General features: G+C 43.4%; 3 protein-coding genes and 1 long non-coding RNA gene across 10 annotated transcripts; 2 read left to right on the top strand and 2 right to left on the bottom strand.

Annotated features, from left to right (window-relative positions):
• Positions 1–39,993: 39,993 nt before the first annotated feature.
• Positions 39,994–142,174, top strand: MYLIP (myosin regulatory light chain interacting protein). The gene is made up of 7 exons (XM_033934608.1): positions 39,994–40,294; positions 44,731–44,921; positions 98,074–98,259; positions 106,227–106,424; positions 115,373–115,537; positions 128,558–128,978; positions 139,729–142,174. The coding sequence occupies exons 1-7, from the start codon at positions 40,208–40,210 to the stop codon at positions 139,816–139,818; spliced, it is 1,338 nt and encodes a 445-aa protein (XP_033790499.1). The 5' UTR covers positions 39,994–40,207; the 3' UTR covers positions 139,819–142,174.
• Positions 142,175–194,701: 52,527 nt separating this feature from the next.
• On the top strand, positions 194,702–311,641 carry GMPR (guanosine monophosphate reductase). Of its 2 annotated transcripts, none has more exons than XM_033934605.1 (9): positions 194,702–195,155; positions 218,061–218,180; positions 221,639–221,722; positions 230,998–231,171; positions 237,330–237,411; positions 247,406–247,512; positions 276,321–276,363; positions 296,620–296,779; positions 308,804–311,641. In XM_033934605.1, exons 1-9 carry the CDS (start codon positions 195,069–195,071, stop codon positions 308,982–308,984), a joined length of 1,038 nt encoding a protein of 345 aa, XP_033790496.1. In that variant the 5' UTR covers positions 194,702–195,068; the 3' UTR covers positions 308,985–311,641. The 2 variants fall into 2 exon arrangements, with proteins under 2 accessions (XP_033790496.1, XP_033790497.1); XM_033934606.1 differs by lacking the exon at positions 194,702–195,155 and adding an exon at positions 195,276–195,388.
• Positions 292,617–412,890, bottom strand: ATXN1 (ataxin 1). 3 transcript variants are annotated; one of them, XM_033934604.1, is made up of 3 exons: positions 411,011–412,890; positions 299,063–299,133; positions 293,047–293,161 (listed from the first exon to the last, which is right to left on the bottom strand). In XM_033934604.1, exons 1-2 carry the CDS (start codon positions 412,871–412,873, stop codon positions 299,077–299,079), a joined length of 1,920 nt encoding a protein of 639 aa, XP_033790495.1. In that variant the 5' UTR covers positions 412,874–412,890; the 3' UTR covers positions 293,047–293,161; positions 299,063–299,076. The 3 variants fall into 3 exon arrangements, with proteins under 3 accessions (XP_033790494.1, XP_033790495.1, XP_033790493.1); XM_033934603.1 differs by lacking the exon at positions 299,063–299,133 and having other exon boundaries at positions 292,617–293,161; XM_033934602.1 differs by lacking the exons at positions 293,047–293,161; positions 299,063–299,133 and adding an exon at positions 339,727–340,982.
• Positions 412,891–412,927: 37 nt separating this feature from the next.
• Positions 412,928–1,114,411, bottom strand: LOC117355687. 4 transcript variants are annotated; one of them, XR_004538434.1, is made up of 8 exons: positions 1,114,012–1,114,411; positions 1,112,820–1,112,947; positions 976,980–977,078; positions 833,673–833,750; positions 722,651–722,704; positions 627,096–627,160; positions 526,331–526,429; positions 412,928–413,049 (listed from the first exon to the last, which is right to left on the bottom strand). It is a non-coding gene; the product is annotated as an uncharacterized LOC117355687 (long non-coding RNA). The 4 variants fall into 4 exon arrangements; XR_004538433.1 differs by lacking the exon at positions 1,112,820–1,112,947 and adding an exon at positions 781,582–781,696; XR_004538431.1 differs by lacking the exon at positions 1,112,820–1,112,947 and having other exon boundaries at positions 1,114,012–1,114,409.
• Positions 1,114,412–1,153,433: the final 39,022 nt, after the last annotated feature.

The raw sequence follows: 1,153,433 nt of genomic DNA, 5'->3' as shown, positions 1-1,153,433 counted from the left end.
ATCCAATTCCAAGAACACTTGGTGCAATATACCAGGATAATTAACCTGAAAGAGCTGCTCCAGATCTGCTGTCAAATTAACTCCAAGATATTTTATCAAAGAGAAAGCCCACTTAAAAGGCTAACAACAGCGGAGGGCCTGTGCTCGCGAAACCTCTAGATTGACATTTAAAATTTCAGATTTCTCAGAAATCCGGATATTTTCCCATACTCTTCCAAGACCTTGGTCAATGCCAAAAGGGGGGTCTCTGGGTCCTGAATAAATATCAAAATATCATCAGCAAATCTTGTAATGATGATCTTTCAAATGGATACCAGAGATCTCCCTATGTTATCGGATCCAACAAGCCAACAAAAAGAAGAGGAGACATTGCACAACCATGTCTAGTACCATGCTTCAACTTGAGTTCGCTTGTCAGCCACCCATTAACATTGTAGCGAGAGAGAGGGGCTTTATACAACAGATGTATCCAATGGAGAAAACTACCCTTAAACCCCAATTTAACAAGCACAGTGAACAAAAATCTGCAGCTGAACCTGTCAAACACTTTTTCCGCGTCTAAGGACAGGACCAGCGTTGGTGATCCCTGAGCCCGCACCTGCCATATAAGATGTAACGCAGCCTTAATATTGTCAAAGGTCTGAGACTGAGATATGAATCCAGCCTGATCTGCCTCAATCAAGCGGGGAAGCAAATATTACAATCGCTGCGCAGTTATATAATCAGTATTTAAAAGGGAGCTAGGGCGATAGGATCCACAGTCAGTAGGCGGTTTACCAGGGTTAAGAATAAGTGTTATCGCAGCCCCTCGCCAAGTATCAGGGAGAGCTGATGCAGTAGCCAAGCTGTTAAATAGTCTAGTCCAGGGGTAGGGAACTCCGGTCCTCGAGAGCCGAATTCCAGTTGGGTTTTCCCTAATGAATATGTATGAGATCTATGTGCATGCACTGCTTTCAATGCATATTCATTGGGGAAATCCTGAAAACCCGACTGGAATATGGATCTCGAGGACCAGAGTTCCCTACCCCTGGTCTAGTCAATAGAGGGGACAACAGAGTCTTAAAGATTTTATAAAAACCATTTGTAAAACCATCCAAGCCAGGAGACATATCCACTTGAAGTCCCCCTATCACTTCTTCCACCTCTTGTTGCATAATATGCTAGGAAATCTGCAAGTTTTCACCCTCCAAAACCAAGGGCATTGGAATCTTACTCAGAAAATAATGAATCTCCTCATCCGAAGCCAGATCCTCCACACAATATAACTTCTTATAATGGGCCAAAAATGCTTCCCCAACAGCAATGGAGGAGGTAAGACTATGACCCTCTCCATCTATGATTTGGTGGATCATGTTACATGTCCTCTGCTTTTTAAGCTTAACCGCCAATAAGTGACTTGCTTTATTATTATATTTGAAATACTCCTGCTTTATTTTCTGCGAAGTATTCACTAAGAAAGCCCGTTACATCTCACATAATGGCACTCAAGAGCTCATGAATTCTCTCTCTTGTACCTGAAGAGCAAGAGTAAGCTTGTGGTTCCCTTTCTAAAGTTCGAAGCTCTGTTCTAAGAGCAGTTTCTTTCTGAAGGGTAGTTCAAATTACATGGGCACACAGAGTAATCGCCTTTCCCCAAATTACCGCCTTAGGGGCCTCCCAAAGCAGCACCGGACCAATATTATTTTTGTCATTGAACTCTAAATAGTCTTTTATGTCCCCCGCAATACTTTCCACCTGTTTGTGATCCAAGAGGAGAGCATCATCAAATCACTAAAGGGTCTTAGGACGACTCTCCCTCTTACATCCCACACCCAACAAAACTGGTACATGGCCCGAGTAAACACTAGTGGCCAATATACAATGATGCACCCCCTTCCAAAAAGATTGCTCAACCAACCACTAATCTATGCATGAGGAAGAATCATGCAGAGGCGAATGATTGGTATATACCCTTTTCGTCGGATGGAGGTGACAAAAGACAATACAAATTACCCCTCCCTGGACACAAATGATGATGCTTGCTCAGTACTGGGGTGCTCAGTACCCACTGGCACCCACTGAACTGGCTTCTATACATCTTTACTTGTGCTGCAGGGAGATTTTAACTTAATTTACCCCCTCTTTGAGAAGAGCCAGCAGCGCAGGCCAGCACGATAAACACTCCGACACCCATAAGAATTGAATGAAAACACAGGAATTGAATAGGCATCAGAGCATTTGCCGTGCAGCACTCAGCTGTGTGGCTTTGTAAAAAAGGGTCTTAGTTGAGATCTTCAATAGAATCTTTCATATCAAATACAAAAAAAATAAGTTGACAATCTTAAGAAGGGTAGGGAGACAAAAAAAGACAAGCATAAAACAAACTATCATAAGCTTTACAAGCATGATGTATTATGTGGGTGGCCATAAGGGGATGGCTTCCTTCATTTGGAATGTTATGGGAACAGCCAGTAAAATGTGATGATGCCATGTAAAGGTATACGTATAACCCAATGAATGTGAAGATTTCTTGTCTCTTATCCTCTTCCAGTCTTGCAAAAGGCACAAAACTCAAAAGAGTTCCTGGCCTAATGATACTGTAGTTGTGTGGAAACAGGCAAAGGAAAAAAATCCTAATTTTGCCATATAGTAACTACTTCGATGACTTTGTATTGTAACTACTTCGCTGATTGTCCAGCGCCTCTTGTAAACCGCCTCGAACTATCATGGCTTTGGCGGTATATAAAAATAAAATTATTATTATATAGGTGAGAATTGGAGTCAATGAGATTCCGAAGTGTCTCACATGCCCACATTGCTTTAAAAATTCTGTGTGAGGGTCGGATAACAGCGGCAGTGAGCGGATCCCTGACGAAGCTATTGCGAAGCATGTCGGGTCCAGCCGCTTGAACTGCATTAAAACACTATAAGATCTACAATGATTGAGATAAGTTAAGAAAAAACATTTTCAAAAAACTATATAAACTATTAAAAATAAGTTATTTATTTGCAAAATTATAATCATAAGAAAATATCCTAGACCTACGAGGAATTAACACCTAAATCTCCCCGTTAAGAAAATTACATTTTGGGCGGTGGAGTGGTGTTTCTGAGGTCTCTGGTGCATTGAAGTAGATAAATGAATTGAATGAAAACTTGCATCACCTTAGAGTGAAGATATTATGAGGTCACATGCCCAGGGTACACTGTGAGTGGGCGCATACACATGCATTGGCACAAGCAAAAGGAAGCGGATCCATGACAGGTTGTGCTAAGTGTCAACAGGGACAAGTGAGAGAGGAAGTCCCAGATTGAGTGCCCATGGATCTGGAGATTTGTGCAAATGTGCTTGTGCGCAAGCAAGAGTGAAAGCCAAAGAGAAATGCTTTTGTTTGGCAGAGTTAGGGAGCAGCAAAGAGGGTACTAGGTGAGAACTTGATGAGGCATAAAACTTTGAATGGAAAGGGTGAGCGTGGGCAGAGTTGTGCTGAAACGAAAGGGGAGCTGAAATGATGGCACACGTGTGAGTGAGCAGCAAAGCTTGGGTGGACTATATGAATAGGAGTGCAGAGTATATCTGAATCACAACATAATACAAAAAAAACAGGGCCATCTGCAGGAATTAAAATATGAATGAAAACTCATTAATAAAAATGATAAAGGAATATAACGAGTGTGCAGAGCAGTGTGAAGAATATTACATTACATTAGTGATTTCTATTCCGCCAATATCTTGCGGTTCAAGGCGGATTACAAAAGAAATTATCTGGCCATTTCCAGAGGAATTGAAGAGTAGAGCGAGTTGCTTCAGAGAATTGAGATGAATCTTGCGGTGTTAGTTTGTCTTTAAGGATTTCTTGAATAGGATGTTTTTTATTTCTTTTTTGAATGATTTGTAGTCTGGAGTCGTTATCAGTAAATTGGAGAGTTGGTAGTCCGGTTTTGCTGCTTGTGTGGCTAGAAGGCCATCGTACAGTTTTTTTCGTTTGACGCCTCTGATTGGGGGGATGCGTGAACGGTTTGTGAGTTCTCCTGTGTCTGGTTGAGGTAGTTTGGATTAAGCGGTTGTTTAGGTAGGCTGGGCTATCTCCGTTTATGGTTTATAAAGGTTTAGTGACAGAGTGCATTAAGTACGAGATCCTGCAAGGGGCTCATGCTGTCTTGTGCAGCTGAGCACAGTAACAGATGCAGAGCAGTGCAGTTTGAAAAACCACCGTGGGAGAGACATGGCTGAAGCAGGAGCAGCAATGAGTTTGTGGCTCACTCATAGAGTTGCTACCTCTGTATCCCACGGTTGTAAGATCAAATCCCAGTGCTGTTCCATGTGACCCTGGGCAATCCTTCAGTGCCCTCCACTTTGAATGCCGGCTTTGAAATGCCAAAGCCACGAAAAGGCAGTATACAAGTCCCCTTTCCCTTGTGATCTGATGTGTGAATGCTAGCAGGAAAAAAGGGGATTTGAGTTATCTGTTATTTTTGTCCTTTGATACTTAATTTCTGGAGGTCAATTTGGGGACAAATGAATCTTATTCTTGAGTCATCTATTCCCTGAACTTGTGAAGCCATAATTTGTGGTACGTTACTACACGTTAAGCCTACTTTGGATAAATATAAAAGCAGTCTTTTCTTGATCATGACGGGAATAGCTATCCAAATGGTCACACACAACTGGAAGAGCCACGACAGAATAAATTACACATTTTGGTGGGCAAATGTGTTTACTACATATAAATATGAGAGAATGAATGTGGAATGTTTGGGGTTTAGTAGTTTATTTAATAAAGTGTGGAGCCCACTGACTACATTTGTTACCTCGCAGTAGTGGTCATGTATCTCTCCTTTTATTAGATTTTCCTTACACATCCAGGGTGGGAGGGAAATATATTTTGAGAATTAAAATTACTTAATTATAATATTGTAATCACATCATATCTCTTATTGTATTAATAATTGGGAGGAGGGTGGGAGAAAATGATTGTTTTATGTATTGCTTGTGTAGTTAATAGTGCGTTTATGCAGTATTTTATGTTCAATTAATTGTATTGCACTGTCAAAGTTTGAAAATCAATAAAGATTTTAAAAAAAGGAATTTGAGTTATAGAAGCAGCTTTATGAAAAGGAAACATGCTTTGCTGTATGAGTTCTTAGGGGGGAATTCAACAATGTGTGCTACTGTTAAAATGGGTTATTTTACCACAAGTCATGCTATTTTAGCACAGGGTTCCAGTTTATCCAATGAAATCTTGTGCTAAAATAATCCATTTTAACAGTAGTACACATTGATGAATTCCCCCCTTAATGTATGAGAGTTTTATACAAATGTTTTACCAGCAGTCAGAATGTATAACAGAACAGAAGCAGGATTAAAAAAAAATCCTTTTGTTAGGATTAAACATTGAGAAACTTTAATGCTGACTATTAGAAATTAAAATATCAGCTTTGAGAAATAACTATCAGAAGCTGTTTTATAAAGGCTCTCAGTGATATTTTTGAGGAGAAATATTCTCTGAGAGGTTAAGATACCACAACTGATTACAAACAGAATTTTAAAGAAGTTTTCTGCCTTATGAAGACTTGCGTGTGACTGGCTGGACGCCCAGTTGAGAAGCATTTAATATTCCATTCTGAATTAGCTGAATGAAGCTATTTTGTTCATGACTGTGCTGTTTGTCAGAAGAGTGGCAGAATTTTTAAGAAAGCTAGATTGGGGAAAAGCTAAGTACAGCTCTATAGGATCAAATTTCTTTTAGAGCAGCACAATTTAAACAAACAAATAGCACTATATTTAAAAAGGCATTTTAGTGTGGTTTGCCTGAAAGAGAATGTAAAGCTGAGTGGGACATACTGTAATTGTATTTTAAAGTCTGTAGTAGTAGGACTGTAGAAAGTAAGGCCCAGTATTCAGCCCATGGCAATCAGTGGGTTTTAAAGCTGCTGACAGCCATGGGCTAAACTAAGCCGATATAATCAAGGCCAGGCCATATCTGCGCTCCAGCACTGAATATCCAGGCCAATATTCAGACTGATCTTTGCTTGGTGAATAGAATTAAGACAGCTTTTTTTGCTGAATATCAGAACTGACCAATTTCTGCCCAGACTCAGGAGTAGGGATCTCCGGTCCTCGAGAGCCGTATTCCAGTCGGGTTTTCAGGATTTCCCCAATGAATATGCATTGAAAGCAGTGCATGCAAATAGATCTCATGCATATTCATTGGGGAAATCCTGAAAACCCGACTGGAATACAACTCTCGAGGACCGGAGTTCCCTACCCCTGCTCTACCCCGGCATTAACTGGACAGCGTCATTGCAGTTGGAGCCAATATTCAGTGGTAGTGCCTGGCTAAGCAGGAGCCTTTCCTGCCTGCTTAAACTATGCTTAATGTGACCATACTTCCTGTTTTCAACGGGACCATCCCGTTTTTAGGTAGCCTCTCCCATTGTCCCCAAGCACAGCTTCAGGATGCCGAAATGCCCCATTTTCAGGAACCTGCTTAAGAAACAAGTACCGTAGCGAATACAGCCCCCCTTCCCCCTGGTACCTTTTGTTAATCCCAGCAGCTGCTTCCTGTCCTGATGTCTTCTGGCAGCGGTGCACCTGCCTGGTCCCGCGCCGCTCACTGAATGGCTGCCGTCAGTTCTCGCAAGTCCCGTGAGAACTGACGGTAGCCATTCAGTGAGTGGCGCGGGACCAGGCAGGTGTGCGAAAAGCTCGCACCGCTCTGCCGCTGCCGGAAGACTGCTGGGATTAAAAAAGGTACGGGGGAGGGGGGCAGGCGTGGGGGTCCTGTCCCGTTTTGAGGAAAATAGAAGGGGGGGACTCCTCATAATGTCTTTGTTTTTCCTCAAGATAGACAGCTCGGGCTTCTGCAGATTCTAAATCTTTTATATGTGAGACTTCCTGCCTTTGGAAAACTGGGCGTCCAATTGGCAGATAAAATTTAATGTGGACAAATGCAAAGTGATGCACTTTTGGAAGAATAACCCAAATCACAGTTACCAGATGCTAGGGTTCACCTTGGGAGTTAGCGCCCAAGAAAAGGATCTGGGTGTCATTGTAGACAATTCGATGAAAACTACAGCCTAATGTGTGGCGGCAGACACAAAAAGCAAACAAAATGCTAGGAATTATTAAAGGGATGGTTAACAAGACTAAGGGCTCCTTTTACAAAGCTACGATAGTGGTTTTAGCACGCGATGAATTGCCGCACGCTAGATGCTAATGCCAGCTTTGAGCTGGCGTTAGTTATAGCTGTGTAGTGCGGGTTTAGCGCACGCTAAAATGCTGCGTGCGCTAAAAACACTCTCGCAGCTTAGTAAAAGGAGCCTTAAGAATGTTATAATGCCTCTGTATCGCTCCATGGTGCGACCTCGCCTGGAATATTGTGTTCAGTTCTGGTCTCCTTATCTCAAGATATAGCGGCATTAAAAAAGGTTAAAAGAAGAGCGATCGGGACAACGGATCTGTTAGCTGATTGGTTCATCTCAGAGCGTTTGCTCATTACTGCTTGTTCCACTTCTAAAAGACATTTACCTGAAAGTATACCGAAATGGAGAAGCCGCAGTGCCGCTGGAGCCTTGCGGCATTCTGACCCTGCCAATCTCGGCAACATCGAGGAGCTCCTGCGTCGAATGCAGGATATCGTGGGAGCATTGGCACACCCATTGGAGACACTCCGTGGCAAGATGGAAGCGATCTCCTTGGGCTTGGAGACCACCTTGAGCCCCTACGCCAGAGCACCTCCCCCTCCTCCTCAGACCACAACTCCTCGCGGCTAGAGGAGCTACCGTAAGGCGGTGTGCGATTCTCCCTAGAGGCCACTGATAACATTGAGGGGATCATGGAGTTGGACTCCCTGCATTTGCAGGGGAGTACTGTGGAGTCGGGGATTTTCCAACTTCGCTGATGAACCGTGAACAGGAGAGTCACAGCCAGGAGGAGATACCGGTTGGTGAAAATATTGACATTAAAAAATTTTCTTTTACATTAGAGAAACCCCGAGAAGTAACTCTTGAGGCTATTTGGGATCTCTTGGCAGACCTAGCTAAATCAATTAAGCAAGCTCCAGCTGGTTCAGCTGGAGCATAAAGTTAATATTCAAGAAACTGATATCAAGAATCTTAAAACTGAATTACAAGATTTAAAAAAATTCAATATTGAACTCCTCCCAGGAAATAAGTTTCTAAACAAATTAAAGAAACATTGGTGAGAGACAATATTAATAATAAAAATTAGAGTCTCTAGAAAATTTTTCCCGCAATAATAATCTTAGATTGATTAATTTTCCCAGAGTTGCGGCAGTAACTACGTCGCTGACTGTCCAGCTCTTCTTATTGTAAACCGCCTCGAACTACCATGGCTTTGGCGGTATATAAGAAATAAATTATTATTATTATTATTAACTCCTAGAGACATGCTCAAACGCTATATGATGGAGGTGCTAGAAATTTCAGAGGAACTGTTACCACCACTTACCCAAGTGTATTACTTACCTATCAAAAGGGAAGAACAATTAAAATTAAAAGAAGATGATCAACAATTACTTAATATCTCAACGATGTTGGAACTTTCGGATAGGGAAGTGGCAACAGTGGCAACACTTCTCCTCACAGTTGCTTTAGCACCAGATAAGAATTGGTTACTAAGGGGCTCATAATTAAAAAAAAAACATGTCTAAAAAGTGGCCTAAATGGGTACTTGGACGATCAAAAAGTCTGATCGTCCAAGTACCCATAATCAAAGCTGGTTTTAGACATATCTAAAACCAGCTTAGGCCTTTCCCCTGCCTCTAAACGCATAGAGCGAAAAGAGGTGTTTTTAGAGGTGGGTAAAGGACAGGCGGGAGGTGGACGACCTAGACCTAGGTGTATAGTAGGTATAACCAAAACATTTGATAGGTTGCCTAGTCAGCACTTATATGTTTTGACTCAGACCAAGTCAAAACAGGTATAAGTGCCGAAAAAGGGGCCGCTGAGCTGATGGCGGCTGGTGCGATCAGCTCAGCGGCCGGCAACCTATCCACCCCCCACCGCAACCATCGTGGCAGAAGAGATGGCTCATCTGCCCTGCCACAATGCGATCACAACTCTACCTGAACTGCCGCTACCTGTGGCAGGAGAGATGCCCAATCTCTCCTGTCACGGGTTGTAGCAGTTCAAGTAGAGGAGTGATCACATCGCGGCAGGGGAGATGGCCAATCTCTCCTGCCACGATGCATCATCCCTTCCCCCCGACAACGATCTGGGCAGAAGGGAGCCCAAGCCCTCCTGCCCTGGTGAGCCACGACCCCCCCCCCCCCCCGCTAACATTGGGGCAAGAGGGAGCCCAAGCCCTCCTGCCCCGCGGCACCCCCGAATCCCCCGACACTATCGGGGCAGGAGGGAGTCCAAGCCCTCCTGCCCTGCCGAAATCCCCCTACCCCCACACCCTCTACTAAAATATGGGCAGGAAAGACCCAGGCCCTCCTGCCCTCGATGCAACCCCCCCATGACTGCCCCCCCCAACCCCCGATCATCTCCCCCTCCCTGTGCCTAAGGCCCCGCCTTCAGGAGGGGCCTAAGGCTACTGGGACTATTCCGGTTGGCTCAGGCACCTCAGGCCCCACCTGTGGGTGGGGTTTGAGCCACCTAGGCCAATCAAGCCTTAAGGCCAGCCATTCCGGGGACGGCTGGCCTGTCGGATGGACGGCTTGGCACCCGTCCATCTGACCAATGATTTTCAGTTACGGGTAGAGGGGCCGATTGGTGGTTCGGGCGGTCATGGGGGGGTTGCGTCGAGGGCAAGAGGGCCTGGGATCCCTCCTGCCCGTATTTTAGTGGGGTGTAGGGGGTTCCAGCAGGGCAGCTTGGGCTCCCTCCTGCCCCAATAGTGTCGGGGCGGAGTTCGGGGGTGCCGCGGGGCAGGAGGGCTTGGGCTCCCTCTTGCCCGGATCGTTGGAGTGGGGGGGGGAGATTCTGTAACCGGTGTTGTGTTTGACAGACACTTGTTACAGAATCCAGCTTTTAGGTGAAGGACTGGCTCCTCCTTCGCCTAAAAGCTCTTGTTTTGGGAGTTAGGCTTTTTTAGGTTGACTATAGTGTAGACGTAGTGGTGGTCTGGGCGTTTAAACAGCTGAATGTAGAAGCAGGCCATTATAAAAAAAAACTTGTTTTGGATGTTTTTTAAAAATAATATATTACCGGGCACCGTTAGTATAAGTCTTGCTTGAAGTGTATATTCATAAAAGCAATAGTACAACCATAAGAAGTTATCTTATTGTTGTGAATAACTTCAATCTATTCAGTTCAGTATCATTCATAGGTCCTCAGCGGGCCACCACATACTCAAATATTCTCATTGTATGTGGCTTTACGCTCCAAATCCTCATCGGACCATTTATTCATTTTTAATTTTATAATTTTTTAATTTAAGGCTTATTCAAGATAAGATTCTAAATATATGCTAAGAATACTTAGCTTAATGTGTTCGACGTTAGTCAGGAGGGAACAGATGTCGCCAACATGTTTCGCCCGGTCAATCCCCAGGGCTTTATCAAGGCTCCCTCTCCTACATCAATATAAAATATGTAAAAGTGACGTACACCAGCATATATTCGTTCCCATACTACTTTTAAACCTATTTAACCTTAAAAGTGTATAACAATAAAATTCACTCACACCACTCGTTTAGCTCACTCCACCATTACGTCGGAACCATAATGGCGGCCACGCTTCAAGTCAGCTGTTTTATACGTAGCCCCGGCTATGACGTCAAGGGGCCACGTCAAGATCATAACAATGTCTTATACTTTCTTAATAGGATGAAAAATTGTTGTCGTACCCCCAGGGATCATCTAATACATTAAATTAAAGAGCCCCACTCCAGCTCATTGTTCAAGCCGTTCGGAACTACCGTATTCAGGCGGTAAATCCACCTTTGTTCGAGTAGATTAAGTTTCCTCTCCCAATCCCCCTCCTGTATATCTTCACTGATGTTATCAATAATTCTCCATTTTAGGTGCTGGATATCATGCCCTTTCTCCACCCAATGAGGTACTATAGGGGCCAGCATAGCCCCAGTGTTAATCCGTGACTTATGCTCATTAAGCCGTACATTGATAGCCCTCTTGGTACGACCCACATATACTAAGTTACATGGGCAGACTATAATATAAACCACCCGAGTGGTTTTACAGGTTGTATCACCCCTAGATTTAACTATTAAACCTGTTTGGGGATCCACCCATTGGGGCCCTACTAAAGTATGAATACACCATTGGCATTGAGAACAAGCTGTATGTCCCATTAGTACTACCTTTCCATCTACACTGTCAGGTTTATTCAAAGCCTGCCCAATAGTCCTACCTCTCCGGTATGAAAAAAGGGGAAGTTCAGAAAAGCAACCATGTAACTGGATTATATGCCAGTGTTGTTTTATAAGAGAGATAAGAACCCCAGAAGCCTTAGAAAACGGGAGGACACATATTAATCGTTCCTCCTTTTCCTGAGCCCGTGGCTTCTCCATAAGCAGTAAGTCTCGCTGGGCATAGCGTGCCCGAAGATAAGCTTGTCTTGTAGAGCTTCTGGGGTACCCCCTCTCTTGAAAACGAGCTTCTAAATCTTTAGCAGCTTTCTTGAATTCCTCCAATGTGGAGCATATTCTCCGTGCTCTTAAATATTGACTTATAGGGAGGCTATGTTTCAGGCGATAAGGGTGAAAACTATTGAAATGAAGCAAGGTATTCCGAGCTACCGGCTTCCTGAATAGGGTGGTATCAATTTTTAAACTCTCTTGTTTAATAAGGATATCCAAAAATTCTACTTCCTTAGTGCTGAAATGAGGGACAAACTGTAAATTCGCATTAATGGAATTAATCCAGGTAAAGAATTCTTGCAAACCTTCTTCGGAACCCTCCCATAAAAACAAAACGTCATCCAAAAACCGCTTCCAAAATAGGATAGACCTAAAAAACTCAGAGGGATAAATCGCCTCCATTTCAAACTTATGCATGTATAGCGTGGCAATAGATGGTGCCAAAGTGGCACCCATCGCTATTCCTTCAACCTGCTGGTAAAACGTCCCGTTATATTCAAAGAAACTGTGTTTCAAGACCCAATGGGCCAGTTGCATAAGAAAGGGGGTGGGGATCCTAAGATGTTCAACTCTATTCATCATAACTTCTTCCACAATATTTAAAGCATCATTCTGAGGTATCTTAGTATATAAGGATACCACATCCAAAGTAACCAGGATGACATTTTTATGGGGGATCACAATATCCTGAAGGGCCCGAAGAAGGTGAGAAGAATCCTTTAAAAATGATGTCACCTTGCCCGCTTCAGCCCTTAGGAAAACATCCAAAAACTTGGATAACGGTTCTAACAGACTGTCTCTAGTATTTACTATCGGTCTACCAGGTGGTTTAAAGAGACTTTTATGGATCTTAGGGACAAACCGAATTTTAGGGGTCCTGGGGTATTTCTCTAGCAGGAACTGGTATTCTTTACGGGAAATGTGACCAAGTTCATACGATTGGGTAACAAAATCAAAAATATCCTTCATCAGTAAAGGAGAAGGATTGGCTCCTAGCTTTTTATACGCATTCAAGTCACTCAATTGTCTTTCCGCTTCTTGCTGATATTGGGACCTATCCTGAACTACAATAGCACCACCTTTATCTGCTTTAGTGATGATAATGTGATCCATATCACTCAACTGGCGTAATGCCTGATGGTAACAATAAGGCAGATTAAATTGAGTCTTCAGGGATCTCGCGGAGATCTCATAACGGGAAATCCCATCTAGGATAAGGTCCTTAAAGGTAGTCAGTATTGGGTCCATTGGTCCCGGGGGAACCCATTTCGATTCTTTCTTGATAATAGAGTGATCTTCAGAATGCTGAGTCTCATTCTCCGAATGGAAAAACAGCTCAATATTCAGTTTCCTGATAAACTTGTGGAATGCAATCTTAAGTTGGAAAAAATCTGGCTTCTCCTGAATAACATATCCCAAACCAAATTGTAAGGCTTGGGTTTGATCAGATGTAAGGACCACTTTAGAAGATAAATTTACTACTAGGGATTTATCTGTTTCGATTTCACTCCTCTGCCCCGAGCTTGACCCCGACCTCTGTTCCTCGATCTGGTGTTTTGTGTCCTTGGTGGCAGAGGCTGTCCTTCGTCCCCCGATGTTCTGTTTACAGAAGAGTCCCCCGAATCACCACTAGCCATTTCAGAGTCATCCGTGGACCCCTCAAAAACAACCTTCTTTTTAGCTAATGTTGGGACCTGTCGTTTATTCCAGGTATATATTTTGCCAGCTATATAATCCCGTTCATCTCGTTTCCACTTCTTGATTTTCGTCTGACGTATCGATTCTCGAAGCTGTTGTAACGAATCATTCAACTCTTTATATTTAGTATCAAACTCCTCCTTTTCCATCTTGCTTATCAACTCTTGTTCAATATCCACACATTTCACCTTTAAATCCTGCTCGATATTCGTGGTAGTTTCCACTAATAATATCATTAGATCCCGAGAACAACGGTCAAGTATCCCAGTCCATTTATCCATAAACGATTTGTCCATCCCCATCAACATAGGCTCTTTCAAAATCCGTAACCCACGTGGTATCATAGCCCTTTTCAGGTATTGCACCAGGGTGCTGCTATGTAGCTCAGCCCGAATCAGGCGTTTTTGGGTAAACTCCCATTCCTGCCAAGACGACGGTTTTTGGATGACGTTTTGTTTTTATGGGAGGGTTCCGAAGAAGGTTTGCAAGAATTCTTTACCTGGATTAATTCCATTAATGCGAATTTACAGTTTGTCCCTCATTTCAGCACTAAGGAAGTAGAATTTTTGGATATCCTTATTAAACAAGAGAGTTTAAAAATTGATACCACCCTATTCAGGAAGCCGGTAGCTCGGAATACCTTGCTTCATTTCAATAGTTTTCACCCTTATCGCCTGAAACATAGCCTCCCTATAAGTCAATATTTAAGAGCACGGAGAATATGCTCCACATTGGAGGAATTCAAGAAAGCTGCTAAAGATTTAGAAGCTCGTTTTCAAGAGAGGGGGTACCCCAGAAGCTCTACAAGACAAGCTTATCTTCGGGCACGCTATGCCCAGCGAGACTTACTGCTTATGGAGAAGCCACGGGCTCAGGAAAAGGAGGAACGATTAATATGTGTCCTCCCGTTTTCTAAGGCTTCTGGGGTTCTTATCTCTCTTATAAAACAACACTGGCATATAATCCAGTTACATGGTTGCTTTTCTGAACTTCCCCTTTTTTCATACCGGAGAGGTAGGACTATTGGGCAGGCTTTGAATAAACCTGACAGTGTAGATGGAAAGGTAGTACTAATGGGACATACAGCTTGTTCTCAATGCCAATGGTGTATTCATACTTTAGTAGGGCCCCAATGGGTGGATCCCCAAACAGGTTTAATAGTTAAATCTAGGGGTGATACAACCTGTAAAACCACTCGGGTGGTTTATATTATAGTCTGCCCATGTAACTTAGTATATGTGGGTCGTACCAAGAGGGCTATCAATGTACGGCTTAATGAGCATAAGTCACGGATTAACACTGGGGCTATGCTGGCCCCTATAGTACCTCATTGGGTGGAGAAAGGGCATGATATCCAGCACCTAAAATGGAGAATTATTGATAACATCAGTGAAGATATACAGGAGGGGGATTGGGAGAGGAAACTTAATCTACTCGAACAAAGGTGGATTTACCGCCTGAATACGGTAGTTCCGAACGGCTTGAACAATGAGCTGGAGTGGGGCTCTTTAATTTAATGTATTAGATGATCCCTGGGGGTTCGACAACAATTTTTCATCCTATTAAGAAAGTATAAGACATTGTTATGATCTTGACGTGGCCCCTTGACGTCATAGCCGGGGCTACGTATAAAACAGCTGACTTGAAGCGTGGCCGCCATTATGGTTCCGACGTAATGGTGGAGTGAGCTAAACGAGTGGTGTGAGTGAATTTTATTGTTATACACTTTTAAGGTTAAATAGGTTTAAAAGTAGTATGGGAACGAATATATGCTGGTGTACGTCACTTTTACATATTTTATATTGATGTAGGAGAGGGAGCCTTGATAAAGCCCTGGGGACTGACCGGGCGAAACATGTTGGCGACATCTGTTCCCTCCTGACTAACGTCGAACACATTAAGCTAAGTATTCTTAGCATATATTTAGAATCTTATCTTGAATAAGCCTTAAATTAAAAAATTATAAAATTAAAAATGAATAAATGGTCCGATGAGGATTTGGAGCGTAAAGCCACATACAATGAGAATATTTGAGTATGTGGTGGCCCGCTGAGGACCTATGAATGATACTGAACTGAATAGATTGAAGTTATTCACAACAATAAGATAACTTCTTATGGTTGTACTATTGCTTTTAAAAATAATAGACATTTTCTCTACTTCTACTTTCAACGTTAAAGGCCTTAGGCCAAAAGGGGATTTAGACGTTATTTTTTTTATTATGCCCCTCCACGACTTTCTTTTAAAAATAAACAAAAAGTTTTTCTTGGGTAAAAAATACAAATATTTCCAAATCTGGCACGGGACACACATAAACGTCGACATGAATTTTTGATCTTAAAGCCAGGTATTATCGCTCTTTTTTTCCTTTGTCACCTGTGTAAATGTGTGATACAGTATGAAATGCAAAAATATGTTTTCTTTGACCCTAGCCAACTGACAACCTTCTTGTCAGGGGCTCGCCTAAAAGGAGGGGGAAAAAATGAGTACTCTTTGATTTGTTTGATATCTTCTCTCAGCTACTTGAATCACTTGTTTCTTTTATAATTTAGGGCTCATTTTACAAAGATGCGTTAGGGCCTTAACGTGCAGAATAGCACGCGCTAAATTGCCACACGCGCTAAACCTTATTGCCAGCATTGAGCTGGCGTTGGTTCTAAAAGCGTAGCGTGGGTTTAGCATGCGCTAAAAACACTAGCGCACCTTAGTAAAAAGAGCCGTTAGTGTTTCTTTATTAATATGCTCGCTGATTCTACTTCTTGGCTCCTTTTTTTGAGGACTTGAGTTGACGTTACGCTATATTTTCTTATTATGGCAGCCTAAACTAGCATAATTTGTATTTATTTTATTCTCTGCTTAACTTTACCTTTCTGTACAAGTGGATACTTGATATGTTATTGAAAAATGATAAAGAAAGAAAGAAAAAAAAAAGAAAAACGACCAAGATGATAAAGGGGAAGGAACTCCTCCTCTCTTATGAGGAAAAACTAAAAAGATTAGGGCTCTTTAGCTTGGAAAAGAGACGGCTGAGGGGAGATATGAATGAAGTCTACAAAGTGGAGTAGAACTTTAACTCCTTTGAAAAGAAATGTTCTTTTTGACCTTCAAACCAGGGCATCACAGCTTCCTTGACATCTTCATCATTTGAAAAACGCTGTCCACAGAGAGATTTCCTTAAAACTCGGAACAGGAAATAATCTGAGAGAGCCAGGTCAAGACTGTAGGGTGGATGGTTCAGCTGCTGAACCCCACATTCTCGGATGGCAGCCTGTGATTGTCATGACAGGTGCACCGATGCATTATCATGAAGAAGCAGCATACCTGTTGTGAGTCTTCCTCATTTTTTCTCCTTGATTGACTCCCACAAAGTTATCATTGTGTTGGCGTAATTCTCCCCGGTTATGGTTGTCTTGTGTGGCATGAACTCCAGAAGCAAAAGTTTAATCTAATCTTCCGTTTATATACCGGGTCATCTCCCGAAGGAGCTCGACTCGGTTTACAGTTGATTAAATTAGAATAACATAAAAGCAAGCCTATAAAGGGGAAACCTAAGAATAAGGTAATTATCGGTTCAAAGACAACACGGAAATTAAAATTAAAATGGAAGTTGTTTAAAATTTAATTAAAAGACTAAAATGATTAGGATAAATTGTTACTACGGCACTTCAGCAGATAGACCTTCCAAGTATAATGTAAACATCCAGGTTTTTAGAGCTTTCCGAAATTGTAAAAACTGTCCTATCAGTCTGGTGAAATCAGGAAGCCCATACCAAATTTCAACCAGTTTGAATGCCATAGATTTGCTAAGCTTCCCCGCATATTTAATTCCTCTAGAAGAAGGATATGATAGTTTATATGTTGTTTTAGCCCTTGAATAACAGGATCTGGTAGCATTCCAACATAGAGGGATAGAAGGGTCAAATATTCCATAAAGGATAACACATGCACACTTGAACTGTATCCTGTAATGAACTGGTAGCCAGTGAAGTTGTCTCAATAATGGGGATACATGATCATAGTCCTCTTTCCAAAAATAAGTTTAGCCGCTGTGTTTTGTACAAGCTGCAGCCAGTCTAAACTACCCTGTTTGATACCCAGATAGACAGAGTTACAATAGTCCAACTGAGCAAGGACAGTGGACTGTACCAGCAATAAGTAATGTTCATGATGAAATAGTGATCTAACTTTCCTCAGAATACGCAAAAGACAGTTGCCATGATTTTGCCTGCAGATTTTTCTGTCTTGAACTTTATTGGGGTGAGGGATGACTTGTGCTCCCACTACATTTACTCCATTTTGGACTCAGAATCTCTGTGATAGACCCAAGTCTCATCTCCAGTCACCAAATCTTGAAAAAAATTCACTTGGTCATCATGGAGCATCTCCAAGTTCTCTTGACAGCACTGGAAACTCGTGACCTTCTGACATGGCATCAGCATTCTTGGAACCCATCTTGTACCTCGGAGATGCCCAACTTTTCATGAATTATTTTCCAAGCTGTACCTGCCAAGATGCCCATTTCTTCAGCTATTCAAGAAACCTTAATTTGTCCATCTGACAAAATTAAATTGACTTTTTTTTGCACATTTCTTTGGAAGTTGCTTCCACAGGCCGTCCAATGTGAGGGTCCTCATCAAAGGACTTTCTATCCCACTTAAACTGCTTGCTCCATAATTTTACTTTGCAGTATGATGGAGAAAACTCACCATAAACTGCAGTCATGCATTCATGAATCTCCTTTGGCTTTTTTCCTTCTTTTGTGAGAAATGTTATCACTGAATGATGCTCCAAACAAAGCAGTTTCTTACTTGATTCGCATGAGAAATCTCCTGACATCCTGTTGCTTGGAATGTTCGGCTCGCACTGAGTCACAACTGTGCATGAGTAACCTTGAGACATGTCAAAACATGCACAAATTTGTTTTAACACACTTGCTAATTTCTTTTATACTCAGGTAGATAAATTATTGAATGCCCCTCGTAGATCTACTGATCATCGTAACTCTGACTGCCTGGTCTGTCATTCCTAACTCTGAGAGAGATAAAATGCAAGACACCTCATAGCAAATCATTTAACTACCAAATTGCAAAAGCATGGAACTCATTTCCCATTGAAATTCATGCAAGCACTGTACATGCAATGTTCTACAAAAGTCTGCATAGCTCTTTAAGATGTCCCTGTTGGAGGCTTAAATAGATTTGGACCTTGTAATAAACGTTTACACTATAGAAAGACAATGATAGTAGATTCTACTTCTGTTTTAGATGGCTTAGCTTACATTACATGTATAATTTTATGGAACATATATAACTATGTTTATTAAAAACTGTACCGTATATATAGCCAAAAAAAGGATCTAAGTGGTTTACAATATATAATTCATAACAATTTTGAAAAGAACTCCAAAAATAGAAAAGGAAAGAAAAGAAGAAAAGAGACCTGCATAAAGTAGCGGTCTCAAACTCGCGGCCTGCCAGATACTATTTTGCGGCCCACGGTCTAGTGCTGCAAAGAGCTTGCACCATCCTCCGGCTTCCCCCCGGCCTCCCGCTCTTACCGTCAGATCATTACGGCAGCCTGCAGAAAGGATCGCCAGCACTGTAGCGATCCTTGCAGGCTGCCATCATCCTCAGTAGCATGTTCCCTCTGCCACGATCCTGCCCCTGACATCAGAGGAGGGGCGGGAGCGCGTCAGATGGAACTTGCTGCGGAGGCCAATGGCAGCCAGGAAGGATCGCTACAGCGCTGGCAATCCTCTCTGCAGGCTGCCGTAATGATCTGAAATTAAGACCGGGAGGCCAGGGTTTAACATGCAAGCCTTCGGGGAGGGGGGGCAGGCTTTCAGGGGGAGGGGGTGGCCTGGTATATACCCGAGGGAGGGGAGAAGGGGCACTATTGGACAGGGGGAGCAGGGAAGGGAGAAGGGGTACTGCTGGGCAGGGGGCAGGTAAAAGGAAGGGAGAAGAGGTGATGCTGGACCTGGCAGAAAGAGAGGGAAAGGAAAGGTGCTACACACTGGAGTGGAGGGTGAGATGGTGCATGGGGAGAGAGCATGTTGGGTTGTGGGGTGGGAAGGAGGGATGTCACTTGAGGGAAGAGGCAAGGACAGAGAGAGAAAGCGTGCAAGAGGCGGAAAGTGTTGGACTCATGGAGAGGGTGAGATGGATGGGGAGGACAGAAAGGAGGGTGTGACATTTCCATCCCTAGGGATGAACCTGTCATGGTTAAGTCCTTTGCTAAACCAGTCCCCAGAGGCAGGAAACTAATGGAATGAGGAACCTCAGAGGCTGCATAAGTCAGGGCTGCCTATCCTGAAGGGAATAAGAATATAAGAACATAAGAACATAAGCAATGCCTCTGCTGGGTCAGACCTGAGGTCCATCTTGCCCAGCAGTCCGCTCACGCGGCGGCCCAACAGGTCCAGGACCTGAGCAGTAATTCTCTATTTATACCCTTCTATTCCCTTTTCCAGCAGGAAAATGTCCAATCCTCTCTTAAATCCCAGTACTGTATTCTGCCCTATAACGTCCTCTGGAAGCGCATTCCAAGTGTCCACCACATGTTGGATAAAGAAGAACTTCCTGGCATTTGTATCGAATCTGTCCCCTTTCAACTTTTCCGAATGGCCTCTTGTTCTTTTATTTTTTGAAAGTTTGAAGAATCTGTCCCTCTCTACTCTCTCTATGCCCCTCATGATCTTATAAGTCTCTATCATATCCCCTCTAAGTCTCCTCTTCTCCAGGGAAAACAGACCCAGTTTCTCCAATCTCTCAGCATATGAAAGATTTTCCATCCCTTTTATCAGACGTGTCACTCTTCTCTGAACTCTCTCAAGTAACGCCATATCCTTCTTAAGGTATGGCGACCAAAACTGGACACAGTATTCCAGGTGTGGGCGCACCATCGCCCGATACAGCGGCAGGATAACTTCTTTCGTCCTGGCTATAATACCCTTCTTGATTATACCTAGCATTCTATTCGCTCTCTTAGCGGCCGCTGCGCACTGTGCCGTCGGCTTCATTGACCTGTCCACCATTACCCCCAAGTAATGAGCTTGATTGTGATCCAGACTAAAGTCAGGTAATGACCTTGACTCTGAACCTATTCTAGAGCCAGAGCCTGTCAGGAGAGCAAGCTCCCAGAGAAAGTTCAGTTTCCAAACTGCTATTTACCCAGTGAACTGAGAGGGAGCCAGAGAGCAGACTAACCTGTGGCCCAGCCCATAAGCTAGGGAGTGGCTTTAACAGCTTAAAACAGCTCTCAAAGAGTGCAAAGCAGGCAGCTCAGAAAGATCTGGCAGATAGGACTCTTCTGGCCAGGCAAGGGCAAAGCACCAAGCAAGAGCCCATGGAATGGAAAGGCCCAGCACCCCAGGATACTACAGAGCTGGAAGCCCCAGAGGAAAACATGGACATAACAGCATTTGAAATGCCTAGAGAGACTGTAGAGCAAATGGATGTGAGTTTGGCAGTTTCTTGTCAGTAATTTATTTTGCCTTTTTCTTTTTGGATGTGGGAGCATCTTCAGAATTTTTGAGCTGCTTTAAAGATTTAAATCTCCTTCCGACGCATAATAAATTTTGTTCAGAAGCGACTGGACTCTGAGCTGTTTGGATTCCAGAAGCAGGAGCACGAAACGTGTTCACGTTGAAACCAGGAAACCAAGCTTTAATCTTCAAAGTATGGAAGATTTAGAAATGATTGGGCGGTGAGGTGGTTTAGGGGTTTTTCCTTCTGATAAAACCCCTCCATTTCTCTGAGCTGATCTTCACATATGTATAGCAACCATTCAACAACTAGTATTGCACCATTTTGGGCAGTGTTCTTCGCTACATGCAAAGATAGATGCAAGGCAGAAAATGAAGACGGAGCGAAAAACTGTCAATGGACAAGAAGGCCCTGTAAACATAGTTAAAAGCACACAAAAATAAAGTCCCCAAACAACAAAGGTAGGGAAAATGCTTTTATTTTCAATATAGTGATTGAAATGTGTCAGTGTTGAGAAAGGAAATATGTTAAACTTTAACTGTGAGGGCCGCAGAAAAAATAGGGTACTTGGAGAGCTGCAGAAAAAAAGTTAATATCTTATTAAAGAAATGACAATTTTGCATGAGGTAAAACTCTTTACAGTTAAAGGAAAGATTTATAAACTATAAAGAGTTTTACCTCATGCAAAGTTGTCATTTCTTTAATAAATCATTAACTATTTTTTTTCTGCAGCTCTCCAAGTACCTACAAATTCAAAATGTGGCCCTGCAAAGGGTTTTGTTTGAGTTTGAGACCACTGGCATAAAGCATGCAAGTACCTCTATATTCTAATATGAAATTCAGGATAAATTACTCACCCTTGCCTTTGTAAACTAAACTAAACCTTGGGTTTATATACCGCACCATCTCCACGAATGCGGAGCTCGGCACGGTTTACAGGAAGAAGGATGAGAGAGGAACTACAGTGGAGAGATTAAAGAGTTAGGTGTAAAGGGGGAAGGTGAGAGGCCTAAGAGAGGGGAAGTGTTACAGTTTTGAGAATAGCCAGGTTTTTAGGTGTTTGCGGAAGAGTTGGAGGGAGCTTGAGGTTCGGAGAGGGGAGGTGAGGTTATTCCAGATCTCATTGATTCTAAAGGGGAGGGATGACCCAAGTTTGCCTACATGGGAAATACCTTTTATGGAAGGGAAGGATAGTTTAAAAATTTGGGAGGATCTGGAGGAAGTAGGGGTTGGGGAGTTCCAGGATAGAGGGATAACGGCAGGAAGGATGCCATGTAGGATCTTGTAGGCCAGACACGCACATTTGAAGTGGATCCTGGGGATTACTGGGAGCCAATGGAGCTTAGACAGGAGTGGTGAGACGTGATCAAATTTGCTTTTCACGAAAACAAGCTTAGCTGCGGCGTTCTGAATCCGCTGAAGTCTGTGGAGGCTTTTCTTGGATAGGCTGAGGTAGATAGAATTGCAATAATCCAATCTGGAGAGGATGATGGATTGTACTAGGACTGCAAAGTGTTTTTGGTGAAAATAGGGTCTGACTTTCCTTAGCATGTGAAGGCTGAAGAAGCATTTCTTCACCAGGGATTGGAGATGTTCGTTGAAGGATAGAGAAGAGTCTAAGGTGACACCCAGAACTTTGCTTGAGAACTCGAGCTGTAATGGGGGGCCGGAGGACAATGGGATTGAGGAAGGTAGATGGTCTAATTTTGGGCCGAGCCAAAGGAGTTTTGTTTTGGACTCGTTTAGTTTCATATGCATTGTGAATGCCCAGGATTGGAGGTTCTTTATGCATGAGGATATGTTCGTGGAGAGGTTAGTGAGGTTCGAGTCGGTCTCAAGGAGGACGAGGATGTCATCAGCGTAAGTGTAAAGAGTTTCAAGGGGGATAGTTGGAGTAGTTTCAGGGAGGACATGTAAATGTTAAAGAGGATTGGGGAGAGGGGTGAGCCTTGTGGGACACCACAAGTCGGGGTCCAGGGGGAGGATGAGGTGCCGCTCATGTTAACCATGTAAGAGCGGGAGCGCAAGAATTTGGAGAACCAATCAAGAACTATGGAGCTAATGCCTATCTCGGAGAGTTGGAAAATTAGAATGTCGTGGTGGACAACGTCAAAAGCTGCGGACAGGTCGAATTGTAGAAGGACAGCAAACTTGTTACGAGAATGCAGTTGCTGAACCTTAGAGATTAGAGAGGCCAATAGGGATTCAGTGCAGAAGTTGGGTCTGAAGCCATATTGGTAAGGTAAGAGGATGGAGAATCTTTCTAAGTAGGAAGAGAGCTGGGTAGATATAATAGACTCGAGCAGTTTGGTGAGGAGAGGGATATTTGCTATTGGACGGTAGTTGGATGGTATGGAGGGGTCTAGGTCAGCTTTTTTCAGTAAAGGGGTCAATGCGATGTGTCCCATTTCAGTGGAGAATAGGCCTGATAATAGGGCAGAATTTATGAGTTTGGTAAGAGATGTGATGGCCTGTGCAGGGATTTTCTCAAATAGGTAGGAGGGAAATGGGTCCAGGATGCAGTTGCATGATTTTAACTTGAGGCAGAGTTTAAGGGTCTGAGAATCAGATATGTCCAGGATCTGTCGGCAGGGATGGGGTTGAGAACAGCTAGGGTGGGGTTGGGTTCGGGGGGCACCAGAGAATTGTAGGAGATTGCGGGCGGGAAGGAGCGCCTTAAGGTAGAGATCTTATCATTGAAGAATTTTGCTAGGACCTCGGCTGAAGGAGGCTCGTTTGGTGGTGGCCCGGTATTGGAAACAGTTAGTGGCTCCAACCCTACAGCAGATGAGGGATAAGCTGAGTGGAGTTTGTCACAAGTATAGGCTGTCGGTGATTTTGAATCGCAAGTGGACGCAATTTCTGGCCATCTGGGGTACATACCTGGAGGTGGAAAACACTACCTATAGGGGGTGGGTTCTCAAGATAGGTGGGGTGTTGGTGATTTGGCTAAATACGATTCTGTAGTTCTACTTTCCTTTTCTTGTTCAGAATTATGATTGCTGTACTAACCGTTTGACAATTGTGTTTTTGACAGGGTCTGCATTTTTTTTGGGGGGGATGGGGGGGTTGTATTTTGCATTTTGTAGCTTTTTGATGTTTTGGATATGCTGGGGAGTTGTGTGACATCAGTGCTGTGTGTATTTTTATGACATGCTGGTGTATCTTTTTCTTGTGCGTGGTAACCTAATAAAAATTGGAAAAAAATAAAAATTAACTAATTAATACAAACTAAAATAAATACAATCTGATAGTAGTGATATACTGCTTGTAAGATGCCTAGAACTCTGATTTGCGAGAATTTGTCGGGATATAAGATTACACATAACATAACAGTATACTGTTCATAAGTTAGAGAAACCCAACGTGTCTTGTAATTATGTTATAATTTTCAGCGTGATCTTTCTTGTTTATGCTAATAAAATATTTTTATTTTAAAAAAGATGGGTAAAAAGCTTTCCTTGGGCTGCCATTGAAAATGAGTAACTTAAAAAACCCAGGAGCCTAGAATATGTTTTTTAAAAAAATCACACTTAGAAACATAGAAACATGATGGCAGATAAAGACCAAATGGCCCATCTAGTCTGCCCATACAACTGATATAAATTTTCAATGTGACACAGGGGTTACATTGTACCATCCCAGAGGCAATTATGACACATGACTTCACCTTGGGTTTGCATACATGCCACCCCAGGTGTGGTGACAATTCAGAGAAACACAACACCCTCTTGTGTCTTATTAGTTAATTATAACTTTTGCCTATTGCCTTCCCATTCATTAGAAACTGTTCAAATCTCTATTTGCATATTTAGAACTGTTGACAGAAAAACTATGACATATTTAAACACCTGCATCCCACTCATTAATAGATGCCTATTCACAGTGACTACAGAAACACAATCTATAGGTCCTTCTGTCTGATCATCTTTTCCACAGACAAAATGAGAGGAAAAATCCTCTCAAAACAAGATACATAGTTGATTAGGTAGAAAGGTCAGAGATTCATTCAGTCTGATTAGGTCAATAAAGTTCAAAACATGTTTTTATTTTATTTGTTGAAAAATTTCAGGTCAATATTCGGCCTGTGGCCATGCCTGGCACTAGCATTGAATATCTTTAGCTAATTCCTTAGGTTCTAGCTGCTGGAGTTTATGTGGTCAAGGCTAATATTCAGCTGGGACCTTACCTGGTGGTCTAGCAGGTTTTCGGGCAGGAGCGATCTTCCCACACTCTTGCCCCAAGATCGCTCACAGGAAATGGCTGCCTTGAGCTCCCGACGTCTCTTGAGACTACGACGGGAGTTCAAGGCAGCCATTTCCTGTGAGTGATCTGCACATAGCAGGAGCGTGGGAAGATCGCTCCTGCCCGAAAACTCGCTAGACCACCAGGTAAGGCTTAAGAGGGGGCTCACAGGGCTTAAAATAGCCCGAAAAATGAAAATAATTTTTTTGGCAGAAAATCACAAGTAATCGAAACCGTAGTTACGGAAACCACGAATACGGAGGGGGAAGTGTATGCTCACAAACCAAGGTTTTACTGTATATAGATATTTTAGTTTTCAGTATATGTTTATTCATATTGATGTTTTTCTTATTCTATATTTTAACATACTTTTATATTGTTCTGATAACCCCTAAAAAAGTGGGTTTCTGCCAAAACATGGTACTATGTTGGGTGTTTGTGTAGTTTAGTGAGATGCTGGAATAAATTTTGCTTTTGAATATTGAACCTAGGACAGAAGTCACTCTTTTATCCCTACCAGTGATGTACATAGGGTATGTGACACCTGGGGCCAATCATTTTTAACACCCCCCCATATAAAAAATATATTTTTAGTAACCCCCCTGCTCCTTCTTTTCCCTCCCTTTCCTCCCTCCCCCTCCATGCTCTGGTATCTCCTCTCTTTCCTTTTCCTCCTTCCTTCCCCATGGTCTGACATCTCTTTCCTTTCCCTTCCCTGGTTTTACTTCTCCCTATCCCCAATCAGTTGTAGCATATCCGTCCCCCTCCCTCCCTCTCTCTCCCTCTCTCTCTCTCTCTCTCTCTCTGTCACTTCCCCCCCAAAAAATTTGGCAGCGCAGCATTCAGAACTCACTGCTCTTGCTGATGTTGGGTCTTCCTCTGTACCGGGTCACACCTACTTCCTGTTTCCACGAAGGCAGAATCCAGCAGAGAGGAAGGCCTGACGCTGGCACAGCAGCAAATTCTGAAAGCTGCCCCTGTTGGAAGAAGTTACCAGAATTGAACCATGATGCCGGCCCTTGATTAAGGCACTCTATTATGGGCTGCACCCGGGGCAGACCGTCCCCCTCTCCTTGATACACCACTGGACCTTGCTCTTTCCTTGCTGTTTAAATATGCAGAGATTTTGGTTCTACTCTTGTTGAAATGTATATATGAACAAGGCAAGGGAAAGATGAGAGGGGCAGTAGGGAAGAGGAGGAAATGAGGAAGCAAAATGAGAGGAAATGGAAGGGGAAGGGCTGACTTTACACCCTAACCCACTCATACACAATGCATTCAGCTGCACATATACCACATTCCAACCAACCACTCACTCGCACAGCAAAGCATGCCTCAGAGTGGAATGCCGCAGGGATATGTACTGGGACCGGTGCTATTTAACTTACTTATAAATGATCTGGAAATTGGAACGATGAGTGAGGTGATTAAATTTGCAGATTACACTAAACGAATGCGGATTGTGAAACATTGCAGTCAGACCTTAGGAAATTGGAAGACTGGGCGTCCAAGTGGAATTGGAGCACTTTTATATCCATCACTTTTATATCCATGTCTTACTCTACTGGCACTTTGGGATGGATAGCATGAGGAGAGTATGGCATAGTGGTTAGAGTTACAGCTTCGGCACCGAGGTTGTGGGTTCAAACCCTGTGCTGCTCCTTGTGACCCTGGTCAAATCACTTAATCCTTCATTGCCCCAGGTACATTAGATAGACTGTGAGCCTGCTGGGACAGATAGGGGAAATGTTTGAGTACCTGATTTGTAAACTACTTAATACATCTTGTCCAAGTGATGCATCAAATCCCATCCCTTCCCCCCCCCAAAAAAAAGAGTGAACTTTTTTTTTGCCTATTCTTGGGCAGCTATCTTTGTTCTAGTAGTGAAAGAGACTACAGTATGTCCTCATAGCTGCTTCCCAAAATAGATCCAGGGAGGAGATATGTTTATTAAACTTGACATTTTCCTTTCATTTAGGTCCACCTCATGCTCTTATTTCTTAAACCCAAACAAAAATCCTTTAAATTCATCTAGATCAGGGGTGTCAAAGTTCCTCCTCAAGGGCCGCAATCCAGTCGGGTTTTCAGGATTTTCCCAATGAATATGCATGAGATCTATTTGCATGCACTGCTTTCATTGTATAATAATAGATCTCATGCATATTCATTGGGGAAATCCTGAAAACCCGACTGGATTGCGGCCCTCGAGGAGGGACTTTGACACCCCTGATCTAGATAGATATTGACTAGGGATGGGCAGCCAGTAAATGTTGATTTAATTTGCCAAGTTACTTCCAATAATTTTTTTTTTCGCCCATTTTTGGTCACAGGCTCAAAATCATTGAGTGCACACTCTCTAAAGAGGACACTCAGAGTGCAAAGAGGGCATACTACATGCACATGCATGATAGTTCACACATTTGCAGTGGGTGTTCTCTTTGTAAATAGTGTACATCCTCTCAAAGAAATGTGCATTAGTAGCAGCAAATGACAAAACATAAGTTTTCATTATTTTTCTGTTCATTTTAGTTGATAACGACATGCAGTGACATAGGATATGTAGCTGATATTTCCCATATTATTGCAAACAAATGCCCATCCCTTGTACTGATCCAGAGTCTTTAAAGGCCCATTTTGTAAAAAGATAATGTGGGAGGGAAGAATATAATCAATATGGGACATATTGTCATGAGTTTGAGCTGTATGCATATAATCTCTCTCAAAGGGCACAAAACCCTCCAGGGAATCACAAAATCTATGTCAGAACCTTCAGTGTACTGCTCTGTGGTTCTGTGCCTGCCTCTACCCCCTGGATCTGTTTAACTCTGGATCCATTACCTCAATAAAATCTCCTGCCAAGATGACAGAAAGGTTAGCATATTTAAATCAACGTTATAACATTACAAAGTATTTATGACTAAACATTTGGAATATAGATTAAATCTAGAAGAATATCAGTGCTCTGGAACTCTGCATGGAATATAAATATGAAGGGCCTTTGAAAAGTTCTCAGCCCAACTAAGAAGGGAATGATGTGAAGTCATGAAACTTCATTATTCCACATATTCACCCCTAAATTCAACACACTTGCCACATCATGTCCAAAAATACTCTGATGTCTGGTCACTGAACTACTGCTCTGCTGCTGCAATCACCTCCGAAACACTCGAAAATTGTTGCACTTTCAAACTCTTTTTAAGGTTTGAAAACAGAAAATAGTCAGATGGAGCAAGGTGATTAAGGCGTATGACAGTGTATCGCAAACTGTGTGCCTTTTGAGATTTTAAGTGTGCCGTGGCTCACTGGGCAGGAAGAGAGACTCCAGCACCTGTGTCGGCTGACTTCTACTGTTGTGTTGGTTGTGTATCTGCCAGGACTCCTGCCTTCCTTGTCTCCGCACCCCTGGACCAGCAGCAGCAGCTCTGTGTGCTTTTAACTTCGGCACACAGCTGCCGCTAAGCAGTAGTTTAGCCGCGGTTTCATCAGGCAACCTTGGGGCCTTTGCTAAGCTGGCCCACATCGCATCATCAAAGCGGGACGGCCTAGCCTACAGTAAGTTGCCGCTAGGCTAGACAGGAGAAGTATTGCTGGACAGGGAAGGGTACTGCTGAACATGGGGAGCAGGGAAGGGGGAAGTGGTACTGCTGGACAGGGGGGAGGAGGGAAAGAAGAAGGGGTACTGCTGGACAGGGGGAGGAGGGAAGGGGTACTGCTGGACAGGGGGAGGTAAAAGGAAGGGAGAAGAGGTGCTGCTGGACCTGGCAGAAAGGGAGGAAAAGGAAAGGTGTTACACACTGGAAGGGAGGGTGAGATGGTGCATGGGGAGAGAGCATGTTGGATTGGGGGATGGGAAGGAGGATGTCACTCGAGGGAAGAGGCAAGGACAGAGAGAGAAAGCGTACAGGATGCAGAAAGTGTTGGACTTATGGAGAGAGTGAGATGGATGGGGAGGACAGAAATGAGGGAAGGAGAAATGTTACACTCTGGGGAAGGGGGAGAGGGCAGAGAGTGAAAAGTTGGACTAATGGAGAGAGAGAGAGAGAGAGAGAGATGTTGGTTGGGGGAAGGAAGGAGGACCAGAGGAAAAGCATGCAGGAAGAAGAGAGAAAAAATGTTGGACTGGTGGAAAGGAGGGAGAAATGTTGGACTGGGAGGGAAGCCAGAAATGAGGAAGGGAAGGGAGATGGACTGCAGGGGGCAGAAAGGAGGACAGGAAAGGGAAATGTTATACTGGCTGGGGGGGAGGCGAGATGACTAAAAGAAGGGAGAGATACCAGACCAGGGAATAGAAGGGAAGGAGGGGAGTCTGGTAGTGCTATAGAAATAATAATAGTAGTGGTAGGGAACAGAGGGTAGAAGTGAAGGGCCACTACTCGGACTGGAGGAGGGTAACGAGTGGGGTCCCACAGGGCTCGGTGCTCGGGCCGCTGCTATTTAATATATTCATAAATGATCTAGAATCAGGGACGAAGTGTGAGATAATAAAATTTGCAGACGACACCAAACTATTTAGTGGAGCTCGGACTAAAGAGGACTGCGAAGAATTGCAAAGGGACTTCAACAAACTAGGAGAATGGGCGACGAGATGGCAGATGAAGTTCAATGTTGAGAAATGTAAAGTATTACATGTGGGAAGCAGAAACCCAAGGTACAATTATACGATGGGAGGGATGTTAGTGAAAGAGAGTACCCAAGAAAGGGACTTGGGGGTAATGGTGGACATGACAATGAAGCCGACGGCACAGTGCGCAGCGGCCGCTAAGAGAGCGAATAGAATGCTAGGTATAATCAAGAAGGGTATTACTACCAGAACAAACTTAAAAGTGACAAATCCCCTGGACCGGATGGAATTCACCTGAGAGTTTTAAAGGAATTGAAGGTTGAAATCGGAGAGCTATTGCAAAAACTTGCCAATCTGACAATCAGAACTGGACAGATACCAGAAGACTGGAAGATAGCGAACGTCACGCCAATTTTCAAAAAAGGATCGAGAGGGGAACCGGGCAACTACAGACCTGTGAGCCTTACGTCTGTCCCTGGAAAGATGGTTGAAGCACTGATCAAGGATAGCATAGTCCGGCACCTAGATACACACGACTTGATGAAACCCAGTCAACATGGGTTCAGGAAAGGGAAATCATGTTTAACGAATTTACTTCAATTTTTTGAGACCGTGAACAAGCAAATTGATAGTGGAATGCCGGTGGACATAATATATTTGGACTTCCAGAAGGCGTTCGACAAAGTTCCACATGAAAGACTTCTCAGGAAACTACAAAGCCATGGAATAGAGGGAGATATACACAGGTGGATAGGCAAATGGCTGGAAAACAGAAAGCAGAGAGTGGGCATAAATGGGAAGTTCTCAGGCTGGGAGAAAGTGACTAGTGGTGTGCCCCAGGGCTCGGTTCTTGGGCCGATCCTATTTAATATTTACATCAATGACCTGGAAGAAGGAGTATCCAGTGAGATCATTAAATTTGCAGACGACACAAAGCTATGCCGGGCAATCAGATCGCAGGAGGATAGCGAGGAACTCCAGAGCGACTTGTATCAGTTAGAGAAATGGGCAGAGCAATGGCAGATGAAGTTCAACGTGGAGAAATGCAAAGTAATGCATTTAGGTAGTAAGAATAAGGAACACGAGTATAGAATGTCAGGCGCAACTCTGGGTAAGAGCGAACAAGAAAAGGACCTGGGTGTACTGATAGATAGGACCCTGAAGCCGTCGGCACAATGTGCGGCAGCGGCAAAGAAAGCAAACAGAATGTTAGGCATGATAAAGAAAGGAATCACGAGTAGATCGGAGAAAGTCATAATGCCGCTTTATAGAGCAATGGTCAGACCACACTTGGAATACTGTGTCCAACATTGGTCTCCCAACCTAAAGAAGGATATAAAACTGCTGGAGAGGGTGCAGAGACGAGCAACGAAGCTAATAAGAGGTATGGAGAACTTGGAATATGAGGAACGACTCAAGAAACTGGGACTGTTCTCCCTTGAGAAGAGGAGGCTGCGAGGGGACATGATCGTGACGTTCAAAATGCTGAAAGGTATCGATAAAATAGAGCAGGAAAATAAATTATTTACATTGTCCAACGCGACACGGACAAGAGGACATGGTTTGAAGCTAAGGGGGGACAAGTCCAGGACAAATGCCAGGAAGTTCTGCTTTACACAGCGAGTGGTAGACGCCTGGAATGCTCTCCCAAAGGAGGTTATTAAGGAATCCACTGTGCTAGGATTCAAAGGCAAATTAGATGCACATCTCCTTACGAGAGGCATAGAGGGATATGGGTGACTAAAACTTCATCAGGTGTATACCTGACTGGGCCTCCGCGTGTGCGGATCGCCGGACTCGATGGACCATGGGTCTGATCCGGAGATGGCAGTTCTTATGTTCTTATGTAAAAGAAGTTATGCTGCCGTTGTATCGGGCAATGGTGCGCCCGCATCTGGAGTACTGCATCCAATATTGGTCGCCGTACCTTAAGAAAGACATGGCGTTACTAGAGAGGGTTCAGAGGAGAGCGACACATCTGATAAAAGGGATGGAAAATCTATCATACGCTGAGAGATTGGAGAAACTGGGACTCTTTTCCCTGGAGAAGAGGAGACTTAGAGGGGATATGATAGAGACGTACAAGATCTTGAAGGGCATAGAGAGAGTAGAGAGGGACAGATTCTTCAAACTTTCAAAAAATAAAAGAACAAGAGGGCATTCAGAGAAGTTGAAAGGGGACAGATTCAAAACAAATGCGAGGAAGTTCTTCTTTACCCAACGTGTGGTAGACACCTGGAATGCGCTTCCAGAGGACGTAATAGGGCAGAGTACAATACTGGGGTTCAAGAAAGGATTGGACATTTTCCTGCTGGAAAAGGGGATAGAATGATATAGATAGAAGATTACTGTGCAGGTCCTGGACCTGTTGGGCCGCCGCGTGAGCAGACTGCTGGGCGCGATGGACCTCGGGTCTGACCCAGCGGAGGCAATGCTTATGCCAGAGACAGATGCCAGATTATGTTAAGTTAATGCCAAAGATGGATGCAAATTAATTTCCTTTAGTGATTTCAGGGATACTGAGATATAAGGACAAGGTCAGAAAGAAGTTTATAATTGATATAGAACACAACTGATCTCTTAAAGGTAACTGGCCTATAGAGAGTGAGCATTTTTATATACATTTTTTTGATCACTCTCTATAGGCCAGTTACCTTTAAGAGGTCAGTTGTGTTCTATATCAAAGATGGATGCAAGGCAGAAAGTAAAGACAGAGAGAAAAACAGTCAATGGACAAGAAGGCCCTGGAAACAGAAAAATAAAGTCACCGGACAACAAAGGTAGGGAAAATGATTTTATTTTCAATACTGTATAGTGGTTGAAATGTGTCAGTTTTGAGAATTTATATCTGCTGTGTATATGAAAAATGAATGGAAAAAATTGCATTACAATTAGTAAAGGGGGTGGGATCTGGGGAAGAGCTTGGGTGGGTCTAGGGTGGAGTTTGGGAAGTCTGTGGTTGGGGGATACTCAGTTGATATTTGTTAGACTTCGCTGCTGGCACACTCTACTGACATTTCAGGGCCTGTCTGGAGGGCCTCTGCACATGCATGGATGTCAGTGTGATGATGTCATGCATGCGCATGATGTCCTCACGGCAATGTTTGCACACTTCTGGGTGCCTCGAGCCATGGCCACTAGCTTTAGTGTGCCCTGGCTCGAGAAAGTTTGAGAGACACTGGTGTATGGTCTATGCACTGAAACCCCAACTGCAACAAATATCCATGTTTTGCCAGTCTTGCAAAAAAAAAGAATCTCTTTCTGCAGCTTCCTTTTTCTTTCAATACTTCCTTTAATTGTGATAGCAAGTTACAGTAGTATTCTGCATTAACAGTTTGGCCTCTTGGAAGATACCTTATATACTCGAATATAAACCAAGATAACCTTTTTCCCCCAAAAGGAGGAAAAAAGGTTGACTCTAAAATAAATCAGGGGGTTAATATTCAAGTGCCCTCCTCTGCCAGGATCTGCACCCAGCCCCCCTCCCTCCCTTGCCAGATTCTGCACCCAGCCCCCCACCCCATGCTAGGCTCTGTACCCTGTCCCCCTCTCCCGTCCTGCCAGGCTCTGCACCCTGTCCCTTCTCCTTCCCGATACCTTGCAGGCCTCCACCGGGCCTGCTATAAGACCTGGTGGGCCAGGACAGGAAAGATCCCTCCTGTCCCGGTCGACTGTGACAACTTTTACCTCCCTCTCGCCTTCACTGCGTACCTTTCAATTCCCTGGTGGTCCAGCGGTGAACCGAGGCAGGAGCGATCTTTCTGCTCTCCTGTCCTGTGCAGATCCACTCCCTGAATGGCTGAAGCAAATTCTTGTGGCAACCTTGCAAATTCTTGCAGTCTTGTGGTTGTGAGAACTTGCATCAGCCATTCAGGGAGCGGATCTGCTTTTAATACAGATGATAATGACAATATTTTGGACAGAAATTCCCTTGATCAATACTTGCAGATCTGGTCAGAAGGAAGTTTTTATCAGACTGAATACTCCACTTCCTGCCACTGCAGTTGTTGAATGCCTTTTAAGCTATGCTGGTTTAGTAATGATGCACAAGCACACCTGCATGAGTGACAGTTATTTTCACAATTTAGGGCCTATTTTGCTAAAATGCATTAAATCCATGCTTAACACATTTTAAACATAGGATTTCTAATGAACTGTAAACCCCAAATTAAACGCTGTATCAAGAAGGGGCTTGCATAGTATTTTTTAAATTGCAGGCCACATTAGCATGCAATACCTATTGAGAGTTAACTTGGGACCATGGGTTAGATGCACTAAATGCTCCAATTGGGTAAGGATGGTCATTAAACCAGTTTGACTGGTTTAGCTGTTGAAAACAGCTCACAACGTGGTTTTCCATGCGGTCATACAAAAGTCAGACTCTGGTATACAAACAACCTAATTACTATTAAAATGAGGTCATTAATATTAAAACGAGCCATCCAATTGATGGCCTAACATTTGCAATGCCATAAGTGGACTGCAAATACCGATCAAAAAAACCAACAGGTCTGCCTGGTTTTTTTTATTTCATTTTTTTTCTATGGGCACAAATATTGTGTGTGTGTGTGTGTGTGTGTGTGTAACACTTGCATCTGGCCTATAAAAAAAGTTGAGCTGCTCCCCCCTCCCCCAATGATGGCCCCCGGAACAAAAATACAGGAGGGATGCCCACTCTGTCCTGCTGCTGCGAACCCCCCCCCACGTCGAAATGATCCCTCTGTGCCAAGACCCTCTGAACTGACCCCTTCCCTTCCCCATTTTACATCCCTGTACCTGTACATTAAGATGACAGCAGAAGGGATGCTCAGTCCCTCCTGCTCGCAAGTCTGACACTCCAAAATGGCAGACCTTCCCCTTCCCGGTGCATCCTGGGATGCACAGGGAGACGCCTAAGGCCCTGATTGGCTCAGACACCTAAGGCCCCTCCCCTGGGTTTTATATGCCTACATTTCAGGTGCCTAAGCTTTTTGAGAATCTCACTTAGTGGCACCTAAGTCATGCTATGCCCATAGAAATGCTCATTTAGGTTTTAGGTACCGCTAAGTGCCATGCGATAGGTGTCTTTTATGGAATTGGATAGGTGCCTATTGCCCAATTACTTTTTTTTTTTTTTTTAACCAATTCAGGGTATTAAGGGTATTTTGCCAATTAAGTTAGGCACCCTTTATAGCAGGGGTCTCAAAGTACCTCCTTGAGGGCCGCAATCCAATCGGGTTTTCAGGATTTCCCCATTGAATATGCATGAGATCTATTAGCATACAATGAAAGCAGTGTATGCAAATAGATCTCATGCATATTTATTGCGGAAATCCTGAAAACCCAACTGGATTGCGGCCCTCAAGGAGAGACTTTGAGATCCCTGCTTTATAGAATCAGTCTCCAAGTGATTTATTCATTTATTTAAAAAATATATATCCCACCACATCCAGTTCTGAGCCTAATGCACTGAAAGCAAAGTGGAATGAATAGTAGAATAAAGCTGTTGAGATAAGTGTTCACAATAGTTGCATTTATTGTACTTTTACTCAAAGTATTATATCAGGTAATAACTTTTTCACTTTTGCTTAAATAAATGTATGTGTTTTTCACTGTACTTAGAAGTATGAGTTTATTTTTCCTTATACTTAAGGACTTTGAGCAACAGCACATATTTGGATCTGTCACCCCTTTTTAATATCACCAGTTGCCAAGAAGAGCTTGAGCAAGATGTCCAGGACTCCATCTTCAGATGCCTGCAATATTGGCAAGCATGCTTTGTGCTTTCGAAAGAGCAACAGAGTATGAAAATGAACATTGGAACCATTACAGCTCTTAATATATTTTCTCAATCAGACTTCCAAAAAAACCCACCAAACCTGTGAATTCTGTGAGCTTGAGCATAGTCAGTCCTATAGAAAAGTGAATGTCTTTCCAGGGACCTTGGGGTGATAGTGTCCGAAGATCTAAAGGCGAAAAAACAGTGTGACAAGGCAGTGGCTGCTGCCAGAAGAATGCTGGGCTGTATAAAGAGAGGCATAGCCAGTAGAAGGAAGAAGGTGTTGATGCCCCTGCATAGGTCATTGGTGAGGCCCCACTTGGAGTATTGTGCTCGTTTTGGAGAGCGTATCTGGCAAAGGATGTAAGAAGACTTGAAGCGGTCCAGAGGAGGGTGACAAAAATGATAGGAGGACGTTGAAGCTCCAAACCAATCAACTTTCACCGGAAAGGAAGTTCCGGGCCAGCCAATCGCTGCCTGGCTGGCCCGGAACTTCCTCTCCGACGTCAGAATTGACGTTGGGTGGCGAAAGTTGGTTGGCCCAGCGCTTCAGCGTCCTCTTTATGGGGAAGGGCAGCAGGGAAAGCTCAGAACTGTTGCCCCCCCCCCCCCATTGACAGAAAGTAAGACAAGCAAGCAACAGGTAAGAAAGGCAACGGGAACTGTAATTGTGCAAGTGGTGCTGCTTGCCCAAAGCTTCCCTTTGACGGAGCTTCTTGTTTCCGCCTGGGCGCATGGTGGGGTGGGGCGGGGCAGGGGGGCCCAGTGTACTTGTGTGCCTAGGGGCCCTCGATGAATTAATCCTGCCCTGTATGCGATTTACTTTGAGCATCATCCTCTTCTAAGTTCAGTTCAAACAAGTTCCTTATTATAGCAGCGCAATGGTTCTAAGGCTCGGGCTGTTCACAGCATGTTCTTAATCACTAATCCTCAAGCACAAGTTCATATTAAAGGTTCATAGAGACAATGGGTTGAGGAATTCCCACAAAAATGTCTTGGCGAGGCTGCAATTTGCCTCTCTTCCTATTTACGGGAATTTAAGTCACTGTTATACTCTGTTACACCGCCCGCACCCCCACCCGCTTGCTTCTAGGGAGGACCAATTCTGTTCTGTCCGTTCTGAAGCTTTGCCGTCAGGTGGCGCAACGCGGTAGCAACAAACGCACGTGCGCACACTCTCCACCCCCTCCCCCTCCTTTTCTTCTTGATTGGCTGCGACTCTGCGGGGACCGACAGAAGCCTTGCGGTGGTTGGAAGAAGTGTCGAGGGCGGTGAAACAAGTGTAGTATTATATGCGCGAGATGGCAGGCCCCGGCCGAGAGGCGGTTTGAGCCGTTTTTGTTTATTTTTCCCTCTCGCTCTGTTTTCGGTTTGTTCGGCGGCAGTCTTTATCCCAGGACAAGCAGGCAGCATATTCTCACATGTGGGTGGCGTCATCCACGGAGCCCCGACGCGGACAGCTTTTCAAGCAAACCTGAAGAAATTTCAAGCTTGCTGTGCTGCACCACGCATGTGCATGCCTTCCCGCTCCACTAGAGGGCGCATCCCCACCTCGTGGTCCTCAGTTCTGTAGTTTCCGCAGAGCCAGAAGCCCTGTCTTGTTTTCTCTCCATGTGGTTTGCCTTCTAGCACCGCGGCTTTGTTGTTTTCTCGGAGTCGCTGTGCGTTGTCTTATTCCGTTTGTTTTTTGCTCTTGTTCAATACAAAAAAACAACAACTTTTTTCTTCCGTGTTCGGCATCCGGGGGCTCCCGGTTTGCCGTGGCCGCCGGACCTCGATCGGTTGCGGCCAGTTGCTTTTTCATGTCCCGGCCCTTGTCGGGGTTCAAAAAGTGCACCAAGTGTGATCGGTGGTGCCTGTTGTGTTTGGGTGCCGACTACCCTACGGATTCCTGCCCCCGGTGTGTGACTTTTCAACCTCGGGCCCTCCGCCGCTGGCGTGCACGTATGGCGGAGCTTTTTGTGGTGGAGCCCTCGGCGGGACCGGCCTCGGTCCCAGCCTTGACCTCGGCCTCGGTCTCCTCAGCCCCGCCTCGGATGTCTTCGACTTCGAAGCCCTCGTCCTCGGGCTCGAAGCCGCCTCAGGGTAAGTCCCCACTTCCCTCCTCAGGCGCCGTTCTGGTGAAGAAGCCATCCTCGGGGTCCTCGACGGGGGCGGGTGGGTCGACCTCGGCCCCGCCCCGGTCTTCTAAGTCATCTACTCCTCGGGATACTCGTTACCGAGGTCGCCCTCTGCGGAGTATCCAGCTGCGTCCGACATGCCGTCCATGATGGCGGTCCCGGTTTTCCAGGACATGCTTCGGGCGCTTATTTCCTCAGAGCTGTCCTCGGCCCTAGCCCATTTGCAGCCTTCCTCGGCCCCGGCCTCGACCCCGGCCCAGCCTGAGCGCAGTGTCCGAGTGCCCCGGGACAAGGTGCGCTGGACTCGCCGGCTCTCTTCCTTGGACTCCTCATCCAGGGCCTCGGGGGGTTCCTCGCCCTCGGGTTGGCCTCGGGCGAAACGCCATTCCAGGAGGCTGAAACGTTCTCGAGATTCGCCTCCGAGGCGTGGTCGCTCCCCGCCGGGTCGAGACATCGAGACTCTCCGGGTTCTGAGCTTACCCTTTCTGATCTGAGGTTGCTTCGCTCTCCTCCTCGGAAGGGTTTGCCCCGGGGCTCCCGGGATTCCTCTCCGAGGCGTCGGAAGGTTTCTGTGCCCCGTACCCCGAGGTCTTCCCCGAGGGGCTCCTCAGGACCTCGGAGGTCTCCGACCCCGGTGCATTCCCTCGGCGCTGTTTCTTGGGGGTCGTATGTGGGAGCTGGCCGTGAGCCCCGCTATTCACGCGAGGCATCACCTTCGTTTCGGTGGCTCGGGGTTCTCGCTCGCCTTCCCCGGAGGATGACCGGTCCGGTCTGCGTCCCTCCTCGTTTTCGAGGTTTGTTCAGGACATGGGGAGAGCATTGGATTTGGACCTCTTGGCGGGGTCCCAATTTTCCAAGGAATTCTTGGCGGAACAGGATTTGCCTTCTCCGCCTAGGGAGTCTCCTCGCCCAGTTCTACAGCAGGCTTTTTTGCAGAATCTGGAATCCCCATATGCGGTGACGGCTGTCCCCTCCAAAATGGAATCCAAGTACCGCACTGTGCCTTGTAAAGGGTTTGAAAGGGCTCAGTTATCCCACCAGTCCTTGATGGTGGAGTCCTCCCTCAAGAAGTCCCAGCCTTCTCGGGTTTCTGCTGCTGTTCCGCCGGGGCGTGAGGGTCGCACCCTTGATAAATTTGGACGGAAACTGTATCAGAACTCCATGATGGCGAATCGGGTTCTGAATTATGCCTTCACATTCACTTCTTACCTCCGTCACATGGTGAAGTCTATGCCGACCTTTCACGGGGTCTTGCCGGCATCTCACCGAGACGAATTTGGGAAGCTCCCAACTTCGTCTGTATCTGTTTCATGCGATCTACGACGCCTTTGAACTGACCTCCAGGGTCTCTGCGTTTGCGGTCGCTATGCGCCGCCTGGCGTGGCTTAGGATCGTTGATATGGATCATAACCTGCAGGAGCGCCTGGCCAATCTGCCCTGTGTGGGCTCGGAGCTCTTTGACGAGTCCCTCGAGGCGGCCACGAAACGCCTTTCGGAGCACGAACGGTCTTTTGCTTCCCTGGTGCGCCCCAAGGCGAAACTGTCGGCTCCTAAGACCTACCGGGCTCCGCCTAGGCGCTACCCGCAGAAGACCACGCCGGCTTTCTCCAGGCCCCCGCCTAGACCTCCTCAGCAGTCTCGGGCGCAGCAGCAGAAGCCTCAGGCGCAGGGGGCGTCTAAGCCCGCCCCGTCCTTTTGACGCCTTGAGCGGTTGGGGGCGGGCCCCCTCTGCACTGTCGTCGACCCCGCTGCCCATCGGGGGTCGTCTTCGCGCCTTCTATCACTCTTAGACCCTTCTCACCTCGGACGCATGGGTCCTCCGGGTTGTGTCCGAGGGTTATTCCCTCAACTTCCGGGAACTCCCTCCGGACAGTCCGCCCGGCGCGTGTTCTTCCAACAGGTTGCAGCTCCCCCTTCTCCTGTCAGAGGCCAGGGCTTTGTTGCGCCTCCAGGCGGTGGAGCGTGTGCCCCCCTGTCAGCGGGGCAAGGGGTTCTACTCCCGCTACTTTTTGTCCCGAAAAAGACCGGGGACCTGCGCCCCATTTTAGACCTCCGGCGGCTCAACAAGTACCTTGTCCGGGAGAAGTTCCGCCTGGGCGCATGGTGGGGTGGGGTGGGGCAGGGCAGGGGGGCCCAGTGTACTTGTGTGCCTAGGGGCCTTCGACGAATTAATCCTGCCCTGTATGCGATTTACTTTGAGCATCATCCTCTTCTAAGTTCAGTTCAAACAAGTTCCTTATTATAGCAGCGCAATGGTTCTAAGGCTCGGGCTGTTCACAACATGTTCTTAATCACTAATCCTCAAGCACAAGTTCATATTAAAGGTTCATAGAGACAGTGGGTTGAGGAATTCCCACGAAAATGTCTTGGCAAGGCTGCAATTTGCCTCTCTTCCTATTTACGGGAATTTACGTCACTGTTATACTCTGTTACAGGACCAATTCTGTTCTGTCCGTTCTGCAGCTTTGCCGTCAGGTGGCGCAACGCGGTAGCAACAAACGCACGCGCGCACACTCTCCACCCCCCTCCCCCTCCTTTTCTTCTTGATTGGCTGCGACTCTGCGGGGACCGACAGAAGCCTTGCGGTGGTTGGAGGAAGCGTCGAGGGCGGTGAAACAAGTGTAGTATTATATGCGCGAGACGGCAGGCCCCGGCTGAGAGGCGGTTTGAGCCGTTTTTGTTTATTTTTCCCTTTCGCTCTGTTTTTGGTTTGTTCGGCGGCGTTCTTTATTGTGAGTGTGTGTGTAATCCGCGCGCGTGCTCTGGGCGGTATACGAGACTGGCGCCGGGATGTTGTGCTACGTGACCAGGCCGGATTCTGTTCTTATGGAAGTGGAGGTGGATGCTAAGGCCAACGGCGAGGACTGCCTGAACCAGGTACAACTTTTAGAAGCATTGCCCCACTTCCTAAATAAAGAAAGCCACTGTTTCCCCCCCCCCCCCCCTTCGCCGGAGCAACCGCCGTTTCCTGCTTACCTGTGCCCGCCGCGCGCAGAGGAGATTGTGGGGATGTGCTAGCCTGTCATTTATTATCGCCTCATAGTTTAGCATCATGTCTGCTGCTTTAGTGTTTCCTTGTTTTATTTATTTATAATTTTTGTTTTGCCTTGTATTCTATTATGGGCTGCATTGCAGGGGGTGGTGGGGCTAACGAGGAACCAGCTGTTCACAAGGATGACACCAATGAAGAATGTAGAAACGACCCCTAAAATTCATATGTGTGGAGAGCCCTAGGCTGATGGGAGAGGTAGGGGAAGCCTGTGGGGTACCCTACCCCCTTTCCACCTTCCTTGTCTGCTGGAAGGTTTCCTCTTATCTTGCTGTTTCTATTGTGCTCCAAGGAGATACCTTGGTCTGAGCTGGATCTGAATGATGCAGTTGTAAGAAGACGGCTTTGTTCATTCACTTCTGAAAGTTAATTATGTACACTATTTACTCTGTACAAATTTTTTCCTCCCCAGCATTTGAGGTAAACTGACTGCTGCATTCTTTATATGCTATGGGGTACAGTGCCAGCCCTCCTCTAATTCTTGGACTGATTTGGCTCCTTAACCATCATTAACATGACCTCCCCTCCAAAAGGAACCCCCCCCCCCAACAACCGGAAGAACCTACCTGTACTATTTATCTAGCTTATCAGAAATGTGCTGAGGTGAGAGGAAGGAGCCCTGACCTTCACCCTGGCCAAGGGTGTCTGCTACTAACCCTAAGGATTAGCAGTAACTGTTTAGTTATGTGGCTGTGTGTAAACTTAGGGCCCAATTCACTAAATGCACCCATCGTGTCCCGACCAGTTTGCAATTGTTCCCCGACCCGATTCACTAACCTTGTGCCCGATCCATCTCCCACATGATCTGATCCATCCATGCAAATGAGGGGAAATTACCTGCATAAGTAGGAAGACATTGATTCACTAAACAAAAGAAGAAACACCTGCTTTCTGCCACCCTGAAATCCCAGAATCAAGGTTACAAAACAACCTTCAAAATAAAAAATAAAGCTGTACATTACTCCCCAATTCTGCAAAAAGCGCAGTGCAGTTCAAGCCCGTGGTTTTAACTCGTGGGTTAAAAGCGTGTTCTGTTCCATTAAATTGAAATGTCCACTCAAGTAAACAGCCACCCCTCCCCCTTTGTTTTGACCTCGCTTGTGCGGAGAGCAAGTGCATGCGTGGATCGCATCTACAGCCAACCAGGATGGTCTGCGCATGCGTCATGATCGCTCATTTGTGGGCATGCGTCCGATCAGATAATTTGCATGAGGACTCTGTAGTGAATCAGTCGCCCGGTAGAACTCGGCCACGAATCACCCAACAACGATCCAGACCAGTGAGTTTAGTGAATCTAGGCCTTAGACCAAGAGGATTCTGATAGGATTTTTTTTTTAATCTGCAAACTTGTCAATAGGGGACAGACACCTCAGAAGCTGCCTTATTTAAAAAAAAAAAAAAAAATAGGCTTTAACACTTTTTTGGTAAAGGTACAATAATAAGGTACACATATCCGATCCCTGAAAATGAGCTTCACTTGCAAATTGATATCTGTTCAATTTCCCATTTGTTCAACTGACAAGAAAAGACAGACAATAAAGCAAAACACAGTGTTGTTAACTGTGTTAGTATGTACAGAACTGGTATAAGGATGGTAGGTACCCTGGGCAAACCTTTTGTCTTGCATGGTTTCCCTCCCTCCCCTTAGATTTTGAAAATTAAACTGAACAATTATGACTTTCATACAAACATTCTATGAAAATGCAGATTAAAATATGTGCTGATCTTTGAATTTGTGTGGTTGTCAGGACTTTGTGTTGTGTATTGACCATAACTGCCCAAGAAGAAGCTGCCCTTAGGTGACTGTTTACTGTTGCCTTATGGTTGGGCCAACCATGAGTATAAACAGAATACTATTTTCCAAATAACTTTGAAGTTGACAATAAGGTGCTTACTTTCAGTTTGATGTCATTTAAATGTGTTGTATATCATCTGGGACTTAGTTTTCCATTGCTTCTATTGTATTTTGCATTCTTTGTTTAGGACATAAAGAATTCATAAGATACTGGGTTAGTCTCCTGGTTCATGAATACCTAGGCACTTAGAGACTGACTTTCATCTTCCCAAATGAACATGAGCAAGGCTTTCAGTGCTCAAATCTGTGACCTACCTCTGCACCTGTAAATGTACCTGTAAATATCCTGTTTAAAGATTCTGTAGAAAAGTCCTGAAAAGTTGTGGTGCTGTATCTTATTTTCTAGAAAAAGAACCTGGACATGTATGAAAGTAATACTCCTGGTGCAATTCGGCACAAAAAAAATTCAGAATTCTGTGCACAAAATTAGCAAACTGCAAGTTAATTTGTCAAAATTCAACCATTATTTTTGCAATTTATCCATATTCCATTTAAACTAAAATGTTTTTTCTTCTACCTTTTCTGGTCTGGATGTTTTATTTTTCCATCATGTTGGTTCCAGTTTCTTTTTTATGCTTTCCTTTCATCTGCTAATTCTCCTTCAAGTGGCTATCCATTTCTTTTCTCATGTCTTTTGTCTATTCCCTCACTGCACCTTCCTCTGACATATTATTCTTTTTTAGCTCTTTTCTTTATCTTTCTTACCCTTCTCTTTTTTTCACTTCTCGGCTACCTATCAAATTTTCATCTTCTCTCCCATTCCCCATCTCATTCCTTCCTCAGCCCTCCATTTCCGTTCATCTTCAACATATTTCTAACCTCTGTAATCTATCCTCTCGCCCATTTCCTTGCCACCTTCTCCTCCCCCTCAGGGTTCTACCATTTTCAGCGTCTTTCTTCATCCACCCTTATAGCCCAGCATCTGTTCCCTCTTCTTTCCTTCCTTACCCTGATATCTCCCTTTCTTTTCCCGCCTGCACTCTCCCCCATGGTCCAGCATTTCTCCCACTCTCTTACCTCACTCCCATTGCCAGGCATCTCTCCATCTCTCCATCACTCCATTCTGCTCTTGGCCTCAACATCTCCCACCTTCTCCACCTCATGTATATATATCCCTCCCTCTTATCCATCCCCATGTCCAATAACTCTCTCTCTTCCATGCACCATCTCTCCCTTCCTCCCCTCCATTATCATGTGCAACTGCATCCTCTCCCCCTTACCATGCATGTCTCCCTCTCTTCCCCCTATTCAGCATCTTTCATTCTTCACCCCTTCCCTCCCTTCTGTGCCACCAACTTTCCTCCCCCTAACCCCTTCCCTTCCCCATGTACCACCATCTTTCCATCCCTCACCTGTACTCTAAGGCTTGCTTCTTCAGGTCTCAGTATCTGCAATGATTCTCATGCGATGCCTGCCATTAACCCAGATGCCTCTCCTCTGCTTCAGAGAGACTTCTAGGTTAGTGGCAGGTAGCGTGGCGGAATGGCAGCCAATACCACAACTCGAAGAAGCTGACATCGAGATTCTTCATGGGAAAAGGAAATTCTGCATGACTGTAATTCTGTGGAAATTCTGCATTGCGCAGTCACACAGAATTCTGCTAGGAGTAACATAGAAACATAGAAACAGACGGCAGATAAGGGCCCACGGCCCATCTAGTCTGCCCACCTTAATGTCCCTCCCCTACCTTTGCCCTGTGAAGAGATCCCATGTGCCGATCCCATTTGGCCTTAAAATCAGGCACGCTGCTGGCCTCAATCACCTGTAGTGGAAGACTATTCCAGCGATCAACCACTCTTTCAGTGAAAAAGAATTTCCTGGTGTCACCTCGTAGTTTCCCGCCCCTGATTTTCAACGGATGCCCTCTTGTTGTCGTGGGACCCTTGAAAAAGAAGATATCTTCCTCCGCCTCGATGCGGCCCGTAAGATACTTGAACGTCTCGATCATGTCCCCCCTCTCTCTGTGCTCCTCGAGCGAGTATAGCTGTAATTTGTCAAGCCGTTTTTCGTATGGTAGTTAATTATTATAATTCTGTCACAGTGCTTTTGTGGAAGAAGCAAAGAGCACTTAAAAGGGGACCTATCAGTTTGGCAACTGAGCTAAAAAATTTATTTGCTTAAAAATTTGTGTATAAAATTTAAAAAGAAGTTTATGGTGTAATGTTCTGTCTATGGTCTTCAGCCTGGATATAGAATTTAGTTATATGTAAAGTGAGTATAGACTAAATCTTCAGAGCCTTTGTTTAAACTGCAATGGGTGCAATGGAGGTAACAAATCTTGCACTGATATAAAGTTAGTAAAAGGCATGATTTTTTAATGCTTGAGAGCTAGCTTTTCACATAAATAACTGAGTTAGCAGATATAGGTTCCTGAAAAGCAGTTGAGAATGACTTATCTGTTTGTTATAGGTCTGTAGGCGATTGGGGATCATAGAAGTTGATTACTTTGGGTTACAGTTCACTGGTAACAAAGGGGAGAGTTTATGGCTGAATCTGAGAAACAGAATCTCCCAGCAGATGGATGGCCTGGCCCCTTACAGACTGAAACTGCGAGTCAAGTACTTTGTGGAGCCACATCTTATTTTACAGGAGCAGACAAGGTAAGAGGTTAATTGTTCCTTGATCTGGGGTGGATTTTTGTTTGTTTGTTTGTTTAGCTTTCTACTTGCAAGCTGGCTTCTAATACTATCTTTTCTGAGTTTTGAGAAGAATCTGTCAGCTTTGTTCCTTTTTTGTATGCAAGAGGGCATGTAAAATGAATCATATGTTGGTGATAAGGAAATAAGTTTTTTTGTGTGCATTTTTTTTCCTGTTGAGTCAGTGTATGTCTGATAGTAACCCCATCCTAAGCAGTGTTACTAGAGGTCATTCAAAACTGCCTGTTCAGAAAGGCAGGAAACTGTTCCCTCCCACTTAAATTTGCTGAGTGCTTTTCAGCTGGTGCTAGATTACAGTATTTCTCATACAGTATGTCTAAGCTGGCGGGCAAAATGTTTTTCATTTTGCCTATAATTGATTAGCAAGTGAAACCTAATTTTGGGAGCAAAAACTGTTTTGAAATGAAAATGACCTGTTGGATCTGTGCATAAACTAATTTATACTTTGAAAGGATTGCTCTTAGTTTGTATTAATTTGTGAAGGTTTTTTCCCCATTATGTCTATGGGGAAAAGTCTTAGGCCTTCTTTTTATTAAGCCATGGTAGAGGTTTCTACCACGGCCTGGAGAACAAAATGCTCCGATGCTCATAAGAATTCTTTGAGCATCGGAGCAGCATCAGCATTTAGCGTTCCTGGCTGCAGTAAAAATCTCTACAGGAGTAGTAAAAAGTGTGTGTGTTTGTGAAGAGGGGGGGGGGACTTAGTAAATTAAGCTCTTTGATTAGTTTCTCATTTTTACACTAGGATTAGGTATTGGCACTCCTACATTTGGTGGTTTTAATGAATAAGTACAATCTGAATTGAAGCTGATTTCATTTTGGGTTTTAGTATGTGCCAGCCAAAAAATTCAGTTCATTTTGCAGTTTTTCCTAAAATGTTTCCTGTTTTGTTTTTTTAAGTATTTGGGTTAATTCCTTACATTCAACTTAATTTTTAAAAAAATCTTATATAGAACTATTTTTCATTAGCATGCATTCAGTTTGGGCACCTAAAATGCACATCTATAGAACAGACACAAGTATATTTTAGGTAAAGACATTTTTAAGAAAGTGTATGCTTAGGTTCTTGTGTGCAGAAGAGTAATCAAGTACAGTGTTAACTCTTGTTTGCATATTTCCGTTTTATTCAGTTTTTTATTTATTTATTCAATTTTCTATACTGTTCTTCCAGGAGAGCTCAGAACAGTTTACATTCAGGTACTCAAGCATTTTCTCCTGTCTGTCTTGGTGGGCTCACAATCTATCTAATGTACCTGGGGCAATGGGGGGGATTAAGTGACTTGCCCAGGGTCACAAGGAGCAGCATGAGTTTGAACCCACAACCCCAGGGTGCTGAGGCTGTAGCTTTAATCACTGCGCCACACTCTCCCACTCTTTTTTTTCTTTTTTTTTTTTTAATTAGATGTATTAAAAACACTTTATTCAGGGTTTCAGTCTTAATATCTCCTCCTGGTAGAGGTTGCGAGATCAAATCGCAGTGCTGCTCCTTGTGACTCTAGGCAAGTCACTTAATCCTCCAGTGCCCACTACTTTGAATGTCAGCTTTGAAATGCCAAAGCCACAAGAAGACGGTATACAAATCCCTATTCCCTTTCCCGTTTTCTCCTAACACAGGAAAACTTTGCCATTGGTTGTATTGCTTATGTTTTTAATTACTAGCACTAAAGCTTAACCTGCTTTTTTCATTTAATTTTTCAAAGCTAGGGTTCCCACATCAACTTGATTTGAAAGTTATGGTCTGTGGTTTGAATGAGAGTTCTTTGCTTTTGGCTTTCCATCATTTTAAACTTAAAATTCATGCCTAACTTGAATGTGGCATTGATTGACCTTGAATAGCAAATCCTTAACTGCTTGGTGCTCTTTAAACAGGATGATACAGATCTGGGGGCCTGGAGATGAGAAATTACATCTAGATTGAATTCATTTTAGTTAGCAAACTTCTGGGCATTTTTGCACACTTTCAAAACTACAGTAGAATCTATTAACTGGCACTCTCGCCCAGCCGGCAAAAAAATTGTCGGTGAAAAAAATTAAAATGTCCCTGAAGCACCAGTGGCAGCAGTCCTGAGCTGCAAACCACAACTCCCTCCCTCCCTTCCTTCCTTGCTTGAAGTCTGACACAATAAAACACAATTTTGTGGTTTTGGCAGCTTTCAGCTTTGTAGCAAGAGACTAATGCACGATTGTGTGTGTCAACCTAGCTTTAAATTTCCACAACTTTGTATGGCACAGCACAGGATATTTGAGGCTGCTGACACATGGTCTGTGTTGGGTTTTTAGTACATCCATTCATCTGTATTATGCTGCTTCATTTTTATATAGAGTTTTTAATAAAGTGATTTTATTTTAGACTCCTGCTCTCATCCTGGTTATTTGTGGCTTTTCCACTCCTTGCATTTTTGATTTGACTTTTGTGGTTTGCCACCCCTTTTGGTTTTTCTGGCATTTTTTATGACAAGCATGAGTTTAAAAAATCATTTAATGAGATTATATTTTGGAGTGAAACTTATATAATATTTTCACTGATCTCAAAATGACAGAACAAGTGTATTTGAATGACATCAAATGATAAAGATTCTCTCCAAAAATTTCATAAACCTCCCAAAAGAATAAGAAAGCAATATGTTCTAAATATTCATGTATTTCATCTTTCTCTCTTGCCTGTATAAATTCTCAGAAAATAGCCTAAAGGTGGATCTTATACCATCATTATTCATGACAACATTTCCTGTTTATCAATCACCTTTAACACTTGAGACTTCTGGGTTACTGCTTTTGATTTATGAGGTAACAATCTTTCTGATTTGTCCCCACATACAAAATAATTTGTTTCACGCTCGAGAGAATGATCAATCTTTTTAGCTTCCATTGCCAGAAACTAGTCTCTTTATTTCCAGTTCCTGGAGTACTGTGGGAGATAGGATTGCATTATGCTTTTGTTCCAAGTCAAAAATTTATCACTACAGTTTATCCACTTTAGCCTTCCTTTTTTATAGGACATTCATGAAATTCTTCTCCCTCTTACTACTGCTTTTAAATTATCCCATACTACATCTATTTACTCATTAGCAGCTTATTACAAATATTTGGTGATATCTTTCCTTATTTTATTGTACGTTCCCTTGTCCTCTAACAAGCTTATCATTCATTTTCTCTCTTGCAGCCATATTGGGGCATGGTCTGATTTTGTTTGAGTATTTAGAAAATGGAGACATCTTTTAGAATCATCATATCTTAGAACAAATGCTAACCAAATTGATATTCTTCATGAACCCCCAGAGCTTCTTACCATGTATTTTTGTTTTTGATTACTCCTCTAAAGTTGCCCAAAGAAGGGGACAGGATGGTATTAAAATCTTTCTCAACCACCAAGGGGTATCTTGCTTCAGCTTCCTAAACTCTCTTAAAAAAACAAAACAAAAATCTTGGGTTCATATTAAGGGCATAAATGCATACCAGTGGTAACTCTGTATCAAAATCACTAACAATTGCCCACCCCTAGTTCAGTTGTGTTTTTTGACATAAGTTTTTTTTTTTTAAGGTTCAACACAGCTGACAGACTAATTGATATATTCTGTTTTGACAAATTTTCATGCTTCTTCTATAAATGAGGTATCGGCAGATAACATTTTATCTTCCCTAAATTACATTGGGGTCCTCTTTCTAAAGTACGCCAAGCTCTAAGATGGGCATAATGTACTGAAAAAACATACCACAGAATGTAATAAAGTACTTGTGGTAGTACTTATAGCTCTATTTATTTTTTGTAGAGGGCATGTTGTCAGTGAGAATGAACATTATCCAGCTAGCATGCTTATATTGCTACGCACTGGTTAATATGGAAGCACTTAGGCCCTGATTCTATAAAAAGCACCTACTGTTAGGCATCTGCACTGATGTAGGCACATTACTTAATTTTTTAATTGGTTCAATCGATGCTGTTAATTGAACAGGGTCATTAAAAAAAAATTTTTAATGTAATTTTTGGGTAGTGCCTTTATCTGTAGGCACCATGTAGGCATCTATGTAGAGGTACCTATCAACGCCTACCCACAAAGTAGACATAGTTAGGGATGGAGTTTGGGCATGAATTGCCTTAGGCACTAGTAGGCATTGGTTAGGTGCCAATAAATTAGACTAAGAAAACCTGGCCTAATATACTGGTGCCGAACATTGGGCTCCTTTTACAAAGCTGTGGTAGGGGTTTCTACGAGCTGGCGAGGTAAAAGTTCCAACACTATGAGTGTCAGAGCATTTACCTTGCTAGCCCGCGGTAGAAATCTCTACCACAGTTTAAAAAAAAAAAAAAAAATCCAGTGATTATGATGCCTACTGGTGCCCAAGTAAAGTGCCATACTAGGTGCCCAGCGCCTAGCAGTTGATTGACAACTGTGTCAAATGGCACCTAGCTGTTAGATAGCATTTATAAAATCAGGCCCTTAGTGCCTCCTAAATAGGAGGCAGTTGATAAGAGATGCTAAGTCCTGTATTAATTACACAGGTGAACAAAACAAAAAAAAATTATTGGTGCCTTGGGTTTTTGACCTGTTCCTGGGGTTATTTGAGATGCTGATTCAGAAAATTGCCTTGGATAGACTGCATCAGCTCTAGTTTCTTAGATATGGTTATGGGATAGTAGATATGCCTTTGGGATGATAGAGCCAAACATGAACATTGGGTAAAAAAAGATTAGCCTCCGAGGGAATATATGGTGGTTGTAGGACAAAATGTAATCAATGAAACTTTGGTAGTACAAAATACAATCATTCTGCCACCACTACATATAAAAGGCTAGGCCTGATGAAACAATTTGTAAAGGCTTTGAATAAAGACGGTTTGTGCATTGAATATATAGCACAAATGTTACCTGTTACTACTATTTATTATTTCTAAAGCACTGAAAGGCGTATGCAGCGCTGTGCATTTTAACATACAATAGACAGTCCCTACTCAGAAGAGCTTACAATCTAATTTAGAGAGGACATTTCGGGGTTGGGGAGATTATGGTAGAATAAATGATACAGTGGGTATAGGTATCTGACAGCAGTGAGTGGGAGTTAGGAGTTGAAAACAGATTTTAAAAAGTGTGCTGTTAGTTTGGATTTGAACTGAAGACAGGAATTTTTGATAGTCCACAGATCAGGCAACTTGTAAATGGCCCACATTTTATAGCATCAATTAGCACAATGAATGAAATCAAATCATGTGTTCTTGTTGTGAAAAACTTTCTTGGCAACAAGAAGGCAGACAACTACACACAATTGGTAGAGGATATTCTCTTTCATTTCAACAGGTTTGGCTGTAACATGAGTGTTAGTCTGCACAATCACTTAGATCGCTTTCCAGAGAACCTTGGTTACTTAAGCGAAGAGCAAGGTGAAAGATTTCACCAAGACATAAAAACAATGGAAGCCAGATACCAAAGAAGATGGGATATACACATGATGGGAGACTATTGCTGAAATCTGTGGCAGATCCCACTCTCGGAAGTCTTACAAAAGGATCTTCATATGTGTCAAATGACTGGAAAGTTTGTAGCATAAATTTGTGCTTTTGGTATGAAATAAGTAGATTTTCATGTTGTGCTTTTTTTTTCTTTTGATTTTTAATATGTTTCCTTCATGCTTAAAAGATATTAATTTAAACACTACATTAAAATATTCTGATTTTTTAATGGACGAGCAGAGTGAAGAGTGGTATATGGCACATGTTCTATATCGAAACCTAGAGCTGATAATAAATAATAATAACTTTATTTTGTATACCGCCATACCCAGAGTTCTAGGCGGTTCACAGCAATTAATTAAGATTACAAACGATGAGATCATTAGAATTAACATTTTAGGAATGTAGAGGTCGTTGAAGTTGATAGGAATATACAAGAATGTACAGGAATATACAAGAATGTACAATAGGAATGTAATATTTTATTTTCAGGAATATACCGGTCATTGAAGTTAAAAGGTTTGGTGGGTACGATAAGGGGGAAGGTGGAGGTTCACGTGTATTGATGGGAGTTGAAGAGGTGTGAGGGTGTATTGAGGGTTCTGTCCTTGGAATAGGTGAGTTTTGAGTTTTTTTCTGAAGTCAAGGTAGGTGGGGGCATCGAGTACAATTTGGACTAGCCATGAGTTTAGTTTAGCTGCCTGGAAGGAGAAGATTTTGTCAAGGAACCTTTTGAGACGATATAATTTTAGGGAGGGGAAGGCGAACAGATGAATTCTGCGAGAGTTCTTATTGTTGTGATTTAGCTTGAGGTGGGGGTTGAGGTAGCTTGGGGATAGGCCAAATACAATTTTGTAGCAGATGCATGCGAACTTGAATATGACTCTGGATTCAAATGGCAGCCAGTGCAATTTATGGTAGAAAGGGGTAATGTGTTCCCTTTTGTTTAAGCCAAATATAAGGTGGACGGCGGTGTTCTGAATCAGTTTTAGTCTCCTGGTGGTTTTCTTCATGGAGCCTAGATAAATGATGTTGCAGTAATCCAGGATGCTGAGAATGGAGGATTGTACTAACAGGCAGAATGAGTTGTCATCGAAGTATTTTTTTTATGGTGCGGAGTTTCCAGAGCACCGAGAAGCTTTTCCTGACGGTAAGATCAGTGTGTTTCTCAAGGGATAGGTGTTTGTCCAAGGTGACTCCCAGTATTTTTAGGGGTTTGTTCTAGGGGGAAGTCCGATCCATTCACTTGAATTGAGGTATCTTTGATTTTGTCGTTGGGGGTGGCCAGGAAGAATTTAGTTTTGTCAGTTTAGTTTTAATTTATAGGATAACATCCAGAGTTCTATCTGCCTGAGTAAGTGTGATATAGAGTTAAGCAGCTCTAGAGTGAAACTGGATAGCGGGATGACTATTGTGATGTCATCTGCATAAATGAAGAATTTGAGCTTGAAGCTTTGCAGGAGGTTTGCCAGGGAGACAAGATAGACGTTGAACAGGGTGGGGGATAGGGGTGAGCCCTGTGGAACCCCACAGGAATTGTCCCAGCTGTGGGAGAAAGAGTCGTTCTTGATCACCCTGTAAGATCTATTTCTTAGGAACCCGTGGAACCAGTTGAGAACCTGTCCAGAGATGCTGATGTGTGCAAGGCAGTCTAGGAGAATAGTGTGGTCGATTAGGTCGAAAGCACTGCTTAGGTCAAGTTGCAAGATTAGGGCACTGGAACCCTGGCTGAAGAGTGAGTGCAGGTGATCGAGTAGAGAGGCTATGATGGTTTCAGTGCTATGGCCAGAACGAAAGCCCGATTGGTTGTCGTGTAAGATGTCGAATTTGTCCAGATATGTGGTGAGTTCGGCATTTACCGCCCCTTCTGTTATTTTGGTGACTAGCGGGATACTGGCGAAAGGTCTGTAATTAGACGGGATGTTGGGTGGTTCTTTTGTGTTTTTTATAATTGGAGTTATCAAGATGTGGCCTGGGAAATTTCCTGCGGATAGTAAAGAGTTGACCCATGCCAACATATTGGCTTTGAAGTGGATTGGGGTGTATTTCATGACATTTGTGGGGCAGGTGTCCAGTCTGCAGTAGGAGTTATTATATTTGTTGTAGTATTTATTTAAGGATTGCCAGTCTATGGTTGTGAAATGGTTCCAACTTAGGTCAGTTCTGGACCCTAGGTCAGAATTGGATATGTTTGTGTCTTGGAGGATTGTAAAGTACCCGTGAAGATTGGCAGGGGCAGTTATTGATGATCTTAATTTTTGTATCTTGGAATTGAAGAAATCTGCTAGGGTGTTTGCTGTTAATGTGGATTCCTCCTGGATGTCAGTGAGAGTCTCGAGGTTGTAGAGGTCGTTTACCAGGTTGAAGAGGTTTCTGCTGTTAATTGTAACTTCCCTAGCAACAGCAGCAGATGAATCCAGAGACCAATGGGATAGCACACATCTACCAGCAGGCGGAGATAGAGAAACTGATTAACAGGTGGTCCTATTGGTTGGCACTCCTCCTGTATCTCCAGATTTCTCTATCTCCCAGCAGGAAATGGTCGCTATTCAACTAGCTCCTGAATTCTGGCTTTGACTGGAACTTTATTTTCTCCTGTTGAAGTTTCTCTTCAGTGAGACTGCCATTCTGTTTCTCCTGTTGAGGTTTCTCTTCAGTGAGCTGGCAATGCTATTTCTCCTGTTGAGATTTTCTCTTCAGTGAGACAGGGGTGTCCGGCTGAACGGTGCCGGCTTTAGGGGTTACACCTGGGCCCCTCCAGGTCCCTGCCTGACCCTCCCTCCATTGCTAGAGGGTCTGACTGGGTCTCAATTTTTTTCTTCTTTCCCTTCTCTGTTTAAAAAAAAAAAGAGAGTTGCTACATTCTGCCTTGCTTTTGCTGCACTACTAGCTCTAACTGGCTTCAACCGGCCCTAACAACAAGCTTGCGAGTATGTCTCTGTTTTTTAATGTGGGTTAAACTTCAGGTTCTGTTTGGGAGTCTTAGTAATGTGGGTTCGGTCAACGTATGTTTAAGGAATGGATATTTTATTGAGGCTAAGTTTTATGACTAGAAATCCGTGGAGGGAGCCGGGACTTCCCGCCCTTTGCATGCACACGCTTGATTTCCATGTTGGTTACAGCACAGCAGTAGTGGTGCGATTTCATGCTCGCACTTGTTCTCCTTGTTGGGTTTCAGTGCAGCAGTGGTAGTCCTGTTTATTCTGAGGCTCTCTTTCATTGGTGTTTGTCACGGCCATGTGCAGCTGATTGTGCAGGTGCCGGTTTATAGCAGCGCGCATGAGATGGGACATGTTTTTTCCGGCGCTGTGGGCCATTCTTCTGGTTATTCCCCGAGTCTGATTTTCTTTCTATGCAAGCCGCGGCAAGGTAAATTTTGCGGGGCTTGAATCTGACTATGTTTCTAGGAGCGTTGATGCAGCGGCCACGTGTCGGCGAGAATCAGGCGTGCGCTTGGGTCGCCGGCGATGGTGGGAGAGCTGCAGCGTTCCGGTACTTTGTTTCCAGCTGACTTTGGTCAGGTTATGCCAGGGCTTCTCTCCTTTCCGGTTCAGACAAGTTGTATGTGTTTCACCAGCTTTGGGACAAGCTTGGGCAGATTTATATGTCTATGTCTGTGTTCTGCTGTACTCCCTTGAAGGAAGCTGCTTGTTTAATCGGACTCTGGGGATAGCACTCAAGGGGTTTACCAGAGAGACCTGTGTTAGGTCACCCAGTCTCGGTTTGTCTCCAGACTGGGGCGACATATGGCAACTCACGGCATGGTGAGATCAGCAGTAAGATAGTGCCCTGTATTTCACACAGATATCTCATTGTCTCTATTGGGGTCCCTGCAGATTGAGCCTTTGTCTGTTGGTAACTGTCCTTATTTGGGCCTCTGTGCTGAGCTGCATGTGTCTAGTAGCGGCACAGGATATATATGCCTAAAGGTAGTACAAACAGTTTCCAAGTTTGGGCTGTCTCTATGGGCATAATGACACTGCGCATCTTCCTGCGGCCAGGACTTTCTTTCTTTATTTCTGAGGGGGCCTGGACTTCAGATTTCCATGCTTATCATGCTGGTTTCTCCTGTTGTCATTTTCTCATGGCACATGCTAGACGGGCCTCCGACCAGACTGGAAGGGCTGTACAGCTCCTTTTAAACAGGAGCCAGTTACCTATTCTATCAAACCCGGGGAGGATCACGCGCTATGTGGCTGTTAGCCTCATCCCTGAAGCTCTCATTAGCGATGTGAGCTTTGTCTGATACCTGTAAGGATGCTGTTGTTTTCCATGGGGCGGTAGAAGCAGCATCTTGATTGAGTCTAGTACGTATTCACTTTAAAGGACATACGTATTTCGCGTATGTTGCATGGAGTTAGTACTGTTTTCATGGTTCCAGTATATTCCTCTTTACATTGTGAAACTTGATTTTTCCTAGGAGAATCTTCTTGCAGATCCTACAGTTCTCATCCTGCCATTCCCTGACCTTCTGCACTTCATTCTGAGGGGATCTTGACTTCTTCCAATGACTCTTCAAGCTTTCTCATGAGGGAGAAGACGCTATAATATCAGGTCAGGGAGCTGTGAAGATTTTTCAGGATGCTTGCAATTTTGCATCCTCCTCAGGTTTCCAGTTCGTTCTTGGAGTCTCTATGTTTTGTGTTTCCGTTTTCAGTGTTACTGGTTCTCAGGGCAGTTCTTCTAGTTCTTTGGGAACTAAGGGACGTTTTTCCACTTACTGCTGGGTGCCCAAGAGGGGGCATTGGGCTGGCTGGATCCCATTCTGCTGAATTAGTTTCTCAGGGTTACACATTTCTGCAGAAAAACTGGGAGAATATTTACATTTTCCCTATGGCCTCCGAATCGGCACTAGGTTTGCTTGCCTCTCTTTTTGGCACATGCCATTTCACCTACCCAAGGCTTCAAGAGCATTTTAGAAAATGTGGGCAGTGGTTCCGTTTTGGCGCTACCAGGTGATTCACCTAATTTCTTCTTGACTGACTGCTTGATTCGGACGTCTTCCAGTCGGGCCATTTGACTGACACGAAAAGGGTGGTTTCTTTTCCTCAGTTCTTTGGACGTGAATCTTCGAATTTGCACAGCGCTCTTTTCTCCTGTGCTATTTAAAGGTATATTGGGGAGATGTTTTTATTCATATAGGAGAGAAATGTGTTTCTTCCCAGAGACTAGGGCGATGGGTTACAGTCTCAGGTTTGCATTATTCTTTGGTCACCATGACCCAGAGTATGGGATTCTGTACAGGTTATAGGATCCATGTTGCTGACTCCACTGGGAATTTCGGCTTGCTTTCCCATTATAACGCTACAGCAGTCGCTTTTGTTCCGGTGGTTCCCGGTATCTCAGGGCTCCAATTATTTGGTAGGCTCCTCATGCATCGCTCTGTATGATTTGGTGGCTCAGCGAGATTTCTCTTTTCAAAGGCATACCTCAGTCTTTGCTGGATTAGCTCAAGGCCACCAAACATGCCGGGCTGTTGGGTTGGGGGGCTTGGTACCTTCCATCCTCAGCTCCAGGAGTCTGGTCTTAAGAGGCGACTCAGTACTTATTCATTCTTCTACTCTTGAGCATGGTCAGGCTACCTTACTGGAGCTTCAGACCATTCTTCCAGAATGCCGCTGAGGGTCCTTTCAGTCAGTATTATGATGTGGGTATTTCTCTACAGCTTGGGCAGTAGGTGATGTACTCAGTTGCCAGGTACAGTTGTTGTTCTACTTCAATGGGTGGACCCTCATCTTCCTCTTCTGTTGGCAGATCATTTTAAGGGTCAGGAAAAGAGTTTGGATAGACTTTCTCTCCGTGAAATTTGAGCATGGCCCATTTATTGTATGTTACAGTGTACAGCATTGTGTACGCTCTAGAAAGTGTAAACGTTAGTAATAGTGAAATCTTCTACATCCTGGATATTGGGAATTTTGGCTCAGGCGTTCCAGCTCTTTTTATGGACGTGAGATCTCCTGGAACTAGACCTCATTGCCTCGTCTCACAATTCAATGCTTCCTAGCTTCTTCGGCGGGCACAGGTAGTGGGAGTTAGAGGGGGTAACAGCGTGGCTTCTTTCTCACCTCTGGTTTCTCTTTTTCAGTGTTTTCCCCTGGCTGATGATGGCTTGGATTTGCCATCTCAAGCTCGCTTTCCGGGCACAGTATTTGTAGAATCTCTGGCTTGGCTGCGCCATCCTTGCTATGTGGATCTGATGAGTCTTTCAACAGTCGGACTAAGAAGTTTTCTTGTATCTCCGGATTTGCTCACCTAGGGTCCGATCAACATGGATATTCGTACTACTTTGGTATTACGACCTAGCTTTTGAGAAGTCATGACTGAAGTGTAAGGGTTATGCGAAGCAGGTCGTTTCTTCTCTTATCCAGGCGCTACAGACATCTTCACCTGTGGCTTCTGCTTCCTTTTGGAGGTTTTTCCTTTCTTGGATATTTCTCAACATTTGCACCCTTCCAGAGTTCCTTTTTGGCACAGGTGTATTGCCGAGGGCTTAGTGTTCAATTCCCTTCAGCTTCAAGTGCCATTCTTAGCTTGTTACAAGGGCTAGGTCAGGGGTGTCCAATGTCGGTCCTCGAGGGCCGCAGTCCAGTCGGATTTTCAGGATTTCCCCAATGAATATGCATTGAAAGCAGTGCATGCACATAGATCTCATGCATATTCATTGGGGAAATCCTGAAAACCCGACTGGATTGCGGCCCTCGAGGACCAACATTGGACACCCCTGGGCTAGGTATATTGCTCTTTGATTACTTCTCAGCTTCATGTAGCTCAGTTCCTAAACGGAGTACGGTATATTTGTACACCTCTTAGAAAGCCCTGTCCGGAGTACAATCTTCAGGTACTTCTTCGCAGTTTACCGAAGGCTTCATTTTCTCCTTGTGCCGTTGAACACGGGGTTTCTTGTGGCCATAGTTTCAGCTCTGCAGTTTTCCGAGTTGCAGGCCTTGTTCAGTGGGGATTCCTATTTCTGATTTCCAAAATCTGGGGTATCAGTTCGGATGGTACCACACTTCTTTCTAAGGAGGTGTCATCCTTTCTTTTATGACACGCTCACTTTTCCTTCCTTCTTCCTGGGAGGAGAAATGGGGAGACGTGCTTTTATTTACTGCATTTTTTTGAAAGTGCGTAGCGTTCTCCTCGAGCAAGGTTTCTAATGACTTTTAGTTGTTTAGATCACCTTTTTGTATTCTTCAAGGTACGCCTCAAACATATGGCGGCGCCCAAAGCCTCCATTGCTCGATGGGTCCAGGAGGACATTCTTTACGCTTGCTTGATGGCAGGGAAGCGGTTGGCGAAAGAACTTCATGACCATTCCATCAGAGTGATGGCTACTTCTTGGACTCGGTCCAGAGGTTTTTTTCCTTGGAGGAATTTTGTCTCGCGGCTACTTGGTCTTGAGTGCTTTCTCTCAGCATTACTGGTTGGATGTGGGGGCGCATGCGGTAGATGCGTTTAGTGCGTCGGTTGTTGCGGAGGCGGCGTTTGCTTCCCACCCAGATTGAGGATTGCTTTGCTACATCCCATTGGTAACTGGATTCATCTGCTGCTGTTGCTAGGGAAGGAAAAATTATGTTCTTACCTGTTAATTTTCTTTCCCTTAGACGCAGCAGATGAATGCAGAGCCCCACCCTTTCTGGATATTGTCTGTCGGTTTTTTCTTTTGCAACTTTCAAAGTTTGTTATTATTGAGGGTTGTATTCTTTATTCAAGTTTCAAGTTTATTAGGATTTTATATACCGCCTATCAAGGTTATCTAAGCGATTTTTACAATCAGGTACTCAAGCATTTTCCCTCTCTGTCCCGGTGGGCTCACAATCTATCTAATGTACCTGCCTTTTGTGATTTGTTATGGGAAAGAAGTTTTTTTTTCCATGCTATGCCTATTGATGGTTACGAATGCTTGGGCAAGGAGCTATACTGGAGATACAGGAGGAGTGCCAGCCAATGGGACCACCTGTTAATCAGTTTCTTTATCTCCGCCTGCTGGTAGATGTGTGCTATCCCATTGGTCTCTGGATTCATCTGCTGTGTCTAAGGGAAAGAAAATTAACAGGTAAGAACATTAATTTTTCCATTTCCAATTTTTTGGGCGTAGAAATTTTTTCATTTTTCCTTGGTGAGGTTTTTGTAGTTTTTTTTACTTTTGATCTCCAAGCAACCCTGTGCTCCTGAGTACCGGATTTAGACCATAGTCTTTCTGCCTTTCTTAGTTGCCTTTTTAACAGTAGTAGTTCAGAATCAAACCATCCCTCTAGATTTGTAGTTCTAAATCTGCGGGTTTTTAAAGGGGCAATTTTGTTTAGAATGTTAGTGCTGTTTTTAGTCCAGGAGGGCAGGAATTGATCTGTTTCTGTGTTCTGTTTTGTGATATTCTCATAGTGGGACCAGAATTCTGTTGGGTCGATCTTACCTCTGGAAGTGTGAGTTTTATTATTTCTTGTTTTATTGTTTTTGTTAGTTTTTTGTTGGCAGCCAATATTGAAGTTACATAGTCTATGGTCAGGCCATAGGGAATCTGACCAGTTATCTTCTTTCCAGTAGAATTTGGGGTTGGTTGGTTCTTTGGAGGAGAAAGTCATCAGGTCTAACTGATGACCTTTTTGATGGGTTTTGATTGGAGGTGGTATGAAGTAGCCTAATTGGGAGATAAGTAACCAAAAATCTGATATTTCTGGTTGGTCTTTTTGTTCTAGGTGGATGTTGATGTCTCCACATAGTAGGTTGTATGGGCTTGCTAATGAGTTGGTTATTAAAAATTCAGCGAAGTCCTCCTTGGCTAGGTTCCATTTTTTTGGTGGGTCATAAAACGGAATAGTTGTTAGAGAGGCTGTTAGGGATTTTGAAGTTAGCGATATTGATAATATCTCCAAGTTGGGCGAGGATTCGGAGTTAAGAAAAGCGCAATTTAAGTGGTCTCTGAAGATTATTGCTAATCCTCCTCCCCTTCCCCAGGTTCTGGCTAACGTTAGAATCTTGAAGCCTGGGGGAAGACAGTCTTTGATAATGATGTCGTTACCTGATAGCAGCCAGGTTTCTGTGAGAAGAACAAGGTCCAGGTTAATTTCATTCCGCCAATCCTTGATCAGGATGGATTTGTTTCTCATCAATCTTATGTTTAGATTAGAGAATGACACGGTGGCGGTTACCTGCGGTTAGCCGTGTTTAGCCGCGGGTAACCCACCAGAACGGGGAAAGAAAAATAACAGTCGCTTCAGGGACAGGGACAAGGCCATTCACCGCCCCGTGGAGCTCATCCAGTCATACAAGAAATGGCTCTACAGCAGGGGTGCCCACACTTTTTGGGCTTGTGAGCTACTTTCAAAATGACCAAGTCAAAATGATCTACCAACAATAAAATAAAAAAAAAAGCACACTGTACACAGAGAAAATGTTAATTATCATTTATGTTCCGTGGGTTTTCAAAGAGGTCAAGGCAGACGATTCTATGCAATGTCACCTCAGGAACAACTATACAAAAATAGACAAATATACCCCCTCCCTTTTTACTAAATCGCAATAGCGGATTTTAGCGCAGGGGGATGCGTTGAATGCCCTGCGCTGCTCTCGATGCTCATAGGCTCCCTGCGCTAAAAAATGCTATTGCGGTTTAGTAAAAGGGGTCCATTGTGCAAAATATAGACAGCAAATATAAATTCTCAAAACGGACACATTTTGATCATTAAATTGAAAATAAAATCATTTTTCCTACCTTTTTGTCTGGTGATTTTATGAGTCTCTGGTTGCACTTCCTTCTTCTGACTGTAAATCCAATATTTTTTTCTTTCTGCCCCTCCCCTTTTCTTTCTGTCTCTCTCTCTTTCTCTCTCTCCCCTGCCTACCTGTTTTTCTCTCTCCCCCCCAAGCCATCACGTTGATTTCTCCCTGCTGCTTCCATGAGCCAGGCCAGGCACATACAAGTGCTGGACTCACAAGAAAGACTTCACCTCTGACGTCAATTCTAATGTCGGAAAGTAAGTTCCAGACCAGCCGGCATCCCTGCTGTTATGGTATCCTGTCCTGACCTGAGGAAAGGGTTTTAGTCCCAAAAAAACTGCCTTATTTCCATTTCCTATTTATAAACTTTAATCAATAATTACAATACTACTTGATTCTACGTAAAGCAACAAAAAATATTTTTCTTCCTTTAGTCGTTTCTGCTTTAATTATCTTCTCTTCACTCTCTTCTTTCTATTCAGCATTTGTCCTTGCTCCCTTCCATGCAACATCTGTCCTGTCTTTGCCCCTTCCACCCAGCCTCTGCCCTCTCTCTCTGCCCTTTCCATCCAGTGTCCGCCTGCTCTCTGTTCCATATGGCATCTTCCCTCTTTCTGTGTCCCTTCAATAAACTGTATATCCTGTGCCCTTTCTCTCCTTTGTACATGATTCATTTCAGCCTTACCCCCTCTCCTGTGCTCTGGCATCTCTCTCTTCTCCTTTCCTTCCTTCCTACTCCACCCCATGGTCTGGCAACTCTATCTCCTTCCCTTCTCTCCCCCATATGCGCCGACATCTCTCCCCCCCCCCTCCTCCATAGTCTGGTATCTCCTTTCCCTCCCATGGTCTTGGCATTTCTTGCCTGTTCTCTCCCTTACGTGGTCTTCCTTCTCCCCTCTCTCTCCCCAATTGGGGAGCACTTCTCTTCCCCTCCCCAATTGGGTGCAGCAGCAGCTTTTCTCTTCCCCCTCCTCGCAGCAGCAGCAGCAGCATTTCTCTTCCCTTCCCCCCCAAAAAAAATGGGTGCAGGAGCAGAACATTTCCCTTCCCCCTCCCCTCCCCCATTCGGTGCAGCAGCAGCAACATTTCCCTTCCCCCCCCAAATGGGTGTAGCAGCAGAACATTTCTCTTCCCCCCCTCCCCCTCCAATTCGGTGCAGCAGCAGCATTTCTCTTCCCATCCTTCCCAGCTCACACACCCGTTGGCAGAGTCGCTAGGCAAGTTGTAAGCTTCCCTCCGTCGCTGACCTATAGGTCAGCGACAGAGGGAAGCATACAACTTGCTGCTTTTACTTGAAAATTTTGTTTAACGCCTGCCTTTATTTTTGCCAGCATGTTTTTACATGCTTCGGGCTTTCCTAATTGCCGCGTCCTGCCTACTTTCTGTTTCCGCGAAGGCAGGACCCGGCAGCGAGGAAGGCCCGAAGCAAGTAAAAGCATCAAGTTGTAAGCTTCCTTCCGGGGCTCTATCGTGTCCGTGCCGGCTTCCCTTCTCTTCCCTCCGAAACCGGAAGTTGCGTCCCGGGGGGGGGGGAGGGAAGAGAAGGGAAGCCGGCACGCACACGATAGATCCCCGGAGGGAAGTTTACAACTTGATGCTTTTACTTGCTTCGGGCCTTCCTTGCTGCCGGGTCCTGCCTTCGCGGAAACAGAAAGTAGGCAGGACCCGGCAACGAGGAAGGCCCGAAGCATGTAAAAACATGCTGGCAAAAATAAAGGCAGGCGTTAAACAAAATTTTCAACAGCGAGTCAGCCCAGGAAGGAGCATCGGCGGTAGCAGCAGGATTCGCTGGGTGGTTATCTAAATTAGCCAGGCGGAGCGCCCGGCTAAAAGGCCTTGGGGAGAACACTGTATAATATTATTTACAAATGCAAGAGAGATACCTCTTCACCTAATCCCTTGCCTACTACTACTGTATGTTTATAAAAAAGGTATTCTGGAACCTGACTCTCTCTATATGGCATACTAGGACATTCACATTGTATCATAAATGTGACATATTTTAACTGTTTGAACTGTATATTATGTATGTTTAACCTGTAACCCATTTTGAGCTCGTTGGAGAGAATGGGATAGAAAGCAAAATAAATAAATGTTTTTATAATGTCACTTATCTTGAAAATGTAGTCAACGGCATACTGTGCTTGAAAACTTAACTTGCTCAGCACCAGCAATCACAGTTAAAGGCCATCTTCCTGCACAGTTAACATAAGTATAGCATGTCGCTACTAAAAGAGGTCCATTGGGATTATCTGACATTGCTGTTGGGAGATCAGTGGCTTTTGCTGTCTCTCCAGTTGTTGGAGCCAGTTTGTCACCATAGCACTGTTGCTGGTTAGGAAAGTTATTCTGAGATACTGGATAGAAAATATTGACCCGCCCTATCATATGTGGGTATCTATGTTGAAATGAGTGGCGAAATTTGAACTGGGCCTGGAGAGGGAGATGCGCTTGACTCTTGAGCTCTAGCGATACTTGTTGGTTTTTTTTGGCAGCAATGCTTAACTTTCTAATTTACCATTGTGTGGGGGGCGGGGGGGAGACCATGTCATTTTTTTTTCATCTTGTTTCTATCTTATCTTGATATGGGCAGCATGTAGGGGAAGTATGTTTTGGGTAGAGGAGTGTGGGGGTTGGATGTTGTGGTACGATTTTTGTGGCTTTGTGTTGATGGCGGTATGATATGGTTGGTTGTGTGAGTGGGGGAGATTGCATGTGGGTTGATGATGGGGTTAAACTACAAAAATAGGGCGATGAAGATCTCATGTCCAAACCTTTGTACATTATTTGGTACTGTTTTTCAGCTTGTATGCTAATTTTTCACTCCTGGAGGGGCATTGTCTTTCCTCCAGTTTTGTATTGTATTTTGTGTCTGCCTCCTCAGATGTATTATGTTGCTTATCTTGTATACGGCATTCTAATCTAATCTGTTGTTGCCTCAATAAAGATATTTTTTAAAAAGTATACCATGGCACATTAGTGAAGAACCAGCATCTACCAAGTAGAGAAGATTCAGGGAAAACTTGTATGCTATTAACGATTCTGATAGTTAACCAGCTATCAAGTACAGACCTGTCCGTTCATTGAAATGCAGCACTTTTATTCTACTGTGTTTAAATATCCTTGTTCATCATTCTAGGAGGAAAACGGTAAAGGTAGCCTGTGCTGTATGTGCCCACTTTCAGAAAAAGGATTGTATGCGTAGATTGTCAGTTGAAATTAACATAGTCTCTTTAAAGAACAGTGACTATTTAATATATTCATCTTATGTTTCTGTTCTTGGTTTCATCACAGAATATCGATTAAACCATGTACAGTTTCATTTTTATATTTTTATAAAGTGTAGTAATGTAGATCCTTTCTAACTATCCAGTGGGTCCAATGTGGCTATCAATTATTTTTTTTACTTTATTTAGGCTATCAATTTCTTAAAATCAGTTAAGCAGCGACACAACTTACTGCTGCTGCTAAAAATGGCATTCCACAAGATATGCATCGACATATGGTAATTTCCTGATCTGTATGAGCAAATTGCATGCTAAAAATATTTTTATTGTGGAGGGGCATGTCTGTGGCAGATTGGGCATTTCTGCACGGCTACCTTACTGTGTGCTGATTAGCCCAGGAGTAACACATGAGCCCTTACTGCCTTTAAAATAGATGTCTAAGTGCTCATGCACTAATTATTTTAATGGCTGTGCACTATTGGCAATATTAGCACATGACCATTAATTTAAAAATAGGAAAATCTAAAAACTTGCATAAGGGCATGCTAAGGCCACCTTTTAGTATCTCATAGTAAAAGGACCCCTAAGGAAGCAAGCCAATAGTTTTTCACTTTTAAACAATGTATATACATACAATTACTTATCCCAGGACAAGCAGGCAGCCTGTTCTCACTTGTGGGTGATGTCATCTACGGAGCCCGGATGCAGACAGCCTCGCAAGCAGACTTGCTTGTAGAAACTCAGAAGTTTCAAGTCTGCTGTACCTCGCATGCGCGAGTGCGCTTTCCCGCCCAGCACAGGGCGTGTCTCCTCTGTTCTAATTTTCCGCGGATCTGAGAAGTCAGTCTTTGATGCTCTGCGCTGTAGTGCTGCCCGATTTTGGAAAAAAAATTCGATTCGATTTTCCTGCCCAATTGGGTGTTTTTTTCAAACATCCTGGTGGGTTTATTTTATAAAGCAAGGAGTGGAGATCAAGACTGGTGGACTCAGTTTATTTCACAAGTCTCTTATTTGTTCAAACTCAATGACTCAACATGTACATGTTTTGGCCAAACTGGCCTGCTTCAGAAGTCTACAATCATAAGAGACACAACTAATAAATGAAACAAATATATAAATATATGCATAAAAATCAATAAAATTGCAAATATATCATAAGCATATAAAAACAATAAATGAAAATGACAAAAATTACAAAAATAGCAATAAACATATGTATAATAAAAGAAGAAAGAGCACCAATCAATTAAAAATATATATAAAATCATGCATATTTAATGCATAACCATATTAATAACATGCAATAAAATGATCAAAAGATATGCATATAAAGAACCAACACCTCATATCAAGAAATAATGTGACATATGAGAACTGGTCAGATACCAGACGACTGGAAGAAAGCAAACGTCACGCCAATTTTCAAAAAAGGATCGAGAGGAGAACCGGGCCACTATAGACCTGTGAGTCTTACGTCTGTCCCCGGCAAGATGATTGAATCACTGATCAAGGATAGCATAGTTCAGCACTTGGACACACACGACTTGATGAAACCCAGTCAACATGGATTCAGGAAAGGGAAATCGTGTTTGACGAATTTACTCCAATTCTTTGAGACCGTGAACGAGCAAATTGATAGTGGAAAGCCGGTGGACATAATATACTTGGACTTCCAGAAAGCGTTCGACAAAGTTCCACACGAAAGACTTCTCAGGAAACTACAAAGCCATGGCATAGAGGGAGATATACAAAGATGGATAGGCAAATGGCTGGAAAATAGGAAGCAGAGAGTGGGCATAAATGGGAAGTTCTCCGACTGGGAGAAAGTGACTAGTGGTGTACCCCAGGGCTCGGTACTTGGGCCGATCCTTTTTAATATTTATATCAATGACCTGGAAAACGGAACATCCAGTGAGATCATCAAGTTTGCAGACGACACAAAACTCTGCCGGGAAATCAGATCGCAGGAGGACAGTGAGGAACTCCAGAGCGATTTGTGTCGGTTAGAAAACTGGGCGGAGAAATGGCAGATGAAGTTCAATGTGGAGAAATGCAAGGTAATGCATTTAGGCAGTAAAAATAAGGAATACGAGTACAGAATGTCAGGTGCAACTCTGGGAAAAAGTGAACAAGAAAGGGATCTGGGTGTACTGATAGATAGGACCCTGAAGCCGTCGGCACAATGCGCGGCAGCGGCAAATAAGGCAAATAGAATGTTGGGCATGATAAAGAAAGGAATCTCGAGTAGATCGGAGAAAGTTATAATGCCGCTTTATAGGGCAATGGTCAGACCACACTTGGAATACTGCGTCCAACATTGGTCTCCCTACCTAAAGAAGGATATAAAACTGCTGGAGAGGGTGCAGAGGCGAGCAACTAAACTAGTGAAGGGTATGGAGAAACTGGAATATGAGGATCGACTTAAAACACTGGGATTGTTCTCCCTTGAGAAAAGGAGACTGCGTGGGGATATGATCGAGACCTTCAAAATACTGAAAGGAATCGACAAAATAGAGCAGAGAAGATTATTTACATTGTCCAATTTGACACGGACAAGAGGACATAAAATGAAGCTAAGGGGGGGCAAGTTCAGGACTAATATCAGGAAGTTCTGCTTCACACAGAGAGTGGTTGACATCTGGAATACTCTCCCAGGGGAGATTATTGCAGAATCGACAGTCCTAGGCTTCAAGGGCAAACTAGATGCATATCTCCTTGAGAGAGGCATATAGAGATATGGTTGGCTATAGGGTAAGCCAGGTGTATACCTGGCAGGGCCTCCGCGTGTGCGGATCACCGGACTTGATGGACCGAAGGTCTGATCCGGAGATGGCGCTTCTTATGTTCTTATGTTCTTATGTATAATAAGCATATTTAAAACATTGCATACAAAATAAAAGGACAGCACTAATAAATTACTAATTGCAACAAAAATGCACACCAATCGTACATACTAATGTATAAAAATGTAAATATGTTCAAAAAGCATTCAAGATAAATAAGAACAGAATAAATACATAACAAATAGGTCATATACTCTGAGTATAAAATTAACAAACTAAACAGAAAAACCCAAAAACAAATAATCAAATAGCATACCTTAAGAGTCTGTCACTTAATATATGCACAAATTATAAAAGATTTGCAGGTCACTCAAATCGTACTCTAAATAAAAATAAAACATATCATGATATGCATTTCCAAAACGGCATAAATACAAAATGAAACTGAAAACATAGGGGCTTTCATTGCAACCAATAGAAACTATAAAAACTGTATGTCTTCTCTAAAATCATGTACAAAACACATTTAATAGGCTCCAAAGTACTATACAGTGGAAGTACTATACAGTATAATCTCTGAAGAGATAAAACAATACAATTAATCTACTCAAACACAGATGAGACTACATGAAGCCAAAACGTTACAGAGAAGTGCTAATTTACCTTTAAAAGACAACTTGAGCGAGCTGAAGCACTTACTAATGCTGGTGCACTTCATCAAATGAAATTAACAAAACGATACAGGATCGAACTACAGCGATAAAAATACTGGAGCACTTAATAAAAATACTAAGATGGAGTAAAAAGCTAAAAGTACCATGCCTTTTTTTTAGTGACGAGACCATAGCCTTTCTACAGTCTGAACCAATACTGTGTGCCCATACCCCAGAGAATGAACGCATTTAATTACAGGCATAAAGGTGCTCAAACATAGAGAAACATAATGTAAGGCAAAATAGTCTCTTGAACAAACAAAACGAAGACAATAAATTACTAAAACACAAATGAAGCTGCATGAAGTAAAAGCGTTAAGGAAAAATACTATTAAAACTATAAGCTATACGAACAGGACATGCACAAGCTCAGGCACTTACTGCTACAAGAGCACTAATTGAATGAAGGTAAAAAACGTGAAAAAACATGAAGAAGGCAAAAAAGACGGCTTCTGCCACAGTCCCACCCCCTCCTCTGATGTCAGGGGCAGGATTGTGGCACAGGGAACGTGCTGCTGTAGTGATCCTGTAATTAGGTAAAGATAAGACTGGGAGGCCATGGGGGAAGCTGGAGGATGCTGCAAAGAGCGCCTAAGCGCTGCAGCACTTCCTGATTGACACTCCCCTACCGAATCGGCCAGGCCGATTTCTTTTTTTTTATTTTAAACAAATCGATTCGAATTGATTCACCTGAAGTGAATCGATTTGAATCGGAAATCGGGCAGCACTACAGCGCTGAACTTAGTTTGCTTCATGCCTTCTCTCACCGCGGCTCGTGTTTTATTTTATTTATTACCGGGTCGCTGTGCTTTTCTTTTGGTTATTGTAAAAAAAAAAAAAAAAAAAGTTTGGGGGTGTGTTTTAGTTTCTTTCATCGACTGACTGGCAGTGCCTGTCGCCCGCCCTCAGCTTGCGGGCTTCGACTTTGCGGCGGCTATTTTTCCTTCTATGTCTCAGCCAGTCACGGCTTCAAGAGGTGTAGCCAGTGCCAGCGAGCAATCTCCCACACTGACCCACATCGTTGGTGCCTTCAGTGTCTGGGGCCTGACCATTGCCCGGAGTCGTGCTACCCTTCAAACCCGAGCCCTCAAACGTCGTCGAGTTTAAGTGTAGAAGATTTTCGGTATGGAGACCCCTGCTACACCTTTGACCTCCGACTCGGTCAGGCCTGCTACGGGGTGTCGTCCTGCCTGCACGACTTCGACCTTGACTCTCATCAGACCTTCCTTGTTTGGAATGTCCTCGACCTCGAGTAAATCTGCCAAATCTTCTCCTGAGCTTCCCTCAGGTCAGATACATCAGCAGACAGTTCCAGCAGTGGTCCTTAAGCTACCCAAGCATCATACCTCTAAGTTGAAGCATTCTTCCTCTTCGTCCTTGGAGCCTTTAGCCTCAGTAAGTGGTCCAGTTTCAGACTAGAGAGCTGAACGGGGACGACGGGAATCCCGCGAGTTCCCCCTTCGGGTCGCGGAGATCCCATGGGGATGCCCTCTAGGGTCGTGGGGTTCCTGCGGGGTTGAATGTACTCGCGTGGCTCGTCTTCCCCCTACCTGTCCTCCCCCCGTCTTCCCCATGTGCTTTCAGCATCCTTCTCCACCCCTTTGTCTTCCCCATGAGCTTTCAGCGTCCTTCTCCCCCCTCAGTTTTACCCATTTCCCTTAAAGCGTCTTTTCCTCTCCACTCCACCTTTCCTCCCTTTCTCTCTCCCTGCCCCTTACCTTCGTGGCGCTTCCCCGCCCAACCAACAACAGAACAGGCCCGATCAGACAAACCTCCCTGCCCTGTAGCCGCGAATCTAAATTACCTTCTTACAGCAGCTGGAGTATTGAAGGTAATTTAGATTCGCAGCTACAGGGCAGGGAGGTTTGTCGGACCGGGCCTGTTGGTCGGTCGGGGGAAGCGCCACAAAGGTAAGGGGAACTGGCCGGCTGTGCATCCCCCCCCTATGGCTGCACCCAGGGCGGACCGCCCTTCCCGCCCCCCTTTGGTATGCCACTGCCTTTCCCTACCTGCTCTGCCGCAGCACACAGCCGATCGGAAGTCTTCCACAATGTCAGCGCTGACGTCAGAGGGAGGGCTTAAGCTCCTTACACTTGAGCACCCCCAAGAACAACAACAGCAGAAGCAACAGACACATCGGCCTTCTGCTACACCAAAGGCTTCTCAGTCTTTTTGACTGTCTCATACAGAGCATAACCTCCATCGTTCTGCCTCTGTCCTCCCCTTTCCCCATAGCAGGTCGTCTCCATCATTTTTCTATCGATGGGAGACCATTACATCCGACCTCTGGGTGCTGTCAATAATCAGGGAAGGATACTCTCTTCATTTCACTCAGATTCTACCAGAGCATCCTCCAAGAGAGTATCCTTCCAATCCATCCCACACCGCCCTTCTTCTTCAGGAAGCTCCAGCTCTGCTTTGTCTTCGTGCCATCAAAGAAGTTCCCTTGGAACAGCAGAGTAGGGGGGGTTTACTCCCGTTACTTCCTAGTTCCTAGATCTGCGGCCCATACTGGATCTCGGGACTCTCAACAAATTTTTGGTCAAAGAAAAATTTTGCATGTTGTCCCTGGCATCCCTATATCCCCTTCTAGATCAGAACGATTGGTTATGTTCTCTAGATCTCAAGGAAGCTTTCACTCACATCCCCATTCATCCGACCTCCCGTCAGTACCTCAGATTTCAGGTGGGTAATCTGCATTTTCAATACAGAGTGCTACTCTTCGGCCTGGCATCATCTCCCAGAGTGTTCACCAAGTGCCTAGTGGTGGTAGCATCAGCACTAAGGAACCATGGTCTTCAGGTATTCCCCTACCTGGGCGACTGGCTCATCAAAGATTCAACATCTCAGGGGGTTATTGTAGTGACCCAACGGACTACGATGTTCTACAAAGCTTGGCATTCAAAATCAACTTTCCCAAATCCCACCTTCAGCCCTCTCAGAATCTACAGTTCATCAGAACTATCCTGGACACTATCCAGCTCGGAGCATTCCTTCCTCAGTAGCGTCTGGATGCTCTTCTTCAACTTTGCCACAAAGTGTCTTCCCTTTCTTCACTCTCAGCGAGACACATGATGGTGCTACTCTATCACATGGTCTCGACTGTTCACGTGACTCCTTTCGCCATATTTCACCTAAGAATTCCTCAGTGGACACTGGCATCTCAGTTGGTGCAGGCTTGTGATCCACTCTCTCAACACATTACAGTCACTCCTTCGTTGAGACTGTCTCTCCACTGGTGGATGCATTCTTCCAATCTCTCCAGAGGTTTACTGTTTCAGACACCCCCTCATCAGAAGGTCCTCACGACAGATTCCTCGACCTACGCTTGGGGGCTCATCTTGACGGTCTCCATACTCAAGGCCACTGGCCCAGAACGGATCGTCGGTGTCATATAAATCTGTTGGCACTCAGAGTGATCTTCAATGCTCTCAAAGCTTTTCAGCATCTTCTTCACGACCAAGTAGTCCTTATTCGGACAATCAAGTCGCCATGTACTATGTTAACAAGTAGGGAGGAATGGGATCTCTCCCTCTTTGTCAGGAAGGTCAGAAGGTGTGAGACAGGGCGACCCATCACAACACCTTCCTGAAAGCTGCCATTATTCAAGGAGAGAAAAACTGTCTGATGGACAAGTTGAGTCATCTTCTGCAACCTCACGAGTGGACACAATTCCTCGCCACTTCATCACATTTTTTTGTCAGTGGGGAACTCCTCAGATAAATCTCTCATCTCCCCACAACTACAAATGCCTCAGTTCTGCTCCAGGATATACTCTTTTCATCACCTTGAGGCAGATGCTTTCCTTCTGGAATGAACGAACCTCTTCCTGTATGTGTTCCCTCCATTCCCTCTCATTCTGAAGACTTTAGTCAAGCCCAAGACCGATCATGCTACCATGATTCTAATAGCTCCTCGGTGGCCCAGGCAACCTTGATACTCCCTTCTACTTCAACTCAGCAGCAGGGATCCATACCTTCTACCAGTTTTTCCATCTCTGCTTACACAGAGTCAGGGATCTCTTCATCCCAACCTGCAGTCTCTACACTTCACAGCTTGGTACCTCAACATAACTCCCCTTCAGTTTTGTCAACCTGTTCGGGACATTTTAGAGGCTTCCAGAAAACTTGCCACTAGACAATGCTACAACCAAAAATGGACTAGATTTTCTACGTGGTGCATCTCTCACAAGAAGGAGCCTCGAGATACCTCCTTGGCTTCCGTCTTGGATTATCTTCTGCACTTATTTACCTCTGACCTCAAGTCTACATCCATTCGAGTCCATCTTAGTGCAATTGCGGCTTTCCATCAGCCTATCGAAGGGAAACCCCTTTTTGCTCATCCTGTGGTTTCCAGATTTATAAAAGGACTTTTCAATGTCAAACCTCCTCAAACCGCCTCCAGTGGTTTGGGATCTCAATGTTCTTGCTCAGTTGATGAAGCCTCCATTTGAACCAATGTCTACGGCGCATCTGAAATATCTCACTTGGAAAGTGCTGTTTCTCATTGTTCTCGCATCTGCTCGAACAGTCAATGAACTGCAAGCTTTAGTTGCTGATCCACCTTTCACAGTTTAACATCATGACAAGGTGGACCTCTGTACTCATCCTAAATTCTTACCTAAAGTGGTTTCAGAATTTCATCTCAATCAATCCATTGTACTTCCAGTGTTTTTTTCAAGGCCTCATTCTCATCCTGGACTGTAAGCGTGCTTACATACTCTGGACTGTAAGCGTGTTTTGGCTTTCTACTTAGAACGCACCAAACCACTCAGATCTGCTCCTCAACTTTTTGTCTCCTTCGATCCAAACGTGTTGGGACATCCAATTTCCAAGCATACCATCTCAACTGGATGGCTTCTTGTATTTCTTTCTGCTATGCTCAGGCTGGATTGCATCTACAGAGTCGAGTCACAGCTCACAAAGTCAGAGCCATGGCGACGTCGGTAGCTTTCCTCAGATCCACTCCTATTGAGGAAATTTGCAAGGCTGTCACCTGGTCCTCGGTTCATACTTTCACCTCTCATTATTGTCTGGATGTTTTCTCCAGACAGGATGGCCATTTTGGCCAGAGAGTATTACAAAATGTATTCTCCTAAGTTGCCAACACTCCCACCATCCTATTCTGGTTTGCTTGGAGATCATCCACATGTGAGAATAGGCTGCCTGCTTGTCCTTGGATAAAGCACAGTTATTTACCGTAACAGGTATTATCTAGGGACAGTAAGCAGCTATTCTCACAACCCACCCACCTCTCTGCTAGCTATCTGAACTGAGGAGACATGCCCTGTGCTGGGCGGAAAGGCACTCGTGCATGTGCGGTGTTGCAGACTCAAAACATCTGAGTTTCTACAAGCAAGTCTGCTTGCGAGGCTGTCGTTATCCATGGAGCCCGGATGCGGTCATCCACATGTGAGAATAGCTGCCTGCTGTCCCTGGATAACACCTGTTACGGTAAGTAACTGTGCTTTTTAAGCATTTTTCAAATGTCACTGGAATATGCCATATTTATTTAGTGCATGACTTGAACATAACTAGGCATTGTACTTCTTGGCTGCCAAGTTAGTCATAACTTCTATGTAGTGATACATAATGCAACTTTGCTTGAATTTCATAATGCTAATTGTTGCCAGCATTTTGACCAGCTTTCAGTTGGCAATGGTACTGTTAAGATTTTTTTTCCTTTGTACTTAGCAGTGAGAACAGCACTTGGTTATGCAAGAATGCCAGTTTTATTGTACTGGTAAATGTGATAGGCAGCAAGCTGAATTTAATAGGAATAAATTACCAGAGGTGGTACAGAGGAAAAATGGTAACCTGGCTGAATCAGTTGAAGAAGGCAATTGTGGTGCATTTATATTTCCAGTGCAATAGAAGAGACATTCTAGACAGTAGGGTTATTTTCCCATAGCCACGTGCTGCTGCAGAAGGAATCCACTCTAGATTTTTCACTCTGCTTCTGTTGTACTTCACTGGGCTCTCTAGCACCACCTTCAGTTCGTTCCTGCTGCACACGTGCCTGCAGAAGTGTTTCTTCTTCTTTCCCCATTTTATCTATATAATTTCATCCCCTTTTTGGGTAATTTAGTGCTTGGAGCGAATTCAGACTTCAGTCTGTAGCTGCCAGGCCGATCCCATTGGGTACCTGTTAGCCAGCCTGCATAGTTTTCTCTGGAGCTCAGGACTGTCTGTGAGGTGGTCTCGCCTGCTGTTAATCAGGGGTTGAGCACAGGCTGTTAGGTGCCCTTAGGAGGCTTGGTGTTGTCTCGTAGGGTACCGGCTGCATCGTTGCGCCTCTGCCTGTCCCGGTGTACATCAGTTGGTCTGCAGGGGTGGAGGTGTAGTCAGACATAGGAGTCTGACTGGCAGCCCAAAGATCAGCTTTGCAGAAGCATTTCCAGCATTGTGGCAGTGAATTTTCTCATCCAGCTAGTGTGCGAGCTGAAAACAGGTTGCAGCACAGATCCTGTCTGGTCACAGTGAGTATACAGACTGACAGCCTGTGGGAGACATTGGGGAAGTCGGAAAAGTGGGGTTTTGAGTGTTTCTGGATGTTTCCGCTCCTGAGAAATCCTAAAATCGCCTTTTTTACAGTTTGTGACATGTGAATAATATTGCGATTTTGGTGCAAATTTTGACGGCAGCCATCTTGGATTTTTAGCACTTTTTTTTTTTTTTTTTTTCTAAAGTTCCCTGCTTCTTCAAAACCTGCAAATTTTGCCTGGAAATCTGCTGGGATGGAGTCCTTAGGCTCCCCATGTAAATTCTTGCGAGGATTGTGCAAATTTCGCACTTTTAAAACGTCATTGCGCCACATCGTGCAGCTGAGGGGGGGGGGGGGCTACAGCGTCCACCTTAGTTTCTCCCCTGCTGAAGCAGGTGACCAATCGCTCAGCTGTCCTGGCAGTCGTTGCTGAGCGGCCGTCATTGCTTTCGGAGCTCAGCATGTCTGGTACTTCCATCTGTTAGACCTTAAGTCATCTAAGGGTGACTTTACATCCTAGGAGCCGGACACTTTTTCTAAATTTATGAAATTTTTGTGGTCAGAGTTTCAGAACATGTGTTCTCCCCTTGAGCAGTTTCAATCTGCCTCTACAGCGTCTTAGTGGCATGGTGCCTTTGGACACGTCCTCGCCTCAGCCAGGATCAGTGAACCCCATGGTACATAAGAACATAAGCAGTGCCTCTGCCGGGTCAGACCACAGGTCCATCCCGCCCAGCAGTCCGCCCCCAAGGCGGCCCAACAGGTCATGACCTGCCTGAATCACCAGAAGGGGCCCCCTTGCCCCCTAGGTTTCTCATCAAAGTCCTATCTTCCCATCAAAGTCCTAACCCTCCGGCCTTGCACATGCACGACCTGGTGAGCTGTCTATACTTATGCAACACCCCAGCACCTCCCTCAGTACCCCTTCAGTACTAGTAGCACCTCATTGGCCACGTCAGCCTTGGTTCCCACCCTGTCTACAGCTATCAATCCAAGAACCCTGCTGTTTCCCAATGCTAGTAACACAGAATGACAACTCTCCTTCATACGAACTCTTGCTCATTAGCAATCGCTGAACAAGTAACTGCCTTCATCCTCATCAATGCAGTCTCTGCTGTCATTTAGGCATCTAAAAAATCTTCTCAGTGTTACCACTTCAAATGGACCAGATTTTCTGCCTGGTGTGTGTTATATTTGCTTCAACCTGTTACATGTCCATTCCCATGGACTACCACCTTCATCTTTCTAATTCTGGCCTAAAGATCAATACATTTCAGTGCCATCAATACAATACAATTTTTATTTGTATACCGCCAATACCTCTTCGAAGTTCACAAACGGCAATGAAATAGGTGCTTAGAAAAATATCCTTAACTGTCCCATAGGCTCACAATCTGACTAAAGCATCTGTATGAATAATTTCTTACATACTAAGAGTACAAAAAGACCAAAGGAAAAAACAAAAATTAAATCAAATTAAAAGAGTAGTTAAAGTTGAACTATGATCCTGTCAGGATTAAACTAAACAAGATTTTTATAGATCAGTTTCTAGTGACTTTGAGACGAGCCACAATCGACCTTTCCAGAGGCTGGGGTTCAAATAACTGCAGATCCAAGCAGAAATTAACAAATTAAAATAAAAACAAGAAAATAATAACAGCATCAGGACAGTGAAAGTGGTGGAGCCGGTATGTTGAAACACCACTGCAGGCTGATTGTGCCCTTCTGAACTTGAGTCGGGAAACATATGACTCTTAGACAACAAGGTCTAGGGAGCTCATGCAGATCTCGCCAATCACCATCGGGACCTTCTGATGCTCAGACTAACTCAAAGGCAAGACGACAGCTCCCTCTTTGGCCACACCTGTTGGTCTGTCCTGTCTCCAGATGCACAGCTACCGAGCACATTCCAATGCGCCATCCTCCTCCCAACAACTGTCCATAGGTAGCAATGTTCCCTTTCCACCACACTTCACCGCAGCATCCCACCAGGCAAAGATAAAATGACTCTTGATTTTCCATCGATACCACAGCAGCTGATACAGCTTTGTCCCGGTGGCCAAAGACAGACAAAGGACCTACTGCCATTGAGACAGTTAGAACCAACAGTTGGACCTGATGAAATGGAATAGAGTAATGAATTTGCATGAGATCTTTTTGCATGCATGGATTTCATTGTATGCTAATATATATCTCATGCGTATTACATAAGAACATCAGCAGTGCCTCTGTTGGGTCAGACCAGAGGTCCATCATGCCCAGAAGTCCGCTCACGCGGTGGCCCATCAGGTCCAGGACCTTTATAGTAATCCTCTACCTATACCTTTGTATCTCCTTTTCCTTCAGGAAATTATCTAATCCAGGGCTGCCCAAGTCTGGTCCTCGAGATCTACTGGCAGGCCACGTTTTCAGGATATCCACAATGAATATGCATGAGAGAGAGATTTGCATACCAAGAAGGCAGTGCAGGCAAATCTCTCTCATGCATATTCATTGTGGATATCCTGAAAACCTGGCCTGCCAGTAGATCTCGAGGACCGGACTTGGGCAGCTAATCCCTGATCTAATCCCTTCTTGAACCCCAGTACCGTACTCTGTTCTATCACACCCTCTGGAAGTGCATTCCAGGTGTCCACTACCCTTTGGGTGAAGAAGAACTTCCTAACATTGGTTCTGAATCTGTCCCCTTTTAATTTTTCCAAATGCCCTCTTGTTCTTGTAGTTTTTGAAAGTTTGAAGAATCTGTCCCTCTCCACTTTCTCTATGCCCTTCATGATCTTGTAAGTCTCTATTATGTCCCCTCTAAGTCTTTGCTTTTCCAAGGAAAAGAGCCCCAGTTTCTCTAATTTTCAGCGTATGAAAGGTTTTCCATACCTTTTATCAGTTGCGTCGCTCTCCTCTGAACCTTCTCGAGTATTGCCATATCCTTCTTAAGGTACGGTGACCAATATTGGACGCAGTACTCCAGATGCGGGCGCACCATCGCCCGATACAACGGCAGGATAACTTATTTCGTTCTGGTTGTAATACCTTTCTTGATAATACCTAGCATCCTGTTCACCTTTTTAGAGGCCGCTGTGCAAGGTGCCAATGGCTTCATTGTCCTGTCCACCAGTACCCCCAAGTCCATTCTAGGCTACTTTCACCCATTACCAGCCCTCCCATCGTATAGCTGTACATCGGGTTTCTGTTTCCTACTTGCAAGACTTTATATTTCTCTACATTAAACTTCATCTGCCATCTTTTCACCTACTCTCCTAGTTTGTTCAGGTCCCTTTGTAAATCTTCGCAGTCTTCTTTAGTCCTAACCCTACTAAATAGTTTGGTGTCGTCTGCAAATTTTATTACTTCGCACTTTGTCCCTGTTTCTAGATCATTTATAAATACATTGAACAGCAGCGGTCTGAGTACCGACCCCTGCGAAACACCACTCGTGACCTTCCTCCAGTCTGAGTAGTGACCCTTCACTCCCACCCTTTGCCTCCTACCTGCCAACCAATTTCCAATCCATCTATGTATGTCTCCTTCCACCCCCATGGTTCTTCAGTTTCCGCAGTAGTCGTTCATGGGGTACCTTGTCAAAGGCTTTTTTGGAAATCCAAGTATACGATGTCAATGGGGTCCCCTTTGTCCCTCCGTTAATTCCTTTGAAGAGTGCAATAAGTTCATTTGGCACGATCTTCCCTTGCAGAAGCCATGTTGGCTTGTTTTCATCAGTTTGTTTCTTTCTAGATGCTCATCGATGCTGTTTTTTATCAGCGCTTCCACCATCTTCCCCGGAACCGAAGTCAAAACTTACCAGTCTGTAGTTCCCCGGGTCGCCTCTCAATCCTTTTTTTAGCTATCTTCCAATCCTCCGGGATCACACCTGTTTTCAGGGATAGATTGCAAACCTGCTGTAGTAAGTCCGCTATTTCCTCCTTTAGTTCTTTCAATACCCTAGGGTGGATTCCGTCCAGGCCCAGAGATTTGTCAGTTTTTAATCTATCTGCTTGTGTACGCCTTCAAGGCTTACCTCCATGCATATTAATTTTTCTGCTTGGGGAAATCCTGAAAACCCAACTGGATTGCGGCCCTCGAGGAGGGTCTTTGACACCTCTGACCTAGAGAAACCCTTTAGGTCAAACTCAAAGCAATGGAGGGCAAAGCCAGCCAAGAAGTCACGAGCTTCTCAGACAGGGTCATGGGCTACTAAGGCATCGAGTCTAATTATGCCAGCCAAAGACCCTTACTGCAATTCGCTTCAACCTCGAGAGGTTTATCGTCGTCTGTCATCCTTTCCAGAGCGAGTCGCAGCACATTGGTACCAGCGTTGAAGCCACAGGTATTGGTGCTGGCTTTCAAAGTGAGGCTCGATGTTCTCTTTTGTGTGGACTACGGGGATATGTTCAAACTTGTTACCCTGATGTCGACTCCTCTGGTACCAGCCCAGCCTGAGCGTCATATCACATGAGATGCAGGTACCACCTCTGCTCCATCGATGCACCGTCATGGCTCTCGTCATCGGTCATCATCTAGCCATGCATGGAGACATCATACCTCTGGACACTGCTCCAGTTCATCAAACCATCATTCCTCTTCACCTTGACGCTCTCATTCTGGCAAGTCTATCAAGTGCTCTTACAAATCAAAACATCTCTTTCCTAAGCGTGCAGAAAAACGTAAACATACAGCATCGCCTTCTGCATTGGATTGGTTCCGGGCTAATCACCTGCACCGCTCTCCCTCACTATCTGTGGAATCTGATAAAAATAGCCTTACTGGATCAGCCCAACAGTCCATCAAGCCCAGTAGCCCGTTCTCACAGTGGCCAATCCAGGTCCCTAGTACTTGGCCAAAACCCAAGGATCTTCACCTAGATTCCAACAATGATGCTTTTCCTTCTACCATGAAAGCCTATGACTCTCTTGAGGCGCATTCTCCTTGCAAGACTCCTCCTAGAGAGCCGTCTCCTTCTTAACCTATCTCTTTTACTCGCTTTATAGGCAAATGGGTAAAGACATGGCAATTAAGCAGGAAGCAGACTTCAAATATTCTGCTGAATTTATGGAGACCATGGACTATAAACATCCTCCTAAGGAGCTTATTAAAATTCCCTTGCATGAAATCCTAAAGGAAACCACTTTGCAAAAATTGGGAATCTCCTTTTTCGGTTCCTGCTGCTCCTAGAAAGCTGGACTCTCTGTACAGGGTTATTCCCAATCCGGGTTTTGATAAACCTCAGCTTTCCCATCAATCTTTAGTGGTGGAGTCCCCACAAAAAAGTCTGCTCCTTTAAGGATCACCGGCTGTAAATAAAAGTCCTTTTTGGACAGGTCTTTCATGTTTCAAGCAAGCAAACATGGCTGGGTAACTACATCAATGGAGCCAGGCTGGCCTACGGCGCCTTTCAGAGAGTAATTAAAACTGTACTGTTTGACAGATTTATCTCCTAAACAGAAGCCACTAAATTTATATTTTCCTTCTGTCTATTTCTTGTGTAATATGTTGTACTTTTCACTATTTGCATTTTGTAATTCGCTGATTGTCCTGCTCTCTTTGGTGTGAACCGCCTAGAAGTCATCTGACTATGGCGGTATAGAAGAATAAAGTTGTTATTATTATTAAGGTCTATGCCTCAGTTCCTTCAGGGCGAGAAGGGCTTACTATGGACAGGTTTGGTAGATGTCTGTACCAAAACTCCATGCTGGCAAGTCGAGTCATTTACAATTTCTACTTCACATGTTATCTGAAGCAATTGGTTAAACCAACTGCCTAAATTTCACAAATATCTTCCGTTGCATCAGAAGACAGAATTCAACACATATCTAGCACCCTTACTAAGTTAAGACAACAAACATATGGTGCAGTCTGCCTATGATTCTTTTGAATTATCCTCCAGGGTTTCTGCAATGTCAATGACCATGAGGAGATTGACATGGCTCAGAATTGTGGATATGGATGTTAACCTCCAAGATCGGTTGGCCAGTATCCCCTGTCTCGGAGATGAACTCTTTAGGGACACTATTGAGAATGCAACTCAAAAGTTCTTTGCACATGAAAAGTCTTGGGATTCCTTACTTAAGCCTAAACCCAAGCCATCCACTACCAGACCTTACAAACTCTCTTTTTTTATACCAGAGGCATTACCCAGCAAAACCACCTGCTTCTTCCAGACCATAGCAAATGAAACAAAGGCAGCAATGTCCTCAAAAACCTCAGCCGTCTGCACCTTCTAAATCCACTCAGTCTTTTTGACAAATTACTCAAGATCATAGTTTCCATCCATTTACATCTGCCTCTTCCTATTGGAGGTCATCTGCAACATTACTATCACCATTGGTAGTTAACCACCTCCAACCTCTGGGTTCTCAATATCATTCAAGAAGGTCACTCTTCATTTTCTTACCATCCCTCCAAGAGAGTCTTGCTTCCAACCCTCTCCAGTCCTCTCTTCTTCAGGAAATAGATTCCCTGCTCCTTCTCAGTGCCATTAAGAAGGTTCCTCTGGTCCAGCAGAACAAGGGATTTTTCTCCCGATATTTCCTTGTTCCGAAGAAGACGGGAGGTCTTCGACTGATATTGGACCTCATTGGGACCTCATGGCCCTCAACAAGCTTCCTTGATATGCAGAGAGCATAGCCAATTATTGTGATCCAATAGGGGGTACAGAGATGCCAGAGACAACATCCAAAACTTTTCTTAGACAAGAAACTTGTTGAGGGCCATGAGATCCAATATCAGTCGGTTTCGGATGTTGTCTCTGGCATCTCTGTACCTCCTATTGGATCACAATGATTGGCTATGCTCTGGATCTCAAGGAAGCTTACACTCACATTCCAATCATCCAGCATCCCGGAAGTTCCTTGGATTTCACATGACACAACAACACTATCAATACAAGGTTCTACCTTTCGGCCTAGAATCTTCTCCCAGGATTTTCACCAAGTGCCTGGTAGTAGTGGCAGCGGCTTTGAGGTCCCAGGACTTGAAGTTTTTCCCTATCTGGACGACTGACTCATCAAGAATCCTTCGTTTCAAGGGGTGCTGCTAGCAACAAATCAGACCATATTGTTTCTTCAGAATTTGGGGTTTGAGATCAACGTTCCCAAATCATAACTTCAACCATCTCAGAGGCTCCAGTTTATAGGAGCTCTGCTCGACACAATCCAGCTCAGGACATTTTTGCTGAGCGACAAGATACCCTCATTCAACTTTGTCATCAGGTGGTTCAACTTCATTGCTCTCAGCAAGATGCATGATGATTCTTCTGGGATACATGGCATCTACAATCCACATGACTCCTTTTGCCAGGCTTCATCTATGGCTACTCAATGGTCTCAGGCTCTCAACCCGCTCCCCATTACATTACAGTCGCATCTTCTCTACGACAATCTCTTCAGTGGTGGATGCTTTCTTCCAGTCTTTCCAGAGGATTGCTGTTCAACACACCTCCTAATCAGAAAAATATCACAATGGATTCATCAATCTATTTGTGGGGAGCTCATCTGTATGGCCTAGGCACTCAAGGTCTCTGGTTTGTCAGAGATCGATGCCATCATATAAATCTGTTGGAACAAAGAACGATTTTCAATTACCTCAAGGCTTTTCAGCATCTTCTACAAGATCAAGTTCTCCTTGTCTCAATCAGGTAACCATGTATTATATAAACAAGCAAGGAGGAATGGGATCTCTCCTTCTTTGTCAAGCGCCTCAAAAGATTTGGAATTGGATGATTACTCACAACATCTTCCTCAAAGCTGTTTACATTCAGGAGGAACAGAATTATTTAGCGGATAAACTAAGCCGCATTCTTCAACCTCACAAATGGATGCTGAACTCAGCAGCTCTCCATTCCATTTTTTCTTAGTGGGGGACTTCTCAGATAGACTTGTTTGCATCTCCTCTCAACCACAAACTGCCCCGCTTTTGCTCAAGGCTATATTGTTCTCATCGCCTAGAAGTGGACGCTTTTTTCCTGGATTGGATGCACAAGTGCGTTTCTACCCAAGATGCTTGTCAAGCTCAAACAGGAGTCTGCCACCATGATTCTCCCTTCTACTTCAACTCAACATCAGGGAGCCTATACCTCTACCAATTTTTCCATCTCTTACGCAGAGTCACGGTTCTCTTCTACACCCCAATCTGTAGTCTTTGCACCTGACAGCTTGGTATCTCTCAGGCTGACTTGCACTGGCCTACAGTTCTCTCAGCCTGTCAGACATCTTGGATGCTTCCAGAAAACCAGCCACACATCAGTGTTATACTGTATTTCGCCTATACATGGGTTTTACAATCTCCTGCAGTGGGTGCGGCTTCCTTATATGTGGCAGCCTATCTAAAAACATCGTAGATAAGCCGCCCCATTAGTAGATCAGCCGTGAAGTCTCCTGGATGACTGCCAGCTGCCTCCTGCAATGTCGCGGCCAGCGGTGCAGGGTAGGAGCGATCTTTTCAGCATTCAGCTGGCCCCACTCTGTTTCCTCAATGCCTGCGAGAACTGACTCGGGCATTGAGGAATCAGTGTGGGGCTGGCTGGACGCTGAAAAGTTTGCTCCTGTCCTGCACCGCTGTCCGCAACATTGCAGGAGGCAGCCCGGGGGGGGGGGGAGGAGGGATGTATAGGCCGCCCCATTGTATAGGCCAATATAGATTTTAAAAGTCCTAGATAAGCTGCGACTAGTAACATGGGGCGGCTTATCTAAGAGTTTTCAAGCCTAAATCAGCATGTTCTGCAGCCTTTACATGGGGAAATACGGTACTGAAAAATGGACTTGTTTTGCTGCCTGGTACTTACTTCATTACCAGGATCCAAAATCCACCTCCGTTTCTTCAGTTTTGAATTACCTTCTGTATTTGTTGCTCTCTGGCCTCAAGTTTACTTCCATTAAAGTCCATCTCAGTGCAATTGCTGCTTTTCATCATCCAGTGGATGGAAAACCTCTTGCTGCTCATCTTGTAATTTCCAGATTCATGAAAGGACTTTTAAATGTCAAAGTTTGAGACCTTAATATGGTACTTGCTAGATTGATGAAGCCCCCATTAGAACCAATTTCTTTGGCTCATCTCAAATATCTTACTTAGAAAGTGGATTTCCTCTTTTCTCTAACTTCTGCTCACAGTGAGTGAACTTCAAGCTTTAGTGGCAGATCTACCATTTACAGGGTTCCACCATGACAAGGTAGTGCATCACACTCATCAGAAGTTCCTTCCTAAGGTAGTCACTGAATTTCATCTCAATCAATTGTTCTTCCAGTATTTTTTCCCAAGCCTCATTCTCATCCTGGGGAAACGGCTCTTTAGACTGCAAACGTGCATTGGCCTACTATTTGCAAAGGACTAAATCACATGGATCATCTCACCAGCTGTTTGTCTCATTTGATCCTAACAGGATGGGGCATCCTGTTTCCAAAAAAGCGATATCCAATTGGTTGGCTGCTTGCATCTCATTCTGTTATGCTCAGGCTGGGCTGTAACTGGAGAGTCAGGTAACGGCCCATAAAGTTGCGTTATGGCAGCTTCACTGGTACATAGATGAATGTGCGCAGGACAATCGCGTGTGGACAAAGGAGCTCAGACAAATTAAAAGTTAAATTTAAAGCGCTCCGAGGGGGTGAACCACACGTGGGAAATCTCAGAATGCCACCTGTCTGCTATAGTATCATGCAGTACAGTGTGGCAGCACGCGTCACTGGCTCACCCAATCATGTATTTTTTAACCTATATTTTTTTCTTTTTTATGAGCTTTATATTATCTTTTCTTGATAGTTCTGCTCTTCATGCTATTTCATGTACTACTTAATAATAAATAAATAATCTAATAATTCATATAAAAATCTTTTCAAGGGTTTCAATTAATCATAAATTATCTATTCCATATAGTTCATTGTCATTTCATTCATTTCAATGGATTTCATTATTTTTTCATTCCCCTAAAAAACATAAACTTAGCTTATTGTTCAATGTCACTGTTACACTATGCCCCACCAACACGTTTCATATCTTCAGCAGGATGGGGGAAGTGCCTTAACTACAACAAAGAAAACAAGACAGAACATAAAGCAAGCCTTAGTCGGGGGAGGGGAATAACCAAACACCATACTTCCTATTATCAATCCCTTCTAAAACTCACCAACTACATTTCAGTCATTCGCTTACTTGCACTACATCCAACCGGTCACCAAAAGATGGCTGCGGCGTTCCCTTTCTGCATGATATACTCCCCTGATGACATCATCCACAGGTTACCCAATCATGCACAGAGATTAAAAAAATCTATCAAACATCACAGATCCAAGAAATAAGACCGATGTACAGCAACCCATTCATGTCACACCTTTATTCACTATTCATTCATTCAACCAAAGTCAGCCAATCACTAGTTTCATTCAGCCCATAGGGCTGCATGCTTTGTAATTCATACATTCAACGAAGCTCTTTTAAGTTTAAGGTCTGAATGACCACATCAAGCACTTGCCATTTAAGATCTTTAATCGAGTGCTTGAATAGTTTCCAATGACGCACCAAAGGAGCGATCTCATTCTGGGTATGGACCCGCATGCGACACCAGCGCACCGGCAATGGAGGGCAGACAATTCAGTGCAAGACACCAGCGTGCCGCAGGAAAACTTAGTTTTAAAGAGCTCTGAAACGGGGTGTGAATGGGGAATCCCCCCACTTTACTGCATAGTGTTCGTTCTGCGGTTGAGGGGTTGGAACCCTCTATTATAGAGAAAATGGAACTTTTTTTCCGATTTTTTTTTTTCAGGAAAAGTTCCGTTTTCTCTATAATGTGAGGGGTTGCACCCTCCACACCTCCCCCAATGGCAGCGCAAACACTATGCAGTAAAGTGGAGGGGGTCGCCCCCCACACCCCCTGTCGGAGCTCTTTAAAACTAAGTTTTCCCATGGCGCACTTGTGTCTTGCGCCGAATTGTCAGCGCGCTGGTGTCTAGCGCGCAATTGTCCCGTCATCGACTTATGTTCTGTCAGTCTCACCTTAACCGGGCAAATCGTTCGGCCCACATACAGTTTGGGGCAAGGGCATTGGATAACACATTACATAAGATTTTAAATTTTTTTATTTTTTTATTTATTCAATTTTCTATACCGTTTTCCCAGGGGAGCTCAGAACGGTTTACATTAATTTATTCAAGTATTTTTCCCTGTCTGTCCCGCCAGGCTCACAATCTACCTAATGTACCTGCCACAGGTCATGGTATGTTTGGCTCTATATATTTTGCCCGTCTCTGGATGAATCCAGCTGTCCCCTTCCATAGTGTAAGGGCACCATTGGCAATTATTACATGCCCTATGGAAACCTTGATATGAAACTCCCTGATCTTTTTTGTTATTTAGAAATTCCCCAAAATTTTGAGCTCTTCTATAAGCACAAATTGGGGCTTCCCCTATTATAGGGTTAATCAATTGGACCAAAAGCAGAGGTTCATTAAGAATGGCTGCTAGTAACGCTTGATGTAACAGCACTATACACAATGATACTTATACGAGGAGCGCTAGAATTACTGCACAATAACAAACATTGTAAGCGAATATCGGCCCAGTTTCTCATGGACCTAGCTATAGTATTGACTCAAAGCTATTTCTGGCATCAGGGTGTATTCTATCAACAAATCCACGGCATTGCAATGGGTGCATCATTGGCACCGTCATTGGCTATCTTATATATGGCCAAGCTAGAGGAGAAATTTTTATATACATCCCATCACTTCACGAATATTAAATTATGGAAATGCTTCCTTGATGATATACTGTGCATTTGGACATCCATTAAAGAAAGCTTGAATGATTTTATAACATGGCTCAATCAAATGGATAACAATATTCAATTCACAGCCGCAGTACATGAGCAAGAAATTTCATTCTTAGATATCAAAATAATTAAATCAAGTTCAGTTTATCACTACCATCTTTCGTAAGCCGACTGATCGGAACAGTCTCTTGAGATATCATAGCTTCCATCCTCACAAACTCAAGGAAAGTTTGCATGTCAGCCAGTTCCTGTGATTTCGCAGGATCTGCCACTCACTGATCGAGTTTAAACATCAAGCTCGAGTAATGAAGCGGAGATTTCACCAGAGGGGGGTATCCCAGAACTGTGGTTCACCAAGCGTATTTAAGAGCTAAATTTGCACAGTGCACTCTGCTTTTGCAATACCAACAAGAACAAGAGGAGAACCAATGGTTGGTATTCGTTCAACCTCACTCCCTCCTTGCCACTAAAATCAACCAAATAATACGTAGCCATTGGCATGTGGTCCAATTGATTAACCCTATAATAGGGGAGGCCCCAATTTGTGCTTATAGACGAGCTAGAAATTTGGGGGAATTTCTAAATAACAAAAGAGATCAGGGAGTTTCATATCAAGGTTTCCATAGGGCATGTAATAATTGTCAATGGTGCCCTTACACTATGGAAGGGGAGAGCTGGATTCATCCAGAGACGGGCAAAATATATAGACCTGTGGCTCATCTTATATAATATATGTTATCCAATGCCCTTGCCCCAAACTGTATGTGGACCAAACGATTCGCCCGGTTAAGTTGAGACTGACAGAACATAAGTCGCAGGTCCATACCCAGAATGAGACCACTCCCTTGGTGCGTCATCGGAAACTATTTAAGCACTCGATTAAAGATCTTAAATGGCGAGTGCTTGATGCGGTTGAGGGAGGGTGGGAATATCAATCGGACCTTAAACTTAAAAGAGCTTCATTGGATGTATGAATTACAAAGCATTCAACCCTATGGGCTGAACGAAACTAGTGATTGGCTGACTTTGGCTGAATGAATGAATAGTGAATGAGGGTGTGACATGAATGGGTTGCTGTATACTGGTTTTATTTCTTGGATCTGTGATGTTTGATAAAGTTTTTTTGAATCTCTGTGAGTGATTGGTAACCTGTGGATGATGTTATCGGGGAGTATATCATGCAGAAAGAGAACACTGTGGCCATCTTTTGGTAACTGGTTGGACGTAGCGCGAGTAAGCGAATGACTGAAATGTAGTTGGTGAGTTTTAGAAGGGATTGATAATGGGTAGTATGGTGTTTGGTTATTCTCCTCATGTTCTGTCTTGTTTTCTTTGTTATAGTTAAGGCACTTCCCCCGTCCTGATGAAGATACGAAACGTGTTGGTGGGGCATAGTGTAACAGCGACATTGAACAAATAAGCTAAGTTTATGTTTTTTAGGGGAATGAAAAATAATGAAATCCATTGACATGAATGAAATGACAATGAACTATATGGAATAGATAATTTATGATGAATTGAAACCCTTGAAAAGATTTTGATATGAACTATTAGATTATTTATTTATTAGGTAGTACATGAAATAGCATGAAGAGCAGAAATATCAAGAAAAGATAATATACTTTATCCCAGAACAAGCAGGCAGCTATTCTCATATATGGGTGATGTCATCGACGGAGCCCCGATGCGGAAGCCTCGCAAGCAGACTTGCTTGTAGAAACTAGAAGTTTTGAGTCAGCCGCACCGCGTATGCGCGAGTGCCTTCCTGCCAGCACGTCTTCTCAGTTTCCCGCGGAGCCGAAAAGTCCCTTTTTGACTCTCTGCATTTAACTTACTTAGTGCCTTCTCTCACCGCGGTTTGTGTTCTTTTTCTTCACAAATTGCTGTATTTCTTTTATTTCTAGTTTAAAAAAAAAATTATTTCTTCCGTTCGGCTGCCGGGGCCGGCCGCTCGGCCGCAGCCCAGGAGCTTCGACTTTGCGACGGCTGTTTTTCCTCCTATGTTCTGGCCAGCAACAGGCTTCAAGAAGTATAGCCAGTGTCAGCGTGCGATTTCTCTCACGGACCCACACAGTAGGTGCCTCAAGTGCCTTGGGCCAGACCATCACCCGAAGTCGTGCGAGCGCTGTGCTATTCTCGAGCCCTTAAACGTCGTCTACTTTCAGTGGAGAAGCTTTGACCACTTCCTCGACTCTGAAGTTAACCTCGGTCTCACCTTCGACCAAGGGTCCTCCTGCCTCCACTACTTCGACCTCGAGCCTCATCAGACCTTCTTTGTTTGCAGCGGCTCTTTCCTTGACGACGTCTGCTGTATCTTCCCCTGTATCCTCAGGTCAGATAGTTCAGCAGAAAGTTCCAGCAGTGGTGCTTAAGGTGCCTAAGACTTCCAAGTCGAAGCACATTTCCACTGCCTTTGTGGAACCTCCAGCCAAAGCAGGTGGTCCAGTTTCAGACACGGATCCATCCTTGCCGGCTTCTTTTCAGACCATGTTAGAGAAGCAATTCATTCAGTTCCTCACTAATATGGGACCGAAGCTTGTTACTCTAATCCAGCCTGGGCATTCTGCAGAGTCCTGTGAGGTCGAGCCTCTTCCTATGCCTCAGTCTGAGCCTACACACTCTAAGCAGGGAGCAGAGTTTCTGTGAGTGTTTGGTCTGGCATCTATGCACGTGAAGCAAGGAGCAGATTTTTTTTTTTATTAGGATTTTATATACCGCCTATCAAGGTTATCTAAGCGGTTTTACAATCAGGTACTCAAGCATTTTCCCTATCTGTCCCGGTGGGCTCACAATCTATCTAACATACCTGGGGCTATGGAGGATTAAGTGACTTGCCCAGGGTCACAAGGAGTAGTGTGGGATTTGAACCCACAACCCCAGGGTGCTGAGGCTGTAGCTTCAACCACAGCACCACTCCACACACATTTTTCAGGTGGGGAATTTGCATTATCAATACAGAGTGCTGCCTTTTGGCCTGGCTTCATATCTCAGAGTGTTCACCAAGTGCCTGGTAGTGGTAGCCACAGCTCTCAGAAACCATGGTCTTCAGGTATTTCCCTACCTGAACGACTAGCTCAACAAAGATTTAACATCTCAAGGGGTTATTGTAGCGACCCAACGGACTATGTGGTTCCTACAGAGTTTGGGATTTGAAATCAACTTTCCCAAATCCCAATTCATCGGAGCTGTTCTGGATACTATCCAACTCAGAGCATTCCTTCCGCAACAACTTCTGGAAGTCCTCCTTCAACTCTGTCATACAGTGTCTTCCCGCTCCTCCATATCAGCGAGACACATGATGGTACTCCTGGGTCACATGGCCTCCACAGTACACGTGACTCCTTTTGCCAGACTTCACCTCAGAATTCCTCAGTGAACCCTGGCATCTCAGTGGACGCAGGCTTGCGATCCACTTTCTTGACACATTGCAGTCACTCCTTCATTGAGACAGTCTCTCCGCTGGTGGATGCTCTCTTCCAATCTCTCCAGAGGCTTGCTGTTTCAAACGCCCCCTCATCAGAAGGTCCTCAACAGATTCCTCGACTTATTCTTGGGGCGCTCATCTCAGTGGTCTCCGTACTCAAGGCCACTGGACCAGTACGGATTGTCAGTGTTGCATAAATCTGTTGGAACTCAGAACGATTTTCAAGGCTCTCAAAGCTTTTCAACATCTTCTTCAAGATCAGGTAGTCCTCATTCGGACGGACAACCAAGTTGCCATGTATTATGTCAACAAACAGGGAGGGACGGGATCTTCCTCCCTTTGTCAAGAAGCTCTGAAGGTTTGGGACTGGGCAATCTGCCACAACATCTTCTTCAAAGCTGTCCACATCCAAGGGGCGAAAAATTGCTTGGCGGACAACTTGAGTCATCTTCTGCAACCTCACGAATGGGCACTCCATTCCTCGCCTCTTCATTTTTTCACAGTGGGGAATGCCTCAGATAGATCTCTTTGCCAGCTCCCCACAACCACAAACTGCCTCAGTTCTGCTCCAGGATCTATTCTCCTCATTGCCTCGAGGCAGATGCTTTTCTTCTAGAATGGACGAATCTCTTCCTGTATGCATTCCCTCCATTTCCTCTCATTCTCAAGACTCTTGTCAAGTTGAAGAACGACCATGCCACCATGATTCTGATTGCTCCTCGGTGGCCGAGACAACCTTGGTACTCCCTTCTCCTTCAACTCAGCAGCAGGGAGCCATACCTTCTAGCAGTTTTCCCATCTCTGCTTACACAGAGTCAGGGATCTCTGCTTCATCCCAACCTGCAGTCTCTACACCTGACAGCTTGGTACCTCTCAACATAACTCCTCTTCAGTTTTTTCAATCTGTGAGAGACATTTTAGAGGCTTCTAGGAAGCCTACCACTAGACAATGCTATCACCAAAAATGGACTAGATTTTCTACGTGGTGTTTTTTCTCACGATAAGGAGCCTCAACATTCCTCCTTATCTTCTGTTTTAGACTACCTTTTGCACTTATCCACTTCTGGCCTCAAGTCTACATCGATCCGAGTCCATCTCAGTGCAATTGCTGCTTTCCATCAGCCTATTGAAGGAAAACCCCTTTCTGCTCATCCAGTGGTTTCCAGATTCATGAAAGGTCTTTTCAATGTCAAACCTCTCAAACCGCCTCCAGTGGTTTGGGACCTCAATGTTGTTCTTACTCAATTGATGAAGCCTCCATTTGAACCAATGTCTACGGCTCATCTGAAGTATCTCACTTGGAAAGTGGTGGTTCTCATTGTCCTCACTTCTGCTCGAAGAGTCAGTGAGCTGCAAGCTTTAGTTGCTGATCCACCTTTCACTGTGTTCCATCATGACAAGGTGGTTCTCTGTACTCATCCTAAATTCCTATCTAAAGTGGTTTCAGAATTTCATCTCAACCAATCCATTATTCTTCCAGGTTTTTTTCCAAAGCCTCATTCTCATCCTGGAGAATCAGCTCTTCATACTCTGGACTGTAAACGTGCTTTGGCCTTCTATTTGGAACGCACCAAACTGCACAGAACTGCTCCTCAACTTTTTGTCTCCTTCGATCCAAATAAGAGCATACCATCTCCAACTGGATGGCTGCTTATATTTCTTTCTGCTATGCCCAGGCTGGATTACCCCTACAGAGTGGAGTCACAGCCCCATAAGGTCAGAGTAATGGCAGCTTCGGTAACTTTCCTCAGATCTACACCTATTGAGGAAATTTGCAAGGCTGCTACTTGGTCCTCGGTTCATACTTTCACTTCTCACTATTGTCTGGATGTTTTCTCCAGACGGGATAGCCATTTTGGACAGAGAGTATTACAAAATTTATTCTCCTAAATTGCCTACACTCCCACCATCCCATTCTGGTTAGCTTGGAGGTCATCCATATGTGAGAATGGGCTGTCTGCTTGTCCTGGGATAAAGCACAGTTACTTACCGTAAAAGGTGTTATCCAGGGACAGCAGGCAGCTATTCTCACAACCCACCTACCTCATCTGGTTGGCTTCTCTGCTAGCTATCTGAACTGAGGAGATGCACCCTGTGCTGGGCGGGAAGGCACTCGCACATGCGTGGTGTGGATGACTCGAAACTTCTAGTTTCTACAAGCAAGTCTGCTTGCGAGGTTTCCGCGTCGGGGCTCTGTCGATGACGTCACCCATATGTGAGAATAGCTGCCTGCTATCCCTGGATAACACTTGTTACTTTAAGTAACTGTGCTTTCCCTTCCCCATTCATGGTTTCCACACTCGAGGTTTCATATATTTGTGATTTTTTTTTTTTTTTTTTTTGAGGGGGGGAACCCCATAGTTTACCATGTTCCCGCCTCTCTCCAACCTTTCTCCCGGCATCCCAGCCTTACCTGGTGGTCTAGCAGGCTTTTGGGGCAGGAGCGATCATCCTAGGCTCCTGCCCTGTGTAGATCGCCAATAGAAAATGGCTGCCGTGAGCTCCCGTCATAGTCTCAAGAGACTACGGGAACTCATGGCAGTCATATCCTATTGGTGATCTGCATGGGGCAGGAGTGTAGGAAGATTGCTCCTGCCCCGAAAGCTTGCTAGACTACCAGGTAAGACCGAGATGCCGGGGGGAAGGTGGGAGGGACGCGGGGGTGGGTCAGAGCCAGACGAGAAGATATTCACAGTTTTTCTCAGTTCGCAGTCCGGCTCTGCCCCTATACCCCGCGAATACCGAGGGAGAAGTGTATAAAACTCAGAAAAAAGAAAAAATATAGGTTAAAAAATACACGATTGGGTGAGCCAGTGATGAGTGCTGCCACACTGTACTGCATGATACTATAGCAGACAGGTGGCGTTCTGAGATTCCCCACGGGTGGTTCAAAAATAAGAGGCATGATATAACTTTAAACAGCATTTGAAGATCTTTAGATGTAGGTTAGAGTGTTTAAGTGCTTAGAGTGCCTAATAGGATTGTGAGTGTCCTGGAATAAAGCACAGTTACTTACCGTAACAGGTGTTATCCAGGGACAGCAGGCAGATATTCTTATTGAACTGAGGAGCTACGGGCGGGAAGGTACTCGCGCATGCGCGGTGCAGTTAGTCGCAAATTTTCTAAAGTTCTTAAAGTGGTAGTGCACTTGTACAGTTTTCTGTACCAGGGCTTCGTGAAAGACGTCACCCACTTGTGAGAATACCTGCCTGCTGTCCCTTGATAACACCTGTTACAGTAAGTAACTGTGTTGTCTGAGGACCAGTACTCAGGAACACAGGTCATGGGCGCAATTTCATTATTGTAGCCTAAGGTAGTAGTTTGATCTTTGGAAAAAGCAAATTCGACCATGTGACTCCTTTGCTATTGAGCCTTCATTGTTTCCCGGTCTATTTCAGGATTCAATTCAAATGTGCATGCATCACTTTCTAAATTTTTTATGGTATTTTTACTCCTCTTGTTCCTCTGCTATGGAACGTTTACAGATTTTCCTATGCAAGAGGCATTTAACAATTCAAACTCTCTCTCCCTTCCAGAAAAGGGATTAAAGGAGTCAAGAACTTTAGTAGTTCTTTGGCTTTCAAATTTTCACAATTATGGAATGAACTCCCTTTAATTTTGAGAAGCCCTAGTTCTTTTCAATTCTTTCGCAAATCTTTAAAAACTTTATTTGCTAAACACTCTGAAAATTAATCCTTTCTAATTTCCTGTTGTGTGTTGTTGTTTTTTTTTAATACTCCTTTTCTTAATTATTGTTAACCGAGTCAAGCCGATGACCCTGTATATAAAGCTAAGGTTTAGTTTAGTTTCAACCCAGTCCTTGGGGACCACCCAGCCAATCAGGTTTTCAGGATATCCCCAATAATATATATGAGAGAGTTGCATACCAAGAAGGCAGTGCATGAAAATCTATTTCCTGCATATTCAATGTCCATATCCTGAAAACTTGACTGACCAGGTGGTCCCCGAGTACTATGCTGAAAGGCTTGACTCCTTGGGTCTGTGATTATCTATTATCCTGTTGCACCATCTGCTGGAACAAGAGAAATACTAAAGTGTTCAGGCTTTACCACTACTTGATAACAGTGATGTCACTGGCATATTCAAATGCATAAGCCTTCTATCAGTCTGGACTGGAAAGGAAATAAACAGGTAAGAATAATTTATCCTTATTGTTTAAATTTGCAAATAAATACTTGGGACACTGTGAATGCAGGAGAACATTTTTAGTGGCCTAATGAGAACTCTTTTAGACTTGAAGCTAATTATGATAGGCTGATAATTCTGTTTTATACATGATCATCCTACAGTAAAGCATGGTGATGGCAGCATTATATATCCCACAATCTTCCAGGGTAGAGTCTGTGGGCTAGTTTAGCAGGATTCAAGGAAAATAAATTTAATAAGAGAGACATATTCAAGGTGAAACTTATTCATAACTGTTCTTTAACGTTAAGTGAAGCACTTTGCATTTGACTTTCTTAGCAGAATGTGAAAATTCTTAAAACTGTGCTTGTCTGCTTTCAAAGAGGGGAAGATAGTGGTGTGGCTTAACCTAGGTTTATTCTGGTACAGAAGGAGGAAGGACTGGTATAGTAGTTAGAGCAACAGCCTCAATACCCTGAAGTTGTGGGTTCAAATCCCATGCTGCTCCTTGTGACCCTGGGCAAGTCACTCAATCCTCCAGTGCCCCAGGTACATTAGATTGTGAACCCTCTGGGACAGATAGGGAAAATGCTTGAGTACCTGATTGTAAACCACTTAGATAAATTTGGACAATATATAAATACCTAAAAAATCGGGAACTTGCACAAATAGACCTTTAATCAAACTCCAGAGCATAACCATATATCTTCACTGCAGTCTTCCCCTCTGTGCCAATGTTCTGATTTTTAACTTGCTTTGGGAAACTGTTTTCTTCATTGTTTAGCAGGTGTTGTGCATTTTCCACTTTAAGTCCTAATTAGAGCAGCTGCTTGCCCCAAAGACTGTCTTTAACCAGCTTGAGGAACAATTGAATACAAGCTGTAGCCTGCACTAAAGCTGGCTGCTACCTCAAAAGCCCTAAAGGAAAAACAGCTGTCTGGCAGTTCAAAACTGACTTTGCTATTGAATTTGTTCAGGCTTGTTCCATCTAAAGATCTGCTATCTGGGAAGTGTGTAGCTCAGTCTTTTTGAAGTATGTTGCAAAGAGGAACATGCTCAAAAGTGGGGGAGGAGGATAGTGTTAACTATATCTACAAAACTATTTGACTTCCATACAGAACCAGAGAAGTTAATATAGGCTATTAGAAATGGCAAAGGCAAGCACAGTGATGCAAAGTAATTTAGCTTTGGGAGGGATATAGAATAGATGATATGTCCTTGAAGGCTACCCACTATGTTCCCAGATAGCCATAGTAGCTTATGAAATTAGCCTACACTGCTTCCAGTAAAAGGGAAAGGGAGGCTAACGGGACCCCCATAAGTCCAGGTGATTCCAGCATTTTTTTCCTGCAGTTTTTGAATGGCCTTTGGCCACTGAGGCTCGTTCCCCTTTTGCTTATAGGATCATTGGGAACTATGGAGGGACCCGTTAGGTGATTGGGGACCCTTGGAGGTTCTGGCAGAGGCAAACTCCAGTTTTGCAGATACAGGGTCCTTTTGAAATCTTCCTTTGTGCTGGGATTCTGGTTCTGTGGCTGATTTCCCACCTCGCATGGGAGGAAGAACAATGTTACCTTGTTATTTTATATTTTTTGGTAGCAAGTGCTTCCAACCTGATGGACTGTGGAAGGCTATTTTGCTTGTTTGCTCTCTTTTTAGTTCAGCTGTTAGTCCTATCAGAGAACGACCCATGCTGGTTACATGACATAGACCTTGCTGCATTTGTTCAAGCAGCTGCTCAAATCTCAAAGTTTCTCACTGGAGTTGAGGGCTGATGTTATGGCTGACTCCCTTTGATTTTGTTTGTTTTCCTTCCACACCATGATTTGGTGGGCCAGAGGTGGCAAAGGCTTTAAGAGCATACATAAGAATTGCCATTCTGGGACAAACCAAAGGTCCATCAAGCCCAGTATGCTGTTTCCAACAGTGGCCAACCCAGGTCTCAAGTACCTAGCTAGATCCCAAGTAGCAAAACAGATTCTATGCTGCTGATCCTAGGAATAAGCACTGGATTTCCCCAAGCCATCTCAATAATAGCCTATGGACTTCTCTTTTAGGAAATTATCCAAACTTTTTTTAAATTCCACTTAGCCACTTTAGCCTTTCCTCATAAGGAAGTCGTCCCATCTCTTATCATTTTTGTCACCCTTTTCTGTACCGTTTCTAACTCCGCTATATCATTTTTGAGATATGATAACCAGAACTGCATATGACCTTCAAAAAGCTTCTCTGTCCTCTTGAAGTTAGTTGCTCTTGGTAAGCATTTTATACACTTGCTTAAGGATATGGGAGAGACTTGGGCCCTGATTCTACAAAGTGTGTCCCGATTTTAGGCAGCTGTAGGCGTCCTACAGCTGTCTAATCAGCCAATCGGGATGCACGTTTTTTTAAAAAATGCTCCCCAGGCAGGCCGCCTATATTGAAGGCGCCTCCGGGAGCCTAGGGAGGCCCGCAAGACACCTAAGCTCACCTAAGGGCCTTAGGCGAACCTAGGCGGCCCGACGCTTACAATGTAGGCCAACAAAATGCTGGTCTACATTGTAAGTAGACGCGGCCGCTATACTTATTGCGGCAAGGGATCTCTCTGCCGCTATAAGTATAGCGGGCCGCGGCCGCCTGTCCGATTGCCGGCAGGAGGGTGCCCAAACCCTCCTGTCAGAAGATGCCCCCCCCAGACACTACCGACTGCCCCCCCCCGACACTACCGACCACTGGCAGGAGGGTGCCCAATCCCTCCTGCCCGAAGATGCACCCCCTCCGCACCCTCCCCCCAGCGCTAACAGCCCCCAAACCTCCACCCCACCAAACTAACCTTTTCTTTTGGCCAGACGGGTCTTGCCCATCCCGCCGAAGCCTAAGACCTGATTGGCCTAGGCTCTAGAAGCCTGGACCATTCAGGCCTAAGGCATAGCGGGTCCGCCCATCCCCACTAAGTCTAAGGCCTGATTGGCAAGGCGGGCCTGCCGGCTGGAAGGGCAAAAGAAAAGGTTAGTTTGGTGGGGTGGAGGTTGGGGGCTGTTAGCGTAGGGGGGGAGGGGGTGCGTCTTTGGGCAGGAGGGATTGGGCACCCTCCTGCCAGCGGTCGGTAGTGTCGGGGGGGGGGGGGCATCTTCTGGCAGGAGGGTTTGGGCACCCTCCTGCCAGCGATCGGTAGTGTCGGGGGGGGGGCGGTCGGTAGTGTCGGGGGGGGGGGGCATCTTCTGGCAGGAGGGTTTGGGCACCCTCCTGCCGGTAATCGGACAGGCGGCCGCGGCCCGCTATACTTATAGCGGCAGAGAGATCCCTTGCAGCGGTAAGTGTAGCGGGCCGTGTCTAATCTAACCCGATTCTCTAACCAGCGTCTGTAACATGGACGCCGGTTACAGAATCGGGGTTTAGTGTAGGCTCAATTCTGAATAAGACACCTCTCCCGGGCGTCCTATACAGAATCAGGGCCTTGGTCTCTTCAGCTGTTTTGAGCTCAGCCTAAAGAGCACTCTGAACTTGGGGACCCTTCAGTGCAGATAGGGGACCCTCAGCTACCCAGTGATGTTAAACAGAGCAAAGTTGGCCTCACAGGAGCTGGTTTCCTAGGGCAGGGGTAGGCAATTCCGGTCCTCGAGATCGGAGCCATGTCAGGTTTTCAGGATATCCACAATGAATATGTATGAGATGGACAGGGCGGGCAGGGACAGGGCACAGATGCCAAGGCAGGTGACTTTTTAAAATATGCAATGTCATCTCGGTAACAACTATAGAAAAATAGACAAATATAGTGCAAAATATAGACAGCAGATATAAATTCTCCAAACTGACACATTTTGATCACTAAATTGAAAATAAAATTATTTTTCTACCTTTGTCTGGCGATTTCCTTCCTTCTTTCCTTCTTTCTTTTCTTCCTCAGGCCCAACAATTGTTCCTTCTTCCCTCCCTCTTTCCTATGTCCTCCTCAATGCCTTACAGCCTTTGTCCTCTTCCTCACTCCGTTGTCTGGTGATTTTTCTTTCTTTCTTCTTTCCTTCCTTCCTCAGGCCCAAAAATTGTCCCTCCCTCCCTCTTATGTTCTCCTCACTGCCTTCCAGCCTTTGTCCTCTTCCCCCCCCCAACTCAGGCCCAACAATTGTCCCTTCCACCCTCCTTCCTATGGTCCCCTCACTGCCTTCCAGCCTGTCCTCTTCCGCTCCCCCCACCAAGCCTACCAGCCCACTGGTTTTAATTGCCTCCCACTGCTGCCGCTGTGAGGACACATCCACAAAGCAGGGGGTGGGTGGGGGAACCTTGTTGGAGCAGTCCGAGAGCAAGGGATGAGCGGGGACCCAGCGGCGCTTCACTCCCTCCGAACGAAACAAATTGCTGGGAAGGGCCAGGCGGGTGCAGCGATTGCACGGTGCCGGCGGCGCAGAAGCCTTACCTGGTCCTTCTGTCCAACGTCAGAATTGATGTCGGGGGGGGGGTGGGGGGGTAAGGCTTCTGGGCCGGCACCATGCAATTGCTGCACCCACCTGGCCCTTCCCTTCCTCTACTTGCAGCAAGCGACCAGCAGTGGCAACAGAGGGGAGGGCGCCAATTTAAATAAGGTAACAGGGAGGGGGGGTTGGGTATTCGCTCCATAGGATGCACCCTTTTTTCTACCCACTTTTTTGGGGGGGAAAAACTGTCTTATGGAGCGAAAAATACGGTAACACTGCAGACACATTCTCAGTTTTGAGAAACCAAGCATCTGTGATATCTTGCAGATAGAAAAATTGCATGAATATACAGCCTAATGCTACATACCGTACTCGTGGCAGCTATTCAGTGAGCAGCTTAGAGCTAGCCAGGAACGAGGCAAGCTTGCTCATGCCTGATACACTGCTGGGCCATGAAAACTCGAGACGGCCGTTCAGGGAGGGGTTCAACGCGGGACAGTACAGAAAGCTTGCTACTGCCTGGTACACCTCTGGACCACCAGGGATTCAAAAAGTGGGGGAGGTGGGAGGGATCCTTCCTGTCTGCCCACCCCACCAGACCATATGGTAGGCCCAGCGGAGGCCTGCAACAAGTCCAGGAGCGGGGTGGGCAATGATCCGAATATAAATTATGACCCTCATTTTTGTGCCTTTTTTTGCCTCAAAATCTTGGTTTATATTAGAGTATATATGGTAATTAAAAATGAATCCATATTTCATGGTGAATAACTTTTGGACTATAATGTATCTTAACCTACCTTTAGATTTTTTTTTCTCAAAAATGAATTTTAGTTATAAAAACACAATTTAAATCAATTTTTTTTTTTTTAATCATTGATTTTTTTATTTTTTTTTTAATCCACCTTGAGATACAGTTTTACCATAACACATAACAGTGTAGTGCAGCATTGTCTTGTTTGCTGATGGCTCAGCATGTACACTAATCTCAACACATATCCCACATTTTTTCTATTGTAGACACATGTTTTTCTTGCACATAAAAGATGATTTGTTGGAAGGCCATCTTCAGTGTTCTTCAGAGCAGGCAGTAGAGCTCAGTGCATTGCTAGCCCAGGTGGAATTTGGAGATTATAATCAAAACACTGCCAAGTACAGCTATCAGGAACTGTGTGCCATGGAGCCTGAAACTGCTACTTTGAACAGGTAAGGAAGGATAAACCTTTTAGCTTTTTCTGTACGTGGCTGTAGTAAACACATTGCATTCAATATTTGATACTAGAAATGAAAGCTAATACAGTGGAACCTTGATTTACGAGCATAATTTGTTCAAGAAGCATGCTCATAAACCAAAATACTCGTATATCAAAGCGAGTTTCCCCATAGGAACTAAAAGAAACTCGCTTGATTTGTTCCCACCACCCCCACCCCCCCGAGGCCAGCGGCGCTGCTTTACCCCCTCCCCCAAGAACCGGCATTGCTCCCCCCGCTCGTGGCACACACACCCCCCGCCACGATCCGGCATCCCCCAGGCACCCACCCACCCACCTGATCACATTCCTTACCCCCATTTGGCACCAGCACCGGCACCAATGCACAAGACATGCCGGTGCCCGAAGATCTGCCTTCTTTGTGCTAGGCCTTGAGCATCTGCGCATGCTCAAGGCCTTCAGGTTCCTGTTCTCTCCGAGATTCTTGGAGATCCGAGCATGCGCAGATGCTCAAGGCCCATCACAAAGAAGGTAGATCTTCGGGCACCGGCATGTCCTATGTGTTGGTGCCGGTGCCAAATGGAGGTAAGGAATGTGATCGGGTGGGTGCCTGGGGGGATGCCGGATCGCGGGATCCGGAAGGTTCGCCCCCCACATTTCGCCCCCCACATTTCGCCCCCACACATTTCGCCCCCGCACATTTCGCCCCCCGGATGTTTCGCCCCCACACATTTCGCCCCCGCACATTTCGCCCCTGAGTGTCAGACTATTCCTCTCGCAGGCGATTTCTTTGCCGACACGACGGCGCTCTCGATGAGGGAGAGGACGGTGGGGGCGGCCCGCCCGGAACTTGCGTGCGGGTCCGCCCGCCTTAGAGCGCTGCGCCTTCTTGCCGATCGGCTTTCTGCCCTCGGCGTTTTTTAAACTTGTTGCCGGCTCTCCCCGCGTGGAGCTGGTGCAGGAGGGGGGGTGCGGCTTGCAAGGAGTCGGGGCGTCGGCCGCGCCGGCTTTCAGGGCCGCCGACTCCCTCCTCCCTGGCCGCAGGTTGCTTTGCCGTTCGGGGTCGGCTAATCGTTGGGGGGGGGCGGCACCTCTGCCCAGGCCGCGGGCCGCGTGTGAGCCAGCGGCTCGCGGCACCGAACAACTCTCTTCCTGGCAACTATATGAGCGGGGCGGGTCGCCCCACACGTGCGGGCTGGTCCGCCTGCCCGGGAGCGTCGGATCGGATTCCTGCCCTTAGCCGGTAGTCTTCCCTCCTCTCATACCGCGGGCCGCGTTGGAGCCAGCGGCCCGCGGCGCAAAAACGCACCGTACCGGCGCTCCCCTCCTCCCGGCCGGGCCGCTTGGGGGCTCCTTCTCCCCCTCCGGCACCAATGGCCGACCGCACCAGACCGGCGCTTCCTTCCTCCCAGGCCGCGAGCCGCGTAGGAGCCAGTGGCCCGCGGCAAAAAACGCATTAGACCGGCGCTCCCTTCCTCCCAGGCCGCGAGCCGCGTTAGGGCCAGCAGCTCGCGGCGCAGAACGCGCGTGCCGGCGCTCCCCCTGTAGCGGCTGGCGGCGCCGACCGCAGCGGACCGGCGCTCCCCTACTGCCGGGCCGAGGGCCGCGTTGGGGTTGTCTGCTCGCGGTGGCGTTCGGGGTCGGCTGGTCGTTGGGGGGGGGGGCCGCGCCTCTGCGCGGGCCGCGTTTGGGCTGGCGGCTCGCGGCGCCGAGCGACTCTCTTCGCGCTGGGGGGCGGCGCCGGCGTTCGGGGGCGCATCAGCATACTCCCTGACTCCTTAAAAAAAAAAACCGCTACAAATTCAAAGTGCACAGCTGGCGGCCCTGCAGCTCCGGACTTCCCCACACCTGCTCTCTCCCCCCCCCCCCCCGATCACTATTATTTTAAATGTTATGGCAGCCACGGCGCTGTATCCATCGGAGGAGACTTCTAACCTCGGCCTGCCCCGGAACTCTTCCTGCAACAGCAACTTCATGGCCGAGGTTAGAAGTCTCCTCCGATGGATACAGCGCCGTGGCTGCCATAACATTTAAAATAATAGTGATCGGGGGGGGGGGAGAGAGCAGGTGTGGGGAAGTCCGGAGCTGCAGGGCCGACATTAGAGGCAGTGAGAACAGCCAGCTGTGCACTTTGAATTTGTAGCCTGCCGTCGTGTCGGCAAAGAAATCGCCTGCGAGAGGAATAGTCTGACACTCAGGGGCGAAATGTGCGGGGGCGAAATGTGTGGGGGCGAAACATCCGGGGGGCGAAATGTGCGGGGGCGAAATGTGAGGGGCGAATTGCTGGGGGCGAAATGTGGGGGGCGAAACTTCCGTGAACCCCGGATCGCAGCGGGGGGGGGGTGTGCGACGTGAGCGGGGGGTGCCATATCGCGGGGGGGGGGGGGCGCTCGCAAATCGAGGCACGCTCTGTTTCTGAGGTGCCGATTTTGCGAATGTTTTGCTCCTCTTGCAAAACACTCGCAAACCGGGGCACTCGTAAACCAAGGTACCACTGTAGTTTGCATTTTCAAATTGTAGCAGTTTATGGTATCTAGTTTAATAAATGCAATTGTTTTTTAGTTTTAGTCTTGGTATTTAAGGTTTTGACAATTTCATGCAGGGTTATTGAACTTTCTTTACCAGGATTAATTTTATAAGTTCTGGATCCACATACGTCTGTGTGGTAGTTACATCCATACTGGAGAAAAGTTGAAGTTAGTGTGTTTGGGGTTTTTGAGCGCTTCGCAGGTATTATTTCTTTGTTGTATCTTTGTAATATGTAATATAATACCTTGTATATCATTTATTTTCCATCAACTCCTGTAGGTGGAAGAAAGCTGATTACACACAATTGTTATACATTAATAACATTAGTAACATTAGTTATTAAACAGAAGTGTCTACATTTTCTCTGTAAAGAGAAATGAGTTCAGAGTTCTCAGCTACTTGGGTAAAGTGCACTTAACTTGAATAGACCTATAATAGAATTTTTGTAAAAAAAAAAATACGGTAAATAAAATTTATACTGGGCCCAATACTTTAAGAAAAATGAATCAAGCATTATTTTCTTAGTGTCAACTTGCTGTTCTGCAGAAATGGTTTAGCCCTTCCTACCAAGAGGTGGAGGAAGAGAGAAAATTGTTGCCTGGGGATGTGGGTCCTCATCCTCATCTTCCTTTCTTTTTTTTAAGCTTGTTAGCTCTGCCCTCTGTTAGGGAATAGAGCTTTTGGTTTGCTGCCCCAAGCAGCTTTCAGAGCTCTGTAAAAAGAGCAGCACAGAGCTTGATTGGAGAAGTCCTTTTTGCTCACAAGTGAAGGATTTTCCCGAATTAGCACCTTAGAAGAGTGAATCATAACAGGAGCCACTGTCATAACTTGTTCAAATGAAAAATCAATTTGTTTGCTGCATTTTGGATTGTCTGTTGTTTGGCACATATTTTTAAATGATCTAGAGATAGGAATAAGTAGAGAGGTAATTAAATTTGCTGGTGAGTTTTTCAAAGTTGTTAAATCACAAGAGGATTGTGAAAAATTGCTTCTAGACTAGGCATCCAAATGTGAGCAAATGTAAAATGTGTGTGTGGGGAAGATGAACCCAAACTATAGCAGCATGAAACAAGCTCCACATTAGGAGTGCCACCCAGGAAAAGAATCTAGGTGTCATCATTGATGAAAAAAAATAATGGAAAACAAAAATGAGAATGTTATGTCTTTGTATTAATTACTCCATGGTATAACAGCTCCTGAAATACTATGTGCAGTTCTGGGCACCACATCTCAAAGATATAGCAGAATTTTAGAAAAGGTACAGAGAAGAGATATGAAAATGAGAGAGGGGATGGGATGACTTTTACGAGTAAAGGCTAGAACGGCTAGGGATCTTCAGTTTGGAGAAGAGATGGCTCAGGGGAGATATGTTCACCCTAGTCCTAGTATTTTTGGAAAGAACAGACACATTAAAGCTACTAAGTAGTAAATTTAAAACAAACTGGAGAAAGTTCATTCATTCAACATATAATTAAACTCTCAAATTGGTGCCAGAGACTGTGGTAAAAGCAGTTAGCTTTAGCAGGGTTTAGAAAAGGTTTGGATTTTCCTTAAGTTAATAAACCATTAAGAGGGACTTGGGGAAAATCCATTGTTTATTTCTAGGATAAGCAGCATAAAATCTGTTTTACTTTTGAGATCTTGCCAGGTCCTTGTATCCTGGATTGGCCACTCTTGAGAAGAGGAGAGTTTTCATTACAGAGTTTTAATTAGATTCATTTCTTCTTGAGAAGCAAGCACTAAATAAATTACATAGTATGCCATATAATCTTATGTTTTTTAATTTAATATAATAATCCTAGTACCGTAACAAGTTTTAATTAAATATCAGTAATAATAAAATGCAGACAACAGTCTAGCAGCAAGAGGGGTGCTATCCAATCTTTTGCATTGAATGTAACATGTATGATTATTTCCTTGGCAAACGGTCCTATGTGTGTGATTGATGCAAAGAATTCCTAGCTCTCAGAGAATGAGTCTGTTCCCTTCAGGCTAGAATAGCAGACTTGGAGAGGCTGAGGGAGACAGAGGAACATAGAGGAGACCTACAGAGACACTGGCCATTATCGAGATGGCTTAGGGAAATCCACTGCTTATTCCTAGGATAAGCAGCATAAAATCTTCTTTACTATTTGGGATCTAGCTAGGTACTTGGGATTTGGTTTAGCCACTGTTGGAAACAGGATGCTGAGCTTGATAGACCTTTGGTCTGTCCCAGTATGGCAATTCTTATGTCTTGCCTTGCCAACTTGCTTTGTTCTTTGAAGATGTGGATAAAGGTGAGTCAGTTGACATGGAGGGCAGTTTTCGATAGGATGTGTAAGTCTGACTTTGGGCCTGTCCCACAAAACGTCTGAAGTCGGGGTTGGAGGAATGGCCATTTTTGAACTGATGAAACTGCTAGATGTCTAAACATTTTTTTCCCAACAGTCGCCTAATTGGACATCTTGACCACCAGAAGGTCTAGACCACCAGGACATCTAACTTTACCTGCCATTCTCGACGACAAAAACAACCAAGTTAGAAATGTCCAAATTGACACTATTTAGAAATGGAAGGGGCCAGCATTGTAATAAACTGGCCACACATGCCAGCAGAGCAGAGGGGCAACTTAGAGATGGTATTGCTGTGAACTTCACATAAAGGTGTCAGATATACAACTTACCGTAACATCCTTTATAATTTTATGGTGAACCCTCCCCCAAACCTGATATACCCACCTGTCTAGCACCCCAATATCCCTTATGGCTGCAGGTGGCACCTGTATGGCAGTATAGTATGACTTCGGGGGGGGGCTTATACTTTTCCACCATAAATGTGGTCAAAGTGGCTTATGGGCCTGACTTCTCTTATCTGTAGTTCAGTAGCCTGCCCACCTCGTTACTTAGACACCTTTGTGGAGTTCTAGGCTTTCCAATTCTAGGTGCTGCTGTTCTAGAGACAGGTATGTACCATTCAGATATTTGGTGGTAGGAGGGGGGTCAGTGACCACTGGGGGAGTATAGTAGGGATATACCTTCATACATCCAGTGGTCATCTGGTCAGTTTAAGTGCCAAAAGGGTACCCAAACATGAGTAAAACAAGTCTAGCTCAGAACGTTTTAGCTTCTGTCCAGGACGTCTTGCAAAAAGGTTTGATTATTGTTGCAAGATGTCAAATTCTAAGCCAGCCTAAAGCTCATCCAGAGCACACCTCTAACAACACTTCTTTATGAGTTAGACATACTGGAGGACAAACGTCCCGCAAAATGTATAAAATCTTTGTTTTGAAAATTGGCACTTAGACGTTTCCCTGAGAAACATCCGAATGCTGATTTAGATGTTTTTTGGACTTTTTTGTTTTTTTGGATGTTTTTGTGTTTTGAAAAGCCTCTAACATGTCTAGATTTTCAGAAAGCTTTCAATAAACTTCCTCATAAGACTCCTATCCTCTTAATTTTTCAGGAGGCAATGTTTTGTTACTGTTTAGGTATTGGTTATTGGACAAAAAAACAGGAGTAGGGTAAAAAGACCATTTTTTTCAGTGGAGTGCTAGAATGATGTGTACAAGGATCAGTGCTATTTAACAGAATTTATAAATGATCTGAAAATTGGAACAAGTAAAGTGATTAAATCTGCAGATGGGACAAAACTATTCAAAGCTATTAACGCATATGGACTGAAATTGCAAGAAGACTTAGGAAATTGGAAGACTGGGCATAAATTGGAAGACTGGGCATCCAAATGGCAGATGAAATTTAATATGGACAAATGCAAAGTAGTGCATATTGAGATGAATAATCCAAATCTGTTACCAGATGCTAGGGTCCACCTAGGAGTCAGCATCCACAAAAAAGATCTAGGTGTCAAGAATACACTGAAACCTCCCACCCAATGTACAGCAGCGGTGGCCAATATAAAGCAAACAGGATACTATAAATTATTAGGAAAGAGATGGTAAATAGAACTAAGAATATTATGCCTCTGTATTCTCCATGGTGTGACCTCACCTTGAGAGTTGGGTTCAATTCAAATTAGCATATCTCAGTTATTGCGCAGTTTAGAAAAGGTTCAAAGAGTGACCAAAATGATAAAGAGATGGAACTCCTCTTGTATGAAGAGAGACTATAAAGGTTAGAGCTCTTCAGCTTGATTTGATATCTACAAAATCCTGAGTGGTGTAGAGCAGGTAAAAGTGAATAAATTTTTTATTCTTTCAAACATTGCGAAGAGTAGGGGATCCTGAATGAAGTTACATGGAAATACGTCAGAGAAAGGGCGGGACCGCCAGAAGAGGAAGCAGCATAGGTGCAGGGCTAAGAGAAGGGGCAGGACCGTCGGCAGAGGAAGCAGCAGGCGATGGTAGGCAGCTTCTACATCATGGGGGGGGTGGGGAGGCTGTGGGGGTGCCAGTGGTCCTTCGGGGTGGGGGTGCGGGTGCGGGTGCGAGCGGTCCTTCGGGGTGGGGGTGCGGGGGGGGTGAATCAGACGTCGGGGGGGGGGGCATCAGGCTTTCAGGGTGGGGACAGGACTTCAAGGGGGAGAGGAGAGTCAGGGCGGGCTAAAGGAGAGTCGGGTTGGCCAGGGGAGAGTCGGGGCGGGCAAAAGGAGAGTCGGGCAGCGACGGGAGAGTCGGGGCGGCATGCGCGGTATAGGGGTGTGCGCGGTATATAAAAATTTATTTACAGAAATTACAGTTTCCCACGCGCTATACCTGTGTGCGCGTTTTACACGGGTGCGCGGTATATGAGTGAAAATACGGTAGTTGCTTCACATCTGAGACGTGCAAATAGCAGACTGCTATGAATGGGTCTGAATCCAAATTGTAGAGGACTTGAGCAGTTAGTGATCCAAAAAATCTGCTACTCTGCTAAAATAGCCTCTTAACAATTTTTCTATCAAGGAATGCTTGCAACAAGACTAATATTTGGCTTGGATCTTTCTCTATTGTAAACTGCTAACACTAAGTATATGAGTTTTAATAAATCAAATTCATAAGAGTTTTCACTTACGGTGTGTAGGCTGAAAACAACTGATGAATGAAGCAATGCTGTTTTTCATAGCATATGTTGTACCATGTGTGACATGTGATCTTGTAAAATAAATGCTTGTACTTAAGGCCAGACAACTGGACAGACTACAAATACAATAGGCATGTTTTGTTTTGGGTTTTTTTTTTAAATTCAACAGCTTTATGAAGTGTTGCCTGCTCAGTTGAGATTATAAATCACTTTTTCAAGATAAATCTGTAAGGTTTCTCATTTTTATAATTTTGTTACTCATTTTGTTCTAGATGCTGTTATATGAGAGAGGTTGTAGATAGCAAGTTTTTTGTGTATTGATTTTATGTGTATTTATTGTAACCCACCAAGGATGAAGCAGGCTAGAAATGTTTTAAATTAATTTAAAATTTATTACTTTAGTGATTAGGCTTTTCATTCTCTCTATCCATAGTATTATTACAAAGCATAAAGATCTGGAAGGAATGAGTCCAGCTTCAGCTGAATACCAACTTCTTCAGATTATTTCTTCACTGGAGAGTTATGGAGTGGAGTGGCATTCTGTGAGGGATAGCGAAGGACAGAAACTCATGGTTGGAATTGGACCTGAAGGCATATCAGTCTGCAGAGAAGATTTCAGCTTGATTAACAGGTATTCAAAAACAAAATACAACTGTATCAGATCCTAATGAGAAAACAAGAATACACATGAGGGGAATGATATTATTATGCACTGGCAACCCAATAGGTTTTATGAAACTTGAGCTAAGATGTGCAAGACAGATCCATGTAAGGTTAAAAAAAAAAAATAATTAGTGCAATAGAGGCACATCATTCCTGAACTCTTGAGTAATCAATCCCTTCTCGTGAGACTGTGTAGAGCCTCATTTGCATTTTTTTATTTTTTTGCCTCCCCTCACTCTGAGCTGTTCTGCAATTCCTTAGTTCATCCCTATATGTGAAATGGTAGGAACTTGTCTTCCTTTAAGTTTGTTTTTTCTTAGTTATGAGACTATTTAGTGCTGCAGAGGCTCTCAGTACAGGACATCTGTGGCTGGAGGAGAATTTAAACTCTAAGGTCAGAAGTCTGTAGCCAGGGAGCAGCCTACTTGTCAGGGCGCCTACTTGGCCAGCCTGCACTAACAGTTCAGGAGCTCGGGGACCATTCCTAATTTTTACAGCTACCCGCCTTCACACCCTCAGGATCCAAGAAGAGGGATAGTCCTGAAACTGCTGATGTTCGCAGAGTGCTGCTTCGTTGGCAAATTGAGCCATCAATTATAACTTATTTTTCTTGCTACCTGAAACATCTCGTCAAGCAATTTCCTGCTTTCCAGAAATATATTCCTTCCCATAAGTTAAAAGGTTTCCAACTTTATTACTACTGATGCAGTTATGGAAGTATATGATTCGGTCAGCTTATGATATCTTTGAGCTGACTTCAGAGCCTCTGCTATATCTGTGGCCATGAGAAGATTGGCGTGGCTCTGGGCTTCTGATATGTATGTTAACCTTCAAGACCAGTTAGCAAATGTTCCCTGTCTGGGGGATGAGCTTTTTGAAGATTCCACAGACACTGCGATTCAAAAGCTCACTGCTCATGAAACCCAATGGGATACCTTGGTAAAACCTAAACCCAAGCCTTCCACATCAGAACCATTCAGGCCTGCATCTTCTTATCGAAGACGATTTTCAGCATAGTCTTCTGCGCCTTCTAGACCACAGCAGAAAAAACAGAAGCAACAGCACCCTCAAAAGTCTCAAGTCTTTGTCTTTCTCAGCCTGTTCGATTGATATTAGAAGCTTCCAGAAAACCAGCCACTCAACAGTGTTATCAGCAAAGTGGACACTGTTTTCTTTCTGGTGTCTCTTACATCATCATGATCCGAAATCCATCTCAGTTTCACTAGTTTTGGATTATCTCCTTCATTTATCTGACTCCGGTCTCAAATCTACATCTATCAGAGTTCATCTCAGTGCTATCACTGCTTTTCTTCAACCAATTGATGGTAAACCTCTTACTGCTCACCCTTTGGTTTCCAGATTCATGAAAGGACTTTTCAATGTTAAACCACCTCCAGTGATTTGGGATCTTAATGTGGTTCTTTCTAAGTTAATGAAGTCTCCATTTGAACCAATGTCTATGGTTCATCTTAAATTCCTTACTTGGAAAGTTATCTTTCTTATTTCTATCACTTCTGCCAGAAGAGTTAGTGAATTTCAAGCATTACTGGCGGATCCATCGTTTACAGTGTCTCACCATGACAAGGTTGTGCTTTGCACCCATCCAAAGTTCTTGCCAAAAATTGTCACTGAATTTCATCTTGATCAATCGATTGTACTTCCAGTGTTTTTTCCTAAGCCTCATTCTCATCCAGGAGAAACGGTTCTTCACATTCAGGATTGCAAGCGGGCTTTGGCCTATTATCTTGACAGAACAAAGCCACATAGAACATCTCCTCAACTTTTTGTCTCCTTTTATCCTAACAAGTTGGAGCATCCTGTTTCCAAGAGAACAATTTCCAACTGGTTGGCTGCCTACATCTTGTTCTGTTATGCTCAGGCTGGGCTACAACTGGAGAGTCGGGTCACAGCCCATAATGTTTGAGCTATGGCAACTTCAGTAGCTTTTCTTCGTTCTACTCCTATTGATGAAATCTGCAAAGCTGCTACTTGCTCAGTTCATATATTCACCTCACATTATTGTCTGGAATATTTTTCTGGATGGGCACTTCGGCCAGTCAATATTGCAAAATTTATTTTCCTAAAAGGCCAACACTCCCACCATCCCATTCTGGTTAGCTTGGAGGTCACCCACATGTGAGAATATGCTGCCTGCTTGTCCTGGGATAAAGCACAGTTACTTACCGTAACAGGTGTTATCCAGGAACAGCATAAATAAACTTTCCCTCAACATCAATAAATCCTATGGAATGATAAATGGACAAATCTTTTATTAAATCTTGCCTGGTAAAAATGGAATCAAAAATAAAATTGCTCGGAGTTATTCTAGACAAAGATTTAACCTTCCATGACCAGATAAGCTCAGTCGTAAAAATCTGTTTCCACAAACTAAGGCTCATTCGTTCTTTAACCTCAATTCTTGAAACTGATGCTATCACAACCCTCATTCACTCACTGGTCATTTCTCATTTAGATTACTGCAACTCCCTATACAATGGAATTACTCAAAAAGAATTACGTCGTCTGCAGCTCATTCAAATTATGGCAATCAAACTTATCTATAAGGTTTGGAAATATGATCATGTTACTCCTTCTGTGAGAAGCTCACTGGCTACCCATCACCCACCGCATCACCTATAAAACTTTAATGCTGGTCTTTAAAATCAAACTTTTGCATCTCCCATCTTTTCTTGATAAATTCATCATCCCCTTTTGCCCTCCCCGGACCCTTAGATCAGCTGATCAGAATTTACTTACCATACCTTCCATCAAAAAATTCTACTACACTAGAAAAACTAACTTTTCCATTGTAGTTCCAACTTTATGGAACGCCATGACACCTCAACTCCACCTCGACAAATTCAAGACTAAACTAAAATTATTCTTATTCCAAGACGCATACCATAGCTTCTAAATATTTCCTTTCCAACCCCCTTCAAAATAAACACGAGCCGCTTTTAAGCAGCGATCCCCATTCCTGGTGTTTTATCCTCCCCCCCTTCTTCCCTTTAATTAATTTGTTTTTAATGATGTAATTATTAATTTCCCCTCCCCCTTTCCTCTCAAGCTCATGTTCGTATTTGTAATTTGTCTATTTAATGTTCACATCCCCCCCTACAAAAATTTATCTTAACCTTTCATTTTTAGTATTGTAAAGTGGCCAGGTGTACGTCGATGGTCAGTATATTAAAATTAATTAAACTTGAAACAGCAGGCAGATATTCTCACAACCTACCCACCTCCCCTGGTTGGCTTCTTAGCTGGCTTACTGAACAGAGGAGCCGTGCGCCTACATTGGGCAGGAAGGCGCTCGGCATCCTGATATGAGCTATTTCGAACTTTCTAAATATCTTAAAGTGGCGATGCACTTTTGAAGTATCCGTACTGGGGCTCCGTGGATGATGTCACCCACATGTGAGAATATCTGCCTGCTGTCCCTGGATAACACCTGTTACAGTAAGTAACTGTGCTTTACTAGAAAGAAGATTAGAGGTAAGTACCTAATCTTCCCTTGTGTGTCTTCAAAATAATTGATCTTGCATTATTCAGCATCATATGTTTTAACCCAAGTCTTGACAAATTACTAGTTTTAATTTAAGACAATTTTTATTGAACAAACCAGAAAAATATAATGAACACGGTCCAGAAAATAACAGTCGTTCAGGAACTATACAGCATGTATCCTGCGATCCCAATATCCAAGCCCCACCCCCTAACACCACTCCACCTCCCTACACCCCACCCTTCATAACAAGATAAACCAGAATATATCAATGAATATCGAACTGTCAGAAGAACCAAGCACAAAAAATGACAGAAGAAAAATGCTGCAGGCAGGAGGAAAGAGGCCTGAACAAGACCAAAGCGAAAGCTGGACACCCAGGGCCCTGGACTCTGATGAGCCCCAAGAGACAATGCATAGGGCCTTTGCCCCCCTCCCCCCACAAGAGAGTTAAAAAAACCCAACAAACCACCCCAAAAACAACAAAACAAAAGCACAAAATAAGGACAGACCAGGCCATGGAAAGACCACCCCAAAACCGCCAACCGCTCAAGGCAAATTAAACAGGCAAGGTATTAAGGATCATACTACAGGTTCTATGAGGCAAGGAGTATATATAAGTACACCAGACCTGCAAAAAAAATCTTAGATTGTCGCAAGGAATGACGCACCCGACCCCTCTCAAGCAACATCAAAGCATGCAGACGGTTGTGCCAAGCCCAATAAGGAGCGCAATCTGAAACCCACTCCCCCAATATAATTTTCTTAGCTACCAGCCCTGTCTTGCGCAAAAAGCACCGTCCAACACCAGGGGGAAATTGAAAAGCTTCATATTTGTCTAAAAGAAACCTCACCAGAGTAAGAGGTATAGAATGGCCTAACAAAAGCTCCAAATAGTGTACCACTCATCTCCAGAAAGCCCCGACCACTGGGCAACTCCAAAAAGCATGGGAAAAAGACTTAGGTGCACCAGTACATTTCTCGCACTGCATCAACTCTGCAAAACCGGAGTGAAATAATTGAACCCACATAAGATATGCGTGATGCAGCACTCGAATCTGACACTCCCTAAGTTCAGCCGAGACCGAAAGGGTTGGGATACGCTTAATAAGACATTCCATATCTAAATCAGTTGGCCTCAAGCCCAGCGCGAGAGCCCACCGAGCTCATAAAGACTCCCACGTCCGAGGCGGAGCAAGAAAGCACAGCGCCTTATGCAAGGCTGAAATGGACAGGCCCTCCTCCTCAAATTGACCAAAAAAGGCACGGAGCTTGCTCCCCAAGCCTATCCGCAAACCCTCTACCTCCAAAGAGCGCACATAATGATCCAATTGTATGTGAGCAAAAATATCAGTGGCCTGAATCCCCTCTTGAAGTCGAAAAGTATGCCAAAGTGTAAGCATACCATCCAGAGTAAGGACATGCGCCAATAAATGTGTCAAATCCAGCTGGGTCCAGCGTTGAAAGGTGGCAGAAGTCCAGCCTGGTGAAAACTGAAGGCTCCCCCCAAGCTAAACACCAAAACCCTCCAACTATCGCTTAAAGAGTCCAATAAAAGACGAGCGCAAGTAAGAAGGGAGGAAAGATCGAGGGGCATGTAACAAAGAAGATAAATTCCAGGGGCGATAGAAGGCCAATTCATAATCAAAACAGGTATAGTCTTGTTCCAAAATCCAATCCCCCAAATAGCGGAGTCAACAGGCCTGATTATATTTCTGCATATCAGGAACACCCATTCCTCCCCTCGACCAAGACCCTATCAAATAATGAAAAGCCACGATGGGTTGGAGTAGGTTTTAACGGAGATTTCGGCAGTAGGAACCCAAGCACAGTACCGAATAAAGCTTTGGATTCTTGCCCAGAAATAGCTAAGAAGAAAAAAATTTAAAAATTTAAATTGAATCAAATTGGGCAGACTGAATGGACCATTCGGGTCTTTATCTGCCGTCATCTACTATGTTAGCAGACACTGGAAAGAGAATTGGTAGAAGATAGATAAAAAGCAGAAAGAGAAACTGGGACCAAGAAGATGGAAAAACAAAATATCCAGACAACAAGGTAGAAAAAATTTGTTTTATTTTGAATTTATTACCGTATTTGCCGGCGTATAAGACGACTTTTTAGTACCTTAAAATCCTCCCCAAAGTCGGGGGTCGTCTTATACGCCGGGTACAGTTTACATGCCCTTACTTGCGGGGCTGGATGTACTCAGTCGCGCGGCTCTTCTTCTCCCTACCTTCTCTGCTTGCAGCACAGAGCCGAACGGAAGTCTTCCCGACGTCAGCGCTGACGTCGGAGGGGAGGGAGGGCTTAAACAAAGCTTAAACAAAGCCCTCCCTCCCTCCGACGTCAGCGCTGACGTCGGGAAGACTTCCGTTCGGCTCTGCTGCAGGCATGGCAGGTAAGGAGAGAGAGAGTACCAAGAGAGAGGGGCGGCCGCCCCGCCCCGGTTGCAGCACAGCCGGCCAGGTCCCCTTACTTTTGTGGCACTTCCCCGACCGACCGATAACAGCCCGGGTCCGACAATCCTCCCTGCCCTGTAGCCGCGAATCTAAATTACCTTCTTACAGCAGCTGTAAGAAGGTAATTTAGATTCGCGGTTAAGGGCAGGGAAGTTTGTCGGACCTGGGCTGTTGTCGGTCGGTCGGGGAAGTGCCACAAAAGTAAGGGGACCTGGCTGGCTGTGCTGCACCCGGGGCGGTAGAGAAGGGGGGGGGGAAGGACTCTGAAAGCACTTGAAGACAGAGGAGGGAGAAGAACGCTGAAAGCACATGGGGGAATACAAAGGGGTGGAGAAGGAAGAAGGGGTCGTCTTATACGGCGAGTATAACACAAAACTCTATTTTTTAACTAAAAGTTGGGGGGTCGTCTTATACGCCCAGTCGTCCTATACGCCGGCAAATACGGTAACTGGAATATATTGCTTTGGGATATGTGCATCACAATTATATTTGTATTCAGTGGCGTAGTCATATACGGCTGATTTGGGGGAGGGACCGGAGTCCAAAATTAGTGGATGGGTACCAAAGTTTCTCCCCGCCTGAATGCAATTTACAAATTCTTGAGCTATTGGGGATTTCCAAGCCCTGCCACCTGAAGACATCTTTCTTCAGTCTGGCAACCCAAAATCTCCAAGCTTTGCAGCCAATGGCAATATCCTCAAGCTGCCCCTGCTTTCATGCATGCATAGAAACTTATAAGATCATGAAGGGTATAGTGAAGGTAGAGAGAGACAGATTCTTCAGACTGGAGGGGGCAACAAAAACTAGAGGGCACTCAAAAAAATTGAAGGGAGATAGGTTCAGAACAAATGCTAGGAAGTTCTTCTTCACCCAGAGGGTGGTGGACACCTGGAATGCGCTTCCAGAGGGAGTGGTTGAGCAGAGTACGGTTTTGGGTTTCAAAAAGGGATTGGACGAGTTCCTGAAGGGTAAGGGAAGGGTTACTATACAAGACAAAATGCTCTTGAGTAATAGATCACTACAGGTCATTGACCTGGGGGGGCCGCCGCGGGAGCGGACTGCTGGGCATAATGGACCTATGGTCTGACTCGGCAGAGGCAATGCTTATGTGCTTATGAAAGCCAAGGGGGGAGCAGGGAGGAGGGAAGGCAGCTGCTCTGCAATATTGCTGCCAACTGCAGAACTTGGGAAGTTGGAGGGGAGGAGGTGGCCATCAGATGGTGAGGCTTGGGGATCCCTACTAGCTACAGTGGGGGAGATGTTCATATTGAGGGAGCCTAAGCTCAAAGTGGGAGGCCTAAAAAAGCAGTAATATTTATCCTGACTGAACGATCCTCCACTTGCACTGCTAACAGCTGATTCAGCATCCCCGCTCTGATGAGGCTCACCTCTGAAGAGGCTCACCTTAGCTGTAATAGAAGTTAATGGGAAAACCAGGAGCGCGTATCCCTGCTCATCAGAGTGGGGATGCGGAAGCCTGTGGCTGCTCCCACTGTTAGCGGTGCATGTGGAGGATCACTCAGTCAGGGTAAGTATTACTGCTTTTTTGGGTTCCTCTCCACAGTGTCCCTTTTAATGAAGGTTTATTATTAGATACGTACATCTTCTATATTAGTGATTGCAAATTTGGGACATGCTCAGTCTTTTTATTTTTTATTTTTTTTGCTCATCAGCTAGTATTAGTGCGGCTCCAGAAAAAAATTTTTCAGCCAATGCAGCTGAGGAAAGCCAAAAGGTTTGGACACCCCTGCTCTACAGGGAGATACAAGCAATGGTAGTGGTAGTTCCAGCCAGAGATCTGGAGAAGGAAATGGTCCCATCTTATTTTGGGATACAGAAGTAGGAAGTAGCAGTGTGTGAAGTGGAGCAAACAGCTTTGTTAGGAGAGGAGGAGATGTCTGTTCCCATCTAGTGACAGGGGAAAGAAATATCTGGAAGAGGGAAAAGGATTGAACCTAGTGGGTTAATATATAATTCAGGTCTGAAAGAAGGAAGGAGAAGGTGAATTGAGAGCTGGAGGGGATGGAAGGTTGGTATAGGATGAGGACAGAGGATGTATGACAAAGAGTCCATTAGCCTTGAGGGACATAACCAAGTCTGATTTTCAGGATTTCCACATTTAATTTATATATAAGATCTATATGCATTCACTGCCTACATTATATTTAAATATATCTCATTTATATATGTATTCATTTTGGAAAACCTGAAATGATTAGTGTGTGATGTGCTACACTAGGGTGGGATCAGAGGATGTGTATTCAATGGGGAAGAAATAGAAATATTCCTTTATTCTCATCAGTATGGGTCTTGATCCCATTGTGAAAAACAAGGGAAAAGAATACCTGGAGAGTAAAACCCGATAGAATTTAGAATGCTTCTGTATGCAGCCTTTTACAGGGTTTTAAGTTCTCTGTTCTACGGTTTATATTAAACATTGGATGTGTTCATCTAGAAATATAGATGTAAAATTTATTTTGAAAGCCTGTTTTTATTCTCTTAACATTTGTGAGTAGTTTAGGAATTTCATTGATTGTTGTCCTTAGTGGAGAGACTCTAGTGCAGTGGTCTCAAACTCGAACCCTTTGCAGGGCCACATTTTGGATTTGTAGCTACTTTGAGGGCCTCAGAAAAAATAGTTGATGTCTTATTAAAGAAATGACAATTTTGCATGAGGTAAAAACTCTTTATAGTTTATAAATCTTTCCTTTTGGCTAAGTCTTAATAATAATATTGTAATTTATAGCTAAAGAGACATATGATCAAGAAACGGTTTTATTTTACTTTTGTGATCATGATAAACATACCGAGGGCTTCAAAATAGTACCTGGCGGGCTGTGAGTTTAAGAACACTGCTCTAGTGGAAGACGAGAAGGTTCATTTTGTTCCCATGCTTTTAAATTTTTACTCTGCAAATTACTATGATATAACTACTTTTTCCTCATATCTTAGGATTACTTATCCTGTTGTTCAAATGGCAACACAGTCTGGTAAGAATGTCTACTTGACTGTTACCAAGGAGTCTGGGAATAGCATCATTCACCTATTCAAGATGATCAGTACCAGGGCAGCAAGTGGTTTATACAGAGCAATAACAGAAACCCATGCATTCTATCGGTATGTACTGACTGAACAATAATTGTTTCTGTATTATAATTAAAAAATCATATCGCATTTTAACAGTAGAATCTTAGAGCGTCACGTTGTTGTGCTGCTCCTATTGAATTGTTCTCATGTATCCATTCTCCATGAGGAAAGTTTAAGGTAAACATTTTTAGTTGGTAATATGTAATTTTGGATTATTTCATGTCATAAATCTATTTAAAATGTGTTTGGGCACATTATAATTCAGCATGTGAAATAAAAATGCATAAAACAAATTAACACAAATGTACACTATGAGAGGGTGCTGAAGTTTTCAACCCACCCAAGAAGGGAATGATGTGGAACCATGACACTAAGAGCTCCTTTTACAAAGATACTCTAGCGTTTTTAGCGCACACACCAGATTAGCGTGAGCTAGCTGAAAAATTACCGCCTGCTTAAAAGGAGGCGGTAATGGCTAGCATGCATGGCATTTTGGCACGCGCTAAAACCGCTAACGCGGTTTGTAAAAGGAGCCCTTAAAAGTTATGCCACATAACTCACTCCTAAGTTCAACATACTTGGCACATTGTGTCTGAAGCTTCTGTAACCTTTCCAAAAAATACGCTTGTCTGGTCACTGAAATACTGCTCCGCTGCTGCAGTCGCCACTGAATCATTCAAATTGTTGCCTTTTCAAACTTTCTAAGGTTTGGAAACAGAAAATAGTCAGATGAAGCAGGATCTGTTGAGAAAGGTCTATGCACTGAAACACCAATTGCGTCAAAACATCCTTCGTTTTGCCAGTCTTGTGAGCAGGTGCATTGTCTTGCAAAAAGAGAACTCCTTTCCACATCTCCCTTCTCCCTTTTTTGTTTCAATGCCTCCATTTATTGGCACAGCAAGTTACAGTAGTAGTCTGCATTAACAGTTTGCCCTTTTGGAAGATGGTCATTACAACACCTTGATCTCAAAATACTGTGACCAGACCATGACTTTTGGGTCTTGAATTTCCTTGGCTTTGGAGAAACTGAGTGCCACCGTTGTATGGACTGTTATGTCTCAGGATCATAGTGGTATCTAATCTAATCTTCTATTTGTGCACTGCTCATACCTATGCAGGCTCAAGGCGACTTAAAAGAGAGGGGGGGGGAGAGAGAAAGTGGAAATTTGGAGAGGAGAGGATACAGGAGATTTAAGTGTTGAAAAGATGGGTTTTCAGTTTCTTCTGGATATGGTATGGCTAGGTTCTGTTCTGATCATTTCTGTAAGGTCTTTCCAAGTTTTTACTCCCAGAAAGTAAGCATGGAGTGGAAAATTCATTTGTACTGAAGATTTTTTGTGGATGGGAGAGTTAGTAGTATCCTGTTGAGGGTTCTGCAAGAAGTAGACCATGCCATTGAGAAGAGCTGGATGAGTGGGGCTGGATGAGTTGAGTTTCCTACAGTATGTGGTGAATGATGTATAATATTTTGAAAGTTATTCGTGATGGGATGGGTAGCCAGTGCAGTTATTTGAAGGTTGTGACCGAGTCATATTTACTCAGGTTGAAGATTAGTCTTACAGCAGTGTTTAGGATGAGTTGCATTTTATGGATTAGAACAGTGTTGATTCCCATGTAGATGGAGTTGCAGTAGTCCAGTTGTGGTAGTATCATCAGTTGTAAAATTAAGGCGAAGTGGTGTTGGTGAAAGTACAGTTTGATTAGTCTTAGTTGTCTCAAGGTGAAGAGGGATTTCTTTTGGAGACTGGAGATTTGAGGTTCCATGATAAGTGTGGAGTCCAGTATGCAACCTAGGATTTTGGAGGATTCATCTACAGAGAGGGTCTTGCTCGATCAAAGGGACCGTGTGGAAGTATAGAACTTTGGTTTTAGTTATGTTTAATTTGAGTTTGTTGGTTGTTGCCCAGTTTGGATTCTTTCAATATTGTGTGAGATTTTGTTGGTGATGTCCGTTTGATTGTTGGTTATGGGAATAAGGAGAAAAATGTCATCAAAAGTAACTAGTCATTCCAAAAAGGTTGGCACCAGCACCGTCGGCATTCAAACATTTGGACATCCACTTGGGCTGACATCTTCTGCATACCCAGCTGCTCATGGATTATACACCCAACATGTTCCCTGGATATATGTTGTGTCTCAGCAATTTTTTTAGCCTATATTCACCATTCCCTAGCAATAGCAGCAGATGAATCCAGAGACCAATGGGATAGCACACATCTACCAGCAGGCGGAGATAGAGAAACTGATTAACAGGTGGTCCTATTGGCTGGCACTCCTCCTGTATCTCCAGTGTTCTCTATCTCCCAGTAGGAAATGGTCGCTATTCAACTAGCTCCTGAATTCTGGCTGTGACTGGAACTTTATTTTCTCCTGTTGAGGTTTCTCTTCAGTGAGACTGCCATTTTGTTTCTCCTGTTGAGGTTTCTCTTCAGTGAGCTGGCAATGCTATTTCTCCTGTTGAGATTTTCTCTTCAGTGAGACAGGGGTGTCCGGCTGAACGGTGCCGGCTTTAGGGGTTACACCTGGGCCCCCTTAGGTCCCTGCCTCATCCTCCCTCCATTGCTAGAGGGTCTGACTGGGTCTCAATTTTTTTCTTCTTTCCCTTCTCTATAAAAAAAATTTTTTTTTTTTTTAAAAAGAGACCACAGTTGCTACATTCTGCTTTGTTACTGCTGCTCAACCAGCTTTAACTGGCTTCAACCGGCCCTAACAACAAGCTTGTGAGTATGTCTCTGTTTTTTACTGTTGGTTGAACTTCAGGTTCTGTTTGGGAGTCTTAGTAATGTGGGTTCGGTCAACGTATGTTTAAGGAATGGATATTTTATTGAGGCTAAGTTTTATGACTAGAAATCCGTGGAGGGAGCCGGGACTTCCTGCCCTTTGCATGCACGCGCTTGGTTTCCTTGTTGGTTACAGCGCGACAGTAGCGGTGCAATTTCATGCTTGCACTTGTTTTCATTGTTGGGTTTCAGTGCAGAAGTAGTAGTCCTGTTTATTCTGAGGCTCTCTTTCATCGGTGTTTGTCACGGCCATGTGCAGCTGATTGTGCAGGTGCCGGTTTATAGCAGCGCGCATGAGATGGGACATGTTTTTCCCGGCACTGTGGGCCATTCTTCTGGTTATTCTCCGAGTCTGATTTTCTTTCTATGCAAGCCGCGGCAGGGTAAATTTTGCAGGGCTTGAATCAGACTATGTTTCTAAGAGCGTTGATGCAGCGGCCACGTGTCAGCGAGAATCAGGCGTGCGCTTGGGTCTCCGGCGATGGCGGGAGAGCTGCAGCGTTCCTGTAGTTTGTTTCCAGCTGACTTTGGTCAGGGTATGCCGGGGCTTCTCTCCTTTCCAGTTCAGACAAGTTGTATGTGTTTCACCAGCTTTGGGACAAGCTTGGGCAGATTTATATGTCTATGTCTGTGTTCTGCTGTACTCCCTTGAAGGAAGCTGCTTGTTTAATCGGACTCTGGGGTTAGCACTCAAGGGGTTTACCAGAGAGACTCTGATCTGTGCTAGGTTACCCAGTCTCGGTTTGTCTCTGGACTGGGGCAACATACGGCAACTCACGGAACGGTGAGATCAGCAGTAAGATAGTGCCCTGTATTTCACACAGGTATCTCATTGTCTCTATTGGGGTCCCTGCAGATTGAGTCTTTGTCTGTTGGTAACTGTCCTTATTTGGGCCTCCGTGCTGAGCTGCATGTGTCTAGTAGTGGCACAGGATATATATGCCTAAAGGTAGTACAAACAGTTTCCAAGTTTGGGCTGTCTCTATGGGCATAATGACACTGCGAATCTTTCTGTGGCCAGGACTCTCTTTCTCTATTTCTGAGGGGGCCTGACTTCAGATTTCCATGCTTATCACGCTGGTTTCTCCTGTCGCCATTTTCTCATGGCATATGCTAGACGGGTCCCCCGACCAGACAGGAAGGGCTGTACAGCTCCTTTTAACCAGGAGCCAGTTACCTATTCTATCAAACCCGGGGAGGATCACGCGCTATGTGGCTGTTAGCCTCATCCCTGAAGCTCTCATTAGCGATGTGAGCTTTGTCTGATACCTGTAAGGATGCTGTTGTTTTCCACGGGGCGGTAGATGCAGCATCTTAATTGAGTCTAGTACGTATTCACTTTAAAGGACATACATATTTCGCTCATGTTGCATGGAGTTAGTACTGTTTTCATGGTTCCAGTATATTCCTCTTTACATTGTGAAACTTGATTTTTCCTAGGAGAATCTTCTTGCAGATCCTACAGTTCTCATCCTGCCATTCCCTGACCTTCTGCACTTCATTCTGAGGGGATCTTGACTTCTTCCAATGACTCTTCAGGCTTTCTCATGAGGGAGAAGACGCTATAATGTCAGGTCAGGGAGCTGTGAAGATTTTTCAGGATGCTTGCAACTTTGCATCCTCCTCAGGTTTCCAGTTCGTTCTTGGAGTCTCTATGTTTTGTGTTTCCCTTTTCAGTGTTACTGGTCCTCAGGGCAGTTCTTGTAGTGCTTCGGGAACTAAGGGATGTTGTTCCACTTACTGCATGGTGCCCAAGACGGTGGCATTGGGCTGGCTGGATCCCATTCTGCTGAATTAGTTTCTCAGGGTTACACATTTCTGCAGAAAAACTGGGAGAATATGTACATTTTCCCTATGGACTCCGAATCGGCACTAGGTTTGGGTCACAGTCTCAGGTTTGCATTCTTCTTTGGTCACCACGACCCAGAATATGGGATTCTGTATAGGTTATAGGATCCATGTTGCTGACTCCACTGGGAACTTCGGCTTGCTTTCCCATTATAACGCTACAGCAGTCGCTTTTGTTCTGGTGGTTCCCGGTATCTCAGGGCTCCAATTATTTGGTAGGCTCCTCATGCATCGCTCTATATGATTTGGTGGCTTAGCGAGATTTCTCTTTTCAAAGGCATGCCTCGGTCTTTGCTGGACTAGCTCATGGCCACCAAACATCCCGGGCTGTCGGGTTGGGGGGCTCGGTGCCTTCCATCCTCAGCTCCAGGAGTCTGGTCTTAAGAGGCGATTCAGTACTTGTTCATTCTTCTACTCTTGAGCATGGTCAGGCTACCTTTCTGGAGCTTCAGACCATTCTTCCGGACTGCCGTTGAGGGTCCTTTCAGTCAGTATTATGATGTGGGTATTTCTCTACAGCTTGGGCAATAGGTGATGTACTCAGTTGCCAGGTACAGTTGTGGTTCTACTTCAGTGGGTGGACCCTCATCTTCCTCTTCTGTGGGCAGATCATTTTAAGGGTCAGGAAAAGAGTTTGGATAGACTTTCTCTCCACGAAATCTGAGCATGGCCCATTTATTGTATGTTACAGTGTACAGCACTGTGTACGCTCTAGAAAGTGTAAACATTAGTAATAGTGAAATCTTCTACATCCTGGATATTGGGAATTTTGGCTCAGGCGTTCCAGCTCTTTTTATGGACATGAGATCTCCTGGAACTAGACCTCATGGCCTCGTCTCACAATTCAGTGCTTCCTAGCTTCTTCGGCGGGCACAGGGAATTAGAGGGGGTAACAGCGTGGCTTCTTTCTCACCTCTGGTTTCTCTTTTTCAGTGTTTTCCCTGGCTGATGATGGCTTGGATTTGCCATCTCAAGCTCGCTTTCCAGGCACTGTATTTGTAGAATCTCTGGCTTGGCTCGCCATACTTGCTATGCGGATCTGATGAGTCTTTCGACAGCCGGACTAAGAAGTTTCCTGGTATCTCCGGATTTGCTCACCTAGGGTTCGATCAACATGGATATTCGTACTACTTTGGTATTACGACCTAGCTTTTGAGAAGTCATGACTGACGTGTAAGGGTTATGCGAAGCAGGTTGTTTCTTCTCTTATCCAAGCGCTACAGACGTCTTCACCTGTGGCTTCTACTTCCTTTTGGAGGTTTTTCCTTTCTTGGATACTTCTCAACATTTGCACCCTTCCAGAGTTCCTTTTTGGCACAGGGCTTAGCGTTCAATTCCCTTCAGCTTCAAGTGCCATTCTTAGCTTGTTACAAGGGCTAGGTATATTGCTCTTCGATTACTTCTCATCTTCATGTAGTTCAGTTCCTAAACGGAGTACGGTATATTTGTACACCTCTTAGAGTACAATCTTCAGGTACTTCTTCGCAGTTTACCGAAGGCTTCATTTCCTCCTTGTGCCGTTGAACACGGGGTTTCTTGTGGCCATGGTTTCGGCTCTGCAGTTTTCCGAGTTGCAGGCCATGTTCAGCGGGGATTCCTATTTCTGATTTCCAAAATCTGGGGTATCAGTTCGGACGGTACCACAGTTCTTTCTAAGGAGGTGTCATCCTTTCTTTTATGACACGCTCACTTTTCCTTCCTTCTTCCTGGGAGGAGAAATGGGGAGACATGCTTTTATTCACTGCATTTTTTGAAAGTGCGTAGCGTTCTCCGCGAGCAAGGTTTCTAATGACTTTTAGTTGTTTAGATCACCTTTTTGTATTCTTCAAGGGATGCCTCAAACATATGGCGGCGTCCAAAGCCTCCATCGCTCGATGGGTCCAGGAGGACATTCTTTACGCTTGCTTGATGGCAGGGAAGCGGTTGGCGAAAGAACTTCATGACCATTCCATCAGAGTGATGGCTACTTCTTGGACTCGGTCCAGAGGTTTTTTCCTTGGAGGAGTTTAGTCTCACGGCTACTTGGTCTTCCGAGAGTGCTGGTTGGATGTGGGGGTGCATGCGGTAGATGCGTTTAGTGCGTCGGTTGTTGCGGAGGCGGCGTTTGCTTCCCACCCAGATTGAGGATTGCTTTGCTACATCCCATTGGTCTCTGGATTCATCTGCTGCTGTTGCTAGGGAAGGAAAAATTATGTTCTTACCTGTTAATTTTCTTTCCCTAAGACGCAGCAGATGAATCCAGAGCCCCACCCTTTCTGGATATTGTCTGTTGGTTTTTTTCTTTTGCAACTTTCAAAGTTTGTTGTTATTGAGGGTTTTATTCTGTATTATTGCCTTTTGAGATTTGTTATGGGAAAGAAGTTTTTTTTCCCATGCTATGCCTATTGATGGTTACGGATGCTTGGGCAAGGAGCTATACTGGAGATACAGGAGGAGTGCCAGCCAATGGGACCACCTGTTAATCATTTTCTCTATCTCCGCCTGCTGGTAGATGTGTGCTATCCCATTGGTCTCTGGATTCATCTGCTGCGTCTAAGGGAAAGAAAATTAACAGGTAAGAACATAATTTTTCCATCTGCCAAAATCAGGTCATGGACATGTTCAACAATTTCAGGAATTGACATTGTTTGATGCTCCCAGACTTTGCTGCATATTCAGTCTCAAAATCTTCACACTGAAAGTTTGCACACCATTTCACTGTGAAGTATGATGGGCATTTGTCACTCAGTGTTTGCATCGTACATTTGTGGATTACCTTTGGAGTTTTTTTCTGTAGGAATAAGAACTTCATGATGACTCGGAGATCCACACTTTTCATTGAATGGCTCAATGATCTGAAACAATTTTTAAACATTAGCATTACGATTTTGCATATTGGCACTTTGCAAATTAAAATAACACTCTCTTCAGTTACACTGGCAAAATGCTCAGAATTTAGGAAGTTGGCTGGACTGAGAACTTTTCAGCACCCCATCCTTGAATAGCATTAGCTATTACATCCAGATACAACATAGATACTTAGAGCTAAAATTCTTTATAACACAGCCTCCAGGACTCTACCCTCAGATTTTTTCTTGGCTCTAAAAGTTTACTTCAGAGAGAAGACCTTAGTAAAAACAGACACTTGCCCTTCAGAAAGTAATCAAATCAGAATGACACGGTGACAAAATTCATCACCGTTACCGTCCCCGCGGATAACCGCGGGAAACCATCTTCATGTCATTTTTTAAGGAGAGAGGGAAGAATCAGAGTATAATTGGGCACAACCACTGACCCGCAAGCTTTGCTTTGAAGAATGCTGGTGTAGAAGGACCGAGGTTGAAATAGACACTAGAAAATGACATGGGATTATTTCCTGCGGTTATCCACGGGGACGGGAACGGTGATGAATTTTGTCACCGTGTCATTCTCTAAGTTTGTTCTCCAATGGTCAGTAGCAACTGATTTAAAATACTAGACCAGGGGTGCCCAGACTTTATGGGCTTGTGAGCTACTTTTATAATGACTAAGTCAAAATGATCTACCAACAATAAATTTTTTTTTAAAACACAAAGCACACTGAAAGGCAGAGAAAATGTTAATTATTCGTATTCTGGGTTTTTTCAAAGAGGTTACGGCAGATGACTCTATGCAATGTCACCTCAGTAACAAAATAGACAAATATACCCCCTCCCTTTTTACTAAACCACGATAGTAGGTTTTAGCACAGGGAGTTACGCTGAATGCCTCCCACTGCTCTCAATACTCATAGGCTCCCTGCGCTTAAAACATTATTGCGGTTTAGTAAAAGGGAGCCATAGTTCAAAATATAGACAGCAGATATAAATTCTCAAAACAGACACATTTTGATCACTAAATTGAAAATAAAATCATTTTTCCTACCTTTGTTGTTTGGTGATTTCATGAGTCTCTGGTTGCACTTTCTTCTTCTGACTGTGCATCCAATCTTTCTTCCTTTCTTTCAGCCTCCTGTATGTTTCCTCTCCTCCAAACCTCATTCTCTCCCTCAACTTTTTCTTTCTGTCTCCCTGTTCCCCCTTTCTTTCTTTCTCCGTGCCCTCCCCCAAGCCACTCGGTTTGCTGCCACCGCCATTGGGGAACAGCCCCTAAGCCACCGCCGTCCCAAGCTTTCCCTGCAGAAGCGTCGCGCTGACCAGCATTCCGCTCCCTGACATCAATTCTTTCGTAGGAGAGGAAGTTCCAGGCCAACAAGGCATTTCTCCCCATTCCATCCAGCCTGAGCCCCATCTCTCCTTGATCCAGCATTTCCCTTCTGTGTCTTTCAGAATTACCATTCCACCTATTTTCCAGCCTCACCCTTCTTTGTTTTCATCTCACCTATATCCCTATCTCATCACTTTTTCAGAATCTTCATTTGTCTCTGTCCTTGTCTTTACCCCATGTTCACCATTTGCCCTTTCAATGTCTTTATCTCCCCCCCACACACTTTTTCAGCATTACTTCTATGTCTCTATTTCACCTCCTCTTCATGTCCCGTCTGTATCTCTATCCTTATTCAATAGGTCCTGCTTACCCTTTCTCTTCTTTGTGTCACTATTAGAGAGCTGCACGGGAACGGGGACGACGGGAATCCCGCGGGACCCACGGGCATCCCGCGGGTTCCCCCTTTGGGTCACGGGGATCCCGTGGGGACGCCCCCTAGGGTCGCGGGGATCCCGTGGGGGACGCCTCCGAGGGTCGCGGGGTTCCTGCGGGGCTGGATGTACTCAGTCGCGCGGCTCTTCTCTCTACCTTCTCTGCTTGCAGCACAGAGCCGAACGGAAGTCTTCCCGACGTCAGCGCTGACGTCGGAGGGGAGGGAGGGCTTAAAGCTTAAAGCCCTCCCTCCCTCCGACGTCAGCGCTGACTGAGTCGGGAAGACTTCCGTTTGGCTCTGTGCTGCAGGCAGTGCAGGTAAGGAGGAGAGTAGCCTCGCGGTTCGAGTGGCTACCAAGGGACGGGGCGGTCCGCCCCGCCACACCCCGCTCCGGTTGCAGCACAGCCGGCCAGGTCCCCTTACTTTTGTGGCACTTCCCCGACCGACCGACAACAGCCCCGGTCCGACAATCCTCCCTGCCCTGTAGCCGCGAATCTAAATTATCTTCTTACAGCATAATAATAAGGTAATAAGGTAATTTAGATTCGCAGTTAAGGGCAGGGAGGTTTGTCGGACCGGGGCTGTTGTCAGTCGGTCGGGGAAGTGCCACAAAAGTAAGGGGACCTGGCCGGCTGTGCTGCACCCGGGGCGGTAGAGAAGGACGCTGAAAGCACTTGAAGACAGAGGAGGGAGAAGGACGCTGAAAGCACATGGGGGAATACAAAGGGGTGGAGAAGGACGCTGAAAGGCCATGGGAAGGGCGGGGGGGGGAAGGACTCTGAAAGCACTTGTGGAAGACAGAGGGGGGAGAAGGATGCTGAAAGCACATGGGGAAGACAAAGGGGTGGAGAAGGACGCTGAAAGGACATGGGGAAGATAAAGGGGTGGAGAAGGACGCTGAAAGGCCATGGGAAGGGCGGGGGGGGGGAAGGACTCTGAAAGCACTTGTGGAAGACAGAGGGGGGAGAAGGATGCTGAAAGCACATGGGGAAGACAAAGGGGTGGAGAAGGACGCTGAAAGGACATGGGGAAGACGGGGGGGGGTGGAGAAGGACGCTGAAAGGCCATGGGGAAGACAGAGAGGGAGAAGGACGCTGAAAGGACATGGGGAAGACGGGGGGGGGGGGAGAAGGACGCTGAAAGGCCATGGGGAAGACAGAGAGGGAGAAGGACGCTGAAAGGACATGGGGAAGCAGAGGGGGGAGAAGGACACTGAAAGCACATGTGGAAGACAGAGGGGGGAGAAGGACGCTGACAGGACATGGGGAAGATGGAGGGAGAAGGACGCTGAAAGGAAATGGGGAAGAGAGAGTAGGGAGAAGACGCTGGCAGGGAAGAAGACAGATGCCAGACTATGGGGGGAGCGGAGAGAAGAAGATGGGTGCCAGACCAATTTGGAAGGGGGAAGAAAGGGAGAGGCACAGTAACAGAGCAAATGGAAGATGCAGAAGGAAGAGAGACAGTGGATGGAAGGAATTGAATGAGAACATGAGGAAAGCAGAAACCAGGCAACAAAGGTAGGAAAATAATTATTTCTTTTTTTTTATTTTGCTTCAGGATAAAGTAGTATATTAGTTGTGTTGATAAAAATTTATAAACATTAGAGGCTCTGGTAGAAACCCATTTGCAAAGTATGTATTCTTCCCAATTAATATTTTCAAATTAATAAAGTCTTTTTGCTTATTTGTAAATGGTTTCTACCAGAGCCTTTAATTCAGTAGCATAATTAAATGAAATAACTATTTCTGAAGTTTATATGGACGGGCGGGGACGGAGGGGATTCCTCGCGGGGACGGGTGGGGACGGAGGGGATTCCTCGCGGGGACGGGTGGGGACGGAGGGATTCCTCACGGGGACGGGTGGGGACGGGTGGGATTCCTCACGGGGACGGGTGGGACTTTGGCGGGGACGGGTGGGGACGGGTGGGATTTCTGTCCCCGCGCAACTCTCTAGTCACTATCTCCATTTTCAGCTTTCCCCCCTTTTCCTTTGTTAATGCACCCTGTAGCCAGAATCTTTCCACCCTTCCTCCACTCCAGCCCAGCCCAGTATGAAATATTTCTTTTTGTTTCCCTCCCCTCTCTCTTTCTCTCTCTCTTCTGCTCCCTCATCCATGAGTCCTGCATCTGGCCCTCTCCCTTCTACCTGCACCCGGCAACACCCCCTGCTCCTCGTCAGCAGCAGTGATCAAGACAGGCTGCCAACATCAAGGCCTTCCCTCTACGAGTCCCGCCTTTGTGGAAAAAGGAAGTTGAAACAAGCTGGACTCACAGAGGGTAGGCTCTAACGTCAGAAGCTTGTGTCGATCGCTGCTGCTGAGTTGCCGAAGAGAGCTGCGGAGCAGGGGGTGTGGCCGGAAGCAGGTAGAAGGGAGAGGGCCAGATAGTAAGGCTGCTGGAAGAGGTAGAAGTTCTGGAGCATGACACCGACCCGGGCCAGGATGATTTCTTTTTCAGGCTGCTGCTGCTGCCGCCGCCACGCCCCCCCCCACCCCCCTGAAATGATAAAAAAAACCCAGCCTAAAGTGGATGCCCGGCATCGGCGTCTTTGACGTCAGGGAGAGGAAGACTGATAGGCCCAGTAGATCGGGACGGCAACACGAGTCTATCACGGAGCCCGGGATGGGCTCTGCGATCGACTCTCATTGCCTTCCTGAGCTACCGGTCGATCGTGATCGACATATTGGGCACCCCTGTACTAGACCTAATACTGAAAATATCCAGTTACATGTTTTCAACTCTAGGAATCAAATGTATAATAGAGACACAATAATTATGATATCACAGGATATGTTAGGACATATAGTGAGAAATCAAATTCATTAGAACTTCAGTTGCCAAGCTATTTAATACGTTAAATACCAAAGTAGCTAACTTTAAATTTAATTTGGAGCCAATGTAAAGTAACCAGGCTTGTATGGTCCCATTGAAAGGTGCCAGTAAACAGGATGAGCTGCTGCATTCTGGGTATATTGTAGTCCCTCTATACCAGTAGTCTCAAACTCGTGGCCCAGGGGCCACATGTGACCCGCCAGGTACTATTTTGAGGCCCTCAGTATGTTTATCATAGTCACAAAAATAAAACAGTTTCTTGATCATATGTCTTTTTTATCTATAAATTGCAATATTATTATTAAGACTTTGCCAAAAGGAAAGATTTATAAACTACAGAGTTTTACCTCATGCAAAATTGTCATTTCTTTAATAAGACATTAACTATTCTGAGGCCCTCCAAGTACCTACAAATCCAAAATGTGGCCCTTCAAAGGGTTTGAGTTTGAGACCACTGCTCTATACAGCACAAGATAAAGGCAGACCAACATAAAATATCACAGTTGGTGTAATGTTAACAATAGACTGGAGCACTGTGCAAAAATCTGAATCATGCAAGAATGGCTTCAACCTATGTAACATTTTCAACTTGTAGAAAAACAAGACATAATTAGTCTTGTCAACCCCCCCCCCCCCACACACACACACATTCACACAACTCACACTCACTCTTGACTTTATATTAAATTGGAGCACTAATTTGATTCCAACCCTTACTGAAGTGAAACAGACTGACAATTGCTTTGACGTATGTCGGCTTAATCTTTTTAAAATCCATACATGCCTCAAATTTGTGCTTGCTTTATCAGTGCTTCCTTGTTCTTGTGCAAAAGTGACTTTATGAAAGAAGTAGGTAGATAAACCTAGCCATCTCTGTATTCTTACTTTTCTTTCAGTAGTTTATGCAACCAGTTTAAAGACTATTTCTACAAATATCATTTGTTCTTTTAAAATAAATGAAATGATGAGCATGTTGTGTTCTCTTATTTCTTAGGTGTGATACAGTTACTAATGCTGTGATGATGCAGTATAGTCGAGACCTAAAGGGCCACCTAGCATCCTTGTTCCTGAATGAAAACATCAATCTGGGCAAAAAGTATGTGTTTGACATTAGACGAACATCCAAGGAAGTTTATGACCATGCAAGAAGGGCTTTATACAATGCTGGTATTGTGGACTTGGTGGCAAGGAATGACCAAAGTGCACCAAGCTCTCCCCTTAAGTCCTCAGATGCAAGCATGAACTGTAGCAGCTGTGAGGGCCTAAGTTGCCAGCAAACAAAAGCTCTCCAGGAGAAACTGCAGAAACTGAAAGAGGCCATGCTATGTATGCTGTGTTGTGAAGAGGAAATAAATTCTGCCTTCTGCCCTTGTGGTCATATGGTATGCTGTAAGGCCTGTGCTATCCAGTTACAGGTAATGTTCTTATTTGTGCCATTTAAATAACAGTACATTTAGCATGGTTCTACTGTAGTGGAATTATTTTTTTCTTGAAAAAGAATTGGTGGAATAACTTTTGTTTACATTTTGTAGCTGTTGCTAGGAATTCTTAGAATTAGATTGGCATCTAGTGCCTTAAGCCTTGATTTGCACTACTCGCAACCTAATCATACAGGATGGTGCAACTGGATGCTAAGGAAATTTTTGGTTTAGGTTTGCATTAGGCAGCCATGTTAGTCCACAGTTTTAACACAAGCATACTGTGTCAGCCCCCAAAGCAGCACTAATGTGGCTTAGTATAAGGGTCAGAAGGACTTGCTCACTATTATTTTGCATCTTTGAATTGATTGATTGCATTTGTTAAGACAGGTTCTGTTAAATATACATAGGAGTCTTCAAATCGATTCACCGATTCACTTCGGGTGAATCGAATTGATTTGATTTTTTTTTTTAAATCAGCCTGGCCGATCGGTGACTGACCCTCCTTCCCGTGCCTTCCTAAAGCAGGAGCGGCAGCGGTGCCTCTTGCTGGCCTGCCTATCCTGCTTTAGGGTGGGAGGGTCAGTCAGGAAAAGCTGCAAAAATGCTGGTTCTACCTTGTTACGTGCTTTGGCGCTCTTTCCTGCATCCTCTGGCTTCCCCCGGGCCTCTCACTCGTACTGCAGCCTGCAGAGAGGATCACCAGTGCTATACGTGATCCTTGTAGGCTGCCACCACCCTCAGAAGCACGTTCCTCTGATGCGGTTCCGCCCCCTCCTTTGACATCAGGGGCAGGATCGCATCAGAGGGAACGTGCTTCTGAGGACTGCAGCAGCCTACAAGGATCGCGTAGAGCATCGGCGATCCTCTCTGTAGGCTGCAGTAAGAGTGGGAAGCCGGAGGACCTGCAAAGAAAGGGGTGCAGGCCTTCGGGGGAGGGGGCCCTGGTCTAGAAGTACATGGAGGGAAGGGAGAAGGAGTACTTCTGGACAGGGGGGAGGTAAAAGGAAGGGCGAAGAGGTGCTGCTGAACCTGGCAGAAAGGGAGGGAAAGGAAAGGTGCTACACACCGGAGGGGAGGGTGAGATGGTGCATGGGGAGAGAGCATGTTGGGTTGGGGTGGGTGGGAAGGAGGGTTTCCACTCAAGGGAAGAGGCAAGGACAGAGAGAGAAAGTGTGCAGGAGGCAGAAAGTATTGGACACATGGAGAGGGTGAGATGGATGGAGAGTTAGAAAGGAGGGAAGGAGAAATGTTACACTGGGGAAGGAGGAAGAGATGCTGGATGAAAGGGTAATTGAGGAAAGGAGGGGATGGTGGGGTCCATCAGCTGCGTGGCTGGAGAAAAAAGGGAAGATGCCAGACCTCCAGGGGAGAGAAGGAAAACGGAAGGGGAGGACAGAGATGGAAGTTGGATGGTTAGCACAGCAATAGAAGAAAGAAGGAGACCCTGGCAAGCAAGTTAGCAGAAGACAACCAGAGCCTGGGACCAACAAGATTTGAATAATGACCAGATAACAAAAGGTAGAAAAAATAATTTTATTTTCTGTTTTGTGATTACAATATGTAATATTTGAAATGTGTATCCTGCCAGAGCTGGTGTTATACCGCAAACTTGAGCTAGGATTTAACAGAGAGGAAAAGTCTTTTTTTGTTTGTCTTTTTTGTTTACACCACAGCGCCAGTGTGGGTAGGAGAGGGCGAAGGGGTGAAGAGGCTATAAAATAAACCCACCAGAATGTTTGAAGAAAACACCCACTTGGGCAGGAAAATCAAATAGAAAAATCAATTCAATGGGCATGAAAATCAAATAGAAAAATCGATTCAATAGGCTGAATCAAATCAAAATTTTTTTTCCTGAATCGGGCAACACTAGTCTGTACATTAGGTGATTAGTCCATGCTCATGAGCCACTTGCAGAAGGGATCAATCCATGCTCATGAGCCACTTACAGAAGGATGTCAATCACATCTTTTAGCTCCTCCTTCTTCACCAGTGGAGTGTATAGTTCTCTTCAGTTTTTCCTTCTGCAAGTGAACCAAGAAGAGGTGTTCTGGTCTGCTCTCTTCAGTTTTTATTATTTTTGGGTCTTTTTTCTCCATTTCGGGAGGCTTTGATGCTAGAGGACCTCATATCTAGGACTACTCTACCTGGGAGAGGATGCAGACTCCATGAGGGCGTATTGAAATTCACAAGGCCAACCCCCAGATGTACCTGATGAGCCAGCCTGCTTTGTGCTACTTTGAGGCTCGGGGTCCGTTCCCCTGGGAGCCTGATCGCCTTTTGATTTATTAGAGGCTCAAGCATAGGTTACGGGGCCCCTGTGTGAATCCCTTTGGATTTCAAGGAGCCAGCTATATTTTATTCTCTTCCCCCTTCCCCCTACATTGCACCACAAGGATTTATGGGGGTTTAGCCTTCAGTTGGTTCCAGTCCGATTGGCAGCCTAAAGGCTGTCACAACCTGTGAGGTGATTGGGGGAGTGGTCTGAATTTCACTGTTTTGGATATTTCTGCATGTTCCCCCACCTGAAAAATCCTAAAATAGCCATTTTTAGACTTTGCTTACTATTAAAAAATCACAATTTGGCACAGATTTCTTAGCAATGGCCATCTTGGATTTTTTGCAAACTTTTTCAAGTTTCCTGCATTTCCAAAACTGCATTTTTTACCTCAATACTTGTTGGGATGGGGTCATTGGGCTCCTTTTGCTCTGAATTCATGTCAGGATTGTACAAAATTTGCACTTCAGGAGCATATTTGTGCCGCATGAAATGGCCACGAAAGGTGGGAGTGCAAAACCTAGCCTCTTCTCTGTCTAAATAAGTGACAGAAAGGGTGGCCTCTATATTCGAGGCCCAGCAGACATAGATGCCCCGTAGCCCGGGAAATGAAGGTTTCATTCATCTGAGGTAAACTACACACTCCATATTTCAGGATGCCCTCTCAAATTTCTGACATTTTTGTGCCCTGCCTGTCAGAACAGCGAGCTACTATTGCGCAGTCCTCCTGCACCTTGAACTTGTCTCTCCACAGCTTTGCCTTGCTGAGCACGTCCTATTAGCAGAGCCTTCTCTTTGTGGTACTAATATTGAGGATCAGCTGTTGACCTCTTTTTTTTCTGGGAATGCCTTTCCCATGGCTGAGGACCTGTGCCAGCATACCTGATCTGCGGGTCCTTCTCTGGTTTTCCACCATGGGGACGATCCCATGGTTCTGCAGTTCTTTCAGTCTGCTGCCTTACTGCATCTCTTTTCAAGTCTCTGTATGAGCTCACTTTGAACCCGCAGCCAGCTCTTTCGACTTCCTCTTTCATGTGAGGAGTGACTGCTTCCTTCCACATTTTCTTGGCATCCTGTTCCTGACAGTCTGCTGTTGGGGTATGGGATCCTGGCAGGGCTGCTTGGTTGCGCAGTTGTCTAAGCGCTCCTTCCTTCCCAGCGCAGGTAGATTGGTGCTTCTGGGCATGCAGGACCACCATGAGAATGTGGCTTTCCATAGACCTTTTGCAGCAGTGGCTCTTGAGGTCCCGGCTTCCTCGGCGACGTTTTTGTCCACATGTCTGAGTTTTTCCCAGGGCTACAGGCAGAGGATATCAGGCTCCAGGCGTAACCAGCCCCTCCGCCTCTCATGCGCTTTCCTCTGCCAAACAGGCGCACTGTTATCCAGAGGTCACAAATGAGTTTTGCTTCTGACTCATTCTTCTAAGCGGGGTGCTCCTTCATCTAAGGCCACTATTTCCAGATGAATCTGTAAGGCCATTTCGTCAGCCTACATTCTGTGCGGTAACAGTCTCCTGTTTCTGTTAATGGGCATTCTACCAGGACTATGGTCTCTTCATGGGCCAAGGCAAAAGAGATCTCCCCTGTAGAGATTTGTAGGGCAGCTACTTGGTCTGCTCTGCACACATTTGTTAAATTTTATAGAGTGGATGTGACAGCAAGGCAGGATTCTGCCTTTGGGACCTCGGTTTTGGAAGTCTACGCAGTCAGCTTGCCCTAGTTTTATGGGACTGCTTTTGTAAGTCCCAGTTGTCTGGAATGTCTTTTTTTAATTTATTTATAATTTCCAACAATTTTACAAGAAAATAAACATCTTGTCAGAGAAATACAGCATGAATCTTTGTTACTTATGCAATCAAAAAGAAAACAGTGGCATAATTGATTACCCCTCCTTAGACCACAACAAATGGAGGAGATAAGCCTGAAAATTAAGAGGCTTATTCTTAATCACTAAAACAAAAGAAGAAAATGTTTCAAGAAAGGCTATAACCCAGCGTTTAACTTGCTTATCTCTCTTTTACACTGGGTCAACTTTTTCAGCTCCAGGAAGGATTTTAGCTGATCAGGGAGAAAAAATACATATGTGACTTGTGCATACTTTATAATGCACTTACAGGGGTATGCTAATAGGAAAGAGGCACCCAAAGCTATTGTTTCTTGTCTTAAAGACAAAAACTGTTTCCTTCTTTTCCTGAATGGTATTAAACATCTATATATGCCCCTATTCTTTTCCCATAGAACAAAGATTTTGAGAACCTAAAATACAATTTCATGAATGAGATGGTCCTTTTGGAAAACAGAGGAAATCAATAATGTAGTTCTCTCCGCCTAGTCAGAGATGGATTCTTCTAAAATTGCAGATATATTGTTCAAATCAATTTGCAGAGCTTGTATCTTTTCTCCTTCCATAAGCTCCTGGAAGGTCTTAGTAGGCGGTAGAAGATAATACATTTTATTTAATGGTGGAATATGCTCAGAAGAATAACTCAAAATTTCCTCTGCATATTTTTTAAACATTTCATGTGAGAAGATACCAGGAGTTTTAGGAAAGTTCAAAATCCTTACATTTAACCGTCGGTTAAAATTCTCTGTTTTCCTCTGTAACAAAGCACTATCTTTTACTGCAGCAGTCTTATACGCTGACAGGGATTGTACTTCATTTTGTATTTTAGTTATGGTATTCCCTGAATGGAAGAATCTTAACACTCAATATAGTTTACCAATCCTTTGTTTTCAAGCGGATTTTCTAGGATACCAAGCCGCAAAATGGTATAAGAAAATAAACGAATTTTTAAACAAAAAAAAGAGATCAGGACTTAGGGATATTTGGAGTATTGAGATAGGACAGATAATTTTTCCATCTCAATGGCAAAAATTTTGGTCCTGGAGAATACATACTACAAGATCAGCATCTATGAGTCAAACATGGTTGTTTTTATTACATAGAGTTTTATGGACCCCTACGAGATTACAAAAATTAGATAGTAATAGATCTAATAGATGCTGGCATTGTAGGATAGAAGTGGGGACATTGGACCATTTACTATTCTTTTGTCCCTGCATTAATTCCTTTTGGAAATTAATTTGGCCCCAAATTAATAATTTATTAGAAAATCATGTTGGACTATCATATGATACAATATTATTTGGAACAGCAATGAGAACACAAAGTCCGATTTCAGCTAATAATAATAAACTTTTATTAATTTTAACAGGGGTCGCCATACAGCAAATTACTCAGAACTGGAAGGATTACACTAAATTGAATTACACTTTTTGGTGGAATTCAATTTGTTATATATATAAAATGGAAAAAGTATTGGCATTACAACAAGGTTATATTAAAAAATTTAATAAAATATGGGGACCATTGACAAATTATTCTACTGATCAGATATAATAACACATGTATAGAACATATAGAAGGGGTAGGGAGGGAAAACTATTGTAATATTAATATGATATAAAATTCTGATAAAGGGTTTATTTAATTCACATTGTAAGAACATTTAATAATAATTTCAAGTGTTTTTTCATAATTGAATGTATTACATGTATTTCACTTGATGTAAGAATTTAAAAAAAGAATAAAAAATATTTACTAAAAAAAAAAAAGTTATGGTATTCTTATTTTCAATATTCGTTTGTTTAGTTGTTTTAATAAAATTATCTAAGTTAGTCCCCAAGGTTTTTACCTCCTCTGACGTCTTCTTGGTCGCAATGTTCACTCTGGAGTGTCTTCAAGATGGCTACCAAAGTATCCTCTCTGTCGGGGGATAAACATCGGCAGAAGCTCATCTGCCATGGATCCTGCATTTGCGGGAACTTTGGGTGCATCTCCAGCATCCATGCTCACCGCTTCCAAAGCAGTGGCGTCAATCGGACAGGAAGGCAGGACATCCGGTGCGGGTGAGAGCAAGAAATCATGCCCCAGTAGGAAAGATCACCCCTATGTCTCTCCCGCAGTGGGGCTTAGCTCACCCGTTCTTTAAGCAAGTGTTCTTAGGCACTGCTCAATCGTGCGCTGAGTTTGGACAGCCGAAGGTGTTGAGGAGGTAAGCACCCTTACGCTGCCTTTTCTTTTAGTATGCGACATTTTGTAGTAAGAAGAAAATCTCCCTGCAGAGAGTTTCTCAACGCGCAAAACTTAGCGCCGTCATCTTGGCCACTCCCCCCTGTCCGTTGTCTAGAATGTCTTGCCTATTGCATTGGAAAGAGAGATTATGTCCTTACCTTGATAATATCTTTTCCAGTAGATAGGTGAGACATTCTAGACTCTTGCCCTGTCCTTTCTGTCTTTCTGTTTATGCTTCTCCGAGTTGATTCTTGGTTGAAGAATTCTATATATGTTTCTGTTGCATGCAGGGGTCTTTCCTGGGTTTCTTTTGATGCGCTGTTTCAATTTGAGTTTACATGTTGAGCAGAACAGTCATTCTTGGGAATTTTCCCCTTGTTGTCTCTACTTCATGTTGTATGTTGGAGCTCTCGGTACTTGGGTACTAACTGAAGGTGGTGCTATATCTCCCAGTGAAGTACAGGAGAGTCAAAGAAAAAATCTGGAGTGGATTCCTTCTGCATGTGGCACGTGGCCATAAGGATACAACCCACGTGTCTAGAATGGTCTGTCTCTGTCGATCATTAAAAAAATAGTGGCTGAGCAGCCCTAATGTTAACAAATAGTTCAGAACAGAGGGGGAAAAAATCCAGCAAAACCAACATGGAGCAATCATACAGTTGGATAAACAATTGGGTCATGTCAGTAAAAATTCTATCCAGTTAATGATTTTGTCTTCAATAAAAGAAGAATCACCTGATGCAGCCACATTTCAGCTTAACACTTGCATCAGTCTGAAGCCAAAATTGTTCAGATTTCATTGAGATTGTTTATTCTTTAAAGGTATTGATTCATCTACTAAAACAGTGTTTTTCAACCTTTTTACACCTATGGACCGGCAGAAATAAAAGAATTATTCTGTGGACCGGCATCGGTCCGTGAACCGGCGGTTGAAGAACAATGGGCTAAGTCGTGGGCCAGACCCCGCCCATCTCTACCCAATCTCCACCCCAGACCCCGCCCCCATAATAGTACTAATTGCACCTTGCGTGTCCCGTGCCTCATCTGGAAGCCTTCCCTCTGATGTTGCAACATCAGAGAGAAGGCTTCCGGTTCAGGCGCTGGATGCCCGTAGGAGCCACTGCCCATGGCTTTGTGCGCTGAATCAGTTAGGAAGAGGGAGCTGGCGCGAAGATAACGCCGCATAGATCGCACCGTGGACCGGCGGTTGAAGAACACTGTTTTGGGCCTAATGCAAGTGCTGGCCCTGTGGACCGGCAGGAAATTTCTGTGGACCGGCACTAGTCCATGGACCGGTGGTTGAAGAACACTGTACTAAAATTCTAATTCATTGAATGTTTCCTTTGGTGCCCCTGATATAGGTCGAACCAATGATTTTGTCTTCAGTACAAGAATTATTGCCATACTACTAGTACCTGTTATATATATATATATATATATATATATATATATATATATATATATATACTAATTTTAACTGTTCCCTCCTCATCCTTTTGTCCAGTGACAGTAAAACTGATAACATCTGCTGGTACTGTTATATTAAATTACTGCTTGAGTGCCACATTGATTCCATAGTCCAAGGAGCTGTGAGCTTTGATCAGTGATTTGTATTGAAGGGATCTCAATTCAGCTTTGTTTTGTCCAGTATCAAATGTAAGGTCTGAGCTGTGAGCTGAGGATGGCCTCACTTTTCACCTTTTGTGCAAGACTGCAAACTTGATTTTATGACCAGTTGGGTTAAGGTTCTGTGGAGCTGATGTGGCAATTTGTGATAAGCAAATCATAGATATGATTTAAAACCTTTTGTAGTATGATATTCAAGTTCAGATGAGAGAGAAGTTTCTGTGGTTAAAGTTGGTGGCAAAAGCAGAATTTAAGATGTCATGGTTTCTAGAACATTTCCTGGGGAACACAGCTAGTGGGATTTTGGAATACCTAAAGAGAATATGAATGAGACAAATTTGCATTCATTGGAAACAAGTGTACTAATTTTGTCTCATGCATATTCATTTTGGGTATTCTGAAAACTCGCACTTGCTCTTTGGTTTCTCTAGAACAGGTGGGGGCAACCATGGTCTTTGAAGAGCAAAATCCAGTCAGGTGGTCAAGATTGTGCATGAGATTGATTTGCATAAAATAGAAGCACTTGGCAAATAGATCCATGCATATTCATTGTGAAAATTTTGAAAACCTGACAGACTGTGGTTGCCCATCCCTGCTCTTGAAAGGTTTAAATCCCTGGGCTATGTTAATTTCATGGGATGCCTGTATTGTTTGATTCAATACTATCATCTAAAACAGTGTTTTTCAACTTCTTCAAGCCGAGTATCCCCACCCAAACTCCACCCCTGACTCCACCCCCATAATAATATTACTAAGTGTAATGCAATTTCTTTCATCCATTTTTCGTATACACACAATATAATCTTATTAATACATAATGGTAACCACAAATTTTTTTTAAAAACCCCAAAAAGCACACTGTACGGCAGAGAAAATGTTAATCATTTATTTTGGGGGTTTTTTCAAAAAGGTCAAGGCAGATGACTTTAAAATATGCAATGTCACCTCAGTAACAACTGTAGAACAATAGATAAATATAGTGCAAAATATAGACAGCAGATATAAATTCTCAAAACTGACACATTTTGATCACTATTTTGAATCACTATTTTGATCACTATTTTGAATCACTATTTTGATCACTATTTTGAAAATAAACTCATTTTTCCTACCTTTGTTGTCTGCTGATTTCATGAGACTCTGTTTCCACTTCCTTCTGACTGTGCATCCAATATTTGCCTCCTGCACGCTTCCTTTCCTCCAGTCCTCATTCCCTCCCCAACCAACATCTCTGTCCCTTTATGAGTCCAACTTTTCTTCCTCTCTCCTCCACCCCTATTGGCAACAAGTCTCTCACTCTCACTGTCCATCTATCTTGAGAGTTCCAGGCATCTCTCCCACCCCTCTACTGCCATATCCAACATTTCTCCCTCGCATTCCCCAGATCATGTGCAGTATTTTTCACCACTGCCCTCCAGCCGCATGCCCATTTCTCCTTCTATCACCCCTCTCCAACACCATGCCACATATCTTCCTCCATCACTATGTTCCTCCCCATGCATCCCCTTCAATCTGTCTCTCTGGTCCCTTTCCACCACCATATCCAACATTTCTCCCTCTCATCCTTCTATTCCCCATGCATCTCTCCCTCACTCTTCTCTCTCCATGTGCACCATCTCTCACTCACACTCATGCCCAACAATTCTCCCTTTTCTATTCCCTCCTCCACTATGTCCCAAGTTGGTTCCCCCTTCCTCTCTCCATTCTGTGTCCCATGTTCATGCCCCCCTTTCTTTGTGTCAAATTTGTACCCCCTCCCCTTCACTGCCTTCCATCCTTTGTCCCCAAATTAAGTTGCACTGCCGGGGATCCCTGCCTGCCCCCTTCCCCCAAAGCCGGCCCATCCACAGAAGCCGCAAACACTGCCGGAGATCACTGCCTGCCCCCCGCTGAAGCAGCCGCTGCCAGTGATTTCTCCCTGCCTCCCGTCTGCCCGCCCGTGCACCACCCTCCACCCCCGATCCTGCCACCTCGCCGGAGCAGACACGCTTCATCTCCCCCCCCCCCCCCAACAGACAGTGTGTGCAGAAACTCGCATACTGCACGTGGCCAGCTCACAAGCCTTCCCCCCGAAGTCAATTCTGACGTCGGAGAGAAGGTTCTGGGCCAGGCAGTTGGGAGTGGGCATCCCTTCTGCCATTTTTTTGGTTTGGGGGGGGCATGGTGTGGGTTTTGTTTTGTTTTAAATGGGACAGATTGTGTGTGTTTAACACACGCACATCTGTGCCATTAAAAAAACCCAGAAGCCCTAACAGCAGTGACAAGAGGCTGCTCCCCCTATCACTGCTGTTAGGTCTCTGCTCATGTGTCAATTGCTCAATGAGTGATTGATGGTTGCATTTGCATGCAAACTTGATAGTGCATTGATCGCTGTTGGAGAATCGGTAAACAGCGATAGTCACTATCTTTAGTGCAGCTAGTCCTTAGTCCCTTTCTAAGGGAGGTCAACAGAAGCATTCTCCTCCCTTGGCAGCTGCTTAAGTTTAGTGAGCTGGATGGTCAGGAGTTTTCTACCATGTTTGAAAATAGTTTGTCAATCAAACCATGGAGCTTCACCATACTTCTTAGTCCTATTTAACAGACTTCAGGACATGTAAGAGAACCACAGAGAGTAGAAACTAAAACTTCAGCTAAACTGTTCTAAACAGACCATAGCTTACTGCTGCTATGCATAAGTTGTTCACTAACCAGAAGGAAAACAACCTTTCTGGTAGTCTCATAGTTTAAAACCTATAGACTTATGACTTCTCTCTCATTCTTTTCTCTAGTCTTGTCCAGTCTGCAGATCCTCTGTGGAGCATGTCCAGCATGTGTATTTGCCTACCCATACAAGTTTGCTTAACTTGACATTGATATGACCATTGGACAGGGATGCATTTCTCTCTCGAACAGCACAGTTGACTGAAGAAAGAAGATAGCAACCATTACCAGCATTTCTTGCAGCAGGAAACCAAAAACATACGACCATGTCAAAGAAAACTAATTTGATATATATTCATAGGTGTTTGTCTACTACAGGTAGTTTCCTCCTGTGACAATGAAATCACATGATAAAGCAATTTTCATATTTTATGGAAATGTTTGATATGAAGACACTTACCCAGTAGTTTAAATGGAAATGGTTATCATTCAAATGAAAGCATTTTCCTGAATAACCCATATGCAATGTTAAGAGGCCTAATGATAGTGGAACTCTAGTTTTGTTTGCTTTGTGTTTGATTTTTGAGTATTTTTAAAAATATTTTATCATTTAATGACTATATTTTTTAATAGGAAATATTTTAAACAAATCACTCTGTAGATTTTTAGTATGGTGTTATGGTTTCTGTTTTTATATTATATATATATATATAACTTCTTTTTTTTTTTTTTTTTTAAATGAGCAGGCAAGGATAAATCAGTATTAAAAATAATTTGATTTAAAAAATTGTTTCCTATCTACTTAAACTCTAAGAGCCCCTTTTACAAAGCATCAGAAGCGATTTCTGCATTGCAGTTCCTGTGGTCTGCATCTTATTTGCTGCACAAATACTTTCTACTGCGGCTTTATAAAAGGGGCCCTAAATCGGAAGTTATGGCTTGAGCTGCTTGATATAAAAAGCTTGTTACTTTTATGTAGCATAGATATAATCTGAAGGTACTGGCCTGAACCTGTATCAGCAGATCTTTTATTTTAAAGTAGGGGTCTCCAAACTTTTTTGCCACGAGGGCCACATTGGGTACTTCAGCACTTTTCAGCGGGCTGTAGTTAAAAAGAAAGAAAGAAAAGATACTCTAGATATGAGTTCTGTTGAAAGCAGACATTTTTATAAATTAATTAGAGTATATGAGATTATTATTGTATATTAATGACGATGAACACTACCAGCAAATTCTCATATTTTCATTACAAATTATAATGAAACCATTAATGTGAATGATGAAACTGTTTTTGTGTTTTTAAAATCTTATTAAATTGAGGTTCAAATTTTGAAACGCTAATTACAAGTAGCGACTTCAAATGTTCATCAAATAAATTTGCCCCTTATTTTGACTTGATATATTTCATTTGGGAAAAAGTTTGTTCGCAAAGATACATTGTCCCAAAAATGGAGATAAATTTACAAGCAAATTTTTTCAAATTTGGAAACTGCTCAAGAGTTCAAAAATATATAAAAATCGATCAAGTGTCCTTCCTTGTATTTATCTTTAATATGTTCATTTGCCTGAAGTTCAATAATTTCCATTTGAATTTGACTTGGGACATCAGCAACATCACAGTCAAATGGATTTTGAAACAATCTAATTTCCCTAGCATTGGCATCCAAATCAGCAAATGGCTTCTGAAATTGTTGTTTAAAATCTGAATTAACTAAATTTGTGAACAAGAGGAAATTCTGCTTCACCCTTTTTATGCAATTCTGCACAGTATGGCATATGAGCAAAGTTACAATCTTTCACTTGGCCTTCCAGAAGTATCAAAAGCCCTTTAAATCTCTATGGGCTTAGGGGCCGTTACCGCGCGGCTTTGTAAAATAGGCCCTAAGTTATCTATCAAACATCCCGCGTTTTGGGTTTGTTTGGTGGGGTTTTTTTAACGGATTCTCATTGGAAAATTAGTCCAATTGGTGCATTTCCGCACAATTCTTTTGCGGGCCGGATAAAATCATATCACGGGCTGTACTTTGGAGACCCCTGAATTCAAGGGAAGGGAAGATATGGTGGGCCTAAGCTAGTAGTGATGTTTGAAAGTGCACTCCTTATTTTGGCCGTACTCTTGGAACAATCAAATTGTACAGCTTTATTCTCCAGGGGCATAAGCTGCAGAAGAGGTTCTTTAGAATTTTGAGTAATCGCTATTTTATAGTTTTAGTTGGCTGTCTTTTACACATTTCTCTCTGCTCATTTGGACTTAAACTTTGGTCAACTGGTATGCTCTCCAGAATATAGGAAAAACTGGGAGACCATTATGGGTGCAATACTAGCTTATATTGTAAGCTGGCAAAAGTACACTGTCACTTTACTGAGATTTTTCAGAAAATACTTTTCATATTTGCCTTAATGTAGCTGTAATGTGTTTATGCATTTGTTTCTTTGCACAGACATTTTGTCAAAAGTATAATTAAAAGAAATTCTCTACTTTTTTATATGGTATATAACCTCTTTCTCCGAGGTATTTATTTTTTCACAATTTCTGTCTTTTTTATACTCAGTTTAATAAAGTATTTAAAATGATTAGAGTGGTGTATTTTTTTCCTATGGAATGTGCCCCTTCATTAACCTGTTGTAGAAGGTGCATGAAACTGATATATGTGGGTTTTAGTTCTGTTAGAGAGCTTTAAATTTAATTGAAAGTAAATAATGTGTTTCCTCCAAATACAAATTACTACCCAGCACAAAATCATTATCTGCAGTAGATAAAGGCAGAAGATTATCTAAGTCAGAGGCTATAGTTTACTTTTCATGTTGGAAGGTTCCTTATTTAAACAAATCCGCTCTTTACCTGTCTTTTGTTTCATTCCATTTAAAGTAGAACATTCATGTACCCCCCCACCCCTTTACAAAACCGCAATAGCGGTTTTTAGCGCAGGCTTGCGCACGGAATGCTCTGTGCTGCTCCCGATGCTCATAGGAGCTCTGAGTGTCAGGAGCAAGGCAGAGCATTCAGTGTGCTGGCCTGCGCTAAAAACAACTATCGTGGTTTGTAAAAAGGGTGGATAGTTAGAGCTGTATGCAATGTGAATAATGGGCATTGAGCTTTAACATAAATATTAAAAGAAGCAATGTAAAATCAGAGACTGTATTTTCAAGGGGCTGCTGAACAATTCTCAGCCCAACCAAGAAGAGAATGATGTGGAGCCATGAAACCTACAAGTTATTCCACATTTTTCTTGACACTTTTTGTTTCGATGATATGAAATGAAAAGTGTCAAGTAAAGTATGGAATAACTTGTTTCATGGCTCCACATCATTCTCTTCTTGGTTGGGCTGAGAACTGTTCAGTGCCCCTTCATATTTCGATAGGATTTAGCACAGTAGAACCCTGATTCATATCCAAATTTAAATTGCCATTTGGTCAGATATGAATAGTGTATTTGAGGTTGAATCAAATATAAATATTTGATACAACCCTAGTTTATAATGATGTTTTTAATTGTGATACTGGAATTCCTTTTAAATGTCGTTTCTTTTTATACTGCCTAACATTTTGTTTGTTGGAATTTATTAATTGCCTTTTCATGAAGAGATTCACCCAAAGCGATTTGCAATAAGAACAATACATAGACCTTGTTCAAGAAATTCTTAACTGATGAATAATGGATTGTAATAGTTGTACTCCTGTTTAATCATTGTTTTCTCCTACCCTTTTGGGCTAATTTTGTGAACCAGATCAAGTCCCCTTTAGGGAAAGACCCAGTATATAAAACTAAGGATTGGATTGGAATAGTAATCAGGTACTCTTAAGTATTTTCCCTATCTGTCTCGGCAGGCTCACAATCTAACTGTGGTACCTGGAGCAATGGAGGGTTGAGTGACTTGCCCAGAGTCACAAGGAGCATGCTGGGATCGAACTTGCAACCTCAAGGTACTGAAACAGCAGCTCTAACCACTAGGCTATTCCTCCCTTTCCCTCCTTTTTTTATATCCACTTCCTACCATCAGATGGAGCTAGAGAAAACTAATTTCTTCCACTGATCACGATTAAGTGTTTTTGCTCTCTTGAAAGCTTCAGTACAGTGGTACCTTGGTTTACGAGCATAATTCGTTCCAGAATCATGCTCGTAATTCAAAGTACTTGTATATCAAAGCACATGTCCCCATAGGCCACAATGTAAACTGAAACAATTCATTCCACAACCAAGGTTTACTATGATGGCCCAGGGGTGGGTACCTGCCTGTGGGTGCTGCAGCCCTTGTAGCGTGGTGACTTCCTTTCCCCGAGGTCCCCGTTCTGCTCTCCTCTCTCTTCGGCCGATGCCTTTTCCGTTCACCAGCGCCTCCTGGCTTCTGATTCAAGCCGGCTGCCATCCTCCAGACGCATGCGCAGGACTTCTGAACTCCCCTGTCAAGCCAGCGCCGCTCCAACAACACGTGCACCACGTACAAGCACGCAGGACATCCTGCGTGCTTGTATGTGGTGCGCATGTTGTTGGAGCGGTGCCGGTTTGACGGGAGAGTTCAGAGGTCCTGTGCATGCATCTGGAGGATGGCCTACTTGAATCGGAAGCCGGGAGGTGCTGGTGAACGGCAGAGGCATCGGCCGAAGAGGGAGGAGAGCAGAACGGGGACCTCGGGGAAAGGAAGCCACCATGCTACAAGGGCAGCAGCACCCACAGGCAGGTACCCACCCCTGGGCCACCATAGTGAGAGCTCGTATAGCGAGTCAACACTCGTTTTGCGAGATGAAAGTTTGCTGAGTGTTTTGCTCGTCTTGCAAAACACTCGCAAACCGGGTTACTCACAAATTGAGGTTCCACTGTATTTTCTCTACTTCCAGCAGATGGTAGATTGTGTGGACTGGACCTAGGCCTAGCTCCCAACCATGCAATTTTTGATAGAGCCTAGCAGCCTCTCTCCCAGGACTTCAGTTTTGATAGAGCATTGATAGAGCACAGAGTTTGGCTCTCCAGCCCCGCCTCATCAACAACAGTCATTAACTTAGTGAGGCTTTTAGCTTGGTCCCTGTAGGACTGTAGCCATTGGGAATTATGGGTCCCCCATTTACTTTCTGCGCTCTCATAACCCTTTGGGGTACCCTCTGCAGCTCCAGTTGGCCTTTAACCCCCCCCCAAAAAAAAAAAAAAACCAAAACATTAATCAGGTTGCCTGGTTTAGCCTTATTTCTCTTTTGTTAGGGGAATAAAACTAGTTAACAAATGTGACATTTTTGTGTGTTGGGTTTTTTTTAGTAAATAGAAACTAAGCATGTGCAAGGGGAGATTGGCTGGTACGAAGGCAGCCCAGGAAAAATGCTGCTAAGTACCTGGCTTTGTAAGGAAGAGGACTTCTGTTGGTGGGGCTTAGGGACCCCTGCCAGCCAAAGCAACAGACTGCACCTCAATTTTGAGGAGTCCAAATACAAATTGGGGGAATCCAGACCCTAAAGCCCCCCCCCCATGGTTATGCCAATGCTACAAGCTCCTCCCAAGGGCAGCTACCCTCCAACTGGCATATTCACGCCTTAGGTGGTTTAAAGGTAAACAGCCTCTTAATTTAACTATAAACTACTGCTCCCCTTAGTCTGCTGGCTCAGGATTGGGGAAGGGGCACCCAGCTCCCCTATTACTTTGAGGTTTTCAGGCCCAGCCCTCACCCCTTTCATATGTACTAAAATAATTTTTGCTAGTATGGGAGGAAAGATTAGTATATCTAGCTTTAAGGCTGTAGCACCACCCCACCCAAGCCTTTCTCCTCAAAACTGCAAGAATGCAAAAGGAACCCTGAAATAGGGCCTTAGGATGTTAGCCAAATTCTATTCTCTTTTCAAGCCAATTCAGATGTCACCTCAAGAGATTACACATTATTGGGAATGTGTCTGTTGCTTTCAGTCACTGTGTCAAATAAAGAATACCTTGTATAAGAAAGAATGATTTGAAATCCAACAGTAAGTAAACAATTGCCTAACGATAATCTATTTACTCTCCTCTTTGCTAGCATTTCCTTGAAGATTACTGCTTAAAGCTGGAGTACTACCAAAAACTGAAGATAAGAACAATTTGTTTCCTCCCTATGGTTTGCTAACCCTAGCTATTTATGCTCTGAGAAACTCTGACTGGGGTCCATGGCAGCCAGTCTAATTATTTAATTTTCTATACTGTTCTCCCAGGGGAACTCAGAATGGTGTACACTGTACATGAATTTATTCAGGTACTCAAGCATTTTTCCCTGTCTGTTCCTGTGAGCTCACAATCTATCTAATACACCTGGGTCAATGGGGGACCTACTGACTAGCCCAGGGTCACAAGGAGCAGCATGGGTTTGAACTTAACCTCAGAGTGCTGAGGCTGTAGTTCTAAACCTTGCACCATACTCTTTAGACATAGTATGGTAGAAGATAGAATAGAAAACATTGTCTGATAGAGATGGGAAAACAGTCAAAGCAGGTAAAACATAACAAAACTTTGTATGGTGAGACATAGCATGGTACAGTAAAATATAGTACAGCAAACATAGTATTACAAAGCATGGCTAACATAATATGTCACAACTTGGTAAGGCAAGCGTGCATGATGAAACATAGCATAGAACATAGAACAGCAAACGTGTGGTAAACATGGAATGAGAGATCATAACATGGCAGCTATAATATGGTAAATATGGCATATAGTATAGTAGGACAAAAATGGCGAACAGTATGACTGAGTGTGGTAGAAGATTGAGAGAGCATGGCATGGTCAGACATCGGACAAAGTACACAGCATTTGAGACAGTAGAGGGTTGGGGCACTTTGTCAGAATGTCCTTGTGATACACCAAGCCAGTCTGGTTTTTAAGATATACACAATGAATATGCATGAGCTAAATTTGCATGTACTGCCTCCATTGTATGCAAGTTTCCTTCATATATATTTAGGAAAGGGATTTTTTTGTGGTTGCAATCAAAACAGTTTACATATTATATGCAGGTACTTATTTTATACCAGAGTTACAAGGAACTGCATTGGTAATCAAACCCAGTTTCCCTGGGTTGTAGGCTACTGCACTAACTCTTTTTTTTTAAGCCATAACGGTGAGGGGGGGAAAAGTGCTCACTGTGGGTATAGGGGCAAGGCCATCCACCACCCTGTGGAGTGGTGAATGGCCTTGTCCCCGCAGTTAAGGGAAGGAACGTGCATGGTCACCAGTAATGTGCGGCCCCCTCCCTACCTACTTGAATCTATCTATCTCCCTCCCCCTTACCTTCGTGGTGCGTTTTGAGTAACTTTCACAAAACCATCAGAGCCTGCAAACAGTAGCATGTGTGTGTGGGTGGAAGCTTCTCTGATGTAACTTCCGGTTGTATCAGAAGAGAAGCTTCCACTCAGACATGCACGCTACTGTTTGCAGGTTCCGACGGCTTAGTGAAAGTTACTCAAAAAAGGAGAGGGAGAGAGATAGATAAATTCGGGTAGGTAGGAAGGAGGGAGGGGGCTGCGCGAGGGGTGCCGAAGGGCGGTGAGGTGGCGCGAGGGAAGGGTGGTGGAGGAAAGGAGCAGACGCTGAAGGGGGTGGAGAGGAACAGCCGCTGAAGTGAAATGGGGAACAGAGAATGAGGAGAAGATGCTGAAGGGACATGGGGAAGACAGAGTGGGGAGAAGGACGCTGAAAGGACATGGGGAAGAGAGATTCAGAGAAGACGCTGAAGGGAAATGGGGAGGCAGTGGGGGAAGACGCTGAAGGGAAGAAGACAGAGATGCCAAACTATGGGGGAGGGGAGGGAAGAAGATGGGTGCCAGACCACTTTGGGGGGGGTGAAGGGAGAGGCACAGTAACAGAGCACATGGAAGATGCAGAGAGAAGACAGACAGTGGATGGAAGGAATTGAAGGAGAAGATGAGGAAAGCAAAAACCAGATAACAAAGGTAGAAAAAAAATTTCTATTTATTTATTTAGCTTTAGGATAAAGTATTATATTAGCTGTGTTTATAAAAATTTATAAACAAAGCCCTGCCAGCTGCACATCTCTTTCGCTAGTTCTGCAGCCAGAATTTTGATTTAGAAGGAAGGAATAAGCTAAATATTGCAGTACTGAGGCTTGTATGGATGCTACGGGGTGGGGACAGTGGTCGCGGGGATGGGACGTTGACGGGGACAATTTTTTCCCCCGTGTCATTCTCTAATAGTACATTTAACTGTATTTAGCTTATCAGAAACAAGAGAGTTTCAGTTAGATTTTAAGGATATGAGTCTATGGAAAATTTCCAAATCTTTTCAAAGCTGGAGTTGAAAATGACTTGAGTACCACTGCAATGTTTCTTTTCCGGTCTTGTTCCAGCTCATCCTTCTCCTCCAAATTGCACTTTTTCCTAAGCACTGGATGAGATCACGAAGCAACTCCATAGCAAATAATCCTCTGAGATACAGGATGGAAAAAGTTGCTCACTGATTTTTGCTTATTTGCCTTACTGTTGACTGTGGTTTGGTAAAATCCCTCTACAGTGATGTTTGAGCTGAGGGAATTTTGATCGTTAAAACTGTGAAAAGCATCTAATTGAAAAACGATGGGTGAGAAAGGATGTAACAAGAAAACTGTGACTCAGAATTCTTAAGTACCAAGCTACCAACAGCTGAAAATAACCAGCGGATGTTTTCCCTTTCCCATATGCCCTCCAGCATGTTTACATAGATAGGCCAGACGTGAAGTAAATGATGGGGCTACCTGATCCTCTGCCTCTGTTGGACCACTTCGTCCATGGCTGTAATGAATCTCAAGGCACTGGATTTGCTACCCACTGTCTCTGTAAGATAGCATGGTTGTGTTTTTCCAGAGCTGCCGGACCCTCTGCGGGGCATGCTGTCCTGGAGCTTTACAAATAGCTTGCTTATCCACACTGTCTACAAAGTACAGTACATACATTGGACAGCAGAGACAAAAAGAAAATGAAACTATGGAGTGAGGGGAGGAAGCCAGACTACAGGGAGTTGTGAAATGTGCAAACTGATGAACTCTATTCGTCAAAAATTCTACACACACTCTCGCACATAGGGTTACCAGATGTTCGGATTTCCCTGAATGGCTTTTCAAAATCTGGCGCTTTGTCCAGGTTTTGAAAAGTTTCCAATTAGCAGCAACATTGGGATGGCATCTGCGCATGCATGGATGCAACGCGGTGATGTCACATGCATGCACGTGTTATCATCATGTCACACCAGCGCATGCACAGATACCCTCCCAATAAGTGAACAGGTTCAGGAGGTGGGGCTGGGGGTGGAATGGGGTGTGACTCGGGTGGGGTGGGGGTCATGGGTCTGGATTTTCAATCCAAAAAATCTGGTAACCCTACTCACACACATATAGTACATGAACATACATCTTACACTGATTTGGATTAAGGAATAGAATAGTTCTTTGCAATCTCTGTTCCATGCTCACTCCCTGCAGGCTCTGGAAGGAAGTAACTAGAGCACAGTACTGCTGTTCTTACTCGGAGTCTGAAAATAAATTAAGGCCTGGGAGACAGCAGACACCAGAAAACCAGCCAGGGAGTCAATAGCCAGACATTGTACTGAGCAACCCAACCATACGAGGGGGGCGTTCAATTTATCTACCTCTGTTGGAAAGAAAAGAGTTTTCAATGTTTTGTTCTTAATATAGTCCCCTGTTTAGCTCCATACTTTTCCTGCAATTACTTTAACACCTTTGGAAAATAATTCTTCTGTTTGACCTTCAAACCAGGATGTCATAGCTTCCTTGACATCTTCATCATTTAAACTGTTGTTCATTGAGAAATTTTGTCAAAACTCGGAACAGGAAATAATCCAAGGGAGCCAGGTCAGGACTGTAGGGTGGATGGTCCAGTTGCTGAAACCCACATTCTCAGATGGTAGCCTGTGATTGTCATGAAGAAGCAGCACACCTTCTTTGAGTGTTCCTCATCTTTTCTCCTTGATTACCGTATTTTCTCGCATATAACGCGCGCGTTATATGTGGTTTTTACAAACCGTGCATACCCTTGCGCGTTATACGTGTGAGCGCGTTGTACAAAATTTTTTTTACATAGTTCCCCCCGACGTCCTATTCACCCCCCCCCCCCCCCGCAGGACCGCTCGCACCCCCACCCCGAAGGACTGCTCGCATGCACTCCCACCGTACCCCCAGCCTGAAGGACCGCTCGCACCCCCACAGCCTCCGGACCCCCCCCCCCATCATGTAGAAGCTCCTACCGGTGTCCTGCTGCTTCCTCTTGGCGGTCCAGGCCCTTCTGTGAGCCCTGCGCCTGAGCTGCTCCTTCCGGCAGTCCCGCCCTTTCTCTGACGTCAAGCCCTCTTGCCCCGCCGACTCCCCGACACGATCGGGGCAAGAGGGAGCTCAAGCCCTCTTGCCCCAGCCAAACGCGGCACCCCTGACACGATCGGGGCAAGAGGGAACTCAAGCCTTCTTGCCCCCCCGACTCCCCGACATGATCGGGGCAAAAGGGAGCCCAAGCCCTCTTGCCCCGCCGACTCCCCAACTCCCCGACAATATCGGGCCAGGAGGGAGCCCAAGCCCTCCTGGCTCTGGCGACCCCCCCCCCCCCCGCTAGTTGTTCAGGCCAGGAGGGAGCCCAAGTCCTCCTGGCCCTGGCGACCCCCTCCCCCCGCTAGTTCGGGCCAGGAGGGAGCCCAAACCCTCCTGGCCACGGCGACCCCCTACCCCCACCCCGCACTACATTATGGGCAGGAGGGATCCCAGGCCCTCCTGCCCTCGAAGCAAACCCCCCTCCCCCCAACGACCGCCCCCCCAAGAACCTCCGACCGCCCCCCCAGCCGACCCACGCCCCCCTGGCCGACCCCCACGACACCCCCACCCCCCTTCCCCGTACCTTTGTGTAGTTGGCCGGACAGACGGGAGCCAAACCCGCCTGTCTGGCAGGCAGCCAACAACGGAATGAGGCCGGATTGGCCCATCTGTCCCAAAGCTCCGCTTACTGGTGGGGCCTAAGGCGCCTGGGCCAATCAGAATAGGCCCGGGAGCCTTAGGTCCCTCCTGGGGGCGGGGCCTTGGACACATGGTCGGGTTGGGCCCATGTGCCTCAGGCCCCGACCCCAGGAGGGACCTAAGGCTCCCGGGCCTATTCTTTTTTTTTTTTTTTTTCAAAGTATTTTTATTGAGAATGGCAAAAGGTCCAGACAAGCAACCATGTTCTGTACAGAAACTTATACATTATCAAAAAGAACACAGAATGAGAGTAACAGCAACAACAAGCATGAACAAGCCTCTCCCAAGAGAAAATTGCCAATGAGAGGCATAGCAATACACAACAAAAGGCCAAAACTTGGGGCAAATCCCACCCCAGAACTCACAAGAATAATAAGCCGGACTAGACCCTCAGCCATATTTTATAATGAAAAAAACCCCACAAGCAGCAACACCCAGACCGCTCACCAGACACACCAATCCGCACAACAAGCACCCAAGAAACACCCAGCCACCACCCAGACAAAACTACCAGACACACCTACCCCACCAAACCCAGACCCAACCCCCCCTCCCCAGAGAGTGCAAGCGCAAAGTGGACCGTGAAAAGGGCAGCTGCAGAAGTGGAAAGCCCCAGATAAGTAGGTTAGCTAAAGAAAGCCCACAGATAGAAGAAATCAGGATAACAGAAGTTCCAACAAATGCTCCCACAAAGCGACGTAGTGCCTCGGTTCCAGCTTACTAGATTTATTGTAGGAGCGGATCTCAAATTGCGCCATCTCTCTCAGCTTGGCCCGCCATTGGGCCTGGGGGGGATTGTCTTCGGACACCCAATAGGTCAACATCATTTTCTTCCCCACTAAAATGGCATTGTAAAGGAATCGTCTTTGCGGGAGGGAGAAACCCTGATCCCGAAGGGACTCCTGAAAGCCCAGGAGGAGAGTACCATAATCCCATTCTATAGAGCAGTGGAGAACCACATCAAGAAGGCCCAGGAGCCCCGTCCAGATAGTGAGCTTTGTACATTCAAGGAAAGAGTGAAGGTACGTGCCAGACTGGCATTTACATTTACTACATAAGTCGCTAGTCCATAGCCCTATCTGAGCCCCCCGCTGTTTAGTAATATAGACTCTGTGCAAGATTTTATACTGCATTTCCTGATAGTCTGCCGATTTGGAGAAGAGATAAAGAGACTGAAAGCACTCCAGGAATTGGGGCTCTGAAATACTCAAACCCATATCCCCCTCCCATCTCTCCCGTAGAGCACTCATCCCAGAAGCCTGAGCAGAGAGACGGAGAACACTATACCAGTGGGACAGCCGGTTGGACGCTGGCGGGGTCGCTTCAAAATCTGATCCAGAGGCCCTGTGTCCCAGCCCCGCTCATGAACCTGCCGAGTGACCCCCCAGTAATGGCGGAGTTGAAGGAAAGAAAACAAATACCGGGAGGGGAAGTCCCATTTCCTCTGAAGCTGTTGAAACGAGGGGAAAGTACCCCCCGAAACGGCCAGAACATCGGATACGGTACGACATCCACTGCGTGCCCAGGCTCGGAATATCGTCCGTCCCCAACCAGGGAGAAAGCCCGTATTACCCTCAAAGGATAGAAAGGGAGAAACCGCAGCCGGCAGACCCTGCCTGCGCCGCCACCACTGCCAGGCCCTCCTAAAAGGAGCCAAGAAAACTGAGCGACCCCCCGAGCGAGCCACATGGTCCGGTTGAAAGTGAAGCAGATTAAGGAACCGAAAAGGTAGGCTCCAAGATTCAACCCAGCCCTGAGGGAAATAGCGCGCCAGACCGGTGTGACCCTCGTGGATCCACCGCAGAAGGGCTGCTACATTGTACAGGCGTAAATCAGGGACATTCAACCCTCCCCTTCCTCTGGCCAACATCAGCTTTGCCAGAGCGACACGAGGGGCCCTAGATCGCCAGAGAAACCGAGAAATCAGAGAATGAAAGCGGAGGACATCGGGGCGTCGAAGCCAGATTGGGACCGTTTGGAGCGGATAGAGCAATTTGGGAAGCATGACCATTTTCACCAAAGCCACTCTGCCCATCAAACCCAGGGGAAGGTCCTGCCATTGATGGCACAACTTCCTGATGGCGTCAAGGTGACGAAGAACATTCATGGAGTAAAACGTGGTCGGCTTGGTGCTAAGATAAATACCCAGATAACGGACCGGGTGAAGCGACGGCGGAATGGGGAGTAGGGCATGCCACGGTTCCACAGGGCCGCCAGCCAATAGCAAAAGTTCGGATTTACTACAATTAACCAGCAATCCTGATAAGGCCCCAAAGTCCCGAACAATCGCCAAGGCAGCCTCCAAGTGGATGGGGGCCTGATCCAGATATAATAAAATGTCATCCGCAAACATACTGATTTTGCACTCCTGTCCCCCCACTTGAATCCCCCGGACCTCCGGAGCCTGACGTATTTTGATAGCTAGGGGCTCTATAGCTAACAAAAATAACAAAGGAGATAACGGGCACCCCTGCCGTGTTCCCCGCTGCAATGCAAACGCCTCCGTCAAACTCCCATTGATAAGTATACGGGCCCGAAGGTTAGTGTACAAGGCTTTGATCCAATCCAAAAAACTCCCCGTAAAGCCAAAGTCCTCTAATATCCGAAATAGATACTCCCAGGAAACACTGTCAAACGCTTTCTCCATGTCTAAACCCGCCACTGCCGATTGCCCTCCCTTACCCCTATGCTCGTGAATAGCCCCTAACACTTTCAACAAATTCATAGATGCGTACCGGCCCGGTACAAAGCCCACCTGATCTGGATGAATCAGGTGCGGAAGAAAACAATTAAGCCGCCGCGCTAACGTCATAGCTAACACCTTAATATCCTGATCTAAAAGAGAGATCGGACGAAAAGAGCTCACCAGGTCAGGGTCCTTCCCAGGTTTGGGCAACAACACTATGTGAGCCAGGTTGTCAGAAAAGGAGTCAGCCCCTCTCGCCACCGCATTACACATCCTACTGAGCGGTAGAGCCACTAGGTCCCTCAGGATCCGGTAGAATTCCGGGCCCAGGCCGTCCGGCCCCGGCGCTTTAGCCAAAGTGAGCGAGCCAATCGTAGTGGAAATCTCCTCTGCTGTAATGGGCTCGTTGAGAGACACGGCCTGAGTCGCCGTCAACTGGGGCAACTTCAAATCAGCAAAGAACTGGGACATAGCATCGGCATCCAAAGATCGTCGGCCATAGAGGGCCTGGTAGTATTGAACAAATTGAGAGGCAATGTGACGCTCCCCCTCATGTCGGACACCCCTAGAGTCCTTGATAGAAGTAATAACCTGTCTCTTTTTGTGCGGTCGGATCAAATTGGACAGGAGCTTCCCCGTTTTACTCCCCCATCTATAAAGTTGATATCTGTGATAGTACAAGGAGGTCTCCGTTCGCCTATTGAGAAGCTCCTCAAGCTGACCCCGCACCACCCGCATCTCCTCCCGATCCGAATCCGATAAGGTAGAGATATGTGATTGGCGGAGGTCATGCAACCGGTTAGACAGCCGCAAGAGTTCCCCCTCCGTTTGTTTACGTTTGCTAGCAATATAAGCGATAATGTGCCCGCGTAGCACCGCTTTGGAAGCATACCAAAAAGTAGCGGGACCCACATCCGGTGTGTCATTTGTAAGTTGATAATCTAACCAACGCGCCCGCAAAAAAACGCGGAACTCCGGATCCTGATACAAAGAAGAAGGCAACCGCCAAGAGGAGGTCCTACCCGCCGGCGCCACGCACAAACGGAGTCCCACCGGTGCATGATCAGATAATGTGCTCTCATAGATTTCAGAATGAGTGGCCCTGGGGAAAAGGCGTTTATCAAGGAGGAGGTAATCCAGCCTGGCATACACCTTGTGGGCATGAGAGTAAAAAGTGAAATCAGTGTCATAAGGGTGTAAAGTACGCCAAACATCTACCAGGTCTAAGTGTTGAGTGAGAAAGCCCACCCCTCGCGTATCATGATCCCGAGTCCGTGCCCGAGGCGGCTTGCAATCTACACCAGGATTTGCAGTGATATTGAAATCCCCACCCACAACCAAATTGTAATCAGAGTGCTGCGAAATATGGGCCATTACAGTGGAGAAGAACTTATGACAGTAGACATGGGTGCATACAAGTTGCACAACAGTAACTTAAGACCCCATAGCTCTCCCATCACCAGAACAAAGCGACCCTCCGAATCCTGAATTTGTTTATGAAGATGAAAAGGGAGATGTTTGTGAAGGAGAATGGCCACCCCTCGCTGACGACCCGCAAAGGCCGAAGAAAACACATCCCCCACCCAGCCCCTGCGTAGTTTAGCATGTTCCAGCTGAGAGAGATGCGTTTCCTGTAGGAAGGCTATATCCGCGCCCAACTTGCGGAGGCAAGACAGCACTCGCGAGCGCTTAATAGGAGATTTGATACCATCCACATTGAATGTGAGTACCCTGAGGTCAGCCAGGATCGATTCTAAGTGGAGTAGAACTGAGCTGAAAAGAGATAGAAAAAACCGCTCCTGGGTCTCCCAGCTGGACCCAGCAGCAAGACAACAGGTACCAAATGAGCCTGCACCCCCCCGAGACCTCCCCCCCCTGCCATCCAAAACACAATCCTAACACAAACACACCAACATACAAACCCCCATTCACACACCCCCAGCAAACTCCCCCAACCCCCCTAACCCCCCTCCCACCCTCCCCCACACCCCCCCATCGTGTAACCAGTACACAGACCCTAACATACCCACTGCCTACCCATAGCAGAACCCCCCCTCCCACAAACATCCACCCCCAAAGAACCACCGCAGCAGGCAGAAAGAAGCAGGTGAAAGAAAAATAAGACCAACTCAAGCCGAAATAGGCTCGAGAGCAGTGCCAAGCCCCAACAACGAAGGGCTAGGGTCCAAGGACAGTCCAGCGTAGTGTGAAGGAAAGCAGCCATTTTCCGCCCCTAGGACCAAATGGGGGTCCGGCCGATACACCATCAGGAACCAGCAGAACAAGAATAACAGTCAGAGCATCAATTGCTCGCAGCAGATCATCATCCGAGACACACACAAGTCCAGTCACCAAGGGCATAGTGGAGACCCGGCAGTCGAAGATCAAGGAGAAGGGCAAGCCGCCAGATTGCCCACATAGGCGCGAGCTTCCTCCACATTGGTCAGGGTCTCAGATGCACCATTCCGCCATACCCTCAGCTTAGCAGGGAAAACCAAAGCAAACTGGATCCCCCTCTTGTGAAGCTCAGTGCAGAATGGCGACATCAACTTGCGTTGGGCAGCGACACGCACCGAGTAGTCATTAAAGACCAGCACCTTCGCCCCCTCGAATTCCAGGGCACCAGCCTTGCGATAGGCCCGTAGCAGAGCTTCCTTGCCTCTCCAGTTGCAAAAGCGTGCAATAGCTGTGCGCGCTCGCTTGCCATCCCCCGATTTGGGGCCAATACGATGAGCTCTTTCACAATCAAACTGCATGCTGGAGCCCGACAGGCCCAGTGTCTCCGGCAACCAGGTGCTGAATACCCGGTACAAATCAGCATCACCGACAGACTCTGGGAGACCAACCAGCCGTAGGTTGTTACAGCGGCTGCGGTTCTCCAATTCCTCAATTTGCTCCTGCAGGTCAGTGTTAGATTTGCGGAGTGCCGACATCTGGGTCTCCAAAGCCGCGCACGTGTCTTCCTGGCCTGAGACACGCCGTTCCACTTCGGTAAGGCGCCGCTGCTGGGAGTCAAATTTTTCATGTACCTCGTCAACTGCCGATTGCAGTTTGTTGAGGCGATCCGCCAGGGCAGCCGATACCGACCGGGTGATTTCCTGTATCCAGTCTCCCGCAGGGATAGTGAAAGATGCAGGCTCCGCCGCCATTTTAACAGCGGGAGACTGAGGCCGATCCCGGGTGGTCTTCGTGGATCGGATGGGCATGCCCTATGACAACGCGCCTCTGGACCGCAGCTATAACAACGCAGGACTCCCAGCACTGCTCTCGAGGAGATCGTGGGTCTAAACGGGTGGAAAATCGCTGGTATGTAGCCGATTTCAGCGGGATCAGGACGGAGCTCTCCTCTCCCACGCCCGATCAAGTAGGCTGCATCACGTGACCTCCTCCCGGGCCTATTCTGATTGGCCCAGGCGCCTTAGGCCCCACCAGTAGGCGGAGCTTTGGGACGGATGGGCCAATCCGGCCTCATTCTGTCGTTGGCTGCCTGCCGGACAGGCGGATTTGGCTCCCGTCTGTCCGGCCAACTACACAAAGGTACGGGGAAGGGGAGTGGGGGTGTCGTGGGGGTCAGCCAGGGGGGGTCACGGGTCGGCTGGGGGGGCGGTCGGAGGTTCTTGGGGGGGGCGGTCGTTGGGGGGAGGGGGGTTTGCGTCGAGGGCAGGAGGGCCTGGGATCCCTCCTGCCCATAATGTAGTGCGGGGTGGGGGTAGGGGGTCGCCGTGGCCAGGAGGGTTTGGGCTCCCTCCTGGCCCGAACAACTAGCGGGGGGGGTCGCCAGGGCCAAGAGGCTTGGGCTCCCTCCTGGCCCGATATTGTCGGGGAGTTGGGGAGTCGGGGGGGCAAGAGGGCTTGAGCTCCCTCTTGCCCCTATCGTGTCGGGGGTGCCGCGGTTGGCTGGGGCAAGAGGGCTTGAGCTCCCTCTTGCCCCGATCGTGTCGGGGAGTCGGCGGGGCAAGAGGGCTTGATGTCAGAGAAAGGGCGGGACCGCTAAGAGGAAGCAGCAGGACACCGGTAGGAGCTTCTACATGATGGGGGGGTCGGGAGGCTATGGGGGTGTGAGCGGTCCTTCGGGGTGGGGGTGCGAGCGGTCCTGCGGGGGGGGGGTGAATCGGACGTTGGGGGGGAATCAGGCTTTCAGGGTGGGGACAGGACTTCAAGGGGGAGAGGAGAGTCGGGGCGGGCGAAAGGAGAGTCGGGGTGGCCAGAGGAGAGTCGGGGCGGGCGAAAGGAGAGTCGGGTGGCGACGGGAGAGTCGGGTAGTATGCGCGGTATATAAAAATTTCTGTACATAAATTTGTGTTTTCCGCGTGCTATACCCGTGTGCGCATTTTACACAGGTGCGCATTATCTATGTGAAAATATGGTAAGTCCCACAAACTGCTACTATTACTTATCATTTCTATAGCGCTGAAAGACATGCAGCACTGTACATTTAATATTCAATAGATGGTCCATTCTCAAAAGAGCTTACAATCTAATATGGGCAGACAGGACATTTCAGGGGTGGGGAGTTTTTGGTAGAAGGAATGATACAATAGGTATAGGTACCTAACTGAGTTGAAAGTAGCTTTAAAGAAGTTAGCTTTTAGATTGGATTTGAATATCGCTAGAGACAGCACATGATGTATTGACTCTGGCAGCTTGTTCCAGGCATATGGAATGGCAAGAAAAAAGGGATGGAGTCTGGAGTTGGCGGTGGAGGTAAAGGGTACAGATAAGAGTTCATGGGGAAGCATAGGGGGAGATATATTGAGGGGCTACAAAAGCCATTTGTAAATCAGTAAGAGGAGTTTGAACTGTATTCGGAAATGGATGGGGAGCCAATGAAGTGACTTGAGGAGGCGAGTAATATGAGTCATGCTGCAGCATTTTGAATGGATTGAAGGGGTGAGAGGTGGATTGAAGGGGTGAGAGGTGGATGAGTGAGAGACCTGAGAGAAGTACATTGCAGTAATCTAAGTGAGGAGGTGATGAGAACGTAGATAAGGGTTTTGGTAGTGTATTCAGAAAGGAGAGTTGGATTTTGGTAATACAGTGGAAGATGCGACAGGTTTTAGTGGTTTGTTGGATCTGAGCAGAAAAAGAGAGAGGAGTCAAAGGTCACCTCAAGTTTGCGAGCTGACGAGACAGGGAGGAGGAGAATTATCCACAGAAATAGAAAACGGCGGGAGGAGGAGGTAAGTTTTAGACGGCAGTGAGACATAGGGTTACCATATGGCTGCAGAAAAAGGGAGGACAGATTGAGACATCTGGGTTTTACTTGCATTGCTGTCAATGGAAGTAAAACCCGAATATCTCAATCTGTCCTCTTTTTTTCTGGAAATATATGGTAACCCTAGTGAAACATCCAAGCAGCAATATTGGACAGGCAGGCTGAGATACGGGCCTGAATACCTGTAGAGATAGGTGTGGAAAGGTAGATCTGGGAGTCATCAGCATAGAGGTGATATGGAAAATCATGGGAGGAAATCAGTGTATCGAGAGAGCAGATGTATATGAAGAAGAGGAGAGGGCCCAAGATAGAGCCTTGAGGTGCACCAATAGACAGTGGGATAGCAGTGGAGGAGAATCTACCATACACTGACAGTGCAATGGGAGACTGTGGGTTCAAACCCACACTGCTCCTTGTGACCCTGGGCAAGTCACCTAATCCCACCATTGCCCCCAGGCACATTAGATAGATTGTTAGCCCACTGGGACAGACAGGGAAAAAATGCTTGAGTACCTGAATAAATTCATGTAAACTGTTCTGAGCTCCCTTGGGAAAATGGTATAGAAAACTGAAGAAATAAATAAAATAGGAAGAAAACCAGGAGAGAATAACCCTGGAAGGACAGGGTGTTGAGGAGCAGGTGGTGATCAACAGTATCAAAGGCAGCAGACAGATTGAGAAGGATGAGGATAAAGTAGAGTAGGAGTCTCAAAGTCCCTCCTTGAGGGCTGCAATCCAGTCGGGTTTTCAGGATTTCCCCAATGAATATGCATGAGATCTATGTGCATGCACAGCTTTCAATGCATATTCATTGGGAAAATCCTTAAAACCCGACTGGATTGCGGCCCTCAAGGAGGGACTTTGAGATCCCTGGAGTAGAGGGTATTGGATCTGGCCAGGAACAGGTCATTAGAGACTTTAGCAAGGGCAGTTTCTTTAGAATGGAGAGGGCAAAGCCCAATTGAAGTGGGTCAAGAATATCATGAGAAGAAAGGAAGTCCAGGCAGTGGTGTAAACAGCATGTTTGAGTAGTTTGGATAGGAAGGGGAGGAGGGAAATGGGGCAATAGTTGGAGGGGAATGTGGGCTCTAGTGAGGGGGTTTGTTTTTTGAGGAGAGGCGTAACTAGGCATGTTTGAAGACATCAAGAACTGTTGCAGTGGAGAGTGATAGGTTGAGGATATGAAAATGGAATTGATAGCTGAGTAGGCTGGTGAGAATCAGATCAGAGGAACAAGTGGTGGGTTTGGAGAAGAGAAAGTGACCAGTTTCCTCTTTTGTGACTTCAGAAAAGGTAGCAGGGGTTGTTAAAGGGAAGTTTGCAGAATGGACAGCTGGAAGGGTGGTGGGGGGATATGACTTGGTTGAGAATTCAAGGTGGATCTTGTGAATCTTGCCATAGAAGAACTATGCCATCATCTGGGGAGAAAGTGAGGATGGGATAGGAGGTGGAGGTACTTTGAGTAAAGAATTGAAGGTGGCAAAGAGATTTTTTGGCATGAAGAGAGTTAGTTAAATAATTGTAGTATTCTTATTTGGCAAACGAAAGGGTAAATTGGAAGGATGTCAGAATGATCCAGTGTATGAAGTCAGCATGTGTGCAGGATTTAAGCCAAAAATGTTCATTAGTTTGGGCACAGGAGCGCAGGTAACAGATATTGGGGTCAACCAGGGCTGGGGTTTGGCACGTCTTACAGGATGTGAAATGGGAGGGGCCAGGGTATCAATGGAAGAAGAAAAAATGGAGTTAGAGAAACATGATGGCAGATAAAGGCCAAATGAAGTCTGCCCATCTACAGTAACCATTATCTCTTCCTCTCTCTAAGAAATCCCACGTGCCTAACCCAGGCTTTCTTTAATTCAGACACAGTCTCCGTCTGCACCACCTCTTCTGGGAGACTATTCCATGCATCTACCACCTTTTCTGTAAAAAAAAGTATTTCCTTAGATTACTCCTGAGCTTATCACCTCTTAACCATCCTATGCCCTCTCATTCCAGAGCTTCCTTTCAAATGAAAGAGACTCGAGGAGACTTGAGAACAGCTTTATTGACAGAATTGTGCAACATAGTAGTTGAAAGGAGGGATGAAAGATTGGTGGAGAGTGTGTTAGGATCAATAGCCTGAAGGTTCCTAAATGTATGGATTGGGATTGGCCAGGATTGGGGGGGTGGGAGGGTGATGAGTTGTGAAGGTTAGAGGTTGATGGTCAGAGATAGGAAGAGTTAAGGTGCAGAATTCAGTGATAGAGCAGCTGGAGGAAAGGACAAGTTTGAGGCAGTGGCCTTTCTGGTGCATAGGGATGGTGGAGCACAGCTGGAGATTGTATGAGGATGTTAGACCAAGAAACCTGGACGTATAAGAGTCAGAGGAGTCATCAGCTTGTATGTTTAAGTCACTGAGGATAAGGGAAGGGGATGAGGGTTCAAGAAAGAAAGAGAGCCAGGAGTCAAAGTAAGTGAGGAAGAAAGAGAAGGACTTTTCAGAGGATCAGTAAATGACTACTACTCTGAGAGGTAGAGGAGCAAATGGATGGAGTGAACTTCAAAGAAGGAGAACAGTGAGACTGAGGCAGGAGAAGGGATTGATATTTATAAGATGGTGAGAATAAGAATCCAACGCCATCTACATGACCATCTGGGTGAGGTGTGTGTGAGAAAAGGTACCCTCCAAGACTAAAAGGGTTAGGGCTCTTCAGCTTGGAAAAGAGACTACTGAGGGGAGATATGATTGAAGTCTACAAAATCCTGAGTGGAGTAGAACGGGTACAAGTGGATCAATTTTTCACTCTGTCAAAAATTACAAAGACAAGGGGACACACGAAGAAGTTACAGGGAAATACTTTTAAAACCAATTGGAGGAAAACATTTTTTCACTCAGAGAATAGTTAAGCTCTGGAACGCGTTGCCAGAGGATGTGGTAAGAGCGGATAGTGTAGCTGGTTTTAAGAAAGGTTTGGACAAGTTCCTGGAGGAAAAGTCCATAGTCTGTTATTGAGAAAGACACGGGGGAAGCCACTACTTGCTTTGTATCTGTAGCATGGAATATTGCTACACCTTGGGTTATGGCCAGGTACTAGTGACCTGGATTGGCCACCATGAGAACGGGCTACTGGGCTTGATGGACCATTGGTTTGACCCAGTAAGACTATTCTTATGTTCTCCATGACACAGGGCAGCAGCTGAAGCAAAGCAATCATTGTGTAGGTACAACTCTCCCCAGTTATGGTTGCCTTGTATGGCTTGAATTCCAAAAGCAAAAGTCCATCATCCCAGAAGACAGTTGCCATGACTTTGCCTGCAGATTTTTTTTGTCTTGAACTTTTTGGGGATGAGGGATGACTTTGTGCTTCCACTGCAATGTCTCCAATTTGGACTCAGAATCTCTATGATAGACCCAAGTCTCATCTCCAGTCACCAAATTATGAAAAAATTCACTTGGTCTTCATGGAGCATCTCCAAGTTCTCCTGACAGCACTGGAGCCTCGTGCCCTTCTGACATGGCATTAGCATTCTTGGAACCCATCTTGCACTAACCTTGGACATGCCCACATTTTCATGAATTATTTTCCAAACTGTACGTGTTGAGGTGCACATTTCTTCAGCTATTTGGGAAACCTTAATTTGTCTGACAAAATTAAATCCTCGACTTTCTTCTACATTTCTGTGGAAGTTGCTTCTACAGGCTGTCCAGTGTGAAGGTCATCTTCAGTGGACTCTCTACCCACTTAAACTGCTTGCTCCATAATTTTACTTTGCAGTATGATGGAGAAGACACCATAAACTGCAGTCATGCGTTCATGGATCTCCTTTGGTTTTTTTCTCTTATGCAAGAAATGTACTTCAAATCTAGCAGTTAATCTTACTTGATTCACACAAGGACTCTCCTGACATCCTGCCTCTTGGAATGTTAGATTCACACTGAGCCACAACTGTGCATGAGTAACCTTGAGACATGTCACAACATACACAGACTTTTTTTCTACATGCTTGCTACTTTCTTTCATATTGGGTAGATAAATTATTAAATGCCCCTCATATTATATGTAAAATATCTTCCCTAACATACTGGTATCCATCTAAAGCCTTATGAATATTGTCATGTCTCTTGTTCACTGGTTTTAAAGTACAGTACTGTATTAGGTTTTATTTTAAATTAACTAGTGTATCTGCCAAGCCAGTCCACTTACATACGTGGAAAGAGGGCAGCATGGATTTGTGGCTAGCTTCATCTGGTCAATGCTCATTCTGTCATCACCCAGATGGGCATCTATATCTAGAAGGGCAGGGTACATCATGGCTCAAACTCTTATCTATTTAGCTTACAATGCGGTAAGGTAGGGACATACATTTTAGGCAGATGAGGTCAATAGATTGTATACTGTTTTCAGCTATGTAGGCCAGAGCAATATTTTAAACAACAGTTAACCATTTCATGACCCTACATTGAAAGCTATTCCCTAGGGCCAGCCTTAGCCCAAATCAGGTGCTATCCTGTAGGAGCTCTCTTTTGCAATTTTATCAGTCTCAAGCTTTATGCTCAGAAAATAAGATCTGTTGTGAAGTTATCTAGTTTTCATCACTCCATGATGACTGTGCAGCATGTGATATTATGGAATGCATTGAACATAAGAACATAGGAATTGCCGCTGCTGGGTCAGACCAGTGGTCCATCATGCCCAGCAGTTCACTCACGCGGCGGCCCTCTGGTCAAAGACCAGCCCTAAATGAGACTAGCCCTACCAGTGTACGTCCTTGTTCAGCAGAAACTTGTCTAACTTTGTCTTGAATCCCTGGAGGGTGTTTTCCCCTATGATAGACTCTCCCATTTGAAATAAAAAGTGCATCTAGCTTGCTACATTTCATGAAAATGGTAAAAACTATACTACTCCAGAAATGTTTTCCTGATTGGCTGGGTTTCAATGTATTTCATCTAGGTAATTTCAGTTTTTTATATGATGAAAGTTGAAGTTATTTTTTAGTATGTATTGTTATTGATTTAGTTTGTCAATTTATTTTAATATGTATGTTTTACTTTGTACCTTGCACAGAATTGTTGGATGTTTGCAAGTAATAAATTTTTAAATATATAAAGGGATTCCCTCTCTATCCCAGAGATCCAAGGAGATGGGGTATCACCCTTTAAAGTCCCATATTGATCTCATAGGAAAAAAAAAAAATCACAATTTTATTAAGCCCAGTACAAAGGGCATTGCTTTCAATTTATCAGTTGACCTTTATTTTTTTGCTTTGAAAATAAATTATTTGCATGACCCTACAAACAAGTTTGTCAAAAATCATTTTAATGCATCAGTGCAAAAATGAAGTTGTATCCAAGCAATTCTCCTTAGCCTAGACCTGTTTCTCCCTGCAATTGAAACATTCAAAAATAAAACCAGTGTTAACTTGTTCTCTGTGAACTCTGGTATAACCAGACAGCTTTGATTTTAGCTGCTGCAGCAAACATTAAAGCAGGCCTCTGAAGAGAAGTCTCTTCCCTACACAGAGTCTTGGGTTATCTCTGTGAGGCAGCTTTAAGTCTCAGGATGTACCTACAGTATCTGCTAAAACTCACATTTCATTCATTGGTCCCTTTTCTAGATCATGTACAAAATTTGTTAAATAACACTGATCCCAGTGCATAACCCTGGGGCTTTCCGCTATTTATCTTTCCTTATTAGGAAAACTGGCCACTAGTCCCAGGCACTTTTTCTTATCTTTCAATCAGTTTCCAATCCACAAAAGGCTGGGTGGGATCAGTTCTTTAAAGCACAGAACTACATAACGCCCTATTTTGCATAGAATAATTTGGTAGGAATTGGGATGTCCAAGTAGGGATGTTATAATTTTCCAAGTAAGGATCTGCTGAATATGGAACCTTTTGTAAGCTATGTATAAGGATTATTTATTTATTTGTTCATTTTTCTAGCCCGTCCTCTCCAAACGCCCAGAACAGGTTACAATAAAATAAAAAATTAGGTACTTGGAAGTTCCCTAACTGTCCCGAAGGCTCACAATCTAGCTAAAGTACCTGAGAAAACAATTATTAAATACTAAAGATATAATAATTCAAATAATAAAAAGAATAACACTAAAGTAAATCAAAACCTGAAAGACCAAAGCAGTCCAAACAAGACAGAGTAGATTGCAGGTGGAAAGGAGAAGGCAGGTCACAGCTGATATTGAAGTCCACCATCAAAATCACTGACAGACCTAAGTGGTTTACAAAGTAACAATTGAATACTGAAAGGCAATCCATTAAACATTCAGATAGAAAAGATAGAGATAGAGACAAGATATGTACATCCCAAGTATTCAGTGAGTAAATTAAATTAAAATTAAAAATTAGAATAAAAAAATAAAATATATAAAATAAAGTAAATTCCAGTCACACAATAGGATCTGATGTTAGAAGTATGTAAAGACGACATGCCAAGGAGCGAAAGCTGGTATGCTCATTGAGCCCTGAAGTATGAAGGCCTGCCACCACACAATATGACAACTAAACATGTATTTGTCAGTGGGAGTAGCAACTACTGAAACCTAGATGCTCAGAAAAAGCAGGCAACATCTGCAGCTTCTAGGTGTGAATGCCTACGGTTATACTTGTGCTGATTTTCGCTACCTCCACATAGAATTGTCAGCAGTTGTATGTATAAGAGCCATATCCCAGAAAATCCTACTTATAAATGCAGCCAATTAAGAAGCAAAGCTCCAAAATGGAAAATGTTGCATTTCAAGGGGGTTAGAAAATAAAAAGTTAAAGTGCCTGCCAATGCATGGAACAGGCTTTAACATGGTACTGTGCACTTGGGTCAACCCACAGTAGGCTACTATGAAGACCTTAGGGGCCAAATTCTATGGTGCCAAGTTTACCCAATACTAGTGGACTGAATGTTTTCCTTTCAGTGAACCTTCTCCCAAACCCCCTTCTACAAAAACTTCCTTTATCTAGGACAACCCCCCCCCTTCTCATAGCCCCCCTCCCTCCCAGCCTACCTAAAGCATTCCTGGTGGTCTAATGTAGAGAGTTGCATAGGGACAGAAACCAAACCTGTCCTTGCCCATCCTCACTGGAATCAAAACCCATTTCTCATTATCACCTCCAATATCCATTCCACCCCAATCATCCCTGCAAGTAATCTCTTCTGTCCTCATCCATAACCTTTAGAAGAAGTTGTTTCATCTAATTATGCTCCTGAAGTAAGTTAGAGGTTCTGCCAGAGACCCATTTACAAAGTACAGTATGTATTCTTCCCAATTAACATTTCCAAATAAGCAAAGGCACTTTATTAATTTTGAAATATTGATTGGGAAGAGTACGTATTTTGTAAATGGGTCTCTGCAAGAGCCTCCAATGTAAATATAAATTATAAATACTGGCCAAAGCTCCCTTTTACCAAGCTTGGCAGGCAGCAGCAAAGTCCTTGAGCCACAAATGCTGGGACCTCAGTGGCTCAAGGATGCTGCCGTGCTTGGTAAAAGGGAGTTCCGGCTACCTTTGGAGAAGGTCCTCAGTTGGCAGTGATTGGAGATCTCCACCAGCTACAGCAATAGATTTCAGTCAATAAATTGAAACTAAAATGCTTTTTTTTAATCTTTGTTGTCTGGACATTTATTTTTCCATCAAATTGGTTACAATTTCTCTTTTTTGCTTTCCTGTTTTCTGCAATATTCTTCAAGCAGCTCCTGTCCATCTAAACAGACAGGACAGATAAACAGAATGTCATGGATACAGTTAAGGGGAATGGTTAATCTGCTGGCTGGGTTGGTGGGCAGAGGAGTAGGATTATGGATTGAAGGTTATATCAAAAAGGTGGGTTTTTGGTATGCTTTTAAACAAGGTAAAGGAAGGGGCTTGGTGGACAAACTTGGGTAATTTATTTCAGGCATAGGAGGCAGCTAGATGAAAGGAACGAAGTCTGGAATTGGCAGTGGAGGAGAAGAGTACAGCCAAGAGCAGCTTATCTGAGGAACGGAGTTCTCTGGGAGGTGTATAAGGAGAGAGAAGAGAGGAGAGATATTGAGATGTCTCCCTTTCTTTCATTGTCTACTATCTCTCGCACTCACTCCCTTGCTGCACAGGGAATGGGAAAAGAGGGTGAGAGATATATATATTGGATTCAGGGCACGTATCTCCCAATCCCTCTACTGCTACATCCAACGTTTGTCCATCTCTCAACCCTCCCCCCACCCCATGCAGCATCTCTCACCCCTCTCCATCAGTCTCATACCCAATATTTCTCCTGTCGCCCCTCTCCAGTCTCATACCGCATCTCTCACCACCTCCTTCCTTCCACTACCATGTCCAACATTCTCCCTCTCACATCTCTTTCCATCCCTATGCAGGATCTGTCTCACCCTTTCCTTTCCACTACCACCACCACATCCAACATTTCTCCTCTTATCTTCCCCCCCCATGCATCTATATCTCCCTCCTCTCCACTGTCCAACAATTCTCCCTCTCCCCCCACTGTACAGCATTGGGAGGGGCCCCAATTGACTCCAAATTGCCATTTTGAGCCAATCAGGGCCTTTAGCCCCTCCCACTGCATCCAAATATGCATTGGGAAGAGGAAGCCCAGTCATTGCAGCATGCAGCCCTTTAGGAAGGAGGGAGTGATCTTCCCTCCTGCCATTTCCTCTTCCGTAGGTACTTGAGGGGGGGATATCAGCTATAACAGAGGAATCTAGTTTTGTTTTCAATTAAAGTTAATTGAGAATCATGTTCAGTTACTTTAGTTGTAATTTCAGAAGAAAACTGTCATTACATTACATTAGTGATTTCTATTCTGCCGTTACCTTGCGGTTCAAGGCGGTTTACATAAAAGATCTACTAGCCATTTCCAGAGGAATTATAGAATAGATAGGTTGGTTCGAAGAGATGAGGTGGTTCTTGTGGTGTTAGGTTGTTTAGAGAGTAGAGATGGTATTAGGTTGGTTTCGATTGTTGGGTATCAGGGTTTAAAAAAAAAATAGTATGGTTTTTATTTCTTTTCTAAATGTTCTGTAGTCTGGGGTCATTATCAACAAAGTAGAGAGTTGGTGGTCTAATCTCGCTGCTTGTGTGGCCAGGAGGCCATTGTACAGTTTTTTTTTCCATTTGACTTCTCTGATTGGGGGGGTATGTGAATGGAAACTGTGCTTTGCAATGAAACTTGAATTCAATTTTATCACTAACCAAATATCTTGTAATGTAATTGTTTCATCCTGAGAAACAGAACTTAAATCTGTCCCCAAAAACATTTTAACAGGAACCTGGAGTGAGGCAAAGGTTGATCCTTCACTCCGCTCCAAAAGTTCTATATTTGAACCCAAACCAGTTAATTGTTGAAGGGATGAGTCTTTCTCCTTCATAGTGTCAGGCTCAAATAACTCTTAAGATGTTCCCGGTTGAGGAGGAGGTAACGGTTCCATCAGAGGACAGAGAAGCAGAATGAATAAGTGTACACACATTACCAATTTTAGAAGATGTCACATAGGGGATACAATGTTGATCCATAGGACCTTTTACAGAAGTAGATGGCATCGTCTTTGCCTTTCTTTTCCCCATTGCAATTGAAAACTATAATTTCCTGCTCCTGTCTCCTCTGGACTCTGAAGGGGTTCCAAAGGGGTGTGTCCTGCCCTTTTGGCCATGCCCCTTCAGACACATGCCCTTCAGCACATGTCCTGGATGTCCCTATTCTGACTTGAAATAGATATCACACAAATTCCCACTCTATTATATAATATTTTTATAGCTTTTTTGGGGTCTTCAGAACATAAATATTCAACAAGCCATATACTACAGTAATTGCATTCACTCAAGTCTTCATAAGTCCCAATTTTCTTATAACATCAAATCTCTCTTATTATTGCAAAAATCAATTTTCAATTTAACTTATAACATCAGATCTTTTTTATTGTCGCAAAATCAATGTTAGCCATGTAGAAATAGAGCTCTCTTAAATATTTACATTTCTTATCTTATTGTTTCTTGCCGCTTAAACTTCTTTGCTCTCACATAGCACCTGACATAATACTGTATTTCACTATTAAGCTGTGCCAAGGGAATAATATTCTGCAATACAAAAAAGTACTTTTAAGTATATATACTTAAATGACCTACAGCGACAAGAGGACATCCGTTGAAACTCAGGGGTGGGAGATTTCATGGTGACACCAGGAAGTATTTCTTCACCGAAAGGGTGGTTGATCATTGGAATAGTCTTCCACGGCAGGTAATTGAGGCCAGCAGCGTCCTAGATTTTAAGAGAAAATGGGATAAGCATGTGGGATCACTTCAAGGAAGAAATTAGGGGGTGGGTCATTAGAGTGGGCAGACTTGTTGGGCCGTGGCCCTTTTCTGCTGTCATCTTCAATGTTTCTATACTAAAAGCAAAAACCAAAAATTTTTCACAAAATTTTCATAGAAATCTCTTATATGTCTTACTTCCACTCAGGCCCCAGAGATATCTTTTCAGCTAACTTGCGGCTTCACTCATAAAGGCCACAGCATTTCTGTATGCATGTATGTACACACACACATATATACATGTATTTATACTTCATGTGATTATAAGCAGCCAATAGTCTCACATGAGAGACATCCAATCAAGTTCTTTATTCAAGCCACTAGGGACTTTATGCCATTTTTTTGGACGTCTTTCTGTTTTGAAAATGAGTCCCATAGCAAAATTAGAAACGGTACAAAGAAGGGCAACATAAGATAGCTTCCTTATGAGGAAAGGCTGAAGCAGCTAGGGCTCTTCAACTTGGAGAAGAGATGGCTCAGGGCAGATATGACAGAGGTCTATACAATATTGTGTGAAGTGAAATGGGTTGACTTGACACGAATCATTTGTTTACTCTTTCCAAAACTACAAGGACTAGGGGCATGCAATGAAGCTATTTAAAACAGGTCAAAGAAAATATTTGTTCACTGAATGTGTAATTAAGTTCTGGAATTTGTTGCCAGAAAAAGCAGTTAGCTTTTAAAAAAGGTTTGGACAAGTTCCTAAAAGAAAGTCTATACACCATTCTTCTACCGTTCCCTGCAGATATGTTAATACCCATTTGTGACTCTATGGTTTCATTTTCTTAGATTCTGCAAAGCATATGTTCATAGTCACATTCTCTATAAGTTGTAAGTTATTGATTCTGTAGCATTTTATTGACTCTGTAGCGTACGTATCTCTGCTCCTGAAAACTTTGTGTATGTATATTTGTAACCCGTTCTGGGCTCCTGGAGAAGACGGACTATAAAAATGATTAAATAAATAAACCATTATTAAGACCACTGTTTATTCCTGGGATAAGCAACATGAATCTGTTTTACTCTTTTGATATCTTGCCAGGTTCTTGTGACCTGGCTTGGCCACCGTTGGAAGCAGGATACTGGGCTTGATGAACTTTCGATCTGTCCCAATATGTCAGTGCTTATGTTTTCTCTGTACAATTATTTAAGGGCATAAATATTGATTTTAACAGACAGCTCTAAGCAAGACTTTATGCAGCTGATGATCTCCTATTTAAATAGTGAATCTTATTAGAAGGACAAATGTGTAGGGGCGATCCTATGAGGGTGATGATACACAGACTAACATTGTGCAGGTCACGCTAAAAGGCTTTATAACTTTTATTGCCTTGTTTCTCTTTACCTCTCCATTTATTTATTTATCGGGGAGGGGTGAGCCTTGTGCAGCTGTTTACCTTCCTTCTGGTAGTAGCCTTCCAAGGACTAAGGCCAGAATTCACTAAACCTCCAAACCGTGCACGATCTGTTGCATGCAGCGATTTCCCTTTCGCTACAAGGAGCCTGCGGCGGGTCCTGGCAGAGTTGCTTCACAAAACACGGGAGACTTAGCAGATAAGAGCCGGGAAGGGGTGCTTCTGGACAGGGGGGAGGTAAAAGTACGGGAGAAGGGCTACTCCTGGATAGGGGGATAAGGGAAGGGGTGCTGCTGGACAGTGGGGAGGTAAAAGGAAGGGAGAAGGGCTACTGATGGACAGGGGGAGCATGGAAGGGGTGATGCTGGACATGGGGAGGTAAAAGGAAGGGAGAAGGGTTACTGCTGGACACGGGGAGCAGGGAAGGGGTGCTACTGGACAGGGGGGGGAGACAGAAAGAAAGAAAGACAGACAGACAACGGGCAGGGAGAGAGACAGAAAGAAAGAAAGACAGACAACGGGCAGGGAGAGAGACAGAAAGAAATACAGACAGGCAGGGGGCAGGGAGAGAGACAGAAAGAAAGACAGACAGGCAAAGGGCAGGGAGAGAGACAGAAAGAAAAGACAGACAGACAGACAGGGGGCCAGGGAGAGAGACAGAAAGAAAGACAGACAGACAGACAGAATAGGGGCAGGGAGAGAGAAAGAAAGACAGGCATACAGAAAGAAAGAGAAAGAAAGAAAGAAATACCTAAGTCTACACATCTATTCTAGCACCGTTAATGTAACAGGCTAAAAAACTAGTATTGTATAATGTAAATTCAGTAGCCCTAAATTTATTTGTTTTGGAGTTGGTGCCAAATGCATAAGTACTTTCCAGTACTGACCCATACAAACCATCATATTATTTTCTATTGCCTTCATTGATCCATAAATGGTAGCAGTCTAACATATTAAATGGATAAATGAGAATCAATTGGTCAACAGCGCACTCTGGTGAACACTTGCAGCCATAACAAGTAAAGTCTTTCAACCTCTTGCCTTCAGTATTGACATTTAAGGGAGTAATCAGAAACAGTAACTGCCTGCATTTATGAAAACTACACAAGTACTGTACATGAGGTGGCCCAGCCATATTTTCAAAGCCAAAATATACATACGTTTTTATGAAAATCACTTCAAGGAAAACTATGTATGCCCATTTACACCTGCTCTGCAGCAAATAAGTTTTCTGTTTTGAAAAATACACATTTTCAAAAGCATAGGCATAAGTGCAAACACATTCCCAAGGTCACTTTTGAAAACTGCCTCCTTATACACCAAACTTACAGGTATACAGGCTGTATGCATGTAACTTTACCAGCAAATTAGCTCATTTTCACGGATGGTGCACTGCTTTACCAGCAGACAGAGCTCTGGAAATTTACCTTCCTTACTAATAAACAGATTCTACTATATCACTTTTGTAAGGGAGTGCTTTGTTTTGAACATCTGGAAGTAGCTTTCCTTGCTTCTCAGGTAGTTCTATGTTTCTCAGGCTCCAATCTGCCAGTTCAGTTGACCCAATTGTCTACCCCAGTGTATCTGAAATATTTCAAATCAAGTACCTCTCAAGTCGAACAAATTTTCAACCAAGTACCCTTGAGCTCCACTAAGCAGAGATTTTGAAACGGACATTCAAAAATTGATATATTCTAACCTCGAAATAGAAAATAAAATGACTTGTTCTACCTTTGTTGTCCAGTCATTTTATGTTGTAATTGTGTTGGTCTGGACTCTTGTTCATTTCTTTTCTTAACTCTTGTTATTTTCTCTATCTGCTTTTTCCTTTCAAAAAAATGCTCAGGGGCCAATGAACTAAACAATACTTGTGTATTGAGTGACTACAAATAATAGATACAGTTCTGAAAATAGTCACTTTATAAAATGGTTATACAATAACCTATATAGAATTCTTATCCACTCCAAATCGAACTCTGCTCAGAGACATGAAGGCAGTTACCACCGCCTCACCACCCAATCATCGCAGTGTTCAATATAGATCAAGACTGTTGCTGATTATTAATACTTAAGCTACTACTAAATTATGGAAACACTAATCAAACACAAATTAGATACGATCCTGAACGATGAGAATCTATGAAATCCCCATCAACATGGATTTACAAAGGGAGGTCCTGCCAATCCAATCTGATCAGCTTCTTTGACTGGGTAACAAAAAATCTGGATATGGGGGAGTCCCTAGACGTCATGTACTTGGACTTCAGTAAGACTTTTGATAGTGTCCCACACCTCTGGTTATTGAGCAAGATGAGTTTGATGGGATTAGGAGAAACGTTAACTGCATGGGTAAAAGACTGGCTCAGTGGTAGACTTCAAAGGGTGGTGGTGAACAGTACTCTCTCCGAAACGTCGGAAGTGATCAGTGGAGTGCCGCAGGGCTCGGTCTTGGGTCCAATCCTATTTAATATCTTTGTAAGGAACCTGGCTCAGGGGCTTCGAGGGAAAATTACATTATTCGCCAATGATGTCAAACTATGCAACATAGTAGGCAAAAGCACAGTGCCCGACTGTATGACGCAGGACCTACTCTTACTGGAACATTGGTCCTCAACTTGGCAACTAAGTTTTAATGCCAAAAAGTGTAAAGTCATGCACCTTGGTAGCAGAAATCCATGCAGAACTTACACCCTAAATGATGAGGCCTTAGCAAGAACTGCAGCAGAACGGGACTTGGGAGTGATCATTAGTGAAGACATGAAGACTGCCAATCAAGTGGAGAAAGCTTCATCCAAGGCTAAACAAACGATGGGTTGTATCCAAAGAAGTTTTGTCAGCCGGAAGCCCGAAGTTATAATGCCATTGCACAGATCCATGGTGAGCAGCTGAAGGCAAGCCAGCACGGCTTCTGCAAGGGAAGGTCATGCCTCACGAATTTGCTGTACAGTACTTCTTTGAGGGAATAAACAGAAAGATGGATAAAGGGGAATCCATTGACATCATTTACCTTGACTTCCAAAAAGCCTTCGACAAGATACCCCACGAACAGCTGCTTAAGAAGCTGTGGAACCACGGGGTGCAAGGGGATATCCACCGATGGATCAAACACTGGCTGGCAGGCAAGAAACAAAGGGTTGGAGTAAAGGGGCCGGTACTGGGACCGCTCTTGTTCAATATATTTATTAACGACTTGGAGACAGGGACGAACTGTGAGGTCATTAAATTTGCGGACGACACCAAACTCTACAGCAGGGTTAGAACCAAGGAAGACTGTGAAGACCTGCAAAGGGACTTAACGAGATTGGAAGACTGGGCAAGAAAATGGCAAATGAGTTTTGACACTGAGAAATGCAAAGTCATGCATGTAGGGAAAAAGAACCCGATGTTCAACTATAAAATGGGGGGATCGTTGCTGGGGGTGAGCAAACTTGAAAGAGACCTGGGGGTGATGGTGGACACAACATTGAAAGCATCAGCACAGTGTGCGACAGCCTCAAAGAAAGCGAACAGAATGTTGGGTATCATCAAAAAGGGTATCACGACCAGGACGAAGGAAGTCATTTTGCCGCTATATCGGGCGATGGTGCGCCCACATCTGGAGTACTGTGTCCAGTACTGGTCGCCGTACCTCAAAAAGGATATGGCGGTACTTGAGGGAGTCCAGAGAAGAGCGACAAAGTTGATAAAGGGTATGGAAAACTTCTCATATGCTGACAGATTGGAAATGCTGGGGCTATTCTCCCTGGAAAAGCGGAGACTTAGGGGAGACATGATAGAAACCTTCAAAATCATGAAGGATATAGAGAAGGTAGACAGGGACAAATTCTTCAGGCTGTGGGGAGCCACAAGCACAAGGGGGCACTCGGAGAAATTGAAAAAGGACAGGTTTAGAACAAATGCTAGGAGGTTCTTTTTCACTCAGAGGATGGTGGACACATGGAACGCGCTCCCAGAGTCTGTAATAGGCCAGAGCACGCTACAGGGGTTCAAGGAAGGTCTAGATAGGTTCCTAAAAGATAAGGGGATTGAGGGGTACAGATAGAAGTAGAGGTAGGTTATAGGATTAGACAGAAACTTCACAGGTCACGGACCTGACGGGCCGCCGCGGGAGCGGGCCACTGGGCACGATGGACCTCTGGTCTGACCCAGTGGAGGCAACTTCTTATGTTCTTACCTCATCTAGAATATTGTGTACAATTCTGGAGACCACATTATCAAAAAGATGTGCAGAGAATTGAGTCGGTTCAGCGAATGGCCACCAGGATGGTCTCAGAACTCAAGGATCTCCCATATGAGGAACGTTTGGGTAAGTTGCAGCTATACTCACTCGAGGAACGTAGAGAGAGGAGGGACATGATTGAGACGTTCAAATATGTCACGGGCTGTATTGAAGTAGAAGAAGATATCTTCTTTCTTAAAGGACCTACGGTGACAAGAGGACATCCGTTGAAACTCAGGGGTGGGAGATTTCATGGTGACACCAGGAAGTATTTCTTCACCGAAAGGGTGGTTGATCATTGGAATAGTCTTCCACTGCAGGTAATTGAGGCCAGCAGTGTGCTGGATTTTAAGAGAAAATGGGATAAGCATGTGGGATCACTTCAAGGAAGAAATTAGGAAGTGGGTCATTAGAGTGGGCAGACTTGTTGGGCCGTGGCCCTTTTCTGCCGTCATCTTCTATGTTTCTATGTTTACTTGTATTTTTAAGAGCTTAAGAATATATTTCAAATTTAAAAGACTTAGCTTTTAGAAATGTCTCTGGTTCTGACGTGCCACGTTTCGACTACTGCTTCAGGGAACCGGTAGTTAAGTTTGAACGTTTTTAAACAGGGTGTTGTCTCTGAAACGAGTAATAAAATAAATAAAATTACTTATAATATTTTATTTAACAAGATATCTAAAATAACATTATAGCTACTACCTCTTAATGGCTTAAAAGGAAGGGACTCACCAAAGTCTTTATGTGTGAAACTTTTTCACTCGCGGTTGAATTCCTCTCCATACTCCAATGGCTCAAAAGACGCTGAAGGAGAAGATTAAAAGCCGCAGACGTGCTGACGTGGTACTCCACGTCAGCACGTTTTGGGCGGAACTACACTACTAGAATCAAATATCCATTGAGTAAACTTAAAGGAACCTTTTTAAATACAAGAAGCCAATAGAATGCCAGTATGAGATACCACATCAGGCTAACAATGAGAACCCTACACTACTAATACAAATAATGTTTTTGACATAGCCCAGATTCTATTTCAGGCGTACGATCTTGGTACTCCATTGAACTACCAGTGCCTCACATCTAAAAACAATATTTGAATCCTATGAAGGAAGGAGATGAATAGCCACAATTACAAAAATGCCCGCCATTCTATTTCACTATTCAAGCCTTTAGGGGACAACGTACCTAAATTATAAATCCAAGCCTGCTCCTTGGCATATAGCCTGGCTTTTAAGTCACCCCCACGAGGTAACTTGGGTACTTCCAATATAGAATAACGTATGGAGGAAATTGGATGTTTTTCTTTAAGCCAGTGCTGAGTCAAAGGAGCTTCCAAGATTTCTTTATTAATTCTACTAACGTGTTCCCCAATCCTCACTCTTACACTTCTAATCGTAGGACCAATATATAGCAACTGGCAAGGGCACTGAATGACATATATGGCACCTTTTGTGCTACAATTAGTAATCTCTATATTTTTGCGTTTTCTTACCCGCTCTGGGACATCATTCAGTGTCGCACTATATTGGCAAACTGTACATGTGGTGCAAGGGGTATGTTTCCCTATACGTCTTTGACCTACATTGGACTCGGAATGATATTGAGCTCTAGTTAAATATTACGCCCTCGTGAATATGCAAACTTTGGTAAACTATCAAAAATAGGATAATATTGTAAGATATTCCAATGTGCATTGATGATCTTCTTAATTTTAAATGCATGCTGGGAATACGGAATCACACATACTAAATCATTGTCACTTTTCTGTTGATTTGGGACCAGTAGGACTTCTTTTTCAGAACATAAGGCCCTCTTGTACGCCTTCTTAATAATCGGATCCGGATAACCTCTTTCCTTAAAACGCTCCTTCATTTCTTCAGCTCGATAAATGTATTCACTTTTGGATGAGCATAACTGACACAGCCTCAAAAATTGCCCCGTAGGTATGCTTTTTCCTTTCAGCTTTCTTTAGTTTATATTTCTGCCTCTCTGTCCAAATTTAAGTCATTCTTACTATTCATTCTTCAGTTTCCCTGTTTACTTTGTTTACTTACAGCTTTTCATCTCTTTTCCTCAACCCAGCTTTCTTATCTCTCTCCCTCCCCCCTCCCTATTCCACCTGAACTTACAGCACTGTTATAAATATAATCTGTTATCTTCATCTTATCATAACTTTACGTTGCTATTTATCCCCAACAGGTCCTGTCGGACATTACCTACTAAAATGTACATATTACATTTTCACTCAGCAAATTGTATTTCTATACTATTGCCTCCTGAGGTCTCTGATCTCTGTATTTCCTCTGAATATCTACTTATTGTATTTCACTGAATGTCCAGCACTCTTGATTGTAAACTGCCTAGAAGTCGCAAGATTGCGGCGGTATAGAAGAATAAAGTTATTATTATTATTATTATTATCCCCTTCCTCTCATTGCTGTCTTCCATTAACTCTGTCCTCTTCTGCCCTTCCATTCCGTGTCTCCCCTCTTTCACTACCATAATACCCACTTCACCTATTTCTCCCTCTCTCCTGACCCTTTCATCTAGCGTCTCTCTTTCTTTTCCTCCTTTTCTCACCCTTCCATCCAGCATACTACTATTAATTATTGCTTTAGTGCTACCAGACACACGCAGCGCTGCATAGAGTCACAAAGAATAAGAAAACAGTCCCTGCTCTAAAGAGCTTACAATCTAAACAGGCAAGACAGACAAACAGGATGTCATGGATACAGTTAAGGGGAACAGTTAATCAGCAGGCTGGGTTGGAGGACAGAGGAGTAGGGTTCAGGGTGGGTTTTCAATCTGCTTTTAAACAAGGGAAGGGGCTTGACGGACAAACTTGGGCAATTTATTCCAGGTATAGGGGGCAGCTAGATGAAAGGAATGAAGTCTGGAATTGGCAGTGGATGAGAAGGGTAACATTAAGAGTGACTTATCTGAGGAACAGAGTTCTCTGGCAGGTGTATAAGGAGAGAGAAGCAAGGAGAGATATTAAGGGGCAGCAGAATGAACACATACTCTTTAAAGCACTCCAACAAAGTGAGGAGGGATATAACTGGGTAAACCATATGTAGTAACAAATTATCAGCATCTCCCTTTTTTCTCTCCTTTCCCATGTCTACCCTTGAATTTTGTCCCCAGTGGCAAAATTACCTGAAACAGCCTTAGAGCTACATTTTCCATGAACACACTGTTGTCTCTGGTGGTTTCCTGTCCCCCTCTGACATCAAATTCATGTTCTGGAACATAAGAATAGTCTTACTGGGTCAAACCAATGGTCCATCCAGGTCAAGCAGTGGCATGCCCCATGTCTTTCTAAATAGCTAGAGATATGAAAATTCCAGATTTTTCAGCTGCACCAGTAAAATAGGGTGATCCAACTGTGGAAGAATGGGTAAAACAGACTAAAGCTGCTCTAAAAATCTTAAGGATTCCACCTGATGATCAGGTAGAAATAATGAAAGATCATTTAAAGGACAGGCAAATAAGACAGTTAAATTTTTGTTAGTCACTGACTGATGCGCTTTAGGAAGACATCTTTGAAATGTTGACCCAAGTATATGGGGATCAAGTGCCTATCACTGAAAGATTCAAATAATTCTATGACCGTAAACAATTATATAAAGAATCCATCAGAGATTATGCATTCTGTGACAGGGAAAAGCCAGAAACCAACATATTGCCCAGATTTCAGCCTGTCTTAAAAGCTTATTTGCCCTTGTTTGAGAATCCTGTAGGTCAGAAACCATTCCCGTGTTCCACATCTCCTAGTTCAGGTAGAGACAAGAGAGGGGGGGGGGAACTGCACTAGAAAATATAACAGGAGAGGCTTTAATGAAGGCAGACAGCCTATGGAACAGTCAATAAGAGCCTCAGATGCACCTGGTCTCTCTGAGACCACAGAGAGAGAGAGAGGAACCTTCACTCCAAGGCACAACTTCATTTCTAGCAGGGAACAAAAGCAGCAGGGAAATTTCCAAATGCCCTTAGCATTTCCAGCCCGTTCAGAGCATTGGCACCGCTGCTGTTTTTGGAGTCCTTGGAGCGGAGGTATGTCAGTCTCATGGTGGGAGGGTAGGTGGGGTTCTGCTGCACAGGGGGATGGGAGGGAGGGATAGAAAGATGCCACTTAGAGAAGGTCCAGGATAAGAGATAAGAGGAGAGGTGCTGAAGACTCTGAATATTTATGTCTTCCTATAAGCCTGTCTGGTGAGAATAGGTCCATAAGCCTACCTCACTCCTTCCCTATGACCAAAAATTCTCCTTTCTTCTATTCCCCGTGTACACAACCATCTCTTTCCCTCCCTTCCTCTCTCCCAAGTCCATGCCTTCTGTGTCCAAAAACACATTCCCTCCCCCACCTCAGCATCTCTTTCCCTCCCTTCCTCTCTCCCAAGTCCATGCCTTCTGTGTCCAAAAACACATTCCCTCCCCCACCTCAGCATCTCTTTCCCTCCCTTCCTCTCTCCCAAGTCCATGCCTTCTGTGTCCAAAAACACATTCCCTCCCCCACCTCAGCATCTCTTTTCCTCCCTTCCTCTCTCCCAAGTCCATGCCTTCTATGTCCAAAAACCCATTCCATCCCCCACCTCAGCATCTCTTTCCCTCCCTTCCTCTCTCCCTAGTTCATGCCTTGTGTCCAAAACGCACTCCCTCCCCCCTTTTGTGTTCCGCGTTTGCCTCCCAGCCCATCTTTGCAACTTTCTCAGCAAAACGGAGCTCGAGCTGAGAGGCTTGTTTCCTTATCGGAATCCAATTATCTGATGACAGAAGAAGTATCTAATATGGAAAATCTGCAGCACAGAATTGCTAAGGCATAAGGAAAACTTGAAAATATGTCATGGGTGCAGCATCTATCCCATAACAGCCTTCACCAAGCAAAGTCCTGATTTTTATGGGCTCCTTATAGGACCTTATAACCTAAACATTGAGGAATAGATTTTGAATATTAAATCCACATTGAAACTCTTACATGTGTGAGAAACATAATAAAAAATAACTTTTATATATTCTAATAGTGTGTATATACTAATATATATTTGCTAATGGTGGTATGGTGTTAATTATTGCAAATTGTAATAACATTTAGAAACAGTAGGGGGAAACCTGTACTAATACTGTTTGTTTATTGTAGTGTTAAATGCTGCTGAGGTGTGCAAAGTAGACACAGTAAGGGAGGGGTGATGAGGCATTCGTGAGAGAGTTTTTGTTACCATAAAAACACAATGCCTCTAGTAACTGCAAAACTGCTGTCTCAGCATTACAGAAAATGGGCTTTGTTAAACATAAGAACATAAACATAAGAACATAAGCAGTGCCTCCGCCGGGTCAGACCATAGGTCCATCCTGCCCGGCAGTCCGCTCCCGCGGCGGCCCAAACAGGTCACGACCTGTCTGAATCACCAGAAGGGGCTCCCTTGCCACCTTGGTTTCTCATTGAAGTCCTATCTTCCCATCGAAGTCCTAACCCTCCGGTCTTGCACATGCACGACCTGTTGGGTTTCTATACTTATTACCTGGTTAGCTTTCTATACTTGTGTTACATCCCAGCTCCTCCCTCAGTATCCCACGATCCCTTTATCCCTCAGGAATCCGTCCAATCCCTGTTTGAATCCCTGTACCGTACTCTGCCTCATCACTTCCTCCGGTAGCGCATTCCAAGTGTCCACGACCCTTTGGGTGAAAAAAAACTTCCTTGCATTTGTTTTGAACCTATCTCCCTTCAGTTTCTCCAAATTCCCCCTCGTACTTGTTGTCCCCTTCAGTCTGAAGAATCTGTCCCTATCCACCCTCTCTATGCCCCTCATGATCTTGAAGGTCTCTATCATATCTCCCCTGAGCCTCCTTTTTTCCAGAGAGAAGAGCCCCAGCCTATCCAACCTCTCGGCATATGGGCAGTGTTCCAGCCCTTTTACCAGTTTCGTTGCTCTCCTTTGGACTCTCTCAAGTACCGCCATGTCCTTCTTGAGGTGCGGCGACCAATACTGAACGCAGTATTCTAGATGTGGACGCACCATCGCTCGATACAATGGCATGATGACTTCCCGCGTCCTGGTTGTTATGCCCCTCTTTATGATGCCCATAAGAACATAAAGTAACTAAATTGAAAGACAAAGAATATAGCTAGAAGGTAGAATACAGGATGAAGGCACAGGGCATGTGAATACCCATATATGGGAAACGGTAAATAGGGTTGGGGGATAGGGGAATGAAATAAACAGAGGTGTGAAAAAAATGGAAATTCAGAAGGTGATATTTGATAGGTTGTAACTTGTCACTGACCTAACCAATGGGTAAGTAGGCAGGCGGGACCAGACATGTAAGGATAAACTATATAATGACTAACTATAGTCAGCTCTGTGTGCCTACTTTGCCATTTTGCATGTGGACACCCTGTCTTGCAAGAGAGAATAATAAATTATTTTCTGCTTCACCGGAGTCTGTCCTGAGTTTTTGTAGTGAGCAATTTTCACACATGTGTCCGACGAAGATCGACTTGAGTTGGAAAAGGATCATATCAAAGGTCAAGCTAAGGATATAGTGAAACATTCATCACCCAGAAGGAATGATCTTAGCAATAGGTGGGAGTAGGTTAGATTAATCTCTAACCTGGAACTGAGTAACTTGGCATCTCTGAAAAAACAGTTCTTTTCCTGTTCTTTTCTTCAATTCCCCTCCTCTGAATGAATGCTGCCATGCAACCATACCATGTGACTGGCTCTGACATCATTGCATGACAAAAAGCTGTGGTAGCTGTGCTACTCCATTTTAAAGATTAATAAATACAAAGAAAACAAAAACTGGAAAATAATGTTTATTTTTTTTTTAAAAAAAACAACTTTATATACCACATAACGGCCTTAAAGGATCCAAGCGGTTTACAATGCATAAATCACATTCATCAAGAAAAGAACTCCATTAAAAATAGAAGAGGAAAGATTAAAAACAAGAGTTAAAAAAAAAATTTTTTCTTCATAAATATTATAACAAACTACATCTCAATAAGAACCATTCTAAAAACAAAACAATAACACACTCAAATCTCAATGAACCATAATTTATACATACAGCTAAAAATTCTCCATTACAAAATCAATCATTACATAAACACAGATCACAGTCCCTAACTGTATTCTAATTTGAGAAAGCCAATTGAAAAAAATGTTGAACAGCTTAATTCTCCCGATATTCAGCCAGTAGTGGTTAGAACATTTTTAAATGCTTACTGTTGCCAGCTAGATTAACCCCAGTATTCAGTGCTGGGTAGGATTACCTTTTTTGGGCCCTGCCCAGTTCTACCTTCAGCCCTTCCCACTTCAGCCTCCAGCCCCACCCCCACAAACCTCCTCTCTTGTTCCCTGACAAGCTCCTGCCAGGTCTGAAGGGCCTGGAGCATGCGTGGATGTATGTGACGTCATCTGCGCATGCTCAGATGCCTTCCAGATGTGGCTGGAGCTCATCGGGGCTTCCCAAAACCCAAACTGCCGGGTTTTGGAAAGTCCTCTAAAAAAGAGGACATGTCTGGATTTTCCCAGATGTCTGGTAACCCTAGTGCTGGGTCATATGTGAGCTCTGGCACAGAATATTCAGGGCTAATTTTCAGCAAGCTGGCTACTGGAGCTTATGTGGGCTGATACTATCAGCTTGGTTCCTCATAAAAGAGTTATGTGGGACCTGGCTAAATATCAGCCAGGATTTGCATAACTTGTTTTTTTGTTTTGTTTTTTGCACCCTAATCCACCAAATAAGCCTCTTTTCTCCCTCCTCCTAGCCTGCAAGTGAGAAAACCCTCCCCCCAAAGTGATCCCCAACCACACACAAACACATGCGCAGGAAAAGGGTAATTTTTAAATAAAGTGCTAACATTTACATGTTGAATATGCACATAAATTATTAGAATACTGACGTGTGCACACGTGTGCACACATTCGCATAAATACCAAAATTCCATCGAAGTGCTAGTCTGTAAATATATAGGTACCTTATCTTACACAGCGTAAGTAGAGTCGGGGCGTGACTCGTATGTACATACTTAACAGAATTCTATCATTTACACAAGTTTTAGAAGTTTAGGCGCAACACCAGCTCTAAGTTGGTGTAAATGCTCATTCCTAAATTACAGAAACATATTTTACCAAAAGAACATAAGAATTGCCATACTGGGACAAACTGAAGGTCCATCAAGCCCAGCATCCTGTTTCCAATAGTAGCCAACCCAGGTCCCAACTACATAGCTAGATCTCAAGTAGTAAAACAGAGATTTCATGCTGCTTAGCCTAGGAATAAGCAGTGGATTTCTCCAAATATTCCACTAGTATTCTATAAAAGAAACTAGTCACCTAAACATAGGTGCACTGTTACAGTATTACCGTCACAAGATAATATTATAAGCCATTCTCATGCATAAATGAGCTATTATAAAATTAGGTCATATTTACAGTATGCTTGGTACAGGCCAACATGTTCTTGTAGAGCAGGTGTGCTTAGGGGTGGAGTTTAGGAGGAGCGTGGGCAGTCACTATTTACCTGCATATTTTATAAAATAAACAAACAAAAAAAAAACATAGTCCAAAAATTGAATTTAGCATGAAGGATATACCATTCAAACACACAGATGTTCCAGCGTGATATAAAACTTTCTAACACATCAAAACAAATTAATATCTCATTTATATGTGAATCTGATAGTAAACATATAGGTATCTTACTCAAACTGTTTATGCAGCAACCCAATTCGTAGGACTCTCCTAAATACTGAATAAACTAGGAGGTTAAAGTATCATATCAGGGCAAGGCCTCAGAACATAAAACGTCTTATAACATATATGCTATTTCAGGTTCCTATCCTGGATGGTTAATGCCATATAATCATACACGTCGAACCTCCTTCCCACCCTTAAATCTAATTTACTCAATTTTATTTTCTAAATTACAATTAGTTAGAGAACTATTTGAGGGAAAATAAAACAGCAACACTTATCTAAGTGGCCATCTTGGCACGTCCAACGTTGGTCTGTATTTGGCCTAAGTACTGAATAAACTAGGAGGTTGAAATATCATATCAGGGCAAGTGGCCATCCTGCCACGTCCAATGTTGGTCCGTATTTGGTACCAAATACGGACCAACGTTGGACGTGGGAAGATGGCCACTTAGATAAGTGTTGCTGTTTTATTTTCTCTCAAATAATTCTCTAACTAATTGTAATTTAGAAAATAAAATTGAGTAAATTAGATTTAAGGGTGGGAAAGAGGTTCAACGTGTATGATTATATGGCATTAACCATCCAGGATAGGAACCTGAAATAGCATATATGTTATAAGAGGTTTTATGTTCTGAGACCTTGCCCTGATATGATACTTCAACCTCCTAGTTTATTCAGTACTTAGAGTCCTTCTACGAATTGGGGTGCTGAATAAACAGTTTGAGTATATGTTTACCATCAGATTCACATATGAATGAGGCATTAATTTGTTTTGATTTTTTTTTAAATTGTTGATTCTGTGACTATCCAAGAAGACCCCCCCCCCCTCTCTTTGGTTTTGAGTTATATAATTGTGGGCTGGATATATTAAAAGTGATCCGCTTTGGTCACTTAAATCAATAACGTAGTAATGTGGACTGTCATCGGGTTACTTAAATTTCAATGGTGTCTTTCACCACACATCCTCATCACTCCAATTTGCTTCTCCAGACATTTTATTAATCCATGTCTTAAATTTAAATATCAACTTTTGAAAAAGTTATTTAATATGTATCAGCAAAGAACAACTGTCATTTATTTGGATTCTGGTTTTCATTTTTTGTTTTTATATTTTGAATACATTGAAAAATTAAATAATAAATATAATAGCAAATGTTTTGACTGTAATAGTGAATAGTTAAATAAATACAAATCTTTAAAGTAATTATTTTTTTATAACAACCTTTTTCTATATATATACCTTGTGTTTAAATTTGTACCATGTAGAATTTATCTCAGCTTCTCTTCAGCTAGGATTCCAATAAAAATGCAATTTGACCAGGGGTGCGTGTAAACTGAAAATGTGTGTAAGTTCAAATGAAAAGTCCCTCATAATAATATCAGAAGATCCTTTAGAAATGGCTGAAAGTGCCCCACCCCATTTTTCCTTGGGCCCCTCTGCACTGCAGGAGCTGCTTGGATGGAATTTAAGGCACACAAGGAAACTCAGGAACCAGAAACCCCCAAGACTCTTTTCTGAGTAGGCAGCAGTTATATGTGTCTTTGACAAGTGTTTGAAAATTTGTGGCGTAATATTGAAAGACTGCTGTTAGTTATCATACAAATGAGCAAAAGTTGATGTAGTCAGTTTTCAAAGGAAGTACAGTACACTCATAAACTGATCCCTATGAAAACTGACTAGGGCTGAGCATCTAAATTTAGGCATCTATATTTAGAATTCCTAGAAAACAGGAAGCTGCAGAGACAGGGCAGTGGACAGTAGGGCAGCAAGAAATGTTGGTGCCCGGGGCAGAGGCACCCATTCACTCCCTGATGCACTTTTTCCTGCCACCTCTCCCTCCCCATCCCATCCCTCTTCAGATTTTCACTGGCAGTGGGCAGGCTGAAGTACCTATTGCTCGCATTGGCTGAGCCTTCCTTCTGATGTCACTTCCTGGTCTGCAAAAACCCGAGGGAACGATACAGTTTAGGGGGTGAAGAACTTTTGTGCAAGACAGAAGAGTGGGACTTGGGTGTGACTGTATGTGATGATCTTAAGGTGGCCAAACAGGTTGAAAAGGTGACGGCGAAAGCTAGAAGAATGCTAGGGTGCATAGGGAGAGGTATGGCCAGTAGGAAAAAGAAGGTATTGATGCCTGTGTATATGACTCTGGTGAGACTTCATTTAGAATATTGTGTATAATTCTGGAGGCCACACCTTCAAAACTTATTGCACTTCTTCGAAGGAATTAAAAAACGAATGGACAAAGGGAACCCCATAGACATCGTATACTTAGATTTTCAAAAAGCCTTTGACAAGGTACCCCATGAACGCCTACTACGGAAACTGAAGAGCCATGGGGTGGAAGGTGACGTACATAGATGGATCAAAAATTGGTTGGCAGGTAGAAAGCAAAGGGTGGGTGAAGGGCCACTACTCGGACTGGAGGAGGGTCATGAGTGGTGTTCCGCAGGGGTCGGTACTCGGACTGCTGCTGTTCAGTGTATTTATAAATGATCTAGAAACAGGGACGAAGTGCGAAGTAATAAAATTTGCAGATGACACCAAACTATTTAGTGGAGTTAGGACTAAAGAGGACTGCGAAGATTTACAAAGGGACCTGAACAAACTAGGAGAGTGGGCGATGAGATGGCAGATGAAGTTCAATGTAGAGAAATGTAGTCTTGCACGTACGAAACAAAAACCCGAAGTACAGCTATACAATGGGGGGGGGGGGGGGCTGTTAATAGGTGAGAGTATCCAAGAAAGGGACCTGGGGGTAATGGTGGACAAGACAATGAAGCCGTTGGCACAGTGCACAGCGGCCGCTAAGAAGGCGAATAGAATGCGCCTGCCTCTGGAGTACTGTGTCCAATATTGGTCCCCATACCTTAAGAATGATATGGCGATACTCGAGAGGGTTCAGAAAAGAGCAACACGACTGATAAAAGGTATGGAAAACTTTTCATACGCTGAAAGATTGGAGAAACTGGGGCTCTTTTCCCTGGAGAAGCGGAGACTTAGAGGGGACATGATAGAGACTTACAAGATCATGAAGGGCATAGAGAAAGTGGAGAGGGACAGATTCTTCAAACTTTCAAAAACTACAAGAACGAGAGGCCATTCGGAAAAATTAAGAGGGGACAGATTCAGAACCAGTGCTAGGAAGTTCTTCTTCACCCAAAGGGTGGTGGACACCTGAAATGCGCTTCCAGAGGGTGTAATAGGACATAGTACGGTATTGGGGTTCAAGAAGGGATTGGACAATTTCCTGAAGGAAAAGGGGATAGAAGGGTATGGATAGAGGATCACTATACAGGTCCTGGACCTGATGGGCCGCCGTGTGAGTGGACTGCTGGGCATGATGGACCTCTGGTCTGACCCAGCAGAGGCAATGCTTATGTTCTTATATAAAAATGATGGAGTCGGTCCAGAGGAAGGCTACTAAAATGGTGTGTGGTCTTTGTGATAAGGCATATGGGGACAGACTTAAAGATCTCAATCTGTATACTTTGGAGGAAAGGTGGGAGAGGGGAGATATGATAGAGACATTTGAATACCTATGTAATATAAATGTGCATGAGTCAAGTCTCTTTCATTTGAAAGGAAACTGCAATGAGAAGGCATAGGATGAAGTTAAGAGGTGATAGGCTCCGGAGTAATCTGATAAAATACTTTTTTACAGAAAGGGTGGTAGATGCATGGAACAGTCTCCCAGAAGAGGTGGTGGGGACAGAGACTGTGTCTGAATTCAAAAGGGCCTGGGATAGGCATGTGGGATCTCTCAGAGAGAGAAAGAGATAATGGTTACTGTGGATGGGCAGACTAGATGGGCCATTTGGCCTTTATCTGCCGTCATGTTTCTATGGTCCTGGGAACAGGAAGTGATGTCAGAGGGGAATGCTTTTCAGAGACCCCTCCCATTGCCAGGGGGCAAAGAGATGATGTGATGGCTGCTCCATCAAGTTGGTGCCCGGTGTGGTCTGCTTCCCCTCCCCCCCTTTATTTCATCACTGACAGTGGAAAAAGGAAGATGCTTAGGATGGATTTCCAGTACTAGACTCTTAGGGCTATTTTCACTAAGCAAACCAATCGTGTACCGATCGGTTTGCGACCCCTTTGCGACTAGATTTCCCTTGGGCCCCATTCACTAACCTCTCTTGCGATCCGCTTCAAATCCGTGCATGCAGATGAGGAGAAACGCATGCAAAGTAGGCAGGGACATGATTTACAACAAAAAATTTCACATCCGATTGGGCTAGCCGATCAACTGAAGATGCGACTGCTGGGGACCAGTCAAAAACGTCTTTTTGACTCTGGAAGCCCTGCTCTCTGCCCTCTACTGCCTGCTCGCCACATCGCCACTCTGGTTCTCCTGCCCTGACATCCCCAAAAATCTCCTGCCTGCTCGCCGCATCGCCGCCCTGGTTCTCCTGCCCTGACTTCCCCAAAAATCTCCTGCTTGCTCGCTGCATTGCCGCTCCGGTTCTCCTTCCCTGACTTCCCCGAATCTCTCCTGCCCTTCCCCGCCCTGCGAGCCCGTGGTTTTAACCTGATGGTTTAAAGTGGGTTAAAACCATGGGCTCGCAGGGCTAAAAACTAATTAAAAAGTTTAAAGTAAAAAAAAAAAAAGATTGCGGCTCCGAAGGGCACACATGCGCAGACCATCTATAGAGGTGGGGATTGCAGAAAAGCATGGGGATGCGAGGGGATTGCAGGAAAGCGATCTGTGCTGGCAGATGGAAGCGTTGCTCCAATCGTCCCCATCTGCATATTTTAGCTTCCAGAATTCATCGGACCTACCCAGATCGGGCCCGATCGGGCAGGTTGATGAATCAAGCCCTTAAGCTAGGACTCTGTTTACTAATAGGCATTAACCAATTAACATGCATTAATTTAATCTAATCAGGATTTCTTAATCACACTTATCCAGTAGAGGCTCAAGGCAATTTACAAGACTCAGATTAACAGGGGTTAATCTGAGTTAAGCATATAGGCAGCAGTTTTATAAATTGATGCCTCATCTTAGGACAAAGGGGCACACTTACAGCCTAATTTTCTAAGTTTAAATGGTGCGAAAAACTATATGCAAAAATTTGGACACATATACTCAATTTCTGTGCACAATTTAATTGAATAACAAGCCAATTAGTGCCGATAACTGGGTGCTAATAAACAATTATCAGTGTACTCGGTATGAATTAAAATTTACACACATATTTAGGCACAGAGATGTGTGGATAGATTTTGCACGTGGTCCCACAAAAGGGGTGAGGCCATAGGATAGTGATGGGCGGATTAGGGGTGTTCAGGGGTGCATGCTGTTATACTATAGAATAAAGGGGATCTGTGCCCAATTTAGGCACAAGGATTTATACTAGGATTTAGTTGATATACACTTAAAGATAAGCACAGATCCAAGCACTAAGCGCTATGCTATAAACAATACCTGCGTTTGAGTACCATTTAAAGAAAAATTATCTCGTATTTCAGTCAGCGCCATTTCTTTCAGCGCCATTTCTAGAACTGAGTTCTTAGTATGAATTTTATAACAGCTTAAGGGTGGAAAATCACACTGGTGTTCCAAAAGTTAGGCATGCCTACTTACCATAGGTTAATGGCTGGCATAAGTGGGTGCACCTAAGTGTGCCAGAATTATTTAAAAATAACATACTTAGTTATACACCAAAAAGATCGTTGCATTCTGAGAATTTGGCTTTACTGAAGACGACTGTGAATCCAAAGCTTGTTGACACTGGTAAAAAGACCTTTTGTTGCGCAGGAGTTAAGATATGGAACTCTTTGATGGGTCAGATACGGAATTGTCGTGAGAAGGGTATGTTTAGAAAATGATTTAAAACACAGTTATTTGTAGATGCCTTTTTCGAGACATAATTTTCTTCTCTGGTAGAATTGATAAACTGCTTATGATTGTTATTATGCAAAGTTATGCCATTATTTTCTAGCCATGATTTTTTAAGGTTGGTTTGTATGTTCATTTTATTATGTTTCTGTTTTAAAACTATGTATGTAAATTTTAGTTGAAAACGGTATAGAAAATTTTAAAATAAATAAAAATATCAGCAATTGATAGTATTCTATGTTACGTGCATTGTTTTATGACATGCCTATGATGTATCCATTCTTCATCCATATGTATTCCTAGTGGTGCAGAGAGGGTGAGAGGCGCCCGGGACGATGCCGCCCCTCCTCTGCCCTCCTCTTCACCCCCCCACCTCCACACACTCCTTCCCTGCCCTCTCCTGTTGCGCGCGTGATGCTTCCTTTCCCCCCATACCTCTGTAATGTTCCTAGCGCGAGCAGCAACCCCCAAGCTGCTATCGTGCTAGCATCGGCTCTTCCTCTGACGTCACTTCCTAGGTGTCCTGGAAGTGATGTCGGAGGAAGAGCAGACGCTGGTGTGACAGCAGGTTGGGGGTTGCTGCTCGCGTCAGGAATGTTACAGAGGTACAGGGAAAGGGAAGTGGTGTGCACACGTTGCAGTGGGGGGGGGGGGCAAGGAAGGAGCGGGAGGGGTGAAGAGGAGGACGGTTGCCTGAGCCTTCAACATGATGGCGCCCGCGGCAGACCGCCCTCCCCCTTTACTACTCCCACTGTGTATTCCTCCTTGTTCTAAATGAGTCAGGTACACTCCAGTCAATATTCAAAGGCTCTTGCCCCCTTAAATCACTCTCAGTGGGTTGGGCGCCAATATTCAGCAGCACTTAACCAGGCAGTTCTGCTGAATATCAAATCTGGCCAGCCATTTTTGAAGTAGGCCAGAAGGGTATTCTGGAGACAGAATCGGGGAGGAGCCTGCACCTATGCAGGTGCTGGCATCCACAGAGCTAAGTGATCAAATAGGACCACATAAAAAGCAGTCCTAACTTTGGTCGCTTAGCTGTTTGGTGCCAGCATTGGATATCAACTGGCACCCACATAGCTGTCAGTTGGGCCAAGGCAGCTCTGCTCCACCTCCCACCCCCAATGCCTCCGATCCCCCCTCCCCTCAATCCCCAGACAGCCTCTTGAGGTCTACTTACAATCCCTGGTGGTCTAGTGGTCCGTGGGGCAGGAGCAAACTCCACTCATTCATTTCTCCTTGAAAATGGGACTCACATAAGTTTCAACAGCCACTAACACTCAATTCAGGACCAGACATTCAATGCAGGTGCCTGTGCATGGCCCGGCATTGAATATTCAGCTGAATATTGACTGGACTGTACTTACGCATATAACTGCTAATTGCTGATGTTATTATTAGCATACGTGGTACTATTCTCTATACTAGGTTTATTGTCGACACCTAAATTTGGGTACCAGTTTATACAGTATTATTTCTTTGATAGTAAATAGTCTACTTGGAAAATCGCGTGTTAAATGGCATTGGTGTTCAGTAATATGCACCTACGTTAAAAAAACAGAACCTCCTGTTGATGATCCTAAATAATTGCATTCCTAAATTTTGGATACAGAAGTGGCCTTCAAAGGCTAGTCAAAATGGATGCAGAAGATAAATTGAAAGCATTTTTTCTTCTATCTTTTAATATTTTGTTTAAGTACAGACAGCTTTGCACAGAGCTTTTTTCATGTAAAGGAGGTTTTTTGCCAATGAGGTGAATGCCTAACCATCTTTAAACCATCTTTTGTGGAGGTGGGAGGGCCCTTGTCTGAGGCGTTTTCCTCCATTTATAAACTGCTATTAAGCCTGAGCTGTCTTATTAATAGACCACCTGACACTGTGCATTTTTCTTAGTGAAAGTGTTTTCATAGTATCACAAAATAGCATTACTCGCATTCTATAAAACTGGAGCACTAGTCGCATAGGGCCATATTCTATATCAGTGTTCTTTAACTACCGGTCCATGGAACAGTGCCGGTCCACAGAAATTTCCTGCCGGTCTACAGGGCCAGCATGTGCATCAGGCCCAAAACAGTGTTCTTCAACTGCCGGTTCGCGGTGCGACTGATGTGGCATTATCTTCAGGCAGGCTCCCTCTTCCTCACTGATGCAGTGCACAAAGCCATAGGCAGCGGCTCCTACGCACGTCCTGTGCCTAAACCTGAAGCCTTCTCTCTGATGTCGCAACATCAGAGGGAAGGCTTCCAGATGAGGCGCGGGATGTGCAAGGAGCCGCTGCCCGCAGCTTTGTGCACTGCATCAGTGAGGAAGAGGGAGCCGGCCTGAAGATAACACCAGGGGCGGCATAAAACAAACAGGCAGGAGCAGGCCAGAAGGTAAGGCACAGCATGGAGGGAGGGAGACAACAAAGGTAGGGGGAATGATTTTAGTTTTGAATTTAGTGATTGAATTGTGTCAATTTTGAGAATTTTCATCTGCTGTCTGTATTTTGCAATGTTCAGGAAGAAGTGCATTTGTTTTTTTTTCTCTGGGGTTGTACAGCATATAGAGTCTTGAATCTTAGGGTTTGTTTGTATATATTAGTACTTTTAGTTTTTGGTCCCATATTTGCATAGGGGTAATCTGTTCTGGTAGGAATGAATGTTGAGAAGCATAGTGTGCTTTGTGTAGTTTAATTTTGTGGTTAACCATTATGTGTTGTTAGTAAGATTATATTGTGTGTATATATGAAAAATGAATGGAAAAAATAGTGTTACAATTAGTACTATGGGGGCAGGGTCTGGGGCAGAGATTGGGTAGAGATGGGCAGGCTGGCACACGACAGCCCAGTGTTCTTCAACTGCCGGTCCGCAGACTGATGCCAGTCCACAAAATAATTCTTTTATTTCTGCCGGTCCATAGGTGTAAAAAGGTTGAAGAACATTTTTCTATATAATACACTGAAAACATCAATGCCAACAAGGACAGCGCTTAGCGCAATTCTATAAAGTACCTCCAAAGTTAGGCGCAGTTTATAGAATCACATGTAGTGCCCATGCATATGACTAATATTTAAGTATAACTATGCCAATGCAAACCAGGCCTAAATACCTGGTCTAAATTGTGCGCGGATAGAGCATATTCTTTAACAGTGCACCTAACTTTTAGGAACACCCATGACCTGCTCATGCTCCTCCTCTGACCACACCGTTCTTTGAGATCCGTGTGCTAGAATTTACGTGCACCACCTCATGGAAAGTTGTGCATGAAAATTCTACTTGTTTATTGTTAAGTACTGACTTGTTTGCAAGCGCCACTGTGGTTGCAGTATACAAAATCTGGCCCATCGTGTGTAACAGCGAATGGGCTGTATCACTGGGACGGAGCACAGGCGTGCTATGGGCATTTTGTATAGTGTCAGATGCGTATGCAATGCAGGGCACATTTAGGAATACCAGCTTACGCCTGGGGGAAGAGTGTAGCGCCGTGGTTACAACCTCTGCACCCTGAGGCTGTGGGTTCAAACCCACATTGTTCATTGTGACCCTGGGCAAGTCATTTAATCCCCCATTTGCCCCAGGTACATGAGATAGATTGTGAGCCCACTGGGACGGACGGGGAAAAATACTTGAGTACCTGAATAAATTCATGTAAACTGTTCTGAGCTCCCTGGGGAGAACGGTATAGAATAAATAAATAAGATGTCATGCCTAAATTTCAGTGCACCAAAGCTACCAGGCGCTGCTGTGCTATGATGGGTTGGGCACACCTTAACACCCTTACAGAATTGACACTATATATGACAGCTGGACTTATGCACCACAATTTTAGGTGCTCTCCCGACATACACATGCAAATTAACTGACTAATGAACCAATTAACATCAGTAATTTAGTGCTAACCAGTTATTGATGTTTATTGGCACCCATTAAAATGTGCATGCACATCTGGCTGCACGCTGTTCTATAAGGCATGGCGCCTAATTTTAATAGTGCGCAACTCAAACAGGGTGAGGCTATGGGAGTAGCATGGATGTGTCGGGAGCATTCCAAAAAGTTATGTGCGGGTTGTTACAGAATGCTACCTCAGTGCTCCTAACTTGGGTACTGGCATTTACTCCAGGCTTCAGCAGGCCTAAGTCTGGGGCCAGACATTAGGCAAGGGAATTGGTTTTAAGTGCAATTTTATAGAGGCCCGAATTATAAGTTCCATTTATAAAAATTAATTTTCTTAATGAATTTAAGTACCAGTTGTTAGAATTGCACTGTGCCGCCTACGATTTCAGGTGTGCCGTGAGACGCCAGGGAGGAGGAGAGGCGCCGGCGTGGCAAGAGACACATCCTGTAGCCAATCAGCCGGCGTCGGCACCTCTCCTTCTCTCTGCATGTCTTCCCTTCCAGGACCCCCCCCCAGTGGCAGCTCAGGACCCGTCCGGAGGGCCTTCGCACATACGCAGACATCAAAATGATGACATCATGCATGCAAGCGATGTCATCGCATCGGCGTCCGTGTAGTTTCGGATGCCTCGGGACGCAGCCACAATGTTTAGTGTGCCGCGGCTTGGCAAGGTTGGCGAGACACTGCTATAGACTGTTGCTTCATCCTTATCACTGGTGTTAGAGGAGGGGCAAACAAGGCAGCTGCCCTGGGCCCCTCGGTTCCAGGGGGCCCCCATGGACTGGGTTGTCCTTCCCTTCTCCCAACTCTGTTCTAAAGCTCCTCATACCTTTTAAAATGCAAGAGGGTCACTGGTGCGGCAGCAATTCTCTAACACTGCTCGTGGCTTCCTCGGTGCAGTCGACCCTCCTCTGACACTTCTTATTTCCACTTGGGTGGACTGTGTGGCAGAGGAACGGTGCCAAGGAACCAGCAAGCAGCGCTAGGGAATTGCTGTCTCACCGGTGACCTCTTTGCATTTTTAAAGATCAGGAGGGGCTTCAGAAAGGGTTGGGGAGAAGGGAAGGAAATCCCTTGTCCAGGGCCCCCCCCCAGAGCAGCTGATTTTTAAATAAAGAGAGGGATGTTAAATGAGAGGGCATGTGGTGGACCAGGGGGTGTTGGAGGAGGGAAGGAGGAGGAAGGGAGATATGCTGGATGGGGGGACATTTGGTGGGTGAGGAAACTGGGGGAGGGGGCAGGGAGGAATTAGGGACCCAGTGGCGCAGCGAGAGTGAGAAGCACCCAGGGTGGGGGGGGGGGTGCCCTGCTCGCCCTCTTCTCCACCCCACTCCCATCCGCTCCATCCCCGCCCTCTCCTGCCACGCGTGTCTGCCCCTTCCCTCTCGGTCACTTCTTAGACAGGGGTCCAAGAAGTGATGTCGGAGAAAGAGCCGATGATGTTGCGAGTAGCAGATTGGGGTTGCTGCTCGTGCCGGGAATGTTAAAGAGGTATGAGGGAAGGGGTGCACGACAGTCAGGGCAGGATTAACCAATAGGCCAAGTAGGCACGTGCCTAGGGCCTGAAATGGTCAGGGGGGCCCGATGAAGGAAGGCATCAACATTGTTTTCTCCAAACTGCGATGGGCCCCTTCAGCATCAATTGGCAACGCAGGCCCCCCCAATCGGCAACATGGCCCCCCCCCCCCCATTGACAGAAAGTAAGACAAGCAATGCAAGCGGTGATGCTTGCCCAAAGCTTCTCTCTGACACAGCTTCCTGTTTCCGCCTGGGTGCATGGTGGGGCGAGGCAGGGGGCCCTCGACAAATGAATCCTGCCCTGATGAAAGTGTGTGGGGGGGAGGGGGGGAGAGAAGGACGGGTGCCGGCGCTCCCACCAAGACGGGGCCATGAGTGGAACCCCCCCCCCCCGTCACTGTAGAGACCCCCTCCTTAACTTCTGCCCTGGGCTCCAGCATGTCTAACACGGGCCCTGATCACCAGACGCCATCAGAAGCACCAGCTTAGCTGTCTTGTCTGGCAGCTGAAGTATTGCCGACTTTACCGCAGTGCTTTGGCTCAGTTGCACTGAACTGAGCCGCCGGTTCTGCACACACAGGCGCAGAGAGTGCGAGAGAGAGGGAGCACTGTGCAAACCGGCAGAGCAGGGACAGGACCGGCTCTGCACAGGCACATTCTAAAAACAAACCTTTGCCTAATAAAGTTACAGGCTTTGGCCCTTCGCTCCCTATAAATACCGTGTCTGCGAGGACGGCGGGCTTTGGCCCCCCTCTGCTCAGCAACCGGCTTAAACGGCGGCAGGGGAGCAAATTCAGCGAGATGCCCCGGGTGGACGCGGATCTCAAACTGGACTTTAAAGATGTCCTTCTCAGACCCAAAAGAAGCAGCCTTAAAAGCAGAGCCGAGGTGAGACGCTCCGTATAGCAGCAAGCGTTTACTGTAGTTAACCCTCCGCCGGTCTAAGCTGTTGTACGGTAGGTTAACCCCCCCCCCCTAAAAAAACCCAAAACAACCCAACCCCAACTCGTTTATCTCCAGAAGGAAGGCAGCCAAACATCTTTTACCTGAAGAGGGGCTAAGTGACCTCTGTGGAAGGATGAGAGAGAGGTTTAATTGTATACCTAGAAGAAGGGAAATTGGTATGCATGGCTTTTTTTTTGCCTAGTTTTTTGAATAGCAAAATGTTACCCGGTTTAGAAGGTTTTATTTGTAGGACAAATCGGTCCATTCTGAGCAGGTGCATCTGCAAATATGTGGGAAGAAAAGATTTGGCCCTTTCCACTTGAGTTGCTTTTGCTGATGTGTTTAACCTTCCTTCTGGGTTTTTATTTGGGGCTGGAGGGTGGGGGTGAGAATTATAGCCCTACTTCAGGAGATCTGCACGTTGCTGGGAACTGAGGGGGGGGGACATGATGCCTTCCTGGAAGAGCTGTGGTCTGCAGGCACCCAACAAGAAACATGATTTTTTTAAAATCCTTTTTATTGGTCAACACGACACAATATCTTGTTGCACATGCGTCCTCTTCTGCACTGCTCGCGTATTCTTTGCTTAGAAGTAGGGTTTTATTATGCAATCCAATATTAAGGGGGAAAGGAAAGGTGCTGTCGGAAGCAGTTGCTCGGGAAGCTCCCCAGAAAGTAGATCGAGGTGTCTTTGCCGAGGCAACAGGAAAAAAAACAACAACTGAAGTACAGCAGAGCGCACGGAAGGGGGCCATGACTGCGCCAGGCCGGTTTCAGAGCGAGAGGCGAACACCTTGCCGCGGGGGATCTTAAAAGGACGTAGAAACGCTTAACCCTTTCAGGACCATAAGGATCGTAGGCCAATTTTTGTGGTTTTGACGACATTTTTATGGTAAAAAGGGCTTGCAGATGCCAAAAAATTGATTTTTTTTGTGAAATATCATTATTTTTATTTAAAAAAATCACACTTCTGGCTTATGGACAGTGTGGCAAGTGAATCTTCTCGTCAATCTAGCAACGACGCTAATGAATGAATGTCGGAACCAGTTTGTTTACATAAAGGCAGTATCCTATGGAATCCGTACATATCAAATTTAGAACTGTAGACTATCCCAATCAAAATTTATAGGATTTTAAAGTTATGGGACAAATATGTCCCTTGGTCCTGAAAGGGTTAAGGAATGACGCGTTTCGCTTCTTGGTAATTTGAGATTCTTTGCTGCTCCTGGCGCCGAAAGTCAGTCACCTTCACGGAGCTGCAGCAGGCTCGGCTTCTGCAACACACGGTGCAGTTGGGGAGCCGATAGCGCCGGGGACCCTCAAAGCCGAGTCCTTCCAACCGCGTTGCCCTCGTGGCTGATTCCAGCGTGTAAAGCAAAACTCTTCCAAATCGCGTGACGCTTGTTTGGGGGGGGGGGGGGTTGTGTTTCTTGGAGCCTAGTGAAGGTGACGCTGAGTCACGGTTTTACTCCTTAGTTAAGCTTCGCCACCACGCTACAGAATTTGCAGCTTGTCCTTCCAATACTAAAGGCTCCTTTTACAAAGGCGCGCTAGCGGGGTTAACGCGGGCGACTTTTCATCAAGCTAACTCCCACAGCTGGCCAAAAACTACCGCCTTTAAGCAGGTAGTAGCTAGCGCCCGATTTAGCGAGTGCTATTAGGCCTTTAAACCCCTAGGGCACCTTTGTAAAAGGAGCCCTAAGAAACTACACAGCCAGAGCAGGGCACATAAGAACATAAGCAGTGCCTCCGCCGGTCAGACCACAGGTCCATCCTGCCCAGCAGTCCGCTCCCGCGGCGGCCCAAACAGGTCACGACCTGTCAGAATCATCAGAAGGGGCTCCCTTGCCACCTTGGCTTCCCATTTAAGTCCTGCCTTCCTATCGAAGCCCTAGCCCTCCGGTCTTTCACATGCACTACCTGGTTGGTTTTTACTCATTACCTGGTTAACTTTCTATACTTGTGTTACATCCCAGCTCCTCCTTCAGTATCCCATGATCCCTTTATCCCTCAGGAATCCGTCCAATCCCTGTTTGAATCCCTGGACCGTACTCTGCCTGATCACTTCCTCCGGTAATGCATTCCAAGTGTCCACGACCCTCTGGGTGAAAAAAAACTTCCTTGCGTTTGTTTTGAACCTATCTCCCTTCAGTTTCTCAGAATGCCCCCTCGTATTAGCTGTCCCCTTCAGTCTGAAGAATCTGTCCCTATCCACCCTCTCTATGCCCCTCATGATCTTGAAGGTTTCTATCATATCTCCCCTGAGCCTCCTTTTCTCCAGAGAGAAGAGCCCCAGCCTATCCAGCCTCTCGGCGTATGGGCAGTGTTCCAGCCCTCTTACCATTCTCGTTGCTCTCCTTTGGACTCTTTCAAGTACCGCCATGTCCTTCTTGAGGTGCGGCGACCAATACTGAACGCAGTATTCCATGAGTACCAGCGAAACTAGGGCAGTCTCCACAGGGGAGACCAGCTTATTTTGGCAGCTCTTAAAGAACTCAATGTTGGATTACACTCAGGCTCTATGAATTATATTTTTTAAAACCCCCCACTATATATATAGGTTATAATAGAAAATTAATAATTAGTCCTTTATATAACCAAATAATCATATGTGTTAAAGACTGTGTTCAGATCCGCATACCTCAGTGCTCAAATGGAAATCAATGTGATGTCTAGAGCAGAGGTTGCTACCTGGGACCATCATCACCACAGTGTAGTCTCATCTAGTGCATCATATATAGCTTGTAAAACCCAGACAAAAAGATGAACTTATCTGGGAGCGATGCAACATTTCTCTGATGAATATCCTCTGCTGTAGAAGTGAACAAAATAAACCAAAAAACACTACAAAATCCAAATGGTTACACGTAACTGGAAGAACTATGATCGACTGAATTACACTTTTTAGTGGGCAAACGGAATGTTTGGGTTATAGTAATGCATTTAAGATGGTGTGGAATCCATTGACTGTTTTTTTTTGTCTTAACTGTCATGTATCTTTCCTTTTATTAGATTTCCTTACACATCCAGGGTGGGGGGAGGGGAATGTATTCTGGTTTGCCAAATTTATTTAGCTATACTATTGTAATTACATATGTATGTCGTCTTGTATTAGTTATGGGAAGGAGGGAGGGAGAAAATGATTGTTTTATGTATTAATTGTGTATTTAAAGTGCGTTCTGTGTAGTGTTTATGTTTAAATTAATTGTATTGCGTTGTCAAAGTTTGAAAATCAATAAAGTTTTATTTAAAAAAACCAAACACTACAAAATCAAAAGTGCACACCCGAAAGTGCCTAAACCCTGTCCCTCTCTTAAAGAGCTCCATAGAAAATATGACAGTGACCAAAACAGTAAATAAGGGCTAAGAAATACACACACCCCTCCCCCCCTATAAATATCAAATGACACCTTTTTTTTACTAGATCAAGGTTATGCATTTTCCCAAAGCCAGACATACACAGTGAGTACTTCTCTACAAAGCCTTTAGTTTAGTTTGTTGTTAATTTTTTTGATATGCTATCTGTTTTACCCTATTTTTTAAAAATTGCACAATCACCTTGGTATATCAAATTTTTAATAAACTTGAAACTTTATTTTAATCCTTTATTTGGTATTGTTGCTCAGAAGCAACATGTGTCTTCTATGGCTCTTATGGGAGATTTGCATCTCCAAATGTCTGTTTACTTGGCACTGTTGCTTTCGTTCAACATCAAGTTATGTAAAGCAGCCGTTTCACCGTCTGTCAATTAAAGGGTTAAGGAACATCTTCCCATTATCTTATGTGCTCACTTTACATGCTTATAAAGTTTGGCTTTTTTTCCAAATACAACACTTATTTGGGTTGTATTTTTTCCAAATACAGCACTTATTTGTTTTTACTGTACACAATGAGGATTCACCAACATTTTTGTGGCCTCTGGAGGCCAAGTATAAATAATAATAATTAAAAAACAACATAAATATAAATAGCTGTAAAAGCAGGTATTTAAGCAATATTTAGCAAAAGCACAGATAAAACAAAAAAATGATTTCAAAAGATATAGGAGATGGAGACAGAAGGCTAGCTCTATTAATACCCTCCATTTTGACCTTAGACATCCTATGTACTGTATTTAAATAATTTATCTCTCACATTCCCACAAAAGTGCATTCAAGGCAAGTTTCATCAGTAGTAGCACAAACAATGACATAAATCAATATGACATAAAAAAAAGTCCATATAAAATGGAGCTAATCAACTTTGTCCAATCCCCTCACAAGGAAACCCTCCACTCCAATTAATAACCCTACCCATAAACAAATCCCTTGTGGGGCCTAACAAACTACAACTCGTATCATCTAGTGATCAAAACAACCTAAGAGCCATATGTCCTCTTTAAAAAGTAAGTAATTTTACAGAAAACTAGATTCTCTCAAATTTATGTATTTAAAAGTTTTTATAAATGGTCTTACCAGCTCAAACTTGTCCAAAGCGGTTCACCGGATTAAAACACACCTGAAACACAGAAATACATAATATAAGAAAACTACGAATATCACAACTAACTCTCCCCATCGCGGTACTACCTTAAAAGGTATTCTCACCTGTTCAAAGCCCAAAATGCTACCCTTCACTCTCACCAGAGAAATACCATCATCTGCTCCCTACGTAGAGCACACCACAATGTTTCTTTCATCAGGGCCCCTTTTATTAAGCTGTTCTAGAGGTTTTTTGCGTGAGTCGGTACAGTAAATGCTCCAACTCTCATAGAATTCCTTTGAGCATTGGAGCACTTACCTTGCCAACCTGTGCTAAAAACCTCTAGTGTAGCTTGATAAAGGGGTGGGTGGGGGTGAAGGTTAATTTCTCTAGCTCACTATTCTTCAACCACAGGAAATTTCTGCCGGTCTGTGCAGGGCCAGCGAGATTGACTAACTTCAATTTCCTGCCAGTCCGCACAGGGCCGGCAAGATCGACGAGTTATTTTCATCTGGTCCGCGCTGGGCCGGAGAGATCATGGGGAGCCTCCAACAGTGGCTTTCTCCCCTCTCTACAGCTGTCCTTACTTCCCAGCGCAGCGATTTAGGAAGGTAGCCTTGGGGCTTTTGCTGATTCGCGGCTGCCTCTGATGATGCAACTTCCTCTTTCCTCAGAGGCGGCACTACCCAACATAGGACCCGAGGCTGTCTTCCTGAATCGCTGCGTTGGGAAGTAAGGAGAGCTTCTGGGAGAGGAGAAAGCTACTATTGGAGTCTGTGAAGCTGCTGGGCAAGGGAAAAAAATGGACAGCTATACTGGAGAGGGAGAAGGAGAAATGCTGCTGGGAGGGGAGGAGGGAAAGAAATCTGGGAAGCTGCTGGGCAAGGGAAAAAAAGGGACCGCTGCTACTTGACCTGGAGGGAAAGAGAAGGAGAGATACTTCTGGGAGGGGAGGAAGGGAAGAGAGTTACTGCTGGACAGGAGGAGGAGGGAAGGGAGAAGGGAAAAAGGAAGGAAACAGCTGGCAGGAAGATTATAAAGGGGAAGGGGAGAGACGGGCATGAGAAAGTAGAGAGATTGATGATGGGAAGGGATCAGCAGAAAAATAAGCAGAGAGGGACAACGATGGTAGATCTGGTGTAGGAGAGAGAAAAATGAAGAGAGCAGTGAAGCTGGAATGAAACGTAAAAAGGAGAGAGGCTGGATGGAAAGGGGAGAGGGGCATAGAAAGAAGACAGATACCATATAGAAGGGGGGAGAGGACAGACAGTGGATTGAAGAGACAGAGAGGGCAGATGCTGGAAGGAAGATAGTGAAAAAAAAATGAAAGCAGAAACCAGAGACGACAAAAGGTAGAAAAAATAATTTTATTTCTATTTTGTGATTAGAATATATCAGATTTGAAATATATATCCTGCTAGAGTTGGTGTTAGACATAACTGGGGACTGCAAAGCCCAGGCAGTGCTTCTTTAGCTTCCAGCTGGCTTAGAGTGCTCTCTGACCAGGGGGCAGTTGCCCTAGTTGCACTCCCCTAAAACTATTCCTGTCATGTGTGACTGCAGTATTCTGTTAGCATGATATTTCTGTGTAGCATTCTGTAATAATTTGGCTTGTTCAGCTTTCTTGATAGTAGAGGGGATATATGTGAAGGGGAGGGGAGACAGGGATTTTGTTGATCCTTGCTCTGTATTATTTGTATTTATAAAATGATAATTGTACAGAATATTGTTTCTTTTTATACTTTAATAAAATACATTCAATATAAAATCATAACTGAGGCTTGTGTGGATGGGATCAGATGATTTGTGGGGACCGAGCTCACGGAGATAGGGTGGAAACGTGGTTTTTAAATTTTAGTCCTAGTAGTTTGCCAGTCCACAAAATAATTCTTTTATTTCTGCCGGTCCACGGGTGTAAAAAGGTTTAAAAAACACTGCTCTAGCTCATGTACTATCTTCGCATATGCCGATGACATACAACTTCTCCACCCAATCAACACATCAAACATTTCTGATATAAAAGACATAAATAACAAATTGGACATTATATATGATTGGCTGTTCACAAATAAACTCTCCCTTAACCTAGATAAATCCCGAAGCCTCCTGCTTCCAATCAAAACCGCAGAATCCCTACTGGAAAATATTTCAATCAAATCCACTCCAATCCAAATGGATACTAAAATAAAACTATTAGGCGTCACCATCGACAGGGATCTCACCTTCCACGACCATATAAGTTCAGTTGTCAGAACCTGTTTTTTCAAATTACGCATCATCCGATCTTTAACCTCCGTCCTAGAGATCAACTCAATCACCATTCTGATACACTCATTAGTCATCTCCCATCTAGACTACTGCAATTCACTTCTCAATGGTCTCCCTCAAAAAGAAATTTGATGCCTACAACTAATACAAAACACCGCAATAAAACTTATTTACAAAATTGGCAAATATGACCATGTCACTCCTCTTCTAAAAAAAGAACATTGGCTCCCCATCACCCACCGTATCACCTACAAAATCATCTTACTTTCCTTCAAAATAAAACAGTCTCATCTGCCCTCATTCCTTGATAAACTCCTCATTCCCCAATGTTCCCCACGCACATTAAGATCAACTGATCAAAAACTCCTTTTCATTCCCTCCATACAAGATTTTTACTATACACGAAAAGTAAACTTCGCAGTAACTGCCCCAACCCTATGGCAGATAGAGGTCTGCACGGGAACGGGGATCGCGGGGATCCCGCGGGTTCCCCCCCAGGCCCACGGGACTCCCACGGGGACGCCCCCTGGCACACGGGACTCCCACGGGGATGCCCCCTGACCCACGGGACTCCCACGGGGACGCCCCCTGGCCCACGGGACTCCCACGGGGATGAAAACAGCCTACCTAAATTCTGGCGATGCAGGCATGCAGCTTACAAGTCCAGCGTCGCGGCGGGAAATAGCCATGCTGAGCAGTGAGCTCAGCACGTACACAGATGAAAGTCTTGCTTGCTGATTGGTCCGGCGGTCCCGCCCTGCCATGCCGCCGGACCAATCAGCAAGCAAGGCTTTCATCTGTGTACGTTCTGAGCTCACTGCTCAGCATGGCTATTTCCCAACGCGGGCATTAGGCTATTTTTGTCATTTCGGGTGGGGGGTGGCAGCGGCAGCAGCAGCAGCCTGAAAAAGAAATCATCCTGGCCGGGGTCGGTGTTATGCTCTGCAGCTTCTACAGCCTTCCTATCTCCTTCTCCCTTCTACCTGCTTCCGGCCACACCCCCTGCTCCACGGCTCTCTTCGGCAACTCAGCAGCAGCGATCGACACAAGCTTCTGACGTCGGGGCCTACCCTCTGCGAGTCCCGCTTGTTTCAACTTCCTTTTTCCACAAAGGCGGGACTCGTAGAGGGAAGGCCTCGATGTTGGCAGCTTGTCTTGATCACTGCTGCTGACGAGTTGCTTAAGAGAGCCGCAGAGCAGGGGGGTGTTGCCAGGTGCAGGTAGAAGGGAGAGGGCCAGATGCAGGACTCGTGGGTGAGGGAGGAGAAGAGAGAGAGAAAGAGAGAGGGGAGGGAAACAAAAGGAAATATTTCATACTGGGCTGGGCCGGAGTGGAGGGAGGGTGGAAAGATTCTGGCTACCGGGTGCAGTAACAAAGGAAAAGGGGGGAAAGCTGAAAATGGAGATAGTGACACAAAGAAGAGAAAGGGTAAGCAGGACCTACTGAATAAGGATAGAGATACAGAAGGGACATGAAGAGGAGGTGAAATAGAGACATAGAAGTAATGCTGAAAAGTGGGGAGGGGGGGAGATAAAGACATTGAAAGGGCAAATGGTGAACATGGGGTAAAGACAAGGACAGAGACAAATGAAGATTCTGAAAAAGTGGTGAGATAGGGATATATGTGAGATGGATACAAAGAAGGGTGATGCTGGAAAATAGGTGGAATGGTAATTCTGACAAACACAGAAGGGAAATGCTGGATCAAGGAGAGATGGGGCTCAGGCTGGATGGAATGAGGAGAAATGCCTTGTTGGCCCGGGACTTCCTCTCCTACGTCAGAATTGACGTCAGGGAGCGGAATGCTGGTCAGCACGACGCTTCTGCAGGGAAAGCTTGGGACAGCGGTGGCTTGGGGGCTATTCCCCGATGGCGGTGGCAGCAAACCGAGTGGCTTGGGGGAGGGCACGGAGAAAGAAAGAAAGGGGGCAGACAGAGAGACAGAAAGAAGGGGGAACAGGGAGACAGAAAGAAAAAGTTGGGGGAGAGAATGAGGTCTGGAGGAGAGGAAACATACAGGAGGTTGAAAGAAAGGAAGAAAGATTGGATGCAAGTCAGAAGAAGAAAGTGCAACCAGAGACTCATGAAATCACCAAACAGCAAAGGTAGGAAAAATGATTTTATTTTCAATTTAGTGATCAAAATGTGTCTGTTTTGAGAATTTATATCTGCTGTCTATATTTTGCACTATGGCTCCCTTTTACTAAACCGCAATATCGTTTTTTAGCGCAGGGAGCCTATGAGCATTGAGAGCAGTGCGAGGCATTCAGCGTAACTCCCTGTGCTAAAACCTACTATTATGGTTTAGTAAAAAGGGAGGGGGTGTATTTGTCTATTTTTGTATTTTGTTACCGAGGTGACATTGCATAGAGTCATCTGCCTTGGGAAATGTATATGGCAGATATCTTTGTTTTGTGTTCAAAAGAAAAGGAAATGCATTTCTGGTTTTATTTCTACAGTGTTGAAGTACTTGTTGGCCCTTGCTGTGACTGGTGGGGATCCCCAAGCACCGCCAGCAGAGGACCTCCTCTAGAGATGGTCAGAACTCCCCTCCACCAAGCGCAGCAGTCGCTGGCAGCATCCATGAGCCACTGAGGTGCCAGCATCTGTGACTCAGGGACGCTACTGCTGCCTGCCAAGCTTGGCAAAAGGGACCCCAGGCCAACTGCAAAGGAAGTCCTCAGCTGACAGTTTGTGGGCTCTCATCAGCTGAGTATTTATATTTTATATTTATATTAGAGGTTCTGGTAGAAACCCATTTACAAAGTATGTATTCTTCCCAATTAATATTTCCAAATTAATAAAGTCTCTTTGCTTATTTGTAAATGGGTCTCTACCAGAGCCTTTAATTCAGTAGCATAATTAAATAAAATAACTATTTCTGAAGTTTATAGGGAAGGATGGTGACGGAGGGGATTCCTCGCGGGGACGGGTGGGGACGGAGGGGATTCCTCGCGGGGACGGGTGGGGACGGAGGGGATTCCTCACGGGGACGGGTGGGGACGGAGGGATTCCTCACGGGGACGGGTGGGGACGGAGGGATTCCTCACGGGGACGGGTGGGATTTTGACGGGGACGGGTGGGATTTCTGTCCCCGCGCAACTCTCTACTATGGAACTCCCTAACACAGCAACTCCGCGATGAACAACGATTAGATAAATTTAAGACAGGCCTAAAAACTTTCCTATTCCGCGATGCGTTCGCTAACACTTAGACACCTCATCTCCCATCTTCTTACCAGCAACAAACCGCTTTGATAAAGCGACCCCACCCACTATGTCTTATCCTAACCCCACTATCCCCTTCTTCTTCTCAAATATGTAACTTTTCCCCTCCTCTCCCCTCTCCCTCACTCTCTAGTATGTCTTGTAATTGTTATTCATGTTCACACAATATTTTTAATATGCTAATTCTATTTTAGTCTTCCTATCTTTTAAATTTATTGTCAACCGGCCAGATATTAATTTGATAGTCGGTATATTAAAATTAATAAAACTTGAAACTTGAAACATGTAGAGAAAAGCCAGGCTATTGTACAGAATGTGACATAATTTGAAATTCTTCAGTGCACCACAGACCTGTCTAAGAAGCTTGATCCAGAGCAGAGAGACCCAATAAGAAAAGGCCCTGATTCTAGTTGAATCTAGCCTAGTTCCTTGACAGGATGAACCATCAAAAACAACTTCCTGAGACTATAACGCACAACCTGAGAGGAATATATGGCATATGTTAGCCACAGTCCTGAAATGGCTCTACAGGCCAAACATAAAGACCACCTCAGGTTGCTTTATTGGCTCACTGTCTGCTTCTGCATACAGTTCAAACTCCTCTTACTGACCTACAAGAGTACTCACTGTGCAGCTCCTCAATATCTCTCCTCTCTTATCTATCTGGAGGGCCCCAGGAGCTCCATACTTTGGGCAAGCCTCTCTTGTCTGTACCCGTCTCATCTACTGCCATCTCTCGACTCCATCCTTTCTGCATTGCTGCACCTTATGCCTGGAACAACCTGCCTGAATCGGTACGCCAGGCTCCATCCCTGGTGGTATTCAAATCCAGGCTCAAAGCCCACTTTTTTTAAAGCTTTATAATAATAATAAAGCTGTGTTTAAGTCCTAATTATTGCAGCTTGCAATATACTACATTTGTTTTTATTCCCTCTATAGCCCCTACCCTCACTACTTCTTCTTCCCTTGTTTGTCCCTTCATGAGCACCATATATTGATTCACCCTATGTCCTGTGTGTCTGTCATAACTTAGATTGTAAGCTCTTTCAAGCAGGGACCATCTCTTGCGTGCATCTGGTAGCACTATAGAAATAATAAATAGTAGTAGTAGTAATTAATCTTGAAATGATGTCATAGTGTTCTCTACTAGAACTTGGGCTGATGTATTGTGGATCACATGCAAGCCAATTAAGCATTATCAAAATTTTCAACTTCAATATAGACTGAAGCTGTAAGAATGAAGTACCAGTAACTTTGGCTATCTGAGGATGTATTGCATCTGCGGAGCTGAAACCAGACAGAAACCTAAATCCCATCTCTCTGAATTCACTGGGAGTGGGGTCACATCTATAAAGACCTGCAGCCCTAGCCATTTGTGGGCTGACGTTCTATACAGCCAGAATCTCTGTCTGGTCTCAATTCAGTTTAAGATTATTAATAGCAAGCTAACTCATAATATCTCTCAGTCCCCCATTAACCTTGAGCACTCCTCTGCTACCAGACACTGCAATTCAATTGCAACACAGACATTATTATATAACACAATTATATATATAAAATGCAATCCAGTGTACCAAACTGAAGTCATATGAGGTCAGTTTTGCATACACCTCAAAGAAATGCTCTTAGGGTGCCTTCTAAAATCTTTTAAATCACAACATAGGCTCCACTCACAGGGTAATGAGTTCCATAATCCTGGACCTTCAAGTAAGCGTGCATGATTTCTGGTGTTTGTCCATCTTGGGGAGCACAAGGAAGGAATTTCAGATAGGGCCTGATCTTGAGAAGCACCTTCAATGGGTATGTCAAGGAGAAGAACAAAGGGAGCAATTCTAGAACTGGGCACTACAGATTTGGTGCATAGATGCGGCATGTTCAGTGCGAATTCTATAATGGAATCAGGGCACCCAGATTCTGTTATAGAATGCTAAGGTAGCAGACACAGACCTATGCGCCTAAATGTGCCAACTTTAGCAGATAACGTACAGTATTCTGTTAGTTATATGCTGGATATGCCCATGCCCTGTCTGTGCACCTCCCCCTGTGCACACCTTTTTGCATTTATGAATTAAGGGCTCCTTTTCCTAAGCTGCGGAAGGTATATTCCATATTTAGTGCAGCTTAAAAGGTCTTACTGCAGGATGCACAGTAAGTTCCAAATGTGCATGTGCAAACTATTTTTTAGGAATTTTTCTAGTGTGCATGTCTCAAAAAGGGGGCGTGGCCAGGGGAGGAGCATAAGCAGGTGAAAAGTGGGTGTCTGGGGATGAAGAATGGGTAAGACAATGTAGCTACATTGCTGAGTGGTAACTGATTGGCGCTGGATTATGAGAGGAGGAGGAAGATGGAAAGAAGGTAAAGCATGGAAGTTCTGGAAGATCCCTGTAAGTCCTGACATTATTAAACCAGGTGAAGTGGGATAAGGAAAAACCATAAGCTCACAGAAACTGTTCTCTCTACAGAAACCTTTCTCTCCCCCTGCAACTGACATCTACCTTATCTATCTCTGCAGCTGATAGAAACAGTAGATTAACTGTGAAAAGATATTTCACATCATTTACCAGAAGGCATACAAGGATGGGGAAATACCCAGTCTTTAAGCTAAGTTAACTACTGTGTCAGTGAAGCTTGAGAGAAAATAACAGGTCCTAATGCTGCGGTTTGGCACCAGGGCCCACCCAGCCAGATACCATGAAGAGATAAACACAGACCATGGTCCGAAGATAGAATTCTCAGAAGATAGAATTCTCAAGAAATATCATCTAATAGCAGGTGTCAGAAATATTTACAGTTGGGAGGGGGTTTGATGCTCGGAAATGCTTATATGGTATAGAAACAGGCATTTCGGGGAAAAGGTTAGGTCTTACGGAAAACAGGGCGAACATATAACATGACGCAGGTGAAACCAGCCAATAAATGAATGTAGTTAGGCAGTAGTGCATAGGAGTGTGTGGCGCAGTGGTTGGATCTACAGCCTCAGCACCCTGGGGTTGTGGGTTCAAACCCCGCGCTGCTCCTTGTGACCCTGGGCAAGTCACTTAATCTTCCATAGCCCCAGGTACGTTAGATAGATTGTGAGCTCACCGGGACAGAGAGGGAAAATGCTTGAGTACCTGATTGTAAAAAAAACGCTTAGATAACCTTGATAGGCGGTATATAAAATCCTAATAAACTTGAAAATAGCCAATAAGGATGTATCATGTGATTTAGGCCAACGTGGTGTTAGCCACCAAGAAATGTATAAAATCAGGCCTCTGGGAGGGAAAGAGCAGAACAGACACCGGAGGACCTTCAGGGCTGAGGATCATCTTATTCTGTTACGCTATATGCTAAATGCTTTATTGCTGTAAGCTGTTATTGATTGACTAAATAAATATATACTTATTGAAACCAGTATATAGCGTGTGAGGTCGCCTTTGAATCTAGGCCTGGGCAGCGGCCTACTTCAATTAACAGGTGGTCCCTTACCCTTCATACAGAAGACCCATGACCTTTTCCCCTTTAGACTATACAGCTGCTTAGAAGGCATTGTTTATTGTTCAAGATAGAAAGTTTTTAATAAACTTGGAAAATACATGGTAGTAAGGGCTCATGCATTAATTTTTGGTAATGACTGTGCTAATACTAACATTGCATGGCTATTTGGAAAATTGAAAATTGCCAATTTCCAGCAGCAGCCATGGTGTACCCAGGGCCCCCTTTCTCCCCCCCCTACTCCTTCCACACCACGCTCATGCCCTCCCTTCCCATCCTGTACCTTTTTAAATTTTACCTCTTTAAATCTTTGCCAGTGTGAGCAACTTATTTATTTATGCATAGTATTCATGTACCACTTATAGCCTTGGCTTTCCGTTTGACATCACTTCCTGGCCCTGTGATCTGGAAGTGATTTCAGAAGGAGCCAGGCTGGCACAAGCAGAAGGCCAGAGTAGTTTGCTCGTGCTGGCAAAGATTTAAAGAGGTATGGGGGTGGGGAATGGAGGGCGTGAGCATGGCATGGGGGGCAGAGAGGTGCTGGTTCCCCCACCAAGATAGTGCCCAGGGCAATGTGCCTCCCTGTTCCCCCTCCCCCTTACTATGCCACTGAGCAGCAAAATGGTCTTAGTGTGGGGGAAGAGCCACTTAAGGACTTGCTAAGGCCACTTTTCACTAAAGCATGTTAAGTTGCATGCTAAAAGTATACAAGTAGCACTTAGGCACATAACTGTAACAATCACACACCCAAGTGCCACTGTTCTAGAACTTATGCACATGTCCAACTTGTAAATGTAGGCGCCAGGTTGCAGAATGAAGGGGGTAGCATCTTGAATAGTGGAGATAATGCTTTACATTTTAAATGAGCAACCACTGGGAGCCGATGTAATCATTTCAATCCCAGTGCTCTGTGTTCCCTAAGTAATGTCTGTCTCAGTAATCTTGCTGTGGTGTAGTACTGTCCCCAGAGCGATGCCTTCCTATAATCCCAAGTGTAAGGTGTTACAGTAATTTTTTGCTGAGAGAATTAATTTTTACAATGCTGTATGCATGTCCTCAACTAAAAAAAAAAGGGTATGTCCTATGCCAGTGGTCTCCAACCTTTTTCATGTAAAGGGCTGCAGTGCGAATACGAGAGAGCCACCAAAAGATTTCAGGCTTACACATACTATTAATTTTGTAAAGTGCTTTGACTTGCTTGATCAGACTGGGTATTAAACATGAAAAAATAATACTAATATTGATTCTACATCACTTCAAGGATATATTTTGAAAACTCATCTTTATTTTGGATTGTCAACAGTAGCAAATTCCATAAATAAGACACCTAACACACTTAAGAAATTGCAGTCACTATATCAAGCGGGCAAGATTGAAATGAACACATTTACAGGATTTGAAGAGCATTTCAGCCAACTGGTTGAGGGCTGCAAAGCAGGACAACAGTCTTTCAATGTTGCATGTTTTAATTTTGGGAAAAAAAAGTTTGAATACCTGCATAAATTCATGATCTCCCCTGGGAGCATGGTATAGAAAACTGAAAAAATAAATAAGTTGTTGCGGGAACCACTGCATTGCCAGTGAACCTTGTATAACCTCAGCAGAAGTGGAACTGGAACATTTTAATCTAAAGCTGGGATACATAATAGAAAACCCTCCCGCACCCTCCCCCCATACACACACACACTTGGTTCCAGATTCCCTCGGTCTGACCTCTGATTTTTTGGCATTTCGAAAAAGTTTGAAAACCTATTTTTTCGACTTGCCTTTTCAAATTTGGTTATTTTGTAATCTTGTAATTGCTTGGCTTTTTATTTTAAGGCATATGTGCAAGTTTATTGTATGTTGTTATTTTAATAATCTGCTATGCTGTTTTACTATGTATATAATGTTTTGTTTTAATTATGTATGTATCGTTGTTATCTGCATAGATGGTTGATATGCGGGCTACAAGTGTTTTAAATAAATAAATATTCAGCCCACAGCAGCTGGTTTTTTGTTGTGTTTTTTTTTATACGAGTTGCTATAGGCAAATCGTCCAGATTTTCAGTGGTAGTACATGGTTAGTGGCTGCCATTGAATGTCCAGACACTTTCAGCCTGTTTTACAAAGCCGTGCTGGATCTCAGCAGTGCCTTTGATCTAGTAGATCATGATATCCTGTTGGGATGTTTAGACACAATGGGGATCTCAGGCAAAGTTTGGAAACGGTTCCAAGGATTCTTGAAAACACAATCCTACCAAGTGATTAGTGATGGAAATTATTCTTACCCCTGGAATAACCCTTGTGGCGTTTCCCAGGGCTCTCCGTTGTTGCCTACACTGTTTAACATCTATATGTCCCCACTTGGATATCTATTGCAGAGTTTGGATATCTATTGCAGATTTAAATTTGAAATTTCACATATACGCTGATGACATCTCTATTTTGTTTCCTTTAAACAAGTTCACTGTGGAAGTTATAAATCAGATATCATCCATATTATTTCAGACAGAGCAAATGACTATCAGTTTTAGGCTAAAACTAAATATGGAGAAAACAAAAAATTTTTTAGCCAGTCCCAATGATAAAATAACAGAAACATCGCTTTGTCTTAATGGACATGTCTATCCAATAACCAATTTCATAAAAATCTTGGGTATCACGCTTGACCGCCAGCTGACTTGGATCAATCATACAAATTTGGTAGTACAAAAATATTTCTATACATTGTGGAAATTACGGACTATTAAAAAAAATACTTTGATCCAGTGTCTTTTAGATTACTGGTACAATCATTCTAGAATATTCTAGAATATTCTAGAATATTGTACTCATTCTAGAATATTGTAACATCATTTATTTAGGATCTTCCCAAAAGATTTTAAGAAGTTTGAGAATAGTCCAAAATGCTGCGGTTCGATTGATAGAAAAATGACCACATTGAAGAAAAATGACCACATTAGTCCATATTATCGATTATTGCATTGGCTAGCTTTGGAAGCAAGAATACTATTTAAGTTTTTCTTGTATTTGTTTTAAGCTGATTTCAGGAGAGTCTCTAATTTATTTGTTCCCTCACTTTGAATTTTATAGAGACCATCAAGGATTACGAGAAGCTCTAACTTATTTACCTATCCCAAGCCAAATGGTGTTAGATATAAGACCTTTTTTGAAAGGACCTTAGCATTTCAGGCAGGCAAACTTCAATGTTGGCTTGGTGAATGTCTTCTTCATCAAGCCGGGTCTTACTGTTCTTTTCAAAAATTAGTAAAGTCTGCTTTGGACAAATTTATCACATAATTAGGCCTTCTTAACATTATAATTATTTTACCATTTTTAATCTTATGATATGTATGTACTTCGCTGATTGTTCAGTTTCTTACGCTGTAAACCACCTAGAACTCTTGGGTAATGGCGGTATAAAAGAATAAATTTATTATTATAATGGCCCCGAAGTCCATAGAGATTTAAAGGGCTTCAGGGCTGTTGCTGCGGCTTTGTAAAAGAGGCCATTTGAGTGTCCAGTACTATCTGAGTGACAGTCATATTCAGCTGCTCTCTGGATACATTTAGGAAAGCTGTTTCACTGTCCACAGCTATTCAGGGCCCCTTTTACTAAAGGGCGTTATGCCCTAATGCAGGGGTAGGGAACTCCGGTCCTCAAGAGCCGTATTCCAGTCGGGTTTTCAGGATTTCCCCAATAAATATGCATGAGATCTAGTTGTATGCACTGCTTTCAATGCATATTCATTGGGGAAATCCTGAAAACCCGACTGGAATAAGGCTCTCGAGGACCGGAGTTCCCTACCCCTGCCCTAATGTGTGCTTATCATGTGAAAAACAGGTTAGCGCAAAGTGCATTAAAGCGTTTTGTGGTATATTGTCTGTTTGCGCACATTAAGGACGTGATTCCATATAGTGTGACCAAAGTTGCACACAGATATTGGTGTGCATTGCCGATTTGTGCATGCACCTTAATGGTTTAACAAGCCAATCAATGCTGATAATTTGCAATTAACAAATAATAATTAGCACATAAAGAAAAAAAAAGGTTTCCTTGTCCCCGAACGGCTGAGTGGCAGGAGCCTGTTTTCGGGGCTTCCACTGCCTTTCAGCTGTTCGGGCTTCCCCTGCTGGCTCTGTGCACATGTGAGAGCAGTCAATTGGACGGTAGAGTCGGTGACTACGACGAACCTCCGTGTGAGTCATTTGCATGCAAACTTTGTAGTGCATCAATAGATCTTTCTGAATCAGCCCAAAAATCCGATCGGTGCAGATGGTCTTACCGATCCTAAACTAAACTAAACCTTAGGTTTGTATACCGCGCCATCTCCACAAGCGTAGAGCTCGGCACGGTTTACAGGGTTAGGTTGAAAAGGAGCTACAATGAAGGGTTATAGGAAAGGAGCTAGGAAGATAAAGAGGGACAGGGTACCAAAGAGCGGGAGGTGTTAGATTTTTGAAAAGAGCCAAGTTTTCAGGTGTTTGCGGAAGGATTGGAGGGAGCTTGAAATTCTGAGCTGGGATGTGAGGTTGTTCCAGAGTTCTGTGGTTCTAAAGGGGAGGGATGTTCCTAGTTTTCCTACTTGGGATATATCTTTTGCAGAGGGGAATGATAACTTCAGTTTTTGGGAGGATCTAGTGGAATCCTCTTAGGGCAATTAGCCCTGAAACTCCTGCAACACTCCTTTTTTTGTTATGTTTGTTTTCAAAGAAAGGCCTCCAGAACTTCCTTTTTTTCCAAGCAGTATAAAGGCATGGACATAATTTTAAACTACAGGCTAGTCCTGTAACTGGTTAAATGTTAACCAAATGAGTTGTCTTGATAAACGTTCATCAGTGGTCAAGATAAGGAACTGTAAAAGCAAGATTTGTCTAGTTATCTCCTGAAGTTAAATGGAAAGATATTTTGAATATTAGCACCTTTTGCTCCCCACCTGGTTAGCGTGAGTTGCCTTTGTTTTGCATTTTCTTTAGAAGTGGCAGTTCTTACTGTATCATTTCAAGAAGTTCACACTCCTTTACAATTGTGGTCATCTTCTCCATGAATGTCACAAGGACCTACACGCCAAATATGACTGTTTACAGAAAGCTTTCCAACTGTCTGCACCCAAAATATCTCTGGGTAGGGTTACCAGATGTCCGGATTTCCCCAGACAAGTCCTCCTTTTGAGGATGTCCGGAAACTGGGTCTCTTTTCCCTGGAGAAGAGGAAACTTAGAGGGGATATGATAGAGACTTACAAGATCATGAAGGGCATAGAGAGGGACAGATTCTTCAAACTTTCGAATAATAAAAGAACAAGAGGGCATTCAGAAAAGTTGAAAGGGGACAGATTCAAAATGAATGCTAGGAAGTTCTTCTTTACCCAACGTGTGGTGGACACCTGGAATGCGCTTCCAGAAGGCGTAATAGGGCAGAGTACAGTACTGGGGTTCAAGAAAGGATTGGACAATTTCCTGCTGGAAAAGGGGATAGAGGGGTATAGATAGAGGATTACTGCACAGGTCCTGGACCTGTTGGGCCGCCGCGTGAGCGGACTGCTGGGCATGATGGACCTCAGGTCTGACCCAGCAGAGGCATTGCTTATGTTCTTATGACAGCTTTTCAAAACCCAGCACTTTGTCCGGGTTTTGAAAAGCTTTCCTTCACACAGTAGAGCATCTGCGCATGCGTGGATATGATGCGATGATGTCGGGCACATGCGCAGATGTCCTTCCCAATGAGAGCAGGCAGCAGGGGGTGGGGCTGGGGTGGGATTAGAGGTGGGGCTGGGGTGAGACCAGGGTGTGACAGGGCGGGGATGGATGGAACTGGCTGGGCCTGGGGGTGGGTCTAGCCTTTCTGTGATTGGTGAAGTGATGTCTTACCTATTTCTTTTTATCTTTTGGTTTTTACTTTGTTGGAAGAGGTAGAAAGGGGTGAGAGGGAGAAATCCTGCATATGGTGGAGGGAAGGGAGACATGCATTCAGAAGAGAGAGGGAGAAATGTTGGACAGGTGGAGGACAGGAAGAGATGGTTGTATGAAGAGAGAAAGAAATGTTGCACATGATAATGGAGGTGAGAAAGAGAGTTGCTGCATGGAGGGGAATACAGAGGTTTGACACAAGACAGGGAGCGAGAGATGGTAGATAGTGGGAAAGAAACAGAAATGTTGGATATGGCAATGGAAGGAAGGTAGAGATGGAAGATGAATGGTGAGCACGGAGAAAGAAGAAAACATCAAATGGGTAGGAGACCCTGGTGAGTGAGTTAATAGAAGACAAACAGAAACCAGAGCCTGGGACCAACATGATTTGAATAATAAAATGACCAGACAAGAAAAGGTAGAAAAATAATTGTATTTTCTGTTTTGTAATTGAAATATGTCAGATTTGAAATGTGTATCCTGCCAGAGCTGGTGTTAAGACAGTGAGCGTGAGCTAGGACCTAACAGAGAGAGGAAAAGTCTTTTTTTTTTTTGTTTAAACCACAACACTGGCATGGAGTTGGAGAGTGCAAAGGAAGGTAGGGTGGGTGAAGAGGCTACAAAAATAAACCCACCAGGCCATTTGAAAAAATGCACGATTGGGCAGGAAAAGTGAATCGAATCGAATTGAAAAATCAATTCAATAGGCCAAATTGAATCAAATTTTTTTCCTGAATTGGGCAGCACTAGTGAGCAGGTCCTGGCTACAGGATCATTTCCTGCATCACCAGGGTGGTGTTCTTCTTTTAGGAGACCGCCCCCCTCCAAGGCAGCACAGGGCTGCCAGACTGGAGGTGAGACTTTTCTACAACATCCTTGTAGGTCTCCTCTATGTACCTCTCTGTCTCCCTCAGCTTCTCCAAGTCTGCAGCTCCAGCCTCAAAGGAACAGACTCATTCTCTGAGAGCCAGAAGCTCTTTGCAGTGAGCACACACATATAATTTCTCACCGGCTGGGAGATAATCATACATTGTATTGTACTGTGTTTACTTCTTATTCGTCTTATACAAAGCGAAGTACAAATGTACCAACATAATAAATTGAAGAAAAAGCCCAAGAAGGCCTCACTGACAAGAAGAACACAGCACAACAGAGGAGTCGTGAGGATAAGATGTCAATAATTCAGCCATGGGTGTAAAATTCAAGATACACTATTGTATGTAGCACTGCGAAGACTCAGACTCTTTGAGTCTTCACAGTGCTACAATCAATAAAGTGTATCTTGAATTTTACACCCGTGGCTGAATTATTGACATCTTATCCTCATGACTCCTCTGTTGTACAGCCATAATAAATACGATTACAAACATAAAACCATATAAAAATATAATAAAACCATAAAACAGTTAACAGCGATCATATTCAACATCTACAACATCCTCCCTACAGCCACAACATGGATATCTGTTCTTCATCCATATTTCATTTTACAGAAAAGATGGCGTTTCAGCAATCTTTTAAATGTCGCCATATTCTCTTGCTGTCATATATATTGCGGAAGCCTGTTCCATTCCTTTGGACCAATGCAGGAGAACACCCCCACCCTTGATGTTTGAAGTCCCAACTCCTTTCTTGTTGTGGACCTGCAGATCCCAATGTTCAGAGGAATGCAACCTGGGAAGTGCGATATAATACTCCAAACAATCAATTAGGTATTTCAGGGCCAACTCATGCTGACTTTGGTAAACTACCAACAACAGCTTATATCGGACCCAGAAATCCATCTTAAGCCAATATAACTTGATGTAATAGGCAGATACATGTTCACTTTTTGTTAATCTAAACCAGTGATTCCCAACCCTGTCCTGGAGGAACACCAGGCCAATCGGGTTTTCAGGCTAGCCCTAATGAATATGCATGAGAGAGATTTGCATATGATGGAAGTGATAGGCATGCAAATTTGCTTCATGCATATTCATTAGGGCTAGCCTGAAAACCCAATTGGCCTGGTGTTCCTCCAGGACAGGGTTGGGAACCACTGATCTAAACAACATACTTAGGATGGAATTTTGAGCTACCTGCAATATATGCAATATAGTAGAGGGCACTCCAAGCAAGACAAGATTACAAAAATCAAGACTCAACATCACAACCAATTGAACAACAATCACCCCAAGTACGGTAAGCCCACAAGTTGTGCAACATCCGCAGCTCACTTCATTCGTTGCAATTAGGTTTAAAACATATTAGATTTTGTTTAGGCCTATCTAAAAATGATGCTAGACAGCCACAAGATTTAAAAACTTATCTCCAGAAATTTTCCTTATATCTGTCCCCCACCCCTCCCCACCATCCATGTTCCCTCCTCTCTCCCCCAATTGTGGTTCACCATCTGTTCCCTTCTTCTCTCCCTCCCCCTCCCCTCCTCCTTCTGCAGGTTTGTCTTCTCTATCTCTGACCACCCCCTCCCATGGCATCTCCCAGCTGTCCTGCTCCTGACCCGACCACCCCTTCCCTCCCCCGTGTGGGTCTGGTCTCCAATCGACCACCCTCCCCATGTGGAGCCGGTATTTCATATCATTGGGCCCTCCCAAAGCAGCAGTGGCAGCCGGCTAGCAGAGGAAATGCTGTATACAGGCTGCTTGTAGCCAGCCCCGCCAGGGCGTTTCCTCTGCTGCATCAGACTGTCAGACTCACCGAAACATAGCTGTGTCAAGAGAGACTTACATAATTTTGTTTGCACTCTGATGGACTTCAACTTTTCCAGTAGTGTAATAAAGTTGACATAGAATTCTGACCATCTGGATGTCCCACTTTGTTTTTGTCTTTCTGCCTTTCCAGAAAAATATCAGCAATAGCACGCTGTATCTCTATAATATTAAAAGGCTTTTTTAGAGCTTCTGTTTGCTGTATAGTAAGCCTCGGAAGTTTAAGACAGAGAAAAATTCCAATAGAAGCTAACTCAAATTATGAGATTCTGAGGAATACAATGTTGAATAAAATTGGAAGAATTGCGATCGCCACAACTTTCTTATTTGGTGGGCTAGTTTATGTTTAGGGTACAAATATGAAAAGATGAATATGGATATGTTGGGGCATAGCAAATTATTTAATTTGGTTTGGGGCCCATTGACATCCTTTGTTAGCTTTGAAAATCAATAAAGTTTTTTATTTTAAAAAAGTTGAATATTCAGTAAATGGAACTAAAAAATCATCACTATTCTTTTAGTTCCATTTACTGAATCTGGCCCCCATCAACTTCCAGTAGACAATGTGACATCTTACTTCTAATATGAAATACTTTGTTTATTAATATGGCTGAAAGGGAGTTTTTCTTCACCTTAACCAAAGCACTGAGGGGTTTCAGTTTCATTTAATATAGATTCATACTTATCCTCTGCCCTTTTTAGCAAAACATCACAACAACGTGGATTACGATCTTCATACCAATGAAATGTAATATGTAGTGGAAGCCTAAGCTGTGATTCACTGATGATAATCCTCAATTCTTGTCATCTATTTACAGGTAGATCTCATACGCACTTTCACATTCCGCAACTCCAAGCAAGAGTACACTGGGATACCCATCATTGCTGCAAACATGGATACTATTGGCACCTTTGAGATGGCAAGGGCTCTGAGTAAAGTAAGTGCTGGAACGTCAACATTTTCTTTCCCATATTCACAAACTGACGCATGACATATTCTTCTCTGTGTTTCCCTTCTACTCTTCATCTGAGAAGGATGATATTGGACGATATGTTTCTAACATTCAGGGGTTGGTAGCAGCCTCATTTGACAAATAACCCTTCAGTGTTGCTCTTTTGGAGGATATGCCATGTGCTGTATGCAGTCTTCAATCCAGCTCATGAAACTAAGGTACTCATATCACTTTGACACTATGGATGAATCCAGAGAGACACGTTTCCTGATGTGAAAATGTAGCCCTCTTTTCTGGGCTTCTCCCTGTATTAGGGTTACCATATGGCTCCAGAAAAAGGAGGATGGATTGAGACATCTGGGTTTTACTTCCATTGAATAGAGCAACATATATTTAAAAAAAATGTAATGAATCCAGGGGAGGATAAAAAAAAAAATCTATGCAGTGCGATAAAGTAAAAATAAATAAATAAAATAAAAAAGGGTAATATTCCTGCATGTGTATGTGAAATGTAATGGAAGGTGATAGGCAAAAACAAAGAATGATGATGTTGCATATGTATATGTAAAATATACCTTCCCCTTTTATGAAGCCGTGTTAGGCTGCAGTGGTATTAGTTTCATAGTTTATTAAAATTTTGATTAAACACTTATCATTCCATTCGAAGCATTGTACAATAAAATCTATAAATATAGATGGGGAACAAAAAACAGATAATAGACAAAATCTTTATACAAGAACAGGCTTGATTGGGAAAGGGCATTGTAAACAAGAGGAAAAAAGGGAGAACTACAGTTTATAAGTAAAGAAAACGCAAAAGGATAAAAACAATGGGATATGAAAAGGTAGGGATTGGTTTCAAGAATAAAAGAAAGGATAACTCAATCGTATGCATCTTTAAAAAGAAAAAAAGAAAACCCTATAAGGTATATAGCCAATAAAAACTATTATCAAATTACTCCTAGAATTGGCTAAATCCCTTTTTGCCTGAGCTAGAAGTCTGTAACTGTACTAAATACAAGAACAGTAATGAAGTTAAGGTCAAAGATATCAGTATGAGCCCACCATGAATCATGGGAACCTTTTGGCTCAGGCTAAGTCTCACAGGTGACTAGCACCAGACGTACGTCTAAATGAGAATTGCCTCATACATCATCAAATCTGTGACCATCTTCTATAAACAAAATCATTCGTTTCAAATGAAAAAATACAGGCTTATAGTTCAGGAACAAGGGGAATATAAGGACATAACAAACAAATACCCCATCACAGACTAAACCAACACAATAAATATGATAAGTTATGAAAACTAAGGAAAATATGTGAATGGTGGTTGAAGATTTACACATGCATAATTTTAAGCCTCAAATTTAATAAATACTAAAACATTTAAATTAATAAGTTAATGTATAACATCTAAAAGTTAATCTAAATAAATATGAGAATCCATTAAAAGAATTATATTGTGCAAATTGTGCTAAATGTGCAAATCTGCCCAGACCCTGAGAAACAAATAACTACAGTACGATAACAAATTGTATGCTCATGAAAAGTGCCAGTGCCAGCACCAATACAGGAATTTCTGTCTATAATAGCAACAAAATCTTTCTCATTAAAATAAAGTGCAATGACTCAAGTACAAATTGAATTTCAAACATTCAAATGCAAATATAAAAAATATGTGAATATCACTCATATAACCCAACTATAGTGGCTAATAAAGCATCAGTACTATAACAATTAACTATAACATATAACCAGGGGCTCAGACTATTACCAACCCCACACATATACACACACAATACCACTCAAACCAAGAACATATCGTCATTCATCGTCATTCATCACCACTCGACAAAACTCCGTTTCGTGTCTTCATCAGGAGCAGGATGCCAAATAATATAATATAATGGCCCAGTGGAGAACACCGACAACCAAATTTCACAGTTAGTCGGTCCAGAGTTTCAAAACCAAAAATCAAGAAAAATACTCAGAGCTAGCGTGTACAAATCAAACAACGCTGCGTGTACAAATCAAACAACGCTGCTGTTGTTTGTTATGTCCTTATATTCCCCTTGTTCCTGAACTATAAGCCTGTATTTTTTCATTTGAAACAAATGATTTTGTTTATAGAAGATGGTCACAGATTTGATGATGTATGAGGCAATTCTCATTTAGACGTACGTCTTTAAAAAGAAAACATTTTAAACTACTCTTGAATTTATCCAAGTTTTGTTCTGCTCTAATATAAAGTGGGAGAGAGTTCCGTGACCGAACAGATGGTAGCTCGACGGGTGCCAAAAATTCGAAGTGAAGGGACGTTGAGAGTATGTTGCGAGGCGGACCTTAAAGTTTGGGTGGGGGGGGGGATCGTATGGTATTAAAAGTCTATCTATGAAAGCGATAGAGCTAATGCGGTTGCAGCCGGCGATAAAAAGCCTAATGAGGCTTCGTATAAGGGGGGGGGGAATGGGGAATGGTGAATGAAATGAGGATAAAACTGCATGTGTGTGAAATAGAATAAAGTGTAAATGAGCAATCATTTCTTGCTTCTATTCAGTTGTATTTATCATGTTTTTAGGTCTGCTGCAGCCTTTTGCTTGTTTGCGGGACCTGCTTGTTTTTATAGCTTCTGGCTGTGTTTAGGTTTTTTTTTAAACTTTTTGCTCATGATGCAGGCCGGTTGGCTGAAACATGATGCATGTCGAGTCATTTAAGTTGTTGCAACACCATTATTCAATAAAGTTTGGTTTATCCATATCAACACCTACTTTGCTTGATGTCTTATCCGCTATTGGTTGCTGGTGTTTTCCTTATGAAGAAGTTCTGTTCTATTCTTTTCTTGCCATTTAAAATACAACAGAAGACTTGTTAAATAATGATCTCTGTCAAATTTTTACCCAGGCCAATTGAAAGCCCTAGACTCCTTTAATTCACTGAAAGCATTAATACAAGCAAATCTTTTCTGTGTGCCGCTCATGCCAAATGGTTCAGCTGCTCCTCTCCCTTTTCCCCCTACAGGCCCTGGTCCAGTTTTCATTACTTTTTTTTTTCTGAAAAGAGTTGTGCTCTTTTAACAGAGTGCTGGTTTTTGTCTGCTCCGTGGACACAGATAGCGTTAAGTGTCTGTGCTGAATTTAGCAGCAGTCATACACTGCATTACTTCCATGGTGTAAACTCAAGATCATATTTCTCCATTCTCGGTATTCACTGATTGGCAGTGCAGGCAGATCACCCACTGTGGCTGAGCAGCAAGACTAGGCTTTGTGCCCTTTCTCCTCCTCCTCCTCTTTCACAGTTCAATTGATAATGTTTTTAAGGTTGCATTTAGACTACAGCTAAAAAAAAATCTATAAAAGCAAAAATGATAATACCACAGGTCTTTATTTGCCGAAGTGTGGTTACCAGAAATGTACTGCTCTGGTGTGTTTTTTCTTCCCTAGAACACAATGTTTACTGCCATTCACAAGCATTATTCTTTGGAGGAGTGGAAGATGTTTGCAGCAAATTACCCAGAATGCTTAGAGGTAGGTTCCTATTATTTAGCCTATTTTTTTCCACAATATTGAGGTAAATTTTCAAAGATTTAATAGGAGCTCAGAAACATGCACATAGGCTAGCTAAATGCAGATTTTTAGCAGTTACTCAGCGGTGGCATAGCGAGGGAAGTTGGCAGCCAGGGCAGTGGTACCTGTCAATGCCATGCCATGCCCCCCCACACTCTTGCCTGCCACTTGAGTGCCCCCCCCACCCCTTGTGTACCTCTTGAAATGTTCACCAGCACAAGTAGTATCTTCCGCTCGTGCTGGCCTGGCTCCCTTCTGACATCACTTCCTGATCTCACAACCAGGAAGTGACATCAGAAAGGAGCTGAAGCCGGCGCAAGTGGAAGATGCTTCTTGCAAAGGCTAACATTCCCCCAGGTCACTTCAAGGCAAAGCTAAAAACATTTTTATTCATTGATGCTTATGATTTATAATGGCTCTTATAAGGGCTAAGTTACAAGTTTATCTGCAGTTTTACCCCACCCTTTCATACTGCCCATACTTGTTTTCTTTTCTTTGCATTTTGTAGTTCTTCTCTTTTTTCCTCTTGTTTTCTGTCTGTCTATATTGTAAGTCTTCGTTTTTACTAAATTTTCCCCAATTAATGATAAGGAAAATACTGTAATGTTTTTTAACCTTGTTCTATGTTTGTTGAATGTTGTACAAATTTTATTATTATTGTACACCACTTAGAAATAGGATTAAGCGGTATATGAAATTCTGAATAAACTTGGAAACTTGGCATTGGAGAGTTAGTTGTTGACATGGGAAGCTGTTGAAGGGAGAGGGAGAGGAAGAGGTCAGGGAAGAGGTAGAGGCTGTGGCAGAGGAAGAGGAGGACCCTGGCGATAATCTTTTCTTCAGCAGCACAGATGCCAAGACCAGAAGATATGGAATATTTTTTGTACAGGTTTTGTTTCAGTTTTTAATAAATAAGTATGAACATTAAAAACAAAAAAAAAATGTGATAATGAAACAGCACTACCCACTGGCAGGAGTGTAGGTGGAGGACTCCTCAGCTTAGAGGGAACAGTGATTAGCACTCATTAAAATATGCGCGCTTATACTACTACTGCTATTAATCATTTCTACCTTTCTCTGGTTGAGAATAATATGAAATGAAACAAGAAGTGTCGTAGAAAAGTGTGGAATAACTTTTAATTTTCACGGGTTCACATTTTCTTCTTGGCTGGGCCACCCACCCATATACACACACACTTTTCGTGTTGTGCTGCTATCTATTACTCATTTGCTCACTCCACGAGTGCTTTCCTCCCTCCTACATTCTATTCCTTCACTCCTTAACTGAAAGTTTCTTCAGATTCTTTTACACTTTTTAGTTTTCTCTAAGCTCGATTATTGTAATTCTCATTTAATTGGCCTTCCTCAATATCAGATTCACTGACTTCAACTTGTGCAAAATACAGCACGTCATTTGTTATATCCTTGTTCCAAGTTTGACAACATAACTCCGCCTGAGCACATACTTCTAATTTCTTATAGAATTACTTTCTAGTATAACATTTTTTTCTTTTCAGATTTAACTTTATTTGTGAATATTTGCAGTATAGCAAATAAACTGAACTCAGCTATGCATTGTATCCATCATCATATAACTCTCATGTAGTTCACTGCCAGCTCTTTCTAAGCCTGCAGCAATCCCCTCACACATTTCCGTCACCTCTATCCCATTTCTAGGCAAAATAGGTATTTTTCCCATATAAACATTCACCTGAAGATATGGTGGTCACCAGATCAGCAACAAAACCGATAACATCTGTGTGAATGAGTAGTGGAGGTAGGCTCTGCAGGATGTAAAAACATTCAGATAGGCAGATTAGAGAGGCCATATGGTTCTTATCTGCCTTCATTTTTTTATGTTTTAGGAGAGGGAATGATATGGGCCCTGACCTTTATATGGTAACAGCATCATTGAAGCTCTGAATAAAAGGGAAAAAGAAAAAAACACCTGCACGTTCATATGTAGTGAAGAAATTGAAGGACCATGCCAATGCCAAACAGGTCAGACTTAAGCTAGACTCTTACTACTACTACTACTACTACCATTAATTATTATTTCTATAGCACTACTACCATGTTTTCCCTGAAAATAAGACCTATCCGGAAAATAAGCCCTAGCATGATTTTTAAAGTTGCTCTTAATATAAGCCCTACCCCAAAAATAAGCCCTAGTTAAGATCGACCCCTGAAGCCTCTCCCGAATGTCGCTGACACTCCCCGACACCATCCCTGACACTAGTGCTGCCCAATTCGCCCAAAAAATTAGAGTCGTCAATTCAGTGACCCCCCCCACCTCAGTGAGACCCGACATATCTCTGCTCCAAGGCCTCCAAAAACAGCAGCATACTCCACAGGATTTTGTAGACTTCAATCATATGTCTCCTCAGCCATCTCTTTTCCAAGCTGAAGAGTCTTTCCTCATACGAGAGGCGTTCCATCCCTTTTATAATCTTGGTCATTCTTCTTTGAACCTTTTCTATTGTCACCATATCTTTCTTGAGATAAGGAGACCAGAATTTAACACAATACTCTAGGTGAGGTCACACCATGGAGCGATACCGAGTAGAGAATGACATAGGGACAAATTTTCCCCCAAACTCTCGGAAACTCATTTTCCTATCCTATTCCTGCGAGTTTTTCCTTTCCCTGCCCCATTCGAGCAAGCTCCATCCTATCTGCAGAAATCTCAAACACTTTAAAATCATAAGTGTTCGAGACTTGTGCGGTTAACGCAGAGCTTACATGAATGGGACAGGGACAACCGCAAAACTCAAAGGAATGGGATGGGGATATATTTGTCCACATGTCATTCTCTAATACAGAGGCATTATAACATTCTTAGTCTAGTTAACCATCCCTTTTTTAATAATTCTTAGCATCTTGTTTGCTTTTTTGGCCGCCGCCACACATTGGATGTAAGTTGCATTGTATTATCTACAATGACACCCAGATCCTTTTCATGGGCACTGACCCCCAAGGTGGACCCTAGCATCCAGTAACTGTGATTTGGGTTATTCTTCCTAATGTGCAATATTTTGCATTTGTCCACATTAAATTTCATCTGCCACTTGGATGCCCAGTCTTCTAATTTTTCACAATCTGCATGAGTTTTAACAACTTTGAAGAGTCATCTAATCACTTTACTCATCGTTCCAATTTCCAGATCATTTATAAATAAGTTAAATAGCACCGGCACTCCACTGTTTACTCTCTTCCATTGAGAAGAATGACCATTTAACACTACTCTCTGTTTTCTATCTGATAACCAATTCCTAATTCACAACTGAACTTTGCCACCTATCCCATGGCTCTAATTTTCTCAGGAGCCTCTCATGAGGAACTTTGTCAAAAGCTTTCTGAAAATCTAGATATACTACATCAACTGGCTCCCCTTTATCCACATGTTTATTCACACCTTCAAAGAAATCAAGCAAGTCACTTTCAGGAATTAGCCCCCAGATATAGTCTCCCATCATGTTCTCATTATATTGTCCTTGGTAGTAGCATTTGAAGTTTAGTATATCCTGGTGGAAGGGCTCACCTTGTTCCTTTGAGTATGCTCTCATGTTCTCCTTGAATGTCTCAAGATGAGCATCAAAGACATGGACTTTGAGAGACATCCTACAGTCCACTTTACTGTAATTCTTCATCAGATTCTCAACTAATTCCACGTAGTTGTCGGCCTTGTGATTACCCAGGAAGCCCTGAACCTTGAAACAAAGCTGTTCCAGGCTGCTTTCTCCTTCCTAGTTAGCTTCTTGGGAAATTCCTTGAACTCCAGGATCTTCTTTTTCTGAGATCTGAGAATGACACCAGCTTTGAACTTTGCCTCAGACAGATTAGTGAAAATGTCTTGAATGTACTTGAAAACTGCCAACTTCTTATCTAGAGCTCTGACAAATTGTTTCATTAGGCCAAATTTGTTGTGCAGTGGTGGCATCAGCACCTTTCGGGGGTCCACCAGTGGTTCACATTTGATGTTGTTTCTCCCCACAAAGAACTCTGTCCATTGTGGCTAGTCTCACCTTTGGTAGTGTGCCTTTGTGTCCCTGCTGTCCCAAAGGCAGAGGTAGCAGGGAAACTTGGTAAAACTGCCTTGGAGACTCATTAGGAGTGCCACCATTTTGAAGTCTCTGATAATCTCCCATACTCATTATAATTCACTAGTCTTATAGCCCGTTACATTAATGGGTGCTAGAATATATGTGTGTCTGTCTGTCTTTATTTCTTTCTCTCTCTCTCTCTCTCTCCTTAGCCGCTTTCTGTATTTCTGTCTTTCTTTTTCCTTGGCTGTCCATCCCCCCTTGCTTGCTCCACCTGTCCATTCTCCCTTCCTTTTACCTCCCATGTGTCCACCACCACCCCTTCACTGCTCTCCTTATCCAGCAGCAGCCCTTCTCCCTTTGTTTTACCTCCCTCCTGCTAGAATATATGTCTGTCTGTCTTTCTTTTTGTCTCCCTCCCTCTCACTATCTGTCTTTCTCCCTGCCCCCTATGCAGCAGCATTTCTCCCCCCCCCTGCAGCTTTAAAAAGGTCTTACTTCACCACCCTGGCACCAAGGTAGAGAACCAGGCAGCCTTACCTCCATGGTAGAAACGGTGCTAGGGTAAGGGCAGAGTTTAAAGGTTGTCAGCTTTTTTTTTTTTTTTAATTTGCTTTAGCCATGCTCTTCGCCACTTTCTTGGCTATAATCGCTTTCGCCTTTTGGGGGCTCTTGGCTGTTTTCTTGATGGCAGTTGCCAACGGCTTCTTGGCCCTCTTCGGACTCTTTTTCACTCTGGCCCCTGCCGCCTTTTTCGCTTTCTTCACTGCCGCTTTCTTGCTTTTCGGAGGGCTCTTCTTCTTCACCTTCGGCTGCTTCCAGAGCCTTCTTCAGGGCAGCCAAGGACATGCCGATCAGCTCAGAGATGCTGGGGCCCGATGCCTTGTGCGCCTTCGCCGCTCCCACCGGCTTCTTTGCCCTTTTTGGCATCTGCCCTCCGCCGACAGGCCTCCTCCCAGCAGCCGCCACTCCGCGTGTCCTGGAGTTCTGGTGACATAGTCAGCGCACATGCGCACTCTTGCCGACACAGCGCGACAGAACAGGGATCAGGGAAGCATGCAGTGAGAGTGTGCATGCGCGCTTAGCGTTTTATTATTATAGATGGTGCCTAGTAAGGTCTTGATGCTGTTGTAATCCTCCTTTGAGATGCACTGAGTGAGCCAGTGGAAGAGGCTCTTGTTCTCGTTATGGAGCAGCATGGCTTTGATGCTCTTGGATGAGCTGTCAGTGTCGGGATACAGATTATTCCAATTGCCTCAAACAGACTGATCACATTGTGGCAGAAGCAGAGTTCATCTTGATGGGTGAAGAAGGTTGAAAAAGCTTGGTGATGCTTCCTATTATCTGTGACTTGCACACTTTTATCTAACAAGTTCCACTGCTTGAGCATAGACATCAAAACTTTGGCATTGGACTTGGTGAGAATAAGATCTCTGATCAAGTCATTGAGGTCTTTTTGGCTTGGATAGTATGGATTTCTCTCATCAGCTGCATCACTGATATTGTAAACTGGATCTACAATATCTCCCTCACTCTCTGACTTGCTGTTCTCTTCTGAAGACAGCTGCTCTCTCTCTGGGGGAGTAGGTATTGGGAGCTCAGGGCAATGTGGCACAAGGGCGATGGATGAAGGAATGTCTAGATATGTCATTGCAGATGCATGCTTACCAGTTTGACATTTGGAAGGGTCCACCATGTAGAAGTAGCAATTGCTTGAGTGGTCAGTAGGTTCCCACTAAATTCTTGGGATATCAAACTTTATGGCTCTTTTCCCCTCGGTACCATCCTATAGAAGACCAAAATGAAATTGTGTAATGAAAACAATACATTTATTTCACCTATAGACTAATATGTATGAGATACTCACAACATATTTCATATATGATATATTTTCAAATAACATTGAAAATTTTAAAATTTAAATATTTTTTTTAAATTAAACATTCTAAGAAATTTTATAGCAGAAAATTCTGCCATCCTAGATGGTAATCAGTACACTTGATTATTGTAATTCTCTATATTATGTCATCAGATGTAAAGACATTCGCTGTTTACAACTAGTTCAAAATACTTCTATAAAAATAATAACTGGGAAAAAGAAATTTGATCACATCACTCCACATTTAAAATCTGCTCATTGGTTACCTGTTAATCATAGATTAACATATACATTTTTGCTTTTGGTCTTCAAGACATGTTCTGCACAATCACTGCCTCATCTCGATAATTACCTAATACTGTATATACCCTCTCATGTACTTCGTTCTCTTCAACAAAATGTTCTTACCGTTCCATCTGTAAGATATGCTACATGTTGTATATACTCGAATAGAAGTCGATCCGAATATAAGTCGAGGCCCCCTTTTCCTCCCAAAAGGAGGAAAAAAAAATAAAAAAATGGTTGACTCGAATATAAGTCGGGAGGCTTAATATTCAAGTGCCCTGCCCTGTCAGGAGCTTCATAAAAAGGCATTTGCAGCCAATGTAAATAGCTGATTTGCTTTCAGAAATTTTAGTTGGCATTCAGATCCCCTAGAAATGGAATATCCTGCAACTTAATATTTTATCACAAAATAAAAAAGCAGGGTAGTCACAGAAAGAACAGGAGTTTTTTCTTTAAAAAAATAAAATTTTAAAGAATGTATTTGGTAGAAATCCATTCCTTAGTTCATTGTGTAGTAAAAGTGTGTATGCAGTGTGTTCTCAGGGGGCCTTGATAGGTACACACATACCACAGCCCCCTCCCTGCCAAGCTCTGCACCCAGCCCCCTTCCCCCCCCCCTGTCAGGCACCTCACCCAGCTCCCTTCCTGCCAGGCACTGCACCCAACACCCTTCCCTCTCTCCCCTGTCAGGCATTGCACCAGCCCCCTTCATTCCCTCCCCTGTCAGACTCTGCACCCAGCACCCTTCATTCCAGGCTCTACCCCCTCCCTGCCCTAGCCTCATACCTCATCATGCCAATCCTCGGTGGAATTATTTGTGAAATTATTGCCCATTAATTCTTGCGAGCCAGTAAGGATGCCTCTCAGTACCGAGCAGCAGCGCCAAATCACGCTCCTGCTCGTGAGCTCAGCGGCTGAAAGAACTCGCGGCAGCCAGTTAGCAGCAGAGCAGGAACTTGGAAAGTTCATTCCTGCCTGCTGCACCTCCACTGGGGATCGGCACGATGAGGTATGAGGCTAGGGTAGGGTGGGGGGCAGGGGGCAGAGCCTTACGGCAGCGGCCTGCAATAATTCTGGGAGGAGGTGTATTGTTGGCTCGAATATAAACCAGGACCCCCATTTTTGGGCCACTTTTTTGGCCCCCAAATCCCGGTTTATATTCGAGTATATAAGGTACGCTTCTGCTAGAGAGCATATTTTTGGGGTTAATGGCCCACAACTCTGGAATGCCCTCCCTGATCATATTAGGTCTGGAAACAATTTAGAACGTTTCAAATCACTTTTCAAATCTTTTTTATTTTCAGATGCATTTAACTAGCAGCTTCTATTCAATCGGCATATATTTATATTTCAGGCAGGACTCAGTGAGCATCAGTATGGAATTAGAAGTGCACATTTAAAGCTAAATTTAAATTGTATTTAAATTTAATCATACTTTGGGCTCCTTTTACAAAGGTGCGCTAACGTTCTTAGCACATGCACTGGATTAGCGTTCGCTATAGCGTGCGCTAGCTGAAAAACTACCACTTGCTCAAGAGGAGGCGGTAGCAGCTAGTGCGCGGGGCATTTTAGCGCTTGTAATTCCGCGCGTTAAGGCCCAAACGCACCTTTGTAAAAGGAGCCCTTTATCTATCTTTTATTTTGTTAACAATGTAACTTTCAATTTTCATTCAATTTTCACCTTTATATCAAATGTAAACTGCATAGATGCCTTTGCCGGTATATAAAATACGAAATAAACTTGGAAACAAAATTGCCTTTCTTTCCAGAATTTTTTTTGACAGTGCTCGCATGTGAAATGAGGTGCCCAAGGTTTATCTTGATCCCCAACTAGCATGCTGTAATATGCCTTGTAGGCTTTGCACATCTTAGCAGATGTTTCTATGGAGCACTTTTTCCTCTTGTCTTGATAAATTGGCTGCATATATAGCAAAATGCATCTGCTGGATATTTGCAGCCTCTGGATGCCATCTAAAACTGCAGATATTTTAGCACTTAGGCAGTTGGAACTGAACTGAGCTGGTGGGCTTAAGATCTCTAGAGTTATATTGTACTATCATTTATATTGACGGAAAGTTCTTGAAGTTACTCTAAGGGGCCCTTTTACTATGGCCTTTGGCCAAAATTGGTGCAGCAGGTGCCTATCACCATTTTTGGACCGCAGCAATTCAGAAATTACCATGGGTTGAAAAAGCACAACTCATAGGCGTGTCTGCCAAGAGGCAAGTTTCTGCCCACACACGCTGTGGTAACAGTGTGTCTGAAAAGCCCTTACCGCCTGCCTTTTTTCAGGCAGTGAAGGCTCCTGCACTAACCAGGAAGTAAGAAACACCACATGCCTTTACCACAGTGTGTCAGTGCATTGTGGGTACATACATCCACAACACACCCCTTCCTCCATCCATCTCTGCCCACAATTGTGGTAAATCTTTTTTTTTACAGCAGTGGCAAGTGTGGCATGCCTGCAGTATTGTTTGCCACACAGCAGTACCCTACCACACATTAGTAAAAGGGCCCCTAAGTTTACTCAGCTTGGAATCAATCTGGAATGTTTTGCCAAAAAAGGTACATTTCAAAATATCAATGTCCTGGTCACAAATCAAAGTTTGAGGGGAAGGATAGCCATTTTCTATACTTTTATGGCATAGGCAGTAAAGAAAGAACACTTATGAGTATTACCCAGGAACAAAAAATAAAATTTTGTTACAAAGTGAATCCTTCCAGATAAGTTCCAAATAAAAAGATTGTGGGTTGTATTCCTTTGAAAATTTGCTCCTCTGCTCCCCTTCCCCCTTCCAAATAGCCTGGGAATGTTCCAAATTTCCCACAGCCAAATCTATCCACTTTGGAAAACTCAGCAGCTAGATAAGGTATAAGAGGAGGGCAGTTTCAGCCTCCAGAATTTACCTTTGAAAACTGATCATGTAAGTTTCTTTTCAGATTAACTACAGTACGTATTTCTCCATCATCGTCTCCTTTTTTACCTGTGTCCTAAGCTCTGTTGATTCTCTCCCTATTTGATGTTCCAGCACATGGCAGCGAGCTCAGGCAGTGGGAAGGCGGACCTGGATAAACTGAGCAGCATTCTAGAAGCCATCCCTCTAGTCAAGTACATTTGCCTGGATGTAGCCAACGGATATTCCGAACAGTTTGTGGAATTTGTGAAAACTGTGCATGCCAAATTTCCGAACCACACCATCATGGTAAGTGACACTGTTCACACAAAGTGTTCTGTATCTGCTTATAAAGGGGCAATGCTATAAACTAGGAGCTCACATTTACATGCATAAAACATCAGAATAATAGCATATACACCTATAAATGGAAATATTCTGACTAAGGGCTAGATTCACTATGCCCACCGATCGTGTACCGACCTGATTTTCCCACGGCCCGATTCACTAACCTGTGTGCCGATCATCCTCTGATCCGATCTAATCTGTGCATGCAAATGAGAGGAAACGGCATACAAAGTAGGAAGGCAGCGATTCACTAACCAAAATATGGAACACCGACTGGGCTGTCCGACTGGGCTGGGGACCAGTTGCTGACATCCTTTCCAACTGCTGCCTTGCCTCTTGGGACTTCAGCCATACTCGGGAGCCCGTAGTTTTAAAAGAGCACGGCGTGAGGAAGGATGGAGTAAAGCGAGTTAACAGTTCCTTTTTTTAAAAAAAGCTTTATTGTCGCAAGCCCGTGGTTTTAAACCGCTGTAACCCACGGGTTAAACCCATGGGCTTGCGACAATAAAGCTTTTTTTTTTTTTAATTTTTATTTATTCATTTTTGAATTCTTACAACAAGTGAATTAAACATATTATAATCAGTTGTCATATATCACTTGTATTTACAAACAAATCATCTTGTAATACAGAATAATTAAAAAAAAAAAAAACCCAACAACCCCTTTTTATCAATATTCCTATTTCCATATGATATACATTTCCCACCCCGCCCCCACATATCTACTACCCATGTGCTAAGATATCTGATCATTAGAATAATTAGTCAATGGTTCCCAAATTTTTTTAAAATTATGAAGATTCCCTTGTTGTAACGCTAACACCTTTTCCATTTTATATATATGACAAACTGAGTTCCACCAAAATGTATAATTTAATTTAGAATAATCTTTCCAGTTTTGAGTAATTTGTTGCATGGCGACCCCTGTCAATATTAATAATAACTTGCTATTATTTGCAGAAATCGGACTCTGAGCTCTCATTGCTGTACCAAATAATATAGTGTCATATAATATAATGTCATAAAAAAGGAACTGCCTCTCTGCTGCTCTGCATACTGAAAGCCTGCTTGCAAATGTCAGGCTTCGGGATGGAAGCCAAGCTCAGCTTTCCAGACAGAGGGATCTGTCTTTCCCTTATCTTTCTTTCCCTTCTACTTCTGGGCTGTTGAGGTGGCAGTTAAAGTTGGGATGCATTTAACTAGCAGCTTCTATTCAATCGGCATATATTTATATTTCAGGCAGGACTCAGTGAGCATCAGAATTGAATTAGAAGTGCACATTTAAAGCTAAATTTAAATTGTATTTAAATTTAATCATACTTTGGGCTCCTTTTACAAAGGTGCACTAGCGTTTTTAGCACATGCACTTGGGGAGCGAGAGGGAAGTTAGGAGAACCAGCGCATAAGCAGACCATCTACAGGCAAAGAAGTTGGTCTGCACATGCATCAGGATCACTCTGCAGCGATCCGTGGGATCGCTTCTGGGCGTGTTTGTGACTAGAGTGTTTTGTGAATTGGTCGCCCGGGATTGGATCGGCCACTGATTGGAACGTTTTAGTAAAGTTAGTGAATCTAGCCCTAAGTGCCATTCTGCTTAACTTACAAAGCAGCTATTTGCAAGGGGGGGGGGGGCATTCACAGAGGAAGAAGCATCTTATTATCCCTACTTATTATCCCACCGTTTTTCTTCATTTGACGTCCACTCCGTTCACCTGTTCACTCCTCTACCTGTCCGAATAGTGATCATTTACCATCCCCTTGACAAGTCTTTTTCCTCCTTTTTCACCGAGTTTGACTCCTGGCTATCTGTCTTCCTTGATTCATCTTCTTCCTCCCTCCTTTTCAGGGATTTCAACATTCACGCTGATGATCCCTCTGACATTTATGCATCTAAGTTTCTTGCATTAACCTCCTCATTTGACCTCCAGCTATGCTTTACTATCCCTACTAACTTCTCCCTCTCTAACTTCTCCATCTCATTGCTCCCCATCTCTGACCATCATCTGATATCTTTCACACTTACACACCCTCTCCCTCAAGCGCACTGCATGGGTCTCCCACCCCCATTCCTCCTCAATCGCCGCTGTCGCCGGGGATCCCATGCCCTCCAGCTGCATCGCCTACGTCGACCCGGAAGGCTTCCCTCCGATGTCAGAGCTGACGTCGGAGGGAAGCCTTCCATATCAGCCGGTATCCCAGTTACCTCGACAGTCCTTCCTGCCTTCAGCCGCACTTGTTTGCAGGGACGTGGGTAGCGGCTGACCTGTAAGCCTTCCATCCAACGTCAGAGCTGACATCAGAGGGAGGGCTTGCAGGTCAGCCACATGCAGTGTGCAAGAGCCGCTGCCCGAGTCCCTGCAAACAAGTGCGGCTGAAGGCAGAAAGAAACAGCCCAGCTAGAAAGCCCTGAAGAGAGCGAGTGTGACCCTGGAGTGAGCAAGTAAGGGAAAGAGGGAATATCAACGTAAGTCAAAGGGAGAATGGAGGAGAGGAAGGAACACATTTGGACATGGGAGGGGCATGAATTTTGGACAAAGCCTGGAAGTCAGGGAGAGGGGCACGAACCAGGACACAGAAGGAAGGGAGGGGGCATGAACTATTCGAGGCTTGTGTGGAAGGGATCATATGGTTTGTGGGGACATGGTGGGGACGGGGACCAAGTTTATGGGGATGGGGGCAGAGATGGGGACTGAGCTTGTGGGGATTGGATGGGGATGGGACCGAGCTCACGGGAACGGGGAAGAGATGGGGACAAATTTTTTCTCTGTCATTCTCTACTCTCTAGCTCTCTTTTCTAATGCTGTCCTTTTGCTCATATGCTCCTTCAGGCAGTGACCCCTTCCACCAGGTCTGGCATTTACTACCGGTTCTTATCCTCAGCTGTCAGCAAATGGTTCACTTTCATCCCCCATTTTTCAATCCTAAGCCTTTTCAACAACCCCTATCCCCAGACCACTCACTAGTTCCACTGATTCTCTCTAGAGAGCCTGTACAGAAATCTGCTCCCTCACAACCCTTGCAGTACAGCCTCTCCTTCCTGTGACTAGAAACTTTCCCATTGGCTGGAGCCTAACACAGCCATCAAGTAGTAAGAAGGAGCACAGAGAGCTGTAGTGGGCTAAACTCTAAAATAAAATCCACACTCTTAGGGTTACCATATTTTTTTCCGCAGAACCCCGGACACATGACCCCTCCCTGTTTTGCCTCCAGCTCTGCCCCATTCTGCCCCATCCCCACCCCCACACCCACACAGCCTCTTCTCTTCCCCAACAAACTCCAGCCACATCTGGAGGGCCTGGAGCATGCGTGGATGTGTGTGTGATGACACTGAATTGGAAGCCAAGGACAGGCCTCAACGACGAGATGAAGACGCACAACAGGGGAGTCATGAGGCAGGATGTCAATAGATCAGCCAAGGGTGTATTCAAAAAAATCTCTTTATTGATGAATATGCCGCAGGGGTTCGATAGACTCGATACTGACAGTGTTTCGGCGTCTGTGCCTTTTTCAAGAGTCTGACTTGAATGTGGCACAGTGCATGCATGCACTATGGTAGACCTACTGGAAAGATGTCAGTTGAGAGCAAAAGTGAAGACTAGTGTGTCGGGAGCAAAACTCAAGATCACTGGTAGGGCTGCATGTGTGTGATGTGCATTTGCTCATGCTCAGAGGCCCTCCATACATGGCCGGAGCTTGCCAGGGCTTTCTAAAACCCAGACAAATGCTGGGTTTTGGAAAGTCTGTCTGGGTTTTCCCAGACTTCTGGTAATCCTACACACTCTTAGCCATCTTTCTGTCTTTGAGATAGGTAATTTACAACTTTTTAGAATCCTGAAAATAGGGTTACCAGATTTGTTGAAGCAAGAAATAGCCACAAGATATGTAGGAGTTTAAACACTATGAAAATCCCATATACAATCCACAAGAGCCATATGATATAAAATACGGGAAATAAACCAAAATCATCGATAAATATGCATAAATATTTAATATGTGTAAGTGAAGTGTTCAGAACCCAAATTTCTTGCACCTGTGCTGCAAAGGAGTCAATTAGGGACCATCACCACAGTCCACTGTCCCATGTTACCACAGTCTTCTTGAATGGAATCAAACACTCCTTGAAAAGATTGAATACTTTATTAAACACAGCAGTGAGACTTTTGCACCATATAAATAAATTTGATTGCATTACTCCTTTGCTGGCAAGAAATATTAGCTCCTGGTCACTGTTAGAACTCCATTCAAAACACTAATGCTAATCACATGAGGTATTCTTGACTGGTCTTCCCTCGTACTTATCCAATCACTTTGCTCCTGCTCACTTCTCTAGGCTACCTGGTCACAACATGAAAACTGCTGTCACCTGTTTCGAGATCTCATGATGTAGCTACATCATTCAGCTTTTTTTTCTTTCTTGTCCTTTGCTTTGAAATTCTCCCCTCCCCTATCTTATATATAGATAGAATCCTGTTATCACAAATTTGAATAGGGATTAAACACAATGGGGTTAATAGTCAAAGAGATTTAGCTGGCCACTAACCAGTTAAATTGCTTGGTCGGGGCTAGCCGCTAATTTTCTTTGGCACTTAACCAGTTATGTTGGGGACGTTCCAAGGGCAGAGTCAGCAGTGGACCACTTATGAGCCAATGTACAACCCATAATTGACCTGAGGTAGCGCATAAATGAAACTACACAAGTCTGTCCTATTTTTATGTGCTAGCCCAGTGGTTTCAAACTCGCGGCCTGCCAGGTACTATTTTGAGGCCCTCGGTATGTTTATTATAATCACAAAAGTAAAATAAAACAGTTTCTTGATCATATGTCTCTTTAGCTATAAATTACAATATTATTATTAAGACTTAGCCAAAAGGAAAGATTTATAAACTATAAAGAGTTTTACCTCATGCAAAATTGTCATTTCTTTAATAAGACATTAACTATTTTTTTTTTCTGAGGCCCTCCAAGTACCTGCAAATCCAAAATGTGGCCCTGCAAAGGGTTTGAGTTTGAGACCACTGTGCTAGCCCATGATTGCTAAAGTGCTGACTATGGACTTAAGTAGCTATGTGTCAGCCAGCTTAAAAATAACCAGATATTCGAAGCCGAAGCTCGCAGAGGTCCTGGCTTTGAATATCTGGGAATAACTTTGTCAACAGTGAGCAAAACGCTCACTGCCACCAACTGATTTAGACCCAATCTTCTTTTGGAGATATGATAGGTTCAGAGATGTGATGTGCTCGATAAGTTACTCTTTCTCTGCTTTGTTCTTTAAATTCCGTAATTTGTATACATATTGTTAATCTTTTGTTTATTCTCTAAGTTTTCTCCTCTAACTCTTCTCCTCCCCTAACCAACTCTTCTCTAATGAAAAAAAATCTTAAATATGATGAAAAATCATTCTATACCCTGGCAGAATTTTCTCATGCGCTTTTCTCTTTTAGCATCTCTGGTTGTGCATGAAATTCCTTCTCATTAGGCTGGGGGAAAAGTCTCTCTCCTTTTTGTTATGAACACAGATTAATCTCCTCCAAGGGAAAAAGCCTATTTTATCTTGGAACTGTTACTCCTCAGAGATGCCAAGTCTCACTCATAATCGGGCAATGTAAATTCTATTGTGTATGTGGGTAACTGGGGGGGAAGGGTTCTAGTTCACACACAAACTACCTAATTCTTTGTCTGTAAACAAAGAAGAATCCACCAATTCCACAGTAAAAGCAGAGAACAAAGGAGAACACTATGGAGATAATGTCCGTGATGCAGGATTTTAGTCAATCGATCATGGTCTGTCACAATCAAAGAATCCACATTTGTTTAAAAAGTAGTAGCCCCAACACGGTCCGTGTTTCGACAAACTGTCTTCTTCAGGGGTCCCAAAGTTGAGGATTCAAATTCGAAACAAGGATGTTGATAAATCCCTTGTTCTCAGTCCATTACTGCAAAGCTGCCAAGTTACCCAGCTTCAGGATGGAGAGTTTTTGTCTAGTTTGATTGTCTATTCCAGTATATGAAACCTAGGGAAAAACCAATTATCTCTGAGTCAAACAATAGATACTATCTGCTGTAACTCAGGTTTCAAATCTTCAGTTTAACTGATTTTGTGATTTTATTTCTGTCCAAGGCAGGTAATGTGGTGACAGGAGAAATGGTAGAGGAACTTATTCTTTCTGGAGCAGACATCATTAAAGTGGGTATTGGACCAGGTAAACCAACTGGAGGCGGGGAGTTGCCAGTCAAGATGGTTACCAGCCATTCCATTATTGAATGTTTCCATATGACAAATATGTGTTGCGCAGACTGCATTCCAACTAAAGCTCTCTTGTTGACACAAAACAAGGTCAATAGTTTGCAAGATTGTAGTCAGTGCTTGAGAAATTCTGTGTGTAAACCGTTTGCCAAGGATAAAATCAAAAGCAGCAGAATGATGTTCTTCCACCCTGACTTACTAGTTCTAAAGCAAACTATGAACTGTGACCTATTTTCCTTTGTTTATTAATATAATTTTCACAGCAAGATGTCAATCACATGTAATCATTCAGCAGGTTTTACAAGAAAACTATCTAAGCATTGAAAAATTTTGTAGTTCATATATTCATCATTTTCTTATCAGTACAAAATTGTTTTTCTAGGGGATAATATTTAATAATAATAACTTTAGTTTTCTATACCGCCATAGTCAGTCGACTTCTAGGCAGTTCACATCAAGGGAAGGCTGGACATTCAGCGAATTACAAATGCATGAGGGGAAAGTTACAGGAGAAAAGGGTTGTAGGGGAGGGAAAGTAAGGGGGGGTAGGAATTGCCTGAAGAATTGCTTAGGGGTTTGAAGGGGGAAAAAGCGTAGAGAGCGCGGAATGGTCTGTTTAGGTGATGAATTTGTCAAACAGAGTGGTTTTGATAGATTTTCGGAATGCATGGTAGGTTTGTCTGGTTTTATTTAGTTTCCCAGCCAGGATTATTGTTGGTTAGCTTGGAACATGAAGGTTCTGTCAAGGTAGGATTTATATTTGCAGTCAGTAATATTAGGATAGGCGAAGATGTTTTTGTTTCTGGTTGTTCGTGTGGGGTTGTGTAGAGTGAAGTGTGTTTGCTTAGCAATGATAATATATCATCATGAATTTCAGTAGCAGTTTGGCTGTCTTGAATGCTCTATACCGTGCACAGTTCATCAGTTCATTAAAAGTTAGTGCTTCCATTTCTGGCCTAGGCAACCCTGACAGTAAATAGGAAGAGGCTGCCTGCATTCATCTCTAGGCCTCTATGCTTGAATAGATAGACAGCTATTAGCCAATTTCTTTGGTGGCCTTTCTGGGAACTTGTTTCATGGCAGCTGTCAGAAAATCACATGTTCACTATAAGCTTCTAGAGAGGGGGAGAATTAAGGAAATAGTGAAGAAGCCCCTGGAAACTGAAGGAAAGATAAGAGAGTTTATGATAATTTGGATGAAAGGGTCTTGTGGTAGCAATGAACTCCCCCCTACGCCCCCCCATTTGCCCGCTATATTAGTCTTGGGTTCCATCTCCTGCCTTTGACTCATGCCAAGAGGGAGATCTCTCCTGTCCAGCCTAATGCAGAATCATCCCGCTATACTCTCATGAGTTGGCACTAAAGGTGCTTGCTAAAGAAGCAAGAATCTAAGAGCCAATGGATGAGAAAAAGATCCCAAACCCAGTTGCTGGCTTGTTTTACTGGGGAGGTATAGGGAATCTGTCTATCACCTAGATCAGTGGTTCTCAACTCGGTCCTGGAGACCCCCCTTGCCAGTCAGGTTTTCAGGATATCCACAATGAATATGCATGAAAGAAATTTGCATATAATAGAGGCAGTGTATATAAATCTATTCATTGTGGATATCCTGAAAACCTGACTGGCAAGGGGGTGCTCCATGACCTGACTGACAAGGGGGTACTCCATGACCTGACTGGCAAGGGGGTACTCCAGGACAGAGTTAAGAAACACTGACCTAAATACCCAGGAACTTGTATTTACTAGCTAATTAAATCTTGATAACAATTAACATCTGCTTAATCTTACTACAAAGTGAATTGTGTAGGCCAAGCCCTCACCAATCTGGTGAGTTGGTTTGAGTAACAAGGAGAATAAGGAGGAACTGTTTGAAATTTTTGTGCTTTTATTGGAGGAGAAGAGAAAGCTATTATTTATAGTTGGCCCCTCCTGAAATTAAAGGACAGTAAAGGTTCTGGTTTTCAGCGAAAGGGACAGGCGTGATCTACATCACTGTGCGAAATCTGACGCAGAGCTTGCTTGGCTTCATAGGTAAATCCTATTCTCGCCCTGGTCCCGACCAGTAGATAACAATGTGCACCCTGTTTGTTCAACTATCCCAGGCATAGTCTAGATAGCTGTCTAGACCACATCAATCAAGGGGTTACAATAATATTGAGCATAAATTAAACTCCCTACAATGATGCAATGTCTGTGGCACATTTTACTTCTGGGTTTTGCACCAATAACTAATGGCAGTTAAGCATACAAATGCATATACAGTAGAGTCTGTTACCCGGCACTTTCACACAACTGGCAATAAAAATCACCGGTGGAAAAAAACATGTCCTCTGAAGCACCAGCAGCAGCGGTCCTGAGCCACAAACCCCCCTCCCTCCCTCAAGCCCCGAAGAACTACAAGTAGCGGCAGTCCTGATCTGTGAACCCTACCTCCCTCCCAACCCGAAGCACCAGCACGGCAGTGCCCTGAGCAGCAAATCCTCCCTCCCTTAAGCCCCCAAGCCCTGAAGCAGCTACGAGACCCCCGTCCACCCGAACCAAAGCACCAGTATGGCAGCGGTCCAAGTTTCCAAGTTTATTCACATTTTAATATACCAACCGTCATCGTGTATCTGATTGGTTTACAAAGCTAAAAACATGAAAAGAAAATGGGGTAAAAGAAAAAAGGTAAAACATGAAGTAGATGAAGATGATGACGTACATGAGCTTGGGGGAGGGAGGGGGAGGAAAGTTTATTTTTAATTTTTTTATTTTTTCCATTAACTAGTTTTATTTTCCTCATAGCCCCAGGTACGTTAGATAGATTGTGAGCCCACAAGGACAGACAGGGAAAAATACTCGAGTACCTGATTGTAAAAACTGCTTAGATAATCTTGATAGGCAGTATATAAATACCTAATAAACTTGAAACTTAAATTATTCAGTCTCAGCGACAAACCAAATAAAAGTAAATGAAAGTATGAGGGGAAGGGAAAATATACCAGGAGAGGGTGTCGCTTCATTGAAGCTGTTCATTTTTGTGGGCTGAATTGCAGTTGAAAAGGGGTATTGTCAAGCGCTATGAAATGCGTCTTGGAATAAGAAAGTTTTTAGTTTAGTTTTGAATTTATCGAGAGAATTATCTTGGCGAAATTGAGATGGCATGGCATTCCATAGAGCTGCGGCTGTAATGGAAAAATTTGTATTTCTGGTGTAGTAAAGTTCTTTGATTGGGGGGACAGTCAATAAGTTCTGATCTGCTGATCTAAGGGTCCGTGGTGAGGAGTAAGGAATAATGAGTTTATCGAGAAAAGCTGGTGAGCGTGTTTGTTTAATTTTAAAAGTAAGCAATAAAATTTTATATGTAGTGCGATGCGAGATGCGTAACCTGAGCCGCAAAGCCCTCCTCCCTCCCTCAAGCCTCCAAGCACCAAAGCAGCTATGAACCTCTCTCCCTCCCACCCCGAATCACCAGCGTGGCAACAGTCCTAAACCACAAAGCCCTCCTACCTCCTTCAAGCCTCTTAATGGCAGAAGCAGGCGTAGGTCCTCAGCCGCAAACTCCTTCATTCCCTCCATCCCTCTCTTCCATACCTGAAGCGCAGCATACCTCAAACTAGGCTGCTCGCAGCCAGCCCCAGCAGGGCCTTTCCTCTGTCGTGTCACTTCCTACATATCAGAGGAAAGGCCCTGCCAGGGCTGGCCGCGAGCAGCCAGTTTTGAGGCTGCCTCTTGCTGATTGCTGTGCTTCAGGTCTGTGTGGCTCAGGACCACCGCTTGCTTCTGCCACTTTGGGACTTGAGGAAGGAGGGCTTTGCGGCTCTGGACCACTGCCGCACTGGTGCTTTGGGGCGGGGGGGGGGGAGTGGAGTAGGGGGAATTGAAACTGTGTTAAACAACTTTTCTAACACACTCTCAATTAACCAGAAAAAGTTATCCAGTATTCACCAATCCCCGGGGGTGCCCGGTAACTGAGATTCTACTGTATTCTATAGCATTGCATGTAAATTCTGTCTGCCCCATAGCCATGCCACCTTTGGAGTTGTACACTATGAAATTTAGGCGTGCATGTCATAGAATAAGATGTAGGGTAGGTCTATGTGAAATGTATTAAATATTTGACTGTTAAGTACTTAATTGGCTAATTAGTTTACACGTGGATTTGAGATCCATTTCCAAATTTGTGTGCCCAACTTTGGGGATTGATCTATATGACTCATTACAGTCAGGACAAGTTCTACTTAAATGGAAACTCTCAGTCATCAAGCCCATTCTGAAAAATAAAGATAAAGACCTAGAAAATCTCTCTAACTACAGACTCTCTAACTGCTAATCAGCTGTGGATTTCCAAATTAGTAGACAAATTAGCATGCTGACAAATATCAGACTCATGGAAAAACTAATCAAAGCTGGACCAAGCCCAATCAGGTTTCAGAAGACACCTGAGCACGGAGACCATTCTAGTAGCAAATGCATAAGATAGTGTGCAGGTCCAGGAAGTGACATCAGAGGAAGAGCAACGCTGGCATGACAGCAGGTTGGGGGTTGCTGCTCGCACCAGTAATGTTACAGAAGTACGGGGGTAGTGAGCGGCACACACACGCCAGTGGGGGTCGGGGAAGGAATGGGGGTGGGGTGGAGATGAAGATGGGTGCCTGTACCCTTACCAAGATGGCAGCTGGGACAGATCACCCCCTGCCCTCCCTTACTACTCTACCGCACGGTAGCAATGGTGCCACGGTAAATACATTGAAGCCCATTCAGAGTAATGTAGGATGTCCCGGTGTGCTGGCTGCAAACCCCCTTATTGCTTGCACCCAGGGTGGACCTCCACCCCACCCCCCAGAAAAGGGAGGACGAATTGAGACATCCAAGTTTTACTTCTATTGATAGCAATGGAAGTAAAACCCAGATGTCTCAATCCATCTTCCTTTTTCTGGATCCTTATAGTGACCTTATACTAGACTCAGTTCTCTCCTTAAGATGTGTCACCACAGCCCCCCTCCAATTTGATCCACCCTCCTCCAATTTGATCAGCCCTATCATTGTAATATAATTAGTAACCAGGAAGAAAGTGTCCCATTGGTTTTCCTCCTTCCACTAGGTTACTGAGATGCCTATTATATTTACCTCTTCATTAGTGCTATATACAGTACTTGAACTCTCTAATTTTAATTTTTAGGTTTCTTGCATTTGTATACAATATAAGCATTTAAAATAGTGCCTTTTGTTTGTATATATAAGCTGTTTAGTACTTGACAGGGATAATTTGCTATCTCTGCTCTCTCCTTAAATTCTTATGGATTACTTTTGCCTTTATTGCACCATTTCTATCAGACCTACCTTAGCTTCTTTAAACTAAGCCTCTGCTCAGCTATCTGAGCTACCTTTTAATGATCTGGCCTGTAGCAGCTACTTATAAAACTATGGGGGAAAGATTTTTAGACTATTTAAACAAGTTAATGTTTGCTGTTATGAAATTCAATCTGTTTTTATCAATAAACCCACAAATTTTCTTCTGTCTCAAGCTCTACGAGGTAGTGCCCTCTATCAGAGCGTAACAAAGACTAGTCTAAAAGAGGCTTCAGTTGATGCAAAATACCTGCAATGTAAGTAGGAAATAGGATCATATACCTTCTATCCTTTATGGACTTCATTGGTTGACCAAAGAGGATGGATTAAAGTTAAAATAGCATGTCTAGTCTTTAAATCCTTGTGCAGAGGACAATCCATTTTCTGGCAATAAGACTTATTTATTATAGTTCCAGGCATTTTTTGAGATTCTCTGAGATAAGTTCGCTGGAAGTCCTGCCATTGTCAATGGCACATTTATCATCTACTGGACACAGTGCCTTTCTTTTCTGGGTTTTTACCTGTGGAATCAGATTTCTCAGGAAATGCAACATGAAAATAATTAATTGTTTCTAGAGAATGAGTAGGCTAAGGATAGTGCAGCATTCTGAGAACCTGGGGAAATGGGTTCAATTCCCACTGCAGCTCTTTGTGACTCTGGGCAAATCACTTAACCCTCGATTGTCTCAGATATAAAATAAGTGTCTATATATAATATGTAAACTGCTTTGATTGTAACCACAGAAAGGTGGTATATTAAATTCCGTCCCATCCCCTTATCCTTTTACCTTCTCTGTTATAATGTAATGTAACCCACTCAGAATGGATTTCTGAATGGGTTGTGGTGCTAGAAAAGGTTCAAAGAAGAGCGACCAAGATGGTAAAGAGGATGGAACTCCTCTCGTATGAGGAAAGACTAAAATGGTTAGGGCTCTTCAGCTTGGAAAAGAGATGGCTGAGGGGAGATATGATTGAAGTCTACAAAATCCTGAGTGGAGTAGAACAGGTACAGGTGGATCAATTTTTCACTCCATCAAAAATTACAAAGGCTAGGGGACACTCGAAGTTACAGGGAAATAGTTTTAAAACCAATAGGAGGAAATTTTTTTTCACTCAGAGAATAGGTAATCTCTGGAACGCGTTGCCAGAGGTTGTGGTAAGAGCGAATAGTGTAGCTGGTTTTAAGAAAGGTTTGGACAAGTTCCTGGAGGAAAAGTCCATAGTCTGTTATTGAAAAAGACATGGGGGAAGCCACTACTTGCCCTGTATCGGTAGCATGGAACATTGCTACTCCTTGAGTTTTGGCCAGGTACTAGTGACTTGGATTGGCCACCGTGAGAATGGGCTACTGGGCTTGATGGACCTTTGGCCTGACCCAGGAGCAGCACGGGGTTTGAACCCACAACCTCAGAGTGCTGAGGCTCTAGCTCTAACCACTACACCATACTCTAGCTGTTTGTGCAATGTTATATGGCAAGTGGCTAGTTTACCAGAGTATTCAGCGCACCAGCCGCGCTTTTGTGAAAGGGAGGGTTAGTTTGTAAGCATTTTAAAGCAATAATTCTGTGATTTTTCATGAACGTTATTTTTCTAAATGTTTTATGGACGCATGTTGCTACTATGAGCACTATAGCAAGTAGAAGAAATTAAATTATATCCTGATGAATTTTTATTTCTCACATCCTTCATGAATAGACATAGATAAGTCAATGCCCGATCTTCAAACACAGCCCAGGCTGTAATTCCAGAAGTGGAAAGTTCCATATCCATCATCACACGTAGTTAGATATGTAGCACTGCCCTCTGCTGTGTTGTGGAGGAGAGGGAGAGAGAAGCACTGAGGCTTAGAGGAACATGCAGTGGCTCCTGTAGCCACCAAGTACTGTATGATGGCCAATGCTAGCAATGCATGAAAAATAAGAAAACATTGCTCCTGTGGAAGTAGACCTTTATACTGGAATGCTTTTAATGTTTTTAGTGCTAGTTATCAAGCCTACATGTATGGTATAAATGTAAAAAATATTGTGAAGATTGTTTATTAAATACAGTTCTTTAAATCACTGATCACAAGGGTATTCTGTACCAAGTCAGTGGTAAAATCTTACTTTTGTTATGGGTAACCTTTCTCTCATGAATAAACGGAGGTTAAGAAGTCCTTTTTATTAAGGTGCGCAAACCGATTTACTCTCACTAAATGCTAAGACATCCATTATATTCTAAATCGGTTATATTCTAAATCGGTTAGCGCACCATAATAAAAAGACCCCTAAGTTTTGTATCTAATAGACTAAAATAATTTTGTCTATAAAGCAATAAAATGATCTCTTTATAAAACCCTTTAATTAAAGATTCTAAAACAAATAACAGTTCAATTAGAAAAATATAAAAAAATTTGGTATACAATATATTAACACTGATGTTGAATAGACGCGTTTACACTGTACAATAAATAAAATCATCTTTTAACAGTGCAGTTTCAGTTGCAACAATTTGACGAACTGTTGGGGGTTAGGAAGTCTTTGTGATATCATCAAACCGAATGCCATCCTTCATAGCTTATTGGCCAGAGATGGTCTATTGCCTCACAGCAGCCCCTTCCAAAGCAAGCGTTAAATTACTCACAGAAATGCTTTTGTAAATTGAGCAACTTTCAAAAATGAGTTTATACAGCCTTTATAGAAAGCCATAAGATTGGTGATGTCGGCACTAAAAGACCTTTATTTGTAAGGTATATGGCGCTCAGTGAAGAAAAAAAAGTTCTTTTGTTGACTAGAGTTCTTGAAAATAAAAAAAAGTTTCATTTATCCAGAAAACATGTTTTCATACTTAACAGGTTTTGGAACTCTGTTATGGAGAGGTCGTTGCTAGTCCCTCCAATGGGTGACGGGACAAAAGCGCACCAAGAAACAAGCGCCGACAATTCAGCGCAAGACTTCAGCGCGCCACAGGAAAACCTTCATTTAAAGGGCTCCAACGGGGGGGGTGTGGGAACCCCCTCACTCTACTTAATAGGGATCGCGCTGCCGGGTTGGGGGGTGGGGGGGGGTGTAACCCCCTACATTATACTGAAAACTTAACTTTTTCCCTAAAAAGTAGGGAAAAAGTTAAGTTTCCAGTATAATGTGGGGTTACAACCCCCCAAGCCACCCCCCCAACGCCAGCACGATCCCTATTAAGTAAAGTGTGTGGGGGGGGATTCCCCACCAACACCCCCCGTCAGAACCCTTTAAAAGAAGGTTTTCCTGCGGCGTGCTGAAGTCTTACGCTGAATTGTTGGCGCGCGTTTGTCAGCGCACGTTTGTCTCGCACGCTTAAGACTATGAACCCCTCCAGTGTATTTTAAATAACCTCACACCGACAGCCCAATTTCTGTATATAATATATGTTTAATAGTAATAAATAAAAGACAGCTTCTATAAAGAATAGTATCCAAATAAGATATAGTAAAAGCAATTAGGCTAACGGATGAATAACACAGAATACCGATATGTCATGTGTTGCCCAATCCGTTCTAAAGCTTAAGTCAGCAGGTATGCTACTTTTATACCCTAGTTTAGTAGCCTAGGGTAGTAGTAGTAGTAGTACTACCTGGTTACTAATTACATACTTAGTTTCTATTGGATTGTCACACTTGTCATTTTAGTTGATTGGATGGTATACATACTGGCAATTGAGTCCTAATGAAGCATGGTCTCTATTTTCCCTGACAATGCATTCTTAATTTTAGAGTCAATGATCCCTGAGGGTGGGCATCCTCCCTCCTCCTTCCTAATCTTACTTGTAGATTGCCAACAGCTTTATTTACAGATTACACTTCTCCCTCCAAATCTGCAGTTTCAACATCCGCGGATTTGGTTATTCGCGATTTTTTTTTTTTTGATCCATTTTCATTTTTCAGGCTATTTTTAAGCCCTCATAGACCCCCCCCCTTAAGCCTTACTTTGTGGTCTAGCGGGTTCCTATGCTCCTGCCCCGTGCAGATCATTCATAGGAAATGGCTGCCGTGAGCTCACGTAGTCTCTCGAGACTACGATGGGAGCTCACGGCAGCCATTTCCTATGAGTGATCTGCACGGGGCAGGAGCGTAGGAAGATCATTCCTGCCCCCAAAACCCGCTAGACCACCAGGTAAGGGATGCCGGGACAAAGCAGGGGGTGGGTCTAAGCCGGCCTGAACATTATTCATGGTTTTTTAAATATTCGCGGGCCGGCTCTGCCCCTAACCCCCATGGATACGGAGGGAGAAGTGTATGTCATTTTGACCATGTCATCTTGACCTGACATTATGGCTTTCTTGTGGCCCAAGCATTTCTTGGAATGTCCCAGAATAGAACAGCCACCATTTGTCACAGTCAGCAGATGTTTGCCAGCTTCTAGGGCAAAGATGAAGTCCTCTTGCAAAAGTATTATTTGTGCTGACTGGAAAATGTGCACTTTTTTGCACAGTTCATAGACCTTATGGTGGGTTTGATTCAGCACCACAATGCCCCTCCTAAGGGTCTCCTAAGGGTCTTTTTCCCTCTCAGTTATAAATGATTTCATCAAACTGAGCTGTTACCTAGAGCTGGCTGTAGAATCATGGTAGCAGGTGCTTAAATTACCGTAATTTTTGTTTGGCAGGCTCTGTATGCACTACTCGCCTCAAGACAGGGGTTGGCTATCCTCAACTGAGTGCAGTGATTGAGTGCGCTGATTCAGCTCATGGACTGAAAGGACACATCATATCTGTAAGTGCTAACATTAGGAGGTCAAGAAGTTCTAGATTCCTCATGTTGCATGTACATATGTGAGTAGCAGCATTTATATAGAAAGACTTTGTGGGACCAGGAAGTAACATCAGATGGAGAGCAGAGGCCAGTGCAAGCAGCAGATAGGAAAAGCTGCTCACTGCTGGAGAAGTTTTCAAGAGGTCTGTGGGCAGGGGGGCCTCGTGGTGGGGAAAAGTACAGGGGGTGCATGATGCCAGGCGCCTCCTTCCATGTGCACAAATTTAAAAGGAGCATGTTTATAAATTACTAGCTAATTAGGTATATATGTTTGAACATTTAGGCATTACCACTTAATGCTGGAGATATACATGTAATTTATAGCATTCTATAAGTCATACAAATAAGTGAGAGGCCTGCCCACAGTCTGCCCTGGATCTACCTCTGAGTATGCTCTCCCTTGCAACTACAGTATATGCCATCCAAGGTATGTGCGTATTTACAGAACAGAAGCATATACATGCACAGATGCGCACACGTGTATGTATATGTTTCAAGTTTATTAAAAAGTTTGTTATACCGCTTATACAAATTTCTAGGCAGTGTACAGTAATAATAAAAAGGGGAAATCATTTAAAATTACACAAACGAAAGACCACTGAAGACAGAAAAGTAAACTCCACACAAATAGGGAAAAGGGAAGAACTACAATATTTAAAATAAAGTACATTTAAAAGGGAAAAAAACAGTAGGAAGGGAAAGACTGACAATTGTTTAGTCCTAAAAAGGACAGTCTCTATCTAAACATTTTTGCATGTACATAATATGAGGGCCATTGAAAAGTTCTCATCCTAACCAACAAAGTTGGGGCAGTCTCCATCAAGGATTATACACTTAAAGGCAAATTCTGTAAAAGGCGTCCTGATTGTAGGTGTCCTACCGCTGTCTAACCAGCCAATTGGGACACACTTAAAAAAAAAAAAAATAAATAAAATTTGAGGCAGGCTGCCTACATTGTAAGCATTTTCGTGAGCTTAGGGAGTTGCGTAGGGCCACCTAAGCTTGCCTATGGCTAGACATGGGCGTTGTTTCACCCGGAAGTGGCCTTAGGAGAGCATAGGTGGCCCTAGGTATCTCCGTAGGGCCGCGATAGGCACCTGAAATGTAGGCCAGCATAGGGGGTGGCCTAAGGGAGCTGACCAATCGGAATCTTAAGCCATTCCCAGCGCATCCTAGAATGCACTGGGAGAGAGGCCTAAGATTCTGGTTTGTCCAGGTGACTAAGGCCCCTCCTGGGACAATCAGGACCTTAGGCGGGAAGGGGCAGGCCCGCCATTCAGTGGAGGCGGGCCTTCTGGCCCGGGGGAGGAAGCATCCCTCCAGCCGGCCAACTTAAAAAAGATACTCTGGGGTCCGGGTGGGCTTGGGGGGGTTCATGGGGCATGCCCTTTGGGGGGGGGTGTTCATCAGGAGGGACTGGGCATCCCTCCTGCCAGTAGTCTTGATGGGAGGGGGGGGCAACGGATTCCCTGCTGCGTCTGCTAAACTGATTGTGGCAGGGAGATTCACTTGCTGCGATCAGCTTAGCGGTAACCTGATTCTCTAACTGCCAGTTGCGATTCTCAAAAGCCGCTTAGGCAGCTTCTGATACCGGGCGTCCTATTCAGAATCGTGTCTACACTCCCGAACAGATGCCTTAAATGTTGGCCACTCTTTATCCCAAAACAGTTCACTCCAACTTAGATAGTATAGTAGTGCTAGATAATATATCAATGTTTTATAAGTTCTTTCTTTTTTTTTTTCTTTATTTATTATTTTCAACTTACATTTCAAGTATTACACTTGTACAGAAAGCAAGAATAGGATAGATATCAAATACAAAGCAATACAAATCTTAAATTAAACAAATATACTATTTATGCTCAAGTCCACAATTAGGATCCAAGAATTATAGAAAATTGGCGAAATTATCTAGAAAGAAAATTATAAAAGAAACTGAGAACTATAGCACTGAGATAGGGTCACAATATCCTAAATATAGGGCTCAAAGATTGTTAACATTCAGGCGAGACATAGCCACGAAATTTGTCAATTGTGATGGTTCAAAAAACACATATTTAAGAGTACGGTGATATACAATACATTTACACGGATGTCTCAAATAAAAGGTTGCCCCCAAAGATAAAACCCCAGGTTTCAAAAGAAGAAATTCACGGCGGCGCCTTTGCGTCTCCCGTGCCAAATCTGGGAACATTTGTATTTTATAACCAAGAAAGCTTTATTTGTCTATTTTTGAAGAAAAGTTTTAGCAACCATGTTTTATCAATTGGCAAAGCTAAAGTAATAATCATGGTGGCTGGTGATGCTAAATCCTTCTCAGATGTTTCTAAGATCTGTGATATATTTAGAAGTTCTTGATCTAAAGGTTTTTCTTTTGGTTGTTGATTTTGTTCTTTATCGGGCAAATAATAAACCCGTGAAAATGGTGGTAATGAATCTTGGGTATCTCTAAGTTCTCTACTAGATACCTCTTAAGCATATCTCTAGGTGATACTAACTCAAGTCTTGGAAAGTTAATTAACCTTAAGTTATTACTGCGTGAATTATTCTCAAGCATTTCAGTCTTCTTCCTTAGGTTAATATTGTCTTTAACTAAGGCCTCTTGAATTTGTTTCAATGATACAATTTCTTTTTCTATTTTTTGAACAGATGAGTTAGAAGTATTTGTTTCTTCTCTTAAATCCTTCAATTCCTTATCATGTTCCTTAATTTTCCCTTCAATTTGTTGAAGTGTAGGAGTAATATTTTTAACAAAACCAGCCATTAAGTCCCAGATAAAGTCTAAAGTCACTTCTGCAGGTTTAATCAATTCAGTTGAAATTTGTGTAAGTGTAGAGTGCTCACCGTTCTGAAGTCCTTCGGGGGATGTCTTCAGCCCTTCCCCCTCATGTTGAGATGATATTCCCCCAGATATTTCCATGGGGGCCCTAGAAAAGTGGGCCCCAGCCTCCAAGCTCTCCAGTGGATCCTTACTTGCCTCTGGAGAGGAGAAAACCAATGAATCCGGGGTTTCCCCGCCCCTGGGAGAGCTGGTCGTCTGGGGTTGCGGGGGCGGTGCCCTAACGTCGGGGCTCAGTGTGGTGTCGGGCCCAGGAGCATCCACGTTGGTTTCGCCTCCCTGTGTTGTCAGCGGGCCGCCATCCGACGTCGCTGCGACCTCCTGCATGCGCCGCAGTAAATCTTGAATATTCCTGAGACCCGGGGCTCCAGGACGCCGCGAGGCAGAAGCGGCACTCCGGCCCCGTCTCTTCGGCATCGCGGTAAGTGATTACCGTTTAAGGAAATTGAAAAGGCACAATCCTGGGACACGCAGCTCAGCGCGTCCTGTCTCAGATCGCCATCTTGGATCCTCTATAAGTTCTTTCTTAATTCAATTTCTTTACAACAGTACATCTTAGGAATTCAGATATCCACCCTTATCAATAGATACAGGTGGTGGGATTCTTCATGATTCCAAGTACTATTTCCCAACTATTTACTTATTTCCTGTTCCTGAAGTACTTAGACAGTTGACCCGTTCCTCTCTTTCCCCTCTATAACGGTTCTCTTTCCCCTTCCCCCTCTTGTTCTCCCTTCCCTTAAGTTCTCTCAACTTGTACTTCACTAATCTTTTGTAAACTGCATAGAATTTAATGGTACTGCGGTATATAAACTGTTATTATTATTATTTTATTATTATATATAAATAATAGACTTAGCTTATTCAAAGTCTATTCCCCTTCCCATTACAGCATAGCTTCTCCTAGTATCACCAGCCATTCAAAAATGGCCGCGACCTTCTAAACCAGCACTAAAATACCCTCCCCAATTATGACATCATAGCATCACATGATCTACTGAGGAGGCCTGATCAACTATCAACTTGGGCCATCCAGTCTGTAGTTTCATTCAAACCATCTAGAGCCATAGTTTGGAGCTCAAACATCCATCTCAGTTCCCTAAGATTCAAGGTTCCGGAGGGTTTGAATGAAACTACGGACTGATAGTTGATCAGGCCTCCTCAGTAGATCATGTGATGCTATGATGTCATAATTGGGGAGGGCATTTTAGTGCTGGTTAAGAAGGTCGTGGCCATTTTTGAATGGCTGGTGATACTAGGAGAAGCTATGGTGTAATGGAAAGGGGAATAGACTTTGAATAAGCTAAGTCTATTATTTATATATTTATATAAAATAATTGAAATAAGTAAATAGTTGGGAAATAGTACTTGGAATCATGAAGAATCCCACCACCTGTATCTATTGATAAGGATGGATATCTGAATTCCTAAGATGTACTGTTGTAAAGAAACTGGATTAAGAAAGAATTTATAAAACATTGATATATTATCTAGCGCTACTATACTAGCTAAGTTGGAGTGAACTGTTTTGGGATAAAGAGTAAGATTGAAAGATGGCTTAAATGTAGGCCAGCATTTTGCAGGCCTATATTTAAGGTCGCTGTCTTGCATCTACAGAGATGCGTAAGCCCACCCAAGGCCACTTCCAGGCGAAACCACACCCACACCCTTCCTTGTGTGCACTTAAGCGTGGGTATGCGCAGTGGCGTAGCGAGGGTGAGAGGAGCCCGAGGCGGTGACGCACTTTCCCCACCCCCTTCTCGTTCCCCATACATTTTAACTTCTCCGATGCGAGCAGCATGCCCGTGTTGGTGTCAGCTCGCCCTTTGACCTCATTTTCTAGGGGTGGGATCCGGAAGTGACATCAGAGAGAACGCCAATGCAGACGCGGGCAGCAATGTTGCTCATACCGGAGAAGTAAATAAAGGTATGGGGGAAGGCAAGGGGTGCATGCGCGTGACATGGGGAGGAGCAGGAGGGCCAGAGAGGAGGAGGGTTGCCAGCGCCCCTAGCAGGATGGCTCCTGGGACGAACCGCCCCCCCTTACTACACCATTGGGTATGTGTCTCCGTAGATGCACTACAGAGGCCTACAACGTAGGTGTCCTGCCTTGGATACTTTTTTTTTTAAAAAAGCATGTGTCCTGATTGGCTGCTAGACAGCGTAGGACGCATATTGCCGCCTGCAATCAGGATGCGCATTTCGAGAATCAGGCCCTTAGTCCAGCAATTTTCTACTTTTTTCTTTCTGTTGGAAAAATACAGAACAAAGGAAGTGGAAAATCACTGGACTAAGTGTATAGCCCTCAATGGAGACTGCCCCAACTTTGTTGGTTGGGCTGAGAACTTTTCAGCGGCCCCTCGTACATGTATAAATGTTAGCACCTATGTTCTAGAATTGTCCCCATGGTGTGGGTGGTCTGAAAAATTATATATGCAGTTTTCATTTTACAGTGAAAAGAAACGCACATTTGTTAAAAATGTCCCACTGACTTTTGCACCTCCTCTGAAGCATGCATAAGTTTCAGCTAAGGGCTTGTTTTAGACTAGTGGTCTCAAACTCGCGGCCCCACCAGGTACTATTTTGAGGCCCTCTGTATGTTTATCATAATCACAAAAGTAAAATAAAACAGTTTCTTAATCATATGTCTCTTTAGCTATAAATTACAATATTATTATTAAGACTTAACCAAAAGTAAAGATTTATAAAACTATAAAGAGTTTTACCTCATGCAAAAATTGTCATTTCTTTAATAAGACATTAACTATTTTTTCTGAGGCCCCCCCAAGTACCTACAAATCTAAAATGTGGCCCTGCAAAGAGTTTGAGACCACTGTTTTAGACGGTGTGAAATGGATGATTGAGGAGGGCAGTTGTGCTTATTCCTCTTGTAATAATAATAATAATAACTTTATTCTTTTATACCACCACAATCTTGCGACTTCTAGGCGGTTTACATTCAAGAGAGCTGGACATTCAGCGATTTACAATATGTAGAAGGAGTACAGAGTACAGGGACTTGAGAAATCGAAATTACAAAATGTGCTGTTTGTTAAGAATTTCGAGCAGACCTGTAAAGAAAAGTCGCAGCTTTCAGAAAAAAAGAAAAAAATGAAAATTACAATATACAGTTTGTTTAGAGATTCAAAAAGATAGCGAAAATTACAATATATAGTTTGTTTAGAGATTCAAAAAGACAGCAAAAATTACAATATATAGTTTGTTTAGAGATTCGGGTGGGACATATTAGAAGAAAGATCCTGAAATTACAAATGCTGCTCGTTTAGGATTTCAGAGGGCATTTTGAAAAGAGACAGAGTGTTTGGTGAGGTTCTGTTTAGGTGATATATCTGTCGAATAAGGTAGTTTTTATGAGTTTTCTAAAAGCTTTGTAGGTCAATTCGGCTTTATTAATGTAACTGTCTAGCCACTGTTGTTGTGTCTATTACTTTTAAAAATGTAAAAAATTTCCTCTTGGTGCTTTACATCTTAAGTAAGCCTGGTAGCGCTGTAGAAATCATAAGAACTGCAGTAGCACCAGTTAGCCAAAGCAGTGTCATACCAAGGGGGGGAGTTCCGCCCCGGATGCACGCCTTAGGGGGGTGCACAGCCGGCCACGTTCAGGTCGTCCGGTGCCGGTCCGCACAGGGCCAGCAAGATCGCATTGGGGCCATCGGCAGCGTCTGGGCTGCAACAGCGATGAGTGGCATCGGCGGCCCCCCCCGCGACGCAATTCATGATCGGCAACACGCCCCCCCTCCCGCGATGACACTTAAGATCAGCAACTGGCCTCCTTCTGCCCCCGGCATCAATAGACCTTCAGATCGGCAACGCGGTGCTCAGTCAAAAGCTTCCCTCTGACTGAACTGCCTGGGCGGAAACAGGAAGCTGAGTCAGAGAGAAGCTTTGGACTGAGCACCGTGTTGCCAATCTGAAGTTCTGTTGATGCTGGGGGGTAGAAGGAGGCCCGTTGCCTATCTTAAGTGTCATCACGGCAGCAGGGGGCATTGCCGATCTTGTTGCCAAAATCGGAAAGGTGAGAGGAAGGGAGAGAGATGGGCCAGTGGTGGATGGAGAGAATGAGAGAAGGGGGCAGATGATGGAAGTGGGGAAAAGGGGGGAGAGAGAAGAGGGCAGATGATGGAAGTTGGGAGAAGGGAGAGAGAGAAGAGGGCAGATGATGGAAGTTGGGAGAAGGGGAGAGAAGAGGGCAGATGATGGAAGTGGAGAGAAGGGGAGAGAAGAGGGCAGATGATGGAAGTGGGGAGAAGGAACAGCAAATGCTGAATGGAAGTGGAGAAAGAGAACATATACTGGATGGAAGGAGGGATAAAGAAAAAGGACATATGCTGGATGGGGGAAGAAGATAGAGTTAATGAGATAGTGGAGTGGTGAAGGAAAATGTTGGCATGCTGTGGGTAGACACAATGAAAAGAGGGAAACTGAGGACTGCATAGTAAGAAAGAATTTAATTTAGACGGAGGTAGAAAATAAAAAAGGAAGACCAGAGAAGGAAAGAGAAGAGAGTGAGGAGAGAGAAATGCCAGAGAACGGGGAAGGAGACAGAGATATCAGATCTGAGCGGAGGAAATGAGAAGAGAGAGATGCTAAAAACCACAGGGGGAGGGAAAGAGATGAAAGAAGAAAGATGAGGGAACAGAGGGAAGATGATGGATGTCAGACCAAAAGGGGGGGGGTGTCTAGAGGAGAGATGGCAGGGGGAGACAGACAGTTTCTGGAAGGGGCAGACAGTGGATGGATGGAATGGGCAGATGCTGGATTGAAGAGACAGGGCAGACGCTGGAAGGAAAAGAGTAAAAAGAAGATAAAAGCAGAAACCAGAGACAACAAAAAGTAGAAAAAAAATCATTGTATTTCTATTTTGTTATTAGAATATATCAGATTTGAAATATATATCCTGCTAGAGACATAACTGGGGACTGCAAAGCCCAGGCAGTGCTTCTTTAGCTAGATGGAAGGGGTAGAGAAAGAGGGCACATGATGAAAGGAGGGGATAAATAAAAGGAGGGCACATGATAGGGGGAAAAGGATTGAGTTAGGGAAATACTGGAGGGGGTGATTGAAAGAGGTGGCGAGCTGTAGTTAGACAGTAAAAAAGGAAATTGATGAGAGGGTAGTAAGAACGTAATCTAGATGGATGTAGAAAATAAATTGAAAAGGAAAATGAGGGAAGAAAGGGATTGCAGAAGAGAGGTGTGGGAGAGGGAAGGAGAGGAGAGAGATGCCAGACCAATGGGGGTGAAAGGAGAGATGGAAAGGGGAGGCATACAGTTTCTGCAAGGAGCATAGAAGGAGAGAAGATACCATATAGGGGCAGAAAGACGGCAGACAGTGGATGGAAGGAAGAGAGTAACAAGAAGATAAGAAAAGCAGAAACCAGAGAAGACAAAGGTAGAACAAAAATTTTCTATTTATTTATTGCTTTAGGAGACATGTGTCACTGTTTCTGTGGTGTTGCATTGTGTGCAGAGTCCAGCTTCTTGCTGGTTCAATTTAACCTTTGTCTATGTATTTCTATTTTATCCCCTCTTTTACAAAACAGTGGAGCGTTTTTTAGTGCCAGCCATGGTGGTAGCAGCTCTGATGCTCAGAATTCTATGAGTGTTAGAGCTGTTACCACTGTGGCTAAAATCCATACTACAGTTTTGTAAAAGGGGGAGGGGTTAGTTTGTGATGACATATTCTATACTAGGCAAAAGTGTTTTCTGTGTTCTGTGTGTTCGAAAGATGGGTTTCTGTTAGGATTGACTGCAGGATTGATCTGTACTAGTCTGGCTTGTTTAGTTTTACAATGGGTGCATTGATGTTGTACTGCTCACTGCATATGTAAGATGCTGCCTTTTCCTAGGTTTTCATGTGTGACATGTGGCTTGTTACTAAAAATCATGTTTTTCCTACAGATGGGGGGGGGGGTGCCAAAAAATGATGGGCCCCGGGAGTCACATATGCTAGGCACGCTACTGAGCCAAAGGAAGCTCTTAGAAATCCTGGTTTACAAACCCACTTTTTAGTGACACTGAGGAACCCCATTTCTACCACTAGGAGGAACCATTACAACATAATCGATTTAAGCACTGTTTAGCGCTGGGCATTCTACAGTCTCGAAGCTGTGCAGAGGAATTTTCTAAAATTCAAAAGAAAAATTCTGGAACACAGATTTTCAGAGCTAGACTTAAGCAGATTGAAATGCACTCCATAAAGAATATTCAGAGTAAAATTTAAGCTCGTCTCTTCACATATTGAGAATAAAAATACTCCATGTCTGAGCAGTGCTTTGAATCCAGAATCTTTATTTGCTTTCAAAATAAAGCTTTCAGGTTATGCTTTATCCAAACAAGTAGCCAACAAAGCATGCAGAATCTTACAATGGTGCCTCCTTTTTACAATTAAGTTGGAGGATTGTTAACATCAAGTTCTGGTCAAATGATATGTGCTGCAATGTGAAATTGCAAGAGTAGAATGAGAGATAGGAAGGGGTTGAGATCTCTCAGAAAGAAGTTGTTCCCATGGGAAGGAGACGTCAAGACTAGAAGAAGAGAGAGACCATTTCATCAAGCTGGACCTTGAGGAACCAGACAGCACAAGGCTCAGCTGGGAAGAATTAAGTTCATTTTAGGCCTATCCTGGCATAGCCAGTGCAGGAGTATTAGGTGAACCTTTAGCCTTGTGTCTACTTAGACCAGATATGTCAAACTCTGGCCCGCGGGCCAAATCTGGCCTGCGGTATGTTAAAAATTGGCTCGCCAGACATTTTAAATTTTATAGTAAATTTGGCTAGCCGGCTGTAGCGAACCTCGCAGGGCACTATCCACCTCGGTAGCGCATTCCCTCTGCTGCCATCCCACCCATCCTCTGATGTGGTGGACAGCAGTCTGCTACAGCCGGCCAGCGATCCTCAGCAGGCTGCTTTGAAGAGGAGACCAGGTGAAGGCAGACGTGAGTGAAGAGCAGCAGCGGCGGCGGCAGCAGCGGTTCGTGCTGGTGGGACAGAAGAGACCAGGAAGCCAGGATGGAGGGAGGGTAGGAATGGTAGGCCAAATCTGAAGTTGAGACCGGGAAGAAGAAGGGGGGAAAACAAGGGCTGGCCCTGGTGTAGAAGAACCCAGAAGGAGAGAAGAAGGGGTCCAGATGTGCATATGCCGGATTGAGTGGAGGGTGTGGAGGGGAAGAAATAAAATAGAGGAGAGGGGAAGGAAAAGAAAGAGAGAGAAGTTGGACACAAGGGATGGTGTGGATGGGGGATAGAGATACTGGATAGGAGGGTAGTTGGGAAGAGAAATGGAGAGATGGTGGACCCTGGGGTGGTGGGGAAGGAGGGAGAGATGCTGGATGAAAGGGTAGTTGAGAAAAGGACAGATGGTGGATCTGGGGGTGGTGGGGGTCCATTGCTGCAGCTGCGGATATGGACATGAAAAAAAGGAAAGATGCCAGACCTCCAGGGGAGGGAAGGGAAACGGAAGGGGAGGACAGAGATGGAAGATGGATAGTTAGCATGGAGAATGAAAAAAACGATAAATGGGCAGGTGACCCTGGCAAACAAGTTATCAGAAGACAACCAAAGCCTGGGACCAACAAAAGGTCTGTTTTGTGATTATAATATTTTCTTTTTTGTGATTACAATATTAATTTTGTTTACACCACAGAGCTGGTGTTGGGTTGGAGACGTTGTAACCCTATACTTCTACTAAGACTAAGCCTTAGTCACGTAGGGGTCCTTTTATTAAGGTGCACATTAAGCGCACGCTAAATTGGTTAGCGTACTTTAATTAAAGGACCTCTAATTATCTTAAAGAAAAATTTGGCCCACAGCTTAGCTTTTTTTCAGATTTTGGCCCCTTAAGTGATTGAGTTTGATACCCCTGCCTTAGACCCTGAGGGACTAATTCTGTATAGGATTCCGGTCTCAGCAGCTGCCTAAGAAGCGGCTGAGAATCGGGTACTGGCATCCTATGCAGAATTGTGACTGTCCTAACAAACAGATGTCTAACCTCCCTGATTCTCTAACCGGCACCCATGTCACTGGCACCGGTTAGAGAATCGCGCCTTAGTCTGATCGCAAAGATAGGTGGCTCAGCCGCCTATCTTTGCTGAGAGATCGCTTGCCATCAACTGATTGCGGCAAGGGAATCCCCCAATCAACTGAGCTAGAAGGACTCCCCGAAACTGTGATTTCAGAGAATCCTGCTGTCTCAGCTGATTGGGGGGAAAATACCCCTGCCACGATCAGCTGAGCCGGCTGTGGCTGGGACCCCCCCTCCCTGACATGCACCCCTGAATTTGGCAGAAGAGATGCTCACTCCCTCCTGCCTCTAGCCCCCCGAGCCCACGACACACACCCACAATCCAAGATTGTTAGGAGGAAAGCCCACTCCCTGCTGCCATTGGCCTCCCCGAACCTCGACACCCCTCCCAATCTGAGGGATGGCCCCAACACCTTCCCAATCTGAGGGATGGCCACTCCCTGCTACCGCCAGCCCCCCTGAACCCCCCAATCCGAGATTAAACATAGAAACATAGAAAAAGACGGCAGATAAGGGCCGCGGCCCATCTAGTCTGCCCACCCCAATGACCCTCCCCTATTTAACTCTGTGCAGAGATCCCATGTGACGATTCCATTTCTTCTTAAAATCAGGCACGCTGCTTGCCTCGATCACCTGAAGTGGAAGTCTATTCCAGCGATCAACCACTCTTTCGGTGAAAAAGTATTTCCTGGTGTCACCGTGCAACTTCCCCCCCCTGATTTTCCATGGATGTCCTCTTGTCGCCGTCGGACCTTTGAAAAAAAAGAAATCCTCTTCTACCTCGATACGGCCCGTGAGGTACTTGAACGTCTCGATCATATCTCCCCTCTCTGCATTCCTCGAGTGAGTATAGCCGCAATTTATCCAGCCGTTCCTCGTACGGGAGATCTTTGAGTCCCGAGACCATCCGGGTGGCCATTCGCTGGACTGACTAAAGTCTCAGTACATCCTTGCGGTAATGAGGCCTCCAGAATTGCACGCAATATTCCAGATGGGGCCTCACCATGGATCTATACAACGGCATAATGACTTCAGGCTTACGGCTGACGAAACTACCTCCTGCTGTTGGCCTCTTCAATCCCCCGACATCCCCCACAAAGTGGATTGGTAGGAGAGATGCCCACTCTCTCCTGCCATTGGCCCCCCTGAAGCCCTGACACACACACCCAATCCGAGATTGGAAGGAGAGATGCTCATTTCCTCCTGCCGCTGACCCCTTTGATCCCCAGACACCTCCCCAACTGCTGACAGGTTAAAAAAAACAAAAACATGTGTCCCGATTGGCTGCCAGATGCACGTTTTGAGAATCAGGCCCTGTGTGTACATCTATATCTATCACTATACATATATGTTTATGTTTATTTAAAAAATTTTAAAACGCTTTTACTAGCAAAAGGTCAAAGTGGTGCACATAATAACATTCAGATAATAAAAAAGGAAAAGAACTACAATAGCATTAGGAAGGTACACATTTACACAAGACTAGGGTTACCAAACGTCCAGGAAAACCTGGACATGTCCTTGTTTTAGAGAACTGTCCGGGCTCCCGGATGGATTTTCCAAAACCCGTCATTTGTCTGGGTTTTGGAAAGCCCCTACAAGTTTTGGCCGCATGCTCCAGGCCCTCCAGACACAACCAGAGCTTGTAGCAAAGAGAGGAGGGTTTCTGGGGGTGGGGATGGAGGGCTGAACAGGGCAGGGCTAGAGGTGGAACTAGGCGGGGCTGGAGGCAGAATGGGGCAGGATTGTGTGTCTGGGGTTTTTTTTTTTTTAAATATGGTAACCCTACTCAAGATATATACAAAAGACTACTGAAGAGCTCCTTAATAAAACATGCACAAAAAAAGAAAGGCTCCGTCTCGATGGCACCATGAAAGGAGCCATGAGATATGTTAAAAGCCATCTGGAAATAGTAGGATTTCAACAGAGTTTTGAATCTTGGAAAGGAAAGTTCAGCCCTAATGTTGGAGGGGATCCTGTTCCAGAGACTGGGCGCCAGGTAGAAAAATACTGATGATCTAATGGACTCGGGCCAGATTCTATAAAGGGCACCACTCAGCACAGTTGTCAATCAACCGCTAGGCATCCGTTGTGATTGAGGAATGCACTGGGAAAACCAGAGCTGGAATCTATAGCAAATAAAGAATCACCTGTCAGCCACAAATCCACCACAACACTGGTTTTATTCACTGATGTAATATAGCCATTCTCCCCTATGTAACACCATTTCTAAAGCATATCGTTTATCTAGGTATCCCCAAGAAAACAGTACGAAAATTAAGAATAGTACAGAACACGGCAGTTCGCTTGATATTCGGACTGAAGAAAAGCGACCATAATAGTCCCTACTACAGACGGTTGCACTGGTTGCCAATGGAGGCGCGTATAATGTTTAAGTTTGCTTGTATTTTTTTCAAAGAGGCCTGGTGACTAGCTCCTTCCTATCTTCTACCTCATTTCGTGCTACACAACCTTACACGGTCAACCAGAAACTGTAACATATTTGCATACCCAAAGATCACCGGTTATAAATATAAGTCCTTTTTGGACAGGTCTTTCATGTTTCAAGCAAGCAAACAGCAGTCTTGGCTGGGAAACTACATCAATGGAGCCAAGCTGACCTACGGCGCCTTTCGGAGAGTAATTAAAACTGTATTGTTTGACAGATTTATCTCCTAAACAGAAGCCACACTAAATTTATATTTTTCTTCTGTCTATTTCTGGTGTTAATATGTTGAACTTTCACTATTTACATTTTGTAACTTGCTGATTGTCCAGCTCTCTTCAGTGTGAACCGCCTAGAAGTCATCTGACTGTGGCGGTATAGAAGAATAAAGTTATTATTATTATTATATACCAATGCATATTCATTCAAAAAAAAGCCTTGGTTCTGCAAAATTCCTAGTCTTATGTTGGGAAGTTTGCAAATCTGGAGTGATCTGGGCATGTCGTATAATATAAACCTTGCATTGGTCCCAAGGAGCAGGATTGTAGATAACTCACAGTTTAGGAGCTGCTAGAGTTCAAACTAAGAGCAACTATTCTCTTCAGCACTTTTGAATTTGATATTTGCCAAGAAAGATAAGAAAAACACCATAAATATAATGCTGCTGTTTAGAAACAAAATGTCACAAAGAGAACCTCAACGGCACTAAAGGTCAGTTTACATTTGTGGTGATATGAGTGCAGAGAGCTACAACAAAGAGCTCCAGTGTGCTCACAAATACTCTTTTGAGATGGGGGAGGAGAGTCACATACGTACTAAGCATGAGTTGGCATGTCTCTGCTGTCTTGCACTACTGGGATAACAGAGCTGGCCTGGGGCCACAGATTTCTTGGGTGAAGGAGTATGAGGAATGCAATGTGTAAAACATATAGATGCAGAAAGATAAAGACCGCTAGTTTTCAGAGTCTGCTGATTTCTGCCTACTGTTCTATCACAGGCCTATGCTCCTCTCCCTCCCTTTACTAGTTGCATGCATACTTGAATTTTTCCTTTGTATTAACTATTCATCCTTCTGTTTACTAGCTCTCTTATTTCAACAAAACATTCTTTTGGTCTTTGAACTTTTCATTCCCCTCACTTCTAGTTGACCTTCAACTAACTGACACTCTCTAGTCCAGTGTTCTTCAAACTTTTCACACCTATGGACCGGCGGAAATAAAAGAATTATTTTGTGGACCAGCGAACTACTAAGACTGAAATTTTTTTTAAAAAACCCCATTCCAGTAAACTCGGTCCCCGTCTTCATCTCACGTACAGGGTGTGGGGAAAGAGAGAGAGAGAAATCCATGATGCATCTCTCCCATTCCTTCTACTGCCATGTACAACATTTTCCCTCTCTCATCCCCCGGATCATGTGCAGCATTTTTCACTATTGCCCACCAGCCCCATGTCCAACATTTCTCCTTCTATCACCCCTCTCCAGCACCATTCCACACCTCTCCCTCCATCACTATGTTCAACATTCCTCCCCCTTGCATCCCCTTCAATCTATCCCTCTGTTCCTTCTCCACCACCATATCCAACATTTCTCCCTCTCATGCTTCTCTTCCCCATGTATCTCTACCTCACTCCTCTCTCTATCTATGCCCAACAATTTTCCTCTTTCTTTTCTCCATGTGCACCATCTTTCCCTCTCCCTTACACACTCATCCCCAACAATTCTCCCTTTCTATCCCCTCCCTTGTGTCCTAAGTTCATGCCTCTTCCCTTCCTTCTGTGTCCCGAATTTGTGTCCCCCCTCCCTGCCTTCCAACCTTTGTCCCAAATTCATGCCCCTCCCATGTTCCAATGCACTCCTCCCCCCTTTTTTCTCCTTTTGTCCCACGTTATCCCTTCTCTCCCTTATTTGCTCAGAGCTTCCAGCTGGGCATACCCTCCTCTTCCAAAGTCAGATCAGCACTGGCAGCTCCCCTCGCGCTTGCAGCTGCCCATGAGTCCAGCAGGCACCCTCCTTCCCTATCGCCTGCAAGTCCATCAGTCCCCCCCCCTCGTACCAGGCCCCCCTCCACCAAAGCCGACTGGAGGGCTTCCCTCCGATGTCAGAGCTGACGTCAGAAGGCAGCCTTTCTGGTCAGCTGGGGATTCCAGGCAGTTACCTTGACCATCGGACACCATCTTCCTTCCAGTTTGGCTGCTTCTTATCTTCAGCGCCAGCCGCACTTGTTTGCTGGGTTTTCTTGCCATGCTGCTGACCCGGTTCCGATGTACACACACACACACACACACATATATACTGTATGTATATAATAAGATCATATATTGAATTAAATTAGAGATTAAAATTGGAAATTAAAAATTATGGACAACCTTCTTATTCTTTCCAGATTGGCCCACATTGCCTCTTTCTTACTTTGCAGATCCCGCAATTGTGTGGCTTTAATATGATCTTTAACATTTAATGCCCCTCCCCCTTTACTTCCTACCCTGTCTTTAGTGAACAGATTATAGCCCAGTATAATTATTTCCAAGTCATGGTTCTCCTGAACCACATCTCTGTGATTGCCAGTAAATCCAGCTCATCCTCATCCATCACAGCCTCTATCCATAACTTTGTTTCCCATACTTCAAGCATTTGTATATATTTTTTTCCAAACATTGTCCCATTTTCCCATTTGTGTAGAGATATTTAGTGATTCACTTACCTGAGGGCTTATACTCACCTTGGGGCTTTGATCATCCTGCCCCAATGATTCTAGTTTAAAGCCCTCTTCAGTAGGTTAGCCCGTCTACTGCTGAAGACATTTCTTCCCATCTTTGATACGAGGGGCATTCAATAATTTATCTACCTCAGTAGGAAAGAAGAGTTTCCAAAAAATTTTGTTTTATTTTTCAATATAGTCCCCTGATAGCTCCATACACTTCATCCACTTTTCCTGCAATGACCTTAACCTCTTTGAAAATAATTCTTCTGTCTGACCTTTGAACCAGGACTTCACAGCTTCCTTGACATCTTCATCACTTGAAAACCACTGTCCATGGAAAGATTTCTTCATAACTCGGATCAGAAAATAATCAGAGGGAGCCAGGTCAGGACTGTAGGGTAGATGGTTCAGCTGCTGAAACCCATTCTTGGATGACAGCCTGTGATTTTCATTACATGTGCACCAGCGTATTATGAAGAAGCAGCACTTCTGTTGTGAGTTTTTCACATCTTTTTCCTTTGATTGACTCCTGCAAAATAATCATTGTGTTGCCATAATTCTCCCAGGTTATGGTTGTCTTGTGTGGATGAACTCCAGAAGCAAAAGTCCTTCATCATCCCAGAAGACAGTTACCATGACTTTGCCTGCAGATTTTTCTGTCTTGAACTTTTTTGGGGTGGGGGATCAAGTTTCAAGTTTATTAAAATATTTGATTTGATCGCAAAATCCAAATTCAATGCGATTTACATTTAGTTAAAAATTAGGTTAAAAAAACAAACATAACAAGACAATTGGAACTATTTTAACAAAACAATACATGTGAAAAGGGAGTAAAAAAATTGAAGGATTAAATACAATTCGTAAACAAATAAAAAGGGATAGGTAATAAAACAAGAGGTTGAGGAAGGTTACCCACTTAATTTTTGCTTACCAGCACTACTAGTTGACTGTAAAGTATCCTAATATAATATAATTTAAATGATTCAGTTAAAAGCGTCCTTATAAAGCCAGCTTTTTAGAAGACTTTTAAACTTAAGTAATTTTTCTTCTCTTATATTGATCGGGAGCGAGTTCCAAATATGAGGGGCTGTAACAGAAAAGATTGTATCCCTCCTTGAATAAACAAATTTTAGCGAAGGACTACTAGTAAAGATTTTACTTCGGATCTTAAAGATTTTGTGGGAGCATAATGAATTAGAAATCTTTCTAAGAATGCAGGAGCTTTGTTTATTAGTATTTTATGTATGAGTAATTTTATATGTAATTCTGTGGTTTGCAGGTAACCAATGCTTTTCTTTTAAAAGGGGAGTTACGTGATCAAATTTTTTCTTTTTAGTGATTATTTTTATTGCGGTATTTTGAAGAATTTGCAGTCTACGTATTTCTTTTAAGGTAGATCCCTTGTACAGGACAATGCAGTAGTCAATATTTGATATTACTAACGAATGTATTAGATTCATCAAGAAATGCAGATAATTATTTGATCAACCTTAACCTATAAAAACATGTTCTCACAAGTGAACTTATATGATCGTGGTAGCTAAGTTTTTGATCCAATATGACCCCAAGTATCTTTACCTTAGTGACTACCTTCAGTGTAGTTTTGTTTATGGTTATGTCGGCTTCCACTAAATTAACTCCATTTTGGACTCAGGATCTCTGTGAGAGGCCCAAGTCTCATCTCCAGTCACCAAATGATGAAAGAAAATTCAATTGGTCTTCTTAGAGCATCTCCAAGTTCTCCTGACAGTACTGGAGCCTCGTGACCTTCTGACATAGCATCAGCATTCTTGGAACCCATCTTGCACTACTAACCTTGGACATGTCCAACTCTTCATGAATTATTTTCCAAACTGTACCTGCCATTTCTTCAGCTATTTGGGAAGCCTTAATTCATCTGTCTGACAAAATTAATCCTTGACTTTCTTGCACATTTTTTGTGGAAGTTGCTTCCAAGAGCTGTCCAGTATGACAAGCTTCAATAGACTCTCTACCCCATTTAAATTGCCTGCTCCAAAATTTTACTTTGTGGGATGATGGAGCAGACTCACCATAAACTGCAGTCATGCATTCATGGATCTCCTTTGGCCTTTCCCCTTCTTTTGTGAGAAATTTTATCACTGAACAGTACTTCAAATTTAGCAGTTTCATAATTGATTTCCATGAGGACTTTCCTGACTCTTCATCCCTTGAGCCACAACTGTGCATGAATAACCTTGAGGCATGTCACAACATGCACAGACTTTTTTCAACACGCTTGCTACTTTCTTTCATATTCAGGCAGATAAATTATTGAATTCCCCTCATAGAGGCACACCATTCCTGCTCAGAAGCCCTTGGAAAATCATTCCATGATCTAGGAAGCCAAAATGCTCTCGATGACAGCAACCATGCAACCACACAGTCATCTCCTGATCGCCAACACCTAATTCTGTCTTCACACATACAGCGTGATTCAATAATAGGACACCTATAACAGGTGCCTGCTTTCCTTTATAGAATACCAGCATAGCTGGGTATATACGTGTACACATACATACTGGACATCTTATGCTTCCAAGCATATTATTGGGCATGGGGAGGCTCCATCCATCTGTTCGCTTTTCTGTCCACCCATATGCATAGGCACAAAAGCACACACACATAAAGGCATATACTCACATACAAAGAAACAAGTAGACAAAGACTACACACACTCTTCTGACCTCACATGCAGTTTGACACTAAGAAAATGTGGAAGAAAGATACAGAAATATTTCCCATCGTGTTGGTGCCACAGACTTGATTAAAAAGAACTTTGAAGCACATCTGGATAAATTGCCTATACACATTACATCTTATGAACGCACAGAAAGAAGCTTTCTTTAGCAACAATGCAATTACTACAGTAAGCTTAAGCAGTAAATTTGAGAGACTGAGATCACACTCCACATGCCTGTGCAACTTTGGTAGTATATCAAATTTTAATATACGATAAACATGCCCTGGCTTAGGATTCAGGTCTATTCCTGTCATGGTATGTGCAAAACTAACCCACTTGGAGAAACTGCCTCTGAGCTAAACAAGTATTAATATCACCAGGGAAAGGGTCAAAATTCTTAATTCTAAAGGGCTTATTTCCAAACCCACTAAGTCCATTTTAGTTGCATCAGAGAAAAATCAATTTTTCATGTAAACAAATAGCTGACTTTGGAAACAAATCTTATTTTAATTTGGCTGCAGACAACAGACAAACATACTTTTGTTGATTTACTATTGAAATGTATTGAAAATAAGAGTCACTGCCTCTGCAGATGAGAATCTGTTCTTTAATCAGCCCTCTCAAACAAGAGCATCTGGTGAATTCAGCTACATATGCCAGCTGGTGAAGTTATAAATGTGTGGTGAAATCAGAGGGACTTGAAAAGGCTCAAGCAGCAATATTGCTGGAGTAGCGTATATCAAGTGAACTTTTTAGCTCTTCATAGACATAATGGGAGTGGGCAGGCTCTTTACCCAACATGCTAGAAGACAAAGCAAGCCAATAAGGAAAACCCATAAGACATTGGAGCAGAGAACAACCTTACCTCCCCACTTCAGAATCTGAGCTCCCTCCAACTTTTCCGTAAACATCTGAAAACTTGGCTGTTCTCAAAAAATGTAATACTTCCTCTCTCTCTGGTATACTAAGCCCCTCTAAACATTCTTTATACTGGAGTTCCTTTTCTATCCCAGCTCCTGTAAACCGTGCCGAGCTCTACGATTGTGGAGAGGATGCGGTATACAAACCTAAGGTTTAATTTAATTTAGTTTAGTTTAGAACATGTGCTCAGAAGTGGCCAGTTACAGAAGAACGTCAAAAATATAAGAACTGGCAGTTCACAATACAACAGTATTTAATATACACCAACAATGTAATCTGCTCACATTTAAATGGGGGCAAAACACTCCCAGCTTGATATCTGTAGATGCCACTATTTTAACCCTCCAAATAAACATGATAAGCATGCAAAGTTCATTCGTAAATCTGGATCTTTGATTTTCAAAGATTTGTTTATCTAAGGCTGTCAGTCTTCTAGGCGATTTCTTTGCTGCCTTGCAGGTGCTGAAATTAGAGACAGACATCACAAAACTGGACAACATAAAGAAAGAGAATCTCTGAATATTTGAGGTGGACAATGGTCCACAGAGTTCATGAAGATCACTGCTTCAGTGATGGTCAAGTTAAAGTTCTTTGCCTTCTGTGCAAGTCTGGTGTCAGTTCCCAAGTGGTGCCAAATTGTCATTAATGATTCACAATTCTGCATCTCTGATGGCACTTTGATGACAGATATTTGGTCTCCCATCAGCTAGTTGATGAATTGAAAGCACAATATGGATGAGATATGCAATGGCTCTTCTGAGTGTTGCCCAACTTGACAATTGAGAGAAGTAATGAGCTCCTAAGTTGCTTTCAGAAACAATGCTAGTAGCAAGCGCACTTGTTTTTGGATAGACATCTGAGTTGAAGTCAGGGTCTACAAGCTGAGGATATGAGATCAGGTTTGAAAATGATATCTGATTCCATCAACCATGTTGTCTTCCTTAGATAGGATGTTGGCACAGTTCTGGTTGCATTGACGTATGAATACGCCCAACTCTGTTGTTGATATAGATAGAATCTCCTGGTTTGGTTATTGATGTAGCCCAGTACCACTTTACTGTTGGTGTGAAAGTTGATTGTGTCTGTTTAAATGTCCATTTCACTCATTATCAACTCCTTTATCTTTACTGCTGATACTGCTTCACACAATTAGTGGTGTAGAATGGTGTGATTAGTCTGTGGTGCTAACTTGGCCTTGCTGAAGATGAAGCCTATATGAGATATTTTTTCATCTGTTGCTTTCAAGTAGGCCACTGGAGCCATGGCTTGTAATGATATATCTGAGAGGATGCAAATTAGAGAATGACACGGGGACAAATTTTTCCCTGTCCCCGAGGGAACTCATTTTCCCATCCTGGCAAGTTCTTTTCCTGTCACTGCCTCATTCCTGCAAGCTCTGTCCTCATCTGCACAAGCCTCAGACACAATAAGCAAAACTTACAGGAATGTGGCAGGGACAAGGACAGCGACAAAACTTGTTGGGATATGATAGGGAAATTGAGTTCCTGCGGGAAGAGGGAAAAATTTGCCCCCGTGTCATTCTCTAATGCAAATCTCCTGTTCAAGAGTTTTTAGGGAATCCTTCCATTTTTTCCCCCATTCTTGTCTCATGTCTTGTGGTGGTGAGGCATTCTGCTCATTGGTACTTTATTCTTTTATACCGCCATAACCAAAAATTCTAAGTGGTTTACACTAAAAAGAGCTGGACAATCAGTGAAATACAATAATACAGTAAAAAAAATACAAATATTTGTAAAATAGAATTTCAATAATAAAACTCACTAAGTAATAAACTTATCGAACAAAGAGGTCTTAATTAATTTCCCAAAACTGCAATAGGATAACATAGCTTGCTGAATACATTTACCTAACCAAGATTGTTGCCTACCAGCTTGAAATGCTAGGGTACTAAGAAGGTCTTATATCTACACACATTAATTTTTGGATGGTGATTAGAGCCACAGACCCCAGTGGATCATACGGATTGTTGACTGTGGACAAGACACTTCATTGAGTAAATGGTTTCTCTTGGGTTGAAACTTGAAAGGTTAAGAAATCTGTTTAGGTCTCAACTTAAACCAATGCTTCACTGAAGTGAAGGTATATCTATTTTCAGGTCCAAATTCTTCAAGTCTTTTACATGATCTTCTGCAGAAAGGGCCAGATTCTGTAATTGGAGCATAAGGTTAGTCATATGTCAATCATGGACAGATACCACTTACAGAAATGTGGCTAGCAAGGATCCTAGACACCAGAGATGTAGGCCAGGGTTTCCCAGCACCTAGTGTCCTTCTAGAATCATAGCCAGTGGCGCCTAGTGACACTGAAGTCCGACGTTGCCCCTAGACACACCCTCTTCCAGGCTTTGTACCTGCTAGGAGCACCTAGCAGCATCTAATTTTTTAAAAATCCATTATTGCACTACTTACAAACCAATTAAAACATTCAAGTTAGGCACGATCTAAGTGCCTACCAGCACCTAACGTTTGGCAGCTTTTTTGAGAATCTGGCACAAAGACCTCTGTAAACCCCTACTTATGTACTTTCCTTCCCATCTCTCTTTGCTTTCAGTTCTAATCTTCCTTTTCCCCTTGGATCATTATGTACCTGTCCATAATTTGTTATCCATTGTCTATTGATTTGTCCATAATCTAATGATTTGTTGTGGTATTATTTGTCTCTTCCACCATGTATCCCAGACAATAAGACAGGATCTTCTATTAATTTGTGCTCCAAAAAATGCACTAGGGTTTATTTTCAGAGAATGTCTTATTTTCAGGGAAACATGGAGGGGCATAATTGAAAGGGACATCTAAGTCCATTTGCGTCTAAATCACAAGTCGTCCAAAGTTAAAAACAGCATAGGACACATTTTCGAAAAATATGTTTTGTTTCGAAAATCGTCTAATTATACGTCCTGCCGATCTGATCGCCCCAACCGCTAAATTGTCCATCTGTATACCTCATTTTCGTACAACTTTTCATCCAAGTCAAAAACGCCTAGAACAAGCCCTGTTGGACGTGGGAGGGGTCTGCAAAGTGATGGACTGAACACCCAGACATGCCACCTAAATAGTGGGGTACCTTACAGGGCACTGCTGTGAACTTCACAAAAAGGGTGCCATGGCTTCTCCTCACTACAGCTCCGTTATAGGTCACGGTGAGCCCCTCAAACCACCTCCAGAATCCCTTAGACCTACTTATCTACAACCCCAATAGCCCTTATGGCTGCAGGAGCCACTTATATGCCAGTACAAAAGGGTTTTGAGGTGTATAGGGGAGTGCACATGTTTAAGTATCAATGCAGTGATTACAGGGGCTTATGGGCATGGGTCCTCTTCTCTATGGGTCCCTAACCCACCCCCAAGATGACTTAAGCCGCCTCTGTGCTGGACAACTAGGCTTTCCTATGCCAGGCAGCCAGGTGATGATGGTCTGGAGTAGAGAGCTGCACGGGAACGGGGATGACGGGAATCCCGCGGGACCCGCGGGGATCCCGCGGGTTCCCCCTTTGGGTCACGGGGATCCCGTGGGGACGCCCCCTAGGGTCGCGGGGATCCCATGGGGACGCCCCCTAGGGTCGCGGGGATCCCGTGGGGACGCCTCCGAGGGTCGCGGGGTTCCTGCGGGGTTGGATCGCAGTGCACTGCATTCGAGCCGCGAGAGTAGTCTTCTCCTCCTTACCTGCACTGTCGCAGCACACAGCCGAACGGAAGTCTTCCCGATGTCAGCGCTGACGTCGGAGGGAGGGCTTAAGCAAAGCCCTCCCTTCCTCCGACGTCAGCGCTGACATCAGGAAGACTTCCGGTCGGCTGTGTGCGGCAGGGCAGGTAGGAAGAAGGCAATGGCGAACGAAAGAGGGGGGAGGGGGCGGTCCACCCCGAAGAATGTGCACAGCTGGTCAGGTCCCCCGATCGACCGACAACAGGCCCGGCCGACAAACCTCCCTGCCCTGTAGCCGCGAATCTAAATTACCTCTTACAGCAGCTTCAATACTCCAGCTGCTGTAAGAAGGTAATTTAGATTCGCGGCTACAGGACAGGGAGATTTGTCCGACCGGGCCTATTCTGTTGTCAGTCGGGTGCAAAAGCGCCACAAAGGTGGAGGCAGGGAGGGAGGAAAGGTGGAATGGAGAAGAAAAGACGCTTAAGGGGGGAGAAGGCCGCTGAAAGCACTGGGGAAGACAAAGGGGTGGAGAAGGACGCTGAAAGGACATGGGGTAAACGGGAGGAGGGGGGAAAGGATGCTGAAAGCACATGTGGAAGACAGAGGGGGGTGAAGGACCCTGAAAGCACTGGGGAAGACAAAGGGGTGGAGAATGCCACTGAAAGGACATGGGGAAAACAGGGGTGGAGAAGGCCACTGAAAGGAAATGGGGAAAACAGGGGGGGGAGAAGGCTGCTGAAAGGATATGGGGAAGACAGAGGGGGGAGAAGGCCGCTGAAAGGACATGGGGAAGGCAGAGGGGGGAGAAGGATGCTGCCTGACAGGACATGGGGAAGATGGTGGGGGAGAAGGACACTGGAAGGAAATGGGGAAGAGGGAATGGGGAGAAGACCCTGGCAGGGAAGAAGACAGAGGTGCCAGACTATGGGGGGAGTGGAAGGAAAAAGATGGGTGCCAGACCAATTTGGGATGGGGGAGAAAGGGAGAGGCACAGTAACAGAGCAAATGGAAGACACAGAGAGAAGAGAGGCAGTGGATGGAAGGAATTGAATGAGAATATGAAGAAAGCAGAAACCAGGCAACAAAGGTAGGAAAAAAATTCTTTTTTTTTTTTTTTGCTTAAGGATAAAGTAGTATATTAGTTGTGTTGATAAAAATTTATAAACATTAGAGGCTCTGGTAGAAACCCGTTTACAAAGTATGTATTCTTCCCAATTAATATTTCCAAATTAATAAAGTCTTTTTGCTTATTTTTAAATGGGTTTCTACCAGAGCCTTTAATTCAGTAGCATAATTAAATGAAATAACTATTTCTGTAGTTTATAGGGACGGGCGGGGACGTAGGGGATTCCTCGCGGGGACGTAGGGGATTCCTCGCGGGGACGGGCGGGGACGGAGGGATTCCTCGCGGGGACGGGTGGGGACGGAGGGATTCCTCGCGGGGACGGGTGGGGACGGGTGGGAGTCCTCACGGGGACGGGTGGGGACGGGTGGGACTTTGGCGGGGACGGGTGGGGACGGGTGGGATTTCTGTCCCCGCGCAACTCTCTAGTCTGGAGGTTGAATTTTAAAGGTGTGACTAATATTTTTATGGGGGTGGGGGGGTTGGGGATAACTGGGGTAGTGTGTGGGGGTCTGTTTTATGTGTTTTCAGTGCTTATCTGGTGACTTTAGGTGGGTTTTTGTGACTTAGACCATGTAAAACATGGTTTAAGTCACAACGTCCAAGTTCCGTTGATCGTGGGCTGTATAACTTTCGGTTATACATGCTGTACAACTAAGTCTAAGCTGGCCCATATCCCACCCATCTCCCGCCCTCGACACTCCTCCTGAAATGCCCCGTTTAGCTTTGGTCGTTCAGCGGCACTATGAAGGCCTAGGTCGTTTAGAAATACGTCCAAAACCCGTTTTTAGTATCGGCACTTGGACGTATTTGGGAAATGTTCATCCAAGTGCCGACTTAGGCTGGTTTTTGGACGTTTTTCTCTTTCGATTATGAGCCCCACAGTATCTACCCTTGGCACTTGCCATGTTATACCTATCCCTCCCTCCCATCCCTTTGTGCACTGGAACACCACCGACCACCTTACCTACCTCAAAACCGGTGGCAGCGCTCTGAATGGGCTGCTTCACGGCTTTCCCCACCAGAGTCCTCCCTCTGCTGCATCGCTGATGACATCATCAGTGACGTGGCAGAGAGTAGACCCTTGCGGGGAAGCCCTTTCAGAGCGCTGCCTCTGGTTTTGAGGCTTCGAAGGTATGTAAGGCAGGATGGTATTCTGGTGCACAAAGGGATGGGAGGGAGGGATCGTAACTAGGGCTTATTTTAGGGGTAGGGCTTATATTAGGACCTACTCCGAAAATCATGCTAGGGCTTATTTTCAGGGCAGGTCTTATTTTCAGGGAATACGGTATTTATATACACAATATAGCAAATAAAGTGAAGTTGAACTACTCAGTAAGAGTAGGATTTCCATATTTGTGTCCAAATGTTAAAGTTGGTTGACTATTCTGTGAATCCTCTAAATCAGATGGTGGGGTTAATTTCCCTGATCTATTTCTTTACCATCAAGCCTTTTTATTAAAACAAAGCTCTGAATGGCTACACTCTTCTGAGCCCCTTGACTCTACATTAGCCCCCAACTGGCTTCGCCTTGAAATGGCCCTCTTACATCCTATACCATTATTTAGACTCATTGGATCCACTCACCTACAAACTAAGTCCCCTAATCCCCTACTTCTTACCTCTCTCCGAACTTTACAAGACCTAGACCGCTCATTGGACTGTCCCTGGTCTCAATCCACCTTTTGCCCATTATGGAGAAATCCTAAAATCCTGATAGGGAAACAACCGATATTCTGGCTACCTTGGACCACTCACCAGATCTGGGACATTGCTGCATTATGTCACTCTGATGACTCCTGGCTCACTTTCCATGAGCTTCAGTCCAAATATGGCCTCCCTGATTCTTATTTTTATCAATGGCTGCAACTACGTTCAGCTCTACGAAAACTTCACTGTGTTCCGAAATCTAAACGTCATCCACCGACTTTATTATCTCTCTCTAACCAATACCGTACTCTAGGCCATGCAGCATCCAGGTTTTATCACCTCCTTAAAGAATTACGATATCCTCCCCTTCCCTCAGTCAAAAAGGCTTGGGAAAAGATATTGGATGCCCTATCTCTGATTGTGACTGGTCCTCTTATCTACGATCTATTTTTCATTCTTCTAGATCAGCATCCTTAACCCAGAGCTTATTCTTTCTATGCCATAGAGCTCAATGGACCCCAATTAAATCACACCGTATTAATCCCACTTTTACAAAAGAATGTTGGACATGCTCTACTGAACTAGGCTCCCTCAAACACCTACTATTCCTATGTCCCTCTGTACAACCATTTTGGTCATCGCTCTGGAACACTATTTGCTTTCTCTTTCATATTGATGTGGCCCTGTCCTATCAAATGCTATTACTCAAATCCTCGGCTCTCCCTTCTCCCCTTTCTTCCTCTGATGCTTTTCTATTTGATATACTTATTTCCTTAGCTTTGAAACTCCTTCTTAATTCTTGGAAAGACCTTTCCAAAATATCCGTTACACAATGGTGGAACCTTGTCTGCCTAACCTATAGATATGAAGCATACTTAGCTAAAAAGGGAGATAGATTTCCACAATTCCTTTCTAAATGGAAATCCCTCAAATTATACCTCCAAGGCTCTGATTCTTAGTTCTCTTTTTATGTTTCATTAGTATTCTTTTTACTTCCTCTTATACTTTTTCTATTACAGATAAAAGTTTACTCATGTGTCTGTTCTTTGTTCATATGTTTGATTCCCATACAGGAAATCAGCTCTGAATGTTATATTGGTTTAATCAACCTGTTGTTATGCATATCTTTCACATGATTTGTACTTGTTATTATACATTTGCTTTGTTACCTGCAAAACTTTCAATAAATACACATTGACTTAAAAAAAAGTTGGTTGACTATAGTCTTCAGGTGAGTATAGTGTTGTGCTACCTGTGGGGTGGCAATTTCATCCCTATTATCTGATATTTGTTTACACTCAGGGCTCCTTTTACTAAGGTGCGCTAGTGTTTTTAGCGCACGCACAAAATTACCGCACACTAAACTGCGCGGTATGCTTCTAGAATAACGCCAGCTCAATGCTGGCATTAAGGTCTAGTGCGCATGGCAATTTAACGCACGTTATTCCGCGCATTAAGGCCCTAACGCACCTTAGTAAAAGGAGCCCTCACTCACGGTAGATATATGTTTCTTGTTGCTACTGTCCATTGTTTCAATTACATATCCATTTGCTGTTCTCACGGTTACTTTTGCAACCCAGTACAGGTTTTGTGTCTGTAGGGAGGATAATTGTCATTGATGTCTTCAAAACCCCCAGAAATTCAATGCCAAAGCCCAAACATAGTCCAACATTGAATTTCTGGACATAATGCCAATGGCAGTCAGCAAACCGTTAAGTGCCTCTGACTGAATATTGACCCTTTACTGTATACATGGACTTACATAGGTAGAAACTGGTTTTATTGTGTATAACAGTGGTTTCAGTTATTTATTTATTTATTTAAAATATTTATTACCCACATTATCCACTGGTTCTAAGCGGGGTACAATAAAAGAAATAAAATACAAAATAAACAAACATAAATACACTAATAATAATTATATACCATCATCAAATGACTTTTGTTACAAACTCACAAACTCAAGGTATTATATTCAGGTGCTACTTATTGTCCCAGGTAAGCGTGCACAAATAAAATTATCATCATCTGCTTCCTAAATTGCAATAGTTCTGGTAAAGGTCGATTGTCCAACAGGCAATGCATTCCAGAGTCGTGCCTCTTCAGTGTAAAACATGGACTCCTAGTAAATATGACTAATCTCATATGCAGTGGCGTAGTAAGGAGCTGGCGGGGGAGCGGACCAGCTCAGGTGTGGTCTTGGTGGGGGCACTAGCGTCTGTCCCCCACTCCCGCCCTTCCCCACCCTCCCCCCGTGTAAATCTTTGCCAGCGCAACTACTCTGGCCTGCTGCTCGTGCCAGCCTTGCTCCCTCTGACATCACTTCCGGGTTGTGGGGACAGGAAGTGATGTCAGAGGGAAAGCCAATGCTGGCACGAGCAGCAGACCAGAGAAGCTGCTCACGCTGACAAAGATTTAAAGAGGTATGAGGGGAAGGGAGGGCATGTGTGGCATGTGGGCACGGAAGCAGTGGGAGGTGGGGTAGTGTGGAAGCAGCAGAGGGCGCCCCCACCCCCACCACCTCCTACCCTCACTATGCCACTGCTCTTATGTACTAAAAGATGGTAATAACATCCACTGCTGTGGGGGTGTGGATTCATAATGTCTCTGAAATGTTTTATGTGTGTGTGTATGGACGTTTTCAACTCTGTTATTTCTGCTTTGTTTTCTTTTCCGAAGGATGGAGGATGTAGCTGTCCAGGAGATGTTGCCAAAGCTTTTGGTAAGTCATCCTGGTCTTGTACACATAGTAATAGTTCATCCACAGGCCAAACTGTGTGCTCCATTTCCTTCCGTACAAAACACACGTAAGCTTCAAATTCCTAATCAAATTTGAAACACTAAGGGCTCCTTTCACAAAGGTGCGCTAGCGTTTTTCGCGCGCGCTACCTGAAAAACTACCGCCTGCCCAAGAGGAGGCGGTAGCGGCTAGCGCGCGGGGCATTTTAGCGCACGCTATTCTGCGCGTTAAGGCCCTAACGCACCTTTGTAAAAGGAGCCCTAAGATTTAGGGCACGATTCGTTACACATTCTTTTTCTCCCAAAGGCACAAAATGGGAGAAAAGTGCTGGAGAAATTAACCAAAATAACCTGGAAAAATGCCAGTACTATTAGAAAATTCTCAATCTCAGGAGAACATCTTCGACATGTTCAGTACCTGATATGTGGGTAAAGCAGAAAATGTAATGAATGGGAACTCAACAATAAGTTAAAGGGCAGCAGATCTGCAACCTACTACAAATGTTGATTTTGTGGTTGCCAGTAACCTCTGGATTTCTGTTACAGTGCTGCTGAACACATGGACTGGGGAACCAGGGCTGATTGGAAGCCAAGTGTTAAATTACCTGCATATATTTCCAGAATGCTGAAAATACTATTCTGTTTTTACTACGAGGGGCCGCTGAAAAGTTCTCAGTCCAGCTAAGAAGAGAACGATGTGGAGCCATGAAACTTTCAAGTTATTCCACACTTTTCTTGACACTTTTCATTTCATTTCATATCATTGAAACAAAAAGTGTCAAGAAAAAGTGTGGAATAACTTGTAAATTTTATGGTGCCACATCCTTCTCTTCTTGGTTGGGCTGAGAACTTTTCAGCAGTCCCTCGTATACTGGTGCATTATTTTCAGTTTTTTGGCACATAATTCCCTGTGTATAATGCCATCAGTACCAGAGTTACCAGGTGAGGAAGGAAGCTGTGGTCAAATGTCCCCAGTGTCCTTTTACTGCTTACACAGCTACCAAAAGGATTTTAACTTGGCCATCCATGTCCCATCTCACTCCACCCTGGCCCTAGCCACTTTAGCCTCCCCAAACATCTGAGTTACTGACCACCTATGGTCACTGCCTTCTGAGGCCTTTTATAGGTACATACAAATTTGTGGAGGTAGGTTCCCCTCAAAGTGACTACAAGGGCTATCCTCCCATTATATCATTCACTAGGAAGGAATGTTCCCCAGAGAAACTGTAGGAAGCACATCATAGGACCCTGCGACATCAGGAAAGGAGGACAAGATGGAAGATGGGGAGAAGGTGAGGAATATTGGGGATGGAGTGAAGAGAGAAAGGTACAAAGAAACATTGATTGTTAGAGCATGTGGATTATATCATCCAGGCTGCCCATCCGCAGCAAACTCCTCCTCTCTCTAAGAGATCCCATGTGCCTATCCCACGCCTTCTTGAATTCAGACACAGTCTCTGTCTCCACTACTTCTTCCGGGAGACCGTTCCACATATCTACCACCCTTTCTGTAAAAAAGTATTTCCTTAGATTATTACTCCTGAGCTTATCACCTCTTAACATAACAGTCAGCTTATATACCGCAGGACCGTGAGGTTCTATGTGGTTAACAAAAGATTATAATAGTGTATACAATTAAATAGATTAGAAATTATGTAACTTAAAAAAAATAAAACTAACAGAATAAATTACTAAAGTATGATGTCCGTAAGCATGGAAATTAATTACCCCGATATTTAAGAAACAAGTATGTCTTTAGATTTCTTCTAAATTTCACATAAGAACTCGAAGACACAATCAGGTTTTCCAAATCCTTGCCCCATAATGCTGCCTGATACGACGAAAGGTGCTGATGTTTTTTTAAGTTTGCAACCTTCTGCATTTCTTGTTTGCAAAAGTAAAGAAGTCAATCAAATATTTGGGAGAAAGTCCGAACAGAACTTTGAAACAGAAACAACCGAATTTAAACTTGACAGGCGCCTCCACTGGCAACCAGTGCAACTTCCAGTAAAATGGTGTTATATGATCGTACTTCTTCAGCCCAAAGATCAATCTAACAGCCGCATTCTGAACCATCCGCAGTCGCTGCATATTTCTCTGAGATATTCCTAGATAAGCAATATTACAGTAATCGAGCTGACCAAGCACAAGAGACTACCAAATTTCTAAATGATTCTACATCAAAATAGGCCCTAATAGATCACAATTTCCAAAGGGTGAAAAATCTTTTTCTAACCAAGGAATCCAACTGGTTCTTCATAGTTAAACCCTGATCCAATATTACACCCAGAATCTTTATAGTTGTTTGAACAGGGTAGCAGGGTAACGTCATCCTATGCCCTCTCATTCTGGAGTAGAGGTTTGCACGGTGATCGTGGGAATCCCGCGGGTCCTGCGGGGATCCCCCCTGACCTACGGGACTCCCAGGGAGACCCCCCTCTAGCCCACGGGACTCCCACGGGGATGGAAGGCTTTGGAAGCAGGATTCGACTTACTGAGGCCTATCTAAATTCCGACGCAGCTGAGAGACCAGTCCGGTGCCATGGTGGAAACAGCTATACTGAGCAATGAGCTGAAAGCCTTGCTGATTGGTCCGGTGGCACGGTGAGGCGGAAACAGGAAGCAAGGCTCTCAGCTGTTTACATGCTGAGCTCACTGCTCAGCATGTACACAGCTGAGAGCCTTGCTTGCTGATTGGTCAGCAAGGCTAGAGCAGGAAGACACTTATTTAGTGATCCGCCCAGCACCCCGATACTGGTGAGACTCGTCTCGAACTAGAAGAGAGTGACTCGAGGAGGCAGGAGACAAGGAACCAAGCGATTTTTTGTCCAGACCCGAGCAGGAAGACACTTATTTAGTGATCCGCCCAGATTCCCAAAGGCCCTGATACTGGCGAGACTCGTCTCAAACTAGAAGAGAGTGACCCGAGGAGGCAGGAGACAAGGAAACGAGTGATTTTTTTTTTTCAGACCCGAGATGAGAATGGAGCAGCAGTGAGCACAGCAGGCATGAGGAGGTGCTTCAGAGAAGCAGGAGGAATCAGCAGCCAGCAGTAGAATTGATGATCCTGATGAAATCTTTTACTGTGTTTTATATTTTCATATTGTGTTTTATTTTTTAATTCATCTGCATCTTTTTCAAATAAAGATTTCATCAGGATCATCAATTCCACAGTTTCTTTTGTGTTTGCGCTGCTGTTTTCCTAGTGGAATCTCTGGTGGAACCCTTTTTTTGTTTTCTGTTCAGGTAATTAACTTATAAACCCCCTCTTTTACTAAGGCTGATGTGTCCATTATTTTCTATGGATGCGTTAGCATTTAGTGCACGCTAAATCAGCTAGCACACCTTAGTAAAAGAGGAGGTTTATAAGTTAATTACCTGAACAGAAAACAAAAAACAGATTCCACCAGAGATTCCACTAGGAAAACAGCAGCGCAAACACAAAAGAAACTGAGAAACTGATGATCCTGTCAGAAGTAATTGCTGCTTTTTATGGGGACATGCGGAGATGGAGGGGATTCCTCGCGGGGCCGGGCGGGGCCGGAGGGGAACGGGTGGGGACGGAAAGGATCCTGACGGGGATAGGTGGGGACGGAGGGGATTCTGGCGGGGACAGATGGGATTTCTGTCCCCGTGCAACTCTCTATCCTGGAGCTTCCTTTCAAATGAAAGAGACCTGACTCATGCGCATTTACGCCATGTAGGTATTTAAATGTCTATCATATCTTCCCTCTCCTGCCTTTCCTCCAAAGTATACATATTGAGATCTTTCTGTCCCCATACGCCTTATGACGAAGACCATACACCATTTTAGTAGCCTTCCTCTGGACCGACTCCATCATTTTTATATCTTTTTGAAGGTGCAGTCTCCAGAATTGTACACAATATTCTAAATGAGGTCTCACCACAGTCTTAAAGAGGGACATTTTTCATACTGGCCATTCCTCTTCCTATGCACCCTAGCATCTTTCTAGCTTTCGCCATCACCTTTCCAGCCTGTTTGGCCACCTTAAGATCATCACATTCTATCACACCCAAGTCCCTCTCCTCTTTTGTGTACAAAAGTTCTTCATTGTACCATTCCCTCAGGTTTTTATACCTGAGTAGGTGATTTAAGTCTCTCCCTTCTCAAGTACAACAGGACCTATTTGTCTTGTGACAGGCAGTGCTCACACTTGATTTTCAGCGTTCTGATGATTATCAGGTGAAGTCTGAAGTGAAGCTGTAGAAGTCGATGGTGGGTAGCAAGATGATAGTGAATATGCTGATAGGCAGGTAGGTTATCTCTTGCCCTTTTATACTATTTTGATATCGGCAGTGTCTCTGATGATTTGACAACATTCGTTATTGGCTTGTGCCCTTGTGTTGTGGCTTGACAAACCACAAGAATATCTTTTGATGTCAATCTGTAGGATATTTCCTGAATTCTGGCCTCCAGACAAGCTGGGGTCAATATGACCAAAAGTCCTTATCGCATTGCCCATATTTCTTCGTGCTTGCATCAGCCAGATTGCTGTATTGAGAATTCTAACGGAGCCACAGTTCCTTCTTTCAGAAGTGCATGTCTGAGCAAAAGTCTTTCCTTTATTATATCATAAAGCACTGCATATTCTGTTAAGCTCTTCCACAGGTCTGGTATAATCAAGCTCTGTAATATACTGGTTATGTTGTGGGTGTTACCCCTACAGGTGGAAGGGATCCTAATGTCACAAGGAGCCTTCCTACCTTCTCTAATACCAACATTAGAAATATAGCAAACAGAACCTTTTTTTCAGGGGATACTCAGTCCAGCGCCTTATCCATTGCTTGCTAAAATTGACTCACGATCCCCAGGTATTGGTGAATGAGCCCAGGCTCTACACACTCCAAGGCATACAACAAGAGCACAGTTAAAGTAGAAGTAGTGTCTTTAGCAGATCCTTGAAGGCCCAGTGCATATGCTGCAGCCAGTACAGGTAATCTAAATATGCCAACTTTGGGAATCTTAAAATGCAGCATCTCTGAAATGGTTTAGGATTTATTTAGTTATATCCCCCCCTTAACAAGGTGGGTTATAATACTACATTCACAATAAGCATTACAGACTGCCATAAGACACAAATGTATAAATTTCATCAACACATTTTAAAATTGCTCAACACCCATGCTTCATTTTGCAAAAGAGAAGTCTCTTCAAGAACCTCTAACATAAGAACATAAGAATTGCCACTGCTGAGTCAGACCAGTGGTCCATCATGCCCAGCAGTCCGCTCACGCGGCGGCCCTCTGGTCCAAGACCAGCACTCAGTGAGACTAGCCCCACCAGCAGAAAGTTGTCTAACTTTGTCTTGAATCCTAGAAACATGATGGCAGATAAAGACCAGTTGGCCCATCCAGTCTATCCATCCTCAGCATCCACGATCTCCTCCTCTCCTTAAGAGATCCCATGTGCCTGTCCCACGCTGTCTTCCTCTACTGGGAGACTATTCCACGCATCTACCACCCTTAGATTACTCTTGAGTAGGGTTACCATATGACGCCAGAAAAAGGAGTCCTCTTAAATATAAATATGAAAGACGAGTGTGCGCAGAAGTATTTTTGTGAGACCAGTAGGAAGTGTAATAAAGTTTTGAATGAGACCAGATGCACAGTTGAGGATTTTGCTTGGATCTTTTGAAACAGCCTTGGCGAAACGCATCAGGCCCCAAGAAGCTTGCATAAAGATAAGTGTATATCTGAAATATGCGATCAGAGTGATAAACAGAACAAATGTTTGATTTGGTCTTCTCTATAAGTGCAGTGATTGAGAAGTAGTTGAGATACGTCTTATGAGGTAGAACCCCGTGCAGGTCTCACAAAAATACTCCTGAGCACACTCGTTTTTCATATTTCTATTTAAAAGGACTTGAAGAAATCTGCTGGTAGTTATTTATGCATTGTTGAACAAAGATTTACCAGGCAGTCATTGTGTACTTTGTATTTACCATTGTGACATTGGGTATCCAGAAAAAGGAGGACAGACTGAGACATATGGTAAACTTACTCCTGAGGCTGTCACTCTGGAGTCTCATGTGTATTTATGCCACATAGGTATTTAAATGTCTCTATTATTTCTCCCCTCTCCCTCCTTTCCTCCATAGTATACATATTGAGATCTTTAAGCCTCAAACCATTTTAGTTGCCTTCCTCTAGACCAGTGTCCCGCAAACTTTCTTGAGCTGTGGCACACTGAATGTAGTGGCCACAGCTCAAGGCATCTGGAAGTGCGCGGACATTGCTGTGATGACATCATGAGCATGCGCAAAAGCCCTCCAAACGGCCCTGAAGCGGGTGCCAGCAGGGAAGAGGGCCTGAGAAAAGAAGAAGAAGTGCTGGCGCTGGCTGATTGACTACAGGACATGCCTCTCCTCCTCCCAAGTGTGCCGTGGCACACTTGAAATCTCAGGAGGCACACTAGTGTGCTGTAGCACAGTTTATGATACACTGCTCTAGACCGACTCCAACCTGTTTATATCTTTTTGAAGGTGCGGTATCCAGACTTGTACACAATATTCTAAATGAGGTCTCAACAGAGTCTTATACAGGGGCATCAACACCTCCTTTTTCTCTACTGGCCATTCCTCTCACTATGTACCTTAGCATCCTTCTAGCTTTGTGTTTTATGTACAGGAGGAAATATATAATTTCTGTTCCTAATTCTCCCTAGTGTTGCATTGCATTACATGTAGAGTCCAGTTTCTAGGAGTTTACAGTTCAGTTTTTGTCTATTCATTTCTTTTCTTTTTTTTTTTAATAAAAAAGATTATACGTACACCAACAAAACACTTGTTTAAAGAAACTCAGAGTGAAAAAAATGTATATAGGAAACTGCGATTACACTTCAGAAGCAAGAAATTAGTATACTCTTACATCAAACCACCAAAGGTAGGGGCACAAAGTAACAAGAAAATTACTAGAGTCCATTACAAAAATGAATCATATTAAAAAAAAAAGTTATTAGCATGCAATTTCCTGCCTAATAATAATCATACATCAACTACTGTTATCTATTACAATGGAGATCTTCTTCATATCTAAAAAAGACATCAGCTGGCCCAGTTCAAAAAAACATATTTAACTCTTAGATACTTTATCAAATACCTACAAGGGTAACTTAGCAAAGGAGAAACCCAAATCTTTAACTTGTCGCCTAAGAGAAAGAACAACTTTTCACTCTTGAGTTTTTTTTAATAACATCCAGATAAATCCAAACCCTCTAACCATAGAAAAGCTGTTTAGATCTTCTGAATTCCAATCCTGTTCAAATACAAACATCACCAGCAAGGTTGATCTTTCCAATATTTCACATAAGGTGTATTCTAAGCTGTGGTATAATATTTACAAAGCTGTCTTTTCATAGACTCTCTAGATCGGCTTGTGCTTTAGCATGTCCTTCAACATTATCTTCCCTATTTATGGGCATTTCATCCTGGTTCTTTCTCAAAGAAGAAGGCAAATAATACATTTTATTCATACGTGGAATTTGGTCTGAGTTTATTCATAGGTGGAATTTGGTCTGAGTCTCCATTAAGTATTTTTTAAAGGCATCACCACAAATTTGGGAAAATTTAACAAGTGCAAATTTGGCCTTTGATTAAAGTTCTCAAAGTATTCCAACTTCTTATGTATCACCAAATTATCTTTAATGAAAGTAGCAGATAATCTCTGAACAGTTTTCACATCTTCCTTAACGTCCTATATTTGCATTGTCAACTCAGCTGTAGTTTTGGACATTGAGGTCTCAAATTTCACCAACAGCCACCAAACACCCTCAAAAGTCACTCCACTTAGGACTACTGGATCCGACGGTGAACAAGGATTTCAAGATGGCTGCGGTACAGAAGTGCTGAGAGGATCGCTTCCAAACTGCGCCACTCAAAACCGTCTCTTCTGTGCATTACAACGGCTCTAGTAGCCTACCTTTAAGATGCCGAAGAGGCGAGGCAGGAGTGCCACTAGTGCCTCATGGCGTCCCGACGTCCCGACCTTTGGCAACATTGAAGAGTATTTGCGGAGGATGCAGGGAGCAGTAATTGACGAAATCAGAGTCGCTTCTCCTGTGGCAGACACCATGCTTAGCCCCGGGGTAGAGAAAACCCCAGAGATGGGGGAGGAACTCTCCCCAGAGGCGAGAAGTCCACCGTTAGAGAGTTTGGAAACAGAGCCCCTGGTTCAGGGTGCTTCTGTAGGAGAAACCGGGGGAGAATCAGCTATCGAAGGTGAAGAAAATCAGCTGGAACAAAGTCAAGAATCAGCTTCTACAGATGGTGAGCATTTCTATACCTAGCAAAGGTTCCTAATTTTGGATAAACCAGCACAAGTGACTCTTGAGTCCTTATGGGATTTAATTACAAACCTTACAAAGACTATTAGCCCCAATTTCCAATATGTTGAAGCAAAACTGATTCAACATACTAAAGAGCTTAAGGTGTTAAAGGAGGATCTGACAGTTTCTAAATCTTCTGTTCAGAAGCTTGACCAGGAACTATCATTAACTAAGCAAGTACAACAGTCCCTTGTTAAAGATCAAGTGAATCTTAGGAAGAAGTTAGAAACATTGAAGAATAACGCAAGGAATAATAATTTGAGATTAATTAACTCCCCAAGATTAACGATGGTAACTCCTAGGGAGATGCTTAGGAGATACCTGGTAGAAATTCTGCAAATTCCAGAGGAAACATTACCACCTTTTTCCCAGGTATATTATTTGCCTAATAAAGGAGGGCATCAACTACAGATTAAAGTAACTGATCAAGCACCATTACATGTATCGGAAATTTTGGAAACATAAGACAGAGATATTACTATACCATCTACTATGATATTAACAGTAGCACTCTCGATTGACAAAATGTGGTTATTGAGGCTTTTCTTCAAAAATAAATAGAAATAATTTCTTGGGTGTAAAATTCAAATGTTTCCTGATCTTTCAAGGGAAACTCAAAAGCGTCGTAGAGAATTTCTACTCCTGAGACCAGGAGTCACTTCACTGGGGGCAACATTTTATTTGAGACATCCTTGCAAGTGTATTATTTGCCACCGTTCAGTTAAATATGTTTTCTTTGAACCCCAATAATTAAGTGCTTTTTTGGCAATGTCCCGGCTAGATGAAGGAAAATCAAGTGCTCAATAGTTATAGAGATGCTCCTACCTCAACCTTATCTGTAGTTATCTTGCTATATTATAGTATATTTTCCTTTATTTTTCTTCTATGTGTAACTTGAAATCCTAGGTTGAGGACTTGAGCGACTTAGTCAAAAAATTTTTTCTTAGTTTTTAAATTTTCTTTGTAAATGGTATTAAGGTATGATTTACATTGTACGAAGTAGTATTCTGACTAATTCACTTTCTGTACAATGGTTTGTTTACTTGGTTTGTAAATATTGAAAACTTATAAATAAATACATTTTTTAAAAAAGGACTACTGCTGACTCCACACCTCCAATGAGTGGGCCTTTGGCACAGCTGGAAGCAGAGAGGGAAGATTCCTCTGGCAATAAGTCAACAATGTCATTCATAGTCAACTCCACCACTACATCTCTCTTTACTTGTGCTGGGCTTCACTGCCAAGAATGTCTGTAGGCCCTTCAACTCCAGAGAATGAAAGAATCGTGACTGCATACCTCTTGAAAGTCTGATGCTGTGGAGGACTGTCTTGAGCTGGAGGGCTCTCTTGGTGATCTACAGACAGGCATACCTGTGGACAGTAGCTGATACCAGGTGCCTGAGAGATCCTTTGAGGCCTCTTAAATACCATCAAGCTGCGGAGTCTGGAGTACTATCTTGAGCCAGAGGGCTCTTTTGGTGATCTACAGACAGGCACCCCCACAGACAGCAGCTGATACCAGGTACCCAAGAGAGAGGTCCTTTGAGGCCTCTTAAATGATGTCAAGCCGCAGAATGCAGCCCGCAGGCGCGTACCCATAGGCACAAGTCCAAAGGGGTGTGCCCAAAGGGGCAGGACACACCCTTCAGAGCCTTGAGGAGTTAGGAGCAGGATTTGTGAGCTTTATGGGGAAAAGAAAAGTGAATGTATTACCATCTACCTCTTCAAAGGGCCCTATGGACTGACATCTTGCTCCCCTAGCAGTGGCTTCTAGTGCTGGTAATATAAATATATCTCTTTATTCTGCTTCCTTATCCTTGGGTAAACTGTCACCTCCTCCTTAACCTGGATTAACTTTTGAAGGGAGGAATGAGTCTGAGTTCAATAGGTTTGGATTCATCATTGGAACCTTTAAGATAGAGCAAAGATTTTATCGGCACTCCACTTATGGCTCCTGTACAAATGATTTCTGGGACAGATACAGGGTTTGTTTGAATAAGATGTTTGGTTAGTGGTGAATTGAATAGAAACTTCACTGCAAACTTCACTGCACTCCATGTTGTGTCAGTTTTCAATAAAAACCACTACCACCTTGCAATCATCAGCAATTAAAATATTAAAGAAAGTACTTCATTACACTTTCAATTGGAGAAAATGGGAAATTTAATCATTGCTAGCAACCTTAGGTTCTTGAATTTTCCTATCTTCCATTATTTAGCACCTCTGGAGATTCTGAAAATGTATATGAGAGATGTTCTTCAGTACTCTCAAGTAGATAATTTTTCTGCTGAGAATGTTTATTACATTTCTAGAAGCTCCAAGTGTGTAACTGAAAAGGGGAGAATAGATCATTTAGTATCTCCTGATAGTTTAAATATTTCTCAATTTTTGGAATCATCTAAAGATTATATAACTGGACGAGTTACTTTATTGGTTACATTTCAGACAGAATTGGAAAAGCAAGCTATTTTAAAATTATACTTTGCTAAGAAACAGGCTTTGGTCTGTGGTCAGCAATTAACAGTCTTTCCAGATGTGGCCTGACAGACACAATTTCGTAGGAGGCAGTTCTTACAGCTGAAGTCTAAGGCTTTAGCTGTGGGGGCTGCATTTTTTCTCAAATTTCCTTGTAAAGGTCTGGTTTCCTTTGGAAATAATAAGTATACATTTGTGGATCCATCACAATTGGAGATATTTCTTAAAGATAAACTGGTTCTTCAGATAGTTTCAGAAACTAACAATTAATGGTTGATGATAAAAGTGACTTTGACTTCTTATTTTTTTTGCCTGTCTGAAGGAATAATAATAGGGAATATGTTTATTTTAAGTAATATTTCTAAACCCATTAAGGAACAAGACTGTCCTAATAATGGGGTCCGTTTACTAAGGCGCACTAACGGATTTAGCCTTAGCATTAAGCCCGTGCTAAATCGGTAAGCACGCCCTAGTAAAAGAACCTCAATGTGGGCTAAAATTAATGGATGTTACTTAAGCTCTTATATTTTCCCTGTTTATGATATCGCTTTTCTTGATTCTTTTGTTATGTTATATAACATAGATATAATTTAAAAAAAAAAAAAAGTCTGATGCTGTGGAATGGACGTATGACCAGCAGAGGTTCTGATTTCACCACGTCTTTTTGTTTAGTATGAGGCAACAAAGAGACCATCTTCAGCTCAGAGAGGAAACGCTGCCTCTCATGCATCCCTCCCCCTCTCTTGTCTGCACGTTTCTGTTTCTAAATGTGTTCTGCGTTTGGTGCAGGCGTGTTTTGGGCGGGATTAGGGCAGACTTGTAATTTCGACGTTTCTGCAATAATGGAACATCGCAGAAAACTTCCCGGGCAAAACTTGGATGTTTGAGGCTAGACCTGTTTCAATAATGAATAAGTGCAAAAAAGGTGGCCAAACTGACCAGATGACCACTGGTGGCATGAAGGCATGCCCCCCCCTTTTATTCCCCCAGTGGTTACTGACTCCCTCTCAAAGATGTGAATGAAACAGGACATACTAGCCTATATGACAGCTTCAGATTTCATGGCCAGTCCTATTAGAGCAGCAAGCAGGTCTCTGGCGTAGCCTGGTGGTTGGTGCGTGCAGTGGACTGCTGAGAAGGGGACCCAGGCACATATCCCACTCTAACTAGTATACCTGTGGTGGAAAGTGTGATCCCTCAAAAACTCACCAAAAATCTATAGGTGACAACCTGAAGGCATAATGGCTATTGGGGAGGTATACAGTCGGGTAGAATAGGCTATGGGTGAGTTTTGGAGGGCTAACCATTAAAGGTGAGGGGGTTATGGTGAGATGTGTACCTGGGACCTTTTATGTGAAATTCACTGCAGTATCCTTCGGGTGCTCCACTGCTCTTCCGGGGGTGTCTGCATGGCCAGTCTACTAAGAATGCTGGCCCTTCCTACTTCCCAATGGTTGATTTTTTTTTTTTTGTGCATTTTTCATTTGGATGGTTTGGGGGATTTTTTTGGAAAATGGTTCAAAAAGACACATTGAGGACAAAACATATCTAGGAAATGGCCATTTGCAAAACAAAAAGACAGACTTCTGTTTTGAAAATGGTCATTTTCCCTACTGGATTTTTGGACGTTTTCTGCAAAATGGTTAAACTCGGATTTAGATGTCATATTGAAAATGCTGTAGATCAGTGGTTCCCAAACCTGTCCTGGGGGACCCCCAGCCAGTCAGGTTTTCAAGATATCCCTAATGAATATGCTTGAGAGAGATTTGCATACCTGTCACTTCCATTATATGCAAATCTCTCTCATGCATATTCATTAGGGATATCTTGAAAACTTGACTGGCTGGGGATCCCCCAGGACAGATTTGGGAACCACTGCTGTAGATGATAAGGTTAAAATAAGACTAAATAATTGCTTCTGATTGTCATATTTTTTTCTTACTGAACCTGAGAAATAAGATTTTGTTGCTTGAATTAGAGAATATTTGTAATGACTTTGAGATTTGAGCTCTGCATGTGATTTTATTGATCACAGTCCTCTCCTCTGCTATTTGGCGGACTTAGTTCAGGGGGGCTATACCCTAAATAGGTTTGAGATCTTTACTGAAAGACCAGTGGTGTACCAAGGGGGGTGGTCCACCTCGGATGCAGCCCATAAGGGGATGCTCCAACGACTCTTCTGAGGGCCGGCATTGGTGTCAAGAACTACTTCCTTCAGCAACAGCAGCATTCACAATTTGCTGCTCTTGCCAGCATTGGGCCTTCCTCTCTGCTGGGTCCTGCTTCATGGAAACAGGAAGTAGAAGAGACCTGGCAGAGAGGAAGGCCTGACGCCGGCAAGAGCAGTGAATTGTGAACACTGTGCTGCTGACTGGAGGGTGACAAAAAGGGAGAGGGAGCGAGGTACGGAGGGAGGGGAGGTGTATAGAAATGCTGCATCCGACTGGGGAGAGAGAGGAAGGGAGAAGGAAGACAAGGGAAGGGAGGGGAGATGAAAGAGAGATGCCAGACCATGGGGAAGGAAAGGAGGGAGAAAAAGGAAGGACGTAAAGGAGATGCCAGGTCATGGAGGGGGAGGAAGGGATGTTAGGGCATGAGGGGAGGGAAGGGAAAGAGGCAGAGATGCCCAGGGAGAAAAGAGTGAGGGAGGGAAAAGAAAAGAGGAGATACCAGAGCATGGAGAGGGAGGGAACGATGGAAGGGAAGGAGAGGAAAGAGATGCCAGGGCATTGGGGCGGAAAGGGAAGGAGACTGAGATGCCAGACCATCGGGGAGGAAGGGAGGGAGGGAAAGCAAAGAAAGGAGATGCCAGAGCATGGAGGGAGAGGGAGAGATGGAAGAAGAAGAGAGGAGAGAGATCCCAGGGTATGGGGGAAGGAAAGAAGATACCAGACCATGGGTGAGTTGGGGTGGGAAATAAGGAAGGAAAGGAGAAGGGAGAGATGCCAGAGCATGGGAGAGGGAGTGGAGACAGAAAGAAAAAATGGAAGGGACGGAGAAAGAGGGTAGATGCTGGATGTAATGGAGAGTGAAGTTGCTTTAGAATAAAGTAGTATTGTAGCTGTATTGATAAACATTTATAAATAGAAAATGGAAATAAGGTAATATTTTTATTGGACTAAGTTTAATACATTTTTAACTAACTTTTGGAGAACAAAATCCTCTTCCTCAGGCAGTGTCATACCAAGTTGGGGAGGGGGGTCCACCCCAGGTGCAGAGGTGCAGCTCTTTTACTCTACATCTTTTACTTTACGCTGCATCCTTTGTTTTATGTGTTTTCTTTTGAAAATGATCATTTTATAAATTGATCTGCTGCCTCAAGTCAAGATTATGTATCAAATGGTTCAGGTAAACTCCCCTACCTCTTATTTCATTCCTGGCTTTCCAATGGAGTCACCTTTTTGACCTACCATGGGTAGATGTATTTAGAAAGAGCAATAATAGAAGAGACATTTTTATAATTGCTGCTAATCTGGTACCATGGCACTCTGTTCATTATTCAGAAAAAAAAAAAAGGGGGGGGGGGGGTTGGATCATAAATAAAAATCATTTTGCAAATTTTTAAACACACATGACAATGTTTAAACTTCTATAAGAATTAATGCAATCTTATATGAACATCAGAGCCATAGGCCCTAAAACAGAACGCATAAAAAACTGGATAGAAGAAGATAATCTAGACCACAGTTCTTCAACCGCCAGTCCGTGGACCGGTGCCGGTCCGCAAAAAAATCTTGCCGGTCCGCAAAGGATTCAGACCCCGCCGCAGCAAAAGGTGCCGGCGTCAGCTAACGAGCAACTTCCTGTTGCCGTCGCTATGCCGGCACTCCTGCCTGCCACCACTGACTTCTCCGCACCCCCAGAAAAGCAGCGGCAGGTCTGTGTGCTTTTAACTTCGGCACACAGCTGCCCCTAGGCAGTATTTTAGCGCGGTTTCATGAGGCAGCCTCGGGGCCATTGGTAGGCCGGCCTACATCTCATCATCGAAGCGGGCCGGCCTACCAAAGGCCCCGAGGCTGCCTCATGAAACCGTGCTAAAATACTGCCTAGGGGCAGCTGTGTGCCAAAGTTAAAAGCACACAGAGCTGCTGCTAGCCTACAAAGAGGAAACATTTGCTGGAGAGGGAAGGAGGGAAGGGAGTAGGGGTGCTCCTGGACAAGGGAGGGGAAGGGGCTACTGCTGGCAGGGGAGAAGGGAAAGGGAAGAGAGTTACTGTTGGATAAGGGGAGGAAGAAAGGGAGAAGGTACTGCTGGACAGGGGAGGAGGAACATTGGAAGGAAACAGCTGGCAGGGAGATTAGAGGAGGGGAAGGAGTCAGGATGGAATGGAGAGATCAGATGAGGGAAAGGGGAGAGACAGAGGAATGACAAGGTAGAGAGAGATTGATGCTGGGAAGGAGGGGTCAGATGAAAAATAAGGAAAGAGGGACAAAGATGCTAGATCTGGTGTAGGAGAGAGGGGCATAGAAAGAACGCAGATACCATATGGAAGGGGGAGTGGTAGAGGACAGACAGTGGATGGAAGAGGCAGATGGTGGATTGAAGAGACAGAGGGCAGACACTGGATGGAAGAGAGTGAAAAGACGATGAAAGCAGAAACCAGAGACGACAAAAGGTAGAAAAAAATAATTTTATTTCTATCTTGTGATAAGAATATATCAGATTTAAAATATGTATCCTGCTAGAGCTGATGTTAGTCATAACTGGGGAGTGCAAAGCCCAGACAGTGCGTCTTTAGCTTCCAGCTGGCTTAGGGCTTGAAAAGGATAAGGCCCGATTATAGCCGTACACACTGTCATTTAACAAAGCAGATGCATCCGGGGACAATATCTAAGAGAAAACAGACGCCTATTATCTTCCAAACACGTCCACTTTATTGAATGTTCTGTACCTCTTTTTATATCATTTTACATGGGTTAGGGTCGTCAGCATATGATGTAAATGCAAACCATATATGGACACAGATCACATGCAACTTTAAAAGAAATAACAAGTCCCTTACTTATCTAAAGACCAAAGTCTAGAAGTGCTTTGGTCAGCAGAGCCTTTTTATCTAAATTTTCTTACAAATACAGCTAAGAAAACAATTGAATTCACTTCACAACAGAATAAGAAAACACATCTCTCAAACATACAATGACCTTGTAGTATTTCAGCAAGAGAAGGCAAACAGTGTCTGGATTTACAGCTTCAAACACAGGTGAAAGAAAAACTACAAGACACATGAAAAGTATCCCTTCAATCCCCTCTTACGTCATGAAAATGACGTCATAAATGTACAGCATGAGCTTGGAGGGAGAGATATTCTAAATATGTCTCTCGAGGAGGGGTTTTAGGAGCTGTAATACGAATAACACAGCGCATGAGCAGTCCATAATGTCACAATACTCAAAGGAGAAGGTGGCAACTTGCACACTACTGGAATTATACCAAAAGGTAGTATACTGTCTATCTTTCTGAATTCCAATTGAAGGACAGCCTTTGCGAGGGAGTAGTCCAGCTTGACGTCTTAGTCGCAAAGAGGTGCCGGGGGTGCTGTTTGCAGATGAGTACATTGTTGGGGTGTCATTTACAGATGGGTATGGGCAGAAAGTGTCGTGGACCCAAGACACATCATCCCTGTAGACACAGTTAGAAATGATCCATACAGGAAAAAATACTAGCAGCAGCGCTGCTAGGAGGAGAAAGATAAAGTTGGTGGAATGCTGTGATGAGATCATCATGTTGTTCCTCTGAAGGGGGTGAAATCTGCGCAGAGACGGCTTGCTTCTGGGGTTTTAGGTTAACCCTCTTCAAGCGACTTGCGTGGATCTAAACAGGAGACTCCTCAGTGAGTACAGCAGTCCTGGTCACAGCGATCACAGTAGTGGGAGGGCCAAAGGGGAAATCCGTCTGCTTCCGATCCTTGAAAAGCTTCTGGATGATGACTTTGTCACCAGGCTGGAAGGAATGGGTAGGAGTCTGTGGAGAGAAAGGAGAAGTGCAAGACACGGTTCTTTCAACATGCCCTAATGTTTCAATGAGCTTCCGAACATATTCTTCCTGTATCAAGGGAAGATCACTACTTCTCAACTATGGAGGGTCTGTCTACCCATGGGGTGGGGAAAGGTCCCCAAGGATCACCCCTATCACCTACACTATTCAATATATACATAGCCTCCCTCAGCTACTACCTAGACAATCAAGCTACTACCTAGACAATCATGGCATAACTTCATACAGCTACATAGATGACATCACTATTCTCCTCCCCTTCAACCACCCAGCCCCATCATGACAAGCACAATACATAAAACACTTGAAACGGTTGCAACCATGGATTACAGAGCACAAATTAAAACTTAACCCTGACAAAACAAACTTCATCCTCCTAGAAAGCAACAAAACTCCAACCTTAACAAATCTTGTAATAAACTCGATCTCATACCCAATTCAACCCACACTAAAACTTCTAGCACGACCAATCCCTATCCAACCCCCCCCAACCCTCTCTATACCCTTAGTACTCTCTAATGTACTTCTATCTACCCAACGTAGTCTAAAATGCTTCTAATTCACCCAATTCTTATCTCCTTAAGACCTCGACCTCCCTTTGGTAACTCTTTACCCAACATTCATTACCTTAAGAAATATTATGACATCGCTTATGCTGTTCCTGCAAACTTTTAATGTAATTCTTGTTAATTTTGATGTAATTCTCCTTGAACTGTAAGGCATTGGTGGAATAGAAATCACTAATGTAATGTAATGTAAAAGCCATCCTGCTCAAGCCATTGATACGGACGCCCTAATTTAGAAAACAACTTTCCCAAATAATAAATACACTAGGGGGGTTGAGGTATCATAAAAAGGCTTAGCAACTCAGTATATAGAATCTCTTATAACCTGTATGTTATTTCAGGTCCTTATCCTGTATATATTGGTCACCATATAATGAGGGATGAGGGTTTGAGGTAAATGGTGACTAATATATACAGGATAAGGACCTGAAATAACATACAGGTTATAAGAGATTCTATGTACTGAGTTGTTAAGCCTTTTTATCATACCTCATCCCCCCTAGTGTATTTATTATTTGGGAAAGTTGTTTTCTAAATTAGGGCGTCTGTTTCAACAGCTTGAGCAGGATGGCTTTTAGATTGCATTAATTCTTTAGAAGTTTACACATTGTCATGTGTGTTTAAAAATTTTCAAAATTATTTTTATTTATGATCCAAAAAACCCCTTTTTTTCTGAATGATATGGTTATTGTGGGTTGGATTAATTTGAAAGTGATCCGTGTTTTGTATTTGACACTGTTCATTATGCCATGGCTAACTGGAGGAGAAATCAGAGATAGGGAAGGTTAAAGGAAAATTGTGGAGCCATCTCTCCGCCTCCATGCTTGGTATTCCCTGTCTTTCCTTTCTCTCCCTCCCTCCCTCCTTTCTCTCTGGTCTGACATCTCTGCCTCTTTCCCTTCCCTCCCCCCATGCCCTGGCATCTCTTCCTCCCCCTCCATGAGTTCCACGGTCTGCTGTCAGGCAAAGACCTAGGTATGTGGTCTTGCACACTGGCCATGAGATCATCCAGGCCCTTACCAAAAAAAGCAATTGCCCCTTAAAGGGGAGTCTGCTCAGGGTCATCTTAGAGGAAGAATCCCCTGCCCATTGTCTGTTCCAGAACATTCTGTGAGCGGAAACGATGTAAGCTGAGATTGCCCAAGGCTTGGCAAAGATCGTACAGCACATCCACTACATAATCAACCCCCTCCATCAGGAAATCAGAGGTCTATACTGCCATCAGGGTCTCTAGCCTGGCTAAGCTTAGAGTGGCAAGCCCTATCAACAAATAAGGCTGGTAAGAGATTCAGAAAGGGGGCGATATGTGCTACAAGGGAAAAGAGGTAAACATGGAAAGAAATGAAACAAAGTGAAAAAGGTTAATTTATATGTTTATCTCTGAAGGTTTAGGAGGGTGGGAGGATAGTTAGAAATGAGGATGGTAAATGAAACAGGGTTGATTTTCTTGCAGGGAGTAAAGATAGGTTAATCTACCAAAGTAAATCCACATATCACAATCTTCAGATTTCTGATTAAAATAAGTTGTCTGTGTAATGATCAGAAAATGAACTGTGTTCTATGAACTGAGGGATTCTGTTGGATCCTTATATAATCTTCTCCCATTTGATTATTTAGCTGATTCCATTTTCTTGTTTACTCCTCTTTCTCGATGTCTAGTGATAGTGATTTTCTCTTTTCTCACTCTTTATCCATGATTAATGTGACCATATGTCCCGTTTTGAACGGGACCGTCCCGTTTTTAGATTGCCTGTCCCATTGTCCCCACGCATAGCTTCGGGATACCGAAATGTCCCGTTTTCAGAAAGTGCATCCCGAACATGTGTGTGGGGACAACGGGATAGGTGATCTAAAGGGAACGTTTCTCTCTGCTTCGCTGACGCAGCAGCAACAGATCAGGTGCCTGGCTCGCCCGGAACTTCCTCTCCGACATCAGAATTGATGTCGGTGGGGGGGGATAAGGCTTGTAAAGTCGCTGCTGCATGCACCTGGCCTGTTGTTGCGGTGGTGGTGGCTTCGGGGGAGGGGTGCTGGCAGGGAGACAGAAAGGACACAGGGGGTCTGGTCTCGAGCTGCGCAACAAGGGTGATTACAGCAATAATGGTTTTCTGTTCATCTTCATGCTGCAGCTTTATGGAACAGACGAAAACATGTTGGCCAGAAAGATAAGCAGCTCTGTGGTGAGCCAGTTTTTGAGGTGGACAGTAGAGGGTGCATGTGAGGAGTGTCAGGAAAGAAAGAAAAGGGGGGTGGGCAGGGAGAGAGAAAGAAAAAAAGGGGACAGGGAGAGAGAAAGATGAAAGAAAGTTTGGATGCACAGTCAGAAGGAAGTGCACCCAGAGACTCATGACAACAAAGGTAGGAAAAATGATTTTATTTTCAATGTAGTGATCAAAATGTGTCAGTTTTTAGAATTTATATCTGCTGTCTATATTTTGCACTATATTTAATGGGCTCTGAGGGGAGGGTGGGGGTGGGGGATGGGGTCCTGTTCCGTTTTGAGGGAAAAATAAATGGTCACGTTATCCATGATCACATGGCACTTGGAGGAAAGAGAAAATGGGAAGGGAAATTACTTTGGTAAGAGGGGAAGTTCTTTGTTCATCTACCTCTTGAGGCAGTTGTCAAGATCAAAGAAAACACCAATCCCCTAGTGTATATGTATTACTATATATTGTGTAGTGTATTTTATGAATGAATGTCATGAAATGTATTTTTATTGTTGTAAGCCACTGTGGGCATGTAGTTGGCTTTGTTAAGGTGGGGTATATAGAATACATGTGTGGTTAAAATCCATTGTTCTGTTGTTTTTTTTGTGTGTGTGTGTGTGTTTTGTCTTCCTTGATTCTGGGAGCCCAGGAGCTGGAGCTGATTTTGTAATGCTTGGAGGGATGTTTGCAGGCCATGACCAGTGTGCTGGCGAGGTTACCGAAAAAAACGGCAAAAAGGTGAAGATCTTCTATGGGATGAGTTCCGATACGGCTATGCAAAAGCACGCAGGACAAGTAGCCGAATACAGGTAAGAAATACTGTAACAAAGAATCTCTCTCTCTAAGCAGAATTTATTTTTTCTTTTGGTTGGGTATATTTTTCATCTCTCATATCTTTCAGCAACTCTACTTTTTGCAACCTATAAAGAAAAACAAGTATCTGCTCAGTAATGTTTGGAAACAATTCAGGCTTTCTCAGAGACATAGCTCAGCATTGTCCTAAATCAGGGGTGTCAAAGTCCCTCCTCGAGGGTTGCAATCCAGTCAGGTTTTCAGGATTTCCTCAATGAATATGCATGAGATCTATTTGCATGCACTGCTTTCATTGTATGCTAATAGATCTCAAGCATATTCATTGAGGAAATCCTGAAAACCCGAATGGATTGCGGCCCTCGAGGAGGGACTTTGACACCCATGTCCTAGATGATGTCAGTAGGACAGGAGTACTTTAGTCTACTCCATCTTTCCATTTCTACCTGCCTACTGTGCTTCCACTTGATCTCTGGTCTTCTGCTCACTCCTTCCACCTTGAAGGTCTCTGTCATGCAAGTTTGAATTCTGTCTCTCTTTTGGCTCTCGGTACCTCTGCTTTGAGATAGATGGTCTGTGAAGAAAATATTCTTTGTACAGGCAGTCCTTGGGATAAGAACGAGTTCTGTTTTTTAAACCGTTCTTAAGTTGAATTTGTATGTAACTCGAATCCTGTACAGTACACAGTCTATAAAAACATTAAAGAACACTTACTTTTGTTCTTCATCCGTCCCACTGTTCCCTCTCCACCACCGCATCCAACATTTCTCCCTCTCATCTCTCTCTTCCCCATGCCTCACGTCTCTCCCACCACCATGTCCAGTATTTCTCTCTCCCTCCCTATGTCTCTCTCCCTCCCTATGCCTAACAATTCACTGCTTTATTCATTTACCCATGTGCACCTTCTCTTTCCCTCTCACTCAGACACCCAGGCCCAACAATTCTCCCTTTATATTCCCTCCCCATCTCAGAATCTTTTTCCCTCACTCCCTCCATTGTTCCATCCAGAGAAGAGCGACTAAAATGGTTAAGGGATTGGAGGATTTGCCATACAGTGAGAAACTGGACCTCTTCTCCCTTGAAAAGAGAAAACTGAGAAGGAACACGATCGAAACATTCAAGATACTGAAGGGAATAGACTTAGCAGATAAAGACAGATTGCTCACCCTCTCCAAGGTAGGGAGAACGAGAGGGCACTCTCTAAAGTTGAAAGAGGATAGATTCCGTACAAACGTAAGGAAATTCTTCTTCACCCAGAGAGTGGTAGAAAACTGGAACGCTCTTCAGGAGGCTGTTATAGGGGGAAAAACCCTCTAGGGATTCAAGACAAAATTGGACAAGTTCCTGCTAAACTGGAACGTACGCAGGTGAGGATGGACTCATTTAGAGCACTGGTCTTTGACCTAGGGGCCGCCACGTGAGTGGACTGCTGGGCACGATGGACCCCTGGTCTGACCCAGCAGCGGCAATTCTTATGTTCTTATGTTATGTCCCAAGTTCCTCCTCCCCTCCCTCCCTCCCTTCTGTGTCCCAAGTTCCTGCTCCCTCCCTCCTTTCTTTCTTCCTTTCTTCCATCCTTTGTCTGGTTTGTTCTCCCTCCCTTCCTTCTGTGTCCCAATGCGGCCCTGCTTCTCCCTTCCTGTGTCAATGTGTCCCCTCTTTCTCCCTTCTTATCCTAACGCAACCTTCCTCCTCCCTTTTGTGTCCCTTGTTGTCCTTTCCTCTGTTCTGCATCCCAAATTCATGCCTCCCTTCTTCCCATGGGTGTTTACCTCCTTTGGCTGGCTCCCTCCTCCCAGCCACACTTCTCTTCCCAAAGCCGCGGCCGCTATTCCTACATGTGGCACGCAGCTGACTCAAAAGCCTTCCCTCAGCATTAAAGATAGTTTTCACAACAACCTATGAACGTCATATATAATTTGCATATATTTGCTTGAGGAGAGAGCTGTTGACTAAAAGGCTTCTTTGGATCTGTTTAGGACTTTTTTGAGACTTTGGGGAGTAGTAAGTGGGAGAGAGGCCAAACTCTTAAAGTCAGATCAAGCATGCTATATTTCATGGTGGTGTATGAATCCTCTCACCCTAACTGAAAAGTGTGCCTTGAGTAGAGTCCTTTGGCTGGTTTCAGCCTCTTAGTTTGAAACTGAACTCTGAGAACTTTTTTAGAGATCAGATTCTGCAGGTGACCCTTGAAGTTAATTCCCTTCTGCCCCAATGCTTGGAATTTAGGAAATTGGTTGGTTGGGCTGAGAACTTTTCAGCACCTCAGTCATAATACTCACAGATCCAGTCAGGATCACAGCAAACAATCAATCTTTTTTGAGAGTAAAAGGATCTCAGAAACCAGGCCAGGCTGTGAACATTAAATAGGATGAAAATTAAATGAGATAAGTAGCTGATTATTTTATAGATCATATATAATAAAATCATCATATATTAACAGAAGAAGAAGAATTAAAATAGAATATAAGATGATTATTTGCATGTGAATATAGTTGAGAGGTTTTATAGGGTTAATGATAGAAATCTGGAACCAATAAGTCTTAATTCTTTGAACACAGTTAATGTCGACAGTTTGGGGGTGGTCAGTAGCAGGAGGGAGTGGGCATCCTTCCTGCAGATTTCGGGGGATTGATGTCGGAGTATCCTCTGCTGCAGCCAGTTGAGCTGATTACAGAAGGGGTATTTTCCCTTGATCAGCTGAGCCGGCAGGACTCTCTGAAGCCTCTGCTTTGGGGAGTGCTGATGGGTCAGCTGATTGGAGAGTCCATTCATGTGATCAGCTCAGAAGGCCACGTTTACTTTTAGGATTTGAAATGTAGGCCAGCATTTTGCAGGCCTACATTTCAGGCATTTGTCATGGCCATAGGGAGATGCCTAGGGCTGCTTAAACTTGCCCAAGGTCACTTGCAGGCGAAACCATGCCCATGCTCAGCTTTGGGCACGCTTAGGTATCCCTTTATGCGTCTCCCTGGATCCGCAACAAATGCCTACAGTGTAAGTGGCCTGGCTCAGGGAGCTTTTTTTCTAAAAACATGTGTCCCGATTGGCTGCCAGACGGCGGTAGGATGCCTACTGCTGCCTACAATTGGGATGCTCGTTTATAGAATCAGCTCCTTTCATGTTTCAGTTTTAACATAGGTAGCCTTTCCCTCTCTCACAAACCTTCACACACATCCATCTGTGCATAAGTAAGGGTCTTGTGTTTGTGAAGTACTTAGTGTGGCATCTTGGTTTCTCTTCCATGTTGCAGTCCTTTTCCATGACTGCATTTACGGAAACCACTGCTTTTGTAGTCCAGATTTTACATGAAGACAGCAACTTGACTGCTCCCCCATACAGCACCCATTACTATCCATGGCTATATTAGAACTGAGGAACAAGTTGGGCTTTCTGAAAGATTTTGCAATGTGGGCAGTGTATCACCCTCTTCTTTTGAGCGTTTCACCCAGAATCAAAAACCAACCGTATTCAGAAGTAAACAGCTGCAGTTTTGTTTTTAATAAATGTACTGTACACTTTTCCCTCCGTATTCGCGGTTTCAGCATACGCGGTTTCGATTATTCACAGTTTTTAGCTTGCTGGCTCCTACCCCCAAGTTACATCAGCTTGCATAGAGAAATCGCTGATTCCCAGCACTTTCTTCACCGAGTTTTGTCTCTCCTTCAAGAACAAGCCAGGTCTCCCACCATGTTATTCGCAGTTTCACCATATCCATGATGGCTTTTTATTCGTGGTTTTTCTGTATTTGCAGGTCTGTTAATCCCCTATCACAGCAAATACGGAGGGAGAAGTGTATAAGCATTCCTTTATTGAGTACCTGTGCCATCATTCTATCCCTGATATCTGGTTATTTGCTGGGCAGTCAGTCTGTCCTTCTAGACCAACTTCTTTAATCACCAGGCTTCTACCATGTACAAGCCAGGATGCCCTGTCATGACTGCATCTAGTGCACGTCCCTCAAGAAAAAATTTAAATTTAAAAAATTTAAACTGAATCAGGTTGGGCAGACTGGATGGACCATCGGGACTTTATCTGCTGTTATCTACTATGTTACTATGTTTTACTCAGAGCTGAGAGGAATTTGAGCACACTGACAGCCTTTCCTGCCCACCCCCTCCACGGATTCCATTTGACCTGGTAAATGGCTGGCTGATCTAAGAGAATGCCTTGGAACAGGAAATAGATGAGGCTGAACAGGGAACATTGGGCCATTTTGATGGCAGCTCTTGGGTGTGGGGGTCCTTTAATTCTGGTGCTGTGTAATTAGCATTCTACAATTAGCTAAAACATGACAGCAAATGGCCCATCTAGTCTGCCCATCCAGAGCAACCATTATCTTGTTCTGTTTCTGAGAGATTCCACGTGCCCTCTTATTTATTATTTATTTATTCAATTTTCTATACCGTTCTCCCAAGGGAGCTCAGAATGGTTTACATGAATTTATTCAGGTACTTAAGCATTTTTCCCGGGCTTACAATCTACCTAATGTACCTGGGGCAATGGGGGGATTAAGTGACTTGCCCAGGGTCACAAGGAGCAGCATGGGTTTGAACCCACAACCCCAGGGTGAATTTAGACACAGTCTCTGTTTCCATCACCTCTTCTGGGAGACTGTTCCATGCATCTACCACCCTTTCCGTAACACAGAACCCTAGAAGGCAAAGATGACCATGGCTTGGACACCGCTGTGACTATTCTTCCCCCCTCCCCCTCCAAGCTTCCTAGGCTGTCACAGAACCCTAGAAGGCAAGACAACTATGGCTTGGCCACCGCTGTGACTGTTCCACTTTTTATGGTTTTCTGTAGTTGACCTATCATCTGTCAAGGAAACAGACACTGGAAGTTATGATCAATCACCAATGTAACTGACAGCCGCCCAGGACTTCAGAAGCTTTGCTCAGACAGCTATCCAATTCCAGAATAGTTATTGCACAGTACCTAGCTCTTTCAGAATAATTTATATGATGGCTGCCAACTTCTATTTTTAAAGGGTATTTCATATTAATTAAATCATACATAAATTCATTGTGGATGAACTATGGATCCTTGTGGCTTACAGCAGAATCAGTTTCTTTTGGAGAGACCTGTTCATAATGAGAGCAATTTTAAGAGGCATTTTCTCAGGTGAAAAAGCGGTTGGCACACAGACATGTATTCTTATAAAGCTGCCCTTCTGAAATGCAGGGAGAAATATACCATAACTATTGTGTGTATATGTTTTTAGAGCTACCATTCCCTTTATAATGCTCTTCAGGAGGAGACAAGGCAGGGTTTCCTTTTATACTTTCACTATTGATGTTAAAAAGTATGCATGCACATTTCTCCTAAAAAATAGCTGCACACTTTAGAAGATGTATATAAGTGTACAAAGTTTATCTGGGGTAATTTTCAAAATGAACATATATAAATTAGTATAATTTAGGCACTTACTCCCAAATTTTGCATATGGTGCTATAAGTTGCATGTGCAAATCAGTAGACACAGCCGATTTTCACACTAGTGCTGCCCGATTCAGGGAAATTTTTTTCGATTTGATTCAGCTTATTGAATCGATTTTTCGATTCAATTCACTTCACCCAATCGGGTGTTTTTTGGTTTTTTTTTTCAAAAGTCCTGGCAGATTTATTTTGTATCCTTTCCACCCATCCCACTCCTTTTTGCCCTTGCCAACCTCGCACCAGTGCTGTGGTGTAAACCAAATAAAAAAGACATCCTCTCTCTGTTAGGTCCTAGCTCACACTCGCTGTCTAACACCAGCTCTGGAAGGATACACATTTCAAACCTAACATATTGTAATCACAAAATAAAAAATAAAATTATTTTTTTCTACCTTCCACTGTTATATCCAACATTTGTTTCTTTCCCATTGTCTATCATTTCTCTCTCTCTCCCTGCCTTGTGCCCTGGGTCAAACCTCTCTATTCCCCTCTATGCAGCATCTCTTTTCCTCCCTTCCATTATCATGTGCACCATTTCTTTCTCTCTCCCCATGCACCATCTCTCCCTGCCCTCTACCCTTTGTCCAACATTTCACCCTCTCTCTTCTCCATGCATGTCTCCCTCCCCTCCACCTTATGAAGGATTTCTCCCTCTCACCCCTTTCTGCCTCTTTGTTTTATCTCTTCCTTCTTTTCCTCAACCCCAACAATTCTTCCTCTCTCCTTTCTCCCCCCATGTGCAACATCTTTCCTACTCTCCCGCCCATCCCCCTATGTAGCAGCTTTCCATCCCTCCCATCCCCCAATGCAGCAGCACCCCACAGATCTTCCCACCGTGAAACATGACATACTTCTGAGGCCTCCTAAAGCAGCAGCAGCGCTGTGAATGGGCTGCTTCGCAACCTGCTCCACTAGGACTTCCCTCTGCCTTGTCACCAATGATGTCATCAGTGACACAGCAGAGGGAAGATCCTGGGGGGGAAGGTCACAAAGCAGCCCCTTCAGAGTGCTGCCGCTGCTGCTGTTTGAAGGTATATCAGGTGGGGGTTGCTGAATCGGTAGCTGACTTTTTTCGAACAATGATTTTCTCGGACAACGAACCGAAGTGAATTGGTGAATCGATTCGAATCAGCAAATCGGGCAGCACTATTGTGTGCACAACTCTACTATTGAAAGAGCCAATTAGTGCTGATAATTGGTGCTAATTGGCACCAATTAGAAGTTATGCACAGAACTTAATAGGCGCATTTTAAAAAGTGATGTGCATCACTTGTAGTGCATGAATCTCAGAAAGGGTGTGGCCAGAGAAGGAGTAAGGGTGGATCATGGACATTCTTAAAAGTTAGGCATACACCTGAAAACTTTTTTATACAACTTGTTATAATTTTCAAGATATGATGATATTTTAATTACTGATTGCTTTTGTATTCTCTTGTAGATTTTACAGCTTCTTTGAATGTAAATCACCTTGAACCCTTTTTGGTATAGTACGATTAATAAGTTGTGTATTAGATTAGATTTCATCCACGCACAACTTAGGCATTTAGGCCTGATTTTCCGTGGCCTAAATGGGTGCACTTAAATGTTATGCTGTGTATAGCTGCCAAATGCGATTTTGTATATACCTGCCTTGAACCGCAAGGTAATGGCGGAATAGAAATCTCTAATGTAATGTATATAACAGAAGCTTTTATAGAATCACGCTAAACACTGTGCTGATTGGTACCAATTTTATGGGTACCATATATAGAATTTGGCCCATAGCACATAAAATAATATTTTACCTATTTAAGTTCTTAATCTAACAAGATTATTGAGGCATGAGCTTTCAAGGACCAGAGTCCACTTTGTGAGATGCATCATTATGCATAGGTATAAGGGGTAAAATTTAGCCGGTGATTACTGCGGGCAGATTTAGGCCCCAGTATTCAGTGCCGTCACTGAATGTCTGGGCTCTTTAAGGGCTCTGGCCTCACCCAGAGTACAGGATACTAGTGCTATATTCAGCCCACTGCCCAGTTAGCTAACTATATGAATTAGCTCCTCCCAAGCCTCCTCCAAGATCTTACCTTCCTTCTTCCTGGCATCTGCTATCCCCTTGTATGTCCCCACCCCATGCCTACCTTAGGGTCCTTGGTGGTCTAGCCAATAGATAGGACTGAACTGATCCCCACTCAATCCTGTCCATGCTGGCTCTTTCAAAATGGCTGCCCTGAATAGAGAATGACACAGTGACAAAATTAATCACTTTTCCCGTCCTTGCGGATAACCGCGGGAAATAATCCCATGTCATTTTCTAGTGTCTATTTCAACCTCAGTCCTTCTACACCAGCATTCTTCAAAGCAAAGCTTGCGGGTCAGTGGTTGTGGCCATTCATACTCTGATTTTTCCCTCTCTCTTTAAAGAATGACATGAAGATGGTTTCCCGCGGTTATCCGCGGGGACGGGAACGGTGATGAATTTTGTCACCGTGTCATTCTCTAACCCTGACCTCTCACAGCAATCTTGTGGGGCTGGGAGCATAAAAGGATGTGAGGGTAGAACTGGGATATGGAGTATTTATGGGTGTGAGGTTGAAATGGAGGGTAACATCTTATGGGAGAAGGGGGGGAAGTTCATGGGGAAAGGGGGGTTATGGGACAACAATTGGCCCAATATTCTGCCTGCTACTTGGTTAGGAAATTGGGTATAGCTAGGGCAGCCTTTTTCCTGTCCAACTATAATTGGTTAGCTAATTAGATAGCAGACTGAATATTGCCACTGCCTAGTTAGCTACTGACTCTGCCCCTGGACCACCCAGAAAGTCAAACTTCAAAAAGCCTCAAAAGTTCTAGAGAAAGTCAAAATACCGTACTCACAAGAAAATAGACCTGCTCCTAGTTTCCAAATCAACACACAGGACCACACGGCACAAGGCATGAACGACGCAGTAGAATGGTTAACATAGGAACATGATGGCAGATAAAGGCCAAATGGCCCATCTAGTCTGCCCATCCGCAGCTGGGACATTTAAACATTAGGGATGTGATCACATGACATCATCGCATTGTACAAAGGAAAAGAAGCAGGTCTTTCAGGTGGGCTCCCAGCTATAAATTACTCTTAATTCACTTTCCCTTCATGTCACACAAGTTGGAGATGTGATGATTCATGAGTAGCGGGTTGTGCTCCTGAGTTTGCTCCTGAAGAAGGTTATGAAACAGGGTACTCTATAGGGCAATCAGCCAAAGCAACCCTTTGATGAGATAAGGATAGCTGCATGCATCTCTAGATAAGTTTATTGGTTTTCTTTTGATTTTGTATTTTGAGGAGAATTTATTTCTTGACACAATTATGGGAACAAGTGACATTGATTTTTAACAATTGAAGTTTCCTATTCACACAGCACATTTAAATAGAAAATAAAAAATTTGGGTGAATATAGATGATGTTTTTGGGTAATACCCACAGTGCGCTCTAGGGTGCATATATTCTGTGGGATACACCCTGGTGGAGACTTAATTACTATGTGAAAATGTTGTCTCCAAGAAACTGATTATTCACGTCTAACAAAATATTATGTGAATGGTAAACTGGATTATACAGCATTTATGGTCCTATGTGTTGATTCGGAAACTAGGAGCAGGTCTATTTTCTTGTGACTAACCAGAAAGTTAGTCACAAACAATATTCAGCAGTCCTACCCACTTATGTATTGGTTAATATTGGCAAATGGCCAAACTGGGCAGGAGCCTCTCCTACCTGGTTAAACCCTTTTGAATATTGAGCCCATGTATTTTAATTGTGTCTCTGGAACCAGCTATATAATGCAGTGTAAGAGAACAGAGTTGCAGATCAGAAGACTCCATTTTGTCTTGCCAAGTCATCACTCAGGGACTATTTTCATAATAGGGTGCCTAAGTGGAAAATTCAAAAAGGCACCTATTTTATGTCTAGGCACCTATGGACTTGTATAGGCAGGTACAATGACATCCAATAGTACACAACTTCTCTCACGCGGGTTTCTATCTGCTTCAAGGACAATGTAAGTGTACAGTAGATGCATCCTCTGTACCTGTACATGTGTATTATATGAAATACAGTACATTCAAACTCTGCCAGCTCCATCCATCTTGTCAGTACACATACACACAGGCTCGTATTCAGCTCGGCAAATTTATTAGGGTCATTCTTTGGATGTAGACTATTCTTCACATGCAGAAAATGTTTTATGAAATTGTCCCCTCAGTGTAACTTTGATTAAGCCCTTTGGCTCGTCTGTAAATTAGTACTGTACTCTCTGGCAGGAACTTTATGGAGGTAATTCTACAAATTAGCACCTAGACATACACAATACTTATACGCGTCAGAGGCACCAGTAATTGGTAGTTACACGTGAATGTGCTATATTCTGTAAGGTAGCGTGCTGTAGTGCATAATTGCAGGGGTCATTATATATGGACGGAGCACGGGCAGGCCATGAGCACCTCTTCAAATGATAACTATAACATATAGAATACTATCAACTATGTGCATTGACATGACATATAAACTTAGGAGCGCTCTTGCGGATTTACACTAGCATTCTATCACGGCATCGTGGTGACAAATGCTGTTACAGCGCTTAAATGTACAGCGCTGTGTACATTTTTCAGCTAGGGATACCAGACGTCCAGATTTCCACGGACATCGCCTCCTTTTCAAGGATATGTCCGGGGGTCTGGACGGCTTTTCAAAACCCGACACTTTGTCCAGGTTTTTGAAAAGCTTCCAGCTAGCAGCGACGTGGGGACGGTATCTGCGTCTGCGTAGATGCAATGCGATGACATCACGCGCATGTGCAGATGCTCTCCTGACAAGCGAACAGGTTGAGAGGGTGGGGCTGGGGGCGGAACGGGGCGTGACTTGGTCAGAACGGGGCAGGGTGGGCGGTACTGGGGGCAGGGCAATAGGCCTGGATTTTCATTCTGGAAAATCTAGTATCCCTACTTTCAGCACTATAGAAATGATAAATAGTAGTAGTAGTTAGCATCAGTACATCTACATGGATGTGCAAATTGATAGAATTGCCTACATACCATGGCTCTCTGTACACCCTAATGACAATATAAATTAGACATTTCTTCTTTTTTTTTTATAAATCTTTATTAATTTTCAAATATTAACAGTGCCATACAATGAATTTAAACAAACACTATACAGAACATACTTTAAATACACAAATAATTCAAAAAAACAATCATTTTCTCCCCCCTCCTCCCCATAATTAATAAAAGAAGTACATATTTAATTTCATAAGAACAAAAGAAATGCCTCTGCTGGGTCAGACCTGAGGTCCATCGTGCCCAGCAGTCCGCTCACGCGGCGGCCCAACAGGTCCAGGACCTGTGCAGTAATCTTCTATCTATACCCCTCTATCCTCATTTCCAGTAGGAATTTGTCCAATCCTTTCTTGAACCCCAGTACCGTACTCTGCCTTATAACGTCCTCTGGAAGCGCATTCCAGGTGTCCACCACACGTTGGGTAAAGAAGAACTTCCTAGCATTTGTTTTGAATCTGTCCCCTTTCAACTTTTCCGAATGCCCTCTTGTTCTCTTATTTTTCGAAAGTTCGAAGAATCTGTCCCTCTCTACTCTCTCTATGCCCTTCATGATCTTGTAAGTCTCTATCATATCCCCTCTAAGTCTCCTCTTCTCCAGGGAAAAGAGACCCAGCTTCTCCAATCTCTCAGAATATGACAGGTTTTCCATACCTTTTATCAGACGTGTTGCTCTCCTTTGAACCCTCTTGACTAATGCCATATCCTTCTTAAGATACGGCGACCAATATTGGACGCAGTACTCCAAATGCGGGCGCACCATCGCCCGATACAACGGCAGGATAACTTCTTTCGTTCTGGCTGTAATACCCTTTTTGATTATACCAAGCATTCTATTCTCTCTCTTAGCGGCCGCTGCACACTGTGCCGACGGCTTCATTGTCATGTCCACCATTACCCCCAAGTCCCTTTCCTGGGTACTCTTATTCAATAACATCCCTCCCATTGTATAGTTGTACCTCGAGTTTCAATAATATAGATAATTAAGTATAGCAAACAATAATACATTCCCCTCCTCCCACCTACCCACCCTGGATGTGTAAGGAAGTCAAATAAAAGGAAAGGTACATGACAGTTATTGTGACTCAATAAATGCAGTCAATGGGCTCCACACCATTTTGGATGCATTACTATATCCCAAACATTCCGTGTTCATTCTTTCAGACTTGTAACTGGAACATAGGTTTGCCCTCCAGAAAGTGTAATTCAGTCGATCATAACTCTTCCATCTGGATGGCTATTCCCGTCATTATCAAGAAAAGCCGGCTTTTATGTCGATCCAAAGAAGGTCTAATATGTAATAGAGTACCACAAATTATGGCTTCATAAGTCATTGGTATCGATGACCCAAGTACAACATTGATTTAGCCCCAAATTGACTTCCAAAAATTAAGTATCAATGGACAATAGAACAACAGATGATCCAACGTCCCTATATTAACATGACAATGCCAGCATCTATTAGACATTTCTGATATATATCATCTCACTTTTTTTTTGCAGGGCGTCAGAAGGCAGAACTGTGGAAGTGCCCTACAGGGGTGACGTGGAAAACACAATACGTGATATCCTTGGAGGCCTTAGATCCACGTGTACATATGTCGGCGCTGCCAAGCTCAAGGAGCTGAGCAGGAGGACAACATTTATCCGGGTAACCCAGCAGCTTAACCAGATGTTTGGCTGAGCAAGGCCGACCTCCTTCCATCAGCCTGTGATTTGGGCAGGGCTCCCAAGCCTATAAGCCCTGGTTAGCTGCTGTGTGTGGGGGGTGGGGGGGGGGAGGGTGAATGGGTTATTCCTAATACTCAACAATGAGAGAAGCATGAGAGAGAGATGGTATTGCACACTGTATAGCAGACACGCATGTTGATATTTCAGCTGGGACAAATGTAGGCTCAGTACTCAGAGGAATGCTGCACGTTTTTACTATCCAAATTCTTTTTCTTCTAAAACATGTACCAAAGATAGAGCTTCTGTTACGTTTTCTCCTTTCTTCCCCGTTTCTGCTGCAGGCTACAAGACAGCAGAGTTGCTCTCGGAAGGCTAGAACCGGTTTAAGCCACCTTCCAAAAATAGACTGTTTTCTTAGAAAGCGCTGTATCAGCAGGAGACTTCTGCAGGGTATTTGTTGAGGTCACATGGGCAAAGTGGCTTTAAGCTAAGGGCAGGAGCTTCACCACATTCAGACACCCTTATGTGTGCAGACTTTCATGTCAGTAGGCTCAGAAGAATTTCAAAAATTTGAAATCAGGTTGAATAGCATTTTTTTTTCAGGACTTAGAAAAGAGGCAAAACAGTGGCCAACCAGAGCAGAAGTTTTCTTAAGCTATATTATCGCACTGTAAGCAGCATGTTAGCACCTCACCCCAGCTGTTCCCATTACCAGCTGTTGCTACTAAGCTTCTACTGTGTTTAATGCTGTGTGATGAAGCTTGGTTGCACAGCGCCATAGCTTCTAATGTTTGCCTGCAGTTTCCAGTTTATTGTCTGCTTCCTGATGGAGGCTGTAACATATTGTGTTCATACTGCATGTTATGAAATGTATAAATAGGCTGATGCTTTTCCATGTGAGCTGTGCCTAATTCCTCAGGCTTTCTTTCTGGTTCTCTCTTCTCTGAAACACCATAAAGGGCTTTGCTTTCAGAAAGATTTTTGACAACAGGCAGAATTTGTGGGGAATCAGCTGCAAAATGGGACTTTGAAGGCTACATCTATGGGTTTTAATTTATTATTTCTTTAATTCGGATTTACTTTACTGCCTTTAACTGCAATAGCAGAGTAAGGCGGTTTACATATTTTGTATTCTTGTAAATGATGGGACTGTTGTAATTACTCTAGTGGAAGGAGATAATGCTATATCTACATCATTTAAGACTAAATTCTGTATATGGCACTGAAAAAAATGGATGCCATTTATAGAACAGCATTTGGTGCCGGGGTTTGTGTCCAGTTTTGGGCATGAGGATTTGCACCAACTGAAACCTAGTGTAAATCCTTGTGTCTACGTAAGGCTCCTTGTGTCTAAATAAGGTGTGGCTCCGCCTAATTCTGTAACACTGTATGCAAATTCTAGAAACATCTGTAACTCGCCCATGCCCCTCCCATGGCCACACCCCTTTTTTAGATGCACGCATCTTTATAGGATAGTGATTAAAAGATATGCCAGTTAGCATTGATGATTGTTAATGCCTAGTTATCAGTGCTAATTGGCTCATTATGCAATTGAATTGCACACGCAATTTGGCACATGCAGTTTTTAGAATTATATATATATTAGGGGGTTAATGTGCATAAGGGGGCAATTCTATAACTCGGTGTCTCCGTTTGGGTGCTTGGCTATAACGGTATCTGTGTGCACAGATGTCATTTTAGAATACTGGCATAAGGACATTTAGGTGCGCCCACATACGCTAGGCCCATGGCAAGTGTATCTAAGTGTATCTAAGCATTAACACATATAACTTATAGTATTCTGTACGTTGGGTGTGTGAGACATGCCCATGCATTTGCCCCTTGCATTTTTGCGCTAGAATAGGTACGTTATAGAATACCCTGTGTGCATATGTGTACCCTATATACAGGTATGTGCTAGTATGCTATAATATTTATGTAGAAATGGTGCCTGACTTTAGGTGTCCTGTTCTAGAAGGGGGAAGGGGTAATTCTATAAGTGGGTGCTTCCTTTTAGGCATCCAATGCTATGTGGGCATGCAGAGGTCATTATAGAATACTATCACAACCTGTCATCTAAGAGCCTAAAATCTAGGCGCCTGCAGTTATACCAGCCATAAAGTCGGTGTAACTGCAGGCACTTAAATGTGGCAAGAGCGCTCGTCACTTAGCATCTTCAGAAAGTTACATGTGTAAATGGGAGGCACATCTGTGACCTGCCTGTGCGAACACATCTCTTGTCCTAATGCACGCCAGGGTAGCTTCAATAAACGACACCCAAAGTTAGGCACTGGGATGATCCATGCTAAACTGGTATTCTAATAGCTCTAGGCGGAGTGGAGTAGCAGCCTAGTGGTTAGGGCTGCAGCCTCATCACCCTGAGGTTGCAGGTTCAAGCCCAGCTCTGCTCCTTGTGACCCTGGGCAAGACACTTAACACTTTGTTGCCTCAGGTACATTAGATAGATTGTGAGCCCACCAAGACAGATAGGGAGAAATACTTAAGTACCTGAATGTAAACCGCTTAGGTTATAAGTAGGGTTACCAGATGTCCAGGAAAGTCAGACATTTCCTCTTTTTCAAGGACTATCTGGGCTCCTGGATGAACTTTCCAAAACCCGGCAAGCTCCAGCCACATCTGGAGGGCCTCTGCGCATGCAAAGATGACATCACACACATCTGTGCATGCTACAGGCCGTCCAGATGTGGCTGGAGCTCATCCTGAAGAAGAGAGGAAATTTGGGGGGGGGGGGGCAGGGCTGGGGGGCAGAATGGGGCAGGCCTGGAGGCAGAACTGAGTGGGGCTGGGGTGGAACGGCGTGGGGATGGAGACAGAACGAGGCGGGGGTCATGCGTCCGGGGTTTCCCAGAAAAAAATATGGTAACCTGAGTTATAAGCAGTTTATAAATACTAAAAATAAATAAATAAAATACTAGTTTAGTGCACATTTCCTATCTAACTTTGGGTGTTCGGATGAAGGTGTCCTATAACATTGTGCCTAATTTCTGGGAACATTCATGCCCCTTCCATGGCCACATCCTCTTTGGAGTTACTCACTGTAAAATTTAGGCGTATGTGGTAAAGAACAGGGCATCAGGCAGATCCACATATAAGTCCTAATTTAATGTGCAAGTGACCCATAAATTCAGGTAGCCAGTTATACAATTGTCCTTTGCATGTTCTCTATGGGCGTCAGTCACCCAAATTCATTTTGGATTCTAGAGGACAAACAGCAGGAAAATAATTTGGTATGGCCAAGTAGTATTACCAGAAGTCAATTTCTGGGTGGGTCCATGGATGGACTGGGGAGGCCCACACATTTCCCTTCTGCTTCCCCTCCCCCCAACATTAAAAATGCATAGCTTAGCTGACAGGGATCCCTAAGTCCCATCAACTGAAGACGTCATCTGCTGGACACACCCCCCCCCCAGGTCATCTGAGCAGTGGGGAAGTCACTGGCAATGCCCGTGCATGCTCACTCTCTCTTCCCACTTAGGCCCAACTGTTGCTGCACCACTGGTTTGGCCAAATAGCATAGTCTTTACCCCCATTTGCACCAAATAAACGGATGTGAGTCAACTTGATAAGGCATGGTAGAGACATTCAGTGGTTAGAGCAGCAGGTCTTAGTTACCAGACATCTAGATTTCCCTGGACATGTCTGGGGACCGGACGGCTTTTTAAAACCTGCCATTTTGTCGGGGTTTGAAAAGCTTCCAACAAATCGCCGTTGGACAGATGTGAGAGCAGGCAGTGGAGGGGGGGGGGAGGGAGGGGCTGGGGAAGGGCTAAGGCGGGATTGGGGGCAGGGTTCAGTTGTAACAGGGCGGGGATGGGTGTTACAGGGCAGGCCTGGGGTAGATCTATGGGGGTCCAGATTTTCTGTTTGGAAACTCTGGTAACCCTAAGCAGATTGAGATCAAGTTCAAATCCCACTTATCTAGGGCGAGCCACCTTACCTCCCTTGGAATCAATACCACTCTTATCCACAAATTGCAACTCATCCGGAACACGGCCGTTAGACCAATCTACAAATTTAAGAAATTTGATTCAATCACAACCTTCATCAGGCAACTACATTGGCTCCCAATATCATCCCGAATAATTTTCAAATCGTCATGTATCCTATACCAGATTCTATACGGAAACTCGGCAGCCCCTCTCATCCAATTATTCTCTACTGTTTGGTCAACATCAAAGAGACTCCTTAACAGAATCCAACTAAACCTGCCATCCACAAAATACCTCCACTACAAGCGAATGTTCCACTTTATGCTAATTTATCTGGGTGTAAAAACCTGGAATGGCCTACCCAGAAGCAATCAGGAAAGAGACAAACTACACCGCATTTAGGTAAAATCTGAAGACCCACCTCTTTGACAATTAACTGTTTTAGTTTCTGTATAGCACCCCCTACTCCTAGGTCCCTCATCTTGCTTCTCCATGCCCCCTTCCCGACTACTTTCCCTTTCCTCTGATCTGTCGCCTTGAGCCTGTGCGACTCACAAATGGAAGGTTAGATTAGATTAGATTACCCTCTCTTGCTAGGACTGCAATTTAGATTGCAAACCCACTTCATTGTAACTCATCATGAGTTTGTATTTGGAAAATCTAACAGCCAAAACCTACATGTATTCAATGCAAGGATAAGGAGCCGCTTAAACCAATGTTCCATTACACCGAACATCTAGTTACCCAAACACTTATGCTCATTTTCTTTGCCTCTAGCAACTCTCAGATATAAACAGATCGGGTTCTTCTCCGGGCAGGCACATGCCCAAGCCTGCTACAGCCACGCAACTTCCACTGCTTCCTATAAGAGATACATTGACAATCTTTTTAAGAAGTTATTTCTTTATGGAGAAAAAGAAAACTATCACATCTCCTTCCCTCGCAAAAAATATTTTGCAGACATTGCTTATTTTTAAACACCAACCAATATTCCTTGCAAGCTTTCCTTTAAATAATCTAGTGTTGTATTTCAGGCCTGGAATTGTGGTGTTTACATTTGAAAAACTTTTTTTAACCTACTCTGACACTTCTATAAGCCCATGTATACCATGCAGACCACCCATCGTACACATATTTGGAAAGTAGTTTCATTTATATTCACAGATTTGCTGCCTCTGCACCCAGAGGTTATGAAATCAAATTCCCGGTGCTGACTCTGGGCAAATCACTTAATCCTCTAGTGCCCACCACTTTGAATGTCGGCTTTGAAATAACAAAAAGGCCTTGTACAAGTCCCCGTTCCCTTATACTTTCTGTGTATGTTTTCTTTTCTCATGCAGTATCTCTTTCATTTACTCACATCCTTTGGATGCTCAGGGCAGTGCTAGTAAAAAGATACATGTATTATCAGCTTACTGCACTGTCACATCAGCAAGCAGAGCTTATCCATACAGACACTACAGATACAATAATTAACATAGACATGTAAAGAATACTCTCTTCCACTTCACACCATACACAAACAAAACACCTGACTACTGATGTGAAGGTCATACAAAGTTTCAAAGTTTATTTAAAAATGGATATATCGCCCATACGTAGTTTCAAGGCGGTTTACATTTAAAATGAGCATGTAGCCTTACGAAAATCAAACATTTATTAACAATAAACACAACATAATCACTTACTGGGAACACCAGGGTAGGCAGAGAGAACTACAATATTGATTAGAAAAGAAGCAATTAGGTCAAGAACAATAGGTAGGATAAAATTAAAAAGCGAATGTCATCTTAAAAGTATTGTTATTATTGTCCTAAACAGGACGTTTAAATGTTGTAAGCATCTTTGAATAAAAATGCCAATATATTTAGGCAGAGCCAACCATCCTCAAGCTGGATTTTTCTTGGACTTTTGTTGATAGGAATGAATCCCCATGTATATATATTTGTCACTGAAAAGAATGGCTGATTATTGTACCGTGCTATGTTTTTGTAGGGATCCCTTTTGTCCTGACTGTTTTTTTTCATTCTTATACCCAACTGCAGGCTCAGAGGAGCACTGTACTAATGCTTATTGGTCCACCTGTGGGAGGGTTGCAAAGAGGGCACTGGACCTGGACCTCTGGGTCAGAAGAAGCTGAAAATCTGCCTAGAATTAAAGGCAGCACAGTCTGCTGGCAGGCTTTGGGGCTGGCTCTCATGCAAATTTCTGGCCTGGGCCCCAGCATGTCTAACATCACCTTTGACCAGAAGAGCTTACTGGCCATCAGAAAGTTCAGTACTGCTTCATGAATGACACTACAAACTTTCTGCCACTAATTTCTACATGAAACCCGTTTCTGTATTACATCTGACGGTAACATACTCGAGACACTTCCCGAACTCTAGCATAACATTCTTTGCTATTGAAGAAAGATTTCTGTTTTTCAGATATTCTGTCCCTTATTTTGCCCATTTGTTCTTGTGAAGCTGAGCTATGACTTCCTCAGCATATTTACATAAGTTGAAGGTAGGCAAACATTCTTAATCTCTTTCCCTTCGTCCAAGCTGGAAACAAGGTCACAGAATGCTTTGGCCCAGTTCTAAATGCTGGAAAGGTCAGAAGGAAGACTTTGCCTTTTGGGAGAGGAATAATGTGGGTGATGTGTATTATATATGATGCAAATGGACTACTATATGCAAAATGGGAGCCTGCCTAAGCACCAGCATAAAAAAGGTTTAGTGGATTTCTATAAGATGTGCAGAACTTTAAGATCTGTACTTTGAGAGAGAATTCAAATGCTTGGATTTGCTAAAGACTGATGAATTTCTTTTTGCCAGAAGTAATAAATGTGGGTGAATCAAGCCTGGGCCATTGGAGAACAAACTCCCACCCTTTCTAAATCAAATAAGAACATAAGAGATGCTGCTGCTGGGTCAGACCAGTGGTCCATCGCACCCAGCAGTCCGCTCACACGGCGGCCCTTTTGGTCAAAGACCAGTGCCCTAACTGAGACTAGCCTTACTAACGTACGTCCTTGTTCAGTAGGAACTTGTCTAACTTTGTCTTGAATCCCTGGAGGGTGTTTTTGCCTATGATAGCCTCCGGGAGAGCATTCCAGTTTTCCACCACTCTCTGGGTGAAGAAGAACTTCTTTACGTTTGTACGGAATCTATCCCTTCAACTTTAGAGAGTGCCCTCTCATTCTCCCTACCTTGGAGAGGGTGAACAACCTGTCCTTATCTACTAAGTCTATCCCCTTCAGTATCTTGAATGTTTCTCAATCTCCTCTGTTCGAGGGAAAAAAGGCCCAGTTTTCTCTAATCTGTCACTGTATGGCAGCTCCTCCAACCCCTTAACCATCTTAGTCGCTCTTCTCTGGACCCTGTCCTTCTTCATGTACGGCGACCAGTGCTGGACGCAGTACTCCAGGTGTTGGTGCATGATAACCTTCTCCGACCTGTTCATGATCCCCTTCTTAATCATTCCTAGCATTCTGTTCGCCCTTTTTGCCGCCACCGCACATTGTGTGGATGGCTTCATCGACTTGTCGAACAGAACTCCCAAGTCCCTTTCCTGGGAGGTCTTTCCAAGTACTGCCCCGGACATCCTGTACTCTTGCCTGAGATTTTTCTTACCGACATGCATTACTTTACATTTATCCACGTTGAATCTCATCTGCCATGTCGATGCCCATTCCTTGAGCCTGGTTATGTCATGTTGTAGATCTTCGCAATCCCCCCACGTCTTCACTACTCTGAATAACTTTGTGTCGTCCGTAAATTTAATCACCTCGCTCGTCGTACCTATGTCCAGATCGTTTATAAAGATGTTGAAGAGTATGGGCCCACTGGTGACTGAGTATTGTCCAATCACCCCCACTTTCTGTTTCCTATGCTCCAGCCAGTTTTTAATCCATGTGAGTATTTCTCCCTCGATTCCATGGCGCGCAATTTTCCGAAGTAGTCATTCATGCGGAACCTTGTTTAATGCCTTCTGAAAGTCCAGATACACAATGTCAACCGAGTCACCCTTATCTATCTGCCTGTTTACTCCCTCGAAGAAGTGCAGCAAATTCGTCAAACAAGATCTGCCTTTGCTGAAACTGTGCTGGCTGGTCCTCATCAGACCGTGTCCGTCAAGGTGATCAATGATGCGGTTCTTTATCAGCGCCTCTACCATCTTTCCCGGTACCGAGGTCAGACTCACCGGTCCGTAGTTTCCCGAATCTCCCCTCGAACCTTTTTTGAAGACATTCGCCACCTTCCAGTCCTCCGGAATCTTTCCTGTTTTGATCGACAGATTGGCTATTAGTTGAAGTAGTTCAGCTATGGTCCCTTTCAGTTCCTTGATGACCCTTGGATGGATGCCATCCGGGTCCGGGGATTTCATTTACCTAGCTACAGGGAAGGATTACACTATATTGGGTCCTAAGCAAACATATATTTGCCCCATTAAAAAAGTGGAAAATCACTGGACTATATGTATAGCCCTCGATGGAGACTGCCCCAAATTTGTTGGTTGGGCTGAGAACTTTTCAGCAGCCCTCTTATGTTGCTCTGAAAATTACCCCTGCAAAATTAGTCTTATACATATATCCCTGCTAAACTGTGGGTACTATTTTATAAAATATCATTTTTAACATCAAATTCTAATCACATACATAGAAACCTACCCCTCAGGAATGCCCCTAAACGGTGCCGGTAAAAATGAATATGTACAGGTATTATGTGCAAACTTTAATCCACCTATTGGGAAAGCAATTTTATGAAAAGATGCTTCTGCACATAAAACACTGTTTTCCCCAGGGAAATGCCTTTCAAATGAAAATTTATGGGCAGCTCTCACAGGATGAGCCAATAAGAGGTTGTCAATGGAGAAAACAGCTAAAACCTTTTTTGGTCCTAGTTGCAGCATTTTGAAGATTGTTTTTTTAAAATGCTGAGTCACACATTCTCTCTGTGTCTGTTGCTATGATTCTTAAAGGTTCAGCCCACTTGTTTTTAAAATGCTGAGTCACACACTTTCTCCCTGTGATCTGTTGCTATGATTCTTAAAGGTTCAGCCCACTTGGCTGAACCTATGGGAGCAGTCTAAGGCATGACAAGGGGAGTGGTTTCTGTGTATGAGGTATTCCTGGCTGGGGGTGATTAGGAGTGAAAAGAGATAATATAACAGCAATGTAGTGCCAGTTACTCTTCAAAAGTAATTAATCACAAAGTTTGAAATATGTGAATAAAGTTAACTACTTTGATTACTGCAAGAAAGTAATTAACTACAGTAACTAGTTACTGGCCACTCGATTTCACACAACACTGCGCAAGAACAAGCTCCAGGACTGCCAATCACTGTAGATCAACCAAACAAATTATTTGTTTATTTTCAGTACTTATATATGCTGCATTAAACCAACGCGGCTCACAATTTAAATCTGGTTTTGCCCTATTACATGCAGAGAATTATAATTCTGATCATCGCATGGACTGCCTTTAAATAAAACTGCAACTCCATGCAGGCAGTAAAACAAAACTGGACTGGATTTATAGCCAGCTCGGTGAGAGCTGTGTTTCTCCAATATTCAGCAATATCATTCATTTGTGTCCAGGGAGGAGAAGTTTGTATTGTATCTGGCACCCTCTTCATTTTGAAATGTTGGCATCTATGACTCATTTAACCTGTTTGTAATAACGAAAATACAGATGGGCATGTTGAAATACCTGTGTGTGTGATTTTCTTCTTTTTGACAGGCTTTTCACTGATGCAGGGCTGAACCGTGTAGACCCAATAAGCACTTTTGTAATTTTATCAGCTTCACCTATGTAAAAGGGTCAGCTCCTGACAATAAAACTGAAAAGGAAAAACCCACAGTATTTGCAGACAGAGCATGCATTTCACCACACACGGATTACAGACATCCATTTTTTTTAGTTTCCAGGTCTGGATTGATATGTTTAAAATGGGACATGGTTAAGCATCTACTTTTTCAGCCCTCAGTTCAAGTTTCAAGTTTATTGGCTTTTAATATACCGACCATCAGCAAGTATCTGGCCGGTTTACAGTAAAAAAGTTAGCAGGGCCAGGGCCAAACTGGCCAATCAGTAAGCAGGATTTGCATGCCTCCATTCATGGTCAATTCAAGCTCTGTTCACCTCTATTGTAGTCTATTATGAGCCCAGTAAGGACTTGTAAAAGAGTCCAGTAGTGGTAGAGATGAGCTAAAATAGGTAAATGTCAAGATTTTTCCAATCTTGGAAGTTTGTTCTGTTGATCATTTGAAGCCATTTCTGTATGCTTTGCTTTCCAAAAAAGATTTGCAAGAATTTCAGTACCCCTGCTTGGTGGATCTGAAAGCAGACTGATGTGTTCACAACTAAATTATACAATGTAAAGTGTATGGTCCAGTTTTATCAAGGGTATTTGCTACAGATAAAAAAGAATGAAGGAAATCTTTGATAATCTGGACCCATCCTGTTAGGAATTTTACGTGGTTGATAAGTGGTTGTCAGAAATAAACAGTGGTGCTACTGATATCATACTGTTAAATCACTGATATAACTGTTAAAACTGATGTGTGCACACAGATCTTGGAATTAATTGTCTGTTGAGAGGTCTGCTGCTGTCAGTCATTGGTAAAAAATCAGGTTCTGCTGTGGTCACTGATGACACTTATCAGTTGGCAATGAATAGCCTCAGTTTTCTGAAAGCATCTTGTGTGTTACTTGAAAAAACAATGATGAACATGCCTCTGTATATTCATTATGGATGAAAGCCATTCCTTCGCAATACTGTTATCACTTTAAGCATTAATGGAAATAAAATAAACAAATTACCACTCGCTCCCCATTAAATTAACTTTGTCTTTTATTTGTTTTTTTTTAATATAGGCTTACGTTGGTTGGTTTAGTTAAACACAGACACAGAGTTGCAATTGGCACCGTTATTTTATTAGTACGAGTATACTGAAACAATAAACTTGTACTGGTATACAGACAATTTCTTTAAAACAATTTTGTTCAAATTTTGAATCAAACATTGTTTTATTATAATAGTGAAATAATTTCTAACTAGAAAACCTGCAAGCACCATCAAAGAAAGGGACCATAAAATTCAATAAACAGACTTGAGTGTATCCTACAAATAGACACACCACAATTAGAAAATAGAATATGAATTCCTCCATTTTTTTTTTTAATATTTGTTTTAAAAAAGCTAGTGCAAGTACAATATTTTACACTGGAATTACAGAGTATGCACGCATATGGAAAAGATTTCCTGACACAATAATAGCTCTTAACTAGGTCTGTATGCACTTAAAATTCTCTACTCTTCTCAATAAGGTGCAGAACATTATTTCTCCCCTATTTCTCCTTTGTACTGGCCTTGTCAGCCTAGTTTCAAACCACCACTAAACCGCAAAAATGCTTTCCGCATGGGCCTTCATTGAAAGTGTCCTGTACTACTGAAATGAAAGGGCATTAATTCTTAGAGCCCCCAGACCTCCAAAAAATACTGACTAGGCTAGTAAAAATTTTCTTCAGTAGCCAATCTCGATACCTGAGGTTTGCACACTCTTTACACTACAAAGAGGACATTGCCTATGGAATTCACCTAGCACAATGCCACCAAAGCTGTATGTTTATTTCTTCAGTGACTGGTACTGTACTGTGGCAGAGGAGGCACCCCGCGGAAAGCCTAGAGAACAATGCTTTTCAGGACTCAAGAATGTGTTTATTTTTAAGAGTGACTGCATTGTTATTAGGTCTTTGAAATTTCGCTTGCTTCATCAGGAGCTTTTATGCTTTCAATGAAAGGCCATTAATAATGAGTTACTACTGCTTTGGTGAATGGGGTCTCCTGTAAACAACACTTCCAAGGGAGGCCCACCACCACAGGTAAAAAAAAATGTTAACAGAGCTTAGACCAGTCAAAACAGAAATGATCAAAGAAATAACTTGGATGAAGCCTCCAATTAATTCTCAATGGAAGACTTTAGTCCTTTCAAATGACAAGAAAAGTGATAGTAATCTTAAAAGACTAATTGTACAATTACTATCTTTTGTTTTGACCAGGTAATATAAAGAACAAATCCACTCAATTTTATTAGAAAAAGGTCATCTGTTGAGGGCCTTCTTCTCCACGGATTTTAATCTTCCCAAATGAAGTTCTTTAGTCAGAGACTCAAGGACAAGTGGAAAGATTGTAAAATGTCAAGGGCTGCCTTTATCAGCTCTTGGTTTTTGCTAAGCCGGTGACCTGCATTCAAAGGAAGGTTCTTCTCATCGACTTTCCATGCTTTGGCCAACGAAAACGCACGCGCCTCTAACTTCAAGAAGAGTAAGTTGTGAAAAGCAAATTTGCGAATATCAGCGTGAGTCTCATCTTCACTGATCCCTCACTTAAAGAAGGTGACGCAGGGCATGAGGTAGGGACAGGGCAGGTATACTTTGTATGGTATTTTTCAACAGGACCCCTTCCTGTCAACACTTCTTGTTTAAGATTTTATTCTTTGGGTTTTTCGGGACAGGAAGCATGGTGAACAAGGACGTTAGATGACAAATGGCTTTATCTATAAGCTAAGCTGCATGCTTGGTGATTCCGTGTGGTCACAAAAACAGACTATAATATCCAGTTTGCAGTAATTATCTCTACTCAACAAATTGGCTCCCTTTAGGGAAGTTAACACTAATAAAATTCTGCAGAGTTGTTCTTTACATTTTACAACCATTTGAAGTAGCAACTTTTGGCCCTTACTTTACAAATAGCTTTATGGGCCACAGCCTAGATATGACAGCTTTCTATATACAAAAAAAATACATGTAACTTTCAACCTGTTTTGTATATATATAATTTTATTTCATTTTTTTTTTTACAAAGAAGGTATGAAACTCACTGTTTCAACAGATTCCACGTCTTTTCAAAACACTGAATCATCACTCCAACATTCATTTTTTCTTTTGTGCAATTTTGTGGTTTTTTTTTTTTTCTAAAACATAATCTATATTCCTTAATGTGAGTGCTTCAAGACATCTTAAGTCTCTCAGATCAGGTTTACATTTAAAAAAAAATCCCCATAATGTATAGTGCTACAAGAAAAGATCCTATCAGTAAGGTAACACATCTGAAGCGAGGTCAACTATGTCAAGAACATAAGCTCCGGAGTAGAGATGTGCAAGGTGTTTGGAATTTCTCTATCATCCATACAACACAAACACTGTCCTAGTTAATGGTTAACCAGTCAAACATAATATGTATGTGCTTTTATTATTTCTTGCTAACAACTGCTTATGTTATATCTATCTACACATATATATATATGCAATGATAGATAATCTATGCCAGAACATCAACAAGCAAAGCTACCGACCTTACTCTCATTTCCTTTCAGCTGTTTTCCTTAATTCAAAAAGCCAGACTGCTTCTATCTGCTTATGCCTCTGCCCGATACAGGCAGGGTAAGGAAAGAACGTGTAACAGATTTTCAGAGCGTATGAGCTGTGTTTTGTGAAATAAATGTGTCCCTACTTTTTAGTCCAATTTGACAACAGCCTGATCCCATGTTAGATGGCCACATCTTGGGAGCTTTTGGTTTTGACTCTCTTCATCATTGGTAGCACATCTGTTGGTATCTTCAAAGCACTCAAGTATTGCTTTTGTCGGTTCAGCTCTTATGGCAATAAGCAGGGTCTCATTTCTTATACTGGTGTTTGTATTTCAATTTTGGCAACATCTTTGGGTCTCTATACGCAAAGTGGATTCTATGCTATCTAATGCTATTACGATGCACACAGGCTCTACTGCCTTTTCATACTGCAGTCTGACATATCTTAAAAAATAAAAAAAAAGTTCTCTATAAGACATAGGAAATCCAAACTTTCCTTGAAATTGAACATCCCTACTCCAGAGCAGTAAAAGTGCTGCTTCTGGTCACATCAGTGTACCACACATATGCCAGCCCCATCCCTGAGTAAGAGGTGTGTGTGAAAGGTTTCTAAATGTTCTCTAAAAGGGAGCCCAAAATAATGATGTCACTTCCTGTTCCAAAAATGAAATAACCAGCACAGAACTCAGTAACTGCAAACAAAGTGAAGCAGAAACAAATTGTGCAAATCATTTGGAGGACTGGGAATGTACAAATCATCAGAGACTTTAAACACCAATTTCAATTTAGGGATGAAAGGTAATGACATCAAACATTGGTTCCTTATGAAATGGCCCAGGGAAACTTGATAACGATTCCTAAGTTAAACTATTTTAGGAAACGTCGCTATTACTTTAATTTTTTTAGAAATCCCTAGGAAGAGGTTTTTGTTTTCGCCCTGACTAATTCCATGGTGATTGCGTTCCACTGTACACTAAAGGCCTGGTACAAAAAAAAAAGAACTCATTAATAATACAAATTAGAAAATTGAAAAGAAAGCTATTGTCAGTTAATATTGTAAATTGGACATTATAGTGAGGCACATCTGCTAATCCGCTGATTCTAAATTTACCTTCAAGATGCCTCTGCCTGTGGCTGTCAGACGAAAGCCGTTGGCGTTGCAGAAGAGAAATCAGCTGCAGACTATGGAACCAACCTCCCATACCAAAGATTTCACTATAGACTGATGCTTTGAAAGAATACTATAGTTAATGGTCTCTCTCTCTCCATTATGGGGGTTTTATTTATGTTGCAGATAGCATGTGGGCCACAGACATTATTTTACTTCTAGTTCTATGTGCATCTACAGCGTTTTGTAAAGTGATTTACAATATATGTGCGAAAGTCAAAACAAAATATTGCCTAAAAACGCATCAGAACTTATTACTTCCTAGCAGCTTTTCTCCCTTGAAGATTTCATCCGTGCATTTATTATATGGCTCTATTGAGACTATGTTCTACACCTCCACCCATCTGCCTGGAGAGAGGATAGATGTTAGAACTCTGTAGAACCACTTTGAAAGGGCCTTGGTTTTACACTTCTGCTCTCTTTATTCCCTCATTCCTTATGCATTACAGCTCAAATTCAGTTTTAACAGTTAAGTGCACGACAGGTTTACTCTAACCTTTAGCTCACGTGTGTGCTCACTAGGGATTTTAAGGTACATATCTGAGCATAATGCCAGTGAATTTCTTTGGCTCACATGCACCCTTCTGATCTGCAAGTGTCATCAAACAATGATGCTCATGGCTCTCCTGCTTAGTGTCACTACATGGGCTTGGATCAGTGCTTATGCCATGATAGAAATGAACCTTACTCTAAAGCCAGGGCATGTTAGATACAATCTCTATCTCTCAGGAGTTACTGTTAATGTATTAGGGCACAAGCAATCTTCCTTCAAGAGCAGCCTATCAAGGTGAGTTTGGGAGTTCTTGTTAAATCAGGCCATTCAGTATGAAGGGCTATAAGTGCTTAGTAAAAGGCTCTAAGGAGTCCTTTTACTAAGCAAAAAACAGAATTCCACAGGACCTGCTCAAGTGTCCTGTGATAACTCTGAAATTTGTGCATGCTAACAGCACACTAACTAATCGGTCTTATGTTTTTGGAGAGGGCGTGTCAGAGGCAGAGAGAGGGCATTCCTGTGCTAACTAGCTAGCACAACTACATTATCACATGCTAACTGGCTAGCGTATGGATATTGCAGGAGACCTTACTGCCTACAAAATGGGTTTCTGTAAGTGCTCCCGTGGTAATTTTTTTTTGGGGGGGTTGTTTTTTATGCTGATGATAAGAACAACGAGTAGCTTTGATCATTGCTTCTGTGCTGTTGTTGCAATTTTGAGGCTTTTTCTCCACTATATTTTTTTGGAAATACTGTTCGCCACAGGGGGAGCCTATCACTGGCTGGTAACATTGCAAATATTGCATAGATTTGCGAGGAATTTTTATATGTAAACCACATAGATGTTCTTCCATTGCGGTACATCAAGTGTTAAATAAACTTGGAAACTTGGTAAAAATTGCCATGCACTAATGACAAAATTAACACATGGCCATTAATGGGGGAAAAAGAAAACAAAAAAGCCATTTTTACAGCCACAGTAAAAATGACCTTAGGGTGCAGGAAAGACCCATGTAAAGGTGTGCTATTAATAAAAGGACCCCTAAGGCGCCTGACACTACATTTCTTCTGCAGGGCTATCAAGCCATAGCACCTGCTTGAATGTAGACTGTCTCATGATACTTAGGGCTCCTTTTACGAAGCTGCGTTAGCGGTTTAATGCGTGTAATAGTGCACTCTAGTTTGCCGGCCGCACTAGCCGCTACCGCCTCCTCTTTAGTAGGCGGTAGTTTTTCAGCTAGCATGGGGGTTAGCGCACGCTACAAATGTGCGTGCGATAAAGCCACTAACGCGGCTTCGTAAAAGGAGCCCCTAGTGCACGATAACAGAATTAGTATGTGTTAAATGCTATGAAGCCCTTAAATATAAAATGAGCATCTTAGCATGTGCTAATTCCATTAGTGTGCGCTAAGTTTTAGTAAAAGGGCCAGACCATTACTTATAAAAGGTGAAATAAGCAATGTGGGTTAATCTGTATTTCATCTTATGCACTTTGCACACTGCCACTTTTTCTCCTCACACATATTTCTATATAGCACAAAAAATATGGGATTTTTTTTTCTTTACCACGATGCAGGCAAGGTTGAATTGCGTTTTTATGAAAAATTACTTTTTATTTTAGTGTTCATTTTTTTAATCATTTGTGATGTTGGTCGGCTTCTTTCTACGCAATCATTTGCATTATTTACCGATTACCTTTATATTGATACTTGCTTTTACCGTCGTGGCCGGTGTTAAAAAAAATGCTAAGGTGGCTTCATAAAAGGGGGGTATATTTTTTAAAAAAAATTATTTTATTGTATTATATATTTTTATCCTCATTTGATCACTAACCATTCTGGTCTGCTGTTGTTTTATGTGCTTCCCATCACTCCCTTGCCAGATCTGTTCTCATGTTTAAAATTTCTAGTGTTCTGTTCATGTGGCCATGATGGTTTGGTAAGCTGTGTATAGTCAGTCCTAGTGAATACCCCTAGCCATGCTCTGCCCCGAATTGCTGCCCTGCTCTGCCCTGATCTCTCCTGCCTGCTAGCCCCGAATTGCCGCCCTGCTTGTCCCTGGTTTTCTCCTGCCTGCTGCCTCGAATCTCTCCTGCCCTTCCCCGCACTGCGAGCCCGTGTTTTTAACCCACGGGGTTAAACGGGTTAAAACCACGGGCTCGCTGGGCTAAAAAGTTAAAAAAAAGTCACGGTTCGGACGGGTCTAAACGCATGCGCAGGCCATCTACAGATGGTCTGCGCGTGCGTCTGGATCGCACATCAGCGATCCGTGCCGGCAGATGGGGGCGTTCCTCTGATCGCCCCATCTGCATATTAAGCTTTGAGGAATCTATCGGACCTGCCCGGATCAGGCACGGGTCGGTCCCAATCAGGCAGGTTCGTGAATCTAGCTCTGTATCAGGGTGCTCAGCCCTCGGGACACACCCAGTCAGGCTGGCTTTCCAGAAATCCACAATGAATATGCATTAGATAAATCTGCATGTCCTGCCTCCATCATATAGAAATTTCTGTCCTGCATAATCATTGTGGACGTCCTGGTAACCTGACTGGCTGAGTGTGTCCTCAGGATGGGAGCTGAAAACCCTTGCACTATACTAAACCTTCTTATATAACTGATGGAAACCCAATGCCTCTCTACATGTTAGACCACTGCAAGTCGGTGCACTTGTTCCTTCACCCTGGGGTTCTCACCCACTAGCAACTCTTAGCAAACCAAAGCCAAATACTGGACCCTCTGGTACAGGGGCTAGAAGGTGAGAGCTCAGAAATGGCACCTAGTGGCCAAGTAAAGCAAAACGATTCTACATAGTTTATTGCAGCAAATGATATATTTTTACAAAAATGGGCCAGATATACTAGCCATTCTTCCACTAGCTACAAAGAGGGTAATTCTATAACTGGGTGCCTAGTAGGAGCCCATTCCATAAAGGAACAGAGGTTCTTGCTTTCCTTTATAGAATAGGGGAAAGGGCCTTGTATACTGCCTTTTTAAAGTTATACAACCACACTCAAAAGCAGTTTACATACAGGAACTTCAAGCATTTTTCTCTATCCATCCAGGCAGGCCCATAGTCTATCTACCTAAGGCAGTGGAGAATTAAGTGACTTGTCCAGGGTCACAAGGAGCAGTGTGGGGTTTGAACCCACAATCTCAGGGTGCTGAGGCTGTAGCTCTAATCACTAGGCCACAGTGAAAATATGTTAGGTACAAGCACTTATATCAGCTACTGAGCTGGTGTACAGTGTGTGCACCTAAGTTCTGGTGATATGCGTGTAACTTATACCATTCTATATGTTGCAAGTATAGGTGTGAGCTTCCTCCGCCCAAATTCCGATTTTGTAAGATATGTGCATATATAGGTGGGATTTTGGCATTTATGTGCACATATACTATTATTCTAATGTGCGTAATTAGCAGGTAACTCTGGTGTGCCCTTTATTGAATTACCCTCAAAGGAGGGAAACCAAGCACCTACAACAGCACTCTTTGTGTTGAAGCAGGATCTTGTAAACAGCTTGGGGGTTCACCAGTGTCGACTGGAGACACACAGACGTGATCCTGGGGTATAGAATAGGCATGTGTGTAATTTACAAACTATACATATATGCGCCTAGTTTTTCCAGCACATACATGCACACAGTTACTTCTGTCTCGGTACAGATACAGGTTACATATGTATATCTACTTTCCCTGGACTAATTTTATAAGTTGTCATTACGAATTAGGCCCATCATATGCACCCTGTTAGTCTAGGCAGCCTATTATACAATTACCCTCATTGAGAAAAGCCCAATGATTTTTTTTCCCTGATGGAGGAGCACATATATTAGAAGGGTTAGCAGCTCATCTCTTTAAACCGAAGCCCTGGGTACTGGTGTTAATCTACTACCTTTTTTTTTCTGACACTCATTATAAACTTGCTGGAAACGTAATGTGTTCATTGGGTCTTGCAAGGGAAGTACTGCCTTAAAATGATATAGGCAGAATCCTAAGTGGCAATCCAGTGGAGTGTTTGGTGTGTATATATGGTAATGGAAATCCACTGATCCTATCTGGGGATTGTGGATGCAACAGATATTGGAAACATAGATATATCATCTGTATGTACGGGTACGTTTATGTGCAGTTGGACTGAATGCAATACTCCAGATGAGGTCGCACCATGGAGCGATACAGGGGCATTATAACATTCTTAGTCTTATTAACCATCCCTTTTTTATTAATTCCTAGCATCCTATTTGCTTTTTTGGCCGCCACCGCACATGGGGCATCTGACACAAGGGGCAATTTTGAACAGCCCCAGCTGTACTACATGCTGATTTTCAAACTACCCTAGTGGTGTCCTTTTGAAAGTGGCATGTTTGCTAAAAGGGGGCGATTCTAGGGCGTCACCTAATTTTAGGTGGCAAGAATGCATATAAATGCCAGTATGCTGGTCATTTAGGGATAGGGACTTGTATACTGCCTTTTTGTAGATACACAACCACACTCTTTCCCTATTTGTCCCAGCGGGCTTACAGTCTATCTAATGTACCTGGGGCAGTGGAGGATTAGGTGACTTGCCCAGGGTCACAAGGAGCAGTGCAGGGTTTCAACCTACAACCTCAGAGTGCTGAAGCTGTAGCTTTAATCACTACGCCACGCTCTCTTAGTACAGGCTATGTGGTCACACACGTGTAAACAACTATTTTCTGGCTACGTAGTATTCTATAAGAGTGAACCAAGATGCGAAGGTGCAGGTGGACATTCTCACGGGCAGGGTAGCACAGTAATATGCATAGATTATAAAGTATTAAAATTATACATCTGGTGTACATGTCAACACCTGTACAGCAGGTGTGTGCAAGTTAACTTACACTAGAATTCCTTATAGAATGGGTGCTTAATCTAGAATTACCCTCAAAGGGGGCAGGTCTATAAATGGCTGCTTCCATTTAAGTCAGGGATCTCAAAGTCCCTCCTTGAGGGCCGCAATCCAGTCGGGTTTTCAGGATTTCCCCAATGAATATGCATTGAAAGCAGTGCATGCACATAGATCTCATGCATATTCATTGGGGAAATCCTGAAAACCCAACTGGATTGCGGCCCTTGAGGAGGGACTTTGAGACCCCTGACCTAGATGCAGCATAAAGCATCCTCTATATCAGGGGTAGGCAATTCCAGTCCTCGAGAGCCGGAGCCAGGTCAGGTTTTCAGGATATCCACAATAAATATGCATGAGATAGATTTGCATCTCAAGGAGGCAGTGCATGCAAATCCATCTCATACAGATTCATTGTGGATATCCTGAAAACCTGGCTCTCAAGGACTGGAATTGCCTACCCCTGCTCTATATTATGCATGTAAAAGGTAACCCCGCCCATGCTGCGTACACCCCCTTCCTTGCACTTATGCACTATCTCCCAAAATCCATATATATCGCCCGCCAAAAAATCACTGCCGATTAATGGCACTTAGCAGGATTCTTCAAGCTAAGCACATGTGTTAAGCCGCATATATTAGGTGCAACAGCTAAAGCCAGGTCTAAATGCTAGCACCTAAGTTGTGCATGGATTATGGGCGTATTCTATAGCAACGCCCATAACTTTTAGAAACGCCCACGATCTTCCCTTAGCCACGCCCCCTTTTCAAACTTGCACATTGCAACTGGCATATACTTTTTATAGCATTGCGCTTTCACAGTTGTGCACATAACTTTTGATTAGTGCCACGTAGTGCCAACTGCCAATTCTTAGCGCCGATCAGGCCAATGAATTAAAGTGTGCATGTACATCGGCTGCGCGTACAACCTTAGGCATCATATACAGGATTTTGAGGTATGCAAGTTAGGCACACAGTTACAGAATAGCGCTTAGGAAAAAAAATTGCCATTTATGTGCATCTGTGCACAAAGGCATACATTAACATTAGTAAATGTACACTGAGCTGTAAGCACTCTTTAGTGAACTGCCCCCAAAGTGCCTACACACTTCTGCACTGTGGGCGGCTGACTGAGGATGAAACAGTTTCCATTTCAAGCTGACTGAAATATTGCCATACGAGCAGTATGAAAGCCCACACATACCTTCAGCTGCCCCCTGAGGAGGGCAGTTTTCAGGCAGGGCACGCGACCCAGGTAAATACCCTTTAAAAAAGGTTCCACAGGTTCATACAAGCTCATGTACATATTGGTCCTTTTCCTGTTCAATAACCAAACACCAAGGTCTCTTTTAAACTTACTGACAGAGAAAGGAGATATACACCGACATGCTACCTGCAGTAGCTGAGTAATGATGTATTGTTTACTTATGCTCTTCTAATGTATGGGCTCCCACCAATGTATGTAAGAATAAGGTTTCACTTGTCCCCTGGCTTTCTCTGCATCCATACTACAGGAATAATATACACAGGTGTCAGGCACAGAATGCATGGACCATGACATCCCTAATGCTCCTGAAGGCTATTTTAAATCGTAAACCAGATCCTGTAGTTTTACTCATGGCTAAACAGGTTGTAATGAACTTTACTGGGTCTGTTGCTTTCACGAACGCTATCCTCCCTATCCCTAACTCACATCCCATCTCTCTCAATGCATCTGGTACAGCAGAAATATCCATCCAGTCTTCTGTTTCTGGATTTCCTGAAAGTCAAGGAGTTCGGACTCACATTTATATAAATTTTAAATAGAGACTACAAAGTGCAAGTTCCTTAAATACATAGTCAAAGGGGGGGAAAAAAAGAAACAAGAAGATAGGTGGTGAACAATATGAAGCTTTGCTACCACCATGTCAGGTGACTCTAAACTGGCACATATAAAGTATTGCACATCCTAAAAAAAAAGCTAAACGAGAGAGAGAGGCAGAGTTTATGAGAATAATATTGCAGAGCTCCTATACTGTGATATAAAACAACTAATACATTCCCATTGTAAATTCTTTTTTAAAAATGTCTTTTATTTTTAGTGTTCGTTCAGTAGATGCCAGCCACTTTCATTCTCCCTGCTTCCATGAACCACCAAACGATTTTGTTTTCATGTTTTTTCCTTTTCCTGATTGAACGTGCATTGTACAAGGTGGTACAAGCATGAACTAAAGCAGTACTTCAAACCCTCCAGCTCTCTTCCCCTCTTACTGATAGAGGTTGAAAATAAAACACAAGTGCCCTGAGCAGAGTATATGGAAGATTAAGCAAATTCTCCGAGCAGAAATGCTTAAACAACACAGCCTTAAGCAATGCGATTGTGAGAAAGAAGCACGGTCAGCCATTTGGTAACATGCCGGGAGGTTAATAACATCCAAGGAACTCCGAAAGCTTTCAGTATACCCCAGAAAGAGAATTGGTTCTGGTGTGAGCTAAATTTCACACAACTTTTTCAAGGCCAATAAACAGAAAAAAGATTCGGTGATAAACTTTTTTTCTTGGACTGACTTACACTTCTTGACAAACTTTCGAGAGGTGATGCAGTCTTCCTTGGGCCAAAGCAAAATGAGTTAGAGCTAAAGGTGAGGTTGCCTGAACACACAAGTGAACCACAGATTATGTTACAGTGGTGATGTGAAATGAAGTCAGAATAATCAAACACTTACAAAGTAACATTAGGAAGAATTAGGAGTAACTTACAAGGAGTTCAAGTTACAACCCTACATGGAACAGCACTGCACAAGCATTGATCTACACGGAGCAGCAGTTAAACCCTAACTACTGTACTAGACAGACTGCCATTTCGACCTTTACCTCCTGCCCTCTGCAGTGAGGTCAGTACTGAACAATACTGAATTTGGTTAAGTGAACTGGAGATTTAACGAGATCATAGGCTAAATCCAGAATCCCTTTACCCTTCAAGTCAGCACTGCCAAATATGAGAGGCTAAAGCTAAGGGTTATCTTATGTAGCAATTCCAACCTACTTACTTGACCTGAATTAACCAGTTATATTTTACCGAATGGCACTGAATATTGCTGTTATCTGGATAACTTATAATCAGGCCCCTGCCTGGCATGCCTCCTACCCTTCTAGAAGTAAACCAGATAAATTGTTTAAAAGATCAAGCTATGTGTCACTATAAAAACACTCAAAAAATGAGGAATGGAGGGATCAATAATCAAACAAGCAACAAAAATCACTCCATTAAAGTCAAACCGCTATGTGCCCAAAACGATTATACCAAGCAAAACGATTATACCAAGCGAAAGAAAAAGCCTCAGACTATCGGAGAGGTGTACCCACACTCTTCCACCTAAGCATCAAAGGCAAAAAAACTTTCGCATGTGGTAAGTATTAGCAGGTAGGAGCTTAACAGAAAATAGACAAATGGAATATTGTTGTGCGATTATTTTGTGGCAAAATGCCAGCGCCTCAGGGCCTTGACAAAACTCCAGGCTATCTGTTCGAAGGACAAAACCACTCGTTTGTCTTTAATGGAGTGATTTTTGCTGCTTGTTTCACTATAAAAAAAACTCAATTTAGACTTGAGGCAGAGTTGGGGAATAGTCTAGTGGTTAGAGCAGTGGATTGAAATCCAGGGTTCAAATTTCACTGCAGTTCTTTGTGATTCTGTGCAAGTCACATAACCCTCCATTACTTTAGGTACAAACTTAAGGGTCCCTTTTACTAAGTTGGATTAAAATGTGGCCTGGTAGGGCGTGGGTTTCCCATGTGCTGAGGCCACTTTTAGTGCTGCTAATAAAATGGCCACATTTCCCTTTTTCTGAATTAATGGCCCTGCGCTAAGTTCCAAATTAGTGTGTGGCCATTTGCGCCCGAGCCCTTACCACCACCTATTTTCTAGGCAGTAAGGGCTCATGTGCTAATTAGGCCCTTATTCTATAAACAGAGCCTTAACTTAGGCACTGGTAGGTACCCTACTGGTGCCTAAGTTAAGTGCAAAGCACCATTTTAAAGGGGTTTTAAAAGAAATTCATGGCGCCTACCGACGCCTCCATCACAACTAAGGAGGCGCTTTACAACACCTAACGCCACTGTAGGCGTGGCTAACTCAGGAAGTGGCATTAGACATCATAGAGTGCCTCCATAGGCACAACTCACGTGAAAGGTAGGCGCCGGAAATGTAGGCCTTGAAAACCCTTGCTACATTTCCGCCGCCTACCTTTCCCAAAGGTGTGATTCTATAAATGGCGCCATCGTCTGAATAATATGTGATTGGTGGCCAATTTTAAGGCAGCTGACGATGGCAACGTTTATAGAATCCGGCCTTTAGTGCGCAGCGATATATCTGTGCTAATCAATTAGCACATGCACGCCTATTTTCCACCTCCAAACATGCTCCTGCGCTAAAAAATAAAACCTATTTTTTTTTATTTTTAAGTGTGTGGGAAGTGTGTGCTGATCCCAATACTACTGTAGGGTCACATTTCCTGAAATTCTGTGTTTGTTGATGTTGACGTGTTGACGCGCGTCTTCACCTTGGCTTGCCATAGCCTTTAAACTATTTTAGCGATGTTTGGGCCAGTATAAGAGATTTTCTCAGAATACACGCACTGATGATGTTTACGTGCTGACGTGGGTCCCACGTCGGCTTGTTACAGTTTTTAAACAGCCTACTGGCGTTCATCGCTGGCATAGTAAGAAGAAGCAAAAATCGTTTGGCGAATTTGCAACCGTGTTTAAAGTTAGTGGTGAGTCCCTACCTTATATTTAGCCATGTATAGTTTGTAATAGTAGTGAGTTTTTAAATTTTTGCTAAATAAAAATTAATAGTAACAAAACATTTTTATCTCCTGTTTTAGAGACTTCACCTCCAGTTTAAGTCGTATTCAAACTTATTGTCGGTTCCCTGAAGCAGTATCGAAACGTGGCACGTCGGAACCAGTAAAAAGTCTAAGCTAAGTCTCAATACTTTTAATATACTTTCTAGTTAACATAGTAGATGACAGCAGATAAAGACCCGAATGGTCCATCCAGTCTGCTCAACCTCATTCAATTTAAATTTTTTAATTTTTTTTTCTTAGCTATTTCTGGGCAAGAATCCAAAGCTCTACCTGGTACTGTGCTTGGGTTCCAACTGCCGAAATCTGTTAAGACTTACTCCAGCCCATCTACACCCTTCCAGCCACTGAAGCCCTCCCCAGCCCATCCCCCACCAAACGGCCATACACAGATACAGACCGTGCAAGTCTGCCCAGTACTGGCCTTAGTTCAATTTTTATTATTATTTTCTGATTCTAGATCCTCTGTGTTCATCCCACGCTTCTTTGAACTCAGTCACCGTTTTCCTCTCCATCACCTCTCTCGGGAGCGCATTCCAGGCATCCACCACCCTCTCCGTAAAGTAGAACTTCCTAACATTGCCTTTGAATCTACCACCCCTCAACCTCAAATTATGTCCTCTGGTTTTACCATTTTCCTTTCTCTGGAAAAGATTTTGTTCTACGTTAATACCCTTCAAGTATTTGAACGTCTGAATCATATCTCCCCTGTCTCTCCTTTCCTCTAGGGTATACATATTCAGGGCCTCCAGTCTCTCCTCATACGTCTTCTGGCACAAGTCTCCTATCATTTTCATCGCCCTCCTCTGGACCGCTTCAGGTCTTCTTACGTCCTTCGCCAGATACGATCTCCAAAACTGAACACAATACTCCAAGTGGGGCCTCACCAATGATGTACAGAGGCATCAACACCTTCTTCCTTCTACTGACTACACCTCTCTTTATACAGCCAAGCATCCTTCTGGCAGCAGCCACTGCCTTGTCACACTGTTTTTTCACCTTTAGATCTTCGGACACTATCATCCCAAGGTCCCTCTCCTCGTCCGTGCATATCAGCTTCTCTCCTCCCAGCATATACGGTTCCTTCCTATTATTAATCCCCAAATGCATTACTCTGCATTTCTTTGCATTGAATTTTAGTTGCCAGGCATTAGACCATTCCTCTAACTTTTGCAGATCCTTTTTCATATTTTCCACTCCCTCTTCGGTATCTACTCTGTTACAAATGTTAAAAGAGACGTTCCTTTATAGCTCGAGTAGCTAGTGATAGTATAATGAACTACACGTTTGAATTTGCATTGAACACTGCGATGGTTGGGTGGTGAGGCGGAGTTTTCAGCCTTCATGTTTCTGAGCAGAGTTCTATTAGATATGCGAATAACATTAACTTTGGGTTGAATTCATTTTTTGACCTTAATGGAGTGACTTTCTTCAAGATTAGTGGATCCGAAAACTACGGCTGGATCCCTGAGTGTGCCCTGCGGTCGTGCTTTTCTAACCCACAGTAAGCGTGCGTTAGTACTTACTACAGCTTAGTAAAAGGACTCCTTAGATTCTAAACCCTCTGGGGACAGGAAAATGCCCACCGCATCTGAACTAGTACTGGAAAAGGCATATACTTTTTCATGGAGAGGGTGATGGATGCCTGGAATGCCCTCCCGAGGGAGGTGGTGGAGAAGAAAATGATGACAGAATTCAAAAAGGCATGGGATAAACACAGAGGACCTCTAATTAGAAAATGAATGTTATAAATTAAAGAACTAAGGCGGTACTGGACAGACTTGCATGGTCTGTGTCCCATGTATGGTGATTCGGTGTAGGATGGACTGGGGAGGGCATCAATGGGAACTCCAGTAACTTGGAGCAGGAGGACATTACTGGCCAGACTTTACGCAACAGGACGGTTGGATGGCTAGTGTGAGCTTGGACAGCAACTCCAGCAGCTGGAACCTCAAACAGTACCAAGTGGACTTTACAGTCTATAGCTTAGAAATATCAAAGAAAAAAAGACAAGCTGATTTAATAATGAATTTATACTATGTATAACTATAATGGGCAGACTGGATGGACTGTTCGGTGTCAGGTCAAAAGCGCGCCGGGACAAAGGCGCGCGCAGACAATTAAGCGCAGAGTGGAGGTGCGCGCCGCAGAAAATTACTGTTTTTAGGGCTCCGACGGGGGGGGGCGTGGGGGAGAAACCCCCCCACTTTACTTAATAGAGATCGTGCCGCGTTGTGGGGGCATTGTGGGGGATTTGGGGGGTTGTAACCCCCCCACATTTTACTGAAAACTTCACTTTTTCCCTGTTTGTAGGGAAAAAGTTAAGTTTACAGTAAAATGTGGAGGGTTACAACCCTCCCAAACCCCCCATAACGCCGGCGTGATCTCTATTAAGTAAACTGGGGGGGGCTCCCCAACAAAACCCCCCCATCGGAGCCCCTAAAAACTGCCATTTTCTTCGGCGTGCGCCTCCGTCTTGCGCTCAGTTGTCGGCGCACGCCTTTGTCTTTCGCGGGGTTGTCTATGAACCGGACTGTTCGGGTTTTTATCTGCCTTCATTTACTATGTTACTAAAAAATCTAAACTCTTTCCTTTACAGTGATTTGGACTTCCTGAGGGTAATTTTATAATAAGGTGCCTGGAATAATAGGGCAGCAAGGTCCTATTTTAGAAAGATGCATCGTCACCTAGGGCTCCTTTTACAAAGGTGCGCTAGCGTTTTTTAACGCGTGCACCGGATTAGCACGCGCTAGCCAAAAATCTACCGCCTGCTCACAAGGAGGTGGCAGCGGCTAGCGCGTTAAGGCCCTAGCGTGGCTTTGTAAAAGGAGCCCCTAGTGTCTTTAAAAAAAAAATCCCCTAGCACACGTCCTGCAGATATAGCAGCTACATTCTGAGCACTGATGTGCGCAAATTTGTGACTCCACCTACACTCTTACCTTGACCACAACTACTTTACAAGAATGCAACTATCTGCACCCCCACATACTTTTAGGCGTGACGTAATTATACAGGAAGCCTTGTGTTTGTGAAACCCCCCCCCCCCCCCCCAGCTTCCTTAAACCTTGCTGCCTCTCACTCACCTCCTTATCGCTCTATGAAATGCATCACCCTGGTTCTGAACTCCTTTGCACCTTCACGGTAACATAATTTGTAATTCACCTCTAGGTTCGGGCACATCATTTATTGCTTTAACCTGCTCATTTTGTTTGGAATTGATGAGCAGAGCATTAGCTCCTGGACGATAGTCAAGAAATGGATGAAGTTAGCCTACCACATAAGTCAAATAAAAAAGGTATTGCCTCATTTGTCGGTTAATTGGCATTTTGATTCTATGCACTCGGGCGGAGTAACATGCCAACCACATTCCTTTATCCGAGTAACAGGGAAGGAATGCTTAAAGGGTGGTGGCGGTGGAAGTACTTTGCTTAGCGGCAAGGGGTGTATTTTCGCTTCCATGATTCACTCCTTTCACACTCCCAATTAAAAGCTTTAAAACCATTCTTTTTTTTTTTTTTTTTCTTTGCATTAAATTATTCCTAATGGTACAAGTTTTCTAAAGAAAATTCACTTAGAAGGCATGGATGTAAGGGTGGGAAAAGAAATGAATGCAACTGTCTCCGACAAGGATTTAGAGAGCATAAGAGGTTCCTTGTGCAAAAAAAAATGTTTGTTTTGAAATCTAAATTTCAGTTCAAAAAGGGAGAGGGGAGGGAAGAATCCCCCATCCTAAGAAACTTTCCATTATATTTAGAAATAGCTATTGTGGAAAACTCACTCAGGAAACTGGAAAGAAAATCTCCGGAGCCCCTCCTCCTAAGATCTGGTTCTGTACGACAGCCTGACTGAACAGAATTGCAAAGAAGCATAAACCTTTCAAACGGCCTACAGCTTAGGCAGGTCAAAGTAATTGCTACATTTATATATGCTTTCTATATTGTCCCCAGCCCAGCCCAACCCAACCCACCCCTCCCATCCCCACTACAACATTGCTAGGTAAAAACCATAGGAATACCACACAAATGATAAACTCAAGATGTGCAAATTGCAAGATTTTTTTTTTTCTTTTCTTTTAAAGTCCATCTTTAAAAACACTGGACAAAAATTTCTTTTCGCTCTCTCTCCCACTCTCGTGCACTCGTCTCTCTTTTTATAACAATTATCTGTCAGCTTGCATATGACTCTTTCTCAAGCATCAAAGTTTAAAAGTGCCTCCTATTTAAGTAGTTCTTTGTGGACACTGACTGTCACATACTAGTTCAAAATTCACATTCATCTCTTTGAAAATACATTAAAACTTTTCACCATCTTGCTTGTGAAAAACTACACAGCTGTATGTAGTTAACAGTATAGAAGAAAATTTCTTTTTTTTTTGTAAAAACACAGATTAAAGTGAGATACAGTACTTATTGAATGTTACACCAAGATGCTCGGCAATAAGTTGTGTGAACAGCATTTTAAGTGCTTAAAGACATTCTTTTGTTTTTCTCCTTCTCTTCGGCCAATTCCTTTCGTGGTGTCACACGGAAATTTGAAAAAGTGGCTCCGGCTGTCCATAGTCATAAACTAAAACAGTACTAGCATTTAAAGACGAAAATTTGCAACCTAAAGGCAAAAGAATTATGTTAGCACTTCTGAAGGAGCAGTATCCTTCTTCTTAGTGGAAGCAAACTCTCATGCCATGGCATGCATGTGTTTCTCTAACAATGCCTAGAAAGGTTGCATAAGGGAGATCATTTGATCCAAAGAAAAGCTCCTCTTGCCCTTATTACAGCAATCTTAAGCCTACAGAAAAATCAAATCAAATCCCTGACACACTCAAGTTAGGCTTCCGTGCAAAGCATGATCCTCTGACACCTGACTGCACGGAGCAATATGGAGATCCAGTGAAAAACTGGCACAATCAATTTGTGAAATTATATATATAGAGCTCCTTTTACGAAGGTGCGCTAGCGGTTTTAGCATGCGCTACATGCTATTGCCTCCATAGAGCTTATATTAGTATTTTTCATGTAGCGCAGGGTTAGCGTGCGCTAATTTTCAGCGCGCGCTAAAAAACGCTAGCGCGCCTTCGGAAAAGGAGCTCATAATGTACTGTGTTCCACACATTAGTCAGTAAAACCAACTTTAATTGGATGTGTGCATGCAGATATACGTGGAGGGGCATAATCGAAAGGGACGTCTAAGTCCGTTTACGTCCATCTCGCAAGTCGTCCAAAGTTAAAAAGAGCTTAAGACACATTTTCGAAAGATACGTCCAACTTTTTTTTACTTTCGAAAATCGTCTAATTATACGTCCTGCTGATCTGATCATCCAAGCCACTAAATCGTCTATCTTTATACCACATTTCTGTCCAACTTTCTGTCCAAGTCCAAAACGTCTAGAACAAGCCTTGTTGGACGTGGGAGGGGTCTGGACTGCACACCCAGACATGCCACCTAAATAGTGGGGTACCTTACAGGGCACTGCTGTGAACTTCACAAAAAGGGTGCCACGGCTTCTCCTCACTACAGCTCCCTTATAGGTGACGGTGAGCCCCCAAACCACCTCCAGAATCCCCTAGACCCACTTATCTACCACCCCAATAGCCCTTATGGCTGCAGGAGCCACTTATATGCCAGTACAAAAGGGTTTTGGGGTGTATAGGGGAGTGCACATGTTTAAGTATCAATGCAGTGATTACAGGGGCTTATGGGCATGGTCCTCCTCTCTATGGGTCCCTAACCCACCCCCAAGACGACTTAAGCTGCCTCTGGGCTGGATGACTAGACTTTCCTATGCCAAGCAGCCAGGTGATGATGGTCTGGAGGCTGAAATTAAAAGTTGTGAATAAAATTTTTATTGGGGTGAGGAGGGGGTTGGTGATCACTGGGGTAGTGTGTGGGGGTCTGTGTTATGTGTTTTCAGTGCTTATCTGGTCAGTTTAGGTGGGTTTTTGTGACTTAGACCATGTTTTACATGGTCTAAGTCACAATGTCCAAGTTCCATCTAGGCTCTGCTGTTAAACTTTCAGTTTTACATGCTGTACGACTAAATCTAAGCTGGCCCACGTCCCGCCCAACTCCCGCCCTCGACACACCTCCCGAAACGCCCCATTTAGCTTTGGACGCCCCATTTATCTAGGCACTATGAAGTTCTAGGTCGTTTTTAAATACGTCCAAAACCCGATTTTATTATCGGTGCTTGGACCTTTTTGAGAAATGTTCGTCCAAGTGCCGACTTTCGATTATGAGCCCCATAGAGTGTACATATATCCCCACCACCCAATAACACTAGTTTTACGGAGAAGTGTGTGGATAAGAAGTGAAGCATGGTGATATCTAATAGTCTCTAATCATTCAACATTGATATTGCATGGATTCTTACTCTTGTTTCTTGTGTCAGAGAATTGCAAAATGACATTTGCCATGGGGTTGCAACCCTTCACTATGAATGACAAGACTGCACACAAGCACAGTTACTTAGTTCTTCCTCCCGTTGCGAATCCCTGAATACCCTGAAGAAGCAAAGGGGAAAAGCTGTAGCCTTGTTAGAAAACCACAGGAGCCATGGGAACACATTTGTTTCCACCAGAGACGTTGAAAGGCCATACTACCCCTTCTCTGGCTCTCAATAAACCTAGTCACTGACAAAACACTTGTGGAAAGAACAGATGCACCAGTCTTCTGCATAATACCAGCGGTAACTATAACAACAAGGTTATAACATAAACCTAGAATGAGATAACGGGTAAATACTGGGTTATTTAGCCTACAGTACAGTAATCTGGATACAAAAATGACAAGGGGAACACCTAATTGCCTTTACTTGCCAACATTCGAGCGACCTTCAATGCAAATTTTAACCTCCTGAGGAATAAAAGAAGGCTTAGGAAGAGTCAAAGGCTGTTCCTCTTCAGACTTCTCTAATTTCCGTGTTTCGGGAGCTGACCACCTCCTCTTCCTTGTTGCCATGGGCTTGGTAGGTTCTGTTTTGGTAAGCAAGGGTGCAGCAGAGAATCCTATTTTGTCGGGAAACTTCAGTTCACCATTCTCTGATAACATCTGAGCACTTCCCTGATTAATTCCATTTTCCTGCTCCACATATCTGCTGTGTCTACTTCCAGCTAGACTGTCACTCTTTGGGTGCTTCAGCAAAATGTTGGCTGAATCCATGGGCTGGCCCTTCTTAATTGAGCCATTCTTCAAATTCTTGAGAGTGAGCGAGATGCAAACATCCCCGACCGAGAGTCTGGAACATGGCAAATCAAACAACTGGCTGGTTCTCTCAGGGCAGCAGGATGACCAGCCTTGTCCAAAAACGAAAAAAGGGTATTCTACCAAAACTTCCACGCTGACCTGTGTAGGAAAGAAAAAGGCAACAGAAATATATAAGAATGGTTGTGTTCTTCCATGACTTCTATTGTATATTTTTTTCCCTTGGGGCAATACCTCCTAATGCAGTGGTATTCAACCCAGTCCTCAGGGACCACCTGACCAGTCAGGCTTTCAAAGTCTCTGTCATTCATATTCACTGTGGATATCCTGAAAATCTGACTGGCCAGGTGGTCCCTGAGGACTGGTTTGAATACCACTGTCCTAATGGGTTACTTTTACACATGCCATGACAAATCCATGCCAGGCAGAGAGAAGAACACCTCGCCTTGAAATACAGAAAGTACAAGAAAAGGCAAGGGAGGTGTCTTTTCAACCAATAATAAAGTCTTTACAGTATTTGACACAGTCACTGTTTCTGATAAAGACTTTATTATTGGTTGAAAAGACACCTCCCTTGCCTTTTCTTGTTGTAATGACAAATTCATGGCCATTCAATTGTTGCAGTCTGTTTCCACTATGAACCTATTCAGCATTCCCATTCACACCACTACACCAGGAAACGGATCTGACGTCTGCACTCGTGACCAGGATAGAACTTCCTTTTGGATAAGTCACCCAACAAAACAAAAATATACCCTTGTTTTGTTTGATACACATTTTTAATTCTGTTTAAATAGGTATTTAAAAAGCAGCCTTATGCTTGGCATTGAATGGCTGCAGTACATTCTGTACATTTGATTTACGCTTCAATTTATCTGGGCTCCGTACTGTAATTTAAGAAAATAAAGATATAAAGGGCCCAATACTTAAAGCAACTTAAGCAGGCAGGAGAGACTCCTGCCTGGTTAAATCACACTCAGCAAGCTGGCTGCCAATATTCATTGATGATGAATATGTGGAAAAACTGGTATGTGGAGAGACGAACATTGTGGGAAACCAAAGCAATATTGCTTTGGTTTCCCGCAGTGTTCGTCTCTCCACATACCAGTTTTTCCACGTATTCATCATCATAGGACTCTTAGGGACCCCTGAACAAGACATTTTGTCAAAACGCAGACCGTGTTGGGTCCTGCGCCACTAGCGGACTAGGTCCTTTTGATTTGTATGTGGATTATTAATTTTTTATGTGGATTATTTTATTGTATATTTGAAACTTTGATTCTTTCATTAAAATCCATCTCAGGATCATCGTCATTCCACAGTGTTTTCTTGGTTTCTCCTGGACTCTTTTCTCTGTGGATTCTCTGAGGTCAGTTCTCTTTGGTTTGTGCCAATATTCATTGGCACTTAACCAGCCAGTGCCACTGGATATTGGCAGCAACCGGCCATCTTGAAACGGAGCAGGAGAGGGGTGTTTTGGGGTGAATCCGGCAGTTATGTAGATGCTGGCAATATTTAGTGCTGGTGGCTGCATAGCTGAGTAGGCAGATAAGACTGCACAAAACAGTCCTTACTATGCCAATTTAGCTATGCGGTTACCAGCGCAGAACACTGGCTGACATTCATATAGCTTTGAGCATTCTCATCTCCTTCCTAAACCTCCCCAAAAAAATCCTACCCTATTGTAATGAAATGTTGGGAATGGGACATGTACAGAGAATTCCATATTGGCGATATATACACTAAGGGCCAGATTCTATAAATAGCGCCTAAATCGGCAGCCGCCTACAAGTCATTCACTCAGGTGCCGTTTAAAGAATCGCGGTTAAAGGAACTTACCAAAAACTTAGGCATTTGCAATGTAGGCTAGGGTTTTATTGTATTGGATGGTAAAGCATTTGATGAACAATCAAGATTACTTTATACTGGACTCTCTGTGCTACTAATAACCAATGCAACTTCCGAAGAACTGGGGTTATGTGTTCATTTCTTGCAATGCCTATAACCAACTGTGCTGCTGCATTTTGGATCAACTGCAATGTACTGCTCCTTGTTTTAGTTATTCCAAGGTACAGTGCATTATAGTAGTCTAGTTTGGAAATAACCATTCCCTGAACTACAGTTCTAAAATCAAAAGGCATCAGCTTTAAACAATGTAGTATATGTAAGTAGCCAAAATAATTCTCAACAGCGTAGAGGTTTTATTGTTTGTTTTTAGTATATAATTCACAAATTTCTTTATTGGACCAACAGGGACCCCTGAGGAAGACAATAATGTTGAAACACGGACCGTGCTGGGTCCAAATGCTCTCAGTGTATTAGGTCCTAGACCAGGGGTGCCCATACTTTTTTGGCTTGTGAGCTACTTTTAAAATGACCAAGTCAAAATGATCTATCAACAATAAAATTTTAAAAAACATAAAGCACACTGTACGCATAGAAAATGTTATCATTTATATTTAGGGTTTTTTTTTCAGAGGCAGATGCAGATGACTTTAAAATATGAAATGTCACCTCAGTAACAAATATACAAAAAATAGACAAATATACCTCCTCCCCTTTTACTAAACTGCAATAGCGGGTTTTAGTGCAGGGAGCTGTGCTGAATGCCCCGCGGTGTTCCCGACACTCATAGGCTCCCTGCGCTAAAAACCTTTATCGCGGTATAGTAAAGGGGGCCATAGTGCAAAAATACAGACAGCAGATATAAATTCTCAAAACGGACACATTTTGATCACTAAATTGAAAATAAAATAATTTTTCCTACCTTTGCTGTCAGGTGAGTTCATGAGTCTCTGGTTGCAGTTCCTTCTTCTGACTGTAAATCCAATATTTATTTATTCCTCCTGCATGCTTCCTCTTCTCCAGACCTCATTCCATTCCCCAAAGAATATATCTCTCTGTCCCTCCATGAGTCTAACTTTTTCTTCCTCTCTCCCTGCCCCCTTTCTTTCTTTCTCCCTGCCCCCCTTTCTTTCTTTTTCTTTCTTTCTTTCTTTCTCTCTCCCTGCCCCCTTTCTTTCTTTCTGTCTGTCTTTCTCTCTCCCTGCTCCCCCCAAGCCACCATCACCGATTTCTCCCTGCTTCCCAAATGTCAGGCCTGGCGCATACAAGCGCCAGACCCACAAGCCTTCCCCTGACGTCAATTCTGACATCGGAAATGAAGTTCCGGGTCTGCCAGGCAGCGATTGGCTGGCTCGGAACTTCCTCTCCAATGTCAGAATTGACGTCGGGGGTGGGGGTGGGGGGGGAGGACTTGTGGGCTCGGTGCTTGTACATGCCTGGCCTGGCGTTGGGGAAGCAGGGAGAACAGAACGCAAAGGCAACGTGAGTCTATCCCGGGATGGGCTCCACAATCGACTCGTGTTGCCTTTGCGATCTACTGGTCGATCGCGATCAACCTTTTGGGCACCCCTGTTCTAGACATTTCCAAGTGGATTCTTAAGTCGATTCAATAAAGCCTTCTTCTTGGACATCGATCCTCCACAAGTCTCTTGACTTGGTTGGTTTCCCTTTTTGTGGAAGAACTAGGGTCAACTCTCTTGTTTAGTTTTATTAATTTGACACTTCATTGTTAAATCAGAGTCAAGTTTTACCCCTAATACTGTCATTTCTTTTTTGACCAAGAAGTCTATACCCAATACATCTATAGCCTCTGGCTACATCTCTTCACTACCCTGTCCCATAAGCATTACCTTCAGTCTTTCCCAAGTTCAAACTCAAATCATGGGCATTCCACAACTTTCAATATGCATGATTATAATTTATTTTTCGGATCTTTCCCCGATCTATCAACTGGGAAAAAAAATCATCTGCATGTTGTCTATAATGGATGTTCAATGACGCAATATAGTAAACACTGAACAATAATGCTGACAATGCTGATACTTCAGGAACTTTCTTCCTACAGAGGCTTCTGTGGACACTTCAACATCATTCATTACATGAAAAGTCCTATCGAACAAATAAGATTCAAAGCACTGCAAGACTTTATCACTCATCCCTAGTTTTTCAAATTTCATTAACAAATTGTAGGTTCACCAAGTCAAATGCCACAGATACATCAAATGAAATCATGTACCATGTAGGACAGGGGTGCCCACACTTTTTGGGCTTGCAAGCTACTTTTAAAATGACCAAGTCAAAATGATCTACCAACAATAAAATAAAAAAAACAAAAACACAAAGCACACCGTACGCAGAGAAAATGTTAATTATCATTCCTATTCTGGGTTTTTTTTCAAAGAGGTCAAGGCAGATGACTCTATGCACTGTCACCTCAGTAACAATCATACAAAAATAAACAAATATACCCCCTCCATTTTTACTAAACTACAATAGCAGTTTTTAGCGCAGGGAGCTGCGCTGAAGGTCCAGCGCTGCTCTCGACGTTCATAGGCTCCCTGCGCTAAAAAACACTATTGCGGTTTAGTAAAAGGGGGCCATAGTGCAAAATATAGACAGCAGATATAAATTCAGACACATTTTGATCACTAAATTTAAAATAAAATCATTTTTCCTACCTTTGTTGTCTGGTGATTTCATGAGTCTCTGGTTGCACTTTCTTCTTCTGACTGTGCATCCAGTCTTTCTTCCCTGCTTTCAGCCTGAATGCTTCCTCTCCTCCAGACCTCATTCCCAACTTTTTCTTCCTCTCTCCCTGCCCTTTCTTTTTCCCTGCCTCCCTTTCTTTTTTTCTCTCTTCATGCCCTCTTTCTTTTTTTCTGTTTCCCTTCTTTCCTTCTGTCTCCCTGCCTGCCCCCTTTCTTTCTTTCCTTCTTTCTTTCTTCATGCCCTCCCCCAAGCCACTGCCGCCACCATCGGGGAACAGGCCCCCAAGCTTCCGCCGCCATCAGGGAACAGGCCCTAAAGCCGCTGCTGCCCCAAGCTTTACCTGTGTTGGGCCGACCAGCATTCCTCTCCCCGACGTCAATTCTGCCTTCGGAGAGGAAGTTACGGCCCAGCCAGGCAGCGATTGGCTGGCCTGAACTTCCTCTCCGACGGCAGAATTGACGTCAGGGAGAAGAAGGCTGATCGGCCCGGTAGATCGCCAAGGCAAAGTGAGTCTATCACGGATCCCGGGATGGGCTCCGCGATCACCGGTTGATCGCGATCGACCTATTGGGCACCCCTGATGTAGAACGTGGACAGACCCTCTCCTGATACAAAAAAAGGGAACCACAAAAAAATGCAGACAAAAACTGCATTGAAGGCCTCCTCCCCTCTAAGAAAGGCAGATTCTATAAGCAGTGCAATATTGGTAAAAGAAAAACAGAAAAGTATTTTCTCCTGTACTCTGCAAAATACAAAAAATAGAAAAAATGTTCATTTCATAAAGCACATCTCAGCCCTTAAAAATATTAAATCAATCAAACAACACCAGACTGGCTTTCAAACAACACCATACTGGCTTTCCACATGTTAAATTTAACAAAAGCCATGGAAGATCCGGCCTTCTCTGTATTTTTGGATGCAGAGAAGGCCTTTGATCGTGTGGAATGGACCTTCATATATCAAACAATGGATTGGTTTGGTATCGGTTCTGGATTTATACAAATGATTCAAACCTTGTATAATTCCCCTACTGCCAGATTATATATAAATAATACTTTTTCATAAGGTTTTCATCTGGAGAGGGGAGTTAGACAAGGGTGTTCGCTATCCCCTTTGCTTTTTGATATTGTTCTGGAACTCTTGCTATTGGCTATTCAACAGGCAGAGGAGATACAGGGTATTCCTTATGCAGGTCGGGAATATAAGATCTCTGCATAAGCAGATGATATTTTACTTCATCTGAGGAATCCTGAATCTACCATCCCACATTTACTAGATTTGATTGACCGATTTGGAAAATTTTCTGGTTATAAAATAAACTGGAGTAAATTGGAGGTTCTTCCACTAAATGTACACTGTCCAAAAGGATTGACTCATTCCCTTTTCTTTGGAAGGAAGAGGGTATAAAATATTTAGATATTTGGATTCAAAGAACGTTGGAAGAGACGTTGAAAGTAAATGAAAAATCCTTATTGCTAAAGGTCTCAGAAATGTGTGAGCAATGGAACCCACTACATCTGTCTTGGTGGGGGAGAGTCCAAATGGTTAAGATGATGATTTTGTCTGTGGTTTGTTACCAAATGGGTATGTTGCCAGTTTATTTTCAGGGGTCCTTATATAAGAAGTTGAATAGCATTCTTCCCAAATTTATTTGGCTAGGTAAAATTGCTAGAATTGCTTTAGTATCTTTACATAAAACAATTGCAGGGGGTTGGGTAAATTTCCTAAATTTTACGGGTACCATCAGGCCTATATACTGCGTCAGGTTATGTATTGGATCCTTCCTGAGCTCATGGAACATCTCTCTGATTGGTTGTACTTAGAGTGGCAACTTATGTCCCCATTACGGTTGTCTCATGTGTTGAGTATCAAGTTACCTATTTATGTTAAGGAAGATAGTATATTATTTGACACCTGGAAAACCTTGAAATTTATTAACAATTTAACAGAAATTCCATTAGAGAAATCCATGTGTCAATCTTTATGGCTAAACTCCAAGATTCAAATTGGCGAGTCTAAGATTGCCTGGAAGTACTGGATGCAGGCTACGCACATTAGATGATGTTATATCAAATGGGAAAATGCTTGATTTTTCACGACTGGAACAATCTTTTGGTATTTCAAAGTCTCAAATTTATAAGTGGTTGAAGTTGAAGCAAGCCATTCAGAAAGAGTTCCCTGATTGGCAAATTTTAAAAAATCATTATAGCCTGCAGGTCCTGTGCTTCCAGACAGAATTCCTAGGACATCAGGCCACACAGTGACAATGGCATATCAAAGGGGGGGGGGGACATACGCCCCGGCTGCACGCCCCAAGGGGGTGAACAGCCGGCCACCCTCCATATTTTGCCGCTGCTGCTTTCCTTAACCAGCACTAGCGGCAGTAAACTGTAAAGAGGGGTTTCTGCGGCCCAGCTTGTGCTCCATCTGGCGGTTCTTCAGCTTCTGGCTGGCTCCCCTGCTCAAAGCCACGGGCGTCGGCTCCTCGCACGATCTGCGGCTGCGTCAGAAGCGCTCCCTCTGATGTCACGACGTAGGAGAGAAAGCTTCCGACGCAGCCGCGGATTGCGTGAGGTGTCGATGCCCGCGACTTTGAATAGAAAACCAGCTGCACAAGGAACCAACCAGAAATGCTGAGCAAGGAAGAGAAATGTTGCTGCTGCACAGGGAAAGGGGGTAGAGAAATGTTGCTGCTGCACAGGCAAGGGGTAGAAATGCTGCACAGGCAAGGGGTAGAAATGCTGCACAGGCAAGGGGTAGAAATGCTGCACAGGCAAGGGGAGAGAAATGCTGCTGCTGCACAGGGAAAGGGGGTAGAAATGTTGCTGTTGCACAGGAAAGGGGGGGTAGAAATGCTGCTGCTGCACAGGGAAGAGGGGGTTCAGAAATGTTGCTGCTGCACAGGGAAGAGGGGTAGAAATGCTGCACAGGCAAGGGGGGGGGAGAAATGCTGCACAGGCAAGAGGGGGAGAGAAATGCTGCCGCTGCATAGGGAAGCGGGGTAGAAATATTGCTGTTGCACAGGGAAGGGGGGTAGAAATGTTGCTGCTGCACAGGAAAGGAGAGTAGAGAAATGTTGCTGCTGCACAGGGAAGGGGGTAGAAATGTTGCTGCTGCACAGGGAAGGGGGTAGAGAAATATTGCTGCTGCACAGGGAAGGGGGTAGAAATGTTGCTGCTGCACAGGGAAGGGGGGTAGAAATGCTGCACAGGCAAGGGGGGGAATGCTGCACAGACAGGAGGGGGGAGAGAAATGCTGCTACTGCACAGGGAAGGGGTAAAATATTGCTGTTGCACAGGCAATGGGGGGGGGGGAGAGAAATGCTGCACAGGCAGGAGGGAGGAGATAAATGCTGCTGCTGCTGCACAGGGAAGAGGGGTAGAAATATTGCTGTTGCACAGGCAAGGGGGGTAGAAATGCTGCACAGGCAAGGGGGGTAGAAATGCTGCACAGGCAAGGGGGGTAGAAATGCTGCACAGGCAGGAGGGGGAGAGAAATGCTGCTACTGCACAGGGAAGGAGTAAAATATTGCTGTTGCACAGGGAAGGGGGGTAGAGAAATGTTGCTGCTGCACAGGGAAGGGGGTAGAGAAATATTGCTGCTGCACAGGGAAGGGGGTAGAAATGCTGCTGCTGTAGAAAGGACAAACACTATATAGAAAGAAGAGAGTGAAGAGAAGATGATTAAAGCAGAAACGACAAAAGGTAGAAAGATTTTTTTGTTGTTTTACTTAGAACCAAGTAGTATTGTAACTGTACTGATAAAAGTTTATAAATAAGAAATGGAAAAGAGGCAATGTTTTGGGACTAAACTCCTTTCCTCAGGTCAGGACAGGATACCATAACAGCAGTATACTGTACTGTTCTGAAGAAAGATTTGGCCTCTGAAAGCTAATTGAAAAATGGATCAGTCCAATAAAATGGTACTTTCCTATTTCTCATTATTTGTTTTATTTTTATTTGTTAATTTGTAAAGTGGTGATTGTTATGTATCAGTTTTTTCAAATTTACATCTACTGTCTTTATATTTTGCACAGTATTAGAGAACATGTGTTACTATTTTTGTGGTGTTGTGGTGTTGCATTGTATGCAGAGTATGGTTTTTTGTCTACACATTTCTATTTTTAGTTTGTGATTATTCCATATTGGGCGAGGGTGTATGAAAAGAACATAGTGTATGAAAAGAACATAGTTTTCAGTTGGCATTGACTGCAGGATCAATTGACTGTGCGGGATCTGGCTTGTTTAGTTTTACAATGTATGTGTTGGTGTTCTAGTGTTCACTGCAGTGTTAAAATGCTGCCTTTTCCTAGGTACACTCTTGTTGTACGATATGTGGATTGCTACTAAAAATCATATTTTTCATATAGATGAGGAGGGGGTGTCAAAAAATGATGGGCCCCAGGTGTCACATATGCTACGTACGTCACTGCACAGTGGTATAAATTAATATCTGAATTCTTTAATAAAAAACCAAAAACTAGCGGGTCTCAGAGATTCCAATTTGTGTTGGCATTGCACTGTAGAACTAGGAGATGTTCACCATATGATATATGCTTTTCCAATCATTAAAGAGTTTTGGACTCGTATTTGGCATCTCATCAAGCGTATTCTTCCCATATCCTCTGATTTTTCGTTTGATGTCCTCATCTTTAAAGCCTTAGCGGTGCCTGACCCATTGTCCGCCAATCAACAATCTCTTCTTAATATACTAATTGCTTTAACGATCCAAATGATTCTTCACAACTGGAAGTCTGCTGACTTACTTAATGTTGTTTTCTGGTGGAACACTGTTCTCATGATCCACTTATACGAGATGAAAGCGGCAGAATTTTCTAACAGATCTCTGCCCGTTTCCAAAATTTGGGAACCTATCCAACACTTTTCTCCTTAACCGTTGTCTTCCTTTGTTTCTTTCCTATTTCTACTATTCTTTTTTTTTCTGTTTCTCTCTCTCTCTCCCCGCAGGGGGGCTGGGATGTCCATCCTACACTCTACATTCTTTACTCTCCACTCAAGCACTCTTTTCTTCGTCTTTCTTTCTCTCTTCTCTCTTTTTTTCTTCTCTCTCTCCTCTGTCTTTGCCTCCTCCCCAGGTTTTCTATTGGTCCTCCTGGACCCTTCGGTCTTTCCCTATGTTTCTATATGAGATGATTTGTATGGAATTTTCTTGGAATTCTGATTGGTTCAGTTGAACCTTGCAGTTCATTTGTTAATAATTGCTTTTTTCTCACTTGTTTTCCTATATGGGTTTTTGGTTGTGTTATTGAAAACTCAATAAAAATATTTGAAATCAATAAAAAACCAAAAACAAGGGCTCCTTTTACTAAGGTGTGCTAGCGGTTTTAGCGTGCGCTTATTGCATGCTACAATGCCACGCGCGCTAAATGCTAACGCTTCCATAGAGCTTGCGTTAGTATTTTTCATTTAGCATGTGGTTAGCGCACGCTAAAAGCGTTAGCTCACCTTATTAAAAGGAGCTCCTAGTCTTAGAGACATTTGGAGCATTGAGATTAAGCAGCAGATTTCTGCGTTTCAATGGCCACGAATTTAGACTTGTACAGCGTCAGCATCTATGAGACAAACATGTGTTTTTTTTGTTACATAGAAGTTTCTGGACCTCTGTTCGTTTACAGAAATTAGATAGTTCTAAATCTAATAGATGCTGGCACTGTCATCTAGACATAGGGATACTGGATCATTTGTTGTTCTATTGTCCTTTGATTATATACTCAACTTTTGGAAGTCAATATGGGGACAGATTAACACCATACTGGAGTCATTGATTCCATTGACATATGAGGCTGTCATTTGTGGAATGATATTGTATCTTAAACCTTCATTGGATAGGTATAAATGTCAGCTTTTCCTTATTATGACCGGGCTAGCCATGCAAATGATTACTTGTAACTGGAAAAATTGGGATCGCCATAATTTTACTTTTTTGTGGGCGAATTTAAGTTTAAGTTATAAGTATGAGAAAATGAATGTTGACATGCTAAGCATACTAAGATATTCAAATTAGTTTGGGGTCCATTGATGTCTTTTGTATAGTTGTTATAGTTGTCCTTTATCTTTATTCCCGTTGTTTTAGTACCCACACATCCAGGGGAGGGGGGGGGGGATATATCTTTTGTTTGGTATTATTCCTTGATGGAAAATGTTGGATGGGAGAGGGAGTTTTATTTTTGTATTGATACTGATTAATTATAAGTGCTTATTTGATTATTATTATCTGTATGTATATTGCATTGCACTTTTTGTTGGCTTTGAAAACTAAATAAAGATTAAAAAAAAAAAAAAATCAAAATATTATTTTTCTTTTCTACCTTTGCTGTCTGCACATTTTATTTTTCTATTGGTCCTGGTCCGGATCTCTTCCACTTTCCATGTGTCAGTCTTCTCCTAAATTCTTTCCCAGTTTGGCTTTTCCATTTCATCTCTCACTTCTTGCCTTCTTCCTTTCCTTCTCTGTCACTGATTTTTCGTTTTATGCCTCCCCCCAATTTTTCTTTTCTCTATGTTTATAGCTGCCCATTTGATTTTACCTTCATTCTCCCTCCCTCTAATCCTTAGTCTCCTTTTCAGTTTAATCTACTTATTGGCTTTTCCATCTCCTTCTCATTTCTTCTCCAGCACTCCCATTGCCCTGTCTGTCTCCCTCCATCCCTGATCTCCTATCCCCCATTCCCATCCTTTGTATTTACTCTTTTAGCCATACCATACCATATATACCATATATCCCCTTTATACCAATTTTAGCCATACCATACCATATATCCCACAATTTTCTATAAGGAATCATTGCGGCTTACAATAAGATTGAAATCAGTTATAACATTAGTGAGGGTGAGAGGTGACCAGGATGGTGGCACCCCTCCACTGCCCTCGTCTCCGCCCCCCTGCTCTTCTCCTTCCCCTATCATGTCGACCGCATGCGTCTCCCTTCCCCTGTACCACTAGTTGAAGTTGTTGCTCGTGATGGTCAACGTGCTCCTCACGACCCTGTCGGCTCTCCCTCTGACATCACTTCCTATGTACGGCACCTGGAAGTGACCTCAGGGGAAGAGTCTACGGGGTCACGAAGAGCACGTTGATGACCGCCGTGAACAACAACTCCAAATAGAGTTATGGGGGAAGGGGCGTGCGCGTGGAGGGGAGAAATGGGGAGAGGCGGGGGGTGCCGGCACCCCCACCAACATGGCATCCAGGGCGGACTGCTCCCTTGCCTCCCCTTACTATGCTACTGAGCAAACAGATTCTAGATCGTGGTTAGGGAAGTGATCATCTACCCTCCACTGCAACTTATCACCCTATCAGTTCCTGCTCAATCTCTCTCTCCTTCCTTCCCTTGACTTCAAGGCCATTCTTCTATCTTTTACTCTATGCCACATGCTGTATTGCCTCTCTCAGCAAAACAAAGAAAAATCCAACGGGTCTGCAGTAAAAGGCGAACACCAAAAACAAGGAAAACCTGCAGAGCAGAATGTACAAAGTACAGGAATTTTATTGAAAGTCTATACAAAATTGTAATCCATAAAAATGGCTCTCAAATACATAGAGCACGGACCAACACGATCCGTGTTTCAGAGAAACACTCCTTCCTCAGGGGTCCTATTGAGGAATAAAGGGGAAATTTGTAAGATGTGGTGGCTCCGAACCAGAAGCCACCAGTGGTGCTTGAAATGTGTGAGGATAAAAGAATGCCCAATGGTGTCAGCATAAATGAAATGTAAAGGAAATGTGTGAAAGGAATGAACCTGGACCAGCAAGAGAAGATTATGAGCTATTGCGTGTGTGGGAGCGTGAATGTGAATGATTGCTAGATTTATTAGATTGTGAGAGAGACCAAAGAAGTGTGAGCTGCCCCTTATGGCCAATGCAGGGGCATTATTGTTAATGATGGCTAAAAGTGTGAGAAGCTGTGAGTATGAACCAAGTGAGGAGTGGCATAACAAAAATTATGGGAAAAAACCAAAGCAGAACTTTGAGAAAATGGTGATATGGGTTACCTACTGGGATGCCAATGTATCACTATAGAGAGTCATGCGGAGAACAACGTTGTAATAAAAAATAATCACTTCCCTTAGCAACAGCGGCTGCTTTACATTAGTTTCTGCATTAATCCGACATCATTTTTTTATTTCTCCGTTTCTTTTTCACATCACAGTGCAGCTATATTTTGTTTTCTCCATAGACCCCTTTAGCGACCCACATATTCTTCAATTCATGGTTCCCGCACGCTGCATATTTACTCACAATGTTTCACACTCCCAGATGATCACATTACGCTCCCAGATCATTCCCATTTAAACTCATTTCCAAATTCTTGGTTCACTTTTCATCCACACCCCTCCTCTCCTCCGCTTGTTCATGTCCCATATACATCATAACTCAATATACGTTGTAGATAGTTAAAGCAGGGGTTCATTCACTCAAAACATCACAAGAACAGGACAGTTGACAAAATCATAAATAAACGGAGAAAAATAAACCTCAATTGTGGGTCGCCAGGACTACACAAGTACCTAAGCTCACCACCTCATCACGGGTTTATAAAAAAACTCCGTACAGTTATAAATAACTTTCATACTTCAGCATCACTTTAGAAGAATAGTTTTCAGAAAATTCTCAAAGGATTTGAAATAAAACGTCCTGTAATTTTCTATAAATAAGTGAGACAGCCCCAAACTAACTAAATGTATGGCAATCAGCTCCAGCTGTAGATAAATTCTAAACAACGTCTAGTAGCGTGGCTAAACACTTATGCATCTTAGCGTGTATACGAGAGTCAAACACTCATCTGAAGAATCAATGAGTTGAATCAATGAAGTTGATTCTTCAGATGAGTGTTTGACTCTCGTATACACGCTAAGATGCATAAGTGTTTAGCCACGCTACTAGACGTTGTTTAGAATTTATCTACAGCTGGAGCTGATTGCCATACATTTAGTTAGTTTGGGGCTGTCTCACTTATTTATAGAAAATTACAGGACGTTTTATTTCAAATCCTTTGAGAATTTTCTGAAAACTATTCTTCTAAAGTGATGCTGAAGTATGAAAGTTATTTATAACTGTACGGAGTTTTTTTATAAACCCGTGATGAGGTGGTGAGCTTAGGTACTTGTGTAGTCCTGGCGACCCACAATTGAGGTTTATTTTTCTCCGTTTATTTATGATTTTGTCAACTGTCCTGTTCTTGTGATGTTTTGAGTGAATGAACCCCTGCTTTAACTATCTACAACGTATATTGAGTTGAGATTGTTCTTTACAGAATACGATTGTACCTTTATTATATTAGTTAATTTCCATATACATCATATACACAATCACTTTTACATTCATGACAACATGCACCCATCTTTCTCAACATTATTCACCTTCCTCCATGCACACAACACACATCTGCTGTCTAATTATCATTCTCTTTTTTATTTCCTTTCATCGCTCCACTCATCATTCCGCTGTCATGTTTACACTTTTCTTCTGAGTCATTTCGTCTCTCCCTGCAAGAGCTGTGATTTCTGTAGTATACTGTTCTCATTACTCCTGCACACAACTCGATTCAAGTTTCTTGTCATTCTTCATCTTCTCCCCACCCCCCTTTTTTTCCTTTCGCATACTGCGTATGATACGCTCATCTCTCACTCCACTTTCACATCATGTACATGTTTCTGACGTCATGCCCTTGCCATCCATCAAAATCAGCTGGTTTCTCATGGCGTCTTTTCTTTCACTTTCGGTAGCAGTACTCACCCCAGGCGTTAGCCTAAAAGGAGAATTTCTTGCCTCCGATTCAAAGTAAGTGATCATCTCCAACCCTTGTGCCTTTTTACAACGTTTGGTTTCACACTTGACTTTATTAGCTTATTTGCCCAGCCATGCTGAGAACCAGCAACGGAGTGTTCAGGGTTTGGATCTTGCCTCTATAAAGCATGGACCTTTAATTGCCCAGAATGAACTTCATTTACCACCTGCAAGGCAGGCAGCCATTTTGAGAAGTGTCAAGTGGTAGATTTTTCCTTTATGCGGTGTTTTATCGTTTGCCCTTTTCACATAGGTAAGAGTTTGTGGTATACTGGACTAAGATTCCTAAAGTGATAAGGTCCTGGTGAAGAGGATTGAGTTATTTGAGATTTAAGCCCAGGTGCCATGCAAATGAACTATGCTTTATGAAAGAATTGAGAGAAGAAGATGTTGGGGGTTTTTTCATGTTTATTTTTCTTACTTTCTTTTCTATGAGAAATTGGATATCCTGAGTTGAGACCATGAAGTTAGAATAAAAGTTTCAGGACTTAATAGTGAGCATTGTGTTTTTCCTTGTGGTGACACACTTGTTTCAGCTGCACTAGGCTTATGCCTAGCCAAAATCTCTCTGAAAAGCCATCCTGCATCCTTAGATTGTCTGATCGTAAATTACTTACGGTCCCTTCCCTTCATATAATAGGAACCAAAAGGCATGACATTTTTTCAGTTGTGGCCCCACAACTTTGGAATACCCTACCAGCTCCTGCAATCTTGAGCGTTTCAAAGGCCTACTCAAGAGTCATCTATTCAAAGAAGCTTTTAACATTTGATTTAATTGTTAATAGTATCTTTCTAATTCCCTCAAGGAACTAAGTAGCAATGTTCCCTTTCCCTTTGTTTTTTTTCTTATTTGGCTTCCGTTCCTATTAAAATTGTAGTTTTAACCCAATTTCCTTTTGTCTCTCATTTGTCTGTCACATGTGTCCCCTTTTAATATGTTGGTGGTTCTTTTAAATTGTACTTCCTCTGTTTATGTTAATGGAATTGTCAATGGTATTGTTTTTATTATGTTTTTATTTTTCTTTTTATATTTTACATTGTAAATTCGCTTAGAAATTGGATAAGTGATCAAATCAAATTTTAATTAAACTTGAAAACTTGAACATGCCCGATCCTAGGTTAGTTGCTGCTAGCGTGGCACCTACAAGCTTACACAGGTCCTAGCACGCCTTTCTGTTGTACATCCAAAGCAATTTACATATATATATATTTTTTTGCTTATTTCTTTTTTTTTTTAAGCTTTATTCATTTTTAAACTTATAATAAGTGTAATAACATATCCATACAAATAACCATAAATATATCACTTAATAATCAACAATGATACATATAATATTCTCTTATCTTCCCCCACCCTTATCTATCATATAATCAATACTTATACAACATGTAACAATATAAATACTCTCCCTCCCACCCCATAATTGCAAAAAGTCAGATATCTACAAATAACAACTTATTACTTATAATGACTGGGGTTGCCATTCAACAAATTACATATAATTGGAAAAATTGGAATAGATTAAATTATAATTTTTGGTGGAACTCCTTATGTCATATTTATAAAATGGAGAGACTTATTGCAATACAACAGGGTTGTTTCAGGAAATTTCAAGATATTTGGGAGCCATTAACAAAGTATTGTAATGATTAGAAAAATCTTGTTTCCCTTAAATTTACATATTATATATTGTACCTCTGTACTGTATGAAGCTGTTACAGGTATGTGGATTATAAGCAGAAATAAATAACATTAAATAAATAAGAGGGTCTTTTACTAAAGATTAGTGCATGTTATCTGCAACAGGGCCTATAGGAAAAAAATGGGTCCTATGGCAGATAATATGTGTTAATCTTTAGTAAAAGACCCCTAAATAAATACATACTATTATCTGGAAAACCAAAGAGGTAGAAAGGGCAATTAAACAGGTGAAGAAGGCTCAAATGAAAGAAGATATTATTCAATAGGTAAAGACAGGGGATAGAACTTAATATAAGGGGAGAGGGAATGGTCAGTGGGATGATAGTAAGAATTAAAAGGAAGAACCATTTCACTGATGAAGAGGATCAGGAAAAGGCAATAATCATAAACAAAGACTTTTTTTTTGCTTGGTGTTCATATTAGAGGCAAACTGTAATGGGTAAAAGGGAAGGACATAAGGACCTGTGGAGAAAATACATAACTGCTTATAAAATGTAGGGGCAGGATTCAACACATTGGAACAAATTAAACACAGCATGAGATCTGAATGACACATTCCAGAATACTAAAGGGACTAAATGAAGGGCCAGTCAATATATTATCTGAGAGGTTCCCAGAGACATTTCTGCAAAGACTAGATCAATGAGAAAGCAATAAACTACAGACCCATTACTTGACATCCTTAGTCAGTAAGGTAATGGAAGCACTACTGAAACACAGAATAGCTTAATACTTTATCTTGAAGCCAATGAATTACAGGATGATTTACCAAACTTGATTGATTATTTTGATGAAGTGATAGAGTAGGGAGGGAGGAAAGAATGCCGCAGTATTTCTGATATATAGTACCTCAAAAGTACAGTGACATAAGAACAGAGAAAATAATGGCCAATAAAGACCCATAGAGTCCCATTCTGACTGCTCAGAAAGGTGGTCAGAGCCACAACCACCATTCTTTGAGCTACCAAGGTGGTGGTGTGAGGTAAATCTAAACAAATGGCCCAATATTCAAAGGTAATTTTCTCTATACTGATGAGCATTATTTATAAATGTACGCACAATTTGACACTTGTAGCATTCAAAGTTAGGCCTGGGAAAGGTCCATACTAAGCATACTCCAGCTTGACTAGCGCTTAGCGTGGATTTCCACACCCAACTATGGGTGGGAGAACTTACTCCTGTTAAAATCTGGTGTAAATCTTGGCGCACAATTTGGGTACATTACACCAGTACTCAAAATTTGTGGCATACCCCTGATTTGCCCATGCTCCCTTTTGGGAGGGAATGGAAGATGGGAGAGGCATTTTGGGTGTGCAACATTATAGAATAATTAATATTCAATATCCGGCTCTTAGATTAATAATATTTTGCTCACTCCATCAAATCCGGCAATCAACAAATATAAATAAGTGTGAAGCAATATAAACCATATATATCTTCAATATAAGATCTTCTATTTAGGTCATCAGATGTACTTTCCGTATCTTGATCACTTTTAATCAAAGGAAGCAGGGTCGGATTACCCAATAGGCCAACTAGGCACGTGCCTAGGGCCCAAAATAGTCAGGAGGGCATGCTGAAGGACGACATACCAGACGGCAATGGGCCCCCCTCTTCCTTCCAAGGCAACGGGCCCCCACCCAACGACAACAATGCCAGCCTCCTCCCAGCATCAACTGACGGCAATGCAGCCAATGAAGCTCGAAGAAGATCCCGCGATGACTGCGTCTGCCAGAAGAAGTAAGTTACGTCAGAGGGGGATGGACTGGCAGACGCAGTCATCGTGTGATCTTCTTCGAGTTTCATTGGCTGCATTGCTGTCGGTCGATGCTGAGGGGAGGGTCGGCTTTGTTGTCATCGGGTGGGGGCCCATTGCTGGGGGGCGGCATTGTCATTGTTGGGTGGGGGCCCATTGCAGTGCAGGGAGGGAAGAGGGGGGGCCTATTGCCGTAAAGGGGGGGGCGCTTTGCCATTGCTGTGTGGAAAGGGTGGTGGAGGAAGAGAAAGAGGGCATATGCTGATGGAATTGGTGTGTAGGTAAAGGGGGAAAACAAGGAGGAAGGATACTGGATGGATTTAGGTTGGAGGAAAAGAAAGGGGGCCAATGTTGATGGAATTGGTGTGCAGGGAAAGGAGGAAAACAAGGGGGAAGGATACTGGATGGATTTAGGCTGGAGGGAAAGAAAGGGGGCAGATGCTGATGGAAGTGGGGGGAAGAGAGAGAAGAGAGTGAAATGCTAGACCATGGGGGTGTGGGTGTGGGAGAAGGAAGCGAAGAAGAGGAGAGGAGAGAGATGACAGATCATTGGAGGAGGGAATGGAAGAAGATGGATGCCAGACCAATGGGGGTGAAGGGAAAGATGGAAGGGGGAGGCATACAGTTTCTGGAAGTGGCATAGGACAGGGTAGTTGGGAAGAGAAACGGAGAGATGATGGACCCTGGGGTGGTGGGGAAGGAGGGAGAGATGCTGGATGAAAGGGTAGTTGAGAAAAGAACAGATGGTGGATCTGGGGATGGTGGGGTCCATTGTCGAAGCTGCGGATATGGACATGAAAAAAAGGAAAGATGCCAGACCACCGAGGAAGGGAAGGGAAACAGAAGGGAAGGACAGAGATGGAAGATGGATGGTTAGCAGGGAGAAAGAAGAAAACGACACCCTGGCAAGCGAGTTATCAGAAGACAACCAGAGCCTGGGACCAACAAAAGATAGAAAAAATAATTTTATTTTCTGTTTTGTGATTACAATATTTATTTTGTTTACACCACAGAGCCAGTGTGGGGTTGGAGATGTTGTAACCCTATATGTCTGCTAAGACTAAGCCTTAGTCACTTAGGGGTCCTTTTATTAAGGTGCACATTTAGCATGCAGAAAATCAGTTAGCATACCTTAATAAAAGGACCCCTAAGTATCTTAATTAAAAACTTGACCCGCGACTTAGCCTTTTTCTCAGATTTCGGCCCCTTATGTGATTGAGTTTGACACCCCTGATGTAGAGTGAGGCAGTTAGGCGATGTAAATTTGGTTATTAATATAGACTTATATTTCAGATAGTATTACTGCTTTACAATATATTTGAACGCTTTATATACATATTGAAAGGGTTCAGAGTTAATGTCCTGGGTAAGTAGGTGGGAAGGGAAGGAAGGGGGATTTGTTCAGAGATGTTTGGGGGTTGCATAGAAGAAAAACTGTGCACTGGTATGCTAATCTTTGTTTTGAATTTACAAAAAGAAATATACGTGGAAATAAAAAAGTAAAGCACTTAAGCACTATTTTGTAAAGACACATTGAGGAGCATTTTCAAAACATACGTCTAATCCAATTTGGATGTATGGTGCTAGAAGTCCAGAGTTGGTAGTAAGAAAATGCCTATTTTCGAAAGGCAAACTACCATACGTCTAGAAATTTTTTTAAATCCTCTATCTGGACATCCAGACCGCCACGATGTCTTTCTTTATACCACATTTTCGACCACAATTTTGTCCAAGTCCCAAAAGCCCAGAACAAGACCATTTGTACATGGGAGGGGCCAAAAGACATCAATGGACCCCAAACTAATTTGAATATCTTAGTATGCTTAGCATGTCAGCATTCATTTTCTCATACTTATAACTTAAACATAAATTCGCCCAGTCTTGTAATGGACTGGCCACCCAGATATAGTAACAGAGCAGTGGGGCACCTTAGAGGATACTGCTGTGAACTTCACATAAAGGGTTCCAGATAAACATCTCACCAGAACTCCCTTATAGGTTATGGTGAGCCCCTCCCAAATCCCCCCCCCCCACTATACCCACCTGCCTACAACCCCAATAGCCCTTATGGCTGCAGGTGGCACCTATATGGCAGTAGAATAGGGTCTTTTATTTTTTTTTGGGGGGGAGGGGTTGGTGGACTCACATTTTCTACCATGAATGTAGTGGTGAGAGTGGCTTATGGGACTTTCTACTTTTCTCTATGGTTCACTAGCCCACCCACCAGGCTACTTATGATACCTGTGTGCAGCTCTACTAGGCTTTGCTATACTAGCTTCTGATGTTCTGGAGATAGGTATATACGTGTGCATTCAGATCTTCATGGGCATGAGGGGGGTCTGTGAGCACTGGGGGGGTGTAGGGTTGTCTTACCTTGATACATGCCATGGTCATCTAGTCAGTTGGGCACCTTTGTGGCACCTAGACCCTTCTAAAACAGGTCTAGTTCCAAACGTATAAGTTCTGTCCAGGATGTCTTGCAAAATGTTTTATCTCAGCAAGACATCCATGTCTAACCCGCCCTTGAGACTACCCAAAGCCTGCTCATAACATGCCTCCACCATGCCCATCTTGTGCTCTGAACATACAGAGGCCGGAATACTTTGCTAGATGTACAGAAAGACAGTTTTGAATATCGACACTTGGTCGTCCTGGAGATTAGGATGCCCAAGTGCTGATTTAGGATGCTTTTTGGATGTCTTTGTTTTTTGATTATGGGCTCTATAGGCACCAGGATGTCTTCATAAAATACTAGCAGAAATGGCAGAAATTGTGTCTTCATTGGCAGGTATAAATGTCTACATATAGATTATTAAAGTACAATACAATAAACCAATTTATAGACCGCATAACCAAATAGTTCAATGCAGTTCACAAAAGAGTAGTATACGAATACAATCTTTATTTATATACCACCAATACCTCAAGGAAGTTCACAGCAGTTTATATAAAAAAAATGAGTTACACATGTAAATTAGCCTAGTTCTGTCTGCATGCCTCTGGTAGAAAAATTCACCCTTCCACCATGTTGAAGAGAACCCCCAGGTATTCCAAAGACTAACTGGCTCTTTTAAAAGCTTACAATCCAGCCCAGACTCTGCAAAGTTTGCAGAATTGCAGCCACTGCTCTTTCTCCCTCTTCTTGAAAAGGGGCTCGGAAGAGCCCGTCATCTAGATAAGGATGAAACAGCCAGCCCACCCTATGGAGATGAGCTGTTACCACCATTATCACCTTGCTGAACATCCAGGGTGCCGTTGCCAGCCCAAATGGTAGTGCTGAGAATTGACAGTGATTCTCCATCACATGAAATCTCAGGAATCTCCTGTGTGGTGGGAAAACTGGAATGTGGAACAAGCCTCCATCAAATCCAGGGTGGCTAGAAACTCTCACAGTTGGACCTGGCGTTATTGTGGCTTCTTGACTGCCATTGGATTTTCTGGCTTCCGGAATATCTCTGTCTGGAACCTTGATAGGTTCTTTGAGATGAGCCTCCTGAGGCAAACTGGCAAAAATATCAGGACCCTCAAAAGGAGCTCAGGTTCTGTCCTCTAGCCACTTGAGGTCTGCTGTCTAGCAAGGACTTGGGATAACGATCTTGCACACTAGTCATAAGATTACATAGGTAGATGGGCACCAAATGTTCTCCCCACCTAAATGCAAAATATAAATACTTGAGCTGGTGGGAATCCTTAAGCCCTGCCAACTAAAGATCACCTCCTCCAGTCTAGCAACCAGAAATCTCCAAGCTTTCCAGCTACTGGCCACATCCTCAAGTTGCCACTGCTTTCATGCATAAATGAAAGCCAAGGGGGTGGGGAGGCAGCAGCAGCTCTGAAATACTGTTGCAAGCTGCAGAACTTGGAAAGTTCTGGTCTCTGGACTTGAGGAGCTGGTCATTAGCTGATGAGGCTTGGGGATTTCCATCAGCTACAGCAAGGGAGATGTTCATTTTGAGGGGGGTTAAGCTTAAAGTGGGAGGCCCAGCCCCCTCTCATGGTTATGCCACCAATTGTGTTTAGTACAAAATGAAGTACTTGCTGAGTTTGTTTTGGGGTTTCCAGTTCAGTTGTGATATTCATATTTCTATTTGCAATTTGTGATCCATTGTTCTATATTTGGTGAAGGTCTATCTGTGTGTTCTGGCTTTGTTTTGAGCTTTCTGTAAAACTCAATTAAACTAAAATCAAAACTGTCAGAAGTAATTGCTGATTTTTATGGGGACAGGTAACTTTTGTGGGGGGACAGGCGGGAATGGAGAATATTACTCGCGGGGACGGAGGGGATTTCTCACAGGGTCGGGTGGGGACAGAAGAGATTCCTTATGGGATGGGGACGGAGGAGATTCTGGCAGGGATGAGTGGGATACTGGTAGGGATGGGCAAGATTTCTGTCCCCGCCCAACTCTAGTGTCTACCTTTGGCATAGCAAACATTTGCTGGAACTCTTGATCCATAGGATATAGCTTATTCCTAGGTTTTGCCACTTTAAGGGAGGCTTCTGGGACCTCCCAGGGCTCATTAACCAGGAGTTTCATGTCTGGGTGCCACAGAACGGATGTGGGCCAAGATCGGACCCTGCTCAAAAGAAAACACTGAGATCACTGCGGTCGAGGTGGATCAATTTTGAGCTCACAAAGAGACTCAGTAATAATGTCTGGCAGGGCCAAAGACTTGAACAGCTGTCATCTGGAGGGATCCTCTTCCGGTTTTGTGGCCAGGATTCCATCCTGATCCTCAACTTAGGAGGTCAAATATCCCATCAGGGGGGCCTTACATTGAGACAGTGGGGGATCAAGACTGAACTTTCGTCCCCTGAATTCCTGTCTGACTGACAATCAGAGTTAGGGAAGTGCTCTGCTCTCATAGGAGCGCTCTGAGGATTTGTAGAGGCGTGTACCGAGGATTGCTCTTCGGTGGATCTAAATTGTGTATTTTGGCCATACACATACACCTGCCAGAGCAGATTAATGAACTCTGGGGTCTAGAAGCATGGAGGGAGTGTGTGTGTGTAGGGGTGTGGGTGTCTGGAGGGGGGGGGTTACCGTTTTGGGGGGGGGTTCATGTGGGAGGGAGTTGGCATCCCTCCTGCTGGGGGAATTCTCAGTGGGGGGCTGGGGTTTCCGAAGGGAGGGAGTAGGCATCCCTTCTGCAAGGGGAATTTTCAGGGGAGGGGGTTTCTAGTGGGAGTGGGTATCCCTCCTGCCAGGAGATTTCGTGAGGCGGTTCCCTGCTACAGTCACTCAGCTGATTGCGGCAGGGGGATTCTCTTGCCGTGATCAGCTCAGCGGCTGCATCTATTTGAAATGTAAGCCAGCATGTAGGGCCGCTTAAGCTCTCCCATGGCTGAAACCACACCTACGCCCAGCCTTAGGTGGGCTTAACTGTCCCAACATGTCTCCCTCAACTGCGACAAACATCTACAGTATAAGTGGCCTGCCTCGGGGTTTTAATTTTAAGAAAATGTGCGTCCTGATCAGCTGGTTAGACAGCAGTAGAACACCTACCGCCGCCTACAATCTGCCCCTTAGCACCTAAACAGCCTGCGATCCATCCCCTGACCAAGTTAAAGGGGTGGGCAAACACCAGGGGAACGGACCATGAGCCCCACATCTTCAGCAGGCTGGCTGAAACAAGTTCCTGAAGGATTCAACTGCCAGCTGCAGATTTAAAATCTGCTTTCTCCACGCAGGCAGAGTAGACCCTTATCAAAAGGGATCTCTGATTTCACGAAAAAGACCATAACTAGAGTGAAAACCCGCAAAACTATCACAAAATAAAAAAGAAATAAACCAAGCAGATCAGTAGACACCTTTCATGCTTACCTGCAAAAAGAGAAACTGAAGGAGGCAGCAGACTCCTGGGAGACGGAGGGGGTTTCAAAAGCTGTGATTGACATCTCTCTGCAGTATGTTCACAAGAATGGAAGGCATAGCCTAAGGTTCAGCATACCATTCCTATTGCACTGGAACTAGTGTTACATTACAGCAGTCTAGTCAAGATAGGATTAGGGATTGCACTAAAATTCAGAAAGTCTCTATTTTGAAATATTTTCTGATAGATCTTAGCTTTTTCATCACAAGGAAAGATTGTTTTATTATTGATTAACATGGCTCTTTATAGATAGGTGATTATCAATTCTACTCATAAGATTCGAGATTGTAGATGTTCTAGAAGAAACAACCTGAAGATTCTGGGCATAAGAGAAGGTGCTCAGGGTACAGATCTCAAAGTTTCTAGAAAGATTTCTGCCTAAACTCCTGAATATCTCTTGATTTCCCATTTGAAACTGAATGCGTTCACTGTGTTCCTTTGCAGAAGTCTACATATGTAACAACATCTGTGCTGATCTGTAATAAAAGTGCTATGCAGTGGCATAGCAAAGATAGGAGGCACCCCCCTGACACCGTCCTCTCTGCCCCAACTCCTTCCCGCCCCCATGCCCTCCCTTCCCCTGCACCTCTTTAAATCTTCAGCAGCACTTCTCCAGCCTGCTGCTTGCACCAGCATTGGCTTTCCTTCTGATGTTACTTTCTGGCCCCGTGATTCAGAAGTGATTTCAGAGGGGGGGCCAGGTTGGCATGAGCAGTGGGCTGGAGAAGTTACTTGTGCTGGTGAAAGTTTAAAGAGGTATGGGGGGGAAGCGCGAGCATGGCATGGGAGGTGGACAGAGAGATGCTGGCACCCTCACCAAGGCAGAACCTGTGGCAGTCTGCCCCTCTAGCCCCCCCCCCCACACACACACACTTAGTACATTCACTGATGCTACACCATCCAAAAGGCAAAATTCAGACCACTGTTACTACATAATGCCATGAAAATAATGATTTTTCCTGATCTCAACAAGATGACAGTTCAAAAAAGGAAGCGATTCCTCTCATTTAGCGATCGCCTAAAATCTTTGGGAGCCCATTTTGGATGAGGGCCACTGTACACAGCAACATAACACCATAAGATCCTTTGAGGATCTTAACTCTCTTCAAAACATTTTAGACTCTTTCAAGATTTGAAATAATTTTTTTTTTACATGCTCTACTCTATACCCATGTTAATGTAAGTTGTGGTTTATCTGCTGATATACTTCTCTCTCTGTATTCTTGTTTGGTATGGTAATTATGTATTGCTATATTGTGCTATTCTTAGCAAGCAGCTTACATATACCTCAGTTTAAATATATTTATACAAATTCTGTAATCACTATATACATATATTGATGCTTGAGTGGTTCGTGGTAAACATCCCTATGGTCTCATGAAGCCCTCTTTTGCATACCTCACATCTTACTCATGGCATTATTTAGCTTGTTTCTTGTTATTGTTTCTCTAAGTTTTTATATGTTCACTAAACTCGCTAAAGATTATATTTTTTCTTTACTGTTTGCTTCAATGAACATTACCTTGAAAGTCATATATCAAAAAAGCGTAGGATAAAAATAGAGGATCTCTAATTAGAAAATGAAGGATGTAAATTAAAGAACTAAAGCCGGTATTGGACAGACCTGCACGGTCTGTGTTCCATATATGGTGTTTTGGTGTATGATGGGCTGGGGTGGGCATCAATGGGAACTCCATTAATATGGAACATGAGGATGTTACTGGCCAGACTTTAAGGTAGATATCCTGCAAACAACAGGATGTTGGATAGGCTGGAGTGAGCTTGGACGGCAACTTCAGCATTTGGAACCTAGGACAATACCAGACTTTACAGTCTACAGCCAAAGAAGAGACAAGTTAATCTAATCATCTAATCATGTATTTTTTAATTGATATAACTTATGGGCAGACTGGGTGGACCGTTCAGGTCTTTATCTGCCGTCATGTACTATGTTACTATGTAATCTAATCTATAATTTGTGATTCGCTCTATGCCTAAATAGGTTCAAGGTGACATACATTTCAATATAAAGGCAGAGAAGTAGAGGGAGGAGAGAAGAGATAGGAATAAGAGAGGGAGGGAGGAAAGTTTTCTAGAGAGAGGTGGAGTGTAAGATTAGCAGTATATTTTTACATTGAAGATATTGAGATCCCAGTTCGGCTGGCTACTGTCAATGGAATGTGTTGCCCCGAAGAGAAAAATCTTCAGTTTTTTCAAAATTTGAGATAGCTGGGTTCCGCTTTGATAGTTGTCGGGAGGTTGTTCCATGTTTTTGTACCTAGTGCTAAATGTGCTGAATATGCATTTGTATTTTATTCCTTTAGGGGATGGAAGGCTAAGAAGGAGTTTCTTGATGTTTCTGGTTGAATTGGATAGAGAGTTGGTGAAGAGTTTTATATCGCATCACATACTTTTATGCATAGTGTCTTTAAATGTGAAAGGATTAAATAACCCAATTAAAAAGGGGAAAAAATGTTTTTATCTATCTTAAACATCTAGTAGCAGATATCATATAGCCCTCCTGCAAGAGATCCACTTATCAGATAAAAACTCTAGACGCTTAAATGACTGAACATATAATATTTCTGCTTTCTCTCCAGCCGTAGATAAACACAATGTGCCTTGGCAGAGTTTGAGAGAGTCCTTCAATAGAGAAAGTTTGGAATTCACCTTGGCATTTCTGGTTAGTGGTTGTATGTAGCATCTTATTCTACCATCAGTTTGAATGTATAATCCTTGACACAGGCAACTTCTTGCTGAAACATAACTGTGTTGGGTTTAGACATTTATGCCATTCATTGCTGGATAGTTAATAACGAGTTTCCGGTTCTACCTCCTGGGTATCACCGCCTTATTTTGTTGATAGCAATCTTATTACATAAACCCTTCCAAGCAGACATAGTACGTCACTATTGTAATAGTTGGCACATGGGTAGAATTAGATCTATTTATAGACAATTTACCCTTAAGTACTATAAATATACTGTATATGTATCTGGTTCAGATTCTCCTGACTTCTTTCAAGTGTTAGCTATTGAAATAACAAAAATAGATTCTTCTCCTGTCATTCTTGGAAGAGACTTCAACCAAATTTAAGACCGTATTCGTGATTTTAAGAAAATGTCCAACAGCTCAATCCGTCAAACTAAAATGGGACAGAAAATTAATCTTGTGAAAACAAATTTAAGATTAGTTGATCCTTTTTTAAAAATCTTTATTTAGTTTTCAAAGCCAACAAAAGTGCAATACAATATACATACAAATAATAATAATCAAATAAGCACTTATAATCAATAAGTATCAATACAAAAATAAAACTCCCTCTTCCATCCAACATTTTCCATCAGGGAATAATACCAAACAAAAGATATATCCCCCACCTCCCCTAGGATTAGTTGATCCTTGAAAAATATATAACCCTACTGAGAGGGTGCCATTTACTGAATCTAGCACATAGGAACTACCATATAGAATAGTGCCTACGAGTAATGCATCTTTTCATGTAACTACCAATTACTGGCACCTATGACACACATCAGTGGCATGTCCCATAGGCTTTAGAAAATTAGCCCCATAGAGCTTATAGAAATATACAACTTTAAGCATGATCAGAATCCACAATGCACAGTTACAGCCTGAAATCACCAATCTCAATATCATAACTCTGTAGGAAAGACAGATCGTGTGATCCCTCGATCCAAATGGACTGTATGTCATCGATTTAAGTCAAGGGTCAGGGAATTACTTCGAGACTTTGATGTCTGTTCAAAACCAGCTAATCCAGCAGTTACTATGGCATCTGCTTAATTATAGTCTTGGCATTTTATCCACAGAAATGAAACCGGTGCTTCCCCCGCCCCTTGCATTGCTACAAAGAACTTTGTATTTTGTTGCTTGGCAACTCACACAAGATTCTTATTGCCTGACTGAATTTACTATCGACCGCATACTCTGGAAACCTGTCAAAAGTACTATTTCGGAAACATAACATGTGACAGTGCGGTGTGCAGAACACTGTGGTTAAAGTGCTGCTCTCCATGCAACCCTGAGTAAAGCACTTAACTACCCTGTTCTCAGTTCCAGACTTGCAGATTTACAGGACAGAGATATTGTCGTTGCCAGAGATTATGGATAAGAGCGGATAGCGTAGGTGGTTTTAAGAAGGCTTTGGACAATTTCCTGGAGGAAAAGTCCATAGTCTGTTATTGAGAAAGACATGGGGCTAGACACTGCTTGCCCTGGATCGGTAGCATTGAATATTGCTACTCTTTGGGTTTTGGCCATGGACTAGTGACCTGGATTGGCCATGAGAATGGGTTAAAGGGCTTGATGGATCTTTGGTCTAACCCTGTAAGGCTGTTCTTATCTGTCACAGTACTGTGGTCACCGATGGTGCTATATGCATGGATAGAGGTAACGCATATGAAATTGTTTGATAGAGTAAACAATTGTACCCTACTCCTGGATCTTTGTATGGATGCATTATATAGAAAATTGAAAGCTATATTACTTAGGCTGTATTACTTCTCTCTTGCCTTCTTGATCTGAGACATCCTCTGTAGCTCACTTAAAAAGTAGCCTCTTTTAGAATAGATCCCCTTCAGTGGTGTTGTCTGGGCCTGGGTGGGGGTGGGGAAAAGGCCCAACAGCAAGTCTCCCTGACTGGAGTGCTATAATTGATGCTTAAATATATATATATTTCGCTAATCATTTTAATTGATTTGACAAACTTATTGTCAGATAAGATAGATATTTATCAAATAAAGTGAACTTGAACTTGTTCTACATTACTCAAAATGTAGTAAGCCTCTATAATATCCCTCATTTATCATTTTGCTGCTCTTTGCTGCAATGTTTACTCTTTCTAACACAAAAGGAAGTTGATATTCTTTTCAAACCCAACAGAAGTGAGCAAGAAATGTCTGTGTGTGTTTGTGTGTGTGTGGGGGGGGGGGGCAAATACCTCTGAAAATGTAATAGAAGGGGATGAAACTTAGCATGAGAGGAAAACCTATAAAAAGACACACGCCAGCCAATATTCAACAATATTTAACCACCCAGAAAGGGCACTGATCGGTTAAATAGCACTTAACCAGTTAAATTTGAATATTCACTGTGAGATAACCAGTAATCACCACTGAATATTTACAGTTAGTGTTTAAAAGATATCTCCCTTCTTCCGTTTCTATCCAAGCTACCCGAGTGTGCTGTTCTCCGTCGCTGTCTGGACTTCCTTTCAACCAGGGCAGGATTAACCAATAGGCCAAGTAGGCACGTGCCTAGGGCCCGAAATGGTCAGGGGGGCCCGATGAAGGAGGGCATCAACATTGTTTTTTCCAAACGGCGAAGGGCCCCTCCAGCATTGATATCAACGCGGGCCCCACCCCGATCGTCAACGTGGCCCCCCATCAACGGAAAGTAAGACAAGCAAGCAACGCGGGTAAGAAAGGCAACGGGAACTGTAATTGTGCAAGCGGTGCTGCTTGCCCAAAGCTTCCCTCTGACGCAGCTTCCTGTTTCCGCCTGGGCGCATGGTGGGGTGGGGCGGGGCAGGGGGCCCAGCGTACTTGTGTGCCTAGGGGCCCTCGACAAATTAATCCTGCCCTGCTTTCAACTCGACAGATTCTTGATCCTCTACAATCTGGCTTTTGTCCCTAACACTCCACAGAGACTGCCCTCATCAAAGTCCGCAGTGACTTGTTCATGGCCAAATCTAAGGGCCTTTACTTGATCCTCATCCTTCTTGACCTGTCTGCTGCCTTCGATACTGTTAATCACAGCTTACTCCTTGATACGCTGTCCTCGCTTGGATTCCGTGAATCTGTCCTCTCCTGGTTTACTTCCATCGCCCCTTTAGTGTATGTGTTGGTGGGTTCTCTTCTGCTTGTACCCCACTAGCAATTGGTGTACCCAGGGTTCTGTCTTCGGACCTCTTCTCTTCTCTCTCTACACCTCTTCCCTCGATGCCCTGATCTCCTCCCATGGCTTCCAGTATCACCTATATGCTGATGACTCCCAGATCTACCTCTCTACACCCGAAATTTCACTTAAAGTCCAAAAAAAAGTCTATACCTGTTTGGCTGCCATTGCTACCTGGATGTCCTGCCATCATCTGAAACTACACATGTTCAAGACTGAGCTGCTTCTCTTTCCTCCTAAACCCTCTGCGCATCCTCCTCTGTTCTCCATCTTGGTAAATAATACTGTCATCGTTCCACTCTCTTCTGCTCGCAACCTTGGAGTCATCTTTGATTCCGACCTCTCATTTTCTATGCACATCCAACAAACTGCTAATTCCTCACCATTATGGAGAGCTAAGTACCTCCACTAGACTGTTTATTATCTGTGTCTGCTTAGTTGGTTTTTGGCTGCTCTTGTACCCTCAGATGAGGGGTAGATACAGTTCTTACCATATTTATTTGCATATTTTATTGTTTATTCACTATCACGAGTAGCACAATGTTTGTGCACTAGGTATACTTTATATCACACATGGGTCAGCCCGGGGATGTTTCACAGATAGCACCCCTTTGGGTGTATATTAGTGACAGCTGGTGCACTAGGGGTTTGTCCCCATTGCGAGCTGTGTGACTGACAGCTTTCCGTTCACTAATCTTAGCTATTTCCCAGGTTCGTGCTGTCTCTTCCCATCACCCCGTTTTTTGAGGGTCTTGGGAGATTTTTCTCCTTTTGTTGTATTCATTTTCTCCTGAGTTTTGGTTTTTTTCTGGTTGCTTCTATCTCTACAACATCACATGTAAATTTTCAAAACTGACATATTTCAATCACTAAATTGAAAATAAAAACATTTTTCCTACTATTGTTATCTGACAATTTTTTTTTCTAATCATCTTGCTTCCTCTGTGCTCTTAATTCTGTTTTCAAGGCCACCTTAAGCATTTGCTGTTTCTTTCCTCTCCTTCTTCACCTTTTGCACTACCATCCATCTTTGACACTGATTTTCATATTCAGTTTTCTTCCATTTTTTTCTACCTCCATCTCAAATCTATCTACCTTTCTATCTCTTCCCCTCTCCTCCATCCATATGCACCATCTCTTCCACTTCCCTCCATGTGCACATTTTGCACCATCTCTTCCCTCCTCTTCTACTTCCTTCCATCCATGTGCACCATCTCTTCCCTTCTCTTCCACTTCCCTCCATCCATGTGCACCATCTCTTCCCTTCATTCATGCACACATCTCCTTTCCTTCCCCTCTATCCATGTGTCCCCCCATTCCTCCCCTTTCTTCCCCTCCCATTCAGCATCTCTCCCTTCTTTCTTCCTCCTTCCCCACCCCCACGTTCCACCAAACAACCTTCCCACCCAGTTCCTAAGCTCCTCTCATCTCGAAAACTACAATGAGATTGCTGACACAGGAGCGATTCTCTCGCACTACCTGCGGACTCTTCTGCACAGTTCTTTTGCCACAGTCCACCCAACCAGAAACAGGAAGTTGCTTCACCTTGGGCAGCATAGGAGAATTGGTGCTGCGCCCTCCTTGCAGTTTTTGAGGTGAGGGGGCCTTGGAACCCGGCAGGGAGCAGTGAGTTGCACAAGAGATCCTACCACAAATTTTTGGGAGAGGCTATGGCTCCTGTGCCCCCCTCCCCGTTCCAATGCCTACGTTGGTAGACACAGTCTTCTGTCTTTTACAGGAAAACATTTTAAGTAAACATGATGAAAAGAGTGTTGAAAAACAACATGAGAGAGCTTTGTTTAGTGTCCACTCAGCTGAGCAGAAAAAAATAAAACTACAGAACTGAGAAGACTGCTGCATGTGGGGAGGAGTCATGTATACCCAGAATTTTACACTACAGTTCTGAGCTCTTGGAGGCACCTTGTACCATCAGACCATGTATCCACTTGTGTGCCTAACTTGATCTTGCTTGTCAAAAGAAAATCTCTTAACCTGAAATATTTTACAAATTGTCATTCTTAATCTCTGTGATTAAAACTGGGTCGGCAGTTTTAAAACTGAATGCAAAAACTTTATAAATATTCAACCTGTTGGCTCTAAATTTTAAACACACTCTCCCCACGCTATGACAATTTACCAAACATTAATGCTTTTACAAAAACACCCTAAAGTCAATGTTTTGGAGTTTTTGAGTAATGAGGGTTTTTGTCATCTACACACAACAAAAAATGGTAAAAATGTATTCCACCACATTTGGAAATGGCAGCACATCTGAAGGCTTTCAGCTCCTCCAGCCAAGGAAGGGTAACCTCCAGTACCTGTGGATGCTCGTCCACTAAGGTTTTCAGGCTGAAAACCTAAGGAGAATGATGTCTATGGGGAATGAAGGTTGCCAATCACCAATTGAATCTGAATAGGAGGAGGTCTATTATGAGAAAGGGGTCAAATTGCAATCTACTCCCTCGGAAAATATGACCACATCACCAACGCCTACCTAGACACACATTGGCTACCGATTAGAGCCAGAATTCAATTCAAACTATACTGTCTAATCTTCAAAGTATTCAACGGTACTGCACCTGCCTATCTAAACGATCGCCTAAACCGTAACCTTCCACCCAGAATAAGAAGAACACTGACACCATTCTCATACCCACCACTCAATGGCACTCATCGTAAAAAGCTTTATGATAACCTCATAGCAACGCATGCAGCAAAACTCGAACCCTCCATCACCAGATTGTTAACCTCAACATCTGACTTCAAAGCATTCCGTAAAGAAATCAAAACGCTGCTATTCAAAAAGTATATACAATCTACCTAATCTCCCTCTCCTCTTCCCCTAGAAATAAAATCATTACAGTTCTATACCACTACAATCTTCCTAATCTCCATCTCCTCTTCCACTTACACCGACCAGGTTCTGCGCACTCCCTGGCACCATACCCTCAATCGACCAAATTAAAAAAAAAAAAAAAAATACCTGGAACCCAATTCATCCTACCGAAACCGATTACCTACCAACGTATGGAAACAGACTATTTGCTATGTAATTTAATGTAACCTGATTTATCTTCCAATGTTATTATGTCTACACACTCATTCTGTTATTAAGTCTATACCCTCAATCTGTATTCTCCAATGTCATGTACCCTCCTGGAAATGTCCAGCTCTCTTCTTATGTAATCCGCTTTGAACCGCAAGATACAAGCGGAATAAAACCCACTAATGTAATGTAATGTAATTTTGGAGGGAACTATAAAACACCAGGAGGGATCCTGGTAAGGAGAGAATATAGAACACTAATGGGTAGGCTACCCTACACTGGGGCCCATCTGGGCCTTGGCTTCCTGCTCTAGGAATTAAGGAGAAGGAGATAAAAAAGCACAAGGGTTTCCAGTCTGATCCACAGCTCTCTCTTGAGATGTGGAGTAGAGATTGACATGGGGACAAATTTTTCTCCATCCCCACGGGAACTCATGTTCCTGTCCCGACGAGTTCTTTCCTGACCCTGCCCTATTCCTGCAAGCTCTGTCCTCATCTTCACAAGCCTCAAACACTTTAAAATCATAAGTGTTTGAGGTTTGTGTGGTTAAGGTGGACTTGCAGTAAAGGGGCAGGGACAGGGACAAAACTCGCAAGGAGAGGATGGGGAAATTGAGTTCCTACGGGGACAAATTTGTCCCTGTGTCATTCTCTAGTGTGGAGTACCTAGAAGGAGGAGGGAACTGGTCATTGTGGAAACCTGATCTGCTGTCAGAGAGTGCTAGAGTGAAGCCTGCTACCACAAGACAGTCCTGTGAGAGAAGGGACCACAAGCTGGAAGCAGAGGAGCTGGTGATCACTGCTACCTTAAAAGGAGCAGGGAATACCAATCTTATTTGCTAATCTGTTGCAAATAAAGGAAATCCAAGCACTAGGGAACATATAGCCAGAAAGGAGAGCTAGAAGGAACACCAAAGGAGCTGGAGCAATGAAATACTGTTGCCATAAATAGGGGAGGAAGAGGTGAAATATTTTATGCTTAACTGTTGCCCAAAGGTCTAACATATATCATCTAAGATAAGGGCTACATACCGTATGTGGAGTAAAAAGATACCATAATAAGGAGTTTACAGCTGCCCAGACTGTGAAGAAGTGTGAATGATGCTGAAGTTTAAATAGCCCTACTGGCCATGGATTTGGTCTTGGAGGATGAGATGTATAGCGTCAGCATCTTGTAGCCACACTGTAGTCCAGACCAGGGCTCTACAGCACTCCAAGTGGTTACACCAAAATAGAACACCAGCGTGTGACCCGAAATGGAGTCACCCTGCAGGACTGAACTGTTCTTAGACAGGAACCAAAAATCAAAACCACCACAATTAAAGTTCATAGGCAAATAATTCCTGAAGGTAAGTAATTCAACATTACAGCTACAAAATATGTCAGAATTTCAAGACAGCAGCAAAACAAAAATGCCAACAGAATCAAGAAAATAAACAGCACCAAAATAAAGTCCAAACTTGCTCTCAGTACTAATTTAGTCCCAGTTGCACCTGAGGATTCAGCTCCCCTCAGAGCTAGCATTGCCTGCTACCAAGCAGGTAGTTTCACAAACAAAAAAACAAAGTTCAGCGCACTTGTTGTCCAAGCCACAGTGCTCAAAGTTAAAGCCTCCGGCAGCCTAAACTATCACTGCCGGGTAAAGGAGAGTGTCACAGGTTTTGCAATGCAAAAGCACAACTAATCGCTTTCAAAATTCCCTCCCTGGGTGTTAGCAAAACCTCTCCCCAACAATGACACGCTTAGCTTTGCAAAAACATCAAAAAAAACAAAGCCAGCAAACAGTTACTTGAAAACCAAAAACTCACTGTTTGCAGCTTGAGGCCCAGTCCACCTGCATGGCCTCAGGAAAGTCAGGAGAACACTCTGCAAAACTTTCTTGACAATCCATGGGTTGTTCCTCCTCTGAAACAGGCAGCTCCTCAGCTTGTCCAGCTTCTAACAGCTCCATGGGAATGGGTTTGTTGCTCCTGCTTGGCCCAGGGGACTCCCTAGGGAAAAAAAGTTTGAACCTTCTCCCTAGCTGGCCTCTCTGTCTGCTCTCAACTGCTGGTTTAAATATTCTAGGGCGACGCCCTACTCTGTCTGAGTCAGCAGTGTTCCAGGGGCCTCTTGGGCTCCCCCGGTGGCTGGTTGGGTAAAGATCACCTAACTCCTCCTCAGTCAATTCAGGCTCCCTCTGGTGGTTAAAGGAGATATTGTCAGACTCAGAAACCGGAGGGACCTTGGAATTTCCCTTCCCGGTTTTCATTTTTACTTTTCCCCCTGCCCTAACTGGGACCTTGGCAGGGAGAATGCCTGGCTGGTAACAATCTATGAGACAAACCTGTTTTTTTCTGTTATATAGGATTTTTTTGGACCTCTGTTCGTTTTCAAAAATTAGATAGTTCAAAGTCTAATAGATGCTGGCATTTGTCATCTTGATATAGGGACGCTGGATCACATGTTGTACTTTTGCCCCTTAATATTAGGCTTCTGGAAGTCAATTTGGGTAACAATTAATAGGATATTGGTAGCTCCATGTCCATGTCTTATCATGTGATTCTCTTTGAAACTATACTGCAACCCAAGTCCCTAATTTCTGCAGCTGAGAATAAATTACTTCTTGCAATGACTGGGATTGCTAAACAAATGATCACCAAAAAACTGGAAGAATTGTGATAGACTGAACCACACCTTTTGATGGTAATCCCTGTGCTTGTGTTATCGATACGAACGTATAAATTCAGAAATAAAGGGTTATGGTAAAAATTTTAATAAGATTTGGGGCCCTTTAGCAGATTTTGTAGCCACCAATCAATAGTCCAAGCCTTCCATTTTATTGAGTTTTACACACATCCGGATTGGGAGGGAGGGAGAAAAGATGTTTATATTATTATTGTTAGTAATAAGTGCTGTTATTTGGTGCCAATTGTTGTATTTTTGCATGCACTTTGTATGTTATTAAAATGAATAAAGAATTTTTTTTTTTTTTTAAAGCCCTACTGGGTCAGCCTGATGATCCCTCTTAGCCTAAAAACCTGCTTCCAACAGCGGTCAACAATCTAGGACACCAAGAGTTATTTCTCTGACAAAACTATTTGAGTCTTTTTTGCAACTAGGCTATTATGGTTTTATGGACTATTTGTCTTTCTATTTTCATAATCCATCATCTGTAGTATATTACCGGAGAGCCATGACAAGCAAGTTTTTATTTTAAAGCCACAATGTTCTCCAGTCTTTTTCTGTTTTCATTCTAATTTACTGTGCCTAACTATTGCTCCACCTAATATATTAAGCTCACAAACAGGATCCTTTACTAGTGCCCTGAGATAGTTAGGCATGTTGAAGTACATTTCTGAGTATATAGCACGGCAATCAAAAATAGAGATAATCTCCCCACTCACAAACAGAGACAAGCTAAACCCCACATATGCTTATTAAACAGGAGGAAAAAGCCTCAGAAATCCCTGTGCATAGCTCACTTTTTCTCGTGCACTACTTAGGGACTGAATTTCATTCATCAGCAAAAAAAAATCCTCCTGACAATTCTAAACAGTGTACATATATATTCAGCTTACAGGCTGAGTGAAAACATGTATAAATAAGCAAGCACTTAATTATCTCTTACTTGTAAGTGTATGTATGTACATAAGTATACGTAAGCACAGATTTGGGGTTATTTTTTGCTTTTCTCCCATTTATGCATTTTTTAAAATGTCTGTCTGTATTTGTACATTTTTTCATTTTGACGTATATATATATACCCGCTATAATAATTCCCTTAGCGCGCATGCGCACTTCAAAGTTGATGGGTCCGTGATCCGTGGCGCCGTGCACACGCTTGCGCAGTGCCTGTCTCAGCTGATTTCCTGATCTCCGACACCACCTGACTTCTGACTACGCTGTGCTTGCCGGCTTCCCGACCCTGTTCTTCCAAAACCGGAGACGGGGGGAGGGAGGAGAAGCAAAGCCAGCAAGCACAGTGTTAGAGCCCCTGGAGCATGGCTGTAGTCGCTTCCTGGCTAGGGCTGCATTGAAGGAAGATAGTGAAGGGAGGAAGGCTTCAACTCGCTGCTCCTGCTTGCTTTGGGCCTTCCTTGCTGCCGAGTCCTGCCTTCACGGAAACAGAAAGTAGGTGGGACCCAGCAAAGCAGGAGCAGCGAGTTGTGAATACTGTGCTGCCGACGGCTGTGTGAGACCCGGGGGAGGGGGGGAAGAAATGCTGCCAATGGCTGTGTGAGACCACAGGGGGAATGCTGCAACAGCACCTTTTGGGGGAGACAGAGGGGATGATGGAGAAGGAAGACCATGGAAGGGGGGGGAGATGGACGAGAAATGCTGCTGTTTCACAGGGGGGAGGTAAAAGGAAGAGAGAAGGGCTACTGCTGGACAGGGTGAGCAGGGAAGGGGTGCTGCTGGACAAGAAGGAGGTCAAAGGAAGGGAGAAGGGCTACTGCTGGACAGGAGGAGCAGGGAAGGGTTCCTACTGGACAGGGGGAGAGACAGAAAGAATACAGACAGACAGCGGGCAGGAAAGACAGACAGACAGGGGGCCAGGGAGAGAGACAGAAATAAAGACAGACATAAAGAAAGAAAGGGGGCAGGGAGAGAGAAAGAAAGACAGACATACAGAAAGAAAGAAAGAAATGCCTAAGTCTACACATCTATTCTAGCACCCGTTAATGTAACGGTCTAAAAAACTAGTGTGTATACCCACCTGGGTATAAAATTACGTGTCTACCCAGAACAAGGGGAAGAGGGGGAGGTCTAGCCATCATAGCAAGAGATTCATTCGAGTCCATCATCTTAGCCTCGAATTCATCAACAGATCTCGAAATTCTTTCCTGTAAACTCCAGTCAGACCAGCTTGAAGATGGCTTAATCATCACACTATTTTACATCCCTCCTAAGAAATGGCCCACCGCTAAAGACAACTTCTCCGAATTCCTCCTCACAAACTCAATTACAGGTCCCTACAACCTACTGATCGGTGATCTGAACATTCACCTAGAACAGGCAGAGCAGAGTCACACTAAAGATTTACTATCCCTCATCACCTCTCTAGACTTTTTCGTACCGCCCCCTGAAAAAACCCATCATAAAGGTCACCAACTAGACCTAGTAACCTTCTCTTCTAAAGAACAAATCTACCCCGAGATTCTCTGGGAGCTAGCTACTTGGACAGATTGCCTATGGTCAGACCACCGATTATGCAATTTCCAACTTAACTGGCAAGCAAGACATCACCCATCTAATCCCAAAATGGCAAAAAGGACAAAGAAAGTGATATCCACAAGAGGCTTGATAAACCCAATGGAATTCTGGTCACACTATGACATCTCTTCCAACCCAGATCCCGACTCATTTACGGTTGACTCCTGGACCAACACAAGCACACAGATCCTAAACAAAATGGCCCCCATTAAAACAAGGAAAATGAGAAACAAAAATTTGGATGGCTGGTTTGACGCCGAACTAGGATCAGTGAAACGGGAATTATGAAAATTTGAAAGACAATAGCTGAAATCTGGTGATAATAAAGAGAGAGCCAATTGGAGAACACAATTAAAAGAATACAAAAAACTTATAACCACCAAACGCACTAACTTTTACGCACTAAAAATCGGCTCCGCAAGCCCCGACATCAAAAATCTTTTCAAAATAGTCAATAACCTCTACGACAACCAGATCTTAACCCGTCCTACCTTAGACTCCCCACCACCGGCCAATGCTGAGTTTTTCAACAGCAAAATCTCCAATCTGAGATCCACCCTACCGGTCGTCACAACCAACCATCTGAACTACCCAGTTGCTCAGCTCAAAGACGAACCTAGGGCTGATCTGTTCTGAAACAACTTTACCATCCCTACCTGGCAACAATTCTGCAAGTTTTACTCAAAATACGCTAATTCCCACTGCAAACTAGACTGTCGCCCACCAAATGTAATGAAAGTTGCCCCGGTCACCTTCAAAGCCAAGTTACACACTTGGCTCTCTTCTCTTTTATATTCAGGCACTTTTCCTGAGAACCTAGGCCAGATCCTAATCACTCCGATTGTAAAAAATCCCAAAGATTCCTTCAACCTGACATCAAATTACAGACCTATTGCGAACATTCCCTTCTTTGCAAAGTTGATGGAAGGTCTGGTCAACCAGGATTTAATCACCTACCTGGACAAATTCAGCATTCTAAATAATAATCAGTCAGGTTTCCGTTCTGGATACAACACTGAAACTGTTATTGGTTCCCTGCTAGATTCCCTCCACAGCCTGTTTAGCCAGGGCACAAGTGCACTAGTCCCTCAATTTGATTTAAGTAGTGCCTTCAACTTAGTTGATCATGCCATTCTTTTGGACTGTTTGGAGTCAATCAGTCTCTCGGGCAATGTGTTAAAATAGTTCCAGGGTTTTCTAAGTAAACAATCATATCAAGTTTATAGTGACAATACTTATTCCTTCAGCTGGGTAAATGCATGTGGAGTCCCGCAGGGCTCCCCCCTGTCTCCCACACTGTTCAACATTTACCTGGCCACCCTAGAGAACCTATTGCAAATTCTACATTTATGCTGATGACATCACCAAAGTCTTTCCCCTAACCAACTTAACTCCCGAAACATAAAATCACCTGGCATCGATCTTAAAACAAATCGAACTATGGATGGCCAATTTCAAATTAAAACTCAATTCAGAAAAAAACAAATTCTTTCTGGCGAGCCCGAATGACAAAATCAAAGACTCATCAATTTCCTTGAATGGTCAAGTCTTTCCTATTACAGATTCCATAAAAATTCTGGGAGTGACACCAGACCGCCACCTTATCCTTGAAGCCCACACCGACTTACTGATCAAAAAAGGCTTCTTCGCATTATGGAAACTAAGAACCATCAGAAAGTACTTTGATACAACCTCATTCCGCTTACTGGTGCAATCCTCCATTCTAAGCTTACTCGACTACTGTAACATCATCTACCTGGGGTCTTTAAAAAAAAAAACATTCAAAGACTCCGAATCATCCAAAACTCGGCAATCCGACTGATCTTTGGCCTAAAAAAATGGGAACACATAACTCCCTACTACCAAAAACTCCACTGGCTGCCCTTGGAAGCAAAAGTGCAGTTCAAGTTTGCCTGCCTCTGTTTCAAATCCATTCTTGGCTTGGCCTCCATATACTTGGTTCCCCATTTTATCTTAGATTGTTCATCCAGACCCACACGCAGAGTTCATCTGTTTAACCATCCAACACTAAAGGCCTGCCGTTTCAAAAGATACCTGAACAGAACACTTGCCTTCCAAGCAGGTCAACTAAATGATTGGCTGGGCAATATTATCTCGCGCTCCTCATCCTACCTAAGTTTCAGAAATTATTAAAAACAAACCTGTTTAACCGATTTGTAACCTAAGACTTCTTATGCCCGACCTCTCGTTTTCCAAGATCTCTTATGCCTTCCTTGGTATCCTGCTCACCTATATACATTGTACCTATATATTGTACCTATATCCTGCTTACCTATTTAAATTGTATCTATATTCGCTGATTGTACCTATTCGCTGATTGCCCAGCCCTTCTTTGTTGTAAACCACCTCGAACTACTACGGCTTTGGTGGTATATAAGAATAAAATTATTATTATTATATATATATAAATAAATAACATTCATGTTATTTCTTGAGTCGCATTACATTTTATAGTATTTTTTATACGTATTTTTATCTTTTTATTTATAGTACCCCTGACGCAGGCGTGTACTTCACACCGAAACACAGTATTGTGTTGGGTTTGGAGTGTTCACATTTGGATCAGAATAAACATTTTGAACATTATTCGTTGGTTTGTGGTCTGATCATTGGATCCTTGGTATTGGATTGGAAGGTCCATTGTCCCGTCCCACTTTTATCTTTTTGTCTTTGTTTTCGTGGATCTGTTGCTTGTCTGGACTCCTTGTAGCCCATATCACAACTATATTCATTCCTCAGTGTTGTCATACAAATCCAAATACTGATTTGTTATTATATTATATTCCTGTGAGGCCGGATAGACACTACGCAGAGTGCAAGGGCGAGTAGGAATTCATCATTTTCTCCACATCCTGAGGCAGCCATTTTCAGTGAAACGCTGACTACCGTCGATGTGAGATGAACCCTTGATTGAGACTGAGATAAGTCATTCGCATCACTTTGTTTCTATTTTCCTTGTAACATTGGTCGAGGATTTAAATGCAATTCGCTTGTCCTTTTTGACTTCTTGTTCTCTGCATTGCACAAGGCTTATTTAGAAGCAGTCCAGTTGAAGAGGTTTTTTTTTTAATGCCAATGAGGTAACGCTTACCCTTGTAAGGTATTTCCATACTTGATTGATTTGGTTGGTGTGGGAAGGGTTTTGAGGCTTTTTTCTACCTCCAGGGAGTTTTTTTGCTTTAATGTCTGTGCACTGACAGAGACCTAAGGCGAATAGTTGTTACATAGTACCGTAGTAATGAATTCTAGCTGATTTTGTTTTTTTTAGAGTGTGCCATTAAGAGTATAGGGAGGTTGTTATTGTATATCGGGATTGATTCTTATGAACTTTTGTTGGTAAAACTATAGATATATTATAGCCACAAAGATCAGCGTCTATATTAACAGCACTCATTGCTCACAGTAAGTCAATCAATTTTATAGCTATGGGGCTTGGATTCAAATAGCTAATGGATGCCCTGGCCTCTCCTTGTTAGCAGGAGGACACGTGGCATGGTTTTAGCAGAGATGAATTTTATTTCAAGATCCATGTTGCCACAGAAGGGACACAATTTTACCTAGCACATCTCATGCTGTGCAGAGAGGTTGAAGCCTGGAGCTGAAGCCAGGGCACTGTCCTCTGTGAAAACAGAGCTAACCCTAGGCTATCTGTGAGTACATGGTAGACTTGGCTTTGTATGTTTATAGCAATAAAATATTGTTATAGAGACAGACATTGGTTACTGGGGTTGTTCTCATCAGTGTTCTGTCTGCATGAATTGCACATCGTCAGCATGGATGGTCAGGATCGCACAGTACCACTGTGGAGACATCATATTAGTTAGTCTTAATGAGCTGCCGTGTGGATGCTCACAGTGACAGTACGCTGTCAGGCCCAGATTATTACGCAGCCCTGAAGACTGCCAAAAAGCTGTCTAGTTAAAATTTGAATGATCACTAACTACATTCACAAGAAGTTTTAGTTTAGGGATCTATGTTCCCTTTTAATCTACATGCCCATTTGGGTTTGGATCCAAATACCTTGCATGATTGCCTCAAGTTACTTAAAAATCTGAACAAAAGTGCCAGTGCAAAGGGGCAGGGATAAGAAGGAAAGGAAAGAAGGAGCGAGAAAGGGGGGAAGAAAACCTGTGAGATAATCAGAGAAAGGAGATATGGAAGGAAAAACATAGGAGACGTGGAGGGAGCAGAGATAGGAGAAGGAAGAAGAGAAGAACGATGTGAAGGAAGAAAACGAGAAAAGGAATGGATTTCAGAGAGAGAAAAAGGGAGATCATGGAAATATAGAAAAGATGACGGGCAGAGGGAAAATATTAGACAGAGACAGCAAGAGGGGTGAACAGAGAAAGAAGGGAGACTTTGTAAATCAATATGAAAACATACACAGAATAAAATAGCTGAAATATTAGTGGGCAGTCTGTAGGAGAGGGCACTGCAGTCATCTACTAGATTTAATTGTACTGGGAAATGAAATGGATACAATTTAAGGATTTCTCCACAGACAACATGGGAGACTGATAGATAGTGATATATTAAAAGCCATACATTTTTAGCTATAAAAAAAACGAATGCCACACAATTGTATATTTTATGAGTACCAGTCAAAAACATAGAGGCAAGGTCTCACAAGAGATAAATAGGACGAGAAAAGTAAGACCAGCAGTCACACAAAGCCTTTTATTAAAGTAAGAAACATATAATCTGGCATGGCCATGTTTCAGCACACACCTGCTGCAGGGGTCATATAATATCAAACATATCTCCTTCAAGATGTAAAAACAGTTGGACCAAATTCTTGAAAACCAGATCATCAGCTGCAAATATTTCTTGTGCTATTCCCAAATGAAACACCCGAATTGTGGTTCATGTGCTGGCTATCAGCAATAACTTGGTAAATTCTCTACGCGTTAACACAGGATTTACACTACCGAAGTGTTTCTTCTGGAAATAGCACAAGGAAAAAAATTGCAGCTGAGGATCTGGTTTTCAAACTCAGTCCAGGTGTCTTACATACCGTTCACTGCTCCTCCTACCCCTCCCCAGGCATGGGGAAAGAAAGGGCATCATAGTCACTCCTTAAGGGCAACACCTAGTGGTTGTGGGTTCAAATTCCACACTTCTCACCTAATCCCCCCATTGCCTCAGGTACATTAGATAGAGTGTGAGCCTGCCAGGACAGATAGGGAAAAATGCTTGAGTACCTGAATGTACCCCACTTAGAATATAAGTGGTATATAAAAATAAATAAATAATGATCGTCGCTAGACCAGTTGAACCAGTTTAGCATCAGTCTTATTTTACCGACTGATGTACATAATGGCTTACCTCGTGATTTTCCGTGCCTTCATTGCAATCTCCTGCTCTGATATGCAAATGACCTCCTTAGTATTAAAACAAGGTCATTAATATTAAAACCAGCACACCAATCGGTGCCCTAAGATCATTTCATGATGCACAAAATGTGGCATTGAGTTCTAACAACCCAAAATAACTGACAGGTCTAGTAACCGCAAGTATGTTACCGACAGGTCTGCCATGAAATCAAAATATAAAATTTATCATCATACATGGGGAAGGCCATATACTCATGTGTTTTAGGCACGTTTTAAGTACATGTGTTGAAGGCACGACTTATGTGCATTTGCTAAAGGCGTAAAGTTAAAAATAGGATGCATATGAGGGGGCGCTGAAAAGATGTGCCCATACCAAAGAATTTTCATCAGTTCAATCATGAATGAAAAATGAATGAGCCATGGGCCAATATCTTTTTAGCACCCCCTCATTTATGTCCTGCTTAAAAAAATCAGCACTTTAGGCCATCAAATGCCACTATGGGCATTGCTAATGCTGGAAATGGCGTTAGGTGGCCCACAATGCTTATGGAGGCACGATTCACAGCATAGGTAGGTACCGGAAATGTAGGCTGGACAGAGAACGATAGAAACACAGAGAAAAGATACTGAACATGGCAAAAGGATAGGTGTAGGGAAACAGAGGGAAGACACTGAATAGGACAGATGGGGATGTAGAGGAAAGATAGATAATGGATGTAGAAAGAAGAAATAGCAAAAGGACAGGATACCCTAGAAAGGGCATTAATAAAAGTAGGAGACACTGAGACCAAAACAATGCTCAGACAACAAAGAGAGAAAAAAAGTATTTTTGTTTCTGAGTTTATTAATTTATCTCAGCTTTGGGAAATGTGACAGGCTTTCTATATAGGTCTACAAGGTTTGAACAAGTCTGTTATTAAGGAAGACACGGGGGAATCCACCGCTTGCCCTGGATCAGTAGCATGGAATATTGCTACACCTTGGGTTTTGGCCAGGTTCTAGTGACCTGGATTGGCCACCGTGAGAACGGGCTACTGGGCTTGATGGACCATTGGGCTGACCCAGTGAGGCTATTCTAATGTTCTTATGTCTTCCCTACTCCTCCTCCATTATCTTGGGAGTGATGGTGTTATGGGGGGGGGGGATCTCAGTTTTTTTCACCCAGGACCCATTCAGTTCCAGCTACCCTTCTGCTGCCAGAAGCTCACTCTGGACCTAGGAAAGAGGCTTAATGTGCCTTGGCCTGGCTGCTGTGGCCGGATCGCACAATTTCTTTATATAGAAACTTAGCAGGCAGCTTGCCATGGGTTTTTATACAATATGAGAACAATAATTAGAGTCCAAAACCTTCAGCAAAAATGCCAACATTTATATGGAATAGTTATTTTGATTTCAGTGTGGCCATCTGCTCAGTAGTTGTTTTTAGTGGCAAATGAATTTGCATGCTGTAACATGGACATGTGTTATAAAACAGTTGCTTTTATAATAAACCCCAAAGTAGTTTCTAGCACTGGTTGATTACTGGCTTAGCACACATTAATTTTCATACACATTGTAGTAAAAGGGGTGCGGGGCAGGCTACAATGAGATACTTTTTTTGCATAATGACAAAAGAAAAGAACAGGAACACCGGTTGTTGGCCCTGTCCTGGGCCCTCTCCTCTTTTCCATATATACCCGCTCTCATGGTACACTGATCTCCTCTCATGGTTTTCAATATCACCTCTATGCTGATGACTCCCAGATCTACCTCTCCACACAGGATATCTCTATAGGAGTCTAGTGGTGGTGTTGGTGTTGGGGGGGACACAAAAACTGAAGTGGGGCGAAGGGCATTGGGGTCGCCAAAACAGAAGTGGATCCAGGGTATCATAACCTCTTGAGCCGGGCCTGATGACATGGCCACAAAGAACTATGAACGACAAGGGCAATGTTGTGCATGCTACCTTATTTCCAACCAGTCTAGGGCTGGCGATCAAGAATAAATGCAGAACCAAGCCAACATTTCATGTGTCCAAATAATCCCTATATTTAAGTACTTTATAACAACATTTGCTGTGGTTCAGAGAAAGGTGACCAAAATGGTATAGCATTTGCACCAGAAGATGTGTAAGAAGAGCCGAAGACCTGAAAATGTATACACTAGAGGAGAGAAGAAAGAGGAGTGATATGATACAGACATTTACATACTTGAAAGATATTAATGAGCTAACAAATCTTTTACAAAGAAGGAGTAGTGACAGAAATAGAGGATACGAAATGAAACTACATGGAGGTAAACTGAAAAGCAACATCAGGAAATAACTTTTCATAGAAAGAGTGGTGGATGCCTGGAATGCCCTCCTGGTGGAGGTGATTGGGATAGAAACAGTGACAGAATCCAAAAAGGCATGGGATAGATAGAGGAACCCCCACCTGGCAAGAGGATGGGATCAAAAGATAACAAATGACAGAGGGATGTAATTTCATGAGGCAGGTCCAATCCTAAACAAAGGCACAGATCGATTCCCTGATCCCCTACTCTGTTCCCCCAATCATCACCCAGACACTCCTGTGACTTACCCAGAGGTGATCCCTGGCATTTAGTGGGATGAGGCTAGAACAGTTCCCTCTCCATTCCTGACCCATTAGCTCTGGGATTTACTATTGCTAAGGGTCACTGTTCCACATAAAGGCAATATGGAAGGCTGACCTCTAGCAGTGGTACCACGAGACTACTGCTAGGGTCAGCGCCATTTTGAAACCCAGAACCGACAGGGTAGGAGAGAAAAGAGGATTCTCCAGTGCAATCCCTCTATTCACCTTTGTGTAAGTCCTGGGGGTTTTCATGGGACTAGGGAGTGGTTGGGGAATGGGAGGGGGGGGGGCTTCTTTGAGGGGGGATCAGGACTGGGTAGGGGGAAGAGTTGGGGAATAGAGTAGAGGGCCAGAAAGGGGGAGACTGGGACTAGAAAGGGGGGGGGGGAGATTATATCAGTGATCTAAAAGCGGTGAAAGAAAGTATAACCTTTTGTGTAGTCTTATCTGGCCACTTAGCTATGTGGGCACCAGCAGCCAATATGGCCCATGCCTGCACAAGTGTCTACTCCTCCTCCTCGACTTCATCCCTGGACTGCCCCTCCAGTGCTTGAATTTTACTTGTGTGGTCTGAGTCCAGTTAAATGCCACTGACTTATCAGCAGCTGGCCTTCACAGCGGTCTTTAACCAAGCAGAAGGCTCTTTTGCCCAGTTAAACCCTTTTGAATATTGGGCTCCCAGTTACCATCTGAAGGGACCACATGAACTCCCTGCAGCAAACATTGATATTTTTGTAATTAACAGAGCCAACTCAATTCTCACATTTTAATATTCTACAAAGAGACGACTTGACATAACATAAAATTTTATTTATAACCCGCAATACCGTAAAGATCACTAATTCTTTCTGAATTGTAAGCTGCTTACAATTCACAAAGAAATTGTGAACAGTGAATTGCACAGCATCATTCAAGAATATATGTACCATATAAAAAAAGTTTTAAATAATTTTCTAAAATGAGAGTGAGTAGTTGCAGTGAGCATCAAAGACCCTAAGGCCCAGATTCTCTAAAAGTGCGTCCCGATTTTAGGCAGCTGTAGACGTCCTACAGCTGTCTAATCAGCCAATCGGGATGCACGTTTTTTTAAAAAAAATGCTCCCCAGGCAGGCCGCCTATATTGAAGGCGAGGCCCGCAAGACACCTAGGCCCTGATTCTGTATAGGACGCCCGGGAGAGGCGTCCTATTCAGAATCGGCCTAAACTAAACCCCGATTCTGTAACGGCGTCCATGTTACAGACGCGGGTTAGAGAATCGGGTTAGATTAGACACGGCCCGCTACACTTATCGCGGCAAGGGATCTCTCTGCCGCTATAAGTATAGCGGGCCGTGGCCCCCTGATCGATCACTGGCAGGAGGGTGCCCAAACCCTCCTGCCCGAAGACGCACCCCCCCTCCCCGACACTACCGCCCCCCCCCCCCCCGACATTACCGATCCCCCCCCCCGACAATATCGGTCGCTGGCAGGAGGGTGCCCAATCCCTCCTGCCCGAAGACGCACCCCCCCCCCCCCGGCGCTAACAACCCCCACTCCACCAAACCTGTTCTTACAGATGGGTCTTGCACGTCGAGCAAGCAGGCACGCCTCGTCGAAATGAGGCGGGCCCGCCCCTTCCCGGCCCATCCCGCCGAAGCCTAAGGCCTGATTGGCCCAGGCTCTAGAAGCCTGGACCAATCAGGCCTTAGGCATAGCGGGTCCGCCCATCCCCACTTAATCTAAGGCCTGATTAAGCGTAGGCATTTTGCTGGCCTACATTTTTAAGCTTCTCATCTACTAGGGAGACGCGTAGGGCCGCCTAGGTTCAGCCTAAGGCCCGCCTAAGGCCCTTAGACGAGCTTAGGCATCTTGCGGGTCTCCCTAGGCTCCCGGAGGCGCCTTCAGGCCTGCCTGGGGAGCATTTTTTTTAAAAAAAACGTGCATCCCGATTGGCTGATTAGACAGCTGTAGGACGTCTACAGCTGCCTAAAATCGGGACGCACTTTTAGAGAATCTGGGCCTAAGTCTCTCCCAGCTTGCAGCTTGTCTAATGTAAGGATGTTGTTGAAACATACTGCTTTGGAGCAAGGAGGAAGCAGTGGAGATAAAGAGGATAATTATTCCTAGCTACAACTCGGTGAAAATTCAGTGGGATATATGGTCCTCCATCTCTAGGATTACTAGTCGTCCAGGAAAAGCCGGACATATTCTCTTTTTAGAGGACTGTCTGTGTGCCCAGACGGACTTTCTTAAACCTAGAAGTTTGTCCAGGTTTTGGAAAGCTCTGGTCGTGTCTGGAGGGCCTCTGAGCATGCACAGATATCACATGTGGCCATGCATGCTTGCAGGACGTCGGACACGGCCTGGAGGTCAGGGATTAAAAGTCTTGCTGGGGTGGAATGGGGTGGGATTAGAGACAGAACAGGGCGGGATGGTGCAGAACAAGGCGGGGCTGGGGACAGAATGGGGCGTGGCCTTGCATCCAGGATTTTTGGATGCAAAATCTGGTAACCCTATCCATCTCCTCTTTACCTACATGTGGAGCAGTTGTGCTTTACAGGTGGATCAGATCCAGAACAGCACATAGAGAGGGATACCACAAGTTTGAAGGCCAAGAATATTATATATAGCAAGAGGATAGTCCTCACTGAACTGGGAAGATGCCCAAGTCCTAAAAAGAGCTTTGGCAAGAAACCTAGAATGAACTCACATTTCAATCACATTTTTTCCTTAGACTTTCTCTGAATGCTAAAATTGTCTCATGTAGGAAGCACAGCTGATGGTGTGTTTTAGCTATCATGATGTCAGCCTCCCAACAATCGTCCATAGTGAGATGCTTCACTCACTGAGGCCTAGCCCCAGTGCTACAGATTCTATATTCTGCAGAACAAACACTTCTGGGCATAAGAGTTTACACAACTACAATCTATTCATTTGCACCTCTTCTCACTGGAGAGAAAGAGAAATTGGCACACTTTAGTGGCCTCATAGCTGAATGTAAAAGGAAAGGAAGATTGGATGTGTTAGATTCACATTTCTAATTTTCTCACTTACATGCAGAGACAAATTACAAGACTCAATCTGTTCCGACTTATTTTTGGTTGTTTTGCTGTAAACCACCTTGATTGATCTTTTAACTGGGAAGGTGGTAAGTACATAAGAATTGCCACTGCTGGATCAGACCAGTGGTCCATCGTGCTCAGCAGTCCGCTCACGCGGCAGACTTAGGTCAAAGACCAGTGCCCTAATTGAGATCAGCCCTACCTGTGTACGTTCTGGTTCAGCAGGACCTTGTCTAACTTTGTCTTGAATCCCTGGAGGGTATTTTCCCCTATAACAGCCTCTGGAAGAGCGTTCCAGTTTTCCACCACTCTCTGGCTGAAGAAGAATTTCCTTATGTTCCAGTTTTCCACCACTTTCTGGGTGAAGAAGAATTTCCTTATGTTTGTACGGAATCTATCCATTTTTAACTTTAGAGAGTGCCTTCTCATTCTCTCTACCTTGGAGAGGGTGAACAACCTGACTTTATCTACTAAGTCTATTCCCTTCAGTACCTTGAATGTTTTGATCATGTCCCCTCTCAATCTCCTCTGTTTGAGGGAGAAGAGGCCCAGTTTCTCTAATCTTTCGCTGTACGGCTACTCCTCCAGCCCCTTAACCATTTTAGTCACTCTTCTCTGGATCCTTTCGAGTAGTACCATGACCTTCTTCATGTACGGCAACCAGTTCTCCAGGATGCAGTACTCCAGGTGAGGGTGCACCATGGCTTGGTACAGTGGTATGATAACCTTCTCCGATCTGTTCGTGATCCCCTTCTTTATCATTCCTAGCATTCTGTTCGCCCTTTTCGCCGCCGTCACACATTGCATGGACGGCATCATCAACTTGTTGATCAGAACTCCCAAGTCTCTTTCCTGGGAGGTCTTTCCAAGTGCTGTCCCTGACATCCTGTATTCGTGCATGAGATTTTTGTTACAGACATGCATCACATTATACTTATTCACGTTGAACCTCATCTGCCATGTCGATGCCTATTCCTCGAGCCTGATTATGTCACGTTGCAGATCTTCGCAATCCCCCTGTGTCTTCACTACTCTGCATAACTTCATATCGTCTGCAAATTTAATCACCTCACTCGTCGTTCAAATGTCCAGATCGTTTATAAAATTGTTGAAGAGCATGGGTCAAAGCACCGAGCCCTGGACTATTTGACAGTAATGCGGGAGGCAATGTAGCTTGCACCTGTTGCCATTGGTGATACTGGGTGAGAGATTTGCAAGGATAGAGTGAGTGGTTTGGGTTTTTTTTGATCTGGATAGTTTAAGCATGTTTAATGTTTAATTTTGAAGGTTGCCAGTTTATGGCACAAGAAATAGACTGCCAATAGCATAAGAAATAGCCTGTCATGTTGTTATGCATTATGGATTTTTGAGATTATGCAGGTTGCTCCTTCAGTTAACGTAACTTTCAAAGATTCCAGTCCTCTCTGGAGTCGGTATGGCCTCTCAAACTCTATGTTGCATTTCTCTGCACAAGGCATCCAAACTTGCGATCTACTCCCACAGTCTGCATGCCCTTGCATACTGGTGTCACAGAAGATACAGCCTCAAAGCTCAATCCACCCATGTACCAGAGGCTCCTCACAGGAATCCCTTGGTTTGGATAAAGGAACAGAGCAGGGCTGGAGTGTGGGCAAAGGCATAGGGAAAGTTGTAGGGGTAAGCTAATAATAAAGTGAATCAGTTGGCACTGTGCTTTCAGAGAGGCATAGGTGACATTAACTGGATTAGATATTACATGTGTGTGTATGTATGGTATGTTGTTAAAACCCCCCCTCCCATCCTTCTCAGATATTAACTATAAGAAAGTTAAGTAAAGATATCTTAGCAGAAGGGGTATGTGTGTGTTAAGGTAGGTTATACCTGCTGAAGTAGGTAGGTGGAGATCTCTGCTGGGGTTAGGTCTTACTTCCATCTTGTCAGGAAGACTGGAGCCTTCTATAGAGGGTACAGAGGAGGAGCCAATAGATTCTGATGTTTCACTTATTACCAGAGACCCATTGGAAGTAGAGAATGAAAGGAGCAGATGACCTATTGAGAACTGACTTGGCTGGGTCATGGGAGCAGGAGTTGACATCTGTTGGTGGAGGTCACAGGGATGGAGGATAGGCCTTAGGCACATCATGGGGAACGGAGTCAGTCTAGAAGGCATGTGCACATGCTGGTTCCTTAGTGTGCAAGACAGCAATGGTCTCAGGTTTGGAGTAAGTGTAATGCAAGGGAATGTGTGGGTGGGGAAAGGCATATGGAGGGGAAGAAGTGGTAAGAGACAGCAACACTCATGCTTAAAGGCAAGACATCAAGACTAGGGGTTCCTATGAGGAGCCTCTGGTACTTGGTGCACTCAGGGGTGAATGTTTGGGAGGATCAAGCTTTGAGGCTGTGTCTTTCATGGTACTGGTATGCAAGGGCAAGCAGACTATAGGAGTAGACCTGGAGCTGGGGATGGCTGATTGGTTTGATGGGGAGGAGGTGCAAATAAGGTGCAAATCTGTTAGAAAGCACAAAGAGGGATGGGGATTTTGAGGCAGTAACAGGGCAGGCAAGTCTGGGTAGGTGAGCCGAGTGTGGTGGAGTTTAGGGACGTGAGGAGCAAAGAATGATGAAGTGGCTGGTCCAGGCATATATGGGAGGAACTAAAACAGTCTGAACATATAATTCCAGCACTTCAGGCTTTACATTGGCTTCCTGTCAATTTTCATATTCAATATAAAATTCTCTTACTAGTGCATAAGGTGCTCTGCTCAGGTTTGTCCTTATATTTGCCTAGTAGCTTATCTCCGCCATCTCCATATGTATGACATGGTCAATCTATTTGGATCAACTGATTTTGCTATCAACCTTCACACACTGCTTAGAGTGCACAAAAACAGTTTTGTATTGCATATTTAGGTCTCCATTACTGGAACTCCTGACCACTCAAGTTATGAGGTGCACTGAATCATAACAAATTGAAAAGTATAAAAATAACCTATTTATTTATACTGACATATTCAACATCATTTGTTGGGGCCAGTTTTACTGGTGAGGTCCTCTTTCCCCCTATCTTGCTTGCTTTCCTTTCTTCTATTTTAGTTATTGTGTTTCTTTTCTGGAAAATTCTTATTGTTAACCACTCTCTTATGCTATACAGTTTGAAGTACATAACAATAGCATTATTGAGTCAGACCAATGGTCCATCAAGCCCAGTAGCCCGTTCTTATGGTGGCCAATCCAGGTCACTAATACCTGGCCAAAACCCAAGGAATAGCAACATTCCATGCTACCGATCCAGGGAAAGCAGTGGCTTGCCCCATGTCTTTTCTAATAACAGACTATGGACTTTTCCTCCAGGAAATTGTCCAAACCCTAGGCTATCCGCTCTTACCACAACCTCTGGCAATGCATTCCAGAGCTTAACTATTCTCTGAGTGGAAATTTTTTTTGCTCCTATTGGTTTTAAAAGTATTTGCCTGTAACTTCATCGAGTGTTTCCTAGTGTTTTTGTAATTTTTGATGGAGTGAAAAATCAATCCACTTGTATCCGTTCTACTCCACTCAGGATTTTGTAGACTTCAATCCTATCTCCCCTCAGCCGTCTCTTTTCCAAGCTGAAGAGCCCTAACCGTTTTAGTCATTCCTCATACGAGAGGAGTTCCATCCCCTTTACCATCTTGGTCGCTCTTCTTTGAACCTTTTCTAGCGCCACTATATCTTTCTTGAGATAAGGAGACCAGAATTGAACGCAATACTCCAGAACTAAACTAAGAAGAGGTTTGAAAGAAGATATGCAAGTGTGACTGAAAAGTGATAAAAATAAATAAAATCTGTAAATGTTCTGGATGGTAGAAAATTTGTTCTGAGCATGTACACTGAGAGGGCAATCCTGCAGGAAATTGTGCATGACAATTATCAGGTGACCTGGACATAGTTACAGCTGACAGCTCATTGACTCAAACACTCAAGCAATAGGTTCAAAGATTAAATTTAGCTGAGACGGCGTTGAAAGAGTTGGTGAGTGAAATTCTGATTGCTATGAGTGCTGAGAAATACTAATTCTAGAATAAAACGTTCTCCTTGGATAGGAAGGGAGTAATTTGTGAAAATACATTTTGTTTTGGTAAGCTTGTCAAAATGTAGATTGAGAGGCTTATCAGAAAGGGATACATAAATATATAATAATCGTATACTGAAATCTGATGATTTCAGCTTTATCTGTTCTGATTCTGTTGAAATCTTTTAAGCTGTAAGGAATGAGAAAGGGGTGGGTTTGGAAAAGGCAGGAGAGATGCTGAAGAGGAGGGAAAGAAAAGGAGCAATGTGCCCTCAACTTATACATGAGTATATATGGTAAGTCTTAGAGGATGTTCAGGCCATTTGTGGCCCTGCCACTTCCTCCTTAACAGCAAACTTGAGATAGGTGAGAGGTTTGGGAAAGAGAGAAGTGTAGGTAGTGTTTTGGGGGTATAGGGTGATTGGATGGTTTGGTCATGTTTTAACTGTGAATTTTGAAGGTTGCTTGATGGACCTTCGGTCTGTCCCAATATGGCAATTCTTATATTCTTATGTAATTTTCTCAGGTCTTTTCTTGTCTTGGAAGATCTTATCTCCAGTCACAGTTTCATAAGATGGAATAGTTTCATAAGATGGAATAGTGAAACCACCTACCACCCTACTCATGGACTCATCCAGCTTCTCCTGTGCGGGCCTCCTCATATCTTTGAAAGATCGGTCTGCTAGCGTCCCAAGTACTGTGCAAGGAGCGGCAGCTCCTTTGGCATCCAGCTCTTCACTCACTGCCAGTTCAGAGGGGACACTTCCAGGCTGAGGTGGAGTAACACAGTATTCAGGGTTCAGCATAGTGTCCAACACACTCGGAGACGATGCCCCTGCAACATGTTCCTGCTCCTGAATTCTCTGTCCCACCTGCAGGGAAACGAAGCCCTCCAGGCGTCTGTTGGGTCAAAGCAGGGGACAAAGCCAAGTCTTTTCAAGTTAAGATGGGTGATGAGTTTTTGGGTAAACATAGGATGATGATGGATTGTGCCACAAGGATCAGCTTTGTCTGCCCTATTATTCAATCTGTTTATGGCTCCATTGTGATCTGTAGCTAAAAATTTGCAAATCAGCTGACAACATCCAATTTTCTTTCTAGTGAATGAAGATGATGTTATGGAAAAAGTGTCTAAATACATAAAAGCCTCTCTACCTCTTCTCCCTTTGTATTTCTCCACATGAACAGCATACAGTATATTGATTTACCATTTTTGTCCAGTGTGTCTTTCATAATTAAATTGTAAGCTCTTTCGAGCAAGGACCATCTGTTGTGTGTTTAATGTACAGCTCTGTGTGCGTTTGGTAGCACTATAGAAATAATAAACAATAGTAGTAGATCCAATGGGGAGGTTCTTGACAAGTGGGGGTCGGAACATGGGAGTGTTACATGTCAACCCAGCTAGGTCCCACTCCCTAGCAACTCAAATGGAACAGAGTGATACAAACCAAAAGAGGGAACTATGGAAGCATAAGAATCAATACTGAATCATTTAAAACCAGGAGAACATGATCAAACAGATTAAAAATGATAAAATATGAAGTTCTAGTATAAATTTACAAAGAAATTCAAAACTGTTTATTTTTTTTTTTTTTAAGAAGCAATTCCTGCAGTAGTTTTAAGCTGCTTTTAATAGTTTCTTGCTGTTTAATCTCTTACTAACTCAGAAAGAGTTTTAGCAATATTATTTATTACTAATATTTTAGCCCGTTACATTAACGGGTGCTAGAAGTCTGGTCGGCTCTCGTAGTCTCTTGCCGCCGCTCCCCCTTCCCTTTCCGTGGTTCCGACTCCAAACCTGCCGACTCCAGCAGCGTCTGCAGCACTGTACACACGCTGCTTCGGGGCCTTCTACGTGTGTAGAGTGATGCAGACGCTGCTGGAGTCGGCAGGTTTGGAGTCGGGACCGTGGGAAGGGAAGGGGGTGGGGGGGGCGGCAAGGCGAAGAACTTACTTTTACCAGAGCAGGGAGTCCAGCGCTGGCGGCCAGTCCTGCCGGCGAGTGTAGTTAGGTGCTGTAAGGCTGGGGACCCGCACATGTGCACTCCTGCCACCACGGACCTACATCTCGCGGAACAGGGAAAATGGAACACGCAGGTAGGAGTGCGCATGCGCGGCTAGGGTTTTATTACATAGGACTGGTTTTCAACATTTTAAGGTTTGTTTGTTTTTTTGAGTGAAATGGTGTGGTGGCCGTGTTAGTCCGTTTTCCAAGGTGATATATAGAAATAAAACAAAAACCAAAGGACTAACTCAATGCAATTTGAGGTGCTTTTACTAAGGCGCGCTACATGCTAACGTGTGGCAACGCATCCATAGGATATGATGGCTGCGTTAGGACACATTAGCATTTAGCGCATGCTAAGACGCGCTAGTAAAAAGGACCCCAAATATGATGAGCTTTTGAAGGTAACCCTTTTTCAGATCAGAAATAAGCAAATGTGACAAATGTCAGAAATTTGAACTTTGGCCTTGAGAGAGGAAGTGCATAAAGCATGACTCATAGCAAACTTGTACGATTCTGCTTGTTCTTAGTGAATGCTGCTACTACTATTAACTATTTCTATAGGGCTACCAGACGTACGCAGCGCTGCCCATATGTGATTATGAAGTGCTGCTGAGTAAGTTGCTATCTGTTCGCTTTCCACATGTGCTTTTTAATTTTTTTTTTTTTATATTATTTGTAATGTAATTATATATATATATTAGCTTATTTGAATTCTTCAACGTTTTTTATTTGTATTATTTGTATGTTTCATGGAAAATCATTTTTGAGTTTGGTTTTATGATTTATCATTATGTATATGTTATTTATTAGTTGATTTGATACAGGTATCTACAGTAGCCCTAACAGCCCTTTGTTGGGGTGAAATGTGGTTCATGTGGGGCTTTTTATTTATTTCTCAACTTTCTTAACCGCCTGTAACTAATACCCCCTTTTAGTAAACCGCGCTAGCAGTTTTTAGTGTGGGGAGCCCCGCTGAATGCCCCGCACTACTCCCGATGCTCATAGAGTTCCTACGAGCGTCAGGAGCAGCGCAAGGCATTCAGCGCAGCTCCCCACACTAAAAACTGCTAGCGCAATTTACTAAAAGGAGGCCTAAGCGGTTTACAATTTAAAACATTCACAATGGTTCAGAGGATAACATACATAACAGTGCTTCCAATACACTACGTTTAGCTCACTAAAAGTTGCAAAAAACCTGCAATAAAATTCCATATCATCAATTCTCAATAAATCTAAGATATAGGCCATAATAAGATTTCTCTTTAGGTATCTCTCTTTATTGTGCCCTGTACTGAATAAATATTTTTACCATCTTGATGTAATTTGCTCTTTTTTGAACCCTTGTGTGCTACCCCAGGGCAAGGTTAAGGGCAAATTGGGAGGAGAAGATGACAGCATTTTGACAGGAGTCCAGTGGGGAGAGCTGCCCAGCCAGTACCCCTGTGCCAGGGGAATCGAGCAATTTATCTGAGCCTGCTTGTACAATTGCCTGGATGTGAGTTGTTTCGATTTATAGAAAATAAAGCTTCAGCCATAGGTTTTTGCCAAAAGGATGAAATCTTTGTTATTTGGTGATTTAATGTATCTGCGGGGGTGGGGAAGCAGTGGAACAGTCCCAGGTGCTGCTGTTAAGAAATCTGTTAAGCTCATCACAGATGGGAATCAGGGGACTTCCACTTTACGGTGTGCTAATGGTCTCACCAAAGACCAGAAAAGAGGTTAGAGGCTTCAATATATGAAGCAAACCACAGAGAAAATCCACTCTGCATAAATCCAAGGAATCCAAAGAAGGAGCAGAGTGAGCCTTCAAACGAACTACACTTTAACAGCAACCAAAATAGTACATACAGAGTGTCATCTAAACCAGTGTTCTTCATCCACTGGTCCGTGGATCAGTGCCGGTCCACAGAAATTTCCTGCCAGCATGTGCATCAGGCCCAAAACAGTGTTCTTCAACTGCCGGTCCACGGTGCAATCGATGCGGCGTTATCTTCGAGTCAGCTCCCTCTTCCTCACCGACTCAGTGCACAAAGCCACGGGCAGTGGCTCCTACGCGTGTCCTGCGCCTGAACCGGAAGCCTTCTCTCCGATGTTGCAATGTCAGAGGGAAGGCTTCCAGATGAGGCACGGGATGTGCAAGGAGCCATTGCCCACAGCTTTGTGCACTGCATCAATGAGGAAGAGGGAGCCGGCCAGAAGATAACACCGGAGGCGGCATAAAATGGCTAGGTGGAAGGCATAGCATGGAGGGAGGATGACAACAAAGGTAGGGGAGAATGATTTTATTTTTGAATTTAGTGATTGAATTATGTCAATTTTGAGAATTTACATCTGCTGTCAGTGTGCTTTGTGCAGTTTAATTTTGTGGTTAATCATTATGTGTTGTTAATAAGATTATATTGTATATCTGTGAAAAATGAATGGAAAAAATAGTGTTGCAATTAGTACTATTATGGGGGCGGGGTCTGGGGTGGAGATAGGCGGGGTCTGGCCCACGACTTAGCCCAGTGTTCTTCAACCAATGCCTGTCCACAGAATAATTCTTTTATTTCTGCCGGTCCATAGGTGTAAAAAGGTTGAAAAACACTGATCTAAAAAAATGTGTTGGACAGTTCTAAATCTAATAGATGCTGGCACTGTTATATAGACATTGGGACGCTGGATCATCTGTTGTTCTATTGTCCTTTGATACTCAACTTTTGGAGGTCAATATGGAGACGGATTAATGTTATACTTGAGTCATCAATTCAATTGACTTATGAAGTAGTCATATGTGGAACATTATTACATATTAAGCCCCCCATGGACTGCTATAAATGCCGGCTTTTCCTAATTATGACCGGGATAGCCATGCAGATGGTAACTCGCAATTGGAAAAATTATGATCGACTCAATTTTCCTTTTTAGTGGGCGAATTTATGCTCCAGCTATAGGTATAAAAAAATGAATGCTGAAATGTTGGGGCATAGTAATTTATGACTTCTCTTTAATTTCTGGTTTATTTCCTTACACAGCCTTGGGGGGGGGGGGGACTGCATTACTATTTTTCATAAGGGAAGGTTATTGAAATAATATTTGCATTTCTGTTTTTATTGATTAATCAGTGGGTGGTTGGCGGGGGGGGGGGGGGAATAAAATGGTTGCTCACGTATGTCTGTAAGATGAATGTGCTTTTCTTGATTTGTTATATGTTTATATACCTGTGTATTGCACTGTTAATATTTGAAAATCTATAAAGAATTTTTTTAACCCCCCCCCCAAAAAAAAAAAACAAACGTGTTTGCTTAGATGACACTCTGTATGTACTATTTTTGGTTGCTATTAAAGTGTGGTTCCTTCTTTGGCTTCAATGTATGACATTAAGGACCAAAACTTTAAAGCAGCCATTTACCCAAGTCAGGTGCCTTACGCAGAAAAATGCAGTAAAGAGTCTGAAAGGCCATGCTGACTCTAGAGAGAACTGGAATCTTTGAAAGTTATGTTAACAAAGAGGACTCTCAAAAACCCATTATGCACAACAACCTGGCAGGCTATTTCTTATGCTAATCCTACGATAGATAACCCAAACAACCAGAAATTCAGGAAGATGTATGAACACCTGCAGATACGCATGAATTATACAAATCCAAACACTTTTGTTCTTTATCATGCATGCAGAAATGCACTGCATAGAAATAGCCGTCAGTGGTCCAAGAAGTCCCAAATGGACATCACACACAAGGACTGAATTTCAACACCCTCTCTGTGATGAACTTTGCAGAATAAATCCTCAGTTGTCACAATGAACACTGTTTCTGTGTGGGAAAGATATATTTTTCAACTAATTCTTGAGGCTGCGGGCTGAGCTTGACAACCATGTGATATGTCAACAGAAGGAAGGCACACGAAGCCACAGAGGGACAGTTGCCCTATGCATTTGGTAAGGAGACATTTCAGCTTTGTAATCCTTTCGTAAATACTTTAAAACACAACACTCTCGGACCAAAATGCTGACTTTGGAATTATGAGTCTCACAAGCTGCAAACTCGTGATTTGGCTATGACATCTGAAAGATCAGAAACCAACCGAGGAGAAAAATCCCAAAACAAGATAAAAAAAAGTCTCTGATCACTTCTCTGGAGAATATAAAAATAAGAACAGGAGAAATTAATAGTTCTATTTCCCTGTATCTGATGTCATTCACGTCTATGGGCACATACTTGTATCCTTAAGGGGTACATTCTGCATAGATTTGCATTTTAAATTATGAAATTTTAAAGCCAGAGCCATGTGGAGGGAGAGCAGACCCGGAGGGGAGGGGGGTGGAAGGAAGGAACATGGATGCTGGACCTGAAGGGTGAAAGGCAGGGGAGGGTTGAGGGCTGAATGGATGCTGGACCCATAAGTAGGGGGGGAGGGGGGAGAGAAAGTGACCTAGACCAGAAAGGAGGGTGGAAAGGGAGGAAGAGATGGGGTATAGTATTAGTTAGACTTATTTTTGATAGTAACTCTCAAGCAACCAGAAACTACATTTATCCGGCATCTACCAATCCCCATGGGTGCTGGTTAACTAAAAGTCTACTTGTATAGTGTAATTAGCTAATTGGTGCTAAATTGGCATTAACAAGCAGTTGCATGCAAAACTGACTTCACCTCTATTCAGTAAATTGAATGCCTAACTTCTCTCATGTGAAATTGCAAAGGGGTATTACTGTGGGAGGGGAACGGGCATGACTGGGTCGTTCCAACTAACCTTGCGTTCACTTCATAGACTACGTGCCTTCATGCATGTAACTGCTGTACTTAGGTGCTACCATTTACAATAGCCACAGACACGGCATAAGTGGTTGCGCCCAAAGTTGTGGACTTGTAACTAGTATTCTATAGGAGATTTGTGCTCGAATACTCTAAACGGCGCCATTGTCAGTGGCCACCGATCACAAGTCAATCCCACGGTGGCGCCGCTGGGAGAATCACGCCTCCGGCAAAGGTAGGAACTGGAAATGTAGGCTGGGGATTTCAAGGCCTTCAGTTCTGGCGTGTACCTTTTGACATGAGTCACCACTCTGGAGGTGCCTATTGGCGCCTAATGCCACTTCTAGCATTAGCCATGCCTACAGTGGTGTTAGGTACCAGTAGGTGCCTCCAGAGGCGCGATTATGGCGCCAGTTGTTTAGGCACAGATAAGTGCTTTGAAATTGTATTTAAGTACCCTTAACTTAGGCACCTATGTTACGTAGGCACCAGAGTCAGGGCTTCCCCTGCCGCTCACCTCTTTGGAGCTTCCCCAGCCAGCTCTGTGCATGTGTCGGTCACTTTCTTTAATGACTGATCGGAGGGGATTATGGTGGAACTTGAGGAAAGTCATCTGCATGCGAAATTGTTTGAACATCAATCGCTGTTTTCAAATTGGACAATTAATCGGCCCCACAGCAGGATTTTAACGATGATTTTTGTGCATCCAGTCCCTTTGCTCCTCCCCCTCCATTCTCTGGGTGCGTGAACCAGATGCATGCACAAATTAAAATTAATGAGTTAACAAGGTGCTAGCAGTCGATACTTGGAGTTAACGTACATCAATTGGTATTTATGCTTGCAACTGGCCTAGTTACTTCTCTATAACATCTGCGCCTAAATTCCATAGCATGCAACTCAAAAGGAGGCGTGGTCATGATTTCAGCAAGTGTTAACTCTTGCTGACCAAAGTTGGGTGCAAGAATCTGCTCTAAGCACGATATTATAAAGGGCGCTTGACACAGAGTGCCCTTTGGGAGAAAACAAGTTTGGCACAGATCCTTCCCATGCTTATCTTTCAGTGCCATTTACTGAATCCAGCTCCAAGTCACTTTGGTACGTATATTATAGAACAGCATTTACTGACACCTCTGAAGCACTTAAGTGCTACTTATTTATTTCAGTATTTATATACTACTTATAACCTAAGTGGTTTACATTCAGCTACTCAAGCATTTGTCCCTATCTGTCCCGGTGGACTCACACTCTTATCTAATGTACCTGGGGCAATGGGGGATTAAGTGACTTGCTCAGGGTCACAAGGAGCAGCGTGGGATTTGAACCCACAACCTCAGGATGCTGAGGCTGTAGCTCTAACCTCTGCACCACACACTCCACTCTGTTTTTGTATATAACATACATGTGCACTTGGGATCTAACATTAGGCACCGTGTTACAGAATTGCCCTTTATACCCAATGGCATAGTAAGGGGATGCAAAGGGGTGGACTGCCCTGGGTGCCATCTTGGCAGGGATGCTGGCACATCTCCTCTCCGCTGACCCACCTCTTCAAATCTTCGCCAGCAGCAAGCAGCATCTCCTACCTGCTGGGGGACCAGGAAGTGATGTCACAGGGAGAGCTGAGGCCGGCACAAGCAGCAGGTAGGAGATGCTGCTTGCAAAGATTTGAATAGGTACGAGGGGGGGGAGGGGTGGTCACATAGAACAGTACAACCAGAAACAAAAGCATCTTTGCATACCCAAAGATCACAGGCTGTAAATACAAATCCTTCCTAGACAGAACTTTCATGTTTCAAGCAAACAGACAGCAATCCTGGCTGGGAAACCACATAAATAAAGCCAAACAGACCTACAACACATTCCGAAAATCAATTAAAACCGCTCTATTTGACAAATTCCTTGCCTAATCAGATGACCTCTCTCAGGTATTCTTTCCCCTTATAACCCCAATGTATTATGTAACTTCTTTCTCTCATGTATTCCTTCCCTATGCTCCCCTAATCATCATGTAACCCCCTTCTTCTTGCATTGTGTAATTCGCTGATTGTCCAGCCTTCTTTCTATGTGAACTGCCTAGAAGTCAGTCTGACTATGGCGGTATAGAAAAATAAAGTTATTATTACTATTATAGTGCGATGATGCCGGGTGCCTCTCTCCCTTACTACACTGCTGTTTAGATCCCAAGAAAAAGGGCAGCTCAGTTTATTACGTACATCAAGCTCACATTTTGCTAAGGAACATAGGGGTTCTCTTGCTATTTTATACACTATTTCAAGGTTAGTCCTATGCTTCCTACCTTTTATGTTATTCTGTCTCAGGAAACATGGAATTCATTTATACCAGGCTTATCCACAATCAGCCCTCAAGGGCTGTAAACAGACCAGGTTTTCAAGAAATCCCTACTGAATATGCATGAGATAGATTTGAATGCCTACTACTTACACTGTATGCAAATCTCTCTCAAGCATATTCCTCAGGGATATCCTGAAAACCTGGCTTGTTTACAGACCTTGAGGAACGAACTTGGGCATAAGACAGGTTTCAGTTAAACAAAGGTAACATGGTAAGATCTTGTAATTCAAGTTTCTTAGGATTTTATATACCGCCTATCAAGTTTATCTAAGCGGTTTTAACAATCAGGTACTCAAGGATATTCCCTATCTGTCCCGGTGGGCTCACAATCTATCTAATGTACCTGGGGCTATGGAGGATTAAGTGACTTGCCCAGGGTCACAAGGAGCAGCGCGGGGTTTGAACCCACAACCCCAGGGTGCGGAGGCTGTAGATCCAACCCCTGCGCCACACACTCCTCTTAATTCACCATATACTTGGAGTTATTAAGCTTTGTCAGGATTTATAATGCCTTCTAAAAAAATTAATGAAATGCTGTCAAATAAGTAAATGTACTTGTGGCTTTTTTCACATAGATTTAGTAAGATAAAAACATTCTTTTCAGCAATTTGTGTACACACAGCATGTAAATCAGCTTTCTAATGCAAACCTTGGGGAAAACCCCCCCACACTCATTAACACCTTTTCAATAAATATGCTTTGAAAAAAAAATCTTGTTCTCCCCACAGTTAAATTAATTTAAAAGAAACACCCCAGCAATCTGGCAAAAAACAAAAAAACAAAAACCATGCTTTCTCTCTAAGAAGGAAACATGAAATCACACAGACACACTGAATGAGGTAACTTTGGAAACAGATACTTCAAAATAAACCAGACACACTGAATGAGGTAACTTTGGAAACAGATACTTCTAAATAAACCATCATCTTTACATCCTCCTCCCCAGACTAGAGCCTGGTACTCATTTAACAGCCAACAATGGATGGATATCAAATCATTCAACTGACCTACATTGATAACAAGATTCATGGAGAGTGATCAAAATAAAGTTTATAAAATTACTCAGAGATATGGAACTCTGTAAGGAAGTGAAGAGTTCACCTTCCAGTCATTGTTTTTTTATAAAAACTTTGATCACTGACTCCACAGAATATTGCTTAACTCTATTTCAAAAAACTTTTATACTTAAAAATTTGAATGTATTTGAGAGTCACTGTATGTTGTAGTATATACTAAAGTAGCACTTAGCTTAAGCAGGACTTGGAAGTCCTGTTGGGGGGTGTCCAGATCTGGGTGTGGGGCATAGCGTGGGGGTATTTAGCCAAGCAGGAGGGAGTAGGCATCCCTCCTGCCATTTTGACTACTGGGGATGGGATTGTGGTGCCAGTTCGGGAGGGTGGGGAGGGGGGGAGGTCGGGAGGGCTGTCATTGGCGGTGGGAACTTTCTTTTTCCTTTTTTTTTATGGGACAGATATTTTGCATGTGTAACACACGCAAAATATCTGTGCCATTGAAAAAAAAAATGAAAAAAATCAAGCAGACCTGTCAGTAACTAGACCTGTCAGTTTTTTCCGATAGCTAAAACCCCTGTTTGTTTTTTGCATACAATGTTAGTGCATCAATCAATCGCTTGGCTACTTTGCATGGGGTTTTAACTAATTTGCATGGCTGGATCGGAAAATGGGCAATCGACGGAAAAAACACATGGTCAGATTTTTTTGTGCATTGGGTCGGTAAAAGTGATCATCGCTATCGACGATCGCTAACTTTAGTGCATATAGCCCATTGCTGCAGAAGTTTATTTCAAATCATAACCTGCAATATTAGGTTTCATACATTAGATGGCACCATTGAGCAAGATTCCATGTCAAAGATATTTGTGAGTTTTCAAGAGCTTCACACTTCATAGTTTATTTCTGCACTTTCCAGAGTCTGCTGTCCTTTCACTCTTCCTGCATTTTAATATGGTCTTCTTGTATCCCCCTCCCCCATCCCATCACAATGTTCTGAGCTCACTCTTTCCTCCTAATGTTCTCCGCTTCAATGGAATTCCTTTCTCCCAACATTCTCCCTCTTCAATTTTAAATGCCGCAGAAGACACATCTTTAAGGAGGTATTCCACCAATCTCAGAAATTTACATCACCTCTGATCTACCACATATCCATGCATAAAATGGATCCCATTGTCATATCGGATGAACATCTTTTCTCCTGCTTAGATTAAAATTCCTTTGGACAGGAACACAAGAACATAAGTATTTCCATACTGGGCCAGACCAAAGGTCCATGAAGCCCAGTATCCTGCTTCAACGGTGACCAATTCAGCTCACAAGTACCTAGCAAGATTTTATGCTGTATATCCTAGAAATAAGCAATGGAATTTTCCAAATCCATCTTAATAATAGCTTATGCACTTTTCTTTCAGGAAATTAACCAAACCTTTTTAAAACGGTGCTAAGCTAACTGTTTTTATTACATTTTCTGGTAATGAATTCCAGAATTTAATTACACATAGAGTGAAGAAATGTTTTCTTCAGTTTGTTTTAAATTTAATACTTAGTAGTTTCATTGCATGACCCTTAGTCCAAGTATTTTTGGAAAAAGTAAATAAGCAATTCAAATCTACTTTTTCCATTCCATCACTCAGTAATTTATAGACCAAAATTGTACACAATATTTGAGGTATGGTCGCACCATGGAGTGATACAAAAGCATTATAACAATTTCATTTTTGTTTTCCATTCCTTTCCTAATAATTCCTATTATTCTATTTCCTTCCTCAGCCACTGCCGCACACTGATTTGAGGGTTTTGTTCCATTCTCAACAATGACACCTAGATCCTTTTCTTGCATGGAGCCCTGCATCATATACTGTGTTTCCCTGAAAATAAGACCAACCTCGAAAATAAGCCCTAGCATGATTTTCAGGGTAGGTCTTAATATAAGCCCTACCCCCAAAATAAGCCCTAGTCTCTGGCAGCAGCGCTTTCCCCGCCCTTCCCTGCCACCCCATATCCCTGCGCATCCCCGTCCCCCCCCTTGCTGACCCTTCCCATCTCTTCCCCGCCAACCGCAAGACTGAAATACCTTGTGATAAATGTAACATCGGCAGTAATCTAGACAGGCTGCTTCACAGCCTTCTCTTGTCGGGGTGTTCGTGTGCCGCGTTGCTGATGACATCATCAGTGATGTGGCAGAGGAACACCCGGGCGAGAGAAGGCTGTGAAGCAGTCTGTCTAGATTGCTGCCAATGTGTTTGTAACAAGGTATTTTGGTCTCGTGGTGGCGGGGGGAGATGGAAGGGTCAGCAGGGGTGCATGGCGGGGTGGGGGGAGGATGCATGGGGGGATGGGAGGGAGGGATAGAAGCTGCAACAGTTCTGCTGCACGAGGGATGGGACGGATAGAAAGATACTGCACAAGGGGATAGGTGAGAAGGGAGGAAAGATGCTGCAAATGTGGGGGAGAGAAAGGAAATAGGAAGAATTGGGGTGGAGGAGAGGAAGGGAGAGATGATCATTGAACATGAAAAAAAATAAGACCTACCCTGAAAATAAGACCCAGTGCCTTTTTTGGGTCCAAAATTAGTATAAGACAGTGTCTTATTTTCGGGGAAATATGGTAGCTATAGTTTAGGTTCCTCTTTCCCACGTGCATCACTTTGCACTTACTCACATGAAGCATCATCTGCCATTTTGATGTTGTCACCCAGTCTTCATAAGGTCCTCTTGCAATTTAATAACTTTGAACAACTTTGTGTCATCAGCAAATTAAATTATCTCACTAGTTAGTCCCATCTCTAGATCACTAATATATATTAACAAGTAGCTGTCCCAACATAGGACTAGATTCACAAAGGGCAAAGATTGGATCCGATCCGTGAGCGATCCGATCCAATCTGTGTCCAGGGGACTGATTCACGAATCGCCCTCATGCAAATGAGGGTGATCGGAATCATGCCCCTAACCGACTGCACGGATTGCTCTCCAGCGATCCCGACGCATGCGCAGACCATCTGTAGATAGTCTGCACATGTGCTGGCCCTCTGTGACCGGCAGAGCTAAATTTTACTTTTTAACTTTTTTGCAAGCCCGTGGTTTTAACTCACTTTAAACCCGTGGGTTAAAATCACGGGCTTGCTCTGTGGGGAAGAGAAGCAGATCGGGGCTTGCAGAGAAGCAGGAGAGCGGGGCTGGCAGAGAAGCTGGCAGAGATCAGGGCTGGCAGAGAAGCAGGATCGGGGCAGAGAGCAGGGCGGCAGAAGACAGGGCAGTCGGAAAGGACCTCAACGACTGGTCCTCAGCAGTCGCTTATTTTTGGATCGGTCAGTCCAGTTGGTGCCCCTCATTTTTTTAGTGAATCGCTGCCTGCCTACATTTGAATGCCGTTCCCCCTCATTTGAATGCGTGGATTGGAGTATGATCGGGACAGAGCTTAGTGTATCAAGTGGGAGGGAAATCGGGTCGCAAACCGATCAGTATACGATCGGTTTGCTTAGTGAATCTAGCCTATAGACCCCTGCGGAATCCCACTATTTACCCTTATCCATTGTTAAAGTTCTGCATCTAGCATCTAAGCTATCACTGGTATTCTATGACAATAATAAAGAACTCCCATTAACTGCATTACGCCAGCTTTTCTCAAGCTGCAGTAGAGCTTTTTACTGTGGGCCAGCGAGGTAAATGTTCCGATGCTCATAGGAATTGAATGAGCATCGGAGCATTTACCTCTACGGTCTGCAGTAAAAAGCTCTACCGTGGCTTGATAAAAGTAGCCTTTAATTAATTAGGGGCTCTTTCACTAAGATGCAGCAAAAATTGGCCTTAGCATTTGTGTGGGTTTTTCCCGTACGCTAAAGTAATTTTTACCTTAGCTGTAAAATGGCGCATTTTCTATTAATGGCCATGTGCTAATGTTGCCATTACTATATGGTCATTAAAAAAAAAAATAAAAAATATCACCGTATGAGCCCTTAACACCTCCCATTTTATAGGCGGTAAGGGTTCATGTGGTAACACTGTGCTAACCAGTTATTGTGTGGTATTGTCACCGTGCTAACAGATTAATGATGGAACACCCGCCCCTAGCCCTTATATAAAAAAACATTTTTTTGCATGTGGATTAGAACATCCAGCAGTATGCCATTTTAAGCTGTGTTAGACACATGCTAACACCTAACGCAGTAATAAGGCTCCTAAGTTCCTTTTCATGAGCTGGCCTGAAATTTTGGACCACACTTCCTTATGAGGGCAAATCACTGGACAGTCTTCTGCATGTCCACAAATTGTGCAAAGCTTACCTATTTGAACAAGTTTCTTGATGGCTAATAGGTGAAGGATGTGTTAATATTTTTACATTTTATGCTTTAATTGTAATTGCATTTTAATGTGGAAATGTATTTATGAGCATTGCTTTAACTATTTATTTTGAGGTCAATATTGAGCCAGCGGCAGTGAGAGTTTTATTTTAAACACTGAATATTGCCAACAAAATTAAACCCGGATCTTCAATACTGGGCCTTGTCTGGCTTCCGGCGGTGAATTTCCAGGTACATACAGTCAGCAGGAAAATAATCAGGTACCAGCCTAGATTCAGATTGGTGCCCAGTTAGCTTGACACATAAAGGTAGCACAGCCTTTCTGGTGTCCTAAATTTTTCTTAACCGATTAGCAGCTAAATACTGCCACTAACTGGTTAAGCGTCAGCTCCTCTCCATAACCACCCCATTATGAGCTGGCCAGTCAGAGAAATATTCAATGACACTTTCTGCTTAAATGCTGCTGAATGTTGCCGGAGGGCCGGTTCAGCAGGGTTTAAACAAGCAGGAGCCTTTAATCTGTTTTGCTTTTTATAAACTGCTTCATAGCTATAGAAATGATTAATAGTAGTAGTAGCTGCTTTATAGAAAAGATGATGCAAGTTTCCAATTAATTGATTAAGGGGTCCTTTTTATAAAACTGTGATAAAAAGTGGCCTTAGTGTACCCTTCCGGCATGCCAAGGCCATTCTTATTGCTGCCAGAAAATGGCCATTTTCCGAGTTAATGGTCACACAGTAATGTGGCCATTATTAGCACGTGGCCATTACCAGAAATTAGTGCATGAGCACTTACCACCACCCATTTTGTAGGTGGTAAGGGCTTACGCGCTAATCCCGTATTAATTAGCGCGAAGCACTGTAGATGCACAAACTGATTAGTGCAGAAATGTCCACTCTCTGCCCCCTACCAGGAAAATAAAAAATTATATTTTAGCCCACGGTTTTGAGAAGCACATTCAGAACTTACCATGGGATGCTTTAGCATGTCACAAAGTAAGCTCTTTTGACTTGCAGGAAGCATGCTTGCTGCAGCTTAGTAAAAGGAGCCTTAGGGCTCCTTTTATCAAGCAGAGGTTGAGCCTTTTACTGCGGGTCGGCAAGGTAAAAGCTCCGATGCTCATAGGAATTGAAGGAACAATAGAGCATTTACTTCGCCGGCCCACGTTAAAAGGCTCTACCACTTCTTGATAAAAGGAGCCCTTAATTAATGAATCGATCAAACCCTGCATGCCATCAAAGATGAATGGCCCTCTTTGGAACAGAGAAAAAATTAACATCAGATCATCTAATCTCAGTAGTTGTTTTGAATACTTGGCAAAACTAACATCTAACCAGAGAACTCTGGCCCTTCTTGGAATTAAAAATCAGTAGCAACAAATCTTTCTTACTTTCATGATCTAAGCATAGAGAAAACCTCTGTACATGCAGTCTCAGCCATCTTTTCACCGCTCTGGTGTATTTTTTTTCTTTCTCCCCACTGAAATCCTGTCTGTTAGCTGTGTCCCACTTACAAGCATGACGGCCGGCTTGACTCGGGAATTGAGAGGTCCTGCACATGCTTCTGCAGGATGGCAGCCAGCTTGAATCGGGAGCCGGGAGGCGCTGGCGGACGGCAGAGGCATCGGCCAAAGCGGGAGGGCAGCCGCCCAGGGACCCCGAGGGAAGGAAGCCACCCCGCTGAAGAGGCTGCGGCATCCACATGCAGGTACCCACCCTGGGTCACCATAGCAAACTTTGGTTGTAGAACGAATCTTCTGAGTTTGCATTATGGCCTATGGGAAACTTTGCTTTGATATATGAGTGCTTTGGCTTACGAGTATGCTTCTGGAACGAATTATGCTCGTAAGCCAAGGTGCCACTGTACTTACTTAGCAAGTTAGTGGACCCACTGCTAATTGGCTTAGTTGTAGCTCCACCCAAACTCTGCCCCTAGCATTCAATGAAGGTACTAAGTAGTAGATTAAAAACAAACTGGAAAAATATATCTTCATTCAATGTGTAATTAAACTCTGGAATTTGTTGCTGGAGAATGTGGTGAAAGCAGTTAACTTAGCAGGGTTTAAAAAAAGGTTTGGATAATTTCTTAAAACAGATGTCCCTAAGCCATTATCAAGCTGCAATTCAGGAAATCCACTGCTTATTCCTAGGATAAGCAGCATAAAATCTGTTTTTCTCCTTGGGATTTTGTCACGTACTTGTGACCTGGGATGGCCACCTTTGGAAACAGGATACTGGGCTTCATGGACCTTCGGCCTGGCCCAGTATGAACATAAGAGTTGCCATACTCTTATGTTCTTGTGTTCTAACATAACTGGTTAGGGAATGACTAGTTAACGGCAATATTCAGTGGCACTACTCGGTTTAAGTGCTACTGAATATTAGCAGGTGGCCAGCTCAGCGGGGTTTAATTGGGCAGGAGCCTCTTTTGCCTGATTAAACCCCTTTGACTGTTGACCCCTTAAGCTCTAGAGCAATAATACAAAGCACTCATCACATTTCAGCAAAGAAAACCCCATAAGAGCTTTTAAAAAAAACAAACTTGTGTAGACTCTCCCCTCCAAAAACAAAACAAAAAACCATATGTAATTTGGAGCATCTTTTCCAGACTTCTTTTTTTTCTGGGTGTTCACAATTTATAAGAAGGCATTCTTATAATAATCTGGCCTTTGTTAGAATAAGTGAGGACGCAAATCTTACAGAGAAGGAGAAACTCAAGAAAAATATCCCAATCATTTGACCACCAGACCCTAGAGGAAGTGATTAGTATTAGTTAGAAATTCATGCGTTTTTGTTTTGGTTTTTTTGGTAATGGTCAGTAGGAATTTTTCTTGCTATTATCCCTGCCAGACCTGTGATAAATGAGAATATTATCATTGTAAACAGAAGACAAACCCTTACATGTTCTTACCTGCGCTCTGTGCTCTCCGACTGCAAACTGTATCACAGCGACATCTAGGCTATGGCTGTCATCGATCTTCTCCACAGTGCTGGAATCTATTTTTAGATCGTTGCTAATTTCTGCGCTCTGTATAAAGTCTTCAGTTTTTAAGTCCTCAACCTTCTTCAGCTCCCCGTTGGCCAGTTGAATGATCGACCCTTTCATGAAGTAAGGGGGCAGTGTAGGAGGCGTTGCTGCATGAGACGCTACAGACTGCACCACCGGGAGGTGGATCTGGGCCTGTACCACCGCTGCCTGGTAGGCTGCCTGGCTTGTGAGCGACTCAGCACCGAAGTTCTCGCCCTTGGGAATGGCCGTAGTGACAAATGCTTGAGGCACCGCTGCAAACTGGGGAGATGACGTTACTAATGAAGGCGCTACTCCTGTGGTTTCAACGTCTGCGTTGCCAACTGGTATGAGGAGGGGCTGGGTGCCAGGTATTACCAGGTGCTGGGGCAGATTTCCAGGATAGCCAATAGGCTGTTGCTGACTGCTGAGATAGCCAATCAGTGGTTGCTGTGTACCCGCATAGAACGCTGTGGCAGGGAGCCCAACTGAAAGTTGCTCTGGTGCGCTGTGGGTGGTTTGGATGACAGTGTGGGGAGACAGAGTGGCGACTGTCTTCACACTCTCATGGCATACAGTCTGATGTGGAGATAAAGCATATGACCGGTGAGCTGTTTTCCCTAAATGTAAGCTTCCTTTGTTATGAGCCGCTGAGGGTGAAGCTTCTCTGCTAATGTTCTGCTGAACCTCTATATCTGATGTTGGCGTGTTGCTGTTGGGTACTACCATGACAGAGGTCCTGATGCCTGAGGGATCCCGGGCATTGTACTCGGCAGGGCTCGGATGAACCATGACATGCCTCGTCTCGTAATGCTGGGGAGGTGCTTTATTATTGCCTGCTTTCAGTAGGTGCGTGTCTGCCGACGGCGCTACACCGTATCTCCTGCCTTTCTCAATCTCTCCGTTTAGCAGTTCTTTTGCTTGGACGGCCTGAGGCCTGAGGCCCTCGGCCTTCTTCATGGGATCTCTGGCGATGAAGTGGCCTCCAGAATCTGCGTACTGCACAAGCACTTGGGAGGAGGGCCCGAGGGTGAGGGTATGAGGAATCACTGCTGGCAGCGAATGCACGTGGACTGGGATGCTCGGGGGTGATAAAGGTCTGACTGCATTCTGGGGTGAGCTAGAAATGTGAACATACTGGTTTGAATGGGGAGGGGGAGACGACCCTGCGCTGAGTAATCCAGACGTCCTCACTAAATGTGGCTCGCCTTTAGACTGCCTCATGTTGGCCAGCAGAGAAGAATAAGCCTCTATGTGGGAGGGCTGGGACGGTGCGGGTGCACCAGCAGCGGTGGAGACCACAACCCCAGTTGAGGAATTGGAGGTTGAGGGAATCAGCTGTGTGGGGAGGAATCCTGCATATGATCCACTGTACGGGGGACCAACGAACTGGAAAGTCTGTGGTAGGTGAGCGTACTGCATGGGAGAGACAGGAGGTCCCGACTGAGACAGCACTGACTGGTAAACTGCCGGAAGTGTCGTCGTTGCGGGGACCGACCTGGGAGCAATCGGTGGTGAATAGTCCATCCCTGCAGACAGTGATTTGTGTAAACCTATCCGCTGCTGTAAGCCAGCCTCCACTGAAACTCCTATGGCTCCATGCTGGCCGCCCACGCTGCTCTGGCTGGGAAGCCATGCTAGGCTCTCCGTCCGATGGTTCTCAGTGTTCAGTCCGATTGGCTTCTCCTCGGAAGGCCGGCTGGTGGCAGGAATCTCGCGCTTCTTGGGTGGCAGGCATTCGTTGCTCCGTTCTTGGTTGGATTTCATTTTGCGCTGTCCGCCCTCCCCCCCCCACCCCCACCCCCACCGTTCACTCACTGTCTGGCTGCTTCTGACTTCTGTCTAAGGAATGGAAAATCGCATTGCCTTTCTGAAAGGGATCCAGAGACTTCATGAGGAATCATTTCCCTGTGATCACTGTATTCCAACAGCTGCTGTGGATTCTGTAACAAGTAAAAAAGAGAGAGAGAGAGAGAGAAAAAAAAGTTGAGATAGAAAATAGAATGTTAGAAATGGGAACCCTCTCGTCCTCCCATAAAACAGCAATATTTAAAAACAGTCTGTTAGTGAAGTATACTTTAGTCTCCAATAAACACATCTAAGCCACTGGCCACGTAAGTTAACACACTGCGAAAAGTATAAAGTCCTTCTACAAATTAACTCGTTGATGATTACTCTTTGCCATGACAGTGCCCTGCAGGAAGGCCAGAGATGCTTAAGGCCATTTTGTTTACTTTCCTAGAAGAGCCTTCATTCCCAAAATGTAAAAGCATCAATGCTGAATGTCGCAGGGCACATTACATACAGATCATTACTGGCCTGAATAGTAATCTGCAGTTTAATTTTAACAGTTTGTCCGGAGCACTGTGCAGGCAAACTGAACCATCATTTTTGGCCTGATTGCAGCTGGTGCGTATTCTACCTCATCGCAGTAAGGACAGCCAGAGTCTCCTAAAACAGAATTTCAACCTAGCAATACCATTCACCCGTAAAACTTCAGAAGCAAATTTTTCCAGGTATAGTCAGCATAGTTGCCCACATGGTCTCCCTTGCTTCCTAGGGTTGTCATCGCTCTGATTTTTGGTACAAAGGTAAACCAAGAAGAAGAGGACTTCCTTATTGTATAATCATGCTACCCAGAATGACATATGGCATAGAGCAAATTGGGTCTAATATGAATGTTTTCAAAAGACTTGAAGAATATATAAAAAGGCCTATCACAGGCTAGCTTACATATAAGAACAGAAGAATAGCCTTACTGGGTCAGACCAATGGTCCATCAAGCCCAGTAGCCTGTTCTCACTGTGGCCAATCCAGGTCACTAGTACCTGGCCAAAGCCCAAGGTGTAACAATATTCCATGATACTAATACAGGGCAAGCAGTGGCTTCCCCCATGTTTTTCTCAATAACAGACTATGGACTTTTCCTCCAGGAACTTGTCCTAAAGAAAAAAGAAACATATATGTCTTTATTGTGTTTCCTATTTATGGTTTTTGCCTTTTCTTTTATTGTAGAGGGGCAACGCTAGTTATTACCCCCTGAGGAAGATCTGCTTTAGACAGATTGAAACGCCTGTTTTTCCTGTCAGAAGGGCATTGGGAGTTGTACATTCTCTACCAGCGCTGGTTCGTGGGTTATACCATTTGAGATAAGTGTTGCTTTCCCTCTTCACATATAATTTGAGGGTTTGTATTTAACATTTTTGTGATTAGTGGTTTTTTGATCTTTTCGTTTTTTCATTATTATATATTTTGATTATACAGCTCATGAAGCACACACGTGCAGATGTGGTTCTGTAGGTTTTTTTTTTTTACACAAAATAGATGAGGTAGGTAGGATGGGACAGGCATAAGTGATTAAAATTTGGAGTCAGGATGTGGACCTGAAATTATAAGAGGTCCTATGATCAGATCACCCACGATTATGATACGCCTGTCTCTTACCGCAAGTAAATCTATGGTTTAGAAAAAGATAGCAGCTTATTTTGTTCTATTTGGGAATAGTTAATATTGAAGATAGATATACTTAAGCTAGCCTGTGGTAGGCCTTTTTATATATCATTCAAGTCTTTTGGAAACATCCATATTAGACCCAATTTGCTCTATGCCTTCTCTCTGATTTTTAGCAAACCTGGTTGACTGCTGGCAGAGTTTTAAAAGTGGCAAGGGAAAAGTTGTTTTACAACACAGCAATAACTGAGCAGGTGACGACCAAGCAGCAGCTGCAGCATGGATTACCGCAGGACTCTCCAAGGCACTGTCATGGCCAGTGGTGTAGTTAGGGGGAGGGTGCGAGGGTGCCGGCACCCCTCTCGCTCTCCACCCCCCTGCTCCCTCCCATTCCTCCCCTCGCCGCGCGCACACCTTCACGTCCACCCACCATAGCTCTATCTCTTTGCCGGCATGAGCAGCTTCTCCAACCTGTTGCTTGCATCAGCAACGGCTCTCCCTCTGATGTCACTTCCGGGTCTCGCGCCCAGGAAGTGATGTCAGAGGGAGAGCTGACGTCAACGTGGGCAGCTAGTTGGTTATGCTGCTCACACTGGGGAAGTTAAAAGAGGTATGGGGTTCGGAAGGGTTGCGCGTGTGGTATGGGAGGTGGAGAAGAGGGCGGGGGAGGGGGGCCCCTCATCCTCGCTGCATCACTGTCAAGTCTCAAACTTGAGGGATGTGGAGGGCGCAGTCCAGAATCCAGTCTATCTACTCAAACTACACTTTACACCAGACCTGTCCAACCTTTTCCACTGGTGGCCACATTTTATATTTTGTAACATTTAGAGGACCAAAACACCATCGTCATATTTTGCTGCATGTTTCTGTTAAATAGTGCCAAAATACGATGGTGCGTCGGCCCCTCTCGTCTTCACCCATTCTCTCTCGCACGTGACCTAGTGGTAGGGCCACTGTTTCAGTACCCTGCTGTTGTGGGATCAAATCCCAGTGCTGCTCCTTGTGACCCTGGGCAATTCACTTAATCTTCCATTGCCCCAGGTATAAAATAAGTACCTGTATATATGTAAACCACTTTGAATGTGTAACCACAAAGAAGGAAAAAAAAAGGCTGTATACAAGTCCCAATCGCCCCTTCCCCTCTCTGACTCTTCCTCAGCTTCCCAACAGTAACTGGGCAATAATGATCAGCTATAAATACTTATCGATTGATGTATTTAAATTTATGAAACATTATTTCTATGACTTATTGCTTTATATCATACTTCTGTATTTCATAAATAGTTTTGAATTGAGCTGCAGCAAAGTTTTTCCAGATGCCTTTGAAGTATGCCCTCTTATGTTATAAACAAGAATATTCTAGAATCCCTGCTCCTAAATCAGCCATTCTCAACCCAGTTCTCAGGGCACACCAAGTCCAATCGGGTTTTCAGGATATCCACGATGAATATGCATAAGTTAGATGTGCATGCAGCTAGGGATGCAAATTAGAGAATGACACGGGGACAAATTTTTCCCCGTCCCCGCGGGAACTCATTTTCCCGTCCCGTCCCCGCAAGTTCTTTTCCTGTCCCTGCCCCATTCCTGCAAGCTCCGTCCTCATCTGCACAAGCCTCAAGCACTTTAAAATCATAAGTGTTCGAGGCTTGTGCGGTTAAGGCAGAGCTTACAGGAATGGGACAGGGATGGGGAAAAATTTGTCCCCGTGTCATTCTCTAGTGCAGGGGTGTCAAACTCGATCACATAAGGGGCCGAAATCTATAACACAGGCTAAGTCGAGGGCCAATTTTTTTTATTAAGATACTTAGTCTTAGTAGAAGTATAGATCCCTCCTTACCCTACCTGTGTCACGGTCAGACAATTGTGTGGAGCACCCTGCTCCAACCTAGCTTTTTATACTGGAACTGGGTCCTTCTGCTTGCAAATGGGTACTAAGGCAGCATGGTGAAGAACTTGGAGTGCTGCTGGGAGTGGGGTAGTGCGTTCAGGTGCTTGGAGCGCCACTGGGAATGGGGCTGCACAGTCAGGCACTTAGACGCAGCACAGCCACTGCGGGCCACATAAAATGGCCAGGTGGGCCGAATTCGGCCCCAGGGCCTTGCGTTTCACATGTGTGCTCTAGCGCAAATCTCATGCATATTCATTGTTGACATCCTGAAAACTCGATGGGACTAGATGTGCCCCAAGGACTGGGTTGAGAATGGCTGTCCTAAATTAACCAACAACAGCAAGAGTTGGGGGGAGCTATAAAAGGGTTTTGTTCTGATCTGACGTATTTAAGACCGACCTCCAAAATTCAGCTCCTAGCCGGTTAAGTGGTTCATAGACAACCCCGCGAAAGACAAAGGCGCGTGCCGACAACTGAGTGCAAGATGGAGGTGCGCGCCGAAGAAAATTACAGTTTTTAAGGGATCCAATGGGGGGTTTTGTTGGGGAGCCCCCCCAGTTTACTTAATAGAGATCGCGCCGGCGTTATGGGGGGTTTGGGGGGTTGTAACCGTCCACATTTTACTGTAAACTTAACTTTTTCCCTAAAAACAGGGAAAAAGTGAAGTTTTCAGTAAAATGGGGGGGTTACAACCCCCCAAACCCCTCACAACGCCCCCACAACGCGGCGCAATCTCTATTAAGTAAAGTGGGGGGGTTCCCCCATGCCCCCCCGTCGGAGCCCTAAAAACAGTAATTTTGTGCGGCGCGCGCCCCCACGCTGCGCTCAATTGTCTGGGCGCGCCTTTGTCCCGGCGCGCTTTTGACCTAACACCGGTTAAGTACTGCTTAGCTGGCTATCTGCCATTATCCAGCAGGAGATAACCGTCTATCTGCTGCTGAATATATGGTTCACCGGATTGGCCACTGCCCGGCAATGTCAAGTGACATGGCCGGTCAACCTCAAATTATTCATCGACTGGCAAATTAAGGCATGTGGCCAGATAAACCCATCTAAAAGGCAAGTCTATATTTGGCTGAAAAGCCTTATCTGGCCATTATTTGGTGGCAAGTGCCGGTGGGAGGTAGCCAGGCTGCCTACTGCACTTTCATAATCGGGTAGTAAAATGATCCATAATCATTTTTAATGCTAAATTAAACAAATAAAAAGATGCAATGTGTGGCAGTGGTTGGGCATATAGTTAAAAAAAAAAAAAAAAAAGGAATAAAGAGTTTGTGAGCTTTGTATGTTGCCTCTAACAGAAAGCTAAATTGATTACATAGGAGAGAGAGTATAAGGCTTTTTGTTGAGCTAGAATGAGGAAGGAACCACTGAAATGTTGGCACACTGCCTTGGAGCATGGCAAAGAAGCACTAGGGAAAACTAGAAGCATTCCATCTATTAGATAAGGCGAAACAAGGGCCCTGAGAACCACAAGCTAGCTCTTATAGCATCTAATTATTGATTTATTTTTCTATGCTGTACTCTCAAGGGAGCTGAGAATGGCTTACAGGAATTTATTCAGATACTCAAGCATTTTTCCCTGTCTACCCCGGCAATGTACCTGGGGCAATGGGGGGGATTAAGTGACTTGCCCAGGGTCACAAGGAGCAGTGTAGGTTTGAACCCACAACCTCAGGGTGCTGAGGCTGTAACTCTAACCACTGCACCACACTCTCCCCACTCTGCTGGTATGAACTGCTCAGTGGCTCTGTTTCAGTCCTGTACCAAGTTTAAGTTTCAAGTTTATTAAGTAATTTGATTTATCGCCTATTCAAAATTCAAGGCGATGTACAAGTAAATAAAATTTTTGGTAACATACTTACAATTATTAAATTAAAAAATGATAATCTTATATATACAAATTACAGTACATTTAGAGGGTATTTCTACTAATTATAATGAAACAAAAGGAAAATTATTTAATGGTTACATTCAATATTAAAATCATTAATTCAAGGGAAAAACATTAGGAAGGGAAACAAAGACAATTGACCTATTAATTAAATTAAGAATGCGAAGAAATTAATCATTGAAGGCATCTATAAATAGAAAGCTTTTAAGTTCAGACTTAAATTTTGCCAGGTTTTTTTCCTGTCTTAGGTACAGTGGAAGGTTGTTCCAAGATTGAGGGGCTGTTATAGAAAAGATTGTATTACGCCTTGTGTTAATAACTTTTAGTGAAGGAATTACTAATAGGTGTTGGTCTTGAGATCTAAGAGATCTAGAAGTAGTGTAAGGTATCAAAAGTCTAAATATAAAGGCTGGAGTTTTATGTTCTAAAGCTTTAAAGATGAGTAAACATTGTTTAAATAGTATTCGATGTACTACTGGAAGCCAGTGTGCTTTCTTAAGTAGGGGTGAAACATGATCGAATTTTTTGGCTTTATAAATTATTTTAATAGCGGCGTTCTGGATTATTTGTAATCGCTTAAGCTCTTTCTGTGGCAAGCCTATAAATAATGCATTGCAGTAATTAAGTTTAGAGACTACAAGGGAATGAATTAGGATATTCAATGATTTTGCACATAAAAATTTTGATACCGATCGAATCTGACGAAGTCTATAAAAAGTAGATCTTACCACTTGACTTATATGATCATGGAAAGACAATTTATTGTCGAAGGTTACTCCTAGAATCTTGATATTATTAGCCATCTTTAAAGAAATGCCTTTAATAGATATAGGTGAAGAAAGTATTTCACAATCTTTCCAGGGAAAGAACATAAGATTTGATTTCTGAATATTTAAAGCAAGTTTATTGGTTTCCAGCCAATAATAAATTTGATACAGTTTCTCATTTATTGTTATTATTTCTTGTGGATTTTTGGTGTTGATTGGATGTATTAATTGGATATCGTCTGCATACGCATATACTGTAAATCCAATGGATTGGCACAGTGTCAACAGAGGGGCTAAGAAGATATTAAACAAAATAGGCGAAAGTATTGAACCTTGTGGAATTCCATACGGAAGAGAAAAACTATTTGAGATGGCATCATTAAAAGAGACGATCGATGTGCGGTGATCGAAATAAGACTGGAACCAGAGTAGAACTTGGTCAGTTAACCCGATTGATTGAAGTCTATTTATTAGAAGATTATGGTCAATAGTGTCAAAAGCAGACGATAAATCAAGAGAAATCAATATAACGGAAGTATGGTGATCTAAATGGTATAGTATTGATGTTGTTAAACCAATTAAAGAGTGTTCAGTAGAATGGTTTAATCTAAATCCTGTTTGATTTGGGTGTAGCACATTGGTTTTTTCTATGAATTCTGATATTTGGTTGAAGACAATTTTTTCAGTTATTTTAGCTAAATATGGAATATTGTCAATGGGCCTATAATTATTTTTTATGTCGGAGCCTATTTTTTGATCTTTAATAACCGGGCGTATTTGAGATTTTTTCCAGTCTAATGGTACTTTACTTTGTTGAAGACTGATTTTAATTAATGTATGTATATATGGACCAAATATAGAAAAATATTTCTTGAGGATAAAAGGAGGTATTGATTCATTAAATGATCCTTTATGATTGATAGTTTTAATAATTGTTTCTAATTCTTTAAGACTAGGTATTTTAAATTGAGAGCATTTTGCAATAAGTGATGATTTGGGTTCATGCTCTGTTTTAGTTGATATTACTTGTTGTATCGTAAAATTATTTCTGATTTTTTTTAGTTTGTCAACGAAGGTGTCAGCTAATTCTTGCGCAGTTGGAAGGGGTTTAATGTCAAGATTAGAGCTGTTGGAATGTTGATTAATAGATTTTAAAATGCTATATAGTACGGTAGTATTTTTAGCCTGAATGATTTGTTTAGAATAATACTTCGATTTAGCATGAAGTATTTTTTCCCTATAGAATGCAGCATGTTCTTTAAATTTTGAAAGATTTGACTGATTTTTATCTTTTCTCCATTTTCGTTCTAATGAACGAAGTTGTTTTTTAATTAGGTCTAATTCTGAGTTAAACCAAGGATTATTTTTCTGACGTAATGTGATAAATTTTGTTTGCGTTGGGACCAATGTGTCGATAAGGGTTTGGGTAGCATTCTGCCATTTGTATAAGAGGTCTTCTATGGTGGTCAATTTTAAATCACCAAAATCTATGTAGAAATTTGATGAAATAGATTCAAATGATAGTTTCCTAAGATCTTTAAATTGTCTACTTTGGGGACTTTTATTTAATTTTGATGATTCTGCTGAAAAAGATATTGATATTAAATGATGATCGGACCAGGGTATTGGCTGAACTGAAAGAAATTGAAAATGGGACTTATTTGGTAATGATATGGGGGTTAAGATCATATCAATTGTATGACCTGCTATGTGTGTTGGAGCTAAAAATGATGGAGACAGATCTAATAGTCTGAGATGGGAAAGAAATTCTTTGGTGTGATTATTGTTTACTTCTTCAAAGTGGATATTAAAATCTCCTAGAACTAGTGGATTAGAGGTAGATGAACCAAAATCGAAAAGTAATGATTGTAAATAGAAGAAAGTATTACTATTAACGGGTGGTGGAAGGTAAATTAAAAGAATATCTAACTTAGGTTTCTTCCTCAGAGAAAATTGAAGAAATTCAATTGGACTGTTAGGAGGGGAAGAATCTAACCTTATCACTAGTGAATCCTGAAAAATAACTGCTAAACCTCCACCCCGTTTCTGAAAGCGATGATTAAAGATAAAAGAAAACCCTGGGGGACAGGCATAGGAAAGGTAAGCTTCCTCCCCTTCTGTGAGCCAGGTTTCTACCAGACATAATATGTTGTAAGAAGATTGTGTGATCATATCTTTCACCAGATGGTGTTTACTTTTTAATGAGCGAACATTTATTAGCCCTATTTTTATTTTATGTGAATTTGAATGATTTATGGTTTCAATTTGTAATAAGTTTGGGTTGTGAGGGGAGCGATAAGGAGTATTAGTTAGCGTTAAGGAATAGGGTTTAAAAGGTCTGTGACCGATAGTCACCGGGATTTCATGTGCTAATCTATCCATTTTATGGTGGACAGAGAAGGCGCTTGGGAAATAGCAACCTGGTGAGATTATGAGGAGGGTTGAAGAAATATTAAGTATTAATAATAAAAGTAGATATACTTTAAGAAAAGGTTTACCTAATGCAGATAAGTAGTTTGGTATATACTTATTCGGTCGCGCACAAAGGAGCGCAATAAGGAGCAGGACCTGCTCCTTAGGTGCGCTCCTTTAGCGCGCGCCTTAGCGGCGTGCGCCGCAAGACAGCTGAATTTAAATGCCATGTACCGGGTTAAGAATGGGGCGGAGTCCACAGCGTGCCGCCGCTATGTGGCGGCAAAGGTCAGATGACAGACTGAAACAAAGGTAAAATCAAAGTAAAACAATTAAACTTTTAAAAATAAACTTTAAGACCTTTAAAACAGATATATAAAACTAAGTGCGACGTGCAAATATCCTATATGTACCAGGTGTACTTAGCAAAAACCAAATCCGCCGGCAAGTAGAGGTGCGGCACCAGCCTCTTGCCTTGAGAGGCATGTCCAGTACACAGTCTGCTGGCGTCTCACGGCACACCTGGAATCTGCCATGGCACACAGTTTACGAAACACTGCTCTATTCAAAGCAATGTCAGCCCTTTAAGTGTATGTGTGGTTAATATGTCATCCTGGAGCCCAGTTCAGCCCAATTCATTTCAAATCTAAGTGTTTGATGCTGTACTTAGCAAAACCAAATCCAGAAAAACCAGTAAGCCCCATACAGTGTGCAAAGTATGACAGCAATGTTAAAAAAAAGGACTGCAGCAGCCCTGAAACACTGCAAACTTGTGTTTTTGCTATTTGTTAGATTCCATGTAGAGCTCAGATATAAGACTCCTCATAAAAGACAATTTCTACCTAGTGCCTGCTAGACTGAGCGGAAATAGTTCCATGAAAATCAATATGGACTGTCCTACTGTAGCACTATAATCCACTGCCTCAAATAACCCGTCTTAAATATTCTTACCAGAAGCAAAAGCGTCAACATTAGCACGACTGGTTGTTCACGACTTATTCTCAACATTATGTCGCCAACTATTAACATCCAACAGAAACCCATTTTTCTGCACTTTAGTAGTATGGCTATATCAATTTAAGGTAATGCTAGTTCAAATCGAACACTCCCGATTTTGTTAAACTATGGGAAAAGGGTGTGCCTGCTTCAAAATCTGGAAAAACATGGGGCTTTTCCAGCTGATAGGGTACAGCCAAATGAAGCTTCTGTTTGCTGGATTGCATGTTCAAGCTTGTAAGGAGCATGATCGAGCAGTGCTTTCTGCACAGTACCTGTGGGGAAGAAAATCCGGAGCGCTTACACTCTGGTCTCTGCAGCAGCAGCCTACACACATCAGACATGTGCATAAGTTTTTATTCAACTCTGGCCGAAGGCAACCTGCCAAACCCGAGAGTTCCTGGAAGAATTCAAGCCCGAGAACTAATAGTTTGTAAAAAGCCACCAGTGGGGGGATGAATTAATCCCACACAGAGTGCTCCCAAGAGGCAGGAATGCCGTTATTTTCATTAGAAAAGTAAAATGTAATTTCCTCTGACCGACATAAGTAAGTTAAATGCTATCATTATTTTTGCATCTATGGCAGCAACAACCCTCTCCAGTGAACTCTATAACAAATTGTACAGCCTTAAAAAACTCAAAAGGACACAAACAATTCCACCGCCCAGCAAGAATTCCTAGCTGTCCATCAGGTCCACTGGATCTATTTCCTTATTAGAAACCAATGAAAAGTTTCCATTTTATTGCTTCTTTCAAAGTTCTAATTTTTGGCCAGAAGCCTATGCTTTCTAAAAAGAAATGTTTTCACCCCTGAAGGTTAGTTTAAGACAATTTATTCGGTGGTAGCACCTACACTACAGAACTCTCTCCCAATAACTTTGAGGCAGGAAACCAACTTTAATAATTTCAAGTCAAGACAAACTTTAAAACCTTTCTTTTTAAAGATGCGTACGAGATCTAGACCTCAGGGCTTAACCTATACTTCTACCATTTCATTTTTATTTTAAACAATGTAACCCCACCCATTTGCCTATTGTATCATGTCTAGTTCATTATAATATTAATAATGTATGTCTCTATCCCTTTTTGAAAAAATAATATTTAGAATCTGTGTATTGTAAACCGCTTTGGAAGGTAAAGCGGTATTTGAAGCCTTAATACACTTGTAACTTAATTTAGCAAGGTTGTCCAATGTTGGTCCTTGAAGACTGCAATCCCTTCGGGTTTTCAGGATTTCCCCAATGAATTTGCATGACATCTATTTGCATGCGCTGCTTCCATTGTATGCAAATAGATTTCACGCATATTCATGGTGCGCCTTCACCTGGAGTACTGCGTCCAGCACTGGTCGCCATACATGAAGAAGGACACGGTACTACTCAAAAGGGTCCAGAGAAGAGCAACTAAAATGGTTAAGGGGCTGGAGGAGTTGCCGTACAGTGAGAGATTGGAGAAACTGCGCCTTTTCTCCCTTGAAAAGAGGAGACTGAGAGGGGACATGATCAAAACATTCAAAATACTGAAGGGAATAGACTTAGCAGATAAAGACAGATTGTTCACCCTCTCCAAGGTAGGGAGAACGAGAGGGTACTCTCTAAAGTTGAAAGGGGATAGATTCCGTACAAACATAAGGAAATTCTTCTTCACCCAGAGAGTGGTTAAAAACTAGAATGCTCTTCCGGAGCCTGTTATAGGGGAAAATACCCTCCAGGGATTCAAGACAAAGTTGGACAAGTTCCTGCTAAACTGAAATGTATGCAGGTGAGGCTGGACTCATTTAGAGCACTGGGGGCCGCCGCGTGAGCGGACTGCTGGGCAATTCTTATGTTCTTATGTTGAATGACCAATGGCAAATTCCCAACTGATCTTGGCCACATATTCATTACCCCCATCCTCAAAAACCAAAAAGAACCCATTTACTCAGCCTCAAACTACAGACCAGTAGCCAATATCCCATTCTTCACCAAACTGATGGAAGGATTGATCAACACTGCCCTTACAAACTACAGTATCTGGACAAATTTTCTATACTCGATGAATACCAATCGAGTTCCCACAAAATCCACAGCACAGAAACCACATTAGCCCCCATCATAGATCACATCTCGAATATACTAAGTACAGGTAACCAAGCTCTAATACTCCAATTCGACTTGAGCAGTGCCTTTGATCTGGTGGACCATGAAATCCTACTCAACCGCCTAGATGTGATTGGAATATCGGGCAAAGTCCTAAACTGGTTCGAGGGCTTTGTGAAATCCCAGTCCTACCAAGTCATTAGCAACCAATCCTACTCTCAACCTTGGGTCAACCCCTGTGGTGTCCTGTCTCCGGCTCTTTTCAACATTTACATGTCCTCTCTAGGCCAAACTCTCTCAAAACCGAACATCCAATCCTACATCATCACAATCATCACAATCATCATCCCCATCACCTCCCTCTCGACTGAAACCATAACCCTCATCTCTTCAGTCATCAACCAGGTGACATAATGGACAAATGGCTCCAATCTCAAACTGAACCCAGCCAAAACCAAATTCTTCTTGGAAGCCCCATCAAACATAACCACGGAATCCTCTATCAATCTAAACGGAACCATCTTCCTTATCAACCCTACCATTAAAATCCTGGGGGTGACCATCGACCAACAACTCACCTTCAAAGCCCATACCAATATCCTGATCAGCAAATGCTTTTGCCTACTATGGAAACTACACACACTAAAGCCTTATTTTGAATTTGTGGCGTTCAGGTTTTTGGTCCAATCCTTAGTTCTCAGCTCCTTAGCCTACTGCAATATAATTTATCTAGGATCCCACAAGAAAACTATCAAGAGACTAAGAGCGGTCCAAAACACGGCAGTAAGACTGATCTTCGGCCTGAAAAAAAACAGACCACATCTCCCCCTATTTCAGAAAACTACATTGGCTCTCTCTTGAAGCAAGAATCATCTTCAAATTTGGCTGTCTTTGCTATAAGACCATGGTCGGTGCTTCACCCACCTACCTCATGAAACACTTCGTTCCACAGGACCATTCTTGCCCCTCCCGAAAAATACTTCTATTCTCATTTCCCAAACCCAAGGGACACCACTACAAAAAATTTGACAGGATCCTATCCTTTCAGGCTGGCATCTGGAACAACACCTTAAGCTCACTCATCCTTAACTCCCCATCCTACCAATCCTTCAGAAAATCCCTGAAGAACCACCTATTTGACAAATTTATTGAACAATATGAAGCCACCCTCCTACTATCTCATCCCCCTTTCTCATTTCTCCCGCTCTTCTCCAATGCCACCACAATCCCTGTCTCCCCCCAATACCCTGCTATACCACTACTCTCCCCATCTCTATCGCTACCCGAGATCACCATAAAGTATCTCTATTTTGTCTCTGTATCTCTACCTTACTATACACCATCTTGAACTGAACAGGTATGATGGGATATAAATAAAGCTATTATTATTATAATATAGTAGGGGCCACCGCGTGAGCGGACTGCTGGGCATGATGGACCACTGGTCTGACTCAGCAGTGGCAATTCTTATGTTCTTATGTTCTTAACTGGGTCAATTCCGGTTGGCCTAGTTGCCTAAGGCCCCGCTTATGGGTGGGCCTAAGGCACCTGGGACACAGGCCCTAGGCCTCTCCCCGGTGCATTCCACAAGGATGGCGGGCCTGCTGGCTGGCCGAACCAAGGACCTGTCCGTCCGGCCAACCTTAAGGTTAGTGTGTGGGAGTGTCAGAGGTGGTGAGGAGGGGGTCCAGGGTAGAGGGGGGTTTGTTCGGGGGGCTCACGGGGGGGGATATTTGTCTTCTGGTGGGAGGGCTTGGGCTCCCTGTCGGTTCAGGTGGGTGTTCGGTTGGGGGGGGGGGAGATTTGCCTTCCGGTAGGAGGGCTTGGGCTCCCTCCTACCGGTTCAAGGGTCAGGGTGCCACCATCTTCAGCAGGAGTGCTTGGGCTCCTCCTGCTGGTTCGTGGGAGGGGGGGTTCAGGGTGGTGTATTCGCCTTCCAGCAGTAGGTCTTGGGCTTCCTTCTGCCGGTATTCAGGGGGGTGCACCGCACCTTGCCTTTGGCAGGAGGAGAGATTGGGCTTCTCTCCTGCTGCGGTTCGCGGCAGTTCGGGGGGATTATGATAGGAGAGATTAGGCATTTCTCCTGCCGTGATCATTGCGGTGGCGGGTGGGCAGGTTGCTGGGGCTGCTGAGCTGATCACGGCAGCCGAAATCAGCTCAGTGGCCCCTATTCAGAACTTATACCTGTTTTGACTTGGCCTAAGTCAAAATGTATAAGTTCCGACTGGGCCATCTCCCTAGACTTTTGGTTATACTTGCAGTACGACTAAGTCTAGGTCGGCCCACTTCCCACCCTTTCCCTTCTCTAAAAACACCTCTTTTCGCTCTAGGCATTCAGAGGCAGGACAAAGGCCTAAGCTGGTTTTAAATATGTCTAAAACCAGCTTTGAATATCGATACTTGGACAATCTGTCTTTTTGATCGTCCAAGTATTAATTTGGGCCACTTTTTGAATGGGTTTTAAAAAATTTATTATTATGAGCCCCATAGAGCCTGATTCTAATAAATGGTGGCTAGCGGTGCCTAGCCAATTTCTGCGTGAAACCTAAATTTTTTAAACTGGTGTAAATAGTGTGATAATTGAAAACACCATTAAAAGCCAATTAAAAATGATTAATTTAAGTTCTGCACAGAAATCGGCCCAACACCTACATGAAAAGTAGGCATGGTTAGGTGCGTGGTAGGAGTTTGGGCGTGGAAAACATTTGGTGCTGGTAGGCGCCTAAGTTGTAGGTACCGGTAAGCATGATTCTATAAACAGCCCCTAAATTTGACTGACTTGCGGTAAGCAGTTTCCCTAGGCGCCTACCAATTGAGGCCCCGTTTATAGAATCAGGCCCATAGCGTAACATTATCATAATTATCAAACAAGAAAAGCTGCAGCTGAAGGGGAAATGGCGCAACAGAAAACCCGAAAAACTTTTATTTACGATACCTCGCCTCAAAAAAGCTGCACCGCCTGACAAGCCCTGAACATATGACCTAGTGCTGGTATTTAGTTTTAAATCATGATAATAATTTAAGTTGCTACTGCAAGCTGTTTTAGTCTGACAACAGCTATCAGACTGCCTCTGTGATCTTATCAGCCACAACAACTCTATGGCATCAATCACATCTGACGGCCAGACATGGTGTGTTGCATCATTGTGTTCCAATTTAAGAACAGTGCTTACAGTTCTGAAAACAAAGGCACTTATGTCATCCTTCCTGCATGCTTCTTTGGCAAGTTGCTCAGAAGTAGATTTCTCTACGTGATGGTTACCAAGTGCACAACTATGTTTTTGCCGCAAGGTTTCTGATTCATAAATATGCTGTGCTAATGATGATGAAATATCCATGTCCAAAGACATATGTATTTTTCTGAAAGAGGTACACATGGTATCAATCTCCTCCTCACAAACAAGAAAATGGTGCCATTTTTGATCAGCTAGTGCTCCTCAATTAATCATCTCCCATATCCCTCAGCTCTATCAAAATGCACTGTGGGGGACTATAGAAAAGGAAAGCTTTAAGAAAGCCTACTTTAAGAAAGAGAATTTAAAAAGGGCTGTAAGCTAGGTCCAACCAAGGATGGCAAGGGGGCAGGCAGAGTTTGGATTTGAGGAAGGGGCAAATTCAATGAGGCTTATTTCAACCATATGTGGAGGGCCATTTCTGAAAAGAACGTCTAAGACCAACTTGGATGTTTCCAGCAAGAGGTCCAAATTCGGAGGTAGAGAAACGTCCATTTTTTAAACTGCTGGAATTCCAAAATTATTTTTTGAAAATTGTTTACTTGGACGTCTTGGCCACCAGGATTTCCAAATTTAGGATGATTAACTTTAGTCCCCATTTTCGACCACTGAAACGTCCAAGATGAAAATGTCCAAATCTAGATTATTTGGACCTAGAAGGAGCCAGCATTGTAATAGATTGGCCACATAGATATTCCAATAGAGCAGTGGGGCACCTTAGAAGGCACTGCTGTGAACTTCACATAAAGGGTGTCATGTGTACATTTCACCATAATCCCATTATCATTTATGATGAGCCCTCCCCAAACCTACTATACCCACCTCTCTACTACCCCAAAAGCCCTTATGGCTGAAAGGCACCTATATGGAAATACAGTAGGATTTTTGTGGTTTACACTTTCCACCTTAAATGTTCTGGTTAGAGGGGCTTATGGGCCTGGGTCCTCCTCTCTATGGCTCATTAGCCCATCTATCAGGCTACTTAAAGACACCTGTGTAATGCTCTACTAGCCTTTCCCATACCAGATGCTGCTGTTTTAGAGACAGGTATGTACTGCTTCATTCATATTTTTAGGGGGTGGGAAGGGATTGGTGACCACTGGGGAGGAGTGTGTGTGTGTGTGTGTGTGGGGGGGGTCATAACTTAATCTCTCCAGTGGCCATCTGGTCAGTTTATTCTGCTAAGATAGGTCCATCAGCAACCAATACTAAAGAGTTATTTAAGCTGTTTTCTAATATTTTTGACACCACTCACTACACTCAATCATCAAATAATACTCTCCCAATGTCTGAAGACCTAGCTCGTTATTTTAGTTCTAAAATGAATAGCTTAAGGACGTCATGATCCAATATTAAGAATTCAGACTTTCAAATATTGCCAGTTCTAACAGATGCAAGTTATGCGGATTTATGCTGGAGTTCCTTCAGCAAACCTAATTGGGATCATTTAAAAATATTATAGAATAAGTATGTGATTGTTCATTCTGTTCTTTAGATCTCTGTCCTCCAGCAGTTATGAAAGCTGCTCCATTGACATTGCAGCTAGAATTATTTGATTCTTATATGCTGGAGATGGGTACATTCCCATTAAGCAGAGGACATAACTTTCCTGTTCAACTGCGCAATCTGGGCTCCTTCCAAACATTTCGAAAACATCTGAAAACTTGGCAATTTTCAAAGTTGTAAATTCCGCTCCTCTCCATGCTATTCCAAATCCCATATTGTATTTGTTTTCTTTCCTAATTTCTTGTAAACTGTGCCAAACTCCACTGTTAAAAAGAAGATACGGTATATAAACCTAAAGTTTAGTTTAGTTTATACCCCAAAATTCTAAAGAGCCTGCTTCATTAGTCACCAACTACGGACCAATAGCATCCATTCCTTTCTTTGTAAAACTGATGGAAGGCTTGGTGTACCTTCAGCTGTTAGACTTTCTGGAGCATTACTCTCTTTTGCACATGTCACAGTCAGGCTTTCGTCATTTATAAAGCGCAGAGACAGTTCTAGATTGTATGAATAATCTGTTCAGTAAAGGTACTAGTGCCTTCATAATACAGTTTGATATGAGTAGTAGATCATAAACTATGCTGATAACTATGGGGAATTTAGGAGACACCTCAAAACATATCTGTTCATGAAGTACTTAGGATAGCTGATCTGCACAATCTTTCCCACAACAACTGATCTCTAGAACCGTTAGTCACTCATTTCTAACTTTGTCCATTCTACTCAGTTTGTAGCATTTTTAATCATTGTAAACCACATAGAACTTCACAGTCCTGCGGTATATAAACTGTTATTATTATCTAATATAATAAAGAGCTAGTCGCGCATGCGCACTCCTATTTGCGTGTTCTGTGCGCTGTAGGTCTGTGGCCGAAGGAGTGCGCATGCGCGCTAATACGTCACCAGCCTATCGCCTCCACAAGCCGGACCGTAGCCAGATGCCGATCTCCGTTCCTCCTGCCGCCGCCGATCTCCGTTCCTCCTTTGCCGCCCACCCCCTTCTCTTCCCGCGGGCCTGAATGGCGATTCCAGCAGCGTGTGCATCACACGCTGCTTCGGGCCCTTCTACTGCCCTGATTTGCTCTGCCGCGTCTCTGATGATGTCATCAAGGACGTGCCAGAGTAAATCAGGGCAGTAGAAGGGCCCGAAGCAGCGTGTGGAGACTGATGTAAGCGCTGCTGGAATCACCACCTTTGTAGTCCAGACCGCGGGAAGGGAAAGGGGGGGGGGTGTAGAGGAAACGCTAATGCTGCTGCACAGGGAACTGGTGTGGGGGGGGGAGGGAAATGGAGGGGGAGGGAATGCTGCTTTGGACAGACAGACAGAGAGAGGAAGGGAAACACAAAGAAAATAAGAAAGACACAGGGGCAGGTACACAGGGAACTGGTGTGGGGGGAGGGAAATGGAGGGGGATGGAATGCTGCTTTGGACAGACAGACAGAGGGAGGAAGGGAGACAGAAAGAAAAGAAGAAAGACCCAGGGGCAGGGAGATTCACAGAAAGACAGATAGACAAAGGGGGCCAGGGACAGAGACAGACAGAAAGGACAGCGGGAGCCGCGTCAGGAGGGGTGCGGGATGCGGCAGTGGGAACTTTTCCAATGGATGCAACTGGGCGGCTGTCGGGAACCTGTGATCAGGGGCAGAGCAAGGTAAGAGTATCATAGGGATAAGAAGGAGGAGGGAGGATAAAAAAGGAAGGGATGCCTACTGCTGGACAGGGGGAGAAGGAAAGAGATGCTGATGGACAGGGGAGGTGAAGAAAAAGGAACGGAGGACTAATGTTGAACAGGGGGAGAAGGAAACAGGTGCTGCTGGACAGGGGGGAGGTAAAACAAAGGGAGAAGGGCTGCTGCTGCATAAGGAGAGCAGTGAAGGGGTGGTGGTGGACACAGGGGAGGTAAAAGGAAGGGAAAATGGACAGGGGGAGCAGGCAAGGGATGGTGATGGACAGCCAAGGAAAAAGAAAGGCAGAAAGAAAGAAAGCGGCTAAGGAGAGAGAAAGAAAGACAGACACACACACATATGTTCTAGCACCCGTTAATGTAACGGGCTTAAAGACTAGTTATTATTATAAAAAGCTATTGGAATGTTTAGATGCCATAGGTATCCAATATAAAGTTTATGATTGGTTCCAAGATTTCCTTTCATCTTGTAGTTATAAGGTTTGTTTCAATAATGACTACTCTGGTAGTTGGAGTAATTCGTGTGCTGTGCCTCAGGGCTCCCCGCGCTCTCCTCTACTTTTTAATGTTTTTTTTAAATCTTCATTGGGTTTAAAATGGTCTAAGTTAGGAATTAAGATATTCAGCTATGCTGATGATATAACTATCCTGATTCCTATTACAGTTTCAATTTCCCATTCAAGGCTTATAATTGCTGAGGTATTTCTAATAACTGAACAATGGATGATTGAATTTACGGTAAATTAAAACTTAACTCAGAGAAAACTAGGTTCTTTTTTGTAACTCCACGTCAAAATTGCACCAAGACTTCTTTGACTTTGGCCTAGGGAGACACGTATGACCGCTTAGGTTCACCTAAGGCTACGCCTAGCCTAAGGCGAGCTTAGGCGGTTTTGCGGGCCTCCCTAGGTTCCCGGAGGCACCTTCAATATAGGTAGCCTGCCAGGGGAGCATTTTTTTTTTTTTTTAATGTGCTTCCCGATTGGCTGATTAGATAGCTGTAGGATGCCTACAGCTGCCTAAAATTGGGACGCAGTTTACAGAATCCGGGCCTAAATGTGCCAAATGCAAGACCGATCCAAGTAGATATTAGGATTACCATATGGCTCCAGAAAAAAGAGGACAAATTGGCATATCCAGGTTTTATTTCCATTGAAAGCAATGGAAGTAAAATTGGATGTCTCAATCTGTCCGCCTAACCCCAGCAGATATGCCAATAAAGAATATTGTCACCAGTACGTGTCTACTCTCTAAACAGGTTACTATACGGCAAAATAAAAATAAATTCTCCAATATTCAATTACAATTGGACATTTCTTCCTGCTTATGAAATAAAGCTATTCCCAAAGCACATTACACTCCGGAAATAATCTTCAAATTGCTGTCAGTCAGCATGTTCTAATGATGTATTTAATATACGGCACACATGGCCAACCTTCACACCTCCCTGACTAACATTGTTAGGGAAGGGAAGGGGAAGAGCTAAGCACACAGAAAACTAAACCTGGCATTGTCATCAGAAATACATTTCACTAACAAATCCAAGATCAACAGCAGTACTACAAGTGTAGCACTGTTCCACTGCTTTCACAAAACCTACATGGTATTACCATGAGTTCAGCTGAAAAAAAGAAAAAAGAAAAAAAGACACCAGCCTATTGCGAGTCTTCTGTGGGCCATGACTTGCTTACGGCACACTACATAAGACAATTATGAGGATAGCTATATTAAAAAAATAAATTCCTTCCTGATCCTAAAGAGGTGATCAGAGCAAATCTGCTTCATCACATCCCTGCTGAAATAATGCTTATTGGCAAATCTGTGACATTAAAAAAGAAAAGTAGCTCTTATAGTCCCTAGTCTAAAAATAACATCACTCTAATGTGTGCATCAGCTTTTACCAGGGAAGAAAAATTGAGCCTGGGAGGGAAGTCCCACTACAGAGGAAGTAGAGTCAGTGAATCTATTCCCTCCGATTTCATACCTGAAAGTCAGAAGACCTCTTTCCTGCAACATGAACCTGGAGACCGGGTGAGAAATGAGCCCATTCACACACTTCTCCATGCGAATCAGGAAAATACAAACAAGGATCCCAATTTTTTTTTCAATGTATGCAATCTGTCTCGGGTTCTCAATTGTCTAATATAGTACTATCCACCACCTGCTGGATGGTCATGTTTTCCTGCAGCAGTTCAGAGGGGTGGGATGGGTGGCAGAACTTGTCCTGGGTTGCAGGCAGGGCAGGCACCAGTGACAGGAAAACAGATTTTTTGAAGTATGAGAAACAAAACAGAAAGGCCAGCGAGATGTCCAAAGGTTCAACCAATGGGACTGTTTATTAAAAAGTTTAATGACTAGAACACACTGGTTGAAAAAAAGGGATGATAGTGAGAAGGTGGCTGCAGACCTTTTCATAATACTGACCTCGCAACCCAATGGCTGTATATAATTTAGGTTTATTAGCAATAGACAAAAGTTAGCTTTCATGAAAACAAAGTACAGCACATTGAGCCAATGGATACATATAGAGTGGCCATCTCCTGTTATGAATCCATCCTGAAGCTTAGACCAGCCGGTATGCCACTTATATACTTTTAGTTTAGTAGCCTAGCCTGGTTACAGATTACATACTCACTTTCTATTGGGTTGACACATTTATCATATCTACTAATTGTATAGTCTGCATTTTTATCTCGGAGCCATATTGAAGCATGATGTCATCTAGTGTCAAAAGTGACCTTTCTATTTCCCTGACAATGCATTCTTAATACCAAGTTCAATAATTCCTGAGAGTAGGCCCCCTCCCTTCCTGAGTTTCACTGTCCTTCATTAGTAATTTAGATCAGTGTTTTCAACCTTTTTACACCTATGGACCGGCAGAAATAAAAGAATTATTCTGTGGACCGGCATCGGTCCGTGGACCAGCAGTTGAAAAACACTGGGCTAAGTCGTGGGCCAGACCCCGCCTATCTCCACCCCAGACCCCACCCCCATAATAGTACTAATTATAACACTATTTTTTCAATTCATTTTTCAAAGATACACAATATAATCTTTTTAACAACACATAATGGTTAACCACAATATTAAACTACACAAAGCACACTGACAGCAGATGTAAATTCTCAAAATTGACATAATTCAATCACTAAATTCAAAAATAAAATCATTCCCCCCTACCTTTGTTGTCTCCCTCCCTCCATGCTATGCCTTACCTTCTAGCCTGCTCCCACCTGGCCATTTTATGCCGCCCCCTGTGTTATCTACAGGCTGGCTCCCTCTTCCTCACTGATGCAGTGCACAAAGCTGCGGGCAGCGGCTCCTTGCGCATCCCATGCCACATCTGGAAGTCTTCCCTCTGACATTGCAACGTCAGAGAGAAGGCTTCCGGTTCAGGCGCAGGACGCACGTAGGAGCCACTGCCTGTGGCTTTGTGCACTGAATCAGTGAGGAAGAGGGAGCTGGCTCGAAGATAATGCCGCATGATTGCACCGTGGACTGGCGGTTGAAGAACACTGTTTTGGGCATGATGCACATGCTAGCCCTGTGGACTGGCAGGAAATTTCTGTGGACCGGCGGTTGAAGAACATTGGTTTAGATAACTTTTGGTAGGACATCTTATCCTGCAGGAATGGTGCTTGGACTTATCTTCTTGTTCTTGTTTTGGGTTTGTCATCTTCTGGAAAGTCCTAAAATATCCAAGGCTGTTACAGCCAGCAGATAACCAATGTTGCAATAGTCAGCAGATGCTTGCCAGCTTTCTGGGGCAAAGATGAATCTCTTACAGAGCATATTGTTTTTTCTTGCTGACAGAGAGAAATATGATTGTCCAGAAACTAGAATTCAATAGCATAATGTCTCTCTTAAAAATACAACTTTTTGGGGTCTCATAGAGGTCTGCACCTATATTTTCATGAAGGTCTTATTCTTGATTCTTCCTCAATAGTCAAAAAGCTTTTACAAATCATATTGGCGTCTTAGCAAAGTTGCGTGCCAAAAAGAGTTGTGTTCTAGTCATTGGTTTGTCCCCTGAAGAAGGCACTCAAAGATGCTGAAACTGGGATCCTAGTTGGGACCTTAAAATCTTCAGTTCTGTGACTTTGATATTGAAGCTTTTTAATAAACATTCCCGTTGGTTGAACTTTAGGACATCTTGCTTGCCTTTTTGTTTTATTTGTCATATATTGAGGCAAGAACTCTTCACTTCATTGTGAAGTATGAGAAAGAACATTTGCCTAGAGGCTCAGGGTCATGCTGGAACTCTGCACTGTGACCTATTCAAGATGACAGCAGACACCTCCATTTAATTGCCTATTTGTGGTACGATCCGATTAAGTATAGAAGGTTTGGCCATTAAATCCCCTCCTCCTTCCCACTTCCCAGTCATCTAATCTAATGTAGCAGGACACCATAAATGTGCAGGTGGAACATTGTCAAGTCACAATAATGAAGGGGTGGCCTATTCTGGGAAGTAGCCCAACAGTGGTAGATCCTCAGGAATTGGAGGGAAATCTGAAAACAAGGGTTTACTGAGCGCAGCCTTTCTCTTCCTTTCCCAGAGGAGTCCAGAATGGAGGGTAAATGTAGTTGGAAGACTGATGGGGTTTCCCACCCTGGGATTCATCAAGATCCTGGCATTTACTCAAGGCTAAGGAGGAGCAGTAGGGAGAAAAAAATGCCGTGGCATAGCCATGGGTGGGCTGGGACTCGCTCACTTTTAGTTCAGACCTAGACTGGCATTGCTGGTGGGGATCTCTCACCAGCTTAAGACATCCTCTGCAAAGCCTCCCTGGACCATCTGAACAGCGGGGAAGTCAGTGGTGTGATTCCAGCAACCAGTGTTGGAACTCACCCCGTGGGGTCTCCTTCAGTCCCAATGCAAATGGAGACCAGGTATACATAGGATAAGCACATGCCATGGCCTCCCTTACCTTAGATACTTGGGTTTCATTAATTGGGTATGGCTGACTTCAGGACCAGGATTTCAAGAGTCTACACCATACCAAAATCCAGACCTCAAATAGTAAAACAGGTGTCATTGGGTCAGGGCGTTTTACTGAAAGCAGTTTACAACATGTGGCTTGAGGGATCCAAGATGGTGCCCTGAAGAAAGACACTGCCACTAGAGCACCATTCTGATCCTCTGTCCAAGCTACAGTTTTGTCTGCACCTATTACCTCAATGATAGATGACTTCATGATAAAGAAAACACCGGCTGAAGATGGTTCATTGGGAGGTGCTGGGACAGCTCCATTCTTAGTCTCCCTGAGCAGCTGGTCCCCCACAGATAATTCAGGGAACATAAGAGAAATGTCTCTACCATCATCTTTGGCACAGGGAATTGACATCATTTCTTTCCCCTCAGTGGGGTCCCTGGTTTCTGCTGTGGCAACCTTTGAGGTGAGAGCAGTGTGGTCTGAGGAAGTAAGTTCTAAAGCAGTGATTCTTAACCTTTTTTGAGTCACGGACCCCTTTAAGAAGCTGATAAAAATTATGGCCCCCCCTTCCCCAGAAATATTCACATAAACACAACTTTGCCTGCAATGAACATAATGTACTTCAATTACTGAGATTCGATTGTCTCATACACATATGACATACAAAAAGTATTATTAAACTTTAAAGTAAACAACCTAAAAACACAACTCCTTTTTATGCAAAAAGTAATGGCCACTCATAATTAAGAAACACAATCCTCTTGTGCAAATTAAAACAGATTGACTACTACTACATCTACTCTCTCATTATCTGTGAGAAAAATCAACAGCACCGGGCTGTATAGTGAATATAAAGGTTAATTTTTATCTGACCCTCGCGGACCCCCCTGAAACCCATCCAGAAACCCCAGGTTATGAAGCACTGCTCTAAAGGGAGTGACCAAGTTGTATGGTTTGCTAGAATAAGTTGGTTCTTCTTCTGCCTCTATGGATAGATTTGTCCCTGCCCCTGTGCTGACTCCTCCTTTTAAACTGGTAAGACCTGCCATTTTTACTTTGAAAGGTCTCCAGAAGGAGAGATCTTCCTTAGGTGTAGGTGTAAGACTGGGAAAACAGAGTGGTCCTCAAGTGATTGTGAGCAAGACTGGCAAGGTGAGATGTCTGTTATCTATTTAAAGACTTTGATGTGAAGTGTGAAAGGCAGAAGGCAATACTGGCTGAAATTTCAACTAACTTTTTCAATTTTACATCTATTTCTTTAGACGATTCTGTTCAACTTTGGTCAAAAAATACCCTTAGGCTACTTGATAAAATTGCACCCCAACAAACTAAAATCTTCCCTGCAAAGAAAACTTTTAACTTTTAACTTTTAACAGCTGAACTTTCCCTTATAAAAAGACAATTAAGATCACTTGAACGTAAATGGAGAAAAAACAAATCAAATTCCAATTATGAATTATTTAAAAATCACTCTAATTTCTACAAAACAAAAATAAACCTAGCCAAAACAAAATTCTACTCTGGTCTAATCAAAAAAGCTCCAAATTCTGCCACTTTATATCGAATAATAAATTCAATTTTCTACTCTGACAAACGGAAAACACCAGCTATAAAGACTAACCTCACAGCCCATGAACTTGCCTCACACTTTCAAAAGAAAATCGAAGACATTCGATCCTCTTTCACAATAAACTCCACTTTCAAATCAGTTCATTCATCACAAGATCTCATTTCACTCTCTTCTAAATGCTCTTCTTTTAATATTCCAAGTCTTACTGAAATAGAATCTATCATCAAAACCATCAACATAAAAGGTTCACAAACCGACTCTATTCCTCCTTTTCTTCTAAAACGATATTTTTGCATTTTTGGTCCAACAATACATACTTTAGTGAGTGAAAGTTTAAAACAAGGCATTATGCCAAAGGATTGGAAACATTCAATTATTTACCCTATTTCAAAAAATCACAAAATCAGCACTGAGGATTGTACAAACTATAGACCCATAGCCAACATCCCTTTTCGTATCCAAGTTAACGGAGAAGGTAGTCTATAACCAAATCTCCGACTTTATCGAAAAAACCAACATTCTTCATCCTAATCAGACAGGTTTCAGGCAATACCATTCTACAGAACACTCCTTAATAGGTATGACCACCTCTATTCATTATTTCCTAGACCATCACCAATCAGTTCTTCTAGTCTCTCTTGACCTATCGTCAGCCTTCGACACAATTGATCATGATTTACTAATAAATAGACTCCAAACAATAGGTATTACAGACCAGGTACTATCCTGGTTCCAATCTTATTTTTCAAATCGCTCCTCATCTGTTTCTTTCAATAATACAATTTCTGATACTTTTTCCACAACGTACGGTGTTCCTCAAGGTTCTATACTCTCTCCTCTCTTATTCAATATATTTCTTGCTCCTTTGTTGACTTTATGTCAATCAATTGGTTTCAATACTTTTGCTTATGCTGACGATATACAGCTTCTGCATCCTATTAATCCTGACAACCCTTCTGACATATCCCAAATTAACACAAAACTTGAACAAATTCACTACTGGTTAATCAATAATCGTTTAGCATTGAACATCAATAAATCCAATATACTGCTTTTTCCTTGGAAAGACAACCCTACTCTTATCTCGCCAATCTCTGTCAATGGACTCCCTTTACAAGTAGTACAAAAAACCAAAATTCTTGGTGTAATTCTGGACCATAAACTTACTTTTCACGATCATATCAGCAGTGTTATTAAGTCTTCTTTTTTTAGACTGAGACAGATACGCTCTATTTCCCAGCTATTCAATAATGACTCTTTGAAAATTCTCATCCATTCTCTTGTAATTTCAAAATTAGATTACTGTAACGCTTTATTTAATGGTATAGCACAAAAAGAAATCAGACGTCTTCAGATTATTCAGAATACAGCCATTAGACTTATCACAAAAGCAAAAAAATTCGACCATATAACTCCTCTTCTTAAGGAAGCTCACTGGCTTCCAGTAGCTCACAGAATAACTTACAAACTTTGTCTGCTCACATTTAAATCTCTTGTTTAAAACTCCGGCCTTCATTCATAAACTATTAATTCCTTATTCCTCCAATAGAACCCTAAGATCAGACCAACAGCACTTATTAATGATTCCATCGTTAAAAATAATAAACATGCGCCGTCAGTATATTTTTTCAGTAACGGCTCCCCAAACTTGGAATTCTCTTCCCATCTATTTACGTGAAGAACTTAATCTAGACAAATTTAAAATCAAACTGAAAACTTTTTTATTTAACGATGCATTTGTTATCTGACTTATAGTTTTCTTTTTAACATCATCCAACTTCATTTGTTTCTATTTCTCTTTTCTTCACATAGTCAACTATTTTTATCCCATCCTTTCTGTGTTTTCCTTATTTGGTTCCCCACTTTGCTCAATTACATTGTAACTTCTTCCCCTACCTTCCTTTTGTTTCCAGTTTGTTCAGTTATCGTCTAGTCTTGTGAGTTTTTAATTATGTTAAATATATTTTATTTTGTAACTTTATTAATGTGTAAATCGCCTTGAATATTGAAAAGGCGATTAAACAAATAAATAATAAACTTGAAACTTGAAACTTGAAGCTAGAACCTCCCTTGCTGTGGGTTGAAGAAGCAGAGAGTTTGAGGAAGCTTTTATATGTGGACTTTGTTTTAGGGCAGGGGTAGGGAACTCCAGTCCTCGAGAGCCATATTCCATTCGTGTTTTCAGGATTTCCCCAATGAATGTGCATGAGATCTATTTGCAGGCACTGCTTTCAATGCATGTTCATTGGGAAAATCCTGAAAACCCGACTGGACTACGGCTCTCGAGGACCGGAGTTCCCTACCCCTGTTCTAAGGTCTGGCTGGGATCAGACCATGATTCCTGACTAGAGAAAGACTGTTGCAACCTGTGTTTGGGAGCATGACAGCCACTGGCCATGAACAGTAAGCCACAGGACCATTTCAAGACTTCTGCCTTTGAACTAAGAGACTACAGTATTTTCCTTTCCCTGAAAATAGTACGGCTCAGGTTTCTGAACTAAGAGTTTTCTAGTGAGGAGGCAGTGATAACCATGCTAATGGACTTCCATCAAGCATTAACCGCTGCAGCTTTCTTTCAGCGAAAGTCTCTTCTTTTAAGAAGTCAGATATTTTAGTTATGGGTTCACAATAAATGTGCCACTCTGTTCAAATAAACAGGCATCGACTTCAAAAGGAACAGAACTGCTTCTCAGCTCTCAGCCTCTCTTCTAAATTGGCTCACTTTGAAAGGAGAATGTCTGTGTCTATTATACATTCAAAATGTAATACTTGCTCTTCTAAAAATAATGGAATTTTACCAGCAAACTGGTCTCACTCATTCCTACTTCTCTTGCTCTCTGTCCCTCCTTTGCTTTTACCTTCCACCTCGCTGGATTCCTTGCAGGATGTAGAATGGTCACTTACTCTTTTCAGTAGTACTAGCGCTTGAGGGGCACTCCATGAAAGTAATTAGTAGTAGGTATAGAAAGAATTAAGCTGTAGAATTTGTTACCAAAGAGAGTGGTCCAGGCTAATCATATAGCAAGTTTAATAAGGTTTGAACATATTTGTAAAGGTCGGCCCATTAATCAGTATTTAGCCAGGGAATCTAAGGGGCAAAACCAGCTGCTTCGAGAAGCGGATATGGAATGGGGTTTCTTTTTGGGGATCTTCTAGGTCCAGTGTGAGAAAAAGGTTCTTATTCAGATGTTAACAGGTGCCACTTGAATTTTTTCATCCCATATATTCCAACAAGAAACTGAGACAACTTCAGCTGTCATTCTTGCTGTCAAGAGTCAGTGCAAGGATACAGGGAGCTTGATTTTTTCTTGCTGTCCTTGATAAAACAACTAAAGATATATCTTACCGAGTGGTATCAATATACCTTCAAAATTATATATTCCACTCTGTCAGGGGGATCTATTATTATTTAATCAATCTAATATCAGGAAAAAGGCCTCAGAGTCCGGAGCGCTACGCTAAGTCGTATCACTGACTAGCACTATCAGCGTAGTCAAAGTCCATGTATATGCTCCAAAATTCAATCATTGGCCAAAAAAACTGAATTCAATACTTATTTTATTCTACAAGTTTTTTCTCTCTCTTTTTTTCATGATTATCTTTGTCCAATAGATGTTGGCATTGTCATCTGGAAGCAGGAACTTATAGTAACATAGTAACATAGTAGATGACGGCAGATAAAGACCCGAATGGTCCATCCAGTCTGCCCAACCTGATTCAATTAAAAATTTTTTTTTTTTTTTTTTTTTTTTTCTTCTTAGCTATTTCTGGGCGAGAATCCAAAGCTTTACCCGGTACTGTGCTTGGGTTCCAACTGCCGAAATCTCTGTTAAGACTTACTCCAGCCCATCTACACCCTCCCAGCCATTGAAGCCCTCCCCTGCCCATCCTCCTCCAAACGGCCATACACAGACACAGACCGTGCAAGTCTGCCCAGTAACTGGCCTAGTTCAATCTTTAATATTATTTTCTGATTCTAAATCTTCTGTGTTCATCCCACGCTTCTTTGAACTCAGTCACAGTTTTACTCTCCACCACCTCTCTCGGGAGCGCATTCCAGGCATCCACCACCCTCTCCGTAAAGTAGAATTTCCTAACATTGCCCCTGAATCTACCACCCCTCAACCTCAAATTATGTCCTCTGGTTTTACCATTTTCCTTTCTCTGGAAAAGATTTTGTTCTACGTTAATACCCTTTAAGTATTTGAACGTCTGAATCATATCTCCCCTGTCTCTCCTTTCCTCTAGGGTATACATATTCAGGGCTTCCAGTCTCTCCTCATATGTCTTCTGGTGCAAGCCTCCTATCATTTTCGTCGCCCTCCTCTGGACCGCCTCAAGTCTTCTTACGTCTTTCGCCAGATACGGTCTCCAAAACTGAACACAATACTCCAAGTGGGGCCTCACCAATGACCTGTACAGGGGCATCAACACCTTCTTTCTTCTACTGACTACGCCTCTCTTTATACAGCCCAGAATCCTTCTGGCAGCAGCCACTGCCTTGTCACACTGTTTTTTTCGCCTTTAGATCTTCGGACACTATCACCCCAAGGTCCCTCTCCCCGTCCGTGCATATCAGCTTCTCTCCTCCCAGCATATACGGTTCCTTCCTATTATTAATCCCCAAATGCATTACTCTGCATTTCTTTGCATTGAATTTTAGTTGCCAGGCATTAGACCATTCCTCTAACTTTTGCAGATCCTTTTTCATATTTTCCACTCCCTCTTCGGTGTCTACTCTGTTACAAATCTTGGTATCATCTGCAAAAAGGCACACTTTTCCTTCTAACCCTTCAGCAATGTCACTTACATACATATTGAACAGGATTGGCCCCAGCACCGAACCCTGAGGGACTCCACTAGTCACCTTTCCTTCCTTCGAGCGACTTCCATTAACCACCACCCTCTGGCGTCTGTCCGACAGCCAGTTTCTGACCCAGTTCACCACTTTGGGTCCTAACTTCAGCCCTTCAAGTTTGTTCAACAGCCTCCTATGAGGAACTGTATCAAAGGCTTTGCTGAAATCCAAATAAATTACATCTAGCATATGTCCTCGATCCAGCTCTCTGGTCACCCAATCAAAAAATTCAATCAGGTTCGTTTGGCACGATTTACCTTTTGTAAAGCCATGTTGCCTCGGATCCTGTAACCCATTAGATTCAAGGAAATACACTATCCTTTCTTTCAGCAACACTTCCATTATTTTTCCAACAACTGAAGTGAGGCTCACCGGCCTGTAGTTTCCTGCTTCATCCCTGTGACCACTTTTATGAATAGGGACCACATCCGCTCTCCTCCAATCCCCAGGAATCACTCCCGTCTCCAGAGATTTGTTGAACAAGTCTTTAATAGGACTCGCCAGAACCTCTCTGAGTTCCCTTAGTATCCTGGGATGGATCCCGTCTGGTCCCATCGCTTTGTCCACCTTCAGTTTTTCAAGTTGCTCATAAACACCCTCCTCCGTGAACGGCGCAGAATCTACTCCATTTTCTCGTGTAACTTTGCCGGACAATCTCGGTCCTTCTCCAGGATTTTCTTCTGTGAACACAGAACAGAAGTATTTGTTTAGCACATTTGCTTTCTCCTCATCACTCTCCACATATTTGTTCCCAGCATCTTTTAGCCTAGCAATTCCATTTTTTATCTTCCTCCTTTCACTAATATATCTGAAAAAATTTTTATCTCCCTTTTTTACATTTTTAGCCATTTGTTCTTCCGCCTGTGCCTTCGCCAAGCGTATCTCTCTCTTGGCTTCTTTCAGTTTCACCCTGTAGTCTTTTCTGCTCTCCTCTTCTTGGGTTTTTTTATATTTCATGAACGCCAACTCTTTCGCCTTTATTTTCTCAGCCACTAGGTTGGAGAACCATATCGGCTTCCTTTTTCTTTTGTTTTTATTGATTTTCTTCACATAAAGGTCCGTAGCCATTTTTATCACTCCTTTCAGCTTAGACCACTGTCTTTCCACTTCTCTTGTGTCCTCCCATCCTAACAGCTCTTTCTTCAGGTACTTTCCCATTGCATTAAAGTCCGTACGTTTGAAATCTAGGACTTTAAGTATCGTGTGGCCGCTCTCCACTTTAGCCGTTATATCAAACCAAACCGTTTGATGATCGCTACTACCCAGGTGAGCACCCACTCGAACATTAGAGATACTCTCTCCATTTGTGAGGACCAGATCCAATATCGCTTTTTCCCTTGTGGGTTCCGTCACCATTTGTCTGAGCAGAGCCTCTTGAAAGGCATCCACAATCTCCCTACTTCTTTCCGATTCCGCAGACGGAACATTCCAGTCCGCATCCGGCAGGTTGAAATCTCCCAACAGCAGAACCTCCTCTTTCCTTCCAAACTTTTGGATATCCACAATCAGATCCTTATCAATTTGCTGCGATTGAGTCGGAGGTCTGTAGACTACACCCACGTAGATAGAAGTTCCATCTTCTCTTTTCAGAGCAATCCATATCGCTTCTTCCTCTCCCCAGGTCCCTTGCATTTCGGTCGCTTGGATATTGATCTTTACATAGAGAGCTACTCCTCCACCTTTATGACCATCTCTGTCCTTCCTAAAAAGATTATATCCCGGTATGTTTGCATCCCATCCATGTGATTCACTGAACCATGTCTCTGTGATAGCAACAATATCTAGATCTGCCTCTAATATCAGGGCTTGCAGATCATGAACTTTGTTGCTTAGACTGCGAGCATTTGTGGTCATCGCTTTCCAGCTATTTTTCAGCAATAATCTCCTTTTTCGTATGGATTTTTGTGTCGTTTCACTTTCCGTTGCAATACTAAGAAATGAGTTGCTGATATTGCTTATGTTGCAGCCTTTACTACTATCACATCTTTTCTTTTGCCGGGGGTGGTCTCTATAATTGTCCTTCGTACATACACCACCCCCACCTTCTAGTTTAAATGCCTGGAAAAATATTGTCTAAATTTCTCTGCAAGGTTTCTTTTTCCTGCTGTAGTAATATGTAGCCCATCAGTGCAATATAGCTTCTTGTCCTTCCATGTATTTCCCCAACCTCCTATGTACCTGAAGCCTTCTTGATGACACCAGGCTCTGAGCCATCTATTAAAGTCCTCTGTGTTTTTCATTCTTTGCTCTCCTTTTCCATATGCAGGCAGTATTTCAGAAAAAGCTAAAGTCTTTACAAAAGGTTTCACGCCCTCACCAAGCTCCCGAAAAGCTTTCTGTGCTGCAAGTGTGGAGTTGTTGGCCAGGTCATTTGTTCCCAGATGGATAACAACATCAGTGTTAAAATCCTTAGTTTCTTCCTTAATTATAGTCAGTATTTGCCTGGAACTCCTGGTAGCTGAGGATCCTGGAAGACATTTCACTATTTTGGACTCCTCGCCCTGTGTTCCAAGGTTAATGCCTCTGATGATGGAATCCCCCAACAGTAATAGTTTTCTGTTTTTGGCTTTTTTATTTGTACTTAGGGTGCTCTTGTTCTCTTGAGTTTCCTTCATTGGTTCCAGTCCCACCTCCCTTCTGTTTTCCTGAGTATCGCAGTGCACTAGTGGAGCGAAGGAATTCTGTAGAGGTAATATTAGTGAAGGTGGATGTTTCTGTGTTACATGTCGCAGTCTTCCTGAGCCTACTGTGACCCATTTATTCCTGGGCTGTTTTATTCTTTGAGGTAGAGGTGGTAAGTTGGTATGATTTTGTGGAGTGATGGAAGCTGCTTTAATTGTATTCAATTCCTGTTTAAGTTTGCAGAGCTCCTCCTTAATACTGGCAAGTTGAAGACAGATGGGGCAAGCCTTAAGCCTCCAAATAGTATGTCTTGGAATTAAAGCACCACAGTGATTGCATAGAATAAAGGTCATCTTGATTGGTTGTGAAGTCCTGATTATATGGGTCTCTATATATGAATAGTGGTCCCTGGGGTTGGTGGGACTATAAGTAAGACTACTAGTAAGGCAGAAATATAGGCTCTATACCACCTAAAACACAGTATTTTAAACAAAACTGCAGGAAGAAGAAATAAGATTTAACAGAGGAAAGAGAAGGATTTTTTTGTGCTTTTTTATATTTTTTTTTTAGTAAGAAACAGGGAGGAGAAGAGAAATTAAGCAGATATAATGCTGAAAACCAGTGAAAAGAGCAGAATATGAAATGGTGAGTAACTTAGCTTTTAGAAGTTCACAGGGCAGCCTTGTTTCAGCAATGTCCCAAAGATAATGCAATTAACCTTAGAAGTAAAACAGAACCCCTCCCTTCTCCACCTAATCAGCAGAAAACAATGGCTGAATACTGGTAAGACAGAAATATAGGCTCTATACCACCTAAAACACAGTATTTTAAACAAAAATGCAGGTTCTATCAGTGCTACCCTAAAACACAGGATTTATAACAGATTTTCCCTACTTTAGTCACCCCACAGGCACCAGAAATATAGGCTCTATACCACCTAAAACTCAGTATTTTAAACAAAACTGCAGGTTCTATCAGTGCTACCCTAAAACACAGGATTTATAACAGATTTTCCCTACTTTAGTCACCCTGAGCCACAGGCACCAGAAATATAGGCTCTATACCACCTAAAACACAGTATTTTAAACAAAACTGCAGGTTCTATCAGTGCTACCCTAAAACACAGGATTTATAACAGGATTTTCCCTACTTTAGTCACCCTGAGCCACAGGCACCAGAAATATCAGCTCTATACCACCTAAAACACAGTATTTTAAACAAAACTGCAGGAAGAGGAAATAAGATTTAACAGAGGAAAGAGAAGGATTTTTTTGTGCTTTTTTATATTTTTTTTTAGTAAGAAACAGGGAGGAGAAGAGAAATTAAGCAGATATAATGCTGAAAACCAGTGAAAAGAGCAGAATATGAAATGGTGAGTAACTTAGCTTTTAGAAGTTCACAGGGCAGCCTTGTTTCAGCAATGTCCCAAAGATAATGCAATTAACCTTAGAAGTAAAACAGAACCCCTCCCTTCTCCACCTAATCAGCAGAAAACAATGGCTGAATACTGGTAAGACATAAATATAGGCTCTATACCACCTAAAACACAGTATTTTAAACAAAAATGCAGGTTCTATCAGTGCTACCCTAAAACACAGGATTTATAACAGATTTTCCCTACTTTAGTCACCCCACAGGCACCAGAAATATAGGCTCTATACCACCTAAAACTCAGTATTTTAAACAAAACTGCAGGTTCTATCAGTGCTACCCTAAAACACAGGATTTATAACAGATTTTCCCTACTTTAGTCACCCTAAGCCACAGGCACCAGAAATATAGGCTCTATACCACCTAAAACACAGTATTTTAAACAAAACTGCGGAAGAGGAAATAAGATTTAACAGAGGAAAGAGAAGGATTTTTTTGTGCTTTTTTATATTTTTTTTTAGTAAGAAACAGGGAGGAGAAGAGAAATTAAGCAGATATAATGCTGAAAACTTTAGATCATTTACTGTTTCATTGCCCATTTATTATGAATTTTTGGAAATAAATTTGGGACCAAATTAATAATTTATTAGATAACCCAGTGGCATTATCCTATGATACTGTGATATTTGGTATGGAAATGAGAGCAAAGAGTCAGATTTCTGCAAATAATAGTAAATTACTACTTATAATGACCAGTGTTGCCATTCAGCAAATTACATATAATTGGAAGGAGTGGTGTTGCATTGTATGCAGCTTCTTGCTGGTTCAATTTAGCCTTTGTCTATGTATTTCTATTTTATCCCCCCTTTTACAAAACTGTGGAGCGTTTTTTAGCGCCAGCCGTGGTGGTAGCAACTCTGATCCTCAGAATTCTATGAGTGTCAGAGCTGTTACCACCGTGGCTAAAATCCACACTACAGTTTTGTAAAAGGGGGAGGGGTTAGTTTGTGATGACATATTCCATACTAGGCGAAGGTGTGTTCTGTGTGTTCGAAAGACTGGTTTTCTGTTAGGATTGACGGTGTAGGATTGATCTGTACTAGTCTGGCTTGTTTAGTTTTACAATGGGTGTATTGATGTTGTACTGCTCACTGCAGTATGTAAGATGCTGCTTTTTCCTAGGTACTCATGTGTGACATGTGGCTTGTTACTAAAAATCATGTTTTTCGTATAGATGGGGGGGGGGGTGGTGCCAAAACTGATGGGCCCCGGATGTCACATATGCTAGGTACACCACTGTATTGCAAAACAATTTTACAAATAAACACTGCGAAAAGGGCTTAGCATGCCCTTACATGGGTCTTTCCCACAAGCTAAGCCCATTTCTTGTGTGGCCATAAAAATAACCTTTTTTTATTGTTTCATTTATAGCCATGCACCGTTACTATTAGCATATGAACATTTTAAAAAATTAACACAGGATACCTTACTGCCTCCTATTTAGGCCTGTGTTAACCTATTCATGTGTGCCAATGTACATACACTCTGCCCATTCTCTACCCCTGATATGCCCCTCAAAAAAACTATAAAAAAATAAATACTGTACTACAGGGATCTCAAAGTCCCCAGTCAGGTTTTCAGGATTTTCCCAATGAATATGCATTGAAAGCAGTGCATGCACATAGATTTCATGCATATTCATTGGGGAAATCCTGAAAACCCGTCTGGATTGCGGCCCTCAAGAAGGGCCTGCTGTACTATGTGCATATGCCAAAAGTTACACAGAACGCTTTAGTGCAGCGGTCTCAAACACGCGGGCTGCGGGCCGCATGTGGCTCTCCAGGTTTTATTTGCGGCCCGCGGTCTGGAGGCATCATTCTCTTCCTTTTGGAGCAGCAGCCGGCTCGTTCGTTCAAAGCCGCGGGTTGGCGGCTCCTTGCGCTATCCACTCCTGCATCGGAAGCCTCTCTGATGTCACAACATCAGAGAGGCTTCAGACGGAGGCATGGATCTCGCAAGGAGCCGCCACCCGCGGCTTTGAATGAACGAGCCAGCCAGACACGCTGCTGCTCCAGTGGCGTACCAAGGGGGGAGCGGTCCACTGTTCTCCCTAGATTGCGGCTCGCGGCTCATCTAGAGTAGTGGTGCCGAACCTGCTTCCCTTCCCTTCTCACTGCTGCCATCGGGGATCAGGCCGGCACCGTGTTCTTTGATCTCCCTGCTTCTCTTCCCTGCGGGGCCGACCAACTCTCGCGGCCCGACGTCAATTCTGACGTCGAGAGGACGTTCTGGCTAGCCAATCGCTGCCTGGCTGCCCGGAACGTCCTTTCCGACGTTAGAATTGACGTCGGGCCGCGAGAGTTGGTCGGCCCGGTGCAGAAGAGAAGCAGGGAGATCTCTGCCTGTTCCCGATAGCGGCAGCGGCAGCAGCCTATTCCGCGGCGGCGGTGGCATGGGGGAGGGCAGGAAGGAAGGAAGGAAGAAAGAAAGAAGGTGGGGTGGGGACAGGGAGCCAGAAAAAAAGCAAAAAATGGGGCACGGAGGAAGGAAGAAAAAAGGAGGGGGGACAGGGAACCAGAAACAAAGCAAAAAATGGGGCACGAAATCAGAGAAAGACAGACAGAGAAAGAAAGAAAAAGTTAGGGGAGGGAATGAGGTCTGGAGGAGAGGAAGCATACAGGAGGCTGAAAGAAGGGAAGAAGTATTGGATGCACAGTCAGAAGAATAAAGTGCAACCAGAGACTGATGAAATTACCAAACAAAGGTAGGAAAATGATTTTATTTTCAATTTAGTGATTGAAATATGCCAGTTTTGAGAAAGAAAAGATATTGAACTTTAAATGTGAGTGCTGCAGAAAAAAATAGAATACTTGGAGGGCCGCAGAAAAAATAGTTAATGTTTTATTAAAGAAATGACAATTTTGCATGAGGTAAAACTCTTTATAGTTTATATATGTTTCCTTTTAACTGTTAACTGTCTTTTCCTTTTAACTGTTACCTCATTCTTTAATAAGACATTAACTATTTTTTCTGTGGCCCTCCAAGTACCTACAAATCCAAAATGTGGCCCCGCAAAGGGTTTGAGTTTGACACCACTGCTTTAGTGTGTCCTGAGTTACACTCTTTTTGCTACATTAGGCGCCTGTGAACCCCTAATGCAGCTTAGTAAAAGGTCCCCTAAGCACGCAAAATGATTACAAATTTATGCACATTGTCTAAAAATTTCTGAAAAGTCACCAAACATTTTTAGCCCTTGCTGCAGAACCTACTGTCGTTCCTAGGATTTTTTTATCCTGTCCACAATCATATTTTCGCATGTACTTGACAGCAGCAGAAACCTTCAGAGGTCCCACAAAAGTTAACAAAAGTTTAAACAAAGCTTTGTGAATTTTTATTTTATTAAAAATTTATAGCCCACACTATCTACCGTTCTAGATGGATGACACTACAACAAACACAATTAAAATGCATAACATTATATATACAAAAGCAAAATAGTTATAAAGAAACATACACTGGAAAGGCGATTTTCAAAAGCTATTTACTAGCAAAGGTACTAGTGAACCTGGGTAAAAGGATTGTCCGAAAACTGCCCTAAACCCAGCTGACTGCATTATTAAATGAATGAATCTTATTTTCCATTGAAAAGAACTCACAAAGAAAGCAAAGTACTCGTGTCCATGCTGAACTTGAAACTAATCATATACAGTAAAGCCTTGGTTTGCGAGCGTAATTTGTTCTGAAACCATGCTTGTAATCCAAAACACTCATATCAAAGCAAATTTCCCCATAAGAAATAATGGAAACTCAGACGATTCGTCCCACAACCTCAAAACTTTAATACAAAATACTGTATATACTCATATTGCAAGACCTCGCTCATTTAGAACAGTTACTATACTCCCGCAGCGTGAGAGAGAGAACCATTGGCTCAGTTTTGATGATGTGACGTGTGTATACTATATGTTCTTGTATTGCAAGACGTTGCTTGTTTATCAAGTTAAAATTTAATCAAATGTTTTGCTTGTCTTGCAAAACACTTGCAAACCAAGTTACTTGCAATCTAAGGTTTTACTGTACTTTGAAAACTGGTGCAAAGCCCAGACATAAGAAGTCACACAAGGAAAGGAAGCAGGCCATATGAAAACTGCTCCTCCTTGTGCACCCAAAAGGACATGTGACACCAGAACTCAGGACATCCCTTTGAGGAGCACAGGCGAGAATGATCATCATGAATCAAAGAAAAAATAAATAATCTATCACCACAAGACACTACACTTCACTTTTCCATCATCTTCTTCAACCACGCAGGGACAATATAATTTAAAGCATAGCAAGACTGTCTGAAGAGGAAACTCAAAAAAAAACCTTTGCTTCTGAAACAAATATTCTGTTTGAAAATCAGTGTGGTCTCCACTTGACTATGCCTGGTAACATTTTGTGGGGGAAGGTGGCAATGTGAAACCGAAGAGAAACAGCTCTACCTCCCACACATGGTGAGTAGCTTTCTCCCCAATCTCTTCAAAAACAGTGATCTCAGACTTGGATTCAGAAATGACTTTCTGCTGGGTGGACCACGGTGGCAGAATACAATTTCCATGCCAGTTCTCTAGGTAAGCAAGTCTGGTCATTGAGTATAGCAAGTCCCCCAGGTTTTCTGCATTTTCCTCATAGTATATGCATGAGATGCGTTGCCCATGCACTGAAAGTAATCCACACAAATGCATTTCATGCATATTCAGTGTGGATATCTTAAAAACTTAACCAGCTTGTGGCAGATAAGGGCCAGAGTTGACTACTCTTGATTGATGTCACCAAGCAGCTCTGTCACCTTCCTATACCATCTGTGCCACCCAGCGCACTGTCACCTTCAGCACACAATTAGCATTCAGTCTGAGCTTGCAAGAAGGGGTTAGCAGAAAGGCTTCTCACATATTGATAACCTTCATTTTTTGATAGCTTTTTGTGCTTCAAATATATTTTGTACAAACACTTTCACTCCATTTTTCAAACCCTGAAAGCAGCCCAGAAAGAGTTAAAAAAAACCCACGCCAACCTTCCCCCCCCCCTCCAAAGAAAACACATAGTGGTAAGTCCAGGGCAGATTCTTCTGATATTAGTCTAAGTTAAAATGAAGAAAATTGTATACAATGGCTCAAAAACAAATCTGTTCAAAGTGTGCAGGAGCACTATTACTTATAAACAATGCATTTATGACTATTTTTTCCATACTAGTTCTGAATTTTATTTCAACCTAAACACAAGTCTGTGTCCTCTTCCCTCACCAGGTTCAGACTCTGTGTTGCCAAAATTCATCATTAGCAAGAGAAACTACACGGTGGGCTTGGAGGCTGGGGGTTCCCCTCTGCTCTATAGCACACCAGGGATTCTATTTAAAACAAAGGTGACCAAAAGGATTGCAAACTTGGCCAATGATCACTATTGTAAAGGTGCATTTTGCTATGATACTCCCCTCCAAGAACAACCACATTAGTACAGTCAGGGATTGGCCACTATAAAAGCGATTCTATAAAAGTGTGCCTATAATTTAATGGTAACAGGTAAAATACAAGCCTATAGAGCTGCGGTAAATACTGACAATATGAGCATAGCTTATAGTATTCTATAAATTACACAAGGAAGTGCGAGTCCTGCCCAAACTCCAACTATATGTGCACCCAACTGTCAACTGTGCACTATGTAAAATTTCTCTAACTCTACACTTCATGCTCTTTGCAAAATGCTCTTTGGTGCAAAAAAAAGTATGCTCCTGGTTTCCTATCAGGTACCTTTAATAATTCTTGTTATCACTCATCAGGTTTATTATTCTCGATTACGGTATCTTCATTCTTGCTTACTATGCTTATACCTGATTCTCTAGCTCGAACCAGAAGTATTTATTTATTTATTTTTAAAATTTCTATACCGTTTCTATCCAAAACAGTTTACAAGGAGTTACATACTTAAAAAGTTAAGAATCCATACAAAATAAGAAAATAAAACAGACGTATTCAGTCTAACATAAAATCAATTGCCTAGAAAATGCATCAATACCATCAAAGCATACGTATTCAGTCTAACATAGAATCATTTGCTCAAAAAAATGCTTCAACGAATAGTTGGGTCTTCAACATTTTCCTAAAGAAATTCCCCTCACCACATTGTCTAATCTGGCCAACAAGGCCATTCCATAACTTGATTCCTGCACATGTAAAAGTCATGGCATTCGTATCTATATGTTTAGGGTTGGCCTTTGTTTTCAACAATGCCGCCCCTACAGAATGTAAGGATCTTTGTGGTTGGTAACGAGACATGTTCTTAAAAATTTCAGGCATCGTACCATATAGAAATTGATGACATAAAATGATTGCTTTGTACTGAATTCATCCTCTGTTAAAAACTTTTTTCGTTTTCTCGTTCTGTTTCCTGGACGCCTTATTACTTTTGAGTAATGTTCTGTTAGAAATACGACATTGGCTTGTACAATGGGTAGATCAATCCTTGAAAACAGGTTGCTATCAAGATATTAAGTTATGCAATATTAACCTCCCATCCCAAAAGAAAAAAAAAACCCTGGATTTAGCTTGCCCAGTGAATTATTGACCGATTGCTAGCATTCCTACTTTCATGAGATTGCTAGAAAGCTTAGTTTCAAAACAACTTGTAGGATATTTAGAAACATTTAACTGGTTTAATGCTACTCAATTTGGTACAAGAGATATTTATAGTTGCTTTGGTTTCACAGGTTAAAACCATAAGAGCCAAAGTTTATTTGGTTTAACAAGTGAAGTTTTGACTTGGTTTGTTTTCTAATGATGAGACAACACAGAGTAGTGAAAAGTGGAATAGCTTCTCTTTCCTGGCAAGCAGTTTGTGGTATCCTTCAGAGTTCTCCCTTCTCACCCATTCTGTTTAATATTGTTACGTCATCATTCGGAAAGGGATTAGCAGAAAAGAGCTCCCTGTTTTACAAATGCTGATGATATCATATTGCTGGCATGTGGCAGCTCAGATATTTCACAAATAGAAGTAATACATTGTGTTAATCTAGATCAGCATTGGCCAGTTTAAATTTATTAAAAATTGAACAAAGATAAAACTAAGTTTTTCTGGTTAGGCTCTACAGTGGAGTCCAGACTTAAGTCTGTTTTAAATATAAATGGAAAACCTTTTTCAGTTTGAATCAACCTTGAAGACACTGGGGGTTATTTTGGATCTAATGCTCACTATTGAAGCTCAAGTAAAGGTATATGATTATACTATGAACTCCTTGGGGCCAGGCATAGTTCGGTTTTTGGAATGGTAATGTTAAATCAGAAAATGACAGACCATAAACCATAAAATTGTCACCAAACTTTTGATTTCAAATTAAGGCAAACATTAAACGCTTCAAGCACAAACTTGCCTGCACTGGCTGACGTCACTACCTCAAATTTTTCATGTAGGACAGATATAAAAGAAAATGTATAATAAAATAGCATATAGACGTGCACATCCCAGCAATTTTCCAACACTGCCAACAGCCGATGAATGAGCTCCATGTTAATGGAAAGAGTGTGCACAACTGAGAAAAGAGTTGCACTACTCACAAAGGGCCCTTTTTGCAAAGCCACTACCACAGTTTTGTAAAAGGGGTCGAAAGAGGGTGCATTACTGGAGAAAGAATCGCAAACACTAAACACTCCAAGCACTTCAAACACAGTCTTTAGTCACACCTAGGGGTCCTTTTACTAATACGCGCTAGCCGATTTAGCGCGCACTGCTAAATGCTAAAGCGTCCATTAGATTCTATGGACGCGTTAGCATTTACCGTGCATTAAATCAGCTAGCGCACCTTAGTAAGAGGACCCCATAGTCTTTCTTAGCCAAAAATGGCAAAGATGCCTCAACTTATGTCTGTATTTGGCTATCTAACAATGGTACAGGAACAGTGGCAGTCTTTTTAAAGACTTCTTCCAGTGTCATCTGTCCAGCTAACAAAGGTTTTTGTTTCAGTAGTCTCTCTTTGACAGAGTACACTACCACTTATTAAATTTATTTATTAAAACATTTATATATCGCATACAACTAAGTGGTTTCCATATCACATACATAACATCTTGTTTGGTCACTGATAAATGCACCTTGTTTCATACCAGCAATTAACTGGTTACACATTTTCACCATATCTATAGGGAGTTTTTTCTCCGGAGTTCACAAGGTCTTCATTATCACTACTATTCTCATTCGTTTCTTTAACACCATTTCAGCAATCTCGCCATCACTGAATGAATGCACAACAGGTGCATTTCATTAATATCGGTTGCCTCTAATTTATTAATATTTTCAGATAATAGACTTCTGGCATAAGCAATGAGTTTTGATATCATCAGTGTTTCATCACTGACTTGGAAACCTTCAGTCTTCCTCTACAGGTTCATTTTCATTGAACTTTGCTGATGGCCAAAGTTTATGCCAAGCATTTTGTAATGCTGATCTAGTTACATCTTTCCAGGCATTTGCAAGTGCATACTTAAGACTGAACTCCTTGAGAAAGTCTTGAATTCTTATGCCTCTCTTAATTGCATCAAGCATGCAATTTAGAAAACAGTCTTTATACTTGGTATTCATGGAACATAAAATTCCTTGGTCACAAGGCTTTAGTAAGGATGTCACATTGGGTGGGAGATAAATGGCAGAAGTTCTTGAGGTGGATATGCTGAGCAGTTTAGAACCAGTAAAACTTCACAGTTCTTTTCCAGTTCAGCTTCTTTACAATGAACTCTTGCTGCTGGCACAAAGTGTTTATGGAACCAATCACCAAATATTTCTCTGATTACCAATGCTTTCTTGTTTGCATAATAGTCCACAGGTAGATGACGTACACTATTCAAACATTGGAATGTTGGCTTTTTCCAATCACTTACAATTTGTATGTGCCCGCAGCATTGGAACATGCAAGAACAGTTAACCTGTTTTTGCATGTTCAAAACCAAATGATGCTTGGTCATCAGCTGTTAGTAGTTTTCTAGGAGCCTAGCACCAACTGTTTCATCATTATTGTAAATTTGTTCAGGACCAAGGTTTTCATCAGATATCCTCTTAGCAAATTCATCAATATAACTTTTAGCTGCCTCATAGTCAGCAGAAGCTTTTTACCACAGACTGAGATATTTAACACCATGCTGCTTCTTAAATTTCTGCAGTCAACCTTCTGAATATTTACATTCACCGTCATGTTCAGTTCTTGATATTTTGGGGCTTGCTTCATTACCATTAAACCAGTCAATGACATGCATTCATGCCTTCTATACCAAACACACTCAATCAGGATATGACCTAAATCTTCATTTTTTGCACTATGCAATGTTTTTCTGGTTTTCATTAATTTCTGGTCATCACTCTCACTGTAAAATTTCAACAGCTTATCTTTCTGTTTCTTTAAGTGTATGGCTTTTATTTATATCTCGCTTTATACAAAGCAGGTTCCAAAAGCACATACATAATGAAAAAAACCCAAATACACAAATTACAAATACATATACATACAAACACAGTGTTGTTATAATTGCCTTGACCTACGTAAAATACACATTGAAAAAACAGACCACCCAACCCTCTTAGACAGTACTTACTCCCATGCCACATTTACCTACCTCTGTCTCTTTATATCGTTTAAACACTTAAGCCATCAAACTACATTTTCTTCTCTCTTAGCACCCATATTTCATCTGACAGGGTGATGTTTCAACAGGTTTAAAATGTGCTGATACTCCCCTGCTGACGCATGTAACCCGGGAGTCTATTCCACTCTACTGGGCCTGCACATGAAAATGTCGCAGTCCTCATGGCTTGCAAGCACAACTCCTTTCTAGATGGTATAACTAAATCACCGTTACCAGCAGAATGTAACTTTAGGAGTGAAGTCTGGTATGTGATTACCTCTGACAGGTAGCGCAGTGACAATTTATGAACCGCTAAATAAGTTAACAATAGCAATTTATACCTCACTCTATAGCAGGGGTCTCAAAGTCCCTCCTTGAGGGCCGCAATCCAGTCGGGTTTTCAGGATTTCCCCAATGAATATGCATGAGATCTATGTGCATGCACTGCTTTCAATGCATATTCTTTGGGGAAATCCTGAAAACCTGACTGGATTGCGGCCCTCAAGGAGGGTACTTTGAGATCCCTACTCTATACTCTACCTTAAACCAGTACAACTTGATGTAAAATTCAGAGACATGATTGCGCCTTGATAACCTAAATAATGTGCAGATAACAGAATTCTGTGCTACTTGCAATGCTGTTAATACAGTGGTCGGAACTCCCAGAAGCACTATATTGCAATAATCTAGGCTTGTGAGCACAACTGACTGGAGGACCTTTTTGAAGCCACTACCAGACAAGTAGTGGTACAGATTACTTACAAATAGCAACTTGAAGTACATATATGGTTGTTGTTCCCATACCATATTCTTCAGTCAGCCATTATAAAGACACATCTTCAAACTTCTTCAATACATTAACTTTCTGTGCTATTGACAGAGATGAGCTTTTCCTTTTCTGCTTCTCACTGCCACCCTGGAATCTGCAGCTCGCCACTTTCCAGCTCTCTGACCTGAATTGCACAGAGATCAGGAGAAATGCATGCACCTGCACTGGTTTTAGCATGTGTCAGGTCAGGGAAATTGACTAACTCTGGGTCGTGTCAAATTCTGGAGCTTTTTGGTTTTTGGATAAAGAATCTTATACCTGTACTTCAATTATGACGTGTACATTCTTCCTTTCATACTGAGCATGATTTTAACACATGCACTAATTTGATCTCACTTAGACCACTGCAATACTCTTTACATTGGAATGTTCTTAAATTACAGAATAAATTACAATTCATTGAAAACATGACTGTTAAGTCAATATATGGGATGAAAAAATTCAAGTGACACCACTATATCAAAATGTTTACAAAATGATTAGTGCAAGTTATCTGCAGCAGGACCCATAGGAATAAAATGGGCTTTGCCCTAATCATTGCTAAGAGCCCCTTATACTGGCTATCTACGTATACATTTTAGAATCACCTGTATGTATATATGTATGTGTTTCATATATAAAATATTTCAAAGGTTTGACCCTACATATATGCCTAAACTCCTTTTCCATCTACCAGTTATTCATTAGCTTCAGATTTGCATTTTCCAATAGCGGAACATGCGAGAACTAACAAATCTTTAGTTTAGTCATTCTTTTACAAAGCTGTCATGATATGGAATAAAACTGCAGTTCTTGAGAGTTCAACAAGATTATTCTGTGTTTTGCTGAAACTTGAAAATATATTTTCTTGGTGTTTGGAAAAGACAGGATGTTTACATTGATTTTTAAATCTTGAGTTGAGAATATGAGATGTTTCCATTATTTGTACTAGAGAATGACACGAGGACAAATGCTTTCCCGTCCCCGAAGGAACTCAATTTATCCATTCCAACCCTTTGAGTTTTGTCCCTGTCCCTGCCCCATTCCTGTAAGCTCTGCCTTAACCGCACAAGCCTCAAACAAGTAAGATTTTAAAGTGTTTGAGGCTTGTGCAGATGAGGACAGAGCTTGCAGGAATGGGGGGTAGGGACAGGAAAAGAACTCGCTGGAACGGGAAAATGTGTTCCTGCAGGGCTGGGGAAAAATTTGGCCCCATTTCATTCTCTAATTTGTACTTTACTAGATTTTGTTTAGTGCTCCTCTTTTGTAATCCACTTTAAACTAACAAGGGATTTAGCGGAACATATCTGCACAGAATTAGAATTTATTCTTCACAACAGAATCTCTTGGATGTCCCTTATCTTCAGTTGTGCCTGGATTATACTAGGAACTCCTATTTCATCATCTTGGCACCCGCACTTTGGAACAGTTCAATCTTGGGAATTCACTTGAAGACCTCAATTAAGACATATAAAATAGCTCTAAAAATCTATTATTTTGTCCAAGTCTTCCCTGGCTAATTTGTTCCTATTGGGCTCCATGACTTTCATCTTTGTCCTTTTCTGTCATGTTTATATTAGGGCTACACATTAATCGCAAAATTAATCACATAAAGCACCCCTCACATTTCCTCCTGTACAGTGCAATATATAGATAGATATAAATTCTCAAAATTCACACATTTCAATTTCATTGTCACAGAAAGGTGGAATATCAAATCCCATTACCCCCACCCCCTTTACTAAACTAAAAATAAAATAATTTATCTTACCCTTGTTGTCTGGTGATTTTATCTTTCTAATCATCTTGTTCTGCTTCCCTAAGCTCTGAACTCTCTTCCAGGGCCTCCTGTCTATTCATGTTTTCTTTATTTCACCATTTTCTGTCCTATATCCATTTTTCACAATCAACATTTCTTCCATTTTTCTTCCTCCTTTTCAAATCTGTGTAGTTTCCATCTCTTCCTTCTTATTCATGAGTACCATCATCCCCTCCCCTTCCATGGGCACCCTCTCTCCTCTCCCCAGCACTTCGTGATCACCATTTCTCTCTTTCCCTCCTCTGTCACCATCTCCCTTGTTTTTTCCATCCCCTATTTCCAGCATCTGGCCCCCTCAAACATCACCCCCCTTCCGCATCTCTTTCCCTCTCCCTCCCAGCAAATAATAATAATAATAGTAATAATAACTTTATTTTTATATACCGCCATACCACAAACAGTTCTAAGCGGTTTACAAGGGAAGAGACTGTATACAGACAGTGACTTTACAGAGAACTTTTGAAATTACATTGGCATTCTAAGCTTAGTCAGGTTTATCTGGAACCGTTTTGGAAGTACATCAGGTTGAAGTGGGGTCAGAGAAATTTGTCAAAGAGATAAGTTTTTATTGACTTTCTAAACGTTTGGTACGAAAGTGCGTTTGAGATGAAGTTGGTTAAACATTTGCTCCATTTGCCTGCTTGGAATGATAGTGTTCTATTGAGGTATCTCTTGTAGGTGCAGCCCTTTAGGGATGGAAAAGCGAACAAGTAGGTACTGCATGTATTAGTTGTGCCTGGGAATTCGAATAGGTGAGACAGATAGGATGGGGATGAACCTGTCATGGTTTTGAAGCAAAGGCAAGCAAACGTAAAAATGACCCTTGCTTCCACAGGCAGCCAGTGTAGTTTTTTGTAATATGGGCTTACATGGTCTGATTTCTTGAGGCCATAAATGAGACGGACTGCAGCATTTTGGATGACTCTCAGTTGAAAGGAAAAGAAATCGAAGTATTGTTTAATGGTGTGAAGTTTCCATAGTGAGAAAGCATTTTTTGACTTGAGCATTAGTGTGATCTTCAAACGTCAGGCTTCGGTCCAGGGTGACACCAAGGATTAATTGGGTAATTGGGATCCATTTAGTCTCAAGGAGGTGTTCATGATCTTGTTATTGAGACTTGCCAAGAAGATCTTGGTTTTTTTGAGATTCAATTTTAATTTGGAATGCATAGTCCAATGTTCTACCTTGGTAAGGACGGATGAGATGAATTGTTCTGTCTCTTGGTCAATGAGGTTATGGGAATAATAATTGTTATATCACCCGCGTTTATGTATGATTTCAGTTTTAAATCGGATAGCATATTTCCCAGTGACGCCATGTAGATATTGAAAAGTGAAGGGGAGAGTGGAGAGCCCTGTGGCACTCCGCAGGGATTGGATCAAGCTAGAGAATAGATTCCTTCGCTGTAGACCTGGTATGTATGTTTTTTTAGGAAACCCGTGAACTAATTTAGTACCTGTCCGGAAATGCCGATGGAATCAAGGCACCTAAGCAGGAGGTCATGATCAACAAGGTCAAAGGCACTGCTCAGGTCGAACTGCAGTACCAGTGCACTTTTTTCCCGGGAAAACAAATGGAAAAGATGGTCAGTCATGGAGGCCAAAACTGTTTCATTGCTGTAATTTGTTTGAAAGCCAGATTGAGAATCGTATAGAAAGTTAAACTTCTCTAAATATTCCGTGAGGTCGATGTTAACCAGACCTTCCATTAGTTTAAGAAAGAATGGTATGTTGGCAATGGGTTTGTAGTTGGCCGTCAAGGAAACGGACTCCTTTGGGTTTTTGATAATAGGAGTCACGAGGATATGACGAAGTTCCTCCGGGAATTTACCGGTTCACATGCATGATGAAACCCAGAGTCTGTATTGGAGCACTTGTGGAATTCAATATCAAACAAAGAATTGACTATTTTGACTATTTTGAAGAGTTCATGACTATTTAAAGTAGGAGAATTAATTTTTTGGGAGTAATGTTTGCTACGCTTTTCTTTGATCATTATTTTGTATTTCGTGGGGTCGGCCGAGGGGGTTGCGGGTCGGCGGGGGGTCTGATCAGGGGTTCTGGGGGGAGGCGGTTGTTGGGGGGAGGAGGGTTGTGTCGAGGGCAGGAGGGCCTGGGATCCCTCCTGCCCGTATTGTAGTGGAGGATGGGGGGTAGGGGGACGCCGGGGCCAGGAGGGCTTGGGCTCCCTCCTGGCCCAATCCAGTCGGGGGGGGGGGGGGGGGTCGCCAGGGCCAGGAGAGCTTGGGCTCTCTCCTGGCCCGTTGTGTCAGAAGGGGGGTCGCTGGGGCCAGGAGGGCTTGGGCACATCCTCCTGGCCATATCGAGTCGGGGGAGGGGGGCACGATAGCCGGGGCAAGAGGGCTTGGGCTCCCTCTTGCCCCGATATCATCGGGGGTGCCGTGGCTGCCGCGGGGCAAGAGGGCTTGAGCTCCCTCTTGCCCCGATGTCGTCGGGGGGGGGGGGGGGGTCGCGGTTCGACAGGGCAAGAGGGCTTGAGCTCCCTCTTGCCCCGATATCATTGGGGGGGGTGATGTATCGCGGCAGGAGAGATTGGCCATCTCCCCTGCCACAATGTGATCACTCCTGTACCCGAACTGCCACAACCCGCGGCAGGAGAGATTGGGCATCTCTCCTGCCGCGGGTCATGGCAGTTCGGGTAGAGGGATGATCGCATCACGGTAGGGGAGATGAGACATCTCTCCTGCCGCGATGGTTGCGGTGGGTAGGTTGCCGGGCCGCTGAACTGATCATGCCAGTGGCCATCAGCTCAGGGGCCCTGGTTTGACTTCGTCTAAATCAAAAAGGTCTAAGTGCCGACTAGGCAACCTATCAACTGTTTTGGTTATATGTGTTGTACACCTATGTGTAGGTCGGCCCACCTCCCGCCCACTACCCGCCCTTTCCCCTCCTCTAAACACGCCTCTTTTCTCTCTGTGCGTCTAGAGGCAGGGGAAAGGCCTAAGCTGGTTTTAGATATATCTAAAAACCAGTTTTGGTTATGGGTACTTGGACGATCAGGCTTTTTGATGTCCAAGTAGCCATTTAGGACACTTTTTAGATGTTTTTTTTTTTATTATAAACCCCATAATATCTTTATCTATATATATAAAATCGGAGGTATGTATGTGTGTATGTGCCGCGATCACGCAAAAACGGCTTGACCGATTTGAACGAAACTTGGTATGCAGATCCCTCACTACCTGGGATGATATGTTCTGGGGGTCTCACGGCCCACCTGCACACGTGGGTGGAGCTACAAACAGAAAATCAGATTTCACCCATTCATGTCAATGGAAAAAATGTAAAAAGCTGCCATTCTCACAGTAATTCAAAAACGGCTTGACCGATTTGAACGAAACTTGGTATGCAGATCCCTCACTACCTGGGGTGATATGTTCTGGGGGTCTCGCGGCCCACCTGCACACGTGGGCGGAGCTACAAACAGAAAATCAGATTTCACCCATTCATGTCAATGGAAAATATGTAAAAAGCTGCCATTCTCACAGTAATTCAAAAACGGCTTGACCGATTTGAACGAAACTTGGTATGCAGATCCCTCACTACCTGGGGTGATATGTTCTGGGGATCTCGCGGCCCACAACTCTATGTTGCTTGCTCAAGGGTGGGTTCACCCAATAATTTATATGTTCTTGCTCCAGGAGGTGAAACTAAAATTGTTGTTTATAATCACGTTTTGCGTTAGTTGTATTGTATTCATTTTGTCAAATATTTCACATTATAATTTGAATATTGTACTTTTTATTAAGCTGTAAAAAATTAATTTCATTCACCAGTATAAAGTATCTTTATTTGAATCCATTTACAGTGTTATTGCTATAATTAAATACCCGTGCAACGCCGGGGCATCAGCTATATATATATAAAATCGGATGTATGGATGTATGTTCCAGCATAACTCCGAAACGCATGGACAGATTTCAACCAAACTTGGTATACATATCAATTGCTATCTGGGAAAAAAATACTGTGGGGGTGGGAAGGGGATGACATGTAAAGACTCATCGAAAAAGACAGATATTGCTTTGACCAATGGTGTGAAGCTTGGGGAATGATGTCACACTGTCAGAATGATGTCACAGTCAACAGTATATAAGGAAGTGCCGCTGTGGTGTGGTGTGGTGAAGCTGAAACTGAAAATTTGTGTGATGTTATTCCTCAAGTGAATGTTCCTGAAGGGAATTTATATCCGGGCAACGCCGGGTGATCAGCTAGTTAATTCATAATGGTAACCGTAAAATAAAAAACCCCCACAAAGCACACTATACGCAGAGAAAATGTTAATTATCATTTATATTTGGGGGGTTTTCAAAGATGTCAAGGCAGATGACTTTAAAATATGCAATGTCACCTCAGTAAATATAGAAAAATAGACAAATATAGTGCAAAATATAGACAGCAGATATAAATTCTCAAAACTGACACATTTTGATAACTAAATTGAAAGTAAAATCATTTTTCCTACCTTTGCTGTCTGGTGATTTCATGAATCTCTGGTTGCGTTTCCTTCTGACTGTGCATCCTTTCTTTCATTTCTATCTTTCTTTCTACACTCAAGGCCCAACAATTGTCCCTTTCTATTCCCTCCCTCCTTCCTTCCTATGTCCTTAGCGTCTCTTCCCATGTCCTTAGTGCATCAAGTACCTCCTTCCTATGTCCTTAGTGCCCCTTCCTATGTCCGTAGTGCCCCTTCTCATGTCCTTACTGCCCCAGTGCCTCCTTCCTATGTTCTTAGTGCTCATTCCTATGTCCATAGTGCCCTCAGTGCCTCCTTCCTATGTCCTTAGTGCCCCTCCCTTGCCATAGTCAGTCTTCCTACTTCCCCCTCGCTGCCTTCCAGTCTTTGTCCCACCCCCTCCCCCGAAGCCAGCTAGCCTCCCTCCCTGCTGCGCCGAATATGAGAAAGTTCAGCAACCAACAGCCTACCTGCCTGCCTGTCTGTCTGCTTCCCTCCCTCCGAAGCCTACTGCCAATTCTTCTGCTCCCCCTCGGTCCACCGCCACCACCCGCTGCTACTTCCTGCCCACCGCAAAGGCATGTCCAGGTGCCAGCCCAGAAGCCTTTTCCCCGACATCAATTCTGATGTCAGAGAAGAAGTTCCGGGCCAGCCAGGATTGGCTGGTCCAGAACTTCCTCTCCGACGTCAGAATTGACATCGGGGAGAAGGCTTCTGGGCCAGCGCCTAGACATGCCTTCCCAGCTGTTGTTGCGGCGGTGGGCGGGGAAGCAGGGAGAGAGCCCATTCTCCCACGATCGCCTGTTCCGTTGTCCCCACACACAGCTTTGGGACACCGTTGCTGAAAACAGGACATTTCGGCGTCCCGAAGCTGTGCGTGGAGACAACAGGACAGGGGATCTGAAAAAGGGATGGTCCCGTTCAAAACAGGATGTACAGTCACCTTAGCTATAATAGACCATCACTTTTTTTTTTTTTTTAATATTCTTTATTCATTTTCAAAATTACATTAAGTGTAAAATATATTCATTCACAGTAACAATAAATATATCACTTATAAACAATCATTGGTACATTATATAAATTTTTATCCCTTCCCCTTTCCCATCCCTCCCATCCATATCTTCCATTATTATATAATATATGTAATAATAAAACTACCCCCCTCCCTATATCCTGAATTGATAATTAAAAGGGAAATAATTTTACTTAATCCTTACAATATTTTGTTAATGGTTTCCACACATCCTGAAACTTCTTAAAGTATCCCCTTTGTAAAGCAATAAATCTTTCTATTTTATAGATATGGCATAAAGAATTCCACCAAAAGTTATAATTTAATCTCTTCCAATCCTTCCAATTATATGTAATTTGCTGAATGGCAACCCCAGTCATTATTAGTAATAATAAGACTGTCGCTTTTTAACGTGGTTTTTTGAGAATCTAGGCCTCAGTTCTCACTCACAACATAGTGTTCTAGCTATGGTTCAGTTTCTCTCCCAGGCTTTCCTTCCCACTTTATCAACACCTCAGTCCCTTTCCCAGTACCTCTGTCAATTCCTGGCCACTTTGCTAAGGCCGAAGGCAGAAAGCCTGTCTGCTCTACTCTGCTGCTGCTTTCTGCTGATTATTGACCAGAGACTTCTTAGCCAGCTGTAGGGGACGGCGGGAATAGTAGCCTTGGAAACACAAACGCGTCCTTCTGCCTTGCACTATGGACCTGCCCTGCCCCTGCTGTAGTTTGGCTGCTTACTTAGGAGGGAAAGGATGGGAAGGTAAAGAAGTCATATTGGTGAGAGAGATCAATTCAGCATTACCATAACCACTAGCAACTATCAGTGGTGGCGTTTTTGTCACGGTACTTCATGATTACGGTAATGCCGCCGTGTTTCTGGGCAACAAAATATGGTGGAGAGATGGGAATATAAAATGAGCAAGACCCCGGCTGAAATCGCAGCCTTGCGGGGCCACTGACATCATCAGTGCGCACACACGATTACTTTTAATGGCTGCAACGTCCGTCCATGCGCGCGTGGTGAGAAGGAAGGCCCGATGGCCACGGAGACAGTCGTACAAACACGGAGATGGTTTCTTGGTATGCAGGCAGATTTTTATTTTTTTTTTTAGCCAGAATCGAGTTATAAATGCAATCATGCCTGTCCTGTTGTCCCCAAACACAGCTTCGGGATGCCGTCGCTGAAAACGGGACATTTCGGCATCCCAAATTTGTGCGTGGGGACAACGGGACAGGGGATCTGAAAAAGGGACGGTCCCTTTCAAAACGGGATGTATGGTCACCTTAATCATTAATATACTGCAAGCAAATAGAAACAAAAGGAACAGTTTCTAGGCCAGTCCTCATTATTTTTTTCCCCTTTCAAGAGGTTGCAGTTTACAGCTTTGTAAGCACGAACTACAAGGCAACATGCTTCCTTTTCAGCTAATCTGACATGCTGAGCTGACCCAAAATTGCTGAGCAGATCAGAAAACTGCAGCCCTGAGTGGGCTCAGATGTTCTTATTATGATGGAGCGTGGGATGATGGAGATGTGTAGGTATTTATTTTCCTGCCTCTGGGCTTTATAAAAAAAAAAAATATCAAGCTCACACAGCTCACTTTGTTAGAGTCAATTAAACACTGACACTGAATGATGACTTTGGAAGCCCACTGTGACCTTAATTAAACCAAATGCTGGTACTACTCTAGCAGATATGACACAACAGTGCTTATGCTTGCATCTGGCACTGCACTCGGAGCACACCGGGTGGAGCACACTGGAAAGCTCTTTTTCTGTGTTATCTGCCCACATAGGCCCATGATTACGATTTAATACAAAAAGTAGACATAGCAAAAATGTAATTCAATTTAACACTGTTATACTATCAATATCGACAGCAAGCATCATGTCATAGCCTGCTCTATGTAGATTACATTGCACAAAGCTCAAAATGCACATTTACAGAAAAAAAATCCACACCCAAAATAGTAAACAGTAAAACATCTACAATTATGTAAAAATGCAGTCCTGATTCAACAGAAGACTCCAGCAGTAATTTTAATAAACTCAAACTACTTCCAGTCCATTGAGGATACGTTCATTTTACTGAGGTTTATTTATATTATTCTTTATTTTTATGTAGAAATCTACACACATATGTAAGTATATAGGGGTAGAGAGAGAGAGAGCTCTTATCTCTGTATATAAATTGCACAGATGGTATCAGTCAGTAATAGCCAGGGTGCACCAGCATGCTTACACACCCCAACACAAAACTATTCTCATGCAATGTAGATGGCTGGGATTCCCCTCACACTGCTGACTGATGCACAGGCTGGGAGCAAAGATTTAATGGTCCATGTGCAAGGATGAATCAGCTATGGGCGTGCTCCAGCTTCTGAAAGCCAGTTACATAGGCGAAACAGGTCCCATCAGGGAAGATTGCAATGAGAGAAGTGTATTGATAAATTTCTCGCTAAAAACTAAAAATGCTGATATTTTGATTCAAGTTTCAAGTTTCAAGTTTATTAGATTTTAATATACCAACCATCAAGCAAATATCTGGACGGTTTACATTAGATTTAAAAATGAGAAATAGGAGTAAGAACAATTGAAGAAATATTAAGTAATTTAAATAATATATAGTGAACATTAAAGACATTAACAAGACGGACTTGACCGTGAGGAGAGAGGGAATGGATGGGTAAAGTTACATTGTAGGTAGAAAAAGGAGAAAGAGGGGTTGGGAAAAAAACATATTAGATGGGAATAAAATATATGGAATTTTTGTAAAAGAGAGAAATAAGATAGAGGAGAAATTAAGAGATAAGAAATTAAATAGAAGAGAATGCATCGCGAAATAAAAAAGTTTTTAAGTTTTTCTTAAATTTATCAAGGTGTTGTTCATCTCGAAGTGGTTGTGGGAGGGAGTTCCACAATTTCGGGGCAGTTACCGCAAAATTTATTTTGCGTGTGTAATAAAACTCTTTTATAGACGGAATCAATAAGAGATTTTGATTTGAAGATCTTAAAGTTCGTGAATTCTGAAATGATAGAGATAAGAGTTGAGAGAGAAGATTCAGGTTGAATATTCACAGTTTGAACGTTGTGCACTCACAGTTTGAATAGTAATAAATTGGACCTAGTAAGGATTTCGAGTATAATTATGTGAACACACGAAAGAGAGGTTTTTTAGGATCAATGATTGAAATCTGGAACTGATAAAGTCTCTGTTTTTGAACTTATACTCACTGAGCAGGTTTTCTGAGATCCTTTTCTTCTCTTTTATAATTGTTGCTTGCTTTAACAAGAAAGAAGCATTTTGGTGGATCTAAGTGTAGCATGATTAATTCTGCTGGATTTAAAGTATACATTATTACCTGAACCAAAGCGTGCTTCTGAGAAACTCCAGCCATCTGCTGTAAGTTAAGCACCTGTTCAGTGGAGAACAAAGAATGTCAGGGTGTGTAGACCTCAGACCACAGTCACAAACAGCAGTGTGAACTGTCCCAGTCTGCAAGGACAATACTTGGTATTGGGAAATCGATAAGACCCTGCCGGGCCACAAAACATCCAATCAACACACCATAGTTAAGATCTGCATCTGATTAATGAGTTTTTGTCATCTGATTTTTGTCATCTGACTTTTTATAACTTCATTTGAGTAAGAAGATAAAAAAAGAATAAAAAGAAAGAAAGGTATCATACTATTTTGCCTCAGAGATTGATTAAAAATATTTATAACGCTTTGAGTGGAAGGTGAATTCCTCGAGGGGGGCAGAAGCTCCCCATTAGAGTTTCATATCTCTGAGCGTTTAAGAAAACCGATCAATCGGCTGAGACAATTAGTATTTCATCCATATATGATGGAGCAAGTTTTAATAGTTTGGGACACAAAACATAGCAGATCCTAAGCCACTCAAGACTGAAAAGATGACCATTTGCATACAGTTTAAAAACGACTGCCTTTAACTTAGCAAAGGACACTATTATAATTCAATTAACCACTGCCCTGCTAGCATGCTCAGGACAAAGCAGCCAGATAACCTCAATTAAAATTCAATCAGATGACCTAATCAGGAACAGGAAAAAATTTAGAATTTAATTTCTGAGCTGTGATTGGAGAAAATGCCAGTCTCAGGGATTGGACACTAAATTGTGGAATTCACTGCCTCACTATATTAGAAATGAAAAAGATATCTCATCTTTTAAAAAATCATTAAAAACTTTTTTGTTTCAAGACGCTTTTGATGTTTAATATGCCTTATCTGGGACCCCTCACATTTTGTTACGGATATCAAACACATTAACCCCTTTCCCTCCCTATCGGTTTTTTTTTCCTTTTATGTAATTTCCAATATAGAATGAAGTTGTAACTTTTCCCCCCTTTCCTTCTTCAATTATGTCTGTCTTTAATATGACTGCAAAAATGTTAGTTGATTTATTTAATTTGTATGTTGTTTTGGTTGTCCAATTGTAAGTGAGACCACTATCTAGTGGCTTTTTAAATTGTACATCGCTTAGAAAACTTGTATAAGCGATTCATCAAATGGTAATAAAACTTGAAACTTGAAACTTAAACTTGAAACTTTTGGGTTCCTGCCTCAGTAGTTGGACCAGACTTCAATTCCACAGACTCCATTAAAAGAGGAAAATTCACCATGCTCTCTTTCCTTTGGACCATCGCCGGAAACACGTGCTGTGCTCTCTCCCTGCTGGACAATCAACAGGCCAGGTGCTCAGCTCTACCATGTGCTCCTGAAAGGACTTTCCAACCAGCAAAGGCCTATAATCAGAGTGAGTAACTTTTCAATCTAGCTTAAAATTAATTATTCTGCTTTTCTAGCAATATTTGTCTTGTGACACATTTAACTTTTAGGAAACACACAGATTTATTAATTAAAAAAAACTAGAAACACAGAAAGATGAAACATAGAAAGATGACGGCAGAAGGGGGCCATAGCCCATCAAGTCTGCCCACTCTATTATCCCTCCCCAAAATACCCTCCAAGGGGTCAAGCACAGGTAGCATCACCTCTACACTACCCTCGTAGAGATCCGACATGGGCATCCCATTTTTTCTTAAAAATGGGCCGCGATCACCTGCTGGCCACGATCACCTGTTCCGGGAGATCGTTCCAATGGTCTACCACTCTTTCTGTGAAGAAGTACTTCCTGGTATCCCCATGAAATTTCCCGCCCCTGATTTTCAGCGGATGTCCTCTTGTGGCCGAGGGACCTTTAAGAAAGAAAATGTCGTCTTCCACCTCTATGCGACCAGTGATGTACTTAAATGTCTCAATCATGTCTCCCCTCTCCCTGCGCTCCTCCAGAGAGTATAGCCGCAATTTATGCATCCTGTCCTCGTATGAGAAATTTTTGAACCCCAAGATCATCCTGGTGGCTATGTGTTATTATGGAAATTAAGAACCATCAAAAAGTTTTTTGATAGAGAATCCTTTCGATTAGAGGTCCAATCTACCGTATTATCTACATTGGACTATTGCAATATAGTTTACTTGAGGTTACCCAATATAGTTTACTTGAGGTTACCCAAAAAAATTTAATTAAGACTTCAACTGGTACCGAATGCTGCAGTTCGCCTGATTTTTGATCTTAAAATATACGACCATATTAGTGCTTTTTATACCAAACTACATTGGCTGCCTTTTGGGGCCAGAGTGTTTTTTAAGTTTGGGTGCTTCTGTTATAAGGCGCTTTTCGGATTATTGCACCCATATCTGACTTCCTATTTGAAATTCTCTTATTCAACAAAAGGTACTAGAAATTCGGGTAAGCTTATCTTCCCTACCCCAAAGGCCTGTCGTTATAAGACTTTATTGGACAGGACTTTGGCATACCAGACAGGGAAGATGAACTCCTGGTTAAGTCCAATGATTATTCAATCCTATTCTTACCTTACCTTTAGGAAAACATTAAAAACCCATTTATTTGACAAACAAGAATGCTGTTTTTGATATTATAATGAGGTGTTTCAGTTTTTATTCTTTTTAATATATGTTTTAATCTTTTCATTTTTTGTAATATTTTATTATGTAATACTAGATTGATGTATGCAGTTTGTGTGTTTTGAAATTGGAAAACTGCTTGATTTTTCACAGCTGCAACAATCATTTGGCATTTTAAAGTCTCAACAATATAGGTGGTTGCAGTTGAAGCAGGCTATTCAGAGTGGGTTCCCTGAATGGAAAAATTTAAAAACTTATTTTAGCCTGCAAATCCTTTGCTACCAAACTGATTTAGTAGGACATCAGGCTGCCCAGTGGTACAAATTGATTTCTGGATTTTTGAATAAAAAGCCTAAAAATAGTCTTAGAGATATCTGGAGCTTTGAGATAAAACAGTATATTTCTGTGTCTCGTTGGCCACGAATTTGGACTTGGAGATTGAAATGTACAGCGTCAGCATCTATGAGACAAACATGGTAATTTTTGTTACATAGGATTTTCTGGGTGTAAGCTGAGCAGGAGTCCTCCACCCACAGTCTCACCAATAGAGGGTGCTGTTTTACTGTCACATTTTTCAATTGTGAGGGACAGGCAAGTTCTGCAGGACTCCAGGGAACATACCTGTCCTTAGCGACTGAAAATATTCCACCCCCTAGTGGTAGCAATGCAGCTGGAGGACACCTGCTCAGCTTAGAGGGAACACTTTCTAAGTCTAATAGATGCTGGCATTGTCATATTGATATAGGGACTTTGGATCATCTGCTATATTTTTGTCCATTTATAAATATATTTTGGAAGTCAATTTGAGGACAAATAAATCTAGTTTTGGATTCAAATGTTCCATTATCAAATGAGGCTATAATTTGTGGAACGATTTTACATGTGAAACCCACTCTAGATAAATATAAGAGTCGTCTATTTATGATCCTAACATGAATAGCCATTCAATTGATTACCAGTAATTGGAAAACCCATGATAGAATAAATTATACTTTTTGGTGGGTGAATGTATGCACTACTTATAGATATGAACGAATTAACACAGAGTGTAAGGGATTTAGTGAGGTTTTTAATAAAATATGGAGCCCATTGACCAAATTTGTAAAAATATAATAATGTATATTTATCTTTCCTTTGATTCATTTATCTTTACACATCCAGGGGGGTGGGGGGTTGGAAGGTAGGGAATAAATATTGATAGCGATATTTGGGTAACTTTATTCTTCATTTGTATTATATATTAGGATACATTCTGCTATTATTATATGTAAGAAACTGAAATTATTGAATGATATCTATGTCACCTGTACGGATATTAGTGTAATATATGACACTGTTTTTGATTAAAAGTCAATAAAGAATTAAAAAAAAAAAAAAATTGTATCGTGCTGAAATGTCTCAGCTTTTTCCTGTTGTGAACCGCCCAGAACTACTGGTAGGGCGGTATATAAGAAAATAAATTATTATTATTATTCCCTTCTTCAAAGACACCTAAATTTGTAACTGTCTCTACTATTCTACCTGCCTGATTTTATAAATAAATCTGCTCTGTAAAAATAAAATTCCAGTTTGTCTTTGCATGCTCTAAGGCAGGGGTGCCCAATACGTCGATCGCGATCGACCGGTAGATCGGGAAGGCAATGTGAGTCGATTGCGGAGCCCATCCCGTGATAGACTCGTGTTGCCGTCCCGATCTACCGGCCGATCAGCCTTCCTCTCCCCGATGTCAAAGACGCCGACGCCGGGCATCCGGTTTAGTCTGTTTTTAGTCATTTTGGTTGGGGGGGAGGGCGGTGGCGGTGGCAGCAGCCTGAAAAAGAAATCATCCTGGCTGGGGTCGGTGTCATGCTCCAGAGCTTCTACAGCCTTCCTATCTGGCCCTCTTCCTTCTACTTGCATCCAACCACACCCCCTGCTCCGTGGCTCTCTTCGGCAACTCAGCAGCAGCGATCGACACAAGCTTCTGATGTCGGGGCCTACCCTCTGCAAGTCCCGCTTGTTTCAACTTCGTTTTTCTACAAAAGCGGGACTCGCAGAGGGAAGGCCTCGATGTCAGCAGCCTGTCTTGATCACTGTTGCTGACGAGTTGCTAAAGAGGGCCGCAGGGCAGGGTGTGTGGCTGGATCCAGGTGGAAGGGAGAGGGCCAGATGCAGGACTCGTGGGTGAGGGAGGAGAACGAGAGAGAGAAAGAGAGACGGGAGGGAAACAAAAGGAAATATTTCATACCGGGCTGGGCCGGAGTGGAGGGAGGGTGGAAAAATTCTGGCTACAAAAAAGGGCGGAAAGCTGAAAATGGAGATAGTGACACAAAGAAGAGAAAGGGTAAGCAAGACCTACTGAATAAGGATAGAGATACAGAGGGGACATGAAGAGGAGGTGAAATAAAGACATAGAAGTAATGCTGAAAAGGGGAGTGGGGGGAGATAAAGACATTGAAAGGGCAAATGGTGAACATGGGCTAAAGACAAGGACAGAGACAAATGAAGATTCTGAAAAAGTGGTGAGATAGGGATATAGGTGAGATGGACACAAAGAAGGGTGATGCTGGAAAATAGGTGGAATGGTAATTCTGACAGGCACAGAAGGGAAATGCTGGATCAAGGAGAGATGGGGCTCAGGCTGGATGGAATGGGGGAGAAATGCCTGGTTGGCCCGGAACTTCCTCTCCTACGTCATAATTGACGTCAGGGAGTGGAATGCTGGTCAGCACAACACTTTTGCAGGGAGAGCTTGGGGGGGGCGGCGGTGGCTCGGGGGCTGTTCCCTGATGGCGGCAAACTGAATGGCTTGGGGGAGGGTAGGGAGAAGGAAAGAAAGGGGGCAGGCAGGGAGACAGAAAGAAAGGGAGGCAAGGAAACAAAGAAAAAGTTGGGGGAGGGAATGAGGTCTGGAGGAGAGGAAACATACAGGAGGCTGAAAGAAGGGAAGAAAGATTGGATGCACAGTCAGAAGAAGAAAGTGCAACCAGAGACTCATGAAATCACCAAACAACAAAGGTAGGAAAAATGATTTTATTTTCAATTTAGTGATCAAAATGTGTCAGTTTTGAGAATTTATATCTGCTGTCTATATTTTGCACTATGGCTCCCTTTTACTAAACCACAATAGCGTTTTTTAGCGCAGGGAACCTATGAGCATTGAGAGCAGTGGGAGGCATTCAGCGCAACTCCCTGTGCTAAAAACTGATAATGTGGTTCAGTAAAAAGGGAGGGAGTATATTTGTCTATTTTTGTATGGTTGTTACTGCCATGGCCTCTTTAAAAAAAACCCCGAAATATGAATGATAATTAATATTTTCTCTGCCTTTCAGTGTGCTTTGTGGGTGTTTTTTTAAATTTCATTACTGGTAGATCATTTTGACTTGGTCATTTAAAAAATGTAACTCGCAAGCCCAAAAAGTGTGGGCACCCCTGCTCTAAGGGCTCCTTTTACTAAGGTGCGCTAGCGTTTTTGGCGCATGCAGGAAATTACCGCGTGTTATGATTCTAGAACTAATGCCAGCTCAATGCTGGCATTAAGGTCTAGTGCGTGCGGCAATGTAGCACACGCTATTCCGTGCGTTAAAGCCCTAGAACACCTTAGTAAAAGAAGCCCTAAGTTTCTGTTCTTTAATACATATTACACAGAGAAAAGCTATATTCAGGCAGGGCTTTCTCCAAATTATATTCCTCTCTTTGAGGGCAATATATTTTATTGGTGGAGAATTATTCTTATAAGCGTATAATATAAGCAGTGCACTTTTCAGCTTCTTTATCCATCTTTCATATTGTTGCATGGGGAAAAGAGCCTGCATGAGGAGAGAATGAGGAAAGGTATTTAATGGAGGACAGAAATAAAACGCCTTCTCTTATTACTTGAAACACCAAAGGATAAAGGGAAATAATTGAAAACATTGAACTTGCTTTAGGTAAGGATTTCGGTGTTTATTTAGTTCTTCTATTTAACAGTTTCGGATGCGGTACCAACATGGCATAAGTTAAGGTGTTGCACGTATAATGCAATGCAGACATGTTACTCTGCTGTCAATGGGGCATAGGGCAAAAAAAAAAAAAAAAAAAATCTATGGGACCAATGACCAATACAGGGCCACATGGCTCTAAAGGTCCAAGAAGGGGAAGAGAGTCATAGAGAAAGGGAAAAAGGGAGACTGCTCAGATTGAGTGGAGAGGGGAGGGGTCAGAGCACTGAGTGGGACTGGAACTTAAAGATCAGGTGAGGAGGTGAGGGAGTAGGGGAAGAACCTCTAGCGAATTTCTATGAAGATAAAGCTATGAAAGCCAGAACTATGCCTGAGAGGATGAGTTAGGTTGGAAAGAAAAAGGGGCGGCTGCTTGAGCTCGGTTAAACAGGGAAGGCAGCCATGAACCTCCTGGACGGCACCAAAACCTTGAAAAGAGGGCAGAGTGATCGTGGAGCGAGCTTTAGGGATCAGCTCGGGGAAAGGGGACCTATGGAGCGTCAGGGAATTGCCATGGGTGCTGCCAGCTAGTAATAAATTGATTCATAGGCAATTTACAGTCTAGTAAAATCAAAGGCTATGAAATCTAGCCTGCTTAGATTATGTTTGCTAGCTGGCTTTCTTGGCTAATTCAGGACAAGTTCATGCATGCATGCAATGGAGAAAACCAGCATAGCCTGCCCCATGTGACATCGAGTCACCTGGTAATCTTACTGGCACAGGGCCTGGGATTGTCTCATGATTAACCTGGCAATTTGAGTTGGCTGACACTGCTGATCTAGTGTAATCTAACACCTATAACATCACGCAGGCACTTCTACCATCCGAAAACAATGAAACTAATGTTTTCCGATCTATTATTTTATAAGCTAGAAAGTACAAATCTTGTTTAAATGTCAGACACAAATGAAACTACGTTACACTACATGCCAAATGCCAGAGAAATTATTATACTTTTCTTTTTAAAAAAACTCAGTAAGATGAAAAGGTTGAAGTCATTTTGGTTCGGAAAACTTGATGAGGGGTTTCTCCAGGCCCTTCCTCAGGGGTCAGGCTTAGGAAGGAGTGCACAGAACTTTGCCTTGTTATCACCCCCTCTCATGAATGACTCTCAGCCTGCCTCAGGCATAATCTGATGTAGTTCCTGTGGCGGGATTACATCACTCTAGTGTTATAGACTGATGCTGAGTGGAGAGCAATGATGCAAATCTTTGCTTTCTGCGAGACTTACACATCTTCATTTACCACATCTCTATTTCACCTACACAAACATAAGAGTAGCCATACTGGGTCAGATCAATGATTCATCTAGCCCAGGATCCCGTTTCCACAGTGGCCAATCAAGGTCAGACGTACCTGGCAGAAACCCAAATAGAAGCAATAATTCCATGCTCCTGATCCCAGAGAAAGCAGTGACTTTCCCCATGTGATGTCTCAGTAGTGCACTACAGACTTTTTCTCCAGGAACTTGTCCAAACTTTTTTTTTAATTCAGACATGCTAATTACTGTTACTTCATGCAATGTACAAAATAGATCATCAATATGATACAGCACCAACCTAACACACAGAAAACAAGCATCTGCCTAGCATCTTTTGAAACCTGCTGGCAGGTACAAATGCCTCCTTTTATATTTCTTTAAAGCAACTTGTGATTCTGACAGAGCACACTACCCTCCTGAAGGCTTCTAAATTCTAAATAGTAGAAACTCTGACACAATGAGATTTTAGTATAGAATATGTTGGGAAAGGCTGCAGTATGGACAATGTCGAGATTGTAACTGTGTGGCGCAGTGGTTAAAAGCTACAGTCTCAGCACCCTGTTCCTTGTGACCCTTGGCAAGTCACTTAACCTCCCCATTGCCCCAGGTACATTAGGTAGATTGTGAGCCCCGCCGGGACAGACAGGGAAAAACGCTTGAGTACCTGAATAAACTCATGTAACTGTTTTGAGCTCTCCTGGGAGAATGGTATAGAAAATTGAATAAATAAAATTCTAGGAAATTCAAAGCAGGTACGGTACGGTCTGTGTCTGTGCATGGCCGTTTGGAGGAGGATGGGCAGGGGAGGGCTTCAATGGCTGGGAGGGTGTAGATGGGCTGGAGTAAGTCTTAACAGAGATTTTGGCAGTTGGAACCCAAGCACAGTACCGGGTAAAGCTTTGGATTCTCGCCCAGAAATAGCTAAGAAGAAAAAAAAAAAAATAATAAAATAATTTAAATTGAATCAGATTGGGCAGACTGGATGGACCATTCGGGTCTTTATCTGCCGTCATCTACTATGTATGTTAGGATAAATCTATACTTAAAGAATATCCTCCCCTTTCTCTGGACAAATCTGGCTGCACAAAATGTTTTGGGCAGACAAAGCCACCTGGATGTATGCATTGCTAGGTACTGGACCTAGTCTATTTTAATTTGTATTTTTGCCAAGTGTGCCTGATCTCTTTCAATGTGTATGGTCTGATCTTTTCTATCAACCACTTGTATGCTTTTTTTTTTTACTCTATATTTTAATTTTGTAAGCCACTATGATCTAAACAGCAATTAGCATGGTATCAAGTGTCAAGAAACAAACATATTTCACATATCAAAAAAAGGCAGAAGAAAGTCCAAACAGCTAACATGCTTAAAGGGCGAGATAAGAGAGGCTATTAGAGCCAAAAGAGCATCTTGCAAAACATGGAAAAAGGATCAGAAGGAAGAAAACAGGAAGCAACATAAGCACTGGCAAGGCATGCAAAAACTGAATTTGAAAAGATTGATCATAGAGTAAAAGGGGCCTTAGTGGAGAGGCTAAAATAATTCTTTGCTTAAGTCTTTACTGAGCAAGATGTACGTAAGATACCCATGCCAGAAATTGAATTTAAAGGTGACTATTTGGAAGAAACAAACCTCAGTGAACCTGTAAGGTGTAATACGCCAAACAGACAAGCTAAAAAGCAGCAAATCACCTGGACTATACACCACAGAGAACTAAAAGGACTAACACGGACATTTTGGACTGCTACTATGTTTTTTTCAGATTGGACTTTATTTTATTTTTATTTTATGTTAGTTATCTTGATTTCTTTTTGTTATTTTGTTTGTTATTGGACTGATACTATTAATTTATTTGTTATGTTTAATATGGTGCTTTAGCTAGATTGTGAGCCTTTTGGACAGATAGGGAAGTTTTAGACACCTAATGACTATTACGATTGCAACCCGTTCTGGGCTCCTGGGGAGGATGGTCTATAAAAATGAAAAAAAAATAAATAAAAATTTATAATCATCTATGGTACCTTAAGATTAAAAGGTAGCCAAAATATGCCAGTTTTAAAAAGTGTTCTGTGGGAGATCTGGGAAATTACAGATTGGTAAACCTGACGGCAAGCAAAATGGTATTATAAAGAACAAAGGGCTCCTTTTACTAAACTGCAGAAGCGCTTCTTACCGTGGGCCATTAGTACCATTCAAAACCGATGAGCGTCGGAGCATTTAGCTCGCTGGCCCACGGTGAGAAGCTCTTCCCCGGTTTAGTAAAACCCAGCGAAATGATCAAACATGTAGAAAGCCATTTTAATGAGGCAGAATCAACATAAATTTGATCAGGGGAAGTCTTGCACCACCAATCTGCTACATATTTTGAAGGCATGAAGAAATGTGTGGACAATGGGATGGTGAGGGAGTCGATGAAAGGCTTATTTTCAAAATACTTTAGACAAACAAAGCATCACAGAAACCTATAGTACTTTGAGGGCCAGATTCTCTAAGCTCCTACAACATGGTAAAAAAAAAAAAAATACTGTGGTGGAAGTGATTTTTTTTTTTACTGGTGATTCTCAGCACAATAGCATGCAAATTGTATGCCTGCTACGTGTGCAGAAAATTGCCAGTAAAAGAGGGGGGTGGGGGAGCTGTGCTCAGTGAAAAATCGCTAGCACAGCTCTTCTTCCTGTCTGTCAAAAAAAAAACAAAAACAAAAACCAGCCCCTGCTCTCCCTGCTTGAACCTGCAAGCAGGGAGAGCAAGGGCTGCTTTTTTTTTTAATGGGTGCAGCTGTTGTGTGTATATAGAACACACAGAAGAGCTGTGCTTACATTAAAAAAGCCCCCCCCCCCCCCCCCCCCCGAAAAAAAGCAAACTTCCCCCTACAGCCTCCCACCAAACAAGTCTTGTGGTCTAGTGGGCCATTCCCCACTCTGACCCCCATCCGGTACCAACCAACAGAAAGCTCCCACTCCTGGAGAGGGACCTAAGGCCCTGATTGGCCCAGGTGCCTAAGGATCCTCCTATGGGAGGGGTCTTAGGCGCCTGGGCCAATCAGAGTCTTAGGCCCTTCCCTCCCAGGGCATCTCAGGGTGCACCAGGAAGGAGAAGGCCCACCATTTTGAAAAGGTGGGTCTGCCGGCAGGAGGGAGTGAGCATCCCTTCTGCTGGTCTTCTAAAAAAGGTATGAGGGAGAGATCAGAGGAGGATACGGCCCACTAGACCACCAGGCTTGTGTGGTAGAGGGCTGGGGGGGGGGGGGCTGTTAGGTGTGGAGCTTGCTGTCGGTGGGTACTGGGAGGGTCGAGGGGAGAGTGGCCCACTAGATCACCAGGCTTGTGTAGTGAGGGTTTGTCGGAGGGAGAAGCTACACCCATTTAAAAAAGCCTGCAGCAGGAGGATGTGAGCATCCCTCCTGCTGATTTTCCACATTGGGTGTTGGAGGAGGTATCGGCAGGGGGCAGCAATGGTGGTGGTGGAGCACTAGACCATCAGGGTTTTTTTGGGCTACATTTATAAGGAATCAGGGCTGGTGGCAGGTCTGAGAGCTGCTTTATTTTCCTGTCAGTCCCTGAGTCAATCAGCGCTCAGACACTGACAAAAAAGTAAGGCTATGACAGATTCTGTCTGATTCCACGTAAATGGAGGGGTGTTCCTTTTTGCGAATCACCCGGAGAGCTCATTTTAATATTAATGACCTTGTTATACTACAGTTTTAATATTAATGACCTCATTGTATTACATTTGAATAGTACAATCGGAGGCTGCTAGAAAGCACGGAAAAGACCATGGTGAGTCATTTTAATAATCAGGCAGTAAAATACGTACAATGCACGGTGACTTCAGAAAATCCGTCTCTAAGTGCTTTGAAAATGAGCTCCATAGTGTAACTTTTGACATTTTCGAATAAAGTCCATTTAGGAACATCGTTATTCCACAGAGTTTCTTTTCGTTTCTCCATAGTATATCAACATTTTCAGAAAACTTTTGACATGGTTCCTTGAGGAAATGAAAAAGCCATAGGATAGGAGTAGGGTTACGCACTGTTCCCTCTAAGCTGAGCAGGAGTCCTCCACCCACAGTCTCACCAATAGAGGGTGCTGTTTTACTGTCACATTTTTCAATTGTGAGGGACAGGCAAGTTCTGCAGGACTCCAGGGAACATACCTGTCCTTAGCGACTGAAAATATTCCACCCCCTAGTGGTAGCAATGCAGCTGGAGGACACCTGCTCAGCTTAGACATGTCCTCTTTTTAGAGGACATGTCCGGGCGTCCGGACAGCTTTTCAAAACCTGACACTTTGTCCGGGTTTTGAAAAGCTTCCCACATCGTGAGGGCAATTGTGCACTTGCGCAGATGCAACGCAGTGACATCATGTGCAAGCGAGTGACGTCCTTGTGTCACATCTGTGAACGCATTTGCCTTCCCGAAGCAGCTCTGAGCACAACGAGTTGGGGTTGGGGTGGAATGGGCCGTGACGTGGGCAGAACTGGGCGGGCCTGGGGGGCAGGGCCATGGGTCCAGGTTTTACAATAGTAAAATCTGGTAACCCTAGATAGGAGGCAATATTTTGCTGTAGATTGGAAGCTGGCAAAATTCTCTAAATGAAAGAAGGTGAAAAAGTGGAGCGTTTTGGGACCGTTGTTTCTTATTTATTTATTTAAAATGTTTAGGAACGCATTATTCCCTCCATCTCCCCTTTTTACCAACTGCACTAGAGGTTTTTAGCGCAGGCCAGCAAGGCAGGTGTCGGAGCATTTATGGCACTGGCTCATGCTAAAAATCTCTGGCACAGCTTGAGCGTCGGAGAACTTACCTCACTGGCCCGTGCTAAAAACCTCTAGAGCAGCTTGATAAAAAGGGGGTTGTTTATAAACACTGCAACAACAATTCAGTAATTTCACTCATGAAGACTTGATTGTACGACTTGGAGAAGAAGTATGCAAATGAAGTAAAAACAAACTTGCCTTTCATCACCATTAGGGAGAGCACTGCTGTTGTTTATCCTCGATCAACACTATAAACTGTGGTTCAGATTCAACAGCCCATCACACGTATTGTTGCATGCATCGAGTCTGTCTTTTCTCAGGGCAAATTCCTTTGAAAATTGTTCAAATAACTACGGTACCTACACCTTGTGTAGAAAGCGTGAACGAATTGCTTCAGATTCTAAGACCTTCCTTTGCAACCACATCTGAGCTCTTCCTGCACCTCTTGGGGATGTAGGGAGGGATCTCTGGTTAAGAACCGCTGCTCTAAACAGTGCCATATTGGGTGCTATCAAGATAGTTCATTCAGAGCATGTACCGACTTGTAAGCTAAAGTTACTCAGAAAAGTTTATCTGAACAACTTCCCAGATATTCAACAGCAGACTTATCTAAGTTTGTTCTGCTGACTATGAAACAAAGGTATAACTTCAGCAGCATCGTATCTTATTTGCTCAGCAGGGCTTTTAATATAGATACTTATTTGCTATGAAACAGAAACAAAATATATCAACTTCCGCCCCCTCACACACCTGTTTTCCCAGCTCTCTTCTTGACCTCCTCAACTTACGTGTGTTGGGAGGTATCCCTGGGAAACCCCCGTTGCAGCATTAACTGGTGTGCCGCAGGAGTTTTCTGTCACTCCTGTCCTGTTTCCAGCCAGAAACCAGACATAATATTTCTTCTGTAGCAGTAGGCAGCAACACAGATAGCCTGCTTGCACCAACCTCCACCACCACCCCTCCCCCGTCTTCTCTCTGACATAACTTTCTGCTTCTGTATAGGTGGGAAGCACAGAGAGGGTTTGGGTTGGCATGAGTAGGCTGTTTGAATCACTGCCCACTACTGTCTCTACCACTGAACACTACAGGAAACAATGTGAGGGAAAAACAGGCTAAATTCTCCCAGCTTGTGTACCCAGATACCTTGAGAAAGTAACCTTTATACTAAATCTACATTAACTTGGACATTCATTGTTAACGAGTGAGTCCTTAGGTTTGGTGTGTGTGTTCCTGTGGTAGTGGGCTAGTTCGCATCACAAATTTTAACCAGATTATTACATAATTAAAAAATTGTGAGACATTCAGATTGGAAACAGGACACTGGTCTTGATGGACCTTCGGCCTGTTCCAGTATGGCAATTTTTATGTTCTTATGTCCATTCAGTATGATCTCATTTCTTTGTCATTACAGGGATAGTTCTACCAATGTGTGTCTGGTGGGAATGGAATTTAGGCCTACAGATGGGATGAGATCACCAGCACTGTGGTGGATGAGGGAATGTGGAGGTATTCGTTTTAAAATTGTGGTTTTTGAATGAATGTTGTTTATGGCTAATTTCATTACTTTTGAAGAATGTCGTTGCCCTTTCGCTAATTTGTGTCTTCAATAAAAATATTTAACTATAAATAATTAAATATTTAATTACTGGACTTTAAATACAATCTTAATACTTGCTTGGTAAATGCTAAAATATACTGCATATCTTTAAGAAATGATGTGTGCCTTGACCATTTTTGCGCCTTGTCGGTGTGCCGCAGGATGAAAACGATTAAAAATGACCGCCCCACTGTGTGACACAGCGGGAGGCTGCAGTCATGGAAGGCAGAGACATTAAGCCAGCACATTCACAGTCCATGAAGTGCAGTACCTCCTTTCCCAGGGGGAGAGGGGAAAGGGCTTCCTGTTTTATAGAAATGTTGTGTAAGGGGGATGGGTTTTTTTTTTGGGGGGGGGTGTTTTATTTTATTTATAACCTGCTTTTCCCAAAGTTGCTCACAAGTATAAACACACATAATAAAAAATACATATAAAACAATCACACAAATAAACGACCAGCGCTTACATCTAAACAGCTGTCTTATTGCCCATATTTCATATTACAAAACAAATGTCTCTTCAAGAACTTCTTAAGCCTAACGAGATTCCATTGCTTTCTGATGTGCAAAGGTAGGAGATTCCATTCCTAGGATCCCCTACAAGACAGCATAATTTTTATCTTTTGTATAAGTGCTTGGTTGATTATCATTATTTGTATATAAATTGTATTGCACTTTTTGTTGGCATTAAAAACTAAATAGTTAAAAAAAGAGAGCATAAGTCACACGTGAGGAATTCAATGGGGAGTTTAAGCATGAACTGCAGTTTTGTTGCTGATAATGTGTTTCTCAGACAGCTGCCCACCAACACAGCTGAGCTGGTTACAAAGAATAGGTGTAAGAGGAGTGAAAAAGCACAGAGACATGTGGAGGGGTGTGTGGGGGGGAGGTGGCTAGTGGACTGTCTACAATGATATTGCACACTTAGAAGAACTTCGCTATTAATTTAGATTTAGCTGACACCGTTATAGTAATAGCTCAAGGTGAGTTATTCTGAGGTACACTCGGGATTTCCCTGTCCCTGGAAAGCTTACACAGTCGCCAAATCCCAGTCCATTGGCAATGCTATATCCCTTACAGTCTCCCTGGAGGATGGGATTAAATCTTCACTGCCAAGAGGGGGATCAGCCCTGCCATGCTGTTAAAACCACAGGTAGCAAGGCTTCCATCCCCCCCCCCCCCCCCCCCGGCAGCAAACATGCAGATCCCCTAACTATTCCCTACAAATCGCTATTAATAAATCAGGAAGCACGTTCGAAGGGTGAAGGAAGGTCAGTTTAATTATTTATGTCCAGAGTCATAGCCTACAGCTAAAATAATTAAACTTGCAACTTGACAGGTACATACAGGCACCAACCTGTACTCCAGAGTCTTTTCTTCATCCAGAAAGCCTTACCACATGGAAAATAACTAAGGGAGATCCAAAGGAGGAGAAATGCTAGGGAGCTTTACAGTGTGTGCACTGTATTTACAGCAGGCAAACCAATCAGAAATCAGTTTTCTAAGAAACCCAACCCAGACATGCACCAGAGACATGCCGTGAAGGGAAAAGTGTGCAACCCCTTGATAAACCAGCAGAACAGGGCACTGTGCCAATAGTTCAGCAAGAGTGCAACCCGTTGCCCTGTAGGTGACCAAGGCTAGAAACATCAGTAGAGGCATTCACAAGAGTTGTCACCATTTAAAAGCAGAGAGAAAGGAACGGAGGCAGAAAGCCATAGCCAGTCTCACATCCAGAGCAAATTGCTACAGGAAGAAGAGAACAGGAGGGACTGTGGATGCGCACATGCATCCTGTGACACTGACACCGCAGCCCTCTTCTACTGGAATGGAAGAGTCAGTTAGTGGTCAGTGCAACAGCCTGAGACCCTGGGGAACTAGGTTGCATTCCCAATGCAGCATCTTGCAACTGGCAAGTCAAGTCACTTAAACCTTTAGTGCTCCAGACAGGTACAAAATAAATACCTGTGTATAAGATGTAAAAATGCTTTCATTGTACTCACAGAAAGGCGGTATATCAAGTCCCAACCCCTTTTCATTTCTGAAGTTCCTGGACATTGTGAGGACAATTCCATAACTGGGTTTCATCATTTAGGTGCCCTATGGGCATAGAGGAGGAGTCTTTTCTATAAAGGAATCTATGAACCCAGGCTGTATTATAGAATGCTAACGTAATCTGGAACGGACATGCCTATTAAACTAGGCCTAACTTTAAATTAGGTATGGATAATTGCAATGGTGTACCTAGACTATGTGACACCCAGGGCCCATCATTTTTTGACCCCCCCTCCCCCCATTCTGTATGAAAAACATTATTTTTAGTAACAAGCCACACGTCACACATGAGTACCTAGGAAAAGGCAGCATCTTACATACTGCAGTGAGCAGTACAACATCAATACATCCATTGTAAAACTAAACAAGCCAGACTAGTACAGATCAATCCTACACCGTCAATCCTAACAGAAAACCTTGTCTTTCGAACACACAGAACACAGAAAACACCTTCGCCTAGTATGGAATATGTCATCACAAACTAACCCCTCCCCCTTTTACAAAACTGTAGTGTGGATTTTAGTCACGGTGGTAACAGCTCTGACGCTCATAGAATTCTGAGCATCAGAGCTGTTACCAACATGGCAGGCGCTAAAAAATGCTCTACAGTTTTGTAAAAGGGGGGATAAAATAGAAATATGTAGAAAAAGGTTAAATTGAACCACCAAGAAGCTGGACTCTGCATATAATGCAACACCACAGAAACAGAGAAGCATCTCCCCTAAAGCAAAAAAATAAATAAATATAATTTTTTTTCCTTGTCTTCTCTGGTTTCTGCTTTCCTCATCTCCTTGTCACTCTCTTCATCTCATCCATTGTCTACCCTCTCTGTGCCCCTTCTATTTAGCATCTCTCCTTCTATTCCCCTTCCAGAAACTTTACGCCTCCCCCTTCCATTTCTCCCTTCACCCCCATTGGTCTGGCATCCATCTTCTTCTCTTCCCTCCTCCAATGGTCTGGCATCTCTGCTCTTCTTCCCTTCCCTCTCACACAAACCCATAGTCTGGTATTTCACTCTCTCCTCTCCCTTCCCCCATCAGCATCTGCCCCCCTTTTCTTTCCTTCCAACCCAATTCCATCCAGTATCCTTCCCTCTTATGTCTCTCTCTCCTTTCCCTGCACACCAATTTTATCAGCATCTGCCCCCTTTCTCTCCTTCCACCACCCTTCCATACCACCCTGACCCCCTTTCTCTCCCTCCACCACCCTTCTATGCTCGTCTCCCCCTCCAAACTAGCAAGATCCTGCGATGACTGCTTTTGCTGCCTCTGCTCCAGAAGAGGTAAGTGACGTTGGAAAGGGTGGGCCGTCAGACACAGGGAGTTGCGGCAAGGTCCCACGATGACTGCGGCTGCCTGTCCACCCCTTCCATCGTCACTTACGTCTTCTGGAGTAGAGGCGGAAGACGGAAGCCATCGCGGGACCTTCTTGCACTTCAGCGCGGCTGCCAACTCTGCTTCGGAAAAAGTACGGCAGCTGCGCTGAAGTGCAGGTGCCGTTTAGAGCAGTGCGGGAGGTTCCGGACCTGGCCGGCCGGCTGTGCACCCCACCTATGGCTGGCACCTGGGGCGGTCCGCACCCGCCGCCCTTGGTACTCCACTGCGTAATTGTAACAACGGTGAAACTAAAGTAGATAGAATAGAATTGCTAATCAATGTGATGGATGTGCTTGTTTTTGAGTGCAAATTAACTTAAAACGTGGTTCAATAATGGACAAGCAAACACACATTTCATCATCCTCCATCTGCAGTCATTCTCTTTTCTTCGATTTAATTTCTGTCAGAGCTGAAAATCCAAGTTCACAAAGATAAGAAGATCCAAATGGTAACAAAGCCTTGATCACTTTATTGCTCAAGTTAGTAACATAGTAAATGATGGCAGTTAAAGACCTGAACGGTCCATCCAGTCTGCCCATTAGTTATACTCATTAAAAATACATGATTAAATTGTCTCTTCTTTGCTATTTCTGGGTTATAAACTGTAAAGTCCACCTGGTATTGTCCTAGGTTACAAATCTGAAGTTGCAGTCCAAGCTCACTCCAGGATATCTGCCATAAAATCTGTCCAGTAACATCCTCATGTTTCCAAGTTAGTGGAGTTCCCTTTGATGCCTTCCCCAGTCCAGCCTATACCAAATCACCACATATGGGACACAGACCATGCAAGTCTGTCTAGTGCCGGCCTTTGTTCTTTAATTTACATCCTTCATTTTCCATTTAGAGATCCTCTGTATTTATCCCACGCTTTTTTAAATTCCATCGGTTTTCCTCTCTCCCACTTCCCTCAGGAGGGCATTCCAGGCATCTACCACCCTCTCCGTGAAAAAGAATTTCTTAACATTGCCCCTGAGTTTTCCTCCCTGCAACCTCAAATTATGTCTTCTAGTTTTACCATGTTCTCTTCTCTGGAAAAGATTTGGTTCTACATTAATACCCTTCAAGTATTTAAACGTCTGTATCGTATCTCTCCTGTCCCTCCCCTCCTCCAGAGTACACATATTTAGGTCTTCCAGTCTCTTCTCATACTTCTTTTGGTTCAAACCCCTTACCATTTTTGTCACCTTCCTCTGGACCGTTTCAAGTCTTTTTATATTCTTCACTAGATAAGGCCTCCAAAACTGCAGTAGGATAACTACTGCACAAAAAATAAAAATTACTTGCAGTTAGTTTCCAAGGACCAATCACATCAAAGAATGATGCTAGTCTGGGCAGTTATATTCCTACACACACAGACGCTCACAATATTGACAGACTCTTGCTTACATGACATACATGTCATCTATACTTGTGAAGGAAATTTTTTAAAATAAAGTAAAATTCTGGAATCTCTCATGGCACACCCAGAATCTCTTTGGGGCACAGCACTGTCCATGGCACGCAGTTTGAGATACACTGCCCTATATTATTAAGGCATATATGTTGCTTTTATAAACTAGGTTTATGAGAGGCACCAAAGGCGTTATAAACTCATCCCCTATATAGCTTATAGAAACAGGAGGCACATGGGAGGACATAGTAAAGTGCTGATAACAGCCAAGTGGGATAAGAAGCACTTTGGCGAAATGCTCTTTTGCAGAACCCTTAATAGCTTAGGGGAAGAGCTTGCCTAGTGCTTTGTAAAATGCCTGGACACAGCACTGTCACATGCTAGCTTCATGCTCAGTCCCCACATACACTATTGATAAGAGTGAGAGGCTTGCTCAGGCTCCCTCCCACAGCCTCAGCATCTGCTGTCTAGTCTACAACAGATACAGACAAGGCACAGCAGACGTTCCCTGGCAAATGCCAGCGCTGTGATCGAATCTTATCAAACTCAAACCCAGCTCTGAGAGGCGATAAGGAAGTCTGTTTACATGTCTACTACAGACACTGAGTGTAAGAGAGACAACAGCGAAATCTCGCTTGTTCTAATCAGGCCTAGACCCAGAATCTGTAAATAAAGCAAGCAGTGACCTTTTCTACTCAGAAATAAATGGGTATTTTATGAAAAGAAAGACTTTTAGGGCTAGATTCACTAAGCAAACCGATCGTGTACCGATCGGTTTGCGACCCCTTTGCGACCCGATTTCCCTTCGACCTGATTCACTAACCTCGATCCCGATCATCCTCTGATCCGGGCATGCAAATGAGGGGGAACGGCATTGAAATGTAGGCAGGCAGCGATTCACTAACAAAACCCCTGCAACACCGACTGGACTGGCCGATCACAAACAAGCGACTGCTGCGGACCAGTCATTCACTGCTTTCCGACTGCCTTGTCCTGCTCTCTGCCTGCTGTCTACCCTGACTTTCCAGCTCTCTGCTCCCGACTCTCCTGCTCTCTGTTGCGATTTTCTCCTGCCGGCCTGCTCTGCCCCGAATCTCCTCTCCTGCTCCCTGCCCCGACTCTCTGCCAATTTGCTCCTGCCAGCCTGCTTTGCCCCCGACTCTCCTGCTCTCTGCCCCAAGCGCTGCCTTGGCCTTCCCCTGCAGTGCGAGCCCGTGGATTTAAAGCAGGTTAAAACCACGGGCTCACTGGACTAAAGCTTCAAAAAAAGGTCGCTGCTCTTCGACGCATGCGCAGGACATCTACAGACGGTCCGCACATGCGTTGGGATCGCTACAGAGCGATCCGGGCGCTCGGTTGGGGGCGTGATTCCGATCGCCCTCATTTGCATGAGGGCGATTCGTGAATCAGCCTCCCGGACACAGATCGGATCCCTCACGGATTGGATCGGATCCGTGCCCTTAGTGCACAGAATTTCATGAGTTATAAAGATTCAATTGAATCTTGTGCACTTTAAACTACAGAGGATTTGGTAGGCAGCTTCAGCTCCTCAGTATCTCTCATCTGTCTCTACACTCCTCCCTGGGAATTCTGTTCATCGGGTAAGTCTCTCTTCTGTGTACCCTTCTCCTGTACTTCCAGCTCCGTTCTCCGTCCCTTACATCTTGCTGCATCATATGCCTGGAACAGTCTTCCTGAGTCAGTACGTCAAGCTCCATCTCTAGCTGTCTTTCAATCTAGGCTAAAAGTTCACTTTTTTGAGGTTGCTTTTTACTCCTAACTTCTTCTCACAAGTTTTCATGCCTGTTTTAATTATTCCAACTCTAAGCAATTTTCTAACCCCTCTTTGTCCTGTTTATCTGTCATGATTCGACTGTAAGCTCTGTTGAGCAGAGACTTGGGTGTGCTGGTGGATGCATCACTGAAGCCATCTGCACAGTGCGCAGCAGCCTCGAAAAAAGCCAACAGGATGCTGGGCATCATAAAGAGGGGCATAACAACCAGGACGCGGGAAGTCATCATGCCATTGTATCGAGCGATGGTGCGTCCACATCTGGAATACTGCGTTCAGTATTGGTCGCCACACCTCAAGAAGGACATGGCGGTACTTGAGAGAGTCCAAAGGAGAGCAACGAAACTGGTAAAAGGGCTGGAACACTGCCCATACGCCGAGAGGTTGGATAGGCTGGGGCTCTTCTCTCTGGAAAAAAGGAGGCTCAGGGGAGATATGATAGAGACCTTCAAGATCATGAGGGGCATAGAGAGGGTGGATAGGGACAGATTCTTCAGACTGAAGGGGACAACAAGTACGAGGGGGCATTCGGAGAAACTGAAGGGAGATAGGTTCAAAACAAATGCAAGGAAGTTTTTTTTCACCCAAAGGGTCGTGGACACTTGGAATGCGCTACCGGAGGAAGTGATCAGGCAGAGTACGGTACAGGGATTCAAACAGGGATTGGACGGATTCCTGAGGGATAAAGGGATCGTGGGATACTGAGGGAGGAGCTGGGATGTAACACAAGTATAGAAAGCTAACCAGGTAATAAGTATAGAAACCCAACAGGTCGTGCATGTGCAAGACCGGAGGGTTAGGACTACGATGGAAAGATAGGACTTCAATGAGAAACCAAGGTGGCAAGGGAGCCCCTTCTGGTGATTCAGACAGGTTGTGACCTGTTTGGGCCGCCGCGGGAGTGGACTGCCGGGCAGGATGGACCTATGGTCTGACCCGGCGGAGGCACTGCTTATGTTCTTATGTTCTTACTGGTCTTTCCACAGTGCTGCGTACATCCAGATTAACCCGGATGTGTCATCTTTTTTAAAAGGTCATGTCCGAGCGTCCGGATGGCTTTTCAAAACCTGGTATTTTATCCAGGTTTTCAAAGCTCCCAGCTTGGGACCGCGTCAGTTGGGCATCTGTGCACATGTGTGTGACATCATCGCATCACACCTGCAGACGCACACATGTCCCCCGATGTGGCTCCAAGTGTGGCTGGTCTCTCCTGCCTCTCCCGCTGCCCTCTTAAGTCTCCCCCACGAAAAACCGTATTCGCGGTTTTTCAAGATTCGCGGGGGTTCCTGGAATGGAACCCCTGCGAATTTCGGGAGCGTACTGTACACTGAAATCAGGGGGGGAGGAGGGTGAAAATGATTCTTAAGTATTTTATTGTTGGATGTACGTGCTGTTTTTCAAATAACTTGAAAATGAATTCTTGTATGCACTGGTTTTAGTTTGAAAATGAATAAAGATATATATAAAAAAGAAAGAAAGAGAGAATGTTAGTGTGCTTGTGCAGGTGTCTCAACCCTGCGAATGTTATGAAATATTAAATGTGGCCCCTGATTTAAAAAAAAAAAAAAAAAAAGGTTGGACAAGCCTGCTTTAGAAGCTCATTAGCATCTGCTATCACTCCCAACGGCTGTAACTAAAATGCTGGGGAAATGTAGGCAGTCCTGGAATTCATAAAGAAGTCTAGATATAGAACATTGACTGGGTAATATCATATGCTATGAGTGTAAAGGCTCATGGATTTGGTAGCTCAGAGGGGGAGGGGAAGATGCCTTAAGGTTGACAGCGAGCAACATTTCTCTGCAGCACTGGCTGCCTTATTGGGCAGACTGGATGGACCGTGTGGGTCTTTATCTGCCATCATTTACTATGACAGTCATTTCTCCTGCTGGATCCATAAATAAGGCACCCTGTAAATCCATCAAAGAACTGCGGGCTGAGACTTGTGTTTCTTACAGTGGTGATAAAACAGGATTACTCACTTTACAAAATCTTCCTCCATGTATGGTAGTTTCATGTGCCCGTAACACAACTGTCAGCATTATCTGACTCATACCAAGGGATGAAATGACTGTAAAGAGCCCACAGGTTGCAGCCTGGAGGGTCATTCTGTTAATACCCACATCTATCATTCTGTAAAAGTTCATTTTTCATCTGTGGCTGAATTATCGTTTTGTGTGTGGCTATCCTCTATAATAAAACCCTAAGCACACATGCGCACGTAGGAGGTCGTGATCCCTGACAGCGTGCTGTGTGCTTCCGTGCCGTATTCTATTTGCGGCGCATGTGGCAGCTTGCGGCGCGTGAAGCGATTTCAGCGGCGGTGGCAGTTTGACTCCTGCGCTGCCGCTGCAGGGACGCCTCTTCTCACCCCCGGCCCAGCAAATGCAGCAGCCGCGGGGCATTTGCTAGGCCGGCCCACTTCAATAATGCGAGGTGGGCTGGCCTAGCAAAAGCCCCAAGGCTGCCTGGGCTAGCGGATGCTGGACAGGGGAAGCAGGGAAAGGAGAAGGGGTACTACTGGACAGGGGGGGGAGGTAAAAGGAAGGGAGAAGGCCTACTGCTGGACAGGGGCAGCAGGATAGAGGTGCTGCTGGACAGGGGGGAGGTAAAACAAAGGAAGAAGGCCTACTGCTGGACAGGGGGAGCAGGAAAGAGATGCTGCTGGACAGGTAGGAGGTAAAACGAAGGGAGAAGGGCTGCTTCTGGACAGGGGGAGCAGTGAAGGGGTGCTGCTGGACAGGGGGGAGGTAAAACGAAGGGAGAAGGGCTGCTGCTGGACAGGGGGGAGCAGTGAAGGGGTGCTGCTGGACATGGGGGAGGTAAAAGGAAGGGAGAAGGGCTGCTGCTGGACAGGGGGGAGCAGTGAAGGGGTGCTGCTGGACATGGGGGAGGTAAAAGGAAGGGAGAAGGGCTACTGCTGGACAGGGGGAGAAGGCAAGGGGTGGTGGTGGACAGCCGAGGAAAGAGAGAGACAGAAAGAAAGACAGACAGAAAGCGGCCAAGGAGAGAGAGAGATAGACAGAAAGAAAGACAGACATACACATCTATTTTAGCACTCGTTAATGTAATGGGCTTAAAGACTAGTACAAATATAAATAGAATCAATTGATATAAAGGTTAGCATGATATACAGTATGATAACTTATGTTACATATGTTTTATTTGGTTATTTGATTATTTGGGGGGTCAATAAGGAAGTCATAAAGTTTAGGACAACTATTAGTCAGTGTTTGGTTATATAAGTTGCAACCACAACTGTTTGGAGAGATCACATTGGCATTCTCAGCAGAGAATGGATAAAACAGGGGAAATAAATCCACAAACTCAAATACATAAAATAAAGAGTGGACTTGTCCTAATTAGACTGATGACCACAAGCTATTATAAAAATGTTCTTCTACTCATCCAATGTTCAATTCACTTTATTCATCCAATAACTCAATGACTCGACATGTACATGTTTCAGGAGTCTTAAGAAACTACTGAGTTATTATAAAAGATGATGTTTTGATTAGGTGAATAGTCTTTCAAAACAATGCTACGTTGAAAACGTCAGCAACAGTGCTCAAAGCCAAAAAAAAGGTCTCGGGCATTCTGGAACTAGATTTGGGGAGTATCTTCCTTGGGGGAAGTACTTTCAAGTTTATTATTTTTTGATATACCGCCTATCTTTACGTCTGGGCAGTTTACAATATATTTTTTTAAAAACAGGGGTTTAAAACCCAAAAACATCAGACTGAATTACACCATCATAGAGACACAGTGACCAGAGACAAAAGGAGAGGAGGGAGAAAAATGCAATATTCAAACAAAAATAAAAGGGTTACATAGGTAGGAGGGTAAAGCTAATAATCTGCATTAGAGGATGGGAATTTCTTAGGTAGTATAGGAATCCTTAAACAGAAAGTACTTTTCATATCAAGGACTTAATATTTTAACTGTCAAAAACATTAAGCAAGTTAACTGCATTCAAAAATGCTAAAAGAAAAACCAACTAACCAACCAAAAATAAAACAAAAGCCCATACAAGACTGTAAGCAGTGGAAACCAATGGATATATAATGTATTATTTCAAAGTTAAGTACCGTATTTTCACGCATATAACGCGCGCGTTATACGCGTTTTTACCTACCGCGCATACCCCTCGCGCGTTATATGCGTGAGCGCGGTATACGAAAGTTTTCAAACATAGTTCCCACCCCGCCCGACGCCCGATTCACCCCCCCAGCAGGACCACTCGCACCCCCACCCCGAACGACCACTCGCACGCGCTCCCACCCGCACCCGCATCCACGATCGGAGCAAGAGGGAGCCCAAGCCCTCTTGCCCGGCCGACTCCCCGACGTCCGATACATCCCCCCCCCCCGGCAGGACCACTCGCACCCCCACCCCGAAGGACCGCCGACTTCCCGACAATATCGGGCCAGAAGGGAGCCCAAACCCTCCTGGCCACGGCGACCCCCTAACCCCACCCCGCACTACATTACGGGCAGGAGGGATCCCAGGCCCTCCTGCCCTCGACGCAAACCCCCCTCCCCCCCAACGACCGTCCCCCCCCCAAGAACCTCCGACCGCCCCCCCAGCCGACCCGCGACCCCCCTGGCCGACCCCCACGACCCCCCCACCCCCCTTCCCCGTACCTTTGGAAGTTGGCCGGACAGACGGGAGCCAAACCCGCCTGTCCGGCAGGCAGCCAACGAAGGAATGAGGCCGGATTGGCCCATCCGTCCTAAAGCTCCGCCTACTGGTGGGGCCTAAGGCGCGTGGGCCAATCAGAATAGGCCCTGGAGCCTTAGGTCCCACCTGGGGGCGCGGCCTGAGGCACATGGGCCCAACCCGACCATGTGCCTCAGGCCGCGCCCCCAGGTGGGACCTAAGGCTCCAGGGCCTATTCTGATTGGCCCACGCGCCTTAGGCCCCACCAGTAGGCGGAGCTTTAGGACGGATGGGCCAATCCGGCCTCATTCCTTCGTTGGCTGCCTGCCGGACAGGCGGGTTTGGCTCCCGTCTGTCCGGCCAACTACCAAAGGTACGGGGAAGGGGGGTGGGGGGGTCGTGGGGGTCGCCAGGGGGGTCGCGGATCGGCTGGGGGAGCGGTCGGAGGTTCTTGGGGGGGGCGGTCGTTGGGGGGGGGGGGGGTTTGCGTCGAGGGCAGGAGGGCCTGGGATCCCTCCTGCCCGTAATGTAGTGCGGGGTGGGGTTAGGGGGTCGCCGTGGCCAGGAGGGTTTGGGCTCCCTTCTGGCCCAACTACCAAAGGTACGGGGAAGGGGGGTGGGGGGGTCGTGGGGGTCGCCAGGGGGGGTCGCGGGTCGGCTGGGGGGGCGGTCGGAGGTTCTTGGGGGGGGGCGGTCGTTGGGGGGAGGGGGGTTTGCGTCGAGGGCAGGAGGGCCTGGGATCCCTCCTGCCCGTAATGTAGTGCGGGGTGGGGTTAGGGGGTCGCCGTGGCCAGGAGGATTTGGGCTCCCTCCTGGCCCGATATTGTTGGGGAGTCGGCGGTCCTTCGGGGGGAGGGATGTATCGGACGTCGGGGGGGGCATCAGGCTTTCAGGATGGGGACAGACCTTCAAGGGGGGACAGTGCACGGAAGTCAGGGGGGGGTGAACGGAGAGTCGGGACAGCGCACGGAGAGGCGGGGCAGTGCACGGAAGTCAGGGGGGGGTGAACGGAGAGTCGGGACAGCGCACGGAGAGGCGGGGCAGTGCACGGAAGTCAGGGGGGGTGAACGGAGAGTCGGGACAGCGCACGGAAAGTCGGGGCAGTGCACGGAAGTCAGGGGGGTGAACGGAGAGTCGGGACAGCGCATGGAGAGGCGGGGCAGTGCACGGAAGTCAGGGGGTGAACGGAGAGTCGGGCAGCATGCGCGGTATAATCGTGAGCGCGTTATACCAAAGTTTTTGTGCTTATCATCGTGATTTCTGCGCGCTATACACGTGTGCGCGTTTTATACGGGTGCGTGTTATTTGCGTGAAAATACGGTAGTAGCAGGGTTACTACTACACTTCTCCCTCCATATTCACAGGGGTTAGGGGCAGAGCTGACCCCTGTGAATAACTTTTTATATGTTCGTGTGCGATGGCGGCGAAAAGAGCGAACAGAATGCTAGGAATGATTAAGAAGGGGATCTTGAACAGATTGGAGAAGGTTATCCTGCCGTTGTACCGGGCCATGGTACGCCCTCACCTGGAATACTGCGTCCAGCACTGGTCGCCATACATGAAGAAGGACACGATACTACTCAAAAGGGTCCAAAGAAGAGCGACTAAAATGGTTAAGGGGCTGGAGGAATGGCCGTACAGTGAGAGATTAGAGAAACTGGGCCTCTTTTCCCTTGAAGAGGAGACATGATTGAAACATTCAAGATAATAAAGGGAATAGACTTAGTAGATACATACAGGTAGTTCACCCTTTCCAAGGCAGAGAGAACGAGAGGGCACTCTCTAAAGTTGAAAGGGGATAGATTCCGTAGAAATGTAAGTTTCAAGTTTCAAGTTTATTAATACATTTGATGAATCGCCTATTAAAATTGCTAAGCGATGTACAAAATCCAAGTAAAGCATAATAAAGAGAAACTAACATTTTAACAGAATAATTACATGAATTACAAACATGAGTCAGGAGGGAAAAATTAAAAGTTACAATCTTCAATTTTTGGTAGAAAAAAGGAAAAAACAAAGAGGTAGGGGGTGATTAAACCATAGCACGATTAGGAACTTCACTAAAAAATGTAAAAAATTTTAGATATTAAAAGCATCTATAATGTAAAAAATTTTAGATATTAAAAGCATCTTTAAACAGATAGGTTTTTAAAAATGTTTTAAATATCGTGATGTCATTTTCAATTCTAAGGAAGTTTTTCTTCACCCAGAGAGTAGTGGAAAACTGGAACGCTCTTCCGGAGGCTGTTATAGGGGAAAACACCCTCCAGGGATTCAAGACAAAATTAGACAAGTATTTGCTAAACCGGAACGTATGCAGGTAGGGCTGGTCTCGGTTAGGGCAATGGTCTTTGAACTAGGGTCCGACCCAGCAGCGGCAATACTTATGTTCTTATGTGGTTTTTTTGGTTAAAAACCTTGTGAATATGATGAAATCGTGAATAAAGGAAGTTCTGGGAAAAAGCAAATTTCTCTCTGCATGCTGAAGCAAGTGCTGGGAAAAAAAGCGCCTAACTTTTTATCGGCACACTGGGATGATGTCATTTGGGGGGGGAGGAGCCAGCAAGGTAAAAACCGTGAACAATCGAAGTCGTGAGTCATAAAAACGTGAATGCGGAGGGAGAAGTGTGCTACTTATCTGCTGGCTATACTAATTTTGTCACAGCCCCATCCATTTATTCTGTACTCTGATATGATACAGATGCCCTCATACGAGACCTTTTACTGGATACAAGTTCTGTATTGAGGTATAAAATATGACAAAAAGCTGATGGTTAATACCTGCCTAATACTGGAGGTCACTCAGTTGTATGATGCGAATCAAACAGGTTTTGGTTTTCTTCAGTGGATGCCAGTGAAGATCCTTTTCTTTATCCAGGGAGTGGCAGAGACATCATGCCACAGGACTGTGTGCCTGGGACAGCAGCCATTCTTGAGGCTGCCAAAAGATATAGTAACTTAGTAGATGACGGCAGATAAAGACCCGAATGGTCCATCCAGTCTGCCCAACCTGATTCAATTTAAATTTTTTTTAATTTTTTCTTCTTAGCTATTTCTGGGCAAGAATCCAAAGCTCTACCCGGTACTGTGCTTGGGTTCCAACTGCCGAAATCTCCGTTAAAACCTATTCCAGCCCATCTACACCCTCTCAGCCATTGAAGCCCTCCCCAACCCATCCTCCACCAAACGGCCATATACAGACACAGACCGTGCAAGTCTGCCCAGTACTGGCCCAGTTCAATCTTTAATATTATTTTCTGATTCTAAATCTTCTGTGTTCATCCCACGCTTCTTTGAACTCAATCACAGTTTTACTCTCCACCACCTCTCTCGGGAGTGCATTCCAGGCATCCACTACCCTCTCCGTAAAGTAGAATTTCCTAACATTGCCCCTGAATCTACCACCCCTCAACCTCAAATTATGTCCTCTGGTTTTACCATTTTCCTTTCTCAGGAAAAGGTTTTGTTCTACGTTAATACCCTTCAAGTATTTGAATGTCTGAATCATATCTCCCCTGTCTCTCCTTTCCTCTAGGGTATACATATTTAGGGCTTCCAGTCTCTCCTCATACGTCTTCTGGCGCACCATTCTGGTTCACCATCCGGTAGCAGGCCAGCAGCGATGAATTATTTTCAGTAGAGAGAGGTACTTATATGTTTTTATGTTACATGTGGGTATGTAAAGCAAGATACCATGTGTGGCCTGTTTGCTGTGCAACGTCAATTCCGCCTACTTGTTTTGTCTGTGTGTCTTTAATAGACTGCAAGCTCCAAACAAGATGGATTATTTTATGTGAATCTGTACGGCACTTTAAAAATAGCTGTAGTAGAGTAGTCTGCAGCATTTGTCTGTTGCATATGAGATCATCCAGTTTGTGGCACAATAACATTATCTGTTTATGGGTTTTATTTATATCCCGCTTTATAGAGAGCGGGTTCCAAAAACACATATATGGTCTCCGGTACTTGAATATTGTAAATTGGACTTTTGATGTTTGTTTATCTTTTCATGAAACCCACTATACATTTTAATGTTAACCGTTATTATTTCTTTTCCTATTATGGTATACATATCTCGTTCCATTACTCTTCCAATCAATGTATTTGATCCTTTTATGATGATTTTTTCATTGTATCCTTCTGACATAGTTTATATTTAGATTTGCTGCATTACTGGCTTATCCCAACTGCATCACTTTTTCTTTTTTATATATAATTATGTTTCTGCAATTTGATATACTCGGCTAGTGTTAATACTTGCTACCTGTTGCTTTCTCGGCAGCATTTTCATTGTTGGTTTTCTTTGTTGTATTATGACAAAAGCCAATAAAATTTTATGAACAAAAAAAAAAGCACAAATACACATACATGCAAACACACTCTTGTCTTAACTGCCTTGTCCTGCATAAAATACACATCAAATAAACAAACCACCCCACCCTCTCATACAATACTTACACCCATGCCACAATTACCCACCCCAGTCTCTTTATATCATTTATACCAGGGGTGCCCAATAGGTCGATCGCGATCGACCGGTAGCTCGTCAAGGCAAAGTGAATCGATCATCCAGTGCTCCCTTTGCCTTGGCGATCTATTGGGCCGATCAATCTTCCTCTCCCCGATGTCAATTCTGCCGTCGGAGAGGAAGTTCGGGCCAGCCAATCGCTGCCTGGTTGGGCGGAACTTCCTCTCCGACAGCAGAATTGACGTCGGGGAGAGGAAGATTGATCGGCCCGAAGCAGAGAGAGCATGGGGCGGCGTCAGCTTTGGGGCCTGTTATCTATTGGTGGCGTTTGGGTCCTGTTCCCTGATGGCAGCGGCAGTGGCAGTGGCTTGAGGAAGGGCAGGGAAAAAGAAAGAAAGGGGCGCAGGCAGGGAGACAAAAGGAAAGAAGAAAAACAGGAAAAAAAGAAAGAGGGCATGAAGAGAGAAAGAAAGAAAGGGCAGGGAGAGAGGAAGAAAAAGTTGGGGGAGGGAATGAGGTGTGGAGGAGAGGAAGCATACAGGCTGAAAGAAAGATTGGATGCACAGTCAGAAGAAGAAAGTGCAACCAGAGACTCATGAAATCACCAGACAAGGTAGGAAAAATGATTTTATTTTAAATTTAGTGATCAAAATGTGTCTGAATTTATATCTGCTGTCTATATTTTACAATATGGTCCCCTTTTACTAAACCGCAATAGTGGTTTTTAGCACAGGGAGCCTATGAGCATCGAGAGCAGCGCTAGGCATTCAGCGCAGCTCCCTGCACTAAAAAATGCTATTGTGGTTTAGTAAAAAGAGAGGGGGTGGGTATTTGTCTATTTTTGTATGGTTGTTACTGAGGTGACAGTGAATAGAGTCATTTGCTTTGACCTCTTTGAAAAAACCCCGGAATAGGAATGATAATTAACAATTCTATGCGTACAGTGTGCGTTGTGTTTTTTAAAAATTTTATTGTTGGTAGATCATTTTGACTTGGTCATTTTAAAAGCAGCTCGCGAGTCAAAAAAGTGTGGGCACCCCTGATTTATACACTCAAGTTATAAAAGTACATTTTCCTTAGCATTCATATTTCATTTGACAAAAACAGGTGACGTTTTAACAAAACGTTTAAACGTGCTCAGATTCCCTTGCTGACGTAGGTAACCTGGGAGTTTATTCCACTCTGCTGGGCCCGCGCACGAAAATGCCACAGCCCTCGTGGTTTGCAACTACAACCCCTTTCTGTGTAATGTATGCATATGTTTCGATTGTTTTCTGTATGTTAGCTGTGTATTGCTGTGGAGAAGGCGTGGAGGTTTCATTCTGCTTCCCAGTCTTGTACATCCACTTGTTCGTTTGTAGTTTTTTTAAAAAAAATTTATGCATTTTCAATACATATTCACAAGCATCCACTCGTTACAGAAATACAGAGTAATCAGAAAATATAGAAAGAAAAATAAAAATAAAAACAAGGAAGAATTACTTATAACCAATTCACAGTAATCATATATTAGTCAAACATTATTGAACTCTTCCTTAGACCATAAATCAATATTAGGAGAAACAAGAAAAGTAAAAGATAAGGAGATCTCAATACAAATGAAATATCAATATAAAGAAAAAGGCTTGCCCAAGAGGCTCATTTTCAAAGCACTTAGACACACAAAGTACCATAGAAACCTATGGTACTTTGTGAGTCCAAGTGCTTTGAGAATGAGCCCCTTAGCATGTTTCTTATACCATCCACCCAATTATAAGCTGCCCTAAACATTATGGATTAAGTTCTTCTTATCTGCAGTTGCACACTTTTGTTATATGTATATATCGGTGTAAAGTATCCTAGAATTGAGAATGGTATTTTCTATAAGGCATACTCCTGAGCCCATTAGACATTCACTAAAATGCGGCCCTCCTTGAGGGACGCAATCCAGTCAGGTTTTCAGGATTTCCCCAATGAATATGCATGAGATCTATGTGCATGCACTGCTTTCAATGCATATTCATTGGGGAAATCCTGAAAACCCGACTGGATTCCAGCCCTCAAGGACCGGAGTTGCGCACCCCTGATCTAGATCAGTGGTTCCCAACCCTGTCCTGGAGGAACACCAGGCCAATTGGGTTTTCAGGCTAGCCCTAATGAATATGCATGAAGCAAATTTGCATGCCTATCACTTCCATCATATGCAAATCTCTCTCATGCATATTTATTAGGGCTAGCCTGAAAACCCGATTGGCCTGGTGTTCCTCCAGGACAGGGTTGGGAATCACTGATCTAGATAGAATCAGAAAATAATAGTAAATATTGAAGAACTAAGGCCGGTACTGGGCAGACTTGCATGGTCTGTGTCTGTATATGGCCATTTGGTGGAGGATGGGCTGGGGAGGGCTTCAATAGCTGGGGGGTATAGATGGGCTGGGGTGAGCTTTGACGGAGACATCAGTAGTTGGAACCTAAGCACAGTACCGGACAGAGCTTTGGATTCTTGCCCAGAAATAGCTAAGAAGAAGGAAAAAAAAAAACTGAATCAGGTTGGGCAGATTGGACAGACCATTCGGGTCTTTATCTGCTGTCATGTATTATGTGACTATGTAGAGCAGGAGTAGGGAACTCCGGTCTTCGAGAGCTGTATTCCAGTCGAATTTTCAGGATTTCCCCAATGAATATGCATTGAAAGCAGTGCATGTAAATAAATCTCAAGCATATTTATTGGGGAAATCCTGAAAACCCGACTGGAATACGGCTCTCGAGGACTGGAGTTCCCTACCCCTGATGTAGAGGAAGGCCGCACAGCTAAAACATGACCTGTATTGGGCCCACAGGAGTGTTTCTGCTCTATACTTGTAATTCAGCATCTCAATAAAGGACGTCACTGTCAAAAAAAAAAAAAATGTTCTTAGTATCCCAAAAACTACGGAGTTGGTCCGGAGCAAAAAAGACGTATTTTATCCCAGTATATCTGACCAGACAGTTACAAGGATAGCTTAAAAGAAAAGTAGCTCTCAAATTTTTAACTTCGTCTCGTATTTTAGAAATAGTTTCCCTTGCTCCTTGTTCTCTGAAGTGTTACAAAATTTTCCTTTCCTTTTTTTTTTTTTTTTTTTTTTTTACCGTGCGGTTGGATTTCTTTGGTTATGATCTTATTTCAGTGACAAATGTTTTGATCCTTTAAAAGCAGCTTTGGCATGTAAAACTTTAATCATCATATTTTAGAGCTTGAAGTTGAGTTGTTTTGGTGGTTATTATCTGTTAAGAGTGAAACAAGAGAGTTTGCTGCAAGTAGCTTGTCTTCCCCAAATGAAAAAGGCAAAATCAATTCCATGGAATGAGTGCTGAGGCCAGGACATTTACCAGTCTTGAGCAGAAGTGAATACTCGGATATTTATGCTTGTGGGAGTCAAAACTAGACAGATAGGCATTTGGGTAGTACATCTCTAGGTGGAGTGCTATGATTTTACAGAAACCAATATTCTATAAATATCTCCTCATAACAGGTGCAATTTGACTAAACCGAACTCTTTCCTGCTATTTGGCATCCAGAATGTGAATGTTGTCCTATATAGCGGAAAGGCTTTTACAGATGCAAACCACATGTAACACAGGATTGCATCGACTTTGCAATGTCAAGCTCCAACCATAAACAAACACAATCCGAGCAGTGTTGGAAGTTTTCGGGTTACATGAATTCTAAGGGTTCCCGCGGAAGGAGCTAAGTGCCATGAAACTAAGAACGCCGCCTTCTCTGAATGAACGATTTATGCTAATTTTTACAAAGCTAAGTCCTGTTCTTCTTGTTTTTATTTATAATTTCAGTTTTCAGTGGATAATTTGGGGGGGAGTAGCCCTTGCTGAATTGGGCATTGTATTCATTGAAGTTTGATTATTATTCACTTTCACGTCTTTCTCACACGCATTTGCTAAGTGCACACGCAGTGAATTCTTATGACAGTGTGACATTATCCCCGTAGGAAGGTTCTCCTTATTGGATACTACCGGGGTTGTGGACTGCGTTGGAACTGTTCCCTATTGGGACTAGTTCTCCTGTTCGCAATATATCTCACACTGAGGATTCACTTTATATTATAATATACAGGGTGCCCACAAAAACACTCCTTGTTTTTAAATGGTTACAAAACCAAAATTTATTGGAATATTCTTTCATCTTTGAGGCTACAGTTTCATCAACTCATAAAGTTTCATATGGTATCTGCTGATTACATACACTCGAAGTGCGCCCCACCTGTTACTCATCAAACATCGATGCGATAATTGAGCTCGGACCAGACTCTCCGGAGCATATCCGGCGTGATCGCATTTATAGTTTCAGTGATGCATTCCTGAGGGTGGTGGAGGTATGTACACTCTGTCTTTTATGTGCCCTAAAGGAAAAAGTCACAAACAGTAATGTCCGGTGATCTCGGGGGCCACTTGAGGAGCACCTGGTCATTTTGTCGCGTTGCATTGTCTGAAGGTTGTAACTTCTGCACCGATTGCAGCTTATAAGGGTGAAAGTGCACATGATTGTGTAAGATCTTGCTAACCGTGCTTTTTGGGACTTGTATTTGCTGTGATCTTATTTATAAACATATTCCAATAAGTTTTGATTTTGTAACCATTTAAAATCAAGGAGTGTTTTTGTGTTTCTATGATATAAGATATTCAATTTGCCCTATGTTCAGCAAGTGCACCTCTCTAATATACTATGTTGGTGTCTTTCAAGCTATTAGTTTAAACAGTTTTGTTCAGTCCACCAATCCTTGCTCATTGCTGTACTGTACTTGGTTATCCTTTAAGAAGCACTGATTGGTCGAAGTGAGTTTAATGGGAACTTTGGTCTAGTTTCCAGGGGGTGATAATCCATCACTACTAGTATCTCCTTCAGAGCTAGCACCAACTTGCTGGTCGTCTCTGGAAAGTGGTCAAGGGCTGAGCAGGCAAAAGCACCAAATTACTCGCCAACCATTATAGTTGGTACACAAAATGTAGAGTTGGTAGTATGTAGAGTAGGAGAGTGTGGCGAAGTGGTTAGAGCTACAGCCTCAACACCCTGAGGTTGTGGGTTCAAATCCTGAACTGCTCCTTGTGGCCCTGGGCAAGTCTCTCAATTCTCCACTGCCCCAGGTACGTTAGATAGGCTGGGAGCCCACCGGGACAGATAGGGAAACAGCTTGAGAACCTGATTGTAAACCGCTTAGATAACTCTGATAGGTAGTATATAAATAGCTAAAATAAATAAATATTGGCAGAGCTGTGAGGGAGGAAGGTTGCTCCAACCATACTGATCCTCTGGATACATAGAAAACTTCAATTTGAAGAGCACCATCCTTGAGAAATAACAAATTTCACTAAAACAAAAAGATGACACCAGGGCTACAGTGTGTTATCATTTGCTGTTAGTGGGACTTTACTCTTCAACACCTGAAAATTTATGTCCCCCCCTTTTCACAAAACTGTAGACCAGGGGTGTCCAACCTTTTGGCTTCCCTGTGCCGCACTGGCCAAAAAAAATGTTTCTGGGGCCGCGCAAACGCTGCAGCAAGACAGAGGAGGGAGCCGGCAAGACGGTAAACACCCGGGGACAGCAGAGGAAAACACTGCATCACCCTCGACCGGGGTCACACAAAATACTTCATGGGGCCGCATGCGGCCTTCGAGCCGCAGGTTGGACACCCCTGCAGTGTAGACGGTTTTTAACGCCAGCCGCAAAGGTAACAGCTCCGATGCTCGTAGAATACCTCAATTACCTGCTTCCGGTTAACAATCAAGCGCTTGCCTCCTGCTCCTCCTATTTCTATAACATTACCAGGCACACGCAGCACTGTGCATTAAACAAACAAGAGACAGTCCCTGCTCGCAAGAGCTTACAATCTAGTTATGAAAGATACACAGGACAAAAAGGAGGGAATCTATACATGCCACTCATGTGGGGAGTAAGAAGGTGGCTGATGGGAAATATGAAGGGGGCTGATGGGGTGGAAGGGATAGGGGACTAAAATGTGGTAGGATTAGGATTTAAATGCAGCCTTAAAACAGTGGGTTTTCAGCCTGGATTCCGCCAGAGATGAAGCCTGTATGTACAGAGTCAGGCAGGTTGTTCCAGGCATGTGACACAGCCAGGAAGAAGGGACAGAGCTGGGAGTTGGCAGTAGAGGAGAAAGATATAGACAAGAGAGACTTATCAGATGAGCGATGTTCCCGGGGCAGAGCATGGGGCGTAATAGAAGAGATATTGAAGAGCCGCAGAGTGTTTCAATTGGATGCAGAAACGGACAGGGAGCCAGTGAAGCAACTTCAGGAGAGGGATAACATGAGCATAAGGACAATGGCGGAATACGAGGCATGCAGCAGTGTTCTGAACAGATTGAAGGGGATTGATGTGGCTTAGGGAGCGGTAAGTACGATATATAAACAACGTGCGCTATGCAGATGATACAATGCTCATCACCAGTAGCAAAGAGGACATGCTCTATCTACGAGAAAAGTCAAAGCCGAAAGTCATAATATGGGATTAGAACTGAACCTAAACAAGATGAAGATCATGAACACAGAAAATTATGAAGATTTTGAGCTTGAAGGCAATAGAATAGAAGATTTAAAGGATTTCAATCTCCTGGGCTCTTTTGTAAACAAAGAAGCAACTAGCAGGGAGGAAATACTCCGCAGAATAGAACTTGGTCACTCTTCAATGAAGACAAGAAGGTACTCATTTTCTCAGTGGTCAGTTACGGATGCGAAAGCTGGAAACTATGGAAACAAGACAGAAAGAAGACTGACTCATTTGAGCTTTGGTGCTGGAGAAAGATTTTAGACGTGCCATGGACTGCCAGAAGAACTAACAAATCGATTCTGGAAGAGATCAAACCTGCTATGTCAGTCGAAGCCCAAATGATGAAGTTACGACTGTCTTATTTTGATCATATCATCAGAAGAGAGAGATCACTGGAGAAGGACATCATGTTTGGAAAGATCGAAGGAACCAGGCGAACAGGGTGACCTGCAATCAGATAGCTAGACACATTGAAAACAACCATGGGGATGACTTTGGAGGACCTTTCCGGACTAGCACAAAACCTATTAACTGCCAAGTGCTTTCCATGACCCCAACAAAAAACCAAAAAAGTACTTAACCTACAATTTACTGCGCAGTAACTACTAAATTACTACAAAGCCCCTTAAAAGGGATCTGCGCTTTGACTCAATGCAATTTAATAAAAGGGCCCCTTAGTCAGCATTACTTTAAAAAAAAAACAAAAAAAACCCAACAAGCTCAAGGATGTGGCCACCTAATAAATTCCCCTTTATGAAGCCATGTTAGCGTTTTTTATCGCTGGCCATAGCAGTAAAAGCTCTGACGCTCATAGGAATTCTATGAGCATTGGAACTTTTACCGCCGCAGCGATACAAAGCGTTAATGTGGCTTCATAAATGGGGAGGAAAGTTAATTAAGAAATATTACAAAACATTTTTGAAGTTAGATTGAAGTAATGATGAACTAATATTTGACCTAATGAAGAAGTTGGCAAAATCCTTTTTGATTTAGCGATATGCTAAATAATCATTAAGGCTACATCTCGGCAGGTCATTTCCCTATACTAAAAGATTTTTTTGATAAAAATTTCTTTGAGGTATATATTTATTGGAGGTTATATTATACACCTAATAAAGTGTTACACCTTTTTTTTTTTTTAAATAATTTTTATTGGAAAAGCAGCCAACACCATAACAAAGAGTCATTAATCACAACATAACAGTATGAGAGAACGAAAAACAACAAAATAGGCATTCCTAGGAGGACAGCGGTAACACTCAACCATGAAAAGGCCCAATACAGGAACCCCAGCAAAAATAAGTGGTGCAGGAACAGTACAGCGTTACACCTTTTATTCAAAAACATACAAGCAATTCAAGAAAGTAAACAGTTTTGCTTAAGAAGGAGAAGCACGAATGAGACCAGAAGAAGAAACGGGCAAGTCGGTTATTTTGAGAAAAGCAAGTGGAACTGCTGTCTGTGAGAAGAATGAGAACAGATTGTGAAAATATCAGGTACTGCTCAAACTAACCCCGACAAGTTGGATTTTGTTGACAAATACACCAGATTTTTCTTCTTCTGTGCAAGATAACACTGGTGCTCTATTGCCTGCAAGTTAACATTATAACACCTCTACTTACAGGAAAGCATACTATATATAAATGGCACACTTATTATTAGATTTGCTGCATAGTTACATAAGCCTAGAGAAAATGAGAACTGTAGATGATTAAGGGAGACAGACCTCTTGTGCTTTTCCTCAATTTCATTAAGGGGGGGGGGGCAGGTCCATTCAGAGGCCATTGTTTTTCATGCTTCACTTGCAACTAAGGGCTCCTTTTACAAAGGTGCGTTAGGGCCCTTAACGCGCGGAATAGCGCGCGCTATATTGCCCCGCGCGCTAGACGCTACCGCCTTCTCTTGAGCAGGTGGTAGTTTTTCGGGTAGCGTGCGCCAATCCGGTGCGTACGCTAAAAACGCTAGCGCACCTTTGTAAAAGGAGCCCTAAAGTGTTTGGGGATTTTTAAGACCGTGTGCCAGATGAAAAGCTGTTCCATTCAGTGTGTTTTGCCCGGAGCATCCTACTGACAAAATACTTAGATGTGGAATTATATAGAAGTCAGGAATCCAACAGTGTTAAACACTATCATTATTCAGTTCTACGGTCCATCCAAAAGGATGAGACCACCAGGATGAAATGAAACTTTCACAATTTCTATCTATTTCTACTTGCCATTTTTCTTGTAATATATGAAGTGCATACAGGGGGAACTGGGTCGGCTGTTGTGGAACAACTGAATGAGGGGGTTTTCTTCCCTGCCTTCCACATATTCTATCTAGAAACTCTATGGGCTCCTTTTACTAAACTGCGTTAGGGCTTTAACGCACTGAATTCCGCCCATGCTAGACCTTAACGCCAGCATTGAGCTGGCGTTAGTTCTAGCCGCGTAGCGCGCGGTAATTTCCTGCGTGGGCTAAAAACACTAGCGCACCTTAGTAAAAGGAGCCCAGTGTTTGAGGTGTGCCATACTGGTTCGGACCAAAGGTCCCTCCAGCCCAGCACCTTGTCTCTGAGAGAGACCAAACCATGACACAAGCACCCAGCAGGGTCCCAAGGTCCTCGGAGATCTCTTCCGTAGTGTTCATACTCAGAGGCAAGTGGTGACTTTCCCAAGACCATATAGCTAATAATGATTTTGGGACTTTTCCTCCAAGAACTTCTCTAAACACATCTTCTAGCAACAGACCTCACAGCTTAATTGTGGGTTGAGTTAAAAAAAAAAACAAAAAAAAAAACTTTCTATGATTTGTTCTAAATGCACTGCCCATTGGTTTCATAGTGTACCCCCTCATTTTAGTACACTATTATCTCGTTATAACGGACTTCAAAGGACCTGGAAAAACGGTCTGTTTTATCCAGAGTCTGTTATATCCAGAGTTGCATTTTTATAAATTAATATCTGGATTTTTGAATAAGAAACCAAAGACTGGTCTTCGTGACATTTGGAGCATTGAGATAAAGCATCAGATGACTGTGTCTCAATGGCCACGAATCTGGACTTTGAGGATGAGATGTACGGTGTCTGCATCTATGAGACAAACATGGTTTTTCTTATTACATAGAGCATTTTGGAGCCCAGTTCGTTTACAGAAATTAGATAGTTCAAAGTCTAATAGATGCTGGCACTGACATCTCGAAGCTGGGACTATGGATCATTTATTATACTATTGTCCCTTGATACTTACATTTTGGAGATCTATCTGGGATCAAGTGAACAATATATTGGAAAATCCAATGGCACTGATGTATGATACCATCCTATTTGGTACGTTAATGAGAGCTAAAAGTCAAATATCTGCTAGGAATAATAAACTTCTCTTTGTAATGACAGGGGTTGCCATACAACTTATTTTGAAGAATTGGAAGAACTGGGGTAGGTTAAATTACACTTTCTGGGGGGAATCCCTTTGTTATACTTTTATTTTATTTTTTTATATTCTTTATTCATTTTCAAAATTACATTAAGTGTTAAATATATTCATTCACATTAACAATAAGTACATCACTTACAAACAATCATTGGTACATTACATAAATTCTTATCCCTTCCCCTTTCCCATCCCTCCCACCCATATATTCCATTATCATATAAAACATGTAATAATAAAATTCCAATTTCACAAAAACACCCCTCAACAACCAGGGCTACGCCTCAAATTTATGAAAAAAGGAGAAAAAGACCTCAGTGTCTAACAGGGGCCATAAAAAAGCTTCCCAAATAGACAAGCCAGTCTCAGACAGAATTTGAAACTGGCAGACACATCCTTGGTCAAAAAACTCCTTTAGACTCAATTACTCTTCAGAGCCACACATTTCTTTTAGTACATTCTGTTTCAATGTTTCAAAAATTTCATAAATAGTGTCATAAAAAGTCACTTATCTGAATAAATGGATGTTGAGATGTAGTCGTGGGTTAGAAAGCAGGAACAAAAAATGCTCCGTGGGAAGTCAGCTGAAGGCTAATTAAAGTATCTCCAGTGCAACACTTCCATAATCATCCAACAGGGCTCCCTGTTTCGCTATAATGCTTCGTCAGGGATTTTGAGCGTCCATTCACCCGCTTCCACTCCTGTTGAGGGGTGTTTTTGTGAAATTGTAATTTATTGGACATCCCTTCTTGTGGATTTTGTTTTTTATAATAAAATTCCCCCTTCCCTACACCTTAAATTGATAAATATAAGGGAAACAATCTCAATTAATCTTTACAATATTTTGTTAATGGTTTCCACACATCCTGAAATTTCTTAAAATATCCCCGTTGTAATGCAATAAATCTTTCCATTTTATAGATATGGCATAAAGAGTTCCACTAAAAGTTATAATTTAATCTCCTCAAATCCTTCCAATTATATTATTATTGTTATACTTTTAAAATGGAGTGTCTGATGGCTATACAGCAGGGAAGGTACAGGAAATTTATGGATGTTTGGGAGCCGTTGACTAAATTTTGTAAGGAATGATAACTGGCTTTATTTTACTGACCTTTAAATATACACATCCAGGGTGGGAGGGAGGGGTTTGTATTGGAATTGTTTTGGGGAATTTTTAGATAGTTTCTTGTGTGTATTTATTTTCTAGATTAATAGGTGGGAAGGTGGGGGAAAATAATTGCTTATTACTATATGTAAGTTTATTGTGCTTTTTTTGTAATATTATATGTACATGAATTATTTGTATGCACAATTGTAGTTGGAAAATTTAATAAAGATTATAAAAACAAAAAACAACTTTATTTAGGTCAACTTGAAACAACGTTCAATCAATGAACAACAGTTACTGCACAACCATATTAGCAACATCAAGAACAAAACTCAGCAAAATATGGATATGGCATGAAACGATTGCAAAACCAGAACACTAAAAAATGTTCTAAAGCATTATGTCGTACTGTACTAGAAAGAAAAATACTGTCATTTTCTTCTGGGCTGCATTTTGATACTATATCATCGGCACGCCACGCGCCTTGTAGGTAAAGCCTGCATGTCTGTTATAGCCAAAGAAAACTACAGCTGAAAGCGGCTCTGGGGACCAAATTGGTTGTCCATTATATCTGAAAGTCCGTTATATGCAAGTCCGCTATATGTGATGATTTTCGGTATGTTTATAATGGCGCACGGCCGGGACCAGCGGACCACGTCCGCCTTAGGCGAGGTTCCGTTATAATGAGATTATACTGTAGTATTTGAAAAGGCAAACAAGTGTATTATGGTTTGATATACCGCTTTAATGCCAAAGCGGTTTACAACTTTTTAAAACAAACAAATTTAATTAAAAACAGGGGAAAGGACATATAATATGTGAATTTGAATTGTTACGACATGGCACAAGAGGCAAAAAGGGGAGGGTTTACAATTTATAAAATAAAAAAATTGAAAAGGTAATGGGAAGAACGAAATGGAGAAGGGGAAGACTTAGGTGATCCATTTAACTAAATCTCAAAAGCATCCTTAAAGGGAAAGGTTTTAAGGTTAGTTTTAAACTGATTAGAGTTAATTTCCAGTCTTAACCATTTCCTATGAGTATTTTATAGGCTTCTAAAGTATCCCCCGTTCATCTGTCTCTTCTCCAAGCTGATGAATGGTTTAGCCTTTCTTCATAGGGAAGCTCTTCCATCTCTTTATCATTTTGTATTTTAGATTAGCTGTATAGACCCAGTATTGTAGTCATTCATCAATCAGGATGTCATTATTTACTGGTGAACAAGACACTGATGGCCTGCCATAATCGTACCTTAGCAAAAGATGACTGTTATAGTGACTATTGATACAATATCTATAGTAATGCTGCAGGGTCCGCTTCAGTTAGGAGGAAATATTGATGCAACCTGCAGCATTTCGTCTGTCTCAAAATCAAAGTTCTGACTATTCCAGTATAGACAGCACTTTTGCTTTCTTTGCCAAAAGGTGTGCAGGGCAATCTCTACTGAGGTGATGTTTGCTTGAAGGTGAGTTGTTAATCATCCGTCAGCAGCGATCACTGCAACTGCTAGGAAATTTCTTAGCTGTCTCTGGAAGGAATTGGCTATTGTTAACACCCAAAGACCAATGTAAAATAAATAAATAAATGCAAAGAGCTGCAGCAAAAGCCTCTGCTTTCATGATAAAAGTCTGGATGGCTGCAATTGGAAAAATTGGGATCACCTTAGTTTTCCTTTTTGGTGGGCGAGCTTATGTTTAACTTATAAATAAGAGAAAATGAATGCTGACATGCTGGGGCATAATAAGATATTCTAATTAGTTTAGGGTCCATTGACATCTTTTGTAGATTTGCTATAGTTGTCCATTATCTTTATCTTCCGTTGTTTTTTCACCCACATATCGGGGGGGGGGGTGTTATCTTTTGTTTTGGTATTATTCCTGATGGTAATGATGGACGGGGGAGGGAATTTTTATCTTTTGTATAGATACTGATTGATTATAAGTGCTTGGTTGATTATCATTATTTGTATATAAATTGTATTGCACTTTTTGTTGGCATTAAAAACTAAATAAAGTTTAAAAAAAAGGTGTAAAAAAAAAAAAAAGTCTGGATGATTAAGAGAATAGAGCTCAAGAGAATGTTGGTTTCACCTTAGAAATAATGGGAATAGGATTTTTACTGGGATTGGCGCTTTTTAACATATTCATAAATGATCTGGAAATGGGAATAATGAGTGAGATGAGTGAGATGACCGAGTAAGTAAAATGATCACAAAACTATTCAAAGTTGTGAAATCACATACAGATTGCATGAAATTGCGGGAGGACCTTGAGAGGCTGGAAGACTGGGCATCAAAATGGTAGATGACATTTAACTCCCCCACACACTTATACAAAAGCGCGGCAGAGGATTTTAGCACTGGCCGGCGTGTTGAATACTCTGTGCTGCTGCTCATAGAGTTCCTATGATTAACGGAGCAGCGCAGAGCATTCAACACACTGGCCTGCACTAAAAACCTCTACCACACTTTTGTAAGGACTGGAAGCCGCAGCAACAGGAGCAACTAGTCTTCCGTCCTCAGGAGCAGGAACCATCCAACCTGCTGGAGATAGAGCATACTGATTGGCAAGAGGGAGTTCCATCCAGATATACAGTACTCCTGAAAATCAGGGCTCTATCTCCACCTGCTAGTAGGTATATGCAATCCCACTGGTCTCTGGATTCATCTGCTGCCAGCGCTAAGGAATTAAGTATTTCATAAATTTAACTAAATAAATTCATTCTTATGTGCTGACAGAAGAAAGGGCCCAAGTCTTGGGTGGTTCCTGACCTGCCTGATCTAAGAGAGAGGAAACACTGGGGAACAAAGAGCCACCAGAGAGTGGAGAGCAGAGTGACTGATGCATGGAAGGCCTGTTGCCTTCCAAATCGAGTGAGAAGAGTGAAGTACAATAAAGTATAATTGTGAAGGAGAGGAGAGAGGCTACTGACCAACTTAAAGGAAACTGAAGACACATTACTGAGGAGTGAGGATTTTAACTACTCTGCAGTCTGCAAAGAGGTGTGAAAGGATGCAAGAGTCTAATGAAGAGAGCAATGCTCAGAGGACACCGAGATTTAGCAACCCACTGAAATTATTTTCAGACATTTTATTTTAATCTTAAGGACTATTTGCCTCTCTGCTTTCCTAACCCTTCTTCTGTAGATGTTTGCGCACTTTTGGAGAGCCTAATAAATGGGAATGTTCCTATAATTCAGCAGTCTCTCAGCTGTTTATGCCTATCTAGTGCTAATCAGCAATATTTAAGCCTGCCATTAGGAAGGAACTGCCCAATACTTGATGTAATTTAAATGGGCAGAAGATGCTTAGATTGTCTGTGTCTGTCTGACCACTAATATTCAGCAGCACTTAATCAGAAAATGCCACTGAATATCACCATTAACTGTCCTTGCACTGTCTGGTTAGCATCGACGCTGTCAAAGGGTGAAGTTTGGGAGGAGCCGGCATTTTACTGAATAGAAATAATATAAGCAATTAAGAAGAGGCTAAAGTTAGGACAGTGAAAAGGTTGCTGCTAGGGGGTCACGGTGGCCTTTTTCAGGCCAGGACTATCATTCGCTTTAGGGAAAGAAGGGACAAAGGGGGCAGGAGTGAGTAGGTCAGAGCCATCATTGTCTTCAGGGGAGAAAGGAAGAAAAGGGGACCAGGAAATGAAGGAATCAGAAGGGCCAAGGTACTTGTTTCCTCTTATGTGGGTCCTGGCTGAATACTGGCAAGGGCCTAGGTAAGTTCCAGCAGTCGTAGGGTTACCATATGGCTCCAGAAAAAGGAGGATGGATCGAGACATCCGGGTTTTACTTCCAATGCTTTCAATGGAAGCAAAGCCCGGATGTCTCAATCTGTCCTCCTTTTTCTGGAGCCATATGGTAACCCTAAGTGCAGTCAGCTCATTTTGAAATAGCCCTGGATATTCAGAGCCAGGGCCTGGACATGGCCTGCCACTGAATATCTGGGGTTAACTATAGCTGTGGTAGTCGGCATTTAAAAAAATACTGACCGCTGCAGGCTGAAAATTGTCTTGGAAGGTGAGGAGTGGCCTAGTGATAGAGCTACTGCCTCAGCACTCTGGTTTTTTGCCATAATGTGTGGGATGGAAAGTTTTAATAAACTTGGATCAAATCCCAACACTGTTCCTTGTGACCCTGGGCAAGTCACCTAATTAATTTAATGTCTGTGACTAAGACACACATCAAATTTCCTAAAAGGAGAAAGGGAAGGGGAATAGGACTTGTATACCGCCTTTTTGTGGTTACATAGTCTAAATGGTTTACATAGTTACAGGTATTTATTTTGAGCCTGGGGCAATGGAGGATTTGTTTATACACTGGCCTTCTGGGGTAGGGTTACCAAATTTTCCTCTGGAAAAATCCAGACCCATGGCTATTCCCCCAGGACCACCCAGTTCAGCCTCTGTCATGGCCTGTTCCATCCGCGCATGCCCCTTCCCGTCCGGACGCCCCGGACATGTCCTCAAAACAAGGACATATATGGGGAAATTCAGACATCTGGTAACCCTATACTGGGGTATCCCTCAGTCCCAATGATCTGAAAGGTCCACTACACCTGCATATAATTATTAGGAGAAGTATGAAAAGTTTTGTTGTATAAGATGCAAAGATGAGGTTTTCCATTTATGCAGAAAGATTCCTGGACAAGTTTATCATTGCAATTTTACAACTACAGCTTGAATGGAAAACTTGGAACAAAACCACAAAAACTAAAAAGTGGATATTTTCCAAGCTTTAAATCAGCTTTCACAAATCTCCCTGTTTCAATTGCTGCAAAACTGCCCAAAAAACATATTCTGTGACAGAGAGAGAGAGAGAGAGAGACAGTTCTGTGGTTCAGGCTACATCACCATGTTTATGGTGCAGGGGATATCATATAAATGCAAGTGGGCATGCCACCGTGGGGAGGGAAAGCAGCTGCTACGACAGTAGTGCCAGTCTACCAGTGACACTGAGGTTGTGTCTCAAGAGACGGTACTCTTCCAGCCAATAAGGCCTGCACTGCCTAGACCAGTGTTTCTCAACTCGATCCTGGAGTATCTCCCCCCTCGCCAGGTCTTCAGGATATCCACAATGAATATGTATGAAAGAAATTTGCATATAATGAAGGCAGTGCATGCAAATGAATTTCATTCATATTCATTGTGGATATCCTAAAGACCTGACTGGCAAGAGGGTACTCCAGGACCGAGTTGAGAAAAAGACTGGCCTAGACAGCCCATCTGGGAAGGCATAGGGGTAGGAGAGACAGCTATAGAAGTTTAAAAAAAAACATACAACAGAACAGGGTAGGCACATTTTTCAAAATAGTTGTAAAAATAATTCCAAAATGGATGAATTTCCCTTTTCACTTATTTGGCAAGTTCTAGAAAGCTAACTGTGGAGAGAAATACAACTACCATGTACTTGTCTCCCTCTCCAGAGAGAATACTCTCAGATGGGTTACATTATCTTTTATTATTACATGTATTCAGTAGTGAGTATGGGCTATACGATATGCCTGTTTGAAACAGTTATGCATTTATTTCATCTTCTAAACTGCCTCCTCTACACACGGCTCAAAGCAATTTACAATCACTGCAAACACAAAACTACTTTTCACAGAAACCCCCCAATTACACGTATGGTTATACTATATCTCTAAATTATGAAAAAGCACACATGTATCCTTCTCACATTCAAAATATGCTAAAACTGAACTTTAAAGGCCCATACACCTTCTCTCTGTTTCTTCTATGTGTTCTCTGGTTTCCACCGAATGGTGCCTATACAACTTGGTAGCTCTCTAATACGTCGATGAAAACAAAAACAAAAACTGTGGATACAGATGTTCTGGAGATAATTTTTTAAACACTGACATATAAAACCAAGAAAATTCAATTTAAAAAGTACAATGATAAAAAATACTGTGATAAAAATCCAACTGGACTCTACACGGTCCGTGTTTCGGCGAACACGCCTTTCTCAGGGGTCCAATGGTTTGCAACCTCACATATAAAGAATTGGACTGAAAACAGTCTATTGTCTTTAAACATGTGAGCAAAGAACACCACAGGCAAGCTGAAGTAGTTCTCTAATACGTTCCGCATAAATTCCTATCTCCCCCATGAAACACAATATTTCATTTAATCATCATACAATTTGTCTTCATTTTCTACCAGTAACATCTGGCATTTATAAGGAAACACTGTAAAAGTCTGGGCTAATGCTACAACTGTGTGGTGCCGTTAAAGTATGTTATTTTATTGCTTACTGATAACATATGTTGACATGGCTGTACACATTAATAATTTCAGTCCTTAGTCCATACATGAAATAACAACACATTTCTTCCTAACACATGGACCTTGCTGTAACCATCTGTATAGCTCAAAGGTCCTCAAATCTAGTCCTTGAGGTCCACAACCATGCCTGGTTTTCAGGATTTCTATAATGAATATGCATGAGATCTATTTCCATGCAATGGAAGCAGTGACTGCAAATAAATCTCATACAAATTCATTTTATAAATCCTGAAAACCAGGCTGGGTTGTGGACCTTGAGAAACAGATTTGAGGACCACTGGTATACACTTCTTCCTCTGTATTTGCGGTTTCAGCATTCGCGGTTTCAATTATTCACGGTTTTTAGCTTGCTGGCTCCTCCCTCCCCCCCCCCCCCCAATTACATCAGCTTGCATAGAGAAATCGCTGATTCCAAGCGTTTACAGAGAAAATCGCTGATTCCCAGCACTTTATTCACCGTGTTTTGCCTCTCCTTCAGGAACAGACCAGGTCTCCCACCATGTTATTTGCGGTTTCACTATATTCACAATGGTTTTTAATGGAAAACAGCAAATAACATATGAAAAAGTTATTCGCGGTTTTTCTGTATTTGCAGTTCCGTTAATCTCCTATCACAGTGAATACGGAGGGAGAAGTGTAATCTGTATTTCAGCATGCCAGTGTTAGCACAAATTTGGTAGACAATAATTCCAAATTAACTTTACAGTAAGTAGCTACAAAATTGCTCATTACTTTTTAACTCATTAAGAATTAAACAGTTCCCTAGTACACATAACAGTTGTATCAATTCCGCACTGAATCTCAGGGTTCATTTATCAATGCTGCAATAGCTGCATCCATTTTTTTATACCACTGGGGGAGCTCAACTGACTAGGCTGACAAGAGTAAGCTCTGCCTAGTTTCCTGCAAGGTCATGCATGTCTCTTTAGCCGAGAGGCGGCATGCCAAAACTACTAAGGCAGAAGCAAGAGAAGCATTTGGAATGTCGGCTTCATGAGAGAGCCTGGCACAATAAGTGACATGCACATTGCCAGCAACAACAATGACGCTGCCTAAAGATATAGAAGAGACCACTTTGTGTGCAAAAATAGATGAGTAGAACAATCACCTCTGTCTGAAAAAAGGAGAATACTAGTCCTCTCTTTACAGGCCCCAAATCTTCCACGACAGCTGCTTGTCTTACACAGCACTGCTACCACCATCATCATGCATCCACTGCTGGTATATGGCACTATCACACATCCCATAAGGAGTGGCTGGGATTAATGTCTATTGTTTTCAAAAACAAACACAATCTCATTCTGTGATGAGGTGGAACTTCGCTCATGCAGATTCTGAATCTTAAACAATCTATTTTCATTACGGATCTCTCTGCCTATCTCCAGTCATTTTTTAAAAATTATTTCTGTTTTTGTCACAATTGCCATCTCTTATCAAGAACAGAATAACTAGCTCCTTTACTTTGTTCACACGCTATTTGTAGTGTCTCGGTATAAAATAATAGTGTGTGTGTGTGTGTGGGGGGGGGGGGTTTCCCCTCAGTTACAATTTGGATTTGACCAAAACTGCCAATCTTTCTTCTGTGATTATGCAAGGAGAAGCCGGGTGCAGCACTTGGCTATGGGTTTTTTCTGTATTTTGGAAGGCATTCCCCTTGGCTAGAAAAGACATCTCTATTCTTACAAGTACAGGGTAGCCAGATCAGCTTCCTGACACTTTACCAGCTCTCAGTTTTACAGACTTTTGAGTAGAAGTGCTGTCATCCCCAGGAGCTGGCTGCAAAAAGTACTCCCTGTTTTAAATCTAAACAGTTAATACCTAGGCTAGTAGGTTTCTTCAAAGTTGTTTAAAGGCGAAAATTTTACTTATGTATTTTTAAATTGTCCTTTAATAATACTCATATAAAGATTATCCATGCAAATAATCAAGAGCTTAAGCATATTAGACAAGAACTCCACCAGCGATAAAACTAGAACAACTGATAAAACCAAAGCAATGTGCTAATGGGTTGTCAGATTTAAACCTGTCGCCCACAGGAGCTTGTAATTTGAGAGATTTCAAAGAATCAATGATGTTGTAGGCAGAGAGCTATTGCTCTTTCTTACTGAAATGGCAGCTCTTCTAGCGAGATCAGAACTGTCAGGAGGAGGGTGGGGAATTTCTACAGCTAACTAAAGTCCATCTGTCACAGTACGAGTCCTAGGCCAGGAGCCGTACCCCAGAGCTCTATCTGGAATTCTTTAGGCACGATCTCTATATCCAGCCTGTGACTGGGACATCATTCTCCCCAGAGGCAGGCCTGACCACTTGGAATCTAGCTGGAGGAGAGCGTGGCGTATTGGTTAGAGCTACAGCCTCAGCACCCTGAGGTTGTGGGTTCAAATCCACACTGCTCCTTGTGACCCTGGGCAAGTCACTTAATCCCCCTATTGCCCCAGGTACTCGTAGACTGTGAGCCCACTGGGACAAATTGGGAAAATGCTTAAAGTACCTGTAATGTAAACTGCTTTGAATGGGTCTGTGACCTGTGCAGCTGCTCAAGGCTCCACGAGTGAGGAGATACTGGTGTGCGACCCCGGTGTCCTTCCTTCATGTGGTATGTGCAGGTGAAGAGGGGGTTGTGGGGAGAAACAAAGGGATGTTGGGAAGAGAAAGAAAGAGGGATGTTGTGCTGTGCTCACCTCCACCCAATAAAAGAGGGTGTGCTGTGCTAATGCTGCCACTACCAAAGAGGGTATTAATTTCTATTTTTGCACAGACGGCCTAGAGCAGGGCGTGTCAAAGTCCCTCCTCGAGGGCTGCAATCCAGTCGGGTTTTTAGGATTTTCCCAATGAATATGCATGAGATCTATTAGCATACAATGAAAGCAGTGCATGCAAATAGATCTCATGCATGTTCATTGGGGAAATCCTGAAAACCCGACTGGATTGCGGCCCTCGAGGAGAGACTTTGACACTTGTGGCCTAGAGCCAGTTTTAACTAACCCCATCCTTTACAAAGCCACATTAGTATTTTTAGCCCCAGCTGCTGCGTTAAGAGGTCCGACGCTCATAAAATTCCTATGAGCGTCGGAGCTATTACCGCCGTGGTCTGTGTTAAAAACACTAGCTCGGCTTTGTAAAGGAAGGGGGTAAGCTCTCTAGTCCAAAGCATTTACCCTGTTACCATTAGAGCAGTGGGTAAATGCATGCTTGCTTATGTCCAAAATTCGATTTCTGGAATGTTCAAGCAGAGGGCAGGAGGCAGCATATGCAGCGGCGGTCCTGAGACTGAGGAGCTGCCGAATGCAGAGCTTCCAAGGCTTGGGTACTCAGGCGATGCAGCAGCTAGAAGGGTCAAATTGAGGGTTGAGCCGGCCATGCAGCTTCACAGAGTGTAAGTGACGGGTAGATGCCAAAATTATTCCCTTGTCCATTGATTGCAATCATTGATTCTGGTGCAGCGGGCAGGGCGAGTGAACTAGGAGCTGTAATTCCATTATGGTACAGTCCTAGCAGCTAGCAGGGTCTTTCTGGGAATGGAACTCCTGCTATCCTGCACTCCGTGAGAAATATATACTGAGAACATAAGAATTGCCGCTGGTGGGTCAGACCAGTGGTCCATCGTGCCCAGCAGTCTGCTCACGCAGCGGCCCCCATTCAAAGACCACTGCTCTAAATGAGTCCAGCCTCACCTGCGTACATTCCAGTTTAGCAGGAACTTGTCCAACTTTGACTTGAATCCCTGGAGGGTGTTTTCCCCTATAACAGACTCCAGAAGAGCGTTCCAGTTTTCTACCACTCTCTGGGTGAAGAAGAACTTCCTTACGTTTGTACGGAATCTATCCCCTTTCAACTTTAGAGAGTGCCCTCTCGTTCTCCCTACCTTGGAGAGGGTGAACAATCTGTCTTTATCTGCTAAGTCTATTCCCTTCAGTATTTTGAATGTCCCCTCTCAGTCTCCTCTTTTCAAGGGAGAAGAGGCCCAGTTGCTCTAATCACTTACTGTATGGCAACTCTTCCAGCCCCTTAACCATTTTAGTTGCTCTTCTCTGGACCCTTTCGAATAGTACCGTGCCCTTCTTCATATACGGCGACCAGTGCTGCACGCAGTACTCCAGGTGAGGGTGCACTGTGGCCCAGTACAGCGGCATGATAACCTTCTCCGATCTGTTCATGATCCCCTTCTTAATCATTCCTAGCATTCTGTTTGCCCTTTTCGCTGCTGCGGCGCATTGCGCGGACGGCTTCATCGACTTGTCAATCAGAACTCCCAAGTCTCTTTCCTGTATATATAAATATATATATATATATATTTTTTTTTTTTTTCCCTGTAGAACTCCTTGACAAAGTAAAACTGCTATTCTTTAGCACATAGGTACACTTGGACATAGTATCAGTATGTCTAAAGTTGTTTTATGACCAAATCCTGAGAAAATCTGAAGATTTGTGCTGGAAAAGACCATTTCTAGGCAAGCAGTCATTAACTGCTGGGCCTGGGAGCATGCCACTTGCTGCTAACGTGCATTTTCTGAGCTCTGGCTGAAGGCGTCATGCTCAGCGGAACCTTTCAGCACATTCTAACATGAATCAAGCTCATTATTAGGGGAACTCACCGCTATGCAGCATGCACTGCAGAAAAAAGGCGCGAACACCGAGTTTGCACGAAAGCTACTGTTCAATGCAAAGCCACAGCTTTTCACTTTTCATAACAAGCTGCACAGAAATAGCCAAAAAAGTTAACCGCAATTCTGCTATCATAATTGAAGTTTCCTAATGCTAATAAGAAAACGCAATGAGTGAAGGCTAATCAGAGTCAGATCTAGCATGCATATTAAATGTAAATTTGTCTAATGCTTTCAAAAAAATAAGTTGTTTTTTTTTTCTCCATTTCTCACATCTTCAGATCACCTCTTAAAATGCATTCAAAAATTGGCTTAGCGATTTTAACATGGGACTTTACCACATATTACGCCCATTTTTAATGCAGCAGTAAAATATGGCTTTGGGGTTTGTTTGGTTTTTTTGCAGATCCTGTGCTCATTTGTCCATTCGCACACAGGACTTCAAAAAAAATTGACACGGACACACTTACAGTCTCCTATTTATAAGGTTTTAAATGCTCCCTCCTCAACTCAGCTTTAGCCAGTTAGCATGTGCTAATGCAAACATGTTAACTGGTTAATACTTTCAAACCCATTCTCTGTCATGACATGCCCTCTCCAAAAATATCTTTTTTTTAAAAAAACGTGTGGTTAGTGTGTAGAAAAGGAGATATTACCGCACTTGCTAAGCACATGCTAGGGCTTAATGCCTTGTAGTAAAAGGGCTTCTAAATCAATTTTTGGAGAAGAGGGGTTTTGGTGAAGGAACGAGAAAAAAGGCAGGATATGGGAATGAAATCCCTATTTTCATCTCCACCACCCCCCCTCCTTCACCCTCTACTCTCTTCACAGAAGCTCTGGACACAGATGCGGAGCCCACTGCAATCTATAATATTGTGCCAGTAAGCTCATAAATCCTTTTCAGAGCCATTCCCATGCACACTTCTATGCTGTACTTCAGAGAAGCTCCAGCTGTGCACTTTGATAGACAAGATGCAGAGCTCCATCTCAGGGGCAAAGTGTCACCGAGCAACGCTAGAAGGGCCGTATCAGCTTAAGAGAGATGCTTAGGAATTGCTCATTTATTTTCGTACACATCCAGGGATGGGTGGGGGGCTATTTCTGTCCTAATTTTGTCCTTTGAGTATTTACACCTGGGATGGGGTGGGGTGGGGGAGGGTGGGAGGATATTATTAATCTGAATAGGGTAAGGTTATTGGGTAAATCTATGTTTCTGCCTTTTATTAATTAAGCATTGGGTGGGTGGGTGGGGGGGATAAAATGTTTGGTTGTGTATATTTGTAAGTTGAATGTGCTTTTATTGATTTATTATATGTTATATATTTGTGTCTTGCACTATTGACGTTTGGAAAATTAATAAAGCATTAAAAAAAAAAAAAAGAAATTGCTCATTGCAGTCCACAAGTAGACTTTTGGTGTCTGGAAAAAATGGGAGCCCCCCCCCCCAACATTTTTCCAAATAACCTAAAAATATTCTACTGCCGCAGAAACTTCTGCCCGAAATTCAAGACATGTCCCAATGCTTTATTTTTCCACAGGATAGAGCTCACAAAACAGTTAAGCTCTTAATTAATGAAACCCCAGAATTCATTAAGCCAACATCTCAGCGGTGTCAAAGATTTTCTGAATGTGTCAAGGTTGAATGAGGACACTTTGAACACACACTATGAATTAATTGAGGAATAAAACCATTATACTAATGCATTTTCAAAGTCATACCAAATTTTTAAAAATTGCAAAGTACTCTGAACCTATGTATGGGATCCCTTCTTCCCAGATACCAAGTATAATCTCCTTTATTGTAGGGTGAATATATAGGCACAATTTGAAAGGGGCATGGGGGCAGTTCTCCCACTCTCCTTTCAGCATCACATGTTGTGATCACTACACTTCTCCCTCCGTATTCACGATTTCAGCATTCACGGTTTTGATTATTCACGGTTTTTAGCTTACTGGCTCCTCCCCCCCAAATTACATCAGCTTGCATAGAGAAATTGCTGATTCCAAGCACTGACAGAGAAAATCGCTGATTCCTGGCACTTTCTTCACCGTGTTTTGCCTCTCCTTCAGGAACAGGCCAGGTCTCCCACCATGTTATTCGCAGTTTCACCATATTCACGATGGTTTTAAAAGAAAACAGCAAATAACATATGAAAAAGTTGTTCATGGTTTTTCTGTATTTGCGGTTCTGTTAATCCCCTATCACAGCGAATACGGAGGGAGAAGTGTAATACTAAATTGATTCCCATTTCCTACTACCAATATGACTTCCTTACCCTTTGCCCCCTTCTCCCCCAATGTAAACAGTCAAACTACACCTATGGGTGAATGATAGATCATTTCTCATTCTGTCAATCAGAATGCTTCCCCTATAACACTCGTTCCCACACCATCTAACTTTTGCTGCCAAATTTCAGATCATTCTTCAAGCTTTGCTAGATCTTTCTTCATGTTATTAACACCATCCAGGGTGTCTACTCTATTGCTGATTTTGGTATTATCCGCAAAGAGGCAAATCTTATCTGAGAGCCCTTCAGCAATATCACTTATAAAAATGTTAAAAAGAACAGGCCCATGAACAGAACCTTGAGGCACACCACTGGTAACATTCCTTTCCTCAGAGCAATCTCCATTGACTACTACCCTCTGTTGTCTTCTATTCAACCTGACCCAGCCCGCCACTTTAGGGCCCATCCCGAGATCACTCAGTTTATTTATTAGACATCTGTGTGGAACACTGTCAAAGGCTTTGCTAAAATCTAAATACACCACTTCTAGCGCACTCCCTCTATTCAATTCTCTGGTCACCCAGCCAAATTTGTCTGAGAAGACCTACCTCTAGTGAAACTATGTTGCCTATAGTCCTGTAATCTACCGGATTCCAGAAACTTCACCATTCTCTGTTTTAAAAGCATTTCCATTAATTTGCTTACCACAGAAGTCAGACTTATTGGCCTGTAATTCCCTACTTCTTCCTTACGCCAACGTTTGTGTAGAGGGACCACATCTTCCCTTCTCCAGTCTTCCAGCACCACTCCTGACTCTAGAGAAACATTGAAAAGGTCAGTCAGTGGGGCCACCAGAAGTTCCCTAAGTTCCTTCAGCACCCTCAGATGTATACCATCCAGTTCCATCACTTTGTCTACCTTTAATTTAGCTAGTTCCTCATGAACATAGCCCTCTGAAAATTGATCAGAATCTACCACTACTCCATCCCTATTCGCGTTTATCTTCTGTGGTCCCGCTCCTGGCACTTCTGCCATGAACACAGAACAGAAATACTTAAGCAATTCAGCCTTTTCTTTATCAGCTTCTACATATTTCTCCCCTTCACCTTTGAGTCTCACAGTGCTAATTTTGCACTTCTTCCTATCATTAATATATCTAAAAAATGTCATATCTCCCCATTTCACTGTCAACTATTTTTTTATTCCATTTGTATCTTTGCTTTCCTGACTACTTGACCAGCCTCTCTTAATTTTTCCAGATATTTTTGGCAGTCTTCCTCTTTCTGCGATTTTTTGTAGTTTATGAAAGCTAACCGCTTATTCCTTACCTTCTCAGCTACTTTTGAGAACCTAAATTGCCATCTTTCCCTCTTACTTTTACTTACTTGCCTCACAAAAAGGTTTGTCGCCCTTACAATAACTCCGTTCAGTTTCACCCACTGCATATCTACTCCTTCCAGACATTCCCATCCAGACAATTCCTCGATGTAATCCTCCATCCGAAGTTAGGTTTTTTTAAACTCTAGAACCTTTACTTTTGAATGAGTCCTCTCTATCTATAATAATAAAATGCTAAGCGTACATGCGCACTCTTATCCCGTGTTCCCTGAGTCCTGATCTGTCGGGATGTGGCCGGCAGAGTGCGCATGCGCGCTACGATGCATGAAAGGCGGTGCGGAGCGGAGGATGCCAGGAGCAGGGCTTCGAGGCGAGGCAGCTGTCGGCGCCTGCAGGCCGTGGCGGATTCTGGCAGCGGAGTGCAGACGGTTCGAGCTTGGAGCCACCATGGCGGTAACTCCTCCCTCCCGCCCTCTCTCTGTCTGCCGAAAAAAAAAAATCGTTGTCACGTAGGGGGAAAGGGGCACTTCCGGTTGCGGCAGGGAAGGGCGGGGCTTCTCTCTCCCCCCCACACAACAAAAACTACCCATACCCGCAGCTGTGACCCCCCCAAAGTAAACTCCCCTGGAGCAAGATTGGACGCCCAAAAAAAAGAGGGGAGGAGGAGATCACTCTCAACTGTCCAAGGATATAAGCAAAGGGCCAAGAAAGTGTTAAAAAAAAAAAAAAAGAGAGACAGATACAAAGAAAGACAGACAGACAGCGGGAGGGAGAAAGAAAGGAAGAAGAACACAGGGGCAGGGAGAGAGACAGACGAAGGGGGCCAGGGAGAAAATAAGACAGACAGCGGGAGGAAGAGAGACAGAAAGAAAGAAGACAGACAGACAAGATAATACTCTTTAGTATAGGAAATCTTAAAACTTTATATAGTATCTATAATAATAAAATGCTAAGCGCGCATGCACACTCTTACCGCGTGTTCCCTGAGATCTGATCTATTGGGCTGTGGCGGTAGGAGTGCGCATGCGCACCAGACAAGCCTCCCTGCTCTCCACCTCACGCCACTGCGACGAAGGTGGCAATCGTGAGGATAGCCGCTGTCTAGGGAGCACCAAAGAATTAGACCTGAGGAGGCAAAGCAGGATTATCTTCACACTCTGCTCCTAGCAGCAGAGCTCAGATCCAGAAGGCGACAACGGCGTAGCCCTGCACTGCAAAGTGAATAGTAAGGACGAAGATCGTCAGACTGGCCGCCTAGAGCTCACTCTCCGTCGCTTTCTGGCCGCGCCTTTCTCCGATGCAACTTCCGACTGAGAGAAATCTTTGCGGTGGACAAAAGGTGCTGCTGCTGCGGGACATGGATTTTGTGGATCAGAGCGTGAGTGGGAAGGGAGGGGGACAACGTCAGGCCATGCTGGGAGACGGCGGGCCACTGGACCCCCCTGGAGCCATAGGTCGCAGGACCCAGTAGACGATGTGTCGTACATGCTTTAATCTGGCCTTGTCTGATAATAGCTCTACTTTGACTCTCCAGTAGGCCAGAGGGGGGTGTTTTACCTACGGGTGTGTTTTGGGGAGAGGCTTCTGTTTGGGAGTGAAATAATACCGGACATTATGGGGGGTGGGGGAGTGAAGTGGAGGAATGCCAGCAGACTCGAGTATAAACTTAAGATTTAAATTTTGCCCCTTTTTTTGCCTTTTTGGACAGGGGGGAGGTAAAACAAAGGGAGAAGGGCTGCTGCTGGATAAGGGAAGCAGTGAAGGGGTGTTGGTGGACACAGGGGAGGTAAAAGGATGGGAGAATAGACAGGGCGAGCAGCCAAGGGGTGGTGGTGGACAGCCGAGGAAAAAGAAAGACATAAAGAAAGAAATACAGAATGCGGCTAAGGAGAGAGAGAGAAAGAAGTAAAGACAGACACACACACATATATTCTAGTACCCGTTAATGTAACGGGCTATAAGACTAAGTCCAGTAAGACCCCATCCCATGTGGGTTCCATTACCAACCGCTGGAACAGTTCTCCTTGAAAAGAATCCAGGATCTCCCTACTTCTAGAATACCTCGGAGTGAAGTTATGAAACACACACAAAAAAACCTGTTCATACTTCTGCTTTTCTCCCAGAGAGTCATAACGAGTCATGCAAATAGTTTTTATTGTACAATTGGTCACTGTTCATGCTAACTTAGGTTTTACTGATTAATAAGGGGGGGGGAGGAGGTAGGGGTTTAGAGTAAAAATTGTTTTATCGGAAACAAAACATCACTTTGCACATAGTACACAATAAACAGTGAGATACAAATTGCAAGTGTTCCATTTTGTGATATTATTCAACTAACCCGCTTAAAATTAGCCCCCTACCCTCCCAAATATCAAAACAGTCAAAGAAACACAGCAAACAAAGAAGCTAAACCTCCTATACTCTCACATAGCTATGAGCATAACAAAGCAGATTACTCCTAAGGAGTACCTAGTGTCCAAGTAAACCAGAAAAACCTAAAAGATACCCAGAAGTGAGCCAAGAGATTTATTTCTACCCTCTTACCCCCTGATCCCCTCAAAGACCATCCTATGAGACTCTATAGACCCCCCTCCCCCTTCCCACCCACTCCTCCCCTCCATTATACCTTCCAAAGAATTATACTCCAGCTTCCTATCTTACAAATTGAAGGTGTTCAAGAGAAAGGTGGGCCCTTGCTGATAAATGCTGGATATAAGGCTCCCAGGTCATCCAAAAACACTTTTGTTGTTTACATGTAGGGGTGATTGCACGAGCCTCCAAGAGCATAAGGGATATGCCGCTTTCCAATGCCAAAATGATGGTGGAGCTTCTTCCAGCCAATGCTGCAAAATACACTACTGACCCACTATAATGGCCTTGCAAAGCAACTGTCTGCCCCCCTCCGGATTTAGAAAGAGCTAAAAATTGATGAAAGAGTTAACTGGTGCCCCTACCAAATATGATGCAGCAAGTGTTTCAAAACAAACTTCTTTAACTGAAAAATAAATATTGGGCCTTTGCAAGTTCTGCTCCTAGACTTATAACCATGAGTCATAGCCAACGCTCTATGAATGGTTGTGTCAGCTATGTGACCTTTAACATTCCACCTTTAACTGAGGGAATAACAGAACCATGAATAAAACCCTCATATTTCTGGTACTTCAGTTTCCCAATTTATTACAGCCCATGAAAGATGCTGAGAACATTATAAAAAAGTAAAGCCTCATCCTCCCAATTTTCACATTACTTGCAAATAGGAGAGGCGCCAAGTACTGTATTCCTGGTGTAAGGCTCCTGTTCTGAGATGCAGAAATGTTATCATCTCTCTGGAAATCACCAAATTCATTAGCACCTTTTAACGTTTCCACAGCTGTACTGCACATACATATTGATAGCCAAGATACCTGGAGTTCCAAACTTCCTTCGGGTTACTCAACACATCCTCTTATCCCACACACTGCTTTCGTTTTCAGCTCCTTCGCTGGATACTTTTCCCAACTTGACTGAAAAAACAAACAAACAGGAAAATATATCACGGTACAGCTGGCATGCATTGGTTGGTGAAGTGCAATGGTTATTTGAGTATTCTGAACTCCCTGCCTTGGCCTTTACATTTTGCACACTGAGACCAGATGGACTTTGGTGAGAGAATTTATCAGCATAATTCTTCTCTTTGTCTCCTGTCAGCTCATCTGTCACCGCAGGGTTTTTTTTTTTTTTTTACCTTTTACAGCTTGGAATCTGTCCTTTACTGCCACACTGTCATCTTTGGCAAGTCAGACTTCAGTTCTTCACTTCCTGACTTTAAACTATACCCTGGTCTCCCACCACCACCCCTCCCCCACATTATGCCATGCAGCATCATATAAACTTCGCTCTTTTCTTTTTTTATGTTAAAACAAGTTGGCTTGTTTCATGTTCTTCTAAAAGGCTCCCTCCCACCTTGCCAGACTCTGCTTTAGTAGGAAGGGCAAGGGCAGGAGCCTACATGTACTTGATTCAAAAAAAGCAATGTTAAGAGACCCATTTTCAACACATTCTTTTCTCCTTGCAGTTGTGAAATCTGTACCACATATATATATAAATAAATTATTTCCTGACCTAGGGCAAGTTCCAGCATTTGTGTTGTTTCTTCAGAGATAAATGTAGCCCATTTGTAGTCTATACAGAAAGTTTTCTTAGCTAGCAGCAAACATGTGGCTTTGTGACCAGCAGCGTTGGCTGGAGCCCTTTTGGGCATGTGGAAATGTAAAGCATGAAGTGAACAAGAGAGCAGATGGCTTCTATTCTATAATGTACTTTCTCTTCACCAAACTCCTTAATTAAGTATAAAGGTGCCAATTCCAATGAGGATATATCTGGGCAACTCTCTCTCTAATTTTGCTGCTATTGGTGGGAAACTGGGCATCATGCCCCCATACTCAGCCCCTGGATGACACTGAGCTCCAGGAGAGTGTTTTGCAAGTTGGTCCTGCAGTATCCCCTTACCCAGGGCTGGCTCATTCCTTGTGGAATGCCCTCCCAAATTTTATTAAACTTGAAAAAGACATCACTTCTTTTAAAAAAATTTTAAAAACATATTTATTTCAAGATGCATTTGATTTATAACAAATATATTACAATTTTCTGCATTTTTATAACAATTAACTAAAAATGTTTTTTTAATTTTTTTTTTTTACATTCCTATCCCATTCTTACCTAATGTATTTCCCATTTATGTAATTTCACTAAACATTACAATTGTAACTTTTTCCCCTCTTACCCACTCATTCATGTATGTCCAATCCCTCTGTCTAATGTCTTGTCCTACAATATTATATGTATTACCAAAAACTGTTGGTTTTTAATATGTACATCGCTTAGATATTGTAATAGGCGATCCATCAAATGTAAATAAACTTGAAACTTGAAACTCATCCTATGGACCAGTTGAGGCCCTGGCTTAGGGCACCAAAATTTCCTTCTACCTTCTAACCTTTAGAGGGATAGATGCTGAACTGGGATTTTGGCACCCTTTATAAACCGTGCCCTGTGCCAGTGCCTCACCTGGTCTAGAGGGGGAGATTTGAAAGGGGGAGATACAAGATCACGGATGGGGGGAGGGAAGGAGAAAAGATACAAGACTGCAGGGTTGCCAATGCAAAAGTTAGCTCAGGGAACCGCAGTCCTGTGAGCCGGCCCTGCCCCTGCCAGTCAGGTTTTCAGGATATTCAGAATGAATATGCATGAGATTGATGTACATACACTGCTTCCATTGTATGCAGATCTCTTTCTTGGATATTCATTGTGGATATCCTTTAAACTTGACTGGCAAGATGAACTGATTTGGGAAATATTGATCTAGGACAGGGGTGGGCAACTCCAGTCCTCGTGGGCCGGAATCCAGTCGGGTTTTCAGGGTTTCCCCAATGAATATGCATTGAAAGCAGTGCATGCAAATAGATCTCATGCATATTCATTGGGGAAATCCTGAAAACCCGACTGGATTCCGGCCCTACCATTGCTATTCCAAATATTTTTGTCTAGAGATGTTACGAAGAGGGGAGAGTTGGAAAGCCATAGAGGCCTAAACTCTGAAAAATATCAAGGCACTTTAGCCATCATTCTGGCTTCCAGTTACTTTAGAAATTTGTAGAAGCCTTAGAAAACAGTTTGTAGTCCTAAATAGAGAATGACATGGTGACAAAATTCATCGCCATTCCTGTCCCCATGGATAACAACGGGAAACCATCTCTAAGTCATTCTTTAAGGAGAAAGGGAAGAATCAGAGTATGAATGGGCACAACCACTGATCCTCAGACTTTGCATTGAAGAACGCTGGTGTAGAAGGACTGAGGCTAAGATAGACACTAAAGACTGACATGGGATTGTTTCCTGTGGTTATCCACGGGGACGGGAATGGTGATTAATTTTGTCACTGTGTCATTCTCTAGTCCAGGGGTCTTCAAAGTCCCTCCTTGAGGGCCGCAATCCAGTTGGGTTTTCAGGATTTCCCTAATGAATATGCACTGAAAGCAGTGCATGCACATAGATCTCATGCATATTCATTGGGGAAATCCTGAAAACCCGACTGGATTGCGGCCCTCAAGGAGGGACTTTGAAGACTCCTGCTCTAGTCCTAACCTCCTGAGTCTCGAGCATATCTGACAGGGATTCCTAATCTTTTGGGCCCAAAATTCTCTTCCTCTGTCTAGTTCACCTATGTCTAAATCAAACTTTGTACCCAGGACAGGCAGGATGTGTTTTCCCAGGAAGCATAAAACCTTATCTAACACTTGTACTTGATAATTGTTTAAAGACTTGATAGCCATACTGGAAATAAAATTTTTCTTTACTTTTTAGAATTGCAAAAATAATAATTAAAAAAAATCAGTCAATGCCCATACTTTCATTTGAAAGTATCTGCTTTTAACTTCCAGAATATCCGTGGGAATAAAAAGCGTTCAGAAACTAATTTTCAGCTGCCAGACTCTTAAGGGAATATTATCCACAAGCAAAAGTACTGGTAACTTGTTTTTTCTTGTGCTTTTCCTCCTTTTATGTGGTGAAGAGCCACAGCTGTGCACATAAGCAGACCTGCCCCCTTGTGTTTCTGCAGTGAGGGAGGCTTGCAGAGTCACAGTCACTGAAGGTTGAAATAAACATGCAAAACTCCTAAGTCAGATAGGGCAACTGCAAAACCATGTGAGAGAAAAGTGAAAGAGAAGTACTTCTGCTGACCTTTGAAGCCAGACTCTTTTCTACATAAAGGGGGAAAACAAACCTAAAAGCCCATCGTTTTGTAAAACAGGCTCTCACACTCCAGGCACCTTGCCTAAAATGCAAAACCCTGATATGAAACTCGCCCACATCCTTTCACAATATAACTTTAGGTATCATTGACATTTATAAATATTTGAATGCTGTTCCAGCCTAATGTTAATTTAAAAAAACAATCTTTTTTTCCCCCCCTATTTAAAAATCCCCCTTCCCCCAACATAGCAAACCTTATGTTGCTAAACGTTTGAAGTTAGCATATAGTCTACTACGCATAAAATTACATGCATGTCAGCCACTTCCAGAACAAAATCAAATCTATAAGAGAAACTTTCTGTCATACCTTAGAGCAGTGGTTCCCAAACCTCTCCTGGAGGACCTTTAGGCCAGTCGGGTTTTTGAGATAGCCCTAATGAATATGCATGGGGCAGATTTGCATGCCTGTCACCTCCATTATATGCAAATCTCTCTCATGCATATTCATTAGGGTTATCCCAAAAAACCGACTGGCCAAGTGGTCCTCCAGGACAGGGTTGGGAACCACTGCCTTAGAGGACTGCGTATGATAATGACAGCAGGACGACTTGTCCTGGCATCTGCCTGGAAACAACCAGATCTACCAGTGGTAAGAGTATTATTGGCTAAAGTTCAATCTACACAGCAGATGTCTAAATTAACAGCTCTCCGGAGAAACCAGATACAGAATTATAACATTATCTGGAGTGCATATGAAACGTGAATTAATTCCCAAAGTGATAATCCCATTGATCCTTAATATATAATCTTTTTCCTATATTTTATGAATCTCTTGCACACATCCTTCCACTGGGGTTGGGGGTGGGGGGGGGGGAGGAGGGAGGGATGGGAGGGCTGAGATATATTAGATCTTATTGATAATTTGGAAACAGTATTTATTATAAAATAAGATACATAGGGCTCCTTTTACGAAGACGCATTAGGGCCTTAATGCCCGAAATAGCACATGCTAAAATGCCGCGGGCACTAGCCACTACTGCCTCCTCTTGAGCAGGCGGCAGTTTGTGGGCTAGCGTGCGCTAATCCGGTGCATGCGTTAAAAACGCTAGCGCACCTTCGCAAAAGGAGCCCATAATGTATTGCTTTGTATGCAACTGTATAAGTTAGATGTTTTTTAATTGCATTATTTTTCAATAAATATGAAAAAAAAAGACTTAGAGGACTGTGTAACACCAAATACAAGACCTTTCGAAGAGATAGTGGGAATTCCTGGCCGGTATTCAGCAAAACCTAACCAGCTGAGATCTCTAACACAATGGCCCCCAACCCTGTCCTGGAGGACCACTAGCCAGTCAGGTTTTCGGAATAGCCCTAATGAATATGCATGGGGCAGATCAGCACTCCTATCATCTTCATTACATGCAAATCTCTTTCATGAATTAGGGCTATCCCGAAAACCTGACTGGCTGGTGGTCCTCCAGGACAGGGTTGGGAACCACTATTTAACCTACTAAAGCAACTTGGGAAGAAGCGTTGCCATCTTGACTTATGTCCAGTAAACCTACTAAACCAAGCACCTTCCGAATTCATACACTGGCTGACTGACCTAATCAACCTGTGCCTGATGAAAAGGATCTATCCCTCAGCACTCTCTGCCATCTCTCTAACACCCATCCTCAAAGTGACAGGGCTTGATCCCAACAAAGCGGAAAACTTCAGGCCAATAGCTGACATCCTGTGGCCAGCAAAGCTGTTGGAATTATATGTCCATGCACAACTATCAGACATCCTTGATAAGATAGACAGCTTCCACAATTCCCAGAATGTCTTCAGAGCCTGATATAGCACCAAATCGCTCCTTCTTGAACTCACCTCCAAGGCAAAGCACTATCTGAGCAAGGGCCAGCAAACAGTCCTACTGCAATTTGATGTGGTTGCTGCTTTTGATGATATGGACCACTCTTTACTGCTCCCACGCCTGGATGAGCACATGGTCCCACCACAGCTTCCTCAAACTAAACAGAGAGAAGAAAAAGGTGCTATGGTTTGGCAACCAAAACACTTCGCTGCAGCAATCATCGTTACTCAGCATTTAGAAGGAGATTTGCCCTACTTAAACCTTAGACATTTAGTTTGGTGTGCTCATGACTGCTGCAATGAAAGTGAACATCATGGTGAAATCAAAAGAGTTGTCCGAGGCCTTCAGAAAGAAGATTGTAGCAGCTTATAAGTCTGGTAAGGGATTTAAAAAGATTTCAAAAGAATTTGACATTAGTCATCCCATAGTCCGGAAAATAGTGTACAAGTGGAGGACTTTCCAAACAACCGCCAACATGCCCAGGTCTGGCTGTCCAAGCAAGTTGACCCTCAGAGCAGACTGCAAGATGCTAAAAGAAGTCTCCAAAACCCCAAAAAAGTCATCACAGGACCTACAGCAGGCTCTTGCTACTGTTGATGTGAAAGTGTATGCCTCTATAATTGGAAAGAGACTGCACAAATTTAATTTGCATGGGAGGTGTGCAAGGAGGAAACCTTTGCTCTCTAAGAGAAACACCAAGGCCAGACTGAAATTTGCCAGGGAGAATGTAGACAAACACCAGGATTTCTGGAATAGTGTTCTATGGACAGATGAGTCTAAAGTTGAATTATTTGGACACCAGAAAAGAGGACATGTTTGGCATACACCAAATACAGCATTCCAGGAAAAGAACCTCATATCAACTGTGAAGCACTGAGGTGAAAGTGTCATGGTTTGGGGATGTTTTGCTGCCACAGGATTTGGCCAGCTCACCATCATAGAATCCACCATGAATTCTATCGTATATCAGAGGGTGCTTGAGGAATATGTGAGACCATCTGTAAGAAAATTAAAGCTGAAGTGGGACTGGACCCTGCAACACGACAATGACCCAAAACATACCAGTAAATCCACCAAGGACTGGCTGTAAACTAAGAAATGGAGAGTCCTGGAGTGGTTGAGCCAAAGCCCTGTTCTTAATCCTATTGAGATGTTGTGGGGTGATTTGAAATGCAAAACACCTTTTAAACATCTCATAGCTGAAAAAATTCTGCACTGAGGAGTGGGCCAAACTTTTCTCAGACCAATGTCAGAGACGGGTAGATGGCTACAAGAAGCGTCTCACTAGTTATTTCAGCCAAAGGGGGTAACACTAGCTATTAGGGCAGGGCTGTCCAATTCCGGTCCTCAAGATCTACTGGCAGGCCAGGTTTTCAGGATATCCACAATGAAAATGCATGAGAGAGATTTGCATACCAAGAAGGCAGTGCAGGCAAATCTCTCTCATGCATTTTCATTGTGGATATCCTGAAAACCTGGCCTGCCAATAGATCTTGAGGACTGGAATTAGGCAGCCTTGTATTAGGGTGTAGGATGTCCTAATTTATTCCTCAGGTAGAATACACATTTTTGTGGAAATCTTTTGTTTCATGAGTAAATCAAGGAAAATTTGTGTTGTTACCTGCAATTACATCACTTTCTTTTCCAGAGATTAAAAAAAAAGATTTGACATCGATATGTGAACATTTCTTAAGAAAGAACTGAATATTTCATGGGGTGTCCTAATTTTTTCACATGACTGTATATTTGCATGCTGATTTGCATTTGTAAACAGCATGTGACTCTTGGAAATGATTTCAGAAAAGTGTCTCAGACATGAAGGGGCATAATCGAAAGAAATGTCTAAGTCCGTTTTCATCCAAGTTGCAAGTCATCCAAAGTAAAAAACAGCTTAGGACACATTTTCGAAAAATAAGTCCAAATTATTTTCTGTTTTGAAAATCATCTAAATATACTTCCTGCCTATCTGATCGTCCAAGCTGCTAAATCGTCCATCTTTATACCACATTTTCGTCCAAGGCAAAATCACCTAGAAACAGACCTTTTGGACGTGGGAGGGGCCTACAAAGTGATGGACTGGACAACCAGATATGGCACCTACATAGTGGGGTACCTTACAGGGCACTGCTGTGAACTACACAAAAAGGGTGCCATGTCTTCATCTCACTACAGCTCTCTTATAGATAATGGTGACCCCACAAACCACCTCCAAAATCCCCTAGACCCACCTATCTACTACCCCAATAGCCCTTATGGCTGCAGAAGCCACTTTTAGGGCAGTACAAAAGGGTTTGTTTTATTTTAAGGAGAGTGCACATGTTTAATCAGCAATGCAGTGATTACAGTGGCTTATGGGCATGGGTCCTCCTCCCCATGAGTCCCTAACCCACCCCCAAGATGACTTAAGCTGCCTCTGTGCAGGTCGACTAGGCTTTCCTATGCCAGGCTGCCAGGTGATGATGGTCTGGAGGCTGAATTTTAAAGGTGTGATTACGATTTTTATGGGGTTGGGAGGGTGGTCGGTGATCACGGTGGTAGTGTGTGTGTGTGTGTGTGGGGGGGTCTGTAGTTTATGTCTGCAGTCCTTATCTGGTGACTTTAGGTGGGATTTTGTGACTTAGACCATGTTTTAAATGGTCTAAGTCACAACGTCCAAGTTCCGTCTATGCTGTGCTGTATAATTTTCGGTTATACATGCAGTACGACTAAGTCTAAGTCTGCCCACATCCCGCACAAATCCCACCCTTGACACTCCTCCTGAAATGCCGTTTAGCTATGGTCGTTCAGCGGCACTGTGAAGACCTAGGTCGTTTTTAAATATGTCCAAAACCCGGTTTTATTATCGGCACTTGGACGTTTTTGACTGATGATGGTCCAAGTGCTGACTTAGGCCAGTTTTTGGACGTTTTTCTCTTTCGATTATGAGCCCCATAGTGTCTGATAAATTGAAGACTTCATCCTGATCTATATGTAGAGACCTCTAAGGTTCTGCTCTTTGTGGTTAGCAGAGACCTCTAGTGACTGTACTAAAATACTGGACTTACTTGTGAATACCCCCACCATTTTCAAAAGAAAGGGAAGGCTCCTGACCAGTGAAGTAATGGTAGGAGAAGACCCCTCATGAAGGACAACTGTGACTGGTACAAAACTCCAGCCCTATTTGAATTATCTTTGTTCCTGCTTCCCTGGCATGATACCACAGATGTGATTTGGTGTTATTTTTTTCCAGTTGAGGCTTATTTTTTAAAACTTCTTTTAATAACTTTTAAATGGTATACAAAAGTGAAATTCCATAACAAATAACCCTATCTCTAAAACTAAAACAAAAAAAGGAAATTATACATAAGAATACACAAACCCAAGGCAGTTCCCAAACATACTCCTTGGAGGCTTAAGCAAGACATCATCAAGAACATCAGTTATACAACAAGATGCAAGTGCATGAAAGGAGGCTGTAGACACTCTGGTGCCACAATGACAAAGTGTCCACAACCTATCAAAATTGGACACACTGCCTCGCCTCAGACCATCAATCTGCTCAAATAATGTGTTTCACAATGTACTTCTCAACTGAGTGTGTGTGGACAAGGCCTTTGTGGGTCAGCATCTCACCACTTCCTAGCAGAGCACTGCATACAGGGGGGTGAAGTGACTTAACATCATCATCAGGAATGGAGACATGTGGGAGGTGTAGAAGAAAAAATAGCAGGGCTGGCCTCTATGAGTAGGGCAGACATAATGTTGAAAAGTTGTGCCCACTCCTCCTAAAACTGATGGATCTTAACACAATCCCATTAGATGTACATGCATGTGCCCTCTTGCCAGCAGCCTCTCCAGCAGAGATTCCTCCTTAAGGAAGAAAAATGAGCAACTCAGCATGGGATCATATATCATTTATAGAGAGGTTTCACCCCGGTCTCCACCAATTTGCCAAAATAGAAAGCTTGAATGTTTTGTAATAGATCATAGCTCATTCCTGGTCCACATGGGGAAAGCCAAAGTCTCCTTTCCACTGTGTAATAAACTTAGGTTCATGAACTTGTGGCCACCAAAAGTTCTTACAACCGAGATATCATCTTACGTTGCCTGAGGCCATGACTCAAACAGGCCTAAAAAAGAATGACCTCCCCCATGAACCATGTCCTGGAGCAGATTCTCCTGAACCAGGTGTTGAAGTTGTAGGTAGAAGAAAAACTCTGTGGAGGACAATTCCTGAAATGAATAAACTATTCCCCCCCCCCCCCCCCGCAACTGAGTATAGTTGAATAATATGTAGAATTCCTCACTGCTCCCAGCTAAGCACCCAACTAGGGTCCTACGCTAGGGAACTAGGCTAGATACATCTCAGTTAAAGCACATTAATCAATGTATGGGATGAAAAAGAGCTTGGGAAGGCAGTTCTGGCCTTGGTGCTCAGCACTGATTTCTCTACATTTGTGTGGTTGACCTAAAGTTTCCAAGTTTATCAAAAAATTGTTATACTGCTAAATCAAGCGTCTACATCCCCTCAAAAGAAGGGTAAAATAACATACAATTGTAAATATATAACCTTAAATTTCAACTGACAAACAAAGGCCCAACAGGACAAAATGGACTAACTGGAACATGAGGGAAGAGGTAGAACTACATTATTTATAGAAAAGCACAAAGAAGAGGAAGAAAACATAAGGTTAGGGATCAAATGCCTTGGACTGGAAATTCTGGCAACCATAACTACCTGTATATAAGAGAACAGAAGATTTCTAAGGTAGGAATAGTTATTCCATAAAGAGTTCTGATCCTGTATGTCCAGGCCAGAGTCAGACCTGGGACTATGTAAGGCTGCCTTTGAGCAGCTGCATACCAGGTTTGAGCCAAATACCAGCCCAGGGAGAACTTTTGATTGATCTACAGGAGACATTACATAGTAACATAACATAGTAACATAGTAGATGACAGCAGATAAAGACCCGAATGGTCCATCCAGTCTGGTCAACCTCATTCAATTAAAATTTTTTTTATTTTTTTCTTCTTAGCTATTTCTGGGCAAGAATCCAAAGCTCTACCCAGTACTGTGCTTGGGTTCCAACTCCCAAAATCTCCGTCAAAACCTACTCCAGCCCATCTACACCCTCCCAGCCACTGAAGCCCTCTCCAGCCCATCCTCCCCCAAATGGCCATACACAGACAGAGACCATGCAAGTCTGCCCAGTACTGGCCTTAGTTCAATATTTAATATTATTTTCTGATTTTAGATCCTCTGTGTTCATCCCACGCTTCTTTGAACTCAGTCACTGTTTTCCTCTCCACCATCTCTCTCGGGAGCGCATTCCAGGCATCCACCACCCTCTCCATAAAGTAGAATTTCCTAACATTGCTCTTGAATCTACCACCCCTCAACCTCATATTATGTCCTCTGGTTTTACCATTTTCCTTTCTCTGGAAAAGATTTTGTTCTACGTTAATACCCTTCAAGTATTTGAACGTCTGAATCATATCTCCTCTGTCCCTCCTTTCCTCTAGGGCAGGGGTAGGGAACTCCGGTCCTCGAGAGCCGTATTCCAGTCGGGTTTTCAGGATTTCCCCAATGAAAGCAATGCATGCAAATAGATCTCATGCATATTCATTGGGGAAATCCTGAAAACCCGACTGGAATACGGCTCTCGAGGACCGGAGTTCTCTACCCCTGCTCTAGGGTATACATATTCAGGGCTTCCAGTCTCTCCTCATACATCTTCTGGCGCAAACCTCCTATCATTTTCGTCGCCCTCCTCTGGACCGCTTCAAGTCTTCTTACGTCCTTCGCCAGATAAGTTCTCCAAAACTGAACACAATACTCCAAGTGGGGCCTTACCAATGACCTGTACAGGGGCATCAATACCTTCTTCCTTCTACTGGCTACATCTCTTTTTATACAGCCCAGCATCCTTCTGGCAGCAGCCACCGCCTTGTCACACTGTTTTTTCGCCTTTAGATCTTTGGACACTATCACCCCAAGGTCCCTCTCCCCATCTGTGCATATCAGCTTCTCACCTCCCAGCATATATGGTTCCTTCCGATTATTAATCCCCAAATGCATTACTCTGCATTGAATTTTAGTTGCCAGGCATTAGACCATTCCTCTAACTTTTGCAGATCCTTTTTCATGTTGAGCAATATATCTGGTTGAAGCATTAAAGAATGTTTGTTTACCTTTATCCCTTTGCCTGGCTGTTTCTGTAGGAGCTACATTCCACCACCATGCCCACATTACCAAAATGTCAACCAGAGAAATTCCAAAAATGGCATGAATCAAGATTGGGTATTTTGCCATTGAATGATCTAAAACCAATCAGTTGAGGCTAATCTTGAAAAGAATATATTTTGCGTTCTATGAAGTAGTCTAGTACATTGGTTCCCAACCCTGTCCTGGAGGACCACCAGGCCAATTGGGTTTTCAGGCTAGCCCTAATGAATATGCATGAGAGAGATTTGCATATAATGGAAGTGAGAGGCATGTAAATCTGCACCATCCATATTCATTAGGGCTAGCCTGAAAACCCGAATGGCCTGGTGGTCCTCCAGGATCTACTAAATCAAATGCTGCAGAAAGATCTAGTGAAAGAAGGAGTATAGTTTCATTATGAACCAAATTTGTGTAAATGTATATAAAAGGAAATGGTAGTCCTCTCTGTATGTAAGTGAGAACAACTTGTGGGGGCTGCTACTTTTAGGGGGGTTTCTTGGCAAACTATTAATGGGGAGGTTTGCCATTCCCTTCCCAGCTGAGTTCGCTGAGTTGACCAAAGGCTGGCTGCCTAACAGAAATCCCCACATAGGACTGAATACAGGTTGTAGGCACAGTAGGCCAATGACCTACCAACTGCACCATGAAGCCTCATTGTAAACATTGGCAAAGGGCAATTGTAGTACAGTGCTGTCAACAGAGTCCAGACTGATTGGGATGTTATTAGTTTGGGATGTTATTAGTTTATTATGTTGTATAATGTGTTATACCGCCTTTCAAACCAATAAAATAGCAACATGGTTTACAAATATAAAAAAAAGTAATTGAAACATGAGATTTAAAAAAAAACAGAAATAGGCAAAATATAAAATGTAAAAACAGGATAACACATAGGTGGGTAATATGAATAGCACAAAAATTCAAACCATTGTACATTGCTAGATAATGAGATATATTAGGAAATAGACCATCCTAGAGTAATAAAAAAAAATAATAACAAATTTAAATCAGAAAAGAATGTCTAGATAGTCTTGTCTTCAAGGCCTCCCTGCCTTCCAGCCTTTGTCCCCAAATTAAGTTATACGCTGGGTATCCCTGCCTGCCTGCCCACCTGCCTGCAGTCTCACCCCCCTGAAGCCGACCCAGTTACATGTTGGAGTCGCACTTGCTCCCTCCTCCCCCAGCGAATTCCGTGCAAGGACGGCGCAAGCAGCAATTCACAGCTGCATATGGCTGGCCCACAAGACTTCCTCTGACGTCAACTCTGATGTTGGAGAGGAGGTTTCTGGGTCAGCTACTTACGTGTAGCATGTGAGTCATGTCCCTGCATGGAGTTCGCTGGGGGCAGAGGGAGCAAGTGCTACTCCATCAAGTAACTGGGTCAGCTTCGGTGGGGGGAGGGGGGCGGCAGCAAGGAGAGATTCCCAGCAGCGGCTTCAGTGGGGGGCAGGCAGGGATCCCTGGTGGCAGTAGCTTCTACTGACGGGCAGGAAATATCTTCCAAAGTGGCTAGGCCACGTACCCCTAAGGGTACGCGTACCGAGTGTTGAGAAATACTGGTGGAGATGGTGTTGATCCCCACAATTCCCTTCAGACAACTGTGGTAGTCAAAGGTAGTATTCCAAGCCGCAAATGCCAGCAATCCACTCATGTACAGTTCTTGCACACGATTGATTCATGTGCTTCTGCAGACTGCAGCGCTGCAGTTGTCTAAAGAGAGTTTTGGTAGGCAGCGGATGTCTTTAGCTGGTGGGTCTTGGAGATCCTTACTAGTTGAGGAATTTAATTTTTAAGCTGTGTAGGGAGTAGAGAGGAAATATGTCATGCCCGTTCTACACATTAGCCCAACCAAAATTTACCAAGCTTTGCAGCAGCATGATAGGAAGACTTGTGATCAAGGGAAAGAAGGATGGTACAAAGTACAAAACAGAAAGGAAAATGTGGAACTGGGGAAGTTCACCTTTCAGCAGGATAAGCACAAAGCAAAAGAAATAATGGAGTGACTCAGCAAGAAGAAACTGCATGTCCTCAAGTGACTCAGTCATATCCCAGACCTGAATCCAATAGAAGCGATGGCAAGGCTTGAAAACTGCAGGTCACCAGGGATCCCCATAAGACCTGAAAGTGCTTGTTCTATTCTGTCAAGAAGAATGAGCAAAAATGATGCCATCCTACTGAGCAAGTCGGTAGGTTTATCCTAGACAATTCAGGGCCATTATTTCTGCGATAACAGCTTCTAATAAGTATTGAGCCAATGGGTGTGAAGATCATGTAATCTAGACCTCTTGTTTCTATTAGTAATTACTTTTGAATATTTTTCTTCCACATTAAAAGTGTAAAAGGATGTTGTACAGATCAGTGAAACAATCTCCTACATTAATACATTTCGAATTGTATTTTTCTGTCAGCAGAATGTAAAACATGTATAAAGGCATGATGACTTTTACAAAATTCTGTACAAAAAGCTGTGTATCTGGACCTAAATACAGGCAATTTTCTTCCTTTTATAAAAAAATATATATATATAAATTATGGCTTGTAAAGATATGCTTTATTCCTAAAAGCAGGGGCTGAGTCAGCTCTGGATCAGCAAAATGATGAAATCTACTTACATAAAGCTCAGGTTTTTAAACTGTCCATTGGTCAAAGAGAAAGGACTGTAGTTCTTTTTTTTTTTTTTTAAAAAAGTGACACGAGGAAGAAGGCAAATAAACGAAGGGTTTCAGAAGAGAACTTGCCATGCTGACTGGTCCTTTGCTCGTATTAATTGTTCTGTCGTCAAACGGGGCAGAAAACGCAGGGTTAGGCTGCGGAATGAGATAAGCAGCTTTTTTTTTTTTAAGTGCAAAAATTGTCAAATGCCTCTTCTTACTGAACACAGCGGCGCTCCAGCTCTTCTCTTGTGAAAGCATCAACATAAAATCCCATGATTACTCTGGCAGCATCACAAAGCACAGCATCGCCTCCCACAGCACAAAAAGACAGGACTGTTCACAGAAAAGGCGTCCTTTTTTTCCTTACTAACATTCTGCCAGATTTCTACTGCTTTCCTAGCTTTTTTTTTTTTTTTTTTTAACAGCTGTATCTTTTGCATAATGTGAAAGCCTGCAAAATATTAAAAATAAATTAGTTTGACACTGCACTCTCTCATATCCAGTGTTCACACTTTGATTCTCTTTTCAGCATAGTACGGAGGTTAGGAGATGAAGAGTTAACACACCCTGCAACCGTGCTTTTTAAAACACAGTGGGAAAATTTTTTTCTTATCACATGCACCACATAGAAATGTAAGGGATAAAGGAATACTGACTGAGTTGATGTTTTTATGGGCATAGAACTATTTTTATGCACACCCTTTATTTGCTTCGTTTTGACTGGTTCCCAGTGCAGTTAACTAACAAGTTAGCAACCCTGAACAGGAACTTGATTAACAGCTCAGAGACAAAAGCACTTGTGTGCATCCTGCAATAAACATGACTCTGTTACAGAAGTGTGCAAACAGAGATAACGTGCACAAATATGGACAACTAGTGGAAAGCAGGCCTTGATCAAGTTTGACCTCCAGGTCACCATGGCGCTCAGGATTTTCATGCTCCAAATGTTGCTGTCACCTTTAAAGACATTTAGGGCTCCTTTTACCAAGGTGCAGTAGGCGGTTAACGCGTGGAATACCGCGCGTTCAACCGCCTGCCGCGCTAGTCGCTAATGCCTCCATTGACGAGGCGTTAGTTTTTTGGCTTGCCGCAGGGGTTAGCGTGTAATGAAATGTCCGATGTGCTAACCCCCATAGCGCACCTTGATAAAAGGAGCCCTTAGACCCAGATTCTATAAATGGCCTTGTAAGTTAGGCAACTGTAGGCACCCTACCGCTGCCTAACTTAATTGCTTTAATTGGTTTCAATCGGTGCAGTAATTGACGGCGCCATTAAAAACCAATTAAAAAGTTAGTAAAGAAAAGTAAGCGCTAGGAGGTGCTAGAATCACATCTAAGTATAGCACCTAGTAATGCCCAAGGTCACAGTAGGCATGGGAAGTGGCGGAGATGATCTTGGGCGCTGCTATGCACGATTCTCCATCAATCTTAGGCACCAGTAATGTAGACCTTTAAAACCTTGGCTTACTTACTTATTGTATTTCGCTGAATGTCCAGTACTCTTGATTGTAAACCGCCTAGAAGTCGCAAGATTGTGGCGGTATAGAAGAATAAAGTTATTATTATTATTATTATTATTTTTCGGTAGCTGCGATCCTGTTAATGGCACCTATGTGTGACTGACATGCGGCCGCCCCCCCCCCCCCCCCAAAAAAAAAAGGATTAAATAACCCCACACGGGAAATGTAATATCGAAAAAAGGAATGGGGAAGGGACACAATCAACCAACTACGGGAATAAAGAAAAATTTGGCTAGACTGACTTTGGTTCAGAATACAGCGGTAAGAATAATCTATGGTCTGAGGAAGTACGACCCCGTGACCCCTTACTGTTATAAGCTGCATTGGATCTCAGTAGAGGCCCAGGTGATCTTTAAGTTGTGATGCTTATATTATAAAGTGGCTTTTGGTGTTGCCCCATTATATCTCGTTGATAGATTCGTTATCATGGCACATGAGAAGAGTAGAAAATCACATGCCCTATTTGCATTCCCTTCAGTTAAGGGTTGTAAAAGTAAGAAACATCATTTGCATTGTCTTTCCTATTAAGATTTCCGTCCATTATTGACTAAATCCACATCTTATGAACATTACAGAAAACGTTTGAAGACTACTTTTTCCAAAATTCTTGGTTAACTAAATTTCTGTATATCACACTATTTTTGTATTTTCCCATAGAATAATCTTTTGTTAACCGCATTGAACTAATGATTATGCGGTCTAGAAATCCGCTATTATCTTATGACATGCGGCTGGTGCCACTTTTGAAGGCGCCTGCTGATGTAGGCGCCATTTACAGAATCTGTGCCTTAGTTCTTTTTTTGTTGGTTTTAGCTGTAACCACTGCCCCAGAATAGCTGTTCTTATGTAGCTGGTCTAATACAGGCCTGACAGGAACCCAATACATTACAGGAGTCTGTAAAAATACATTACAGGAGTCTGTAAAAATAAAAAAAAGAAAAGAAAACCCTAAAACAACACCAAACAATTATGTCTAGCACAATTAGCAGAGGCCTTTGCATACATAATACTGCATCATGTACCAGTTACACTTGACTGAGGGTTTTGGAGGGAGACCTGAGAACAACATGTGAAAAAGCAGTAAAGTCTTTCAAGCATGTAATGCAAAAACTACTTAATGCAAAAACTACTAGGCATTCTGAATGCAAAGAGGGGAGGCAGGGAGAGGGCAGATTGCTCAGGCCTGGCTTCCAAGGGGATCCCGGCTAACAACTAAATAAAGATTGTAATTTGCATAAGCGGGAACAGTCGCTCCTGCTTATGATGGTTCCAATTCAAAATGGCTACCAGAACCTCCCAAGACTGCCACAGGAGATTCTGGTGGCCATTTTGAAACTGGATCCCGTATAAGCAAGAGCAACTAGAAATTGGAATTTTCATAAAAAGAAGTAATTTCCATTCATTTCTGCTTATGCAGGATCCAATCTCAAAATGGCTAATGAGATCTCCTACAGTAGTCTTGTGAGGCTACTGCGGTAGGTATTGGCAGCCATTTTGAGACTGGAACCAGTATAAGCAGGAGTGACTGAAGACCATAATTAGCATAAGCAGGCATGATCTGAAAATGGCTGCCAAGACCTCCCATGGCAATCTTGGCAGCTATTTCAACTGGGCAGGAAAGAGTGGGCTTCATTCCTTCCCCTAATGAAGCCACTAGACCACCAGGGTTTCCTAAGATAGGCTCGGAGAGGGCCTACAGGTATAAATGTGGGTGGAGTCCATGCAACAGAAAGCAGTCCCCCGATTGTGACATTTTTTGGAGCTGTCAAAGAGTTACAGCTGCTATTTATTAATTTTTTCCCTATTTAGCTCAAGTCCTCAAAGATAATAAATATTCATGAAAAACATCAGTAGGTCATTGCACAGAATGTTTGGCACCCATTTATTTTACAAGGGTTGAAAGCATACGTCCTATAACTGCACCTCTGCCAGGTATTTTGAACACACTTGAAAAAAAATGGAGTCTAAACATTATAGCTGAGGCCAGATTTGAAGTTAACAGATTGCAGACATATTTGAAATCATTTCAATGTGTTCTTATGTGCTTTCTCTGGCTTAAGATTTTTTAACAGAAATAGGTACCACAACAAAGTTGTTGCAAGCAAAGAAATGTTCAACAGACATTGAAATAAAAAAACATTTGGAACTTAGGCCCTGTTTTACTAAGGTGCGCTAACCGATTGGCGTGCGCTAAACCCTAACACGTGCATGTTAGTCTATGGATGCGTTAGCGTTTAGCGTGCGCTAATCGGTTGGCGCACCTTAGTAAAACAGGGGGGTTAGTATCAAACTTGAAAGCCATTAGAGAAAATCAGAGTTCCGTTTTGAAAGAAAGTAAAACTGTTGCTGAAAATGTGGGTTTTGGATTCATGGAATTTCCACAAATTAGAATTAGGAAAGAAAATGAATGGCGGATGAACCAGACTAATCAAATATATTAGAGGTAAATGAAAGCGATCGCAAAAATGATTCAAAATATGTCTTTGGGACGGGGGAATTTCCCATTTGTATGGGGCTCTCCTTGCACGAGAGGCACCGGCGGAGAGGGTTAGGGGATCCTGCCGGGTCAATATTATATAAACACTTTTTTTCCATTCCACTCGCTTCTTCCTTAATTGAAAATGGCTACAAAATGTATTACCAATGGTATATGACTCCCCAGCGCTTGTCTCAGATTTATGATCCAAGAACTCCAAAAAAGTATTGCCAAAGAAACGTCAAAAGAGACCAACAATAAGGCAAAAATGGTCCAAAGGTTCCAAGAGTAGTTCAGCAGTGCCGAAAACAACTCTGTGATTAAATAACATCCATGAATTTAATGAAATTAGGTACCCTCAGTGTGAGGGATCAGCGACGGGAGAAATGTTTTTTATGGTGGTTGTGTTACTTTTGATTTAAAGCACACAAAGGTGTAGGTGTGTAGGTGGGGGTTTGGTTGTCTCTACCCTGTTGTGTGAAGCGTTGGAGGATTTCTCCCGTCGCTGATCTCTCACACTGAGGGTACCTAATTTCATTAAATTCATTGATGTTATTTAATCACAGAGTTGTTTTCGGCACTGTTGAACCACTCTCGGAACCTTTGGACCATTTTTGCCTTATTGTTGGTCTCGTCAGATTTATGATCAGCATGAGAACCTCTGTTGGAGGTCCTGTGTCGGTTTGGGGTCATTTGATCACATCTGGTGGTCATGGGAGATGGTGGATCAATTGATAGTCCATATTACTAAGAACTACTGTCCCATATTGAAAGAATGCTTTCTTCTTAATGCACCCTTGCTGGGCTATACCCCTCAGGGAACTACTTGGCTTTGTTTATTTGTACTGTGGCACACCTGGCATTGGCAAAACACTGGCAGTCCACAAAGGTTCCTGAGTGGCGTTACTTACTCAGCTGTATGGATTATATACATTTGATGTTCAAACTGACAGCGCTATGGCATCAAAGGTTGGCCCCATAACATAAAATCTGGGACAATTATGTCACCTGGAGGTTGGCCTCCTCTGAATCACAGCTGTTAACACTGTGGGTTGTTGTTCTGCTGGTGGGGGAGGGTTGGTGGGGGGAGGGGGGATGTGGGGAACTTAGAGGGACGGCGTATTATCTTAAGATTTGCTAATTGATGCTCTAGTATTGCTGTCTGTTTTTGTTCTAGAGGGCTGTACTGTGGGTTATGGAGAGGGTTTGGATGGGTTGTATTGCTATTGAGTTCTTTTTGTAGTTTGAAAAATTTCAATAAAAAAGATTATACGGGAAAAAAAAGTCTTTATGTTTGATTGAGTTATTGTAAATAGTACAATATGAGAGGTCAAAAAAGAATGGGAGCCAAAACAGGCATCAAAAGGGACGATGTCCAATTGATTGAATAAGCCCTTTATTGTGCAGATTCACAAACAGGACTCCAGTTGCAATCTGAACTGAACCGTAAATAATAAATAATTCCAATATTAAAATTTATGTACGCTTTAATGCTTCTAGTGTGTTTACAAACACTCAAGGACTCACAGGCTGTCCACACCAAACTTGTGATACAGGAATAATCTTTGCTGGAGTAGAAGGGACTAATCTTTCTCTCTTAAAATTTCTATTTCGTGAGTAAATAGTCAATTTTTTGTTATTAAAACAAAAATGTAGTTCCAAAATGTGCCAATATTTCTTCAGAATACACTGAATATTCTTTGCTACATACGGAAATCTTAGAGTACAAACCAAGGCTGGAGTGTTCTTTCTTTCTTACATGTTAAATTATGATCTCTGTCTTGACTTGTAGCTTTATCATGACACTTATTTGGATAGTGTCTACGGGCCATATATGATGTCTATAAGTAATAATCTTGTGGTTCTGAACAAAGTCTACATAAACATGGAAACTGGCTATAGGGAAGATTATCTTTCATAAGAACATAAGAATTGCCGCTGCTGGGTCAGACCAGTGGTCCATCGTGCTCAGCAGTCCGCTCACATGGCAGCCCCTAGGTCAAAGTCCAGTGCCCTAACCGAGACTAACCCTACCTGCGTACGTTCCGGTTCAACAGGAACTTGTCTAACTTTGTCTTGAATCCCTGGAGGGTGTTTTCTCCTATAACAGCCTCAGGAAGATCATTCTAGCTTTCCACCACTCTCTGGGTGAAGAAGAAATTCTTAAGTTTGTACGGAATCTATCCCCTTTTAACTTTAGAGAGTGCCCTCTCGTTCTCTCTACCTTGGAGAGGGTGAACAACCTGTCTTTATCTACTAAGTCTGTTCCCTTCATTATCTTGAATGTTTTGATCATGTCCCCTCTCAGTCTCCTCTTTTCAAGGGAGAAGAGGCCCAGTTTCTCTAATCTCTCGCTGTACGACAACTCCTCCAGCCCCTTTACCATTTTAGTCACTCTTCTCTGAACCCTTTCGATTAGTACCATGTCCTTCTTCATGTACAGCGACCAGTGCTAGATGCAGTATTCCAGGTGAGGGCGTATCATGGCCTGGTACAGCAGCATGATAACCTTCTCCGATCTGTTTGTGATCCCCTTCTTAATCATTCCTAGCATTCTGTTTGCCCTTTTCGCCGCTGCCGCACATTGCGCGGACGGCTTCATCGACTTGTCGACCAGTACCCCCAAGTCTCTTTCCTAGGGGGTCTCTCCAAGTACTGCACCAGACATCCTGTAGGCGTGTATAAGATTTTTGTTACCGACATGCATCACCTTACACTTATCCACGTTAAATCTCATTTGCCATGTCGTGGCCCATTTCTCGAGCGTGTTTGTGGAAACTGGTATAATGCAGATAATTATTGTGATCAGTTAGTTTGCAAAAAAAAAAAAAAAAACAACAGTTGGAACCTCTCCCACCCACCTACTCAGGTCCAGCCCACTTCTTCCTCTGCCCCACCTGACTAACCACTTCTCTTCCTTTCACTTACTTGCACAGCTGCTCTACCATTAGCTTAGCGATTCTCTCCAGCAGCCTTGAGACCTTTAGTAGGCTGGGCCCACCTCCGAGGAAAGAGGAAGTTGCATCATTGGAGGTGTGCCCAGCCTAGGAAAAGACACGAGGCTTCTAGAAGGAATCGCTAAAATAATGCTACAGCAGTTGTGCAAACAAGGATGCCACTGCTAGTTCGGGGGGGCTAGAAGAGGCACATGAACAGTGACAGCGGCAGTAATAGGTTGCGGTGGCAGCAGTAGAATGCGGACCAAGTGCCCCCTGCCACTAGTGTGCGTATCCCCTGGGTAATTTTTGATGGAGTAAGAAATCAATTCATTTGTACCCATTCTATACCCAGGATTTTGTAGACTTCAAATCCTATCTTCCCTCAGCCGTCTCTTTTTCCAAGCTGATGAGCTCTAACCTCTTTAGTCTTTCCTCATATGAGAAGAGTTCCATCCCCCCTTTATCATCTTAGTCACTCTTCTTTGAATCTTTACTAATTCCGCTATATGTTTTCTAAGATATAATAACCAGAAATGAACGCAATACTCAAGGTGCTGTCGCAACATGGAGCGTAAATCCACAAAAAGAGATGCAACAACTCTGCACCAAACTAACTTGGATACAAAAAAGGAGCAGATAAAACCAGACCATGGAGCGATACAGAGGCAGTATAATATTCTTAATCTTATTTACCGTCCCTTTTCTAATAATTCCTAGCATCTTGTTTGCCTTTTTGGCCACTGCCGCACAAGTCTCAGTTTGGTGTTCCAATTGCCTCTTAGTACATTCCAAATCTCATTCTGGAGTTACCAGAGATTTTGACTACACTCCCATAGGAATCCCATGGCACTTCTGCCATCCTTTTAGGAATACCACAGGTTCCATAGGATATCTACAATCCCCATTTCCATGTAGCTCTCTACTCTAGACACTCCTCTTCAGTCCATAGACCATCTTAGCCCTTACAACCCTCTCCTAAGCCCTGACCCTTCACAGGGAGGTTTTCAGATGTAGAAGAAATTCCTCAGGACTCCAAAATCATCTTCCTGTGAACGAACCCTAGGCTGCCTGAGCTGAAAACTACATTCCAGAGTCCAACAGTGCACTCCATAAGCTCCACTACCTTTTATGGAAGGGGGAGAAATGATAAACTTCTATTTCCTTATGTTCATGATCAGTTTGGTACTCCATATCCAGCTGCCAGAAGGCAAGCATTTGATACACAGGTACAGCAACAGAAAAGACAGGACAAGAAAAGACAAAAGCACCTTCTCTCAACCAAGGATGTTATACTAAAAATAACCTCATTAGTAAATCTGAGTATCTTCCTCCATTTGTTTGAAACCACATTCCCCATGTTGCTGCATGTTTTCAAACCAAAATAACAGGAAGAAGCACAAAAATGTAACAGTTTTCTGTGTGTGGTTAATAGTGCACACACTTTTGAAAGAGTACACAGAGTGTGCATTCTTTGCAAATTCCATTCTATTCAGCAATTTATAATCTGCCTAGTTCCATGAAAAGATTCAAGGTGGAGTACAGATTATGAGATCATCTAAGACAGTGTTCTTCAACCACCAGTCTGTGGACCGGTGCCAGTTTGTAAAAATTTTCTGCTGATCCACAGGGCCAGCACGCCCCCACTGTTCCAGGTGCGATCAACGCAGCGTCTTCAGGCTGGCTTCCTGAGTGCTGCAGTGCACAAAGCCGTGGGAAAAAGCTCCTATGCGCTGCCTGCGCCTGAACTTGTAGCCTTCTCTCTGACGTCACAACGTCCGAAGAAAGGCTTCCAGATGAGGCATGGGACATGTGCGAGGAGCCGCTGCCCACAGTTTTGTGCAATGCAGCACTCAGGGAATCGGCCCAAGGACGCCACGTTGATTGCACCGTGGACCGGCCCGAAGATAACACCGGGGAGGGGGGGGGGGCAGGCCATAATGCAAGGACAGCATGGAGGGAGAGAGACAACAACGGTAAGGAGAATGCTTTTATTTTTTTATTTAGTGATTGATTTACATCTGCTGTCTGTTCAGGAAGAAATACATTTGTTTCTTTTCCTCTGGGGTTGTACTGCTTGCATCTTAGGGTTTGTTTGTAAATATTAGTACTTTTAGTTTTTGGTCCTGCATTTGCATGGGGTTATCTGTTTTCTGGTAGGAATGAATGTTGAAAAGCATACAGTGTGCTTTGTGTATTTTAATTTTGTGGTTAACCATTACGATTATATTATGTATGTGTATATATGAAAAATGAATGGAAAAAATAGTGTTACAATTAGTACTATTATGGGGGTGGGGTCTGGGGCGGAGATTGGGTAGAGATGGGCACGACTTAGCTCAGTATTCTTCAACTGCCGGTCCGCGGACCGGTGCCGGTCCACAAAATAAATATTTTATTTCCACCAAAAGGTTGAAGAACACTGATCTAAGAGATGGAACAACCAACATGATACTAATTTTTAATCAATAATCCAATCAGAAAAAAGTAGGTTTTAGAGTCTTTTGAAAACTTGCCAGGGAGTGCTGAACAGTTCTCAGCCCAACCAAGGAGGGAATGACATGAGGCCATGAAACCAAACAAATTATTCCATTAAATTAATTTTTCCATTAAATGAATTTTTCAGTTGTAATACAAATCTTTTGCAAATCTTTGTTGTTAATTCAGTGTTAACACTGAATTAACAACAAAGATTTGCAAAAGATTTGTATTACAACTGAAAAATTCCCCCACCCCCTTCTTGAATACACTACATTGCATTAAAATACATTTCTATACCGCAATACCTTCCAGACTGATGCGTTTACATAATCAAGAGATTGTACATCACAGTGAAATACAAGAGAAATATCATCTTCCTTACTTTCCTAAGAATTTTACAAAAAGAGATGTCTTTAATAGTTTTCGGAAATGCATATATGAAATCAAAGAAGAAAACAAAATATGCAGTTTCTGAATCCCATCTAGCATCCGGATATGCAATTGTTCGATGCAAAAATTTCTTGTAAAGACATCCAGGTACTGGAGGGAACACAAACAATGAAGTTATTCTTAGTGGGCGAGTAGATTTTTCTTCTAAAATACGGGCTCAGGCCGGTTTACCCAGGGCCAGGTAATCCTAGTGCAGTATTGTGAACAATGGACTGATTGTTATGAACTGTACTAGTTTTCACCATTTGACTTCTACTGTTTTGTTGCCGTATCACCATGCTGGAGTTCGAATAAAGATATTCTTTATAAAAAAAAAAAAAAAATTGTTCTAGTAAATAACAAGGTGTCTGACCATATACGGTTTTATAACAGAGCGTCCCAAATTTAAACCAAACCCTGGCCTCAAAAGGCAACCAATGGAGTTGTCGGTAGTAACATGATCCGATTTGTTCAAATCAAAAATTAGATGCACAGCCGCATTCTAGGTTTTGCGCAAACTATGCAAATTTGACTGAAGACCTGCCAAATGAACTGAATTACAGTAGTCCCTCAAACTTATTTCTCATAAAATAAGTAGCACTGTGGACACGTAAAAAAAAATTCAAATTTTGAACAAGACTAGTAGGGCACAATCCATTCAAAGATTTGAATTTAAGGATGGCAACTTTCAATTTAAGATGTTATTCTATTGGTAACCAATGAAGATGTAAAAAAATGGAGAGACTCTTTCATATCTATCCTTTCCAAAAATTGGTGATGGGACAATCGTGTGCCAGACACTGGCTCACCGACAATCGAGCGCTGACAATACGGCGCACGACACAAGCGTGCCGTGGGAAAACTTAGTTTTAAAAGCTCCGATGAGGGTGTGGGGGGGTATACTGTTTGTGCTGCCGTTGGGGGGGCGTGGGGGGTGCAACCCCCCATTATAGAGAAAATGGAAATTTTCTCTATAAAAATTGGGAAAAGTTCCATTTTCTCTATAACGGAGGGTTCCAACCCCCCAATCCCCCCCCCCACAACAGCAGCACGAATACTATGCAGTAAAGTGGGGGGTTACCCACTCATACCCCGCTTCGGAGCTCTTTAAAACTAAGTTTTCCCACGGCATGCTGGTGTCTTGTTCTGAATTGTCTGCCCTCCATTGTCGGCGCGCTCGTGTCTCGCGCGCGACTAACTATGAACCCAAAAATCAGTTTAGCAGTTCTGAAGTAGTGCACACGGCTCCTATAACAAAAAAAAATACCTTGAAAAAAATCTCCCAAACAGAATGAACATTCCTGGAAATGACACAGAACATGACAACATGAAGATTCTCACACTGCGCATCCCTAATTTCCATATTTAGATAAATATTCCCAATTGTTAGCTTCCACAAGGATATCCCTGAAGCCATCAAATATAAGGCCAGCAAGGGTAAATTAATCCGAGGCAGGGAACGTAATCGTGGATCACATTTAAAAATCTAAAATCAACAAGATCTGCAACTTATTGTTTTTTGGGTTTTTTTTTTATATCTTTATTAATTTTTCAGGCTAAGAACAGTGCATAAAGGAATACAAACAAATAATTTGAAAAAACAGCACTTACATCAATCAATAAATAATAAAAAATATATAAGAAACCATTTTCACCCCCTCCCATCCTAATTCCAATATATTCAATAGAATCATTCAACAGTACTTACATGTAATTAATAAATAAATCCAAATCAATATTCTTCTCCCTCCCACCCACCCCCACCCCTCCCTAAATGTGCAAAACAACCCAGAAATAAGGGGGGAAAAAAATCATTCAATCAGAATGAATAAAATCTGTCAATGGACCGCACATCTGTTTAAACAACTTATAATTACCCACTCTTTCAGAATACATTTTCTCATATTTATAGCACAAGCATAATGAATTCCACCAAAAAAGTGAAATTTAACCTATCAAAGTTCTTCCAATTTTTAGTAACCATCTGTATGGCTACCCCAGTCATTATACCAAGTAATTTGCTCCTCTGTCTATCCATTAGAGGCGTAGGAGATAACAAAGTCCCACATATCACAGCTTCACAAGACAGTGGAACCACAGTTCCCAGAATCAAATTGATATGAACCCATATAGACTTCCAAAAAAATGATCGGCAACTTGTTTTAAATTCCATGATTATGTTGTCAACAAAATACAGAAAAGGAAGGGAGCCACAATTCTGATACACTATTCCCATATATGAGAACACAGGCATATTTCCGGCCAAAGGGAATTTACCTTCTACATCTCCGGTAGGTGAATGCATAGAAGTACTTTAGCTAATACAGTGTTCTGAAGGCACAAGACAAAGCCCTATGCAAACAGCCCCGTGAAATTAGTTTCTCTGTTTAAAACTTAGCCTTTCTGTACAAAATTTAATCTGTGATTTTAATTTTAGTGCCTTGAAGGTTTGTTTTTTTTTTTTTTCTGTAACAGTTTTATTTCTCAAGTTTCAGGAAATTAAAATCTTGGGCAAAGTGTACTGCTTCAAAATTAAGAAAACTGACTTGTCTGGGGTTTTCCTAACTTTCACCCTGTTTTTCAATCTGGTCACTAGACCTAAATGATCACACTTAACTTTCATAAGGATTCGTGCTCACCGTTCAAAATATATGAGTAAATCAAACTCGGTTTCATTTCAGCCCTAGTAAAAGACTGTGCTGACCCAAATGGTTCCATTTTCCCAAACCAGGGATTGCTACTGCAAATTAACCCTGACTTTAGTTACAACAAAGACAGCACTGCTTATTATTATTTTTAATTCACAGGCTTTGAACTATTCTACTCTGCTTACTGCAAATCTTACACCAATGACTCACAACATCCCATATAAGGGTGACGATGGTTTCCTGATAACATCAGCTACCAAAACAAAACATGACATTTGTTCCCAGCATGTTAGCTGCATGCAGCTGGAACATAAATCAAGAATTATTCCATGTAATTAGAACAGAGCAGAGCACATTCTTATGCGTACGTCGGCTGCGGTACGTCTTTCAAATAAAACATTTTGTCTCTTTATCAGCAATAATTTGTACATCTTGTAGTTGAAAACAATCATCTCAGAAGGGTGTGCTCTGTGCTTTCACTTGTATGTGCAACAAGCCAGGTTTTCAGGGACAGGGTGGTAGATGGAAGTGGTGGAGAGAATTCAAATAAGCGTGGGATAAAAATAGAGGATCTCTAATTAGAAAACGATTGATGTAAATTAAAGAACTAAGGCCAGTACTGGACAGACTCGCACAGTCTGTGTCCCGTATGTGATTTGGTGTAGGATGGGCTGGGGAGGGCATCAATGGGAACTCCACTAACTTGGAACATGAGGATGTTACTGGCCAGACTTTACGATAGGTAAAATTAAATTTTAACAATAAACCAGGTAGATGTATGATGATACACGGTATACTGAGTGTAAACAAAATTTGGACCTTAGTATACCTGTGACAAGCTTTTGAGCATTACCCTAATAAAGACAGGTTAGTGCTTTGAAAGCTTGTCACAGATATACTAAGATAGGCCAATAAAAACGATCACCTACAACTTGCCTGTTGATTCTCATTCGAAGCACAGAACAAAAGTGGAATTGTACCAATCAGAATGGTGCACAAAAAAAGTGCACCATTCTAATTGAGACAATTCCACTTTTGTTCTGTGGTTTTGCTTCCCCTGTTTTGTCCTTGATTCTCATTCGAAGTACATGTTCTGAACTGAAGTTTTTCGGATAAAGAGGCAAATTACTGTAGTGGGCTCAGAGTGGATATCAGGTCAGGTAATATTGACAACTGAAAACTATTTCCTTGATTTTGTGTAATACGAACAGCCCCAGGGCAGGAGGTTAGAAAAAGAAAGGTTCTAATTACTCTTACCCTGACATTATGATTTTGAAGAGGGATTTATAACACAGGTATAGCCACAGGTGGGCAGGGGCCACCCAAATTGGATCTAGGCCCAATCAGCAGCAGTTAGTGGGCAGAGATGCCCAAGCCCCGCCAGCTGATCATGCACTCTGCCTGAGGTCTAGATGCACAAAAGGCTCCGGTTGTCTAGCGATAGTCACTAAACCAGTTTGACTGGTTTAGCGAGCGACTGAATTTTCCAACCTAAGGTACAAAACGGCACACTGTACATTCTCAGACTCTACCATGCAAACGATCTCGTTACTATTAAAATGGGGTCATTAATATTAAAATGAGTGTGGCGCAGTGGTTAAAGCTACAGCCTCAGCACCCTGGGGTTGTGGGTTCAAACCCACACTGCTCCTTGTGACCATGGGTAAGTCACTTAATCCCCCCATTGCCCCAGGTACATTAGATAGATTGTGAGCCCACCAGGACAGATAGGGAAAAATGCTTGAGTACCTGAATAAACTCATGTAAACGTTCTGAGCTCTCCTGGGAGAACGGTATAGAAAATTGAATAAATACTAAAAATGAACATCGCAAAGTCACGCACTAAATTTTGCAACCGGTAAGACCAATCTGAAAAAAACGTGACAGGTGTCGGTAACTGTAATTGAGAAGTCTGCCATATTTTTTTTTCCTATGGGCACATATGTTGTATGTGTGTAACACACACACAATATCTGCCCCATAAAAAAAGTTACGATGACCCCCCCCCCCCCGATGACCCTCAGAACAAAAATAGATGCAGAAGGGATGTCCACTCCCTCTTGCCATCGCGAACCACATCCCCTTTCATACCCCCAAACGCTGAAAAAAAAAAAAATCAGCAGGAGGAATGCCCACTCCATTCTGCCACCGAATGAATCCCCCCCACCATGGAACTGACCAACCTCCCTCATACCAAGACCCCCCCCTCACCTCCCCACACCCCATACTTTGAAAGAAGGAATGCCCACTACCTCCTGCCTCAGCCCCCTGGCCCCTCCTGCTCCCCCACGCCCCCAAACCATCCCCATACCTCTTATGTGAAGAAGACAGCAGGAGGGATGCCCAGTCCCTCCTGCCCACAAGCCCACCTCCCCAAAATGGTGGGCCTGCTCCTTCCCATCCCAGGGGAGGGGACTCAAGCATCTGAGCCAATCAGGGCCTTAGTCCCTCCCTGTACATCCCAGGATGCACTGGGAAGAGGCACCCAGTGGCAGGAGGGAGTGGGCATCATTCCTGTCAATTTTGTTTTTCAATGTTCAGGATGTGTGGAAGAGGAGATGGTTCGTGGCATCCCTCCTGCCTCTATTTTTGTTCCGGTGTTGTCAGGGGGGCTCCATTTTTTTTTCTTATGGGGCATATATTGCGTGTGTGTAACACACACAACATCTATGCCATTAAAAAAAAAAGTCTTCCTGCCCCAAACAGCTGAATGGCAGGAGGCTGTTTGAGCTTCCCCTGCCAGCTTTGTGTATGTGTGTGAGTCGATTAATTGGATTGGATTGGTTGGATGGGATTAAGGCAGATCTCCGCAAAACTCATTTGCACGGGAAGCCATTTGAACATCGATTGCCGTTTAGAAATCAGCCATAAAATTGGCCCACAGTGGCCCGCACGGTCTTAACTACTGTTTTTTGTGCATCTAGCTCTGAGTCCCCTGGTTATTAAAAAAAAAAAAATCACATTGTTCTACTTGTAAGGATATTCTACAGGACCAGAGGGCCACCCCCGCCAGGATGATGACCCTGTGAAGGACCGTCCATTCAGCACAGATCAGAGTTTGGAAACTGAGAATTGAGTTTCAGCAATCCAGGCAAACTTTCAGGCCGCAGAAGGATGTACTACTAGCTCTCTGCCTCTCTCATAAGCACACACCCCATTCCACAGCATTTAACCTCTTTTTGCTATGATCTGGGAACGCCAAAATATTTGCTCACAGACAAACTCTGAAGGGCCTGAGCCTAGTCACTGAGTACACATTTTACTCCCGTCGATAACTGAATGGAAGACTGCCAGTGGAGTGCTTTGGCTGACATTCAAGCATGCTGAGTGTCTCTGGATTTTAAGTTTGCAATAAATAGTCCCAACTGCTGCTGAGAAAGACAGTGTACAGCTTATTCCTCCCCTGCAAGTTCACTCATTGTGGCTGAATTCACAAGAAATACTACTCTCTGCTGCTTGGAAACAGGTGGGGATTTCGCATTTGGGTTTGTATGGCTAACAATACAACAGAAGCTCTGTTTTCTCCAGCTGCACATTCCAGCCTCCCATGTGTATTTATCCTAGTAGTAACTGAAATTACTGTAGAAACTGTACATACATTTGATGAAAGCTGGACTAGGAAAAGTAACTGTTCTTTGCACAGGTAAAAGCTTTTCTACAGAAAATTAATTTTATAATGTTTTTTTTTTTTTTTTACTTCATGCAATAAATTTCCTGATATATAAATACGTACTGGCTGTTTTTCCACTAGCTGAGAAAATATATAGGAAGAGTAGACTTACTAGTCTATAGCAGGCCATATAAAATTGTCCTGTATGCTTGTAAGTTTTATTTTGGTTTTGTCAAGGTATATTCTTGTGTGCACATGTTTTTCTTGAAGCATGCTTCTTTTTTACATGTGTTTGAGCTGTATGTATGTGTGTCTGTAAATAAATGATTTCTGAAGTTTTGTATGCATCTATATTTACATATGCAGGGAGCCAAGGAATGAGAAGAAAATGTCCATGTCTGAACAAGTACTGGTGCTGGCTGGTGTTTAAAGTTAGCAGCCATACCATCCACTAGTTTCTTGCCAACCAATATGTGTGAGCAGCCCATTCAGTGCCTGCACTGATTGACTGGTGTGGTTTTAAGCACAGCCATGGAGAGGGTCCAGATACACAGCACAAACGAACAAAGCAAAGCACCAAGGGCCATCTCTAGCTCAACGGCCCTTGGCGCTTTGCTTTGTTCGTTTATGGCATGGTTTTAAGATATTCTTCAAAAACATAATTCAAAATGTATCAAAATAGGAGGTCTGTTTCATTGATCTACAAAAGGTATTTTACACTTCCAATATGAAAAAATCAAATCATACCGACATGAAAAAGGGAATCAAAAGCTCAGCTGCACAGGACAGCCAAAAAGAAATGTAAATGGCCTCAAGGATTGGAGTATAACAAGCTTTGTTAACATTGATACATGTAGTCACATGATTTGCACATTGCACTTTGTAATCCTACAACCATTGACTGAGTTGGAAGAATTAGAGAAGTGACCCCTAAAGCAGGATACTGCTGAAACATGGGCTGGGCGAGTGGTGTTTATCAAAGTATGTTCTACTCCAATCCTTGAGGCCACTTGTGCTTTCTTTTCTGCTGTCCAAAAAGCAATCATAAAAGTATAAAATATATAATTAAGAACAAGAATTCAAAATGTCTTGATGGCATAAATCTTTACACTGCTTCTCAAAGCCAACCCAAATTAGCTCCAGCTTTAAAGCTTACCTTAACATGGCTTATAATAAGATAAAGAGAGCCTACCTGCACCCACTCACAGTAGCAGAGCTGATTCAAATACTCCTGAATTAACAAATCAAGCTGTTTCTATTGTATGAAGTGAATTTGAAGCAAAGGTCTAAACAAGCTGAACATAGAATTGCTTAAGGAACTCTGAGATAAAGTTATTGAAAGTTATACATTAGGAAGAGGCTTTATGACACATTTCAATGTGTTTGAATATCCCCTGGGACACCATCAGGTCCATTACCAAAATGTGGAAAATGTTTGACACCAGCAAGATGCTGCCTCCATCCAAAGTGAGCAACCATGAGTTACAGAAACTGTTGAGGAAGGTCACTACAGAGGTGTCTGGCTTAGTCTGGGGAAAATATTATCTATTCAACCATCTCAAGATTACTGTGTGGCCTGTATGAGAAAGTGGCAAGAAAGAAGCTACTGCTAAAGAAAAGCTATATAATATGCCACATAGCATGTACAAAGAAATACTTAAGGAATGATGAATGCATATGGGATAGGGTTACCAGAGGTCCGGATTTCCCCGGGGTGGGTCTAGGGGGTCCAGATTCCAATTGGAAAATCTGGCAACCCTAATATGGGAGAATTTTAGTGATCTGCGAACTAGTCAATTCTTTTCTGCAGTTCAAAACTATTGAGCAAATGGGCATTTCCGTGGGGCTCACACAGATTTTGTTTTAGGCTGATCTCATTTCTGGATGTTTGAAATTTTGACAATTAAATTTGAGATTCCCCATTAAAATAACATTGTACTCCTGAAGCAGGTCCAAGCTGAAACATGGCTGCATCAGGCAGATTACATTTGTACCAACAAACTGACTATACATTATTAGACTTTTTACTATATTGATTTTTTTTTCTTTCTGCAACTCTGTTTTCTGACTATCCTTAATGAATATGCAAGCGAGAGATTTGCATATAGTGGAGGTGACAGGCATGTAAATCCAAGTTTATTACGGGACTTACTATCCCGCTTATCAAAATAAAGATGTCTAAGTGGCTTACATTCTAAAAATTAGGGAGGGGTGTGAGAAGACCAGGCGCGACAGTGAGGATGCATGGTAATAATAGTAAAGAAGGGAGAGGGATAATACATAGGGGTGGGCTCTGCTTCTCAGCTCTCCGGAGAGCTAGAGAGAGAGAAGTAGATCAGCCATAAGCATTCGCATAAAGGTATGTCTTGGGTCCTGATGTGAAGTTTTCAGGGGAGTCTGAAGTCAGAGAGAGGATGGGAGCCGATTCCATGATTCTGGACCCTGGACTCAAAAGATAGAACTACATGCAATGTCAAGGATTGCTTACCTCCTACTGTCCTTCAAGCAACCTGAGATTAGTGATCTCAGGTTGCTTGAAGGGCAATAGGAGGTAAGCAATCTGGTGAGGTAAGGTGAAGAATCGGAAGAGTGGATTTTGAAAACGAGCAGTAGTGTTTATAAACAATAAGGTGGGTAACAGAAGGCAGTGAACTGCTTTAAATAGAGGGGTTACATGATCGTATTTTTGGTATACAGTGATTAATTTAATGGTGGTCATTTGAATAATCAGGAGTCTTTTACAATCTTTGACCATTATTCCCCTATAGAGGGAGTTGCAATAACCAATGTGACTGATAACTAGAAAGTAGACAAGTATGTTAAGAACTATGTGTTGTAATAGTAACATAGTAAATGACGGCAGATAAAGACCTGAACGGTCCATCCAGTCTGCCCATTAGTTATTCTCATTATAAATACATGATTAAATTAACTTGTCTCTTCTTTGATATTTCTGGACCATAGACTCAAGTCCACCTGGTATTGTCCTAGGTTCCAACTGCTGAAGGCAAGAGACAAATAAGCTGCACAAAATAAGGAATCTCAAAATGTTGACGATAGAGAGCATATGGAACGAGTGAGGCATAGTTTGTCTTAGGCACATTTGTTAGGGATATATCAATATCCCAACTGGCTGGTGGTCCTTCAGGACAGATTTGGAAATCTCTGTTAATATCACATCACCCTGCCAACACCATCCATACTGTAAAGCTTGGTACTAACAGCATTATTTTGTGAGAATGTTTTGCAGCTGCAGGGGCAGCAAGTAAGGTGAAGACTGAGGAGAAGATGGATGGTTTAGTACAGGCAGATCCATAGTTTCAGCAAGACAATGATTCTAAGTACTGAGCAAATGCAATGGTGAAACTAAAATTCAATGCAAAGAAGTGGAGAGTAATGCATTTGGGGATTAGAAATCGGAAGGAGCCGTATGTGCTGGGAGGTGAGAGGCTGATATGCATGGATGGGGTAATAGTGTTTGAAGATCTAAAGACGAAAAAACAGTGTGACAAGGTGGTGGCTGTTGCCAGAAGGATGCTAGACTGTATAGAAGAAAGAAGATGTTGATGCCCCTGTACAGGTCGATGGTGAGGCCCCACTTGGAGTATTGTGTTCAATTTTTCAGACCATATCTGGTGAAGAACATAAAAAGACTTGAAGTGGTCCAGAGGAAGGTGATGAAAATGGTAGGAGGTTTGTGCCAGAAGACGTATGAGGAGAAACTGGAAGCCCTGACTATGTATGTCCAACACAAGGCCCGAGGGGCAAATCCGGCCCGCCTGGCGGTTTTATGTGGCCCTCAGTGACTATGTCACATCTAAAGTGCCTGACTGTGGATCCCAGGTCCCAGTGGCACTCCAAGCTCCTCACCATGCTGCCTCAGTACCCATTTGCAGACAGAAGGATCCAGTCCCAGTGTAAAAGCTAGGTTGGAGCAGGGCGCTCCACAGAAATGCCTGACTGCGCCACAGGTGACTCAGGGCGAGGAAGGATTTATACTTCTACTAAGACTAAGTATCTTAGTAGAGAATTCGGCCCTCGACTTAGCCTGTGTTTTAGATTTCGGCCCCTTATGTGATTGAGTTTGACACCCCTGCTCTAGAGGAAAGGAGAGACAGGGGAGATATGATTCAGATGTTCAAATACTTGAAAGGTATTCACGTAGAACAAAATCTATTCCAGAGGAAGGAAAATGGTAAAACCAGAGGGCATAATTTGAGGTTGAGGGGTGGTAGATTCAAGAGTAATGTTAGGGAATTCTTCTTTACGGAGAGGGTGGTTGATGCGTGGAATGCACTACCGAGGGAGGTGGTGGAGATGAAAACGGTGACAGAGTTCAAACAGGCTTGGGATGAACACAGAGGATCTCTAATCAGAAAATAATGGGTTTACTTTGAAGGAACTAATGCCAGTACTGGGCAGGCTTGCACGGCCTGTGTCCCGTATATGAACATTCAGTTGAGGACGGGCTGGGGAGTGTTTCGATGGCTGGGATGGTTAAGATGGCCTGGAGTGAGTTTTGATGACTCCAGTAGATGGAACCTAAGCATACTACTGGGCAGGGCTCTGGGTTTCTGTCCCAGAAATATCTAACTAAATAATTAATTTATGGAGCATGTATGGTTGGGCAGACTGGATGGACCACTTGGGTCTTTATCTGCCGTCATTCACTATGTTTACTATATTAAACACTTGGCAAGAAGAAAGTGAATATCCATGAGTGGCCCACTGAAAGCCCAGACCTGAATCCAGTAAAAATTCTGTGGGAGAATGTAAATACTGCAGTGCAATGACAATCCTAAGCAAACTTGAAAGAGCTTGAGATAATCTGCCAAGAAGAATTGGCAGAAACTGCCCCATTCCCTCTGTGCAGTTAGTAGACACATCCTTGAGTCAAGAGGTATGAAAACTGAAGAACAAGAGAGCAAGAAGTCTTAATGCATAATTGCATTTTGAATATTTCTATAATTATTTTTCATGTTACAAGTCTACATCAATGAAACAAAACCTGACTTAATACATTTTGAATTGTATTTTTTTTTTTTATAGAAGTAGTGCATTTTTTTTCTAGCAAAAAAGGTGCTAGGTTATCCTTCAGGGGTGGGGTGATCACTGAGGGATCCTCCTCACAATAGCCAGGTCCCCTGCAACCAGCCATAGAATCTATGAAAAGGCAGCATTGGTGAGCAGAGCCCGAGCTCTTTCACTAAGACTTAGGTGCTACGGTAGCATGCAATGGAAAAGATGCCTGCATTCAGTACCCCCAAGTACCCCCTAAAAGGTCCTGGATAGCAGAATGTGAAAAATATACAAGGGAATGAGGTCTGTACGTGGCTCCGTACTTGAAGTCCAGTGTACAAAAGACAGAGCATGAAATAACGCTTTTTTGACAATAGGGTCCTTTATACCAGGACAGATTGGCCTCTCCTCACCCCCATCTACCCCTACCCCATAACAAAAACAACAAAAGGGAAAACAATTGGCACTTGGTAAACTTTATCAGGATCAAATGAGGTTGTTGATACATCACTACTGCAAAACATAGCATCTCACGACATTATTCAAAATGGTTGGCATGTAAAGAGTACAATTCTCAGTTACTAAAGGAAGAACAGATGGTGATTACAGAATTGTCTGGAAAAGTTCAATCAAGTTTTGTAGTTATGTTAACTTGTTACAGCCTATACCCAGCTCCTGGTAGCTGTACAGTGCCTCTTCACCATTTATAAGCATTACAAAACAGGTTTGAATGTTTTAATCAAAAGCTGAGACATGAACAAAAGCTTGATATAAATGCAAACCATCAGTCACATCCCAATCGTCTCTCAGGCTGTTAGACCAGGTCGGTGTAGCACTGAGTTGTAACATGTGCAAGGCCAGGCAGTGCAACAGGGTGCCGTTCTGATACTCCAGCACAGCCTGGGATATTGCTGCTGGAGATGTTGATATAACTCTAAAATTCTCTATGAATAAGTGGCAAAAGTGTTCTTTATTTTTTGTTTCCAGTAGGTTTATTGTCAGCTCTGAGAATAGTCAGTACTATAGGCAAACATAACGTTAAATCCTGTAAAGACTTCCTGTTCAAAGGTCATTCTAACAGCTTATGACACAAAAAAGGAAATTGGAGGAAAATAAGTTCAAACCCGCCCTGTTTATGGATTACAACCAAGCTTTAGGAAGCAATTTCGAAATCTGGGACACTTGTTGATTGGCTAATGGCAATCACACAAATGTGCTAACATGAGGATTATGTAATATTATGAGAACACTATAAGGATAATTTTTAAAGGACTTTGCTTGGTTAACAAAAGTAGTTAACCAGGTAAATTACCGGGCTTAAAACTGCCCTTCTTTAAGTGACCAGAAATAAGCACAAGGTTTCACAGTACACAAAAGTTTAGCAAAGGGCTAGGAGTAGTAGGTGAGTGAGGAGAGTATGGTGCAGTGATTAAAGCTACAGTCTCAGCACTCTGACAGGATCAATTATATTTTTGGTGGGTAAATGTGTGTACCACATATAAATAGTTGCGTACCAAGGGGGGGCGCGGTCTGCTCTGGGTGCACGCCCCAAGGGGGTGCACAGCTGGCCACCCACCGGGGAATAGGCTGCCGCCGGGTAAAGGCTTCCACTACCGTCATTGGGAACAAGCCGGCCGAGCTCTCCATTCTTTTCTTCCCTGCAGGGCCGACCAACTCTCGCCGCCCAACGTCAATTCTGACGTCAGAGAGGACGTTTTGGGCCAGCCAATCGCTGCCTGGCTGGCCCGGAACGTCCTCTCCGATGTTGGAATTGACGTCGGGCAGCGAGAGTTGGTCGGCCCCACGGGGAAGAGAAGCAGGGCGAACTCGGAGCCGGCCTGTTCCCGTTTGTGGCAGTGGCAGCCTATTCCCCAGCGGCGGTGACAGCATTTTCCCAATGGCGGTGGCATAGGGGAGGGGAGGGAGAAAGAAAGAAACTGGGGGGGAACAGGGAGCCAGAAAGAAAGGGGCAGGGTGAAACAAAGAAAAAGAAAAAATGGGGCACGGAAAGAGAAAGAAAGAGGGCATGGAGAGAGAAAGAAAGAAGGGGGCAGGGTGAAACAAAGAAAGAAATGGGGCACGAAGAGAGAGAAAGACAGACAGAAAGAAAGGGGGCATGGAGAGAGAAAGAAAGAAGAGGGCAGGATGAAAGAAAGAAAAAGTTGGGGGAGGGAATGAGGTCTGGAGGAGAGGAAGCATACAGGAGGCTGACAGAAGGGAATAAATATTGGATGCACAGTCAGAAGAATAAAGTGCAACCAGAGACAAATGAAATTACCAAACAAAGGTAGAAAAAATGATTTTATTTTCAATTTAGTGATCAAAATGTGTCCGTTTTGAGAATTTTTATCTGCTTATATTTTGCAATATGGCCCCCTTTTACTAAACCGCAATAGCGGTTTTTAGCGCAGGGAGCCTATGAGCATTGAGAGCAGCGTGGGGCATTCAGCGCAGCTCCCTGTGCTAAAAAACGCTATCGCGGTTTAGTAAAACGGGAGGGGGTATATTTGTCTATTTTTATATAGTTGTTACTGAGGTGACATTGCATAAAGTCATCTGCCTTGACCTCTTTGAAAACCCGCAGAATATAAATGATACTTAACATTTTCTCTGCGTACAGTGTGCTTTGTGTTTTTAAAATTTTATTGTTGGTAGATCATTTTGACTTGGCCACGAAGGTAAGGGGGAGGAAGGGAGGGGAACTGCTGAAAGACATCTAGTAATCCTTGCAGGCTTGACTGCGCAGGGAATTATTTTTGTAAAATCGTGTTTTGTTATGTGACTGGCATTATTTAGATTTTAATTTCTATGAATGAATAGAATGGAAATGATATAAAATTACTTGCTTGTTTTTATGTGCGTGCGTAGAAGGAAAGTGGAGAGAGAGTGGGCTGAGGACGCTGAAGGGAAATGGGGAAGAGAGAGTGGGGAGAAGACGCTGATTTATAAATTGACAATTGTACAGAATATTGTTTCTTTTTATACTTTAATATAAGTTCAATATAAAACAATTCAAGGCTTGTGTGGATGGAATCAGGTGGTTTGCGGGGATGGGGACCAAGCTTACGGGGATTAGTCCAATAAAATGGTATTTTCTTTTTTCTCATTATTTGTTTTCTTTTTATTTGTTAATTTGTAAAGTGGTGATTGTTATGTATCAGTTTTTTCAAATTTACATCTACTGTCTTTATATTTTGCACAGTATTAGAGGACATGTATTACTGTTTTTGTGGTGTTGTAGTGTTGCATTGTATGCAGAGTCTGGTTTCTTGGCGGTTCAGTTTAACTTTTGTCTACATATTTCTATTTTTAGTTTGTGATTATTCCCATATTGGGCGAGGGTGTATCTGTCTGTGTGTATGAAAGGGCCATGGCTTTCTGATAGCATCGACTGTACAGGATCAATTGACTGTACAAGATCTGGCTTGTTTAGTTTTACAATGTATGTGTTGGTGTTCCAGTGCTCACTGCAGTGTTTAAGATGCTGCCTTTTCGTAGGTACACTCTTGTTGTGCGAATTGTGGATTGTTACTAAAAATCATATTTTTCATATAGATGGGGGGGGGGTGTCAAAAAATGATGGGCCCCGGGTATCAAATATGCTAGGTACGCCACTGCATATAAATATAAAAGAATGATTGCAGAACGTTTAGGGACTAGTAAGTCATTTAATAAAGTGTTGAGTCCATTGAATGCATTTGTTGCATTGCAGTAAGGGTCATGTATCTTTCTTTTTCATTAGATTTCCTTACACATCCAGGGAGGGAGGGTGGGTGGGTGGGGAGAGGGGAAAGTATTTTGAGGAGTTAAATTACTTAATTATACTATGGTAATTACATTATATGCATTGTTGTACTAATAATTGAGATATGAATGGGAGAAAATGAATGCTTAAAGTACCATCTGTGTAGTTAATAGTGCGTTTTATGCAGTTTTATATGTTCAATCAATTGTATTGCACTATCAAAGTTTGAAAATCAATAAAGATTAAAAAAAAAAAAAAAGAAAAAAGAAATCCTCTCCTCAAACCTTCCACTGCCAGCTCCAAACTGGCATTATTTTTCCAGCAGTAAGAACAGGATGTTTGTGCACACAACGCCATAGACATACGCTTGACTACATTGAAATACCATTTGCAGCCACCGTTGCTGCACAAATCGTTCCCCATGCCAAGGCCCTCTGAGCATTCTGTGCAGATTTACATGTACACTATTCCTGCGCTAACTGGCCTTACTGCTGGTGGTAGGTTTTGAGAATCAACCTGAAAGTTAGGACCACGAATCCTCTGATTTATCCCCAGAACTCTGTCAGTGGTGGGGTGCGTTATCCCCAGTAAAACAAGAGCTCAAGAACCCTGTAATGCCAAAGTCTGCAGCTCTACTCACTATTGTGAAGTTGGAATATTTTCTGCACACGATTCTACTGTAGTTTTATGCCAAATTATCTCAGCTGATTGCAGTTCTTTCCTTTGCTTAGGCACACACGCAGAAGAGATGGCTCATAACAATCCACCAGACTAGAGAAATCTGAAGTTTCAGCTTGTATTCCCCCCATCTGGGATCAAGAAAGTTTTGCTGAAGGGACTGGAGACACTTTTCTAGTGCTAAAAAAAAACCCAACCCAAACAAAACAACCCATTCCAAGTATTATACAACATGGCATACATATTACTCTCAAAGCACCTTGTTTCCACATACAGCAACCCAGTCTGCAGGATCAAACTCGGAATCCATCTGTGCTCAAAGTAGGGTTATAAATCATACTTGAATTCCACTTTCCTAGCTGGTTCTTATTCCTCGCTCTGCTGCTGCTGCTGCTGGAGTACGGAGGAGGTTGTGCTCTAGGGAAAGGGTGTGTCGACTGTCGGGAGCGCTGCCAGCCAGTTCAGGAAGCTGCAGTGACAGCAGCTCTAGAAGGAGTTACTCGCTGCACAGAGCTTGCCAAAGGTTAAAGTGCTAGAGAAGCAAAAGGATAGGGAGTGCCGATAAATGAAGCTACTTAGCTGTAACAGAAGCTCTCCGTGGACAGCAGGATAAGCGAGCCACATATAAGTCACATCATCCAGTGGCTCCCAGGACAGAAAAGCTCTCCAATAGCCCAGAGAAATAAAAAATATATATATATCTCTCTCTGAACATGCGTAGTAGTTACCCTTGCCAGGCAAGCCTACTTTCTGCCTCAGTCGATCCCTAGCTAGCATCTGATAAGGGGAGGCAGGTGAGTTATGTGACTGAATTATCTTGCCGTCCACGGAGAACTCCTGTTACAGGGTAAGTAACTTTGGGCTAGATTCACTAACCTGCCCGATCGTGCCCGATCCGCGGCAGGCTGACGAATTCACAAAGGGACAGCATGCAAATGGGGGCAATCGGAAGAACGCCCCCCCCAACCACACTGAGCGCTAGTGAGCAATCCTGTCGCATGCGCAGACCATCTGCTTTTCCTGTAGATGGTCTGCGCATGCTCTCCGCGCTGGAAACTGACACTTGCAAAATGTTGGGTTTGGGGGGGAGGGAGAAAAGGCATAAGAACAAGCAGGAGGTGGATAGGGCTGTGACTGCTTTTTACTTTTTGCGAGCCCGTGGTTTTACCCTGCGGGTTTAAAGCGGGTTAAAACCACGGGCTTGCGCTGCAGGCAATCGGGGCAGAGAAGAGAGTTGGGGCAGGAGAGAGAGAGTAGGGGCAGGGAGCAGGGAGCTTTTTTTTATGTCAGCAGAGCAGGAGAATCGCGGCAGAGCAGGAGATGCTTACTCGGGGCCGAGGGCTGGGATTTCAGCTGTGAATGAGTTGGAAGTTGGAAAATAAAAACACCCAGAGAATTTAAGCTTGGCGGCTTCTGAGATTCAGGAGCAGGAGAGTCGGGGCAGAGAGCAGGGCAGTCTGAGCAGGGTTTTTGCACAAGTGACTAGATTGGTCAGCCAGTCGGTGTGCCTGAGAAATATATAGTGAATTGCATCCTTCCTACTTTGCACGCCGTTTCCCCTCATTTGCATGCATGGATCGGAATCGGATCGGAGGAGAGGTTAGTGAATCGGGTTGGAGGAAAATCAGGTCGCAAAGGGGTCACAAACCGATCGGTACACGATTGGTTTGCTTAGTGAATCTAGCCCTTTGTTTTCTCCTACGACAGGTGTCAGCCACATATATGCAACTACCAAACCAATTGGCTATGTCCCCCAGTGAATTTGATTCTTATGTCCCTTGAAGTGCTGAGGTAGGATGGTCTAGCCATGTGGTTCAAGAGGTGAGATAACGCATGTACTCCCTAGGGAGGTAAACAGAAGAGAGTTATTATCTAATCTCATGGAATACTAGGGTCATGGGATCCCTAGTAATAATAAAACCAATAAATTCATCAAGTGTCAAGGTAGAGAATACGTCAAGATCAACTGGACATGACCTACCCATTCGGTGGAAACCTCAAACATGAGATGTTGCCTGGATCTGGTTGCCTGTACTAGTATGAGAAGTGGCATTTCAAGGAGCAACTATCTAGATGCCACTGAAATGGGTTAACATCGACATCCAGGGTGTGTGATGACTATCATAGACTGGGTGACCCTACTCAATGTGGCAGGCGCACTTTACTGTGAAAAACCACAGAGAAGGTTAGTCTGGTGCAAGGGCCATTTGGGGGAATGGTGTGGCCCATTAAGCTGGATACCCGTGAGCAGTGGCATAGTAAGGGTAGGAAGCTAGCCACCGTTTCGCCAAAGGCTAGTTCAGGCCTGGGAACCTCTGCTCACCTACAAAAATGATGTGATTCAGAAAAAACACTGCACCGAACATCAGAAATTAAACCCCTGTGTCAAAGCAAAAAGTTTTTTTAACCATTGGCGCTTTAACTCCACGCTCACCATTAGCGGCAATGATGGCCTCGCTTTAACACAGCATCTGATGTACGTGATGACATATTTGTCCTTGCAACAACTGCAGGCTCAGACTCTCTTTGCAAGTTCATTTATCGTGAAAAGATATCTTTAAAAAGATTGAAAAAGTTAAACACTGAAAAAGTAAACATTGAAAAAGTGGGACTTAAAGTTCCAAACAAATGCTGGCAGTTTCATTTTATACAGCATAGAAGGAACTGAGCACAGTTAAATATCTATTTATGTCAAGCAACTTTATCCAGTTTGTCTTGGATTTCATTGAGAAAAACTTTAATCACGTAATAATAGGGGGTAGTGGAGGATTTTTAAGCCTATGATGTGTTTTCCCTTTCAAGTATTGCCTGCAAGTTTATTAGCTGGCTCCATACGGGGATCTGAGGCTTTTTCCTCCTTTCAGTAAAGATATGATAGAATGAGAAGAAGCCAAAGAGCAAAAATTATAAAGAGAGAAATGAAATGAAAAGAAATAAATAATAAATATGAATGAGAAATCCATTTAAATTTTTTTTCCAGTCATTGGAGAGAAAAGTCCTTGTGAAGCAAGAGATAAGAATTATATTTTGAATTAGAAATTAGACTGGGGAGTAGAGTTTTGGTCATAAAAAACTCCCCCTTATATAGATAAAAATATCTTTTATCAACAGTCTCTGATTGCAAAAAGATGTTTCCAAATGTAATAGTCACAGGAATTTCGTATTAAAATAGTCACTATTCACATATCAGACTTCTTTAGCATCCATCTTGCACAAAATTCAAAATTTGACAACATAATGAGGAACTCAAGAAATCACTACAGAATACTTAGCTGCAAGCTGAACTGTGGTTAATCTTCAGAAGTCTCTTTCCACCGATCAATTTCTTCCTTATTCCAAATCTCACTCAAAACCACCACAGATTCCCCTGCTGCATTTTTACTCCTGTCAAATTCAGAACCATAGCCCCGCCCCTGGGCCTGCCCAGTTTCACCCAGCCCCATTATGCCCAAGTCATACTCCATTTCACCCCAGTCCCGCCCACCAACCTGTTCTCGTCCTCAGGACTACATTGGGAGGGCATCTGCAGTGACATCACACGCATGCACAGATGCCCTCCCGACGCGGTCCTGAGGTGGAAGCTTTTCAAAACCCGGACAAAGTGCCAGGTTTTGAAAAGCCTTCTGGACACCCCGATATGTCCCCTAAAAAGAGGATATGTCCGGGAAAATCCACACGTCTGGTAACCCTAATCAGGGATTTACTCTATTTCTTTCAAACTTCTCTTCTTTATCAAAACATAATGGTGCTGGAGCTCACCGACACCCAGAGATTATTACTTTCTGTTAGCATAACTCCTCATTCTTGCCAATCTTGCACCAACCCCCATGCTCATCTACCTTCTTTGCCAGCTCACCACTCCAACTACATTTTTTTCCAGACTCGTCTCTCCACTCCTTCCCTGCATACTCACCGCTCTAGCATGGCAAAAGGAGGAGCTGCACATCTGGCGGTGTCAGGACAAAAGCGCGCAGACAATTGAGCGCAGCGCAGAGGTGCGCGCTGCAGAAAATTACTGTTTTTAGGGCTCCGACGGGGGGGCGTGGGGGGGGGAACCCCCCCCACTTTACTTAATAGAGATTGTGCCGCGTTGTGGGGGTGTTGTGGGGGGTTTGGGGGGTTGTAACCCCCCACATTTTACTGAAAACTTCACTTTTTCCCTGTTTTTAGGGAAAAAGTTAAATTTACAGTAAAATGTGGAGGGTTACAACCCCCCAAGCCCCCCACAACGCCGGAGCGATCTCTATTAAGTAAACTGGGGGGGCTCCCCATCAAAAACCCCCGTCGGAGCCCCTAAAAACTGTAATTTTCTTCGGCGTGCACCTCCATTTTGCGCTCAGTTGTCGGCGCGCGCCTTTGTCTTTCGCGGGGTTGTCTATGAACCCATCTGGCTGCTTCTTGATCCTCTGCTATCCCTGACTTGACTATTCTTTTGAGCCTTGTGGGTCTCTGTACAGCCGCGCAGCATAAAAGAACCGCAAGAGATCAAGATGGCAGAGGAGGAAGCAGCCTGACCTGCGGATGTACAGCTCCTCCTCATGCCAGGCTGGAGTGGTAAATGTACTGGGAGGAAGGGGAAGCAGTCAGAAAGGGAACATTCATTTCTATGCCACAAAAGCAACCAGCACAGAATTCTGCATGGGAAACAGAATTCTGCGCAGCTTGTGGAGGTGGAAATTTCCTCCAGTAAGTAAAGTCTGCTGCCTTTCACCTGGTAGTGCGCTCTTTGGGGAAACACACTTGAAGGGACTTAGCGCTCTCCCCATCAGAGAGCTGCAACTCCTGCGATACAGATTTTACAGGATGAAATCAGCAAGCACCGGGAGGGCTCACTTACTTCTCTCGCTCTCTGCCCCACAAAATACACAGGCTAGTCCAGATATTTGTTCTGAACCAATAAAGTTTTATGTAACTTCCTTATGAATCTGCACATTTAAAAAAACAATAAAGGAATTCTCTGAATAAAAGTTTCATGTGGGCCAAGTCTCAAGGCCAAGCTAGTGTCCCTTGGTCTTCAAAGTGGTCCTGCTCTCCTTGACTCTGGTCCTGAGGTTGATTCTGACTTACCCTTGCTTCCTTTCAGAGAATTAGAAAAACTCCTCCTTGCTTTCTCATCTAAGGCCTTCTCCAGCCTCCAACTTCTTTCACAAAGGCAATGGTAGAATATGGGCTTAGTTAGCAAAATAGAAGAGCACAGTGGTACAAGGGCTTAGTCAGACAGACAAGATTAGATCTGTGGATTGCAGTATGCAGTCGAGTCTGCCCTCTCTTTTTGGCAAGAACCCTTCCTACCTATGTCTTACTACTTACTGGTCAACCCCTCCCCCCTACCTCACCTAGAAAGTTATTTTGTTCATTCAATGTCTTTTACCTAGTAGAGTCACTAGAGGTCTCTAGCTGGGTACCACAAAGATGCAGCAAGTTTATGTTTAATGTCATAAATGCACAGAGTCTCCTAAAATTTCAGTTTCCCGATGCAAATGATGTTGTAGTTTTCCATGTTTTACAAAATTCCACCTGGGGATTTTTTGATGGATGTGCTCACCAGGCTTTTCAAAGGCTGGTTTCCCTGTAATCACCTCATTTACAGTGTATACACGACAACTGCTGCAGAATGTTTTTCTTGCAACAGAATCGGTAAACTGCCTATTCACCCCCACCTTCTTCTCACCCACCTTCCACCAACTCCTCTGCTCCTTCCATCGCTTCTAACCTTCATCATTCAGGAGCCTCAGCGCTCCAGCTGTTGCATTCTTAGCTATCTTCCTAGTCCTGTCCTGCTAAACTGCAGTTCACAGCTGTGCAGAAGACCAACACCTGCAAGACTGGTACAAACTCTCTGCTCTAACAAATAAGAACATGCCACTAAATTATGAACTTCAGGTCATATGGGCTACATTTAGAGGCAAATAAATGATTCTAACATCATTCAGCTACTGCTGAATGAAATGTTTCCAGAAAGGCAGCCCTGCAGCTTCAGTAGCAATGCTGAAGAATTAGGTTCAATTCCCCTATCAGGCCTTCCACTTGGTGGCCAGGGCCCTGCAAAGGCAACACTCACAACCCAGTCACCACACAGTGGCAGCACTTTCTGGCTCGATTTAGAGTCCATGACTATAGGAGGGGCCCTGGTGGATGGCCCCCATTCAAAGACTCTCACCACAATGGCAGAGATAAAAAGATTGGAAAGGAACATGAAATGCGAATGGGAAGGGGAGATGAAAATCCAACGTATTATTTTTTGCTGCAGCATCTAGAAAAAAGGATCCAGCAACTCTGAGTGAATCGTGTTTAACACCTGGTATTACATTCAGAGATTATCTATAAAAACGTTCACTACCAATCTGCTTTGATAGGGCAACCAAGGCTGTGAATACGCATCATTTATTCTTTACTTTACAAATCTGGGCCTGGAGAATTTGCTATAGGGCACAGTGTATTTTTATTTCTTCTACCCTTTTCTTATCTTTTTCACAAGAAACTCTTTACAGCTCAGTCCTCGCATTGTCACTGTGGTTGCAGAGGGTAAATCTGCAACAGGCGATCTCGGTACGGCGCTTCATTCAAAACTGTGTGTTCTGAAAAATAGAAGCTGAAACAGTCACTACCCTTGAATCAAAAACAGGTTTCACTTAGCACCATAGTAATAACAGCAAGGGGGAGGGAAAAAAGATGTTTGTATTTTGAACAGTCATAATATCAAATCTGATATTCAAAGAATATCCCGTCTCTGTCCATTCCTAGAGTCACTCTGATGCACTGACAGGTATTTCAAAAGTATCAATGACATATAGTGCTAGTTAACCTTACCTACATAATACTAAAGAGTAAATGTTATTGAAATTCTTAAAGTAGCCCCTGGAATCCCTAGAAATGACCATTCATACAGAGCATATGATTCATACATAACATAAAATTTTATTTTTATACTGCGATAAACCATGGAGTCCAATATGGTTAACAAGATTTATTGTATCTAAAGACCGTACATAATCGGTGAAGGTACAAATACAAAAGCCTAGAAGTAGGATAAGATCGGCGTCAGATACAATCACGGTTAATTAATACAAAAGTCCAAATAGGTAAACAGCCTGAGATACTCTTAAAGGTATGGACAGAGATACCCAAAATACCGTGAAGCTGATGCCATCTCTAACACTGTAACTGTTATGGATCAATCAGATCCAGTGAGCAAGTGGTAACCTGTGGTTTCCTCGTTCACATGGCCTCTCCCAGCACATTAGAAGACTTGCCCAACTAGTGACCAAGCTGTAAAAATCTTAATCAGCACAGAGATGTTATTATTACATGATGTAACTCTGAAATATTGAAGCAAGCATAGAAGATAAAGCTTCGATCTTCAAGTTCCCTCTATCCCCATCCAGTGAAGTTAGTGCTAATGGAAGTTGCCGGATTGACAGCACCACAAACTGAAGTACAAAGGTAGGATGGCAACATGACCTTTCCAAAGCTAGCTCCAGAGGGACCATTACCACAGGAGGACAATTCTACTTTCATGCACAGGCAGTGTTTGGCCTTTCAAATGAGGCTGTCAACAATGGAGCAGATCAAGGTCAAACAGTGAGGGTAATCATTGCGATGTGGGACGCTTCTGATGCGATACAGGCAGAGACCACCAGCTTGTTTTATGCAGAGCACCAAAGAGCTTAGAGACGGATGTGACAGCTTTCATTCAGACAGTCGAACTGTCCCCCAGTGCATTCCGGTAGATATTTTCTTCAAATTAGCATGCGCTGTCTTACAAATCAATTATGGTTTGGTCGAAATGCTCTACACAACACAATTGAAAACAACAATATTTGTGAACACAAAATAAAAAGCATTTTACAAAATAAAAAAAATCAACTTGTATTTGTATAAGAATGCACGACTCCTGGGAATGATTCCATTATAGAAATGAGTAGACAGCAGCACTTAGATTGCCAAGCAGACACTGCCTTTCTAAAAAGGCATTCAGTGCATTCAGTTAGTAGCTGTGTGTGGGAGGACATCCATATGCTATTTTTATACAGATAGCAGCATTCCTCCCATACAGGCCTGGCAGGAATAAAATTAGATTTACTTATAGAACTGACCCTGCCAGCGAAGAGAAAAGGATAGTGAAACCAAGCTCTTTGCATTTCTGTGACGCTTCTGCAGGATTACGGTTCAAGTCTAAATTGCTCTGACATAATTGCATTGTAATTATGCTTCCAATTCAAACGTTTTTACTCAGCTGTGTAAATGCTGCTTTTTTAATGCAAACTTTTGTACGCTGCAGGATGAAATGTTCAGCTCATTGTATGTATGCTCGTTTACACAAAAAAATCAGCAAAGGGATGCAGCAGAACCGTAGCATGGATGACACTGAAAACCATCAAGTTCCTGGTCTACTACCTCTTACAATAGTCAGAATTTGTGGGCTACTACTGGGGGGAATGTGATGAACCAGGGGCCCATTAGGAGCTGTCATGTGTCATGTGATACCTAAGCCTACTTCCTCATCTCAGTATCAGTCCTTCCCAGCACAGACCGAGCACTCGTCCAACATTCTGGTGCTTGAAACATCTTCACAGAATAGGACTAATCCGTTATATTGGTTTCCCTTGGAGGCAAGGGAAAGCAGAGACAAGAATGGAACTGGGACTGATAGGGTAATGAGATGCTATATAGAATAGGATGAGGGCTAAAAGAGTGAGGATGGAAATGAGGACTAAGGAAGTGGGTGAAAGATGGGGAGGGAGAAACATAGGTGATATGGGAGTGCTGGAGAGGGAATGAGATGCAGATGAGAAATGAAATGGAGACTAAGGCTTAAAGGGTGAGAGAAAGGGGAGATAAATGTGTGTGTGTGGGGGGAGAACATAAAAAGAAAGATCAGCGTCAGACAGATAAGGAGAAGGAAAGGAAGAAAAGAGGCAAGAGATGAAATGGAAAAGCCGACCGGGAAAATAATTTGGGAGAAGACTGACATGTGGAAAGTGGAAAAAGAGACTGGGACCAGACCAATAAGAAAATTAAAATGCTCAGAAAAGGATAGAAAATAAAAATGTATTTTTATTTAATACTTTTAAAAGACTGAGCTGTGCCTGCTTTGTAAAATGTACTTTTTTATTTTATTTGCAGAGTACAGGAGAAAATCCATTTCTGTTTCTCTTTTACTAGTATTTGCACTGCTTATAAGAGTCTGTCTTTCTTGGGTGGTCTCCATTTCAGTTTTATGTGCATGTTTTTGTGCTTACCTATTTAGTATCACATTAGGGTCTGTCCATGTTCTGCATGTGCAACTGAGACGAAGGATTCTGCTACCATAATCTGTAACAGTCCAGCTTGCTCCAGTTTCCCAGTAGTTGGTATATTTGTGCTCTAGGGCCCAGTGTAATATTTATAGCACTTTTCATAGGTGGATTAGGCTTGTTTTGGTGTGGTAAGTTTTCAGTTTAGGTTTGAGTGTCTTTTTACAGGGTTTTGTGTTATTTCACAAACAGGTTCATAATTAAAAAAAAACAAACAAACATAGATGTCCAAAAAGCATTCTAAATCGGCACTTGGATGTCCTAATCGCTAGGACGTCCAAGTGCTGATAATCAAAACCGTCTTTCTGGACGTCTAGCGAGGTGATCCCAGTCTCTCTACGTCCAGAGCATGAGAATGGACATGGTGGAGGCATGCTATGGGCGGGCTTTGCATTCCCAAGGGCAGGTAGACATGGACTTCCTGCAGCGATAATCAAACATTTTGCAAGACATCCTGGACAGAACATATACATTTGGAACTAAGACCTGTAGTTAGAAGCTCTAACGTGCTACAAATGTGTCCAAACTGAAAAGATGACCACTGCATGCATCAAGGTAAGATATCCCCACACTTCCTCAGTACTAACTGACCCCCTTCCACCACACAAAAATGAGAAACAAAATGTAGCATCTGGTATCGGGAAGTCTAGTAGAGTTGCAAACAGGTGTCTTAAGTAGCCTGGTGGGTGGGGTGGGCTAGTGAATCATAGCAAGGATGCCAAGGCACATAAGCCACTCTAACCACTACAATTATGGTAGAACGTGAGGCCCACCCAAAAACCTACTATACTGCCATATAAGTGCCACCTGCCAGCCATAAGTGCTAGTGGAGTGGTAGACAGGAGGGTATAGTAAGGTTTTTGGGGGCAAGGGTTGGGGGGATCACCATAAGATATAAGGAGGTCATGGTGAGATATACAGTTGGGCACCCTTTATGTGAAGTTCACAGCAGTGGCCTCTAAGGTTGTCCCATTGCTCTATGGGATGTCTATGTGGCCAGTCCATATATGCTGGGTCTCACCCATGGTCCAAATGATCAGGATTAGGGAATTTTCAACATGAATGGTTTTCTAATCGAAAATGGGGTATAAAGTTAGATAATCCCAGTGCCAAGGACGTCTAAGAGTATACGATTAAGAAAAAAAAAAAGAATATATATAATATATATATATATATTTGGACACCCAGCGGTTTGCTATTCGAAAATGGCCATTAGTTGTTCCTCCAACTTTGGACTTCAGCTGGAAACGTCCAAGTTGGACTTAGACCTTTTTTTTCATAAATGCCCCTCAAAGTGTCTGGCCCTATTTGAAAATAGGCTCTAGGGGCAAAGGGCTGCCTTTGTCAGCTCTTGTTACCCACAATATAAAATGTTCAGGGGCAAGTGATCCAACATCCTGTAGAGCAGGGGTGTCAAGGGGCTGCAATCCAGTCGTGTTTTCAGGATTTCCCCATGAATATGCAGAAGATCAATTTGCATGCACTGCTTTCATTGTATGCAAATAGATCTCATACAGATTCATTGGGAAATCCTGAAAACCCGACGGATTGCAGCCCTTGAGGAGGGACTTTGACACTCCTGCTGCAGAGTCAACCACACAAAACAGAAGGTCAAGTAGAGCTAGTCAGTGATCAGACACTGACCAGAAATTAAGGGCTACGACAGCTCAGACCCTGCTTGAAAATTAATGCTACAAATGTTGGCAGAACGAGATTAGAGAATCACCCAAATATAATAAGATAAAGGCCCTGAGTGCTACTTTAAATATTAATGAGTTCCACTTTACGACCATTTTAATATAATGACCTTGTTGTACTACATTTGCATGGTAGAGAGTCAGAGACTAACTAGGAAAATTCAGTAAAGACCACAGTGAACCATTCTGATAATCGGCCAGTAAAATACTGGTACGCTAAACCACCTAGAACAGGTTTAGCAACCATCCATTAAGGGCATGGTAAGTTTAAGGTCCAGTTTTAATGCATCTGAAAAAAATGCCTTTTATTTCCATTTTGAAAAATTTGAATTGAGTGACATTCCTTACACAGCACCCTCGAGCAGGACTATATTTAGCCTTTGATCCACGTTCTATTGCCTAGGACTTTTCAGGGGATCCCTGAGGAAGACAGGTGGAGTCGAAACACAGACTGTGTTGGGTCCTTATTCCCATTCTTTGGTCCGTAAGACATTTTTATCATTTGGATTAAAAGATTGTATGTTCAATAAAGCCTGCATCTTGGACATCTTTTCCACAGTTGTTTTTGTTTTTGTCACTAATGCATGGCCATTTTAAAAAATTGAGCACTTAGGCCCAGATTCTCTATATGACACCGATATCAGCAGCTGTTTACAGAACCACGCCTCTGTGAAAGATAGGCGCCGGAAATGTAGGCCAGGATTTTCCAGGCCTACATTTCCGGCACTTAACTTTGTGGTGAATTATGCCAATGTAGGCGCTTTAGGCCATCTAACGCCACTTCCATTAGCCCAGGGGTGTCCAATGTCGGTCCTCGAGGGCCGCAATCCAGTCGGGTTTTCAGAATTTCCCCAATAAATATGCATGAGATCTATATACATGCACTGCTTTCAATGCATATTCATTGGGGAAATCCTAAAAACCCAACTGGATTGCGGCCCTCAAGGACCGACATTGGACACCCCTGTATTAGCCATTCCCACAATCACATTAGGCAGCCTAAAGCACCTACGTAGGCGTGATTCTGGCACCTTGAAACTCAGTTAAAAACGTCATTTAAATGGCAGGGTTTTTTTGTTGGTTTTTTTTAATGAGTATAGGCGCCTACCGGACACCGATTAGAATCTGGGCCTTACTGCCATTATTTGTAGATTGCAAGAGCCCACACAGTATTCATGCACTAACCAATTAGTAGGCAGTAACATAAATGCACTTACTGGTTAGCACAGGAATGTCCGCTCTCTGTCCCTGACATACCCCCTTAAAAACATCTCAATAAACAATTTCATATAACATTAAATCAAACATTACAGGACAAATGTAGAATAAGAACTAACACTCTGACTGCTTCCCAAATAAAACAAAAATAGATATAAAATCTCGGTCTGGCTCTGAAGAGCAATGGTTTCATTTTTTCAAGTTTCACAGCGCCCCACACTAGTTTAATGCAATCACTATATTTTCTATTTAATAAAGCATATTGGACCCCCAATAAATTACATACAGCTAATTTAACAGACTCTAATAAATGTTGGCATTGGTAGGGTTAATTTAGGTGACCTAAAACATATGATCTATGATTGCCCAATTATTCAGGCCATTCTGGGGATCAGTTTGAAAAAATATTGTTCTGTTACCAATTTCTTCTCAGTTATCTTTAGCATCGTTCTCTTCCGATCTCTTCCTTTGATCCAAATTATTTCATATATTAATAGCTGTTACTATACAAATGAATTCTTTCTCATATGGAAGTCAGCTCAGCAGTTAAATGTGTCTTTTCGGTGGGCCACAATTATGATGACTCATAAATATCAGTGCAAGAGCCAACTCCCTTGTTAACAAAAGCTTCAAATCTAATAAAATTTGGTCACCAATAAAGAAATTTTCTTTTAATCTAATATTTTCCAACTGGTTTTATTATGAACAATGTATTATATAAATAAATAAACTTAGTAGGTTTTGTAACCAAAATCTGAATCTGATAGACTGGTCTATCTGGAGTTTTTATAACTGTCTAGGAATAAATGACTTATACGAACTTTGGATTGGATTGAACATAGATGTCTATAGTCCCCGTTGCATCTATGATTTGATTGTAAGGAACATTGTAAATTGTATAATATCCTTGTTTTGGATTAATTTGTGATTGTAAGTGATACCTTTAACTGTAAATAAATCCTTGATTTATTTTATTTATACATTTATTGTGTTAAAAATTCAATAAAAATATTTTAAAAAATGAAAAATAAGACCCTAGCACTCTCATACTAAACTAAACTAAACCTTAGGTTTGTATACCCGCGCCATCGTCCACAAGCGTAGAGGCTCGGCAACGGTTTATAGGGTTAGATTGAAAAGGAGCTACAATGAAGGGTATAGGAAAGGAGCTAGGAAGATAAAAGAGGGACAGGTACCAAAGAGCGGGAGGTGTTAGATTTTTGAAAAGAGCCAAGTTTTCAGGTGTTTGCGGAAGGATTGGAGGGAGCTTGAAATTCTGAGCGGGATGTGAGGTTGTTCCAGAGTTCTGTGGTTCTAAAGGGAGGGATGTTCCTATTTTCCTACGCGGGATATACCTTTTGCAGAGGGGAGTGATAGTTTCAGTTTTTGGGAGGATCTAGTGGAATTAGGGTTAGAGGAGTTCCAGAAGAGTGGGATAACGGGAGGGAGGATGCCATGTAGGATCTTGAAAGCTAAACAGGCACATTTAAAGAGGACTCTGGAGTGAACTGAAGCTCTTACAAAATAAACAAACTTTTGTCAGTTATTTCCAGCTACTAATCTCAAATGCTTCTTACAAACTGATCTGCCTTCAGGTTTTAATGGAAGAAAATTGTCCTTGCCCCTTATCTCCTGAAGCAAAGAATTCCCCATTGTTGGCCCCATTACTGAAAAGGCTGACTCAGACCCAAGCATTTGCTAACTTATGTCTGGAGCAAGATGAGATTACCACTAATTGCCTCCCAGCTGAACTGATGCCACGACAAAGACTGTATTTTTTTTTTTTTTTTTAGCAATTCTGAGAACTATTCAGGTGTCTGTCTACAAACTTACTCAAATACTGAAGTCTGTACCTTGCGTTTTACCTGATTACTTAGGGCTCCTTTTATCAAGCCGTGCTAGCAGTTTAATGCACATAATAGCGCGTGTTAAACCACTGGCCGCGCCAGCTGCTAACGCCTGCCATGAGCAGGTGGTAGTTTTTTTGCCAGCGCGGGGGTTAGCACGTGATTAAAAGTCGCGCGCGCTAACCCCGCTAGCACGGCTTGATAAAAGGAGCCCTTAGTGATAACCAATGGAGAACCTTAATGGGTCGTGCACTCATATTATTGCCAGCCTCTGATGAGAAAAGATACCACATTTTACGTAATTTGTAGAATCTGAACTGAAGCTTTAGAATAAGAAATGCCAAACTGAGTCAGACCAAAGATCCATCGAGCCCAGTTTCCTCTTCCTCAAAGTGGCCAATCCAGGTCCCAAGTACTTAGCAGGATCCTAAAAATTAGCAAGATTCCACATTGCTTATTTTTAGGGTAAAAGCAACGACTTTCCCCAAGTCTGCTAGTGTTCACAAGCCATTGCAAAAAAACTCTGGTGACTGACTTTCTACTTTTTTAAAAATAATAATTTATATTCTGCATATCCTACAATTCTAGGCAGATTACAAATTATTCAGCTACTCAAGCATTTTTCCCTAACTGCCCCGGCGGGCTCCCACTCCATCTAATGTACCTGGGGCAATGGGGATTAAGTGACTTGCCCAGGATCACAAGCAGTGTGGGATTTGAACCCACAACCTCAGGGTGCTGAGGCTGTAGCTCTAACCACCGCACCACACACTCCCTCTTCATTTATGAAAAACACATCACCAAGGGAAGGCTCTATAATAATGGAGTCAACTTAACATCACCCCCCCCCCACACACACACACACACACACATACACACACATCATCTTGAAATTTTCTCCACAAGAAGAAACTGGACTCGCTTCAAAGCAACCAAGAAGCCATTTTATACCCCAGCAAAGTCTTGAATATTCTGTGACAACCACCTCCACCATCGCTGCATTCATACATTTTAAAACAATAACCTTCACTCCCCCTGCAGCCTGCGATCATTTAGCAAGAACTGCATGCAAGGAATTTCTTTGGATTGTGTATGATATAAAAACAGTATCCACTTAACAACAATCCCAGCAGAATTTGTAGAAAACCCCACCACCCACCCAACACAGAAGAAGCAATTAGTCTGAACAGAAGATCATCAGTGCTTACTCCATGGCCTCTGGTGGTGGGTTGGTTTAGTTCTTCTGAGCATGGAACGGAATGCTAAAGGCCTGATCCTGACTTCAACTTACACTACAGCTGGATAGTTGTTAATAATCAAAGCAGATGACGGTTTACTTAGAGCAAGAGAAGCTGTCCGAATGGATATGTTTTCCAGACATGAGAGCTGTATCTCCACTTCTAGGCAAGTCTGTCAGCGTTTTTCCATGTCTCAAACACCGGAAGTTTCCCAGTCATTCTGTTTGTTTTCAATAGCTAGACTTACACAAGTGCTGTTCAAGGCACGGCAGAACTTTACAACACTGACACTTGTAAGAACAACGAAGGCTTCCAATCTAATTTGCAAAGTTTCAACGGTTGCCGTGGAAATGCTTCTCCCCCGCTTCATTCTGCCTCGTCGGGAGTTTCTCGGAAGCATTTTGCTTGGCAGAAAGTCTATTAAGTTCATATTACCCTTACTGTTGCATTTACACCAAAAACCAAAAATGAATTTTTTCTTTAATGCATGCTGAAAATAGTGTGTGTGTATATATATCTATTTTTACCTAGAATCCCAAACCATTTACATTAGCATTGAAAGAGAGGAAGGGAAATAGGCTTCATAGGGAATAGAGCAGAGGCTTCATAAATTCTTAACAATTTGACATCCTAAAGTGGGAGATGGCTTTACTTTGCACCTGAAATGAATTAAGAAAGCGTGGGACAGGCATGTAAGATCTCTTATGAAGAGGAGGAGATAGTGGATGCTTGGATGGGCAGACTGGATGGGCCATTTGGCCTTTATCTGTCATCATAGTTCTATGTTTCTAAGTATGTTCAAAGAATTACTTTAATATCCCATGAATGGTATGAACACAATGATTTATTTTTACACCAGATATTCAGTGGCCCTATTTGTTAAGTTAGATCAGCTATTTCTGCACTCCTGTGTTGAACGCATAATGTTGTCTGGATAGCATGGAATATGTTATTGGACTAAATATATTTTTCAATTAGCTTTCAGGGGCCACAACCTCCTTCCTCAGTTCAGGATACTGTACCGCTGTTATGGTATCCTGTCCTGACCCAAGGAAAGAGATTTTGGTCTATAAAGTTAGTTAAAAAAGGTATTATTAATTCAATAAAAAGATGCCTTATTACCATTTTCTATATTTACTTATTAACGTTTATTAACACAGCTACCACACTACTTTATTTTAAGCTAAAAATAAAATTATTTTTTTCTACCTTTGTTGTCTGGCTATTGTTGTCAATTGTGTTGGTACCAGTCTCTGGTTTCTGCTTTCTTCATCTTGCTAGGATTTCCTGTTCATATGTCGATTTTCTTTCCTCCTTTACCTTTCATCTTTCTTCAGTTTATTTTCCGCCTCTGTCCAGATTATTTTCTTACTATCCAATACTCAATTTCCCTCTGTTTAGTGTGTTTAACTACAGCTTGCCACCTCTTTCACTCACCCTGGCTCTCCTATTTCATTTCCTCTTCCTCTAACTGTATCCTCTTCCCCCATCCAGCAACTTCCCTGTCTTTTCCCCTCTTCCATACAGCATATACCCTTTTTCTTTATTCCCTGTTACATCAGCATCTGCCCTCCCCTCTTTTCCATCTAGCACCTGCTTCTTCTCTCCCCACTTTCATCCAGTGTCTACCCCTCTCTCCTCCCCACTTCTATCCAGCCTCTGCCCCTTCTCTCCTCCCCACTTCCATCCAGCCTCTGCCCTCTCTCTCCTCCTCACTACCATTCAGCCTCTGCCCCCTCTCTCCTCCCTGCTTCCATAAAGTGCCTGTCCCCTCTCTCCTCCCCAATTTATTCAAGCATCTGCTCTATCTCTCCTCATATCCATCCAGCATCTGCCCCTCTTCCTCCCCACTTCCATTCAGCATTTGCACTCTCTTTCTCCTCTCTGCTTCCATTCATTGTCTTTCCTCTCCTCCCCACTTCCATTCAGTATGTACTCTCTCTCCTCCCCATGCCCATCCAGCATGTGCCTCCTGTCCTCTCCACTTCAATCCATGCCCCTTTATCCTCTCCACTTCCTTCTAGGTTATACCCCTCTACCTCCCCACTTCCATCCAATGTGTCCCTCTGTCCTCCCCACTTCCTTAAACCATCTGGCTCCTTTTCCACTGTCACCGCTGCTGCTTCACCAAGGTCACAGCAGTGGCAAAACAAAGCACAAACAGCCCAGTGCTGCACTACACTTAACCGTGTCTGTCAGCTCCACCCTGAAACAAGAAATGGCTTTGAGGGGGCGGGATCAGCAGCCGCGGATAAGTGCAATGCGGTTCATTGCTTTACATTTTATTTTACCGCTGCTGCTGATTTGGCGAAGTCAGCAGCAGTAGTAGCTGCAGATGGAGGCAGTGGGACCTGGAAGATGCAGGTTGGCACGCTGACTGAGCAGTTAGCCAATTCAACTGTGCAGCATCTTATCAGTCAGTGCAAGGCCACACAGTTGCATGACTTATAGGGAACATTGATCATCACTATCCAGATAATTTTTTTCTACCACATCTTCTCCCCCAAACATGGGGCTGGATTCCCTATGGACACTGATCGTGTCCCGATCAGTTCGCGACCTGATTTTCCGCTGACCCAATTCACTAACCTCATGGCTGATCATCCTCTGATTCGATCCACGCATGCAAATGAGGGGAAATGGCATGTAAAATAGGCAGGCTATTCACTAACAAAAAACTGGAACACCGACTAGGCTGGCCAATCAAGAAACAAGTGACTGCTGGGGACCAGATGCTCACGTCCTTTCCGACTGCATCTCCTGCTCTCTGCCCCAACTCTCCTGCTCTCTGCCCTCTGCCCCAACTCTCCTGCTCTCTGCCTTCTGCCCTGACTCTCCTGCTTTCTGCCCTGCTTCTGCCCCGACTCTCCTTGCCTTCCCCACAGTGCGAGCCCGTGGTTTTAACCCGCGGGTTTAAAGCAGGTTAAAACTATGGGCTTGCGAAATATAAGTATAAAAAAGTTTTCTGTTTTTTTTTAAAAAAAGGTTGCTGCTCTGTAAGCATGCGCAGACCATCTACGGACGGTGTGCGCATGCATTGGGATTGCTATTCAGTGATCCGTGCAGTCAGTTTGGGGCGTGATTCTGATCGTTCCCATTTGCATGAGGACTCATCGTGAATCAGCCCCTCGGCCATGGATCGAACCCGGGACGGGAGGGGAGTTTAGTGAATCTGGCCCTTAATGTCCTTAAGCTAACCGTTAGTAAATGATCACTATGGCTTTAAGGGCCAGATTCACTAAACTCCCCTACAGATCTGATCCGGGTCCGATCCGTGGCCGGGGGGCTGATTCACGACGCATTCTCATGCAAATGGGGATGATCGGAATCATGCCCCAACTGACTGCACGGATTGCTGAATAGCGATCCCAACGCATGCACAGACCATCTGTAGATGGTCTGCGCATGCTTACAGAGCAGTGACTTTTTTAAAAAAAAACTTTTATACCTCGCCAGCCCGTGGTTTTAACCCGTGGGTTAAAACCACGGGCTTACACTGCGGGGAAGGTAAGGAAAGTCGGGACAGAAGCAGGGCAGTGATCGGGGCAGAAGCAAGGTGGCGATTGAGGCAGAGAGCAGGAGAGTTGGGGCAGAGAGCAAGAGATGCAGTTGGAAAAGACGTGAGCAACTGGTCCCCAGCAGTCGCCTGTTTCTTGATCGACCAGCCTAGTTGGTGTTCCAGTTTTTTGTTAGTGAATCGCCACCTGCCTACTTTACTTGCCGTTTCCCCTCATTTGCATGCGCGAATTGGATCGGATTGGAGGATGATCAGCCACAAGGTTAGTGAATCAGGTCGGAGGAAAATTGGGTCGCAAACTGGTCGGGACACGATTGGTGTCCTTAGTGAATCCAGACCTTATTCCTATGGACTTTGCAGCAAATAAAGAGTGCTACCCTGTTTCCCCGATGGTAAGACACTGTCTTATTTTTTTTGGAAGGCCAAAATATGCTCTAGGGCTTATTTTCGGGGGGATGCCTTATTTACCCATGAAGAAGACTACAGTACACAGTTATTGTTGAAAAAAAAACAGAATTTTATTACGTTCGCGATAGGTACGTTCGCAATGCGTTCGTTGGAGGAAGAAAACGGTCGGCTGAAGAATCGGTCGGCCGAAAAATCGTACCGTGTATGGCCAGCTTTATCCATCATACCATATATTGTACCATTTAATGTCCCCAATGTTCTCCATCAGGGAAACACAGTAAAGAGATTATTCTGTAGTGCAGCATCAGAGGGGACTTGACAATGTGAAACCATTGTTTATATACCGTATGCATTTTAAACAGGCTTTATATACAGTAAGTGGTATTGCTCACAGCAAAAGAAACCTGTCTGCGTGTCTCACTTTTGGATGTTCTGGCCGTGAACAAACTCCTGCAGTCTCCGTTAGGGAGGGATGAGGGAAGCTGCCTGTGTTTCCTTGCGCAGAGTCACGTGCGCGCGCTGCAGTCCTGTCACTTCCTCCTCTTCACTTCATGACGAGGCGCGGCACGCAGCCATGGAGGCAAATACGGTAGACGGAGGGACCACACGGAGTCACCCACCGTACCACCCGATTCGGGTAAGCGCAGGTATCGGTGGGTGGCTTATTTGCGAGGGGGTGCCTTATTTTACATTTTTTTCTAAAAAGGGGGGGCTGTCTTATTTGATGGCCCTGCCTTATCATCGGGGAAACAGGGTAGGTATTGATATGTCTGGCTAAGAGATATGCACTGGACTTCTCAGAATTAAAAACAAATAAAGATAGATTTATGTGGTTAGCTCTAAAGTTAACAACTTAAAATCTTTTCACATATTGACCTCTTCCAGTTTCACTATTTATTTCAATGCATAAGGATTATCTTATGGCTCCCGCTGTGCAGATATTTTAGTCATTCCAATTAATCAGTTTTGCCTTCATTTGAACACATCTAAGAATTATTTTTATGGTGATAGGGATGAGGGTTCTCACCTGCCTACAGCAAGCAGTAGACTTTAAAAAAAATATGTACAGCACGGGGCTTCCTGTTTGTCAGGCAAGATTAATTAAAATTAATAATAAGATTTGTATTTGAGTTTGACTTGCTACATAATGGGAGTGATTTAGTACTTTTTGCCTGTAGGGACCCTCTCCCCCCCCCCCCCATTAGATTGCCAATATGAGAAAGAATATCACAAAAAAAACAAGAATTATTTTTACAGGCACAAATTACTCTTGGGGGTAATTTGTTGTAAAAAAAATAAATAAATCTTCTAACTCTGCATATTTATGTTTAGTCCAATAACACAAAATTATTGCTGTTCTCCCTCGCTACAGCCAATTCCCATCACTTTGTGGTCTCCTTTTTCATTCTCTATAGTTCCCCCTCCCCATTCCATCCTTCAGAGCCCTTCACCTACTTCAACATTTTCTCTAAGTCTCCTGTTCTTGGTTGTAAGCAGGTTAGAGCAACAGTGCCCCTACGCCCACTGCCAGAATGGTGCCAAATGCACCCGGATTCACCTCTGAAACAGACTTGAGAGACAAGCAAAAGTAGATTGAAGGGGCAGCAGGCACAGGCAAAACACAACTCGTAGCTGAAAAAAGAATGCAAATTTCAAATTCTGCATGAAGTTCGGTAGAAAAACAGTCTTCCCACACAAGTTCTACACAGCAAAAGGGCACAGGCTATAGTGGCAGGTAGAAAACTTGTGAAATTCTTGAGTTGACTGGCAGACTCCGCTATGAAAACGCTGCCCAGAAGCAGTGTTATAAGGGTGATAAGATAGGGCCACTTCTCCCTTCATCTCCGCCAGGTTTCTGGAGGGAAAGCGAGGGAATACACTAAGGAGATGTCTTTAAAGCTGGCATACAGATTTTTCGTGCCATGAGTCAAATGCTAATCACATACTTTCCCCAGCTAATGCTTCCACGCCTACGCATATCCCAAAAGTGTTGTGAGTACTGCTCTGAATGAACTTCACAGGAAACACCTTTAGATGAGGCTGTTTTCCAATCAAACGAGCATTTGGAGCTGCCTCTTCTCTAGATTCTCCATCCTATGGCTGAGACATTGAGAGCAGGCTCTAGAATCATAAGCACAGGCACAGAAGTCTACTGACAGCAGGGTGTTTCAAACTGCAAATGGCAACGAGCAACAAACGGAATTCCTTATAAAATGGTCGCAATAGATCTGGGCCCTTTTAGGATGACATTAAGAGGTGATAGGCTTAGGAGTTACAGAAAGGGTGATAGATGCGTGGAATAGGCCCCGGTAGAGGTAGTGGAGACAAACACTGTGTCTGAATTCAAGAAAGCGTGGGACAGGCATGTGGTAGGGTTGCCAGATTTTACTTAGTAAAATCCGGACCCCTAGATCCGCCCATCCCCCAGGCCCACCCATCCCTGCCCCATTACAACCCGGTTCCGCTATCTGCTCTCGTCGGGCAGGAGGAAATCCGTGCATGTGCGGATTTCCTCCTACCCGACGCGATTCAGAGGAGGCTTTTCAAAACCTGGACAAAGTGCAGGGTTTCGAAAAGCCGTCCGCACCCCCGGACATGTCCAGGGAAATCCAGATGTCTGGTAACCCTAGGCATGTGGGATCTCTTAGGGAGAGGAGGAGATAGTGGATGCTGCAGATGGGCAGAATGGATGGGCCGTTTGGCCTTTATCTATCATCATGTTTCTATGTAAATTAGGCACATTCTAGGATGCAAATGTTTGGAGAGTAGCAACACGTCAGATGTTCATTCATTAGGGGTGTGCAGCCAGACAACCTGTGTGTCGCGCCATTCCCCTTGCAATTTCTAGGAATGCTCAGAGTTTTGAGGGGTTTTCTTTCATTTCAATGCATTTCACGCAGCTCCTGATTGGATAAGGCCCGACTTAGTGCAGGAAGAGGCGGTCGGAGCACACAGCGAGTGATTGCCTGCACTCGCCAGCACTCCGGCTGCTCTCTCCTGCCTCTCCCGCTGCCCTCTTCAGTCTCCCCCATGAAAAACCGTATTCGCGGTTTTTCAAGATTCGCGGAGGTTCCTGGAACGGAACCCCGCGAATATCGGGGGAGTACTGCATACTAGTCACAAATTATGTGCCCTTTTTTTTTTAAAAAAAAAAAACCAGTTCGCACTCTTACAGAAAGAGTACACAGTCTTTCCCGATTCATGCATAGGTGTGTGCATCATTGGGAATGAGTGCACATAGTGTGTAAAAAGGCTGCATTCTTTGTGAATAGTGTGCACTCTTTTGAAAGGGTGCATTCTGATTCAGAAGAGTGCTCGTTTTCCATTTGCCAGCAACATGAAACCACTCGAGAAATGTTGTTGACATTTCCTATGTCATTTCAAATGAATACACATTTCTAGTATTAATCTGGCCCTGCTTGGATCTTATGCTTTGAGCACTGTCATCAGCAGTAGTTGCTAGATCAGCCCTTAGGACAGCATCAGCATCAGCAGTGCACTGACCTACACAAGTATACTCAGGCAGGCCTGTGTCAGTCTTTAAAGCACCCAGAGAACTAAGGCCCTACTGCACAAAAAGTTTCCTTGCAAGTAAGACTGGTGTCTGGAGCTTTGCGCATCTGGCCCTAAGAGTGTTACTAGGCCTCATAGGCCAGGAGGGATGGGAATCCCTGAGCGGCCAATCAGGCACCTCAGAGTTTTAGAGGCTTGGAAGACTGATTGCTAGGGTCATGGAAGGTACAGAGATGGCTCACTCTGGTCTAGGAAGGGGAAGGAAGCATGCCTGCAGAGGTCAGGGGTTGGGGTAAAGTGGATAGGTGCTTTGTGGAATCTGGGAGGAAGTAGGGGAGAAGGAAGAAGGTAGGAAAGGTGTGCTAAGGGTCTGGACAGTTTTAAAATATACTTAAGCTACACTGGGATGCCCACAAAATGGGTTAATCCTGCCCTAGGCCCCCATGGAATCCAACAGAGTAATTTACCCAGCAAGAGAACAGGACAAAGAGTCAAGTTACTGGTTGATATACTCCCTACGCTCTGCAGCCTGAAGGATGAGCAGCAGAGACAGAGCACAAACTTTGCTAGCCATCATGCCTGTCCCCCTCTCCCTCACACCAATCCAAATTAACTGTGATTTGCACTTTACAAGGCAAGAAATCCTGATTCTCCTAATCAGAATTAGCTGTCTAAATCTACATCTCTCTCTTCTATCATAATGCACTCTAAAATCAAACTATGACCCTGAGGAATTATGTTCCAACACAAACTCCAGTCAATCCAGTTATCCGTGTCAAAGCAGCTCCTTGACTGGTGAGGCCTGACTTTAGTACAGGAAGAGGCGGTTGGAGCATACAGCGAGCGATTTTCTTCACTCGCCAGCGCTCCGGCTGCCCTCTCCTGCCTCTCCAGCTGCCCTCTCCTGTCTCCCCTGCCTAAAAATCATTTGCGGTTTTTTCGACATTCGCGGGGGTTCCTGGAACAGAACCCCTGTGAATATCAGGGGAGTACTGTATAGTTTTTACAGCCTACCTCAGAACCTGGGAGTGGAGGAGTAGCCTAGTGGTTAAAGCCTCAACATCCCGCGGTTGTGGGTTCAAGCCCAGCACTGCTCGTCGTGACCTCGGACAAGTCACTTAACCCTCCACTGTCCCACATACCATAGCTAGGTGGCTGCTTTACAAATGTCCTCAATGGAAGTGAAACTTGGAACTTAGATGGGCTACTGAAGTCACCATTGCTCTATACTTTATGTACAGTGACACGACCTTCCTGCATCAGCCCAGCCTGAGCATAGCAAAAGGAGATGCAGCCAGCCAACCAGCCATGTTGAGATGATTCTTTTGGTAATAAGAGTTCATAGTCTGTTTGAATCGAATAACAGGAAAAGTTGAGTAGAAGTCCTGTGAGGTTTGGCATGATCTAAGTAATAAGCTAGATTGTCCTGGAGGACCACCAGCCAGTCGGGTTTTGGGGATAACCCTAATGAATATGCATAAGAGAGATTTTCATATAGTGGAGATGACAGGCATGCAAAACTGCTCCATGCATATGCCTGACTGGCTGGTGGTCCTCCGGGACAGGGTTGGGAACCCCTAAGCTAGAGCACATTTATAGTCAAATGTGTGAAGTGCTGTTTCATCAATGTACGAATGTGGTTTTGGAAAGAAGACTGGTAGAACTATAGACTGGCTGCGATGAAATTCCGAGGCAACCATAGGGAGAAATTTGGGATGAGTACCAAAAAAAACCCCTATTGTGGCAGAATGTTGTGTAAGGTGGATCTGATACTAATACTTGAAGTTCACTGACTCTGCATGCTGATGTGATGCAGACTAGGAATACTCTTTCCACGTGAGATGTTTGAGAGATGAAGACACCAAAGGGAGGCTTCATCAAAGTGGAAAGGATTATATTAAGATCCCAAGCAACTGGAGGTGGCTTGATTGGTGGCTTAGTATGAAAAAATCCTTTCATGAATTTGGAAACTAAAGGATGTATGGATAATGGCTTCTTATCCAGAAGTACATAGCAACAAAGTAGATGATGGCAGATAAAGACCCAAATGGTCCATCTAGTCTGCCCAACCTGATTCAATCTAAAAATTTGTTTGGGGGGGGGTTCTTCTTCTTCTTCTTAGCTATTTCTGGGCAAGAATCTAAAGCTCTGCCCGGTAATGTTTTTAGGTTCCAACTACTGAAGTCTCCATCAAAGCTCACTCCAGTCCATCTACACCCTTCCAGTCATTCAAGCCCTCCCCAGCCCATCCTCCACCAAATGGCCATATACAGACACAAACCGTGCAAGTCTGCCCAGTACTGGCCTTAGTTCTTCGATATTTACTATTATTTTCTGATTCTAGATCCTTATTAATTTATTAATAATAATCCTATATAATAAAAGCCTACCTCGTGGAATGTGCACTCCTATCTGCGTGCTTCCATGATCCTAGGTCTGTGGCCACAGGGGAGTGCGCATGCGCGAGTATCCCCAGCCTTACTTCCCAGCACCTACCACTCGCCGGCAGGACTGGACGCCAGCACTGGACTCCCTGTTACTCCGTGTTCGGCTCCTCTCACCAGCCGCACCAGCGTTGGAGGAAGGGCTTCCGACGCTGGTGGGATCGAGAGGACCGCGGCGACAACCTAGCGGGGCGGGAAGGTAAGCCTAAAAACACTCCATCCGCAAAGGGATGCCGCGGTCCGCCGACTCCAAACCATCTGATTCCGCAGCATGTTGCAGTCACTCTACACACGCTGCTTTGCGTGGCCTTTATACTGCCCTGATTTGCTCTACCGTGTCTCTGATGATGTCATCAGGGACGTGCCAGAGTAAGATCAGGGCAGTAAAAGGCCCCGAGAGGCAGCGTGTGTAAGAGTGCGCACACCTGCAGCTGGAATCGGCAGGGTTGTCGGACCTCGTGAAGGGAAGGGTGGGGTGGCAAGGGACTAGAGGGAGCAGTGCAAGACCGATGGAAGGGAGAAGGGGGGGGTAGAGAAAACGGCTGAATGCTGCACAGGGAATGTGGGGTGGGGTGGGAGGGAATGCTGCTGCATGTGGCTGCTGCACAGGGAAGGGGGGGATCTAAATGCTGCTGTACAGGGAAGTAGTGGAGGGGGAGGGAATGCATGCAGCACATGGACATATGAGGGGGAGGGAATGCTGCCGTGGTTTGCTGCACAGGGAAAATGGAGGGGTGGGAGACAGATAGATAGAAAGAAAGCCAGACAGCCAGAGGAAGGGAGACAGAAAGAAAAGAAGAAAGGCACAGGGGCAGAGAGAGACACAGAAAGACAGACAGACAAAGGAGGCCAGGGAGAGAGACAGAAAGACAGAAAGAAAGACAGCGGAAGGGAGAGAGACATAGAAAGAAAGACAGACAGACATATATTCTAGCACCCATTAATGTAACGGGCTAAAATACTAGTAATAATAATAACAGTTTATATACCGCAGGACCGTGAAGTTCTATGCGGTTTACAGTGATTAAAAAAAAAAATAGAATGCTACAAAATTGAGTAGACTGACAAGTATAAAACTATGTGAATAGCGGCCTTAAGATCAGATTAATGTGGAAAGGTTGTACAAATCAGTTGCCTAAGTACTTCAGGAATAGATTGTTTTTAGATGTCTCCTAAATTCCCCATAAGTATTAGCAAGCATAAGTAATTGTTCCAGGTCTTACCCCATAATACTGCTTGATATGAGAGAAGATGTTGATGATGACTTTTGAATTTACATCCTCTTACCGGTGGAGATACAAAATTCAAGTGTGAGCTTCTCTTAAGTCTGTTGATTGGAAAGGAGAAAGGGGTCAGTTATATATTTAGGGGCTAAACCGAACAGTACCTAATTCTAGATCCATGAAAAGCTGCTGTAGCACTGAGATGAACTCTGACTGAGGTAGTTTTGGGACTTGTGTTAGAAAGGTGCTTGAGATAATCCAGGACTGAATGGAAGATGGCATGTAAATTGGATTACATGAGTTGAGAGTACACTTAAAGCGGTAACCAGCGTTGTATGGAAGGCTTTCTTTAGGCTTAGGATATAAAATGGTACTAGATCCTGCCAGATTGAGGGCGTGGAATTCCAAAAAGGCAAGCCATGGAAGAAGACCGCTGTAGTTGATGATAGCAGATAAAAAAATCTGACCAACAATATAAATTCATGGTAAATGTAATGATGCACTCACGATAAATGTAGACTTAATCGTCCTTGGCCAATGTTTGGAACACAGACCATAGAAGTCCACCTGCCCTGGTCTTATTCTCCCACTTCTGAGTTTGTCGTCTAAGCACACTCTAGCTTGACCAGAATCTGCCTTGCCATGATCGAGGCATAGACTGTAGAAGTCTGCCTGGCAGAGGCCTTATTTCCTACTAGAGCTGCCATCTCAGCACCATTAAGTTGTTTTGGTTACAGTCTCTTTCCATATAGGAATTTACTGTGCTTATCCCACTCACTCTAGAATTTCATTACTGTTTTGTCTCCACCAGCTCCCACGAGTAGGACATTCTAGGTATCTACCATCCAAGTGGCAGACCTTTTACCACCATGTTCATGATTATGCTGTACATCAAAAGCTGACTCCCCGGCAGCTAATCTTACACATAGTTCAGACCTTTAAGCACTTGTAAGCCAATTCAAGGAACATGTACTTCAGTAATAGATGCAGAATGAAGGATCTTCACTGTTCTGACCTCTGCATTCTCTGGAGTGCAGGATAGCTGCAGCTTGTAGGACTGATGTGAGGTGAGGCTTCAACACCAGTATTGAAAAACCTTGCACTGTAACTATGGCAAATAGTAACCTGTTAACTGTATGTTATGCATGTTAACCTGTAACCCATTCCTGAGCTCTTTGGGGAGGATGGGATAAAAAACAAAATATATTAATTTGATAGGAACTTGGTAATATGAAATCCAGAAAATGTAATACTCCTGAGCAGGGCCGGTTTTAGACATGCTGAGACCAGGGCAGAAATTAAGGACGGGGCGCCTGATCCCCTCTCCTCTCTGCACTTTCCCCCTGATATCTCTACCTCCCATTACTGCCATACACATAAAACAAATTTGAATGACTTCTTTACACAAGAAATGAAACTCAGCAAGTATTAACAACACTGGAGAATTAAAAACAGATATGCACTTCTTTCTGTATTGAACACACAGGGATCCCAGGCCCAAGTCTACCCAAAATTAGCCATCTCTTTTGATGTGGCTGGTGGGGATCCCAAAACCCTGCCAGTTGAATACCAACTCCTCCAGTCTGGCAGCTGCTAATCTTCAAGCTCTGCAGCTAGTGGCAGTGTCTCTGAGCTGCCACTAGCTGGAGAGCTTGAAGAGATCTTCAGCCGGCAAGGCTTTGGAAAGCCCACCAACTTAGGTATTTCTATTTTGCATTTGGTAGGAGGCATGGGGCATGTTTGGAAGAAAATTTAGTGCCCACCCACTTTGGGCTCAGGCCCACTGTCTGATAAGCCACTGAACACAATAAAAATATCTATGGTGCACATATAAAAAAGATAACATATCCAGTAATACATTAAAATAAACCACTTTTTCCCCACCTTTGTTGTCTGCACATTTATTTTCCATCATGTTGGCCCCATTTTGTCCCTTTTGCTTTCCTGTATCTTCTGATAGTTCCTTTTCCAGTGGTTGCTGTCTATATGCCTTTTCTTCTTTCTCCTGTCTTGATTCATTTCATCACTACTCCTGTCTTTGATATGCCAATTCCTTTTTGATATGTCTTTTGATATGTCTTTTGATATGTCTTTCCTTTTTAGCTTTTCCTGCCTTTTTTACTTTTCTGCCTCTCCGACTACTCAGATTTCACCCTTGCCCTTTTTACTTTTCAGCTACTTACTAATTTTCCTTCTCCCTTTCTCATGCTCTAGCTCTCCCATTTCCCATCTCATGCCTTTTTTAGTCTCCTATTTCCTTAGCATCTCTCTCTCTTCCTTTCCACCCCTCAGATCTGGTATCTGTCTCCTCTCCCTCCTCCTATTCTACTGGCATCTCTTTCTCCTCTCCTTTCCCCTTCCTTTTCTACCCTTCTCAATTTATTTTCTTACTATCAGGTCCTCAATTTCCCTCTTTTCATTGTATCTACCTACAGCATGCCACCTCTTTCCTTCACCTCTTCTAGTATCTCACTAACTTTATCCTCTTCCCCCCAATTCAGCATATGCCCTTTTTTTTTTATCCCTGCCTTCTATCCAGTATGTGCCCTCTCTCTACTTCCCACTTCCATCCAGCAATCTGCTCCCCTCTCTCCTCCCCTCTCTCTCCCTCCCTTCCCCACTTCAATCCAGCATCTGGCCCCTCTCTTTCTTCACACAGTAAACCTAAAGTGCCACTCAATCTCTTCCCCTCATCAGGCCATCCTCCCTCCTTTACCCTCATCTTTGCGGTGCTTTTCATACTCAACATTTTCTCTCTCAGAGGGGCCAGACAACAGCAGCCATTCTGACTAGTTGCACGCAGCTGCCCCGAAGCTTCTCCTCTGATGGAACTTCCTGTTTCTGCCTCGGCGTTGCGCCAGAATTGGAGAAGCTTCGGGCAGCCGCGTGCAACTAGTGAGAATGATTGCTGTGTTCTGGCCCCTCAGGACCGTGGGGCCCTCCGGGACTGTGGGGCCCAGGCAGGCAGCCCTGTTTGCTCTCCCCTAATGCCGGCCCTGTTCCTGAGAGTTATTCAGTCTAAACAGACACTGTCAGCAAGTTTATAATTTGTATTTCTGGTGCCTGCATGGAAGATCAGTTGCTAAGAAGATTATAAAACACAAGGATTTTCTGTCAGTCCAGTCTAACTAGATACGTCGTATTGCACAATATTTGCAGACACTAATCAGAAATGGCCAAGGTCCTTTGGTTATATTAAACCTTCAGTTTCTCTCACCTATGCCAAAATTAAATATGGGCATGAACAGGAAAAGCATCTTCACTGAAAGCTCAGTAGGGTTGTCTGAGCTGAGACCCCTGAACAGATTTAAAAAAAAAACAAACCTGTAAAAATTAGGTTATACAATAACAAAGCCCCGGATATAAGAGACTTATTTAGGTGGCCCTTTTAGGAAACTGTGGAAATGTGCATCTAACACAGCTTAAAATGGTGTACTGTGGGACATACTCAGTGTCCTGTAATATCTGCCAAATTAATGCATGCTAATCCTGGCGCAAAGAAAACCATTAATAATAAAAAAAAAAAAAATCAGACCTTTTACTGCAGTAGTAAAAACTTACACAAAGACTACTAGGGCTCCTTTTATCATGGTTAGTAAAAGGACCCCTAAAGTGCTTGATCAATAAATTGTGGCCTAGTAGAAAGGTATAAAAGTGCTGGGCTTTGGTTTGCAACCATGGTCTTTTCACCCACCACTATTAAAGCATAGTAAGACTTTTAGGAAGACAAGGTATATCATACCTCAGGAATGCCAGCATCGGCCAACATCTATGTCACTTTCACCCCTCCTCACCACCACAAGTGCCCAGGGGCTCTCTTCATACTTACATTAATGTAACCAAGTTAAAAATAAAAAAAAGGTACCTGGGATCCGGAAAGTTCAGATCCGTGGTGGATCCGGGTTTACACCGGATCCACGTGTTCGGTAGGGCTGCTTCGGAGTCCCGTTTGTGGCCGCCGGAACTTTGGGCCGCATCGGGCCTGCAGGAGTGTTGGTGGCAGGGTGTTGGGCCACCGGGGGATTTGGGCCTGTTCATTTCTGGCCTCGGGTTTGGCGGCATTGTTTTTAAAAGGGGCCAGGAGGGAGTGAGGCTGGACTGTTGGGTGCCGCGTGTGCATCTGACATCACCACACACAGGCATGGTGATGTCACTTAATTTGCGCATGAGTGATGGGCCCGGAGTCGGCCCAAAGAAGGGGAAGGCCAGGAGCTTTAAATTAGTGCTCTGGGGCTTTTGTTAGTGCGGTTCAGGCCACCAAAAAAAGGAGGGTGGGGCCTCCAGAATGTCCCAGCAGGGGTTGGACCCGGATCGCTGGCACAGCGCATGTAGGGGAAATCATCACACTTGTGTGGTGATGACGTCCCGGGGTGCTGGTGCATGCGCAGCGCAATGCAGTAGACCGGCACGAGATGCACCCGGGCTGTTTTTTATTTTATAAACTTTAAAAAATTAGCGGTGGTGCTGGCCAACAACCAGAAGAAGTTTGGGGCAGAGGGGAGAGGCTTCGGAGAGCCCTCCTGAACATATCTTCACTCAGTTTGTCATTTGATCACGAGTAGTCACGCGGCAGCTGACAGCGTCAGTGCTGCCATGGTGATGGCTCATGTTGTCAGTCTGGCTCGTGCAGGATGTTCTTGGAGTGTTAAAAGAAGGTTTTAAGAAGATTTTTCAAAGTTTGAAAAATCATCTTTCAGGTAAGAATATTGTGTTATTTTATTTTTGTGTTGTTTGGGCTTTGACTCTTGTATGCTTATTCTGCAATTTTAAGATATTCTGGTACTGATCTCTTGCACAGGTCTGCTGTCCTCGTAGCAGGGGATCAGCATCAGCTGCTTGACATTCCAATTGGTCAGATTCAAGTTTCAAGTTTGTTAAAATTTTGATATACCAGATTGGGTTAAGGAATTGGGATTCTTATGGAGGTGTTTTGACTTGTGAGGCTTTTATAAAGTAACTATTGCTGGGTTTTTTATCTTGAGGAAGAAATTTATGTTGATTTAAGGGTTAATAGAAGTTTCTTAGGTGGTTGAAGTTAAATTTGTTTGTATGGTAAGTTATAGTAATTAGAGGCTTGTAAGATTTACATGATTCAAGAGTTAAAGGTTTTGGGCTTGATGGTTTAGTTGTTTAAGAATTTTGTCATTTGAATTCTGGAGAAATTTTATGAGCTGCCCTGTGGCAGATTCCTGTGAAATGTTGTGAGAGAATATTGGTGAAGCAAAGTTGTGAAACGGCTTTTGAAACCTGATTTCTGGAGAAATCTCAGTCCTCTGAGTAACAAATCTGTGGTACTGATTTCTGGAGAAATTTTTATGAGCTGCCCTGTGACAGATTCCTGTGGAATGTTGTGAGAGAAATTTTGGTGAAGCAAAGTTGTGGAACTGCTTTTGAAATCTTTTTCTGGGAATATTTTCTGTAAAGATTATTGAGATTTTGAGAAAAGTTTTATAGACATGAAATGTTTAGTGAGAATATGATTTTGTGATTATTATATATAGGAAATTTTGGGGGAGTATAGGGGCAATGTTCTTCAACCTTTTTAACACTTATGGACCAGTGGAAATAAAATAATTATTTTGTGGACCGGCAAACTTATAAGACTGGAAATTTTTAAAAACCTCATCGCCACCCCGTCCCCACGAGCTCAGTCCCGTTAACCATCTGATCCCATCCGTACAAGCCTCAAATAGTTATGATTTTATATTGAATATAGTTTATAAAGTATAAAAAGAAAACAATATTCTGTACAATTGTTATTTTATAAATATAAATAATACAGGGCAAGGATCAACAAAACTCCCGTCTCCCCTCCCCTTCACATATATCCCCTCTACTATCAAGAAAACTGAATAAGCCAAATTATTACAAAAGTGCTACACAAATATCATGCTAACAGAATACCGCAGTCACACATGGCAGGAATAGGTGTTAGGGGGAGTGCAACTAGGGCAACTGCCTCCTGGTCAGAGAGAGCCCTAAGCCAGCTGGAAGCTAAAGAAGCACTTCCTGGGCTTTGCACTCCCCAGTTATGTCTAACATCAGCTCTAGCAGGATACATATTTAAATCTGATATATTCTAATCACAAGATAGAAATAAAAATTATTTTTTTTCTACCTTTTGGTCGTCTCTGGTTTCTGCTTTCATCGTCTTTTCACTCTCTTCCATCCAGCGTCTGCCCTCTGTCTCTTCAATCCAGAATCTGCCCCTTCCATCCACTGTCTGCCCGCTCCCCCTCCCATATGGTATCTGCGTTCTTTCTATGCCCCTCTCTCCTACATCAGATCTAGCATCTTTGTCCCTCTTTCCTTATTTCTCATCTGACCCCCCCTTCCCAGCATCAATCTCTCTCTACTTTGTCATTCCTCTGTCTCTCCCCTTTCCCTCATCTGATCTCTCCATTCCATCCTGACTCCTTCCCCTCCTCTAATCTCCCTGCCAGCTGTTTCCTTCCAATTTTCCTCCTCCCCTGTCCAGCAGTACCTTCTCCCTTTCCTCCATCCCTTATCCAACAGTAACTCTCGTCCCTTCCCTTTTCCCTTCTCCCCTGTCAGCAGTACCCCCTTCCTCTCCCTTGTCCAGGAGTACCCCTTCTCCCTTTCCTCCTCCCCCTTATCCAACAGTAACTCTCATCCCTTCTCTTTTCCTTCTCCCTGTCAGCAGTACCCCCCTTCCCCCTCCAGCAAATGTTTCCTCTATATAGGCTAGCGGCAGCTCTGTGTGCTTTTAACTTCAGCACACAGCTGCTCCTAAGCAGTATTTTAGCCGCGGTTTCATGAGGCAGCCTCGGGGCCTTTGATAGGCCGGCCCACATTGCATCATCGAAGCAGGCCAGCCTAGCAAAGGCCCTGAGGCTGTTTCATGAAACCGTGGCTAAAATACTGCTTAGGGGCAGCTGTGTGCCGAAGTTAAAAGCACAGAGAGCTGCCGCTGTTGGTCTGGGGGTGCGGAGACAAAGGCAGGAGCAGGAGACATATGCGGCAGGAGTCCCAGAGGTGGAAGCAGGAGTCCCCGGCATAGCGAAGGCAACAGGATAGTTGCATGTCAGCTGACGCCGGCAACCTTTTGTTGCGGCGGGGACCTGAATCCTTCACGGACAGGCAAGATATTTTTGCGGACCGGTGGCTAAAGAACTGTGGTATAGGGAACATCAATTATCTGTTTTTTTTCTTAGCTAAGAAAGTATTTAGGCATTTTTGGGGTTGCTAGACTTAAGATAGGTTTTTCTTATTGATTTGGTTTTGTCAGTGTAATAGGTGGGTTCCAGAGAGCGAGAATCTACTAGCACCAGCGTGGTACCCCTACACAGAAAGGACAGAAAGCTTCAAATACATTAACCTGAGGAAGAAAGAAGAAGTCTGAGAAGCTGGAGGCTGTAAGATAAATTATTTAAAGAAAAGTGTTCTTAGACCCTTCAGTTAGTCATTTCTGGACAAAGAATTTTAAAGAATAAAAACAATACTTATCTGACAAGCCTGTATGGTAACTGCTGTTGGTGAAACCCTATTAATCGGATCAATAGAGATTTTATTTGGACATTTAGAGAACTGTCATGAAGTGAAAGCTGAAGCAGAATTTCTTTATCTAGTGTTGTTATACAATATCTGGTTATTAAATTTTATATCTATTTTCAATTTAGAGTCCTTATTTAACTTACACACACACACACACACACACACATATATATATATATATATATTTAATGTAAATCAATTCCTCCTGGGAAAAGGTATCAATTTAACCCTCGGGTGTTCACGACTACAAACAAATTTTATGTCAAGAGGGATACCTTTTACCTCAGTTTGAGAAGGAGGGGGTTACATTAAGGGCTCCTTTTAACGAAGCCGCATTAGCGGTTTTAGCGCACGCAGCTTTTTAACGTGCGCTAAACCTGCGCTAACGCGGCTAGAACTAACACCAGCTCAATGCTGGCGTTATCGTCTAGCGCAGCCGGCAGTTTAGTGCGTGCTATTACGCATGTTAAACCGCTAACGCGGCTTCGTAAAAGTAGCCCTAAGTTGCATACAGAACAACTTCCCCTACAATGAGGCATCTGAAAAGCTGGGATTCTCTAGCTTATTGATAAAATAACTCTGGCCTATAGGAAATTGCATTGGTTACTGGTGAAGGTGCGGATCATTTTCAAGTTGGGTTGTCTATTAGAGAATGACATGATGACAAAATTCATCACCATCCCCGTGCCCGCAGATAACCGCGGTAAACCATCTTCATGTCATTCTTTAAGGAGAGAGGGAAGAATCAGAGTATGAATGGCCACAACCACTGACCCACAAGCTTTGCTTTGAATAATGCTGGTGTAGAAGGACTGAGGCTGAAATAGACACTAAAAAATGACATGGGATTATTTCCCGCAGTTATCCGCGGGGACAGGAATGGTGATGAATTTTGTCACCATGTCATTCTCTATTGTCTATATTACAAAGTCGTAGCTGGGGATGCTCCTTTCTGTCTGACAGAATTATTTTGTTTAACGCCCTTAAAATTCTCTCGAAGTGCTAAGGCCTTTCTGACTTTTCCATCGGTGAAAGGCTGTAAATCAAAGAGACATCATGACTGGATGCTTTCATTTCAGGCTACTTTGTGGGATAAGGAGTTGAAATCTCTCTTATTGATATCTGTATCTTATCTACATTTTAGGAAACGACTTAAGACTTACTTATTTTCTAAGTTCTTGGGTCTTTAGTTTCTTATTCTCAGTCATTGTGTATTTTTAACTAATCTTATGTAAACCACATAGAACTTGAAAGCGATGCGGTCTAGAAATTAATTTTTATGTTATGTTATATGAAGGTGTGTAAAATTAAATTATTTCATTTTCTATATTGCCCATCTAAAATTTGAAACAGCTTATCAATCACACAAGAAATAATAACCATAAATATATGTAAAATAAAATGACCACACACAGAAGGGAAGCCTTTAATACCACTGCCTGCATTAACAGTTTGTGAAATCTTGTGATCTTCAACTAGAATGAACTGGCCATACCATTCACAACTAGTATTAATAATAATAATAATAATAATAACAGCTTATATACCGCAATACCGTGAAGTTCTATGCGGTTTACAGAAGATTAAGCAAAGGTAACAAATTGAATTGACTTTAAGAGGGGAGGAAGAAAGAGAATTAATAGGACAGGAAATTCATTGTTGAGGAGAGAGTGATCAAAAGGACAAGTTAATCGCTATAGAGGGGAGAGAGAAGAGAGGGTCAGTTGTCTAGATGCTTTAGGAACAAGTGTGTTTTTAAACGTTTCCTAAATTCCCCATAAGTAGTGGGCGAAAGCAATTGTTCTAGGTCTTTACCCCATGATGCTGCTTGGTGTGAGAGAAGGTATTGGCCCTTTTGATCAATGTTTTAACCCAAGGTTCTAAAATGAGTGCTAATTTGAAAATAATTCCCAGCCACCTCACTTCCTTTGGAAATGGGATTTTAACACAACAATAAAATTATATTCTGCCCATTGTTGGAACCGTCTCATGCCCTACCTACAAAATTTGTTTTTTATTTCAACATCTTCAGTGTATTGGCATCTAGCTAATAACTTACTGCTTGCAAACCCTTACCCCCCTCTTCTATTAAATTGCGCTAGCAGTTTTTAGCGCAGAAAGCTGTGCTGAATGGCTCGCACTGCACCCAACGCTCATAGGAACTAGCGTCAGGAGCAGCGCGAACCATTCAGCGCGGCTCACAGCGCTAAAAACTGCTAGCACAGTTTAATAAAAGAGGAGTTAGGTTCTCCAACATAATAATTCTGTCTCCTTCTCTGGAAATAAGAATTTGTTACATTTATTGATTTGTAGCCCACCAAAGCCTTTCAGTTTGAAGTGGATCACAAAATCAAAAGAAACTGGTCCTTTCCAGAAATTCCATTAAGAATTCCATCATTATATTATAAAACCAGAATCATTTCCATAAATGATATTAATGATAACAGTATTATATAGAGGGCCATAATCTATGAGCATACAAACTTACAAAATAGGTATGTCTTAATATTATTCCAAAATTTTTTATAATTAATTGAGTATATCTGAATTTCTAGACATCCAGTCTGGCTGCTTGATAAGCTATTAAACCTTCCAATATTTTCAATCTCTTTTTTCCTTTTAATGAAGGATAAGTAAAAGGTCCCCTGCCTCTAATAGATCTAAAATCCACTCCGTTCAGGCAGCTAAATAAGATGGAGCCAAACCAAACAAGATTTTGTACAGTAAACAATAAAACTTGAACCCTACTCTTGCCTGAATTGGAAACTAATGGAGTGAAATCTAAAAAGATGAAACATATCTATCTATCTATCACAATAATTACAAATCTAATAATGCCATATAATGGACAAACATAAATGTACAATATTGGGAAGAAAGATGACCCCTGTACAACATCACAATGGAGATACAAAGCTTCTAAGCAGTTCTTCCTAGAGAGGAATGAAGCAACCAACCTACTGCTAGTTAGCCATCTTTAAGGCAGAAGATGGACCAAGGCAAACTAATAACCTTAATTTCATTCAATCCAAAGCCATTTTCAAACATTTAATTGCACCACCAGAAGAAGCTCCATATTAAATAAAAGTCAAGCCCCTGACTGGACATGGTCATGACATCAGTTATTTCCAAGTGGTCTCTTGTCTGTTGCACCACCAGCATCCAGAATCTTGGCCACAATTGGTAGTTGGAAAACTGAGCGATAAGAAACTATCTGCGCAGAATAATTAATAATATAATACATAACTAATCTGTGGAATTCTTTGTAAGTGGCATATCTGGATTTTAAAACATGGATTAGACAAATAAGATAGTAAACCTAAGACTGAGGATGTTGCTCCAGGTTTAGTGTATCCAGAGAATGACAGAAACCAGTAAAGTATGATAAAGTCATCTCAAGTTTTACATATTTCCTACTAGGCCATAAAAAAAACCATCCTGATAGCCAGCAATTGTTAGAGGGGTATTTACTAAGCTGTGGTAGACAAACACTTTTTATGTCAGCAAAATTTACTGCAGAAGTCACAGTGTCACTGATTAATTCATGGTAAATTATTTTTACACAGTTATAGCTGGGAACATCGTGCCTTCCTGTCTGCACGAAAAACAGCAGGGCCTATGTAGGGCCAGCAATCTTTTAAAGAGGTCAGTGATCTATTAATACTACCACCCAACCCCTGATTTCCCCCATTCCACCCCCCCACCCCCATCAAACTGCTCTTCTTGCTGGACTATTTCTCCCTCTCCAATTTTAGGGCCCCACCAAGCACCCTCCTCCCATTTCCAGAATACCTCCTCCCCCTTTATCGGATCCCTCCTCAAATCTGAGAATCCCTCTAAATATGAACCTTCCTTCAGCACCTACCTGGGGTCTCTCTAGTGCTCCTTATTTGCCAGCTTGCTCCTAGAAATGATATGAGACTACTGCTAAAGGTTGAGTGGTACCATTTTGATCTTGGGAGCAAAAGGGGTAGGGCCCGCTCTTGCTCCTTCCTGCCAGGTGCAATAGGGATCAGATGGAGGGGTGTGTTTGATGGGGGCTAGATTTGGGGAGAAGGTGTATTCTGGTTGAGAGAATGTCTGATGGGGGGGGGGCTTAGAATTGGGGGTATTATTCCAGTGATGGGATGGATATCTTAAAGGGGAAGTATGTAGCAGGGGGGAATCACAGGAGCATTAATGAACACCAGCCTCTTTGAGATGGCTTCCCTGAAGCATCATGCCACACATTAATGGCCTGATACTCATAGAGAAAAAAAAATATCACCACCTGATTGCAAGCTGCATTATTCAAGGAAAAAGAAAACACCAGCTAAGTTAAACAAAAGCTGCATTATTTGATCAGGATAGTAATGTGGTGCTTTGCATACAGTGTCTCTCATTATTATGTTTGCTTGTGCTGTGCTGCCAAAACTTGCTTAGAGAGCAAATGGACTGTTTTGCAACTTAACCTGCATTAAAAGACAATAATCATGCATTATCCCTTAACATGCTTTAGTAACTATGGGGCTGATGCTCATAACCTAATGCCAGACCAGTGCTACTACTGAATGCTCTAATGATTTCAACTCAGGTGCTAAAACTTAGCACAAACCACATTTAAATACATTTAGTGCCTGAAACCCAGTCAGGTCTGGGACAGCATTAGAAGGGTTAGCTGAGAGGTGTCTTAATGACACCACTTCTCTCTCACCAATCTTCCCCAATAATGCCACCCCCTCCCCAGATCAAGCATCGGCCCAATCCTCCCTTACCCTCCCAAACTAACAAAAAGCCCTGATGGTCCAGTGGACCCCCAACTCCCTCAGCACTCTCCTAAACTTAGAAAACTCCATGGTGGTCCAGTGGGACCCCTGGCCTGGCATGTTCCTCCAAGTCATTGCTTGTAGCCTAGTGGTGCCCCCCCCCCCCCGATCTCTCCATATTTCTGGTAGGAGGCAGAAGGGATGCCTACTCTCTCTGAACTCAGGGCTCTGTCATCTTCAAAATGGTACCCCATTCCACCCAGTAGGACCTACCTACCATATAAGAGAGGTTTCCCTTATACTGGAAATAGGCCCCACATAGTGCATCCCAGGATGCACTGGGCAGGGTGCCACATTTTGAAGATAATGTCTGCAGGCAGGCAGGAGTAGGCATCCCACCTGCATCCTACTAGAGATATGGAAGGGTCTGATGAGGTGGGTCACCATGGATGACTTTGGGTGGAGAGTTCTGGGCCAGGCTTTTTCTACATTGGGAATATCAAGGGGGTCAAGTGACCACAGTAACTACCAGCTTTTTGTTTTAGGAAGTCGGAAGGAGTCCACCAGACTACCACAGATTTTTCTTTTTTAGGTGTGGGAAGAAGGGGGCTAATACGGGGGAAGGGCCCGGGTTTTTTTTTCTTGAGGTTGGGAGTAAAGGGCCATGGCATGCCTTTTTTTTTAACCATCAACCTTCCTGTCATTGCCTGGGCCAATCAGTACTCAGGCACTGATAGGAAAGTTAGTGCTGAATACTGATGAGATAATTAATGTTGTGATTTTAACGTTACTATGAGCATGCCGCAGCAATTTTCCTGCACTAGATTCACAGGAGAATATCATTCTACCACGAAACTTTCCACATCAGCCCCTTAGTCTCAATGCAATAAAGCGCCAGTCCTTGCTAAAAAGCTCCTACCTGCTTCCCAGGTGCCTCTCAGTTCTTTACTACAGGTGCTCCATCAGTTCTGCTCTGAGCTTCAGCCACAGAAGTCACACTTACTGCAGTTTAACCACTATCACTGTGGCCACTTTTAGCCAATAATGGGCAGTTGAAGGTGAGAGAGAAAGCGGGGGGTGGGGGGGGGGGGAATTAGTCAAGAAGAACTTCCACAGTGAAATGGCTGTCACATCTCATGGATCCATAAGCTGGGCATAAACAAATAGTTTTATAAAGAGGCACTTTCCAATACTAAAAAAAACAATGTCTTATTTTAAAAAGTTATATTTACCCAACAAAAGTCCCTGTCCTTAGCTGAATCCCTACCATGAGACTTGTAGTGACTGGGATGTCTATGGAAACCTTTCTGTGTACTGAAAATCATTTGGGGTTTTTAGATAAGGAAGCTGCAATTTTGTTGTTATTGCTGGATGCCTTTTTTAAACTGTCAATGTGTGTTTTCTTTGCCAATTTACAAGTGTTTTCCTCTAATTTTTTTTTTTTTTTTTTAGTATATTGCTTAGAATTATAGGAGGACTGCATTAAGCTAGTTTGAAATGCTGATCAGTTTGGGTGTTTATGTAGTCTGCTGGGACTTCCCAAACCTCTTCCAGGGACCTCAGAGCCACCAGACCTTCAGGATTTGCACAACGAATATGCAGCAGGTACATTTACATGTAAATCTAGTCTGTGTTAAGTTGAGCAAAAACACAACTGGCCGTGGAGTACCCAGAACAGGTCTGCTCACACTTTCTGAGGAGAGCTGACTAGATGACTTTCTCGTACAAGCTCTTCAAGAAGAATACTTAAGATTCATTTTCAAAACACTTACCCCCTCTTCTACGAAACCGCGCAGAGAGCCGCGCTGAATGTCCCGCGCTGCTCCCAACGCTCATTGAGTTCCTATGAGCATCGGGAGCAGCACGGGCCATTCAGCGTGGCTCTCTGCGCTAAAAAAACGCTAGCGCGGTTTCGTAGAAGAGGGCGGTTAGACACACTAAGTGTTACAGAAACTTATGGTATTTTGTGTGTCTAAGAGTTTTGAAAATGAACCCCAAAGCTACTCAATTAATCCAACCGAGTTCCATTTTTTCCCAATCATGGCGTATTTATTTATTTGCTAGATCTTGTCTGCCTTCACTAGATTGTAAACTGAATAGAGGAGGAGCCTTCTAGTGGAATGTTTGAGTAAAGATGGTGCTGAAGATTGGAATCCTCCTTTACTATTTATTATGCGGACTTATGACCAGATCGTTTAAAGAGCTATTAGTCTTGGGTTGCTTGCCCTAATGCTGCTCTTTTCTCTATGAAGTCCCTCGTTATACTTAAAAATAATTTGGTTGAACTAATTTGATGGTTTTGAATATATCAACAGCATTTGCTCACTACAAGCAACAACAGGATAGATATTCAGCCGGTGGTGATCAGCATTTTTGAGCCACTGCTGGCTTTATCCTTGGGATATCCAATGCCAGGCCATGTCCGCGCACTGGCATTGAATACCCGGGCATATGCAGTCATATAACATATATGAGGTTAAGTGCAATATTCAGCACTTTACCACACAAGGTGAACCGCATAAAGATAAGACTGTGTTTTAATGTAGTCCTATATATGCAATTATGGTTATGATTATCTTTATCTCCTCTGCAGATATCTAAGCAGTTTAAAATATCCTGAACAACAAGCAAGTACTCTTAACTAGTTTCCGTCTGTCTCAGCAGGCTTACAATCTAATTACCCTGGGCAGTAGAAGGTTAAGTAACTTTCCCAGGGTCACAAGGAGCTGTGCTGGGATCAAACTCACAACCTTGGGGTGCGGAGGCAGCAGCTCTAACCACTAGGCCACTCTTCCACTCTTTTCTGGTATAGTACTGAAAATCAGCACATAACTGTATTAAGTGGTTGCACAGGTCCAGGACTGCCGCAAATTAGCCAGTTTCGACTTAGGTGCAGACTTAAGAGAATAGCACAGTGACAGAATTTGTCCTCATCCTCGCAATTAACTGGGAAAACCATCTCTGTGCCATTCTTTAAGGAGAGAGGGAAGAATCAGAGTATGAATGGGCACAACCACTGACCCTCAACCTTGCATTGAAGAATTCTGGGTAGAAGGACTGAGGTTGAGACAGACACTAAAGAATGACACGGGGATGGGAATGGAGACAATTCTGTCCCCGTGTCAGTGTGAATATTCAGTGGTACTATCTGGTTAACTGTCGCTGAATATCCACAGTTAATAATTTAACTGGCCAATGACCTAAAAAACAGGATAAGCCATTGGACAATACTAGTGAGGCTTGAAGGAACCTCTCATTGCTTGCCATGTTTCTTATGCCCTTCCTCTACATTTACAGTTAGAGAAAGGATGCTGGCCTAGATGAGGCTCTTAGGTTAAGGCATACAGTAAAGAATACTACTGGACCAATGTAATTTGGAGAGCCATTAAACTAATCTACCATGTGTACAATGAATTAAGTCTTTGATCAAAGGCATAAATACAAATGAATATGATTCCCAGCCCTCTGTGGTCAATTAATGCAGTGGAGACAACTTAGTGCTGGGATCATGAACAGCAGCTGTTTGGATACACTTAAAAAAAAAGTCTTACAATGGTAAAGTGAAATGTGTTCTTCTGTTCAGAGATCAAACATGAAAGTTCAACATTAGCACATTAAGGTATGGCCCTGATATTGATCTTCTGTTATATTTCTGACCTGAAAATCAGAGGGACCCTCCTACCCCATCTTTCCATCTGCATGCTTAAATTTATACATGGTATGGGTCTAACTGCTATTATAACTGCACTAAACTGGCTAGAATTCCATATAAGTCCAAACTACCAGGCTCAAATGTTTAAGACCTCCTTCACTTTAAAGCAATGAATAACTATAAGGAGTCTTCAAGTGTTTAACATTTAATAGTTGTTCAGGCTAACAGACCTCAGAAGTGCCATACTGTATGTTCCTGGAGTAAAATTCTAACGCGGGAAGCATGAGTCGTTGGATGTAAGGGGGATTTTCCTTGATACAGCCCGTTCGGGGCGAAACATAGTCTATGTCGGAGTGCCTACCCCCACCCGCGTAGATGAAGATGAGTATATTTTGATATATATTTTCATCAAATATATTTAAAGTATTTATACTTATATATATGAAAAATTATCTAAAAAAAGTATTATAGAGGCCTATGACGACCATGGGTGCCAATTGAGTCTGTTTGATCTAAAAGTCTAGTAGCATACAGTATGGCACTTCTGAGGTCTGTTAGCCTGAACAACTATTAAATGTTAAACATTTGAAGACTCCTTATAGTTATTCATTGCTTAGAATTCCATATGGCAAATACACTCTTATAGAATAGGTTTACAACCTGTGTAAACATAGGCAATTAAATTGTGGCACACAGTTATTCAACTGCTCCCTTAAATGTGCCGTTCCTTTAATGCAATGGTCTCAAACTCGCAGCTCAGGAGCCACATGCGGCCCACCAGGTGCTATTTTGAGGCCCTCGGTATGTTTATCATAATCACAAAAGTAAAATAAAACAGTTTCTTGATCATATGTCTCTTTCGCTATAAATTACACTATTATTATTAAGACTTAGGGCTCCTTTTACAAAGGCGCACTAGCGTTTTTAGCGCACGCACAAGATTAGCTTGCGCTATAGTGCGTGCTAGCCGAAAAGTTACTGCCTGCTTATAAGGAGGCGGTAGTGACTAGCGCGTGGCATTTTAGCGAACCTTTGTAAAAGGGGCCCTTAGCCAAAAATAAAGATTTATAATTCTGCAATTATCACTTTCAAGGGTAAGTGCTTATATAGCAATGGAAGAAACACAGGCAAGAAAACAAAAGGAAGACAACTGAAAGGATGGGTGGCACACATATTTCTACATGAGAGGTCAAGAAAATAACCAGAGATCAAAAATTGTCTAAACATAAAACAAGCGCAAGGAGTTATAGCCTAATTTAAATTATGATTTCAAAGATTATCAGAATACTGCCTAAAACTGGTATCAAGTAAAATTGTCTCCTCTGACAAACCATCTTTCCTCTCTCAACTTTCAACTCCATATTGCTCAACAAGAGCACTACGATCCTTGCAATAAAATCTGCTCTTCATCCCTTCCTTCTGTGAAATTATCTATGACTGTACCAGACGATCCATTTTTTCAGTCTAAGGCCCTGAACTCTGGAACTTATTCCCAACTAAGCTTCAGCAACCTTCCTCCTTGTCCCAATTCAAAACAAATCCTAAGACCTTTTTGTTTAATGACACCTATACCTGAATGAAAAGCCTGTGGGCTGAGCAAGGAGTCTGAGGGGCAGTCTGACTGGACAACACAGTCACTTATGTGCGTTTCCTCCCCAGTACCCCCTCTTTTTCTTAATAATATTGTAGTTCTCTCCTCCCCAGTGTATTAGTCCTGTGTGTTACCTTCTTCTACTCATTTCAAGTTTCAAGTTTATTTAGGTCTTGATATACCGCTTTTATGTGCAAAGCGGTTTACAATTTATACAAAGTATTTAAAAAATAGTGGGGAACAAATTCACAAAAACAGTACAGACAACAAGATACAAAAGGGCAAATGGGGAGGATACATCAATAATAATAATTCCTTTAGCGCACATGCGCACTTCTAACCTGGTGACTCCATGCGTCCGTAGCTCCGTGGTCGGCAGAGAAATTATAGTAGAAAAAAAACTTGGTAAAGTGTGTGCGAACGCACCCGTGCGCGGCGAGGCGTGCGCGTTCCATTTTCTTCTCCCAGCAGCGGTTATTATGTGCCGGTTGCCGTTTGATTAAAAAAAAAGGAAGGTGGGAGAATGTGTGCAATCCCCGTAAGATCCCTAATATTCCCCCGACATCCCCGACCTCCACCTGACATCTCCACACACACGAACAGGGGCCAAACAGATGGGACTGACAGAAAAAGTGGCAGTGAAAGAAACAGAAGGACAGGGAGCCATACAGACGGGACATTGACAGACTAACAGAAAAGGTGCTCTGGGGGGGGGAAGACAGAAGGGGGCCACGGAGAGACAGTCAGAGAGAGGGAAAGGGGGCTGCTATGGGGGGAGGGGTGTGCTGGGGGCAGACAGTTTTGCTCGGGGGGGGAAACACAGAAGGGGATCAAGGAGAGACAGTCAGTCAGGCAGGCAGACAGGGGGCCAGGGAGAGAGACAGACAGAAAGAAAGACAGACAGACAGCAGCCAAGGAGAGAGAGACAAAGAAAAAAAGACATACAGTCAGCCAGCGTCCAAGGAGAAAAAGGAAAAAAAAAACCAGATAGCGGACAAGGAGAGAGAGAGAAAGAAAGAATGACAGAAAGAAATACAGACAGACAGTAGCCAAAGAGAGAGAGAGAAAGAAAGAATGACAGACAGACAGAGGGCAAGAGAGACAGATAGACAGCCAGCGTCCAAGGAGAGAGAGAGAGACAGAAAGAAAAAAACAAAACAAAACAGACAAACAGCGGCCAAGGAGAGAGAGAGAGAGAGAGAAAGAAAGAATGACAGACAGAAAGAAAGACAAACAGACAGGGGGCCAGGGAGAGACACAGACATAAAGAATGACAGACAGACAGCATCCGAGGAGAGAGAGACAAAGAAAAAAAAAAACAACAGACAGACATCTATTCTAGCACCCGTTAATGTAACGGGCTTAAACACTAGTTGCTTAAAATAAAAGAAAGGGGAGGCGAAATACAAAAGGAGTAGAGGGAATCTTTGGACTCCTTTTACGAAGCTGCGGTAGCAGTTTAACACACGTAATAGTATGCACTAAACCGCCGGCCCTGCTAGCCGCTTCAGCCTCCTCTTGAACTGGTGGTAATTTTTCGGCTAGCGCGTTATTAAAAACTGCTACCGTGGCTTCGTAAAAGGAGCTCTTTAATGCTAGGCCTAATGTCTGAGAATTTTGAATAAGGAGAACTAGGTATAGATCTCAAATGCATCTCTGAAAAGAAATGTTTTGAAATTAGATTTAAAGTTGTTGAGGTTCTTTTCTTATCTCAGGATCAGTGGTAGAACATTCCACAATGTGGGTGCGGTTATTGAAAAGATTGTTTTACGTGTGGTATCATAAAACAACTGACAAACTGAAGGAACCGCAAGGAGATATTGTTGGGAAGAGCGTAGTGCCCTATGCAAATCATAAGGGATCAGCAATCTCTCTATGAATGAGGGAATATGATTAGATTGGACTTTGAAAGCAAGAAGTGTTTTAAAAGTAATCCTATGCAAAATAGGTAAGCAATGGTAATCAATAGGTAATAAAAAAAATGTATTTATTTATAAGTTTTCAAATACATAGTCAAGATTAACTTGTACAGAAAGCAAAATTCAAGACATGAAAAAACAAAATTTTACACTATTATAATCAAAGAAAAACCATAGCTTAAATCCAGCTCAAGTCCTCAAATAGGATCCAAAATATATATAGCAGCAGAAACAAGAGAATTATTTAAAGAAAAAAGCAGTAATAGGTTAGCAAAGATAAGAGCATCTATCTTTCTTTCATTGAGCACTCTCCAGCCTCGACAGTGACAGAAATATTGTAGTTGTGAGGGTTTCAAAGAAAACAAATTTATGCGATTTCTAATGTATCCATTTACATGGATAACGAAGAAAAAATGTAGCCCCCAAAGCTGATACCAGGGGCTCCTTTTACGAAGGTGCGCTAGCGTTTTTCGTGCATGCACAAAATTAGCGTGCGCTTGCTAAAAAACTACCGCCTGCTCAAGAGGAGGCGGTAGTGGCTAGCGCATGTGGAATTTTAGCGCGCGCTATTGCATGCGTGAAGGCCCTAGCGCGCCTTCATAAAAGGAGCCCCAGGTTTCAACAGAAGAAAGTCTTTCCTACGCCTCTGTGTGTCTTGTGCCAAATCTGGAAACATTTGAACTTTAAGTCCCAAAAATTATTTTTGCTTATTTTTTTAAAATACAATCTCAAGAGCCATTTCTTATCTAGCGTAAGAGCAACTGAGAGAAGTAAGTAGCAAGAGTAGCTACTTCTCTATCTGATAAATTCAATGGATTTTGAATCACTTCTTGCTGATTATTTTGCTCCTTACTTGGAGGTAATAAACCTGCGTGATGGAGGTAATAATGCCTCAGGGACCTCCAATATTTCCATCAAATAACGTTTCAGCATTTCCCTAGGAGTTGTTGTAGCAATCCTAGAGAAATTAATCAATCAAGTGATTCAAGTTTTTCTTCTTAAGTTTGTGTTGTTCTTAGTGTCTCTTGTATTAATTTTGAAGACTTTGTTTCTTGTTGTTGTTTTTCTACTAACGATTTAAAATCGCCAGTCATTTTCTTTAAATCAGAAATATCTTTATCATGCTCTTTTAGTCATCCTTCTATTTGTTGAAATTGAGGAGCAATAGTTTTAGGTATATTGGCCACCAGGTCCCACAGGGCGTCTAATGTTACTTTGCGGGGTTTTTGAAATTGAGGAAATTGTAAATGTAAGGATTTTTGCTCACCCACTGGCAAGTCTTCCTGTCGCTGTTCTGGCTGGGCATATCCAGCCCCTGATGTTGTCAAATCCTCCATGCCCATATTTAGGTTCCCTTGTAGAAGCTGAGAACCTGAATCCCCGTTCCCCATAACGATCTCCGCAGCCTCCAGGGGAGGTTGCATTCCGACTCCCAGAAGCTCCTCCACCTGTGGCTAACTGATAGTATGGGGATGTGGGGGTGGTGCTCTCATGTCAGGACTGAGTTGTTTCCAGCCCAAGGGAGAACTGCTGCGTTCCGCTTCTTTGAAAAATGAGCTTTTTTGAGGAGAGGGGTAACATGATTGAATTTCTTAGCGTTAAAGATGATTTTTATGGCAGTATTTTGAACGACTGGTAATCACCTAATCTCTTTTTGAGTAATGCCCAGGTAAAGGGAATTACAGTAATCTAGGGTAATCTACTTCTCTTTCTTTCACAGAGAATTTTCGAACAGTTATCAGTACAATATTGATTCCTATACTTGATTACTGTAATGTCCTCTATCTTTGCTTACCGAAGTATGCCATTCGAGCTCTTCAATTGGTTCAAAATGCCGCAGCACGACTGATTGTTGGGGCTTTGAAATCTGACCATATAACACCTATTCTAGTAAGTCTCCATTGGTTACCTGTTGCTGCACGCATTGAGTTAAAAGTTTTGGCATACAAAGAAGTCGGTAATGTTAAGTGATCTTCTGAAATTGTATCAGCCGATATGCACATTGCGCTCTGAGGAAAAGGTCTGTTTGGAAGTTCCCTTATTCAAACAGGTGAAACTGTCTTGATTTCATCGATCTGTTGACAGTACAGGAGTTTTACTGTAGAACTCATTGTCTCAGAATGTTAGGAGTGCATCGTCTTTACTAAATTTTAGGAAACATTGCTGTTTCAGAGACATTCTTATAAGTGAGATGGTTGAGAGGAAGTCATTATATGGCTGTCAGCTACTAGGCTTGTTGTATTGAGGCTGGTTTTAGATTTTTTTTTGATAGCTTAATGTATGTGATTTTTTGTTTTATGATTTTTTTGTCTAATGTTTGTTTATTTAAATTATGAGTGTTTACTTGTAACTCGCTCAGAATTATAGATGTAGTGAGTAAGAAATGTTTTAAATAAATAAATTATAAGCTGGTCAGACACGTGTTTGATTGGCAGGATATTAATTCTCTTAATAAACTTGAAGTAAATGGGAGGTACCAGGATGCTACAGGCATATTCATCACATTTCCCTGCAAAGAAAGGAGAGAGCTGGCACAGATTTAAAAATAAAAAAAAAGATATATGCAGGGTCAGAACAGCCTGCCTTGAGGTAGATCTTGGGCCAACAGTCAAGTTTCCAGGCTGTCAGAGGTGAACTAGGTGGGAAGGCCCAAAATAAAGGAAATAACCCAATCTTGGGAAGCCTGCTCCAATGAGCTGAAAGTTTACAGAAGCAGAAGAAAACTGCCAAACCAAAAAAATGTTTCTAGCCCCTGTAAGACTCAAATCAATTTCAGCTGGTTTTCCTTTGAATTTTATCCAAATTTCACCCATAAAAGTAAACACCATTGGGTACAATAGTGGTAATAAAGTCTATACAGAAGAGACAGTCCCTGCTCCTATGAGAGACAGATGTGGGCAGGGCCTATGAGCGCGCACTAAGGTTTCCTTGGGTGTTGGAAACACTTTAGTCAGATACCAAGTTAAGCAATTTGATACTACCTATATTTGAAACAGTGAATTCTTCACATTTTCAATGTTTTTGCCATCATTGAGACATTGAGCTTCATTCAAAGGAATTTTTAACTCTCTGGGAAAAAAACACTCCAGGTGTAAGACCAGTCTCCTAGGATATGGCTGGAGAAAAGAAGGGCGAGGAAGTCACAACAGCCTCCCCTGATTTCAGGCTCTGTGCTTGACCCATCAATGTCAATCACTGAACAATGAGTCCCACTTTCAGACCCATGGTTTCCCTTCTGATGGGTACATTTATTGTGTTTTACTATATTTCATGATTCTTCTCACAACAGAGTCATAATAACTGGAATACAACAGGACATTCTTAAGCACTGGTCTCCCTACCTAAAGAAGGATGTAACCCTGCTGGAGAGGGTGCAGAGACGAGCCATGAAACTAATAAAAGGTGTGGAGAATTTGAGCTACAAAGAATGCCTCGAAAAATTGGGATTGTTCACCCTCCAGAAGAGAAGGCTGCGAGGGGATATGATAGAGACTTTTAAAATACTGAAAGATTTTGACAAAATAGAGCAAGAAACTTCGTTATTCACATTGTCAAAAGTTACTCGAACAAGAGGACATGGACTAAAACTGAGGGGCGGCAGACTCAGGACTAATGTCAGGAAGTTCTGCTTCACACAGCGAGTGGTGGACACTTGGAATGCTCTCCCGGAGGAAGTTGTGACAGAGACCACCATTTTGGGATTCAAGGGCAAGTTGGATGCACACCTTCTTGCAAATTACATTGAGGGATACGGGTGAACAAGGTGTCCATTAGGGAACTTGGCCTCCGCGTGTGAGGGTCGCCGGACAAGATGGACCTAGGGTCTGATCCGGTGAAGGTATTTCTTATGTTCAGGGACCACCTAGCCAGGTCAGGTTCTCAGGGTATCCACAATAAATATGCATGAGAGAGATCTGCATACCAAGAAGGTAGTGCATGCAAATCTCTCTCATGCATATTCATTGCAGATATCCTGAAAACAAGCCTGGTCAGGTGGTCACTGAAAAGTGTATTGGAAACCACTGTTTTAAAGAACAGAGCTCATCTCTACATACTCCTCATCATCACTCTGCTTCTTCAGATGGTAAGAACCCACTGCAAGAGCAAAATTCAGTTTTCCATTTTTGCTGATAACAGCTTTTTTAATACTCCAAAAACTGGAACAGTAACACCTAAAACTTTTATTACCCTTACCCCTTTAGTAAAATAAAACCCGGTTGTGTTAATAAATTATGCCAAAGATGATCTGTGAGTTAACTAAATTGTATATAGGAAGGGGGATTTTCAAAATTAATTTTCCTGGATAAATAGACTGTCAAAGTTTACCCACCCTTGCCTCAGCTGAAGTACAAATGAGAATCAACAACACTAGGGTTATCAGACGTCCAGATTTACCCCTTACAGGCCCTCTTTTTAGAGGGCTGTCCAGGAAGAAAGTGTCTAGAGACTAACCTGTCTGCTCTGTCCCCCACACACCTCTGGGCTTGGCTGAAACTGAATATTCGAGCCAGTCAGCAGAAGCAGCAAGGTGAACTTGCTGCTGTTGGCCTGCCCTGGAAACCTTTCTGGGTCGTCCCACTTATACAGGAACAGGAAGTTGCTCCAAAGAGAAGGCTTCCATGGCAGGCCAACAGTAGCAGGTGTACCTCACTGCTGTTGCTGACCTGTATTCAGTTTCAGCGAAAGATAGGTGGGGGACAGGGGAGAGAGAGAAGCACTGTCCCACGAAGGAGGGGGGGGGGGTTGTTGGAGGGAGGGAAAGAGAGAGACAGAGAGAGAGAGAGAGAGAGAGAAAAGCATCCACAGGAGTTGAAGAGATGGAGAGAGAGAAAAATAAAATGCACCCATGTGGGAGGGATGGAGAAGCACCCGTGGGTGTGTGTGTGGAGGGAGAAGCACCCAGAGGGAGTTGGAAGGAGGGAGAGAGAGAGCAAGAGAAGCACCCGCAGGGGGAAGGGTTGGAGGGAGGGAAAGAGAAAAGCCCTAAAAGGGTAGAGAAGATGGAAAGGGAGACTAAAGAAATGGGTGAAAGGTGAGACAGGGCAGAGATGAATGGTGAAATGTGAGGAGGGTAGGGGCGAAACTAGTGGGAGACGGGCCAGGGGTGGGGATGGGGTATGGTCAGGGGTGGAGCTTAGATGGGGTCATGTGTCTTCTTTTTTTGACTTCACAAATATGGTAACCTTAAACAACACATTAATTTTAGCGCCAAGAAAAAGAGAACAGGCTTGCACAGGGTTTGGAGGAGGGTGAGTGGCAGCATACAGAGCTTTGCACAATCAGAACCTCTGTGCATGATATTTCACAGAGAAAGCAGATGCTGACCTCTGCTGGTACTTTTTCCTGGGCAATTTTCTAAATGAAAGTCTTTCCCTGCCAGAAATACAACATAAATTGCAGTTTTGAAACTTGCCCCAAAGCATTAGATAACATTTTTTAGAAAGGATAGCAGCTCTTGCTTGCACAATGTTTCAAGCTGCACTGATTGATGGCAGATATCCGTAATGGAACTCCTTGTTCAACACCACAGGTCACAACACAAGACAGGATTTAAATTAAATTAAGTAAAAAAAAGCCAACTTGTTACTATAAAGGCTGAAAATTTGAAAGGGCTGTAATGTCAAAACATTTATTTAAACTTCGATTAATGAGCAAACTGCAGTAAAAAAAAACCAAACCCTGTAGGTAGTGCACTAACAGATCAGGCATTCCATGTGCAACGCAACTGAACAAAGGCCAGACCGCTATTACGGTAATTAAAATGAAAACTGTCAAAAAACTGACAGAGAATTTTAGATAGAGTGGAAAAGAAGTTATTTACATAAATAAGCAATTCAAACAACTATGACATGCGAGGAGTGATTGGAATATAGCTATTGTAAATAATGATTCTGGGGAATCATTAACTCTCAATAAATTTGTCTTTGTATCACAAACCAAGGGCTTTTTTTTTTTACTGGATACTCAAATTATACTAACAAAAAAAAAAAGATTTACTAGACATTACCATTTTACCCAAAATGGGTAGAAGTTTTCATTGCACAAGGAAAGCATACCAAAATGAATCCCTGTTTAAGAATAAGCTAAATCTGGTGGGAATTCAGGAAATTCTAGCTTAAACAATAGATCATCACGTTCCAAAACTGGTACCATGAGCCGTTTAAGCAGTGCAACAGCCAAAACTAAAGTCAAAATCAGAGAAATGTATGCTCCCAGGATTTTTGTTTCCTGACATGCAAGATTTTATCTTGCCAATGCCCTCTGTCTTCTCTCTCTCCTCTCCAGAGAGTACATCCAGGCAGCTCTGGGATCCTCACTGGTCATCTCCTCGAATGCAGTGCTTCCCATTCAGTTGCCATAGCAAACTGCTATGCCTTCAGATCCAAATGGGTTGTACCATGAAACAAAGCTACTGGCTGATTGCTCAAGTCCAGAATAACACAGGGGCTCCATGCTCAACATCTTGGGTACCTTGAAATACCAGCTCTTAAGCATGTAGAAGCTTTTTTTTTTTTTTTTTTTTTTTTACCACATGTGCCTTCATACATGTCTTTCTCCTTCCCAGATACATGAGCCCTGGATATGGAAATTAACAGGCACCATAGAGGGCATGGGACAACTAGCCCTGCTTTCTGAAGTGTTCATATCCCAAACAGCACCTCTCTCATGTCCCTACTGCTTACTTCATAATAAGCCTAAAGAGTGGGAAACACTGCTATACTCCCCTCTTTGGCTGGTAATTTTTTCTGAACACTTCATGGGTACATTTATTATGTTTTACTATATTTCAAGATTCTTCTCACAACAGCATCATAATAAATGGAATACTATAGGACATTCTTAAGCAGTGGTTTTCAATCTAGTCTTCAGGGCCCACCTAGCCAGGTCAGGTTCTCAGGGTGTCCTTCCCACAAGGCAAGCTGTTTTAAATATGGTGGAATGCAGAGACCTAGCTAGGAAGAATGGGTCCCCCCCCTTTAACATCATTGTTCCCAAGGTACTGGGGACCAGGGGGGTAAGACACATTTCCCAAAGCTGACATATAATAATTAGAAAAAATAGGTTTTCCTTCCTTTATTGATTGAACATTGCTTTGGTCCTAGTGTCTCTCTTCTACTTTTCTCAACTTTTCTCAGGGTCTCCAGTCCTTTTGACATTTCTTCTCTATTTCCACCATCCATCTTTCCTGTATCCATCTGTGCTGTCCAGTATCTCCCCCTTTGTGTCTGTGTCCCTGTCCCTATCCTCCCTTCATGTTCAGCATCTCTCCTTTGTGTCCCTATCTTACTCTGTTCAGCATACCCCTCTGTGTCCCTATCCCTTTCCTTGTGCCCAGTATTGCCTCTCTGTGCCCCTGTCCCTATGCTCTATCCACTGCCAACATCTCTTCAGTGTCCATGTCCCTCCACATGCCCAGATTTCCTCCTTTCCCTTCCTTCTACATCCCACCCAATTCTTCCTGGTTTGGAATCTCTCCCTCCCTTTGTTGGTCTTGTGTCCAACTCTCTATCTTCCCTTTGCTGCTCCTCCCCAAGTTCTAGTACCTTTCTTCCTCTTCCACTTTGATCCAGGTCTGTACCCAGGTCTGGCATCTGTCTAGCCACTCCTCCTACCTACTCCTCCAAATCCTATAGCGCGTCGCTGACAGAAGCCTCGGGGAAAAAGGTTTCTCTCTAGTCCTCTGTATGTTCCGCTTCAATGATACAACTTCCTGGGAAAGAACACATAGAGAAAAGGCTCTGCAGCCTCTGCCAGCAACAGACTGTAGCCCATAGTTAACAACAGAGTTCATCTTGAAGGCAGGTAGTTTGACATAAGACCATAAGAATAGCCTTACTGGGTCAGATCAATGGTCCATCAAGGTCAATCCAGAGAGTAGCAACATTCCATGCTACCGATCCAGGGCAAGCAGTGGCTTGCCCCATGTCAATAACACTATGGACTTTTCCTCCATGAAATTGTTCAAGCCCTTCTTAAAACCAGCTACGCTATTTGCTCTTATCACAACCTCTGGCAATGCATTCCAGAGCTTAACTATTCTCTGAGTGAAAAAATATTTCCTATTGGTTTTAACTTCATCAAGTGTCCCCTAGTCTCTGTGATTTTTGATGGAGTGAAAAATCGATCCACTTGTACCCGTTCTACTCCGCTCAGGATTTTGTAGACTTCAATCATATCTCCCCTCAGCTATCTCTTTTCCAAGTTGAAGAACCCTAACCTTTTTAGTCTTTCCTCATACGAGAGGAGTTCCATCCCCTTTATCATCTTGGTCGCTCTTCTTTGAACCTTTTCTAGTGCCACTATATCTTTGTTGAGATAAGGAGAGCAATACTCCAGGTGAGGTCGTACAAAGCTAAGTTTCACAACTCCAGAGTGACCCACGTTTGGAAATTATATGTATGTTTTAGCAAGGCCTTCAGTGATAGCTGTCAAGGGCACAACCAGGTCTGTTCTACAAAATTAACCCCGATTTGCTTGTGGATCAAATGATATGTCTTAACTATTAATTGCAGAAACCCTGAATACCTTGTGGAGGCCTGCAGGACATGGGGAGAGAGGGGGTACAGGGCAGGAAGAAAAGCTGGGTGCAGAGCCTGATAGCGAGTGAGAGGGGGGGGGCTGAGTGCAGAGCCTAGCAGGGGAGGGAGAGAGGGGAGAGGCAGGGCACAGATCCTAGCAGGGCACATTAATATTAACCCCCATCTTATATTTTAGTCAACCTTTTTCCTTCTTTTAGGGGGATAAAAGGGTAACTCATCCTATACTCGGATCAACTTATATTCGAGTATATATGTTACAAGGGCGATGATTAACTTCCTCAAGCTAAACAAATCTAAAACAAAATTATGGTTTGGAGGTTATAATTCATTACCAAGCATAGAACTAGAGCTATCTATAGGTGAGCAGCTAAAGATAGAAAATTCCTCCAAAGTACTGGGAGTCACACTTGACTCAAACCTAACCTACAACATTCATATCACTTCTCTAGTGAAAAAATTCTTCTTTAAGATGAGACAGCTGAGGGCAAAAAGACCAGTCCTAACAGACACTAGCTTCAGGACAGTAGCACAATCTGTCCTAATACCCCACCTGGACTACTGCAACTCAATATACGGGAGCATTACAGAAAAAGAGCGAAAGAGACTCCAACTACTGCAAAACACAGCTGCAAGACTAATCCTCAAAAAGAATTGATACGAAAGGGCAAGTCCACTATTGGAACAACTGCATTGGCTACCGATGAACATGAGAATCCATTTCAAGATAGCCTGCATGGTTCACAAAGCGATCTACGAAGAAAACTCAGAGGGACTAACATCTGATCTCAAAGTCCCACATTCCTTGTTCAACTCACGCATAACACAACACAACGCTCCAAACTACCCCTCCCATTGCCTCAAAAAAATATGGCGGAAAAAGATATTTGAGACTACCTTCGAATACCGAACTCCCCACATCTGGAAAAAACTACCAATACAATTAAGACATCCTACCACATACCTTGAGCTCAGGAAAAAACTAAAGACATACCTCTTCTCGCTATAGCCTCTTTCATCCCAACAACCACCTCCACTCTAATAATGTAACTTCCAAACTTGATCTAATTCTAATTGTAAACCACATAGATTCCTTGCAGAGAATTGCGGTATATAAGACACTCTGTTGTATTGTATGTCCATAAACCATTATTAAGGTGGACTTAGGGAATTATACTGCTTATTCCCGAGAGTAAACTGCATGGAATCCATCTAGCTTTTGGGAACCTGTGAACTGGACTAGCCACTGTTGGAAATAGGATACAGAGTTTGATGGACCTTTGGTAATATCTAATATTCACTTGTATTAAAACTAAACACCAAGGCATCGACTCTATAAACCTTAGGCGCCCATTATAGACTCACACTTCGCATTGGCTAAACATGCTTAGGTGGTGTTCAGCATCCTAACATTTAGGCATCCCTAGTTTATGCCAAAGTTTCCTTTACTTAAAGATAGGCACCAATATCGGAGCCTAAAAACACATCCATGATCTACCTACTTTTAGTGTAGGCGCTTTGGGATAGAAACCTAATTTTTATAGAATCGAGTTTTTCGAATTAGGCGCCTAACTTTCATTTAAGTCCAATTAAAGCCAATTGTGAAGTGCTGAGGGCCAATATCAGCACCGATTAAGTCTATTGATCAATTACATTGGGCACTGATATCGGCACCTAACTTTAGGCAAACTTTATAGAATCAGGGCCAAAATGCTCATAAAAAATAATGGTTGTTAAAAGAAACCCACTCTACTGAGGTTAGGAATTACAATGCAGAAGTGCAGGGCAGTGGAATGAAAACTCTCAAAAGGTCCTCGGGTTTCTTCTGCTGGAATTTAAATATCAGTATAATTGCATTTGCTGTATGTTATTTTGTTCTCATCATGTCTCTGGCAGCAGCTCTGACATTTCACCAGTTGATATTTTAAACTCAAAACAAATGAAAAGAAAGAATGTTTGGGTGCCGACTTAGCAAACAACAGGAAGAAAGGGGAATACGACTGCTGACAGAAAAATATACCAGCTGATATTCAAAGTGATTTAAATGGGCAGGAGGATCTTAAATCATTTGTGCCCACACAGCTGCTGGCATTCAGCAGCTTCTAGCAGCACTATGAAAATGAGTAGTAGTAGTAGTAGTATTGGTTCTGATTGGCCATTTTTACATTCAAACAATTTTTATTGATGACAACCAGTAAGCATAATATAATAAACAGCAAAACAGGCTTCATAGGCTACAAACCAAGCACCTCAAAAGTGGCAACAGTCCAAAAACTATAGCCATCAAACACATTTTAGTGGAACAATATATCACAAGCTCCCCCCCAAAATCAGCCCCTCCCCCCCCCCCCCGGTTACTAATATAAGCAACCAACTTCTTCATACTACCCCCAAGTTGTTGAAGGCCTTGGCCTGTAAAGTCCACAGAGTCGGTGAGAGCAGTGTATAAAGGTAAATTTGGGAGGTAGTACCAACCCAGCATACAGTCAACCATGAAACAATGCACTTCAGTACCAGTTACTTAACACAAACCTACCCCTATTGGGGGTTAACAACTCTTAGTAATACCCCCCTTCTATGTACTAAGCAGAAGAAGAAACTACCCCCCCCCAAAAGAAAGCCCCAATCCCTCCATTCCAACCCCCCCAACCCCCATTCCCCAGAGCTGTGGTGAAGCATATAGGGCCTGCCGATTGGCCATTTTTAAAAAAGTGGTCCAGTCAGGGACATTTCAACGTTGAAGTCAGGGAGGAACTGACAGCTATTCAGTGCCGATGGCCAAATGGCTAAACAACCAAATAGGGTGAATAGTGGAGTACCACAGAGATCTGTACTGGAACCGGTGTTATTTAACATACTAGCTGATGCCCTGGCGTTGCACGGGTATTTAATTATAGCAATAACACTGTAAATGGATTCAAATAAAGATACTTTATAGTGGTGAATGAAATTATTTTTTTACAGCTTAATAAAAAGTACAATATTCAAATTATAATGTGAAATATTTGACAAAATGAATTCAATACAACTAACGCAAAACGTGATTATAAACAACAATTTTAGTTTCACCTCCTGGAGCAAGAACATATAAATTATTGGGTGAACCCACCCTTGAGCAAACAACATAGAGTTGTGGGCCGAAAGACCCCCAGAACATATCACCCCAGGTAGTGAGGGATCTGCATACCAAGTTTCGTTCAAATCGGTCAAGCCGTTTTTGAATTACTGTGAGAATGGCAGCTTTTTACATATTTTCCATTGACATGAATGGGTGAAATCTGATTTTCTGTTTGTAGCTCCGCCCACGTGTGCAGGTGGGCCGCGAGACCCCCAGAACATATCACCCCAGGTAGTGAGGGATCTGCATACCAAGTTTCGTTCAAATCGGTCAAGCCGTTTTTGAATTACAGTGAGAATGGCAGCTTTTTACATTTTTTCCATTGACATGAATGGGTGAAATCTGATTTTCTGTTTGTAGCTCCGCCCACGTGTGCAGGTGGGCTGCGAGACCCCCAGAACATATCACCCCAGGTAGTGAGGGATCTGCATACCAAGTTTCGTTCAAATCGGTCAAGCCGTTTTTGAATTACTGTGAGAATGGCAGCTTTTTACATTTTTTCTATTGACATGAATGGGTGAAATCTGATTTTCTGTTTGTAGCTCCACCCACGTGTGCAGGTGGGCCACGAGACCCCCAGAACATATCACCCCAGGTAGTGAGGGATCTGCATACCAAGTTTCGTTCAAATCGGTCAAGCCGTTTTTGAATTACAGTGAGAATGGCAGCTTTTTACATTTTTTCCATTGACATGAATGGGTGAAATCTGATTTTCTGTTTGTAGCTCCGCCCACGTGTGCAGGTGGGCTGCGAGACCCCCAGAACATATCACCCCAGGTAGTGAGGGATCTGCATACCAAGTTTCGTTCAAATCGGTCAAGCCGTTTTTGAATTACAGTGAGAATGGCAGCTTTTTACATTTTTTCTATTGACATGAATGGGTGAAATCTGATTTTATGTTTGTAGCTCCGCCCACGTGTTCAGGTGGGCCGCGAGACCCCCAGAACATGTCATCCCAGGTAGTGAGGGATCTGCATACCAAGTTTCGTTCAAATCGGTCAAGCCGTTTTTGCGTGATCGCGGCACATACACACATACATACCTCCGATTTTATATATATAGATTTATAAGTGATCTGGAAATTGGAATGACAATTGAGGCAATTAAATTTGCAGACGACACTAAACTGTTCAAAGTTGTTAAAATTCATGCAGACTGTGAAAAATTGCAGGAAGACCTTAGGAAATTGGACAACTAGGTATACAAATGGCAGAAGAAATTTAATGTGAACAAATGCAAAGTGATGCTCATTGGGAAGAATAATCCAAATCATAGTCACCAGATGCCAGGGTCCCCATTAGGGGTTAGCACCCAGGAAAAACATCTAAGTATCATTGCTTGTGATCTGAGCTGGACCTATTGAAGGGGTCAGCGACCTCTATTATGATTTTACCTGAATTTTTGCCTGAAGGAATGTGGTTCCTTGCTCATTCGGCAGAGCAGCAGGAGGACTTTGCGCTTCCTCCTGCTCCTGAAGATGATGGGAGGCCTTAAGAGCAGGAGGGACTGGGCACCCCTCCTGCTCCCTACGATTATAAAGGTATGGGGAGGGGTGGGCCTGGCCCGGCCAGCCTACCTTAAACTACACGGAGGGAGATGGGCCAGGCCGGGCCTGGCCAGGACAGGTTTTAGATGGCAGGAGGGAGTTGGCATCCCTCCTGCCTTTTGTGGTGCATCGGTGCAGGGATCAGTGCGGGGAGCATCGGCATGGGGGAGCGGGTTAAAACCACAGGCAATTTTTACAGAATATATAAAAAAGGAAGAATGTCACAATGTCCAAGTTCTGTCGATCGTGGGCTGTATAATTTCAGTTATACATGCTGTACGACTAAGTCTAAGCCGGCCCACGTCCCGCCCAACTCCCGCCCTCGACATGCCTCCCGAAATGCCCTGTTTAGCTTTGGTCGTTCAACGGCACTATGAAGGCCTAGGTCATTTAGAAATACGTCCAAAACCCATATTTCTCTTTCGATTATGAGCCCCATATGTTACAAAAAATTGAGATGGTTTTCGATAACACACATGCTATGGGGAGACTGAGAACACACGTGCTTTAGTGAATCTAAAGAGTATACAGCTATATAGAGTCTCAGAATGGTATCTGTATGGTTGTAATAGATAAGAGCATAGAATTGGCTGACAGATTTAGGTGCCCCGAGTTACGGTGCACCGGGTGCCAGTCGATAAAAGTTTGAGACCAGGAGCGAGTTGGTTTGTGAACAGTAGCATCTTTACTGTCTTCCGGAAGGGCAGAAGGTTGCCAATTTCTCTGATAGCAGGAGGGAGTTGGTTCCATAGTTTAGGCTTGCTGTAGGAGTACGATCGATTCCGGGCCTTGGAGGCACAGTTTTGGAAGGTGTGAACTAGGAGGAGTGTGGTGTCTGGCACAGCAGCTTTTCACTGCTTCTTTCCAGTCGAGCTATGGCACTCCAGTGTAGATCACCCACCCTTCCCTTTATAAGTACGCAGTTACTCAGACTTTTTATGCGCTGCACACAAGAAAACATCTAGATGGCCTGCAATTGAGATCATGTTACGTCACTGTTACTGGAGCATAATTGGCTTCCAGTGTGCAGAAAGTTCTCATCCCGGAGTGCCCTTTGTAGAATAACATCGAGTGCTGAGTTTTCATCACCATTTATAGACTTTCCCCCCCTTTGTCCCCAAACTAAAGAAGGTTCCGTTTTAGAGAGAAGTGGGAGGACATCAGCAGAGAAAACCACTATTCTAGCGTTAAGTGCTGAATTCTCCACGCGACTTTGGGCATAAGGACTTACGCCAGATAAATCCTGGTACGCAAGTTGGGTGCAGATCCCCACTATTCTGTACTACTGCATGCATGTTTTATGAATGCTCCGACCCCTACATGGCCCTCCCACATTCATGCCCCCCTTTGAGTTGTACATAGTCCAATTTAGGTGGCCAGAGTTACAGAATTGCACACAGGCAGATATCTGCGTGCAACTCATAATTACGTAGTGCCAATTAAGTGTTTGTTAACTGCAATAATTAAATCATCTGCCCATTAACGAATTATTTTGCATGAGGATCTGAGATCCGCGCCCAAATTTAGGCGACCTTTATAGAATCTGAGGGAAAACTGTCAACATGGTGATTTTGAAAACAAAACTACTACAATTACTTATCACTTCTATAGTGCAGCACTCTACACAAACATATAAGAGACAGTCCCCACTCAGTGGAGCTTACAAACTGCTCAAACAGGGGAGGAAGCATTAGGGAAAGATGATCCACAATCACCGCCTGTAGTGTTACAGTAAAAAAAATAAATTTGGTGGGAGTAGAGAGGGATGAAGCATACGAGTCTGGACTGAAGATGACTGCCAAAACTAGAACTGGGAAAACATTCACAACTCATAATTCAGATTATCATAAGAAACATTTACCTCAGTGCCTTGCTTTGCCTTCTACACTGAATTTTGCTGGTAAAATGCAGTAAAAGATTTGTACCAATGTTTAAATGTGTACTGACAATATACATTACAAAAAATAGCACCACAATACAATCAGTACAATAAGAAAAGAAAAATAAAATAACAAAATCCTTGTATTATGGTGCTATTTTTTGTAATGTATATTATCCATATGCACTTGCTGGTCTGGACCATATGTATTGTTTTGATTGTTGTGATTTTCTAAAATATAATAAAACATTTTTTTTAACTTAAATGTGTACTGACCTGGCACAGACGGTGTCTCGAAGTTTTGTATGTTCCAAAGCAGGAGTTCAAACTTCTTCAGAAAACTGAAATGAAAAAAACATCAAGAGAAAGTTAATGGCCCTGCTTCTTTTCTAATATGTACACCTATGGCAAAATATATATATTGAAACTGGCTGCATTCCAAAGCAGACTGTAAAGGTAGCTGGTGAGCAAAGAACTATGACGCTTACTTTCAAAAAGAGAGCATATACTTTTTTTTTTTATATATATAATTCTTTATTGATTTTTAAACAAGAACAGTGTTAAATAAATAAAAGAACAGTATATTATTGCATTCAGTCATAACACTAATATCTATATAGATAACAGAACTATCCTTCAATAATTACATTATTTTGCATATAGTAATAACATAAGAACCAACTATATAATATAAAATGAAACCAAGTTACCTAAAATATCATTATCAATAATTCCTCCCAACCACCCAACCCCCCACCCTCCCTGGATATGTAAAGATAAATAAACCAAGAAAAAAGTAAGACAAAATACAGTATTATATTTGTACAAATGTAGTCAATGGACACCAAATTTTGTTGAATATTCCACTAAGTCCCCTACACTCCGCATTAATTATTTCATATTTGTATATAGTACACACATTCACCCACCAGAAAGTATAATTTATTCTATCATGATTTTTCCAATTACTTGTAATCAATTGAATGGCTATACCTGTAAGAATTAAAAGAGAGCATATACTGAACATTTATTTCCATGTTTCCATTTATACACTGCAACACCTTTCAGTTCAATGCAGTTTACAAGGAAAGAAGAAAAACTGAACAATAGTGACCTACAAAAAAACTCTCTAAAAACAATCATTATCCCAGGACAAGCAGGCAGATATTCTTAACACATGGGTGACGTCACCGACGGAGCCCTCGGTACGGACCTTTTTAACTAGAAGTTTCTAGTTGGCCGCACCGCGCGTGCGCGAGTGCCTTCCCGCCCGACGGAGGAGTGCGTGGTCCCCAGTTTCTTCGTTTCCGCGGAGCGAAGAAGACGCGTGTATTTTTTCAACGACCGTTGAATCACTTTTCTGCCTTCCCGCTCGCGCTTTTTTCCTGAATTTTTCTTTCCTTACCTTCGGGTTTAATTTTCTTTAATTTGCAAAAAAAAAAAAAAAAAAATACTTTGATTTTTTCCCTTTCTTTCGTTTTTGCCCCGGCGGGGCCTGTTGCCATTATACAGGCCTCGGACTTCGATTTTGCGGAGGCTATCTTCCCCTTCATGCCCCCGCAGGTCGGTTTTAAGAAGTGCCAGCGGTGTGCACGCCCGATCTCCATAACTGACCCACACAATTGGTGTTTGCAGTGTCTGGGTCCGGAGCATCGGGCGGACTCCTGCACCCGCTGTGCCACTCTGCAAAAACGAACTCTTAAAAACCGAAGAATCCAACAAACCCTTCTCTTCGGCACCGAGTCGGCGATGGACTCCTCATCTTCAACGGCGGTACCTCCAAAATCGGCACCGTCATCCTCGACGCCGACCGACCCCGCATCGGCGTCGCAGGCGCCAGGTAAGCCGGCTAAGAAGCCTTCCTCTTCCCTCGAGCGCCCTCCAGCTACGGTGGCGACACCGTCCCTACCGGCATCGCACCGGTCCCGCAAACGCTCCGCCCCGATCTCGGTGAGTGCCTCGTCATCGGCCTCCTCATCGCCGGGGCGTGGAGCGGCATCAAAGGAACCGAAGAAAAAGAAAGCGGTTCCGATGCCACCCCTGGATGACCGTATCTCGGCCATCCTACAAGCTCAGCTCAAGGAGCAGTTGAAGAAACAACTTGAACAACTGTTACCCTCTATCTTGGCACCGCTCCTTCCGGTACCAGACCGGCCCGAGCCCCGCACCGAGCCCCCGGTGTCCACTCCTACGGTACCGGTGGACACCTCTATGCCGATCCTTTCGGCCCAGCAACTTCATGCCGATCCAGTGGTTCATTCCCAGGCCACATTGGATTCTTCTCGGCACCAGGCGGCACGGCATGCTTCTCGGGACCGAGATCGACGCCGATCGTCCTCCCCTGGTGCCGTTTCCGTCCGCTCTGGTAAGTCTTTGTCCAAGACTCGCCACACCGCGCCCTCCACCCCGGTGTCTCGACATGCACCAGAGATCAGGGACCCTGATTTATGGGAGGAGACTCCTCTCGGTACCGAGGAGGATCCCTCCTCATCTGATGAGGAACCATCGGCACCCGATGCCACATCTAAACCAGAACAGTCCTCATTTTCTAAGTTTCTAAGGGAAATGTCTGCAGCCCTGTCCCTTCCCTTAGAATCTGACTCAAAGAAGTCTCAAGCCTTCCTGGAGGCTTTAGATTTCGAACAGCCTCCTAAAGAGTTTCTCAAGCTCCCCGTTCATGACATCCTACGGGAGACCTTTTACAAAAACTTAGAGAACCCCCTTACGGTACCGGGGGCTCCACGTAAGCTGGACAACCTTTATCGAGTCATCCCTATTCCGGGGTTCGACAAATCTCAATTGCCCCATGAGTCCCTTCTGGTGGAATCCACTTTAAAGAAGACTCAGGGCTCCAGTGTCTATGCCTCTACCCCTCCTGGCAGAGAAGGTAAGACCATGGACAAGTTTGGCAAGAGGCTTTACCAGAATGCCATGCTTGCCAACAGGGCAAACAACTATTCCTTCCATTTTTCTTTCTACCTAAAACACTTGGTCCAACAACTGTCTGCCCTCCAGAAGTATCTTCCTGAGCGTAAGGTCCCGCTGTTCCAACAACACATCTCTGGCCTTCTCCAAATGCGCAAATATATGGTCCGCTCTATTTACGACTCCTTCGAGCTCACCTCTCGGGCCTCTGCCATGGCCGTAGCCATGCGTCGCCTAGCCTGGCTCAGAGTTTCCGACCTGGACATCAACCACCAGGATCGTTTGGCCAACGCCCCCTGTCTCGGGGATGAACTCTTTGGAGAGTCACTGGATTCCACCACCCAGAAACTCTCGGCCCATGAAACCAGGTGGGACACCCTGATCAAGCCGAAGAAGAAGGCTCCGCCTGCCCGACCCTATCGGCCTCAATCATCTTACCAGCGGAGGTTCTCAGCCAGGCCACTCAATCCGCCTCCCCAACAATCTCGGCGACCTCGCCAACAGCAGCACCACGCCCAGGCTCGATCTCAGGCCACTCAATCCTCTAAGCCACCTCAGCCTGCTAAGCAGTCTCAGCCCTTTTGACTCTTCTCTCCAGGGCATAGCCAGTCATCCACCCTCGCTGCCTCTTCCACAGCCTATCGGGGGTCGTCTCACCATTTTCTCCAGCCGTTGGGAAGTCATCACGTCGGACCAGTGGGTCCTCAACATCATCCGCCACGGCTACTCTCTCAACTTCCAGACTCGTCCACCGGACAACCTTCCCGTAGAGTCTGCTTCACACTCATCTCAAACCCCCCTCCTACTGAGGGAGGTTCAATCCCTCCTCCTTCTCAATGCCATCGAAGAAGTACCTCCAGATCAAAGGGGTCAGGGATTCTACTCCCGCTACTTCCTGGTTCCCAAAAAGACGGGAGACCTCCGTCCCATTCTCGATCTCAGGGACCTCAACAAGTGTCTGGTCAAGGAAAAGTTCAGAATGCTCTCCCTTGCCACGCTTTACCCTCTTCTTTCTCAACACGACTGGCTATGTTCCCTGGACCTCAAAGAGGCCTACACTCACATCTCCATCAATCAGAATTCTCGCCGCTACCTGCGGTTCCAGGTGCTACACCACCACTATCAGTACAAAGTGCTACCGTTTGGCCTCGCTTCCTCCCCCAGAGTCTTCACCAAGTGCCTTATAGTGGTGGCGGCCTTCCTCAGGTCTCACAACCTCCAGGTGTTCCCCTACTTGGACGATTGGTTGGTGAAAGCACCTACGTCTCAACTTGTGCTACAGGCTACTCATCACACCATCTCTCTCCTCCACCTCCTGGGGTTCGAGATCAACTACCCCAAGTCGCATCTGCTTCCCACCCAGCGACTTCAATTCATTGGAGCAGTTCTGGACACCACGCTGATGAGGGCCTTTCTTCCCTCCGATCGCCACCGGACCCTGCTCCATCTCTGCCGTCAGGTACTCATGCATCCCTCCATTCCTGCCCGACAGATGATGGTCCTCCTGGGTCACATGGCCTCGACGGTGCACGTCCTTCCTCTGGCACGTCTCCACCTTCGTACACCTCAGTGGACTCTCGCCAACCAATGGTCACAGACGACAGATCTTCTTTCTCATCCCATCTCTGTGACATCATCTCTTCAGCAATCTCTCCAATGGTGGTTGAACTCCTCAAATCTTTCCAGGGGTCTACTTTTTCATCTACCCCCTCACTCTATGATCATCACCACGGATGCGTCCCCCTATGCGTGGGGAGCTCACCTAGGAGATCTACGCACCCAGGGACTTTGGACCCCACAGGAGCGTCGTCATCACATAAATTTCCTGGAACTCAGAGCCATGTTCTACGCCCTCAAGGCTTTCCAACATCTTCTCTGCCCTCAAGTCCTCCTCCTGTGCACAGACAATCAAGTCGCCATGTACTACATAAACAAGCAAGGCGGCACCGGATCTCGCCCCCTTTGTTTGGAGGCTCTGCGCATCTGGACCTGGGCCACGGACCGCAATCTCTTTCTCAGGGCGGTCTATATCCAGGGCGAACAGAACTCTCTGGCCGACAACCTCAGCCGCATCCTTCAACCTCACGAGTGGACGTTGGACCCTCCGACTCTGCTCTCCATCTTTGCTCGATGGGGCACTCCGCAGGTGGACCTCTTTGCAGCACCTCACAACCATCAGCTGCCCCAATTCTGTTCCAGACTCTTCTCTCCTCACCGTCTGGCTCCGGATGCATTCCTGCTCGACTGGAGGGATCGGTTCCTGTATGCCTTCCCTCCACTTCCTCTGATGTTGCGGACCTTGTCCAAACTCCGCAAGGACAACGCCACCATGATTCTTATCGCACCTCGGTGGCCTCGCCAACACTGGTTCTCACTCCTGCTCCAACTCAGCTCCAGGGAACCCATTCTCCTTCCTGTGTTTCCTACTCTACTTACGCAGCAACATCAGTCTCTACTGCATCCCAATCTGTCTTCGCTCCACCTGACAGCTTGGTTTCTCTCGGGCTGACCTCTCCAGAGAACCTATCTCAGCCGGTCCGCCTCATCTTGGATGCCTCCAGGAAGCCGGCCACCCTTCAATGTTACCATCAGAAATGGACCAGATTCTCCTCGTGGTGTCTCCGGCATCATCAGGAACCCACCTCCTTAGCGGTGGAAACTGTATTGGAATATTTGCTCTCGCTGTCCAATGCTGGCCTCAAAACTACCTCCATCAGAGTCCACCTCAGTGCCATCACTGCGTTTCATAAGCCTATTCTCGGAAAACCCCTCACGGCTCATCCTCTGGTTTCCAGATTTATGAGAGGCCTCTTCAATATCAAACCACCTCTCAAGCCTCCTCCTGTCGTCTGGGACCTGAATGTGGTACTCTCAGCTCTCATGAAACCTCCATTCGAGCCTCTTGCCACAACTTCACTTAGACTCCTTACCTGGAAGGTGCTTTTCCTGATTGCCATCACCTCTGCCAGGAGGGTTAGCGAACTGCATGCACTGGTTGCCGACCCACCGTTCACTGTTTTTCACCATGACAAGGTTGTTCTGCGTACCCACCCTAAATTCCTCCCCAAGGTGGTCTCGGCTTTTCACCTTAACCAGTCCATTGTGTTGCCCGTCTTCTTCCCTAAGCCTCACTCGCATCCTGGGGAACAGGCGTTGCACACGCTGGATTGTAAGCGTGCCCTTGCTTACTACCTTGATCGTACCAGAGCTCACCGAACATCACCTCAGCTATTTTTATCTTTCGATCCCAACCGTTTGGGTCGTCCTGTCTCCAAACGGACACTTTCAAATTGGCTTGCTGCCTGTATTGCATTCTGCTATGCTCGGGCCGGTCTCTCACTGGAAGGAACTGTCACGGCCCACAGAATCCGAGCTATGGCTGCTTCTGTAGCTTTCCTCCGTTCCACGCCCATCGAGGAAATCTGCAAGGCGGCCACTTGGTCCTCAGTTCACACGTTCACTACTCACTACTGTCTGGATGCGTTCTCCAGACGGGATGGACACTTCGGCCAATCTGTGTTACAAAATTTATTTTCCTAATGGCCAACCATCCCACCTCCCTCTTTGTTAGCTTGGAGGTCACCCATGTGTTAAGAATATGCTGCCTGCTTGTCCTGGGATAAAGCACAGTTACTTACCGTAACAGGTGTTATCCAGGGACAGCAGGCAGATATTCTTACGTCCCACCCACCTCCCCGGGTTGGCTTCTTAGCTGGCTTATACTAACTGGGGACCACGCACTCCTCCGTCGGGCGGGAAGGCACTCGCGCACGCGCGGTGCGGCCAACTAGAAACTTCTAGTTAAAAAGGTCCGTACCGAGGGCTCCGTCGGTGACGTCACCCATGTGTTAAGAATATCTGCCTGCTGTCCCTGGATAACACCTGTTACGGTAAGTAACTGTGCTTTTTACACGAAAATCGAACAATTGCTAAGACCATCAATTTTCTAAAAATCTAGCAAAGTTTTTTTTTTTTTTTTTAAGTTACAGGGAAATACTCTTATTTATTTTTAACTTTATTTTGTTTTTAATGCCAACAAAAAGTGCAATACAATTTATATACAAATGATAATGATAATCAACCAAGCACTTATAATCAATCAGTATCTATACAAAAGATAAAAATTCCCTCCCCCAGCCATCATTACCATCAGGAATAATTACAAAAGATATAGCCCCCTCCTGGCTCCCATCCACCCCTGGATGCGTGGGTGAAAACCAATGGAAAATAAAGATAAAGATAAAGGACAACTATAGCAAATCTACAAAAGACGTCAATGGACCCCAAACTAATTTGAATATCTTATTATGCCCCAGCATGTCAGCATTCATTTTCTCACGCGGCAGCCCATGTGCTCGAGGAGGACGGGGTCTATCAAATCTTTTCACACTTTGCAGTCTGAATTCAGGTGGGCCTCCTCCGATGGATATGCATATTGGCAGTTGCGCCATTATATTTGTTCTTTGCCCTTTTCTACTTAGACTTCTGATTTTCTTGAACAATTTAAGGAGGTACTCTGCCTGGAGACCCAGGCGGATATACCCTTATGATGCCATCATCGTAGTTTACAAGACTTACAGCCTGATTTTGATTGCTCCAAGCCTACGTCGCACTGGTCGGCTGATTTGGGGGTACAGTTACCAGAAGGGAAGCTCAAACAGTATCTTCATATGATATCTCACTTATCTTTACCAGTTTCCCTATGAGAGATTAGTTACAAACTGGCCTTGGGTCTTTACATCTCCCCGGCACGTGCTTTCCGGATGACTTTGCGTTAGGATTCAGTTTGTCCCAAATGCAATCACTCTGTGGCTACTTTAGGCCGTGTATTTTATTCCTGCATGGTCATTCATCATTTCTGGGAGAGGATTTTACATCGTATTTCTGAGCTTCGGTGGGTGCGCTGTCTCCTAACGCCTTTGCTATTGTTTTCTCGGTGCCCAGTGGTTGCCCCAGTACCTAAAGGATTGTGAGGATTTCAAAAAAATAGCTTTTCTTATGTGAATTAAATCCATCTTATTGCATTGGCTGACCTCACAGCCTCCTTCGGTGGAGCAGTGGAGGGCGTTGTTAATTCAATATTTGCAGATGGAGAGATTACGAGTCCCTGACTTGGACACTCCTAAGGGGAGACCGCTGCAGTCCCAGTGGGAACCCTTTTGGAATTCCTTGACTCCAGTCGCACAGAGTAAACTCTTGAATTTGTGAGGGATATACTTTGCTTAGTTTCTTCTCACAGGTTTCACCAGAGAGGAAGTTTTGTTTTTGGGGTGGGGGGGAGGGGAATATATTGTTGAAAATGTTTCCTTGTACTTTTCTATTAGGATTGGTTTTGTCGCACAATTACTGCCTTTTAGCTATTTTAGCTACTGCTATTTTAGCGTATTTTTTGTTTGTGTGCTGGTTTAATAAAATTTATTTCAACAACAAAAAAATACACAAAAGAAGTCACCAGCCAAGTTCAGGATTGACAAAAGCAATCTTTATTTGTGACAGCCTCTCGCAGACACAAATTTTACAGGTACAGTATACAGTATGAAATAAATCAGTGTCCTCATGTGGTTCTTCCCTCTCTCTACTGGGATGTGTTTGAAAAATGTGTTGTTAACTTCACAGGACACCAAACCCTAAAGTTATTCAGTATTCATACACATACATATACACAAAGCGTGATCTCATAAACCTTCTTTTCCTTCAAAAATGAGGCTTGAAAGGGAGATTGTACGAACTGACAAGAGAATTGTTTCAACCTTGAGGCAGTGCTGTTCTAATCACTTGTAATGTTTCTGATCTTTTTTTTTTTTCCCTGATTGCTTATTTTTTTACCTGCAGGCATGGATCGACTTAAGCTTTCTTTCAATTTGAAGAAAAAAATTCAACAGCCTATTTTACTGAGCCTGTCAAAATGAAGTGCTACAATCAGAAGCCTAGTCAGATTTTGACATCAGGGGGAGTAGACCATTTATTTATTTAAAAATTTATATACCACATAAAAACTATGGGGCTCATAATAATAATTTAAAAAGAAAGTCTAAAAAGTGGCCTAAATGGGTACTTGGACGATCAAAAAGCCTGATCGTCCAAGTACCCATAATCAAAGCTGGTTTTAGACGTATCTAAAACCAGCTTAGGCCTTTCTCCTGCCTCTAAACGCATAGAGTGAAAAGAGGCGTTTTTAGAGGAGGAGAAAGGGCGGGCGGTGGGCTGACCTAGACCTAGGCGTACAGCAGGTATAACCAAAACTTTAGGCAGGATGCCTGGTCAACACTTATATGTTTTGACTTAGACCAAGTCAAAACAGGTATAAGTGCTGAAAAAGGGGCTGCTGACCTGATCGCTGCAGCTCAGCGGCTCCAGCAACCTGCCTATCGCTGCAGGAGAGATGGCTCAGTGCCGCAGTTCGGAGGGGGGTGGGTGATCACCATCGCAGCAGGAGAGATGAGCCATCTCTCTTACAGCGATTAGCCCTCCCCCCCTACAACGATTGGGCAGGAGGGAGCCCAAGCCCTCCTGCCACGGTATCCCCAAACCCCCTGACACTATCGGGCAGGAGAGAGCCCAAGCCCTCCTGCCCTCGATGCAAGGGCCCCCCCCGAACCCCAGATTGCCCCCCCCGCTGACCTGCGACCTCCCCACCGACCCCATGACACCCTCACCCCCACCCCGTATCTTCAAAATCATTGGTTGGATGGATGGGTGCTAAGCTGGCCCATATGCCTAAGGTCCCGCCCACAGGAGGGGCATAATCCTACTGGGCCTAATCCGGTTGGCCCAGGTGTCTCAGGCCCCACCTGTGGGCGGGATTTGAGCTGCCTGGGCCAATCAGGCCCTAAGGCCAGCCATTCAATGATGGCTGGCCTGTCGGACGGACGGGCTTGGCACCTGTCTGTTCGACCAATGATTTTGAAGGTACGGGGAGGGGGGATGGGGGTGGGTGTGTCATGCGGTCAGTGGGGGGGGGGGTCACGGATCAGCAGGGGGGCAATTGGGGATTCTGGGGGGGCCCTTGCATTGAGGGCAGGAGGGCTTGGGCTCCCTCCTACCCAGATCGTTGTAGGGGGGGATTCTGTAACCGGTGTTGTTTTTGACAGACATCGGTTACAGAATCCAGCTTTTAGGCGAAGGACTGGCTCCTCCTTCGCCTAAACGCTCTTGTTTTGGGCGTTTGGGAGTTAGGCTTTTTTAGATTGATTATATGGTGTTAGTGTAGACGTAGTGGTGGTCTGGGCGTTTTAACAGCTGAACGTAGAGGCAGGCCATTATTAAAAAAAAAAAAACTCCTTTTGGACCTTTTTTTGATAGTGGACATTTTCTCTGCTTCTACTTTCAACGTTTAAGGCCTTAGGCCAAAAGGGGACTTAGACGTTTTTTTTGGATTATGCCCCTCCACGCGGTTTACAAAATTACATACATACATATTAAAAATACTAAAACATGTTTCGACAGAACAAACAATAAAAACATTAACTAACAGTATCATTATTAAAACCTTCTTTCAAAATCATCCAACAAGATGGAAAGACAATCCCATACAAACATTTACAGGACGGTAAGGCTTCAGCAGCAAACAGCACTAGCACATGAAGGCATTAACAAATAATTGTGTTTTCAACATTTTCTTAAAATTCAGGGCTCCTTTTACTAAGGTGTGCTAGCAATTTTAGCGCACGCACAAGATTAGTGCACGCTAGCCGAAAAAGTACCGCCTGCTTAAAAGGAGGCGGTAGCGGCTAGCGCGCAGGGCATTTTAGCGTGCGCTAAACCTGCTAGCGCGCCTTGGTAAAAGGAGCCCTCAGTCTCCCATCGCAAAAGCGCAGAATACCAGGCAGAGCATTTGCTCCAATCTTAACATGACAGACTGACATCTTACCCTCCAAATTCAGCTTCATACCATTTTCAGATCTCAAACATTTTCTGGGGTTGAAAGATTTCCAAAAAACTCCTTTAGTGCCCTTGGGGAAACCTGATATAAGATTTGCTGTGTGACTGAGAGAATCTTAAACTGTTCTCTCCGCTGCATAGGTAACCAGTGCAGTTGCTTCAACACTGGGGTTGTATGAGTCATTCTTGAAACCCCAGTAATCGATCTTGCTGCAGAGTTAACTAACATCTGCAGTGCTCTCATCTTCACTTTAGTAACTCCCAAATAAAGAGAATTGCTATAATCCACTCTACTTAGGGCTCCTTTTACAAAGCTGTGTTAGGGAATTAACGCGCGGAATAGCGCATGCTAGACGCTAACGCCAGCATTGAGCTTGTGTTAGCTCTTGCCGCATAGCGCATGGTGTAGCACGCGGTAATATCCTGCGTGCACTAAAAACGCTAGCACACCTTAGTAAAAGGAGCCCTTAGTATTACTGCTTGCACCACACTACGGAAATCAGAAGCTGGTAGTGAAAGGTTTTAATCTATATAACAATTTCAATTGCCTATATCCTACCTGAATCATTTTCAATATTTGTTTTTCCATAGTCAAACAACTATCCAAACATACTCCCAATATCATCAGAGACGCGGCAGAGGGAATTCCCCAGCAAAGGCCAAAGCATCCTGTTTAGCGTGCTGCCGGCCCGACGCCGCTTTGGATAGAAGTATGTAGGGTTCGCTCGTGGTCGGCAAGGTTCGGATGGGAGGGAAGGATGGAGGGTCAGCAGGGGTTTCAGCGGCGCGGCAGGGGTTGTGGCGGAGTCGGCTGGGGAGAAGCGCTGCTGCTGGCGAATTCCGGGGCTAGGGTTTATTTTTGTGGTAGGGCTTATATTAAGACCTACCCCGAAAATCATGCTAGGTCTTATTTTCGGGGAAACATGGTAGCTACGCCTCAGGCTACAACGATGGGGCCACTTTCAAACTATGTAAAGCCCGTAGGCTTTTTTTCTCCCATGAGATGCTTGTTACACAGATTTTCAATTAGAAAGATTTTTGTTTCAAAATTAAGAAGACCAAATTACACAGAAATGTGCCCCTTTTACTGAGTGCGCATACTTCTTCCTGGGAAATGTACATATACAGGTATACTTCAGGAAACACAGAAGTATGTTGGTAAGCATAATCCCTGCCCAAAAACATGTCCACATACAAACCCAGTTTTATGCTTAGAAATGTCTTTGAAAATTCCTTTCCAAGTGCTTACAGTAGTTGGGTTAATGAGCTCTAACTTAACATGTTCCCAAAATGCTCTCTGGTCAGTTAACTGAGGCACTGGTGGGACCTGTCATGGTCAGCTCTACTGCCCATAAAGAGCTCCTCAGCAGTGATAAAAAAAAAGACCTGCCAGCTGTCCAAAATGTTTACAGTCACTGTTAGCCTTGCACAGAGCCCTCTAGAGCAGGAAGGTTTTGCTTAAAACTGTTTCTCGGGCCTTGGGAAGTCTAACTATTCTTTAAAAGCCCATGTGGACTTGCTAATGGCTCCTCTCGCTAAAGGAGAAGCATTTGCTCTGATCGCAGAACAATCTTTTTTTGAAGGAAAAGCAATTTAATGGGTGACATAGGTCAAAATAAGAAAGAGAAGCAAAAAAAAAAAAAAAAAAAAGGGTTTGAACATTACAGATAAAAGCCTGCCTCAGAAAATCACTGTTAAGTGCGGAGAGTGCTAGTAACTAAAGCCATACATTTTTCTTTCTGCTGATGCCCCTCAAAAATGGACCTGTATTATCATGGTCTAAAGTCGGTAACTCAAAACCTTCACTAGGCCCATTAGCTTTTTTCATGTCAAGGGAAAGCAGTGGATGGTGGCTTTCTGCTGACTTTTTTTTGCCCTTCCTGATAATATATTGAAATTTCCCAAACAGATAATGACTGTGACCAGTGGTGTAGTAAGGTGGGGAGTGGACCGCCCCGGGCGCCGTCTTGGTGAGGGCGTCGGCACCTCTCTGCACCCCCAATGCCATGCTTGCGCCCTCCCTTTCCTGCCCCCACACCTCTTTAAAATCTTCATCAGCGTGAGCAACTACTCTAGCTGTTGCTCACGTAGGCCTGGTTCCCTCTGAAATTGCTTTTGGGTTGCGGGGCCAGGAATTGATGTCAGAGGGAAAGCCGGCACAAGCAACAGGTGGAGAAGCAGCTCACGCTGGCGAAGATTTAGAGGCAACAGGGAGGGAAAGGATGGCGTGAGTGTTGCGCGGGGGCGGGGGGGGGCGCGGAAGGTGCAGGGGGCATCTCCCACCCTCACTAGGCCACTGACTGTGACAGGATTGCAATTACCTGGGATATCCTCATACAATTGATAGAAAGGCTGATGCCAGATAAGCAGACAATAGTAAATCTAATCTAATCTTTTATTTCTGCGTCGCACATACCTAAGCAGGCTCAAGGCAACTTACAAACAGAAGTAAAGATTAAGAGACCATGCATTTGATATACTGCCTGTGGCACAACCAAAGCAGTTTACATTTATTATATGCAGGTACTTTCATAGTTTCATCGTTTATTTAAAATTTGATCGCACCCCTATCAAAATTCTAGGCAAGAGTACAATATTAATAAAAATAAGAGGTACAATAGTTTAAAACACAGACATCTATAAACTAAGGACAAACCATACTGATTATACATGGGAAGGGGGAAGGAACTACACTTCTCCCTCCGTATCCACGGTTTCCATATCTGTGGATTCGCTTATTTGCGATTTTTCAGCTGCTGACTCCGCCCCCTAATTTTCATCAATGAAACCGGCATTTCACATTGGAAATCGCTGCTCCCGGTGGTTCCTGAAGGAAATCGCTGCTCCCGGTGTTGTCTGGATCAAATCGCAGGTTGGGCTATTCACAGTTTATTATCTTTTTCAGATCTATTTTACCAAAAAACCGTGAATAACATGCAAAAAGTTATTTGCGGTTTTTCAGTATTCAAGGCTATGTTCTCCCTGCATCCCCCGCGAATTCGGAGGGAGAAGTGTACAATAAAATCATGAAAGAAAACATATAAGGAACAAACACAATAGAGAATGACACGGTGACAAAATTCATCACCGTTCCCGTCCCCGCGGATAACCGCGGGAAACCATCTTCATGTCATTCTTTAAGGAGAGAGGGAAGAATCAGAGTATGAATGGCCACAACCACTGACCCTCAAGCTTTTGTGAAGAATGTTGGTGTAGAAGGACTGAGGTTGAAATAGACACTAGAAAATGGCATGGGATTATTTCCTGCGGTTATCCGCGGGGACGGGGACGGTGATGAATTTTGCCACCGTGTCATTCTCTAAAACACAAGGAATGGGAAGACACATATAATGCTGCTGTATTTCTTTTAAAAGAAAGAAAAGAGATGGTATGGGGCGAGTAGCAAATACATCAAGGGTACCCGGCGTCCCTAGACATCTTTAAACAGGAAAGAGTATTTAGTGTTCATAGGCTTCTTTGAACAAAAAACATTTTAAGGCGCCTTTGAATGTCTCTAAATTAGTTTCTGATCTAATATGTAAAGGTAAAGAATTCTAGATTGTGGGAGCTGTCACAGAAAATACTGTTGTACGGCGAGTGCCGATTATTTTCAGCGAGGGTCCATAATCAAAGTTTTGCACCTGGGGCAATGGAGGGTTAAAGTGACTTCCCCACGGTCTTGAACCGAGGATCCCAGGTTCTCAGCCACTAACCATTAAGCTACTCCTCCACATCGAAATACAAACAGCTTAGCTAATACTCAATTATAAAATGGTCTCAAACACAGAACTGCCACCTTTCTTGCTTCCTGTCCATCTCTGCAGTCTCTGGGATGCCAATCTTACTCTTATCGCCTAGAAGCCAGATTAAGCGGTATATCAAACTTTTTAATAAACTTGGAAACTTGGACTCAAAAAAAAAATAAATAAATCCCATAGTTCATAAACCCTCTTATTTTAAGAATCCACAATAGTGATCATCTCACATTAAATTGTATATACATGTTTTTCCAAATTGTTTATCTTTAGGAATAGGGATTGGACTTGTATACCACCTTTTTGAAGTTTTACAACCACACTCAAAGCGGTTTCCATGCAGGTACTTCAAGCGTTTTCTCTATTTGTCCTGGTGGGGCAGTAGAGGATTAAGTGACTTGCCCAGGATCACAAGGAGCAGTATGGAGTTTGAACCCACAACCTCAGGGTGCTGAGGTTGTAGCTCTAACGCACACATGTCAAACACAAAGCCCGGGGGCTAAATCTGGCCCGCCTGGCCATTTTAGGTGGCCCTCGGTGACTGTGTCGCATCTAAGTGCCTGACTGAGCAGCCCTGGTCCCAGTGGTGCTCCAAGCTCCTCAGTACCCATTTATAGGCAGAAGGACCCAGTCCCAGTGTAAAAGCTAGGTTAAAGCAGGGCGCTCCACAGAAGTGCTTGACCGCGCCACAGGTGTCTCACGGCGAGGAAGGATCTATACTTCTACTAAGACTAACCCCCATCTTCTATTAAACTGCGCTAGCAGTTTTTAGCACAGAGAGCCGTGCTGAATAGCCCGTGCTGCTCCCAATGCTCATAGGAACTCTATGAGCGTTGGGAGCAGCGCGGCTCTCTGCTCTAAAAACTGCTAGCGCAGTTTAATAGAAGAGGCCCTAAGTATCTTAATAGAAAACTCGGCCCTCGACTTAGCCTGTGTTTTAGATTTCGGCCCCTTATGTGATTGAGTTTGAAACCCCTGCTCTAACGACTACTACTACTTATCACTTATATAGACTAAACTAAACTAAACCTTAAGCTTATATACCGCATCTTCACTATAAGGATAGAGCTCGACATGGTTTACAAGAGTTTAAGAAAGGAAAATATAATAAGAATTAGTGGTTATATAGAGAGCAGCAGAATTTACATTGTTGAAAATAGCCATATTTTCAGATGTTTTCAATATAATTGAAAAGAGCCCAAATTACGCAGGTGGACAGGCATACGCCGCACTGTACATTTTGACGGTTCCTGATCAGAAGAGCTTACAATCTAACTTGAACAGACATGCCATGACATAGAGAGTAGGGGATGCAGAACCCAAGGTGAGAGAAGTTAGGAGTCGAAAGCACTCGAGGTGGGCTTTTGTTTTAGGAAATTTTTCAATCCTTTTTTAAACCCTGCTAAGCTGTTTTTACCACATTGTCTGACAACGAATTCCAGAATTTACATGTTGATGAGGACATTTTTTGTTTGTTTGTTTGTTTGTTTTAAATCTACTACTTCGTAATAGCTTCATTGCATGCCCCCTAGTCCTAATATTGTTGGAAGAAGTAAACAAGTGATTCACACCTACCCGTTCTACTCCATTCAGTATTTTATAGACCTCTATCATACCTCATCTGGAGGAAAAGTCCGCAGTCTGCTATTGAGATAGAAATGGGAGCAACTACTATTTGCCCTGCGATCGGTAACCTGGAATCTTTCTACTATTTAGGATTCTTATGACCTGGACTGGTTACTGCTGGAAACAGGATACCGGGCTAGATGGACCACTGGTCTGCCCCAGTATTCTTATGTTCTTATTCAGCATTTAACCGCATAAGTTACCTGGCCAAATCAGTCCCCATAAACACAGTGCTATTTTTGTTCAATTTAACCTATGCGGTTAAGTGATTTCCACCTGCATATTCCCAGATATTCGATCCCAGTGCCCAGACATGAACCAGCACTGAATATCCAGGCATAATGCCGACAGGAGCTTCCAAAAATGCTGAGTACAGCTGGCTGAATATTTACCCCCAAACTAAGCCAATCCAATTTATAAGCAAAAATGATTTCAACAGGACTAGAAGAACAAGTATGCCTTCAATGTAGATTTCCTCCAGCCCTAGCAAGAGAACAGTCTGCTACATCTGGAATTATTTATTTGTTTTCTTTGCAGCATTTCTAATCTGCACATTCGGGAAAACCAATATGGTTGTGAACACAATAAACACAAATGGTTCATATAAAACAATCCAATCACGTAATTGCGCTGTCGCACAAATCTTATGCACTAACACAGGTTGGTTTAGAGATTAACAGGGGTCTCAAGTGCTCACACCAGAAGCCTGAGTTATTTGTCAAAGCCACTGGCTGATACCGTGAGCTATCATCGGTCCCGTATCTTATCTCTATGCCTATGATTTGTGCATTTTAGATATATTAATATTGACTTATTTTCTTTATAAATTAATCCTAAAATCTATATTATTTAATGCTTCACCCTTCCAAATACTTCAGAATTACTTAGCTTTTTTTGTATCTTTTTCTTGCTGTTTTATTCCCATTCCATGCAATTGAGGATTTCTCAACTCATTTTAATAATGTTGATCCTGTTATTCATTCTTATTCATTCTACGGAAGATCTCCGTTTCGCCCCACGCATTAACAAGGGGCTTCTTCAGGAAAGCACCACTGCCTCTATAGAAAAAGCAGACCATATAATTGATATATTATTCCACTTAAAAGTTAGACACATGCTAACATGCTTACTCTAAAATCATTGCGCTATTCAAGGATACAAAGGCGGGGCTCTCAGGAACGCTATCTGCTCGCTCATGTAATCTTAAAGCTGTTTCCTATACTTTCACTTATCACCAACACTATTGATGCTATATTTTTATATTTTTACTACCTTACTTTTATTACTAATGGAAAATGCATATATGTATTTTTTACACACTGAGGAGAACTATATAACTAGGCAACTCGCCTAAACTCACTCACTCGAACATCAGAAGCGGCATTCAAACAAACAAACAAACACACGTACTCCAGCTTACAAACTAAAGATAATGCTAATAATACCAGCAACCCAAACCTCTTAGCTTCCTAAGGCGTAAACCTCCAAAAGAAAGACACGTTGGCTCCTGCTCAACCGCCTCAGGCTCAAACATTAGAGTCTGCATGCAGCTTAAAGAGTCCAACTATTTAAAGGCATTCAAGGGCGTCTGATGTCATATCCGGCAACTCATGTTGCCGGTAACAATTCACTCCGCCACCACATAAATGATATTACGTCATCAATCTTATTCAAATACACCCTTATGGACCAATCGTCTCTTTTACTTTTCTCATTATGCATTACCCATTTTGTATTTTGATTTTCCTACCCTACATCATGAACATAACTAAATCCTGTAAATGTAGACCAAAAAGACACTGCTAGACAACTAAAGCCTATCCAATATTGACATTATTTAGAAAAAAGTTTGCCAGTTAATGGCTATATTCAACCCACGAGGTTGTAAGCTGCCCAACCGATCAATTGATCGGCAACATGAGTTGCCGGATATGACATCAGACGCCCTTGAATGCCTTTAAATAGTTGGACTCTTTAAGCTGCATGCAGACTCTAATGTTTGAGCCTGAGGCGGTTGAGCAGGAGCCAACGTGTCTTTCTTTTGGAGGTTTATGCCTTAGGAAGCTAAGAGGTTTGGGTTGCTGGTATTATTAGCATTATCTTTAGTTTGTAAGCTGGAGTACGTGTGTTTGTTTGTTTGTTTGAATGCCGCTTCTGATGTTCGAGTGAGTGAGTTTAGGCGAGTTGCCTAGTTATATAGTTCTCCTCAGTGTGTAAAAAATACATATATGCATTTTCCATTAGTAATAAAAGTAAGGTAGTAAAAATATAAAAATATAGCATCAATAGTGTTGGTGATAAGTGAAAGTATAGGAAACAGCTTTTTTTTTTTAAGTTCAATAAGTTTTTTATTTTCTTAGTTGCAAAACAACACAAATAGTAAAGAAAAGTAAGGATTAACAGCAGTATAAAACAAACAAATCAACATCCAATATCCGTATAGCATTCCAAAAAATGAGAGACATATTGCTTCTACAGGATATTTTGACAGAAGTAGCACAATCTATAAGGAGTGGTATGTGAAAATCACTTAATCAATTGCACACATTTAAACCCATATCATCTTAACTACATGTCATGAGATATGAAATTAAGTAAGTACATTATGTTTAGAAACCTATCTAGTAAGAAGGTACAATATACATTATACAGAAAATTACTACTAAGCATTGGCACAATATTGAAGTATGGGGTCCCAGATTCTATGGAAGTTTTTTAAAGAGCCAACTCTCTGAGCGTAAAGGGATTCATACTTTACAATCGTGTTCAAATGAGACCACCATTCAGCATGAGTTACATCAGCCAGATTTTTCCATTTGGTAAATATAATCTTAAGTGCAATCATCAATAAAGCACGCAGAGCCAAACTCTTATGATCAGGAAACAGCTTTAAGATTACATGAGCGAGCAGATAGCGTTCCTGAGAGCCCCGCCTTGTATCCTTGAATAGCGCAATGATTTTAGAGTAAGCATGTTAGCATGTGTCTAACTTTTAAGTGGAATAATATGTCAATTATATGGTCTGCTTTTTCTATAGAGGCAGTGGTGCTTTCCTGAAGAAGCCCCTTGTTAATGCGTGGGGCGAAACGGAGATCTTCCGTAGAATGAATAAGAATGAATAACAGGATCAACATTATTAAAATGAGTTGAGAAATCCTCAATTGCATGGAATGGGAATAAAACAGCAAGAAAAAGATACAAAAAAAGCTAAGTAATTCTGAAGTATTTGGAAGGGTGAAGCATTAAATAATATAGATTTTAGGATTAATTTATAAAGAAAATAAGTCAATATTAATATATCTAAAATGCACAAATCATAGGCATAGAGATAAGATACGGGACCGATGATAGCTCACGGTATCAGCCAGTGGCTTTGACAAATAACTCAGGCTTCTGGTGTGAGCACTTGAGACCCCTGTTAATCTCTAAACCAACCTGTGTTAGTGCATAAGATTTGTGCGACAGCGCAATTACGTGATTGGATAGTGAGATTCACACAGTTTATAATAGAGGTCATATAAAACAATAACACAGTAATCCACATATGTAAATTACTGATGGGCCCACTTAGATCACTACCAAGAAAAGGACAAATATATGAAAGAACATTCAAAAGGGACAGAACTATACAATAGAAAATGACAAGGGGGACAAATTTTACCCTGTCCCTGCAGGAACTCAAATTCCCCGTCCACGCAAGTTTTGTCATTGCCCCTGTCTCTGCCCCATTCCTGTAAGCTCAGCTTTAACCGCTCAGCCTTTAACTGCAGTTATGATTTTAAAGTGTTTGAGGCTTGTACAGATGAGGACGGAGCTTGCAGGAATGGGGTAGGGACAGGAAAAGAACTCGCCGGAACGGGACAGGAAAATGAGTTCCCGTGGGGACAGGGAAATAATTTGTTCCTGTGTCATTCTCTACTATACAACTAAAAGCGGTGCATCCAAGGTGAAGCTGCCTGAGTACTGATATGATCTGGATAAAATCCAAACCTGTGTCCTAGATCAGGGGAAAAAAACTATCACAGCCCTTTGCTCAACTCCAGTTTCCATTAATTATCTGAAGTCTGCTGAAACAGCAGCAGCTCACGAGTCAAACCCTCATTTTATGAGCAACACTAAACACAAAGATGTAATAATCAATGTGGAAACTTCTGGAAAACCTATAGGATCACTTATATTGACCTGGAGTTTGAGATATAAACAGAGTCTAGAGGGCAGCCAGATTAAAAAAAAACAAAAAAACCAAGACACGCTTCGAAGAGAAAGAGTGACTTAAAACATATTGATTAGACATATTTCCTTTGCCAACTCTTCTGATGCCAAGGGGTAGAGAGTACTGCTTCCCTTTAACAGGTGGTGGCTTGTTACAAATGCCAGGGAATCCTTCTGTGCAGGTCTGCAGTCCTTAGAAAATTTATTTACATTAAAAAAAAAAACATTAGCCTTTTCAAAATCAATGGGCTTTGTTCAAATATTCTTGAAACTCAGGGGAGAGGGGAAGAAGCAGGGGAGCAATATCTCCTTATGTGTTAGTTTTGCAACATAATAGAAAAAGTTGAAGTGAGTGGCGTGTCAGATGATTTTAAACAAAACAACTCCACTGAAAATCTATAAACATAGCATAAGTAGGCATGAAAACATATTTAAAACTCTTAGAAATCATATGTTGCTTTTTTCTCGTTTGCATTATTCTTCCACCGGATTATGTGGCACATTATTACGACATTTTCCACAGAGAGGAAGGAGTATTTTACAAACAACAGCTCAACTAGTCTTTTGCTTACGCTGCCATTACAATTTAGAATAATCTACCTGTTTACTTTAGGACTGATATCAATTACTTAAGGTTTCGTAAAAATTTGAAAACTTATTTATATGACTTGTTGTAATATTCGTGTTATGATGATATCTTAATTATTGATGGCTTTTGCATTTTCCCATAGATTTTACAGCCTCTTTGAATGTAAATTACCTTGAACATTTTGGTATAGTGCAGTGGTCTCAAACTCAAACCCTTTGCAGGGCCACATTTTGGATTTGTAGGTACTTGGAGGGCCTCAGAAAAAAAAAGTTAATGTCTTATTAAAGAAATGGCAATTTTGCATGAGGTAAAACTCTTTATAGTTTATAAATCTTTCCTTTTGACTAAGTCTTAATAATAATATTGTAATTTATAGCTAAAGAGACATATGATCAAGAAACGGTTTTATTTTACTTTTGTGATCATGATAAACATACCGAGGGCTTCAAAATAGTACCTGGTGGGGCGCGAGTTTGAGACCACTGGTATAGTGTGATTAACAAGTTGTGTATTAGATTAGATTAGAGTTCTGATAGAATAAGTAATCATTAGAACCTATGTTTTCAGTTCTTTACATACCATGACAAGAATGCCCCTCACTCCTAAGAAAGGGTATACAGTATATGATCTCGATCTCTCAAATTTACTACTGGTGCTCATCTTAATATTTTCATCCTGCAATAGAGGTTTCCTTCTGGAGTATATAAGATGTAGTATGTACAGGCAGCATATCAAAGTCCACTTGCAAGTTCGTTTAATCAAGCTGGTGGAGCCAAATATAATTATTTAAATTATGTCTCTGTCTTTCTGCTACATTTTCTTGGCCACTGACGGCATTTTTAGTTCTTGAGAATCCTTACTCTCTTTGGGGCCCATTTATTAGCCTGCACCAAATGCAGGAAAAACGGCCTAACACAGGATATGCTAAAGCATGCCTTGTTACTTTTGTGATCTGCATGCTTTAACCATGAGATAATTATTTTTGGGGTGGGGGAACGTTAGGGGCAGAGAATGGGCATGGCTGCACTAATCAGCTAGTGCATACATATTACTTTTGTCCATAACATAGGAGTCCTTAAGCAGGGTTACCAGATGTCTGGCCTGGACTTGGAAAAGAAGAGATGAGGTTTGTGTGGGGGTGGGGCTGGGGGCAGAATGGGGCAAGGCTGGAGGTGGAACGGGCCACATGTCCTTTTTTTTTCACAAACAAATCTGGCAACCCTACCCTTAAGCCACCTAGAAAGGAGGTGGTATGTGCTCCCATTGCATATGGCCATTACCGTATTTCCCCCTGTATAGGCCGTGGCCTATACATGGGTTTTGCAATCTCCTGCAGTGGGTGTGGCTTCCTTATATGTGGTGGCTTATCTAAAGACATCGTAGATAAGCCGCCCCATTAGCAATCAGCCGCAAGTCCCCCGTACTGTACCTGCCTCCTGCAATGTCGCAGCCACGGTGCAGGGCAGGAGTGATCTTCTCAGCATCCAGCCAGCCCTGCGCTGCTTCCTCAATGAATGCCTGCATTAATTCTCACGGGCATTGAGGAAGCAGCGCAGGGCTGGCTGGATGCTGAGAAGATCACTCCTGCCCTGCACCATGGCCGCGACATTGCAAGAGGCAGGAGGCAGCTAGTAGCCAACGGAGGTATTTACCGGGGGGGGGGGGTATTTCCCTATGTATAGGCTGATTTAGGTTTAAAAACTCTTAGATAAGCCGTGGCTAGTAACATGGGGCAGCTTATGTAAGAGTTTTAAAACCTAAATCGGCATTTCCTGCGGCCTATACATGGGGAAATACGGTAATGAAACAATGTTTTGACAGCTGTGCTAGAAATGGGCTTAGTGTGCACAAAAGGCCTGTATCAAGGGCATACTAAGCCTATTTCTTAGCACAGCTTTCTAAAAGGACCCCTGTGCATGCTATATAGAATAGTTGCTTGGTACTGACCCCTCTATAAGCAACTGACCCTCTTATGTTTTTCTGCTATATCATCATGGGGATTAATTCGAGAACAGTGCACCTAGACCTAGGCACGTATTCTCTAAAGCAGGTGGTCCTCATATTCAGTCCTCAAGGTCCACAACCCAGTCTGGTTTTCAGAATTTCCACAATGACTTATGTATGAGATCTATTTGCATGCCATGGAAGCAGTGAACGCAAATCAATCTCATACATAGTCATTGCGCAAATCCCGAAAACCAGGCTGGGTGGTGAACCTCAAGGGACTGGATTTGAAAACCCCTGATGTAAAGGAAAGTAGGCGCGTATGCATTTAGGTGTAAGAACTTACACCAACCATAGAGGTAGTATAAGTTTTTGTACTTAAGTTCTAGTGATATGCAATTCCTTGGTTGTGCATGTTCCAACTGGAATCCCAAAGGAGCAGAAAAAAACACTATTGGTCAAAAACAACATAGCTTCTTCCCGCCATCATTTTTCACAGACTTCAGGAATATCACCTCATACAGTCATAGCAAAGCCCACTCACTGCTAAGTCAGCATGTCGAGAGATATGAGAAACATTGGAGCCAAGTCAATCTGCACCAGTGGAAACACATAACCTGCATCATTCACATTCAAATTTTACAGCAACTGTTTTAAGTAGAGGGAATAACATAAATCAGATAATGTACATCACAGCACTATTTCAGATCTACCTGATGCAGGGAAAAAATGCAGCTACACAGGGAAATGGAGGGGGAGGGAATGCTGCTTCGGCTTCTGCACAGGGAAGGGGGGGAGGGAAAAAAATGCTGCTGCACAGGGAAATGGAGGGAGAGGGAATGTTGCGGCTGCTGCACAGGGAAGTAGGGAGGGAAACAGAAAGAAAGGAAGAAAGACACAGGGGCAGGGAGAGAGACAGAAAGACAGACAAAGGGGGCCAGGGAGAGAGACAGAAAGAAAAAGACAGGGGTAGGGAGAGAGACAGAAAGAAAGACAGACATATATTCTAGCACCCGTTAATATAACGGGCTTAAAGACTAGTATATCTATAATTCATTTTGAAAATTCTAGTAAGGCAATTAATCAGAGTGCTTATACAGAAAAGTACAAAAAAAAAAGAAGAAAAATCATGTACAGTACATCTATGTACAATGTGGGAAGAAGCCAATACAAATATACGCAAGAATATATATATTCTTGAAAGAGGCTCCAACTGATGGTATATTATCCAAAACCTATTAGCAACAGTAAACCCAAGTCAGTTTTCACAAGCGATAACCTACTTATATAGGTCAGTCATCTGAGCCACCTCAAGGTCGCTGACTCTGTAACCTGAGAGATGACAACATCCTTATGCAAGCGCAATTATATCACCAATCAATAAAGGAGATTTCTGCCTAACATTAGCAGTTACACTTTCAAAGAGCATCCCTCTGTAAAGAAGAATTGAGTTACAAATGTTTAAGCTGAAGGCATGTCTGGAAAAATCCATTTCACAGAAAACGTCCTTGTTGAACCTAACAAAATTTGCCTTTCGGACAGAAGAGAAAATTCTATGTTAGTTACAGAATAGGAAAACAAAAATGTATTATTTTTACCCCCCCCCCTTCTCAATTTGCTATGCATATAATTAAACATTTTCTCTCTATACCTAGATAGAAGAATAGATAAGATATAGATACAATGGACTCGATATTCAGCCAGCACCGGGCAGCACACACTCCCAACATCAATGCTCAACTCAGATAGTCAATGTTGGGCCATTTGCAGTGACCAGCACTGAATATCAAACTTAACCAGCTCTGCAAATATTTAGCGCTGGTCAGTTACATTAATAGGGGGCAATCAGGACCGCTATTTATGCAGTTCTTTTTGCCCGCTAAACTTAGATGGCTAGAATTTGAATACTCACAGCTAGCTACTAACCTTGAATATTCAACGGAGGTAACCAGCTATCTCCTGCTGAATATTAGAGGTTAGCCAGCTAAACACTATTTAACTGGCCAGGAGCTGTTAATAGTGCTGAATATATATATATATATATACACTCTCCCCCTGATATTCAGCACTATTAACAGCTCCTGACCAATTAAATAGTGTTTAACTGGTTACCTCCGTTGAATATTCAAGGTTAGTAGCTAGCTGTGAGTATTCAAATTCTAGCCATCTAAGTTTATATTTATTTATTTATTTACACAGTGAAATCTTGGTTTGCAAGCATAATTTGTTCTGAAAACATGCTTGTAATCTAAAACACTCATATATCAAAGCAAATTTCCTCATTAGAAATAATGGAAACTCAGACGATTCGTTCCACAACCCAAAAACTTTAATACAAAATACTGTATGTACTCGTATCGCAAGACCTCGCTTGTTTAGAACAGTCACTACACTCCCGCAGCGTCAGAGAGAGAAGAACCATCGGCTCAGTTGTGATGATATGATGTGCGTATACTGTATGTACTTATATTGCAAGACCTTGTTTGTTTAACAAATTAAATTTTAATAAAATGTTTTGCTTGTCTTGCAAAACACTTGCATACCAAGTTACTTGCAATCCAAGGTTTTACTGTATATGCCTTATTTTTCGCTCCATTAAGATGCACCTGACTATAAGACGCACCCTAGATTTAGATGAGGAAAACAAAAAAAAAACCATTTTGAACCAAATTCTCCCTGCCAGGCTTTGCACCCAACCCCACACTCCTTGCCAAACTCTGCACCCTGTCCCCCCTCCCTGCCAAGCTCTGGTGGTCTAGTGGTAGGAAGGGACAGGGCCCAGGGTAGGCAGAAACAGGGCAGGCAGGATCAGTGGCTGGCAGGCAGGTAGGGACAGGGCAGGCAGGGCCACCCCGGTACCTTTTTTATCGTGGCAGGGCCCCCGGTACCTGTTTATAATCATGGCAGGGCCCCCCATACCTGTTTTTAATCCTGTTGCTTCCCTAACTGGACGGCTGCGGCAGCGAGAGGCAGAGGGGTGAACAAGGCAGGCACAAGCTTTTTGCGCACCTGCTTGGTCCCGCACCACTATCTGAATGGCACAGCAGGCCCAGGACTCCCAGTGGAGTGAGAGGAATCTGCACCAAAATAACCGCCGTCTCAGGGCCCAACAGTCAGTCACCTCCAACAGGGCTGATCCACCAGCTATGTGTTGCACTGATTGTTGGCCTCTGTTATACTCGTCTCTGGCTGCATCAGCCACAGGCACTGGCTGCTCTTCTTCGCTACTCTTCTTCGCTGCAACCCTGAGCAGAGGGAGAGGCTGGCGGCGGCAACACAGAAAGACTGCGCCCTCACTGGTATACTGGGCAGCCCCATAAGCCTCGTCCTCCATTGACCCACACCCTCTGAGCTCTTCACAATGCACTGCTCTCACCCTGGCATGCAGAACATCGCTGACCTCCATCACCTCAGCACACCTCCCAACTCCCTGCTGCCTTGTTCGCCGCTCTGCCTCTCGCTGCCATAGCCATCCAGCAAAGGAAGCGCCGGGATTAAAAACAGGTACGGGGGGACTCTGCCGTGATTAAAAAAAGGTATGGTGGGCAGGGCCGGATTAATGAATAGGCCCAGTAGGCACGTGCCTAGGGTCTGAAACTGTGAGGGGGTCTTGCTGAAGGTGGATGACTCACTTTGCCATTTTTTTTAAACAGCAACGCCCCCCCAGCGTCAACGGCAATGGATATGTTACAGGAAGGTTCCGCAATGACTGCGTCTGCCGGTCCATCCCCCTCTGTCACTTACTTGCTCCGGAAGAAGAGACGCCGGAGGGAGATGGAACAGCAGATGCAGTCATCACGGGACCTTCCTGTAACAGATCTAGCTGCATTGCCGTTGATGGGGGGGTGTTGCCGTTGATGCGGGAGGGGGCCCCTTGCCATCAGCTGTTCTAATTCTTCTTTCAGGCTGCCTTTTGCAAAATAGCTCAGAGGGCAGAGCAGCAGCTGCAATGTTTGGAGAGGGAAAGAGAAAGGAGCATGGAAGGGTGGTGGAAGGAGAGAAAGGGGGCAGGGTGGTATGGAAGGATTGTGAGAAGGATGGTATTGAAGTGTGGTTGAGGAAGAGAAAGGGGGCAGAGTGGTATGAAAGGGTTGTGAGAAGGATGGTATGGAAGGGTGATTTAAGGAGAGAAAGGGGGCAGTTGCTGATGGAATTGATGTGCAGGGAAAGGGGAAAGAGACATAAGAGGGAAGGATACTGGATGCAATTGGGTTGGAGGGAAAGAAAGGGGGCAGATGCTGATGGAAGTGGGGGGGGGAAAGGGAGAGAAGAGAGTGAAATGCCAGACCATGGGGGTATGGGAGAGGGAAGGGAAAGAGAGGAGAGAGATGCCAGACCATTGGAGGAGGGAAGGGAAGGGAAGAAGATGGATGCCACACCAATGGGGGGGGGGGGAGGGAGAGATGGAAGGTAGAGGCAGACAATTTCTGGAAGAGTCATAGAAAGAGAGCAGATACCATATGGAAGAGGCAGAGAGAGGGCAGACAGTGGATGTAAGGAAGAAAATGATAAAAAGATGAAGAAAGCAGAAACCAGGTAGAAAAAAAATTTATATTTGTTTTATTTATTTAGTTTTGCTTTAGGGTAAGGTATTATTGTAGCTGTGTTGATAATCGTTTATTAATAGAAAATGGAAATAAGATGATCCTATTTATTGAACTAATTTTAATACATTTTTTTACTAATTCACAGATCATAACTCCTTTCCTCAGGTCAGGACAGGGATACTGTAACAGCAGTATAGTTTACTGATCTGAAGAATGAGGTTTTAACCTCTGAAAGCTAAGTGAGAAATGTATTAGTCCAATAAAAAGATGGGCACTAAATTTTCTTCCCGCCATGCCCCATGCCTCCTACCCATATGCAAAATATAAATTGGTGGGCTTCTCAAAGCCCTGCCAGCTGAAGATCTCTTCCTCTAGGAAGGAAGGGGAGTTTTGTTCAGAGGTGTTTGGAGGTTGCATAGAAGAAAAACTGTACACTGGCACTGGTATGGTAATCTTTGTTTGTTTTGAATTTTAAAATAAAAGAAATAAAGTGGAACTAAAGAAGTAAATAAGAATTTAAAAAAAGAAGTAAATAAGAAAATGGGTAAATACATGGGGCAGGGCATGGTGGGGTGGGGGCAGGAGGCCCAGTGTACTTGTGTGCCTAGGGGCCCTCGACAAATTATTCCTTCCCTGCTGGATTAAAAACAGGTACGGAGGGGGGGGGGGGTTGTGGTTTTGCTCCATAAGACACACCCTTATTTCCACCCACTTTTTTGGGGGAAAAAAGTATGTCTTATGGTGCAAAAAATACGGTGTGTGTGTATATATATATATATATATATATATATATGTATGTATATATATATATACTGTATATGTCTGTGTATATGTATGTGAGGATAATTTTAATAGATCACCAAGATGGGAGATCAAACAAAACAACCAATTACACCATTTGTTAGTGCTTCATAATGCTGCTAGATGACCTTTCCCCACACACATTAGGGACCACAAATAAACACGAGGTATTCAGGAGGTTGACAATGCAGGCACATAAAACTCCCGCTCAACACTGATCCTGTGGTAACTAATGAACAAAACTATTTATAATATGCCAATTGCTCGCGGTTCTTGATGTATTACAAGAGATCATATAACAAAAGGATCACATAAAACCACTACATCAAAATATCAGACCCTATAATTATACCTTCTTTTAAAAACACAATCAACCTACAGTCTCACCATCTCCCAACAACATACAAACGATTAATCTCATTAGTAGGTTCCTTTTTTTTTTTTGTATAATCAGACAGCAACATTCATTTCTGTACTACCAAGCCATCAGCTAACACATTTGCTCTGTAGGCACCAAGTGAAATTGAAAGTTCCCTCTTTCTGGGAAACCCAATAAATCTAACTCAGGCCCCGATGCTCAAAGCTCCGACAAAACAGTATTAAATACTGTGTTGGGAGTGATTTTTTTTTAATTGGATGATGCTCAGCACAATAGCATGCAAATTTTATGCAAGCTATTCGTGCTGACTTTAGTCTATAAAGATACTGGAGTACTACTATGTGAAGAAAAAAAAAATCACTTCTCTATAGTATCTGGGAAAGAACACATATCATAATCAAACCCCCCCCCCCCCCAGAACACTGAACCATATACTTGAAAAATGGCTCATAATAGATGCTGGCACTGTCATCTAGACATAGGGACATTGGATCATCTGTTGTTCTATTGTCCTTTGATACTCAGTTTCTGGAAGTCAATATGGGGACAGATTAACCTTATACTGAAATCAGCAATCCCTTTGACGTATGAGTTAGTTATATGTGGAACTTTGCTACACGTCAAGCCTCCCATGGATTGCTACAAAGGCAGGCTCTTCTTGATTATAACAGGGATAGGTATGCAGTTGATAACCTGCAATTGGAAGAATTGTGATCGGCTCAACTTTCCGTTTTGGTGTGCCAGTTTATGTTTAGGGTACAAATACGAAAATAGGAATGCAGATATACTGGGACATAGCAACGTATTTAATTTGGTTTGGTGCCCGTTGACATCCTTTGTTAATTCAACATAGTTTCTTGGCTTTCAAATCTTTTGTTTATTTTTATACATATCCAGGATGGGGTGGGTGGGGGGGGGGATATATTTCTGGTTCATTTCTTGATCAAATTGTTGGATGGGAGGGGAGGAATATTTATTATCTTCATTGTTATTGATGAAATTTAAGTGCTTATTTTGTTATTAATGTATATATAATTTATGGCACTTTGTATTAGTTTTGAAAATTAATAAAGATTTAATAAATAAAAAAGGTGTAATATATTGCTATTCTTCTATCCGTTTCAGTAAGTACTTATGCTGTCTTATGATTTATATATGAAAGCTCACTTATCTAAAAAAAACATTGAAGTGTTCCAACATGGACCATGTTTCACGGGCTGCTTTAGGGAACCCAACGAGCTTGGATTTCTACACACTAAACCACTCCACTGATAGCAATAGTGGTTGTACATGCTCATAGGTGAGGGTTATAAATCAATTAGGACTTGACTGGTCTCTGTAAGATAAAGATAAATAAACTACATTATACACTTAGAGGTTTATGTTAGACTTAGGGCTCCTTTTATCAAGGTGCGCTATGGGGGGTTAGTGCATCGGACATTTCATCACGTGCTAACCCCCGCAGTAAGCCAAAATACTAACGCCTCGTCAATGGAGGCATTAGCGACTAGCGCGTCAGGCGGTTTAACGCGTGGTATTCCACGCGTTAAACCCCTATCGCGCCTTGATAAAAGGACCCCTTAATGTTAGACAAAACACCAATGTTAGAATTGAAATATGTGAAGAATACCTGAAAGTTGAAATATGCGCTTTGAAACAAGGTTTCTTAAAAATTCGAGTGGCATGAAAAAATGCCACAGGAAAGCAGCGTTTAAATAAAAAAAACATCAACACAGCTGACAAAACATGATGACATCACTGCCAGCAATACGCTTAGGGACAAATAATCGAAAGAGAAAAATGTCCAAAAACCGGCCTAAGTTGGCACATGGACGATCATAAACGAAAGACGTCCAAGTGCTGATAATCAAACCGGGTTTTGGACGTATTTATAAATGACCTAGGCCTTCATAGTGCCGCTAAACGACCATAGCTAAACAGGGTCGGGATGGGCAGGGTGGGATGTGGGCAGGCTTAGACTTAGTTGTACAGCATATATAACTGAAAGATTAACAACAGAGCCTAGACGGAACTTGGATGTTGTGACTTAGACCATTTAAAACATGGTCTAAGTCACAAAAACCCACCTAAAATCACCAGATAAGCACTGTAAACACATAATACAGACCCCACACACTACCCCAGTGATCACTGACCCCCCTCCCAACCCCATAAAAATCATAATCATACCTGTAAAATTCAGCCTCCAGAACATAATCACCTGGCAGCCTGGCATAGGAAAGCCTAGTCGTCCTGCACAGAGGCAGCTTAAGTCATCTTGGGGTTAGGGTTAGAGTTAGGGACTCATAGAGAGGAGGCCCCCATGCCCATAAGCCCCTGTAATCACTGCATTGATATTGAAACGTGCACTCCCCTATACACCCCGAAAACCCTTTTGTACTGGCATATAAGTGGCTCCTGCAGCCATAAGGGCTATTAGGGTAGTAGATAAGTAGGTCTAGTGGATTCTGGAGGTGGTTTGGGGGGCTCACCATGACCTATAAGGGAGCTGTAGTGAGATGAAGACATGACACCCTTTTTGTGAAGTTCACAGCAGTGCCCTGTAAGGTATCCCACTATTTAAGTGCCATGTCTGGGTGTTCAGTCCATCACTTTGCAGACCCCTCCCACGTCCAATAGGGCTTGTTCTAGGCGTTTTTGACTTGGATGAAAAGTTGGATGAAAATGTGGTTTAAAGATAGATGATGTAGCGGCTTGGACGATCAGATCGGAAGGATGTATAGTTAGATGATTTTCAAAAGGGAAAAAATTTGGATGTATTTTTCGAAAATGTGTCCTAAGCTGTTTTTTTACTTTAGACGACTTGCGACTTAGACGTAAACGGACTTAGATGTTCCTTTCGATTATGCCCCTCTTACTGTACAGCAGGGGTGTCCAGCCTTTTGGCTTCACTGGGCCGCATTGGCCAAAAAAAATGTTTCTGGGGCCGCACAAACTTTCGAACGCTGCAGCAAGACACAGGAAGGAGCCGGGAAGATGATAAACACCCGGGGGCAGCAGAGGAAAACACTGCATCGCCCTCGACCAGGGCCGCACAAAATACTTCACAGGGCCGCAGGTTGGACACCCCTGCTGTACAGGCATCAGAAAACACTATTTTCACAATGCTAGAAACGCTCTCTATTCAGTCTCATTGTTTAAACCAAAAGGATGTTCAGTGTTGAGACTGAAAATCCAACATTGCTCTCACTGCCACAAGGAAGCTGCACTATTGCCTCCATGCGGGAACACTGGTGCTTCAAGCACCGAAAAGCTGAGATCTTCAGTTACATGGTTAGTGGACATCCAATGTTGTACTAATAGGGCTCCTACAACCCCCGTGTTGATCCTGCTAATATATTCAACCATACGTTTTTTGATTGCCCTTGTTGTGTAGCCCACATTACAACTTACGGCAAGGACACTGTATAATATACACTACCCCTCTGGAATTATAATCAGTCTTATGGGGAGGAACCCTGTGCTTGAATGACTCAGGTAAGTAAATCCTATGCAGCCACATATAGTGTGTCTTTTTTTTTTTTTTTGAAACATATCAAAGCAGATGTAAATTGAGATCTTGTAAGGTGATGTCTTAAGTTACATCCCCGTGTGAATGCAAAACCTGGTGCTTCCTGAAAACATGGGTAATACTGTAAAATTGGCCGATGAGATTTGATATTGCGCTTTATATGAAACGCAAACTGTGAGTACGGAAGGACACAAACCAACACGAGATCAGAAGCCTTGTGAGCAGGCTGAAACAAAAGCACGTTTGTAAGCCCTCTTAATGATGGACTGAGGATAACCTCTCATCTGAAATCTCTCTCGCAGCTCCTCGGAACAGTTGACAAATTCCTCTTTGATACTGCAAATACGCTTCAGTCTGAAAAATTGTCCAATAGGGATATTATCTGTAAATGTTTGGGATGAAAACTGTCGTACCGAAGAAGGTTGTTTCTGTCTGTGGGCTTTCTGAAAAGCAGGGATGTCAAACTCAATCACATAAGGGGCCAAAATCTGAAAAAAAAAAGGCTAAGTCACGGACCAAATTTTTAATTAAGATACTTAGGGGTCCTTTTATTAAGGTACGCTAACCGATTCAGCGCACACTAAATGCGCACCTTAATAAAAGGACCCCTAAGTGACTAAGGCTTAGTCTTAGTAGAAGTTATAGGGTTACAACGTCTCCAACCCCATACCAGCTCTGTGGTGTAAACAAAATAAATAAAAAAGACTTTTCCTCTCTCTGTTAGGTCCTAGTTCACGCTCGCTGTCTAACACCAGCTCTGGCAGGATACACATTTCAAATCTGACATATTGTAATCACAAAACAGAAAATAAAATTATTTTTACTACCTTTTGTTGGTCCCAAGCTCTGGCTGTCTTCTGATAACTTGCGAGTGAAGAGCAGCAGCGGCAGCAGCGATTCGTGCCGGCAGGACAGATTAAGTATAAATCTGAAAATGTATGGCAGGCCAATTTTTAATACACCGCGGGCCAGAGTTTGACATGTCTGCTGTAAAGGGTAGTAACAAACTTTCCTGCTTCAATGCTAATCAATAAGTCCAAGCATTTGATTTTGCCAGGTTGGCTTCCAGAAAGAACTGAAAGCAAGGGTCACATTGGTTCAACCAGTGAAAAAATTCATTCAGCTCTGTATGTATTCCTGTCCATACAGCGAACATGTGAATATACTGTTTCCAAAGAAACAATTTGTTAGCAAAAGGAGATGGATAAACAAATTGTTCATCAAACTTAGAAGCATACAAACATGCAATAGAAGGAGCCATCTTGACACCCATTGCTGTGCCATATATCTGCTATAATAAAACCCTTAGTGCGCATGCGCACTTCAAACTCCGTGTTCTGTGCCTCCGTGGTGCTGTGCCGTGCATGCACAGTGCCTGTCTCAGCAAATTTCCTGCCTCGATCTCCGACGCCGGCTGACTTCCTGCCTTCTGACTATGCTGCCACTGCCGGGACGCCTCTTCTTCTCACTCCCAGACCAGCAGCGGCAGCAGCCGTGGTTTCATCAAGCAGCCGCGGGGCATTTGCTGGGCCAGCCCACTTCGATAATGTGAGGCGGGCCGGCCTAGGAAAAACCCCGAGGCTGCCCGGACTAGCAGATGCTGCACAGGGGGAGCAGGGAAGCGACAAGGGGTACTACAGGACAGGGGGGAGGTAAAAGGAAGGGAGAAGGGCTACTGCTGGACAGGGGGACCAGGGAAGGGGTGTTGCTGGACAGGGGGGAGGTAAAAGGAAGGGAGATGGGCTACTGCTGGACAGGGGGAGCAGGAAGCAAAGAAAGAAAGAGAAAGAAAGAAAGGCCTCAGCGCCCCATTGTTCTAAAAGTTTACACATCTATTCTAGCATCCGTTAATGTAACGGGCTTAAACACTAGTCTATATATAAAACGTGTTGTCAAATTGAAAATAGTTCTTCTCCAGTGCAATCACAGCTAATGAAACTAAGAACTCAATACAAGGTGAATACAACTCCAGAGATGATAAATGAAAACGAATCAGGAATTGGTTGGCGGGAAGGAAGCAGAGGGTAGGAGTGAAAGGCCACTACTCAGACTGGAGGAGGGTCATAAATGGTGTTCCACAGGGAACGGTGCTCGGACCGCTGCTATTCAATATATTTATAAATGATTTAGAAATAGGGACGAAGTACGAAATAATAAAATTTGCAGACAACACCAAACTATTTAGTGGTGCTCGGACTAAAGAGGACTGCGAAGAATTACAAAGGGACCTGAATAAACTAGGGGAGTAGGTGACGAGATGGCAGATGAAGTTCAATGTAGAGAAATGTAAAGTATTGCATGTAGGAAGCAGAAACCCGAGGTACAGCTATACGATGGGAGGGATGTTATTGAGTGAGAGTACCCAAGAAAGAGACTTGGGGGTAATGGTGGACATGACAATGAAGCCGACGGCACAGTGAGCAGCGGCTGTTAAGAGAGCCAATAGAATGCTAGGTATAATCAAGAAGGGTATTACAACCAGAATGAAATAAGTTATCCTGCCACTGTATCGGGCGATGGTGCGTCCGCATCTGAAGTACTGTGTCCAATATTGGTCACCGTACCTTAAGAAGGATATGGTGATACTCGAGAGGGTTTAGAGGAGAGCGACACGTTTGATAAAAGGTATGGAAAACCTTTCATACACTAAGAGACTGGAGAAACTGGGGCTCTTTTCCCTGGAGAAGAGGAGAATTAGAGGGGATATAATAGAGACTTACAAGATCATAATAGAGACTTACAAGATCATGAAGGGCATAGAGAAAGTAGAGAGGGAAAGATTCTTCAAACTTTCGAAAACTACAAGAACGAGAGGGCATTCGGAAAAGTTGAAAGGGGACAGATTCAAAAACAATGCTAGGAAGTTTTTCTTCATCCAACGGGTGGTAGACACCTGGAATGCGCTTCCAGAGGGCGTGATAGGACAGAGTACGGTATTAGGCTTCAAGAAGGGATTGGACAATTTTCTGAAGGAAAAGGGGATAGAGGGGTATAGATAGAGGACTACTACACAGGTCCTGGACCTGTTGGGCTGCCGCGCGAGCGGACTGCTGGGCACGATGGACCTCTGGTCTTACCAAGCAGAGGCACTTCTTATGTTCTTATGAATGATCTCTATAGCGAATTGCTGAGGGATATCTGTGTACAAAGAGGTGATGTCCATTGTAACCAGCAAGCGTTTCTAGCATTGTGAAAACAGTGTTTTCTGATGCCCATACAGTAAGCATATTGCTGTCAGTGATGCCATCATGTCTGTCAGCTGTGTTGACGTTTTTTATTTAAACGCTGCTTTCCCACGGCATTTTTTCAAGCCACTCATATTTTTGAGAAGCCTTGTTTCAAAGAGCATGTTTCAACTTTCAGGTATCCATCACATATTTCAATTCTAACGTTGGTGTTTTATCTAACCTTAAGACTTGTAATTTATAAGCCTCTTTTTAAAGTGCATAATGTAGTTTATTCATCTTTATCTTATAGAAACCAGTCACGTTCCAATTGATTTATAACCCTCACTTATGAGCATGAGCAACCACTATTGCTATTAGTGGAAAGGTTTAGTGTATAGAAATCCAAACTAGAGAATGACACGAGGAAAATATTTGTCCCTGTCTCCACCCCATCCCCGTGAGCTCATCCCCCGTCTCCGTGAGCTCAGTCCCCATCCCCGCCAAAAAGAAAATAGCCAAAACAATAAGAAATACTCAATCACTGTCACTCACGCCCAGTGAAACAGACAAAAAACAAAGCATCTAGTATCAACTACACCAGATCTGAAGTAAACAGAATTACCAACCTCACAAACAACAAAACAATTACAAATCACTCACAAATCAACAATCAAATTCTCAAAAGCCAACTTGCTTAGATGTGTAACCATGGAAACCTGACAGCCTAAATACAATATTTCACAGTCTTTATTTATGTTGTAAACTCCAAGTGTCAGTCTATGACAAAATTTCTGCAAAATAATAAATAATACAAATGTAACTCCTTCACAGCCACTATTCTCCTTACCTTCGCTAATTTGCCACATCTCAAAATGAACATCTTTTCAAAGCATTCATTAGCTTTTCTGCATTCTGATTTTATATTCAGGGGAGGGCAAAAATGATAACGTTAAGTACGTGTTTTAAGTTGCCATGGCAAAAACCCAGTGCAGTAAAAAAATGCATGGGGGAAGCAAAGAATCTAACAGGACAGGCTGTAGGGAAATGTGGCTAGCACATTTCCCTACAGCCCTGTCCAGCAACATCTCTTTCCTGCCCCCTCAGGCCCTGGGTCTCCGTACCTACCGATTAACTTACCCATGGTTGCTGCTTCTCTGCTTTGGCTGTCGGCCATTGTTCATGTCCCTTCTTCAGCTTATGTTCTTAAGTTGCGTGCGGCTGCCGAAACTTCTTCTCTGATGCAACTTCCTGTTTCTGGTTGCATCAGAGGAGAAGTTTCAACTTTCAAGCAACCACATGCGACTTGCTGAAAAGCTTGTGCCGCTCGTAGACAAAAATGAAAATCGCTAGGAAGGTAAGATGAGGGGAAGCGGCGATTGGAAGAGAGGGGGATGCTAGACTGCACGATCACTGCGGAGACAAGGCCATTCACCGCTCCACAGGGCGGTGAACGGCCTTGTCCCTGCGGCGACCACATTTTTTCTGTTCCGGTTTCAGCAGCCGCGGGTAACAGCCACAGTGTCATTCTCTAATCCAAGCTTGTTGGGTTCCCTGAAGCAGCCTTCGAAACATGGTCCATGTCGGGACCCTTCAATGTTTTTTGAGATAAGTGAGCTTTCATATATAAATCCCAAATTGAAGTTCGGCAGGAGAGATGCCCTCTCACTCCTTCTGCATCTCTGTCAACCAAAACCCCCACCATCTTCCCTCGGCAGCGGAAGAGTTGCCCGGGCCATCCTGCCCAACTGATCCTCCACTCCCCCCCCCCGCAGCAGGAGAGTTGCCCAATCTCTCCCACCAACCAACCCCCCCAACTCCCCTTGGCAGTGGGACAGTTGCCCATGCTCTCCCACCGCCATGCAATCCCATGCTTCCGACAACCCCCGCCCTCTCCCTCTTACCTTACCTTGCCTACTTCCTCCAGCAGTCCCGCCTCTTCAAAATGGCGGGCCTTCCCCTCTCTAGTGCATCCTGGTCTGCACCAGGGAGTGGTCTGAGGCTCTGACTGGCCCAGGTTGTTTAAGGTCCCTCCTATGGGTGAGGCCTTATGCATCTAGGCCAATCAGAGCCCCGGTTACATCTGGAGAGGGGCCTAAGGCTCTGATTGCCCAGACGCATAAGGCCCTACCTATAGGAGGGGCCTTGAACAACCTAGGCCAATCAGAGCCTCAGGCCCCTTCCCAGAGTGAATCGGCGAATCAATTTGATTCGAGAATCGGGCAGCTGTAGTTTGGAGATATATGATAGTGTTTCTATATTTTATAAGAAACTTCATTGGCTGCCTATGGAGAAACATATAGAATTTAAAACTGTTTTGTCTGATTCATCATATTATATAGGCACAGGCTTCTTTCTAATCATCTCATTTTGCTCTTTTCATGTTTGCATTATTCGTCTAATAGATTTGAGTAATACATTTTATTACAGTTTCCCCCTTTTAGAGGTATATGTTTTCAACGTCAATTTAATTCTTCTTTTACATATGCTGCTATTGTTGTTTGGAATGATTTACAAATTATTGGAAATTTTGTAGAATGTTAAAAACATTTTTATATGATAGATTGTAACGTTAGTACTTTTAGTTAAAGAATTGTAAAGACATCTTTTTATCCAAAGAATTGTATTTTCCCATAGAATTATTATGGCTTCTTTTATATGTAAATTGCCTTGAACTAAACGTTATTAGAGCGATTCAGAAATCTTGTATTAGATTAGGAGTATCTGTGTTGTCATGTATGCCTCTGGCTACAGCATGAGACAGAGTGCAGGAATTAATGGGCAGCATGTAGAGCACAGATAGCCAGCCCCTACTTTGCTCAGAAAATAGAGTACCGTACATTGCATACAGTGCTTCCTCCTTGGAATCCTTCCACTTCAATCTTCTTCCCAGGCTCCATGAGATGGAAAGAGAATGCGCTGTGCACCATATGTGACTCACCCTGAGTGTTAAGGGGAGCAGCTGTGGTGGAATTCTGGCAGCCACATGCAGCAGGCAAAGGTAACTAAGCCAGCTGCCCACGCTACACACACTTCTGCTCTCTCCTGTTGCACGGAGAGTGAACTGGGAACTCGGTCCTCAGCGAGGAACTGATCAGATGGTAGTCCATACAATGTGAAAAGCTAAGGGTAACAGAAAAAAAGCCAGTGTCCAAAGACAATTAGAAGCAGAGGAAACAGGAACAACCACGGGCTGAGGAGCTGGAGCCCAGACAGAACATCTGAGACTGGAGAGGGTGAAGTAGAAACCAGCAGGAGAGGAGGAGAACTTTTTTTGTGCACAGCAGTAGGGATAGATATGCATACCTACACATCTGCTCAAAGCTGCTATTAAGGTGGTATCATCAGAGCCTCCAGCCATGACGCAGGCACATCGGTTAATATTAAAAGGCACTGATTGCTGCTCTGTTGTAATGTGTTCATATGATCTCTGCCCTTTTAGTTTTAAAATTTGGAAGATGATTTGGCTGGCTTTCAGTGCCTCTCTAGCTCTTTTTTCAGTCATGCATATTTTCACTATTGCTGCACTGGTCTGTAGAAGCCTAACTATCATACAGCATTTTGATAATGCAGGTGTGCCTTGGGCTTCAAAAATATATCATAGTAAATGACAGCAGATAAAGACTCAAATGGTCCATCCAGTCTGCCTAACCATATTAATAATTTAAATGGTCCTTTTTCTTAGATATTTCTGGGTCAGAAATCCAGAGCTCTGCCAAGTACTGTGTGGTTCAGTCTACTGGAGTCTCAGTCAAAGCTCACTCCAGCCCATCTAATCCATCCCAGTCATTGAAGCCCTCCCCAGCCTGTCCTCAACTGAATGGCCATATATGGGACACAGACACAAGAACACAAGAATAGTCTTACTGCAGTGGTTCCCAAACCTGTCCTGGGGGACCCCCAGCCAGTCAGGTTTTCAAGATATCCCTAATGAATATGCATGAGAGAGATTTGCATACCTGTCACTTCCATTATATACAAATCTCTCTCATGCATATTCATTAGGGATATCTTGAAAACCTGACTGGCTGGGGATCCCCCAGGACAGGTTTGGGAACCACTGTCTTACTGGGTCATACCAATGGTCCATCAAGCCTAGTAGTACATTCTCACGGTGGCCAATCCAGGTCACTTGTACCTGGCCAAAACCCAAAGAGTTGCAACATTCCATGCTACTTATCCAGGGCAAGCAGTGGCTTCCCCCATGTCTTTCTCAATAACAAACTATGGACTTTTCTTCCAGGAAATTGTCCAAACCCTTCTTAAAACCAGCTATGCTCTCCACTCTTACCACAACCTCTGGCAGGGCAGGATTAACCAATAGGTCAAGTAGGCATCTGCCTAGGGCCCGAAATGATCAGGGGGGGGCCCAATGAAGGAGGGCATCAACATTGTTTTTTCCAAACGGCGATGGGCCCCTCCAGTATCAATCAGCAACGCGGGCCCCCCCCCGATTGGCAACACAGGCCCCACCCCGATCGGCAACAAGGCCCCCCCATCGCGGAAAGTAAGACAAGCAAGCAACGCGGGTAATAAAGGCAACGGGAACTGTAATTGTGCAAGCGGTGCTGCTTGCCCAAAGCTTCCCTCTGATGCAGCTTCCTGTTTCACCTGGGCGCATGGTGGGGTGGGGCGGGGCAGGGGGCCCAGTACACTTGTGTGCCTAGGAGCCCTCGACGAATTAATCCTGCCCTGACCTCTGGCAATGCATTCCAGAGCTTAACTATTCTCTGAGTGAAAATGTATTTCCCTGTAGCTTCATCGAGTGTCCCTTAGTATTTGTAACTTTTGACGGAGTGAAAAATCAATCAACTTGTTCCCGTTCTACTCCGCTCAGGATTTTGAAGACTTCAATCATATCTCACCTCAGCCGTCTCTTTTTGAAGCTGAGGAGCCCCAATCTTTTTAGTCTTTCCTCATACAAGAGGAATTCCATCCTCTTTATCATCTTGATTGCTCTTCTTTGAACCTTTTCTCATGCCGCTATATCTTTCTTGAGATAAGGAGACCAGAATTGAACACCTCCAGGAGAGGTTTCACCATGGTGAGATACAGGGGCATTATAACATTCTTAATCTTGTTGACCATCCCTTTTTAAAAAATAATTCCTAACATCTTGTTTGCTTTTTTGGCCGCCACCACACATTGGGCGGAAGGTTTAATCGTATTGTCTACAATGACACCCAGATCCTTTGCTTGGGCGCTAACCCTCAATATGGATTCTAGCATCTGGTAACTGTGATTTGGCTTATTCTTCCCAATGTGCATCACTTGGCATTTGTCCAGTCTTCCAATTTCCTAAGGTCTGCCTGCAGTTTTTCACAATCTGCATGGGTTTTAACAACTTTCAAACAGTTTAGTGTCATCTGCAAATGTAATCACCTCACTCGTCGTTCCAATTTCCAGATCATTTATAAATAAGTTAAATAGCTCCGGTCCCAGTACAGATCCCTGCGGCGTTCCACTGTTTACTTTTCTCCATTGAGAAAAAATGACCCTACCCTCTGTTTTCTATCCGATAACCAATTCCCAATCCACAACTGAACTTTGCCTCCTATCCCATGACTCTAATTTTCTCAGGAGCCTTTCATGAGGAACTTTATCAAAAGCTTTCTGAAAATCTAGATACATTGCATCAACCGGCTCACCTTTATCCACATGTTTATTCACACCTTCAAAGAAGTCAAGCAAATTGTTGAGGCAAGATCTCCCTCGGCTAAACCCATGCTGATTCTCTCTCATTAAATCATGTTTGTCTACGTGTTCCACAATTTTATATTTTATAATTGTTTCCATCATTTTGTCTGCCACTGAAGTTAGACTTACCGGTCTGTAATTTCCCGGATCTCCCCTGGAACCCTTTTTAACAATCGGTGTAACATTGGCTACTCTCCAATCTTCAGGCACTACAGATGATTTTAGCAACATGCTACAGATCACTAACAGCAGGCCAGCAATTTCAAGTCTGCCCCGAAAAGTTGGGAAACGCTGCACTAGCCCACTGGTTTCATGGCGTTGCACCTGTTTTCCACCTCTGCCTTCTCCTGTCCAAATTTAAGGAACGATTTACTTAGCACTGCTAATCTTCAAGCTGCCCAAAAACTCATTTTACTGCACATGGAATGCTTTCCTCTTGCAGCTGATACTTGAATAGGCTCAGTTGCTTAATAAAATAGATTTGAACATAAAAACAAAAACAAAAAACAACTAACAAGCATATTATTTTTACAACAGACGTGAAGCAGGTCACCGCTTGTTTCCTTATAGCACTGACACTTTCAAAGAAAATACAACGTGCAATGGCAGCAAGATTTATTCCTGATGTTCCCACCCCCGCACAGAAGTAAGCAATTTGCATCTTCTTTTAACTATTTCAGTGGGTTTGCCAACTTCCCGTTCATTTGTAACAGTATGTGGCTGATGAGTAATAGCACTGCAAGCTGAAAATTTTGCTCTTAAGATTATTGGGCTTTTAGAATTTGTGCTAAATGATTCTTTTTTAACAAAAAAAAAAAAAAAAAATCACTCCAGAACATCCGTAGTACTACACACTACAGAGACAGACTATATTGTTAATTCCAGCCCAGCCTGCTACTTCCATTCTTCAGCTTGATGCTGCCTTTGACTAGCAGAAACCAAGCTCACCGCTAAACATCTCTCACTTCTAAGGGAATTCTGTGCCACTGGAGCACTTGCTTACTCAGCCCATCCATCCATTCTTTTATTTATATGCTTATTAATATTTATGAACTGCCTCTACAGAGAGATTCACCCATGGTATTGCATAACAGACTCACTCCCAAATTAACCTATTTATTTCACTCTCCTCCCCCTCGCCAAACTATTCTTCCCAGCATCCCGTTCTCCCAACATGACTCCACTCAGTGGTGCATCCAGGTGGCTAATTTAGGGTAGGCACAAAATTCTGTCTCTGCTTCTGCCATTGCCCCCCCAGCACCCCCCTCAAAACAGAAATATTTGGGCTGGTAGGGATCCCCAAGCCTCATGAGCCAAGGACCTCTTTCAACCTGGGCAGTTAGTGGAAATGTTTCAGAGCAGCCACCAGCCCTAAACATGCTCAGTTTTCACACATCTCCAGAACACTGCCACTGGCTGCCCAGGCTGGAAGAGTTCTGGCTATAAGGTGGTCTTCAGCTGGTTGAGCCTGGGTATCCCCACCAGCTACACCAAGGGAGTACTAAGTTTGGATGAGCCTGAGTTAAAAATGAGTGGGTCTTGGCCTATACGGGTCTACCTATGGGTTTTTCCACTGGCCCCACATACTCTGGTGCTGTAGAGAATAGCACCGGGAAAAAAAACACAGGAACAGAGCAGAAAAAAACCTTCCCAATGCTCAATACTAACAGCATGCAAATTATATGCATGCTGTTAGGGTTGAGCATTGGGAAGTTAGTGAAGAAGAACATGCCTTGTGCCATGCACACAAGAGATGTGCCTTAAGTACAGCTCTGATATACATGCTTAGTCAGAACCAGCGGCTGGAGGCAGTGACAGGCATGGTATGGACTTTGAAATGTACAGCACAAGAGGCGGGATTTTTGAAAGAGTTTCCACTCTTGTTCTGTGCCTGTGGGAGCAACTCATGAAAATTCTGGCCCTATGCATATCTACAAATGTATTTCTATGTGCAGGGGGGACGCTAACAGCTGGTTATTCTGCTCCTCTCCTTCCCATGACTCTGTATCGATCACCCCAGTCTAAGCACCCCCCCCCCCAATGCCTTTTTTGATCCCCTTCGGAGCATCTCCTCCACTGCCTGCAGTAATACCAAGCTTGTTCTCTCAAGATGTATCTGCAGGATGCTTGCTATGGCCAACTCTTCCCCTATTGCTCACAGAACAGAGGCCAGTATGAGGACTTGTTTAATTGTTTAATCTCTCTTCAGCCACCCTGATGCCAGTTCCGAACTGGTGGTAGGTTTTTGGCGATAAAGGCCTTATTGTTTTGTGTGACGTTCTTTCAGCATGACCTAATTATCGTTGGTTCGACTACATTTGCATGCTGTTTGCAGTTGTGTTTGCTGCCAATATAGTCTTCCATGCTAGAGCCCCTGTGAACACATTGCGCACCATAACGCCAGTACTAATATGGGCCCTAATTGGCTCTGGCATTGGTGTTGGGTTCTGAAAATAGGCTCCTCATTGCCCACTGAACTCAACTCATCTACTCTGAGCCAACCTGCACACTCTGCTCCGGTCTTCCCAGCCACTTTCTTTCATTTGCTGATATAAGCTAGAGTGACAAATGCCATCTTCTCCTAGTTCTTTCAGCCCATAAGGACTCGCACCACTAAGACCTCCTTCTCTGGACTACCCTGGATTGGGGTCCAAACTGATTATCACCATTGATGCAGCTCTGCTGCTACCATATCCTCTGCAACAATTAAGGTTGACACTGACAATATTGTCTCTGCTGCCTCGGATTCCTTCTAGCCTGAGTGAACCGATTTTCAACCTTTAGTCCTTCTTCCAGTACAAGCACGACAATGTTTTATGCTAAATTAAACACAGAATCAGACAAGTTGAAAAGTGTTCACATAGGGAACAATTTAATAAACAGTTTTCAGGCATAAAAAGTAGGGCTTTAACGAATATTTGCATTTGATTTGGTCCTGAATACATTATTCATATTTAGTGAATAGTGATTTAAATATGAATACAAATAATCTGGAGTTCTACTATGCTAAATCCTACAAAAATAAACACTTGATCTCTGATTTCACATGGCTTCTTTTCTTATTTGTTATGTTAAAGCTCAATGACCATTATTTGTGTTTGGTTTGAATAATACGAGTATTTTTCATTATTTGTATTTGACCAAATAGTGAAATACACTATTTGGTACAGCTCTAGAAAAAGGCTTTTATAAATTTATCCTGGGGTTACGTGCATAACAGTATGTACAGAGACAAAAAGGTTGATGGTTTTAACATTTAATAGATTTCAATATGAGACCTATGCAACTGTGGCAAAGATTGGAAAGGTATGCTCCCCACAGAATATTAAGATCTTCACGTAAAATCTTTTGGTAACTTCAACACAAGGTTTGTAAGACAGTGGAAACAGATAAAAAAGGCTTTTTATGTTGTCACAGCTCACTGATGGAACAAAATCCCTGATGAGTTGGGGGAGGGGGTACACTAGCTTGGATATATTCAGAAAGATTTGATATTATATCTCTTTCCAGCAAGGCTTGACAGTTGGTATAATTTATAAGAACATAAAAATAGTCTTGAGTCAGACCAATGGTCCATCTAGCCCAGTATCCTATCCCATCCCATCTTCACGGAAGCCAATCCAAGTCACAAGTACTTGGCAAAAACCCAAATAGTAGCAGCATTCCATACTATCGATCCAGGGCAAGCAGTGGCTTCTCCCACGTCTGTCATAATAGTAAACTATGGACTTTTCCTCTAGGAACTTGTCCATACCTTTTTAAAAACAAACTACATTATCCACTCTTACCACATCCTCTGGCAACGCATTCCTCCTATTGGTTTTAAAAGAACTCTAACTTCATCGAATGTCCCCTAGTCTTTGTAAATCTTGATGCAGTAAAAAATTGATCTTCTTGTACCCATTCTACACCACCCAGGATTTTGTAGACTTCAATCATATACTGCTCATTTTATTTTATTGTCTGGCTGCTTTTCTGTCCTGTATAATGTTTTTAGTTTATGTTCATCAACTTCAATAGACTATGGCAGGGGTGTCCAATGTCGGTCCTCGAGGGCCGCAGTCCAGTCGGATTTTCAGGATTTCTCCAATGAATATACATGAGGTCTATTTGCATGCACTGCTTGCATTGTATGCTAATAGATCTCATGCATATTCATTGGGGAAATCCTGAAAACCCGGCTGGATTGCGGCCCTCGAGGACCGACATTGGACACCCCTGGACTATGGGCTCCTTTTATAAAGGCACGCTAGCGGGGTTAACGCGCACAACTTTTCATCACGCGCTGGCCAAAAACTACCGCCTGCTCAAGAGGAAGCGGTAGCGGCTATCGCGTCCAGCGGTTTAGCGTGCGCTATTACGCATGTTAAACCGCTAGCATGCCTTTGTAAAAGGAGCCCTATGTCTACGAAGAGGGTATATAAAATTTATAAATATATAAAAATAATTTTAATCAAGACTGGTATATGAATGTTCTAGGGAAGAATTCCAAAGGTACGCACATACTTTACATGCTAACATTTAGAACTGCACCCAGGCAGATGTAATTGTCTGTGGCTTCAAAACAGCAATGATTTTTGTCGGTTTATTCCCAATATTTTATGAAACAGGCCAAAAACAGACACTGTCTTGACCTCCAAACCAGGGCAGATTGATAGAAAATTACTCTCTCGCAGAGTGACACAACAGCATGCTTCTCCTTCTCCACTCATAGATTCTGTGGTGGTCTCAACAGAGTTGCAAAAACTGGGGTTAAGAAGACGGGGTTTGTATGTTGTAACTGGTGGTATACAGGAGCTTTATGGGAGGGTGTTTATGGAGTGTTTGATGAATGTGTGGGTGTGGTTGTCTGTGAGATGAGGAGCTGGGGATTGTCGGCTTGACTTCTTTGAAGGTGTGAATAAACATGTGGATAAAGATGAGCCGGTTGATATAATAATAATAATTATTTTATTTTTATATACTGCCCTACCATATAGTTATAGGCGGTTCACATACAGTAAAAATTATACAATCAATGAATAAAATACAATTCACTAAAAAAACAATATATAAAATACAATTTACAAAAAATACATTGAAAACCACTAAAATATGCAAACTATGAAAAACTATGCATTTACCAGTCAGAATTCTAAAACCTCAGTTTACAAATTTGACAAATAAATCAGTTTTTAGCAGTTTCCTAAAGGACATATATGAATGAGCCTGAGAAATAATGGTACTTAACCATAAGTTCATTTTACCTGCCTGAAAACCGAGCAATATATCAAAAAATCTCTTGTAACGACAAGACTTAATAGTCGGGTGGACAAATAAATATTGCCCTTGAGTAATCCTATTAGGTTTGTATTGTTCAAAGCATGAGGACAAATAAATAGGTGCCATACCAAACAACACTTTAAAACATATACAACTGAACTTAAACAATACTCTAGCCTCAAAAGGCAACTAGTACAACTGTCGGTAAAATGGGGTAACATGGTCATATTTTTTCAGACCGAAAATTAAACGGATCGCCGTGTTCTGGATAAGTCTCAATCTCTTTTGAAGCTTTTTATGAGATCCCACATATATTATATTACAATAATCCAGAACAGATAAAATGGAGGATTGTACTAATAATCTAATGGCTCCTTTTTTAACGCGCAAGACTTTTAATCACGCGCTAACCCTGCGCTAGCCGAAAAACTACTGCCTGCTCAAGAGGAGGCAGTAGCGGCTAGCGCATCTGGTGGTTTAGCGTGCGCTATTACGCACGTTAAACCGCTACCGCAGCTTCATAAAAGGAGCTCTAAATGATGTACTATCAACAAATTTTTTTATCGGCCGAAGTTTCCACAAAATTGTGTAACATTTTTTTTTGTCAATAAATTTGTGTGATCATCCAAAGTTAGATGGCGGTCCAATATAACACCCAAGATTTTAATTGAAGCAGAAATTGAGAAAGTTTGACCATTCAGTTGTAGTTCCTTTTCTTTTATACTATCTGAAGGACTAGCCAGAAAAAAATTTGATTTTTCCGGATTAAGTTTGAGTTTGGCCCTCATTGTCCATTGCTCAATATGAATTAATAATGAAGAAATTTGGTTTTTTATCTCCTCTGTACATAAGTGGAAGCACTACAGTAATATCATCTGCATAGATAACGTACTTTAATTACTATGTAACAATCTTCCCAGTGGGGCTAAATAAATGTTAAATAGAGTAGGCGATAATGGAGACTCTTGTGGTACCCTATAAGAATTACTCCAAGAAAAAGAATAACTTTCCTCACTAAACACTTGATAACATCTTTTTCTTAGAAAACCTTCAAACCAGTTCCAGACTTTTCCTGAAATACCAATTGAATCTAAACAATCCAATAAAATCTTAGGATCAACCAGATCAAAAGCACTGCTTAGATCCAGCTGAAGGATCAATGCACTTGCGCCTTCATTAAATAAACCATGAAGATAGTCAATCAGGGAAGCTAGAACCGTCTCTGTACTATACCCTGAACGGAACCCCGATTGACAATCGTGAAGAATATCAAATTTCTCTATATGTTTCACCAATGCGGCGTTAACCACCCTTTCTATGACTTTAGTAAACAACGGAATACTGACTATAGGCCGATAGTTGGAATTTAATGCAATAGATTCCTTAGTGTTTTTTAATATGGGGGTAATTAAAATATGATATATATATATATATGTATATAGTGTATCTAGATTTTCAGAAAGCTTTTGATAAAGTTCCTCACGAGAGGCTCCTGAGAAAATTAAAGTGTCATAGAATAGGTGGCAAAGTTCAGTTGTGGATTAGGAATTGGTTATTGGATAGAAAACAGAGAGTAGGGTTAAACGGTAATTTTTCTCAATGGAGGAAAGTAAACATTGGAATGCCACAGGGTTTGTACTTATTTATAAATGATCTAGAAATTAGAACGACGAGTGAGGTGATTAAATTTGCAGATGACACTAAACTGTTCAAAGTTGTTGAAATGCATGCGGATTGTGAAAAATTGCAGGTGGACCTTAGGAAAATGGAACACTGGGCGTCCAAATGGCAGATGAAATTTATTGTGGACAAATGCAAAGTGATGCACATTGGGAAGAACAACTTGAATCACAGTTACTGTATGCTAGAGTCCTCCTTGGGGGTTAGCGCCTAGGAAAAGGATCTGGGTATCATTGCAGACAATATGATGAAACCTTCCGCCCAATGTGCGGCGGCGGCCAAAAAAGCAAGCAGGATGCTAGGAATTATTAAAAAAGGGATGGTTAACAAGACTAAGAATGTCGTAATGCCTCTGTATCGCTCCATGGTGCAACCTCATCTGGAGTATTGCGTTCAATTCTGGTCTCCTTATCTCAAGAAAGATATAGTGGCGCTAGAAAAGGTTCAAAGAAGAGTGACCAAGATGGTAAAGGGGATGGAACTCCTCTCGTATGAGGAAAGACTAAAATGGTTAGGGCTCTTCAGCTTGGAAAAGAGATGGCTGAGGGGAGATATGACTGAAGTCTACAAAATCCTGAGTGGTGTAGAATGGGTACAAGTGCATCGATTTTTCAAAGACTAGGGGATACTCAATGAAGTTACAGGGAAATATTTTTTTAAACCAATAGGAGGAATTTTTTTTTCACTCAGAGAATAGTTAAGCTCTGGAACACATTGCCAGAGGATGTGGTAAGAGTGGATAGTGTAGCTGGTTTTAAGAAAGGTTTGGACAATTTCCTGAAGAAAAAGTCCATAGTCTGTTATTGAGAAAGACATGGGGGAAGCCACTAATTGCCCTGTATTGTTAGCATGGAATGTTGCTATTCCTTGGGTTTTAGTCAGGTACAAGTGACCTGGATTGGCCACTGTGAGAATGGACTACTATTCTTGATGGACCATTGGTTTGACCCAGTAAGGCTATTCTTATGTTCTTATGTCTTTGAAATGTGAGGGGAGTGTGAAGGGGATTAAGAGTGTTTTCAGGGTGTGCAGTTGGGGTGGGTGGGGGGGGGGGGGAGAGAGGCAGGAATGATGTGTTGGGTATATGTTGCAGACTGTCCTTATTTGTCTTCACCTTCCCATTCTCTTCCTTCTTTCCCTCTTAGTTCTTGTCCCTTATCTTTGCACTCCTTCCTTCCCTTCCACCCCCCATTTCATTCAACTCTTTTCTCTTTTGCCTTTTCTGCTGCTGCCCTCAGCACAGAGCATTTGAGCAACAGCTCTGCCCACAGCAGACCAGCGTCCTCTAAAAATCTTTGAAACCTATCCTCTCCACGTTTACTTTCTTTTTTGGAGTTCTACCCTCCTCCTTTTGTATCTGTGAGTCCGTTATCATCCATGTCATCTGGTTTTTTTTAATAAGTTTTGTTTTTAAATTACATCCCTTTTTTTATGTACAATGCTTAGAATCTGTGATAGGCGTTGAATCAAAAATTTTAATAAACTTGAAACTTGGCAGGGACTATTCTTTTTTTTTTTTTGTATTGCTATTGCAAGTAAAGCAGTTATGGACTTTCATAACAGTTTATATAGTAAATAGGCTTGGAAACCCCACAGCATGCTCTTTGCTGCAACTGGAATTCCTTTTTCTTTTGCCGACTCCTACTACACTTTATCCATATGTACCATTCTGTGTGTAAAGACAGAGAGACAGATTGGCAGACTCTTCCAGACCACTCCCGTGAAACACACCTGAAAGTTTTCTGAGTGTTGGGGAGTGGGGTCTTGCTGCAGTGCATACAGTTCCTCCAGGGGTAGGGTTGCCATATGGCTCCAGAAAAAAGAGGACGGATTGAGATATCCGGGTTTTACTTCCACTGAATGCAATGGTAGTAAAACCTGGATGTCTCAGTCCGTCCTCTTTTTTCTGGAGCCATATGGTAACCGTATCCAGGGGTATTATCTGCACAGCACTTACATTCCCTTTTTACATATGGCACTTAATAAAAGCCAGCTGATTCCGTCTAGTAACGTCTGCCAGATATATTAAAGACAGCAAAAGTAGCACCCTACAAGCCTGGATTTCTGGAGGTTACAAAACAGTCAAACAAAGAAAGAGGACTCTCGTATTTTACTGCAAGAAGTGAAGTGGGTCTGAGCTAATCTTTACAGATTCATCTCTGCTGCTGCATTATTAAAGACAAAAGAAGAAAAAAAAAAATCAGTGTTCTACAAAGCCATACTCTTCATCCGCCCACTGTTCTGTATATGTGACCTCTTTATGTTCCGTGCATTCATGCTGGCACAATTTCTAGCAAGCATTCAAAGGAGAAATGTGCTTGTCTAACCTAACTAGATAAATTGCAAGATTAAAAGCATTCAGCTACTTTACTGTAATAGGCATAGCTGTGTATTTTTACAACTCTCGCTTAACTGAACATTCATTTTGCAATTAAAATTCACCATTTTAATTTGCGAAAAAATTAATCAGTTATTCAGCATGCCAAATAGGGTTGCCATATGGCTCCAGAAAAAGGAGGACGGATTCAGACATCCCAGTTTTACTTCCACTGAAAGCAATGGAAGTAAAACCCGGATATCTCAATCCGTGTTCCTTTTTCTGGAGCCATACGGTAACCCTATATAAAGGAATATTTTATTTCCAAAGCATAATTATGTTAAATACAAATAGACTAACCAGACAGCATCCAAGCTGGAAGAGGTGTAGGGACTGCAAAAGTTCAAGTGAAGCAGAGTTTAAAAAAAGCTCATTCTCTTACAGTGCTCCTACACCATAACCTCTCCCAACAGCACTATATCACAGACTGAGACCATCTAATGGCATCTACCAACTACAACTTTATGGGGGGGAGACTCTAACCAGGGCTGGCATTAGGGGGTAGCAAACAGGGGAACTGCCCTGGGATCCCATACCACAGGGAGCCCAAGCCTGCCTGAAGCTGAAGGAGGTCTAGCCTGAAGGAGGGGGCTATGAGGCTCCCTCCTCAGTTACTGTCCTGGGTCCCTGAACATTTCAACACCAGCCCAGGATTTATTTATACTGTCCGTTTTCACAGGAAGAATACAGCCTGTCACAATAACAACATCATTGTGTGTGAATAAATATCCCTTTGCTGGACTGCATGAAAATTGCCTAGTACTATGTGATCTCTTCTGACCATTGGTGATGGTGTCCTATCAATAGTTCTTCCATGTTGCAATTGTGGACCCCCACACTTAACCACTAGGTGTCAGTGCTGAGTAATACCTGTGCTTCTCTCTCCTTCCAGACTAGAGTACCGGTAGTGGCTGAATGGCCTAGTGGTGAGAGAAGCTGCCTCAAAACCCTAAGGTTGTGAGCTCCCCACTGCAGCTCCTTGTGAGACTCTGGGCAAGTCACTTAACAGTGCATTGCCCCAGGTTCAAAATAAATACCTGTCTAAGATGTGTAAACTGCATTGATTTTAACCATACAGAAAAAGTGGTTTATCAACTTTCAAGGGCCTCTTAAAGCTTCCTCTGCAGCATCCACACCCTTGATCTGGGGAACAGAATGCCCAGCTGTGTGCCATGCTGTTTTAATAGCTTTACAGTATGACCAGCAAAGTGATACATGCAGAAAAGGGTTTTGTTTTAAGAAGGGAACAAGGTTTATCAAAATGATTAAATGCCTGCATGGTGAACCACAAAATAACAGAGGTTTGTTTGTACACTAGAAAGAAGTAATTCACCTTCCTATTAGTCACAGATTCAAAGCTCTGAGTAAATGTATTTAAAATTAATAGTCATTCTAATATAATGGCACTAGCTACTCTAATATCTTATCACACAGGCAATTATCTTGTCAACATATCTATATTTAAAAGCTGGGTAGCATATTATCAAATGCACCAATCAACGCATTTTGTTGGGTGTGTTGTAGGTTTCAGAGACAGCAGTGTACAAATGCAAGGACTGGGCTGTACCGAAACAGATATACTTGCCATCTTTGAGTTTTGTTCATTTATTTTAAAATATCTTCCTGGAAATACAATCACTATTAGACAACTCACAGCGGTCGATGCATGGATTACCCTTAGGGTTCTCAGACTTCATCATGATTTCACATTACCTCAAAAAGTGGTAAGATAATCTTATTAATGCCGCAGTGGAATGTGATCATATTTTTTCTTGTTCTATCCATTCAATAGGGTCTGCATGAAATCCCTCTAGTGTACTACACTGTCTGCAAAAAGTCTAGAAAATACCCTCCCTGCTTCCACAACCTTGCTGTAGTGTTTCTCATTTCAGTTTTTCAAAGGATGAAGCTGGTCCAGAGGAAGGCTACTAAAAAGGTGTGTGGTCTTCATCATAAGGCGTATGGAGACAAATTTAAAGATCTCAATCTGTATACTTTGGACAAAAGGCGGGAGAGGAGAGATATGATAGAGACGTTTAAATACCTACGTAATGTAAATGCACATGAGTCGAGTCTCTTTAATTTGAAAGGAAACTCTGCAATGAGAGGGCATAGGATGAAGATAAGAGGTGATAGGCTCCAGAGTAATCTAAGGAAATACGTTTTCACAGAAAGGGTGGTAGATGTGTGGAACAGTCTCCTGGAAGAGGTGTCTGAATTCTAGAGGGCCTGGGATAGGCACTTGGGATCTCTTGGAGAGAGAAAGAGATAATGGTTACTGCAGATGGGCAGACTAGATGGGCCATTTGGCCTTTATCCACCATCATGTTTCTATGTTTCAATCATAGATGCAACAATGGAACAATAAGCATCTATGTATATTGAATATAATCTTACAGGTATATGAAGCTATAATACAAGAAATAAATATACAATAAGCTCCTATGGAGACCCATTAAGTTGAGCATAGCATAGCATATTTATCTAAGCTAGCAAGGAAGAAGAGTTAAGAATGAATGTTATACACAATGTTCATTCCAGTTGAAATGTACCTAAAGTTTAGGGATGAGAAGAGATATTCGATATTTTGTTAGTTTTGAAACCCTTATCTGTAAGGGAATTGGCTTTACATTCATAGTTATGAGTCATCAGGAGTGTAGACCACCAGAAAGAGGTGTTTAATAATTGGGCAGATTTCAAGTTTCATTATAATTTGATGAATCGCTTATTCGAAATTTACTACGCAAAATACAATAAAATAAAAATAAACATAAATTTAGATATACGATTTAAAATTTGCATATAATGGGCTAGACCGACAAACTTAGAGACAAAATTGATACACAAGGAGTGAAGGGATAAAGTTACAAAATTAGTGCTTTAAAGAAGAAAAAGAGAACCATGAATGGAAAGAACACAAGGGAGAGCAAAGTGTATCTTTCGGGGGCCACTACTTCACTGCTTAAATATGAATTAAAGATTAAAAGCATCTTTAAAAAGAAGCTTTCTAAGTTATTTTTAAAATGACTAAGGTCCTTTTCCTCTCTTATATATTGAGGTAAAGTGTTCCAGAGTTGGGGGGCCATCACTGAAAACATATCATGGCATCTGGTTCCGATCACTTTCAATGTGAGATAATCATTTGTAAAGTGATGGCAATTAGAATGTCAAATTATTTGGAATGCCATTTATCCAGGGCACCAGGCAGGGCGAGAGAACTAAAGAGAACAATATCAAAAGATAATTGGGATGTTGCATATGGTTTTCCAGACAGACCTCCAAAATGGTTGAACGATAGGGCAATCATAAATTATATGTTTAAGATCTCCCAATTGACTGTCACAATGTCAACATTTATTTGAATCCATTAAGTGAGCCCTATGAAGCTTGCTGGGAGTCCAATATGCTTTGTTAAAAAGGAAGTATAACGATTGCATTAGACTAGTAGATAAGCTGTAGTGTTTCTCAAACTTCACAGGTACAGGGCACGCTGGCATGTTCCAAACTGTTTTAAGAATACCATCTTCCATGAACCAAGTGTCGTGGACATGGCATGGGAAGACTCATGTGGCAAAAGGATAAAGCTTTGGGAGCACTAAAAGTTCCAGCTGAGGCTAGAGGATCTCAAAGCAGATGGCTCTGGATATGTTGGGTCAGAAGCATAGCCATGGGAGGGTGTGTATGTGTGTGCAGCTTGTTCTGGGTCAGGCCTACCCAGCAACAATGCATGTTGTTAAGTGTAGCTGGAGGGAATTCCTAAACCGTACCAGCTGGAGGGTCCTCTCTGGCGCCCTCTAGAGATGTCTAAACTCTGGGGCCATTGATGGTGGTGATAGAAAAGGCTAATGCGGCATTGTAAAAGGGGAGGTTAAACGTGATCCTTGCAGTTGTGGGAAGCCAATGCAGTTTCATATAGTAGGGCTGTAGGTGTGTGAGATTTATACAGGAGCTGATTAAAGATTTACAAAAAAAAATAGCAGCTTTTAAGTAGTAACAGCTTCTGAAATTATATCTAGAAACGCAGTTAACGTGCTTCTAATTTTCTCCCTAAGCAGGTTGGATCTAGGACTACTATGAGCGTCAAAGCTAATACTTCAGCAGCCAGCCATAAAAAAGCCTAATGTGGTTTTATAAAAAGGGGGGGAGGGTTAAATTAGGCATCACTGCCTTTAAGATACTGACAGGCAATGCCCCAGCTATCTAACAGAGTTGGCCACCCTACTCCAGGGTGCCTCCAACAGATATTCCAGAAATCTTTTTCACTTAAAACTCCCAGCATGCAAAAATATAAAGTCCACCAGACAAATCACCTTATCCATTCAATATCAATTAGCAAAATGTTGGAACCAACTACCGCTTACACTACGATCTTGTGACTACTATCTCAGGTTCAGAAAACTTTTAAAAGCATTTCTGTACCAAGACAGGGAGCCAATGCGGAAGTAACTGAAATGGTAATTGTAAAATCCCATTTCCAAATTGTCTAATGCAACTCCTGGGACTTAATGATGAGCCAACGATGACCAGGAGTGTGTGGCGCAGTGGTTGGAGCTACAGCCTCGGCACCCTGGGGTTGTGGGTTCAAACCCCGCGCTGCTCCTTGTGATCCTGGGCAAGTCACTTAATCCTCCATAGCCCCAGGTACATTAGACAGATTGTGAGCCCACCGGGACAGAGAGGGAAAATGCTTTGAGTACCTGATTGTAAAAACCGCTTAGATAACCTTGATAGGCGGTATATAAAATCCTAATAAACTTGAAACTTGAACTTGAAACCAACTTGAACTTGTAGCTATGCATTTGTAACTATGACCTAACTGTATTAATAGTTGTACTGATCTACCTATACTAGCGACTCTATTGAATGTCCGTGTCAAACTGTCCATTGTAACTTCTTGGGTAATTAACCCAACCTCTTGTAATGTAATCCGACCTTGAACTGAATAGGTAAATGCGGAATAGAAATCCTGATTAACATAACATAACATAGCGTTCATTTGCTCTTTCCATATTGGCAAATGTCTTCCCCGTACCATCTCATAGCCAGTGATATAGGGCAGGCTTGTGTGCTATTGCACATAGCTCATAGCTCATTTGATATGTTGAATCAGAAATCTCCAGGTAAAGTGTATTTGTAACATATCCTAGGCAAAGCTATGTAATGTGAAAGAAGATTCCTTACATAATGAAGATTACTAATCTGATTGCTTGCATACACTAGGATAATGTCCAGAAAGGACGGCTAAAGAGAGCTAACATCACACACTCTCTCCCTTGCTTGTAACTTCAGGGGAGATCACAAAACATGAAAAGCTCTGACAAGTGAAGCAATTCTTTCTTCCGTTAAGGAAATGCTGCACTATATTTAGAAAGACATATGCTACTTTTGATACAGTAAATTCACCAGAATTAGGGAAGCCATATGGTGAAACATGTACAGATTTTTTTTCAGATCCTTTATTCTAGCACACAAATACAATATTACACATCCTATGCTGCTCATTGCTAATCTGTATACCCACCCCCTCTTGATTCTCGAACTGGGCACCCGCATTTACGCACACCTTGCGTGCCTAAATGTATAGAATACTAGCATTTATGCATGTTACGTGCCCGCTTACTCATGAGATTGCCATCAGGGTGCCTAAGCACCATAACATAAGGATACATATAAGTGACATACCCCCCCCCCCCGATTCTATAAATGACGCACAATCCAGAGATGCACGCGTAAATCAACTGGCAAACAGGCCAATTGGTGCCAATAATTGAGTGCTATCTATTTATTGCATCAATTTGGATTTGCACGTGAAATTTGCTAAGCACTGTTTTATATAGATCCATGTACGCAAATCTTACAATAGGCCACCCCAAAAAGGGACATGGCTATGAAATGAACATAAGTGGGTCAGGGGGGCATTCACCAAAGATGCACGTATCATTACCAAAAACTATCATGCACCAGATTTCAGTTGATGCAAATCCTCGTGCTGAAAATTTGGCCCAGAATTCAGCTTTAAGCACTGTTCTATAAATGGTGCTCAGCTTGGAGCGTTGTTTCTAGAATAGCGCTCCGTGCAGATTTTTTCAGCACTAATTTTTGAGTGCAACTTACTAAATCTAGTTCATAGTGTGTAACTACAAATGGGGGGGGGGGGGTAATTCACATGGGCAGAACATGGAAGGGGCACAGGCGGGGCTCCTGTTACCTGTGTAACTTACCTCTTACCACAAAGCATTTAGGCCCAAAATTCTATAAAAGGCAGCTAGAAAGGTGCTCCTAGCCGATCTTAACTTAATTTTCTTAATTGGCTTAATTGGTGCCAACAATTGAGAACGCCATTAAAAACCAATTAAAATTCCATTTAAACAAAATTAATTAACCGGTAGGCACTAGTGCTGCCCGATTCATGATTCGAATCGGTTCACCGATTCAAATCAGGTGAATCGATTCGAATCGGTTCGTTTTTGTTAAAAACCGGACTTACCAATTCAGCTGCAAGACGAGTTTGGGATATTTCAAGCCGCTGGCCTCCGGACTCTACCCATCTAATGTAACTTCCGGTTTTGCGAAACCGGAAGTTACATCGGAAGAAATGAAAGGTGTGGGAGAGTCAATCGGCGAGCGAGCGGACGTCGTGCAGCAGACCTTGGCAGCAGCAAATACTATTTTTGGCTGGCTCTTTCCACGCATTTCTTCTCTCTTCCCCATGATTTAATATCCAGTCCAGTAAGTAAATGAATCGGAATGGGGGTTGGTGAGTCTTGGGGCCTGGGGATGGAAGCTGAAATCGGCAGGGGGGCTGGGGATGGAAGCTGAAATCGGCAGAGGGGCTGGTGAGTCTTGGGGCCTGGGGATGGAAGCTGAAATCGGCAGGGGGGCTGGGGATGGAAGCTGAAATCGGCAGGGGGCTGGTGAGTCTTGGGGGCTGGGGATGGAAGCTGAAATCGGCAGGGAGGCTGGTGAGTCTTGGCGGCTGAGGATGGAAGCTGAAATCGGCAGGGGGGCTGGGGATGGAAGCTGAAATCGGCAGAGGGGCTGGGGATGGAAGCTGAAATTGGCAGGGGGGCTGGTGAATCTTGGGGCCTGGGGATGGAAGCTGAAATTGGCAGGAGGGCTGATGAGTCTTGGGGCCTGGGGATGGAAACTGAAATCGGCAGAGGGGCTGGGGATGGAAGCTGAAATCGGCAGGGGGCTGGTGAGTCTTGGGGCCTGGGAATGGAAGCTGAAATCGGCAGGGGGGCTGGTGAGTCTTGGAGGCTGGGGATTGAAGCTGAAATCGGCAGGGGGGCTGGTGAGTCTTGGGGGCTGGGGATGGAAGCTGAAATCGGCAGGGGGGCTGGTGAGTCTTGGGCCTGGGGATGGAAGCTGAAATCGGCAGGGGGGCTGGTGAGTCTTGGGCCTGGGGATGGAAGCTGAAATTGGCAGGGGGGCTGGTGAGTCTTGGGGGTTGGGGATGGAAGCTGAAATCGGCAGGGGGGCTGGTGATGGAAGCTGAAATCGGCAGGGGGGCTGGTGAGTCTTGGGGCCTGGGGATGGAAGCTGAAATCGGCAGGGGGGCTGATGAGTCTTGGAGGCTGGGGATGGAAGCTGAAATCGGCAGGGGGGCTAGTGAGTCTTGGGAGCTGGGGATGGAAGCTGAAATCGGCAGGGGGGCTGATGAGTCTTGGGGCCTGGGTATGGAAGCTGAAATCGGCAGGGGGACTGGGGATGGAAGCTGAAATTGGCAGGGGGGCTGGTGAGTCTTGGGGCCTGGGGATGGAAGCTGAAATCGGCAGGGGGGCTGGGGATGGAAACTCAGAATAGACAGGGGGGCTGGGGATGGAAACTTAGAATTGGAATGGGGGCTGGTGAGTCTTGGGGGCTGGGGATGGAAGCTGAGAATCATTTCTGTAGGCTATCAGAAATTTGCTTAATTACCTACTCACACAGAAAAGCAGTAAAAGTTAATAGGTTCTCTGAGTGGGAACAACCTGTTTGATCTTGCACTCATGTGATTGACCAATTGTATATCGCTGTTTAATTTATCAGATTGATTAATTTGAGCACACGTGAGGTGTCCTATGATGGTGTGCACTGCAGGCAGAGGGTGATTAACCTGTGCCTTATTGTGTAAAGCGCTGGAGAATTCTCTCCCCTCGCTTACCTCTCACACTGAGGACACCCTGCTTCAGTATAATCATTTATATGATTTATCTTATAAACATTATTACGTGGTCTTTTCCTCAAGTGCTGAGACATCAGGTTGTTCCCATTCGGAGAACCTATTGACTTTTACAGTGAATCGAATCGAATCAATTAAACAGGGTGAATCGAATTGAATCAAAACATTTTTCTCTGAATCGGGCAGCACTAGTAGGCACCTACTACTTTCAGGTAGGCGTCTACACTGAGGCACCTACCAGCATGCAGGTGTGCTTAGAGCAGATTTGGGGAGTGGTTTGACTTAGGAGCCACCAGGCGCCTACCTTAGGCACACTCATTTAGGGAGGAAATAAGGAGTCAAGCATACCCCTGATAATATATATATATGTGTGAGTATATATACATGTATATCTATACACGTGGAGGGGCATAATCGACAATGTGCTTAAGTCTGAGGATGGAAGTTTGTGTAAGACGTCCACAAACCCAGTGGGAAAAATGTCCATTTTCAAAGCTGCCAAACATCTATCTTTAGGACGTCTATCTTTTTTGCCCATTTTCAAAAATAAAAATGTCCACATGAAAAACGCACAAAAATACCTACCTTGGCTGATCATGGAGAGGAATCCCCATCAGCTGAGCCAGTTTTGGGGATTCCTGGTGGCTCAACTGATGAGGATTCCCCCTGCTAGGATCAGCTGAGCTGCAGAGCCCACACCCCTCCCCCTGACATCCTCTGACTTCCCCCAACATCCCCCTGACATCCCGGACCTCTCCCAACATCTCCGCCCCCCCACATCCCCCCAACATTCCTGGGCCACCCTCCCACATCCCCGAACCCCATTTCCTCCTGCCTACAAGGCCGCGTGCTGCAAATGATGGGGCTTCCCCCTCCCAATGCATCTTGGGATGCAGTGGGAAGGGCTGAAGGCCCTGATTGTATCAAAATGTCAGGGGAGGTCTGGGAATAAATACATAGACTGAAGATAAACCAAAAGTCAGATACTCATGACTACTTTATATAGTGTTCCCCCAGTCATTTGTGGTCCCAGTCATTCGCGGTATTTTCTGACCGTGAATGACCGGGCAGGAGAGGACATCCGGAGCGGAGAGGACACGCAGCTCCTGATTGGTGAGGCCCGACTTTAGTACAGGAAGAGGCAGTCGGAGCATACCGCGAGTGATTTCCTTCACTTGTCGGCGCTCCAGCTGCCCTCTCCTATCTCCCCTGCTAAAAAACGTATTCATGGTTTTTCAACATTCGCGGGGGTTCCTGGATTGGAACCCCCACGAATATCGGGGGTGTACTGCACAGCCAAACAGAAAAGACGTAAGCTGTCCATTTAGAAAGATGAATAGTTGGGGTTGATATGGTGTAATATCACACCGGTAGGTATAAGGCTACAGCACACGCATTCTCAGCAAAGCCCACACATTACTCTGGATAATAGACTATCAACAATGAATATTTAGCAAATGTACTTGCATACAATATGGTCTCATACAGTGTGTCATGGCATTTTAATTTCAGTAACAGCAAGAAACCAACCAAGGTCCCCACCCCCACCCCAATTCTTTCATTCTATAACAGTGGCAGCTTTCACCTATATTTGCCTCCTCTGTCAGCTAGCTTCACTTTTGGCAGGTTCATTGCGCAGGGTTCTGTAGTCTGGCAGAACCTGCCAGCACCAGCCAATCAAATTTCAGCATGGAGTCAGCCAGAGGATTACATAGCTGGGTCAAGAGGCTCGAAAGAAAATTAATCAGGTGCAAGGAGAGTAAGATAGATGACATAAGCAAGTGGGGATGCATTGAAAGAGAGAGCCTTATAGACAAGGGTTAAGAGGTGGTCTTGAGAGGGAGTGGGTGTCTCAAGGAACGGTGGGCTGAGAGGGCAGATGGTAGAGGGCTGGTGGTGAGAGAGACAAGGGGACCAGGGTACGAACTACCATAGTTCCTAAATTAAATCCCCTGATCAACAGTTAAGGAAGTCTTCTTAATCTGAGTGACTTCTATAGAACTCAATTTGAAACAGAATGTTGGGAGGCGTGGCGAAGGCACCAATCAAGATAGCCGCATGAGAGAGTAGCTCCAGGCTACCCTCGCCAATAGAGCGTGTTTATAGCAGTTACTGCAGCAATCCTTTCCACCGAGCGGTGCCTTTCGTTAAGTGGTGCATCCATCATCCAACTTTGATGAGCAAAGTCCCGACTTTGGATCTTTCGGGCTTTGCCTGCACACCAGAGGCGAGGCCTACAATGCGTGCAGCTATGACGGGGAGTATGGTCTCCCAGTGAGTGATTCTTTTCGATACACACAGAAATGTACATTTTTGACCCACCATGTGACTGATAATTTGACCCTGGCTGAAACAAATTTAGAAAAAGCATTGTATAGGGGACACAGAAAGGGAGTGGTATCCAGGATTTATTTGGCCTTGGTGAACTACACTGAGCAAATACTAACAGTGTTGGGAGAAGAACCTTCAGATAACTTTCACAGACCAGCAGTGGGACCGAAGCCTTTCTTCTTTGCTTAATGTATCTATAGATAGCACTCTAAGAGAAAATGGGCCTAAGATGTTGTTCTGCAGGTATTATACACCAGTCTGTCTCTGAGCCTGGTTCAATCTGGGCGATGGAGCCTGTTGGCGAAACTGTGGTGACCAGGGTGTTATGTTCCATATTTGGTGGGCCTGTCCAAAAATTAGTAGGTTTTGGAACTCAGTACAGTCAAATCTCAGTTTGCGAGTGTTTTGCAAGATGAACAAAACAGCCCAGCAATTTTTAGCTCGCAAAATTAGCGTTGTCTTGCAAAACGAGCGTGTATGCACGCCTCACGCACGCACGTTGATCACGCACAATATTAAGCGCAGCGCATGCGTGAACAAGCAGACCATAAGAGTGAGACCCAGGGGCAGCAGAAAAGTTTTAGAGCACCAGGCAACAGAAAGAAAACTCTCGAGGAGGCTGCAGAGTGCGGGGGACTAGGGGGGGGGGGGGGAAGGTGCAGCCTGGGGGTGGGGGGTCACTTTATTTTTTATCATTCCTTTTTTCCGGCCTTCAGCTTCCAGCTTTCCTCTCCTGTCCACGCTCGTCTTATGCTTGCAAGTTGCAGACTCAAGTCCTCTGGTTTTCCTTTTTTTTGTTCTTGAGTGATGCAGCGCCAGGCTCCCTTCCTCCCCCCTCCTCCAGAAACCCCTAATAGCCTGTAGCAAAGAAGAGCAGGGAACCCCGGTGTCACTTTGGGATGAGTGAGGCACCCTCATGGATTTATGAAAGCAGCGGCTACTCACGGCGCTCCTCTGCCACTGCTCTTTCTCTCTCTCTGGCTTGCACTGTTAAAGGAGCCGCAGTATCACATCTTACGTGCATAATTTCTCCCTCACACCAGCCAGTTTTTGGGATGTGGAATGAATCGTCCGAGTTTCCATTACCTCCTATGGGGAAATTCGCTTTGATATATGAGTGCTTTGGATTACGAGCATGCTTCTGGAATGAATTATGCTGTGGTGCAGCAGATTACAGGAGAGCCGTACCCTGGGTGGGCGGAATGCTGTCTTTTGCATGAACGCTTGCCTGGGGTTCGTCCCTTGGTCCATCAGTTGGCCTCCCATATTTTTGTGGAGGCTAGGCTGGTCTTGGCCAGAGTGTGGAGAACTCCTTCGCCCCATCCATGGCAGCAGTGCTCCACAAATTGGATTTTATCTTCCTGATGACCAAATAAACTGTATTAAAATCAGGCCGACTGGTGGCCTTTTATAAAATTTGGGACCCATACATCTCCTGGAAGGATGCTCAATAGCATCCTTTTATCTTATGTTAGTTTTACAGGTTTGTGGAGCCTTCCCACTGATATATATTTGCTGTTGGATTTGTAGAATCTAGATGGACCCTTAAAGGTGGGTGGAGGGGTGGAAGAGAGGGGGGATGGGTTTTCTTTATATAGTACTGAATGGTATAAGTAAACTTCATTCTGGTTTGTTATTTGGTGGTTTATACTTCATCCTCTTTATTGGATAGCTTGATATGTATGTTGTACATTGCTTTATATTTTCTAAAACTCAATAAAGAAATTAAAAAAAAAAGAAAAAGAAACAGAATGTTGGCTTCCCCTCATTATAAAACAGATCTAGGGAGATCTGACGTCTGATTGATTTGAAGGGGTGGGCATGATGGTTTGACTTTGCACACTGCTCAGGAAACATAATGCTTATTTGCATAATTGTAAAGCAGCTGTCTGTTCCATTCTCTTATATCACAAACCAAGGCTCAAGACGCAAACTAGAAGAGTCATGCCACTAAATGCTTATTGAAACAGCCAGCAAAAATTAGGCTTAAGCAGGGAAAATGGGTTTGAACTTAGTTGTGCCTTCTTCATCATTATACACTTTAAAATACTTTAATATCCACATGATATGAGTAAGAGAAGGAAAGGGGGAACCTGGAAAACAATGGTTTGTGCTGTTTTTCTCTCCATCCCTTTAAATGTTCTTATTCAATCGCACATCTGAATAGGTGAAGGGGAGCAAAGACCAAACAAACCTATAGCCAGGGCCGAATTAACCAATAGGCCCAGTAGGCATGTGCCTAGGGCCCGAAATGGTCAGGGGGACCCGATGAAGGAGGGTATTTTTTTTTTTTTTTCAAACAGCGATGGGCCCCCCCAGCATCGATCGCCAACGCGGGCCCCCCCCATCGACGGACCGATCGGCAACGGACCCCCCTCCCCCATTGAAGGAAAGTAAGATAAGGAACGCGGATAAGAAAGGAATTTTCCAAGCGGTGCTGGGGCGCTGGGGCGCGTCAGAAGGAAGCTTTGGCTATTGTTTGTCCGAGGTGGTGTGCTCGCTTCATCCTACCGGATTAAAAGTGAAAAGTGCAATAAAAGTTCCATTTTCGGTTTCAGAGCTAAAATGCAAAGTTTTGGAGACCGGGACTGAGGTGGGTAAGAGAAAAAGAAGCACACTCTTATTTAAGTGTATAAATCGCCCCCTACCTGTCATCTAAACGCTCTTGTAGAGATGTGGATCTGTGTCCATAAGATACATTAAATACACACATACGAGGTTCAGCTGTTATTGAAGCATTTTTTATGGCTCATTATAGGGCAAGGAAAAGTGGGTTCCTAATTATTATTACTATTATTATCTTCTATAGTGTTTTTTTGGGGGGGGGGGTTTGATGATAGGGTCAACTCTTGGTAGCTACTCTTGGTAGCTACTGAAAATTACTTTAGGGTTGTATTCTGAGGATTAAAAGGGGTCATTCAGGTCGTCGAGGATAATCTATAAGTATGTTTTATGATGTTATGCGCTGTGTCTAGTGAATGTGTGTTTATGTTGAAGAGATACATGGATCCGGAACGCTATCTTTAGACAGAGTGCAGTTTCATAATGTAATTTCTCCCTCAGTTAGTGGATTTTTTTTTTTTTAAGTCATTTACATAATAAACTTGGGGTTTCTATATATGTTTGTTTCTTTGCCCTTAGAGAGACTGCCAAAGGTTGGTTCATAAGAATCTAAGTGGGTTCTTTCTGTATCTCTTCATAATCCTACTCCAATGACAATATGTTTCCTGCCATCTTTTTTCCTCCTCTTTCCAAATCAGTTTGGATGCATTTTTTTTTTTAAATAGCCCTTTTCTATGTATTTTCTCTTGATTCCGCCTTGAACCGCAAGGTAATGGCGGAATAGAAATCCATAATGTAATGTAATGATCTTATTTTCAATTTTTTGTTTTATATTTGTTACATCTGCTATCTTAATATTTTGTTCAGTATTGGGGGATATGCACCACTGTTTCTTCAATTTGTACCATTCCTTCGATTTGTAGCACAAGCCAGCATGGTGAATGCTCTGCACTGATCTGGTGGTCATAGAATTCTTATGATCGTCAGAACAGCGCAGAACATTCAGCCGCCAGCCAGTGCTAAAAACCTCTTCTGTGCTTTTGTAAAAAAAAAAAAAAGAAGAAGGGAGGGGGTTTAGTTTGTGATTACTTATTCCATACAGGGTGAGGGTGGCTCTGTATCCTGTGTGTATGAAAGACATGGTTTTCTGATAGCGTTGACCAGCCTTGTCGGGCGAAATGCAACAGGCATGATTCCTGGGAGCGCCTTGAAAAATAAACCTGATTTGAATCTCCTTGTTGTCTGCCAATCTTCTTTTGTTCCACGTTGGATTCTTTGGTGGACCGATTGCCTTGTTGTTTTGTTACAAATTAACATACATGGAGTGGAACGTACCAGAGGAGTTACAGATTTGGTTGTTTATACATACATATGGGTTAAAGTTGGACGACAGAGTGAGGCAGTTGAGAGGAGTTGCAAACTTTGTTATTAATATAGACTTATGTTTCAGATACCGCCTTGAACCGCAAGGTAATGGCGGAATAGAAATCTCTAATGTAATGTAATAGTATTACTGCTGTACAATGGATTTGAGCACTTTTATATGCATTAGGAAAGGGTTCTGAGTTAAAGTCCTGGGCAAGTAGGTGGGAATGAAAGGGGGATTTGTTCAGAGATGTTTGGGGCTTGCAAAGAACTAAAACTTTACACTGGCACTGGTATGATAATCTTTGTTGTTTGTTTTGAATTTTATAATAAAAGAAAAAAAGAAATACAAGTGGAAATAAAAAAGTAAATAAGAAAACAGGTAAATAAATGGGGCGACGCAGGGGGGCGTGGTGTGGGTGGGGCATGGGCGTGGCGTGGCTAGGGGGCCCCTAAACAGAATCTGCACCGAACTCTTTTTTCTTTTCTCGTCTTCCCAATATACCCCCTCTGAAATCCTAATCAAACTATATTTTGTAATTTCTGGACCTTTCATCTAAAAAAGTCCCTTCTGAAAATTCTCAACAAACTGTATATTGTAATATTCGCTGTATTTTTTGTAATTCCCGACCTCTCTCAAACAGGTCCTCTCGGAAATTTCTTAGCAAACTGTATATTTTATTTTTCGCTTTCTTAAAGTTTCTGTACTCTGTATTTCCTCTGACTATCTGCATATTGTAACTCGATGAATGCCCAGCTCTCTTGACTGTAAACCGCCTAGAAGTCGCAAGATTGTGGCGGTATAGAAGAATAAAGTTATTATTATTTTTATTATTGTGTGACTAGGGGCCCTCAAAGACTTAATCCTCCCCTGCCTATAGCAGGTCAGGTTTGCCTGCGACTGAAAGTAGCATGTATAAAATGAACGAGTCCTGGTTCCCACTGGCAAGATCCTTGCACCACCGGAATTGACATGCTGGCTATCAGTGTCAGCGGATGAACAAGGAACCAAACAGGCCCGGAGGGGGCACTAAACTGTTCTCCATATCACAGACCTCCTCCTATAAGCATAGAGCGGAAGTATTGGGGGGAGGGAGTCTGTAGGACTGGTAAAGTGCAAGGTTATTAGGCCCTCTATACATGTGTTACAAAACCCAGTCCTCAGTAAATCCCAAGATAGATGAGTTTCTGAGATGTCCACAATGAATATGCATAAGATATTTCAATGCACTGCCTCCATTGTTTGCAAATGTATCTCATGTATATTTAGGGTTACCAGATTTTCTGTTTGGAAAATCCAGACCCCTAGACCTGCCCCCCCCAGCCCACCAGTTCCACCCATCCCTGCCCCATTACGCCCCAGTCTCGCTCCCCCATCCCCCCCCCCCCCCCCGCTGCCTACTCTCATTGGGCAGGGCATCCACGCATGCGCAGATGTGACATGATGACATGCACGTAACATCATCGCGTGGCATCCGCATATGTGCAGATGCCCTCCTGCCCGACAGTGATTTGTTCCAAGCTTTACAAAACCTGGACAAAGAGCTGGGTTTTGAAAAGCCGTCCAGACCCCTGGTCATGTCTGGGGAAATCCGGACGTCTGGTAACCCTGTGCATATTCATTTTGGATATCCTGAAAACCCAACGGCTTGGACTGGGTTGGGATTTTGATAACTTGACAACTTGACATAAGAACATAAGATTTGCCGCTGCTGGGTCAAACCAGCGGTCCAACGTGCCCACCAGTCCACTCACACGGCGGCACTTAGGTCAAAGACCAGTGCCCTATTTGAGTCTAGCCCTACATGCGTATGTTCTATTCCATTAGGAACTTATCCAACTTTGTCTTGAGTCCCTGAAGGGTGTTTTCCCCTATAACAGCCTCTGGAAGAGTGTTCCAGATTTCTACCACTCTCTGGGTGAAGAAGAACTTCCTTATGTTTGTACGGAATCTTTTCCCTTCTAACTTTAGCGAGTGCCCTCTCATTCTCTTCACCTTGGAGAGGGTGAACAATCTCTCTTTCTCTACTAAGTCAATTCCCTTCAATATCTTGAATGTTTCGATCATGTCCCCTCTCAGTCTTCTCTTTTCAAGGGAGAAGAGGCCCAGTTTCTCTAGCCTCTCGTTGTACGGCAACTCCTCCAGTTCCTTAACAATTTTTGTCACTTTTCTCTGGACCCTTTTGAGTAGTACAATGTCCTTTTTCATGTACAGCGACCAGTGTTGGACGCAGTATTCCAGGTGGGGGCGTACCATGGCCTGGTATAACGGCATGATAACCTTTTCAGATTTGTTTGTGATCCCCTTCTTAATCATTCCTAGCATTCTATTTGCCCTTTTTACCGTCGCCGCGCATTGCGCGGACAGTTTCATTGACTTGTCTATAAGTATTCCCAAGTCTCTTTCTTGGGGGCTCTCTTCGAGTATAGCACCGGACATCCTGTATTCGTGCATATGATTTTTGTTACCGACATGCATCACCTTGCACTTTTCCACGTTGAACCTCATTTGCCATTTCGTGGCTGATTCCTCAAGCGTATTTATGTCTCTTTGTAGGTCTTCACAATCCTTCTGTGTCCTCACTACTCGGAATAATTTTGTACTGTCCGCAAATTTAATCACCTCACTCATCGTGCCAATTTCTAGGTTGTTTATAAATATGTTGAAGAGCACAGGCCCAAGCAATGAACCCTGCAGCACTCCACTCGTGATGCTTTTCTAGTCCAAATATTATCCATTCACCCCACACCCTCTGATTCCTATCCACCAACCAGTTTTTAATTCACATGAGTATATCACCCTTGATTCCATGGCTCGCAATTTTTCAAAGTAGACGTTCATGCTGAACCTTGTCGAACGCTTTCTGAAAATCTAGATATATGATGTCGACTGGGTCACCCTTGTCTATCTGCCCATATACTCCTTCGAAGAAGTGCAGTAAGTTTGTCAAGCAAAATCTTCCTTTGCTGAAGCCGTGCTGGCTGGTCCTCATCAGTTTGTGTCCGTCAAGGTGATCGATAATGTGGTCCTTTATCAGCGCCTCTACCATCTTTCCCGGTACCAAAGTCAGACACACTGGTCTGTAGTTTCCTGGATCTCCCTTCAAACCTTACCAAAACAATCCTGCACTAAATACCTATCATACTAAATTTTTATATACTGTATATTTACAATAGGAGGCTAACTTCCAAAACCCATTTTATTCAGGTAAAGAAACTATTTGAAAAGTGCCCACCCCCTCCCAATGGTTAAAACTATGTGCTAATGGTTCTGTGCATTTTGTGCAGCTTTCAATACCTATTATTTTGCCTTGAATACAGTTGCTGCTTGCTTTCCACACACACACACAAAATTGCAACCTGCTAATTTACCTAACAGTTATGCTAACCCTGGCTGGCAGATAAATCTCTCTCACCCCACCATCGCCATGAGCAAATACAGAAATCTCTACACCAATGGCCTTGACCTAACATCTTTCACAGGCAGTCATTTAAAACAACAGAATGCACATCCATCCACTTTCAACACTGAGGGTCTGATGCTCAAAAGTCCCCTTTAAAACCCTGTGAGCCATTGTAGTGCTGGTAAATTTTCCAATTTCTAAACGACAAGTGATGCTCAAAAAATTTCACGTGCAAATGAGGTCCATGGGAATTCCAACTGATCAGTCGTTGGAGAAAGCGATTGACACATGCTCATAATAGTGCATGGAAAGAGGCATACAGTATACTTGAATATAAACCAAGCCAAATATAAACAGAGGTAAACATTTCCCCCCCAAAAAAGGTTGTCAAATATAAACCAGGGGGTTAATATTCAAGTGCAGTGACTTGCCAGGCTCTGCACCCTGTTCCCCCTCCCTTGCTGCTCTGCCAGGCTCTGCATCCAGTCACCTTACTCCCTCCCTCCCCTGCCCGTCTCCCTACCTGCCAGGTTTTGCACCCTGTCCCCTCTCCCTCCCGATGACTTGCAAGCTTCCACCAGGCCTGCCGTGAGACCTGCTAGTCTAGCGGTGGCCAGGACAGAAGGGATTCCTCCCGCCTCCTGTCCCAACCGGTTCTAAGAATTTTTACCTCTCTCCCACCTCCCCCGTGTACCTTTAGCATCCTGGTGGTTCAACAGTGGCCAGGACAGGAGGGATCCCTCCTGCCAACTGTCCAAGCCAATTCTAAAATTTTTACCTCCCTCCTGCCTCCCCCGTGTACCTTTAGTATCCCTGGTGGTCCAGCCATGAATTAGTGGCAGCCAATCAGCTAGCAGCTCTGCATGGGCAGGAGCGACCTTCCTTCATTCCTGCCTTTGCAGAACCGCTAGCTGATTGGCTGCCATGAGTTCTTGCGATCCCACAAGAACTCGTGGCAGCCAATCAGCTAGTGGCTCTACACGGGCAGGAGCGAAGGAAGGTCATTCCTGCCGCGATTTACAGGTGGACCACCAGGGATACTAAAGGTATGCGAGGGAGGTGGGAGGGAGGTAAAAATTCTTAGAATCGGCTAGGACAGGAGGCAGGAAAGATTCCTCCTCTCCCGGCCACCGCTGGACCACCAGGTCTCATGGCAGGCCCGGCAGAAACCTGCAACAGGTTCAGGAGAGGGGCAGGTCAGCACTGACCCAAATATAAACTGAGACCCCCATTTCTGGGCCATTTTTTGCCCCTAAAATCTTGGTTTATATTCGAGTATATACAGTAAATGTGTGCTAGCGCCAGAAAAAGCTACATCGCAGGCACATAAAATAGGTGTGCCTTATTGTAATGCATGATAAGCCCACATCATAAGCGCCATTGGTGGTGGGAGGAGGGGGGGAGAATACCAGCAAACCATGCAAATGTTGGGTTTTTGTTTTTTTAAAAAAACTTCCACCTCATGCAATCATCAATCCCAGACTTGCCGGTATACGGTTTTAATGAATGCAGCTGAGACACGCCGTTAACACACACGCCTGAGACATGCTTTTAACACATACATATAGCAAGATATATATGCTTTATTTTATGCCCCCCCCAACCTTATAAAAGTATAATCAATGTTTTGTTTTTTTTCTACTTCCACCTCTCATGCAATCGACAGCCCCAGACCTGCTGGTATATGCTTTTAACACGTACACATTCAATGCTATCACCACCTCCAGACCTACCGGAGTGCTCATTATAATATATATATATATTTTTTTATTATTACTCATTTTAATATTAATGAGTTTGCTGTACTTCCATTTCCATACTATTCTCGGAGGCTGCTATGGGGCATGGAAAAGAGCCATCTTGTGCATCGGAAGCTAGAATGCTTGTACACTAAACCAGTATAGAACTGGTTTAGTGAAGAACATTTAAGGCATGGTAAATTTTGAGAATCGGGGCCTGACTTCATCCCTTCTACTCGCTTGATGCCAATTTTTTTTTTTTTAAGACAGTATTATTTTAGGGCCATATTAAGCACAGTTATTTAACAGTGCTATTTAAGTGTTATTTGAACATGTTAACTGCCCTCTCAGACTCACAAGCTAAACTGCCCCTTTTCCACACAAAATGCATTAGTTCAAAACATCAAAAGCAATAAAGCCAAAGTACTTTCAAGGCAATTTTCCTGCCAGAAACTGCAATCTGCTGCGTTATATTATTTAAGCAACGCATTCTGCTTCCAAGGTGTGAAAAGGGAGAGAGAGAAAGAAGCGGGCTGGTGGTAGAAGAGCAAAGAGAGTTTGTACTCCCAGAACCTTAAGTGACACTCCAACCTGTTTGTGTTTAACTCCCACTATTGTTCCCAGGAGAGAGAATGAGGTTCCTTCCCCCTACCCTGCTCCACTCTTTCAGCTGCTTTATGGAAAGCCAGGGAGTACCGCAGAGAGAATTTTCTCTTTCATTGCCTCACATCACCCACTCCTAATTAATGTCAATCAGCATCTCCTGCACACAATGCTACACTCTTGTTGTCCCAGAACTTTTTTTTCTTAGACTTTGCTATCTATTTATAAGCTGGGTTTCTCTCGCCTTTTTTTTTTTTTTTTTTAATTCTTACAAACTAGCTATGTACATTCCTTTTTTAAGTCTTTTGTTAGAAGATTAAGACAAGGAAAAAAAAACCCCAAACAAAACGCTGAAGGGTTTCCTGGTGTGTGCTTAAAGGACAGAACTTAGAACTGATGTGTGTGTCAAAAAGTGAGAGGTCATCTGCTCCTCACTCATAGTGACCTTATACCTGTCCATTCAGGTTTTCTCCCCCCCCTCCCCCTTTTCAGCCATCTCCTTCCCCAACTACTAAAAAGATTTCTGAGCATCCCTGGAAAGAAGCTTTGGAAAATAGGACTAGGTTTTAGGATTTGATGAGTCTTTGTGACCCAGCCCGGTCCCTGTTGGAGGCAGGATGCTGGGCTTGATGGACTGTAGTCTGATTCAGCACGGCTTTTCTAATGTTCTTAAAATCATAGGCATTGGAATGGGGGGGGGCACAGGGGCCATGGCCTCCCCCAAAATTGGTACTTTCCCAGCCCCCTTTCCTCCCAACCTCTGTCAGGTTCTTCATCTGCAAAATTGGTTTTTTTTCTGCCGCAAAGCAGCAATGAGCACTGCCCCAGCCCCCTTCCCTCCTAACCCGTCAGGCTCTGTTTTTACTTGCGGAAAAGCGTTTCTTCTGCCACTGAGCTACAACCAGCAGGAGCGCACTTTGGCACTCCTGCTCAGCACTGAGTGGCTTCTTGATTGGCTCCTGTACGCATGGATAGATGGGAAGGGAAGGCATGGAAAAGTAGATTTTGAGAAGAAAGCAGAAAAATGGAAGAAAGTTGAATGTTAAAAGTTAATACTAAAGATGGATATATGGCAGAAAGTGAAGGAGAGAAAAACAGAAAATGGATAAGATGGCCCTGGATATACAGTTAAGAGCACAGACAGAAGGAAGTGCAGCCAGAGACTAGGAAAGATGGTTTGAAAACCAATATCACCAGGCAACAAAGGTAGGGGAAATGATTTTATTTTCAATTTAGTGATTGAATTGTGTCAGATTTGAGAAATTACATCTACTGTCTATATTTAGCACTGTTCAGGAAGAAATGCATTTGTTTCTATTTCTCTGGAGGTTGTACTGTATGCAGAGTCTTGCATCTTACATATATTAAGTTTCAAGTTTCAAGTTTATTATATTATTTGATTAAACGCTTTTCATGATACTTATATATTAGTACTTTTAGTTTGTGGTCCTGTATTTGTATAGGGGTTATCTATGTTCTGCATGTGTGACCAAGGCCAGGTGTTCTGGTAGAAATGAATGTTGAGAAACATACAGTGTGCTTTGCGTAGTTTAATTTTGTGGTTAACCATTAAGTATTGTTAATAAGATTATATTGTGTGTATATATGAAAAATGAATGGAAAAATTGGTATTATAATTAGTACTATTATGGGAGCAGGGTCTGGGGCAGAGCTTGCGGGCCCTCCTCTAACAAAAAAGCGTTCCGCTGCCTATGCTTTAAAATCATCATATATGTACATATTAAAAGTGTTTCACATTTCAAAAACCCTCTGCAAAAGCATCACTAAGATATTCCTAGTCTGATAAGGTCAGTAAGCTATTCACAGGTTTGACATCTTTAATGAAAAGTGTGGTGGATACCTGGAATGCTCTCCCAGTGAAGGTGATTGGGACACAAACAGTGACAGAATTCAAAAAGGTGTGGAATAGAGCAGTGGTTCTTAAACCTGTTCTGGGGAATCCCCAGCCAGATATCCCTAATGAATATGCATGAGGCAAGATTTGTATGTCTGTCACCTCTATTACCATATATACTCAAATGCTTGTGTTCTTAAGCAAGAAGATGGGCTGAAAGAAAAACAAATTGCACAAAGAGGTGTATCTGCACGGAGAGGCAGGCACAATCCTAAACAAAGAAATAAAGAATGCAATCTGTATGCTCTACACCAGTTGTCTCAAACTTGTGGCCTGCCAGGTACTATTTTGAGGCTTTCGGTATGTTTATCAAAATCACAAAAGTAAAATAAAACAGTTTATTGATCATTATTAAGACTTAGCCAAAAGGAAAGACTTATAAACTATAAAGAATTTAACCTCTTGCAAAATTGTCATCTAATATAATAAAATGCTAAGCGCGCATGCGCACTCTACCACCGTGTTGCCTGATCTGTAGTTCCGTAGTCGGCAGAATGCGCATGTGCGCATACAACGGTCCTTCTCTCGCAGGTGATGTGCAGTCTTGCCGGCTCCGTCTCCCTTGCACTTCACGGCCGACGTTTGCAACACGGAGACAGGGAACATGCCAGTGACCCCCCCCTCTTCACCTCACTCCGTCTAACATAGCGGTTTCGGCAGCAATTCCCCCCTCTCATCCTCACTTTGTCAAACTGGCCAGCAGCGCTGGACTCCCTGCTCTCCACCTCTCAAGCTGCAGTGTCGGCTCCTCTCACGAGCCTGCACCAGCGTCGGAGAAGGCTTCCGACGCTGGCGGGGATCATGAGAGGATCCGCCGCTGGCACTTTTAAACTTTAAAAAAACCTTCGGCCGCAGCAGGCCAGCCCGCGGGAAGGGAAGGGGGGCTGAAAAAGAACAGGACTCCAGCTACAAGAACGCGAAGGGAAGGGGGAGGGGCCAAACGGAACAGGCCAGATTGCCTTAAGAGAAGGGAATGGGGGTGGGGGAAAATGCTGCTACTGCTTCACAGGGACCTGGAGGGGCCATCAAGGGAGATTCAACCCTTCTAAATTAACTTTGTCATTTGTCTAGCTTACAGTGCAATCACCCTAACGCAGCTGATTTGTTCTCCAACCCTCCGAAAAGGGCCAGCAAGGGAGATACAACCCTGCTTAATAATTTTATCACTTGCTTAGCTTAGAGTGCAATCTCAGCTCTGCCTGTGGGAACTCGCTCTGTATTTCCACATGATCGAAGCAGGCCCACCTTAACGTTCCACCGGATACTTCTCGCACTGCCTGGTAAAAAGCGTTGTCGTTGAATTTCATACTTTTATATCATTATAATCTTAATGTCAAACATAGAGATACTAATCCAATTTTACACTAATAGACAATCTATTTTTTCCTTTTAACCTCTTAACTTCTGGTTAGTATCATGGCTTTGTTAAATTACCGTGTATGTATTTGGCTTTTTTTATTTTATCTAATTTGCTGCAGAAGAAGTGTTGCAAATGTATTGTACTCAGCCCCAATTCCTGTACATTATTCTATCAATTGTGCGGCAAAGGGAAATACCACTACTACTTCTGCAAAGGAAAGTGGGGGGGGGGGAGGGAAATGCTTTTGCTGCTGCACAGGGAAATGGGGTGAACATGCTGCTGCACAGGGAAAAGGAGGGAAATAATGACAGACAGACAGCGGGAGGGAGGGAGACAAAAAGAAAGGAAGAAAGACACAGGGGCAGGGAGAGGGACAGAAAGATAGACAGAGAAAGGTGGCCAGGGAGAGAGAGAGACACAGCGGGAGAGAGAGAGACAGAAAGACAGACACATATATTCTAGCACCCATTAATGTAACGGGTTTAATGACTAGAGAGAGACAGAAAGAAATACAGACAGACAAAGGAGGCCAGGGAGAGAGACAGACAGAAATAAAGACAGACAGGGGACCAGAGAGACAGACAAAGGGTGCCAGGGAGAGAGAGAGAAAAGTAACAGAAGGGAGAGAGTCAGAAAGAAAGGAAGAAGAGACAGGAGCAGGGAGAGAGACATAAATAAACAAAGACAGACAGGCATATATTCTAGCACCCGTTAATGTAACGGGCTTAAACACTAGTTTCTTTTATAAGACATTAACTATTTTTTCTGAGGCCCTCCAAGTACATACAAATCTAAAATGTGGCCCCGCAAAGGGTTTGAGTTTGAGACCACTGTTCTACATATAGTGGCAGGTAGGACTCTAGCCACCTTGCTGGGCAAACTAGACAGACTATGCTGGTTTTTATATGCCATCTTTTTAATGTCATTGATATCTAATAATTCAGAAATACTGGACTTGATCTCTCTCCATTGGACAGATCCACTCTTCAGCTGGCAGGACTTGACCTCTGACGGAAAACTTCAAAATGGTCCTAGAGGTCATGTGCAACATGGCCTCAGTCTGGATTATTTTCATCTTGGTCCAATCAAAGGCTATTTCAACCCCTAAAAGATTCTGACCCTTCCAGAAAAGTCCATCCTAGAGCTGTTCCAACCCACTCAAAAAAAAAAAACCTTGGGCTTAATCTGAGCAAGGTTGTATAAGAAGGCGTGGTTTTATATTTCTGAAGGAAGGGGATGAGGTTGATGTATTGTTTTGAATTTTGTCTATAATCTGCTCAGAAACTGCAGAGTAGCAGAATAGAAATAGCAGGAAAACAGATGAACGAAGACTGCACGTTCTCCAGAATTGTTCTGGCTACCAGAACTCTGTACTGCTCTAATGGTGTTGCACACAACTTAAGCTCTACCTTCTGTTTTCTCAGTGCGGTGACAGAGAACGTAAAAGAGAAGTCAACCAGTACAGTGAATTCATCTGATCCAGATGTGGCAAGTAAAAGGTCCAAATTTTCTATTTGCCTGGTTTGGAAGTAAATGTTGGGGCTACCAGAATGTGATTATTAAGCCTGACTAAATATAGTGATGCGGTAAACATGGAACCAGCAGATTAAGGGGGAACTTCCATGAAACAGCTTCGGCGAAGCATAGTCCTATGTCAGAATATTATCCTCTAGCCACGTTGACTAAGATGAGTATTTCTTTATACTAAATTAAAATTAATTTAATGTAATTAATTAAATTAAAGTATATCTAAAAGTATATTTATAATAGTTTGAGATGATTTTGGTGCTGCGTGTGAAAGTCAAATACACGCAGTAGCACCCAGGTCTGTGAATAACCTGCTTAAGGTATTGTGATATAAAGACTATATTGTAATTTTACCTTAAGTGAGCTGCGTGAAAAGTTTAGCGCCTTAATATATGTTTATTAAGCAATATCAACATCCTAGTGATAACACAGGCATTTATGTGCCCAGGGTGCTGACAGGCTGCAATGGTAGAACTGACCGGCAGCAGGGTCTGGCTAGCAGGCTACATGTTCTGTAATTAATAAAAATCCAAGTGGAGACACAGGTGTTTGCTTAGTTGGGTCTGTCTGGCAGGCTATGCGAGGAATTCAGAAGCTATTTAACATATATTGTGTGGATAGTATCAAACCAGCAGTTGGTCTCTGCAGGATCTGTAATTAACTAGAAGTCATAGCAGAAATGCAAACTCTCCCTTAGCTATGTCTGTCAGCAGGTTATACAGGGAACCTTTGTACAGTGACTATGTTAACATTTCTAGTTAATTAGAGAATTGTAGAGTCTTGTGGTTAAGAATGGAGAAGGTAGGTGCCAGAGAAAACTAAGAGGGATCTTGTATAATGTTCATATTAAAATGGCGACACCAGCACTAATATGATAAGATAAATTAGAATGAAGACAATATCATATATTCCAAACTCCACTGGGAGAAGTTATCTCACAGTTTTGCTAGGCTTCATTCAATAAAGCTAGGCTTCATTCATTAATTTATTTATTTTATTAAAGGTATTAGTCAGTTTTACTATTTAAATGTACTGGCTCCGGCGTCTGACGTCATCACCCTGAGTTCTGTGGGGATGCTGACGTCGGGGGCGGGAGCCTATAAAATACACAAAATAAAATCGCCCCGCCATTTCGTTTTGACGCAGTGAGAGGGGTTTAAGCGGTGAGAGGGGAAATATGGGATAAAGTTTTTATCTGATTAAAGCTTAGCTGGAGAATATAACTGTTAGTAAACATGATATATTGTGGAAGCTTAGGTTTCTGGTTTTATATTTCACAGGGAGTGGGAACCTTGATAAAGCCCATTGATTCACACGGGCGAAACATGTCGGTGTAATGGTGAAAAAAAAACCCCTGAACAGCGTCTTACTAAAAGCTAAGTACTTTTAGTATTTACACTTAGTTATTTAAAAATATTTAAAAAATTGATAATGTATTCTGGTTCCAATGACGAGTGGGAGCGTAAAGCCCAGCACAATGAGAATGTTTGAGTGCGTGGTGGCCCACTGAGGACCAGAGAACATAAAGCTTTATTGAATGAAGCATATTAAAATGGCAGCATATGAAGGGGAAAATAAAGAGAGACCATCCTGGATAAGAAATCTTGCATATTCTGTGACTGCCATCTGGGATGTATTCTCAGTTAGGTAATCAATATAATTGGGTGGACTAGATGGTTTCTCTCAGCCATCATTTACTACGAGTTCTAATTTAAAGGATTTTCAGGATATCTTCTGAAGACAACAGGACAAAGCCCAGTCAGTGAAATCCATACCCCCCCCCCCCCTCCCAGCAGCATTGTCAATGAATTACAAGTTGCTTAACAAAAGTAATTTGCCATAAAACAGGCAGGTTTGAGGTATTTCCAAGGGCACAGTTTCACTCTGGCCAGGCAATGCTTTTATCTGGAGCTGGACAGCCAAATACAGTATGTCAGGAGATCTCAGGCAGATAGAATAGCATGCCAAACATTAATCAGACCAATTTGCCTGAATAACCCTAGACTGGCTATTAAGGTTGACTTTGTCCAGATGTTCAGCCAGAATTCATTCACAGTCTGGTTAACTCTACCTAGACATGTACAGGAGAACTTTGTCCTTTATCCATATCAGGGGTTGGTAGTCTGCCCTCCGGAATCCTCTAGACTAGTAACATAACATAACAACAGATTTATAGACCGCATAACCATAAGTTCAATGCGGTTAACAAAAGCTATGTTATGAAGACACAAATTATATTAGAAAAGAATGTGATAATCTAATTGGTCAGGAATTTAGAAAAGAAAAACGTTTTTAGAAGTTTTCTAAAGTGTTCATAAGAGCTAGACTTGAGTATCAGTGGACGAAAATCTTTATCATAGTAAGCTGCTTGGTATAAGAGTATATGCTCAGGGTATTTCTTACTTTTACAGCCCTTAACTGACGGAAACGTAAAAAGGGCATGTGATTTTCTGCTATTCTTATGTGACATTATAAGTAACCTGTCAACTAAGTATAATGGAGCTACTCTAAAGGCAGCTTTGTAGCATATACATCCTAATTTGAAAATCACGCGAGCCTCCACAGGAAGCCAATGCAACTCACGATAATAAAGAATCACATGATCGTACTTCTTCAAACTGTAAACCAATCTCACTGCCGTATTCTGTACCAAAGTCAGTCTAGCCATATTTTTCTTAGTGCTCATCATATAAACTATATTACAATAGTCTAATAGACCCAGCTTCAAAATAGGATCTGATGGTGCGCAATTTCCATAGAGTGTAGTATCCCTTTTGGACCACTGCATCTATCTGGTTCCTCATGGACAAACATTGGTTGAGAACAACTCCCAATATTTCAATTGTTGGACTTATTGTATATGATGTTGAATTGATCTTGATTATTGGTTCAATGGTTGTCTTTTGTGAGGAAACATTAAAAAAATTTGGTTTTGTCTTGATTCAATTTCAATTTGAATTCCTGCATCCAGGACTCCATCAAGTTCAACACTAACTCTATAAGTTGAGCATAAAGTTTTGGATAAAGCTGCACTGCATGGAATGACTATCGTTATATCGTCGGCGTCCTCACATTCTAATCCTTTTCTTTTTTCAATCCATCAAAATTCCAGTAAATTTGAATAATTCCCACCACACAGACACATGTAGCTAAAAACAATAGCATGATGACAAGTTTACTCTAACAGAAACATCAATTCTGTCCCACTCATCTGTCCTAATTAAGAGCAGGGATTCCCAAACTGGGTTTCTGAGAAACCTAGGGTTTCTTAAACTCTCTTCAGGGTCCCTCAATAAATTAGATTATAAAATATGTCTATATGATCATATTTATAAATTGAGGGTTCCTTGGTGTATGAAAAATATTTTAGTAGTCTATTACTGTATAGTAAAAAGTTTTGGAATCGCTGCTATATCAAGTAATTCACAAAGTCCTTATTAGCACTTCATCATTTTGTAAACTTATTCTCAGGTTGAACAAGAATTTGCAGTGCTAAGGGCTCCTCTTAAAGGACTGCGATAAGACTAAAAACAAAGGCAATGATACTTTCTACTGTACAGGAAATCAGTCCCCAAGATTGGGAAGAAAATCTGACACCCGCACCCTACAGTTCCACAATGCTCCTTTCCTTTCACTACTTCCATCTCCCCCCTTCTCCAAGCTGTGATGGGAGGATGAGTGAGGGGCACCAGAAGCAAGATTGGAGCACAAAGGGAGAGAGCAAAATAAATGAGTGCATAGGGAGGAGGCCATTAAAGGGGCTGTGGAGTGCAAGTGAGAGAAGGGTATTACCGTATTTTCACATAGATAACGCGCACCCGTGTAAAACGCGCACACGGGTATAGCGCGCAAAAAACACACATTTATGTACAGAAATTTTTATATACCGCGCACACCCATATACCGCGCATGCTGCCCGACTCTCCCATCGCCGCCTGACTCTCCTTTCGCCCGCCCCGACTCTCCTTTCGCCCGCCCCGACTCTCCTCTGGCCACCCCGACTCTCCTTTCGCCCGCCCGACTCTCCTCTCCCCCTTGAAGTCCTGTCCCCACCCTGAAAGCCTGATGCCCCCCCCGATGTCCGATTCACCCCCCCCAGGACCGCTCTCACCCCCACCCCGAAGGACCGCTCGCAGGCACCCGCACCCCCACCCCGAAGGACCGCTCGCACGCACTCCCACCCGCACCCGCACCCCCACCCTGAAGGACCGCTCGCACCCCCACAGCCTCCCGACCCCCCCATCATGTAGAAGCTCCTACCGGTGTCCTGCTGCTTCCTCTTAGCGGTCCCGACTCCCCGACACGATCGGGGCAAGAGGGAGCTCAAGCCCTCTTGCCCCAGCCAACCGCGGCACCCCTGACACGATTGGGGCAAGAGGGAGATCAAGCCCTCTTGCCCCAGCCAACCGCGGCACCCCCGACACGATCGGGGCAAGAGGGAGCTCAAGCCCTCTTGCCCCCCTGACTCCCCGACACGATCGGGGCAAAAGGGAGCCCAAGCCCTCTTGCCCCGCCGACTCCCCAACTCCCCGACAATATCGGGCCAGGAGGGAGCCCAAACCCTCCTGGCCACGGCGACCCCCTACCCCCACCCCGCACTACATTACGGGCAGGAGGGATCCCAGGCCCTCCTGCCCTCGACGCAAACCCCCCTCCCCCCAACGACCGCCCCTCCCAAGAACCTCCGACCGCCCCCCCAGCCGACCCGTGACCCCCACGACCCCCCCACCCCCTTTCCCCGTATCTTTGTATAGTTGGCCGGACAGACGGGAGCCAAACCCGCCTGTCCGGCAGGCAGCCAACGATGGAATGAGGCCGGATTGGCCCATCCGTCCCAAAGCTCCGCCTACTGGTGGGGCCTAAGGCGCCTGGGCCAATCAGAATAGGCCCGGGAGCCTTAGGTCCCTCCTGGGGGCGGGGCCTTGGGCACATGGTCGGGTTGAGCCCATGTGCCTCAGGCCCCGCCCCCAGGTGGGACCTAAGGCTCCCGGGCCTATTCTGATTGGCCCAGGCGCCTTAGGCCCCACCAGTAGGTGGAGCTTTGGGACGGATGGGCCAATCCGCCCTCATTCCGTCGTTGGCTGCCTGCCGGACAGGCGGGTTTGGCTCCCGTCTGTTCGGCCAACTATACAAAGGTACGGGGAAGGGGGGTGGGGGTGTCATGGGGGTCGGCCAGGGGGGGTCGCGGGTCGGCTGAGGGGGCGGTCGGAGGTTCTTGGGGGGGGCGGTCGTTGGGGGGAGGGGGGTTTGCGTCGAGGGCAGGAGGGCCTGGGATCCCTCCTGCCCGTAATGTAGTGCGGGGTGGTGGTAGGGGTGTCACCGTGGCCAGGAGGGTTTGGGCTCCCTCCTGGCCCGAACAACTAGCGGGGGGGGGTCGCCAGGGCCAGGAGGACTTGGGCTCCCTCCTGGCCCGATATTGTCGGGGAGTTGGGGAGTCGGCGGGGAAAGAGGGCTTGGGCTCCCTTTTGCCCCGATCGTGTCGGGGAGTCAGGGGGGCAAGAGAGCTTGAGCTCCCTCTTGCCCCGATCGTGTCGGGGGTGCCGCGGTTGGCTGGGGCAAGAGGGCTTGAGCTCCCTCTTGCCCCGATCGTGTCGGGACCGCCAAGAGGAAGCAGCAGGACACCGGTAGGAGCTTCTACATGATGGGGGGGGGGTCGGGAGGCTGTGGGGGTGCGAGCGGTCCTTCAGGGTGGGGGTGTGGGTGCGGGTGGGAGTGCGTGCGAGCGGTCCTTCGGGGTGGGGGTGCGAGCGGTCCTGCGGGGGGGGTGTGAATCAGACGTGGGGGGGAAACTATGTAAAAAAATTTTTGTACAACGCGCTCACGCGTATAACGCGCAAGGGTGTGCGCGGTACATAAAAACCACGTATAACGCGCGCGTTATATGCGAGAAAATACGGTACTTGGCATCAACCTACCCAAACCAAAACAAATCACATATACAGCACCACAGGGGGCCCTGATATCCCCTCTACTCTTCATTCTTTACATCAGACCGGTCCTAGACATAGCCCAAAAATACCAAATAAAAATCCACTCTTTCGCCAACTACATTTCACTATACCTACCACTAGGAACAAATCACAACACTGAAATTATAACTCTACACAACTGCTTATCCAAAATAAAAAAATTGGCCTTGAACAAACTTCAACAGAACGCCTCCAAAACAGAACTACTATGGATCAGGAAAGAAAAATGTACTTATACTTGCCCCTCCTTAAACCAACTACTCCGACTGCTTAAGACATGTGGTCTCCTTTTCATTATACTATCTCCACCAGCTCCAGAAGATAAGAAACTACTTCACTGAACAAGATTTCACCCAACTACTGTAAACCTTCGTCCTCACTTGCTTGGATTACTGCAACGCATTATCCAATGGACTAACAGCAAAAAAACGTCCAATGACTCCAGCGAGTTCAAAAAGCAGAAATCAGGCTACTGAAATCTTACAAACCCATGACCCTGTCTCCCCAGCACTAACCTCTGGTCCACTGGTTATCCATATCCAAATGCTGCATCTTCAAAGGACTAGTGCTAGCATACAAATCCTTCCACATTGTACCCAGCTACTTTTCAAACAAACTTCTACTCTACACTCCTAAGAGACTGCTACACTCCCAAGGTAAAATACACCTACACATACACCCAGGACATGCCCTCCAACTCCAAACAGCTCAAAAACGATCTTACTCCCATTTCCAAACCTTTGGAATAATCTACCTCCACACTTCAGATCCCTTGAGGAATGTCTAAATTTTAGGAAAGCTATAAAAACCTACCTTTGCCTAGTCCTATCTACTCAAACTCAAACTATCTCTAACCTCTTTCTCTGTATTTGCCTCTGAAGATTCATCTATAGACCATAACTAAATTATTTGATAGTTGTAGATGTTGGTCATCCATATAACAATGATGCCCATACACTGACGTATTATCTGTCACGTCTATGCTATGCTAGATTAATCTCCATAGAACATATGTGTTTAGATTGTATTATTAGACAGATTTTTTAAACTGCACACCTTAAACCTTAGCTTTCAGGTGGACTTCCTGGGACACCAGGCTGCCCAGTGGTATAAATTGTTAACTGGAAACCAAACACTGGTCTGAGAGACATTTGGAGCATTGAGATCAAGCATCAAATTTCTGCGTCTTAATGGCCACAAATTTGGCCTTGGAGAATGAGATGTACAGTGTCAGCATCTATGACACAAACATTTTTTTTTTGTTGTTTGTTGCATAGAGCATTATGGACCCCTGTTCGGTTACAAAAATTGGATAGCTCTAAGTCTAATAAATGTTGGCACTGTCATCTTGAAGCAGGGACTTTAGATCATTTATTATTCCATTGTTCATTTGTTATGACTTTTTGGAAATCAATTTGGGACCAAATTAATTGTCTATTAGATAGTCCAGTGGCATTGTCTTATGATACTGTGCTGTTTGGTATGGCAATGATAGCAAAAAATCAAGTTTCTTCAAATAATAACAAATTATTACTTATAATGATTGGGGTTGCCATTCAACAAATCAAGTACAATTGGAAAAACTGGAGTAGATTAAATTATAATTTCTGGTGGAATTCCTTATGTCATATTTACAAAATGGAAAGATTTATTGCAATACAGCGAGGATGCTATAGGAAATTTCAAGATGTATGGGAGCCATTAACAAAATATTGTACTGATTAGATGAAAATTTATTTCCTTTAAATTTATAGATTCAAATATGAGGGGGGTAATTTTATTAGTACATATTGTACGAGGTATTTGATTATATAATGGGAAGTGGTGGGAAGGGTGGGAGATAAGAGAATATCATTTGTACTATTGATGTTTATTAAGTGATATACTTATTGATAATCTGTTTTAACGTGTTGACACACTTACTGTAAGTTTGAAAATGAATAAAGATTTAAAATAAAAAATAAACTGCACACCTTGTCTGTATCATCTACTTGATTGTAAAGTTGCAACCCCATGCAAGGTTAAACTGTAACCTCATGCAGTGTTTAAAGAGGAACCCTATGTAATGTTATACTGTAACACTATGATTGTTAAAGTGTAACCCATTCTGAGCTCTCTAGGAAGGACGGGATATAAAAATAAATAAATAAAAAGGGTTATATAGCCCGCCTAAACCTAAGCGGGTTCCAAAATACATACAAAAGACAATAAAATCCAAAATATAAAAACTAAAACAATATACTGATCTATGATGTTTTATCCTCTTTGTCCCTTTAGCCACTGCTTCTCACTCTCACAAACCAAAGGCCTCTACAAAAAGAGTTTTTAAAAGCCTTTTAAATCTCTGATCCTCATTAATCAGTCTCAGCTGGCCAACCAAATCATTCCACAATTTCACCGCTGCTACTGAAATGACCAAGGCTCTAGTAGCATATTTTACCTGTTGTACCTTTCTTCTCTTCCTATTCCCTCTGACCTATTGCCTCCTTTCTTCTCTGATTCTCCTATTCTCCCTCCAATATGCCACTAGATCTCATTTACACTTCCACTCTTCCCCTGTTGAATCCTTCATTTTCTTCCCAGACCGGAGCCCTTCTCCTACTCTCTTGTCCCTTCCTCTCTTCCAAGTATCAAGCAGTAATATCCCTTTCCCTCAACAAACAGCCAAATAAAGTAACAGAACAGGTTAGAAATGCCAGACAATAATTTTAAAAAAAAATAAAGTTTAAAAAAGGTAGAACTTGATATCCAAAAAAGATCCAGAATTTATAAAAGTGTGCCACAGAATTTGCAAGATCTTGTCAGAGAATCTGGAAAAAGTGATTTCAGGAAACCTTTCACAGACTTTGCTGCCCTTCACTTTACCTTTTCTAGTTCTGCTCTATCTTTGACATGGTCCATCATACTCAAGCAGCTATCACACCACAGACTTACACAAAGGCATTATAATTCATGCATGTTTATCCTCTATTTCTTTCTGAATAATTTTAGTAATACTCCATTTGCTCTTTTGACCTTGGCTGCATACTGACTGAGGATTTCAATCTATTGTCCACAATACCACCAAATTCCTCGTTAAGTGGGAAACTGCTAATATAGGACCCAGCAACACCTATTTTCAAACAGCCCTTTTACCATGATTTTGCAACTAAAAGGGCTATTTGAAAATTGCCCAACCCTTTGTGCAGATAAAACTACGTGTGTTCACATCACATACACTTTTACACACTTCTAGCCATGATGTTCTCAAGCATAGACTTGGGGCAAGAAGTTTTGTATTTTTGATTTGGGTTTGTTTTTTTTTTTTTGGGGGGGGGGGGGGGTTGTTGTTTATTTTATTTAACATCTCTGCAAGTATTTTTTACTGGCCTCTCTAAATTTGGGTTACTATATGGCTCCATTAAAAGAAGGATGGATTGAGACATCCAGATTTTACTTCCATTAAAAGCAATGAAAGTCAAGACTTTGGTCTGAGGACTTCCAGGGTCAATTGTTTGCGCAACAATTACAACGATTACTGAAGAGGGCTCTTAAACTGACTTCTAATGTTACCTATTGGGAACTCCAACATAAGTTTCTATTTCGTCTATATATATCACCAACAGGAGCTTATGCCATGGCAATCACTCAGTCTCACTGGTGGCTCAAATGTAGTCAGCCATATGCTTCTTTGGGACATCAGTTTTGGTCCTGCCCTAGGGTCTTTTTGTTTTGGTTGACCTTGGGCCAGTTCATCACGTCTATCTGGCATCATCGTTGGACACCTACTCCACAAGCTCTCTTTGGATTTCATACCATTACATTCCCTAAGCACAAGGGGATGACAGCATTTGTGGCCCGCTCAGTTCTTTTTGGTAAGAAAGCAATCTTGTCTGCTTGGATGACACTGGAATCTCCATCTTTTGCACATTGGAGATCCCTTATGATCGTGGAAGCCTCCTTGGAGCGTCGTGGATTTGTGGACATTGATTCCCGTCAGGGTCAACCTTTTTGTTCTATTTGGGAGCCTTTTTGGCAGACTATGACACCACATGCTCGCAGTAGACTACTGAATTTTTAATATACTTTACTACGTTATTTGTGAAACGATGCATGTGTGATATTTGTGTTTCAGGGCTGGGAGGAGGAGGACAAGATTACATCTTAGTTTTTATTGTTGAGGATTTTACAGTTTGCTTTATTTGCTATTCCTGTTGTTTGAAAATGAATAAAAACATTTAAACATAAAAATCAATGGAAGTAAGGAGCAATTGAAAGTAATGGAAGTAAAATCCGAATGTCTCATTCTGGCCTCCTTTTTCTGGAGTCATATGGTAATCCTACTCTAAATCCCAGAAACATTCTTTCTGAAAACCAGCCGTATAGTATGTCCAGTAAAATGCAGCTGTAAACTTTCCAATTTCTTGGGCTATTTGAGAACCACTTCTGTGGTTAGACTTACTTTTTATCATATTGTATTTAGTCTCTGTTTAGACTGCATGCTTCCTCAGTCTCGTAAGATTCTCCTAAAAGTCCCCTCAATCCACTCATGGTTTAAATACCATATTTGCTGGTGTATAGGACACACTTATCCCCCCTCAAAATACACTTAAAATATGGGGTGTGTCTTATGTTCCTATAATCAAAATAATGAGCTGAAATTTCAGTCAACTTGTGATTTATATTAATATACCGTACTTAATGCATGCCTCCGCCGGGCGGCCCCAGTCCGTCTTATCTCCTCTGCCATTGGAATCTTTGGTGGTCCAGAGGTGCAGCGGGCAGAAGCGAGCATCTCCCCGCTCCTGCCCCACTGCTAACCCGGTCGGTCACTGCCGTGGTTGCCTCGAGTTCTGGCTTCTTCAGACGCTGAGCGGTACCAAGCAGGGGGCACTTTGGCACTGCCACTCAGTGCAAAGCAGCAGTGACAAAGCACACCCTTGCTCAGTACCTCTCAGTGGCAGCCACGATAGCTACCGACCAACTAGGTTAGCAGCGGGGCAGGAGCGCGGAAAGCTCGCTCCTGCCCGCTGTACCTCTGGACCATCAGGGATTCCAGCAGCAGAGGAGGTAGGACAGACAAGGCAGGGAGGGAGGACAGGGTGGAAAGCCTGGGAGGGAAGGGGGCTGTGAGCAGTGCCTGGCAGGAAGGGGGCTGGGTGCAGACTCTGACAGGGGAGGGAGGCACTGTAAACGCACGTCAGTATTATTTTTTTCTTAAAAATGTGTATAAAAAAGGGGGTGCGTCTTTTAGGCTATTGCATCCTATACGCCGGCAAATACGGTACTTTGAATAATTTTGTGTCATTTACAAAGTCAAACACCTCAATCATTGCACCTTTTTCCAAATAATAAATTGAACCCTAACCCCAGTAGAGATCCCTGGGCACTCCACTAGTCACCACTGTTCAGTGGGAAAACTAAACCATTTGGTCCTACCCTCTGTTTCCTTATCACACTGAAGGAAGTTTCACAGATATCCAGGAAGGAAGTTTCATAGGCAAGCAGTAAAAATGATTTTACAAGGCCTGGACTCATTTACCTTATCCTGACAAAATGAATGTGTATGTGTGTGTGTGCCATTTACCTTATCCTGATAAAATTTACATCCTGGTGTGTGTGGAAAAAGTCTGAATAAAATTAGCAACAGAATGATGCACAGCTTCCTGTGGAGCTACAAGTGAAAAACCCATAGGGATACTCATGAACAAGTATCAATGTTACAGAACATGTACTACCCCCATGAGCAAACCATGATGTGATGCAGTGCTACCTTGCACATCAACATCCTAGAACCAAAGAGAACTCTACGTAAGCCATCCTAGAAACACAGGGGTTGATATTCAAAGTGATTCAAATAGCCAGAAATGGCTCCTGACCAGTTAAATCACTTGTCTGAGACTAACTGGCCATATTCCGTGGCACTTAACAGGACAATTGCTGATGTAAATGCTTGGTTAGTGCCTTCCACCCGTATGGGTGGTTTGTTGTTGTTGTTTCTGTATATAGTTGACTGAAAATGCTATCTTACCTGCTATGTTGGTTTGGCCTTTATCATTTAATAAACTGTTTATTTGGGTTTTTTTAAATGCTTGGTTAGTGCCTATTACCACATAAGTAGGACCCCAGAAGTTCACCATAACTATTGTTAGAGAAGTTGCCTATTTACGTGTTTTTATGTATTTAGTCTACAGTTTCTATTCAAGCCCCTGATACAGCCTTTGAGGGGGTGAAACATGGCCATGTTGGGCTGGTAGAGTGTTATGTTTTATTCATCTGATCATAAATAAATTTTAAATTTCTCATCACTTTGGTATGCTCCGCATCTTTATACTGTTCTGGATCTTACAAATTTTGCAGAACGTTTGCCCGTTTGCTTTTTTTGGAGCCCGGACATGGTCTGGCACCGAATATCTGAGAATAAAGCCAGTGGCAGTTAGTAAAACACTGACTGCCACCTGCTGAATATGGACCCCTCAGATGTTAGCAGAAGATGGGCACAAGGCTCATGCAGTCCACCCTTTTGTGCCTGCCCATTGGGGGATGGGTGGATGGGGCAGGTTATTTTATAAAGAATATTCTATGTGAAGAACACTGGGGCTCTTATAAAATTGAGCAAATACACTCATGTAAGTACACAACCCAATAATATTGTGTTTAATTACATTTGCACCATGGATGGCACATTCTTTGTGGCATATATGCATCATATGCCCATATTTTATAAAATATGCATGTCCACACATGGAACACATGTACAATACTCACACATTGTACTGTTCCCTCTAAGTCAAGTGGGAGTCCTCCATCCATAGTCCTCCCAGTGGGGGATGCTATTTCATTATCATAAGAATAGCCTTACTGGGTCGGACCAATGGTCCATCAAGCCCAGTAGCCCGTTCTCACGGTGGCCAATCTAGATCACTAGTACCTGGCCAAAACCCAAGGTGTAGCAACATTCCATGCTACCGATCCAGGGCAAGCAGTGGCTTCCCCCGTGTCTTTCTCAATAACAGACTATGGACTTTTCCTCCAGGAACTTTTCCAACCCTTTCCTAAAACAAGCTACGCTATCCGCTCTTGCCACAACCTCTGGCAATGCGTTCCAGGTCTTAACTATTCTCTGAGTGAAAAAATAATTTCCTCCTATTGGTTTTAAAAGTATTTCCCTGTAACGTCATCAAGTGTCCCCTGGTCTTTGTCATTTCTGACGGAGTGAAAAATCGATCCACTTGTACCCATTCTACTCCACTCAGGATTTTGTAGACTTCAATCATATCTCCCCTCAGCCGTCTCTTTTCCAAGCTGAAGAGCCCTAACCATTTTAGTCTTTCGTCATAAATAACGAGGAACACTCAGGTTCTGCAAGACTCCTGTCCTAGCAAAAAAAAAAGAGAAATTAGGTCTTACCTGATAATTTTCTTTCCATTAGTCCCAACAGGTCAATCCAGAGATTTATGGGTTGTGCCCATCTACCAGCAGGTAGAGATAGAACGCCAGAGCTCTGCTACTATATATAGCCCTTTGTGCAGTAGCCTTACTTCCAGTCAGAGCAGTGCATCTGATTTCGCAGACAGGAAAAAACTTCTGCCACTGAAAAAGAAGGAGGGCAAATATATGCAGCTCCCTCAGGATGGAATCCAGAAGCAACCAGACTTACCAGACTGGACCCAAAGAATCTGAGATATGCCACCCTACCCAAAAACTCTTCTTTTTTTAAACAAGGTCTGCTTCTTTTTGCTATACAAAACCAATCTGTGAGAGCTAAACTCTGCCCACAGGTCACTGAATCCACAAAACCCCTTTGGAAATCACATCAGAGCAGGACTCTGAATTGACCTGTTGGGATTAATCAAAAGAAAATTATCATGTAAGACTTAATTACTCCTTCCATAGCATCCCATAGATCAATCCAGATACTTGTGGAATGTAGCCAAGCAGTATTGAAGTTGGGAGGGTCCTGGAAACTCTGGCTACGAAGACCTAGGCCCTGAAGGATGAATCTCCCCTGGCTTTTCAAGGCGTGCAGCAACCAACAAATCTTCTCAAATGACACCACTTCAGATTCTGTTCAGAATGTCACCTGCGCCCTAACTGCTAAGGACGGAGAGTGCTCCACCAGCATATAAGTGGATGAAATAGCTTCCCTGAGCCATTTCACAATTGTTGGCTTAGACAGTTGTTCGCCCTTCTTGTGTCCCGTGAACACGAACAAATGATTGGAGTGTCAAAACTTATTGGTGACCTCCAAATATCTGACCAAAATATGACACACATCAAAACACTGCAGAGCCCAGAAATTCTCCGGGTAATCCTCTCTGCGAAAAGATGGCAGGGAAATTGGCTTATTAAGATGAAAGGTCAAACCCACCTTGGGCAGGAAGGAAGGCACTGTCCTGAGCGAAACCCTCATCTCCGTAAATTGGAGAAAAGGATCCCGACTGGAGAGCACCTGCAACTCTGATATCCTCCTGGATGAGGTAACAGCCACTAGAAACACAGTTTTGAACATAAGATCCTTCAAAATTATGGCATTTATGATCCAAGGGCTCAAAAGGTGTGTGTTGCATCACACAGAGAACAAGATTAAGTCTCTATGGCAGATGAACCACTTGCCGAGGAGACCTGAGACATTTCACTCTTATCAGGATGAACCGCCAAATAAGTACCCTGAATGTGTCCCCCAAAACACACTAATGCAGCTACCTGAACCTTCAAAGAACTGCAGGCCAAACCTCTGACCAAGCCTTATTAAATAAATGAGAGAATGTGCATCAAGGATGCCCCTGAAGGCATAATTGCTCCATCAGCACACCAGGACTCAAATGTTCTCCACATCCTAGCGTAAGCTGTCGAACTGGACTTATTCTTGGCCTGAAGGAGCAGAGCGATAACCTCATCTGAAAAAACTCTTTTCCTCAAATGCACCCTTTCAAGAAATTGGCCATAAGACCACAGGGGGAAGGATTCTCCATGAGAACTGGCACTTGAGACAAAATACCTCACTGCCCCCTCCCCAGCAGCAATGGGTCAGCTACTATTAACCTGATCAAGTCCACATACCATGGAAGTCGAGGCCATTCTGACACCACCAGCACCATTCTCCCTGCATGATTGGTGATACATTTGAGAATTCTGCCCACCAAGGTGCAAAAATGTACAGAAGGAACTTCTGTCAGCCAGGGCAGGATCAGCACATCCAGAACCCCTGCTCTGAACTCCTTCCTTCTGCTGAAGAATCACAGGAACCTTTCTGTTGCGCACTGTTGCCACTAAGTCTATGGCCAGCCTCCCCCAGCGATCAGTAATCTGCTGAAAGGCCTCCCTTGAGAACATCTACTCTCCTGGGTCCAGTAAGTGCCAGCTGAGGAAATCTGCTTGAACATTTATCTCTCCTGCAATGTGTGCCAACACAACACCATCACCTCAAATGCCACCTTGAGAGACAACTTCATATATCTATCATGCACATCCTTGAGAGTGAGATAATGTGGTCTTTGCTGAGATCAAGGAATCCATCTTTGGCAGCCTAAGCTGCTCGAGTTAATCTGCTGGGAGTGGATACAGCTTCGATATGGCCCACACTACCCGCAGGCCCACGTCAGGGGTGTCCCACTAAGCTGAAATTAGCAGCTTCATGGCTATATAAATATGAAAAGACTTAGGGGGCTGCTTTGTGCCTGACAAAAGGGTATGTGTAGTCACCTAAACAAATGGCCCACTGTAGGGTCATCTCCATCCTCTGATGGAAACTCCCCATCATCTAGGAAGTCCTCTTGCAAGCTACCAGAACCCCCAGACAGAGGAACCTCCGAATCATGGTCTGAGGTCACAAAAGCCTCATCCTGGTCACTTTTGCACCTCTACCCAAGGTCGTTTCTCTGGAAGGGACAGAGAGTCCCCAGAAGAAGAACTGGTTGACTGAGAACAACCAGGCTGTTTTAATTTAAAAAAGCTTGATGCATGAGCAAAACAAACTCTGGGGAGAAGTAGATGGAGGAAACATTGGTCCTCAGCTTCCCAGATAATACACTCCCCCTTCCCTTTATGAATCACTCCCATAACCGCTGTACTCAGTTGCTGAACTCACCACGGGAGAGGGCTGTGCTGCCACATTGGCAGGAAAGATGTGCATCCTTGCATCAAAGATGGCAGCTACAGACACACGCTCAGAAAGAAGAGTTGCTGAGTGCACCAAAGGCTTAATAGACATGCCTGCCCCAACATCCTGCGCAGATGAAGAAGCACAGTTTCAAGTGCTACAGCTGCCCAATGTTCCCCTCCTCCCCCGCATTGGAATCATCGTTTGGCGAACTCTGTGGGAGCAGCAATCACTGTGGGAGAGGCAGAAAGGCAATATTCACAGACCTCTTTCAGTGGGCTGTCGGCAGAGAAAGTCTCAAGTTCCCCAGGCAAGCACTATAGGACAGTCTCCACTGGTGCTAGTAAGCCTTTGTACCTCAAAGTGCTCCTTCAAATTTCCTCCTTTTTTTTATTTCTTATTTTTTTAGAGGCAGAAGCAAGGGAGAAATCTCCAGGACTGAAGGGGAGGGACCTGACACCACCAGATTTGCACCCTGGGCCAGGGAGGCCTGCAGCTATTCGCCAACTAAGCCCACAAATTATCTAGAGCTGCACAGGTTGTGTCCATCCACCTGCTAGATAGAGAGAATACTAGAAGCGAGGCTTCTGCACAGGGGGCTATATAGTAGAGCTCTGGTGTTCTCTCTATCTCCACCTGCAGGTAGATGAGCACAACTCACAAGTCGATGGATTGATTTGTGGGATGCTATGAAGCACAGTATTGAAGCATCACCCCCCAACTTATAGTAAAGCAGTTGGAGGACTCCGGCTCAGTTGAGAGAACAGTGCTTCAGAGCAGGACTATGTTTGTGTGTGATTAGGGTTACCAGATTTTCCAAACGGAAAACCAGGCCCCTAGCCCCGCCCCCAGCCCTGCCCCCCTGTTGCCTGCCCTCTTGCCCGACAGCAATTTGTTGGAAGCTTTTCAAAACCTGGGCAAAAGAGGACATGTCCGTGGAATTCCGGACATCTGGTAACCCTATGTGTGATGATTCTATGCATTACTAGGGCTGATTTTAGAAGCCTATTATATAAGGACACATAGGGGCATATGATGCCTATGTAAATAGAAATTTCCTACCTAGAAAAAGGCAGAACTCCCAGAAATGCCATTCAGAGTCAACGCACCTATGCCACCTAATCTCACCAGATGCTACATATGTTTTATTGTCGTGTCTATATTGTAAATTATGTCATCTCTGTCCTGTCTCGATTATATTGTGGATGTACTTTGTAACCTGTTCTGGGCTCCTTTGGGAGGACGGGCTAAATAATTGAATAAATAAATAAGATACCGACATACTTAGAAAAACAGAACTAGTCAGACTGCTCAGATCCTTACACAGAATCTGAACACTCACAAAATACCTCACAGCAACTACGAACTAGCAGTATTCTGCACTTTAGTCACACATATGAAACAAAGAACCACAGATCAGAATAGAGATATGAAGGCAAAAAAAAACAACAAAAAAACAGAACTGGAAACTTCAGAAAGTCAAACTCTGCATGTATAGCAATACTAGAGAAATAGAAATTGAAAAACAAGATACCAAAGATTCACATTTGCCAAAGCTGACATGTTCCAATTAATAAATAAATCAGAATAAAATATTTTTCTATCTTTGTTGTCTGACCAGTTTATTTCTCCATTTGTTATTATTTCCCATTATTTCTCTTTACAGTCGTCTTGAGCATGTATAGGTATGAGCGATGCACAACTAGAACATTAGATTAGATTTGCTTTGGTCCCAGTATTTCGTTCTCCTTTCCCCCCCTCCCCAATTCTCTTGCCAGGGTCTCCTGCTCATTTGGCGTATCTTCTCTCTTCACATCAGCTATCCATATTCTCTCTGTGTCCCTTATCTGTCCTATCCAGCATCTATCCTCTTATGTCCCTATCTCTGTCTTCTTCATCTGCTTTCTCCTTGTGTGTCCAGCATTTCTCTCACTGCACACGCTAGATACGAAAAGCTTTTCGTATCTGGCGTGTTCAGTGAGTTTCTGTAATCCACGTTTGATTTCCTGTGTTACTTTGGATCATCAGTTTCTTAATTATACGAGAAATTGTGATCGTGAGTTAAAAAGGCTCCTGAAGCAGGCCGTACTGGCTGAAACACGTGCATGTCGAGCCACCGCACAAGGCTATGATTTGTTGAATAAAATTGCACACTTTTGTCTTCGAACCTCCATTGTTGTCTGTTTGTTCCGATTGTGTGTGTGGAGGTTTCTCTCCTGGTTTTTACTTTGACTTTGTGCGTATATTACAAACACACAATACCTGTCCCCATTAAAAAAAAGTTGTGCCAGCCCCTCCAATGATGGCCCCTGAAATAAAAGAGAGGCAGAAGGGATGCCTACTCCCTCCTACCTCAAAATCCTGTATCCCCATGCTCACAAACTCTACCGCGAAGATCGTGGGCATGCAAACCCCACTGTGCTACCAACCCTCTCACGAAGATATGGCCACCCAACCCCCCCCCCCATCCGCAAAGGTCGCCAGCAGGAAGGATGTCCACTCCCTCCTGCCTTGGCCACCCGACCCACCTCCCGCACCCTTGACTGACCAAAACCTAGATCATCCCCCATACTACTCCCCAACAAGGCCCCACCTTCTGACCCCTCCCACCACCCCACCAAGTCTCCAAGAGAAAGCCCTTGTGGGCTGATGGGAGCCAGGTCAGAACCTCCAGCTTAAGCACATACACCCAACCCCTCCCTCTTGTACCTTATTATAGAAAGCCAGTATGAGGGATGTCCACTAGAGAATGACACGGTGACAAAATTCATTACCATTCCCGTTCCCACAGATAACCGCGGGAAACCATCTTCATGTCATTCTTTAAGGAGAGAGGGAAGAATCAGAGTATGAATGGCCACAACCACTGACCCGCAAGCTTTGCTTTGAAGAATGCTGGTGTAGAAGGACCGAGGTTGAAATAGACACTAGAAAATGCCATGGGATTATTTCCCGCGGTTATCCGCGGGGATGGGAACGGTGATGAATTTTGTCACCATGTCATTCTCTAATGTCCACTCCCTCTTGCTGGCAGGCCAGCCTCTTCAAAATGGTGGGACTTCACCTTCCCAGTGCATCCTGGGAAGCACCAGGGAGGGGCCTAAGACTCTGGCCCAGATACCTAAGGCTCCTCCCATAGGAGACAGCTCTGTTTGATAGATTTATCTCCTAGTCAGATACCCCTTTTAAAACTATTAACAACATGTTGATATTGTGTATTCTCACTAATTGTACTCTGTAATCACTGACTGTTCGGTGACATCTTCCCTATTTGTATTTTGTGATTCACTGATTGTCCAGCTCTCTTCACTGTAAACCGCCTGGAAGTCGCAAGATTGTGGCGGTATAGAAAAAATAAAGTTAGTAGTAGTAGTAGTAGTAGTACTACAGAGGAAGGGGTTAGAAGAGGGTAGGAAGGACTTTGGAGGGCAGAAGCATGGTAATATTTCTCGCTCTTTTTCGTATAGGTTTACAACGATTTGGAATGAAATTCCTAGTTATATTAGAACTCTTTTCTCTCTCCAGTTTTTTTCATAAATTGATGAAAAGAATGCTATTTCAACAGTTTTGGGGAAATGGTACTAAGGAGTGTTAATTGTCTTTTGTTTAGTATTCACATTAGTTAAATTTATTTCCCTGTTTATTGAAGTCTTATATAAACCGAATCGAGCTCCTACTTAAGGGGCTGGAGGAGTTGCCGTGAATTGAGAGTCTCCTTGAAAAGAGGAGAATGATCGAAATATTCAAAATACTGAAGGGAATAGACTTAGCAGATAAAGACAGATTGTTTACCCTCTCCAAGGTAGGGAGAACGAGAGGGCACTCTCTAAAGTTGAAAGGGGATAGATTCCATACAAACGTAAGGAAGTTCTTCTTCATCCAGAGAGTGTTAGAAACTGGAACGCTCTTCCGGAGTCTGTTATAGGGGAAAACACCCTCCAGGGATTCAAGACAAAGTTGGACAAGTTCCTGCTAAACTGGAATGTACGCAGATGAGGCTGGACTCATTTAGAGCACTAGTCTTTGACTTGGGGGCCGCCACGTGAGTGGACTGCTGGGCACGATGGATCACTGGTCTGACCCAGCAGTGGCAATTCTTATGCTCTTATGATACGGGATATAAATCTAAGGTTTAGATTAGATTATATGTTGAGATAGGTTTGTTTGGGGTTTTTTTTTTTTTTTTTACAAAGTCTTCTTAAAATGCTTTTGCAATCCAAGTAAAGTTTTAAAAAATCTGTTCCCCCCCCCAAACAACTGATTCTTAACAACCCAGGCCCTAATTCATTACTCATGCATATCCATGTGTTAAATACTTTACCCCCCAACAGTCTCATGATTTCTTTCTATTTACGTCTTCTTCCTAACCTGTCAGCTTTTGTCACTACTAAGAAATCAGACTGAAAGCTTTCTTTCCATGGGCAAACATACAGTACTTACCATTCCTTGTAGGGTGTGTTCCATCTCTACTCATCAAATCTTCTTCTTGGAATTCTAAAGTGTGATCAAAGAAACAAAAACTCTGTTGTAATTCTCCATGTAGGTATATGTTCACAAAATATTGTATCATTCCAAACTACCAATTTTATGTGGCCTAGCTGGCTCCAGAAGAAATGCTGATTAGTCCAATACACATACCAGCAAAAGACTGAAAACAACCCCCCCCCCCCCCGAATATTCACAATGGATATCCATGATATAGATTTACTTATTTTTGTATGGAATCTTAACTTTTTATGTATGTAATTCCTTGTAAACTGTTCTGGATAAAAACAGAATGGAAATTTTTAAAAATAAATAAATAACTAAATATAAAGGTAGCAGTACATATCAATATATTCATTGTAGATATCCTGAAAACTAGACTGACTAGGTAGGATGTACTTGAGGACAAAGTTGAAAACCCTTGCTCCAGATATACTCTGAGCATGGGAATTGGACGCTTGCGCACTCATTAAGCTGCAGCTATAAATTAAGCTGCTAGCTTTCACTCAAGGTGTGAAAAATAACAAAAATTCAAAGTGACACCAATGCAAACGTTTTACTAAAATATAATAATTATAATTATGTATTTATTTAGCTATTGTTTATATTTTTTCATTATGAGACTCAAAAGAATAAAGCATAATTGCTTGCATTAACAGTTAACAGTTGCATTAGTGGGAGGTCGTTATAGTTGCCAAAATGCTGGCCTTCTGATAACGAGCTCAGTTCAATATTTTGAAACACCCCATTATATACCTTTGGCTTAGTGTGACATCGTCGGTTTGTCAGCCAATCAAAATTAACATAGGAGATGTTTAAAAGTTAGACAAAGAAATTCCTCTACGTTTAAAAGTTTCAGAAATTACATTTGTTTGTTTACATTCATTTCTGAATATACATTCACATTTTATAACATTTCCAATATTCCTTTATCATTCTTAAAACTATGTGTCAGGCAAGATGCTGAAATGTTCTAAGCCTGCTTTGAACAGCTAAGTTTCATGTTACCTACAAACAGTGCTGAAAATTGGTCAGCCTGCTTGTCATTAATGGGGCTGTCTTTCCCCTTTCCCTGCTAGAGACTGCTATAGAATCAGAATCAGATCTCTGATTCTAACTTAACCATTTCATTTTAAGTACTACAAATCCATTCATACCACACATTCAACACTTGCTTGGGCCCAAGCATTCCATACATTCATAACTTGGTTCACTCATATTTAATTCATATTTAATGCATGTTATATCTTAGTTTGGAATACTTCTTCCTAGCCAGCCTAAGGCACATCTGGTATCAATTAACACCATGATGCTAAGAAACCTGAACAAAGACTTGACAGAAAGTCAATGGAGTCCAAGAAACAGAAACACAAAGAACCCAAAATGGAGTCCATGTATACCCTGATTTCCTCCATGATCTAGCCCAATAGCAAAGTACATAAAAAAGAATATTATTATACTTTCCCTTATATTAAACTGTAGTGTGTTTTTCTGATTTTTTATTCACCCTTATATTAATCTGTAGTGTGTTTTTCAGATTTTTTATTCACCAGTTTGTCGTACGCTTTTATTGGGTGTGGCCTTAACTAACACATATGCTTGTATCTAACTAGAGTTACCCAGAATCATACGAAAAACCAGGCCCTTTTTTGTAGGAAAACTCTACAAAATACTGCACTATCATGTCCGATGTCCATTCCATTACCGTTCCATACACATCACCCCTACTGGCCACGAGCCACTACTGCTCAACTCATACACCAGAAAGAGACATTTCTTGTTTCTATGTTTATTTAATATGTGATATATTGCCCAATTATTATACTTTGAGTGGTTCACAAAATCACAAAAGATTAAGAGGGAAAAGAAATGCAATAACTGACAGGAAAGTAACTTAAAACAAAACTAAGGGCTCCTTTTATAAGCTTCGCTAGCGGTTTAAGCTGCATTGCCGTGCGCGCTAGACGCTAACGTCAGCATTGAGCTGGCGTTAGTTCTTGGCATGTAGCGCACGTGGCGATGCAGTGTGCGGTAAAAACACTAGCGCATCTTAGTAAAAGGAGCCCTAAATAAAGTAGCATCAAACGATAACAAACCAGCTGCAATTCTCCCCATAGTCTGAGGGCGCGCAAAAACAGCAGCCTACAGGAAAGCATGTTAAGACTATTCAAAAGCATCTTTAACAAGAAATATTTTTAGGTTCTTTTTAAATACGGACAATAATTTGTTCTCTTTTGACAAGTGTCGGAAAGGCATTCCATACAGAAGGTCCAGAGGGGTTGATTCTGTAAGCAAGGACCCCAGGCACTAGAAATTAATTCATTATTTCATTTTCTATCCTGTTTTCCCCAAAGAGCTCAGAACGGGTTACAGGTTAACATACATAATATACAATTAACAGGTTACAATTTAACATAGTTACAGTACAACTTTTTTATCCTAACTCGATCCATACTAGGGATCTAATACCAATATCCATAATATATAGTTTATAGCAGGGGTAGGGAACTCTGGTCCTCGAGAGCCGTATTCCAGTCGGGTTTTCAGGATTTCCCCGATGAATATGCATTGAAAGCAGTGCATGCAAATAGATCTCGTGCATATTCATCGTGGAAATCCTGAAAACCCGACTGGAATACGGCTCTCGAGGACTGGAGTTCCCTACCCCTGGTTTATAGGTTCAATTTGCCATAGTTACAGTTCAAGATGTTTCAATACAAGTTTTATCCTGACATATACCAAGGATCTAGTACCAATACACATTTCTTTTTGATCCATCTTTGTTGCCAAATTTTAGACCATTCTTCCAGCTTCGCCAGGTCTTTCTTCATGTTATTTACACCATCCTGGGTGTCTACTCTATTGCATATTTTGGTATCGTACACACAGAGCTCATGCACCCACTCACTCAAACAAACACATTCTTCACATGCAGCCCCCGTCTAGTCACTCAGAAGCACACATCCTCTCCCACACACACCTGACCCCCATCCCCTACCTACATCCGACCCCCACTCCAACGCAGCTGTCTTATTCTTTGTTTTTGATAGAAAATTCTACCACAGAAGAAAAGCAAAGAAGGGCAAACTCTGCACACAGTAAATCAGCCAAAAACGAGCAGAGATGACCAGAGTATTCAGGCTGGCCAAAGCTTCAATAGGTAGTTTGCACGGAACATACTTCAAATGCGAGCTACCTATTATATTAAAGTTTATGCCAGCCTGAATACTCCCCCCAATCAAAGGCATGCAAAGCAAAAAAAATATATGATGGTCTACTAGCCACCAGAGCAGCAAAAATAGACCACCACCTCTCAAATCTGCTGACCATGACGCCCAACTACAAAACATTCAGGAAAGAACTGAAAACCATATTACTCAAGAAATTTGTCATATGATCTAACCAAACCCTTCCCAGATCCCGACGTACAGTATAGCTATCAACCTTGTAATCTCCCTGGGAATGCCCAGGCTAATTTCTTTTTGTAAACTGTCTAGAACTGAAAGGTATTGGCAGGACAGAATACATCAATGTAATGTAATGTAATACTCTGGTCATCTCTGCTCGTTCTTGGAAAATTCTACCAGCCAAAGTAGGATTTTTTTTTTTTTCTGCTGTACAATTTGGGGTGGGAAAGAAATCGATCTTGCATTGTATATTAATAAACTTTTAGAGAAAAGGAGCCACTGGAGGTTAGAAGAGGTTGTCATGACCAGTCTGTTTTCAAACGATTGTGAATGTCTACTTGTAACCCGTTCTGAGCTTCTGGGAGAACGGGATAGAAATTGAAATAAATAAATAGATCTTATATCAATTAAAAAATAAAAATATCCCATGATTTTACAGATCTGAAACACAAAGCTGATTTTTTTTTTTCCAATGCTGTCTTTAATGCTTCTTTTCAATTCTTTTTGGTGTAGATTAGATGCTGCCAGGAGAGAGTCTGTACGAGGGAGCAAAGAGAAGAACTTTCTGTCCCGGAACGGCCTAAAACTGGGAAAATAATGGATGCTGCTATGGGTCTATTTCTATTAAAGAAAAAGGACCTACGGAGAAAGAGAAACAAAAGGAGAATGTGATTTGGTTTTAAACTGCTTCTCCTAAGTACTGTTTCCATTAAAGATAAGGATTGATGTTTATGTTGTCAATTTATAAATTGTTTTTGTAAGTGTAAAGTGGCTGCTGATTCCATCAATTCTAGCAATTGTATAGTTGCCCAGATCCAAATTGCTCTCAGTTGAAGTGCCATTATAACCTGTTAAATGCCTCCTACTTTTAACAAAATATATCTTTCTTTTCCATCTAAAACATGTTAAAAGACTAGTGTTATGCTCAAATCCCATTAAGCAGCATGGTGGCTGCAAAGGTTATAGAATAATTTATACCCAACAACTGCTTATAAACATACAAGAATATGGTTATAGAGGTATGATGCTATACTAATATTTGTTGCAGTGTTTTCTTATTAAAGGCACTTCCAGCACTTTCAAGCAGGTAAACTAGCCTATAGGTGTTCTCAATAACTATTTCTGGGGGTGGGGGAATTTGGTTCATTCCTATTCAGTGGAAACTCGAGGCAAGCTATAATCAAGTACAGTAGGTATTTTCATGTCCACAGAGAGCTTGCATTTACTAAAGTGCATTAGCAGGATAACTCATGCTAATGCTATTGATGATAAATAGGTCTGACTGCACAAAATAGAAGGAGAGTGTGGCCTAGTGGTTAGAGCTACAGCCTCAGCACCCTGAGGTTGTAGATTCAAACCCCCACACTGCTCCTTGTGACTAGAGAATGACACGGGGAAAAAAATTTATCACCGTTCCCACCCCGTCCCCAAGAGCTCAGTCCCCATCCCGTAAGCTTGGTCCTCGTCCCCGCCCTGCAAACTGGCAGATCCCATCCGCACAAGCCTCAAATAGTTATGATTTTATACTGAACTTATTTTATTAAAATATAAAAAGAGACGATATTCTGTACAATTGTCATAGTGAAGACGCAGGCGGATTGTGAAGATCTGCAACGCAACATAACCACGCTCGAGAAATGGTCAGTGACATGGCAAATGAGGTTTGATGTGGATAAGTGTAAGGTAATGCATGTCGGTATCAAAAATCCCATACACGAATACAAGGTGTCTGGGGTGGTACTTGGAGAGACCCACTAGGAAAGAGACTTGAGAGTACTGGTCAAGAAGTCAATGAAGCCATCTGTGCAAAGGCGGCGAAAAGGGCGAACAGAATGCTAGGAATGATTAAGAAGGGGATCACAAACAGATTGGAGAAGGTTATCATGCCGCTGTACCGGGCCATGGTATGCCCTCACCTGGAATACTGCGTACAGCACTGGTCACCGTACATGAAGAAGGACACGGTACTACTCGAAAGGGTCCAGAGAAGAGCGACTAAAATGGTAAAGGGGTTGGAGGAGTTGCCGTACAGTGAGAGATTAGAGAAACTGGACATCTTTTCCCTTGAAAAGAGGAGGCTGAGGGGGGACATGATCGAAACATTCAAGATAATGAAGGGAATAGACTTAGTAGATAAAGACAGGTTGTTCACCCTCTCCAAGGTAAAGAGAACGAGAGGGCACTTTCTAAATTAAAAGGGGATAGATTCCGTAAAAACATAAGGACCACTGGTCTGACCCAGCAGCGGCAATTCTTATCTTCATATAAACACAAATAATACAGAGCAAGGATCAACAAAACCCCTGTCTCCCCTCTCTTTCACAAATATCCCCTCCACTATTGTGAAAACTGAACAAACCAAATTACTACAAAATGCTACATAGAAAAATCAAGCTAACAGAATACTTCAGTCACATATGGCAGGAATAGTCTTAGGGGAGAGCAACTAGGGCAACTGTCCCCTGGTCAGACAGAGAGCCCTAAGCCAGCTGGAAGCTAAAGAAGCACAGTCTGGGCTCTGCGGTCCCCAGCTATGTCTAATACCAGCTCTAGCAGGATACATATTTCAAATATGACATATTCTAATCACAAAATATAAAATAAATTAATTTTTTTCTATCTTTTGTTGTCTGGTAATTTTATTCTTCAAATCACATTGGTCTCAGGCTTTGGCTTTGTCTTCATCGTGGCATGGCTGGCTCCTGAAGGTAAAATAGGCACAAGAGGAGCTGGAGAGGAGATACTGAGTCTGACACAGGCGCAATTTTTTTTACCACAGGAGCAAGACTTTTCACCGCTTTCACAAGGTGGTGAAAGGTCTTGTCCCCACTCCTGCAGTAAACCAGTTGCAAATGTCTCCATTCCTGCAAATTTACTGCAGTGACCACGGTTTACCGCGGCAAACGGTCCCCATGTCATTCTCTACTTGTGACCCTGGGCAAGTCAATTAATCCTCCACTGCCCCAGGCACATTAGATAGATCGTGAGCCCACCGGGACAGATAGGGAAAATGCTTGAAGTACCTGTATGTAAACCGCTTTGAGTGTGGTTGTAAAACTACAAAAAAGGCAGTGTACAAGTCCAAAATAGGTATAATCCCCAAAATAGGTTTGCAGTAAAAAAAAAAAAAAAGTCCATTAATGCATGCTAGGGTGCAGTAATGCATTGCTAAAACTCATACGGTCTTATCTGCTCGCAAGCTTGGGGTCATCTTCGACTCCTCTCTCTCCTCCATTCTCTCTGCGAGAAACTCCCCAACTGCTGTATGCCCTGTTTGTCTATATTAGATGGTAAGATCTTCTGTGCAGGGACTGTCTATTACAAGTTAAATGCACATGTACAGCACTGCATATGCCTTTCAGCGCTATAGAAATGATAAAGAGCAGCAGTCGTATAGCTGATGGAGAGTGAGAAGAACACACTATCTGTCTGAAGGAATGATAGGGAAGATATGACACTGATATTTTAATACTTGAAAGATATTAATATACAAACACATCTTTTTCAGAGACAGGAAGTGGTAGAAGCAGAGGATGTGAATTGACTAACATCAGGAAAAACTTTTTCACAGAGAGGGTGATGGATACCCAAATAATCCTCCTTGTGGAGGTGGTGGGAACAAAAATAGTGATGGAATTCGAAAATGATAACCACAGAGGACTCTTGGCCCAATATTCAGAAAATTTACTCTCCTAAGTTAGGCTCCTAAGTGTGTGCCTTATTTTCAGCCTAACTTAGGAGCATAACTATTCAGCTGAAAATTCATCATAGAAACTTGGAACATAGAAACATGACAGCAGATAAAGGCCAAATGGCCCATCTGGTCTGCCCATCCACAGTAACCATTATCTCTTTCTCTCTCTGAGAGATCACACGTGCCTATCCCAGGACCAGTGGCGTACCTAGCATATGTGACACCCGGGGCCCATCATTTTTTGGCACCCCCCTCCCCTATCTGTACGGAAAACATGATTTTTAGTAACAAGCCACACGTCACACATGAGTACCTAGGAAAAGGCAGCATCTTACATATTGCAGTGAGCAGTACATCAATACACCCATTGTAAAACTAAACAAGCCAGACCAGTACAGATCAATCCTACACCGTCAATCCTAACAGAAAACCATGTCTTTCGAACACACAGAACACAGAAAACACCTTCGCCTAGTATGGAATATGTCATCACAAACTAACCCCTCCCCCTTTTACAAAACTGTAGTGTGGATTTTAGCCACGGTGGTAACAGCTCTGACGCTCATACAATTCTGGGCATCAGAGCTGCTACTACCATGGCTGGTGGTAAAAAACGCTCCACAGTTTTGTAAAAGGGGGGTTAAAATAGAAATACATAGACAAAGGTTAAATTGAACCAGCAAGAAGCTGGCCTCTGCATAAAATGCAACACCACAGAAACAGTGACATATGTCTCCTAAAGCAATAAATAAATAGAAAATTTTTGTTCTACCTTTGTCTTCTCTGGTTTCTGCTTTCCTCATCTTGTTACTGTCTTCCTTCCATCCACTGTCTGCCATCTCTCTGCCCCTCCCTATATGGCATCTTCTCTCCTTCTATGCCCCTTCCAGAAACAGTATGTCTCCCCCTTCCATCTCTCATCTAGACGACCCCCCCCCCCCCTCTTTGGTCTGGCATCCATCATCTTCCCTCTGTTCCCTCATGGTCTGGCATCTTTCTCCTTTCATCTCTCTTTCCCTCCCCCCCTGTGGTTTTTAGCATCTCTCTCTTCTCATTTCCTCCACTCAGATCTGATATCTCTGTCTCCTTCCCCGTTCTCTGGCATCTCTGTATCCTTTTATTAATCTGATGTATCTATTTTTTATCTGTAAATCGCTTAGCAAATTAAATTAAGCGATTCAATAAGTCAAAAATAAACTTGAAACTTGATCTCTCTCTCCTCTCTCTCTTCCCTTTCCTTCTCTGGTCTTCCTTCTTTTCTGCCTCCATTTAAAGTAAATTCTTTCTTACTATGCAATCCTCAGTTTCCCTCTTTTCACTATGTCTACCCACAGCATGCCACCCCTTTCCTTCACCCCTCCACTATCTCACTAACTCTATCTTCTTCCCCCGTCCAGCATATGTCCTTTTTCTTTATCCCTCCTTCCATCCAGTATGTCCTCCTTTCTCCACTTCCTTTCAGCATTTGCTCTCCCTTCTCCCCACTTCCATCATCTGACCTCTTCTCTCTCCCTTTTCTACCCAATTCCATCATCTGCCCCCTTCTCTCAATCTCTCCATCCACCACAGGCCCATCTTTCTCCCTTCCTCACCTTTCCGATTTTGGCAACAAGATCTGCAACGCCCCTCCCCCCCCCCCGGACAACAGGCCCGGTCCGACAAACCTCCCTGCCCTGTGGCCGGCGATGTCTAAACTGCCTTCTTACAGCAGCCGGAGCGTTGTAGTTGCATATGGCTGCCATAAAGGTCGTCTCTGAAGCAACTTCCGGTTGTGTCAGAGATGACCTTTAGGGAAGCCACATGCAGCTTCAATGCTTTAGCTCACGGGTGCCCACACTTTTTGGGCTTGCAAGTTACTTTTAAAATGACCAAGTCAAAATGATCTACCAACAATAAAATACAAAAAAAACCCCACAAAGCACACTGTACGCTGAGAAAATGTTAATTATCATTCCTATTCTGGTTTTTTTTCACAGAGGTCAAGGCAGATGACTCTATGTACCTCAGTAACAACCATACAAAAATAGACAAATATACCCCCTCCCTTTTTACTAAACCACAATAGAAGTTTTTAGCACAGGGAGCTGCGCTGAATGCCCAGGGCTGCTCTCGACTCTCATAGGCTTCCTGCGCTAAAAAACGCTATTGCGGTTTAGTAAAAGGGGGCCATAGTGCAAAATATAGATAGCAGATATAAATTCAGACACATTTTGATCACTAAATTGAAAATAAAATCATTTTTCCTATCTTGTCTGGTGATTTCATGAGTCTCTGGTTGCACTTTCTTCTTCTGACTGTGCATCCAATCTTTCTTCCCTTCTTTTAGCCTGTATGCTTCCTCTCCTCCAGACCTCATTCCCTCCCCCAACTTTTTCTTCCTCTCTCCCTGCCCTTTCTTTCTCCCTGCCCTCCATTAAGCCACTGCTGCCACCATCGAGGAACAGGCCCCAAAGCTGCCGCGGCGGCTGCCCTAAGCTCTTTCTGCTTCCCTGCATCGGGCCGACCAGCATTCCTCTCCCCGACGTCTATTCTGCCGTCAGAGAGAAAGTTCCACCCAGCCAGGCAGCGATTGGCTGGCCCGAACTTCCTCTCTGACGCTGTCTTAGGGGAGGTGCACAGCCGGCCAGGTCCAGAAAATGGTCAATCACCAAGTCAAAGTGAGTCTATCACGGAGCCCGGGATGGGCTCCGCGATCGACCATTTTCCGGACCTGGCCAGCTGTGTACTCCCTAAGGCTGCACCCGGGGCAGACTTCCCCCCCCCCCCCCCCCGCTCTCCCTTGGTACGCCAATGCCCAGGCCCTCTTGAATTCAGAACCTAGGATCTGATATTTTGCTCAGTGCTGATGGAGTTATTCCTAGATATTTAAAGCTGGGACCTGTACGGGCTTCGGCTTTGAATATCCAGTTATTTTAAGTTGTCTAACATATAGCCGCTTAAGTCAACATTTAGCACTTAAGTGGTCATAAAAATAGGATACACTCTCATGCAGTCCATTTAAGCGCTAAACCTGGCCACTTAAGGACTGAATATCAGCATTTAAGCAGCCGTGCTGACTCTGCTCCCAATATAGCTGGCTTTAAGTTAAGCACTCACCACGTTCGTTTTTTAAGGCATATGCTCTTAAGGTAATTTTTTATGTTCAAACAATTTTTATTGATGACATCAAATAACACAGAACAACAACAATGGCATCCACGTGATATTATTTCCAACTACAACAACCTGCCATATTATAATGTAGAATACTTTCATGAATCATTCTATTTCACATTACATACCCTAATACCCCACCCCCATCTCCCTCTCCACAGCCTCTTCCCAGCCTCCTACAAGGATGGAATGACAGCAGTGTGTTATAACAATCATGAAGCCAGGGAGCCAAGATCATATAGGTCCCAAGCTGTACAAACAGCTCATGGTATCATAAAGCATCATCTACAGTAAACACCAACCCCCCCCCCCAAAAAAAAACCCCAAACAAAAAAAAAAAACATAATAGGCAATCTATTTGTTATACCACTGTCCGTAGTGCAGTTACTAGCACAGACTGTAGATGAGTCAACAACAGTTCAATTGTCCATCAGCTGCCTAATGATACTGCTTCAAAGAAAGGTATTTAATCCACAGTATCCCACAAGTTGCACTGATCATTTTACCCAAACATACTGAAATTAGACATCCAAAACAAGTTTTGCATCACCAATAATCAATGGACATCCCCAGTTCCCTCACTCCCCGCTTTTATGCAGGTTCCTAGGTGATGCTTACATGGAAGAAATAACTATAGCAATTAACCATTAAGGCCCAAATTCTGTAACCAGCGCCTAAAGTTAGGCACCTATTTCGGAGGCACCCAACTAGATAGGCACCTATCTAAATTGAATAACAAGCTCACTTAAGCTTTTTAGTCAACACTGATTGAAACATGGGCGCCTATCAAGAATGCACGATTCTGTAACAAGGCGCCTCTAGAAATTTAGGCGGCCTTCAAAAAAATAGGCACTATGCATGTTAGGTGTGGCTACATGTTAGGCACCTTGTTGCAGAATCACTGCTCTTAAGCATGCTTAAGCGCTCAGCTAGGCGCCCAACTTCTAGTTGAGCCTAAAGCTGGCCTATTTCTTGGATGCCTCCAAAATAGGTTCCGCTCAGCGTGATTCATTAAGCAGCACCCAATTTTACTTGAATCGTGATGAACAATGCCTACTTAGGTGCCTAACTTTTAGTCGCTTCTTATAGAATTTGCCCTTAAAGGCCTAATTCTATAAACGCTGCATAGGTTAGGCTCGCTAAGCGCCCTAATCGTGGACACCTAGTGACACCTAACTTAAATTTGCTCACAACTAAATTGTTTTTTTAATTGGTTAAATGATGTGGTAATCGACCACATCATTATAAACTGATCAAAAAACAAATTAAAAAAAAAATGATCAATTAAGATTGCGAGCAGATATCCGTGTGGTGCCTAACGACGCCTATGTTGAGGCGCCCGCCACCTTCTATCTCAAAAGTAAGCATGGTTAGGGACAGAGAATAGGTGTGATAAACTTAGTTACCGGTAAACTAGGCCAGGTAATACCTGGTCTAATATACCAGCACTTAACTTAACAATGCCTAAATCGGCCTAGGCACTTCTACACATGATTCTATAAAGGATGCCTAGCGGTTGATTGACAACCATATGGAGCAGTGCCTACAACTTATGAGTGGTTAAACACCATTTATAGAATCAGGCCCTAATTGCAAGTGGTAGGGCAACAGTTTGTAAATGTGAAAAGCAGCATATTTGGATGGACAAAGAAGACATTTTGTCTTGGAGGAGAGAGGGAGGAGTTGACTCTCATGGTTTTCTTGTAGCTCACGAAAAGGCCCTGGATGAAAAAGTTTGTGTTGACCACAACAAGATGCTGCTACGTATATATCAGAATCTGCAAGAGACTAGAGAATGACACGGGACAAATGTTTCCCTGTCCCCACGGGAACTCATTTTCCCATCCTCAAGGGTTCTTTTCCTGTCCCTGCCCCATTCCTGCAAGCTCTATCCTCATCTGCACAAGCCTCAAACACTTTAAAATCATAAGTGTTTGAGGCTTGTGCGGCTAAGGCAGAGCTTACAGAAACGGGACAGGGACAGCGACAAAACTCACAGAGACGGGACGGGGAAATTGAATTCCTGCAGGGTCGGGGGACACATTTGTCCCCATGCCATTCTCTACAAGAGACCTTCTTTTATTCCAGCAATGTCAAAAATATCCTGTGATAAATTAAAAACCAGAAGCATAAATTCTACAAACTGAAAAGAATACAATCATTCAGTTTCAGGAACAGTGTCAGAGAATTACAAGCAGTTATTATCCAATTACATTCAGCTAAGGTAGGATTTTCTTCTGCTCTACTATTTGGGATTGGAAAGGAGTCAACATTGTGCCATGTATTAATAAGCTTTTAGAGAAAAAGTGCTGAAGGCGGTGGTTAGGGGAGGACTAGATCTTGCATCAGCTAATATGTTCCACAAAAACTCACACCAGAAGAGAAGATGGAGTGCAAAAGACACAATATGTGAGGTCAAAATTCAGGAGTGAAAGGGCACTAACTTCAAAAAAATTATGGTTCGTTCACCCATTTAGATGTCAGAAATGTAGCAACGCCGACTTGTTGCTTGGATGATCTGGACAAATATGCGACCCTCGGTATGGAAAGAGGCTCCTCAGGATCTCTCACACAGCCACAAATAAACTGATAAATGAGCCCCTAAGAAGAAGTTTATGTTAACACATTCACTGCTTCATAACCTTACAATCAGGGCCAGTTTAAACAAAGGGCTGATTAGGCAGCTGCCTAGGATGGCGGCATCTGTGGAAATGCAAAGAAGAGCTGAACTTGAAGCAAACGGCTCTTATAAAACCCTGCAAGGCTACACTGTAAGATAGAACCCCTTTGTATGCAATCTGGGGCAGGGGCAGATGATGGTCAGGATGGGATCATGTACCAGGACCGCCTTTGTAACATGCAAGCACAGTCTGTGATTCAGGGCACTAGATGTTCATGATGAATGCTAGTGAATAAATTCCTTCCTAAAAAGGCTCAGAACACTGCCTCTGCAGCATCCATAGCCCAAATCACCCAGTCTAGAAAACAAAGTCCTGGCCCAGCAAACACATCCAATTCCTTTTATATGATGGTCCATACTGCTTGCTCTGAGCCACAAATCTGGCCAAGAAATGCTTCATGGAATGAGCAGAGGTCAGCATGTCCAACACACCCCAAATATTACATTACATTACATTACATTAGGGATTTCTATTCCGCCATTACCTTGCGGTTCAAGGCGGATTACAAAAGGTTAGTTTAAAAAAAACAGAGTTACAATGATTAGCTAGAGAGGTAAGTTGTAGATCTTATAGACATTTAGCAGGTTGTTGAGGGTGAGGTGGTTTGTAAAAGAGTTAATAGGTGGTCATAGTGGGAGTTCTTTTGTTATTATTAGTGCAGTAGTGGGTAGATCAAGTGTCAGTTTTAGCGGTCGTGATGTTATTGCTGCTTCAGGAATTTCTTGAAAAGTGTGGTTTTTATTTCTTTTCTGAACGTCCTATAGTCTGGAGTGGTCATCAAGAGGTTGGAGATCTGGTTGTCCAGCCTTGCGGCTTGGGTGGCTAGGAGGCCGTCGTGTAGTTTTGTTCTTTTTACTTCCTTGATTGGGGGGGGTATGAATGGGGCGTGCGTTTTTCTTTGTCTTGTAGTGGGTGCTTGTATGAGGCGATTGTTCAAGTATGATGGACTGTCTCCGTGTAGTGTTTTGAATAGTATGCAGTAGAATTTGAATTGGATTCTTTCTTGGATTGGAAGCCAATGTGAGTTGATGAAGGCTTCAGTGATGTGGTCATGTTTTTTCAATGAGTAGATGAGTCTCAAAGCTGTATTTTGGATTGTTTGGAGTTGTCTAATCGTAGTTGCAGGGCAAGGAAGGAAGAGGATGTTGCAGTAGTCCAATATCCCTAGTATTAGGGATTGTACTATAAGTTGGAATTGTGTTCTTTCAAAGAATTTTCGGACTTGTCTCAGATTTCTCATGATTGCGAATGATTTCTGAATTGTTTTATTTATTTGCGGTTGCATAGTGCAGCATCTGTCTATGGTCATGCCAAGTAGTTTTATGGTGGTTTGGATGGGATATTTGATTGTGTTTATGTCTAAGTTGGTTGTGGTTTGGATCTTGTCATTTTCGAGAAGGATGAATTTGGTTTTGTCTTGGTTGAGTTTAAGTTTGTGATTTTTCATCCAGGTTGTGACTGTTTCAAGTGTTTGGTGTAGTTTGTCTGTCATGGTAGGTTTAGAGTGATCGTATGGGATGAGGATGGTGATGTCATCAGCATAACTATAGGTGGTTATGCCCATATTGTCCAGATGCGTTCCTAGAGAAGCAGTGTAGAGATTGAAGAGGGTGGGGGATAGTGGAGATCCTTGTGGTACGCCGCAGGGGTTTGACCAGGATTCTGACTTTTCTTTGTTTGATTTTACGCTGTAGGTTCTGAGTTTTAGGAATCCTTCAAACCAAGAGTATACTTTATCTGAGATGCCTATTGCGTCTAAGATCTGTAGAAGGATGTTGTGATCCACTAAGTCGAATGCCGCAGTTAAGTCCAGTTGTATGAGAAGCATTTTTTTCCCTGTGCTAAGGTGTTGTCTGACGGTATCCATAAGGGAGCCTAGTAGTGTCTCTGTACTGAAGTTTGTTCTGAAGCCTGATTGCATGGGGTGGAGTAGGTTGTGGTCATCTATGTAATTGGTGAGGAGTTTGGCTACTAGGCCTTCTATAATTTTGACATATAGCGGAATTGAGGCTATAGGTCTAAAGTTAGATGGGTGGTTTTGTGGTGCTTTTGGGTCTTTTTGGATTGGGGTGATGACGATTTCGCTGAGGTCAGCAGGGAATGTGCCTTCTGTGAGCGTGAATTGAATCCATTGAAGAATTGTGGTGCGGAATTTTACACTAGAGGTGGTGAGGAGATATGAGGGGCAATGGTTGAGGTCACAGGAGGCATGGCTGTATTTTTTGTAGAATTTGTTGAATTCTGACCATTGTATGTTGGGGAATTGAGTCCAAATTCTGTCTGCTGCAGTTGCCTCTTTTCCTGGAGGGTGGATTGTGATTGGGTTTTGATGGGATGGGTTAAGGATGAGAGTGGCTCTGGTGTTGGTAATTTTGTTCTTGAAGTGTTCTGCTAAGAGGGTGGGTGATGGTGGAGGAGTATTCGTGGTGGTTGTGTATGGTTTGGTGTCTGTTAATTCTTTCAGGATTTGGAATATTTTTTTGGAATCTTGGGTTTCCGTGCCTATGAGGTTAGTATAGTAGCTTTTCCTCTTATCCCTTAGTTGATTTTTGTATTGTTTGTTGATTTTTTTCCATTCGGTTTTTGTTTGATCTTGGTTCTTTTTTCTCCATTTTCTTTCTAATCTTCTACACTGTCTTTTGAGTTGGAGTAATTCATTATCAAACCATTGGTCTGATTTCCTGCTGGTTCTGGTTTTGGTTTGTAGGGGGGCCAGATCATCAAGGATGTTGGTGGACACATTTTTCCAGTGGGAGATGAAGTTTTTTGGGTCGCAGTCTTGTATAGTTTCGTCTACATTTGACCAAAAGATGGTTGGGTCGATATGTTTGCGTGTGGTATATGTGGTTTTTTTTGATTGGGGTGTGTGTTTGGTCATGGTCCAGTTGATGTTGAAGTTGTATGTGTAGTGGTCTGACCATAGGGATGGGGACCATGTTCCGTTAGGAGTTTGGATTGCTGGATTGGATGGTTGGTGAGTCATGAATGCAGCAATGTCCAGTTGATGACCTTTTTGGGTGGTTTGTGGGTTTAGGATCTGGAAGGATAAGGCTTTGAGGAAGGATAGACAGTTATTTGCTGGTGTGGAGGTTGTGTCTTCTAGGTGTAGGTTTAGGTCTCCTAGGATGAGGTTATATTCTGCTGTTAATGAGTTTTGGTAGATGAAGTTTTCAAATTCAAATATCTCTTTATAAATTGTGCCAAAAAGGTGCCCTGAATATTTTCCAGATAAACTACAACAAATGCTGTTCAGGAAAAACCGTCTGTCTGACACTATTGATCATGAGACAGCAAACAAATTTCAAGAAAATCAGTTTTTGAAATGTTTAGCAAATAAAACAGTTTTTTTTTAAGTTCAATAATTTTTTATTTTCTTAGTTGCAAAACAACACAAATAGTAAAGGAAAGTAAGGATTAACAGCAGTATAAAACAAACAAATCAACATCCAATATCCGTATAGCATTCCAAAAAATGAGAGACATATTGCTTCTACAGGATATTTTTACATAAGTAGCACAATCCGAGCCAGAACTCCTTAAAAATTATTTCCTGAATAAGGTTCAATCAAACAAGCATTTTACAGATATCCCAAAATTATACAAAATAAAAAAGGATAAAGTAAAAAGCTATAAAACAGTTATAAAACGCACTAAAACAGGCCACACGCAAAAATTGTCTGTTACTGTATTAGTTCAGAATATATGACAGTCTAATCTTGAACAATAAGAAATGCTGTTATCTACTTCTATATACTGTATGTAGCTTAGGTATCCAAAAATTAGGACTGGCTTAACCATTGGATGAGATGAGCACTGGATCAGGGCGCTAGTTTGTTTACTCATTTATATCCCGCCCTTATCCAGGGCGGGTTACAAACTGACATACAAAATCATAACATAAGTCCCCAGCTTCAGACGTCACCACCAGTGCTTCATCTGGTCTAATGATTAAGCCTTCTCTCCCCCCCCCCCAACCTTCTCCCTTTGAGTCCAACATCTCTCCCTCCCTCCAGTGTCTTTCATTCTTTCCCCCTACTCTGGCCCAATTTCTCTATCTCTTCCTTTTGCTGCCTCCGCCCTCCCCCTGCCCATGAGTTCAGCTTTACTCTCTCTCCTCTCTCTCCCTCAACCCCTTGCAGTCCTGAAAACTTTGTGTAGATTGCCAGCAACGTCAGCATGAAGACATGTTCAGACAGCCCATAGGTCTTCAGTCTGCCACATCCTGCTCATAGAAAATTACATTCGAGGAGATGGGACTTGGCAGATAGAAGATCCATGGGCTGGCCAAAGGTGGTCTGTCTTTATGCTGCTGCTGTCAAGGACTATGAGGAGGTGGGGGGGAGGGAGAGAGAACAGGAAGCAATGCTGGACCCACGGTGAGGGACGGGGGAAGCAAGAAAGAGAATGGGATGAGGAGAGTGGAGTGGAGCAAGATGCAAGACTCACGGTGGGCAGGTAAAAAGGGGAGGGGAGAGAGAGATTCTAATCCACAGGGAGCCAATGAGGGTGGAAGGGGCTACCACCAATGTTGGGGAAGGGGGAGGGGCCAAAGCAAGTTGGCTCAGGGTATCACAATCCCTTGAATCAGCCCTTCAAAAATGAATAAAAAAACAAGTAGGGAAAGCATGCAGAAACATAGCTTCAGGAGTGCTTTCCAGCACAGATTTTTTTTTAAAAAGGGATGAGGTTATGGCACAGGTGTGTTGAGGGAGAATGGGAGGCATGGGTGTTTGTGGGGAGAAGTGGAGGTATGTATAGGGATGAATGGAAGGGTGCTTGGGATAAGAGTGTAGATGTGTCGTTTGTGGGTTTGTGTTGCAGATTAGTGGGTGTGGAAGTGTAAATGTGTTGGATCTGGGTGTGTGTAATGTATATGGACCTACCTCATCATAAGAATATTTGACAAGTGAGAAAAAGTATAAGGAGAGTTGGGGTGTGGCTGTGTGTAGGTGACCTTCGATTTTCTAAAACGTTTTCTAAATAGTTTGTGGTAAGATGTATGCAGCCTAGCTGGGGGAAGGGGAAGGGAGGGAAGATATGATTTTAAAAGAGCATTTTTGTGCAGTCTGCCGCCAGCTGCTGCAGTTCTTTCTCTTCTTCTCTGTCTGGGTGCAGCTGCTGGAGGGTAAAGGAAACAAATTGCCAAATGCAACTTACAGAGAAAACGTGGTCAGGCAAAATAGTTAATCACAACCAGATAATCATTAACATAAAACTGATATTATCTAATGTACACTACTTCATTAAATATCTATTTGGTGGTAATGAGTCTAGAACCCACCCACGGAAGCCATGACAGCCAAGGGTTCTTGATTTGACAAACTCAGAAAGACAGCATTAAGTATTGACTGCATCAGGCTTGGCTTTGGATAGCGGTGTAGCAAGGGAAAGAGGTTGCTTGGGGCAGTGGAGTCCAGCACTGCCGTGCCACGTGCCCCCACCACATTTTCCAAATGCATGCCCCCATCACGGGCACGCCCCCCCTCCACCATAAACCTCTTCAAATCTTCGCAGGCAGCATCTTCTACATGCTGCTTGCGCCAGCCTCAGTTCCTCCTCTGGTGTCACTTCTTGTTCCCATGACCAGAAAGTGACGTCAGATGGAGAGCTAGGGCCAGTGCAAGCAGCAGATAGGAGATGCTGCTCGCTGCCAGTGAAGATTTGAAGAGGTGGGTGGATGGAGAGGAGGAGAGGTGCCAACACACCCACCAAGACGGTGCCCGGGCTGGACCGGCCACCACCTGCTTCCCCTCACTAAACCACTGGCTTTGGAAGTGAATTGGAAACCTAAAACAACAGAACTGCCTTCAGTAGTCTTAGCTTTGATACAGAATACTGGGCAGCTGAAGGAGCCCCAGCCCTATAGAGGTGTGAGGTCAGCTCTGTTGAAAGAGGAGCATGATCCACTCATCTTAACTGGTCTGGTAGGCTCAAGGAAAGGAATTTAACAGGTAAGTCCAGATTCCCCCTTATTGGTATGTTGTGAACAGTTGTGATGTATAACAAACAGTGGTATATCAAGATGTGTAATAAGCATAAGCAATGTTTGGGAACTGAACATTATACCATAAGAACATACGAATAGTCTTACTAGGTCAAACTAATGTTCCATCTAGCCCAGTAGCCCATACTCACGGTGGCCAATCCAGGTCACTAGTAGTTGGCAAAAACTTAGAAAGTAGCAACATTCCATGCTACTAATCCAGGGCAAGCAGTGGCCTCCCTCACGCCTGTCTCAATAACAGACTCTGGACATGTCCTCCAGGAAATTATTCAGACCTTTTGTGTTCATCCCTCAAAGCACCAGTGTGCCTTACCAAATAAAAGCAAAATACTCTGTTGGTATGAAAGGCCTTCTTTCCTTTCTGTGTCTGGCAAAAAGCTAATGATGAAACACAAGGCCTCAGATGCTCATGCATTATGTTTAACAGAGAAACTTAGACCCTGTAATATCATTTAATAAGCTACAGATTATTACTGTTTAATTTTAGTTATGTGCAACAGAAAAGTTTGCCAGGGTTATACAGCCACAACAGATAAGAGAATATATTGTTGACATATTACTGTGAATGAATGGTTAATGAGGCCTTTCTAATTAGTTCTCTACTCTTAGGGCTCCTTTTATCAAGGCGCATTACGGGGGTTAGTGCGTTGGACATTTCATCACGCGCTAACCCCCGTGGCAGCCTAAAATCCTAACGCCTCGTCAATGGAGGCGTTAGGTACTAGTGCGGCAGGCGGTTTAACGCGCAGTATTCCGCTACCGCGCCTTTGTAAAAGGACCCCTTAGAGTTACCAGACATCCGGATTCGGACATGTCTTCTTTCTAGAGGGCATGTCCGGGTGTCCAAACAGCTTTTCAAAACCTGGTACTTTGCTTTATATTTTTTATTATGGTATCATGTGATTTCTTTGTAATGTAAATTCGAATTATGTATGTGTACTTTGCGAGCCGCCTTGGACAAAGGCAGATTAGAAATATTTTAAATCAATAAATATGCTGTAGCGTGACAACTACATGACAATGCACATTATTTATAGAATTTATAACCCGTGGCTCACAATAAAAACATACTTAAAATCCCCAAACATAAATAAACACAAACGTTCAGGAAGGGAATACATTCATATCACACATGGAAAAGAGTGGAACAAAAAATAGGCTATTAGGGAATGTTTTTTGTTTAATGTGATGGTTCTGAATATCAAACTATTACATTATCAAACACTGATCTTTTTACTGAGGACTATTCACCAGTATGAACCATCTTGTACACTTAAATCCCCATCAATAATATTATTAGAAAGCCTAAAATAAGTTCTTGTCCAAGATAAAAATGGAGAAATAAGTCTTTTAGGGCTCCTTTTACTAAGGTGCGCTAGCGTTTTAGCGCACGCAGGAAATTACCTCGCGCTATGCTCCTAGAACTAACGCCAGCTCAATGCTGGCGTTAAGGTCTAGCGCGCATTAAAGCCCTAACGCGGCTCAGTAAAAGGAGCCTTAAGCTGTGTTAGGGCACTAACGCGCGGAATAGCGCGTGCTACATTGCCCCGCGCGCTACACGCTAATGCCAGCCTTGAGCTGGCGCTAGTTTTAGTCGCGTAGCCCGTGTGCTAAAACCGCTAGCGCACCTTAGTAAAAGGAGCCCTTAGTGTGATAGGCCCAAGTTATTGGGGGGGAAAAAACCACCTTCCTACTGAATTGGGGGAAAGGCTATATTAGCTTTCTTTTAGGAAGGGTTTAAAACCATGCCTAGGATATTACTACACTTCTCCCTCCTTATTCGCGGGGGGATATGGGCAGAGCTGGGCCGCGAATGGCGAAAAACTGTGAATATCCGGCTCTGACTCGCCCCCGCCTCCCTTCCGCCTTCCCCTGGCTTAAGGCTCCTTTTACTGAGCCGCGTTAGGGCTTTAACGCGCGCTAGACCTTAATGCCAGCATTGAGCTGGCGTTAGTTCTAGGAGCATAGTGCGCAGTAATTTCCCGCGTGCGCTAAAAACGCTAGCGCACCTTAGTAAAAGGAGCCCTAAAAGACTTATTTCTCCATTTTTATCTTGGACAAGAACTTATTTTAGGAAGATCGCTTCTGCCCCCAAAACCAGCTAGACTACCAGGTAAGGCCGGGATGCCGGGGGGAAGACAAAAATATGGGGGGGGGGGCTCCCTCCTCCCCCCCAAAAATAAATCACGATTATATGAAATCGCAAGTAGGGAAACCGCGAATGGGGAGGGGGAAGTGTATTCTATTTACTGGCTTAATTGACGGCTTTTAAGAGATTGGAAATTTCTGGCTGGTATCTTTTGTTCTCTCTTTTACTGTCTTTTCTTAATGTAAACCACTTTGAAATGCTTGCCCATGAAAGTGGTATAAACCTTTATGATGATGATGATGATGGTGATGCATAATGGAAGTTGTCACGCAATAACTCTGCATCGCACATCATTAACTTGTGAACGGTCCACTTACAGCAATTTCCACAGCATATTGTTGGTAACGCTGAAAAGAAAACAATTTCAGAGACCAAACACAGCTAAAATTCAATCTAGGTCACCTCACCCCTCGTGGTTTGGGCTTTTACTATCTATTCCTGTAAAAGGGGAATTTCAGTACTAATTTGTATTTTCGCCAACTCACAAAAGGTTAGTCAGAAACACAGAATCCAACTATACTATTTATCATTATGCTGTACATTACTCACTACTACTACTTATATAATTTCTATAGCACTACTAAACATACCCAGTGTTTATGTTTATTAACATTTGATACACCGCCAAATCTTACCTTAGGTGTCTGGGCTAATCAGAGTTTTAGGCCTCTCCCAGTGCATCGGGAAGGGGTCTAAGGCCCTGATAGGCCCAGACACCTAAGGCCCCTCCCAAGGCCCTAGGGGGAGGAGCGTTAGGCGCCTGTGCCAATCAGGGCTTTAGGCTTCTCCCTGGTACATCCCAGGATGCATTGGGAAGGACCCCCATTTTGAAGAGGCAAGTTTGCCGGCAGAAGTGAGTGAGCATCCCTCCTGATGGTCTTCTATGAAAAGTACTGGGGAGATGGCCTACTAGACCACCAAGTTTGGTGTGGTGGGGGTTGTCATGGAGACCTTGGTGATCTTCCATATGGGGTTGGGGTTCATTGGTAGGGGGAGTGGCAATGGTGGGGGGCCACTAGACCACTAGGCTTGGTGTGGTGGGGGAGCTTGCTGATTTTCTGCATAGAATTGGGGGGGGGGCATTGACAGGGAGCAGCAATGGTGGGGGACCCCTCTAGACCACTAGACTTGTTTTGGGGCTCCATTTAGGAGGAACTGGGGCCATTCGTGGTGGCAGATCTGAACTGCTTTATTTTTCTGTCAGTGCCTGAGCCAATCAGCGCTCAGGCATTGACATGAATGTAAAGTTACAATAGCTTGTCTCCGATTCCTTTTAAATGGAGGGGAATTCCTTTTGGAGAATCATTCAGAGAGATCATTTTAATATTAATGACCTCATTGTACTACATTTGCATAGTACAATCAGAAGGTGCTAGAAAGCCGTTTTGATAATCAGGTGGTAAAATACATGCATTTATCGATGGTTTAGCACCTTTGTTACATGCACGGTGACATTAGAGAATCCAGCCCTCAGTCCTTCTGTTGGGGGGGGGGGGGGTAAACAAGCCACTTTTTATCAACACCTCTGACTGAATGAAAACTCCCTCAAGGCTTATAAAAGAAGATTAAAACAGAAATACAAGCCAGTGAACAATAACACAAAAAACTTCAATTCTTGGAAGTTCCTCTGATGTTTGTGCAAAGCTATATTCACATTTTCACCAAACTGCAGCGTCTGATTTGATCTGTAATGTATATTTATTTTTATGTATTTATTCAATTTTCTATACCATTCTCCCAGGGTAGCTCAGAACAGTTTATATGCATTTATTCAGGTCTCAAGCAGTTTAAAAGTGCCTTGTAGGGTGAAAACAAAATAGTTTTCTGTAAGTCCCTCTCAGAACTCAAAAGACATTTGGCTTGACATGCAGACTGGCCATACAGAAAAAGAGCCTGACCTATGATCGCAGGTGGTCAGATGTTTTACATAACAAAGACTTCTGAAGGATTTAAAAAAAAAAATAAAACAAAAGTAACCTGGCTTTCAAGATCATTCACGGAATCCTGCCTCCTCTTATCCCACTGTCTTTCAACTCCTCCAGTCCCGACTCCTCCAGAACTGCCCAAAGGCTTAAACTAGCCTTCCCCTCTCCACGCGGCATCCGCTATTCAGGCAAACTGGGAAAATCCCTTCTCTTCAAAATCACAGGTCTTTGGAACGACCTCACCACCCCGCCGCGGAACCTGAGCTCCCTTCAGTTATTCCGCAAACAACTGAAAACCTGGCTTTTCAGCAAATTGTAGCTCTATCCTTCCCCCCTTTCTATCCCCCCTTCTACACATAAGTTCATGTAATCCTTTTTCTTCTTCTCTGCCCACTATTTTAAGTTCTTGTAAACCGTGTCGAGCTCCATTCTCATGGAGATGATGCGGTATATACCGTATTTTCACGCATATAACGCGCGCGTTATATGCGTTTTTACCTACCGCGCATACCCCTCGCGCGTTATACGCGTGAGCGCGGTATACAAAATTTTTTTTACATAGTTCCCACCCTGCCCGACGCCCGATTCACCCCCCCCAGCAGGACCGCTCGCACCCCCACCCCGAACGACCGCTCGCACGCGCTCCCACCCGCACCCGCATCCACGATCGGAGCAAGAGGGAGCCCAAGCCCTCTTGCCCGGCCGACTCCCCAACTCCCCGACAATATCGGGCCAGGAGGGAGCCCAAACCCTCCTGGCCACGGCGACCCCCTACCCCCACCCCGCACTACATTACGGGCAGGAGGGATCCCAGGCCCTCCTGCCCTCGACGCAAACCCCCCTCCCTCCAACGACCGCCCCCCCCCAAGAACCTCCGACCGCCCCCCCAGCTGACCCGCGACCCCCCTGGCCGACCCCCACGACACCCCCACCCCCCTTCCCCGTACCTTTGGTAGTTGGCCGGACAGACGGGAGCCAAACCCGCCTGTTCGGCAGGCAGCCAACGACGGAATGAGGCCGGATTGGCCCATCCGTCCCAAAGCTCCGCCTACTGGTGGGGCCTAAGGCGCGTGGGCCAATCAGAATAGGCCCTGGAGCCTTAGGTCCCACCTGGGGGCGCGGCCTGAGGCACATGGGCCCAACCCGACCATGTGCCTCAGTGCACGGAAAGTCAGGGCGGGTGAACGGAGAGTCGGGACAGCGCACGGAGAGTCGGGGAGGGCGAAAGGAGAGTCGGGGTGGCCAGAGGAGAGTCGGGGCGGGCGAAAGGACAGTCGGGCTGCATGCGCGGTATACCCGTGAACGCGGTATACAAAAGTTTTTGTACATAAAATCGTGGTTTCTGCGCGCTATACCCGTGTGCGCGTTTTACACGCGTGCGTGTTATCTGCGTGAAAATACGGTAAACTTAAGGTTTAGATTAGATTAGAATTTAGAGGATGGGAAAGAAACTCTGAATGCTCACCAGTACACACTATACTGTACACTTTCTAACTTCTACAAGAAAACAATTTTCCTGAAGGCAGCAAAGTGTCAGTGAATGCAAAGTGAAATTGTTTCATGATAATCCTATTATTAAGTTTCATTGTACTGATTTTAACTTTACCTCATTCACTGTATTTATGCACATATTTGGTCTTTTTACTACTGTCATGCTGGTCACAAAGCTGCCTCTTCTTCAACAGTTAAGGATCCACTTGTTATCCATTCTAAACTTGAAATGATGGAAAATATGACTAGGTTAAAAAAAATTGTGCTTTGTTAATTTTCCAATGATGCATTTGCTGTCACCTGAAATTCTGCTGAGGAAATACATTAAAGAAATTTTAGGTTTACAAACTGCAGAAACTTTTTTTTTATTTTATTTATTCAATTTTCTATACCATTCTCCCAGGAGAGCTCAGAACGGTTTACATGAGTTTATTCAGGTACTCAAGCATTTTTCTCTGTCTGTCCCGGTGGGCTCACACTCTATCTAAGAACATAAGAACATAAGCAGTGCCTCTGCTGGGTCAGACCTGAGGTCCATCGTGCCCAGCAGTCCGCTCTCGCGGCGACCCAACAGGTCCAGGACCTGTGCAGTAATCCTCTATCTATACCCCTCTATCCCCTTTTCCAGTAGGTAATTATCCAATCTTTTCTTAAACCCCATTACTCTGCCCTATTACGTCCTCTGGAAGCGCATTCCAGGTGTCCACCACACGTTGGGTAAAGAAGAACTTCCTAGCATTCGTTTTGAATCTGTCCCCTTTCAACTTTTCCGAGTGCCCTCTTGTTGTTTTATTTTTTGAAAGTTTGAAGAATCTGTCTCTCTTCACTTTCTCTATGCCCTTCATGTTCTTGTAAGTTTCTATCATATCCCCTCTAAGTCTCCTCTTCTCCAGAGAAAAGAGACCCAATTTCTCCAATCTCTCAGCGTATGAAAGGTTTTCCATACCTTTTATCAGACATGTCGCTCTCCTCTGGACCCTTTCGAGTAACGCCATATCCTTCTTAAGATACGGCGACCAAAATTGGACGCAGTACTCCAGATGCGGACGCACCATTGCCCGATACAACGGCAGAATAACTTCTTTCGTTCTGGTCGCAATGCCCTTCTTGATTATACCAAGCATTCTATTCGCTCTCTTAGCGGCCGCTGCGCACTGTGCCCTCGGCTTCATTGTCATGTCCACCATTACCCCCAAGTCCCTTTCCTGTGTACTCTCATTCAATAATATCCCTCACATCGTATACTTGTACCTCAAGTTTCTGCTTCCCATATGTAATACTTTGCATTTCTCAACGTTGAACTTCATCTGCCACCTCGTCGCCCATTCCCCTAGCTTGTTCAAGTCCCTTTGCAATTCTTCGCAGTCCTCTATAGTCTGAGCACCACTAAATAGTTTGGTGTCGTCTGGGGCAATGGGGGGATTAAGCGACTTGCCCAGGGTCACAAGGAGCAACGTGAGTTTGAACCCACAACCCCGGGGTGCTGAGGCTGTAGCTTTAATCGCTGCGTTACACTCAATTTCAAATTGTTATTATATTCCACAAAAAAAGAAGTTTCCATAGGAACAGGGGATGAACCAGTTAGTTACAACAGAATTTGACCTAACTGGATTCTTGGAAGATTCCCAAGATTTCATACAAACTAGGTCCACCCTTTTGGTGGTATGTCTAAATGAAAATGACAAAGTTTTAATTATGAAGATGTACTTTATAAACAAAGATGCTAAATTTTGTGGTGCCAGAGTACTTATTCTCCCTGATGTGGCTAAGGCGGCACAATTGAGACGGAAGGCATTTCTTATAATAAAGTCCAGAGTGCTAGTGGCCACCGTGAGAACGGGCTACTGGGCCTGATGGACCATTGGTCTGATCCAGTACGGCTATTCTTATGTTCTTAGCCTTGGGGGATCCACTTTTTTAAAAAAAATTCCTTGTAAATAAATGTTTGTTGAAATTTCAAGATAAAGATTTTGTCATTTCGGATCCTTCATTAGACCAGTTTCTTAACTTACATGAATCAAAAATATGACTGATTTGATAAGAAGTTGTTTTATATAAATCTGGCTCCTGCTTTTTCACTAGGTTGTTGTTGATGAGTATTTTAAGATCTTAAGATGTTACATTTATTGGATCCAAATTTTCTTTACTTTTTTGTGATATATTGGTATTAGTCTCTCTTGATGTGGGCTTGACAGAATATTATATATTTCTTTTTAATTTTAATTATTTGCTTGTTTAAAATTTGTTTTCTTGTATCCTTTGTGGATCTGTATTAATAAAATTATAAATAAATACATAAGAATAGTCTTACTGGGTCCATCTAGCCCAGTATCCCATCTTCACAGAGGTCATCCAAGTCACAAGTGCCTGGCAAAAACCCAAATAGTAGAAGCATTCCATGCCACCAAACCAGGGCAAGCAGTGGCTTCTCCTAGATGATGGACTTTTCCTCCAGGAACTTGTCCAAACCTTTTAAAAACTAGCTACATTAACTACTCTTACCACATCCTCTGGCAACGCGGTGACAAACACCAGAGAGCCTGCCATAGAACAACTGATATATGCCCACAGTAACATTGCCTTTAGGCTGACAGAGTATGCAGGGTGGTGTTCTGAAAGATAGTTTCCCCAGGCACACTATATACAATAATGAGGTTATTGCTCCCTTTTCTGTAATGACTATTATCATTATTATCACTATTCAGACAAGGATTTGTCCAGCAAATATCACCAGAAAATTTGAGCTTCACCTCTAAAAGCTTAGGGAATTATTCAGGTGTCGTTCCAAAATATCTAATCTAATCTAATGCTTGACTTTATATAGATTATACCCAGCAAAACTGTTTTTGTAAGTCCACTCTTGTGAAATCTGAAATTTTAAGATTTTGCAGAAATTTGTCCAGCCTCAGCATAACTCTACTTAAGGCCATATTTGCCGCGATAGTGAGCATGAAGAGAAGTGCCGATGAGCAGTGAGTATGGAACACGCAAACAGAGAATTACTGTATACATAGAGATTAGAAACATTGTCTACTGAATAAGTGAATGTATGTTTTCCTTACAGAATAGTGGGTCCGATTCCTGACACAGCATCAAGCAAAATGCTGGCTGGCCACCATCAGAGGACTACTGAAGAAAAGCAGAGCACAGTTCTAAGAAGAAAAGGGAGGAGTGAAACGTAGTGAAAAGTAGAACTCTGGAAGTTAAGTGGCTGATTTTTTTTCTAATAAGATGTTCTAATATATGCCCTTAAAATTGTGCCCTTAAAAGGCAGTAGTCAATACCAACATAATTACTATACATTCAAAATGGGACAATTCACATTGGGATAATTCATTTTAAAAGGTGGGGCAGAAGAAGGGTTTTTGAGCCGAGGTAGGTTCCCTTTCTAATCTGCATGCAAGATTTGCTCCGGCTGCAGACGGGGATCTGATGCTTTTTCCTCCTTTGAAAGTGTCAGTTCACCTGAATTAAAGAATATATATTGAATGGGGGGGGGGGGGGGGAGAGAAAATGATTGTTTTTTGAATTGTGTATTTAAAGTGCCTTCTGTGTAGTGTTTATGTTTACATTCATTGTATGGCACTGTTAACATTTTGAAATTAATAAAGATTTAAAAAAAAAAAAAAAAAAAAAAAAAAGAATATATATTGAGGTCTGTGGTGGAAAATTTTTTTGATAAAAACTTTTAGAAAATGTTTTAATGAAAAGTTGTATTGTATAGTGAGCCCCACTATTTACCCTTCTGCACTGAGAATGTGACCATGTAAACATACTTTCCGTTTTCTGTCTTTCAACTAGTTCTTGATCCATAATAAAACACTGCCTCCTATCCCATGACTTTTTAATTTCCTCAGAAGTCTTTCATGAGGTACTTTTTCAAATAACTTTTGAAAATCCAAATACACAATATCAACCAGCTGAACTTTATTCACATGTTCATTCACGTCTTCCAAAAACGTAGTAGATTGGTGAGGCAAGATTTCCCTTGGCTTTCTCTCTTAATCCATGATGTTTATTATATATTGCTGGACACTGATGTCAGACTCACCGGTCTATAATTTTCCAGATCACCTCTGGAACCCTTTTAAAAATTCAGCGTCACATTAACCACCCTCTAGTCTTCCAGTATTATGCTGGATTTTAAAGAAAAATTACAAATTACTAGCAATAGCTCTGAAATTTCATTTTTCAATTCTATCAAAAATTTGGAAGGTGGAATGTGCAGTGCACAGTGTGGCTCCAAAGATAAGGGGTTTTCTTCCCCCCTTTCTTTATATAAATTTTTCCAGGCTTCCCCAGATGTCTCACCAAACAGGAGTCAGACAGCAGTGACTTTAAACTCAGGACAGCTTTTTATTCCAGTCACACATAGGCACGGCAAAAGGAATCACCGAAAACAGGGCTTATCAAGGGATTTCATTCAGAAAAAGGGGGCAGTCTGTAAATCAAGCAGTGCCATCTCCAAAGTTCATCCTTGAGCAAAGAGAGGAAGAAAGCGTGCCTCAATATGTAACAAACAAGAGAAAAGGCAAGTGAGATATCCAACAGGATTTGTTAGCGTTATTTGACCACTGCCATGTTGTTCCAACCAGTGTGTTCTAGTTATTGCCGAAACTGGAATCCTAGCTGGGACCTTAGTCTTCAGCTTGTGACCTTCATGTTGTGTCTCTCAATAAATAAACAGTTCTGTTGGTTGAACTTAGATATCTCACTTGCCTTTTCTCTTGTTTCTTAAAAGTTCATCCGCGCCAGGTTTTCTTTCCAACCAGTTCTTAAGGTCTCCCATACATTACAGTTAAATCAGCCTAGGCCCAGCCTAGACTGTAGCTTTAACGGAGGTTTGGAATGTTGCAAAACGAGCTGTTCTCATTGTTTATCTGTGCTCTTTCCAAAGTCCACAAAGTACTTGATTTCTTCTTCTGACTTTCCTTTAGCAACTGTTATACCTTTGCCAAGCTCTGACCCAATGAGGCATCCAAAAAGGACTAAAAAACAAAACAAAAACCCTCTCAACATTTCTATCTTTCCTTTCTTGGGTTCAAAACATGGCTTAGTCATGTATGTCAGGAGAGGATTCTCTAACACTCACTCTAAAATCCGACAGGCCGCTGTTGCGGACATAAATATAACAATTTGTAAAAAACGAGTCATTCTCTAAAACCCGCTCATGCAAATGAGGTTCGCAGAGAGTTGCTAAATTTGCATGGACAAGTCGCTGGTGATAGCGATTGGCACATGTACAGAATACAATGAAAAAAAAAAAAAAAAAAAGAGACCCCCAAATCGAAGATTGGCAGGAGGGATGCCCACTCTTTCCTGCCCACACCCGACAACCCCTCCAGCAGGAGAGATGACCACTCCTTCCTGCCGCTGGTGATTCCTCCACCCCCCGACACCCCATTGTCTAACCCCCCTGACAGGAGGGATGACAACCCCTCCCCGGCAGGAGGGATGCCCACTCCCTCCTGCTGCTGGTGATGCCTGCCAATATCCCCCCTGACACCCCCATACTTTTCAGTTGACAGCCAGCCAGAGGGATGCCTACTCCCTGTGGCAGGCCTGCCTCTTCAAAACACCGAGCCTTTCCCTTCCCGGTGCATCTTGGGATGCACCATTGAGAGGCCTAAGGCAGTGATTGGCCCAGGCGCTTAAGGCCCCTCCTGTTATCAGGCCCTCCACAAACCTCCCAGGGAGCTCAAAAACAAACACAGGTCTGAGCACTTATACCTCCTGGGTCCTTGTAACTCAAAACACTATTCAATGAAACAGTTGCTCCAGCTGCTTCCCCTCCATGTTTGAGGAGTAATCAGCCTCCCAAACATTCAAACAGTGCTTCCCTTAGAACAAAAGAAAACGTTTTCCCACAATAAAACCTGGGGTGGAGTTTATTTCTTTTTAGCCAACTTAACTCACATTCAAACATATTCTCAGAGAGTAGGTATGACAGGGGCAAAACATTTTTTCATAATACCTGAGAGTAGTGTGGCTAGGCTTGAGGACTCATGTCAGTTTCTGCTGGCAGGACCATCAGCTTGTCTCCCTGCTACTCTGCTGGCAGGCCAAGTTAGCTTGTCTCTCTTAACGTCTCAACTAGATGTTTCTTTCTTTTCTCCTTAGACTGCCTTCCTCTGGAAGCTTTGAGGCTGCAGGAGGTCACCTGTGTTACACACCCCATCCCATTCCTTTCTAGCCAGTGGCATAGCAATGGAAGTTGGTGCCCAGGGCAGTGGCACTCGGCATTGCCTTGCACCCCTCATTTTTCCCTACCACTTGAGCACACACACACACACACACACACCCCGCATACCTCTTGACAAGTTCACCAGTGCGAACAGCATTTTCCACTTGCTGCTCGCGCTGGCCTTGGCTCCCTTCTGACATCACGTCCTTGTCCTGTGACCTGAAAGTGATGTCAGAAGGGAGCCTTTGCAAGACCGGCCTGTATCGCATCATCGAAGAGGGCCGGCCTAGCAAAGGCCCCGAGGCTACCTGATGAAACCGCGGCTAAACTACTGCTTAGCGGCAGCTGTGTGCCGAAGTTAAAAGCACACAGAGCTGCGGCTAGGCTAGACAGGAGAGGTATTGCTGGACAGGGAAGGGAAAAGGGGTACTGCTGAACATGGGGAGCAGGGAAGGGGTAAGTGGTACTGCTGGATGGGGGGATGAGGGAAGGGAGAAGGGGTAATGCTGGACCGGGGGGAGAAGGAGGGAAGGGAGAAGGGGTAATTCTGGTCCGGGGAGGGGAGGAGGGAAGGGAAAAGGGGTACTGCTGGACAGGAAGGAGGTAAAAGGAACGGGAAAGGAGCTGCTGCTGGATCTGGCAGAAAGGGAGGGAAAGGAAAGGTGCTATACATTGGAGGGGAGGGTGAGATGGTACATGGGGAGAGAAAATGTTGGGTTGGGGGTTGGGAAGGAGGGATGCCACTTGAGGGAAGAGGCAAGGACAGAGAGAAAGCGTGCAGGAGGCAGAAAGTGGTGGAGTCATGGAGAGGGTGAGATGGATGGGGAGGACAAAGGAAGGAAGGAGAAATGTTATACTCTAGGGAAGGGGGAGGGCAGAGAGTGAAAAGTTGGATTCAGGGAAGGAGAGAGAGAGAGAGAGAGATGTTGGTTGGGAGAGGGAAGGAGGACCAGAGGAGAAGCATGCAGGAGGAAGAGAGAAAAAAGAGGGAGAAATGCTGGACTAGGAGGGGGGCTAGAAAGGAGGAAGAGAAGGGAGATGGACTGCAGGGGGCAGAAAGGAGGAAGGGAAAGAGAAATGTTACACTGGGGGGAGGGTAGGAAAGATGACTAAAGGAAGGGAGAGATACCAGATTAGGGAATGGAAGGGAAGGAAGCCCTTCTTTAGATACGTAAAAGGAAAAAAACCTGCAAAAGAGGCAGTGGGACCACTGGATGACCAGGGAAGAAAAGGGTACATCAAGGAAGACAAACAAATTGCAGACAAACTAAATTCCTTCTTTTCGTCTGTCTTTACGAAGGAGGACACCGCAATAATACCAGAAGTAGTGAAAGTGTTCGAAGGAATAATAGAGGACAGCTTCACCACAGTAGAAGTGGACTTGGACCAGATATACTACCAGATCAACAAACTTAAAAGTGACAAATCCCCTGGACCTGATGGAATTCATTCGAGAGTCTTAAAAGAACTGAAGGTTGAAATCGGAGAGCTATTGCAAACACTTGCCAACCTGTCAATTAGAACAGGTCAGATACCGGATGATTGGAAGATAGCGAACGTCACGACAATTTTCAAAAAAGGATCAAGAGGAGAACCGGGCAACTACAGACCTGTGAGTCTTATGTCTGTCCCTGGAAAGATGGTTGAAGCACTGATTAAAGATAGCATAGTCCGGCACTTGGATACACATTACACACGACCTGATGGGAGCCAGTCAACATGGCTTCAGGAAAGGGAAATCATGTTTGACGAATTTACTTCAATTTTTTGAGACCGTGAACAAACAAATTGATAATGGAGAACCGGTGGACATAATATACTTGGACTTCCAGAAAGTGTTCGACAAGGTTCCACATGAAAGACTTCTCAGGAAACTACAAAACCATGGAATAGAGGGAGATATAGTAAGATGGATAGGCAAATGGCTGTAGAACAGAAAGCAGAGAGTGGGCATAAATGGGAAGTTCTCAGACTGGGAGAAAGTGACTAGCGGTGTGCCCCAGGGCTCGGAACTTGGGCCCATCTTATTTAATATTTTCATCAATGACCTAGAAGAAGGAACATCCAGTGGGATCATCAAGTTTGTAGACGACACAAAGCTATGCTGGGCAATCAGATTGCAGAAGGATAGCGAGGTACTCCAGAGTGACTTGTGTCAGTTGGAGAAATGGGCGGAGAAATGGCAGATGAAGTTTAATGTGGAAAAGTGCAAAGTAATGCATTTAGGCAGTAAAAAAAGGAACACGAGTATAGAATGTCAGGTGCAACTCTGGGTAAGAGTGAACAAGAAAAGGACCTGGGTGTACTGATAGATAGGACCCTGAAACCGTCGGCACAATGCGCGGCAGCGGCAAAGAAAGCAACTAGAATGTTAGGCATGATAAAGAAAGGAATCACGAGTAGATTGGAGAAAGTTATAATGCTGCTTTATAGGGCAATGGTCAGACCACACTTGGAATACTGTGTCCAACATTGGTCTTCCAACCTAAATCGACAAAATAGAGCAGGAAAAAAAATTATTTACAATGTCCAATGTGACACAGACAAGAGGACATGGACTGAAGCTAAGGGGGGACATGTCCAGGACAAATACCAGGAAGTTCTGCTTCACAAAACGAATGCCCTCCCAAAGGAGGTTATTGCGGAATCCACCATTCTAGGATTTAAAAGCAAACTAGATGCACATCTCCTTACAAGAGGCATAGAGGGATATGGGTGACTAAAATTACACCAGGTGTACACCTGACTGAGCCTCCGCGGCGTGTGCGGATCACCGGACTCGATGGACCGTAGGTCTGATCTGGAGATGGCAGTTCTTATGTTCTTATGTAAGAGAGTCTGGTAGCACTATAGAAATAATAATAGTAGTGGTAGTAGAGAGAGATGCCAGATTATGGGAAGGAGAGGATGCCAGACTGGGAAAGGGGGGGGGAAGGAAGGAGAGACATGTCGGACCACTGGGGTGGGGGGGAAGGAGAGAGATATCAGACCATGGAAATAGGGAGGGAAGGAGATAGAGATAGGAAGGGAAGGTAAGACATGGAAAAGTAGATTTTGAAAAGAAAGCAGAAAAATTTGAAATATTGAATGTTAAGTTAATGCCAAATATGGATGCAAGGCAGAAAGTGAATACAGAGAGAAAAACAGTCAATGGATAAGAAGGCCCTGGAAACATAATTAAAAGCACAGAAAAATAAAGTCACCAAACAAAGGTAGGAAAAATTATTTTTTTTTCAATATAGTGATTGAAATGTGTCAGTTTTGAGAATTTATTTCTGCTGCGTATATTGTGTGTATATGAAAAATGAATGGAAAAAAAATTGCATTACAATTAGTAAAGGGGGTGGGATCTGGGGAAAACTTGGGAGGGTCTAGGGTGGAGTTTGGGAGGTCTGTGGTTGGTGGTACTCAGTTGATATTTGTTAGACTTCCCTGCTGGCACACCCTACTGGCATTTCAGGGTCTGTCTGGAGGGCCTCTGCACATGCATGGATGTCAGTGTGATGATGTCATGCATGCACATGATGTCATCACAGTGACAATCATGTACTTCTGGGTGTCTCAAGCCACACTACCTTTAGTGTGCTCTGGCTTGAGAAAGTTTGAGAGACACTGCTTTAAAATGTTCAATTCTGTACTGCTGTACTGAAGGCTTTTTCTCTTTTCACACCTGTTATGAATTCTGAATAGAAAATGTGGGAGTATCTAGCAGGGGAGGGTTAGGACTCTCTATCAAGGACCTTGAACAGTTTGAATCCTAGCCCAAGCACCATAGCAGCAGCTGGCTTTGCTAAATATCTGAAGCCAAAACAAAAGAATCTGAGGAAAGCAAAACCAAAACATTACAGGTTTTCCTCCGTTCTCGGATTTTATTATATTATTTACTGGGCAATAACTCTTTTCCTGGTTTGAAGACAAACATTTAACTGCTGGTGACTTATTCATTAAAGCAACCTCTATTGAATATCCTGTTCCCAGTATGTCCACTGTCATTAAATTCATCTCCACACTCTAAATGCGATTAAATGTCTGCAAATCAACTGGAATGAGGTCTATAAAATCCTGAGCGGAGTGGAAGAGGTAATGTTGCCAAAGGTACAAGGACTAGGGGGCATGCAATCAAGTTACTATGTACTACTTAGTAACTTGATTGCATGCCCCTAGTCCTTGTACTTTTGGAAAGTTTACAGCAAATCAGAGAACATATTTCTTCACTCGATTTATAATTAAGTTCTGGAATTCTTTGCCAGAAAATGTGCTAAAAGCATTTGGCATAGCAGGATTTTAAAAAGAGTTGGGCAAGTTCCAAAAAGAAAAGTCCATAAAATATTAAGGTGAACTTGGGAAATTCACTGGTTATTCCTGGGATAAGCTGCAAGAAATCTTCTATACTCTTTTAGGATCTTGCCAGGTACTTATGATCTGGCAGTAGTGAACTGGCCACTGTTGGAAACAGGATACAAGTACAGCAAAACCTTGGTTTGCAAGTAAATTGGTTTGCAAGTGTTTTGCAAGACATTTTATTAAATTTTAACTTGACATACAAGCAAAGTCTTGAAATACAAGTACATACAGTATACACACGTCACATCATCACAACTGAGCCGATGGTTCTTCTCTTTCTGATGCTGCAGAAGTGTAGTGACTGTTCTAAATGAGTGAGGTCTTGCAAAACAAGTATGTATACTATTTTGAATTAAAGTTTTTGGGTTGTGGAACGAATCATCTGAGTTTCCATTATTTCCTATGGAGAAATTTGCTTTGATATATGAGTGCTTTGGATTACAAGCATGCTTCTGGAACAAATTATTCTCATAAACCAAGGTTTTACTGTACTGGGGTTTATAGATCTTTGGTCTTTCCTAGTATAGCAATTTTTACATACTTAGAAGTAGTACAGCAATTATTATGTACTTATGAACTGTGTTTTAAACATTAAATCAATATAAAGAGCTTTACACGACACTCTGGAAGGAAGGCATCCTAAGAAACTTCCAGAATGTATATCTTACCACTGTGTAAAAGTCAAGCCCCTTCTCAAAAACTAAAAAGATTCTCATTCATAGTAAATGACAGAAGTTAAAGACTTGAATGTATTACACTGTATACATATGCATTACAGTTTCATGATTAAATGAAAATGTCTTTTTCCTTTGCTATTTCTGGGCAATAGACCTTAGAAGTCCACCCGGTACTGTCCTTAGGTTCCAACTACTAGATTTGCCTTTGAAGCTCACTTCAGCCTATCCAAACCATCTCCTTTGTGGGATTCAGACTGTAAAAGTTTGCCATTCATATTCTAATTAGAGATCCTGTATGTTCATCCCACTCTTTTTTGACTAAATAAGTTTATTAAGAGATGTTTCAGCAAAGCTTATATAAACAACAAGCCAACAACCACAGGACAGGCGCACGGAATTTCTTCAATGTACCCATCATACTTACTATAATGGAAATCAAAACATTACATTCCACCAAATCCAGAATCCCCTTCTCCCAAGCCCATTAAACTAAACAAGTCAGAATTAGAGAATGGCATGGGGACAAATTTTTCCCTGTCCCCACAGGAACTCAATTTCCCTGTCCCATCCCCTTGAGTTTTGTCTCTGTCTCTACCCCATTCCTCTGTAAGCTCCGCCTTAACCGCACAAGCCTCAAACACTTATGATTTTGAGGCCTGTACAGATGAGGACAGAGCTTGCAGGAACGGGGCAGAGACAGGAAAAGAATTCTCCAGGATGGGACGGGAAAATGAGTTCCCTCGGGGACGGGGAAAAATTTGTTCCCGTGTCATTCTCTAGTCAGAACATCTCTAAAATACAAAACGAAAGAGTTGCAAGGAGACCTGCAGTGCATGAAAATCAGTCAAGGTAACCCCCCATCCTTCAAACTTCATCCAAATGCAGTCAAACTTTTTTGAATTCTATCACTGTTTTGCTCTCCACCACCTCCCTCGGGAGGTGGCAAGATTCCAGGCATCCACCACCCTCTCAGTAAAAAAGAATTTCCTAACATTACTCTTAATTCTACCACCCCTCAATTCAGTGGCGTAGCAAAGGTGAGTGGTGCCTTGGGGGGTGCCCTGCCCTCTTCTCTCCCTCCCCGCTTCTTTCCAACCCCCCATGCCGCACACGTGCACTCCTTTCCTTCCCCCATACCTCTTTAATTTTCCTGGTGTGAGCAGCATCACGAACCTCCTGCCTGCATCGGTATCGGCTCTCCCTCCGACATCACTTCCTAGGTGCGGGACCTGGACGTAATGGCAGAGAGAGCCAACACCAAGGCAGGCAGCAAGTTCATGATGCTATTCACACCAGGAAAACGAAGGGAAGGGGCGCACACGTGTGGCGAGGAGGTCGGGAAGGAGCTGGGGGAGGAGAGGACGGGTGACGGCACCTCTACCAAGATGGCGCCCGGGACAGACCACCCCCACCCCCTTTACTACATCACTGCCTCAACCTCAAATTATGTCCTCTAATTTTACCAAGTTCCCTTCTCTGGAAAAGATTTGGTTCTATATTAATACCTTTCAAATATTTAAATGTCTGTATCATATCTCACCTGTCCCTCCTTTCCTCCAGAGTATACATATTGAGGACTTCTAGTCTTTTTCCGTCCTTCTTTTGTGCAATCCCCCTACCATTCTCGTCACTTTCCTCTGGACTGCTTCATTTGTCAATGGTCAGATACGATCTCCAAAACTGAACACAATACTCCAAGTGGGTCCTCACCAACAACCAGTACAGGGACATCAACACCTCCTTTCTTCTGCTGGCTCCTTGAGCTCAAACAAACACAAGCTACATACTTTTTGATAGGGCCGAGTGCTATATTTACAAGGAATTATTAGCTCGCAAAATCTATATCAACTTTGAGAGACCAGGCAGGACCGATAGGTTCTATTTTAGGCTGCTGACAGTTGAGGCCTTTATCTGCTGTCATTTACTATGTTACTATGCAAAGCAACAGTTTTTAGCTACAATTACTTAAAGTCAAATACAGTGGTACCTTGGAATCCGAACTTAATCCGTTCGAGTTCCAAAACGTTCGAGTTCCAAGACAATTTTTCCCATTGAAAAGAATAGAAATTGGATTAATCCCACAAACTCTGCAAGATTGGGTCTACCTGGCAGAAACAGCAAGATCAGGATCCCCAGCAGCAGAGGCAGCAAGATCGGGATCCCCAGCGACAATACAGCAAGATTGGCAACGGCAGCTGCAATTGGTGCTCAGCCAACAGCTTCCCTCCCAGGCAGAAATAGGAAGCTGCATCAGAGGGGAAGCTTTGGGCTGAGCACTGCTTGCAATTCAGATTCCACAGGAGCGTTTGGATTCCGGGCAAAAATGAAGAAAAAAAAATGTTCGGATTCCAAATCGTTCCAGTTCTGGGGCGTTCGGATTCCGAGATACCACTGTACTGGTAAACTTAGATTCTGGTACTACTTGTAACCGATTACAAATACAGTATAAAATGGTAAGATATAGATCAGGTGGTTTCACTTATGTTTAATGCTGCAGGAGGGTTTGCCTGCACCATATCTCCATATCTCCTTTTCTGATCTCAGTGTCAAATAGGGGATGGGGTGAGGTAACACATCCCCTTCTTGAGAAGATCCAAAAGTGGAGATTATAGATCCAAAACACAACAAACAGAAGCTACCTGTCTGGAATATAAAAACTTTATTCTTATAAAGGGATACAAAAAGATCCAGACTCAACAGCAGCCGTGTTTCATGCCTATATCAGTGGCTTTTTCAAGTTTTATTTAAAATTTGATTTATATGCTTACCAAATATTTCTAAGCTTTTACAATTCTAAAATGGGGGGGGGGGGGGGGGACAATAACATACATGGACAAATTCAAACATACGTACAAAACTGGACTGGTACAAAACAGGAGAGGGGAAGAATTGCAAAAGTAATAGTGAAGAAAGGAACATATAGGGTAAGAACAATCAGAAATAGAAGTGTGACCATGGACCGCTATAAATGCCAGCTTTTCCTTATTACGACCGGGATAGCCATGCAAATGATTACTCGCAATTGGAAGAATTGGGATCACCTTAGTTTTCCTTTTTGGTGGGCAAGTTTATGTTTAACTTATAAATATGAGAAAATGAATGCTGACATGCTGGGGCATAATAAGATATTCAAATTAGTTTGGAGTCCATTGACGTCTTTTGTAGATTTGCTATAGTTGTCCTTTATCTTTATCTTTATTTTCCACTGTTTTTTCACCCACACATCCATTGAGTCTAGGTTTCAAAGGCATCCCTATAAAGGAAATTTTTGAGGGCACCTTTGAATCTGTCCAATGCTGTTTCTTTTCACAGGCAAGCTGGTAGAGCGTTCCAGGGCTGTGACCGAGGAAATGGCAGCGCGCCATGTGCTAATGATTTTCAAGGAAGGCATGGAAAGAAGATGGTGTTCAGTTGATCTTAATGTTCTGGATGGAGTGTAGGGTATAAGGAGTCAATCAAGAAACACAGGTGATTTTAATAACCGAGTTTTGAAAATTATAAGAGCTATTTTATAAGTGATTCTGTATGAGATTGGAAGCCAGTGGTCACTTTTTCTCTTCTTTTCTCTGGTTAGGACATAATCTTTTTGAGACAATCTGTGAATTGGACAGCATGTACGCCTAAGAAGGAAGGTGGGGAACTGAAAGCAACTATGTTGTTTTCTACACTGAATGATAATTAAAAAAAAAAAAAAAAGTACTGCCCACATACCAAGCTTGTTCCTCTGTCCCCTTCTCTTTCTGTCTAGTTACCAGTGCTCACTCTTTCGCCCTTCCTGCTGCTTACTCTCTCACTGTCTTCGTCCTTTGCTCACTCTTTCCCTCCTACGCCCCCTTTCTACTTCTTGACCATCAGGGGTGAATCATCATCAGCAGAATGCAATGTCACATGAAGCATATCCCCCTCCAATACCTGAACAAAAGCTGGGCATCTGGAACAGGTGTGCGCCACTACTCAATAAAGCACCATGACCCCAAGTTGGAAAGCAACTGGCTTAGAATAATCCAGCTATAAATGTTTGAAGATGCATGGGGATGGTTCCCTTCTAGACGCACCTCTTTTCTGTGTCATCATTAGCAAGCCTGTTTTCTTCTATGTTACCAATCTCATCAATAAGGGCTCCTTTTACAAAGGTGCGCTAGCGTTTTTAGCTCACGGACCGGATTAGTGCGCGCTACCTGAAAAACTACCACTGCTCAAGAGGAGGCGGTAGTGGCTAGTGCGCGCGGCATTTTAGCGTATGTTAAGGCCCTAATGCACCTTCGTAAAAGGAGCCCTAAGAATGTTAAGCCCATTATGTAGACCATATCTATATAAGAACTATATGCGGTTCCAGCTTTTTATGAATTTTTACTGGTTTTGTAACCTTTCAGAAGTGTATGGCGATACTTGAAAGTTTTGTAACCTTTCAGAAGGACATGGCGATACTTGAAAGGGTCCAGAGAAGAGCGACGGAAATGATAACAGGTATGGAAAACCTTTCATACACAGACAGGTTGGGAAGGCTGGGGCTCTTCTCCCTTGAAAAGAGGAGACTCAGAGGAGACATGATAGAGACTTTCAAGATCATGAAGGGCATTAGAGGGTGGAAAGGGACAGATTCTTCAGATTATTGGGAACCACAAGCACCAGGGGGCACTCAGAGAAGCTGAAAGGGGACAATTTTAGAACCAATGCTAGGAAGTTCTTCTTTACACAGAGGGTGGTGGACACCTGGAATGCGCTTCCGGAGGTTGTGATAGGACAGAGTACACTACGGGGGTTCAAGGAAGGTTTGGATAAATTCCTGAACGATAGGGGGATTGAAGGATACAAATAGGGGTAAAGATAGGTTTTAGACAGAGTATAGATAGAAGGATAAAAGGGATCAAAGGGATTAGAGAAGGATCACATTATAGGTCATGGGCCTGATGGGCCGCCGCGGGTGCGGACTGCTGTGCACGATGGACCTCGTGTCTGACCCAGCGGAGGCAACTTCTTATGTATATTAGATGTTGAACTGGATGATGTATATACACCAAGTGAAGCAAGCAACTTGCAATAAAAATTAAGCTGTTTAAAAAGTCATTTTACCGAGACATCATGTTCCAAATAACTGTATTCCCAACAGGCTGTCAAGTATGATTGAAAAGTTTGTAGTTTCATATACAGACAATTTATTAGTTGTATCCACAAAAGGAATAAGAACTAGATAAGGCCAGAACACACAAAAGGGATAAATTAAATCACTTTCCTTCTTCGTGTTATTTTATAAGTGGGTTATTGAGGACATAGGAATTGCCATACTGGGACAGACCGAAGGACCATCAAGCCCAGTATCTTGTTTCCAACAGTGGCCAACCCAGGTCCCAAGTACCTAGCTAGATCCCAAGTAGAAAAACAGATTTTATGCTGCTTATCCTAGAAATAAGCAGTGGATTTCCCCAAGCCATCTCAATAATGGCTTATGGACTTTTATCCAAGCCTTATTTAAACCCTGGTACGCTAACTGATTTCACCACATTCTCTGGCAATGAATTCCAGAGTTTAATTACACGTTCTGTGAAGAAATATTTCTTCCGGTGTTTTATATCTACTACTTAGTAGCTTCATGACATGTTCCCTAGTCCTAGTATTTTTGGAAAGAGAAACAAGCGATTCACATCCACTCTTTCCACTCAGTATTTTATAGACCTCTATCATATCACCCCAGAACCATCTCTTCTCCAAGCTGAAGAACCCTAGCTGCTTTAGCCTTTCCTCATAGGGAAGTCATCCCATCCCTTTTGTAGTTTTTGTCACCCTTCTCTGTATCTTTTCTAATTCCACTATATCTTTTTTGAGATATGGTGACCAGAATTAACATAGTATTCGAGGTACGGCCATACCGAAGAGCGATAGAAGGGCATTATAACATTTTCATCTTTGTTTTCCATTCCTTTTCTGATAATTCCTAACATTCGATTTGTTTTCTTAGCAGCTGCAGCACATTGAACTGAGGGTTTCAACATATCCTCAATAATGACACCTAGATCCTTTTCTTGGGCAGTGACTCCTAACACAGAACCCAGCATTACTTAGCGATAGTTCAGGCTCCTCTTTCCCACATTTCCCACTTTGAACTTGCTTATGTTAAACATCATCTGCCCAGTCTTCCAGTCTCACAAGGGTCTCTTGCAATTTTTTTTACAACCCTCTTATGATTTAACAACTTTGTGTCATCAGCAAATTTAATTATCTTACTAGTTATTCCCATCTCTAGATCATTGATAACATAAGAACAAAAGAATAGCCTTACTGGGTCAGACCAACGGTCCATCAAGTCCAGTAGACTGTTCTCACGGTGGCCAACCCAGGTCCCTAGTACTTGGACAAAACCCAAAGAGTAGCATCATTCCGTACTACTGATCCAGGGCAAGTAGTGGCTTGACCCATGTCTTTCTCAATAACAGACTATGGACTTTTCCTCCAGGAAATTGTCCAAACCCTTCTTAAAACCAGCTACACTATCTGCTCTTACCACAAACTCTGGCAATGCTTTCCAGAGCTTAACTATCCTCTGAGTGAAAAAATATTTCCTCCTATTGGTTTTAAAAGTATTTCCCTGTAACTTTATTGAGTGTCCCCTAGTTAAGAAGCAGCAATCCCAACACAGAACCTGGGGAACCCCACTATTTACCCTTCTCCATTGAGAATATTGACCATTTAAACCTACTTTCTGTTTTCTGTCTTTCAACCAGTTCTCAATCCATAAAAGGACATTACCTCCTATCCTAAGACTTTCTAACTTCACGAGGTGCTTTAACAAATGCCTTTTGAAAATTCAAATACACAGTATCAACTGGTTCATCTTTATCCACATGTTCATTTACCCCTTCAAAGAAATGCAGTAGATTGGTGAGGCAAGATTTCCCTTGACAAAGTTAGACAAGTTCCTGCTGAACCAGAATGTACGCAGGTAAGGCTAGACTCATGGCACTGGTCTTTGACCTAAGGGCCGCCGCAGGAGCAGACTGCTGGGCACGATGGACCTCTGGTCTGACCCAGCAGCGGCAATTCTTATGTTCATATGTTGACTAAAACTGTGTTGACTTTCTCTCATTAATCCATGCTTATGAATATGTTCCACCATCGCCAAATTCAAGATTCAAGCCAAGTTGTTAACGCACCGCTTTAAGGACAGGGGCTACCCCGATTGGGTGATCAAACGTGCCTACCATAGAGCTCAGTATGCCAACCCTGAGCTATTGTTAGATCCCCAGAACACCTCTGCTGTTGATCGCCAAGTGTGTGTCATTTCTTTTTCTGACCAAGCCCAAACAGTGGACAGTATTATTAGGAAACATTGGCATATTTTACATTACATTACATTACATTACAGATTTCTATTCCGCCATTACCTTGCGGTTAGGCATTCATGACAGCTTTAAAGATTTGCCCAGAATTGCTTTTTCTCGCCCTAAAAATTTGGGCAACTTACTGAGTCAATCGTATGTTAACAATCCTCATATGCAGGGTAGTCATAAACCTTGTGGTCATTGTAATGTGTGTTTTAACTCCTTGTCCATTTCTACTTGGTATCATCCTGTTTCCCAGCATGAGTACAAGCTGAGATAACATACGACCTGATCGTCACAATGGGTGGTGTATGTCATCATCTGCCCTTACAGACTTTTGTATGTGGGACGGACCAGCCGTAAAATCAAAACTAGACTCTCAGAACACAAGAGTCGGCTGAACACCTCTAATATTTCTGCACCAATGGTTCCTCGTTGTTTGGATAAGGGCCATGGGTTTGCTAATTTGACTTGATTCATTATTGAACAAATTCCTATGGACTTTAGAGGTGACAGGTCGGCTCGTATTCAGCTACGGGAACAGTTTTGGATTTTTGAACTTGATGCAGTCCACCCCCATGGACTGAATGAATCTATTGAGTGGAACACTATTGTGTAGCTGATTGGCTGTCTGCATCTGGGTCTGATTGGCTGTTTCTTCATGACGTATGTGCTCTGTTCAGTTTTTAAGCGCTCCCTGCCTGCAGCTCTGTTAGCTCCTCCCCCCTTTGCCGGCTTGTTTGCTTCTGTTGCCGCTTATGGCCGAATGACTGCTGTCCGCTCAACGCTACAGGTTCCTGAGGAAGGGACCCAGAGTCTCTGAAACCGGGCTGGTAGAACCTAACTTTGGCAGTGGGTTCTTGTGCCCCGCCATTGTTTTCACCCTCGGACTATGTTTGCAAGCTAAGTCTGCTTTATTTTTTCCTGGGAGTCGGCTGGGGGACTTTCAGAGTATCTTACTATGTCTTTTCTTTAGCACTGTGAAAATGTGATTTATTATCATCACTTATTAGTTTGTGCACACGGGAGGGACCCGATGATGGTGTGCAGGTGGAAGTTATTAGACCTTCACCAGAAAATGTGAGCGCTGGAGATTTTTCTCCTTTCGCTGAGCCTTTACACTGAGGATCCCCCCTACACAGGTTATATGATATTATTGGAAGTTCAGTGCATTAGACAGAGTGAGCTACTTTGAAAGTCTATTAGACTTTTTTTGCTGCTGTTTGTAGTTTCTGTCATTTTGTTCTTTATAATATTCTCTACCATTTTACCCAGCACCAAGGTCAGACTCACTTGTTTATGTAACTTTTCTATTTTAGGCTCCTTATCATTCGCTGACTGGCCAGCCTTCTTACAATGTGAACCGCCTAGAAGTCGCCTGACTAAGGCGGTATAGAAAAATAAAGTTATTATTATTATTATTATTATAATTTCCCGGATCACCTCCGGAACACTTTTAAAAAATCAGTGTCACATTGGCTACCCTCCAGTCTTTTGGTACTATGACTACTCATAATAATATCCGATAATCTTCTTCCTCTGTATATACAGTACTTCATTTTGTAATTTGGCTTTTATTTAACAATTTATCTGAGAATAAAAAACATTTAGTTCTTTTTTATACTTCTTACAGTGACCAGAAAGGGAAGTTCATCTGAACTTTGCACAATATGAAAAAGTTCTTTTGCTGTGCCAACCTTGCTGAAATCCTTTGGCAAGGACAACAGAATAAAAACACTTACAAACATTAGAAAAAATAACCTTCACAGCTGAAGACCAATAATGACTGACACAGAAAAATTGGTCTGTAAAGGGGAGAGCTATTTGATGGGTGAGTGAATTCAGGATGAATGGAGTTGCAGAAAGGAGACTGGTTGTGCTAGTGGTGGGGTGCCAGAAGCAGAACTTAAGGTGGCAAAGATTTCAGAACCAAAATCACAGGTGAAACAAGTTGGTAAAACATTTCTTCTGCCCTTTAGTTAAAGGGGAGATTTTGCTGGGTAGATGGAGACTGCAGACTGAAGAAGTGACCATGAGAAAAATATGTCCAATAAATATGAGCATCAGGACTAAGACCAAGGAATGATAGTACGGCTGAATAAGAACATAGGAATTACCATACTGGGACAAACTGAAGATCCATCAAGCCCAGTATTCTGTGACCAACCCAGGTACCTAGCTAGATTCCATAGTAAAACAGATTTTATGCTGTTTAACCTAGAAATAAGCAGTGGATTTCCCCAGGTAGAAAACTAGAATGCTCTTCCGGAGTCTGTCATAGGGGAAAACACCCTCTAGGGATTCAAGACAAAGTTAGACAAGTACCGGAACGTACGCAAGTAGGGCTAGTCTCAGTTAGGGTGCTGGTCTTTGACCAGAGGGCCACCGTGTGAGCGGACTGCTGGGCTCGACGGACCACTGGTCTGACCCAGCAGTGGCAATTCTTATGTTCTTATGCCATCTCAATAATGGCCTATGGACTTCTCTTTTAGGATATTATCCAAACCTTTTTTTAAACTCTGATTTCACTACATTCTCTGGCAACAAATTGCAGAGTTTACTTACACGTTGTGTGAAGAAATATTTTCTCCAGTTTGTTTTAAATCTACTACTTAGTAGCTTCATCGCATACCCCATGGAAAGAGCAAACAAGCAAATTCACATCTACCCTCTCCACTCAGTATTTTATAGACCTCTTTCATATCACCCCTGAGCCATCTCTTCTCCAAGCTGAAGAGCCTTAGCCGCTTTAGCCTTCCCTCATAGGGAAGTCGACCCATCCCTTTTATAATTTTTGTCACCCTTCTCTGTACTTTTTCTAATTCTGCTATATCTTTTTTTGAGATAAGGCGACCAGAATTGCACAAATATTTGAAGTGTGGCGATATCATAGAGCGATAGAAGGGTATTATAACATTTTCGTCTTTGTTTTCCATTCCTTTCCTGATAGTTCCTAACATTCCGTTTGCATCCTTAGATACTGCCGCACATTGAGCTGAGGGTTTCAACATGTCCTCAATGATGATGATCCTTTTCCTGGGCAGTGGCCTGCTAACGTGGAACTCTGCATCACATAGGTCGGGTTCCTCTTTCACACATGCATCACGTTTAACTTGCTCACATTAAATGCCATCTGCCATTATGATGCCCCATCTCCCAGTCTCTCAAAGTCCTCTTGCAATTTTTCACAGTCCTCTTGCTGTACATTTTCACATTTATAAACGATCCCTGCTCAGAACCATGCAAATGGGCTCTTCAACATTAAAATGAGCACTCTGGTGGATTATATAAAATGGCCGAGCCATTTTCTAACAGTAGCGTTGGGTTTTGGTGACTGATGTGTGACTGTGCAGCTCCTCCTTTTGCCGCACTGGGGTGGTGTGTGTGTGCAAAGAGAAAGGGAGGCAGTCAGAAACTCAGCGTCTGTGCCACACTGCACCGCAATAGCAAACGGCACAGAATTCTGCCAAAAAAAAGGCAGAATTCAGGGTATTCTGCTAGCTCTCTCAAGAGTGGAGAACTATCTTGCAAGTTTGGACATCAGTCAAAATTGTCAGACTCCAGGGAAACCGTCTTTCCCTCTTAGCTCTTCATAACTGCAAGACTAAATATCTCATGATCAATAATGTCAAATGCTGTGGACAGATCTAACAAGACTAAATATCCACCAAAGGGCAAAGGCATAAGAAATCAAAAGACAAATCTGTGCAAATGCTGGAAATACTTGAGATATTGCTCAAACATAGGCCCAAATTCACTAAGCAAACCGATTGTGTACCGATCGGTTTGCGAGCCCTTTGCGACCAAATTTCCCTTCAACCCCATTCACTAAAGCCTGTAGCGATCCTCCCATGCAAAATAGCCAAGCGATTGATTCACTAACAATTGCTTGACTATTCTGAATCGGGTTTTACTATTAGCAAACCCGATTGCTGCAGACCTGTCGGTAACTGAGTTACTGTCAGATCTGCAGGTTTTTTGACAGGCCTGCCTGTCTTTTTATTCATTTTTTTCCATGGCAGATATTTTGCCTGTGGTACACAAGCAAAATATCTGCCCCATAAAAAAAAAAATTTAATAAAAGGCAGGCCTGTCAAAAAAATGTACCCCCACACACAATCACGCCCCCCAAGCACGGACGCTCCCCACCCCTGCATGGCATGGCACTTGCCCTCCCTCTCTCCCTCCCCATGACCGGCACGGCACGGCCCTTGCCACCCTCCCGGCATGGCCCTCTCAGCACGGCCCTCGCCGCCCCCCCCGTCCCGTCCCGGCAAACCCTCCCCCAGCACCAAAATGTTGGGAGTAGGAGGGGTGCTCAGTCCCTCCTGCTCCTAGGCCTCCCAACCCCTGGCCCACCCCTGGTCAGCCCAGGAGGGGTGCCCGGTCCCTTCTGCTCCTTCCAACAAGAAGGCTCCCATCTTCGGAAGCAGGAGAGGTGCCCGGACACTCCTGCTCCTATGCCAATTTTCTAGAGCAGGAGGAACGTCCTCCTGCTCCTGCTCTCTGGGCCACCGCTGTGCAATAGCACGGGGAGGGGCCTAAGGCACTGATTGGCTGAGGCATCTCAGGCTCCTCCCAGAATCCTCCCGGTTTGTGGGGCTGGTGGGTGGGGCTAGTGTAGGCTCTCCTACCTGCCCTAATCTGCCCCGATCTCTCTTGCCTACTCGCCAGGCTCTCCTGCTCTCTGCCACCGTTCCCCACAGTGCAGGCCCGCTTTAAAACCACAGGCTTGCACTACAGGGAACGGCGGCAGAGAACAGGAGAGTCCGGCGAGCAGGCACGAGAGATCAGGGTAGAGCAGGGCAGGCTGGAGAGATTGGGGCTCAGCCCTGACAGCAGTGACAGGAGGCTGCTTCTCCTGTCACTACTGTCAGGGTGTGCGCATGAGCGGGGATCGCTTTCTAGTGTTAACAATCATCCCCATTTGCATGCTGGCCTTTAGTGAATTTGTTGGCCAGCATGCAAATGGAAACAGATCGCACACGGTTTGGAGGTTTAGTGAATCTAGGCCATAGATGGCTGCTCATTTTTCCTCTGTTTATATCATAGGCACTTTTAAAAAGCAGCCATACATGTTTGGATCTGCATGAAAAGTTACTCGAACAAGTTCAGACTGTCATGGCCTTTGTCTGCTGCACGTGCAGTCCATCGATTACGAACAGCAGGACATTTTTGGTAATGTGACAGATACAAAAACTCAATTGACGAGGATGAAGAATGTCTTGATTTTTCTACATAATTAAGCAGCTCATTGTACATTTGTGTTTTCATTATTTTCCTCAGAAAAGACAGATGTGAAACCAGGCGATAGTCTAACAAGCAAATGGCAGCCTTCATCCCTTTCACAGGTACATTATTATATAACAGGAATCCTACTGTGCATTAGAGACAGATTAGTGATGTTAGCTAAGGATTTATAAAGTTCCCAAAAGATTTTATATAACCTGAGGGCACAGGTTCCTACAGGCAAGTTGTTACCTTTATCAGATTTAATTGTTTGACTACTTAATTTATGTTTATCTCCTTGAACCTTTGGACATCTGTCTCACAATTAGGAAATCGAAAGTCAAATAAAACCTAAATGCATTCTACTCCTTGGCCCTTTGGTCCTAATATACTAATATATATAAACGAAACCCTAAGATGCAAGACTCTGCATGCAGTACAACCCCAGAGAAATAGAAACAAATGCATTTCTTCCTTAACAGTTCATAATATAGACAGCAGATGTACCGTATTTTCCGAGAGATCTGTTAGAAGTAGACTGCAGTAATCTAAGCGCGAGGTTACGAGAGTGTGGATAAGGATCTGGGTAGTGTGCTCAGAAAGGAAGGGGTAAATTTTGGTGATGTTGTAGAGATATTAGGCTTTAGCAGTCTGTGGGATGTGCATAAAAAAATGAGAGGTCAGAGTCAGAAGATGATGCCAAGGTTGCAAGCAGAGGAGACCGGAATGACAACAGTATTATTTAGAGAGCTGGGAATGGAGGAAGAGGAGTGGAGGGTTTAGGAGGAAAGACGATTAGCTCAGTCTTAGACAGGTTTAGTTTCAGATGGTGGTGGGATATCCAGGCAGCAATGTCAGCCAAGCAGGCTGAGACTTTTTCTTGGACTTTAGGTGAAATTTTGGCTCTAGAGAGGTAAATCTGGCAGTCGTCAGCATGCTGTCAGTGTGGCTCTTGGGACTGGTTTGAGCAGCTCTGCCGGGATCCCATCAATGTCAGCAAAAATGGAAGGGATCAATTTTCTCTGCAAAAACACTACCAGGCGCAGACTGTGGATCTGATCACCAACTCCTTGTAGCCAAAGTCAGGGTCAGACTATGCAAGATCAAGCATCCAGACATGCAGAGGAAATTTGATGTCTATGAGATCCCTGTGCAGTATGCAATCGAAGTGAGTAACAGGTTCAACCTGCTCAGGCAGATGAATTGTGGGCCGAGGTCAAAAGAATCATCATTGAAAATGCTCAAAAGCATTTGCCATACAAGAAGCCATTACGTGGTAGGAACCGGTTAACTGCAACCACCCCATTAATAAGAGGCGAGAGCCAAAGGCTAAAGGCAAGTTGAATGAGGCGAGGCGAGGCGAGGCGACTCAATGCTGATTTCCAAAGAGCAGCTAGGAAAGACAAGAACTTCTTGAATGCTCGATGTATGAACCTCGAAGAACCCTATAAAAAGAACTACACCAGGGAATTATTCACCATGGTGAAACAAGTGAAAAAGCCTTTCTCAGCATGCCAATCAACCATCAAAGACTGTGATGGGAATGAAATTAGCAACCAGCACGACATCAAGCAGAGATGGAAAGAATACACAGAGGAATTGTACATCAGCACTGACTACCCTGAAGAGCTTGGGGGTCAAGTGAGAGCAGAACCAGACCTATTGGAAAGTGAAGTGGATTGGGCACTGAGGCAGCTGCCAAACAACAATGCAGTAACCAAAAAACATAATGGCAGATAAAGGCCAAATGACCCATCCAGTTCGACCATCCACAGCATCCGCTATCTCCTCCTCTCCCTATGAGATCCCATTTATTTATTCAGTTTTCTATACTATTCTCCCAGGGGAGCTCAGCCCATGTGCCTGTCCCACCACTTCTACCAGGAGACTATTCCACAAATCTACCACCCTTTCTGTAAAAAAAGTATTTCCTTAGATTACTCCTCAGCCTATTACCTCTTAACTTCATCCTATGCCCTTTCTTTCCAGAGTTTCCTTTCAAATGAAAGAGACTCACCTCATGTGCATTTATGCCATGTAGATATTTAAACATCTCTACCATATCTCCCACCTCCCACCTTTCCTCCAAAGTATACATATTGAGATCCTTAAGTCTGTCCCTGTATGCCTTATGATGAAGGACCATTAGCCATTTTAGTAGCCTTCCTCTGGACCCACTCCATCCTGTTTATATCTTTTTGATCTTTCCATCCTGTTTATATCTTTTGGTCTCCAGAATTGTACACAATAGTCTAAAGGTGGTCTCACCAAAAGTCTTATATAGGTGCATCAATACCTCCTTTTTCCTACTGGCCACACCACTCCCTATGCACCCGAGCATCCTTTTAGCTTCTGCCGTCGCCTTTTTAAGTCTGTTTAGCCGCCTTAAGATCATCACATACTATCACACCCAAGTCCCATAGCCACCACACAGTCTTATACACTAATCTGAGTAAGTAAAATTTTCATTGTGGCTTTGAATTTATTGCAATTTAGTTTACCATGCAACTGAGAGACTGATAGTAATCGTCTACATACGAAAAACAAGATTGCTTGGCTCATTCAAGACAGTAAAAGAAGGTGGAAGACAGTTCTGCTCTTTTCTTTATTTGTCTATTCTTTTCTGGCCCATATGTCTTGGCTTCCCTTAATTGTGAGCTGTTAAATATAAATTTCTAGATTGTTTCTTTTGGTACTTGATGATGGAAATTTATAATTTCTTTCTCAAATGTATTTTTCATTGTATGCTGTTATAAACTGAATGGTTACAGCTATGCAAAATTTATCACATGAATAGTTTCCTAATAACGGATTGGAAGATATGGTAGGCGGTTTGTCTCACAAACTTTCTCAAGCCGTGGCACACTAAAGGTAGTGGCTGTGGCTCGAGGCACCTGGAAGTATGTGGATATCGCCATGATGACATCACGCACATGCATGATATCATCGTGTCGATGTCCACGTGTGTGAAGGCCCTCCAGGCGGGCCCTGAGATGCCAGTGGGTGGTGCCAGAAGGGAAGAGGGCCAGAGAGAAGGACAGGTGCTGGCGTCCACTGATTGCCTACAGGACGTGGCTCTCGCCACGAGAGCCACGTCCTGTAGGAAGTCAGCTGGCGCCTCTTCTCCTCCGTACTGTGGCACACCTGAAATCTCAGGAGGCACACAGTTTGAGATACACTGCCTTAAACAATTCCCTTGGACGGGAGTCTGCTACCACTATTTTAGCTGAAATATTTTTCTCTCTGCTCTCACTATTTCCTGTTTACAGTGCTTAAATGCACTTACACAAAATAGCCAGTTAGTACTTAACTGCGTCTTTTCCAACTTTTCGCAGCAACTAGCATTTTAATAATCCCAAACCCTCATATTAGTGACAAAGGCAGGTGGTACCATATAGAGTAACCAATTTATTGAGGCATGAAAAACCCACACACTGCATAGATGAGTCAAATTCATCAACCCAGCAGTTTCCAGTGATGTCTGTGGTAAGATTAAAACGTTCCAATACCAGCTATTTGCTTTTTTCAAATAAATGATGTGCAAGGCTATGCATCAGCTATGATGCAGTGGAGGGCCTGGGAGAAGCAGCATGGATGAACGGTAGGTCTCTGGAGATCACATGCTTTCCGTGACCATGATAATGTGGTTACAGCCACAGAAAGTTGGATAAGCATTGGATTACGGAAAAGACTGTGATAGGAAGGGAGAAATAAGCCTCTATAATTTGCAAGGGGATCCTTAAGTGCCCCCCTGAAGAGGGCCTTACAAGGCGGATCACATCCAAAAAGCCAGTGTAGAATTGTACTCATCTGGCAGACTCCTATGAATCTGGCTGAGCTCCCACCATTTGAATGCGCTTTCGGCTGCCCTGCTTTAGTACTGAATCACAACCATTAATCACTGTTTATTATTGGTTTTAATTTCTTTATTTAAATACATTTATATTCCACTAAGCGGAACAGAACAACAACCCGTGTTTTCTTTTCTCATCCGCATCGAGTCCAAAAATTTCAAGTTTCCTCCCGACAAAGCAAAATGTGAAACACGATCTGAGGAAGGGCAGCAAGCGGAAGGACATTTGCTAAAGATTTTACTTGGATTATGGACTTTTAACACTTATGTTTGAACACTGGATTGATTTTTTATATTTCTTTTTCACACTGGTATTTTCATTGGGGATCTCCCGGCAACGGTGGGATATCTAACTTGCTATATGAGAATCATCTGCCCACCGGACTGAGTTTCATCTATCTAATAACACAAGTGCATGTTTGATTTATTAGAACTTTTGGATTTCATTATACATCATAATTGATGGGTGCTATGATGTTTGATACAACACCATCTTGAGTCATCGTTGCTGGTGTAGATGAGGTTAATTGACTGAGCACTATAGTATTTTTCACAATAAAACATTTTTTTAATTTCATTTGTTTGAAGAGTTGTTAGGATTTCTAGAGTTTTGTTGTTATAGTGACCATTTTTTGCCAGAATCCTACAACCACAGCACCTACAACCAATCCTTAAGTGTCTTTGTCGGTTGATAATGATTCCTTCCTCCCCCATGATTTCCTTTGGAAATGCTTCAGAGCGCAGGGACAGAAATCCCACCCATCCCCGCCCGTCCCCGCAAGGATCCTCTCCGTCCCCACCCGTCCCCGCCAGGATCCTCTCTGTCCCCACCCATCCCCGCAAGGAATTACCTCCATCCCCGCCCGTCCCCATAAAAAGCAGCAATTACTTCTGTGTTTGCGCTGCTGTTTTCCTTGTGGAATCTCTTTGGTGGAACCCTTTTTTTGATTTCTGTTCAGGTAATTAACTTATAAACTCCCTCTTTTACTAAGGTTGACGTGTCCATTATATTATATGGACGAACCCTGCTTCCAAAGCCTTCCATCCCCGTGGGAGTCCCGTGGGTTAGGGGGGGATTCCCGCGCGATCCCAGTTCCTGTGCAGACCTCTAGTGCAGACTGAGAGCTATCTTGAACATGGAGTACAAGGCTCTTTCTTGCATTCAGGCAAAACCAACCTTGCAAAAAGGGGAAGCGGATTGTAAAAGCCTGCAAAAAAAAAAAAAAAAAGCAACAGATGCATTTCCATGTGTGTTTTTTAATGTTTTTGGTTTCCACCTTGGTGCTGCAGGCAGAAGCAGCAAAGGTGCTTTCTGTGAGCATAACCAGTTGCTAGGAACATTCAGTACAGCAAAAAGCCAATTTACTTGTGGCCCATTAATGCATCAGTGAACAGTTATCTTAGTGATTAGCTAAGGTTTAGTTTTCATTATAATGGAGATGATGTGGCCAGCAGCATTATATAAGCAACACAAGGCTCCTTGGAATATTTAGAAGCCTTTTGTACAAAACAATAGGGGGGATTATTAAAGAGAGGCAATGGGGATAAATAGCTCTAGGAACCATGCATGGTGGCAAGTGGCTTTGGTGGACATAAGCCCATCCAATTCACAGACTGCACTGCAAGAAACAGACTTCAGTTTGTATCTAACGTCACCAATATTTATTAAGATTTGTTGACCGCCTTTCTGAAGAGAGATTCATGTACAGTACATTGAGTTAACAGCATAATAATAGTAAAAAGATCAAATGTAAATACCGTATAAAATAAAATCAATGAGGTCAACTTGGAGACAAGTAAATTAAATCCTAGCAATTGGACAATACATTGTTAACAATTTAAGAACATAGCCTTGCTGGGTCAGACCAATGGTCCATCAAGCCCAGTAGCCCGTTCTCACGATGGCCAATCCAGGTCACTAATACCTGGTCAAAACCCAAGGTGTAGCAATATTCCATGCTACCGATTCAGGGCAAGCAGTGGCTTCCCTCATGCCTTTCTCAATAACAAACTATGGACTTTTCCTCCAGGAACTTGTCCAAACCTTTCTTAAAACCAGCTATTTTTAGCATTTATATACCACTTATAGCCTACATGGTTTACATTCGGATACTCAAATATTTTTCCTTATCTGTTCTGGGGCAATGGGGGAGTAAGTGACTTGCCCAGGGTCACAAGGAGCAGCATGGGATTTGAACCCACAACATCAGGATGCTGATGCTATAGCTCTAACCGCTGCACTACACACTCCCCATAAATGTGCATATTCAAAAAACAGCACAGTAGAACAGTCACAGGAATATAATGTAAATTACTTTGCTATTTATTTTAACCATATTACTTGCTATTTTACTTTGAAAAGCAGTACAGGCAGTCCCCATCTTATGAACGTCCAACTTACATCGGACTCATACTTACGAATGGGAGTCCTCGTTCTACCTTTGGTGTTCCAACACACCCCTCTCCCTCCCGAGTCCCAACACGCCCCTCTCCCTCCCTCCATGCTGTGTCTGAGGTTCGTGCCTCCCTCCTGTGGGTGTTTACCTTCTTCTCGCCTGCTCCCTCCTCCTTCAGCTGCAGTCACTTCTCTTCACAAAGCTGCATGCAGATCCTAAGCATGGCCTGTGGCTGACCCAGAAGCTTTCCCTCTGACATCAGAATCTTCCTCCAATGTCAGAGGGAAGGCTTCTGTGTCAGCCACGGGCTGCGCATAGAAGTCACTGCCTGCAGCTTTGTTAAGAGAAGTGACTGCAGCTGAAAGGAGGGAGCCAGCCAGAAGGTAAACACCCGCGGGAGAGAGGCATACATTTGGGACACAGCATGGGGGAGGGAGATGGGCATGTTGGGACTGAGGAGGGAGGGAGGGAGCACAAATCGGACAAAGAATGGAAGGAAGGAGGGAGGGGGCATGAACTTGGGACACAGCATGTAGGGAGGGCAGCATGAACTTGGGCCATAGGATGGAAGAATGGAGGGAGTAAGGGAAAGAGATGCTGAAGTGGAGGAGGGAATAGAAAGGGAGAGATGGTGCACATGGTGAAATGAAGAAAGAGAAGAATTGTTGGGCATAGTGAGGGAGGGAGAATTATTGGACATGGTGGTAGGAGAGGAATGAGGTAGCGATGAGAGGGAGAAATGTTGGATATGATGGAGGAGAGGGAACAGTGGGATGGATGGAAAGGAATGCCAGAGGGGCCTTAAGGAGGTGGAAAGAATACCAAGATCCAAGTTACATACAAATTCAACTTAAGAATGGTTTTAAAAATAGAACTCGTTCTTAACCTAGGGACTGCCTGTATATTTAAACCTAATAAAACATAAACCACAGAGTCAGGCTTTACATTTTATTTTCATTCATCCTGTTCTAACACAAATTATTATTATGTTTGGAGTTGTTGTTTTTTTTGCTGTGCATTGATGGAAGTGCACAGTCACCATCCAGCGGGTTAAAAAAATAAATAAAAGCCTTAGGCCTAGGCTTCTTATCAGAAGAAAGAGAGCATCTGTACCCTCTTCAAAAAGAATCCAGGGCTCTTCTGCCTAGGCTTACCAGAGAAATATTACACAATACTGCATCCGGATAACACAATAACATCAGAAAGAACAACTGTAATCAAAAGAAACACTAATTAGAACTCTGCTAGGGTATTCACGTGTTTAATTATCATCACAAGCTACCAAAGTGCTATATGTAACAGGAAGAGAGAAAAATGAATAATCTCTCAAATTTTTGTTTTTCTCTTTTTTTATATGAATGGAGAAGGAGGGGGTTTGTATACTGAGGTGATAATTTTTGAAGCCCTATTCACATTTTGTACATGCAGAAGCCAACATTTGCATACATGTCTAAATCCTCATACATCCAAAACTCGAGTATATGTACTGTATGGTATTTTACTTCTAAAGCTTTAATTGTTTGTTACTTCCTTCCCTTTCCTATTGCCTTTATTTCATTTATTTATTTAATAAACTTATATATCCTGCCTAAAGACAGATAGACAAGGGCGATCCAGTTGACATTATATATCTGGATTCTCAGAAGGAGTTCAACAAGGTTCTGCATGAACGACTACTTCGGAAAATTACGAGCCATAGAATTGAGGGTGAAATACTCATGTGGATTAAAAACTGGCTGGAGCATAGGAAACAGAGTGGGGGTAAATGGACAATACTCGGACTGGAAGAGCGTCACCAGTGGGGTGCCGCAGGGCTCAGTGCTTGGACCCGTACTCTTTAACATCTTTATAAATGATCTGGACATAGGTACGACGAGCAAGGTAATTAAATTTGCGGACGATACGAAGTTATTCAGAGAAGTGAAGATGCAGGGGGATTGCGAAGATCTGTAACGTGACATAATCAGGCTCGAGGAATGGGCATCGACATGGCAGATGATGTTCAACGTGGATAAGTGTAAAGTGATGCATGTCAGTAACAAAAATCTCATGCACGAATACAGGATGTCCGGGGCGGTACTTGGAAAGACCTCCCAGGAAAGGGACTTGGGAGTTCTGATCGACAAGTCGATGAACTGTCCACGCAATGTGCGGCGGCGGCAAAAAGGGCAAACAGAATGCTAGGAATGATAAAGAAGGGGATCACGAACAGATCAGAGAAGGTTATCATGCTGCTGTACTTGGCCATGGTGTGCCCTCAACTGGAGTACTGTTTCCAGCACTGGTCGCCATACATGAAGAAGGACACGGTACTACTCGAAAGGGTCCAGAGAAGAGCAAAAAAGATGGTTAAGGGGTTGGAGCTGCCATACAGCGAAAGATTAGAGAAACTGGGCCTCTTCTCCCTCGAACAGAGGAGATTGAGAGGGGACATGATCGAAACATTCAAGGTACTGAAGGGGATAGACTTAGTAGATAAGGACAGGTTGTTTACCCTCTCGAAGGTAGGGAGAACGAGAGGGCACTCTATAAAGTTGAAAGAGGATAGATTCCGTACAAATGTAAGGAAGTTCTCCTTCACCCAGAGAGTGGTAGAAAGCTGGAACGCTCTTCCAGAGGCTGTTATAGGGGAAAACACCCTCCAGGGATTCAAGATAAAGTTAGACAAGTTCCTGCTGAACAAGAACGGGCACTGGTAGGGCTCATCTCGGTTAGGGTGCTGGTCTTTGACCAGAGGGCCGCCGCGTGAATGGACTGCTGAGCATGATGGGCCACTGGTCTGACCCAGCAGCAGCAATTCTTATGTTCTTACAAAATACATACATAAAATACAATAAAATCAATAGCATAATATACAGTAACAAACAATAGTATGACATAAAAATCATTCATTCTGCCTCTACCATTCCCCAAACAACAGTACTCTTCATCTATTTAATAAAAGCTTCCACAAATAATGATGTTTTTAGAAGTTGCTTAAAGTGCTGTATGTTATCTGCCATTCTCAACTGCCCAGCAAAGTTGTTCCATAAAGTCACCCCAGCTACAGAAATGGCCTTTGTTCTGGTATCAACATATTTCACCCTTTACAATCACTCCATTGACAAACACTTCGCCACCTCAGATCTTAATGAGCAATGTGGACGATAGCATATCATAAATTGTGCTAGGTGCCAAGGTACCCCATTGAATGCAATTCTACTCTTAATGGGCTGCCGGTTCAATTGCTGCAAAAGAGGGGGTTGACATGGTTGAACCTACCACCTCCATATATAAGACGTGTTGCAGCATTCAGGATCACCTGCGATGCTCTAAACTTAGAGGATGCCACCCCAGTTATAGAGCATTGCAGCAATCCAACTTCTGTAGTATCATACTCTGAACCACAGAAAATCATATTTCGATAACATAGGTTTCAATCTGCTTAAAAGTCACATATGAAAAAAATGAGGACTTTACTACAGTCAAAACTTGATCTTTCATTGACAATGTTGAATCCAATCAGGCACTCAATATTTTGATATTCCTCCTCACTGGAATTTTCATGTCATCCAGTACAATTCCCTCTGGTCATGCTGGGTCTTTATGGCATTTCTCTGCTTTTACTTAATTCAGTTGGTAGATAATATGAAATACTCGGGAGTCCACATTTATATGGCCTAGCTTTGATAGGTTCCCAACCCCTCTCCCTCCCCCCGAGGCCAGCAGCGCTGCTCTCCCCCCCATGAGAACCAGCATTGCTCCCCCCGAAGGCCCCCCCACGAACCTTTGAAATCTCAGTTCTAATTTGTATATCCTTTCTAAAATCCACCTCTGAGTCATATACGTATGAGTGTAACAAAGAGAAAGCGGAGAAGGAACCGTACACATCAGCATGAGATAAGTTGAGTTTATTGAATACAGCCAACTATTAAAATGCAACTAACTTGTTCTTATGTGCTCTCCTTTTAGGAGCGCTCTATTGTTGGACTTTTATTTTCTTATAAAATCAATAAAACTAATTGAACTGAAAAAAAAAAAAAATGCAAAACATATAAAATGATATGGTTTGCATTTTAATAGTTGACTATATTCAATAAACGCAACTTATCTCATGCTGATGTGTACGGCTCCTTCCCTGCTTTCTTGTTGTTGTATATTTGCCATGAGGTTGCTGGCCTTGTTTTTTGGATTTCATATATGAGTGTTACATCTGGCCCATTATCATGACGTGACAAGGGACATCAAAGCAGACACAAGACATGCACTAACTGCTCACGTTCTTTACAGTCTTATCAGTCACAAAGTTAGAGCTATTGGGAAACTGCAGGAAGAAATTAAGAGAGGTTTATCTAGGTTCATTTCCTAGAAGAATGTTTTGGGGCCAGAACTGGTTCACTCTACCTCCTCTAAGCTACAGGTTTCACTCTCCGTCCAGTTGTCTTTTTATTATCCATGAGGTGGGCCAGCTTGGGTCCCGATTCAATGCAGATGTCACCGAGCTTCCCAAGACATGAAACTGCAGCAAGAGAAAACCAATAAGCAAAGTTTTAAGAAAAATCAAACACAACAGACTGCAGAAGCTGGGGGTTCACTTAATGCCAGTGCAGCGTGCTCATGCCAGAAGAAGCGAAGGCAACATATTTCTGGTGTGTGGAAAGGGATGATCTGGATGTAATTGCTCACCCTTCCAGATCTGGGCTCAAGGTGAGTTACAAATTCAGGCATAGTAGACTGAGCTAGATTGACAGGAAAGAGCATCAAAATGGAGAAAAAGTTTGAGAAGTTACAAGCCCAAGGTTCCCAGTGCTGAGGCTCAAACAAGCCAGCTCCCATTGGAAGCTCAAAGGATAGGAGGAAAATGTCCAGCTCAAAAAAACAGTCATAAAATCTAATAAAAGTCTGAAGGTTTCAGAATGTTAACTTTCATGTATGCTGCTATCAGTTGCACTCATCAATCACATGGAGGAGGAGAGTGAGGCCTAGTGGTTAGAGCAACAGCCTCAGCACCCTTATAACTCTGGGCAAGTCACTTAATCCTCCACCGACCCAGGTACATTACCGTATTTTCACGTAGATAACGCGCACCCGTGTAAAACACGCACACAGGTATAGCGCGCGGAAAACACAAATTTATGTACAGAAATTTTTATATACCGCGCACACCCGTATACCGCGCATGCTGCCCGACTCTCCTTTCGCCCGCCCCGACTCTCCTCTGGAGACCCCGACTCTCTTTTCACCCGCCCCAACTCTCCTTTCCCCCTTGAAGTCCTGTCCCTACCCTGAAAGCCTGATGCCCCCCCCGACGTCCGATTCACCCCCCCGCAGGACCGCTCGCACCCCCACCCCAAAGGACCGCTCGCACGCACCTCCACCCCCACCCTGAAGGATCGCTCGCACCCCCACCCCGAAGGAGCGCTCACACTCCCACCCCGAAGGACCCCTCGCACCCCCACCCGAAGGACCGCTCGCACCCCCACAGCCTCCCCCCCTCCCCCATGGAGAAGCTGTCTACCTTGTTTCCGGATGCCAGCGAGCCCAGCTGTTTCCTCTGCTGGCGGTCCCGCCCCTTCTCTGAGCCCTGCTGCGCTGCTTCCTCTTCCGGCGGTCCCGCCCTTTCTCTGACATCAGAGAAAGGGCGGGACCACCTGAAGAGGAAGCAGCGCAGCACAGGGCTTTGAGAAGGGGCAGGACCACCGGCAGAGGAAGCAGCTGGGCTGGCATCCGGAAACAAGGTAGACAGCTTCTCCATGGGGGAGGGGGGGAGGCTGTGGGGGTGCGAGCGGTTCTTCGGGTGGGGGTGCGAGCGGTCCTTCGGGGTGGGAGTGCGAGCGCTCCTTCCGGGTGATGAATCAGGCGTCGGGGGGGGGGGGGGAAACTATGTAAAAAAAATTTTGTACAATGCGCTCACGCGTATAACGCGCAAGGTTATGCGCGGTTTGTAAAAACCACGTATAATGCGCGCGTTATATGCGTGAAAATACGGTAGATAGATTGGGGAGCCCACCGGGACACATAGGGAAAATGCTTGAAGTAACTATGTAAACCTCCTTGAGTGTGGTTGTAAAACTACAAAAAGGCAGTATACAAGTCTCAAGCCCCACTTAGGGGCTACTTTTAAGACAGGTTATTTTAGCACAAGGTTTCATAGCACAACTAGTGGTAAAATAACCTGTCTTAACAGTAGCACACATTTATTTATTAAAAAAAATTTAAATACCGTATATTAACTATACAGTTTACAAAGCTTACAATCATAAAACCCAATTGCAGAACAGTACTCGTAAAAAAAGAAAACGAAAAAGCTTACCACATGAAAGCGCTAACAAACAATTGATGAATTCCCCCTTTTGCCAGTCACTAACCTGTCACAAGTGAGCATATCTAATTTTCAGCAAACTACTCATAAATGTGCATCCTGAAGCCATGATAAAATTGCCATTAAGCATACCCTTGGCGCCAAGTTATAAAATTGCCCACATTATGTTTATGTCTAAACCAGGGATCTCAAAGTCCCTCCTTGAGGGCCGCAATCCAGTCGGGTTTTCAGGATTTCCCCAATGAATATGCATTGAAAGCAGTGCATACACATAGATCTCATGCATATTCATTGGGGAAATCCTGAAAACCCGACTGGATTGCGGCCCTCAAGGAGGGACTTTGAGACCCCTGGTCTAAACTCAGCACGTCTTAAAACACAAGCCAACATATTTTAGGAGGTAAATACATATAATGGAGCCACTTTCAAAGGCACAGAGAGACCCTAGACTAGTGATACAGATACCACCAACTCTTCTGCTTAAGCGAGCCACAGAGATACCAATTTTATAAAGAGATTCCAAAAATTACAGCACACTTTTATACACAAGCTTTAATTGGGGCTCATTAAACATGTAAATTGAGCAAGAATTATGTTCATTTCAGCTACAATTCCATCAGCTCTGCAGTGATATAATAATGCGGCTCTACCATACTGAAAAGAGTATTTCTACTTTGTAATTTAGATAAGCTAATTGAAAGGTGGAAGGGAGTGATTCATTCTCACTTCGATCTGAAACTGTAACAGGTTTTTCCCCCCTCATTGGATGAAAGAGGACATGGAGAGTGATTCAACAGCGAGCACAAATGAGAAATCTGCACTTACAAGGCTAAACCTTAAAAAAAAAAAAAAAAAAGAGTCTGAATGCTTATCAGCGAGACTGTATCTGGGCGAGCACTTAAGTGGGTGCAGGTTAGCAAATGTCACTTTAAATGAGTGGGGGCTGAAATCGCAGTAATCTTTTGAGTCAATGAAAACTGTAGAACTGCTTATGAAAAAGAAATACCTAAACCTAGCCGCCTAAGACAATGCATATTAAGATGCGTGAAGCTGGCACAAGCAAGAAAGAGCCAGGGGCTGTCCACCACTGGGCATAAGATTAATAGACATTCTCAATTTTAGAGACACAGGAAGCTAGGGCTGTCACTAGGCCTGGGGCCTCAAATCTATTTTGGAATGCTCCAAGTCCTTGTCACCCCTCTCTCCTTCATTACCCAGCCCATCGCATCTATCATGGGTTGCTCATCTTGCCCGTGGACTGGTCAGGCACATCTCTACTCTCACTGGAAACAGTTCCTATGTTATGAGTTGTTTGACTTATGCATACTGTACAGCTAATGATCTTGGAACAGTACTTGGCCAGTCTATGCAAAAGCAGTAGCAATGGCAGAAGCTATGGGCTAGGGGAAGAAGAATAGAGGAGCAGGAGGACAAAAAGGCAAGACAATTTTAGAGGAAGGGGGAAGGAGAGACTGAAGATTCCAAAATAAGGAAGGGGTGGGGTATAGAGAGCAGGGGCTAACACTAGACTAAGGGGAAACTGGAACTTGGGAATTGGGTGAGAGAATGAGAACTTAGATATGTGATGGGGAGAGAAGGGGGGGCTGAGATTGGCTGGATAAGGAGAGAATGTGGGCATACAGACTGAAAAAGGAATCAGGAGGGACTTGAATTAATGTGTGGTGTTAAGATTGGCTGAGGGGTATATGTGAGGATTAGGAACTGGAGAGACGGAAGGCTTGAAAGATGGTGTGGAAGCATTGGCAGGTTGAGGAGTTGTCAAAAAGCTGTAGAAAGAAATGGGCAAGAGGATGGAGACAAGAGAGTTGGGTCTGTGAAAGGATGAGAAAAGGTGGAAACCAGCTTGAAGAGCAGACAGAAAAGATAAGAGGATGAGTAGAAGGTAAAAGACAGAAAAAAGGCTTACACTTACTGAAGCCTGGTGTAAATCCTGGCATGAAACCTGGGCGTGCAGCCCCAAACATCTGTAACACTGCATGTAATTCTTAGGAATATCCCTGACTCGCTCATGCCCACCCTTCCCGTAGCTACATCCCATCTTGGGTTTCACATGAGAGGATTTAGGCATAGATCTTTATAGAATGGCAAACAGCCAGATCCGTGTGCAAATCCTAATTTGACCTAATTAGCATCAATAATTGACTGTTAACAGCTAATTATTTACGGTTCACTTATTTATTTGTGTGCAGACCACAGGATAGCAACCAAATTTGGGTGACATTTATAGGATTCAGAGGTATATGTATAGCACTATCCAGATAGCAGCAATATTCAATTTATAAACAAGGTTATTGTAAACCACTAATTCCTTGGTTGTGCTAAGTGATACAAAAAAATTAAGAAATCACTATGGATAGAACTTCCAGATCCAGACATGTCCTTGAGTCAGATTCGGCACCTGATGACTACACAATGAGAAAAGGACCATCTCCCTCTCCTCCCCCCCCCCCCCCCCCCCCCAATTTTCCTCATAGGCTATAATGGCTTTACTCACTGTGCCATTTTTGCCTGCTTGCTTCAGCTTAGAAGTGCAGCTGGAACAAATGGAGAAAAACTGCCTCACAGGTTCGCATGAAAATCCTGGCTTTTGGGCTGCCAGTCAGACCAACGTCAGATTGAGCCTCAATCTTGACAGGGGGAGGACCTTGCAGCTGGCCCAGATGAACCAGGACGGAGCCAAACAACCTGTACTCGAGCTCCTGATAAATCAAGGATGCGAGCAGCTATGCAGGGGACAGCCCCTGAGCTCCAAAAATATGAAAGCAGGCTGGCTAGCTAGGTGCCTGCATCTTCTCCCAGGCAGAGGTCCCGACAAGTGGGAACCTCTGGGCACTGAGCTTCCAACCAAACACGAAGGAAAAAAAAAAAAGAAAATAACAAAACCACAAAGCAGAACAGAAACACATCTGAGCAACTTGCTTGCAGAAAAAAAACTAAGGAAGAAGGAGCAGCAGCCTGGAAAGGAGGAGGAGTTGAAAGATGATTGACAGCTCCTAACTTCAGCTCCTAACTTCGTATTCTCTCAGACACCCAAATCTTTCATAATCTCGCACTAGCTCTCAGTAGGATTTTTCTAACTCTCTTTTCTTTTTCTAATTACTGACAGGCAGATCTAATTCGCAACTTGGAAATGGCAGGGAGGACTAGAAGCGCCAAGGCTACAATCAAATCCAGCATTCCAGCCACCATGGGGACCCTGGAGGAGATCACGGACGGCGTACGAAGGGAGGAGGACTCAGGACGGTGGACAGAGGTCTCCATGCAGACCGAATCCACCCCCGGGCACTACACTACAGTCTCCACGCAGACAGAGGAGGCTGCTCAGCTGGATGGAGCCCTCATGCAGGAACTGTGGAGCCTCAGGGAGGAGGTGGTTCGCCTGAGAAGCATCCGAGAGGATGAAGCCTACATCGACGGAGTCGTTCAGGAGTTGTCCCAAATTACAGAGCAGACCCACGACAAGTCCATTCTCGAGACACCCAAATCATCAGCTTTGAAGCCAACATTTGGGATACAGGAAATGGCTGGCGGCAATGACACCTGGCAGTTGGTGACCTCTTCCACAGGTAAACATAGAAGATCCCCCCCCTTTTTTCAATCTCTTCATCCTCTTTTTTTTCTTCCCAACAGGCCAACCCTACATCAACCCCTCAACTCGTCCTGAAGAATAGATTCCAGATTCTTCAGGAAGAAGCCGCCGACAAGGTACAGGAGCAGGCCCAGTACGAAGAACTCGAAGAACAGGAGCAGGCCCAACACGCAACCCCATCTGCTGACCGACTTCCCCCTCCACAACGGAAGAAGCGCAGAGTTATAGTCATTGGGGACTCCATGCTGAGGGGCACCGAGGGACCAATCTGCAGACCGGATGCTCACTCAAGAGAGGTTTGCTGTCTGCCTGGAGCCAAAATACGGGACGTCACCACCAGCCTGGGTAAACTACTTACACCTCATGACCATTTTCCTATGCTTCTTATCCATATAGGTACGAATGACACTGCCAGGAACACCCCAGAGACCATCACCAGAGACTTCGGAGCCTTGGGTGAGAGGCTGAAGCAGACAAGTGCGCAGGTAGTCTTCTCATCAATCCTCCCAGTTAGAGGCAAGGGAAGAGCCAGAGATGAATGCATCCTGAGAACGAACGAATGGCTACAAGGATGGTGTCGAGATATGAACTTCAGATTCCTGGATCATAGAGAGGTGCTGCAGGGACTACAGGGACCAGACGGACTCCATTTGACCAGCAGAGGTAAGAAAGTCTTCGGACACCGACTAGCCCGCCTGCTTTGCAGGGCTTTAAACTAGGTAAGTTGGGGGAGGGGACCTACTCATATATTGGTGTGGAAAGGAACTATCCTGATGGGATGAGTCGACACTCTGTTTCCGAGGTAAGGACCCAATATGCAAACAGTTCTCTAGGAGCCACACAGACTCAGTCAGGAATAGCCTTACAGGGACTCAGCAAACAAAAGTGTGGAGGGCCATGTATGTTAATGCACACAGTTTAGGCAATAAAATTCTAGAACTGGAAACTGAAATAAGGGATGCCAACCTGGACGTGGTGGCAATATCCGAGACTTGGTTCACGGACGCACATGGGTGGGATATGGCTATATCGGGGTACAATTTACTTTGTCAGGACAGAGAGGGCAGGTTAGGTGGAGGGGTAGCACTATACATTAAAGAGGACATCAAAACCACCAGGATCACTGATGTCAAGTATACCGGGGAATCCCTCTGGGTAAACCTGGCAAGAGGTGGCAAAAAATGCCTGTATCTTGGTGTGGTATACAGACCTCCAAGACAACCGGAAGACATGGACGCAGAATTAATTGAAGACATAGAGAATATAACTCTATGGGGCGACACTGTACTGCTAGGGGACTTCAACATACCTGATGCAGACTGGAACACATTTTCAGCAACAACCAGCAGCAGCAGGAGGCTTTTGACCTCCATAAAAGGAGTACATCTCAGACAGATGGTAACGGAGCCCACTAGAGCCCAGGCGATCCTAGACCTGGTACTCACCAACGGGGAAAGCGTCTCAGAGGTCTCGGTAGGAGATACGCTAGCCTCCAGCGACCATAACATGGTATGGTTCAACCTTGGGAAAGGATCCCCTAAATCAATTACAAAAACAAAGGTGCTCCAATTCCGGGGCACTGACTTCGCACGCATGGGAGATTTCGTTCATCAGACGCTGCAGGACCAAGCAGAGACCGGCAATGTGGAAACTATGTGGTCGTACCTGAAATCATCCATACACGAAGCAACTAATCGCTACATAAAATCAGTAGATAAACGACAAAGAAACAACAAACCCCAATGGTTCACTGAAGAGATCTCGCACCTCATTAAGGAGAAGAAAAAAGCATTTCTTTCCTACAAACGTACGCAGAGAAGAGAAACTAAAGTAGAATATAAGACCAAATCTGCAGCGGTCAAAACAGCAGTTAGGGAGGCCAAACTTCGAGTGGAAGAAACTCTGGCAAAAAACATTAAAAAAGGGGACAAATCCTTCTTTAGGTATATCAGTGATAGGAAAAGGAACACAGACGGTATAGTACGCCTTAGACAACCGGACGGAAACTACACGGTGGCGGATTCAGAAAAAGCAGAACTACTAAATGAATATTTCTGCTCAGTCTTCACCTGCGAAGCACCGGGACACGGACCACAGTTGATGATACAACAAGACGTGGATGACCCGTTTCAGAATTTTGAGTTCACACCTGGGGACGTTTACAACCAACTGGCAAGGCTAAAGGTAAACAAGGCCATGGGACCGGACAATTTACACCCAAGAGTGCTCAGAGAATTGAGAGACGTTCTGGCAGAACCGTTGGCAGTGCTCTTCAATCTCTCACTAAGTACGGGGAAAGTTCCGTTAGACTGGAAAACAGCCAACGTCGTTCCTCTACATAAAAAGGGTTGCAAGGCTGAGGCTGCGAACTATAGACCGGTAAGCCTCACCTCAATAGTGTGTAAACTCATGGAAACACTAATTAAGTATAAATTAGATACGATCCTGAACGAGGGAAATCTCCGGGATCTCAGTCAACATGGATTCACCAAGGGTAGGTCATGCCAGTCCAATCTTATCAGCTTCTTTGACTGGGTAACAAGAAGACTGGACTCAGGAGAGTCCTTGGACATCGTGTACCTGGACTTCAGCAAAGCGTTCGACAGCGTCCCACACCGCAGGCTGCTGAACAAGATGAAATCGATGGGATTAGGAGAGACTCTAACTGCATGGGTTAAAGATTGGCTTAATGGCAGACTTCAGAGTGTGGTAGTTAACGGTACCCTCTCTAAAATGTTGGAGGTGACTAGCGGAGTGCCACAGGGTTCGGTCCTGGGCCCACTCCTCTTCAACATATTCATTGGGGATCTGACTCAAGGGCTTCAAGGCAAGGTAACCTTATTCGCTGATGACGCCAAACTATGCAATATAGTAAACGGCTATAATCTACAGGATGCTATGGAGCAAGACCTGCGTACTTTAGAAAGTTGGTCCTTGATATGGCAGCTGGAATTCAACGCCAAGAAATGTAAGGTCATGCATCTCGGTAACGGAAATCCTTGCAGAACTTACACCCTGAATGGAGAAACTTTAACCAGGACTATGGCAGAACGAGACTTAGAAGTAATCATCAGTGCTGACATGAAAGCAGCCACTCAAGTGGAGAAGGCTTCGTCTAAAGCACGGCAGATGATAGGTTGTATCAAGAGAAGCTTCGTCAACAGGAAACCTGAAGTCATGATGCCATTGTACAGAGCCATGGTGAGACCTCATCTGGAGTACTGTGTGCAATTCTGGAGGCCACATTACCGTAAGGATGTGCTCAGAATTGAGTCGGTTCAGCAGATGGCCACCAGGATGGTCTCGGGGCTAAAGGGTCTCCCGTACGAGGAAAGACTGAGCAAATTGCAGCTCTACACTCTTGAAGAGCGTAGGGAGAGGGGAGACATGATTGAGACATTTAAGTACATCACGGGACGGGTCGAGGTGGAAGATGATATCTTTCTTCTCAGGGGACCCTCAACCACAAGAGGACATCCGCTCAAACTCTAGGGAGGGAAGTTTTGTGGAGACGCCAGGAAGTACTTCTTCACGGAGAGAGTGATCGAGCATTGGAACAAGCTTCCAGTGCAGGTGGTCGAGGCACGCAGCATCCCAGACTTCAAGAACAAATGGGATACCCATGTGGGATCCCTACGAAGTCATGCCAAGGGATAGGGTCACTAGGACTTGAATGAGCGGGTCAGTAGAGTGACAGTATAATTACAATTATACTTAAGGGGTCAGAAGACTTAAGAGGGTGGGTAAATAGTGTGGGCAGACTTGATGGGCTATATAGCCCTTATCTGCCGTCATCTTTCTATGTTTCTATGTTTCTATGACAGCATTCTGCAAGCAACTTGTGGGTTCAGATGCGTAACCCTACATTCAGGACTACTACTACTAGTTATCTACTAGACACATTGCAGTAGAATAGCTTTTTTTTTGCTGTTCTGTTATATAAATAGTGTCTCTGTTTATCACAGCTATCTGGACGACCTCCGCCTATGGACCACCCCAGCACTATTCCCCTCATTCTATAAATGTATATGCTCAATTTGACGCTTAGAGGGGCATTTTCAAAAGAATGTCCAACTCGAAATTGGAATATTCTACTCATAACATCCAAACATCATTTTTTTTGTACAGTTTTAAGATTTTATTATGAATGTTATTGTATGGAAGCCGCCTAGAACATTTGGACAGTGTGTGTTAGAAGTATTTTAAATAAATAAAAACAACCATACATTTCAGAGCTACTTTCAAACAGAAAGCCAAAAAAGAGGACATCTACCCCACCCTGGTCCAGCCCATGCTTCACCCTGCCTCCCACTAGCCTGGCCCCTAACACATCCCCCAGCACAGTTTCTTTGTCTCTCTTTCTCCAATTCCCCATCCATGCCACCCTGGAGTTGGGTATAGCTGAGTCTCCCCGTCCCCACAAACCTCCTCTGGTGCTGCAATTTCAAAACTTTAGGCAGCCGGCAGCGTGACATGATCCTGCTGCCATCAGTCTGCCCCAGAAGCCTTCACTATTCCTGCTTAGGCAGAACACTGTAGAGCGAAGGCTTCTGGGGCAGGCTGATGGCAGCAGGATTATGTCACTAATGCTGCTGGCTGCCTGAAGTTTTGAAATTGCAGTGCAGGAGGTATGTGAGGACAAGGGAGACTCAAGAGAGACTGGGGTAGAGGCTGGATGGGAGAAAATAAGGCCAAAACCTGGACAAACTCCCTCCAGTCCAAGAAACCATCTGGATACCCAGAAAGTCCTCCAAAAAGAGGACATGAGTAAATCTGGATGTCTGGTAAACCTATACCAGGTACTTGTGACCTGCCTGGTTGGCCACTGTTGGAAAAAGGATACTGGGCTTGATGGACCTTGGTTTGTCCTAGTATGGTATAATCGGTACTAATTAGCAGTTACATTTGTAATTGCCCTTAGTCAGTATTCTACTAAATATATGCACTATTTCCATGGCAAGCAACTGCAAGGGGAGCATGGACATGAGAGTAGGGTTATCAGACATCAGGATTTCCCTAGACATGTCTGGAGGTCTGGATGTCTTCTCAAAACCCGGCACTTTGTCTGGGTTTTGAAAAGCTTTCTGTAAACATTGCGTCGGAAGGGGGCGTCCGTGCATGCATGGATGCCTTCTGGAGGCGGGGCTGGGGCAGAATTGAGCGGGCCTGAGGGCGTGGCCATGGATCCAGATTTTCCTTCGGGAAAATCTGGTAACCCTACTGTGGAGGGGACATGGGTAATGTGACCATACGTCCCATTTTGAACAGAACTGTCTTGTCCCTACGCACAGCTTCGGGACACCAAAATGACCCATTTTCAAAAAGAGTGTCCCGAAGCTGTGCATGTGGACAATGGGACAGGTGATTGCGGAGCCCGGGATTTCTCCCTGCTTCCCCAACGCTGACGCAGCAACAGATCAGGTGGGTGTAGTGAGTGCACAAGCATTACCCCTCCCCCAACCCGAGGAAGTTATTTATTTATTTATTTCGATTTTTATCCCATCCTCCCAGTAGCTCAAAATGGCCTACAAGCAAACATTCACAGTGGAGTACATTTGGACAATCCAAAGACTATACAGTAGTTTAAGTTCCAGGCCAGCCAATTAAGGGAGGGTCCGTGGGGGTCTCGTCCCATTTTGAGGAAAAAATATATGGTCATGTTAGGCATGGGCCAGTTGGGGGCATATCTGCTAAAAACTGCAAATAATCTATATGTATTTTTAAGTGCTCAAGCCTAAAGTTAGGTGCCTAAGTGCAGACTTACAGCAGTATTCCATAACAGCAATTGCACACACAATTACCAATACAGAATTTCCACTCAGCACACTGTTTTAGGCGAGCTATAGAGAATTATCCCCTATTTAGATAATGCCAAGGGAATGAAAAAATGATTTAGCTATCCAGTTAGTGACACTAAAGAAGGGGAGGGAGGATGTAGTTATCAACATGGGATACCTTCAAGATGGGCTATTTTTCTACAGTGGAGATGTCAGACTAACGATGTACCACCCATCTGGGAAGCAGCAGGTGGGCAGTGTTGGAGGCAAAGGATCGCGTTTAATGCAACAACGGCGATGACATTGAATTTATACTGCTCAGAAGAAAGGCCTGACAATCTACTTCTGTATTCTGCCACGAAAGCTTGATGATGTTCATCAAGTCATTAGGACTCGAACATGAGTCGATGGAACCTGACATATTTTACTCCAAGTTCGGCTATTTTAACACAGGATTCCATTTTAGAGGGAAGATATCAAGATGAGCTACTGTTAAAATTGGGTTATTTTTTCACAGGGTCCTATTTCATCCAATGAAGCCCTATGTTAAAACAACTCAATTTGTGGTAAAAATAACCGTACTTTATAGTATCTTGCGTTGATAACTTACCCAAGACATGTTTTTCAGAACAAGCTGCTGTCTTGTTGCTTTGTCTGGTGTTTCCAAGTAGAGCATGAAGCAAATTAATTCTGCGAGCTGTGTGGACCTACAACTCTGTCTGAGAACAACTTAAGACTTAAGGGGCTTTGTGAGTTACCAATTTCTAATTTTAGCTTTCAGAATTAACATCCAAGCGAAAATGACAAACTCCATCAACATTAAAAACATGTTTCAGGGAACAAAAACAACAATGCCATTAAGTGCTTAACACAACCCCTTCGGTTCAAGTGAATTTTATCCTGTACAAGTCATGAATGGGAATGCTTTAGTCCAAGTTGAACAAAAAAAGCACTTCACACAGCATTCAGTGTTGCACAGAAAGTGGCCACCATGTCTTGAAAGGAGGGTGAAAGAAAACATTCAGCACCATTTTGGTAGCATGAAACAATTTTGGTGACCATATGGGAGAAAGGCAAGCATAAAGGGGTAATTTTACAAAGGATTTCTGTGTGCATGAAGGCCTCATAAAATTACCCCAAAGGTTAAGCACATGAAAGTATGCAAAATAAACAGAAGACACATTTTTACATGAACCACGTGCCAGAATGTTTCAGGGTATAGTTTGTGTAGCCTCATGAAGTACATATCTAGACTATAAAACACAAAACTACAACTTAGCGAGCAGGGAGAAATGTACAAAGCTGCATTTTAGCCACAATTGTGTGGTTTTATGAGACTATTTTATAAAAACACATGCAGTAGGTGCCATTGTTTCTTCATTCAACAGCCTCAAAATAGGCTCCCACTTGGCCTCCCAATCAAGGGAACTTGTTCTAAAATTACCCACCGGGAGCTTAATTCTCTACAGATCTCCTCCCATTTAATATTGATGGGGAAAAGCTCAGTGAATCTCTTCCTAAAAGCTGAATCTGATGGCGAGGTTTTATCAAATTTGGTGCCTAATCTTCATTGCCAACATACTGAAGTTACACTTTGGATCTATGGACGGTGGGACACTTACCCCCTCCTTTACAAAGCTGAGCTAGCATTTTTAGTGTCAGCTCCGGCGGTAACAGCTTGGAAGCTTATAAGAATTCAAAGAGTGTCAGAGCTGTTACCACGGTACATGCCAAACACATCTTCGTTTAACAGAAAATATTAGACAGAATAACACAGGTGTTTTCTAAACAGAAAATTACCCCTAAAAGAATCACATAGAGCATACCGTATATACTTGAATATAAACCAATCTGAATATAAACTGAGGTATCCTTTTTTCCCTCATAAAAGGGGAAAAAAAAGGTTGACTTGAATATAAACTGAGGTTAGAAATTAGGGTTATCATGGTGAGCCAGTCTATAAATACTGTTCACCCTCCCTCCCCATCAACTATCTCGTAAGTCACTAACATAATACAAATATCTGTGATACATATATCCCAAAGCTAACATATTCACAACAAAGCCCCTACATATGAAAACACAACCACAAGCAAAAATCAAATGTAAACCTCAAGAAGCCTTATACAGTTCAACACCAGAGAAAGAAACAGCACTTGATGTTAAGAATTATTAGAAAAGGGATGGTAAACAAGACTAAGAATGTTATAATGCCTCTGTATCGCTCAATGGTGCAACCTCACCTTGACTACTGGATTCAATTCTGGTCTCCTTATCTCAAAAAAGATATAGCGGCACTAGAAAAGGTTCAAAGAGCAACCAAGATGATAAAGAGGATGGAACTCCTCTCGTATGAGGAAAGACTAAAGAGGTTAGGGCTCTTCAGCTTGGAAAAGAGACGGCTGAGGGAAGATATGATCGAAGTCTACAAAATCTTTTCCAGAGAAAGGAAAATGGTAAAACCAGAGGACATAATTTGAAGTTGAGGGGTGGTAGATTCAGGGGCAATGTTAGGAAATTCTACTTTACGGAGAGGGTAGTGGATGCCTGGAATGCGCTCCCGAGAGAGGTGGTGGAGAGTAAAACTGTGATTGAGTTCAAAGAAGCGTGGGATGAACACAGAAGATTTAGAATCAGAAAATAATATTAAATATTGAACTAGGCCAGTTACTGGGCAGACTTGCACGGTCTGTGCCTATGTATGGCCGTTTGGTGGAGGATGGGCAGGGGAGGGCTTCAATGGCTGGGAGGGTGTAGATGGGCTGGAGTAAGTCTTAACAGAGATTTCGGCAGTTGGAACCCAAGCGCAGTACCGGGTAAAGCTTTGGATTCTTGCCCAGAAATAGCTAAGAAGAAAAAAAAAAAAAAAAAAAATTTAAATTGAATCAGGTTGGGCAGACTGGATGGACCATTCGGGTCTTTATCTGCCGTCATCTACTATGTTACTATGTTACTATGGTGTCGAATGGGTACAAGTGGATCAATTTTTTTACTACAACAAGATTAACAAAGACTAGTGGACACTTGATAAAAATATTTTTAAAACTAATAGGAGGCAATATTTTTTCACTCAGAGATTTTTTACTGCATAAAAATTTACAAAGACTAGGGGTGAAGTTACAGGGTAATACTTTTAAAACCAATAGGAGGAAATATGTTTTCACTCAGAGAATAGTTCAGCTTTGGAATGCATTGCAGGGAATGTGGTAAGAGCAGTTAATGTAGCTGGCTTTAAAAAAGGTTTAGATAAGTTCCTGGAGGAAAAGTCCATAAACTGATGTTGAGACAGACATGGGAGAAGCCACTGCTTGCCCTGGATCTGCGGCATGGAATGCTGCTATTATTTAGGTTTTTGCCAGGTACTAGTGACTTAGATTGACTTCTGTGAAGACGGAATACTGGGCTAGATGGACCATTGTTCTGATCCAGTAGGGATATTCTTTTGTCTTAAGGCTTTGTTACCGTTTGGATCGTCTTATCTTTGCAAACTTGGATTTTCATCTGTAACAGAAATTACGTTGAAAAAAAGAGAATGACTGCAGATAATGGATGATGAAAAGTGTGTGTCTGTTGACTATCGAGACGCGTTTTGAGTTAATTTGCACTCAAACATATGCACATCCATCGCATTGATTAGCAGTTCAATTCTACCTACTTTCGTGTCATTATTGTTACAATTACTCATACATAAATCAAATAATTAAATAAATAACTCTTAAATTTAATTTTTTGGGTGGGTTTTGAAACTTTATAATTTCAATTATAATGTGCCTTGAAAAATATTTACTCCATTTAGTGTGCTGCAAAAAACATTTGCTCCATGTAGTGTGCCGGAGCTAAAAAAAAAAAGTTTGAGATGCTAGGCTCCTTTTACAAAGGTGCGCTACCCGAAAAACTACCGCCTGCTCAAGAGGAGACGGTAGCGGCTAGCGCGTGCTATTCTGCGCGATAAGGCCCTAACGCACCTTTGTAAAAGGAGCCCATTGTGCTAATTCTTCCAAGCTATGCAGACTGGTCACTCTTTGAGACAGGGTTCTGGGTTCAGTGGACCATTGTTTAGCCTCAGGATGGAATTTCTTATGTTCTTCTGCCCCTCAATAGCACTGAATCAATACTCTTAACAGGAAACAGTCCCCCTTATGATGCCATCAAAACCATCCATCCTGCAGCATCCAGCGCTCTGCAAAGGTTATCCATCTACTGTAAGCCCTCAGCAGATCCTGCTCTGTTTTAGAGAATAAAAAGGACCAGGAGGTAAGCTGGCACAGCTGCTGCTGAGACTCGGGTATGTTTATTCATACCGCACAATTTAGATTAATTTTTTAAACAAAACAACAAACATTTTTTTATTTTTTATTCTGATTGCCACAACAAATGTATTAACTTGCATATGTGATTTGGTTAAAAAAAAAAAGCATTAGATACATTTTTAGAGGAGCATGCATCATTTATGACAGCTATCTAGGAAATAAATCTCCAGCTCTCCAGTAATTCTCTCTGAAGTAGGGCAGCTATTAAAGGCAAGGCATATGATACATAACTTCAATTTCCCTACATTATTGTCTAATATATTTGGTATGCTTAAACTATTAATGTTTTGACATTTTGTGACTGTTATCTATTTTTGCATTTGCTGTTCCCTGGAGACTTCAGTTTGCTTTGAATGTCTTAACAGAAAGCACATAAACACCCCACGAAGTAGCTGCCTCGGCTACAGATTGGGACGAGGAGGTTCTCGGAGACCCTTGCCCGACATTTATAATGACCTACAGCATGACAGACAGCTGGATTGTTTCCGACAGGTTGAAAGAAGCAATGATAGGAATAAATCAGCAGCGAGAGGAGGGGAGTAGAGGCACTGGTGGGGCAGGGGGGCAGTTGCTGGGGCTACCATAGCTGTATAAACATGCTCTCCTGCTCCTCTTCACCATCTTTCTTCACCATTCTCTCTCTGCTAGCCTCATCTTTACCCCTATTCTTGGCAGCTTCTGGATAATATTCAAATTCCCTACCCTTACTTCTTGCGCGGAGTTGTCATGCGTGCAATTGTCCACACGCTTTTGTCTTGCACGCATTTGACTTGCATTTGCATTTGACTTGCATTTGACGCATTTGACTTCTTCCCATATTAGTCCTCTCCAGTCTTATCTCCAGGCAGTGGTCGAATAGCTGAAATGTGCATGTTACACCGTCTAGGATTTTGAGGTCATTACAATAGAAAAAGAAAAGAAGAAACCAAGCCTCAGACTACAATGAAGAGAGCAAAAAAAAAAAAAGAGGCACTGGAGATGTCACAGCCAACTGATGGTCACGAGTCTTTTATTCAAAGTAAAACATTTGAAATATGGGACTTTGTTTGTTTTGACATATTTTAGATCAGGGGTGTCAAGGTCCCTCCTTGAGGGCCGCAATCCAGTCAGGTTTTCAGGATTTCCCCAATGAATATGCATGAGATCTATTTGCATGCACTGCTTTCATTGTATGCTAACAGATCTCATGCATATTCATTGGGGAAATTCTGAACACCCAAATGGCTTGCGGCCCTCGAGGAGGGATTTTGACACCCCTGTTTTACTTTGAATAAAAGACTCGTGACCATCAGTTGGCTGTGACATCTCCAGTGCCTCTTTTTTTTTTCCTCTGAGGTCATTACAGTGCCATCTCTAGAAAGAGCAAGATGGAATTCTACTAGAACGAGAGCCTTTTTTTTTTATTTATTTAACACCTTCTTTGTAGAATTTGCTTCCAAATTATATCTGTATGGGTGAAAATTTTATAAAGTTTAAATCCATGTTAATAAACATTTTACAGAGCCGTGGCAGCGATGCTGCTGTGGTAAATGCACTGAAGACCATTCAATTTCAATAGGATTCAGTGCTCACCCAAGTCTCACTCCTGGCAGAAAAAATAAAGATCACAAGTATAGTATGTCAGGAGTAACTCTGGGAAAGACCGAACAGGAAAAGGACCTGGGTGTACTGATAGATAGGACCCTGAAACCGTCGACGCAATGTGCGGCAGCAGCGAAGAAAGCAAATAGAATGCTAGGCATGATAAAGAAGGGAATTACGAGTAGATCAGAGAAAGTTATAACACCACTCTACAGAGCCATGGTTAGACCGCACCTGGAATACTGCGTCCAGCATTGGTCTCCATACCTAAAGAAGGATATAAAACTGCTAGAGAGGGTACAGAGACGAGCAACGAAGTTAGTGAAAGGTATGAAGAACCTGGACTATGAGGAACGACTTAGGAGACTGGGGTTGTTCTCCCTTGAGAAGAGGAGACTGCAAAGGAATCTGATCGAGACTTTCAAAATACTGAAAGGATTCGACAAAATGGAGCAGGGAAAGCATTTATTTACAATGTCCAGTGTGACACGGACAAGAGGACATAGACTGAAGCTGAGGGGGAACAGGTCCAGGACGAATATCAGGAAGTTCTGTTTCACGCAGCGAGTGGTGGACACCTGGAATGCTCTCCCAGAGGAAGTAATTGCAGAATCCACCGTTCTAGTATTTAAGGGTAAATTAGATGCACATCTCCCTTGAGAAGCATACAGTGATATGGGGACTAAAACTATGCCAGGTTGGCGGGGCCTCCGCGTGTGCGGATTACTGGACTTGATGGACCCAGGGTCTGATCCGGAGATGGCAATTCTTGTGTTCTTAAGTTCTCCACCCCCTAAACTGTACCGTTCCCTCGGGCTTTTGCAGCCTATATGCATGACCTTAACAAATTTCAGACCATTCTTCAAACTTTGCTAGGTCCTTCCCATGAAAAGCTATTATTATTATTATATTATTCACACCACCATGGGTGTCTACTCTAGTGCAGATTTTGGTAACATCCACAATGAGGCAAATATTACCTGACAGCCCTAGAAACCTGAAGAGCTTGTCTGTCCGTCACTATTGAAAATATGATAGTGAAAGACTAAGATGGAGGACTCCCACTTAGCATAGACAGAACAGTGGCCTTGCTATGCCTATAGGGGGAGATTCTATAACTAAGCACCTTCATTTGGATACACAGATGTATTGCGGGAAGGGCATATTGTATAACAGCATCTGTGCGCACAGATTTCATTAAAGAATACTAGTGTAAGTCAGCAGTCATAAGTTCCTTTTGGCACACCCACTTATGCCAGTTTATAACAGAAATAAAAGGGTGTGCCAATGTGTGACACTTACCTTTGCATTCTGTATGTAAGTAGGAGGTACGCCTGTGTCCCGCCCGTGGTTTGCCCATGTGTGCACCCTTTCCTACTTTTTCACAGCATTATGCCTCTCCATCCTGCAAAAAAACCTAAATCCATTCGGACTGAAACTATTGTATTTAAGGATTGGTCCAAGAAGCAGCAGGAAACAACAGCATGGAATTCCTGCCCTTGGATGTTTAAAAACATATTCAGAAAAAGCATATGCTAGGCAAAAATTTTTAAGAGTGAAAGAAACGTGTATCACCTTTTTATATTTTCCTTTATTTTGTTTTGATTTGTTCTACTTCTCCCTTCCCCTCTCCTCTGCACTTCTCTGTCATTGGACCTTTACTCCCTCTTTCCCTTTCTTCCAGACACATCTCCTTAATCCCTCCTCCCCTCGCAAAGCTTGTGCCCCTTTCCACTACAACAGGGACACAGTGGCAGCAGCTGTCATGGCCTCATTTCCTCGATTCTGGACTTGCAACCTCGAAGGAGTGCTACGTATTCTAAGATTTCTATTTCAATAAGCAGGATTTGAAACTGCTACAGTGCCTATATTCCTCTGCCATTTACAGTCCTGCCAGGACAGACAACTTGTCCATCTGTTCTCATGACCTGGATCTGATTTTCTGCCTCTGCCCACTGACTCCAAGTTGTACAATCTGTTAGCACTCATCAACAAGTTAACAAGTGTGTTTACAGGGCCCACTGTTTGCACTTCGGCAGACCCAGGCCGCAGAGCCTGGGATTTTTCATACACTAGCTATGATCTCACAAGAGTAGTACAGTCACAGATCGGTGACTCAGTCAAGTGTTAACAAGCAAAATGATAACAAGTGTGCAACTGTGCACTTATGCTATCCTACTATTTCATATACGCATTATATGAGACAGCTGAGCTGAATCGCATTAATAACACAAACTGTGAACTGCTTTGCTATTTAATGAAGAACAGTATATCACATTTTAATAAAGAAAGAAGGAAAATAAACTGCTGCATGGTAAGCTCCCATGTGTGAATATATATATATATACATACACACACAAACACACTCACACACATACATACATGCTTTTCTGTATGTATAGTGACAATTAAACAGCAAATATTTGAAATACTTACGGCCTCTTTTACAAAGCCATGCAGCAATAGTCCCAAAGCCCTTTAAATCTCTTTGGGCTTCGGGGCCGCTAGCGCGGCTTTGTAAAAGAGGCCGTTAGAGGCCAGCCAATTTATTAATGTGCTTCTTATGGATCTTTTCTTCTTTTACTCCCTTTTGTGTCTGTTTGTCCATGCGCACTCACGTGCATGGTCTTGAAAGATTTGCCTCTTTGCAGATGATACCAAAATCTGCAATAGAGTAGACATGATGGTGTGAATAACATGAAGAAAGACCAGGCGAAGCTTGAAGAATGGTCTGAAATTTGGCAGCTAAAATTTAATGCTGAGAAATGCAAGGTCATGCATTTGGGCTGCAAAAACCCGAGGGAACGATAGTTTAGGGAGTGAAAAACTTATGTGCACGACAGAAGAGCAGGACTTGGGTGTGATTGTATGTGATGATCTTAAGGTGGCCAAACAGGTTGAAAAGGTGACGGCGAAAGCTAGAAGGATGCTAGATTGCATAGAGAGAGGTATGGCCTGTAAGAAAAAGGAGGTATTAATGCCCCCATATAAGACTTTGGTGAGATCTCATTTAGAAGATTGTGTACAATTCTGGAGGCCACACCTTCAAAAAGATATAAAAAGGATGGAGTCGGTCCAGAGGAAGGCTACTAAAATGGTGTGTGGTCTTCATCATAAGGCGTATGGGGACAGATTTAAAGATCTCAATCTGTATATTTTGGAGGAAAGGAGGGAGAGGGGAGATATGATAGAGATGTTTAAATACTTATCTAATGTAAATGCGCATGAGTTGAGTCTCTTTACTTTGAAAGGAAACTCTGCAATGAGAGGGCTTAGGATGAAGTTAAGAGGTGATAGGCTCCGGAGTAATCTAAGGAAATACTTTTTTTTACAGAAAGGGTGATAGATGCATGGAACAGTCTCCCAGAAGAGATGGTGGAGACAGAGACTGTGTCTGAATTCAAAAGGGCCTGGGATAGGCACGTGAGATCTCTCGGAGAGAGAAAGAGATAATGGTTACTGTGGATGGTCAGACTGGATGAGCCATTTGGCCTTTATCTGCCATCATGTTTCTATATAATACAATCCCTTTTAGTTGTTCTTATAATTCATATTTAAAATGCAGTGGTTCTCACCAATCATCTTTTCTGCATGACACAGATTTGTTAACAATGGAGACAGTGTGTGAAAAGCTATCTGATGCATCTGCATATCCCGGACCAGACTGAAAACACGCTAGTTTAAAAGATGTTTACTTTCTAATTTTCCTAGTAGCAATATTTTGTTAGAACTCTACTAGGAGAGGCAGATGTAGAACTGTGGGTGTCTTGTATGTTATGTGGGTCACGTGCTGCTGTACATGACTTCATGTTTAGCAGGATTGCAGGACCGGTCACAGATAGCTGCATTCTCTATTTCTACACATTCACTATCCCTCCTTTTTACTAAACCGTGATAGCGGTTATTAGCACAGAGAGCTGAATGCTCCGTGCTGCTCCCGAAACTCAAAGGAACTCTATGAGCATCGGAAGCAGCGTGGTGTATACAGCGCGGCTCCCTGCGCTAATAACCGCTATTGCGGTTTAGTAAAAAGGGGGGAGGCTATGTCTTTCATATGGAAGATATGCTCTTTTATTGCTGGTACAGTTAAAAAATACCTTTCGCTTACAAATGAATCGGTACGATGACTAAAATTTCGATACTCTCTTCAGTTCTCATTTTTCAAACGGTATAACTGCATCTGCCCCTTTCTTGCAGTATTTTACAGTGCAATATGAATGAGAAATTGTGGCTAATTAATGACAAGGCTAGAACAGCATTTAATTAGGCTTTCTATAAACCTTTCGTAATATAGCCTGCATGTAACATTTTTTTAAAAAAAACACCTTACTTCTCATATCAGATTCAAAACGAATGCTAGGAAGTTCTTCTTTACCCAACTTGTGGTGGACACCTGGAATGCGCTTCCAGAGGACGTAATAGAGCAGAGTACGGTACTGGGATTTAAGAAAGGATTGGACAATTTCCTGCTGGAAAAGGGGATAGAGGGGTATAGATAGAGGATTACTGCACAGGTCCTGGACCTGTTGGGCCGCCGCGTGAGCGGACTGTTGGGCACGATGGACCTCAGGTCTGACCCAGCGGAGGCATTGCTTATGTTCTTAGGTTCACAGGTGCCAGTACCTCAGTCTGAATTCAATAAATTCACAGATTACAGGAATTTTTTTCCAGCTGAATATTTGATACATATATGCTCAAAATCTACACGCAAACTCAGCAGATAACAGCCTTTACTCAAGCATCTATTATGTCTGCATTTACTCCTTTTGACAGCCCGCCTTTCTTGAAAACAGATCAAGGAGGTTTAAAATCAAATAAGAGACTTGAAAGGAACACCATTTAATGACACTTCAAACAGGCAACATGGTCTCCCATTGACATACATTTACAAAATAACCAATTACATCTATAATATACGTTTTTATTAATGTTAACTAACCCCCTCTTTTACTAAGGTGTGCTAACCAATTAGCGCATGCTAAACGCTAACGCGTCCATAGACTAACATGCACACTTTAGCGTTTAGCGCGTGCTAAATTGATTAGCGCACCTTAGTAAAAGAGGGGGTAAGATTATTCACATGACCTGAAGGGAATTTCTATGTTCTACTTTATTGAGATATTCTTGATTGATATTTTTAAACGTTTTATGACTTTGTCATTCTTAAAATTTCAATTAAAAAATTAAACTTAAAAAAAAAAAAAAGAAAAGAAATATATTAATTTGAAGATAGAAAGGAGGCCAAGGTAAAACAGTTATTGAAAAGACTGGGCAAATTTGAAAAAGTGATTCGGTGTTTGAGCAAGAGCTGCTCAGGAAGCTGTACAGCAGCAAACTGCCTGAAAATAATTTTACGAAGCATTTGGATCAGGCCCAGGTCAGAGCCACAGTCTGCATTATCAACTTCATTATTCTATCTATAGCCCTCGTTATCCCTCGTCCAACAAGCAGAGTTTCTCAGGTGACACCAGTTGCCAACAAAAGGCAGGAAAGCCATACCAAGATGACCACATGTCAATCATAAGCTTGCCTTGGCTGCGTATTTCCTGAAGTACTTGCTCACCCCAGCGGCAAAGCATTCAGTGGGGAAAACCCTTACAAACACACAACGGTTTATTAGAAATAAGAAACATGTGAGTGGCTTAGCAAATTGCAGTGAACAAAATCTGTTAGTATGCAAAACCAGTTCATGTCAAAACATTTTCCAACCTTTATATCCATCCCTCATTGACAGCTGGCCTTTCCATGAAGAGATGGCATTCACAGAACATTAGACTCACGTTGTTGGCTTTGCACATACCAACAGCAATTTCTTCAGAGTATTAGTTTCCTGAAGATCAGGCATGCCACCAGTGGAAGAATGCATGGATTCACTAGTTTCAAGTTTCAAGTTTATTTTTGATTTGATAAATCGCTTATTCAAATTTACTAAGCGAGTTACAATAAAATAATAAACATACAACTGGACATACTATTTATAATTTAAAATTAATGGGTTAGATTGACAAATTTACAGACTTATTGATACACAAGGAATGGAGGGAGAAAGTTACAATTTGTTGTTTTAAAGTAGAGAAGAGAACCATATATGGGAAAAACAATAGGGAAGGAATATTAGATATCTAGAGCGTAACTATTGTACAGTTTGTAAAAAAAAATTTTAAAGATTAAAAGCATCTTTAAAAAGAAAACTTTAAGTTATTTTTAAAATGGTTAAGATAATTTTCATCTCTTATATATTGAGGTAATGTGTTCCAAAGTTGAGGGGCCATTATCAGGAAAATGTCAGGTCGTCAGGTTCCTATGATTTTCAAGAAGGGGACTACTAAGAGTTTTTGGTTAGCAGACCTAAGTAAACGCTGTGCAATATAAGGGATTAGCATTCTATTAATGAATTGTGGTTCATTACTAGAGAGCGTTTTAAATACTAGCAATAATATTTTAAATGTGATGCGGTGATTGATTGGGAGCCAATGTGATTTGATCAAGAGGGGAGTCACATGATAATATTTCTTACCTCCATGAATGAGTTTAACAGCTGTATTTTGTATTATTTGGAGGCGCTTCTTTTCTTTTTGTGTGATATTTATTAATAATGAGTTGCAGTAATCTAATTTCGCGATTATTAGGGAATGAATTAGGATATTTAGTGATTTTGGTTCGAGGAACTTAGAGATGGAACGAATCATGTGTAATCGATGGAAACAGAATTTGACTGTGTTGCTTATATGTTCATGATAGGAGAATTTATCATCTATGATGACGCCCAATAGTTTTAGAGATGTTACTAAGTCTATGTGAATGTTATCAAGAGTGATAGTGGTACTCAGGCTTATTCCTTTTTTCCATGGGAAGAGTAGAACTTTTGTTTTTTGTAAATTTAGTGCAAGCATGTTGGAATTGAGCCAGTCTTTGATTGTTTCAAGTTTTTTATTGATCTCGAGTATTTCCTCTATGTTTTCTGGGTTTAAAGGATGTATGAATTGAATGTCATCAGCATATGTGAAAGCGGTAAATCCTATCGATTGACACAGACTTAATAAAGGTGATAGAAAAATATTGAATAGTAATGGGGATAAAATGGACACTTGGGAAATACCGTATTTAAGAGAATAAGGCTTTGACAATGTATTTTTGAAACTAACTATGGATGATCGGTCAGTTAGAAAGAAGATAAATCATTCTAGAATTTGGTCGCAGACTCCTATGGATTTTAGTCTATTAAGAAGTAATGTGTGGTCTATAGTGTCGAATGCTGCTGATAAATCTAATGAAAAAAGGATGACAGAGTTTTGATGGTCCAAATGGTAAAGTATATTTGTGGTAAGACCAATCAATGAGTATTCTGTGTTGTGGTTTTTTCTAAACCCTGTCTGGTTTGGATGAAGAACGTTGGTTGATTTGGCATAATCTGATAGCTGATCAAATACTAATTTTTCAGGATTTATTCTGGGATAAAGAGCCGTCCTCTATTGGAGGTGTAGTTGTACATGTTGCCTTCCTTATTGTTGCTGGTCTCAGTATTTTTCCATGAGTCATCATAAGTGCTTTCTTTCTTGCAGCCTCACCCTTTGCCTGTCACCACCAGAGGCAGCATGACAAGAGGGAGGTGGCAGGCAAAGGGCTGTCAGATTAGCCTCATGCTCAGAGCAAGGGAGGTTGGCACCTGGGTCGGTAGCTCCCAGCATTGCTGCTCTGTGCGCCCCTCACTCTTACCTGCCACGCTGTGCACCCCCCCCCCCCATTTTTCTGATGCTTGCGTGCCCCTCGCATACCTCTTGACACGTTTTCTGGCGTGAGTGAGCGTCATCCACCTGCTATTCGCGCCGGCATTGGCTTCCTTCCGAAGTCATTGTCCCAGTCCTGCAACCTGGAACTGATGTCAGAAGTGAGCCGAGACTAGCACGAGTAGCAAGTGGAAGATGCTGCTCGTGCCGGCAAACATTCAAAGAGGTACACGGAGAGGAGGAAAGGTGCCAGCATCCCCCCCCCCCCTTCCTTGAAGACGTTGCCAAGGATGTTCCACCCTCCCCCTCTTACTACACTACTGGGAGCAGGGGATCACCCTACCCTACAAACTAACCAGTCAATATTCAAAGCAATTTAAGAAAGCAGGAGAGGCTCCTGTCCACTTAAATCACACTCAGCAGGCCAGCCACTTATTGGGTCAGACCAGCCATTTTTGAACTGGGGCAGCAAAGGCTGGACTCAAGGAAGAGCTGGCAGGTGTATAGGTGCTAGCAAAATATTCAGTGCCCCTGCTCCCCCAAGCACCTCCCGCTCCTTGATGCAAGAGTGAGCCCTTCTCCTGCCCTTCACACTTTCTCATCAAATACGGTTGCCATGACCTCCAGCTAGCTGAATATTAATTGGTGAATATTTTTTCTGGATCCCAGCAAACTATCTTTTGCCCAATAAAACAACTGTCTGCTAAATTTTACAAATAGGAAATGTTCAAAAAAACATTGAATTTGGCCACTACTTGCTAAATGTAGTCCAAAAGGGAGAAAACATTGTTGGTTTCAGAACTTTAAGGACTTTTTATGCATTGTGAAAGGAGGAGGAAAAAAAAAGAAAGCAAAGGCAGAGGTGAGAGGAAAATATCACTGCGGACTCACGATTTACATATATTTCAAGACCACTAGATCTCGCTTGCTCATCTTTTTGCACCTTTTGGCCTTTTATAGTTTTGCGCTCCATTTTATGGGTCTTCACACATTGCTTGCAGGTTTCACTAAAAGCCATGGGGGAACTCCCAGCCCTGTTTGAAAACCATAGTTTCTACAGCCTCCTCTCCAAAACAGAAAAAAAGGTGCTCTAATTAAAGAGACGGCCCACACTAGGGTGCATTGAGGAAAATATTTCATTTTTATTTTGTTTTTCATTTTTTTACACAGTTAAAATTGATTTTCTGTGAGTCATGGTGAAAATGTATTCAATACCTGTTAATTTCCTTTCTTTGTACCCTGCTAGACTAATCTTAGCAGATGGAGGTATAGAATCTGAACCCTCCCGGTGACATCACCAGTATATTTTTGAGTTTTTCCTAGAAATAGCTGGTGAAATCTTGTGATCCACACTAAGGCATTATCCCTTGGTCGCCTGCAGATTATATTGATATTTTTGTATCATTGTATAGATAGGTTTCCATCAAGTCCATGGAGGTTAAGAGATAAATAAGAGAAGCAGGTAGCACTAGAGGTGAACACAATCAAAGAAGACAGATCCAAACTGCCAATGAAGAAGAACACTAGTAAGGCAGAAGTTCTTTTAATGCTTTTTTTAATCGCTCCATGGTGCAACCTCAAAAACCTGGCCTGTTTGCAGCCTTCAAGAACTGAACTTGGATAAGCCTGACTTAAAAGAAGTCCTATGAGAGGGAAAAGAGGAACTAAACAAAAAGATGTTAAGAACAGAAGGCCTCTGCTAAAGGACTCCGATACCATGCACTTAGGCTATAGTAGATCAGCAAGAAAGATTCTACTCATTTTCCATAGCACAGTGTAGATATGAATGTTTCAGATGGCGGTAGTGCAAGATTAATAGTACCACACACAGATTTTGACACATTTTGCTTACTGTTTTAAACACCTAGGCACCTCCCCCCTTCCTTTTACACAGAAGCCATTATTCACTTATCTGTGGTCACTACTTTTATCAGTTACAGCAAAATCATACTCCTGGAGGAATTCTGCACACAAAAAAAATCCAAATTCTGCGGACATACCCCCCCCCCTTTTATTAAGCCGTGGTAGAGGTTTGTACCGCAGCCCAGGGTGCTAAATCCTCCGATGCTCATAGAGTTCCTATGAGCGTCAGAGCAGCGTTGGAGCATTTAGCGCCCCGGGCTGCGGCAGAAACTTACACCACAGCTTAGGAAAAGAGGGCCATAATTTGCAAATTCTGCAAGTTTATTTCACAAAATTTAAACAATATTTTTTGCTAATTTATTATCCAGAATTTCAGTGCAATTCAGTATTTTCATGAGCCTTCAAATTTTTCTCACTTAGGGAGTCTTTTACTAAGGCGCGCTAGCTGATTTGGCACGCGCTAAATACTAATACATCCATAGAATATAATGGGTGCGATAGCATTTAGCGTGTGCTAAATTGGCTAGTGTGCCTTAGTAAAAGACCCCTTAGTGACTTTCTTCTAGCAGAAGGTATAGCCGGCATTTATACAACTGAAGACCAGCCTACATTGTGAACTAACCCCACCCTCGATACCTGGTTCGGTCAGCATTCTATCAAACAGGTCAAATATTAACCCAAGATTGGAAGAAATGCACTTTGGACAACTTTTTGAAACCTCTTAAGACAGTCAGGTTCAACTGGTAGGAAGGCTGGTTCCAGGAAGACAAGAATCATTCAAATGGCACAAAATGTTCAAGCTGTCAAAGAACTGGTCCCATGGAAACCATTCACTGCCCCCCAAGATTAAAAATATTTTGAAGTGCTATTCAGTATACAATTAGGTTTCTCTATGCCAAAAATAATTTTATATTTGACTAGTCTTGTAGAAGTTAATGCCGACCAGGGCAGGGATTCGGGTTTTAGTTTTGGTTCACGGTGTAGAATTTCAGTACAATCCACTATTTTCATTTAAATTATAGTAGAGAAAACAAAGAGCCTGCCCCCCCCCCCAACCAGCATCTCTCTCACCCCCTGCCCTCCCCCCCCCCCCCCGCCAGCACCTCCCATATCCCTGCCCCAGGACAGCACCTCTTTTACCCCATCCCCGCACCCGGTATCTCTCTCACCCTGTACCCCCAGTCAGCATCTTTCACTCTCTCACCCCTGTCCCCCCTCCATCATCATCTCTCATTCTCTCACCCCTGTACCCTCCCCCAGCAAACATTTCTCAGCCCTGTTCCGTTCCCCCAGTCAACACTTATCACCCTATCCTTCCCAGCCTACACTTCTCAATCTCTCCCCCGTTGTTTCCACTCCATCCTGTGTACCTCAGGGATGCTGATTTAGGCTACCTGCTGCTGGCTCAGTAAGCTTCCCTGTACTGCACTCCTGCCTGAAGAAAAAGGAAATGACATCATTGAGGGCGGGAACGCGGTAGAGGGAAGCCTGCAGAGCCCATGGAGGCTGCCCGAATATGTTGCTGGCAGTGATTCGGACCGCAGAGAAGGAGTGCTGAAATTCTACGCAGAAAACCAATAATTCTGCATCTCTGAGGTATTTTTTGCAAATTCGGCAATGTGCAGTTGCGCAGAATTCCATCAGGAGTACAACCACCAACATAGTCATTAAAAAAATGAATGTTACAAATAGAAAATGTGTTCATTTGAAACACATATCTTTCCTTACAACTAGTCCAGGGGTTCTTAACCTGGGGGTCCATGGATGGGTTTCAGGGGGGTCCATGATGGTCAGATAAAAATTAACATTTATATTCACCATACAGCCCGATACTGTTGATTTTTCTTGCAGATTACTAGCGCAAAGTAGTAATGGTAGTAGAAAACGTAGTAGATCTGTTTTAATTTGCTCAAGAGGATAGTATTTCATAATTATAATGAGTGGCCATTACTTTTTGCATTAAAAAGGAGTGGTTTTTTTTTTTTAGATTATTTAAATTTAATAATACTTTGCGCTCCTTTTACTAAGCTGCGATAGTGGTTTTAGCGTGCGCTAAATTGCCGCGCGTGCTAGATGCTAACACCAGCATTGATCTGGCGTTAGTTCTAGCCACGTAGCGCGGGTTTAGCGCGCGGGGCAATTCTGCACATGCTAAAAACGCTATCGCAGCTTAGTAAAAGGAGCCCTATGTGTGTGTCATATATGTATGAGACAATCAAATCTCGATAAAGTACATTATATTCTTTACATGTAAAGCTGTATTTATGTGAATATTTGTAGAGAAGGGGTCAATCGCTTTCATCAGATTCTTAAAGGGGTTGGCGACTCAAAAAAGGTTAAGAATCACTGAACTAGTCGTTCCTAGATAAGGATTCAAATATGGTACATCATTTGTGCTGAAATATTCATTTCTGTCTAAAAATACAAGTTGTTAAAAGAACTGATCTTCTTAAGCAGCAGAGCAACCTAATATTCAATTAACTCAGCTGGCATCTGGAATGAACAAAAAAAAAAAAATTTTGCATCAATAGCCCCCTTTCCTTTTTTGACGTTCAAGACGCTCTCAAACCTGGCACAGTGTACCCTCCATTCCCAGAGCCAAGGCATCTCCAGTTACAATGATACCAGGGTGACATTCTGCCAGTCAAGACTAGAAACAGCTGCTTTCCTGCCACACCAAACATTGCCTCAGCAGCTGGAATGTCACTGGAAGAGATGGCTGAAAACAAAATGCCTGAAGCTATGATAAGAGGCACACTACTCATGTTACAAACAAATTAAACAATGAGTTCTTGTCTGTTACCCAGTTTCCTTCTTTGGTACATAAACTCCTATATGGCTATAACATTTGTTATGTGAATTTCTGTGTTCTAAGCAACAGGTTAATATATAAAAGCCACAGACAATATTTGTTTTCAACGAGGTGCAACGTTTAGATTGTGTACATATATCAGCACCACTATCCACATAAACACTGGTTCTGAATGTAAGAACATAACAACATACAAATTGCCGCTGCTGGGTCAGACCAGGGGTCCATCGTGCCCAGCAGTCCACTCACGCGGCAGCTGGTCAAAGACCAGTGCCCAAACTGAGTCTAGCCTTACCTGCATACGTTCTGGTTCAGCAGGAACGTGTCTAACTTTGTCTTGAATCCCTGAAGGGTGTTTTCCCCTATAACAACCTCCAGAAGAGCGTTCCAGTTTTCCACCACTCTCTGGGTGATGAACTTCCTTATGTTTGTATGGAATCTATCCCCTTTTAACTTTAGAGAGTGCCCTTTCGTTCTCTCTACCTTGGAGAGGGTGAACAACCTGTCCTTATCTGCTAAGTCTATTCCCTTCATTATACTGAATGATTCAATCATGTCTCCTCTCAGTCTCCTTTTCAAGGGAGAAGAGACCTAGTTTCTCTAATCTCTCACTGTACAGCAACTCCTCCAGCCGCTTAAACATTTTAGTCGCTCTTCTCTGGACCCTTTTGAGTAGTACCGTGTCCTTCTTCATATACGGCGACCAGTGCTGGACGCAGTATTCCAGGTTAGGGCGTACCATGGCCCGGTACAGTAGCATGATAACCTTCTCCGATCTGTTAATGATCTCCTTCTTAATCATTCCTAGCATTCTGTTTGCCCTTTTCGCCGCCGCCATGCATTGCACGGATAGCTTCATAAGAACAAAATTACGAGATACCTCATTGGCATAAAAAACCTCCTCTCAAATTTCAGATACCCCATTAAATGAGTCTTTTAAAATGAATCTCAAACAAACAAATCCAGCACTCCCACAAAAGCTTTAAAGTACAGACAAAACCTTGCTATCACTTTGACCCACTGTTGTAAAATTACAACATAGAAATAACCAGCTCTAAATCTCTTAAAATCAGTATATTCAATGATGTCATAAAATCTGCATGATCTACACATATTAATGATCACATAAAAAAATATTTCAAGCTTTTTACTTACTTTAGTCCTGATGTATCCCATCCAAAACAACAAGATGATATACTCCAAAGCAGGCAACAGGGTTGTATGACTTCATGGCCAGATAAACAGACCTATTTACACATTCAACCATCCAATGGTGTTGCAGAACTGAACAATAGGTTCTATTAGTAATGTACATGAAGTTTTAAAAAGAAAAAAAATGGGGGAGGGTTTATTTTGTAGCCTTAAATGTGATGTTGTAATATTACAACACTGGTTCTCAGGGGGTTAAAGTTCACTTATCTTGGATTTTGAAACTCTCATAAATACTGAACAGGGTTGCCAACTGGCTCCAGATCTGCCTGACAGGAAAAATCCAGTCCAGGCTTTACCCCATTGTATGCAGAAACTTCTATGCTTGCTTTTCTTAGGACATCCAATTTGGAAACTACAAGTCCCTGCATGCAATGGGGTAAAACCTGGGCTGGATCAACTTTGTCATGTGAATCTGGAGCCAGTTGGCAACTCTTTGACTGGCACTGGTTAAACTGAGAGCATTGATATTCAGCTGTTATCCATATAACTGTGTGATTTAAGTTAGAATTGCCTTTCCTCTGTCCTAAATTAAGCCAAATAGCTGTCTAGGTAGTTGGCGATATTCAGCTGCTACCTGTAGATGAAATGCCCATACTCTGTCCTAGCACTACAGCCTGGAAAGCAGCTGCCCCTGTCCAGATAAGTGTTTTTGAATATTGGGCCATACAATTTTTCAGTACAGGAAATGCGGCAACAAAAGGACTTGGCTGGTGATTAGGAGCTCTAACCAATGGCAGAAAAGTTTTAAAAATGCTTGCTGACATCACAATGTGTCTAATCTCAGATGCCTACGGAACTGAACCTGTCTATATCTATATGGGAAACAAAAGTATTTTTAAAGAAAGGAATCCTACTTGTCAAGGGAATAAAAAGTGTGAGTTGAGATTCAGTGTGCTACTCTACAATCTTTGACATAAAGGTGAATGAAACTGGATGAATAGTTCAAAGGTTACGGGGGGGGGAGGGGTGTAGAGGCAGAGACAACAGATATAGTGATCTTACTGGGTTAGTTTACCTACAGGAAACTAAGCTAAAACTATAAGAGAGGTATGGAGTAAAATGGAATGAAGATCAAAAAGGAAATTTAAATTGAAAAAATAAAAACCCTAATAGACAAGCAAATTGATATCATGCTTACCACCCTCACTTTATTGTGCTACACTACACAGACCAGTGGTGCCATGAATCACAGTATTAATCACTTGGGAGAATTAGAATGAACCCAATGACATGAGGTTGGCAAATTATGTACAGAAGAAAGTTCTTAAAGTGAATCCTGGGAAGCAGTCTGGGACCCCTTGCTGACACTGTCTGAGTAACAGCTAAGGCATTCCAAACAGTTTCCTGGCTCCAAAAGTTGGTTATGCGATGCATACACAATATTTCAAAAGCATGACCGTATCCTCAGCCAAGTATTCCAAATATTGTAAGGAAGATCCAGCAAACCTGACTGCAGCCAGGGTGTTAATGTGACAAGGAAACAAGGTGCTTGTAGGGTTGGTATTATTTCAGAAAGGGCAACCTTGTTTTTTATACCAGAGTTGGGGGATGAGGGGTACGTTTTTATACTGTACATATGAAGGGCAATTCTAGAAACAAGCTGCTTGCATTTACATCCAAGTTTCCAAGTTTATTTATAATTTGATAGACCGACCATTCACATGTAACTGGTTGGTTTACAATGCTAAAAATTTAAGTAATAAAATGTAAAATAAAATTAAAATAGGGTAAAATGAGGACAGGACAAAGATATAGGCAAAATAGATACGAGAGATGTTAGGGGAGGGGAAGATTTGAAATTATGGATTTGAAATTACATCAAAAAATTAAAAATTAAAGGGAGGTAAGAAGGGAAGGGAAAAAACAGGAGGAAAGGGAAGTCACTTCTTAAAAGTGGTTCTCATTGTTTATTGGATATGGTTGGAGAAAGAATCATATCTGGTATTTTGATAAGGTTTTAAGTTTAATTCTGAATTTGTCAAGAGAGTTTTCATGGTGGAGGTGTGATAGCATAGCGTTCCAGAGGGCAGGGGCTGTGGCAGAGAAGATGGTGTTTCTGGTGTAGAAGAGTTCTTTAATCAGGGGGACAGTCAGTAAATTTGAGGGCCCTAGATGAAGTACAGGGAATAAGATGTTTGTCTAGAAAAGCTGGGGAGCGGGTAAGTTTAATTTTGAAGATGAGCAGAAGTATTTTATATGTTGTTCGATGGGAGACTGGTAACCAATGAGCTTCTCAGAGTAGTGGGGTGATGTGGTTATATTTTCTTGCTTTGTAGATGTTTGATGGTGGTATTTTGGATTAGCTGTAGTCGACGGATTTCCTTTTGAGTTATTCCATGATATAACGAATTATAATAATTGATATGTGAGATAATCAGGGAATGAATTAGGATTTGGATAGAGGCAGGCTCGAGAACAGAGGTTATGGAGCGGATAAGGTGAAGTTTGTAAAAATATTTTTTGGTCAGTGAACTGATTTGGTCATGATAGATAAGATCTTTGTTTAGGATGACTCCTAGTAATTTTACTTTGGGTTCAGTTTGAATTGAAAAGGATTCAAAACATTTTTGTCCTTTTAGGGTTTCATTGTTTTAACCGGAAATAGCATCCCTCGAGATTTGGCTATGTTAAGAGATAGTCTGTTAGTTCGGAGCCATGAGCTAATTTTGTCAAGTTTGGTATTCATTTCTTGACTGTCATTGATATTTGTGGGGTTGATGGGGGTGTAAAAAATTGAATGTCGTCGGCATAGGCGAAGGTAGTCAAAACAATGTTGCTAACCTTTTTTTGATATCAGAGGGATTGTTCATTATGAATTTGTACCAACTGGACAAACAACCAAGTTTAGTATTTGGAAGTGCTGAAAAGGTTGCGTTGAAAAGTTAGACGAAAAAGACCTGAACTTTTCGCCAACAACTCATGGCTCTTGCATCACGACAAATGCACCTGCTCACATGGCACTTTCTGTGAGGGAGTTTTTAGCTAGAAAACAAATAACTGTATTGGAACACCTTCGCTACTCACCTGATCTAGCCCCCAATGACTTTTTTTCTTTTCCCAAAGATAAAGGAACTATTGAAAGGAATACATTTTGATGACATTCAGGACATCAAGGGAAATATGATGACAGCTCGGAAGGGCATTTCAGAAAAAGAGTTCCAAAATTGCTTTGAAGGGTGGACCAGACACTGGCATCGGTGCACAGCTTCCCAAGGGGAGTACTTCGAAGGTGACCGTAGTGATATTAAGCAACGAGGTATGTAACACTTGATGAGTTTGTGAACTTAATTGTTAGACCTTGTATGAAACTTTGGGGATAAGACATTCTATGACTGAACAAAAGGCCTGAGAAGATTACATTAGAAGTATGAGGAGCTTTAAGTGCTATGGAGACTGCTTTGTTTAGTCATCTTGATAGTGTTTTACAGGCTCCTGGATTAGTTCAAGATCATATAAAGCAGTGTGGAGAGTCTGTATCTGCAGAGAGGTGCAAGAGACGGAAAAATCTATGGGAAAAGTTCAATCTGTTCAGTTAACTTTAATGAGAGACAACATGAATATCTATTTAAAATTGGAAGCTTTCAAGAATTATGATTGTAGACTCAATTTAAGATTTTTGAATTTCCCTAAATCTCTGGTTATTTCTCCTCTGGAGATGGTTAAAAAAATATCTAAAGAACATTCTACAGATTCCTACTGAGACTTTGACACCGATCACAAAAGCATTTTATATTAACTCATGAATTCCAGGAGATAATGAACAAGGCAATGGGGCTAGTTTTAGTAAATGCTTACATTTACTAAAGCAACTTTGATAACCTCATTTTCCCTGGAATATGATAGGAATTGAAGTTTTCATTTCTATTTCCGGTTTAAAGATATCAAGGGCTCCTTTTACTAAGGTGCGCTAACGTTTTTAGCGCATGCACAAGACTGGCGCGCGTGAGCCGAAAAATTACCACCTGCTTAAAAGGAGGCGGCAGCGGCTAGCGCGCGGGGCATTTTAGCGCACGCTAAAACCGCTAGTGCGCCTTTGTAAAAGGAGCCCTAAGTATCTGGGACATTCAGTTTTGATATTTCCTGACCTTTGCCGGACCACACAGCTGAGACGAAGGGCTATTTTAGCTCTCAAGTCTCAAGTTTTGGCCCCGGCAGGCACTTTTTTCCTCCAATTTCCATGTTAATGTATTATAAAAATTTTAGATAAAAATTATGTTTTCCTAGACCCAGAACATTTGAGGAATTTTCTGTTATCAAGGCAACCTCCTGTTCCTTTAGCTATACTTCTTCTGATGTGTTAAGATAGTGGACTGTGATATTAGTCTGCTGTGAGATTTTTCTTATTAAGTATACCTTTGGATATGATATTTCCTTATTGAATAGCCCCTAACATTTCTGGTTTTCTTGTCTCTCCTTTTTGAGTTTTATTTGTCTTTTAAGTTGGACTTAATGGTAACAGATTTTACCTGTATATCTAAATGGTTGTTTTCTTTGCTTTTTCTAAGTAAGATCTATTTTTCTGTTCAAGTGTTAATGTTTGTAATATAATATTCAACAAATAAAACATAAAATTGCTCAGGCATTGTACAGAATTTCAGACACTTACACTCAATTTGCATGCCAAACCTTTGGAAAGTCCACCTGTACTGGTTCCTTTTCATTTATGCATATAAGTCAACACTGCATCGGTTATGACTCGACACGTACGTGTTTCTGCCACAATGGCCTGCTTCAGGAGTCTGAATCTTTAAATGATGAATGAAAGAAATGTCACCTATGTTATTGGCCTGCTTACTGTTAATCTTGAGGTGAATTAAAATTAAGAGTGATGAAATGCATCTTCTTCCTGAAACAATGTATCAGCCGCTCCAGCGGTGACATTTATTTCAGTCATCATTTCAAGATTCAGACTCCTGAAGCAGGCCAATGTGGCTGAAACCTGTACGTGTCGAGTCATAATCCATGCAATAAAGAAATCGAGCATCACAGGTCACCTTTGCTTGTTTTCTTGTCTTTCCATCTTTGGGAAGACAGCATGTCCTGTTTTGCTGTGGTATAAGTCAACGTTCCTATGTACTAAACTGCTATCACTGATGCTGAAAACACCCAATCACTGCATACACATACAACTTCACAACCCCGGATAGGTTATGACCCCTGGCAACAATCTGAATGCCCTACACCTCTTTAGAATTACAAAGGCCCCTCTGCCTGCAGTTTTAGGGATAGAACAAATGGAAAACAGTGGAAACACCTTGAGACTACTAGATTTTCGCCCCTGATTTTTGGCCAGAAGAGGGCATCCACTAAAAATCAGGGGCGGAAAATTTCATGGCGACACCAGAAAGTATTTCTTCACCGAAAGAGTGGTCGATCATTGGAATAAACTTCCAGTGCAGGTGATTAAGGCCAGCAGCCGTGCCAGATTTTAAGAGTAAATGGGATGCGCATGTGGGATCTCTAAGAGGGTAAAGTTAGGGGGAGGGTCATCAGAGTGGGCAGACTTGATGGGCTATAGCCCTTTTCTGCCGTCATTTTTCTATGTTTCTATGTTTCTTAGCATACATATGGGGTAAGTTACAGGCTTAGAACCAAAGAACCTACCTGACAAAATATAAGCCTTTTTCTAACCCCCACCCCTGGTGTTTTAATAGCAATTGTTGATGCCTACAAAGCTGAATGACTAGAAGCAGTGGCGCAGAGAGGGTAGGAGGTGCCAGGGATGGTGGCACCCCTCCATGCCCTCCTTTCCACCCTACCGCTCCTTCCCCTAAGCCACACTCACACCCGCCCTTCATCCCATATCTCTTTAAATCTTCACCAGCCTGCTTTTTTTTTTTTTAATTCTTTATTAATTTTCAAGCTTTGACAGTATATTACAATTAATATAACTTTAACAGATTGCATAAAATACACCATATTACACACATTATTAAAGAAAATATCCATTTCCCCCTCCCAATTATTAATATATTAAATCATATTATTTATTACAATATTATATTTAAATAATTTTAAACTCTTCCAAATACTTTCCCCTCCCCCCACCCTGGATGTGTAAGGAAATCTAAGAAATAAAAGATATATCTCTAATATTGTATGTTAACAAATGCAGTCAATGGGCTCCATACTTTATTAAATGTATTGCTAAGTCCCAAGCATTCCACATTCATTCTTTCCTATTTATATGTATTACACACACTTGCCCACCAGAATATGTAGTTAAGTCTGTCATAACATTTCCAGTTCCTTGAGATCATTTGGATGGCTATTCCTATCATGATCAATAAAAGACGGCTCTTGTATTTATCCAAAACAGGCTTTACCTGTAACAACGTACCACAAATTATGGTTTCATAAGATAATGGAATAGATGATTCAAGATTAATATCTATCTGTCCCCAAATTGACCTCCAGAAATTAAGTATCAGTGGACAAAAATATAACATATGATCGAGTCCCAATATTAATATGACAATGCCAGCATCTATTAGACTTAGAATTATCTATTTTTTGTATTCCCTCCAACGTTACTTCCTGTCCCCACGACCAGGAAGTGATTTCAGAAGGGAGCCAAGCTGACGTAAGCAGCAGACTGGAGAAGTTGCTCGTGCTGGCAAATATTTTAAGAAGTACGGGAGGAAGGGAGGGCATGAGTGTGGTGTGTGGTGGGGGAAGAGAGGTGCCAGCATCCCCACCAACAGCACCCAGGGCTGTCTGCCCCACCCACTCCTTACTACACCATTAACGAAGGTTCAGTTTAGCGGGAACATAACTACTAATCCCAGGGCAAGCAGTGGCTTCCCCCATGTCAGTCTCATTGGGCCTGCAGGGCTGCAGCCTCTTGATTCTAGGCCATGTGCACTGGTGCTTCTGGCCCCCCCCCCCCCCCCAAGCCTGTGCATTCCTGCATCTGCGGTTGTCTCTCCTTAGCCCCTACTGTTTTCAATTAAGTCTCATTTACTCCTGTACTTATTCTGCAGCCTCCCTTCTGAGCCCGCATAAGCCGATTTCTGCCTGCATCTGTCTTCAGAATCCAAACAGTTTCAGCCTCTTTATCTTGGGCCGGGTGAGCTGGCACTAAATAGCTGAAGCCTCTTCTCCCTAGGCAGCAGCTCCCTCCACGCCAGCTGTTTCCTCTTTTCTGCACTGAATTTGACAGGAGAAAGGCAGAATTCTGTGCAGAAGAGGAATTGTGCACAACATTCTGCATTCCTTCAGGAGTATTTCTACTGTCATAGTGAGACAAAAGGTCAAAAGTAGGTATAGAGTATTTATCGAATAGGTATAATACAGTACTGAACGAAAATCAAGTGAAATAGAAATGATGTAGCTGCTACAAAAACGTCACACAAATGTTATTTGTGACACCTGTAAAATAAAAAGAAATAATGAATAAATACTTTTGGCCCACTCAGTAGAATTGGGCGATTGTAGTTCTGTATTACTAACATGGCACCCTTCCCTCTCACAAGAGGTGTAAAGTAGAGAATGACACGGTGACAAAATTCATCACCATTCCCGTCCCCGCGGATAACTGTGGGAAATAATCCCATGTCATTTTCTAGTGTCTATCTCAACCTCAGTCCTTCTACACCAGCATTCTTCAAAGCAAAGCTTGCGGGTCATTGGTTATGGCCATTCATACTCTGATTCTTATGGGAGCCAAGGAAAATGAAGCCATTGTGACATCACTGATGTGATTGGCTCTTAGGCACTGGTGGAATGATGCATTATGACATCACAATATCTGCTCTGGATACCAGAGACTGTCATTCTGTAGTGTCTATTTCAACCTCAGTCCTTCTACACCAGCATTCTTCAAAGCAAAGCTTGCGGGTCAGTGGTTTTGGCCTTTCATACTCTGATTCTTCCCTCTTTCCTTAAAGAATGACATGAAGATGGTTTCCCGCGGTTATCCGCGGGGACGGGAACGGTGATGAATTTTGTCACCGTGTCATTCTCTAGTGTAAAGCACAAAAGTGGAAAAAGGATGCACGGCCTGAAGTTATTGCTCACAATGCTACTGTTAAACGGCATTGTGATTTACAAATTCTCTTACAAGAAAAAGGAGCTAATTTACCATTAATAAAAACAATTTCAAACAATCCAAGGTATTCTATGCAATTTTCAGAAATGGTTAGAAGTAATATCTAAAGTGGTGATCTGCCTCTTCCTAACCTGCAATTTGGGAAAATTTCTAAGACTCTCTTGTCTGGTAAAGAATAAAGAATGGATGGTATAAATTAGCGTACGAAACAGTTCAAATAAGTAAAAATTTTCTCCTGACTCTGGTAGCATACACCCATCTTTGTTTCTGCTTAAAGAGACATAAAAAGAGACAAAATAAAAAGATACTGAAGGGAATAGACTTGGGGGCTAGCGTTTTTAGCGCGCGCTGCAGATTAGTGCATGCTAACCCCCGCGCTACATGGAAAAACTAACGCCAGCTCAATGTAGGCGTTAGCGTCTAGCGTGCGCTAAAACCACTAGACAGGTTGTTCACCCTCTCCAAGGTAGGGAGAACGAGAGGGCACTCTCTAAAGTTAAAAGGGGATAGATTCCGTACAAACGTAAGGAAGTTCTTCTTCACCCAGAGAGTGGTAGGAAACTGGAACGCTCTTCTGGTGGCTGTTATAGGGGAAAACACCCTCCAGGGATTCAAGACAAGGTTGGACAAGTTCCCGCTGAACTGGAACGTACGCAGGTAGGGTTGATCTCAATTAGAGCTCTGGTTTTTGACCTGGGGGCTGCTGTGGGAGCGGACTGCTGGGCGCGATGGCCTGACCCAGCAGCGGCAATTCTTATGTTCTTAACAGAAAATGGTAAAAGTTTTGTTCAGAACTAATGCAGCCTGTTTTCTGTTTTCTTCTATATGTACACACATCCATGGGCATATGTGGATCCAAACAAAAACCCACTCATATTAGGATCCTAGGACATGTACGGAAAACTTGGTAGGAATAGGAATACTAAGAGCCTGATAGACAAAGCCATTTAAGTGGGCAGGAGAGGCTCCTATCCACTTAAATCATGCTCAACCAGCCATCTGAAGATATTCACATGTTGTTCTGGGGAGGGAGACCAGAATCACAGAGGCATTATATGTTTTCTGGGGGGGGGAGGTCAAAATCGGGTAGGGGAAGAGTGGGACAGGACCATTCAGCCAGGACACACAAAAATGCCTTATGCAGGTGCCTGGCTGAATAAGTCCTGGCAGCTACTTCCTATCCAGTCAGGTATACTTTAAAAAAATGCTCACTTAAAAAGGAGGCACCCACTTATAGAATTGCCATTTAAGACGCAATTTGCATTTCTATTTATTTCTTTATACCCCGCCTTTCCTAAGGAGGGTCACAATAGAATACATACACAAACAGAATCACATACAGTACAACAAATCAAACATGAATAAAGCATAACAGTGATAATGTAAAGCCTCAAAATTACAAAGAGGCTACCAGCGCCTCGCATCAAAAAACTATATATCAAGTTCCATATTTCATCTTACAGAAGGGGTGTTTCTTCAACATTTTCTTAAAACTACTCAAATATGTTGCAATTCTATAACAGAGCACCTAGAATTAAGAGGGGACACAAGGGCCTGTTTCAAACCTGTTCTATAAAGAAAAGTAGGTGCCTACCTTTCTCCACACAATAGTAGTGCAAGTGGAAGAAAATTCATACCGGTCAATATTCAGTGCTATTGACCTGTTAAATAATGCTTAATTAGATAAATGCAGATATTTGGCGCTAGATAACCAGTTATCTCTGTGGAATATTTGCAGTTAGCAGCTGAAAGTTAACCAGCTATATTGCACAATAACTGGCAATCTTCAGCATTAATGGGCTAAGTTCAGCAGCCAAACTGTGCCATGTAAATAGCAGTCCTATCTCTGGCTGCTATAAACATAACTGGTCAGTACTGAATATTGCCATAGCTGGTTAACTTTTCAGCAGCAAAAAAAAAAAAAATAAAAAAACCCGGATCTTCAATGTCGGTCACCAAAAACAGACCGGCATCGAGTATCTGCGGTCAGCACCGACTGTGGGAGTTAGCTGGCCTGCCGCCTGCGATTTGAATATGGGTCCAACGGTGCCTTCCTTTCTCTACAGAACAGAAGTGCAAGTGGAAGAAAAAAAACATCTGCATTTAAAGTACGATCAGTTACATCTGCTATAGATGTTAACCAGAATGTGTGTAAAATACAGAATACTATATTTACATCCATACTTGTGTGCGTCCACTCACAAAGTATGCACTGCTAGAACATGGAATGTACTTTTCTGCTAGCTGATATTCTAAAAGAGGCCTTTGCACATATTAAAGACTGAACTCTAAATACTGCACCTAAAAATTCTGGCATCTTAAAAAAAACCCACCTAAGTGCTATTCTATAAATCACACCTAAAGTTAGGCATGGTTTATAGAAAAGTGCTTATGTCCGGGAGTTGTGTCTCACAGATGGTAGATTATTATTTATGTAAAAGTATATATCGGACACATCAAATTAACAAAGTCAGCTATCTTGACAATATTGCCAATGACAAGGTCAGCCTAACCAAAAGTGTTCTGCCTCCATGTTCATGTGAGCAGATTTCCTGTATAGAGAAAATGTACACAGAATATATTTCTTTAAGATAAGCTCCCAGAGTGCACTGCTGTATGCCTGGTGAGCTGAGCCCCCCTTCTCTTGACTGCTTCTCTTGTGGGTGGAGATAGTTGACTTCATTTTAGAGCTGCACATGGCCATAGGAAAGAAATGTCCCCCATTTGGTTTACACCTTTGAATTTGCTAGCCTTAGCCTTTAAGTAACTTAGTGTTGGTAAACTTTGAATTTGCTAGTCTAAATACAGCTTACTTAGCTAAGTTTGGAGCACAAATGGAGTGTAGAGTGCGGTTGCTATATAAGAAGAAATTCCTTGAGATCAACTGAACTGTGAGATTTCTTTAAGTTTGTATTAAAGAAGTTTGCTTAAGGAATACAGAGTCCAGCCTGATAATATTTTAGGCTATAAGTTCAATGAGTTTAACTTTCTGACAATCCTCAGAGCCAGAATGAGAGGTCAGGACAAAAGGAAAGTTTTATCTATGGACTCATATGCATGCCTGTGAAACGAGTATGATATGCTGTGGATGGGCAGACTGGATGGGCCGTTTGGCCTTTATTTGCTATCATGTTTCTATGTATTTATCTGATGACCGAGCTGGCAGTCTATCAACTCTTCTCTACGGATGCTAGTAGCTCAAATTGGTTAGCTGACCTTGTTGGCAATCAAAGGTACAAAGGTAATATAAGAGATCACAAGATGATTTGTGGACTAGTGATGGCTGAACCTTTGCTTAGCTGTAGAACAATTGGATCAGAAATCCCACCTGTCTGTGCCTTAGTCTGAATGCAATCACATATGATCACTGATGGAGAAACATCAATGCTACAAAGCAATTCTGTATTTACTTAATCATGTTTGTATGTGATCTGGATTCTGCTGATGAAATCACTCAACTGCTCAGTCCAGTAGAAAGCATAACCAGGAACCATGTATGTGAGATGCGTTTGACTGCAGAAAAACAAGAACTATTCTTACAGTTTCACAAGACCCTGTTTATGAATGCAAAACCAGACCACAAGCTGGAAATGTCAACTTAAAAATCTTCATTTTGCATGCTTGTGAACAATCTAAACTTGAGAGAAGGAGGAATTTCCTTTTCTTTCATCTCAGGAATTAAACAGCATACTTTTAAAACTTCCCCACTCTCCTTCAACAGACAGCATACCAAGGCAAATTAAGGAAATACTTGTTGTTTCAAGGAGAGAAGAATGTTCCCAAAATAGCTGACAAGGATAATCACAAAACTGGCAGAAAGGCACCTCTCTTTTCTTGATAATGAATGCACCATTTCAACAGTGCGCTCAAGCCCAGTGGGGCCCAATGAATAGATGGATAACCCATAATAAGATCCTTGGTACCACAGTACATCACACTACATTTTCTTGTCCAATTCAGTCCTTGAGGGCTGCAAGTAGATCAGGTTTTCATGATATCTCTAATGAATATGCATCACAAAGAAGCCACTAAAACTGTAATACTAATTACGTTATTTATTACTCTTTTATTTTGGCAATCTTCCATTCAAAACTTCATTAAATACTTCCAGCACTAAATATACTCACATTAGAAGCCCTTCCTTCCCCCCATAACATTAAAAGACATTTACATAAAACACTGCAATTTATCACTCAAACCACCAGCCTGCGGCTTTTGTCACAGGTCTTCCAATGTTCATGCACGATGGCTATGTCGTTTTCATAGCAGTTCATCGATTGCCAAACTCATACTGCAGCTATCCGCCTCCTACACAACCTCAACTACCATGATCCCATCTCCCCAGCACTCCGTGCTGAACACTGGCTCCCAATTAGCCAGCGCTGTGCTTTCAAGGCCCTGGCAATAGCCCACAAGAGAATTTACTCCACCACCCCCTCCTACATAAAATCCAAGCTTCCCATCTACACCCCCACTTGCACCCTCCGCTCAAAATCGGAGATACGCCTATGCACCACCCCCCCCCCCCACCCCCCGGAAGGTCCCTCCTCTCAGAAACTGCCCGGAAACGATCCTACAGCCACTTCATTCCACATCTCTGGAACCAACTCCCCTCTCAACTCAGACAACAGAACTCATTATTAACATTCCGTAAAATGGTAAAGACCCTCCTCTTCAACTAAAGATCACCCTCAGTCTACTCCCCCCCCCTTAAGCCCACCTCTCTCCTCTCTCCCCTGTCTATCTTCTCCCTAAATTTCAATATAGTCCTCTCTTAGTCTATACTCTGACAAATTATACCTAAACTCAAATAACTTGTACTTAAACTAAACTACTTATACTTAAACTCTACTCTTAATTTGCTGTATACTCCCTGTATTTAAATTACTACACAGTCTTGTATGTCCAAACATTTAAACCTATTGTACTTCTTATATGTCTAATTACTCTCCATTGTGTATGTTCACTTGTAGACCGTTCTGAGTTACTGGGAGGACGGGATAAAAATCTAAATAAATATATAAGTTCATCAGTAATCACACTCCTCATACCAGTTCATTGATTGTTCAGCTCATATTCAAAAGTTCATTAGTAGTCACACCTTAGGAATATGCTGAAAACCTGGCTTGTTTGCAGCTCTCGAGGCCTGAGCTTTGACAAGCCTGCACTAGAACCTAAGCCACCGGGCCCATCCATATTTTAACTCTTATGAAGCTCACTGAAATGACAAACAATCAAAGACTTCAATTTATCACAATAATTAACAAAATGATACAAAGTAACTATAACTGGTATCTGCCAGCATAATGCAAGACTATAGTCTGTAGCAGCAGCATGAGGAGGCCAGAACAGAAGAGGTAATGGTTACAGCATGATTAGAGGAAGCCGTGGTTGCAGCAGCCTTATCAGGCCCAGGAGAGAGAACGTGAAAAGGAGGACACACAACTCGTGGGAGATGCAGCTGAAGATCAAAGCCAGGGAAGAGTTTTGACTTGGTCAGCTGCAAAAACGAAAATGAAAAAAAAAATGTCCCTTTCCTCTCATAAAACTACATAATAAGAAAAGCAGTAAAATCAGCTCCCTGAAAATACTACTGATCATGTAGGGCAATTTCACAAAAGAATGCTTATATTATAAAGGTCACAGCACACGGATACACCTCGGTCACTGACATATGCAGTCAGAATCCATGTTGTTTGTAACCCAATTAACTCAAAATACTTACATATGGATATAGATTGCAGAATTCAGCTTGAAGGACGTTGTCTATGACGACCATTGAAAATGGCAATATGGTTAAAAATTGTTGAACGAAGACATTTTTGCAACCTATTGCACTTTTATACAGGTAAAAATGTAATTAGAAAAGCAATAAGCACTGATACTTTTTTAATATAAATCTTTATTAATTTTCAAGTAGTAACAGTGCATTACATATGAAGCTGAACATATAACAAATCAAGAAAAGCACTTTGAATTTACATATAATTGAAAGTAATATTTTCCCCCCACCCCTTTATTTAATCTATATATATAAAATCGGAGGTATGTATGTGTGTATGTATGTGTGTGTGTATGTGCCGCGATCACGCAAAAACGGCTTGACCGATTTGAACGAAACTTGGTATGCAGATCCCTCACTACCTGGGGTGATATGTTCTGGGGGTCTCGCAGCCCACAACTCTATGTTGCTTGCTCAGGGCTGGGTTCACCCAAGAATTTATATGTTCTTGCTCCAAGAGGTGAAACTAAAAATGTTGTTTATAATCACGTTTTGCGTTAGTTGTATTGTATTCATTTTGTCAAATATTTCACATTATAATTTGAATATTGTACTTTTTATTAAGCTGTAAAAAAATAATTTCATTCACCACTATAAAGTATCTTTATTTGAATCCATTTACAGTGTTATTGCTATAATTTAATACCCGTGCAACGCCGGGGCATCAGCTAGTCAATAATAAAAATGCAATTCTTCTTCCAATAACCCATTCTTATTTAAAATAATACCCCATTCCCACCCTGGATGTGTAAAGAAATCAGACAAAAATAAAGGAGAAATGACAACTATATAGAAGCAATAAAAGATGCCAATGGGCCTCATACCAAGTTAAATACCTTACTATGCCCCAAAATTTCAGCATTCATTTTTTCATATTTGTAGCTGGAGCATAAGTTGGCCCACCAGAAAGGAAATTTAAGTCGATCATAGTTCTTCCAATCACGTGTTATCATCTGTATGGCTATTCCCGTCATAATTAAGAAAAGCTGGCATTTATAACTTAATAAAAAAATTGTTGCACTAATGATTGACATCTGGGAGGCACTTAACAATAATAGAAGGAGGAAGTTTGTATATTTTATAGATGTGCTTTTACCAGGAGACAGTCAAGTGCAAGAGAATGATCTTGAACAAGTCCCAAAATACAGAAATCTACAAACTGAAACCAAAAGACAATGGAAGAAAAAAAAAAATTTAAAAAGTAGTACCAATTTTAATAGGTGCCTTAGATTGGAAGAAACACTTAGAACCTCTTAAAATCAAAGTGATAACAACACTGTGCAGGCTGCAAAAGGCAGCTTAATTTGGAGCTACATCAATGCAGACGCTGCTTCTATAATTCCTATGCCCTTGAGTAGGGTTCAAATTGCCAGTACATAAAACGCTAAGGGGCTCATAATCGAAAGAGAAAAATGTTCAAAAACTGGCCTAAGTCAGCACTTGGACAAACATTGTCCAAATACGTCCAAGTGCCGATAATCAAAACGGGTTTTGAACGTATTTCTAAACTACTTAGGCCTTCATAGTGCCACTGAATGACCAAAGCTAAATGGGGCATTTCAGGAGGAGTGTCGACAGCGTGTATAACCGAAAGTTATACAGCCCAGGATCGACGGAACTTGGTCTAAGTCACAAAAACCCACCTAAAGTCACCAGATAAGCACTGCAAACAGACCCCAACACACTACCCCAGTGATCACCGACCTCCCCAACCCCAGAAAAATCATACTCACACCTTTAAAATTCAGCCTCCAGACCATCACCACCTGGCAGCCTGGCATAGGAAAGCCTAGTCGTCCAGCACAGAGGCGGCTTAAGCCATCTTGGGGGTGGGTTAGGGACTCATGGAGAGGAGGACCCATGCCCATAAGCCCCTGTACCGTATTTTCACGCAAATAACGCGCACCCGTATAAAACGCGCACACGGGTATAGCGCGCAGAAATCACGATGATATGTACAAAAACTTTGGTATACCGCGCTCACGGGTATACCGCGCATGCTGCCCGACGCTCCTTTCGCCCGCCCTGACTTTCCGTGCGCTGTCCCGACTCTCCGTTCACCCCCCCTGACTTCCGTGCACTGTCCCCCCTTGAAGGTCTGTCCCCATCCTGAAAGCCTGATGCCCCCCCCCGACGTCCGATACATCCCTCCCCCCCGAAGGACCGCCGACTCCCCAACAATATCGGGCCAGGAGGGAGCCCAAATCCTCCTGGCCACGGCGACCCCCTAACCCCACCCCGCACTACATTACGGGCAGGAGGGATCCCAGGCCCTCCTGCCCTCGACGCAAACCCCCCTCCCCCCAACGACCACCCCCCCCCCAAGAACCTCCGACCGCCCCCCAGCCGACCCGCGACCCCCACGACCCCCCCACCCCCCTTCCCCGTACCTTTGGTAGTTGGGCCAGAAGGGAGCCCAAACCCTCCTGGCCACGGCGATCCCCTAACCCCACCCCGCACTACATTACGGGCAGGAGGGATCCCAGGCCCTCCTGCCCTCGACGCAAACCCCCCTCCCCCCCAACGACCGCCCCCCCAAGAACCTCCGACCGCCCCCCCAGCCGACCCGCGACCCCCCTGGCGACCCCCACGACCCCCCCACCCCCCTTCCCCGTACCTTTGGTAGTTGGCCGGACAGACGGGAGCCAAACCCGCCTGTCCGGCAGGCAGCCAACGAAGGAATGAGACCGGATTGGCCCATCCATCCTAAAGCTCCGCCTACTGGTGGGGCCTAAGGCGCGTGGGCCAATCAGAATAGGCCCTGGAGCCTTAGGTCCCACCTGGGGGCGCGGCCTGAGGCACATGGTCGGGTTGGGCCCATGTGCCTCAGGCCGCGCCCCCAGGTGGGACCTAAGGCTCCAGGGCCTATTCTGATTGGCCCACGCGCCTTAGGCCCCACCAGTAGGCGGAGCTTTAGGATGGATGGGCCAATCCGGTCTCATTCCTTCGTTGGCTGCCTGCCGGACAGGCGGGTTTGGCTCCCGTCTGTCCGGCCAACTACCAAAGGTACGGGGAAGGGGGGTGGGGGGGTCGTGGGGGTCGCCAGGGGGATCGCGGGTCGGCTGGGGGGCGGTCGGAGGTTCTTGGGGGGGGGCGGTCGTTGGGGGGGAGGGGGGTTTGCGTCGAGGGCAGGAGGGCCTGGGATCCCTCCTGCCCGTAATGTAGTGCGGGGTGGGGTTAGGGGGTCGCCGTGGCCAGGAGGGTTTGGGCTCCCTTCTGGCCCGATATTGTCGGGAAGTCGGCGGTCCTTCGGGGTGGGGGTGCGAGTGGTCCTGCCGGGGGGGGGGGGATGTATCGGACGTCGGGGAGTCGGCCGGGCAAGAGGGCTTGGGCTCCCTCTTGCTCCGATCGTGGATGCGGGTGCGGGTGGGAGCGCGTGCGAGCGGTCGTTCGGGGTGGGGGTGAGGGTGCGAGCGGTCTGGCCAGGAGGGTTTGGGCTCCCTTCTGGCCCGATATTGTCGGGAAGTCGGCGGTCCTTCGGGGTGGGGGTGCGAGTGGTCCTGCCGGGGGGGGGATGTATCGGACGTCGGGGAGTCGGCCGGGCAAGAGGGCTTGGGCTCCCTCTTGCTCCGATCGTGGATGCGGGTGCGGGTGGGAGCGCGTGCGAGCGGTCGTTCGGGGTGGGGGTGCGAGCGGTCCTGCTGGGGGGGGTGAATCGGGCGGGGCGGGAACTATGTTTTAAAACTTTTGTATACCGCGCTCACGCATATAACGCGCGAGGGGTATGCGCGGTAGGTAAAAACGCGTATAACGCGCGCGTTATATGCGTGAAAATACGGTAATCACTGCATTGATACTTAAACATGTACACTCCCCTATACACCCCAAAACCCTTTTTTACTGGCATATAAGTGGCTCCTGCAGCCATAAGGGCTATTGGGGTGGTTGATAAGTGGATCTAGGGGATTCTGGAGGTGGTTTGGGGGGCTCACCATCACCTATAAGGGAGCTGTAGTGAGAAGAAGACATGGCACCCTTTTTGTAAAGTTCACAGCAGTGCCCTGTAAGGTACCCCACTATTTAGGTGCCATGTCTGGGTGTTCAGTCCATCACTTTGCAGACCCCTTCCACGTCCAACAGGGCTTGTTCTAGGTGTTTTTGACTTGGACGAAAATGTGGTATAAAGATGGATAATTTAGCGACTTGGACGATCAGATCGGCAGGATGTATAGTTAGACGATTTTCAAAACAAAAAAAATTTTGGACGTATTTTTCGAAAATGTGCCTTAGGCTGTTTTTTACTTTGGACAACTTGCGACTTAGATGAAAACGGACTTAGACGTTCCTTTTGATTATGCCCCCCCATGGCTCCTTTTACTAGAGAGTCAGTTTTGAAAACGCCCACTTGTGCGTTTTTACTAGTTAAGACATCCAAGTGCCGGTTTATACCATCTTTTGGAAGTCTATCTTTTTTGAAAATGAACCCCATAGGGCCAGATTCTGCAAATGGTGACGCAACTGGCAGCCTCCTACACAAGTAGTACCAATCGCACGTCAATCACGCTATGGTGCAGTTTGCAGAATCACAGCTCCCGTTAAAGGTAGGCGCCAGTAATATAACATAGTAACATAGTAGATGACAGAAGATAAAGACCCAAATGGTCCATTTAGTCTGCCCAACCTGATTCAATCTAAAAATTTGTTTGTTTTTCTTCTTCTTTTTAGCTATTTTTGGGCAAGAATCCAAAGCTCTGCCCGGTACTGTGCTTAGGTTCCAACTACTGAAGTCTCTGTCAAAGCTCATTCCAGTCCATCTATACCAGTGATCTCAAACGCGCGGCCAAGGGGCCACATGCGGCCCACCAGGTACTATTTTGAGGCCCTCGGTATGTTTATCATAATCACAAAACTAAAATAAAACTGTTTCTTGGTCATATGTCTCTTTAGCTATAAATGACAATATTATTATTAAGACTTAGCCAACAGGAAAGATTTGTAAACTATAAAGAGTTTTCCCTCATGGTGTTAGCGTCTAGCGCGCGCTAAAACTGCTATTGCAGCTTTGTAAAAGGAGCCCTATGTTTTTTCCCCTCTTATATATGTTATTGCTTGTCTTTCTAATTTATTTGCTTTTTCAACAAGGTGGAGTTTGCTTGCTTTCGGTTACTCTTTGTTTCACTCCTTCACCCTTTGCAGTTGTTTCTTCCTGTTTTCAGCTTTTCCCCTTCCCTCCCACCCACCTCTCAATAAGAAGCACAGCTTCCTCAATTTTCAGAATCCAAAGACTCAGTTAATCCTCAATGTGGGTCCAACAACAGGATTTAAATTACCACCAGGATTTTTCCACTCCTGTACACTCGCTGAAGTTATAAGGGAAAAGATTCCGTACAAACGTAAGGAAGTTTTTCTTCACCCAGAGAGTGGTAGAAACCTGGAATGCTCTTCCGGAGGCTGTTATAGTGGAAAACACCCTTCAGGGATTCAAGACAAGGTTAGATAAGTTCCTACTGGAACAGAACATATGCAGGTAAGGCTAGACTCTAATATGGCACTGGTCTTTGACCTAAGGGCTGCTGCGTGAGCGGACTGCTGGGCACGATGGACCACTGGTCTGACCCAGCAGCGGCAATTCTTATGTTCTTATGTTCAATGGAAATAAAACTCGGATGTCTGGAACCATATGGTAACCCTATATCTTTGCCCACTTAGTTAGGTAGGTGTTGACACTGATTAATCAGCCAGCACCCACAAAACTTCTAGGTCAGTATCTGTCCTCAAATATTCAATGCTAGTGCCCTACTGAAATTTGGCAGCTAAAATTTAATGCTAAGAAATGCAAGGTCATGCACTTAGGCTGCAAAAACCCGAGGGAACGGTACAGTTTAGGGGGTGAAGAACTAAAGTGCATGACAGAAAAGTGGGACTTGGATATGATAGTATGTGATGATCTTAAGGTGGCCAAACAAGTTGAAAAAGTGGCGGTGAAAGCTGGAAGGATACTAGGGTGCACAGGGAGAGGTATGACCAGTATGAAAAAGGAGGTGTTATGCCCCTGTATAAGACTCTGGTGAGACCTCATTTAGAAGATTGTGTACAATTCTGGAGGCCACACCTTCAAAAAGATATAAAAAGGACGGAGTCGGTCCAGAGGAAGGCTACTAAAATGGTGTGTGGTCTTCGTCATAAGGTGTATGGGGACAGACTTAAAGATCTCAATCTGTATACTTTGGAGGAAAGGCGGAGAGGGGAGATATGATAGAGACATTTAAATACCAACGTAATGTAAATGCGCAGGAGTCGAGTCTTTTTCATCTGAAAGGAAACTCTGCAATGAGAGGGCATAGGATGAAGTTAAGAGGTGATAGGCTCAGGAGTAATCTAAGGAAATACTTTTTTTTTTTACAGAAAGGGTGGTAGATGCATGGAACAGTCTCCCAGAAGAGGTGGTGGAGACAGAGACTGTGTCTGAATTCAAAAGGGCCTGGGATAGGCAGACAGGATATCTCAGAGAGAGAAAGAGATAATGGTTACTGCGGATGGGCAGACTACATGGGCCATTTGGCCTTTATCAGCCATCATGTTTCTAATTCTACCCGTGGCTGTCAGCAGCTTAAAAATCACTGACTTCTGCTGGCTGAATGTCAGCCCTTTACTGTTCAGTTCACAATAGCTTCAAAAATAATCTCTAGCTTAAAGGGTCTCAAGTGGCCTTTCCTGTTTGCTAAAGCACAAGCCTCCTGAAAGCCAATGTTGAGTGATAAGTACACTTCCTGGGGTCCTATTTTACAACTGCTTTGCTGTCGGCAAAGAATGGGCAAGCATTTATTAAAAATATAGCCCATGTGCCGCTGACACACACACAAAAAAATGCAGAGGGCATCAAGCTGTCGTATGGTGTATATATGGCCGTTTATTTACAATAAATGTACAGACCGTAAAACACTGCTGGCTCTGATTTTATCCCCTATTACTGTACATGTCTGGTAAGTTGAGACATCTTTGTTTGAATATAATAATTATTTCAACACCACAGGTAGAAAGTGCAGAAGAAATTTTCTGCCTTGCATTTTCTGTTCTAATATTCCCTCAGCTATAATACTCCCAGTCACAAATCCCAGGTTTCTGCTGTTCATGTTTTGTGTATCTCATCCTTTCACTTGCACAAGCTACACACCAGCTAACAGACATCAAGGCACAGCATACCCAAATCCTTCACATTCCACCACAGAATTTACAAGAATGACCTTCTCTCAAAGAATGCCAAAATAGAGCACACCAGCTGATTATTCACATTATAAAGAGTGTTCTAGAAGCCTTAGCCTGCACGGCTCTCCTTTATCTGGCGTCACTGCTCCTTTCTGCATTCCATCTGTGTATTTTACTTGCATGAGCCAAACTGGCCTTTCTCAGAATGTTTTTTTTTTTTTTTTTTTTTTGCCTGTATGTAACCAAAGTCTCTTGCCAAAAGCAATAAGAAAGCAAAACAGTCTTTCAAAAAACTGATCTTACCGTTCTCAGTCTTTCCTCACCGACACTTTTCCAGGCACACTGAAATCTGTAGCAGAATTCACCATCATTGGCACAACACTGCAACAGAAGAAGCAAAAGGGCTATCAGTACTACCATTACTACTACTATTTATTATTTCTATAACGCTACCAGACGCTCGCAGTGCTACTCGTGCATTAAACACAACAGTCTCAGCAGTTACACAACACACTGAGAAGCTTGACGCACACACATCTGTTATATTTTGTAATTTGGGATCAGAAAAAGGGGAAAACCAGGATATTTTGAAGTCTGTAGTATCTGACATAGCGCACACACAAAAAATATTTCATTGGTGACACGATAATTTAAAGGTGAACAGGACCAATGTTATACAAGTTTCAGAATGTACCAACTAAAGAGTAGAAGAGGGGGAGTAGTTCTCACCATAGATTCTCCTCTGTTTTCCTGGTAAATGCTTTATCAGACATCATAGCAACTGATATCCACTTTATGTACTCAGTTACAGTTATGCAGATGCCATCAGCATTTTCTTGCCTTTTAATAATAAGGATTCTGAGTGGTTTGCATTAAAGTTAATGCTTAATACTGCAAAGAAATGGGTTATAACTAACGTGACCATTTATGTTTTTTCATCAAAACGGGACATCTATTAATTGTCAGTCCCGCCATCAATCCCGCCCCAAATTTATTCCATTCATTTTTCACGTACACATAATATCTTATTAATTCATAACGGTAACCATAAAATAAAATAAAAAAACCACAAAGCACGCTATACACAGAGAAAATGTTAATTATCATTTATATTTGGGGGGTTTTCAAAGATGTCAAGGCAGATGACTTTAAAATATGCAATGTCACCTCAGTAACTATAGAAAAATAGACAAATATAGTGCAAAATATAGGCAGCAGATATAAATTTTCAAAATTGACACATTTTGATCATTAAATTGATAATAAAATCATTTTTCCTACCTTTTCTGTCTGGTGATTTCATGAGTCTCTGGTTGCATTTCCTTCTGACTGTGCATCCTTTCTTTCTTTCTGCACTCAAGCCCAACAACTGTTCCTTTCTATTCCCTCCCTCCTTTCTAAGTGTTTAGTGCCCCCAGTGCCTCCTTCCTATGTCCTTAGTGCCCCCAGTGCCTCCTTCCTATGTCCTTAGTGCCCCCAGATCCAGTGTCGGTTCTCCTTTGTACCTTTGTTCCAGGTCTCCCTCTCTCTCCCTCCTCTGTTATAATCTTGCTTCTCTCTGCTCTTCCTCAGAGTCTCTCCCCCTCTGTCTGCACCTCTCATAGTCCTCCATCTGCCTCCTGTCTTTCCCCTTTGGTCCAGGTCTTTCTCTCTCTAGTCTTTCTTCTGCTTACAACCTCCCTCGCCCCTTTCCTCTGCCTCTTTCTCTCCTTCCTTCCTCCCTCCTTACTATGTCCCCCTCACTGCCTTCCAGCCTTTGCCTCCTGAAGCCAGACAGCTAGCCAGCCTGCCTGCCTCCCTTGCCAAAGCCAGCCTGCCTGCCTCCCCCTCACTGCCTTCCAGCCTTTGTCCCACCCCCTCCCCCGAAGCCAGCCTCCCTCCCTGACGCGCTGAATATGAGAAAGCTCATCAACCAACAGCCTGCCTGCCTGTCTGTCTGCCTCCCTCCCTCCCTCCGAAGCCTATCCCTGATTCTTCTGCTCCCCCCCCCCCCCCGGTCCACTGCCCGCTGCTACTTCCTGCCTGCTGCAACAACCGCAGGAAAGGCATGTTCAGGCACCGGCCCAGAAGCCTTCTTTCCGACGTCAATTCTGACGTCGGAAAGGAAGTTCTGGGCCAGCCAGGCAGCAATTGGCTGGCCCGGAACTTCCTCTCTGACATCAGAATTGACATCGGGGAGAAGGTTTCTGGGCCAGCGCCTGGACATGCCTTTCCAGCTGTTGTTGCGGTGGCAGGTTGGCAGGCGGGGAAGCAGGGAGAGAGCCTATTCTCCCGCGATCACCTGTCCCATTGTTCCCACACACAGCTTCGAGACACTGTCGCTGAAAACAGGACATTTTGGCATCCCGAAGCTGTTCGTGGGGACAACGGGAGAGGGGATCTGAAAAAGGGACGATCCCATTCAAAACAGGATGTATAGTCACCTTAGTTATAACCCATTAGTTGAAGATAAATATAGCCAAAACTAATCCCCTCTTCTACAAAACCGCGCTAGCGGCTGCCACGTGGTAACGGCCCTGAAGCCCATAGAGATTTAAAGGGCTTTGGGGCTGTTGCCTCGTGGCAGCCACTAGCGCGGCTTTGTAGAAAAGTGGGTAAATTTCTTTGGATAGGCCCAGCTCCAATTATTTCGTAAATTCCTGAAAACTTTGTTGTTCTCGCAATTTTTAAATGGTTTAACTACAGCCTCAACGAAATGATAATATTATAGTTATTTTTCTTATGCTTTTCTTATGTACTTTTATGTATGTTTCTTCTCTTATGTTTTCTGCTATGTACTCTAGTCTTAATTATATGTGAACTGAGTTGAGCTCCACTGGGAGATCACCCAGTATATAAACCAAAGATTAGATTAGATCAAATTTTGATCACACTTTGGTTAAAGTAATTACACTTTGCAAACTAGAGTTTTGGGCATTCAATTACATAACTTATTGAGCTTGCGAGATTTGGGCTCTCTTCAAATATTTCGTAAACATCTGAAAACTTGGTTATTTTCAGAATTGTAAAACCCCCTCCTTCCTCCTTTTATTTTTTGTTATTATTAGTCTTACTGTTAACCGAGTCGAGCTCTATCTGTATAGAGAAGACACGGTCTATAAACTTAAATATAAACTTAAGTTTTAGTTTAGTTTAGCATCAAGTCAATCTGGTTAGTAAAAAATCATTGTTTCTTTTAAGGAAATTATGGGTAGTTCAGAAATATTTTGTTAAGTCAGTTTTTGCACTTGTGGTTCAATCACTTAATCTTTCCCAGATAGACTAGTGAAATATTGTTTATTTAGGATGTGCCACAGGATTGTTGAAAAGATTACAAACAGCAGAATGCTGAGGTGAGGGTAATTTTTTCCATCTCTAAATATGATAGAATTACACCATATTTCATTAAATTACATTGGTTGCCAGTGAATGCAAAGATTTATTTTAAGCTTTGCATTATGATTTTTAATATTCTAGATGGTCAGTGGAATTGATTTCATTACTAGCAGGAAGACCAGGTCATATTGTATGGAAGCAATTCTATCTTCAATTTCCTTCACCAAAGGCAATTAGATTATTTGTTCAACGAAAGGCATCCTTCTTTTATCAGGCTCCTTTAGTTTGGAATGATCTCCTCATTTTAATAAGATCAGTAGGTCAATATACTGCTTTTAGAAAACTTTTAAAGATGTAGAGAAGCATAATCAAAACACACGTCTAAGTCTGTTTGGAACATATAGGGCTCCTTTTACTAAGGTGCGCTAGCGTTTTTTAGCACACGCAGGAAATTACCGCACGCTACGCTTCTAGAACCTAACGCCAGCTCAATGCTGTCTACAATCATAATAGCCCTTATGGCTGCAGGTAGCACCTATATGGCAGTACAGTAAGGTTTTGGTGGGGGCACATAATGTAGTGGTTAGAGTGGCTTATGAACCTGGGTCTGCTTCTCTATGGTTCACTAGCCCAACCCCCAGGCTATTTAAGAGACCTGTGTGCAGCTCTACTAGTCTTTCCTATACTAGGTGCTGATGTTCTGGAGACAGGAATGTACGTTTTTAGTCCGATCTTTGAGGGGGTGTTAGGGGGTCAGTGAACACTGGGGGAGTGTGTGGGAGTCTTTACTTTGTCTCTGCAATGGTTATCTGGTCACTTTGGATACCTTTTGGGCACTTGTGATTTAGACGATGTAAAAACAGGTATAACGTATAAGTTCCATTCAGGAAGTCTCATAAAATCTTTGATTATCCCCTGCAGGACGACTAAGTCTAGGTCGGCCCACATCCCGCTCTAACCACTCCTCAACCTACGCCCCTTTTAGCTCTGGGTGCACAGCGGCATTGAGAAGCCTAAAAAGTCCCAGGATACGTCTCAAAAATAGGTTTGATTATCGACACTTGGACGACCTGTCTTTTAGGTCGTCCAAGTGCCAACTTGGGCGGGTTTTTAGATGTGTTTAAGTTTCGATTATGAACCCCATACAGTTTTAAAAAATTTTATCTTGAAATTTATCATCTTCTACTGTTAATGTTCTATCTGAATATTTAACTGGGTTTGTTCCCAGAAACAGAAATATATTTTTATCCGCCATGAACTCATAAGGGCTTTGGCAGAATATCAGTCAGAATGTAATGCACTATCATTTTCATACTACTCATTCTAAGGTCCTTCTTGGCTCCTACTAAGATTTAACAAAAATGGCAATTCCTTTGTTGGAGGAACTGTTGGCCTAGATCTGGGTATAGGTTCATTTGTATGTAATAGATACAACTGGATAATTTTAAAACCAAGGGGCCACATTATGCACTGCTTAGAATATTATCATTGATGTGCTTATAACCACGCTTTTGTGAATAAATACTAGCATCCCATCTAAGCACTATAATGCAAATACCTGCTTAACACAGCACACATTTGCAAGGAATATGGGTGGGACATAGGTAGGGCTGACCAAGGTATCCAAGCTGACAAAAACTTTAATAGGTAGCTCATGTGGAACATATTTCAAATGAACCCAACACAGGCTGTGATTCAGTAAATGCTTGCTTCAAGGGTTCACATACAAATATCAATAAAATATATGAAATCATTTACATTAAAACATGAATTTCAATGAGTATGTTTTAATGTCAATTTTTTATATTTTATTGATGTTTGTATGGTCTTGTAGATTATGAACCCCTGAAGCAGGCATTTGCTGAAACACGGCCTGTGTCGTGTGTTCCATGTGAGCTACCTATTCAAATTTTTGCCAGCTATGATATCTTGATCATCTCTGCTCATTTTTGGCTGATTGACTTTGTGCAGAGTTTGTCCGTCTTTGCTCTTCTACAAAGGTGGGGCTCCCACTTATGCATGTAGCTTACAGAATGCTGAGTGGTGGTGTTTTTTGGTTTGTTTGTCTTTTATATCATGTTTATTGAGGTCAACCAAAGCAACAAAGGACATACAAGAAATACAAATGCAACTAGAAAATACAGATGCAAACAAATACAAGCGACTGGGAATAGTGCAAAAACAAGACATGACAATCAGTTGCACCATCAGGGAGCTCAGGATTGGCATAAAGGGTACGTGATGTACATTCGAGAAACTAAAGAACAACAAAAATGCCATAAGAAACCAAAACCCAAGGAATAAGGAGCCCGCCACCAAGTATCCTTTGTGCTTTGAGACACGGGTTATCGTGTTCTTTTTGAAAGCTCATAATCGGAGGTTACACCCTGAGGCAGCATTATGTGAAACGCTGGCCATCGTTGGTGTTCCGACTGAGCTCATGAACAAAAGATAAGTTTTAAGTCACTTTCGGTGACTGGTTTTTGAGTCAGCCATTGAACTTCATTATTTATGTATTTACTTATTTATTCTACTATAACACAATATAGAGCCACGGTGGTCTCCACGGGAGGTTTTTATGCCGATGAGGTTCTCCACTGCTGTGGTGGTGGGAGGGCCCTGTCTGAGGCTTTTCCTTCCCATGGGGGCTTTTTTTTAGCTCACATTGTAGTAAATTCTTACCTTCCACTAAATCGTTAAGTGAAGTGTGTATTACTGATGTTATAAAGTATTTGACATATTTTCCCTTTTGTTGAATCTATGAGCTTTTCATATCTTCTCTTTTATTAATGCTGATTTTTTTTTTTTAATATACTGGATGTATTGGTATATCTCTAATGGGTCACTCCTTTCTACTGATAAATGAACAATCAATGCAAATTATAGCATACATCCAATAAACAAAATACAATAGCTAAATAGTGTACAACAGTTGTATAAAAATGACATTTAAATATAAAGACCCTGTTCCTTTTATCAGATATCTGAAAAACAGGAAGACATTTCCCCTTGCTCCTCTGAGTTTCCAGCTCAGTCAGAACTGGCTCTTGGGTTTTTTTGCTGTTGGTTGTGCAGTTGAGTTGGGTGTGTGAGAAAAGGCACTGCCCACAAGATGAGTAAGAACATAAGCAGTGCCTCCGCCGGGTCAGACCATAGGTCCATCCTGCCCGGCAGTCCGCTCCCGCGGCGGCCCAAACAGGTCACGACCTGTCTGAATCACCAGAAGGGGCTCCCTTGCCACCTTGGTTTCTCATTGAAGTCCTATCTTCCCATCGTAGTCCTAACCCTCCGGTCTTGCACATGCACGACCTGTTGGGTTTCTATACTTATTACCTGGTTAGCTTTCTATACCTGTGTTACATCCCAGCACCTCTCTCAGTATCCCACGATCCCTTTATCCCTCAGGAATCCGTCCAATCCCTGTTTGAATCCCTGTACCGTACTCTGCCTGATCACTTCCTCCGGTAGCGCATTCCAAGTGTCCACGACCCTTTGGGTGAAAAAAAACTTCCTTGCATTTGTTTTGAACCTATCTCCCTTCAGTTTCTCCGAATGCTCCCTCGTACTTGTTGTCCCCTTCAGTCTGAAGAATCTGTCCCTATCCACCCTCTCTATGCCCCTCATGATCTTGAAGGTCTCTATCATATCTCCCCTGAGCCTCCTTTTTTCCAGAGAGAAGAGCCCCAGCCTATCCAACCTCTCGGCATATGGGCAGTGTTCCAGCCCTTTTACCAGTTTCGTTGCTCTCCTTTGGACTCTCTCAAGTACCGCCATGTCCTTCTTGAGGTGTGGCGACCAATACTGAACGCAGTATTCCAGATGTGGACGCACCATCGCTCGATACAATGGCATGATGACTTCCCGCGTCCTGGTTGTTATGCCCCTCTTTATGATGCCCAGCATCCTGTTGGCTGTTTTCGAGGCTGCTGTGCACTGTGCAGATGGCTTCAGTGATGCATCCACCAGCACACCCAAGTCTCTCTCAAGTCTGCTGTCTCCCAACAATGCCCCCCCCAATTTGTAGTTGAACAACGGGTTCTTTTTCCCTATATGCATGACCTTGCATTTTTCCACGTTAAAGCCATTTGTTTGCCCAGTCTTCCAGCTTGTCCAGGTCCCTTTGCAGGTCCTCACACTCCTCCCTGGACCTAACTCTACCGCACAGTTTGGTATCGTCTGCAAATTTTATAACCTCGCACTTTGCCTCCTTTTCCAGGTCATTGATAAATATGTTGAAGAGTAACGGCCCCAGCACCGATCCCTGTGGCACACCGCTCGTGACTCCCCGCCAGTCAGAATATTGGCCCTTCACTCCGACCCTCTGCAGTCTACCCGACAACCAGTGCTTGATCCATCTGTGCACATCCCCTCCCACCCCGTGGTTCCACAGCTTCCTAAGCAGCCTTTCATGTGGCACCTTGTCGAAAGCCTTTTGAAAATCGAGGTAAATGATGTCTATGGGTTCCCCATTGTCCACCCGACTGCTTATTCCCTCAAAGAAGTACAGAAGGTTCGTTAGGCACGACCTTCCCTTACAGAATCCGTGCTGGCTTGTTCTCAGTAGGCCATTCCTCTCGATGTGCTCGCAAATGCCGTCCTTGATCATAGCTTCCACCATCTTCCCTATAATTGAAGTCAGGCTCACCGGCCTGTAGTTCCCGGGGTCACCCCTCGATCCCTTCTTGAAGATAGGTGTGACATTCACCAATTTCCAGTCCTCTGGTACCTCACCAGTTTTCAAGGATAGGTTGCAAACATGCTGGATTGTGCCCGCTATTTCTTGTCTTAGTTCCTTCAGAACCTTCAGAACCCTTGGGTGGATCCCGTCCGGGCCCGGTGATTTACCGCATTTTAACCTGTCTATCTGTTTGAGGACATCCTCCTTACTTACCTCTATGTGCTCCAATTTTTCGGAGTAAGACTCTGAGAGACTCTGAGTAAAAGTACAGTACTTCCCCGATATTCGCGGGGGTTACGATCCAGATCTTGAAAAACCGCGAATACGGTTTTTCGTGGGGGAGACTGGAGAGGGCACCAGGAGAGGCAGGAGAGAGCAGCCGGAGCGCCGGTGAGTGAAGGAAACCACTCGCTGTATGCTCCGACCGCCTCTTCCTGCACTAAAGTCGGGCCTTACAAATCAGGAGCTGCGTGCCAAAGCAGCTCCTGATTGGATAAGGCCCGACTTTAGTGCAGGAAGACACGTAGGAGCATATGGTTTCCTTCACTCGCCGGCGCTCCGGCTGCTCTCTCCTGCCTCTCTAGCTGTCCTCTCCTGGTTGGCGGTTCACGTCAGAAAATACCACGAATGACCGGGACCGCGAACCGCCGACCATGAATGACCAGGGGAACACTGTATATGGGATACACTCCTGGCCATTTCTACCTCTGGGATCTGCTGATAGTGTGGACTTTGTAGAAGGCAAGAATCCTTAAAATCAACTGAACGATCGTTATGTGCACCAAAAAGCCCATGAGAACTATTAGCATAACGCTGAAAGTGAGATTATTCTAGAATTCTATAAGACAAGTTGATATAAGACAAAGCACACTGCATACAAGGATATCTTGGGAAAATTTTGAGTGACTATCAATCTTTTATGAAATTATTTCATCACAGTTATTCCCAAGCAGGCATCACTTGACATTTTGTGCAAGCTAAATAGAAAAGCAAAATAAACAAGTGTTTGGAAAAAAAGAACTGGCTCTTGTTGGTTTGCCATGAACCTTTATTTGCAAGTGTCCAGGGATTGTCCCCCGTTTCCAGTTCATTTTATTTATTTATGCATAGTGCTCAGCGAGGAGCCAAACAAGGCAGCTCCAGTTGGAATCCTGCAATCATTGATCCTAAGTCTGACCATGTATGGAGACTGGGACCATCCTCCTTATCCCTTCTTCTTCAGCATCCCCATTCCCAGTAAGCCGCAGACAGCGGAGTGCCCAGGAATCAACCTCCAATCCTCTGCCAGACAGCACCTCAAGACCAAAACACACCTTAGTTCTCTTATACAGCTAGATAGCATGTGTATATCATATTCCATTATTTTTTTATATTGTTATTCAAAAATAAGTAACAACAAGCAAGGAAGCCATGCAGAAGCAAAAAGGAATCCCACCCCCTTAATCTGGCCTCTCTCTGCTCCAAAATTCCTCTCTTAGCTTTTGTTTTGAGCACAAAAGGATGCATCCTGCTGCGGAGCAGGACATTTAAGCAAAGCTCTAGTCTAAGCTAAAATCAGCTTGTGGTTAATGCCAACTAATTAGCGCAAATAAGCAAGAAGCAAATATTTTGCTCACATTCTATATCACTTCAAAACCTCTGTCCAAGAATGTACAGAAACTGCTTAATTGCTTCCGCAACACAGCTTCTAGACTCGGTATCTCAAGCATAACAAGCAGATATGCCAGCGTAAGGCGTCACACTGATGAGGTCACAGCCCCCTCGTGTTTCCTAGTTTCCTCCCAGCCGCTCACCTTTGTCTACTCACAGGAGCCAGCTCTGACGGTACTTGAAGTCCCCTAATATTGAGCAAACTCTTTGGGCTCCTTTTACTAAGCTGCGTTAGCGTTTTTAGCGCACGCAGCATTTTAGCGCACGCTACACCCACGCTATGCTGGTGTTAGCATCTAGCACGCACGGCAATTTAGCGCACGCTATTCTGCGCGTTAATGCCCTAACGCGGCTTAATAAAAGGAGCCCTTTGTGTATGCCCAGGGAAGGATAATTTCCATTGGGTTTAGCACCCCCAGTCATTTTGAAAAGTTGGCTCCTCTATCTACCAATGAGATTTTAAACGCAGCTGAGGGGGTTTGGGTATTTTTAGATTCTTGATGTCGTCATCAGCGCTTCAAGGCTTTGTGCGCATGTGGGTGCAATAAGCTCCTCAGAGAAGATATAGAAGCAGGCTACTTCATCGCAATACAGGGTCGGATGCCACTTTGACCCTTTCAATGATTTCCTCCTATTGAAAGTAAAGGCCTGGTGCTGCTATGTCACTTGCCAAAATTATTTCTGGGCATCAAGATGGGTTGGGCATGTAGGGGGAGCTGCAAAAAGTCCAAACTATTTTTCAGAATTATTTTGTTATGTTTTACTTCTTAATTTTTTTTAATGTGTCTATGGACTTATGGTTCTTATTAATATGGTTGTTTTACCTCACATTGAGCATTTTATTGAAAAGGTGAGTCACTAATTTCTATAAATAAATCAAATATAATTTACATTTGCCTGTAGTGTTATGATTACATGCAAGCTGCATCCCAGAATGCTGTTGGTTTTTGCATGCTAGTGCTGAAGCATGCTAACCTAATGATCGTAAATCTGAACCTACTTTTCATTCTTCCCCAGGAATATTTCAGCTTCCTGGAAAATGTCTTGCTATAGAAAATGATGCTAGTCTCCTTCAAACTACTGGACTGCTCCTTGCCAAAGTCTGGTTTTGAACAAAGTTTTCATTTATTAATAAAACCAGAGACGTAAAATGCACATGGCTTTTTCAAGTCCCCAGCTACTAGCCAGTCTGATTCTCACTAGACAGCGCAACAAGTACCTACACAGGACACTGGAAAACTCATACTGCTGTTTCTGCATTTTCACAGTTCCCTCAACTAGGGTAATTCACAACTAAACTTGCAACAGTCCAAGAAGTCCCTTCCCCCAAGAGTTTAAAGTCTAAGGCCTAGATTCTCTAAAAGTCTCGTTAAAAATTGATGGACTGCTATTGCAGCCATTATAGTAGCAATTTTTAAAAAGCGAGTTATTCTCCAAAAAACACTCATACTGTAGGGTCATGAAATAGTTAACTGTTGTTTAAAATATTGCTCTGGCCTACATAGCTGAAAACAGTGTATAATCTATTGACTGCATCTGCCTAAAATGTATGTCCCTACCTTACCACATTGTAAGCTGAATAGATAAGAGTTTGAGCCATGATGTACCCTGCCCTTCTGTACATTTAACTGTTAGAGTTAGATAGGTGTCCTGCTAGTGACCTGCTAGTGTGAGCTTAGAACCAATGAGTGTTAAGAAAAGTAACACGTGAAAAGCTTTTTCTAGAATTCAGTTGTATAGCCAGAAAAATGAATAAATATCTCTGTAACTTCCTGGTTTCGGCACTTCTGAGCCAGCTTGGAGCTCAGGGGTCCAGCATGCATGCTGTGAATAAAACTTGTACTTCTTCACGCCTCTGACTTTGTGTGTCCAAGTGACCTTTCATTTGGCTTCCGAACAGGGACTTGAAGGTCTCTTGACCACTGGTTACTCGATTGGTCACTTGTTTCTGGTCCTACGGCTGATATGTCTGCTTAGCCGGCTGCCTTCCTTTTGGGGGGTTTGCAGACCTCAGGACGTTGGACCGCTTCAACTGACTTATCTAGTCTCAGTTTAAAGTACAAGAATCTGTATCTGTATCTGTACCTGGAGTGGCCACTATCTGGTAAGTGGGGATTGATCATCCCTATCCTGTCTCTCGTCTCCTGCCTAGTAAGCCACGTGATCTGTCGCTGAAAAGTTGTGGGAAAGGGATTCTAGGAACTGTTATTTTCTGGTTGAGTAACTGAACTGAAATCTGTTGTGTTTTGTGTGTTTGAGAGTGTCTGAGACGTCCTTGAGGACGAAGCGAGTGTGGACCTGTTAGTACTGCGTTTCCCTAGTCCAGAGATGGGCGGGGCCAGGAATTCAGGGAAGTGTTTTTGTCCTCCATTGCACAATGGGGGGATGTCTGTCTACCTGTGGGGATCCCTTGATATGTTAGCTAATTTTAAAAAAGGAATTTGTCTTTGATTATACTTAACAAATCAACCCTTATTTGTCTGTGCCAGTTAGAATGGCCGATATTTGGTGTGGGCTGGCCCCCTTTGGCTCCCTGGAAGAGGACATAACTCGTCAGGTTTTTATGCATTCATTTGCTGTCAGTTCCTCTTCCAGTCAGCCAATTTTTGCATTCCAATGGGAAAACCCTTCCACTGGACAAACCTCCTAAGTAACCTGGACCCGTCTACCCCAGGGCTTTAAAATTAGCCCCTCTCTATTCAGCACTGCCCTTGCTTCAGACCTTGCCAAATTCTTCCCTTCATCTGATTCCCAAGTCCTGCAGTATCCCGGGTTCTTTATGACTTCTGTCTGTTCAAATGTTTCAGTGAAGTTTAAACTGTCAGTTGTTCACAGCATGAGAGGAGAGTACTTTTCCTTTTGTGCTGATAAGGGCCATGAAGTGTGTAGCACTTCCAATGTGGTTTCTCCTGAAACAGATAAGTGGTTTTGCATTTGAAGTTTTTGGCTATGTTATAAAATGTATATGCATATTCAGAAATGCATATAAACGAAAAATATGATTTCTGGAACTTATATTCCATGCTAAAAAGAAGTTCTTTGTCCAAATTTAGTAGTTATTTGTCTAAATTTAAAAGTTCTGAAAAGGACTACATCTGTAATTTGATCTCTTTGATCTTTAAGCAACTCTCTCTCCTTTGTGAAATTCTGTAGGAAGGGGGAGTAAGTCTCTACTGAGACCCATGTTGATTGTAAAAAAAAATAAAAATGAACAATGTTTAAACTTGTGAGTACAGTAAAACTTTGGTTTGGGAGCATAATTTGTTCCAGAAGTATGCTTGTATTCCAGGGCACTAGTGTACAAAAATATACATACTTGTATTGCAAGCCCTTGCTCGTTTGGAACAGTCACTGCATTCCTGCAGCGTCATATAGAGAGGAACCATTGGCTCAGTTGTGAAAATGTGATGCTTCTATACTGTATGTACATGTATTGCAAGACGTTGCTGGTATAGCAAGTTAAAATTTAATCATTGCTTGTCTTATAGAACACTTGCAAACCAAGTTATTTGCAATCCAAAGTTTTACTGTATATTCCAATCTTTGTTTTGTATTTCTGTATATAAAAAATGTAAGTTTAGGTATAACAATGTAATTTTTAGGAATGCTTTTGTATTGAAGTATTTTAGGAATGCTTTTGTATTTTTGCCAGTCAGCTGATAGTGAAGGGACTGCTGCTTTAGAGAGCGCTTGTGTCAGACTACCCTGCTTAGTGGGTGGATCCAGAACTGCATTTAGCTTAATTTTATAAGTCAGCTCTTTGGGGTAGGAACCTGATATAGAATAGGGATTGAGAATAATTCTTATGTGTTAGTACACATCTTAAGTTCAATTATTTTGTACCTTCTCTAATCTTTTGTAAACCACATAGCTCTTCACGGTATTGCGGTATATAAACTGTTATTATTATTATTTATCTGAGTCTTTCAGATAGTGGGTCTGCCTTTTAAATTTTCCTGTGGCCATATTTACATTGATTTCAAGTATGCCTTCCTCGTGTCACCTACCTTGGATTTCAAATCTCCAAGGGTACCAGGTCCCTTCCTACACCGAGGTCTAGTCTGTCTGTAGTCTCCCTGTCCCTGATAACTGCAAGGCTCTGAGCACCTTTCTCAGTATTGCAGGATACTGTCTCATCTGGATCCCTGATTTCTCTACTATTGCTCGTCCTCTGTATGATTCCACCAAAGGCGCTGACTCAGCCCCTTTTGTCTGGACCCAACTTCAGGAGCGGTCTTTTCGCTGCCTCCAAAAACTTCTGACTCAGGCCCCTGCCCTCTGGCCCTTCTGCCCAAGAAGCTGAGCTTTATGCTCTCACTTTTGCCCTGCGCCACTCTGCCTCTCAGTCTTGCAATATATATACTGACTCCAAATATGCTTTCCTTAACTTGCATTCCCATAGGGCCATCTGGAAATATCGAGGTTTCATTATAGCCTCCGGCCGCCTGATCCATCATGCTCCCCTCATTCTTGACCTTCTTGAGGCCGTACAACTACCCTCACGTGTTTCTGTTATGCACTGCCATGCTTACAGATGCGTGACGGACCTTGTCTCTCGTGGCAATGCCCTTGCCGACCGCACAGCCCGAGCTGCCAGTCTCTGCCCCCTCTTTCGGCTCCTCTGTATACAATCATTCCTTTTCTGGATTCCCTTACACCCCAGTACGCTTCTCAGGAACAGACTTGGGCATGCATTATTTTGGGCCAGTCTGTCCTGAAAGGGGGGTGGATACAAAATGCACCAATTCAATGCACCAATTCAAGTGCCAATCCAGACCCACACACTGATACTTCAAACGCAAGCACAACACCCTCATAGTTATTCCTCAACACCTGGCCCTCATGATTGTCAAAAGATGCCATGATCTGGCACACTCTGGAGAACCCGCTATGAAAATTGACTCTCAAGAGACATTTCTTTATCAATCACCTTGATCAGCTAGTCCGGAATATGGTCCGACAGTGTGTTGTCGGTTCTAGAATAAAATTCCCAATCAGATGACTGCCACCTCTTGGATACCAACCTATTGGAACAAATCCGATGCAGGTTCTGTCTGTAGATTTTACCCACATGCCCATTTCCCGTTCCCTCAGTCACTTCCTAGTCTTCACAGACACCCTGACTAGATGGGTCAAAGCCTTCCTTACTTGCACTGAACGCGCCAGAGACGTAACCAAACACCTCCTGAATAATTCCGTGCCTTGATCTCCTTGTTTTTATAGGCAGTGACAATGGCCCTGCTTTCATTGCCGATGTTGTCCAACAAATTGCTCAGGCCCTCCAAATTGAATAGAAATTATATGCTGCTTACCATCCTGAGAGCTCTGGTCAGGTCGAAAGAATAAACAGAACTCTTAAGACCCTTCTCACAAAATGAATTGAAGAAACTAATCTGTCCTGGCCTGTCCTGCTGCCTTCTGTTCTTTTTCAGATTAGATGCATCCCATCTAAGCCCCATTTGAGCTCATGTCCGGCCGGCCACCACCCATTGTGAACCCAGATCCTGGTTCCTTTGCTACTCTGGGATCAGATATCCTCCAGAGTCAGGTCCAGTCTTTAGCTAAAGCCCTTTAAGAGCTCCACAAATGGGTCCTGGAAAGGGCCCCACTATCGATAGCTACACAAGTCCATGGGTATGTCCCTGTAAATACAGTATGGCTAAAACTTGGAAGTCAGACCCCCTGAAACCTAGGTGGATAGGTCCTTTTACTGTCCTAATTTCTTCTCTTACAGTTGTCAAAGGTGTCCGGACATGAAACTTGGTTCCACTACAACACGGATCTTCAGCTGAAGCTTTCTAAGACCTCAAAAGTTCTGAATATTTACCATTGTACTTAGCAGGTGTTCTGAATATAATTCTTTATAAGTGTTTGAGTTTAATTGACTGCCTGTGGTTCACCACTGCTTTTAGCAAGTGTCTTGAGTATAACTATTTGAAGTTTTCTAAGTTGTGCCTGAAAGAAAAATGAGCTTCCTATTTTAGTATATATAGATATGATATTTGTGTTGCCCTCACTTATGCTTCTTTCTTCTGTATTTCTTTCCTATTGTACTTAACAAGTGCAGCCCCTTTGCCTGATGTTTGTTTGCATGAAGGAGTTAAGTACAGAAAATGTCAAACATTTGAGGGTATTTTCTGTTTCCAACCTACTGGTGATGAAGTTTAAAAGTGGGCGGAAATCTGCATTGATGATGTTGAGGGTCCACTTATCAACTAGACTCTTATTGTAGACCCCACTCGCCCGGTGTCTTTGTATTGTGATACATGTGTGCTATTTGATGTTTCTCAAGGTCATGGTACTACCCCTAATTCAGTTTTGTGTGGCTCCCTAGATTGACAGCGTTATTATACCAAATGTGCTATAGGTCTGTATAACCTGATGCCTTTAAGAACTGCCCCTATGAGGAAACCTTCACTAATGGTGGAGCCTGTCCTTTATGAGAAAGTGTCTTGTGGGCCACCTACAATAACCCACACAAATATCCCCCTAATACCCCGTCTGCCTCCCTTACTATAGGTCCTAGCTCCGGCCCCTTGTGTACTACAGGCTACTGTAATCCCATGGTTTTCACTATCACTGACCCATATAACTGGAATGCCAATGTCCAAGTCCAGAAGGCCAGAGACTGCATGGCATTGTATATTGATGGTAAAAGGTGAGACCCAGGTACTGATGTATATGTCCGAATTGTATCCCACTCATGTGCTCCTGTCTATCACTGTGGTGTTTCCCCAGTTTTATGAAAGTAGATACTGATATCCTGTAATCACTAGAAATCTGTTTATATAGTTTGCTGAAACTATAGGTCAGACTCTTAATGTTAGCAATTATTTTGTATGAGGAGGGACTGGTATGGGAGAACAGTGGCTATGGGAGGCAAAGCAGCTGGACATGTTAAATCTGACTTCACAGACCCTCACTTTTACGTCAGGTCCACGACCTTCACGATGGGCCTTGTGAACCTCCATTGTTGCTTCCCACTGTCTTCAGCCCTTCAGACACTGCTTAATGGAACTTCCTATGAATTATGGTCAGCTCCTGATAATTGATACTGGCTCTGTGATCCGTTTGCCTACTCTTGGTTGCCTGCTTAATGGACTGGTACATGTGTGCTTTGCATGATCCATCCCAGCTTCTTCCTGTTACCACTAGCCGATGGTGAACACCTGGGAGCCCCTGTATTCAACACCAGAGGTCGCCAAAAGCGGTCTACTTCCACCAATACCCTTAAAATAGGTGAATGGGGTGATGACTGGCCTGCAGAACGGATCATTGCTGCTTATGGACCTGCCACGTGGACCGAGGATGACACCTGGGGCTATCAGACCCCAATCTATATGCTGAACTGCATTATTTGTCTATAAGCTGTACTTGAACTGATAACCAATGAGACCTCCCGAGCTTTGAGTACCATTGGCAGAGCGGAAGCTAAAATGCGCACTGCTATTTATCAGAATCGTCTAGCTTTGGACTATTTACTAGCTGCTGTGCCTGTGATAAATTCAACCTCTCCAACTGCTGCCTTGAACTTGAGTAAAGTGATTGAGAACGATGTGGATCGTATCACCAAACTGGCTCATGTTCCTGACCAGACCTAGCGTGACCTTACTGCAGACTGGATCTCTGGTACCTTCAGCTCCTGGTTGCCCTCTGGTTCAGCATTGAAGATCATCTTGTTGGTTGCTGCCCTGTCTTCTCTGCTCCTTTGCTGCCTGCCCTGTATGGTCCCCATAGCCATAAAGCTGCTCCACTGAACTATGGACTCTGCTGTCAAACGTTCCACTGCTGCATTGGCCCTCTCCCAGTATCGTCCCTTACCCACTGGGAACCCCGACTTTCCTGACCCCTAACTTTATTTTGTCAGGCTTGGCTCCTTAGATACGCCAGCCTGAAAGGGGGGAATGTAGGGTCATGAAATAGTTAACTGTTGTTTAAAATATTGCTCTGGCCTACATAGCTGAAAACAGTGTATAATCTATTGACTGCATCTGCCTAAAATGTATGTCCCTACCTTACCACATTGTAAGCTGAATAGATAAGAGTTTGAGCCATGATGTACCCTGCCCTTCTGTACATTTAACTGTTAGAGTTAGATAGGTGTCCTGCTAGTGACCTGCTAGTGTGAGCTTAGAACCAATGAGTGTTAAGAAAAGTAACACGTGAAAAGCTTTTTCTAGAATTCAGTTGTATAGCCAGAAAAATGAATAAATATCTCTGTAACTTCCTGGTTTCGGCACTTCTGAGCCAGCTTGGAGCTCAGGGGTCCAGCATGCATGCTGTGAATAAAACTTGTACTTCTTCACGCCTCTGACTTTGTGTGTCCAAGTGACCTTTCAATACAAATGAGGTTGGCGGACAGTAGCGAAGATTCGCTACATTTGCATGTGCCAATTGCTGGTGATAGCAATGGGTATATGCGCAGAATAAAGGCAAAAAAAAACCCACCACCAACAACAAAAAATTGAGCCACAAATAACCCTTCACCCGACAGCGGGAGAAATGCCCAATCTCTCCTGCTGCCAAGCAACAAAACACCCAAAACCCTCCTCAGCAGCGGGAGAGATGCCCAATCTCTCCCACTGCCAACCAACACACTCTCCAGTAACGAATGCCCAATCTCTCCTGCCACCAACCGACACCTCCTGAACCCCCCTGGGCAACAGGAGAGATGTCCACTCTCTCCCGTAACATCCCCCCCATGCCTCTGATGACCCCCGCTCTCTCCCCCTTACCTTATTTTCAGATGCCTGGCTGGAGGGATGCCTACTCCCTCCGTCCACCTGGCCCGCCTCTTAAAAATGGCAGGCCTACCCTTTCCCAGTGCATCCTGGGATGCACCAGGGAGGGGCCTGAGGCTCTGATTGGCTCAGGTTGTTTAAGGCCCCTCCTACTGGTGGGGCCTTATGAGCCTGGGCTGATCAGAGCCTTAAGGCCCCTCCTCGGATACATGAATTCTAAATGAGGTCTCACCAAAGTCTTATATAGCGGCACCAATACCTCCTTTTTCCTACTGGCCATACCTCTTCCTATGCACCCTAGCATCCTCCTAGCTTTGCAATCACCTGGCCACACAGGTTGAAAAGGTGACGGTGAAAGCTAACAGAATGAGGTGAGACCTCATTTAGAATATTTTGTACAATTCGGTAGGCTGCACCTTCAAAAAGATATAAAAAGGATGGAGTTGGTCCAGAGGAAGGCTACCAAAATGGTGCATGGTCTTCGTCATAAGGTTTATGGGGACAAACTTAAAAGATCTTAATATGTATACTTTGAAGGAAAGGCGGGAGAGGGAAAATATGATAGAGATAATTAAATACCTACGTGATGTAAATGTGCATGAGTCGAGTCTCTTTCATTTGAAAGGAAGCTCTGGAATGAGAGGGCATAGGATGAAGTTAAAGAGGTGATAGGCCCAGGAGTAATCTAAGGAAATACTTTTTTACAGAAAGGGTGGTAGATGCATGTAATAGTCTCCCAGTAGAGATGGTGGAGACAGAGACTGTCTGAATTCAAGAAAGCGTGGGATAGGCAGGTGGGATAATGGTTACTGTGGATGGGCAGACTGGATGGGCCATCTTTTTCTGCCATCATGTTTCTATGTTTATTTTAGGGATCCTGAAAACCTAACTGGCTGGGTGTGTCCTGAGCACTGAGTTGTAACCCCCCTCCCCCCCCCCCGAGTTAAGTCATTAAATAGGCACCATCTTTTATTCTTTGTGTTTTTTTTGTTTGTTTTTATTAAACTTTTTTTCTATACATTTAACTGGAGTACACAGAAACCACAATGTTTTCTTAGCGATATCCCTCTTTGTATAAACTGATTACTTTTGTGAGAGCTCACCCTCATTTGCTTTTTCATATCGATATCATCAGGTCAGCCAAGAAATAAGTATTTAAGTGAGTTTATAAGCATTCCAAAAGAGATCTACTCAAAACTTGTAATGCGTTTGTTTTTCTTGCAAAACTCCTCACAAAGCCAGTCTGTCATATGACTACAAATCTGTCACAATGCTGCTGGTCTGAACTAGCTCAGAGTGCACAAATCTTTCCCATCTTCCACAGAAAATCACCCAGCTTCATAACCACAAGCACAACTGGTCAACCTAGCTGTTCTTTGTTTCCCTTCGTTATTTATGCTATTACTGACATTTCCTGGTCAATGATGTCTCCTGTTAGCTGCAATTTTCCATGAAAAAAAAAAAATCAATAGAGAGAGATGGGGGGGGGGGGAGGCATAAAAAGGTTATAAAAAGATAAATTTAAATCAAACATTGCAGCCAGAAAAAGGAAAGAGCTGGGTGCGATAAGGGTGGAGTAATTTGAAACTTCTATGTAACAACTGTCTCCAAATAAAAGCCAGAATGTAAAAGGTCATATAGAAAGACCAGGCATTGCTTTCAAATTCATCATCAGTAAAAGTTCTTCATCTTGAGATTGGAGAAGCAGAACACAGCAAAAGAGAATGCTTGCACACAGATGGCAGAGTGAATTAGCACAAGCATAGGCTCTGCACTCTTAGCTCTCTTTTTTTTTTTTGCTTGAGGGCTGCCTCCTACACGAAAAAGCAGCAGAGTTTTCCTGTGCCCTTTGTACAGCTGGCTGATGTTTCTTATGTGAACAGGTTGAAACACATGGCTCAAACTGTAGAGGATGTAAATTATATAGCAGGATCTGAATGGAGCATTAGAAAATGGACTTCAAGCAATTTTCTCCAGAAAACCACCACGATTTCTGCTCAAGCACAAAAAAATGACCTTGATACTTTTCTGTTCAACACAACATAGAAACTGCTAGAATACAGTGCTTTATACAAGCCATCACATTGGAGGCGACCCTGGATATGTTTTGGAGTTGTCCAGCTATAGCAGTATTTTGGGAACCTTTAAAATCCGACTAGCAAATACACCATTATTTCTTGACCGTCTCCTTATACCATATACTCCAGTTAGGACACTCAGATCAACAGATCCCCTCCTTAAAAAAGTCATAGGCACTAGGAGATCTGCTATTTTTTCAGTCATAGCTCCTCAGCTCTGGAATAACTTATCAAATTATCTACATGGGGAAATCTTGTTAGACAAATTCAAAGGCTTTTAAAAAAGTTTCCTTTATAAGGAAATTTTCCTTTTATTCTTCTTTTCTTTCCTTTGTTTTTTGCTTATCTTTCACTCTTTGCCCCCCTGATGAGTTACCCATAAATGTTCTTTCTGCTTTAACGATTGTAGTTCACCCCCTCTTCCTTTTGTATCTGTACTGAATTTTGTATGTATGCATTATTTTGTAATACAGTGTTCCCCCGGTCATTCACAGTCAGCGGTTTGCGGTCCCGGTCATTCGCAGTATTTTCCAACTGTGAACTGCCAACAAGGAGAGGGCAGCGGGAGAGGCAGGAGAGAGCAGTACTTTTAAAACCAACTCCGGGGGACCAGGGCAGGACTGGAGAGAAAGGGGCTAGTCGGGGATAGGTGGGGGAAAGAGCGGTGGAAGTTTTAAATAAGTGGCCTCTGTACCTGCTTCACTTCGGCTGCGGCCTTCGGTCCCGGAGAGCAGAGCGGGCAGAGCTGGTCCCGGAGAGCAGAGCAAGCAGAGCCACGGTGGCAGAAAAAGGAAGAATGAACAGTCTGAGAAGAGCGGGCATTTTAAAATTACATCCGGCGGCGATAGTGGCTCGTGAGGGCTGTACTCTGTTGGAGAGCAGAGAACCTTTGCATCTGGCGGCGTCCCGCTAGCAGCGCGCGGCAGCACTGGGGCTGGAGAGCAGACATAGAGAGCGGATCGCCAAATGACCAACAGCGCTGGACCCAACGGACTAAAAAAAAAGTACGGGGAGTGTGTCATAGCAGTCTCCTCCATGAAAAACCGTATTTTCAGTTTTTCATGATTCGCGGGGGTTCCTGGAACGGAACCCCTGCAAATATCGGGGGAGTACTGTAAATTGTTGTAAAGTTTTTCCCGCTTTGAAATATTTGACATTGCGTGCACATCAAATTTTAATAAAACTTGAAACTTGAACAGGCAATTGATTTTGTGCGATCTATCTGGAATGTCACTATTCACATGAACCCTTTGTTTTTGGTTGTTATCTTTCCGTCTTTTTCTATTGGTCCCTGCTGGCTGCCCTTAAATGTATTTTGAGGACTTGACTGGATTCTACTGTGCCCACTATATATCTCTGGAGAAGTCAGATGCTCACTATCCTTTCTTGGGAGCACAGAGCTGTTACAGATCTAGACTCTATGCTTTAACTCCGGGTTCTAATCCATACGGGAACCTTTTTGGAACACCAACTTCTGTATCGAGGAGCCGGATTCTGAATTGCTGATGGACATTTTCTTCTTCACTTCTTCAACTCTTTTGTTATACTTTGGGGCCTTGGAGGATCCTATGAGGGGCATAATCGAAAGGGACGTCTAAGTCTGTTTACGTCCATCTCACAAGTTGTCCAAAGTTAAAAAGAGCCTAAGGCACATTTTTGAAAGAGACGTCCAACTTTTTTAACTTTCGAAATCGTCTAATTATACGTCCTGCCGATCTGATTGTCCAAGCTGCTAAATTGTCTATCTTTATACCATATTTCCGTCCAACTTTCCGTCTAAGTCCAAAAAGCCCTGTTGGCCGTGGGAGTGGTCTGCAAAGTGATGGATTGAACACCCAGACAGGCCACCTAAATAGTGGGGTACCTTACAGGGCACTGCTGTGAACTTCACAAAAAGGGTGCCATGGCTTCTCCTCAGTACAGCTCCCTTATAGGTGACGGTAAGCCCCCCAAATCACCTCCAGCATCCCCTAGACCCACTAATCTACCACCCCAATAGCTCTTATGGCTTCAGGAGCCACTTATATGCCAGCCAAAAAGGGTTTTGGGGGTGTATAGGGGAGTGCACATGTTTAAGTATCAATGCAGTGATTACAGGGGCTTATGGGCATGGGTCCTCCTCTCTGTGGGTCCCTAACCCACCCCCAAGATGACTTAAGCCGCCTCTGTGCTGGACGACTAGGTTTTCCTATGCCAGGCGGCCAGGTGATGATGGTCTGGAGGCTGAAATTTAAAGTCGTGAATAAAATTTTTATGGGGGTGGGGGGGTTGGTGATCACTGGGGTAGTGTGTGGGGGTCTGTTATGTGTTTGAAGTGCTTATCTAAAGTTGAAGAAGTGAAGAAGAAAATGTCCATCAGCAATTCAGAATCCGGCTCCTCGATACAGAAGTTGGTGTTCCAAAAAGGTGAGTTTAAGTGGGTTTTTGTGACTTAGACCATGTTTTAGATGGTCTAAGTCACAACGTCCAAGTTCCGTCCAGACTCTATTAAACTTTCAGTTATACATGCTGTACGACTAAGTCTAAGCTGGCCCATGCTGTATGACACGCCTCCCGAAACGCCCCGTTTAGCTTTGGACATTGAGCCTAGGTCATTTATAAATACGTCCAAAACCCAGTTTTATTATCGGCACTTGAACGTTTTTGAGAAATGTTCGTCCATGTGCCGACTTAGGCCGGTTTTTGGATGTTTTTCTCTTTCGATTATGAGTCACTATGTGTGTGTGTGTGGGGGGGGGGGGGAGCGGGGGGAGGGGGATTGAGAAATTGCAAGGAGCTATGTTTTCGCTTTACTCTGTTTTTCAATTGTTGTTGTGTTGCTCAATAAAAATGATTTTCCATACAAGTTATCACATTTTTTACATTCTACTATCTATGTTTCACTGATCTACACAATAGTAGCAAAAACTGCACCATCCAACTGTGATTGAATGGCTGCTATTGCTACAGATAGGAAACCCATAAAGTATTAAGTTAAGGGGTGTCAAGTCTCAAGACTTGTAAAAATCAAAACTTTCTGGCTTCTTATTCTTCATTTCATTTTTTGATATTTCTAAAAAGCATAGATTAATGAAACAAATTTCTACTTTAAAGCAACTTAAACAATGCTAAAAAACAAACACACAGGTTTCTGAAGACCAAGTCACTGTAATAATTGATTGCACAAGATTAAAATATAATGATTTGTCCTTTACCTTCAGCATAATTTTGCTGTTCCTTCATATCTAATAATAGTTTTCAAATAAGTCTGCAAGATCCTTCTGGAAGAGTGTCTTTGCCTTTGCTCATTTGACCTCCAGACCTGTTTTTGCTTCATTCTTTTCCGATCTTAAGTATTAATAAAAACCTTCCTTAGCAGAAACAAAGGCATCGTTTTACTAGCATGAGCTTACCACAGGTTAAAAAGGCACTAATGTGGGATGCACTCAGGCATCCCGCGGTAGTCTTGGGATCAGTGCACGCTAAGCCTGCACTAAAAACAAGCATGTCTGTAGGCAGAGAATAGGTATGTCCTGCACTAACCAGGCAGCGCGGGTCAACTGCCGCACAATGCTCAATTAGCTTGGGGTTAGCACGGGAGCCCTTACCACTTACAAAATAGAAACATAGAAAGATGACGGCAGAAAAGGGCCATAGCCCATCAAGTCTGCCCACTCTACTAACCCACCCCGATAAGTCTAGATGCTAGTGATTCGTACTATGTAGGGATCCCACGTACATGTCCCATTTACTTTTAAAGTCAAGCACGCCGGTGGCCTCGACCACCTGCACTGGAAGCTTATTCCAGTGATCTACCACCCTTTCCGTGAAAAAATACTTCCTGGTGTCACTACTAAACTTCCCTCCTCTGAGTTTAAGCGGATGCCCTCTTGTGGTCGAGGGTCCCCTGGGCAAGAGGATGACATCTTCCACCTCGACCCGTCCTGTGATGTATTTAAATGTCTCAATCATGTCCCCTCTCTCCCTGCGTTCCTCTAGAGTGTAGAGCCGCAGTCTGCTCAGTCTCTCTTCGTATGAGAGACCCTTGAACCCCAAGATCATCCTAGTGGCCATCCGCTGAACCGACTCGATTCTAATCACGTCTTTACGGTAATGTGGCCTCCAGAACTGCACACAGTACTCCAGATGAGGTCTCACCATGGTCCTGTACAGCGGCATTATGACTTCTGGTTTCCGACTGACGAAACTTCTTTTGATACATCCCATCATTTGCCTTGCCTTGGATGTGGCCTTCTCTACCTGCTTGGTAGCCTTCATGTCTGCACTGATGATTACTCCCAAATCTCGTTCTGCTGAGGTCGTGGCTAATGTTTCTCCATTTAGGGTGTAAGTTCTGCATGGATTTCTGCTACCAAGGCGCATGACCTTACATTTCATAGCATTGAAGCCTAGCTGCCATGTCGAGGACCAGTTTTCCAACGTACGAAGGTCCTGTGTCATACTATCCTGTAAAAAGCTTGCACTTACTATGTTGCACAGTTTTGCATCGTCGGCGAATAACGTTGCTTTACCCTGTAGCCCTCGTGTCAAGTCCCTTATGAATATGTTAAAATGGGTGGTGGCAAGGGCTAATTCACTAATGCCCATGTGGTGAAGCATGACCTCCTGGTAGAGCTATCACCTCAGCACCCTGAGGTTGTGGGATCCAATCCCAGCCCTGCTCCTTGTGACGCTGGTGGGCAAGTCACGCAACCCTCCATTGCCCCGGGGACAAAATAAGGGGGAAATTCTGTATTGCCGATCTCAGCAGCCGACTAAGAAGTGGCTGAGAATCGCAAACTGTGTCCTATACAGAATCGTGTTTGCCCTAATGGACAGACACCTAACCCCGCCTAACCGCCAAAATTCTCTAGCCGGCACCCATGTCACAGATGTCGGTTAGGGAATCATGTTACCATCAGCTGATCGTACCAAGGGAATCCCCCTGCCACGATCAGCTAAGCGGCTGCGACAGGGAACACCCCCCCTCCCATGAAGTCCCCCAGGAGGGATGCCTACTCCCTCCCACAAGAACTCCCATAGAACTTCCAAACTGCCCCAACCAGTGCCATCCCAAAGACCCCCCCTCTAATTTTGAAATAGAAAAAAGCAAATGGCTGCCATTTTAGTGCTGCATTAGAAAATGGCCCCAGTGCACGAGAAACCTAGGCTCTTTCAGCGTAGGCCACTTTTTAGCGCAGCTTAGTAAAAGGGCCCCATAGTATCTTATAGGACTTTATCAATCACACGATGTTGCCTAAAGGTTTAGATACTAAAATTCTGCCTGGAAATGTCACATTCTTTTTTTTTTTGTAATTATTAATTTTCAAATCAAATACAAAAGTGCAAAGAATATATAATCAGTTAATACAATAATCAGCATTTACATCCAAACAAATGATATAAAGTACATTTCCCCCCCCCCTCCCTGGATGTGCGTAAAGATCAATTAGGAATCAAAGACTTACTTGATCAATCGGTTTTTACAAATTCCACTAATGAACCCCAAGTTGCTTTAAATTTTTTATTATGTCCCAGTTGTTCAGAATTCATTCTCTCATATCTATAAAATTGACAAAGAGTTTCCCCACCAAAAGTTGAAGTTCAGTCTACCCGTTTTTCCAATTTTTCATTATTAACTGCATAGCTACCCCTATCATAATAATAAGTCTGTTCTTGCTTGCATTAACTGGACTCTTAGGTTGCAATAAAGTCCCAAATAAAACAATGTCATACGACAGTGGAATAGAAGCCTCCAATATCCAATTAATTTTACCCCAAATAGACTTCTAAAAGTTGAGTATCAAGGGACAATAAAACACGTGATCCAGTGTCCCTACTTCAAGATGACAATGCCAGCATCTATTAGACATTCAAGAAAGTGGAACCCTTTCAACAACTTTTGTAACAACATCAATGATGAATGGATTTCTCTAACCAATAGCTAACTCATTCCAGAGCTTTGGGACTGAATAATGAAAACATTGCTCATCCAATTCCATTTGTATTCTTGGCACAACCTGAATGACATTATTTCAAGATCTGAAATGACACATACTACTAGCCTGATGATTCTAAGATACAGCACCGCCACTACAATGCAAATTCCTATTTCAGCAACTTTCAACTGTATAGTCTGAGCATAACTATTAAGGGGAGGCTCTAATAACGAAAGACAATTTAAACTAATAGAGGAACCATCATGTCCATGTTATTTTTTATCTCTGTAACCCTGACAGAAAAACAGAAGCAAAAAGATGGGTATTTCAAGTTTCAAGTTTATTATGGATTTGATTAATCGCTTATTCAAAATTCTAAGTGATGTGCAAAAACAGTAAAATTACAAGTTTCTGGGGGAAACAAACCAAATAAATACGACTAACCTGACAAGACATATAATACAAAAGGGGAAAATGGGGAACGAAATACAAGTTATTGATAGTAAATGAGACGAGTAAGGGAAAAAACAATAGGAGGGGGGAGAGCAGTGGGTTTTTAAAAAATTAGGAACTAAAATCCAATTGAGGCTCCTAATCTAGATTTCTATTTAACATTTAACGCCCATCAATCATTTAACGCCCAACAATCATCCAATATAGCCAAGTAGCAGCCCATCCAGTACCAACAGGGTCAACCCGATAACCCAAAATTCACATACATAACAAAAACATCATAGTCCTTGATATCATACAATTACCCGTTAGTTTAAGCATACAAATTTAAACCTACTCCACATTGTCCCGGGAAAACATTCACACATGTTGAGTGTGTATGTATATAAATCTATATATAGACATATATATTTATACACAAACACACCGAAACGGCCACGATAAATTGTCCTAGACCCTCCAGCAGCGGCACAGCTTGAATTATCCCATTCCAGCAGCAGCAGAAAATACTTTCTGAAGGGGAAGAGGAGCGTAGAACAATGATCCCATTCCAGCAGTGATGCAATGCGGTAAAAAATTTGGGGGGATTGGGAGGCATCACCCCCCAAAATGAAATATGTTTTGGGGGAGGGTAGAATGTATAACAAGGACAGGGAGGGGAGGGGGAGATCACCTCCCCAGACGAAACACTGCATCACGAGGACAGGGAGAGTGAACCTCCTTTTTGCCTGCAATTTGTCCACCAATCTGCGGGACATGGACCATGCATCACTGCCAATTCAGCATTAAAATGGTCACGAGGAAACTGCCTCACTGAATCAGCTGCGATGAATCGTCCTAGACCCCCCAATAGAAGGCTGCAAGTGGCGTGACCACATCATACCCTTCCTGCAAAAGCTACACTGGCTACCAGTACCTTACAGGGCTAAATTTAAAACTCTGTTTGATTTTCAAGGTCCTCAGACAACATAGATCAGAGTATTTGAAGAATAAGATAGCCCTCTATACACCTTTGAGACCACTAAGTCCTCTCAAGCAGTATCACTATCTGTACCCTCATCAAAAGAGATTGTATGATGCGATAACCACCAATGAGCCTTCTCAGGAGCTGCCCTGCACTCTGGAACTTACTCAGAGTGGCTACATCTAACTCAAGACTACCTCTACTTCAGAAAACAAGAGAAAGTCTGATTCTCTCAAGCCTTTAATACACGTGTAACTGACTATCCTCTCACACCGCATCTGGATTAGCTTGCTGCACACTAGAGAGTTGCACTGGGACAGAAATCCCACCCGTCCCTGCCAGGATCCTCTCCGTCCCCACCCGTCCCCCTCAGGTCCTCTCCGTCCCACCCATCCCTGCAAGGAATTACCTCCATCCCCACCCGTCCCCATAAAAAGCAGCAATTACTTCTGACAGGATCATCAATTCCACAGTTTCTTTTGTGTTTGCGCTGCTGTTTTCCATGTGGAATCTCTTTGGTGGAACCCTTTTTTTTGTTTTCTGTTCAGGTAATTAAACTTATAAACCCCTCTTTTACTAAGGCTGACGTGTTCATTATATTATATGGACGAACCCTGCTTCCAAAGCCTTCCATCCCCGCGGGACTCCCGTTGGCTAGAGAGGGGTCCCCGTGGGAGTCCCGTGGGTTAGGGGGGATTCCTGCGGGAACCCCATGGGACCCGCGGGATTCCCGCGATCCCCGTACAGACCTTTACTGCACACCCTATAACTTAGACCAATTCCTCATATCTTGTTTAACTGTACATAGAGCTTCCAATTGACTCTGTACTACCCATCTTGTTCCCAGCTACATATCTGCACTGTTCCTCAGTTATAAAGTGTTTCATTGTATTCTAGAAACAGCATTAGCGTCATTGTGCTGGCTGAATCTCACTTTACAGCTACAGCTTACTGTACAGTCTTTACCTTGGATTCTTTCAGGTTTTTGTGCTGAAAGCAAGGACTCCTCTGAGTTATATTGAGGCTCCTATTCAGTCAACCCTTACTTCTGTAATCTTATGGCTAGATTCACTAAAGCTTCCGATCCTGTACCGACGATTGCAAAACCAATTTTACTGGTTTTGTGATCGTTCCCCGACCCCAATCCGATTCACTAAACTACTGTGCGATGATTCACTGACCTGATCCGACCCACCCATGCAAATTAGTAAAACCCCATGCAAAATAGCCAAGTGATTGATTCACTAACAATTGCTTGGCTATTTTTAATTGAAACCCAACTGTGTTATGGACAGATCTGCCGGTTTTTTGACAAATCTGCCTGTCTTTTGATTCTTTTTTTTTCCCATTAAAAAAAAATGAATAAAAATGACAGGCAGAACTGTCAAAAAATCGCTGCCGCACCCCCCGACAAATGCACCGACCCACAAATGGCAGGAGGGATGTCCACACCCTCCTGCCACCCGACACTCCCTCCACCACGCCACTAAAAATAAAAATATGGCAGGAAGGATGCCAACTCCCTCCTGCCATGGAAACCCCTCACCCCCACCGCCATCAACCCGTGACTCCCCCTCCCCTCCCCGTACCTTTAAACATTGAGAGCAGGAGGGGTTCCCAGTCCCTCCTACTCCGTAGGCCTCCAGTGTTCTTCAGGAGCTGGAGGAAGCACAAAGTACTCCTGCTCCTGCTGCTCCGTCCAGCCGCAACGCAATGCCGGCCTTAGGCCCCGTCCCTGTGCATCATGTAATGCACGGGGAGGGGGATCTAAGACCCTGCTTTACTCAGGTGCCTAGGGCTCCTCCCTTGGGAGGTGCCGAGGCAATCAGGGACTTCTTTAAGGCTGAGTCTAAGGAAGTCCCTGATTGGCTAAATAAATGGCCGATCAGGAACTTCTTTAGGCTCAGCCTTAAGGAAGTCCCTGATTGGCTCAGGTGCCTCAGGCCCCTCCCAAGGAAGGAGCCCGAGGCACCTGAGACAATCAGGGCTTTAGGCCCCTCCCCATGCATTCCATGATGCACCGGTGTGGGGCCTACGGCCGGCATTGTGTCGCAGCCGGGCAGAGTAGCAGGAGGACTTTGCACTTCCTCCTGCTCCTGAAGATCACTGGAGGCCTATGGAGCAGGAGGGTCTGGGCACCCCTCCTACTCCCAACGTTTAAAGGTACGGGAAGGGGAGGAGGGGGGGCACAGGTTGATGGTGGTGGTGGGGTTTCCATGACAGGAGGGAGTTGGCATCCCTCCTGCCATATTCGCGCGGTCGGGTAGGGGGGCAACGTCGGTAAGTTCGGGAGGGGGGTCCTGACGGAAGGAGGGAGTTGGCAATCCTTGTACCATATTCACGCAGGTGGGGAGGGCAGCCTTGGGTATAGTGGCTGTTTTTTTTTGGTTGGGGGGAGGCTTTTAAAAAAAAAAAATTTTATTGGCATGATATTTTGCAAAATATCTCTGCCATTAAAAAAAAACAAGAAAAAAAAAACGGCAGAAGCCCTGACAGCAATGACAGGAGACTGTTTCTCCTGTCAGTACTGTCAGGGCTGCCCCGACTCAATCGCTCACTGAGCGATTGAGTCGGGGAGTTTGCATGCAAATGATTTGCATCCAACAAAGATAGTGAATCAATTGCTTTTTCAAAATCGGCCAGAAATTGGCCAACAGCGATTGAATCACTATCTTTAGTGAATCTGGCCCTTAGTGTTACCAGCTAGAATCTGTATTTGTTGAGCAACTTTCTTTAATAGCTTGAAATAAAGAATAAATACTCGCAATTGATGACTTCAAGGTAGTTCAACTCTGTCACAGAATCTTCTCACTCTACCAGTTTTCCTATCCAAAAAGGGGCTGAGAGTGTGTCCACACCTTGTGGAAATAACATTGTTCTCCAAACTTAGATATAAAACTAAGCTGTGTTAGATTGTTAGAAATAAAGGGTAAAAAAAAACCTGGTGGGAGAATAATGGTAACTCAGGCTCTCATACAGCCATACGGTCTGCAAAAATGGCAACTGTTCACTCTCACACTGGAGAAGGGCGGGGCTTCAGCTCCAAGGATACAGCCTAGCTCTCTGGGAGAAGCAAAGTCCTCTGGAGATTTAAGTCCACAGAGCACACTTGACTCATACATCTTAGCACACTTATACTAGTTATACAAGAAACTGCGCAAATGCCCACATAAAGTGGGGGCAGGATAATCATCTATGTAATTTGAATGTTCTAAAGTGTGCTTATTAGGTGTTTCATTGGTATTGTGCTGACATCATATTATATCTATGTTACAAGTATCTAAATGTTCTTCCATGCTGTCTGTTATGGTACTGTTTGTATTGCACTGACATTTATCATATTTCTGTTAAATGTGTATCTTTTTGACATTGTTTCATGTTAGTCCTATTACTAGTTTCCAATTTGCAGTTTCCAAGTTTACCTCATTGACTGTCTTTATTTCTTTATTCTTATACGTGGTCATTTCACTATTGTTACGCTGCCAACAAAATTGTAAGTTTTATGTTAAACTGTCCCTGTTGTACTACGCCTTGGGTACAACTTTTCATAAAGGTGGTTAATAAATCCCAAAAAATAAATGAATTGAGCATGCCCCAAAAGCAGATCTGTTTTTCATGGCTCAGAGAAAGACAGCATAAAATATTCACTCTGAAGGAAAAGGAAAAGAAGAAGAGAAAACGGCAACCAAAGAGAAAAAAGGAAGCAAGATGCTGAGTCAAAAAAAAGTCAAGCCAGATACACCAAAAGTTGGCACTGTACAATAGAGAATATTAATAACTCATCAGTGTAAAATACCCTAGGACTCGGTTCAACATCTCAGGACCTGGATGTGTCTACCACATAGAATTTATACCATGGGAACAGCTGAATTTTGTTGACAGATTTTTACTTTGCTGGACATAATTAATGCTCTTCTATGCAGGAAACAGCCGCCAGCCCTGAGTCTTTGGTACTGAGCCTGAAACTGCAGTAACTAAAGAGTTGAAATTTTTTTTTTATTTTTATTTTTAGCATTTCAAGAGTATATTACAATAGTTTTCCAGAGAAACAAACTACTGGCAATTGCTTTCCTCTTGTTCCCTAGCCTGGTGAAAGAACTGCATGCTAGTTCTTTTATCAGGTACTGATGCTATGGGAAACAAGCAGTGCAGATTTCACCCAACAAAAAAGAATCTGGTAACCTCCCCTGGATTCCAGGCTCTCAACCCATCCTGCCCGACCCTTCCCTATCCCCTGAAAGGCAATTATATTTATGATACTATTTAAATATGGATATTTGAAGAATTTCCAAAATGACAACTTAGAGGGCAATTCTTAGAGGTTTGTGTCGCGGTGGGAGGGTGATCAACACGGATTGGACGCAAACGGGGCTCTCCTTGACCCGGGGCTTCGGTGCCATCGACGGAGGGAAAGAGGCGCTGTGGAGGCGATCGGCGGCTGGCTGCAGTCCCGGCTTGTGGAATCGATCATGGTGACCGGGCCCTTTGAAAGCAGTGCTAGGTGGAGAGAAGGGAGGCTGTTGTGAGGTAATAAGTGCACATGCGCACTCGTGCGGCCACATCCCGACAGAAAATGGATCAGGAAACACACATCGCGAGTGCGCATGCGCGAGCTAGCATTTTATTATTTAAGATTCCTGGAGTGATAGATGCTGATTACACAGGAAATATAAAGATACAAACTTGGACTAACATTCCCCAAACTGTGTGGTCAGGAGAATCCTTTGCACAATTAATCTTGTTGCCATTTATCTTACCTGCAGGAGGAAAAGAGGTGGTTCATGGGAATCAAGGATTTGGTTCTTCTATAAAGCAGGTATATTATCTTACACAAATAATAGGTAATAGTTGTCCTTTGGTGAATGTATATTTCAATAACATTTTATTTCAAGGGTTATTAGATACTGGAGCTGATGTCACGGTAATAGCTCTGAATCAATGGCCCTCAGAGTGGCCCCTTGATCAGATAAAGCAAGTGTGGGGAATTGGGGGAAAGCAAGAGGCTAAGCAAAGTAAATATTGGCTGACAGTCACGGTAGAAGGAACAAAGCAGACAGCCACTGTCAGACCCTATATCTTACCAGTCCATCTAAATCCCTGGGGAAGGGGTTATGCCACTGTTTTAACTCCTACAGGTCCTGCTTGGGTGCCTAGCAGACACATCCAACCTGCACGCGCAGCCGCTGACACTCCACCTGTTCCTATCTCAGAAACTACAGAAGCAGAAAGAAATGTCGTGGCACCAGCATCTGCAGAACCCCATTCTTGAGTTTGATTTCATCTTACGGCGACCACAACAAGTTCCCATAGTACAGCAAGATGACTGGAAAAGAAAGAGTTATTCTAAGACTGATCCCGTGACTTGGGGACACATTAAAAGCTTAAGTGATCAAGCCGTTCTCACATTGAAACAAACAGAGAAAGAAATGACTCCTGGAAATTTTACTGCTGCTATTTTTGCACAATTAACTTATAATTATTTAATGATTGTTATTTGTTTGTTAACTTTTCTTAGTTTTCTTTTACCTTCTGCTGTGGAATCATGGGAGCAAAGAATGCACTATTACATTTGGGAAAAATAGCAGATATTTCAGGAAATGACAATTTCTGCTTACAGCAGAGCACTGATGTACACATTTTGTTAGGTTCTTGTTTAATTCCAGTGTGTAAAGCACCAGGGGGAACAGGAAATATTTCCCAACTAACTAATTTTATGACTGAATATGAAGTATCATATACCATGTTCACATCATGGGGAAAAGTAGCCCGAAAATTACCCTGGGATGCCATGACCATTTACACCCCCATTGTAGCAAATCATAAAAATCTGTCATGTGCTAGGGTACAAAATTGTACTAGAAACTGCATTGACAGTGAAACTTTGTGAAACTGTTCGCAATTTGTAAATATTTCATAAATTAATGCTCACCTTGTCCTGCCTGCAGGATGGTTTTGGACACTTGGAAAGCAAACATGGAATTACATTCCAGCTAATTTATCACACAATACCCAATACTGCCTGAATAGATTAGTGGCAGCCTTTGTAAATAAAAAGCAACTGATTAATCCCAGGATTATACTATAGACAGACGCTCTGTCTCTTTAACCTCTAACAGTTATATATTAGACAACCAGTGTGATAATAATGTCGACTTGCTATCAAAAGCTGAATATATCTCTTTATAGGAAGAAAAGATCAGACTGACTAAGATGATAATAATGGATGTCAGTGAGAAGAGAGTAGAGCTACTGGTATTCAAAAAATGCTCAGAGAAGTGAAACCCTGAAGAGGGGTTGAAAACCACCTCTTGAGAGGAAGAGTTTACCATCCAATCATTGCATTCACATGTAGAAAATTACTCTCTGGTCACTGAAAAAATATATTTTGTAACACTTATGTAGTATTATTCCAAAAGCTATATCAGAGACTCTCTATATGGACAAAATATGATTGCACTTAGCTTGCAGAAAACTTAGAAAGGTTAACAGTCTCAGGGGTCCCAACGTGGCCCCGTTTCGAGATGTTCTGCTTCAGGAGACCCAAACGTGTTTGTTTAAAGCCCTCTGTGCAGCCTTGATAGAAACAATTTTTTGCCAAGAGAAATCGTTTGGAAACTTTGAATCTTAAGACCGATTTCTCTTGGCAAAAAATTGTTTCTATCAAGGCTGCACAGAGGGCTTTAAACAAACACGTTTGGGTCTCCTGAAGCAGAACATCTCGAAACGGGGCCACGTTGGGACCCCTGAGACTGTTAACCTTTCTAAGTTTTCTGCAAGCTAAGTGCAATCATATTTTGTCCATATAGAGAGTCTCTGATATAGCTTTTGGAATAATACTACATAAGTGTTACAAAATATATTTTTTCAGTGACCAGAGAGTAATTTTCTACATGTGAATGCAATGATTGGATGGTAAACTCTTCCTCTCAAGAGGTGGTTTTCAACCCCTCTTCAGGGTTTCACTTCTCTGAGCATTTTTTGAATACCAGTAGCTCTACTCTCTTCTCACTGACATCCATTATTATCATCTTAGTCAGTCTGATCTTTTCTTCCTATTTAGCGATTTTCTGACTACATTAATATATTTCCCTGTACTTTCCTAACGGAATATATCTCTTTGGCAGTCTCTTTATTTGGTGTACATGGGTTAGCATTATATAATCATAAAACTTTAGCCCGATTAGCTTGTGCATTAGCTAAAAACATCAATCATATCTCACACGCACTTAGCTTGTTAAATCAAGAACAAAATGAAATACGGACAGCTGTGTTAGACAACAGTGCAGCCATAGATTATCTCTTATTATTACATCATCACGGTTGCAAAACCATTAAAAATATGTGCTGTTTTAATCTAACCGATAACAGCAACAGTATGAAAGAACAAATTCAGAAACTACATGATCTGGCCTCTAATATGCATCAAGATATCTTACCACAGTGGTGGAATGCTTTATGGTCCTGGCTACCATCTGGCCAATGGATCCAGGTCATTTTGCAGTATCTATTCATTGGGATCGGTCTCTTGATTACTCTCTTTTGTTTTTTTCAGGGCCTGCCTTCTTTGTTTGCTTTATGCATAAGTCCATGTCATGGTCGATATCTCAAATTATCCCGAGCAGATTTGCCTTACCTCTATAAAGCCCTTAAAAATAGTAAAGTAAGGGGAAATGAAGGGATGCCATTCTGAATCAGGGTGAGGTCAGCATACTGATTTCTAAGCCCCTGTGACAGAATGCTGAATCATTCCCTCTCTCCCCCTTACCTGTCACAAATTAACCCTTATCTTATTTAATTAGTCCTTATTTGGGAAAGGACATCAGCTGACAGGCATTGAATACGTGCAGTAACACAGGTATTGTCTAAGTGCTGAGTTGAAGGTGACACGATATAAATGCATGTGACTTTGTATCCACCAATCATTAGACATGTAATCGAGGGAGCTACTATGATGTCATTAGCACAGAAGCATAATAAAAGGAGCTCGGAGCTTGCCACGGCAACGCCTCCACTTGACTCGTATCCTGAGTGTATGTGTGCTGTGTTCCATCCCTACACATGTACAATGCATGCTATGTAAGATCCCCCTATGATATAAACTTGCATGTCCAGATTTATGCTTAGCACACAAATTTGCATGCACAATGTATAAAACAATGTCAGTTGTGCAATGCAACGTACTCTTTGAATACTAGATTTGCACTAAAGTCATACACAGTGATGGGATGGTGGGTTCGGCTATAGGAGCCACGGCTCTTGGTCGGATTACACAAATCTGAGTGTATGTGAAAGTTGTATTACCTTATTTCAACACCTATATTTAAGACTCATATTTGACTTTCATATATTGAGAAGTCTTGGTTCTAGTTACACTTTTGTTATTGCTTTTGACCTCTCTATTTTGTATACTTTGAGAGCATTTACCTCACTAATTATTATCTCTGACTTAGTTGTGCAGTGCATGCAACTGAATGTAATAACTGGCTGTTAATTGTTGTTAATAGCCAGTATTGGCTTAACTGGCATTACGGTAATTGGCACCAATTAGCAACTGCACACCCAACTGCCCTTAGTCACTATTTTAGGAGCTTTGCACGCAGATTCTATTGTTTGCAACTTCCAGAGGGTGTAAAGGTGGGAGAAGCATGGGCAGGTCAGGAGCATGCTTAGAAGTTGCGTGCCTAATTGCCAATTAGGCAGACAATTAGGCACAACAATTAGGCACGAGCACCAACACCAGCTTTTCATATGGTATAACAGCTAGCACCTTAAATTGTGGCCTTAACGCTAGTATTCTATAACATCAGTTTCAAGTGGAACCGCCGTTATAAAATTTGATTTTAGCACGCTGCATTCCACCACTTAACTCTGGTGCTCTTTCTTGAATGTACTTTGATCTTTGCATACTTACAGAATAGCACGTAAGAACATTTTCAGAATGTACACACATACAAGGTCTTTCATTGCTGAATATCACTAAGGTCACCTTCTAAGTACTCCCCTTGGGAAGCTATGCACAGATGCCAGCACCTAGTCCACCCTGCAAAGCAATTTTGGAACTCTTCTGGAATGGCTATCAGAGCTGTCGTCGTATTACCCTTGAATGTCATCAAAATGTCTTCCTTTCAATATTTTCTTTATCTTCAGATAAAGAAAAAAGTCATTGGGGGCCAGGTGAGTATGGAAGGTGTTCCAATACAGTTATTTGTTTACTGGCTAAAACCTCCTTCACAGCCATGTGAGCTGATGCATTGCTGTGATGCAGGAACCACGAGGAATCATTTTTGCACACACCTTTCTCATGTCCTAAACGGCATTACGGGGCCAGCAAAGGAAGTAGAAGTCACGGTCCCGCTGGGGACGAGCGATCACAACATAATCAACTTCAGACTCGATGGTCGGGAAGGGGAAAAGTACCAAAACCTCAACCACAACTTTAAACTTCAAAAGGGGAAGATATGATAGCATGAGAGCCATGGTGAAACAACGGATCAAGAAAAAAATGGGCAAAGTCAAAACGGTAGAACAGGCATGGTCCCTTCTGAAAAATACTATCACGGAAGCACAAAGCCTCTACATTCCGAGGATATCCAAAGCAAAGAAAACCAAAGGCAAAAGAGAGCCGGCGTGGCTTACTAAAGAGGTGAAGGAAGCCATAAAAGAAAAGAAGGACTCCTTCAAAGCATGGAAACGCACGAAAACAATCGAAACTTGGAACAAACACAAGGGTGATCAGGAGAAGTGTCACAGGGCAGTGAGGGATGCCAAAAAGGACTATGAGGAGAAAATAGCGCAGGAGGCCAAAAACCAAGCCCTTCTTCAAGTACGTGAAAGGGAGAAAACCCGCAAATGAGGCGGTGGGACCGCTGGACAACCAGGGAAGGAAAGGGTACATCAAGGAAGACAAACAAATCGCAGACAGACTAAATTCATTCTTTGCGTCTGTCTTTACAAAGGAAGACACTGCAACAATTCCAGAAGCAGTGAAAGTGTTTAAAGGAGTAACAGAGGACAGCCTTACCACAGTAGACGTGGACTTGGACCAGATATACCGCCAGATCGACAAACTCAAAAGCGACAAATCCCCTGGACCGGATGGAATTCATCCGAGAGTCTTGAAAGAGCTAAAAGTGGAAATCGGAGAACTATTCCAAAAACTTGCCAATCTGTCAATCAAAACAGGGCAGATACCAGACGACTGGAAGATAGCGAACGTCACGCCGATATTCAAAAAAGGATCAAGAGGAGTACCGGGCAACTATAGACCTGTGAGTCTCACGTCGGTCCCTGGGAAGATGGTTGAGGCGCTGATCAAGGATAGCATAACCCGGCACCTAGACACACACTACCTGATGAAAGCCAGCCAACATGGATTCAGGAAAGGGAAGTCATGCTTGACGAACCTACTTCAATTTTTTGAGACAGTGAACAGACAAATTGATAATGGAGAACCGGTGGATATTATATACTTGGATTTTCAGAAAGCGTTCGACAAAGTTCCACATGTAAGACTCCTCAGGAAACTGCAGGGCCATGGAATAGAAGGAGATATACTAAGATGGATAGGCAAATGGCTGGAGAACAGAAGGCAGAGAGTGGGCATAAATGGGAAGTTCTCGGACTGGGAAAATGTGACTAGCGGTGTGCCCCAGGGCTCGGTACTTGGGCCCATCTTATTTAATATCTTCATCAATGACCTAGAGGATGGAACATCCAGTGAGATCATCAAGTTTGCAGATGACACAAAGCTATGCCGGGCCATCAAATCGCAGAAGGACAGTGAAGAACTCCAGAGTGACTTGAGCCGATTGGAGAATTGGGCAGATAAATGGCAGATGAAGTTTAATGTAGAAAAATGCAAAGTGATGCACTTAGGCAGAAAAAATAAGGAATACAACAAGTATAGTATGTCAGGTGCAACTCTGGGAAAATCTGAACAGGAAAAGGACCTGGGAGTATTAATCGATAGGACACTGAAGCTGACGGTGCAATGTGCGGCGGCAGCGAAGAACGCGAATAGAATGATAGGCATGATAAAGAAAGGAATCACGAGTAGATCGGAGAAAGTCATAATGCCGCTTTATAGAGCGATGGTTAGACCACACTTGGAATACTGCGTCCAGCATTGGTCTCCATACCTAAAGAAGGATATCATACTGCTAGAGAGGGTGCAGAGATGAGCAACAAAGCTGGTGAAAGGTATGGAGAACCTGGATTACGAGGAAAGACTTAAGAGACTGGGGTTGTTCTCCCTTGAGAAAAGGAGACTACGAGGGGATATGATCGAGACATTCAAAATACTGAAAGGAATCGACAAAATAGAGCAGGAAAAAACGTTATTTACAATGTCCAATGTGGCACGGACAAGAGGACATGGGTTGAAGCTAAGGGGGGACAAGTTCAAGACAAATATCAGGAAGTTCTGCTTCACACAACGAGTGGTGGACACCTGGAATGCTCTCCCACCAAGCAGAATCCCCCATTCTAGGATTTAAGGGTAAGTTAAATGTACATCTCCTTATGAGTGGCATGAAGTGACATGGGTAGGGGTAGGCTAGATGCACTTCTCTTTACGAGAAGCTTGGAGCGATATGGGGACCAAAACTATGCCAGGGTACACCTAGCGGGGCCTCCGCGTGTGCGGATCGCCGGACTTGATGGACCTAGGGTCTGTTCCGGAGATGGCGCTTCTTATGTTCTTATGTCAAGATTTTCAGTTACGATTTTCCTGTTTCTCTATCAATGTTTAGTTGTTCTGCTATGCTTCTCACAATCAGGCAATGATTTGATGCATAATTCGAAAATTTTTTGCCATGTTTTCATCAGCTCTGCTTGTTACTAGCCAGCCTGACCTCTTCATCAGTGACGCTTTCTTTCTCCTCAGAAAAATATTTAATCCATTTGTACACTGCTGTTTTCTTCATGGCATTATCCCCATCAACTTGGACTAACATGTCCCTGATTTCACTTCCACTCTTGCCAAGTTTAACAAGAAATTTAATGTTTGCTCATTGCTCCAATTCAAGCCCTGACATTCTCACGACAACACACAAAAGCATGCAGCAACAATAATGGATGCCATTCAGCAAGACACCGCCATGTCGACACAAACACAGCTGCGAGACACTCATATACCAAGGTTATGAAACCCTACCGAGCTGTGTATACAGTGCTGGCAGTGTAAGTGCACGGTGGCAAGTTCATGAACTTGTCAGACCTTGTATATGCCACTGTTTAAACATGTCTGCATGTATTTGGTGCATAGTTATCAGTGCATTATTAATAGAGTTACCTCATTAATGTGTGACATTTTTAACTAGCATTGCTTTTTGTTCTGTGAGCGCCTTTTGCAGAGGTGTGCAGCTTTCCTTAGACATTCAAGTGCTGCAAAACCAAACTGCTTTGCCTAACAAGAGACGCCAAGGCTACCAGATACAGAGCTGCTGTTTCCCAGTGCAGACAGATGACAGAAAAGTATCAGAAGCAGAACTGAAGAGAAAAAACCCCACTGCAAGATAAAAGCCACTCTGAAGTTTATCACTGTATACCTGGGAAAAATAACACCAAATGTGGGAAACTAGATGCTTAGACTCAGGGAGGACGTCTAGGGACTAACTTGAAATACTGAATCTGGATGTTTGAAATTCTTTCATATTTAGTAGTCCTATACATTTAGAGCAGGATTCTATAAATAGTGCCGGTTTTGCCACCTGCCTAAGAAACAGCCGCCGATCGCGTGCCAATCACATGTAGGTGCCATTTAAATAAAACAGGTGCCTTAAATGTAGGTCCGCATTTTAAAGGCCTACATTTAAGGCGCCGGTCTCATGCCTACGGAGGCACATAGGGATGCCTACATATGCCTTAAGGCCACTTCCTGCACAAACCATGCCCTGCCAGTTTTAGGCATCCCTATGCGCCTATGTAGGTGCAAGACTGGCGTCTTCAATTTTTTTTTTTTTTTTAATCAAATTTCCATTATTATCAGGCATTTACATCTTGTACAGAAAGAATGATTAAAGTCACCTTACTTTAAGAATAAGGAACATAAGTCATAAAGAAATAATTGACTAAACATTCTCAAGTCCACAATACTGTAATAGGAACCGAGACTACCCAAAGCGGTTTAAGCAAAAAGTATACAAAGTGGAAAAGCTAATCAACTAAAGCAGGAGTGCCCAAAAGATCAATCGCAAATGCAACGTGAGTCGATCTTGGAGCCTATTCCTGGCTCCATGATAGACTTACATTGCCTTTGCGTTCTCTGCTTCCCGACGCCGTAAACAGGATAGCGAAAGCACCGGGCCCACCAACCTCCCCCCCCCAATGTCAATTCTGACATCAGAGAGGAAGTTCCAGAGTCCAGCCAATCGCTGCCTGGCTGGCCCGGAACTTTCTCTCCAATGTCAGAATTGATGTCAGGGGAAGACCGGTGGGCCCGGCTCTTTTGCTGTCCTGTTTACGGTATCGGGAAGCAGGGAGAGCTCAGAACTCAGCGGCAGTGGCTTGGGGGCCTGTTCCTCGATGGCGGCGACGGTGGATTGGGGGGGAGGCAGGGAGAAAGAAAGACATAGAAAGAAAGGGGGCAGGCAGGGAGACAGAAAGAAAGAAAGGGGGCATGGAGAAAGAAAGAAAGAGGGAAGGGAGGAAGAAAGGGGAGGGGGCAGGGAGAGAGAAAGAAAAAAATTGGGGGAGGGAATGAGGTCTGGAGGAGAGGAAGCATACAGGAGGCTGAAAGAAGGGAAGAAATATTGGATGCAGTCAGAAAAAGAAAGTGCAACCAGAGACTCATGAAATCACCAGACAACAAAGGTAGGAAAAATGATTTTATTTTCAATTTAGTGATCAAAATGTGTCCGTTTTGAGAATTTATATCTGCTGTCTATATTTTGCACTATGGCCCCTTTTTACTAAACCGCAATAGCGTTTTTTAGCACAGAGAGCCTATGAGCGTTGAGGCATGGGGCATTCAGCGCAGCTCCCTGCGCTAAACGCTATTGCGGTTTAGTAAAAAGGGAGGGGGTATATTTGTCTATTTTTGTATAGTTGTTACTAAGGTGACACTGTATATTTAAAAGTCATCTGCCTTGACCTCTTTGAAAAAAACCCGAATATAAATGGTAATTAACATTTTCTCGGCGTACAGTGTGCTTTGTATTTTTTTAAATTTTATTGTTGGTAGATCATTTTGATGTGGTCATTTTAAAAGTAGCTTGCAAGCTCAAAAAATGTGGGCACCCCTGGACTAAAGCCTGTATATGAGAGACCGCACTTTCAATTTTTTATTTTAAAAAACATGCCCCCTTACTGGTCAGTCAGGTGGCGGTAGGGCACGTCTTTTGAAGAATTTGGGCCTTAGTAAGCACTGTTGAATACAGGCTGTCCCCAAGTTATAGAGGTCTGACTTAAGTACAACTCGTACTTAAGAACGAGGTTGAGGCTTCATTTGATTTTACTGAACAGTATTTCCAATGGCATAGACTCCTACACTTCTTCTGTAGCAGATGCAGGAATGATGCATGGCCACTTAAAGAATGGCGTGTGATTGTGTATGTTATACCTTAGAGGGGATACTAGTATTGGCAGTTGGCCCTTTTGTCAGCTGGGAGCAGAGATAAGCAGCAGGAATCTTAAAATCTACAATTTCTGAGCTACATACAAATCCAACTAAGAACAGCTTTTAAAACGTAACTCATTCTTAACCCGGGGACTGCCTGTATATAGGATTGTACAGGTAGATATCTTGGAATGAATTCTGCTGTTTATATTGCACTTAAAAAACTGGCACTGAAAATCACACTTAACGCTGTTCTATAAATGGCACATAAAGTTAGGTGCAGTTTACTGAGTAGTAGTTTTGCCCGGGAATTGTGCCTAAGTTTAAGCATGCCCATTTGCAGATTCCCCTTATTCTATAATTATGCATATCATTGTGAGGAATGCCCTCAATCAGCCTATCACCCTCCCATTTCTGTACCCCCTTTTTGGCACCATATGTAAATTTTAGGCATAAAACTCCCCAATCGTGAGATGTCCTGTCTATCCAAATTAGATTGTAAGCTCTTCTGAGCAGGGGCCATCTATTGAAGAATTCATATTTATGATATATAAAAATAAAACAGAAAAGGAAAAAACAGTGAAATATGGCTAATTAATAAAGATAAAAGTAATGTGTCGCCATAGTTGTGTTTGAACCAATGACGAGAGTCAGTAAGCCACAGGCTGAGCACCTATGTGAAAAGAGTCGCACTAATATTTTTGTTGGGGTTGGAATTTGTAATTTTGGATATATAATACTCCAACCATTGAAAACCCTTTACAACTGCTCAAATTAAGATTTATCACTGGACTACATATATACATTTGATCACAAACTCACACATGCCCAGGGAAGGGGGCTGAGTAAAACTGAGAAAAGAACTGAAGCAAGGGAGAAGGACAGAGAACAGACCATGAGGAAGGAATGAAAAGGTAACAAGAGAAAGGAGCAAAACAAATCTCTGTAACACTGGAAGATGTAATGGGTCAATTTGATAAACTGAACAGTAGTAAATCACCTGGACCAGATGGTACACATCCCAGAGTACTGATAGAATTGAAAAATGAACTTACAGAGCTATCATTAGTAATTTGTAATTTTTCTTTAAAATCCAGGATAGTTCACCGAAAGGGTAGTTGATCATTGGAACGAGCTACCTCAGCAGGTGATTGAGGTCAACAGCGTGTCAGATTTTAAGAGAAAATGGGATATTCACGTGGGATCTATAGGGGAGTAAAAGTCAGGGAGTGGGTCATTGGTATGGGCAGACTCGATGGGCTGTGGCCCTTTTCTGCCGTCAATTTCTATGTTTCTATGTTCTGGAAGCCTGAAGGGTGGCCAATGTGGCACCAATTTTTAAAAAGGGTTACAAAGGTGATCCGGGAACTTATAGACCGGTAAGTCTGACATCAGTGCCAGGCAAAATGGTAGCGACTATTATAAAGAACAAAATGACAGACTGTTTACATATATTTCCAAATTAAATCGTTCTAAGTACCTGGATTAATGAGAGAAAGCTAGAATGGATTTAGGGCTCCTTTTACAAAGCCACGCTAGGGCCTTAATGCGTGGAATGGCATGCACTAAATTGCCGCACCTGCTAGCCGCTACCGCCTCATTTTGAGCAGGGGGGTAGATTTTTGGCTAGCACACGCTAATCCGGTGCTTGCGTTAAAAACGCTAGCGCACCTTTGTAAAAGGAACCCTTATTCAATGGAAATCTTGCTTCACCAATCTACTGCATTTCTTTGAAGGGGTGAATGAACATGTGGATAAAGGTTGTTATTGTGTATTTGGATTTTCAAAACCCATTTCACAAAGTACCTCATGAAAGACTTCTTTTTTTTTTAAAGTTCAATCTTTTTTTATTAAATTTTCATATAACATAACAAAACAATAAGAAACATCCATAAGTTAACATGTCATTACAGCGTACAGTCCGCTAAACCAGCTTTATCAGCATATCAGTGACAGCATATCATCAGACATTGTTACAGTAATCAAGAACTGGTAACCAAACATTTCGAAAGTGTGTAAGGGTATTGGTTTTTTCAGCAGCAACATGTTCATATTTAGAGTAGAGACATACAGTGTTCCACCACATATTGTAATTTAAGGAAGAGAAATCTTTCCAACAGGATAATATTATTTTGATTGCTAATAATAATAGTGCCTTAAGTAACTTAGCCCCAAACCTGTCCAAAGGTGACTGCAAGGCGCTAGCGCCATAGATAACAATTGCATACGTCAATGTATCAGTGATTGGTAATAATTTACAAATTGTCTCCCAAATATCACACCAAAACAGTTGTAAATGAGGACATTGGAATATCATATGTCTTAGGGTTCCAATGTCAGTGAGACAAGACCAACATCTGTTAGAAACAGTATTATTCATTTTAGATAGCTTGACAGGCGTCCAATAAGCCCTATGATATAGATATAGTACAGTTTGCATTATAGCAGACGACTTCATAGCCTTGAATGACAACAACCAATTCTTCCCCCAGGCTAACGAAGCAGAGTTCATCTGAGTATCCATAGCCCAGATATCATATAAAGCTGTAGAAGGCGTAAACTTGTTGCGATGTATAAATTTGTACCGATATGATGCTTGGCCAGGCTGATCAACTAAATCTAATGACCAAACAAGTATGGATGGCAAATCAGAAGTAAGCTTGTTCAATCGCAAGTATGCACTGACACTGTGACGTAACTGCAGCCACTGAAAATACTGGTAAGTATCTAGTTTAAAAAGGGAGCATAGACTAACAAAGTCCAGAAATTTAGTGCAATCTATGGAGGAGAACAGGTGATGGAGTGCCCACATTCCACGCTTGCACCACGATTTCCATTCCATGTATTGCCCTTGTATCTGTACATGAGGGTTTCTCCAAAGTGGTGTATGTAACGTGTCCTTCCATTGTACTGGAGCATAGGAATCAACTTCTCGAATAGCCACCCTAGTGGAAGTTAAGATTTGATTTTGTTTGAGTAAAGCATTTGGAGTTGCAAAAGGTATGTAATTCAGGTATGATTTATGAAACAATTTATGTTCCAATTTGAGCCAAGTTGGACAATACGATATAGGAGAATCCAGTAGCCAAAGTGATCCTTGTTTACATATAAAGGTGAGATGATATTCATATAGGCTAGGGAAGTTGACTCCCCCATTTTCTTTAGTACATTTGAGTTTCTTTAAGGCTATGCGAGGCACTTTATTATTCCACAAAAATTACACTAAGAGAGATTCAAACCTTTTATAGGCAGTGATAGGTAAAAGAAAGGGTAGCATCGATAGCACATATGTAATTTTGGGAACTAGAACCATCTTAATAGAATCAAGTCGGCCCCACCAAGAGAGTCTTAAAGGTGACCACCTAGAAGTAGTTGTTTGTATTATTTGTAGGATATGATCAACATTGAACAGAGCCGTTTCTTCTAGTGACGTACCAAAGAATACCCCCAAATATTTTAGTTTGGTAGGAGTATATTTAAGATGGAGGTTACGAATGATGTCACTGCAGGGCTGATCACCGAGTGACATGACTTCTGACTTTGCAGAGTTGAGTTTGTAACCAGATACCCATGAATAAGCCTCTATGCATTTTAATACAGATGGTAAAGACTCAATAGTAGTATATAGCTGTATATCGTCTGCATATGCTGACAGCTTTATCTGAAGGTCATCAATTTCCAATCCAGGAATAGTTGGGTGTGAACGAATGCTTATAAGCAGAGGTTCCAAGTCCAGATTAAAAAGGAGTGGTGACAATGGACAGCCCTGCCTCGAGTTGGAGTGAAGGCGGCCGAAAGCACATTATTTATCCGCAATCTAGTAGATGGATTGGAATAGAGTACTCTGATCATTTGTTGGAAAATCCTCGGAAAACCAAACCAGTTCAGAACCTGGAATAAGTATGACCATTCCACACGGTCAAACGCCTTTTCGGCATCTAAGGCCATGCTCACAAACGAGGAGACTCGTGCTGGGGCACAAGAAATTATGTGAGAAAAGAGTATGGTATTGTCACTAGCAAGCCTCCCCTTCATGAAGCCATTCTGATCCGGTGAGATAATTTTAGGTAAAACTTGTTACAGTCTCTTAGCCAGTAGTTTTGCAAAGATTTTGGCGTCCACATTTATAAGGGACAAGGGACGATAATTTTGTACTGATAAAGGATCTTTATCTGGCTTCAAGAGGACGATAATAAGGGCTTCCGTAAAGGTTCCACTCGCAGAGCCTTGGCTGATGAGGTGATGAAAATATCTTAACAAGATGGGCAGCAGTACATCTTGAAATGCAATATAAAACTCCACAGTAAGACCATCTGGTCCGGGAGACTTACGCTTAGCCATACCTAATAAGGCTTCCTTAAGATGATCCAACTGAATCGGTAGACTTAATATCTCCACATCTTCTGAGTCCAACTTGGGACCATCCAGGTCCTGTAAATAACCAATTATAGCATTCTCATCCGGGGAGTCTGTGGAGTAGAGCTCCTTGTAAAATAATCGGAATGAATCACATATGTCCGACGCTGTTAACAATGTGGTACCATCAGAAGAACAAATGGCTGGAATAGTAGTTCTTTCAGCTCTCATCTTCAAGTAGTCAGCGAGTTGATGACCGGCTTTATTTGAAGTGGCGTAATAATGTGCAGCCTGTAGAAAAACCTCCGAAGCCGCAACAGTACTTAGCTGTAAATTGTAATCATATCTCAGTTTTCTCAGTTTTTCTTGTAAAGGCAAATTAGTCAAGTCACTTAAATGAGAAGTTTCAAGTTCGTTAATCTGATTTTGCAGTAATTGTAAGGAAGATCTATTCAACTTACGTTGGTTGGCGGCATAAGCAATGATGATGCCTCTAATAAAGGATTTGAAGGCATCCCACGTGATCTGCCAAGATGTCAGCTCGACAGTATTAAATTCAAAAAATTCCACAATATGCTTATGAACATGATCTATGAATGATTGGTCAGACAACAAAGGAATTAAAGCGCCAACAAGGTTTGACATGCGACATCGTAATATCCTTGAGGACTAAGGATATGGAAGCATGATCCGAGATGAGTATTTGATGCAGGTCAGCTGAATCCAGTTTATGCACCAAGGAATGACTAATTAGATAAAAGTCAATTCTGGAGTGTGATGAATGCGGCGGGGAAAAGAAAGTAAACGCCTGCTCATCTGCATGTAACTACCTCCATGGATCAATAAGTTTAAGTTGACATAGCAAATCTTGCAAAGCGAACCAGGAGTTAGATTTTTTGTATGACGATTTTGACTTCCGGTCTTTGTCAGGATTAAGAATTAAGTTGAAGTCTCCACCGATGATGCAAGGTTAATCACCGAAGCCCGAAATCACTTCTGCTAACGTAGTAAAGAATGAGGGACAATCCTTATTAGGTGCATAAATGTTAAGAATATGAAGTGGATTATTTGCTATGAGAAGAGAAAGTTTAATCCAACGGCCCTCAGAGTCCGTAGCTGAGGAGATTATTTTGGTATCTGAGCGTCTTCTGATCAACGTAATGACTCCATTTTTCTTACCAAGGGACAGTGAAATCAAAGGAGGAAAAGCCCAGGATGGAGCAATTTTGAGTGCTTCTATAGTGTTCAGATGAGTTTCTTGGTAGAACACTATGTCAGGTTTATATTGGTTAGTATAGTTTAATATTTTCCGCCTCTTCACAGGATTATTAAACCCCTTCACGTTCAATGAAAAGCATGTTAGAGACATAACAGGTAAGTAGAGAGTGTCATCAGCCAAACATATTGCAGACTGTGAAAGTACAGAAACATCACTGATAAAGATAATAATAAGGCACAGCAAGAAAAATGCAGAAATATAGCAAACAGTAGCATCATTAAGAGCAGTGCCAACACGAGCTGTAATGACAAAAAACACCTTGTAAACCAAGCAAGTAACACTGTGGGTCTAAAGTCTGTCAGGGATAAGATAAACAGAAAACCAAGCTCCTGTATCATATGAAACTCCGGAAAAAGCATTCTGAAATAGAAAATGAGTTAGACAACAGAAACAAATGTGTGATATTCAGATATCAAGAAAACAGCATTCAATATGCAGTCTTACATATGCAGACCAGGTACCAGTATACATAAGAGTCCAAGTTGAGCCCTCAGGTCTTATCAATAGAGGTGGGTTTGACATTTTCTATAAAATCAGCCAAGTCTGATGGGAGATAGTAATCCTTCATTGCATTATTGTAAGTGACCCGCAAACGCGCTGGATACAGCATCCCAAAACGTGCCCCCATGTTTTTGAGCTGAGGTCTGTAGGACAACAAAAGCTTCCTGCGCTTTGCTGTTTCTTTAGTGAGATCAGGCAGGATGAGTAGTTTACCTCCCTCAAAAGTGATCGGAGCGTGCATCTTTGCATGTTGCATTATCAGCAAAACCTGTTGATGTTTCATCATCGTCACCAGTATGGGTCTGGGGTATTTTTTATGCAAGTTGGGTGGATGTGGGAGACAGTGTGCATTATCAAATTCAAGCTTGATGTCATCATTCATCTTCAGTACTTGTGGAAGTAATGCTGCAAGAAAGTCTGTCAGATCACAGGCCTCACGGCCTTCCGCGAGGCCCAAAAGCCTAAATCCATTCCTCCTCGCACAATTGTCAGCGTCCTCCTGTGCACGCTCTAGCGTGGTGATGCGCGCTGACTGCCGGTGTAATTGTTTAATGGCGTTTTCAGTCACGCCGACTCGAACATCAATGTCGTCAATTTTAGATCTAGCTGCTGCAAAGTCAGCCTTGAGGGCAGCTAAATCAGTCTTTACCTCCAGCACATCTTGTTTCGTGTCCACTAGTAAATCTTTTATCAAGCGGAGCTCATCCAAAATGGCGGCGGTAGCTGTTTCTTCGATCCGAGCTGAGCCGTCTTTAGTCGGAGTTGAGGGCTCCGCGCTCTTTCTTTTAGTAGATTTGCTCGAGGCCATGTTTAGCCGAGCTCAGGAAGCAAATTGAAATTCAATCGCGGTGTTTGAGGCAGATTCCCGGGTTAATAGCGATTCTTCACACCGGAGCTCGTGCTGTTTGCATCTTATCCCATCGGGCACTCTAGCGCCCCCTCTTCATGAAAGACTTCTGAGGAAATTAGAAAGTCATGGGATAGGAGGTGATGTTCTATTAGGGATTAAGAATTGGTTGAAAGACAGAAAACAGAGAGTAGGTTTAAGTGGTCAATATTCTCAATGGAGTAGGGTTCCCCAGCGGTTTGTGCTAGGACTGCTGCTTATTAACATATTTATCAATGATCTAGAGATGGAAATAATTAATAGGCTAATTAAATTATTCAAATTTGTTAAATCGCAAAAGGATTGTGAAAAATTGCAAGCGGACCTGGGGAGACTGGGCTTCAAAATGGTAGATGACATTTAATGTGAACAAGTGCAAAGTGAGGATATGTTAAAATCCTCAGTTCAATATGTGGCGGCAGCTATGAAAGCAAATAGAATGTTAGGAATTATCAGGAAAGGAACGGAAAACAAAGATGAAAATGTTATAATGCCCTTGTATCGCTCTATGGTACGGCCACACCTCGAATACTGTGGGGGTATTTGTTGACTTTTTCTAGAGTCAGCTTAGTAATTTCTGCCTGCTTTAGAGCCTTATAACCTTCATGATGTCAAAAATAAATAAATAAACTGATAGGAACTTCAAGTGGGCTGTTTGGAAGTGCCACTTGCATGTGGAATTAGACTGCTAGATACACTATTGTTGTTGAGTTGAATACAAAACAATGTAATTGCAATTATCTAAGTTAAGTTGTCAAGAAAAACTGAGAACTTGTCAAATAATTGTGTACAAGTGGTTAGCACATTAATTAGTAACTAGTCTTATAGCCCGTTACATTAACGGGTGCTAGAATATATGTGTGTGTCTGTCTTTATTTCTTTCTCTCTCTCTCTCTCTCTCCTTAGCCGCTTTCTGTATTTCTGTTTTTCTTTTTCCTTGGCTGTCCACCACCACCCCTTGCTTGCTCCATCTGTCCATTCTCCCTTCCTTTTACCTCCCCTGTTTCCACCACCACTCCTTCACTGCTCTCCTTATCCAGCAGCAGCCCTTCTCCCTTTGTTTTACCTCCTCCTGCTAGAATATATGTCTGTCTGTCTTTCTTTCTGTCTCCCTCCCTCCCACTATCTGTCTTTCTCCCTGCCCCCTATGCAGCAGCATTTCTGTCCCCCCCTGCAGCTTTAAAAAGGTCTTACTTCACCACCCTGGCACCAAGGGAGGGAACCGGGCAGCCTCACCCCCATGGTAGAAACGGTGCTAGGGCAAGGGCAGAGTTTATTTATTTCAGTTTGCATCTTACGACTGGCATCAGAAGGGCAGGCTGGAGCCACACCCCATGCTTCCTAGTTCGGCCGGACCGGGGAACCTGCAAAGACTGGAATAAAAGAGGGAAAAGTTTAGGCGAACGCACTCATAGACCCCCTGCAGGCGACAGCAGCAGTGATTGACAGTTCCCCTCTGACGTCATCAGTGTGCGGCGCCCTGGCGTGTGGGGGCGGGGGAACTCTCTCTGCGTTGCCGGATGAGAGGTAGTCCTGGGTCGCCGCTGTGCGAGATTTGTCCCGATCCCTTCCTGAAGCTGGAGAGGGGCGGGAAAAGCTCACGATCACCTCCTTGCTCCGTATTGTGCTCGGGGTACCTGAATTACCTGCTGTAATGAGAACTGCTGCACTGTCTGTGTGCGCGCAGCAGTTCTCATTTCTCGGTGTGGAGCCCGGGCTTTTTTTAATTTTGAAGTTGCCATGGCGGCCATCCTCAGTCGCAGCGGCGCGAGGTGGAGAGTAGGGGGGCCCGATGCCTTGCGCGCTTTCACCGCTCCTGCCGGCTTCTTAGCCTCTTTCGGCATCTGCCCTCCGCCGACAGCCCTCCTCCCGGCAGCCGCCACTCCACACGTCCTGGAGTCCTATGTAGTAAGCACGCATGCGCACTCTTGCCGGCACAGCGCGACAGAACAAGGATCAAGGAAGCACGCAGTGAGAGTGCGCATGCGCGCTTAGCGTTTTATTATTATAGATTAACAGTATATAATTATGAGATGAATGTTAAGTCGGAGCCTTTTGGGGGGGCTATTCAGGGTTCTGCTGCTTTAAGAGCTGGAATAAATAATCCCAACAATTACAGTTAAAAAAACAACAACCCACCTTTTACCTCAAGTATTGCCTGTACCACCAGTGTATATCTGAGTTGCACAATGAGGCATTTTGTCATCATCAGCACACGTCAAAGGCTGTACACTAGCAAGCTGCTGGGAGGACAGAAGAAACACACAGCACCAAACACAAGGCTGGAAATATATTTAGGAAAACTTGGATGACAGCCAAAATTGTTAGGGCAAAACAAATTTCCTTGTAACCGTTGGGTTAGTTGGGGTTTTTTTTTGTTTGTTTTGATTTGGTTTTTGCCTCAGTTGTTAAAGAGCTTTAGGGTCTTTGTTTCACCCAAAGGGATTTTGACTATTTTTTTTATCTATTATTTGTTAATATTTTTTTCATGAAGGATTTTTGCTTAACCTATTTTAGGGAGGTGGTGTCCCTGACTGTTCCCTCAGGCTTTCACAGGGAGATGCTCAAAGCCTAATGTTGGTGATAATGGGCAATTAAGTCCCCGACTGGCCCTGGCATTAGAGAGTGTAGAATGCTCAGAGGGTTATAGTATGGGAGACAATGCGCGTGCCAAATAAATAAATAGCATGCAAATATAGTCAAACAGATGCTAACAAAATCATTTCCTGTTCCTTCCTATGCTCGGAACAGCACACAAGACAAAGCTGCCCTTACCACAGAAAACTGAACACCAGCTTGGAGCAGGCATGAGGTCATTTGAAGAGAGGATTTCCCATGATCCTGTCTGTAAAATCTGCCAGTTTTTATTTAATTTAGAACAGAAAAGAGTCTGTGCAAGCCCCTAAACGCTGGCATTGGCAGTGACACAAATGTGTGTAAGCATAGGCAGCAAATGCTTTCTCGTTTGGGAGGGGGGCCCAAAGGCTCCGCCCTTGCCCCAGAAGGATCCTGTGGTACAACCTCTCTCTCCAGCTCCCAACTCCCCCACCTACCTTCCCCGGTTGCTGTAATTTTAAATCTTCTAGCAGCTGCCGTGCAGCATCAGTGAGCAGGCCTGTCCCAGAAGTCTTCATTCCGCAGCGAAGCTGCGCAGTGGCTGCTGGAAGATTTAAAATTACAGCGGCCGAGAGGAGGTGAGTGGGGGAGTACTGCCTGAATCTTGACAACTCTGGCAATTTTTTGGGAGGCTGTGGAAGCTTCTGGACCTCAACGTGAACCATTTGAGTAGACCTGATATAAAACAGCAGCATTCTTCATTCAACTAAATCTAATACAGTTACCTTCAAAGTTTCCCCCAAATTAGGAAAACAATATATACCGTGAAGATGGTGGGCTTGTTTCTTATAACCCTCCATTATAATCCCTTCCCCCAGTACCCTACTAACCCCTTCCCTATCTCAATCCCGTGTGACTGCTATTGATTCCTGTGAGTAGATCTAGAATCTTAATAAGAAACAAGCTTATGGCTAGACCCTGTAAATAGGTTTCCCATATCAAAAGATGATATGGAGATCAGGATCAGGATCAGGAGATCATTTTAAAAGGCTTAGACCCTATTTACTAGGAATGTGTAGCTCAAAAATATTTGTGTTGCGTTGTTTCCTGTGCATTTCCAGCAATATTTGTTTTGTTGAAGGAGGAGGTAGCATTTTTCTAGAAAAGCATTAATGAAAAAAAGCACATTTTGAGGGTTTTTTTCTGTCTTTTTGTTTCAACCAAAATGTACATTCTTATTTGACTGACAAAAAAAAAACAGTTTGCATGGGTGAATGTAGAGAAGTGGTACGGAGGGGTGGGGGGAGGGTGTGGACCACCCCGGCGCCGTCCTCAAGGAGGTGTGCCAGTGCTTGCACCTCTCCTCCCCCACCCCCACATACCTCTTTGAATGTTCACAGCATTTTCTATTTGCTGCTTGTGCCAGCTTTGGCTCCCATCTGATTTCACTTCCTGGTCACGGCACTTGGACTTATCAGAAGGTTGCCGAGGACAGCGCAGACCGCAGGTGGAAGATGCTGCTCACACCTGTGAACATTTCAAGAGTTACGCGGGTACGGGAGGGGGGGCACATGGTGCAACAGGGAAGAGTTAGAGATGCACGGCATGGCGATGCCAGGCGCCACTGCACCGGGTACCAAACTCCCTCACTACACCACTGGGTACATGGTTATAAGCGTGTAAACAGTGATTTTTGAAATGCTGCTGCTTGATACATGTATACCTGCAGCTCAAAGTTTTGTCAGGACGTGGTTTGGGTAGCCCTTTGAATTATGCATAAAATTCCCTATTTTGCATCAGAGATACACATATAAACCAAACAATTTCCCCATCCTCATTTGCATCTGTACTGAGGTGCACCAAACTCTGAGCTACCTGCTTATGTGGGCTAGAGGCACGGAGGAGTGAATCAGGAGACATTTTGCTCACATTTCTGGTGTTCAAAACCACCCCAGACAGCAAGGAAATGGCACTTTGAAACTTGGCTCCTTAACTGGATCTCACTGAACATGTGTTAAGTGTGGTTGCTTAAGTGTATAGGTAGAGAAGGCTGGCACGCACACATATACAGCCCTCAGTGATGCCCAATTTTTTGGAACAGTTAGTTTAAAAAACAAAACAAAACAGATGTTCCTGTGGTACATTCTATAAACTGGCTCCCCACTGCCGTGTGTTTAGCTCCAATTCTGTTAATGGCATCTTGGCACCAATATTCTGTTACAGAATAGGAACATAAGGTCAGCACTGGCATACCCATGTTTAGGCCCACCCTATTATGCCAGGTCAACGACAGGCATAAGTTCATATACTCACATAGGTGCCCAAAGTGATGCACACAGTTTACAATAGGTATCCTATAAACCAGTGGTTCCCAAACCTGTCCTGGGGGACCCCCAGACAGTCAGGTTTTCAAGATATCCCTAATGAATATGCATGAGAGAGATTTGCATATAAAGGAAGTGACAGGAATGCAAATCTCTCTCATGCATATTCATTAGGGATATCTTGAAAACCTGACTGGCTGGGGGTCCCCCAGGATAGGTTTGGGAACCACTGCTATAAACACTGCTACAAACCTATGGCCTATCCATGCTCTACTCACTTATAGCTCCTCCCCCACCCTGCATTTTGCTGTGGCACAGTACCTAGTGCACACTGGCTCCTAACTGTTCATTTGATTATGCTTTTAATGCACATAAGTGGTACCTACCTCTGTCTTTATAGAATTGCCCCGATATGTTTTTTTTTCCTGGCACTTTATCTCTGTTTTACAGACACTTCCACCTTTTGACTTGATAGTATGTGATGATCTAAAGGTGGCCAAACAGTTTGAAAAGACGATGCTAGGTTATAGGGAGAGGTATGGCTTATAGGAAAAAGGAGGTATTGATACCCCTGTATAAGACTCTGGTGAGACCTTATTTAGAATATTGTGTACAATTCTGGAGCCTGCACCTTCAAATAGATATAAAAAGGATGGAATCGGTCCAGAGGAAGGCTACTAAAATGGTCAGTGGTCTTCATCAGAAGACGTACGGGGACAGACTCAAATATGTCAATATGTATACTTTGGAGGAAATGTGGGAAAGGGGAGACGTTTAAATACCTATGTGGCATAAATATGTGTGAGGCGAGTCTCATTTGAAAGGAAGCTCCAGAATGAGAGGACATAGGATGAAGTTAAAGTGATAGGCTCAGGAGTGATATAAGGAAATACTTTTTTACAGAAAGGGTATTAGATTCGTGGAATGGTCTCCCAGTAGTGGTGGTGGAGACAAAGACTCTGAATTCAAGAAAGCAGGTGATAATATGAGCCAGTAAGGCGATAGAGAAAAATACTTGCATGAATGGCTAAAAAACACATTAAGGACAATTTTATATCTGTGCATGTGCAGTATATGGTTATTCTGTAAGGGCACGAGTAAGCAATATAGCGCATAACTGCAAGGTGGGCAGAGCATGAGAGGAGCATGGATGCATCCCCTACTAACATGGATGACTTATACAATGTTACCAGTTACTCACATTACATGATGCATTTAGGCATGCCATTTACGCCTGCCACTGACATGGTGTAAGTGGGTATACCTACTCTAGGTATATCACTGCAGGTTTACACTAAATATTCTATAATAGAATCCAGGTGCCCAGAATAGAAGCTCGCTGCCCCCAACTTTTTGCAAAGGAGGAAATATTTCACATACTGGGGCAACTGAAAGTGAACAAGGCAATGGGATTTGATGGGGCGCATTCTAGAACACTTTGCTTTTTGTTTTCCGCTTTCCAAGTTTAGGGAAGTTGGTATCTCCTGTTTTCCTAGGCCTTAAATATATCCAGATGCTCAAGGCCCCATGCCTGCCAGCTTTAATGCTTTTAGTGCTGTGCCAGTTGGATTATCACCATCCCGGGGGAGGAAGGAAAGGTACTAAATACATCGAACAGAATGTGGAAAGAAGTGCTAGAGACCATGGGGATGAGGTGGTTAGGGAAGGAGAGAAATACTGGAGACCACAGTGGGAGGAGAGATATGCTAGACACCATGAAATGGGGTGGGGGAATTTGAGTGGTAGGGGTGAGGGTTGAGAGGAAGAGAATTGTTAGACACAATGATGGGGGATGCTCAGAATTAGGGAAGGATGCTGGATGTCGGTGGGGGGGATTATGGGAAAAGGATTTTAGTAGTTAAAGGGAGATACTGGAGCTTCAGCAGAGTTGCCAATTCAAATGTTAGTGGTACCTCCTTTTTCTACGTAGGCCCTTGGTGTGACTTGTGAAAGTTACTGTTGTTATTCTATAGTCAAGTTGTTCTGTAGGTCGAGTGATATTTGTAGTGCTTTATATTACTTCACAGTATGCCTGGTACTAGATTCTGGATTTGGATTTAGATCACACCTTTCTCAGTAATGGCTCTAGGCAAGTTACATTCAGGTATAGTAGGCATTTTCTTGTCCCAGGAGGGCTTACAATTTAAGTTTTGTACCTGAGGCCATGGAGGCTTAAATGATTTGACCAAAACAAAAAGGTGTGGAACAATAATATCTGGATATGACAGGAAAAGTTGATTGATTAAAAGTTTATTGAAATAAAATGTCCAAATATCAAAATTGACAATCCATGTGTTCAGCAAGATAATACAAATGCCACAGAAATAACAGAGATGGTAACATATATTGCAGTGATTCCCAACCCTGTCCTGGAGGAACACCAGGCCAATCGGGTTTTCAGGCTAGCCCTAATGAATATGCATGAGAGAGATTTGCATATGATGGAAGTGATAGGCATGCAAACTTGCTTCATGCATATTCATTAGGGCTAGCCTGAAAACCCAATTGGCCTGGTGTTCCTCCAGGACAGGGTTGGGAATCACTGATATATCGGATACAGCACTGGTCCGTGTTTCGGCGAACATTACTCACATCGTCAGGGGTCCTGAATGTAGTAAAGAACTGGAGACGAGCAATTAGGTTTGGACACCATGTTTGGGAAGATTGAAGGAACCAGGCAAAGTGGACGAACTGGAACCAGATGGCTGGACACATTGATAATAACCATGGGGATGACACTGGAGGACCTTAACGGACTAGCACAAAACCAATTCATCAAGTCGCTAGGACTCGAGCACAAGTCAATGGCACCTAACTACTACTACACTTCTCCCTCCATATCTGTGGATTTGCTTATTCACGATTTTTTTCTCCCACAAATTTGCTGCTTCCAAGCTTCTCAGTGTTCACTGAGAAAAACGCTGCTTCCCAGCATCCATAGAGAGAAAGGCTTCTTCCCAGCTTGCCTGCCCTGAAATCGCTGTAGAAAAGTTATTCGTGGTTCCAATAATAAAAACAGAAGGCTTTTTCTAAAAAAGTTATTCACGGTTTTTCTGTATTCGCTCCTATGGTCCACCCACATCCCCCGCGCGAGAGAGAAGTGTACAACAAAAACCAGTACATTAACAAAATATCCAATTTCCCTAAATAATCCAAGTCCAAACTGCTAAACATAATCCAAAGTTTTCACTAGACTTTCCTCCCCTTCCACATACCTCAACATAAACAATCAGGGACCTGAAAAAAATTAGATCTTTACTTTCCTTCTTAAGGTGAGGTAATGCTTCACAAGTCACAAGTCTAATTAAACTCTGGAATTTGTTGCCAGAGAATATGGTGAAATCAGTTGGTATAGCAAGGTTTAAAAAAGGTTTGAATACTTTCCTAAATGAGAAAATCCACTGCTTATTCCTAGGATAAGCAGCATAAAAAATCTGTTTTATTACTTGGGATCTAGCTAGGTACTTGGGACCTGAGTTGGCCATTGTTGGAAACAGGATACTGGATTTGATGGGGCTTCGGTCTGTTTCCGTATGACAGTTCTTAGAAAATAGCATAATCAGGGGCCTTAGACTGCAAAGATCCTCAATGATATAACCTGAAGCTAAACACTATTCAGAACGCACAATAATGGCTGCTACAGGGACCTCAAACTTTTCAGTGGTTTCATATAGTTGAAATAACCCCCACAAATACAAGAGTCCATTAAGAAAAAAAGGACAAAGTCCAAATAAAGAATTTGAAAACAAATATGCAATTCCACTGACAACCAATGGAGATCCACTAGAATGGGAGTTATATAGTTAAACAACTTTTTTATTTTCTACAGTCACAGCTTTACTCTGGACCAGTGCTTCGCAATCCAGTCCTCAGGGCATATACAGGTTTTCAGGATAGCCACAATGAATATGCATGAGACAGATTTGCATACCAAGGAGTCAGTGCAAGCAAATCTCCTTCATGCATATTCATTGTAGATATCTTGATGAAAACTTGACTGTCCAGGTGTGTCCCAAAAGATTGGATTGAGAACCACTGCTCTGGAGTAAGTGTAAACACTAGCTGGCACGTTGGCAAACTGCACTACAAGCTAATACAATAATCAGGTCTGCTAGTTACAAAGGCATGAAACAACAATGTTACCAAGGCCCCGATGTCAAAAGTCTGTTGTGCAAGTAAGACTGGTTGCAGCCAGTCAAGGCAGCTCAAAAGGGTTCTCAGAGGCTTTTGACCAATCACGGTAGCAGCCACCAAGAACCCTATGCAAATGCATTACAAGGAGCTCATTAGTATTTCAATGAGCAGTCCTTGTAATGCTCAAAATGCAAAATCCACCTCTTACTGAGAAAAATTTACTGGCAGGTCTGGAGCTACCACTATCTCTTTGTGCGTGTGTTGTATAAGATGTTCCGCGCCTATGCACAGGACACTCACACAATACACACACAACAGCTACACCTATATCCAGCCTTAAGCAAAAACAAACAAATTGGATCTGGGGTCAGCTGAGCTGCAAGTGCCGTGATCAGCTGAACCGGTGGCATTGACGGCAGGACTGGAGCCGGCGGGGTGCAGGGGGGGGGGGGGTGAGGGGGTGGGAGTGGTGCTGCAATCAACTGATCAATCACGCTGGCTCAGCCTATTGCAGCTCTGGTGAATCCTGACAGCAGAAGGAAGGAGCAGCGACAGCAAGCAAAGGACACTGCAGAGAAGCCCAAGCTGACAGCTCGGGGATAGGAACTAACTGGGCTTGCTCTTCTGAGCAGGCACAAGGCACCGTTCCTCACCCCACCCCTTTTACCAGACTACTCCACACAAATAGCATGCATATGATTTGCATGCTATTTGTACTGAGCATCAACTGCTAAATTAAAATCTCTCCCATCCTGCTTTTTTTTTTTTTTTTTTGACCAGGTTACTGGAGCTTTGAGCATCAGGACTTAATCTTTAGATTCTAACAGGTCACAGAATTGGCAAAGCAACTTTAATTTCACAAAGGAAGTTCACACTACAGATGTGCTCTAATCATTTAGGGATAAACCTGCACCCATTGGGACACCGGGATTCATGACCACCATCTCCCTTCACAATGCAATATCCCCAAACGTAGGCTCAGGAGACAAAGGAGTGTTCTTCCTAGAGACCCATAAATAATTCCAATTTTTCGGGGTTCAATTTTACTTTCACTTACTGAAACTGAAACCACTTAGTCACCTCTGCAAGGCATCTGTTCATGAAGTGCAGTGATTCCACCTAATCTATATACCAGCTTCAAATCTACAGGCGAATGCTGTCCACAAATTAAGTGACACAGAACCCCAAATGTTCAATAACAAAGACTTAGGTGGAGATGAAACATTGGTATGACTGAGTCCTGAGGCAGTCCAAAATGGGCTAAAACAGGTCAGACAAAAATCAAGTATACTAGCTATTATTTTGTTTTATAATAATTTCTTTTTATCGCCTATTTTCCTTCTTGGATCTTATTGAGGACTTGAGTAGAAATTTATGCTTATATGTTCTTTGATATATGCTTTTATTTATATTAATTTCTTGCTAAATTTCCTTTCTGTACAAGTTATAATATGCTTGAATATATTGAAAATTTCAATAAATATTAAATTAAAAAAAAAAAAAAAAAATCAAGTATACAGACGTAATCTCCAGCTTAATTTATTGGAATGCAGTTTCCCTTGGTTTGAGGAGAAGTGCAGTGTTAGGCTCCAACTCATACAAAACTCTGCAGCTAAGATTATCATGAATGATAAATGATGGGAGAGAACTACGCCTCTGTTGAGGGAATTACGTTGGTTGCTGAATCATCTGAGGGTAAGATTTGAGCTATTAACAATAGGCCATAAAATCACCTGTGGTTTAGTCCAAAGATATTTGACTGTTTATTCCCTTCAACATTGCTGCTTGAAATTCTAACAATAAGCTGATATCTAACAGGGCACTGAGAGAGCTTGTCTCTTACATGTTTAAGGTGCAGCGTTGCATACTTCTAGAAGCACTATAGAAATGATAAGGAGAAGAAGTAATAGGGCTAGAGCCATTTGAACGGAATAGGTTACCACAGATTCTGAGGAAATGGAATAATAATAAAACAAACCGGAGAAAATATTTCTTCTCACAATGTATAATTAAACTCTGGAATTCGTTGCCAGAGAATGTGATGAAAGCAGTTAGCTTAGCGGGGTTTAAAAAAGGTTTGGATAATATCCTAAAAGGAAAGTCCATAGGCCATTATTGAGATAGCTTTGGGAAATCCACTGCTTATTCCTAGAATAAGCAGCATAACATCTGTTTTATTACTTGGGACCTGGATTGACCACTGTTTGAAATAGGATACTGGGCTTGATGGACCTTTAAACTGAAGAACCATGGGGTGGACGGAGATGTGCATAGATGGATCAGAAACTGGTTGGCGGGTAGGAAACAGAGGGTAGGGGTGAAGGGCCACTACTCGGACTGGAAGAGGGTCACAAGTGGTGTTCCGCAGGGCTCGGTGCTCGGGCCACTACTATTTAATATATTCATAAATGATCTAGAAATAGGGACGACGTGTGAGATAATAAAATTTGCAGACGACACCAAACTATTCAGTGGAGCTCGGACTAAAGAGGACTGCGAAGAATTGCAAAGGGACCTGAACAAACTAGGGGAATGGGCGACGAGATGGCAGATGAAGTTCAACGTTGAGAAATGTAAAGTACTGCATGTGGGAAGCAGAAACCTGAGGTACAACTATACGATGGGAGGGATGTTATTGAATGAGAGTACCCAGGAAAGGGACTTAGGGGTAATGGTGGACATGACAATGAAACCGACGGCACAGTGCGCAGCGGCCGCTAAGAAAGCAAATAGAATGCTAGGTATAATCAAGAAGGGTATCACAACCAGGACGAAAGAAGTTATCCTGCCGTTGTATCGGGCGATGGTGCGCCCACATCTGGAATACTGCGTCCAATATTGGTCGCTGTACCTTAAGAAGGATATGGCGATACTCGAGAGGGTTCAGAGGAGAGCAACACGTCTGATAAAAGGGATGGAAAACCTTCCATACGCTGAGAGATTGGAGAAACTGGGTCTCTTTTCCCTGGAGAAGAGGAGACTTAGAGGGGATATGATAGAGACTTATAAGATCATGAAGGGCATAGAGAGAGTAGAGAAGGACAGATTCTTCAAACTTTCAAAAAATAAAAGAACAAGAGGACACTTGGAAAAGTTGAAAGGGGACAGATTTAAAACGAATGCTAGGAAGTTCTTCTTTACCCAACATGTGGTGGACACCTGGAATGCGCTTCCAGAGAATGTAATAGGGCAGAGTACGGTACTGGGATTTAAGAAAGGATTGGACAGTTTCCTGCTGGAAAAGAGGATAGAAGGGTATAAATAGAGGATTTCTGCACAGGTCCTGGACCTGTTGGGCCGCCGCGTGAGCGGATTGCTGGGCATGATGGACCTCAGGTCTGACCCAGCAGAGGCATTGCTTATGTTCTTATGTTCTTAAGCTGTCCCAGTATGGCAATTCTTATGTTCTTAATATCATTAGAAAGATGTTGAGGGCATGGTTATCTGTTAGAATTATTTGAAAAATGACTGGATATTGGTTATTGGTTTAAATTACTCAAAAGAAGTTGACATGTATATAAAAGGTATATGATTCTAGGAAAGACCATGTCTATGTATAAGATTGTATAAAAAAAGAACTGGATTGTATTTATTGTGAAGACAGGCTTATTTGACTATATATGCTAGATAGGTGTAAATACTTTAACCCTCCCCCATTTTTTTATTTTTTTTAAAACCGCGCATGAGGCTTTTGCAACAGCCATTGCACTGAGTGCTCTGCGCTGCTCTGACAGTCATTGAGTTCCTATGAGCATCAGAGCAGCACATTCAGCGTGCCAGCCAGCGCTAAAAACCTCTTTCGCAGTTTTGTAAAAGGGGTGGGGGGTTAATTTGATCAGGTCTCTTTTCTAACCTACACTGAAACAATTTGTTGGAAGCAAGATATAAATCTCATTTTAAAATAATTTACAAAATTTGCTCCCAATTTGTTAACATAGTAGATGACGGCAGATAAAGGCCCGAATGGTCCATCTAGTCTGCCCAACCTGATTCAATCTTCTGTTTCTTCTTCTTCTTCTCCTTATCTATTTCTGGGCAAGAATTCAAAGCTCTGCCCAGTACTGTTCTTAGGTTCCAACTACTTAAGTCTCTGTCAAAGCTCACTCCAGTCCATCTACACCCTCCCAGCCATTGAAGCCCTCCCCAGCTCATCCTCCACCAAACGGCCATATACAGACACAGACCGTCAAAGCCTGCCTAGTACTGGCCTTAGGGCTTCAATATTTATTATTATTTTCTGATTCTAAATCCTCTGTGTTCATCTCACGCTTTTTTGAACTCCGTCATCGTTTTCCTCTCCACCACCTCTCTCGGGAGCGCATTCCAGGCATCCACCTCCGTAAAGAAGAATTTCCTTACATTGCTCATGAGTCTCCCACCACATGATTGAATTTTACATTCTACTAAGGAAGAATGCTATAGGTTGTTCCTCCATCAGCCAGAGCTTTAGTTGTTCAATCATCTTCCTTCGGAATGCTGTATCATCCTGGCTTCATAATATAACATCATTTGGATACTTTCTGCAAACAGCTAAAGGCATGATTTCTCGTGATCAGCATAAATGGAGTTTTCATAAGTAAATCTTAAACAAAGTGGGTGAATGGATTAGAAGAGGATATAATGACATCATGATATATTTATAGTTGTGTGCAAAAAGCTTAGGTATATCCCAGGCCAAATTTTCTTTTAGAGACCCAAAATATTTTAGGGGTCCTTTTACTAAGTTGCAGCAAAAAATGGCCTTAGCGTGCTACTGAGCAGGTTTTTCCTGTACACTAAGGCTGTATAATGGCTGACTCTATTTTTTTGTATTAATGACCAGTGCTTATGTTGCTATTAGCACACAGCCATTAAAAAAGGAAAAGTTACTGAGTGAGCATTTACTGCCGCCTATTTGGTAGGACGCCGATCTCAGCAGCCGCCTAAGAAGCAGCTGAGAATCGCTGGAGGGGTTGGGAAGTTCTGGGTGTGGGGGGGGGGGCATCCCTCCTGCTCGGCTGCTTCGGGAGAGGTCCTCTGCTGCAGCTACTCAGCTGATCGTGGCAAGGGGGATTCTCTTGCTACGCTCAGCTCAGTGGCCGCGTCTATTTGAAATGTAGGCCAGTATTTTGCTGACCTACATTTCAGGCTTTTGTCTTGGCCCTGGGGAGACACCTAGGGCCACTTAAGCTCGCTCAAGGCCACGTACAAGTTTCCAAGTTTATTTATGTATTACTATCCTGCTCCAAGGGTAAAAACATCTAGGCGTCTTACAATCTAAAATCAGTTCCAACATAAAAATAAAATCACATTAGAACAAACATATAAGGCTAAAAGTGAACTACAATTGTTATAGAAAAGTAGGGGGGAAAACTTCCCATGTCTTGCAGAATGCTTTCAGAGGTCAAGAACAACTATTTATTATGATAAGCATCGGTAAAGAGAAATGTTTTAATTCAGTTTTGAACTTCCAGGAGAAACTACACCCACACCCAGCCTTGGGTAAGCGTCAGTGTCCCAACAGTTTCCCTCAACAACCATGACAAATGCCTACAATGTAGGTGGGCCAGACTTGTTTTTTTTCTTTTTTAAACGTGCATCCTGATTGGCTTCTCAGTGGCGTACCTAGCATATGTAACACCTGGGGCCCATCATTTTTTTACACCCCCCTCCATCTATATGAAAAATATGATTTTTAGTAACAATCCACATATCGCACAACAAGAGTGTACCTAGGAAAAGGCAGCATCTTAAACACTGCAGTGAGCACTAGAACACCAACACATACATTGTAAAACTAAACAAGCCAGATCCTGCACAGTCAATTGATCCTGTACAGTCGATGCTATCAGAAAGCCATGTCCCTTTCATACACACAGACAGATACACCCTCTTCCAATATGGAATAATCACAAACTAAAAATAGAAATATGTAGACAAAAGTTAAACTGAACCGCCAAGAAACCAGACTCTGCATACAATGCAAAACCACAACACCACAAAAACAGTAATACATGTCCTCTAATACTGTGCAAAATATAAAGACAGTAGATATAAATTTGAAAAAACTGATACAAAACAATCATCACTTTACAAATTAACAAATAAAAATAAAACAAATAATGAGAAATAAGAAAATACCATTTTATTGGACTAATCCCCATAAGCTCTGTCCCCATCCCCGCAAACCACCTGATTCCATCCACACAAGCCTTGAATTGTTTTATATTGAACTTATTATATTAAAGTATAAAAAGAAACAATATTCTGTACAATTGTCAATTTTTAAATCAGAGTCTTCTCCCCACTCTCTCTTCCCCATTTTTCTTCAGTGCAAGCACATAAAAAAAAGCAAGCAATTGTATATCATTTTCATTCTATTCATTCATAGAAATTAAAGTCTAAATAATGCCAGTCACATAACAAAACATGATTTTACAAAAATAATTCCCTGCACAGTCAAGCCTGCAAGGATTACTAGATGTTTTTCAGCAGCTCCCCTCCCTTCCTCCCCCTTACCTTCATGGCCAAGTCAAAATGATCTACCAACAATAAAATTTTAAAAACACAAAGCACACTGAATGCAGAGAAAATGTTAATTATTATTTATATTCCACGGGTTTTCAAACAGATCAAGGCAGATGACTTTATGTAATGTCACCTCTAACAACTATACAAAAATAGACAAATATACCCCCTTCCTTTTTACTAAACCGTGATAGCAGTTTTTAGCACAGGGAGCTGCGCTGAATACCTCACGCTGCTCTCGACGCTCATAGGCTCCCTGTGCTAAAAAGCGCTATTGCGGTTTAGTAAAAGGGGGCCATAGTGCAAAAAAATAGACAGCATATATAAATTCTCAAAAAGGACACATTTTGATCACTAAATTGAAAATAAAATAATTTTTCCTACCTTTGTTTGGTAATTTCATTAGTCTCTGGTTGCACTTTATTTTTCTGACTGTGCATCCAATATTTCTTCCCTTCTTTCAGCCTCCTGTATGCTTCCTCTCCTCCAGACCTCATTCCCTCCCTAAACTTTTTCTTTATTTCACCCTGCCCCTTCTTTCTCTCTCTCTCCATGCCCCCTTTCTTTTTGTTTGTCTTTCTCTCTCTCTCTCTCTTCGTACCCCAATTCTTTCTTTGGTTCATCCTGCCCCCTTTCTTTCTCTCTCCATGTCCCCTTTCTTTCTCTATGTCTGTCTTTCTCTCTCTCTCTCCATGCCCCATTTCTTTCTTTCACCCTGCCTCCTTCTTTCTTTCTCTCTCCATGCCCCCATTCTTTCTCTATGTCTATCTTTCTCTCTCTCTCTCTCTCCGTGCCCCATTTTGTTCTTTCGCTCTCCATGCCCCCTTTCTTTCTCTATGTCTGTCTCTCTCTCTCTCTGTGCCCTATTTCTTTCTTTCTTTCACCCTGCCCCTTTCTTTCTTTCTCTCTCCATCCCCCTTTCTTTCTCTATGTCTGTCTCTCTCTCTCTCCGTGCCCCATTTTTCTTTCTTTCACCCTGCTCCCTTCTTTCTTTCTCTCTCCATGTCCCCTTTTTCTATATGTCTGTCTTTCTCTCTCTCTCCATGCCCCATTTCTTTCTTTCACCCTGCCCCCTTCTTTCTTTCTGTCTCCATGCCCCCTTTCTTTCTCTATATCTGTCTTTCTCTCTCTCCGTGCCCCATTTTTTTCTTTCTTTCTTTGTTTTACCCTGCCCCCTTTCTTTCTTTCTGGCTCCCTGTCCCCCCCTTTCTTTCTCCCTCCCCTCCCCCATGCCATCGCCATTGGGAAACATGCTGCTGCCACCGCCGCTGGGGAAAGGCTGCCACTGCCGTCATCGGGAACAGGCCAGCACCAAGTTTTCCCTCCCTGCTTCTTTTCCCTGCGGGGCCGACCAACTCTCTACATCAATTCTAACGTCGGAGAGGATGTTCCGGGCCAACCAGGCAGTGATTGGCTGGCCCAGAACATCCTCTCAGACATCAGAATTGACGTTGGGTGGCGAGAGTTGGTCGGCCCTGCGGGGAAGAGAAGCAGGGAGGGAGAACTCGGCGCCGGCTTGTTTCCAATGGCGGCAATGGTAGCCTTTCCCCGGCGGCAGCCTATTCCCCGGTAGGTGGCCAGCTGTACACCACCTTGGGGCGTGCACCCAGGGTGGATCCCCCCACCGCCTCTTGGTACGCCACTGTGGCTGCTAGATAGCGGTAGGATGCCTACCGCTGCCTACAATCGGGATGCCTGTTTATAGAATCTGTCCCTAAGGGTTCACACAATAGTCATGTTCTAACCAGTTAACATGCTGTAATGTAGCTGTGCGAACTGATTTATGCAGGACCGCCTACTCTGCCCACTGACACACCCTCTCCTCCCCCCACAAAAAATTTAGAAAAAATGATTAGTGCAGGCTGATTTGGCAGTTATTAAAGCACGCTAGAGCACTGTTTTTCAACCGTCGGTCCACGGACCGGTGCCAGTCCGCAGAAAATTTCTGACGGTCCACGCAGGGCCGGCGAGATCGAGTCAGCAGTTCAAGTTCCTGCCGACTGCGGTTCCTCCTAGCCTCGGGTGTTCAAGACAGGCTGCCGACATCGGGGCCTTCCCTGTGTGAGTCTCGCCTATTCAGAAACAGGAAGCTGAAACAAAATAGGCGGGACTTAGAGAGGGAAGATCCCGACGTCGGCAGCCTGTCTTGATTGCCCAAGGCTGGGAGGAACCGCAGTACCCTCAAACTATCACATTACTGTCCCATCATCCCTAAAACTATCCTCACCCCAAACTACTTCTTGCAACTACCCCCTCCTATTACATCCAAAGAGCTCCACCCCTAAATCTACCAATGCAACTGCCCCACCAGTCCCCTAAACTGTTCAACCCCCCAAATTACTGATCCTGCACCTATCCCAATACCCCAAATTGTTCAACCTACAAAATGCCCACAGCAATTTCCCCTCACTCCTATAACTAGCCTTCTAACAGCTATCTATCACCCCACAAATCTATTCTTTGCATTTGCTCTACCATCTGCCCCACCCCTAAACTACCCCCTGCAACTAAATCTAGCCCCCAAAACACAGATACACACATACACATTGACAAATAGGATTTATAAATAATTCTCTGTGGGATACATTTAATTCATTCTACAAGGGATGCTGAAAAGTTCTCACCCCAACCAAGAAGGGAATGACAGGAATATGGTTCAATCAATGATCTGCAGGGAGAGAGCTGCTGGTACAAGGGAGATGGTCAGCGTGTGCGGGAGCAAGATCCTGGGGAGCCTTCAACGGTAGCTGTCTCCCTTCCCAGCAGCTCTCCTACTTGCCAGGACAGTGATTCACCGGCAACTTCCTCTTTCTTCAGAGGCGGCAATGGACCCAAGGCTGCTTAAGTAAATCACTGCTGCAGGCAAGTACTGAGAACTGTTGAAAGGGGAGGAAAACACTGTAGGAGGCTGGGAAGCTGCTGGATAAAGGGAGAGCTGCTACTGGACCTGGAGGGAGGTAGGAGAGATGTTGCTGGGAGGGGAGGAGGGAAAGGGATGGGAAGAGAGTTAATGTTGGCTAGGGGGAGGAGATAAGGGAGAAGGAAAAAAGGAAGGAAACAGCTGACAGGGAGATTACAGGAGAGGAAGGGGGTCAGGGTGGAATGGAGAGATCAGATGAGGGAAAGGGGAGAGAGAGGAATGAGAAAGTAGAGAGAGATTGATGCTGGAAAGGGGGTCAGCAGAGAAATGGCAGAGGGATAAAGATGCTAGATCTAGTGTAGGAGAGATAAAAATGAAGAAAGCAGTGAAGCTGGAATGAATGATGTAAAAAGGAGAGAGGAGGCACAGGCTGGATGGACAGGGGAGAGGGGCATAGAAAGAAGTCAGATACATATGGAAGTGGGAGAAGGCAGACAGTGGATGGAACAGGCAGATGCTGGATTGAAGAGACAGGGCAGACACTGGAAGGAAAAGAGTGAAAAGAAGATGAAAGCAGAAACCAGAGACAACAAAAAGTAGAAAAAAATAATTTTATTTCTATTTTGTCATTAGAATATATCAGATTTGAAATATATATCCTGCTAGAGACATAACTGGGGACTGCAGTATTCTGTTAGCATGATACTTCTGTGTAGCATTCTATAATAACTTGGCTTGTTCAGTTTTCTTGATAGTATAGGGGATATATGTGAAGGGGAGGGGAGACAGGGGTTTTCTTGGTCTGTGCTCTGTATATTTGTATTTATAAAATCACAATTGTTCAGAATATTGTTTCTTTTTATACTTTAATAAAATACATTCAATATAAAATCATAACTGCGGTTTGTGCAGATGGGATCAGATGGTTTGTGGGGACCGAACTCGCGGAGACGGGGCGGAACTGGTTTTTTAAAATTTCAATCTTAATAGTTTACTGGTCCACAAAATAATTATTTTATTTCTGCCGATCCATAGGTATAAAAAGGTTGAAGAACACTGCGCTATAGCACATCCTGTGGTATACATTTTAAGCTATGGTAAGCGAATGGTAACTTTTATCATATCTCACTAAAATGGCCTCTGTGATCAGACAATTCCGTGGTTGAACAAATATTCTGACCCTTCCAACCTCTGTTTGTGACTGTTTTTATTATTTTCAACAACACTGAAACACTCTTTAACATCACAAATACATTTTTCCTCCCATCTTCTTCCTGCCTCACAGACACTACCTGTTCTACTCCTTAACTTTTCATGAATTCACCAATGATATTCCATTATAACCCACCATTTATAACTCTTTTGTAATCTGCCTTGAACCGCAAGGTAATGGCGCAATAGAAATCTCTAATGTAATGTAACAATGGAATTCTCCAAGCTGTTGACCATTTAAAAATGAAGATATTTCACTCTTACAAAGCAGGGGAAGGCAATAAATAAAAATCTATAACCTGCTTCCAATTAACACTTTCTACTGTTAAAAACACTATTAAGAAATGGAAGTTACATGGAACTGTTTAAGTCAAGACAAGATCTGAAAGACCAAAAAAAATATTTCATAGAATTGGCTAAAAACTGGGCAGATCTACAAATGACCTGTTGAAAAGTTTACCTTTTTATTAATATTTCAGACTTTCTAACCACCTCACATATAGAATCATAAAATGGTTTACAGATTTTAAAAAAATAATACATTTCAAATACAAAATGAAAAAAGTTATACATTATAGCTGAATACAGAAACATTTAGAAAATATTATTTCTGCCAAAGAAGGTGCTATATAGTAGTGCAAACATTTTCACCTTCTATGTTCACTGTTTTCATCATATAGCAATTCTACGTTAAAATATGCAGAGAAAGATGTATTTAAATTTGAAGATTGTATCAACTTCTCTTTCCTTAAGAGTTTCATTGAAACAATTTGACTATGGGTTCCTAACTTTTTGCACACATCTGTAATTTTAGGACTTTTCATGGTATTTCCCACACACATACAACTCTCCAAAAATCATGACACAGACACAGATTGTCTCTAAAAGTCCTAGATCACAAACTCCTAAACTTGTCCTCAGATACCCTGGCTGCTCCTATTTTCAGATCCTAGGAGCGGCCCTTAGGCTAAACCATGCTATGCAATCGTGACCAACAAAGTGGGGAGCTAGGCCAGAGACAGAGGGGCACCGAACAGCAACCTACTACTTGCCGAAGGTAAAAATACTGGATTCTTCCAGGGGGCACCTTAGTTCATCCAGTGATATCACTGGTAGAATTCAGGCTTTTCTCTACCTCCACCTGCTGATAGGAAGAGATAACCCATTTGTGCAGAACGATGAGCTCATGCCAAGAAAAGTAACATTAAACAGAATTAGATCCTACAACAAAAGAGGATCCATCTTTTGCCAATCACACAAACCCAAATAACATGTCTTAACAGCAGTTGTTTGACAAATGTAGAGTTGCAGTTTTTTCAGCTACATTGGGCAGATGATGCTTGGAATATGGATTGAGGGGATATAAAGTAAGCAAAGCTGTTGTTGACAGAGGCACAGAGAAAGTACAGGGTTGAATGAGTACAGAAGTACAGTACTCAAAATAAACTGGTGAGATGTGGGGAAAGCACTTTCTGCCTCTTTGAAGCCCAGGTTCGCGCATATGTAAGGTGATTTCCAGATGAAGAATGCAAGCCAGAGTGTTTGAATGTGTCTGTCATATATCATGGCCAGGGTTTGCATGACAGCAAGTGATATTGGGACATCTACTTATCATTAACAGTATGTTAAATGTCAATAAATACATCAAGATAATGCAAAATTGTATGTTCCTTAGCAGAGGAACTTTTTCCAGGAAATGACATATTCCAGGATGGCAGTGCCCATGCTATCGAGCAAAAGTAGCTGTTGACTGGAAGAAATCTAAGCTACCATTGACTGGCTTAGATCTAATCAATAACTCATGGCATTAAATAGCACTGCAGATACCCAAGTAATTATCTTAAATCAAATGAAGCTGTGAGAGGCACTCATTGCAGCCTCAAATCAAGTGGGCACCAGCCACCATCTTCCAAAGTTGGGCCTTCCGTGCCAGGACAGTGCAAGTTTTTCTGAAGAGGCTGACTTGCCAAATACTCAAATGGCCATTTTCTTGCCACATTTACAAATTTGTTCAGGCGCTGGTTGCTACTTGCAATTTTTATAACGTTTGACAATGTTGTTCTGTATGTGTTGGGTTTGTGTATGTATTTTGTTATGACCCGCTTTGGGTAAGGTGGGATACAAATAAATAAAACTATAAAACTGTAAACTATAAATGGAATGAAGGAGTAGTTGGTGCAGTGTCCTGAGAACCAAGCCAGGGTTCAATTCCCACTGCAGCTTCTTGTGACTCTGGGCAAGACACCTAACCCTCTATTGCCCCAGGTCAGTGGCGTACCAAGGGGGGTGCGGGGAGGGGCGGACCGCCCCGGGTGCAGCCTTGGGGGGGGGGGGTGCACAGCCGGCCAGGTCCAGAAAATTCTTGGGCTGTACCGGTGACGGCACTCAGCGGCATCGGCGCCCTCCCCCCCGCGACGGCACTCAGCGGCATCGGCGCCCCCCTCCGCGACAGCACTCAGTGTATTTCTATTTTATCCCCCCTTTTACAAAACTATGGAGTGTTTTTTAGCGCCAGCCGTGGTGATAGCAGCTCTGATGCTCACAATGTTATGAGCATCAGAGTTGTTACCACTGTGGCTAAAATCCACACTACAGTTTTGTAAAAGGGGGAGGGGTTAGTTTGTGATGACATATTCCATACTAGGCGAAGGTGTTTTCTGTGTTCTGTGTGTTCGAAAGACATGGTTTTCTGTTAGGATTGACGGTATAGGATTGATCTGTACTAGTCTGGCTTGTTTAGTTTTATAATTGATGTATTGATGTTGTACTGCTCACTGCAGTATGTAAGATGCTGCCTTTTCCTAGGTACTCATGTGTGACGTGTGGCTTGTTACTAAAAATCATTTTTTTCGTACAGATGGGGGGGGGGTGCCAAAAAATGATGGGTCCCAAGTGTCACATATGTTAGGTACGCCACTGCCCCAGGTACAAAGTAGCTATCTGTATATAATATGTATACCACTTTAATTGTAACCACAGAAAGGCAGTATATCAAATCCTATCCCTTTTCCTTAAAATTAAATACAACATCCGAATATCAGATGAGCCACATTGCGACTGCTATGTACATGTAATGTATACTAATGACTGAAAAAGAATGGTGTCCAGTCAAAAGCGAGCATGACAAACCCACCCAGACAATTGCTCGCAGGATGTCAGCGCTCTGGATTTCAACACTATTTTAAAGCACTCTGAGGGGTGTGGGGGGGGAACCCGTCCACTTTACTTAGAAATGTTGGCGCTCCTGTTGGGAGGGAACCCCCCATTACAGAGCAAACAGTAATTTTTCCCTAAAAAACAGGGAAAAGGGCTGTAATGGGGTCCCCCTCCCAAAGGGAGTGCCAACATTTCTAACTAAAGTGGCGGGGTTTTCCCACATACACCCCTTCACAGCACTTTAAAATAGTGTTAAAATTCAGCGCACTGACGCCCTGCGCGTGATTGTCTGGGCAGGTTTGTCCGCACGCAACTGTCTTGCGCGGTTTCATCTATGAGCCCAAAGAATTATACAATTATTGTGCAGGAAGCTACTTGGGTTGAATCATAAGTCATGGCAGCTATTTTTTTCTCTCTCAAAAATGCGCCAACACTGGAAATCTAATACATACATTTGAAAGTGCGACATGTACTTCTTAATGTCGCCACCAGATGAGAGATGAGTCTGGAACTTATCACGCCCCAATGTCAATCTTTTAGTGACAGCAGTGTGTGTAATGGAAGTACACTTCTCCCTCTGAATTTGCAGTTTCAGTATCTGTGGATTTGGTGATTTGCGATTTTTTTTTTTTAATGAAACGCATCCTGGAGCTTACCTGGTGGTCTAGCAGGCTTTTGGGGCAGAAGCAATCTTCCTATGCTCCTGCCCCGTGTAGATCACTCATACAAAATGGCTGCGGGGAGTTCCCGTCATAGTCTCGAGAGGCTATGGGAACTCACAGCAGACATTTTGTATGAGTGATCGGCACGGTGCAAGAGCGTAGGAAGATCGCTCCTGCCCTGAAAGCCCGATAGACCACCAGGTAAGTTCTGGGAAGGTCCGGGATGCAGAGTTTCATTTACAAAAAGGTCCAGGATGCCAGGGGAAGACGGAAGTGAGTCAGAGCTGGCCTAAAAGTTATTCGCAAATTTTCAATATTCGTGGGCCAGCTCTGCCCCTAACCCCCCGTGAATATTGAGGGAGAAGTGTAACTAAAGTCAAACATGATAGCAGTTTTCCATAGCAAAAACACAGATGATGGTATTCACCGCCTTCCCCATCGATGGCAACGAACTGTGGACATTCCAGGAGACTACTTTGAAGAATGTCAACATTTAAAACAGTTTGTACACTGTATGCCATAATAAAACAATGATTTCAAATGTCATGTTTTTTTGCTTCTCCCCTACCAGACATTTTGTATGAGTGATCTGCACGGTGCAAGAGCGTAGGAAGATCGCTCCTGCCCTGAAAGCCCGATAGAGCACCAGGTAAGTTCTGGGGAGGTCCGGGATGCAGAGTTTCATTTACAAAAAGGTCCAGGATGCCAGGGGAAGACGGAAGTGAGTTCTTCTTAGCTTTACCCAGTACTGTGCTTGGGTTCCAACTGCCGAAATCTCTGTTAAGACTTACTCCAACCCATCTACACCCTCCCAGCCATTGAAGCCCTCCCCAGCCCATCCTCCACCAAACGGCCATATACAGACACAGACCGTGCAAGTCTGCCCAGTACTGGCCTTAGTTCAATATTTAATCTTATTTTCTGATTCTAGATCCTTTGTGTTCATCCCACGCTTCTTTGAACTCAGTCACAGTTTTACTCTCCACCACCTCTCTCGGGAGGGCATTCCAGGCATCCACCACCCTCCCCGTAAAGTAGAATTTCCTAACATTGCCTTTGAATCTACCACCCCTCAACCTCAAATTACGTCTTAACGGAACCCACACTGATCACTTCCCCTCCAGATAAGCACAAATTTAAAACATGGAAACAAAATGAATGCTATCAATACTGAGATTCCAGATTGCACCAAACTATTACTGGCTTTCGCACAACACTGTACTGGCCTGGATTGGTCACTGCTGGTAACAGAACACTGGGCTTGATGGACCAATAGTCAGATCCATTATGACATTTCTCAGGTGGTTATTACTTGACTTGTACAGCTACGTTTCTCCGGCATGAAAAGCGTTAAATGATCTTTAAAGCAATCACATTCCAGAAAACAAAGTATATCTTCCATGAGCAGTAGGCTACTTTATTAACCCTTTGTTCATCTTCTATTCTCCATGTAGTACTGGATTGTTCATATTTTAGTAACTTTCATCTGGATTTCTAAACTGAACTTTAAAACTGAACCTAATAGTGATCATAGTGAACTTTATGAACTTGAAAAGAATGCCCTCCAAACATCTCCTATTCTCGATTTTTTTTCTGTGTTTAAATCCTGTCCTTTACAATTTATGTTTTATAAAATGTATTGTTTTGGGGGGTTTTGTTTTGGTTGTTTTTAAAAAAACAAAACAAAACCCAAATCTGGACACTGTGGTTTTAGGTCACAGCAGGTTCTTATTCCCAGAATTGCCTGCTGTTCTTGTGCTCTGTGAAGCCAACCAAATATGAAACAGATTTACACATTCTAATAACTGAAACAGATTAAATAAATAAATAAATAAAACATCATTAGCAATCTCCAGTTTAATAGTTTTCAGATTAAGTTCTCCTTGAATCATTTAAACCTATTTCATAGATGCTTTACAAAATTAACAGGCTGCAGAGCTAACATTGCAAGATCACAACCGGCAGAAGCAGGAGGTGAGATCCAACCCTTCCAAACCCTGCCAAAAATAAAAATAAAAAAAATCTATGATAGCACTAATCCTCAAATGAAAAGGATTTAAAAATGTAACAAACTTTAAAAGGGAGCACTGGAAGGCAGCCATTGCAAAATGTTTAAAGCTCACCGTGGAAAGATCAGGTGACGGTTTAAAATCTTATTTTGAATAAACTGTCCTAGCCCCAACACAAGTTCCCACCTGCAGTGGCCAGTGCTTCCTCTCCCTTCTTCCTCTTCTGCTGTACAGTCATCTGGTTACCATGTGCCATCTTTAGTGAACCAATATTTTCTACAGAACTGAAGAGAAAGCTGATGGCAGCACTTATTTCTTTAATCTTTGCATGTTTTGGATAAAAGATGTCCAGTGCAGAGGTTTTTAATCTTTTTTGGTTCTCACACCCCGTGAAACGGATCAGTGAAACCCTCACACTGCTTTTCTAAACCACATGTCCACTAGTAATTACAGCTACATTTATCACCGTTAGCCACTAACAGTGCCAACATGTGGTTAATATTACAGTCGTGTACAGTTATACTCCTACTATTTTCATTCTGTCTAGAAAGTTTCATTTAGTTGCTTCAGATTTCAAGACCTTCTCCGTACCCAGTGTTTTACCTCTGCCTGTACCTCTTAGGGTGCAGGCACCACTGATTAAGAATCCCCAGTTTAGTGCATCCAGTGGTTAGGTTAGCATTTGGCTCCATGGATTATTACTATGGACTGGTTTAGATGGGGCATTTTCTTTGCAGTATTTCCTAGCTGCTCCAACTTCCCTTGGTCTGTTCAAAAAGTTCCAGGACTGATTTTATAAAAATTTATAAAACAATCTTACAACTTATTCCATTGGGTCCCCTTCAAAATACTTCCCTTCTCTATGTATAGACTTTTCCCAATGTCATTTCTACTTCTGAAAACAGTCCTTAAAACACATCTTTAGGAATCTCCAAAAGTTGCTGCGTCAAATTTTGCTTTGTCTTCAATGGTGTTGAATCGCTTTCATTTCAGCGTGAATTTAAGTTTAGGAAACAAAACGTCAGCAGGGAGCAAGTCAGGAGAGTAAGGTGGATGGGGAAGAATTGCGATTGCGTCTTTTGTGCAAAATTTGCAAATTTTGAAGGCGGAGTGAGCGGGCACATTGTTGTGATGCAGCGACCAAGACTGATCCCTCTTGATTCTCTCAAAAGTCGTTGCAACACTTTCAGATAGTAATTTTGGCTGACATTTTGTCCTTATGGCATAAATTCATACTGAGCAACGCTGTGTCTGTCCAAAAAAAAAAAAAACTATCATCACTTTGACATTCGACCGAACTTGCCAAGCTTTTTTCAGTTTTGGTTCTCCACTGAGACGATTGACTTTGGTTTCCATGTCATAACCATAGACCCATGTCTCATCATCAGTTATCAAAAAACAAAACACAAACTGCAGACTATGTACAGGATGCAGGCAATATTTATTATACCAAAAAAGGAATGCAGTGAATATACAACCTTATTACCAACCTAGGGACCCGACACGGTCTGTGTTTTGGACAACACGCCTTCCTCAGGGGTCCTAATAGACACAAATATATCAATCCATGGTAAATAAGGTATAGGACAAACTGCAATAAAAGTATCAAACAAATACCTTCCTGAACCAAAGCCTCAAAATCAAAGTACGTTTTGAATAATTTGGGTTTTGAATAATTAAATATTTATATAGGTGCTTACTATTTCCTTATAAAGATAAAAAAATATGCTATTTGCACTTTTTGAAGGATATGGATATGTTTCATTAATAACTATATAATAATTTTTGATGGGAAAAATGTGTTGATCTATTTATATATTGTAAGGATTTTAAGTGATGTATAAAGTGTAAAATGAATTTTTCTTGTATTCACTTAATGAAAGTGTTAAAAATGAATATAGATATTGTGACAAATCTAGCTCTCTTACTAGCTTCGACACAGGATTAGGGAAGAAGAGCAGGAAACCCCGTTGCAGGAGAGCAGATCAGGTTGGCCCTGCTGATGTTATAAGCGCTGACTTCACTGTGACTAACCCAGGAGCTAAAAAACTACAGCTCCCAGAAGGCCAGTCTCAGCACAGGAAGCTGTCACTGAGACAGGCACAGCTGCAGAGAGATTTCTCTCCCTTCCCCCTCTTCAGAGCAGGGAGGGGCGAATTAGAGGGGGTTAAAACAGAGCAGCTAAGAGAGAGTCAGGGAAGGAGGAGCCTTCCGGGGGGGGAAGTAGCCTGGAGGCAAACGAGAGAGATTCATCCACAGCCCGAGGAGGCTGGAGACTGGCAAATGGTGGACACAGAAGAGCTTACTGCTGACCCAGGGAGTGAGGAAGGATCCCCAGGGGAACCCATGGAAATCCAGGAGAGTCTGTAAGGACCGGAGGAGGTGTCCATGGACATTGATAAGCAGTCTGTGTCCACAGTAGTGAAGCTACCGTTATGCCAGTGATAGTTTAAAGGGGAGTTGTAGTTCTCTCCCTGCTGATAATGAACTGTTAATTGCTGCTTGAAAGCTTTAGTTGTAAAGCTAGCAAATGTTTTGGCATTTTTTTTGTTCTCTCTGCTAGCAGCCAAGCTGAGCAGAGAGCGTTCTTCCTCACAGCTGTGCATAATTAATTACTTGAAAGGCACAGCAGGGAGCTGTGCTGAGAGCCTGCACGGACCTTGTGAATTCTGTGCTAAAGAAGAGAATACGGTTTACAGAGCTGAAGCAGCTTAGGGAAAGTTACTAAATCCAAACTACTCTGGTGAACAGGACTGTTTATAGATGTGCTAACAAAGTCCAGAGGCTGTGGAACTGTAGGTTAAGATGAGACACACCCAAAAACCTGGACACTGGATTTCTTTGAAAGTTTTGCTCTGTTTGAACTAGAGGTCTGCACGGGAACGGGGATCGCGGGGATCCCGCGGGTCCCGCGGGGATCCCGCGGGTTCCCCCCCTGGCCCACGGGACTCCCACGGGGACGCCCCCTGGCCCACGGGACTCCCACGGGGATGCCCCCCTGACCCACGGGACTCCCACGGGGACGCCCCCTTGCCCACGGGACTCCCACGGGGATGAAAACAACCTACCTAAATTCTGGCGATGCAAGTCTGGCGTCGCGTCGGGAAATAGCCATGTTGAGCAGTGAGCTCAGCACGTACACAGATGAAAGCCTTGCTTGCTGATTGGTCCGGCGGCCCCGCCCCACCGTGCCGCCGGACCAATCAGCAAGCAAGGCTTTCATCTGTGTACGTGCTGAGCTCACTGCTCAGCATGGCTATTTCCCGACGCGGGCATTAGGCTGTTTTTTGTCATTTCGGGTGGGGGATGGCAGCGGCAGTAGCAGCCTGAAAAAGAAATCATCCTGGCCGGGTTCGGTGTCATGCTCCGGAGCTTCTACAGCCTTCCTATCTCCCTCTCCCTTCTACCTGCGGCTCTCTTCGGCAACTCAGCAGCAGCTTCTGACGTCGGGGCCTACCCTCTGCGAGTCCCGCTTGTTTCAACTTCCTTTTTCCACAAAGGTGGGACTCGTAGAGGGAAGGCCTCGATGTCGGCAGCTTGTCTTGATCACCGCTGCTGACGAGTTGCTTAAGAGAGCCGCGGAGCAGGGGGGTGTTGCCAGGTGCAGGTAGAAGGGAGAGGGCCAGATGCAGGACTCGTGGGTGAGGGAGGAGAAGAGAGAGGGGAGAGAAACAAAAGGAAATATTTCATACTGGGCTGGGCCGGAGTGGAGAGAGGGTGGAAAGATTCTGGCTACAGGGTGCATTAACAAAGGAAAAAGGGGGAAAGCTGAAAATGGAGATAGTGACACAAAGAAGAGAAAGGGTAAGCAGGACCTTCTGAATAAGGATAGAGATACAGAGGGGACATGAAGAGGAGGTGAAATAGAGACATAGAAGTAATGCTGAAAAAGTGTGTGTGGGGGGGGGGGAGATAAAGACATTGAAAGGGCAAATGGTGAATATGGGGTAAAGACAAGGACAGAGACAAATGAAGATTCTGAAAAAGTGGTGAGATAGGGATATAGGTGAGATGGACACAAAGAAGGGTGATGCTGGAAAATAGGTGGAATGGTAATTCTGACAGACACAGAAGGGAAATGCTGGATCAAGGAGAGATGGGGCTCAGGCTGGATGGAATGAGGAGAAATGCCTTGTTGGCCCGGAACTTCCTCTCCTACGTCAGAATTGACGTCAGGGAGCGGAATGCTGGTCAGCGCGACGCTTCTGCAGGGAAAGCTTGGGACAGCGGTGGCTTGGGGACTATTCCCCGATGGCGGTGGCAGCAAACCGAGTGGCTTGGGGGAGGGCACGGAGAAAGAAAGAAAGGGGGCAGACAGAGAGACAGAAAGAAGGGGGAACAGGGAGACAGAAAGAAAAAGTTGGGGGAGAGAATGAGGTCTGGAGGAGAGGAAACATACAGGAGGCTGAAAGAAAGGAAGAAAGATTGGATGCACAGTCAGAAGAAGAAAGTGCAACCAGAGACTCATGAAATCACCAAACAGCAAAGGTAGGAAAAATGATTTTATTTTCAATTTAGTGATCAAAATGTGTCTGTTTTGAGAATTTATATCTGCTGTCTATATTTTGCACTATGGCTCCCTTTTACTAAACCGCAATATTGTTTTTTAGCGCAGGGAGCCTATGAGCATTGAGAGCAGCGCGAGGCATTCAGCGTAACTCCCTGTGCTAAAACCTACTATTGTGGTTTAGTAAAAAGGGAGGGGGTGTATTTGTCTATTTTTGTATTTTGTTACCGAGGTGACATTGCATAGAGTCATCTGCCTTGGGAAATGTATATGGCAGATATCTTTGTTTTGTGTTCAAAAGAAAAGGAAATGCATTTCTGGTTTTATTTCTACAGTGTTGAAGTACTTGTTGGCCCTTGCTGTGACTGGTGGGGATCCCCAAGCACCGCCAGCAGAGGACCTCCTCTAGAGATGGTCAGAACTCCCCTCCACCAAGCGCAGCAGTCGCTGGCAGCATCCATGAGCCACTGAGGTGCCAGCATCTGTGACTCAGGGACGCTACTGCTGCCTGCCAAGCTTGGCAAAAGGGACCCCAGGCCAACTGCAAAGGAAGTCCTCAGCTGACAGTTTGTGGGTTCTCATCAGCTGAGTATTTATATTTTATATTTACATTAGAGGTTCTGGTAGAAACCCATTTACAAAGTATGTATTCTTCCCAATTAATATTTCCAAATTAATAGTCTCTTTGCTTATTTGTAAATGGGTCTCTACCAGAGCCTTTAATTCAGTAGCATAATTAAATAAAATAACTATTTCTGAAGTTTATAGGGAAGGATGGTGACGGAGGGGATTCCTCGCGGGGACGGGTGGGGACGGAGGGGATTCCTCGCGGGGACGGGTGGGGACGGAGGGGATTCCTCGCGGGGACGGGTGGGGACGGAGGGATTCCTCACGGGGACGGGTGGGGACGGAGGGATTCCTCACGGGGACGGGTGGGGATGGGTGGGATTTTGGCGGGGACGGGTGGGGACGGGTGGGATTTCTGTCCCCGCGCAACTCTCTAGTTTGAACAGCTTGTGTTTTGCCTCATAGTTTTGAGTGCTTGTTTTGAGGTCTGCTAAGCTGAAGCATTTTTCCTTTTGTTCAATGCAACCAGTGAACATAATAAAACCTTTGTTTGATTATTCTACTATACTGGATTTTGAGGTGTGAGTTTCTTTTCCCTTGCCTGTTTTTCTTTTGGTAATGTCAGGGAATCTGATATTATACCTTAGGCAGATGCCTAAGAAGGCCTGAAGGGTACCCTGGTTAAAGGGTACATGTATGGACAGGAACAGTCACAGTGTTCCAGCTCGCTGCCGTGAACAGGAGCTGGGCAGGTGTGACAATATATAAAACGAAAAAAAGAAGTTATATTTTTACAGCCAATCAGCATTAAGCTTCACTACATGGTGGGAAGCATAAATTGGCCAGCAACATCAATAGCAATGAAGTCCAAATTTCAGTTCTTGTCAAAGGAAAACCAGGTTCAAATAGTGGTTCTTGGTGAAGAGGGGTATTCCAGCAGCAAGATTGCACCGAGGGTGAGATGCAATCAAAGTACAGTGATCGGGGTGCTTTAGAAAAAGAAGGAGACAGGAGGAACACAGGATAGACAGCATTCAGGTCAACCAAGAAAGACAAGTTACAGACAAGATTGAGTGTTGAGACGCACATCTCTTGGCAATAGGAAGCGGACATCACCTCTGTTGCTGAGAGAGTGGCAGGACAAGTGCTCAGCCATAGTTAGTACAAGCACAGTGAAGCATAAGTGCCTGGAATTTGGTTTGAGAGGGTTTAAAGCTAGGAAAAACCCACTACTGACCGTGCAGCAAAGAAAGCGAAGAATGGCATGGGCTGTGCAATACAGCAAGTGGACAAAGGAAATGTGGGAGAAGGTGTTATTTATGACGAGAGCACTTTCTGCACCTTAGGTGATCAGTGCAGAACGTACGTACGCAGATATCCAGAAGAATTCAAGCCTGAATGCCTTAACCTGTCTGTTAAGCATCCTACAAAGATCATGGTATAGGGATGCTTGGCGGTGTTGGTCGGCTTCATATTGTAGAGGACATGGTGAATGCAAGTGAAGTACATTGAAATCCCGCAGCAGAGAACTTGTTTTCTGGTGATTACTTCTTTCATGATGATAATGAACCATGTCATCAAGCAGAAACTGTGCTCGAATGGATGACAAAGAAGGGAGTGAAAACAACTGATTGGCCTGCTCAGTCACCAGATCTCAGTCCAATTGAGAACCTGTGGCACAAGTTGTCACTGGACATATTAAAAAAAAAACCCCAAAAAAAACCAACCCAGCAACAATGAAGCAAGAGCTGATTGTGTCATTGATTGACGCTTGGAATAGGATTATCACCCACGAGCATCTGGTGAAGCTGGCCCACTCTATGCCCAAAAGGTGTCGGCTTGTCCGCAAGAGCAAAGGTTGGCCAATCAAATATTGAAAGCAGTAGACAGGACAAAACAGCCCTGTTCAGGGCTAACTATAGAAATAAAAGTAAAGCTAATAGTAATATAACAGAATCTGTTACAGCAATTTAATTTCATACAGCCATACGAGCACAATACATTATCATTGCCAATGTTCAACAACATTTCTCTGGACTGAAAAATTTATTTAAAGGGACATCTTTATCAAATATACATGTTCAGTAACTGAACCTATGATAGCAGAATGGAAAATTTAATAAGATAATACATAAATGGTTACATAGCTTAAAATGCATCAAACAAGTCAAGTGATACAGGACTTTTGCACACTATTGTAGTTTCCTCCTGTGGGCTTCCGCCTTAAACTCTGAGGGGGAGAATTATAAAACCAGAACACAAACTCTCTTTTATTGGGTATGTACAAATCATTCATATTTTAACCAATCAGAAAAATCCACCAAATATAATATCCTCCCTCCATGACATGAGCAAAAAAAAAATAAAAGGCAACCCCCCCCCCTCTATTCCTACCCTAACTTTAATCTCAGCCTCAGGATATTAACTCCCTTCCTGGTCTTCATACCTATCTTTAGAATGCTGTTCAGGATACCTGACAAGGTCCTACTTCAAGGGGGACTTTCTGAGCTTTACTGCATATCAAAAAGGCAAGGCATTTGTTGAAACACAATGTTGCTCTGCAGGCCCAGTGGAATTCACAAAGTTCCCCTTGAAGCAGTAATGCCGAAACAAGGACCTTTTCAGGGACACTGATCAGCATTCTGAAGCTAAGTATACTTTATGGATTAAAAGACTAGTAAAATTGAAAACCAAGGAACTTTCACTTATTCATTTAAAAAATTTATATCTACCCTTCTGAATGGCTAATAAAATTACATACACATAAAACAAGCATAAAATCATAAATAAAATAAACTATAAAAACAACAACAATATTACCGAAGCATCTCCCACTCAGCTCAGACTAAACCAGCAGTGATCCTCTTTGATGACCTTAGTCAAAAGCTCCTACAAACAAATAAGCCTTTATCAAGGTGTGGCAAGAGGTCACCTTTTACCACACCTTGATATACCAAGGGAATGGGATTCAGAAACCTGAGATAACTCCTGCAAGTTGCTGAATCCCATGATAAAAGAACAACACCACTTGCAAGCTACTTTGCAAGCAGCATTATTCCAGTGGCCTCTAAGCCTTGGGCCACAAAGTCACAACCTGATGCTCCCCAGCCAGCACAGCAGGCCCTGTCTACTTTACGGTATGACTAGTTATTTGTTGTAAACTGCCTAGAACCATTTTTTTTTTTGGTTAGGCGGTATATAAAAAATAAATTTATTATTAAATTATTATTTACTGTCCACTCCCCCAAAGGCCTTACTTTCCTCCTAGCTCCTGACCCTCCCTAAGGCTCAAACTCTGTCCATCCCTCAAAAGCTACAAGCCCACTCCTTCCCCACATGGCTCTAGACCCCCTAAAGAACCCACTTTCTTATATTTCCCATATAAGGCCGTGTGGGGAGTGGGGGGGGGGGGGGCTTGAACCTTTTAAGGGTATCTGGAGCCGGGAGGGATAAGTAAGGCCTTTAGTGGGATGGGTGGTGAGCTTGACGGATTGGCCCAGAAGTATCAAGCTGTGGCTTTGCAGCCCAGTGTTCCTGGGTGTATCACCAAAAGTCGCATTATGGTATTTACATTGTAATGAGATGCAACATATGTATTTGTAGGTTTTGCAACTCATTACTATGTAACCCGTGGTGACTTAAATATTGCTATGATAAAATCTGTCAAGCTGAGTTAGGCCCCTTTAAGTTACATTAAGGGGCAAATAATACAACTTAAAGTCCTAACACAGCTTGATAACTTCCCCACTAAACACTTCCTAAATCACAAATAAAGGGATCTGGTCCAAACTTCTAGGGCAGGGCTGCCCAAGTCCGGTCCTCAAGATCTACTGGCAGGCCAGGTTTTCAGGATACCAACAATGAGCACGAATGAGAGAGATTTGCATACCAAGAAGGCAGTGCAGGCAAATCTCTCTCATGCATATTCATTGTGGATATCCTGAAAACCTGGCCTGCCAGTAGATCTCGAGGACCGGACTTGGGCAATCCTGTTCTAGGGGCAAAAAATTCCAAAGTAAGGCACCAATAACAAAAAGCAGATGATCTATAGATGGTCATAAGGCTGTGCAATTTCTTGAAAGTGGAGAATCATTTGCGGTTTTGTAGGCTGAGCAGAATTCTGTTCTGTTCTGGTGTTTGTGTTTTTTGGGGGGGTGGATGTGTTTTGATATTTCACTAGCAGTGAAGAAGTTTCACTGATTACCAATTTACTGGAGGATCCAATTTAAAATTTTGTCACTTGTCTATAGGGAAAGAGAAAGGATTTGATATACCGCCTTTCTGTGGTTACAATCAAAGCAATTTACATATTATATACAGGTTCTATTTTGTACCTGGAGCAGCAGGGGTTAAGTGGCTGCCCGGAGACATAGAAGTACCTTTGATTGTTACGTCATCATTCCAGTGTTTTCAACAATTGTTGTCTGTGTCTTCATTTCATTGGATAACCAATTTTTTTATTTATTTTTTTAGTTTTATGATTGATTCAGCTGAGCTCTAGCACTGAGAAATCACATGCAGATTGATTTTTGGTACTCAGATCTTTTTTCTTCTTTGCACAGGGTTTCTACCTATATAGTGTTTGTCTTACATTTGCCCTGATTTGACAGCAATTTTTATGTGCAAAAAAAAGTACACATTTTTTTATTGGGATTTATTAACCATCTTTTCATGAAACGATTCACCCAATACATTGACTAGTAATCAGATACTCTTAAATATTTTCCCGATCTGTCTCGGCAGGCTCACATTCTAACTATGGTACCTGGAGCAATGGAGGGTCGAATGACCTTCCCAGTATCACGGGGAGCAGGCTGGAATCAAATTCACAAGCTCAGGGTGCTGAGGCAGCAGCTATAACCACAATGCCACGCCTCTCCTCCAGAAAGGGCAAAAAAACGATAAGGGGGGTCTTGTTAAAAAATGACAGAAAAGAGTGGCCAAGGATTTGGAAAAAGCTTTAACACTAAAAAGCAGAAAACTGTGTGCCTGGAATTCAAAACTCCGTTAATTACTTTAGCAGTCTGGAAAGACTAAGAACTGGAAGGTGTTCAAAAGAAAGCTCAAGGAGGAATAAGAAACATGTAGTGAGATATCAGGGAAAGATAACAGCGTGCTGGACTATAAACAGATATCATACACAGGAAGGGAGGAGGTAATATTACCGTTTACGACACCAGTGAAATCTTTGTAAGGGCATCAGGATGATGGAAGTCTTTCAAAGAAGGGTGACAAGAATGATACAAAGTCTGGAACACAAATGCTAGAGAGAGAGGATGGAGATGTTTAAAATGTATTCACTGGAAGGAAGAAGGGTATAGGAGTATGATAGAAATAATCAAATATTTCAGAGGATTCAGTAAAGGACAGGAAAGGGAAATATTCCATAGAAAAGGGATTTCATGAACAAACTAGACAGAGAAAGACTCAGGAGAAACCTACTTCATTTTTTCTATTTTGTTGCTTTAAGACAAAAGCAAAAAAAAAAAAAAGAACAAAAACAAAATCAGAAAGAAAAAAAAAAATTGGGCAGGCCTCTCTGGAAAAAGGCCCTCCCCTGTGTGATAGAATCTGCCTTACAAGAAAATTATGCCAGCCCCCAAATTAGCCAGCACTGAGAGGGGATCACTACTGTCTACAGGAGGTGGCCCACAAGGCCTTAGATTTAGCATATAAAGGTGTGGGAAGAAATGGCTGCAGAGGTCCGTGGGGCGCCCAGGCCCTCCCAGGGCATTTAAAAACGACAGTCCAAACAAATAAAACATAACTGCTGGGCTGAATCGGCCAAATAAGAGTCATTTGATTTTGCAGCTGTTATAGCAAGACTCCAGCCCAGCAGTGGGAGGTGCTTCTCTGGCTGCAGGGAAAACAACTCTTACCAGAGAAAGCCATAGAGCATGGCAAATTATTTAAAAGTAAATCATATTTGCCGCATTCAGCCTCTGCCGCCACAGTGTGGGGGTTACTGGACCCTTTCTGGTCTGATCCCTACCTCCTCTACTATAAGACCTGTTTGGGCAGAATTTACAACACTGCTAGTGACATTACAGACCATAGGAAAGCCAGGTTGCAATGGAACACTAACCTAGTGTTTAGAGCTGCAGGCTATGAACAAGAGAGACCAGGGTTCAAATCCCACTGATATTCTTTGTGCCTTTGGGGAAGTCACTTAACCTCAGGTACAAAGGTGAGAAGCCATTCTATAAGCTGGTACCTTAATTAGGTGCCAACAGAACACATATGTTGCAGAAATCTAGCACTTATACATGTAACATTCAATTATTGGCACCAGTGACACATTTTCTGGACCAGTGCAAGTAAGCTGCTTAGCGCACAACAGCCAGGGGGGAGGGGGTGCACAGGTGTGTTGCCATGCAACGCATGCAACTTTTAGAATATTACCAGTTGCATGGCACAAAAAAGGCACGCCTACTTACGGCAGCCAATAAGTTAACACGCCAAACTTTTCACATGGCTTTCAACTAGCATTCGCTAATGGCTTAGGCACACCCAGAACCTATTACAGAATTGGTCTTAAGTGTGCCCCATTGTGCAACTTACATCTTGGTGCACTGGTTAAAGCTACAGCCTCAGCAGCCTGAAGTTGTGGGTTCAAATCCACGCTGTTCCTTGTGACCCTTGACAAATCACTTAATCCCCCCATTGCCCCAAATGCATTAGATAGATTGTGAGACCAACAGGACAGACGGGGAAAAATGCCCGAGTAAATGAATGTAAACCGTTTTGAGCTCCCTTTGGAGAACGATATAGAAAAATGAATAAATAAATAGAATTGCCCCATATAACTGTACAGCGACTAGGGACAGTGAAATATCTGCTGTACTTGAATGTAACTCACTTTGAACTATCACTGGAATGCAATGAGTTAAATACTAAAAATAAATAAAACTAAACTAATTCTCTAGAAACTAGCCCAGTTGGTGCTGGCAGGCTGGTGGTATCCAAATACTTTCCATGATCTAGTGACACCGCAGGGCACAGGGTATCTAGGTTGGTACCAACAGGTACTGTTCTTCTAAACCAGGGATCTCAAAGTCCCTCCTCGAGGGCCGCAATCCAGTCGGGTTTTCAGGATTTCCCCAATGAATATGCATGAGATCTATGTGCATGCACTGCTTTCAACGCATATTCATTGGGGAAATCCTGAAAACCCGACTGGATTGCGGCCCTCAAGATCCCTGCTCTAAACCCAACCAAGTTAGTGTCAGAAAATTGTCAGTGGCTGGGTATTTATTTATTTTTAGTATTTATATATCATTTGTAGCCTAAGGGCTCCTTTTACAAAGGTGCGCTAGTGTTTTTAGCGCACGCACCGGATTAGCGTGCGCTACCTGAAAAACTGCCGCCTGCTCAAGAGGAGGCGGTAGCAGCTAGCGTGCGCTAAGACCCTAATTCACCTTTGTAAAAGGAGCCCTAAGTGGTTTACATTCAGGTACTCGAGCGTTTTTCCCTATCTGTCCCAGAAATCTAGGACGGGGTCTCTGTGCCTACTCGTAACACTGAGGACCCAAAAACAGTGTCCTCCCGTGCTGCCATGTCCACTCTGCAGAACCTGAAAGAATGTGTGCACAGTGGACAAAGTCACTGCCCTTCAAACCTCTCCAGGTGCATCGACCAAGCTTCTGCCCATGAAGAGGCTTCACTTCTTGTAAAATGCGCTTTTAAGGAGACCAGCAATTGTTTGCAACAGGCAATATATGCTGACAAGATGGCTATCCATATCCTTCTTGAAATGGCAGCTTAGTCTACCATATTTATTCTAACTGGTTAGCACAAATAGATGATCCAACAGTCGGAACTCATTGGTGTCCATCCAGCTTTCTCAGAATCTGGTCCTTTTTCTTTGACCCTGTGGTCATCTTATCTCTTGATTGACATGAAATGCTGAAATGACTTCCGGGCAACAGGGGGTTGTGATTTGCCCAGGGTCACAGGAAGCAGTGTGGGAGGGGGCTGGATGGGTAGGGGCCAAGTGTTTGTTTAAGTCTTAAGATATTATATGTTCAACTACCTGAGATGGTAGAGAACCAATGACAGAGGTGACAAAATCTGTTTACAGGAACACGTACAGAGATAGTTGGGCAGACAGGATGGGTCAGCTTGTTTTTTCCTACCGTATTCTCCAAAGCCACAATAAGAGTAAGAACCCTGCTTACTAGCATGGGAACAATATTTGTGCAGACAGCTGACAGTACTGCAGGCAATGCAGACTCCTGGCATAAATAGGCCTTGCATTATTACTTCTATGGCTTTCAAGTAAAATAGGCTTGGAAGTCCTGCAGCTTCCTCCTGCTCCTTTAGTCTTTCATCTCATTCAGACTACTGACAAACTTCAAGGCTACTCCTCTTTATGACTTCCCCAGCATGGCAGCACATTTAAAGCTCTCCCCCTCCCCCACCTAGTCCAGGCTGGGGATCAAAGATTGTGGCCGACTCCTGAACCCCCGTACACATGTAGCCCAAGCCCGGTCACTAGAAGGAGTCACTGCATGATGGCTGAAACCAAATATCCCCTGTTGGATTAAGGAGCAAAAGCTAAACTCAGTACTTCCCCCACCCCCACCCAAAAAAAAACCCCTCTTTTATTGTCATTTAGTATGGTATGTTATGGCAGTATTTAACTACACAATGGCCACAAAAAAAAAAAATTTCAGTACAGCTGGAAAACTGGCCATAGTGCCCTGCTCTCCCAGCAGACAAATCAATCTCTACGCAGAGAGAGTGGTTGATCATTGGAACAAGCTTCCAGTGCAGGTGATCGAGGCAGACAGCGTGCCAGACTTTAAGAATAAATGGGATACCCATGTGGGATCCCTACGAGGGTCAAGATAAGGAAATTGGGTCATTAGGGCATAGACAGGGGGTGGGTAAGCAGAGTGGGCAGACTTGATGGGCTGTAGCCCTTTTCTGCCGTCATCTTCTATGTTTCTATGTTTAACAAAAACAGTCTATTTGGAAAGACACTAAGTAAAATAAACTTACCAAAACCTCTCTGGCTTCTACATAGCTGTACTGCAGGCTGCACCCTGGCCTGGCCAGGAATGCTGGGGCAGCTCAGTGCACCAGCTCCTCCAGGAAGGCGAGTACCAAGAGCCTGCTGTATGTCACAAACAGTCCTTAGGATACAGTAGGATATGCATACAGCCCCAGCAGTTCAAAACTGGCAGATAGCAGAGCCACTCCCCAGTTTTAAATATGCAAAATGATATACTAGTACATTACACATGAATATGTAGTCATATCTAATTACTAGGCCCAGATATTTACATACAATCGAGACTGAAGGATTAGCAGGAGAGAGGAGGGGGAAGGGTATGGAAGAACAAATGAGGTTTCAAAATCACACCACTGCTCTCTGCAACATTGGTCCAGTGCCTCAAGTACCATCTTAGACAGCAAGTCCTCTGGAGAAAGGGCATACCTCATACCTGCAGTAGCTATGCATGACCTTGGAAAGGCCAGTAAACAAATTCAGCACCATAATGAGTCATTTTGAATACACATCTTTCATATTTATTTATTAAATTTAAAAAATTTCTATACAGTTTAAAACTAATTTAATACAGTTTAGATAATTTATATACATAATTTTAAAACAAAAACATGACATAAGGTTAACGAAACAGAAAGACACCTGTCTCACTGGAGATGTCTGCTTGTACACAATTCAGTTCTCCTAGTATTCTTACACATACAAGTGAAAGCTGAGTAACATCTTGCTTCCTCCACCAACTTCTTTCCATTCTACATCCTCCTAACTACCTGATAGAGTTTCTCTCCCCCCCCCCCCCAACACCCAGCACAGCATATCCTTCTTCAGTCCTTCAACTCACCAGTTTTCTCCTCCATTCGCTCTTTCGCCCATCTACACTCGGCCAGATTCTCAAAACTTTAATGCCGTTGCTAAACTGTTTTCCGACGGTTTAGCCTACAGGCATTTTAGTGGCAGATTATCAAAACGGCTTATCTCTGTCTTTAGCAAGGTTTCTAGCAGTCTCCGACATTGACAAGCAAATGGGCTCTTCAACATTAAATGAGCACGCCGGTGGATTCTTGACAATTGCCGAGCCATTTTCTATGAGCAGCATTGGCAACTGGTCCAGGGGTGCCGGTACAGTGACAGCACTGTTTAAAACCCCAAAATGGCAGTGTTGGAGACTGCTAGAAAGCCAACCAATTCCCCCCCCCCAGCAGTGGGAGAGATGCCCACTCTCTCTCACCATACACCACACACCCCCCTCCCACAGCAGTGACCCCTCCCCCCAGCAGCCCAGGCCAATCAGAGCGTTAGGCTCCTTCCCAGTGTATCTGAGGAGGGCCCTGAGGCTCTGATTGGCCAAGGTTGGACCTACGGGAGGGACCTTAAACAACATAGGTCAATCAGAGCACTAGGCCCCTCCCCAGTGCATCCCAGGATGCACCAGGGAGGGGAATGCCAATTTTGAAGAAGCGGGCCAAGTGGCCGCAGGGAGTAGGCATCCTTTCGGTCAGACAACTAATTCAAGGTAAGGGGAAGAGGGGTCAGAGGCAGGGGGGGTATTGTGTGGCAGCAGAAGAGAATGGGGGGGGGGGTAGCTTGGCAGCGGAAGAGAGTAGGGAGGGTGTTGGTTGGCAGCGGGAAAGATTGAACATCTCTCCTGCTGTTGTGTTTTATTTGGGGTGGGGTTCTTCTTTTTGCATTTATTCTGTGCATGTGCCCATCGCTATCACTAGCAATGGGCACATGCAAATTTAGCGAGTCTTCGCTACTCTCCACCAACCTCATTTGCATGAGTGTTTTTTGGAGAATGACTCATTTTTGTGTTTTTTTTAATTCACTATCAGAATGGCAGCTATAGCAGCCTGTCATTTTTTAATGTGTTTTTTTAAAGAATTTAGGCCTGAGGCCTAGTTTTTCTCCCTTTTATTTGCCCACTGTCTTCCAGCTTTGCTTTCAAGGGCTCTGCCCCCTTCTGGGAGGCATGGCATGGAAGATACAAGAATCACTTACACTGATAATCAGAGCTGTGGGAAAAGGCAGGAGCCAGGAGAGCTGCAAGAGCACATATTTCACAGCCTCTAGAACAGATATATTGCCTAAATCTGTACATGTCTAAATGCAGAAAAACGCATATACATACAGAGGTGTATGAAAGCATGTATGTAAGTGACATTGCTGAAGGGTTAGAAGGAAAAGTGTGCCTTTTTGCAGATGATACCAAGATTTGTAACAGAGTAGACACCGAAGAGGGAGTGGAAAATATGAAAAAGGATCTGCAAAAGTTAGAGGAATGGTCTAATGCCTGGCAACTAAAATTCAATGCAAAGAAATGCAGAGTAATGCATTTGGGGATTAATAATAGGAAGGAACCGTATATGCTGGGAGGAGAGAAGCTGATATGCACGGACGGGGAGAGGGACCTTGGGGTGATAGTGTCCGAAGATCTAAAGGTGAAAAAACAGTGTGACAAGGCAGTGGCTGCTGCCAGAAGGATTCTGGGCTGTATAAAGAGAGGCGTAGTCAGTAGAAGGAAGAAGGTGTTGATGCCCCTGTACAGGTCATTGGTGAGGCCCCACTTGGAGTATTGTGTTCAGTTTTGGAGACCGTATCTGGCGAAAGACGTAAGAAGACTTGAGGCAGTCCAGAGGAGGGCGACGAAAATGATAGGAGGCTTGCGCCAGAAGACGTATGAGGAGAGACTGGAAGCCCTGAATATGTATACCCTAGAGGAAAGGAGAGACAGGGGAGATATGATTCAGACGTTCAAATACTTAAAGGGTATTAACGTAGAACTAAATCTTTTCCAGAGAAAGGAAAATGGTAAAACCAGAGGACATAATTTGAGGTTGAGGGGTAGTAGATTCAGGGGCAATGTTAGGAAATTCTACTTTACGGAGAGGGTGGTGGATGCCTGGAATGCGCTCCCGAGAGAGGTGGTGGAGAGTAAAACTGTGACTGAGTTCAAAGAAGCGTGGGATGAACACAGAAGATTTAGAATCAGAAAATAATATTAAAGATTGAACTAGGACAGTTACTGGGCAGACTTGCACGGTCTGTGTCTGTGTATGGTCGTTTGGTGGAGGATGGGCAGGGGAGGGCTTCAATGGCTGGGAGGGTGTAGATGGGCTGGAGTAAGTCTTAACAGAGATTTTGGCAGTTGGAACCCAAGCACAGTACCGGGTAAAGCTTTGGATTCTTGCCCAGAAATAGCTAAGAAGAAAAAATTAAAAAAAAAAAAAAAAAAAAAAATTTAAATTGAATCAGGTTGGGCAGACTGGATGGACCATTCAGGTCTTTATCTGCCGTCATCTACTATGTTACTATGTTACTATATTTAACTTATCAAAACAGTGTATGAACAGCAGAGCAAAGCCTTTCTAGCAAGGTTTCCTCTGAGACAAACCTCAAACACAGTAACTAATTTTTCTGAAAAGGAAATAAAACACCCTCCCCATTCAAAATAATTTCCTCTAAACTCGTTTTAAAAAGGTCTCACATAGCAAATCAGCCAAGAACCTGTATTTTAAAAAAAAAAACAACCCTAACAGAATTTCACAGATACTTTGAATTATTATGTTAAAGAAACCTCCCTAATCGAAGCAGGCTGTTCTTTAACAAAATTTAGCTGAACTTTTCCATCAGCAAACACAAGGGACCTGTGGAGGGGTATAATCGAAAGGAACGTCTAAGTCTGTTTTCATCTGTGTAGCAAGTCGTCCAAAGTAAAAACCAGCGTAGGACACATTTTCGAAAAATATGTTCAAATTTTTTTTTGTTTCGAAAATCATCTAAGTATACGTCCTGCCAATTTGATCGTCCAAGCTGCTAAATCGTCCATCTTTATACCACATTTTCATCCAAGTCAAAAATGCCTAGAACAAGCCCTGTTGGACGTGGGAGGGGTCTGCAAAGTGATGGACTGAACACCCAGACATGGCACCTAAATAGTGGGGTACCTTACTGGGCACTGTTATGAATTTCACAAAAAGGGTGCCATGTCATCATCTCACTACAGCTCCCTTATAGATCATGGTGAGCCCCCCAAACCACCTCTAGAATCCCCTACACCCATTTATCTACCACCCCAATAGCCCTTATGGCTGCAGGAGCCACTTATATGCCAGTACAAAAAGGTTTTGGGGGTGTATAGGGGAGTGCACATGTTTCAATATCAATGCAGTGATTACAGGGGCTTATGGGCATGGGTCCTCCTCTCCATGGGTCCCTAACCCACCCCCAAGACGACTTAATCCGCCTCTGTACAGGTTGACTAGGCTTTCCTATGCTAGGCTGCCAGGTGATGATGGTCTAGAGGCTGAATTTTAAAGGTGTGATTACGATTTTTATGGGGTTGGGGGGTCGGTGATCACTGGGGTAGGGTGTGGGGGTCTGTAGTTTGTGTCTGCAGTGCTTATCTGGTGACTTTAGGTGGGTTTTTGTGACTTAGACCATGTTTTAAATGGTCTAAGTCACAACGCCCAAGTTCCGTCTATGCTGTGCTGTATAACTTTCGGTTATACATGCAGTACGACTAAGTCTAAGCCTGCCCATGTCCCACCCAAATTCCGCCATCGACACTCCTCCTGAAACACCCCATTTAGCTATGGTCGTTCTGCGGCACTGTGAAGGCCTAGGTAGTTTTTAAATACGTCCAAAACCCGGTTTTATTATCGGCACTTGGACGTTTTTGACTGATGATCGTCCAAGTGCCAACTTAGGCCAGTTTTGGGACGTTTTTCGCTTTCGATTATGAGCCCCATAGCATCTCCAAGCTTGGATTTAAGCCAAAGGGCAGGCACAAAAATGGCAGAAACACACCATCAAATCAGAGTTCTAGGTGAATCCTATGTTTATCCCTACCTGCATGTTCCCTAAGAAAAGAACTGTTTTCTTTGATAAGTAGAGAACCAGCAACTACTACTACTAATTATCATTTCTATAGTGTTGAAAAACATACTCAACCCTGTAAATTCAACCTGCAACAGAACCCTTAGGAAGGCTTAAATGAGAAGAAAAAGAGATTACTGTATCTACTCAAAATATAAACTGAGATTTTTGGGCCAAAAAAGGCCCATAAATTGGGGTCTCAGTTTATATTCGGGTCAGCGCTGACCCGCTCCCCCTCCTGAACCTGTTGCAGGCCAGCGGGCCTACCGTGAGATCTAGTGGTCCAGCGGTGGCCGGGACAGGAGGCGATTGGTGAATCAGCCCCCTGGACATGGATTGGATCGGATCGCTCACAGATCGGATCGGATCCATGCCTTTAGTGAATCTAGGCCCTAATCACTAATAACAGTGTGTGGGGGGGGGGAAGGGGTGAACAGTAAAATTACCCAACAGTAGCCCACACTATTTCTCACCCCTCCCCCTCCTTAGCTTGTAATCTCCCGGGGACAGATACATAACTAGCATACCTAAATGTAATTCACTTTGAACTTTGCTGAAAAGTCACTAGCCATATTCAAATAAATAAAAAGCGCTAGTGCTGCAACAGGATTGTGTTTTGTTAGGACATGCTGATCTAGTCCAGGCTTCAGTTTACTGCAGTGCATACCCTCTCACAGAAATTTACCACAACCACTATCTCTTATCATTCCTTCCAGCTACTAAAAGGTGTGTACTGCCTGTGACAGTCAGAACTAGATCAAGTTATTTTGCTGATACACTGCACCCCTCTACATCCCTACCACTCCTGTAGCTCCCTTATATATATGGATTTTCAGAAGGCGTTCCACAAGGTCCAGCATGAACGACTACTTCAAAAAATTGTGATCCATGGAAAGGAGGGTGAAATATGTGGATTAAAAACTGGCTGGCAGATAGGAAACAGAGAGTGGGGGTAAATGGACAATACTCGGACTGGAAAAGCGTTACGAGTGGAGTGCCGCAGGGTTCAGTGCTTGGACCCGTGCTCTTCAAAATATTTATAAACAACCTGGAAATTGGTACAACGAGCGAGGTGATTAATTTTGCAGACGATACAAAGTTATTCAGAGTAGTGAAGACACAGAAAGATTTCGAAGACCTGCAACGGGACATAAACACGCTCGAGATACGGGCCACGACATGGCAAATGAGGTTTAATGTGGATAAGTGTAAGGTGATTCATGTCGGTAATAAAAATCTTATACACGAATACAGGATGTCCGGTGCGGTATTTGGAGAGATCCCCCAGGAAAGAGATTTGGGAGTACTGGTCGACAAGTCAATGAAGCCATCCGCGCAATGTGCGGCGGTGGTAAAAAAAGCAAACAGAATGCTAGGAATGATTAAGAAGGAGTTCACGAACAGATCGGAGAAGGTTATCATGCCATTGTACCGGGCCATGGTGCACCCCCACCAGGAATACTGTGTCTAACACTGGCTGCCGTATATTACATTACATATGAAGAAGGACACAGTACTACTCGAAAGGGTTCAGAGAAGAGTGACTAAAATGATTAAAGGCAGGGCCGCCATCAGGGCAGTACTACCAGTCCTGCATTCAGGGGCCCGGAGGTGACAGGGGGCCCGGGCTCCCCCAGGGTCCTAGGCAGTGTTCCCTCTAAGGCAGCGGTCTCAAACATGTGGCCCGCGTGTGGCTCTCCAGGTTTTATGGAGGCATCATTCTCTTCCTTTTGGAGCAGCAGCCGGCTCGTTCGTTCAAAGCCGCGGGTTGGCGGCTCCTTGCGCTATCCACTCCTGCATCGGAAGCCTCTCTGACGTCGCAACATCAGTGAGGCTTCAGACGCAGGCGCGGATCTCACAAGGAGCCGCCACCCGCGGCTTTGAACGAATGAGCCGGCCAGACACGCTGCTGCTCCACTGGCGTACCAAGGGGGGGGGGGGCGGTCAACTGTTCTCCTTAGCGTGCGGCTCGTCTAGAGAAGTGGTGCCCAACCTGCTTCCCTTCTCACTGCTGCCATCGGGGATCAGGCCGGCACCGTGTCTTTGATCTCCCTGCTTCTCTTCCCTGCTGGGCCGACCAACTCTCGCGGCGGCCCGACGTCAATTCTAACATCGAGAGGACGTTCTGGCTAGCCAATCGCTGCCTGGCTGCCCGGAAGGAAGAAAGAAAGAAGGGGTGGGGGTGGGGGGACAGGGAGCTAGAAAAAAAAAGCAAAAAATGGGGCACGCAGGAAGGAAGGAAGAAAGAAAGAAGGGGGGGGGGACAGGGAACCAGAAACAAAGCAAAAAAACGGGGCACAGAATCAGAGAAAGACAGACATAGAGAAAGAAAGAAAAAGTTGGGGGAGGGAATGAGGTCTGGAGGAGAGGAAGCATACAGGAGGCTGAAAGAAGGGAAGAAATATTGGATGCACAGTCAGAAGAATAAAGTGCAACCAGATGAAATTACCAAACAAAGGTAGGAAAATGATTTTATTTTCAATTTAGTGATCAAAATGTGTCTGAATTTATATATGCTGTCTATATTTTGCACTATGGCCCCCTTTTACTAAATCGCAATAGTGTTTTTTAGTGCAGGGAGCCTATGAGCGTCGAGAGCAGCACTGGGCATTTAGCGCAGTTCCCTGCGCTAAAAACTGCTATTGTGGTTTAATAAAAAGGATGGGGGGTATATTTGTCTATTTTTGTATGGTTGTTACTGAGGTGACAATGCATAGAGTCATCTGCCTTGACCTCTTTGAAAAAACCCAGAATAGGAATGATAATTAACATTTTCTCAGCGTATAGTGTACATGTAACTATGTTTAATCCAATGTAAATCTGTTCAATTAATGCTTAACTGCTTGTAACTGTGTTTAATCTTTGAGAACCGCCTAGAACTCACTGGGTATGGCGGTATATAAGAATAAAGTTATTATTATTATTATTTGTGTTTTTTAATTTTATTTTTGGTAGATCATTTTGACTTGGTCATTTTAAAGTAGCTCGCAAGCCCAAAAAGTTTGTGCATCTCTGAGCTAGAGCGTTGAAACTGTATATTTCTATTTTATTCCCCCTTTTACAAAACTGTGGAGCGTTTTTTAGCGCCAGCCGTGGTGGTAGCAGCTCTGATGCTCAGAATTCTATGAGCATCAGGGCTGTTACCACCGTGGCTAAAATCCACACTACAGTTTTGTAAAAAGGGGAGGGGTTCGTTTGTGATGACATATTCCATACTAGGCGAAGGTGTTTTCTGTGTTCTGTGTGTTTGAAAGACATAGTTTTCTGTTAGGATTGACGATGTAGGATTGATCTGTGCTGGTCTGGCTTGTTTAGTTTTACAATGGGTGTATTGATGTACTGCTCACTGCAATATGTAAGATGCTGCCTTTTCCTAGGTACTCATGTGTGACGTGTGGTTTGTTACTATAAATCATGTTTTTCTTACAGATGGGGGGGGTGCCAAAAAATGATGGGTCCCGGGTGTTACATATGCTAGGTACGCCACTGTATGTAAAGATACCAGAAAGCTGGCGTAACAAAAACTTTAAGTAAATTGTTATTCTTCTAAGTTTTGAGTATTTAACCCTCCCACAATCTCATGGGCACTCGTTTCAAGTTTCAAGTTTATTGAGATTTTGATTTAAACGCAATATCAAATATTTTCAATGCGTATAACAAAAATAAATTTGGGGAAATAAATAAAACCATTTGAACAATAAACATACAAACATATCCATAGATGATTAAAAATACATAAGGAGTACAAGGATAAACTATATTTGTTTAAAAATGCGTCCTCCGTGCCTGCTCATAAATTTGTGGAGTATGTAACTTGTCGCTCATGCATATTTTTTTTTGCACACACCTCATCAGTCCTTAGAGGAAACATTGGTCCTAGGCCACCATAGCACAAATTCCTGTATTATGCTTCTGCTGTGTACAACAATAAACACTGCTGTCATACTTTTTTTTGTCCCCTGCCGATTTCCTGATAGCACCCCCCGGACAAAAGGGGGGGGGGCCCAATAGGATTGCTCAGTAAGGGGCCCAGAAATTTCTGATGGCGGCCCTGATTAAGGGGCTGGAAGAGTTGCAGTACAGTGAGAAATTAGAGAAACTGGGCCTCTTCTCCCTTGAAAAGAGGAGACTGAGAGGGGCCATGACTGAAACATTCAAAATAATGAAGGGAATATACTTAGTAGATAAAGACTGGTTGTTCACCCTCTCCAAGGTAGGGAGAATATGAGGGAACTTTCTAAAGTTAAAAGGGGATAGATTCCGTACAAATGTAAGGATGTTCTTCTTCACCCAGAGAGTGGTAGAAAAATGGAACGCTCTTCCGGAGGCTGTTATAAGGGAAAACACCCTCCAGGGATTCAAGACAAAGACAAGTTCCTGCTGAACCAGAACGTACACAGGTAAGGCTAGTCTCAGTGAGGGCACTGGTCTTTGACCTAAGGGCCGCCGCGAGAGTAGATGGCTAGGCACGATGGACCACTGGTCTGACCCAGCAGCGGCAAATCTTATGCTCATTTCTCTGAAGATCTACTGTCAGGGCATTTAAGGAAGGATGCATAATGCTCTGGCAAACCAGTACAAAACATGGGGGTTGAGAGCAGTTTTGATTTGCCGGGGCCGGGCTATGCTCAGCACAAATAGCATGCAAATCTTATGCACGCTATTTGTGCTGAGTAATCCGATGAAAAGGGGGTAGTAACTGTGCCTGGTGCTTGCACACAAGAGCTGAGTGGTAGGTACAGCACTTGTGCACAGCTCAGTACAGTTCCTGATCACTGGAGCAAGTTTATTTGTGGATGCAGATGTGCATGTTTTGTATGTGATATGGATGCAGATGTGCATGTTTTGTATGAGTGTGCATCCCACGTCTAACAGATGCGTTCTGACCATAAGCGCGGGACGCACTCTCACACAAAACACACACAAACAGCTACTGGCCTGCCAGTAATTTTGGAGTGTTAAAAGGTCAGCGCTTCATTTCGTGCATCACCAGGCAATGTCTGGGCATCACCCAAAGTGCTCATTTTAATATTAATGGCCTCGTTGTACTACATTTAAATAGTATTATCGCAGGATGCTACAAAGCGTGGAAAAGACCACGCAGAACCATATGTGTCGGAAGCTAAAATACTTCAACGCTGAACCGGTTATAACTAGTTTGTATTGATCATTAAAGACATGGAAGTTTAGATTCAGAAGAGCAACACCCCTCCCTCCTCCCCTCTCAGCTCAGCACCCAGAGTCCCTCTGCTTCCCTTCCCTTGCAAATACCCGTGAATACTATGCTGGGTTGTCAGCTGTCTTAATACAGAGTGCCCAGATGCATCAGAGCTACCAGCCGTTCCAGTTCCAGTAGCAACAGCTTAGGTCAGTCCTGGTTTTGAAGAAAGATCTTAAATTAGTGTGGTATTCGCAGCTCTTGATTCTAGCCAGGGAAATTAGGGCTGCAAGTCATAAGGCTTTGAGAATAGTGTTATCAGAAATGCAGAACTAGCTAACATCTCCTTATTGGAACGGAGTAACTTGACAGCTATTGGAAATATCGTTCAGAAAAACGGTGCTCCCTCAACAGACAAATGCTGAGGTCAAAGAAAAGTTCAGCTCACTATGCCGGCACACCCTGTCACAAAGAAGCCGAATCAGAAAAAAAGAGTTCTGTCTCTTTTGGGGTCGGAGGAGAGAAAGAGCCTAGTGAATCAGGGCACAGTGAGAAGAATCTTCCAGGCAGGAGAAAAAAAAATAAAAATCTGCACGATGGAAAGACTTCTCTGGGGCGTGGTGGCTCACCAGTTGTAAAAGCCAACCTAGGTCACAGTTTAAAAGAGAGCGTGGAAGAGCAGCTGGTCACGTGATTGCTAAGAAGGGGGAGCAGAGAGCAGGCATGAGTCAGCAGCACAGATACAAGGAGGGAGGTGATAAGCAGAAACAGATGCAGCCCGGCCTCCCTGAGTCTGCATGTTAACCTTTTGCTGACTGTGCACTCGCGGAGCCACCAGCACAAAGCTTAGCGACCCTTTTCCTGACTCTACTACCCCAGCAGGAGCTACAACTTGAGCCATCATCCCTAGGAACAATTATCCATCACCGATGTTAGGGTTTGAACGGATGATTTCCTGCTGTGCCTCTTTTCCCTTACAGACACAGAAAAGCCTTAGCAATACAGTCTTATGAGATATCTAATCTTCCAGACAGGATGCGTCAGTCACGTATAGGTGATGTCATCTGACAGCTCCCATTGGACAGATAGCTCTCCAATAGCTCAGATTATTATTATTTTTTTAAATATCTCTGAGCATGTCCAGTGGGTACCCCTGCTGGGCGAGCCCGGGCAACCCCACTTCCTGTCTATCCACTGTCCCAGGCAGATGGATCTGCAGGCTCTCTTTAACTTTTTTATTTAACTTTATTTATTTATTTGGTTTTATATCCTGTCCTCTGGAAGTGAGCTCAGAACGGGTTACAAGTTTACATACATATTTATATGTTTTTATACACGGTGTTGGCAAACATGGTATGGCAGAACATTGTCTGATAATCAGAGATAGCTTTGTTGGGGGTTTTTTTGTATTATTTTAATATTTTTCTTCATATTCCCACATGCAGCAGCCTTCTATTGAGTTTTCTCTCCTGGAGGGTCAGCAGGGACCCAGCTCACCAGCCACATGGATCCGGAGAACCTCTCTTCTGGTTACAAGCCCTCCGAGCAGCTCTTTCCAGCTTGGGAAGCTGAGGTCATGACCTCACACTTTTAGGGGTCTCTCTCCCACTAAAGCCAGTGGCAAGCAGCCAGACATGCTGACCTCCCACGTAGCATGGGCCCTACCTGCCTCCCAGGCAATGCTCCGCTCTGAGACACTCCTCACTGAGCAGCAATGGCCTACGCGCACTGAGAAGCAGAGTGTCTTGCTATGACTCCAAAGCAGCATCAGAGCCTCAAAGACTGGGTTATGGCTCTCCAGGACCATATTTAGGGAGTCCTGCATTATACAGTCCATTTACCGGAAGGTGACATTTTACCTCCTTAAAGAGAAGCCAACTTTTCAAAATGAGTGAAGGTAATAAACTCAACACAAACTTACCCCTCCCTGAACACACTGAAAGTAGGCTTACCATATGGCTCCAGGAAAAAAAGAGGACATAACATAAGATAACTTCTATACCACATAACCTTGTAAGTTCTAAGCGTTAAACAAAGTTTTAAAGAACCCATATAATCATTAAGAATAATCATTATTTAGGAAACAAATACGTCTTCAATTGTTTTTGAAAATGGTGGTAGGACTCTGAACTCAGTAATAGAGACTTCAAGTCCTTGTCCCAAAGTGCTGCCTGAAAAGAAAGAAGACATTGATGAAACTTTTTATAATGGCAAAGTTAAAGAGACCATGAGATTTTCGCATACGAGTTGAATGAGCAAAGCAAATGAATCCACTATTGAGACATCCAGGTTTAACTCCCATTGCTTTGAATGTGGCAATGAGACTACTATAAAAATCTCCATGACCGCAACCCTTTCTCCTAGGCTATATCGTCAGCTCACTGGCTGCCCGTTGCCAAATGCTGCGTTTTCAAGGGCCCGATCCTAGCCTTCAAATCCTTGCAAGACATGACACCAGGCTACATAACAGTCAAGCTTCCTCAGTAAATGCCGAACAGGCAGGGCAGGATTAATTCGTCGAGGGCTCCTAGGCACACAAGTACACTGAGCTCCCTGCTCCGCCCCACCCCACCATGCGCCCAGGCAGAAACAGGAAGCTGCATCAGAGGGAAGCTTTAGGCAAGCAGCACCGCTTGCACAATTACAGTTCCCGTTGCCTTTCTTACCCGCGTTGCTTGCTTGTCTTACTTTCCGTTGATTGGGGGGGGCGCATTGCGAATCGATGCTGGAGGGGCCCATCGCCGTTTGGAAAAAACAATGTTGATGCCCTCCATCGGGCAACCCTCCCTGACCATTTTGGGCCCTAGGCATGTGCCTACTGGGCCTATTGGTTAATCCTGCCCTGCGAACAGGTCCCTCCACTCCCAGGGTGAAATACGCTTCAAAACGCCACCTAGTTGTGCCTTTCAACTGCAAACTGCCAAATGACATTCTTACTCCCACTTCATACCGAGCCATTGGAATCAACTGCCTCCGCAGATCAGATTCCTTGAAGGACTCCTCAACTTTAAAAGCATAGCTCTTCACCTAACTGTTCCGCCACGACTGATGGCTCAGAAAGAAATGTATATTGGTATGTGCCATGTATTGAAACATCTTGAACTGTAACTATGGCAAATTTAACCAGTAAACTGTATATTATGGATATTGGTATTAGATCCCTAGTATGTGTAGAGTTAGGATAAAAACTTGTATTAAAACTTGTACTGTAACTAAAGTAAATTGTAATGAGCCAGCATTTATAAATACTGTATTTGATATAATCCAGACTAATAGCAATCAATATGTGTCTAAAATATGTCTAGATTGTATTTGATTTTTCAAAACCTGACGCCTCAGCCCCACCACTCCACCGCAATATTCAGTTTAAGGAGCGGGAAGTTTGATGTGGGTGCCTCATCATTGGCTGTCGGTTCTGTTTTTGCTTTTTATTTTTTATTTTTTGTTTTTTATTTTTTATTCTCGATTCTAAATAGACTTTAAGAAACTTTAAGAAATAAATATTCCAAGACTCTTCAATTTTTGAATGTCATGGTGTAAACTCTAAAAGTTTTTTATATACTTATCTCAGCATAAACCCAGGGAGTCAGACCCGACATGTTTCACAAAGATGTGTTTTATCAAGGGTCTCCCAAGGGCGCCGCTGCCATCCGACTCCACTTTATTCATGAGAAAAGATCTTTTCTCATGAATAAAGTGGAGTCGGATGGCAGCGGCGCCCTTGGGAGACCCTTGATAAAACACATCTTTGTGAAACATGTCGGGTCTGACTCCCTGGATTTATGCTGAGATAAGTATATAAAAAACTTTTAGAGTTTACACCATGACATTCAAAAATTGAAGAGTCTTGGAATATTTATTTCTTAAAGTTTCTTAAAGTCTATTTAGAATCGAAAATAAAAAATAAAAAACAAAAAATAAAAAGCAAAAACAGAACCGACAGCCAATGATGAGGCACCCACATCAAACTTCCCGCTCTTTAAACTGAATATTGCGGTGGAGTGGTGGGGCTGAGGCGTCAGGTCTATCTTTTCTGTGACAGCACTCTTGATCTGGAACTCCCTCCCATCTTATGTCAGAGCAGAAGAAAGCAGAGATAAATTCTAGAATAGTTTAAAATGCTTTCTTTTTAAAGATGCCTATGATTGATTTATCCTTTCTACTATTTTTTCATCTCTTTAACTGACCCTCCTCCTCTTTTCCCTCTGTTTCTACCCTTGTTGTTATCTCTTCTTTCAAATTGTAGTTCTCTCCTTTCCTCTTTTTTGCTATCCTTCCCTTTGTCGAGTTTGTTTGATCTGTTTAGGTCTCGTCTTATTTGACGTTAGTACCCCCATTTTATGTATTATTTTAATGTACAACGTTTTTAATTTTTATGATTAGCGTTTCATCAAATTTTAATAAACTATGAAGTTATATTATCTATGTTAGCCTGTAACCCGTTCTGAGCTCTTTGGGGAAAGCGGGATAGAAATGAATTAAATAAATGTCTCTGTCTTCTTTACTTTTGATGCTTTCAGTGGAAGTAAAAAGTCGGATGTCTCTCAATCTGACCTCCTTTTTCTGGAGCCATATGGTTAACCCTACGGGAACAAAGGAAGTTTGCTCAAGCACTCGCTGTACTCTAAAGAGCTGGCACCTGTTCTCTGCCACCTCCAATATCTCAGCACACTACTCTCGATTAGCTGTGACTGCTGTTTAGTCTCCCTGGCATTTTCACAATTCACAACAGCAGTGATAGAAACATAGAAACATAGAAGATGACGGCAGATAAGGGCTACAGCCCATCAAGTCTGCCCACACCATTGACCCACCCTTTTAAGCCTACTGGCCCCCTTAAGTCAGATCATACAGCTACTCTACTGACCTGCTCTATTAAGTCTATATGTCTATATCCTAGCGACCCTATTCATTGGTATGACTCTCGCAGTGATCCTGCATAGGTATCCCATTTATTCTTGAAGTCTGGGATACTGCGGGCCTCGATCACCTGTACTGGAAGCTTGTTCCAATGCTCTATCACTCTTTCCGTGAAGAAGTACTTCCTGACATCTCCACGAAACTTCCCTCCCCTGAGTTTGAGCGGATGTCCTCTTGTGTTCGAAGGTCCTTTGAGAAGAAAAATATCATCTTCCACCTCGACCCGTCCCGTGATGTACATAAGAACATAAGCAGTGCCTCTGCCGGGTCAGACCACAGGTCCATCCCGCCCAGCAGTCCGCCCCCGCGGCGGCCCAACAGGTCATGACCTGCCTGAATCACCAGAAGGGGTCCCCTTGCCCCCTAGGTATCTCATCGAAGTCCTATCTTCCCATCAAAGTCCTAACCCTCCGGCCATTCACCTACACGACCTGGTGAGCTGTCTATACTTATGCAACACCCCAGCACCTCCCTCAGTACCCCACGATCCCCTTTTCCCTCAGGAATCCGTCCAATCCCTGTTTGAATCCCTGTACTGTACTCTGCTGGATCACTTCCTCCGGGAGCGCATTCCATGTGTCCACGACCCTTTGGGTGAAGAAAAACTTCCTTGCATTTGATTTGAACCTATCCCCCTTCAGTTTCTCTGAGTACCCCCTCGTACCTGTCGTCCCTTTTAGTCTGAAGAACCTGTCCCTGTCCACCTTCTCTATGCCCCTAAGTATTTTGAAGGTCTCTATCATATCCCCCCTGAGCCTCCTCTTCTCCAGAGAGAAGAGCCCCAGTTTATCCAGCCTCTCGGCGTATGGGCAGTTTTCCAGCCCTCTTACCAGTTTCGTTGCCCTCCTTTGGACTTTCTCAAGAACTGCCATGTCCTTCTTGAGGTGCGGCGACCAATATTGAACGCAGTATTCCAGATGTGGGCGCACCATCGCTCGATACAGCGGCATGATGACTTCCCGCGTCCTGGATGTTATGCCCCTCTTGATGATGCCCAGCATCCTGTTGGCTTTCTTCGAGGCTGCTGCACACTGTGCGGATGGTCTCATGGATGGATCCACTAGCACACCCAAGTCTCTCTCAAGTCCAGTGTCTCCCTGCAGTCCCCCTCCCATTTTGTACTCTAACAACGGGTTCTTTTTCCCTATGTGCATGACCTTGCATTTGTCTACGTTAAAGCGCATTTGCCATTTGTTTGCCCAGTCCTCCAGCTTATCAAGGTCCCTTTGCAGTTCCTCACACTCCTCCCTGGTCCTAACTCTGGCGCAGAGTTTGGTATCGTCTGCAAATTTTATAACCTCACACTTTGCCTCCGTTTCCAGGTCATTGATAAATATGTTGAAGAGTAGCGGTCCCAGCACCGATCCCTGTGGCACACCGCTCGTGACTCCCCTCCAGTCAGAATATTGGCCCTTTACTCCGACCCTCTGTAGTCTACCTGACAACCAGTGCTTGATCCATCTGTGTACATCCCCGCCCACCCCGTGATTCCACAGCTTCCTAAGCAGCCTTTCATGTGGCACCTTGTCAAAGGCCTTTTGAAAGTCGAGGTAAATGATGTCTATGGGTTCCCCTTTGTCCATCTGACTGCTTATTCCCTCAAAGAAGTACAGAAGGTTTGTCAGGCACGACCTTCCCTTACAGAATCCGTGCTGGCTTGTCCGCAGTAGGCCATTTTTCTCAATGTGCTCGCAAATGCTGTCCTTGATCATTGCTTCCACCATCTTCCCTATAACTGAAGTCAGGCTCACTGGCCTGTAGTTCCCGGGGTCACCTCTCGATCCCTTCTTAAAGATAGGTGTGACATTCGCCAGTTTCCAGTCCTCTGGTACCTCTCCAGTTGTCAAGGATAGGTTGCAAACATGCTGGATTGCGCCCGCTATTTCCTGTCTTAGTTCCTTTAGAACCCTTGGGTCCGGTCCTGGTGATTTGCCGCTTTTTAACCTGTCAATCTGTTTAAGGACATCCTCCCGACTTACCTCCATATGCCCCAATTTTTCGGCCTGCTCCCCACTCATGAGCTCCTCTGAGTCCGGTATATTGGACGTGTCCTCACTCGTGAAGACCGACGAGAAGAACCTGTTCAACCTCTCAGCTACCTCTTTATCCTCCTTAATCACTCCCTTCCTATCCCCATCGTCCAATGGCCCCACCTCCTCTCTCACTGGTTGCTTCCCCTTTACGTAACTGAAGAATGCCTTGAAGTTTTTCGCCTCCCTGGCCAGCCCTTCCTCGTATTTCCCTTTTGCTTTTCTAACTTCTCGGTGGCATTCCTTTTGGCATTTCCTGTGCTCCTGGTGGTTTTCCTCCGTTTGATCCCTCTTCCATTTCCGGAAGGACACTTTCTTGTCACTGATTGCCCTCTTTACTTCAGGTGTCATCCAAACCGGGTCTTTTGACTGCTTGTTCTTGCGGCCTTTCCTGAAACTGGGAATGTACAGTTTTTGCGCTTCCTGCAGGGTGTCCCTGAGAAGGGTCCATGCGCTTCCTACAGTCTCCATCCTAAAGCCGTTCCTGAGCTTCCTCCCCACCATTTTCCTCATAGCAACATAGTTCCCTTTCCTGAAGTTGAGCGCAGTTGATGCGGTCCTCCCCACTATGGGTGACCCCTTTCTAATGTGAATCTGATCACGTTGTGATCACTGTTGCCTAGTGTTACTCCCACCTCTACCCCTCTTGCAGGCCCCCCTAATCCGTTAAGGATTAAATGATCTATTATCATTACAATCCGCAGCAGTTCCATACCAAATTTAATCATTTCAGCTCCATAATTTTGCTAGAAGAGCCAAGTCGGAGCGTTACAAAAACTTAAATAGCTATGATAAAGAGTACAAATCAGCAAGCTACTTCAAAGTGCCAAATAGCGGAACAAAAAACATTCTTTTGAGTGGTACTTGATTTAACAACAGTCAACAGTTGCAGCTCTAACAGAAATTGCCGAGAAGAATGCAAAGTTCTCGAAGGAGTATGCAACTTCACTTTGAGAGATAAAAATCGGCATTCCCATATGAAAAGCCTTATATGCCAATTCCAAACACAGCATGTTATGCTATCCATTTCTCTATAGCATAATAACATAGTAAATGACAGCAGATAAATTCCTTAACGGTCCATCCAGTCTGCCCATTATAAAAGGTTCTCTCACCGGCTCTGTTTCACTAAATGCAGCGTTATGGGGTTTTTTTGTGTGTGTTAAATAAACTTCCCTTCCAAATTTCCAAGTTTACACTTCTCCCTCCATATTCGTGGTTTCAGCAATAGTGGTTTCGATTATTCGTGGTTTTTAGCTTGCTGGCTCCTCCCCCCAAATTACGTCAGCTTGCATAGAGAAAACCGCTGATTCCAAGTGTTTACAGAGAGAACCGCTGATTCCCAGCACTTTCTTCACCGTGTTTTGCCTCTCCTTCAGGAACAGGCCAGGTCTCCCACCATGTTATTAGTGGTTTCACCATATTCACGATGGTTTTTAATAGAAAACAGCGAATAACATATGAAAAAGTTATTTGCGGGTTTTCTGTATTCACGGGTCTGTTAATCCCCTATCTCAGCGAATACAGAGGGAGAAGTGTATTAATAGTTCCCTTCAAGATTATCATCAGGCTGAAGTGTTGGGCCTGACTGAAAAGTGACATCTATACCTGTTCCCTCTTCAGGCCAGCCAGCCAGTCTTCCCAGACAGACTAAGGGAGATGCCAGACAGTCACTTCCAGGAGAGCCTATCCTATTAAGCTGTCTGGTGACCCCCCCCCCCCCCAGCAAGGGAGTGCCAGTCCAGCACCTCCATTACATCCATGTCTCTTACATAAGTGCACAGGGTGTGGCTGCTTTCTAATATCTTGCAGTCAGCTCATGAGACACTCACTCTCTTAGGATGATCCCTGTCATCTTAGAGCAGTGCTCTTCATTGAAAGGCCCAGGAGCCAATGGTGGTCCGCAGAGACCTTTTGGGCAGCCTGTGCTGCAGTCTAGAGTTCCATCCACCCCACGGGATGCATCGCTGCACTGTTCTTTCACTCTTCGGGCTGCCAGCAGCGTGAGGTAAACACGCTGCCATCGGTGGCCCGGAAGCTGCTACTGCTTCCTGTCCCAGCATAGGTGGGATGCAGTAACAGAGGGAAGAGACATGGAAAAAAATGTTTAAAAAAAGATGGAAATAGGGAAGAAGAAAGAGGGAGGATATGGTACACATGGATGGAGAGGAAGGGCATGGTGCACATGGATAGATGGGCCGACATGGAAAAGTAGATAGATTTGAAAATAAAGTAGAAAAAATTGAAGAAACCTGAATACAGTATTAAAAGTTAATGCCAAAGATGGATGCAGGACAGAAAATGATGGAGAGATAAACAGCCAATTGATAAGAAGACCCTAGAAACAAAGTTAAGGAAACAAACAGAAAGATGTGCAACCAGAAACTGGGAAAAGATGATTGAAAAAATAAAATCACCAAGGTAAGCAAAATGATTTTATTTTCAATTTAGTGATTGAAATATGTCAGTTTTCAGAATTTACATCTGCTCTCTATATTTTGCACTGTTCAGGAAGAAATGCATTTGTTTATATTACTCTGGTGTTGTACTGCATGCAGACAGAGTCTGGAATCTTAGGATTTAGTCTGTGTATACCAGGAGCTGCTGAAAAGCTCTCAGCCCAACCAATAAAGTTGGGGCAGTCTCCATCAAGGACTATACACTTAGTCCAATGATTTCTCACTTTTTTCGTTCTGTATAGCCCTCGATGGAGACTACGCAGTACTGTACATTAAACATTCTAGAGAGAGTTCCTGCTCAGTAGAACTTATAATCTAATCAAGCAGACAAAAAGAACAAGTAGAGGGTTAGGGAGTTTCTCAGACGTAGTAGGTGCTTTACAAGCAAATAAGAGTTAGGAGTTAAAAGCAATCTCGAAAAAGTGGGCTTTTAGCCTAGATCTGAAAATTACCAGATGTTTACACTAGCCATTGAGGTAGCGTAAAGTGCCTGCATCTAAATTTAGGCCCATGACTGTGGACTTAGGCTACCATTCAACAATGACAATTATGCAAATTGCGGATACAGATTCTGCACTTAGCTTGCATCATCCCAGCACCTAACTTTAGGCACCTGTAGAAAATTACCACCACCACACTAAAAAACAGAAGGTAAGATGGCCCTGCATAAAAACGTTGCTTTTTAAATGCCAGGAGAAAAATGCCTTTAACTTTTTTCCCGCTTCTCATTACATGCCAGAGCGATAGAGAGACTTACAGCTAATCTGCCAGCCTAGCCCGGCCTAACACCCTGGTAAACGTGCGTCCAATGTAAACAGTGGCCATGCTGGCCGCAGGCTGTTAACCCGGCAGCAGATAAATCCTCTCCCCCCCCCCCCCCTGCGATCGTGAGGAAACCATGGCACTGGCATGAGAGCGTTTGCGAAAAGACAGACTCAGCTCCACGGGTATGATCACTCGCACTACCTGTCTGAACTGCAGTTAGGAATGGGGGGGGGGGGGGAATAAAGGGAGAGGTCGTAGTACCTTTAGCCGAGAATCCCAGGTGTGCACACTGGCTCTCTCTGAGAAAAGCCGGTCCCCCCCCCTTTTTGCAGCTTTTCACAGACAGCAGTCCTCAGCCCCACTCGGGTTACAGTTTCTTTTTTGTTATGGGAGGAGAGGAGAGGTGCGTCCCCTTCCTTGGCCGACTCCTCGTCAGACGCTCAGCTGCCTATTACTGCTTGGCCAACACAGCCCTGCCTTGTTCACTTTTTTTTTTTTAAGGGGGTGAGATTTGATATACTGTACTGCCTTTCTGAACCGTAGTAATAACCATAGTGGGCTAACATTTATTATAGGCAGATGCCTTTTCTGTTCCTAGTAGGCTCACAATCTAAAGTTTGTTTTATTTTTTTGTTTTATTTGTTTTAGGGCTGGGGGGTTCCTGGGGCAATGGAAGGTTAAGTGATTTGCCCAGGGTCATAAGGGGATGCAGTGCAAGCCCTATTCCCCTGCTGCACTAACCATTAGGCTACACTTCCGCATGCACAGTAATATAGTAAATGAAGGCAGATACAGACTAAGGTGCTCCAACCAGTTTGCCAGCCCACACTTTGTTATGGTATATTTCCATAGAAATTCCCATATAGAACTTGATGCCCCCTGTTCCTTCCACCATGTCTCTCACCGGCCCTTTCAAAATCACACCACTGCCTTCTACAGCTATGCCCTGGCCTATTATCCCTGTGCACAGAATCAGACTCAGTACACAGGAGGTTCCCAAATTAACTTCCCCCCCTCCAGTGGCATAGCAAGGGTAGGAAGAGCCTGGGGAGGTGGCACCCTCCTTCACCCCCCCCCCTTGCTCCTTCCCACCCCACACGCACGCTCTCCCTCCCACGTACCTCTGTAAATCTTCCCAGTGCAAGTGACTTTTCCAGAATGCCGCCTGCAGCAGTGTTGGCTTTCCCTCTGATGTCACTTTCTGGCCCGGTGACCCGGAAGTGATTCAGAGGGGCGACAGGCAGAAATTGCTCACGCTGGCAAAGATCTACAGAGGTGTGTGTGGGGGGGGGAAGTGATGGCGCGAGCATGGTGTGGGGGGGGGCGGAGAGGTGCCAGCGCCCCCATCAAGATGGTGCCTGGGATGGTCTGTACCTCCCACCCCTAAACTAAACTAACAAAAGAAAGTTCCTGGATACCTACTGGTAGATACAGCTATTTTTATAATACCAAGCTCTCCTGTCCATTCCTGATAAACTATATGTGCACTCGATTCTTCTGCTGAAGTTGAATTCTACGTTGTGGTGGTCCAGAGGCTGCTGAATCAGAGCTTTACTCCAGTACAGCATTTGCTGCATGGTCCTTTGACAGTTCTAATAATATATTAGTACATAAGAACATAAGAAAAGCCTTACTGGGTCAGACCAATGGTCCATCAAGCCCTGTAGCCTGTTCTCACGGTGGCCACGAAAACCCAATGAATAGCAACATTCCAATCCAGGGCAAAGCTGTCTGCCCCCAGGACACACCTCCCCCCCCAAAGCAGGCCCCTTTCCCTCTCCCTAACTGCCTCTCCATGGCCCTCTTCTGTCTCCCCCTCCCCCCCCAGAACAAAGCTGTCTGTCCCCAGCACACCTCCCCCCAAAGCAGCCCCCTTTCCCTCTCCCTATCTCTCCATGGCCCCTTCTGTCTCCCCCCAGCACACCCCTCCCCCCCAAAGCAGCCCCCTTTCCCTCTCCCTATCCATGGCCACTTCTGTCTCCTCCAGCACACCCCTCCCCCCAAAACAGCCCCCTTTCCCTTTCCCCCTGGCTCCCGGTATTGATTCCCTTCTTACCCTCCCAACATCCAGGCGTCTTCTGGCCAGCTCCTCTTCACCAAAGCAGTCTGCGATCGTGGTGGCCGGCTTTAGCGAACCTCGCAGGCTGCTCTCCAACTCAGTAGCACGTTCCCTCTGACGCGATCCCGTGCGTCAGAGGGAGCGTGCTACTGAAGCTGGAGAGCGGCCTGCGAGGTTCGCTAAAGCCGGCCACGATCGCAGGCTGCTCTGAAGAGGAGGATCAGTGGCGGCAGCGGCGAGTGAGGGCGGGAGGTGACACGGCAACTCCTTCTTCTGCACGGAGGTGGAGAGTGGCTTGCGAAGTTCGCTACAGCGGCTGGGGAACCTCAGCAGGCTGCTTTGAAGAGGAGCGGGAGGGAGGAGTCGCTGGTGTCTTCTGCACAGTCACGCGCAGGCGCCGTGAGGACTGGCATAGAAGCACACCTCACGGCACCACCGCTCACGCATTTTCAAGAGCGCATGTGCCTCTAGCATTTTATTATTATTGATTCACAGATTACAAGGTGTTTTGCCCGTATCACACTACTCTTATTTCCTTGGCATTTTGAGCAGTTTACATCACCCTCTGGGTCCCTTGAGAAAGAATTTCGAAACATGGTCCACGTCGGGACCTGCTGACACAGTTGAAAGCTAAGTGGGAACTTCTCTCTTTTGCCATTGAAAATTAGTTGAGCATTTGAACAGTATGTTCATTTCAAGCTCTTTTTCACAATAAGTCATACACAGTGATGGGGCGGTGGGTTTGGCTATAGGAGCTAATGCTCTTTGTCAAATTTCACAATTCTGAGTGTATGTGAACACTTTACTTACTTTATAAGCCAGATATATATTTTGCTTATTTATATACTTATACAGTATTACTTTGACTTCTTTGCCCTTTAAGCTACGACAACACACACCCTCTACTATATTCAGTGTGACTTAGTCTGCCATTTAAAGTATGGCATACATGTACACTTTGAAGGACCTCACAACGCAAGTGCAGGACTATGTATATGTAGCATCTATTCTAAAACCACTACTTTTATATACATGTGTAAATACATTTTTGACTCATACAAACGGTTCATAGATCTTCTAAAACTGCTTCCAAAGGCACATAAAAAGGTGAAATCTTGAAATCAGGTTCAAAAACATGAATATGGGTCATAAAGCTTTCTACTTCTTTTCAAAATTATCTCTTTATTAGCATCACAGTCCGCAAACAGCAAAAACATCAACTTACGAAATACAGCAATTGGCGAGGCTATACAGTATTTTCAGTAGCTTCTCCTCCTCCCCTCCCGACTTGTAAGACAGAGAAGAATTGGTTTTGTGCCAGATGTCAAATGCATTCATCTAAAAAGCTACTCAGTCATGTGCACATACAGAAAGATAGCCCATCCTAGGGAGCAGAACACCAAGCTCGGGTATTGAACCGAAGACCTTCTATATAGCAGTGCCAGTGAGATTGGTCTTGTAACACTGTTTTACTGCCCTTCCCCTTTAAAAGAGCCAGGATGCACTGGTATGAAAGGCTGTGCATTTTATTGTATCATATAAAAAGGAACTATCTAAGGAATGTGCAAACCCAGTGGGCGTGCCACATTCTAGGATTCCTGGTTGTAGCTCCTTATTGAGGAAGTCAAAGTAGTCAAATGTCATTCAGCAGTAGTATTTGTACTGTGTCACCCAGTGAAGTTCCTTCACTGCCAGTCAGGTCTCAAAAGAGCCACACACAAATATCACCTTCTTTGTAACCCCTCCCCCCCAAATGTTTTGTAATTGATCTTGCAAAAAATAAAAAAATCTAGAACATATTTATTGTGACTGAGTCACATGAGGGCCTTAAAAGCCCTCAGCTCCTGAGTTGTCCGCTGAATGCGACTCATTCAGCTGCTGTTCCTGTCCTAGAAACATCCCAAAATGGATTTACAAAGGAGCACCCTGCTAATCTATCTATAGAGGATTTGACAAGCTCTTTTCCCTATCTGTCCTGGTGGGTTCACACTCTGTTTAATGTACCTGGAGCAATGGGGGATTAAGTGAGTTGCCCAGGGTCACAGGAGCAGTGTGGAATTTGAACATGTAGCCTCAGGGTACTGAGGCTGTAGTTATTACCACTGTGCCATACACTCCCCATATTAACACTCCCTTAACACCACAGCCAGGCTATTTAAAGATTCCCAAACTCTATGAGGCCAACACATTATGCAATTTCAAAAGATACAGATGAAGTACCTATGCTGTTCATCCAGATCCACTAAAACCAAGGCCAAGGGGTAATCGTTGAAACCATTATTATTATTACTCATTAGACATCTTTACGCATTCATTATATGTGATGGCAGGTGGGATAAAAAGTAGGTGATACAAATGTCGCTATTGTTATTCCCCCCTTCCTTCTCTCCCCATTTCTATCTCCTGCACGGAACCTCTCCACTTCCCCTGCCCTCATCAGTCTCCAGTGCCTGTGGCTTGCTTGCTCACAGACTTATAAACCAACTCAGAAGGGAAGTATGGGTTGGTGTCCAAGGTCCATCCCTGATTTTCTCCCCTCCCCCAATCTGATGGCCCTGCTGCATACAACTATCTAACATCCACCACTAATTTACCTATAAAGTACACCAAGTAGAAAAAGGGGTCAGGAATTGTGGAATTTGTGCATCTCTGTATTATGACATACCGTTGGTATGAATCTTCACTCTGATAATAAACAGATTGAATATGATTCCAACTATTTGAAAAATGTAGATAGGATTAGGACATTAATCTACAGTTAAGATCATTTACATACTGTAAACATAAATACAAATTAAAATATGTTATTTTAAATACATTAGCAGTGCAAAATCTGCCAGAGTCAGTGGAGACATTAGTTGATAAGGGTATAAGAACTACACTCAGGGAAGATAAGGCCACAGCAACAAACCTTTTAGTACAGAGGATGGGGGCAGAGTGAGGATGAACAGAGTAATTCCAAATGACTTTTAGCTGAAGAACTGGCTCAACCTCAGGAAGATTTCGATCAAATTGACAAACATTAGAAAATCATCAGGCCAGATGGCAGTCACTGGAGAATTCTAAAGGAGTTTGAATATGAAACTGCTCAGCTTCTAACAGTATGCAACCTAGAACTGAAACAATCAGTAGAGGAAATGGAAAAGTTAAAAGCCTGGCAATATAACACCCATAATTAAAAAGGGCTGCAGGAGTCACAAAGGGAGCTGAAAAGCAGGATCCTATCATTTAGCCTTTAATAAAAAAAATAATACATAATAAAATTATTAGTCATTTTTTGTATTTAAAAGGCTGTTTATATGCTAATATGTAAGTCTTCTCCCGAACAAGCATTAAGTCAGCATCCATAGTCACTATTACTCTGGTGATTCTGTGCTAATATTTATAATGTCTTTATAGAGTAAAAATAGGCAACTTCCTGCCCTATTTAATTAGGTGCCCTCTATGAGGCTGATTTTGTAAAGCTGCACCTAGTTAATGTACATCATCGTCACATTTATAAAACTCTAGTCTAGGTGCAAAACATATTGACACCAGCACACGTACCATCTCGAGGGCTAGTGTACATGTTACTGGGTACATTCTGTGCATATGTATATAAATTAAGGCAGTTCAGAAACTATGTAAAATTACCTATGTTCAACCTATCATTCTCTCTGCAAGAAATTACCCAATCCCTGTTTGTCCAAATTAGATTGTAAGCTCTTCAGAGCAGGGCCCATCTATTACATATCAAATGTACAGTGTTGCGTGTGCCTTTCAGTGCTATAGAAATGATAAATAGTAGTAGTAGTATGGGCTATGGACCTGATTTTACATATAGCACCCAAAAAATCAGCAGCGACTAGAACAGCGTGATTCTACAATCTAGAATTGCGCTATGTGCCATTGTGTCACACAACTTTTAGGCACACGCATTTATGCCCGCTAAAACCAAGTCTAAATGCCTGCACCCAAGTTGTGCGCAGATTGGGCGTATTCTATAATAATGTGCATAACTTTTATGAACACCCACAATCTGTCCCTGGTCACACCCATTTTCAAATTACAACTGCAACTGGCACACACTTTTTATAGACTAATGCCTTTCAAGTTGTGTGCGTAATTTTTAATTAGTGCCAATTGGCATCAATTATGAGGTGTTCATTGCCAGTTATTGGCACCGATTAAGCCAATTAATCAATTATGATGTGCGTGCAAATTGGCTCTCTGCAGCAATTTGCCCACACAACTTAAGGTGCCACATATAGAATTTGTGGGCAAGTGCAGGCTTTACCCAAACTTAGGGCCAGATTCACTAAGCAAACCGATCGCGTACCGATCGGTTTGCGACCACTTTACTATCAAATTTCCATTGGGCCTAATTCACTTACCTCTCCTGCAATCTGCTTGGAATCTGTGCGTGCAAATGAGGCGAAATGCATGCAAATTGGACACCGACCCAATTCACTACCCAAAATTTCAGATCCGACTGGGCTGGCCGCTCAACCCAAGAAGCGACTGATGGAGACCAGTCAAAAACGTCTTTTTGACTCTCCAGCTCCACAGAAGCCCTTCTCTGCCCCATGTCTCCTGCCTGCTCGCCCCGATCTTCCAGCCCTGCTTTCTGCCCTGAGCTCCTACTCTCTGCTGCCTTCCCTACAGTGCAAGCCCGTGGGTTTAAAGCAGGGCTGCACTGCAGGGAACGGCAGTAGAGAGTAGGAGAGATCTGCCCAACACCTTCCCAGGCCACAATCTCTCCTGCCTGCCCTGCTCTGCTGTGCCCCCCCCCCCCCCCTTCCCGGAGAAAAAAGCAGGAGGGATACCAACTCCCTCCTGCCATCATGTTAAAACAGAATTTAAAAAATTTTTTTTAAAGCAGCGTGGCATTCCCCTCCAACCGACACAGCCCCTCCCCCCCTGACCCAGCACGGCCCACCCCCGACACCAAAGTTGGGAGCAGGAGGGGTGCTCGGTCCCTCCTGCTCCTAAGCCTCCCACCTCCCGCCCGGTCCTGGACAGGCCCGGCCCACCCAACCAGCCCGGTACCTGTAAAATTGTTGGGAGCATGAGGGGTGCCCGGTCCCTCCTGCTCCTTGGGCAAAGCTCCCCCAACATCTTCGGGAGCAGGAGGGGTGCCCGAACCCTCCTCCTGCTCCTACTCTCCTGCTCAACCGCCGCCCAATAGTGGCCTTAGGCCCTGCCCCGGCGCATCATCTGATGCAGGGGGAGAGGCCTAAATCACTGATTGGCTGAGGCGCCTCAGGCTCCTCCCTTTGGAGGGGCCAGGGCACCTCAGCCAATCAGGGACTTCCTTAGGGAGGAGTCTAGGGAAGTCCCTGATTGGTCAAAACAATGGTGCTGGAGACAGGTATGTGCTTTTTTATTCTGATATTTGTGGCAGTGTGAGGAGGTCAGTGATCACTGGGGGAGCGTGTGGGGGGTCTTTACGTTGTCTCTGCAGTGGCTATCTGATCACTTTGGATACCTTTTTGCCACTTATACCTACTTTTACATCATCTAAGTCACAACGTATAAGTTTTGTCCAGGAAGCCTCGTGAAACATTCAATTATCCCTGCAGGACGATTAAGTCTAGTTCGGCGCACAACAGCAATCAGAGGCCTAAAAAGTCCCTGGATATATCCATAAATTCGGTTTATCAGCACTTGGACGACCTGTCTTTTAGGTCGTCCAAGTGCCGACTTGGGTGGGTTTTTAGACGAGTTTAAATTGTGATTATGAGCCCCTTAATCTATATATATAAAATCGGAGGTATGTATGTGTGTATGTATGTGTGTGTGTGTATGTGCCGCGATCACGCAAAAACGGCTTGACCGATTTGAACGAAACTTGGTATGCAGATCCCTCACTACCTGGGGAGATATGTTCTGGGGGTCTCGCGGCCCACCTACACACATGGGCGGAGCTACAAACAGAAAATCAGATTTCACCCATTCATGTCAATGGATAAAATGTAAAAAGCTGCCAACGCAAAAACGGCTTGCCCGATTTGAACGAAACTTGGTATGCAGATCCCTCACTACCTGGGGAGATATGTTCTGGGGGTCTCGCGGCCCACCTGCACACGTGGGCGGAGCTATAAACAGAAAATCAGATTTCACCCATTCATGTCAATGGAAAAAATGTAAAAAGCTGCCAACGCAAAAACGGCTTGCCCGATTTGAACGAAACTTGCAACACATCTTCCTTTTCAGTTTAAGAGATTGCAAATTCCAGTGAGACTTGCATTCTCTATCACAATCAACAAATCACAGGGACAGACTATTACATACTGTGGAGTGGATTTAAGATCCCCCTGTTTTTCCCATGGACAACTCTATGTTGCTTGCTCAAGGGTGGGTTCACCCAAGAATTTATATGTTCTTGCTCCTGGAGGTGAAACTAAAAATGTTGTTTATAATCAAGTTTTGTGTTAGTTGTATTGTATTCATTTTGTCAAATATTTCACATTATAATTTGAATATTGTACTTTTTATAAAGCTGTAAAAAAAATAATTTCATTCACCACTATAAAGTATCTTTATTTGAATCCATTTACAGTGTTATTGCTATAATTAAATACCTGTGCAACGCCGGGCCATCAGCTAGTATATAAATAAAAAACCAAAAACATGCCACTAGCAAGCTCATAACTACAACAAATATAGCCCAACTTGTTTCACTAGACATTACCTTTTATAGGGAAGGGAATATGAAAGATTGGGAAGGGTCTGCAGGGGATTTCTTTGAATATATCAGTAAGCAGGTAGGGTAATGGGTATCATGTGATGTAATATGCTTTGGTTTTCAAAACGCTTTTTAATAAGTTCCTTCCCCAATGAAACCAAGTAGTCATGGGGTAAGAAAGTGCTCTCATAGATCAAATGATGGGAAACACATTTTGTCTAATGGGTTAACCATTTAAGGTATCTTTTGCAAACAATAAAGAGATGTGCGAGGACCTATCTAGATATCTGCACCAAGAGGAACTGCAGTCTAAACGTGGACCCTTTTTGTGAGTAATCAACATGCAGGAGAGTATCATTTCCTTCATTTGCATTTGAACAAACTGTATTTACAGGAACAGCTTTCTGTAATCTTCCTGTAAAAATAGCTTGCTCAGTTAAAAGAGGGAAAAAAGATACAGAAAGATAGATGCTCTTATCTTTATCTTTTTTTTTTTCTCTGCACATTTTCTCCAGTCTGCATCACTACGGATCTCAAAGAATGTCTTATCCTGAGTTAGCGGCAATCTTGAGAAAGAAACACAAAGCCCTGCACAATGAGGCAACAATCTGATTCCAGCTAAGAAACATTCAGCCCCTAAATCACTTTTAAACAAACATTTTATTCAAAAATCTAAAGGTAATAGAAACAGGGGGTTAGAGGTGGCTAAAAGAACGGAAAGGTGTTTTCTGTTTCACCTGAGAGGCTGAGCTCCAGAAGAACAGGGTACCGAGGATTTATTTATTAATTAAATTTTCTATATTGTTCTCCCAGGGGAGCTCACAGTTTACATGAATTTATTCAGGTACTCAAGCATTTTTCCCTGTCTTTCCCTGTGGGCTCAGAATTTATCTAACGTACCTGGGGCAATGGGGGGGGGGTTAAGTGACTTGCCCAAGGTCACAAGGGTCATGGGTACTTAGGTACCTTCAACCACTACGCTACATTCTTCCTGCATAGCATCAACAGTGAAGCTTTGCTAGGGTTACCAAATGTCCCAGATTATGGGGCTTTGGTTTTTCCTGGCTGTCTCTCTAATCATGAAGAATGTACTTTAATCAGCTGGATGTTAATGATGGTGTGTGCAGGCAGGAGGGATCAATCACCCCACGCCAGAAGGAGAGGAAAATGTTGAGGTACTTGCCACAGGTGCATGTAGCCACTTTCATGTAGCCACTGCCGACCTGGAAAATGGCTGTTGCACTCTTTTCTGGATCTAGTGAAAAAACATCAAACTTGCTATTCCTAGCCTGCCACTGTCCTCTCTCTACATATAGTCCAGTTGAGTCCAATTAAGTGAGCCATGATGCTGTCCACTATCTTTTCCCAGTCTGGCCAGCAGAACATGGGACCAGACAGTGTGTGTGAATGTGGGGGATGGGAAGACTGTGTGCTTATAACTCTCCCTCCTGTTCGGTTCTTATCAGATGTCTGACTTGAGAAGGAGAAAGAGAAGGAACCACAGCAAGAGTGAGTTGGATGCAGTCCAGCATTAGTCCTGAGCTGGAGAAGTTGGTGAGAGGCAGTGGCGTACCAAGGGGGGGGGGGGCGGTGCGCCCCGGGTGCCAGCCCTAAGGGGGTGCTCCCGGCCTTGCCGTTCAGTCCCCCCCACCCCCGAAGGACCGCTCGCTCCACTGACCTTCCTGCACCACCTGTGAAGCAGCCCGCAGCAGGATCGCGAAGTCAGCGTCAGCGATCCCTGCGCTGCTTAGGCGCTGCTTCCTGCGCCACGATCCCGCCCCTCCTCTGACATCAGAGGAGGGGCAGGACCGTGGCGCAGGAAGCAGCGCAGGGATCGCTGACGCTGACTTCGCGATCCTGCTGCGGCTGCTTCATAGGTGGTGCGGGGAGGCCAGGGGGGCGAGCGGTCCTTCAGGGTGGGTCGGGGCATCAGGCCTTCAGCGTGGGGCGGGCGGGCAGGCAGGCAGGCTTTCAAGGGGGAGGGGGTGACAGGCAGGCAGGCAGGCCTTCAAGGGGGGACAGGCCTACGGGGGGCACGCAGGCCTTCAAGGGGGGGCAGGCAGGCCTTCAGGGGGGTGTAGGCCTTTGGGGGGTGCAGACCTTCAAGGGGGTGCAGGCCTTCAAGGGGGGGGACAGGCCTTCAAGGGGGGAAAGGCAGGCAGGCCTTCAAGGGGGGGGACAGGCCTACAAGGGGGGGGACAGGCCTACAAGGGGGTGGGACAGGCCTTCAAGGGGGGGGACAGGCCTTCGGGGGGTGCAGACCTTCAAGGGAGTGCAGGCCTTCAAGGGGGGGTGCAGGCCTTCAAGGGGTAGACAGGCCTTCAAGGGGGGGAAAGGCAGGCAGGCAGGCCTTCAAGGGGGGGACAGGCCTACAAGGGGGGGACAGGCCTTCAAGGGGGGGATAGGCCTTCGGGGGGGTGCAGACCTTCAAGGGAGTGCAGGCCTTCAAGGGGGGGGTGCAGGCCTTCAAGGGGGAGACAGGCCTTCAAGGGGGGGAAAGGCAGGCAGGCCTTCAAGGGGGGACAGGCCTACAAGGGGGTGGGACAGGCCTTCAAGGGGGGGACAGGCCTTCGGGGGGGTGCAGACCTTCAAGGGAGTGCAGGCCTTCGGGGGGGGTGCAGGCCTTCAAGAGGTGACAGGCCTTCAAGGGGGGGAAAGGAGGCAGGCAGGCCTTCAAGGGGGGACAGGCCTACAAGGGGGGGGAGAAGCTACAAGGGGGTGGGACAGGCCTTCAAGTGGGGGACAGGCCTTCGGGGGGGGTGCAGGCCTTCGGGGTGTGCAGACCTTCAAGGGGGGGACAGGCAGGCAGGCCTTCAAGGGTGGGACAGGCCTACAAGGGGATGGGACAGGCCTTCAAGGGGGGTGCAGGCCTTCAAGGGGGGACAGGCAGACCTTTAAGGGGGGACAGGCCTTTGGGGGGGACCATGATTTAGAAGTACACGGAGGGAAGGGGGTGTTCAAAGAGACGTACATATGCCAAACTTTGGGGCGGGGGAAGAAATAATGGGTCTGAAAATAGAGGAGAGGGAGAGAGATGATGGACCATGGGATTTAGGGAGGGAAGGAACAGAAAGGGAGAGAAATTGGACACAAGGGATGGTGTGGAGGAGGGATAGAGATACTGGATAGGAGGGTAATTAGGAAAAGAAAGAGAGAGATGGTGGACTCTGGGGTGGTGGGGAAGGAGGGAGAGATGCCGGATGAAAGGGTATTTAAGAAAAGGTGGATCTGTGGAGGGAGATGAAAAAAAGGAAAGATACCAGACTTCCTGGGAAGGGAAGGGAAATGGAAAGGGAGGACAGAGTTGGCAGATGGATGGTTAGCATGCAGAAAGAAGGAGACCCTGGCAAGCAAGTTATCAGAAGAAAACCAGAGCCTTGGACCAACAAGATTTGAAATATAACCAGACAACAAAAGGTAGAAAAATTAATTTTATTTTCTGTTTTGTGATTATAATATGTCAGATTTGAAATGTGTATCCTGCTAGAGCTGGTGTTGGACTGCAAACGTGAGCTAGGATTTAACAGAGAGAGGAAAAGTCCTTTTTGTTTCTTTATTTTATTTACACCACAGCGCCAGTGTGGTTAGGAGAAGCCAAAGGGGGTGAAAAAGCTATAAAACCCACCAGGAGTTTTGAAAAAAATCACCCAACTGGGCAGGAAAATCGAATTGAAAAACCAATTCAATAGGGCTGAATCGAATCAAAAAATTTTTTCCTGTATCTGGCAGCATTAGTTTGCGCTACTGTCTTAGACTGGGATTGGGGAGAGATGGCATCCTCAGTACTTTATAATGCAAGTGAAACGAGGATTTGGTCAGACTTTTGAAGGGTCTGCAGAAAAAAAATATTGTATAGGCCGGGGACATGAGACAGCAGGAAATGGGAACTTTTCTTCCTTCTATTTTTGTGAATGGAAAGGCTGAGGATGTCAGAGAGTTCAGTTAAAATATGTGCTTTATAAGAAAATATAATAATGTGTTTTATAAAGTTTATAGCATAGCTGGCCTACCCAGTGAGGTGTTCCTAGTGGTGATGGTGGCAGCGTGTCAATGTGTTGAGAGGAAGAGGTGGTCTGGGAAATTCTGCTGAGCAAACTCTGGGCCCATTTCCACCCCCCAGTTAGTCCACTCCACTCAACTGGTTCACACACTGAGTGGATCTTTGGGTGTTGTTTTGGGATCTCTTCCAGTGGTTTATCAGTATCTCCTTCTGGTCCAAGGAAGGAAACTTTGTTATCCTTAGCATTGACCTACATAATATGTTTGTAACAGCGCTGCTTGTGTGGCATTAGATTATGTAGTGATCGAAAGAAAAAAACAGACCTTTGCACATTTTTGCACTATATGGTGGGTGTATGAGGAGATTCACATTTCCTGCACAGCTAAGTCCATGTGAAGTTACCTTGTGCTGTATTTGACATCTAGCAAGGTCTCTGTTTGAAAGGAAAGATCTAAACTTAAAAATAAAGTGGCCAGAAGTTATGGTAAAAGCAGATAGTGTAGCTGGTTTTAAGAAAGATTTGGACAAATTCCTGGAGGAAAAGTCCATAATCTGTTATTAAGACATGGGGGAAGTGTCTGCTTGCCCTGGATCGGTAGCATGGAATGTTGCTACTCTTTGGGTTTTGACCAAGTATTAGTGTCCTGGATTGGCTACCATGAGAATGGGCTACTGGGCATGATGGACCATTGGTCTGACCCAGTTAGGCTATTCTTATGTTATGTTCTCATCTGTAGGGGCCTTTGTTTTCACTTCTTATTTTAATGTATTTTTTTTCTGGGAACTTATCAGTGTTTTTTATAATGGGAACAAAAATGGAAGAGAATTAATGTGTGTGGGATGAGGGGGTAACTAATTTCTTCAGCTAAATAATTCAATCCACTTCAAACAGACATAGGAGAACTCACGCACCATTCACACACCCTCCAACCAAAAACGTCAAAAGGAAAAAAACTGTTCGACAACCTCCTAGCCATTCGAGCTGCAACACTCGACCCCCAACCCTACAACCAATTGACATCGACCACATACTGCAAAACCTTCAAAAAGAAATAAAAACCTTTCTATTCAAAAAACACATAAAACCGAACTAACACAATCAGAACTGTCCCAAGCATCACCTGCAACTACTCCATATGTACTTCTGATGTCATGACAATTCAGACATAATTTATGTTATGTTATGTTTGGAATATAAGAAAATTTTCACTGCCTGTTTCTATTCTGACCATTTATTCTGTTTCATGGTCATTACAAAAAAAATTTTTTTACATAGGGGGGGGGTGTCAAAAAATGATGGGCCCCGGGTGCCACATACCCTAGGTACGCCACTGGTGAGAGGGAAGCCTAGAAAGCAGATACAAGAGCAGACTGATAGATTATAAGATAGGGAGGGGAAAGAATGCAGGAAGGAGGCTGGGGGGACAGGAAAACTTCATTATGATATTGGCACCGCAGGTTGGATGAAAGGGGAGGAGGAATTGGGGAAGGGACTAAACGTGATCTCCAGAGAACAAGACTTCCAGATCTGTCTGACAATAAGCTGGTAAATTTAAGTGGGGCTAAGGACTGTTTATTAGGCTTGAATCATTTTATGTATATGTTTTAATTGTTTAATTTTAATACATTTATAATTGTTCCGAAGGCTGATGTGTATAGTCCCTTCCCCACTTCTTCTTGTGGTAAATTTAAGTGGGGCACCAGGCCAGAGAAACACTGGTGCAGACGTTTAGTCAGCATGAGAAATACTTTCTAAAAATTAGCATGGGCTGTCTTATTTGGCACACAGAGGCTCTGCAATGGCTCTATCTCTTGCACTGATTTCCAAGTAACAAAGAAGGCCACACAGGTGAGGGGGGAGGGGTGGAGCCACCACAGGGCCTGTAAAGTCCCTATACTGTTTGCACTACTGCTGCCAAAATAGGTAGGGGGGCTGGACCAGCCTTACTGATAAGTAACCTAGGCATCCATCAAGAATGCCATAATTCAGGGGGTGGCAATACTGTACCCGTGCACACTCAGGCTAACCACATTCCACTCCCTTCAACAGGAAATTTCTATCAGAAGGGGCACTACTGGAGCTGTCACTAAGCACTGCTCCTTCCCATCGTTAATAAATTCAGCTGTTGATGTGTTAAAATTTGTTTTCATACTATCCTCTTTCTAGCTAGGGGTCTTTTGTGTCTCCACTACTTGATGATGTTCATGAATGTGGGCCTGAATATGGGCCTGAAGTAAACCCCAAATTATAGGTTGCACAAATCCCTAACCCAAGCAGAAAATGTAAAGGCAATTCCACATGTATAGCACTTCCTGAAACGTTTACATGAAGGTGTATTTGTACTACAGGAAGCAGTGCTTAAAACAGCCTGCAACCAAAACATACAATGCTATAAATACTCATCCTTGCATAACAGACCACTAAAGAGCACAAATGACCAGACATCACCGGCATGGAAGCAAAAACCAGCAAACCACATCCCCTGAGATGGCTCCTTCTTAAATCCGACCTTCAGATTCAGACCTAAGCTTCCACAAACAAAACATGCATCACCTGCATACAAAATTACACAATTAAATACTATCATACCCAGAAAATACCAAACCTCCTTAGAACCACTTTCCATAGGAAGATCAATAAAGTTCACCCTTAATACTAAAATACCTTTCAACAACTTTTAGATTTTCAGTACAAAGAAAAAACTCAACAAACTGCTAGTGAGATCTTTCTACTGTACTAACTCACTACGTTTGTGACTGATTTCCAGAGGTTTGCTCTCCTCAATAGCTTGCCCATGCGTGTGCATGGCATGCTGTAGGACTAGAATCATGAATTACTTCTTCGGATTTTGGCCAGGGCCAGTGTGAAGTAGAGGCCCAGGGTACGATTACTAAATGTCCGGATTTACCTGGACATGTCCTCTTTTTAGAGGATGATCCAGGCGTCCGGATGGCTTTTCAAGACCCAGCACTGTGTCCGGGTTTTGATAAGCTTTGAGCTCGGGGCCGCATCGGAAGAGCATCTGCGAATGCGTGAATGCAATTCGGTGATGTTATACGAATGTATGTGACATCATCGTCTCACACCCGCACATGCTCACTCTCCAAACGTGGCTCTGAGCTCAAGGAGAAGAGGGGTGTTTTTTTTTTTTTTTGGGGGGGGGGTAGGGCTGGGGTGGAATAAGGCATGGCTTGGGCGGAGCTGGGTAGAACAGGGCAGGGCCACGCGTCCGGATTTTACTATTGTAAAATCTGATAACCCTAGCTCAGGGCAGAAACTAGGGAGGGGGGCCCAAAATCTCTCTCCAGGCTATGCTTCCTTTAGCTTGAGGCATGGGGTCCCAAGGCAATTGTCCTGGTTGGCCCCTCTAACCCCCAGCCCTGATTCCAGCCCAAAACATGTGTTTGGTTTGAGTTAACAGCATGTCCTGAACAAGCTCTTGTGAAAACAAAAAACTGTGGATACAGATGTTCTGGAGATAATTTATTATACACTGACATATAAAAACATGAAAATTCAATTAAAAAAGTACAATGATAAAAATACAGTGATAACAATCCAACTGGTTCTCCAGAACATCTGTAGCCACGTTTTTTTTGTTTTCATCGGTGGATTGTTTTCACTATGGATCGTTGGGTCTCCCCATTTTTCTTTGTTGTGCTGAACAAGCTCTTCACACTGGACTGCACCTTCACATTTAGGTACCTAAAAGTTCTAGATCCAGGCCACAGCTGGCCTATGGGTTTCTAGTACTCTCCTTCAGGTGGTTTGGCTACACAGAGTTCACAGGACACAGGCAGCGATTAAATCCTCAAGCAACGAGGCACAACAGGTTTCACATTCACAGTGAATTATCACCTGTTTCTGGTGAAGCTGTCATTCTTTGAGGGGAAGGTTAAGGTGGTTCATCTCTCTCCTGAAAAGTGCGGCATACTCACTAATGGATGGTGCTAGAGACACAGTGCTGGGCTTATGAAATAATTCAGATAACAATAAAATATTGTCAGTGTACTTGAACATTTGTTAAACTCAGGACATGGCATAGTTTCCTTTTCGTTGGCTGCTGTGGTTATCATGAGACCAGAGTGAAATGTTTTTCTCTATTTTTAAACTTTAATGTATTTAGATTCTGTACAGAGCTGAGGATACAGTGTCATGAAAAGCCGTTCTGAGGGCCCTGAAGAATACAGGCTCTTCCTCCTTCTCGTCCTCTTAATTATTTCTATAGCACTACCAGACATCCAGCCACAAACCGAGCACCATGTGATACCCACCGGCCACATAGAAACACAATAAATCACAGAAGAATAAGGCCTACATGGTCCATCCAGTCTGCCCAACAAGGCAGCCAGAGTTGCACCGTGATCACCCTTATTATGCCACTGCCTGTGCAAAGTATGAATGTCATTTAAATTTTGCTTCAATTCTATGCTCATTCTATACAGAGTTTATTGCAAAGATTTTCAAATCCTGTCGCTATTTTTGTCTGCATCATCTCCAGAATGCCACAGGTATATGAGAAAAGTTCCCAAGTGACTCTCTCTCTATCTGTGCAGGCTGGGCCAGTCCTTCTTTTAACCTCTCGCATGCAAGAAAATAGTAAGAACATAAGAGCTGCCATACTGGGATAGACCGAAGGTCCAACAACCCAATATCCTCTTTCCAACAGTGGCCAATCCAGGTCACAAGTACCTGGCAAGATTCCAAAGAGTAAAGCAGAGTTTATGCTGTTATCCTAAGGAATAGGTAGTGGATTGTCCCAAGTCCATCTTAATAATGACTTATGGACTTTTATTTTAGGAAGCTATCCAAACCTTTTTTAAACCCTGCTAAGCTAACTGCTTTCATCATATTCTCTGGCAACGAATTCCAGAGTTTAATGTCTATGTTATATGTGATAATCGGAGGGAAACAAGATTCTATGTATGTGATATGGAAACCGGATAGTTGTACGCGCTATATAAATTTTTTAATAAATAAATAAATAATTACATATTACATGAAGAAATGTTTCCTCCAGTTTGTTTTAAATCTACTACTAAGCAGCTTCATCGTTAGTTCTAATTCTACAAAGTAGACACTAACTTTTCACACCAGTTACACATGTGAATGATAATAACACTAGCATGGGTGCCCCTGCGCTCTTATGTGCTAGCATGTTTTTCTATAGCTCCACTCATATCTTCAACAACACGTGGCTTGCAGGTGAGCATACACCGAGACAGAATCTGAATGGAGTGTGGGCGGGACACAGAGCTACATGAGTAACTTATAGAATATTATAAGAAACATGTGTATCTCTCGAGCATAGGCATATAGCTAAAGTGCATATGCCAGTGGTCTTCTCCAATTTTAATGTCAGGGCCATCTTGGATGCAAATGAGCTGAAGGAGCGCCACCAAATTTCTTTCCACGTGAGGCTACAACACTGCTGACCAGTGTGTCAATGACATCCCCCTCATTAGCCCACCTTCAAACTCTTTAGCAGACGTATCCTCAAGGAGGTGCTCATTTCCAAATATATTATCTTCATCTACTGAAAAATACTTTGTCCTGCATGCATGCAGCTTTCCCCCTCACCCACTTCCCCCTTTGTGTAGTGAACTTGGGTAGAAAGGCAGAGAGTCACAGAAAAAGCCAGAATGATGATGAGGGTCATTCTACAGGTCTCTGAGGGCCGCTGTTGGCCCCCAGGCCTTGCACTGAAGAACACTGGCATATGCACAGATCTATCGAGCTGTGTTAGTGTTCTATAAAGGACAGTAGGCACCTATGTTCCCTTATAGAATAGGCCCCTATATATAAGGCATACAGAGAATTAACCCCTCTAAAAATGGGTCATTAGTAGTGCCAGTCTTCAAGGCTTCAACTCTGCTATCATCCATTTTTCAACAAAATCTCTCAAAAGGAAGCATATATTACAAGCCTGCAGATCAGATAACAGGACTACTTCAGCCTGTGACTGATGGGCACCTAATTAATAATTCCAGGATGGTGTTTTTTTATTATTATTATTAATGTAATAAAAAGAATAGTTAGGTTGTCCTGTTTAACTAATAGAGAAAGAAAGGTGGCATGCTAGGTGAATGTGGAACCTGTTGTGTGTCATTGCTTGAGGATTTAATCACTGCTTGTGTCCTCTGAACTCTGAGTAACCAAACCACCTGAAGAAGAGTACGAACAAGTTTCCCAAAGACCAGCTGTGGCATGGATTTCTAGAATTCAGGTATCGGCATGTGGAGGTGGGTCCAGTGTATAAGATCAGACATACTACAAGCTCTGACCAAAGATATGGTCATGGGCCAGAATGATGGATCACCCATCTTGTCCCCATCTAATAATAGCCCTTGGCTATAGGATAAGCTATAATGTAGAAAAGCATTGGCGTCCTATTTTTGTTATTTTGAATGCTAGTCTTATTAGTTGTTTCATAAGTATTATGCTGATAATTGTATTATATCTCTCTTATTTGAATTTCAGTGCTGTTATAGGTATATTTTTGAAACCGTTTCATGGTAGTCCTATTATTAAGGGGGTCCTTTTATTAAGGTGCACTAACCGATTTAGCACGCACTAAATGCTAAGGCATCCATTATATTCCTACGGGCATCTTAGCATTTAGCGCACGCTCTTTAGTAAGCGCTAAATCGGTTAGCGCACCTTAATAAAAAAGACCCCTAAGTTTCAACATGCTGATTTGGGGTTTACCTCATTCGTTGTAGTTATATTTAGGGCCTCTTCTACTAAACCGCGCTAGCGGTTTTAGCGCAGAAAGCCGCGCTGGATGGCCCACGCTGCTACCCGACACGTAGGAACTCAATGAGCGTCGGGAGCAACGCGGGCCATTCAGCGCGGCTCCCTGCGCTTAAACCGCTAGTGCGGTTTGGTAGAAGAGGGGGGGTTAGTCTTTTTACTACTGTTATGCTGTTAACAAAAGTTTTACGTTGAATGTTGCTGTATAGCACCCTGGATGAATCTCTTCATACAGGCAGTTAATAAATCCAGATAAATAAATAAGAAAGAGTGTGGTGCAGTGGTTAAAGCTATAGCCTCAGCACCCTGGGGTTGTGGGTTCAAACCAATGCTGCTCCTTCTGACCCTGGGCAAAGCAATTAATTCCCCCATTGCCCCAGAAACATTAGATAGATTGGGAGCCCGCCGAGACTGACAGGGAAAAATGCTCTAGTACCTGAATAAATTCATGTAAACTGTTCTGAGTTCCCTTGGGAGAATGGTATAGAAAATGGTATAGAAAATGGTATAGAAAATTAAATAAAGAACTAAATTGTACTGTGCACAAGTGAGCCTCTGACACAATCCTACCAAGGCCCTATGCCAGGGGTAGGGAACTCCAGTCCTCGAGAGCCGTATTCCAGTGGGGTTTTCAGGATTTCCCCAATGAATATGCATGAGATCTATTTGCATGCACTGCTTTCAATGCATATTCATTGGGGAAATCCTGAAAACCCCACTGGAATACGGCTCTCGAGGACCGGAGTTCCCTATCCCTGTCCTAAGCAAAGAGCCAGGCATTCTCCAAGTTCTTCTCGTACCAACGGGATGTAACATAGTAAATGATGACCGATGAATGATCCATCCAATCTGCCCACCAAGGCACCTAGAGTATTCCCTGTTTAAAGTGCAAAGGTTACTTGCATTTTGCTTTCATTCCATTCTCTTCCTATACAAAAATCTTGTGTGTTTATTCCACATGTTGTTGGAGGTTTTCTAATTTGGTCATTATTTTTCTCCCCACCACCTCTACCAGGAGGAAATTCCAGGCATCCACCACCCTCTCCGTAAAACTATATTTCCTTCACCACAGGAACAGAACAATTATGTAAATGTACAAAACCACAGTGTACTTTTTCCACTATGTTTCATGTGAGACAGAAGTTACTGCCGTGCACATAAGCTAATCTTAAACTAACACAGTAGATGACGGCAGATAAAGACTCGAATGGTCCATCCAGTCTGCCTAACCATACACTTTCTATAAATTAATGATTTAATTTAAATTGTCCTTTTTCTTAGATAGATCTGGGCCAGAAACCCAGAGCTCTGCCCAGTACTGTACTTAGGTTCGATCTACTGGAGTCTCCGTCAAAGCTCACTCCAGCCCATCTAGACCATCAAAGCTGTCAAAGCCCTCCCCACCCCATCCTCAATTGAATGGCCATATATGGGTCACAGACCGTGTAAGTCTGTCCAGTACTGGCCTTAGTTCATCTATATAAACTTGTTATTTTCTGCTAAAGAGACCCTCTGTGTTCATCCCATGCTTTTTTTATCACCATTTTCTTCTCCACCACCTCCCTCAGGAGCAAATTCCAGGCATCAACCACCCTCTCCGTAAAGAATAATTTCCTAACATTACTCTTGAGTCTACCACCCCTCAACCTCAAATTATGCCCTCTGTTTTTACCATTTACCATTTTCCTTTCTCTGGAAAAGATTTTGTTCTATATTAATACCTAAGTATGGTAATGGCAGGTTCAAAATCTATATTCCTGGATTCAAAGATGGATGCTGAAATTTCTGCATGATCCTGAGATGCACGCTCATGTCAATCACTTAATAAGCCATCTGTCAATGTTAGGGCTGTCACCCCCCAGACTGATGCAGTCCTACTCTTACCCTTTCCTTGCATGCCTGGGGGTGTTCAGTCCTGATTTGTTAAGCAAATCAGAATTTTTAAGTCCCCATCTGAAACGTGGTAAAAGACAAATTTGGATCAGTCTGTCTGGGGGAAACATGGAGCCGTATGTTAACAGAGTACTCCACTCTGTCTGAAACACATACTTACAACTGTGGCTGCCCACTAGACATGGCAAGTGTGAGATCTGCTATAAGGCAGAGTAGGTCATGCACCAGGGGGCTTTGATTTATCTCAATTCAGAGATCTCTCTGTTTGCAAACATCCTATATAATAAAAGACTACGCGCACATGCGCACTTAGGATTTTGTGTTGCCTGCCGCTGTGGTGTGTGTTCCGTGGCAGCCAACCCAGCGGCAGGGAACATTCTGGCCACTCCCCTCCTCCCGCCCTCACTCACCCTGGAAGCCAGGCAAGCTCTCTCCCTGCCCGTGTCCTCGGCAGGGAACACACCTCGGCCCTCACTCGCCGCCGCTGCTGCTGCTGATCCTCCTGTAAAGAGCAGCCTGCGATGGTGGCCGGCTTTAGCGAACCTCGCAGGCCGTTCTCCAACTAGGTAGCACATTCCCTCTGACGCGATCCCATGCGTCAGAGGGAACGTGCTACCGAGGCTGGAGAGCAGCCTGCGAGGTTCGCTAAAGCCGGCCACCATCACAGGCTGCTCTTTACAGGAGGATCAGCAGCGTGAGAGGAGCCGCCATAACTTAAAACAAAAACCTTCGGCCGCAGCAGGCCAGCCCGCGGGAAGGGAAGGGGGAGGGGCCCAACGGAGCAGGTCAGATCGCAGGGAGGGGCCGAACGGAGCAGGACAGCTCAGGTAAGAGAAGGGAATTGCTTCAGCAGGGACCTGGAGGGGAAGGAAAATATCACTGCTGCTTCTGCAAAGGAAAGTGGGGGGGAGAAGGGAATGGGGGGGGGGGGAAATGCTGCTACTACTTCACAGGGACCTGGAGGGGAAGGGAAATACCGCTGCTGCTTCTGCAAAGGAAAGTGGGGGGGGGGAAGAGAAGGGAATGGGGGGTGGGGGAAAATGTTGCTACTACTTCACAGGGATCTGGAGGGGAAGGGAAATATCACTGCTGCTTCTGCAAAGGAAAGTGGGGGGGGGAGAGAAGGGAATGGGGGGTGGGGAAAAATGCTGCTACTACTTCACAGGGACCTGGAGGGGAAGGGAAATACCGCTGCTGCTTCTGCAAAGGAAAGTGGAGGGGGGGAGAAGGGAATGGGGGTGGGGGAAAATGCTGCTACTACTTCACAGGGACCTGGAGGGGAAGGGAAATACCACTGCTGCTTCTGCAAAGGAAAGTGGGGGGGGGGGGGGGAGAGAAGGGAATGGGGGGGGGGGGAAAATGTTGCTACTACTTCACAGGGATCTGGAGGGGAAGGGAAATATCACTGCTGCTTCTGCAAAGTAAAGTGGGAGGGGGGGAGAGAAAGGAATGGGGGGTGAGGGAAAATGCTGCTACTACTTCACAGGGACCTGGAGGGGAAGGAAAATACCGTTGCTGCTTCTGCAAAGGAAAGTGGGGGGGGGGAGAGAAGGGAATGGGGTGGGTGGGGGAAAATGCTGCTACTACTTCACAGGGACCTGGAGGAGAAGGGAAATACCGCTGCTGCTTCTGCAAAGGAAAGTGGGGGGGGAGGGGGGAGAGACAGAAAGAAATACAGACAGACAAAGGAGGCCAGGGAGAGAGACAGACAGAAATAAAGACAGACAGGGGACCAGAGAGACAGACAGAAAGAAAGACAGACAGACAAAGGGTGCCAGGGAGAGAGAGAGAAAAAAATAGCAGGAGGGAGAGAGACAGAAAGAAAGGAAGAAAGAGACAGGAGCAGGGAGAGAGACATAAATAAAGAAAGACAGACAGGCATATATTCTAGCACCCGTTAATGTAACGGGCTTAAACACTAGTGTAAAATAATAGGCTAAAGAAAACAATCAAGTTAAAATTCTCATTGATTTAACCAAGTTAGAAATGTGAACATTTCCAGGGTAACATCGAGTAGGCCTATCCAATAGCATCTCTTGTGTTATATTATTATTATTACTCTCTGGGGGGTTTTGTACATGTTTTCATATGCTTTGCCTCTAGTGCTGTGCTACTAAGCCAGAAAGAGATCAGAAGGATTGGAGCAGGGTCCAGGACAGAATGTGAGAGGCTTGTGCTGTGGCATTAGCAGAGTGCAAACTTCAACAGAGCAGTGCATGATGCGACCTAGAGATGTAAATGTTTGAAATTCTAATACAGTGATTCCCAAACCTGTCCTGGGGCACCTCAATCAGTCAGGTTTTCAGGATATCCACACTGAAGATTCAAGAAATCCTTGGAATACAAATCTACCAGTATCTCAGGAATGTAAAGACCTTCAAAATCAAAATATTTTGACACTTACCAGACAGGACTTAACAAAGATGTTGGGTTTCTATTGCATTACAAACCATAAAATTATACAGCTTTGTCACCTTATGATCACCCATCCTTATCTCTCTGTCTCTCATCCACCCAGCCCTCCTTGTTTCTCACCTTACCTATCCCTCCCCTCTTCCTGTGAGACTGCCATTGGAATGCTGTCATGTTTCACTTATATATACTGATATTTGTCAACATTTACTTAAGGTATTTCTGATCTGAAGAAGGGTTACCTTCAAAAACTAATAAAAAGGCATTGTTAGTCCAATAAAAAAGGTATCACCTTATGTCCTTTATGTTTTGTTTCTATATATTACCTTTAAAAGTGAGCTAACATGGCTACCACACCATTTTACTCAAAATGTAGACAGAAAAGGGGCCAGCATGTGCTGCATGTCATAAGAAAAAACAAAAAGAACAAAAACACTGTACGCAAGAAAGGTACAATGGATGCCTCTGGCGTTCAGCAACGGGGTACAGTGGGTTTAAGGTCGAGCCTGCTACACCAGCATGCTATAACGAGCTGAGCCACTAGATGGCTCACTCCTGGCAGTAAATTCCCTTTCTTGGCTCAGACTATGGCACTGTACACAGACATGCTGGACACTTCTGAAGAGCACACGCATGTCCTGGGAAGAGGCTCAGGAGTGCTGGGAGAAGAAAAAGCAGTATCTTCACCTAAAGCTGTGATTCCTACAGAATCAAGAACAGCACTGGGCACAGGTCTTGGAGAAGACCCCCAGCCCTCAGACAACAAAAGAAGTGAAAATGACCCTGGTGATAGAAAGAAAGAAACAAGCACAGACTGAACGCTAGTTTCTGTGGAGCTTAAAAAAGAAACACTGTGCTGCATTCACAAAAATCAAATGTAAATCTTTCTTTGAGCACACGGTGTTCCCCACTGTACTCATCTATTTAAAGCACTCTCCTTCAAGACACATTTTTTCTAAGATTCAGACATTAGTTCATCAGCCAGCAAGGAACAGCTTGCAGCTCATCCTAAGTGAAAAAGAAGGTTTGCTATTAAAGCTATTGTTTAAGCTTCTATTCTCCCCCCCCCCCCCTCCATGTTCAGAACTCTAAACCTCCCACCTGCATCCCCAGCCTTGAGCTTGTGCTGGAAAACCCAGAACTGAGGATTCTCTGCAGAAGGAGCTGCAAACAGCAGCAGCATCCAACATCATGCAAAGGCATGGGGAGGAAAAAAAAAGGAAAGGGATTTATATATGGCCTTTTTTGTAGTTATATAACCACACCCAAAGCAGTTTAAATACAGGCATTTCAAGCATTTTCCCTATCTGTCCCAGTGGGCTCACAATCTTTCTCATGTATCTGGGGCAGTGGAGGATTAAAGTGATTTTCCCAGGGTCACAAGGAGCAGTGCAGGGTTTGAATCCACATCCTCATGGTGTTGAGGCTGTAGCTCTAATCACTACACCACACTCTCCTCCAAAAGGATACAATTCAGCACTTGTACTGTTTCTACAAACTCACCCGCTGCTGTATTTTTATTTCAATGAACAATACAAAAACCCAAAATAGGGAAAGCTGCAAAAACAGCCAAAACCAAAAAGTTCCCCCAACCCAAAAACAAGATGTAGGGTAGAGACAGCTGAACCAGCCAGCCAACTTACTGCTAATAATTAGTGTGAATGGGATACCCTCAGTCTCACAGCTTGCATATGGAAACAAGTCCCTAAAGGACCAGCTGTCACAATCAAAACCCACAAGGGTATTTACTTGTGAAACATCCCTGGGTCACCCAACTGAATTACTAAGTACTCTCTTTTTGATTTTGCTCGTTCTTGAGCCAGACCGGTTGATTGTGGATGCCATTTAACCCCCGATGGGGGATAGAGACACTTGAACCATTCCACTGTGTTTTAGTGATTTTTTGTTTTATTTCTCACTTTTTTCACCTAGCACTTTTTGTACACTAGTTTAATTCAAGTCAACCTTTCTTCCTCCTTTTTGGGGGGGTTAAAAGGGTATCTCGTCTTATACTCGGATTGACTTATATTCAAGTATATACGGTATAACTTTCAAAATTATACAAAACTGTATGCAACTGGCTCGCAGCTACTCATATGTCCTGCTAAGAAACAGAAACTCAGACTTGATAAACCTTTTTTTTCCAGCTTATCTGAGAGACAAAGCAAATCTTCACAGTCACTCATAAAACTGAAATTGAGACCACAGGAAGGTGAAGCATCCTCACAGGGTAGAGCTTCAGGAATACTAGACACATCTACAAGAATGAAGATTATCAAGGTAAGACCCTAATCTTTCTTTCTAGTGCAATGTGTCTAGTAGTCCTGAATGCTAAGGATGTACCAAAGCAGTCCCCTGAGTCTAAGGTGGGACTACTAAGCTTGCCTTTAATACTGAGGACCCAAAACAGCATCCTTCCTGGACTGTCTACTCTAAAGAACATGATAAAGGTATGAAGAGTAGATCAAGTCGCTGCTCTACAAATCTCCAGGGGGAAGACTGCCTGAGCCTCTGCCCATAAGGTAGGCACCCTCTGGTGGAGTGTGCCTTCAACACAATCGGCCACAGCCCAAATTCTCAGAGGAAACTGCTATTTTAATCCATCTGGACTTCGAAGCCTTGGATACAGACCTGCCTTTCTTAGTATGTCTGGTCAGAACAAAAAGATGATCAGAAACTTGAAACTTATTGGTAACTTTGAGGTAGCGAAGAAGCACTCTCCTTCCATCTAGAAAATGCAATATTTTGTCCTTTTCCTTCAACCCCCTATAGGCCAAAAGGCAAGCAAATGTACTTCCTGACTGACATGGAAGACAGACTACTTTCGGTAGAGAGGACGGAACCATGCACAAGGAGCTTAAGTAATCCTAAGAAACGACTCCCTGCAAGAGAAAGCTTGTAACTCAGACTCATCTCGCTGATGAAATCGCAACCAAGAACACCGTCTTGACCATCAGATCCAAGAGGGATGCCTCCCACGAGGGTTAATACAGAGCTGTACTGAGACCTTGCAAAACAGTATTATGGTTCCATGATGGGAATGGTAGACGCATCGGAGGGTGCAATCTGAAAGCCCAATTAAAGAATCTTGCCACATCTGGGTGAGATGTCAGAGAAGTACTCTCTCCCCGAGTTCAGAAGCATGAAAAGCCTATCTGTACTTTCAACGATCAGACTGTTAGGCCCTTTTCATGTCCCTCTTGCAAAAATTCCAGGATTACCGAGATTGGGGCTTGTAAGGGCTCCACATCGATCTTAGCACACCACTGTCGGAAAGTCTTACAGATCTTGGCATAGGCCACCACCATTGAGGGCTTATTGGCTCTAAGCAGAGTGGAAACAACCAGTTCTTAGTAACCCCTTCCTTGCTAAGGCCAACTACACAAGAGCCATGCCATGAGCTCAAAGGGTTCTGGATTCCCTATGGGGCTCGGACTGTGTGTTAGGAGATCTGCCTGAACCTTCAATCTGAGGCCTTCGTCTCTCTACAGGCAAACTAGGTCTGCATATCACGGTCCACGGGGACAATCAGGCGCCACTATGACAACCAGCTCCGGATGACTCACAATCCTGTGAATGACTTGACCTAGAATGGGATACGGGGGAGACACATACAAGAACCCCTTCCTCGGCCACAACTGGACCAACACGTCCAACCCTGTGCTTCTTGGTTTCAATCTTTGGCTGTAAAAGTGTAAAAGTGATCATGGCTGCTAATGCCATGAGATCCATCAGTGGGTTCCCCCACTTCTGAACAATGGAATCAAATTCTCCCCTAAGTCGAGTGTCTGCCGGCTGAGATAGTTAGCCTGAACATTCTCTACTCCTACAATGCGTGCAACTGAGAGCCTGGAGCTGAGTTTCTGCCACCCATAAGAGAACTGGAGCCTCTAGATGTAACAGGGTGCTCCTGGTGCCTCCTTGTCAGTTGATGTAGAAACAAAGAAACATAGAAACATAGAAGATGACGGCAAAAAAGTGCTACAGCCCATCAAGTCTGCCCACTCTGCTTACCCACCCCCTGTCTATGCCCTAATGACCCAATTTCCTTATCTTGATCCTGGTAGGGATCCCACATGGGTATCCCATTTATTCTTAAAGTCTGGCACGCTGTCTGCCTCAATCACCTGCACTGGAAGCTTGTTCCAATGATCAACCACTCTCTCTGTGAAGAAATACTTTCTGGTGTCGCTATGAAATTGTCCGCCCCTGAGTTTGAGCGGGTGCCCTCTTGTGGCCGAGAAAGAAAATATCATCTTCCACTTCGACACGTCCCGTGAGGTACTTAAATGTTTCGATCATGTCTCCCCTCTCCCTACCACTGTCGCATTGTCCAAGAATATTAACTGCCTTGCCTCTCAGGGTCTTCTCCAGGACATGCAGTGCCAGCTGAATGGCCCTGAGTTTCAGGTGATTTGTGGACCACTTTTGCTGAGTCAGGGACCAACAACCCTGAACTGGGTGTCTGTTGCATTGACCTTCTCTTGTGTGTTTAATGTACAGTGCTGTGTGCGTCTGGTAGCGCTAAGGAAATAATAAATAGCAGTAGTAGTTGTTGTTTTTTTTAGTTAAGCACCTAACTTTCAATTAAGTCCAATTAAATTTGATTATGAGGTGTTAAGTGCCAATATCAGCACTGATTAAGCCTATTGACCAAGCATTTGTCTCCGCGCAGACACCACGCGGTAGACTTTTTCATCGTGTATTTTGGTTTGTTTCTGGTTGTATCTGTTTCCGGATTATTGTATATTTCCTTTTGTATTTTCACTTCAAAATAAAAACTTTGACACTGAAAAAAAAAAAAGCCTATTGACCAATTAAAATAGGTGCCGATATCGGTGCCTAACTTTAGGCAGACTTTATAGAATCAGGGCCGAAATGCATAACATGCAAATGTACATAAAGCAGCGCTGAACATCATCCAGTAATGCTCTAATTTGGTGTTCTCCTCTTGCTGTCACTATGCCCATTTTGATTTATCAAGAAAGCACTGGGGAGGTCTCAGCCCCCTGACAGGACCTGCTGGGAAGGAAGAAATGACTTCCTGGCACCTACCACACCCAAGCAATGGAGAAAATAACTCTGAGGTCAACTGGGAGTAATGTCAGCACTTACTGTAAATAAAAAATTATACCTGAAACCTAAATCACATATCATCTTCACAATTGCTTCAGTCGCCTCTAGCAAAATGACACTGTTGCAGCTTTCTCAGAGAACATTTTTTTTTAACTCAGAGCATTCAGAAACTCCTCACTGATTTCTTCTTTCTTTTTGTAAGTATTGATTTATCTAACCTAATGTGCATGCAGTGTCTCTGACTTTCCACTGTAACCAGAGCACAAATCAGTGTTTTTGGTTAAAAGCAGCCTTTCTGTTTGGTGTGAGAGTTAGTGGACACAGCATCAGAAAGTGGTGAGGTCACGTTTGCACAGGACTTGTTAGAGAGGAGGCTGGAGGGACGGTGAGGAATGTGAGTTCACGGCTAAGTTATAAAAGAAAAAATCTGCCTGTGGTGGTAGTGCTGGAAGGGTCAAATCACAATCAAAAAGGAATGGGAAGGAATGAGATGCTTCCATATGGAAGGGTTACTTTTTTATTTTTAAGAAATGCGTAGCAGCATGCCAAATTATACCTTCATTGCATTGACAGGAGGACCTTACTGGGTCTCTACTCTAGAGTAGTGAAACTCAAAGGTAATGAGGAGGTAGGCTTTTTTTTGGCTAACCTTGGTAGTGGGTGTACTTCAAAATTGGAAAAAAGAAATGTAGAGGTAAGTATGGGGAGGTGCCAAGTGTCTTCCTTCCTTAAAGAGAAACCAAAGACGTAAGAGAAGGTGGGTAGTACTTTCCTTTCAGAGGTCCACAAAGGACCTTGGTCCCCTACCTCAGAGACCAAGGAGGAAAAGGAGAAGAAGAGAAAAAATCAGGAGTGAAGCCTGTTTCCTCTTTATGAGGAGAGTAGGAGCAAAGGGTTTAAGCTAGGGGTATCCAACCTGTGGCCCGAGGGACGCATGCGGCCCCATGAAGTATTTTGTGCGGCCCCGGTCGAGGATGATGCAGTGTTTCCCTCTGCTGTCCCTGGGTGTTTACCGTCTTGCCAGCTCCCTCCTCTGTCTTGCTGCAGCGTTTGCGCATTTGTGTGGCCCCAGAAACATTTTTTTTGGCCAATGCGGCCCAGGGAAGCCAAAAGGTTGGACACCCCTGGTTTAAGCCAATACCTCAGCTTATTCCAAGGTCTATATGGTGCCATAAATAATGAGGGGGTTCATAAGAGTGACTTCCAAAGGTTGGCAAGCAGAGTAAAGCTGTTAAAATTTTCCATATGCCAAGAAGCAATAGAGAAGTACAGCCAGGGACCGTGTGAAAGGCCATGCATTGGAGGGCCACATCCCACCCACACTCAGGACCTTCCACAGAACATGGGAGACTTAGGAGTCACTGCTCAGCTTCTTCTCTGCCTGCGCTCAACACAAGCAGAGAAACCAAGGAGGGTAGAAGACTTTTCCTGAGAGGGTAGATAAGGAGAGATGTAGGAGTAACAGCAAACAAAGGAGAGACCAAGAGATAATGGAACCTCGAGCAAGTCCGAAACCTTTTGTCATCACTGTACTTTATTCTTATTTTTATTGCCCTGCTTTTATACATTTTATACACCTATGGACTGCTCAAGAAATGAGCATTTTTAAATTTAATCCTTGCCAACTTCCACTATTGCATTTCCAGGTGTGGGTTGGTCATGGTTGCCCAGAGAATGCCAAGAGGATTCTCACTTACTCCCAGATTCTATATATGGCACTCAAAATTGTGCGCTAATTTGGGTGTATGCTTAAATTGTGTGCACAATTTTACAAGAGTAATAAGCCAATCAGGGCCTGATTCTAGTAACTGCGCCATAAGTTAGGCTGTGGTAGATGCCCTATCACTGCTTAACTTACTGTAATTGTTTTAATTGGTGCGGTAATTGACCGTGTCATTTAAAACCAATTAAAATATCACTGTAAAAAAAAAAAAAAAAATGTAGGCACCTACAACAAAGGACACTCCTAACAGTGCCTAACGTCAAAGTAAGGCATGGTTTATGCTGGAAATGACCTTAGGCTCCGCTAGATGACTGTAGACACGTTTCTCATCATGCATAGGCACAAGTAAAGTAAGCCTACAAAACCCTGGCCTACATTACTGGCGCCTATGTTCAACGTAAGCTGCATGACTGACACATGGCCGGCACCGTTTTTGTAGGCAACGGTCGATGTAGGCGCCGTTACTAGAATCAGGACCCTTAGTACCAATACTTGATGGCAACAATTTGGATTTGCGCACACATCTTGTGAAGGGCTATTCTATAAAGAAGCGAGCGCAATTTTTTTTGCATGCAATTGAAAAGAGGACATGACCATAGGAGGAGCATGGGAGGGTCAGGGGCATTCACTAAAGATGGGCATATTATTATAGAATTCAAGGGATTCACTTCTAACATAACATGTAAAGATTTACACCAGATTTCAGTTGCTACAAATCCTTGTGCTGAAAAGTTCGGCGCAGGTTCTGTCACTAATCCCTATTCCCTAAATGGCACCCAACTTGTGCCATTTAAAGAACAGCGCACATCATTTATTGAATCTGATCCTTAACCACTAAGGCTCAAATTCTATAAACAGTGCCTAGCTGATCTAAGCACCTAACTTAATTTTTTTAATCGGTTTAATCGGCATTGATAACTGAAAGTGCCAATAAAAAACAATTTTAAAAAATTAATTATCCAGCAGATGCCTAACTCGGTAGGCCTCTACACCAAAGCCTACTATAAATAGCGCCTAGCAGATGATTGACAATCGTGTTCAACGTCATTTAGCAATTAGGCACCATCTATAGAATCAGGGCCTAAAAGCCTTTTATCTTTATTCTGTGTGAATGGCAAGAGAATAGTTCAGAGAAATGTAAGTATTTGGCCACGGACAACAAACTGTTTTGTACCCACCCCAGGAGTCATCCTCAACCCCATCAATTAGAGGGCTGGCTACAAATGTAAATATGAAGTTTGGATGACGCAAAAGCTGAAGGGAGTACGGGAGTATAATGGCAATGTGGATAAACGGCGATGAGTGTTTTCTATTTCTGATCTCGTGTTATGGAATGCTCTTCCCTTGGATTTAAGATAAGAGCAGGATGTTTTAACTTTTCAGTAAAATTGAAGACTTTCAGCCTGATATTCTAAAGCACTTAGGGGCCCTTTTATGAAACTGCATTAGGTGATAATGTGTGCCAAACACAACTCAAAATGACGTACTGTGGGACCCGCTCAGACATCCTGTGGTAACTGCCAAATTAGTTCATGCTAATCTAAGCGCTAAAAAAATATAAAGGGGCATGTCAGGGGATGGAAACTGGGTATTCCTGTGCTATTTAGTTAGAACAGCTTAATTATCACACACTAGCTAGTTAGTGTACAATTACCACGTGAGTCCTTACTGCCTACAAAATGGATGGTGGTAAGTGCTCACATGGTAATTTTCTTTCATGGCCGCACGCTAATAGCAATGGAATTTTAAAAATGTTCTTGGTATCTACTGGCATCCTCCCTCCCATCCAGATTCAATATAGTACCCCCCTCCCCCCCCCCCCCGATATTTGCAGGGGCTCCATTCCAGGAAATGTTGAAAAACCGCAAATACGTTTTTTAGCGGGGGAGACAGGAGAGGGCAGCAGGAGTGGCAGAAGAGGGCAGCTGGAGCACCGGCGAGTGAAGGAAATCATAAAATACCGCGAATGACCGGGACCGTGAATCGCCGACCGCGAATGACCAGGGGAGCACTGTACCGCTTATGGAAGGAGACATACCCAGTTGCTTTAAAATGGAGGGTCCTGCCTCACCCAATGCATTCTGGGATAAACTGGGTAGGGTCAGTTTGCCATATAAGGAAATTTCTAATAGCCCTTCTGAATATATATATAATAAGAAATGTCTAGATTATTAGATGTTTCAAATTATTTGCTAGACATCCTGATTGAAAATTTATTCCTGAGCGTGTGTGTGCTTGTAGTATTAATGTTTTATATCAGTGCTTACCAATCTTTTTGTGACCGTGACCTCCATGATTATGGCCAAATAAAATTATGTGACCCCCCTGGAGATGCAGAATAATAATGCACCTATGAAGAGCCCACCTAGCTTTTGACCTAATTTGAGGTCCAGACTCACAGTTTGAGAAGCGCTGTTTTATATAATATTGTAAACCATTCAGAAAGCCTACTAACTGGACAGTATATCAAGAAGCAAATAAACATCATTCATTCTTATGCCGATGCAATCTCCATTAAGATACTCTGATTGATGGACTATATATTTTAAATAAATAAACAAATGTTCTATAATCGGGACAGCAGCAGGGGATGAGCCCAGGTTTATCATTATCTTTCATCTATAATCTCCAATTAATTCATGCTTCGTGTGCGGGCCTCTATCAGGTTTCTTCTCCTTGTAACTGTATGCTGTGAGTCTTTCTTAATTTTTTTAAAGCTGCAAGGTCTAGGCCAGTGTATCGCGGTACACCAGTGTGCCTCCTGAGATTTCAGGTGTGCTGCGACACACTAGCGAGGAGGAGAGTCATCTGCGCCGGTTGACTGCCTACAGGACGTGCCTCTCGCAGTGAGAGGCACGTCCTGTAGACAATCAGCCAGCGCGGATGACTCTTCTCCTCGCCGGCATCTCTCCTCCTCTCCCCACACCTCCCCTCCTCCCAGATCCCGCCACCGAAGCGAGTCACGGCCAGATGGGCCTCCTCGTATACACGGACGTCAACACAATGACATCACGCATGCGAGTGACGGCCGTGCACTTCCGAGTGCCTTCCAGCCGGGCACTGGGTTTAGTGTGCCACCAGCCAGAAAGTTTGTGAGACACTGGTCTAGGCCTTTCCCTACATAAGGAATCCATGCAGGTGTTTAGCAGTTTCTAAGCTCTTTGTTATGTTCTAATTCCGTTACCTTTTAATACAGATACATAAAAAGCATGATCAAACACACTAAATGAAGCTTTACCAAAACTGAATCAACTGAAACAGCGTTTGTACTGCAAAAAAGTTTCTTTAATGCCTATTTGTACCTTGCAAAAATATCTCATTTTTTAATAATAAACAGCTGATACTCCAAAAAAAAAAAAAAAAAACCGGAGCTCCTAAATTTATGCCCTTAAAGGGGGAATTCATCAAAGGATGCTAAGAGCATTAGCACAGACAAATGTGGTAGTGTGCACTAACCGCTAAAGATGCCCACAGGAATATGATAGGTGTCTTTAGCAGTTAGCGCATGCTAATGCTTTTACATCCCTTGAAGAATGTCCCCTAAATGTGTGTCCTATTTTCAGTTAAACTTTAGGAGCATAGGTTTTCAGCTCTAAATTCATTAGAGAATGACACGGGGACAAATTTTTCACTGTCTCCATGGGAACTCCATCCTCATCTGCCCATTTAGTCCAAGTTTTTGATGTTTTTTTCTTTTGAAAATGAGCTCCTTGGTCACCTACTAATGAAAGCTGGCAGCCAAATTAGTTTTTAGTATCACAACCAGCCACTGAATTTCTGTCACTGTATCTTTGGAGTTCGGTGATGATTTGACCATCTACTGACAAAAGCCAATGGCCAAATCAGTTTTTGCCATTTTTTTGTTATAGGAATCTAGTGCCTGGAGAAGGGAAAAATTTGAGTTCCTCTGGACAAGCAAATGAATACACAACTCACCGAGAAATTCACCCTGTGCTGTGCACAGAAGCTGCTCTCCCCCTTGATTCACAAGTGTAGCAGTAATGGAGTCCTGATGTTCCAGCCTTATCTTAACCTCTGTATTGAAAAAAAAAAAAAAAAAAACAAGAACATGAAATGACTTGCCAGCGAGATGCCTCATACACTAACCAACCTTAGGATCTTAACTGTGTGAAATGTAATTATGTTGAGGGCTTTAAAAATAGAATATGACAACAGAGAAAAACAGGGGGTGGCACAAAGATATCAAGGAGCAGTAAAAGGTAAGTTTTTACTGCACCTTGATTTACCACAGGAGTTACCAACCTGTGGTATCTTAGTACTGTAGATTGCTGACTCCCATGGTAAAGGAATAATGCTGTCTGTGAGCCACCTCTCAAGCAGCGTTAGTTCATTGGGCTGGGAACATCCAGCCAAAACAAATAAACAAAACACCAAGTTATGCCCCATTGTTCCCAGCTACCTGACCAAACAGAAGTAGGCAAAGGCCCTCCCAAAAGCTGAATGGTCTTCTGTAGCATCCTCTGTCCCCCCCCCCTCAAATACCCCCAACCAGACCCCTCAACCAAACTTGTTCACAGTAGTAGTGGTGCCCATGTGGAAGTGCCCTCCCCCACTAGGAAGTCCTCTCCACAAAGCATGAAACCCCACCCTCCCAAGGGCTCCCTCCCTGTCCTACTCTCTGGTGTCTAGGGTCCTGGGCAGAAGTGATATCGGTGATTCCTGATAGGGGGTCATGTTTCAATATAAGAGCTACTTTGAAAACCACATTGGTCTCCTTTTCCACTTCTATTTGCCTAACAGACCTCAGACTCTTGCCTTCACATTAGCTCCTTCTAGTTTATCCCACTTGCATCACTACACAAAGATTTCCCCACCCTGCCAGTGTTTCCTGAAGGTACTCCCCCATTTTTTATTTTTTAATTCTTTATTGATTTTCAATTCGAGTACAAAGTGCAATAAATTTTACATACAATTAATATCATGAACAGCACTACATACAAAATGTATTTCCCCCCCCCCGCCCTCCCTCTCTCCCACCCTCCCTAGATGTGTGTGCAAATCAAATAGAAAATAAAGGCATTATACAACTAATCAGTTAACAAAATTCGTTAATGGACCCCATGTTGTTTAAATAGTTTATTATGACCCTATATTTCTGAATTCATTTTTTCATAACTATAACATAGACATAAAGTTTCCCACCAAAAGGAAAAATTTAGCCTGTCCCAGTTTTTTCAATTCTTAGAAATCATTTGCATGGCAATCCATGTCATAATTATAAGGAGTCTGCTTTTATACCTATCTAATGGATTTTTAGCATTCAACAACGTCCCACAAATGATCACATCATAGGACAAAGGAATCGATGTTTCCAATATCCTATTAATTTGTCCCCATATTGATTTCCAAAAATTGAGTATCAAGGGACAATAAAACAACAAATGATCCAGTGTCCCTACTTCAAGATGACAATGCCAGCATCTATTAGACTTTGAACTGTCCAACTTTTGCAAACGAACTGGGGTCCAAAAAAATTCTATGTAACAAAAAGAACCAGGTTTGTCTCATAGATGCTGATGCTGTACATCTCATCCTCCAAGTCCAAATCTGTGGCCATTGAGTAGCAGAAATCTGCTGCTTTAACTCAATGCTCCAAATGTCTTTTAGGCTTGTTTTAAGTTTTTTATTCAAATAATCAGATATTAATTTATACCACTTGGCGGCCTGATGCCCTTGCCAATCTGTCTGGAAACATAGGCCTGGCAGGCTATACTGATTTTTCAAGTTGCACCAATCAGGGAACCCTTTCTGAAAGGCCTGTTTCAACTGCAACCATTTATAAGCTTGAGACTTTGATATGCAGAATGATTATTGCAGTTGTAATAAATTTAGCATTTTCCCATTTGAGATCACATCATCCATAGTACGTATGCCTGCCTGCAGCCAATGTTTCCAGAGGATTTTAGACTCGCCGATTTATATCTTGGAGTTTAACCATAGAGATTGACACGTGGATTGTTGTATTGGAGTAGGTATTAAATTATTAATAAATTTTAAAGTATTCCAGGTGGAAAAAAAGAATACTATGGTCCTTATATATTCTAGACAACTTGATACTCAAAATATGGCTCAGACGTAATGGGGACATGAGGTGACTCTCTAATATCAGCCAGTCCGGTAGATTCTCCTTGAGTTCAGGAAGGATCCAATACATACCCTGACGCAATATGAAGGCTTGATGATACCTATAAAAATTTGGAAAATTTACCCCACCTGCCGATTGTGATTTTTGCAAAGATACTAAAGCAATTCTAGCAGTTTTACTCAGCCAAATAAATTTTGTAAGAATCCCATTTAAATTTTTATAAAAGGACCCTTGGAAATAAACTGGCAACATACTCATTTGGTAGCAAGCTACATTTTTAGTCAGTACTCTTAAAACTACTAGTCCTTCCCTTTTCTGCTTTCCCTGTCCTTTCTTAAGACATTATAGTCTTGTATGGCCTCCTCCCACTGTGGGACTCACTGACTATGTCACAACAAAATAGGCCATCAGTAAGGTGCAAGTTTTAGTGTTCTATATACAGCCCCACTCACTTCAAGTCATGGGGTTGCCCCATTCCTGTTTCTTGAGCTTTCTCTCTTTGTTCCTGCCTCCTCTTCCTCTCTGGTGCTACACTGTAAACTGCTTTGATCTTTCCAGGAAGAGGAAAAATTGTATGCAATAAACTAAACATCTATTGAAGCTGTACATGTGATGCAAGTAAACTAATAGGATAAATAGTTAATACCGCAGAAAAAGTTACTGTCCTTGCTTGCTGTTTAACTCCCTTTCCTACTTTCTTGAGCTCCACCTGTACACTGACATTGTTTTTAACCTGGTCCTGGTCTCAAGTGGACTATGACATCAACTCCACATGCCCTTCCTTTCCTGTAATACTAAAAATACCATTGGTATCCTTGACAGCCAAGGATCTTTTTTCCCTGTAATTGTGCCCTCAGGTCAATGTATCTGATGACCAAGTTTCTCACCAGAAGTAGCATCTTGTCTTTTGAAATCTTATTTTTCCAACTCTGTCATGACTTCAGCTGTTGGGCTAGGGTTTTTTTTTCCAGGAGTATCTGGGCAGATACTCAGTGCAAAAGAATATTGTATTAGTATCAATGAGGCAACAGGGGGGGGGGGGGGAGAGGGGAGGGACAGGGAATGTTTCAAATTCAGAGGTCTCATCCAACAGAACCCACTGTATTTCATCTATTTGTCAGTCTTTAGGCTCTTTGTAGCAATGCAGACAGATTTCCTGAATCAAAGAAAGAAAAGAGGTAACCTTTACTCTATGCCGACAGTTTCAAATAAATGAGGCAGAAACAAAAACTCATAAGAGTTGGCACTAACAATAATTTAACCAGGAAGGAGAGGCTCCTGTCTTGTTAAATTGCATTGACTGGCCCTAGAGTACCTAATCAGCAACACTTAACCAAAGAATGCCACTGAATAGCTGCCCTAACTGCCACAGAACTCTCCGGTCTGTATCAAGGCAGTTTGGGGACAGAGTCGAGGTGAACCTGGAAGTTATCCAGCCATTGCTGTTTTTTGACTGATAGGAAACTTTAGATAAAAGGATTTAGTGCCAGTACTTGGATGACCATATGGACTGGAAGGACAGCACAAATAGCAGCCCTAACTTGCTCAAATAGATATTTATTTATTTGGATTTATTAACTGCCTTTTCTTGAAGAGATTCACCCAAAGCATTTTACAATACTCTGAATAGTAATCAGGTATTCTTGAGTATTTTCCCTATCTGTCCTGGTAGGCTCACAAGCTGTGGTACCTGGGAGAGTGGAGTGCTAGGCGACTTGCCCAGTCACAGGGAGCAGGCTGGGATTGAACTCACAACCTTAGGGTGCGGAGGCAGCAGCCCTAACCACTAGGCCAGCCCTCCACCAGATGAAACTCAGATATTCAGTGCTGGTACTTGGATTAAGCCCGGCACTGAACATCCAAATCAAATTCTGCCTGCAACGGTCAACAACTTAAACATAGCTGACTGATTGCAGCTAAATATCAAGCCCCTAATTTTTTCACTGTATATGAAGAAGCGCCAACACACACTGGCCATCTGTATTTTCCACAGATTAAGGCTTTATCTTTACACACAGCTCCATCTGCCCTTTTTACACTTCTGTCTAATTAGGGATTCTATTCTTAGGTATTGATAAATTATAAATTTAGGTATTTATTTTCCAGCTAATTAGGGGTTATTTGAGGGTACTAAGTAAATCAGAATTTATCACCCCACAGGAACTATTGCTGGGTGCCTTTGTCGGAGAAATCAAATATGATTTTATATTACTTAGGAATCATCACTACAGAGAAGGGATATGAGTGGAGGATATACAGTAAGACAAGCCATGGAAGGCATAAGGGAGTAAAATTTCTAGATGACTTAAATGACTGCTTCAGGAACAGTTTAGACCTAGTCTTCAATGGAACACAGAATTTGGTGCAAGAAATAATGGTGTTGGAGCCACTTGGCAATAGTGATCACTAATGATCAAAATCAGCTTAATAACTATAGGAATGACACTAAGGTCCTCTTTTTCAAAGCCACACTAACGGCCCCGAAGGCCATAGAGATTTAAAGGGCTTCAGGGCTATTGCCACGCGGCAGCTGCTAGTGCAGCTTTGTAAAAGAGGCAGTAAGAAAATCTACAGTGATAACATTTAACCTTTAAAGGGGGATTATGATAAAATAAAGAAGTATACCAAAAAAAACAACCCTAAAAGGAACAGCTGCAAAGGTTATGAGCTATAGTAGAGAGACTAAGGAGAGAAATCATCAATGTGGTTTACCGTTAAGACCGTTATTAGTGTCTTACTGTTACTGCTATTAGCATCTAGATCTCACTGCATAAAAATGGGATCTGTTATACAATATGGAGAAATTATGCCTTAAGTGATAATTTTCTTTAGTCAGCAAAACCTTTCTGCACAAATGAATTATCTCTTCCTATGAGCAGGTGGAAGTAGAGAAAAAAACTGAGTTCTGCCAATGACATCACTGGATAAAGCTGTGGTGCCCCCTGGAAGATTCCCAGCAGAAAGTCCCTTCATAATGCACCCATGCCCCATCAACCACTGCAATTGCAATGAGCAGCAAGTGAATAAAGCACCACATGGTGGCACTTGCTACCCTGCACATACCAGGGAAAAGCCAACCTGGCTACGAATCAGGGAAAAAAATTGTTGGGTTTTTTTTTTTTTTTTTTGGGGGGGGGGGACAACTGAGAGAACACAGAGCCCAAGACCCCAGGCAAAGGTCTTTCAAGGGCAGGACTGTAGAATGGGTTCACTGACTAAAGAAAAGAAAATGATTAGGTAAAGCATAATTTCTCCTTTCTTAGCATCAACTCACCGTTTTGCATAAATGGGATGTACCTAAGCAAATCCAGTAGGCACGGGAAACAAGACCCTTCCGAATGACAGCCTTATCAAAGACAACTGGGCTCTGGCGAGCACATCCAACCTATAGTGCCTAACGAATAAAGCAATGACCATGTTGCCGCCCTACAAATCTCCTCAGGGGACACAGCCAAGGACTCTGCCCAAGACATGGCTTGAGCACTGGTAGAGTAGACCTACAGCCCCCGAGGAACTGGCCTACTCCTGTTGATGTAAATGGGAGGCCTTTGATTTTTCCAAGGACCAGAACAAAAGTACAAAAAGGTGGTCAGAGAGATGAAATTCATTCATCTCCTTCATGTACTGGAGAATAATCCTCTGAACATCATGCCTTTGAAGTCTCTGATCTGGGGCCACTGAACCCTCTTCCACAAAGGAGGGCAAGCAGATCTCTTGATTCACATGGAAAGAAGAAACCACCTTTGGCAGAAAGGAGGGGACAGTCCACAAGGACATGGAATCCTCTGAAAAGGGTCACAACAGGAAAGAGCCTGGAGCTCCAAGGCCTTCCGAGCTGAAGTAATGGCCACCAGCTGAAGTAATATTTTCTCCTATTGGTTTTAAAAGTGTTTCCCTGTAACTTCATTGAGTATCCCCTAGTCTTTGCCATTTTTGATGATTAAAAAATTGATTCACTTCTACCCATTCTACACCACTCAAGATTTTGTAGACTTCAATCATATTTCTCCTCAGCCGTCTCTTTTCCAAGCTCAAGAGCCCTAACCTCTTTAGTCTTTCCTCATACGAAAGAAGTTCCATTCCCTTTATTATCTTGGTCACTCTTCTTTGAACCTTTTCTAATTCCGAGATATGGCAATCAGAATTGAATGCAATATTCAAGGTGAGGTTGCACCATGGAGCGATACACAGGCATTATCATATTCTTAGTCTTATTTGCCATCCCTTTTCTAATAATTCCAAGCATCCCGTTTGCTTTTTTTGGCCGCTGCCGCACATTGGACAGAAAGTTTTAGCATATTGCTATGATGACACCTAGATCTTTTTCTTGGGTCCTGACCCCTAAGGTGACCCTAACATCTGGTAACTATGATTAGGATTATTCATCCCAATATGCATCACTTAGCATTTATCCATATTAAATTTCATCACCCATTTGGATGCCTAGTCTTCCAATTTCCTAAAGTCTGCCTGCAATTTTTCAGAGCCTCTGTATTTCTCCATGGTAAGACCATGAATATTATGTGCAAGTCTTGTTACCTCCAACTCAAAAGGATGACTAAAATGATAAAGAGGATGGAAAGATTCCTCTCTGAGGGCTCTTGAGAAGAGTTGGCTGATGGGAGATATGACTAGTGGTGCAGCGAGGGTGAGAGGCGCCCCCTCCCCGTTCCTTCCCTGATCCCCCCTGCTGCATATGCGCCCCCTTCCCTCATACCTCTCGTTTTTCACCATCACATGCAACAAGAACATCAATGTGCTCCTTGCATCCCCATTGTCTTTTCCACTGACGTCCTATGCCAGAAGTGACGTCAGCGGGAGAGACAGTGCAGTTGCGAGGAGAATGTTAAAGTTGTTGCTTGCAGCAGTGAACAACTAGAGGTACGGGGAAAGGAAAGGAAAGGGAGTGCGCACGTGGTGAGGAGATAAAATGTGGGGGCAGAGAGGAGAAGGGGTGCCAGGGCCCCCACCAACATTGCGCCCGGGGCGGACTGCCCCCCTCCCCCACCCCTCACTGCACCACTGGATATGACTGAGATCTATAAATTCCTGAATGGTGTGGAATATGCAAACATGAATTAATTAATTGTTTACTCTTTCAAAAACTATGAAGGCTAGGAGACATGCTGTGTGCAAAATTACTAAGCAATGCATTTAAAACAAAATCAGAGAAAATGTTTTTCTTTCGCTCTGCATAACTGAGCTCCGGAATTTATTGTTGAAGGATTTGGTAAAAATATGCTAATGTGGCTGGATTTAGAAAAGTGTTGGAAGGCTCCTGGAGAAAAAAAATCCATAAACCACTATTATGGTGAGCTTTTGGAAATCCGCTGCTTATCCCTGGGATAAGATGAACAGAATCTATCTACCTTTTGGGATCCTGCCAGGTACTTTTGGCCTCAGTTGTTTATTATTTGAAAATGGGCTGCATGGACCTTTGGTCCGACCCCCCCCCCCTCCCAATATGGCAAATCTCATGTTCTGATGATCTTGTGGTGTGTTTTTTTGTCTAGTGTTTATAGTTAAATCCTAAAATAAGAAACCCTATATATAATTCATATGACCTGAGATACATTCTGCTAATGACCCAAGAAATGCTACCAGCCCATGCTGTTTAATCTGTCAAGAAAGAAGCCACAGAAATTCTAAAATGAAAAATATAAGCTGCATTTGTGATGGGCCAATTGGATTTTTATTGCTGTTAATATTAACACATGCATTGAGTTATTTTACACTCTTTATAACATTCCTCAGGAGGACACTTTTTTAAAATTTTCAAGTTATGTTGCACCCATTCGCCATGTAGGTGACCTAAAAATATGCTGTTCAACTATAATAATAAAAACCACTGAATTTACTTGGCTTAATGCAGGGGTGTCCAACCTGCGGCCCAGTGAAGTATTTTCTGCGGCCCCGGTCGAGGGCAATGCAGTGTTTTCCTCTGATGCCCCCGGGTGTTTACTGTCTTCCCGGCTCCCTCCTCTGTCTTGCTGCAGCGTTTGCGTGGCCCCAGAAACATTTTTTTCGGCCAATGCGGCCCAGGGAAGCCAAAAGGTTGGACACCCCTGGTTTAATGCAACTGATGTTCAGGAATCACCTACAGTATTGAATTTCTTCTCTGGCCTAACATCAGAGCACAAAAAGGGAAATGCAGTAAGGCTGGCAGTATAGCCACACCTCTAACAAAATACCATACAAAAAAATACTGCAGCATGCTATAAAATCAATGAGCATGCAGAGTACTGACCTGATAAAATCAGGCAGTGATATACACAGCTCATTGATTACTGTCACCCTTCCTGTCAGTGCCTGAGTGGTGATTGGCTCAAAAACATAGCAGCATCTCCCTCCTGAACATTTTGTAGAGACCCCTTCAATGATTTCCCTGGTACTGTAGCGGCACTACCACACACTTGCATTCCTCTGGTAGTCTAGTAGTGACCCTCCTCCCCCCCCCAACCTAAACCCTTTCACTCCAATTTAAAAAAAAATAAAAAAATTAAATCCCAAGTGCACTCTCCTGCCACTGCACCATGAAAGTTCTACACTGTATTTCAGGCACTGTCATCAGTTCAAGTCTTCAAGACTGTGCTGGCTGGCTGCATTAGCAAGCCTTTAAAAAAAAATAAAAATAATCTTCTATAGCTAAAATATGACCTTAAATACTTTATCAAAGTTCATAACCAGGGCAGTTTAGATATAGAAATATTTTATCTGGATCTGTCATTAGAATGCTAATTGCAGGCTTCTTGAGGGGTCACCAGTGCAATAGCGTGCTACATTTATAACATTAACTAGCTGCTCTAAAGCACGCTGAGTTTTCCCAGCTCTGTTGACCTGGCCAACTTCCACACAATACGTAGGGGGCTGAACCGCACTGATCAGCTCCACAAATTATTCCACTGTTATAAGCTCAAACTACGCTGGCTATTTATTTTACTTTGTCAACCAAGTTGTATTTCTGGTCTATGACACAAGACATCGTTTCTGAAGCATTTGCCATTTCAAACGATTTCCGTACTTTGAAACCTATGAAAAGTAACAAGGCAGTTTAACGACTCACCTTGAATGCGGTACAGAAATGCTGGAACTATTATTCTAACCTTTTCTCCAGTCAGAACGCAGCTTGATTCCCTCCCACTCACAAAGCAAGATTAAATTGTATTACTCCCAAGGTATTTTTAAACGAGACAATGAAGCAGTTTCAAAAGCTAGCTCTTCGGGAGGAAGGAGAGCAGAACCCCCCCCCTATTCTGAAAGTTCTTCATACAGTGAAATCAGTATGGCTAACCTCTCCCAGCCTGCAGTAATTCATATCCTTTGCTCTGTGAATGCAGGGCAGACTTTCCACACACCCATGTGCTTCACTGATTCAAATGTGATTATGACACGCTTAAATTCAAAGAGGCACAGAACGTTTGTTTTGGAAAAAATTTGGACATGAAAAGTCAAACAAATAAGACACAGGTGACACATTAATATATATATATATATATATATATATATATATATATATATAGGAACACATTAATACACTCTTTATGTCATACATTCTTTAAACGCTTAAGCTGAAGAAGTACAGTATCAGAAGAAAACAATATATTCATAGAGGAAAAGAGAATATGAATGCTTCATCATGAGCCGAAGTTGCAGGGAGTCTAGGAGGGCAGGGGGAGTAAGTTAGGGTGTCAGTTCACAGTTAACTGGTGTGAGGGGAGATGACATTTTCATTGATTCTTCTTGCAAATATAGGTACATGTATCTCATGTGAGGGATAATTATACAAAAGGAGATATATGTAGCAAAAAAAAGCACCCATTTTATGAAACCAGTATTCATGCACGTCACAACTCCACCCAAACTATGCCTCCAGCAACACCACGTGCATATAAAGCCGAGAGCTCCTTTAGAACATTTATTTCTTGGATCCTCTTCCTTTGCAGTCAGAACACACATTCTTGACTAAGGGAGCAGGTTCTTTCCAGAGGGAGGAGCTTTCTCTTCAAAGCCCTGGCATAGAACATAGTTGCCAGTTCTGTAGATACCTAGGCAATATTTTCTAACATGCTTTATTAAATTTCGAGCTAGAATCTCCTTGTTCACATGACAGGAAGGACGTATTTTTGCATTCCAGTTACTGCTTCCACTTCCCCTTGCAGCCCTATTGGCTGACGTGTCTGACTGATGGGCTTCAGAGGGAGGAGAGAGCAAACCAAGAATAAACACAGTTCCTGCCTGCAAGCTGCCAACAGGGAGGAAAAGCGAGAGTCAGAAAAACAAACTTTATTGGCATGACAATTTAATACATTTAGCAGTTAAGTTAAAACAAGAGTCAGAAGTTTCAAGTTTATCAAGGGACTTACTATCCCCTCCATCACTAAGGATGCCTCAGTGGCTTACAACCTAAAGAAAAAGGGGGGGGGGGGGGGAGAGAGTAAGTGTGCACACAGATAATGAGGGAAGACATTAGTACTGGGAGAGGGGTAGAGGGGATTGAAAGGATTTACCAGCTAGGAGAGAGGATTCTGCTATGAAGGGCTGGGGGTGGCAGAAAGCAGCTGTAAGAGGAAGAGAGGTTGGGTGATGATGGGGGGCATTCGCTGGGAGGGGAGAGGAATAGAGAATCTAGGAAGGGGTGAAGGGAACTGAAAGGGGTTACTGCTTAGGAGAAATAATTCTGTGAAAGGGGGAGATGTGCTGGGAGTAGAGCTGAGGGGAAATGATGAGAGAAGGCTAGGAAAAGGTAAAGGTGATTGAAAAGGATTACTGACAGGGAGAGCAAATTTGACTATGATAGGCTTAAAGAGGCAGAAAGTTGTTGTAAAGGGAAGAGAGGGGACAAGCTGGGAGTGGAGCTATGAAAACTACCAAGGAGTGAAGGGAATTGAAAGGGATTACTAGCTGGGAGAGAGAACATTGCTGTAAAAAACTGAATGCAGCTCAAAAGGAAAGAGAGGCTGGGTAATGGGGACAGGGACTAGAAGTGGAAAAGAAACTGCCTCTGACGGTGTGTGGAGCTCAGAGAGAGCAAGGGCTGTGGTGAGGAAAGGGAACTGAGAGGAGACATGATCTGGGAGAGAAAAAGAAGAGTATTAAACTTGTATTTTAGCTAAAGTATGTTTTATGTTTTTATGAATTTGTACACCACCTAGAAGGCTGATTGGGCGGTATAAGAAATTTTAAATAAACTTGAAACTAGAGGAAAGAGGAGCTGAAAGAAATGGAGTGTAGCTGTTTGAGACTGAGAAAAGAGGAGCTAAGAGAAAGGTAGAGGAAAGAAATCATGATGGAGAGAAGAGACATGAAGGTGAGAAAAGAATGAGAGGTGGCTTTAAAGTGACACCCGGAGCCCATCATTTTTTGACACCCCCCCATCTATTTGAAAAATATGATTTTTAGTAACAATCCACATATCACATAACAAGAGTGTACCTAGGAAAAGGCAGCATCTTAAACACTGCAGTGAGCACTAGAACACCAACACATACATTGTAAAACTAAACAAGCTAGATCCTGCACAGTCAATTGATCCTGTACAGTCGATGCTAACGGAAAACCATGTCCTTTTCATACACACAGAACACAGATACACCCTCGCCCAATATGGAATAATCACAAACTAAAAATAGAAATATGTAGACAAAAGTTAAACTGAACCGCCAAGAAACCAGACTCTGCATACAATGCAACACCACAACACCACAAAAACAGTAACAGATGTCCTCTAATACTGTGCAAAATATAAAGACAGTAGATGTAAATTTGAAAAAACTAATACATAACAATCACCACTTTACAAATTAACAAATAAAAATAAAACAAATAATGAGAAATAAGAAAATACCATTTTATTGTACTAATCCCCGTAAACTCGGTCCCCATCCCCACAAACCACCTGATTCCATCCACACAAGCCTTGAATTGTTTTATATTGAACTTATTATATTAAAGTATAAAAAGAAACAATATTGTGTACAATTGTCAATTTATAAATCAGCGTCTTCTCCCCACTCTCTCTTCCCCATTTTACTTCAGCGTCCTCAGCCCACTCTCCACTTTCCTTCAGCGCAAGCACATAAAAACAAGAAAGTAATTTTATATCATTTCCATTCTATTCATTCATAGAAATTAAAGTCTAAATAATGCCAGTCACATAACAAAACATGATTTTACAAAAATAATTCCCTGCACAGTCAAACCTGCAAGGATTACTAGATGTCTTTCAGCAGCTCCCCTCCCTCCCTTCCCCTTACTTCGTGGCCAAGTCAAAATGATCTACCAACAATAAAATTTTAAAAACACAAAGCACACTGTACGCAGAAAAAATGTTAATTATCATTTACATTCCGCAGGTTTTCAAAGAGGTCAAAGCAGATGACTTTATGCAATGTCACTTCAGTAACAACTATACAAAAATAGACAAATATACCCCCTCCCTTTTTACTAAACCGCGATAGCATTTTTTAGCGCAGGGAGTTGCGCTGAATGCCCCACGCTGCTCTCGACGCTCATAGGCTCCCTCCGCTAAAAACCACTATTGCGGTTTAATAAAAGGGGGCCATAGTGCAAAATATAGACAGCATTTATAAATTCTCAAAACGGACACATTTTGATCACTAAATTGAAAATAAAATCATTTTTCCTACCTTTGTTTGGTAATTTCATCAAAATTAAAAGGTACCTAACTAGTATTCCCTAGTTACATTTTTTGTAGACATAACTAACTACAAAATTCGTACAGTAAATCATTATGGAAACTCATGAAAAAATATAGAAAATTATTTTTTTCTTAAAAATATGTATTAAAAAAGGGGGTGCGTCTTATATGCAGCTGTGTCCTATACGCCGGCAAATGTGGTATTTTCAGTTGGACTCTTCTTCCACTTTCTGAAGGATTCTCTTTTGGCTCTTGTAGCTTCCATCACCTCACTCGTTAACTATGCTGGCTGCTGTTTGGTCTTCCTTCCTCCTTTTTTAATACATGGAATATATCTAGTCTGGGCTTCCAGGATGGTATTTTTGAATAACATCCATACCTGAAGTAAATTTTTAATCTTTGTAGCTGCTCCTCTAAGTTCCTTTTTTACCATTCTCTTCATGTTATCAGTCTCCTTTTTAAAAGTTAAATGCTATTGTATTTCCTGTATGAACTTATTACAGAGATTATATCAAATCTAATCATGTTATGATCAGTTATCAAGTGGCTCCAGCACCACTACAGTACCTCCTGCACCAATTCATGTACTCCACAAACAACTAGGTCTAGAATTGCTTTGCCTCTTGTTGGTGTCTGCACCAGAGCAGTCCTTGATTTTAATCAAGGATTTTATCTCCCTAGCATGCCCTGATGTTAAATTTACCCAGTCAATATCAGGATAGTTGAAATCACCCATTATTATTGTGTTACCTGGTTTGTTAGTCTCCCTAATTTCTAATAACATTTCAGCATCTGTCTGTTCATCCTGGTCAGGCAGATAGTAATAATAATAATTTTATTCCTGGCTGCACTTTATTCTTCTGACTGTGCATCCAATATTTCTTTCCTTCTTTCAGCCTCCTGTATGCTTCCTCTCCTCCAGACCTCATTCCCTCCCCCAACTTTTTCTTTGTTTCATCCTGCGCCTTCTTTCTTTCTCTCTCCATGCCCCCTTTCTTTCTGTATGTCTGACTTTCTCTCTCTCTCTCTCTCCGTGCCCATTTCTTTCTTTGTTTCACCCTGCCCCTTCTTTCTTTCTCTCCCCATGCCCCCTTTCTTTCTCTGTCTTTCTCTCTTTCCGTGCCCCATTTCTCTCTTTCTTTCACCCTACCCCTTCTTTCTTTCTCTCTCCCCATTCCCCCTTTCTTTCTCTATGTTTGTCTTTCTCTCTCTCCGTGCCCCATTTCTTTCTTTCTTTCACCCTGCCCCCTTCTTTCTTTCTCTCTCCCCATGCCCCCTTTCTCTTTGGCTGTCTTTCTCTCTCTCTCCCCATGCCCCATTTTTTTTTCTTTCTTTCTTTGTTTCACCCTGCCCCCTTTCTTTCTTTCTGGCTCCCTGTCTCCCCTCCCCCCTTTCTTTCTTTCTCCCTGCCCTCCCCCATGCCACCGCCATTGGAAAACATGCTGCTGCCACCGCCGCCGGGGAAAGGCTGCCACTGGCCATCGGGAACAGGCCGGCGCTGAGTTCGCCCTGCTTCTCTTCTCCGCAGGGCCGACCAACTGTCGCCGCCCGATGTCAATTTTAATGTCAGAGAGGACGTTCCGGGCCAGCCAGGCAGCGATTGGCTGGCCCAGAATGTCCTCTCAGATGTCAGAATTGACGTCGGGAGGCGAGAGTTGGTCGGCCCCGCGGGGAAGAGAAGCAGGGAGGGAGAACTCGGTGCCAGCCTGTTCCTGATGGCAGCAGTGGTAGCCTTTCCCCGGCGGCAGCCTATTTCCCAGTGGGTGGCCAGCTGTGCACCCCCTTGGGGAGTGCACCTGTGGCAGACCACCCCCCCCCCACCCTCCCTTGGTACGCCACTGGTGGCTTGAGGGAGGGAGACAGGCAGTGAGATGAGAGAAGGCAGGGAGACAGGATGTGAAAGCAAAGAGGAAGCATGAGAAGACCAAGAATAAGCAGAGAGAGAGGATACAAGATTATAGATATAAAGGTAATGGACTTCTCTATTAGCTGGGCTAATTAAGGATGGGGAATAGCTGATATTTTTCCAATCTCTTCCAGCCCTGTGGTCACTAGGTAGAACAAATTATTTTACTTAAAGGACATGAGGAAAGTAGAGGAAGTTTCAGCAGTATGTGATACCATGGTCTGAAAACATTCTGGCCCAGATTCCCAAAACTGTAACACTGTTGCTAAACCGTTTTCCAACGGTTTAGCCTGCATGCATTGTATTTTAGTGGCAGATTATCAAAACGGATTATCCCTGTCTTTAGCAAGGTTTCTAGCAGTCTCCTGTAAAGACATGCAAATTGGCTCTTCAACATTGAAAGGAGCGCTCCGGTGGATTCTTATCATGAAAATAAATTTTAAAAATCGTCCCTCGAGATTGTGGGTGATTTGGCTGGGACAGGCGAGACTGAAAGGGATGAGAGGATGATTGTCATGGTGGGATATTCCCTTCAAGTGCGTGTACTACTGCTGAGCTCAGCATTTAAATACGACCTGGCCAGTTGTGTCCATGACTCTGCTATACTTTGTTTTTATTTTTACAGCAAGAATAGGACATGGTCATTAATTAAAAAAAGAAAATCAGGATTTTTACATTTGTGGCAAAAATGGCCTTAGTGCATGAGAAAGACCTGCATAAGGGTTCTCTAAGGCTTATTTTTACTGCAGCTTAATAAAAGTACCCCTAAGTCAGCTACTTAAAATAACATTATGTAGCAAGAAAATTAAAATTAAGAGATGATTCTGCATTGGTTGCTGCACTAATTTTTGGAGGTGAATCAGCACCCTTCACTGGTATTCTTCTTGGAATGCAGTGGCTGTCCTCCCTGTGCCTTCTATTTCCAATGGTACAGATTTATGTAAACCAGGGAAAATGTCACTCATTCCCAAAAATAATGAAAAAAAAAAAAGAATCTCTTTCATCTACAGCTTGCAGCTGCTACAAAAGTCCTTCTTGACACTAAACCACACAACCTTTAAAGGGCTCTTTTCTATGCTGTTAAGCAGCTTGCACTAGTTTTACCATGCATTAAATGTTGGCGCAGACCTGCATTAATGTTTGATGCATATTTAAACAGCCAGTGCAGTAAAAGAAAACCTGTTAGAAGCTTAATGAAAGAATGGGAGGTGCGTGGGTGTGAACAAGGCAGTGTAAAGGAGTGGCCTGCTGAAAGCTAATTCACTAGTCATTACATTACATTACATTAGTGACTTCCATTCCGCCCGTACCTTGCAGTTCTAGGCGGATTATAAAAGAAGCTAACTGGAACATATCCAGGAAAGTTACAATTATGGATTTAGGATTACAAAAAGATAAATGGACATTTCCAGGAGAATTACAATTTAGGGAGCTGTTTAAATGGTTGAGACTTTGAAGAGAAAATTGCAAGAGTAGAAGAGACTTTGAGGGGGAATGACAAGGGGAAGCGTTAAGATATCTGGATAAATTTTTTGAATAGCAGGGTTTTGATTTCTTTTTGAAAAGATTTGAAGTCACTCGTTGATGTCAGCAAGTTGGAAATGGAGTGGTCTAGTTTCGCTGTTTGCGTCGCTAATAGGTGGTCAAACATCTTCTTGCGCTGAGTGCCTTTGAATGGGGGGTAGGTAAATGGGGTCTGAGTTCTCCTTTGTCTAGTAGTAAGGTTCTGATATAGGCGGTTGTTTAGGTAAGTAGGGGCAGTGCCATTTATTGCTTTGAATAAAAGACAGTATAATTTGAATTGAATTTGTGCTTGTATAGGTAACCAGTGTGAGTCTAGGTAGGCAGTGGTGATGTGGTCAAATTTTCTTAGCAAGTAGATCAATCTGAGAGCTGTGTTTTGTACAGTCTGTAATTGTTTTATCATGTTTGCAGGGCATGGTAGGTAGAGGATGTTGCAATAGTCCACTAGACCCAAGACAAGGGATTGGACTATGAGCCTATATTGCTCTTTGTCGAAGAATTTTCTTATTTTTCGTAAATTGCGCATGATTAAAAATGCTTTCTGGGTAGTCTTGTTGATTTGGATTTGCGTTGTGCAACATCTATCTATCATCACTCCTAAGAGTTTAAGAGTGGACTGTATAGGGTAATTGGTGGCATTTATTTCTAATTCTGTAATGGATGGGGGTTTGTCCTTTTCGAGTAATAGAAATTTTGCTTTGTCCGAGTTCAACTTCAATTTGTGGTCTATCATCCATTTTTCCACTGCTTCTAGTGTTTTTTTTAGTTTTTCTGTTTACGTGGGGTCTGGTGAATCGAAGGGGAAAAGTATGGTGATATTGTCCTGATGTTACATCTAGGTTATCAAGAGTGGTCCCAAGGGAGAATATAAAGAGGTTGAAGAGCATAGGTGACAGTGATGACCCTTGTTAGCTGGTTGTAGGTGCTGCCTCAGGAATGTCAATAAAGCCACTGCAGATGTTGATCCTCTCTTCCACTGGCCCTCTCTGATCCGATCCCCCCATCCATGATCCAGACCCACACACACACACAAAAAAAATCTGATCCCCTCATATCCCCCTAAGAACTGCACCTCTAAAAACAAAAAAACATTCCACCTGATCCAATCCCTCCCAAACCCCCTCCCACTCATTTTCCAAGTTTACATGTAACCCAACCTCTTTCAGCTCCCTAACATCCATCTGATCCTCTCCCCAACCATGCTGCCCACCTCTCCCCCGAGAATCCCTGGTACACTAGTGAGATGGGATAGAGTTGGTGCGCACCCCGCATTTACCACATGCTGTTTTATGCAACTAATGCCAGGTAAGTGCAAAACTTTATCACACTTTAGTAAAAAGAGTCCCTTGGCCTCTTATTAATTCTGATCCCTAAGAAATCTTCCATGTGCTGTCACCTGTGTCCTACCTATAAGTCCAAATTATTATACATTTATTATTAGAATGAATTTATAAAATTAAAAGCATTGCAAAAGAATCCAAACTGTGAGGGAAATAGTGAAGAGCACTCCCTCACTGATATTGCAATTACTCCACCTTACATCAGGAGGCACTAGCTCACGAAGGCTGGGAGTAAGCCACTTTAGGGTAAGGTGGGTCAACCCTGCTGAGTCAAGAGGGCAGGAAGGAATTTAAATACCCTGGTGAGCAGTTTAGAGAGGCCTCCTGGGCAAGAGGCTTCCAGGAGGGAGGTCCTGAGGGAAGAGGAATCTAATTACAGCTCAGCCATAGTACTTGAAGAGAGGATCCATAGTATCTGAAGAGATAGGGTTGCCAGATTTTACATTCGTAAAATTCAGACTCCCCCCTAGACCCATCCCCCAGGCCAACCCATCCCCACCCTGTTACGCCCCAGTCCTGCCCCAAATCCCACCCTAGCCCTGCACCCAATTTCAGGGGAAGCTTTTCAAAACCTGGACAAAGTACCAGGTTTTGAAAAGTTGTCCAGAGAAATCCAGATGTCTGGTAATCCTATGAAGAGAGGATCAGGGAAGCAGTGTGGCTCCAGCATCTTTATGTGGGGAAAAGGTCATGGTAGGAAAGAACCTGGAATTGTATACAGAAGGTAGTTGTTATATGTCCCAGAGGGGACTCAAGAAGGTGATATTAGTCATTGTATTGGGCTAGGCTCAGAGCCAGCACTGGGAAGAGAGTGATACATGTTAAATGAGAACAAGAAATATTTTCCTTTTGTTCAAAAATCCTGTGTGTGCGGCTGAGTTTTCTGACAGATCCATGCCACACCCTCAGTCACATTACCACACAAGCATTCAATATTTCTCCTTGTATTGGCTCAGCATGCAGTTTTTAGCAACTGAAGAAAGACTATGGTAACTAGACCTTGAAAAGTCTGGCATTCAGAATAGCAGCCCCCCTGTACCGCAAGTAGTGCAGAACACATTCTAGACTTCTGTAAAATTGTAAAACAAGGGTAAATAGAAATTGGAGGAGAAAAGACATGTAAAAAATATTTTGCCGACCATTTTCCACAGCCATGTTTGTGCACATGACCCTGACACACAGACTTCCTCATTTCTTAAGTGCTGCTCCAAAAGCCTGAGGCAGTGTTTCTCAACTCAGTCCTGGAGTACCCCCTTGCCAGTCAGGTATACACAGTACATGAAAGAAATTTGCCTATAATGGAGTCAGTGTATGCAAATCAAGTTTATGTATATTCATTGTTGATATCCTCTACTGCAGCTTTGAAGTCATCCAATTCTGAATACTTTTAAAAAAACTAACAAGCAAGACTGATCTACACGTATCTTTAATATTCTCCACATCAGGGGTTTCAATCTCATTTTGATGTCAGACTACATTAGAAAAATATGAACAGTAAATGGGCCGACATGAGGGAAGGGATTGTAGGCATACATTTACATACAAAGGGGCCCTGCTTTCCAAACTGTCTTAAAAGGTGGCCATAGTGTATCCTTATGAAGGTCTTCTTTGAGCACTAAGGCCACTTTTACTGCCAGGGTAAAATGACCAATTTTTCTATTTTCCTAATAAATGGCCACAAACTAATTTTCCAATTAGCATGTGAGCAGTAAAGGCTCATGTGTTAATCAAGTGGCACTCAGTTAGTGTATGGCAACTTAGCTACACTAACTACAGTACTTTATAAAAGTAAAGGAGCCCTTTTACTAGAAACAGAGAATCATAATGGCAGATAAAGGCTGAATGACCCATCCAGTCTGACCATCATCAGAAAATGTACATCCAACTTTGATTCCAGGAGCAAAAAAGGCATTTACATTATGCCCACAAAAAATAAGAAGTTGTTAGGACCACATAACACTATGATAGGAAGAAGTTGCTGAAAAAAAGGCCTCTCCTGCCACTTGATTAAACACCCCACAAAAGAAGCGACAACTGACCACAGACTGAAGCAGGAGTTGTGTGGTCCTACAAGGAGTAATCTGGTACTCAGTGAGGCCATTTTCTCCAAAGTGATGATGACGAAAACATAAAAGAAAGACTGAGGGAAAGCTCTGGATTACAAGATGGTGGTTCCCCATAGACCCACGGGGGCAGTGGTTAGCTTAGCGTGGGTCACAGAGGTAACAGCTAAAGTTACAGTGGCAATGGAGACAAAACTGGGAAGGCTCTTGCTTCCTCTTGATAATAGAAACATAGAAATAGACAGCAGATAAGGGCCAAGGCCCATCTAGTCTGCCCACCCTAATGTCCCTCCCCTACCTTCGCCCTGTGAATAGATCCCATGTGACGATCCCATTTGGCCTTAAAATCAGGCACCCTGCTGGCCTCGATCACATGCAGTGGAAGACTATTCCAGCGATCAACCACCCTTTCTGTGAAAAAGAATTTCCTGGTGTCAGCTCGTAGTTTCCCTCCCCTAATTTTCCACGGATGCCCTCTTGTTGTCGTGGGACCCTTGAAAAGGAAGATATCTTCCTCCGTCTTTATGCGGCCCGAGAGATACATGAACGTCTCGATCATGTCCCCCCTCTCTCTGCACTCCTCGAGTGAGTATAGCTGCAATTTGTTTAGCCGTTCCTCGTATGGGAGATCCTTGAGTCCTGAGACCATCCGGGTGGCCATTCTCTGAACCGACTCCAATCTCAGCACATCCTTGCGATAATGCGGCCTCCAGAATTGCACACAGTATTCCAGATGGGGCCTCACCATGGATCTATACAATGGCAAAATGACTTCCGGCTTTCGGCTGACGAAACCCCTGCATATGCAACCTATGACTTGTCTTGCTTTGGATGAAGCTTGCTCCACTTGATTGGCAGCCTTCTTGTCCTCACTGACGATCACCCCTAGGTCACGTTCTGCTTCAGTTCTTGTTAGGATCTCGCCATTTAGGGTGTAAGTCTTACATGGATTTTGGCTGCGCAGGTGCATAACTTTGCATTTTTTGGCATTGAAGCTGAGTTGCCAGGACCTAGACCAGCACTTGAATATTTTCAGGGGGGAAGCTAGATGATATAAGTAGAGATCTTTTAGCATTTCAACAAATGGACCAGCAAGCTGCAGGACCAGATGAAGGTTGTGGAGGACCTCCAATCCCAACATAGCAAAATGACCGCTGCACTTGAGGACAGACTTGAAGACTTAGAAAATTGGTCAAGAAGAAACAGTTTCTGGTTAGTGGGCCTGCCAGAATTGCTGACTGATGTGGAGCTGCAAAATTTTTTTTTTTATAATTGGTTGACTAGATCTCTACAGTTTTCAGATCAACTAGGCCCTCTGAGAATTGACAAAGCCCTTAGAGTTGGACCCATGCAAATGGCAGCCATGAGACCAAGAGTGGTTGTGCATAAGATATTGAATTATGCACATAACACTGCCATTTTGCAAGCCTGAGAGGCAGTAAAATTTTGAAATATGAGAATTGGCAAATATTGTGTTTCCAGAACTATTTGGCAAAAGTTGCAGCACAGAGACATTGGTTTGTGCTAATATGTTCAGTGGTATTTACTCGGTGATTTTGCCTTGCTTTATCCAGCACATCTTCATGAGTCACATCAGGGTGTGACCCAGGCTTATGAGACTGCAATGGTTGCACAGTCCTTTTTTGGATCATTTAGACTCAGCGGGAGAGTGTTCAGAAGATCGGGAGACCTAATCGTAAAGGCCTATGTTGGCTGGGAAACTTCTATGGGACATTTAAAGCACTAAAGGCATGGATATCCACCTAGTGAGTTTGACTTGTTGAAAAATGATCGTGCTTGCTTACTGTGATTTAGGATCATGGCGGCAGATCATTTTTCTGGTAATGGCTTCAGAGACCCCTTTTTTGGTCTTTCAATGATGCTTTACTTCCTGATTCATAAGTTTTGTTATACACACAGACACACACCTTTGCATAACATTGCTTCTGCTGCCATAAAAAAATCCCAATAGTTTGTTTTGCCAGGGGAGGCACATGGCTTGTCCTGAAATTTGAGAGGGGGTTTAAACAGAGAGGGCATCTACAGTATATGTGGGAGATGGGTGCATTGGGGATGCGGAAAGGGGAAAGGAATGGAGGCAATGTATGCAATGGAGGCAGTGTATGAAATGGAGGCTGAAGTTAGGGCCCAAAGTGGTGAACTGGATTAGAAACTGGTTGACGGACAGACGCCAGAGGGTGGTGGTTAATGGCATTCACTCGGAGGAAGGAAATCCCTCAGGGATCAGTGCTGGGGCAGATCCTGTTCAATATGTTTGTGAGCGACATTGCCAAAGAGTTAGAAGGAAAAGTTTGCCTTTTTGCAGATGATACCAAGATTTGTAATAGAATAGACACTGAGGAGGGAGTGAAAAACATGACAAAGGATCTGCAAAAGTTAGAAGAATGGTCTAAGAACATAAGAATTGCCGCTGCTGGGTCAGACCAGTGGTCCATCATGCCCAGCCGTATGCTCACGTGGCGGCCCTTAGGCTAAAGACCAGTGCCCTAACTGAGACTAGCTTTACCTGCATACATTCTGGTTCAGCAGGAACTTGTCTAACTTTGTCTTAAATCCCTGGAGGGTGTTTTCCATTATAACAGCCTCCAGAAAAGCATTTCAGTTTTCTATCACTCTCTGGGTGAAGAAGAACTTCTTACGTTTGTACTGAATCTATCTCCTTTTAACTTTAGAAAGTGCCCTCTCGTTCTCTCTACCTTGGAGAGAGTGAACAACCTGTCTTTACTAAGTCTATTCCCTTCATTATATTGAATGTTTCGATCATGTCCCCTTTCAGTCTCCTCTTTTCAAGGGAGAAGAGGCCCAGTTTCTCTAATCTCTCACTGTATGGCAACTCCTCCAGCCCCTTAACCATTTTAGTCGCTCTTCTCTGGACCGTTCGAGTAGTACTGTATCCTTCATGTACGGCAACCAGTGCTGGACATAGTAGTCTAATATTTGGCAACTAAAATTCAATACAAAGAAGTGCAGAGTAATGCATTTGGGGATTAGAAATTAGAAGGAGCTGTATGTGCTGAGAGGTGAGAGGCTGATATGCAACGATGGAGAAAGGGGCCTTGGGGTGAATGGGCTAGATTCACTAAGCAAACTGATCGTGTACCGATTGGTTTGCGAACCCTTTGCAACCCGATTTTACTCTGGCCCGATTCACTTATCTCAGTGCTGATCTGATTCTGATCCATGCATGCAAATGAGGGGAATGACATGCAAAGTAGGCAGGGTCGCGATTCACCAAAGAAATTTTTGAAACCGATTGTGCTGGCCAATCAACACAGGAAGCAACTGCAGGGGACCAGTCGCAAACGTCTTTTTCGACTGTCCTCGGACTGAAATCCCAGCCTTCAGCCCATCTCTGCCGCTCTGCTCTCTGCCCCTTCTAGTTGAGCCCTGCTCTTGTCGCCCCGACTCTCCTGCTCTCTGCCGTCCTTTCCCCGCAGTACGAGCCCGTGGTTTTAAAGCGGCAGAGGGCGGCAGATAGCAGGAGAGAATAATTGCCTGCTTTTAAAAGTCCCCAGATGCTGTGGCTCTTCATGGCAGGGACTCACCGGGGCAGTAAACTTATGTCAGCGAATGTGACTCTCCATGCCCGATCTCTGCCCTAACTGTCCCGGCCCATTCTCTGCCCCCAACTGTCCTGCCCCAGACCTTGCCATGAGGCTTTGCAATAAGGTGACACTGCACGCTGATGAGAACTTGTTGCAGCTGCCCCCTTGCCCGCACTTCATGTTGCTCTTTTAGGCGAAAGGGAAGGGACGGCATTGGGCTTAGATGCCGGTTTGCGAGTGCTGCTGACTCCATGTTGCAGGGGATAGAGGAGAACAGAACTGTGGAGAAGTTTGCGGCTTGTGCCCAGCGCTACATCAGGCTCCTGAAAGAAAAAACCCCAAAAACAAACCACGGACATCAAACGTATGTGCAGACCATCTGCAGGGAAAGCAGATGGTCTGCGCATGCGTCAGGATCGCACACTAGCGATCCATATGGGCGGAGGGGGGCATTCTTCCGATCGCCCTCATTTGAATTTTGTCCTATTGTGAATTGGTCTGGCCTTCTGGAATCAGCCACAGATCGCCCACAGAAGTAAGGTTAGTGAATACAGCCCATAGTGTCTGAAGATCTAAAGGCGAAGAAACAGTGTGACAAGGTGGTGGCTGTTGCCAGAAGGATGCTAGGCTGTATAGAGAGAGGCGTGACCAGTAGAAGAAAGAAGTGTTTATACCCCTGTAAAGGTCGATGGCGAGGCCCCACTTGGAGTATTGTGTTCAATTTTGGAGACGGTATCTGACTAAGAACTTAAAAAGACTTGAAGCGGTCCAGAGGAAGGTGGCAAAAATGGTAAGAAGTTTGCACCAGAAGATGTATGAGGAGAGGCTGGAAGCCCTGTATATGTATAGCCTAGAGGAAAGGAGGGACAGGGGAGATATGATTCAGACATTCAAATACTTGAAAAATATTAACGTAGAACAAAATCTATTCCAGCGAAAGGAAAATGGTAAAACCAGAGGGCATAATTTGAGATTGAAGGGTGGTAGATTCAAGAGTAATGCTAGGAAATTCTTCTTTACAGAGAGGGTGGTTGATGTGTGGAATGTGCTCCTGCGGGAGGTGGTGGTGAAGAAAACAGTGACAGAGTTCAAACAAGCGTGGGATGAACACAGAGGACCTCATCAGAAAATAATGGGTATACATTGAAGGAACTAAGGCCAGTACTGGGCAGGCTTGCACGGCCTGTGTCCCATATATGAACATTCAGTTGAGGACAGGTTGGGGAGGGTTTCAATGGCTGGGATAATTAAGATGGACTGGAGTGAGCTTTGATGGAGACTCCAGTAGATGAAACTTAAGCACGCTACTGGGCAGGGCTCTGGGTTTCTGGCCCAGAAATATCTAAGTAAAAGGACCATTTAAACTAAATAATTAATTTATGGAGCATGTATGGTTGGACAGACTGGATGGACCACTCGGGTCTTTATCTGCCGTCATTTACTATGTTACTATGTTATCTAATATAATAAAATGCTAGGCCGCGCATGCGCAGTTCCTAAGTGTGTGCCGTTTTTCCGTGAGCTGTAGCGACACATAGGAAGTGCGCATGCACGGCTTCTGGTCCGTCCTGCTGCTGCGTGTTCGCGCATCACAAAAGCTTCCCTGCTCTCCACCTACCGGCTGAAGCGCGAGCGAACTGCGGAAGTGGTGGTGGCCGGCCTCAGGTATCAGTTTGACGTTAGGATGGTGGGGTGGGGAGGCCTGCGGAGCCCAGCAACTTTCTGCTGCCCAGGACCCGAGTCATTTGCCGCCGCCCCCCCCCCCCCCTTCCGTTCCCGCGGGCCCGACTGGCGATTTAAGCAGCGTATGCATCAGTCTTCACACGCTGCTTCGGGCCCTTCTACTGCCCTGATTTGCTCCGGACGTGCCTGAGTAAATCAGGGCAGTAGAAGGACCCGAAGCAGCGTGTGAACACTATGCACACGCTGCTTAAATCGCCAGTTGGGCCCGCGGGAACGGAAGGGGGGCGGCGGAAAATGACTCGGACCCGCGTTTGTAGTCGCCACTGTGGGAAGGGAAAGAGGGTAGAGGAAATGCTAATGCTGCTGTACAGGGAACTGGTGTGGGGGGAGGGAAATTGAAGGGGGAGGGAATGCTGCTTTGCACAGACAGAGGGAGGAAGGGAGACAGAAAGACTAGAAGAAAGACACAGGGGCAGGTGCACAGGGAACTGGTGTGGGGGGAGGGAAATAGAGGGGGAGGGAATGCTGCTTTTGACAGACAGACAGAGGGAGGAAGGGAGACAGAAAGAAAAGAAGAAAGACACAGGGCCAGGGACATATACAGAAAGACAAACAGACAAAGGGGGCCAGGGACAGAGACAGACAGAAAGAAAGACAGCGGGAGTCGCGTCAGGAGGGGTGCGGGATGGTAGTGGACAGCCAAGGAAAAAGAAAGACAGAAATACAGAAAGCGGCTAAGGAGAGAGAGAGAAAGAAATAAAGACAGACACACACACATATATTCTAGCACCCGTTAATGTAACGGGCTATAAGACTAGTTAACTATAAAGTCCTCATTCTCGTGTTTAAGGTGTTTCAGGTACCACTACCTTTCAATTCTTCTAATATCTTGACTCTCTCTTCTTCTGCCTGAGTTCCTCAGTCAAAGGAGTGAAGGTATAGCTTAGTGCTTAGAGTAGTGAGCTGAGAAAAAGAAGAGCCCAGCTGAAACCCTGCTGCTGCTGCTCCTTGTAATCTTGGGCAAGTCATTCAACTTTCCATTGCTATCAGAGATCAAAGCTTGGATGTCCCTTAACAATTTACAGCTAAACTCTACAAAGACAGAATTACTATGGCTATGCAGAGACACCCGCCCATTCACTCGCCCATCGCTAAAATGGGACAACTCTGGAATTTAAAGACCATGCTTGCAATCTGGGCATCACTTTTTATCTTCCCACATTTCCTAAATAATATCCACCTCCTTTTACTAAATGCGCCAGCTAAGAAAACTTTGAATGTACTTTTCTGAAGCCGACTTCGCTCAGTTACTATATGCCTTTGTTCTGTCACGCATAGCTTACTACAATGATCTGCTTGTGGGGGTTCTGGAGAAAAGCCCGAGAGACAACTATTGCAACTATCAATAAAGTTTCTCCTGTTTGGCCCACACTTGAGCTGGTGACATCTCTCCTTCATGACTCCTGTGTTTGTTCTGCTTGTGAGGGTACCAGATAAAGCCCAATGATGCCTACAGAGGGTACAAAATGCAGCTGTGAGGCTTTTGAAAAATCTTGGCCCTTTTGATCACATCTCTGTTGCATTGAATGAAGTACACTGGCTTTCAATTAAAAAGTGAGGCATATTCAAGATTCTTATGGTAGCTTTTAAGTGCTTCCATGATATGATCCCAATATATCACCCAACTCAGCCACTTTGATCTCAGCAAGAAAAACGTTTCTGTATGCCTTCAGCAAAACTCCACATGGAAGGTGCTCATAAGCAAGTCTACTCCCACATGGTGCCTAAACTACGGGAAAAAAACTGCCTCCGCGCATCAGATCAATAGACAACTTGTTGCTCTTCCGAAAAGCAGTGAAAACAATCCCGTTTAATAACCAGCTTACTGTTTGAAGCTACAACTTGAAATTCTCAGAATTATCTCTGTTTATATCCGACTGAAGTTTTAATAACGTCACACTCATATATCCCATTCTTTGTGTAACGTTTAGTCTAATTTGTAACGTCCAAAGTCAGTGATCTAATTGTGGTTGCGCTTATGCAAACTTATGTGAACAAATTGTCTGTCAACCAACTGCGGATGTACTTTTTTAACCCGTTCTGGGCTCTTCTGGAAGGATGACATAGAAAACCAAATAAATAAACCCAGGCCTCAGCAGCTAGAGCTACTTTGCTTTCGGCTATAGTAGTTCTCTGTTTGATACTGTCCAAATGTCATGCACTTTTGTACCCCTTTTTCATGCTCTCTCTGGTTTCCTTCCTTTCTCTTGTCCTACTCTGTTCTCTTTACTTTGAATCTTTTTCAACGCACACTGCTCATGTAAACTGCTCTGTTGCACCTATGAAGGGCGATGTGGCAAAAACCAATAATAAATATAAACAAACTGTGATATATCATGAAACAGAGGCTATTACTAGTGCTGCTAGCCATTCTAGCACAGGATTCGTGGTGTCTCCTAGGGTTATGGGGTAGTGACAGTTGCCATGGTTCCCAAAACATAGCGATGCTGAATCCATGCCAAGATTTTCTGCTGTTCCTCATCTTTTATGCTGTAATAATAGCTCAAGTGGAAACATATGTAAGACATGAGCCCAACCCTGCAACCATAAATCAGAAGGGGAGGGGCAAGAGACCTTCCCTCCTGCGCTGAACCTTTATTTTAACATACTGCAACTGGCCTAGAATCTCATTAAAATGATCCTCCAACCCCACCCCCTGAAGGTATCAGTATTACAGTGCCCCTGAAGGAACATGTTCTCTTTCTTTCATAAACACTTCAAGCTTCTTAAGACTGCCAAGACCTTAATTATCATCTAGGCCGGCGTTAGTTCCTACAGTAGAGCAGAACAGGCCTCGGAGAGAGACGTAAATTATTATGTTAAGAAAATGGAGTGTATTGCTGTGGATATGATGGAGCCATTCCTAGACCAGGGCCTTGTTCCTATGTTGCACTAGCCAATACACTAGTATCTCGCATACTTTTTTAGCTCTGGCACACTAAACGGAGCAAATGTTTTTCACGGCACATTATAATTGAAATTCTAAAATTGTAAAACGAACAAAAAATTAAATTTGAGAGTTTATGTAACGTTCTTTAAGCTATGTATGGGTAATTGTAATAATGTTGAAACTAAAGTAGATAGAATAGAATTGCTAATCAATGTGATGGATGTGCTCGTTATTGAGTGCAAATTAACTCAAAATGAGGCTCGATAGTCCACAGGCAAACACACATGTCATCAGCCATTATCTGCAGTCGTTCTCTCTTTTTTTAATTTTCGATTTAATTTCTGTCAGAGTTGAAAATCTAAGTTTGCAAAGATAAGAAAATCCAAGCGGTAACAAAGCCTCGATTGCTTTGTTGCTCAAGTTAGGATAATTACTGCATAAAAACTAAAAACTAAAATTACTTGCCGTTAGTTTTCAAGGACCAATCAAGTCAAAGAATGATGCTTGTCTGGCTGGTTCTATATTTACGCACACAGACTCTCGTAATTGACAGATTCTTGCGTATGCGATGTGCATGTCATCTATTCTAGTGTATACTTATGAAAGGAATTTAAAAAAATAAAATAAAATTCTAGAATCTCTGGTGGCATACCCGGAATCTCTTCGGGGCACACCACTGTACCATGGTAACACAGTTTGAGAGACACTGGTATACTGCATCCAGCTCTTTGGAAGGCTTGTTATGCCATCTTGTGTGTTCCACACTTCTTCACAGTAATTTTGAGAGATAAGTATATAGTATGAAAGATAAATGATGTGCTCAGAAAAATATTTTGGGTATTTTCAAATCATTTTGTGGCCTTTTTTCTCCCCCCAATTTTGGTATATTTTTTCAGTTTGTTTCAAATTTTTAGTTAATAAAAATGTTGCTATGCTAATGCAAAGGTTAGTGCATATTACATTGATCTGGCCGCACGTAAGGCACACTAACAGACTGGATGCACTCCAATGAGTGCATATCTCTGTTACAAGACAGATCAAAATGCAACACACAGAAGACTGGTCTGGCTAGACTGAATTAAGGCAGCAATTCAAATTTCCACATTCGGGGACCAGAGCAGAAAGTCTGCATGAAAGCTTGTACAGATGGCTTAGCACACAGCTTCTGACAGAAGCTGAACCTACAATTTTTGCTTTTCAGTGCAGTAAACTAATGACATGGAAATTACTGCTGTGCTGTCAGAAAAAAAAAAAAAAAAAAAACAGCACACACCGGTGGCATTAGTATGCAGCCTTCTGCTACTAAGAGTAAACAAACGAGTCCCTTCCTGACAGTGATTGGCTCGCACACTGACAAGAAGAAAGGCATAAAAAAGCCACTGTGTGTGGTTCCCTCCATCCCACACCCATCCCCACTCCCCAAAATTCCTAATAGTCTAGAAAGTGGTCACCAAACTTTTCCATGTCTGAAGGCCACCCAAAAATTCCAAGCTTACTACTGATTTTGTAAGCCCCTTTTTTGACCTGCTTGTTCAAACTGAGTATTAAACATTAAAAATTAATGCTAATTGCATTGTATTGTATTAATGTGTTCCTGAATACATAAGCTTCGGGGCCGTTAGTTCAGCGCAGCCGCTAGTGCGGCTTTGTAAAAAAGGCCGTATATTTTGTGGTGATTATTATAAGGAGTATTCAACTTGATTATTGTTACTATTTTTATTACAAACATAAAATCATACAAAACTTTAAAAAAAAACTTTAAAAAATGAAACAATTAGCAGCAATGAAACATCAATATTCACAGAATTTCTCCTCATAGTCACAAATGCAGTCTCCCATTCTTCCCCCATATTTCATTTTACAAAACAGGTGATGACGTTTCAGCAATCTTTTAAAATGTTTTCAAAGTCCCCTGTTGCCATATATATTACGGAAGCCTGTTCCATTCCTCTGGACCAACGCAGGAGAACACACCCACCCTTGTTTGCAATTTTAGCTCCTTTCTTGTCAGGATCTTCAAATCCCAGCGACCGGCCCAATTAGGGAAGTGTCCGGGCCCAGGCATTAGCGCGCTTGTGCGACGCGAGCCCCGACAAGCAGCAGGCAGCCGTCCACCGACCTCCAACATTTAAAGGTCCCGCTGTTTTGGGTTTTTTTTGTATATTTGCTTCATAAGACACACCCTTATTTCCACCCACTTTTTTTGGGCGGGGGAAATGCGTCTTATGGAGCGAAAAATATGGTATATGTCTCTATCAAATACTAGCACAAAACCTGCAGAAATCATAGCTGTAATGGAGGGGTACTCATTTATTCTGGAGGGGTCACAATCTAAAATTTGTACCTGATGCAATGGAGGGTTAAAGAACTTGCCCAAGATCACAAAAAGCAGCAGTGGGGTTTGAACTGGACTTCCATGTTTGTCAGCACACTGGTCTAACCATTAAGCTACTCCTCTAAAGAACTATATTACAATTTTCATGTCTCCTCCCTTAATTCGAAGTTTGAGTAGATTCTCAGACAGGGAGGTCTGAGAAGAACAGAGAATGAGAAGTGGGCTGGGGATGTACCTCAATATTTATAAGGGCTCCTTTTACGAAGGCGCGTTAGCGGCTTTATCGTGCACGACTTTTCATCACGCGCTAGCTGAAAAACTACCGCCTGCTCAAGAGGAGGTGGTAGTGGCTAGCGCAGCCAGCAGTTTAGCGTGCACTATAACGCGCATTAAACCGCTAATGCACCTTCGTGAAAGGAGCCCTAAATGGCAAGTGTTAGTATATGTTCTCCCACACACAAAATCTTACCAGGTACAGTAGACTCTGAATTAACTGGCACCCACGGGGATTGATAGAGTCCGGATAAATGTAGTTTTGGGTTGTTTGAGAGTTGCTATTAAAAATAAGCCTAGGATTTGCAACAACTGCTTATGTGGAATTTAGGAGTTACTTAAAGACATATTTGTTTACAAAATATTTAGGCAGTTAATTAGCAAAGATTTTATAATGGCCCATTTAGATCATTAGAGTGTTTTTAGTCATTGGCTTTTTAATTTTTTAATTCTATTTAATTTCTCTTCAATTGTAATTTTTAATTATTGTAAACCGCATAGAACGTCACGCCCTTGCGGTATATAAACTGATGATTATTATTATTATTGTGTTTCCCCGAAAATAAGCCCTAGTCCCTGGATTCGCCGGCAGCAGCGCTTAAACATGTTTTAAGGAGCTCTGATCTGCAGCGTCACACCTATTTAACTGCACTGATACAGCTGACCTGCAGCCCACCATAATGAAAATTACTAGGTAGTTCCAGATAACGGCTTTGGCTTGATTATAAGTGGCAGGTAGTTATGCATAAGGAAAGTACAGTACTTATTTCAGGCCATATTATGTCAAAATATTGGTGTGAAGCTGTTTCAAACTCAAAAAATGTGATCTCTGGTACAAGTCAGAGTACTCTGGGGCCCGCGTTCTAGAAATTGCCAAGGTGAGGCTGCCAGTGCCTGCCCAGCTCTCAGGTACGCACAGTTTTAGTAGACACAGTAGTCTTGGAAAACAATAAATCCAAAGTTCTTAGAGCTTATAAAGCAAGTACTTTCAAAGGCCTACAAGAAAAAAGTGCTGATGTACCTCAGCTTTGGAGACCTCGCAGGTCCTTGCTTCGTGTAATGTTCTTTTGTTGGATTTTATGAAAACTGTAACAACTTACAAAGAATTCTAGTTTAATTTAATATTTAAAGGTAGCCCCTTGTATGAAAGTCACAAACAACCTAAGGGGGGGGCCACCATTTATGGGACAGTTTCTTGGCAGACTATTAGTGCGCGGGTTAGTCATCTTTCACAGGTGTCTAGCTGCACCCCTCTTCCCACTATAAATTAGCCCCTATCCCTTCCTACCCCCCCCCCCCCCAATTTAAAAACGCCCTGGTGTCTTGTGGCACCCCTCCCTCCCGTGATCTGACTCCTCCACCTAAAAACTTTCCCTGGTGTCTAGTGGCATCCCCACCTTGAACCCTCTCCCAGGTTCCCCAGACCTCTGTAGGTTAAAAGAGGCAGCAGTGATGCCCACTTGCTCCTATTGCTGCTTCTAGGGTTACCAGATGCCCAGATTTCTCCGGATATTCCCTCCTTTTGAGGACATGTCTGGGGGTCCAGATGGCTTTTGAAAACCCGGCACTTTGTCCGGATTTTAAAAAGCCTCCTTAAATTGCATCGGGCAGGGATGAAATCTATGCATGCCGTCATTGCGTGGCATCCACATCCACACATGCATGGATCTCCTCACTGCCTGACAAGAACAGGCGGGGGGGTGGGGGGGTGCAGGGTGGGAGGGGGCTAGGGCGGGTTTGTGTGTGGGATTAGGGTGTTACAGGGCACGGATGGGTTGAACTGGGCGGGTCTAGGGGGTCCGGATTTTCCAACTAGAAAATCTGGCAACCCTAGCTGCTACCATCTTTGAACATGGTTAAGGGGATAGAACTCCTCTCATATGAGGAAAGGCCTAAGAGGTTAGGGCCCCACACAGTGCTTCCCAGAATGCATTGAGCAGTCAGTCTGCCAAGTAATGGAATTTTTCCCTTATATTGTAGTCTCTGCCCAGACTCCAGGGATTTTTGTATTGTCAAGGGGATCAGCCACTGAGTCCTGCCAATGGGGTGTGTAACAACGGTGAAACAAAAGTAGATAGAATAAAATTGCTAATCAATAGTGAGGGTCAGGCAAGCTTTGCCAGATTCAAGGTAATCTGCCTGTCTTTAGCGATTGAAAACACAATATTGAAGCATCACCCCCTACTGGTAGCAATGCAAATAGAGGACACACATTCGGCTTAGAGCAGTGGTCTCAAAATCAAACCCTTTGCAGGGCCACATTTTGGATTTGTAGGTACTTGGAAGGCCTCAGAAAAAATAGTTAATGTCTTATTAAAGAAATGACAATTTTGCATGAGGTAAAACTCTTTATAGTTTACTAGTTTTTAAGCCCATTACATTAACGGGTGCTAGAATAGATGTGTCTGTCTGTCTTTCTTTCTGTCTCTGTCCTTGGCTGCTGTCTTTCTTTCTTTCTCTCTCTCTCTCCTTGGCCACTGTCTTTCTTTCTTTCTTTCTGTCTCTATTCTGTCTCTATTCTTTCTGTCTTTCTTTCTCTATCTCTCCTTGGCCACTGTCTGTCTGGTTTTTTTTCTTTCTTTCTTTCTGTCTCTCTCTCTCACTTTCTTTGGCCACTGTCTGTCTGTCTGTCTGTCTTTCTTTCTCTCTCTCCTTGGCAGCTTTCTGTCTTTCTTTCTATCTGTCTCTCTCTCTGTCACTGCCTAACTTTTCTATGTTAGCACCAATGTGTGTGTCATTCTGTGTATATTCAGTCGGCACCTCTTGCTTTACACTACCCAAACTGTGGTCTTCTTCTCGGTTCTTGTCTTCACCATTCTCATTCTGCTGGGCTGCAAATTCGCCATTCACTGGGGCAGAAACATCTGCTCAGGGCTCCTTCCTCTCTGTCTCATTCGCAGCTTCTTCTCCTGTTAGCTTCTCAACGTTCTTCTCAGTTTTGTCCTTCTCAGTCATGCTGTTTTTGTTTGTTTTCTGAAGTGGCCCCATCTTTGGTCCCAGGATACGGGATTTCAGGCGTGAGTAAACCTCAGCAACCTTCTCCATTGGCTTTGAATAGGGTTATCGACCTTCAGTGCAAACTTGATCTCACTGTGGAGTTTCCGCAGCTTCTGTTCCACAGATGGCTCTTTTTTTCCTTTCCTTGCTTTATCCACCTTTGGAGGTCTGCTTCTGGTCTTTTCCCCCTCAGTACGGGCTTTGTTTTCCTTCTGATTTGGTTTCCTTGCTGACTCGGACTGCTGCTTCTTCACATCATCACCAGCGTTGCTGTCACTATCACTGTCCTGCCCTTTTTCCATCTGTTCTCCGGAACTGCCACACGTGCCATAAACTGCCACAGGCTCCACCACTGTACGCATCGCAGAAGCAGCATCGAGAGAAAAGCGCTGCACCGCTGGCTTTGCCGTCTTCTGTCCACTGCGGCCCGCCCTCTCTGACTACTTCCTGTTTCCGCTAGGGTTGGCCGCAGTGGATAGAAGACGCCGAAGCCAGCAGTAGTGCGGTGCAGCGCTTTTCTCTCCATGCTGCTTCTGCGATGCGTACAGTGGCAGTTTATGGCACGTGTGGCAGTTCCGGAGAACAGATGGAAAAAGGGCAGGACAGTGATAGTGACAGCAACACTGGTGATGACGTGAAGAAGCAGCAGTCCGAGTCCGCAAGGAAACCAAATCAGAAGGAAAACAGCGGTGCAGCGCTTTTGTCTCCATTTAAATGCGGGTGAGCCGGCTAGAAAGAGGAGGTGGTGGTTTTGGCAGTGAGTGAGGGCGGGAGGGGGTAGTCGCCGGCTGTGCTGTGCTTTCCCGATCTGGCCGCCGCATACGCACTCTGGCCACGGACCTACGGATCAGGGATTACAGATCACGCAGGTCTGAGTGCGCATGCGCGGCTGGCGTTTTATTATATAGGATAAATCTTTCCTTTTGGCTAAGTCTTAATAACAATATTGTCATTTTTAGCTAAAGAGACATGATCAAGAAACTGTTTTATTTTACTTTTGTGATTATGATAAACATACCGAGGGCCTCAAAATAGTACCAGGCGGGCCGCATATGGCCCCCGGGCCACAAGTTTGAGACCTCTAGCTTAGAGGGAACAGTAGGATCAGTGCATTGGAAGGGAGAGAATGCCACTACTGTAGTCACCAAGAACAAATGAAGAAAACTATCCGGATTAGACAGGTTGGGTTGAGAGGAAGGAGTGGGTACAGCAGCTACACTACCCCAAACTTGGCAAAAAGTTTTGCATTTTGTGAACATATCAGAAGCAATCTTTTTTTTCTGTGCATTGCAGAGGAATAGATAATTATTGCATTATAATTCATTTTAATGAAGTGCAGCCACATTTACTGTGCAAGAACACCCACATTCAACCCCTTTCTGCATTTCTGAACTAGTAAACGCGTATTAACTCCGCAGTTTGGCTAGTGGTAACTATCTGAATTAGCCCTTTTGGTTGTAAGCCCTCCACGGACAGGAAAATATCTACTGTACATGAAGATAACACACCATGAGCTAATACTGAGAAGATGGGAGCTAAATCCAAATAAGTAAATACATACTATGGGGAAATTCTGGGGCTCTATTGACTTTTTTGATTGACTTGAGATTATAGGTAAATCTAGGTGGCTTTTTCCCCTGTGTCAACTTTTCCCTGGAAGTGGGTGAGGAAGGAGAACAGTACATCAATGGCATAAGGATCTGACCTCAGCTCTGACCAGTAAGAGATTTTCCCATTATACCAAAGAACACTTCCTAGAAAATGTGCACAAAAGAACAAACATTTCAACAGAGAGCAGTCCAGAGACTCCATGCTGCATAGCTGCTCCCACAAGGTGCAACGATGCTTGAAAGCACGGGCACGATTTTGGAAGGTGTTGAGGCCCTAGACACCGAAGACAGCGTCGATGAGGGTCCGTCAGTGAAATCGCGCGCTAGCACTTGGAACACTTTTTTAAACCGGTAGCAGGCCGGGACATAGGCCGGAAGAGCTCCGCCGCAAGATCAAAGCCGCGGGGCTGCGGCCACGTGGCCTGCCCAGTCGAACGGACGGAAGAAATTATTATTCTTTTTTTGAATAAACAAGAAAAGCACGACGAAAATCAGCCATTAAGAGAAAAAGAACCCAAAACAGCGGACTTAAGAAGGCGCAAGTGAAAATACTTTACTTAGAGAGACGAAGACGGACTTCTCGGCTCTGCAGAAAAGTAAGAACTGAGGAGAAGCGCCCTGTGCTGGGCGGGAGGTCACTCACGCATGCGTGGTGCGGGCAACTCGAAACTTCGAGTTTCTTCAAGCAAGACTGCTTGTGAGGTGTCCGCATTGGGGCTCCGTTGGATCACGTCACCCACTTGTGAGAATAGCTACCTGCTTGTCCTGAGATAAAGTGATTTATAAATCACTGCCATTAGGGTTACCAGATGTCCAGGAAAACCTGGACATGTCCTCTTTTCGGAGGACAGTCCAGGTGCCAGGAGGGATTTCCAAAACCCGGCAGTGTGTCCGGGTTTTGGAAGATCCCCAACCTCGGGGTCGCATCTGGAGGGCCTCTGCGCATGCGTGGATGTCGCCATGAAGATGCTACATGCGTGTGCATCGTCATGACGTCGATCTCCACGCATGCACAGAGGTCCTACGAACACTGCGCTGAGCTTGAGGAAGGGGACACGAGGATCGTGTGGAGCGGGGCTGAGGGTGGAATAAGACAGGGCCAGGTGTAATCTTTTTTTTTTTTAACAAGGAAATCTGGTATTCCTAGTTGCCAGGGCATGTTTTAATCAGTAATGTAACTTTTAAAGCTGATCACCCCTACCCTTCCTTCACTTGTGGCCTGCCATAACCACAGCACTGCCTCCTGCTTGTGCTGATCACATCTTCCCCATCCTTCATGCTTAGGGTTACCATATCTGAAGCTAAAAAAAATCCCAGACACATGGCCCCGCCCTGTTCTGCCCCAAACCCTGCCCCGTTCCACTCCCAGCCCCGCCCACATACAGCCTCATCTCTGGGAAGCTCAGTCGATCTTTTGTTTTCAAGTTTGTAGAGATCTGGAATGAACTTCCCGACTCCATTTGACTTTTAGGCCAGTTGCAATTATTTCGTAAATTCCTGAAAACTTTGTTGTTCTCGCAATTTTTAAATGGTTTAACTACAGCCTCAAAGAAATGATAATATTATAGTTATTTTTCTTATGCTTTTCTTATGTACTTTAGTTCTTCCTTCTCTTATGTTTTCTGCTATTTACTCTAGTCTTAATTATATGTGAACTGAATTGAGCTCCACTGGGAGATGACCCGGTATATAAACCAAATATTAGATTAGATTAGATTAGATTCTTTCCCACCGGGTCTGGACAGCCTCAAGAAAAACCAGGATATAAGAGTGTTGGAAGTTTTTTATCCAGTCACACTGACATTGTATCTTCAGGAAAGAGGTACCTGAGGTTAAGCAGCTCACTGTGACCCAGATAGGGTAATAAGCTCATAACGAGCTATGATGAACTGTAATGAGCTAGACAAAAGAAGCACCTAGATTAGGCGGCTGTGTGATGAAGATACTGAACTGGACTAATAAAGGACAGTTTTTGTATGTTCTCCCCATCCCTCAGAGCATCATCTGTCCCTTACGACAAGTGGAATATGGAGTGGACAGTTTCCATTCAAGTCCATTATGTGGTTTTGTTATATAAATCTTGAACCTGATGCAAAATGAACAAAATTAGGGGAATACATTCCCCTAAAGCTGCTTGAAGCTGATCAGAGAGATAAACTTTGGGTAAATATGCTTTCTTGATTTTGTAGGCCTCAAATTACTGACAATGATGACTGGAGAACCTGTGTCATTCTCAAAATGATACTGCTTACTTATAGGGACAAAAGGTAAGGTTAAAGAATTTGCTCGTGGATGCAGTGCTTAGAAACTTGTTAGGCCTGCTCAGGAATGTTGCTTGTTATTTGTTCTTGTTACTCAGACTCCTGTACCAAAAATTCTTCATTGTGATTTTTACAAATTAATTGCTCAATAAAGTTTAATTTTCTTAAGGTACGCTTTCTGTGACTGACATCGCCTACTGGGTAAACATCGCCTAAGGAGGGGACAGGACAGGTTATAATTTACAATCCCTAGCACTGCTAACCCAGTTCTCAGAGAGGCAGGATAGCAATTGAATTTCAAAACTCATCTATCTACACCTTACAAATTCTAAATACGTACTTATACTTAGGTATAAAAAAAAAAAACCTAAAGATAAATATATAGCATATATTGTGGGAATGTTTCTAATACTAAAGGCTCCTTTTACAAAGTTGCGCTAGCATTTTTTTTACGCACATGCCGGATTAGCGCACGCTATAGCACACGCTAGCTGAAAATCAACCACCTTCTCAAAAGGAGGCACAGCAGCTAACGCGCGCACGCTATTCCACGTGTTAAAGCCGTAGCGCGCCTTTGTAAAAGGAGCCCTAAACCATTACTGCTATTTAGATTAGAGCAGTGTCTCTCAAACTTTTTGGGCTCCGGCAGAGCAATGTTTTTCAGGGCACATTATAACTGAAATTATAAAATTGCAAAACCAACAAAAAATTAACTTGGAGACTTATTTATTTAAAGTTCTTTAAACTATGTATGGGTAATTGTAACAACGGTGAAACTAAAGTAGACAGAATAAAATTGTTAATCAATGTGTTTGTTTTTGAGTGCAAATTAACTCAAAATGCAGCTCGATAGTCAACAAGCAAGCACACATTTCATCATCCACCATCTGCTGTTGATTTCTGTCGAGCTGAAAATCCAAGTTTGCAAAGATAAGATGATCCAAACGGTAACAAAGCCTTGATTGCCTTGCTGCTCAAGTTAGGATAACTATTGCATAAAAAATAAAAATACAATTACTTGCTGTTAGTTTTCAATGACCAATTGTGTCAAAGAATGATGCTTGTCTGGGCGGTTGTATCCTTACGCACACAGATGCTTATAACTTTGACAGACTCTTGCATACACGACATACATGTCATCTATTCTAGTGTATACTTTTAAAAGGAATTTTTAAAAATAAAGCAAAATTTTGGAATCTCTCATGACACACCCGGATTCTCTTTGGGGCACACCCGTCCCTGCCCCGTCCCCGCAAGCTCAGTCCCCGTCCCTGCTCTGCACACTGTCAGATCCCACCTGCACAAGCCTCGAATAGTTATGATTTTATACTGAACTTTTCTTATTAAAGTATAAAAAGAGACTGTACAATTGTCATTTAATAAACACAAATAATACAGAGCAAGGATCAACAAAACCCCTGTCTCCCCTCCCTTTCACAAATATCCCCTCCACTATTGTGAAAACTGAACAAACCAAATTACTACAGAATGCTACACAGAAAAATCAAGCTAACAGAATACTTCAGTCACACATGGCAACAATAGTGTTAGGGGAGAGCAACTAGGGCAACTATCCCCTGGTCAGAGAGAGAGCCCTAAGCCAGCTGGAAGCTAAAGAAGCACAGCCTGGGCTTTGTGGTCCCCAGTTATGTCTAATACCAGCTCTAGCGGGATACTTATTTCAAATCTGAAATATTCTAATCACAAAATATAAAATACATTTTTTTTTCTACCTTTTGTTTGGTAATTTTATTCTTCAAATAACATTGGTCTCAGGCTTTGATTTTGGGTTCCTTCTGTCTTCATCGTGGCATGGATGGCTCCTGAAGGTAAAATAGGCGCAAGAGGAGCTGGGGAGGAGATGCCGAGTCTGATACGGACGCAATTTTTTTACCACAGGAGCAAGACTTTTCACCGCTTCCATGGGGCGGTGAAAGGTCTTGTCCCCATTCCCGCGGGGCAGTGAAAGGTTTTGTCCCCATTCCTGCGGTAAACCAGTTGCAAATGTCCCCATTACTGCAGATTTACTGTGGTGACCACGGTTTACCACAGTAAATGGTCCCGGTGTCATTCTCTGTTTCAGGATATCCACATGAATATGCATTAAATAGATTTGCGCATTTTGCTTTTGAAATATGCACATCCATCTCATGCATATTTATTATGGATATTCTCAAATCCAGCTGGCTAGGTATATCTTGAAGACAGAACCAAACCTAAAGTGCACTACACTTGAAATACCATGATATGCAAGATCAGCTCAACCTGGTTAGGACACTCTCTCTGCAACACTGAAGATTACAAGGAATTGGAAAGAAGCCAGAGAGTCATCTTGTAGTAATTGGACTTAGCAAGGAGTTAATCACAATGCAACACTGGAAAAATCAATACATGCCAAGAGGGAAAAAGCATCATAAATAATTGGAAACATGGCAACTCTTTCCAGGCTGGATAAAATGACACAACTAAAGGGAATTAATACAACTGGGAAAATCAATTTAGAAACACCCTTAATAATAACAAATATAAATCTATACCAGTTTAACAAAAGGCTGAAGCAGAAATAACATCTTTGTGACAGCGCAGAACACTCTGCTGAGGAAAACTAGTGTTTGCAGACTAGTATATTGAACTAATTGTGGCAGGAACTGGTATAGTTGTTTTGTCATCCAATATTTTTTTAACACTTTCACCATCTCCTGTATAAAAAAGCATGGTGGAGGTTTAGTTTATTCCATATCTATTTTCCCCTTAATAAGACAGTGAGAAGAGTCGACATCAGTGATAAGCTCCATGCTCCCCCCTTAATAAGGCAGTGAGAAGAGTCATGACAGCAGTGATAAGCTCCATGCTGCACACTGCACTGAGTCCCAGAGGGTCTAACCCAGATATGGGCAACTCCGGTCCTCGAGGGCCAGAATCCAATCGGGTTTTCAGGATTTCTCCATTGAATATGCATGAGATCTATTTGCATGCACTGCTTTCAATGCATATTCATTGGGGATATCCTGAAAATCTGACTGGATTCCAGCCCTCAAGGAATGGAGTTGCCAATATCTGGTCTAACCCATCTTAAGTATAGAAATAATATAAGCTTTTCTCTTTCTTCATGGCATTATAAACTAATCAATAACAAAAGAAAATCCCCATCTTGGTACCTTAGCTGTGAAACTCCTCCTATCCTGCCACAGGCCTTTATCTATAGGAATACTGAAAAACAGATGCTTCATTGTGGTCTCTACCAATCTCCAAGTTCAGGAGAGAAAGCTGTTTTGCCTTAGAAGCAAAGTTTTAGAGTCTTCCATCAGCCTATCTGTTGAAGAAACAAAGCTAGGACTGCAGAAACAGGCATGTTCCATGTCACTACTCCCAATACAAAAACTGTTTCTTAGCACTCCTTGATCAGGGGCTCGAAGAACCTGAACAAACATAGCAGAGAGTTCCAGATACATCTGTTTTGCAAGACCTTGCTTCAGGAACCTATTCAAACATATGTAACCGACTGCAAAGCCAATGTGAATACAGCTGTACCTCATGGGATCTGGTATTCACCTCTCTGCTAATATGTTGTCTAAGGTACAAGCGGTTTTTTTGGGGGGGGGTTTTGCTTGGGCTTCTGTTCTCTTCATGCAACGTGTCTCTACTCCACCTTATTAGTATCAAGTGTGTAAACTTTTCACTCAGAAAGGTCTTGTAGTTTCCAGAATCAGGACTGACCCCTCTGCCCAAGTGACAGTAGCAAGAGGAGAAATCATTTGGAAGGAAAGTCTGAGGTGGTATAAATACCAAGCCCAGGCAGGAGATATTGGTCTTTGGCTTTTTCTTCCCCTGGCCAATGTACTACTATATAAGGGGGAGTTTGTGACTGACTAGCACAACCAGTGCACAGAGGGAAAGGAGGAGTGAGGAAAAATAACAGAACCTCTACAGTTTCTGCAGATTCGGGATGTGTTTGGAGCAGGGACAGGCTACCAGCACTGCTTTTAGAAGAGAACAGAGAGAAGCAATGGAAACATCTATCCAGGAGAAGCGCCAGGACAGACAGCCCAGTAGCTGAGATCCCATCATAGAAACAAATGTATTTGTTTTATCTGTCCATCCTTCTATCTGTGACAAGAACTTTGTATTTTCAGGCTCAAAGAGCCCAGCTCCCTGCAAAGCTATCTACTAGAGAGCAGTTCCACTCTGGAAACAAGATATGGAGACAAAACAGCTCTAAATGACTTTTTGCAAAGAACCTCAACCATGGCAGAGGGTTCAGCATAGCTACTACAAAAAGAGACTGAGTATTGAATATCACTTTATTCTACTAGTGCCTCTAAAAAGTTGATGCTGAGATGTTGTCTCATGGTTTTTTTTCTCCTCATTAGCCAGAAATTGCACCTTGTTCTGTGGATGAGAGAAGTGTGCTGAATGAATGGATTTACAGTGCCTTTTGGCCTTTCAGTTTGCTGGTCCTGGCCCTAACCTCACAAAACAGTCCTAAAAATACAGTATTTTGCCCTGATGTTCACCATGCAAACAAAGATGACATATAATTAAATTAAGGCTGTCAAGGTGGCAGATCTTAATCAAGGAAACCAAAAGAGTGTTGTGGAAAAACACTGCACAGATTAGACGTTTCAAGTTTACTTAGGCCTCAATTTTAACATTTTTCACCAAACAGCAACTGAAGAACACCAAACACACAAGGTGTAGTAATCTAACATCACTGTATGTAACTCCAGGTGTATGCAGGTGTGACCCCCCCCCCCAAGAATGCCTCTGCCAAAGAGGAGGGGGTACTGGATTCTTTGGGGGTCACCAAGTACATGTGTGTTTACAGTAGAACACTGTGGGAGGAGCTGGATGCCCCTTTGCCTGAGTGGGAGGGGGGAGAGTATAAAAAGGAAGTGAGGAGTAACTTCAAGGCTTTTGGTTATCCTGTTCTCCCGCCAGAGCCCTAGTACTGAGGGAGACTCCTGAGGTACTGACTTATGTGGAGGGAAAGTCTGAGAAGGTTTGCCAGAAGGGCAGACAACAGAGTGAGAAGAAGGAAAGTGGAACTTGGAGAGTTTGAGAGAGAAGGTATAAAGGACCTTATTTTCCAAGGGGTCACCAGGAGAGGACAGAGAAAAGAGTGTGTGGAGACCCATCTCCAAAGGAAAACCTTGAGTGAAAAGACCCTGCTTCTTGCAGAGCCTGTGTGGAGTATTTCAGCTTGGTGGGAAAGATACAGTGGTCCCAGGATGAGGAAAGCCCCCAGAGTCCATAAAAAGGGAGATTCAAGTAAGCTTCTCTCTCTTTGGATCATTGCTGGACACCTTACTGGCTCCAAGTGCTCCCAAGCTAATCTGCAACTGAAGACCTCTTCTTCCAGCAAGGCCCTCAATCAGTGACTTATTTTTAATCCAGCTTAAATTAATCATTGTTTCTCTAGCAATATTTGATCTTGTGGCACTCTTCCCTTGTTCAAAGATCCCTAAACTGTAACTAGAAATTACTACATTGCCTGCCTCTTATAAATAAATTTTGATCTATAAAAATAAAATTATAGTTTTTCCTCAAATGCTTTAAGTATCTGTTCTTAAATATTACACCCAGGAGCAGCTCACCATGTGTATGAAGGAGTGAAAGGATTGGGGAACATAACAGAAGTGTTTCTGAAATGACTGTATCATAAGCAGCTTGTAAAACCAGTTTCAATATGCACACCAGAAGAGACTGTAAATAGTTTATGCTTTGATATTGCAATCAAGTTCAGTTAAAGTTTCCACCTTGGTCTCAGCTTGATTCTTTTAATGTGAGAAAAGAGTGAGGACTGAGTGCTCTGATTGAACCCTAGGATTGTGATCATTTGACCTACCTGAGTAAGTCCAGCCCTAGCTCAAGCCCAGCTCATAGACTAAAAGAAAAACTGCTTCCAAATTTTTTAAAAATTATTTTTGTAAGCCCTGATTGCAGGCCCCGACCTGGCGAGCTGGCTGTTGCCCACAAACTGAGCATGAGCAGGACCAGGGCTACACAGGTAAACAGTGAGCTAATCTAAATTCAACTTGATATGCATAGCCTTTGGAATTTTTGCCCCAAAATAGGAAAATCTGATTCAAAAGACAAAATTCCCATGATTCTTTGGTCCTTGCCTATGATCTATCCACCAATCAAGAATCAGGAGACAGGCACTAGAGCTAAGGATCAAAGTGGACGTGGATACAACTTCCTAAGTCAGTTAACATGTGGTAGCAGCAGCTTAACACATACATAATGTAACCTACACAGAGAAAAATACATTTTTAGTTCGTTTTCCATTCATGATTTTCAGGCTTTTTCAGTTCATTTCAGACATTCTTGTTAATAAAAAGCAACATTAGATCAATGTCATGCATGCTAATTCATAGGTTAATGAGTGTTAAATTGATTTTGCATGCACTAAATTTAAGATATTGCTAGCAAACCAAACATGCACTAATGAACTTGCATCCCTATTAAACCTTCAGAATAGCAATATGTTGTAATATATAATTACTGTTTTGATAGAATATGCATACATGGTTGCTAGTGCCCTTTGTGTTGGGAAAGACACATTCCCTTTTGGAACACCCAGAAAAGGGCTCACACCTCCCACTTTCTGTGCCTGCTAGGTGTCTGCATTTATATTCAGATGGACAGATGGACGTTTACACATAAGTATATCTTGTCAGTGTAGCATGATATGATTACTTTTTGCTGGATTTAACATTATAAAATATTGCTTGAAATAAAGTTTGTTTTCTGACCTGGCCTCTGAGAAACCCTAGGCCATCTGCCTTCATACTATTGCAAGCCTGAAAACAAAGAAGTTAAGAACCTATTCAGTGGATAACAAAGGATGGCAGGGTGTTGCTGAAGTTTCTCCTCAGACCTTTACTCTGCAAGATATGCACCATAAAAGGTGCAGCAGTGTAAACTACCCCAGTCTAAATGAACCATACTTAGTAATCAGAAGTTGGAACCTGAAACTCCCCAAACACTGACACTATTAAAATCCAATCAAGGCATTGCCCTCCTAGTAATCAAATAACTAGCCAAACCAGATGACATCATCCAGCCAGAAAAGAAAACAAGTTTGAATTGAACTCCTGCATTGTGATTGGCCACTACATCTGCCATGTGATTAGACATTACTCCTGAGTTCCTGACTTGGTGATTGGACTGGGCTTCAAGCCCCCCAAATCCATAAAAAGGGGAGATTCAGCTAAGCTTCTCTCTCTATAGATCATTGCTGGGCACCTTGCTGGCTCCATGTGCTCCCAGCTAATCTGCAACTGAAGAATTCTTCTTCTAGCAAGGCCTCCATCATAGTGACTTATTTTAATCCATCTTAATCATTCTGTTTCTCTAACAATATTTTATTTTGTGGCACATTTCCCTTGTTCAAAGATTCCTAAATTGTAACTAGAAATTACTACATTGCCTGCCTGCTATAAATAAATTTTGCTCTGTAAAAATAAAATTCTAGGTTTTCCTCAAATGCTAAATGTTACAAACAGGTAGTGCATTCCCCACATTAACATATATCTAACATATATATATCCCTCTGTGTTATATCAGCACTGTTTCTTGACTGCTGGCTGCCACATATGTTGCCTCTTTCACATGCCAAATCTCCCTTTACTGTGTTCTATAATCAGTATATAGAAAATGCTAAAAAAAAAAAAAAAAAAAAAAAAAAAAAAGGATACCAGCAATATACTGCTTTACAAACAACTATCAGTCACCAAGATAGCTTCTCTGCAAAATCCTTTTCTGCATCAGTGTGCCCACAAAATTTTGCACTAAAGTCACTCTGCTAGCCCTCCAGTCCTGGGCACTTTACTGCAGCTCCTAAGTTTGTATCTGAGGCAACGGAGGGTTAGGGCAGACCGTGTAGAACAGGGGTGTCAAATGCAAATCACATAAGGGGCCAAAATCTAAAACACAGACTAAGTCATGGGCTAGATTTTTTATTAAGATACATACCCCCTCCTTTGCTGACGCACAGCGTGGGCCCCAGTGCTGGTGGCGGCTCCAACACTCACAGGACTTCTGTGAGCGTCGGATCAATTGCCGCTGCCGCCAGCGCCAAAACCCACACTGCGTGCCAGCAAAGGAGGGGGTTAGTGTTAGTAGAAGTATAGGGATACAACCTCTCCAACCCCACGCCGGCTACAAAATAAATAAAAAAAGAGTTTTCCTCTCTTTTAGGTCCTAGTTCACGCTTGCTAACACCAGCTCTGACAGGATACACATTTCAAATCTGATATATTGTAATCACAAAATAGAAAATACAATTATTTTTTCTACCTTTTGTTGTCTGGTCATTTTGCTTTTAGTCCCAGTTTCTCTTTCTGATTTTGTCTATCTTCTAATTCTCTTTCCGGTGTCTGCTGTCCATTTTTTTTCTCCTCTTCTCTCCTGCTCCAGCCAAGTCACTTTCAACTTTTCTCCTTTTTTCTATTCTGCCTCTGTCCACTCGAATCTTGCCTTCTTTCTCATCCTTCTCCTTTTTAAATTTTCAGCTACCTATCAATTTTCCATCTTCTCTTATTCTGCAGCTCTCCTATTTCCTTCTATCTATCCTCTTGGTCCAACATTTTGCTCCCTCTCTTTTCTCTTGTTCTTCTTCCCTCCCCTCTTGATACTGAACAATGAGATGGAAGGACTGAATAAAAAAAGAGATGCTGCATCTCTCTCTCTCTTCCACCCCCAGGCCTAACATTTCTCCCTCCCTTCCATCTCCAGATCCACCTTCTCTTCCTTTCTCTTGCCAACTGCCCCACATCCCATCTCTCCCCCTGTCTGCCTGCCTCCCCCCAGGTCCACCATTTCTCCCTTTCTCTTCCCAATGGTTCTCCCTTCAAGTATCTTTTACCCTCTTCCTCCACACTACCCCAGGTCCAACATCTCTCCCTTCATCTCGCTCTTCTCATAGCCCAACTTGCCGTACCCTCCAGTGCCAATCCCTCTCTCCTCACAGCCCAGCATGCCTTTCCTTCCAGCGCCAGTCCCTCTTTCCTCACAGTCCAGCATGTCTTTTCCTCCAGCGCCGGTCCGATGTCGCCACCAAGCCGAGGAGACTGGAAAGTGGCGAATGTTACGCCGATCTTCAAAGAAAGATTCAAGGGGAGATCCAGGTACCAGGAAAGATGGTAGGGGCGCTGATAAAGGACCGCATCATTGATCACCTTGACGGTCAAGATCTGATGAGGACCAGCCAGCATGGCTTCAGCAAAGAAAGATCTTGCTTGACAAACTTGCTGCACTTCTTCGAGGGAGTAAACAGGCAGATAAACAAGGGTGACCGGGTCAACGCTGTATATCTGGATTTTCAGAAGGCGTTCGATAAGATCCTGCATGAACGACTACTTCAAAAAATTACAAGCCATGGAATTGAGGGTGAAATACTCACATGGATTAAAAACTGGTTGGAGAATAGGAATGGAGGAAAATGGACAATACTCAGACTGGAAAAGTGTCACGAGTGGAGTGCCACAGGGTTCGGTGCTTGGACCCGTGCTCTTCAACATATTTATAAACGACCTGGAAATTGGTACGACGAGTGAGATGATTAAATTTGCAGACAATACGAAGTTATTCAGAGTAGTGAAGATGCAGGAGGACTGTGAAGACCTGTAACGTGACATAAACATGCTCGAGAAATGGACTGTGACATGGCAAATGAGGTTTGACTTGGATAAGTGTAAGGTGATGCATGTTGGTAACAAAAATCTTATACACGAATACAGGATGTCCAGTACAGTACTTGGAGAGACCCTCCAGGAAAGATTTGGGAGTATTGGTCGACAAGTCGATGAAGCCGTCCATGCATTGTGCAGCGGCGGCGAAAAGGGCAAACAGAATGCTAGCAATGATTAAGAAGAGGATCACGAACAGATCGGAGATAGTTATCATGCCACTGTACAGGGCCATGGTATGCCCTCACCTGGAATATTGCGTGCAGCACTGGTCACTGTACATGAAGAAGGACACGGTATTAATCGAAAGGGTCCAGAGAAGAGCGACTAAAATGGTTAGGGGGCTGGAGGAGTTGCCCTACAGTGAGTGATTAGAGAAACTGGGCCTCTTCTCCCTTGAAAAGAGGAGACTGAGAGGGAACATGATCGAAACATTCAAGATAATGAGGGAAATAGACTTAGTAGATAAAGACAAGTTGTTCACCCTCTCCAAGGTAGAGAGAACAAGAAGGCACTCTCTAAAGTTAAAGAGGGATAGATTCCGTACAAACTTAAGGAAGTTCTTCTTCACACAGAGAGTGGTAGAAAACTAGAACGCTCTTCCGGAGGTTGTTATGGGGGAAAACACCCTCCAGGGATTCAAGATAAAGTTAGACAAGTTCCTACTGAACTGGAACATACGCAGGTAGGGCTGGTCTCAGTTAGGGCACTGGTCTTTGACCTAGGAGCCGCCGCGGGAGCGGACTGCTGGGCATGATGGACAACAGGTCTGACCCAGCAGCAATTCTTATGTTCTTATGTTGTACATGGCTCCCCCTCCTGCTTTTCATCTGCCACGGTCTGTCTCCAATGATGCGCAACTTCCTGTTTCCGCCTGGGTGGACCGCGGCGGATGGAAGACAGGAGGGGGAGCCAAGGACAGCACTGCTGAAGTTGGCAGACTTTCCAGCATGACGGCGACATCGGATTAGTGTGGGAGGGAGGACTCTGAAAAGGGGAAGTTCAGGAGCATTGCCGCGGGCCACATAAAAAGGCCAAGCGGGCCGGATTCAGCCCAAAGGCCTTGTGCTTGACACATGTGGTATAGAAGATGCAGTTTTTATTCACTACTTTAGCTTGTCTGACTCATTAAATGAAAGCCCAGGTCAGAAATGTGGTTTTTAACAGTTTGGTGAAGTTTGGATTTTACACCAGCTGGTATTGATTTGCCGCCGAGGCATTTTGGTGAAACATGGCCATGTTGGGTACGTTTGTGTAAACCTGGGAGCTAGAATAGTTAACAAAAACTGCATCTTCTACACAGTCTGTTCTTTTTGTTGTTTACCATATAGGATCTTGCAAACTAATTTGCCTTGTTGCTTTCTTGGGTTAAGCGTCTTGCCTAAGATCACAGGAAGCAGTCATGGAATTTAAACTGAGCTTCCGTGGTTCTCAGCCCAACTGCTGAAACCCTTAGGCTGCTCCTCCACAATAATTACTGTATTATTTTTCATTTTTTGTAAATATTTGTAGTCTCGTATATGTTTGGTAAACACTCATAAAAAAATTCACTAAACAGAAATGTAAAAACAAAATAGAATGTTAGTACAACTGGTAGTGAAAGAAAGGCTGAAAATTTGTCCCTAGGCTCTGAACTCCTGATAGTGTATTTCTATCACTTAATGGCAAAAAGGGATAAAGCTCTCCATCATCAGGAGACCCAAGAATTTTGAATTTGGCACTCTCTATAACCAAAGCCTTATACTGCTGAAGGCAAAGAGAAGTCAATTATCACCTCATAGGAGGTGTGAGATTAAAATCTCATCTTGATCTACATACAAAATACTTCAACCTGTCAATGCCATCTACAGTTTGGTAAATGACACAAATAGGCTGCACACAACCCTGTAGGAATATCATGAGCTGCTCTCCAGTTTCCCCATGTACTTTCTTTCCTCCTCCCCCATTGGCTGGCCAGGGGCCTCCTTAAGCCCTACTGCCCTGAATGATGCCTGTTAGGGCTCACACCGTAGCCTATTTTAAGACCCGCTGCTGTTGTCTTAACTTGCTGTGAGGTCCTGAGAGCAGAGCCCATGTGCTGGTATAGACCTGAGAATCAGGCAGTGGTGACTTTTTTCTGTGGCACACCTGATCAGGTCTGAAGGCACATCATTGTGTCTGCCATATGCAGAACCTATAAACTAATAAAATATCTCATCTTGCAGAACAGTCAGACTTAAACCAAACAAAAATCTCGATAATAGCCCCAGTGTTCTGGAACGCCATTCCTAAGGATTTACGGGCAGAAAAAGATGTCAATTCAAAAGAAAGCTGAAGGCATTGCTATTCTGAATACATTTTCTGCAGGCAGTTCTGAAGTGCTTGGGGATGGGAATGTGGGGGTATTAATCAAGGTATGTCAATTCCTAAAAGTTACTGTTGTATAATTGTTCATGGTATCTGTACATTTCTAAGATGATTGCAATTTTGACTGTTCATTGTGAATCGCTTTGACTTGAATATCTATATTTATTTAAGCAGTATACAAATGGTTTCAGATTTATTAAAAATTTGATATACTGCCTTATCAGATATCAAAGTGGTTTTACAAAGTATTGTTAAAAATAAAAAAATACACTAAAAACAATTTTCAATACAGCAACAGGAATACACACAGACAAACGATGACTTACTGGTACAAAAGGTAACTGGGCAGAACTACAATATTTAGATAGAAAAGTACGGGAAGGGAAAAAAACATGGGGGAGGGAGAAGCAGGCACATCAGCCAAAAAGGCAAGGCTAATGAAAGCATAAAAACTTCCTTAATGTGTCCTTAAAAGGACGATCATCTTTAAAAAGAAATGCTTTTCAACTAGCTTTGAATTTTTCAAGGGACATAATCTCTTTTAAATGGCTAGGGGCCAAATTCCAAAGTGTAGGTGCCGTATCGGAAAAAAAATACTGGTTCTCATAGTGTTAATGTATCTTAATGAGGGGATAGACAGCAGATTTCGATTTGAGGAACGTAGAGCACGTTGAGTAGTGTGAGGGATCAGTAGCCTGTTAATGAAATCTGGTTGGCCGGCAATTTTAGTTTTAAAAGGTGATTTGTTGAACAGAAGAGGAGCGACACGATCGTATTTGTGAGCCTTCCGAGATCATTTTTACGGCTGTGTTTTGGATGAGTTGGAGACGTGTCATTTCTTTCTTAGTGATTCCTTTATATAATGAGTTACTGTAATCCAGACATGAAATGACTAAGGAATGAATGCTAATAAAGATTAAGAAATCATAGACACAAACTAAACCGGAACCCCCAAGAAGCCAGGTTCTGCAAGTAATACAACACTGGGAAAATAGGAATATAAAAGGCATGTCCTCTTAAACTGTGCAAAAACTGAAGACATCAGAGATGTACATTTCCCACAACTAACAGTGAAAATCAAAGATATCCCACATGAGAATAGGCAGGAAATCTGCAGTATAATCCTAGGGGTAAATAGCAACAACTACAGCAGCAGTAAAATGATGCATCCTGTTACCAAGTCAGAAAACCTGATCAAACTAGAGACAATATGGACTAGAAAGAAAGCATGGAAACTATCCTTGTTATTTTCCTTTTAATTCCCTGGAATTTTATTTTACTGTTATAACCATTATGCAATTTTTTTCCCCCCTTTTTTCCTTGTAGTTTAATCATTTTTGTGAATTACTTTGGCAACATAAGCAGGATTGGTTTAACCTATGGACCAGGTGAGGCTCTGGCCCAGGGTCTAAACACGCTGGGCCTTGAAGTTACCAGCCCATAAGTTAAAGCAGTGTTTCTCAACACACGGTACACATAACCTTAGGGGTACGCGGGCCGCTGGTTGGTGGTACGCAACCTGGGCACTGCAGAGGATATTCCCGCCCGTCAGTAGAAGCTGGCGGCGGTGGAGATCTTGCCTTCCTGCCTGCCTGACACCCTACCTTTTTATGCAGCCAAACACTGGCTGCACAGTTTACATCAAGACAGCATGGGTAAAACTGAAAACCAGTAATACCTGTGTAAGCAGCATCAGCAGTATCTCTATGGTCGTGGCTGAGGGTCACCCCTGAACCGGTTATAAAGTCAATTTATGCACCGGGGAGGGGAAGGCCTGCCATTTTGAAGAGGTGGGGACAGCTGACCGGAGGGAGTAGGCATCTCTCCAGCCAACCATCTGAAAATAAGGTAAGGGGGAAAGGGCGAGGGTTGTCAAAGGCACGGGGAGGGGGGAGGGATTGAGTGGGGGCAAGAGAGCGTGGGTAACTCTCCTGCTGCCGAGTAGAGTTGGGGGGGGGTGTTGGTTGATGGTGTGAGAGATTGGGCATCTCTCCCGCTGCTGGGGATGAGGGTATTGGTTGGGCGGAAGAAATTGGGCATCTCTCCCACTGCTGGGGAAGTGTGTCAGTTAGTGGCAGGAGAGACTGGGCATCTCTCCAGCTGTCAAGAAGCGTGCTTTTACTACTCCTACTAAAAAATAAAATAAAAGACAGTTTGATTCTTCATGTAGTATATTTTTTTCATTAGCCATAATCAAAACACACGCTACAAGATGCATTTTTAACAGTGCTGTCACTGTATTAGCACCCCCGGACCAGTTGCTGAGTTTTGTTGCCAAAAGCCGATGCTGCTCGTGGAGAATGGCTCGGCAATTTTTAAGAATCCACCAGAGTGCTTATTTCATTATTGAAGAGCCCATTTGAATGGCAGTGTCGAAAACTGCTAGAAAGCTTGCTAAAGTCAGAAATAAGCCGATTTGATAATCCGCCGCTAAAATGCATGCAGGCTAAACCATCTGGAGACCAGTTTAGTGACCACTTTAAAGTTTTAAGAATATGGTTAGTCCCTTGAGCAGGAAGCTGATGTTCTTGTTGTCTCCTGGGTAGGTTCCCAACTATTTTTTTCTAATTTTTTTATTGTTTAAAAATACCTTCTTACATAAAGAATTACAGAATACTGATGGATATCACCTCAATTTACACAGAAAAAACCCCATAATCAATTACCAATCTAGTCCACTTTAAGGAAGAAAAATATAACTATCGTTTATGAAATACTCAAGAAATAATGGGAAAATAATTCCCCACTATTGGTAGGTTCCCAACGTAACAGCTCCTCTACATTCTTACTTCCCTCTTCATACTCATAATCAAATCCTATTGGATGAGGCTCTGAATGAACCTCCTACTTTTACACTTGAGTGGCATCCCTTCTCTGGAGCAAGACAGATTCACGGGATCATGGGGCTTTTAGTCAACTTTCTTCAGTGCCCTGCATCCTTCTGCCTACATTGTCCTCCTTCCCATTTTGGCAGTACCTTGCCCCCTTCTACCTGCATTGCTGCCCCCCCCCCTGCAGTCCTGCAAACCTACTGTGAATGTGAATAAAGGCAATCTCTGACCAGCCCCTGGATGTTCCTTCTGTTGGTCCCACCTCCTCTAATGCAATTTCCGGTGGACAGGATGCTGGTTCAGAAAACAACCAGGGGCTGACCATAAATTGCTTCTTTTCATATTGTTGCTGCCAGCAAGTTTGCAGGACCACAGGCAGGCAGGTGGTGGTGGGGGAGAAAGAGTGATGCTGGAGTATGGTGGAGGGGAGAGAGAGAGAGGCTGAATATGCTAAACATGCTGGGAGAGTCAGAAACACTTAATCGAGGTAATGTACGAGGGGGTGCTGAAAAGTTCTCAGCCCAACCAACCAACTTTCTAAATTCTGAGCGTTATTTTGTCACTATAGCTGTAAGTGTCAATTTGCAGAAACAAAATTCTATGTTTTGACATTGTTTCAGATCAATGACTGAACCATATCCATGTCATTCTAATCTATTCTAATCTAATTCTTAGTATTATATACCGAATCATCTCCTAACAATGGGAGCTTGATTCGGTTTACATAATTAGATCACAAAGCAAAATCCATTAACATTCATTGGAGCTATGGCCTAAAAAGCGATGAAACATAGTGGTTTTTAAAGTTTTGCAAAACAGCTAAAGAGATAAACACGATCTAATTTGAGGAGGCAGTCCATTCCACATCGCAGTTAGTAAATATGGAAAGGAGTGTGAAATTTTGCTAATGGACTTGATTCCTCTTAATGATGGAAAAGAGAGCTTATGCATATGAGTTGTTCTCGTGCCTGAAGATCTCATGGTGTTTAGAGATAAAGACTTCTTGGTTGGGCTGAGAAATTTTCAACACCCTCTTGTAAGTTAAGGCACTGGCAGCAATGTCGGTGGCTGGAGATTTTGTCACTTTATGGCCGGTGCCCTGAGTTAGTGCCTCACCTGGTTCAATGGTTAAGCCAGCCCTGGAAGCAGGGGCCCAGAATGTTCTGTCTGCAACTGCAATGACATGGCATTTTGGCAATCTACTGCACCTATTGACTCAGTAGCACCTCTGCATCTGTCCCTTCATAAGAACATAAAAAGTTGCCTCCGCTGAGGCAGACCAGAGGTCCATCTCGCCCAGTGGTCCGCTTCGCAGCGGCCCATCAGGCCTATTGCCTGAGCAGTGGTCCCTGACTATTTCTATAACCTACCTCTACTCCTATCCCTATAACCTACCTCTACTCCTATCTGTACCCCTCAATCCCTTTGTCCTCTAGGAACCTATCCAAACCTTCTTTGAAGCCCTGTAACGTGCTCCTGCCTACCACAGCCTCCGGAAGCGCATTCCATGTATCCAACACCCTCTGGGTGAAAAAGAACTTCCTAGCGTTTGTTCTAAACCTGTCCCCTTTCAATTTCTCCGAGTGCCCCCTTGTACTTGTGGTTCCCCATAATTTGAAAAATCTGTCCCTGTCTACTTTTTCTATGCCCTTCAGGATCTTGAAGGTTTCTATCATGTCTCCTTCATTGTTCAAGGATAAGTGCGAAGCAACAGAACTCTCTCCAGACCAGGCTGCTGCATATCCTAACATTCATGTCTCTTCAGTTTACTGGTTTAAAAAAAAAAAAAAAAAAAAAGACTTGTTTTATCCATTTGGCTGTAGCATTAGAACAATGGAATGAGAAATTCCACAAATTCTTTTGGGAGGCGACACGCTTAAACAATGCCTGCCTTCTCCCCCTCCCCCCCCCCCAACTCCTCTAACATGGCCTGCTGCCGTCAGCTCCTGGAACACTCAACTTGAGCCTGAACTCTACAAAATCATTTCCTCTCTTTCATAACAAATGCAGAAAACAAAAGGTTTACCTATTTTTACCAGACTTCTTTTCCTGCTCTCTGTCAGCCTGGAGCCTGTGGCCAAAAAAACAAAATAAAACACAGTATTTGGGGGGTGGGGGGGATCTGTATTTCAATTTTTTTATGATTAAAAAAAGAATTGCATACCATAGTAACATAGTAGGTGGCAGCAGAAAAAAAAAATTGTCCATCCAGCAGAGCAGGCAGCTCTGTGGGAGCTGAGCACTCCTAATACTGAGCAAGCTCCTTCATTGTATTCAGGGAGTGTTCATTTCTATTGTGCTTGGCATCCCCAAGTTTCTAGAGGATTTCAATCTCCTGGGCTCTTTCGTAAACAAAGAAACAACTAGCAGTGAAGAAATAATTTTCAGAATAGCACTGGGGCCTAGATTCTTAAAAAAAGATGTTAAAAAATGACGGGCTGCTATCGCAGCCGTTCTGGTAGCAAATTTTAAAAAGTGAGTCATTCTCCCAAAAAACGTTCTTATAAATGAGGTTGGCGGAGAGTAGCGAAGGCTCAGTAAATTTGCATCACCAGCAACGGGCACATGCGCAGAAAAAAAGGCAAAGAGAAAACCACCAAAAAACACAATAACAGCAGGAGAGATGCCCATTTTCTCCTACTGCCAAGCGAACCCCCCCTCCCCCCCGCTGCAGCAGGAGAGATGCCCACTCTCTCCCACTGCCAAGCGAACTACCCCCCAGCAGCGGGAGATATACAGCTTTTCTAGCAGTCTCCGACACTGCCATGCTGGGGTTTAAAACAGTGCTGTCACTGTACCGGCAACCTTGAACCAGTCACCAAAAGCCGACGCCGGTGTTAGAAAATGGCTCAGCGACTTTTAAGAATCTACCGGAGTGCTCATTTTAATGTTGAAGAGCCCATTTGCAAGGCAGTGTCAAAGACTGCTAGAAACCTTACTAAAAACAGAGATAAGCTGTTTTGATAATCTGCCGCTAAAATGCGTGCAGGCTAAACCATCGGAAAACAGTTTAGTGACTGTGTTAAAGTTTTGAGAATCTGGGCCCCAGGGTCGCTCTTCAATGAAGGCTCTTGAGAAAGTATTCAAAGGCAAGGAAATAACACTCCAAACGAAGATCAGACTTGTCCACACACTCATTTTCTCAGTGGTCAATTACGAATGCGAAAGCTGGACACTACGGAAACAAGACAGAAAGAAGACTCATTTGAGCTTTGGTGCTGGAGAAGGATTTTATGCATACCTTGGACCGCCAGAAGAACTAACAAATCAATTCTGGAAGATATCAAACCGGCTATGTCACTCGAAGCCCAACTGTCTTATTTTGGTCACACTGTCAGAAGAGAGAAATCATTGGCAAAGGACAGGTGAAGAGGGCAACCTGCAATCAGATTTCTGGACATGTTGAAAACAACCATGGGGATGACGGTGGAGGACCTTACCAGACTTGCACAAACTGATCTCTCTTACCTTGATGGGCACCTTTGTGACCCTTAGGCTCTTCTAAAACCGGTCTAGTTCCAAACATATAAGTTCTGTCCAGGATGTCTCTCTTTAGATCTGTAATTCACCCTTCAATAATTACCTGCCAAGAATTAGTTTTGAGTGACCTTGAGAAAGGAGAACAGGAGGCGACCACCAGATATACCCCAGGGAACTTGACTAAGGAACAATGGAATGCACTTATTGAATTGATAGAGATGAAAGACCTTTTAATTCTTAAAGCAGACGAAGGGGGAGCAACGGTGTTGCAATCTAGAGACCATTACAATAAGGAAGCTTACAGACAGCTATCAGATGGCCTAGCCTAGCCTATAAATTATTGGATAAGGATCCCACTGAACAACTGCAATTAGAGATAAAAGCATTGGTACAACCAGCAATGCAGAGAGGGATGTTAACCAAAAAGGTGACTTTTCTGATGGAAAAACACTCTAGCACCCCAAAAATTTACTTTGTCCCCAAAGTGCACAAAAATGTTCAAGAACCACTAGGAAGACTGATAGTTTCCACTAGGGGTTCGGTGTTAGAACCCTTCTCAATTCCTAGATCACTTTTTACAGCCATTTACATCTGAGATTCCATCATTCATAAAGGATTCTTCTCACATTATCACCATATTACAGAACCGAGAGGATCTCCCAGAAACGGCTATATTAGCAACTCTAGACATCACTTCTTTAAATACTATTGAGAAATTTCCCTCCAAGTATTGAGAAATTTCCCTCCAACAATACTCATTACCTACTGGCGCAGCAATAAATCTTTGAAGTAAAATTGTGAAAAAAAACTGGATGTGATAGAAGAAAACTAAGAACAGTTCTGGAATCAGCATAAAAAAGTGAGGCAATATCACATATTAGTTTTCAATCATCCGATATCATGCATACTGGTGTAATCAAAACAGTCTTTCTGTACGTCTAGTGAGGTGTTCCAGCCTCTTAACATTCAGAGTAGAGAATGACACGGTGACAAAATTCATCACTGTTCCCGTCCCTGCGGATATCCACGGGAAACCATCTTCATGTCATTCTTTAAGGAGAGAGGGAAGAATCAGAGTATGACTGGCCACAACCACTGACCCGCAAGCTTTGCTGTGAAGAATGCTGGTGTCGAAGGACTGAGGTTGAAACAGACACTACAGAATGACAGTCTCTGGTATCCAGAGCAGATATTGTGATGTCATAATGCCTCATTCCACCAGTGCCCTAAGAGCCAATCACATCAGTGATGTCGCAATGGCTTCATTATCCTTGGCTCACATAAGAATCAGAGTATGAATGGCCACAACCAATGACCCGCAAGCTTTGCTTTGAAGAATACTGGTGTAGAAGGACAGAGGATGAAATAGACACTAGAAAATGACATGGGTTTATTTCCCACGGTTATCCGCGGGGACGGGAACGGTGATGAATTTTGTCACCGTGTCATTCTCTAATTCAGAGCACGACATGGGTGTGGTGGAGGCATGTTATGAGCAGTCTCAAGGGCAGTCTCAAGGGCAGGTTAGACATGGACGTCTTGCTGCGATAAACATTTTGCAAGACATCCTGGACAGAACTTATACGTTTGGAACTAGACCTGTTTTAGAAAGGTCTAAGTGTCACAAAGGTGCCCAAACTGATCAGGTGACCACTGTATGCATCAAGGTAAGACACCCCCACACTCCCCTAGTGCTCATGAACCCCCCTCACATGTTATAGATTGGATGTTTTTAAAATGTCCCCTCTATGTTATAGATTGGATGTTCCTATGTTTGATATGATATTGCCTTCGTTAAATAAAATGTTTAAACTTAAAAAGCTGTGTTATTGAAAGTGAATCGAATCAAAAAATTGATTCAACAAGGAAATCGAATAAAATTAAATTGAAATTTTTTTCCCCTGAATTAGGTAGCTCTACTAGTGGATAGACATATGGTAATGGGAAATAGGTGAAAGATAAATGGGAATAGGAGGCTGGGGAAGGGGCAAGATGGGAAATGGGAGAGCTAAGGGGTGAGAGAAGGAGATGGGTATAAAGTAGAAAGGAGTAGGGTGAAATTTGAGTGGACAAGGGCAAAAACCCCAAAACTCCCCAACAAAAAAAGGAAGGAAAGAGCTAAAAAGGAAAAAATCTGCATGTTAGAGACTGATATGAAACAACAGCCACTGGAAACAGAAGACACAGGAAAGCAGAAAAGTAACTGGAACCAGCATAATAGAATATGAAAACAAAGGGAGAACAAATTGTTTTATTTGGAATTTATTAATAGAAATATGTTAGCTTTGGGAAATATTAATTGCAGATGTGGAGCCCCTTTTCAGGATTTGTATTTCATAATGTGCCTGGTAGAAACATTGAAACATAGAAATTGACGGCAGAAAAGGGCCATAACCCATCGAGTCTGCCCATACCAATGACCCATTCCTTGATTCTTACTCCCCTATAGATCCCACATGAATATCCCACTTTCTCTTAAAATCTGACACGCTGTTGGCCTCAATCACCTGCTGAGGAAGCTCATTCCAATGATCGACCACCCTTTCAGTGAAGAAGTACTTCCTAACATCACCTTGAAATTTCCCTCCCCTGATTTTCAGCGAGTGTCCTCTGGTTACCGTGGGCCCTGTAAGACTGAAGATATCATCTTTCACCTCTATACGCCCCGTGATATATTTAAAGGTCTCAATCATGTCCCCCCTCTCTCTTCGCTCCTCCAGTGAGTACATCCGTAGTTTTTTTAACCTTTCTTCATACGTGAGATCCCTGAGCCCCACGACCATCCTGGTAGCCATTCGCTGAACCGACTCAACTCTCAACACATCTTTCCAGTAGTGTGGTCTCCAGAATTGAACACAATACTCGAGATGAGGTCTCACCATTGATCTGTACAGTGGCATTATGACTTCATGTTTTCTGCTGACAAAACCCCTACGTATGCAGCCCATCATTTGTCTTGCCTTGGACGAAGCCTTTTCCACATGATTGGCAGCCTTCATATCATTGCTAATGATTACTCCTAAATCATGTTCCACCGTGGTCCTGGACAAGGTTTCACCATTTAGTGTGTAAGTTCTGTGTGGATTTTTTTTGCCTAGGTGCATTACTTTACATTTTTTAGTATTGAAGCCTAACTGCCAAGTTGATGACCACTGTTCCAGCTGCCGTAGGTCCTGCGTCATAAAGTCAGGCACACTGCTTTTGCCTACTATGTTGCATAGTTTGGCGTCGTCGGCAAACAGTGATACTTTTCCTCTAAGCCCTTGGGTCAAATCTCCTATGAATAAATTGAATAAAATCGGCCCTAAGACGGAGCCCTGAGGTACTCCACTCGTCACTGCTGATGTTTTGGAGGGGGTACCGTTTACCATCACCCTTTGAAGCCTACCATCTAGCCAATCCCTTACCCATGTAGTGAATGTATCCCCTAATCCCATCGATTTTAGTTTGTTCAACAGCCTGCGGTGTGGGACGCTATCAAAAGCTTTGCTGAAGTCCAAATATATCACGTCCAGGGACTCCCCGGCATCAAGATGACTGGTCACCCAGTCAAAGAAGTCAATCAGATTAGATTGGCAGGACCTTCCCCTGGTAAATCCGTGTTGGTGTGGATCACGTAAATTTTCTTCGTCTAGAATTTTGTCAAGTTTCTGTTTGATCAGTGTTTCCATGAGTTTGCACACTATGGATGTAAGACTCACCGGTCTGTAATTTTCTGTCTCTGTTCTGCAGCCCTTTTTGTGGAGTGGAATTACGTTAGCTGTTTTCCAGTCTAGGGGTACTTTTCCCGTGCGCATGGAGAGATTGAAGAGCACGGATAGTGGTTCAGCCAGAACTTCACTCAGCTCTCTGAGTACCCTGGGGTGTAGATTGTCAGGTCCCATGGCTTTGTCTACTTTGAGTCTTGAAAGTTCGTGGTAGACGCTACTGGGTGTAAACTCGTAATAATGAAACAGGTCATTTTGGCTGTCTCTTATCTGTAGTTGTGGACCAGCTCCCGGTGCTTCACAGGTGAATACTGAGCAGAAGTATTCGTTTAGCAGTTCTGCTTTGGAAGTATCAGATTCTGCGTAGTTTCCATCTGATTGCCTAAGGCGTTCTATCCCATCCTTGTTTCTCTTCCTGTCGCTAATGTACCTAAAGAAGGATTTGTCCCCTTTTTTAATGTTCTGTGCTAGATCTTCCTCTGTTCGAAGTTTGGCTTCCCTGACTGCCTTTTTGACAGCTTTAGATCTGGCCAGATAGTCTTCTTTTGCCTCCTTTTTCCCAAGATGTTTATAGGTGATAAATGCTTCTTTTTTCTTTTTAATGAGGTCCGAGATTTCCTTGTTGAACCATTGTGGTTTTTTGTTTCTCCGGTGTTTGCTTACCGTATTTATGTAGCAGCTAGATGCTTCGTTCAGGATGGATTTTAGAATTGACCACATAGTTTCCAGATTGTCAATTTCTGCGTGGTTTTGCAGCTCCTGATGGACAAAGTCTCTCATGTGGTCGAAATCTGCGCCCCTAAAGTTGAGGACCCTCGTTGCTGTGTTTGATTTAGAGAAGACTTTCCTGAGGTTAAGCCATACCATGTTGTGGTCACTGGAGGCCAGCGTGTCTCCCACTGATACTTCCGAGACACTGTCTCCATTTGTGAGTACCAGGTCCAGTATCGCTTTTTCCCTGGTGGGCTCTAATACCATTTGTTTGAGTTGTGCACCCTTAATGGAGGTTAATATTCTTCTGCTACCACCCGTAGTTGCTGAGAGGGTGTTCCAGTCTGCATCTGGCATGTTGAAGTTGCCTAATAGAACTGTGTCACCACGCAAGGTGATGTTCTCTATGTCCTCAATCAATTCTTTGTCTTTGTCTTCCTGTTGTCTTGGAGGCCTGTATACCACACCGAGGTAAAGGCATTTTTGATTCCCTCTGGCCAGGAGTGGAGAACTTTGTGTTGCTATTGCTCAGATAACATGAAAATCAAGAATTTTTTTTTGTATGGTGACTTTCATGGAGAAATGTTCTAGGTCTGATCTGCACATTGTGGGGAGGTAGAATATCAGCTCCCATATAACTGATTTTATTATGGTGTGTTAAACTGGGTTTTTATTTTGCTTTTTTTCTGATTTTGCTCCTTGTTGTTTGAGCATTACATATCTCCTTTCTGTTTTTGCAGAAAAGCAATGAAAGAGTAAGGGGTTATCTTCCGCTAATGCTACCATTCTACCTCCGTACAGCAGGGGCTCCCAGCCCAAGACTGAGCGGACTACATGTCCCAGGCTGCACTGGGCTTTGTGCTGATTTACTTTAGCAAGATAACCCTGCTGAGCCAGGGGGCGGGGTTCAGCAGGGAGGTGTTTATCTGCCACAAAGGAGAATCATTAGGGAGAGGCCCCAGATGGAACATAGGAGCTAGGGAAGCTGAATGGAAGAGCTGACCTGTTTTGCTTATAGAATCTGCTGGAGATTCTCCTATGTAGAAAACTCTGCCTGTATTCTAATGCCTGACCAGAGTTGTGATTGAAGGCTGCATAAAACTGTTTCTTGCAACTGTGATAAAGACTGGTTTGGAGTGTGGCCCTACTGAGAATGTCAAAGGAAAGTGGGAAAGTTGGAAAGCTGGAAAGCATAGCTGTTTTTGAGGAAAAGAAATCATTAACAGAAACTTGTGAAGAAACAGGTTCTTCCCTGCTGTTTAATAAAGAGTTCTTTTAGTTCTGAACACTACAAAGTATGATACGTGTAGCTGTATAAATCCTTCCCTGAGCACTGTGCCCTGCTCTGTCACAGGCAGGTTAAAGTATGTGTGGCGAAAAACGTGGTTCTTTGAGTTTGTCTGGCAGAATCTATTGTTTTGCTTTAAACATGGGTGACCTGGGCCTAAAAGGAGTGGTGCGCGAGGCTCTGCTGTCATTTACTGTGTTACTGAAGCTACTACCCTCCAAGAAGCTGCTGCCATAAGTAGCTGGCCAGTCTTGCCTAATAGTTGGGAAAGCCCTTGCTCCGCCCCCATTTTGGATGCTCTGGGGGGGGGGGGAGGTTGTAATGCCAGCTCATCCCTTGCCTCAGGCAGCAGATTGCCTTGAGTCGCCCCTGGTAATAGGGTCTCAGGTAGCTGAGTGTCTATAATGGAGAGCTGATTCAGTGCCAAGAGCTTGGATGAACCTCTGGTACCCACAAAAAGGAGGAACCCATACAAATCCCACAAAAAGTGGCAGAAAAAAACCCCCAGTGGTGGTCCAGAATCAATTCACAGATGTCCTTTTTTAAAAAAATATTATTGTGCAAACAAATTGAACAACTCAGATGAGGAAAGGCAGGCTAGATAAATTTGCATTTTTAGATTACTCATAGCACTACAGTATTTCCAATTCCACACAGCTCCAGATCACCTCTTCAGGACAAGCAATTAATTGATCAAACAATCAAAGTCGGGCGATCAGGCCTGGAAGTTTTGCCAGGAACAGGGACTGCAGGATCGTGATGGCTCCTCATCACACCAAAAGCCCAGGAAGTAAGGAGGATTAAAAACTACAAAGACACACACCACTTCTTTTGGCAACTTTGCAATTGCTCCTCTTAATTATTCAGCTCATTTCACACATTGTCATGGAGAGAGTATTGCTCACCTCCCTCGAGCACATCAGTAACAGTTACTGTTTTATCACTTCTGACTCCCAGAATCTACCCTTCAACTAAAGGAACAGCCCATAGGAGGAAGATAAGAAATTAGAAAACCTTACTCTGGGAGTTCCATATGCAAAAGAAACTATGCAGGTTTTGCTTTTTGTTAAAAAAATGTAGCATTTGTTAAATACTGCACTGGATCAAAGATGGGCTCATCAGCAGTTCATTTGCTGAGCTAATGTAATAATAATAATCATCATAATGATTTAGGGATGGGTCCATCAAGCCCAGTATCTGTATCCTACAGTTCCAACCCAGGTCCCAAATGCCTAGCTAGATCCTAAGTAGTAAAACAGATTTTATGCTGCTTATCCTAGATTAACACGTACTATCCTTCAAATGATATGTCATAGATTAATAGCCCTACTAGATATGGATTTCTATAGAACCCTATGGTCGGTACTATTTCATATTCTTTTAAACTAGTTCCATATTTTCTTAGCGGGGGAAAAAAGACCTCAAGTGCCTACAGCTGCTTATTGCTAGAACTTGTCATTGGTAAATCAGCTGGTAGCGGGCTATCACTGGCCAAAAAAACCCTTATTTTTTTACGTAGGGCTCCTTCTACAAAGGCGCGCTAGGGCCTTAATGCGCGGAATAACGCACGCTAAAATGCCATGTGAGCTAGCAGCTACCGCCTCCTTTTGAGCAGGCGGTAGATTTTTGGCTAGCGCGCGCTAATCCGGTGCATGCGGTAAAACCAGTAGCGCACCTTTGTAAAAGGAGCCCTTAATATTTTTTGGTGATTCTTTTTATATCATTATTTTTTGTGCCAGTGTATAATTTTTTGAAATTCAAATATCCGTTAAAGAAATCCTTAATGCTAGAAGATTATACATAGCTTGGGATGTTTATAGCCCAGCTTAATGGGTGCGACAGAGCATTCCTGTTTCACTCTGCAACATTTAGAAGAGCTTCTTCAGGAAATGGGTTATCTTGTATTACAAAAACTGAAAAACTTCAGATACTGTTCTATGGCAGTGTCTGCGCGTCTCTATGGATTAAGCCATCTCAATAATGGCCTATGGACTTCTCATTTAGGAAATTATCCAAACCTTTTTTAAACCATGCTAAGCTAACTGATTTCACTTCATTCTCTGGCAACAAATTCCAGAGTTTAATTACACATTGTGTGAAGAAATATTTTCTCCGGTTTTGTTTTAAATCTACTACTTAGTAGCTTCATCACATGCCCCCCTAGTCCTAGTATTTTTAGAAAGAGTGAACAAGCGATTCACATCTACCCTTTCTGCTCAACTCAGTAAATTTAATTATCTCACTAGTTATTCCCATCTCTAGATCACTGATAAATATGTTAAAAAGCAGCAGTCCCAGCACAGATCCCTGAGGAACCCCGCTATTTAACACTCCAAAAACCCTTGGTATAAATTCACTTGTTCCCCCACTCAGAAGGACTTTATATTTGAGTTTCTGTTTAGCTCACCATTTGTCACTGAACCCCGCTATTTACCAATCTCCATTGAGAATACTGACCATTTAAACCCACTTTCTGTTTTCTGTCCCCAACTGCTTACCAGACCAAACATTCCTCTTGCTACTAAACCAGAACTCAGGAGAGGTCTCTTTCCTTTATGAAAAGAATGAACTGCTTTGATTAACACAGTGGTCTCAAACTCACGGCCCAGTGCCCACATGCGGCCCACCAGGTACTATTTTGAGGCCCTCGGTATGTTTATCATAATCACAAAAGTAAAATAAAACAGTTTCTTGATCATATGTCTCTAGCTATAAATTACAATAGTATTATTAAGACTTAGCTTAAAGGAAAGATTTATAAACTAAGAACATAAGAACATAAGAACATAAGCAGTGCCTCCGCCGGGTCAGACCATAGGTCCATCCTGCCCAGCAGTCCGCTCCCGCGGCGGCCCAAACAGGTCACGACCTGTCCAAATCACCAGAAGGGGCCCCCATGCCACCTTGGTTTCCTATTGCGTCCTATCTTCCCATCAAAGTCCTAGCCCTCCGGTCTTGCACATGCACGACCTGGTCGGGTTTCTATACTTATTTTCTGGTTAGCTTTCTCAGTATCCCACGATCCCTTTATCCCTCAGGAATCCGTCCAGTCTCTGTTTGAATCCTTGTACCGTACTCTGCCCAATCACATCCTCCGGTAGCGCATTCCAAGTGTCCACGACCCTTTGGGTGAAAAAAAACTTCCTTGCATTCGTTTTGAACCTATCTCCCTTCAGTTTCTCCGAATGCCCCCTCGTACCTGTTGTCCCCTTCAGCCTGAAGAATCTGTCCCTATCCACCCTCTCTATGCCCCTCATGATCTTGAAGGTCTCTATCATATCACCCCTGAGCCTCCTTTTTTCCAGAGAGAAGAGCCCCAGCCTATCCAACCTCTCGGCATATGGGCAGTGTTCCAGCCCTCTTACCAGTTTCGTTGCTCTCCTTTGGACTCTCTCGAGTACCGCCATGTCCTTCTTGAGGTACGGCGACCAATATTGAACGCAATATTCCAGATGCGGACGCACCATCGCTCGATACAGTGGCAAGATGACTTCCCTCGTCCTGGTTGTTATGCCCCTTTTTATGATGCCCAGCATCCTGTTGGCTTTTTTTGAGGCCGCTGCGCACTGTGCAGATGGCTTCAGTGATGCATCCACCAGCACTCCCAAGTCTCTCTCGAGACTGCTTTCTCCCAACAATGCCCCCCCCAATTTGTAGTTGAACAACGGGTTTTTTTTTCCCTATATGCATGACCTTGCATTTTTCCACGTTAAAGCGCATTTGCCATTTGTTCGCCCAGTCTTCCAGCTTGTTTAGTTCCCTTTGCAGGTCCTCACACTCCTCCCTGGAGCTAACCCTGCCGCACAGTTTGGTATCGTCTGCAAATTTTATAACCTCGCACTTTGCCTCCTTTTCCAGATCATTGATAAATATGTTGAAGAGTAACGGCCCCAGCACCGATCCCTGCGGCACACCGCTCGTGACTCCCCGCCAGTCAGAATATTGGCCCTTCACTCCGACCCTCTGCAGTCTACCCGACAACCAGTGCTCTATCCATCGGTGCACATCCCCTCCCACCCCGTGGTTCCACAGCTTCCTAAGCAGCCTTTCATGTGGCACCTTGTCGAAAGCCTTTTGAAAATCGAGGTAAATGATGTCGATGGGTTCCCCATTGTCCACCCGACTGCTTATTCCCTCAAAGAAGTACAGAAGGTTCGTTAAGCATGACCTTCCCTTACAGAATCCGTGCTGGCTTGTTCTCAGTAGGCCATTTCTCTCAATGTGCTCGCAAATGCCGTCCTTTATCATAGCTTCCACCATCTTCCCTATAATTGAAGTCAGGCTCACCGGCCTGTAGTTCCCGGGGTCACCCCTCGATCCTTTTTTGAAGATAGGTGTGACATTCGCCAATTTCCAGTCCTCTGGTACCTCTCCAGTTTTCAAGGATAGGTTACAAACATGCTGGATTGTGCCCGCTATTTCTTGTCTTAGCTCCTTCAGAACCCTCGGGTGGATCCCGTCCGGACCCGGTGATTTGCCGCATTTTAACCTGTCTATCTGTTTGAGGACATCCTCCTTACTTACCTCTATATGCTCCAATTTCTCAGCCTGTTCCCCACTCATGAGCTCCTCTGAGTCCGGTATATTAGATGTGTCTTCTCTCGTGAAAACCGATGAGAAGAACGTGTTCAGCCTCTCAGCTACCTCTTTATCCTCTTTAATCACTCCCCTCCTATCCCCATCGTCCAACGGCCCCACCTCCTCTCTCGCTGGTCGTTTCCCCTTTACGTAACTGAAGAATGCCTTGAAGTTTTTCGCCTCCCTGGCCAGCCCCTCTTCGTATTTCCCTTTTGCTTTTCTAACCTCTCGGTGGCATTCTTTTTGGCATTTCCTGTGCGCCTGGTGATTTTCCTCCGTTGGATCCTTTTTCCATCTCCGGAAGGATACTTTTTTGTCGTTTATTGCCCTCTTTACTTCTGCTGAGATCCAAATCGGGTCCTTTGACCGCTTGTTCTTGCAGCCTTTCCTGAAACTGGGGACGTACTTTTTTTGTGCTTCCTGCAGGGTGTCCCTGAATAGGGTCCAGGCGCTTTCCACAGTCTCCATCCTAAAGATGTTTCTGAGCTTCCTCCCCACCATTTCCCTCATAGCAACATAGTTCCCCTTCTTGAAGTTGAGCGCAGTTGTTGCGGTCCTCCTTACTATGGGTGTCCCCCTTTCTAAAGTGAATCTGATCGCATTGTGGTCACTGTTGCCTAGTGGTCCTCCCACTTCTACCCCTCTTGCAGGCCCTCCTAATCCGTTCAGGATGAGGTCAAGAGTAGCACTCCCCCGCGTCGGTTCCCTGATCAGTTGCTCCATAAAGCAGTCCCTCACAGCTTCTACAAATCCTGTTTCCCTAGTGCAGTTGGAGTGACCCGTACTCCAGTCTATCCCCGGGTAGTTGAAGTCCCCCATCACTGTTACACTTCCAGTCCTGCACTCCTGTCTCAGTTCAGCTTCCAAGTCGTGTCCGACTCCTTCCGGCGCACCAGGTGGGCGATAATACAGCCCCAGTTTTATGTCTGCACCCTTGTTTCCCGGCAATTTGACCCATAGCGATTCCAGCCCTTCTGCCTTTGTTGCCATATCCATCCCGACCGAGTAGATAGAGTCTTTTATATATAGTGCTATGCCTCCCCCCTTCTTGTAGGTCCTGTCTCTCCTGTAGAGCTTGTACCCCGGTAGCGCCACATCCCATTGATTCTGCTCTGTCCACCATGTTTCTGTAATTCCAATTATATCTAGGTCTTCCCCCTTGGCCACGACCTCTAGTTCACCCATCTTGGCCATGAGGCTTCTTGCATTTGCGTATAAGTACCGCAGGTCCCGTTGTTTTTTCTCCACCTCTGCATTCATCTGGGCCGCCTCTCCTGTTCCCTGTACTTCTGCTTTGCCCTCAGCCTTTACCCTCGTAGCTTTCAGCTTCCCCACATTTCCGCCACCCCACTTCTCCGCTTTTCCTCTGGGTTTTCTTGCCCCCTCCTGGGCCCCTGCCTCTGTTCGATCCCCCTCGCCTTGTGTAGCCCCTATGATACCCTCAGCTTTCGCCCTCGCGCCACCCAGTCCCCCTGTGTCTCCATGCCCTTTAGTCTCTTCCCAGCAAGCTCCCTTTACCTGTTGTTTCCCTCGCTGTCTGATCATAAGATCCACTGGTCTCTCTACTTCCTCCGTGCAGTCAGCCCGTTCAGCATCTGTTCTGGATACTGTTGTCCGAAGCGTCAACATCAGATCAGCTGTCGGCTTTCCCCCTCTCCTCAGTTTAAAGCCCTCTCGATCTCCTTCTTCACATTGGCAGCCAGTAGTCTAGTTCCCTCTGTGCTCAGGTGCAGGCCGTCCCGCCGGTAGAGCTTACTCTTTCCCCAGAAGGACGTCCAGTTCCTCACAAAGTGGAAGCCCTCCTCCTGGCACCATCTCCTCAACCATGCATTCACAGCCTGGATGTCTGCCTGCCTCTTTGCATCTGCTCTCGGTACAGGCAGGATCTCTGAGAACGCTATCCTCCGGGTACTCCGCTTCAGTTTTCGTCCCAGGACCCTGAACTGGTCAGTCAGCGTGGCCATGCTGAAGTTCCTCCGGCTCACATCATTTGTTCCGACGTGGATTATCACCACAGTCTCCTCTGCCTCTGCTCCGTCCAGGATCCTCTCGATCCTATCAGTGATGTCTCGTGTCTTGGCCCCTGGGAGACAAGTCACTAGCCGGTCCTCCCTTCCTCCAGCTACGTGACTATCTACCTCTCTCAAGATCGAGTCTCCCACCACAATAGCAGACTTCCCTTTCCTCAGCAACCTCCTCTGTCTCAGGTCCGTGTCCTCGGTGTAGTGTGGTGTCTCACCCTCGGGGTCTCGGTGAGTCACGGTCTCCTCCTCTTGCGTGGTTCCTCCGCTAGGTCCTTCCTCGGTGTCGCCTTGTGGATCCTGGGTCTCGTCTGCCGACATCCGTCTGTGCAGCTGCTGGTCCTGTCCTCCCGCCTTCCTATAGGCCTCCTCGATGAATCTCTCGAGGTCCCTCACCTGGTCCACAATGAGGCCAGCTCCGTCTGTGTCCTTGGTTGACCAGCTCGTCTCCTCTGTGTCGCGCAGTCCCTCCAGTCCCTCCAGTTCCTGGACCTTGACCCTCAATCTGCCGACCTCCATCCTCAGGCTTTCCAGTTCCTGACACCGACCGCATATGTATGCCCGCCTCCCGGAGGGGAGGTAGTCATACATATGACACTCGACGCAGTAAACTGGGTAGCTCTGCTGGGTTCCTGTAGCCTCCATATCTTTCTCTTTGCTCCTGCGGTCCCTCGGTGGTTGAGAGTGGCTTTCGGCGTGCAGCTAGTTGAAAGAGTAGAGAGAGAGAGAGAGAAGAGTGAGAAGCTGAAAGGGTAGAGAAGAAGAAAGTTAGGTTAAAGTTAGGTTGCTGCTGGGCTGCCTGGGCTCCTTCTCAAGGCTCCCTCGCAAAGGCGCTCTCGCTAAGGCGAGCGCCTTTGCCGCTCGCCTTCGCCGTGCGCCGAACGGCTGGGCGCCGTTGGCTCCCTTCCTCTTAAAGGGGAGCCCGGGCCGATGCGACCTGTGACGCGCGGGGGTGGGCGGAGCTAACTCTCGCCGCGACCCCGATCTGCCTGCCTCCTTAGTCCTTCCTTCTGCGTCCCCGGCTCACCTCTCCTCCCTGCCTGAAACTAAAGAAAGAGAACAAAAATCAACACTCCACGAAGCGGAGTACCTACAAATCCAAAATGTGGCCCTGCAAAGGGTTTGAGTTTGAGACCACTGGATTAACACCTGTCCACCACTCTAGTGAACGGGGCTTTCTGAACCAGGCAAAATCTCACTGTGTATCCCACCGGTCAATGTTTTATTTATGATTCATTTTATCCGATATAGTGATAGTAATCCAATAATATCTAAGCATTTAACAGATGTGAAAGACTAATTCAAGAAATATAGAAATACAGCAGCATTAATTTAAAGAGCGATTCTTTAAAATTGCACCTGTATCTAGGTGCGTAGCTGGCGCCCTATGTGACATCTATTCTACGAGGGTTCTTCAAAATGTTTCTGCGCTTTCATATTTTCATGGGAAATGGATGGGGCGAGAGGAGTGGTAAGAGGGTATGTTGTAGGATGTCATGTCAGGCAATGGGGTGATTATGTGGAAAAGTGATGTAATTTCTTTTGAGATATTTCATAAAGTAATGTTTACAAAAAATAAGAGTGCTGAAACTTTTTGAACATCCCCCATATAAAGAATACGGGCCTGATATCCAGCCAGCGATCAGTATATTCACTAGTGCTGGAAATTCAATGCCAGGCCATATCTGCGATGAGCACGATTCTTATGCATGTGTCCAGACAAAACCGGAAGCCCAAATACAAATAGGCATTGTTCTTTTATGCTTCGAAATATGGGCTACCACAAAAACGGATGTGAATGGAGGTGAAGGGGGAGGAAATCCCCTGGACTGTTTTTTTTAAGGTAGAACGGGGGATGGGTTTCCAAGATGTGCTAGACTGGGGGTGGGTAGTGAAGGGGAAGAACTTATAGGGTCAGAAAGAGAGGGTACTAGAGAGAGAGAGATGGTGAGCAACGTTGTGGTGGGAGAGAAAAGGAGAGTAGTTGGGCATGGGGTGCTGTGAAGGTAAGGGGAATGAGATACTTGAAGGGAAGACAGTTGAAAAGAGAAAGGCAGAGATGGTAGACCTGGGGTGGTGTAGAGGGAGGGAGATATACAGTATAGAATAGGAGCAGCTTTTGATATTGCGTACATAACAAAAATTTAATAAACTTGAAACCTGAGAATAGAATAGTTGGAAAGGGAGAGATATAGCATGGGAGGGCAGTTGGGAAGAGAAAGGGAGAGAATTGGACTTGGGGATGGAAGGAGGGAGGGAGAAATGTTAGATCTGGGGGTGGAAGGGAAAGAGATGGTATACATGGGGAAAGGACATGGTGATGGGAGAGGAATGAGGTAGAGAGAGATGGGAGGGAGAAATGTTGGATGTGGTGGAGGAGAGGAAACAGTGGGACAGATGGAAATGGATGCAAGAGGGAGGAATGTTGGACATGGTGGTAGAGGGAATGGAGGAAGAGATGTGGCATGGAGCTGGAGAGGGGTGATAGAAGCAGAAATGTTGGACATGGGGCTGGTGAGCAGAAGCTAAAGATACTGCACACATTCCGGGAGATAGGAAAGGAAGAAATATTGGATTTGGCAGTAGAGGGTGTGGGAGAGAGGCACCCTAGATCCCTCTCTGTCTCTCTCTTTCCCTTCTCCCTTTGCAGCAAGGGAAGGAATGAGAGAGAGAGAGAGAGATGGACAGTGAGAGAGAGGAAGACGTTGCACATGGGGGTGCAGGAGAGAGGAAGAAAAGCTGTGCAGTGGTGGAGAGGGGAAAAAGAATGTGCTTTGTGTAGTTTGATTTTGTAGTTACCTTTGTGTATTATTAATAAGATTATATTGTGTGTATATGAAAAATTAATGGAAGAAATGGCATTTACAATTAGTACTATTATTATGGAGGCGGGGTCTAGAGTGGAGCTTTTTGCCCCCCACCCCCCCAACAAAAAAGCATTCTGCTGCCTATGATATGTTCTGAAAATAATCCACACAGCAAACCGGAAACCAGGGAGGAAGCAAAACACAAAAAATAAAAACAAGCCTTCCTAGAAAAATATAGATGGATATATAGTGGAGATTAGGAGGAATGATACTAAATCCAATGTAGCTAAAAATGATACTATATGTAAAATGCAAAATTAAAGTATGAAGCAAATGTTGAAAATAAAATTACAGCATATATATATATATATATTTATATAGGTGAATAATAGTGCTAGCCATCTTGACCGCATCTTTTCACTACCCTCTCTTATATATTGTATGCTATTAACAGGAATGCATAAGACATGCCTTCAACTCACATGCTCACAACGCACATATAACACACGTTTACGTCCCTGCTATTGTAAAAACTGTATTTATGGTATAAATATGATATTAATTTCAGGCTGAACTATCAGTAAGACACTTAAGCGACTGGTCTTGATCAGTTGCTTTTTCGGATCGCTAAAAGCGATCACTTTTTTTTTATGCATCGGGAAGCCATGTTAGAGCATCAATCGCTATGCTAGTTTACATGGCATTTCAATATTAATGAGCTTATTTGCATGGTCTGATTGGAGAATGAGTGATGGTGCAGGAAACCACGCAGTGAGACGTTTTTTGCATTGGGTCAGCAAATGAGATTGTGACTAAACCAGTCAAAATATGTTTAGCAACGATCGCTAGATGATTGATGACTTTAGTACATCTAGGGCTAGGCCAAAGAAAGCTAGCAGAGAGGGCAAGAGGTACCTCTGTATTACAAGATCAGATTGACATTTTTACTTAATTTTTCTATACCGTCTCAACCACATAGCTCAAGATGACTTACAGAAAGAATCAGTTCCTGACCATCCGTAAACTGGAACAGAAGACAAGCAGATCATATAAAGAAAAAGTTTTTATCAAAATACTCCCAGAAATAGTACCCAATATGGCCATGTTTCACCTACAAGGCTGCATCAGGGGCATACAACCAGCTGGTGTCAAAAGCAGCTTCCACCGTTTAAGAAATAGTCCTGGGTCAGTAACAATTGGCAATTTGATAGCCAATTGTTACAGATCCAGAACTATTTCTTCAGCATTGGATTGCCAATTGTTACAGAGTAGAATGAGTAGAAGCCCAAGTAATGCATTTACTGGTAGAATTATAAATAGGCTGGGTGCGAGGACATTTAAGGTTCCGGAACATTTATTGGCCCTGTAGAAAACTGGAATCTTGGCAGACCACGAGATATCTTTCACTGCCCCTAGGCAAGCACAAGCCCAGAAAATGTGAATGAGCTTTCGACACTGAAACTGTGTGATTTCTCATGTACAGTGTGATATATCTTGATGGTGTGATATAAAGAAATACTTTATGAAGATCTGTACTGCTTGCCAAGTTCTTTACATCTACCAACATGTTATCAGGTGAGTGTGGGAGTGCATGGGTGTTTTATCTAGAATCTCACTCAGTAAAAGAAGGCAGCCGTGGAGGACTGAGGCAGCTAAATCATGCCCCGTCCTTTCAGCTGCTAGCTGCATGCTGTCAGGGACGTGTCCATGCAAGCAAGCGCCTGTTCCCACTACTTCCCTTTAAAGCAGAAAGCCCTGCTGCCCTCAATACTAGCTGCTGCATACCTCACAAATCCACAGCCAGGTACTGCAGACCAACCAGCTGTTCTTCAGCAAAATACTACACCAAGGGGCCTCCCCGCTAATTGGTTTCTCCCAACTTTGTGCCGTGGGAAAAAAAATGCTTGGTACATGGAGCCTTCACATACTAAAATGATTTAGCAAACTCTTGTACCTCCCCCTTCGCCCAAACCCTCTACACAGCACTCATAGTCCCTCCTATTCATTCTCAACACCAGTTTGTTGTAGGGTTCAGAGGCTATCCTACAAGGATTTTACTTGCTTCATGTTTAGATTAATTAGACTAAATGTAGCATGAACTCTGCAGTCCAAAACTCCATTATTCAATTCCTGTATTGCTTCCTTAGTGGAATTAGCCTGAAGGCAATAGCCCCAGCATTTTAACTACAAATTAGGGAAATGTGAAATCTCTCGATTCTAAACCAGTACCAGTTTTCTTCTTTGGCAGCTGTAGGTTTAATCATCCTGCTCTAGCGCTGGTCATTAGGCCTTCCGGTACACAGTCTCAGCTCAAAGGAGGGACCATCCTAAATTCAGAAGCCATGCCTGCACCTTTGGACACTCAGGCCCCGATGTTCTAAACTTACCGTACCTTTAATGATTGATGCTAAACCAGTTCTAACCGGTTTAGCATTGAAATATTTTACCGTCCGATGCGCATTATGGCTCTGTAGTTTTTTCCGTGCTTCATAGCATCCTCTATAATAAAACCATAAGCATGCATGCGCAATTATGATGCCATGATCCCTGCCGCCATGATGTGTGCTTCCGTGCCGCACATGTGCACTGCTTACCTTCTGCCCCGATCTCCGATGCCGGCTAACTTTCTGCGCTGCTGTGCCGGGTCGCCTCTTCTCACCCCCAGACCAGCAAACGCAGCAGCTGCGGTTTTATCTTGCAGCTGCGGGGCATTTGCTAGGCCGGTCCACTTCGATAATGCGAGATGGGCCGGCCTAGCAAAAGCCCTGAGGCTGCCCGGGCTAGTGGATGCTGGACAGGGGGAGCAGGGAAAGGAGAAGGGGTACTACTGAACAGAGGGAGCAGGGAAGGGGTGCTGCTGGACAGGGGGAGGTAAAACAAAGGTAGAAGGGCTGCTGCTGGACATGGGGAGCAGGGAAGGGGTGCTGCTGGTCACAGGGGAGGTAAAAGGAAGGGTGAAGGGCTACTGCTGTACAGGGGGGAGCAGGCAAGGGGTGGTGGTGGACAGCCGAGGAAAGAAAGAGACAGAAATAAAGACAGACAGACAACGGCCAAGGAGAGAGAGAGAAAGAAAGACACACACACACACACATCTATTCTAGCATCCGTTAATTTAACGGGCTTAAAAACTAGTCCTCTTATAATACTAATCAAATGTAATACAATGAGGTCATTTAATATTAAAATGAGTATTCCGGGCAATGCCCGGACATTGCTTGGAGATGCAAGAAACGAGGCACTGGCCTTTAACGCTCCAAAACTACCAGCAGGTCGGGAAGTGCTGGTAGCGTTGAACCACATGTGTTAAAAGCATGCATCAGATGTGTGTGTGGGCACATTCAAAGTGTACTCCGGCAGGTTTGGCTTCATGAGAGATGAATATATATTTATTATATAGTACTTGATATATGTATGTGCGTAGGGGGGTGCCATATACCCATGTGTTAAAAGTGCATCTCATGCACATTCTTTAAAAGCATATGTTGGCAGGCTCTGGCTGCTGACTGCATGAGAGGTGGAAGTTCACAAAAAATACAGGAGCAGCATATATATCCCACAGAAGCAGTGAATAAAAAAGCATTTGCATGGTTTGCTGGTAGTTCTCCATCCCTCCCCTCCTCCTATGGCATCGATGGACACTTACAACATGCGCCCATGATGTGCTACAATAAGGCATGCCTATGACTGATGCTCATGCGTGCCTATGACATAGCATTTCATAGAAACATGATGGCAGATAAAGGCCAAATGGCCCATCCAGTCTGCCCATCCATGCCTCTTTCCGTGGTCTATTCTGCACATGTGTCAATGACTTATCTAATAGAATTTCCATGGACTTCCACAAAGCTCATTTATAGACTGTTAGTTTTTATATATGCTGTGTGTTGTTTGATAATTATATATGTAGTTTTGTAAACCGCATAGTTTTAAGCGGATTAAAAATGTCACAAATAAATACATTTGTATGAAAAGTTTTTGCTTGTCTTTTTAAAACTGGAAAATTTACCAGTACCACAATGACACAGAATTTTAATGGCATGCTTAGAACATCGGGCCCTCACTGAAAAAAAAAATTGTTTCAATATTATTGGTTTTTTAAAAAAATAATTATTTATTATTTATTACTTTTACAAAACAAAAGTGGGCTCTGTGTTTAACACTTCTGATCTCTTGTGACACAAGAAAGCTGGCAGGAGGTAGCATGGCAACTATTAGAAACTGTTCTTAGAGGCACAGATGATGTGCATGTGTTACACATGTACAATATCTGCCCCATTAAAAAAAAATGTCATGTTGACCCCCCCCCCCCCCCATGAACTGGCACTTGGAGGCAATCCCCAAACCATCCCCTAACCTCCCCCCTTCCCCACCCAAATCAAGGCAGGAGGGATGCCCACTCCCTCCTGCCACCAGATGCTTCCCCGAACCTCCCCCTCCTGTACCTTTGTGAGAAGTTGAGAGCAGGAGAAATGCTCAGTCCCTCCTGCTACGAGGTCCGCCTTAGGCATATGAGCCAATCAGAGCTTTAAGTCCATCCCCGTGCATCACAAGATACACTAGGGAGTGGAAGGCCTGCCATTTTGGATTGGCAGGCTTCGAAGCAGGAGGGACCAAGCATCTCTCCTGCTCTCAACTTCTCACAAAAGTGTGGGGTTGGGTTCGGGGGGTGGGGGGAGGTTCGAGTGAGAATCTGGTGGCAGGATGGGGTGGAACAAAGGAAACAATTAGCTGTGCATAGAGACAATTCCTTATCTGTACTCGATTGAGTGCAAACAAGGAATTGTCCTACGAACAGATGATTGGCTTTTTAAGTCATCCCAATGAATTACTCATCAGTTATTTAGATTTTGGTTTTACACTATAAGAGAACATTTGTAAAATAGTGCCAGGCCTTATGGCCGAAATATGTACGTGTCGAGTCTTGAGTGATTAAAAAGACTGAGCACCACAGGTCTCTTTTATTTTCCTTTGTTCTACCTTGAGGAGGTTGAATCTCCTGTTTGCAGGAGGGGGGGGAGGGGGAGAAGGGTACGGCATGGTTTAGGGGGATAGGCTGTTGTAGGGGGGCCTCCCACATGATTAAAGACATGGGGGGCCTCTGCCTGGCAGGAGGTAGTGGGCATCCCTCCTGCCGAGTTTTGCTGGCGTGGTCAGGGTCCCAGTGCCAGTTATAAATATTACCGTATTTTTCGCTCCATAAGACGCACTTTTCCCACCTCCAAAAAGGGGTTGGAAATAAGGGTGCGCCTTATGGAGCGAATATTAAAAAAAAATGCCAAAAACAACCCGTACCTTTTTTCATCTTCCTGGCTCCCAGCGCGCTTTCTGCGCTCCTGCCTCAGTTCCCCTGCTCTCTTCCCTGCCGGTGGAACGTAGGGACTGGTGGCGCCGTAGGCGGGGGCCCCTTGGTGTGGCTGGCCACGAGCGGTAAAGTGCAGGATTGGGAGTAGCGCATGGAGCGATGGCCAGCACTCGCGCACTTTCCATCTCAGACCAGGTCTGCTGAAGCGGATGTCCGTCCTGTGCACGTGTAGGGGTATCTACGGTATTTCTGCTTAATGGGATGGAGAAAGCCCCACGGGTGCCAGTGGGGGTTGTCTAAATCCAACCTGAGCCCAGCGGTGAGGAAGCGCCTCATTTCTTCTGAAGCAATAGCTGTAGGGCCGCAGCCTGCTGAACTGAATCCTGACCCTCAGTGTGGCTGGCCGTGAGCAGTAAAGCGCAGGATTGGGAGTAGCACATGGAGTGACGGCCAGCACTCGCGCACTTTCCGCCTTGAACTGGGTCTGCTGAAGCAGATGTCTGTCCTGTGCACGTGCAGGGGTATTACATTACATTACATTACATTAGGGATTTCTATTCCGCCATTACCTTGCGGTTCAAGGCGGATTACAAAAGGTTAATTTAAAAAAGACAGAATTACAATGATTAGCTAGAGAGGTAAGTTGTAGATCTTAAGAGCATTTAGAGGTCGTGTTGTTATTGCTGTTTCAGGAATTTCTTGAAAAGTGTGGTTTTTATTTCTTTTCTGAATGTCCTATAGTCTGGGGTGGTCATCAGAAGGTTGGAGATCTGGTTGTCCAGTCTTGCGGCTTGAGTGGCTAGGAGGCCGTCGTGTAGTTTTGTTCTTTTTACTTCTTTGATTGGGGGGGGTATGAATGGTGAGTGCGTTTTTCTGTGTCTGGTACTGGGTGCTTGGATGAGGCGATTGTTCAGGTATGATGGGCTGTCTCCGTGTAGGGTTTTAAATAATATGCAGTAAAATTTGAAATGGATTCTTTCTTGGATTGGGAGCCAGTGTGAGTTGATGAAGGCTTCAGTGATGTGGTCATGTTTTTTCAATGAGTAGATGAGTCTCAAAGCTGTATTTTGGATTGTTTGGAGTTGTCTTATCGTAGTTGCAGGACATGGAAGGAAGAGTATGTTACAGTAGTCCAATATACCTAGTATTAGGGATTGTACTATAAGTTGGAATTGTGTTCTTTCAAAGAATTTTCGGACTTGTCTCAGGTTTCTCATGATTGCGAATGATTTTTGAATTGTTTTATTTATTTGCGGTTGCATTGTGCAGCATCTGTCTATGGTCATGCCTAGTAGTTTTATGGTGGTTTGGATGGGATATTTGGTTGCGTTTATGTCTAGGTTGGTTGTGGTTTGGATTTTGTCATTTTCTAGGAGGATGAATTTGGTTTTGTCTTGGTTGAGTTTAAGTTTGTGATTTTTCATCCAGGTTGTGACTGCTTCAAGTGTTTGGTGAAGTTTGTCTGTCATGGTAGGTTTAGAATGATCGTATGGGACGAGGATGGTGATGTCATCCGCATAACTATAGGAGGTTATGCCTAGATTATCCAGATGCGTTCCTAGAGAAGCAGTGTAGAGATTGAAGAGGGTAGGGGATAGTGGAGATCCTTGTGGTACGCCGCAGGGGTTTGACCAGGATTCTGACTTTTCTTTGTTTGATTTTACACTGTAGGTTCTGAGTTTTAGGAATCCTTCAAACCAGGAGTATACTTTATCTGAGATGCCTATTGCATCTAAGATCTGTAGAAGGATGTTGTGCTCTACTAGGTCGAATGCCGCCGATATATGAGTTGTATGAGTAGCATTTTTTTCCCTGTACTAAGTTGTTGTCTGACGGTATCCATAAGGGAGCCTAGTAGTGTCTCTGTGCTGAAGTTTGTTCTGAAGCCTGATTGCATGGGGTGGAGTAGGTTATGGTCCTCTATGTAATTGGTGAGGAGTTTGGCTACTAGGCCTTCTATAATTTTGACATATAGCGGAATTGAGGCTATAGGTCTAAAGTTAGATGGGAGGTTTTGTGGTGCTTTTGGGTCTTTTTGGATTGGGGTGATGACAATTTCGCTGAGGTCAGCAGGTAATGTGCCTTCTGTGAGCGTGAATTGGATCCATTGTAGAGTTATGGTGCGGAATTTTACACTAGAGGTGGTAAGGAGATATGAGGGGCAATGGTTGAGGTCACAGGAGGCATGGCTGTATTTTTTGTAGAATTTGTTGAATTCTGACCATTGTATGTTAGGGAATTGAGTCCAAATTCTGTCTGCTGCGATTGCCTCTTTTCCTGTAGGGTGGATTGTGATTGGATTTTGATGGGATGGGTTAAGGATGAGTGTGGCTCTGGTGTTGGTGATTTTGTTCTTGAAGTGTTCTGCTAAGAGGGTGGGTGATGGTGGAGGTGTGTTCGTGGTGGTAGTGTATGGTTTGGTGTCTGTTAATTCTTTCAGGATTTGGAATATTTTTTTGGAATCTTGGGTTTCCGTGCCTATGAGATTAGTGTAGTAGCTTTTCCTCTTATCTTTTAGTAGATTTTTGTATTGTTTGTTGATTTTTTTCCAGTCGGTTTTTGTTTGATCTTGGTTCTTTTTTCTCCATTTTCTTTCTAATCTTCTACACTGTCTTTTGAGTTGGAGTAATTCATTATCAAACCATTGGTCTGATTTCCTGCTGGTTCTGGTTTTGGTTTGTAGGGGTGCCAGATCATCAAGGATGTTGGTGGATACATTTTTCCAGTGGGAGATGAAGTTTTTTGGGTCGCAGTCTTGGATAGTTTCGTCTACCTTTGACCAGAAAATGGTTGGGTCGATATGTTTGCGTGAGGTATATGTGGTTTTTTTTTATTGAGGTGTGTGTTTGGTCTTGGTCCAATTGATGTTGAAGTTATAAATGTAGTGGTCTGACCATAGGGATGGGGACCATGTTCCGTTAGGAGTTTGGATTGCTGGATTGGATGGTTGGTGAGACATGAATGCAGCAATGTCCAGTTGATGACCTTTTTCATGAGTGGTTTGTGGGTTTAGGATCTGGAAGGATAAGGCATTGAGGAAGGATAGACAGTTATTTGCTGGTGTGGAGGTTGTGTCTTCTAGGTGTAGGTTTAGGTCTCCTAGGATGAGGTTATATTCAGCTGTTAGTGAGTTTTGGTAGATGAAGTTTTCAAATTCAGGTCTCACTGTGGTCCAGTTTCCTGGTGTTATGTAGCAGAGCAAGCAGTTTAGAGAGTTTTTTAGTGTTGGGTTTGTGAGTTGACACGCTAGGAAATCCATTTGTGGAGTGGATGTTTTCTCAAGTATGTTTAGAGTTAGGGAGTTCTTGAATATTATTGCTAGTCCTCCTCCTCTTTTTTTCTCTGGTATCTATGGTATTTTTCTCTGGTATCTATGGTATTTCTGCTTAATGGGATGGAGAAAGCACCGCGGGTGCCGGTGGGGGTTGTCTAAAGCCGACCCGAGCCCAGCAGTGAGGAAGAGCTTCATTTCTTCAGAAGCATTAGATGTAGGGCCGCAGCCTGATGAACTGAACCCTGCCCTCCTCCTCTTCTTGCTATCAGTTTTACTGTTTTCTGAACATAGAAAAACACAGAGAGGGGCATAATCGAAAGGGACGTCTAAGTCCATTTACGTCCATCTCGCAAGTCATCCAGTTAAAAAGAGCCTAAGACACATTTTCAAAAGATACGTCCAACTTTTTTTTACTTTCGAAAATCGTCTAATTATACGTCCTGCCGATCTGATCGTCCAAGCCACTAAATCGTCCATCTTTATACCACATTTCCGTCCAAGTCCAAAACACCTAGAACAAGCCCCTGTTGGACATGGGTCTGCAAAGTGATGGACTGAACACCCAGACTAAACAGTGGGGTACCTTACAGGGCACTGCTGTGAACTTCACAAAAAGGGTGCCATGGCTTCTCCTCACTACAGCTCCCTTATAGGTGACGGTGAGCCTCCCAAACCACCTCCAGAATCCCCTAGACCCACTTATCTACCACCCCAATAGCCCTTTTGGCTGCAGGAGCCACTTATAATCCAGTAAAAAAGGGTTTGGGGCAGTGCACATGTTTAAGTATCAATGCAGTGATTACATGGGCTTATGGGCATGGGTCCTCCTCTCTGTAGGTCCCTAACCCACCCCCAAGACGACCAGGCTTTCCTATGCCAGGCGGCCAGGTGATGATGGTCTGGAGGCTGAAATTTAAAGTTGTGAATAACATTTTTATGGGGGTGGGGGTGGGGTTGGTGATCACTGGGGTAGTGTGTGGGGGTCTGTGTTATGTGTTTGCAGTGCTTATCTGGTGACTTTAGGTGGGTTTTTGTGACTTAGACCATGTTTTACATGGTCTAAGTCACAACATCCAAGTTCCGTCAATCCTGGGCTGTATAACTTTCGGTTATACATGCTGTACGACTAAGTCTAAGCCAGCCCACGTCCCGCCCAACTCCCGCCCTCGACACGCCTCCCGAAACGCCCTGTTTAGCTTTGGACGTTGAGCGGCACTATGAAGACCTAGGTCGTTTAGAAATACGTCCAAAACCCATTTTTATTTTTGGCGCTTGGACGTTTTTGAGAAATGTTCGTCCAAGTGCCAACTTAGGCCGGTTTTTGGACATTTTTCTCTTTCGATTATGAGCCCCAGAGTGTTCTGAAGAGAGTTTTTTCTTCTTGAATGCCTATGATGAAAAACTGATTACTTGCAGAGAGCATTATTGAAGAAACTGCACAAATGAACAAAATCAAATTACACAGTGAACACTGATCTGGACCATTGCTTTAAACCTTGGGACAACAGATTTCAAACCAGACACAAATTGTAATGAACAGGCTGCCAGAGAAGGTGGCAAAGCATGTCTCTTTGGTTCGTGACAGTGACTTTCTAACTTATGAGTAGTTCGTAAACAGAGTAACCGAAGGGCAGAGTAGCCAAACTTAATGATATAACTGCAAAATTGGCTTCTGGCCAGGACAAACATCTCCTGTTTGAGATCCCGCGACTCCCATGAGAACTGATGACAGTCATTTGGAGTGCAGCCACAAAAAGTGCGTGCCTGCCTTGTGCGCCGCTGCCATTTGGTTCAGAATTTTTTTCCTGGTTTTTCCTCCTCTACAGGTGGATGCGTCTTATGGTCAGGTGTGTCTTATGAAGCAGAAAAATATGGTATATTAATTTCAGATCTGAACAATTGGTAAGACCAGTTGCTTTTTTAGGATCGCTAAACGTGTTCGCTTTTTTGTGTACATCAGGAAGCGATGTTATAGCATCAATCACTCGGCTCGTTTACTTGGCTTTTCAATATTAATGACCTTATTTGAATGGCCGGATCGGAGAATGAGTGATCGTGCAGAAAACCACACAGTGAGCCATTTTCTGCATCGGGTCAGCAAATGTGATCATCGCTAAACCAGTAAAAAACCGATTTAGAGATGATCGTTAGACAATCGCTGACTTTATTGTATCTAGGCCTCAATGCTTAATGCTTTTAGCTGGGGTTGTTTCTACAAATCATCAGCCAGAAAAACCTCCTCTGAAATAAAGTACAAAAAGCAAATTTAAAAATCTGAAAATTAGTGACAAAAAGCACACTTGCCTTGCAAATGTGAAGTAATGTTTGTCACTAATTTCAAGTCTGCCCAGCAGTCACTGCAGTGGTGGTGTGGTGGGGGTGGAAATAACATACGTTTAATCATGTGGGAGAAATGGCCTAGTGGTTACAACTACTGCAACCTGAGGTTGCAGGTTCTTTTTTTTAAAATTTTTTATTTCTATTCAACAAAATTTTACAAGAATACATCTTGTTACATTAAATGCAGGAAAGAAAAACAATACAGAAGTATTACAGATTCATACTTATAAAAATAAATTTTTCCTTTCTTAGACCACCATAATAGGGGGATGGTCAATCGAAACTTTTTGAGAGAAATTTAACGAGGAATTTAATTAAACGATTAGGCTTTATGTTCTAAACACCAGCTATTAATTTCTATTTTCCCCTCAGTCCTTGATGATTTTCTTTACATCCAAGAATTCCTTCAGGTGATTAGGAGAAAAAAATGTGTATTTAACTCCCAAATACCTAATTAAGCATTTACAGGGATATGCTAACAGGAAAGTTGCTCCCAGTTTTATAATATATCTTGATGCATAGAAAGAAATTCTTTCCTCTGTTCTTGTGTGGTCTTTGCGACATCAGGATATATCCAAACTTTTTGCTCCCCAAATAATTTCTGTGAGTTTTTAAAGAATAGTTTCATAATCATATTCACGCCTTGTTCGAAAACGAATGATACTAAGAGCGTAGCTCTAACAGTATCAGTAGTAATTGTTTGTTCAAGAAGAGCAATCACATTAGCAAATTCTACTTCATTATTTTTCCTCCTTATCTCTTTCTCAATCTCGTTTTCTCCTTCTTGTCTTCCGGGTATCTTCTTATTTGGTAAATAGTAGATTTTATTTATAGGGAGAATACAGTTTGACGAAATCTTTAAATTTTCAATCAGGTATCTTTTCAATAAGTCCAAAGGCAATATACCCGGAATTTGAGGAAAATTTAAAATACGGAGGTTCAAACGCCTATTAAAATTTTCAAATTGCTCCAATTTCTTATTTATAAGGAAACTATCTTTAATTGAAGCCACCTTAAATTGTTGTAAATGCAATATATCCTCCTGCATCTGCTTAGTTTGAGCACTAGAATCCCTTTTCATTATTTCCACAGTTTTAGTCAACGAGTCCAAATTTTCCACTATTTTTGTTACCTCTTCAGATGATTTTTCCATTTTTGACTCCATCCGCTGAAGTAAAGACCAGATGCTTTGAAGGGAGACCTCCGTCGGAGAGGACAAATCCCCCTCTCTCTTGTTGGCTTCCATCAGCAAACTATCTCCAGACGCTGTGCCCTCGTCGGGAGACCCCGTGCCTCCACTTCCGGGATCGGGTGTCTCTCGCCACTTCGTTCCGGCAGTTGCTGGACACGGAGGAGTGTGGGAAACCGGAGGAGACAGCAATGTTTCTATGCCCGAAAGGGCAAACGACTCCCTCTCTTCGCCGCCCAACGCCGGGCTCTCTACTCCGGATATTGCTGGTGCCGGAAGAGCCGAAAAGAAGCTTTCCATCATTTGCTGCCGGGGGGTAGACGCCAGGGCCGGCGAGGAAGGACCCCTGACCACCCCTTTTCTCTTCGGAGGCATAAAGAAAACGAGGTAAATAAACTCAGGCAAAAGCTAAACGCGGAGAGATCTTAACGCGTCTCTCACAGCTCCTCACATCGCCGCCATCTTGACCAGCCCCCCCCCCCCCCCCTCCAGCAGCATTCTGAGCCTGCAGGTTCTATCCTGCTCCTTGTGACCCTGGGCAAATTACCTATCCTCCACTGCCCCAAATCATACCATAACTAAATTGTGAGCCCATGAGGACAGATAGGGAAAATACTTAGGGTACCTGATTAGATTGTGAACCATTCAGATGGCTGTGTCGATGGGCGATATCAAATACAAAATAAACTTGGCAATTAAAATGTTAACACATTTCAACATTATTTGCAAACTTTGGCCCCGAGCATACTGCTGGAGAGAGTTCATGATCAGTTGCAGGAGGCTCTTGGCCTCACGGCTCAGGACATTATACCTTTGAAGTTTCATCATAAGTTCTTACAAGACTTATCTGGTACCCTGGATTATGCTACTCTGGCTCAGAAATGGACTATGGATCTCCGGATGCCCATCTCGGAGGAGATGCTTCGTAGGGGTATTCGCATGGGCCATACTGCAGTTCTGTCAGCAGTGGAGAAGGAGAGGAATTATAAATTTCTTTTACGTGCGTTCTACGCTCCACGGAGAGCCTATTTAATGGGGATTGGTTCGGGACCTGGTTGTGGCAAATGTTCTCAACCTTCGGCAACTATTGGTCACATGTTCTGGTCATGCCCCTTGATATCCTCCTACTGGCTTCAGGTGATATCTTTTGTGGCTCAACTCTGGCAGTGTTCTTGGCGATTACATCCGAACTTTCTCTTCACCTTACAGATTAGACTACATCCTCCTAGACCTGGATGTTTGTCTTTCATCCGGAAGACAGTGTTGATGGGAAGGAAGTGTATTCTGCTACAGTGGCTCTCATCTCAGCCTCCCTCGCTTGCGCAGTGGAGAACACAAATGTTACAACAAATGTTACTGGAACGAAGAGACATTGATAATATGTCCTCTAAAGCGGGGCGGCTATTCCGCCTCTGCTGGCTGCCTTTTAGTTTAACTTTTACCTCTTATGTTCAACAACAACTTTGGGATGCTTAGAATTTCTTTCTCCCCTGCATACTTCTTTTCTATTTTGAGTTGATTGCCGCTGCTGCCACCCGGGTTGGGTGGGTGGGGGTGGGTGGGGGATTGGTGTGGTGTTCTGCTGAAAATCTAATTGTGTTGAAACCTGTATTGTCATAAGTTTTTGCTTTTCTTAATAAAAATGATTTAAACATTAAAAAAAAAAAAAAATCAATTTTAACACACTATTACCCAGAGTCACAAGGAGCTGCAGTGGGGAAAATGAAATAACATACCATTAATTGTACAATTATCATGATTATAAATTTTTATAGAAATGCAGCCCTAAAATTAAAAAAAAAAAAAGTAATGAAAAGATAAGAAATACAAATTTACAAATTAAAAAGTAAAGAATCTAAAACAGCATGCAGAATAGCTATAAACAGCCTTACAGTTTTCACAGCGTACTTCAGAAATGCAGTACTAATTAAAATGTTGCATCTTCATTATAACCAACAGAAAATGGAAATTTTTTTAGAATCATCCAAATAATATCCAAGCAAGAATATATATAGGGCTCCTTTTCGAAGTTGTGTTAGGCTTTTTTATTGTCGACAGCGGCAGTATTAGCGCCAACGCTCATAGGAATTCTATGAGCGTCGGAGCTTATACCACCGAAGCCAGCAATAAAAAAACACCTAATGTGACTTCGAAAAAAGGGGGACAGGATAATAATTTAAATAATAAAAGACCATATTTTACCTCCAAGCAAAATAACCTCTGCACATATGAACCTCAGTTAATGAAAACTGAAACTAAACGCCACAGTGTTTTTATAATGGCTGACTTTGCATCATGTTTGGAGTGACAGCTGGAATCATTTCTCCACAAATAAACGAATTACTAAAGAGATTATTATCCCAAATTTACAGACTCCCCCCTCCCCCCCTTTTACTAAGCTGCGGTAAAGGTTTGTACCAGGGCTTGGGGTGCTAAATGCTCCAATGCTGCTCTGATTCTCATACATTCACTAGTCATTTCTCAGTTGGACTATTGCAATGCCTTATACCAAGGAATTAGCCAAAAGGAACTCAGGAGATTGCAAATAATTCAGAATACAGCTGTAAAACTTTTATTCAAAGCAAAAAAAAATTTGATCATGTACCTAACCAATGTGCATTGGTTACCCATATCTCATCAACTGACATAAAATTCTACTTCTAACTTTCAAATCTAGAATGACACAATCCCCTGGATTTATTAATAGATACCTCACACCATATACACCTACAGGATCACTACGCTCAAGCAATCAAAATCTCTTAGCAATTCCATCACCACATCATATAATATACGATATGACTAGAAAATCAATTTTCTCTGTGACTGTCCCATAATTATAGAACAATATGCCTATGTACCTTCGGGAAGATTCTTCTCTTACTAAATTTAAAACAAATTTAAAAACATTTTTATTTAAAGATACATTTGATCGTTAATACCGTCTATATGCTTTTATTATCTTATTTGATTTTAATACCCTTCCTACTGTGTTTCCCTCTTTTCTTTTGATTACTGTATTTGTCCCCCTTTTCCCACTTTTGTGTTAGTATGTCCCTGATTATTGTGATTACTTTTTTTAAAATTTAATTTTAGCTTTGTTATCATGTATACTGCTTAGATATTTGATAAGCGGTATATCAAATTTTTAATAAACTAGAAACCTCTACTGCGGCTTAGTAAAAGGGAGAGTTAAATTCATGTTAAACGTTCGTATCAAGGTCATAACTACATTACTTGCAATCACATTACGTACACATAAAAGAATGTAAAGAGTACCCTCCCCTCCCCCAGCTATCTCACAATCCCTTATGGTCTAATGTTTCCCAGTAGCTGTTGCGCATGTCAGCTCTACTCTTAAAATGGCTGCCATAGCCTCTTGTGGCAATTGCATGCCCTAGAACACCAGGGATTGTAAGATGGGAACCCATAGGTTAGCAAAAGAAAAAGGCAACTCCTGTTCAGAGGGGAGGGGGAAGTTAGAAAAACAAAGTACAGATTTTCAGCTTCCACTGAAAACACATGGTCAGTTTCAGCAAAAACCAAAATCACAGCTGTAACCTTTAAGCCAAAATTGAAAACAATCAGACGAGGATTTCAGGCTTGTTTTGGCACCATTAACTGAAACCAAATTTTGGTTGGCCTCTAGTTACAGGTTCTGTGATGTCCTTTGCTCATATCAGTTTGTAGATATACTTTGAATATCTACAAGACTGGAGTGAAACTCTTCTTCAATACAGCAAAACACCATAAGGTGTCTTCACAACCACATTAACCTCTACAATTATACACAACTCATGGAGAATTTACCATGATAACTAAAGGGTGCAAAAGCTGCCCATCATAATGAGGAAATACATAAGAAGAACGCAGCTTTCAAACCTAGGTCACTAAAGGACACAATACTTTATTTTGGAAAGAGGCCAGAAACATAGCAGAGAAAGGTATTAAAAGATTCAACCCTCCCTGATTGATAGACACCTGCCCTGGCTCACACTGCTGGCTAAAAGGTGAACCCTGAATCCAAAGGTAAAGAGAAAACTAAATAGCCATCATAGCTACGGTAGTATCAATTTTACAATTATAAGCAAGTCAAACTATGTTGCTACTATCATATTCTGTTCTGACTGAGGGAAGAAAGTGTTGGGCTCCAGATAGCTGGTCATGAATCATATAAAGCTAATCCAATTAGAAGGTATCACTTTACGTAATTCTTCTTATTTACTGACCTTTCTTTTGGCACAATCAAGTGGACTAACATTACAATTAAGCTACTGTCAAAGAAACTACATCAATAGAACAGCAAACGAGATGGGTGGAGTTTCTTACTGTGCTAAACAGAGACTAACTGCATTCAAAAGATACTTAAACATAACACCCATCCTTCATGATAACCACGCCTCCCTTGTGCTACTTGTTCCTGTATAACATTAAGCCTTTTTCCTATACCCTTGCTACCTGAATTCACCTTCCATTTATCAAATGGGGTAAAGTAGTCTTCTTCATACATCAAGTTGTACTCACTACGAGAGCTGAACCAACAAAGTTGGGGCAGTCTCTATCGAGGGCTAAACACTTTTTTTCATTTTGTCAGAAAAATATGAAATGAAAAAAGTGGAAAATCGCTGGAGAAGTATATAGTCCTCAATGGACACTGCCCCCAACTTTCAGCAGCCCGTCGTAGATCAACCTAGAAGTCCAGTGTGAAAGTCCCTGAAGGCTAAGATCATTGATATCTAAATGAGCGGCAACATGTTTCCATGACAGAATACAGTAGGAGATCCACAGGGCATCTTGCTGTCAAATTTTCACCTGAGCCACCAACCTAGAGCCAGTTCAAAAGAGAGCAATATTCCCAACATAGAGGGCCTCAAAGTCAAACATGTCAGCAGAACCATTCAACTGGGAGCAAGTCTCGAAGCAGCAAATAGTGGAAGTTAATGATATCAATTGCAATGTAAGCACAAGGGGAATGAGCTAAAGGAGACAGGGATCCCGAAGAAGCCCAGGAAGATGAGAAGCCTCCAGGACAAGGAGAGTAGGGATGGTTTTAATCGCATCACATACTTTTGGGCAAAAACAAATTGTAATTCTGTGCAGAAATGTTGAAAATTTTCAGCACAATATTTAAAAATTCTGCATACTTTATTTGTAATGGTTTTTTGTGCTAATTCCCCCCATCATAAAGCCTAACTCCTCCCCTCAGCACGTTTCCTTTCTTACCCTCAACGCTCACCAGCAATAATACATTCCAGGTTTCCTGAGCTGGCAATGCACCCCATGTGACGCACCTCCTGGAGCTCCTTTCCCCATCCACTGTGCTGCAGCCAATGGAGAAGACACAATTTTGGGCCCCCCTGCCTCCCTTACACCCTGTGTGGCTGCACTACTCGCATATAGCTTGCTGCAGCCCTACCCAGCTCTCTTTCATGTTAACTTTGCATGAACCATGCCTTTCCCCCTCCCCTTACATTCTCAGCCCTGAGCTTTCAGAGTGGAAATCACTAACTTTCTCCCCCTGCCTCCACCTGTTCTCCTTCCCTCCCCTCTAGCATGCTCTCTGCCCTCCAGTTTTCTCACCTGGCTACCAGCAAGGCTTCCAGTTCTGTCTGTCCCCAAGTCCCCCCCCAGGCATATACTCCCTCTTTCTTCTCTACCCTCAGAGGCATACACCCTACCTCCTCTTTTCTCCAGCCCCCAATGGCATACATCCCCACACAGTTTTCTTTCTCCATCCCCCCAATGGCATATACCACCACACTGTCTTCTTTCTCTATCCCCCCAATGGCATATACCCCCATCACTGCTTCTTTCTCCACCCTCTCCGATGGCATATGTCCCCACTTCTGCTTTTTTCTGTACCCTCTACAAAAGGTGTCCTACACACACATACACATTTGTTCTTTTTCCTCCCTTCTCCCTCCAGAGACTTTCTCCCCAACCTTCCTATTCTTCATAAATTCAGCTTGCATTCCCTACCCCCACCCCTTTAGAACACTTTCTTCCAGCAGCTCCTCGCCTCCCAGCTTTATTCTGCCCTCCCCTTACCTTGTCCAGCCATCCTCCAACAGTACAATTTTCCCCAGCTCCCTCCACCCCCACCCCTCGACTGTGTTGGAAAAGGTAGGACGACAGATTGGTTCACATCCTCCCCCCTTCTCTGGCTTCATGGGCCCAACTGCTCATGTTGAATTTTGGAGGACTCCATACAGTTGCACTGTTCAAAGAAGCAGTCAAACCCAGTACAGCAGGAAGAAGAGGACACGGCCCCATGTAGAACTGTCTGTTGTCTCCTCTTGCAATTGCTGCAAGGAGGGGGGAAAAAAGGAGAACCGCCGCCGCCCCCAACGCCTACTTCTGCCAACACACCTACATAGAAATCCGTACACCATGTGCAGAATCCAGCAGTAATCACAGGCGGAGAGTTAGAAGTTACAGCACATTGCTAAGTCTTCACTGTCTTGTACATTTTTTCCACATTCTGCTTTCTAAACAACTCGTACAATTCAAAAAGTATTAAAGGCCTCACACTGCACTGAGTACACAGAGTGCAGGGTTGAGGCCTTGTTGCAAGGAGTTGAACAGCTTTACAGGCTTTATCCTATCTCAAGAAGATATTGAATTCGTGAGTGTTTGGAACGCCATTGGTAGATGACTACACCAAATAGTACGTGTTTAGCTATTAGTGAAGTAGGTTAAGTTTCTGTTATTTTTCACAATAAAGTACAGATATTGAAGGTTTAATAAAATACTGCTAGAATTTTTTGCAGTCTATGGAACAAGTTACCAATTTATTTGCGTGGTGAAACTTCTTTAGAAAAATTTAAAAGCACATTAAAAGCCACCTATACAAAGATGCATTCGAGTCATAAACAGGATAACTTTTTTATCAACAATCTCAGGTTCATATATTTCTATCTAACCAGATCTATATTTAGGTCACAACTTCTCCCTTTCATTTTTAGACCTTTTTTTATTGTAAAACATTTTAAATTACCCTCCTGATGTTGTTTTTCCTTAAATGTTCTCTTACTTTCTTTAATAATTGTAGTTCGCTCCTTTTTCCTTATGTATCACTTATTAATTGTGTACATTGATTGTATGTTTGCCTGTTTAAATTGTTTTATGTTATCCTCTCCCCAAAAATGGTTTTTTTATTGTTATACGCATTGAAAATTGAAATTGCGTTTATATCAAAATTTTAATAAACTTGAAACTTATTTGATGACAGGAGAACTTTTGTGTTTTTAACACTCAGTGACGTAGCTAGAGTGAGTGAGCTCCTTCCCGACTCTCCCCCCCCTGCCATGCACACGCCCTCCCTTCCCTTCTCCCATACCTCTTTAATTTTCCTGGTGTCATGTCAGCTCTCACTCTGATGTTACTTCCCAGGCGTGGGATCCAGAAGAGACGTCAAAGAGAACTGGCACCGACAAGGCAGCAAGTTCGAGATGCTGCTCTCATCGAGAAAATTAAAGAGGTACAAGGGAAGGGGCACACATGTGCAACAGGGGGCGAGGAGAGAAGGATGGGTGCCGGCGCCCCCACCAAGACAGCACCTGGGGCAGACCGACACCCCCGCCTTACTACACCACTGGTAACACTGTATTAGTGGGGTTCTAAGGAATCTAACCCCACTTATTAAAATAAGCATATTGGAGACTCTAGGGATTTTTTGTACTGATTTATTGTTCTTTTTCAATAAAACAGACATGACATAAAATGTGTTTTTATCAATGTATCATTGTTGAGTGTGAAAACATAAAAGTTAAAGCTATAATACCAAGAAATTTGTTCCATTAAGCAAAAATAATAGCAAATTTTAAGAAAAACAGAGCTTTGTGTAATCAGTGGCTTCGAGGGACCCCAAGATAGGCTTAAAAAAAATTTTTTATATACAGTATATATTTTCTGATCAAGCACAATCAAATTCTTGGGAAAACTTCAATTTGCACAGTTTTTCTGGACAACCCTAAAGGCCCATAATAAGTTAAATAGAGCCCATATGTGTCCAGTCACAGATGAGCTGATTCAAATACTCAGATGACAAATCAAGCTTCTACACTTTTACAATAGAAATTTGAAGCAAAGGTCTAAACATGACAAACAACGCTGATGAAAGAACTCTGCAACAAAATCAAAGACACAGATTGAGGGAAGGCTAAAAGAGAAACTGCTATCTAAATATCCCATGAGGTACTCTCAGGTACTATGAAAGTAAAATGGAAACAGTTTGGCACCACCAAGATTCTACCTCAATTAGATCATCCCTCCAAAACCAGGAGTAGTGAGTTAAGGAAACTGCTGAGGAAGGTCACTACAAGGCCTATTGCTTAAAAAGAACTAGAGATCTCTGACTAACAATGGGGAAAATGCTGACTGCTCAGCACCTCCCCCCAAAAAAAACAAAACAAAAAGAAAAAGCCTTACAATGTGCTGCAAAGCATTTGCAGAGAAAACACTTAGGAGACACGGTGTGCATGTGGGAGAAGGTTTTGTGGTACAATTAGACCACAGTGGAAATTTTTTGTCTCAATGGTAAACAATATGCATGGCATAAGACAAACAAGGCACAGTACTGTATTATGTTGTGGGGATGTTTTGCAAGTGCAGGGAAGAGGGAAGCTTACGAATACTGGGGGGAAAATATATGGTGCAAAAGTACAGACAGATCCTCGAGGACAACCGGTTTCAGCTTGCTATGACCTGGAACTGGAAAGATTAGCCTTTTGGTAAGAACAAAGCAAAAGCAAAAATGGAGTTGCACAGCACAAAGAAACTGAACCATGCCAAGAAGAGCTAAGGCCCTCTTTTACTAAGCCAAGGTAGAAGTTTCTACCACGGCCTGGAGCGCTAAATGCTCTGACGCTGCTCTGATGCTCATAGGATTAGTTTTACCAGTGATGCAACAGTGTACAGTCACATGATGAGCCTTTATAAGGCTCTTTAATTCACCAAGAAACTTTGCAAGAGCATACAAGAGAACAGCATTAGAACTACATCAGGATTTAAGACCTGCTATGCTGGTTTAGACCAATATTTATTTATTTAGGATTCATTTGGTATAATCCCACTATTGCTGATGGCATCCTAGAGCACAGGTAGGCAATTCTGGTCCTCGAGAGCCACAGGCAGGTCAGGCTTTCAGAATAGCCACAATAAATATACATGAGATAGATTTGCATCTCAAGGAGGCAGTGCATGCAAATCCATCTCATACATATTCATCGTGGATATCCTGAAAACCTGACCTGCCTGTGTCTTTCGAGGACCGGAATTGTCTACTCCTGTTCTAGAGGGTTACAAAAGGGAGGAAATTATAGAATGAAGAATGAAAATAAAACCCCACCAAAAACTAAATCCATAAAAGAAGATCAAAAAAGACAGAAATATGGGGTGCAGGGATATGGATAGTACAATAGAAACTTACTGGCAATATACATATGCTGGGAACACAAGGCCAGCCTGAAGAATGGGATTAAAAAAATGAAAAGGTCAATTTCTTTCTTATTTTATTATTTATATACCACTTATAACCTAAGTGGTTTACTATTCCCCTATCTGTTCCGCCAGGCTCAAACTCTATCTAGTGTACCTGGGGCACTGAGGGGATTAAGTGATTTGCCCAGGGTCACAAGGAGCAGCGAGGGGTTTGAACCCACAGCCTTAGGGTGCTGAGGCTGTAGCTCTAACCCCTGCACCACACACTCCCACTGTCTCAAACTGTGTGCCATGCCACAGTGGTGTGACCCAAAGAGATTCTGGTTGTGCCACAAGAGATTTCAGAATTTTACTTTATTTTTGAAAATTCCCTTCATAAGTATACACTAGAATAGATGACATGTACATCGCATACGCAAGAGTCTGTTAATGTTATGAGCGTGTGTGTGCGTAAACATACAACCGCCTGGACAAACATCATTCTTTGACGTGATCGGTCCTTGAAAACTAACAGCAAGCTATTTTATTTTTTATGCAGTAGTTATCCTAACTTGAGCAACAAAGCAATCAAGGCTTTGTTACCGTTTAGATCAGGGATTTCAAAGTCCCTCCTTGGGGGCCGGAATCCAGTCGGGTTTTCAGGATTTCCCCAATGAATATGCATTAAAAGCAGTGCATGCACATAGATCTCATGCATATTCATTGGGGAAATCCTGAAAACCCAATTGGATTGCGGCCCTCAAGGAGGGACTTTGAGATCTCTGGTTTAGATCATCTTATCTTGCAAACTTGGATTTTCAGCTCTAACAGAAATTAAATTTAAAAAAGAGAATGACTGCAGATGGTGGATGATGAAATGCGTGTGTGCTTGTCAACTACTGAGCCGCATTACAATTACCCATACATAGCTTAAAGAACTTTAAATAAATAACTCTCAAATTTAATTTTTGTTGGTTTTGCAGTTTTTTAATTTCAGTTATAATGTGCTGTGAAAAACCTTTGCTCCGTTTACTGTGCTAGAGCTAAAAAAGTTTGAGAGACACTATACTAAAGGGTGGAAGGACTCTAACCACTGTTTCTTGAAAGAGCACAATAAGGAGGTTAGGATTAAAAGAGCAGAAAGTGCATGTGAATGTGCATGGAAGAGAATGCAAGTAAATGGGGTCCTCCAGTATGAATTGCTCTGTGAGTAAAAGAATCTTAAACCAGCTGATGGGAATCCAGTGTTGTGCAGAGAGTAAGGGGGTAACAACTTCATGATGTCTAGTTTTTAAATAGCTTAACAGTCGTATTTTGTGGTAGTTGGAGACATTTAATAGTGCAGGGACACCTGCTAAGAGGGAATTACAGTAGTCTAATCTAGTAAGAACAAAAGCCTGGAGCAAGATTTTCAGAAATAATAGGTGCTTCAAAGATCTGATTTTTCTTAAACCCATGAATGATTGCTGTTCCATTCCGGAGATGTGGGCTGAAAAGAAAGACTGATCCAAAATTACCCCTAAGGAAACAAGGGTGTTTTAAGGTAGATAGGTATCTGATTGATGGTAGGGGAGAAAGGAATAAGGGTGTTCCACACAATCAGCCACATGACCTCTGATTTTGCTAGATTCAGAATCTATTTGTGGATGGAAATCCAGGATGCTCCCTCTGCCAAGCTATGGATCAACTTGCCTTGAAAAACTGAATCCCAGGTATCATGTGTCAGAACTAATTAAATGTTATCATACTTTGCCGCACTGTATGCCTGAAACAAACTCCATCTCTGGCACTATTCAAATGCAGACTCAAAGCCCACTTCTTCGATGATGCTTTCAATTCCAACTTCTAAGCACCAATAGCTGTTTTCATTCCCGCCCCCAACCCCATCTCGCAGTGTATTGATGCACCTTCTTATCCAATTTGTCTGTCTTGACTAGATTGTAAACTCTTTTGAGCATGGAATGTCTCTTCTGTGTTTTGATGTGCTGCGTATGTCTAGTAGCACTACAGCAATGATTACTACTACTAATAATTTCTAAAGCAGTACTAGACATACGCAGCACTGTACATCAAAACACAAGAGAGAGTCCCTGTTTGAAAGAGCAGATCCATTGTTCCCTCTAAGCCAGGGGTCTCAAAGTCCCTCCTTGAGGGCCGCAATCCAGTCGGGTTTTCAGGATTTCCCCAATGAATATGCATGAGATCTATATGCATGCACTGCTTTCGATACATATTCATTGGGGAAATCCTGAAAACCCGACTGGATTGCGGCCCTCAAGGAAGGACTTTGAGATCCCTGCTCTAAGCTGAGCAGAACTCCTCCAACTACATTGCAGCCAGTGAGGGGTGGTGCTTCAATATTGAACTCTCAATTGCTAGGGACAGGTAGGGTTCCTGGAGTCCTGCAGAGCATGTCTGTCCCTCATTTACACCTGGCCAAATTCTGTGCAAAAAAAATTCTGCACAAAAAAAAATCCAAATTCTGTGCACAAAATCTGCAAGTTTATTTGACAACATTTGAATAATATTCTTGCTAATTATCATCCAGAATTTCAGTACAATTCAGTATTTTCATTACATTATTCTAGAGAAAACAACCAACCAACATTTCTCTCACCCCTGCCCTCCCAGCCAGAATCTCTCTCACCCCTGTCCCTCCCAGCCAACATTTCTCTCACCTTTATACCTCCAGTCAACATCTCTCACCCCTGTCCTCTTCAGCCAGCATTTCTCTCACTCCTGTCCCTTGCAGGCTGCCTGAAGATGCTGCTGGCAGTGATTCGGGTTGCAATGAGGGATTGCTGACCTGACACCAAAATCTGCGCAGACCCCACGCATTTCCTCCAGCCAGCATCTTTCAGACTCTCCCCATTGTCCCCAGTCCAGCATTCCTTTCTACTATCTCTGCAATGGCAATTCCAGTTAATGGCAAACTGCTGCCAGTTCTGCAGGCTTCCCTCTACCGCGGTCCTGCAAAAGAAGGAGGAAGTGACATCACCGCGGTAGAGGGAAGCCTGCAGAGCCTATGTAGGCTGCCCGAAGATGTTGTCGGCAGTGATGCAGGCCACAGCGATGGAGTGCTGACTTGACACCCAAATCTATGTAAACAACAGGTAATTCTGCGTCCCTGGGAAATTCTGCGCAAATTCTATATTGCGCAGTAACACAGAATTCCTCCAGGAGTATTCATTATTGAATATATGATAGTGAAATAGCATCCTCAAACGGCAAGACCATAGGTGGAGGACTCCTGCTCTATTTAGAGGGAGCAGTATGCAAATCAGAACCAGTTTATGGAACAAGTCCCCTCCCCCCAGCCTTCCATTTTACCTTTTTCTCTCCTATCTGCAAATTGTGAGCACCCAAGCCTCAAGCTCAGTGGTCCCTCCCTTTCTGTTCTTCGTTGTGCTGCAAAAGCCCCAGGAGTTAATGCAAGAGCACAACAGGCAACAGATACTGCCCCCAAACTTTTGACTGCTGAAATATTTCTGCCCACACTGAATCTGCCCAACCACCTTTGATCCCCAAAATTGTAGCTCAGCCCTGGCTCGCACCTGGCACAGCCTCAGCACTAGGAATGGGATGTTATTTGAAATGAACGTCATCCGCTGATAAGAGCATCTATTGAGAAGCAGAATACACTATCCTAACTCTAGAAAGATGTGTGCTCAAATTTGCATGCACAAGTTATAAGAATTAGGTCAGCTGTGTACATAACCTAATTTAAAAATGAACCATAACAGGCTATAATCGATGCTCTTCATTGGTAGTCTATAAGCTGTATGCTCAAATTCTAGAATGCACAGCTTTGAAGGGGGTGTAGGGTATGGGTGAGTCCGAGATGTGTCAGGTAGTTACAAGCACTGGTTCTAGAATGCTAGAACTGACAGGTACAAGCATTCGCATCAACCATTGCACTTGTGTAAGTGCTCACACCTAAAGTTATGCTAGTACAGTCAAACCTCGGTTTGTGAGTAACGAGGTTTGCGAGTGTTTTGCAAGATGAGCAAAACACTTCAGCAAACTTTGCCTCACAAACTGAGCACCGTCCCGATAAACGAGCACTTACAACATTGTAGGTCCCTGTACAGCTGCAGGCAGCGCCACTTCACGGAGATGCCTCTGCCATCCGCCAGCCTTCCGCACCACGTTGGAGAACCCACAAGCCCACGTAGCCGAGCGCTGTCCCACATGCGCATTACGTATAAACACACACAACGTCGATAGAAGTTTGTTGGACCAAAGCCAAAATGATGATATCAATAATTTTGTGTTAAGGTATTCATTGGGAGGAGAAGAGGTGGCTAGAATTTTAAAGAAAAATTGGGACATCATGAAAACACACAGATTATTTAATGAGCATCTTAATTTTTCTGGATTATAAAGAAAAATTTCAAAATACTAACAATAGCTCTGTAAATTCATTTTTCAAGTCTATCAGCACTTGGGAATGTATACCATGCGGTCCAGGTGATTTGTTACTGTTCAGTTTGTTAAAATGACCTATTACATCTTCCAGTATTACAGAGATGTGTTTGAGTTTTTCTGGTTCATCAGAATTGAATACCATTTCTGGCACCAGTTACTCTCCCACATCTTCCTCAGTGAAGACCAAAGCAAAGAATTCATTTAATCTCTCCGCTATGGCCTTGTCTTGTATTTTAATGTACCTAAAAAAGTTTTTATTGTGTGTTTTTGCTTCTAGAGCAATCTTCTTTTTAAGGTCTCTCTTTGCCTTCCTTATTAGTGCCTTGCATTTGACTTGCCATTCCTTGTGCTGTTTACAATTATTTTCAGTCGGATCATTCTTCCACTTTCTGAAGGGATTCTCTTTTAGCTCTAACAGCTTCCTTTGCCCCCACCCCCCACCCCCACCCCACCCCCCAGTAGGCCGGATGCATTCAGAGCCAGTGACACACCTCTTCTCAAACTACAGAAAAAGAGGAGGGTCCAAAACACTACAGGCGTGAGAATGGAGATGAATGTTTGTTCATGTGAGTTGGAGCATGTTGCATGTGTGTGGTAAACCAAGTTCTGTGCAGTGGTCCAAGATGTCAGCTACTATTCTCTAGTCCCCCACCATTTTTCCACTATCAAAGCACCACAGAGAATCCACTGCCAACCCTGGCTCTTGAAAATGTGGTTTGGCTTCGAGATGAGAAAATATTTTTAAGCTCTGATCATGACCATGAGTATACTTTCTTTTTTTTTTTGTTTTACATTTTCTGGCACACTGGACATTAGACTATCCTTTTAAAATGTAGGGGTATAGCGGCTGGAGCATCAAAACAAGAGCTCAAGACTTTCCACTGACTCTTTGTGTGATCCTGGACCAATTTCTCATATTTGACATTCCCAATCAAAATAATAATTTAAAAAAACATGCAAGAAGAAAAGTGCAGCCTTTTACAGTGGTGCAGCTTATAACAAAGACGGTGCAGTATTTTTACATCACTAATGTCAAGTTCTGAAGCATTAATGACTTTCAGGCACAAATGCTTCCTGGAAAGGGAACTACAGCTAAATATCAGGAAGTCACAGAACTCTAACAGAGGAACATTTTGAAATTCTTGGTTTTGAGGGAGAGTAAACAAAATTAAGACTGCTAAGAGGCCCAGTATTGCCCAGCAGTGGGTTCTCCAAAAACATCTGCAGTGAGATTTAGATATACTAGAAGTGGTAGACTATGACTGGGTGGGATCCACGCAGGTTTGTTGTTTTGTCACAATGTGGGCAGGAGGGTGCTTTAGGTTACTACATTAGCCCTTTTCTCTTTCTTCCTATCTCCCCACCCCTCCTTATTAATTTTCTCACAATTATGGAACCATGAAATGGTTAATGCACTTTTGTATACAAGACATCAGCTTGGAGGCTTATTGGCCCTCATGTAAGAAATTAATACATGTCTAATTTGTTTTTGAACCACATGTTAGCAGCAAATTTTCTGGTGCATCACCAACCAAGGCAAAGGGGTTATCAGCATGGGCTCCCATAGGGACCTGTGGTAAAATAACATTGCCATACAGCTTCAATAATGCGAACCACGAGTCAGAGTACTGAAGGTATGTTTTCCACAGTAAGTGAATCTTTCTACGTAATATACATGATTACTGTTGGCACCCTACTACAGTGAGTGCTACAGGGCTTTGGCAGCAGTGCAGGAGAAAAAGAGGCTCCTCATTGTTGTTTAAGCCTGTGGTTCAACAGAGCATGGAACAATGGGAAGAAGGGACCAGCCCTCCTCCCCCCCCCCCAACCACTCTGTCCCATGGAGACAGGAGTGGGAAAGAAATTATAACTAGCTAAAAGAGCTGGAATTGGAGGAACCAGGGATCCTCCAGTGAACTCCAATGGACATCAGCTAGTGTTGTTTATAATAAGCTGAAGTCCAATCAAAAGACGGTAGCCTAGATAGCAGGAAGACAGAACACACGTGGATGTACTGCCTTATTCACAAACTCCGTTAGTCTCCATGTTCCCTGCATCAGAGTTACTTGGCTCCAAGAGGGAGACTTTAGCCAGTCCTGGATTTCTGACAATCCCATCCTGAAGCATTATGGTACCAGGAGCACTAATTTTGATAGGTAGAATCAGAAACCACAAATCCCACATGGAAAATAGGGCTGGTCAAAAGCTCTGCCTCCCAGTTCTTGGTAGCTCTGCGAAGCTCTAAACAGTCCCTACAAATAACTTGTAGTTACTTAGATGCAGTTGCTCTAAGTAAGGGAAGGGTAATGCTATCAGCCATGCAACCTGCTTCCTTACCCCAAAGGTTACACAAGCAACCTCTGCAGAGTTTTCAGCCCTAATTCGTTCATAGAGATAAGAGACCACCAGGCTCTTCTCAAGCCCAAGTCTTACACTCTAGGCCACTGAATGCAGCAGGGTATGCATCCCACTTAAATGGACAGACAAACACTTGGACAAAACTCTTTTGCTATTATACATGTAGATAACAAATATTGCTGTGGAACAGGTTTGAACACCAGTAGGATATGACAAAGTTCCTCTCAGAGCCTGCACAAATACATAAACAGCTCACAGAAATGAGAGAGAATGTGTGACATTTCCACATGACATCTCTACCTGTACAGGCAAATTCTTTATATCCTCACAGTATCTTCCTCTAACCACAGATATGAATTTGAGTTCCAGACAAAATACCAAATGGGACAGGAAAAAAATAAGTGGATAATACACAAATCAATGAAAAAACTGAGAGAAAACCAAACAAATTTGGAACAAAATTGTCAGAGAGCCTGAAAAAGATGACATTTGAATTTAAGAAAATTGAAAGTATAGCTCTTCTACCCACACAGTATACCTGTTTCACAATGGCATGCGGTGACATTTACAACAGGAGATTCAGTAAACATGCCAATCAATAAGAGAGGCTTGGCACCCCTATGCGTTACTTCCAATCATCACAAAAACAAGAGGGGCTCAGCAGCCCCTACATAGTACTTCCTACCACCAATCTTCCCATTTCAACAAGAACACAAAGAGGGGCTTGGTGGCCTCAAAATAACAGTTTCAATCACCAGTGACCAACAAAACACCACCTGTATCACTTCCTAATTCTCTTTTCTGTTGTAAATATTCCTCTTCCTCTTTTATCCCTTGTACGTTCCCTCACTACACTCCCCTTTCCCTTATCCTGCTACTTACCTCCTCCCACACTTCTCACTCCCTCTACTTTATCTTCCCCTCCTGTTGCCATACCTCCTTCCTATCCAACCCCCACCCTATAGTGAAAAGAACATAAGAATAGCCTTACTGGGTCAGACAAAAGGTCCATCTAGCCCAGTATCCCATCTTTACGGAGGCCAATCCAAGTCACAAGTACCTGGCAAAAACCCAAATAGTAACAGCATTCCATGCCACTAACCCAGGGCAAGCAGTGACTTCCCCCATGTCTGTCTCAACAGCAGACTATGGACCTTTTCCTCTAGGAACTTATCCAAACCTTTTTTAAAACCAGCTACATTAACTGCTCTTACCATATCCTCTGGCAACGCATTCCAAAACTTAACTATTCTCTGAGTAAAAAAAATATTTCCTCCTATTGGTTTTAAAAGTATTTCCCTGTAACTTCATCGAGTGTCCTCTAGTCTTTTAAAATCTTGATACAGTAAAAAAAAAATCAGTCCACTTGTATCTGTTCTACACCACTCAGGATTTTGTACACTTCAGTCATACCTCCCCTCAAGGTCATCAAGGAACTGAACTGCTTCAACTAATAGCCAATCTGTAGATCAAATCAGGAAAGATTCTGGAAGACTGGAAGGTGGCGAATGTTACGCCGATCTTAAAAAAAGGTTTGAGGGGAGATCCAGAAAACTACAGGCGAGTCTGACCTCGGTAATGGGAAAAATGGTGGATGTGCTGATAAAGGACCGCATCATTGATCACCTGGAAGGACATGGTCTGATGAGGACCAGCCAGCACGGTTTCAGCAAAGGCAGATCTTGTTTGACGAACTTGCTGCACTTCTTCAAGGGAGTAAACAGGCAGATAGACAAGGGCGACCCAGTCGACATTGTGTATTTGGATTTTCATAAGGCGTTCGACAAGGTTCCATATGAACGACTACTTCGGAAAATTGTGAGCCATGGAATCAAGGGTGAAATACTCACGTGGATCAAAAACTGGCTGAAGCATAGGAAACAGAGAGTGGGGGAAAATGGACAATACTCGGACTGGAAGAGCATCACCAGTGGGGTGCCGCAGGGCTCGGTGCTCTTCAACATCTTTATAAACGATCTGGGCATTGGTACGAGTGAGGTGATTAAATTTGCGGATGATATGAAGTTATTCAGAGTAGTGAAGACACAGGGGGACTGCGAAGATCTGCAATGTGACATAATCAAGTTCGAGAAATGGGCATCGACATGGCAAATGAGGTTCAACATGGATAAGTGTAAAGTGATGCATGTCGGTAACAAAAATCTCATGCACGAATGCAGGATGTCCGGGGCGGTACTTGGAGAGACCTCCCAGGAAAAAGACTTGGGAGTTCTGATCGACAACTCGATGAAGCCGTCCGCGCAATGCGCGGCGACAGCGAAAAGGGCGAACAGAATGCTAGGAATGATAAAGAAAGGGATCACGAACAGATCAAAGAAGGTTATCATGTCGCTGTACCGGGCCATGGTGCGACCTCACCTGGAGTACTATGTCCAGCACTGGTCATCATACATGAAGAAGGACACGGTACTACTCAAAAGAAGTCCAGAGAAGAGCGACTAAAATGGTTAAGGGGCTGGAGGAGTTGCCGTACAATGAGAGATTGGAGAAACTGGGCCTCTTCTTCCTTGAAAAGAGGAGACAGAGGGAATATGATCGAAACATTCAAAATACTGAAGGGAATAGACTTAGCAGATAAAAACAAATTGTTCACCCTCTCCAAGGTAGAGAGAACGAGAGGGCACTATCTAAAGTTGAAAGGGGATAGATTCTGTACATACGTAAGGAAGTTCTTCTTCACCCAGAGAGTGGTAAAAAAAATGAAAGCTCTTCCGGAGTCTATTATATGGGAAAATACCCTCCAGGGATTCAAGACAAAGTTGGACAAGTTCCTGCTTAACTGGAACGTACGTAGGTGAGGCTGGACTCATTTAAAGCACTGGTCTTTGACCTGGCGGCCGCCGCGTGAGCGGACTGCTGGGCACGATGGACCACTGGTCTGACCCAGCAGGGGCAATTCTTATGTTCTCAGCCGTCTCTTTAACAAGCTGAAGCGCCCTAATCTCCTCATACGAGAGGAATTCCATCCCTTTAGTCGTTCCTCCTTGTGCCATGAACTTTTCACTCAGCCCACCACCCCTTCTTTTACCCCACCTCCCTTTTTTCCATCCTACTCCAGACCTAACCCATTTCTCTTCCCCCTCGTCACTCCAAATTTTGTGCACTATGGGCTGAGTTTGTACATCCATGACATAAGGCTATTATTTTAAGAAGCTCTAGTCAGGGCAAACAGCTCAGTGCTTCTCTACCTTCTGGACCAGACTTACACAAGTACTGAATATAGTCTCCTGCTGCAATTAGCCAGCAGGAATTCCCATACGGGAAAAAAAAACCCCATGCCAATAACAGCCCACTGATTGAGTTATTTTTAAAAAATGTGTTTTATGACGACCTCATATTCAGAGCTACGCTTAAAAGCCATACACCTCTCAGGCCCCGATGCAGAAAAGTCACCATTAACATCTGAGTATATGTAGAACCACAGCTGAACTTACCAAACATAAAACAGCAATCGATGCTCAAAGGAAAACGCATGCAAATGAGATGAAAGTCTATATGCTGCTTAGTAGAGAAAGCGCCTAGCACATGTGCAGAATGGTCTTGCAGTAAACGTCAATGTTCCGCACAAGGCCAATAAAAAAAAGCAGAATGGCAACAACTGCATCATAGACAAGTATTATAAAATCATGCCATAAGACACTGAAGTGTTGCAACGTGTCACAAATCCACTTTAAAAGCCAAGTACTTTAATTATACTTGCCTCTTAGCTGTTCATAATGGTCATGTAAGCTTTCGTGTTGGTGTGGTGTACTGTTATTTGTTTTGGGGGGGTTTACCTTTTTTTTCTATAATTTTTGGTAAGTATGTAAACATTTTGAGGGTAAAGTGGGTGGGGGTTTTGTTTTCTTTCCTTTGTGTGCAATGATTGCGTCTAACTTTTCGGTTTCTTTTCTTTTTCCAAGCTGCCTTTGCGATAGTCTCCTGCAGTAAAGCAAACCATTTTGCGTGCACCACAGACATCACTTGCGTTCATGGAGGACTATTTCATGGTTATTGCACAACAATTTACATTACTGTTATGTGTGGAACACATACGAGTATATACGAATACAAACATATGGCACATTTCCCTCAGATATGCAGATACTATTAAAACATACAAGTAGATTGTTTTCCTTTTTCTATAAAAAATAAATTACATTACATTACATTAGGGATTTCTATTCCGCCTGTGCCTTGCGGTTCTAGGCGGATTACAATATGGAAGATGTCTGGGCAATTCCAGTAGAATTACATTACAGGATAAGAGTAGATTTCAGGAACTCTTATCCTGTAATGTAATTCTACTGGAATTGCCCAGACATCTTCCATATTGTAATCCGCCTAGAACCGCAAGGCACAGGCGGAATAGAAATCCCTAATGTAATGTAATGTAATGTAATTTATTTTTTATAGAAAAAGGAAAACAATCTACTTGTATGTTTTAATAGTATCTGCATATCTGAGGGAAATGTGCCATATGTTTGTATTCGTATATACTCGTATGTGTTCCACACATAACAGTAAATATATGCAAATGGCATATTTCCACGACACACATGCAGATTTTAAAAATACTAGCAGACTGCTCCACTGAGAAGTCACCCTTATGCAACACCTTCAGATGTGCTGGAAAATTTTGAACATTACATGTAGACACTCCTTTCTGTGCATTTCTCAGAAACATCTGTGCATCACACAAAATGTTCATTTTAATACAAATGAGCTCATTTTAATACATTTCCATTGTGTTTCCGGTCACTGCTTCCACAGACGGTAAAAGCAGTGATGAAACGAAAACCTTTGTACGTTAATCACACAATAACATACCTGTATGTGCAAAATTGGCTAAAACTGGTCTAAATGAAACGTTGCAAGCACGGTAAGTTTTGAGCATCGAGGCTTCAGATCATGTGAAAAACCATCATTCCTCCTTTCACCTTCCCTCACTGCCTCTTCTGCTCCTTCTCCTATACTTTAATACAATCATGGAGGGGCATAATCGAAAGGGACGTCTAAGTCCGTTTAAATCCATCTCACAAGTCGTCCAAAGTAAAAAAAAACAGCTTAAGACACATTTTCGAAAGATACGTACTTTTTTTCATTTCGAAAATCGTCTAATTATACGTCCTGCCGATCTGATCATCCAAGCCACTAAATCGTCTATCTTCATACCACATTTCCGTCTAACTTTCTGTCCAAGTCCAAAACACCTAGAACAAGCCCTGTTGAACGTGGGAGGGGTCTGCAAAGTGATGGACTGCACACCTAAATAGTGGGGTACCTTACAGGGCATTGCTGTGAACTTCACAAAAAGGGTGCCATGTCTTCTCCTCCCTACAGCTCATGAGCCCCCCAAACCACCTCCAGCATTCCCTAGACCCACTTATCTACCACCCCAATAGCCCTTATGGCTGCATGAGCCACTTATATGCCAGTACAAAAAGGTTTTGGGGGTGTATAAGAGAGTGCACATGTTTAAGGATAAATGCAGTGATTACAGGGGCTTATGGGCATGGGTCCTCCTCTCCATGAGTCCCTAACCCACCCCCAAGATGAGTTAAGCTCCCTCTGGGCTGGACGATTACGCTTTCCTATGCCTGGCGGCCAGGTGATGATGGTCTGGAGGCTGAATTTTAAAGTTATGATTAAAATTTTTATGAGGTGGGGGGTTGGTGATCACTGGGGTAGTGTGTGGGGGTCTGTTTTATGTGCTTGCAGTGAATATCTGGTGATTTTAGGTGGGTTTTTGTGACAGACCATGTTTTACATGGTCTAAGTCACAACGTCCAAGTTCCATCTAGACTCTGTTGTAAAACTTTCGGTTATAAATGTTATACGACTAAGTATAAGCTGGCCCACATCCCGCCCAACTCCCACCCTCGACACTCCTCCCGAAATGCCCCGTTTAGCTTTGGTCGTTCAGCGGCACTATGAAGGCCTAGATCGTTTAGAAATACGTCCAAAACCCGTTTTTATTATCGGCACTTGGACGTTTTTGAGAAATGTTCGTCCAAGCGCTGACTTAGGCTGGTTTTTGGACATTTTTCTTTTTCGATTATGAGTCCCATTGCTTTTAAAAATTCATTTATAACAAAACAATGCTTTTATATATTCTCTGGAATAATCCATTCAGTTTCCTATTCTTTTTTATTTGTAGAAAAATTACAATGTAATTAGCCTTTTTTGAGGGCTTTTTCTTCCCCTGCACGTGAATATAGTTCTTTTGAAACCTGCTCCCTACCTCACTTTTCTCTATTCCCTTCACCTATACAAAAAAATCAACCCATTGTTATTACCTTCATAATGACAATACAATATACAACTTACCTTTCATCACTGCAGCCAGCACAGTACGGATGCAGTGATTAGCATATTTTTGCATTCAGACAGTTTGTTGCTTTTTCAGTTGCCTTATTTTTAGACACTATAATGTACTCCCATGTTTATTAATGGTTTAAGGGGTAGCAAAACATGCTTGGGTGACTAATGGCTGTGTATTGCAAACAAGCCAGTGACTAGTGCTACATTACTATGCGTGACTTGTCACAAAAAAGATCTCGGTGTGCCTGGAAGAAAAGCAAGTCAATCAGGAAGAATGAGGAGGGGGGACAACACTATACATTAAACCACAGGCTTCACCGTGTCTATTAAGACAGTGCTTCTTAACCCTTTCCTGGAGGCCAGCCAGGATCACTTTAAATTAATATGCATTTTGACATATTCACCGTGGATATTCTGAAAAACCTGACTGACAGGGTTGAAAAGCACTGTTATAAGACAGCAACATATCCAGTACTTCTCACTAGTGCTGCCTGATTCACAATTCGAATCGGTTCACCGATTCACTTCAGGCAAATCGATTCGAATCGGTTCAAAACAAAAAAATCGGCTTCCCGTTTCACCTGACCCTCCTCCCTGACATCAGAGGAAGGGCGGGACCGCGACAGAAGAAACAGCTCCGAAGCAGTACAAAGATCGCTAGCACCGTGATCTTGTTTGCAGGCTGTTCCTCGAAGGTAAACAGTGCAGGGAGGCCAGGGGGGAAGCCAGACCCCAGTGGGAGGCCAGGGGGAACACGCAGGCCTTCCGGGGGGGAAGTGATTAGTCCTTCGGGGTGGGGGATGGGACAGGCCTTCAGGGGGGACAGAAGGCAGGCCTTCAGGGGTAGGATGCAGGCTTTTAAGGGGGGGACAGGCCTTCAAGGGGGACAGGCAGGCCTTCAGGGTTGGGATAGGCCTTCAAGGATGGGGGACAGGCAGGCCTTAAGGGAGAACAGGCAGGCCTTCAGGGGTGGGATGCAGACCTTTAAGGGGGGACTGGCCTTTAAGGGGGGCAAGCCTTTAAGGGGGAGACAAGCCTTCAAGGGGGAAACAGACCTTTAGGGGTGGGGTGCAGGCCTTTGGGGGGGATAGACCTTCAGGGGAGGGGGCCCTGGTGTAGAAGTACACGGAGGGAGGGAAGGTGGGGTTCAAAGAGATATGCATATGCCAGACTTTGGGGAGGAAGAAATGGGTCTGAAAATAGAGGAGAGGGAGAGAGATGATGGACAATGAGATTTAGGGAGGGAAGGAACAGAAAGGGAGATAAGTTGGACACAAGGGATGGTGTGTTGGGGGGGTTAGAGATACTGGTAGTTGGGAAAAGAAAGGGAGAGATGGTAGGGAATGAGGGAGAGATGCTGGATGAAAGGGTAGTTGATCTGTGGAGGGAGATGAAAAAAAGGAAAGATGCCAGACCTCCAGGGGAGGGAAGGAAAACGGAAGGGGAGGACAGAGATGGAAGATGGATGGTTAGCATGGAGAAAGAAGGAGACCCTGGCAAGCAAGTTATCAGAAGACAACCAGAGCCTGGGACTAACAAGATTTGAATATTGACCAGACAACAAAAGGTAGAAAAAATAATTTTATTTTCTGTTTTGTGATTACAATATGTCAGATTTGAAATGTGTATCCTGCCAGAGCTGGTGTTAGACCGCAAACGTGAGCTAGGATTTAACAGAGAGAGAGGAAAAGTCTTTTTTGTTTGTTTATTTTGTTTACACCACAGCGCCAGTGTGGTTAGGAGAAGGCAAAGGGGGTCAAGAGGCTATCCACGAGATTGTTTTAAAAAAAATACCCAATTGGGCAGGAAAATCGAATTGAATCGAAAAGCCAATTCAATAGGCTGAATCGAATCAAAATTTTTTTTCCTGAATCGGGCAGCACTATTTCTCACCCCAGTCCTTGGGGGCACACCCAGCCAGTTGTTTCCAGGTACCTGGCAAACTAGACACACTCCTTAGCTTCTGCCCTGAATATTTCTATCCACAGCCCCAAGTTTACCCAAAATTATACAGACTGAAAGCCATCTAAAAACTACCACCCTAGAGAGTTTCACAAATAATTAGCAATGGAAGCAGACTGGTGCAAAGTGCTTGCCAAATAGACCCTATTTCCAGGGCTAGTTTTATGAAAATATTCTATAATAAATAATTTTAATGGAAAAATTGGACCATATTCTAACCCATTTGTCATAGAAGACACAGAGTAGGAGAAATCCTTTTTTTGGCAGCCTCCCTTGGCCTCTTCCCAAGACCACAGCAAGAGAACCATGACCCTCTTTTCTGGCAAAGAGCCATCTACTCTGACACAGTGACACTTGAGAGCAGCAAAAAGATGTATAGTACAAGAAATCAATTCTATTAGGCCCAAATCAGCCATCCTTATGGTTTCCTTATCCTTATTAGGCAATTTACCTATTTCCAATGAATATCAACTGCAGGTTGTATGGCAAGCATTATTTGATACCATTGCATTGTTATGTCTACTCTTCTTTGTTTTGCAGAGTTTGATACAATTTGTCTTTACCAGAGAATGCAATTTTAAAGAACTTTTATGTCCATCTGAGCTACCAAAGAGTAACATGGAGATTATGATTACAGAGATGATCATGTCATGAAGAAGCCGCTTTTATGCCTGTGGAGCAAACCCAATGTATAAAGAAACCTAGGCCCTGTTTTACTAAGGTGTGCTAACCGATTAGCACGCGCTAATCAATTTAGCTTTCACACTGATATTTGTTCACCACTTAAGCAATGTGGCAAGATACAGAAGAGACTCTTACAGCAGGAACAGAGATGAATATTTTATCTGGATACACTGAAACCTGTTTGAATGACAAGGCAGAATGACATCATTTCTTCTGATTGGACAAAAGAATGAAAGTCAACCCAGGACTGGTAGATTTATCTGAAGTCATCTGGTTTATATGGCTGCTATGTTTGTGTAGCTTAATGGGTAGCAGGAATGCCGAATGCACTGGTGAAGTTGTTAAATGTTAAAAATTATTTTCCACACCAAGAGGTTTTTAGTGCTGACCTTAACGCTCTGCACTGCTCCAATGGTCATAGAGTTCCTATGAGCGTCGGGGCAGCACAAAGCATGGTTTTGTAAAAGGAGGGGTTCATTTGGTTTCATTTTCAGTTAATGTATGGTCCATAGCACCCTGAAGCAGCTAAGCACCACCACTTTTGGACACAGACTGTCTGCTAAAAGCTGTCAAATTAAAATAATGGGAAAATTTGGGGCAACTGAATTTTTGAAAAACGCTATAAAAAAGATTCTCTAATATTCGTTGTACTTATATATCACTTCTTTCCTAATAAAAGGTTTCTAATAAAAATTGTTAGCTATAAAAAACAACAACCTAATGTTCAATCAAGGAGTTTCCAAAATAAAAAGTCTTAAGACGCTGGTGAATAAGCTATAGGAATTTATGGTTCTAACCTTAACTGGAGGAACATTTCGTATTGAAGTCACCATAGAAAGGAAAATGTTAAAACCAGAGGACATAATTTGAGGTTGAGGGGTGGTAGATTCAGGGGCAATGTTAGGAAATTCTACTTTACGGAGAGGGTAGTGGATGCCTGGAATGCGCTCCCGAGAGAGGTGGTGGAGAGTAAAACTGTGACTGAGTTCAAAGAAGCGTGGGATGAACACAGAAATTACAATCAGAAAATAATATTAAATATTGAACTAGGCCAGTTACTGGGCAGACTTGTACGGTCTGTGTCTGTGTATGGCCGTTTGGTGGAGGATGGGCAGGGGAGGGCTTCAATGGCTGGGAGGGTGTAGATGGGCTGGAGCAAGTCTTAACAGAGATTTCGGCAGGTGGAACCCAAGCATAGTACCGGGTAAAGCTTTGGATTCTTGCCCAGAAATAGCTAAGAAGAAAGAAAAAAAAAAAAAATTTTTTTTAAATTGAATCAGGTTGGGCAGACTGGATGGAACATTCGGGTCTTTTTCTGCCGTCATCTACTATGTTACTATGTTACTATATAAGAAAAAGACTGTTTGAGCATCTTTTTAAGATGGATTGCCTTAAAAGAAGGGAACATCGATGTAGATTTCTGAATTTGTCTATGATCCAGTTTACTACTAGAGAAGAAACACAAAAGTGAAATGAACTCTTCTGTTATGGCTCCTTGAAAAGTTTTAAAAACAAAACAAGAAATTTTAAAATCTATTCTTTCCCGAATCGGGATCCAATGGAGTTTTCTAAGGAGGGGAGAAACATGCTCAAATTTGGCCTTCCTGAATATAAGACGGACAGCTGTCTATCAAATTTACTCTGATAGAAGTTCTTTTTATGCCGATGATAGAATTTTAAGCTCTAATACATTTGGTATAGAAGAGTTTTCTGAAGCTTTTACCTTCCACAGAATGTTGAGTATTTAGGAGAAATTTTAAAAAGATTACAGCTAGAAAGTGAAATAAATTTTAATGTTGGTTTGAGTTAAACCTATTGAATATTTAATGAATACGTTTATGGCAAAAACATAGAACTCCTGAGTTAGCTTGTGGCTTCAACTGGAAAGGAATTTTTATAACAAACAATTAAAATCTGCTAAGAAGGACTATTTCAATAAAATTTTGAGTAATAGTGACAATCAGTCTAAAGATCTCTTTTCATTATTTCATTATCTGACACAAAGGAGAGAAGCTTCTACTTCTATCCTAATTCCATCCCCTACTACTTTAGCAAAAAAAAATTTTAGAACAAGATCACACTATTGATTGATACTCTACCATCTCATGATACTAATTTGACCATCACACAGGAGGAGACATCATTGGACTCTGAGCATAACTAAAGCCAAATTAGAATATTTTGATACTTGTTCCGTAACACATCTATTGATAATAGTTGAAAAGATATATTATACTTGAAAATTTCATGATCCCATGCCCCTTTCCTGAATGCACATGGACTTATGGATAGGAATGGAATTATCATTATTGTTATTGTTATATATGGTCAGAGTTTAGAATTGGGACAATGCCCAGTTACATGGGAACATTCATTTATTTCACCAGTTCTTAAATCTTCTAAACTTGATATTACACAACCACAAAGTTATAGGCCAATCTCAACTTTATTTTTTCCTGGTAAGATCATTGAACAAATTGTATTAGAACAACTTCAGACATTCACAGAAAAAACAAATGTACTCCATCCAAAACAAGCAGGATTCCAAGCAGGTCACAGAACTGAAACCATTATACTGATAGGTGTTATCGACTCGTGTTTGAGTCCTAGCAACTTGATGAATTACAGATCTAAAAAGAAATCTATTTTGTGCTAGTCTGGTATGGTCTTCCAGCATCATCCCCATGGTTCTTTTCAACATGTCCAGCCATCTGATTGCAGGCTGCCCTCTTCACCTGGCTCCTTCAATCTTCCCAAACATGATGTCCTTCTCCAGTGATCTCTCTGTTCTGACAGTGTGACCAAAATAAGACAGTCATAACTTCATCATTTAGACTTTGAGTGACATAGCCGGTTTGATCTCTCCTAGAATCAATTTAGTTAGTTCTTCTGGCAGTCCACAGCATGCATAAAATCATTCTCCAGTACCAAAGCTCAAATGAGTCATCTTTTTTTCTGTCTTATTTCCGTAGAGACCAGCTTTTGCATAACATTGAGGAAATGAGTGTGTTGACAACTCTGATCTTTGTTTGGAGTGTTATTTCCTTACCTTTGAATACTTTGTCAAGAGCCTTCATTGAAGAGTGACCCAGTGCTATTCTGCGGAGTATTTCTTCCCTGCTAGTTGCTTCTTTGTTTATGAAAGAGCCCAGGAGATTGAAATCCTTTACTTCTAGTGACTTCAAGCTCAAAATCTTCATCATTTTCCATGTTCCATAATCTTGTTTATATTCAGTTCTAATCCCATGTTATGACTTTCAGCTGACTTTTATCAATAGATACAACATGTCTTCTTTGCGGCTGGTGATGGGCATTGTATCATCTGTATAGTGCAGGAAGTATATTTTGACCACCAACTTTGAGACCAATGCTCTCTTCTTCCAAATGTGCTTTTCTGAAGATGGTTTCACCATAAAGGTTGAACAGGTAAGGCAACAAGGTGCATCCTTGCCTGATGCCACATTGTATTGGAATCCAATCAGTGTTTCCATATTCAGTTCTCATTGCATCTTCTTGATTTTCATAGAGGCTCTTTATCAGCTAAGTTATGTGTTTGGGTGTTCCCATTTGCGCTAGAATTCTCCATAGTTTATCATGATCCACACGCATCTGAGAAGTGAAAGCTATGCTGTTGGTAGTTTCATTACCAACAGGGCCTCCTAAGGCAGACAGGTTTCAACAGAGATGTCAGACTAATAATGTACCACCCATCTGGGTGACAGCAGATGGGCAGTGTTGGAGGTGGAGTATTGTTTGATACAACAACGGTGACCACATCAAATTTATACTAAGCAGAAGGCCCAGCAATCTTTTTCTGTATTCTGCCAAGAAAACTTGATGATGAAATGTACGACGTATGAATAAAAGAAAATTGGAAATTGTTAAAAATCAAATGAAAAACCCCCCAAATTGATTTGATAGAGATCAGTGAACTCAAATGGACAGGACAGGGCCATTTTCAATCAAATAGGCAATGGATCTGCTACTCTGGTCATGAAACACACAGGAAAAATGGCGCGACATTCATCTACAACAATAAATTCAAAGATGGTACTAAATTACAACGTTATCAGTGATACAGTCATGTCAATCCATCTACAGCAGGGGTGTCAAAGTTCCTCCTCGAGGGCAACAATCCAGTCAGGTTTTCAGGATTTCCCCAATGAATATGCTTGAGATCTATTAGCATACAATGAAAGCTGTGCATGCAAACAGATCTCATGCATATACATTTGGGAAATCCTGAAAACCCGACTGGATTGCGGCCCTCAAGGAGGGACTTTGTCACCCCTGATCTACAGGGAAAGTCGATCAATGACACTTGATCCAAGTATATGCTCCAATGATAGACATGGAAGATAAGGATGTAGAATTGTTCTACGAACTTCAAAATGTAATAAATCAAACACCGAGACAAGATCTACTGATCATTATAGGGGACTTTAATACAAAAGTAGGAAGTACGCCTGAAGATGCAGTGGTTGGAAAGCATGGCATAAGAAAAAGAAACAAAGCTGGTGATAACTTAGTTTAGCAAAACAAACCATCAATCATGAACACATATTTCCAACACCACAGATGTTGCCAGTACACATGGACCTCTCCAAATGGTATTTATCAAAATCAAATTGACCACATCTGCACAGAGATAGAAATCTGCAGCTTTGACAGCAAGGACTAAACCAGGAGCTGATTCTGGAAGCAACCACAGCTTTTGACATGCAAGATCAAGATAAAACTTTGCAAGAAGATCATTAGAGACCTCCCTAAATGCAACACTGAAAATATTCTATCAGACTATTGGCTAAAACTAGACAACAGATTTACCTTTCTTGATACAGGAGATAGAGAGCCCGAAGAGTTATGGAATGACATCAAAACCATAATTAGTGATGAAGCTAAAAAACCACTCCAGAAGAGAAAGAAAGACAGGAAATTGCCTTGAATCTCAGAAGAAACCAGAAAAGTAGCAGAACAAAGAAGACAAGCAAAATTATCCAGCTATAAAGAGAAAGTATCAAAAATGAACTGAATGTCTCAACGTCAACAAGAAGCAAGAAAATCACTGTCCAAGATTTCCAGGTTATGCTCTGATAACCTGGATATCTTGGACAGTGATTTTCTTGCTTCTACAGTATCTTCTGCATTTGATCTGATAGATCACAAAATATTAATAGAGAGACTTGATTATTTAAGAATTTGCTCTACAGCTTTACATTAGTTCAAATCTTTTCTGAAAGACAGATCTTTCTCTGTAATTTTATCAGGGTCTTCATCCCAGAGGCTCCCTCTTACCCGTGTGGTTCTGCAGGGTTCTGCTCTTTCACCCATGCTTTTTAACATCTTTATTGCACCATTAGTTACAATCATTCAAGAGTATGGCACGAAGGTCTATGTCTATGCATACATTTTGATCGTAGCAAGAACAGACCCCCTCCAATTAAATTTAGATCGTTTAGTGAATTGTCTTACTGCAGTAAAAAAGTTGCTTGACTCTTAATAGACTTCACTTGAACATCAAAAAAATGTACATCTTGTTGGCTCACAGGCCACAATTTGGAACCACAGGTAAAATTATCATCTATGGGTAACAATATGTGAAATTCAAATATATGGGAATTATTGTGGATACCCACCTGATCTTCAAGTTTCAGACATTATCAAAAAGGTTTCTATACCCTCAGAAAGTTAAATGCAATTTGACACTACTTTGATTCATGCCTTTTTCATCTCCAAATTGGATTCTTGTAATGTGGTATACTAAGGTATTACCGTACTAAACATAGGGCTCCTTTTACAAAGGTGTGCTAGCATTTTTAACGCACGCACCGGATTAGCGCACGCTAGCCAAAAATCTACTGCCAGCTTAAAAGGAGGCGGTAGCGGCTAGTGCACACGGAAATTTAGCACACGCTATTCCGTGCGTTAAGGCCCTAGCATACCTTTGTAAAAGGAGCCCATAATCTTAGACATATGCAGATGCTACAAAATATTGTTTTAAAACTGTTGGGCCACAAGAATAAATTTGATCATATATGAGCGGTTGCTGAAAAGTTCTCAGCCCAACCAACTTCCTAAATTCTGAGAGTTATTTTGCCACTGTAGCTGAAAAGAGTGTTATAACCTCCCTATTTGTTTTTCCCTTTTATGTTTCTTCTTCTCTTCTATCAAAAATTGTAACTATTCCCCCTCTTAACCACACATGTCTTGTATGTTTTACCCACAAAATTATTTTTAACTTATGTTTACACTCAGTTTTTAAGTGTGCTAAATTTTAACTAACAACAAATTTGTTTTTATGTCACCATTAATATTGTGCTTGTTTCATTTATTAATGTATGTTAATATTATTGTACATCGCCTAGCAATTTAAATAGGCGATTCATCAAGAATAAATAAACTTGAAACTTGATTTTATCTTGCAAAGTGTCAATTTGCAGAATCATAATGCTATGTTTTCACATTGTTTCAGATCATTGATTGAACCATGTCAACGAAAAGTGTGGAATTTTCAAGTATGGAACTCCAAGCTATCATGAAGTTCCTATTCCTGCAGAAGAAAACTCCAAAGGAAATCCATGAATGTATTATGTAAACATTGAGTGACAAATGCCCATCATACTCCACAATGAAGAAGTGGTGTGCAAACTTTCAGCATGGAGATTTCAAGACCGAAGTTGCAGCAAGGTCTAGGAAGTTTCAAATGGTGTCAACTTCTGAAATTGTTGACTATGTCCATTACCTGATTTTGGCAGATCAATGAATATCAGCAAAACAATTGATGAGACACTCCAGATATCCAGGGAATGTGTTGGGTGTATAATCCATGAGCTTTGGGTATGCAGAAGCTGTCAGCCAATTGGGTGCCCAAATGTTTGAATGTTGAAGAGAAGCGTCATCGAGTGGACACTTCAAAGTGGATTTTGCAGCATTTTCAGCAAGCTGGTGCCAACTTTTTGGAACAACTAGTTACTGTTGATGAAACATGGTTACACCACTATGATCCTGAGACAAAACAACAGTCCGTACAATGGCTGCACTCAGGTTCTCCAAGGCCAAGGAAATTCAAGACCCAAAAGTCAGCAGGAAAAGTCATGGCCACAGTGTTTTGGGATCAGGAAGGTGTTGTAATGACAGCTGACTATCATCCAAGGGGCCAAACAGTTAATGCAGAATAGTACTGTAAGTTGCTGTGCAGATTAAAGGAGGCATTGAAAAAAAAAGGAGAGGGAAGCTGCGGAAAAGAGTTCTCTTTTTGCAGACAATGCACCAGCTCACGAGGCTGGAAAAACAAAGGATGTTTTGACACAGTTGGGGTTTCAGTGCATAGATCATCCACCCTACTCACCAGTTCTTGCTCCATCTGACTATTTTCTGTTTCCAAACCTTAAAAATAGTTTTAAACGGTGACAATTGTCAAGTGATTTGGAGGTGACTGCAGCAGCGGTGGAGTATTTCAGTGACCAGACATCAGAGTATTTTTTTGGAAGGGTTACAGAAACTTCAGACACGATGTGCCAAGTGTGTTGAACTTAGGGGTGAATATGTGGAATAACTTTTAAGTTCCATGGCTCCACGTCATTTCCTTTTTGGTGGGGCTGAGAACTTTCCAGCACCCTTTCATAACATCTTTCTTTTTGCAATACCACTGATCACCTATTTCTTATAGGATTCTTTTCAAAGTTCTTAAGCTCATAGGTCACTTTATTCACAGCAACCAAATTATTTACATGCAATGATCATTCCATATACACTTTCACATACATTTAGATCACTACAAGATAATAGATTAGTTATTCCATCAGTTAAAAGAACTAAATAGGAGTCAACCAGAGCCAAAGCTTTTTTCTACTTAGTACCTAGCCTATGAAATCAGCTCCCACATTTTCTACATCTAGAAGCCAACTTTAAGGCTTTTAAGACTTTATTTAGAACATTTTTTGTCAGCAGGCCTTTGGAGAGACCAGTCCACAAAATGACCATATTTATTAAATGGATTCTTAAGTGACTCATATGGGATATTTTTGCATCACATGTTACAGTACTTTGGGTTTTTTGTAGTTTTTCTTTTTCCTCTGAGTGCATGTTGTAGATCTGTCCTGTATTTTATGGCACTCACTTTCTTCTATTTTAAAAACTTAGAGCTCCTTTTACAAAGCCGCAGTAGCGGCTGCTGCTGCGGTAATCAATCCACCACCCAAAGGGATTTAATGGGCATCGGAGCGTTTGCAGCGTGGCAGGTATATCAGGTTCTTTAGCACATGCCATCACAAGAATGATTCTTACACTAAGGGCTCCTTTTACGAAGGTGCGCTAGCATTTTTAACGCACGCACCGGATTAGTGTGCGCTAGCCGAAAAACTACCGCCTGCTCAAGAGGAGGCGGTAGCGGCTAGCATATGCGGCATTTTAGTGCGCTGTTCCACACGTTAAGGCCCTTACACGCCTTCGTAAAAGGAGCCCTAAGCCAGCGTGTAAGGTACAAACCTTAGCCTATCAAATTTACTGCTAATGTTCATCTTAATATTTGCATAGCACCAAAGAGAGTTTCTTTCTGGGGTCAGGATATGCATTTTTAGTAATATTCTATTTTCAATGTTGCTTTCAGTTCTTTTCACACATTCAGTTAAATAAAAGCTTTTTAAATGCACACACATGACCTTATTGCCTAAATATAAGTACCACTTGTGCACTAAAATGACAGAATATTATTGCATACATGCAAGACTGCTACAATTATTTATTTATTCAATTTTCTATACCATTGTCCCAGGAGGTGAGAACAGTTTACATAAGCTTATTCAGGTGTCCAAGCATTTTTCCCTGCATGTGTTAAATATTAGTTGTGGGTGTTCTATAATTTTACTGCAAACTTGCTTAGTGCATATATGCAAGGGGGTGTGGACAAGGAGAGGCACACGGGCAGCGCCCAAATTTACGGGCATAACTTCAGTGTTGGAAAGATAATTCTAACTTTTCCATCTACATTTGGTGGAACAGCTTATTATATTTTAGGAAATATGAAGGCATCATTTCTTGCACTTTACCACCGAAGTGTACACATATTCCTAAATAGTTTCAATTAGACAAATGCTTCCCCATAAATTCATGATCATTGACTTTATCATTGTATTTCATGCTTATCGCTCACATACTTGTTTATTTAGGTTCTATGGTTGATAAAATCTTATTTACCACCTATGATAATTGTAATCACAATTCAGAATTTGATATATAGTTTATTCTCTCTCTTTGTTAATCTTTATCACATTCAATAATTCAACAAAAATTATATATATATAAAAATGAGTGTAAGTTACGCGCTAAGGTACCACATTTAGGAACGGGCATTTAAGCCCGCTACTGACTTGACAAGTAGATATGACTATCTGCGCATAAATGCTGAATTACAATAGTATTCTACAAAAGAATCTGGGCACCCAGATGCCTTCGTACAGAATTAGCGCTCCAACTTTTGGCACCCTGTACAGAATTGCTCCATGGTGTCTTTGCATGCACAAATTCTTAGGTTAATGCTCATGATATCAACCCTGTGTACATGAAATTTGTTAAGTACGCCAATGACCTGAATTTACCTCTCTATACCTGGGGCTCATATCCTTCATCTCTTGTTTCCAGCCACTCTCATTACCCATACTTCTACCTTGTCTACTTAACAATTTTTTTTTGTTTGTTTAATCTGTACACGTCCTGATGTACACATGCATCCAAAGTCCTAAGATAGTAACCACTGTTTTCTTGACACAACTGTTTTCTTTCATTCCTTTGGAGCTTCCAGTTCACAGTCAGAACCTACTTCTATTGGTGTATGATGCCATAAGCCTTTGTTTACAACTTTTCCTTCTCTGATTAAACCTTGACCCCCCCCTCCACCCTTAAACCCAGCAATTGATGCAATACTCCATAGCCAGGGGCCACAGATCGCAGTTTCCTCTGGAACCTGGTAAACATACATCCTACATCCAACTAGTTAAGTCCCATCATTGAGAAATGGTTGAGATGCCTTCCCCCCTTCTCCACTCCAGGAGCTCTGAACTAGAGGTCTGCACGGGAATGGGGATCGCGGGGATCCCGCGGGTTCCCCCCCTGGCTCACGGGACTCCCATGGGGACGCCCCCTGGCCCACGGGACTCCCATGGGGATGCCCCCCTGACCCACGGGACTCCCACGGGGACGCCCCCTGGCCCACGGGACTCCCACGGGGATGAAAACAGCCTACCTAAATTCTGGCGATGCAGGCATGCAGCTTACAAGTCCGGCGTCGCAGCGGGAAATAGCCATGCTGAGCAGTGAGCTCAGCACGTACACAGATGAAAGCCTTGCTTGCTGATTGGTCCGGCGGCCCCGCCCCGCCGTGCCGCCGGACCAATCAGCAAGCAAGGCTTTCATCTGTGTACGTGCTGAGCTCACTGCTCAGCATGGCTATTTCCCGACGCGGGCATTAGGCTATTTTTGTCATTTCGGGTGGGGGGTGGCAGCGGCAGCAGCAGCAGCCTGAAAAAGAAATCATCCTGGCCCGGGTCGGTGTCATACTCCGGAACTTCTACCTCTTCCAGCAGCCCTCTCCCTTCTACCTGCTTCCGGCCACACCCCCTGCTCCGCGGCTCTCTTCAGCAACTCAGCAGCAGCGATCGACACAAGCTTCTGACGTCGAGGCCTACCCTCTGCGAGTCCCACTTGTTTCAACTTCCTTTTTCCACAAAGGCGGGACTCGTAGAGGGAAGGCCTCGATGTCGGCAGCTTGTCTTGATCACCGCTGCTGACGAGTTGCTGAAGAGAGCCGCGGAGCAGGGGGGTGTTGCCAGGTGCAGGTAGAAGGGAGAGGGCCAGATGCAGGACTCGTGGGTGAAGGAGGAGAAGAGAGAGGGGAGGGAAACAAAAGGAAATATTTCATACTGGGCTGGGCCGGAATGGAGGGAGGGTGGAAAGATTCTGGCTACCGGGTGCAGTAACAAAGGAAAAGGGGGGAAAGCTGAAAATGGATATAGTGACACAAAGAAGAGAAAGGGTAAGCAGGACCTACTGAATAAGGATAGAGATACAGAGAGGACATGAAGAGGAGGTGAAATAGAGACATAGAAGTAATGCTGAAAAAGTGTGTGGGGGGGGAAGATAAAGACATTGAAAGGGCAAATGGTGAACATGGGGTAAAGACAAGGACAGAGACAAATGAAGATTCTGAAAAAGTGGTGAGATAGGGATATAGGTGAGATGGACACAAAGAAGGGTGATGCTGGAAAATAGGTGGAATGGTAATTCTGACAGACACAGAAGGGAAATGCTGGATCAAGGAGAGATGGGGCTCAGGCTGGATGAAATGAGGAGAAATGCCTTGTTGGCCTGGAACTTCCTCTCCTACGTCAGAATTGACGTCAGGGAGCGGAATGCTGGTCAGCGCGACGCTTCTGCAGGGAAAGCTTGGGTCAGCGGTGGCTTGGGGGCTATTCCCCGATGGCGGTGGCAGCAAACCGAGTGGCTTTGGGGAGGGCACGGAGAAAGAAAGAAAGGGGGCAGACAGGGAGACAGAAAGAAGGGGGAACAGGGAGACAGAAAGAATAAGTTGGGGGAGAGAATGAGGTCTGGAGGAGAGGAAACATACAGGAGGCTGAAAGAAAGGAAGAAAGATTGGATGCACAGTCAGAAGAAGAAAGTGCAACCAGAGACTCATGAAATCACCAAACAGCAAAGGTAGGAAAAATGATTTTATTTTCAATTTAGTGATCAAAATGTGTCTGTTTTGAGAATTTATATCTGCTGTCTATATTTTGCACTATGGCTCCCTTTTACTAAACTGCAATATCGTTTTTTAGCGCAGGGAGCCTATGAGCATTGAGAGCAGCACGAGGCATTCAGCGTAACTCCCTGTGCTAAAACCTACTATTGTGGTTTAATAAAAAGGGAGGGGGTGTATTTGTCTATTTTTGTATTTTGTTACCGAGGTGACATTGCATAGAGTCATCTGCCGTGACCTCTTTGAAAAAACCCGGAATATGAATAATTAACATTTTCTCTGCCTTTCATTGTGCTTTGTGGTTTTTTTAAATTTTATTGTTGGTAGATCATTTTGACTTAGTCATTATAAAAGTAGCTTGCAAGCCCATAAAGTGTGGGCACCCCTGCTCTAAGTCTTCTTACTCTGGGGCACCAGACCTCCCTCATACAAAGGCTGGGAATGCAGAGTTGGTTCCATTCTCGGTAGGGGATGCCTTGGTAGGCTCACCGCTCAGCCACTGGGAACCCAGATTCGGTTCTGTTCTGGGTGGAGGACACTTGTGGGGTGGGGTGGGGTGGGGTGGGGAGGGGGGCTAGTTTGCGCCATCGTGCAGGCTCACCACTCTGCCTCTGCTGGCAAAAGCACAGTCTGTCCCAATCTAGGGGGAGAAAACCTAGCAGGGACCAGGCTGCACCACAATACTGGCTTCTAGAAAGCACAATGGACTGGGGGGAGGGGTCTAGCAGTGTGTGGCACCATTTGGACCCATGTAGACTTGCACGGCCATTCAGATGCTGACCTGAGGTCCCTTTCCATCCAGCATCTGCCCCTCCTCCTCTTTCCATCCAGCATCTGCCCCTCTGTCTGCTGCTTCCGCCCAGCATCTGATCTGTCTCCTCTCTTCCTCCTTTCTGCCCCCTCTGTCATCCCATCCATCATCCTTCTTTCTCCCCCTTCCATCCAGCATCTGCCCATCTTTCCCCCCCCCCACTTTCAGCCCAGCATCTGCTTCATTTCTCTTTCTCCCCCTTCTATTCAGTGTCTGCTCCATCTTTCTCTTTCCTCCCTTCTATCCGTATCCTCCCCTTCTCCTCCTTTCCATTCAATGTCTTCCTCCCCTCTCCTTTTCTTTACATCCATCATCTGTCTTTTTCTCTCTCCCCAGGCATTCCAGCTTGTCTTATCTTTCCCCTTTCATATAGTGTGTCTGATCCCTCCCCATTTCTATCTACAGTCTGTCTCCTCTCACCTCCTACATCCAGTATCTACCCCCTCCCACCTGACACCTCAGCCACCGCCAGACTGATGCAAAGCCTTCCCTCCGATGTCAGCTCTGACTTCGGGGGAAGACTTCTGGGTCAGCTACATATGGCTTGCTGCAGGCTGCCTCCAACCTCTGCTGTTATCTGGACTCAAATGAAGTGGTGGAAGGGAGTGCATTTTTGGACACAGAAGTCATGAACTGGGGAGAGAGGAAGGGAGGGAAAGAGATGCTGAGGTGGGGGAGGGAATAGAAAGAGAGACTTGGGTGTGGGTGTGTCAATGAGCGGGAAAGAGAGATGGTTGTGTACACACGGCAAATGGAAGAAAGAAGAGAATTTTTGGTCGTAGGGAGGAAGGTACAGAATGTGATAGGGAAGAAAAAGATGAGAGTGAAAAATGTGGCAAGGGAATAATGGGACAGATTGAAAGGGATGCAAGAGGGAGGAATATTGGACAGTGGTGAAGGGAATGGAGGGAGAGATGTGGCATAGTGTTGGAGAGGGGTGATAGAAGGAGAAATGTTGGACATGGGGCTGGTGGGCAGGCACGAAAGATGAGAAAGAGATAAATGCTGGACCATGGTAGGGGGAACCAATGGACAGCAACAGAAGAATTTACAGAAGATGGGAAAGCGGAAAAAAGAAACTGGGACCAAATTTATGGAAAAATAAGTCTCCAGACAACAAAGGTAAAAAACGGAATTTATTGACTAAAATATGTTAGGTTTGGGAAATGTATATGGCAGATGTCTTTGTTTTGTGTTCAAAAGAAAAGGAAATGCATTTCTGGTTTTATTTCTACAGTGTTGAAGTACTTGTTGACCCTTGCTGTGACTGGTGGGAATCCCCAAGCACCGCCAGCAGAGGACCTCCTCTAGAGATGGCTAGAACTCCCCTCCACCAAGCGCAGCAGTCGCTGGCAGCATCCATGAGCCACTGAGGTGCCAGCATCTGTGACTCAGGGACGCTACTGCTGCCTGCCAAGCTTGGCAAAAGGGACCCCCGGCCAACTGCAAAGGAAGTCCTCAGCTGACAGTTTGTGGGTTCTCATCAGCTGAGTATTTATATTTTATATTTACATTAGAGGTTCTGGTAGAAACCCATTTACAAAGTATGTATTCTTCCCAATTAATATTTCCAAATTAATAAAGTCTCTTTGCTTATTTGTAAATGGGTCTCTACCAGAGCCTTTAATTCAGTAGCATAATTAAATAAAATAACTATTTCTGAAGTTTATAGGGAAGGATGGTGACGGAGGGGATTCCTCGCGAGGACGGGTGGGGACGGAGGGGATTCCTCGCGGGGACGGGTGGGGACGGAGGGGATTCCTCGCGGGGACGGGTGGGGACTGAGGGATTCCTCACGGGGACGGGTGGGGACGGAAGCATTCCTCACGGGGACGGGTGGGGACGGGTGGGATTTTGGCGGGGACGGGTGGGATTTCTGTCCCCGCGCAACTCTCTACTCTGAACATTGCCCTTCCAGCTGTTCTGAGAAACAGACATCACGTCTGAGCATTCAACCTGCATCTTCATCCTCAGGGCCAGCTCAAGGAGTTGTGGCAGCCTAAGCCAATTTTTGCTTTGGCACCCCCATCTTGTTTGCAGCCGGCTCCCCGCTCACTCACATGCGTCAGCTTCTACCCTACCCTTTAAACAGCAGCGAGAGTGTGTTGCATTACTCTTGCTGTCGTGCTACCACCAGAATCGCCACAGGTTTAAAAGCTACAACAGGTATCTGTTCTCGTATTTAAATGTGTAATTGTGCTGGCAGCAGTGGAGGGAGGAGAGCAGAGAAGGAAGGCAGAGCAGTGCACTTTCATCGCTGTGAAGAGTGAGCCAGTGAAGCAGGCTTTTGGCACGCTATGCAAGAGCCTCACTTAGCTTAAGACCTAAGGTGGCTTACTTCTCCTATTCTTTAACCCTCGATATAACCCCAACAGCTGGGGTATGTGTGGGGTAGGTGGAAGAGGGTTATATAAGGGAACAACCCCTTGTATTTACAAATAAAGGCTCATGCTCCATAGCCCAATAGAGGCAGATTCCCACTGAAGTGGAAGCTCAAAGCAGCAGGAGGAATTTGACTAGTCAAATAAAAATTTTGGATACCATTTTAGCATGAGAATGAACATGGTTCTTGAGTCACTGGGCTAGTCCATAACCAACACTTTTTATCTTTCTGTACTAGGCACCTATTTTATTCCCCACTCCCCCCTCCCCCCATAGCACTACACGGACAAGCACTGTTCTCTTTCTTCTTCCCTCAAATCCTCCCTCCCCTGATGTCGTGTACAGCACTGCCTTGAGCTTCCTCTACTCCCTCCCTCAAATGCCCCTAGCATCCACATTGTACCTCTCCCTTATTGTACACCGTCTTGAACTGAAAAGGTATGACGGGATATAAATAAAGCTATTATTATTATTAATAAACATAAATATCACAAGAAAAGTCTTTCCACCCTGGAATGGTAAATATTTCTTTATTTACAAGTTCCTGACATACTGAAATGACCTAAATAGTCTTTAGTTTCCGCCCGTTCCCATCGGTCGGATTTTTCTACAGCTCTCCATTACAACTTTTCTACTCATCAACTTGAAGATGCCTGAATCATCTAAAGAAACAACTGGGATGCAGGAGGAGGATGAACACACTGGATCCTCATGAATTGTGCGCCCACTGATTGGATCCGGCGCTCGAGGTTTCCGTGTGGCTTGCATTGTGCGCACATGTCCCCACGTGCACGCAAGCTAAGGAAGAGGGCACTGAGAGACTTCATGAAGAGAAGTGAGGCCCGAGAATCTTCCTCCAGCAGCCATCCTCATCGGAGCGTAGCAGCGGGGGATCCACAGACGAATCCGGTGAGGAGCCTCCGGGACATCCTGGCTCAGTCAACCCCCCCCCCCCCCCCGACTGCAACTTGCCCAGTCGAGAAATCTCTCCCGGAGGTCCTGCATGCTGTCGCTAGCCGTCGGCCCCTGCAGGAAGCCGATAGGAGTCTCACCAGACCGAGAGATCTCTCCAGGAGTTCCTGCATGTTGCCGCTTACAGCCAGCCTCCGCAGGGCATGAAGAGAAGTGAGGCCCGAGAATCTTCCTCCAGCAGCCATCCTCATCAGAATGCAGCAGCGGGGGATCCACATGCTACAGTGGCAAGGAGCCTTCAGGATGCCCTGGCTCAGCTAATCCCCCCGCCTGCACTTGGCCCGGTAGAGAAATATCTCCCGGAGTCCCTGCGTGTTGCCGCTTAGAACCAGCCTCTGCAGGGCAGCCGATAGGAGTCTCGTCAGACCGAGAGATCTCTCCAGGAATCCCTGCACGTTGCCATTTTCAGCCATCCTCTGCAGGACAGCCGATAGGAGTCTTGCATGCTGCTGCGTAAATCCACGGCCTCTGCAAGCAACAGATCGGGGCTTTCACCCTCCAGACGGCATGCTGCCGCTTACAGCTAGCCTCTGCAGGGAGCCGATTGGGGTTCAAAGGTAAGTCCTATCTGCTTGTTTTTGGGGAAAACCTCTGATAACCTGTTGCAGCCCCGAGGGCTCTGCCCCACCCTCCTCCCAATCTGAATTTAAGGAGAAAGAATCTCCCATGCTTCTTTCCCTTGGAGGGGACCTGCAGACCTCTCCCCCCAGTAGGAGACATGCTGCCCCAGAGTTCAGCTTATAAAGGACATGCTGAAAAAAAAACAAAAAAAAAACAACTCGATGTTTCTTTCCCTCTTGGGGTCCTGCAGAGTCTACAATTCACACCTTTCCCCCTCCCCCTCTCAGGTTGGGAACGAGGAGTCTGCCTTTCTCAGCAGGGTGCTGATATCTTTAGAGATGCGGCATGTCAGACCATGCCTCTCCAAGGGTGGGGGTTTGAAACTCCTCAGTCTAAAAAGCTGTTTGCTCTTCATAAAACCTAGCAGAGTGCTTTTCCAGCTAGCATGAGGGACTCTGTACTATTCATGATTTCTATAGCACTGAAAGGCATATGCAGCGCTTAATATACAATAGGCATCGTTTAATATACAATAGGCAGTACAGCAGCAGAAGCCCACTTAAGAGGTATTATCACTCCTCTTTCTCTGCCTCCAGGCACAGTGGGAAACGCAGCCAGGTGCACTGGCACAGATGAAGGGGTGCATCCTGCCCCTTCTCTGCAGGCTTTCCCCCTCTCAAGAAGGACAGAGAAGGGTGGTGGGGTACATGGAGCCACCCAACCAGTCAAGTGGAACAGCACATGAACCTGCAAACCACCAGGGGTGGGACCAGCAGCCACAGTTAATCCTCCTGCTGACCCACTCCTCTCTCAGCGGGCTACACTCTCCACTATGCCCCCCTTTAGAGGGAGCCACGCACAACAACATGGCGCGGTTCAGCGGCATGCCATGCACGCAAGCAACGGAGGAACAAGCTACACACCAGCCTCCAGCCACGACCCGAGTCACCACCCACAAAAAAATAAATAAATATTTACTTAAAAAAAAACAACCCACAAACGAGGACTCACCCCAAGTCCCTCCAGAAACTCACAGCCTTTCTCAAGATCCACGTGAGTGGACAACAAGTACCCAAGACAGAGTACTACAAGGCCTGAACTACCAGTACCAGTACTTCACGCAGGCAGTGGCGATTCCAGTCCACAGAACCTCCTGGACTGCAGAGACGAGATTTGGCTGACTCCCTCCTCAGGGCAACCAACATCAAGGAGACTGGGATTGAAGTACCAGATCTTTCCAGCCCAGGGATTCGACAACCCGCAGCAGCCATACATGGACATTGCGGTAGCCTTGGCGCTTAAGAGAAACAGGGCAGCACGACCCCCCCCTCCAACCCCCGACAGGGAAGGACCTGAAAAACCCTGGATTCCACGGGGAAAAAGACCTTCGAGGGCGCAATGCTGAGCGCACGAATTGCTGCGCTCCAGTTCCAGATGCGGCTTTATCAGGAGGCCAGTGAGAGGAAATAAATAAATAAAATAAAATAGAGACTCCAGCTCACAACTGAGCCAGTCCACACTGGCAGCAGTCTGTGCCCCAGCGCTCGCAACAGTAACATAACTGCTACGCAAACAAGCACCGCCCGAGGGGCAGGGGCATCCAAGGGCAGCCCTCTCCCCAAGACAAAAACAGAACCTTGACCACCCTCCGGCCCAGCAAGATCAGATTGTCTGCGAAGGCTTGGCCCAGGATCACCATCGACCAGTGGGCCCTCAGCATCATCAAGCAGGGATTCCGAATTCGTCTCCACTCCCGCCCCCCCCCCCCCCGAGTGGGCGGGGCACCCTCCATCTGACGACCCAACTTTCCTGCAGCAAGGAGAGGACCTGCTTCGGCAGAATCAATAGAGGCGGTGACGAACAGAGGAGATCACCAAGGGGTTTCTACTCCAGGAACCCCCGCGTCACCATGGACAAGGACAACGCTCGTCCCTGGATCTCGGTAAGCTCAACAGATGCATACACAAGGTCCAGATGCACTCTCTGGGTACAGTCTTGGCCCTGTTAAAGCCCGAGTATTGGCTAGTATCCCACGCACCCAGCCCACAGGAGGCGTCACTTCTAAAGCCAAGACAGACGCCTCCAGTACAAGGTCCTGCCCCTTGGACTCTCAACGGCTCCAAGAGCGTTCACAAAGTGCGTGGCAGTGGCACATCCTCGCCTTCAAGGGGTGCGCATCCTATCTTATCTCGACAGCTGGCAGCCCCGTCAACCACCATAACCCTCCTCCAAGAACTGGGGTTCCTCATCAACTACATGAAATCCCACCTGATACCCACCCAGGGGATATCGTTCATCTGGGCAGTCATCGACACCACGCAGACCAAGGACGTCCTACGGGACTACCAGATCGACGCCATGACATCCCTGGCCCAGTGCATCCCTGCCAGCAGCTCATCGTCAGCACGCTCCGTTCTTTGTTGTGCAGCACACCAGACTACTCATGTGATCCCTGAAAGGGCACCTCAGGCGTCACTGGGACCAGTGTACCCAACCTCTACCCACCCACCCACTGGAGCTCGGGGCCTTAGGGAATGCCCTCGAAACCTTCAAACAGGCAGGGCAGTCCTCACCCAAACAGAAAACCAGGTGGCCTCGCACTATATCAGCAAACAGGGAGGGACAGGGTCAACCTCGCTATGCAAGGAAGCTTGCCACATGTGGGAGTTCTCCAACTCCATTCAATGCACCATCCAGGCAACTTACCTCCTGTGGGAGCAGAACGACCTGGCAGAAAGACTCAGCCACCAGCTGGATCCTGATGAGTGGTGTCTCAACCCAGCGGCGATGAAGAAGATCTTCAGCACCTGGGGCACACCGAGCATCAACCTGTTTGCAACCGAACCGAACTCAAAATACTCGACCTTCTGCGCAAAGAGATCAACCCATCGCCGTCTCAGCCCCGACGGTCTGTCTGTGAGTTAGAACACCCTAAGTCCTGCAGAAGATTCTTCAGGACAGAGCAACGGTGATCATGATTGCCCTGTTCGGGCTCCTGCAACCATGGTTCCCGTTCCGGCAAGGGATAGCAGTTCACCCACCTCTCCCCGCTCCCGATCAGTGCAGTTCTCATTACCCCCTCCACCACGACCTGCGCTCCTTAGCCCTGACCGCATGGATGATGAGAGGATGAACCTACCACAAGACGTGGAGCACACTCTTATGGCAGCCAGAAGACCTTCAACCAGAAAACGCTATGGGTTGAAAGAGAGAAGGTTCCGCTACCAGTGCACAGACATGCAGCGAGACCCCTACAACTGCCCCATACCGGACATCCTGAGCTTATCTCAGGGGGACCTAAAACCCACTTCCAGCAAGGTCCACCTAAGTGCAATCACGGCATACCACGCTGGCCTAGACAGCAAACCAGTGTCGAGGCATCCAGTAATCACAAAATTTCATGAAGGGACTGTCCAATCTGCACCCACCGGTCAGACCACCACCGCCCGGATGGGACCTCAATTTGGTGCCGCATCATCTCACCTCGACCCCTTCAAACCTTTGGGGGAGGCAGATCCCGTATTCCTGGCTGGGAAAACCCTGACCATCGTGTCTACCGACACACTCCCTCATGAGAACAGGGTGGTACCCAGAACCCACCCCCGATTCTTGCCGAAGGTGGCTTCAGCGTGACTCCCGGCACTCTACATCTCCCCACAGGGAGGCACACTGCCACCTCAGCAACACCTCTTGGACTGTGTGCGGGCCCTGACTATGCAGCAGATTAGAAAAAGCCTCAATTGTTCGTCTCCTACGACCAAAACAGACCAGGACTTCTGGCCATCAAACGCAGGCGCGCGCGCTGGATATAAGAGTGCATCCCCTTCACCTATAGAAAAGCGCAGCATCAACCGCAGGTGGGAGCCAACGCCCACCAGCGCAGAACCATAGCCAACACAACGGCACATCTGCACCACATACCAATAGGGGACATCTGCGATGCAGCCACTTGGTCCTCCATGCACACCTTCACCAAGCACAGGTTCCCTCCCGGGAGGGACAGCAACCACTAGCACAGCCTCGACAAACACTGTTCAAGTAGGGTGTTATAGATATTGATTAAGTAGGTCTTCCAGCACTCCTTCCTAGACTGAATGTGGAATAGGCAAGTATGAATTCTCACATGCAAGTACGATTTGTCACTGTTGACCAGTTGGTTTCTCACTGTTCATTGATTGTCATTGACCAATTTCACTGTTCTGTGAGTTAAGTAGGTCTTCCAGCAATCCTGTCTAGTCTGAAGGTGGAATAGGCAAGTATGAATTCTCATATGCAAGTACGAATTGTCACTATTGACCAGTTATAAATTGTCACTGTTGACCAGTTGGTTTTCTCACTGTTCATTGATTGTCATTGACCAGTTTTCGCTGTTCTGTGAGTTAAGTAGGTCTTCCAGCACTCCTGTCTAGTCTGAATGTGGAATAGGCAAGTATGAATTCTCATATGCAAGTACGAATTGTCACTGTTGACCAGTTACGAATTGTCACTGTTGACCAGTTGGTTTTCTCACTGTTCATTGATTGTCATTGACCAGTTTCGCTGTTCTGTGAGTTAAGTAGGTCTTCCAGCACTCCTGTCTAGACTGAATGTGGAATAGGCAAGTATGAATTCTCACAGGCAAGTACGAATTGTCACTTTTGACCAGTTGGTTTCTCACTGTTCATTGATTGTCATTGACCAGTTCACTGTTCTGTGAGTATTATTGCTCAGTTAACACAGCACTTTATCTAAAACCTTGTTTCCACAACTTTACCTGCTTTGCCTGATTACCCTGCCCGGCTCGGCCTCCACAGCCAGGCGAGGGATGCACAAAGCGCTAAGGCGCAGGTCCAGTCGGTACATCCCTCGGCTAGGGAGTCACCCATATGTGGCTGACTCATCCTGCTTGTCCTAGGAGAAAGTGTAGTTACTTACCTGTAACGTAGGTTCTCCGTGGACAGCAGGATAGTCAGCCACACAACCCACCCGCCTCCCCATACGGCCGACCCGGCCACAGCTAGGAACATCCTGGGGATTAGGGGGGAAGCAGGGGGAAATGGGTAGGGCTCGGGCATGCCCAGTGGGGCCCGGGCACTGCACGTGCTCAGAGAAAAAAAAAAAAAAAAAATCTCTCTGAGCTATTGGAGAGCTTATCCGCAAATTGGGAGGTGTTGGGACAACACCCATATGTGGCTGACTATCCTGCTGTCCACGGAGAACCTACGTTACAGGTAAGTAACTACACTTTATTTACAAGTTCCTGACATACTGAAATGACCTAAATAGTAGTTTCTATGTGGTTTACAAAGTAAGTCCATTGGGGAGGGGAGAGAAAAGCAAGAAATTGAAGGAAAAGGAAGGGAGAAAAAAGATAAGGAAGTGGTAGCTCTTGAGGCAACTCATGGTACAGCATGTTTTTGAAGAAGGAGTTTCCTAGTACTTAGAGCTGGAAATCCAAGGAAGCAAGGTTTTTAATTTTATTTCTCCTCCCAGTGATACTTCCTTTTCACCTCATGCAAGTCACGACATGTTTACAAAACTCTGGTAAGTTTTTACAGTCTGTGTAGTAAATATTAGACAACAGAAAGGCAAGGGAGACGTCTTTTCAACCAAATAAACGAGTCTTTATTAAAGTAAGGTTGGTCCCAACAAGGATCCCAGTTTCGGCGTATAGTGGACGCCTGTTATATTGCTATTTTATGTACTATACAATTTATGTTAGTGTCACCTGAGGAAGGTGTTCACTATACGCGGAAACTGAGATTCTTGTTGGGACCAACCTTACTTTAATAGACTCTTTATTTGGTTGAAAAGACGTCTCCCTTGCCTTTCTGTTGTCTGGTTATAGTCTAAGGCAGACATGGGCAACTCCGGTCCTCAAGGGCCGGAATCCAATTGGGTTTTCAGCATTTCCCCAATGAATATGCATTGAAAGAAGTGCATGCAAATAGATCTCATGCATATTCATTGAGGAAATCCTGAAAACCCAATTGGATTCCAGCCCTCGAGGACCAGAGTTGCCCATGTCTGGTCTAAGGCAAAGTGCTCTTCTGTTTGTTTGCTTTTAGTAAATATTAAAGGCATAGCAAGCATCTGTTCTGCATGACCTGCTAATACATGCAACATGAGCCCACAGTGCTACCCATACCAAAGTGAAAAAAACCCATATCTGAATCCCCCAAGAAAATCCCATCCAATGCAATTTCACCCAATCTGATGCTTCTCCATAAAGATCCTCACCCCATAGCTCAAACCAGATCTTCCCCTCACCTCCAGACCCTCTTCACTTACCCAGGCCACCCCTCATAATCTACTGTAAGGGGCAGGAGTGGTATCCCCTCTGCTCCTGCCCAATTGCCACAGGGATCGAGAATGATGGCTACAACCCCTGGTGGTAGTCTCGCAGTACTACTGCCGGGGGTCAGTCTGCCAAATAAGAACAATATCACACCAATAATTTATTTGAATACTGGCTGAATATCACTGCTAACTGGATAATTTGTTGGCCCTCACTTCTCCCCAATTCAACCCAACATATAAAGATATCTGGCCATTTAAACTGAAATATCCCAATATAATCTGTATACAGTACACCCCCGAAATTCACGGGGGCTCCGTTCCAGGAACACCTGCGAATTTCGAAAAACCGCAACAGTTTTTTAGGAGCTGATTGAAGGCAGGAGAGGGCAGCTGGGGCACCGGCGGGTGCTGAAAATCATTCTCAGTATTTTCCGACCACCTCTTCCTGGTACTAAAGTCAGGCTACACCAATCAGGAGCTGCTTTGACATGCCATATCGCGTGTCAAAGCAGCTCCTGATTGGTGTAGCCTGACTTTAGTACCAGGAAAAAACGGTCGGAAAATACCACAAATTACTGAGTCTGTGATTCGCGAACCGCGAAGTCGCGGGGGTTTACTGTATTTTTTTAAAATACGTGGATGGACTAATTATTCCCCTCTTTTACTAAGCTGCGGTAGAGGTTTCTACCGTGGCCTGGAGTACTAAATGATATGATGTTGCTCCCGTGCTCACAGAATGCCTATGAGCATCGGGGCATTTAGCGCTCCAGGCTGTGGTAGAAACCTCTATCAAGGCTTAGTAAAAGGAGCCCTACGTGTTCAATAATAATAATAATAACAGTTTATATACCGCAGGACTGTGAAGTTCTACGCGGTTTACAATGGCTAAAAGATGTTACAAATTAAGTAGAATTAACAAAGTTAGAATCTAGCTATTAACAGCGCTAGAGATCAGTTATTGTGGAGTAGGATTGTACAGATTAGTTGCCTAAATACTTCGGGAACAGATATGTTTTTAGGTGTTTCCTAAATTCCCCATAAGTTTGAGTTCTGATCCAAGAGTATAATTATTTATTCAAATGGGACAATCCCAGACTAATAAAACCTGCCCCAAAATGGATGCAGATCAGAACTAGGCCATTTCCCTTTACAACTCATATACAAAATTCTGTTCAAATTCTGTCGTCAAAGTCTAACTATAAGAGCAACACAAACTCCCTCTACTACTAGGCACTCTGAAGTAACATAAAGCCCAGCAAATGGACACTGACAAGGTTACCATAGGGTACCTTACCAGCACCAAGTCTAAAAACTAAAACTGCACCACCCTACCTGCAAATGTCCTAGAGTAGACCACCAATGACAAAAGGGAACAAGCCAGACTCTACAGATTCCTATACAGAGCCCACATATTAAAAGAATCCCTCATCTCAGTTGTTGATCCTGATTAGAGAATGACACGGTGAAAAAATTGGTCCCCGTCACCGCCCCGTCCCCGTCTCACCATCCTCTGCACCGCCCCGTCACCGTCATTCCCTTCACCGCCCCGTCACCGCCACTGCCACCCCATTCACCGCCCCGTCACCGCCACTGCAACCCCATTCACCGCCCCGTCACCGTCACCGCTGCATACATAAAAGCCTCAAACGGGTACGATTTTATATACTTTTCCCCATTTCTAATATCTCCCCTATGTATCTGCCATTGCCCCCCCCCTGTGTCCATATACCATCCCCATGGCATGTCCCCTTTTTGTCTCTGTCCCTATGCCCCATGCACATAATTTCCCCTCTTTCTGTTACCTTCCTGTGTCCAGATTTCCCCTATCTTCCTCTTCCATACCAGTGTGTCTCTTCTTTTCAACCCCATCTAGCTTTTTTCCCTCTTTCTTCCCCCCCCCCCCCCTGCTTCTAGCATCTGGCTCACCTGCCTGTCCTTCCCTTTCTTTCCTGCTGTGGGTTTTTCTTTCCGTTTTCATCCCCTTGGCCCAGAATCCTTTTCCCTTTCACTCCCTCCTTACAGTCTGAGCCGGGAACACGGGTGATCGCACGGTCCTCGCAGCCCCCACCCGCCTGCCCAATCGATCCTAGTGTTTAGCCAGCTCTCTCCCTTCTCCTCACCTTAATTTGCAGGCTTTCTTTTTCAGCGACCTGCACGCTTTCCCAAAGAGCCGCACACGCGCGGCTGCTCAGTGTTCAATCTTCTGCTCTGCTGCAACTTCCTGTTTCCGGTTGCGTCAGAGCAGAAGATCGAAACTGAGCAGCAGCGGCTCTTTGATAGCGTGCGGGTCGCCGAAAAAGAAAATCTACAAACTAAGGTGAGGAGAAGGGAGAGAGCTGGCTAAACACTAGAATCGATTGGGCAGGCGGGTGTGAGCTGCGGGGACCGCGCGATCCTTCATGCCTCACTGCGGGGACAAGACCCATTCACCGCCCCATGGGCGGTGAATGGCCTTGTCACCGTCGCCGCAGCGACTGCTAGTTTTCTTCCCCGTTTTCGGCAGTGACCCGCGGCTAAAATGCGGTGGCCGCGGGTAAACCGCCACCATGTCATTCTCTAATCCTGATCTCTCTTTACAACTTGTTTTTTCCACACCTTTTTTCCATGATTTTATTTCCATGTTATAGTTTTTTCCCTGTCTTCCCTTCCTCCCCTGTATCTTTCTCTGATATTTAGCCTTCTGTTTCATCTTTTTTCTCCACTTGATTTGAATTGGTCCTCAATGGTGGAACTCCCTACCACAACACATTAAAAACGAAAAAGATATCCTTTCTTTTAAAAAATCCTTAAAAACGCACTTTTAAAGATGCTTTCAACATTTAAAATTCTTCTGACTTTTACGATACTTTTAATCTTTTAATTACCCTGCTTCCTTTTGTTTTTCCCTTATTTGTTTTTCTTGATATAACAGATGTAACTTTTTACCCCCTTCCCTTCCAACTAAAGTCTGTCCTGTCTTAATTTTAATCTTCATGAATTGTATATTTTTATAATCTTACTCTATTTTATAATTATGTACATCGCTTTGTAATCAGATTTAGTGATTCATCAAATACTAATAAACCTTGAACCTTGCATTTTACATTCAACATTTGGAACCTGCTTCTTTCTACACAGAGACATAGCAAATGACAGCAGAAAAGGACATCTAATATGACGTTTCATTCCTGGTGCTCAGTCATAGATCCTAGTTGATCTCCAGGCTCTCTGGTCACATCTCTATATCTAGGAGTTCTCAGTACATATCCTATGCTCTCTTGAAGGTAGTTTCAGTTTCTGTCTTCACTGCCTCCCTCTAGAGGTCATTCCAGGCACCCACCAGCCTTTCCCTGAAGGAAACTCCTACATCTGCCTCCTTAGAATATCATACCATGACAGACCAGTTCAGCTCAGCTGAACTCTCAGGGAGGTCATGGCCCTTTGAAAGCTACACTGCCACTGGTTAATGGACTACAGTTGAGAGAAATTAGACATCATGAAATGTTCACACCCTTGTTTTGCTTCTCAGAAGCAGGAGTGGAGCAGCAGAGCAGAAGCAGTCTAGCGGTTAGAGCACAGTGTTGACAAACAGGGAATCTCAATCCAAATCTTGAGCAAGTTCTTTAATCCTCTACTACCTCCGGTACAAATTTAGATAGGCCCAGGGACAGGGAAATACCTAGTTTTCCTATGAACTACTACTGAAAAAAAAGAAGTGTGAGCTAAATCCAAATAGGAGATGTTTTTTCTACACTGAATCACACATAACATCAGTAGAAAGCTAATTTCAGTATCAGCAGAAGGTGGAGAATGTTGCATGCAGACCCGAGTTCCCACAAGATTCCAGGCACAGAAAGGAGGCAACACTTTTGAAAGCAGGCCCTGTGACATAAGCGAGCTTCCCTCCCAGTTCCCAAGTGACAACCACATATTCAGCAGGCTGAAAGCAGTGATGTGAGGCAGAGAATCTGGGCTATTCCATAGAAACGGAGGCACCAGTCTCAAACCAGTGCAGCGCTCTTCACCCTCCCCCCCCCCCCACGCACTCCTGAATGGCCGCTGAATACTGTCTGTTGCCATGGCAGCCTGCTTTAATTACATGATTGATCAGTGCTAGAGTAAATGCACGAAAAGCCCACGTAGCTAGCATGTAGTTACACGTCGAAAAACAGATGAACAGCAAGACCTTTTTTTTTTTATTACCTACAAGGCAGAAAAGATTAAAGCTCATCCATTCAACACAACACTTGCTTAAAAAAAAAAATGTTAACCGCTTGCAAGCCTCGGTGGCACAGAAAATTACAAGCCGGTGTTGACTGTTACCTTGCAATGTAATTTTTTTTTTTTTTTACTACTGTCTTCCCTCCTCCATTCATACAACCCCCCTTCTCCACTCAGCCAGAGCTGGATCACCTCCAACTGCATGAACAAGCCCCACCTGACAGCTCTATTTCGCACGCTGCCAAATTTCAAAAGACAGTAAAAAAAAAAAAAAAAAAAAAAAAGCTGAAAATAAGAGAGAAGACCCGAAGCATCACCCAAGGCAAAATATCTAGAGATCGCAGAGGGGTCGGGATGCCAGCCCTACCCAACAGCTATACTCTGCGTTCAGTAGTAACCTGTACGATCACATCATATGCCTGTCTGGACAGGGATTATCTTAAAGGGCACGCCCTCCACCTCCAAAATTACTGTATATACTGTATATATATATATATTTTTTTTTTTTAATTTATTTTTAATTTAATTTAATTTTATTTTTTTAGATTGCCTGCATCACGTATGTACAGATACTTAAGCGTATTCAACGAAAACCTTGGAGGACCACTTCTATTTCACGTTGCTGATTGTACACACATTGCTCCTTATACTTATGCTAACTGTATCCGGCATATTTCACGCGGGGTGGGGGGGGGGAGATAATGTTTGACGGAGTCCCCGCTGTACAGCGAGCGAGCGCGCACGCACACACACACACACTCGATAAACAAAATAAAAATAGCTCCTCTTTCTCGTTATCCACCTACCACGTTATATAACAAGCTTCCGACGGCTTCTCGCCGTCCTATTATTATTTCTGCATTATTATCATCGTGGCGATCGTTAAGCAGCTTCAGCTTTCCGGAACAGGTCCCAGAGTTTTCATGATTTTTGTCTGAATATTTTAAAAACAGAAAGCCCCAGATTATCTTCCTTTCACTCTTCTAAAAGGAGACATCCCCCCCCCCCCTTCCGGTTTAAAGGTGTTATCAATGGATGGGAAGGGAAGGGGTCGGGGTCATAGAATAACGTCAGTGGAATACCTTGGTGTCTTACTCTACTAAAGCAGACGCATAGTACAAATACACCTCTTAGACTTCTCATTGCAGACTTAAAGGGAGAACCCACGCTGCTGCTCTTCATCTCTCATCTACCTCCCTCCCAAACCTGTGAGCCTTTGGGCACAGAATGATAAGCTGCATCCTCTTCCTCTCAGCTGCAGCACTAGGCTGCCCCCTTCCCTCACACACATCTTGCTGATACCGTAGTTGGAGAGGACGGGGGTGGGGGGGGAAGAGGACTCGCCCTGTGGGCACTTCCATTTCAGCCTGTTCGGGCAGACATCCATGCCACGGTCGCACACAACCTGCCAGGGGAGGAGGGCCACGGAGAAGAAAAAAAAAAGAAAAGAAAGGAGGGGAAACAGAGGGAGTGTAAGATCCCTAGCAGAGCTGAGAAGGACGGGACAGTGCAGCATAAGTGGGCCTTGCCAGGCTTTGCAGGCGACAGGGACAGCCCCGGAAGCGGCAGAAACGCCCCAGCATTGGGCCAGGGCACGAGTTGGGGGGGGGGGGGCAGCCCTGCACACCCCCTCCCCGGCTCCAATCACATGCACAATGACACATACAAACATACCTCCAGCCTGTCCGAGCTCCCCCCTTTCCGGTGGGGGGGGGGACAACCGACAGCGAGAAGAGCCTAACTCCCCACCACTACTTGCAAAGTCACAGCAAGGCCTGCTACCCCCCCCCTCCGGGGGTGGGGGCCAGACAGACACGCACGCACACCTCTCGCTTCCGCTTCTCTCCGTCGCTAGTGGGTTCCTCTTGACTTTAAACGTCAATTAAAATGCCGGCAGTGCTTTTGTAGATGTATTTTTAGCGAGGGGAGGCTAGACACTGCCCAAGAAGTGAAGCGAGAAAGAGGGGGGAAAAAAAACAACATAAGCGGGAGACTTACTGTAAAGTGTAAATGGATGCGCTTGGCGAGGAGGGGGGATTAGTTCCCCCTGCAGCAAGCCGGTGGGGCGCCTCTCCTTCTCCAGTGTAGTAGAGCTGATGTCTGCGCCGCTGCTCCCTCTCCCTCCTCTAGGTAAATGTGTAAGAAAAGCCAAATATGGAGCAGTTGGCTGCCTCTGCGACAGCTCAAGGATCCTGCTTCATGCAGAAAGAGGGACGGAGGAGGAGGAGGAGAAGGAGGCAAGGCAATACTCTGGCAGGCAGCCAAGAGAGCCGCACAGATGATTGCATATGCACAACAGAGCCAGGCTTAACCCTTGCACAGCCGGACTCATTGCTACTACTACTATAATGACTACCGCCAAGCGGGCATTTGCCTAGAATGCACTAGGAAAATTAGAAAGGCCAGAGCGCCAATGCCCACGCGGGAAACCGAGGCCCGCTCCGTCTGCACCAGGGTTGGAGGTGGCAGATGCTGCTGAGCCCTCCGCGAGGCAGCTTTGGATAACTTTATTGGCAGGGTGATTTTGCATGTGTTGCCAAAGTAAATATATTTTTAGCAGTTAAAAGATTTTTTTTTTTTTTAAGGAAAAAACAGAAAAATATAATGTACAAAGTAACAGTAAAATAGAACTACAATGTACACAGAGGTCGAGAACAACTGGGGAACGAGGAGAGGGAACCTTAACCGCCTCTCACCGGTGACATTTAGCGGCCCGACTAGGACGATGCAAGGGTAATAGGTTCTGAAAGGAGGCGCAGTCTGTGACCCCCTAGCCATGAAGTGTCTCGACGGCGGGGGTCAAATAAGAAGGGAACCTTGAGTAACTGCTGCTGACCCCCCCCCCAATCGGAAAAAAAAAAATAAAAATCTATGAATTAGCAGAGTAAGGTGGGTATTAGTTCTTGCGTTTTATGTTCCTCGCAGCACTTCTGCAGACAGATGGGGAGAGGAAGTTTGCGTTGGCATTCACAAAACGTGTTGCTTTAAAGTTTAGAACGATTTCTTAATATGTGTTGGTTTGAGTGTGACGTCTTTCTGTGCCAGATGTAGTTTTCTATTAAATGAAGGCGGAACTAGCGCATGGGACAGGACATTTCTTCGGCACAACCGTTCACCTTTATCGCGAGCATTGAGGGCTCTCCAGTTACTGCTTATTAAGGATCACCCAGACAGCCTTGCATCTTTTGTACGTGCACGTCAGATGTTCCTCCTAAAATGTATGGCTGTCAGTAATATCTCGCCAACAGTTCTCTAATAGGGCAGAGGGATCACATCAGGCCTAAAAAGCTACTGGCCACAAATCCACCGACACTGCAAACCTTGCACTTCCATCCCCCAAGCCAGCAACCTTCTTTCTTTATTGGCAATTTCATTTAATTTTATACTTTCGCCCCTTTACTCTTAAGCACAAGAAGCGCGCCTGTTCTCACACACATTCTTTGTGCAGATCAGCTTTGCCTCAGTGGGAAGGAATCGCTCACGCTCGTGCCAACAGGTGTGGCGAAAAGAAAAAACCAAACCCCGAGCGGCTGCTAAGGCAAGCACTGAGTTAAAACTCTGCAGATGTGCTGGGGAGTAAGGAAGAAGGCGGGGAGGCGGGACCTTAGAAGGGAGAAAGGGAGGGGCCAGCCGCTTTGAAATGTAACCCTTTCGCTGCCAAGGTATCGGAGAACCTTTGAGGGCTTTAGGTGTTTGGTTTGTAAGAGAATGTTAAGTAGCAAATTATGGTATATTCTTTCTTATGTGTACTTTGGCAAACTTTTTTTGTTTATAAAGACACCAAAAGCGGAACAAAGGATCTGGATGTTCAGGAGACTTCTAGTGCATGATTTTATTAGTCTCAGAAAGTCATATAACAACGAAAAACTCTTGGACACAAAAAGTCTGGGTCAGGGTTGGACAGTAATTTTACCACATGCATAATGCTTACAGGATTTGCCAAGAAAACCAGACCCTACGCTGGTGTGTTTCGGCAGAACATAGGAGCCCAAGACCTTGTGTCGACGGGCGGAAGTAATGCGGGGCTGGTAGAGCCCTCGCGTTGCCCGTCGGCTGGGGGAGTAGGCGGGTTAGGGTAGTTAGGGGGAAGGGCAGAAATAGACAGGCTTCGATTGGTTGTGGAGCCTGTCAGGGTAGATAGTTTAAATTAATTGGTGGATCGGCGCGGGGGCGAGGGTTTATAGCCGGCACCCTGGAGGACTCGACTCCTCCTCAGGTCCTCCAGGGCGTTTTTTTTTCATCCGGCACGTGTGTGCAGAGTCGGGCTCGTGCTGTTGCCAAAAAAAAACCAAAAACATTATGGCTGCTCGTCGGGAGTCTGAGTCGGCGTCGGAGGAAGAAGTAGAGGTCTCCCTGTTGGCGGGTTCCTCGTTGGTGGAGGACCCGTCCGAGCAGGTGGGTGGCAGTGGGGTTGGTAGGCCGGAGAGGCGGTCGAAAGCGGAGGCATTGTCAGCCATCGCGATCGCCAGCTCCGGTTTGGGTTTGCGGGGGAGGGCTTCCGTTGGGGCTGCGGGGCCATGTGCAGGGTCACAGTCTAAGAAGAGGAAGGGGAAGTCGGGCGGGAAGAGTTCTGCCAGGCCGGCTGGCTGCAGCTCAGGCACTTCTAGTGCTCTGTTGGAGGAGACTGGGTTAACTGTGGAAGGTGGCTCTGTAGGGGTGTCTGCTGTTCAGGCTGATGTTGGGGGGTTAGTATTTGCTGGTGGGTCTGCAAGGGGTGGTGAGTCCTTACCGGTTGGTGGGAGGGGGGAGCGGGGCGGTGCGTTGGGCGCGGTAGTTGAAGGGGCGATGCCTCAGACCCCTTTGGGCGGAGGTCTGGGCCCCTGTCCTTCTGGTTTGCAGGGTACATGGGGTGCTCCGTGGGGTTTTCCTCAATGGTGGGCGGGTCCGGTAGGTTGGGGGCCGGGTTCCTCTTGTTCCCCTTGGGGGGGAAGTGGCTACCATGGTGGTTTGGGGGCTTCTGGTTTTGGGGGGCCGGGTTGGCAAATGCCTGTTGGTGGTTTCCTGGGCTCGGCTTCTGGCTCTGCTTTATTTTCACAGGGTTCGTCGGCGCCTGAGCGCCCCTACAGCACTGAAGCAGCCTGGAGCCATCCGTCCAGCTCAGCTGGAGGCGTGTCGGAGATGCAGCGAGATACCAGAGCGGTGGCGACGGTGTCCTGCGACCCAGAGACAGCGAGGGCAGGGGCTGGTGGTGGCACTGCTGGTTTTTCTGCTCCGGTGGGGGCTGCTGGGGGCGGCGCCTCTGTGTCTACACACGGATCTACTTCGGAGGCCGGTCCTGCTGCGAGTGGCGTGTCGGCTGCGGAGATCGTCGCGGGACCATCTACATCGGGTAATGTGGCGCCTGCGGTGGTTGCTGGGGGGAAGAAGGTCAGGAAGCGTGGGAGGGGTAGACGGAGGCGGCGTAGGGGGTCATCTTCTTCTGGGTCTTCCTCTTCTTCTTCATCGTCTTCTGCGTCTTCTTCTTCTTCTGGGCATATTACTGGCGGTGCGAGTGGTTCAGTGGTTGGCGGTGGCGAGGCGCCGGCTGGGCCGAGTCAGGGTGCTCCGGCATTAGTAGCGTTGACGGAACTCTGGGAGAAAGTACCGAGAGCACTGCAGCGCAAGATTCGGCGGCGTTCCTGTATTGATATATTTCAGCTTATGGAGGGCAGAGTTCATCGTCGCAGTCGGAAGAAATCGAAGCGTGGGGTTAGTGAGTCTAAGCAGTTACCAGTAGCTCGGTCCATCCTTAATTGGATGCGCTCCTTTTTGCGGCTGGCTAGTGTTTGGGGGCGTGCGCGTCCAGGGGACTATGGGCTGTTGTTGGCTTATGCGGACTCCGTACTTGATTCCTATCAGCGTTTTGGGGGCTGGTCGTGGCTTAACTACGACGAGGCTTTTAGAGACAAGATGGAGGAGAATGCCCACATGTCGTGGGGCACGCAAGATGTTAACTTGTGGCTCACACACATGTCAGCCAAGCCTTTGGGTGCGCCTGTGGTGAGTGGCCGTGGCCCGCCAGGGAGTGCGGGGGGTGGTCGGCCCTTTCGAGCAGGGGTGGGGGCGGGGGCGGGAGGGGGATCAGATTTTTGTTGGAGATTTAACAAATCCAGCTGTCCGTTCCCAGACTGCAGGTTCCGCCATGTCTGCTCTCAATGTGGACAGCCGCATTCCGCCCTCAAGTGCCCAAAACGTCCGGCAGGGGGTCCGGCCGCTGCGAGCAAATGAGGGTTTGCCGGGGCAGTTGCCCACTCCTATTTGGGTGGGGGCCTTGCGTCCGTGGTTGCGCCGTTATGGCAAGGTTCGTGCGGCGGAAATTTTGGAACGTGGTTTTTCTTTTGGTTTTGAGATTCCTTTTCAGGGTGAGATTTCGGTTGCACGGGTGCGCAATGCGGTTTCTGTTTCTCAATTGTCTGCGGTGGTTTGAGATAAGTTGAGGGAGGAACTTAGCTTCGGTCGGATTGCAGGGCCTTTCCACGAGCGCCCTTTCCCGGAATTGATGGTTTCTCCATTGGCGGTGATCCCTAAAAAAGAGCCGGGCAAGTTTCCCTTGATTCACAACCTTTCGAGACCGGTTGGCGCCTCGGTGAATGATGGTATTCCCCGTGACCTGTGTTCTGTGCATTATTCGTCTGTGGATTGTGCCTTGCAGTTCATTCTGAAAGCTGGTAGGGGTGCTTTGTTGGCGAAGGTCGATATTGCATCTGCTTTTCGTCTGTTACCCATTCATCCGCGGTCTTATCCTCTTCTCGGTTTTCGTTTTGATAGCGCTTATTTCTATGACCGTTGTTTGCCTATGGGCTGTTCCGTTTCTTGCGCCTATTTTGAACTCTTCAGTTCTTTTTTGCATTGGGTGGTGGTGCGGCAGGCGGGTTTGGATTCGGTGGTACATTATTTGGACGATTTTCTGTTCATTGGTGCTGGGGGTTCTAATGATTGTGCTAGGTTGAAGGAGGTTTTTGAGCAAATGGCAGAGGAGTTTGGTATCCCCTTGGCCCAGGAGAAGTCGGAGGGTCCGGTGTCCTCCCTGGTGTTTCTGGGTATTGAGTTGGATACGGAGGCGTTGGTGACGCGCCTGCCGACGGCCAAGGTTCAACAGTTGATAGGTTTTATTGAGCTCGTGTTGGCTTCGCAGAAGACCACATTGCAGGCGGTCCAGTCACTGCTGGGCTCTCTCAATTTCGCGTGTAGGGTTTTGCCCATGGGAAGAGCTTTTTCCCATCGCTTGGCTGCGGCCACAGCAGGGGTGTGCGACAGGAAGCATTTTTTGAGGCTCCCTGCGGGTGTGCGGGCGGACCTCCGTATGTGGGTTTGTTTTTTGCGGGATTTTAACGGCACCTTGCCTATGCAGGCGCCGGCGGTGTCTAATGGAGATCTAGAACTGTACTCTGATGCTGCGGGTGGAGTTGGTTTTGTTCTGTATTGTAAGGGTGCTTGGTGCGCTGCGCAGTGGCCTGCGGATTGGGTTGAGGGGGGTCTTACCAAAAATATCACTCTTCTGGAATTATTCCCCTTGGTAGTTGCCTGTGAATTGTGGCCTGACCTGTTGCGTGATCGCAAAGTTGTTTTCTGGTGTGATAACATGGGTGTGGTGGAGGTGGTTAACAGACAGGCTGCACGCTGTTTAGCTGTTAATGGGCTGATGCGGGCATTGGTGCTGCGCTGCTTACGGCTCAACTTGTTTATTAGAGCGCGTCATGTCCCTGGGATACAGAATGGAATTGCTGACGCTTTATCCCGTTTCAATTTTCAGCAGTTTCGTCGGATGGCGCCAGAGGCAGCGGAGGAAGGTACTGCGATGCCGGAGCATTTGTGGCGCCTGGACGTGAAGGAGTTTGGAAGATGCTCCGCCTGTCGGTAGCTCCTACCACGTGGTCCCGGTATTCTGCAGGGTTTCGGGTAGTAGCGCTCTTTTTGTCTGGTAGGGGTTGGTCCCCGGGGGATGTGGCCGAGTCCTTCCTGGAGGACTTTGTGCTGGATTCCTTCAGAGCTGGGGTTTCACGGGGGGTGGTGCGTGGGCATTTGGCTGGTTTTTCCTTTTTCTGCCGGGCTCTGGGTTGGGCTTGCCCTTCGTCCAGCTTCATGCTGCAGCGTTTGCTTCAGGCCATGGGTAGAGCAGTGCCTGAGAGGGGGGACACTAGATTGCCGATTCGGCATGAGCTGCTGGTGCGGTTGCTTCAGGTTTTGCCGGAGGTTGCCAGTTCCCCTTTCGAGGCCTGTTTGTTTCGGGCTGCCTATTCTTTGGCCTTTTTCGGTGCGTTCCGAGTGGGCGAGTTGTTGGTCAGTGCCGCGGATGGGGCCAGGGGTAGGGGGTTATTAGTGCAGCATGTGCGTTTGGGCTCTCAGTTGGTACATGTTTATGTGGTCAGTTCTAAAACTGACCAAGAGGGTCGGGGTCAGTGGGTTTTGCTAAGGCGTGTGGCCGGGTGTATCTCTTGTCCCGTTGAACGGATGGGAGCTTATTTAGCAGTGCGTAGTGGGGATTCTCCGGTCCTGTTTATACATGCGGATGGGGCTCCGTTATCGCGGTTCCAATTCCTGGCTGTTTTGCGGCGGGTGGAATGTGGAATGGAGCCTGGGCGGTTCAGGACGCACTCTTTCTGAATTGGTGCGGCGACAAGTGCTAGTGCAGCCGGCTTGCCAGAGGCCGGCATTCAACGTCTCGGGCGCTAGGCTTCAGGAGCTTTTCGGGGTTACATTAGACCTGGGAGCGGCATATCGGGAGCGGAGGAAGGGAATAGGGGCCAGTGAGTGGGGAGAATCTGGGTGTTGCAGTGTGGGCGGGTATGTGGTACTGTACTATGCTGAGCTTGTTGTTTTACTTTTCAGATGCCAGATGGAGGGGTTATTCCGTTTGGATTGTGGGCCATTCGTTCGTTCATTGGGCCGGTGAACGAGCAACTATCCGCCCTGGGGGACGTCATCTTGGCCTGGGTCATCGCGGAGTCCATGTGTCCTGGTGGGGTCAACGCGGCATGCGATGGCGTCATCTGCTGCCTTTTTTGGCGGATCAGCGCGGTTGTACCCGTCATCCGGACATCATCTTGTTACATTTGGGGGGTAATGATTTCGATGACATGTCTGGGAGACAACTCATCAACATGATCAAAGATGACTTGCGGGTAGTGTTTCAGTGGTTCCCGAGGGCTAGGGTGGTTTGGTCGGACGTTATTCCCCGGCCTCGGTGTCTAGCGTCTAGGCGTTGGACCAGGGGGCTGGGGAAGTTTAATCGGCAGGTGGGAAAATGGGTGGTGGAGTTTGGGGGTGGTCAGATCCTGCATGACTGGGTGGATGTCACGTGTGCGGGTCTGTATCATAGGGATAGAGTACACCTCTCCGATGTTGGTTGGGATCTCCTGTTGGATGATTTCTCCGTAGGTTGTGAGAGGGTTCTTGGGTTGGGTGTGTAGCCTCAGCTCGGTTTATTAGGGGGGGGCCTGTAAGGTTACAGGCCTGTGGCGGATTCCCGAGCTACAGGGTCAGGAGGCTCATCAGGTGATGAGTGTTGGGACGGCAGGGAGCCGTGCCCGGTGGGTCAGGTGACCCGGAAAAGGGGCATGAGGGTCATGCCACCCCTCTGACTCTTGCTGTGGTGGCAGGGTTGAGGGAATAAATTAAGACACTCTGTAGCTCGGGAGGTTTTGGTTTATTCAAGTTCATTATGTTAATGAAGTTAAATTGTTATATGTTTGGTTAATAAACTGAGCTGCGGCTAATTTTACCAACAAAAATGACTCTTAGTGGTTTTTGACAATTAAGAAAGGGGTAAAGATAAGGGGTTGGTGATTATGTCTATATATATATATGTAGGCAGACAGCAGGGTCTATCCAGATCCCGCTGTTAATAGGAGCCCAAGACCTTGTGTCGACGGGCGGAAGTAATGCGGGGCTGGTAGAGCCCTCGCGTTGCCCGTCGGCTGGGGAAGTAGGCGGGTTAGGGTAGTTAGGGGGAAGGGCAGAAATAGACAGGCTTCGATTGGTTGTGGAGCCTGTCAGGGTAGATAGTTTAAATTAATTGGTGGATCGGCGCGGGGGCGAGGGTTTATAGCCGGCACCCTGGAGGACTCGACTCCTCCTCAGGTCCTCCAGGGCGGTTTTTCCCACCATCCCGCCCTCTGTTTGGGGTGGCTATAGTAGTTTGGGGGGTGGCGGATTCCCGAGCTACAGGGTCAGGAGGCTCATCAGGTGATGAGTGTTGGGACAGCAGGGAGCCGTGCCCGGTGGGTCAGGTGACCCGGAAAAGGGGCATGAGGGTCATGCAACCCCTCTGACTCTTGCTGTGGTGGCAGGGTTGAGGGAATAAATTAAGACACTCTGTAGCTCGGGAGGTTTTGGTTTATTCAAGTTCATTATGTTAATGAAGTTAAATTGTTATATGTTTGGTTAATAAACTGAGCTGTGGCTAATTTTACCAACAAAAATGACTCTTAGTGGTTTTTGACAATTAAGAAAGGGGTAAAGATAAGGGGTTGGTGATTATGTCTATTTATATATATGTAGGCAGACAGCAGGGTCTATCCAGATCCCGCTGTTATTAGTTTTCCTCGGGGGGTCCTGATGGTGCATGTCCTGAGATTAAGTGAAATTGCTGTGGGTGAATAACCCAATTCCAGGAGCTAGAACTTTCTTAGCAGAAAAAAACAAACGCTCAAAGCAAGAGCAAACTCTCATAGCCTGCTTTATTCGCTGAGGGTTTCAACATATCCTCAGCGATGGTACTTACCATGCCCTCAATGATGGTTGCTAAACCTGTTCCAGACAGTTTAGTGGGGGCAACCGGTGGTGCTCAATATTTTTCTTTGTGTCTCTATCTCGACAAAGTAGGATCTCCTCTGACAGACCTCGATGAGATTTTAGCGCTGACGGATCCGTCTCAGCATAGGGAGGGAAAAGTATTAGGATCCGTCAGCGCTAAAATCTCATCGAGGTCTTGAGGCCCGCGTTTTACCCCTTCTCCAAGAAAGGCAGAGCGGAGGGGTACATTGAGCAATTCAGAGGAAGGAAAGCAGCTGAGGCTCTGCCTCATGCCTACAATTCTCAGACTGAACCCCGGCAGCACCCAGCAACGTTTGGAGACTTCTTTTCCATAACGCACATCTGGGGAGGGGAAACATGATTGAGACTTTTAAGTACATCACGGGACGGGTCGAGGTGGAAGAGGATATCTTTCTTCTCAAGGGACCCTCGACCACAAGAGGACATCCGCTCAAACTCAAGGGAGGGAAGTTTCGTGGAGACGCCAGGAAGTACTTCTTCACGGAGAGAGTGATTGAGCATTGGAACAAGCTTCCAGTACAGGTGGTCGAGGCACGCAGCATCCCAGACTTCAAGAACAAATGGGATACCTATGTGGGATCCCTACGAGGTCATGCCAAGGGATAGGGTCACTAGGACTTGAATGAGCGGGTCAGTAGAGTGACAGTATAATTACAATTATACTTTAGGGGGTCAGTAGACTTTGGAGGGTGGGTAAATGGTGTGGGCAGACTTGATGGGCTGTAGCCCTTATCTGCCGTCATCTTTCTATGTTTCTATGTTTCTATCTGAAACCTATGTCCCCGCTCTCTTGGCTTCTGCTCTGCCCCTCCAGCACTAGTCTCTGGCTCTGACAGACCTCGATGAGATTTTAGCGCTGACGGATCCTAATACTTTTCCCTCCCTATGCTGAGACGGATCCGTCAGCGCTAAAATCTCATCGAGGTCTGTAAGAGAAAGAAACTACAAGTGGCACGGACACGGACCTCAGATTTTTAAGGCCATGCGGGTTTAGATCAGCGAGGTCCGTCAGGTCCGTGAGGTCTGCGTTTTACCCCTTCCCTATTTGATTTTTTTTTTATTTTTTTTTTTTTTATTCAAGTGTCTATACCGTTCTCCCAGGGGAGCTCAGAACGGTTTACATGCATTTATTCAGGTACTCAAGCAGTTTTCCCTCTCTGTCCCGACGGGCTTACAATCTATCTAACGTTTATCAAAACAGCTCACCGTGGTCTTTTCCAATGAGGTAATTAATATTAAAATAGTAATAAAACGGACTCATCAGTATTCAAAGGAGAAGTCTGGGTGATTATCTATCATCGTTATGTGATTCCCAAAGTGTGGTGCCAGCTTTTGGTGACCAAAAATTACCAACTGCTCCAGAGGTGCTGGTGCTGTGAAAATCACTTCTCAGGCATGGGTTTCTGGCTGTGGCTCATGATAAAATTTGACATTACAAAAATTCTGTGAATTATAAGCATTTGTGAGCATTTGTGCTAAAATAACGGATGGCATTATGGATGGTGGTTCTTGTTCTGTTTTCCATGTTGTCCTGATGAGAAGATATGCTATGAGACCCGAGGATGATGATGATGACGGTTTTGCTTTTCCCGGCACCTGCGCACATTTAAGCCTATTTCGTGGCGTATTCTATGCACGTGCCGATTGTTATCACCAGTGACTCATCACACATAAATTCAGCGACCTTTCGTGAAACTCATTTGCATGCACAACTTTTTGATAATAACTTGTCTTTTTGAAATTGTTATAATAACAGTTGTGGTAGCGGCTTGTCAGATTTTACCAAGAACATTAGAGAATCTTCCCCCTAGATCCTTTTTCTGGGCGGTGACTCCTAACATAGACCCATCATCAGATAGCTATAGTTCGGGTTCCTCTTTTCCCATGTGCATCACTTTGTACTTGCTCACATTAAACATCATCTGCCATTCTGATGCTCAGTTTTCCAGTCTCACAAGGTCCTCTTGTACAAAACTGAAAACATTTATTTGATTGAGGATTGTGCCATCATGAAACTTGAACAAGACGAACGATATAAATATCTAGGAGTTGAGGAAGGAGTGAGAATCCAGCATAATATACTGAAAGGAAGGTTCATAGACAACGGTGCGAAAGACAAAGGCGCGCCCGGACAATTGAGCGCAGCGTGGAGGTGCGCGCCGCTCAAAATTACTGTTTTTAGGGGCTCTGACGGGGGTTTTTATTGGGGAACCCCCCACTTTACTTAATAGACATCGCGCCGGCGTTATGGGGGTTTGGGGGTTGTAACCCTCCACATTTTACTGTAAACTGTAAACAAGTTTTCAGTAAAATGTGGGGGGTTACAACCCCCCACACCCCCCACAATGCCCCCACAATGCGGCGCGATGTCTATTAAGTAAAGTGGGGGGGTTGGGGTTGCCCCCCCCCACACCCCCGTTGGAGCCCTAAAAACAGTAATTTTGAGCGGCGCGCACCTCCGCACTGCGCTCAATTGTCTGGGCGCGCCTTTGACCTGACACCGAAAGGAAAGACCAGCAAAGAGTATTACAGGTGATTAAAACTGACATTGAAAAGTGCTCTAACATCAAAAAATAAGATACAAGCGATCAACAAGCTTGTGATTTGTGTATTCTCATATAGGTTTGGAATTGTGGGCTGGCCTCTTAAATACCCTCAAAACTTGTATGTGCAAACTAGAAAACTCTTCCATGTTCACAAGGTGCTCCTGGCCAGAGGTCTCTATTTCTATCCTCATCCTTCTTGATCTCTCTGCTGCTTTTAATACTTGGGAATAGCCCAAAATGAAATTAGACGTCTACAGATTATTCAAAATGCTTCAATAAAACTGATAATGAAAGCTAAGAAATCTGATCACGTCACTCCCCTTCTTAAGAAAGCACACTGGCTCCCAGTGGCGCATCGTATACAGTATAAACTAAGCCTGCTTACCTTTAAGTCCCTGTTATATAAAACCCCGGCTTTTATTTACAAATCTTTGATCCCCTGTACTCCAACCAGATTACTCAGATCTATTGATCACCATTTATTAGTCATTCCTTCACTTAAAATTATTAATACACGGCGGCATTTTATTTTCTCTGTTAGGGCTCCGCAAACATGGAACTCCCTCCCCATTTACTTAAGAGAAGAAAACAATCCAGATAAATTTAAGAGCAAATTAAAAAAGTTTTCTTTTCAGGGATGCCTTGGATACCTAAAACAGTCTAATTGGGAGTTCCATTCCATCTTTATAACCTCTTTAAGGTTCATTGTTTATTCCCTCCCTATTGTTTTTTTAACACAATTGTTCTCTTTTCTATCTGCAATATGTAGTTCTTACCCATCCTTTCCTTTCATTTCAACATATTCCTACTGTTAGTCCTTATCATGTTATGCATATACAGTCTGTTTAATCTGTCTGTGTTGATGCCCTTTTAATTGTATATATTTTTATAGATATGTGCATCGCTTAGAAATTTGAGTAAGCGATTAATCAAATGTACAAGAAACTTGAAACCTGATCAACACCTACTTGTCGATTAGCTGTTCTTACTTGGGTTTCAGGGCTCTGTTATTTCTTGGTTTTCTTCTTAACTTTCCCTTTGCACTTTTAGGGCTCCTTTTACGAAGGTGCGCTAGTGTTTTTAGCGCTTGCACAAGATTAGCACGTGTTATATAGCGCACGCTAGCCGAAAAACTACCGCCCGCTTAAAAGGAAGCAGTTAGCGTGCGGGGCATTTTAGCACGCGCTATTCCGCGCGTTAAGGCCATAAGGCACCTTTGTAAAAGTAGCCCTTAGTGTATGCTCTGGTGGATCCTCCTGCTGTTGGTCATTGTACCCCAGGGCTCTGTCCTGGGACCTCTTCCTTTCTTCCATCTACACATTCCCTTGGTGCTCTGATTTCATCCTATGGCTTTCAGTATCACCTCTATGCTGATGACTCACAAATTTACATTTCTACAGGAATCCAGGCCTGAGTCTCACCCTGCCTGTCCGACATTGCTGCCTGGATGATATGGCCAAGGCTGAGCTTCTTATCTTTTCTTCTAAACCCGCATCATCCTCTTCTCCCATTCTCTAGTCTTTTTGATAACACTCTTACATAGTAAATGACAGCAGAGAAAGAGACCTGAATGGCCCATCCTGTCTGCTCAATAGTACATGCATTATAAATTCATTATTAAATTAGATTGTCTTTTTTGTCCTTAGGTTCCAACTACCGGTGCTCACGCCATCCTATCTAAACTATCCCAAATTACTGGAGTTCCATCGAAGTCCTCCCCAGCCCAAGCCTAACCAAATAGCCATATACAGGAACACAGTTCTGGCCCTAGTACTTCAATTTATATCCTTCATTTTCTGATTAGAGATCCTCTGCAACCTGCTTTTTTGAATTCCATCACCATTTTGCTCTCTATCATCTCTCTTGGTAGGGCATTCCAAGCATCCACCACCCTCTCCATGAAAAATAATTTCCTAATATATTAATCTTAAGTCTACCACCCCGCAACCTCATTTTATGCCTTCTAGTTTTACTATTTTCCTTTCTCTGGAAAAAATTTGGTTCTGTATTAATACCTTTAAAATATTTAAGGGTTCCTTTTACTAAGGTGTGCTAGCAGTTTTAGCGCATGCAGGATATTACCGCACGCTACACCACGCGCTACGCAGCTAGAACTAACGCCAATGCTGGCGTTAGCGTCTAGCGCGCTTGGCAGTGCAGCACGCGCTATTTTGTGCGTTAATGCCCTAACACGGTTTAGTAAAAGGAGCCCAAAATGTCTATATCATATCTCCCGTGTCCCTCCTGTCCTCTAGCATATACCGGTACATATTCAGATCACCCAGTCTCTTCTTGTACATCTTTTGGCTCAAACCCCCTACCATTTTTGTTCCCTTTCTCTGGACTGCTTCAAATCTTCTTATATCCTTCTGCATATATTGTCTCCAAAACTGCACACAATAACAATGACCTCTACAGGGGCATCAACACCTCCTTTCTTCTACTGGTTATGCCTCTCTCTATACAGCCCTTCTGGCTCTTATCCTCCGTCTCGTCATTTCGCAACCTTTGAATCATCTTTGACTCATCTCTCTCCTTCTCTGCACAAATCCAACAGACCGCCAAAGCCTATCATTTCTTTCTCTATAATATCGCAAAAAATCTGTCTCTTCCTGTCTGATCACACTACCGAAACCCTTATCCACACTCTCGTTACCTCTCGCCTAGATTACTGCAACCTGCTTCTCAAAGGTCTTTCGCTAAACCATCTCTCCCCCCCCTTCAATCTGTTCAAAATTTTACTGCAAGCCTTATATTTCACCACTGTCGCTATGCTCATATCACCACTCTCCTCCAGTCACGCCATTGGCTCCCTATCTGCTTCCTCATACAGTTCAAACTCTTCTTATTGACCTACAAATGTGTTCACTGCAGCTCCTCGGTATCTCTCCTTTCTTATCTCTTCCTATACTCCTCCCCAGGAACTCTATTCATTGGTAAGTCTCTCTTAATTGTATCCTTCTCCTCTACTACCAACTCCAGACTCCATCCCTTCTAATTTGCTGCACCATATGCCTTGAACATACTACCTGGGTCAGTGCATCAAGCTCCGTCTCTGGCAGTGTTCAAATACAGACTAAAATCCCACTTTTTTGAGGCTGATTTTAAGTCCTAATTCCAACCCTTCTGTAAAGTACCTATGTCTATTTGTAATTCCCTACCCCAATTATCCAGATTGTCTGTTTGCTTATGGCAGAAAAACAGCCAAGTCATATGCCTGCCCTAGTCCCACCCACACCACACCTCTAACCAGTGCGGTCAGGGCCTTTGTCCTAGCCCCTAAAGTCCCTAGGGGCACTGCTCTGAATTGGATTGGTCAAACAGGCAACAGGCAGATGATGCTCAGCCAATCTAATTCAAATCAATAGTGTTAGGGCCTTCAGGGGTTTTGGAGAATCCTCAGGACCTTCAGGAGTTTTGAAGAATCCCTAGCCCAAGAGTCCTGTTTTGTTTTGGGGTTTTTTTTTTTTGGGGGGGGGGGTTACTTTTTGTTTGATGCAGTTTGATTGGTTGAGCAGGCTGCCTACTCAACAAATCAAACTGCTATATCTTTCTTGAGATAAGGAGAACAGAATTGAACGCAAAACTCCAAATCAGGTTGCACCTTGGAGCGATACAGGGATATTATAACAATCTTAGTCTTGTTAACCATCCCTTTTTAAATAATTCTTAGCATCCTATTTGCTTTTTTTGGCCACCGCTGCCGCACATTGGACGGAAGTTTTCATTGTACTGTCTACGATGACACCCAGATCCTTTTCTTGGGCGCTAACCCCAAAGGTGCTCCGATAACCCTAGCATCCGGTAACTGTGATTGGGCTTATTCTTCCCAATGTGCATCGCTATGCATTTGTCCACATTAAATTCATCTGCCGCTTGGACACCCAGTCTTCCAATTTCCTAAGGTCTGCCTGCAATTTTTCACAATCTGCATGCGTTTTAACAACTTTGAACAGTTTAGTGTCATCTGCAAATTTAATCACCTCACTCACCATTCCATTTTCCAGATCATTTATAAATAAGTTAAATAGCACCGGTCCCAGTACAGACCCCTGTGGCACTCCACTGTTTACTCTCCTCCATTGAGAAAAATGACCATTTAACCCTACCCTCTGTTTTCTATCCAATAACCAATTCCTAATCCACAACTGAACTTTGCCACCTAGTCCATGACTCTTTAATTTGGGCACCATTTATAGAATAGCACTTAGTGCTGGAATCCATGCTCAATTTTGGGCATGGAGATTTTCACCAACTGGACTCTGATGTAAATCTCCACACCTAAATTAGGCACAAATCTCCCAAATTCTACAGTGCTGCATGTAACTCCTAGAAATGCCCCCTTTTTGGATCTGCATAGAAAACTTTATGTACACTTTATAGAATAGCAACTATAAAGATGCATATATAAATTCCAATTATTTCCAATTAGTGCTGATAATTGATAGCACCCAATTATTGTTGCTAATTGGATTATTAAGCAATTAAATTGTGCACACAATTTGGTCATATGTCTAAATTTGCACATGCAATTTTTAGTATTATATATGGAATTAGGGGATAATGTGTGCTACAAACGTCTATGGTTTATTGGTTTTTGATTAACTACTTTTTCCAATAAATGGATCAAGGTGATGTACATAAAAATAAAATTTTAGTTAGAAAGGAACTCCAGTGCTATAGAAATGTTAAGTAGCAGGGGTAATAAATTTCACTGTTTACTTGTATATATTGAGGGCAATTTCCGAAAAGAACGTCTTAAGTCCAATTTGGATGTTTCCCACAAGATGTCCAAATTCAGAGGTACTGAAATATCCATTTTCGAAAGTGAACTACTTTGACGTCTTGGATGACAGGACGTTCAACTGTAGGATTGTCAGCCTAGGAAGTGAAATTACTGGCAAGGCCAGCCAAGAGTGATTACATAAAGAATATAATGTGCAGAAATAGGCTTAATATTACAGAGAGGCAAAGTTTAGAGAGAAATAGAAATAAGCTTTACAAATAGACTGTTTGTGTGTGTGTGAGAGAGAGAAAGAACAGTCTACCTACATTAATGTGTGTCTGGGTAAGTGAGAGGCTATATCTGTGAGAAGACAGGGGGATGTGTTACTATAGAGAAAATAGAGAGAGAGAGAGAAGGGAGGGGTGGGGTCCAGGCTTCAGGGAGAAAGTAAACCAGGGCCCAGAGAGAGATGTTTCAGAGAGGAGGCTTTTATAGGTTGGAATCTTATTCTAAAAATAGAATCTCTTTCTGCTTATAATTTATAAACTGTTTGAAATAATAGTTAGTTTAATTGATAAGGAAGGTGTGACACTTGCAGGAATGGTAGATGGAATTAGTGTGTCTGCCTTCTTTGTCCCATTCAAGTAGCATATCTTCTTGATAAACAATCCAGTCTGGCTGGATGCTTAATGTATGTGAATTCTGTGCAGGAGCATTTAGGCCCTGATTCTCCAAAAGTGCGTCCCGATTTTAGGCAGCTGTAGGCGTCCTACAGCTGTCTAATCAGCCAATCGGGATGCACGTTTTTTTTAAAAAAATGCTCCCCAGGCAGGCCGCCTATATTGAAGGCGAGGCCCGCAAGACACCTAGGCCCTGATTCTGTATAGGACGCCCGGGAGAGGCGTCCTATTCAGAATCGGCCTACACTAAAACCCCGATTCTGTAACCAACGTCCATGTTACAGACGCTGGTTAGAGAATCGGGTTAGATTAGACACGGCCCGCTATACTTATCGCAGCAAGGGATCTCTCTGCCGCTATAAGTATAGCGGGCCGCAGCCTGTCCGATCGGATGCCCCCCCTCCGACACTACCGACCGCCCCCCCCCCCCGACACTACCGATCTCCCTCCCACCCCGACACTAGCGATCGCTAGCAGGAGAGTGTCCAATCCCTCCTGCCCGAAGACGCACCCCTGGCGCTAACAACCCCCAAACCTCCAAACTAACCTTTTCTTCAGGCCAGACGGTTCTTGCCCATCTAGCCGGTAAGCCCGCCTCGTCGAAATGAGGCGGGCTCGCCCCTTCCCGGCCCATCCCGCCGAAGCCTAAGGCCTGATTGGCCCAGGCTCTAGAAGCCTGGACCAATCAGGCCTTAGGCATAGCGGGTCCGCCCATCCCCACTAAGTCTAAGGTCTGATTGGCATCCACTCTTTCATGTTTCAAGCAAGCAAACAGCAGTCCTGGCTGGGTAACTACATCAATGGAGCCAGGCTGACCTATGGCGCATTTCGGAGAGTAATCAAAACCGTATTGTTTGACAGATTCATCTCCTAAACAGAAGCCACACTAAATTTATAAATTTTTATTTTTCGTCTGTCTATTTCGTGTGTAATATGTTGTACCCTCACTTTTTGCATTCTGTAATTCGCTGACTGTCCAGCTTTCTACCTTGAGTTGCATATTTGAGATTCATATTGCAAACTTAAGATTCATATTTTCCTTATATCTATTTCTTATGTAATATGTTGTACCCTCACTTTTTGCATTCTGTAATTTGCTGATTGTCCAGTCCTCTTCGATGTGAACCGCCTAGAAATCATCTGACTATGGCGGTATAGAAGAATAAAGTTATTATTATTATTAGCCCACCTACTAGGCTACTTAAGACATCTGTGTGATGTTCTAATAGGCTTTCCCAAACCAAGTGTCACTGTTCTATAGACAGGTCTGTACTGTTTCATTGAGATCTTTGTGGGTTGAGAGGAGGTTAGTGACCACTGAAGGAGTGTTGGGGGGTCATTACATAATCCCTCCATTGTTCATCTGATAAGTTTGGGTACCCTTGTGTCACTTAGATGCTTCTAAAACAGGTCTTGGACATCCTAATCACCGGGACGTCCAAGTGCCAATTTTCAAAGCCAACTTTCTGGACATCTGGCATGGTGTTTTGCCCACTGTGTGTCCAAAGTTCTAGGGGGTGTATTTGGAAGCGTGTTTTGGGCAGTAGTTGGGCAGGCTTTGGGCGGGTTAGAAATGGATATCTTGCAGTATTAATCAAACCTGTCCCAGGTTGCGTTCAAGTCTTCATTCCTCTGAACACACCAAGTTTGGAAACACTTCCAGACTTTTGCATATGCAGCTAGGGTCATTTTCTTTCTATATCTTAGAAATATGGACACCACTTCACCTGAATAGCCTTTGCATGCTAGCGCTGTGCGTTTGAGCTATGCCGTAAAACCAAAGTGTTCCAGATCCTCTAGGGCAGGGGTAGGTAATTCCAGTCCTTGAGAGCCACAGGCAGGTCAGGTTTTCAGGATATCCACAATAAGTATGCATGAAATAGATTTTCATTTCAAGGAGGCCAGGCATGCAAATCCATCTCATATATATTCATTGTGGATATCCCGAAAACCTGACCTGCCTGTGGCTCTCGAGGATCGGAATTGTCTACCCATGCTCTAGGGCAATGATCCTGCACGTAAGTATGCCTATCATGGGCCACAGAGGGGAAACTTAAAGAAGTCTCATTTTTAACTGAGGTTGCACCAGGAAGTCCAGACCTTTATGTTCTGGCTCATATCTTTGACTGAAGAACCAAGCTGCCTTCTAGTTGGCCACCATTGCCAGCAGATTGAAAATCGAGCACCCCCCACTGACTCACAATGCAGATGAAGGCTTTCTGAGACAGTGACTACTCCCTGGGATCCAGAGTCTTCCAGCTGAGGAAATTCACTTGCACATTTTCTGCCTGCCACATGTGCTGCTGAGAGCACCAAAAGATGGGACTTCACCTAGCGAAACAGCATCTGGGCTTCCAAGCGAAGAGGAACACTCTTGGTGTCCCCTAGAAGTTGACATAGGCTACTGCCATTGCATTGTCAGAGAAACCCATAGTGCTTTGCTCTGCAGCATGCTCCCAAATGCCTGAAGCATCAGTTGGATGGGCCAAAGTTCCAGTCAGTTGATCAATCGCTTCCTCTGAGAAGGACACCAGCATCCCTAACTGAATGCCCTTTACAATGTGCATCATAGTCTTATAGGCTGTCATCCATCGTCAGTATCACCCATGCAGAGATGCAAAGGAGAACTCTTATGACTTGAGACTGTGGCTCCAATCACCAGGCTAAACTGCAGCATGCTACTGCTGTCCAAGGTAACTGCTGCTGCAGCGCATCCCTATGTGGGCACCATCGGGAGAGGAGCACATTCTGGAGTGGATGCATAAGAATAGCCTTAATGGGTCAGACCAATGGTCCATCAAGCCCAGTAGCCCGTTCTCACAGTGGCCAATACAGGTCACTAGTGCCTGGCCAAAACCCAAGGAACAGCAATATTCCATGATCCAGGGAGCCACATCTATATTCACCACCATTGATCCCAGCACCTACAGGTAATGCCAGGTCATCAGAGCTGTATCATTCTGAAACTCCCATATCTGATGCAGGAGCTTCTTTCTGCAGGCTTCTGGGAGGAACATCTTGTTCTCCCTTGTGTCAAACCAAACTTCTAGGTACTCCAAATGCTGTACCAGTTCCAGGTGGCTTTTCTGAAAGTTGACCACCCAGCCCAGCCTCTGCAGTAGATGAATCACTCTTTGCACAGCTATTCTGCCTTCAGATTTAGACTGGGCTCTTATCAGCCAATCATCCAGATACAGATGTACCTGTATATCTGCTCTGCGTATATGTGCTGCAACTACCACCATCACCTTGGTGAAGGTGCAGGACGCCATGGCCAGCCTGAAGGGTAAGGCTGCAAACTGAAAATGTTGTTCCAACACATGGAATCACAAGAATTTCCTGTGCTCCAGAAAAATGGGAATATACAGATAGGCCGCTGTCAAATCCAGAGAGGTGAGAAATTCCCCTGGCGCCACTAAAGCAATTACCAATCTGTCTCGATCTGGAAATGTGGTATCTTGAGGGCCACATTGACCACCTTGAGGTCTAGAATCAACCTCCAGTCTTCTGAGCTTCTCTTCAGCACTATGAAATATACTGAGTATCTGTAGTAGCCTGAGCCTTCTTCTGGTACAGGCTCTATGGCCTCCAGATCTAATAGCCTTTGTACTATTGCTTGGACTCTGACTACTTCCTCTGGCTTCCCCACCAAAGAGTCCAGAAAGAGGTCCGGGAGGAGTTGAAAGAACTTGAGCTTGTACCCCTCATATATGAAATGTATGGAGGCCCGTTTGATGGCTTGGCATCATAATTGCTTCTTGGGGAGCAGCTGTGGAGGAGAATCCTTCCAAATCTTTGCCTGGCCCTTCTGAATCTTTGTCTTGAGCTTTGAAATGATCTCTGACCCAAAGGCCCTCCCAAGAACTGGCGATATTACCTTGAGGCCTAAATATTACTGCAACCTGACTCCTTAGGGGTTCAAGGTCTGCTGTCTGGTAAGGTCTTGGGTTTACAATCCTGCACACTGACCATAAGATTGTCCAGACCTTTCCTAAAGAGTAATTGTCCTTTAAATTGTAATTTACTCAAGGTTGTCTTGGATGAGAAGTTCTCTGCCTAATGTATGATCCACAGCATCCTGCGGGCGGAAATTGAATAAGCAGACATTTTGTTCATGACTGAAAAGATCATACAGAGCATCAGCTGCATAATCTACTCCAAATGTCAGAAACTGGTGATCCTTCCCAGCCATTGCCTCCGGATCATGGCGTAACTTGGAGTAGCAAGCATGGGTGTCAAAAGACACTACTGCAGCTGCTTTTAACCCTGAGGCAGAAGCTTCAAATAACTTCTTAAGAACAAAGTCAGCCTGCGGTCCTGGACATCTGTGATAATGTGACTGGGCCAAGCAGTAAATCCGTCACATATCCACACCCCCAGGCATCTTCTGTTCACTGTAAAAAACATAAATACAGGGTTACATCACATTCCACATTCATTCCCTTAAAATCCCCGACCAGGTCTTCCCAATCTCCTGGTCGACCTGAGGTCCTCCCTGGATGCCTCATCTCTCCAGGCTTCTTCTGAGTCCCTCTTGACCCTCCATTAGCCCTCCAGGTCTTTGACAGCGTCCGGTGCCATTATTAGTCTTTCCACTAGGTGCCATTGTCTTGGCTGGTCCCTCCGCTGGACTGCTCCTCAGTCTTTTGGCCAATACTCCCCGGATCCTTGGACTCTCCTATCTCTACATTGTTCAGTTGTCTTATCCAGCACACATGCACTGAGGGCTCTTCCAGCCCTTCAGTTGTCTTCTCGCTGACACACGCACCAAGAACTCCTAGCTGCTCCATCACCCAGTTGTCTTATCTGGCACACACGCACTGAACTGTCCCAGCCCCTCAGTCGTCTTTTTGCTGATTCACAGACTGAGGACTTGCCTGGATCCTTCTTCACCAGTCCCACCTCCAGTCAAGCCTAAGTCCCTTGATTCCAGGCTCTACCAGGCTCCTGGCTACTTCAGCTCTTTCCCTGCCAGTGTATAAGACCCTTTAGACCCTCCCATTGGGTTTTCTCTGCTGCAGCAGTACCCCCTGTCAGTACGGGTCAGCCACACAGGGCCAGATCTCCCTCTCCCTCTTTCTACTGGTGGACTTCTGGATTTCTGGTGGACCAGGCCCCCTCCCTATCAGCACCAATCAGCAATAGTCTTCAGGGCTTACCAGGAGTTAGGCCAAAGCCAGCATTCCTTCTATCAAGATTCACTCAGCTCCCAAAGAAGCTTCTTGCTTTCTGTGCTGGGAGCTGTTCTTTTCAACACCACAGTCCACTCAGGGTGAGTGAACAGCTCTCAGCAGCACTAGAAGCTCTTATGCAAATCAGCTCTCCCCTCAGGCCCTATGAGCTCCACTGCCCGGGCTCCCTCTGCTGGTCAGTGACAGGTATTCCACCGTGTCACAGTGTTCTTTAACACCACACCTTTTTCACTGGGAAGGGAGATACGCTTGGTAACCTGTGCCATCAGGGAGCCTACTTTCAGTGGAACAGAGAGCTGGTTAAATGCAGCCTCCATTGGATAGAGCTTTGCCATAGCTTTAGCCACCTGAAGGGGCCCCTCCAAGTTCTCCCAATGGTCCGTTAGCATTTTTGTAATGTCTTGATGAGAGGGGAAACATGGTCTGTGCTTTTATGCTGCTCATAAGCAAGCACTGTGTGGCTGCAAACTGCTCAGTCTCTTATCTTAAATTCCTAGAGGGATTCCATAATTACCTGTAAAAGCGCTGAAGACTTGAACAGCCTGTGCACTGTTGGATCCTCTCCGAGTTCAAGGGCCTCCACCAGGTTTGGATCCAGCATCCCTCCTGCCATTTTGGTTCAGGAAGGGAGGGAGGGATACTGATATTTCAGGGCAGAAGAGCTGGCAAACCCAGTCAGGATCTTGTCTTCTGCTTTGTGAATTGATCGCTGACTATTTTTGCATGGCATTTTCTTTCATTAGCATGCTCGGATCGGAGATTGGGTGAGTGCTCGGAGAAGCACATCAGACAGCAGTTTTGTGAATCGGGTTGGGGAACACGAACGATCGCAAAACCAGTCAAACTGGTTTTGCGACGATTGTTACAGGATCGGTAAGTTTAGTGAATCTGGGCCTAAGTAGTAGATTTAAAACAAACCGTAGAAAATTCACAAAATTAAACTCTGGAATTTGTTGCTGGAGAATGTGGTGAAATCAACATAGCAGGGTTTAAAAAAGGTTTGTATACTTTCCTAAAGAGAAATCCATAGGCCATTATTGAGATAGCTTGGGGAAATCAACAGCTTATTCCTAGGATAAGCAGCATGGGATCTAGCTAGGTACTTGAGACCTAGGTTGGCCATTGTTCGAAACAGAGTGCAGGGCTTGATGGACCTTTGGTCTGTCCAAGTATGGCAATTCTTATGTTCTTAAGGGCTTACACAAACATCCTGGTTTCATGATCTGCTGGGCGGGGCTTAAAGGAACATATGCATAATTTAAAGCACGCCCCAATAATATATAGGAGTGTCTGATTACACTATGCCAGGGGGCTAAAGTGAATTAGAGCATATGCTTAGATATACGGTGCATTTATTAAGAAAACACAGGAGTCCTAGATTTGTTTGTGTGTCAGGCAGATAATAAAGTACTGTTTCAACAGATTTTACATTTTGTGTTCTTTGTCTTAGCTTGGGTGCCTGAGATCAGTTATTTTTAGTCTGCTAAATGTTTTTTTTATATAAAGCCTGCATATTGTGAGTAGTCTGCATATTGCCAGGAAACCACCCCATGGCCAAGTAGCTTACACATATAAATCACCTTTATTTTCTTTATAGATCTCTTATTTCATTGATAAAAATGGCAATCTGCTTCTTGAGCCACCAGGGAATATGAAATAAGTACAAGAGGCCTTTAAATAGGGTAACCTAAATTTCATTCAGTGCTTCAAAACACCCTTCTCAGCTTGTGTACTATCAAGCTGTTAGCTAAATCCCCTAGCAAAAGGTTCATATAAGAACATAAGAACATAAGAAGTTGCCTCCGCTGAGGCAGACCATAGGTCCATCCTGCCCAGCGGTCCGCTCCCGCGGCGGCCCATCAGGCCCATTGCCTGAGTAGTGGTCTATACCTATCTATACCCTTCAATCCCTTTTTCTTCTAGGAATCTATCCAAACTTTCTTTGAAACCATTTAATGTTTTCTTGTCTACAACAGCCTCTGGAAGCACGTTCCATGTATCCACCACCCTCTGAGTGAAAAAGAACTTCCTAGCGTTTGTTCTAAACCTGTCCCCTTTCAATTTCTCCGAGTGCCCCCTTGTACTTGTGGTGGTCCTTAATTTGAAAAATCTGTCCCTGTCTACTTTTTCTATGCCCTTCAGGATCTTGAAGGTTTCTATCATGTCTCCTCTAAGTCTATAGCCTTCTTACAAAGACATTCTGGCATGGTAACTTCTGGTTATCATAACCCTGGTCATTTGTGAATTTCTGGGAGACTGTTAAAGCAAACAGTCTGTAGTACAACAGTCCAAATATAATTCTTTTATGTGAACAAAAAAAAATCAAAAAGTTACAGAAGTTCAAATGGAGTCAGCTATTCTCAACATTTTGGATATGCAACTTTATTCATGTTTTACCAAAGATTTGGTCTCCCACTGATAGAGGCCTTTTTCTGCTTCAAGGATTCGTTCTTTTTACATAAATGTATTTATCAGAATATACCTGGTTGTCTCATTTTAAATTAAAAATTACATCCCTGTTTATTACAGTCATTTCAGCAGGCTCTGCTACAAGCACCAGATAGGATTTCACTTGTAATTATGCAACAAAGAACTTTTTCTTGTAGAGAGCCTTTTTGTGGAATTCACTGCCATTGGACCTGAACATTTGGCTGAGTTACCAGCCTTTCATAAACAGTACAAGGCTTGGCTTTCTACTGTACATTATGTTTTGACTGTGTGTTTTTGCACTGGAAGCAAAAGCACACAGGAAAAACATTTTTAGGTATATTAAAAGCAAGAAGCTGAGAAGAGAATCAGTTGGACTGCTAGACGACTGAGGGGTAAAAGGGACTCTCAGGAAAGAGAAGGCCATAGCGGAGATATTAAATGAATTCTTTGCTTCAGTCTTCACCGAGGAAGTCGTGGGGGAGTTACTGGTGCCAGAAATGGTATTCAAGTCTGATGAACCAAAGAAACTCAAACAAATCTCTGTAACATTGGAAGATGTAATGGGTCAATTTGACAAATTGAACATTAGCAAATCACCAGGACCAGATGGTATACATCCCAGAGTGCTGATTGAATTGAAAAATGAACTTGCATAGCTATTGTTAGTAATTTGTAATTTTTCTTTAAAATCCAGCATAGGCCATGGAGGGTGGCGAATGTGACGCCAATTTATAAAAAGGGTTCCAGAGGTGATTCGGGAAATTATAGACCAGTGAGTCTGACATTAATGCCGGGCAGAATGGTAAAGACTATGATAAAGAACAAAATGACAGAATATATACATAAGCATGGATTAATGAGAGAAAGCCAACATGGATTTAGTCAATAGGAATCTTACCTCACCAATCTACTACATTTCTTTCAAGGAGGTGAATGAACATGTGGATAAAGGTGAGCTGGCTGATGTGTATCTGGATTTTCAAAAAGCATTTGACAAAGTACCTAATGAAAGACTTCTGAGGAAATTAGAAAGTTATGGGATAGGAGGTAATGTCTTATTATAGATTAAGAACTAGTTGAAAGAAAACAAAAAGTATGTTTAAATGGTCAATATTCTCAATGGAGAAGGGTAAATAGTGAGGTTCAGGGTCTTTGCTAGGACCACTGCTTTTTAACATATTTATCAATGATCTCTAGAGATAGGAATAATTCATGAGATAAATAGGGCCCCTTTTTATCAAGCCGCATTAGGGTTTTATATTGCTGGCTGTCGCGGTAAAAGCTATGATGCTCATAGGAATTCTATGAGCGTCAGTTTTTAAAATATCCACAATGAATATGCCTGAGATAGCTTTGCATACAATGAAGGTAGTGCATATTTATTGTGGATATAGAACCACTATTTCTCTCATGTCAAAACTTTTAGCGCTCTGGGGTGTGATAAATACCTCTGTCGTGGCTTAGTAAAAGATGGCCTAAGTGACAAGTGTTATATCTAGAGAGTGTTTTAAAAATTAAATAATCGAGTTTAAACTTTAAAATCAACAGAAAGCCAATGTAATTTATTCAACAATGGAGAAGGCCTCTCAAATCTTTCCAATTGAAAAATGTAGCAGTTGTATTCTTTAAAAATTGCAAACTATTGAGTAAATTGCTAGCAATCCCCTCCATATAATGAATTACAATAATCTAAATACGGTAATGAAAATGTTGTGCACTAATATGAAAGCTCTGAAACTTTAGCACTGAACTTACTCTTAATTGTCTTAGCCTGCAGGAGAATTTCTTCATTAACACTTATATATGGGGCTCAAAGGTTAGTTTAGAGTTCAAAATTAGTCCAAGTACTTTAGAATGATCCTCAATTACTAATATCTCTCTTGACACCAAAACTAGATCTTTAGATCTCCTCGTGACCTTGGACAAGCCACCTCACCCTCCATTGCCTTAGTTACAATGGAGATTGTCAGTTTACGTTCCAAAATCTATCCTTCAATGTTATACACAGACTGACATTATGTGCTATAGAACTGCAGATTCCATCGGAAAAAATACTTTGATCAATACAGACTGTGATATTTTGAGGATGAAGCAGCAAGTTATTGTGAACCCACAAACAAGAGGCAAAAGAGGAGTGCAGCAGACACATGACCTCCAAGGTACATGCAACAAAATAAAATAAGCTTTGCCTTGTCACCCATTCTTTTTTCAGGTCATACTCAAATAGGAGTGACAGTATGTTTATTGGAAGCTTTCTATACTGCTACTAATGACTGGGGAGTCAATTCAGGGCAGTTTGCATGAGCTTCAGTAAAGGTGTTACACTACATGAGTTAAATATATGTATATCTTACCTATATATACCATCTATGTACATATAGTATTATTATAGTTTCTGTATGTCATATATTCATCTTTCTTTGTATTATTCATGAGTTTCACCCTGTCATATTCCAAATGGGTAGTAGCCGGCTGTTTCCTATATGTTGCTATTCCCCCTAATTGTTTCTTTATTTGCTAAAGGGGACCAGCGATGAATTCGCAGCAGCTAATCAGATAGCAGCTTTGCACAGGCAGGAGCGAAGGAATGTCGCTCCTGCCGCGGTTTACCGCTGCACCACCAGGGATTCTAAAGGTGCGCAGGGAGACGGGAGGGAGGTAAAAATTCTTAGAATCAGCTGGGACAGGAGGCGGAAGGATCCCTGCTGTCCCGGCCCACCGCTGGACCACCAGGACTTAAGGCAGGCCCAGTGGAGGCCTGCAAGGCATCAGGAGGGAGGGGGGGACAGGGTACAGAACCTGACAGGGAGAGAGGGGGGCTAGGTGTAGAGACTGGCATTATGGCAGGGCAGGGGAGGGAGGGAGAGGGCTAGATGCAGAGCCGGGAGGGAGGGGGAACAGGGTGCAAAGCCTGGCAGGGCAAGGCACTGGACTTGAATATTAACCGCCCCACCCCCACTAGTTTATATTTGAGTCAACCTTTTTCCCTCCTTTTTTGGGGGGGAAAAAGGTTACCTTGGTTTGTATAGAAAATTGAATAAATAAAATAAATAAATATTCGGGTTAGTTTATATTCGAGTAAATATGGTAATATTAAGGGTAATGGATTAAGACTGTGTAGTTTCTCTGACCCCTGTTACTGGTGCTGCTTTTCATACTAGATGAAGCCTTAGTAAGACTGTGAGTGCAATTCTATAGTAAAACAGGCTGCCTTCATTTAGGTGCCCCGAGGCTGCATTGCTGGATCTGATTCTATAAATGAAACCTGGGTGCCATTATAGAATACGTTTAGTCAGTTGCAGTTACACCAGTCATAGAACTAGAGTAAGTGTAGGTACCAAAATGTGAAAGCTGCCTGTGAAATGTACAGTAGCCTCTAAGAGCTAGATGCACTAAAGTCAGCGATTGTTGCTAAATCAATTTTGACTGCTTTAGCAACGATCGCATTTGCCAACCCGATGTACAAAACCACTGTGTGGTTTTCCCCCTCGATCGCCCATTTTCTGATCCAGCCATGCAAATTAGCTATTTAATATTAAAACCTCGTGCAAACTACCTGAGCAATTGATGCATTTAAAAAAGAAAAAAAACAATGTTTCCTGCCCTGAACAGCTGAGTGGCAGGAGGCTGCTTTGGGGCTTCCCCTGCCTCTCAGCTGTTTGGGCTTCCTCTACCTGCTCTGTGCATGTGTGAGAGTCGCTCTCACAGCGATCAATTGGACGGGAGAGACGGGGATTATGACAAACCTCTGCACGAATCATTTGCATGCAAAATATTTAGTGCATCAATGGCCAAAAATCGGATCGGAGCGGACCCACGCGATCTTAGCAATCCTGTTTAATGCATCTAGCTGTAAGTTAGCCACGCTCCACTCCTTACACATTATGGGGTCCTTTTACTAAGCTGCAGTATGCACTAACGCATGCTCATTACAGTAAAAAAAGAGCTTATCACAGGAACGCTTAGGCATTTCGTGGTAATTTTTGCATATTGTAGCGTGGCCGGTCCTTAAAGCTCACAGTAACCGGCTCACACTCGCAATATTCTCCCCAGCGTGCTTCCTCAAGAAGGAGGAAGTCCCTGTTGTACATAAACTTATCTTATGTGAAAAAACAGGATGGCCTCACACAAGTAAGTAATGAATAACAAAAGTCAAATTTATTGTTCAATTCACAAATCAAAGTAAAATGCATCAAAAGGAAAATGTATTCAAGAAAAAGGTCTTTGGCAAAAACGTACCACATAATATGAAAGAAACCAGCCTGGTCTGGATCATGTTTCAAAGTTCCTTAGCAATGTCCCAGATGTAATAAAGTCCCTTAATAGTCCTTAACTCCTCCAGTCTTATTGGAAATTGGCAAACTCTGTGTGGTATACTGCACTGTACAGCCTCATTAAATGCAGCAACAAATATGGTAGATTTGTCAAAGGGTTCTTTGTTATCCAAAAGAAAAATAAACTCCCAAACTATTCACCATGACACAGTGTAAATCCTGTCTCAAACTTCCAGGATATTCACACCTGCTTGCTGAAGTTTTGTTCCACAGCAGCTCTTGATAAGCAAGAGAAAAAAAAACTTTCTCACAACAGCAAAACCCTTGACTAGCATATCTTCCATTCATTGGCAGACTTCAAGCAAATCCTCAGGTTCAACAGAAAAGGAAACATTTAACAAAACTCAGCACACAAAAAAAAACAATTCCAAATTAATTAGTTTCCATTTCTTCACCCATTCCCACCTCAGGTAAAGTGCTGTACTCCATAGCTTCACCTTCAGGATTTACCAGGGTTGTATCCTCTAGTTCAGTGTCCAACATCTCAATGTCCCTTGGCTCAGGGGGACTAGGAGACTCCTTCCACATGAGAGCTTCTCCTCTGTCTCCCTCCCTCTTGGTCAGCCAGCCCTCTAAATGCTGCCAAGCTGCTGTACCACGCCCAGCCCTACTCCGGGGCTGAACTTCCTTCAGCTGTGTTTTCCTTCTCCCCTGCTTAGCCAGCTTGACACAAAATGGAGGATTTAAAGGGCCCTTACCAGTTTTCATCAGGCTGTGTTCTGCCTTAGGTTTAAACACAGCCTGTGCTTCCTGTTCTTGCTCTTGTCTATCAGGGATAACATGGTTGGCCCGGACTAGTTTCAGGGAGTGATTTTTGTGACTCTTCCCTGGCACAAGGCCGGCATTGGACTCGGGCTTGTGACAATATGTAGCCCTGGATCGGCCCATGGGCTTCAGCCAGGAAGCTGATAAAGCTAAGGGACCCGCAACCAGTGCTCACAAAAAGATAAATCACACAGATCTTACAAGTCATAACCTCACAGTCTCTCTTGAGCTTGGCCTAAGTTCGGGATCTGCGTTGAATTTTTTTAAATTGGCTTAATCAGCATGGTAATTGATCACGCCAGATTTTATCCAATCAAAACCAAAAATTATTAATTAAAAAATTTAACAGTTCCGGAATGGGGTAATGTATTCATCATTGGTCTTGTTATCTTGTTTAATGCAGGCAATACCATAATGCATCAATATGGTGCTGGAATAATAATAGAGAAGAGCACTTATCTTATAGCCCGACGGCTACCCAGCCGTTTTACTGGCATGTTTCCTCAGGGGCTAACGCTCTCCACTCACATGCTGTTCTGCATTAAAAACAAACTGCATTACTAATTTATATTGAGTGCCAATCCCCACAAACCTAAATTGATCAATTTAATATATATATTTTTTATTTATACCATTGTTGTAACTAGATAACTTATTATAAAAATACACATTATTAAATTTGTCCAATTGTTATTAATAAGTAACTGATTTTCTCCAAATTTTCATATTGTTAATTTATCAATTTGAAAATCATCCTATAGTGCCTGCATTAAAAAAGATAACAAGACCAATGATGAATACATTACCCTAGCAAGGACATGAAATCAATTAAGTAGTGTCTTGGGTATTTGAAGTCTTGGTACTAACATTATCTGCAAACTGGTTTGTTCATAACCCAGTGCTAATGGAACACCACCAATGTCTAGGAAGCCCAGCAATGCCTATGTTTGCTTTGGCACCGCTAGGCATGATTCTATAAATGACGCCTAGCAGCTGATTGACAACCGTGCTGAGTGGTGCCTACAATGTAGGTGCCGCTAGGCCCCATTTATAGAACCCAGGCCTTACTGCCTACATAATGGGCATAAGGGGTTCATGCGCTAATGGCCATATGCTAATAAAAAATATTAGCACGTGGCCATTAATGGGGAAAATAGAAAGCCTGGCCATTTTACACCAGGGTTAAAAATGACCTTAGCGTGGGATAATGACCCGCATAAGGATGCACTGTCACTTTAATGACAGTTTGTTAAAAAGGACCCCTATGTAAGTTAGGCATATCATTGTGAAAAAGTGCTCAGGCAGAAGAATAGTGTCATTATGTGCTTGTGTTTCAATGATATGTTAAACTCTGGAACGCATTGCCAGAGGTTGTGGTAAGAGCAGGTAGTGTAGCTGGTTTTAAGAAAGGTTTGGACAAGTTCCTGGAGGAATCAGAATCAGCTGTTATTGAGAAAGACATAGGGGAAGCCACTGCTTGCCCTGGATTGGTGGCATGAAATGCTGATACTCTTTGGGTTTTGGCCAGGTACTAGTGACCTGGATTGGCCACCATGAGAATGGGCTACTGGGCTTCATGGACCATTGGTCTGACCTAGTAAGGCTATTCTTATGTTCTTATGTTTGCACTTGTAACTTGTGTGTCCATCAGGACTGTCCCAAGCCAGAAACGCACCCCGTACAACATGCCCCCTCAAGCTCCTATCTCGCTAATTGCATCACAGCCAAGCAGGGAAGGCAATGGGCAGGTCCCTGCCTCCCTTGCACCCTGTGCGGCCGTACTGCTTGCACACAGTTTGCTGCTGTTATAAAACTGCTCTTCGTAGGTTTCCAAGACTGAAATACTGGAAAATGAATAATTCAGGTGCTTAATGCAGAGTTAACTGAGCAGAGAAAGTATTGACTGCTTTCTAAAGATCTGGTACAGTCTCAACTAGAGGATATAGGGACCCTTTTACGAGAAGCTATGGCAAGCACTAATGCGTGCCAATTGCAGGTTAAAAAGCACTGCCGCAGGTTGTGCTCAATCCACAAAATCAGTATTAAAACTGAATGGTCTGGATTAGATGTTCTTAGTAATAATTATATGATATTGAAAAGGACGCCTCAGCCCCACCACTCCACCGCAGAAAAAGACTCATATCGCGGGAAGCATAATGTGGTGCTTCATCATTGGCTGCCACTTCTCATTCATTATTAAGTCTATACTTTTATTTATTTTGTTTTAATTTAAATACTTATAGCATAAATATATTATAATTGTAATAGTTGTATTGAATTTGTTGCTGATATATTAGCTTAATACTTATCTCAGCCAACCCTGGGGAGCCAGACCCGACATGTTTCGCACATGAATTGTGCTTTCTCAAGGGCCTCCCTAGGTCGCCGCCGTCATCCGACTCCAAGACGTTAAAGAGTATAAGACGTTAACGTCTTGGAGTCGGATGACGGCGGCGACCTAGGGAGGCCCTTGACAAAAGCACAATTCATGTGCGAAACATGTCGGGTCTGGCTCCCCAGGGTTGGCTGAGATAAGTATTAAGCTAATATATCAGCAACAAATTCAATACAACTATTACAATTATAATATATTTATGCTATAAGTATTTAAATTAAAACAAAATAAATAAAAGTATAGACTTAATAATGAATGAGAAGTGGCAGCCAATGATGAAGCACCACATTATGCTTCCCGCGATATGAGTCTTTTTCTGCGGTGGAGTGGTGGGGCTGAGGCATCCTTTTCAATATCATATAATTATTACTAAGAACATCTAATCCAGACCATTCAGTTTTAATACTGATTTTGTGGATTGTATAGAGGCTGGATTATTACTGCATGACAAGTGGCCAATATATTAATAGCAGGTTGTGCTCAGGCATCCCTTAGTAGCTTTTGAATCTGTGTGCGCTTCCCACATGCTAAAAATACTTTTTATTTTTCTAGCACAGGAGGCATGTTTGGGGACAGAGGGTAGGCACGTTCTGGGACAATCAGTTGGCACAGCTACATTGCCGCATGTCGACCGATTAACATGTGATTAGCATGGGACCCCTTCCACAAGAAAAGAGGTGTTAGTAAGTGCTCCCGTTCTGTCACACTGTAACGGGGCAATTAGCATGTGGCCATTAATAAAGGAAATGGAAAATAGTGACAGCACAGGTCACTTTTTAGCACAGCTTAGTAAAAGGGTCCCTTAGTCTATTTATTTATTATGATATACAAAGATTTATGTTATTAATTATTTTTAAGTGGTCGATATATGGGCAATAGCCGTACGAAGGTATTTATTTATTTATTTTATTCCACATTTATGTGAAACCATTTGCGGATGTAGATTAGGTGAGAAGCTGAGTGATTAATGAATAGGGGACACTAAATTAAAACTAATTATTACTTTGTTGTCCGTAGGGATAATAGCCTTGAAAAAAAAAAAAACCCAGGGTGAAACATGTTGGCTGATTAGTCCCTGTGAATTTGACCCAAAAAACTAAAGCTAAGTACTCAAATATTTCAAACATCTTTGAGAAATGTTGGTTCACTTTAATTATTTCATTCATAACACTGGTAAATACTGGACCTGATGAGGACCTGATGCATAAAGCCATATACTATGAAACCATAGTTGAGTATAATGGTGGCATCTCTGAGGGCCCATTTAAATTTAGGATTCTAGTGAGGGTTTTTTAAGGGATGTTCTTATAGGATTGTCTTTGCACTGTATTAATTATTTTTAAAACAGCTTCCTCTCACCGTATTAAAGTATTCCTAGTGAAAAAGAGGTAGTGAAATATATAGGGTAGCCTACAAATCAAAACAGTCACTAAAATTGTTTTGGAAAACACAAATCTTTGGAGGTTAAAGATAATAAAGAAGAAACTTCCAGAGAGTCATAGGTGCAGAAAGTCTGTAGTTGCGTGCTCAGCATCAGTCCAGGGTCTTCTAATTTTGTGTGAACTTTGAAAACATTTGAAAAATAATTTTTAGTAATTTATTCTTTTTTTTATCCCTTGAAATATTGGAAAAACACTTATCTGGCAAAGTCCTTAAAATGATCAATTCAAATGAGTAATGCTGGAAGAACTCCACTTTAACAGCTGTCTAAAAAATGCTGACTTGTACTCTTCCCAGGATTCCAGGACTTGCAAAATTGTTGTTTAAAGAAGAATATTATATCATTTTTCATGCAAGATAAGAACTCCAGTCAGTGCCTGTCCCATGATAGAGTGTGGTAGCCATTTTAGTCCACTTGAATGTATAGAAATAAAAATGAATCAATGAAAACAAAGAAACAAACGCCAAAGAGTAAGATGATACTTTTTTTTTTTTTTTTTATTAGACTAAGACAGGGTCCCACAAAATTTCTTGAGCCGTGGCATACTAAACGTAGTGGACATGGCTCGAGACACACAAAAGTGTGCGGATGTCACTGTGATGACATCACGTGCATGCGTGATGCCATCACGTCAATGTCCACGCATGCACAAAGGCCCTCCAGAAGGGCCCTGGGATACCAGCAAGAAAGAGGGCTGGAGAGGAAAGGCACTGGCGCCGGCTGATTGCCTACAGGACGTGTCTCTCGCGATGTTCGATGGAGTAGGGGGATTCCAGCAGGATGGACTGGGCTTCCCTACTGCCATCAATGTACAGGGGTATGTGTTTGTGTATGTGTGTGTGTGTGGGTATTTCTGGCAAGATGGACTGGGTATCCCCCCTGCCATCAATGTACGGGGGTATGTGTGTGTGTGGGGGGGGGGGAGTGTTTCTGGCAGGATGGACTGGGCATCCCTACTGCCATCAATGTATGGGGCTATGTGTGTGTATGTGTGTAGGTGGGGTGTTTCTGGCAGGATGGACTGGGTATCCTTCCTGCCGTCAATGTACGGGGGTATATGTGTGTGTGTGGGGGGAAGGTGTTTCTGGCAGGAAGGACTGGGTATCCCTCCTGCCATCAATGTACGGGGGTATATGTGTGTGTGTGTGGGGGTGTGTGGGTGTTTCTAGCAGGATGGACTGGGTATCCCTCCTGTTGGCGATCTTCTGGGAGGTTCTGGCAGTTGCCAGTGATGTTGAGGGGGTGGGGGTGGGGGTTTCCGGCAGGAGGGACTGGGCATCCCTCCTGCTGGTGATCTTCAGGGGGGGGACTCAAAGGCTCATGGGGTGCCAGCAGGAGGGAGTGGGCATCCCTCCTGTGGGGATGTGTGGAGGGGTGCTGGCAGGAGGGAGTGAGCATCCCTCCTGCAGGAGATGTCATAGGGGGGGTGCCAGCAGGAGAGAGTGGGAATCCCTCCTGCCGGGGATTGTTTTGCGGTGTGCGGCAGGAAGGAGTGAGCAACCCTCCTGCCTCAGACAGTGGGTGTGAGGGTTTGGGGGTTCTCTGCCTCTGACACTCAGCTGATCGTGGCAAAGAGATTCCCTTGCTATGATGAGCTCAATGGCAACGCGATTCTCTAAATGGTGTCTGTTAGACGGTTAGACAATCGGGGTGGTCTGCAATTCTGTATAGGACGCCTGTATGCGATTCTCAAAAGCCACTTAGGCCGCTGCTCAGACTGGGTGTCCTATACAGAATGAGGCCGAATGTGTTCATAAGATGCATAAGTATGATATAATTAAAGCAAAAGCTATAACAATATTGCTAAAAAGATTTAAAACAAACCCTTTGCAGAGGACTACAAAGCAAGCATAAAATGCATGACAGTAAGTTACAAACAATTAGTCAAAAACATAGGAGTAGCAGAAACAAAAAGAATGATTGCTTTAAAAGAATGATAATTTTAAAGTGTGACATAATCCCACCTCTTTGGATAAATAGAAATAAAAATAGCTTTATAAAATACATATCTTAAAACATCTTCATGACATTAAGAATGTATACAACATATTAGTTTTAAGATTGTTGTTTTAAGTTATTTGGACACTTATTAAACTACAAACTGGTACATCCGATCTTTTCCACAATCTTTATATTGGTTTGATACAAAAATATCATTACCTAGTAGGTTGCCTGTAGTGTTTCAGAATAGTTTAAATATAGTCTCAATCTTAGTTGAAATCTAATGCATGGAGTTGCTGAACCTTCACCTGTCTCTTGCCACATGTGGACCACTGACAGTAAAAGTCTGAACCTCTGTTCCCCCATGCTGGATTTGGCCACACTTCTCGCCACATAATTGGCTCGTTCTGCTGGGCAGGACCAATCAGAAGCAGATGAGGAACTAGCAGCTCTAACAAGCAAACAACTTCCTTGGGTCTGTCCTGCTCTCAGCCTGAGCTGCTGTGCTGCATGTTCTAGTTCCTTTCTACCGGTTCATAGACAAAACCGCCGAAGACAAAGGTGCGCGACGACAACTGAGCGCAAGATGGAAGCGCGCGCCAAAGAAAATGAATGTTTTTAGGGGCTCTGATGGGGGGTTTTGTTGGGGAACACCCCCCCCCCACTTTACTTAATACAGATCGCGGTGGCATTGTGGGGGGTTTGGGGGGTTGTAACCGCCCTCATTATACTTGAAACTTAACTGTTTCCCTGTTTTTTAGGGAAAAAGTGAAGTTTTCAGTAAAATGTGGGTGGTTACAATTCCCCAAACCCCCCACAACGCGGTGCGATCTGTATTAAGTAAAGTAAACACCCCCCGTCGGAGCCCTTTAAAACAGTCATTTTTTTCAGCATGCGCCTCCGCGTTGCGCTCAGTTTTCTGCGCGCGCCTTTGTCCCGGAGCGCTTTTGACCTAACACCTTTCTACCAGCTTGTGTTTTGAGAAGTTTAGGCTCTCTAAAATCTATTTATTTAAAACATTTATATCCCACATATCCAAAAATCTATGCGGGTTATAAAAAACACATAAGCATAATTAGACAGACAAACCTAAAACACTAATGCTATCACATCTAGGGTCACCAGATTTTACGTATGTACGGTAAAATCTGGACCCCTAGATCCATTGTGCATGTGCTGTTTTACCACTTAGCTGTTTGCACAAATAGCAGCTACAAAGTATATGAGTGCCTAGTTTTTCAATGACTGGATAGCCCATTTGGGTCTTTTTTTAAACATTTTTATTATTTTATTAAATTACAATAGTGTAATACATTTAATTGAAAATAGCAAAATATTACAGAGAATACACTATTTCAAACAAATAATATTATAGAATCATAACTTTACCCAACCCCCTTCCATCAATTATTAATATTGGCAATATTAAACATCTTTAATATGATGATTTAATATCCATTTTTTCAGTACCTTTCCCTACCTTACCCCCATCCCATCCCAGATGTGTAATGAAAAAACTCAGAAGGCAATATATTATCTTTTAATGCGAAACAGCAAATAAGGCCAATGGACTCCATATTTTGTTAAATAAAACACTAAACCCTAAACATTCTGCGTTCACTCTCTCATATCTATATATATTACACACATTTGTCCACCAAAATGTATAATTTTTATCTGTCATGATTTTTCCATTTTTTTGTGATCATTTGAACCGCAATTCCAGTTAAAATCAAGAAAAGACAGCTTTTAAATTTATCAAGGGGAGGTTTAATATGTAAATTAGTACCACAAATTATTGCTTCGTATGTTAATGAAATATCCGATTCTAAGATTATATCTATTTGTCCCCAAATTGACTTCCAAAAACTAAATATCAGTGTACAAAAAAATAACAGATGATCTAAAGTCCCTATATCAGCACGACAGTGCCAGCATCTATTTGATCTGGAGCTTTCTCATTTTTGCAACTGAACTGGGGTCCAAAAAATTCTATGCATCGTTTGGTTCTTTATCTGCCGTCATCTACTATGTTACTATGAAATGAACAGTGTCAAGAAAAGTGTGAAATAACTTGTAAGTTTCATGGCTCCACATCATTCTCTTCTTGGCTGGGCTGAGAACATTTCAGTGGCCCCTCATAAGTTATTATATTATATTGTATTGATTTCAGTATTCTGGTTCTTTAAATGGTAAGTGTTGTCTGGATAAGATGAAATGAAACAAAAATTATCTATTTACTGTGAGGAAGTAAAAACAATACTTTTATTAAAACAAGCAAATTCAAAGAAAAAATAGGGATCTGAATATTCGAGATGGTCAGTTAAATTCACATAACAAAGCAAAAAAACATTGACGGTACCCGATATTTGATTCTCAGAGGATGTTCACGGAACCAAAAAAAATATGATAAATAAATTAATAAATCATTAGTAAATATGAGACACCTCAGTACGGGCCTGAGTATATAATGAATGACTTATTTGGCCCCTGGCAGAAACTCATAGGTGACCAGCACCAGGTTTTAAAACGAGTTTTAAAACCTTTAAATAAGCTCTGCCCCGTACATCATTTGGTCTCAATTATCATAAATAGTTAATCTACATAAACGGTCAGTGAAGGAATTCTGAGAAAGAAATAAAGGAGGGGGCGAAAAAAGCGGCTCTCAAAGCCCCGCCTATAAAGTGCCTTTTTTCATTAAAAGTGCAAAGTGCAAAAATGCAAAAAATCCATAATAAATGTGTGTATATATGAAAAATTAATTATCATTCAAAAATTAATCTATAAAAAGTCACAGTTTGTAATTCATTCCATAAATTCATGTAAATCCCAACGGGTGGTTGTCCCGATTCAAGTCATTCATGACATTTTTGTGGCACAGAGTGCTTGCCTGGGGACAAATTTAAAATCCACTCTTATCAGGACTATCGGCCTCTTTTACAAAGCCGCGCTAGCGGCTGCCGTGCAGCAACAGCCCCAAAGCCCTTTAAATCTCTATGGGCTTCGGGGCCGTTAGCGCAGCGCAGCGCAGCCACTAGCGCGGCGTTGTGAAAGAGGCCGTATGATCTCACCTAGGAAAACATACAAAGAAAGGACTTCTATAAATGCTTTCTAGACAAATTAACACATCAAAACAGAAAAGTAGAAAAGAAAAGGAAAAAGTGGAAAAAATTGGGATAAAAGCTTAAACCGTACCCACTCTACCCACTCCTACAGTCTTAAAAGTCTTCAAACCCTTCGGAATATCGCAGCATGGCTTTTATGCCAAGCCCGAAAATGTGATCATTTATTCCTATTGTTCAAAAAAATTACATAGTTACCTGATCAATACTGTATTTAATTTTAAGTTTTGTGCCTTACACATAAGGCATATAACCTCGGTACTCCCCAGTATTTGTCCTAATTTTCAATTCCATATACAGTACACCAACATAGTCCCTAGGTCCCTTGATGCCCATTGGATGGTAAGCCCTAAGCAAGCTAATTAGGGGGACAATCTGTCATTCTACTTTTTTTTACTTTATTGCCCCAAAACGATGGAACTACCTGCCAGAATTCATTCATGCAGAGCAGTCTTTTGCTAAATCCAAATCATTGTTGAAAACCCCCTTGCCATTTAAAAATAATTAAACTATTTAAAAAATAAAATAAAATAAAATTTGTAGGTGCTCGTCGGCGCCTGGAAAAGTGGCACTTCCATTGCATCTACATAGGCACCTTAGAATACCTAAGGTCGAAGTAGGCGAAGTTAACACCAGAAACAACCTTAGGCGTTCTAAGGAACCTACATAGATGAGATTCTCATCAAAGATAGGTGCCAGAAATGTAGGTCTTTAAAACCCAGCCAACATTTCTGGTACCTAGCTTTGACAAAAGCTGTAATTCTGTAAATGGTGCCATTGCGTGATTACACATGAAACAGTGGGAACGGACAATGAACACTGCACGTAGAATCACTGATGTAAAAGAGTCTTGTTTATCCCAATAAAAGGACATATATAAACTGTGGACCCATTGCATGATTGACACATGATCGGTGGCCATTTATTAGGCAGCCATCGATAAAGGTGCTTTATACAGAATCGGACCCAAACTTTATAAAATATGTACCTATTTACATAAAATAAATCAGAAAATTTGTAAATGTGTATATATTCCATGGGCCAATTTTCAAAGGAAAAATTTATAGAACTTAGGTGGTTTGTTACAAAAAAG

The sequence above is a fragment of the Geotrypetes seraphini genome, chromosome 2 (genome assembly GCF_902459505.1).
Source record: "Geotrypetes seraphini chromosome 2, aGeoSer1.1, whole genome shotgun sequence".
NCBI lineage: Eukaryota > Metazoa > Chordata > Amphibia > Gymnophiona > Dermophiidae > Geotrypetes > Geotrypetes seraphini.
This window is presented reverse-complemented; position numbering and strand designations above follow the sequence as displayed.

Excerpts from the sequence above, each read along its gene's own strand:
- MYLIP (XM_033934608.1), top strand. The coding sequence starts at position 40,208 with ATGTTGTGCTACGTGACCAGGCCGGATTCTGTTCTTATGGAAGTGGAG. Across the intron at positions 106,425-115,372 it reads GATTTCAGCTTGATTAACAG|GATTACTTATCCTGTTGTTC; the intron begins GTATTCAAAAAC and ends CTCATATCTTAG. Across the intron at positions 115,538-128,557 it reads GAAACCCATGCATTCTATCG|GTGTGATACAGTTACTAATG; the intron begins GTATGTACTGAC and ends CTTATTTCTTAG.
- GMPR (XM_033934605.1), top strand. The coding sequence starts at position 195,069 with ATGCCCCGGGTGGACGCGGATCTCAAACTGGACTTTAAAGATGTCCTT. Across the intron at positions 218,181-221,638 it reads TGGCAAGGGCTCTGAGTAAA|AACACAATGTTTACTGCCAT; the intron begins GTAAGTGCTGGA and ends TTTCTTCCCTAG. Across the intron at positions 296,780-308,803 it reads GGACAAGTAGCCGAATACAG|GGCGTCAGAAGGCAGAACTG; the intron begins GTAAGAAATACT and ends TTTTTTTTGCAG.
- ATXN1 (XM_033934602.1), bottom strand. The coding sequence starts at position 412,873 with ATGAAATCCAACCAAGAACGGAGCAACGAATGCCTGCCACCCAAGAAG. Across the intron at positions 340,983-411,010 it reads TCGGAGAGCACAGAGCGCAG|GTCAGCGTGGAAGTTTTGGT; the intron begins GTAAGAACATGT and ends TTTCCTACACAG.